We start from the raw sequence: 1153433 nt of genomic DNA, 5'->3' as shown, positions 1-1153433 counted from the left end.
ACACGAACATGGCTTTCAAGGATGGGACATCGGGACCATCAGCCACAGTCCATTATGTTCTAACAGTGAGTGTATCAGGACTCCTTGTCTATCTGAGCAGGTAAAATAATCCTCAAAAAATGTCCCCTAGCCTTGGCCCTCACCTCACAGGAACCCAGGAGATGGAGCTCTGACATTAGGGGCTCAGCTCCGTCTGTTGGTTTATGGCAGCTGACATCAACACCAGTCCTGGAGAGATATAGCTCATGGGTCTTCCTGTTCACCCTCTCTCTTGCCTGCTGTTAGGAGATAAATGGTCACTTACTCATTGAAAGAGACAAGAAATTAAATCTCTCACACAGAGTCAAGAACACACCAACTTTAGGCCTTTGTTAAATCACAGCTGCAGATGGAGAAAGGCCCCCTACCCCCACCCCCATCCCACTCCCAGTTTCTGGCTAATCAGTACGTGGCTTGGGGCTACTCTGCAGAAGAACTTGGAGTACTGTAAAGCCATGCATGCAAAATATTGATGTCGACTCTGCTCCAGGCCTTTGCTTTTTAAAGACATGCTTTCAAAACCCTAAACATTTGGAGGGAGGATGGCTGGAAACAAAGAGAGAGAAACTGCTTTGTTATGAAATCCCTTGGGATAATTCTCTGATGTACTCAGGATTCAGTTCTGGTGGGGAAGTTCCCAGAAACCCATTTTACTGAGGGTCACGTTCACTCTTTGCTGCTGAACTGCTTCAGGGGATCCAAACTAAAGCATCACGAAGAGAAGGAGGAAAAGAGAACAAGGAAATCCTCACAGCAGCAGAGCAGGCTTGGGGCGCCCACAGCCAAACCTGACCCACCAGCAGTCATCTCAGGTCCCTTAGCAACACTTCTGTACCTCTGGGACATGGCTGGATTCCCCATTCATTGACGATGAAAATGCATCCTGCAGAGACCACGAAAGGGATCCCTGGAAGTGAGCTACCTGTTCACACTTTAGCCACCTGGGCTGGGAGGAGACAGCAGGGGCTAGAATCTCATTAGACCTGCAGCCAGGGAGTGGTTTAAAGCATTATTATGTCATGAGGTTGTCAAGGTCATTGGCCAGGCTGCCTCTCTGGAATCCTGTGGTTCCTGATGACAGGTTCTTTCAACCAGGTAAGGAGCGGAGCAGTGGCCGGCAGCCTGAAGCACAAGAGCAAGCAGCCCAGCTCAGCTCAGGAAGGTGACTGCAAGCTGGGCTGAGTCGTGGGGGGCGGGGGGCGGGGGGGGGGGCGGCGGCAGTAACAACCCTTACTGTCCACTGAACTAGTGAAAAGACTATCCCCGGTGTTACCACCACTCACAGTTCTGGAAGAGTGCCTGCCTGCCCTGTCATCACCCTGACATCTGAAAGAGACACCCATCACTCCCTAAGTGCTCAGGCTGAGTTACCTATCCCTTCATTTCCAAATGGGACCCTGTATTAGTTCCCTCAGGATGTATAACAAAGTGCCACAAACTGTGTTGTCTCAAACGATGGAAATTTATCCTCTTACAGTTCTAGTGCCCAGAAGTCCAAGATTAAGGTGTTGGCAGGGCCCGGCTTCCTTCAGCACCTCTGGGAAGGACGTTTCCCGATTTCTTCACACATTTCATAACCCCCAGTGTTCCTTGATTTGCAGTGGCCTCATCTGCCTTCCTGCTATGTCTTTGTGTCTTTACATGGCATGTCTGTCTTTGTCTAAACTCCCCTCTTATAATGACACCTGCTGCTGCTGCTGCTAAGTCGCTTCAGTCGTGTCCGACTCTGTGTGCCCCCATAGACGGAAGCCCACCAGGCTCCACCGTCCCTGGGATTCTCCAGGCAAGAACACTGGAGTGGGTTGCCATTTCCTTCTCCAATGCATGAAAGTGAAAAGTGAAAGTGAAGCCGCTCAGTCGTGTCCGACTCTTCACGACCCCATGGACTGCAGCCTACCAGGCTCCTCCGTCCATGGGATTTTCCAAGCAAGAGTGCTGGAGTGGGGTGCCATTGCCTTCTCCGTATAATGACACCAGTCATATTAAATTAATTTGATTACATCTTCAAGACCCTATTTCCAAATAAGGGTCATTTACATAAACTGCCAGGTGAGGATTTCAACATATCTTTTTGAGGAACACGATTCAATCAACACAGGCCCATTCTTCACTCTGTACCAAGATGGGAACACACATGACTTTCCCGGGTTCACAGCTAGACAAACCCTGCTGCCACCAGGCAGATGGTCAACCAAATTCGAGGTGTTAAAATGGAATCTTTGAAGAAGTGAAGGCCCATTCTTCACTCTGTACCAAGATGGGAACACACATGACTTTCCCAGGTTCACAGCTAGACAAACCCTGCTGCCACCAGGCAGATGGTCAACCAAATTCGAGGTGTTAAAATGGAATCTTTGAAGAAGTGAAGGCCCATTCTTCACTCTGTACCAAGATGGGAACACACATGACTTTCCCAGGTTCACAGCTAGACAAACCCTGCTGCCACCAGGCAGATGGTCAACCAAATTCGAGGTGTTAAAATGGAATCTTTGAAGAAGTGAAGGCCCTGTGCCCTTGGAAGTTGAGGTCATCTTAGGATCCTGAGTCTGACAACGGCTTCCATGGTTGTTCCTGCCTTTTTTCCTGAAGTTCCAGAGGAGAAGATGTAGACCTTCACCTTTAAAAGTTAGCTGGGAGGGGCTGTCCTTCCTGCGACCTCAGAAAAATGGATCCTGGCTGTCTGTTGAGTGGTGTTCTTGAAGAACTCTAGACCTACTGGGCAAAGCCTTCTCAGCTTGGGAATCACTCAGTCTGCAGAACTCAGAGAAAATGTGCCTGAGACGTGCCTGCCTTAGCTCTCCCAATAGAGGCTGTTCCCTAGGACTAGCACAGCCCTTTTGCATTGTCCTCATGTCAGGACCCTGTCAGAAACTCTTCCAAAGGGTGGTATTCTTGTGCGTCGAAGCCACAGGGTGGAGATCTCACTCTCAGAAAGAGAAAAGACCCAAACACCACACCTCACCACTTGTGTGCTTTCTCTAGGATGTTCAGAGAGGGAGGCTCCGATGCTTTTCACCAGATGCTAATATTGTGTTGTCTAAAACATCACCCTTCATAACTGGATTAAGATTACTGACTTTGAAACAGTAAATTTCTTTTTGGGAGTAAGGATACGGTCAATATCAAGTGCTGTTGTTCAGTTGCTAAGTCATGTCCTGCTCTTTTGCAAAGCAACACACTGTAGCCTGCCAGGCTCCTCCATCCATGGGATTTCGCAGGCAAGATATACTGGAGTGGGTTGCCATTTCTTTCCCAAGGAGATCTTCCCGACCCAGGGATTGAACCCATTGACAGGCAGATTCTTTACCCCTGATCCACCAGGGAGGGCCAATATCAGGTGGGAAAAGGTTAATGGGCAAACAGCAGAATTGGGTGAACATACTTCTCACAGCCAAGGGAGAGAAAAAACAAAACAAAACCAAGGAGAGATTTGGTGTTCATTCCAAAATTCTTTCCCATATTTGGGGATTATTTCTCTCTCACATCTTGAAGCCAGCTTGGTCCTCAAAAATATGTGACTGTTATTTAATCACTTTCTGGGGAGTTTACATATATGATCTGACAGACCCCTAAATAGATGGTCTAGCATGGCAAGTAACTGGTCCCAGAGCCAGACAGTTGGGCTCAAGTCCACATCCTACCTTCTATCTCCTCACATGACTCTAGGCAGGCTGGCAAGTCTCTGTGCTGTGAAAAAGGAGATCTGAGCACCAACTTCCCAGAGCGATTGCAAAGACTAAAAGAAATACCCTGTAGAAACACTCAATAAATGTTAGCTCCTGTTGTTAGGTAGGCTTTCCTGGTGGCTGAGTGGTAAAGAATCTGCCTACAATGCAGGAGATGCCAGGAGATGTACGGTGGATCCCTGGAAGAGGGCATGGCAACCCACTCCAATAGTCTTGCCTGGAGAATCCCATGGACAGGGGAGCCTGGTGGGCTACAGTCCACAGGGTCGCAACAAGTCAGACATGACTGAAGATGACCGAGCACACACTGTTAAGAACTATAACTATCCCCACTTTATATAAAAGGAATCTGAGCTTCAGGAAGAATGAATTGTTTGCTCTGGTCACACAACTAACTGTGGAAGACAGGACTCAACCCTGGATTTGAAAGCTCCCCAGACCCCCACCACAGCATGACTATTGCACATGACCACCTCCCTGACAATTTGGACCAACATCACCTTTCAGGTTTCTCCTGGAAGTCCAGCACTGTCCTAGCTTCCCCTCTGGCTCAGAGCTCAGGGCTCTGCTTTGGAACTCATCTTCCCCAGCAAGCACCTCATAGTTCAGTCTAAACCCCCACCTTCAGCCAGATGCTTTCCTTGGAATCTCCTTCAGCCAGCATTGCTCTTGAATTTCTAACGCAAGAGTGGCCACACATGTCTGCTGAAACAGCAGCAGCTGATGATAGCTTAATTCCTTGTCCTTCATTCATTCAATGATAACACAGATTTTCCAGGCACTATGGGTCAGGCACCATGTTGCCACTGATGACACAACCCAAGCTCATGGCCTCAGTCCTCACAGTGTTTATGGTCTAGAAAGGAAGGAAGACATATGGGTAATTAACTCACACATAAATGTTATGGACTGAGGTACCATTTATGAACACTGAGCAGCGGGAATGCCAAGGAGGAGATGCTTTGGATGGGTCTAGATGATTGAGTCTGAATTCATAAAGAGGGTATCAGAATTGCAAAGCATCCTGGAAAAGAAGAAACAGGAAAGAGAGATGGAACAGGTCTGAACTTGAGTCACCATGGTGGTGCGGTCAGTGTGGCAAAGCTTGCTGAGCCTGAGGGAGGGTGATAGGATACAACTGGAGGTCCAAGTAGAGTCCAGAGGGAGAGTTTCTTGAAAATCTGTTGAGAAAACAGCTTAGTTTTTCTGGTGCTGAAGCTGAAGCTCCAAAACTTTGGCCATCTGATGTGAAGAGTCGACTCACTGGAAAAGATCCTGATGTTGGGAAAGATTGAGGGCAGGAGGAAAAGGGTGTGACAGAGGATGAGATGGCTGAAAGGCACTACTGACCTAAAGGACACGAGACAGTGAAGGACAGGGAAGTCTGTCATGCTGCAGTTCATGGGGTTGCAAAGAGTTGGACTGGACTTAGCAACTGAACAATAACAACTGGTTCTTAAAGTTTAACCTGCATCAGAATCCCATGAAGTGAAGTGAAGTGAAGCCGCTCAGTCGTGTCTGACTCTTTGCGACCCCATGGACTGTAGCCTACCAGGGTGCTCTGTCCATGGGATTTCCCAGGCAAGAATACTGGAGTGGGTTGCCATTTCCTTCTCCGGGAGATATTCCCGACCCAGGGATTGAATCCGGGTCTCCCACATTGTAGGCAGACGCTTTACCTTCTGAGCCACCAGGGAAGAATCCCATGAGGGATTGATAAAACACAAATTTCTGGCTTCCTTCCGAAGTTTTTGATTCAGCAAATCTGGGATGAAAGTGAAAGTGCTAGTTGCTCAGTTGTGTCCCACTCATTGCAACTCCATAGCCTGTAGCCCAACAGTCTCCTCTACTGGAGTGGGTTGCCATTCCCTTCTCCAGAGGAATCTTCTCAACCAAGGGATTGAAGTTGGGTTTCCTGCATTCCAGTAGTCATGTATGGATGTGAGAGTTGGACCATAAAGAAAGCTGAGCACTGAAGAATTGATGCTTTTGAACTGTGGTGTGGAGAAGACTCTTGAGAGTCCCTTGGACTGCAAGAAGATCAAACCAGTCCATCCTAAAGGAAATCAGTCCTGAATATTCACTGGAATGACTGATGCTGAAGCTGAAACTCCAATACTTTGGCCACCTGATGTGAAGAACTGACTCATTGGAAAAGACCCTGATGCTAGGAAAGATTGAAGGCAGGAGGAGAAGGGGTCGACAGAGGATGAGATGGTTGGATGGCATCACCAACTCAATGGACATGAGTTTGAGTGAGCTCTGGGAGTTGGTGACGGACAGGGAGGCCTGGCGTTCTGCAGTCCATGGGATCTCAAAGAGTTGGACGTGACTGAGTGACTGAACTGAACTTCCTGCATTGAAGGCAGATTCTTTACTATCTGAGCCACCAGGGAAGCCCCCAAATCTGGGATGAGGCCTGGAAATTCCCATTTCTAACATTTCCAGATCTCTGCTCTCACTAGCACCACACTTTGAAATTCCCCTGAAACGGCAAAGAAAATCTCTTGAAAAAGATACGTCATTGAGAAGTTGGGAACCAAAATTTAATGATTGATGCATACCTCTCTGATCTTGTGACTTTCTCTCTCTTTTTTTTTTCCCTAGCCTACTCACCATGCTATCGGCATTTATCTCATATAGCAGGCAAGCCTCGGTGCTCTGCACTGGTTACTCCTCTTGCCTGGCATGCCCTTCCCTCATATCCCATGCTTACTCCCTCAAGGCTTTTGGATCCTTTCTCATTGAAACATTTTCTGGAAAATGGTTTAAAATACCATGCCCCATCTCCCCAACACAGGCACACATACACACACACTGTCCCCCTAATCCAGCTTCATTTTTTCTCCATAGCATACATTACCACACTTTACACTGTATATTTTACTCACTTATTTGAATAAATGTATGTGTCTCACCCATGAAAATCTGAGCTCTATGAAGGCATGGATTCTAGTGTTATTTGTTCATTATGGGGCATCTAACAGAAAGTACTTGAAACACACAGTAAAAATACTTAATATTTCTTGAATGAATCAATCAAATTGATTTTCTCACACTCTGTTTTAAGACCAAGGCTTGCTCAGTCATTTTCTTTCTCAGGAAGGCTAGTCAAATGGCTCTATATCACTTATTAATAAAATAGGAATAATAACATCTGTTTTACCCAGATTTCAGAGTTTGAAGAAGAAAAACTGAATTATGAAAGGGCTGTGAAACACTAACTGTAATGCAAATGAAAGTTGTTTTTAATTATTTTCCAATTCCCACAAAAGAATATGACATATATGCAAAGGAGCCATTACTAGTATTTTTCAGGCATACTTGAATAGGCAGATTTCTTTGTTTCACTGTGTATTCATAAATAACTCTTTGTATGTGCCATAGAAATAGAAAAAAAATACAAAAGCTGCTAGTAGTGAGAAAAATAAATAGAAAGAAGTCAAGTGTAAGATTATTCAATTGAGTATATTTAGTTAATATATAAATAGTAATGAGTGACATTGTTACAAGGCAACTTAAGGATTGTTAATTCAATATCATCTAGCAAAGTAACAGGGAAAAGCAAATGTTCATCAATTTTATTAATATATATATAACTCAAATGTCCCTAGGCCACTCCAAACTATGGGTTCAACTGAGATCACATTGACTGAATTCACGGTCTGCTGGCCTATGTGCAGGCTCCCCTGTACAACAGGCCATCAGAACAGACTGCTCCATTTATCCCAAGATGCTGTGGGGTATATCCCTTTTGCTTATGATTATTTCAGGGTTTTCTGTAGCACCCTGCTTACTGATGTCTAGCACCCATAGCCCTTAAAGAAGGTGCCATGGGAACAGTGCTTTAGAGATTAGAGAACCATTTCTCATCACCTCAAAGTTACATACCCTACAAAGAGCCCACGGTCCTACCCAAACTGAAGCCATGTTGTGTCAGCTTCCAGAAGGATCAGGTTGGCCCCTCTCTTTAGGTCTAGCATCTAAACCCTGGGGATCTAGACCCTGAGCATCTAGACCCTAAGAAATGACAAATGAAAAGACAATAGCCTTTTTCCCTTCCTCCATGTCATGCAGTTTAAGGCAAGTCCCATAAAATGATCATTATCAGAAAGCATGCCTTCACATGACCACAAAAAGTCCTTACTGTTGCACAAGCCATAAACAGGCTATATCTTAAACTTCTTTAAAGCTTTACCTGGTGTATTAACTTCTCTCAGAAAGCAGACATGGTGTTGAAAGATAGGAAACAGGTAAATGACACTCTCCAGCTTCAGCAGAACTAGTGACAATTACACTTGAATTACGATTAGTGGAGCTACAAACAGAGCTATTTTCCAGAGCACTCCTGACTTCCCCTTTGCCCATTCTGCACTCTGGGTGAGTTTGGTCCAGAGGTGCGTATTTTCTGCTTTCTGGCAAGGGGATGGAGTGTGTGCATGCTAAGTCACTTTGGTCGTGTCCAACTCTGTGTGACCCCATGGACTGTCGCCCACCAGCCTCTTCTGTCCATGGGGATTCTCCAGGCAAGAATACTGGAGTGGGTTGTCATGCCCTCCTCCAGGGGATCTTCCCAACCCAGAGATCGAACCTGCGTCTCTTATGTCACCTGCGTTGACAGGCAGGATCTTTACCACTAGTGCCACCTGGGAAGTCCATTAGCAAGGGGACATTTGTACAATTCTTCATTGAAGTGGTAAAGAATGACTCTTAATTTTTTCACCTTTGATGGGAAATATAAACAATCAGGACAACCCTACCTTCTAGAGACGCACAATGGAGGGACCATCTCAGGTAACAGCCCTCACGACAGTGCTCCCGACGGGGGTGCTGCTCCCACTCCATTTCTCTACTGAGCAAGTGGCAATGCCTTTACTTCAGGCCAAGCACAGGGAGTCAGTGGGCTTTTGCATTTACAGTTGAGGAGTATTCCACATCTAACAAATGGATAGTATCTTCTTAGATAATAACACAACACTCTGACTTCCCTGGCAGTCTAGTACTTAAGACTTTGCCTTACAATGCAGGGGGTGTGTGTTTGGTCCCTAGTTGGGGAGCTAAGATCCTACACACCTCAAGGCCAGAAAACCCAGAAAACCTGAAACAGATGCAATATTGTAGCAAATTCAATAAAGACTTTAAAAATGGCCCCCATCAGGGCTTCCCTGGTGGCTCAGTGGTAAAGAATCTGACTACCAATGCAGGGAACACAGGATGGATATCTAATCCAAGAAGATCTCACATGCTGCAGAGCAACTAGGCCCATGCGCTACAACTACTGAGTCTGTGCTCTAGAGCCTGGGAGCCACAACCATAGAGCCCACGTGCTGCAGCTATGGAAGCCTGAGCATCCTAGAACCTGTGCTGCACAAGAGAAGCCCTGCACACCTGCACACCACAGCTAGAGAGTATCTTGTGCAGCAACGAAGACCCAGAACAGCCAAAAATCTAAATAAATAAATAAAATTATTTTTTAAATGGTCGCCATCAAAAAATTTAAACATAAACCCCCCACAACATTGTAAAGCAACTATACTCCAAATTTTTTAAAAAAGAATTTTGTTAAAAATGAAAGTGTAGTTTTCTTGTTTAAAAAAACAAAAAGCCTCATTGGAGAGATACTGAAATTCAAATGTCATAGAACTTTTCCCTTGATAAGATATACTCTTATTTCCATTTTTCTTGATTTTTCACTCTCCCCCTGAAAAACCCACATATATTTGCCTGTGAGCTGTGATCTGTACAGTGCTCATACACTGAGTATCCAATGGTGAAAAGGCCATGTGTTATTAGCCCAGCCTGGAAGTCATTACGAAATGCAGCCACAGAAGCTGGTAGAGTCAGGACAGGCACTGTGAGTTCAAGGGAGTCTCTTCTATTATACACTTAAGGAGACACAATGCCACTAGCATTATTTACCTTCACGTACAAGTTCAAAAATCTCATTATTGTTTCTTGTGAATAACTTAACAACTTCACATCTCGTAAATTTAAAAAAAATGGTAAGAAAAGAAAAGGAAATGACAGAAAATTGAAGTCATCTTCTTTCATTTCTATTTTGTGTGATATTTAAAAGCAAACTGAGGGCTTAAAGGAGATGCTACCTTGCAGACTAAAAATAACCACAAAATGGAGAAAACAGGAGTGAGGAGATAGGATGAGTGAGACCTTCATCGCCCGCAGCTTTGTCTTGCTCCAGGTTCTATTTCCCGTAACCTATTTGTTTGCTCAAAGGTCTAGCACTTTTTGTGGAGCCCAAGAATGATAAGAGGGAAATTGTCAGCAATAGTTCTGCTCAACCCCAGTCTGAAATCGGAGGTTTGAAAAAAAAATAGGGCACACATAATGGAAGCCACCTCTTGAAGGACATCAGAAAGGGGATTTTTAAAGTCATTTCTTGTCAATTTAGTTCAGTAGCTCAGTCGTGTTCCACTCTTTGCAACCCCATGAATCACAGCACGCCAGGCCTCCCTGTCCATCACCAACTCCTGGAGTCCACCCAAAACCATATCCATTGTGTCGGTGATGCCATCCAACCATCTCATCCTCTGTTGTCCCCTTCTCCTCCTGCCCTCAGTCTTTCCCAGCATCAGGGTCTTTTCAAATGAGTCAGCTCTCCACATCAAGTGGCCAAAGTATTGGAGTTTCAGCTTTAGCATCAGTCCTTCCAAAGAAATCCCAGGGCTGATCTCCTTCAGAATGGACTGGTTGGATCTCCTTGCAGTCCAAGGGACTCTCAAGAGTCTTCTCCAACACCACAGTTCAAAAGCATCAATTCTTCGGCGCTCAGCTTTCTTCCCAGTCCAACTCTCACATCCATACATGACCACTGGAAAAACCATAGCCTTGACTAGACGGACCTTTGTTGGCGAAGCAATGTTTCTGCTTTTGAATAGGCTGTCTAGGTTGGTCATAACTTTCCTTCCAAGGAACAAGCGTCTTTTATTTCATGGCTGCAATCACCATCTACAGTGATTTTGGAGCCCAGAAAAATAAAGTCAGCCTCCCCATCTATTTCCCATGAAGTGATGGGACCAGATGCCATGATCTTCATTTTCTGAATGTTGAGCTTTAAGCCAACTTTTTCACTCTCCTCTTTCACTTTCATCAAGAGGCTTTTTAGTTCCTTTTCACTTTCTGCCATAAGGGTGGTGTCATCTGCATATCTGAGGTTATTGATATTTTTCCCGGCAATCTTGATTCTAGCTTGTGCTTCTTTCAGTCCAGTGTTTCTCATGATGTACTCTGCATAGAAGTTAAATAAGCAGGGTAACAATATACAGCCTTGACGTACTCCTTTTCCTATTTGGAACCAGTCTGTTGTTTCATGTCCAGTTCTAACCGTTGCTTCCTGACCTGCATACAGGTTTCTCAAGAGGCAGGTCAGGTGGTCTGGTATTCCCATCTCTTTCAGAATTTTCCACAGTTTATTGTGATCCACACAGTCAAAGGCTTTGGCATAGTCAATAAAGCAGAAATAGATGTTTTTCTGGAACTCTCTTGCTTTTTCCATGATCCAGAGGATGCTGGCAATTTGATCTCTGGTTCCTTTGCCTTTTCTAAAACCAGCTTGAACATCTGGAAGTTCATGGTTCATGAATTCCTGAAGCCTGGCTTGGAGAATTTTGAGCATTATTTTGCTTGCATGTGAGATGAGTGCAACTGTGCAGTAGTTTGAGCATTCTTTGGCATTGTCTTTCTTTGGGATTGGAATAAAAACTGACCTTTCCCAGTGCTGTGGCCACTGCTGAGTTTTCCAAATTTGCTGACATATTGAGTGCAGCACATTCACAGCATCATCTTTTAAAATTTGAAGTAGCTCAACTGGAATTCCATTGCCTCCACTAGCTTTGTTCATAGTGATGCTTCCTAAGGCCCACCTGACTTCACATTCCAGGATGTCCAGCTCTAGGTGAGTAGGAGTGATCACACCTTCGTGATTATGGGGTCATGAAGATCTTTTTGTACAGTTCTGTGTATTTTTGCCACCTCTTCTTAATATCTTCTGCTTTTGTTAGGTCCATACCATTTCTGTCCTTTATTGAGCCCATCTTTTCATGAAATGTTCCCTTGGTATATCTAATTTTCTTGAAGAGATCTCTAGTCTTTCCCATTCTGTTGTTTTCCTCTATTTCTTTGCATTGATCACTGAGGAAGGCTTTCTTATCTCTCCTTGCTATTCTTTGGAACTCTGCATTCAAATGGGTATATCTTTCCTTTTCTCCTTTGCTTTTCGCTTCTCTTCTTTTCACAGCTATTTGTAAGGCCTCCTCAGACAGCCATTTTGCTTTTTTGCATTTCTTTTTCTTGTGGATGGTCTTGCTCCCTGTCTCCTGTACAATATCACGGACCTCCATCCATAGTTCATCAGGCACTCTGTCTATCCGATCTAGACCCTTGAATCTATTTCTCACTTCTACTGTATAGTCATAAGGGATTTGATTTAGGTCATACCTGAATGGTCTAGTGGTTTTCCCCACTTTCTTCAATTTAAGTCTGAATTTGGCAATAAGGAGTTCATGATCTGAGCCACAGTCAGCTCCCAGTCTTGTTTTTGCTGACTGTATAGAGCTTCTCCATCTTTGGCTGCAAAGAATATAATCAATCTGATTTTGGTGTTGACCATGTGGTGATGTCCATGTGTAGAGTCTTCTCCTGTGTTGTTGGAAGAGGGTGTTTGCTATGACCAGTGCGTCTGATGGCGCATGAGCACGCTGGCTGCTATGGCGCACGAGCTCGGCTGAGAGGAGCGACCCCATGTCCAAGGTCAGGGGCAGCGGCCAAGGGGAGCTACCCCATTTCTTGTATAACGTAGCTATTTAAATCAGTGTACAATCATTGCAACATTTCTAAATAAAACGTTTTTTAACCTTCAAAAACAAAGGTTTGTGAATAATTTATAACATTTTGTGAAACTGTAGCATTGATGCATTTCCTTTTAATTTTTAAACTTATGGAAAGCATTGTAATATTAACATATCTTGTGAGTAAAAGTCAGTCAGTTGTGTCGGACTCTTTGTGACCCCGTGGACTATACAGTCCATGGAATTCTCCAATCCAGGATACTGGAGTGTGTAGGCTTTCCCTTCTCCAGGGGATTTTCCTAACTGAGGGATTGAACCCAGATCTCCTGCATTGCATGCAGATTCTTTATCAGCTGAGCTACAATATTTCTTTTTAATATAAGATTACTTAATTACAAAGTAAGAGTGATTATATTCAAATCATTCCATTTGCCTTACTTCTTTCAAAAGTAAAAAAAAAAAAAAAGACTGTCAATAAATGCTAATTGTTTAATATTTCTGTTCATGTAATTTCTTTATGATATTAAAATGTTCACTGAAAGCAATCACAAAGTCAATATATGTTGAAGGACTTTTCTGAAGTGGGGATGCAGCAGTTTAAAATTTGGCAAAAATGAACATCAGCATCTCAATTATAGTAGATGACATGAGTTACTACGTAATCTCCTTGTATCCAGAGGAACAGAACCAACAGGACATACAGGTAGAGATAGAAAGTGAGATTTAAAAGAAGTGACTCACAGAATTATGGAGGTTGGCAAATCTAAAACCAGTAGGGCAGGCCAATAAGCTGAAAATTCAGGTAAGAGTTAATGTTGCACTCTTGAGGGCAAATTTGTGGGGCAGGCCAATTGACTGGAAACTCAGGCACGATTTCTATGTTGCAGTCTTGAGAGGAAATTTCTTCCAGAAACCTCAGTATTTGTTGCTAAGGCCTTCAACTGATTGGATGAGGTCCACCATATTATACAGAAAAATCTGCTTTATTTAAATCTTCTTTAATATTGTATATGTTAATCATATCTAAAAATACCCTTACAGCAACATCTAGCTGGTGTTTGACACTATAGCCTAGCCAAGTTGACATGCAAGATTAACTATCATAGTCCTAAAAGTAGCTAGTGTTCTAGGAGCAAAGGTAGGAGTTGAAGTTTCCTTATCTTACTTTCCCACAAGAAACACTATCTGTCAATAACTTAGTCCTCATAGAAATAGGGAGAAGGCAATGGCACCCCACTTCAGTACTCTTGCCTGGAAAATCCCATGGACGGAGGAGCCTGGTGGGCTGCAGTCCATGGGGTCACGAAGAGCTGGACACGACTGAGCGACTTCACTTTCACTTTTCCCTTTCATGCATTGGAGAAGAAAATGGCAACCCACTCCAGTGTTCTTGCCTGGAGAATCCCAGGGATAGGGGAGCCTGGTGGGCTGCCGTTTATGGGGTTGCACAGAGTTGGACACGGCTGAAGCGACTTAGCAGCAGCAGCACAGAGATAGATTTCTTTCTGCAAGAATAAGAATGTGTCTGTGTATGTATATAAAAGAGAGCTAGCAAAGTAAAACACATGATCAATAATGACTTTATTTCTATTTGATTATAAATTTTAAAGGGAGCATCTTTCATTCATAAGCCCAGGGATTTGACATAAACATAAATTTATATTAGTGTTAAAACTGTAAAAATTACTCTTAAAAACTGTAAAAAAGTATTTTTTAAAATCAAATGGCAGTCTGATAACAGTGGTTTACCTTAAACTAACCTTCACACAGATAATTATTATAAATTCCATTAACAACAACAACAACAAAAAATCCAACTATTTCAAAGTACTGAAAGTCTCTAAAGCCAAACAAAAACTAGGGTCAAGGAGGAGGGAATGGTGAAGGAAGGGACTCACTGGGTCAGATTCACCTTTGTATAACTTCTCCTGGGGACATCCAACTTTTCTGTGAAGCACAGGATGGTTACAACTCAAGAGGAAAGTGACATTCTTATGGTGTAAAGTGTTCTGATAATGAGTGAAAGTTGCTTAGTCGTGTCTGACTCTTTGTGACCCCATGGACTATACAGTCCATGGAATTCTCCAGGCCAGAATACTGGAGTGGGTAGCCTTTCCCTTATCCAGGGGGTCTTTCCAACTCCGGGATTGAATCTAGGTCTCCCGCATTGCAGGTGGATTCTCTACCAGCTGAGCCACCAGGGAAGCCCAAGAATACTGGAGTGGGTAGCCTATACCTTCTCCAGGGGATCTTCCTAACCCAGGGATCGAACCTAGGTCTCCCCCATTGTAGGCAGATTCTTTACAAGCTGAGCTATCAGAGAAGCCCAATAATGATAGTATTTGAGGCTATAAGAGTCATGGGAAATTAAAGGGAAAAATTTTGGAGAGGTAGTAGCTACAAAGATACTCAAAATCCACATATAAAGGACTGACTGACCCCTAACTGTACATGCCCAGAGGAGACTACAGAGGCTCCAGCAGGCTGAATGAAGGCTGAGTGAACTGGGCACATGCTCCAGGGGCTACCCACCACAGAAGACAAAGCAGTTGAGTTTGAGTCTTTCTAGTAACGTTGTAGACTACAAGGAGAAACCTGGGATATTAAACTGTGGTCTAAACTGCTATGGCTTTGGTTTTTGTCCCGAAAGAGCAAATCAGTAATAAAGTGGGAAAATGTGGTTCAGACCACTTAAGTGTGGGATAGATGCATCATCATTTGGTGAACCATGACAAAGAATAATTATCAGTGGTTCCCAGCCATGATCAATCTGTGCCAAGGGTGAGAAAATATTTTCATCAAGATGTTATCTGATAAAATAGAGAGCAGGCTTTTTTTTTTTTTTTTCATTTGTAGAGGGATCAAAAATGAGGGAAAGAGAAATGGTGAATCTTCTTAACTCATAAAGATCCAGATCCAAATGGCCTTGTTAAGTTGAAGAAATGGTTATATTAATAATCTAACAATACAATCTGGTAGACAAATGTGTAGGCAAGTGAACCAAACACACAAATAAAGATGACAACAAAGCATGAGACAGACTAGAAGAGTGGCTCTTAAACGTCCTGGTCTTAGGACCCCTTCATTCCCTAAAAAACTATTGTGAACTTCAAAGTGCTTTACTGGTGTGGATTGTATATTCTTGTGTGCGTCTGTGCTCAGTCATGTCTGACTCTTTGCGACCTCATGGATTGGAACTCGCCAGGCTCCTCTGTCCATGGAATTTTCCAGGCAAGAATACTGGAGTGGGTTGCCATTTCCTACTACCAGGGATCCTCCAGACCCAGGGTTCCAACCTGTGTCTCTTATGTCTTCTGCACTGGCAGGCAGGTTCTTTACCACTAGCATCATCTGGGAAAACTGGACTATATATATTACAAACAGAAATTGAGAAAAATTTGAAATGTATTTTATTCATTTTTAATAATTCATTCCAGTCTTTATCAACACATAGGTTTTTATGAAACATAAAATAGCAACTGATTAGCACAGCATTATTTTACATTTTTGCAAGTCTCTTTAATGTCTGTCTTACTAGAAGACAGATGAAGTCTCATATCTGATTTGAAAACCAACATGGTGAATTGTCATCTATCATGTTGCCCCAGAAAATACCACTCTATACTCCCAAAACATTATAAGCAAAAACTGCAAATAATGTCTTAATATTATTATGAAAATAGTTCTGAATCTGTGGGCCACCTGAAATGGTCTCAAAGACCCCAGGAGAACCCCCTTACAGAGAATTCACACGTAAAATGAATATTCTCACACTCTGGGTAACCTCTGAGACTTCATTTGACATACTTCCTTTCTGGGAACCCTTATCGCCAATCCTTCAATCTTCTTCCTTACAAATATCAGGTCATCCCACAGAATCATTCATAGCTCCCCATGAATCTATAGTTCCACACCTCTGTTCATTTTTATTTCTAAGCAAAGTGGACAAGCATATGTATCACTTGAAATTCTGACCACTGGGGAATTTACCTTCCTGGTCACACTTGTGGGATACCCCTCAGGTAAGGTATAACCCTGCAGCATCCCACTTGGGACTGGTTCTAGCATATTGTACTGACGCATCTCTAAATCAGGCTTGAATATTCTCCTCGGTTCCCGTGATGCCTAGGTTGTAGCTGAGGGAGAGGCAGGAAATGCAGATGCATTAAGACTGTGAGCCACCTGACCATGTGGCATACTGGTGCCTTCCATACCTGCTCTAACCTAACTCTTTAACTGATGTTGATCCACTGTCCAAATTTATGGCTCAGTGGGTCAAAAAACACCCTGCTTCTGATAGACACTCGATCTGCTTGACCACTTGGTATCCCTAAAGTTCGATGGTTTCCCAGGTGGCACTGGTGGTAAAGAATCCCTCTGCCAAAGTAGGAGATGCAAGAGATGCGGGTTTGATCCCTGATTCGGGAAGATCCTCTGATTCAAGAAGGAAATGGCAACCCGCTCCGATATTCTTGTCTGGAAACTTCCATAGACAGAGGAGCCTGGTGGGCTACAGCCCAGGGAGTAGCCAAGAGTCAGACACAACTGAGCACAAGGCTTAATAACTAGGGGTTATTTCTTTCAAAGAGAATAAATATTTCCTGGAAAAAGTACAGTTCTGCTCTGGGATTCAAGACACTTGCACTGTGATTCTCCTAATAGGGCTTCCCACAAGATCCCTAGAGTATCCCAATCTATCATAGTGAATACTGAACAATGTTACATTCACAGAGACATAAGGTCCAGGTAGTGGAGCTTCTTACAATGCAGCCCTGGTTTAGTTGCTCCCAAATGTGATAAATTGTTGCCTTCAAAATCCCCAAAGCTCCTTTCTTAAGTGGTTGGAGTTTTGAAAAATATAGAAACTTGTCTTCACTTCGGATGTAATATCCTGACGTGCCCTGTATTACAGGAGTACCAGAAATTTCTCTGAGATGACAAGCACATACATTTTCATTGGGTTTATATTCCACTGTGGACAGGCATATATCTTACCAGGTGTTTGGGCTCTACTGTTGTGTAACAAATCACTCCAAAACTTAGCCACTCAAAATAACAACAATCATTTCATTATCTCTCAAGGTTTCTATGAGTCAAGAATAAGGGGAGGGTTTGGCTGGGCAGCTCTGGCTCAGAATCTCTCATGTAGGTGCAGTCAGATTGTGGCTGGCACTGGAAGGGATGGGGTGCAGAGGCAGCTGGAGGAAGGCGAGATATCTCCCTTCATGTAATCTCAGGTCTCTCTGTATGATCTTTCTATTTCCTTACAGTATAGAGTCTTTCTGCTTCTATAGTGGGTGGAGGCTTCCGGGACAAATAATTTACTGAATAGAATGGAAAGCATTTTATTTTTTACCACAGAGTCGGGTAGGACACGTCGCACCACTTTCTGACATGCTCTTCTGGTTGAAGGAGTTAGAAAAGCCCACCTTTAGGGGAGAGGAATGTAGAATTGACTCTACTTTTGAGTGGGAGGCGTGTCAGAATCCCATTGTATGAAAAGTGTGTGGGGTTGGAGACAACGATGCAGCCATTTTGGGAAAATGCGATCTACCAAACTAGGTATCAAAGGTATCGACTCACTCTTGCCGCAGAAGTGCTGGAACACGTTATCACCTATCAGAGTGAAAATGAAATGATGAGATGGTCACAGTTTAGAGGACAGATGAGCACGAGAGTTTGTTTTGCCTTCTTAGTAACAGCACAGCAGCGCAGAGCATAAGGGTACTGCTGTTGCCTTTCAGATGAAGGCAAATTGCTTCTAGTTGTTCTCTGTTTATTAGAATAGTCTTCAAAAGCATTTTCTGGAAAAAACAGCTGCATAGCAGGTGCAAGGCAGTGGTGGTTTTAGAAAATAAGACTACACCTAGAACAGTAAGTATAATTTGAATCACCTTCTGATGGCTTTAAAATAATCTCGTCATTCTATACTCTTCCATTTTCTGCACAGAAAAAAATATGTTGTCTTATTTGAGAATAAACTAGAAATCTCTGAATATTTTATGTCTTTGTATGTGGCACTAATGTGTGTTGTAATTCACCATGAGGTGCAGTACTGCTTATGTGTAACTTTTTAGTTAGACATGCAGTTGCAGAGTCTTACCTTTGGCCCACCCTCCCTTAATAGCCTTCACTCTTTTTATCAGACAGTTATTCTGGGGAATCTGTTAGTAGCCAAATTTGCATGTTGCAACTATGCCTTCAGGCACCAGAGAAATAACTATGGTGCAGAAAATGCACATGGACACTGTGACCCACTGTAGACAGATGGCGGCCAACTCCACTTGCCCCCAATCTCCATTCTGAGTCTTAAATAGATTTATATAATCCAAAGTTGGTAGCCAATAATGCTAGCATTTCCTTGGCGTTTATTTCCTCAACTCAGAGTTCTTCTGGTAAGTGGCTGTAAGTCTCTTTGAGAACACATAGAAGGAAACTTGCAAAGTACATAGTCATTCCAACATCCTAGGATATTTCTGCAAGGATCTGTGAACTGGTTCATGTCTGGACGTTGAGAGAGTGACCACAACTCTCACTCATGTAACTCAAATCATATTTCATTTCCAGATTTAGGTGTTTTTTTGGTTTCTTTTTTTTAAATGAAGCCTAACTTTACAAGCCTCCTTATTTAGTGAGAGTTCTAGGGATTGTATGATCAATGATCAATTTGTTGTTGTTTAGTCACTAAGCAGTGTCCAACTCTTTTGCAACCCCATGGAGTATAGCCCACTGGGCTCCTCTGTGGGATTTCCCGGGCAAGAATACTGGAGTGGGTTGCCATGTCCTTCACCAGGGGATCTTCCTGATCCAGGGATTGAACCTGCATCTCCTGCATTGGCAGGTGAATTCTTTACCACCAAGCCACAAGGGAAGCCCCCGTGATCAATTAACTACCAACAAAGACATTCATGGGTCAAACTGTTTTGATGACCACAATAGCCTACTGTTTATTTCAGTAATAGATGACCATTTTCTGGTGATTAATTGTAGCCACGGGACTCTGCCAACAGGAGATTCCATCAGACTCTAAGTCAGGGAACTAGTTTCAAACCCAGGACTTTTTGAAACTTTCATACTGAGCCTAACAGAGACATGCATTCCCTAGCATTTTTCAAACATATTAATCCTTACATAGCTAATATATATTTTGTGTGCATGCTCAGTCACTAAGTTGTGTCTGACTCGTTTGCAACCTTATGGATGGTAGCCCACCAGGCTCCTCTGTCCATAGGATTTTTCAGTGGGTTGCCATTTCCTTCTCCAGGAGAGACCCAGCGATCGAACACACAGCTCCTGTGTCTCCTGCACTGGCAGGCAAATTCTTTACCACTGAGCCACCTGGGAAGCTCAATACATATTTAATTTCTTGGTTAACAGAGTGTCCTTGAGGATCCTTTCTGGGTACGTGATAAGGTGAAAATGAAAGTCTCGCAGCAAAACTCAATTGAAAATTTCCATCTCCCTAAGTTTCTGGCTTCCTCCTCTACATTATCTAATAATTTCTGATATCTCAGCCTAGTTTAGTGGAAGCATCATTGCAACTACCAGGAAACAGGAAAAGGGAGAGTTTTGGCTCAAGACTCTATAGTAGAAAACAGAAAAACATAGAGTTTTGACCCAAGACTGTCTCAGAGTGGGTTCTCAGTGTTCACAGACTTATCTCATGATTATTTCTTGAGTGTATATTATTATATTCCAAAACTTGGTAAACCAATATTTAAATTTTCTAGATTCTTTTGAGAAGGTTTTGAATACTAATAAATATATATGTACTGATTAGAAGAAGCTATGCAAGACTTAGAGGAGGGGTTGGTGAAAATAAGTTATCAACTATATCCAATAAAAAGACAAGTTAAAAACAAGTATCAAAATAAAACTAGCTGAGATCCAGACCTTTGAAACATGTGTAATACCGAGATTTTCCAAGCTTTCAAATCAGACAGAGCAAAGGTGAGAAAGTATTTCTGTACTATTAATAAAATGAAACGCCCTTTCTAAGTTTTAATTTTTTTCTGTATAGTTATAATATGCATATGAGTACAGTAGTACAAAGAATTTATAATATAACTGTGAACAGAAAGGATGTTTGCTTTAAAATATTATTGATGACGTGTACATTCAAAATATTTGAATACCACTGATCTAGAAGACAGAGCACTAAACCAAAAGTTATGTACAGCACTATAGTTTAAAAAAGAAGAAAAAAATCATATATGTGTGAGATTTTATATATACATATAGTAGAAACAGAGAAGGCAATGGCATCCCACTCCAGTACTCTTGCCTGGAAAATCCCATGGATGGAGGAGCCTGGTAGGCTGAAGTCCATGGGATCGCAAAGAGTCGGACACGACTGAGCGACTTCACTTTCACTTTTCACTTTCATGCATTGGAGAAGGAAATGGCAACTCACTCCAGTGTTCTTGCCTGGAGAATCCCAGGGACAGGGAAGCCTGGTGGGCTGCCGTCTATGGGGTCGCATAGAGTCGGACACGACTGAAGCAACTTAGCAGAGCAGAGAGATAGTAGAAAAACACACCCCCACAAAGACACATACATGTATACAAGTACATTTATCTTTCTGAGTTGCATTGTTAGACTATTCAGTTCTAATGGACCAACTTTAAAGCCCTCATCTGATATAAACACAGAGCTGACATTTATTTTGAAAAGCATTTGTTTCCATTCATTGGATGTATGAGCTTGGCAACCACCTCAATGGCAACAATGTAAGTTAAAAAAAATCTTATCAATGTTCTCCTTTAAAAGAGATTTGTAAGATGTAGGTAATGAATATGATGAAGAGTGGACCAGAAAGACCAGGTGAAACTCATCAGACATATTTCAAATACTACTTTAGGTTTTCAGCAGGTTGTTAAATATGCAAGATATTTCCTTTTAATCTAAGTGGATTAATCTCAAAGATGAATGTTTTTAAAACCCATTCTACATCATATGAACTTGTGATAGACAGAACAACAGAGATTCTGGAGATTATTTCTATAATAATTCTGAAAAGCACTTAAGGAAAGATTGCAGATCTTTTATATAAAATCACTTACATTAATGAATATTAGTCAAGGTCAGATAGTTTTCCTAAGAAATATAAATTAGTGAATTAAGACAGTGCACACAGTATGAAAAAATGCAATGCTGTATACAGTACATTTCAATGACATTTCTTATTTTCTCAAAAATAAATCGAAATTGCTGAAATGCAAGAGCAAATCTATTTTTAACTGAGTCATATTTTCAGTCATAATTTAAATAAAAATACTTTACCTAAATCTCTCCATTCCTCAAAAGTAATACAATATTTTCCTAGACATTTTCATCACCCTATCAGAGTAGAGATGATGAATCTTGAAACACAATCATCAGCCAAAATGATGTCATGCAGGGATAGTCAAATCATAATAGGATACGGATACTGAATGATTAGGAATTAGGAATAACTAAAATATTTTTAACACTTTTCCAACTTTTCCCAATTAGATTGCTTCTTAAAAATTCAACAAGAAACTAAAGTAAAATTAAGAAGTACATCTGCTAATCTGAAATTGAGACCAGAGGAAGATCACATAAGTGGTACAAATGTCTCCTTAGAGATAATTCACTATGTAGAAACCTATGGAAACAAGTTTCTCGAGATGTTTGTTGTTCACAAGCCAATAACCACTTCCACACATCTGAATATTACTCACTGTGAAATACACTACTTTGAATGGGAGATTTGCCAGCTGTACATTTCAGTCAACTTCCCTACATCTCAGATGGTAAAGAATCTGCCTGCAATGCAGGAGACCCAGGTTTGATCCCTCGGTCGGGAAGACACCCTGGAGAAGGGATTTGCAACCCACTCCAGTATTCTTGCCTGGAGAATCCCATGGACAGAGGAGCCTGGTGGGCTATAGTCCATGGGGTCACAAAGAATCAGACACACCTCAGTGACTAACACTTAACACTACTACATTTCAGTCAGGTTGGCTAACTCTAGACTAGTCTTATTTTTCTTTTGTTCTAACACTGTCATTTATTATACAATATAAATTAAATAAATAGAAAATATTTGAGTAACAAGGGATTTTAGTAGGAGGAAAGTACCTTGATTTTACCTTATTTTGAGTGCAGTGATTCATAACTGAATTCAGAATTGTCCTTTTCTGCCAATGATAATGTTTTTAATCCTAGAAGGTTAAGGACTCTGTTTTCTCCTGTATTTTCCTATAACTTCTCCTTTAATTGTCCATGGATGATAATGATAACAAAGCAACAACCTCACATTTTTATTCAGTTCTTACTAGGTGGTACCAGACATGCTAATGATTTCATGTATTATCTCATTAACTCTCAGAATAACTCTAGGAGGTAGGTATTATTTCAAGGCTCTATTACAAATGAGGAAACGAAAGTTAAAGAAAGGTTAAGTAAATTATCCTGAAGTGGAGTGACTCTAAGTGTCACACACGCACTTTGAGCTGTCTGATGCACAGCGTATGCTCTTAACCACTACATCATACTGTGCTTCCTAGAAATGAAATGTCATATCCTATACCAAAGACAGAATAGCTTTTTATAGAGTCAGATGTTCACCTCTGACTCATTTTCTCTTTTATACAATTCTAATAAGGGTATGGAAAATCCTGGGGTGAACTGTTTCTAGACTTCTCATGCAGCTTTTGATAAGTGCTTGCAGAGATCAGAGATCGTGACTCACTTTTCCTCTGTCATCCTGCAAGTGTGGTGTATGTCACATAGTGACACCCAGGTTTCAGACCCTCCTTCCAAAGTTCATGCAAGCCCTGGACTGAGGAAATGCTCGCGGTGGTCAGGAGAGCAGGATTGAGAAAAATAAGCCAAACTTTGCAATTTTTCTCTCCAGTAGAAGTGCACAGAATGAGAGACTTCAATAAATTATTTATGTAATGTATATTTACGATGCAAATTTGGTCTAAAAAATGAATTATCAAAAACAAAGTGGTATTTACAAAGAAATTCCACTAAAAATTCCCTTTGAACATCTAAAATAAGATTCATTGAACACATAATTTCTAGTATTTTGAAGTGATAGCGAATTATCTGTTTACCATAGTCAGGAACACATTTATTTTATAAATAAGAATCCCTTATATTTACTAAATCAACTCAAGTAGATTTTTTTATTCCCAATTTACAATACTGGTATATTTAATTATGAAAATATGAGGGAATTTTTAAAAAATTTCTTTCTTTCTGGCTGTGCTAGGTCTTTGTTGCTGCATGGGCTTTCTTCCAGTGGCAGCAGGCAGGGCTACTCTCCAGTTGTGGTGTGCGGACTTCTCGTTGCCATGGCTTCTCTAGTTGCGGAATACGAGCTCTAGGGCACTTGGGCTTCAGCAGTTGCAGGGGCTTAATATTTGTGGCTCACAGGCTTAGCTGTTCCTCAGCATGTGGGAACTTCCCAGATCAGGGATCGAACTTGTATCTCCTGCATTAGCAGGAAGATTCTTTAGAACTGAGCCACCAGGGAAGCCCAAGATGAGGAAATTTTTTAATAGAATTTTTCTCAGCGCTTTGCAAGGAATTTAGATAGGGATGCTTATTAAAAATATGAGACCATTTTCCTAGTTTTCAGTGCAATATATGCAAGTGAAATAAAAGTAACCAATCAATAAGATTCATTACTAAATAAAAGAAGTTAAATGGTAATGAAATGTTAAATCTTTCTTGAATTAGAATAACACCATTTAGCAGATGATGTTATTAAAAATAAACATTTTGTTTTATATATTTCTTGAATTTATCAATGTGAACAACATCTAAAGATAATTTTCACATAAAATTCTTCTCAATTGCATTTTCTTCATTATCAAAGTTGATATTATTAGCAAACATAGTGTAATAACTTAATTTGGTCTTTTCAGAATCCAAATTATTACCAGAGTTTGGATTTTTCCTTGAATGAAATCACTGGAAAAAAAAAATCCACCCATTTAATTTAATCCTTCCTTTTTATTATATATCTTCCTGGAATCGCAATCCTGGCCATGATCTCAGCATTATTCAGGTATGTAATTGGCAGTGTGCCCTGAAAGCAAGAGTTCAGTTAAATTTTCACAGTTCTAAATATAGATGTTCTTCAGAAAATGTGGTAACAGTCCTTAGTAAATTTAGTCTTACTGAAAATTACTATATAAGGCACATAATAAAAAGTTAGAGAAATGTGGAATGAATGGAAACACAAAACAGTCCATTAAGAAGAAAAATTCTGGACTATGAGAATGCAAAGTTGTCTAGACCCACAACCAGTAAACTATTGCTTTAACCCTCTCTCTTTTGGCTCAACTATTGTGTACATTTTCACTGTAGCAGTTCATGATGTAGTGACACCACTTTATTTCCCTCTTTATTGGTCTGGTCATTATTAAGATAATAATTCATAGCAAGGGTATAGGTGCAGTTTTAACATAAGAAAATTATTTCAAAGAAAAAAATTTAAATAAAAATCAAAGTATTTTCAATCTAAAAAAATCAAATTGAAAGCCAATTTTTTGAACTGAATTTTCCCAGGGTATAGTAAAATATTTCAAATTCATGTAATGACCTTAAGAAGTCCAAGAAGTTGCTCTCCAGTGAGTAACTGTTGTTCTCAGGGGGGCAATGATGTGGGCATTTATTTCACCAGAAAGCATTTTTCAAAATAAGAATGGAGCCCACATTTCCTCTCTATATGGACATTCCTAACTCTTGAATTTCTTTAAAGCTAGAGAAGCAACTCATCTACATTATCAGGAATGTTACTTGGACCTAGAGACTGTCAAAGTGAGTGAAGTAAGTCAGACAGAGAAAGGCAAGTATCATATGTTATTGCTTATATGAGGAATCTTAAAAAAAAAATTGGTTACAAATGAACTTATTTACAAAAGGCAAACAGAGTTACAGATATAGAAAACAATTTATGATTACCAAGGGAGAAAGTGGGTGGGGATAAATTGGGAGATTGGGATTGACACATATATACTACTATTATATATAAAAGAAATACCTAATAAGGACCTACTAAAATAGTAAGTAGGCTTCCCTGGTAGCTAAGGAGTAAGGAATCTGCCTGCAATGCAGGAGCAGTGGGTTCGATCCCTGGGTCAGGAAGATCCCCTGGAGAAGGAAATGGCAACCCACTCCAGTATTCTTGCCTGGAGAATCCCATGGACAGAGGAGCCTGGAGGGCTAGAGTCCACGGGGTTGAAAAAGAGTGAGACATGACTTAGTGACTAAACAAGAACTGTAGAGCACAGGGAACTCTACTCAATATTATATAATGACCTATGTGGGAAAAGAATCTTAAAAAGAGGGGATATATGTATGTGTATAACTGATTCACTTTTACTGTACAGCAGAAACTAACACAACACTGCAAATCAACTACACTCCAATAAAACTTAAAAAAAAAAAACCTGAAAAAAAAGAATGTTACTAAAATAAGACATTTTTTAAGTCGCTCTCATCTATCACTGCCAAAGTGACTGACTCCTTTGGGCTACCCTGCCAAAGAAATTTAGTAGATTACTTCCCATTTTCTGCCAAAAGATGTTCTATCTCATTTCCTACTTCAAGTTAGTTCTCCTGGTTAACCTACTGGCAGTATCAGTTCAGGTCAGTTCAGCCGCTCAGTTGTGTCCGACTCTTTGCAACCCCATGAATTGCAGCATGCCAGGCCTCCCTGTCCATCACCAACTCCCGGAGTTCATTCAAACTCATGTCCATCGAGTTGGTGATGCCATCCAGCCATCTCATCCTCTTCCCCTTCTCCTCCTGCCCCCGATTCCTCCCAGCATCAGAGTCTTTTCCAATGAGTCAACTCTTCGCATGAGGTGGCCAAAGTACTGGAGTTTCAGCTTTAGCATCATTTCTTCCAAAGAACACCCAGGAATGGACTGGTTGGATCTCCTTGCAGTCCAAGGGATTCTCAAGAGTCTACTCTTCTCTATAATACAAAACTAAGAAGACAGACTTTGAGATGGAAAAACAAAACATTTTCCACATTAACCAGTGTCCATGACATATACCAGAAATTCGGCAAAAAGAAAAAAACAATGTTCTCAGTATCTTTCACAGTTTTTAATACTTTGTTGAAATACAGTATTGGACAGGGCCTTGAACTGGGGTTCTGTGACTTAGGTTAAATATCTAAACCTTGCTAATCTTAGTTTACACACATACATTAAATAGGTAATAATAGAATGTGATAAATAATTCATGGTTATTTAGGGGAGCAAAAATATTAGAAAATTATAAGAGTATTCAAATTACTATGAAGTATTATTATTGCAGTTGATGACTAGATAACTAATTCTGCACTGCAGCAAAAACAGAAATGTGTCTAATCCTGATTGTGGACTGTTAAGGGGCTGTTGCAGAATTAAGTCTGAAAAAGGTAAATCATCCCTCAGTACTTAGTAAAAGACACTCATGTGGTCCTACACTCCTATGGTGTATAGATACCCTACTGACTTTAAAGCCAACACAAGAAAATCTTTCCTTGGTTTCTCTTCCATCCCTGCGTGTGAAAGGCACTGCAATGAATGCTGAGGGCGTCCACATGAACCAGACGCCCTGTTCAGTTCCCTTCACTGCCCACATTCTTTCCAAGGAGCTCACAGTTTTCTGCTTCTTCCTTTAGTTACAGGATTAGTAAAGCTAAGAAAACCAAGAGGACACACACACACGCACACACACAAACACACACACAAACACACACACACTAAACTAAACTAGGACTTCCCTGGTGACCCAGTGGTTGAGAATATGCCTGCCAATGCAGGGGACACGAGTTTGATCCTTGGTCCATGAAGATCCCAGATGCCATGAAGCAACTAAACCCATGTGTTACAACTGCTGAAGCCTGCATGCTCTGGAGCCCATGCTCTGCAACAAGAGACACCACCCCAATAAGAAGCCTGTGCACAGCACCTAGAGAGTAGTTCCTGCCCGCCACAACTAGAGAAAGTCCATGCACAGCAATGAAGACCCAGTACAGCCATAAATAAATACATAAATTAAAAACAACAACAACAACACAAGACTTAAAAGAAGCTAAGCTAAAATAAGCATTAATCTGGCAGAAATCTGGGGTATAAAGGGAACCATCCATTGCGAACCAAATCATGTATTTTGACCAGATTTAAGCAGGTAATGAAGTTCCTCTCCACAGAGAAATGAACAAACCCTGAGGGAGTACTGTTATTTGCAATGGTGCCAAAATTCCAGAACTCTATAGCTTGGAAGGGCTTCTGACTATAAAATCCCCTTTCATCATATATCAGTTTTCTAGGGATGCCATAACAAATCACCACAAGTTGGGTGGCTTAACACAACAAAAATTTGTTCTCTCAGAGTTCTGGAGGCTAGAAATCAAATCAAGATATTGGCAAGGTCATGTCCCACCGAAGGCCTTAGGGAAGAATTCTTCCTTGCTTCTTCATAGTTTCTGGTGGCTCCTGGAAACCCTTGGCACTCTTTGACTGGTAGATACATCACTGTAATTTCTGCCTTCATCTTTACATAGTCTTCTTCCCTTGGGTCTTCTCTGTATCCAAGTCTCCTTTATTTCTCTTATAAAAATACCAGTCACTGACTTTCAGATCAGTTCAGTTCAGTCACTCAGTTGTGTCTATTTGTGACCCCATGGACTGCAGCATACAAGGCTTCCTTGTCCATCACCAACTCCCAGAGCTTGCTCAAACTCATGTCCACTGAGTCGGTGATATCATCCAACCAGCTCATCCTTTGTTATCCCCTTCTCCTCCTACCTTCAATCTTTCCCAGCATCAGGGTCTTTTCCAGTGAGTCAGTTCTTCGCATCAGGTGGCCAAAGTATTGGAGCTTCAGCTTCAGCATCAGTCATCCAAATGAACACTCAGGACTGATTTCCTTTAGGATTAACTGGATTGATCGCCTTGTAGTCCAAAGGACTCTCAAGAGTCTTCTCCACACCACAGTTCAAAAGTATCAATTCTTCAGTGCTCAGCTTTCTTTATGGTCCAACTCTCACATCCATACATGACTACTGGAAAAACCATAGCTTTGACTAAATGGACCTTTGTTGACAAAGTAATGTCTCTGCTTTTTAATATGCTGTCTAAGTTGTCATAGTTTTTTCTTCCAAGGAGCATGGGGAATTGATTTTAGATCCCACTCTAATTCAGTTTGACCTTACGTTGATCACATCTGCAAAGACCCTATCTCCAAATAAAGCCACATTTACAGGTACTGGGGACTAAAATTTGAATGTATCTTTCAGGGGAACATAATTCATCCATTGCACCCAATAAAAGAAGGATTGTATTTAAACCTGAAATACTTGGGAAATAGTGTATAAAACAATGCAAATTAAGAATTGGTGATTAAAGTACTAAATTAGACCTATGTGTGTCCCTTGAAACCTAGTTTTATTTTAAGTATACAATCTTTTAGAAAAACACTATATATTATTTACCTTTATAGTCAACAATAATATTAAAAAGTCAAGTGAGTGAAAGTCGCCCAGTCTTGTCCAGCTCTTTGCAAGTCCATGGACTGTATCACACAGTCGGATACAGTCCATGGAATTCTCTAGGCCAGAATACTGGAGTGAGTAGCCTTTCCCTTCTCCAGGGGATCTTCCCGACCCAGGAATTGAACCCAGGTCTCCTGCATTGCAGGCAGATTCTTTACCAACTGAGCTATCAGGGAAGCCCCCAAAATTGAGAGAAAACATTAAATATAAACAAAATGATAAAATAAATAAATAAAGTCATAGTTGAAATAAAGAATACACTAAATAAGTAGTCAGATATGTTTCATGAAAAAGGAATTTATGAATCAGAAAGATAGTACCATCTCAGAAGTCACCAAGAAATGATAAACAGATAAAATACAAAACAAAACCCAGGAGGCAGAGGAGATTGAAATAGAGTGTTAGCATCCATGATAAAAGTCCTCATGTATGTATATGTATATATAAAAATATTTGTATATATAAAAATGTTTGTAAAATTTGACAAGTCTTGATTTCGACTTCAATGATAGAGTATTAAAGATTGTTTGGGCTGAAGTCTACTAGTTGCTGTTGTTTGGTCAGTAAGTCATGTCCGACTCTTTTTGTGACCCCATGGATTGTATCCCACAAGACTCCTCTGTCTGTGGCATTTCCCAGGCAAAAATACTGGAATGGGTTGCCATTTCCTTCTCTAAGGGACCTTCCTGACACAGAGATCGAATCTGAGTCTCCTGCATTGGCAGGAGGATTCTTTACTGCTGAGCCATGTAGGAAATCCATCTATTAGTTATGTGTGCATTACAATCAATTTCAAATATGGTTCACCTTGATCAATCTCTTACTATAGTCAGAGATGGCTTTTTAGTTTTTGTTTGTTTTATCATAAGACTGCACTACACCAATTTATATTCAAATAATTTTACCTTCAATATTGAAATGTTTAAATTTACAATAAAATGTACAACAATTGCAAGTATTTCATCTACTCTTAAATGAGCATTCAAAGCTTTTTTTTTTTTTGATTGCATAAATTGGCTGAAAATACTGAGCTATGATTGGAATTAATTTGACTGTTATTTCTATTTGAATCGTTTGATGGCACTGACATAAAACTCACATTCTTTAAATGTTTACCAAGTTCTTCAAAAAATATGGCCAATTTATTAAGAACTAGCTTTTTCTTTTCATGCCTACAAAGGAAACAACAGAATCTAACGAGTAAAATAAATTTAGAGGAACAATCATTTCATATATATGAAAAGTCATATAAAAAATTAAACACATTTCCTGCCACTGTTCATGTTTAGTTATTATCCTCGGGCAATTTTTGAAGTATATGCTGTTGCTTCTTTAGGAAATTTTTATTTTCTGGTTTTCTAGTAGTTAGTGATGTCATTATGACACCCATAACAGATAGTAAATCATTATAGATAGCAAATGTTCATAAATATTTTGTGCAAATCACACAGTTATTATCACTTTCTCAGGAAACAGAAAATCAGTACTTCATTTTAACTAAACATGCACTTTCATTTTTCTTGTAGCACTTGGCTGTCAAAAAGGTTTACTGGGGGAAAGAAAATATTACCAAGTAATGAGAAGCACTTATAGAATTATAGCTTAAAATTATTGAGAAAACCACTGAAGCAAGGGTGTTCAGACTGTTTTTGATATACTCTATTGCAGAATTTCTCAGCACCTATTTCCCAGACACATTTCATGTACACCTAAATCATTACTTCCCATGGTCTTCATTGACTCCAACTGACTCTACTAACTGGTAGCCTGGTGTCTTCATGCATCTCACAGAGCATTACATAGGCCACAGCACAGCTTGCTTCCCCCACCACCATCCAAGTATTTACCAATGTCCAACTACACTTTTTTTTATCAGTAAGTGCCCTGCTTGCTGTCTGTAAAATGGAGGAGTTAACTCAGTGCATCTGGAAAGAGATGGAAAAGAACATGGATCTTGTTCCCAATACAACCATGAGCTAAACTGAGAATTCTGTTTACTGTAAGTACCTCTCATACATTACAAGATGACACCATCTGGAAAGACAAAGTGAAGGTCTATGAAGCCAATCCAGGTTAACTCTAATACAACTATAAATGAAAATACTATATTTAAAAATAATGAATTTATAATGAATGTGAGACAGGATGATGCAGAACAATAGATTTAAACCTGTGACCATAGGCTATCTGGCTACTCTATGTTTAAGGTTCATGTAATGATTTAATATTAAAGATACCAAAGAGGCATAAAGTATAATTGAACAAGAAGGCTGTGAATATCATCAACTCTTCCTATTGGAAGATGAGTCCTGGCTGCCATCTCGTTACATTTCATTTTTTGAAGGAAAAGTTTCTAAAAAGAAAGAAACAGTCACTTAAAAACTACAAACTCAAGAAGAGCAAATCTCTAATCTTTTGAAATAAAGAAATCTTACATTAGGAAAGCAGGTTGATAACAGAAGTATTAACGATCTAGCAATTTTAAGTCATCCAAAATTAAACATGTTTCAGATTGGCTATTGGTTTTGTTACAACTGAGGCTGGAGATTTTCTGTGCATCTTAGAGTTTATAAAGGAAAATCTGCAGTTCAAAGCTCCCTTTTGTCAATTTGTTTCAAAGGTATTAGAATCGTGGCTTCCTGGCAGCTTTTATGATCCAAAACACTATAATTCTGCACTTCAAATTTCTAATTCAATAGAGTAGACATGAAGGATAAAACATATGTCATTATTACAACAATAAAATCTTTTTATTTGCTAAATGTAAAAGAAAATAAAAGTAAGTTTACTGAGATTAACGGCTGACCAGTTTTTACACTGAGGCCATTTTGAGGTCATCAAGTTTGTTCCTGTCTGTCTCTTGTGACACTGGCTTCAGAGGACGGTGCATATTTATAAGTCTGCGAGGAGCTTTCAGACTAAAAAGTGGTCTTTTCCTGGGACAAGTCTCGACAGAAACACTTAGGCTATGCAAACCCAAGACCTTTGCAGACCATTACATTTTTATTTCTTTTTGGGAACTTTTATTTCTTGCTTAGTTTCATCATTAAAAATTTTCTCCTTAAGTTAAGGTGATATAACTTCTAAGAGCTAAACAGTATCAACAAAAAATGGTAAACTTGGGCCACGAAATAATGGATTTCTCCCATGGACATTAAGGATCAATCAGAAGAGTCTGTTTTCTTACTCAGAAGCCAAATTCCTTATATAATCATCACGTGCTTTCCCTGTGCGTTTTAAGTGGCTTCAGTGTTGTCCGACTCTTTGCGAACCCATAGACCTAATCTGTCAGGTTCCCCTCTCCATGGGATTCTCCAGGTAAGAATACTGGTTTGGGTTGCCATGCCCTCCTTGTTTTCCATATGTTTTACTTATTTTTATTCATTTATTTGGCTGCATCAAGTCATAGTCGTGGCATGCAGGATCTTTAGTGGCGGCATGTGAGATCAAGTTCCCTGATCAAGAACTGAACGCAGGCCCCCAATATTAGGAGCGCAGAGTCTTAGCCACTGGACCACCATGGAGGTCTCTTCCCTGTATGTTTTAAATAAATTTTGCAAAGTGCTATGTGCCCACTACGGATCCCATCTTGTAACCCAAAAGTTCACCTTGTGAACCCAGAGCCACACCGAGGAGAGAAGCAGTGGGATTGAAAGCACGACCTCATTCCTCCAGGTTCCACGTCACCCCCAGTGAGAATCACACAGAACGACGTCAGAATGAAATCTGCACTTGGGTCCTGGATGACCTGCTTCCTTTTCTTTCCTTTCTCCTCTATGCCATCTTATTTTCCAAAGAATTCCAAAGAATTCCTGCAGTGAGGGCTTGCGTATGTCCACAGTACAGATAGATCAAGCCCTGCTGACACCTACAGAGGCAACACATTTGTAAGAAACTCCTACACTTTCTCTTTGTTAATTTTTATTTTATACTGGAATATAGTTGATTAACAAGGTCATGTTAGTTTCAGGTGTACAACAAAGTGACTCGGTTATACACACATACTTGTATCTATTCTTTTTCAAGTTATTTTCCCATTTAGGTTACTACAGAATATTGAGCACAGTTCCTTGTGCTATACAGTAGGCTCTTGTTGGTTATCTATCTCAAAGCTAACAGTGTGACCATGTCAGTCCCAAACTCCTAATCTACCACCCACCTCTCTTCCCCCCAGTAACCATACATTTGTTCTCTAAGTTTGTGAGTCTGTTTCTGTGTTTTGAATAAGTTCAGTTGTATCATTTTTCCTATACTCTTTCTTTACTGGGGTATAGTTGCCCCATAATGAGGTGCTAGCCTCCACTGTAGAACAAAGCCGATCACCTTACCTGCATACATGCATCCCGGCCCTCTTGGATCTCCCTCCCATCCAGCCGCATCCCGTCCATCTCGGTCACCACAGAGCACCGAGCTGAGTCCCCTGTGCCACACAGTAGGCGCCCACCAGCCATCCGTTCTACACTTGGCAGTACACATATGTCAATCCCAGTCTCCCAATTTGTCGTCCCACATCTGTTCCCTACATCTATACTCTTTATTCATGCTGGAGATTTATTCCTCTCCAGAGATGACGGGTAGAAGAGTCTCTCTCCCACTTAAGAGAAGATGAGATCCTCTGAGTTTGATACTAACTCCCATTAATGGCTCAGAAGAGGAAGCACAGGCCCTGGGTGCTCCTCTCCTAAGTGTTATGAATCTCTCTATGGCTGTGGTGGACCACTGGAAGAGCCTCATGCAGAGTTTTCTTTCTTTTACAGAGTAGTTCTTTCTCTCTCACAAAGAACAGGAGAAATGATAGCCCTCGATGCGTGGTCATGGAATGATGCTGCCCCAAAGAGGTAGCTTTCTAACTTATTTCTCTCAAGTGCTCCAATACAATTCACTTGACCAGTGGAACAAACTTTATCCTTTCTTTAAGCACCTAGACAAGTTGGGAGCAGCTTTATGGGGTTTGTAATAGTTCTTCCTTCTGTCCAATTATAAACATATCAGAGGAGACTCCCTGATAGGATAGAAGAGGCATTCAGGAGTGTGTGCAGCCCAAATTTTGCTGAGCCAGGAAAAGGAAAATCAGAATCATCAGAAATAGAAAGCGCATTTGCCTCCCTCACATTTGCTTTCTTTTGCTGTACCATATGGAAAGTGCCTTTTAAAGCAAAATACTTTACAAATGAGCATGATTTCTCCCCAATGTGATCTTGGCACACTCAGCTCATTGGTGGACACTTTAACCTATTTGACTTTTCGAAAACTCTACTGTCAAACATCACAGAACATCAAAAGCAGCTATAAATATCCTATAGGTTTGGGAAAAAGCATATGGAACTCCAAATCCATTAACCATTAAGGAGTGTCCTCCCCAGCAATTTGCTCTGGAAACCTGAGATTAGCATTCTACCAGAAAGTTGTGCGTTTCCAAAATCATGGACATAAAGCTTCAACAAGATAGCCCTAGAGCAGGGAGAGGAAAAGCTGGCCAGAACTAAGAGACAGACTGATGTGCTTAGAGCAGTGAAGCAAGGGGCATAAAGGAAATGGAAGTTCAAATCGGAGTCTTAAGTATGATTTATCAAACCAAGGAATCATCATTCTGCAAGGTATTTTTTAGGAAGGCTTCTGAAGGAAAGACAGGGGACCAACTTCTCCTGAACATGAACCATTGACAAGCTTTAAACACTTCTCCTTTTACCCCCCTGATGATTTTAGGAGGTTCATTAGAAGCACTCCTAACACATCTTCACTTAACAGACTGACTGAAATGACTGATGTTCTTCATTCTCTCCATATGCCAGCAGATGTCTGTGGCCAGTGGGAGGCTGTTCTCCTGTATGTTCACTGGCTTCTGCTCTCACCATCTGAGTTCTTTGCCTGCCAAATACCAGTTGCATTTGCTCACAAACCAGCTGCAGTTATAATTAGGTAAGCCCTTGGTGGCTAAGACTGTAAAGAATCTGCCTACAATGCCAGAGATCAGGTTCAATCCCTGGGTCAGAAAGATCCCTGGAAAAAGGGAATAACAACCCACTCCAGTATTCTTGCCTGGATAATCCCATAAATCCCATAATCCCAGCCTGGTAGGCTATAGTCCATGGGGTTGCAAAGAGTCAGACATGACTGAGCGACTAACTTTTACTTTCAACCTAATGAGATAGTGGTGGCTCCACGGTAGAGAATCCGCCTGCCAATGAAGGAGACACAGCTTCAATCTCTGGGTGGGGAAGATCCCCTGGAGAAGGAAAATGGTAACCCACTCCAGCATTCTTGCCTGAGAAATCCCATGGACAGAGGAGCCTGGTGGGCTACAATCCACAGGTTCGCAAAAGAGTAGGACATGACTCAGCAACTAAACAGCAACATTGAAATAGTAACATATCAATGAAATACAGTGGTAAAGGAATGAAAGCTGCTGTTCCTATGAAAAGCATGCCGAATAATCTGAAAGGACTCATTTTAAAGGCAAGTCATACAACTGGAGCAACTTATCACGCATGTAAGCACAACTAAAATTTTAAAAAAGGACTTTAATCAAACTGTCATGGGCCAGATCCCCACCCCCACCCCCCGGGGGGTTGATGGGGGGGAAGAGTGGAAATGATGGGAGTGGGAAAAAAGATGAAAAATATCTAAAATTAAGTCTAAGAGTATACTCCATTTAAAAACAAAACCAGAGGACCTCCCTGGGGTAGAGTGGATAGGAATCTGCCTGACAATGCAGGGGACATGGGTTCAATCCCTGGTCTGGGAAGACTGCGCATGCCTCAAAGTAACTAAGCCTGTGCACCACAACTATTGAGCCACACTCTAGAGCCTGCTGCTACAGCTACTGAAGTCCCTGTGCCTGGAGTCTGTGCTGCACAAGAGAAGCCACCACAGCGAGAAGCCCATGGACTAGCACAAAGAGTAGTCCCCGCTCACTGCAAAAGAGAAAGCCTGCGTGCAGCAACAGGGACCCAGCACAGCCAAATAGAAATTAATTAATTTAAAACAATGAGATCACTGACGATTCATCATGGGTGTTGCTTCTGCAGGTAAAGGGAAGGACTCCAGTCTTATTCCAAAAAATGTCTTGGCCCGCACCAAAATACTGGGTAACAAATGTAAAAATACCTCAGGTATAATGCATATTACTGCTCAAGGCCCCCCACACACAAACTGATTTTTTTTTTTTTTTACTAATCAAACAGCTGATTGTGTCAGACATGAGAACTTGCACTGAATTCTGAGCCCCACTTTGCAGATAGAGAAACTAAGGGTTTGAAAGAGTAAGTTGATTTCTCAGTAAGCCACGGCTAGTTTATGGCAGAGGTAAGACTTGACTTCTTGCTATTTCTACAGAGTTATAATTCTTAGGGTATGTTTTTTAATCCCTTTCATTCTTTCCTTATAATCTCACCCCATGTTTCAGTCCTTCTGTGAACCAGCTCAGAGCCTGGCAGATTTCTTCTGGCCTCAAGCGGGGACAGGGCAGTCAGATGAAATCCAACCAAATGCCTCAGGAAGCATCAGCATGGAGGGCCTCATCAGAGACTCCTCCGGGTTCTGTCTGAGCCCTTGGTCCTGGAGCCTGCCCTTCTGCCCAGCCTGTTAGGCTGACTTCTCTGGACAGGTTTACTTAGCTCTTATTGGACTAATACTCTCATACTCTGTAATCCTGCCTTGCTTCAAATCTGACCTGGATTTGAATCCTGGAATCTGGAATCTCTACCTGAATCTGGTGCCTCAAAACCTAACTTCTCATGGAGGGGAGTTTGGGCACCCATCGTTTTACCTCATCCAGGTGATGCCTAGCGATTACTTGCTTTTATTTTATGGAGGCCATGATTTCCTATACTTTGATGAGAAACCAAAGAGGGAATTTTCTAATTTTATTTTAATTTCAAAACTAGGTTTGTATTCTGAATCTTTAGGATATTGGTCCCATCTCTAAATATTTTCAGTCTCCATGTGTGTTAATTTTGTATGTTTCTGTGCCCTTGGGAGAGCTTTTACACCCCGTAAATAGGCAAAGTGATCAGTCACTAACCCTTTTCTTTACTTTCTTCTTGGCTCCCTGTTCTCACTGCCCCTGGAATCAGGGCAATGCCAGTCAGAACCTAAAAGAAGGCCTCAGAGATACTGCTAAGTGACCTATATTTTGGGCTCTTTGATTCCTCTGGATTCACAGCAGAGATGATTATTCTTTAGGACTCTACACCTGCCATGTTGAACTTTTTTACACCAATTCAATACTCTGAAAGGGAAAATAATAATGACTGAGAAAAACTGAGCAAAACTTTCATTTCTCTAAAGAATAATTTTGAGTATGATATCAAACCATAGGATATCAGGGGCTTATTCATGTGCTGGGCAAGGGGAGGGCATTAATAAGCAACTAAAATGAGAACTGATAATGGATGGCCCAGCCTAACCCTAATATTTCACTGCCCCCACATTGTCATGACGCAGCTGTACATAACAGTGTGAAATCATCAGAAATAATGACTTGTCTGTGAAGATGTTGCAGACTGAAATCCTAATGAGCTGTTTAGGCTGAAAAACTTAAGTATTTCCCTTCCCTTAGTGTGAGCTTATAAAATGCATTTATGGATATAAATATAATTTTAAAAACTAGAAAATGGTCACAGGAATATTAAGTGAAGCTTCCTCTTCCACGCGTAGCCCTGACTTGAGTTGTCACAACTAGACCCAAACCCTTGCCCCATGACAAACAAATGACTTCAGCCCTCTGCCAAAAGCATTTGCTTTTATTGATTTCATATCAGCACTAAGTGATCTCTAGCTTCTCATGGAAATATTCTGTAAGACAGGACATATTTTCATTTGGGATTTATCTGAGCTTGTCAGAGAGGGAAGAAACTTCTCTTGTGTTGTGTTGAGCTATTATTATACTTTGGGGCTGTTTGTCAGCAGTTTAGCCCACCTTACCTAACACGTATGATAATAGTGTTGTTTGGGATGGGAGGGCATGGGATGGTAAGCTGGATAAGCTGTCAGCCTAGGCAGCACTTCCACCACTGGGTTCTGTCACCTGCCATGACCCCGTTCCTCTACAAAACTTCATGCTTTGCTCCCTCCCAGCCCAGCCAAGCTTGGGGAATCAGCATAAACAGGCCAAAGAAACTAGAAGTTACTCCAGCCCTGAGGAAACTGCTAGAAGGCTGGAATCCTAGCCATAAAATGGTAAATTTTATGTTATACACAGTTACATATATATAAAATTTAAAAAATGAAAACAAATTAAAAAAGAATAATGGAACATATTATGAATTCTTTGAAAACAACTTTAGCCTTAGTTACATATAATACGTTAGGATTAAGGGCTTCAAGCATCTGAATTATTCAGAAAATCTTCCTGCACAGAACTAATCTTTTTGGGAGGTGAATAATCCCCTTGGAAATTTTACTCCGATTAAGTTAGAAAGTTGAGTAAGTGTGCAGGAGTCACATTTTGGAGTGTTTTACTCAGGTCTGTACTCTTTACTTGCCTTCCTCATCCACGATGCTTCCTTTGTTTTGCCCAGCCACTGCCACCACTAGGCACACCATCTACACCGTGAAGCTGCGCTCCTCTAAGCTCACTGGAACAAGAGGCAGGCCCAAGCTGAGTCAATGACAAGCTTGTGCTAATGACTTCGGAACTGGGAGAAAGACAAAGATAGAGAGGACGTGATAAGCAGTCTCTAAAAGGCCCTGAGCGAGCTCTATATAGAATTTCTGCCTTCCCCCACCTTGACTATGCTTTGAACTGACTGTTTCACTTCTCACAAGTTGAACAGGCACAAGTCATGTCATGTCACTTCTGAGATTAGGTTATAGAAAGACAGCAACTTCTTGCTCTCCCTCTCTTGCAACTTTCCTCCCATGGAAACCAGTTGCAATACTGTGAGCTGCCCTACAGAGAGGCCCATATTGCAAGGAATTGTGGGAAGTCAATAGCCAGTGCGCCCAACAACCTGCAAAGGACAGAAACCTGCCAACAGCCATGTGTGTGAATTGAGGAGCAGATCTTCCCTCAGAAGAGCCTTTTGAAAAGACTACAGCTCTAGTTAATGCCTTGACTGTGGCCTTATATGAGATCTTGACGAAAAGACACCCAGCTAAGTCACATCTGGATTTCTGCTCCGAAAAACACGGCAAGATAATAAATGTTTGCTGCTTTAAGTTGCTAAGTATTGGGGTAAATTTTTAATACAGCAACAGATGAACCTAATCAAAGGAACAGAGATGTTGACCTTTTGGGAGGCAAAAATTAACACACATAACCATAGCAGTTGAGGATGGCTGCATTATGCCATGTAAATGAAGGAGCAGGGAAATGAGTCTTAAGACAAAGAAAATAAGGATCTGCATGGAGAGAGGGAGGGACAAGAATCTCCCAGTGGCTTGCCAATTTCCCATGCCTTCCTGAGGCTTGGCTGCATCTCTGTCTTTGTGTTCTGTGAGGTCCCTGTACTGTATGATAAACTGCCTTTATTTTCCTTATTTATTTCAGTTGATTTTTTTTAATTTGCAATCGGAATCCTAAGATCCTAGGATGCATCAAGTTGTGTGTGTGTGTGCACATGCTTAGTCGTGTCCAACTCTGTGCCACCCCACGGACTGTAGCCCACCAGGCTCCTCTGAACATGGGATTTTCCAGGCAAGAAATACTGAAGTGCATTTGCCATTTCCTACTCCAGGGGAAGCCAGGATCGAACCTGAGTTTCCTGCATTGGCAGGTGAATTCTTTACCACTGTGCCACCTGGGGAATAGCTGTGATTTTTGAAGGCAATCAGATACTTGACAATGAGTTTGGCAGTTTAAGAGGCTCTTGGCCTGAAAAGCACCCAGATGCTCTGAGCCACTTGACTTCCGGTCATAAGAAATTGAGCCAGCTTCCAGGGGATGTAGCTTTCAACCTACTACTCTAATCAGCGATCAACCATCGCAACATCTATTCCGCATTACATGGTTTGGATAATATTTGTACAGAACTTGGAGATCCTAGCTGAAAGCTGTTTGAGATACACAATATCGCTGTTGATACAGAACAAACTGTTACCCTTTCTTCAAAGAACACAGTGGTATTTTTGGAGCTCTCTTATTATATTACATGATGGAAACACATATCCAGAGGAGGTATATTTTAATTCTTAGAAACAGCCAAACTACATAAAATGTACTATTCTTCTCTCTTAATCCTGTTAAATCTCTTCTCTGTTTTCTGTTTTAAAGTTGTGTCACTACCTAATCACTCACGTCTTAACAAAATTCAAAGCAGTTTACATATTACGAGGTTGGCAATAAAACAGAGACTTAAAAGCAATAAACATATTTGGAACAATTTATCAAGCCCTAAGAAAGTGCCAAAATGAGTTTTGGAATGGTAAATCTGAATTTAAAAACAAAGATTTTGTCTCAGGCTGAGCCTGAAAATCCATAAATACATTTTTATAGCCAATTTATAAATCTAAAAAATAGCCTAGACCTCGAAGCAAACACAGATGCACCGCTGTGGCTCTTTGATGGTCAGGACACCTCTCTGGGTTCTATCTAAGTGTGTCTCCTCATGTGTGTACACTTGAGGCTGTGACTTGGGACCCTTTGCTGCAATGCTTGCACCTGGACAAATGTCTCAAGCAACAAAATACAAATAAACTATAAGGGGCTGAAAATAACTGTGCATGGTCAGTTGGGGCAAATTACGGACAAGATACAAAAAGACTATATCATCAGTTCAGTTCAGTTCAGTCGCTCAGTTGTGTCCGACTCTTTGCGACCCCATGAATCGCAGCACGCCAGGCCTCCCTGTCCATCACCAACTCCTGGAGTTCACTCAGACTCATGTCCATTGAGTCAGTGATGCCATCCAGCCATCTCATCTTCTGTTGTCCCCTTAGCCTCCTGCCCCCAATCCCTCCCAGCATCAGAGTCTTTTCCAATGAGAGAAGAGTCAACTCTTCGCATGAGGTGGCCAAAGTACTGGAGCTTCAGCTTTAGCCTCATTCCTTCCGAAGAACACCCAGGACTGATCTCCTTTAGAATGGACTGGTTGGATCTCCTTGCAGTCCAAGGGACTCTCAAGAGTCTTCTCCAACATCACAGTTCAAAAGCATCAATTCTTCGGCGCTCAGCTTTCTTCACAGTCCAACTCTCACATCCATACATGACCACTGGAAAAACCATAGCCTTGACTAGACGAACCTTGGTTGGCAAAGTAATGTCTCTGCTTTCCATGAAAGAGACCAAAAAACCCAACCTCCACTTCTAAAGGGCCAGGATCAAAAGCAGGGTGTCTAGAGTAAAAGCAGGGTGCTATGCATGGCCCTTGCACACAGCACCACCAAAAGGGTGGGAAAACCACATAAGCCACCCCTCTGGCCAGACTACTGGATACATTCCTACCTTCACCCCATACAAGAGACCAGTTCACTCCTCCTTGGAGAGGGAGCAAGGGGACCTGTTGCTTGTTCTTGCTCCCTTGCTGCAGCAGGAGTCTTGGTAAAGACTTGCCTGAACTTCTTAACTGACTTCTGATTGGTTTCTATTAAGGAGGCCAGAAAACCTGATTAGTTACACATTATCTGGATTTCTGCCTTATTCTTTCCACATATTTAACATTCTCTCTAATGCAGAGAGATGCAGCTTCCACATGATACAAAAGTGCCTGTTTCTCACTAGTGCTTCCCCAGTTCCACTGGTCCCCAGGGTCCTCAACCATAGTGAGTGTCCCATTCCCTCTTCACCTTCTTGAGGACCACATCTCACAAACTTACAAGTCCCAGGCAACAGGAATGAATGAAGCAGTCACATGTTAAGGCCAGAAGATACATGAAGGGAAGCTCAGTAATCTTGTTGTAGTCACATTTTGGAGTGTATCACTTTATCTGCCTTCTTCATCCCTGATGGTCTTGCCTTACCACTGCCCCCACCATGCCAGGATACCATGAATTCACAGCCCCATTAGAGCTGACTAAAGTAACACACACAAGACCCAAAGGCACTCTAATTCAAACATTTTTTTAAAAAACATTCATCAGTTTATAAATTTTTACAAATCATCCTCAAAACAAGTCCTCAGAGCAATCAACCACAGGTTGATAGCTCAAAGTTCTCTCTCAAGTCAGCCTTAAACCATACCTGCCTGTTGTCCTATCCCTCCAGGACCCATGTGGCATCTACACTTTGCTGTTATCACACCCATCCATGGTCAAGTCCTTCCTACCTGCCTAGGTGATCATATTTCCACTATTACTGGATCATGGAAACCAGGATCTTGATGGCAACTGCCAATGGGTTCTACCATTTCCAAATATTGCTTTTAGATAATAACATAAACAGTTTCTTCTATTCAGACATTTGAGATGGCAGCAAAATTGAGAATATCTAAATAACAATACTAAATATAAGCAGTTTACTTTTATTTTGGAAAAATGTGTGTGCATGTCCTCATCACATGAATGTTTATCTCCTCAACAATATTGACTGGCCCTTGCCAAGCTTTGCTTTCTCTGTTCTCTACTGGAATCACTCTTCCTCTTCTTTCGGTCTCTGCTCAGATGTTGCCTTATCACAGAGGTTTCTTTGACTGTCCTTTATCAATAGCAACTCCTGCCCCTCCACAATGCACACTGTCTCTCTTACCCTGCTTTATTTTTCTTCATGATACTCACCACCTTCTGACACACAATCGTCTGTCTTCCTCCACTGGAATCTTAAGTGCTTAGAAGGCAGAAACTGCTGAGTGGGCAAAGCCTAGAACAGACCCCGCCTCCAGCAGTCTCTCAATAAATATCTATTGCATGAATAAATACATACATTATATGCTAAGTCACTTCAGTCGTGTCCGACTCTGTGCGACCCCATAGATGGCAGCCCACCAGGCTCCCCCATCCCTGGGATTCTCCAGGTAAGAACACTGGAGTGGGTTGCCATTTCCTTCTCCAGTGCACTAAAGTGAAAAGTGAAAGTGAAGTCGCTCAGTCGTGTCCGACTCTTAGCAACCCCATGGATTGCAGCCTACCAGGCTCCTCCATCCATGGGAGTTTCCAGGCAAGAGTACTGGAGTGGGGTGCCATTGCCTTCTCTGACATACATTATATGTAGATACCAAAAAAAAAAAAAAAATCAATCTGATGTTTCAGTAAATTGTGATGCTAAGGCTCAATGAAGCTTAACTGGTCTTAAAGCCATCTTATCTTGCTCTTTGTGATTTTCTCTGAATCAATGGCTCATCTTGTTTTGTGTATTCTTGTCCTGTCACACTGATCTATATCAGGTTGCTCCCTTGTATTGTATCTGAAATACTGCATTGCAGAAAGATCTTACTCTGTCACAACTACTCAAACTGCTCGTTACAGGTCAAGTTGTGATCAACTCCATGCCTCTAATTATCTCCATTACTGTTGGCTTCTACACAGCTCTGCAGTGCAAGAACCAAAAATACCTTTCTTTCTCAGAAGTGTACTCGGCAAAAGAGGCAGCAGAAATTATCTAAAGCGGCCTTCTTGATGTTGTGGTTTATGGTGTAGGGTTTATGCATCACCCCAGACCACACACGAGCCAGGTGTTGCTTACAGTCAGGGAGCCTGCTTGCAGCTGTTACATCATTTACAAACTCAGGGTCCTGGGCTGCATCCCTTGTTGGGCGGGTGCCGCACCTTACACCCAGGCCTTGCAAGTTCCCTAGCACTTCCCTGTGGCTGCTCAGTGTGTGCAGATGTGTGACTGAGGAGGGAGGGGCGTGAATATACTACAGAGGCACATTGCAGCCACTAAGAGATGGAATCCAGGGACATCATTCTCCTCCCATTCTCTTCTCCAAAGTTTTCTGGGAGCACCAAGCACTCAGTTCATCATCATGAGGTACAAGCATCTCAGGAAAAGGCTCCCTTCTGTTAGTTCACTCCCTTTTCCCACCTCACCTTGCTTCTCTCTCATTCCTGCTTCCTTGGGATTCAGTCTTCAATAAAGTTTTGGCACAGAAGCTTTATTTTAGGCTCTGTTTTCTAACAAATTGCACACACACACACACATAAACCTACATTTTAAAGAACAGAAAATAACTTTCAGACTGAGAGTTACCAAAAAATTAAAACAAAATAAAAGCCAAGGCAAAACAGCATAAAACAAAACAATAACAAAACTCATTCTATCGCCCAGAAGTTATCACTACTGTTATTTCCCATGTTGCACTATGAGAAATTTCCCCCTGTAGAAGGTGGCTGGATTTTGCCATTTAATTATTCACTTCGTATGGACATGTGAGCTTTGAAAATACTTTACAACATACAATGTGTGCTCATACACATCATCTCATTTCATTCAGAGTTGGGAGGACAGGCACTGCTGGCCATGTTATATTAAAGAGTAAATGAGTTTTTCCTCCCATTCTACCCAAGGACCCTTAGCAATAAAGCACCTGAGCCTAAGACTGAAGGAATGATGATGGTAGTTCCTGCGGTGTGCTCAGAGAAGGTAGGAGAGACCTGATCCACTGAAGCTTTGTGGGCTCTTCAAGTCAGACCACCCTGACAATATTTTTAGCTTAAGTGTATTTCTAACTCCAATGAAGAGTAATCCACATCATTCGTTGGTTCTCTATAACCATATAATCTCTATACTAGGTTATTCAGTTTTTTTCCCAAAATATAGATACTTTATGATTTGGGTAAAACATAGAGCTTTTCTTATAAGTGAACTGAGAGTTGTCAGTATGAAAGTGTATTCAGAGCTTGGCACCACAAAATCAGAAAGATAAAAAATTTACTTAATGAAGTCAAAGTCACAAACTCTCACAATTAGAATGCTTAATATTTAGTTCCAAATTCCTTCAAAAGTTAGTATAGTGATAAGCAACTTGCTATCCCTATTAAGCCACTATGAAGAGTGGCTTCTAGGTCAGTTGTTTGGAAGTTGGAACTTATTTCCCATGGGAACAAAATCCCACAAGGTGATCAAGTCTCAGACCAATTTTACAAGGCCCATTTAACCCATGATGTTGAATCCTATTTCTGAGGATTATTTGGGTGGAAGGAAGAAAAACCAAAAAAAGAAAAATTAACTTTCTCTAGTTTTCCTGGCTCAGAGCCATCTTCCAAAAAACTTTTGAAAAATGGCGTATCTGGCTTAAGCCTCATTTCAGCCTCATTTCACTTTTATTTTTTCAGCCCTTTTCACCTATCTGCATTCTTCCTAAAACACCTGATGGGCAGGGGGCCAACATATCTCTCCACTGAGGACCCGCTCTCCCCCAGGTCTCTCTGGGATCCACAGGATCTGCTCCTGCTCAGAGATGCTTTTCTCAGATATTGGGTTGAACCATCTGCCCCAATAATTCACAAGAATGCATGACTGGTCAATCATATACCATCACCCTCTCATAGTGGAGACCTGCTGAAAATAGTCTAAAAACACTTGTTTTCAGAGTAGTTTTGTTTACAATAAAATTGAGAGAAAAGTACAAAGATTTTGCACATACCTTCTGCTCCCACACATGCATAGCTTCCCCTGTTATCAACATCCTTCACCATAACTGTATATCTTTTTTTTTTTCACCAAGGATAGACACATCACAATCACCCGAAGTCCACAGTTTACACTAGAGTTTGCTCTTGGTGTTATAAATTCTGAGGGTTTGGACAAATGTATAATCCACGACTGAGCAGCTGAGCAACAACAACAAAAAGGAATCACATATATGAGTCATTATAACATCATACTGAGTATTTTCACTGCCCTAAAATTTTCTGTGCTCTGTCTATTCCTTTCTCCTCCTTCCACCCTTAGCAACCATTAATCTTTTTACTGTTTCCATAACTTTTCCCTCTCCAGAATGTCTTATAGGGCTTTCCTGGTGGCTCAGCAGTAAAGAATCCACCTGCAATGCAGGAGACCAAGAATGTCATATAACTGGAAGCATACAATATGAAGCCTTTTCATATTTTGTTCTTTCACACAGTAATATTTACTTAAGATTCTTCATCACTTGATAGATCATTTCTTTCATCATGCAATAATGTTCCATTATCTGGATATACCACAGTTTATCCATTCACCTACTTAAAGGCATTTTTGCCGCTTCAGAGTTTTGCCAATTATGAATAAAGCAGCTACAAACATTCATGGGCAGGATTTTGTGTGGAGATACGTTTTCAACTCCATAAATATTAAGGAGCACCATTTCTCTATCATATAATTAGAGTGTGCTTAGTTTTGAGAAACTGCAAAATGGCTGTACCATTTTGCATTCCCATCAGTGATGAATGAGAGTTCTTGTTGCTCCATATTCTCACCATTATTTTGTGTTGTCAGTCTTCTGGTTTTAATCATTTCATTTTGCAGTTCCCTGATGATGTATATTATAGGGCATATTTCCATATTTTATTTGCCATGTATGGCTTCTTTATTTCTGAAATTACAGATCTCTTAAGAAGTTTAGATGTGATTTCCCTGGCTCTGATAGTAATGCCAGGGGCTCTGATGGAAGGGAGAGCAGGCCTGGATGATGGTTGTCATCTGGACACACAGATGATTGGTGAGTTGGGATTGATTATCCAGCACAAACACAAATCTGCATATATGAGCGTGACCTCTGTTTTAGACAAATATATAAGCATCTTTATTTATGAAATTATTTAACTCATTAAAAGAGTCTGACCTTTCTGCATTAAATAAGGGTTAATGTTCAGTCCTTCTCCAAGTCAGCACCATCAGCTCAGAAACCTATCCATCAGTACCTATCCTCAGCACCTATCCATCAGTGAGGATAGGAACTCCCCAATCTCTGCGATCCCCACTCTTGCTTCCCCACATCCAAGGTCTGGAGTACTGCTTGGAGGACAAAAGGTGTTTAATAAGTGAGTTTTATTAAAATTCAATTTGCTAAAACTTCTACTTATTCCCAAGGATGGGAAGAAACATATATCCACTGGCAAAGCCTTTTCTCCTTCCACCAGACAATGGAGAGGGAAAGAAACAGAACCAAGCATGCTTCCAGCTCTTCAAGTCTTTGGCCTGACAGTCGTCGGATCAAAAATGACTAAGTTGAAACCAAGCAAGTTTCTAATAATCACTGCAGGATGAGGTAGAGAACGTCAGCTGAGAGCAAGGGTGGGGAGGACGAAGCCTGGCACTTTCTGAGGAGCCCAATTAGAATGCTGCAAGTCAGCACTTTAGGATGCTGCTGAGAACTGGTGAGAGATGAGGAACAAAACAAGATAAAAGGGGCCAGACAGAGCCAGGAGCTCACATCCAAATCAGTAGCTTGAGATGGATGGGTAGGCACCCTGGGTGCCTGAAGAGTAGGAAGGGCCTGGAAAAAAAAAGGGGGGGTAAGCTTTGAGCACAATCCTACCCCAGGAGACAGCAGGTGAGGCCCTGAAGAGGAAGTCTCCACGTAGCAGGAGCCCCTGGTTTTGAATCAGGAACTAGATTTCCTTGAAAATCTGCAGGAACTGCCTTCTCTCTATGATGTGTTGCACCTCCTGTCCACATCCACACTCTCCCCAAACCTCCAGGGTCTCACTTCTGCTGTCTGGGTGATATATTCAGTAAAAAATAAAAGCACTGTTATTAACCATGTCCTGAGCACACCTGTCTTTTGTTTCTTTGTTGTCCTCTTTTGTCAGAGCCTCAAGGAAAGTTCTAACCATCTCACTGAGATAAGAGGGGTGAGGTAAGAGGTGGGGGACTTCAAAAAGAGCCTAGTTGGCAATAGCCAGAGCAGCAGTGAGATGCTCAAGAGGAAAACGGAACTCAGCTGCAGCCTGGATCAGCAGGGCCTCCCCACCTGCCACCTGCAGGTTCTCCTACCAACCCCAGCCTTGGAGCTGCTGGGAGGCATTGAACCATACAGTCCCCTGCCTCGTTGATTGATCAGCTCTGGATTTTTGCTTTCTTATGTCTTTGATACATGATCAAAAGATTGGGAGGAGTAATGCTTATACCTTTTTTTAATTTTAATCGATGAGGAAACTCATATAGAAAGAAAATAAACCTTATAAAATCCAGCCAGAACAAGCACAGAATTTGGCATTTACTTTTAAAAATGGTTTTAATCAAGTCACTTTAAATGAAAGTAATTTCATTTAAGAAATTGCCTTCTCCAAAGAGTATGTGTTGGAGAGATCAGGTATTACTCATCCCAAGAAATCACATGATGGAGTAACAGAATAACACTGTTACACACAGGGGCCCGTGAGCCCAGCCTCTGTCTTTTAATTCTAAGGATGGGCCTCCAAATTGTCAGGAACTTGAAGGCAACTGTATTTCTCTCAACTCCTGCATGCTCTGTTGCTCGGTTATATTCAATTCTTTGTGACCCCATGGATTGCAGTCCTCCAGGCTCCTCTGTCCATGGTATATTCCAGGTAAGAATACTGGAGTGGATTGACATTTCCCACTCCATCAGTCCCTGTAAGGAGGTACTATATTCCTAAGTCAAGGCTTCGTCTTTCCTTTGAAAGGCAGCATGACTTACTCAGGAGAGAGGCTCTCTTGCACTAGAAGAGAAACTGTGGGTCCTCAGTGAACTTGGCGTGACAGTGTAATGAATAATTGCCAGTTGACCTGTGAACAGATCAATTTTTATTCAAAAATCACCAAGCAAATTCTGGAGCTGACTGACATCTGTCCCTCAATCCTGCCCCCACAGCATCACAGTTCAAGACGCTGTTATGTCAAAATGCTGCTATGCCACTTACACTCCATTTCTTCTTCCGGTTGTGGTTTCACTGCAGGCGTGTGAAACCGAGGTCCTTCCTGGAGGAACAAGGGCAGCTGCCCATCTGAGCGAGTCAACACCAATGGCCTGGTTCAGCAGTGCAGACTGACGTGGGCGAGGCTGTCGGGACCAATTGTGATGACTGGCCCTTCTGTTGCCTGGCTTATTCACTCACTCCGTCTAGACTTCAATTTCTGGAGCCTTTAGTGACTCATTTTTCAGCAAAATGCAAGTAATTTCACTTTGCTTTGCCTTAAGCTCTATATAACCTAATACTGAATGTGTGCTGAATAGCACTATGTGCAGCCCTCAGAAAACCATCTGCAGATGTCCTAGAATATTAGGTCATTTTGACTTTGATCATAATTATACATTAATATTAACCCTTTTATTGAAAACTTGGTGGAAACATACATCCTAGAATCCTATTGAAAGCTACAGTTGGCCTGAATACCTTCAACAATATTTTGACATGTCATATTTGCTTTGCAATAAGCTTAAAATGCTATAACCTCTCCTTAAGTTGGCTTGAAGTTAACTGCTGCCCATTCCTTTAACATCTTAATACGAATTGTCTTAAAAGACTTGAACATATACAAAGCCCCTGTTTGAGTTTCCTAAGCCATACAGCAAATTCCCATTGGCTATCTATTTTACATATGGTAATGTAAGTCTCCATGTTACTCTTTCCATACATCTCACCCTCTCCTCCCCTCTCTATAAAGCAATTATCCTTCAAGAAAAAAAAAAAAAAGACTTGAATAGTCAAATCATAAAGGATGATTGTTCAGAGTACCTTAAATGGTGAGACTACAGAGCCAGCAGCAAAAGCTTGGGGATTTTTCCAAAAACAGCCAGCAGTAACTGTATGAACACATCCCGTGAAACTTATGTCATGCTTTCAAACAAGCATATGTAGGCACAGGGCTGAAAATTTTAAGATTCTATATCTCTGAAGTTCTCAGAAGAAGAGTCTAGCCTTGTTCTGCCTATAGGTTTTCAGAGAACTGGACTCAGAAGCAAAAAGCAATCTGTTACAGTTATTCTGTCTACTGCAGGGCAGTGTTGTTTCCTTATATATCCCAACAACTTTGTTCTCTAGAGAATGGTCCCTCACCTTCATTGGAAAACATCACTCAACAGGCTAATAAAGTTAACACTGAAACTATTTCCTGAGATGATAATGCAAAAATTTTGCTTTCCTTCAAGACCCTTGGTGCCAATGGTAAAGAATCCACCTGCTAATGCAGGAAACACAAGAGACGCAAGTTCAATCCCTAGGTCAGGAAGATCCCCTGGAGGAGAAAATGACAACCTACTCCAGTACTCTTGCCTGAAAAATTCCATGGACAGAGGAACCTGGTGGGCTACATTCCATGGGGTTGCAAAAAAGTTGGAGACGACTGAGCACGCACGCACATGCACAAGACCTTTATTTCTGCTAAGTCTGTAAGATCATTTGAAACATCTGCCCGGCCCTGGACTTTACCTTTTCATATACATGTATCCTATTACCTAACGAGAATTCTTTTAATTTTCTCATAAACCAACTTCTTAGGTACACTATTTTATTCAAGTTCCTCATTTATAACTTTTTAATTTATTCAATAACTGTTATGAGTCCAGAAACCATTCTTGGACCAAAGATATGTCAATGAATAAGTCAGACAAGATCCGGGCTCTCGTGGAGTTTACAGACCAAGGGATGATGACGGGTACGATCATCAAGGGCTAAACACTCCCCCCACCCCGGACCCCATTTAATTCTCAGATCAGTCTGAGGCAGGCATTATTATCCTTATTTTATCAGTGAGAAGAATGAAGTTCCGAACAGCATGTCCAGGGTCCTTTGGCAACTTAGTTCTGAATCCTGGACCAATTCTGCATCCACACCCTGCTGCACATTAGCAACATCCTCACAGGGAACCCTCGGCCACCTTTCCTCTGCTACCCCAAATTCTTACACATTCAGGCCTTTCCCTCTCTCTTGGGCATTACAATCACACACCTCCATTGCTTTTCTTTACTATCTCTGAGTCTCCTCAGGAGTTCCCATTTATTCTGAACAACTATAATATCTCTATTCATGATTGCTTTCACTACATGATTACCAAATGGGAAAACATCTGTAACATTACAGGTTTCCTTTCCCCTCTTAATTATGGGTTTGGCAATCAGAGGAACTTTAATATTTAATATTGAAGTAAAACACTTAATGATTACAAAGTGATCTTCCATTTCTGATGTAAGACCAGACTTAATGTGAACTCTGAGCAAAGTGAATCTGCTTGCCTGACATATGGAAGAGAGCATGCATTTAAATTCTTTACAGATGACCTGCAGAGCCATCCTGTGCCTCAGTTCTGGTCCCCCTTTGTTTGCTCCTCATGAATTATCCAGGAGTTTTACGTGATGAAGATAAAGGAGGTGCTTCATTGCCAATACCCCTCCACACTGTCGTGATGCAGATGAGTTGATAAACAGGCTGCTCATTATATTAGCAGTTTGCAATGTATGATTCAGTGTTGTTCAGTGTAAAAACCAACCGTCCTGACTTTGAATATTTACCTTCTTTCCTGATGGTGATTTGCCTCCAGTACATGCTGGAGGACAACCAATCTTATTCTCCTATGATAGGTGACAAATTTCAGGAATTATAAGAGAACATCACTAAATGAACTGTAAAAAAATAAGATGAAATACCAGAGCTGCCTAATAGATGACAACTTGAAACTCAAGGGAAACAATTTCTATTCATAATAAATTATCAGAGAGATCCCTGCCTGTGAATATTTATGGAGGGTCACTGAGAGGAGCTTGACTTTACCAAACCTCTTTTAAAACAAGTCACCTAAGGGTTTGGTTGGGGTTGGGTTTTGCTGGTGCCATTACCATGTATGGGAGGGTAGATTCTGAGATTTCTAGTTAGGACCTGGAGGGTTACTCTGAGTAACAGAACATAGGAGAACCAGAAGAGTAGGCCTCTCCAAAAGGTGATGTCAAACAAAAATGATGACAAGCCCCAGCTTTCACAGGTGACCGATGCTAAGAGATCAGAAGCCAGAAGGTCAGAAGTTGCCAAGGCAGCTTTAGCTAGAGTTGGAAGGGAAACTATGCATAATGCAGTGCTGTGGGGGCACATTGTTACATGTCGCTGAGATGACCGTGCATTGTCCTGATGGCTTTACCTTGCCCTAACAAGGGAATCTATGTATTTCTTACCAGGTGCCAGGAAACCTAGTTCAGAAGTTTTGTTCCCCACATAACTAGCTGGGTGAGCCTAAGCTAATAAACTAGGTAAGTACCCATCCTACCACTTACTTGGCAGGACTGTCGAAAGGTAAAGCAAAATGGTACTTATTGTCTGGCCTATGGAGGTGCCCACTTGCAGCTTTTATTATTCATTTATTATTATTATCATTGCTGCTAATACTTATTTTCAGGGGTGAGGTAGTTGATATGATTTTTCCTAACAATTCCCTTGTTTTGCTCTGTTTGACATTAGGCTTGACCATGTGAATTCTTTTAGCAATGAAATGTAAGAGAAAGTGGTAATGCCCCTTTATAGCAGAACCTTATAAAGCCATCATGTAGCACTTCCATTACTCATTTTCTACTATCACAAGACCAGTACACCCTAAATGGGCTGAGTTTTTCACACTGGATCCTAAAAAGAAGAGAAATTAAGAAAGTGTATGGGAGCAGATATTTTCTGAAATAGAAAGAAGATATTTTCCTCCAGTGAGAAATCTGCAAACCCTAGTTATCCCAACCCTAGAAAATCCCAACATAATCAAGACATATACCCTGCTCCCTGTGAGGAAGGGTATAGATCACAGTGGCCCTGTGTGCCATGGAGTGGCTCCTTCTCTTAGGAAATGTGAGTAATTAAAATCTTCTTTCAATGGCATTAGCTTCTCCATGTTATCATTCAGTCACCTCCATAAACTGAAGTTTCACACATACACTGAGAAAATCATGTTATTACTTATCATCTGGTACCCACCCTCCCCAGTGGAAAACAGACTTAATAAAGTCATGGACCTCTGGTTGAGGTCAGAGGAAGCTTAGCAAAGTAGCTAATCTTTGACTTGCACTCCTGCAGGCTAGATCACATTGAGAGTGGCAGATTATTTGATGTGGGGAAGCATAGTGTGTTGGGGGAGCAGGGTGAAGAGAACAGTAGAATAAAAGCACAGAAGTAGGAAATTAAAATTATCTTCAGGAAATGGCTAGCAATTCAGTTTGATTGGAGTAAAGAGTTCATGAGGAAGCAAGGCTGTAGTTGAGCTGTTTTGGTACTGAGTCAGTGAGAGCTGATAAACCAAGAAGGGTGAAGACTTCTTGGAAAGACGTCCCATGTCTTTGAACAGAGGCTGTATGACCAGAAGAGCACTGATTCCAATTCATGCATAAATAAAAGAGATTTAAATGTATTGGCTAAAGAGCAAAATATTACAATAAGAGATAGTGATTTTCTATTTGAGATGGTGGCCAAGTACACAAGTTTCATTTCCTTTCCTCTCAAAGAATTACAAAAGCCATGGATTTGTAATACCACTGAGAATGAGAGTGGGTCTATCAACCATCCAGAGTTTGATAAATGTTCAAAATCTGATAAAATTTCAGAACTTTAATGGATATTCAGAACATCTGTGGATAAGAAAAGAATGCAAAAAGTCCCCATTTAGCATCAAAAATATGGATACTCTTCATGGTAAGGTCATAGAAGCTCAAAGCTCTATACTGGCAAGCAAGAGAATGGGAGTAAAAAGTAAGGTAAGGGATTTCCTGGGGGTCCAGTGGTTAAGACTCTGCACTTTCAACGCATTTCAGATACAGGGGAAGCAAGTTCAATCTCTGGGTAACTAGGATCTCACATGTCTTACAGTTTGGCCAAAAAGAAAAGGAAAGTAAGGCAAAAATCTGGTGGTAATTGAAGGTCTGTCTATGAAAGAATCCTGCCAGTAATCCACCTCTTTCCCCCTGCTTTCTCAGGTGCCTACCAGTGGTATTTACCTCCCTCCAGGCTAAAATTGGGAAATTGCTCTTCAAAAAGTTATAATCCACCAATGAAAGGCTGGAGATACTAGCCTGTGGGTTTGAGTTTTTCTGGCCCTTCTCATTTGAGGAGAATGGAATATAAATACCAGAAACTCTGTCAGTGTAAAAGTAGTGGAACTCTTCTTTGGAGGAATGTATGAAGCCATATTTCTCCTAATGGGTGTCTGGAGGTACTGTCTAAAGTTGATGGATGAAGAAAGGGGTGAGTATATTATTTAGTGCTATAGAGGTAACCAACACAAAATCCTAAATTTATAACATAAATAACAAAAACATGAGAAGTGGGAGGAGAAGGAAAGAGAAACTTAAGTATGCTGACTTCTTCAGCTTTCATACAGGGAAGTTACTGGATATGTTTAACTTTTTAAAGTGCATCAAGAAATATTGCTCGGTACTGGATGCTTGGGGCTGGTACACTGGGACGACCCAGAGGGAGGGTAGGGGAGGGAGGCAGGAGGAGGGTTCAGGATGAGGAACGTGGGTATACCTGTGGCGGATTCATTTCGATATTTGGCAAAACTAATACAATATTGTAAAGTTTAAAAATAAAATAAAAAAAAAGAAAGAAATATTGCTGTTATTACCTGACTTAGATATAAGGAGGTAGCCACTGGAAGAACCAAAACAGACAAGATTAAAACTTGTGCCTTCTCAGCAATGAAACTTGGGTTTGGTGAGGATTTTAAGGGTTGGAGGAGGCATTTTATTTTATGTCCTTCTATTCTGTTTGAATAACTATGGATAAATCATTTCTGTTGAAATTTAAATATAGGAAGAGCAATCATTTGAATTTTACTCAGTGCTCAGATGACAAGCATTACTAATTAATTTTTTGTTGAGCCCAAGAATTCTTAGGAAAACAAGTAGTACAAGTCTGCTATGGATTTCTCTTCGGTCTCATGGCAACGGTCTGACAACAGCAGAGTTTTGTTTGTTTCTCTGCCTTACATGATTTTATTCTCTTAGAAATAAAAAGGTGTTGTTGTTGTTGTTGTTGTTTTTCTGTTGTGTGAGTCCTACACTTGGACTTCTACATGCCCATTTATCAGTAATGTTTAGTTTTATATTTCCCAGGAACAACTAGGCCCAATACAAAATGACATGAGCTTTAGTTGGACCAGTCTTCAGAATTTAAAGAAGAAAATGACAGATATTTAGTGTTAAGCATGTAGTTATATGTAAATATTATTATAGAATATACCTACAAATAAAAAACTAGTTTAATTTAGGCATATCTAATTGCTTTAATTTTCCTTCATCTGCTTGACTGTACACGGAAATTTGCATGAGGGCTATGAGGGAAGATTTAAATGAAGTTATTTTCCTAATAAGATTTCAAGTAGGCAGATGTTTGCCCCAAGGAGCTGTTCAAACAACAGAACTGACAGAAGAACATTGTGAGAGCTAGAAAAAGTGTACATCTTCAGCTATCAAATTTCTGTATCACTTTAAAGACAAATCATGGTTCACTTCAATTTCCAATGTATATTTTTGAACTGATGGAATTAACCTTTGCCCAATGATAAGTTTTCCACTAAGGAGACCTAGAAAATGCTAAATGTTTATCCTGAATATTCTCCTGAGAATATTACAGCTTTAAAAAATGTTAATTTATACAGATATAAACTACTCAATTAGGCTCACGCTCAGAACAGTCTTCTCTGACAAGAGCTGCCTACCATCTGTTAAGTCAACTATTTCCATTTCCAGTGATCCCAAGTTCATCATTTTAGTTGCTGAGATTGAAATTCTCAGTCAGTCATAAATATCATCTGTTCTATCCCCCTGTCTTTCTCCTGTGTTCACTTAGGTCATGATTTTTTCCTTCTTTTTCAATCAACAAGTTTGAAAGCAACATCATACGAAAAATGGGTAAACGATTTCATTTTCATGGCTGATGACTTTGAAATAATCTCTAACTCAAGACTGATGGTCCAGAAGACTGTTATTTTCCTGCTGTGTAAAAAGGAACAGGTGACAGGTAGAGGAGAAAATGTGCGATATGGGGAGGATTTCAGGAGGACCTGCAATTCTATCCCCTTCTCCAGATCAAGAGCCACTTCAGATCTGCAGACTCAACTCCTCAGTTCTAAAAGCTCTGACATGACAACGATCCCACAAAAATCATATGGGTAGTTATTTGCAGCAGTTAACAATTTTATCGGCACTGCCTGGTCTAGGATTTTAAAATCCAGAAAGTCAACAAATCAGTAAAGAATTGGTCCACTTAGCTAAATGTCTCTGACTCTTCACAGCCCTTTCATTCTTCATCAGAGAAGCATAGCAGTTGGGTTAAAGTCCTCCTTCTTATGAGATTCATTCTCCATGTGCAATGTCATAGAACTCCATGGAGAGACTGGAGAGGTCATTTGGTTCATTCCCCTGACTTCAAATAGACAAAAAGGGAACACTTGTGTGCTGGTGCTTGGAATGTAAATTGGTATAGCCACTATGGAAAATAATAAGGAGGGTCTTCAAAAAATTAAAAATAGAGCTATCATATGATCTAATAATCCCACTTCCAACAATGAAAATAGTATCTCCAATAGACCAACTAAACCTCTGTGCTCTGCAACATTATTCACAATAACCAAGATATGGAAACAACCAAAATGTTGATCAAAAAATGAATGGATAAAGAATATATGATGCATAAACATACAATGAAATAGTATTCAGTCATGAGAAAGAAGGAAATCCTTTATTTTTCGCAACTTGGATGAAACATGAAAACATTATGCAAAGTGAACTAAGTCAAACAAAAGACAAATACTGCATAATATCACTTACATGAAGAATCTAAAATAAACAAAAAAACAAAAAACTAAACTCATAGAAACAGAGTGTAGAGTGGTGGTTATCAGGGTTTGGAACATAGGAGGAAATGGGGGGATGTTGGTCAAAGTGTACAAACTTCCAGTTACAAGATTAACAACTTCTGGGGCTATAATGTACAAGGTAGTGATTATAGCAAGTAATACTGTATACTGGAAAATTTCTATGAGAGTAGATCTTAAATATTCTCACCACAAAAAAAGAAATAATTATGTGATGGGTTGGTGGCATTAGCTAATGCTATTGTGGTAATTTGTATGCAGGTCAGGAAGCAACAGTTAGAACTAGACATAGAACAACAGACTGGTTCCAAATAGGAAAAGGAGTACGTCAAGGCTGTATATTGCCACCCTGTTTATTCAACTTATATGCAGAGTACATCATGAGAAACTCTGGACTGGAAGAAACACAAGCTGGAGTCAAGACTGCCAGGAGAAATATCAATCACCTCAGATATGCAGATGACACCACCCTTATGGCAGAAAGTGAAGAGGAACTAAAAAGCCTCTTGATGAAAGTGAAAGTGGAGAGTGAAAAGGTTGGCTTAAAGCTCAACACTCAGAAAACGAAGATCATGGCATCCAGTCCCATCACTTCATGGGAAATAGATGGGGAAACAGTGGAAACAGTGTCAGACTTTATTTTTCTGGGCTCCAAAATCACTGCAGATGGTGACTGCAGCCATGAAATTAAAAGACGCTTACTCCTTGGAAGGAAAGTTATGACCAACCTAGATAGCATATTCAAAAGCAGAGACATTACTTTGCCAGCAAAGGTTCATCTAGTCAAGGCTATGGTTTTTCCTGTGGTCATGTATGGATGTGAGAGTTGGACTGTGAAGAAGGCTGAGCGCTGAAGAATTGATGTTTTTGAACTGTGGAGCTGGAGAAGACTCTTGAGAGTCCCTTGGACTGCAAGGAGATCCAACCAGTCCATTCTGAAGGAGATCAGCCCTGGGATTTCTTTGGAAGGAATGATGCTAAAGCTGAAACTCCAGTACTTTGGCCACCTCATGTGAAGAGCTGACTCATTGGAAAAGACTCTGATGCTGGGAGGGATTGGGGGCAGGAGGAGAAGGGGACCACAGAGGATGAGATGGTTGGATGGCATCACTAACTCAATGGATGTGAGTCTCAGTGAACTCCGGGAGTTGGTGATGGACAGGGAAGCCTGGTGTGCTGCGATTCATGGGGTCGCAAAGAGTCGGACACGACTGAGCGACTGATCTGATCTGATCTGATCTGATTGTGGTAATTATTTTGCAGCATATAATTGAATCAAATCAACACATTTTAAATATTTAACTTACTTAATGTTATATGTCACTTATATCTCAATAAAGCTGGAAAAACATGAATGCATTGTTGAAACTAGTCAAATTATTCTAGAATGTGTAAAGAAAAATTTATTATTCATTCCCCCCATCCATTCTCATCTCCAATCCTGAGCTGAGGTACCCATTGTTAATATATCTTTCCATATATGTGTTCTGCTCCTACAAAGATACACACACACACATACACACACATTTATATAAATATACATACAGATGAACAAATGTGATGTTGCTCTTCTTTTTGTTTTTGCTTACTCTATTGCTTATATAAAAACTGGATTATATTATACACATTATTTTATAGTTATGTTTTCTTACATAATATATAATAGATATTATATTAAAGAACTAAATAATAATCTATAGAATGGATGTACTATATTCATTTGAAATTCTCATTATTAATACATTAAGATTATTGCCAATTCCTATTCTGCTATAAATTATTCTGCAGTAAATAGCCTGTATATACATCTTTTATGGACTGGAACTCTTATTCCTACAGCTGATGTTCCCAGGAGTGGGACTGCTGGTTCAAAGGGCAGGTACCATGGAGGACGATTTGTTGGGAAGTTAAAGAAGCTTCAGTTTCAAAGCCCTGGTTACACAGACTTCTTTATTTTTATTTAATTTTCTTTAATCTTTCCGGAAGAATAATGAAAAAAGGCTAAAATGTATGAAGCTAATGAAATTTAAGCTCTGGGCCTCAGGACCTCACTATGCGCCAATATTACATATTTAGTTTTAACAAATACTGGTGGATTACTTTCCCAAAATGTAGTAGCAATTCATGTATTCACCAACAAGGTAGGGCAAAGCCCAATGGCTTGCATATTTAAGCAGCACTCGATGTTACTGCATTTCAACCTTCTTGACAATTTGATGGGTAAACATATGGTATCATTCTATTACTGTATATTCCCTTACTTCTATAAGTTTAAGCATTTGCCATATGTTTATTGACCATTTAGATTTCTTCTGTGAGTTTTATATCCACGTTTCCATTAGATTTTAATCTTTTTCTCATCACTTTATAGAAGCTCTTCATATGGTATGATTCCTCAGTTCAAACAAGACTGAGCACAGACTATACCCAGGGCACTTCTGTGGGCTGGGGATAGAGCAGTGAGCAAACCCTGACTTCACAAAATTTACTTCCTGGTCAAGAGACAAACTAAAAGCAAATAAGCAAGAGTAGGAGGAATATATCAAAGTGCTATGCAGAAAAAAAGCCATGTAAATACAGTCCAAGTGGGAAAGGTTTGATCATTTGTGTAGGGTTTTGGGGAAGGCCACACTGATAAAAGCATCTCAAGGAGCCCGATCAGCACAGGCAAAGGGCCCTGAGATGGCACATGCTTGATCTATCCATGGAACAGCAAAAAGGCCGGTGTGACTAGGACAAAGTGAACAAGGGCAGGGCAGGGAGAGCAAGTGATGAAGGTTGGAAGAAGGTGCGAGATGATGCTGACCTCCTCAGTCACAGTAGTGACACTGGCTGTTACTCAACAAAACTGAAAGCCAGTGAAGGTTTTCCTCAAAAGAATGACGTGATTTAATTATAAAGATCTCTCTGCTGCTGGAGAGCAAATACACTGGATATCCTGTTATCTATCACATCTATTCATTAGAAGCACTAATGCTAAAGCTGAAGCTCCAATACTTGGGCCATCTGATGCAAAGAGTTGACTCATTGGAAAAGACTCTGATGCTGGGAAAGACTGAAGGCAAAAGGAGAAGGGGGCAACTGAGGATGAGATGGTTAAATAGCATGAGTTTGAGCAAGCTCTGGGAGATACTGAAGGACAGGGATGCCTGGGGTACTTCAGTCCACGGTGTCACGAAGAGGCGGACATGACTTAGCAAGTGAACAACAACAACATCACATCTATATCCATTGCAAATATTTCTCCCCGGTCTATTGTTTGTCCTTTGAATCTATGCTAGTTCCCACTGAGTATTAAAACAATCAGAATGTTCTATAATTAAATGTTCTATAATTTTTATCTCCAAAAAAGTTTCAGAAAATTCTAAATTTTAGTATTTTTGAATTTTTTTCTATTATTTAAGCTAATGATATGATATGAGTGTTAGAGATTCAGATTCTGATCTGAGACTACAAAATACTGTCCCTTTTCTCTATTTCAGATGATTTGGAAACACACTTAGGCACATATTTAACTCTTCTCTTTGTTTGATTGTTTTGACTTTCTGGGATTCAAAATTATTTTAGGAAAAGAAGATAGACCGTAAGAAATCTCTGACTCAGCACTAAATGTATGAGGATAAAATCCTGAAGAAGGATTTTATATTTCAATAAATTACATATATTTTAATAAACTTTTATATTTTAGTAAGAATAATAATTTCTTATTTCAGGAATGTGCATAAATATATAAATATATCAAAACTCGTGTTTTTTAAGACATTAAATTATCTATATGTACTATAAAAAGTGGGTTTCCCAGGTGGCTTGGTGGTAAAGTGTCTGCTTACAATGCAGGAGACATGGGGTCAATCCCTGGGTCAGGAAGATCCCCTGAAGAAGGAAATGGCAACCCACTCCAGCATTCTTGCCTGGAAAATTCCATGGTCAGAGGAGTCTGACAGGCTACAGTCCATGGGGTTGCCAAAGAGTTGGATAAGACTTGGTGACTAAACAACTACCGCAAGTGAAAGTGAAAGCCACCCAATTGTGTCCAACCCTTTGCGACCCCACGGAATAGAGTCCATGGAACTTTCCAGGTCAGAATACTGGACTGGGTAGCCTTTTCCTTCTCCAGGGGCTCTTTCCAATCCAGTGATCGAACCCAGGTCTCCTGCATTGCAGGCAGATTCTTTACCAGTTGAGCCACAAGGGAAGCTCAAGAATACTGGAGTGGGTAGCCTATCCCTTCTCCAGGGGATCTTCCCAATCCAGGAATCGAACCGGGGTTTCCTGTATTGCAGGCGGATTCTTTAACCAACTGAGTTATCATGGGAACCCACAAAAAGTGAGTCAAAAGCAATACTAATATCTGAAGAAACAGGAAGGAAAAGCTTATTTATCACATGAGCAACAAAAACAAAAATTTCTTAACACTAGATTCTGTAGTTAATCTTTCAATTGTGCATATAAATTTGACTTTGTATTGACAGTAGTCAAATTAATGCTTCAATATAAATCTTAAGTTTTCATATAAATACTGAATAAACAGAGCTGTAGGCATAACAAATATGATTATAGGATTTATTATTTTGATTTATTCAGAAAACATATGAATATCAGAAAATTAGACAACTCCTATTATTTTGCATTTTACTGACCCATTTTCCTACCTTTAACATACACACAATGTGCTAAAACTTTGGCTGCAGGACTTACTAAATTTCACTGTGACCCAGTTAGTCTAGGTTCATGTAGACAGAGTCTAAATCATAGTAGATACAGCACCAGATATAACTATGGTCAACGTCCCTACTGATAAAGGGGAACGATGACCTGGATCATAAAAGAAAGCATGTCATACCCTGCTCTCTCGATTATCTGAGGTTGAACAGAGATGACAGCTGTCAAGTGAAAAGCAGGATGTGAACCAGCCCTGTGGCCCCTTCCCTGGACTGAGCAGCCTCCTCTGCAATAGCTCCTGGACACATCCAAATTGAAATTTCTACACTATTGCTGCCTTTTGTTTCACCTTCTTTTCAACTCTATCTTCCACACGCTGCTGCTTCTCCCAATAACCTTTGGTTGCCTGCACACGGGATGTCGGAAGAGCACCATCGCCTGCGGGGTCCTACGAAGGGAACAGGAGAGTGAACTGTGCGGCCTTTGCCACCATAAAAAGTGTGAATGAAAAATTATAGGGAAATGTGATCACATTTCCTTAAAATCACAGCTTACAGGTCAAACTATGAAAGATGCTTACCACCAGAAGTTTCATAAATACCCACAGGCATATTCTCGCTTTCTTACAGAGCCACGGTCTGCTCTTGAGCTGACTGCCTGTCTGTGTTCACCTCAGAAACACACAAGTGTGTCCTTCTGTAGTTAAGCCCTAAGGCCACTTGGATTCACTTTCTCTTTGTCAAGGGTCGGGACTCAGTCTACTTTTGTCTTCACTTTGTAACTGACACTGGGCACTCCTACACACACATTCTACACAGATGATGCCAACAGCTAATGTTTCTTTACTTTCCTCCTCCTTTGCAGCCCCAAAGTTAAGCACACAGGCCCTTTCTGCTTTCAGATTTGTATTCTAATTGTGTTAGTAAAACAATCATTGAGAAATCAGTAATACCACAGGATCTTATAAAATGTTTACTCTCTTGGTCCCTACATGGTACCGTCTTCCATTCTAGCTGAAAGGCTAGAGCATTTCCAACTCTCTGCTGTTACATTTGAGCTCCCTGAATGCTTCCCTGCATGTTTTCAGGTAAAGCCACCCCTTTTCCCCAAGATCTCTTATTTCTTGTAGAAATAAATCAACATCCTCTAACGCACATGGAAAACATACTTTCATATATGGCACACTCTCCCTGAGCTCCAACTGGGCAAGGGGGCAAAGTAACCCAATTAAATCATAGTGTAATTTATTTAAAATGTTCTTTGATACACATCACTTTGATATATATTTAGTTGCACATATTGGACAAATGAGAAAAATAAACTTGACATATTCTTCATTCATCATCAGACTCAAGAAACTATTCCGATGTGATGGAGAAGACCTAAAGGGAAACTGGCTGCTGGGCAGTACCTGAGGTAGTTGCATCCTGGGAGTGGGATTGGACAGGGGGCTCAGATTGCCTGGCATAGCTGTAATCACCAAGTGGGAGGTGGCAATTGCCTCCAAGGTCATTCTCCTAAGTCCCCACTCCACCAGAGGGAGGAGCCACCTCTGGGAGAGGCTGGATATCATCAGGACTGACAGGCTAATGGATGGCTTGATCCACAGTCAGATCAGGAAAGTCTGGTTTGGAATGGGAACCACTCCCGCCCCGGCCCCCAACCCAGGTACTACCACCCACATGCTCACATATAGTAGGCATGCCTCTCACTAGTTCTGAATACAAGCTTTGGGGGGCAGGTTGGGCTGGGGATCCCCAGGAACAATCAGTTACCATCTCTGACATTTCCTTGCCAATTTCTACCCCATATTTCCCTTTGGAAATCCTTATTTTAAAAGGGATGTGAGAATTCATTTTAAGTTTCATAGGTCATTCAATAATACAAATGAACATTTACTGAAGACTTGCTATATGTCAGGTTGTTCTGTACGTTTTACAAATATCAATGTCACATAAGTCTCCCAAGAGCCCAAGAGGTGGTTACTATTATTATACCCATTTATATAGATGGGATGAAAAGTTTAGCTCAAACTGAAGAATTTCTTTGTCCTCCCCAATCACCTTCATTCCTTCGAGCAGATAGCAAACTATATGAAGTTTCTACAAGTTATGAGACCACAGTGCAAGCAGTGTAGCAACAGAAATAAGTCTCTCCTCCCAAGTAGCTGACCACCTACCAGGGGTTTACTGATAAAAACAAATTTATAAAAATTAAACTTACTGTTAGAGGAAAGTGCATATGGAGTGCTATGATAGAGGCTCAACCAATCAAAATGAGGGCAGGAATTAGTATTAGGGAGTATGAGTGTGAGTCATGGAAAATTTGCCAGAGAAGGCGATAAAGGCTGAACTAGGTCTTATAGGACAAAGCATCAAGCATTAGGGTCTGGGCTAAGTGACAAATGACAAGCCAGAGAAATGAGCTGGGGACCATAACATGAAAAATATATGTATTATGCTAATAAACTGGGATTTTATTCTAAAACTAATGAGAATCCAGAAAATAATTATTATAAAATATATGTGACATAAATGTATCATTTTAACCAGTTTTAGGTTCAGGGGTAGAGTTCAATTCATTGGCAATAAATACAGTCACATTGTTGTACAACTTTCACCACCATCTATCTTCAGAAACTTTTTCATCTTCTAAAACTGAAACTCTAAACTCACTAAACAATAACTTCCCATTCCCCCACCTTCTATCTCCTGGAAACAGCCACCATTCTGCTTTCAGTTTCCAGGAGTTTGACTACTTTAGGAAACTTACATAAGTGGAATCACACAAATATGTCCTTTGTGACTGACATTTTACTTAATAGAATGTCTTCAAGGTTCACTATGTTATAGTACATGCCAGAATTTCCTTCTTTTTTAAGGTTGAATAATATATCATTGTATACATATACCACATTTTATTTATCCATCTGTCAAAGGATACTTGGGTTGCTTTCACATTTTGGTTATTGTCAATAAATGCTGCTATGAACATGAGTGTACAACTATCTGAGTCTTTGCTTTAAGTTTTGGGGGTATATACCCAGAAGTGGAATTGCTGGATTAAATGACAATTTTTTATGCTTAACTTTTGAGGAATCTAATACTGTTTTTGACAGTGTCTAAGACAATTTAAATTCTCAGCAGCAATGCACAAGGGTTTCTAATTTCTTCACATCCTCACCAATATTTATACTTTTTTTTTTTAAATAATAGTGATCCTAATGAGATAAAGAGGTATCCCTTTGTGGTACTGTATTTTCCTAATGACTGGGGCTTTCCTGATAGTTCAGTTGGTAAAGACTCTGCTTGTAATGCAGGAGATCCTGGTTCGATTCCTGGATCAGAAAGATCCGCTGGAGAAGAGATAGGCTACTCACTCTAGTATTTTGGGCTTCCCTTGTGGCTCAGCTGCTAAAGAATCTGCCTGCAATGCAGGAGACCTGTGTTCAATCCCTGGGTTGGGAAGATACCCTGGAGAAGGGCAAGGCTACCCACTCCAGTATTCTGGCCTGGAGAATTCCATGAACTATGTAGTCCATGGGGTCAAAAAGAGTTGGACACAACTGAGTGACTTTCACTTTCTTTCCCTAATAACTGTAATGGTGATTACGCGACTTCATGTAATTACTGCCATCTGTACATCTTTTTCAGAGAAATTTCTACTTAAGTCTTTCACCCACCCAAATTGATTTTAAATAAGGGGTGATATGATACAATCTGTGTTTTAGAAAGAGGTCTCTGGTGCAGAAAGAACCATGGCTCAGAGAGCAAGAGCCTGGACGTCACCCAGGAATGAAACAATGAGGCCAGAACTGCACTGGCGTCAGGATGGCTTTGAGAGGATTGGACCTGCAATGTATAAAGAGGGTAAGATTAATAAGATTCAGCAGCGTGGTGAATGAAGTAGAGACAGTCAAGGCTTGTCCTGCTACAGCTGAACTGGAGGCAGTGACCTCTAGATAACTGTTCCTCAAGGGCTTTGCCCGTCTGTGGAGCATCTAGTCGGACCTCTCGAGTCTTCCCATCTTCTACCTCTGCATTCTCTTAGGTCTTTCTCCCTTCCATCCCCATAAGACCCCTTTCCATTTTCCCATAAACCCATGTCCTCATCTGGTCTCAGCCTTGCTTCTTCTCGACACATCTATCTGCATCACCACTGCATACTTCTTCACATCTCTGGTCACCTCTTTTCTGACTGTTCAGGGGAAATTAGACCCTGATGTACTTCTAGACCGAAGCAGAAGAAAGCCAACAGCCCTGAGGCCACAAAGGAGAAAATGAGCATTTCTGTCTTTTTTGACTTCATGAATTCCAATTCCCTCTCCTTTAAAGAATTAATACCATTTTTCACATTGTTATGTAATTGTTATTCATCTATCATCTTCTCAGAAAAATGTTAAACTAAAATACATACAACATTAGTATCATACATATTATATATGTGATAAAATGATATCAAATTCCATCTGAGCTGACTAGTGTCAAAATATATGCTGAAATCATGAGAGAGAAAAGATTCTGTATTTCTTCATAATGCATGCCTTTTAATTTTCCAAAGAGGAGTTTTTAGCAGATATTATAATAAATATAACTAAGGTATCTCCTTATTGCCAAATTCAGACTTAAATTGAAGAAAGTAGGGAAAACCACTAGACCATTCAGGTATGACCTAAATCAAATCCCTTATGATTATACAGTGGAAGTGAGAAATAGATTTAAGGGACTAGATCTGATAGATAGAGTGCCTGATGAACTATGGACGGAGGTTCATGACAGTGTACAGGAGACAGGGATCAAGACCATCCCCATGGAAAAGAAATACAAAAAGGCAAAATGGCTGTCTGAGGAGGCCTTACAAATAGCTGTGAAAAGAAGAGAAGTGAAAAGCAAAGGAGAAAAGGAAAAATATAAGCATCTGAATGCAGAGTTCCAAAGAATAGCAAGAAGAGATAAGAAAGCCTTCCTCAGAGACCAATGCAAAGAAATAGAGGAAAACAACAGAATGGGAAGGACTAGAGATCTCTTCAAGAAAATTAGAGATACAAGGGAACATTTCATGCAAAGATGGGCTCGATAAAGGACAGAAATGGTATGGACCTAACAGAAGTAGTAGATATTAAGAAGAGGTGGCAAGAATACACAGAAGAACTGTACAAAAAAGAGCTTCACGACCAGGATAATAATGATGGTGTGATCACTCATCTAGAGCCAGACATCCTGGAATGTGAAGTCAAGTGGGCCTTAGAAAGCATCAACTATGAACAAAGCTAGTTGAGGTGATGGAATTCCAGTTGAGCTATTCCAAATCCTGAAAGATGATGCTGTGAAAGTGCTGCACTCAATATGCCAGCAAATTTGGAAAACTCAGCAGTGGCCACAGGACTGGAAAAGGTCAGTTTTCATTCCAATCCCAAAGAAAGGCAATGCCAAAGAATGCTCAAACTGCCCCACAATTGCAGTCATCTTACACGCTAGTAAAGTAATGCTCAAAATTCTCCAAGCCAGGCTTCAGCAATACGTGAACTGTGAACTTCCGGATGTTCAAGCTGGTTTTAGAAAAGGCAAAGGAACCAGAGATCAAATTGCCAACATCTGCTGGATCATGGAAAAAGCAAGAGAGTTCCAGAAAAAACATCTATTTCTGCTTTATAGACTATGCCAAGGCCTTTGACTGTGTGGATCACAATAAACTGTGGAAAATTCTGAAAGAGATGGGAATACCAGACCACCTGACCTGCCTCTTGAGAAACCTGTATGCAGGTCAGGAAGCAACAGTTAGAACTGGACATGGAACACCAGACTGGTTCCAAATAGGAAAAGGAGTATGTCAAGGCTGTATATTGTCACCCTGCTTTTTAACTTATATGCAGAGTACATCATGAGAAACTCTGGACTGGAAGAAGCACAAGCTGGAATCAAGATTGCCAGGAGAAATATCAATCACCTCAGATATGCAGATGACACCACCCTTATGGCAGAAAGTGAAGAAGAACTAAAAAGCCTCTTGATGAAAGTGAAAGTGGAGAGTGAAAAGGTTGGCTTAAAGCTCAACATTCAGAAGACGAAGATCATGGCATCTGGTCCCATCACTTCATGGGAAATAGATGGGGAAACAGTGGAAACAGTGTCAGACTTTACTTTTTTGGGCTCCAAAATCACTACAGATGGTGACTGCAGCCATGAAATTAAAAGACGCTTACTCCTTGGAAGGAAAGTTATGACCAACCTAGACAGCATATTGAAAAGCAGAGACATTACTTTGCCAACAAAGGTTCGTCTAGTCAAGGCTATGGTTTTTCCAGTGGTCATGTATGGATGTGAAAGTTGGACTGTGAAGAAAGCTGAGTGCCGAAGAATTGATGCTTTTGAACTGTGGTGTTGGAGAAGACTCTTGAGAGTCCCTTGGAATGCAAGGAGATCCAACCAGTCCATTCTGAAGGAGATCAGCCCTGGGATTTCTTTGGAAGGAATGATACTAAAGCTGAAACTCCAGTACTTTGGCCACCTCATGCAAAGAATTGACCCACTGGAAAAGACTCTGATGCTGGGAGGGATTGGGGGCAGGAGGATGGGGGACAACAGAGGATTGATGGCTGGATGGCATCACTCACTTGATGGATGTGAGTCTGAGTAAACTCCAGGAGTTGGTGATGGACAGGGAAGCCTGGCGTGCTGAGATTCATGGGGTCGCAAAGAGTTGGACACAACTAGCGACTGAACTGAACTGAACTGAACTGAACTGAAGGTATCAAAATAAATGGTGAGGAAAATGCAATGAAGAGTGCTCAGGTTTTACGGTAATTAACACTGAGGAAACATGTTATAACCACATTAATGCTTCTAAATATGAGGGAACAGTACTAAATATGCTAAAAATGATTGTCACTTTTTAAACTGGCTTCCCTGGTGGCTCAGACAGTAAAGTGTCTGTCTGCAATGCAGGAAACCTGGGTTCGATCCCTGGGTTGGGAAGATCCCCTGGAGAAGGAGTTGGCAGTCCACTCCAGTACTCTTGCCTGGAAAGTCCCATGGACGGAGAAGCCTGGTAGGCTGCAGTCCATGTGGTCGCAAAGAGTCGGACACGACTGAGCGACTTCACTTTCACTTTCAGATTGTTAATTAGAGGTGGGCTCAAAAAAGTATTACAAGAGATATATTTTATAGAAATTTGTTGTTGTTCAGTTGCTAAGTCATGTCTGACTCTTTGTGACCCCATAGACTACAGCACACCAGGTTCTTCTATCCTTCACTGTCTCCCGGAGTTTGGTCCAATTCATGTCCACTGAGTTGGTGATGCTATGTAACCATCTCATCCTCTACCGCCACCTTCTGTTGCCTTTAATTTTTCCCAGCACCAGGATCTTTCTAACAAATCAGCTCTTTGCATCAGGTGGCCAAAATATTGGAGCTTCTGCGTCAGCATCAGTTCTTCCAAAGAATATTCAGAGTTGATTTCCCTCAGGATTGACTTTTTTGATCTCCTTGTAGTCCAAGGGACTCTCAAGAATCTTCTCCAGGACCACAATTTCAAAGCATCTATTCTTTGGTGTTTAGCCTTCTTTATGGCCCAACTGTCACATCCATACATGACTACTAGAAAAATCATAGATTTGACTATACCGACCTTTGTCAGCAAAGTGATGTCCCTGCTCCTTAATACACATCCAGGTTTGTCATTGCTTTCCTTCCAAGGAGCAAGTGTCTTTTAATTTCACGGCAGCAGTTTACATACATGTTATCATTACGAAATTTGCAAATTTTTGTCAGCAATGAAGGTTTCATCAGAAGAAAAATATGTTGAGTTTTTTTTGCCTTTCATAAAAATTTAATGGAGCAAGCTTTTTCTTTTTCTTCCTCTTCATTCTCCCCTTCCTTTTCCTCTTTCTTTTCCTTCTTCTTCTTTTCTTGAGATTGAGATTTCTTTACTACACAGCCAAAATCCAATGCCAACTTTACTCTCTCAGCCAATAAAACAGATTTTCCAAAACTAGAGATTTTGTACATTTGAATTTAGAAGTTGGTTCCCTATCTCTTGTACCCAGGAAATGATCTAACATCGAAACATGAGGAAATAGCATTTTGAGTTAAGAATTGATAAGATGTTATGCTGTGATTCTGGAAAAAAAAATCAACCCTACTTTCAGAAAAGTATATTTTCTTTCTAGTAAATAAAGTTGCAGGCTGGTAGATGACAGTTTATGAGAAGAAAGAGCTGTTTTAAACCCTGCAGCAGGATTTCACACTGAATAAATGCCTTAAGTAAAAATCGCAACTATGAGATAAAATGCCACATAATGAATAGTACACAAGTTGCCTTTGTGCAGTTAAATCAATAATAATAGGCAACCACACCGAGGTTGTATGCTTTAGCCATCGGTACCAATCTTATCACCTGACCTCCAGTTTAAAAAAAAAAAAAAAAGTTTCTTTGTGGTTTTTGTTTTCAGAAACTAATTCAGTTGCTACTTTTAGGAAAGAAAAACCTATTTCATGGTTAGTTTGGAATTAGGGGAGCCCAGAGTCCCAGGACTCTATTTGTGATGCACCAGTAGTATTAAAACAGCTAACAGTATAACACTACTTATCACAATTACTGATTTTGAAAAAGAAAAGCCTAAAATCAATAAGAAAGGAAAGAACTTAAATGCCACTTAAAAGAATGGAAAACGGACATGAATAACAATTCACAGAAGAAATGGAAAAATACTGTATGAAAAAATATTCAATCTCCCAATAGTTAAAAAATTCTAGTACATAATATGAGAGCACTTTTTACTATTAAATTAGTAAATATTAAAAGAAATAATGATGCCTGAGTTTGACAAGGTTCTTGGGAATATAACTCAGTATTTAAGTTTTTTGAAAACCATTTTATACACACACACATACACACACACACACACACAAACAAATAGTCCTTAACAATGCATCCAGTTTAGGCCAACAATGCTCCTGCTGGGAAACCAACCTAAAGAAACAGACAGTTGAACAAAGATGTACATACCAGTAACATAAACAAACCAGGCATTAATAAAATGAAAATAGCCTAAATGTTAAAAAAATAATGTAAAGTTTAAATTAATTGTGGCTTACAAATGCAGACAGACCTCATTTTACTGCACTTTGCTTTATTGCACTTCACAGATATCATGCTTCTTAAAAATTGAAGGTTTGTGGCAACCCAACATTGAACAAGTCTGTCAGTGCAATTTTCCCAGCAGCATTTGCTCATTCTGTGTCTATAGGTCAGTTCAGTTCAGTTCAGTCACTCAGCCATATCTGACTCTTTGCGACCCCATGGACTGCAGCACACCAGGCCTCCCTGTCCATCACCAACTCCTGGAGCTTGCTCAAACTCATGTCCATCAAGTCAGAGATGCCATCTAACCATCTCATCCTCTGTCGTCCCCTTCTCCTCCTGCTTTCAATCTTTCCCAGCATCATGGTCTTTTACAACAAGTTAGTTCTTCGCATCAGGTGGCCAAAGGTGGCCAAAGTACTGGAGCTTCAGCTTCAGCATCAGTCCTTCCAATGAACACCCAGGACTGATTTCCTTTACGACTGACTTGGTTGATCTCCTTGCAGTACAAGGGATTCTCAAAAGTCTTCTAAAACACCACAGTTCAAAAGCATCAATTCTTCAGCATTCAGCTTTCTTCATGGTCCAACTCTCACAACCACGCATGACTACTGGGAAAACTATAGCTTTGACTAGATGGACTTTTGTTGGCAAAGAAATGTCTCTGCTTTTCAATATGCTATCCAGGTTGGTCATAACTTTTCTTCCAAGGAGGAAGCATCTTTTAATTTCATGACCACAGTCACCATCTGCAGTGATTTTGGAGCCCCAAAAATAAAGCCTATTACTGTTTCCATTGTTTCCTCATCTATTTGCCATGAAGTGATGGGACCAGATGCCATGATCTTAGTTTTCTGAATGCTGAGTTTTAAACCAACTTTTTCACTCTCACTTTCATCAAGAGGCTCCTTAGTTCTTCTTCACTTTCTGCCATAAGGGTGGTGTCATCTGCGTATCTGAGGTTATCGGTATTTCTCCTGGCAATCTTGATTCCAGTTTGTGTTTCATCCAGTCTGGCATTTCACATGATGTACTCTGCATGTAAGTTAAATAAGCAGGGTGACAATATATAGCCCTGACATACTCCTTTCCCTATTTAGAACTATTCTGTTGTCCCATGTCCGGTGCTAACTATTGCTTCTTGACCTGCATATAGACTTCTCAGGAGGCAGGTAAGGTGGTGATATCCCCATTTCTTTAAGAATTTTTCACAGTTTATTTTGATCCACACAGTCAAAGGCTTTGGCGTAGTCAGTAAAGCAGAAGTAGATGTTTTTCTGGAACTCTCTTGCTTTTTCAATGATCCAACGGATGCTGGCAATTTGATCTCTGGTTCCTCTGCCTTGTCTAAATCCAGCTTGAACATCTGGAAGTTCATGGTTCACGTATTGCTGAAGCCTGGCTTGGAGAATTTTGAGCATTACTCTGCTAATGTGAGATGTGAGATGAGTGCAATTGTGCAGTAGTTTGAGCATTCTTTGGCATTGCCTTTCTTTGGGATTGGAATGAAAACTGACCTTTTCCAGTCCTGTGGCCACTGCTGAGTTTTCCAAATTTGTTGGTATATTGAGTGCAGCACTTTAACAGCATCATCTTTTAGGATTTGAAATAGCTCAACTGGAATCCCATCGCCTCCACTAGCTTTGTGCACAGTGATGTTTCCTAAGGACTGCTTGACCTCGCATTCCAGGATGTCTGGCTCTAGGTGAGTGTGAGTGATCACACCATTGTGGTTATCTGAGTCAGGAAGATCTTTTTGGCATAGTTCTATGTTCTTGCCACCTCTCCTTAATATTTTCTGCTTCTGTTAGGTCTATACCATTTCTGCCCTTTATTGTGCCTATCTTTGCATGAAATGTCTACAGGTCAAATTTTGGTAGTTTTCACATATTTCCAACTTTTCCATTATTATTATTATTATGCCTTTGTTACGGTGATCTGTGATCAGTGATCTTTGATGTTACTATTGTAATTGTTTCAGGGAACCATAAAATGCAACCATTCAAGATGGCGAACCTCCCAGGCACCCCCATCAGCAGGCCGGCAGCAGCCATGCCCACCAGCAGGCATGTCACAGAGCAGCCACACAGGGAGTCTGCCCACAAACCAGGGGGCCTGCAGCCACTGTACAAGGCAGGGCCTCAGAGCCAATTGGAACAGGTTCGCCCCTGCCTGTCAGTGAATCCACAGCAGTCAACCCTGCCATGGCAAAGGGCCCAGGCAGCCTACTTAGGGGCACCCCTTGAGCATACAGCTCTGGTGGCCAGGGGAGCAGTGTGCTGGGCCACAGAAGACACTCCCTATACAAGGCAACCTCTCCAAGGTGGAGATGTAACTGACCTACCTAACACATAGAAATAAATACCGAGGATTAGGCAAAATGAGAGGACAGGAGAATATACTCCAAGGGAAAGAACAAAACAAAATTTCAGGAAGAGAAGTGACATAAAAAAACAAAAGAAGGAATCAATAGTAAATTAGATTATACTGAGGAACCGACCAGCAAACTAGAAGAAAGGACAGTGGAAGTCACCCAAGCTTAACAGAAAAAAAAAATTTTTAAATAAGGATAGTTTAAGCCATATCTGGAACAACATCAAGCTTGGTACATTTCCCATTATAGGAGTCCTGGAAGGAGAAGAGGAAAAGGGAAGAAAAATTATTTGAATAAATAATAGCTGAAAACTTCCCTAACCTAAGGAAACAGTTATTCATGTTCAAGAATCACAGAGAGTCCCCAAAAAAGAGGTCCACACCAAGAAACATTATAATTAAAATAATAATAAAAAAAGATGAAGAGTCTTATAATAAATAAGAGAAAAACAACTACTTCCATACTGGGAATTTCCAAAAGACTATCAGCTGACTTTTAAAGAAAGCAGCTGCCTCCACAACATAAAAGTACAAGGTGAATAGCATGTGATGATGTAGAAGCTATGGCAGGTTATCCAGAAGATCTAGCATTAATGAAGGAAGTTACACTAAACAACAGATTTTCAGTGTAGATGAAAGAATCAAATTAGAAGAAGATGGCATTTAGGACTTTCATAGGTAGAGAGGAGAAGTCAGTGCCTGGCTTCAAAAGACAGGCTGATTCTCTTGTTAAGGGCTAATGCAATTGGTGACTTAAGTCTAATCTAATGCTCATTTACCATCCTGGGAAATTCTAGGGCGCTTAAGAATTATGCTAACTCACATCTGCCTGTGCTGTATAAATGGAAGAACAAAGCCTGAATGACAGTGCATTTGTTTAAAACATGGCTTACTGAATATTTTAAGTCCACTTTTGAGACCTACTACTAGGGAGAAAAAAAAAATTCCTTTCAAAATGTTACTGCTCATTGATAATGTAGCTGGTCACCCAAGAGCTCTGATAATGTACAGTGAGACTAATGTTGTTTTTGTGCCTGCTAATACAACCTCCATTCAGTAGTCCATGGATCAAGGAGTCCTTTGATCTTCAGTCTTACTAGCTTACATTTCATAAGGCTATGGCTGCTACAAATAGTGATTCCTTTGATGGATCTGGGCAAAGCCAACTGAAAACTTTCTGCAAAGGATTTACCATTAAGGACATTTATGATCCATTAAAAGAGGTCAAAATATCAACATAACCCTCATGGATGATTTTGAGGGATTCAAGACTTCAGTGGAGGAAATAAATGCAGATGTAGTAAGAAATAGCAAGATAACTAGAATTAGAAATAGAGCCTGAAGATATGATTGAATTGCTACAATCTAATAAAACATTCATGGTTGAGGAGTTGCTTCCTGTCAATGAGCAAAGAAAGTAGTTTCTTGGAGGACTTCCTGGCAGTTCAGTGATTAGGGCTCTATATTTCCATTTCAGGCAGCAGGGGTTCAATTCCTGGTCTGGTCAGGGAACTAATATCCCACAAGCTGTAAACATGGCCAAAAAAAAAAAAAAAGATGCTAACAAAAGATTTAGAATATTACATACATTCAGTTGAGTTGAGAAGATAGACTCCAATTTTGAAAGAAGTTCTACTGTGGGCAAAAGGCTATCAAACAATACTGCATACTACAGAGAAACTGTGAAAGGAGGTGTCAATGAGGTGAAAGGAGGAGTCAAGGAAGCGGTAAACGTCATTGTTGTCTTATTTTAAGAAATTATTAAAACCACTCCCATATTTAGCAACCACCTCCCCAGTTCAGTCTACAGCTATCAACACTGAAGCAAGACTCTCCACCAGCAAAAACTACAATTGGCTTAGAGACAACCCACTCCAGTATTCTTGCCTGGAGAATCCCATGAACAGAGGAGCTTGGTGGGCTACAGTCCATAGGGTTGCAGAGTCAGACACGACTGAAGTGCCTTAGCACACAGCACACAAAGGTTCAGATGACAGCACTTATTCACAATCAAGTATTTTTAATTAAGGCATGTACCTTGGTATTTTAGATAGAATACTACTGCACATATAATAAATTACTGTGTAATGTAAACATAACTTTTATATGCTCTGAGAAACCAAAAAAAATTTATGTGACACACTCTATTACACTGTTCACTTTATTATTGTCATCTGGAACTAAATTAGCAACACTTCCAAGATATGCCTGTACTACTGAATATCATTTTACTATTAAAAGTTGTGTTAATGAGATGGGGAAATGCTCATGACACAATGTTAGCTAAAAACAAAAACAGTGAAGTGAAGTTGCTCAGTCGTGTCCGACTCTTTGTGACCCCATGGACTGTAGCCTACCAGGCTCCTCCGACCATGGGATTTTCCAGGCAAGAATACTGGAGTGGGTTGCCATAACAAGGATATAAAATTATTAATTAATCTCAGTGTGATTTTGTAAAATATGTATGTGTGCATCCATGCTCAGTCACTTCAATTGGGTCTGACTCTTTGTGACCCCATGAGCCATAGCCCACCAGGCTTCCCAGTCCATGGGATTCTCCAGGCAAGCATACTGGAATGGGTTGCCATGCCCTGCTCCAGGGGATCTTCCTTACTGAGAGATCAAATCCCTGTCTCTTATATCTCCTCCATTGGCAAGTGGGTTCTTTACCACTAGTGCCATCTGGGAATGTCCATATGTAAAAACATTTATTTATATCCATATATGCAAAAATAATTCTGAATTTGCAAACATTAAGATTCGAATGTTATAAATAAGGATAAGAAAAATAATGGAAAAATACATCAAAGTTGTAATCAAAGTCTGTTTATGTAAGATAAGAAAAAGAATAGGAAGTAAATACATAAAAATTGAATCAAAGGTGATTTAATTTTTAAGAAGTTATTTAAAAGACGCTTACTCCTTGGAAGGAAAGTTATGACCAACCCAGATAGCATATTCAAAAGCAGAGACATTACTTTGCCAACAAAGGTCTGTCTAGTCAAGGCCATGGTTTTTCCAGTGGTCATGTATGGATGTGAGAGTTGGACTGTGAAGAAAGCTGAGCGCCAAAGAACTGATGCTTTTGAACTGTGGTGTTGGAGAAGACTCTTGAGAGTCCCTTGAGGAGATCAGCCCTGGGTGTTCTTTTGAAGGAATGATGCTAAAGCTGAAACTCCGGTACTTTGGCCACCTCATGCAAAGAGTTGACTCATTGGAAAAGACTCTGATGCTGGGAGGGATTGGGGGCAAGAGGAGAAGGGGACGACAGAGGATGAGATAGCTGGATGGCATCACCAACTCGATGGACGTGAGTCTGAGTGAACTTGGGGAGTTGGTGATGGACAGGGAGGCCTGGCGTGCTGCGATTCATGGGGTCTCAAAGAGTCGGACACAACTGAGCGACTGAACTGAACTGAACTGAAGAAGTGTATCTATTGGGATTTTTCCAACTGTAGCTCAGTCCTACTAACTTGACAAAAAAAAGTTTATTTGTTTTAATGATACAAAGTTCTGGGACAGGCATTGCCTCTTGGCTAAATACAGGGGCTTAAAGGAGTCTAGTAGGATTCTATTTCTCTTCTAAGTTGTACTTCTTGTGTTGGCTACTTCTCAGAAAGAATCTCCTTTGGGGGTCCCAGTTCTGGAGCTAAATTATTTCCATGTTCTAGTCAACACTTCCAGCAAAACTCCTATGGTCCATTCTGATTGATCTGCATTGAATTCTGTGCTCAAAATAAACTGACTGCATGTCAGGAGGATATGAAGCACTTGGTCAGCTCAGGTTATGTGCCCTGGCCTAGGCTCTCTGGGAGAGCCACCTAGACTGAGTGAAATGAAAATTAGGAAAAGACGGGTTCCCAGATAAATACCCAAGCTGCTGCCAAGATAGAGAGTTAAAAGGTGGTGGCCCAGTGGCTAAGAATCTGCGCTCCGAATTCAGGGGACACGGGTTGCATCAGTGGCTGGGGATCTAAAATTTCCCATGCTGCACAGCACAGCACAGCAAAAAAAAGAAAAAACAAAAAAAGAAAGGGAGTAAAACCACAATCGCAAAAACAGACATGTATAACTTTTTTAAGCAGAAAATGTAAAAATATTTTTTCAAACACAGGGCCACTCCTCTTTCCCATTAAATCTGAAGCCTTTCTTTCTCAGCCATAATATCTGTTAATCTCCTATCATCTTCACAGGATGGAACTAACTGTTCAGCTTGCCGATGGCAAACATATTGTTTATATACTTCATAATTGCAAGTGATATTTCTTGTGGATATTTAGAATGAGTGACAAAGTAAAAATCTTGTTTCCTGTTAGAATTCAAAGTAAAACTAAAAACTGTTATTGTCAATACTTGACTCTATGCTTTTTTTCTCCAATAGTTAGTCAGGCCACTTATATGTAGTGACTCTATTATGCTGCACTGTTGTTTTGAAGTTTCATTAGAGAGAAAAGGAGAGGGAGGTGATGCCAGGCTATCAGCTTCATCTCACCTAATACTACTCTGCCTTTTTAAGTAACCTTGGCAGCATTTGCCAATTTGGTAACATAACGTTCACTAGTTTGAATTTTGGAAATTATCTTAAATATATTCTTCTAATTTATTCATTGTTAATTTTTCAGTAACAATACTTTTTGAAACGGAATGCAGCTTTTTCTTTGTGAGCCTTTCTTCACGTAACTAAATGAATGATTTTGGTGGGCACAATTTTACTCTGCCTCATGAAGATAATTTATTCTTGAAAAACCACTTGTTAAGTGAATTCTCATAAGTAAAAACATAATAACCATTAACTTTTATGAACACCGATTTACACTAAAACAATGCCAAAGCCTATTAAAATCAGTTCAATTGCTTCAACAGTCACATTAGTTAAACACCTAATAAGGCCTTTTTGCTACATTAATTATACCAAATTATGTCTGTTCACCTGTTCTCATTAAGTTCCTGGAGAGCTATTATGTAATATATCCTTGAGATTATTCTTACAAACAGAACATATTGGATACTCAATATTTAAATAGTTTAGAATTTATTGCAGAAAAACAATAATGACCCAAAGATTAACTGCAAACAAGGGAAAATTATTTCACACTCACCAAATAATTCAACATCCCTAAAGCATGAGATTATCATTGCTGTAAACTACAAAACACTAGGCCTCTGCAAGAACTTAATACATTATTGGCTGGAGATGTATTAATATGTTTTTACAAAGTGATACAATTAATGCATCACTCCATCAATGACAGTGACCAATTGAACATAGTGCTTCTGGTCTGGCAAGGTTCAGATACCCATGTGACATCTGAAATCCAAATCTATCCTCATAAGTTCAAAAAAATATCCTGTAGGCAAAAGCTTTGAAAACAATAAAATCCAGGCCACTCTGCTCCATGTTCAGTACAGTTCAGTTCAGTACAGTTGCTCAGTCGTGTCCGACTCCTTGTGACCCCATAAATCGCAACACGCCAGGCCTTGTTGTCCATCACCAACTCCCGGACTTTATTCAAACTCATGTCCATCACCAACTCCCGGAGTTTACTCAAACTCATGTCCATCCAGCTATCTCAGCCTCTGTTGTCCCCTTCTCCTCCTGCCCCCAATCCCTCCCAGCATCAGAGTCTTTTCCAATGAGTCAACTCTTCACATGAGGTGGCCAAAGTACCGGAGTTTCAGCTTCAGCATCAGTCCTTCCAAAGAACACCCAGGACTGATCTCCTTTAGGATGGACTGGTTGGAACTCCTTGCAGTCCAAGGGACTCTCAAGAGTCTTCTCCAACACCACAGTTCAAAAGCATCAATTCTTTGGCGCTCAGCTTTCTTCACAGTCCAACTCTCACATCCATACATGACTACTGGAAAACCATGGCCTTGACTAGACAGACCTTTGTTGGCAAAGAAATGTCTCTGCTTTTGAATATGCTGTGTCTAGGTTGGTCATAACTTTCCTTCCAAGGAGTAAGCATCTTTTAATTTCATGGCTGCAATCACCATCTGCAGTGATTTTGGAGCCCAGAAAAATAAAATCTGACACTGTTTCCACTGTTTCCCCATCTATTTCCTATGAAGTGATGGGACCTGATGCCATGATCTTCGTTTTCTGAATGTTGAGCTTTAAGCCAACTTTTTCACTCTCCACTTTCACTTTCATCAAGAAACTTTTTAGTTCCTCTTCATTTTCTGCCATAAGGGTAGTTGTCATCTGCATATCTGAGGTTATTGATATTTTTCCCGGCAATCTTGATTCCAGCTTGTGCTTCTTCTATCCCAGTGTTCTCATGACGTACTCTGCATATAAGTTAAAAAGCAGGGTGACAATATACAGCCTTGACATACTCCTTTTCCTATTTGGAACCAGTCTGTTGGTCCATGTCCAGTTCTAACTGCTGCTTCCTGACCTGCATATACATTTCTCAAGAGGCAGGTCAGGTGGTCTGGTATTCCCATCTCTTTCAGAATGTTCCACAGTTTATTGTGATCTACACAGTCAAAGGCTTGGGCATAGTCAATAAAGCAGAAATAGATGTTTTTCTGGAACTCTCTTGCTTTTTCCATGTTCCAGCAGATGTTGGCAATTTGATTTCTGGTTCCTCTGCCTTTTCTAAAACCAGCTTGAACATCTGGAAGTTCACGGTTCACCCAAAACTTCAGGAGAAGTGACAGTTTTAGACTGCTTACATGACAATCACACCAAGTGACAAGAATTATCAACATCTTTATTAATATTTTTTGAAATAGTGTTTTTTTTAATGTTTCATTTGCCTGAACTAGTTGACGATATTTGTTTTCAATCACTCTACAAAGTATCTCAATTTCCCACCCCAGCGTTTCATTGATGAAAACGTATTAATGACACATCATGGCAATTATTACTCTGTCAGAGAAATTTGCTGAATTTGAATGTTTGTGAGGGCAGCCACCCTAAGTATTCACCTTCACTATAATTGTGACAGCAAACAACTCTTAACCTCATTTCTACTTTCCAGTTCCTTTTTTCACAACTATAAATTAGTTGTTAGTCTTTGCTCAGCTTTGTTACTAAGGATGAGGTGTCCCTCATACCTCAGTAGGTGAAGAATCTGCCTGCAATGCAGGCGACCTGGGTTTGATTCCTGGGTTGGGAAGATCCTCTGGAGAAGTAAATGGCAACCCACCCCAGTATTCTTGCCTGGAAAATCCCATGGACAAGGAGCCTGGCAGGCTACAGTCCTTGGGATCGTGTGTCAGACATGACTTAGAGACTAAACCACCACCACCACCATTACTAAGGATACTATCCTGAGAAAACACAGCCCAAGAACAAAGAACAGCTCTGAAACTGAAGTATCACTAACAATGTTTGGATCTTTTCTCCCTTTTAAAAGAAGGTACAAAACAGGAAATGAGCTTTAGCCTTTAGTTTCACCTTGTCTTGAGAGAAGTTCAATAAAAAGCTGAAAATGAAGGATGCTTCAGATTTGAAAGGTAATTGTGAAATGGAAGGGAAGTGTGTTCTTCAACATTCTAGAAGACTCTTCAGCCATACTAATAATATTGTAAAGAAATGGCCCATAATAGCATCGAGCATCCCATGTTTTGTTCATTCCATCTATAGCACATCAACAGGCTTTTTGTAAAAGTGTGTGAACAAAACACTTTGAGCTGAAATCTGTAGCCTTAGCCTTTGAAAGATGATATCTACAGGTTGTCATGGTAACTCTCAGGGCACCATCTTTAAAAACATTAAATTCTGAGGAAAACTACACACAGAGAAATTTCTGTCCTAAAAGCTATTCCCTCAGACAAATTGTCCATTAGCCTGCATATTTCTGTTCTTTTACAGCTTTGCTTTGATTTTTATTTTCATTCTACTGTTCAATGAATACAGAACTCTGAAACAAGTGAAAAAAAAAATTGAGGTCTTTTGCTATAGATTTTCCATGATAAATTCTGCGTTAGTTTTGAACTGAATGAGCACTGCTCGCACCACTCCATGTTTTGCCTTCTGTTTGACTTTTTACGTGCACTTTCTCCTTTTATCAACAGACGCAATTTGTTTCCTGAATATTGTCCTGTTGTTTCGATGTTGTTTAGTCACTAAGTTGTGTCTGACTCTTTTGCAACACCATGGACTGTAGCATGCCAGGCTCTTCTGTCCATGGGATTTCCCAGGCAAGAATACTGGAGGGGGTCACCATTTCCTTCTTCAGGAGATCTTCCTGACCCAGGGATAGAACCCACATCTCCTGCATTGGCAGGTGGATTCTTTACCACTGAGCCACCAGGGAAATCCCAATATTGTCCAATAGCCAATATTAAAATGAGAGATTTCTCCCTTTTTTGAAACTGCAAGTTCTAGCTGCTAATCCATTAGTCAACAGTATGGAGACACAGTAACTGCCCTCCTCTCTTAGAACACTTGTTTGTGTGTGTTAGTCATATAGGAATTAGCAGGTTTGACCTTGAATCTCTAACTACCTTCACATTAGCATCTGATAACCCTCCGGGTGGCTTATAAGCTATCAGAAGACAAGGTGCATACTATAAACTCTTTGTATCTCTGGAGTTAGAAGCACTACACATAAGGGCACAACAAATATTTTATGGCTTAGACCCCAACTTTAAGGATAATGGCACTAAAAAGACCTGTGTGCTATGTGCTAAGTCACTTCAGTCGTGTCCCCGACTCTTCATGACCCTAGGGACTGTAGCTTGCCAAGCTCCTCTATCCATGGGATTCTCCAGGCAAGAATACTGGAGTCGGCTGCCATGTCCTCCTCCCGAGGATCTTCCTGACCGAAGGATCAAGCCTGCATCTCCTGTGTCACCTGCATTGGCAGACAGGTTCTTTATCACTAGTGCCACCTGGGAAGCCCTTGGGGATCATCAAATCTACCTCCTTTTTTTCATAAATTAGGACACTGGAAAAAGGAGAGGTAAATATTTTGGCTCAATGTTATATCTAGTTAAAGACATTATTTTGATGTCAGCAAAGGAGGTTCTAATCCCCAGCCTGCCAGTATGGAGAAGGCAAAAAGGAAAACTGAGATTCTTTATTCACAAAACAAAGCAACTAATAGTCACTCCTCGTTTACATACCTCATCAGATTATTGTTTTGAGGTTCCCATTCAACAGTCATCTGTAGTAGAGGGAATGTTTTAAGCATTGTTCAAATATGAAGCATCATTAAGAGAAGGGTGCAAATAAAGCTCATGAGGAAAAGATGAATGGAAAAAGTAAGGAAAAGAGTTACAGGTAAATTGAGCATTGTTTTGTTCTTAATTTACAGGCAATCTCTCATGATGAAAGTGACTGCATTTGGAAAACTAATGATAGGGAAAATTCTAAACCACAAGCTTAAGAGAGAAATCGGGATGAAAATAACCAGCATAAGGGAATGGGCTAATCAGAAGTCTAAAATAAACACACAGAGTAGTATAAAGCAGATTCTCTGTCTCTGAATTTCTTTGTAGTTAATCCTTAACAGAATCTGTACTAGGGAAAATCCCATATGTGCATGTGCCAGGAAGATTCTTGTGTTCTATTAGTTCATTTGTATCTGTTCCAGAAATAATGGAAGGTAATGATTAAAGGGAGGGCCACATAGGTAATTAGGGAAGGACCTAATAAAAAACATGTAGAGACTACAATGATATGTGTATGTGATTTAAATTCTTAGTATATTGATTACAAGGAAAGTTGGCCAGTAACAATTTACGGGTATATAAGGCCCTTACAACTTACATTCCTCAATGAATATCCTCCACTACTCTCAGACGTTAGAAGAACTGTTCTCTTGTCTAATTATTAATGAGTTTTAGTTAAGTGATTTATACAAGGTTACATACTAGGGAGTTCTGATACCAAAGCCTAAGTATTTTAGAGAGGGAGTTCCTTGGTGGTCCAATGACTAAAGAAAGTTCTGGGCCCCCAATGCAGCGGGTTCAGGGTTCGATCCCTGGTCAGGGAACTAGATCCCACATGCTGCAACTACAGTTTGCATGCTGCAACTAAAGATCCCGTATGCCTCGACTAAGACCCAGCACAGCCAAATAAATAAATAAAAATAAATATTAAAATATTTTAGAGAAAAATTACATTTTGCCTCTTCATTACTTTTGTAGGTCCCCGTTCAAGACTATGTCACTACCTGGAGACTGCTTCATAAAGACTGGGCAGATGTGAAAAAAAGAAGATAAAATAGCCATTTCATAGTCAGTCAATAGGAATGGGAAAGAAGTTCAAAGGGCTTAAAATCAAATTTGAATCTGAATGGAACACTACTTTATGTGTCTTCAGCTACAAAAAAAAGATTATATCTGATTAGTTAGAGCTTCTAAAAAGAAGGCTAAAGGAGAAATAATTGTTACAGCTAAGCCAAATGATTTTAACAGCCATTTTTATACTAATTTTACAAGAGCAATGGTAGCAAGTGATCACTGGTGATAAACCATCAGAACAATGTAGAGCATATTGCCAATTATTAGCAATGATTTGGGGATAACAATTTAACAACTGTACCTATGCTTACAACCAAGCATGGAAGTCTGGGAAAATAATGAATGAATGATTTTTTGGAGACTAGCTGAAAACATGACTTAGTAAATTAATTCTTGCAATTGAAATCTGACTAGGAAAGAATGAAAGACAAACATTGGGACCACTTCATACAAGGCTGAGGAGATTCTGGAATATCAGTTATTCCATCACTGACCTAGTACTGGTTAATAGAGTCAAGCCAGACTGAACAGACTTGGATGTTGCTAGATCAACTGGTAAAATGATCATCTATAAAATGATATATGTTAGGTAGAAAGAACTCAGAAAGTTGTTTGGGTGTTATAAAAGAGATATCAAGAAGATCAGGGCTTGGAGATTTTACAATCAAATTTCCATGGAGGTTCTCCCCAGAGGCTTGGGTCAGAGATGGCCCCTCTGCACGGATCATGTAACCATGAACTTCTGGTGCAGAAAGATGCGTACCTGTTGACAGGTTGGTTTATATACACATGTGAGCTGGTGAACAAAACTCTTAGATTAATAAATCTGCTACTAAAAAAAAAAAATAGGGTTTCATGGTGCTTCTTCCTCCCACTCTTCCAAAATGTTTCAGTGTGAAAGAACATTGACTTTTGTTTTATATTATCCTTTCATTTCTACAACAGTGACAATTTTCAGACTGAATGAAAATGCTGAGAAATCAGAATGGATGTTAAGAATAAAGTAATGATTTTCATTTATTGAACGCATACCACATTTCAGCACTGTGCTAAATAAAGCACTTTTCCCTGAAGGGGTTCAGAACTTGCCACACCAAAATATACCACTGTGGCATATGGATAATTTTGAGCTGAAAGCAATCAGGACACAACAGATACAGAGAAAGTATTTCCCTCTTAACTACCTACAAGAGTTTGTGGAAGAAATCTACATTCATAAAGGATATTTCCATTAGAAGGGGTACCTATTCCAGGAAGAGAGCTACTATTAGAGATACTTTTTTTTTTTCTACTTGAGAGAGTTATCTGAATAACAAGGCAACATTTGTTTTCCATACTTTTTCTCTCATCTTCCCTCAAATTGCCTCTTCTGCTTCCAGAAGCACCAAAGCCCCATCAATTTCCTTAGATCTGTATGGTATATAAGTTTCAATCACCTAGCTGCCTTTCAAATCTCATATCTTTGTGAAACTCCTGCATATACATACATAATTAAATTTTTTCCCCTTCTCTTTATCTGCTTTATGTCAATTTAATTCTTGGACCAGCTATAGAACCTAAAAGGGTAGAAGATAAAATTTTTCCTATTCCACAACCCATATTGTCTTCTTTAATCCTCATAATGAATCTAACAGGTAGGTATGATCACTTTCATCTTATTAATGAGGAAATCCAGGCTTCACGTAGTTAAATTAATTGTAGACTAGGGATTTGAACCAGGTCTGTCTGCCTATAAAGTCTATGTTTTGATTGTTTTAATGTCCAACTTAATCTTCTCCTGTCCCAGGAGGAAGCAGACAAAGAAAAAGTGTCGTGATGGGTCTAGAAGCTGAAAATGTTCAAAGAGAACATTATCACCTCAATGGGGAAGACAGACTTTCTTCCTTCCTTTTAGCTCCGTTGGTAAAGAATCCGCCTGCACTGCGGGAGACCCTGGTTGGATTCCTGGGTTAGGAAGATCCCCTGGAGAAGGGATAGGCCACCCACTCCAGTATTCTTGGGCTTCCCTTGTGGCTCAGCTGGTAAAGAATCTGACTGTAATGCAGGAGACCTGGGTTCGATCTCTGGGTTGGGAAGATTCCCTGGAGAAGAGAAAGGCTACCCACGCCAGTATTCTGGCCTGGAGAATTCCATGGACTATATATAGTCCATGTGGAGGAGGAAACAGACAGAACAGGCTCCATCTTGAAAGCAGGACTCCATCTTGGACCGGACTGTGGACTTTGAGCTATATGCCTAGTATCTATGGAAACGACATTCCAACTGGAAAACCAGACACCCCAGATAGAAGATCCCCAGGGCTCATACTAAACTCTCCATTGCCTAAAAGAATACCCTAATTATCTGTGTAACCAAATAGAATCATAAATTCTATTATGCTTATTGGGGTATGACCACAGGCCTATTGATAATTGTCCACTGTTAACTACCTAGGCTTAAGGCGTATGAATTATGGGTTAACTTTGATTGTATCTTTCTCTTCTTTTGTTCAGACTAGTTTCAGGAAATCTGGGGAGATGGATTTGGGCACCTACACTTAGGGTATATAAGGTTTTCACAAAAACTGGTTGGGGTCCTTGGCTAAGAGGAGACTCTGCCTTGGGCCCGCCAGTGTAACTGCACTTCACTATCTGCATCATTCTTGTGAGTGAGTTTGTTTCCCGGAACACGTGGCTACAATAGAGTTGCAAAGAGTCAGACACAACTGAGCGATTTTCACTTACACTTTTATCTGGAAATGTCTTGCAGAGGACAGAAAAGAGGGTTCCCTCAAGGGCCCTCAGACCTTCACTGTCACCCTTAGTAGAGAGAGGTCTATTGAAGGCCTCATTTACAAACAATGGGATATTTTAGGTAGTAGGCAAAAGGCCTTCGATTCAGTCCGGTTTCCTGGATGGGAGTGGCAGGCTCAGAGTTTGAACCCAGAAGAGGTGTTTTAATCAAGTCTAATCAGTGTAATCATATCTACTACTGCGGGCAGGAATCCCTCAGAAGAAATGAAGTGGCCATGATGGTCAACAAAAGAGTCCGAAATGCAGTACTTGGATGCAATTTCAAAAACGACAGAATGATCTCTGTTCGTTTCCAAGGCAAACCATTCAATATCACAGTAATCCACGTCTATGCCCCAACCAGTAATGCTGAAGAAGCTGAAGTTGAACGGTTCTATGAAGACCTACAAAACCTTTTAGAACTAACACCCAAAAAAGATGTCCTTTTCATTATAGGGGACTGGAATGCAAAAGTAGGAAGTCAAGAAACACCTGAAGTAACACGCAAATTTGGCCTTGGAATATGGAATGAAGCAGGGCTAAGACTAATAGAGTTTTGCCAAGATATACACTGGTCATAACAAACACCCTCTTCCAACAACACCAAAGAAGATGTTATACATGGACATCACCAAATGGTCAACATCGAAATAGGACTGATTATATTCTTTGCAGCAAAAGATGGAGAAGCTCTATACAGTCAACAAAAACAAGACCAGAAGCCGGCTGTGGCTCAGATCATGAACTCCTTATTGCCAAATTCAGACTGAAATTGAAGAAAGTAGGGAAAACCCCTAGACCATTCAGGTATGACCTAAATCAAATCCCTTATGATTATACAGTGGAAGTGAGAAATAGATTTAAGGGCCTAGATCTGATAGAGTGCCTGATGTAGATAGAGTGCCTGATGAACTATGGAATGAGGTTCATGACACTGTACAGGAAACAGGGATCAAGACCATCCCCATGGAAAAGAAATGCAAAAAAGAAAAATGGCTGTCTGGGGAGGCCTTACAAATAGCTGTGAAAAGAAGAGAAGCAAAAAGCAAAGGAGAAAAAGAAAGATATAAGCATCTGAATGCAGAGTTCCAAAGAATAGCAAGAAGAGATAAGAAAGCCTTCTTCAGCGATCAATGCAAAGAAATAGAGGAAAACAACAGAATGGGAAAGACTAGAGATCTCTTCAAGAAAATTAGAGATACAAGGGAACATTTCATGCAAAGATGGGCTCGATAAAGGACAGAAATGGTATGGACCTAACAGAAGCAGTAGATATTAAGAAGTGGCAAGAATACACAGAAGAACTGTACAAAGATCTTCATGACCCAGATAATCATGATGGTGTGATCATTCATCTAGAACCATCCTGGAATGTGAAGTCAAGTGGGCCTTAGAAAGCACCACTACGAACAAAGCTAGTGGAGGTGATGGAATTCCAGTTGAGCTATTTCAAATCCTGAAAGATGATGCTGTGAAAGTGCTGCACTCAATATGCCAGCAAATTTGGAAAACTCAGCAGTGGCCACAGGACTGGAAAAGGTCAGTTTTCATTCCAATTCCAAAGAAAGGCAATGCCAAAGAATGCTCAAACTACCGCACAATTGCACTCATCTCACACGCTAGTAAAGTAATGCTCAAAATTCTCCAAGCCAGGCTTCAGCAATATGTGAACTATGAACTTCCTGATGTTCAAGCTGGTTTTAGAAAAGGCAGAGGAACCAGAAATCAAATGGCCAACATCTGCTGGATCATGGAAAAAGCAAGAGAGTTCCAGAAAAACATCTATTTCTGCCTGACTGACTATGCCAAAGCCTTTGACTGTGTGGATCACAATAAACTGTGGAAAATTCTGAAAGAGATGGGAATACCAGACCACCTGACCTGCCTCTTGAGAAACCTGTATGCAGGTCAGGAAGCAACAGTTAGAACTGGACATGGAACACCAGACTGGTTCCAAATAGGAAAAGGAGTATGTCAAGGCTGTATATTGTCACCCTGCTTATTTAACTTCTATGCAGAGTGCATCATGAGAAACACTGGACTGGAAGAAACACAAGCTGGAATCAAGATTGCCAGGAGAAATATCAATCACCTCAGATATGCAGATGACACCACCCTTATGGCAGAAAGTGAAGAGGAACTAAAAAGCTTCTTGATAAAAGTGAAAGTGGAGAGTGAAAAAGTTGGCTTAAAGCTCAACATTCAGAAAACGAAGATCATGGCATCCGGTCCCATCACTTCATAGGAAATAGATGGGGAAACAGTGGAAACAGTGTCAGACTTTAATTTTTGGGCTCCAAAATCACTACAGATGGTGACTGCAGCCATGAAATTAAAGGACACTTACTCCTTGGAAGGAAAGTTATGACCAACCTAGATAACATATTCAAAAGCAGAGACATTACTTTGTCAACAAAGGTTCGTCTAGTCAAGGCTATGGTTTTTCCAGTGGTCATGTATGGATGTGAGAGTTGAACTGTGAAGAAAGCTGAGCGCCGAAGAATTGATGCTTTTGAACTGTGGTGCTGGAGAAGACTCTTGAGAGTCCCTTGGAATGCAAGGAGATCCAACCAGTCCATTCTGAAGGAGATCAGCCCTGGGATTTCTTTGGAAGGAATGATGCTAAAGCTGAAACTCCAGTACTTTGGCCACCTCATGCGAAGAGTTGACTCATTGGAAAAGACTCTGATGCTGGGAGGGATTGGGGGCAGGAGGAGAAGGGGACGACAGAGGATGAGATGGCTGGATGGCATCACTGACTCGATGGATGTGAGTCTGAATGAACTCAGGGAGTTGGTGATGGAAGTGGGAGGCCTGGTGTGCTGCGATTCATGGGGTCGCAAAGAGTCGGACACGACTGAGCGACTGAACTGAACTGAACTGAATCAGTGTAATCAGAGGACGAATCCTCTTCATGTGTTCATTCTTTCTCCTGGGCTGATCTTGAAGTGTGCAGTCCAGAGAACACTGGGGGCCTATTTCTTTTGTAGGTTCATCTTTTTCTACTTACTTGAAGTGTCAGATACTCCAGGCTTTGGACTATCCTTCTCACTCTATGTTCTCCCTCCTGGAAATCTGACCCAAGTCCTTTCAGCAGCTACACATATATAAACAAGTAATTTGCATATTTATATTTCTAGGCTATATCCCTCTTTCCAAGGTCAGACCCATGAAACCAATTGCCTACTTGAACTCCTCATAGATCAGATCAGATCAGTCACTCATTCGTGTCCGACTCTTTGCAACCCCATGAATCGCAGCACACCAGGCCTCCCTGTCCAACACCAACTCCCGGAGTTCACTCAGACTCACGTCCATCGAGTCAGGGATGCCATCCCGCCATCTCACCCTCTGTTGTCCCCTTCTCCTCTTGCCCCCAATCCCTCCCAGCATCAGAGTCTTTTCCAATGAGTCAACTCTACGCATGAGGTGGCCAAAGTACTGGCGTTTAAGCTTTAGCATCATTCCTTCCAAAGAAATCCCAGGGCTGATCTCCTTCAGAATGGACTGGTTGGATCTCCTTGCAGTCCAAGGGACTTTCTGTATGCCCTAAAGGAATCTCAGTAGCCTTATGTCCAAAATCAGTCCCGTGGTCTTCACCATAAGACCTGATCTCTTCCACTGTCCCCTGTCTCAGTGAATGGCACCACCCTCCTTCCCCATGTACAAACCAGAGACCCAGAATTCACTCCTGATGCCTGATTTTTCCTCACTTCTTTATCTGATTCAGGCTTCCCAGGTAGCTCAGTGGTAAAGAATCTACTTGTAATGCAGGAGACATGGGTTTGATCCTTTGGTGAGGAAGATCTCTTGAAGTAGGAAATGGCAATCCACTCCATTATTTTTGCCTGGGAAATCCCAAGGACAGAGGAGCCTGGTGGGTTACAGTCCATGGGGTTTCAAAAGAGTAGGACCCGACTTAGTAACCGAGCATGCACGCATTCTGGGAGGCAAGTCTTGACTCAGGTCTTTCCTTAAGTCTCACCTTCTCCATGAGACTTATCAGACCACACTGTTTAACACTGTGATCTATTTATATGCCACACTGACATTTCCTAAATCTTATGCCAAGCTCTAATTTTTTTTCCTTTTCTCTGTATATTTACCACCTTATAACATACTGGAAAATTTTGCTTATTTATAATTGTTCTAATTGTGTTTTCTTAGATTCTACATTTATTTTGGCATCCATTCACCATAGGGTCAATTACATTAATCACATTTTCTTATTTTCCATATTCTTGATGATCTGGCATTTGTGGCCTCACTGACTAGAGAGAAACTGCCAGTTTTGGCTAAGTCTTGAGATAATAAAGTCCTCAGCCAGGACTTCTATTTGCAAACTAATCAACCAAGGGCTGAGTATCAGATAACCAGGGAAAACCCTAAATCCCAAAGTCTGCAGGAAATATTCAAACTAGTCAGTTTTAAGATGTTTACCCTGTCCTACCTTGCCTTTTCCATGGAAAACACAATGAAAGCTCTGCCTTTCCGTCTCCTAAATGGCACTGGTGCTTCCCCAGGTGACCCTGCATGGCATGGTGTGTCCCCGCCTCTCAGAAAATGTGAGTAAACAAAATCTTCTTAGTTTCTCTATATCATCACTCAGTCACCTCCATAAATTAAATTCCACAAATACAATGAGACAGTCACGTTATGTATCATCTAGTACCCATTCTCCCTGATGGAAAACAGACTTAATAATTAAGTCATGGACCTATGTCTGTTTTATTCCTGTGTTTGGTGCTTTGAGCAGTGCCTGGTACATGGTAGAACTTCAATAAATATATGCTGAATGAATGAATGAAATGAGCGACTGAATGGATGTTTCTGGCCCCAATTGTAACACAATATTATTCCAGACTTTGAGCTTTCATGGTACAAAATCGTATCTGACTCTCTTTCATATGACTAAGCTGTCTCTCAGTGTCTGGTTAAAAGCTCAGTCACTCTTTGGTGTGATTCATGTAAACTAGCCCAGTGCATTATGCTTTTAAGTTTTGCTGATCCTGAGCTCTCAAGTTCTGAGGCCACCAATGGCTCCTGCTGTCAGTGGCAAGGAATACTCTTTCTTGTATCTTTTAAGGGGCTTCCCAACCACAAAATGTATGATTTGTGGCCAACAAAGATGTGAGAACCTGGGTTCGGCGCTCTGCACTGCCTCTAACCCTGGGTGTCCTTAAGCAAGTGAATTAATCATTATGAGAGTCATTCAGTACTACCTTCCTGAGTAGACAAGTGTAGGAAAGACAAATACAAAGAATTTAATGCCTTCAATGTGGATTACATTAGTACTTGACCAGTTAACAGCTCAAGATCTCTATGACTTTTATGAGTTCGTGATCCCTCCTATGACTGCCAAACATGAAAGCAACTTATCGGTCTCACCGCACTTTCCAGCTCTCCTACTGAACAATAAGTTACAATTCAATGCTTAATCTTTTCCTTTGAAGTTTATTGACATATGCCAAGCTATGCAACATTGATTGTTTATATTTCATTGATTCAACTTCTATTTACAGCTGCTATATTCTTAAAACATGCTTGAAGCCCAACTCTTATAAGCTCACTGTACAAATGTAGTCTTGGAATTCTGTCATTCTCTTTTTGAGTCTAGGAAGATTCTAGATGAAAATAGTTGATATTATTGAGCACTGCGTGCCTTACCTTATTTAATCCTTATAATAGTGAAGTCTAATTTTACAAATGAGGAAAAGGAAGTCCAGAGCAGTTAAATCATTTGTTATAGGTTACACAGACAGTAACCACTTACTTGCATTACCTCTGTGGGTTGACTGAACTCAACTTAAATTCTTACTGACTTAAAGTCTATTTTCTTTCCTAATTGTGTATTTCACAAATACATTATGTTTCAGACACATGTGAGACTCTCTTGAGCCATATATTGTTGGTAACTGAGTATAATCATCCTTATTAAAGATCAGAAGACAGATGCAGATAGAGGCTACTATAGCCTGGGGAAGCTGATGGTAAGAGGAGGGTTAAAACTCATTTTAATACTCTGTTATTTTTGTAACTCCTTTGAGACTTTATAAGTTTTTATTTTCTTCAAATGTATTTATTTTTCTTTTTTTATTTATTTTTATTTGAGGTTAATTACTTTACAATATTGTATTGGTTTTGCCATACATCAACATGAATCTGCCACAGGTATACACGTGTTCCCCATCCTGAACCCTCCTCCCTCCTCCCTCCCTGTACCATAAGTTTTATTTAATTTTTTTAACTTCACAGAGATGTTCAGGAGCTGAAGGTAGATTCAGGTTTCATTCCTGGATAAAGGTAGTAGCTTAGATGACAAATTACTTTATAGACATTTTAGTACAGGTAGCAGCAGGCATGCTTGAGGATTTGAAATTTTGCCCATTAGTATGCAGAAAATCCATCGACTGCCTAAGTCATTTTCTAATAAACCAGGTCTTCATTACATCCCAATTGCCCAAAGTGTGCTTGCCTTGTCAGACACAGATTTCTAAAAGCAGTTCAGTCTTGAGTCACTTTAACTAACATGGATTTCTCCCTCCCTATTCATTTGCAGGCCTCCTCTCTGGTGCTCTGTATCTTTTTTCCAATATATTTGAAAAGCTTTTATTCCATTTAATCCATCCAGCTCTTTTTAGCACAGTCAGCAAGTTTGCCAGCCTTATCTCTTTCCTCTTGGCTTCAGCAGTCTGTTGTTTGCACTTCCACAGTTTATTGGCAGCATGTTTTTTGACAAGTCTTCGTGAAATCTAATTGACTGTTTCTTGTTTTAAAATTTCTTTCTCAGAGGAACACTAGCTGGCTGGTTCTCCATCACTGCCTTCTTTCATTAACCTTCTACCTGCACTCCTACTTTAATATAAAATAAACATTCAAACTGTGCAAATCAATATATGTTGAATTAAATTAATTAAAAGAAAATATTTTGAGAATATAGTAACATGGGAAAAATGTTCCACCAGAAGGCAATTCCTTAGATGTCAGTTCAAAGAAAACATCATCAAAATTTTCAAACAACCTTCCTGGGGCACACATATTTTACTTTCAATTCTAATAAGTTTTCTAAGTGTACAGGAATAAAAGTATTGTCAAAAAATCAAAAGAGAAAATATTTTGGTATTCTGATATATCACCCCGGGTCGAGCAAAGCAGGAATGAAATAATTTTCTATTTGAATCTCAAATTGAGTATAAATGTACACAATCAATATTTTCAAAACTGATGGTCATTAATAGTTAAGATTATATTATTTTTCCACAGTGTGTTGTGAACTACACCATCAAAGGCTTTCCTGTAGTCACTGAGGAAAAAGTAAATGTTTTTCTGGAATTTGCTTGCTTTCTTTATGATCCAACAATGTTGGCAATTTGAACTCTGGTTCCTCTGCCTTTTCTAAATCTAGCTTGTATATATGGAAGTTCTCAGTACATGTACCACTGAAGCAACAAACTGGAAAAATCTTAAAGATATGGGAATACCAGACCATCATATCTGTCTCCTGAGAAATATGCAGGCCAAGAAGCAACAGTTAGAATCAGACAGGGAACAAATGACTGATTCAAAATTGAAAAGAAGTAAGACAAAGCTGTATACTGTTATCCCACCTATTTAACTTATATGTAGAGTACATCATGCGAAATGCCAGACTGGATGAATCATAAGCTGGAATCAAGACTGCTGGGAGAAATACCAACAACCTCATATATGCAGATGATAACATTCTAATAAAGAAAATGAAGAGGAAATAAGAGCCTCTTGTGAGGGTGAAAGAGGGAAGTGAAAAAGCTGACTTAAAACTCAACATTCAAAAAATTAAGATCATGGCATTCAGTCCCATCACTTCATGGCAAATAGAAGAGGGAAAAGTGAAAACAGTGACAGATTTTATTTTCTTGGGCTTCAAAATCACTGTGGATGGTGACTGCAGCCATGAAATAAAAAGACAGTTGGCTCCTTGGAAGAAAAGCTATGACAAACCTGCTGCTGCTGCTGCTAAGTCGCGTCAGTCGTGTCCGACTCTGTGTGACCCCATAGACGGCAGCCCACCAGGCTCCCCCGTCCTTGGGATTCTCCAGGCAAGAACACAGAAGCGGGTTGCCATTTCCTTCTCCAATGCATGAAAGTGAAAAGTGAAAGTGAAGTCGCTGAGTTGTATCCAACTCTTCGCGACCCCATGGACTGAAGCCTACCAGGCTCCTCCATCCATGGGATTCTCAAGGCAAGAGTACTGGAGTGGGGTGCCATTGACAAACCTAGACAGTGTATTAAAAAGCAGAGATATTACTTTGCTGACAAAGGTCCATATAGTCAAAGCTATGTTTTTCCAGTAGTCATGCACAGATGTGAGAGTTAGACCATAAAGAAGGCTGAGCGCTAAAGAATTGATGCTTTCGAATTGTGGTGCTGGAGAAGACTCTTGAGAATCCCTTGGACAGCAAAGTGATCAAACCAGTCAATCCTAAAGGAAATCAATCCTGAATATTCATTGGAAGGACTGAAGCTAAAGCTCCAAAACTTTGGCCACTTGATGCAAAGAGTTGACTCATTGGAAAAGACCCTGATGCTGGGAAAGACTGAGGACAGGAGGAGAAGAGGGTGACAGAGGATGAACTGGTTGGATGGCAACACCGACTCAACGGACATGATTTCTGAGCAAACACCGGGAGATAGTGAAGGACAGGGAAGCCTGGCATGCTTCAGTCCATGGAGTCACAGAGTCGAAGACAACTTAGCGACTGAACAACAATAACATATTATTTTTCCAATATGGTTAGAGCTCTATTTTTCAATCTTTGACTTCACTGTGATGCACACCAGATATTGATAACCTTTTTTAAAAATAATTGAACACAGCCTTTCTATTTGATAGGGTAACCATTTATTCATCTCAAATATTATCTCCTAGAATAGTAAGATTACTTTATAAATAAAGAGTGAAGGACTAAAAAAATGGAAGAATTAATCTTCATTATTTTTGTTTTGATGTTTACTACTTGCTATATGTTAATAATAAATATTTGAGTTAATTTAAATATCAGTGTACTTGTTGCTATTTAATCCAAAATAAATGTACATAAAAATGACCCTGAAAAATCAGAATTTCCCTTTATTTTACTGTTTATTTAATAAACCTACTATATGGAAAATATACTTCATCCAGTGGAGGATATAAACATTGCTTATCTATTGCCAGAGGAATCTTTCAGAGTTAAGTCGGGTCTTATTACTCTGCTGAAATATACCCATGGTTTTATATCTCATTAGAGGGAGAAATCAAAGATGAAGAATCTGAGGCTTGTAGAACTGAACTTAGATTCAGCATTAAAGCTAGGAATGAAACACTGAAATGGTTCCCTTACAGCAGAAGTTTGTCCCATGCTCTACACACCCTGGGTGACAGGCTCCCTCCTGGACCCCCACTCTACTCTCCTGCCACTCACTCTCTTTCAGGCACAGGAGCCACCATATCCTTCCTCGAAATGCCAGGCAGGCTCCTGCCTCAGGACTTCAGTAATTCTTCTTGTCTTTGTTGGCTGCTCTTTCCCCACATGACACATGTTCCACATCCCCTGGCTCAATCTCTCCTTTCTCTCTCAAATATCAGGAAGATCCTCCATGAAAACCCAACATAAAATTATGTTGCCCACCTGATCACTCCCTATCCACTTATCCTTGCTTTATTTCCCACATCACATTTGCCTTTATCATCACCTCATATAGTGTATGTTTGCACATTTACTTGCTCCCTGGCTGCAACTTAAAGGTAAGCTTGGTGAGAACATGACTGCCATGTTTGTCATAGTATCCTCAGAAAGTAGAAGACTGCCAGGCATATAACGGGCATCTAGGAATTACTCACTGAACTAGTGAATGAAGTTGTCCTCCCTGACCTCTGGAGGAAAATAAATTGTGAAGACAGACATATAAGTAAAACAAGCACTGAACCAAATGAAGGGGAGTGACAGAGACAAGTGTTGAACTTGTGCTTGGTATGAAATTAGACAACCTTAAAGGTAGAAATTGAAATGCTAAAAAAGAGCTCCCAAGCGTCAGGAAGGGGGCTTATATTATTTTCCTACCTGAAAAATGGGGTCAGGAAAGGAGGCCAGATGCATGAGCGATCTAAAAATCTCTCCCCCATTGAATGACTGATGGTGAAGATGCTTTCAGTCGCACTCACTGCTGTCTGAGACAACCATAATTTCAAACATGTTAGACATTTGCATTGGGAAATCCAGGAGGGCCTGAATGGGTTTATGCCAATCAGAAGACATCCATTTTTAAGATATTACAATAGAAGCAAAATTTTCTAGGTATCCTGCTAAGATAAATTTTCAGAGCAGCCTTTATAGACCCTTAAAAAGTCTGTGAGTAGGGGGACTTCCTTGGTGGTCCAGTGGGTAAGACTTCAAGCTCTCAATGCAAGGGGATGGGTTCGATCCCTGGTCAGGAAACTAAATTCCACATGCTGTAACTATTATAAGAAGATCTTGCATGCCACAACAAAAAAGATCCCTCAGGCCACCACGAAAAGATCCTGCATGCTCCAATGAAGATTGATGCAGCTAAATAAAATATTTAAGAAAGTCTATGTGTGTGAAAGACAAGGACTTGGCTATACTCCTGGTGCTTGGGCTCCCAGGGCTAAAAGGAACAGCCCCAAATGCCACTGACCCATTCAGCCTCTTTGTGTGGAATCAGCAGAAAGGCACCTCCTCCTCCTGGGGATGAGGAAGCCCTTGCCCAGGTAATGCGTCCCCTGACCAGCCCACCTTACACAGGGGGCCATAATTTGTGGTGGCTGAGGGAATATCGGGATGCTTCAGAACAAATTGAGTTGACTGCTGGCCCTCAACATTTCCATCCCAGCAGCCTTCCATGGCCTCCAGCTTTCTGAGCTCTCCAGATGAAAGAGAGGTCTCTAAAATCCACAAGGTCCTTCTCTCTCAGGTCCTTCAAATTCTAGGTGAATATTTCATCACAGCACCTGATGCACGGGATCTTCACATCCAGTTTGTGCTTCCCCCACCTGTCTCCTGGCTCTTCGCACATCTACTGAGAGGTCTCTGTGCACACCAGTGCCACAGAGCATCATGATTAAAGGCACTATTAAGGAGTCAGACAGGCTTCCCTGGTAGCTTAGCTGGTAAAGAATCCACCGGCAGTGCAGGAGACCCCAGTTCAATTCCTGGGTTGGGAAGATCCCCTGGAGAAGGGATAGGCTATCCATTCCAGTATTCTTGGGCTTCCCTGGTGGCTCAGACAATAAAGAACCCACCTGAATGCAGGAGATCCCTGTTTGATCCCTGGGTTGGGATCAAACTATTCCCTCAGCCACCACAAATTATGGCCCCCTGTGTAAAGTGGGCTGGACAGGGGACACATTACCTGGGCAAGGGCTTCCTCATCCCCAGGAGGAAGAGGTGCCTTTCTGCTGATTCCACACAAAGAGGCTGAATGGGTCAGTGGCATTCCCCTGGAGGAGGGAACCGCTATCCACTCCAGTATTCCTGCCTGGAGAATTCCATGAACAGAGGAGCCTGGCAGGCTAAAGTCCATGGGATCGCAAAGAGTTGGACACAACTGACTGACTTTCACTTTTACTAAGGAGTCAGATAGGCACAGGTTTGAATGTCAGCTTGGCTTATATCATTGTGAAAATCTCTTGATTTCCAGAAAGCTCCATTTCTCCATCTTTAAAATGGGGGTTAATAAGAATAGTTATCTCAGGATGGTTTCAAACTTTAAATAATAAAATGTACTTATATAATGGCTGGCAGATAATGCTAGTTATTATCACTGTCTGTTAGCTACTATTCTTAGTACTGTTAGTATATTTGACCATAATTCATACCCAGAGTTGAAATTATGAAAAACTGTAGGCTTTTGCTCTGAAAAAATGTAATTCCTCACCGGTGCAATATATCCTTAAATTCCAAATACAAGTTACATAAGCCTTATAATCAGAGAAGGCAATGGCAATCCACTCCAGTGTTCTTGCCTGGAGAATCCTAGGGATGGGGGAGCCTGGTGGGCTGCCGTCTATGGGGTCGAGCAGAGTTGGACACAACTGAAGCGACTTAGCATAAGCAGCAGCAGCAAGCCTTATAATTATAATTGCTGATGGCTCAGCTGATAAAGAATTCGCCTACAGTATGGTAGACCTGGGTTCGATCCCTGGGTTGGGAAGATCTCCTGAAGAAGGGAATAGCTATACACTCTAGTATTCTGGCCTGGAGAATTCCATGGACTATATAGTACATGGGATCGCAAAGAGTCGGACAAGACTGAGCGACTTTCAGTTCACTCAGAGCCTATTATATACAATTACGCCTTTTCACTTAAAAATATGTCAGCATAGGTATATCAATTCCTTTTGATTTATTTTCCTCCATTTTTTCTAACTTTTCTGAGCTTTTCTAAGTGTGTGTCTTTAAAGAGCATATTCCAGATTTTTGAAATCTACCTGTAAAATCTCTATTTTTAATTGCAAATTTATGTTATTAGCATTTATTTTATTTAAAATTTGTGATTTGGACTGATTTCTACCATTTTATTTAAAGCTTTCTTTTTTTTGTTTTTGAAGACTACTGATGTTTGTTATTGACTCGTAGTGCAATATGCTTTCAATCTACCATGTTTTTCCTTCATTTCTACCTTTTATCAGTTATTGTTTTAATTTTTTATTCTGTATTAGTTTGAAATTTAGATAAACTATTTATTAAAGGTTACCTTTAAATTTTTTGTTTTTGTGCTTGATCTAACAATGTCTAAATTTGATCATCATCAGCTAAACATTCAGAAAATGAAGATCATGGCATCCGGTCCCATCACTTAATGGGAAATAGATGGGGAAACAGTGGAAACAGTGTCAGACTTTATTTTTCTGGGCTCCAAAATCACTACAGATGGTGACTGCAGCCATGAAATTAAAAGATGCTTACTCCTTGGAAGGAAAGTTATGACCAACCCAGATAGCATATTCAAAAGCAGAAACATTACCTTGCCAACAAAGGTTCATCTAGTCAAGGCTATGGTTTTTCCTGTGGTCATATATGGATGTGAGAGTTGGACTGTGAAGAAGGCTGAGAGCCGAAGAATTGATGCTTTTGAACTGTGGTGCTGGAGAAGACTTTTGAGAGTCCCTTGGACTGCACGGAGATCCAACCAGTCCATTCTGAAGGAGATCAGCCCTGGGATTTCTTTTGAAGGAATGATGCTAAAGCTGAAACTCCAGTACTTTGGCCACCTCATGTGAAGAGTTAACTCATTGGAAAAGACTCTGATGCTGGGAGGGATTGGGGGCAGGAGGAGAAGGGGACGACAGAGGATGAGATGGCTGGATGGCATCACCGACTCAATGGACGTGAGTCTGAGTGAACTCGGGGAGTTGGTGATGGACAGGGAGGCCTGGTGTGCTGCGATTCATGGGGTCGAAAAGAGTTGGACATGACTGAGCGACTGATCTGATCTGATCTTTTCCTCTAGAAAGGGAAGTATCTTTTCCTCATCTCACATACCATTTGTGTCAACATTTAAATTCTCTTGCCTATCCCAGATTAATCATCATCGGCTAATATTTTATACAATCAATGTGTATCTACATTCACCCATCTTTACCATCTTCTTGGCTCACGATTGTTTCTTATCTAGCAATCGATCCTCTGGATTCAGTTTCCTCCTTATGAAGTCCATTCACTTTTTTAAATGAGTTTTTTCTCCTAATTTTATTTTGTTTGTTTTGTTTTTATTTTTTTGGCCGCAGCTGGAGGCACATGGGCTCCTAGTCCCCTGACTGGGATCGAACCCACATCCTATGCATTAGAAGCATGGAGTCTTAACCACTGGACCACCAGGGAAATCCCTGAAGTCCATTCTTTAGTAATTCACCCCTGTGCCTCTTGGCATTAAAGCCTAAATGATTTGTTGAGACCAGCACCAGCACCCAGAGTAGCTGAAGCATCAGCTAATGAGTTTTCAGTTCTGGTTTCCCAACCCACCTTTAGTGGTAGCAACTGAAGAATTTCATTTCTCTCTTTCAAGCTCAGATATGCAGCTAAAGAATGCTTATTCTATCATAGTATGTATTTCAAGGTATTTAAGGTGGAGTTCATTTTTACGTGACGAGATGTCACCATTCCTTTATCTGTGTATATTATGTGACAGGCTGTATTCTAGTGTCAGAAATATAAACATGAAAATGAAATAGTTTGGCCCTCAAGGAGCTTACAATCTAACAGAGATAGTTATGAAACAAATATACGTAATAATGTATCTTAGGTCTTATGTTTGATACAATGATCGGATTCTACACTATATCGAGCTCCTTAAGAATAAGTACATTGTCTTAGTGTCTTTCCATTCTTAGTATCTGCTGCTGCTAAGTTGCTCCAGTCGTGTCCGACTCTGTGGGACCCCATAGACGGCAGCCCACCAGGCTCCCCCGTCCCTGGGATCCTCCAGGCAAGAACACTGGAGTGGGTTGTCATTTCCTTCTCCAATGCATGAAAGTGAAAAGTAAAAGTGAAGTCGCTCAGTCGTGTCCGACTCTTAGCGACCCCATGGACTGCAGCCTACCAGGCTCTTCCGTCCATGGAATTTTCCAGGCAAGAGTACTGGAGTGGGATGCCATTGCCTTCTCTGTCTTAGTATCTAGGGGAGTACTAACACATAGAAGTTGCCTAATAAATGTTTCTTGCCTGAAAGTATGAGCTACCAGGGAAGCCCCATATGAACTCTAGAGATCAACAAATATTTTCACTGTTACTTTTTAATTCTTGAAAAATAAGAATTTTTTTAATTCCCACTTTTTAATTCATGAAAAATAAGATATTTATTCTTTTCTAATTATAGAAGTTTTATAAAGATTTAATTTTAAAGATGTTCAATTTTTATTGTAGCATTAAAAGTTGCTCATAATCAAGTCCTCATTCTGTGTCAGGCATTGTTCTTGGAACTCTCCAAGAATTACCTTATTTGAATCTCAAGATAACCCTAAAAGGTGGGATTTTGTGACGAAGCCTGGGTAACAGCTGAAGCTATATTAAGGGTTAGTTTAAATTAGTCTGACTCTAGCTTCTGTGCCTAGGTACTATGTATGTGTGCATTTGCTCAGTAGTAATTTCCAATTAGAGATTACCCTTTGTTTTAACAGCTACAGTCTATGTTTGCAGAATTTAAACCATTTACAATGTGATTAGTGTCTTACTGATTGATTAATTACCATTGGACTAGAAAACCCCCTTCATTTCCAATGACTACACACCACGCTGGTTTTACCACTCCTATGTTCTGAAAGTGCATGCTAGAACACACTTTAATCTGTGGCCTATCTCTCATCCTTAGTTCTCCTATCACCTTCAACCTAGGAGTGGCACAGTAACTACTCTAATGAACAACCCCACTTACAAATAAACCACTTAGTAATAATCTAGAATTTTTTAATTTAGACGGGAACCAAAATTTAGCATATTGCTTTGCAGAATTTGCCCTTAAGAACTGGGCTAATATTAGCCCATACATTTTCTTGTTACCTTTGCTGTTCTCCATGAGTTCTCAAAAAATTACTGACAGTAGTTATGGAATTATATCTGAAATTATTTTAGTAACCTAATATGTCATTTTTCAATAGTCCAATAATTTTCAAAAGTCAATAATATTGAGCTTATTAAAACCTTCTAGATGTTATTTTACCATCCTGGCTTTATGTGTCCTTTACTGATAACATTTCACATTTCCAGTTTGAATTTTGTCTCTTTGATAGAGAAAATGTAAACAAAATGAGAGTTGAACAGTTCCACAAAGACAAGACTTACATTTGCCATCCTCAGAATAATAGTATTTCATAGTCACTCACAAACATTTACCCAGCACACACTATGTTCTAGGTACTCTTCCAGAGGCCATGCACAGAACAGTAGGCGAAATGGACAAAAATTCCAGATCACCTACAATAGAGTACTATGTGACATGAATGATCTTTTTCTACTCTGAACTCTCTGCCTTTACAGACCCCAGCAAGCCTTTCCAGCCTACCCCCACCCACTTCTGCCATCCTCATCATTAACACCAGCAGACAGACACATGTAGACATATATGACCCTCAAGGCACGCCAGATTGCTCACTATTTCAGAATCCAATTTTGCATTTTCCTATTTCTCTGCCATTGTTTTGGGCATCATCTCTACATAGAAGGGTCTTCAACCTTCAAATCCTACCAATAATTCAAAACTGATCATAACCTTATCTCCAGGCCATCTTTATTCATCTTAATACAACTACAGGGCTTCATTTCATGCTATCTCAGTATATTATGGGTTACAGTGATAATACCTTTTATAGTCTGTTATGGATTGGAGTTACTTGTGTGTACAGATATATCCTTCTTATGTTATGAGAAATAGAACCAGGGATTAAAAGACTTTTTATATCTTCTAAATTCATACAGTGCCTAAATAGCACTATGCATAGAACTGGACATGGAACAACAGACTGGCTCCAATAGGGAAAGGAGTACATCAAGGTTGTATATTGTCACCCTGCTTATTTAACTTCTATGCAGAGTACATCATAAGAGATGCCGGGCTGGATGAAGCACAAGCTGGAACCAAGTTTGCCGGGAGAAATACCAATAACTTTCAATATGCAGATGACATCACCCTTATGGCAGAAAGTGAAGAGGAACTAAAGAGCTTCTTAATGAAAGTGAAAGAAGAGAGTGAAATAGTTGTCTCAACATTCAGAAAACTAAGATCATGGCATCTGGTCCCACCACTTCATGGCAAATAGATGGGGAAACAATGGAAACAGTGACAGACTTTAATTTTGGGCTCCAAAATCACTGCAGATGGTGACTGAAGCCATGAAATTAAAAGATGCTTATTCCTTGTAAGAAAAGCTATGATCAGCCTAGACAGCATATTAAAAAGCAGAGACATTACTTTGCCAACAAAGGTCCATCTAGTCAAGGCTATGGTTTTTCCAGTAGTCATGCATGGATGTGAGAGCTGGTCTATAAAGAAAGCTGAGCACTGAAGAATTGATGCTTTTGAACTGTGGTATTGGAGAAGACTCCTGAGAGTCCCTTGGACTACAAGGAGATCCAACCAGTTCATCCTAAAGGAAATGAGTCCTGAATATTCATTGGAAGGACTAATGCTGAAGCAGAAATGCCAATACTTTGGCCACCTAATACAAAGAAATGACTCATTGGAGAAGACCCTGATGCTGGGAAAGACTGAAGGTAGGAGGAGAAGGGGACAACAGAGGATGAGACGGTTGGATGGCATCACTGACTCAATGGACATGAGTTTGAGTAAACTCTGGGAGATGATGATGGACAGGGAGGCCTGGTGTGCTGCAGTCCATGGGGTCGCAAAGGGTTGGACAGGACTGAGCAACTGAACTGAACTGAACTGATAGAATGCTGCTGCTGCTGCTGCTGCTAAGTCACTTCAGTCGTGTCTGACTCTGTGCGACCCCACAGAGGGCAGCCCACCAGGCTCCCCCATCCCTGGGATTCTCCAGGCAAGAGTACTGGAGTGGGGTGCCATTGCCTTCTCCAACTGATAGAATAAGTTTTTAATAATACTTTGTAACTAGAACAATTACATCACTTTATCTGCTGCACTTAATTTTAACATATTTATTCAGTTTTTTTATTCATTTATTCAAAAGATTTTAGTTAGTGCCTTTTAGTTTTGTAATTTAGTCGTTAATTCCTGTCCAACTCTTTTGCGACCCCATGGACTGCAGCCCGCCAGGCTCCTCTGTCCATGAGATTTCCCAGGCAAGCATACTGGAGTGGGTTGCCATTTCCTTCTCCAAGGGATCTTCTTGACCAAGGGACTGAATCCAAATCTCAATGGCAAGAAGGTTCTTTACTGCTGAGCTACCTGTCCCTGATGCTGCTGCTGCTCTTGCTAAGTCGCTTCAGTTGTGTCCGACTCTGTGCCACTCCATCGACGACGGCAGCCCACCAGGCTCCCCCGTCCTTGGGATTCTCCAGGCAAGAACACTGGAGTGGTTTGCCATTTCCTTCTCCAATGCATGAAAGTGAAAAATGAAAGGGAAGTCGCTCAGTCGTGTCCAACTCTTAGCGACCCCATGGACTGCAGCTTACCAGGCTCCTCCATCCGTGGGATTTTCCAGGCAAGAGTACTGGAGTGGGGTGCCATTGCCTTCTCCAGAGCTACTTGTCCCAGTTAGTGCCTAGTAGATGCCAATCACTTTCTCAAGAAATTGAAGCTACGTGGTGGATGAGTGAAGCAGACAATAACATTTTTTACCTAGTTTTGGAATTATTTATGTTTGGGCTCATGAAAAATCACCTGTCTGTAAGGACTGATAAGACACTGGAGCATATATTAAAGTGGCAGAGTTTCTTATGGAGATTGTTAAGTGCAGTCGACTTCATGTCTTGAGGTTTTGGAATAAATTTTTCCCTGGAAGCTGTGAATGGAGGCTTTTATCTCAGAATGTTTCCTTCAGGTCTTTGGTTTTATGTATTATTATGCACGAGGGCAAACAACCAACTGAGTCCATTGTCCACCCCCCCACTCTTTGTTATTCATTCAAACAATGATGCAAGTGAAAGGCTTCTATAAAAATCATTAGTTGTGGGAATTATAGTAGATTTAACACATTCAACAGCCCTGTAGACTTCATCTAAAGTAGTCTATTTTTCCAGGAGCTTGAAGAGTTTAACAACCTAGAGAGGTTAGTTCTCTGAAAAGGATCTCAACAATATCTGGATTGCTCGCATTTTTTGAGAAGGGCAGATAGAAGGTAATTTTGTAAGGAAAAAAAGTTACTTGAGTAGCAGAAGAAACCCAAATTAGCCTTTTATCCCCCCGAGAATAGTACCTGGAGAATGTCATAAGGATCGAGCAAAATATAAATGTATAAAACAGACCTTAGGAAAGCCTGGAATTATAAAGTGGCCACTCCTAAGAAAAGATAGGAAGATATGAAGATATTCATCATTCATCAGCAGCCAAGTTCATAACCCTCTGTCATCTCTCTCTTCTCCTCCCCACCGCCTCCATTCACTTGACACCTCCAACCCTCCTGCAAGATATCCAGGACAGGGACCCCAGAGAAATTCTTTCTTAAACTGACCTGACCACTTGCAGAAATTTCACCATTCAAACTTCTGCACTCTCTCAAGAGCCCTAACGCTATTTTTCCAACTGGATGACACCAAATGGCCTTTATTTCAGCTGTGCTGAAGTCAGAGGAATTAGTTGCCTCTGATCACTGCTTTATGCCAGTGAGATGCCCATGTGAAAGGTTGAAGAAACTTATCTTTCTGTCATTATTACTCAGAGGCTCCTGGAAGTCAGTCCGGATCAGGAAAAGAAATTCAAGCATGAGTAATAAAACTGTGTTTATCACTAAGCAGCTGAAGGGTGAATGGCACAATTGGGGATGCTCTGACGTCCCCAGGATTTCAGGAAGACTGGCTCCTCCCAGGATGCTAAAGGATCCCTGGTCTATCTCAGACATACTATTAAGATGTGGAAAACACCTCTCCACCTCCGCGTCAAGCACTGACCACCCTCCTCCTGGAAGATGGAGCAGCTGGAAGGTGAAAGCTATACCAGAACAAAATATTCCACTCGGGTTTCTGCCTTTATCTGGGCCATTGGCAGTCAGCCCAGCCATGAAAGAAATATTGCTGGACTGGGCTGAGGCAAGGAATTTCGTCAGAAAGGATTACAGGCTGAAGGAGTTATGGGGGAGAGATTGCATTGAGGGCTTCTGGCTGGAGGAGGAACTAGGCCTATTTTGAAATGAGAGCAGCTGCCACCCACAGAAGCCCTCAGGCCTTCATCTATTTTAATAGGATTTCTTCAGTGGAGGCTTCTGGTGTGTGGTTGGTTTATCATTTATGATAACCCATTTTTCACCATAAATTCAAACATTTCCTTTCAGATTCACTGACATTTAGGAAACGTGATTTTACACTCCCTTCACTGAACAAACACATATTGAAAGCTTACAGTGTAACAGGCTCTGAGCATTAGTCCTGAAACCAGAAAGGCAGGGCCTGTCTCACGTGGGCTTTGCATTCTGGGGTGTGGGCTTCTGGGGAAGGGGACATACAGAATAAGCAAAGCAACAAAGATATTAATGTAATTTCTTATACCCTTCCTGGGTAAAGAAACTAAGACGGGGCTTTGTGATCGGGTGACTGGACTAAAGATAGATTTTGATTTTTAGGATGAGGGGTCAGGACACATCCTGCTGAAGAGATGACCCTGGAACTTGGGAGTCAACTATAAGAACAGTCAGCAAAGATACGTGGACAGGAGACTGTAATGGAGGGTTCCAGAAGTAGAATATTTAAAACAGAACTAAAACTTGGAGCTTAAATATAATACAAATATGGACTTGAGAAAATGGATAGAGAAGAAAAGTGTGACATTTCATAAAAATATTAATCAAAGAAAGTAAGACATACGAGAAATAGGATATTACAAATATAAAATTTTTAAGTATTTTCTATTCATATGTATATGACATTATAGCTCATATTATATATAATCTCAAAGTACAATACATTTTACCAAAAATTATTTGTATTTGTTGTTGTTGTTCACTCACTCAGTTGCGTCTGACTCTTTGCAGCATTCCAGGCTTCTCTGTCCTTAACTATCTCCCAGAGTTTGCTCAGAAATAGACTTTGATTCATAGTTCACTTCTTAAATTTGAAACTTTAATCTTTTCAAATTAAAGGCATGATAACAATGAAGACGTACTCTTGCCTGGAAAATCCATGGACAGAGGAGCCTGGTGGGCTGCAGTCCATGGGGTCGCTAAGAGTTGGGCACGACTGAGCGACTTCACTTTCACTTTTCACTTTCATGCATTGGAGAAGGAAATGGCAAACCACTCCAGTGTTCTTGCCTGGAGAATCCCAGGGGTGGGGAAGTCTGGTGGGCTGCCGTCTATGGGATCGCACAGAGTAGGACACGACTGAAGCGACTTAGCAGCAGCAGCAGCAGCAACAATGAAGAAAGACTGGTCACCAAATTGAAAGACCTGAGATAATCATGCCTGTGCCAGGACACCGCCTACAAGAGTGAACTCCAGGAGTCAGTTGATACTTACCAAGTCACAAAAACAAACACCTCTGTCTTTAAGGAGTTCAAATGTTGTCAAAATGTTTGCTATATCATAAAAATGTGTCACTAAATGTAAGACATAATGACTACAAGTGATGTATAAACAAAGTTTCCTAAAAGCATCCAGATATAGTGATTTGTGGTGGCTCAGATGGTAAAGAATCTGCCTGCAATGCAGGAGACCTGGGTTTGATCCCTGGATTGGGAAGATCTCCTGGAGAAGGAAATAACAATCCACTCCAGTATTCTTGCCTGGAGAATCCCAGGAACAGAGGAGCCTGGTGTGCTACAGTCCATGGGGTCACAAAGAGTTGGACATGACTGAGCGAATAACACTTTCATTTTCATAGTGATTTATTCCAAAAGAACTGGCAAAGGCAAACCAAAAAATACTGAATTCAAAGTCCATGGCAAACGATCTCTGAGAATTGCAAAACTGTTGTTATGGTAATGCATTAGGAAGAGCTGAAAATAATATTTCTAAGTGATTTACTTTTTAGCTTAACTAACTGACTGGCTTAAAACTATTAATACAACTCAATCCAGACAGAATCTAGGAACTAGAATGAATAATATCTGAAGTCTGTTTTGCTGCTTTGCATCCAAAAATATTCTATTAATTAATAGATATTATTAAGAAGATGTTTATTTTGACTTTTCAAGAGGGATGTTAAAATTATTTGTAAAAGAAACAAAGTACAAACAATAAAATTAATTTTTGTTACCCACGTTCTTTTGTTTATTGGATATGTATTTGAGAGGCTTCTAGGTATTAGGTAAGAATACAAAAGAAAGATGTAACTCTTCTTTAGTTTGTTTCTGGTGTATCTAGGAAGAGAAAACAAATGCTGTTCGTGCAAAACTTGGAAGACAAAAAAAACACCGTGAGTCAGTGACAAAATGAATGATGTATGTCAATGTTCACTTCGATTTGTTGAACTGTCAACCCTGAGACTTTACCTGTGGGATGTTTAATCAAAGACAGCTTACACAGTTAAGATGACCTTAATTTGAGGACATGCATAGTGTTTATTTTGCTATACAGCAAACAGATGTAAATACCAAGTAGCCATACAAATGACCACTCTCAGGATTATTATTCTATAACCAAATAAAACTTCAGCCGTTTTCTCTTCTAGGTTCTTCAGTTTTTTCAACATGTATGACCAGTGTTGCTAATTTCCTGATAAAGTATAAACACAGCTATGCGGGCACCCTGAAACCCTCAAGTGTTTTATCACAAGGTTCAGATTTATTCCCGATACCTAAGAACTTCCTGTATTTCCAGTCCTGCTTTCTTCACCATGACTTCAAGTCATAATTCACTTGTGAATTCTCTGCACCTGCAGCCCCAGCACCAGACCGAGCATTGACTCTTGCCCTGCTATGGAACTGGTGGGCACCACAGTCACTTCACTGTGTCGGGAAGTGAGTTCCTGCATGGAAGACAAGCCCCTGGAGAAAGACCCCTTCTGCAGTGAAATTTGAATGAGTGAGAAGTAAACCCCATAGTTAAGCCACTGAAATGAGAAGTTAACTTTGCTATGAGGCCCCCAAAATGGGGAGTTGTTTGTTATTAAAAGTACAGTTTAGCTTATTCCGATTAATAAAGGCACTGGAAGATTCAGTGAAAGGATACATTTTTGAGGATAAGTTATTAAGGAAAACAGTCCAACTTTGAAGACTACTGTGTCCTCAGTGAAAAAATATCACATTCCATGAAAAGGAACAGAAAACCATAAAGAGAAATAACATATAAAAGTATAAGAAAAAAATAGGGAACAAGTTGAAATAAGAAAGGATTCTAAATAAATATGTTAGATACTAGAATTAAAATTCAAGATGATCTCCTGTAAAGCAGGGGGAAAGGCAAATAAACAGAGTGAGAGAGAGTAAGGTAAATGTGGAAATCAAGGAAGAAAAAAAAAAGAATAATCAGAGATATCTGAAGGAAATGTTTCTTGGTTAACTTTTAAAGCTAACTTGGCAGATTGAAAGAATTTCTCAACAACACACTTTGGTTTGTTTTGTGAGGTTCTAAATGGAAGGATAAAAGAAAAATACCACAAGATGTTGACCTGTCTCCAAATTGTGCTTTGGCTAGTGATGAGGCATCATAAAGTTTACTACTAAAAGGGCTGAAGATCTACTAGAAAGAGTACTTTTCAGTTAACTCATATGTGGTGCTCCCTTGAATCTAATAACTCTCAGAATAGCTTCCACCCAAGAGCTCTTGCCTCTCAATTTATTTGGCAGAAACTCAATGACAAGATAGAAAATCTGACGTACGTACCAAGAGAAATACAGTTCTTTCTTCCCCTACCCCGTTTCCACCTCCAGCTCCCTCCCTGGAACTTCCCCCTTCTACATAAATGTTCCTCTCTTCTTTGTTATATCTGGCTTCAGTTTTATAATTACCTTATTGTGTATCACTATTTCTCATTATATGACATATCTTTCTCTTTTTATTACCAATAGAATCATCCAGAAGCTTTACCTCACAAGAAACATTCTAGGTGCCCAGCTTTCTTTTTCAGACACTTGGCTAGTCTAACATTGTACAACTTAGTACAGGGGGTTTCTTCTACCTGGTTATTATGTGTGACCCTCAGTTTCCATCAGTCCTTCCTTTCTTTTCATAGTATAAGATTCTATTGTTTTGTGTAACTCCGGATTATTCCTAGTGCCTTATACACATCCTCCATTACTTATTCTAGAAATGAAAATAGTTATCAATACTGTATAGTAATGTTTATACTTAAGAGATAAAACAGAACTATCATACACATCAACAAGAGTATGCACATGGTAAAAAAGCTAGGTGAGCCTCAGAGCGCTCATCTGCCACATGAAGGGCTGGATGAAGACAGAACAATACATACGACACCATGGAGAGGATAACATCTGAAGTCAAAAACCTTAAGCCCAGCCAAATTGCTATTTATGTATAAAGACAGTCTCTGTCACATAATTTCCTAAGGAAAACTTCTTCATGTAATTCATTTCACCAAAAACCAAACAAAATTTAAGAATCTCCAAATGGGGAATGTCATGTAAGCTATGAACTAGTTAAACTGAGTTAAACATCAGTAACTTTGGAAATGTGGTTACAAATGGTAAAGCAGAATGTAAACATAAAAAATTCTTCCCAATAAAGAAACACGGTTCAAAATGTAATCTTTGGCTCCACACCCCACATGAGCTTAGAAAAGTCTGGGTGTTAACTGTGGTGGAAACAGAATGACAGGCCATAAATTCCTCATTTCATCCATAGGGACCCAAGAGATACCATTTCATTCTTGAACTTTCATAAGTAGAAAAACTTAGAGGTGCATTCTTAGAGTTTGTCTATTTTCTTTTGCTCCTTACTCCAATACTCTGGCCACCTGATGCAAAGAGCTGACTCATTGGAAAAGACCCTGATGCTGGGAAATATTGAGGGCAGAAGGAGAAGGGGGAGACAGAGAATGGGATGGTTAGATAGTATCACCAACTCAATGGACATGAGTTTGAACAAACTCCAGGAGACAGTGGAAGAGGAGCCTGGCATACTGTAGTCCATAGGGTTGCAAAGAGTCAGACACAACTTAGTGACTGAACGACAACAACAACAGAAATGAGGTTTGACATGCTGACTTGTGTATCTAAAGTTACAAAGAATAAAAATGTTAGGTAAAGGAATTTTTATTTAAAGCCAAATTCTGACTTCTGGGTATTCCAGTCTTATCCAAGTCTTTCTGGTGACCCCAACCCTGTCTTAGAACTAATTCTTCACACAGAATCTTCTAGCTTCAAGTATGTGCCCACAGAATCAGCCTCCCTCTGCTCTTGGTTCCTTCATTCACCCGAGAACATAACTTTTCTGCCTACACAGCCCTACCTGTGCCTTAAGCTTCTCAGTTGACATTCTTTCCCATATAGTTTGCATTAACAGGTTGTCTACCAGTCCTTCTAGAATACAAGGCACACAGCACCCAGCAAAATTGCCCATTTCTCCCAGGCACTTAATACAGAGCAGTAATAAGCAATATTCCACTCACCTGTTTCTGCACCTGTTTTCTATTTCTCCCCAGTTGCTTTGATAGCTAGTTCCTGATGTAATGTCTCCTTAAAAGGGATCCTTCCTACAGTTAATGCTCCCCATCCCGTCTCCTCACACTAATAAAAGCAAAAACTGGAATAATGTTAACAGTGAACAACAGCAGCCAAAAGAAACCCAAAGCAGCACACTGGCCATATTTTCTATTTGGATTATAGTGTCTATTTGCTTGGACCATTATTTCTTTCAGGCCTAATGCCTAGAGGTACATGCTGATCTGCCAAGCTGCTTTAATATTTAGTGAGGAGCCACAGCCGACTAATAATTTTTAATAGCTTGTCCTCTATTGATTTCAACCCACACACTAAAGCACCTAATAAAAAATTTAAAAGGACAGGTGAAGGGACATAAGGACAAAAGAAAGTTAATAGCCTTTGTCCACCTCCATTTGAAGAGATAAAGAGGATTATTTCAACTTCTAGGCAGAGTTGGTATAATAAGACAATTGCTGACTGCACCATCTTTCAACAATGGCTTTTTTCCTTTTGATGAGCTTCAAAATATACATTCTTTAACTGATATGAAACAAGCTCTGAGATCGGTAATTTCTGATGAGGTGCAGATGGGTGGGTGGTTTGCATAAAAACCCTTGTGGACACAGTAATGAAATCAGAAAAAAAAAATCCTTAACAAGTTAATGGAACTTGTAATGTTGACAAACACATATCCCCACATACACTAAGACGATCTGATTTGCTATGGGGATGCAACAGGTACAGCAAAGATGGGCCTAAAAGAGGAGGCATGAATGGCAGTTCCAAGGTGGGGGAGTTGAAGGAAAAAATTAGGAGGTTTGGATTAACATATACACACTGCTATATATAAAATAGATAATCAACAAAGACCTACTACTCTACAGCATAGGGAACTCTCTGAGAGTCAATATTCTGCACCAACCTATATGCGTAGAGAATCTGAAAAAGAATAGATATATGTGTAAGTGAATCACCTTGCTGTACACCTGAAACTACCACAACACTGTAAATCAACTACACTTCCATATGAAACAACAAGAAAATAAAGAAAGGTCAAAAAGAACTGCAGTTTCAGAAACGGACCGGAAAACCTCCCTGCAGCCTTAGGCTTTATTAAAGCCGGTGACTGTGCTTGTCCCTGGATATGGCTTGAGGGAGAAAAGAGGCAGCAGAGCTGTCTGAGATGCATTATATCAGAAGGAAAGGGTTCATTTAAAGCAGCCCTTAAACTTAGCATAAAAAACAAACACCATCAAAGGAGGCTTACCCCCCCAAAATGGACAGAAATCAAATCTTCCTTTGGGTCAGAAACTCTCCATAAATTCTCCAATTTAAACCTGCTCAATAATTCATTATCTCTATTCTCATGAATGTTGAGGTTAGTAGATTACCTAAGGGGTGATTTCTCTCAGGCTAAGTATCAGGAGGCTGAGGGGAACAGAACTATCATAGGCATTTAAACCAGGAAAGGCCAGGAAAGGGGTGTACACAATGGTACTTATGTGTCCTTGGTAGCTATGCCACAGGGCAGTGCCCTATTTGTGCTGAAAGATATTCTTGGAGACATCAAAAGTGGTGCAGGGAAAGGATTATTTACAACACTGAAGCAGGATTTAACAGGCTGCCATTTAAACCCATATGTTCAGAAAACAGAGGCCATCAAGCTTTCCTACTAAGCAAGCAAGCATGTGTTCATCACCTGCAGGCCAAGCACAGAGCTGGCAGCATGGGGACACAAAGCAAAAAGGACATAATTTCTTCCTCAAAGATAATTACACTGTCACTGTAAAAACCAAAGACACTCAGGAACCAGTGCTTGGGAGAAAGCAACGTGACATTTCAGTGGAGCATCATTCAAGGCTTGGAGGAAAGCATGGAGGAAAAGCCCTGGACTGTGTATCACGGGCGTATTTCTAACACAGCTGGGGAGTCACAATGGGAATGTCTATTGTGTATTCAAGGCAGCTGAAGTCTTGAAGATGTGGTGGGAGGAAGAACAACCATTCGGTTTGCCAGGGACCACGCGGGTTTCCTGCAATGTGGGATTTTCAGTCCTCAAACTGGGACAATCCAGGGAAAGCCAGGATGAGCTGCCAACACTGTGGTGGCTCATGCATGAGTGTAAACCAAAATTCTTCTAGCACTGTCTCTGAGAAGCAAGTTACGGAAAACTGCTCTTTGTATTTTTCTTATCTGAAAATAGATTTAATTGATCATAGATTAAAGATAGTATATTAAAGCCTTTAGCATACAGTAGGCATATTATTTTTATGGTGTATTCTATGTGTTATCGGAGAAGGTGATGGCACCCCACTCCAGTACTCTTGCCTGGAAAATCCCATGGGCAGAGGAGCCTGGTAGGCTGCAGTCCATGGGGTTGCGAAGAGTCGGACACAACTGAGCGACTTCCCTTTCACTTTTCACTTTCATGCATTGGAGAAGGAAATGGCAACCCACTCCAGTGTTCTTGCCTGGACAATCCCAGGGACAGAGGAGCCTGGTGGGCTGCCGTCTATGGGATCACAGAGTTGGACACGACTGAAGTGACTTAGCAGTAGCATCTATGTGTTATAGCAGAGCTTTAGTCAGGAAAGCCCCAGTGGATTTCAGAGGAGGCAAATAATCACTGTGTTTGGCATAGAAAAGGAAAGATTCAGAAGTAGAGTGACCATCCCACTTCTCCTCCAAGCTGGGGCACTTCTAAATGACAAAGAGGGTGTTCTCACTACGTATATGAGGCAATGGGTATAAACTATGTATATTTCAGACCAACCAGAAGAGTGGTCAGCAAGCACTGAATTTAAGATTTGAAGGAAGAATGGAAATTAAACGGCAGAAATGCCACGAGATGCAAATGCCAGGGGTCATGTACTGTTTTTAAGAACTGTGACGAGTCCTTGCTAAAGAATTCTGAATGAAGTTTGAGATAAGAATAGGGATAGAAAGAAAGGATTCCTGCTGTAGAACATCTTACATGAAAAAAAAAAAAGTTTGGTTTTATCTTTTAGACTATAAGGAGCCATTGAAAGTATTTGAGTAGGATAGCAAAATACCAAAGTAGCAATATTAAGACCAATTTGGCAAAGTGGAATGGAGGGAGATTTTAAAAATCAAATGGGTAAATACTAAAAGCAATATTCAGATATAAGGCGAAGTGACAATGGTCTAGGGCAGAAGAGAACTATCTAAAGTAAGAAATACATGGAAGAAAATTTGAGAGGGCTTGGTCATAACTAATTATGGAGAAATAAGAGAGAACTGAACATAATTTAATGAGCTGAAAGCTATTTGATTAGAAAGAAAAAACTAATGCTGGTGACAAAGACTGATAATACATGTCAAATAATTTTCAAAAGTATCTCAACATGCTTTCACTGACAAGCTCTTATCAGGTGATAATGTCATCATAGATGCAGATGCTTTGACAGGATGCAACCCTGGTCCTTGACTTTGTAATCTATACTGAATGACAGCTGCAGAAGTGGGCGGGCGTCACTGACCTAGGAGTCCAGATGGTCAGGCGTGGCCTGAGGTCACATATCAAGCCCAGCAAATCCAGTTAAGGAAGAGAAAGTCAAGTTCATTTGTGGACACAAGTAGGGTAAGAAGGGTAGGATTCAATGTCAGAAAAATCTGACCACAGAAAATGAGGAAACCAGACAAGGACACTGAGGACGTTATCTGAGCCAAGAGAGAAAGATGTGAGAAGAAATGAATGGGGGCAGTGAAGTGACGGTTGAATGGGAAGGAATGTGACATCTATTGAAGAGCCATCTACAATTAGTCTCATGACAGGTACCAAACAGGCTACCCTAAAACATGCCACTTTGGCATAAGTATTATTTTGAGCTGAAGGCAACTGAGAATCAACAGATGCAGAAGAGTTCCCTGCCCTCCTCTCATCTGCCTAAAAGCAGGGCATGTTTCCCTTTGAGGAAGGTACCTCCCACTTCAGCCCCCCTCATTTCTCACCTCCTCCCCCAATAAGAGATCAAAATTCTCACTGAAGAAGGGGCAGCTGACATCAAAATGTTTTTGCATAAATAAACCTCACTAAAATAACCCCTTTTTTCCATTAGTTGCCCCATTTATTTCCTAGTCACTCCCCCATAATTCATTGACCCTTTAAGCCCAAATCCCCTTTTTTTGCTACAAGGATATATAAGCCCCTGAGTATAACCCCTCCTTTGAGTTCCATTTTTTTTTCTGTGAATTTCTGTGCATGTAAAAATTAATAAAGTTGTGTGCTTTTTCTTCTTGTTAATCTGCCTTTTGTTAGTTTAAATTGCAGTCCCCAAGTAGCAACTAAGAGGGTAACAGAAACATTTTTCCTCCGAGACACTCATTTTACCATGAGAAAAATCAAGGAAATTCCAACTTGTCTAACTGCAAGTCTCTGTATGATATACCAGAACTCCCTCCATATCATACTTCCCAGCGGAAGCAGAAAATAGTTTCAGAGAATGGATGCTCTGAGGTCACAGGAGACATCGAGTCCTCAGACTGGCTGAGAGGAAAGGGAGTGGAGAACAATGCAAGATTATTCTAAAGCAATGTGCCACCTAATTTCTCCACAGGTAAAACTCATGAGGGCCAATGAACTGGCTGAGAAAAAGGTAAATGAACCTTCTAGTTCTTTTTTTAAAAAATTATTTAATATCTTAATTTGTCCTCTCCCCGAGCTAGTACATTGAAGTACATAGTAACCCCAAAGTACATAAATACCCTCAAAGCTATAAATGTCACATCTTCAACTCTTGGATCAGCTGGATATAAAATAATATTGAAGTAGAGATTCACAATAACATATTTTAAAATGTCATCCTGTCCTACCCATTGTTGTTGTTTAGTCACTAAGTCGTGTTTGACTCTTTCGTGACCCCAAGGACTATAGCCCGCCAGCCTCCTCTGTCCATGGGATTTCCCAGGGAATAATACTGGAGTGGGTTGCCATTCTCTTCATCTCCCCTACTCATCCTCCATTGAAAATTGCCCCCCCCAAAATTTTTTTTTTAAATTAAACTCTGGAGAAATTGATCGTCAGTGACAGTCTCTATAGAAGAATATGGGAATCAATTAAACAGAAGCTGAAAAATGTCTCAGGGTATAATTGATAACATGATGAGACAGGAAGAACAATTTCAAGTATGAAGTTAAATCCGAAACTTCTTACTTAGAGAAAATGCAGAGGCTTCTTGTGTCCCACAGGCCCAATCTGCAGAACTATTAGAGTTTGAGGAAGCAAGAACCAGAGAATAATTGTTGTTGTTTGTTTATTCTTGACAGTTTTAAAGGACAACTTCTCTTGGGGAGGAAATTTCTGTTTTCCTACTTAGAAGTTACTTCTAAACCCAAGACTGTCCCAGGAAAGCTTTTTGACTCTTTCTGAAACTTTGGAAATGGATTTTGCATAAAATTGAATAATCTGTTTACTTAATTGCTTCAGTATATTAACATTCCTCAAATTCAGAGGTTTAAAAACATCACTGAATATGAAACATGTTCAGAAAGAGTGAAAAAAAAATGTCACTGTTACAAAGGTTAGTTGCCAAACCAGTGAATGAAAGATCAGCATTTTGTCCTTGGTGGTCTCTGAATTGGACAACTGCCATTTTCAGCATGAAAGCTTATTCATTGCTAATGTGATTTTTTTGTTAAATGTTAAAATGGCCCAAATGTTTTCTTGAATTATAGCCCAGGCAATTTACGCACTTAGGTCTGGTTAAAAACACTGGTTGCCAGATTTTCTTAGTGCATTATCCACTAAGCCACATGCACTGCAGAGAAAGCCTTAATTTCTATTAAAAATTTAAAAGTTGATAAAAAGAATTTGCTTTTGTGTAAGAACAAACTCATCTGTTGATTCACTTGCAGTATTAAATGGTTTAATAATCTCCTACATGAGAATTAAAATACAAAAGCATTTGGTACCAATGCTATATAATACTTCAATTCTTAAAGAACTTTTTGAATCATGAGGATCTTTCAAGGAAAATAGGAAGAACAGATACCTGGAATACATTACTAAAATTAAGGTAAAATTATCATACACCATTAAAATTTATAATCTCCTGTTAATGAAGTTTTAAAAGATAGTCCATTTATTGCAGGGGAGCTTAGGGAAAGGAAGTAGTAATTATCAGAATATATGCCCCAAATCATTATTCTACTTCATCCCTTATGCATTTAAACTCTCTCCCTCTGCTACAAGAGTCTTTGTAATAAAAGCGGAAGATTTTGATAGCCGACTTAATGTAAATTTAGATGCAATTCACAGCAAGTTTTAAAAGAAGGAAAAAAAATCAAATTTTATTAGCAAAGCTTCAGATTAATTTGCAGCAGAAGGGTTAAAATACATGTTAGTCTTGTTAACAGATAATTGATTGTTATTCCTCAAAGACAGTTCCTCCTTTTTATGCCAGGCATCTAGGTTGCAAAATTACGTAATGTTCTTGAGGAAGACAGCATAGCAAGGGTCTATGCAGGCTTCATTTATTTATCCCTTTCTAAAGTTATTTTTAATCCTAATAATAACAAACTTTTGTGTGCCTACTGTGAACTAAGCACTTGATAAGCACTATCTTGTTTAAGCCTGACAGCAATTCTATGTTGTCTGAATTAATATTTTCCTTATTACACAAGTGAAAAATTGAGGACTCAAAGAATTAAGTTGTTCAAGGTAGTTCAGCCAGTAAATGGTATGTCTTGGATTTGAATCTAGGTTCAATTGACACTTCAGTCTGTGGTTTATTATTGAGCAAAACTGCAGTCATCAAATCATCTGATAAATTTCTTCTGCAAAGTCGGAAAACTTTTCAAATTGGACAAGCTATCTCACCAACATTCTTCTTTCTTTACTGCCTATAAATGATGAACCTGCCAGCAAAAATAGGCATAAGCTTATCAGCTGTTCCACTTTTAGCAGAATGATACTCTCAAAACATGTCCATATATTTAGAGTCTTGTATCACTTCTTTATCATGCCTGTAACAGCTTTATGATCTATATGAGAAAAAAAAAGTTCCATCTCACTCCTCTGGCTGATTTGTCAATCCACAGCATCCTTCCCCAGTAATATCCGTATCTGAAATAGCAAAAAAGACCTAAAGACATTTCAAATAAACTACTTCTCTGAAGTTTTCCTTTGCTTACTCAGAAAAATGAGGCGTTTTGGCTTTGACACTATCTTAGCGCTTAGTCCTTACTGCCATCAGAGAACAAACCACAGAACATTCTGCATTATTTGCTGGTGAACCATCTTCTACCTGGACCAGACTCCAGATCTCTTAGCTTTCAAAGAATCTGTAAATCCATTTTTTGATTAATCTTTCATTTTTTAAAAGCATGTTGAAACAGCTGATTATTACTGCAATTTTTTTCCTCATGAACTTGCTCAAATTATTATTCTAAAAAACAAACAAAAACTGTGTTCTTCACTTTACAAATAGGAAAACCAAAGAATGGTTTTAAGCACTCTACCACAAAATCACAAAGTATCCAAAGCTTCTGCCTGAGGAAAGACCTTTGAATAATAGAGAACGCAACATACTGCATTGCATTCCATTTCTTACTATTCTACACCATAAATATTCTAGAGAACTTTCATAATTTCGAAAGGGAAAATTAATACTTAGTTTTTTTGAAAACTAGATATTTGATGAACATCTTGAAAACTGTAAATTATATAAATCTGATATAATATAAAACAAAAAGAAAATACTACTTAGCAAAAACAAACTCAGTTTTCCCTTAAGGGAAAACATAGAGATCTTTTAGAAGATTCAAGATTCATATTTGTGCTTCTTTCTGATAACTGCTATGAATCATTGAGTCTTATTGAAGTGTACAATTACTACATACATAAATAGAACATTCTCATATACATGTATGTGTTGATTTTTATATTTTTGTGTCATCAATGTAACTAGAACTTTAAAATTCATTTATAAAATAAAAACAAGATATTTGAGATTTTAACCAGCTTCTATTCTGCCTAGAGCTGTGAAATAAATGAGTAGAGATAGACAAGATAAAGATATTCTAGGAACGGAAGAGTCACTATAAAGCAATGTGCTCTGAAAATTCCAGAAACTCTAACCTAGTCTGACAGGATTCTTAGCCATGAGTCTGAGGATGAAAGGCAACTACTTCCAACCTAAACAATTTCCAACACTGGAGAAATCTCAAGCTGTAAGATCTCTTGGCTACCACAGATGCTACCATCAAATGCTTCAGAAGGGAGCTTTTTTTCCCTTCAAATGATTAAGGAAAGAACAACATTTATTGAAGGGTGCCAAGCTAGGAGAATGGGCAGCTAATGCTCAAAGACCCAAACTCCACAATGGCTTTCAAGGAACAGTTTTAAAAAGCAACAATTGGGGTAAGGGTTGCACCTCATGGACTTTTTTGTTTCTGATTGATTGGTGGTGAGATAATAGGATGGTGTTGATGTTTCCAAAATCTTAATCATTCACCTTCTCACTCCAATCAGTCCAGGGTCTATGTACTTGTGGTCAGCACGTAGTCACAATCCTCAACCTGAGGGGGGCAGGTCTTAATTTCTGAAGAACAGCTCAAAGACATGCATGAAATCATTGTGCATGTGGAAGGGAGTTCACTTTTGTCCCTGTAATAATGTTCTTGTGGGGCTTATGCATTCACATGTGGACATGTGCACAGTGCAGTACTTAATTATTGTTCATAGCTAAGAAAAGAGAAAGATAAGCAAGCAAGTGCACACACAAAGAGTGTCGATACAAAAAGTGACACACAGAAGTCATCAGTCACTGAAGATGTTGACAACAGGTGACAAGACATAGAGAGCAAAATGACTGATTTTACTAACGATCTTCATTCTGTCTTTTGGGAATGCAAAAGATCATATCTTTTATCTCCCCAACTAGAAGCTTTATTTAACACCAGAAGCAATAGTATCCATGGTAGACAGAAAAAAAATGACCCCCTGAAGACATCCATAATCCCCAGCACCTCCACAAATATGTCACCATGTAGTGGCAAAAGGTACTTTACAGATGTAGTTCAAGATCTTCAGATAGATTATTTTGAATTATCTTGGTGAGCCAAATGCAGTCACAAGGTTAGCAGGAGGGGTAGAGATAGAGAAGGAGATGTGAGATGATGATGATGATGATGATGATGATGATGATAGAAGTACAGGTCAAAGGGATGTTGCCATGAGCCAAGGACAGTGGTCTGCCTCGTGAAGCTAGGCAAGGCAAGGAATGGATTCTCTCATAGAGCCTACAGAAGGAATGCAGTGCTACCAATACTTTGATCTTAGCCCCATAAGCCCTATTTCAGAATTCTGACCTTCAGAACTATAAGATCATAAATCTCTGCTGCTTTAAGTCATTAAATTTGTGATCATCTGTTACAGCAACCACTGGAAACTTATACAATGTCTTTGTTGAATGTCTTGTTTCCATTGATGTCTTCAATTTAAATATGCACTTTCTTTTTCCAGGGCGTAGTCTATGCTAGGGCCCTATTTTTTTTTTAATTTAATTTTATTTTTAAACTTTACAATATTGTATTAGTTTTGCCAAATATCGAAATGAATCTGCCACAGGTATACTTGTGTTCCCCATCCTGAACCCTCCTCCCTCCCCATACCCTCCCTCTGGGTCGTCCCAGTGCACCAGCCCCACACATCCAGTATCGTTTTGTACCATAATGTATAAAACATTTGTAAGTTAGTGTCAGGATATGCTTTTATACATCAGGGAGTTACCTTCAACTAAAAAGTTTAGAAATATTAAGAAGTCCTAGAAATTGTCATTTAGGAAATAATTCCTATGTTTTTGTAATACATCCTTCATCCTGGTTCAGCCCTCATCCTCTTTCACATACAAAGAGAGTAGGCAAATAATTTAGACACTGCAACAGACACAACGTGGGGCAATTATGATGGCATAACGCCTTTGTAGAGGATTGAGGTTGTGTGGGGTTATATTGAAGCCTGTGCCAGAGAAACCAACAGATGCCCAAAGATCTCAATCAGCCTTATAAGTTGTCATGAAGTTCTGCTACCTAAGCAGCATAAAATGCAGTGATAATGAGATAGAAAACTAAGAAGTTCAGTATGTCCTATAGCAAACTGGCAGAAAAACCATTGCACCAATGTGATCTGCAGCCCAATGAGTCTAGTTTCAATGGGAAATCAATTAGCTGCTATTTCTTTATTTTGAAATATTGTCACACTATGGTAGACCAGTTGACTGCTCTATCCAGGTGATTCCACCCAAGACTTGAGGTATTCCACCCAAGTGTCCTTAGTAACCATGATAAGAGCAGGTAGATTTGGGAATCCTTTGGCTACCAACAGTTTGTATAACAACTTATTTCTCAGGATTATGGTGCTTTTATTCATCTTGGGCTCAGCCGCATCAGCCTCTCCACTCAATATGAGGTCAGGAGTCTAGACAGCAAAATTTATACTAGAGAACTAACATGAACACTCCCTATTCACATGCTCTCCCAGCAATGTATCAGGGATCATTCTTAGCATGGTTGTCATTGGTAATCTTCCCAATAGGGAAAGGGAATTTTTAAAAAATGTAAATGAATGATTTGAAAGGCCAAGTGGAACTCAGGTACCAAATAACTAGTTACATTTTTACCTGTCTTCTTCTCCCAAAGGAAGTCTCTCCCCTGAGATTTCCAACTCTAGAGAAAAGGAAGGGAGGGATCCCATTACAGGTTGGAAGGGTACTTCCTGACAGTCAATCATAGTCTCTATGTCTCAGCAGTTAGACAAGGGACGGAGGATATTGCTGGATTGTCTGTGTGGGGTTAAGCCTTGGTTAAGACAAAAAATTCTACATTCCTCAATAAAGATAAGTCTATTACAGAGGCCACTGAATTACCTGGAGAGCTAAAAACTATCCGTTATCAGTTCACTGGGGGGATGTAAACAGGTGGCTCAGGTGGTAAAAGAATCCACCTGCAATGTAGGAGACTTGGGTTCATATGGGTTAGGTGCTTTCTCATTAATGGAGATACAGACACGATTAGGGCAGAGCACTTCACAGACAGGCATAAGGAGAGTTATACTTTCCTGAGTTTAAATCCTGGCTTCATCTCTGAATAGCCATGAGACTTTGAACAATGTTTCCTTCTCATCTACAAAGTGATGATATTAAAGCTCCTACTACCTAATTAAGGTAGTTGGATACTGTTTCTGCTGAGTAGCTTATAATCCCATGGGGGAGATAAACACGCACACAGATGCCTAAATGTTGCAAGAGAGGTGTATGCAGTTATGTGGAAGCACAGGGACCTAGCTAGAAGGGGACTTGAAGAGGAATTTGTAGATGGTGGAAGAGCCTGCAGTCCAGACAAAACCCTGATTTATCAAATTCAGGGACTAAGGCTCCTCTGTGCTCATTTAGCCAGACATGTTCTAACAGAGAATCCTACCTACACAGTCTAAAAGTGCAGGCTGAACTTCCAAGGTTCTCTTTCTTGTTTGCGAGTAAAGTGAAACTAATAAAACAATGTACTTGCGTTCATTTATTCTTTCAGCTCCTATTTGGACAAAGAAGTAGCAAGCATCTGTCAAGGCTAAGGATTGTACTGAAATGCTAACTCCAAGGCAGGAATTCAGCTGCCCCTTACTCTTCAGGCACTGACTGAGTCTGATTTAATTGATTAGCGTGGATTCCTTTCTCCATATAAACCTGCTAGTGTAGATTCAATGTTATCAAAATATACTTCAAGTGATGAAATTGGGCCGATTTGTGTTAAGTAGGGAAACTAGGAAATAATTCCTGTATTTATAATATAATTACAATCTATTTAAGAAACGTAAATTACATTGGGATTCCCTAACTGGATGCCCTTTGTTGGCCATTTTATTAAATGGCGTAATTCTATTTGCAGTAGTAGGCCTACAACTATCACACGAGAAGCTTACTGGCAGATCATCAATTTATATTTTATTCATGAAACAGAATTCCTTACTAAGTTGTCTTGGTCTTCTGTACAATTAGAAGGACATTTAGAACATGTGACCTATTGGAATAGAACAATTTTTATGGGTTTTCAGAACCCTAAATTCTTACTTCCATGTAACAACCACACTGAGGGTCAGTTTCTCCCCTCTATTGAATCCTACTTTTCTAACTTTCCAAGACTGTATTTCCCAAGAGTATCACCCAGTATACCACTCTAATACCACTCTGAAAGTGATCTTACATCTCAAAAGTCTGTTTCCAGGTAACCCAGCCTAACATGGGGTTGTCAATCAAAATGGTCCCCGTGGGGAGCTTTATATAATTCTAATCATTCTGCCCTTGCTCAGAACCTACTGAGAATTACATTTGAGGGTCTGTTTTTAGAAACAAAAGCACATTTTTGGGGAGATCTGTCCTAAAGTGCCAAATCTTTATCAACTGGGAGGTATGCATGTATATGTTTTGGAAAAAGCTAAAAGTTATTCCAAGCTGAATCTGAAAAATAAGGTTTGTTATTAAACTAGAGTCTATTATTTAGGACACAAAATTAGGTGCAGCTAAAATGTGTTGGGTATAATTTGCTAAATGGTGATCAAATGGGTTTGGAAACAATATCAAAAAAGATGCTAAATGTGTTTTTAGCAACAGCAACGTCAGTAAAAATGAATGTGTAGCCTCTCAAGAAAATTACTTAAAATGATAAATCTCATGTGTGTGTTTAGCTTGTACCATTCTTATTAAAATATCAGTGTCATCATTTTATAGTCACACTGAAGTTGCAACTATGGAATTCTAGTTAAAGCCTATTCTCCTTCTAATTATAGTTTTAGGACCAAAGAGCTTCATGGAAAAATGGGACTTAAGGACCTAGGTTTCAGACTCTGAATAAATGAAGGGGTTTAAAGAGCCCCTGGTATTTTTCCAATACAAGGATTTGAGAATATTTATAGGTCAATGGCAAGAATCGTTTCTGACTCATCACTAGCTCCCAGTTCAGTACCTGATACACAGTGGATCACTGTGGAAATAACTAAATTATTCAATTCTAAGACAAATGCTAGAGACAAGCAAGACTTCTGGGAACCCAGTGAGCAAAAAAATACCCAAAATTATAAGCAAGATGTTATAAGTATATTGATTATATCTTGTATTTCTGTAGCTTATTTATTATATTCATATAATAAATACAAGGGTATCTCCTTGTATTTCCCCTCAACTTCAGCTGGATCCTATAAGTATAAATAATCTATATGTTTGTGTGCACTGATACCAGGAGCTAAGTCTTCAGCAAGTAGTAGGAGAACCCAAGATATAAAGTGGGTGGGGGTTATTGCAAAGAGAAGAGAAAAGCTGAGGAATTCCCAGGACTGGGAGTGGAAGGGGGAACCTAAGGAATAACCCCAGCCCAGGATTCTCAAGGCAGGATATGCTCACAGTTTACCAAACAAGAAGCTCTGATGTTACAATAACCAACAGCATATGGTTATGTTGAAAAAAGAGTTGATGATTTGTGCTATGTGACATAAGGGCAGAGATCATTATACACTGGGGTAAAAATCATGAGTAATATAAAGAGAAACAGAGCTACTGTTTGAAAGAAAGATCATTAGATCTTCCAGGACTGCACAGGAAGTGCTAGAGGAAGAAAGAATTCCCAGCAGCAAGAGTTTAAGTGATGGCTCAGAGGCACAATGAGCGTGGACGTCAGTGGCTGACTCGTGGCAGCCACGTCCTCTTCACAAATAGAGGGTTCTGTGGACCTGCTGAGCCAGATCTGGGCAGGCACTGGGAAGGCTAGAGATGTGTATAGATAAGCATTCCATCCAGAGTTTTCACAGCAGGGCTGTAGAGGGAAAACCAATACACACAAAACCATTAACCCTAAACATACCAATTATCTGGAAACAGAAATTCAGAGAAGTAAGAGAAAGATTTGAGAAAGACTCACGGAGAAAAGATCTCAAGCTAAGCCCTGAAGATTGGTCAGGATATTGATAGGCTGATGGGAGTGGGAAAAAAGAGCACCAGGGTGGAGGTGGGGAGGTCAAAAACAAGTATGATTTGTGTTCTGCAGGACAAAAAAGGCATGTTGGATACTATGAGGAGTTACCATCAAACATGCATATTGGACATGTGCATATCGGATAAAAAGCAGAGACTTTACTTTGCCGACAAAGGTCCATCTAGTCAAAGCTATGGTTTGTATGGATGTGAGAGTTGTATACAAAGTCATGTATGGATGTGAGAGTTGGACTATAAAGAAAGCTGGGTGCTGAAGAATTGATGCTTTTGAACTGTGGTGTTAGAGAAGATGCTTGAGTGTCCCTTGGACTGCAAGGAGATCCAACCAGTCCATCCTAAAGGAAATCAGTCCTGAATATTCATTGGAAGGACTGATACTGAAGCTGAAACTCCAATACTTTGGCCACCTGATGCGAAGAACTGACTCATTGGAAAAGACCCTGATGCTGGGAAAGATTGAGGGCAGGAGAAGGGGACGACAGAGGATGAGATGGTTGGGTGGCATCACCGACTCAATGGACATGAGTTTGAACAAGCTCCAGAAATTGGTGATGGACAGGGAGGCCTGGCGTGCTGCAGTCCATGGGGTCACAAAGAGTTGGACATGACTGAGCGACTGAACTGAACTGAACTGAATGTGCGCATCGGAGCCAAATTAGAGAGGGCTTTAAAAGAACAAGAGGGCTTGGATTTGGTATGATAAATGATGAAGAAGCACTTCACAAATGGGCTGCAGTTGGGAGACACTGAAGCCAGAGCCACCCATCAGCCGGCAGCTCACATTTACCCAGATCAAAATTGATGAGGGCCTCAATGAGGGAGCAGAAATGGCAAGAGAAAAGGGGAGACACTAACAAACATTTCAAAAAGCCCGAGAGAATTAACTAAGAGGATGGAAACAGAGACAGATCCAAAGTGACGCTGCTCACAGAAACTAGATTATTAGGCAGAGAACTCAGGTTAGAAAATAGATATAAGTTGGTTTAAAATATATGAGCCAGGACTTCCCTGGCAGTCCAGTGGTTAAGACCCCATGCTTCCAATGCAGGGGATGTAGCCTTGATCCCTGGTTAGGGAACTAAGATCCTACATGCTATGCCATGCAGCCAAAAAATTTAAGAAAATAATTAAACAATAAATTTTAAAAAGTAAAATATATGAGATATGGCAAGGGCACAGGCTCTGAATTGAAAGTTCTGCATGCTCATTTCACTCTCAGAGGCTCAGTCACCTCACAGACTCCTAGAAATCAGTCTTAAACATTTTCCCATTGTGACTCAACTAGTCCCTTATGCTATTCAGCTGCTCCTCACAAAGCTCATGCATAATTCTTTAGTCCAGACCATATACAGTCAACCATCAGGATACAGAATCAATTGTTAGATTCATTACAGTACATCCACTATGTTCTAACTACTAACCTAGATTTCTCTCTTGCATCTCACTTCATTTTTAAACACTAACCCAATGTCAAAGATTTGTTCACCTACTTTTACAGAAAAAGAAAACAAGTTCAAGGAGGTTGAGTTTCAAATTCACAAACTCATAGAAACGGGGCAAGAATTCTAACTCAGCTCTTTTATGAATCCAAGCCTATGGTCTTTCACAAAGATGCACACACAAAGAGTACATACAGTGTGATTTAAAATATATTCTGAGAACCCAGAAGAGGGGGAAGTGACAATCTGATCAAAAGTTCAACATTTTCATTCCTGAGAACTGCAAAGACTTAAATGACTGCCATCCATTTATTATTAAGAACTCATTGATAGCTAATTTTGTAGATTTAGAACACCTGTAATATTTATCATTAATGATTTTAATAGTACTAATCTGTATTTCAAAATATAATTTAAAAGTTAAACCTCATTACATCTTCATCAGTAAAATCAAAATATATATCCCAATACAAATGGGCAAATGACAATTTATAAAGAAATAAATACAAATGGTTAAAAAGATAATTGAGTAAGTTTACAGTATCATTAATAACAAAAACCACTGAAATAAAGAAGATAACATTTTTCATCTCACAAATAGCACAGGACTTTCCTTGGAATCCAATTGATGAGATTAAGTGAAAATTATGATTCTCATATCTTGTTGATTAGAGTACAAATTGACATCATCTGTCTAGAGGACAGGTTGGTGGTACAAATCAAAACCATCAGAATAAACAAACTCTTTGACACAGCAATTTCTTATGTATAAATATATTCATCACAATGTTATTTAAAGTAGTAAAAAATTTTAAACAACCTAAAGTTCAACAATAATTAATCATTAAACTGAAGTTAAAGGTAGCATACAATAGAATGCACAGTTATTAAAAAATCAAGTTGTGTAAGGATATAAAATGACCTAGAAAAATGATTACAGCATATCATTAAATAAAGAAAACCATACCTCAAATTAATATCCACACTACGATTGAATTTTGTTGAGTCTGACTTGGAACTTCACCTTAAATCTTAACAAAGATCCTTTTTGAGCAATGGGATTATTTTTCCTTCCCGGTGCTTTTCCATGATCTCTGAATTTTCTACAATGAACTATATACAGCTTTTATCATCAGGAAAAAGCCATGTTAAAATCTAATTCTGTTAAATTACCTGTTATGTATTACCAGGGACGCCAGGAACCAGTCTAGCTCGTGCACTTGTTCCCTCTCTTCTGTATCCAGAACATCCCAAACCCTCTTTAATTCCTCTCCTTCCATTCCAGAAGGATGCAGCTTTCTGAGACATGTACACCTGGTTTCAGCCATTGCCCTGACCACAAACCTTTCCACAAGGATGTCCCACTGGGTCAGATTTTCATCTTCTCCAATCTGATCTATGAACTCATTTGTGAATTTAGTAAACCGTTACTGAACATCTACTTTGTGCTAGACAATATCTAGATTCCCATGCCACAAAAGTCAAATAGGACAAAGTCATACAGTCGGATGTAGGTAGATCCTGTATATACTATGAGTTTAATGGATGCACAGAGGAGGAAATTCAAAATCAGACACCGAAGAGGAAGGAAAGCAAGGAAGGACACTCAGAGGCAGTGATGCTCATCCTGAAAAAACAGGAGCTATTTAGATTAATAACTCAGGGAAAGATACTCTAGGCAAAGGGAAGGCCTGTGTAAGGCATACAGGTGAGGGGGAGTATCATATTTTCTGGGAACCTCAACGGTCTCCATTTGGCTAGAGTACAGTGAGTAAAGGCAAGTGTTGGGAAATAAAATTGGAAGGGGATGTTCCAAAATGTGTTACATGGACTCTCAGAACTCTGACATTATCTTTGGGAAAAAAAAAAAGATTCCTTATCCAAACAACTCTGAGAAGCACTGTGTGGTGTTATCTACCTCTGGTAAGATTGATAGTGAACAAAACCCCTCTCTTCCTTTCCCTCAGTATTCCTGGAATCCAACACTATAGGAAACAGTAAACAGAGTAATGAGAAGAGTCCAGAATAACCCTGAGAGCTCTGATGAACCGTGACAGCTTTCAAACAGAAGAGTCATGCGGGCAGCTTCGTGATTCAGAAGGTCCCCCTATGGCAGCAGCGGAGAGCACTGCAGTGAAGGGAGTAAGAGAAGAAACACACACCATCTGTGGGAGACTGTTAGGATGATCAAGAGGGGAAGGAATATGGCCTAAGACTAGCGCTAAATGACAAAGAAGAGATTGTGGATCAGAGAGAATGTCACCTAAGCAGAATGTAAGACTTAGTAACAGACAGAAACATGGTGGGATCAAGACAAAGCTTGTGACCGGAAACTGTCTAAGATGTTTTAGGTGTTTCTTGGTTTTTTTGTTTTTGTTTTTTTTTCCTTGAGAATCACTGGGGGAGGCAAAGTAGGTCTGGAGTAAAATGCAATAAAGCCTTGGACTTGTCCAACCATGATGGGAAATACAAGTCTGGAGGTCAGCAAAAAGGTCTAAAGAGACAATATCTATTATGGGGTCATTAGAATATCAGAAACCATGGGCTTTGGTGGGAAATACAATGAGGAGTATGCAGGTTCAAGAATATAATCCTTGAGCCACATCAAAGTTTATCCAGAAATAGTAAATCTATAAATGTGGTAAGGAGAGGCCAGAAAGGAAGGATGAAGACCTCAAGAGAAAAATGCCAAGGGAGCCAATGCAAGAGACTTTTAAGTGGAGGTCATGGCAACTTGGATTAAATGCCAGAGAGACCTAGTGAGATGTGAACCGGGACGTATCTACCAGCTCTGGTGAAATGTGAGGAATCAAGACTTCATCAGAGTCTTTTCAGAGCAGGTGGGACTGGAAGTCAGAGTAAGAGTGAAATAAAAAAGACAGAGAGAAAGGTGGACTTGTCCTTTACAGAGCTAACAGAGAGGGTGTTTCGGACTCAATAAAATGTTGATGTTTTGAGTTTGGATGTTTTTGCTCTCACTTGGGAGATAGCTGAGTATATGTTTCTATGTTAAGAGTGAGTGGCAGGGACAAGACGGTGGGATGTCAGTAGAAAAGAGAGACTGAAGTAAAAAGAGTAGTGGTTGCCAGAAGAGTCCGGGGGTGTAGATGGCATGGTGCTCACAGTGCAGATGCTGGAGAGCAGGAGACACCTGAGCTGCTCGGAATTTAGAGGAGGGGGGAATTGATATGTAGCAGGGAAGGAATTAAAGAATGTGTTCACCTGATGACTTCAAGGTACCCAAAGCAAAGTTTTGTAAAAAGTGCTTGGAAGGCATGAAATGGTTTAATGGAAAAAGGTTAGGTTTCAGAAATGAATCAGTTAATCATTCTGAATCACGAAAAAGGAAAGACTCCAGAATTGTCAAATCTGCCTGTGTGTGTATGTGTGCATGCGTGTGCATGTGTACATGCTCAGTCGTGTCTGACTCTTGCAACCTCATGGACTATAGCCTGCAAGGCTCCTCTGTCCATGGGATTATCCAAACAAGAATACTGGAGTGGGTTGCCATTACTTCTTCAGGGGAATCTTCCCGACCCAGGGATCGAACCCAGGTCTCCTGCGTCTCTTGCGTTGGCAGGTGGATTCTTTACCAATGAGCCAATGGGGAAACCCAAATCTTCCCTTAAAGCTTCTCAAATAAGATCAATTCAATATCTTTTTAAATTAGTCGATATTAGTCTTAAGATATATGAGCATAGGTTTCCCCTGTGGCACTAGTGGTAAAGGACCCACCTGCCAATGAAGGAGATGCAAGAGACAAGGGTTCAATTCCTGGGCTAGGAAGATCCCCTGGAGAGGTGAATGGCAACTCATTCCAGTATCCTTGCCTGGATAATCCCAGGGACAGAGGAGCCTGATGGGTCACAGTCCATGGGTTCACAAAGAGTCAGACATGTCTGAGCACACTCAGCACAGATATAGCACAGCATATGAGCACAATTAAAGTTCAAAATAAAGTTCTTTGGACATAAAAATGTGACTATTTATGCCAGGTGTATGCATTTTTTGCATATTTTTTTAACAAGAACTTTTTCTTAGGCATGTAGATTTGGAGAAATGTAATCAGAGCTTAGTGAATTTCTCTTTTACTTCTCCTTCAAAATCTGGGATCATTTAGTTTAAAAACACATGAGTAATATAGACACTGCTGCTGCTGCTGCTGCTAAGTCGCTTCAGTCGTGTCCGACTCTGGGTGACCCCATAGACGGCAGCCCACCAGGCTTCCCCGCCCCTGGGATTCTCCAGGAAAGAACACTGGAGTGGGCTGCCATTTCCTTCTCTGCCTGGAGCAGGAGCTCCGCCTGTGGCAAAGGTCATGAGGAAGGAGGCTCGGCATACGCAAAGGCGGGATTGAGCCTCAGGAGTCCCCCTGGAAATTCTCGAGCATCTACCCCCAAAACCAGAGTCTGCCTATTTTCTGCTTTGTGCTCTCACCTACACCTCTGACTTTACGGGGGGGCTGTCCCCCACTACCTCTCTCTGAAAAAAGAGTTAACTTACAGCTCCAGTTAATAAAGTTCCTGGGTGTGATAGTGTTTCAACCTACAAACTCCTGTGGAAGTCCTCTAGCCTGCATGAATAGGTTTTTCCGGCCACATGTGATTGTTCAGAGCCTCCCAACTGTGAGAGGCATGAGATGTTCTAAACTGTCTAAATACAGATTCCTTTGAGCAGTTAAAAGATTGATTAAAAATTGTATTGGTGAAGGATTTTTCACTTGTTGGGCCAATGTTTGCTGCTAAGTTTCCATATCCCTTACCTGCTGTGTCCCTGGCAGTGTACTGATTAATATAATTGGTGTAAGTAGTAGCTTTAATGTTTGTAACCTTGGACCCTTGAGTTAATTCTTTTTCTTGTTATAGCCCACCACACCTTTGCCCTGTAGGAATGCAACTTTATCTAATGCTTTTGGAGGGTGGCACCTGACTAATCACCTTTAGAGAAAAATAAGTTTTCTGAAGAAAGGGTCTTAAAATGTTAACAGGCCTCTGGGCCAGAAGATTATGCAAATCACCTAAACTTTTGCATATGATAAGTTTGCAGGAAGAAAGCCTGGCTTACTGCATGACTCTACCCCTTCCCCCATTATCCTCTATGCATAACTTGAGGTATAAAAACTACTTTGGAAAATAAAGTGCGGGCCTTGTTCACCGAAACTTGGTCTCCCCATGTCGTTCTTTCTCTCACCTTCTGGCTGAATTATTCAGCCTCTTTTCTCCACTGAATTTCCTCACTGAGCTATCCTTATATCAGCCTCTTTTCTCCATTGAATTTCCTCACTGAGCTATCCTTATTTAACCACTCTTTATATCTTTAATTAAAATTTAATTAAGCAATTGTTTCCTGATCCCCGCCAACGCTGTCCCCACTTCGAATTCCCTGCATCCACCGGGGCTGGACCCCAGCACTTCTCCAATGCATGAAAGTGAAAAGTGGAAGTGAAGTTGCTCAGTCATGTCCAACTTTTAGCGACCCCATGGACCACAGCCTACCAGACTCCTCCATCCGTGGGACTTTCCAGGCAAGAGTACTGGAATGGGGTGCCAAATATAGACACTACTTTCCATTTATTACTCTTGTTCACACTACTTTCAACTTTTCATGTAATAAAGTGAAGTGTTATCAATTACTAGGGTAATAATGTTTCTTCATTTTCACCATTGATTTCCATTTAAAAGTCTATCTTTGAGCTAATTTAAAAATTAAGCTATCAACTAGTTGGGTGCAGGAACAGGATGCATATCATCTGACATTATAACAAAACTTTAATCAGCCAAGTGGATTCTTACACCATGGCCTGAAGACAGAAACAAACAAACAACAACAACAACAACAAATCCGCACCTGGAGTAAAAATGCTAGGCCCATTTACGAGTTATTTTTGGTTCCTTGATTACAGTGAAATGTCGAAAGTACATATGTTTCAAACAGAAACAAATCCACACAGTATGGAGGCAAATCAAGCAAGATAGTGCTTCTAAAATTGATTGTAAATGTCACTACCCACTACCACCATTTCTTCTAACATAACCTTAGATAATGCAGTGCTTCCTTCTAAAGGCAGAATGATCTTGTTAGCTGAACTGGAGAGGTTCAGACCCAGAAGGCAAGCTTAAGAGGAAAAACCTATGAGCATTCATTCTGTGGAGACCGGGGGCTCCAGAAAAGCTTCAAGGCTCAAGAATTCAGAACTGTTCTCCCTCCCTACAAACTCAGACTCTGATATAACCAAAAACAGCCATTGCAATCCACATGCTTTTTAAACAATGTGTCCTCTTGTAATCTATTTTGATAGCCGTATTTACCTACTTTATTGTCTACTGCTTACTTTATTCAGAATTCACAGGGAGAAGTTAACAATTTATAGAAAATCTTTAAGAGACATAATTAGTATTTAATTTATCAGGTCTGTAAATCTACATTTTTCATATACTTTATTGGGGTTGTTTTAAGAGGAGCTTTTCTTTAATTATAAGTGTGTAGGAGTTGGGTACCACATTTTTAGTACCAAAAACACAAAAACTTTTTGGAAGACTATCCTCCTCTAGTATCAATGAGAAGTCTATAGAACCAGGTTTGAAAAAGTCATGAAAAACCATTAAAGTCCAGGCAGCCAGAAATACAGCCCAACCATACCTGTTAAGGAGTCTGGTCAGGATGCTGCTGCCGTTGCTGCTGGTCACTGCACATGATCATCACGGATGTGGACACCATGACCAATACTGACTGTGGAGGCCTGTTGACATGGAACCCTGCGACCTAACCCAGGGTACCATGGTCAGTGGCACAGCAAGACATCCAGGTCTTTCCCATCTATTTACATTACAGGCTCTGGATTCAATACCCTGGTGAGGACATGGGATGGACCAGGCTTATTTATTCATTCACTTTATAGCAGCCAAGGAGCTGGGGAAGGGAATATTTGCCTTTCTTCAGCCTCCACGGGATTCTCTCCAAGTAGGAAAGCTAGGTAGATGCCAGGTGGCTAATCATAGCAAAATCCACTATGGGCTACTACCCTGCATCCATAAATGTGTCCAACTGTTGCTGGGGATGATACAGAATTATCTTTTTACAGTAAAAAAAAAAAAAAAAAAAGAGGTAATGATTTTGTGCAGAAAGGAGTGAGAAAGATTGTTAGGTCTCTTGGCGTTTTAATGCCTTGGAGGTAGTTCCAAATAACACTGCAAAGAGCTGTTGAGTGTATGGAAACTTTTTGCAAGAGAAATAAAGGCGAATTTTCACATTCTGAGCAATCTTCATAATTTGCACATTAAGGAGAAAATAAAGGTATAGTAACTGCATTAGAATAAAGGCTTAATGAGTTAGTGTATAATAAATTAGCCTCTGTGGAGCCTGAAGAGAGAAGATGGAGCAGCTATGACACTCCCAGCTCTACCCCCAATCTTAGGAAGCTTTCAGGCCCAAGGCAGACTTTTACAGAGAGAGAGGAGCCTCAGGAGCTGTACTCCATCTGACCTGCCTCAGTAAGGGACAAAATGGAAGAATCACCTTCTTACATTCAATGAGAGGGTCAAATCTTCTCTACGGTCCCCAGATTCATCTGTTCATTCACTCATCCATCCATTTATGCAATGACACGCATTGGTGAGTAAGGGGGACATAATCCTTCTTTTCTTTCTGACTGGTTTCTTTTCCAATATTCCTACCCCTCCCCTCCTATGGACTCAGTGGGCCTGAGTTTGAGCAAACTCCAGGAGATAGGAAAGACAGGGAAGCCTCGTGTGCTGTAGTTCATGGAGTCGCATGGAGTCAGACACGACTGAGCAACTGAACAACAACAACCTCCTATGGACATCGAAGTACACTTCTTTGGAAGAGCATGCAATGCATTCTTATGAAGTGAGTACAGATGAAGCAGAAGGACTATACATTGATAGATTTGGATCAAGAGAATACTCAGTTCACCCCTGAAGAACGGTCTAATCTGTCATAGTTTTAAACAGGTCTTCTTTTACCCAGTCAGGTAATAATCTCACACATTGGATTAGGAAGACGGAAACTATTTTTAAAATTCAACTTGCTTATATAAACTATCCTTTTGCCTATAAGAGTTTGCATTGGTCAAGAGGACAAGTAGTCCAAACAAGTCAGAACACTTTTAGTCCCATCTGCCAGTGGATATTCTCCTAATAAACTGTCCCTTCTCCAGTCTCTGCATGTTGTAACTCTGATTTAAAATGACAATTAAAGCATTCCCTGGTGGCTCAGAAGGTAGAGAGTCCACCTGCAATGCAGGAGACCTGGGTTAAATCCCTGGGTTGGGAAGAACCCCTGGAGGAGGGCCTGGCAACCCACTCCAGTATTCTTGCCTGGAGAACCCCCATGGACAAAGGTGCCTGGCAGGTTACAGTCCATGGGGTTGCAAAGAATTGGACAGGACTGAGTGACTAAGCACATAGCAAAGCATGTGATGAAGGTGACATGAGGCATCAATAGATTCTTTCAATTTTTTTTTAAAGAATAATATTTGAATAATATTTTATAAATCTTCCTAAAGGCTTTATCCTGTGCCAGACACTAATCAAAACATTGGTGACTGAATTGTAGGGCTTACATTCAAAAGTCGTCTATACTGACATGGATTTGCTACAGAAAAGGACAATTAGACAAATAAAGTTACAAACAATGGATCTACGAAGATAACTGATTTGTAAGTCAAGAAACACCTGGAGTAACAGGCAAATTTGGCCTCGGAATATGGAATGAAGCAGGGCAAAGACTAATAGAGTTTTGCCAAGAAAATGCACTGGTCATAACAAACACCCTCTTCAAACAACACAAGAGAAGACTCTATACATGGACATCACCAGATGGTCAACACCAAAATCAGATTGATTATATTCTCTGCAGCAAAAGATGGAGAAGCTCTATACAGTCAGCAAAAGCAAGACCAGGAGCTGACTGTGGCTCAGATCATGAACTCCTTATTACCAAATTCAGACTGAAATTGAAGAAAGTAGGGCAAACCACTAGACCATTCAGGTATGACCTAAATCAAATCCCTTATGATTACACAGTGGAAGTGACAAATAGATTTAAGGGCCTAGATCTGATAGATAGAGTGCCTGATGAACTATGGAATGAGGTTCGTGACATTGTACAGGAGACAGGGATCAAGACCATCCCCATGGAAAAGAAATGCAAAAAAGAAAAATGGCTGTCTGGGGAGGCCTTACAAATAGCTGTGAAAAGAAGAGAAGCAAAAAGCAAAGGAGAAAAGGAATGATATAAGCATCTAAATGCAGAGTTCCAAAGAATAGCAAGAAGAGATAAGAGAGCCTTCTTCAGCGATCAATGCAAAGAAATAGAGGAAAACAACAGAATGGTAAAGACTAGAGATCGCTTCAAGAAACTTAGAGATACCAAGGAAACATTTCATGCAAAGATGGGCTTGATAAAGGACAGAAATGGTATGGACCTAACAGAAGCAGAAGATATTAAGAAGAGGTGGCAAGAATACACAGAAGAACTGTACAAAAAAGATCTTCACGACCCAGATAATCACGATGGTGTGATCACTGACCTAAAGCCAGACATCCTGGAATGTGAAGTCAAGTGGGCCTTAGAAAGCATCACTACGAACAAAGCTACTGGAAGTGATGGAATTCCAGTTGAGCTATTCCAAATCCTGAAAGATGATGCTGTGAAAGTGCTGCACTCAATATGCCAGCAAATTTGGAAAACTCAGCAGTGGCCACAGGACTGGAAAAGGTCAGTTTTCATTCCAATCCCAAAGAAAGGCAATGCCAAAGAATGCTCAAACTACCGCACAATTGCACTCATCTCACACGCTAGTAAAGTAATGCTCAAAAATTCTCCAAGCCAGGCTTCAGCAATATGTGAACTGTAAACTTCCGGATGTTCAAGCTGGTTTTAGAAAAGGCAGAGGAACCAGAGATCAAACTGCCAACATCCGCTGGATCACGGAAAAAGCAAGAGAGTTCCAGAAAAATATCTATTTCTGCTTTCTTGACTATGCCAAAGCCTTTGACTGTATGGATCACAATAAACTGTGGGAAATTCTGAAAGAGATGGGAATACCAGACCACCTGACCTGCCTCTTGAGAAATTTGTATGCAGGTCAGGAAGCAACAGTTAGAACTGGACATGGAACAACAGACTGGTTCCAAATAGGAAAAGGAGTACGTCAAGGCTGTATATTGTCACCCTGATTATTTAACTTATATGCAGAGTACATCATGAGAAACGCTGGACTGGAAGAAACACAAGCTGGAATCAAGATTGCCAGGAGAAATATCAATCACCTCAGATATGCAGATGACACCACCCTTATGGCAGAAAGTGAAGAGGAACTAAAAAGCCTCTTGATGAAAGTGAAAGTGGAGAGTGAAAAAGTTGGCTTAAAGCTCAACATTCAGAAAACAAAGATCATGGCATCCGGTCCCATCACTTCATGGGAAATAGATGGGGAAACAGTGGAAACAGTGTCAGACTTTATTTTCGGGGGCTCCAAAATCACTGCAGATGGTTACTGCAGTCATGAAATTAAAAGATGCTTACTCCTTGGAAGGAAAGTTATGACCAACCTAGATAGCATATTGAAAAGCAGAAACATTACTTTGCCAACAAAGGTCCGTCTAGTCAAGGCTATGGTTTTTCCAGTGGTCATGTATGGATGTGAGAGTTGGACTGTGAAGAAAGCTGAATACCGAAGAATTGATGCTTTTGAAGTGTGGTGTTGGAGAAGACTCTTGAGAGTCCCTTGGACTGCAAGGAGATCCGACCAGTCCATTCTAAAGGAGATCAGTCCTGGGTGTTCTTTGGAAGGAATGATGCTAAAGCTGAAACTCCAGTACTTTGGCCACCTCATGCGAAGAGTTGACTCATTGGAAAAGACTCTGATGCTGGAGGGCTTGGGGGCAGGAGGAGAAGGGGACGACAGAGGATGAGATGGCTGGATGGCATCACTGACTCAATGGATGTGAGTCTGGGTGAACTCCGGGAGTTGGTGATGGACAGGGAGGCCTGGCGTGCTGCGATTCATGGGGTTGCAAAGAGTCGGACATGACTGAGCAACTGAACTGAACTGAATGCAAGGAAGAATTGATCTATAATGAGAAACTAAGCTAATAACAATAACAATGACTGTTAATGTTTACTGAGTTCTTGCTACATTCTCACATTATTCTAAGCTATTGTGCCATATATCATTCAATTTCACTATCTCCTGGTGAGGTATAGAGTGAAAGTGTTCAGGGCCCTGTATTCCATTTGTTGAAGCTGTAAGGTTGATGTATGTTGGTTCTCCATTTAATCACAGAATTAGGGGAGAAAAATGGTTATTTTAACCAGTGTTGATGGGCTTAGAGGATGGTGGGCTAAGTCCAGAGATGTGGAAGGCAGAAAATGTGACCCATGAATTGCCATGGCTGAAAAGAAAGACAAACACTGTGAGATAAGAAAACCTAGGCAATACAGGGAGCTTGACCATGCCTTGAAATAAAGGTAAGAAAGAAGGGTCCGTGGAGAACATGATAGGGATTCATCATTTGGACCAAACCAGAGAAGAGACCAGCAAGATAATATGCAGAGAGAGAAATGTGACTGGTGTGGTTCCTGGGGAGGGGTGAGTGCTGGAAATAAGCTTAGGTTTTCATGGGTCAGGTAGGAGGAGTCAGAGCTAAGCACAGATATAAACAAGGGCAGAGAAAAAAAGAGAATAGACACAGGAATATATATAGAGAGAACCAGCAGGCTAACTTGCCAGATTGGACGTGGGTGTGGAAAAATAACAAAAGAAGATGGCTCCAAGGCTAAACTGGCAAGATGTATTTTGGTGTCTGCAGAAATATGTCCATTGAGCTGCCCTTTCTTTGTTCACTACTCTTTTTTTTTTTTCCTGTTTGTTTTCTTTTCATTTTTAATTTTATTTTATTTTTAAACTTTACAATATTGTATTAGTTTTGCTAAATATCGAAATGAATCCACCACAGGTATACCCGCGTTCCCCATCCTGAACCCTCCTCCCTCCTCCCTCCCCTACCCTCCCTCTGGGTCGTCCCAGTGCACCAGCCCCAAGCATCCAGTACCGTGCATCGAACCTGGACTGGTGACTCGTTTCATACATGATATTATACATGTTTCAATGCTATTCTCCCAAATCTCCCCACCCTCTCCCTCTCCCAGTGTTCACTACTCTTGTTATCTGGTCCTGTATCAACAGCATCCAACTAATTTTTCAAGCTGTTCCACTTTGCACCTTCTATGTATGCTGATATTTTATTGCTCGCATTTCTCAGTTGTCAGAGCTGCATTGCAACCATTCTCTGCCCAATGTTATTTAATTCAAACCCTAAACATCCAAAGGTTGTTTAGCCAGATTCTCCCCTCCACAGAAGGCATAGAGATCTCAAGGCTGATAGTGGCTCAGATAGCTTCAGAGTTCACTTTCTGAGAAAGCTGCAGCCCAAGAGGGCAAGAAAAGTGTCTGGAGAATCAAACAGTTCTTCTGGGAAGGATCAGAGAACCAGGAGGCCAGGATGCTCACAGTAGTCTGAATAACTTGCCAAAGATATCATGTTCTGGTCCTTGGAATCTGTGATTAATAGCTTTTATGGCAAAAAAAAAAAAAAAGAACTAGTCAAATGTGATTAGATTAAGGATCTAGAATTGGGGAGATTATCCTGGATTATTTTGATGAACTAAATGTTATCACAAGTGACCTTATAAGAGAGAAAGGGAGAAATATGAGCACAGAGGAGAAGGTCCTATGATGGCAGAGCAGAAGCTGAATTCTAAGCCATGAAATGCTGGCGCCATCAGAGGCTGAAAGAAGCAAGGACTAGATTCTTCCCTGGAGCCTCCTTAAGGAACAGCCCTGCCACCACCTTGATTTTGGACCCTAAGACTCATTTTAGATTTCTAGCCTCCACTATTTCAAGAGAATAAAATTCCATTGTTTTAGTAATTTGTCACTGCAGCCATAAGATCCTACTGCTAGGCTTTTTCCTCAGTTGGCTGAGGTAGACAGTTTAGCCCAATTATTAAAGAAAACAAATACTCCTCTAGCTATATCAGCTTTCCAATAGTGGTCCAAAGAAAAGACAACTTTCATGTTTTCCTCAAGAACCTAAACTAGTACACATACAGATTTATTTTCTCCACGCTCTCCTTCTCTTCATTCCTATCCTCAACCCCCAAGTACTCAGCTACCTAACTACACCCCCAGTTTGCTCTTCCCAGTGTATTGCCAGTTCCTACTCACCTCCCTGCCTCTGCTCATGCAAGATCTCCCTTCAGAGCCAGACATGTGCTGTTCTTTGTTCTCCATTCTTAAAATGCCCATACATCCTTTGAGATAGGAGAAAATTTCCTTCCTTCCAATCCCTCCTTTTATCAAGAAAACGAGTTGATCTCTCCTTTGCATTCCCATGGCTTGAGATCACTAAGCACAAACCACGCCCTATTCATCATGGACTCACCAGAGGCTGAGCTCCCTGATGATGGAGACTTTTGTATCCTCCTCCCCAGCAATGAACTTGCCGTGTGTTGGGTATTAAGGGGATATATGAGTGAATTAAGACATGAACCTTTCTTTTCTCCCTGGAGTCCACATTCCACACTCTGATTTTTTTCTTCTCCCACACTTTAAAAACCAAGTTTATCTGCCCCATTTTTTTTTTTCCATTTAACATCTTTAAGTTAAATGGGAAACTCTTTCCTTAAATTTAGTTATCAAATTCACACTACATGAGAAAATGACATGGTAACTGCAGTGACAGCATGTCAGGTTAAACCAAAAGGTTGATAATTCTATCTTTTCAAAAAACTCTTCTAAAGCCAAGTTTTGTTCCAGATGAAATTTGGTCCTTCTGGTCACAACAATTCCAATCCACCACCTTCTACTGCCTAGTAGTTCTATTTCAGTCTGATATAACTGAATACAAATAGATACATTCAGTTCTATTTCATGTGTATATATACATATGTAATTGTACAGCTACAGATTCTATGGGGCTTCCCTGGTGGCTCAGTGGTAAAGAATATGTCTGCAAATGTAGGAAACACAGGTTCAATACCTGGGTCATGAAGAATCCCTGGAGAAAGAAATGGCAACCCACTCCAGTATTCTTGCCTGGGAAATCCCATGGACAGAGGAGCCTGGCGGGCTACAGTCCATGGGGTTACAAAAGATTTGGACATGACTTAGTGACTAAACAACAACAATAGATTCTATAGATATATTAGACGTGTCCTATATCTAGTGCCTGTAGTCACATGAGGCATATACGCAAGGTATGAGTCGATGCATTTATGCATCAATATTAAATGGGGAAGGAAGCATAGGTTTAATTTAACGTTCTGTTGTTTATTCTTTGCATGGCCTTAGAAAAATTCTTCAAAATGAGTTTTAGTTTCTATAACTGTAAAATGGGGATAAGTAGCTATATTTTAAGGTTATAATGAGAACTATCAGACATAGGTAATAAAGCCTAACATATACTGAGTGTTCACTAAATGATATCTATCATTAATACCCCCCCTTAAATGTTCCTTATTCTTTAGAAGGTTGCCTCTACATGGTATGTCCTGAAAACGAGTGTGGTATTATGAACAGATCATTAATGGCAGAAACCAACACAGAACTATAAAAATTTTTTTAAATTTATACATTTAAAGAAAAAAAGAAGTTGAGTCATATACAATATCTTCAATCCCTCCTAGTACGGCTGACTCCCCTGGACATCTGCCCAGTGAGATTCAGCCTCTTATTTCAACTCTTCTCTAAGTCATTTTAGATCTAGTCTTCTTCACCATCATTCTAATCATTAACAGCTTATTAGCATCACACTATTAGTGATTCAAAATTGCCTAATATGTTAGACCTTATTCTCTGGAAATTTAAATTTGGAAAGGTCACAGTGATGGAACAGACTATTTTATGGGAGTCAGAAAAGCAGGGCTCATTAAAAACTAGAAAATCCATATGAGTGGACACAAAAGAGAAAAATCTGAGTCAGAACGAAGACCTTCTAATGAGCCACTGCCTGCTGCCTGCTTTCCCAACGACCTGAGATCCTTAGGGCCAAGGCGAAGGTTACCTGAGCCTTTTAACAAGGCTAGGCTAGTCCAGGTCCTAGATCTTTCTATGTATAGTCTGGAGAATGGGTTGAGAAGGGCTGAACAGGAGATTGAGAGGAAACCTGTAAGAACAAATGACAGATTTCACAATATACATTATAAACGGCTCAGGCAGGGAAGGGCAAAGGGTATAAAGCCTTCTAAGGCTGAGCAGTAGCAGAAAGTTTGGAGTTTGTTATGGAAAAGGCTAGTGGAGAGGTGGGAAAAAAGGAAAAGGAAGGACCAATGTGGTGGAATCAGATCCCCTTGAAAGTTCTTTCAAAGATGCAGGTAAAAAATCAATTTCTTCTTATTTCTGCTTGGACACTAATTGAGCCTCTCCAACTTGACCTCCTTGAGAAGCAGAAGCCTCTGGTTTTACCAGAGTTATACATGAAAACAGAGAATGCATAAATTAGTACTTAGTGTAACCTGAGCCATTCAAGAACCCTATAGGCTGATACTCCAGTGCCACATGTTGAAGCCAGAAACCAGCAAGAGTGGATCCTGGGGAATTCATCTCTTTCAAGGTCAATGTCCTGACCTTGTCTTCTTAAACAGCATTAAACGCAGGTACCTTATTTAAGTATGCCTTTTCAGAGTCTTGGTCCCAGCCTTGTGTCTTAACTACAGCTCTAAATTTCATTCAAGACTAACTCTGCTGATTTTCAAAACTGACCTCTGGCTTCTCTGCCTCTTTGAGTGGCTCTTATCCTTCTGGTCTCAACTGCTCAGGACTGGGCTAGACCTAAGCCCCAGAAATCTTCCTCAGGTAACCTTTACCCTGAGGTTCTCAGATAATGTGAATGTTTTAATTAATCCAGGGCAGCTTCATGGAGGGAAAGGAATCTCATAAACTATTTGAATGAGAGCTTAGATTTTTAAGGAAAGACTAGAACACAACTCAAAAAAATTTCATTACTATGAGTTTGAATGTGGGTGCTGTAAGGTTAGAATGGATTCAGAATGGGGTTCTGTGCAAACCTTCCTTAGAATGAAAGTAAAAGCTAGTGAGGAGGAAACAATAAGAAATAATTCACATTCTGGTCCCTCAAGTGGTTCTTTTCCTCAATTGATATGCATTCCACTTCTCTGGGGGTAACTTTGCTCCCTGGCTAAGAGAGCAGTAGACAAGTGAGCCCCATTTTCCTCCACCATCAAAAACAGCAAATGATTCATTAAGCCAAGAGCTGGGGTGTCTTGGGTCTGGTTGAAAGTGATAGCAGGCTAGAGAAAATGCAACAGCTGTCTTCCATTTTCTACAGAACTCTTGCTGGAATTTTTTTTTTTTTTGCCTTGCTTTTTATTTAAAAATGTTGCCAAAATGCTGCTGCTCTGCCTGCTCATCCTTGACCCAGGCATTTTGTGTGGGAGTGATTGAAGTGGGCAATTAGATTCCCCTCTTAGTTCCTCTTCATATTCCTTTGGTAGACATTTATTTCTTCACTGTGCAATAAAAAAGGATTTTTGAACAGGAGGAAAAAAAAAAACTCATTTCATTTTATCCTATTTGGATCCAGGATTGATCATGGATATGTGTGTTTCCTGATACACTGGTGATATTAGACAGTAAAAGAGAAGAAGCATTTTGATTAGGGGGAATTTGAGAAAAAATAAGAATATCCCCTTAGTCTCTGGGGCTACTGGCACCCTTAATTGTTCTGCCCCATGCACTTCATCAGTGAAAGAGAAAAATGTCCAAAACCACATGTTTTCAAATATACTAATTATAAGTGTTCTACACTGAGCCTTCAACTGAACATAAACAGCATATCAAATTGTGTTCATCCATTCATCTCTAACTTTGTCGATAATAATGCCAAAATGTAAATATGTCTCTCCCTAACCATAGGTGGGGCTTCCCCAGTGACTCAGCAGCCTGCAATGAAGGAGACCTGGGTTGGATTCCTGGGTTAGGAAGATCCCCTGGAGAAGGGATAGGCTACCCACTCCAGTATTCTTGGGCTTCCCCAGTGGCTCAGCCGGTAAAGAATCTACCTGCAATGCAGGAGACCTGGGTTCAATCCTTGGGTTGGGAAGGTCCCCTGGAGAAGGCAACAGCCACCCACTCTAGTATTCTGGCCTGGAGAATTCCATGGACCATATAGTCCATGGGGTTGCAAAGAGTCAGACACGACTGAACAACTTTTACTTTCACTTAACCATAGGCGCACAAGTTCTCCATCAATGTTCTCCCCTCAAACTCCACGTTTTATCACTACCCCTCCTTCTTGGTCCATGCACTCTCTTAGTTGCCAGGACACTGAATGAGTAAGTAACGCTCTGGAGTTGATACTTTCAATGCTACCCAGGTTTACTACGGAGAGAATGGGACTTGATCCTCTCAGCCTCCAAAGTGCTCTGATATCTGAAGCCACACTTCATAGATTTCAAATGCTTTCCTGTTGAGCCCCAAACATGTTTAATCAGTGTGCTGCGGTTTTGCTGCCCTTCATTTCCGAAATCTGCTTGGTGCACCAGTAGATGAGACCTACATTTAAATCCAACAAATAGATATTTTCATCTTAAATTACCAGGACCAATTTAAAGACATCATAGAGAAAAGGCTTTGCTGCTTATTGGTTGGTGTTCTCTTTGCAGAGTTGGCTGCTCCTGCCAGCCTCCACTGCAGAAGAGAATCATGTGAAGAAGGGGGAGATCTGGTCAAGTCTGCATATGTTGTTTTAGTACCTGACACTCTTGTACACTCACACTGTGTAACTAGTGCCTTGTGCTCAGTACTCTATCCATGGCCCACTGGAAGAACCTGACTAAAGATCATCACTGCAGCGTACAAAGAGGGGGCAGTGCTCAGTCACATGGACATGTCCATCAGGATCTCTGAGGCTGAAAGGACTGCTCATGAAGAACTAATACATTGTGTGTGTGTGTGTGTGTGTGTGTGTGTGTGTGCGCGCGCGCGTGCGCTCAGTCATGTCTGACTCTTTGTGATCCTATGGACAGGAAAGAATACTGAAGTGGGTTGCCATTTCCTCCTACAGGGGATCTTCCTGACTCAGGGGTTTGAACCAGTGTTTGGCAGGTGGATTCTTTACATCTGAGCCACCTGGGAAGCCCCATAGAAATGGCAACCCACTCCAGTATTCTTGCCTGGAAAATCCCATGGACAGAGGAGCCTGGAGGGTTATAGTCCATAGGGTCACAAAGAGTCAGACACAACTGAGCACACACTCACACACACAAACACCCCCTCACACACACACAAACACACCCCCACTCACACACACACACACCCTTTCCTTCTTAAGAAGTCATCCTTTTACAAATAAAATTACATACAAGCTATAGATAGAGTGGTGTTCTAATCTCAGTCTGTACTCTCTCCTGTTACCACTCTTCCCTAAGCTTCCTCATCTTCTAACATCAGTTGCCCTGTGTTTACGGGATGTAAATCAATTAAATTTAAGTCCAAACTAAAGAGAAGACTCTTGAGAGTCCCTTGGACTGCAAGGAGATCCAACCAGTCCATTCTAAAGGAGATCAATCCTGGGATTTCTTTGGAAGGAATGATGCTAAAGCTGAAACTCCAGTACTTTGGCCACCTCATGCGAAGAGTTGACTCATTGGAAAAGACTCTGATGCTGGGAGGAATTGGGGGCAGGAGGAGAAGGGGACGACAGAGGGTGAGATGGCTGGATGGCATCACTGACTCGATGGACGTGAGTTTGAGTGAACTCCGGGAGTTAGTGATGGACAGGGAGGCCTGGCGTTCTGCAATTCATGGGGTCGCAAAGAGTCGGACACGACTGAGCGACTGAGCTGAACTGAACTGAAAACAACTGCTAGGGTAAACCTGCTGCCAAAATTCTCCTGAAACAAATAGCACCAATACAATGCTTTGCCTGGAAGACTTTTGATAAATATGCCTTGAATCAGCAAACATTTTAAAATAAATGAATATTAATAATTCTTTGCATCCATCCATGGTTTGGGTTATCTGTCATATTAGATTATTTTCTCCATTTATCCCTTCTTTTGGTTAGGTCATTGAAAATGTACTACAATCTGAGTTGTCCTAAGAGCCCATAAAATAAGAATCAGAATGTTGGGAAGGAAAATGGATTATCTGCTTCACAAAATCTGTGTGTTATCTTACAGGGCTCTCTGTTTTATGTCCACACGAGAGGCTAGATAACCTTGGAGGGAAATCAGAATGCCCTACACCATCCAGTGGTTCTAATTTTTTAAAAAGTTGTGAAGGAAATAACATTATTAAATGCCTACAACATGCCTTTGCTTTTACATATATTATCTTGCTTAACACTCAACACATCCTTGGGTAGTATATTCTAAAAAAAAAGAAAGAAAAAGAACTGAGACTCAGAAAAAGTAAGTGGAGGAACTAATTTAAAAATAGCTCCCAATCTGGCAAGGCTAGCTATGCTCAGCATTTGTGGAAACTCTTTGTACAGACTACACATGCCTGAGAGTTACTACTGATATTGCTTTACTGAAGGTTTAGTATGGCCAGACACCATTCCCAGTGGTTTATATGGATTTACTCATGAGATAGGAACTGTATGGTCTCTACTTCATATGCAGAAAATATAGGACAGAGAGGTTAAAAACTTGTCCCAAATCACACAGCTAGTGAGTAGTAGGTTCAGGATTTAGACTCCAGAAACCTAACTCCAGAACTTATGTTTATAAATGCTGTCTTATAGAGCTCCTCAGAAGGGACATAACAGATAAATGACTATTTGAATAGGTGGTAATTGCAGCAAAGCAATCAGAAATAAGGCTGGCTCTAGGTTTTACTCATTCTGTGCACCAGTTGATATCTTTGGGGACAATGTCTTTTGTTCTCTCTCTCTCTCTCTCTCTCTCATTTGAGGTACTGTCCAGCAGAACTTTCTGCAATGATGGGAGTGTTCCATATTTGCTATACTATCCAATATGGTTAGCACTGGTTACATGTCCCTACTGAGCATCTGAAATTTTACTAGAACAACTGAGAAGTTGAATTTCTAACTATGCTTAATTTTAATGAATTTAAATTTAAATAGTTACATGTCTTAAATTGGCTGTATTGACTGCAGAGTACAACTGGAGAGACTCCAATGAAATGATAACGGCTATGGTAAGACCTAATGTTTGTTGAGCATCTATTAGCCCATTCAAGCCTCAGACAATTCTGCGTGGTAAGTACTACAATCATCCCCGCTGTACAGATGTAGGAAACTTATTTTACATAGTGTAACTGGCTTGTCCTATCGCATGTAGCATGTAAATGCAACAGATAGGAATAGAAATTTACGGTTGTAAAAATTGATCTAAGGAAAAAAAAAGCAAAGATTCTTAGAGCATGAAAATTAATTTAAAAGGCTGAGGCACTTTTGTTCTGCTAAATATTTTCCCAGGGTCTGGCTCTTAGTTTTAGTAAATGCTCAATAAAAACATGTTGAATGAAAGAGTGAATAAATATATAGCTATAATCTTGGTCTATTATACAAAGGATTGTAGCCAATTGTCCTTCATCTTTGCTAAGAATAGCTAGAAGATTTAGACAAGATGGAAAAAACTTCCTGACACTGAAATGTGTTTCTGGAGGATATTAAAATTTATATTCTGAAAGTATGTAAAAATAAGATTTCTTCTGATCAAAATGTAATGAATTTGATTTCCCACTTACAGAATAAAGGACTGATTAAGTTCATCCTTCATACCTCTGAAATAATCATTCATTGTTAAATGTTAAAAGAACCTATCCTAGCATATAAAGCATGACAAGCACTTCCTGAACCAAAGCAATTTCTGAAAAGATATTCTTGCCAAACGTATTTCACTTGGGGCCTGAGTCACTAAGAGGGCACATTTATTCCCTAATTATAGGTCTGTTGATTAAGAAGGTTACAACAAATCATTTTTGGGTTATTTAAAACAGTATACATTTTACACCTCTCTTAGCTTCATTTATAAAACTCCTTGGACTAAAAGCATCCATGGTCTCCATCTAGTTTTAATGAGAGCATTTCCACATGCTTTGTGATCCTCAAACAGTTACATGGTCATTTACTAACACTGACTTGAAAAGGTAATGGGTGCTTTAAAGGAAATACGACTACTGAGGCACTGCTATTGAAGTCAGCATCTTCTAAGTCACTGTGTTGCACACACCTTTCATCCCCTGGTCTGTGATGTTCTGGAGCAGCGATCGTATCTGTCGTGATGATGATTATCACCCTCAGGGCTGGTATGGAACCTCTGGTGAGTAGATCTTCCACAAAATATGTTGGATGAATGAGTGAAAAAAATTCCAAGATGGCGAAATACATTACATTTTTCTGTTTTTCTTTAGGTGAGAAATCTGAGTCCAAGGAAAATTAAAACTTTCTCTACAGCATCAACAAGACAACAATAGGATATTAAGCACTGATATAAAAAGGGATGAAATCTCTAGAAACTGCCCCATTCCATTAGCTTTTAAATATGCCCTTCTTTTGGGACTTCCTGGTGGTCCAGGGTCTAAGACTCTGAGTTCCCAATGCTGGGGGCCTGGGTTCAATCCCTGTTCAGGGAATTAGATCCCAGATGCTGCAACTAAAGATCCCTGATGTTGCAATGAAGATGCCACAGCAAAGATCAGAGAAGCCCCAGCAAGCCATGTAAATAAATGAAAATATTTTTAAAATATGCCCTTCTTTGAGAAGTTTCTGAATCAGCCAAGGTTGAGTCAGGAAACAGCACCTAAGGCGTTTCAATGACTTTATTGTTGGGTATGGATTTCACAGGTGATGGAAAAGCCAAGGAGCCTGTAGGGGTGGGGGCCGTGGCAGCCAAGAGACTAGAAAAAGCACGAGCTTATAGGAAGAAGTCAGTGTTTCCAGTGCCAAGGAGCCGGGCCACCTGGAGGAAGCTGGAACAGTTGGCTTACCAAGCAGGTCTGGCAGCCATGCAGGAAACTCAGCAGTTAGTGCTGCAAACCCCACGCTGAGCAGAGAGATGACGGAGAAAGACCGTGATTTATCTCCTCATCTGACCCTCACGTTTTCCACCTTGCCTCCCTACTGGCTTCACTGGAAGCCAGGAGGCAAGGGATCCTGGGAAATATTGCTCCCCGAGTTTTACTACAGAGAAGAGTAGGACAGAAAATGCATGTAGAGAAAACAGGCAGACAACCCATACATCTGCTTTTATGCTTTCTGACACAGGTAGCTTCTTCCTCCTATGTATCTGTACAGCACACTATGCAGAAAATTATTATAACACTCATTTCATAGTATGCTTTGCTTACACATCTGTATTGACTTTTATCTCTTGATTTCCCCAGCACCAGTACTGGGGCATTGCAACATTTGAATAAAAGATTTTTGAATGAATGGCTAAATAAATGATTGATTTCATTCAATTTCAACAAAGGCTTATTGAGCATTGACATTGGACCACAATGTTCTGGTTGATGCCACCTACGAGCTTTCATTCACAGAATGTTCTGAAAAGCCTACCGTCTATTACATATTCCTTGCCACAAACTGTCAGTTCTCATCAACGAACCGATTGTTGGCAGTGTGTGTTATGGCCCATCAGCACAGATAGTGAGCTTATTTCCATGGTAATGAGTATTAAACTTCAACATATATGAAGCCTGGCATTACACATGGTGCTCACCATTGGGTGGCGACAAGGGTGAAAATTCATGCCCGTCTCTTCAAGGAGCTTGAACTTTGCCAGGGGCATGGAAAGACACATCCAGAGACCATTTTGGTGCCTTGCTGAGTTAGAGTTATACACAGGATGCTGTGGAGTTAGAACTGGCACTTCTCCCAGGCTGGGAATTCAGGGAAGTTTCTGGAATCATGAAAGGGGACTAAGTGTGAATCAGTAAAGATAGAAAGGGACGAGCATGAGCATGGGCCTCCCAGGTGGCTCAGTGCTAAAGCATCCACCTGCTAATGCAAGAGATACGGGTTGAATTCCTGGGTCCAGAATATCCCCTAGAGGAGGAAATGGCAACCCACTCCAGTATTCTTGCCTGGGAAATCCCATGGACAGGGAGTCTTGTGGGCCACAGTCCATGGGATGACAAAAGAGTCAGACATGACTTAGCAACTAAACAACAATAATAAACAGCCTGAACACAGGCAGAGTTGTAAAACTGATTTATACATGTTGCTCACTATGACTGGACAAGAGGCTAGAGGCTAGATGGAGTCAATATTGTAAACACCTAGTCTGAAGGCAGTGGGGAGAAACTGCTGTCACATGGTTCACTCTGGCCACAGCATGGAAGATTAACAGTGAGTAACACTGGATACAGTAACAAAGGTAATACAGATCCTACAGAAACAGGCAGGCAAATACCAAAGCCCATACCATACATTCTGCTTCTAGGAATGCAAACCTGACAACCAACTAAACCACCACTTTTTAAAGTTTTTATATGCCAATAAACGGTTTTCAACTTCCAAAATCTCATGTCAGAATGTCATTTTGTATCTATGTCTGTGTGTGTGTTCCACACTATTTTTATAACAGGTCCATAATTATAATCATTTAGCAAGGATGGATTCAGGCCCTACCATGTCCCAAGTGCTGGTGTGAAAGTCAGTCCCAGGGTTGGGAGGGAGACAGATAATCTGCTGGGCACCTCACCAAGTTGGGGACAGCTCATGGGAAGATGCTGTCAGCACTGAGACTTCTAACATCCTATGGTTCCCTCTGGTCATAGAACTATAACTACTTTCTCCTTGAACTTTGTAACATCTGTTTTCTTAAAGTGTGGGGTATGTCTGATTACATCTAACATTCTTTCTCTCAGTACAAAAATTGCTCAAGGACTTCCTTGTCAGTCCAGTGGTTAAGACTTCATGATTCCAATACGGGGGGCCTGGGTTTGAACACTGGTGGTGGGGTAACTAAGATCCCATGTGCTGTACGGTTGAGGCCAAAAAATTAAAAAAAATAAAAATCTCTCAATGATGTGGTCACGTTCTCCTAAGTTTTCATTAATTTCCCCTACAGTCAGTAGCAAGTTCTTCCCTTATTTCCAGGTAATAGGAATTAATTCCACTCACAGTTGCACACTTCTTTCTACGTACTGAGCTCTACACCCCTGCCAAAAAAAAATAAGAAGAATTTATTAGATATTCTGGAGATGGTGACTATCTTATCAGTTTTGTTTATCTGGTTTCTGGCCCATAGCCATGGTCTATAAAATGGTTAGCCCAATAAACTAAGTTGTATTTTAAAAATTCAATTTCTTCACTGAATAGGCAGGATTCCCCGTGTCCAATCACTTTTTTCCTTACCTTTGAGCCAATTTTGTATTTTAAAACAATTTTTAAAGCTATTTTTATTATCCCACACCAAGTTGGACATGCTGTGCTATATGCCACCATGATTGCAATGTTTTTATGGCCTGTTATAGGCTGAATTATGTCACCCAAAAGACTAGTGGAGTCCTAACTCCCAGCCCCAAGGCATGGGGCCCCATTTGGAAACAAGCTTAGTAAATCATCAAGTAAGGCTGCAGGCATGAGAATAATATGTAAACCAGTGTAAGTGCTAACCTTGAAAATACTGAAATCTGGACACGGACACATTTAACAGGAAGAATATCACGTGAAAATGAAGCCAGAGATCAGAGTGGTGCTTCTATAAGCCAAGGAGTGACAAAGATTGCCAACAAACCATGAGAATCTAGGAGAGATGCATAGGACGGATTCTACCCCACAGACCCCAAAAAGAACCAGCCCTGCCCACTCCTTCATCTCAGACTTTCAGTCTCCAAGACAGTAAGACAATACATTTCTGTTGTTTAACTACCCAGTGTGTGGTACTTTGTGACAGCAGCTCCAGGAAATGAATACAGAGCCCTCCGGGCATATCAGTTACAATTCTTATCTCTTCTTTAGTTAAATATTTACGTATCCATCTCCCCTTGTGCTTGTAAATTCTTTGATATCAAATATTAAGTCTTAGACATCTTTGTATCTTTACATCCTCTGCACAGACACACTATTGATCTGAATTATCTGTGTTCTTGTTTTGCTCTGCTAGACCCCTGGTCCGTATCAAATGTATTTCTTTGGAACAGTATGTTGTCTTCTATTTCGGTTCACTGAAACATACTGATACCTATCAGATAACCTCTGCTTCCTTGTATGAACGTTTCAAGCTCATTTTGCTTGAATTCCTCATTGTTCTGCACTTACATGGAAACAAGTTTGGCCATAAATTATTATTCTTGACCAGTTTCTCTGCTGCTTTCTCATGAGAATAACTGGACTCTTCTTTCACTTTAGTTTGTGTTGTCTTTTTTTATCTCTAATGTATTATCACTTATAGAATTGTGATTTCTTTGGCCTAACATTTTCTTCTTTCTACCTCTTAAAGCCTCAGTATTAAGCCCCTACTATTTGTAGAGCACTGTATTACATGCTAAAGATGCAGGCATGAATAAAATAGGACTTTGCTCTCAAGAGACTCAGTCAGCTCCTTTCCTGAACAACATTTTCTTCACAGTCTTCATGGAATACTTCTTATCATTTTGCTATCATAAACCACACATGAGAGGACCAAATTCATTTGTTTTCTAACATATATCCTACTTCCTATATCTTCCTATCTTCTTTTCAGTGTTATGACTTTAGAGGAATAAATAACACGCTCTATGCATCTAAGTCCACCAGCTTTCTATTCAGAACTTCCAAATAACTAGAAATATACCATAAGTTCATTTTTGCAGAAACATGCATTCTCAAGTGGGTACACAGAAAGCAAATGCATCAGGTAGATGAAAATAAGAAGGCCGTTGGGTTTTGTCAGGCTCTCTTTAATACACTTTTATATTATAACTAGGACTTCCCAAGTGACTCAGATGGTAAAGACTCTGTCTGCAACGTGGGAGACCAGGGTTTGATCCCTGGGTTGGGAAGATCCCCTGGAGTAGGAAATGACAACCCACTCCAGTATTCTTACCTGGAGAATTCCACGGACAGAGGAGCATAGTGGGCTACCATCCGTGGGATTGCAAAAAGTCAGACATTACTGAGCGACTAACACTTTCACACTTTTATTTCTTACGTATTTCTTGATATAGATTTATCCACCATCATCCATCACTGTGTATATGTGTATTGAAGAGGTGGGGAGAGTAACTTCTTCCTGAGGTGCTAGCAGGATTTCACTCACTCACTAATAGTACTTAGAAACCCTTATTCCCAGAAAAGCAGCACACTGTTTCCTCAAGCAGAGTTCTGTTATGTTGTACTGGTGATGATATTTTTCCTTGTCTTTTCCCCCAACGTCACATTCATTCACTGCTGTACTGCTTAACACCGGCATTGATTTTTTGAGTACTCATGCTTACTTCTTTAGAATATATTTTTATGATGCTCCTGAATTCTTTTCTTTTTATCATCTCTAGAGATTTTTCATTCTCCTTAATGAGCTGGAGCACAGAGGCATGCTGTTGACATCCTTTAACCTTCTTCTAAAGGAAAGATTAGTATGCATTTAGAGCACATATAATTGATGACTATCTCAGCAGAGGAGACAAACATAGCATATATTCCATAGGTCACTGGAATAGGACTCAGTTCCCGTACTTCCTGGATTCTCCAGTGAAAACATAACCAGAGGAGGCCAACTATCAAGACTCCCACATAAAGAGATCTCAGGGTGCCCATGTTGAAACAAAACATAAATACATCTACTTAGCACAAGGCACCTGGAGGGGAACTTTCAGACAGATACTGTCATGCTCTGTCAAGCTTAATGAGCCTACCTGAGAAGTATATTTTAAAATAATGACATCTCAAAGTCAGGATTTGATTAGATAAGCAGATTTATAACCCTGGTGGTTTACCTGCAGAAGTATAGCATCTGTCTGCGATGGAGGAGACCTAGGTTCAATCCCTGGGTAGGGAAGATTCCCTGGAGAAGGGAATGGCAACTCATTACAGTATTCTTGACTGGAGAATCCCATGGACAGGGGAGCCCGACAGGCTACCGTCCATGGGGCTGCAAGGAGTCAGACACAACTGAGCAACTAACACTTTCAATTTTAACCATTGCAACAGTCTTTTCTTGGAAAAAAAGAGGTATTTACTGAATATTTATACCGTGATTTACACTAAAGACAATGTACAGATTACCTTCATTGTGCCCAAACACTTCCTCTTTGCCCTAGATTGCTTCTTTTGGACACAATTACATTCTAGCTCCCCTTCAACACTGGCAACCCAGTTCCTACCTCCTCACTTTTCCAAACTCAGCCATTGCCCACTCGTATCTCCCCAAACTATTCTCTTCTTGAGAAAGCTCCTGAGGCTCCACTAGTCCAGAGTGCTTTCTGTATTGGTCAGCATGCACAAAGCAATTGTACTCTCTGAGCTGCTGCTACTCTTCACTCTTTATTGTTTTTAACATTATGAAGCCCATTATGTATGGTAAACTTATTTGCAATGCTTTTTCTTTCTTTATTTTGTGTCCTTTTATGTTTAATATATAAAAATGCACATTATATTGTAAGTTCTTAAAAAATAGGGATACCACTCCCCAAATCCTCTCTACCAATATCTAACATTACCCACATAGAATAAATTGTTGCAAGGAATGGTGTAAGAATAAGACAGTCACCCATGGCCAGATTTCTTAAAGGGACAACTATATTTTGAGGAATTTCTTGAAAGAATTGCACTGCACTCTCTTAACTGAACAGTTTTAAACTATTCTACTCAATTGTGTATAAGATGTTCTTTAAGCCAAATCTAATCAGTCTACAAATTGTGTTTTATTTATTTAGTCTTCATAGGATCCAAAACACTGTATTTGGAAATTTTTACACACACACACAAACACACATATACACATTTTATATATATATATAAAAATACACACACACACACACACATGAATTGAAGTTTAGGCAAGGAGCTCACATTAAAAGACTTTATCTTGAGCTCCAAACCCACTGCATATCTCCCCTTCATGTCTCTGGAACACCTCAAATTAAACACGGTCATAAAGTGATATTAAGACAGTATCTTCTCTGTGAATCTTTTCCTGGAATCCCCTCCTGAGCACACAGGAAGTGATCTGTCATTGGTTCGTTGTTAACTTTTTTTTTTTTAATTGTTTTGTGTCTTAATATTTGTTTTTTTTTTAATTTTATTTTATTTTTAAACTTTACAATATTGTATTAGTTTTGCCCAACATCGAAATGAATCTGCCACAGGTAGGGTATGGGGAGGGAGGAGGGAGGAGGGTTCAGGATGGGGAGCACGGGTATACCTGTGGCGTTGTTAACTTTTTTATGAATTCCTCTGTTGCTCCCCTGTCCTCTTTTGTCTGTGTTGTTTTTGAACAGAGGGACTTTGTCTATTTGACCCCCATGCTCATTCACTCAGTTACTATTTCTTTAGTGTTTAATCATGTTCAGACGCTATGACTTAGAGGAGGAATTCAACAGTGAGCAGGAGAGTGGGTCCTCCCTAAAGAAGCTTATGTCTAGTGGCAGGGGGAGAAAGTAAGAAATAATACCAAAGTGTATGAGAGCCTCAAAACTTGGCAAATATAGGCTCTCCAAATAGCATTCATAAACACAGAACAGAAGATACTACATAGAGTTGATAGACAGATAAAACTATTTTTCTTATAGGGCCTGACTGGTATGAAGCTATGAGAAAGTGATTATGGTTTCTTGGCATATGTCCTGTTGGGTACCAAGCAGGCAACGGTTTGCCAACAAAGGTCCATATAGTCAAAGCTGTGGTTTTTCCAGTAGTTATGTACAGATGAGAGAACTGGACTATAAAGAAGACTGAGTGCTGAAGAATTTATGCTTTCAAACTGTGGTGCTGGAGAAGCCTCTAGAGAGTTCCTTGGGGTGGAAGGAGATTAAACCAGTCAATCCTAAAGGAAATCAACCCTGAATATTCATTGGAATAACTGATGCTGAAGCTGAAACTCCAATATTTTGACCACCTGATGCGAAGAGCTAAGTCATCGGAAAAGATCCTGATGCTGGGAAAGATTGAAGGCAGGAGGAGAATGGAATGACAGGATGAGATGGGTGATGGCATCACCGATTCAGTGGATATGAGTGAGCAAACTCCAGGAAACAGTGAAAGACAGGGAGGTCTGGCGTGCTGCAGTCCATAGAGTCGCAAAGAGTTAGATACCACTTAGCGACTGAACAACAAGGGAAAGATAAATAAACAATTGTCAGAAACTTGATTCATATATTTTTTGTTGCTCAACCAATGGTAGTTTCTACACCAAAATTTGGAAGTGGGAATACACAGTACTGGCTGCACCTAAAGAAGTCAGAACTCCAGCCAGAGAAAAAGAAAGACTCCTGGCCAAAAACAAAAGCACTCTAATTAGTCGTTTCATTTCAAGATGTTGAAACAACTCCAACCCAAGGAAACCAATGCCTTCAGAGTGAAAACAGATTATAGAAGGAAAAAAAGATGTTTCACTTATTTAGGAGTTTGATCTGAATCCAATTTGGAATGAAAAACCTAAAACCTTTTAGAATAATAAACCTGAACAGAATTTTTTTTAATATGAAAAGACCTACACTTTGCATGAAATATATTTTAAGATCTTCAACTTTTATAATCAGGGCAGGTGTTTAAATAGTTATCTTAAATGGTTTTTAGTTAATACTCAGTATTGCTTTCTGTGAAATAGTCCCTTTAAAGTAATCTGTATGCTCTTCATTAAAAGCTCGATTTTAGAAATCTCATGGACAAATGACTTTCTACCGGCAGGTAGTTGTCAAACAGAGACTATATCTGAGATAATTTGGAATCAGATATAATTTTTTTAAAATAGTAAGAAATATTATGTGGGGGAGATTTTCAATTCTTATGTTGTAAGAATGAAAGGCTGTATATTGTCAACCTGCTTATTTAACTTGTATGCAGAGTACATCACGAGAAATGCTGGGCTGGATGAAGCATAAGCTGGAATCAAGATGTCCAGGAGAAATATCAATAATCTCAGATATGCAGATGACACCATCCTTATGGCAGAAAGCAAAAGTGAAAGTGAAAGTGAAGTCGCTCAGTCGTGTCCGACTCTTTGCGACCCCATGGACGGTAGCCTACCAGGCTCCGCAGTCCATGGGATTTTCCAGGCAAGAATACTGGAGTGGGCTGCCATTTCCTTCTCCAGGGCATCTTCCCAACCCAGGGATCGAACCCGGGTCTCCTGCATTGCAAACAGACACTTTACCGTCTGAGCCACCAGGGAAGCAAGCAAAGAGGAACTAAAGAGCCTCTTGATGAAAGCAAAAGAGGAGAGTGAAAAAGTTGGCTTAAAACTCAACATTCAAAAAACTAAGATGATGGCATCCAGTCCCATCACTTCATGGCAAAGAGATGGAGAAACAATGGAAACAGTGACAGACTTTATTTTTTGGGCTCCAAAATCACTGCAGATGGTGATTGCAGCCATGAAATTAAAAGACGCTTGTTCCTTGGAAGGAAAGTTATAAGGAACCAGAGACATTACTTTGCCGACAAGAGTCCATCTTGTCAAAGCTATTGTTTTTCCAGTAGTCATGTATGGATGTGAGAGTTGGACTATAAAGAAAGCTGAGTGCCAAAGAACTGATGCTTTTGAACTATGGTTTGAAGACTCTTGAGAGTCCCTTGGACTGCAAGGAGATCCAATCAGTCCGTCCTAAAGGAAATCAGTCCTGAATATTCAGTGGAAGGACTGATGCTGAAGCTGAAATTTCAATCCTTTGGCCACCTGATATGGAGAACTAATTGGAAAAGACCCTGATGCTGGGAAAGATTGAAGGCAGGAGAAGGGGACGACAGAGGATGAGATGGTTGGATGGCATCACCAACTCGATGGACGTGAGTTTGAGTAAGCTCCAGGAGTTGGTGATGGACAGGGAAGCCTGGCGTGCTGCAGTCCATGGGGTCACAAAGAGTCAGACATAACTGAGCAACTGAACTGAATTGAAGAATAAATTAACATTAAAAAGCATGATCTCTTCCCACCTGTGAAACCTGTCTTACCTTTAAAACTAAAGATGGTAAATAATGATCTTTACTATGTCTGAACTTGAATAAGAAAGGAACAAAAGAGGAGAAAGAAGAAAATAGACATGCTTACAGAGCATGTTTCAGGCTACTCAAAAATGTGAAAGCAATTTATTAAGAGATTCAGATCCCTGTAATTATTTCATCTGCATCCCAGCAGGCATAAGGTTTCTAAATTAATTATAAAAAGTCCAAATGCATTATTCTATTGTCTACACTCTTCATTATCTAATTAAATTAAAGGAAATTATATCAAATACTTTATTCACAATGTCTCCCCTTGCACAGCCAACACAATTTTCCATGCCAAAATGCACACTGGGGAATGAAAAAGTCATCTGACATGAGATTTTCATTTTTCTCTACTCATTCATAACTATCATCTAAATTCTTGCAATTCTCCAAATATGCTATATTTTTAACCCCTGCCTACTTTGGACACATGGTGTTTCATCTGTCTGGCCAATCCCAGTCTGCTCAATCCTAGCTCTACCTTCAAGCCTTCACTGGCCCTTCCTCTGGAACACCATCCTGATAGTTCTTCTTCTTTTGTGCTGTCATAACAGCTTGTGGAAACTTTCCCCAGTAAATAATCAGGTTTGGTTAGTTTCCATGTCCATCTCTTCTAGTAAACTCTAAAGATCAAAGACTATGTTCCTTTCCCATTTGTATTTCCAGAACTTTGTGGGGTCCTGCAACTGAATTAAATATTTAGTAAGCTGACAAGAGAAATAAAAGTGGAGGTGGAAACCTTAGATCTTGAGCAATATTTTTCCTTTGTAAGCTTGTCCATCTAACTTGTTGATCACAAACACTTTCTGTAAAAATGACCTCTCTCTGGATGTTTTTCAACACAAAAGGGAAAGATTACATATCCATTCAACGCACAGAATAGATGGGAAAACAAAATATTGGGTTGGTCAAGAAGTTCATTTGGGTTTTTCCATATGATGTAACAGAAAACACCAAACAGACTTTTTGGCCAAACCAATAGTTTCAAAATAATGCCAACCTATACTTTTTTTTGGGTAGATATTATCTCATGTAAGCACAGATCCATTAATCCTCAGATTTTAAAGACTGAATTATTTTTATCCCTTCATAAAACAATTAGGAAAGTACTTTTTAGAACATCAAATGCCTTTAAAAATTTTTTATTGATACGAAGAAAAATATCCCCAAAATAGATCAACATAAATTATACCTATGAACATTTCAGAAAGTAAAATAAAGTGGTGCCATGACATGAAGTAAGATATAAAATCAGTATTTTCAGTTTCAATCATATAATAATTCATAATGGCCAGGACATTTTTAAATATACATTTTGTTATCTGTGTTTGTACTGTTTTATAAAATATCAGGGGGAAAGGTCATATTAGCATATCCCTGTATCTTTTTTCTAATCACATTCTCAAAAACCACTTTACTCATAGAAAGCCATTCTAGAGGCGAGTTACATGCAAATGTGGGAACTCTGAAGCTCCACATCTCATATTTATGCGCGAGCCTCACAAATCTCTATGCTTTAGGGCAGGGGAGCATCACATGGTGTCGTCCTCTTACACCACACGCACGTGGCTGGCATCTGACGTGTCATCGTTAGTCTCTTGCACCTGCTGCGATTCAATATTGATCAGTCTGTTGAAAATAACAGCCATATTACCTCTTTGACAGTTAACAACACTCCCACTCTGTCTTCCCCACACCAGTTCACCCCATGTCACCACCATCTTGTGCAGGAACTTATACAAGAGCTGACTTCCCAGGCTCCTCATTTTCCTCAATCTATTTCTCTCCTCTGCAGCAAGAGGGATCACTTAAAATACAAATCTGATCATGTCTTTGCTTAAAATCTTTTTAATGACTGATGTAGGATGTTTAGCTAAAAACCAGAGCCTGCGACAATCTTGTAAGCCTGCTTATGCCTGTGCCCTGCCCACCTCCATGCCACAGCCCGCTCCAGGCCCTCCTCATTCCCCATGCTCCAGCCACTTAGGTGCCTTCAGCTCCCCGGGGGTGCCACAGACCCTCCAGCCATGGAGTCTGTGCTGCCTCCGCTGCCTGGGAATCTCATCCACTTCCATACACAGACTCTGTTCTGCCTGCCTCGGGCCTCAGCTTGAATTTCACGCCTTAATCCTGCAAGGTGATGACAGGTCTCTCTGATACTCACTCCATTCCCCCCAGGCTCTCCACTTTGCCTTTACAGCATTATCACACTTTGTAATTCTATACTGATCTGTGCATTTACACTCTGTCTTTCCACGTGAGCCAGGGATCGTGGCTGTTTTCAATCCCCAATTTTATCATCAATATTCACAGTTTAGTTCAGTGGCTCAGTTGTTTCCAACTCTTTGCGACCCCATGGACTGCAGCACATCACACCTCCCTATCCATCACCAACTCCCACAGTGTACCCAAACTCATGTCCATTGAGTCGATGATGCCATCCAACCATCTCATCCTCTGTCGTTCCCTTCTCCTTCTGCCCCTAATCCCTCCCAGCATCAGGGTCTTTTCATGTGAGTCAGCTCTTTGCATCAGGTGGCCAAAGTATTGGAATTTCAGCTTCAGCATCAGTCTTTCCAATGAACACCCAGGGCTGATCTCCTTTAGGATGGACTGGCTGGATCTCCTTGCTGTCCAATGGACTCACAAGAGTCTTTTCCAGCACCACAGTTCAAAAGCATCAATTCTTTGGTGTTCAGCCTTCTTTATAGTCCAACTCTCACATCCATACATGACCACTGGAAAAACCATAGCCTTGACTAGACAGACCCTTGTTGGCAAAGTAATGTCTCAGCTTTTTTTTTTTTTTTTTTCATGTGAGCTTTATTTACAATAGCAGAAAAATGGTACCAGCTCAAACCTCCAACAACAGGTGAATGGACCAACTAATTGTACATATTTGTACAATGGAATACAACTCAGCTATCAAAGGAACAAAATACCGACACGCACAAAGACATAGATAAATCTCAGGAATATTATGCTGAGCCACATGAACTGGATACAGAAGTATATACTACATGCTTCCATTTATGTGAAACTTGGAAACAGGAAAAACTCATTTATAGTGACAGAAAACAGATCATGAGGGGACTTTCTGAGGTGATGGAAATATTCTCTACTTTATTTATTTATTTATTTATTTCTAAACTTTACAAAATTGTATTAGTTTTGCCAAATATCAAAATGAATCCGCCACAGGTATACACGTATTCCCCATCCTGAACCCTCCTCCCTCCTCCCTCCCCATACCACCCCTCTGGGTCGTCCCAGTGCACGAGCCCCAAGCATCCAAATGTCTCAGCTTTTTAATATGCTGTCTAGGTTGGTCATAACTTTCCTTCCAAGGAGTAAATGTCTTTTAATTTCATGGCTGCAGTCACCATCTGCAGTAATTTTGGAGCCCCAAAAAACAAAGTCTGACACTGTTTCCACTGTTTCCCTATCTATTTGCCATGAAGTGATGTGACCAGTTGCCATGATCTTAGTTTTCTGAATGTTGAGCTTGAAGCCAACTTTTTCACTCTCCTCTTTCACTTTCATCAAGAGGCTCTTTAGGGCTTCTTCACTTTGCCATAAGGGTGGTATCATCTGCATATCTGAGGTTATTGATATTTCTCCCGGCAAGTCTTGAGTCCAACTTATGCTTTATCCAGCCCAGCGTTTCTTATGATGTACTCCGCATAGAAGTTAAATAAGCAGGATGACAATATATAGCCTTGACGTACTCCTTTTCCTATTTGGAACCAGTCTGCTGTTCCGTGTCCAGTTCTAACTGTTGCTTCCTGACCTGCATATAGGTTTCTCAAGAGGCAGGTCAGGTGGTCTGGTATTCCCCATCTCTTTCAGAATTTTCCACAGTTTATTGTGATTCACACAGTCAAAGGCTTTGGCATAGTCAAGAAAGCAGAAATATATGTTTTTCTGGAACTCTCTTGCTTTTTCAGTGATCTATCAGATGTTGGCAATTTGATTTCTGGTTCCTTTGCCTTTTCTAAAACCATCTTGAACATCTGGAAGTTCACGGTTCACAAATTGCTGAAGTCTGACTTGGAGAATTTTGAGCATTATTTTGCTGGCGTGTGAGATGAGTGCAATTGTGCAGTAGTTTGAGCATTCTTTGGCATTGTCTTTCTTTTGGATTGGAATTAAAACTGTCCACAGGGCCTGGCATATAGGAAGCCCTTAGTAAAATTGTGTTGAGTGAAAACAGGACTTACTTAAGTACATGAATGAAATCCAGTAGGCAAAGGACACGGCATACCTAAGGGAATATATCATTTGAGACCAGATGCAGTTGATTCTTGTTATTTGTATTAGTTTTGATCTATAAAGTTGACATAAACACAGCATTCATGATGCTAAAGCACTGTTCCTAAGGCAGATATATTTAGGTTCCTAGGAGCCTCTAGTCACACATTTGCATCAACCAATCAACACAAAACCTTGTTTTAAGTGTGTTTAAGGCATCTCATTTAATATCTATTATTGATTCATTAATGTTGACCTCACAACACTATAACTCATGTCTGAAGCCGCTTATCGATCACACACCCTTTTCTCCATAAGGCACATCCCAGCTTTCACAGACTTAGGACACTTAGACAGCTCTTCAGTACTACATCCAGGGGCCTTGTAAACACTGAAATCACCAATAAAAATTATATACGTGCAAAAACAGGACACAGATTAGACTGTGAAAAGGACGTGTGTCCACAGTGAGCAGAGACAATGTCATTGTGCTAGGCCTTAGCTGGGAACATGCTCCCCCAACAACTCAAAGTTTACACTGCTCTGTTCATGTCCAGAGATGACTACAAAATACTGCAAATATTGATTTGGGGGTTACAAATCAATCTTAGTGAGTAGGGGAATTCACAAATACAGGGTCCACAAATGATGAGACTCAACTATATTTGTTAAAAGGCTTATTGCCTCTGTGGAGCATGCATGTATGGGTGCCTATGCATGCATACTCACTAAGTCGCTTCAGTTGTGTCTAACTCTTTGCAACCCTGTGGACTGTAGCCCACCAGAATCCTCTGTCCATGGGATTCTCCAGGCAAGAATAGTGGACTGGGTTGCCATGCCCTCCTCCAAGGGATCTTCCCAAAACAGGGATTAAACCAGCATTGGCAGGTGGGTTCTTTACCACTAGAACTACCTGGAAAGCCCAAGGGTGTGTATATATGTACGTATTTCCTGGACATGGAGAACAGACCCTGCCAGTTTATACGATGTAGTTCACAACCCTCTATAGGTGTGTAACAAATGTTTAATTACCATATCCAATGGTAATGGAGAGGATTAAGCTTCTAAGATTCTCTTATTCAACTGACTTAACCACTTAAGATCCTAGCACATCCAGTTAGAGGAAAACACTGTAATATTTGATTCTCACAAAGAATATGCAAGATGTGAAAGCATGCCAAGAGATCATTAATTATATACATCTTCTTTGTAAGAATCTCAATGCTTTCTGATCATAAACTGTCTTAGAAATAAATAAATGTGTGATTCTTAGACATTTCCAAAATAACAAAACCAACTCTGAATTTATTTGCTAAGTAAATAACCATGCCAGTGAATCATATGTATATAAATCTTAAGCCCAAAGGACATTTTAATACCCTGGTTACTCTTTAAGTATATCCACGTGAGAATTTTAGTACCTAAAGTGAAAATGGCGAGTTCTGGGCTTCTCGCCAATTTCATTTTGGGTGTGAAATTTCTGACTCGCAAGCTTAAATTCTTGGAATCTTATAAGCGATTTTTTTTTTTTTGCAATTGAGAGTGGTTTTTCCACTCACAAAATTACCTACTTCCCTTTAATTAAGAGTTACGGAGAAGCATAATTTACAGGCATGAGGAGGACTTTCTGAGAGTGAGCATCTCAGCCCATCTCCAGCCCCACACCTGTCTCCTCATTATTGGATGCCACTTTGGGACATGAGCATCCCACATCTTAAGGGATGTCACAGCACATAGTAGGGCAGGAAGCCAGAAGCACTGAATCCCCACCCCAAGTTATGTGAGGCAAAGGAATCAATGAGTAATGGGAGGAAGTGACAGCACCCACTTCCTGCTCCCTCCTCCAGCTTCTCCAAGGCTCCTTCCTGTGGGGGTCATCATAGCCACCCTTCCTCCAGAAGCTCCCTGACCTCCCTCAAATTTGCTGCCTAAGTAACCACCTCCTATCGCCTTTATTTCTTGCTTAGGATATTTTTACTCATGTATGTGAGGAACAGAGAAGTATGCTGGAAAAAGGGTGATTTCTCATCATTCTTTTACCAAAGCCTCATTCTCCTCCTCAATGCAGGAAGAGGAAGAGTATTTCTCAGGGGCACACAGCTCTTTATCATCCTGGAGCACTTGGCCTGTCTCCCCTGAAACTTCACAGTGCAGGAACCAGCCACCTGTTCTCACTGGAGGAAGCTGAAGACAACTATAGGTGTGGTCTGATTCCTGCACAGGAAATCCAACAAGGGTTTGGGAAGCGGGGCAACACACCACCCTGCCACTGGGTACCATGGCCACATTTCTATGCCAGGTCAGACGTGGGCCTTGAAGGACACAGGGTGTTGGTGTGAGTATCTGGGTCCTGTCCCAACTGACAGTTACCAGAAGGTGCAAGGAGCCACCTGCAGAAAGAGGTTGTTGGGAGATGGGGTAGGGATCCTAATGATGCCTCGAGCTGAGAAAGGAACCACAGGTGACCACCAAGAATAGAGACTCATGCTTTCTTACGACGATTTCAGGTGAGAGGGCCCACACCAGAACCTACAGAGTGTATGGCCCTAAACAGGACAAAAGACAGCTATTAATATCTGCAAGGCCCAGAGTGTAAAGCCATTGGCCCATGTATGTGTCAGGAAAAGCCTGATGCTTTCCTTGATGTTAAACCAAGGGAGACTTCTTGAGTAATACCTTTGACTGGACATTAAGTGTTTGAAATTGAGATTATGCCTGAAACCCCAAATCACCATAAGAATGTGTTTTTTCCAAAAATAAACAGAATGCTTTATCATCCCAGATACTGGGATGATGCTTTAAAATCCCAGATGCTGGAATCTGCCAGCATCTCCATCCAGCATCTGAAGAAGGAAACCTCCATTGAAAAAGCTTAAAGGAGGAGTGAGAGCCAAAGTTGTGATTGTCCTAAATGCAATTCTTGCTCGTTACATTTACTCACAGTTTGAAACAACAGGAAAGATAAAATGAAGTAGGAAACTAGCTCATGGATTACCAGTCAGAGGTTTAGGAAGCAAACATTGAGAAGAACATGTTCAGAATCTCTCAAATCTGTCTCCAGTTGGATTTCTCTGACCTAAAACCTTGTATCTTTCATGCAAAATGCTCCACAGGCATCCCTGCAGGAACAGGTTCAAAGAGAGACCCTCCCCTACTTCAAGTCACTCCCCTTCCAAGGATCCATATTCAGGTTCTTACAGCAGCTTTTTTGTTCATACTTTCAATAACAAATAAATGGGGAAATGCATAGACAGCGGTTAGTAGTTTGCTGGGGACAAAACATAGTTCTCATTATTACAAGCTGGCCTGGTAGGCTGCAGTCCATGGGGTTGCTAAGAGTCGGGCACGACTGAGCGACTTCCCTTTCACTTTTTTTTTTTTTTAATTAATTTTATTCTATTCTCAAACTTTACATAATTGTATTAGTTCTGCCAAACATCAAAATGAATCCACCACGGGTATACATGTGTTCCCCATCCTGAACCCCCCTCCCTCCTCCCTCCCCACACCATCCCTCTGGGTCGTTGGAGAAGGAAATGGCAACCCACCCCAGTGTTCTTGCCTGGAGAATCCCAGGGACAGAGGAGCCTAGTGGGCTGCTGTCTATGGGGTCACACAGAGTCAGACACGACTGAAGCGACTTAGCAGCAGCAGCAGCAGCAGCAAGGGAAGGAAGGAAGGAAATAAGGGAAAAAAGGGAAGGCAGGAAGGAAGGAAGACAGAGAGAGAGAAAGAAAGAGAGGAAGGGAGAGAAGAGGGAGGGGGGAAGGACTGAGGAGGAGGCAAGGTGCCCACTCCATGACACGCACACACAGGTGTGTTCCAGCCCATGCCTCCGCTCATGGACAGAGATCTTCAGGCTGACACACACAAGGACACGCAGTTTAATCACAGCAGCTCACTCTAAGAGCAGGCATTTCAACTCTGCAGGGGGAATCTGGTCTTCTATTTAGGAAGTAGATACCTGTGACAAGGAGGTGGTGGGTTATGTGATGGAGGAAAGAGTGTTGGCAGGACATGACATCAGAAGACCCATTTAATACTTAGATGCATCATTTTGCAACTTTGAGAATTTGACTAAGCTATTTAATCTCTTTAAATCTCGGTTTTCTTACCTGTAAAATGGGAATAACAATTTTAACTCTGGTTACCTCCCTGGAAGGTATAGAAATAGACGTAATGGGTATCCAGATGTCCAGCAGATCAAAGTCACTGATTTCCCCAGCTCTCAGGACTTCCTTGGTGGCTCAGATGGTAAAGTGTCTGCCTACAGTGCAGGAGACTCAGGTTCAATCCCTGGGTTGGAAAGATCTCCTGGAGAAGAAAATGGCAACCCACTCCAGTATTCTTGCCTGGAAAAATCCCATGGATGGAGGAACCTGGTAGGCTATAGTCCATGGGGTTGCAAAGAGTCAGACATGACTGAGTGACTTCACTTCCACTTTTGAGAGTTGACTGCTAACATCCCTCTCTGAGACTTACCCTCAACTTTCCCCAAAGTCTGTCCCTGGTGCCTGCCTGCTCCAACAACTCCTTGATCTAAATTAAAAATATCTTCAGAATCCAACTCCATCTCTACACCTCCTCTGCTTCCACCATGACCTATGCCTCCCTTATCGCTCATTTAGCTTCTTTCAATAATTTTGTAATTGTTCTCTCTCATTCTGTGCTTGACTTGCTACAGCCTGAATGATTCCTTTAAAACATGACTTAAGTCATGTCCTCCATCACCTCTCACTCCCTTACATAAAAGCCAAAGTCCTTGCGGATGGTTACCAAGCCCTACACAATGTCCCACCATGGCTCACTCATCCTGGGGAAATCCTCTGATCTCGCCTTGACGTTTACTGCTCTCCCTCTCTTGTTCATGTCACCCCAGCTATACTGGTCTCCTTGCTGTTGTTCAGATGTGTCAGGAGTGCTCCAGGCTCAGTCCAGACCTTGGAACTTGCACCTCTCTTTGTCTGGAACACTCTTCCTTTACATGAATTGTTCTTTCACTTCCCTCAAATCTTTGTACAAATGACTCCTAATTAGTGACGTCTTCTCTCGCCACCTTAATTAAAATTGCAATACCCCACCCCTTCTTTCTGCTTTATTTACCTAAGCTAAGTCGCTTCAGTCGTGTCCAACTCTGTGTGACCCCATAGACAGCAGCCCACCAGGCTCCGCCGTCCCTGGGATTCTCCAGGCAAGAACACTGGAGTGGGTTGCCATTTCCTTCTCCAATGCAGGAAAGTGAAAAGTGAAAGTGAAGTCACTCAGTCGTGTCCGACTCTTCGAGACCCCATGGATTGCAGCCTACCAGGCTCCTCCATCCATGGGATTTTCCAGGCAAGAGTACTGGAGTGGGGTGCCATTGCCTTCTCCGTTATTTTCCTACTTAATACTTATTATTTATCAACACACTATGTATTTTACTTACATGTTTGCTTATATTCCTCTCCTTGCACGGGAATATAACCTCTGTGATTATAGGAATTTTTACTTAATTTTGTTCACTGCTATAGCCTCACCACCTAATATAGAGCTGAACACATACTAAATGACCAATAAATATTTACTGATATAGTTTAATAAATTAATAAAAGGTGAGGAATTTCCATAACAAATGGTAATCAACAATTTTTTCCTGTAAGGATCCAACAAAATTCAGATACGCCTAATCTAAATGTATGCATATAGATACATATCCACACATATAACATTTTGAACACAGTGACATTATACATCAAAAGATACACAAAAAATGTGTAGAGCTGGTTAGGCAGTGACAGGGATATGTTCTGAGAACTGACATTATCAACATCTAACTCCTACTCCATCTCATTTCACAGAATGACACATTTTCATTATCATGACATCCTTTCTTCTTTGTCAAAGAAACTGGTGAGAAAAGTCTGTGAATTCAAAGGGCAGATGCTAGCATACGGTCTACGTGTTTTTCTTCCCTTACCATTTCTCAAAGCACTTGGGCTGTAAGCATCCAATCACATCATTGTTTTCCATAATGAGTACTAAGCCTGGGAGTCCTTTCCAAATAACAAACAGCTCCTAATGGTGGAAAAATATCCTCTGTCTTCTGCAATTTGCCTGTGCTCTCTGTCCCTGTTACAGGTCCAGCTTCTCAGATTTAGATTAGACTTCTCACTGAGTTGACAAAAGACTTTGCTGGATCCATTAATAGAGTCATCTCCAGTTTTTGCTATTAGCCAACAATTTGTTGTTCTGTGCTTGCCAACAAATTTCTTTGCTCTACCAAATTGCTGGAGTCCACATAGTTGGCAGTGGTTTGAAGGGAATGGGTCTCCCAGCAACACCTAACAGGAAAACAAATTTGAACCAGAAACTCTTTGGTTTTGGTGGCACTCAGCCTCTCGGGCTTTGCCAAATCTCTCTGATTGCTAGCCAGGCACTCTTTGGAAAGGGAGAGAGACCATGAACCACAGAAAGAGTCACACTCACCACCTTTGAGGCATCCTGAGAAATGTGATTGATGCATCACAAGCCCTATTGAAGATTTTGCATAAATTCCTAGGATCAATCTCCCTCCTGGCTCTGATCCAGAGGCTATGAATAGAAGACACTCACTGACTATCCTCATAGACCCCCTCTCAGACCCCATGAGAAAAGGAACTCAATAATTAGAATAATGAGAAACTTCAAGCCTGAACATTTCGTGGTGAAGGGTGGTAAAAAAGCAAAAAAATTCTAATGCTAGTAGGGAAGAAGACAAGCAATGGAAAATCCTATTCGGTTGCCTGAGAGCAAGTACAGTACCTCAGCGTAGTACCTTTGTGGTCATGGGAACCCCTGTAGAGATTTCTTAACTAGAGTAGTAAAGGGTGTATATAAAAGACTGAGAGCAGAAGCAGAAGTTTTCATGTTGGGGTCCCTCTCTGCAGTTTCAGAGAGCTCAGTAAGAATTTGGCCATTCTAAGCTTGGCAGATCTTCAATGGGAAAGCAGCCTCTGGCCTCCAGACATGCAGGTTACTTGGGTGCTATTTATGTTTTGATGGATAAGTGTACACTGTCTAGATAAGTAGCAAAGTTCTCTTGCAGTGATGCTTCAAAGGAGCAGCTGTCTGGGAAGATGAATCAATGCCAGGACAGTTCAAGAGCCAAACCAAACACCAGTAACCATGGTAAACACTAACAGATGAGGCAACCATTTGAAAGAGGCAACTTACTCTGAATCCACGGAGCACTCAAGATAATATGATACATATTTCTTCTTCTTTATTTTTCATTAAGAGGTAACCCAACAAAGAATTATCATCTTTAAAGAATTATCTTGGTTTCTATGAATTGTGACTGTCATATTGCTTTCAAAATAAGGAAGAGGAAAAAAAAAAAGAAGAAAAACAATAAGGAAGAAGAGTACTTCATTTCCCATTCTCTTACATTCTTTACCGTAGCATTCAATGCCCCTATGGTTCTGTGTTGTAATGCTTTCGCATTCCATCTAATGCCACCCCCCATCATCCATGCATTCGATTTAGTAAAAGCTAAGGGCCCATCATTCCTTAAACTTGCGGAAACTTTGCTTATTCTCTTTCTTCTGTCTGGAATTGCTTCCCCACAATCCCATTGGATCAAACACTAATCACTGTCCAAAGCCCTACCCAACTGACATCTTCTTTGGGGAAATCCTCCCAAATGTCATCCTAATTTAATTTATTCTGGAAAATGTGATCCTCTAGTATAGTAATAACCTTACTACAGCATTTGTCACATAATGTGTGTGTCCATTGTTCATAGGTCTCTCTCTTCTGCTCTACAATGAAGTTTATTGGTGGATTGGTCTGTATCTTACTGATATACCTCATGCTCCTTCATTAAATATTTTATGAATGAATGTACAAAAGAAAAAAGTCAGAATCTTTTTGCTCTCTTACTTTTCACCCTTTTGTTTTACTGAAGAAAAAACTAAAATAGTCCAGAGAGATTCAGAGCCTTGCTCTAGATAACAGTATCAAAGCTGAAAACACAGAATTAAATCTTTATAGAGATCCTTCTTGGATCCATGAATATAGTTAATATTAGGGCAACCCTAGTTTTTTTTCCCCAACAACCAGAAGCAGGTATACAACAGGGAAAGATCACAGGTGATAAAAAGAAAGCATCTGTTCAGTTCAGTCACTCAATCATGTCTGACTCTTTGCGACCCCATGAATCGCAGCATGCCAGGCCTCTCTGTCCATCACCAATGCCTGGAATTTACTCAAACTCATGTCCATTGAGTCAGTGATGCCATCCAGCCATCTCATCCTCTGCTGTCCCCTTCTCCTCCTGCCCCCAATCTTTCCCAGCATCAGAATCCTTTCCAATGAGTCAACTCTTCGCATGAGGTGGCCAAAGTACTGGAGTTTCAGCTTTAGCATCATTCCTTCCAATGAACACCCAGGACTTATCTCCTTTAGGATGGACTAGTTGGATCTCCTTGCAGTCCAAGGGACTCTCAAGAGTCTTGTTCAACACCACAGTTCAAAAGCATCAATTCTTCGGCGCTCAGCTTTCTTCACAGTCCAACTCTCACATCCATACATGACCACAGGAAAAACCATAGCCTTGACTAGATGGACCTTTGTTGGCAAAGTAATGTCTCTGCTTTTGAATATGCTATCTAGGTTGGTCATAACTTTCCTTCCAAAGAGTAAGCGTCTTTTAATTTCATGGCTACAATCACCATCTGCAGTGATTATGGAGCCCAGAAAAATAAACTCTGACATTGTTTCTCTGTTTCCCCATCTATTTGCCATGAAGTGATGGGATCAGATACCATGATCTTAGTTTTCTGAATGTTGAGCTTTAAGCCAACTTTTTCACTCTCCACTTTCACTTTCATCAAGAGGCTTTTGAGTTCCTCTTCACTTTCTGCCATAAGGGTGGCGATATCTGCATATCTGAGGGGACTGATATTTCTCCTGGCAATCTTGATTCCAGCTTGTGCTTCTTCCAGCCCAGCGTTTCTCATGATGTACTCTGCACATAAGTTAAATAAGCAGGGTTCTTAATAAAATTCTGAAACTTTAGATTAAAACTCCAGTGACAGCACCTGCATGGTTTGCAATAGGTATCAGCCTCTAGTAAAAAGGAGTGCTTCTTCTGGATCTGACCTCCTCTTTCCTGAAACTCCCAACACATATTCCAACCCATAGACACTACCAAACTCAAAGGTTGATGACCATCCTTGAGTGGTACTTCTGTCATCAGAGAGAAGTCAAGGAGTCAGTTTTTAGGAACTGGTAGCATCATCTCAATGGTAGTTCCTTGGAGTGGGAGATATAGGCAAGAGTTTTGATTCTACTTTCTTTTATTCCCCCATTACAACCTTTTAAGTTCATGTGAATGATCAACACATGCAATCTTTAGCAAGTGGGAACTTTCATCTGAGAGAAAAGGAATTTTCTAATGTCAATAATGTCTGTAAATTCACTAAGTGTAAAGATCTTGGAGGGGTCTAGTAATACTATTCTGGAAATTTTTCATTCCAATCCCAAAGAAAGACAATGACAAAGAATGTTCAAACTATAGCACAATTGTACTCATTTCACACACTAGCAAAGTAATGCTCAAAATTCTCCAAGATGGCTTCAACAGTACGTGAACTGAGAACTTCCATATGTTCAAGCTGGATTTAGAAAGGCAGAGGAACCAGAGATCAAACTGCCAACAGTTTGATTTCTCCACTGGATCACAGAAAAAGCAAGAGAGTTTCAGAAAAACATCTACTTCTGCTTCATTGACTATGCTAAAGCCTTTGACTGTTTGGATCACAACAAAATGTGAAAAATTCTTAAAGAGACGGGAATACCAGTCCACCTGACCTGCCTCCTGAGAAACCTGCATTCAGGCCAAGAAGCAACAGTTAGCACCACGGAAAAATGGACTAGTTCCAAATTGGGAAAGGAGTATGTCAAGGCTGTATATTGTCACCCTGCTTATTTAACTTTATGCAGAGTACATCATGCGAAATGATGAGCTGGATGAAGAAAAACCTGGAATCAAGATTGCCAGGAGAAATATCAATAACTTCGGGTATGCAGATGACACCACCCTTATGCCAGAAAGGGAAGAAGAAATAGAGAGTCTCTTGATAAAGGTGAAAGGGGAGAGTGAAAAAGTTAGCTTAAAATTCAACATTCCAAAAACTAAGATCATGGCATCTGGTCCCATCACTTCATGGCAAATAGATGGGGAAAGAGTTTTATTTTCTTGGGCTCCAAAATCATTGCAGATGATAATAGCAGCCATGAAATTAAAAGACACTTGCTCCTTGGAAGAAAAGCTATGACCAAGCTAGACAGCATATTAAAAAGCAGAGACATTACTTTACCAACAAAGGTCTGTCTAGTCAAAGCTACAGTTTTTCCAGTGGTCATGTATGGATGTGAGAGTTGGACCATGAAGGAAGCTGAGCGCCAAAGAATTGATGCTTTTGAACTGTGGTGTTGGAAAGGACTCTTGAGAGTCCTTTGGACAGCAAGGAGATCAAATCAGTCAATCCTAAGGGAAATCAGTCCTGAATATTCATTTGAAGAACTGATGCTGAAGCTGATGCTCCAATACTTTGGTCTCCTGATGGGAAGAGTCGACTCATTAGAAAAGACCCTGATGCTGGGAAAGATTGTGGGCAGGAAGAGAAGGACAACAGATGATGAGATGGTTGGATGGCATCACTGACTGTAGACATGAATTTGAGCAAAGAGATGGTGAAGGACAGGGAAGCTTGGAGTGCTACAGTCCATGGGGTCACAGAGAGTTGGACATTACTGAGCAACTGAATAGCAAAAGATCTTAGAGGGTTTTAGTAATACTATTCTTATGTCTCTTGTTGAATAAGCAGAAACAAAAACCAAGACAAAGGTATTGAACCCATTTCTTGGCCCAGATCTCAGGGGCCCAAACATTGCAGGGACTTGGCAGGAGCTTTACCTTAGAATGGGAAGCATCCCCATATGAGTGGCTTTCTGGAAGCTACTGAAAGGGAGAGCATGATAATTTCATCATTATCACATCAACATTCCCATTGATGTGTTTATAATGTACAAAAGCATTCCTAAAGCATTTGGCCAAAATTGCTGGGTCAATTCACAGGGCAGTCAAGATTCTCCTCGAGTGCTATGGAACAGGATGCTAATGGCACACAGCAGTGACAGAATGTCAAAGTGATGATAGTCTAAGATGCATGAGATATCAGTAAGGGTGACAGCAAAAGGAGATGCAGAACCTTATCTCTGTAGGAAGAGAGAAAGGCTTAGTTTAGCTAAAATGGCATGTTATTCCATAATCATCATCATCATCATTCTATCACTAAGTAATCATTATCAATCACTGGGTCAGAGGAAATTCTCACACACACACACACACACACACACACACAAATGAATTTGATCTCAGACTCTGCTCTGATCAGCTCCCACTTGACTTTCAGTAGCTGAATTTAGAAGTAACTGTAAATACATATTTAGACTTGACCATGGAATTAGGGATTGCAGTAAGAGTGACAAGGGTACACAAAAGTAAAATGATTTGTGTATACCAAAGTTAAGAGAATCTCTGAAGAGTAAGTGTTCTTCACCAAATATAAAGTCTTAGGACCATCAGCTCACTTTCACCTGAGTTTTATATATCCTGGCTGCCACTGTCTTTTCATTCTATATGCTTTACCTGAGTCTCTTAGCCATTTTTATGACTTCTATATATTGATGACATCCTAATATCTAAGGTCTAGACTCATAATTCTAACTGCCTATTGGTCCTGAATATTGGTATCTAGATACCTCAAATTCAATACATCAAAAAGAAGATGACTCCAGTGGGTCAAAGATGGGTAGCTTTGATTTGTAACAGGTGGCTTTTATGACTGTGTTCAATGACAAAAAAAAAAAAAATAAATTAGGGCAGTGTTTCTCAATCCTATAGTATCCATTGTCTAACTACTTTATTGGTAATACAAACCACAAATCACAAGGAATGCTAAAGCTCTCAGTGGCTGAACTTAGAATTCAAATTCTTCATATGTCCCCTAGAATTCTCAAAAACATATTTCAAAGTGCACATGGATCATCACCCAGGAGGTGATTCCTGATTTTCTTCAAGGAAAAGATGCTGCAAGTTGAGGTGTCTTTTATCAGTCTCCAAGGGGAAGGACCTTTGTACATAAAGACTGAGGGCAAAGTTACAAAAGAGGCTTAATTCAGAGGTCAAGTACTGGAGCACTGAGGGCTTGGTGTAATTACAATGAATTTCACCTCCTTCAAACCCTTCTTCTGCTGTGTCCAGTTGTGGAAGCTCAAACAACACAATTAACTTTCTAAATTTCAGGGGTTCTCATTTGTCAAAAAGGACAAAAATGCTTGCTTTGAGAGGCTTCTGTGGAAATGAAATGAGACAATTCATAAGAAATACTTAGTCTGGTATGATGTGGTACAGAGTAAGCAATGAATGACTATTAGTCTTATTATTTATATTGTTATTATTGTATTATTGTATTATTACCAAAATCAGGGTTATTATTCTCATTCTATTATCTCAGACACCTAAAATTACCTTCCATATTAAATCAGCAACATTATTTGATATCATATAGGAAAGACGCATCCCTTTTCTTATTCTACAGCTTTTTTGTACTCATCTGTTAGCCCACTGTAAATTTGTTTTGTCCCTCTTATTACAATTTCCACTGGATCAGAAGTCTTTTTGAATGAATCACAGTAACAAGAGCAATGATAATTAATAGATATCAAGTGTTTACAGTGAGCCATACGTGCAGCGAGGGGTTCACACGCATTATCTCACAACCACCTGATGACAGTGGTACTTCTGTTATCCTCTCATGATAAATTTACCAAAAGAATATACATCATTTCTTCCTTCTGTTGTCCAGACAAGATTCAGTGTTTGGCTTTAAGGAAAACAAAATCCCTTTTATATTGCTCTGATGGTGAGGTGCACAAGGTACACAGAGGACATGAGGGAGAGGGTGCCCAGCAACGACTCTACGAGGCCACCGAAGGCATCAGCGTAAGATAAGCATGAACCCTGTCTTAAATGATGATACAGATTCACCACACAGAGCAAATTCAGGAAAGGCCAAAGCACAAAGGCTCTCTGGAGACTGGAAATACTATAGGGGCTGACACAAGGAGTGACACAGTGCAGAAACACAGGGCCAAACTGTGGAAGACCAACGCACCTAATTACAGTGTCTGCACTTGATGTTGTAGGGATTGTGGCAACAGGGAGCACTGAAGGGATTCAAGCTGGGGTTTTTCATGATCCTTTCCCATATATTTTCTCTTACAAAGACCTCTCACTGGCAGTGTGGAGGTTTGTAATTCTAGACAAGAATTATTGAATACAGGACATATGAAAATGATAAGGACCTGCAGGAAGTCTTTGTTAGCAGAGCTAGGAAAGAGGGACAAATTCCAAAGACAGAAGATGGAATGGGCAAAACCTGGTGGTGATGGGATGTGCCTGGTGAACAGGAGGAGAGAGGCCAACAAGACTCCTAGTCTTGACGACTGAATGGATGGTGGTAACAATAAACAAGAAAAAGATTTTTTTCCTTTTTGGTAAATGGGGAAAATAATGACTTCAGGATTGGGCATGTTGGAGAAGAGTAATAAGGATTTGCAAAATTTCTAAGTACCATATTGGCAAATACTTAAAGATTAAAAAAAAAAAAAAGATTGTGGAGGGGCTTCCAATGGATTATAGGAGAGTCTTTTGGTGGCTGGAACCTTGCCCTGGGTCACCTGGCCTTTGGTTGGAGTCCTGCTGCTGCCACCTACAAGGCACAGAGGGCTGTGTAGAACTGTAGTGCCTATGTGTGTGTGCTAAGTTGCTTCAGTCATGTCTGACTCTTTTTGAATCTATGGACCAGAGCCCACCAGACTCCTTTGTCCATGATATTCTCCAAGCAAGAATACTGGAGTGGATTGCCATTTCCTTATGCAGGGGATCTTCCATACCCAGGGATCAAACCTAGGTCTCCTGTATTGCAGGCAGATTCTTCACTACTGAGCTACTTAGGAAGCCCGTAGAATTGTGGGGCTTAAACAAAATGCTTACACATTTTGACTATATAATCCTACTTCTGCTGCTGCTACTGCTAAGTCGAATCAGTCGTGTCTGACTCTATGCGACCCCATAGATGGCAACCCACCAGGTTCCCCCGTCCCTGGGATTCTCCAGGCAAGACCACTGGAGTGGGTTGCCATTTCCTTCTCCAATGCAGGAAAGTGAAAAGTGAAAGTGAAGTCGCTCAGTCGTGTCCGACTCTTAGCGACCCCATGGACTACAGACCACAGGCTCCTCTGTCCATGGGATTTTCCAGGCAAGAGTACTGGAGTGGGGTGCCATTGCCTTCTCCATCCTACTTCTGGGAATTGATCAAAAGGAAATAATCAGGAGGGCTCTGTATGTGTGACTAAGGCAGCTCCCTAAAGCACTGTTTATAGCAGTAGGTACTGGAATGAAGGGAAGAAAGTCATGGCACAACTATAAAGCAGAATCCAGTGCAGCCAGTGAGATGATGCACAATCACGTTTCTTACATGAGAGATGTCCACCACTCTGAGGAAGTCAGAGCACACGTCACAGAGCAACTCATCTCATCCATCCCCCGCCCCATCACTCTCTCCAACAGCTGCCTCCTTAACAAGACTTCTCTGACCCTACCTCCCAAGTCACTATCATTTCTCCCAGTTTATATTCTTATCTTTGATCAAGCTTCTTAATCATCATGAATGTGTTTCTATATCAAACGGAAATTTTGTGAAAACTATAGTAAATTTACATAAGTTATGGGTTTCCTAGGCAATGCATTGGTAAAGCATTTGCCTGTCAATGCAGGAGATGCAGGAGACACAGTTTCGATCCCTAAGTTGGGAAGATCCGCTGAAGGAGGAAATGGCTACACACTCCAGTATTCTTGCCTGGAAAATCTCATGGACAGAGGAGCCTGGTGGGTATAGTCCATGGGATCACAAAAAGACACGACTAAGCGACTGAGCAAACACTTACACATAATTTGTGTCAAATGAGATGGTAGGTAAATATAAAAATATGCCTGGTACAAAATAAATGCTGAATACTTTCCATCTTTAATTATTTATTATTCTTTTTCCTTAATAACTCTCTGCTAAGTTTTGTTGTTATCTTCCTAACATCACTTTGAGATCTCTCAAAAGTCCCTTGTAAAACCAATAGGTGAATATGTGGGATTGAAAATGATGAAATGCACACCCGTATTTAGGGAACACCAGATTATTTCTTCATGTAACAAGAAAAAGAGCTATTAAATCTCTTTCTCTGTGAAGATATTATTTATCATATATACATACATAATAAGTACATTAGTACTTTATTAAAAATGTGAAGTTGCTCAGTTGTGTCCAACTCTTTGTGACCCCATGGACTGTAGCCCACCAGGCTCCTCCATCCATGGAATTTTCTAGGCAAGAATACTGGAGTGGGTTGCCATTTGCTTCTCCAGGGGATCTTCCCAACCTAGGGATCAACCTGGGTCTCCCGCGTTGCAGGCAGACGCTTTACTGTCTGAGCCACCAGGTCTCCAAATTATTTTATTAAAAATAAGATGAGTGATAGAGTTTTTTCCCTATTTAAATATTTATGAGTTTGCAAATCCTTAAGGGAGGATTTGAATAACACTATCTTGTGCTTTAAAATTAATCTTTAAAATACTGATCCAGTATTTGGTTGATCTAGCTAGTGGAATCACTTCTGAGATTATATCCAAAAAATATGGAAACACAAGTTCGAGAAGACAATGTGCACCGCATGTTCACTGCAGTATTATTTACCACAGCCAAGATATGAAAACAACATATCCATCAAAGGATGAATGGATAAGGAAAGGTAGTGTGATAGCTAAAGTTTTATCCACAACATTAAAGATTTTTAAAAACTCCAAAAAAAATAAAAGGTAATGTGTATGTATATATATAATATACACACGTACACACAATGGGATATACTACTTAGCCTCATAAACATGAAATCTTGCCATTGCATACTAAGAGAAATGCCAGATGGAGAAAGACAAAGATCATATGATTTCACTCATGTATGGACTCTAAAAAGAAAACAAATGGACAAACAAAACAAACTCATAGACAAAAAGAACAGCTTGGTGGTTACCAGAGGGGAAAGGGGTTGGAAAGAGGGAAAAGTGAGTGAAAGGGGTGATAATGGATGGTGACTGGACCTTAGGTTGGTGATCACTTTGTAGTCAAATTATAATGTTGTACACCTGGGTCTTGGGTAATGTTATGTACTAATTTTACCTCAGTTAATAACATACTGCTACTGCTGCTAAGTCGCTTCAGTCGTGTCCGACTTTGTGCGACCCCATAGATGGCAGCCCACCAGGCTTCCCCGTCCCTGGGATTCTCCAGGAAAGAACACTGGAGTGGGCTGCCATGTTAATAAAGAAACAAACTCAAACATTCTGGAAAGTTTGAAAGACATATGCCCATCCTCAAACTTGATACATTCTTATGAGTTCTTGAGTACCTTAGTCAATATACATGGTTTCTGAAGCACACCCACAGGAACACACAGCACATAATCTGCTATTTAATGAGAGTCTAAATATATTACAGATTCCAAGAAAAGTAAACAGGATGCATATACATGTGCTCTTCCACACACACATAAACCGTGTGCCATAGAAATCAGACCAAATGTACAGGGTCCACTCCTGCTTTAACATATAGTGACGGAGCTCAAGAGTTAGGAATTAGCTCAGCATGCTGCAGCAGCTAGCTACTGAAAGGGCAAGATAGCAAAACGGTATTTGAAAGCAACACTTGGGAATCTGCATTTTTTAAATTAACTACTGAAAATAGAATCTTTTCCTACATTCCTCCCTTCTCCTTACCTCACAATAGCCTTTAAGCCAGTTATCTTCAGCTTCCATTTGAAATATTGCAGTTGTTATAAAACAATGAGGGTCAGAGCTGTGCAGGAATAGATGAACCAATTACAGGACTGGGGTGGGGAGGGGCAATGCAGAGTTCATTTATTAGCAGGAACAAAATTGCATCATTATAATTTTAATAAAAACATCTCTCTTTCTCTTATCCTTTGAAAACAATTAGCTTTTCGATCCTAATTGTGCTTTATTTACATGCCCTCAAATTGCTTATTTAACAGTATTTTTGAAAACATGCAATTTAAAATTTTTTAATCATTTATTTTTACACGGAAAAGGTCTTGTCATTTTCAATATTAAGGTAAAATTTGGTAGGTTTCAGAATGATGCAGATCCAGAAAAGAAAAAGTGCTAGGAAATGAAATAGTGAGAAGTAAAAAACCATAAAGCAGTATCAACTGATGTCAAGGAAAAAAAATGTATACACTGATGTTAATAAAGTGACAAATGCTGCTACCTGACATTTCTACTGCTCCACTCCAAAAAAGACGATTTGCCCTTTGATACTTATCACTCCTTTGTGTACATTTCTTTCACAGATTCATTTTGCATTGTTTTCTTCTTTTTTTAACTGTTAGTTATGTAAAGACCAATATCATTTGAATGCGGAGATTTTGAATAACACAGACACATTCTTTTTCCTTTATTTTCCTCTCTCATCCCTTTGTGACTCTCATTTTGTGTGTGTGTGTGTATCTCATCTATTGTAAGATGAATGCCTAATTGTTCTCTCATAAAAGAAATGACTTGTTAATGAGAATAGGCTTCCTACTGAAGCATATGCATGAAAAAAAAGTTTCTATGGAATCTGTGGAATCAGGACGGCAGTCCCTGTTAGGTACTGGGGAGAAATGTTGGTTCTGGTTTCAGAAGAGAGAAGCTTGCAATTTCAATTCCTTGGAATCTATCAGAAGCCATTTTCCATGGCCATAGGAAGGCTGCCTGATAAGGCTGCAGTTGAAAATGTACTCCTTGGGCAGAATTTCTGATACACTATGACAATGGAGGAGTCTGCACACTTAATAGCATGAAATTTGGGTAAGAATTGACAGCCAGGTGTGTATCTAAGAAAGCCCATCCTAATTTGAGGACAAGTTTTGTTAATAAACCAGGATATAAAGGTTTATTGTCCCCTTCCAAAAAAAAAAAAACCAACTGCAATGGCAATAAAACGCCTTAGGTTAAGTTCTGCTCGCATTAAAGTATTGCCCACAGCACCGTATCTTTTATGCTGGTGGGCAGCTCTGCTTCAGCTCAAAATCTTAAGCAACATACATTTAACAGCGTGACACGTTAAAGGGAGAGCAAATTTCTTTTCTTCACACCAGATGGGAATAAGAAACGTGAGTGTTGTGCACAATGAAACAATATCTATAAATCTACCATTTTATCATCCCATTTCAGACTATAAAATTAGAAGATTCATCAGTTACACCTCTACTCATGAAATATACCTGCTGAGGTATGAGGTCCCTGTGGGAAGACTGATACAGATAACACATTCAGAGGGTGAAGTCATACATCAGTGAGCATCACGCGATTAGCAAGAGCTGTGACCCTCACACCCAGCTGCATTTGCTTTATGCTGGGGGATGTCAGGAGTGTGTCAGCAAACAAAGAATTGTTAGGAATCTGCTTGTTACCAACTCTGCAACTGGAGAGATCTGACACAAAGATTTTGACATACAAAGATATTCCCAAATCATAATAAGGTAATATCCAAAATTGCCTAAAAATGTGTTCCTATTATCAGGAGGCTATCTTCTTAGGTGGAAAAATAAGCAGCTTTTCACATATTTCTTCTGTTTTCTCTCTTCCCCAGTTTCTAATTCTAACCCACATCCACACTTTGTCCTCACAATTGTGACAATGACATGTGATAATCTGCAAGGTGCAGAAAATATTTAGAGCTCTTCCACCTTTGTTATCTCATATGATCCTCCAGCCACCCAGGGAGGTTGGAGCAGAAATGGCTTAATGACTTGACAAAGAATGGGGATGAAAACACAGAGATACTAAATACTTTTCCAGTGTTTCTTATTTTCTTCCTCCCTCTTTCAATATACCGTGCTAATACTTCCTCTCCCAGTGTTCCAGCGGTATTAGCAAACCAGGAAAAATACGTGTCAGAGATTCTTTGTTTTCTGTATTCTTTTTTTTTTTTTAATAGACTAGCTATAGAATCTAAGGAAAATAACTAGGTTTCTGTGGCCATTTCCTCTCTATTTGAGTCATGTTAGATAGGCATCATGCCTACTTCAGGCCTGGAAGGTTTACCCTAATTTGCCTGGTTTGGGAACATGACACTAATTAATCATACATAATAAACTACTCCAAAACCTAGTACCTTAAAAAAGAACAGTAAGTACTTATTATCTTTGCCATTTTTTCATGGCCAAGAATTTGGGAGCAACTTAGATGGGCAGTTTGACTTGTAAGAGTCCTTCATGAAACGGTAGTCAGAAGGGCAATTATCTGAAGACAAAAGGATCAGCTAGCGAGATGACCACTCACAGGACTGACATGTTGGTGCTGCTGAGTGGTAGGAGGTCTTGGCTCCTCTCCATGTAATCCTCTCCCGGGGCTTGTTCAGTGTCCTGACAACCAGACCAAGCAACCCGTAAGAGCAAATGGAAGCCACAGTGCCATTTATGACCCAGCCTGCAAAGCCATAATTCCATCCACCTCACTGTTTTTTTTATCACACAGGCCAGTCTGCATTCAACATGGGGTAAAACCACGTGTGTGGTATCACTGGGTCCATTTTGGAGGCCGGTATGATTACTCTGGACTTTCCTGAGGGAGTCTGCAAATATACCATTTCTCCCCCAGGAAACAAGAATGTCCTGGGGAGTGTATACATGGTGGCAGAGGGGTGATGTCATGTTGGTGGATATCTGGCACTTTCTTTCACCATCACCCTCACTCTTACCTCTTCTGGGAACTGTCCCTCCAATACACGGCCACCATGGGAACCAGTCTGGACTTATGCGATCCTCACTGCTTAGTTTGCTGGTTCAGCATCAGGCAACTGACCCAAGAGCAGGGAGGAACATTAAAAATAACACCGCCTGCCAGGCACTTCCCTATTGGTTCAGTGGTTAAGAATCCACCTTGCAATGCCAGGGATATGACTTTGATCCCTGGTCAGGGAACTAAGATCTCACCCATTGAAGAGTAACTAAGCCCGTGTCATAACTAGAAAGTCCATGGCCCACAAGAAAGATCCCCCATGACAACAAAGACCCAACACAACCGAATAAATAATAAAGATAAAACATTTAAAAATGTTTAAAGTAAAGGAAATAACATTCTTCAGACTATACAGATATTTGTTCCACATGGGACCCCCGACTTGTAGACTAATACAATCATTCCCTGGGATTTAGAACTTGAGAGGAAAACAACCTTGAGGGAGACCTCCCTTCCTCTAATGGTTAAACTATAGAATATAAAGCTTCCCCATGTGGAGGATCTGATTCATAGTGAGAAAGCAGGTCGGTAGTGGACAAAGCAGAGATTAGAAGAGAACAAAGCTGAGCTCCTGCCTCCGGGTTAGACTGTACACTTTTCACAGCTTAGTTTGTGTCCTTTATAACCCTTTGGAATCTGTGAACCAATAAATTCCCACTCACAGATGAACTAATCTAAAAAGTGGCAAAATTGTTCACAGTTCAACTCATATGCAGAGAAAATAGAAATTTTGTCTGGCCTTCGAGGAGAGAAAACGTACTTGACTTTCTCTAATCTGGGATAACTGCTCACTCCTATGTCTGCAAGCTCCGTCCTAATGGTATTGGGTAATAAGGGAACAGAGCTCATGTGGCCTTGGACTCTGGAGCACAGAAGTTCTTAGTGCTCCATGGTGCCTCTGGCCTCTGGTAGGAGTCTTTTGTCCATCTGACCACTGCTCACACCCTGACAACATGCACAGCTGCAGCCCCTGGAGTAATCCATGGTCTAGCCTCTTTCTGCTTGCACTCCAATAGCACCTCTTCCTCTGCCTCTCAGTGGCTGCAGAACACTCTACTCTGAGCCTCAGCTGCTTTCTCCTTGAGACTTCAACTTCTGGCAACAGGGTGCCTCTAAGGCCCAGCCTCTGCAGCTTCCTGGGGTATCACACAGAAAACCATTGTCCTCTGTGCCTCCCTCGATTTCCCTAGCACACCTGCCCCTCTTGGGCAAATGTCCAGCTCAGTCTTTTCTCTCCTTTTCACCATCAGCCTGGTATAGGGACGGGTTTCTCCATCTGTCGTCCGCTTGAGGCTTCCCTTATATAGGACTCTAAGACCTCTCCCCAAGCCTGCTATGCCACTAAAATGATGATGAGTTGTCCTCCTCTACCCTGGGACAATAAAGGAAGACTTTAAGGAAAACGAGAACTTGAGAGGAATGTTTAAACTAACAAGCTCAATACTTTTTTAATAGCCTCTTTAAGCACATCTGAATTCTATAACTTAAACCCAAAGTCCTAACAAATGTCATCAGGCAGCAGTAAAACAGCCAAGTGACAGTCAGTCACTCAGTCAATCAGTCAACCATTTTCTGAGCAACTTTGAGTTCCTGCATCCCAAAACTGTGAATACAACTCATTAACTTACTCACAATCTAGGGAGGGAAAACATACACTTGTATGAAAAGAAAAATATAATGAACTCATTGTATTCCCTAAAAGAAAGATGATCAAAAGTCCCCCCAGCACCACCACCACAGATGGATGCCTGACATTCTCTGAGGGAAGAGTGGGATTGGAAGCAGATGGCTGGGCTCTGTAACCTGAGAAACTATTCCCTCCTCAGTTGCTGATTCAGTTTATTAAATTTAAATCTTTGAACAAGGTGCTTCAAAAGATTGAATTCTAAGTGAGACAGGGATCATAAAAGATTGTATCATGCACTATGTTAGACTGTATAGATAGACAAATGCAAAGCATAGTTCTACCCACGATCTTTGTTTCTGTGAACTTCAATATACAACACAAGTGAAGTGGTACTAGAACACACTGGCCGGGACTAAGGGACACAGGCACACCCACACACTGTTGGAAACTCTGTGTGGTTCTGTTTAAGCCCCGGTAGTCCCTGGGTCTCCCCTGTCTGACATCCAATACTGCTGTTTACATACTTAGTGATGTCTCTATTAGGACAGGGTCTGTGTTCTCTTACTGCTAAGCCACTTCAGTCGTGTCCGACTCCGTGCGACCCCATAGACAGCAGCCCACCAGGCTCCGCCGTCCCTGGGATTCTCCAGGCAAGAATAGTGGAGTGGGTTGCCATTTCCTTCTCCAATGCAGGAAAGTGAAAAGTGAAAGTGAAGTCGCTCAGTCGTGTCCGACTCTTAAGAGACCCCATGGACTGCAGCCCACCAGGCTCCTCCATCCATGGAATTTTCCAGGCAAGAGTACTGGAGTGGGGTGCCATTGCCTTCTCTGTGTGTTGTCTTAGTCACTGCTTAATCCTCATCACATAGCACAACCCTAGCCTTAGGCAGTGCTCAGTTAGTAAATGTGTGTTCAATGCATGATAACTGGATGCAAATTTTTAGAATGATGATTTGGTTATATGTATCAGAAGTTCTTAGTTATCTTTATTTTTTTATTTTATTTTTAAACTTTACAATATTGTATTAGTTTTGCCAAATATCGAAATGAATCCGCCACAGGTATACCTGTGTTTCCCATCCTGAACCCTCCTCCCTCCTCCCTCCCCATAACCTCCCTCTGGGTCGTCCCAGTGCACCAGCCCCAAGCATCCAGTATCGTGCATCGAACCTGGACTGGCGACTCGTTTCATACATGATATTATACATGTTTCGATTCATCCCAAGGAATAATAATGGATGTATGTATGTAATTATCTATATAAATATTCAGGAAAATGTGGTTTATACTAAGAGAAATTCAGAAACAATGGAAATATGAAACAATAGAGTCTTGTTTAAATACATTATGGTATCATCTTAGAATGACTATTATACAACCATTGAAAACAATGTTTATAATAAAACGATCACATTTTGGTAAATCTGTATTTGCTGTGTATATATGTATAAATGTACATGCAAAGAAAGAGATCAGAAAAATGGACACTTCTATGTAAACTGTGCTTCTATTCAGGTGGAAAGTTTCAATCCACTCATTATCTCACTTTTGTTTCTCTGTATTTTCTCAGTGTTCTAAAATAACACATATTTATTTGTGGTAAGAGTAAAGCAATAATATGCATTAAGAATCTCTGAGCATGTACCCTAGAAAGTTGTCTAACAGGAATTAAACTCATCACTGTGTCCCCGTTTCCAGAGAGTGTCCCCCCAGTCTCCCAGGGAAAGTTACATCCAGGTGTTTACCCAAGATACTTACGACAGAGCTCATATCATCTCCTGTCCTTCCAACCTGCTCACCAAAACATGTGTTGGGCAGCAGCATGTTAGGCAAGGTACAAGAAAATCTTTATTAAGAAAGCATTTTTCTACTGACACCCATACTGACCTGGGCAACGAGTTGGACACTACTGAGCGATTGAACTGAATTGAACCGAAGACAACCCTACTGTCCCTTTGCACCCATCTACCAAAATGGAGATGGACCTTGCTGCTAACAGGAATTCAAAAGAAATAAAAGCAACCACACTGGCTCATCCCACCTCTTAACAGCTGTACTGACTGGTGTGCCACTGTTCGACAGGTCTGTTGCTCCAGACCTACAGCCCACTCGTCCGAAGTCATTTCAAGGTGGGCTGGCACCAGCAGCCTCTAATAACTCTGCGAAAACTTGTAATGGGTCCAGGCATTTTGTACATAGCCTGAGACTACAGTATATCTTCTAAAGCCATGAAAATCATCTACCACACTGTTCCTCTTGACTGAGTAAGGAGAGATGTAGGAGGAAGGAGAAGGGGAAGATGATCATGATATTTCCTTAGCGGAAGGAGTGGTTGCCTCAGATTCAGTCACAGATATAGGAAGAGCCACGTCCAGCCTCCTCAACGTCCAGGTTAAATCTCTCCTAAATCTCTACCATTGCTGCTCTCTCCTAAGAGTAATTCACCCCTGTATTTCACCTTGCCCTCATCTCAATGAGTTCTAACTTGGAAACGCATTTTTTTTTTTTTTAATGAAAGTTTGTGTTTTCTTCTATAAGGGCTTCCCAGGTGGCACTAGCAGTAAGAAATCTGCCTATAAATGCAGGAGACCCAAGAGATATGGGTTCCCTGGGTTGGGAAGATCCCCTGGAGTAGGAAATGGCAACTCACTCCAATATTTCTTGCCTGGAAAATTCCATGGACGGAGGAGCCTAGCAGGCTACAGTCCTTGGGATCACAAAGAGTTGGACACAACTGAGCACACGCTGGCACGCACTTCCTCTTTGAAAGCACTTTTAACTCATTTTTTCCCCCTAAAGGGTTCATTTAAAAAAAAATGAATTTAGTGATAAAATTCCTAATGAAATGATTGCTTCTGTGTAAGTGATATTAATAGAAGTGAAATGCCCTGACAAATCCTACAGGATAATGGTTCCTTTGCTAATGTTTACCATCATTACCTACCTTAAATTTCACCCCCAAAACAGATCAACACAATTAATCTGCCTAATAAGGAACCATTTATAGTTACAAATGGCTTTCATGTCAGGTTGATCAAAGCATTTCACTGATGATAATTTGTTCCAATTCACTATAATTTTTGCATTGCTCATTGCTATCAAATTGAGTGCTTTAATCCTCATAGTTTTGTCTTTAAAAAAAAAAAAACTTACAAATTGGGTGTCATACAAAAGTTATTGAAGAATCTATTCTTTTCATACCCTGCTTCCGAGTTGATAATCCTTTTTGCCAAGGTTTTCATCATTATAATTCTCTTAGTGGGGTCAGAGCTCATGAAAACTTGTACATGGAAACTATAACATTCCTTTAGGAGAGTGGGGGATAGAAGGAGGAAGAAGATACTAAATTAAAAATCTGCTGTGAACACCCTAAATATGGATTCCAAGTCTTTTTAATAGTGAATGACTGACTCCTCCATGCAGACTCTAAAAAGTTGCGTTCTCAGACTAAAAGACATTAAGTACAGAAATTTTCTCCGAACTTAATCTTACATACTTTTTTTCTTTCCCTTGCAAACTCAGTGCACAATTGCCTGGCTGCTTTCAGCCTGTCTCACACAAATTATGTTGTATCGACTTCAAAGAAAGGGCTGGTGATTTTAGTGTATTCAATCTACCCCATAATGCTCTCAGGGCAGTGCCCAGTACTCCAGGAGCTTGACTAAATAAATACTGAGTTGAAAAGTATAGACTAAAAAAAATTACTTCTATCCAACACAAATAAAAATAAGCACCCAGACTTTAGTGTATTTATTCTGTCTCTTACAAATCACCTGAGGTGATTCCCTTTTCTTAAATAATAACCACACTTTCATCCCATGACTCAAATTCTTTCCTAGAAATTGGCTGCTAGCTCAGCTACTCTTGGGAATTCTGAGTGATACAGAGGGAACTAGATTCTCCTTCTGGGCTGAAAGACAGCCATTAACTAATGTAGGACCACAGAACAAAGAGCTTCCTTACTTTCTTTCTGGGTTTCATAGCCTGGCCAGAATTAGGAAATGCCTCCATTTCCATCACATTTTGCTACTAAATGAGCCCAAGTCAAGAAACACCCTTTGACACACTGATTATTGATGTTCTGGGGAAATCTCCATAGCTGGGAACTTTGTGGAATCTACCCAATTCTCAAATTCCTTCAGTCTCAAAATATTTGGGATAGTAGCTACAAATATTGTTTTACTAATAATTTTATATTTACACAGTGATTTGAATATTTAAAAACCTTTCCAAAGGCAATGCATAAGTTTGCTGGGTCTGCTATAATAGAGTAACAAAGACAAGGCAATGTGAACAACAGAAATATATTTTCTCAAAATTCTGGATGGTAGAAGTCCAAAATCAAAATGTTGGCACCGTTGGTTTCTTCAAAGACCTTTCCCCTTGGCTTGTAGATGGCCATTCTCATTGGGTATCTCATCTATGCATTGTGTTCATTTGTGTTCTAATCTTCTTTTCATATAAGAACACCAGTCATATTGCATTCCTAGAGAAGGCAATGGCAACCCTCTCTAGTATTCTTGCCTGGGAAATCCCATGGACAGAGGAGCCTGGCGAGCTACAGTTCATGGGGTCACAAAGAGTCAGACATGACTTAGCAACTAAACAGCAACAGCATATAGCATTAGACCCCATCCATATAACTTTAAGTTAATTACCTTTTAAAGATATATCTCAAATACACTCACATTCTGAGGAACTGGAGGTTAAAAGTTCAACCTATGAATTTGTGGAGGAGGGGACATAATTCAACCCATGATAGTCACGCTTTCATTTTATAATTATGAACCTAAAATTTAAAAAAGAAAAAAACAAACCTGCATCACCAAGCTCACCAGTCGTTAGGTGATATAGCTAAAATTGGATCCCTGGGTCTCTGATTCCAAATGCTATACTTTCTCCCTTATAATCTGCTGCTACTATGATACCTAAATTGTGCCTAACTGTTTATCATTTATAGACACTGCATTATCTCACTGAACTGCCTGAGGAAAGAAAAGCTGGTATTACCCTAGGAACCACTTGGCCGATTTGAAACTCCTGGGGCAGGAGAGAAGATTCTTCTAGAATTCTCATCAGTTTACTCTGTAGCCACAACCCTTACCCACTAGCCGGACCTTAACATTGAGGATGCAGAAAAAGGTCATTGGACCAAAGCTTGACTCTCAAAAGTTTTCCTAATTTTGACTGCAGCTCAGAACCAATTTCATCTAAGGAATAAGCATGGAGATTCATCATAATGTTGCTCCCAATTTATCCGAGTCAGACCTCAAGTACCAGCTAAATCTGAGAGTAGATGGATGGATCTAGAGAACAGCAAATGTTCCTGAGTCCCCCATACAGTCAGCCTAAGAGAAAAGAATCTGTTCCCATCATTCAAAGCACTTAAAATAGCCCTTGAGTTTTAAATTCTGAGAGTACTACTTTTCGGAAGGTTAAATGTAAACAAGAGTATTTAAATACCTATTTACAGTTTCTTCTAAAAACAAACAGAGCAAGATTAAAAGTGTGTTAAGAGACATACAGATGGATAACGGGCACATGAAAAGATGCTCAGCATTGCTAAGTATTAGAGAAATGCAAATCAAAACCACAATGTGATATTACCTAAACCTGTCAAAATGGACATCATTAAAAGTCTACACTGTTGATGGGAATGGAAATTTCAGCCACTATAGAAACAATATAAAATTTACTCCAAAAACTATAAGTAGAACTACCATATTTTAACAATCATGAGAGATGATACAGGGACTGCGGCTTAATCACTCAGGTCTGGAGTGATTTATCACACAGCAACATATAACCTGTAATATTCTTTGTTTCCCACCTCCACTCCCCAATTCTGCTTCCTTTTGTATTATTACTATTTTTCAATGGAGGACAATTTACAATGTTGTGTTGGTTTCTGCCATACAGCAACATGAATCAGCCATAAGCATATAGACAATCCATGCGTGTTCAGTGGCTTCAGTTGTGTCCAACTCTGTGTGACCCTATGTACTGTAGCTCACAGAGCTTCTCTGTCCATGTGATTGTCCAAGCAAGGATACTGAAGTGGGTCGCCATGCCCTTCTCCAGGGGATCTTCCCAACCCAGAGACTGAACCCACATCTCTTACATCTCCTCCATTGGCAGATGGGTTCTGCCATCTAGCACCACTGGGGAAGCTCATAGACAGCCCATGGGGTCACAAAGAATTGGACACGACTGAGTGACTAAATATACATATACATATACATGTGTGTGTGTGCACATAAATACATATACTTAAATATATATATATATATATATATATATATATATATATAGCCTGGTGGGCTACAGTTTACAGGGTCACAAAGACTCTGACACCTCCCTCTTACCCACACCCCAATTCTAACTCCAATCTAAGTTCTGAAAGTTAGAGTTACAAAATCAGTTCTTTCCCCTCAATGTAAACATTTATACTATAAACTCAGGCATCTGGAAAAACTGATCACAAGGTCTTAATGTTGTTTCTGCTCTTTTCATCAAGAAATAAATAACTCTAGTATGATAATTTTTTCCTCCTGTTTATATGCAAATTGTTTAAGAACTGAACTGTTCCAGTTGTTTGCAATTGCTTCCATATTATCCCAAAACAATTCAAAACATGCAATAAAATCAGAGATTTATTGGTCTCACATTTTTTTCCTCTCAGAATTCATCAAACCAACCATATTTCTTTGAATTTTTCATTTGGAGGAGGGGACAGTCTGTCTTTTCCTTTGTTCTTTTCTTGGCTATTAAACAGGATTATTTGCCAATTTGATAACTGACATCTAAAGGCATTCTTCGTTCATTAAGAAAATAAAATAATCATCAGTCTAGGGAAAATGCAGAGGAGAAGGGATCACATTTTATAATATCATGGTCGATGTAGGTGGTTGAGCTGAGATGTGTTTATTAAATCTCTGAATATAGATGGATGCTCTTAAAAGCTAATTTTAAGATGAAGAAATTGTTGCTTATCCTAATTGCTCTCTAGAAAGTGACTGCATGTGATTAATAGGAAGGGAAAAAGTGGAAGTGGGTTTGCAATTTGACTCCTCCCTTTGACACTCCCTATTCCATTTTTAGTAAAATCAACTGAAATTATAGGAAGAAAAAAATCTTCACACTGTAAAAACCTGTTCATATTAGCTCTTTACAACTCAGAGAAGCATAATCATTTAATGCAGTATTTTCAGCAACAAAAAATCCCCACCTTCAAAAAATGTTCATTTACCCTTGAAATTGTTTTTGCTATCACCACATGATGAATTCTGAAGCAAGGCTTGGATATATGTTGAGTCAGTGTTGATTTAAACACAGATCGACCTCCCACATAGCTACCATCTTTGAGTTGTTGGCTAGAACTGAAAGAAGCTGGAAGGAAATGATCAAAATCCACGCCCCCCCCGCCAAAAAAAAAAACTAATTTTCCCTCTGCCCAAATTGCTCCTAATGAACAGAAAATCAGTCCCTCCCCCACAGAATGTTAAGTAATTTGGTTTAAAATGACACATGAAAGGTATTGCTAAGGGAACATTTTCTAAGTTTTTGAATTCTTTTCTACTTTTATCAAATGCATCCTTCTACAATAAGAAAAGGCCAAAGTTATGTCTTACACTGCCTTACACTCCTCGGAAGCTTCTCCCTTGGCCTCAGCATTTGGAGCTGGAGATACTATTTGTGGAATGAGGCTGAGGACATGAGCCAAAATGAATTTCAGGCTTGCCAGAGCTTACAATCTTAATGCAAATTCAACAATTAGCAATGCCTCAGCTGTGAAAGCTGGAAAAAATTCCACACATCAGATGGTGAGAGAGGCTGGTGGGGAAAAGCACTTCCATTTTTCTGTTGTCATCCTGTCATCTCCTAACTCAACGCATAACCTTGAAAGCAGACCTGGGCCCTACGGGTTATAAACTTATTCAGATGGTTCCAGAAAGGCAGCACCCTCACTAATCCAGAGTAGAACTGTAAATGTGTAAAAAGGCTAAGTAGAGAAAGAATTTTAAACTATAAGAAACACTGTATCATCAGCTTCAAAAAACCCCTAGATTAATGAGAATCACTAGTTCAGTATCACTGAATGCTAAGAGGATCCAACTATACGAAGTCAGAAGAAACAGCTCTAAGGTGTCCTTGTCAACCTGAACCGCTGAGCGAGTGTTGCTCTGTAATAAGGCACTTTTTGTTTGTTTCTTGAGGTGTTTGAGGCCGGCAGAAAAAAACAAACACGCATTACAAACAATGAGACCATTTGAAAGTGAAAGTGAAAGTCACTCAGTCGCGTCTGACTCTGCGACCCCAGGGCTATACAGTCCTTGGAATTCTCCAGGCCAGAATACTGGAGTGGGTAGTCCTTCCCTTTTCCAGGGGATCTTCCCAACCCAGGGATCAAACCCAGGTCTCCGACATTGCAGGCTGGATTCTTTACCAGCTGAGCCACAAGGGAAGCCTTAGAAATCATTTAGAAACCCAAGAACATTGGGTTTCCTTGCCTTCATCTTCCCACATTGGTCTTTTTCTAAAGGAAAGAAAAAATATATAGCTGCAGTTGTACAAGTGAACACTTCCACTGGAAAGAATACAATGATACAGCCCGTTGAGGGGAAGCATCAGAAATTCTAAGGACTTCACATGCTAAACACAATTATTCATTCCTTGTATGGTTCCCTCCCAACTATTTTCTTCCTATTCACATCGTCACTCATTATTTTTAATATTTATTTTATTTATTTATTTGGCTGCCCTGGGTCTAAGTTGCAGCATTTGGGATCTAATTCCCCAACCAAGGACTGAACCCGCGCCCTCTGCATTGGGAGCATGGAGTCTTAGCCACTGGACCACCAGGGAAGTCCCACCAATCATCACTGATGATGCAAACTTTGTAACCATACCCCAAACTAAGAATCACCTTCCACTGCAACCTGTTAATCAGTTACCTCGTGACCACTCTGGGAGTAAATCTTGTTATTTCCCTTAAATACTTCCCTTCATGATTTTTCCTCACCATCATTCATCAAAATACTTACAGCTCCAATAAACTCTTTTCTTCTGAATATAAATCAAACATGATCAATTTTTTTTTTTTTTTACAAAAATGCCCTCAATTGTTCTCTATCACGAATCTATTCTGCATGTATCTTTGTTTGGATTCCCTCCAAAGAAAAGTCAGGGGAAAAATCTTGAGTACAAGTAACTTACTTAGGAAGTGATTCCAGGAAGCAGAGTGTAGCTCAGGGGATGTGAGCCAAGGAAGAGGGAAAAGCCAGATGCTTGAGGGAGAAAGCCCTCAGTGTGGTCGGGAACCATGCACCAAAGTTGGGTAAGGGATGTTGACGGGGCTCCTACTATGGTGCCCGCCGTGGCAGATGCCTGAATTCCACCAGATGCTCAGCTGTGCACATAGTAGGGAATTGTGCTTCCCGAGTGAACATTCAAATATTCTCTCCCTTTTATGCTCATCATAAAATTATGATCCTTATTTGTATCCTTTCCCAAAGTCGACCTTTAACCCAATCATTCATATATACATCTTTTCACCTGTACGAAAAGCTTCCTGTCTCCACTCTGCAAACACTTGTTTTGAACCCAATTATCTCAGTGCACTTCTCTCTCTTATGCACTGTCAAGGCAATTTACTTCAAATGAGCAAATAGCTCCAGCTCATGGCCCTTGCTTTCGAATCTTGAAAAAGAAACTAGGATATCTTTTTCAACCAGAGGGATACATCAAGGGTTTTTTCACAAGTTTAAAAAATGTTTAATTTTTCAGATTCACAGTGTTATTTTCTACATCATTATTTACATAAGTAAAAATGAAACATGTCCCTTTGTATGTTAGCCTCTTTTCCAATCAGCAAATTTGAGGGCAAGAAATTTTATCACAGCAAATTCTGTTGATTTTATATCTAGAGCACAATTGGCACTTTGTGAAAGAGAATAAAGGTCATATAGAAACAGAAAGAATCAAGCATTATCCCAAAATGTGAACCATCATCTTAAAACTCATTTTATCTTCCATATTAGACAATATATATCAAATATTCTTCTTTCCACCACATCATCTCCTTCTTATAACCCAGGATGGTTTATTAACCCCAGTTTTGGGCAACTGTACCAATGTATTGATCCCCAAAAGATTTTTCCACCCAATGGTGACTTTTTCAATTAACTGTCATTACCAAGAATTTTGAGGTGTAGACATGTGCTAGGGATTCGGAGACATCATTTCTCACATTTGTCATGGATGAAGTACCACATTTTCTAAAACAGAATCAACAGCCTTAAGGTTTCTGATGTGCACATACAACTGTGTCTCCTGTCTGATTCATATTTGTAATGAACCTGCTTTGGGACTGCTGGCAATAAAAGGGACATAATCCTTAAGTAGGTTTCAGAGAAGCTCGATTAATTTATGTGACAGGACTCAATCTTGTGCAAAGGTTTAATGAGAACCTCAAGTTGTATAAAGTGTGCCTGGCATCTGCCTATCCCTCTGTCAGGAAGAGCAGAGGGATACCTTATGTGAAGAACATATATCCAGATTTCTTTAACTGATATGGATGAACCTAATAGAGAATAAGGGGAAAGAGCAACAACCACCAAAAAGACTAGTGCAGCAAATATTGATCCATTATACACTTGCTGGTTATTGTAATAACCTTTGAACATTCCCCAAAAGGAAAGCATGACATGGATAATGTATGTGCCTACTGCAAGTAATCTTCCAAGCATGAATGGCTGAAGGATTATAATTTCTTTTCACCAGATCATCATAGGTGTCCCAGAGGTCATACAAATAACCAGCATCCTTTCATTCTAAACACTACCAAGCCAAGGTTGAGATATGAGCCTATTAAAATCTGGTTTAAAAAAGAATTTTATTTTGCCCGTGATTTCATAAATTAATTGCAGACTGCCTTTTAAAGCCTTCTGCGGAAGACAAAGAGACCTTCAAATCCTTTCTCTGAGAATTAAAGCTTTCATTTAAGGATTCCAGATGGGCTGTATTTTAAGCATAAAAGTTCAAATACTTTTAACCACCGACAGATGAAAGGAATTTTACCCAGTTATGTTGCACAATTGCCACCCAGTAGTTCTTCAATCCTGGCCAAATTGAGCATCAATTTAAATTAGATTTAATCGTGGGACCCTTGACAATCACAATCAACACAAGATATTAGGGAGTTTAGGAAATGGGTCTATTAAATGACAATTAAAGCTGTCAGCCTTCCAGAGCTTATTTTCAGTTAATTTGATCCCTAGTAGACAGCCACATTCAACTGCTGTAAACAAAGAGGTCTGTTTGAAAGTGCAAGCTGAGATGGGAGCTGGTTCCTTAGAACGTTGGTTGATGGCGTGTTTCACTTCCAGGTTCAGGTAGCTCCATCTGTTACTCAGAGTAAGTGACTTCAAAATAACTCCCTGTGCAAGTACTGAAGCCCTCCTGAAAGTCCTGAGAGAGTGTGGGGAGTGGCTGGCTTTTCCTTTTTGTGTAAAGTCGCATGGAAATTCTTCAGGGTTAGGTGCTCTCCGTCTGGCACATATTACATAGTGCTTTTACCTAGAATGTGCCTGAAATTGACTATGGAAAGTCTTAGGTTATCCATACCCTTTAATACAGTATTTTCACTTTCAGGGATTCATCCTAAAGAAACAGATATCTGCACAGAGTTATGAACAGGCGTGTTTGCTGCAGAATGAAACGAGGATAAAACATAGAGCAAGTTTAGTTTGGCTGTTCCTCTCACCTCATTCCCCTTGACCCTTCCCATAGGCCAGACCATGTTTCTCTACCTTGAAAACTTCTTCTTCAGTGTCACTTCCTCCCAAGCATTTGCATGGAGAACCAGCCAAAAATTTCCAAATCCTGGGCTTTTCTCCATCAAAATATGTCTCCCACGCCCTTAGGTTCATGCCCTCTGCAGTCTGCCCAGGCCAGAAAATTAGACACATTTTTCTTTCTGAGATGTTAATGGATTTATATTACCTTCTAGAAGCAGCATGTTATATTTTAAAATGAGATCCTCCTGAAGATAATGCTATCAACTCAAAGTGGGATTATAACAGGAATTTCAGTCTCCAAATAAACCCAGTAGTTTGTATGATTTAAAAGTCCTTTTCAAATACATTTTCAGGACATGTACATGTGTGTATGTGTCTTAGTTTACTCATTTTGCTTTATTATGAAAAGGCATTCATGTTTATTATATTAATATAGAGTGTGGGAAACAAGAAAAAGTTAAAGGAAGATGAAAATCATCAATATTCCCTACCACACAGAAATGAAATTTTTAACATTCTATTGTGCTTCTTCCCAATCATAGTCATACGCACTAATTTATTTTCTGGAGTCATGATTACAGCATATGTATAATTTTTCATTCTTTTTTTCACTTTGCTATTTATTTGACAATTGTCAAAATAGCTTTATTCCAAAGACATCATCAATGGGGCCATGCTACATGCTAAGTCACTTCAGTCATGTCCAGCTCTTTGTGACCGTATGGACTGTAGCCTGCCAGGCTCCTCTGTCCATGGGATTTTCCAGGCAAGAATACTGGAGTGGGTTGCCACGTCTCCTCTAGGGAATCTTCTCAACCCAGGGATTGAACCTGTGTCTCTTATGTCTCCTGCATTGGCAGGTGGGTTCTTTACCTCTAGCACCACCTGGTAAGCCGTATGTCACAGTAATACACCCTTTTCTTCAGTCATTATTTTTCCTGCCAAGAATACTGTTGATATATGGCAAAACCAATACAATATTGTAAAGTTAAAAAATAAAGTAAAATTTTAAAAAAAAAGATCTAAAATGCAGGAAGGCTAAACCATAATATCCAGCGCTGCTCTCTGCTAATGTTTGTATGCACCTTTGACTCCTTCAAGTACAATGTACTGTTGCATTACTGACATCCATCCAAGATTTAAGTATGCAACAAATATTTGGAATCTGCTCACAAAAAAAGTCATCCCATGACAGTTTAAATAAATGTGAGCCAATGTCTGAAAAAAAATAAAATAAAATAAACATAAAAATATGGCTATTCTTTCTGGGCTTCTTATCTATTATAGCCGCTGCATTAAACTGGAATCGATTTACCGTATTTAACTGGTAAGTCAATTTCCCAAGTTAAAAGCACTCAAATGCAGTTCTGGAACAGGGAAAGGACTGGAATGTGTTAAAGCAACATGGATGCAGCCCATGCAGGACACTGGCAGGAAGTCAAGGTCACAGTCTGTCAGTGGGGTGAGAGCCTCCAATGGCCACAGCAAAACATCTTCCTTTTTTCCCTCACCCCTCTCTTGATTCAACTCAGCCATACCCACTCCCTTGTCTCCCATTTTAAAGGTGCAGGAAGACTTGGAGATGCATAGTTGTTCATGATCTGGGTAGCACATTCACATTACTACATGGGCTGTTTTTTTCCTTGTGTTGCCCCTGACCAAGTGACAAATGCTATGTAATCCTACTTGGTAACTGATAATCATTCTTATTACAGCTTCAGATTAAATAGAAAAAGTACAGTCATTTTTTTAAGGAAACAAGGTGGGGAAATCTAGCTTTGTTTAGGTTCAGACCAATTAGGCATGCTTTTCAAATAATGTTCAAAGAGGACATTAAAAGGAGAAAGGGATAGGAAGGGGTGTGGAGAATTTTGTAGACCACAGTTGATTTGAGTGTTTTATTTGTAAATAGCATGTTATTTTACTAATGGAGTTGAATTACATTTAACCACTCTATAAATGTTGGTTTGTATTCCATTTAAACATGTTATAAAGAGCTTTTAGCTATTTTTGAGCAAGCAAGACTGCCCTACCTATTAATAAACACTTAGGTAGAGTATCAGATTTCCAATAACTAACAATATGATTATCTACCCAGAGACTTGGAAAGAACTATATTCACAATGTCTTATGATCGGCAAGTTTGCTGTCTTTGACATGGAATATTAAGCACACAGCATGCTGGAACACTGGGGGAAGGGGTTCCTTTCCTCCACCAGCAACTGCTAACCTGCCTCACAATATGTGGGGTGCCCTGAACTGCCTTGTGAAACAGAACCTGTTTCTCAAAGGGGATGCAGGGAAATGGGGACATGGGATTCACCAGAAGTCAGAGCTTTTTCTGAAGTCTTGGCAGTTATGTGACTGTTGTTATTATTCTTATTGATTGCCACACCAGATCTGTTCAGCCTTGTAATGAAAACAGATAAAGGGGGTGACCAAATCAGAATAAAAAGGAAGAGCGAGCTGAAATGGTTGAGAATATGCATTATAATCCTCATAAATGACCTGGCAGATACACAGCCCAGTAAAATACAATGAATGGTACGTTTCTTTTTCCCATTGTCTTACATCAGGAAAAGTCTGAAGTGGTATAGAATCTCCATTTTTTTTAAACAAATAATCGCCAATCTATTCTATGTTTAACAGACATCCTGATTTATTTTTTCATGTTCTGTATTTCTCCATGAAGAGATAACTGTTAGAAATGTTACCATACATATACCTGCTAAAAGTATTATTCTTATGTTTTCATTAATCATCTTATAGTGCTCTCGGAATGGAACTCATACATATTAGGAAACTTATTGTGAAGTTCTTACCAAAATCTATAATTTGAATTTGATCTGAGGAAAAGACAGCCTCAAATTGAGGAACTTTTTACAAAATAACTGAATGATATTCTTCAAAAGTCAGGAAAGATAAAGACTGAGAAATTGTCCCAGATTGGAGACTAAGAAATCAGGAAAACTAAATATAATGTGTAAACCTGGACTGGACCCTAGGTCAGAAAAAGAATACTAGTGGTACAATTAGAAACATTTTTGTAAGGTCTGTAGATTAGTTAAGAGTATCCTATGTTAGCTTCCTGGTTTCAATCATTAAACTAAGATTACATAAGATGTTAACATTAGGGGAAGTAAGGTGAAGGGTATATTGAAATTCTTTGTACTATTTTGCTACATATTTTGTAAGTCCAGAATCCTTTTAAAGGAACAATTAATTTTTTAAAAATTAAAAACAAATCTGAAAATCTAGATAATTGGATTTCAGTGCATATCTGCAAGGAGTTGATGCATTTCTGAGAATAAGAAAATGGAGATTTCAAGTTGCTTGCATTTACATAAGATCAGTGAATAGCTTGAGCATCCTGGCATCTTAATTAAAGAGAGAATGAGACCCACAAAGGCAGAAAGACACACAGTGAAAGGCATCCTATGATGGTGGTCGGCACTGACAAAGCACTTCAGGACTTCCTCTTGGAGTCACACCAAGGAGGTGATCACTGTCCTTGTCACAGCCATGTCTGTGCTACAGAATCAAAGGCAGGCTGTTCTCTGATTGGTTGGGTCAGGCTGCTAATGAGGCAAAGGTCGTGGGTTGGATCTGCTCTCAGGGCCTGTGAGTGTCACTCTGTCTCCTGACATTTCTCTGATCACAGAGAGCCAGGTGTGACAGCTTGACTGCACCGGCACAAGGCTGGCTCTACTGTGGAGAAATAATGAAGACCCACACCCTCCCTAAGGTCACCTTTAAACATAATAGGCATACTTGAATAGAATCCCTGTCATCTAAATACATTTCTAAAAATAACTGCACCAGGAGAGGGATCCCTTATTAGATTTACTTTCCCATATTTAGCCTATAATTAGGAGACTTGGAAGGGTGAAGCTGATTGGCCTCCAGTGCAATTCACAGACACAGAGAAATTCTTGAGAGCCACATTACCTCCTTAGCAGAAGCATGAGCTAGCTTTAAAGGCATGAGCTCTGATTTAATATCACTTAGGCAGCCACCAAAGAACATAAAGAATGAGGCTGCTGACCTTGTTCCTGACAGACATTTTTCGGTTTTCATGTTCCAAAAATTATTAAGAAGGGGCTTCTATCAACATGACTTTTCCTGAGTCTCTTGTGTTTATGAGGAGAGCTTTGCTGATGTACTCACGATTTCAAACTGGAAGGTAAACATGAAGATGGATAAGTCTTTGTTTCAAGTATCAGTATGTTTTAGAGACAAAAGCAGCTAAGAATTAGAACAGATTTAAGCATACGAATTGATTTCATTATCATGAGCAAATACAGTAATTTGAAAGAAAATTTACTTCTGTGGTAATTTTTAAGTTAAAAAAAAATTATTTAGTGGGCTTTAGTCTCTTCCACCTACAGTTAGAAGAGCTGAATCTATACTAAGTGAAGTTATCCCTTTGAAATTCTTTTTAAATTTTTTATTGGAGTATAGTTGCTTCCCAGGGTCTTCCCTGATGGCTCAACAGGTAAAGAATCCACCTTCAGTGCAAGAGACACAGGAGACACAGGTTCGATTCCTAGGGTAGGAAGATCCCCTGGAGGAGGAAATGGCAACCCACTCCAGTATTTTGGCCTGGAGAATCTCATGGACTGAAGAGCCTGCTGGGCTACAGTCCATGGGTATGCACAGAGTTGGACACGACTGATGTGACTTAGCACGCATGCAGGTATAGGTGCTTTTCAGGTGGTGCTAGTGGTAAGGAACTTGCCTGACAATGCAGGAGACATAAAATAATGGGTTTGATCCCCTGGAGGAGAGCATGGCAACCCACTTCAGTATCCTTGCCTGGAAAATCCCATGGACAGAGGAGCCTGACAGGCTAAAGTCCAAGGTCACAAAGAGTCGGACAAGACTGAACAAACACATCCACACCCATAGTTGCTTTACAGTCTTGTGTTAGTTTCCGTTTGTAAATATAAAATGGCTGGGTGACAGGGAAGTGCCTTTGAATGGCAGCGTTCCCCACTCCAGTGCTTTCTCCAATAACATATGGATCTTCAGGTCCTCCCAACATTTACTGGACAAGGTGAGGTTTGGAAATGAGCAACACATACCTGCTCCCCAAAATCTTTTAAATCTCTCTTGCTGCTGCTGCTAAGTTGCTTCAGTCATGTCCGATTCTGTGCGACCCCATAGACGGCAGCTCACCAGGCTCCCTCGTCCCTGGGATTCTCCAGGCAAGAACACTGGAGTGGGTTGCCATTTCCTTCTCCAATGCATGAAAGTGAAAAGTGAAAGTGAAGTTGCTCAGTCGTGTCCGACTCTTAGCGACCCCATGGACTGCAGCCCACCAAGCTCCTCTGTCCATGGGATTTTCCAGGCAAGATTACTGGAGGGGGGTGCCATTACCTCTCCTAATATCAGTGTACTCAATAGATGGCAGGAAAATGAGCTGTTTCCCCAGGTTGAGACTTGTCCAAAGTGCCTCATGATAACAGAAATAAAATGAAAACTAGGAACATATTCTCCATCTAAAATTTGTGAAACCATAGTCCACCTGGGCTGAGTAGAGCTGAGGACAGCTACAGAAATCAATGGTAGCAAAACCAACACCTGTGGAATATAAGGGAAGTAAAATCCCTTAAGACTCTGGAACCACTTGGTTGTAAATATTCTTAAACCAAGGCTTATAAGACAAAGACGCCAGCCCATATTATACTAAAATGGTTGTCATTTTTAGATGAAGTAATTCACATTCGGCCACTCCATCTTGATTTGTTTTCCCACAGGCAGATCTGAATAGGCATATCCTGTGTTACTTTTTTATAGAGTTTTACTGTCCCAAGAATAGACTAATTTCACATTCTATTGCCTGGTTCCTTTACCAGTACACCAAACATAAGGAACAAATAGTCCAAATTATATTCCTCTCTGGAAATAGTTATAAAAGTTTATGTCACTCCACATATACATTCTGCTAGGAAGGCTGGGAGAAAAAATTACCTACAACAAATTGGTCCATGAAATAAGATACAACATTGCTGTCCCAGAGAATACATTAAAGAAAAAAAATTTTTATGACACTTGCTAAAGAATGGTATGGGTGACTTTATACAGGACCATGGCAGTAGGTGTGAGGATCACTGCAGTGGGATTTTGCAGGAGGAGACAGTGATCTGGCTCAAGTCAGAATAGAACAAGAAGTAGGGGTTTTACAGCCAAGGAGTGAGGTGAGGCTGGTGGTCAATAAATGGAAAATTACTAAGAGGGAGGGCAATTATTGCTAAACTAGCCTACCAGGATTCTTGCTCAAGGCAGGCCATGGTGATCAGATGTCACCTGGGGGATGGTGGGGGTGAGGAACCCAATCAGATATCAAGGATGATCAGATATCGGGGATGGAGTATTCTGGCTAAATCAACTTAGCAGGACTCTTGCTAAAATCAGGCAATGTCAAGACAAACACAGAAGCCCCAGAGTTGAGGTTTAGTTAGGGAGAAGATTCAGAGGAGCCTGACTGAAGGTTGGTCAAGGAGAGACTCTTTGTCAATAATGGGAAGTTACCTCCTAATGAGGACCCAGCTTCCTGTACTGCAGGGTGAGCCATGAGGACACAGGAGGAGTCATAACTGCTCTTGGAAAGACAGTAACAAGCAGTGAGGACCCCTATTCAGGGCTGAATGAACCCCTCCAAACAACTCACTCAACCTCTTTTCTGCCCATGCTTGTACTGGGAAATCATGAAAAATTTCTTTTCATAGTTTACTCTGCACATTTTCACACATTATCTCATTCAAAATAAATAATTTTACAAGTGAGATAGTTGACACTCAGAAGCCAAGGTGAGACTCAAGAGGCCAGGGTGGAGACATGTCCCAGCCTGCAGAGCTGTTCCTCCTCTCCCCATCTCCCGCGGGAGGAGTCTGTTTCCGACCAGCATCCTCATGACGACAGGCCTGCTCCCTCTGTGCGTGCAGGCACCTTAGATCACCTCTCTTTTTCTCTCAAAATCCACAGAATGAACATTTGTCCAAAGGACCCCTATCAATCCTACCAAAATATCACCTCAAACTGAATGCAAAGCATCCTCGGCTTCCTAAATGATCCTCTTAATAATTATAATGGCCCTGTTGGATACAGAAGTAGTTTTACAATCTTACTTTTAACCATGGTGACCTATCACCTAAAAGCTCACGTTCAGACATGAGCACATACATTACATTCAAGCTTTGAGAAAGCTTGAGAAGCATCAGGACTCCCTGATCAAGTTTTAGTCTGAGTGGAAAAACTCCACAACATTCAAAACTCTGAAAACCACTATAGTCCATCTGAGATTGGTTAAATCCATGCATGCAGAACCCACGGTTACAGAGGGACAGCCATACTTCAAAATGAAAACATCTGAACAAACAGCAGCTGAGAAAAGTTTCTCTAAACTTTGTTTTAACAGAGCTCTCTGAGAATTCAGCTGCCAGAGATAGAGAGAGAGAGAGAAGACTTACCCTCAGCACCTAGAGAATGTGAGAATTCTGCTGCCACAAATCCCCCTCCAGGGACCTTCCAGCCAGGCAGGATAATGACCATTCGCACCAGCACCTGGATGAGAATTGTGAAAATGTGTCACAAACCTTATAAGAACCTCCCACACTTTCCCACAGAAGCTCTGACCACCAACATACCCTTATTATGCTGATAGTATATAAACCTTTACCCACGGCTGTTCAAAGAGATTCTCTTTATAGAATGCTGCTGCATGAGTGTATGATAACATTTTCTCTTGTTACTCTGAAGAAAACTCCAGATTGTCAATTAATTCGCAGGTCCTAACTACCACCATTCAGACCTCACTTGGTCAAGGAAAAGTTTTCCTGCCAGGTCTCCAAAATCAACAAGCCATTGAAATGACCCTACTCGCCCTCACCTCCAGGATTCCTGCCATGAGAGAATAAACCACAGTTTGTTTAAGCCACTATTGGTTGGATTTTCTGCAACTTGAAGCAGAAAGAAGAGCCAGTAGTTTACCCTGTTCATTCTTTTTGAGCCAAGACACAAGTGCCCACTCTCCATTCCCCAAAATGATGGGAAAAGTCATAGTTCAGACTTGGATGCCAGAACAATCACAAAAGAAAGTGGAACCTTGTCTGGTCAGATCTATGTTCCAACTCCTATATATCACTAATGTAGATCAGCTTCTCACACTTTTTCTTTGCACAACCTATATCAACTCTGGATTAATCTGGTAAAATGAATAAGACATTTTTAAAACACTGCCATGGCTTTCAAAAACTTCTTTATTGTTCAGAAATGTTTAGTTTGGGGGGAAAAGCAACTATGTGTTTTCATAATTAAATGACACTCTTTTCCCTGAAGTCCTCAGTTTGTTGAGGGACATTGGGAGCTAGGTGATGAAGGGTAGATGGAGAAATGCTGAAAAGGCAGATCACCCAGAAAAGTTTCTCAAGAGATCCCCCAGCCAAAGTCTTCCCCACGTCTGTGGCATTTTTCGGTTTCTGGGGTTTCTAGTGGTCCAACCTATGACACTTTGCAGCAAGTGCAGTCACAGAGACAATGTGGCACCCACCGGGAGCCATTCCCTAACTTTTTGGGTCCCCGCAAATCCTTCCTTCTCCATGGAGAAATTAGAGTCCTTGAGCTGAATGTGTGTTTCTTCCAGAGTTAGCAGTAGAGGAAGAGGTGGAGATGGGAGTGAGCTGAGTTCTAGGTAAGCGGGCTGAAAGAAGCAGGATGGAAGGATGGGAAGTAATGAGCGCCACACCCAGACCTGTGTCCCAGTGGGAAGCATTCAGAAACTGAGAAACTGAATGGGAACTTGAACTACGAAGCCCAAACCTTTAAATTAACCGGGCAGCTGGCAAGACTCTAATAGAATATTTTCGCATTTTAAAAGCTCCATGAAAACTATTTGAATCTCAGTATCTTCATTCACAAAATAGAAGTATGGGAATAAGTGGGTCATGAGATTCTCGAGGCTCTGAGATCTTATAATTCTATAATTGTCTTCATGAGAGGATTTTGGCCATAGCTTTTTCAAGTTAAATCCATATCTCTTTCAACAGCCTGAAGAAAGAAAGCTCATGAGTTTGAAAAAGAAATTCTCATATTACCCCCCACACACACACAATGGAATAGCTAGTGCGTTTACTTCCAGCCCAACAATTGAGTCTCATAAATCAGCAGGTTCGGTAAATCCCTCTGTAAATTGTTTAAAAAAACACCCACCATGTATCAGAGACACAGGCTGCATTCAGGATTCAAAGAAAGATAAGATACAGCATCTGCTTTCCTTGCTTAGCTTACACCAACAATTTTTCAAATATTTGTTCCAAATATTATTGAATAAATTAATGAAAAATTATTGTGACCCTGTAATAATTATTCTAAGAGGAAGAATCTTCCTTTTCGTTAGCACCACCTGAGCTTGTTAACATAAAAGAGAATTTTCTTATTCCTCTGGCTGAGTGTTTTCGGCCTAGCACCCAATAGCCCATAATAAGGGTGTGGACTGCTGTTGGATGAACAGCAGAGCAGGGTACCCCTACCCATTCTGAACGCTTTCTTGCACAAACATGAGTAAACATGTTATGAGGGGTTAGGTATTTCTTTGTTGAAGGGTTCAGGTAATGTTTCCAAACGCTGACAGAGGAGAGAAGTGAGGGTGAAGGATGGGATCAATTACTATGCCAGTGAGCACCCCACTCTCTCCAGCCTCAAAAGGAAGAGGCTCTTCTTTCAAAGGTGCCCCACATGGATGGTCCAGTTTCTTCTCTTACTCTATTCTTCTTTCTGTCTCCCCCTTTAAGTTCCATCCTCACCTATGACCTAACATCACAGTCTCCCTCCTTACCTCAGGATATCCCAAATCCTCTAACAAATAATTATTTGTTAGAATAACTGACTCTAGTCAGTTCATTAGAACTCGAGTCAATTTGTTAGAAACTGACTCTAGTCAGTTTCTGCTTCTTGGATATTTCACAACTTTAGGCACCCAGTACGTAGCAAAGCTTTCTCCCAGACACCATTTCTGTTGGTACACAAACTGTAAAGAGGGTTCCCTAGCCCCACTTAGGAAATTAGGAGCTCACAATCCTTGGATTTAGGTTGATGGTGAAAGGAGAGAAACTAGAGCTTTCTCTAGGGATTGTGGTGACTTTTATTCAAATACAGCAGCAATGCTCCCATCCTGAAAAGAAACATAAGTGGACTAACTTCCTTCCACTGGCCATGTGTACTTGTCCTAGTAGTATTACTTTAAGAGTCAGGGTTTACATTTATCCACCACATTGAGAATAAAGAGACACACAAGCAGATATTGATAAACGGACAGAAAAAGGAGTGACTCCATTTAATGAGAGTGAGAAAGGCTTCACAACGTGATATTTAACTTCGCATATGAAGGAAGTTCACCAGGCACAGAGGTGGTATAAGGATGGAAATTCTGAGCTCATATTTCAGGCAAGGGGAAAATATGAGCAAGGCACAGAGGCATGAATATGTCTGGTGTGTTAAAGACATTATTAAAAGGTAGTCATTCCAAGAGTATTTTGGGAATCGTAGACCTCTAGCTTCCTTCCTAGTTGCTACTCTAAGACTTTTGAAGGCTCAGACAACTTTTGAGAAATAACAATGGGAGACTCTGAGATGGTCCCCAGCTAACTTTATAAACATCCTTCTGATGTTAAATGAAGCTGTCTAAAGGATAACGGAAGCAGAGTCAGAAAGGGAAGAACAAAGCCATGTGCACTGGTGTTTGTACAGACTATGTCCCAAATAAAATATAAACTTCAGTTCTATCTGTCATTCCATGGCTTCTTAAAGTGAGTAATTAAATCCGAACTTTATTTTCCACAAACCAATTTAAGCAAAAAAAAAAAAAAAGTTACCATGGGGTTACTCCACAGGAAGCATGAGAGCCTGCAAGGATAAAGTAATTATAATACAGCAGGATAGCATGACAGAAGAGATCACTGATCGAGAAGAAAGACTGTGAAAAGTGCCAACAGAAAGGTATAATCCAGGAAATGAGAGGTGATGTCTAAATAGAGGCATCAGTGAAGGCTTCCTGAGGGAAACAGTAAGCTAGGTCATGAAGACCGGGTAGGAGTTCGGCAGGTAAACATGTAGAAGGAAGGCAGTTCAAGAAGGAGCAGCATGAGGTGGGAAAACCATAGGCATATATAGAGTGTCCAGTGAAACTTCTGGAGATGATGTAAATAGTCCATGTTTACACCATCCAGTACAACAGTTACAAGTTGCATGGGGCTACTGAGCACTTTAAATTTAGCTAGTGCAACTGAGGAACTGAACTTGTCATTTAATATAATTTTAATTAACTTAACTAGCCACTGAGGAAATAAACAAAGACCAACCAAATGAGAACAGGCTAAGTCTCTTTACACAGAGGTTGCTCTAACAAGGGAGTCAGACACTGTCAGTCTACACTCTGCATTTTATAGATGCTCAAAGGCAGGCAGGGGAGCAGAAGAGCTTTATGGTAGAAAAAAGGGAAGGAAGGCTTCAGGTATGCCCTGACTGGAGACTGTCAGCCTGGGGAAGGTGCAGGCATTTAGAAGTGGTGCAACCTATGTGGTTGGTTAGGGATACACAGTTGGCTTTCTCTGATTTGTCCTATGTTGGAAATGGAGACAAAAAAGAGAGAAACTGTCAGTTATGAGTCAAGTTCTGGTTTGGGGGGCGCTACTGTTGCAGGGGTTATTGTTCAGCTTCCTGGAGTGTTGCTAGTGATAGAGGTCCGACTTTCTATAGTTTCGACATATAGACAACAAGCTGGTTACAGTAGATCACGGGCTGGTGTTCTGGGCTATCTGCTGCAGATGGTGTGTCAGAGTTCTATTTTCATATGTGGTCTTCACATCTGTATATGCGTTCTCTCACCACTAAAGGCTAGTGGCTGCAGCATCGGACAGTGCAGTCCTGTAGTAACAAGAGATTTGCTTTGCTGGAATATAGGATGTGTTTCCAGAAATGGTAGGAAATAAGGCTGAGAAGAGAGAGACAGAAGACCAGAATGTGGAAACCAGGGTGCCAGTCTAAAGAATTTGTATTTGTTTTGTTACATCAATAAAGTGTCAATGGGAAATTTAACAGCAGGAAGCTACATGATCACAGCTTTGTTTTATATGGATTAATCTAATTCTAACATGTAAAGTGGAACTGAAAAAGAAGTTACTGGAAATAGGTCAACATACTTTCATAGTCCAAGCGAGAGGAAGTGAGGCTGCAGGATGTTAGAAACATGAATGAAAACAAGTGAGCAGAGGCAAAAACAATTTGGATGCACTACCTGGAGTTCCTGAAATCTGATTAGATATGAGGAATTAAAACACAAGAGGCTTCCCAATGACTTTTGAGCTCAGAGTAGGTAGATCATAGATCTTTTAAGGACTAAGAAAGTAAAGAAATAGCAAGGTTGGAGAATAGCACAAAGACGGAAAATGATGAGTTTGGGTTTCAGACTAGTCAGCCTCAACAGACTGAAAACAAATAAAAATTAGGAAAAATAAATCAGAAGAAACCAAAAGAAAACGTACATTCAAACAAGAGAAAGAACCCCTGAAAGATTAGTAAATAGATATGCCAGTCAAAAATTACATTATTTAATGGGGAAGATCCCCTTGAGAAGGAAATGGCAACTCATTCCAGTATTCTTCCCTGGGAAATACCATGGACAGAAAAGCCTGATGGGCATAGTCCATGGGGTTGCAAAAGAGTTGGATATGACTTAGCAAATTAACAACAAACAACAACATTGAATAAACAATTATGTTCAGGTCAGGTGAGTTCAGTCACTCTGTTGTGTCTGACTCTTTGTGACCCCATGGACTGCAGCACGCCAGGCCTCCCTGTCCATCACCAACTCCCAGAGCTTACTCAAACTCATGTCCATTGAGTCAGTGATGCCATCCAACCATCTCATCCTCTGTTGTCCCCTTCGCCTCCCACCTTCAATCTTTCCCAGCATCAGGGTCTTTTCCAATGAGTCAGCTCTTCATATCAGGTGGCCAAAGTATTGGAGTTTCAGCTTCAGCATTAGTCTTTCCAATGAATACTCAGGACTGATTTCCTTTAGGATGGACTGGTTGGAGCTCCTTGCAGTTCAAGGGACTCTCAAGAGTCTTCTTCAACACCACAGTTCAAAAGCATCAATTCTTTGGCACTCAGTTTTCTTTCTACTCCAACTCTCACATCCATACATGACTACTGGAAAAACCATAGCCTTGACTAGATGGACCTTTGTTGGCAATTATGTACTCTACTTCAATCCACAGATTATGCTGAAGATAGTTTTTAGATGGTCTCAATTAAATTAGGAGTCTGTTCAACATAAACAATAATATTGGAAATTGTTTTTTTGGTGTTTTTTTTTTTTTTTAAATAAAAGACCTGATTTGGGTCTCTGTTCTGCTTGAGTTTTATTGTTGATTAAAATAAACAAATCTAAACAAATGTTCTTAGTAACATGCTCTGCTATTAATTAATATAGTTTTTGCTGTATGGTACTGGCACAAAGACAGAAATATAGATCAATGGAACAAAATAGAAAGCACAGAGATAAATCCACACACATATGGACACCTTATCTTTGACAAAGGAGGCAAGAATATACAATGGATTAAAGACAATCTCTTTAACAAGTGGTACTGGGAAATCTGGTCAACCACTTGTAAAAGAATGAAACTAGAACACTGTCTAACACCATACACAAAAATAAACTCAAAATGGATTAAAGATCTAAACATAAGACCAGAAACTATAAAACTCCTAGAGGAGAACATAGGCAAAACACTCTCTGACATACATCACAGCAGGATCCTCTATGACCCACCTCCCAGAATATTGGAAATAAAAGCAAAAATAAACAAATGGGACCTAATTAACCTTAAAAGCTTCTGCACATCAAAGGAAACTATTAGCAAGGTGAAAAGGCAGCCTTCAGAATGGGAGAAAATAATAGCAAATGAAGCAACTGACAAACAACTAATCTCAAAAATATACAAGCAACTCCTACAGCTCAACTCCAGAAAAATAAATGACCCAATCAAAAATGGGCCAAAGATCTAAATAGACATTTCTCCAAAGAAGACATACAGATGGCTAACAAACACATGAAAAGATGCTCAACATCACTCATTATCAGAGAAATGCAAATCAAAACCACTATGAGGTACCATTTCACACCAGTCAGAATGGCTGCCATCCAAAAGTCTACAAGCAATAAATGCTGGAGAGGGTGTGGAGAAAAGGGAACCCTCTTACACTGTTGGTGGGAATGCAAACTAGTACAGCCACTATGGAGAACAGTGTGGAGATTCCTTAAAAAACTGGAAATAGAACTGCCTTATGGCCCAGCAACCCCACTGTTGGGCATACACACTGAGGAAACCAGAAGGGAAAGAGACACGTGTACCCCAATGTTCATCGCAGCACTGTTTATAATAGCCAGGACATGGAAGCAACCTAGATGTCCATCAGCAGATGAATGGATAAGAAAGCGGTGGTACATATACACAATGGAGTATTACTCAGCCATTAAAAAGAATACATTTGAATCAGTTCTAATGAGGTGGATGAAACTGGAGCCTATTATACAGAGTGAAGTAAGCCAGAAAGAAAAACACCAATATAGTATACTAACGCATATATATGGAATTTAGAAAGATGGTAACAATAAACCTGTGTACGAGACAGCAAAAGAGACACTGATGTATAGAACAGTCTTATGGACTCTGTTGCAGAGGGAGAGGGTGGGAAGACTTGGGAGAATGGCATTGAAACATGTACAATATCATGTGTGAAATGAGTTGCCAGTCCAGGTTCGATGCATGATACTGGATGGTTGGGGCTGGTGCACTGGGATGACCCAGAGGGATGGTATGGGGAGGGAGGAGGGAGGGGGGTTCAGGATGGGGAACACATGTATACCTGTGGCGGATTCATTTTGATATTTGGCAAAACTAATGCAATTATGTAAAGTTTAAAAATAAAATAAAATTTAAGAAAAAGAAAAAAAGAAAACTAAAAAAATAAAAATAATAATAATATAGTCTTTGAAAGAGGACTCCCACAGTTTTCAAGAGATTGTAATCAAAGAAATACTGGTTTCACAGAAGAGATTGAGTGCTCATCAAGGCTTTGGTGTCAACTAGTATCTCCTCTTCCCAGTTAATCAGTCTCATTTGGTTCACAGAAACTTTTTTATTCTCATCCCATTGTATCACTTTTCTTGGTGCTTCTGTGGTGAAGGTTATTCAAATTCAAGCACACCAGCTCCCTGAGTAGGTGATACTCAACAACCAGGACCCTTCCTACTAGCCACTTTCCTACAGCTGTCATCTTTCCAACATCTCACATGGAAACTGATCAGTGAGGGGTCAGCTAGTTCAAAGTCAGTTGACAAGCCTGACAAAGATGCCCTCCTCCCAAATGACCAGCACCGTGTGAGATCTCACTAGAGAGTCTTCTTCAGTTCAATGCCACCTTTGATGTCCCTCATACAAAGGGGTCCCTCAAACCACTTTTGCTGAATGAATCACTAAAACAAAAAAAAAGGTGGGGGGGGAGTATGAAAAGCAAGGTGAAAAACTTGACATATGCTACATCCTCAAGGATCATTACATCCTTCATTTAAGTACTTGCTGAGTGCAAACTACAGGTCAGACAGTAGTAGTCCACTGCCTGATATACAGAGACAAATACTATACAGCCCCTGTCTTCCAAAAATACATTAAAGTAAAATCTTTCTTATCTGTGTTTTCAAGTAAAGTTGACAACTTATCATGCTTAATTCCTGTGCCACTTAATACGCAGCACTGCACTGCACTTATGCTCAAAATCTTTATTAAAAAAAAAACAAAACAGTGTTGAGGATATCACTGTCACTTTCCAGGAATGCCAGGTCCTTTCTGTTTGTCAGCTCTCTCACTTTAGTGGTTTAAACAAGAAGATGTGATTGAAAAGTAAAAACACAACTCAGCTATTTCATACCGAGGAAGTAAACGTGCTGGTTTAAAGAACATTTTTTTAGTCTCATGACAAAATCCAAACAAGCTAATAATCAAATGCAAGTTCTTTGTTTCAATAATCCCCCCTTTAAAAAGTGAATCTTTATAGACCAGACTATATAAGTTAACCAACATGAAACTTTCCAACTCAATTTATTCTTTAAAAAAATGTTCTGTTGGAGGATAGTTGCTTCACAGTGTGTTAGTTTCTGCTGTATGGTGAAGTGAATCAGCCACAAGCACACATACAGCCTCTCTTCCGTGGATATGCCTCTCATTTAGGTCACCACAGAGCATTACGTAGAATTCTCTGTGTTATCCAGTCAGTTCTCATTAGATATCTGTTTTATAGATAGTACTGAATATACGCCAATCCCAACATCCCAATCCACCCCACCTCCTTCCCCCATTGGTATCCACACATTTGTTCTCCTAACTTCATCTTACCTTAAATCAAGATTCTCTCCAAGATCAAACCAAAAAAAAAAACAAAAAACAAAACAAAAAAACCTGGATATTTAATCAACTGGTTTCAGAAATACATAAAGGAAAGTAATTAAGATACACTCATGATAATGAATGCATAATAATAAAATTGTGGTCACTTATTTTCAGTTGCCTTTTCTTTTCACATCCTGAATATTTCACAGATAAAAAAGCAATCATAAACACGATTTGGTTTGAATCTGTGACTACACATTTTTAGAGCAATTTTAGTTATCACTCATGTAATATATGCAAATCTGGAGTTGAATACAGCCTCAGGTGTTAAAATTCTTATTCTCAGCCTTAAGGAAAGTATTAATGAACCACAGTTCTGATTCCCAAAGCAAAGTAAAATATCTCACTGCTGTAGTGATCTAGAAACCAGTAGTTCTATTTGAGTATTTTCAAAATTCCAAAGGAGCCTGTAAAAATGGATATCGTTCTGAAAGCAATAATCCAGCACCATCTTCGGTGGTAAATTTTTCTCCCTGGGATTTTTGCCAACCTGGAAAAAGATCAATACCACATTCAATAGATAAATAATCCACATATGCGAAAGTCACCTAATGCTATACCGAGCTCTCAGACTCCTCCTCATCACTCCACTCCCTCAGATTGCATTTACTGGAAGCAGAACAAGACTCAAGGAAGTCTCAAAGCCATTGTGTGCCCCTTCTGCACACTGCTCTGTCCCTCACAGTCTCTGCTTCCACCCTCCCTACAGTCCCATCATATGAATAAATGCTTATCAAGCTTCCTAAAGAAAGAGGTCAGCACTTTCAGGAAGCAGCATGCCTGATGAGGCCAAGAACAGTGGACACTGAGTTCATTCTTATTTCAAAGAGACTGTCTATCTGAAGGGTTCTGGCAAGCTTAACAGTCCAACTCAGGCCAATGTAGTCAGAAAGATTTCATCAAAACATACCACGGAGCTCACAGAATAGAATTAGGAAGATCATAAAACCAGCCTGGAGGATATACACTTCCTCTTGCACAGGAAGGAGCCATCATGAAAACAGTAACAAGGGGATTGGAGAAACAGCCCAGCACCCCCACCCCCTTAGACTAAGACTGGCCAGCTAATGTGGATCCTGATTCCTCTTGGCTGCATTAACTGTGACCCCAAGCCACGGTGGCTCTGATATCTGTACCAATCCCAGAAGAGAAGTACAGTGACAATATAAATACCCAGGACTTAAAATGAAAACTGACATAACGACCAGGCTCAGAACTGAAGCTGTCCAAGGCACTAAGAAGTCCAAGGCTTATTAACAAAGGCTTATTAAATTAACAAAGGCTGATGATTCATAAACTTGCAGTAAAGGAACCCAGCTCTGCCCTTGTTCTTGATTCAGTAGGGGTCCAGGGGTGTAGGTTCTATGGAAGTTAAAAGAACAAATACTGAGAGCATGTGTGATTGGCAAGCATTCTGTTGAGGTGGGATTTTTGGAGGTGGGAGATTTTCTAACTGGTCTTCAGGTACATGTGACAGTCCCTCGTTGGCTACAATGGGGAGGCGGGGGCAAATGTTCTATTTTGAGGACATTTCAAAAGAGAAAGAATTGTTCAGTGTCAGGGGCAGTGGGATTTCTATTCTGCCCACTATGTAGAACAAGACAGGGTGGAAGGGATGGAGGGGTGCTTTTTACAGCAATGGTCCTTGTGGCAAGCTGACTCCCAGGACAGGCATTTTCTCAAAGTTTAGGAGAGAAACTGGGTCAGGAACCAAGGGAGGCCCCGTGTGGCACAGATACAAACCAGAGAAAGCGGGTGCAGGGTAGCACTCACAATTGTTTTTCAGCAGTTTTCTGCCATCTCAGCTGAATTTTACTAGTCCAACTGTAGAAACAGTAGCTATCCACAGAAGAGTCTGGGTTTTCAGATCTCCCAAATACAATATTTCCATCACTGGGATTGTGAGCTTCTGGTCATCAGAACTGCAGATTGCCTTTGCAGTGGGTTTCCTCTATGCAATCGGACACTAAGAACTCTGACAAGAAAATAAGGATGCTACACAGAACACGTGCTATGGACTAAATGTTTGTGTCCCTGCCCAAATTCGTATTTTGGAACCCTAATCACTTAATGGGATGGTTATTGGGAGGTGGTGCTTTGGGAGTTAAGTAGGATTAAATCAGGTCATGAGGGTGGAGCCCTCTCAAAATGTATTAATGCTCTTAGGAGTCACAAGAGAGACTGCTTCTCTCTGCTTTCTGCCACTAGAGGACACAGCTGGAAGTCTGCAACCCAGAAGAGGGCTCTGACCAGAACTCAACCATGCTGGCGCCCTAGTCTTTGGCTTCCAGGCTTCAGAACTGTGATAAATAAATATCTGTTGTTTAAAAATCAGTCAATCCATGGTACTTCTGTTACAGCAGCCATGACTATGTCACTAAAATATTAGTAAGGCTACCATTAAAAGGCATTGGGCAGCCCCTGAACCAGATCCAACAATACAAAATTATAGAATTGTTCTCCAAATTGACCCTACAGCACTGTGTCTTTCAAGTTAATATCTTACCCTCTATCATTTCTTCCTATACCACTGTAAGTGTATATATGTGTGGTGTGTATGTGGGTGCATACTAGATTGAAGATCCAGGTTGGAATGAATAAAAGAAAAGAAAAAGAAAAACTAAGAAGTTCAGAAAACATCTGGGAAAAACTCTGTGTTTTCTACATAGGCTGATGTAAATTTTATGTAAATACATATACTTGGCACCTTAATTTAGCTTTCAGTAAAAACCAAGTGATGACCATTACTTTTAACATTCCATTAGCTTTTCACTGTGTTCCTTATGAAATTAACTAGTCAACATTCTCATGCAAAATTTATCTTAAATGCTTAGCATCAATCTCTTTAAGTGCCTCCTAACAAAAGCAAAGAAGAGAAAAAACGTTGTTCAATCTGTCCACTTGCTTAAATTAAAATCAAACTTCTGGAGGAAAGAAGTATCTTTAATAAGATACTTATCACACTGAGAGCTTTAAATATCAAATATCACTGTGTATGAAATACCCACATCTTTGAAAGAAAGGCCCAACAAAACCCTACCATGAATTCATCAGGAGTTAATATATAGTTTGAATGGTATTTGTGTATTTTTTCTGAAATTTTCTGAAAATGCAGAAGGGAATGTTAATTTTTCCAAATACATTTTCTTTTGTTTACCAACAAAAGTTAGTTTGAACAAAGCAGCTTTTTGTTTTTTTTTCTTCATTAAATTCATACCTGTATACAAATTGTCCTTCTCATTTGTAGTTTTGGTGTTCTGATTATTGTTGCTTTTTCCTTCTTGTTTTCCAAGTCCATAATTTGATGGTTGCCTTGGTAATAAAGTGGATTCAAACCTTCTCAAATGATAACCATCTCTATGCCACATTATATACTGGATTTCATTCAGGTGTATTCTCCTTTCTATTTTTTTCCCTTTGTGAAATTGAAAGTTACTCCTTCCTTTGTCATCCTGATTTTCATTTTCTAAATACTTTTCTAACTGCCAGTATGTCTTTATTCTATTCAAATGAAAATTGAGTCCATGATTTTATATGCATTTGAAAAATACACATTTGCACTTGCTTTTTAACCAATACTGTGACTGGGCACCATGTTCCACCTGCACAGACAATCACTCACACCTACTATGTCTGACAGCTACCCTGAGCAGGGATTTCAGGAGGACTAAGACCTGGGGTATAGGGCAGTCAGGAACCATGGGCTGGGGAGCACCTGGTGAACTCCACTGAGCCATTCGGCAGCACTGTTCCTTAGGTTGGCAGAGAGTTTCTGCTGCAGTGGCTAGTCCAATCTCTCCTTCTTCCGTGGGTGATTGTGGAAGAAGCTATATCTTATATGTAAAGTGTAAAGTCTCATAAAGAGACACCAGGTGTGGATGTGTAGTAAGGGCTGAGTATTTAGAGTGGAAACTGTCCAGAATCGGTGCTATAAATGACTCAGATTGTCAGCATACTAGATTAATGGAGTTACAGAATTTTAATGCAGCAACTTGGGGTAATTTTACTCAGGAGTTCTTTCTTAATCTATAAGAAACCTATCAGTTCAGTTCAGTTCAGTTGCTCAGTCGTGTCCGACTCTTTGCGACCCCATGAATCGCAGCATGCCAGGCCTCCCTGTCCATCACCAACTCCTGGAGTTCACCCAAACTCATGTCCATCGAGTCAGTGATGCCATCCAGCCATCTCATCCTCTGTAGTCCCCTTCTCCTCCTGACCCCAATCCCTCCCAGCATCAGAGTCTTTCCCACTGAGGCAACTCTTTGCATGAGGTGGCCAAAGTATTGGAGTTTCAGCTTTAGCATCATTCCTTCCAAAGAAATCCCAGGGCTGATCTCCTTCAAAATGGACCGGTTGGATCTCTTTGCAGTCCAAGGGACTCTCAAGAGTCTTCTCCAACACCACAGTTCAAAAGCATCAATTCTTCGGCCCTCAGCTTTCTTCACAGTCCAACTTTCACATCCATACATGACCACTGGAAAAACCACAGCCTTGACTAGACGGACCTTTGTTGGCAAAGTAATGTCTCTGCTTTTGAATATGCTATCTAGGTTGGTCATAACTTTCCTTCCAAGGAGTAAGCGTCTTTTAATTTCATGGCTGCAATCACCATCTGCAGTGATTTTGGAACCCAAAAAAATAAAGTCTGACACTGTTTCCACTGTTTCCTCACCTATTTACCATGAAGTGATGGGACCAGATGCCATGATTTTAGTTTTCTGAATGTTGAGCTTGAAGCCAACTTTTTCACTCACCTCTTTCACTTTCATCAAGAGGCTTTTTAGTTCCTCTTCACTTTCTGCCATAAGGGTGGTGTCATCTGCATATCTGAGGTTATTGATATTTCTCCCAGCAATCTTGATTCCAGCTTGTGCTTCTTCCAGCCTAGCATTTCTCATGATGTACTCTGCATATAAGTTAAATAAGCAGGGTGACAATATACAGCTTTGATGTACTCCTTTTCCTATTTGGAACCAGTCTGTTTTTCCATGTCGAGTTCTAATTGTTGCTTCCTCACCTGCATACAGGTTTCTCAAGAGGCAGGTCAGGTGGTCTGGTATTCCCATCTCTTTCAGAATTTCCCACAGTTTATTGTGATCCACACAGTCAAAGGCTTTGGCATAGTCAATAAAGCAGAAAGAGATGTTTTTCTGGAACTCTCTTGCTTTTTCTGTGATCCAGCGGATGTTGGCAATTTGATCTCTGGTTCCTCTGCCTTTTCTAAAACCAGCTTGAACATCAGGAAGTTCACGGTTCACATATTGCTGAAGCCTGGCTTGGAGAATTTTTGAGGATTATTTTACTAGCATGTGAGATGAGTGCAATTGTGCGGTAGTTTGAGCATTCTTTGGCATTGCCTTTCCTTGGGATTGGAATGAAAACTGACCTGGAAAAGGTGGCCTTTTCCTGGTGGCCACTGCTGAGTTTTCCAAATTTGCTGGCATATTGAGTGTAGCACTTTCACAGCATCATCTTTCAGGATTTGGAATAGCTCAACTGGAATTCCATCACCTCCACTAGCTTTGTTCGTAGTGATGCTTTCTAAGGCCCACTTGACTTCATATTCCAGGATGTCTGGCTCTAGGTGAGTGATCACACCATCATGATTATCTAGGTCGTGAAGAATTTTTTGTACAGTTCTTCTGTGTATTCTTGCCACCTCTTCTTAATATCTTCTGCTTCTGTTAGGTCCATACCTAACAGAATGGTATGTTATCTGTCCTTTATTGAGTCCATCTTTGCATGAAATGTTTCCTTGGTATCTCTAATTTTCTTGAAGAGATCTCTAGTCTTTCCCATTCTGTTGTTTTCCTCTATTTCTTTGCATTGATCGCTGAGGAAGGCTTTCTTATCTCTTCTTGCTATTCTTTGGAACTCTGCATTCAGATGCTTATATCTTTCCTTTTCACTTCTCTTCTTTTCACAGCTATTTGTAAGGCCTCCCCAGATAGCCATTTTGCTTTTTTGCATTTCTTTTCCATGGGGATGGTCTTGATCCCTGTCTCCTGTACAATGTCACGAACCTCATTCCATAGTTCATCAGGAACTCTATCAGATCTAGTCCCTTAAATCTATTTCTCACCTCTACTGTATAATCATAAGGGATTTGATTTAGGTCATACCTGAATGGTCTAGTGGTTTTCCCTCCTTTCTTCAATTTCAGTCTGAATTTGGTAATAAGGAGTTCATGATCTGAGCCACAGTCAGCTCCTGGTTTTGTTTTTGCTGACTATATAGAGCTTCTCCATCTTTGGCTGCAAAGAATATAATCAATCTGATTTCGGTGTTGACCATCTGGTGATGTCCATGTGTAGAGTATTCTCTTGATTGTTGGAAGAGGGTGTTTGCTTTGACCAGTGCATGCTCTTGGCAAAACTCTATTAGCCTTTGCCCTGCTTCATTCCTTATTCCAAGGCCAAATTTGCCTGTTACTCCAGGTGTTTCTTGACTTCCTACTTTTGCATTCCAGTCCCCTATAATGAAAAGGACATCTTTTTTGGGTGTTAGTTCTAAGAGGTCTTGTAGGTCTTCATAGAACCGTTCAACTTCAGGTTCTTCAGCGTTACTGGTTGGGGCATAGACTGGATTACTGTGATATTGAATGATTTGCCTTGGAAACGAACAGAGACCATTCTGTCATTTTTGGGATTGCACCCAAATACTGCATTTCAGACTCTTTTGTTGACCATAATGGCTACTCCATTTCTTCTAAAGGATTCCTGCCCACGGTAGTAGATATAATGGTCATCTGAGTTAAATTCACCCATTCCAGTCCATTTTAGTGCACTGATTCCTAGAATGTTGACATTCACTCTTGTCATCTCCTGTTTGACCTCTTCCAATTTGCCTTGATTCATGGACCTGACATTCCAGGTTCCTATGAAATATTGCTCTTTACAGCATCGGACCTTGCTTCTATCACCAGTCACATCCACAACTGGGTATTGTTTTTGCTTTGGCTCCATCCTTTCATTCTTTCTGGAGTTATTTCTCCACTGATCTCCAGTAGCATATTGGGCACCTACCGACCCAGGGAGTTCCTTTCAGTATCCTATCATTTTGCCTTTTCATACTGTTCATGCGGTTCTCAAGGCAAGAATACTGAAGTGGTTTGCCATTCCCTTCTCCAGTGGACCACATTCTGTCAGACCTCTCCACCATGACCTGCCCGTCTTGGCCCCACAGGGCCACCCAAACTCAGGGGCGGTGACCGAGAGGAGCTACCCCGTGTCCAAGGTCAGGGGCGGCAGCCGAGAAGAGCTACCCAGTGTCCGAGGTCAGGGGTGGCAGCCGAGAGGAGTTACCCCACATTCAAGAAGCAGTGGCTGCACGGGCGCAGGAGGGCGGAGAGGAGCTACTCCACATTCAAGGTCAGCAGGGGCAGCTGTGAGGAGATACCCCTCCTCCAAGGCAAGGAGCAGTGGCTGCACTTTGCTCGAGCAGCCATGAAGAGATACCCCACGTCCAAGGTAAGAGAAACCCAAGTAAGACAGTAGGTGTTGCAAGAGGCATCAGAGGGCAGACACACAAACCATAATCACAGAAAACTAGTCAGTGTAATCACACGGACTACAGCCTTGTCTAACTCAATGAAAGAAACCTGTAGGAGATCCCTATATTTCAACAGATAAACTGTAGTGTGATCAAGCTCAGAGAAGGCAATGGCACCCCACTCCAGTACTCTGGGCTGGAAAATCCCATGGACAGAGGAGCCTGGTAGGCTGCAGTCTATGGGGTCGCTAAGAGTCGGACACGACTGAGCAACTTCACTTTCACTTTTCACTTTCATGCATTGGACAAGGCAATGGCAACCCACTCCAGTGTTCTTACCTGGAGAATCCCAGGGACGGGGGAGCCTGGTGGGCTGCCGTCTCTGGGGTCGCATAGAGCCGGACACAACTGAAGCGACTTAGCAGCAGCAGCAGCAGTGCGATCAAGCACCATTCAAATTATATGAAAATTTTAGGCTGCAAGTGTGTGTGTTTCTCCAAAATAAAAACCACCCTTTTTTTTTTACATTCGTATAGAGGCCTATAACAAACAGATCTTGTCGCAGCTTGCATTTAGTTTAGGTGCTAAATTATATGGTTTTCCTACTTTTGACCAACAAAAGGATAAAAATGACTGATTCGGTCCAACCTTCCATTTCCACACAAAAGCTATCAGCTGTTTATTATTTTATAGCAGAAACTGTCAAGACATAAACATTTATGAGACAAATTTATTTGAAAAAGTAAGTTGTAGTTAATAACACAGATCTGAAAACAAAGCAAAATTCTTTAGGCACTACTAAAATAAATATTTTAATTATCAATATCAGCACTGTTGCAAAGTTAAAACATATTCTTAATCATAAGAAACAACTTGCTTGTGGCAGTGGTTCTGGGATTAATTAAAAAATGAGGGAAGTCCACTTTGTCATTGTAGTTCAGAAATGTTATTCTTTCAAATATCTTTTTAGTTCAAGTTAACAGATACCAATTGAGCTTTGACCATATACCAGACACTGTACTAGGTTCTATGGGGAGACAAGTATGAACAAGGCCATAGGTAAGCCTTCAAAGATATTAGGGTCTAACAGGGAAGAAAAAAATAAATAAATAATGGACAAAATGCAATCATTTAAAGCACAACTGCTTATAAAGGATTAGGTTCAAATGAAATGGGAAGAAAATTCACAATAACAAAGACTTACTTAACAAGATTAACTTTTCTTTAAAAAATTCTAAATTTTTGTCTCTTTACAAAAATATAGAATAGGCAGTTCAAAACTGGAGGGTTTTCTACAGAGTCAAGGGCCCAAGCTTTCACATTGTTGATCTGTCATTTACAGCCTCCATTGCCAATGTTATCATAGACCTGGATGGCTGCTCCAGCTCCAGTCATCTCATCTACATTCATGCCAGCAGAAAGGAAGGAAGAGAAGGAGAAACATACACATCTCCCCTTAAGGATTATTCTCAGAAGTTACACACCTCACTTCCCCTTATAGCCTATCAACTAGACCTAGCTCACATGGCCATATCTGGCTATAAGAAAGTTGGAAATGTGGCCTTTATTCTTAATATACATGTGCCTGGGTAACACTCATGTATTTGATTACTATGGAAGGAAAAATAAAGCTACTGGAAGACAATTAGTTGTCTCTGCAACATCTATAGTGACACAATTGGAAAGGAGAAGCTAAATCCTTCTCTGCTGACAAGAAAGGTGTCCAATAAATATTTCCAAGTGAAAAGTCACATTATGGAGTCATATGTCTATTAGCATCCATTCAATATTTTTTAAAATGATATATGTTTATCAGTGTCTGGAAAAAGTTCTGAAAGTAATACTTGCCATTGGTTTACTCTAGTGAATAAATGGGATTGAGGAAGGAAGAGAAGAGGAAATATATCTACTTGTTCAATTTTTGAGTTTTTTGTTAGACTGCCTTGAGAACTTGTATTCTGCTGTCATTTTAAAAACCAAGGGGTTAAAAAGAACAGGATACAAGAAGAATGCAATAAGAGCTTTCAGAGTAAACTAGCAAATATCAGATGAAAGCCAACTAGGGATGGCTTTTGACTTAGGGTGGTTTTGAGTTAGCCTTTTAAAGTAATAAGCTTTAAACTGGTACAAATTTGAGAAGAAGATAATCCTGTCATAGAGTAAAGCATGAGTTGATTCAAATAGTAAGGGATTATAACTTGTGTCCACTGCCCTGAATGCAGTTGCAATGGATTATCATGAGCAGGAAAACTGGAAAATGTATTGAAACAAGATTTCAGAGTGCCTTGAAGGATTTGCTGAAGTTTTGGTTTCTACTCTGAAGCTGAAGGAACTTCAAAGATTTCCAAGCAAGGTAGTATCAGTGACTATATTTGAAGAGATGATCTGGGCAGTAAATGGAAGAATATTCTGATCAAATGAAATATTGAATTTGGAAAGGCTTGTTAGGAGGCCTGACACTTCAGGTCCTGGATGGTAAGGTTCTATATTTGGTTAGAAGCCCTAGGAACTGGAAGGCCTGGACAAATCCAAAGTATATTGGGAAGATAGAGCAACAGTCCCATTACCCACTTTGCTTTAGGAGGTGAAAGAGGAAGGTTGAGAACAACACTCTGAGTAATTCAGAGAAATGCTGACTTTATTAACACAAAAGAAGAAACAGATTTATTTGAAGGAGAGGTTTAATTCCACTTCACATCTTTTCAGAACACAGGTTTGTCCTCAGGATGAAAGTAAGAACTAGAAATGTAGCTTACTGACAATTTATAGTAATACATTGATAATGTGTACATTTAGAGGAGAGAACAGTGGGAGGGAAATGGACCCAGAATCTTAAGAAGGAAGAGGAGAAGGGAAGGAAAATGAGCACAAACTTAGTCAGAAAAAGAAAATATTTCATTATGTTCATGAAAGCATTGATCCCACTAATTCTCACCTTTCTATGAGCTAGCAAAAACTATGCCACTTAAGTTACAGGGAAGAAAATAAGGAGTATGCCTTCATTCATTTAATAACCATTTATTAAGCCCTTATTAGACATGAGCACTAAGCTAGGCTCTGAGGATTCAGTGTGAGCAAGTTAGTACAAGCCTCTGCTTTCATAGTACTTACATTCTTCTGCAATAAACAGTCAACAAAAAAGAAATAATGAGTTAGATAATCACGGTTTGAGTGCAATAAAGGAAACAGGCAGAGTGACACAATAGAGTACCTGGGGGAGGCTGCTTCAGAGAAACAACTAAGAGAAGTCCTCCTTGCAGAGGTGAACTTTGCCTTGAGATTTGAAAAATAAGGATGAAAAGAAGTAGCAAAAGTCATTCCACCCACAAGGTGAAAATAAGAGCTCAAAACAGAAAAGGACCTGGTATGTTTAAGAAACATGAAGAACCTACTGGGTTGCTGCTTACTGAATAAATAGCAGAGCCTGGTGGGTACAGTCCAGGGGGTCACAAAGAGTGGGACACGACTGCACGTAGCAGAGTAAACTGAGATGGGATTGGAAAGATGAGAAGATGAACAGAACCTTGCAAATCACAGTGAATAGCCAGGGCTTCATTATCTGAAGGAAGAAGGAGCCAAGTGAAGGGTCTTAAGCAGGGAAGGGACATAATCCAATTCACATATTAGAAAAGGTCAAGAGTGGAAGATCAAGATGTAAGATATAATAGGAGTCTGATTTAAGGTAGTGAACTAGAGATGGAGAGAAAAATAATTTGAGATACACTGAAGGTGAAACTTACAGGACTTACTATTGGAGAGAAGAGAGGGAAGATAAAGAATCAAGGATAACTCCTATTTTTGAGGCTTGGCAACTAAGTGGATGATGGTACCATATACGGAGAAGGAAAGACTGGGAAGGGGGTTACTTTGGGCACAAGGATGATGGGGGTGTAGGAATGGGTTGAGGAGTTACCTATCAAAATCTGCATTTTATAAATATTTAATATTAATTTTGGAATGACTATTAGACATTCAAATAAAATTGTCAAGTTGGCAGTTGACTATATATACAACTACAAATTTGAAATATGTTGGAATATAGAGGGATTTAAAATCTTAGGACTGGATAAGTTTACAGATCAGGAAAAGAAAATCAATAGAAAAGAAAATCTGACCAATAACTGAGTCCCAAAGTCGGTAAACTCACTCTGGCCCCTTCCAAGAACCTGAGTTGACCTTAGCAATTATTTTACCTAGTCAAGTAGTATTGGGATGGACAAGGTCATTTTTTGGAACTTGGCTAAAGGGAGGTAGAATTATGAATATATTTAGTAGGTTCAGTAAGCCATATTTCTGTGATTCATAGCCTCTTTATTGTATAGTTAACTTACTTTTTACCATCTCTATATAGGAACTTTTTACTATCTTTATATAGGAACAGCTTACAGGAACACTCTAATCACCATCTTACTTAGAGATTCTATGTTGGTTGTTACAAGCACAGGTCAGTTGGCAATTATCATGCCCTATTTTGTAAGGGGAAAATTCCATGGCAATTATTTTTTTCACCATCAGAAGGCATGTGAAACATAAAATGCTTCTCGAGTTCACAAAGTGAAAGAAATTCTGGGCAGTTTTAACCTGACATTGAGCTACACAGTTCATGGGTGGTCATATGACAAGACAACTATATAAAACATATAACAATGCAACTATATAAAAAGTAAGGACAAAGGGCTGCAAACACACTTTAAGAACCTTAATAAGTATTTATAATACATACCTTGCACAGCTTATTCCCTTAATTGCTCTAGAGAAAAAACTGCTGCCACATCACCTAATACTATTGGACTATTCAGCAGGTTGAAACAGTTATGAATACCTCACTTTGATTGTTAAAAATTTAAATGTAACAAGACAATGTCTCCATTACAAAGCTGTTCAAGCCCTACAACCTAGATACACTGATATTCTAAACACCCTAAAATGTTGTGGAGGAGTTGAAAGAGAAACTTGAACATAAACAAGAACCAAAAAAGTTTATTCAAAAAGTTACTTAAATGGATACATATATATGTATACTTGAGACTCTTTGCTGTCCACCTGAAACAATCACAACCTTGTTAATTGGCTATACTTCAATATAAAATAAAAAGTTTTTTTTAAGTTACTAATGTTCCAACACAGCATTTTAACTACAATTCTGAATGAAAGACATTTGTATCATCTTAAGAGAAATAACTGAGAAACTACACATTGAATTGAGCTTCATATGAAGAGTTCCTTCTTTTGCTGTCTTTAAATTTATTTAATTATAGAATTAAAAGGTAAGTCCAAGTAAAATTATTAATGGACTCTGAAACAAAAACAATAAAGATGAGAGGTGAAATCAATACAAATTAATCTAAAAAAGCAAATGGTTAAAAAAAATATATGCATATATCACACTAAGAGCAGTTATTTATTAGGAGGAAAAGATAAATTTAGAATAGCAAAGAATAGGATTTATGTTGTTTGATAATCCTATTAAGGACAAGAAGTGAATCTTAATAGCACATCGGAAAGGAATTAAAGCTCTTGCTGATTTGAGGCAAAATACTAAGAATGTACAAGATAATATAAATCTCACTCTACCTCACCATGAGGAGGATACTGATGACAAATGGTTAATGAATGTTGTCATTTCACAGTAATTATAATTAATCACTCTACAAGGAGACTTGAAGTGTCATAAAATCTTACAGCTTAAATACAAAAGAAACTTGATTGAAGTTATGCAAGTTAACTATCCTAAAACTTTATATGGTATTACCAATAATGATACAGAGCTGGAAAAAAGTCACTAAGCTACACGTAATATCAAACAATTTCTGTTCAACCAAAAGAAATAACTGCATTATTTTTCTAGTCTCTCTACAGAAAATAATACAAAATCACTGTCATATAAAGTGATGACCAAAAAACATCCAGGCAAAATTGTAGAGGGAAAAAGTACTATGAAGGCATGTCTTAAAGCTAATTGATTAAAAATGTTTTTTAAGAATTTTAAGATGTTTTTGGTTTATAAACATTTAAAAATTATTGCAATTTCTCTTTATGAAGAGATATTTACTTTTATAGTTAATTATGTATTTATAATTTTGTATCTTTTTACTTAAGAATGCCTCTACATTAGATAAGCACCATGCCACACACACCTGGCTAGACCTCTGTCTGAGGCTTTTGAGCACTCAGATTTTGGATAGAGAAACAGAAACTATGCCAAAGGGATGGCAACTGTGCAAAATGCTCCTGGAAGTCAAGATAAAGGAAGAGATGTGTTCTTTGCATTCAGCAACTTGAGCATGTTGGTGACCTTGACAAGACCTGATTTCCTGGCATATGGAAGATGAAGTCATATTGGAGAAGGTTGAAGAGCAAATTGGCCGTGTGTAATATTCAATTATACTGTGCTGGTTATTTTCTGGTTTCCTCTCTAGATCAGTTTTCCACCCTTCCCTGCCCTGCTTAGCCTTGGGAGGCTGACTTTTATCAACTGTTTCACCAGCCCTGCCTGCTGGTTTCCCCTTGGGTGGACTAGTTAAAGGCACTGGCAGAAAACTGAGGTGACGGACAGATTAACTAACATAATTATAGCAGTCATTTTGCAGTATATGCATATATCAAATGATTATATTGTATACCTTAAACCTATACAATGTTGTATGTCAATTATATCTCACTAAACCTAGGAAAAATTGATTAAATCTGAGAAGTAATTATTTCAATACAGAGAGTGTACTCTGAATGAAATTTCCCTGCTGATGTCGAAACTAGCTTCAGTACAGCTATTAATACAGAAAAGGAAAATCTCACTGATCCATCTTTGATGTTTCCTAGCCCTTTCTCTCTCAAGAAGATTATTAGAAAATGCCTATCTGATCATATCACTCCCATGCTTTAAATCTTTCACTGTTCTCCAGAGTGTTGGGAGTCAAGTTCAAATTTGCTGGTTGAATACACAAGCCTTTCATTCCCTGAATTCAACTCTTCATCTTCACTTCTTGCTATTCCTGACCCAAGCTCTTGGGAGCAGCCTTTGCCACTACCTATTTCCTGAGCACACTGCGCTCTGCGGGCCTCTTTTGTTGACACATGTGTGTGCCTGATTCCTCAGCTACTCGGAATGCCCTTCCTCCTCTTCTTCCTTCAATATTTATCTCAAGCATTCTCTCTTAGGGGGAACTATTTTTTACACTCCAGTGAATGTAAAAAAGTACTTCCTTTTGATATTTGTATAGTCTCTCTACATGAAATCGCCATGCTTAACATTATAGCACTTACTCATCTATTGATTATTAGCCTCTAATGATTTCTGGAGAAATTATTCATTTTGATATTTCCAGCATCCAAGACAGTCCCTGACATGTAGTGGCATTTAAATGTGTGTACATATTAACTAAATAGATTAGAGGAATGAGGGAAAACTGTGGTGAGGAAAAGGGGACACCACAAAGCTATGAGAAAAGACATGGATTTGTGAAGACATGAAATGAAAATATTGGGAATATTTGTACTAGGAAAGACAGGATATAAGATAGCCCATTTTCACATATGTAACACATTATCACAATTATAAGTAGGCATATTTAAGGAAATGTGCTAAAACTGTGTCAAAGAGTATATTTAAACATGAAGAAACACTTTCATCATAACTGGGGCATATATAGTCTTCATTTATACTTTTAAAAAAGCTATCCTTGGATTGGGATTGACATGTATACAACATTATATTTAAAATACATAACTAACAAGGACCTACTGTATAGCATAGGGAACTCTGCTTAATATTCATAAAAATTTGAAAAAGGATACATGTATATATATAATTGAATCACTTTGCTGTATACTTGAAACTAACAACATTATTAATCCACTTTGCGCCGATATAAAATAATTCTAATGGTCTCCATAGAAATATTTAAAAAAATAAGATGAAAAACCATCTTGCTTAATGGTTTGGGTAGGCATTTGCCTGGAGAAATGGAAATATAGTCTTACATCTATTTAGAGTTGCACATATCAGCTGGTCCACCTGAGTCAGGATAGCACAGTGGTGGAGTATAGACCTGAACACAGTTCTCATCCTCACTTCATGACTTACCATTAACTTATTACTACCTTACTACTTGCTAACTATGTCACTTTTATCATCACCAACACTACTGTTTCACATATAAGGAAGTTATGATCCAGGAAGGTGCAGTTACACCCAAGGTTCCGCCTCAAACCAGCTATTCAAATATGCTTCCCACTACACTTTCCATGACAGAAGGACTAGGAACTGAATGAACTGGATGCTGCTTGGCTTTTACACAGTGCTGAATGCACAGTGAAAAACTGCATTAAGAATTCAAAACTGGAATCATGTCACCATTATTAATAAAATGTTTAAAGCTCTATTTTCATTAGGCTTATTTTTTTAAACTGCAAAACACTTTTCTGTTGGTGGGTTATTTAAAGACTTCCTTTCAAAACCAAAAGGTTTAACATTACTTCCTTATTTGAAGCTAGAATTTTTTTTTTTTTTTGATGATACAACATGCATTCTCAGTTTTATTACATTACACATCTAAGTACCAATTTCTTTTTTTTTTTCTAATTTTATTTTATTTTTAAACTTTACTTTTAAAGGTAATTGAAAGTTAAATTGACATCAAGACCTCCACAACAGAACTAAAAGAGAATGCTGGCCTTAGGGCTTCCCCAATGGCTCAGAGGTAAAGAATCCACTTGCCATGCAGGACATATGGGTTTGATCCTTGGGTCAGAAAGATCCCCTGGAGGAGGAAATGGCAACCCACCCCAGTATTCTTGCCTGAATAATCCCAAGGACAGAGGAACCTGGCAGACTATAGTCCACAGGGTTGCCAAGACTCAGACACAACTGAGCAAATGAGCACACATGCACACACAAAGTTTGCTACCTATGAGAAGCTTCATATTTATTATTTAGAAAAAGTTGAGTGATGAAATGGAGGGTTTCTGCTTACACTTGCATGGCTGAGGTATGTGCTTGTCAGACAACTGTAGGCCCACAGATAGGCAATTTACTGTGTGTCTATATATATATATCTTTTTTGTTGAATACATTTGGAAATTGGTCCTTAGCTATCTTTTTAAATATCACTTTTACTTTAATTTTTTTTCCAGGACAAAATGTAGGTAGAAGATGAAAGTTTAAAGGATTATAAATAAAAATCATAAAGATTCATGAAATCATCAATCCATTCGTATTTATAGAGTTTGCGTGCCTCTCATAGTTTTAAGATGATTATTTCACAGTCAGGGTTGTGGTTTCCTCTTAGTAATCTCTGCCCTCTAAAAATTCAATTCACAGTAATCTTTTTCTTCCTACATTGCATGAATTAAGTCTTCTCCTCCAGTGTGATAGATTTTTTAAAAACCTAATGACTAGGTGATTGCAAATCTTTTTGCAGCTATTATAAATAACAATGTCTCATTTCTGGATGAATATGAAGAATTTGCACTGTGCTTGCTGTTTAAAATATCTTTTAAATGTCCACAATTGAATTAAAGCCTTATGTTCAATCAGGAACCATGAAATTAGTTGGTATTACCAGTGTTCTGCAACTCAGCCCTTGAAAAAAATTAAATAAAAAGATTGCAATGCAAAATTACTGAGTCTCAACTAAAACTGGGTCTTTGTAAACTGATACTTTATAAATGTCTTGATTGCATCACTACCAAAGGACAAAAAACAAAAGAACCTCAGCTTGACTGCATAATTCTTTATTTTAACCCCGCCCACCCCCAATAAACCAGGTAAAGTTGATTTGAGTGGCAGAGAATATCACAAGATTATTTCTTTGTTTCAGTTTTTTTACTGAGAGCTAAGATTTACATACAGTTTACATATAGTGTCTGTTTAAATTTTGGATGACTTTCTGACCCATTTAATCAAGTACTCATCATTTCACCCAAAGGATAAGATATTATATAGTGATCAAAATAATAGCCAAATAGTCAAACAGACTATACTGCAAGATCTGATCTGAACTGGAGCCAGTCCATTCCTGTTGCACCAAGTCTTTACCAAATTTTGACTTAAAACAACAAAAGAGACACTACTTATACCAGCAAAATGGATTTATTAGGGAATAACAAGGACTAGAAAATGTAATTTATGGCAAATCACAGACAAGTCTGGAGAAAAAAGGACTCTTTCTTTTATAATGGGTAAGGGGATTTGGGAGAGGCTTAATATTATAAACAAAAAGCCCATTGGAGGACACTGGGAGTTCAAAGTGTAATAGCTTTTCATTGGTTGAGTTGTAACAGGCTCTCATTGTCTTGGCTGTTGCTGGGCAAGGAGGAAGTTTTCTTTTTCTACTGCTGAGTGGTAATAGCAGTAACCTCCTTCCCACTGGAGATGAAGATATTCTTCTTTTCCTGAAGGGTCTTAAATTGTTCTCTTAGTTTATGAGAGCTTCCCCTTCTGGCTTCCCAACTCCATTTTAAATGTGGTTTCTGTTTATTAATTTTCATACCAAGGACAATTTCACTGTGTCATAACGGAAGTTGCCATGGTTTGGGTCTTTGCTACTCAAAGAGGTCTGCAGAATGCAGTGTTGACATCACCTTGGAGTGTGTTAGAAATGCAGAATTTCAGGCCCTTCCTCAGACTTCCTGAAGCGCAATCTACATTTTAACAAGATCCTAGGTAAATCAAATGCATTTTAAGGTTTGAGAAGCACTGATTTAGCTGATTAGCCTAAAGGTTTAAGTTTCTTCCCTAATTGCCTAAAATAATACCTAGGAAGAAAACTGAGCAATCATTTTGGGAGAGAAATGCTATGGCACCTACCATCTGCAGTTTCAGATTTTACCTCATTTAATCTTCTTTAAAAACCCTGCAAGGTAAGTCACTTCAGTCGTGTCCGACTCTGTGTGACCCCACAGATGGCAGCCCACCAGTCTCCCCCATCCCTGGGATTCTCCAGGCAAGAACACTGGAGTGGGTTGCCATTTCCTTCTCCAATGCATGAAAGTGAAAAGTGAAAGTGAAGTCGCTCAGTCGTGTCCGACTCTTCGCGACCCCATGGACTGCAGCCCACCAGGCTCCTCTGTCCATGGAATTTTCCAGGCAAGAGTACTAGAGTGGGGTGCCATTGCGTTCTCCGAAAAACCCTGCAAGGTAGGTTTATTTCCATTTTTACAGTGAAGGAACTAAGTACCTTGTCAAAAATTACACAGCTAATAAATGTTGGAGCCAAGATTGGCTCCAACAAACCCCATGTCTTTTCCATTATAAAGCACACCACGCTTTACCTTGTTCACTTTTAAATATTACTTAGAGTCATTAAATGTTTCCAATATAACCCTTAGATTGAACTTTATCATCAAAATCCATTTATTAAGCTCACTTGGTTTGTCACTTACAGTTTTGCATTCAGTGTCCAAGGCTCCCCTGTATTGGTCACATCTTCAGTATGGCAAGCTGAGTTGTTCATCCAATCGCCTAAAGTCCTTTATGACATATAGTTTCCCCCTGACCTTAGACATTATCTTTTTTGGAATTTTATAGATGTATATATTTTTCAAGGTTTATTACAGGTAAAATGATCTCTAAATCTTATTTTCAAACATGGTGGTTAGAAAATTACATAGGAATCCGGCAAACGGTGCCCCACTAAGTATGTAAGTTAAGAATTACTATTTTCTTTTCATTTGGTAGGGAAAGTAAAAGAAAGTCGTTCAGCCACATCTGACGCTCTGCAACCGCACTAATTATACAATGCATGGAATTCTCCAGGCCACAATAGTGGAGTGGGTAGACTTCCCCTTATCCAGGGGATCTTCCTGACCCAGAATCCCTCATTGCAGGAGGATTATTTACCAGCTGAGCCACAAGGGAAGCCCTTGGTGGGAAGGGTGTGCCACATAAAATAGTCCACTAGGGTCACTGCCATGCCACTGTCGATCATCACCTACAGATAAATTGCAATTCTGTCACCCATTGAATTAGTCTCTGGATCTGGTTTTCAGAAATATGTGACACATAAGATAAGGTTTACATTTTAGAGACTTCCTCACCACATTTTCTAAGGTTCTTTTCCTCTAGTACCACTTTCTAGTACTAATTTCTATATCATTTCAGCTTAACTAAAAAGCACAACTGCTTGTAAATGATGTTAAACTAAAATCATTTTAAGAGAAGGGAATGGGAAACCACTTCAGTATTCTTGGCTTGAGAACCCCATGAACAGTATGAAAAGAAAAAAAGACAGGGCACTGAAAGATGAACTCCCCAGGTCAGTAGGTGCCCAATATGCTACGGGAGATCAGTGGAGAAATAACTCCAGAAAGACTGAAGAGATGGAGCGAAAGCAAAATCAACACCCAGTTGTGGATATGACTGGTAATGGAAGTAAAGTTTGATGCTGTAAAGAGCAATATTGCATAGGAACCTGGAATGTTAGGTCCATGAATCAAGGCAAATTGGAAGTGGTCAAACAGGAGATGGCAAGAATGAACATCAACATTTTAGGAATCAGTGAGCTAAAATGGACTGGAATGGGTGAATTTAACTCAGATGACCATTATATCTGCAGCTGTGGGCAAGAATCCCTTAGAAGAAATAGAGTAGCAGTCAGAGTCAACAGAAGAGTCTGAAATGCTGTAATTGCATGCAATCTCAAAGACAACAGAATGATCTCTGTTCTTTTCCAAGGCAAACCATTCAATATCAGAGGGATCCAAGTCTGTGCCCCAACCAGTATGCTAAAGAAGCTGAAGTTGAACAGTTCTATGAAGACCTACAAGACCTTCTAGAACTAACACCCAAAAGAGATGTCCTTTTCATCATAGGGGACTGGAATGCAAAAGAAGGAAGTCAAGAAATACCTGGAGTAACAGGCAAATTTGACAGAGGAATACACAATGAAGCACTGCAAAGAGTAATACAGTTTCACCAAGAAAACACACCGGTCATAGGAAACACCCTCTTCCAACAACACAAAAGGACTCTACACAGGGACACCACCAGATGTCCGAATCAATACCGAAATCAGATTGATTATATTCTTTGCAGCCAAAGATGGAGAAGCTCTATACAGTCAGTCAATAAAACTTTAAATGGGTTTTCCCACAATGAATATTTTAGAAACTCTGGATCTGCAGGAAACTTTGTTGGGGGAAAGTTAGGATTATTCAAATTACTTAATTAAATTCCATCACCCTCTCTAGGTGTACAAAAATACACATTATTTTATGAAAGTTTCCGAGAAGTCTTGAGTCCTATTTACCATGGTTTAACCCAAAGTCACCCAAATTTTTTGTCCATAGAATCCTTTTTTACCCATAATAACTTTTAACATCCTATACAAATAATATTTCATAAAATAAATATTAGAAAACACTGCCTTAGAGAGTTACCTAAAACAAAACAAAACAAAAAAACTTCTATCTTATATGCCAAAGCTAACCCATTTATAGTGGGTTCTTGAAGTAGGGAGGTTAGAAGATTTAGAAGTCTGAATGTAGGCTCCGTGAGAAATAGAAATGTCTATTCTAGCCATGGGCTTCCCACATGGCTCAGTGGTAAAGAATCCACCAGCAGTACAGGAGATATGGGTTCAATCCCTGGGTTGGGAAGATCCCCTGGAGAATGAAATGGCAACTCACTCCAGTATTCTTGCCTGGTAAATCCCATAGACAAAGAAGCCTGCTGGGCTACAGTCCACAGGGCCAAAAAGACTCAGACATGACTTAGCGACTTGAGCACACATCCATGCTCTAGATACGAGAACTGAGAAAAATACCAGGAGTGCATTTGTTAACATTGACCTCTGTGGTAGTAATTTACCTCAACCAGCAGTGAAACAGCAGTGTCAAGTTTACAATCAAGGAGGAAAATGGAATTCACATGAAACTCACAACGTATAGGTCATTCTTCTAAACTGGATTCTTATTCTGTTTCTTCTTTTGCTTGCTGAGCTAACTCACATGGCCCGACAGACATTATTCCTGGACAACCTCTCATACCTGCTCTCGTGAGACCATGTTTTGATTAAACCTATTTAAAGTTTCTCTGTTTAGTTATATCCATTAATAAAATAAATATGTGTATCTCAAGTATCGATTCTGGACTGGTTTATTCTGAACTATATTTTCACCAACTATTTCATTCTTAGCAACTCTTAAGTCAAATTGTTTCATTTATTAAATGAAACAGGCATAATTTATCTTCAACTATAATCAATGGAGATTAATTTTTGTGGTAATATTAATAATTAAAATTTGTATAGAACAGTACTATTTATAAAGCAATTTCATATGCTTTAACAGTTTTTGAGGTTACTTCAGATGTTTCAGACACTTAGAAATGCAGGTAAGCCTATCAAGAAATGTTTTCCACTTCAGTTCCCACATTTCAGAAATCTGAATAAGTCTAAAAAGATAAAAATATAGAGCAACTCTAGCTGAATGCTCACTTGTGCACATGACAGTCTCCTTTAAATGGATATTGCTTCAGAAGAAGTGCTACAGTTGCCTTGTTTATTCACAGCAACACAACATTCTATTTTCGGTCTCATTCAAAGCGAACTCAGAAATTCCTATAGAGACCTGCACAATCAAAGGTGCTTCCTGTTGTCCACTAGAGAAGTTGAGTTCATGATGAAAGCTGCTAGGTCAAGTCTCACACCAAGTAGAAAGCTAACAATTTCACAAATATCTAGTTTAGCTGCCTGTACAACAGATTCCTGTAAATTTTAATGCTCCATATTTAGCTTTGGATATCTAAGAGCCATTAAAAACCATCATGAATTTAGAATCACTTACAACTCATTGACAAGACGTCTTAAATATACAGATCAAATATATTATCATTTATCTGTATATGTATCACATCAAAAAGCCGAATATTAACCAACTAAATGCTGAATAATTTCAACTGTCTCCATAATAACAAGAAAGGCTTTGCTATCTCAGGATAGCAAAAGTACTGAAGTAAAGAAATGAGTGGCAAAACAGCAGCCAAAGTCTCCAGGGCCATATATGATGCTATGAGAGGAAAATGATGGAAATTTTGCTGGTGTGGTTCTCAGAAATACTCCTACACAGATGCTGTTGGTACCCATATGTATGTGCTTCTCTGGGTAAAGAACCTGCCTGCAAATGCAGGAGACACGAGGAACATGGGTTGGGTCCCTGAGTCAAGAAGATCTCCTGGAGAAGGAAATGGCAACCCACTCCAGTGTTCTTCCCTGGAAATCCCATGGACAGAGGAGCCTGGCAGGTTACAGTCCATAGAGTCTCAAAGAGTCAGACATAACTGAGCATGCATGCACACACAGTAGACCTAACATTAAAGTTAAAACTATAAAACACTTAAAAGAAATGTATGAACGTTTTATCTCAAAAAAAGACTATCAAAAATAATAAACAGTAGTAGAAGAAGGAAGCAAAAACGAAATAAGAATAACAAAATGGTGAGAGTTGCTGATCTAGGTGATGCAAGGGAAGGTTCATAAAACTATTCCGTTCATAAATAAATGCACATTCAAATACATTAACCCATACATGGTGAGTTGATTATCAACAAAAGTGCCAAAGGGAATGAAGAATCTTTTCAATATATAGTAGTGGAACAACTAGATACATATATTTTAAAAAGAAGAACAATGCTTACTCACAGCACACAAGAATTATTTCTAAATGGTTCTAGACTAAAACATAAATCCCCAAACTATAAAGCTTCTAGAAGAGAATACAGGAGAAAATTCATGCAACTTTTGCATCACAGAACTTCTTAGGACACAAAAAATATAAAGCACAAAATACTTCGGTAAATTGGATCTTATCAAAATTAAAAACTTCTGACCTTCAAAAGACATTGGTAACAAAGTGACAAGGAGACACAAGACCAGAAGAAAATATCCTCAGTACATATTTCCAACAAAGGCTACACATATAGAATATTTAACAAATCCCATAATACAAACCTAGACAGCATATTAAAAAGCAGAGACATTACTCTGTCAACAAAGGCCCATATAATCAAAGCTATGGTTTCACTAGTAGTTATGTATGAATGTGAGAGTTGGATCATAAAGAAGGCTGGGCACGGAAGAATTGATGTTTTTGAATTGTTGTGTTGAAGACTCTTGAGAATCCCTTGGACTGCAAGATCAACCCAGTCAATCCTAAAGGAAATCAGTCCTGAATGTTATTGGAATGACTGATGCTGAAGCTGAAGCTCCAATACTTTGACCACCTGATGCAAAGAGCCAACTCACTGGCAAAGACTCTGATGCTGCAAAAGATAGAAGGCAGGAGAAGTGGATGACAGAGGACGAGAAACTTTGATGGCATCATTGACTTAATGGACAGGAGTCTGAGCAAGCTCCGGGAGATAGTGAAGGACAGGGAAGCCTGGCATGCTGAAGTCCACAAGGTCGCAAAGAGTTGGACACAACTGAGCAACTAAACAACAACAATAATACAAAGGCCAAAAATTCAAGATAAAGGGGAAAAAGATCAGAATAATTACTTTACAAAAAGGACAAACAAATGACCAAAAGGAACATGAAAAGATATTCAAGATCATCATCATCAGAGAGTTGCAAATGAAACCATGAAATAGCAATACAGTCACTAGAATGGCTAATATTGAAAATGTCTGACAACTGCAAGCATTGTTGAGGATATAGAGCAACTGGAACTTTCATACACTGCTGATGAGACTATGAGACAGTTTAACCACTTCGGAAAAGACTGTATAGTTTCTTATCAACCAAAGAGTTTTCTTAAATGCACAACTCAAAATTCCACACTAGAAAAATGAAAATACATTATCAAAATGAAAAGTTTTACATGATTGATTACCAAAATTTTACTCATAACAGCCGAACTGAAGTAGTTCAAGTGTCCATCAAACAGTAACTGGATAAACAAACTGGAGTATAGCTCTCAATGGGGAACTAGGGTAAGCCATAGATGAAACAATCGTAGAAAGCTGATAGCCATTGATGCTGGATGCTTGATGCATAGGGGTGCATTATCCTGTCCCATTTACTTTTCATATATTTGAAATTTTTCCATAATAAGTATTTTTAAAGTAACATGGCAACCATTTTTCAAAATTATAAAAACGATCTATTCATTGATCTAGTTATTCCACTTCTGAAAAAGTTATCCTAGAAAATAATCAGAAAGAAGAAATAAACTAAATGCATGAAAATAATCATCTAATCTGATTTACAATGTTGGAAAAATTGGGAAGACCCCAAATATACAAAAGCAAAGAAATGTTCAAGAAACAATACTTTGAGAATATTATGCAGAATTACAATTCATTAAGACGAAAAAACAGCCAACATTTATTGTGCACTTTTTCATGTTCTAGGCCCTATTCTGAGCACTTTAATTGACTTAACTCATTTATTATGAATCATATGGAGGAAAAATAGTTTATTTAACAAATATTATCCACTACGTGCACCAGGGATGTGTGAAGCCTTATGAACTTAAGAGTGAGCAAGAAAAAGTTTATTTGGTCTCATGAAACTCTGATAGTCTATTACAGGAAACTGAGAAGTAAATAAATGATTACAATAGAATGTAATAAACATACTGATGAGGAAAACAAAACACATCTTTTGATTTAAGCAGCAAAGTGAATACATAAGTGTAGTTCGCATATGATGACACCTATATAAGGGAATCAGGAGTAAAGAAAAAGGCTTGACTTCTTCAGTTCAGTTCATATCAGTCGCTCAGTTGTGTCTGACTTTTTGCAACTCCATGGACTGCAGCACACCAGACCTCCTTGGTCATAACCGACTGCTGGAGCTTATTCAAACTCATGTCCATTGAGTCGGTGATGCCATCCAACCATCTCATCCTCTGCCGTCCCTTTCTCCTCCCACCTTCAACCTTTTCCATCCAACCTTGGCCAGAGTATTGGAGTTTGAGCTTCAGCATCCGTCCTTCCAATGAATATTCAGGACCAATTAGGATGGACTGGTTGGATCTCCTTGAAGTCCAAGGGACTTTCAAGAGTCTTCTCCAACACCACAGTTCAAAAGCATCAATTCTTTGGTGCTCCGCTTTCTTTATAGTCCAACTCACAAATACATACATGACTACTGGAAAAACCATAGCTTTGACTAGATGGACTTTGTTGGCAAAGTAATATCTCTGCTTTTAATATGCTATCTAGGTTGGTCACAACTTTTCTTCAAAGGAGCAAGTGTCTTTTAACTTAATGGCAGCAGTCATCATCTGCAGGGATTTTGGAGTCCAGAAAAATAAAGTCTGTCACTGTTTCATTGTTTCCCCATATATTTGCCATGAGTGATGGGACTGGGTGCCATGATCTTGGTTTTTGGAATATTGAGTTTTAAGCCAACTTTTTCATTCTCCTCTTTCACTTTCATCAAGAGTTTCTTTAATTCCTCTTCTCTTTCTGCCATAAGGGTGGTGTCATCTGCATATCTGAGGCTATTGATATTTCTTTGGTAATCTTCATTTCAGCTTATGCTTCATCCAGCCCAGAATTTCTCATGATGTACTCTGCATAAAAGTTAAATAAGCAGGTGACAATATACAGTGTTGACATACTCCTTTCCCCATTTGGAACCAGTCTGTTGTTCCATGTCCAGTCCTAACTGTTGATTCTTGACCTGCATACAGATTTCTCAGGAAGCAGGTCAGGTGGTATGGTATTTCCATCTCTTTAATCCAGAGTTTGTTGTGATCCACACAGTCAAAGGCTTATAGTCAATACAGCAGAAGTAGGTATTTTTCTGGAACACTCTTGCTTTTTCGATGATCCGGTGGATGGTGGCAATTTGATCTCTGGTTCCTCTGCCTTTTCAGAATCCAGCTTGAACATCTGGAAGTTCACGGTCATGTCCTGCTGAAGCCTGGCTTGAGAATTTTGAGCATTACTTTGCTGGCGTATGAGATGAGTGCAATCGTGCAATAGTTTAAGCATTCTTTGGCATTGCCTTTTTTTGGGATTGGAATGAAAACTGACCTTTTCCAGTCCTGTGGCCACTGCTGAGTTTTCCAAGTTTGCTGGCATATTGAGTGCAGCACTTCCACAGCATCATCTTTTAGGATTTGAAATAGCTCAACTGGAATTCCATCACTTCCACTAGCTTTGTTCATAGTGATAGGCCCACTTGACTTCACATTCCAGGATGTCTGATTCTAGGAGAGTGATTACACCATCGTGGTTATTTGTGCCATGAAGATTTTTTTTGTATAGTTCTTCTGTGTATTCTTGCCAACCTCTTCTTAATATCTTCTGCTTCTGTTAGGTCCATACCATTTCTGTCCTTTATTGTGCCCATTGTGCATGAAATGTTCCCTTGGCATCTCTGATTTTCTTGACAAGCTCTCTAGTCTTTCCCATTCTGTTGTTTTCCTCCATTTCTTTGCATTGATCACTAAGGAAGGCTTTCTTATGTTTCCTTGCTATTCTTTGTAACTCTGCATTCAAACGGGTATATCCTTCCTCTTCTTCCTCGCCTTTCACTACTCTTCTTTTCACAGCTATTTGTAAGGCCTCCTCAGACAACCATTTTGCCTTTCTGCATTTCTTTTTCTTGGGGATGGTCTTGATCCCTCCTCCTGTATGGTGTCATGAACCTCTGTCCATAGTTCTTCAGGCACTCTGTGTGTCAGATCTAATCCCTTGAATCTATTTGTCACTTACACTATATAATACTTAGGGATTTGATTTAGGTCATACCTGAATGGTCTAGTGGTTTTCCCTGCTTTCTTCAATTTAATTCTGAATTTGGCAATAAGGAGTTCATGATCTAAGCCACTGTCCGCTCCCGGTCTTGATTTTCTGACCAAATTGAGCTTCTCCATCTTTGGCTGCAAAGAATATAATCAATCTGATTTTGGTACTGACTTTTTACAGGTAATATAATTATAACATGATTTAAATTTTTATTTTTAATTCCTTTAATTTTGCTACATTGTTTTAAGCATAACAAAATGAAATCACATACAACAGATAATCAGTTTAGGAGTGCGAGAAGTTTATTACATAGTAATTTTAATGGAATTTAAAAAATATAATAAGCAAATCTTTCTCAGACTTCTCCTACTAATCAGGGTAACAGAAAATGTATTTATTTGTTCTGGTCTTCTATATTCTGAATGTCTGATCTAGTTACTCTTCTAAAGTAGTTCTCAACTTGGCTCTGTATCAGAATCCCTGTGGGAATTTTAAAAACCTAATGATGCCTGGACTTTACCCAAGCCAATTAAATTCAAAACTCTGAAGAAGGACCTGCTGATCCAGGGGAAGAGCCACAGATCACTTCAAAAATTTTACTTAGGTTATTATTGAGTTCTTTCCATTCAGGATGTTTGATATCCATAAACACTATAATTTGGACTGGGAAGATAGTTAAATTTACTAATGTAGACACTTCAAAAAGTGATTAAACAAAATATAGGCCTTCAATTCATTTTTCTGTATTCTAAATGTGTTTGCTCTGAGGACTGTGAATTTCTGATGACTCACCACATACAAGGCAACAACGGGTGCCACTCAAAATGAAAAAAAGCAAAGTTACTTATTCCCTTCAAAAAGTATTTTCATCATTCCCCAATACACAGAATAGATACCACAAAGAAAGAGAATAGAGGATGCATGCTACCTGAAATAAACATCAGAGCTCAGCAGGAGCCTAGAGACAAGAGGCTAAAATGTGGATAATCCTGCTGCAGATGAAATGACAGCAGTGACAATTCTCTCGGTCCACCTCCTTCCAAACAGCCCGTGTACCAACCTATGCTCCCACACAAAGAACTGAGATGATTCAAAGTGGAGTTGACTCAAAGAGATGAACAGTGTCAATATTTCCTCAGTTTTTACGAGGTACGTTCTCTTCACACCTTGACTCTCCCTGCATAGGCTACATGGAAAGGGGTGTATAGCTGCTTATACTCTCCTGCACTTCGCCAGGTTGCCCTGGTAAATCTTCGGCAAGGACCATGTGGAAGGCAGGGATAATAGCTATTTAACTTGCTTGATACAGTACTTAGGACAGTAACACATGCATGTGGATGCCTAATAAGCCATGGAGTAAAATTAGCCTAATTCTGCTCAAATTCCTGGTTTCATCAGCCTTTGGGGAGACAATGATAATTAGCTGAAATAGCTGGAGAATAACATTTAATCATAGAAAACCAATGCAGAAAAATTACCAAAAACAAGTTGTGTTTGCCTAAGGTACATTTCTATCTGGAAAAAAAAAAAAAAAGCAAAATTAAGCAACCGTGAAGTCCTCCAAGCCTTACATCCTAAAATGTTGGGATTTTTTTTTCCCTCCTTCTTTTAATATAATCACTGTAGGCAGATATTTGACTCCAATTTTCACCTGGGTCAAGATTTCCTCAACCTTATCAAATAATTAGTGTGAGATTTGTACAGAAAACTTCACAGTTTATTTTACTGATTAATGTAAAATATAATTAAATGCACAGCAATTCTTTCAAAATGCTCAATTATTTCAAGTTTAGAGATAATCACTTTGTCTCATATACATAGAGACCAATACTGTTTTTGATACACTAACTTGCATAATGTTCAACAAGGTAATTAAAAACAAAAGAAAAGAGACCAAACTTTATCTAAAATAATGAAACTGTTTCAGCTGCTTGAGTTCAAATTAAGTACCTTTCTGAAAAAGAAAAGTATGATTAAATAAAGTGTATGGTTATAAAGTGTGGGTGGTTAGATACTCAGATTTGCAGAATAGTTACAAGCTGTGCTTTCTCCACCCTGGACAGCCCTTTAAGGCTTCTCTAATACTATTAAGGTGTCAATTAAAGGATAATTAGCTTAGTAGCAAAACTGACACTCAAAATAGAGAAACTTTTCCATGCATTTCAAAATATAACAATACTAAAACACAAACCCAAAGAATATTAGCTGCAATACATTTTAAATAGTTTTTCTTTTTCTAATTTGCATGCTGTCATTTTGTAACAATGACAATTTCCAAGGGCTGCAGCTCATCGTCCCCCACAGCGTAGGTGTGAGACTTCAGGGCTGTTTCTGCCTGCAGGCTCCCTCTATCGCCAGGGTTGCAGCTCCCTTTCTAAACAGAATGAGGGCTGGAGGGCTTGAATTGTTCTCATATTTCCTTTTACTTTTGGAAAATATTTAAGCAAGATTCATGTCTGCTTTAGTATAGTGGCTATGCCAAATTATGACTTCGATTCTGCCTCCCTATTGCCTTTTTTATACAATCTTTAATAAAGTCATATATTGCCAAGAAGAAAAACAGACTGCTTGGGAGCACCTGTTACTGCACTCCTCTGGGGTGAGAAAAGCAGAAGTAGGAGGCACACCCACAGGGCTGCTAATGCTAGTGAAAGGTATGTAGAAAGTAAAATGTATTCCAGCAAGCCATCTGCCTTTGACAGAGAACCTGCAACCATGTCAGCAGTGAAAATCATCTGAGAGGTACAGGCTGAAAATCAGCTCTGTCCCCTCAAGAGCAAAGATCAGCCACGCTTCCTCTGCTACAGCTGGTTTAACGTAACCCCCCCAGGTCATGTTTTCAGAGTTCTATCCTCTTTTTCTTTGCCTTCACACATCCTTTTGCCTTTGAGGAATGAAATAGGCTGGACTACCTGAAGCCTGACTTTTAAAAGGAATGGATCTGAAGCACCCTCTCTTTCTCTGTGTGTGTCTCTACTGTGTGTTGAAGTTCAAAAGCACACACACTTTGCTGTTGAGGGATGGCTGCGGGCTGTTTTATTTGGTATATAAGGTATTGATTGTATGAATGAGCAATACCTTGAACTAGGCTTGACAGATATTAGTCAAGGTGGAAGCCTGAAGTAGTGGGACTGGCTCTGCAGAACTTGCTCAGTATCTGACACAGAGCAGCTGTGCAGAAAAAGTTCGGCAAGAACAAGTGAATGAGTGAGTCAATGGATAAACAAATGAATCTATGCAGACCAGCAAGTTAAATAAGGCATCCATCACCACTTATCATTTCTACATGCCTACAGCTTTTATATACCTGTTTCTGCCCAGCTTTTCTTTTCCCTCTATAACTTCATCATAGAGCTCTAGACTCCGTTTCTTAGCCTCGTGATTTCTCCCCAACTTTTCCTGAAATTCTACTATTCACCCACTTCCCCTAGGACTTCAAGGCTTTATGCCCCAGTCCACCTCACATACTCCCTCCAGAGAGCCAATGTAAAGAGTTGATAAACCCCTGGCTTATTGGACATAAATCACCTAAAATTATTAGGCCAAATAATAAATCATGGTCCTTGTGTCAAATTTCATCATAACAATTAATTTCCTCTAATATTACCCCATTGTAGCTAGTCTAGGTTGCTTTATGAAATAATTTATTATTTTAGTATTTAAATAATGGTGGCTTTTATCTCCATAATCTGTATTCTATGTGGCCACCGTTACTATATTTGAAATGCCAGTGTCCATCTGTTTCCTGGGAGATGATTCCAGTTCAGAGGGTGTCTGCATGTGGGGCTTCACAATGCATTCAGAAAACAGTATTACTCAAGTTTTCAGTGGTGGGACATACACAGGACAAGACAACTCTGAAAAGATGTACCTGACCTGTCTTGTAAGTAATGCATTGAACAAAAACCTTTACCTTGATTGAACAACTGTGCTTTGAGAAAGAATTTTTTTTTTAATGTCAAGCATCAAAGTCTTCAAACAATTCCACACTTCCCTGGTTCTCATCCTAATTTTCATCAGAAATCAAACAGGATAATCTACTTCAAGGCAATACCTTTTGCCTCAACAAATGTGATCAAAAAATGATATCCAACAATGATATTATTCATGTTTTGGGGTTAGTTATGATTACTCGGAGGTAAGCTAAAGATGAGGAAAAAAAAAGAACCAGCTCCCTAGCTTGAGAATATACACTGCTTGTTCAGATAACTCAGAATTTTCTATCCTAAGCTTAGCTTTCGCCTTGACCCCCATTTTCTAGCTGCTTCTTTTGCTGACAGCGGAAAGTGTCCCAGCCCAAGCACAAACATGATTCGGGCATGTACCAGCAAGCCTGGAGTTAGAGGGAAGCGCCTAGGGATTACTTGCAGGAATCTTTGAAGAGACACCAGCTGGAAATAAGTGGTGACAACAATTAATTTTTAGGGAAAGTGGAAAGGAAGTGGGAGGTGCTAAAATTTTATTCAAAGGTAGAGGCCAGTCATTGGACTAAAGGGAAGTACAGTGTTCATTATTCTGATAGTCCACAGGCCCAACTCACCAGAGATTCAGTCAAAGGACTATGAGAGGTGTTAAGTAGAAACAAAAGCTCTGAGTTTTTTTTCTTACAATTTTAATGGGCACGGAGAGGGCAATATTATCCTCCATATCTGTGCCAGAAGCTACTAGTTGTATTTCTGGGTCAGGAATTGACTCAGAATCTTCAATAAAATAGGAATGACAAGAAAAACATTATTTTTGCTGCACTTATTTGGCTCTAGGCACTGTGCTGAGTGCTTTATGTACATTGTGTTATCTAAGAAGCATCAACAATCTCAACTTCAAGAATCCTCAGCTTCAGCCCAGGCACCTAGCGCAGCTCCGATGCATAGAGCTCTGATCAATATGGGAAGTCTCAATGGAAAGACATAGTCAGTGAACATCTGTGGCATAGATGCTGATTTGGGTATCTGTAAGAGTCATCCTCCAAGGTACCCCTCCAAAGTTCTCTCTCTCCTGGTATCCATGCCCTTGTATAATCCCTCCCATGTAGAATAAATATAATTGATCTGTGAAACCAGTTGAATATTGTAGAAGTCAGTGTTTTAACTGACTTTTCTACAATATTCAACTGGTTTCACAGATCATAAGACACTTCAGCTCTAATATTTTTTATTCTTTCTTGATTCATTTGCTCTGTAAGAAGTCAGCTGCCATGAACACTCAAACAGCCCTATGGATAGGATATGTGATGAGGAACTCAGAGCTCCTGCCAAAAAGCCAGTGACAGATTGAGGCTTTCTGCCAACAGCCCTATAAAGTGAGCCATCTTGGAAGCAAATCTTCCAGCCCCAGTCAAGCCTTCAGTTGACTTCATCCCAAGCCAAAAATTTAACCTTAGCCTCATTAGTGATCTCAAGCCAGAATTACCCAAACTAGCTGGATTCTTGACCATAAAAATGGTGAAAAGATAAATGTTTACTAGTTTAAGTAACCAAGTTTCAGAGTAATTTATTACATAGCAATAGATAATATTATTGATTGTGTTACTATGGTACTTGGAAGTGGAGCATCAGAGTAACAAATAACTAAAAATATGGAAATGGCTTTGGAAAAGGCAGTGGACAGAAGCAGCAAAGACTCCGGAGAGAGTATTAGTGTGAGCCTCATGTGTGCTGAACAGACTACAAGTAAAAGTCAGAATGCCTTTGAGGAAGGTATGAGTCAAGGCTGAAGCTGAAAGGAGATGTACAAAAAAGTCACTGGAAACTGGAGTTAAAGGGATACTGCTATACAGCATCAGCAAGTTTAGTGACACTGCTTCCTGTGTGGTTATATACTGCTATTGCTACTGCTAAGTCGCTTCAGTCGTGTCCAACTCTGTGTGACCCCATAGACGGCAGCCCACCAGGCTCCCCCGTCCCTGGGATTCTCCAGGCAAGAACACTGGAGTGGGTTGCCATTTCCTTCTCCAAAGCATGAAAGTGAAAAGTGAAAGTGAAGTCGCTCAGTCGTGTCCGACTCTTGGCGACCCCATGGACTGCAGCCTACCAGGCTCCTCCATCCATGGGATTTTCCAGGCAAAAGTACTGGAGTGGGATGCCATTGCCTTCTCCGTGGTTATATAGGAAGCAGAAAATGTACCATGTAAAATGGGATGACCTAACCAATATCAATGCAGGTGTTTAATACATTGGAAGTTCCTTGCCACTTATAGTGAGAGATACGCTAAAGGAAAGACAAACAAAAAGGAAAAAGGACCTTCTGGCTTTAGAAATCCCTAGGCTCTCCAGGTAACTGACAATGCTATAATTAAGAAATGGCTTCCAGGCAACAGGGAAGTCCAAGACATTTCCAGGAAAATATCGTCTTATACATTTGATGTGGTGCCTCAAAGAACTGTTCAGTCACACAGAAGAGCTTCTAAGAAACTTTAGGGTGGATTTCCTCAGCGATTTCAGCAGAAATCTGAGGTACAGAGGGACTTATCTCAAAAAGATTTGCAGACATGCTTCCTGTCTAATAAGGAACATACAAAATTTTTAGAACAATTATTTTGGCAGAAACACTGCTACCCTGGACTGAATGGGGCAGAAACAGCACAAAATGAAAAAGAAAAGGTTTCAGTCTTTCAAAATTCAAGTTGCAGGGATCAGGCTTGAAAGCTACTCAGCTGCAAACCTTGAGTTACCTCTCATGGAAAGTGATGAGTGACTCAGAGGGCAGAAACTAGAGCCTGGAGGGCAGATCCATGAACCACAGAGAGGTACAACCACATTCTAATCTAGCAGTTTCCAAAATGTGCCCGGTTAGGCTTCAGGCCACTGGCACTTCTGTGCCTCCTGTTTTCTACCTTTTTAAACAGGAGTTTCTCTAGCAGTTACCTTATGTATCTCTCACCATTGTCTGTTCAGTGTGCTAGAGGGAAAAAAAACTTGCCTCTTTAGGTTCATAAACATTCAGATAAAGCACAATTGTACTCAAGGAGTTACACTTCAAAAACTATACATGAGGAGGTGCATCTATATCTGGGCATGATTTAGATGATGGGATTCTGGACTTCAATCTGAAATTGTAGCTGAGGGCGTGCTGGGAGGTGTGTGAGTGCATTTTGCATATGGAAGAGACATGAATCATTGGGGGCTAAAAGGCAGACTAGCTGTCGGCCTCCAAAGTGGTCCGCAATGTTCCCTGACTCATATATTTTATTTATATGTATATGTATATATATGTGTGTGTTTGTGTGTGCACTTAGTCACTCAGTTGTGTCTGACTATTTACAACCTCATGGACTGTAGCCCACCAGGCTCCTCTGTCCATGGGGATTCTCCAGGCAAGAATACTAGAGTGGGTCACCATGCCCTCCTTCAGGGGATCTTCCCAACCCAGGGATCGAACCCAGGTCTCCTGCATTGCAGGCGGATTGTTTATTCTCTATATACTGTCAATACCATATATATATAATATCTCAATACCATATATACATATTATATATATATATATATATTTTTATATATATATACCATATATATTATAATACATATATCTATGGGCTTCCCAGGTGACACTAGTGGTAAAGAATCCACCTGCCAATGCAGCAGATGCAAGATTCACAAGTTCAGTTCCTGAGTCGGGAAGATCCCCTAGAGTAGGAAGTGGCAACCCATTCCAGTATTCTTGTCTGTAAACATCCACGGACAGAGGAGCCTGGCAGGCCACAGTACATGAAGCTATAAAGAGTCAGATACAATGGAGTGCACATACACACACACACACACACACACACATAATTTAACCATTATAAAGGATGTACAGGGCACAAATTATACTTTCTAAAGTCTAAACAATCAATAATACAATAAACCAGGTTTTTATTTGTAGTGCTTGCTGATATCTATATATAAATGCTTCCACCATGACTGATTTCAAGCAACCAACATAATGTCACTGAATTCAGAGATAGGATGAGACTGATATGTGCTTTAGGGCACAGAAATATATTATTTCCTCCATAAAGATATAAAAGACCTAAAGAAACACGAGGGCATCAATAAAGGAAAAATTGAGTAAGTGAGTACTTTTGAGGATTTATTACCTTAACTTTTAGTACATTTCTCAAAAATACATTTTACAAAGTTTAATTTTTAATGCCTGTGTTTAACAATTGGCTTGCAAAATTCTTAGATGTTAACAATTAGTTTTTAAAAGCAATAATGAGCCAGCTTCAGCCCACCACTGAACTGAGGCTCCTGTCACCAGCCCTGCACATGAACCATCGTGGAAGCAGACCCTTCAGCCCCACTCAAGCCTTTGGATGATTGAAGCCCCACCTAACATCTCCATTGCAACCTCATGAAGAACCTTGAGCCAGAAGCATTCAGCTGAGCCACCTCTGAATGCCTGACCCATATACTCCGTGAGATACTAAATGTTTACTGTTTAGTCCACAAAATGTTGAGGCAATTTGTCACTCAGTAGCTGAGCACTGAAGAATTGATGCTTTTGAACTGTGGTGTTGGAAAAGACTCTTGAGAGTCCCTTGGACTGCAAGGAGATCCAACCAGTCCATTCTGAAGGAGATCAGACCTGGGATTTCTTTGGAAGGAATGATGCTAAAGCTGAAACTCCAGTACTTTGGCCACCTCATGCGAAGAGTTGACTCATTGGAAAAGACTCTGATGCTGGGAGGGATTGGGGGCAGGAGGAGAAGGGGACAACAGAGGATGAGATGGCTGGATGGCATCACTGACTCAATGGACGTGAGTCTGAGTGAACTCCGGGAGTTGGTGATGGACAGGGAGGCCTGGCGTACTGTGATTCATGGGGTCGCAAAGAGTCGGACACGACTGAGCGACTGAACTGAACTGAACAGATAATAATATATCAGTATCTGCTGCAACCATGAGAGACATTGCCTCCTTGAAAGAAAAGATTAAAAGAGGGAAATGCGGAGTCCCAGATAAGTAAGAGTAACATTTCATGGGGTACCCGTGGCACCTCTGTAAGTAACCCAAAACTATTTCAGATAAATTTATGAGGAACTAGAGTTTTTTCCTGAGTTGCATTTTATTCTCATATTACCAGTGAAGTAGCTGAGGCTCAGAGAAACTAGTAGATCTAAAACCACATAGCCAATAAGCCAGTCAAAGGTTAAACCAGGATTTAAACCCAAATCTAAGTCTATGCTCTCACAGGGAGACCTTAAGAAGGCCACTAGTGTTTACAACACTTTATGAATAATTCGATGACCACCTAATCTGATGAGGGAAGGGGTTATTATTTCTACTTTAAATTTTTAAAAATTGAGATTTGTATAGAGTTAATAACCAGAGCTGAAATGAGAAAATCTGAAAACCTCTAGTATAGCATTCCAAAAAGTTCATTTGAATATAAAATATGATCATGTGCACAATTAAGTATTTAAACTTGGCAGTATAGAAAAACTGGAGAAGAAAATGGCAACCCACTCCAGTATTCTTGCCTAGAGAATCCCAGGGACAGAGGATCCTGGTGGGCTGCCATCTATGGGGTCACACAGAGTCAGACATGACTGAAGTGACAGCAGCAGCAGTATAGAAAAATAAAATTCAGAATTCATGAGCCTTGTTATATTTTACTAGTCTTTGTAATTTACTGTTAGAGGCAAGGACATGTAACTAAAGCAAGCCTCTATGGTCAATAAATGTAGACAATATTTTTAAGATTTATTAAAATTTGTATTTGTTCAAAATCAAGTTTCTTTCGGGCCTTATCCAATTTGACCCAGGACCTATAGGCTTCTACTAATTTGCATGATTGCCTCATACAGTATTAAAATACTTCCAAGCTCTTCAAATTATTCACTTTAATAGCTTTCTATAAGCAGTTAAAATGAATAGTAACATGGCTTTGTTTTCCAGATGTCATTTCATGTGCGTGAATAATTCTACCAGGCTTTAGTGATTACATCAATACATGATAGCAAAGAACAAACACCAAATTTAACTTGGAACAATTTTAACAAATCCCGTATTTGTTTTTCCTATTAAGCATTTACTGTTGGGTTTCCCAGGTGGCACAGTGGTTAAAAATCCACCTGACAATGCAGGAGACCGCAAGAGATGTCATTTTAACCCCTGGGTCAGAAAGATCCCCTGGAGAAGGCAACAGCAATCCACTCAAGCATTCTTGCCTGGCAAATTTGATCCCTAGGTCAGGATGATCCCCTGAAGAAGGGAATGGCAACCCACTCCAGTATTCTTGCCTGGAGAATCACATGGACAGAGGAGCCTGATGGGCTACAGTCCATGGGGTCACAAAGAATCAGACCCGACTAAGTACACATGTGCAGGCACAGCAGGTAGAGTGGTGAAAGCTCCACTAAAAAGACCTAGAAATTGAAAGACTAGGATGTTCTTTGGGACTAAGTTTGAGGAACATAAACCAAATGGCCCACCCTGAGAGGTGGATTGTATATGTGATGATTTGAGGAACAGAATGAACTCAAGATCCATTCAGGAATACCAGAATGTGGCTGCAGTTCAATTAACATGACACGGGCAGTTTCAGGAAGGCATAAAAATGACTGTGGTCAGAGGAAATGGCATTAATCACCTATACTGTAATTTATAGGAGAGGAAGGTTTCAACAGAACACTACAAGTCTTATCTTCATAAGAATCTGGGGAAAGAGAAGTAAAGAATCAGTGATGCAGGAGAGTATGTAGGCATAAAATACCTCCAGACCAAAGCTAGAGAATGGACCCATTCTGAAATAAAATGGTCCCCTCTTGGAGTAAACATCCCAGACAGTTTGGTCTCAGTACCCCTTACAACTTTCAAAATTATTGAGGACCTCAAAGAGCTTTTTAAACTGAGTTATATCTATTGATATTTACTATAATAGAAATTAAAGCTGAGAAAATGTTGAAATGCAAAATACTTAATTGGAAATTCCTATTAACTGTCAGAATGATATCATCATCATATATCATGCAGACTCTGGAAAATGCCACTATACACACATGATGGAGAGTGAAAAAAGCAAATAATCTCTTAACATGTTACAAAAATGTTTTGGCTTCAGAGATGCCCTAAAGGGTCTCAAGGACTTGGAGGAGACCCCGTGGAGTCCCGTCCTTGATGATCACAGTTAAACAATTGTCTGAGGGCACGATGACTTTCCATGTGAAACTTACTACAGGAGAGAAAGGAATATACCTTCTCCACAGTCTACTTACCAGCCTCTTCCTCAGCAGCATTCTGATTTCTTTGCCAGACTGGGGTTGACTAGCTTAGGGAAAGGGGTTTTTCTCAGAGTCTCCTCAACTACAGTAAAACCATATCTTGATTTTTCAAAGTTGATAAAGAACCTTTCCCTTTGTAAAGCTCAAATTCAGTCTCATCCTGAAAACTCACTGGTCAGGAATCTCAGAAACACATTAGGCCACACATTCGTAGTTAGGGAGCCACTGAAGAAGTTAGATGCACGAGTATATACACTCACTAAGCATTCCAAAGAATAGCAAGGAGAGATAAGAAAGCTTTCCTCAGCGATCAATGCAAAGAAAAGGAGGAAAACAACAGAATAGGAAAGACTATAGAGCTCTTCAAGAAAATTAGAGATACCAAGGGAACATTTCATGCAAAGATGGGCTCGATAAAGGACAGAAATGGTATGGACCTAACAGAAGCAGAAGATATTAAGAAGAGGTGGCAAGAATACACAGAAGAACTGTACAAAAAAGATCTTCACGACCTGGATAATCACGATGGTGTGACCATTCACCTAGAGCCAGACATTCTGGAATGTGAAGTCAAGTAGGCCTTAGAAAGCATCACTATGAACAAAGCTAGTAGAGGTGACAGAATTCCAGTTGAGCTATTCCAAATTCTGAAAGATGATGCTGTGAAAGTGCTGCACTCAATACGCCATCAAATTTGGAAAACTCAGCAGTGGCCACAGGACTGGAAAAGGTCAGTTTTCATTCCAATCCCAAAGAAAGGCAATGCCAAAGAATGCTCAAACTACCACACCTGCACTCATCTCACAAGCTAGTAAAGTAATGCTCAAAATTTCAGCAATACATGAACCGTAAATTTCCAGATGTTGAAGCTGGTTTTAGAAAAGGCAGAGGAACCAGAGATCAAATTGCCAACATCCGCTGGAACATGGAAAAAGCAAGAGAGTTCCAGAAAAACATCTATTTCTGCTTTATTAACTTTGCCAAAGCCTTTGACTGTGTGGATCACAGTAAACTGTGGAAAATTCTGAAAGAGATGGGAATACCAGACCACCTGACCTGCCTCTTGAGAAACCTGTATGCAGGTCAGGAAGCAACAGTTAGAACTGGACATGGAACAACAGACTGGTTCCAAATAGGAAAAGGAGTATGTCAAGGCTGCATACTGTCACCCTGCTTATTTAACATATGCAGAGTATATCATGAGAAACGCTGGGCTGGAAGAAGCACAAGCTGGGATCAAGATTGCTGGGAGAAATATGAATAACCTCAGATATGCAGATGACACCACCCTTATGGCAGAAAGTGAAGAGGAACTCAAAAGCCTCTTGATGAAAGTGAAAGAGGAGAGTGAAAAAGTTGGCTTCAAGCTCAACATTCAGAAAACTAAGATCATGGCATCTGGTCCCATCACTTCATGGGAAATAGATGTGGAAACAGTGCAAACAGTGTCAGACTTTATTTTTGGGGGCTCCAAAATCACTGCAGATGGTCACTGCAGCCATGAAATTAAAAGATGCTTACTCCTTGTAAGGAAAGTTATGACCAACCTAGATAGCATATTAAAAAGCAGAGATATTACTTTGTCAACAAAGGTCCATCTAGTTAAGGCTATGGCTTTTCCAGTGGTCATGTATGGATGTGAGAGTTGGACTGTGAAGAAAGCTGAGTGCCGAAGAATTGATGCTTTTGAACTGTGGTGTTGGAGAAGACTCTTAAGAGTCCTTGGACTGCAAGGACATCCAACCAGTCCATTCTAAAGGAGATCAGTCCTGGGTGTTCTTTGGAAGGACTGATGCTAAAGCTGAAACTCCAGTACTTTGGCCACCTCATGCGAAGAGTTGACTCATTGGAAAAGACTCTGATGCTGGGAGGGATTGGGGGCAGGAGGAGAAGGGGACGACAGAGGATGAGATGGCTGGATGGCATCACTGACTCGATGGACGTGAGTTTGAGTGAACTCTGGGAGTTGGTGATGGACAGGGAGGCCTGGCATGCTGCGATTCATGGGGTCACAAAGAGTCGGACACGACTGAGCGACTGAACTGAACTGAAGCACTTACATAGTCCAAGTTCTGTGTTCTCTGCTCTGTATTTTCTCTAATATTAATTTCCACCCTGTGAAACAGGTCTTTATAATCTTCGTCTTATAGATGGACAAACGGAAGGGTTAAGCCATTACACAAGATCATATTGGTATGTGATGAAGCTGGAGTGTGAAACTGTTAATAATAACAATTACAATAATAAATAGCAACTGACTACATTCTAAGTGTGTTGAAACATTGCTCTAAATACTTTGTGTGTAAAGTAATTCTATAAGACAAATACTATGATTAATTTACGATTTATATTTGAGGAGACTAAGACACAAACAGACTAAATGAAATATGCAAGATCATACAGCACATAATTGGAAGAGCTGGAATTTGGCTGAAACCAGGCAGTCTGACTTCAAGACCCATGCTCTTAAACCCTACATTCCATTCCTCTTAGCAGTCTTGTTTAATCCCAAACCTATGCTCTTAGCCTCTTATGCACCGTGTATGTTAGTCACTCAGTCATGTCCGAATCTGCAACCCCATGGACTGTAGCCCACCAGGCTCCTCTGTCCATGGGATTCTCCAGGCAAGAATACTGGAGTGGGTTGCCATTTCCTTGTCCAGGGGATTTTGCTGACCCAGGGATCAAACCAAGGTCTCCTGCCTTACAGGCAGATTCTTTGCCATCTGAGCTATAGGGAAGTCCTAATGCACTGCTTCTCCAAAAATCTTCCAAGGAGAGACCTCACAAAAAGTTTCCCTCTCCTGGCTGCAGAGTATGTACTAAGGTAAACCAGTTACAATAAGATCCTCACCATAACACAAATGTATATAAACAGTGTAGCTGTAAGTATTTAGAAGTAAATGCACTAAATATCTGTATGTTCTCAGGAACAAACTTGATAGAAAAACTAGGGGCCAATTTTATGGAAGTATTAAAGAATAAAAAATTACTACAGAGTAAGAGAATCCTCAAATCTCAGAATCATAAAGGTTGACTATGAACCTTTATGAGAATATTTGAATCTATGTAGTGCTTCAGCTCTAGATTACTAAACATGAATATATGGACTTTGGCCAATAGGAATAATTTCGAGCACTCTTACCCTACCTGCCCAGGAGTATAAGTGAGCCCATTGGCCACTTTTAAACATCCATTTATTTCCTATGTGCTCTAATTCTGAATATCTGTAAAGCTGCTTAACTTCCTATTTAAGAGGGGAAAAAGCACATCACTGTTAAGATAGAATTAAAAACTGGTTCTTAGGTAACGAATTTTATGGATGCAGAATATTTTTAAGAGTATGACTAAAATTGTTTTCTAAAGATGTATTTAACACATCACACCCTGTTTTCATCTATGTGGTTATTTATTTACCCTACTGGCAACTTTGATGATGACTTAGCACTCTGAATTCCTGCTGACTAAAAATCCATTTCCATTAGCAATAGTTTAAGATTTTTTTTTTTTACAGACATTTGGAGAGAAAGATGAACTTAGAAGCAATTCCTCTGATATTCTTTGAAAATTTCAAAAAGGAGGGAATTTGGAATTTGTTTTCAACTGGCAAATAAGTGCCAGTTAGAACTGGTTCAACCCTTCCCAATCTTCTGTGGCATTTAAGTACTCTTCTTCCAACCTAACTTACTTTGGCCTAGCTAGATAGACATTGGATTTTAGTGTTGATAAAGGGAGTTCAAGCTCCACTGTATGGATTGTAGCACTATTCACATGTAGTCATAAAATCTCTCTCTCTTACTTTCCTTCATTATTTCATTCCTTCCCTTGCTCCCTTGAAGTTCTGGACAAATGATCAACTTGCTTATTGGTTATAAAATGTTCTCCTGTTTAGGAGGAGAAAGCTATCTTGGATTCAATTAAACCTAATTGCTCCAAGAGTTTCCTTATTATAAGCCATATTATCCAAAATTATTTAATAATGCTTTTAAATTACTTTACTAAAACACTGAAAAATATGTATGACATTCTATAGGACTTCCCTGGTGGTCCGATGGTAAAGAATCTGCCTACCAATGCAGGTGAAACAGGTTTGATCCCTGGTCTGGGAAGATCCCACATGCTGCAGCACAACGGGGCCCCTATGCCACAACTCCTGAGTCCACACTCTGCAACTACGGAAGCCCCGTGCTCCGCAACAAAAGAAACCACTGCAAGGAAGAGTAGCCCCCACTTGCTGCAACTAGACAATGCCCCAGCGCTACACAGACCCAGCACAGCCAAATAAATAAATAAAACAAAATAAAAACATGTATGACGTTCTAGGCCAAATTTTTTTATTGGTTCTATTTTAGGTTGAAACAGGTATGGCTGGGGGTAGGGAAACATTAAAAAATAGATTTTAGAAAAGAGAAGGACTATAGTGAAAGGAAAACCTAAATGAAGTTTTAAAAAATAATTGGCACATTATGTGTATTTGCGTGTGTGTGTGTGTGTGTGTGTGTGTGTGTGTGTGTGTCTTAGGCAATGAGCGGCATCTAAAACACTGGACAGCATGAACAAGACGACTCAATATGCAGATCATATAGACAATGTACATTTCAAAGTTTTTAACTGAATTGGGTTGTGTAATTAATTATCCCAACAGCAGCAGCTGACAGACTCAGAAAAAAGTTCAAAAGAACCAGGATAAACATGCAAGAGTTTATAAATAACATCCATCTGTTAATAGTTATATCTCATAGATGCAGAATATCAGCACGTGTTCCTCATACCAATTACTGTTTATCCGAAAATATCTCTCTTGCCAAAGCACCTTGATGAACAGGGATGGGGGACAAAAGGAGAGTGGGAGGGAAGACACTTCAATTTTCTAGTTTGCAACATTTCTATAAAATGGTGTGTTTTCTTTTCTTCCTCCTTTTGCAACAGGCTTGTGATGTTATCTTTATCTGAAATCATAGGGCCAATACCAAAGAAGGAAGCAATGGTAGTCATGGGTCAGAGCCAAGCATTGTTCAATCTGTGATGTGACTCTGCTGAGAGTATCAGGGCTGCAGAACCCAGAGTACTCAGAGCAGGTTAATGACAGCAGTGCCTGCAAAAGAACCAGCAGCAGAAGAGGACAATGTGGGACCTCCAGAGAGCTCAGGGAAGCAAAAGATTTGAAACATGTTGACTTGATAGATTCTTTTCTAAATCAGGGTTTAGACATCAGCTTCTGTTAAGTTTTAGGCCCATGTTCAAATAATTATCTTTAATTTGTCCCATTCATATTAGAACAGCATTAGTAGGGCCAGTTTTCTCCTCCTGACCTCACAGGCACTGTTCAGAATAGTTGGTACCTGTGAAAAAGTTTAAGCAGGTAGATAAAAAATACTTTTCTATCTTTCTATCTTGAGTTGAATAGATAAATGTGAGCACCATGAGGAATCAGAAAGCTGGGAATCCTTCAAGGAGCTTAGTCTAGCTGGGGAGATAAAATACTTAGTTATCTAAGGCTACATAACAAATTACCCCCAAATTGGTAGATCAACATTCATTATCTCACAGTTGCTGTAGGACAAGGAGCTGACACCAGCTTGGCCAGGTGAATCTGACTCAAAGTATCTGAGAAGGTTGCAGAGAAGATACCCACTGGGGCCGCAGACTAATCCATGAAGGGATTGACCACTTCCAATCTCAACCACATAGTTGTTGTCAGGCCTCCGGTTTTTGCCTGCTTGTTTGCCAGAGACTTCAGTTACCACAGGGCTCTATCCACAGATGGTCTGAGTGGCTCAGGACATGGTAGTTGGCTTTGTTTGAGGAGCAGAATCTGAGAGGGAAGGCATCCAAGGTGGAAGCTACATTCAAATATCAGAAGTGACATACCATCACTCCTGCCACGGGCTGTAGTCACACAGACCAGCTCTGATGAAATGTGGAAGGGGACCACACAAGTGTGTGAAAACCAGGAGGTGGGGATCGCTGGGGACCACCTTGGAAGCTAACACACATACATCCTTACAGAAGCACATGTGCAAGTTCAGTGAATGATAATTCTGAGGGAGTGGTTCTGAAAATAAATGCTGTACAAGAACATTGCAAGAGGTTAGGCTAATCAGGAAGGGGTCATGGTGCTGACAGGGCTTCCAATAAGTCTTAAAGGATTGGTTTAGCATTTAAATAAGCAAACAGAAGCTGGGAAAACATTCCTGTCTCCAGGAAGATTACCTACAAGACAAACAGTGGAGGAACTAGGAAAGCCAGCCAAACTCTAGCAGCCTTCCACTTTGTGGGTCAAACAAGTTTTTTAAGAGAAAGAAATATTGATTTTTCTTGCCTAGACTTCTGATTTGTAACTCTTTGACGCTAGAAACTGTGATCCACTGAATCTTTTGAAAAATCATGTTTAGAGTAAAAAATGTAGAAGGAAATTCACAATCATGGCATCAACACATGGAGTACCTGTAACACCAAACAGGGAAAACTCTATGTAAGGTGTCTGATGCTCCCCACGTGGAGAAGGCAATGGCACCCCACTCCAGTACTCTTGCCTGGAAAATCCCATGGATGGAGGAGCCTGGTAGGCTGCAGTCCATGGGGTCTCGAAGAGTCGGACACGACTGAGCGACTTCACTTTCACTTTTCACTTTCATGCATTGGAGAAGGAAATGGCAACCCACTCCAGTGTTCTTGCCTGGAGAATCCCAGGGACGGGGGAGCCTGGTGGGCTGCTGTCTATGGGATCGTACAGAGTTGGACATGACTGAAATGACTTAGCAGCAGCAGCAGCAATGCTCCCTACGGGTTTTGTATAGTGCATTGGAGTGTTACCAGATGCTGAAAGAGAGCATTGTTTTTCAAATCAAAAATATCACGTCAAAAATGGGATTAATAAAACATTAATGGATTCTGATGAGCTGTTTTCACAGTGTGTATTATCTAGTGATTAATACTCTATCAATGAAATATTTCTCATATCATTTAGCCTCTTAATTTATGTAGATGTGAAATAAACAAAGGCAAATGATATATTTATGTTGGAGTATTTTTTTGTCTTTGAGGTTGATGTTTAATAGTGAGATAAGCACTCAACTCAGAAGCCCCTGCATTGATTGGTCCCTCTCTTTTAGGGTGTCTGGGCCGTCTGTAAGGAGCACCTGGATGCAACAGATGACTAAGGCAAGTCATATTAATAAGTCTCCTTTGAACTCTCATGGCCCGTACTCTGGTGATTGAGTGGAAGTGACTTGTTCCAGCTCCAGAATATTCAGTATATTTATTTCAAATATACTGAATGGTTAGTTTTGCCCTGCACTGTCTTTTTGTGTGTGGGTAGTGGCACTAGTGGTAAAGAACTCACCTACCAATGCAGGAGACATAAGAGATGTGGGTTTGATCTCTGGATCAGGAAGATCCCCTGGAGGAGGGCATGGCAACCCACTCTAGTATTCTTGCCTAGAGAATCCCATGGACAGAGAAGCCTGGCAAGCTATGGTCCACAGGGTCACAAACAGTCATACACAACTGAAGCAACTTAGCATTCATGCATGCACAAAATACACATACCATAAAATTTACCATGTGAACCATTTTTAAGTGTACAGTTCAGTAACATTAAATAAATCACATTACTGTGTAATAATTAACACAAACCAATTCCAGAATGTCTTCATCAACTTAAAGTCTATACATATTAAATAAAAACTCTCCAGTTACCCCTTCTCAAGCCCCTGGCAAACACTATTCTACTTTCTATCTGTATGAATTTGACTATTACAGGCGCTTCATATAAGTGCATTAGTTGACCTTTTGTGTCTGGCAAAATCACATAGCAGAATGTCTTCAAATTTTGTCATATGTCTTAAATATACTTTGACCAAGAAGAAAGTCAGAGTCCCTCTTAAGCATATGGCATTTGTTTGTATCTTTATGTGAGACTATATGTAGTTTCATCTCCTGTCAACGTGCAGCATGCACGATATCTTAGGAGGGCTAAGGGCTGTATACATTTACCCCTGAAATAGGAGAAGAGAAACAGAAATAGTTCAGTTGACATTGCTTCTTGAGGATGTGGGCAAGAACCTATGTCTGGGATCAGTATTAGTGAGAAGCAGGAGTTGGAGGTGAGGGGTTATGGGTATTTCCCCTGACCCATCTGACTTCTGCCTTTTGTACAGGCTCCTGAATGATCCATTTGTTGTTGTTAATTTTGTTTTTTTCTGGAGTGCCTCTCTTATTACAACCATACGGCATGAACTGCTTCTAGTCTTACGCATTTCCCTTCATTGATGCAATGATATACAAGATTTTTAAAATGTTCAACCTTCATTACACTTCACTGCTTATGAAGATTTATGGATTTTGTTGCTATTAAATGGAACCAGAAGTTGTTTTAAATCTCAGTGTGTCCAGGCAGAAATGTTACTGAATCATTTCAAGACCTATGTGTGATATATTTCACAATATCAAATATATACAAATAGATAAATCACATCACACTCAAATCATTAATTGATTAATATGTCTGTATGAGTGTGGGTATATGTGCATGTGTGTGACATAAATAACAATGGGATTTCTAGATGAATGTGACAGACAGTGAGGATAGAAAATGTCTCCGTGAACACCTGATGAGCTATAATCAGCAAATTGACCAATCTGATACTGTCCCTGTCTCAGACATCAAAAAAGCAGTCAGAGAGGTGTGATCTTTACAGTGGATGTCACCTCATGGTTCACAGCTGTGAAATACAAAAAAATAGGAGAGGAAAGAAGCTTTCTAACTCTGTTTGAAGACATAATCTGGATTCTTTTCAATGTTCTTTAAGAGAGTCAAGTATAAAAACTCCTTTTAAAATAATTTTGGCTGTTGGACTACAATTTACATGCAGTTCTATGCAGAGATGAGACCATGTGCAGCCCTAGCTTGTACCACGGTTACAAGCTACAGTTTCACTTTTTTCTTTCCATCAATAGAAACATCATTACATGGTCTTAACTGGGCACATTTTCAGTTCACCATTGCAAAGGAAAAAAAGGCAAAATTCAACTAGTGGGACTACATCAAACTGAAAAGTTTATGCAAAGCAAAGGAAGCAATTAAAACAAAAAAGGCTACCTAATGAATGGGAGAATATAGCTGCTAATCATATATCTGATAAAGGGCTAATATCCAAAGTATAAAAGGAACTCTCTTTACAACTCAAAAGCAAAAAATAAAAACCCAATTTAAAAATGGGAAAAGAACCTGAATAGACATTTTCCCAAATAAGATATACAAATGACCAACAGGTATATGAAAAGATGCTCACTCAAGCACAATAGGATACTACATCACACCTATTAGGATGGCTATCATCAAAAGGACAAAATAATACATGTGTGTATGTGAGTGGGTGTATCAAACCATCACAATGTACACTTCAAATATATTACAATTGTATTTGCCAACATCAATAAAGCTGGGGTGGGGGAAGACTTCTCTGATCCCATGGCACTCTTTCCTTCCTCATTATAGCATTTACCTCATAGATAGTCTTCATTTAATAAACATCTCCTGAGCACCAATTATACATCAGTCAGTAATGAAAGTATGGAGGTACATCATTAAACAAAGCAGACTAAATTGTTTAAATTGTCCAGTACTTGTTTGTGATTTTTCACAGGACTTGAAGTTCCAGGATGGCAGAAATATAATCTTTCCTGCTGGTATCTCAAATCTCAATGCTTAGCACTGGATTTGACACATAATAAACAGGCTCTTAAAATTAGTTTTTGTTTAATGAATATGACTGAATGACAAAAGCATGTCACTTTAGCATAAACAGAAAGCTCCCATACTCAACTGAATATGCCGTCTTTTAGTTAAATTCTGCTAGCATTACAAATAAGCCAGTGACCACCAAAGACACATTAAGTTTTCACTTATAAGAAAAATTCAAACATGTTTGGTGTTGAATGGACTTGGGTGCGACATCAAAGGGGTTTAAAAAATGGATGAGGAATATCATTAGAGAAAATGCACTTTATACCTTCTCTTCTTCCTCCCTTCTGAGGAATAAGCTTTGCAACAGCCAGCACACAGATTCAAAAGGACACTAAAACAAAACAAAAACAACCGGAAAACTTTCTTTGCATACAAATTGCATGACATCACATGGCATACATTTCTATACCCAAGTCCATATGACACCAAAGGCAAGTGTAAACATAGAAGAAAGGCTTTGAAGGGACTTCCCTGGTGGTCCAGTGGTTAAGAATCCACCTGCCAGTACATGGGACATGGGTTCAATTTCTGATCTGGGAAGACCCCACATGATGCAGAGCAAAAGAGTAGCTCCTACTTGCTGCTAACTACAGAAAACCTGCACTCAGCAATGAAGACCCAGCATAGCCAAAAATACATAAATACATAAATTTAAGAACAACAACAAAAAAAGAAAATATGCTTTGGGCCTTGGGTGATTTATCCATCAGGTAAATTTTAGGTTCCAATTTCCCTGTAGTTGTTCCTTCCAGACACGAAGATAAAAACTCCCCAAAGTCACCCATCCAGAGCCCTGCAATGGAGAGAGCCAGGAAGCATTCTTTCCTGGCAACAAGCATCTACTTACCACTCACCAGTAAAAGTTTCCTTTTGGGAGCCTAGTTTTATTCCACATGTCAAAGATAGCACAGAAACCATGTTACATCCATGTCAGCTAGGCATACAATGGCTTACCCACACCCTTTTCATTTTAGCTTTCTTTTTCTTTTTTTTTTACCTACTTCTCTTCTACCACCCTTGTTTAATGGACCCTATGGAGCTATTCAAGAAAATTCTTTAAACTAGGAGGGGAACTGATTACTAAGATTTATGAGGTTGTGATGATTTATTCACTTCTTAAGGAAAGAGGCAATCCATCACACTATCAAAAGGTAGACAATCAAGTTCTGCTTATATTTATATGATATCACAAAGCTGTTTTCTTGAAGTACAACTAAGCCACCAACTTAAAGATGATGCTGATTTGCTATAGGCAGATATTTTGGACAAGAATATTTTAGAGGCCAGTGTATTTGCTTGCCATTGAGGATATTTTCAATGGAAAATAAGCTCAAGAGTGGAATTACTCTGACTCATTTGCCTGGCATTTAAATAAATTTATTTGGAAAAATGTTTGCTAGACATCTATCAATACTATGGGACTAAGTGCTATGCTAGATGTAACAGGTTTCCTACCAACCATGCACTCACAAGAATTCACAGTATAATAGGGAAGTGAAGTGAAGTCGCTCAGTCGTGTCTGACTCTTTGCAACCCCGTGGACTGTAGCCCACCAGGCTCCTCCATTCATGGATTCTCCAGGAAAGGATACTGGAGTGGGTTTCCATTTCCTTCTTCAGGAGATCTTCCCAACCCAGGGATCAAACCCAGGTCTCCCTCATTAATAATAGGGAAACAGATAGCTAAATAAAAAATTATAACACAACGCTAATTGCTAAAAACACAAAGCCAAAATTTGCCCAAATTGGAAAGTTCATTATTGTCTACATGAACCCAAAACCATGAGTCATGTCCATTTTTTACTGTAGGCATTAAAGGATTTTCAATCTTTTACAGAAGAAAGAAAGATGTTATAGGAAACCCCAAATACAAAAAAAAAAAAAAAAAGATCTACTTTCAGTACATAAAAAGAAACAAGAGGGTAAGGATACCCTTCTGTTTCTTTTTATATACTGAAAGTAGATTTTTTTTTTCATATTTGGGGTTTCCTATCAAATTGCCAACATCTGCTGGATCATGGAAAAAGCAAAAGAGTTCCCAAAAAACATCTATTTCTGCTTTATTGACTATGCCAAAGCCTTTGACTGTGTGGATCACAATAAACTGTGGAAAATTCTGAAAGAGATGGGAATACCAGACCACCTGACCTGCCTCTTGAGAAGCCTATATGCAGGTCAGGAAGCAACAGTTAGAACTGGATATGGAACAATAGACTGGTTCCAAATAGGAAAAGGAGTACATCAAGGCTGTATATTGTCACCCTGCTTATTGAACTTATATGCAGAGTACACCATGAGAAACTCTGGGCTGGAAGAAGCACAAGCTGGAATCAAGACTGCCGGGAGAAATATTAATAACCTCAGATAGCAGATGACACCACCCTTATGGCAGAAAGTGAAGAGGAACTCAAAAGCCTCTTGATGAAAGTGAAAGAGGAGAGTTAAAAAGTTGGCTTAAAGCTCAACATTCAGAAAACTAAGATCATGGCATCTGGTCCCATCACTTCATGGGAAATAGGAAACAGTGGAAACAGTGTCAGACTTTGTTTTTTGGGCCTCCAAAATCACTGCAGATGGTGATTACAGCCATGAAATTAAAAGACACTTACTCCTTGGAAGGAAAGTTATGACCAACCTAGATAGCATACTCAAAATCAGAGACATTACTTTGCCAACAAAGGTCCGTCTAGTCAAGGCTATGGTTTTTCCAGTGGTCATGTATGGATGTGAAAGTTGGACTGTGAAGAAAGCTGAGGGCCGAAGAATTGATGCTTTTGAACTGTGGTGTTGGAGAAGACTCTTGAGAGTCCCTTGGACTGCAAGGAGATCCAACCAGTCCATTCTGAAGGAGATCAGTTCTGGGTGTTCATTGGAAGGACTGATGCTAAAGCTAAAACTCCAATATTTTGGCCACCTCATGCGAAGAGTTGACTCATTGGAAAAGACCCTGATGCTGGGAGGGATTGGAGGCAGGAGGAGAAGGGGACGACAGAGGATGAGATGGCTGGATGGCATCACTGACTCGATGGATGTGAGTCTGAGTGAACTCCAGGAGTTGGTGATGAACAGGGAGGCCTGGTGTGCTGCCATTCATGGGGTGGCAAAGAGTCTGACACAACTGAGTGACTGAACTGAACTGAATGATAAGAATAAAATGTGAAACTACTGGTAAAATTCCCCCCCACCTCTTTTTTTACAGTGGCTCCTTGTTGGTTATCTATTTTAAATATGGCAATGTATACATGCCAATCCTAAATTCCCTAATGACCTCGTCCCCCGTCACCTTTCCCCTCTGGTAACAATAAAGTCATTCTCTAAGTTCGTGAGTCTATTTGGTAAATTAGTTCATGTGTGCTCCTTTCAAAATTTTCCAGTTGTATGTACTATTCCATCTCAGACAACTCTTATGTTGGAAAAAAATCTGATAAATGAATTTTAACTGAGATGCTAATGGCCTGTAGTCTAAGTTATCATCATACTGGAAATTTTTACATTAATAGAAATAAAATTTTACACTCTTAGAAATAAAAGCTTTAACTTACTATTATGAATCACTGGAGTATCAAGCATTGCATGAGTTTCATCTCCAAATCTGAATACTCTGCCCTGATTTGTTCAAATTAAAATACTCTGACATTCATCAACTCCACAAATCAAACACTGTTCTAAGTCACATGCATCCAGAAACAAATCATTTAGTAGACTCCTGTTTTTTATCTAATTATTTGTGATATAGAATATATGATAACAAAAGCAAAATGAAAAATTTATATAAAACAATTACCATCAGAATTATGGTAATCATGGGAAAATGACTCAAGCTGTATTTTTTCAAAGGGCTGAATCATATTTTGCTTTTTATTTTTCCTTTTCACAAGAAAACTCAGAAGTATAACAAAGTAATTTTTAAAGAAATAATATATTCACATCCTTAACTAAGCATATACTCAAACACCTCACCTGGGTATAACCACAGCAGGTCATGAGATTTCATTCTTTAAGCAGCCACATCCCAGACCAGCAGTAAGCAGGTAGTCTGTAATTCTTGCAACTGCTGTTAAGAAAAAAAAAAAATAAAAATAATAAATAAACTCAAAAAGAAACTAAAGGGGGAAACAGTTTCTTTTGATTTATTGAGCAGTCTTCCAAGTGCCATTCAGATTAGAATTTGTATTAGCAGGGGTTTTAAATCACCCAAGGCCAAGGGTTATCTGGAAATCTCATTCTAGAATAAGGCAAAGAGAAGCTCTCTAATTTTACAACTGGAATATACAAACTCTGGCCATCATACCTGGGTCAGGATTCTGGAAGGTGAGCCCATGGGTGAGGGAGGTGGGTTTGAGGCCTCAAAATAACAATTTATAGGAGACCAAGATAACTTTCTAGCAAAATCAGAATTTTAAAAGTCTAAATCAAGCATCAGATTAAAGGCTTGGTCACAGAGGTGAAAACTGTACAAGACGTTGGGATGGCCTTCCAACCAGTAAGATGGGAGCCAGCCAGACATGTTGGGGGAAAACCTGAGGCCCCCTGACCTGCCTCATCATAATGTCCACTACTTGACTGTATGGGGTGAAGAAAGCAAGGACAGAGCAGATATAAACAGAGGAAATGCTTCCGAGCAGAAGTTGTACAGCGTGCACTTTTAAGAAAAAAGTGTTTCTGAATTAAGATATGGAGTACGCACTAGTGGGCGAAGGTTAGGATGCCCCAAGAGATAAGAGTGAATGCTAAATTCCTCTCAACTTTGCTCAACAGATTTCAGTTCCCAAAGTGCCAAATTATTTTGTTTCACTAAACTTAATCCTAAACGCAAAGCTTCAGTTTATTAAAATAGCAACACCTAACGTTCTCTGCAGCTAATTCAGTTGGTTTCAAAACTTCAGCAGAGCCCTTTTAATAGTTTCAAGCAAATTACACATCAGAACTGCTATTGGGGCTGCCTAGCAACAAAGGTAATTGCATAACATAAACTCACTGCAAGTTCTTAGTAAAACAGATTTTTATTCAAATATAAAAGTTTTTCTCCACAGAAATATTTTTAAAGGTATAATGTGGAAATAACATATAAAATATTCCTTTAGACTATCATATATATGAAAAACATATGAAAAACTTATATATGTACAAAATCAGTGTACCTCTGGAAACTGCATATTTATCACAACTAATGCATTAATAAATCTGTTTATTTTCTTCCACCCTCTGAGTGAAAGTGTTAGTTGCTCAGTCATGTCTAACTCTTCGGACCCCATGAACTGTAGCCTTCCAGTCTTCTCTGTCCATGGAATTCTCCAGGCAAGAATACTGGAGCCAGTTGTCATTCCCTTCTCCAGGGGATCTTCCCAACCTAGGGATTGAATCCGAGTCTCCCGTACCGTAGGCAGATTCTTTACCAACTGAGCTACCATGGAAGCCTCAACTACCCCCTGCATGTTGTAATATGTATGTTCCCTCATTTATAAACTAGAGATAATTTCTTCTGAAACCATGAAGATGTCTTTATGTCATCATCCATGGAAGTAACTGTCCTGCTGGTTAGCACTACCATCCTATTCATGGCACTGAGTTTGATAGAAAGCCTTAAAATTAGCCATGCCAGACTTTCCTCTGTCTGACTTGTTCTTATAGGGATGAAGAATATAGTCTGAGTTATTTTGGAAAAGCATTTGTTTACATGCTAAAAAGATCTACAACAGAAATCAAGAAGAATATTCATAGCCAATGTCACTGGACTATTTTTTACACAAGAACTAGGTAAATCCTACAATCTCATTAATCTTACAATCACTAATATTAATAGATAATCCTGTGGTAGTGACTACGCCTCCATAAATATCAAATATATTTTAATGGCATGTTCATCATGAAAACATTAAAATAAAAACCAAAATTTTATTATAGATTTCTATAGGAATGGTTCAACTGTGACTAGTTCTTATAGGGAAACTTTAAGGACTAGGCATTTTTTCCTCTAATCTACAATCATCCCTCCAGTCCACAAGTTTTTGAAATTTGATGATAAATGACTAATGCCCTATTAAGTTACTGTGCTGAACATTCATTAGTGTTCAATAAATACTGATTATAGTTCTTTTCCTCCTCAGCATATATCAATATCTAGCATTTTTATTTCATTTCTTATCATTCCCTTGAAAAATAATGATTGCAAATTAATTTATTTTATTCCACAGAGCTTCAAATACTTAAAAACCACTTTACTAGAAAATCTGATTTTTTTTAAGCAAGCTTTAGAATGTAATATATTGGTTTTCCTGTATACTTCATAATAACCTGTGGATTTGTTCATTCTGCCTATAATCATTTAATTATTTGTTTAAGCCAGTATGAAAGCTGCTCACTATGGTGTTTTAATTTATTGCCTCAATCTGTACTAAAGATTTACAAGATAACCTCATCCTTTCAATCTGTCATGACTGATAAAAGCTTTAAATAACCTATTAGAGAAAAGCAATGCCACACACCTGAGTAATGTTTCACATTTTAGAGCCAATTTTGATATGCAGAATTCAGAAGACAAGGTGTTAATCATCCCTGTGACATTTCGGAAATCCCCAGTGGCTGACAACGTTTGGTGCTTAGTAAAGTGAACAAGGCATTACTAAGACAATCATCAAAAAACTGCCTCGACCGTGAAGGACCAATCTGATCAAGAACAGATACACCACTTCTGGTGAAAATTCTAAGGAACCATTTTCAACCGTAATAGTGGGGGTAATAACTGGGCTTAGGGAGAAAATTGGAACTGGCTTAATATTTCAGAGCCATACCATTCAGTAGTGCTTAGAGAAACACAGCTACAGCATTCAAAAGCTATAGAATTGAAAACTGAAAGGACAAAAGTGTCTCTACCATTCTCTAAAGTTGAAACTAAACAAAATATGAAACACAAAGTCAAAACAGATATAAGCCTGCACAAATGGGACAAAAAATTGACTTTGTTAATTCCTAGAAGAATAATGAGAAAGGAGATCTTTGTAATCAAGAGAGAATTATTTTGTTTTCTGTTTGTTTTTTGTTTTTTGTCATTGACATGTTTTTTCCTGCAAACACTGCGGTGTTTCTTCCTGTTATGTTTCTTCCTAGGTGCATATGATTTAAAGACACTGAAGTGAGAGGAAGCAGGGTATTATAACAGTTATTATAACAGTTACCCTAGAGAGGGCTCTAGGGTAAGAGCCTTCTTATTCTAGATTTGGGTTTAAAACCTGCTTCCATCATTTCTTTCCATAAGATTTTTGGGCAAGTGTATGCTTAAGATCTTCTTCTGTAGAATAAGAATAAATAACAGCACTGTACCATAATCTTGCTATGACAATTGAAAGTACATAAAAATTTTTAACATGGTAGCTGCTCCATCACTGATGCTCAGAAAAAAATGGTAGCTATTATAATTAATAGCACTTTGAACATGTACATGCTCAACAGAGACTGATTGGATGGATAGATGGATGCATTGCTGAAATAAGAGAGTTGCAGACAGTAGGCAAACAGATCAGTAGGTATAGACATAAACACCTTGTTTACCAGCATTTAACTGTCTGGAAAGACTGAATACCAGAAATGCTGAACTAGAAAATCACCAGTCCAGCAAATCAATGCAAGAGAACTGGGATAACCAAGCAGGTCAATCCTTTCAGTTCTGGGTTATTCGTTAAAACTTTCAATTCACACAATGTTTTGAAATGTCATTTCATAGAAATCCCTCCACTCCTAGGAGTTTCCTCTTAGCCTCTTAATGTTGGAAATTTCAAATCTAAAAATCTATGAGACTGATAATGATATATGTCTCATGTTCATCACAAAGCACTGACAGGTAGGTATTATCATCTCTATTTCTTAAGAAATTTAGAGTCATAAGCTTTTGATAACTTGTCCCAACCCCATATCTACCAAATGGTAGAGCCAGGACTCAAACCTGGGTTTTAAATTGCATTTTAGTGCAATTGTATTCAATACCTACTATGTGTGTGGTGCTGTTTAGATACTATGGATACAAAGGTAAACAATATGCCACAACTCCCCTCAAATGGTTTATGAGTTAATATTTTAAAAAAAGAGAAACACACTCAAAACCACATTAAGTAGCTTATGAAAACTGTGCATTCTGGGTCCCACCCAGACTTCTGATTCAGCAAGAATGGGATACAGGCCAGGAGTCTGCACTTGTAAGAGGTCTTCCTGGGGTCATTCTCTCAGACCACACTTTGTTGTTGTTCAGTCACCAAGTCATGTCTGACTCTTCATGCTCCCATGGACTGCAGCAAGCACTCCCTGTCCCTCACCACCTTCCGGAGTTTGCCCAAGTTCACAGTTCGAAAGCATCACTTCTTTGGCGCTCTGCCTTCTTTATGGTCCAGCTCTCACAACAGTATGTGACTACTGGAAAAACCATAGCCTTAACTATATGGACCTAGAGACCAAACCTAGAGAAAGTTTATAATAGAGACAAGTCTAGGAACAGAAAGGGACACTTCCTGGGATGATGGCTCCTGAACTGAGGGTTGAAGGACCAGTGGAAGTTACCTAAACACAGAATAGGGAAGAAGAGTGAAGCATTTAGACAGAAAAACAGAATTGACCAAGGTTTTGAGAGATGAAACTCAACACTGGTAAAATACAGCAGTTAAAGTAAGTGAAGCCGCTCAGTCATGTTTGATTCTTTGTGACCCCATGGACTGTAGCCCACCAGGCTCCTCCGTCCATGGGATTCTCCAGGCAAGAATACTGGAGTGGGATTGCCATTTCCCTCTCCAGGGGATCTTCTCGACCCAGGGATCAAACAGTATGCAGACTTACGCACTGCAAGAAGACTCTTCACCGTCTGTCTAAGCCACCAAGGAATCTCCATGGCAGTTAAGTGTAACTAAATTAAAAGCGAGTAAAGGGGAAAGGATTTAGAGAAAATAAATACAAATCCCTAGGGATCAAGGTCCCATGGGAGCAAGATCCAGAGTTAGAGAATGTGCAGAAGGCCAGGGCCGCCCCAGGTGGATCTGAAGCAAATGAGCAAGAGATAAGTTGCTTCCTCCCAAACTTCTCTGAATCTCAGATTGTGCTATGGTGAAAGTTGTACTAGTTATTCCTGAAAAATAATATTTCGCTTGGAATGACCTGTTTCAGTTAAAATCTGTCTCTAAGGAGGATCTGAGCCAAGTTAGTAGCAGGTTTCTACACACAAAACACATATTTCAAGATAAAACAGTGAATCTTCAAATTACACTTAAGTCAATACAAGTTACAAAGCTAATTAAAGTGCAGTAAAGGCGAGACTCAGTAGCTCTTAATCTTCTGTGCTTTGCTTTACCGAATTTGAAGTCTTTCCTCTCAGGTATGCAGAGCAGATGTAAAATCGTTATGCCAGGCCTTGTCCTACTTAGAGGCCTCCTACACCTAAACCATTTCAATATTCTCTGGGTTCTGTGTAGTAAGAGTTGGCCTTTTAGACTGAGTCTTCTCCATTTCAGCCATGGGGAACGACATTTGTTCTCCACAGTCTTTGGTTTGAAGAAAGTGGGTATAATAGGATGAACATAACCAGATGGATCAGAAAAATTACACAAAAACATGCAAGCTTATAATGGGGCATAGTTATTGATCGTTGGAGAAAGACATCTGTCCGACCTAGAAAGTCAAAGAGAGAGAGTGGCTCAATTCCAGCAATCTGGGAGACAAAGAAGGAGCACATTTCATCTGCAGCCAAAGTTAGATTGCTCTGTCAGCCACGAGGGTGTTTCCATTATGCCCCACTCGTGCAGGAAAGGGCTAGGATAGGAGAAGCCAGGAAGCAGAAGAAATCACTTCACGGCTAGTTGTTCCTATTTCTCACGGTATTTCCCAGAGGGACATCACTGGCTTTTACTTTTTCCTGGACAATTCTTTCATTTGGAAGCTTTTCTCATTTACTCAAACATACTTGTTATCCCTGGCCCCTGCATACTAAATGCCAAGAGTGACCCCAAAACTCTCCCTAGTGAGGATGAAATTCCCTTAAGGAGAACCACTGAATAGATCTTTGAACCCTTGGAGAGGATCTTTGAGGTCACCAAGGTTCCACATTTCTATTTTGTAGATAAAGGAAGTGAACTCCATTCCAGATTTTATTAAGTAGGGACAAGCCTAGAACCTGATTTTCATGACTCTCAGGTAAACACTTATCCCCTATATCTTGGTGCTGCCAGATTTTGAAATGATTCCCTACCTTCCCACTGACATCTCTTATTTACACAATCTAAAACCTCTCTCTTGACCACAAGGAAAATTCAGATTTCTGACAACTTCTCTCTGTGGCAACATGTGTTGGCCTACTTTCTTTCTTGAACTTAAAGTACTGAACTAGAACTGAGCTAGAACTGAAGCCGATAGGCAAAAACTAGGCTTAGAGCTATGGGAAAACCCAGACATCTTCAGATGGAAAGTGTAGGCAAGATTAACGGATCTTATCCTCATGAAATTTAAGAGTAAGGATAAAAAAAGAACTGAAAAGCTTCCCAAGAAAAAGGTGAAAAACAAATTTCTTTAAAGAAATAATAATCAGATTTACACCATAATTTTCATCAGAAATACTGGATCCTAATAATAATAGCCAGTAAGCATTGCTATCAAGTAGGTAAAGAAACAAAATCTTCAAATTGAAGGGAGGAGGGTGGCAGTGTTAATTTTTGAAACTAGAATTCTGTATCACTCAAAACACGAGATAAAATGCATGCATATATGAATATATATTCAGGCATATATGCAATAAAATGTTTATCTGACATACAAAACAATTACCTCAGTTTTTCCCACTAAAAAAGTGAGAAGTCTAAGAAAGACATTCAGTTCAGTTCAGTGGCTCAGTTGTGTCCCACTCTTTATGACCCCATGGGCTGCAGAATGCCAGGCTTCCCTGTTCATCACCAACTCCCAGAGTTTACTCAAACTCATGTTCATTGAGTCAGTGATGCCATCCAACCATCTCACCCTCTGTCATTCCCTTCTCCTCCTTCTGCCTTCCATCTTTCCCAGCATTAGGGTCTTTTCCAATGAGTCAGTTCTTCACATCAGGTGGCCAAAGTACTGGAGTTTGAACTTCAGCATTAGTCCTTCCAATGAATATTCAGGACTGATTTCCTTTAGGATGGACTGGTTGGATCTCCTTGCAGTCCAAGGGACTCTCAAGAGTCTTCTCCAACACCGCAAAAGCATCAATTCTTTGGCGCTCAGCTTTCTTTCTAGTCTAACTCTCACATCCATACATGACAACTGGAAAAACCATAGCTTTGACTAGATGGACCTTTGTTGGCAAAGTAAGGTCTCTGCTTTTGAAGATGCTATCTAGATTGGTCATAACTTTCCTTCCAAGGAGCAAGAGTCTTTTAATTGTATGGCTGCAGCCACCATCTGCAGTGATTTTGGAAACCAAAAGAATAAAGTCTGTCACTGTTTCCATTGTTTCCACATCTATTTGCCATGAAGTGATAGGACCAGATGCCATGATCTTGGTTTTCTGAATGTTGAGTTTTAAGCTAACTTTTTCACTCTCCTCTTTCACTTTCATTAAGAGGCTTTTTAGTTCTTCTTTGCTTCCTGCCATAAGGGTGGTGTCATCTGCATATCTGAGGTTATTGATATTTCTCCCAGCAATCCTGATTCCAGCTTGTGATTCATCCAGCCCAGTGTTTCTCATGATGTACTCTGCATATAAGTTAAAAAGCAGGGTGACAATATACAGACTTGATGTGCTCCTTTCCCCATTTAGAACCAGTCTGTTGTTCCATGTCCAGTTCTAACTGTTGCTTCCTGACCTGCATACAGATTTCTCAAGAGGCAGGTCAGGTGCTCTAGTATTTCCATCAACAAAAGAGTCTGAAATGCAGTACTTAGATGCAATCTCAAAAACGACAGAATGATCTCTGTTCATTTCCAAAGCAAACCATTCAGTATTACAGTAATCCAAGTTTATGCCCCATCCAGTAATGCTGAAGAAACTGAAGTTAAATGGTTCTATGAAGACCTACAAGACCTTCTAGAAGTAACACTCAAAAAAGATGTCCTTCTCATTATAGGGAAAGTGAAAGTGAAATCACTGAGTCATGTCCGACTCTTTGCAACCCAATGGACTGTAGCCCACCAGGCTCCTCCATCCATGGGATTTTCCAGGCAAGAGTACTGGATTGGGTTGCCATTTCCTTCTCCATCATTATAGGGAACTGGAATGCAAAAGTAGGAAATCAAGAAATACCCGGAGTAACAGGCAAATTTGGCCTTGGACTACAGAATGAGGCAGGGCAAAGGCTAATAGAATTTTGCCAAGAGAATGCACTGGTCATAGCAAACACCCTCTTCCAAACACAGAAGAGAAGACTCTACACGTGGACATCACCAGATGGTCAATACAAAAATCAGACTGATTATATTCTTTGCAGCCAAAGATGGAGAAGCTCTATACAGTCAGCAAAAACACGACAGGGAGCTGACTGTGGCTCAGATCATGGACTCCTTATTGCCAAAGTCAGAATTAAAGTGAAGAAAGTAGGGGAAACCACTAGACCATTCAGGTATGACCTAAATCAAATCCCTTATGACTATATAGTAGAAGTGACAAATAGATTCACGGGATTAGATCTGATAGACAGAGTGCCTGAAGAACTATGAAGAGAGGTTCGTGACATGGTAGAGGAGGCAGGAATCAAGACCATCCCCAAGAAAAAGAAAAGCAAAAAGGCAAAAGTGTTTTCTGAGGAGGCCTTACAAATAGCTCTGAAAAGAAGAAAAGTGAAAGGCAAAGTAGAAAGGAAAGATATACCCATTTGAATGCACAGTTCCAAAGAATAGCAAGGAGAGATAAGAAAGCCTTCCTCATGCTATGCTATGCTAAGTCACTTCAGTCGTGTCCGACTCTGTGCGACCCCATAGATGGCAGCCCATCAGGCTCCCCGTCCCTGGGATTCTCCAGGCAAGAACACTGGAGTGGGTTGCCATTTCCTTCTCTAATGCATGAAAGTGAAAAGTGAAAGTGAAGTCACTCAGTCATGTCTGACTCTCAGCAGCCCATGGACCGCAGCCTAGCAGATTCCTCCGTCCATGGGATTTTCCAGGTAAGAGTACTGGAGTGGGGTGCCATCGCCTTCTCTGAGCCTTCCTCATAAATCAGTGCAAAGAAATAGAGGAAAACAATAGAATGGGAAAGACTAGAGATCTCGTCAAGAAAATTAGAGATACCAAGGGAATATTTCATGCAAACATGAGCACAATAAAGGACAGAAATGGTATGGACCTAACAGAAGCAGACGATATTAAGAAGAGGTGGCAAGAATACACAGAAGAACTATACAAAAAAAGATCATCAAGGCCCAGAGAAGCACGATGGTGTGATCACTCACCTAGAGCCAGACATCCTGGAATGTGAAGTCAAGTGGGCCTTCGGAAGCATGACTACGAACAAAGTTAGAAGAGCTGATAGAATTCCAGTTGAGCTATTTCCAATGCTAGAAGATGCTGCTGTGAAAGTGCTGCACTCAATATGCCAGCAAATTTGGAAAACTCAGCAGTGGCCACAGGACTGGAAAAGGTCAGTTTTCATTCCAATCCCAAAGAAAGGCAATGCCAAAGAATGCTCAAACTATGGCAAAATTGCACGTATCTCACACGCTAGCAAAGTAATGCTCAAAATTCTCCGAGCCAGGATTCAATAGGACGTGAACTGTGAACTTCCAGATGTTCAAGCCAGATTTTGAAAAGGCAGAGGAACCAGAGATCAAATTGCCAACATCCGTTGGATCATCACAAAAGCAAGAGAGTTCCAGAAGAACATCTACTTCTGCTTTATTGACTACATCAAAGCCTTTGACTGTGTGGATCACAACAAACTGTGGAAAAGAAAGACATTATTTTTTTAATATAACGAAACTAACTCAATTTAAAATACTGTAATTCCTGGTGTGCCAGCTGCAGCACACACAGAATCCACTAGCCATGTGCATGAAAGATGTTAGAGAGCTCAGTGCAGGGAGACCACACCTGGGTGAGCAGACGGGGTTACCTCTGGGTTTGGTCATTCACAAATGGCGCCCCAGTCCACCTCTAAAGCAGGTTGTGCATACAGTCACAGAGATGCACGTGAGGTTTAATTCTTGAAATTTTTGATGGTTTGAACTTCATTCCCAGAAAACTTAAATGACAGTGGCCTAAATAATATAGGGATTAACTCTTTCCTCATAAAATAAGAACCCAACATGAATGGAACTTATGGTCATTGAATTAAGTGAAATAAATCAGAGAAAGATGAATACTGTAAGATCTCACTTGCATATGGAATCTAAAAGAGTCAAACACTAGAGACAGGTACTAGAAATGGGGGAAATTTTGGTTACAAGATGAGTAAATTCTGGGGTCTAATGTACAGCATGATGAGTATAGTTTACAATACTGTTTTATATGCTTGAAAGTTGCTAAGAGAGTAGATCTTAAATGTTCTCACTACAAAAAAAAGGTCATCATGTGGTTTTGACTGAAGCGTTAACTAATGGTACTATGGTAACCATTTCACAGTATATATGCATCAAATCAACATATTTTACACCTTAAATTCATAATTTTATATGTCAATTATATCTCAGTAAAGCTGGGGTCAGGGGTAGGTGGAGGGAGAACATTCAAGCCCAAGGAATGACATAAGCAACAGGAGTCAGGTAAGCAGACTCAACAAAGAGTAGAAATCAGAACAGCAGTTCTCAGCCTGTGGGCCCAGGACCTGGGGCTAAGCAGCTCTTACAAGAGGGCTGTAAGTCAAGGTATCAGACTCCTGGCAGACAGACTGAATAGTACCCTTACACATAAATACTACTACTGCCATTCAAATGTATTAGGTTCCATTGTGATTAGATAAATTCGTATGAATTTCAAAGAACCAGTAAATTCATTTTCAGTATCTAAACTTACATTTTCTCAATTAGTAAGTATTAAATACAAATTCTCCATTTCAAGAAGTGTATAGAGTTTTTTTTTTTTGTGGTTAAAGTGAGAATTTCATACTTTAAATGTTTGGAACTATTGTGTTAATAAATATTGGAGGTTTCATTCTCTGACAATGGAGTTTTAAACAAAAGGATGGGAGAGGCAGTGTATATGAAGCAGCCCAGCCACCATAGACAGTTGAAGACATTTTTTTCTAATATTTGGATTAAAGAGAAAATCAAATACAACATTTTGTAAAAATGTATTAAAAGGTTACATATTAAAACCTATAAACTTTGAAGTTTTTTCCAGGAAATACAAAGTATTACAGTTGATGTAAAAAGAAGGGGACGACAGAGGATGAGATGGTTGGATGGCATCGCTGACTCAATGGACATGAGTTTGACTAGGCTCTAGGAGATGGTGATGGATAGGGAAGCCAGGTGTGCTGCCATCCGTGGGGTCACAAAGAACTGGACATGACTTAGCGACTGAACAACAACAACAATGTGGTCTTTAAGTATAGACAACACTGGAAAAGTTGATAAGTAGTTGTATGCTAGAAGGAATCTCTCTCAAAGAATAGATAATTATTGTCATATTTAAACTATTCCAGGAAATTGGAAAATATTTTTTCCAAGATACCAAGCCAGATACCCAAACTGAACAAGAACAAAGTAAAGAATAATCTAATTATGACTGAAGAATACAGGATAAATATACAGTACTCTAAGCATTAATATATTAAATTCAGCCTATTATTAAATATTAATTCACAACGATTAAGTAGGGCTTATTTCAGGATGTTTTAGTATTAGGAAAATCTACATGAACAGATTACAGGAGAAAAACTCATAGATCATTTTGAAATACGACAAAAAACATTTAGTAAATTTCACCTCACTTTCATGATGGAGGAATTATATCTTACTACTAATTGATTAGGGAAATACAGGATAAGATACCATAAATGAATTAAATAACACTTTCAAGTGAATTTGACTTTCCTTAATTATAGTAGCTAATGTGATAATGGTGACTGGCAGAAGCATTCAGGAAACTACACAGTGAAACATTAGAAAGGTTGCTATTAGTTTCTAGAGTAAAATAAGATGTTGTATTATTTCAAAGTTGTGCTGGAGTAAAAAAAAAAAAAAAAATCCCCAATCTCAGTTCCTTACAACTATTTAGGTCTACTTTTCACACTTCATGACAATTCCTTGTCAATTCCGACTTTGTCCTACATGGTATATTTGACTTCAAAACTCCACCTCTTTGTTATCTGTCAGAGAGATATTCCACACATGCACAAAGATATTTGTATAAATACGTTCACTGAAAACCCAAAACCCATCACTAGCAGAATAGTTTTCAAAATTATGGTAAATCCCTACTATGAATCAAGAAAACTTATCTTCAGGAAGCAAGAGTTAGAACTGGACATGGAACAACAGACTGGTTCCAAATAGGAAAAGGAGTACGTCAAGGCTGTATATTGTCACCCTGATTATTTAACTTATATGCAGAGTACATCATCAGAAACGCTGGGCTGGAAGAAGCACAAGCTGGAATCAAGATTGCCGGGAGAAGTATCAATCACCTCAGATATGCAGATGACACCACCCTTATGGCAGAAAGTGAAGAGGAACTCAAAAGCCTCTTGATGAAGGTGAAAGAGGAGAGTGAAAAAGTTGGCTTAAAACTCAACATTCAGGAAATGAAGATCATGGCATCTGGTCCCATCACTTAATGGGAAATAGATGGGGAAACAGTGGAAACAGTGTCAGACTTTATTTTTGGGCTCCAAAATCACTGCAGATGGTAACTGCAGCCATGAAATTAAAAGACGCTTACTTCTTGGAAGGAAAGTTATGACCAACCTAGATAGCATATTGAAAAGCAGAGACATTACTTTGCCAACAAAGGTCCGTCTAGTCAAGGCTATGGTTTTTCCTGTGGTCATGTATGGATGTGAGAGTTGGACTGTGAAGAAAGCTGAGCGCCGAAGAATTGATGCTTTTGAACTGTGGTGTTGGAGAAGATTCTTGAGAGTCCTTTGGACTGCAAAGAGATCCAATCAGTCCATTCTGAAGGAGATCAGACCTGGGATTTCTTTGGAAGGAATAATGCTAAAGCTGAAACTCCAGTACTTTAGCCACCTCATGCGAAGAGTTGACTCATTGGAAAAGACCCTGATGCTGGGAGGGATTGGGGGCAGGAGGAGAAGGGGACGACAGAGGATGAGATGGCTGGATGGCATCACTGACTCAATGGACGTGAGTCTGGGTGAACTCCGGGAGTTGGTGATGGACAGGGAGGCCTGGCGTGCTGCGATTCATGGGGTCGCAAAGAGTCGGACACAACTGAGCAACTGATCTGATCTGATCTGATATTTCCTTCTTCTTAATTTCAAATATATTTCAAGTATACTACTGTATACTCACTATGATGGCTTTATCAAGTTCTTATGTTTCTGGGACATTGTATTTTGGGGTTTTATTTTTATTTGTGGGGTTTTTTTTTTTGGTTTATTATTTGTCATACAAAAGTTTAAAACAAAGATAATACCTTTGTAGCTTATATTCTTTATTATTATATTATAACCCTCTATACCCCAATAATTCCTTGAGATTTGGATTCCACATTCTAGAAAATTGTAGTATCATTCCTGTTTTCATTTTGTTTGCATTTACTGAGTGTGTTTTGCCTCTTGTTTTCTTTGTACTCTTTTTTAGTTATTGTGGTATGTTTCTCCCAGATCTTACAGAGCCTTGACTTTAAAAGTATAACTAAAACCAGAAAGTTCATGGATTCAATGAAACTCTGAAACAATGAAATATGGTTCAAACAAATTCTTTGAAAAGCTACATGTTTAGCCGGCCATAATGTCTTATTGGACAGATAAGGTAAGCGTCAGTGAAATTTTACATACTTGTTCTCTTTAAATTTAAAGTAAACCCATTATTTAATTTATACTTTAAATTTAAAGTATATCCATTATTTAACTTGCCATTTTAAAGTTGAATGTATGTGTCAGCCTGTTTTCTAAGGAAGGAAAATAGCTTTCCTAATATGTAAGGATTTCTTTTAAGAGTTCTCAGAATTGTTGATTTGTAAAGTTGACACAAGACTGCTTTCTATAGGAAACTGTTTAAACTGTTTGTGGTATAAGATTGTGTGTGTTCCATGATGTGGTAAACCACAGCTGTCATAGGAGATTAACTTTAACTACCAATTATATCTCACCATGATCTCAACAACTAGAACTAATTAATTCTACTTCTTTAAGGGACTGTGCAGGTTTCCTGAACACAAAACATAAAAATATTTTCTTCATATATAAACTACCTTTAATAAAATACAAGTGACTGTAACAGATTAAAAGATAAGAAAAAAAAAATCTCAATTTGCCATGTCAGTAAGACTAGTATGATTGAACAAAAATGTAACATGTTTATCTTATGGCTTATTTTCAGAGAAACTGCAAAAGATGAAGACTGACAATCATGAAAAAAAATTCCACAGATAGATCTAAACCTCTTTCACCTTGAGACACACATCTGCTGCCAGGATAACTGAGCTGGAAGAAGTTCAAAAACTGTCTACCATACTTAGCAAAAATCTTTATCCCCAAAGAGACTGAGGACTTGTTACTCTGAGTATGTCTCCAAGAGCAAGATAAAATGGTGAGCTAAGTCTCTCTGATAGTCCAAGCACCATGAAAGACATTGGAATATAGCAGTGACACGTGTAAACACTGCCCTCCTGAACTTACAGTTTAATATTGTTGTTTAATCGCTAAGTCATGTCTGACTCTTTTGCGACCCTATGGACTGAAGACTGCCAGGCTCCTGTATTCATGGGCTTCTCCACGCAAGAATACTAGAGTGGGAAGCCATTTCCTTCTCCAGGGGATCTTCCCGACCCAGTGATCGAATCCGCATCTCCTGCATTTTCAGGCAGATTCTTTACCACTGAGCTACCAAGGAAGCCTTACAGATTAATATATTAATACTTGCCTGTTACCCTGCTCTTGCTGCCCAATTTGGTACCATTAGCCACACATAGATATTTAAAGTTAAATTTAATAAAAGTTTAAAATCAGTCATGCTAGCCATATTTCAAGTGCTAATGTACAACATGATGACTATAGTTAACACTAATATATATTTAAAAGTTGTTGACAGAGTAGATCCTAAGAGTTCTCATTACAAAAGAAAGATTTTTTTTCTTTTTTTTTTGTTTTCTGTTTTTGTATCTATATGAGATGATGGATGTAACTAAACTTATTTGGGTAACTATTTCACAGTATATACCTTAAACTTACTTACACAGCACTGTGTGTCAATTATATCTCAATAAAATTAGAGAAAAACAAATTTAGGACTTAACTGGAGGTAATCCCTATCTATGAGGTAAAAAGAAAGGAAAGGGAAAAATCTATCTATGAGGTATGAGCTAAAAAGAAAGGAATGGGAAAATCCATTTCTTTGCTATCTCTTTGTAAATTCTAAGACATTTAATACTGAAACAGGTCATGTAACTCCTGTTCAGCATCACCATCCCATGGTTATGGAGGAGGCCACATTACATCTATACCCTTGCTAGAGCTATGAAAGAATTTCAGTATATTTAAGAGTACAATACCTTGCATACAAGAATTGCATAATAAATATTTGGACAGTCCCTGACAGGTGCCTATATCCCTGAATTAGTGCAAGCTTCCAGTAATCTTTTTCTTTCTGAGCCTAGGTGATCTCACAAGCCAGCATTTTACTCTACAAGCATCTGTCCATCTAAGACCACAGCTGCTCTTCATCTTTTTTTTATTACTACATCAGGTCATCAAAAATGAGCACAAGCCTTCTCTCCTCTGTGTTACACTTAGATAAGGTGGGAAGACCAACACAGCAGGGTTGCTGAGTCCTCTCCCCTAACCCATATGCCTTGTCACTCTGTCTGAGTCTGGTTATACAGCCAGGACTCACAGGAAAGCTCCCCTGGCAGGGCAGAGCCTTTGCCACTGCATCTTGCAACATGACCTCTACTGCTCGACTCCCATCCTCATCTCCCAGCTCCCATTCTTAGACCCACCCAATCTGTCTAACATGAATGTGGGTCAAGTTTTACTTTTCCTCAGGAGGTTTCTCACCCAGTGTAAGTCTGACATTGATTGTATCCTGTAATAGCTGCTGGTCACTTGTGATGTAGCTGTGCCTGTACAAACTTGGTCAGAGTTGTTCATGTTGTGGTCCCTTCTGTTAAGTGATATGTGTTGATCGATAACTACGATGAGTTGAATTTCCATGTAAAATATCTTTAGGAAGATCACACTATGATTCAGCTTTGACATGAAAAGCTGCTATATATGAAGGAAGGAATGGAAACAGCAATGGAACACAAGTTTGATCTTAGTAAAGCCAAACTTTGTCATTGGAAGAATGACTGAAATTCTATATTTTATTGCAAAAAACAATAATCAAGTGCTTTGTAGGAACTAAAAAAGAACACCCACAACTAAATGAATCTGTGTTACATTCTGTTACTGAGACAATGGAAAAGAACTGACAATCACACCTAAGCAACATATGTGAAGGGAGAGGAAATTGCTCAGACCATCAGATGGATGAAGGAAAATTCAAAGCAATGAGAGGTTGATGTGATTGGTTTGTGCATCCAATGGGACTAGCATTAAGGCACCAAACACTATTTTGTCTTCTAATTTTGAACAGGAACTACTTAACTTTCAATAAAATGATTTAATTGATAAAAACATGAAATTGAATTTAGACAAGTATAGAAAACCCTAGAGAAACTCCAGTATTCTTTGACATGCTTAGAAATTATATTATGAATATAATGAAATCAAGGAATCAAAATCATGAGTTTGAGTAACAAAGAGTGGTTTATTACTGTGTTGTTATGCTAAATTGCCAATGGCCAAAAGTTTGGTTCCATACTTAAGAGTGTAAAGCAAAATAAAATCTAGAGTAAGAAATCACCCCCTAAATAAACATCACTTCCCCCCAAATAATTATTTGTGACACCTGAGTGATTAAATTCCATCAAAGAAGCCCCAAAGAACCTAAGTAACCCATCAAGCATGTTAGTTCTGGATGCTTTTGAGATGTGTCTAGACAGTTCTAGCAAGAACAACAAAATGATAGCACTAAAACTGTTGGTGGATTGGAGAAAAATTCCAGAGAAAACAACGGAGCATTCTTTCAAGAACTGTTGCATCATCAAGGTTTCTGACATACGCATTTATGGATGTGAGTCAAAAGTCATTTAGAAGAATCAGACCATGAATGGGAAGTATTTCAGGAATGCTTTAACCAAGCAGTTTCATTTATATTTCCTTTCTAAAAGGAACAAGTGATAAATCATTTTTTAAACTATGCTAAATAAGTCTAAAAGAGCTCTTCAATATACAAAATGTTGTTTAATTGGAAAGAGGCACTGTGCCATGGTTTAATTTGAATTATTTTCTCTAAGTAGTATATAGGAGAAGGCAATGGCACCCCACTCCAGTACTCCTGCCTGGAAAATCCCATGGATGGAGGAGCCTGGTAGGCTGCAGGCCACGGGGTCGCTAAGAATAGGACACAACTGGGCGACTTCACTTTCACTTTTCACTTTCATGCATTGGAGGAGGAAATGGCAACCCACTCCCGTGTTCTTGCCTGGAGAATCCCAGGGACAGTGGGGCCTGGTGGGCTGCCGTCTATGGGGTCGCACAGAGTCGGACATGACTGAAGCGACTTAGCAGCAGTAGTAGCCAGTACTCTTGCCTGGAAAATCCTATGGGCGGAGGAGCCTGGTGGGCTACAGTCCACGGGGTCGCTAAGAGTCGGACACGACTGAGCGACTTCACTTTCACTTTTCACTTTCATGCATTGGAGAAGGAAATGGCAACCCACTCCAATGTTGTTGCCTGGAGAATCCCAGGGACGGGGGAGCCTGGTGGGCTGCCGTCTGTGGGGTCACACAGAGTCGGACACAACTGAAGCGACTTATAAGCAGCAGCAGCAAGTAGTATATAAGATAATGGTGCACCTTACAATAGGTAGCACCTTTAATTCAATTAAATGCTATACACTTTTTTGCTCATTGCTTTTCTAGATGGCTGTAACAGTTTAGACAGCCATAAGGGCATACAATAAAGATGGCCATTTTCAGTGGTGAAAATTAAACCCAAGGCTCTTAATCCTGACTTTGTTGAGACCATTGAGCTTCTCAGGGAATCTCCAGTGCATACTCTAAAGAAGGCTCATTCTCCTTCAGCACCAAAACATGATGTCTCTGTTGAGCTCTCCTTAGGAATCATGAAGAATGGAAATCTTTGATGACAGAGCAATGTAACGGCCCTTCACATATGCCACAAATACACCCAAGTAGCTGACATTTTTCCTACGTTCAACAAGCATTTTGGAGCATATTTACTATGTTCTAGATATTACAGTAGCCAGAACTCATTTGAAGGAAACTTACTTTTGAAGTGATCTTGATGTTTTTGCCCCTAATTGACCATTAGTCAAAATATTAAGCCTTGAGGTGTATAATTAGAAAAGCATGTTTTCATAGTTTTATAATCTGTGTAGTAAATATAACCATGTAAAGGCATAGCAAAATGTAGTCTTTCTGTCACTGAATGTCACGGTAGCCACAGAAGCAGCCTGCTGACAAGCCTGATAAGGCTATTTTTAGCATATCACCTTTTTAGAACATTTGTGATTGTTAATTATGACCATTTGGAGCTCACAGATGGTATATGAAATTGTAGTGTTCTGTTTTAGATAATGAGGGTGGTGATATAACAAATAAATCATTGTGAAACAAAAGGACAAAGTTGGTGCACAGCATGGTATATTGGTTATTTATTACACACAGTACCTTGCCTGTTAACGGTGATTTTTAGTTGATTTCTAGCCACTGTTCCATCTGCCACTCTGGTCTTATGTTTACACAACTTGCTACCTCTCTCCTTGTAACCTCTGGTCTCTCCTTTTTTGCAGCTCCTGAGTTTCTCAGCTTACATTTCAATGCTAAAGAATTAGACACAACCCTGCCAATTGAAATGATTTTCCACAGCCTCCAACAGGCAGTTTTCCTTCAGTTAGTACATTCTTCACCCCGTTCCCTATGCCTTCTGGTCATTGCCAGTTACACTCCCACCAACAATCTCTCTACATATAGTGATTATTTTCCTTCTTTCTGCCTATCAAAACTCTGCCAATCCTTCAAGATACACCTTAGATCCAAAGCTCTCTGCACAGCATGTACTGACTTCACAAATTGTCATCATTTTCTTCCTTGAATTCCAAGTGCAAACACAGTAAGTGCCACATAATTTTATATGACTTTTTCCCTGATTGTGTCTTATTCCCATGGAGGTCTTAGTTCAATCAGTTGACAAAGTTACAAACAACAGAAAGCCTAGATGCTCTTCTGTGGGTTCTTCCACCACACCAAATAAAGATACAAGTGAGACAAGGAAGAATCAGTGGTTAATAAACACCTGTTGAGTCTGTAATACAGAAATAATTTCCAACTGAATATTCAGAAAATAACATTTTCAGGTCCATTTTCTTAAAGTAGAAGAAGCTTAATCTAACAGCTGGTGTAGAATGTTGACTCTGATGATGTGATAAATAATCCCTCAGAAATTTACAATTCTGTAAACTGTCAAGGACCTCTCCAAGATGTGCATCACAGGATCCTGAATTTCCAGGGCTCAAATCACTAATTTCATAGTTGGAGCTTTACGAGGCCAAGGAGACTGAGCAACAGAAGGAAGGAATCTATTTGGGGGTTACCACTAGCAATTTGTTACAATATTCAGTGCACTATTTTGTATTGATTTGGGCATTTGGCATAGTGTTTCAGTTATATATTATTCACTTAGTATTTTGATATTTCTACTGCTGAGATAAAAACCTCAGGAAAATGGTATACAAATTCATATAATGAGATATAAAAAGTTACTTGATAGAAAATTATTAGGAGGTTTGATCAGTATATTATTTACATTTGGGATACTTAAATTCAGAAAATCAAGGTTTGCTATGAGATCAGCCCTGGGATTTCTTTGGAAGGAATGATGCTAAAGCTGAAACTCCAGTACTTTAGCCACCTCATGCGAAGAGCTGACTCATTGGAAAAGACTCTGATGCCGGGAGGGATTGGGGGCAGGAGGAGAAGGGGACAACAGGATGAGATGGCTGGATGGCATCACTGACTCGATGGACGTGAGTCTCAGTGAACTCCGGGAGTTGGTGATGGGGTCGCAAAGAGTCAGACACGACTGAGCGACTGAACTGAATATACATTTTAAACGGAGGGAGGGAGAGAGAGAGAAGATAAAGGATCCATGTTAAAGAAGACAGGAAATCCAATCAATGAGAAGGAAAATAGCTTACAAATTAACTACTGCATCCCTTTGTCACACTGTCTTGATATGTTATCTGTCTCAATGGCTCTGATTTTGATGGTAAAGAAAAGAACTGGAGCCTCATACTCTTCTTTGGGTGTCTGCATCCCTTTTGTGATAGTCTTTTATTTTGAACCTGAAGTTACAATGTGTACAAAATACTATGATGATAAAGGAGATGAAACTTCACTGGAAAGTTTAAATTGGATAGCCAAAGTGGCAAGTAAAGTCAGCATGGTTTCTGACCCAACAACTCTATTGTCCTAATGATTTCTGATACTTCAAATTAGATCAGTGTTGCAGGGACCTGACTTTCTAGAAAAGCCATTGGTAAGAGAAGGTAGGGCTATCCAAAAAAGTGCCCTTCAAACCCTCTTTTCCTTCTCTTGTTTTCTACTTTGACCTGTGTTGCTCCTGTTTTTCTAAGTAGTGTGGGCATCTCAAAATAGAAACCGTTTTTTTATGTCTGTGAACAGATCTTACAATGTCCATATTATGCTAAGCAAACTGAAAATGTAAAATGCATACTTGGTGGTTGACTACTAGTTTGAGAGAAGTTAATAAATTATATGTATAAGAAAAAGAAGAAAGAATAATCTGACTATTGTAAATCTAGTTACTTATGAATAATTCTCACCCAGAATTCATCCTAAGACACTTATTTGAAAACTCTTTGAGATTTTCCACCTCAGGGACTTTAGATAATTATGGAGATACATTAAGTTTTAAGGTAGGTAGAATTAATTGTATTTATTGTGTTAATCCCCTGCCTCTTCTTTTTTCCTCATGTTAATTCTCTAACTACTCATACACATTTTTTTTTTACTCTTTTCAACATTCATACTTTTATTCAGCCTTCAAGAGACACTAGATGAACATCTAAGCTCTGAGCCCTCTGAATGCCACCAAGGATACAAACGAATAAGGCATAACGTTTCAGGCTACCCAGGTGGTGCAGGGGTAAAGAATCCGCTTGCCAATGCAAGAGATCCAAGAGACTCAGGCTCCATCCCTGGGTTGGGAAGATCCTCTGGAATTGGAAATGGCAACTGCTTCAGTACACTTGCCTGGAAAATTCAGAGGAGCCTGATGGGCTACAGTCCACAGGGTCACAAAGAGTCAGACACAAATGACCACACAAACACAAGGTTTCTTAGTATATGAAGTAGCACATGAGAGAGTTTTTGTGCAACTGAATAAGGTTAGAACTGCTATTACAGGAAACCAATTTCATGCAGAAGCATTTGATAAGTCACGACCAACTAGAATGCTACAATTTCCCATTTTATTCTTGCTGAATATATACTATCACTCCAGTCATTCTTTAGAGGACAACATGCATGCATGCTCAGTCTATTTGTCATGTCTGACTCTTTGCGAATCACACAGACTATAACCCACCAGGTTCTTCTGTCCATGGAATTTTCCAGGCAAGAATACTGGAGCAGGTTGCCATTTCCTACTCCAGATGATCTTCCTGACCTAGGGATCAAATCCATCTCTTGCACCTCCTGCATTGGCAGGTAAATTCTTTACCACTGAGCCACCAGAGAAACATTTTAGAGGACAAAGGATTTTATAAATGGAACAACAGGTGTGTGAGTGTCATGTGTAATTATGTCCTATTAATAGAGGTTTCCTTTTCTATAAGATTTCTCATGATTGAGTGCTTGGTACATGGTTTGTTTTCTAATTACAATTAATCATTTCTTACTTGAAGGCATTCTGGTAACACATTTCTGCCACTATTTTTAGATCTATGACAAATCATATATTTTGTAGTAACTCAGAAATGCTTTTCATTGAATAGTTCTCATCAAACACTGCTTGATAGAAGATACAAATGGTCTCATGTGATCCCACAGGTTGGCTTCACTTCAAAGAGAAGGAAATTTAAGCCCATTTTACCAACTAACCCATCGATGAGGGATGCAGGGAGGGCAATCTTAGGCCTATCGTAAAGAAGACATTTGCTATTGTTTGGAATGGACTGTGATCCCAAAATGTCTCCTTATAGAGTCATTTATTGTTGATTTTCCTTCAATAAAAGATGATCTTTCATTTTTGAACGCCTGTTAAAATGCAAACAGTACCGAGAGATCTAAATTCACACCAAAGTAAAAATAATATCAACTGACATCAACTCTTACCTGAGAAAAAATTGTGCGATTCAACTGACTTTAAGAACCAGGAAGAATTTATCCTGAAAGGAGGAAAGGACAAACATTTAGGAGGTGCTGAGGACACATTTCTCTTATTTGCAATTTGCCAAGGATTGAGGCAGACTAGAAAGTTGGCAGAATTTTCACCAACGTTTTCGGTCTTAAAGTCCATCCTTCTACCTGCCAATTTCCTGACTTCCGGGGAGGGAGGCTTGCCTCTGACACCCAAGCCACGCACGTAGTCAAGCCCTTACAGGAACCACAGTTCACTCTATGTCTGCTTATGTTTAAGTCAAGTGTTCAGCGGAGTTTCTAAAGTTCAATCCATGATGCAAACTCAACTGTTCTCAGTCCAGTTATCTTTCTGATTACCCAGGAAAGAGAAACCACACCTCCTCAGATCTTTCTTGAATTCCACTAACACGTTCTGAGCTCTTCAATCTACAGAAGCACTAGAATATTTATTAAATGGGTGAATAAGTGAAAGAACAAAGAAAAAAAAGAAGGCAAAATATGGTGGAAGCAACCTGGTAAGCAAATGGTTTGGGAAGCAGACAATCTGATTAAAATATAATCACTCTCCATGACTGCTCAGTAGCTATAAGCTTTAAATATCACTAAAGATTCTTCCTCTTTCAGATCCCTTCACTTGGTAGGACACAGCACAACACTAGGAATGCCTCGGAGTAGTGATGACAGTTGCATTAAAAAGTGTTGATTCTTACTCTACTTTCGCAAAATGGTTTGGGTATAACTGTAGTATGACTGCCTGGAGGCTCCTAGCCTTCCAGCTTATCTCACTGAGAAGAGGACTATGTGGTGGTGTGTAAGGCATTATCTGTACAGCACTTGTGCTTCATTGTGTGTGCTTTTACCAGCTTGTGAAAAGTGAAAGCATTGCCATTGTGTGGTGTTCTATGGGAAAACCTCTGTTTTCACAGAATGCAGGTGTGTGGGTTTGGAACAAAGTAGTTTCTGCTGCACAAGTGGTGACTACTCCAAATGCCTTACGCTTGGATTTATCACACAAAGAACCAAGGTTACACTCTCCATAAAATAAAAAGCCTTTTTTGCCAGCTAAAGTTCATTCTACGCAAGCAGAGTAAGAGGGAATTTGATAGAATCATAGCCAGAACATTCAAGCAAAACAATTACTCTTGCCTGAATTATTCAGCATAAGGTATTTCTCCCCTTAAATAATGGCTTTACCAGAGTAATTTAAATAGCCCTATCAGAATCTCTAAGTGACAACTTATTTGATGAATAGAGATAAAAGATTTTTAAGAAAAGAAGTTTAATTTTTCAATTACTAAGGAAACATATAGTTAACTAAAAATAATTAAGATGTTGAAGCTCCCTTGAAAGTGGGGGGCAGGGGTGGGGGGGAACTAACTAAAGATACAGATCTTTCAGTATCAAGCAATACAGAATTCTTTATGGTCCTAATTTACCTGAAGAATCTTTTGCCATCACTTAGAAGATTTTCATGTAGTTAAAATCAATCTCTTACACTCCCTTGGACCATTTTGGTGATTTTTGACATCCTACATATGCAAAATCATTTACTCAAAGTGACTAGAAAAGTGGAAAAATTAGAGTTTCATGGTTTACGAATTGGAATTTATACTGATTTTACAGCTTTGCTTTTAAAGAAAGGAAAATGTTTTCTACAGTTAAAAAATCACTCCAACAGATGGGCCTATCTCCTCTATTTTTATTTCTAGTTGGCTTACGGGTGAATTACCCTGGACATAGTTATAAATTTGAAATTATAGGAACTGCTGAGGGGTGATTTTTTTCTGGCTATAAAATACAATGAGGACACAGCTGCAGCATCTAGAAAGTGAGGGAAGCTAAAACCATAAAAATAATACTGTTTCTTCTTTGTTTTGGATGCAAGAGTAAGCTTCTCTGGTTTCCCAGTATTTATAATGATTAATCTAAGGCCACATTCCCAGAAGAGTAATTAGCCAGTCAATTACTTCAGTGTGAATCCAGCATTTCTGATTAAGTGTAACTTTACAATTAGAAGTGGCCAAACATCCAATATAGCATAGTACAGTGTATCTTTTTATACTGAGGGAGAGAGGCTACGGGAGGAGGCAGAAAATATGATAGGAATAAGTGACTGATGTAATTCTATTGAAAAGAGATATTAGGACAATTGTGAATCATCTATTGAATAGAAGTCAACACTGAAATCCTATCTATCAATCTTTTTATATATGTGCTTGTCTGGTTTTTACATGTATTTGGCCTGCTGCTGCTGCTGTATTTGGCCTACTACATACTCAGTCTTTAACTATCTACTTCGTACTTATCTTTGGCAAATATTTTTTCATTAAGAGCTAACTCTTTTGACATTTGATATATTTTCCAACTTTCCTCACTATCTCCCAATCAACTCCTGTATATTGGTGTCAGTAGCAATGCTCTGAATAGGCATTTTCAAAACATATTAATCCTCTGATAAAATTCTTTAAGAACATATTCCCCAGTAGCCACAATATCTAGCTACAGTTCTTTCATATGAGGCTCTTCTTGGATTGGATTTTGCCTACCCTTCCAGTTTAATCTTGCTCCCTTTTTATGCCTTATGCTCCAGCGATACTAACAGAAATGGTAGTATTAGAAATATCTGTAGCAATAACAGTGACCATTTATGGAGCATCAATTACATGAGAGATAAAATATTAAATTGTTTATCTCATTTAATGTTTATAATATCACCACAGGGCAGGTATTATTATTCCCATTCTACAGTTGGAAGAAGTGGGGCTCTGAGATATTAAGTAACTTGGTCAAGTATCCACAGGCAGTAAGTAGCAGACCTAAAGTTCTTCTCTGAATCTCTTTGTTTTAACTTGAATAGGCCACGGTGCTTCATGTCCTTAGGCTTTTTCACATTTTCTTTTATCTTACTATGGTACCATTCACTGCCTTGTTCACTTTAGAAACTCCTGCCCATTTTTTAAGACTTTCTCTATGAAGATCTTCCTTGATCTGCCACCCTGGAAAAGGTAGTCTTCTTCCCTGTCTTCCATAGTTCTATCCCAGATGTATGCACATACACACCCATTACTACACTCTTCATTATGCTTTAAAATAATTTATCTACATATGGAAATATCTATCTCCTTATTAGGCTGTGATAAGCCTTCATTAATCTTGAAACAACAACAAAAAAGCACTCAATAAATTTCCACTAAATTCATAGAGAAATGAACATATTTCAGAGCAATCGATGCACTGTGTTGGTAGTTGGGCCATGGATCATCAGAAGAGTTTGTAAAGGAGAAGAGCACTCAAGCAGCTTTGTAGGCACTCTCATATGTTATTTCTGATATCTCTTGCTCTCTTCACAGGTTCGTAGCAAGTCCGACTGCAATTTTTTTGCCAGTTCTAGGTTCTTGCATTTCCTCATGCTTTTATTTAGATTTTCTAACACTAAATGGAAACAGTGACAGACATTATTTTGAGGGCTCCAAAATCACTGCAGATGGTGACTGCAGCCATGAAATTAAAAGATGCTTGCTCCTTGGAAGAAAAGTTATACCCAACCTAGATAACATGTTAAAACACAGAGACATTATTTTGCTGACAAGAGTCCATCTAGTCAAAGCTATGGTTTTTCCAGTAGTCATGTATGGATGTGAGAGTTGGACTATAAAGAAAGCTGAATGCTGAAGAAGTGATGCTTTTGAATTGTGGTGTTGGAGAAGACTCTTGAGAGCCCCTTGGACAGTCCATCCTAAAGGAAATCAGCCCTGAATATTCATTGGAAGGACTGATGCTAAAGTGGAAACTCTAATACTTTGGCCACCTGATGTGAAGAACTGACTCATTGGAAAAGACCCTGATGCTGAGAAAGATTGAAGGCGGGAGAAGGGGATGACAGAGGATAAGATGGTTGGATGGCATCACCAACTCAATGGATGTGAGTTTGAGTAAGCTCCAGGAGTTGGTGATGGACAGGGACACCTGGCATGCTGCAGTTCATAGGGCTGCAAAGAGTCAGATACGACTGAGCGACTGAACTGAACTGAACACTAAATACCTAAGAAATGTGCACCTGTTGGCTGGCTTCCCTCTCATTTTACTGTACCTGGATTAGGTGATCTCCTAAGAATCTTTTAGTCTGTCAGTAAACAAATATTTATTTTTCACCTAATATTAGCTAGGGATAGCTAGATAAACAGAAAACAGACAAAAGTCTTTGGTTTTTATGAAGCATATGGTAGTTTAGTAGTGAAAACAATAAAAATATAGAAACAAATAAAAAAGACATTCTACATACAATTCCCGGTACACTTTCCTACTTCTTTACTATATATCCTTCTCCAGGAAGAGCTATGACTACACTTGGAAAATACAAAGCAATTTAAATATTGGCTAATTCTACACAAATATATCTATACTGGTGTTTTATTATACACCATTATTAGCTTCCTGAAAAAAAAGAAAAGAAGAAATAGGGAAATAAAAAACAAATAGTAAGATAACAGCTCTGGTGGTGGTGGTTTAGTCACTAAGTCGTGTCTGACTCTTGTGACCTCGTGGATTATAGCTTGTCAAGATCCTCTGTCCATTGGGTTTCCCAAGCAGGAATACTGGAGTGTTGCCATTTCCTTCTACAGGGGATCTTCCCAACCTAGGAATCAAACTCAGGTCTCCTGCATTGCAGGTGGATTCTTCACCAATTGAGATAAAAGATCTAAACCTAATTACGTCAATAATCACATTAAATGTAAAATGCCTAAACTCCCCCAGTTAAAAGGCAAGGATTATGTATGCTGCCAATAGGAAATGTACTTTAAACATGAAGATACAAATAGGCGAGTAAAAAACAGAAAAAGGAATAGCATGCCAATCTAACCAAATAGAAAGCCAGAGTGACTCTGTTAATATCATTTATTACTCTCTTTTTCAGAGAAAACAGTGGTTTTCAGGGATAAATAAGGTCAGTTTACAATGTTAAAGCAATAAATCTCCAGAAGGACAGAAAAATTCAAACAAACTTCAAGATATATGTAGAAAACCTGGTTAAAAAAAAAAAAAACGCAAGAAGAAATTTAAAAATTCACAATTAAAAGCAGAGATTTCCATATCCTTTGACAATAACCAGGAACAAGGTGATAGAAAATATATCACCAACCAGCTGTCCTAATTGACACATTTAGAATATACCACTTAAAAACAATAGTATACACATTCTTTTCAAGTGCATAAAGAAATCTTACAAAAACAGATCATATTCTGACTGTTAAAACAAGTATCAGTAAATTCAAATTATCAAAGTCACACAAAGTATGTTCTGTGTAAAATGGAATAAAAATAGAAATCAATAACAAATTTCTCTAGAATATTCCAAATATTTGTAAACTAAACAACATTTCTAAATAACCAAATGGATAAAGAATACATCAAATGGAATACAGAAAGTATTTTTTTTGGACCTGAATGGAAAGGAAAACACAGGATATGAAAATTTGTAGGTTGCCATTAAAACAAAAATGTATAGTACTAGAACTGTGTATTAGAAATGTAGAAAGATCTTAAATCAATGACCTCAATGTCTATCTTAATAAGCTAGAGGAATAAAAGAGCAAATGGAGTCAAAGTAAGCAGAAGAATGGAAATAATAAACATCAGAGTGGAAACCAATGAAATAGAAAACAAAGAAAAACATATTTTTGAGATCAATAAAATGAAAAAAATATCTAGACAAATAAGGAAAGAAGTGATAAGACAAACATTACCATTGTCAAGAATAGGAGAGGTGATATCACTACTGATTTCACAATGCTAAAAGGAAAATATCATAAATTTAACAACTCAGATAAAATGGACAAAGTATTTGAAAGACACAATACCAAAGTTCATTCAAGAAGAAATAAACTGTGTATTTATAGAGTTCTTTTTTTTTTCAATTTTTTACTGTGGTAAAATACACATTAACATAAATTTTACTACCTTAATCCTTTTTAAGTATACAGTTGAGTGGAATTCAACTCTTTCATCTTTCATAATGTTGTACAATTACCACCATTCTTCTCCAGAATGCTTTCATCTTGCAAAACTGAACTCTGTACCCGTTCAATAATAACTGCCCATATCTCCTTTCCCTTATTCCCTGGCAACCATCATTATACTTTCCATCTCTATGATTTGGACTACTCTAAGTGGAATCATACAGTATTTGTGTTTTTGTGACTGGCTTATTTCACTTAGCATAATGTCTCTAAGTTTCATCCATTTTGTTGCATATGTCAGAGCTTTGTTCCTTTTAAAGGTACATTTATTGTATATACCATATTTTACTTATTCATTTATCCATAAATAAACATTTAGGTTGCTTCCATATTTTGCTGATAGAAATAATGTTTCAATGAACACAAGTGTGCAAATATCTCTTCAAGATTCTGCTTTCAATTTTTAAGGCTATATACTTAGAAGCAGAATTACTAGGTCAGATGGTAATTCTATTTTTAATTTTTTGAGGAACCACTATCCTGTTTTCAACAACAGCTGCACCATTTTCAACTCCCATCAATAATAGTGCACAAAAGTTTCAATTTTTCTACATCATCACCAATACTTTTTATTTTCTGTTTTTTTTAAATAGTACCCATACTAATTCTTGCTGAGTTTTAGGAGTTCTATATACATTCCAGATATTAATCCTGTATCTTAAGTATAATTTGTAAATATTTTCTCCCTTTATGTAATTTGTTGCTCTGTTAATAGGGTCTTTTGATGTACAACTGCTTTTAATTTTCACAAAGTCTAATTTGTCTTTTGCTGCTTGTGACTGTTCTCTCCCAACAGCTGGGCATGCACTATACTAGTTATCTGTCACTGTGTAATAAGTTAATCCAAAGTTTAGCAGCTAAAAACAACAAATATTTATCATCTCATGGTTCTGAGGGTCAGGAATCTGGGAATAGCTTAAGTATTGTAGTTCAGACTCAGGTTCTCCTTAAGGCTACAGCTAAGTTTTTGACCAAAGATTCTGTCATTTCAAGGCTCAAAAGGGGAGGACCCACTCCAAATTTGCTCACTTGGGCCCTTTTACAGGACTGCCCCATGACACAGTAGCCAGTTGGCTTCCTCCGGAGGAAGTGATGCAACAAAGATCTATAGAGAACCCAAGATGTAAGCAACAGGTTTTTTTTTTTTTTTTTTAAACTAACCTCAGAAGTGTATTTTATTCATGCTATATGCTATTCATGAGAAGTGACTCAGTAACTCCAATCCATATTCAAAGGGAAATGATTACCCAAGATCACAAATATTAAAAGGTTAGAGTCACAGCAGTTTACCTTGAAGGCTGCCTACCATACATATAGAAACCCTCAAATTTCACTTTTAAAAGGTCAAGATTTAAATAATAATTTCGATGTTTGATTTTTCTAACTTAAAAGCACATCAGATGCCATTATTGCATTTAATACTGTGAATCCCCAAAATACTTTTTTAACTTTCTGAGCACTGGAAAAATCTGACACTAGATTTCCTAGCACACCTAAGGTTTTAGAGCAAGTATTTAATTTATGGGTGTTCAGAGGATACAATGTGATTTAAAGACATCAAGTAACTCTGTTGACAAAAATTTTCTATCTCTTATGATAACATTTACAATTATATCTTCATTTTATTTGATCTGAAAGTCCTGCTTTCAAGTCATCTGTTTCATCAATTAGTAAGAACTGTGGTGTTGGAGAAGACTCTGGAGAGTCCCTTGGACTGCAAGGATATCCAACCACTCCCTTCTAAAGGAGATCAGGCCTGGGTGTTCTTTGGAAGGAATGATGCTAAAGCTGAAACTCCAGTACTTTGGCCACCTCATGCGAAGAGTTGACTCATTGGAAAAGACTCTGATGCTGGGAGGGATTGGGGGCAGGAGGAGAAGGGGATGACTGAGGATGAGGTGGCTGGATGACCACCAACTCGATGGACATGAGTCTGAGTGAATTCCGGGAGTTGGTGATGGACAGGGAGGCCTGGCGTGCTGCGATTCATGGGGTCGTGACTGAACTGAACTGAAGTGAACTGAAGTATCTACCAGTAGCTAAGTTTAAGGCAATATGAGTTTAAAATGTTATCATCTTTGCCTTTAAAAACTTAAATTTAGTTAATAAAATATAAGCAACAAAATAATGAAATATAAGTAACATAGTAAAATAGTGGTGAAATATAAGTAACACCAAGAGGGAGGCTGCTGCTGCTGCTAAGTCGCTTCAGTCGTGTCCAACTCTGTGCGACCCCATAGACGGCAGCCCAACAGGCTCCCCGTCCCTGGGATTCTCCAGGCAAGAACATTGGAGTGGGTTGCCATTTCCTTGTCCAATGCATGAAAGTGAAAAGTGAAAGTGAAGTCGCTTAGTCGTGTCCAACTCTTAGCGACCCCATGGACTGCAGCCTACCAGGCTCCTCCATCCATGGGATTTTTCAGGCAAGAGTACTGGAGTGGGGTGCCATGAGCCCCCTAAATGATCTTCAGCAGAACAGTTTCTTTCTGCTTAAGAAAATAAATGACTAGAAGTTAATAAAAAATAATTGAAAAATAACTCTACCATATCTTAACTCTTCTTAGAATCATACTTAATTGGATCATGGAAATGAGAAAAAAAATTCCCTAAAATAGAATACCCTTTCAGCAGGAGCAGTAGGCTATCCACCACCAGCAGGTTCATGAGTCCACGTGAGTTAACTCATGACTGTTCTACCACTGTGATGCTCAGTTACACAGAATGCCAGGAGAGCCAGCAACATCACTAGGATAAACATGCAAACAAAGAGTCTATATTAATGTCTGTCAGTGTAAAACCAAAAGAGATGCATGTTACATTTCTTACGGATAAATGTGACTCTGTCCCTACATTAGTATGAAACCTTTATTCTTCAGATCAAATAATCTAGTCATCATGAAAATACCATGTGGATATATGTCAACATCCTCTAAAAAACATAGCCAATATATATTAACTACAAGAAAAGACCCTGTGGCAACTAAGATTCATGATCTCTAATGCAAGTTCCACGTCAATGGATGTACAGTCTTGGGCTGCAAGGGCAGAGGGGCACAGTAAACAGAAAGAGAGTGAGGCAAGAGAGACGGAGGTTACCATCACTAAAAGTGACTTCTTTTACGCACACACATACACACACACAACAGACTGGCTCCAAATAGGAAAAGGAGTACGTCAAGGCTGTATATTGTCACCCTGCTTATTTAACTTATATGCAGAGTACATCATGAGAAACGCTGGACTGGAAGAAGCACAAGCTGGAATCAAGATTGCCGGGAGAAATATCAATCACCTCAGATATGCAGATGACGCCACCCTTATGGCAGAAAGTGAAAAGGAACTAAAAAGCCTCTTGATGAAAGTGAAAGAGGAGAGTGAAAAAGTTGGCTTCAAGCTCAACATTCAGAAAACTAGGATCATGGCATCTGGTCCCATCACTTCATGGGAAATAGATGGGGAAACAGTGGAAACAGTGTCAGACTTTATTTTTGGGGCTCCAAAATCACTGCAGATGGTGATTGCAGCCATAAAATTAAAAGACACTTACTCCTTGGAAGGAAAGTTATGACCAACCTAGATAGCATATTCATAAGCAGAGACATTACTTTGCCAACAAAGGTCCGTCTAGCCAAGGCTATGGTTTTTCCTGTGGTCATGTATGGATGTGAGAGTTGGACTGTGAAGAAGGCTGAGCACTGAAGAATTGATGCTTTTGAACTGTGGTGTTGGAAAAGACTCTTGAGAGTCCCTTGGACTGCAAGGAGATCCAACCAGTCCATTCTGAAGGAGATCAGACCTGGGATTTCTTTGGAGGGAATGATGCTAAAGCTGAAACTCCAGTACTTTGGCTACCTCATGTGAAGAGTTGACTCACTGGAAAAGACTCTGATGCTGGGAGGGATTGGGGGCAGGAGGATAAGGGGATGACAGAGGATGAGATGGCTGGATGGCATCACTGACTCGATGGACGTGAGTCTGAGTGAACTCCGGGAGTTGGTGATGGACAGGGAGGCCTGGCATTCTGCGATTCGTGGGGTTGCAAAGAGTCGGACACGACTGAGCAACTGAACTGAACTGAACTGAACACACACAATATCCTTCTAAAATTCAAAAAAAGGAAAGAATAATCAAATATATTTCCCTGAACATAAATGATTTTATTTCTCATAACATGATAAATTTAAAGGGATTCAGAAATGCCCTTGAAAGGACTATTCTGCTTATCTCTATTTATTAAAGAGGTGTAGAATCATTAAAATCCTGATCAACAAAGCAGATGTTGAGAACCATTCTCACTTCCATACAACTAATACAAGATTGACCAATCGAGCCCCAGCAAGCACCTATTTCATAATACAATTCACACAAGTACCTCCTCTTAAATTGAACCGCAATTTTCTCACCTCAACAGAGTACAGTATACTTAAGATTTTCTTTTTATATTTTGAAAGAATTTATCTTACACATCTTGACAGAGTGAACCCTTTTCTTGAGAGAGAATAAAATAGGGAAAGTAAACTCATTATCTTTGTAATTACAGCTAAATTAAAACAACATTACGTCAATTATCTGACCAGGATAATAACCTTCACTCTCTACTTCACCTTGCATGTGTACCGTGTCTGTTTTCCAAGATATAAAATTAAAAATTAGTAAGTATTTAAAAACAGCTATCTCACAGGAGTTTATGAAAACTGGTGGAATTTAAGATAGAAAGAATGTAATTAGCTGGCCTGGAATTTGGCTAGTACAGCTATGTTAACACCATAGCTTTTTCAACACTGTGCCATGAGGCCTATAAGCTTAGAGAGTACAATGCCCGTGATCCCGAACACAAGTCACCTTAAGAAAAGGTCCTTTCAAGTCAGAGGCAATCCCTTCGCTAAGAAAGAACAGTCTTCTCTCATTTACCAAAAATTCCTTCTATAATAAATCAGAAAAAATACCAAATGCCTCGAAAGCCTGATCAACTGAGCTGGAGAGTCTGTTCAGGTGGGGTTGTTAAACTCAGTGTTACAATGAATCCTGCTGTAAAGGCTTAATCTTAAGCAACATGTGCAGAAACTCTGTATCCCTTAATATTTAGATCAATCAGAATTCCTAAACACCTCTGTTCCCTCCAACAGCTTGTCCTACAAAATAGCATTTTCTCTTAACCTACCTATTACAGAAAAAAAAAAAAAATCCTAGTAATATTTTTAAAATTATCTTTGGTTGGATTTGGTTGGATTACTAAAAGCATTCCTAAGACTCTCTGAAGGCTGTTTTTACACCTCAAGCTTAGAAATCTTTTCATGCACCTATTAAGTTTAAGGCTGAATTGGGTGCTGGCCTCAACTCTGCATTAGAGAAGTCTGCCTTCAACTCTATAACCAGGGATTTTTTTACCCTGGGGTTTTACAGGTATTCATTAACCCTTGACATTTTAAGCAAAATTTGGGATATTTTCTGTGAAGAGGGTTTTGTTTTATAATAAAGAATTTGTTTGTTCTTTGTTCTGGGTTTCTGGCATGGAGCTTCTGAAACAGAATTTCCTGAGTGATGGCATTATCTTTGTTATTTATGAGCCCCCAGATCACCCCTTAGTTTACACTAAGTGAGATGACTCAGGATGGGAGTTGCTCACCAGAACAAACAGCCATAAGACTGGGGCTTTAACCCAGCCTGACCTCTGAAGATGGGAGTAGAGCTAGAGACCGAGTTCAGCTCTATGACAAGTGCTTCGATCAATCAAATTCATGTACTGAAGCACTAGTAAAACCTCTGGACACGGAGACTTAGGCTAGTTTTCTGGTTGTTGAACACACTGATACATCAATATCCAGGAAGTAATGAATTCTCATTTCACGGGAAGAGGACAGTGGAAACTGTGTTTGAAATTGTCTCAGCCTTGTCCCATGAATCTCTTCATTTGACAGGTCCTCATTTGTGTCTTTTATGATAAACTGGTTTAAGTGTTAACACTTCCCTGAATTCTATGAGTTGTTCTGGTGAATTATAAAAATTCCTGAATTTTTGGCCAGTTGGTTAAAAGTACAGGTTGCCTGGGAACTCCAAACTTGCAATGGACATAGGAAGTGAGGACAGCCTTGTGGGGACTTGTGCCCTTAAACTTGTGGAGTCTGACATTAACTCTGAATGGTTAACATTAAAACTGACCAGCAGTAAACTGGAGGTCCACAAACTGTTGTCAGATTCCCAAAGGGCTATTTTGCCCAAATACTAGCATTATAAACCACTTCTATAGAGAGTCCTAAGAAAAGAGTTTTCCAAATGAAGGCAAAGTTCTTAAAGAGAGAACTAAGAAAGCTACACTAGCTATGAAGAGCAGTCAGATGATTTCCACAAACTTGTAAAAGATCGGTAAAATGCTCCAGATGCTTAAAAGTCAGAATAAATCATAAATCTCCAGCTTTCAAAACTGAGAAATAAAAAATTTAAAACCTAGCCAACAAGTTTTCCCAAGGCAGAAAGTTCAATACCTAACTCCTCATCTTCTGTACCCAGCCCAAACTTTCTACCCTTATTCCTTTATCACCACTCCATCACCTGTTTCCTTCCATCTTCTCATTCTCAGCAAATAAGAACACTAGTTATTTAGGTATCAGTTTTGGAGTCTTCCTTGCCTCCACTATTTTTCTCACACCCCACAACTAAAATACCATCAAATTCTTGAAAATGTATTCAATAGTAGACAATACCTCACCTTCCACTGCAGTCCCCAAGAACCTTACAGGGAAAGGGACAGTCCAACAAAGTAAGCCTATCACTTCAAGGGAAAAAAATTACAAAATACTCAAATATTTGACTTCTTCACTGTGTTGTTGCTTACGGAGATGGTACAAAAAAAACAATGGCCAAGAAAACTGTTCTTAACACAAATCCAACCAATGGTACAAAACTGCACTATTGATCTGTATTTCTCACTGCCACACACTCATGGTGGGAGGGAGTAAGGGAGAGGGAGCCAGTTTTCACTTAAGAATGCCCTTAATGAATCACTATCGATTTTTAATTTTAATGTTATTAAATATCAACCTTTGAGTTCATGTTTTTGTAAGACTCTAGATGATAAAATAGAAAACATAAATAAAATACTTTGTTAAATGCTGAAATACATGTGTGCAATTTTTTGTGTTGTAAGCTCAACTAACCACTTTCTCCAAGGAAGACCATTTTAACTTAAAAGAATAATTGATAGACAAACTATCATCATTGGTATTGGCTATTTGCAGGTATTCTCCTGAAAAATGAACAATGAGTTTGTCACTTTTCAAGGAAAAGGAACCACAGAAATTTGATGCCAATGATAAAATTGAAGATTCTTTGGGGAAATCAGAACTTTTGAAAAGGCGTATCTGCCACTGGGGCTTGAGAGCCTCTGAATAGTTGAAAACTTTTTGATAAGACTGGTGGCAATATGAGCGAATGTGCTTTTTATATTATACAGTAAAATGCATCATACCATTTTGGAAATCTGCATAACTCAATATTCAATATTTTCCAAATGACCACTTCATGATGTTGTCAAATTAGGTATGAATAAAGATGTATTCACAGCATGAGACAGATCAATGAGTATTAGTAAAACAGAGTATGAAAAGTTTGTTGATACAGTTTCAATAAAATTATATTGCTCAAATATATTTTGAATTGATATTGAAAATAACGTTGAAGAACTATTAACTTTTTAAAAATTTTGACCACACTCTGTGGCATATGGGACCTTAGTTCCCTGACCAGGGATCAAACTCCTTCCCCCTGCACTGGAAGAAGGAATCAATCTCTGGATCACAGGGTAAGTCCCAAAGAATTATTACTTATAAATACTGGTAGAATATCAAAGAAGAATATCCACTATTATCTGAAAACACTTCCCTTTTCCAAGAACATATCTCTGTAAAAATAGATTTTCTTCATATACTTCAACCAAAACAACATATCACAGCAGACTGAATGCAGTAGGAAATACGATAATCTAACTGTATTCTATGAAGCCAAATATTAAGGAGATTTGCAAAACTTTAGCTAAAGCAGTACTAATACTACTATCAATATGTATTCTACCAATTTTTTTTTTCAGTTTATTGTCTGCTTACCTCTAATAAAGGAGACGTTCTTTTCAAGCAGGAATTTTGCTCATTTTCTGCTGTATCCCCTGGTGCATATTAGGCACTCAATGTATACTTGCTGAATGAATGAGTGAAATGAGACAGCATGAATAGAAATAAAAATGCCTCCAAATATTCTAAAAAACTGTAGCCTAACTTTGGCTACCTGATGTGAAGAAACTGATTCATTGGAAAAGACCCTAATGCTTGGAGAGACTGAAGGCAAAAGGAGAAGGCGTCAACAGAGGATGAGATGGTTGGATGGCATCGCCAACTCAGTGGACAGGAGTTTGAGCAAGCTCTGGGAGTTGGCAGTGGACAGGGAAGCCTGGCGTGCTGCAGTCCATGGGGTTGCAAAGAGTCAGACATGACTGAGCCACTGAACTGAACTGACTGAATCAAAGAGATTCTTTGATGATTAAACTTTAAATGTAATTTTAATTAATTTAAATTTCAATGCCCACATTTTTCAAGTGACTGCTGTACTAGACAGTGTAGCACAAGAATTATAGACCAGTCTCACTGGTAAGGGGCTTCCCAGGTGACATAGTTGGTAAAGAATCTGCCTGCCAATGCAGAAGATGCAAGAGACATGGGTTGGATCCCTGGGTCAGGAAGATCCTCTGGCATAGAAAATGGCAACGCATTTCAATATTCTTGGTTAGTGGCTACTGTATTGGACAGTGTAGCACGAGAATTATAAACCAGGTGGCTCAGATGGTAGAATCTGCCTGCAATGCAGGAGACCCAGGTTCAATCAGGTCAGGATTGAAGGTCAGGAAGATCCCCTGGAGAAGGAAATGGCAACCCACTCCAGTAATTTTGCCTGGAGAATTCCATGGACAGAGGAGTCTGGTGGGCTATAGTCCATGGGGTTGTCAAGAGTTGGTTACAACTGAGTGACTAACACTTCACTCTTAAGATCCTTCACAATTTCTAGTCTAGGACCACTGAGGTCATCCTCTATCTGCCTAAGTCACCTAAGGAGTTCATTTACAATGCGAAATCTATTTGCATTTTGATAGTGGCCTCTTAAAAACATTAACTGATTCAGGGGCATAGGAAACAGGAAACTTACACTGAACAAACCAAAAAAGTGGACTATTTCCAAATAAACCTGAAGCTAGAATTATCATCAGGAAATAGAAAACTTTTAATTCCACCACAATCTCTTTTCTCTTTGAATTCGTATTTGCATCAATTTATTGATCATTATTTGAGCGAGAAAAAGTTTCTGGTTTATTATTTCTTCTAAATCACTCTTGCCTTTTTTTTTTAAACAACTGATCCTTTCTCTCTAATATTGATGTTTCAATGGATGAATTATTACTACTTCTCCAAAGTTAAAATTGATCCAAACATTTAAAATGTAAAAATCTATATATACAGTCATTGGACTGGAGACATGAAAACTTCTATACAAATGAAATAATTAAAAATAAATTTACCAGAGTTTATCTAAAACCTTATTTGGATATTCAGAGTAAGATCAAGGGCAAATCTTTACAAAGAATATAAATCACACTCCAAAAAGTTGTAGTTTGTCCTTATAAAATATGTACATACATATATAGGTAAATGGATAAATCCAAATAAAGAAAATTTCAAATCCTTTATGCAAATGGTAGAAATATACATAAAAATCATGGGATGAGAAGACCTGGATATCTTAAACACACAAGCAGAAACACACAATACTAAAATTGCTTACATAAACAGAAATAGTGACATAATAAAATAGCATACTGTCTTAACCCATTGTTTGTTGAATACACCAGTGGTTCATACATGCCAAATTAGTGGGTGATCTGTTAACCACTCAGTAGTCTATCCCATTGCTTCCCTGGAGGTTTATTGCTACTCTGGCTACTACCACCACCTCTCCTACTGGGACTTCTCTTCTGACTCCCACAGTCTATTACCCTAATCTCCCTTGAATCTACAACTTTGGAGTCAATTTGTCAGCCTGAATGCTCTGGCTACTACCACCATCTCTCCCACTGGGAGCTCTCTTCTGACTCCCACAGTCTATTACCCTAATCTCCCCTGAATCTGGAGAAGGCAATGGCACCCCCACTCCAGTACTCTTGCCTGGCAAATCCCATGGACCGAGGAGCCTGGTAGGCTGCAGTCCATGGGGTGGCTAAGAGTCGGACACGACTGAGCGACTTCACTTTCACTTTTCACTTTCATGCATTGGAGAAGGAAATGGCAACCCACTCCAGTGTTCTTGCCTGGAGAATCCCAGGGACAGCGGAGCCTGGTGGGCTGCCATCTATGGGGTTGCACAGAGTCGGACATGACTGAAGCGACTTAGCAGCAGCCCCTGAATCTACAACTTTGGAGTCAATTTGTCAGCCTGCATGCTCTCTGAAAGCAATAACTGGAGACAAGGAAGTATACTGGGAAGCAATATAAGGCCAACAAGCATTTTCAGTTGAGCTGAGACCATACAGGGCGTTGCTGGCTGTCAGAGGACTTTGAGATGTTTGAGATGTTTCTGCAGAAAGAAAGTCCTCATGCAGGGACTTTGCTGGTGGCCCACTTGTTGAGGCTGAGCCTTTTAGTGCAAGGGTAGTGGGTTCGGTCCCTGGTTTGGGAACTGGGGTCCTGCAGGCCTCATGGCCAAAGGGCCAAGATATAAAGTGGGAGCAATATTGTAATGAATTCAGTAGGGACTTTGAAGATTGTCCATATCAAGAAAAATCTTAAAAAAAAAAAAAAGAAAGAAAGAAAGCCCTCATTCATACCAATCAGATTGTGTATTCACATTTCTATATCATTTGTCCAGGAGTGTCACTATTTTTCATTGAGCACTCTGATTTAAAAAAAAAAAAAAAGGCTTTACCCCCTAATGTCTGTTGATCCTCACAGACCCAAGGAAATAGTAATGGTTTTTCCATTTTACAGAAATATATGGAGTCTAAGAACCATGGCTGAAGCCCCCAAGCTAGTAAACAGTGAAGTTAGTTCACAGAGCAAGTCAGAGACCTGAAAATGTCTTTTCTCCTCTACACAGATTATCTCATCACACAGATAAAGTGCACGGAGGTCATTAGAGGTCATCTAAATATTGTGCTTCATTCCCTCCTGCCTCATAGTCTGCCTACATGAAGAGAAGGAACAGCTGGGTTAATTCCTAGGCAGCAACACCCAGGAGAGCTTTCGACAGAAGTCTAATTTTATATGAAAATGCTACAAGATCACTTACAGCAGAGACATCCTCCAGATGAATCCTAATCTTAAAGTGAACAGATCAGCAAATTATATTCATATTTAAGGAAAGAGGTCCTGTAAAGACACGCCCTAAAATATGCCATTGCATTTCTCTGGAATGTGTTCAGGAGGTGAAAATAACTACAGAAATCGGCTAGCTTTCCTTATCACACAATATTCCCAACCATCTGCTGCATGTGCTTATGAAGACAGAGCTCGGTGCTTAAAATTCTCATCAAAGAAAATGTGAATAACCAGTTTACAACCTGTGAGGAAAAGGGAAAAGAATGCCTCCTTCCCGTTGCCACAAGTTCAGATTCACAGTTAACGCGTGTAGTTGTGGGCGGCTGTGCTTGTTTCTTAAAAGAAGATAATTGCACACACCACCAAATAACAAAACAAAAGGAGAAAATATGTGTGGGAGGTGGGAGTGAGTTGTTAGAATAATTTAATTACTGTCAGGTGGTTTTCAAGCTGCACTAGGGGAAAAAAAGCCTAAACAAGATCTATTACCCAGAAAACAACTTGAGCTACCATCTCTGCTCGTTTTTATCAAATGATCCCAAAAGAATCATTTTCAAGAATTTGACAAACTTTAGGTAGATATATGAACCAGTTGCTACTTGCTTTGAGTGCAAAGATAGGTTTAATTAAGGCCTTAAAGGCCAATAATGTGCAATCTATTCTATGACTATTAACAGTGTTTTACACACTCGTGAACACTGGGACCATTACTGATAAAAACAACTGTCTGGCTTCCTCTGAACAGTATGTGTGGCTCAGGTTCATATAGAAAATGAAAGTGAAGTCGCTCAGTCGTATCTGACTCTGCGGCCCCATGGGCTGGAGCCCACCAGGCTCCCATCCATGGAATTTTCCAGGCAAGAGTACTGGAGTGGATTGCCATTTCCTTCATATACAGACTATGGAAATTTATTACCTATTTGTGTAAGGTCCCAAGCTTTGGGAAGGAGGGAAACTCACCTTATAGGGATGATAGGGAAAGTGAAAGTGGCCACTACAATAGGAAAGACAGGCTTTAAAAAAAGAGAGAAAAGACATGTCTCCTGCAGCCTAGCTCAGACCCGTGGCCTCTGCCCTACTTTAATGGCCTTAAGCTTTGAGGATGGCACTGAAATGTACCATAGGTAAAACATAGGCAGGCGTGGTCTGATTCCTGCCCTGAAGGGGTACTTCATGAGGCGTGTCATGCTTTGAGAGTTCAGAGACCAGAAGAAGAGGAACACTGGGAAGAGAGGTACCCATTCGCCAGAGATACACACAGCTATGAGCCCCTGTAACAACACTATTTCACACTCTGGCAGTGGCCTAGAGCAGGTATCCGTGTGGACATGATAGAAGATTCGCCATGACAGTGACGAAGACTGCAAAAATGCTTTGGCGAACTCAGCAATGGACAGTCCTGGAATAGACAAGACCTGACATGGAGAGAGGTAACTGCATCATTCAGGACAGGCTTCATATAAGGAAGCATGGTAGGTTGATTCAAATCATCTTTGGAATGACAGTCATACAGGTCAGATGAAAGAGTCCTGAACCTGGGAGTACTGGCTTGATGGACTGCCCAACTCTCCCCACACCCTCTCCATTGCTATCTCCAATCACACACTCCACCTTTGCCTCAGAACTTTAAATCCGTTGAGGATTAAAACAACTACGCTGTGAAATGTAATAAGCATACCTATCACTGTTAGCTGTCAATATGATCACAAATGTTGACACTGACCATCAGAGTATTGAATGAATATATCCTTGAAAATAACACAACTGGTTATATGGAGGTCTGTGAGCAACTCTGAGTGAACAGAAAATTACTACTGTCATCTTGACACACTACAGGGTTAATTACATACTAATAAAAGTCAATAATTGTTGTACCATTACAGTTACTAAAATTCAAATGGCATCATTTTGTTTGTGAATCATTGGATTAAAGATATTAGGGCCAGTGAATTAATCTTTGCATTCCTTCCTTCAGACATAGCACAGCCAAGTGCTTGTTTACTTGGCATGCTCCCTGTTACTCCGAGAGAAGCACTTGGGCTGAACTGAGTCCCCTGGTTACAAGTACGTCATCAGCCACACTTAAACCAGGAAATACAGGGCTCTCAGGAAGAGCACTTGATAATGAAGCACAGAGAGCCCAAATTAGCCAATAATCAGCATTACTCTTCATCCTGAAATGATGCAATCATATTTTACAAGGTGGGCTAGCAGTGGCGATCAGTTTGGTGAACATATAGGAACCCTTTCCTAGGTTTGCCCCAGTTTGTATGGTTTTAAATAACCAGGTTTAAATGACTTCCGAGTGTATCAGCTTCTCTTTTTCAAAATCTCAGAAACAGCCCATTAGTAGCAGAATTTATAGTTCATATGGGTGGCAAATTTAACTAGACTGTAAGATCTTTAATGCTAGGAACAATGTTTTATCCTTTCTTATATGTAGTGAGCACAACACTTGGTGCTGAAAATATTTAATTAACGTTTGCTAAATTATTAACAGTGAGAACACGAAATGATGAATGACCTCTATGAGTCACTGGCTGATTGGACAGGCCTTCTTATTGTTATCTGGCACTACTGAGCACAGGGATGATGAGAATGACTAGCCCAAGATAGCTTACAGAATCACAAAAGCCCACGTGGCTTCCGAGCTCGCGGAGTCAAGAGCCCATCTAAACAGGACTAACTCAGTAACACACACTCCTTTCAACACGGAGAAAAATAGCTTTGTTAGATTCTAGGATTTTAAGGCCCACTTATTTCAGGTTACTTGCTTTCAGCAGGTATTGCATAAATACCAAAGAAACAGTGCTAAAAGTAAAGAGATTTTCTATTTTCATTCCTAGAAAACTCATAGGTAGTATTATGTCTTGCAGTGCATGAGTACAGCTGGATTCTCTTTATACTGAAAAGTGCACAGCAGACAAAGGTACTGAGGAATCATTCCCAGAGAATGACAGAATCCTGTCTTGTTCCCTAGTTTTGTTACACTGATTTAGTCTAACACCTGAGTGACTCTTTAAAGAAAAAGTATCTAGGCTTACTGTTAGCAAACTGTTAATTAGCATGTAGGCTTGCACAGGCACTGGAGTGAAAAGAACTGGGTTTTAGATCTCCCACTTACTGGCTATATGACCTTGGGCAAATCACTTGACCTCTCTGAACCTTGGTTACTATAACTATTCCCATTTCTCAGCCTTCTTTTAAGATCCAGCTGAAGCCAGGTATGTTCCTAGAGACTCCGTAAACCATAAAGAAGTAAAAAATGTTATTCACTATTGTTTTCATAGATGTCTCTTTCTGTATATTTAGAAGGTAAAGATCTATACTGTAGGAAAATACCCAATTTAAAAGCAGTGATTCAGAGATATAATTGCAAATTGGAAGTGAATTCCAGTGTGATGGAGTGACTGAAAATCAAATCATGGATTCATCCAGGTGTCCAGAGACATCACTGCACACCAGGAAGGTAATAATGTCTTTCTACACAAGTTTGTTTAGAAGACAAAAGAATTTGTCTCTCAGTTCTGGTGCCTCCAATATCATAGTGATTCTGATACCCTGAAATTATAAGTGGCATTCACTCAATGTCTACCATATGTATTTAATTTAAACTTTAACACGTATCTATCACATAGGCAATTACAGCTTTTTATTCAGGTTTAAAAATCTACTTAAAAAAAAAAACTTTCCAGATATACTTGTGTAAGAAATATTACTGTTGGTAGAAACAAATATTAATACAAGGGCTTGAATGTTCAAAGTGTAAGACACAGCCCAACAACAGAATTTCAGTGATTTTATGCTTTCCTATAAACCAGTGTGCCTTTTCTGTAAAATAAGCAATTTTTCTGACATTCTTTAATGGCCTAGTTCCTCTAACCATTAAGGTACACATTTTTTTTAAATGAATTTTAGTACTTTTGTATTTGTAACAATGGTGTATTTTACAGAGGTATATACAGTTAGCTTTTCTTTCCTTTTTTTTTTTTTTTTTTCGGAGTTTCTAGTTAACCTTTCCCCTGCACAGTTGGGTTGCTGCTGTAAATTTGTCAGAGAATCCTTAATTTTCTTTTCTCTCTCATCTTCTTTTCCTCTTTGCGTCCTTCCGACAATCATCATGGCTCTCCTGACACTGATGCGAGGGAAACAGATGGCGCCCTAGCTCTCCTCTCAGGGCTTTATCGAGCTGCGTCTCAGAACCCACACAGAGGGAGGAATTTAGGTCCCAAACACATTTATGCTCCTCTAAAGATGAGGTAACGTCTCTCCTCTACACCGCGATCAGACCGAGGCTGATCCACCGAGGGGGTCCGGTGAGGTAGAGGGCTGGATGCTGTGTTGGGCTCCTCCCTGTGAGCAGTCGGTCTCCATGGAGACAGACGCTCAACAGAAGAATCACGACGGGGCCAGGTGGGGACCAGAAGCAGCAAAGGGAAACGCCAAGAGTCAACAGATGGGGAGAAGCAAGGAACTAAAATGAGAGGCTCAGTCGTTTGGGTGGGAGGATTTACCTTCTAGCTGATTTTTTAAATATTCCGTCTCAAAAAATAAAATAAAATAAAATAAATAGAAGACTATTTAGGTGAGTAAAACTAAAATTTTAGTTGTTAATTACATATAATTTCCTCAGGGTCAGAATTTTTTTAATCATTTCAATATTTATCATTGTAGATCTGCTCAACTTTCATTAAGCAGAATTAGTGAGAAAGTAGTTGATCATGAAAACTGTTGCTTTCATTTGGCAAATAATCACATTCCCATTTAAAACCCTCATCAAGTTGCACACACGATATGATCTATTAAGCTCTTGGCTTTCTCTAGCATCTCATTAATTTCAGAGAGTGATTTCTAATGATCACATTTCAGAAATTGTCAAAAACGTTTTTCTCCTTTTGTTGCCTGTCACCGAGTGAGAACAATCTTGGAATGACACGTTTCAACATGCCTTTTCATAATGAGTCTTTAGGGGGAAATTCAACTTATGAGAATTAAGAAAACAGTCTGCTACTTCCCATAACATCAAAACCATAGGAACATAGCTTTGCATGCATAATACCACATGACTATAATGCCAGCGATGGGGGTGGTTGTATTCTGCATAGATTATGAGCAGATTAATCAGTTTAAGTGTAGTATTAATTGCACTTGCCAATATACACAAAGTCACTGACTACATTTTGTCACTATTTCTAAGAACTAAGGAATAAAAGGGAAATGTGAAAGGTGAAAACAAATTCTCAGCTTTGCCTCTTGACAATTTTATGCCACGGATCACAAAAAGCTAATGTACTCAATCTTACAACTTCTAAAAAGCAGGAATACATTCATTTTATTACTTTCTGCCCCACTCAGGACTAACCTTAGTTATTAGTATTGTTTTCAAAATAAAACAGTGTATTATAATCACTGCAGGAAAAACAGACTAGTCAAAGAGGTGCATTTATCTAAAATCCTTTGTCCTTAGAGACCAAAAATGACTCACAACTTGGGACTTGGACAGCAGATGTGACAGCCAGTGTCACAGGAGCCAAAAGTGAAGTGAGAGCAATGGTCTCAATCTCATTCCCTAGGGGATGCTTTTTAAAGAAATGTCCTTTGAGTTTATGCCAGTCACACAACACCTTTTTATGATACTGCAATGTTGTTCTGCTACATTGTCAAAAATCCTAGGAAACAGAACAAACCTGTGATATTTCAAAGATATTTCAGAAAGACCTAATAATTCATTTTACTTATGAAGTACGTGAACAACCAGGGCAAGAAAAAAAAAATGTGTTCAATGTTACAGTTTAACTCATGATTATCAAAGTCAGTTCTTCTGCATGATCTGAATCAGGTGAAAAAATCCACATGCCCCATATATAACGCTTTTGCCCACCTGAAGTTGCATTTGAGTCAACATAGATTCTGACTTCCCTGGTAGATCAGATGGTAAAGAATCTGTCTGCAATGCAGGAGACCCGGGTTCAATCCCTGGGTCAGGAAGATTCCCTGGAGAAGGGAATGGCAACCCACTCCAGTATTCTTTCCTGGAGAATTCCATGGGCAGAGAAGCCTGGTGGGCTACAGTCCATGGGGTCCCAAAGATTTGGACACAACTGAGTGACTAACACACAGATTCTGACATTATTTCCAGAAGAACACTATAAACTTACAATTCTATCATCAAAAATTAAAGAATTAAATTATACTAGTAAAAAATGCTTAGCTAAAAGAAGATCCTTGAGGAAATAAGATGAGGACAGGTACAATAGGTAAAGAAATATTGAGACTGAGAAAAGAAGGATCAATCCGGCATTTTTTGAATACATATTATGTCCCTGCATTCTATTTTTGAATCCTCATAATGAATTATTATTGCTCCCATATTACAAAGTTGATCACACAGACAGTGAGGAGCAGAGCCTGAATTCTAAGGACACTGATGAGTGGGTAGAGATGGTGGATGAGTGGAGAGGAGCATCTGGAGATAGTTCATTGCACGAGGAGATCCTAGGACAGTTGGGAGAGTAGTAGGCGTCAGAGGACAAAATTCCAAAGGCAAAGTTCACCAAAGAAGTGGTTCAAATGGACATAACAGAATCCTAACACTGGCTCTACTTTATTTCGTAATCAAGTTTAAAACATTTGAAGGATTTGGGGAGAATGATTCACACAGAGGAAACTACAAGCACCCTTTAATCATCACATTCTTCAAAAATAGTAGTAAAATGCTGTTGGGGAGTTATTGCAAAAATTAAGTGGGCTAGTTCTAAGTGTGGTGAGGGTATATATATATATAAGTGTGATACGTATGAGTGTGTAGGCATGCATATGGCAGTGTAGTATGTATGTGAATAAGTGTGGTGTGGGGGGTGCATGTCTGTGTGTGCTGTGTCTGGATCTGTATATGTGTGATGAAGCACATTTAACACATTATTATTGATACTTTATGATCCTTTATTCACTCACCTGGGAAAACAACTGACTCTACTTGAACTCTCCACCGACTGGGAGCCTGGCCTTCAGAAAATGAGCACAGTGTTGCTGACTGGGCTCCTCTTGAATTCAAAATGGGTACCAAAAAGTGCCCAGTAAACCTAATGTTTCCTATAAGCAAATTTTCCACATTCTCCAAGAAGCCCATCTTGTCTGTTTTCTGACCTCCAATATTCCCAACCCACTCTTTTAACTGTTGACTTCAACTTGTATTTCTCTGAGAAGCTAGATATAACCATATAGGAATTCTCTCACATTTCCAGCATCACCCCCTACCCCTGTTGCTACCTAAATACTCTGCCTTTCTTCCTGTTTGTTACATTACTCATTGTTTTGCAGTTCCTTTGCTGATCACACCTTAGTATGAATAAAAACAAAAATACAATATACCAAGATGGATGGGATGCAGAGAAAGCAGTACTCAGAGGGAAATTTATAGCTGTAAACACATATATTTTTAAAAAGATCTCAAGTCAATAACCTAATGTTATAGAAAAAAATATTATTAACATATACTAGGAAAAAATGTATGTTAACAGATAACTTGGATATATTAAAAACCACTGAATTGAATATTTTAAGTTTTCTGGTATGTGAATTATATCTTAATAAAGACGTTAAAAAATATCTGTGAAAGAGTCCCTGCACAGAGCCCAAGTGAAAGAGTTGTTCAATATCTGATAAATTATTAAATGCAATTCCTTGCCACACCCTCCCCCTCACCTTACACTCCTGCCACACCAAACAACCAAAAGGCCATATTGCACCCCCATTACTTTATCTTTCTTTCAGCTTGAATTCTTTGTCTTACCCTCTCCACTTCATGAACCCTGAAGCCTCAAAGACGGCTTCCAACCATCTCCTCTGTCGACACTTGGGCAAAACTCCCTGCTTTCACAGTAACTGGCTGTGTAGTCCAGAAATGATTTGTTCATTTATTTATCTTGCATATTAGATGGTGAATTTCTGAGGGCTACAACTTTGACTTTTCCAACATAAGTTTCCATGGCATCTAACTCATAGTAAATGCTCATTAAATATTTACTAAATAAAGGAACCACTAAAACAGCCACATGGTCTGCTTGTAAGTCATTGCTTATATGAAAGGTCACATGGACTGTTTGTAAGTCACTGTTTATCTGTTGAGAAAGGTTTTTTTGTTGGGCCAACTTGGAAGCAAAAAAGTAAAAGTATATACCATGCATCCAGGGAAGGTGTCCAAATGATGAGCAGGCATTCCAGATTTACCTGAGCATGGTTTCAGTATGCAGGAGACTCCTGTCCTCTCTGTGTCTGAATATACAATGCTCTCAAAGTGTGGAATATGAGGTAAGCTCAAGGATTAGCTCCATCAGAATGAATTTTGTTCTGTCTTTCGGTTATACTCATGAAGTTTTATTGCTTTCAAGTACTTCTTCAGAATTACTTTTAGTATATTTTGATCTATCAAAATTTCTTTTGGTCTATTGTACTAGACTAATTTTCTCTGTCATGCAAAAGTGTCATCATTTTTGGAACTTAGAGGACTCAAAGTTTAAATGGGAAGATTTAGTCCATATTTTAAAATATGTTTTTTTAAGTATACTTTCCTAGATGCACACTGTAGTTAGATTTTCTTGCTCTATAATTGATTTCTCTGTCTTGAACTTATTTTTGCTGATTTTTTTTTTCTGTCCTTGAAACAATAAGATACTATAACTTCACCTGCCTGTTTATGAGGGTTTTCAGGTGCAGCAGCACACCTGCTGAGAAAAACTGTTAGCACATAAGGAAAAGTGAAGTGGACAGCCTTGCCTGAGAGAATACAAGCAATTTTGAATGCATGAAAAGATCTGAATAAAATGAGAAGCAACATAACCTGATAGACCCATGGTTCAAAATACACTAAAACAAATTTTAAAATCACTATTATAAATTACTCTGGAAAATATTCTACAAAAGTCAGTTCTTTGAATCTCACATAAAGGCACCTTACTTACTGAAGCAGGAAATGCTTCAGGTATTAAAAGAACAGCAGCATCATTCTTTATAGACTAAAATGAGGATGTACTAGAAAGCAATCTTCAAATCCTACTTTTCACAACGTCAAATCCATTTTGCAAAATTTGAAAAGTTCTAGAAGCAGCCAAACATTAGAGCAAGGATTGCTTAGGGTACCAATTCTTTTACATAAAAAAATGATGAAATATGTTGGTTCTTACCTACAGATGCAAGAAATAGAAACTTGAAAAATTAAAGTTCTGATATTGATCAGTCTTATCTAATTAGTGCTATAATTATTCCTGACTTTTAAATATTCTTGTCACTTACTGATTTCATCTTGGCAAAAGGAGAGCACTAGAGTAGTAGAGTAGGGATTCAGAAACCTAGTTTCAATGCTGGCACTATCTAGCTGTGTTCCCATGGGTAAGTCCTTTCATCTTTTTGAGTTTCAGTTTTTTCTATTTAAAAAATTAAGAAGTTGAATAAAATTATTCCAATTCTGGTTGTGTGAATAAAATTAGTTATATAAAATGAAATATAAAGCATAGTCTGGAAATAAAAGCAAGATGAAAATTAAACAAAATTTAAGGGACGAAGATTTGACTTAAGAAGACAAAAAACAACATTTCATTTATTTATTGTCACACCACTGTCTGCAGATAAGATTGGTGTCAAAGATACAAAAAGAAGAATGCTGTAACCTTAAGCAAGAAGAACAAATAAACTGCTGATGGAATGCCATCTCTACCTGATTGGAACAGAATACAGAGGAGCCCAAGGCCAAGTCTGAGTTCAAGGGGAAAGAATGCTAAGATTTATTAGTAATGTGTATCATAGACTCAGGAAAAGAAGTAGCATATGCAAGATAGTTGCCATTACATAAGCTGTAAACAATATTTTAACCAAGTATAGTACATACCCTGTCATTTGTGTTTCAAAAAATGCCTGAAGACTTTAGGACAGTCTCTATCCTCAAATAACACAACAGCATATAATCTGTCACATGAATTACAGTAAAATATAACTTTAAAGTGTAAGTATCTCCTTTCAGGCCCTAAACTGTTCTATAAATATAAGAGTTAAGCAGAAAAGCTAGTTGCAGCTACATGCCCTCCCCATTGTTGTTCATCTTTTCTGTAGTAGTAAGAGTTCTGGAAGTTTATTTGGGCACATGACTGGCCAGAATAACTGCTCTGTTTCTCAGCCTTTCTTGCAGTTTTAGATGGGGCTGTTTGGCTAAGTGCTGACCAGTGAGATCTGCGGAGAAGTGATGTGACCAACTTCCGGGTTGTAGCCTTACCTTTCCTTCCAAAGGCAGACTGGGTGATGGTGAGCCATGTATGGGGATGAAGATAAGGTGACACCCTGAATCACTATATGAGCTATACACTTCTAGGGAAAGTTACTCATGACAGAAATAATCCTCTATCTTGCTTAAAGCCACTATAATTTCAGATCTCTCTTAGAGCAGCCAAATTCATAACCTAACTATAAAAGTTATAAAATAGTTACTTTGGGATAAGAAATGTGTCTCATTGTGGGAAATGTGATTCAGGAGAAACCATATCCATTATGTGGATATTTTCAAGAAGTATCCAAGAAGGTGAAAGTTGCAGTGCAGCTACCCAACATATTCTTACACAGGAGTTACATGGGTCAAATCCAGCCAAGCACCTGCTTGTAAATAAAGTTTTATTGGAACACAGCCATGTTCATTTGTAATTGCCTAAGGCTGCCGTCTGAACTACAATAGCAGAGCTGATTCATTCTGACAGACACCATATGGTCCACAAAGATACTTACTATCTGGACTTTTACAGAAAAAGTTTGATGGCCCCTGTCTTGAAAGACGTTAGCCACACGAACTCTAAGTGAACTAATTTCAGATACCACTTTTTCTTATTTCCGTATGGCAGTTTGTCACATCTATGTTTTAATATTCAACATCTTTCTTTCAGTTTATCCAGATACAGTATTTTCTGTCAAAGAACTATTTCCCCTCATTCCTCTCCCTAGTAATTATACTTCAGATCAGATCAGATCAGATCACTCGCTCAGTCGTGTCCGACTCTTTGCAACCCCATGAATCGCAGCACGCCAGGCCTCCCTGTCCATCACCAACTCCTGGAGTTCACTCAGACTCACGTCCATCGAGTCGGTGATGCCATCCAGCCATCTCATCCTCTGTCGTCCCCTTCTCCTCTTGCCCCCAATCCCTCCCAGCATCAGAGTCTTTTCCAATGAGTCAACTCTTCGCATGAGGTGGCCAAAGTTCTGGAGTTTCAGCTTCAGCATCATTCCTTCCAAAGAAATCCCAGGGCTGATCTCCTTCAGAATGGACTGGTTGGATCTCCTTGCAGTCCAAGGGACTCTCAAGAGTCTTCTCCAACACCACAGTTCAAAAGCATCAATTCTTCGGCACTCAGCCTTCTTCACAGTCCAACTCTCACATCCATACGTGACCACAGGAAAAACCATAGCCTTGACTAGACGAACCTCGGTGCCACTTAATCCCAGGACCATTTTTCATGAAAAGATATTATTGCTTCACAAGAATTAGTGCATCACAAAGGTAAGTAAGGAAAACCAGTGGGATAAGGCACAATCTTCTGGTTGTTGGCTCTATTCACTTCCAAATTTAGTGACTGACTCCCACATTCTGGTCTCACTACCTGTAAGTTCAAGTTCACTCTCTGACCTCAAAGACACTTAGAAACAGTGACTTTTTTTCACTGTTAAAGAAAATATATCTAAAACATTTAAAGAAAACAAGACTGTTTACATTAAATCCAAAAATGGTAGGGGTCTATTTTAGCAGAAATTTTAGAGATGAGTCAGTGTGAGTCTTCAAAGGTGAATCTGACTTAAACAGAATTTCAGATGGAAAAAAAGTGAAGCCAATGAAGTAGAGTATGCTGCATTTATCTCAACAGCAGTCAAATAAAAAGAAAGAAAATGATTGCATTTCTAACTGCAAATAAAAACCACACCTGTCAAAATAGACATCCAACTAACAGTGAAAAGTTTGTAATGCTGGCTCTAAAAATGCTTGGTTCTTGAATTCATTCTTTCAATACATTTTTAATAAGAAAAATTGAGTCAAACTTTAGGCCATTGAAATATAATGAAGACTTTGTAAAAAAGGATCTATAGATCAAAATTAATAAAAGAAATTCAGTTGGTATGTGTTCATAAATACAAAAAATACATCATACCCATATTTTAAAAATATATTTTAAAATTAAATTTATTTTATATACCCATCATCTATAACATGCCTTAGCACCTATGAGATTTCAAAATCTAATTTGTAAAAATGTATTTTAAGAAAAGCCAAGGTTGTGGGAAGTATAAAATGTTTTAAAATTATAATTATGCATATATTTAGAACATGTACCAATTTTATTACCCTTACTATCTCTGAGTGTGTTGTCTAATATAGTAGCCACTAACCACATGTGGTTTCAAGTGTTACTGAACACTTGATATGTGGCTAGTTCAAATTTAGATGGTATAAAATACATACTAAATATTGAAAACTTGGTATAATAAAAAATATAAAATATAGTGTCTCCATTTTTACATTTTGATTATATATGGAAATAATGTTAGATATGTTGAATTCAATACATTATTAAAATTAATATATTTTCTTAGCCTTTTTAATATAACTACTAGAAGAAAATTTTATAAGACGTTTCACTGTTTCTCTATGGATCTTGAGTATCTCAGAGTACTTTCTTCCTCAGAGACAATTATCAGCTTTGGGTTTCTGAGAAACCTACTACCATATCGCTGGCAATCAGTAAATGTAAATTGTGTATTGGATATTTCAATGGGATTAAAAAATAATTTTGTCTAACTGTGAAATATGGATTTTACTTTAAGGAATCTATTAAGAAATACAGAAATAAAATGTCCAAATTCTCTTGTTCTCCTTGCTTTTTTTTCATTTTAATTTCATTAATTCCAGAGACAAGACTATGTTTGCAGGTAGAGTTAAGATGTGGTATTAGTTGTAAGTTGGGAAAGAAACAGATGACTAAAAAATTATTTGAATCAATGAGAGAATGATGCCCAGGTGAGATACAATAACTAAACTTAGGATGAAATTTGACCTAAATAACCTCATTCAAAGAACAAAAATTTAGCACCTTACATTATTTACTTTTCTAGTGTTGTACCTTCATAATCAATCTAGGATACTAGCTTGGTACTGATGGAAAAAAGGCTTGTATGCAAAAACATATGAGATTCTTAACTGATATGCCCTCCACAGACAATCAAGATAATACTATTTAGGACATGAATTCTAAAACCTATTACAAAGTACTTTTTTACTGTAACAGTTCTAAAATGCTGACTTACTTTCCTGACCATCTAATTTTATCTTAATGAACTATTTTATTCGATGAATCACTATTCTTGTAAGGTCTTCTGCATAACAGAACAGAATGTGACAGCTAACAGCATGTGCGAGTGACAGTGCCCACTGCCTCTAGCCCTGTTGTTTTGAGTGATTTTCTCAGGATAGAGATACTTGACCCTGCAGAAACACAGTCCTTTGAATTTTCTCCTAAGGCCCACTTGAAAGCTATCTCCCACTGCTCTTTCGATGTCAAGTCTTGCCAAGAATAAAAGTGCTGTGTCACTCACTCCATCAGTTCTTTGTCCCAAAACAGATGAAAAGTCCTTGTTTTCCCTTCTAAGATGTCAGGGAATGAAAAGAGAGAAAAGTAATTTCAGTGCCCAGAAGTAGACATGCCTGTGTGATCATTTCCGAACACCAGTTGCTCCTAAAGTCAACAGGGGGACATGAAGTGCAATTCTTCTCTGTTTTTAATCCTCTGGTGAATTAAAAAACTTCACTTGTCTTGAAAAAAATCCATACTTTATTTTTAATTCAGTGAGAGAACAAAGACAAAAGACACTGTGGTAAATGTTTAGAACATGCATCGTTCATTAACAGGGATCGCGATTATGGGAAAAACAACCCTCCCTCCTTAAACTTCAAACTTAACCAACCTACAGCAGGATCTTCCTACCATGCCTGACATGAGGGCTTTTCATATTTGCACTTTCGGAGGTGAGAAGAGTGTTTGCAGGAGCCCCGGGGAAAAGTGTAGTTGGAAAAGACACAAAAAATAGAGAGGACAAGATAGCCTAAACCAGACTCACGGACTAGGTCTAACCTTCCTCAGAAAGGGAAGAAAATGTTTTTTTTATGAAGAAACTTATGAGACGCTGGATATAAATTTGAGTTTATATTGTTAACAAGGGAGAGAATATGACTCCAACAGAGTTCAGAGATATGACCAGGTGCTAAGACGTGGTGAAGCCAGCCAGGGCGGGTGGTGTGTTGTTTGGCAAGATTTTCATCAGCGATAGCTAAGGAAGTGAGCACGCATATGAGAAGTACCACATTTACCTATTTCCTCTATCTATATCGCAGTCTTGTTTTCACTTTCTTCCTCATTTTCCTGCCATCACAATCTTAACTGCAATGTCAACATAATGCCTTTTTAAAAGCTGTTCATACAAACACTTTTGGTGCGCGTGATGGGTGTGCATTACTGTTTCTGTCACAACCTTTGTGCAGCAATGGAAGCTATAGGATAAGGATGAACAGCAGCCAGAAAGTGCCCACCACCCCAGCACAGCAAATGGGTTGCCAGATGCAGCCACTGTAGTCAGCAGCTTCCCTCAGCTAAACTGCTGGGGTAGCTAGAGAGGGAGAAGATTCGAAGTCTTGATCAAGGCCACTAGTGAGACAAAGCTTAGGAGACTCTGAGGAGGGACAGGTCACCATGTTCATGTGGCCTCTTCATTCACACGCAGAGCCTGGAGAAGTCAACACACATTCAGATCACATGCAACTTTTCTCCCAGAGAATGAGACAGGAGTCAACAGAGCAGAAAGTAAGAATCCCTGATCCCAGAAGTGATGTTATTACTACATCTTTGTAACAGAAAGGAAGGACAGAGAATAAAACTGGTTCCAAAATTTAGGCTGGGATTTTTTACTTGCATACTTCTTCAACATTTATCACATACTATTCAATAGATGTACTCATGAACATAATAGTAATTTTTTTTTTGGAAACTGAATTATATTTAAAATTTTCCAGGAAATATCATATTGAAAGGAATCTGCAATAACATCCCTTAGCAGCTCAGACAGTAAAGAATCTGCTTGCCATGTGGGAAACTCAGGTTCAAACTTGGGTCAGGAAGATCTCCTGGAGAAGGGAATGACTACCTACTCCAATATTTTTGCCTGGAGAATTCCACACAGAGGAACCTGGTATGCTACAATCCATAGGGTCCCAGAGAGTCAAACACAACTAAGGGACTAACACTTACTAAAACACCACCTACTAAATGCATCTGCTTTGTACAATTGTACTTTTACATCCTGTTTTCTTGAAATAAAATATAATTTCTAGCAAATTCACAATATTTTTATTCAGTTCAGTAGTTCAGTCATGTCCAACTCTTTGTGACCCCATAACTGTAGCATGCCAGGCCTCCCTGTCCATCACCAACTCCCAGAGCTTACCTACCCAAACTCATATCCATTGAGTCAGTGATGCCATCCAGCCATCTCATCCTCTGTCATCCCCTTCTCCTCCTGCCCTCAATCTTTCCCAGCATCAGGGTCTTTTCAAATGAGTCAGCTCTTCGCATCAGGTGGCCAAAGTACTGGTGTCTCAGCTTCAACAACAGTCTTTCCAATGAACAGCCAGGACTGATCTCCTTTAGGATGGACAGTGTGGATCTCCTTGCAGTCCAAGGGACTCTCAAGAGTCTTCTCCAACACCACAGTTCAAAAGCATCAATTCTTCGGTGCTCAGCTTTCTTTATAGTCCAACTCTCACACTCATACACGACCACTGGAAAACCATAGCCTTGACTAAATGGACCTTTGTTGGCAAAGTAATGTCTCTGCTTTTTAATATGCTGCCTTGTTTGGTCATAACTTTCCTTCCAAGGAGTAAATGTCTTTTAATTTCATGGCTGCAGTCACCATCTGCAGTGATTTTGGAGCCCAAAAAAATAAAGTCTGACTTTGTTCCCACTGTTCCCCCATCTATTTGCCATGAAATGATGGGACTGGATGCCATGATCTTAGTTTTCTGAATGTTGAGCTTTAAGCCAACTTTTTCACTCTCCTCTTTCACTTTCATCAAGAGGCTCTTTAATTCTTCTTCACTTTCTGCCATAAGGGTGGTGTCATCTGCATATCTGAGGTTATTGATACTTCTCCCGGCAATCTTGATTCCAGCTTGTGCTTCCTCCAGCCCAGCGTCTCTCATGATGTACTCTGCATATAAGTTAAATAAGCAAGGTGACAATATACAGCCTTGACGTACTCCTTTTCCTATTTGGAACCAGTCTGTTCTTCCATGTCCAGTTCTAACTGTTGCTTCCTGACCTGCATACAGGTTTCTCAAGAGGCAGGTCAGGTGGTGTGGGATTCCCATCTCTTCCAGAATTTTCCACAATTTATTGTGATCCACACAGCCAATGGGTTTGGCATAGTCAATAAAGCAGAAATAGATGTTTTTCTGGAACTCTCTTGCTTTTTCGATGATCCATTGGATGTTGGCAATTTGATCTCTGGTTCCTCTGCTTGAACATCTGGAAGTTCACGGTTCACGTATCACTGAAGCCTTGGGGACTTAATATGTGCCAAGCTTTGAGCTACATCCTGTGATTTCCAAGATGAATAAAACACAGTCCTTGTTCTCAAAGATGTTATGGATTCTCAGAGAAGATAGTTATGATGCCATGTGGGAAAAACTCAGCACTAAGGAAGAAGTAGATTAATTCAGCAACAGTGGGGTGAAGTTTGGAAAGCTTTATGACTTTGAAGCTGGGTATTAAAAGAAGGTTGGTTAAAATGTTAATATGTCAATCAGTTAAGGGAAGGAGTGATATCCCAAACATAGAAAAAACAGGTACCTGGGGCAAAATAGATGAAGCATACATAAATAAGACCTATGTCAGTTATCCAACTTCCTGTGAATTTATAATTATTTCAATTTTTTTTACTATTTTATATGCTAATACTCATATGTATGAATATGCATGGTATTTAGGAAAAATTGCAAGTAATACTGGGGGAGGGATTGAGATGGGAGAAGGTTGAACAAGTAGCTACGAATCAGCTTGTATTGCAGAAAAATAAAGCTGTCAGCAAGTTGAAAAGCCTAGGAACATCAGAAATAGAAGATAAAAGAGATAATTTTAGGGTAAAAGCAAATTCTTTGTTGATTCTGGTAAAGAGAGGGAAGACGTAAAGAGAATTTTAAGACTAAGGTGAGAATTCATGTCAACAATCACTGTAGAATATTCAAGGAAGCATTTATAGTGAAAGATGATGAGTCCAATTTGGAACTATTGAACTTGAGTCTCAAAACCCATATACAAAATGAGATTGGAATTCAAGAACAAAGTCTCAAAATGTGCATTTCCCATATTGTTGGAGAATATTCAATTGTACTATAGAAGATAAGAAAACAAATGGGAGGGTCTGAACCCGTAAGAAATGTTAAATATAGTTCATATAAATTATAAAAAATAGGTAAAACTTATAGGCTATGTTATATGTACATAATAAGCAAGCAGGTAATAAGTAAGCAAGTTTCTCATGAGACATAGGTAGAACTCATGTGCTATGTTAAAATACACGGCAAGTTAGCAACCTGTAAGACATGCCAACAACTGATTAATAAAAACCATGATAGAATAAACAAGATCGTTTGGAGGTGGAAAGGAATGAAAAGACCAAATCATGCCAACTTCAGGATGAATACTATGTCACCCTCAAATTTGGTCATCCATTGGTGACATCTAGTATGTCATTCTGGCCCCATTTGCACTCTACCCCAGATGACTCGAGTACTCTACACCTATTTGTAATCACACATAAGACCCATGGCTATTTAGCAGGCTGACAATTCACTGTGATGTCCAGATGTCCTTGGTCTTGAGTGTCTCTAATAAAACAAGTATATACATGGCCCAGGAGTACTACCTGTGAAGTTCCACCTCAATCATCAACTCTGGTCCTCACAAGCATACTATGAGCAGGGAGGACAACAGTGGCAAAGAGAGACAGAGAGGAAAAGAGGATACGTGAGCCTTGTGAACTCCAGGTCTTAGATACGATGGTCTTTCCATCTGCTTGTACCCTAATCTAAGAACGTTTACTTACTCTATCTCTTTACTCTTGATATTATTGTGTGTGTTAAGTTTATTTAATAAATCCTGTGGTCTGTGATCCTCTCTGCTCTGTGATTTCTAAGATACCATGCTTCAGGCCATTCCCTGGGTGTCTAGTTGTTAGAAATTGTTGCTTTAACTGCCAGGGCCTGGGTTTGATACCTGGTCAGGGATCCCACAAACAACCTGGCACAGCCCAAAAAGAGAGACAGAGAGACAAATAAGATAGCATGCTTCATAGTGTACTTGTAACATTCAAGGTCACTACCCATAGGTTAGGTCTGAGCTAGAGGGTTATAGTCATTGAAGTGGTTGAAATAATCCAAGTAGACCCCAGTTACCTTGTTTTAACACAGTTTTTTGATGTATGCAAGCTTTCAATACATGGAAAATAGCATGATGCAAAAATCAAGCCTCCACCTTTGAAAAGACATTGTCTCTTTTTATATCTATTGCTGAAATCCAATGCAAGCCCTTTGAGGGCAAAAACCATACTCCATTTATCTTTGTTTCTCTATGCATGGGTGTGTGCTAAGTTGCTTCAGTCTTGTCTGACTCTTTGAGACCGTATGGATTGTAGCCCACGAGGCTCCTCTGTCCATGGGATTCTCCAGGCATGAATTCTTCCCTCCTCCAGTGGATCTTCCCTACCCAGGGACTGAACACATATCTCTTATGTCTTCTGCACTGGCAGGCGGGTTCTTTACCATTAACACCACCTAGGAGGTCTTTGCACCTCCATACCTAGCCTATTACCAGTAACACTGCAGATATTTAATGCGTTTTGCTTAACTGAAGAATAGGTTACAGTGCTTTTTCATAACTTGAGCATTCACTTACTGATATTTATATTTTGACTCTGACAAAGTTCATCAATACAATAAATAAGCAATTTTATTAACAACTGTGTGGATTAGATTATTTATCCAGACAGAGACTGTCATGGGAAAATATTGAATTCCTCTTGGGCAGGGCTGACAGAATGAAAATAACTTAAATGACACAGCGGGTCAAGACTCCTGGACTGACGAACCTCAACTTAGTTTTCAACAGATTATCACAAAGATCCCAAATCCTCGATTCATTGTCAAAGTAAGCTTGCAAACAGAATTTGAGATTGTGGGAATGTGGAAAAGTAAACCACATGTCATATAAACTGTTTGCTGAGGCATAGTAGAGCAGAGGGGTGATGCAAGTGTCAGGACAAGCCAAGCCTCAACACATGAAAAAGTAAGAAAGAGAAAGAAAAAAAATATGAAAGTCTTCTTGTTCATTTATCTGAGGTGATTGTTAAACTGAAGACACATTAGATAAATTAGGGTTCTTTCATACAAGAGAATATTTTGTAGCTGTCTAAAAAAAGATAAAAAATAAGATTTTTATCTTGCAAAAATAAAAGTAGCCCAAAACAAAATTTACAAGACAATATGGAACAATCTCTCAGATAAATGGTTAAACAAAAGAATCAAGGTAAGGGTAAGTTTGTATAGCATGTTAATAGTTTGTGTTTAAAGAAAACAATGTGTTAAAAAAAAAAAAAAAGAAAACAATGTGGATAGACACTTATATATGCATAAAATTTTGTTAAATGATAGACCATTTATTATAGTCATTAACTCTAGAAGGGGAGCTGAGAATTTTGAAATGTAGCAGAAAGAAGCCTTGTTTTTTATTTTTGTGTAGTTTTAAATTTTTGTAATTTTACATGCACATTTTCAAAAAAACAAAAATAGAGTAACATAATTAAAAATAAATATTTTTAATGACAGAATGTATGGCAAAACCAATACAATATTGTAAAGTAATTAGCCTCAAAAAAATACATAAATTTAAAAAAAAAAGGAAAAAAGAAAATGCTTTTCCATCAAAAATACCTAGAGGGTATTGTGCTTAGTGAAATAAGTCAGACAGAGAAAGACAAATACTCTACATGATCACTTATTTGTAGAATCTAAAAAATAAAATGAATGAATGTAACAAAACAGAAATAGACTCAGAGAGAGAACAAACTAGTGGTAGGGAATTAAGAGGGACAAACTATCATGTATAAAATAAATAAGCTACAAGAATAAATTGCACAGCACAAGAAATATACCCCACATTTTATAATGATTTGAAATGGACTATAACCTTGAAAAATGTGGAATCACTATATTGTACACCTGAAACTAATATTTCAACTATACCTCAAATAAATAAAGCTTTAAAATATGTAAAACTCAATATAGTAAACAAATATATTTCTACCCATATTTATATCTACAGCAAACAATATTTCACTGTGCAGTGGAAGGTTTTTCATTTAGGATTTTCTAAAACTCCCCAAACTGGATAAAACACTAATTTCTAATTATGTTGTACATTTTGAGTACTTTTCTTTCAAGTTAATATGTCACAAGAAGCCATTAACTCACTAAGCCCTATTCAACACTTAAGGTTCCAGTTTAATTGATTTCAGAAATTTCACAGATTTTAATTTATGAATTGAATTCTTTAGAATTAATTTATTTCTTTAGAAAACCTTTCTTCACAATAGGAGGTAGAGAGTCCCATTAAATTCAAATTGTGAGTCTGACTCTTCAGAAACAAGATCGAGAAGAAAATAACAGATGAGCATCTTGGTTTCTCCTCTATAAAATAGGAAAAATAAAAGTAGCCTGAAAATACCTATAAAACCCACATGGATAATAGTTGTGCCTAACACAGCTTAAGGCCAAATGAAGATATGCTGGTTCTGTATAAATTTATGTCAGAAAACATAATTTTATTGCCTTAGTTAAGTAAAAATGATGCTTGGTGATTGGTACTATCCTTTTATCACGGTTTGGCAAACATCTTTCCCAAATATCTATGATTACCTGTCTGAATTGGAAATGGCTCATTTCCCAGTGTATTCACAATTAACTGTTTCCATCTGCTTTGGTAAACAAAATAACAAAATTGTTGTTCAAATTACTTACATAGTTGCAAATTTTAATTCATTTAAAATGGATTTTTAAAATGTAGGTTTGTTTAAAAAAAAAAGAAAAAGATACATACTATATATTTATCTTCCTGTGATGAAAAACTTGAATTAGGATTATAAAGATATTAAGACACATTTGGGAGAAGAAGAATTAAATTTATCTTCCTAAGGACTGATATAAAACTAATTTTAGAACAATTCATCCCAATGTGGTAAAACTGACCAGGTAATCACCTGCGGTTCATTTTTTACTGCTTTTTTTTTTTTTTTTTACTGGTTTTTCAGTTTTATTTATTTTATTTTTTATTTTTTAAATTTTATTTTTAAACTTTACAATATTGTATTGGTTCTGCCATATACAAACATCAGAGAGACATCGTTTATTTGGAACTTTAGTGAAGAATCATGCTGGTGGCTTAAACATTCTACGAAGGTTTATATTCAAATGACTAGTTCTTGAAAATAAAAGATAAACCAGACTAAATCACCTTTGGGTATACATGCTGTCAACCAGCAATTATCTGATCGAATTTTAGTTATGCCTGGAACATAAACTAATTACTTTGAAAATGAACAGCTATGTTTTATGAACATTCAGATCTGTTATCCCACCAGACAGGGGAAAACAAACGGATGTAAGAAAGGGTCAAAGATGTTCAATTGGTCAAGGTAAAGTGTAGCCCCAAACACAAGACCACTACCCTGCAAACTCAAACCTCTTCCAGCCCCTGTTTAGCCTCAACGAGACTCATCACTTTGAAAGCAGAGAACTAGCTTCAGCTTCTAGAAGATGCTCTCTATCAATGACCTGCCCAAGTGTGTTTGTGTGTGTGTGTGTGTGTGTGTGGAAGAGAGACAGACAGAACAGAGGCAGAATGCCTGTGAACGTCTCTCTGTATCTGCCACATAAAAGGGGAAGGAAAAGGAAAGAAAAAGGAGGAGGGTTAAAAAGATACTTCAAGGAGCGAGATCTTTATTCCATGACTCAGGGGAAGAACCAGGATAATTTTCAAATGCAATCATTTCTGACACCTAGCTTACTTTTAGTTGCCTGTAATCCACTCTGGAACAAGCCAACAGTGACATCCGTTCAGGTTAACAATGAAAGAGTATCACAAACTCATGCTTTAAAAAAAAAAAAAAGAAACAAAAATAGAAAACCAAGAAATCTCTTCAAGTCCTCTGAAGTCTACAGGAATAAGAAAACAGGTATGTTTGGAATGAACAAAATTATTCACAACCATTCTTGTTTCCAATAATACTCCCCAAAATGGTTATGTTTCATTCCATATATTTACTTAATCACTCATTGAATCAATGTTTATCATGGAAGGTATACATTTAACATGATACAACCATTGTTCCAAGCTGGGGATAGAAAAATAAGCAGCTGATGCAGCAAAGGCAGGAGAGAAGGCAGGCCACCGTTTTCAGCGAGAGAGTGAGATTTAAGACACGAGCCCACAAAGCACAGGGAACTTCACCCCATCTCACTAACCAGCTTAGTGACCCCTTGCTTTGAGGACTTGGGAAGTTCAAGTTTAAGCTACATCCTCAATCCAGTCCTGAGAAGGTGGACATGCTGGTAAAAGTCCCTATTTAACAAAAGCAACAGAAGGAGATGAAGAAAAGTGTTTCTCTTCATGAGCCCTAATTCTAATTACATGGGTTCCTCATGCCTCTTACCAATCTTCCACAAACCTGCAGGCCTTCCCTAAAACGTGTTAGGCACTGTGACACCTTGGGGTGAAGACAATTCATACTGTTTCCTTTCCCTGAATTCATTCTCCCCATTCCTATCCATCTTCTCTTCCCCAATTGTTGCAATCTTATGTATCTTTGAGGTCATCTAGAATATTCTCTCCTTTTATTATCTTTCCCCAACTCTCCACTCCCACAGGAAAGTAAATTCCTGGCACTCTCAGTTGCTCTGTGACCTTGGGTAATTGAGTCTCACTGTCCTCATCTATAAAACAGGAATGCTGTTGTTCAGTTGCTAAGCTGTGTCCAACTCTCTGTGACCCCATGGACTGCAGCACGCCAGGCTTCCCTGTCCTTCTCTACCTCCCGTAGTTCGTTCAGACTCATGTCCACTGAGTCAGTGATGCCAACTATCTCAACCTCTGTTGCCCCCTTTTCCTCCTGCCCTCAAGCTTTCCTAGCATCAGGGTCATTTGCAATGAGTCAACTAATAATACCACTTAACTCTTAAGGGCTAGAGTGAAGACTAAAGCATGCAGTATTACCTGGTTAATAACTGGTGTTTAATAAATGTTACTTTCTTTCTCGATTCTGATACTGAAATTGAATTAATTTACTGTCTTTGTTAAATAGTCCTGGAACCAAAAATATTTTCTTTTTCCTATGTTAAAAAATATTCAGAAGCAAAAATAACTTTGCTCTTTCCTCCAGGAAATATTTGTTCCTATAAGATAAAACAATGAGTCAATTCAAGTAGTTTACATATCAAGACAGAGTGCTCATCAAGACTCACTCATCAACTCACTGTGTGCTTACCAACCCGAAACTATTATATCAAAAACTCTGGACACTGATAGTTTGGCTATGTTTAATAAACTCATTTTATTTGGGTTTGATCCCTGGGCTGGGAAGATCCCCTGGAGAAGGGAAAGGCTACCCACTCCAGTATTCTGGCCTGGAGAATTCCATGGACTGTATAGTCCATGGGGTCACAAAGAGTCGAACACAACTGAGCGACTTTCACTTTCACCAAACTAAACGTTGCTTAGTCAACAGGTCTTTTTGGAGAACTGACAGTTGACACCTCTTTTTAATTGCGATTCAGTTGCACTTTGCTTAAACTTCTGCTGTAAGCACTATGCTGTAACTTCATTGTTGGTTAATTGTCTGATTATCTGCCTTCCTTTATAAAATGGTAAGCTTCAAGAAAGCAAGGTTGTGTCTTTGTAATGCCAGTGCTCATCATCAGTGTGCCAAAAGGTAACCAGGAAAAACAAAACAACAGACATACATATTTCCTTGAATAAATGGATGAATGAACAGCCATCCTTGAAGTCACATATCCATTTTTAATCCACTAACCTAGTTGTTTCACCCAAGGCTTTAATCTGGCTTCCATTTAGACCCAGCCAAGGGGAAGCACCAATAAGGGGTCAGAACACGCTAGCAGAACAGGGACCAGGTACTTACTTCCCCAGCTCCCTGCTCCCAGGTCACAGCTGGCGGAGGTTGCTCTGCTGAGGCCACAGCTCCTCCTCAGGGACTTTTCTTATAGCTATATTGCTCCAGGTTCTAATAGTCACTTCCTTCCCTTTGCCCCCACAGGCCATGGCACAAGTAAATACCCCTCCTATTGACTGCCTTCACCATCCTTTATGGATTTCCTAATCCTAGTTACACACTGGAAATGAGACCCTTCATTAAATCTTCCTCAGTTACCCTATATGGGTGTGCTGTCAGTTTTACAAGGAATCCTGACTGATGCATCTTCTAGGCATAGGGCCCACATAGAAAGAGGTACTACCATCGAGCTGGTATCTCTCACAACATAAGAAGTAGTAAGTCTGAGTCTACCTAAGTAACAATGCCAGGACTCCTTAGAATGGAGACTTGTGCTTCTGGAAAAGCTGTTTCCATTTATGTCTTCTGGGAACTAACCTGGCCCCTAACCACTGAAATCACAGAGTGCCTTTTAAAGTTGTTTCTGGGGGGAAAAAGCTTCCTCTCTGAACCTTAGTGAAGTGGTTTTAGGGCAGTAAAGGCCATTATACTTTAGCAAAAACAACTGCATCAAGCTATAACATTTGTGCTGAGTGGTAAAAACCATTCCAGTAGCCTCTATAGCATATCTGGATTATGAAAAGAAAAGCTAAGAAATAAGATATTTGATCTCTTCCCCTCAATTAAAAAATTACTGAAATCTGTAACCCTATTAGGAAAAAATCAACAGAAGAAGCAGACTTCTCTCACATGCAGAAAGAACCTGAGATTTACTCTGATTTTTAGTTGAATTTGATATGTATCGCAGTATATAGCAAGGCCCTTCTATAAACTAATATTCAGGAAAAGAGAAGAAATTTGAAATTGGAAAAAACATCATATGTTTTCACCGGTATATCAAACTACAAGTCCAGGTATAAATCTTTTCAGTGCTGTCAGGCCTAGAAAGGGGGGAATTATATAATGGAATATGCAAGAGGAGGGCTTAAGGTCCTTATACAGATGCAAGTTGATTATAATTAGCACTTCATGAAATTGCTTTTTTTTCCTTACTAGATGAAAAGTGATTCTAAGTGGGACAGAGCTATAAAAGTAAAAAAGTCCTCATTTTTCAATCTACACTAAAGTTTCTTTCCATGTGTGACCTTATTTGGCACTTTAACCTAAGATTGTAATACATGAAGAATTTTAAACATTTCCATTTGCTTATTATGGTTCTAATGAAAAACTGAAAAGATTATCTGAGGGCAGAGTAACTAGCATGGTAGAAAGAAAATTCAAACCCCAAGCTTAGGACTTACACAAAGCCACATAGTTTTGGACAAACTATTTTAATTTTCTGAGTAACAGATTTATCTTTAAGATTTAGTCCTAAAGTTGCTGAGAGGATTAGATAAGAGCACATCTACATAGCACTTCTTACAGTGTCTGGTGCTGTGCACATGGCAACTCAGTAGCAGTTACTGTCATGATCAGTGTCCATGAGTGGCATGAGATTCAGAGACAGTGCTGTTATTCATATCTGCAAACTTTGCCAGTACACCTATGAAGGCAGTAGCTGCCCACAGAGTTTCTAACTGTGTACATACACAAATAACTTGACTCAACTTGATTTGAAAAGAGAAGAAGTTATGGTCAAGCAGGAATTTTAACCAAAATTGAAATTCCCCTTGCATTGCTGATTCAGATCTGTTACTACCAAAATACTGCAGAGCCTGTGATGTGGTAGTGCTGAAAAAAATCATCCTTAATGACATAAAGGGCCTGTTTTAAGACTACTTGGTTCCATTAGTATTTCCAAGGTAATACAGTCTTCTGGGTGTCTTCATATTATCAAGTTAACTGGTGCACCATCCTACCAAGGTTGCCAATCACCCTTGAGTACCTTTTATCACATGCTTGGGTTGTTTCTATTTAAGCGCTCTCTGTTCTGCTGACTCACCATCCTCAGAAGTGCATGCTGCCTATTACTGACATTTCTGAGAGATGCACAAATTAGACTGAAGCACTGGCAATTAATATTTCTACTCTTCTCTGCATGACATATACAATATTATAAGTGGTACTTTTCTTTTGTAGAAATGAAATTAAGTTACGGAAAAAAGATAGAGTTTTTCAGATCAAAATCAATGACAGGCACTTTCCAGACAGGCTTATAAAGGAAAAGAAAAGACTAAAACATGATGTAGCATTTTTTTTTCTCTCCCAAAAGAGCTTAAAGCAGGAGGTGGAATAGCATCTATGACATTATATCATTTTTAAAAATCCTTAAAGGAATATAATAATTATTTTATCACTTAAATGTCTTTATCATTAAAAATTAACCAAATATAATCTATGATTCAAAAACTGAGCCCCAAATTTATCAGCCATGGTAAAGGCCAAACTTTTAGAACCATACAATGGTTATTATGCATGATTATTGCACAGTATTTGACCACCCAATGGTTACATGCAATAACGCCAAAGTTCTGAAATGGCATCTAAGTCCATACCTGACTGTTAGAAGTTTCCCTCTTCACATCCTTCTCTCCGAGGGAGCACAATACAAACTCCATCATCTCCCTGTGCCCAACCTTGGCACCAGTCCTCCTCGCTCCCTTTATATCCACTCAAGTGTCACTTCTATGAGTGTTTCCTAAAAATGGTAACATTCCCCTTTCCCACTTCTTGCTTGATTCTTAGCACTTTCCATCATTTGACACTGTCACACATCTCAACACCCCAACAGTCTCCACCTAACATGTAGACACCTGTTGCTTATAATCTGTCTCCTCCTACTGCCCTCCTCCAGGGGATCTTCCCAACCCAGGGATCAAAGCCATGTCTCCCTCATTGCAGGTGGATTTTTTTTTTTTACTGTCTGAGCCACCAGGGAAACTACTAGAATGTAAGGACCATGAGATATTTTGCAATGATTTGCTTATTGCTATACTCTTGGGCCCAGTACAGTGTCTAGCACAAAATACATGTCAAATATTTTTGTTGAATGAATTAGAGAGACCTTCCCTTCCTGAGAGTGGAAATCTACATTTCTGTGTAAGTTCCCTGGGGCCAACTACAAGAGAATATCATACTCACAAAGTTAAAAAATTGCAAAATGAGGAAAAAGGAAGGTTGCTTGTCCTGTTTCACTGTTATACTGAATCATTGTCTGATAGACCCATGAAGGGAATATTTAATTCTCCATGGGACTGTACCTTTGTCATACCATTTACTGTTAATTAGGGTTCAGATGCTATGAAGTTAAACTGTGACTATCAGATTTTTATCTTATAGAAATTAAATGATTTTTGTGCAGAAAAAAATAACTCCAAAGATTATACCTTTATTGCACTTTATAAAACAATTTTGTATCTACCTGGCAATCTTTTTTTTTTTCTTTTCTTCATTGCCTTTAAATGCACTTTGCCTCAAATGCATTTTGAACCAGCTTTACCACTTGTCTGGTTCCCTTACCAATGAATTAAGTAAGTCTTTTACATGCATTTAGTCCATATCTGTATGAGAGTAATATTTTAAAATTTTAAAGATAACATTTTGGCAGTTTGTGTGTGTGGTGGGGGTGGGGAGGGGGGTTGTCCTATCACAAGATTCCCAAACATATGATAGAGATCAGGAAAAAGGCAGAAAATCTGGTTTGCTGGCATATTCATTTCTTTGTCGAGTTGTTGGCAAGCTCAAATCAGTTTTTTAAAGTGTCCACTTGTGTTTTGTGATTTTTGACCTATGGCTGATGTTGCAGAACTGGAGAGTCAAGCTATTTGTCCAGCTGTTTGTCGTTGAGAACATCTTTCCCTCTTGTTTGGCTTCCCTGGTGGCTCAGATGGTAAAGCGTCTGCCTGCAATGCAGGAGACCCAGGTTCGATCCCTGGGTTGGGAAGATCCCCTGGAGAAGGAAATGACGATCCACTCCAGTATTCTTGCCTGGAAAATCCCATGGATGGAGGAGCCTGGTAGGCTGAAGTTCATGTGGTCACAAAGAGTCAGACATGACTGAGAGACTTCACTTTTCTTTCCCTCTTGTTCGGAGAAGGTAATGGCAACCCACTCCAGTATTCTTGCTTGGAAAATCCCATGGACGGAGGAGCCTGGTAGGCTACAGTCCATGGGGCTGCAAAGAGTCGGACACGACTGAGCAACTTCACTTTCACTTCCCTCTTGTTGCCTAAGTCTCAAATACGTAACTACACTGGGCAAGTATTAACAAAATAGATTATAAAACCTCACAAAGGAGCTCTGTTCTGATTGTGTTATAAATAATAATAAGCCTGTACAAAAATCTAATATTACCAGAATTCCCAGAAAGTAAACTAAACTTCTAATACTTTAAATATGTTATCATTCATTTCCCAAATCCACAAACCAACAAATAGCTAACAGGAAAACTGCTTGCTGAGAAGCATTTTTATGTAAAAACCCAAGTTTATGTAACCAAAGTGAATCCTTGGACATATTAGACTTGTTTGACCACTTCAGTTTAAAAGCAGCTATATATCTTCTCCCTGACTTTATCTATGTAGACTATAATACAAGAAAACATTTAACAATAGATTTCTATTTTTTTTTCTCATGAATAAACAATTTCATCTGAAGTCCTCAAAACTCCTATGTGTTTACTGTTCGGACAAGACAACATATTTCATATAAAATTTGGGGTTATAAAAAACATAAAATTATTTAATTTAAACAAATTCTGGTAACAAATTAAACAAATTAAATTACAATTCTGATAATTAAATCTGTTTAATGTCATCAGTGACTGTGTTCTATAATATACCAATTTACACATAATATTCAAGATCTTTAGTTAACATTAAGAACTTAAGATAATATTAAATTGGGTTAATTAATAAATAATCTTTGGGTATCTGGATAATTTTTTAAATTTTGTGGAAAGTGAACGTGAAGTCACTCAGTTGTTTCTGACTCTTTGCGATCACATGGACTGTAGCCTACCAGGCTCCTCCATCCATGGGATTTTCCAGGCAAGAATACTGGAGTGGATTGCCATTTCCTTCTTCAAGGGATCTTCACAACCCAGGGATCGAACCTGGGTCTCCTGCATTGCAGGCAGATGCTTTACCATCTGAGCTACTAGGGAAGCCAAATTTTGTTTAAGTCCAACTAATTTAAAATGTGCTAATTTCTGCTCTACAGCAAAATGATTTAGTTACATGTGGATAATTCTTTTCTGGGGGTAATTTCTAATAAGATAAAATATAACATTTGTCAGAAAGCATAGTTTTATATGTATAAATGTATATATATTATATGAGAAACCCTGAATAATACAACTTCAAGGAAAAGCCCATTGAAGTATAAGCAGAAGCAAAGATTACATATATGTGTGTGTGTATATATACAACTCAAGTTTGACACATATATGTATTCATACATATGTCTGTGTGCATACATGCTTAGTCCTATCCAACTCTTTGCAACCCCATAGACTGTAGCCTGCCAGGCTCCTCTGTCCATGAGATTTCCCAGGCAAGAATACCGGAGTGGGCTGACATTTCCTCCTCCAAGGACCTTCCTGACCCAGAAATTAAACCCAGTCTCCTGCATCTGCTGCATTGGCAGCAGAATTCTTTACCACTGAGACACTTCGGAAGTTACTCTGTTAATAAGGGACCAAATTTCCCCAAACTTCTGACTTTTTCCTTTCAGTATCAGATTTTAAAACGGGGAGAAAATTCAAAGTGTTTTTTACACCTAAACTGACTTTGGTATTTTCCAGAGGGTCCTGGGGTTTCCCAGGTGGTGCAGTGGTGAAGAATCTGCCTTTGAGCCATGGGGTTCAATCCCTGGGTCAGGAAGTTCCCCCTGGAGAAGGAAATGGCAACCCACTCCAGTATTCTTGCCTGAGAAATCCCATGGACAGAGGAGCCTGACAGGCTACAGTCCACGGGGTTGCAAAGAGTTGGACCCAACTGAGCACGCTCGCACACTTGGAAAATCACAAAGATTTGTTTTGCTTTAATTTATGTATTTGCTATTGTCACTGTAACAAGTCACCACCACTTGTCTTAAAACAACACAAATACAACCCCCCTTACATTTCTGGGAGATCAGAAATACAAAGCAAGGTTCAATCAGCTAAAATCAAGACGTTGGCAGGGACGGTTCCTTCTAGAGGTTCTGAGGGGAGACTACAATTCCCTTCTTTTTTTCAGCTTCTAGTGCCCACCCACATTCCTTGGCTTATGGTCCCTTCCTCCATATCCAAAGCATATCACTCCAATCTCTGCCTCCATTATCACACCACATACCCTTCTCTTTTATATAATCCTTATGATAATACTGGTCTCAATCAGATAATGCAAAACAATCTTCCATTTCAAAAACCTTAATTTAATTATGTCTGCAAATACCAGTTTGTCTTTTATGGTAACATATTTTACATCCTGGGGATTAGATATAAAGTCTCTGGGAACCCATTATTCAGTCTAGCATACCTTGTGAAAAGAGTACCAGAAATAATTAGGTAATCTACTTGAAGACCATGAGCCTGTAGTCCCCAGACGTAGTGGAGCCTGAGGATTGATAATGTTAACCCTTCTGGCAATGCTCTGTTACCTCACCATCAACCAATCGGAGAATTGTTAAAGAACTGATCACACACCTTAAGACTCTTCTCCCTCACCTTGTCTTTTAAAATGCTTCTCTGAAACTCTTTGGGGAGTTCAGTTGATTTGGGCATCAGCTTCCCTGCTCTTCTTGTGTGGCCCTTGCAAAAAAACCTTTCTGCACTCTGAACTCTGACTTTTTCATTTGCTTGGCCTTGCTGTGTATTGGGCATGTGATCTTGGGTTCACAATACTGAGAGGAGAACCCTTGATGTTCTGACATATCTCTGCCCTGAGACACTTTCTTTTGTTCTCTGTGAGCTATTCTATTTTTTTTAAGCTCTGAAGGCAAGGCTTGTAGACAGCTGAAGTCATCTTAGATTCCTTAAAGGCATCACTGAGAGGTATGCAAATATATGCAAATAGAGTATACAACAGAGTAATTAAAATAAAATCTAGTAGCCTTAAATAGATACCAAATAATAGTCCTAGGAGAGACAATTAATTCTATTGTTTACAACCACTCCCTTTGTTAGCTGATCTTTTTTTTTTCCCCCCCAAATGAAGAGATAAATCACTTTCTTTGCTTCTGTGAAAGAAAAACAAAAAACATTGCATTTATATTCTGCTTCATTTTTGTCTGGAAAAGCATAGCCAAACAATGCCTATTAATAAGAGGAAAAATAACTCAGAAATGGACAACGGCTTGGAAAGTTTTCAGAGTCTGGCCACTGTTCACATTTTAGCCTCATCTTATTCCCCAACCCCCTCTCTCAACTCAGCTCCTTCTACATGGAAATCCTGGCAATTCCACCATCCCACATGCAATCAGTCCCCAACCAAAGGTTATTCCTCCATCAGAAGACAGAACACAGTCCCTGCCTTCAGATGCACACAACCCAGTCAGGGAAAGATATTAAAAAAGCAGGCAATTATATCATCCAGGATGCTGAATGCAATGCTGGAGATGCAAACAGAGCATGGTGGAAGTGTGAACTGGAGCACCTAAAAGAGGAGGAAGGACGGGTCAGAGAAGAGCCTGAAAGATGCTACACTTGAGCTGAGGACTAAAGGAGGTATAGGAAGCAAGTCCTAATAGAGCAGAGACCTAGAAGACAGGATCTAACAATCTGTATTTGGAACAACTACTCAGAGTTACGGGGGTGAAACATCAAGTCTAAGGCTAGGAGGCACAGGAGAATGAGGCTCCAGAGGCAGAGTGGCCAGAGTCTGGGCCTCGGTTTGCCACTATTAAAAGATGAACTCTGGAATGTTCAAAGTTCAAAGCTTATTTAAGCAGGGACTTCCCTGGTGGTCCAGCAGCTAAGACTGCCCGCTTCAAATTCATGGAGCCTAGGTTTGGTCCCTGGTGAAGGACTGGGAAACCTGGCATGCTGCAATCCATGGGGTCACAAAGAGTCAGACACGACTAAGCAACTGAACAACAACAACAACAGGGAACTAGATCCATGTGCCAAGGACTAAAAGATCCTGCACGTAATGAGGAAAACCTAAGATTCAGCGTGCCATAACTAAGATTCGGAGCAGCCAAAAAATTATTTTTTGAAAAAGTTTATTTGAGCAACAATAAATTTCAACCCAGCAGCACCAAACCAGAAGTGGTTAGGAATGTTCTACCAACTGGGACTGGGCAGAGACTTTTATAGAGAAAAGGCAGAGTAAGAAAATTATTGACTCTCTACAGCTTATGGGAGTAACGATCCATCTAGAGTGGAGACCACCTGTGTGCACCTTCACAGAAGGAAAGAGGGGCCAAGACTAAAGAAGCCAGTCTCTAGTTCAGAGGCTGCTACTGTAAAACCCAGGTGGCTTTAGTGAAATCAGCATCAGTGGACAAGAGAGGGGGGAACATTTTAAAGATATTAAGGATGGACAGAATTAACTGAATTGATCATAGATAAAGAGCTGGGGTGAGAAAACAGTCAATGTCACTTCCCAGTTGTCAATGGCAAAGCCCTTTAACGAATCCCACATAATAAAAATAGGTTCCGGGTAATAAGATAAAGTCTAACCGTCCCCCCACCCCCACTCCACCGCCGCCCCTTTTCCTTTGTGCTTAGTTCCACTGGCTTATAAGGTGGGGCGAGCAGAGGCCGAATACCTGGAGCTTCAAACCAAAGTTCCTGGTATGAACCGGCTGGGCTGCACATCACCTCAGGGCGTGTGCTGCTGCTGCTGCTGCTAAGTCGCTTCAGTCGTGTCTGATTCTGTGCGACCCCATAGGCGGCAGGCAGCCCACCAGGCCCCCCCCCTCACCCCCCCGTCCCTGGGATTCTCCAGGCAAGAACACTGGAGTGGGTTGCCATTTCCTTCTCCAATGCATGAAAGTGAAAAGTGAAAGTGAAGTCGCTCAGTCGTGTCCGACTCTTAGCGACCCCATGGACTGCTGCCTACCAGGGTCCTCCGTCCATAGGATTTTCCAGGGAAGAACACTGGAGTGGGGTGTCATTGCCTTCTCCTCAGGGCGTGTACAAGCGCCTAAAACAGCTCTCAGGCAAGATGGCGGCAGGCCAGGTGCAGAGAGGCTGCGCGATCCTGGAAGGGAGGCGGGAACTGCACAGCGGGGCCAGGCCCGAATCCCGCTCCTCCTCGCTGACTAGATCCCCGAAAAGCCACCCTGCCCACCACCTGATGCCACCGCAAGAGAGCGTTTACGCTCACATGTCTCCATTCTCTGATAAAGACTTTGCTTCTGAACTGAACTGAGTCTTATTCTGTGGGTGGGCTCGAGTGACACCAGACAGGCTGACTCGTGCAAGGCCTGACTTAAGAACTGCTAACAGAATTTTCATGCTTGGCGACTCTGTAGGTACTGGTATCCACAATGAAACGGAGCATGGGAATAGCATTTGGGGTTGGAGAGATGCTGAGTAGCATATTAAATGTACTGAGGAAAAAAATGCTTGATGAGCAGGAGGCAGATAGGTTCTGGCACGTGGATGGTCACATGGAGTATGAGTGTAAGGGGATATGGCAATAGGGGCAAAAAGACCCCATAAGAGGCTAGCTGGCAGCTGGGTGGGGGGAAAAAAAAATGATGGCTGAAGTAGGACAGTGACAACACGGATTTAGAAGTGACAGATTCAAGATATATTTAGGAAGTAAATTGATTTTGTCCCCTTCATTCTTCAACCATTCAAACATTATTCATGAGCCCAAGACTATGTTAATTGCTTTTATGGAATGAGTAATAGAAATCACAAGCTAGAAAAATCTGGATGCTGAAGACTTTGGCTTGTATTTTTAGCGTCTTTTTTTCTACTCTGGTGTCTAGAGCCTTCTTAATGTTCATGCTAGAAATACGCAAAAGGAGTATTCCAGTCCTCTTATTTTCTGGGAGTAATGGAGGTGATTTACCCAAGTCACTTAGCTAATTGGTGGCAGAGCTAGAATTAAAATCCTTCTGGTTTCTAATACGGTACTGATCTCTCAACTTGGTGTGTACTTATAAATATTTAAAACAGCCTTCTAAAGATACACAGAATGTCAGAGAAGCTACACTTTAAACAATCCATCCTTATGCCCAAAGGTACATTAGAACTAGAATCATGAAATTAATAGCTATTGATACTTACTTACCCAGAATCAATACATTTCTTGGTTAAGATGAGTGGTTGTTTTTGGGTGTAACATAAAGAGATCGGGAAAAGCCCGGTGAACCTGAGTGCTGCTGACAGATGGAAGCAGCATGCTGGGAAGGCGGGGGAGCCTGCAGCTGGACACGGGGGCTGGGGCCAGCTTCAGCCAGGCCAGAGCTTAAGACTGGTGTCATGACCAGCCCTGGGCAAGGGTGGAGATATGAAATTAGTAACTGAGTCCATGAATTTAAGAACCTAAAATTTGGAAACCTTCAGGACATCCAGGTTCCTAATCCAGGTCCCCATATTCTAAGTGTTCTGTGACTTTGGACAAACATAATTTTTTAAATTTTTTCAAAATTGTTGGAGTGTAGTTGCTTTACAATATTCTGTTACTTTCTACTGTACAGCAAAGTGAATCAGCAATACGTGTACATATATTCCCTCTTTTTTGGGTTTCCTTCCCATTTAGGTTACTGCAGAGCATTGAGTAGAGTTCCCTGTGCTATAGAGTAGGTTCTCATTAGTTATGTTTTAAACATAGTAGTAGTGTATATATGTCAATGCCAATCTCCAAATTCATCCCACCCCCACTTCCCCCTTGGTATCCATACATTCGTGCTCTATATCTGTGTCTCTAGTTCCATAAAAAAGATTGTCTATACCAATTTTTTCAGATTCCACATATATGCTTTAATATATGATATTTGTTTTGCTCTTTCTGATTTACTTTACACTGTAAAATTGATTAGCCATATGCGAATGTTGCAGGCTAGAAGTAGAATTGCGCCCCAAAATGTGATATTCTAAAGAAAACCTATGACCAAAATGGCGCTCTGGCCCTAGACTGGAAGTAAAAATACATAATGTATATAGGTTACAAAAACCCCTAAAACAGGTCAGGTTTATTCAAATTATTTTATCGTGAAATGAAAAAAACAAGCAGACTTACTAATATAATGAATCTAAATTGAAATGTCACATTCTTTATGAGCCACTGCTACTTTCAAACAGTGTTAAGAACAAGTGTTCACTAAATGCATTCCTTTTAGAAGCTGTCTTAATGTGGAAGTGAAATACCATATACACTCACCATTTCCATGGTAACTATTTTCTTACTAAATGGAACTGGCATAATCAGCATTTAAGACCTTCTATTTCCTGAAATGTTCATCTTATATGAATGTCTTTATATTCAAGTTACATGCAGTAGCTTCCCGTTTTATTTTCTTCTTTTAATTAAACCTAATTTTGTTAAATGTGGTGGCTCTCTAGAAGAAAAATAATGTGGTGTATTTGTTGCTCTATTGTTTATAAGAGATTCCTTTAATATTTTAGTGTTTTCTAATAAAAACTGACATATTTCTTTTTTCCATAATGTTGAGAATTCAGAGCTTCTTTAAAAATAAATTCCATCAATATATGTCCTGGATGTGGTGTTTAAACACCACAAGAAATGTTTTGTCTGTGTTAAAAGATTATTTTCAGAAAACGCAGAATCATGTTTCTTATAAACATATGAACATGAATATGTGTTTAAAATGTTTATTTTACTCATTATGTGAATCTCTCTCCATGACATCTGAGTCTTATTTTCAACTAAGTCTCAACCTTTAGTCCCTGATGAACCTGCATAGCCCAGTTTTACCAAGAATCCATTTAGAATCTCCATCCTTGATATCTGATAACCCTGGCCTGCCTTCAAGAATAATCCTGTTAAGTTGGTTTAGAAAGAATCCCTCTACCCTTGAAATCCACTCTTAGTAAATTTTCATTGTTCATCTGCTCACTCAGCTGTTTGGCTATAAATTCCCAGCTGTTTTTGCTGTATTTGGACTTCCCTGGGAGCTCAGATGGTAAAGAATCTGCCTGCAATGCAGGAGACCCCGGTTGGATTCCTGGATCAGGAAGATCCACTGGAGAAGGGATAGGCTACCCACTCTAGTATTCTTGAGCTTCCCTGGTGGCTCAGCTGATAAAGAATCCACCTGCAATGTGGGAGACCTGGGTTCGATCCCTAGGTTGGGAAGATCCCCTGGAGAAGGGCAAGGCTACCCACTTCAGTATTCTGTACAGTCCTGCTGCTGCTACTGCTGCTAAGTCGCTTCAGTCATGTCCGACTCTGTGCGACCCCATAGACGGCAGCCCACCAGGCTCCCCCATCCCTGGGATTCTCCAGGCAAGAATACTGGAGTGGGTGGCCATTTCCTTCTCCAATCCATGAAAGTGAAAAGTGAAAGTGAAGTTGCTCAGTCGTGTCTGACTCTTAGCGACCCCATGGACTGCAGCCTACCAGGCTCCTCCGTCCATGGGATTTTCCAGGCAAGAGTACTGGAGTGGGGTGCCATGGGGTCACAAAGAGTCAGACATGACTGAGCAACTTTCACTCACTTGCTGTATTTGGAGTTGAGCCCAGTATCTCAATAGTCTTGACATTTATCACAACAGTCCTGAAAAAAGTCTTCCTTACCATTTGAACAAGCATAAGCATATTTTTTTTTCTTTAACTCAGACATGTTATAACCAGTTCAAAGGAAAAATAAAAAGCACAAACTTAAGGGAATAAAGGAATCAAATTGTAAATGGGGACAAAACTGGTTTTTCTCAAGGAGCAAGGAAGTCTGCTGGACAAGACAGAGTTTACATATCTGTCAATTACCTACAGTTTACAAACCCTGAAAAATAGTTCAAAGACAACATTCTAGAATATGTTGTAGAGCGACAGGAAGACAGCCAGGAAGACTGACAGTACTTAATTTTCCACCAAAGTATAATTTTTATTTCTGGCATTGTGTGGTGACCATAGACAGCACAAGTCACACTGTAAATTTCTTTCTTTCATCAGTTTTGTAATCATACTCTTCTAGAACCCTTCTCACAATTTGAGCTGAAAAACTATTAACTGTGACAAAGTAAGAAAAAAGTAGATATTTAACTCTTACAGGTCATCTATAAAGTGCAATCTATACACTTTTGAGAAGAATCCAGTCTATTGATAATCCTTATTTAAAAGCCCATAAATAATCACTCAGTATGGCCAATAAATGTGTAAGATAGATTAATATTCCCATTAGTAAATACATCTTTTGAATTTTAAGAAAAATACATTAGAAGGAAAATAGAAACTAGCTAGATAGAAAAGAAAGTGCTAGAGAGATTAAAGAGTTCTTAATTTGTTGAAATAATTATATAGCTTTCATGGCAGTTTTTTCATACTGTCTTATTTAAACTGTTTTAAAACATATTTTGACCCTACTCCATTCAGTACAGTGGTGGTGCATGCTGAGCCACTATCATGTCTGACTCTTTTGCAACCCCATGGAAGTCCGCCAGTTTCCTGTACATGAGACTTTTCACACAAGTATGTAGAATGGGTTGGCATTTCCTCCTCCAGGTGATCTTCCCAACCCAGAGATAGAACCCACGTCTCCTAGGTCTCTTGCAATGGCAGGTAGATTCTTTACCACCAGGCTACCTGGGAAGCCCCTGTCCAGCACAGGGACTGTGTCTATGACCATTGTCTCCTCCACACATCTTAGTGCCTTGCACATATTATATGTTGACTGTGAGACTGAGTTGAATGCAACTCAATGAAGGCTTCTCTGTGTATGTAAAGTGCCATTTCCCAGGCTTTCTACAGCCCTAATTTAATTTAGAAAGTCATTTTAGATGATACTACTAACTGTCATTTACTGAGCACTGATCATGTGCCAGGCTGCATGCTAAGAGTTTTACACTTATTATTTCATTTAATCTCTGAAACAACTGTATGAGGTTATTATCCTCCTTTTACCAGAGATATAATGGGATTAGGTTTTATTGTTGTGCAGACCTACCCAAATATACACATGCATTTTGTCCTCTGCACTGTCATCATCTTTCTGGGATTAAAGCCAGTTTTCTTACCCCCATTTCTAACCTCTGTGTTTTGGGCCATTAAAAAGTGGGGGTATGCACATAGGCAATTTGAATGGGGCTCCAAAAAGTGTTAGGCTTCCCAGGTGGCTCAGTGGTAAAGAATCCACCTGCCAATGCAGAAGACTTGCGCTTGATTCATGGGCCAGAAAGAACCTCTGGAGAAGGAAATGGCAACCCACTCAATCCAATGGACAGAGCATGGAGTCACAAAGAGTCAGTCATGGCAGTGATTAAGCAATGACAACCACTAAATCTTGGGGTGTATCTTCTGCTGAGTTATCCACAGGCAATTATAGACATCTGTGGAAGGAGACCCTCACACCCAAGTGAGGATCAGCTCACCATATGCCTCAGCTCAGATACTGTGAAGTTGTCATCTCAAATGTAGGCAGATTGCAGGCACTGGTCCATCTTCCTGAGAGCAGAGGTCACCAGGTTCTCCTCCTTCTAGGCTCACTGACCTCCTCTAAAGGCAGGACACACCTCCTACTCAGGCACAACCCAACATTCTTTTGATTTCCCTGGGCCATAGCAAAATGAGTCTTTATCCCTGTTCTAAGAAATTGTTATGGTACCAACATCTCTCTTGATTTTCAAGAAGCATTTATTTTTCACTCTCAAACCAGCTAAGTTCTTGAGAAGGAAAAACCTTAATTTTAGAAACTACTGTTCTGATGTAGGCTTCAGAGGTTGTTTTAGAAATTCAAAAACTGAATAGGCTTCTTGTGCCTTCATAAGACAAGAGTCCAAATGCTTCTGCAACCATTTGGAGGCCTCTGACTGAGTCTCAGGGGTAGGGAAGCATTTTCTGTTAAAGGCCGGATAGTAAATATTTCCGATTTTGTGGGCCACAGAGAGTCTGTGTCACATAATCAGCATTTTTTACATAACCTTTTCAAAGTATAAAACAATTCTTAGCTCCATTGCTTCTATAAGTTCAAGGGATTCACTTTCTTGATCTGAATTGTAAGAAGAGATGTGTTCAAGACATTTGTTTGTCTATTTTCCTCTTTTGAGCTCAAATCATTTGAGAATGTCATGCCCAATGGGAAGTGAATATCTGAACTTGTGAGTTTTGTATTTCTATATGTATGTTTGACCCATAGCTGGAATTTTAAAACTCAAGCTATAATAAGCTCTTTTTCAAATATTATACAAATATTATATATCTTTTCTGAATCTTTATATGTCTATAATTTACAACGACCTTTAAGTGTTGAGTGAGTGTGTAAGATTCATAAATTAGATAACAAAGTCTCTCCAATTAAAGGAGCTCTATTTTAATTGACTTATAGGGATAAATGGTATTTATATAAATTGAATATTAATAAAATTCTGAGAAATGAAAGAAACTTATCTTTTAATAATTTTAGTGAGCTAAAAAAGATATTTTTAATGAAATTAACTGAAGTAATTTAAGAATTCAAGTTCACATAATTTGGATAAGTTTTTGCAAATGAGACTAATATTGTTTTGGTAAAAACAGTTTTATCTTTTCTGGGATATCATCATTTAAGAATCATATAAGATTACATTTTTATTTTACTTGGGTATGTTCTTCTTACATTCATACAGGCTTACTTATGGAATAAGCTAGCACTACTTCAATAAGCTAGCATTACTTCTGAGGAAATATCAATAGCCTCAGATATGCAGATGACACCACCCTTATGGCAGAAAGCGAAGAGGAACTAAAGAGCCTTTAGATAAAAGTGAAAGAGGAGAGTGAAAAAGTTGGCCTAAAACTCAACATTCTGAAAACTAAGATCATGGCATCTGGTCCCATCACTTCATGGCAAATAGATGGGGAAACAATGGAAACAGTGACAGACTTTATTCTTTTGGGCTCCAAAATCACTGCAGATGGTGGCTTCAGTGATGAAATTAAAAGACGCTTGCTTCTTGGAAGAAAAGCTATGACCAACCTAGACAGCATATTAAAAAGCAGAGACATTACTTTACCAACAAAGGTCCAGCTAGTCAAAGCTATGGTTTTTCCAGTAGTCATGTATGGATGTGAGAGTTGAACTATGAAGAAAGCTGAGCGCCGAAGAATTGATGCTTTTGAATTGTGGTGTTGGAGAAGACTCTTTAGAGTCCCTTGGACTGCAAGGAGATCCAACCTGTCCATCCTAAAGGAAATCAGTCCTGAATATTCATTGGAAGGACTGATGCTGAAGCTGAAGCTCTAATACTTTGGCCACCTGATGCAAAGAACCAACTCATTTGAAAAGACCCTGATGCTGGAAAAGATTGAAGGTGGGAAGAGAAGGGGATGACAGAGGATGACATGCGATGACATGATGCAATGACATGTCACTGATGTGATGACATGAGTTTGAGTAGGCTCTGGGAGTTGGTGATGGAGAGGGAAGCCTGACGTGCTGAATTTGCAAAGAGTCAGATAGGACTGAGCAACTGAACTGAACTGAGCATTATTTCTACTAATTGTTTAAGGTTTTGAATAATGTGAATATGTGTTTAATCAAATTAAATCACTATTCTAATAACTTTATTTCAACATTAATTATATTTTATAATATGTCAGCTAAATGATAGCTTCCAAGATTTTTAGATAATTTAAAATCTTGGACTGATATTAAATTGAATAAATTAATGGATATTCATTAAATACCAGATCATTTCCAAGTAAGATGGAATACTCACTGAAGCATTAATTACTAAGTATAACTATAAGTTTATATGCTTTTTATCTCTTATTTTTTGATGGCATGGAGAATCTATATTTGGAGTGTTTTATGAATGTTTTCATATTTTTCCACTTTGAAAATCTGTACTATAAAGACTATATAGGAAATAGGAAGTTACAGAGGTTCAGTAAAAGGGAATTTTATTCATCCTGGTCAGAGGTGGCTATAGTTTGATAGTTTTGTTTATAAAATTTTCAAAAAGAGCTTTATATCAAATATTATAATAATGTAAAACCAGAATTTAGTTTTCTGTTAAAATGAAAAAATTTGTCTTGGATTATGACTAGGTATTGATAAATAGTCATGAAAGTTTATTTTTATCTTCTGTCTAGATGGAAAAAATTCTGTATTACAGACTCATTTTCACAGATTATGTTTATTATTTCTTTGATTATTCAGGAAAACAAACATTTCTCATTTAGGAGAAAGTTAAGGTTCTTTCCAATCAAGTTACTTTCCAGACTTACTTTTAAAATATTTTATAGTCACTTTGGTATTTAAGCATCCCATGATCTTAGATAGCCAAATATCCCATAATCCTGGCTCAAAAAAAAGTGAAAGTGTCACTTAGTTGTGTCCAACTTTTTGTGACTTAGTCACTTAGTTGTGTCCAATTTTTTGTGACCCCATGGACTGTAGCCTACCAGGCTCCTCTGTCCATGGAATTCTCCTGGCAAGAATACTGGAGTGGGTTCCCATTTCCTCCTCCAGGGGATCTTCCTGCATGAGGGATTGAACCAGGATCTCCCACATTGAAGGTGGATTCTTTACCGTCTGAGCCACCTGGGAAGCCCATTCTGGCTCAACCAAGCATTCAAATCGCCTAACAACTTTTCATATTTTGCCTTCCCAAAATTGAAACCTAAAATATATCTTCTTAATATATATATTTCATTGTGGATAAAGAAGATTCTTTATCCACTTACTGTGGATAGTCACTAGGTTGCATTTATATACATAGGGTCTTCCCAGGTGGTATTGGTGGTAAAGAACCCTCCTGCCAATGCAGGCAATGTAAGAGATTCAATCCCTGGGTAGTGAAGAAACCCTGGAGGAGGGTATGGCAACCCACTCCAGTATTCTTGCCTGGAGAATCCCATGGACAGAGGAGCCTGGCAGGCTACAGTCCATAGAGTCACAAAGAACTGGACATGACTGAAGCAACTTAGCATAGCACACAGGGGAATATTATTCAGCCATGAAAAATAAATCTTGTCATTTGCTACAGCATGGATGGACTTAATTAGAGTATATTATGCTAAGTGAAATAATTCAGACAGAGGAAGACAATTTCCAGTCCTCTTCTTCTGGCAGGCTGGGAGGTGGGGCTAAAAGATCCAACCATCTAATTGCATGTTTAGTTTCTCTGGAAACCAGGTCCCATCCTCCAAGAGTCACTTTATTAGCACAAACTAAGATGTGGTTGAGAGGGGCTTATTGTGAATAACAGAACATTCTCTTCTCAGCCTTATCTCTAAAGAAATTACAAGTGCTTGGAAGTTTTGTGCCAGGAACCAGGGATAAGATCAAATATATGTTTCACAAGGTGTGAGACAAAACTTTAGCTGAAACAGTTCTAAAAGTTACAATGAAAACATATGCCAGAGACCACTTCAAGTAAGGACAGTTGATATACTTAATTACTCATACATAAATGACACAACTCTTCAAATCTTTTCTAGAAGAATAATACGCATAAATAAATAGTATTAGGAGCAGGAGCAATCTTCAATTAGTCCATCATTTTTAGTGATGTGACTGGGGATTATTCAATCATTGGAGATATGGCAATAAGTATGCTCCACATCCTAGAGGGTACTTCCCTGGTGGTTCAGTGGCAAAGACTCTTGACTCTGTGCTCCCAATGCTGGCAGCCCAGGTTCGATCCCTAGTTGGGAACTAGATCCCACATGCGGTAACTAAGTGTTCACATGCCACAACTAAAAATCCCATGTGGGGCAAACAAGATCTGGCATAGCCAAATAGATAAATATTTTAAATAAATAAATAAAAGGAATGGTAATAGTTTTTAAAAAAAACAAAGAAAGAGATACCCCAGAGCTATGTATTATTTGGTTAACAAAACTTACTATGACTAAATATTTCTCTTTGACTTGATGATTATTCGGGGCTGGTTTTTTTAAGAAACAAAAGCATCTCCTCCCATTAACTGCCTGAAATAATTCATATAAAAGGCCTGTTCCAGGAAGAACTATCACCATAAAGTACTGAAACATAATATGAACTAGATGTGGCACTGTAGGAGAAACTAAGCATTTTGTTTGCTCAAAGTGTTGTATCTGCCCATTGTCTCTGTGTGGCCTGGAAATCATTTGTTTGCCAAACATTTGCTTTTTTCATTGCCAACTAAGAAGTATCACTTGTCATCAGGCTCTACAAGAATAGAGTGCTTAGGCACTGCAGCTGGGGACCTTCAACACACTCTGAAAGGTGTTCAGGGAAGAGGTCAGAATGAAGCACTCTGTAGTCTGGGAGAAACTGGCAGAACAGGCCTTCAGGTAGATATTTTCAGATTTATGAGCCCAATATCTTGAATCTTCTCATATCCAGAAAAGCAGTAAAATCATGAAAGGAGATATCTGTTCCTCATGACTAGCAGTAACATTCTTGTGACTGGCCTCAACCTTCTGCCTAAATGTGTGCTTAACTACATGTACACATCCTTTACTAAAATCATGTCCATAGAGACCTCCCCCAATATCTCCTCTGAGCAGTTCCTCAGAGCTATTTGACAGGCTTTCTCCCATGCTTTTTACCTCAACTTGCCCCGAATAAAACTTTACTCACAACTCTTACATTGTGCATGTTTTGTTTTGTTTTTTTAATAGACATCATCTTCCTACAAATTGTCTCCCTTCCCTTTGAAGTCCCAAACCCCTATCTGCTTCTCTTTCTCTCAGATGGCATAGAAGCTTCAGTTGCCTGGCCTGCTTTAGACTCATATTCTTATGGAGCCTTCAAACACAAATAATTAAATTTTATTTTCTCCTGTTGATCTCTCTCATGCTCACTTAATTCTGACCAGCCAAATAACCTAGAAGGATAGAGAAAAGATTTTCCCTTCCCCACAGCGAGCACTTTTGAAATATAATGAATAGTAAAATAATGGGAAAGTGAAAGTGAAGTCGCTCAGTCACATCTGACTGTTTGTGACCCCAAGGACTGTAGCCTACCAGGCTCCTCAGTGCATGGAATTTTCCAGGCAAGAATACTGGAGTGGGTTGCCATAAAATAATGGGAGGAAAACACTAGAACAGTTTTTGGGAAACAGCCATGGTTTTCCCAAGACTCTGGAAAGGCTGTAGGGCTTATTAGGAAGTACAACCTACAAGTGAGTAAAAAGGTAATGGGGTGAATTAACAAAGGTAGCAAATTACCAAAGGAAGACAACAATTCTACGGTAATGCTCTCCAATTCACTCTTGAACTAAAACCCAGCCAGCAAGTGAAATAAAGTGAGCAGGAAGATCCCAGGAATTGACATTCAAATAAGCACTCCGGGCAACCCACACTGAATTCTGCCAGGGGAAGAATTTTGGGGGTGCTTATTTGCATGTTGGTTACCAGACAGTTCTTTCAGTTCATAGTCATTTTAAGACACTCATCGTCAGAGCCTGGGAACACACTGAAGTGTCTGAACAAAGGTGACCTGGCAATGAGTTCTCTTCTGTAACCCTTAGTAGTTTGTTGTTGTCTAGTTTCTAAGTCCTGTCTGACTCTTGCAACCCCAAGGACTGTAGCCCGCCAGGCTTCTCTGTCTATAGGATTTCCCAGACAGGAATACTGGAGTGGGTTGCCATTTGCTTCTCCAAGGGATCTTCCCAACCCAGGGATTGAACCCAAGCCTCTGGTGTCTCCTGCACTGGTAGGCAGATTCACTACCACTGAACCACCTGGGAAGTCCATAGGAGGTAATATGTCTACATGTTTATCATGGAAATGGAGCAGCGCCTATGACCACTGGACTACTGTATGTCCTGTTAAAGAAACGAGCTCTGACCACATTGACCCCGTTTCTGCCTTAATCTCTGTATTCTGATGCCGTGGAGCCTCTGAGTTCCCCTTCTCAGAAAGAGTAATATCTCAACTCTGCTGTTACTGCATCCGCTTTCTATTTATAAAGGTGCACTTTAAGAAAAGCAATGCTTCTTTCTTTAATCCACAGCAATATTTATTGCTTCAGGGGAATTCCAGTTTTGTCCTTTGGTAAGCTCACAGCTATCAATTTAAACAGGCAAAGCAAATGTATTTTCTCTCCTTCATGTGAAAAAGGCTGTGGTTAACAGGATTCTGTCGCTGCCAAGTATAATCATTTTAATTATTTTAAAATAACTAAACAAATAAAAGTAAACACTAGAAGATAATCTCAAAGTCAAGAGTCCACTCTAGACATTTCTGTCTCCAGGCATCTTTGCAATCAGCACAATTCAGCTTCCATCATCATTGTTTTTTAAGTGCCTACTAAGTACTAGTTGTGGTTAGAGTGCCCACCTCTGCCCTTTAGTCACCAGCACTCACCAGAATAAACACACAAACAGGTCTGTACAGTTACACTCAATAGTTTCTAAATCTCATAAGTCGATACAGTATTCTCTTTAAGGACAGAGTACCGGGAAGACTATAGGTTGCATGATGATGAAGAGAGATACAATCCAGGATGATATGCTTATAAGCAGGATGGAACAGCAACAAAGATAACATCTCTTTTCTTTGGGTAAGGGGATGCTTTATAATGATGGCCAGATTTTTGCAATGAATGCAAATGAATTAGGACAGTCCCCAGCTGTTTCTATCCCTTTGGTATGTATAAGGTGAGTTCTTCTGAAATGTGGTCTTGAGAGTAGAATAATTATTTTAGGTATGCTGGTATAATGGACTTCATCAGTCTCATACTCAAAGCTCATTTCAACATTGATCTATTATAATACCAACTATACTCAGGATCCTCTGAAATTAAATTCCAGTTACTTTTACTAGTGATACTCAAAAGACAACAATGGTGTGTCCTCTTGACCTTGTAATCAAGGACTGTGCAGAGAAAATACATAAAATTAGCTCAACAGATCATATGATGATTTTTTTTATGCATAGTATCTGCAAATAGCTCTTTGCTTCAGGAATCCCTAGCTGTGTGTATGTACTGCTTTTAATCCCACCTACTTCCTTTGAGTATGTTAGTTGTGCTTCACACAGGAGAAATGCAAACATTTTTTTAGCGTGCAAACAACAGTAAACCACCTCTTTTCTCAGTTTTATAGTTCGATGCAGATATTTAACATTTGTCTCATATTTCTTATTATCAAAGCACCTGCTATCATGTGAGAGAAATAGATTTTAGTTTTAGTCACTATATAGAGGAATAAATCAAGATAAAAAGAGAAAAAGAATACTGACTATACATAAGGTCTATGATGGGCTTCCCAGGTGGCTCAGTGACGAAGAATTTCCCTGCAGATGCAGGAGTCTTGGGTTCACTCCCTTAGTCAAGAAGATCCCCTAGAGAAGGAAATGGCAACCCACTCCAGTATTCTTGCCTGGAAAATCCCATTGACAGAGAAGCCCGGTGGGGCTACAGTCCATAGGGTCACAAAAGGCTTAGTGACTAAACAGCAACAAGGTCTATGACACAACCGAAATCTGAATTCAGAATTTCTAAGGTAGATTCTTCTCATAAATGCAGGTATAGCACACAGAATTTTTGACCAATGAAAGCCGCAGAATGAGGACCAACTACTTAGTGGAAAGTGTGTATCTTGTAAATTTTTTATCAGTGTCTTTTCCCAGAAATAATTTGCTTCTATATTCCTCATGAAATGGCCTGAATAGAATAACTAATAACATAATTACTTAAGACCTTTGAAATAGTTGAAGAGAATCTGATGAATGAATTAAAAACTCTGTCCTTTTTATGAGTATCATTACTATAATTTGATTATATATGGAGTTTTATTGAACATTATTAATCTTTCTTAAATGCTAAGACAGGAGATTTAGATATTTTTAAAAGTTATCTCTTAATGTTTGCCAAGCCACAAAAACTACTGAAATGTCAGGGTTTTAAAAATGTTGATGGTAATTAGAATGAGTATGTGTTTAGATCAAAAGAAACAAAATTTCTATAAAGCTAATATCTTTAAATACTTACTAAATATCAACATATTGAGCAATATTAAACCATTTCTTGGAGGTGGGTTGTTTATTGAGGAAAAAATCTAATCTAAGATACTAACCATTTAATTTTGGTATCAATTCAACTCCTTTTTTAAGGCAAAGTCCTGCCCAAAGTCACTGTAATTTAAAATTCTAGAAAGAAATCTATCTCGACTGAAAACTATACTGTTCCACACATCTTATTTTGTAGAAAATACATCTTAAATTTTACAGATTGATTGGAAAGCAACATGTTTATGAAATACCTGGAGATAAACGACTAGAACAAAAATATGGGTTTTACTATCATATATTGAATAAGTGGTGGGCTTTGACTGCCTTTTTTGTCTGATTCAAAATTTTACATATGTTTCAATTCAACTTTTATTGAAATAGTCATTTTCTCTGCTTCATTTCGGTTGCTTATCATTGCCAATATTTCTTGGGATGACAGAAATAGGACTTTATAGACAAATTTCAAAAGTACTGGAGAAATGAGATGGTTGTGGATCTCAGAGAAAGAATCAGAATTGAACAGCATGAAGGGATTGGGTTGGGAGAGAAACAAGGAAAACTGAACAAAGGGACATGTCTTAATCAGAGCACATTTAGAAACGTGAATTTACTAAAATTAGCCTGGAAAATCCCATGGACGGAGGAGCCTGGTGGGCTGCAGTCCATGGGGTCGCTAAGAGTCAGACACGACTGAGCGACTTCACTTTGACTTTTCCCTTTCATTCATTGGAGAAGGAAATAGCAACCCACTTCAGTATTCTTGCCTGGAGAATGCCAGGGACGGGGGAGCCTGGTGGGCTGCCGTCAGTGGGGTTGCACAGAGTCGGACACGACTGAAGTGACTTAGCAGCAGCAGCAGCAGCTTAAATAAAGAGAGGTCTCACAGGTTCCAGAGAATGAAATCTAAGTGCACACAGGGCTGGGAGTCAGAATGAAGATGAAGACCAAGATGGCTCTGCATCTCTCAAAGAAACGTGGCTTCCCTCCATTCTGCTTCTCTGCTCTGGTCTCTAGTTTTCTAGCTTTGTCTTCAAAGCTATTGATTATTCTTTCCTGAATCATTGGCAGGCAGGTAGTTCTGGTTCTCCATGGTACAGATTCTTACCCTGGTTCTACAAGACTAATTATTTTCATACCTGATGTTTCTTCCATTCTGATTGCTTCAGTTCCTGAGCCTCCACCTCTTGCAATCAGCTCTGGTCAGGGTGGATCTGATATCAAATGGTGATAAGGTTGCCCCATCTGAAACCTGTCTGAAGCAATATTTCTAAAATAAGTGTTAGGAAGGTATGAAATGGCCAGTGTCTGTATCCTATGGAATAGAAAAAATCCTGGGCATTTGTAGAGAAAGAGCCACTTGTTTATCAGGCTATATTGTTGTCTCGGAAGGCTGAATTTGAGACCAGGCAGTGAAGAGTGGAAATGATGGGATCAATGTTACAAAGTAACAAAGTAAATTCTGCATGAAATCAAAAGCAGGAGTCTTTGGAGAATGTCCATAGCAATATAGAATAGAACATTATTCATAAGCTTGTCTTTTACATAGTGTAGAAATGGAAAGGAATGTCAACAATTATGCCTTGAAAATTGTAAATCTTTAAATGCTCTGTTAAGAAATTACTATTTTTAACATTCCATAAACACAATAAATAATAGTATTTCTATTTATAAATGATTAAATGTGGGTCATAAAGAAGGCATTCATGATGAATATTCATAGATCCCAAACCAATCTGTTGTCAGGTATAAAAAAAGAACTTAAAGTCTGAATCCCTGATCTTTCCAGGTTACTATATTTAATATACTTATGAAAATGAGTCAATCTCTCATATATTTGATACAGAATTCCTTAAATGTAAAAAGAAATAAAACTCTTTCTAAATAACAAAATTAATAAGCCTTTAGAGTTTGGAACACCTTTACTTAGTATATGAAATAATCTATTTATCAAACCAAGAATACCTTTACTTCCCTGTTTTATGCAGCATTCATTCAGAGCTAAAACGTGTGAATAATTCTTCATCCCAATAGTTTCAGTAGTTTTCAATGTGCTGTAAGTAATAAGAAATTAATCTGGGATAGGTATGTTAATGGAAGATCTGACTGAAGGGGGCTTTTTCTAGAACCCTTTTCTCCAGATCTATGGCTTTAAAATTTCTTTGATGTTTTATGTATTGATCTAGTATATATGGATATAAATAAGTTTATATATATATATATATATACACATTTTGCATGTTACAAATATGCATGTACAATAGAATGTACAGTTGGCCCTCCATATCCACAGGTTCTGCACCTGCAGAGAACCAACTGTGAAGGGCTAGAGCATCTGCTTATTTTGGTATCCAAGAGATCCTGTGACCAATCCCCTGCGGATACCAAGGGACAAATGTGTATAAAATATGTATATACATATGAAATAAAAATGGGATTTTTTGGCTGCACAGTGTGGCATGCAAGTCTTAGTTCCCTGGCCTGGGATCGAACCCACACCCCCTGCATTATTAGCAAGGATTCCTAAACACTGGACAGCCAAGGAAGTCCCTGAAAAGGAAATTTTACAAAGTATTACTTATTCTGTCTATAGGCAATATTCTCTGCTATTTCCATTATTTTTCTTAATCTGTTTTCTCTTTTAAAAAACACTGGTCACAACCCACTAAATTGATTTCACAAGCCATTAATGAGTTTCAATCTAGTTTGAAAAACACTGCTCTAGACCAATTAAATATTGTACTTTATTTCAGGCTTCTTCAATTAATTTGATACACCTAGAGACGACTGTGTCATTTATGAAGTGATAGCCAAGACCAATATATTGGTCTGCTGCTGCTGCTGCTGCTGCTAAGTTGCGTCAGTCTTGTCCGACTCTGTGCGACCCCAGAGACGGCAGCCCACCCGTCCCTGGGGTTCTCCAGGCAAGAACACTGGAGTGGATTGCCATTTCCTTCTCCAATGCATGAAAGTGAAAAGTGAAAGTGAAGTCGCTCAGTCGTGCCGAACTCTTAGCGACCCCATGGACTGCAGCCCACCAGGCTCCTCCGTCCATGGGATTTTCCAGGCAAGAGTACTGGAGTGGGGTGCCATTGTTCTACCTAGTAATCCATGCAGCCTTTCTCTTTAAATTAGCATGGTGGTGGCACTGCACATTGCAAGGCATTTCCTTTATCTGGAGAAAATATCTATTTTTAAATGTAAGAAAGAATCCCCATGAAAAAAAAAATCTAAATCACACAATGCATCTAACAGAAAGTGATGAATGGGATTGGTTGTTAGCATAGTCCAGCTTACTTCCCTCAAGAAGTGTGAGTAGGACCTCGAATTCATCTTCATTAATACGTTATCACTTAGTGAGGTGTTCTAGAGATGCACTTGCTAGTTAGTAATTAATCAGAAAAGTCTCTAGTGATAATGGCAGAAGGCAGAACGAATGGGTAGATTTGCCCTGTATAGAGAAAGATTTCCAACAATGACACCATAGCCTTAAAGACCTAAGAACAAAGGCTTCTATGAAATCTGGATGAAATGATGGATTTGTAAAGACACACCCCTTCTCAGAAACAGGTTTAGTCTCATTACACCAATAATGCCCACTATTCCACATCACCTCCCCCTCTGGCTCATATATCCCTAAACTTTCCCTGTCACATAATATACTGGTTTATCCTTCAAAATGCTCATCCTGACTACAATTACTTATTCTAGCCTTATTTGCTTTATGTCTGCCCTTCCCTCCAGACTGGCTGAGTCAATATGGAATCCACAATGCCTGGCTGGGGTGGGTACCACATCAACAGAACTCAACAAATACTTAGTGAATAAATGAATGAACAGATGAAGGAAAGTAAGTGAATATTTTATAACGTTGATTATCACATTTTTCTGCCTTGAAATAAGGTAGAGACTAATAGTACAAGGGCACACTGTCTGTGCATTTAATAAAAAGCCCATTCCCTTCCTTTTATTCACCCAAGCCAAGAACTCTTCAGTTCTGTTCATCTTTTCTTCCTTGTATTTCATTCAGCTAATGTTTATTGAGTTCCTGTCGTGGGCCAGCAACTACAGTATCTCTCTAATCCATCTGTTCCTCTCCATTCCATGTGCCACAGTCTTACCATATCTCCCCTGCATTATTGCGGTAGTGTCTTAAATCTTCCCTGCATTCTGTCTCTAATAGTGACCTCTCCAAATCTATTCTATGCATGGCTGCCCAAGTCATCTTCCTGAAACATATGCTATTCCCTAGCTCAAAATCCTCAAATCCAAACTCCTAAGTCTAACATACAAAGCCCTACCTTTTTTTTCCTAGGTTTATATCCCTGACATCAATTCTATACTGATAGAACAAAATTTCTTTAATACTTTGCTGAATGCCCCATCCAGCATCATCACTCCATAACTTTGAACATTCTATTCTTTCATCAAAATAACTTTCCATTTTCTTCATCTGACATATTCATTCTTAAAGATCTAATGCTAAGTTTCCCATTAAACCTTCCTCAGTCCAACAACCCTTCACAGCCAATTACACTTCTAGCGCACTGTTCTTTTGTTGTTGTTGTTGTTGTTGTTCTCACTCTTTTAAAGCCCACAACATCTATTAAATTTTACTGTTATTTTATCACTAATTATCGGGGAAATGCAAATCAAAACCACAATGAGATATAACTCACATCTGTCAGAATCAGTTCAGTTCACTCAGTCGTGTCCGACTCTGCAACCCCATGGTCTGCAACATGACAGGCTTCCTTGTTCATTTCCAACTCCCAGAGTTTACTCAAACTCATGTCCACTGAGTCGAAGATGCCATCCAACCATCTCATCCTCTGTCATCCCCTTCTCCCGCCTTCAATCTTTCCCAGCATCAGGTCTTTACAAATGAGTCAGTTCTTCCCATCAGGTGGCCAAAGTATTGAAGCTTCAGCATCAGTCCTTTCAATGAATATTCAGGACTGATTTCCTTTAGGATGGACTGGTTAGATCTCCTTGCAGTCCAAGGGACTCTCAAGAGTCTTCTCCAACACCACAGTTCAAAAGCATCAATTCTTTGGCACTCAGCCTTCTTTATAGTCCAACTCTCACATCCATACATGACTACTGGAAAAACCATAGCTTTGACTAGACGGATCTTCGTTGGCGAAGTAATGTCTCTGCTTTTTAATATGCTGTCCAGGTTTGTCATAGCTTTTCTTCCAAGAAGCAAGTGTCTTTTAATTTCATGGCTGCAATCAGCATCTATAGTGATTTTGGAGCCCTAAAAAATAAAGTCTGTCACAGTTTCCATCATTTCCCCATCTATTTGCCATTAAGTGATGGGAGCAGATGCCATGATCTTCGTTTTTGGAATGTTGAGTTTTAAGCAACTTTTTCACTCTCCTCTTTCACTTTCATCAAGAGGCTCTTTAGTTCCTCTTCACTTTCTGCCATAAGTGTGGTATCATCTGCATATCTGAGGTTATTGATATTTCTCCCAGCAATCTTGATTCCAGCTTGTGCTTCACCCATCTTGGCATTTCACGTGATGTAATCTGTATACAAGTTAAATAAGCAAGGTGACAATATATAGCCCTGACGTACTCCTTTCCCAATTTGGAACTAGTCTGTTTTTCCACGTTCATTTCTAACTATTGCTTTTTGATCTGCATACAGATTTCTCAAGAAGCAGGTCAGGTGGTCTGGTATTCCCATCTCTTGAAGAATTTTCCAGTTTGTTGGGATCAACACAGTCAAAGGCTTTGGCCTAGTCAATGAAGCAGAAGTAGATGTTCTTCTGGAATTCTCTTGCTTTTTCTCTGATCCAACAGATATTGGCAATTTGATCTCTGGTTCCTCTGCCTTTTCTAAATCCAGCTTGAACATCTAGAAGTTCTCGGTTCATATACTGTTGAAGCCTGGCTTGGAGAATTTTGAGCATTACTTTGCTAGTGTGTGAAATGAGTGCAATTGTATGGTAGTTTGAACATTCAAATTCAGCAGTGGCCACAGGACTGGAAAAGGTCAGTTTTCATTCCAATCCCAAAGAAAGACAGTGCCAAAGAATGTTAAAACCTGTCAGAATGGCTATTACCAAGAGAACACTAACAAATGTTGGTGAGGATGTGGAGAAAAGGAACTCTTGTACACTGGTTTTGGGTATGTAAAATGGTTGTAACTACTGTGTAAGACAGTATGGAAGTTTCTCAAAAAATTAAAAATAGAACTACCATATGATCCAGCAACATATACACACATAATGGACTACTACTCAATCATAAATAGGGGTAAAATTTTGCCATTTGCAGCAATATGGATGGACTCTAAGGGCAGTATGTAAGTGAAATAAGTCAGACAAAAGATAAATACTGTACGATATCACTTATATATGGAATCTAAAATTACAACAAACTTGTGAGTATAACAAAAATGAAGCAGACTCATAGATGTAGACAATGAACAAGTGGTTACCAGTAGGTAGAGTTAATGTAGGGATGAGGGAAGTGAGGATAAGCTGTTGGGTATAATATAGGCTTAAGGAGGTGTTGTACTACATTGAGAATGTGGCCAATATTTTGTAATAACAAATGGAAAGCAACTTTTAAGATGTATTTTAAAACATTTTTAAAAAGTAAAATAATAAATACATTTTTGCTGTTATTTACATACCTATTTTTGCCTCATCCACAAGACTTTAGAGTGCTTCAGGAGGAATATTAGTGAGTATGAAGATTTGGGCATAAATCCACTTTTTTACATTTAGTACCTATCACAGATGTTGTCCATCAGATTCCATAGTTGCTCAACACTGTATCCAATTAAGCTGGTTATGCAAAAAAGAAGCTATTATAAGGTGTAAGGCAGATAAAATGCTAAAAAGGGGATTAGAGTAGGCGATGAGTGAACAACTTTGCAGTTCCTCTCCCATAAATGTCTAATAAATGATAAGGAGGAATGAACAGATAGAAGGAAAAAATAAAAGGGCTATAATGGTGGCAAGTGTAAAGAATCCACCTGCCATTGCAGGAGATGCAGGAGAGGCAGGTTTGATCCCTGGGTTGGGAAGATCCCTTGGAGTAGGAAATGGCTACCCACTCCAGTATTCTTGCCTGGAGAATTCCATGGACAGAGGAGCCTGGCGGGCTACAGTCCCTGGGGTCACAAAGACTTGGACACAACAGAGCAGCTGAGCATGCAGGCACAAAATTATTATCTGAACTCCTCCACATTGCTCTGTTTAAGCAATTCAAATTTAGCTTTTAGTTAACAAAATATAAGATTATTTCTTCAAAAATATTATTTACTTTCTTCTTTTCAGGTGGTTGTTTTGTTCTGTTTTTAGTACATCATGATTTCTAAATTTTTCTACTATTACATATGTTTCTTCTAGTTTAGCTTGTGATTTGGAATATACTGCATTCTTTTTCATTTGTATAGGAACATGCACCCTGTGATTATAACAACACATACTGACTCTGACTAACAACAATAACGATAAAAATCTCTTTCAGATGTGAAACCGTAATTCCAAATTATTTCTATCAGAAAAAATTGAACATAGTTTTGATTTCTCTCTGAATTTGAAATCTTTATAGCACATTGATGACAGCAATTAAGCTATCTATTTTAGGCATATTAAGTGTAGAACACTTTTGTAAAAACTCACAAGTCTAAACAAATTCTTTTTTTTAAACCTGTATTTAAGTTTTTGTTTTCCAAAGATCAAGCCCCAAATAAGCAATCTTGTAGTGAATTTCCAATGCATGGCTTTTATATACCCAGATTGAGTTTCTAAAGATAAAAGTATGCTTAGTGATAGAACTTACTGTATCCCAATTCAGTCATTGACTCACTGCATAATCCAAGTCTTTCCTGTTGGCTCAGATGGTAAAGACTCTGCCTGCGTTGTGGGAGACCTGGGTTTGATCCCTGGCTCAGGAAGATCTTATGGAGAAGGAAATGGCAATCCACTCCTGTATTCTTTCCTAGAGTATTCCATGGACAGAGGACCCTAGTCGGCTATAGTCCATGAGGTCACATATAGTCGGACGCGACTGAGCGACTAACACTATGTCCTATGTAAGACATAGTACTGTTTAAGTACAGCAAGGGAACTACAGGAAGTGTTAGAGGTTAGGAGGATAAAACTCTGGTAGATGAGAGCTGGGTGAATTTTTTTTTATTACAGCAATAATAATGTGAAATCATTTCTAAACAGTTCTTTGTAATTTGTAAAAAAAAGTGCTTCTCTTATTAAACAATGTTAACATTTCTGGGAAACAATCAGGTATTTCCATTTTGAAGATGTGGGAACCGAACTGAATAAGTAAAACACAATTTGTATGTTGAGCACATACTACACGCCAGGTGCTGTGTTAGGAATGATGGTCAGCACAGCATAGTTACAGTACCTGTAGACAGTGCAGAGGCAGTATAGTGAATGTAATAAATATCATGATAGGAAAGTACAGAGTAGAATAGAGTGGTGTAGGGCAGGGTAGAAGCATTAAAGTAGAAAAGATGCACAAAATCAGCTCTTAGCCCAGACTTCCAGTGAAAGTGAGAATAACCTCGAAACCAGTGGTTCTCATCCAGTGGCAGTTTTATTTGCATCCCCACCTGTGGGACATTTCCTAACGTATCAAGATATATTTGATCATCTCAGTCTTTTGAAAGGTGGGAAGTACTACTGGTTTCTAGTGGCTAGAAGGCTACCTGCAGTCCTGTGAAAAAGATTATTCAATCCAAAATGTCAATAGAGCTGTAGCTAAGAAACCTCGACCAAGGCTGAGCTGATATACAACTAGGAGTTGACAGGTGGAGGTAGAAGGGGAGGAAATGCCAGGAGTGGAGAAACGACAGAGAACATGTTCCAAGGGCGAGAAACACTTGTGTGAAGGACCTCCACACTGACTTGTTCACCATAAAAAAAAAAAAAAAAAAAAAAAACTGTCATAAAATACTTATAATGTAAAAGTTCCCAAACCACTTTTAAGTGTACAGTTCAGTGACATTAAGCACTTTCACAATGTTGTGCAATGATCACTACCATTCATCTCCAGAACCTTTCATCATCGAAGTTATAATTCTGCATACAGTAAACAACAACTCCCCATTATCCCGTCCCACAGCTCTGGCAACCACATTCCACTCTTTGTTTTTATGGATTTGACTGCTCTAAGGTATCTCATATAAGTGGAATCAGACGGTAGTTGTTCTTTTGTGTCTGGCTTACTTCACTTAGTACACTGTCCTCAAGTTACATCCAGGTAGCATGTGTCAGATTTTCCTTCCTTTTTAGGACTGAATAATATTTATGAATAGATCACATTTTGTTTATCCACTCATCCGTTTAGGAATACATGAGTTGCTTTCATTTTTTAGGTACTGGAAATAATGCTGCTATGAATATATGTGTACAAGTATCGGTTTGAATCCCCACATTCAATTTTCCTTTGGGTATATACCTAGAAGTAATTCACTAATTGTTTTTATGTACCAATTAATTGTTTTAGGACATAGCATATGGTAAAAAAATAATACCAATGACCTCTCTTATCACGAAACTTAAATTCTAGTGAAGGAAAACAAACACATAAACGAGGTCATTTCAAAGAGTCTTATCCAGAAAAGAAAAGGAGATGATGTGGAGTCGAACATGATTGGAACTTAGCATGTTAGAACCTACAAAGGGAGTGGTAAGAAGCAAAGGTGGTAGAAACGTTACAATGCAGGTAAGGATTCTCTATTTCATTTTATGTGGAATGAAAAGTTCAGAGAAGTTAAATGAATTGCCCAAAGTCTTATAGCTAATAAATTCTACATGCCTAACCTTAATATACAGACTTCCTACGAAGCTGCAGAATTAGATGAGGGTACATGTTTATCAAACACCCTCTGGAGGAGGAAATGGCAACCCACTCCAGTATTCCTACCTGGAAAATTCCATGGACAGAAGAGTCTGACAGGCACAGTCCATGGGGTTGCAAAGAGTCGGATACGACTGAGCAAACTAACACTTATCAAACACAGCAACCTGCACCCTGCCAACCAGACATCTGATCTTCTCCATCTGCTTTCATGACTTTCTCCAGAATCAAGGCCATGAATGGTCAGAGGACATTTTAATGTTCTACTTACCCACATTCATCCTGTATCCAGCTTTGCTGCTGGTATTCCTCTTTGCTTTTCTAAAGAAATATTCTACACAAGTATAAGATAAAATAGAACTGATTCTAAAAAGAAATGCCATACTTTCCTACAGCCTAGCTTTGAAGTAAACAACTGTTATTCAGTTCAAAAAAATCTGCATATGACCTGAGTAAGTAATATTTGACAAAATAAAGAAGCATTCTGTTGAACAATAAGAACACTGTTTCTTCTAACCCTTGCTTTCATTCAAGGTCATGTGCAGATTACATAAATATTACATGAAACCTGTTTTGCAAGGAATCACTGTCTATGTTGATTTATAGAGACAAAAGTCCATTGGCAGAGTCTACCTTTTCAAATATCACAAGCTTTTATTTTCTAACAAGAGGAAAAAGCGACTCTCATTGGGTAAATGGAGCTGTTCTTTCATGTAGGATTAACACTTTAACACAGTTTATGTGTACAGTTAAAATTCATCACAAGTTTTCTTGTGTCAGGTGACAAGATGTGTTGCAATTCGGTTTTTAATCCAGATCTCATTGGTTGGAATTTATGACACAAAGTTTGTATCAGGAAAAGAGAGAGCATATTTTCTTTTTCATTCTCATTTAATCTTTTGCTGTAATGTGAGCTATTATGAAATTAAATAGTGAGTAGATACTTTTAGCCTTAAAAGTGTTTTACAAAAAGAGGCCAATTTTGCTGAATATACTGCTCTGTCAACAAACAGCTGCTGAACAACTATTATGTATAAAACACTTTAATAGGTGCTATTACAATTGTTATATGTCATTTTGAAGAAAAACACTTTCCTACATATAGCAGCTGATTGGCCTGGTTAAGTAAAAACCAAATACCCTGTGTGAAAAGATTTAACATGCTTTAGAGAAGTTTTACTTTATTACTTTAAAATCCCATAATTACTGCCAGGAGACCTCTTATTTTTATCATTTACAATTGACCTCAGATAAAGTACTTTGTAAATACATTACTTAATATAATACAACAAGAAGTAATAAGGTTTTTCATTGCCTTGCTTTTCACATAATCTCCTTCTACCTCTCTGATAAACTCCTTAGCTCCTGTTTGCTTATTCAATATTCAGCACGTTTTTATTGTGTCAGGCACTGTGCTTGACATTGAGGATACAAAAGTGAAGAAAGAAAATGGTTGTTCTTTTGTGAAGTTGACAGTCTGTTTGGGGAGACAAGTAAATAACATGGCAGGTCAAGTAGAGGTTACCACTGGGACACGTGGTAGGAGCATCACAACCAACACAGGGTGGAGAGATTGAAAAGTGGAAATGGCAGGGAAAACACCCCAGAGGAAGAGACATTCATCTCACCCATAAAGAATTCTCCACAGTCTCATCACTGCCAGAGAAAGAATGGCTTTTAATGTAGGTTTCAGTTTTATGTGACTCCTTAAATCATTCCACTAGGTACCCATTATCCCCAACTGATTCATTCTTGAATTGGTCTTGCTTCCTTAATTCTATTACTTGATGAGTCTGAGGGGGCCCTAGGAATTGTGCCTCCCAAGCTGTAACGTTATTAATTTTCTGTTGCCTTTGTTTTAGGAGTGAATTTCATTTTCCAGTGAAACTGAAGCACTCTCCTGAACTCCAAATGGTTTATTTAGTACCTGAATCTGCTTCCTGAAAAAGTGAAAGTTGCTCAGTCCTGTCCGACTTTTGTTACCCCATGGACTATACAGCCCATGGAATTCTCCAGGCCAAAATACTGGAGTGGCTACCTTTCCCTTTTCTAGGGGATCTCCCAACCCAGGGATCACACCTAGGTCTCTTGCATTGCAGGCGGATTCTTTACCAGCTGAGCCACAAGGGAAGCCCAAGAATACTGCAGTGGGTAGCCTATCCCTTCTCCAGCAGATCCTCCTGACCCAGGAACCGAACCGGGATCTCCTGCCTTGTGGGAGGATATTTTTACCAACTGAGCTATCAGGGAAGCCTCTTCATAGCTCTTGCCAGGTTCTCCCACACTCATTCCCACTCTCCTCAAATATCAAAGTGCCTATTTCTGGGTTACTTCCAATATAGGATGGGTCCATTCTCCAATTCAGACAGAAGTCATAAAAACTGCATCTAGTTTCACATCTCAAATTGGACCCCAGAAAACAAACACCATTTCATGAGGAAGGCAGCCAGCCATACCCCCATGAACACTGTGATCCAGAGGCACTGCAAGCTGTCCCCTCAATTGGGTTGAGGATGTGTATCAGTAAGTGTTGTTTAGTTGCAAGCGACACAAATCATTTCTGCATCTTTAATGAAAGAAAAGAGAAAACACATTGGAAAGAAGCTGAGTAGCTCACAGAGCAAAAGGAAATTCTAAAGAACCAAAGTTCAGAAAGGCCAGAAACCAGAGCTGTACTGGGCATCTGACGCAGCAGGAATGAAAGGACAACCTCTTCAGGTGGGAATCATTGGAGTGAATTTACTCTGAACACATTCTGCAAGGCTTCAAGCCCAGAGAAAAGGCATCAGGTTGGCTAAGCTTGGGACATGTGCCCACCCATTGACCAGAGGAAGACAGCCATCACTATTAACTAAATGCAATAGAAGAGGGGGTTTGATTTAGGTCATACCTGAATGGTCTAGTGGTTTTCCCTACATTCTTCAGTTTAAGTCTGAATTTGGATATAAGGAGTTCATGATCTGAGCCAGAGTGCTTAGATCTGATAGACAGAGTGCCTGAAGAACTATGGATGGAGGTTTGTGACATTGTACAGGAGACAGGGACCTAATTAAACTTAAAAGTTTCCGCACAACAAAGGAAACTATAAGCAAGGTGAAAAGACAGCCTTCAGAATGGGAGAAAATAATAGCAAATGAAGCAACTGACAAACAACTAATCTCAAAAATATACAAGCAACTCCTACAGCTCAATTCAAGAAAAATAAATGACCCAATCAAAAAATGGGCCAAAGAACTAAATAGACATTTCTCCAAAGAAGACATACAGATGGCTAACAAACACATGAAAAGATGCTCAACATCACTCATTATCAGAGAAATGCAAATCAAAACCACTATGAGGTACCATTTCACGCCAGTCAGAATGGCTGCGATCCAAAAGTCTACAAGCAATAAATGCTGGAGAGGGTGTGGAGAAAAGGGAACCCTCTTACACTGTTGGTGGGAATGCAAACTAGTACAGCCACTATGGAGAACAGTGTGGAGATTCCTTAAAAAACTGGAAATAGAACTGCCTTATGATCCAGCAATCCCACTGCTGGGCATACACACTGAGGAAACCAGAAGGGAAAGAGACACGTGTACCCCAGTGTTCATCGCAGCACTGTTTATAATAGCCAGGACATGGAAGCAACCTAGATGCCCATCAGCAGATGAATGGATAAGAAAGCTGTGGTACATATACACAATGGAGTATTACTCAGCCATTAAAAAGAATACATTTAAATCAGTTCTAATGAGGTGCACGAACTGGAGCCTATTATACAGAGTGAAGTAAGCCCGAAAGAAAAACACCAATACAGTATACTAACGCATATATATGGAATTTAGAAAGATGGTAACAATAACCCTGTATACGAGACAGCAAAAGAGACACTGATGTATAGAACAGTCTTTTGGACTCTGTGGGAGAGGGAGAGGGTGGGATGATTTGGGAGAATGGCATTGAAATATGTATAATATCATATATGAAACGAGTCGCCAGTCCAGGTTCGATGCACGATTGTGGATGCTTGGGGCTGGTGTACTGGGATGACCCAGAGGGATGGTATGGGGAGGGAGGAGGGAGGAGGGTTCAGGATGGGGAACACATGTATACCTGTGGCGGATTCATTTCGATATTTGGCAAAACTAATATTGTAAAGTTTAAAAATAAAATTTAAAAAAAAAAAAAAAAGGAGACAGTTTTCAAGAACATCCCCAAGAAAAAGAAATAAAAAAAGGCAAAATGGTTGTCTGAGGAGGTCTTACAGCTAGCTGAGAAAAGAAGAGAAGCTAAGGGCAAAGGAGAAAAGGAAAAACATACGCATCTGAATGCAGAGTTCCAAAGAATAGAAAGGAGAGATAAGAAAGCCTTCCTCGGTGATTAATGCAAAGAAATAGAGGAAAACAATAGAATGGGAAAGACTAGAGATCTCTTCAAGAAATTGGAGATACCAAGGGAACATTTCATGCAAAGATGGGCACAATAAAGGATAGAAATGGTATGGACCCAACAGAAGCAGAGTATATTAAGAAGAGGTGGCAAGAACACACTGAAAAACTACACAAAAAAGATCTTCATGACCCAGATAACCTTGATGGTGTGATCACTCACCTAGAGCCAGACATCTTGGAATGAGAAGTCAAGTGGGCCTTAGGAAGCATCACTATGAACAAAGCTAGTGGAGGTGAAGGAACTCCAGTTGAACTATATCAAATCCTAAAAGATGATGCTGTTAAAGTGCTGCACTCAATATACCAGCAAATTTTGAATACTCAGTAGAGGCCACAGGACTGGGAAAGGTCAGTTTTCATTTCAATCCCAAAGAAAGGCAGTGCAAAGAATGTTCAAATTACCACAAAATGGCACCCATCTCACACACTAGCAAAGTAATGCTCAAAATTCTCCAAGCCAGGCTTCAACAGTACATAAACCATGAACTTCCAGATGTTCAAGCTGGATTCAGAAAATGCAGAGGAACCAGAGATCAAATTGCCAACATCCATTGGATCATTGAAAAGGCAAGAGTTCCAGAAAAACAGTTATCTACTTCTGCTTTATTGACTACACAAAGCCTTTGACTGTGTGGATCACAATAAACTATGGAAAATTCTTAAAGAGATGTGAATACTGGACCACATGACCTTCCTCCTGAGAAATATGTATGCAGGTCAAGAAGAAACAGTTAGAACTTGACATGGAACAACAGACTGGCTTATTTAACTTACATGCAGAGTGCATCATGCGAAATGCCCAGCTGGATGAAGCACAAGCTGGGAGAAATATCAATAACCTCAGATACGCAGATGACACCACACTTATGGCAGAAAGCGAAGAGGAACTAAAGAGCCTCTTGATGAAAGTGAAAGAGGAGAGTGAAAAAGTTGCTTCAAATTCAACATTCCAAAAACTAACATCATGGCATCTGGTCCCATCACTTCGTGGCAAACGGATGGGGGAACAGTGGCAACAGTGACAGACTTTATTTTGGGGGGCTCCAAAATCACTGCAGATGGTGACTGCAGTCATGAAATTAAAAGATGTTTTATAAACTGTGGAAAATTCTGAAAGAGATGGGAATACCAGACCACCTGACCTGCCTCCTGAGAAATCTGTATGCAGGTCAGGAAGCAACAGTTAGAACTGGACATGGAACAACAGACTGGTTCCAAATAGGAAAAGGAGTACATCAAGGCTGTATATTGTCACCTTGCTTATTTAACTTATATGCAGAGTACATCATGAGAAATGCTGGACTGGAAGAAACACAAGCTGCAATCAAGATTGCTGGGAGAAATATCAATCATCTCAGATATGCAGATGACGCCACCCTTATGGCAGAAAGTGAAGAGCAACTAAAAAGCCTCTTGATGAAAATGAAAGAGGAGAGTTAAAAAGTTGGCTTAAAGTTCAACATTCAGAAAACGAAGATCATGGCATTTGGTCCGATCACTTCATGGCAAATAGATGGGGAAACAGTGGAAACAGTGTCAGACTTTATTTTTGGGGCTCCAAAATCACTACAGATGGTGACTGCAGCCATGAAATTAAAAGATGCTTACTCCTTGGAAGAAAAGTTATGACCAATCTAGATAGCATATTCAAAAGCAGAGACATTACTTTGCCAACAAAGGTCCGTCTAGTCAAGGCTATGGGTTTTCCTGTGGTCATGTATGGATGTGAGAGTTGGACTGTGAAGGCGGCTGAGCGCCGAAGAATTGATGCTTTGAACTGTGGTGTTGGAGAAGACTCTTGAGAGTCCCTTGGACTGCAAGGAGATCCAACCATGACTTTTCAAGGTTGCTTTAAAAGATAAGAACACACAGAATTCTTTTTTTTTTTTTTTCATATAACAAAAGGATTTGTTACTGCCTTTTAACTTAATAAGTCATGCCCTATATTTACACCAACTCTCAATAGTTAATTGACATGTTAACTAATCCCTGGAGAAGGCAATGGCACCCCACTCCAGTACTCTTGCCTGGAAAATCCCGTGGATGGAGGAGCCTGGTGGGCTACAGTCCATGGGGTTGCAAAGAGTTGGATACGAATGAGCATCTTCACTTTCACTTTTCACTTTCATGCATTGAAGAAGGAAATGGCAACTCACTCCAGTGTTCTTGCCTGGAGAATCCCAGAGTCGGGGGAGCCTGGTGGTCTGCCGTCAGTGGGGTCGCACAAAGTCGGACATGACTGAAGCGACTTAGCAGCAGCAGCAGCAGCAGCAACTAATCCCTCTTTTCATTGCTGGGTCGCAAAGAGTCAGACACGATTGAGTGACTGAACTGAACTGAACAGAAGAGGAGTGATTCTTCAAAGCACAGTTGTGATGTTGTTACCACCAGGAGGGAGAATAGACACTAAGCTGTAAAAAATAAAAATTTCCACTATAGGAATCATCTTGTTGCTGGGTGAATTCTCAGAGCACCAGTCTTGTGGGTTCCTAATCTATACACTTGTCTCCACTGTATGAAGTTTTGGCATTCCTTCTAACCTATTCCACATGGGTTCCAAAGCTTTCAACATACGAGCATCAGGAGTCTTCGAAGATATAAACCTCAAATAAAACTTAAAAATTAACAATGGAAACAAAACCATCTTTTTCCAGAAAAGTCATTTTTTTAGTATTAATCATGTAAATAACAATAAAAGCACACTAACAAATCCTTTTGTTTTATGAAAAAAAAGAGAATTCTGTGTGTTCTTATCTTTTAGAGCAACCTTGAAAAGTCATGCCCTATATTTATACCAACTCTCAATAGTTAATTGACATGTTAACTAATCCCTCTTTTCATTGAGCTAAGGATTTTTTTGAGCTATTTTCCTACTTGCACTTTTGAGATTTCTCCATAAACTGTCATGTGGAAACACTTTAAATTACACTGTTTCACTTGCACTCTCCCCATTAACCACCATGCTAGCATAGACATCTTGTGGTGTCAGCTCATTCTGTCTTCCTATCTTTTTTTTTTACAAAAAGGCATAAAATATTAAGAGCTCATTTCTCATCTTCATAATCTTTGAGCACCTAAATGCTGGTCTTGATGACAATCTTTGGAGCAGATTTTTTCAAGACTTGATATGGAAGGCCTGATACATATCACTATGACAAAGTTCAATGTGAATGATTCTGAAGAAGATGATGGTAATAGCAATACTAACAGATGATATGTATGAGCCTTTAGTGTTCACAGGCTCTGCCTTGAGTACTTCACATGTATTATGCTTCCACATTGGTGGGAATGAGCTGGGAGAGAGAGAGAAGCACAGGAGAGAAAACAGATTACTGCTGGAGCCAAGTTCCTGCATAGATGGAGAAGGGAGGGAATAGAGGATCCAGAGCTCAAGTGGAGAAGCTTCCTCAAAAAAGAACAGGAGTGTCCATCCATTATAACTAAGAGACTGGTTGATTTGGCTTTAGAAAGATGATATGTCTTACGATACCTTCTAGTTTCTCAGAGAAATAAGAGGAAAATGGTAGAAGAGAGAAAGGTGGGTAGTTACTGGAGGTATTAGGGAAATGGCAGGCAACAGAGCTGCTACATTAACATTAGCAGAAATAAAAGACTGTGACAATCTGGAGAAGAGGGGAAAAACTGTAAATTCTAGGTGGAACAGCAGAAGATACTCCTGAGGTCGTGCTTAACTTTTAGAAGATGATTCTGAGTTCTCACAAAACAGGCTGGAGTAGGGCAAAGAGAAACAATCTTCTGTGAATAGTACAGCCCTCACTTCTACACCCACCGCAATAGATGGACCTTGAAAGAAAAGGATTCCAAAAAATAAAAATAAAAAAAAAAGAAAAAAGAAAAGGATTCCATGTGTTTTTTCTTCAATCCCACTAAATCCAATAGTTAAAGAGGCAACACCATACACTTCTTTTTTTTTTTTTTTTCATACACTTCTTAAGATAAGGTGCATCTATCTTGTTCACTGCTCTATCTCCAGTGGTAGGCAAAACGCCTGAAATGGAAGAGGAGCTTGATAAATATTTTATCAATGAATTGATGACTACATAGATGGATGGATGAATAAGGAATTTATGACATTTTATTGATCACAGGCTTGTCGTGGCGAAGCGGCTTGCTTAACTCAATGAAGCTATGAGCCATGCCGTGCAGGGCCACCCAAGACAGAGGGGTCATAGTGAAGAGTTCTGACAAAACATGGTCCACTGGAGGAGGGAATGGCAAAACACTCAGGGATTCTTGCTGCAAGAACCCCATGAACAGTATGAAAAGGCAAAAAGACATGACACCAGAAGATGAGACTCCCAGGTTGGAAAGTATCCTATATGCTACTGGGGAAGAGCAGAGGGCAATCACTAATAGCTATGAAATGCTGAGATAGCATCACCAACTCAATGTATATGAATCTGAGCAAACTCTGGGAGATACTGAAGGACAGGGGAGCCTGGAGGGCTGAAGTGCATGGGGTTGCAAAGAGTTGGACACAACTTGGTGACTGAACAACAACAACTATAAATATAGTCCACATTCATAGCTTCCCTACATAAAATTCTATTGCATGTGTATAGCAGTGTCATGCTTGGGTTTTTCCCAAGCTGCTACTCAGAAACCAAAGGAAGTCCTAGTAGGATTTTTTTTTTAACTAGGACTAAAAATGAAATAAATATTATATATTATCTGTAGATATTTATAACCACCTAATATTCCCCAATGTACTAGAATAAGTGTCCCTCTTTATCACTTGCTGGTTTAATAGGAGAAATATTTTAGTACTAGCTCTCCCATGACTCAGAAGTCTGCTGGAGTTGTCACTCCATGTATATTCTGCTCTCTCAAAGAAGTTATTCCAGTTGAAGTGGGAATTCCAGTTACATAACTACTCATAATGTTCTCTGCTTACCTGATTCAACATCTTTAACTTGGAGGTCTCTTTTGTACCATGAGAGTACCTAAAGTTCCCCTTGGATTGGTCAAAAGAGTCCAGAATTCCCTTCTAATATGCCAAAAATTCTATCTATACAACCAGAGGCCACAGAGGTTGCTACAAGATTTCAAATAGGTGTTCTCTTTTAACACCCTTACCTCCCCTTTCCATATAATCTTTGCAACGGCAGAAACTCATCCTCCGAGTACGAGCCTGTGTCTTATTTGATACCGTCAGCACTTAGCATGGAATCTGTTGAAGGAATAAACACATGATTGACTAATGAATGAATACTGAATTATTCTGAGTGACCTACCCTAGTCACTGGAATTCAATCTGTCCTCCACGCTGCAGGAGAGGCAGCAACACTGAATGCTTATCTCAATGCCTGTTCTACCTTCACAATTTAGAGTTAAACATCTTTCCCTTAAGAATTAGCAAAGTAGTACAGTTGTCCTCTTAGTCCTATTTACTCTCACTAAGCAGAAAAATCAAATCCCTCAGGGAATCTCAGAGTCTAGCATTGACTGCTTTCAACTAACAGAGAGTAAATACACTCACTGCTTCTTTCAAACTCTACTACCTCTAAAAGCCTACTTTCAATTTTCTTGGAGCTATTCCTTACCAATAACTTTATGGCATCTCCTATACACAATTCTTTCCAGCATTTTCTTCTATAGATTACATTAAGTTTGAAATGCTTTTAACTGAATTCCTGGGGATGTGCACAAGTACAAAACTTGGCAATTGTGTCTAGCACTGCTACTGCTGCTGCAAAATTGCTTCACTCGTGTCCGACTCTGTGCGACCCCAGAGATGGCAGCCCACCAGGCTCCTCCGTCCCTGGGATTCTCCAGGCAAGAACAGTGGAGTGGGTTCCCATTTCCTTCTCCAATGCATGAAAGGGAAAAGTGAAAGTGAAAGTGAAGTCGTGTCCGACTCTTCACAACCCCATGGACTGCAGCCTACCAGGCTCCTCTGCCCATGGGATTTTCCAGGCAAGAGTACTAGAGTGGGGTGCCATTGCCTTCTCCAGTGTCTAGCACTACTCCTTTGTAATAGTTTCAGATATTCTTCACTTTTGCTAATATTAAAATTAAAAATAAGTATTATCCAGCCCCAAATTATAAAATCATTAAAATGATCTTTTTGCTGTTTAGTTCAAACATGGGCCAAATTCAAGACTTTTCCTATAGAAGTAAAGTCCCAGAGGACCAGATTATAAATCAGGGAAGGCTGACTCTGTTCTAATATTCAGTTTGCTTTGATTTGGGGAAAAGCACATAACTTTCCTCTCATCTTTTTTTCCATATTGAAAATAATGCATTTTCTTACTAACTGATAAAGATGTGTGGTGATTGGTAAGATGATAGCTCTTAATCATATTAAGTATCAGATTACTTAACCAGTAATAGCTTCTTGGCATCTCCTACACACGGTTCTTTTCTCAAACATTTCCTTCTAGGGAGCCTACATTAAGGATGAAAAGCTTTTAACTAAGTGCACAGAGAAGAGAGGCAGGCTTTTAAATCATTTATAGAAAGGGATTAATAACAAACATTTTTAAAACATCCATAATTAAAACAATTCAAGCTCTAGGAAAAAAAAAAATAACACTCCATTAGGGAGAGAGAGAAGCAATGAGCCAGTTCTGAGCCAGAGTCTACAAGCCAGGCCTTCTCCAAGGGTTCTGTCCACTGCTTTTTTCATTTGAATTCTCACAACAGCCTATTAACACAGTGTTAGTAGCCTCATAATCATAATGAGTACTGCACAATTGCGCTCGTCTTATATGCTAGCAAAGTAAAACACAAAATTCTCCAAGCCAGGCTTCAACAGTACGTGAACTATGAACCTCCAGATGTTCAAGCTGGATTCAGGAAAGGCAGAACCAAAGATCTGTTGCCAACATCTGTTGGATCAGTGAAAAAGCAAGAGAGTTCCAGAAAAACATCTACTTCTGCTTACTGACTATGCCAAAGCCTATGACTGTGTGGATCACAACAAACTGTGGAAAATTCTTAAAGAGATGGGAATACCAGACCATCTGACCTGTGTTCTGAGAAATGTGTATGCAGGTCAAGAAACAACAGTTAGAACTGGACATGGAACAACAGACTAGTCCCAAATCAGGAAAGGAGTATGTCAAGCCTGTATATTGTCACCCTGCTTATTTAACTTATGTGCAGAGTACATCATGAGAAATGTTGGGCTGGATGAAGCACAAGCTGAAATCAAGATTGCCGGGAGAAATATCAATAACCTCAGATATGCAGATGACACCACACTTACGGCAGAAAGCAAAGAGGAACTAAAGAGCCTCTTGATGAAAATGAAAGAGGAGAGTGAAAAAGTTGCCTAATACTCAACATTCCAAAAACTAAGATCATGGCATCTGGTCCCATCACTTCATGGCAAATAGTTGGGGTAACAGTGGAAACAGTAACAGACTTAATTTTTAGGGCTCCAAAATCACTATAGATGGTGACTTCAGCCATGAAATTAAAAGACACTTGCTCCTTGGAAGAAAATTTATGACCAACCTAGAGAGCATATTAAAAAGCAGAGACATTACTTTGCCAACAAAGGTCCATCCATCTAGTCAAAGCTATGGTTTTTCCAGTAGTCATGTATGGATGTGAGAGTTGGACTATAAAGAAAGCTGAGCACTGAAGAATTGATGCTTTTGAACTGTGGTGTTGGAGAAGATTCTTGAGAGTCCCTTGGACTGCAAGGAAATCCAACCAGTCCATCCTAAAGGAAATCAGTCCTGAATATTCATTGGAAGGACTGATGCTGAAATCCTTTGGCCACCTGATGGGAAGAACTGACTCATTTGAAAAGACCCTGATTCTGGGAAAGATTGAAGGTGTGAGGAGAAGGGGACGACAGAGGATGAGATGGTTGGATGGCAGCACCGATGCAATGGACACAAGTTTGAGTAAACTCCAGGATTTGGTGATGGACAGGGAGGCCGGGTGTGCTGCAGTCCATGGGGTCGCAGAGTCAGACACGACTGAGCAAATGAACTGAACTGAACTGAGTAGCCCCACCTTATATAGGGTATAGGCTAAATCTTTAAGTGTACCCCATTGTTCATCGCAGCACTGTTTATAATAGCCAGGACATGGAAGCAACCTAGATGTCCATCAGCAGATGAATGGATAAGAAAGCTGTGGTACATATACACAATGGAGTATTACTCAGCCATTAAAAAGAATACATTTGAATCAGTCCTAATGAGGTGGATGAAACTGGACCCTATTATACAGAGTGAAGTAAGCCAGAAAGAAAAACACCAATACAGTATACTAACGCATATATATAGAATTTAGAAAGATGGTAACAATAACCCTGTATACGAGACAGCAAAAGAGACACTGATGTATAGAACAGTCTTTTGGACTCTGTGGGAGAGGGAGAGGGTGGGATGATTTGGGAGAATGGCATTGAAACATGTATAATATCATGTATGAAACGACTTGCCAGTCCAGGTTCGATGCTCGATACTAGATGCTTGGGGCTGGTGCACTGGGATGACCCAGAGGGATGGTATGGGGAGGGAGGAGGGAGGAGGGTTCAGGATGGGGAACACATGTATACCTGTGGCGGATTCATTTCGATATTTGGCAAAACTAATACAATATTGTAAAGTTTAAAAATAAAATAAAATTAAAAAAAAGATCTTTAAGACACCTAGCATGCTATTTTAATAAAAACACAATTAAAAATCTAAACCTATTGTTTGCATACATAACATTGGTAAGATTTTTGTATCTCCTATCATCAGAAATTGCTTACTAAATTCAACTACTACTGTGGCCCAAAGCCAGGTGGACCACAGCAAAGAAGGAGATATGATATAGGGAAAGCCAGTATCAGAAAAGGACAGGAAACTCAAGGGGTGTGTGGAAAGGGGAAGAAAGACATGGAGAGGGAGGAAAGCAGTCACACGACTGACAGGAGTTTCCTCACTTTTTGCTCCTGTCTCCCCACACCCTAGCCTGAGTCAACATGCCAGTGAGATCCCGAGGGCAAAGGCAAAAGCAGAGAGACTATTTTCCCCATGCTACATTTGTAGCCTTAGAAAAGTGACTACCCTGGGACCTCCCTGTCAGTCCAGTGTCTAAAACTTTGCCTTCCAGTGCAGGGCATGCAGGTTCAATTCCTGGTTGGGGAGCTAAGATCCCACATGCCTTGCAGCCAAAAACTGAAACATAAAAATAGAAGCAATATTGCAACAAATTCAATAAAAACTTTTAAAAAATGACCTATATCAAAAATACCTTTAAAGGAAAGAAAAGGGACTACCTCTTCAGTGCCCTCAGTACCCCTCTTCTGGGGGCAGCCCCAGGAGCTGGCAGTGGCCACTTAGCAAAGTTCAGCTCAAAGTCCGAGTTAATACCCTGGGTTGTGTTTGGCTTCCACGTAGCATGGGAAAAACTCAGAAGTGCCTGCAAAGTAGTAGAGAATTGGACCAGGAAACTTCCTGGAGGGAGTTGCTACAACAAGGACAAAGTGATCTCATCACCAGAAAGACCCAGGAGTTTGCGAAACTCAACTGGGACCCCTCAGCAGAAGGGGACCACTGAGTCCAGGGAAAAGGTCAGCAGCAGAGGCCACTAGTGGAAGTGTGGCCAGTGAAACAAGGGACAGCATCAAGGCACAGGTGACTAGGGAGCCAGAAGGTAACAATGGACGTCCACAGAGCCACGAACAGGACAGTCACACAGAGGGAGGAAGTCTGAACATTTATATACAAGCAACAGCCTTTTCAAACACTTATAGAAAGGAATTCATAACAATTATTTTTTAATCCACAATTAAAATAACTCATGCTCCACACACAAAGGTGGCTCAGTGGTAAAGAATCCACCTGCAAATGCAAGAGCTGCAGGAGATGTATGTTTGATTCCTGGGTCAAAAGATCCCCTAAAGTAGGCACCCCACTCCAGTATTCTTGCCTCGAGAATCACATGGACAAAGGAGCCTGGCAGGCTACGGTCCATGGGGTCACAAAGAGTCGGACACAACTGAGCACATATGCAATGCCAATGCCACAAGCAGAGACACCACACCAAACACAACACTGAGTTAAACCGGAAGCCACAGAGAACTCACTCCTGGCAGTTTAAGACTTTCTCTGCAGCACAGAAGGGTTCACGACACTGATTAGATCTGTTTCAGGAAGTAAAGTGTTAAGGAACCAAATTACTTTTTCTCTGCACATTTCAGTCATGGTATGAGTAAACACACAGGCCAACTACAATATGATTACAAAGATACAATGCTGAGGGCATTGTGCATTAAGCATGTGTGTGCAGTCGTTTCCAACTCTCTGTGACCCCATAGACTGCAGCCTGCCAGGCTCCCCTGTCCATGGAATTTTCTAAGCAAGAATACTGGAGTAGGTTGCCATTCCCTCCCCCAGGGGATCTTCCCAACCCAGGAATCAAACTCTTGTCTCTTGCATCTCCTGCATTGGCAGGCAGATTGTTTATCATGGCACCTCCTGGGAAGCCCTGCGGAGGGCATGACTGTCCATAAAACAAAGAGACCACCCTGGGATTTTCCTTCTATCAGCTGATATCATGTCTTCAGACAACTAAGTCAAAGCCAGAAAATAAATACATCCTATTTTCCTATAGTGTCAGTTTAAGTTAGAAAAATTTATTCTCAGTTCTGTGGTCTTAACATACCTAGAAGTGAGACTTTACCATAGAAAATATTTTCTTTGAGATAACATTCTAAAGAGACAGTCCTTCACTTGTGTGCCACCAAATTTGATTATTATGTAAACTCTATTTTTGTTTCTAGTCAAAGTGCTTTATATAAAATAAAATATTGAGTTAAAGGGATTATGATGCAACAGACAGGACTTCAGGGGAAAAAAATTGGAATGGAATAGTTACCATTTAGTCATGACTAGAGGAAGAGTGTGTGTTTGCTAAGATAGGTGAAAATTTTGCAATGAATATACCTGGGACAGGATATTGTTTTATTCAAATTGTGACATAGAGTTAAAGGTTAAACAGGTACAAAGAAAGAAATTGTATATATTTTTTATACAGCCATTCACAGTAGCAACAAAAATATAAGGGATTTAGGAATAAAATTTTAAAACTTTATTGAAAGAAATTAAAAACCTGAATAAATCAAAAGATAAACCATGTCCATGTGTAGAAAGAGTCAGTTTTGTCAAGATGCCCATTTTTTCCCATATTAATTGGATACTTCAATGCTATTCCAATCAAATTCTCAACAGCGTTTCTCATGGAATATCACAAGCTGATTTTAAACTTGTATGGATATGCAAAATCAAGAAGCGTCAAGGCAGTTTTGAAGAAAAAGATGGCAAGACTCATAAAACTGTAATAGTTTTTAAAAGGTGTGATAATGGTGCTAGAACAGACAAACAGATCAATAAAACAGAATAAAGATCTCATAAACATATCCAAATATATGGATACTTGATATATGGCATTCTGATCAGCAAGGAAAGAATAGACTACTCAACATACAACACTGGGTTGTTATTCGAATAGGAAAAAATGAATTGAATTGTTATGTAACAATACGCAAAAATCAGTTCCAGATACACTGAAATCCTAAATGTGAAAGGCAAATTTTAAATCCTCCGGAATAAATTGTGAGAATACATTTATGATGTCAAGATAGAGTAGAATTTCTGGAACTAGACATACCAAAAGAAAGGGGAGAGACAAAGGGAAGCTTAAAGAAAAAGACTGAAATATTTGACTACATTAAAATTTTATATTTCTGTGATTCAAAAGTTACTGTAAAAAAGTGAAAAGACATGTCACAGCCTGGAATAATATATTTGCAATGAATATAACTGACAGAACATTGATATCCAGAATATATAAAGAATTCCAATGTTGATAAGACAAACAACCTAGTAGAAAAATGGACAAATGTATTATTAATAAATAGATATGTCAAAAAAAGGGACACTCATAGTGCCAGTAAATATATAAGATATGCTCTATCTCACTAGTAATCAGGGAAAAGTGTATTAAAACCATACTAAGGTACTTTTTGGGCTTCCCAAGTGGCATTAGTGGTAAAGAACCTGCCTACCAATGCAGGAGACATAAGAGACATGGGTTTAATCTCTGGGTTGGGAAGATCCCCTGTAGGAGGGCATGGCAGCATACTCCAGTATTCTTGCCCAGAGAATCCCATGGTCAGAGGAGCCTGGTGGGCTACAATCCATAGGGTCACAAAGAGTCAGACACAATTGAAGTGACTTAGCACACATGCAAGATACTTTTCATCCATTATATTACCAAAACCAAAAAATTTGACAAATCAATAGATGACAATAATCCAGAGAACCATGATGTCTCATTTTCTGCTAGTAAGAGTACAAACTGAAACAACAACTTTGGAGACATGCACATACACTATGACTCAGCATTTAACTCCTGTATATCACAGAGAAACTATAGGAGTATACAATGGAGACAGATAAAAGAGTCTTCATTACAATATTACAAGGGCAATAATTTGGAACAATATAGATGTGCATTAACAGGTTAATTAATGAATATAATGTATTTACATAATATATTAATATAGCAGTAAAAATGAATTATCAGCTATATAACATAGATAAATCTTAAACAAATATCATTGTGAAAAAAGCAAGCTATAAAAGCTATGTACAAAGCTTAATAACCTAAAACAATAATATATGAGTATACTTTAAATGGGTGAATTGGATGGGATGTGAATTGTATCTCTCAATAAAACTGCTTTTAAGAAAGCAAATATATATATGTGTATATATATACACATATATATTATATATATAATGTATATATATATTTCTGTCATATATATTATTCTGTCATATATATATATATGTATATATATGACAGAAAGACAAACAGACATGAAAATAATAAACACCAAAAATCAGGATAGTGTCTGTGGTACTTTGGTATTCCAAGATAGGACTAGATGTCAAAAAACTTTTAGGGAAAATGGCTGTGAAGGATGAAGGAGAAGAAGCAGGAGTATCAGGAAAACCCTCCCTCTCCAAGGCAAGATTGGTACCTGCGAAAGGAGACAGGAGATGAAGAAGGATCGAGTGAGAGACTCACCTGTACCAGGGACGTAAGAATGGCGTGGCAGGGGCGGTGAGGAGTCCTTAAGCCAGTCACTGTTCATGGACATTTTGCAACAGAGAGAAACAGGCCTGAATCTGTGTCCCCACCAGGTACAATCATTACTGGGAACACCCTGGGGGAATTAATACGGTGGTAAATTCAGAAGAAAATCATCTAAGACCATCATCAACTATGTTTCCTGCAGCAGAGGAAATGAGTATCCCAGTTTTCCTGTTGCCACATGAGCTGCCTCTGGGTTCAGGGGTGGGAACTGTGATCCAGGAGAGAGAAAAGAAAAGCTCTAAGTGTGTAACATTTTACTTCTGAAGCTGAGCAGCAGTGGTGTAGATGTTCACAATACTAGTCTCTTTAATTTGGGGGGCAGGGATGAGGTAGGAAAAATAGGAGGTTAAGAAGCTGAACTCTCACATCCATACATGACCACTGGAAAAACCATAGCCTTGACTAGACGGGCCTTTGTTGGCAAAGTAGTATCTCTGCTTTTTAATATGCTATCTCAGTTGGTCATAACTTGCCTTGCAAGGAGTAAGCGTTTTTTAATTTCATGGCTGCAGTCACCATCTGCAGTGATTTTGGAGCCCCCAAAAATAAAGTCTGACACTGTTTCCACTGTTTCCCCATCTATTTGCCATAAAGTGATGGGACCAGATGCCATGATCTTCGTTTTCTGAATGTTGAGCTTTAAGCCAACTTTTTCACTTTTTCACTCTTTCACTTTCCTCTAGAGGATTTTTAGTTCCTTCTCACTTTCTGCCATAACGGTGGTGTCATCTGCATATCTGAGGTTATTGGTATTTCTCCCAGCACTCTTGATTCCAGCTTGTGCTTCTTCCAGCCCAGCATTTCTCATGATTTACTCTGCATAGAAGTTAAACAAGCAGGGTGACAATATACAGCCTTGACGTACTCCTTTTCCTATTTGAAACCAGTCTGTTGTTCCATGTCCAGTTCTAACTGTTGCTTCCTGACCTGAATATAGGTTTCTCAAGAGGCAGGTCAGTGTGAAGAAAGCTGAGCGCCGAAGAATTGATGCTTTTGAACTGTGGTGTTGGAGAAGACTCTTGAGAGTCCCTTGGACTGCAAGGAGATCCAACCAGTCCATCCTAAAGGAGATCAGTCCTGGGTGTTCATTGGAAGGAATGATGCTGAAGCTGAAACTCCAGTACTTTGGCCACCTCATGCGAAGAGTTGACTCATTGGAAAAGACTCTGATGCTGGGAGGGATTGGGGGCAGGAGGAGAAGGGGACGACAGAGGATGAGATGGCTGGATGGCATCATCAACTCGATGCACGTGAGTTGGGTAAACTCCGGGAGTTGGTGATGGACAGGGAGGCCTGGCGTGCTGCAATTCATGGGGTCGCAAAGAGTTGGACACAACTGAGCGACTGAACTGCACTGAACTGAAGAAGCTGATACACTGGATTTACACAAGGCCTTCTCTAGAAATTTGCTACAGTGTGAAGTAACAGGCCAACAGGATTAATGGATAAAAATATTACAGTCTTCTTGATGCTAATCCAGCTTATAGGGAAATTTGGAAGATTAAAAAAACAGGGAAAGTTGCAGGGGAAAATGTCCCTATGTGCTGATTGGGGCCGAAAGGGAGGAGTTAGCTTTACCTAGGAGCACAATAAGTGTATTCAACCCTTGAAAAGGAAAGACTGAATTTATGGGAAAGCTGAAAGTAGAAGAACAGATTTTGTGGTGGGTAGGCAAGGAAATTCTCTGATGACTGCTTTCATTTTCTCAGTAAAATGAGAAGCGAGCTGATCAGTTGTGAGTGAGGAAGAGGAAAGTGGTTTAGGAGGTTTGAGGACAGTGAATTGCCAAGGAGTCCCGAGGGCTCACTTGAGGTTTGTGGTAAGAGATTCAAAATGATACCAGTCAGCAGGGCTGTGTGCTTTCTCTCAGCCATAAACTGTTGCTCATGCAGTTGGCTGAGAGAATGGAATGTTAGATTTAACCAAAGCAAGGTTTTGCCAGTAAAGTACAATGAACAGAGATAAGGTGGAGGACTTTGAAGCTGCAGGGAAAGACACTGTTATATGATGGACTAAAGGGAGTGTGGATACAGTATCATTTAACTCCCTTTTCCTTTCCTTTGTATTTTCTATAAACTGGAAGTTAGAGCTAAAAGCTTGATTAGTTTCAGTTAAGCATTTTTGGCAAGAATACTTTTTAGGTGATGCTGTGAAATTCATATTGCATATCAGAAGGCACATAATATCTGGTTGTCCTACTATTTTTGATGCTAAGATTGATCTCTGTGAGAACAATAAATAACTCAGGTAACACCTTGAAAATATCCCATTTTGAATATGTAAATCTCTTAACTGTGCCTGAGAAAAAGTCTAGTTATCAAAAGTATGAAGCAAGCACAAAAGGTTGGAGAACTGCTGTTTGAGAAGGTTACAGAATTTTTGACACTGAAGGACTCACAAGCCAGAGTTTTATAGTCATTGTTAGAAGCATAAGACCTCAGTGTGGAGAAAATTGTGGACAGGAAGAAGTTATGCATTACTTTATCCCCTTCCATTACTCTAAGCCTGAAACTAAATGACAGCTAGACTATAGATCTTTCCCTAAAAAATATCCCTGGATAGTCTAAGTATAATTTTGTAACACTACTGCATGCTGGCAAACAAACTAGTTTTTGGATTGCATCTTAAAAATAACATCAAATGTTGTAGAGGTTCCTGCTGTTTTTTGTAAAAAGCCTGAGAGGGCAAAGACCAAAGAAAGAAACACAATTAAAATGCATTTTATATAGCATGTCAAGGAACTCATTGAGAAGTAGCAATGGTTCCTTCAATAGAGAAACCTGTCAGTGTTCATTTGGCTAGCACAGATAGCAAATACTAACTTGTGACACGTATTTCCTGATTTTAGAATTTTGCCATTGAGCAAGAAAAATTAATTTAATCAATATGGTATAGAGGTTTTCTACCTACTAACAGTGATTATCTGAAACTGAAGTAGTCTTCTCTGACCTTAAGGGCTGCCTGATCCTATTGGCATAGGTACCTTGTCAACTGTCAGGCCAAAGACACCCAGAGTCCCTCCTCAACCAAAGGCCATATTCAGGGATTGTCAAGACTACTCATATGTAAGTAATTTTGAGTACAATTCAAGCTGGTGCCGTTTTTGTTCTGTATTCACTGTATCATATAACACTAACATACGTTGCATCTGAGCCTAGAGGAATCATTTCTAAACCCAACTGCATTTCTGAATCACCAGGGAGCTTACAAAAATTACAAATTCCAAAACCTCATCTGAATCTGATTATACTGAAAAATATATGAAGGTGGAAGCCCAGAGGAGAATCTTCTCTTTTAGTGGAACACACTGACAACGAAGGTTCTCACTAAAATGACATAGTTTAACTCTTCTTTGCTTTTCTCACCTGTAGGAACTCTGGCTAATTATCAGTTCAGTTCGTGTACCCTTTGATCAGATCGTTTAGAATTCCCAATGAAGATTTAGTACCCAGAATTTCTCTTCAAATGGAAACTGCTCGGGTGTCTTGAACAGCTCAAGGGAATTCTGTTAAGCTCAAACCTTTGGTGGACTGAAAGGCAAGGAATATTACATATGTCTTTTAAAATGAGATTTTAGATTTGACTTTTCTTGGTCACTTTGACTTAGGTAGATTCTTTAAAAACAACATATACCTGGATTTATTGATCCATCCCAACTTATTGCTCTCTGTCTTTTGATAGGTAAATTCAGTTTGTTCTTATCTTGAAAAGTAATATAGTTCATTTTACCTTCTATCTTCTTTATGTTTTTACTTTCATCCTGTGTGATTTTCTTTCATTCACTTTGTTACTTCTTGGTCTGCATCAGTTATTTTTATCCCCCCTACCTACTAACATTAATTTGTAAATTCTCCTATGCTTTTCACTTTGGCTGATGACATAAAAATGCAACAACTATTACTTCCATCAAAGTGTTCACCAACATTCTCCCAACTCTGGAAATGAAACTTGAGATTGCCTTTACCTCCCACCTCTAGCCCACTTTCCCTAGCTCTGCACTCAACGTCTTTCTGGATTTTGCCAAAATAGTTCAGAATTTCAGCTGCAGGCCGTCATTTAGTCTTCTATTACATGTATTTTCCATTTTAAAGTTTACTTAGCACTTGCATTGTCCTTTTTCAGTAATATGATCAGTATCTATTGATGTAGGTAGATAGACAACCATTGAGGTAGACAGATGGATAGGTAGATAGTCAATTGACTTTATTTTATTCTTGTTGAGAGAAGAAATATTTATATTCATCATAATTACTAATATCTTCCAATTTTTCTTAATTACATAATCTATGGAGTGAAATCAACACTGAAAATTCACTGGAAGGACTGATGCCAAAGCTGAAGCTCAATACTTTGGCCACTTGATGTGAAGAGCTGACTCACTGGAAAAGACCCTGATGCTGGGAAAGACTGAAGGCAAAAGGTGAAGGGGGTGGTGGAGGATGAGATGGTTAGATAGCATCACTGACTCAATGAACATGAATTTGAGTGAATTCCAGGAGATGGTGAAGGACTCGTGTACTTGGCATCCTGCAATTCATAGGGTTACAGAGAATCAGGCACAACTTAGTGACTAAACAACAACTGAGTGAAATTCACTCTATTTTCCTTGTTGGCAGTTTTCTTTCCTAAGAGTTTTCTTCAGATAGTGTTCATGTCCTCTAGTGGATCTGTAAGATGAGCAATATCTTATCAATGTATTTAAAGCTTAGATCACAGTCTATTTCTCCCAAAAGATTATCTTTCAGGTTTCACTGTAGCAAATGGAAATCTGATGCTAACTGCCTTTTCTCTGTGAGTAATTTTCCTTGAATCTAGAAATAAAAGATTTTCTCATGACTCCTGAAATTCAGAAACTTCATTAGAATAAGTCTTGGTGTACCTGGGTCTTGTAAATCCTTTCAATATATGATGTCAAGCCTTTTTTCCACCTTTTTATAAGCTTAAGGAAATTTTCCTGTACAAATTAATTTTTTGCACTGCCTTTCAATCTAGATATTTTCCACCATTTGGGCTTCTTTATATTCACAAGTTCAGCTTCCTGAACCTATCTTTCAAATCTATCTTAATTTTTATTTTATTTTTCTCTGCAGAGTAAGATATTTCCTTTGTTTATCTTCTGTAACTCTCAGCAGTGAATTATATTTTTTTCAGTTCATTTTTTGTTTTGGAAAAATTACAGTTTTTTTTTAATGCCCATAAATGTCCTTCCTATGATCTTATTGCATCTCTGTGAAGATTTTCATTACTTTTTTGATAAAGTTTTTGTCATTGTTCTATTGGTTCATGTCATCTGGTAACTGGGCTTGGACTTCTTCCATCAGGTCACTGTAGCCGTTAAACAAGCGTATGATTTTTCTTTGCCTTCTCTACCTCCAAAACATACTCTAATAAGCCACTTCCCACCATCCCCACTGCTAACACCCTAGTCCCATTCATCATCATGTCTTCCCTGGATTTCAGCAACAGCCTCTGAACTGTTTTCAGCCCTGCCCTCCCCATAGCAGCCATCATGATCCTTTTAAATGTGAAGTCAGATCATGTAACTTCTTTGCTTTTTTTTCTGCAAGAGCTTTCCATTTCAGAGTTACTTTTCAGAGTAAAAGCCTACAAGGCCTTACAAGGCCTGGACTGGGTTATTTCCCTCCTATTACTCTGCCTCAATCCTTTGCTGCAACCAGAAGTGAAGCATCCTTGCTTATCTGAAAGGATACTAGATGAACTCCTGTGTTAGGGTCTTTGCACTGACTGTCCCCTCCTCCTAAAAAGCTCTGGAATCTTGGCTGATTCTCTTACTAGTTTCAATTCTTTGCTCAAATGGCATCTTCCCATTAATGCCTGGTCTAACTATTTAAAACCACAACTCACTCTGCCCCATCACAATACTTTTATCCCTTTTACACTATTTTATGTGTTCTATTTGCATCTTTACCATCTTATATGCATTACATATTCGTTTATTTTAATAAATGATATTATACATAAATTATTCTGCTAGAATGTAAGCTCCATGAAGTGGAGATCTTTGTTTCATTCACTGATATGCCCAAGTGCCTATAACAGTTTCTGGAACACACTGGATATTTAGGAAACATCTGGTAAATGATTATCAAGTAAATGATTTTTAAAATTATTTGCTGTCCAAAATTCATCAGTTTCTTTTTAGGCCACTTGTTTTTGCTGCTTCTTCTTGTGCTATTTATTTCCCCAAATATCTGACAGTCCTGAGACATCCGTTCATATTTATGAATGAAGGTAGCTGGAATGGCATATCCCTGCAAGTACAAAGGTCTGTTTCCTTTCATGGGAGGCTGGCTGCAAGCAAGTCTTTCATGGAGGTGCTCAGAGATAGAACAGACACTTATACTTGGACCACACCCAACCCCCAGCCTCTCTGATCAAGCTAAAATGGTAAGGGCTACATCCTTTGTGCCAAAACCAATCCTACACCTCAACACAGCAATTAATTTCTTTAATGTACAGTTCTTTGAATTTAGTCTGAGGATAAACACATGAGATCAGGAACTCTGCATATTGATGATGGAGGAAAGTAAGAAGGATGGAAGAGGGAAGACTAGCACACTTGTTCTGAAGATGTCCTTTCCACTCGTCATTTCAGTGGGTCCTTCCTGGCACCTTTCATTCTGTCTGTATGCTTGTTTCCAAGACTCTCAGTGAGGAACCATTCTTCCTTACAAGGGATAACTCTCCACCGAAGACTTCAGTGCATGTGTGAGATGAAATGCCCTCCTGTCTAGTTTATTCCTCAGAATAATCCCATCATTCTCTTTCAGAAATTCTCTGCCAAACTGCTTAGTATTTTGATGCCCCAGCCTACATCACCTTCTTCACAGCTAATCATGACTCTGTTCCCTTTTATGTATTTTAATTAGCATCTCTATGAAATTTACTGAGAGATGTGAATAAAGGAATATTTAGACCTGTATCTTGAACCAGAGGCCAGATGAGTCTCTGAAGAAACAGTACAACTTCTTAGGAAGAAGAGAAAACATTTATCTGAAGTAGAGAAAATTCTTAAGTTTTGCTTCTGTTTCTTTTTCTTTTTTTTAATTCAGATAAAATTACATTTAATATATTGAACTTTAATGCTTTTAAATATCCAAGAAGAAACTCCCCACATGCACACTGGAGAATGCAGTCACTATGATTTCTAAATCATTCTTACACAATAGATGATGGTCATAGTCCATTTCATTTTCAGAATGATGGATGGAAAGATATGGGAGGTGACTAAGGACTTAGAACAATCCTACCAATCATCTACAAACTCCATAGACACATACCTAATGTTTGCATCATACAAATTCACAAATCTGGTTTATCCTAGAATTCTATATGGATTATATAAATACTTGACTTTAATACAGTCTTTGTATTTGCAATACCCAAAAGACAATGACAAAATTGATTTCTATAACAAACTCAGCCATTTAAAATTAGGATGTATTTTATCCTTGGTGATAACTACAAAATTATAAACTGACAGCTTTTTAAATGTATGTCAAATTTCTTTTGTGATCACCCAACTGAAAAATATTTCTAAATGCATTCCTTGGTGATAACTGACAGTGACTTTAGTATTCTCAAATCTTTGATTCAAATACATCAGAACTCTAAAGAAGTACATTTCAGAATAAATTTCTTAAGATAAAAATGCTTATAGGCTTAATTCATTCCAATAGTTCAACTGCTCTTTGTTTCCCCAGGTTAATTGTAAAGCAGAATAAATACAAGCTGGATTACATTACAACAAAAGTGATACAGGAGCCTACGATGTTATACATGAATAGTTCTGCAGGCACAGTCTCTCTAGAAAAAGCACACTTGTTACAGTGAAGATGGAGGCTGCTCTTGAAAGAGAATGAGAGGCTCTCCAAGTGATAATTTTACAGTGTTTCTTCAAGGCATTGATCTAAATTATACTTACCTTAAAACCAATGAAACAGCAATGTTCATTAACAAAGTAGGTGACTGCCTACATGGTTTAATTTGAAGGTTGCTCTGAGCTCTCTCTATTAATGGGATGTTATAGTTCTTGGAATCCACAAAATCTGACCTATTCTTTGAGACTTTCAGAAGGATCCTAGAAAATGCTGAAAAAGTTTCTTGGGAGAAAATAAGGAGCTTTGAGATAGGAGAATCTGAAAGGTCATGTAAGCCTGATTTTAGATCCAATTATTAGGCAGATAATCTCCAGCAATAAACTTTCTCTTCTACTTAACACTACTACAAATAAAAAAAAAATCACTCCATCTATCTTAAGAAAGAAAGAGAATTTATTTTAAATTCAGTGAAGTATTATAGGAAACCAAGAAAAAACACCCGACCAGAGACCAGAGGATGGGTTGACTCCAAGGTAACTTTGTTTTTTGTTTTTCTTTTCATTTTTATTTACTTATTTATGTGGGTGCTCCAGGTCTTAGTTGTGGCAGCAGGATCTTCGATCTTCATTGCAACATGCAGGATCTTTAGTTGCCTTGCATTTGAACTCTTAGTTGCAGCATGTGGGAATCTAGTTCCCTGACCAGGGACTGAACCAGGACCCCTGCATTGGGAGCACAAGTCTAAGCCTTTGGACCACCACCAAAGTCCCAGCAGTCACTTTCTTATCTTCATTTCTCTCACCACTTCTGTGCATCTTAGAACACCTCTGTCATTCTCCTTCCTATTGTTTGGCTTCTCTATCCATCTTAAACATGATCATAATGGGCAGCTTCCTCTTTACGCCTATAGATCCTTAAGTTAGTGACTCTCTGCTGGATTTGCTGGTTCCCTGCCCAAAGAATATCAGATGGTCGCAACTCATCTTTACAGGCCAGACCATCCATTCATGTCTCTGGTCATTGGCCAGCAATAAGTGGACCAATCTTGAGCCAGGGGTTCACCTTGACCCAATACCTGCAGCCAGGGGAGGCATGGTCACACAGACAGTAGGTCCATCCAAAGGGGCCAGGGGGTGGGAGATGAAAGGCTGGTATACATTCTGCATCTTATTTTTTTTTTCTTCTGTAAAAGATGGGCAAGCAAACTGTTCCATAAATTTCCCTTGGGATTGAGGTACTTTAGACATTTTTGTTGTCCAGTCGCTAAGTCAACTCTTTGTGGTTCCATGGACTGCAGCACACCAGGCTCCTCTGTCCTTCATTATTATCCAGAGTCTGCTCAAATTCGTGTCCATTGATTCGGTGATGCCATCCAACCATCTCACTCTCTGCTGCCCACTTCTCCTTTTGCCTTTTTACTTAAACAAATAATAGCATGTTGAGAATAGCACATTGTCCTTCAGAGATTTTCAGCAAATGCCACTAGCTTAATTCACTTAATATAGTTATCACTGATGGTGACTGTCTTCAAATTTGATTTTCACTGCAGTGTCAGCATGTGTAAGCAATGGGTTCAGAAGGTATAGACAGTGCCTGAACTCTGAGGCCAACTTCTTGAGACTGATTTATGTAAAGCCTCATATTTGCAGAACATTTTATAGTTTACAAAGTGCTCTCTCACAGATGCCATCATTTCATGCAGATTCCCTTCCAAGGCCTATGTAACTATTTCTGCTGCATCTCCTTTGCTCTGAGGCCAGAGTTCTGCTCACCAGCTCTGCTGGTGCTACTCCTTAAGACAGAAGGCTGCCAGGCATGTGATTCATGATTTGATTTTGATTATTCAAATGATAAAAGAAATTCCATAGGTGGTACCAACGTTAACGGAAAAAAACACTCAGGATGGGCATGTTACGGGAAGTTAGGAGGGTGGAGAAGTAGTGGCCCAATCCTCCAGTAAAAGAGAAAACTAAAGAGATTAATATAGTTCAGAAACTATCTTGTAGTTTTTTGATGATCCAAAGCTCAAGGGGTTACCTCTTACCCTTCCTTATTTCAGACTTCTCAGTATGTTTCATTGATGAAAGTGAAAGAGGACAGTGAAAAAGTTGGCTTAAAACTCAACATTTCAAAAACTAAGATCATGGCATCTGGTCCCATCACTTCATGGCAAGTAGATGGGGAAACAGTGGAAACAGTGACAGACTTTATTTTTCAGGGCTCCAAAATCACTGCAGATGGTGACTGCAGCCATGAAATTAAAAGACGCTTGCTCCTTGGAAGAAAAGTTATGACCAACTTAGACAGCATATTAAAAAGCAGAGACATTACTTTGCCAATAAAGGTCTGTCTAGTCAAGGCTATGGTTTTTCCAGTAGTCATGTATGGATGTGAGAGTTGGGCTGAATATTCACTGGAAAGACTGATGCTGAAGCTGAAACTCCAATACTTTGGCCATCTGATGTGAAGAACTGACTCATGTGAAAAGACTCTGATTCTGGGAAAGATTGAAGGCGGAGGAGAAGGGGACGACAGACGATTAGATGGTTGGATGGCATCACGGACTTGATAGACATGAGTCTGAGTAAACTCCGGGAACAGGTGATAGACAGGGAGGGCTGGTGTGCTGCAGGCATGGGGTTGCCATGTGTTGGACACGACTGAGTGACTGAACTAAACTGAACTGAAAAATCTTTGATAATTATTACTATATTCGCATGACTTCAGAGGTTTAAAATACAGCCTGATACAAGGGGGAAAAGACAATTTCTTCAGCAAGTGATGCTGGGAAATTTGAACAGCCCCATGTAAATCAATGAAGTTAGAACACACCATCACAGCATACACAAAATAAATTCAAAATGGCTTAAAGACTTAAATATAAGACAGGATACCATAAAATTCCTAGAAGAGAATGTAGGCAAAACATTCTCTGACATAAATTATAGCAATGTTTTCTTAAGTCAGTCTCCCAAGGCAACAGAAATAAAAGCAAAAATAAACAAATGGGATCCAATCAGACTTACAAGCTTCTGTAGAGCAAAGGAAGCCATAAACAAAACAAAAAGACAGCCTATGGGCTGGGAGAAATTATTTGCAAATGATGTGACAGAAAAGGGCTTTAATTTCCAAAATATACAAACAGCTCATAGAACTCAATAACAACAACAACAAAACAAACAACCCAATCAAAAAATGGCCAGAAGACCTAAATAGACAGTCTCCAAAGGAGACATACAGATGGCAAGCAGACACATAAAAAGATGTTCATCATAGCTAATCATTAAAAACATGCAAATCAAAACTACAGTGAAGTACCACCTCACACCACTCAGAATAGCCATCATTAAAATGCCTACAAATAACAAATGCTGGAGAGGGTATGGAGAAAGGGAACACTCTAACACTATTAGTGGAAATGAGAGTTGATGCAGCCACTATGGAGAACAGTATGGCAATTCCTTAAAATGCTAAAAATAGAGTTACCATATGATCCAGTAACCCCACTTCTGGGCATATACCCACACAAAATTATAATTCAAAAATTACATGCACACCTGTGTTCATAGCAACACTATTTACAATAGCCATGACATGGAAACAAACTAAATGTTCATCAAGAGATGGATGGATAAAGAAGATATGGTACATATATATTGAAATACTACTCAGCCACAAAAAGAATGAGATAATGCCACTTGCAGAAACATGGATGGACCTAGAGATTATTATAATAAATGAAGTTGCTGCTGCTGCTGCTGCTAAGTCGCTTCAGTCGTGTCCGACTCTGTGGGACCCCATACATGGCAGCCCGCCAGGCTCCGCCATCCCTGGGATTCTCCAGGCAAGAACACTGGAGTGGGTTGCCATTTACTTCTCCAATGCATGAAAGTGAAAAGTGAAAGTGAAGTCGCTCAGTCATGTCTGACTCTTAGCGACCCCATGGACTGCAGCCTACCAGGCTCCTCCATCCATGGGATTTTCCAGGCAAGAGTACTGGAGTGGGCTGCCATCGCCTTCTCCGAATAAATGAAGTTAGAGAAAAACGAATACCATATGATATCACTTATATGTGGAATCTAAAATAGGACATATCTACGAAACAGAAACAGACTCACAGACATAGAGAATAGATTTGTGGCTGCCAAGGGGAAGGGGGGGTTAGGGGAGGGAAGGACTGGAGGCTTGGGATTAGCTAATGCAAACTAGTATATATAGGATGGATAAACAACAAGGTCAAAGGTCTACTGTATAACACAGGGAACTATATTCACTATCTTGTGATGAACCACAATAGAAGATAATATGAAAAAAATGTGTGTGTTTGTGTGTGTGTTTAACTGAGTCACTTTTCTATATAGCAGAAATTAAAACAACATTGTAAATCAACTAAGCTTCAATAGAATTTTTTTAAAAAAGAAAAAATAGCCTGCAATCTGTCTTCTTACAGCTATCTTTAAAGAAACAGGTGCCCTGTAAACGGTACCTGCTTTGAAGACTCATCCACAAATTATTCCTCTCCTCCTCTGTGGGTTCTTCCTATTTAGAAAGAATCACATATAATTGGACAGTCAATTGTATCTAGGATTCACCTTTAAATATGAATTTTAGGGAAACAGTATAAACCCAATCTAATAGCAACCTGTGTTGTATGCTTATCAGATTCTCAGTTTCCAGACTCATCAAATATTAAAGTTCTTGGAGCAAAACCCAACCCTCCAGAACCTGAAATATTTACTTGGAATTATACTCAGAATACAAAGAGCTAAGACAGGAAAGAAAAACAAAATACAATCACAACGTTCTGTTTCTCCCAGAATGTGTGTTCTGAAAGAGGAATGTCAAGGGGCAGTCAGATGGAACCTGCTTAGCCTATCTCTTGTTCTCCAGCCCCTTGGACTATCCCTGCCCTTGTGCAAATGGTAGCAACTCTTAAATTACCACCCACTACAGGAAACCCTCTTCTGTGGGATCATGACTAAGGAGAACGCGATCTAGTACTGCCTTTGTCCTTAGAGAACTGGGTGACTTGCATTTCTTATTTAACCTCTTGATCTGCTTGTCTTAAAACGAGATGAGACAGCAATAGCTGATCTGCTTACTTCAGTAGGCTGTTTAAGGTATAAAATAGGATCATATAAGAAACACTATTTTGAAAAGATAAGAATTGCTAGCAAAATGAGAAATGCAGTGAAGGTGGGCTATTTTTGCTCAGAACCCAAAGAGTAACATTATTTTTGCTCTTATCCACTGAAAAGCAGCCTCAATCTAAGTAATTTTCTTTTCTTGGATTTAAGCAGTTTGGGAAAGAATGTGATGTGAATATTCTGCCACCATCATCCCACCTGACCTCTTTAGGCATCTGCTGACCCTCTTCTCAACACACTGGTGGATCCGACTGACACTTTCCTTAAAGCCCTTTTGGCTTCTGACCACAACAAAGTCCCAAAGACAATGCCACATGTTTCTTGGTTTTCTTACAGATAGCCATCTCCTATATCTATTTATAGGGAGTCAAATCATAATATGTATAATCCATTACACACATACACACACACATACACCTGCTGAAAAACTGTCCTTTAATATTTGCAATTCTGCTGCCTACATTTCCTAATACTAAAGGTTCTGAATCCCTGACTCTGTTCTTCATACTTCAGTGGCCTAGCAGCAAGGGAGCAAATTCAAATTTTAAATATATCTGTCAGATTTTAGTGTTCTTCTATGACTACACATGTACTGATAGGCTAGAAAAAAAGTGTCTTGATCAAAAGCAACTGCCTTAACCGCTTGGAAGAGATACTGTTGCTGTTTATATTTTGAAAAACCAATGCTTCTTTCAATATAAAAAGGCAAACAAAAGCCAGACAAGCAAATCCAAACCCTGATACCAGATCTTTATTCACAGACTGGCACATAAGTGTCCAATGCCACTGTAACTTCATTGTAACCAGATGGGGTTACACAGAGTTGGACACGACTGTGTGACTCGTGGGGTCACACAGAGTCAGACACAACTGAAGTGACTTAGCAGTAGCAGTAGCATTATAAGCATGAAATCAAGTGAGATAATTTTCTGAAAGAAAAACATAAATCCAAGATATCACTCATTGTTATTACTGTACCAGTATAAGTTTACTCTTCAAATATTCTGAAGAGTACGTTTGGAAAATGACAGATTCAGCTCCAATATTAAAGGGAATTTCAACAGAGATATGGACATTCGTACAGTCTTATAAAATAGTTTCCCAGAGGTATACTGTATTGTAACGTATCAGTCAGTTCAGTCACTCAGTCGTGTCCGACTCTTTGTGACCCCACGAACTGCAGCACGCCAGGCCTCCCTGTCCATCACCAACTCCCGGAGCTCACTCAAACTCACGTGCATTGAGTCGGGGACACCATCCAGCCATCTCATCCTCTGTCATCCCCTTCTCCTCCTGTCCCAAATCCCTCCCAGCATCTAGGTCTTTTCCAATGAGTCAACTCTTCACATGCGGTGGCCAAAGTATTGGAGTTTCAGCCTCAGCATCAGTCCTTCCAATGAACAACCAGGACTAATCTTTAGGATGGACTGGTTGGATCTCCTTGCAGTCCAAGGGACTCTCAAGAGTCTTCTCCAGCACCACAGTTCAAAAGCATCAATTCTTTGGCACTCAGCTTTCTTCACAGTTCAACTCTCACATCCATATATGACCACTGGAAAAACCATAGCCTTGACTAGACGGACCTTTGTTGGTGAAGTGATATCTCTGCTTTTTAATATGCTATCTAGGTTGGTCATAACTTTCCTTCCAAGGAGTAAGCATCTTTTAATTTCATGGCTGCAATATACATCACTATAAATCAGATGAAAGAAAGTGAAAGTGCTAGTCGCTCAGTAGTGTCTGACTCTTTGCCACCCTATGAACTGTAGCCAGCCAAGCTCCTCTGTCCATGGGATTCTCCAAGCAAGAATACTGGAGTGGATTTCCATCTCCTTCTCCAGGGGATCTTCCCAACTCAGGGATCTAACACACATCTCTTATGTCTCCTGCAATGGCACTGGCAGGTTCTTTACCACTAGCGCCACCTATGATAAATCAGATAGAACAGATAAATTTTGCACTTAACACAGTAAAACTTTCAGGGTCCATGCAGTTTTCATTGAAGAATTTTGCTTAGGACTTATAGGCAAAAAGCTCCATAGTAACCAAGTAGAGAGATTTATAACAATGACTTTAAAACCATCCAGTGACTCACTAGACAGTTTCCTCAATTCTGGAACAGTTTTGCAAATATTTTTTAATAACAGATAAACTGCCTAAGCTGTAAAACATAAATCAGCTTAAAAGAGGAGGATATAAATAATTTTGAAAAAAATTAAATATGTGTCAGCCAATTCACTACAAAATAACTTTCTGAAAAACACATAGAGGTTTTAAATATAAGGCTAAATCACACATCAAGATACCTTTGCAATAATTGGACATTCTATTTTTCATAATAAAGTGCAAAACTATGAAGCATGGTTTCCTAGTAACAACAGTAATACTAAGTAAATAAAATAGAATTCAGCTTCTAGCAATCAGCAACCATTCAGCTTCCAATGAGAGGCTGAAATCACATGGATGCCTGCTTTTTCATTTTCATTATCATAAAAAAAGTAACTGACTTTCTAGTTGTAGAATTATTCTTTCAAAATTTGTAGGAGACATCAAAGAGGTCCCCAATGTTCCCTGGACAATCTTGATCCTTCCTGGTCAGTGTGTAACTACACTCAACAAGGTCATCCTTACCCAGTATGTGAAGGAAGAAGCTTCCAACATGGCATAAATTTTGAAGGACCAAGACTGACCTCATCTCTACTCACTGAAGTCTGAATTTCCACACTTGGAAGTAATCTGTTTTTGTTTGACTGGAGCTCTTTGCTTTGTGGGGTTTTTGTTTTTTTCTTTTTCTACCTTTTATGAAAGACTTCTGATTCTAATTTTTTTTTTTTTTCAAATGTTCCCATATGCACCCTGGTGTCTCAAGTATAAATCTTTGACCAAATCAAAGGTTGGACATGTGAAAGAACTGTGCAGAAATAGGCAGAAACTGATAATATCTTCCTTCCTGGAAGATCCCTGTTTTTGGTTCGTGTCATTTGTCTATCCTACTTCCTTATGGTCAAGTGCTTATGAAGTATAATCTAATTCCTTTTTTTTAATTTATTTATTTTAATTAGAGGCTAATTACTTTATAATATTGTATTGGTTTTGCCATACATCAACACGAATCCGCCACAGGTATACACGTGTTCCCAATCCTGAACCCCCCTCCCACCTTCCTCCCCATACCATCCCTCTGGGTCATCCCAGTGCACCAGCCCAAAGCATCAAACCTGTATCCTGCATCAAACCTGGACTGGCGATTCATTTTTTATATGATATTATACATGTTTCAATGCCATTCTCCCAAGGAGTAAATGCTGAATACTCTAGCCTAATCATGGTAAAAGACCCCTGCTAGTGACTACCTTAGAAATGGGTATGTGGTATAATCTGATCAATGAAACATAAGATAGAAGTCTACTCTGTAGATCTCTACACTGATGTATAAAACAAAAAGACACAGAAAAAGATATGCTTTTATAATATAGTGTTTTGTCCAGGTGCAATGCCTGGAACTTCTGCAGTTATCCTGTGACCAAGAGGAACAATAGCCTAAAGATAAGCCAGTATAATAAAGATGGTAGAACCTAAAGATGAAAAGAAATCAGATCCTTTATGTCAATGAACTGCTGAATTAACCAACCCTAGTGAGTGAGTGAGCGAGTGAAGTCGCTCAGTCGTGTCCGACTCTTTGCGACCCCATGGACTGTAGCCTACCAGGCTCCTCCCTCCACGGGATTCTCCAGGCAAGAGTACTGGAGTGGGTTGCCATTTTCCTTCTCCAGGGAACCAATCCTAAAGCTGCTTCAAATCTGGGCTTCTTAAGATAATACATATCTTTACCATTCAAGTCAATTGAATGGTATGTAAATTTTCTATTATTTGCAGTCTAAGAGCAAATGCAAAGTTGCATTCTAACTACTGTAGAACTTATGTCAGAGCAAGACATGTAAGAAGTCTCTCTTACAATATCCTTGTGGATTTGATGGAGAAATGTGGATTGAAGGACAATTTAATTCAATTGAATTAAAAAACCACTTATTTGAAACTGAAGGACAAGAATAAAAGAAACAAAATTGAAAAGTTAATGGAAACTATTGAAGACCAGAAAAAATCTGAGTCCAGCCCCAATAGGACAAATTATTAAGAAACATTTTAGGAGGTTGTTTTGTCTCCTAAATGAGCCTCTTTCTCCTTCATTTATAACTTGTTCATATATGTGTGTTCACATGCACAAACGCACAACCTAGTGTTATAGATGGCCAGAATATTTCACACTCTTCAAGACTTTCTTTGCAAGAACACAAACTAGCTTTAAACAATAATCACTGTATATTCAGTTACTGTAGAAATCACCAATAGCCCAGACAGAGTAACTTTGTACTTTAGCCTCTCCGAAAAGTCCTGTGCCATGATGATGGCAATGCATAACAAAATACTTGGAATTAAAATCTAACCTCTATATAATTTTCTTGTCCTTCAACAGCCTGTTTATTTCACTTCTCAATGCCTTCTCCAATTCCACCCCAGGTTCCCTTTTACTACTCATGCTCATAAATTTGTTAAAGCATGAGATGTAAGATTTATGCTAATTCTTAACTGTACAGAGCTAAATATATATTACATGTTTTCTAGAAAGCTTAACAATTCAAAGCAATCATATGTGTTCAGAATAAAAGTGATATATCCACTTTGTTTGAGGGTGAGATAGAGATGCATTGACTTCAGAATACAGAGAAGAAACCAAAATTATGACCTACCAAATCATACTTCAAACTCAAAGACCCATTCACTGAAAGTGAAAAACTGGCTAATAAAACCATTGACTAAACAATAAAATTCATAATACTTGAGCTTTATTTTGATATCACGACAAGGTTTCAGGTTAATTCCTCCACATGAATGAGCTCTTGGTAAATATTCTCAAACTTTCTCAGTTAAAGCTAGTTGTAAAATCAAACTAAGAATCAATGTGAAAACTGAAAATTCATGTATGAGCCTTAGAGAAGACAAATTTAAATATTAATTTAGAATTTTGAAAATGTGACTATGAGCACTTGAGTAGGTTTTTTTCATCTAAGCTTCAATGATCCAGTCAACAGGTCACCAATCTCTATTCTCCGACTCTAGTGACTCCAGTGACCACTTCCTTGTGTAGCTGTAAGAGAAAATTATTTATAAGAAATACAGTGTTCAGAGTATCCAAGATAATAGCCTCTCTATGTCATGTCTCCTATGATTTACAGGAAATTTTCATGTTGGTACCATGTGTTAAGTACAGGAAAAGGAAGAATGAACATCACATAAAATCATATGTATATATGTAATGGATTATAGGAAAGTATCAAATACTAAATTTTAAAATTCTATTCAATAATAACTTACTGAGCACACATTCTATGTAGTGTTATTTATATATTTTATGCTATGCATTGATTTTTTAAAGTCACATTTATCAGAGTCCTGCACTCAAAAAAATCTTGTAACATCCTCATAAGGGAAGTATAATTGAATGGCTAAGAGAAGTGAAATAAGCCAGTCACAGAAAGATCAATAATGTATAATTCCACTTACATGAGGTATCTACGGTAGCCAACTCTAAGAAAGTAGAATGGTGCTTGCCAGGGGCTGGGGGATTGGGAAATGAAGAGTCGCTGTTCAGTGGTTCATGAAGTTTCAGTTATTCAACCTGAACAAAATCTAGAGATCTGCTATGATATGGTTCATGATATAATGATATAGTATTGCCACTATAAACTTACAAGTTTGTCAAGAAGACAGATAACACATTATATGTTTCTTAACCACAAGAAAAGCAAACATTATGGAAATATGAAATTTCTTTTTTATAAAGATAAGAAATTTGGATAGCCACAAAAAAGGAACTTTTAATTCACTCTGATTTTAAAAACACAGCATTCACAAACTTCAATACTTTAGTGATTAAGTATTAATGAGATGCTACACAGTTCACAAGTGATTGCAATACGTCACTGATTACTCTCCACATCTGGGAGCATCTCTGGTTCAAGAGCATGGGCTCTGGAATCAGTAGAGATGGCGCTGAATCTCACCTCTGCCACTTCCATCTTAACACAATAACTGATGAGCGAGGACAAGGGACCTACGGAGTTTGTGAATCTGGGATTTAATCCCAGGTATACCACCTTCCAGCTCTGCATGACCTGAAAAAAGATACTTAATCTTTGTTCCTCCATCCTAGACTGGCCTGACAATATTTCTATGGTGACTAAATGAGATAATGCCCTTAAAACAGTGTCTGGCACTGAGAAGTCACTCTTTGCATATCATTTGAAATGCCACATGTTCTTAGAAAGGCTTTTTACAACTCTGCAAATTAGAGCTTCAGGATATTAGAAGTAGGATAACAATATCCAACACATTAAGGTGATTGTTAGGATTAAATAACAGACAAACAATGGCTCAAAAAATGGCAGCTTAATATTACTTGTTGTTCAGTTACTAAGTCATGTCCGACTATTTGCAACCTCATGAACTGCAGCATGACAGGCTTCCTTGTCTTTGACTATCTCCTGGATTTGCTCAAATTCATGTCCATTGAGTCAGTGATGCTATCTAACAATGCCATCCTCTGCTGCCTTCTTCTCATTTTGCCTTCAGTCTTTCCTAGCTTCAGGTTTTTTTCCAATGAGTCAGCTCTTCGATCAGGTGGCCAAAGTACTGGAGCTTCAGTTTTAGCATCAGTCCTTCCAGTGAATATTCAGAGTTGAGTTCCTTTAAGACTGACTGCTTTAATCTTCTTGTAGTCCAAGGGTATTTTCCAGCATTGCAGTTTGAAAGCATCATTTCTTCAGCGCTCAGCCTTCTTTATGGTCCAACTCTCACATCCAAACACAACTACTGGAAAAACCACAGCTTTGAGTATATTGACTTTTGTCGGTAAACTCATGTCTCTCTTTGCAATATGCTGTTTAAGTTTGTCACAGCTTTCCTTACAAGGAACAAATGTCTTTTAATTTCATGGCCACAGTAACTGTCCACAGTGATTTTGGAGTCTAAGAAAATAAAATTTGTCACTGTTTCTGTTTCACCCTTCTATTTGACATGAAGAAATGTGACTGGGTTGCCATGTTCTTTGTTTTTTGAATGTTGAGCTTTAAGCCAGTTTTTTCACTCTTGTCATTCACCCTCATCAAGAGTCTCTTTAGTTCCTCTTCACTTTCTGCCATTAGAGTGTTAACATCTGCATATCTGAGGTTGTTGATATTTCTTCCAGCAATCTTGATTCCAGCTTGTGATTCATATAGTCCAGCATTTCACATGATATACTCTGTATATAAGTTAAATAAGCAAGGTGACAATACGCAGCCTTGTTGTACTTCTTTTCACAAATTTGAACCATATGGAACCATTTGTTCCATATCCAGTTCTAACTGTTGTTTCTTGACCCACATACAGGTTTTTCAGGAGATAGGTAAGGTGGTCTGTGATCACTAATATCTGCCCTAGGCATGAAAGTAGTCATACACATGCACCGTGTCTGCAGTTCCTAGTAGAACACGCGGTATGGTCACAAGCATTTACCAGCATATACAGGTACTGTGTGTGTGTGTGTGTGTGTGTGTGTGTGTGTGCAAAATCACTTCACTGTGACCCCATGGTAATCTTCAGATTGTGATCCTAGGGTGATCTGGTTTGGATTTTAAAATATTTGTGTATTTATCAAATTTTCTACATTAAGCACATATTGGTTCTATATTAATTTCTTTTTTAGATCTTCAAATTGTTCAAGTAATTTTTTTTAACAGGATTTTATATTCGCTCTGGGGAAAGGGGCAGGAGGTAGGGAATAAAAACACAGGCCAATAAATTTTAGGTGCTTTCATTTCTTTTTCCAGGAGGTACATGTATTATGAGAGTTAGGAATATCTCAGTGCAGGTGAATTCTAAATCTCTTCAAGCTTGGTTATGAATAAGAATATGACCTTTGTCTCCTATGGAAATCCAAGAAATTGAAAGAAGATTTCTGTGAACAACTTTTTAAAAAAGAATCAATTTTTGTCTGTATAAATAGCCAAGGGCCTGGAAATAATGACTACATTTGAAAGCGCCAGTCTTATGGTGAGTTTTTAAAATTTCAAAATAGTTAATGACATTTTTCTTTTTTTACTAGTTTGTGTACTGCTGAGTCATGCCCACTCTTGGAGCTGGTTTTGATATTTTTAAAGCTACTATGTCTTTACAAAAAGTAATTACCAGGTGAAGAAGCATGTGAACGTGGTTTCATGGCTGAATTTCTTGTTCCTGGAGGCTTAGTCTCAGAATTGGCAACTTTAAGCTTCAGAGAGTCAGGGACAAACGGCCCAGATGTTGCTCTCTATTTAGTGAGCTCTGTGATATGAGAACGGAGAAGGCAGTGGCACCCCACTCCAGTACTCTTGCCTGGAAAATCCATGGACAGAGGAGCCTGGTAGGCTGCAGTCCATGGGGTTGCTAAGAGTTGGGAACGACTGAGCGACTTCACTTTCACTTTTCACTTTCATGCATTGGAGAAGGAAATGGAAACCCACTCCAGTGTTCTTGCCTGGAGAATCCCAAGAACAGCAGAACCTGGTGGGCTGCCGTCTATGGGGTCGCACAAAGTCGGACACGACTGAAGCAACTTAGCAGCAGCAGCAGCAGTGATATGAGACAAGTCATTTTCTCTGTTCCTTTTCAGAACTTCCACATTTGTAATATGAAAATATTCCATTACTGTCCTCCTGGACATGATATGTGAGGATAAATTGAGTACAAGATGCAAGATGTATAACCTGACAGGAGACCATCCTTCCTACTGGGTCTCTCTTCCAGAGGATAGTGTACAAATTCCTCTGAAGGTGTTAGCTGATAATTAGGATGTTAACAAGCAGCTAGGGAGTCAGTGATGCTTGAGTTTCTAAGACTAAATTAAGTGGTGGTGGTGGTTTAGTCGCTAAGTCGTGTCTGACTCTTGCAACCCCATGGACTGTAGCCTACCAGGCTCCTTAGGTCCATGGGATTTCCTAGGCAAGAATACTGGAGTGGGTTGCCATTTCCTTCTCAAAGGGATCTTCCTGATTCAGAGATAGAACACACATCTGTGTTGTAGGTGGTGTCCAGCACTGCATCCCTATCTGGCTAGTTTCCCATAGCCTCACTCCATGGTATCCAAACTAAAATTCATCAAAACAGTCACATTGCCTTTCATTAATTAGTGTTCAACCACAGCTGAGTGAATTTGTCACCTTGCTTATAGCTGATGTTTGTGTTAACTTTCTCTATCTGGATCTGAAAGAACCATCTAGGCCCCCACCTGCTTGCTGGTTCCTTCTAGAGTTATAGTTTAGGAAGCTCATTCTGGATATAGAATGGAAAATGGATTGGGGGGAAACAAAACAGTAAGCAGGCAAAGGTTGTCTAGACTGGGTGGTGGCTACAATGATGAAAAGAAAAAAATAGACCTGTCAGCTATTGGTCAGGATTCTGGGGGATGATTTAAAGTGGGTGATGAGGGAGAGAGGAAAAAAAAAAAAACTTCCAAGCTTTTCATCTAAGGAGTTGGGTAGGTAACAGTTCTGTTTACAGGGAGACACAGGATGTTTAATTGTAGACCTTGTGAAGTTGAAACACCCAAGAGGCCACTAAGTAGAGATGTCCAGTAGTTTGGACATTCGTGTTTGGAGGGCCAAACTAAAATCTGGAGTGGATAAAATGATTCCAGTATCATCAGCATATAGCTTTCAATTCTACAATCTCTCTGAGAGAATAAGTTGAGCACAAATAACCAGAACCCAGAGGGAGGGCTATATTTAAAAATATTAGAGAAGAAAAGGAGCCTTTGGAAAAGGCAGGGAAATTCTACTGGAGACGGAGGGAGGAGACAAACCAGGGGAGTAAAATTTCTAGAAATTTGTCAGAGAAGGAGAGTGTTAGTGCTATAAAGTAGTGCTGAAAAGTGAAGTAAGATAATTACTGAAGTGTTCATTAGTTTAAAGGACACAGAGGCTACTAATGACCCTGCAGAAAGCAGCTTCAATGAAGATAGAAAATAAATAACATACGTACTTTGTGGAGAAAGAGTGAAAGAAAGAAGGGAGACAACAAGTATAGAAATGTTATTCACTAAGTTTGCCAGTGTAGGAGAGGCAGGAGACAGACATGAAACGAAGATAGGGTGTGACTGAGAAGATGAGACGTAATGACATTAATTAGAGAGCAGTTCTAAAGCAGCCATGTATACAAATGTCAACAAATGTGCATCAGCTCAGCGATAGCAGGGCGCAGCCGAAATCAGAGTGAGGGAGCTTCTGTCCTGGGCTCCAGTGACAGTAAACAAGTACCAACATGTCATGGGAGTCAGGAGAAGAGAGTTAAAATTTTCACCCTGGCACTGACTAAGGTTTTCTCATCTGTGAAACGGGAACAATCCTCACTTTTTTGAGACAATCTGCACAAAAGTACTTGCTATCTAGCAAAAAGTTACCACACATTAGTTTTTTTTTCTTTCTCTTCAAGTTAAAACAAAGGAGTAAGAAAACTTTAATAGTAGAATGTAAATCCATAAAATATAGAAACCTCACACAGAAAAGAATTTTGCATTTTCCCATTTAAAATGCACTCAGCCAATGTTCTATGATAACATCAACACTGTATATTTTATACCACTTTAAATTTGTTCAGTTGTTTTGCTTTAGTCTCACAACAACTCTGTGAGGGAAATAGAACAAGTATTATTATCCCTTGTTAAAGATAAAGAAACTGGGGCATGTTGAGGTCAGCGAACTGCCCATCCTCAATGGTTAGCAGTGAAGGCTGGACTGGAGATGGCCCCTGGAGTCAGTGCTTTGTTTAGGAGCTTGTAATATACAGATAAAAACTATCACAATTGCAGTCACAGTGGCACATCGAGAATAATATTTAAGTGGGAAATTATTTGGTGCTTACTCCTGAATTTTTAGAAATGAATACATTAAGTTTTATACAGCTGAATTTCATATCATCCTTACAACTAATTCCTTGGGATTGAATCCTCTTTGCCTCTGAGACAAAGTGTTTGCCTTTAAACCCAAAGGGACCTAGGAGGAGAGAGATTTAGTCCCCATAACCCAGCTGCAAGGCAAAGAAAACAAGAAACCTGTCCAAGAGAGTCACAACAACCCAGGAGAAGAAGTTTGGTTAAAACACCAGAAGAGGGCTTCCCTGGCAGTCCAGTCATTAAGAATCCATCTTGCAATGCAAGGGACACTGGTTCAATCCCTGGTCTGGGAAGATCCCACATGTCACGGAGCAACTAAGCCTGTGCACCACACCTCCTGAGCCCACATTCTAGAGCCCATGAGCCAAAACTGCTGAAGCCCACATGCCTAGAGCCCGTGCTCCACAACAAGAGAAGACACTGCAATAAGAAGCCCTGCTCTCTGCACTGCAACTAGAGAGCAGGCCCCACTCTCCGCAATCAGAGAAAGCCTGCGTCAGCAGCAACAGGCCCATCACAGCCAATAAATAAATACATAAATCTTTAAAAATCCAGGAGAGAATTTCTAGAAAAATGGAACTGTAGAAGAAGACAGATATCAATCCAAACCAAAATACTACTATTGTTACTACTGCTGCTACTATCACCACTGCCTGTCATTACAACAACAGTAATAGCAGTACATGAAAGAAATTTAATTTCATCACATATTCCCCTAAAAAGGACATCTGCAAAAGAAAATCTCTGATTCTCATACTTAAAAGATAAAAAAGAGAACTAAATGAGTAATCTAGAACATCAAGTGGGACCAAAAAAAGGGGAAAAAAATTACAAAGGACTAGATATTATGAAAGAAAACATAAGGCTAGATAGACAGATCCAGGGGACATAATTCCAGGAATTCCAGGAGAAAAAAAGTTACAGATTCAGAAGAGGAAGTAATTATGTACATAAAAGAAAAAAAATGTCCCTGAGTTGATGGAAGAGAATAGATGTGAAGGGCTAAGTTCCCAGCAGGACACACTTTTGGCATATGCAGGTAAAATTCCTGAACTTAACGAAAAATTCTTACAAGAGTTTTATGAAAGAAAGATTAAGTTCAAAACAAATCATCAGAAAAGCTTGGCTTCTCATCTACACACAACAGAGGGACCCAGAAAATGACACACCACTTTCAACTGATGGAGAGTAAAGGACAGAACTCAAGAATCCTAAAGCCATTCAAGGTGCCATACACCAACCAGATCAAAGGAAAAATATTTGCCCAAAAGCAGAAATTCAGAGAACTCCCAATGAAGCATACTGGAGATAAATCAACAACCAGACAGTAAATTAACAAGAAAGACTGCAGGAAAAGGAAAGATGAAGATGAAAGAAACAGCAATGAAAGTTTACCTAGCAACATGCATATTTAAATTTAAGTAGATAATAACTGGGAATGGGCAAAATATATGCTAAATAAAGATTCTTGAAATAAAAAAGTTATGCTTAAAAGGAAAAGCTAATAACAGTTTGGAAAGTAAAATTGAGTATGCATACGAAAGGACCATTATCTTCCAAACAACTGAGAGAACTACAAATTAAGTAACTAACAATCACTAAATTAATAATAACTTAAAAAGTTGATGATATCCATTGCTGTTAGGGATGTTATAAAAAAGAATTTCCAACCAAATTGGTGAAAATACAAATGCTAGCACGTGGGGGGCAATTTATATGTATATTATTTTTTTAGTGAGGTATGATGAGAGATACCAAAGGAACATTTCATGCAAAGATGGGCTCGATAAAGGACAGAAATGGTATGGACCTAACAGAAGCAGAAGATATTAAGAAGAGATGGCAAGAATACACAGAAGAACTGTACAAAAAAGATCTTCACGACCCAGATATTCATGATGGTGTGATCACTGACCTAGAGCCAGACATCCTGGAATGTGAAGTGAAGTGGGCCTTAGATAGCATCACCACAAACAAAGCTAGTGGAGGTGATGGCATTCCAGTTTAGCTATTCCAAATCCTGAAAGATGATGCTGTGAAAGTGCTGCACTCAACATGCCAGCAAATTTGGGAAACTCAGCAGTGGCCACAGGACTGGAAAAGGTCAGTTTTCATTCCAATCCTAAAGAAAGGCAATGCCAAAGAATGCTCAAACTACCACACAATGGCACTCATCTCACACGCTAGTAAAGTAATGCTCAAAATCCTCCAAGCCAGGCTTCAGCAATATGTGAACCATGAACTTCCTGATGTTCAAGCTGGTTTTAGAAAAGGCAGAGGAACCAGAGATCAAATTGCCAACATCTGCTGGATCATCGAAAAAGCAAGAGAGCTCCAGAAAAACATCTATTTCTGCTTTATTGACTATGCCAAAGCCTTTGACTGTGTGGATCACAATAAACTGGAAAATTCTGAAAGAGATGGGAATACCAGACCACCTGACCTGCCTCTTGAGAAATCTGTATGTAGGTCAGGAAGCCACAGTTAGAACTGGACATGGAACAACAGACTGGTTCCAAATAGGAAAAGGAGTTCATCAAGGCTGTATATTGTAATGCTGTTTATTTAACTTATATGCAGAGTACATCGTGAGAAACGCTGGACTGGAAGAAACACAAGCTGGAATCAAGATTGCCGGGAGAAATATCAATCACCTCAGATATGCAGATGACACCACCCTTATGGCAGAAAGTGAAGAGGAACTCAAAAGCCTCTTGATGAAAGTGAAAGAGGAGAGTGAAAAAGTTGGCTTAAAGCTCAACATTCAGAAAACGAAGATCATGGCATCCGGTCCTATCACTTCATGGGAAATAGATGGGGAAACAGTGGAAACAGTGTCAGACTTTATTTTTCTGGGCTCCAAAATCACTACAGATGGTGACTGCAGCCATGAAATTAAAAGACACTTACTCCTTGGAAGGAAAGTTATGACCAACCTAGATAGCATATTCAAAAGCAGAGACATTACTTTGCCAACAAAGGTTCGTCTAGTCAAGGCTATGGTTTTTCCTGTGGTCATGTATGGATGTGAGAGTTGGACTGTGAAGAAGGCTGAGCGCCGAAGAATTGATGCTTTTGAAGTGTGGTGTTGAAGAAGACTCTTGAGAGTCCCTTGGACTGCAAGGAGATCCAACCAGTCCATTCTGAAGGCAATCAGCCCTAGGATTTCTTTGGAAGGAATGATGCTAAAGCTGAAACTCCAGTACTTTGGCCACCTCATGCGAAGAGTTGACTCATTGGAAAAGACTCTGATGCTGGGAGGGACTGGGGGCAGGAGGAGAAGGGGACGACAGAGGATGAGATGGCTGGATGGCATCACTGACTCGATGGATGTGAGTCTGAGTGAACTCCGGGAGTTGGTGATGGACAGGGAGGCCTGGCGTGCTACGATTCATGGGGTCGCAAAGAGTCGGACATGACTGAGCGACTGATCTGATCTGATCTGATCTGATAGTTGACATATGGGGTTTCCTCAACAGCTCAGCGGTAAAGAAACCGCCTGCCGGGCAAGAGACTCAGGAGATGCAGGTTCCATCCCTAGGTTGGGAAGATCCCCTGAAGATGGAAATGGCAATCCACTCCAGTATTCCTACTTGAAAAATCCCAGGAACAGAGGAGCCTCATGGGCTACAGTCCAAAGGGTCTCAGCGTCGGACGCGACAGAGCGAATGAGCACACAGTTGACCTATATGGCTTCCTAGGTGGCTCAGCGGTAAGGAATTCATCTGCAATGCAGGAGACTTGGGTTTGATCCCTGGATCAGGAAGATCTCCTAGAGAAGGAAACAGCATACCACTCCAGTATTCTTGCCTAGGAAATCCCATGGACAGAGGAACCTGGCGGGCTACAGTCCATGGGGTCCCAAAGAGTGGGACACGACTCAGCAACTAAACAACAACAACAACAAAAAAAGTTGACATATAACATTATACTAATTTCAGGTGTTCAACATAATGATTTAGTATTTTTATACATTGTGAAATGATTACCACAGTAAGTGCACCATTCATTTCTTTTTATGAGAAATTTTAAGATTTACTGTCATAGCAACTTTCAAATATGAGATACTAACTACGGCCAATACTATAGCAGCATTGGCATTTCAACAATATTAATTCTTTCAACTCATGAGCACAGAATATCTTTCTATTTATTTGTGTCTTCAATCTCTTTCATTAACATCTTACATGTTTTCATGTCTAACTCTTTATGACCCTATGAACCGTAGCTCACCAGGCTCCTCTGGTGATTTCCCAGGCAAGAATATCAGAGTGGGTTGCAAGTTCCTTCTCCAGGGGATCTTCCTGACCCAGGGATCAAACCCACGTCTCCTGTTTGGCAGGCAGATTCTTTATTCACCACCTGAAATTTACTTTATTCTTTTTATGTAATTGTAAATGCCATTGTTTTCTTAATTATTCTAAGAGTTCATTATGCCTGTATAGAAATACAACAGATTTTTGTATACTGATTTTGTATCATGCAATTTTAATGAATTCACTTACTAGTTCTAACAGTTTTTTGGTGACATTTTTAGAGTTTTCTACATCTAATATCATGTCATCTGCAAACAGTGATAGTTTTACTTCTTCCTTCCCAATTTAGATGTCTTTTATTTCTTTTCCTTGTCTAAGCACTCTGGTTAGGGCCTCCAGTACTATACTAAATAAAAGTGGGAAGAGTGAGCATCCTTGTCTTGTTCCTGATCTTACATGACAAGCGTTCAGCTTTTCACTATTGTATGATTTTTAATTACATGCATCTTAGGTCCAGAAACAACACTCCTAGGAAACAAAAATTTCCAGTACATATAAGAATATGATGTTTACACAGTATTCTTTTAGTGGCAAAAGATGGAATCAAAGAAAGACCCACCCATTTGTGAAGAGTTGAATAAACTGCAGCATATCCACAACATGGGATAGTAAGCAGTCATTAAAAGTATTCATTTGAATTAGATCTTTACCAATTGATTTGGATCAATTTCCATAATGCATAGTAAATGAGAAAAGCATAACAACAAAGCTACACATAATGGGATATCTTTTTCTAAAATAAAAGTATCTCTCCTGAAACCCTGATTACTATATGGCATGTGTGCGTTGTGTGTTTCCTTTCAGTTCCTCCACTCCTCTTCACACGACTCCGTGCCTGAAATATTGATCATTCCAGTTTTCTCCTTTTATAAAGTCCTTGTTCCTCTTCCCATGCCCACCTTTACTCCACTTTTTCAGGAAGACTTCCCTAGTCCCCTAGCTGAAGTTAAGTCCGCCCCTTATCTGCTTCCTTAAAGTTTTTCTCTCTTTTACGGCTTTCATGAATATTATAATAATTATTTTAATTGTTTATCTTTCCCACTAAGGTAACCAGGGACTCTGCAAACCAGGGACTATCTATCTCATTCACCCCCACTTTCTTGCATGGTTCCTACCATATTCTAGGAACTCAAAGCTCAATCAATATTGACTGAATGAATGATTCCCTTGTAAGGTTCTCAAGGACAGTCAGTATGTAACTTCTTCTACATTTAGAGAGTAGAGTCTAGACTCTATTGCCTCAGCAGGAACTACCAACACTTATTAATATATGAACAGATGAGAGGAAAAGTCATAGTTATGATACATGAAAGATCTACCTCCTATAGTAGCCCTGAATAATATTCAAGACACTAGACCACTTATGGCTTTTAAGGGAATTCAGGTCAGGTCAGTCACTCAGTCATGTCTGACTCTTTGCAACCCCGTGAATCGCAACACGCCAGGCCTCCCTGTCCATCACCAACTCCCAGAGTTCACCCAAACTCATGTGCATTAAGTCGGTGATGCCATCCAGCCATCTCATCTTCTGTCGTCCCCTTCTCCTCCTGCCCCCAATCTCTCCCAGCATCAGGGTCTTTTCCAGTGAGTCAACACTTTGAGGTGGCCAAAGTATTGGAGTTTCAGCCTCAGCATCAGTCCTTCCAATGAACAACCAGGACTGATTTCCTTTAGGATGGACTGGCTGGATCTCCATGCAGTCCAAGGGACTCTCAAGAGTCTTCTCCAACACCAGAGTTCAAAAGCACCAATTCTTCGGCGTTCAGCTTTCTTCAGAGTCCAACTCTCACATCCATACATGACCACAGGAATAACCATAGCCTTGACTAGACGGACCTTTGTTGGCAAAGTAATGTCTCGGCTTTTTAATATGTTATCTAGGTTGGTCATAACTTCCCTTCCAAAGAGTAAGCATCTTTTATTTTCATGGCTGCAATCACCATCTGCAGTGATTTTGGAGCCCAGAAAAATAAAATCTGATACTGTTCCCACTGTTTCCCCATCTATTTACCATGAAGTGATGGGACCAGATGCCATGATCATAGCTGTCTGAATGTTGAGCTTTAAGCCAACTTTTTCACTCTCCTCTTTCACTTTCATCAAGAGGCTTTTGAGTTCCTCTTCACTTTCTGCCATAAGTGTGGTGTCATCTGCATATCTGAGGTGATTGATATTTTTCTCAGCAATCTTGATTCCAGCTTGTGTTTCTTCCAGTCCAGCATTTCTCATGATGTACTCTGCATATAAGTTAAACAAGCAGGGTGACAATATACAGCCTTGACGTACTCCTTTTCCTATTTGGAACCAGTCTGTTGTTCCATGTCTAGTTCTAACTGTTGCTTCCTGACCTGCATACAGATTTCTCAAGAGGCAGGTCAGGTGGTCTGGTATTCCCATCTCTTTCAGAATTTTCCACAGTTTATTGTGATCCACACAGTCAAAGGCTTTGGCATAGTCAATAAAGCAGAAATAGATGTTTTTTCTGGAGCTCTCTTGCTTTTTCGATGATTCAGCATTGTTGGGAATTTGATCTCTGGTTCCTCTGCCTTTCCTAAAACCAGCTTGAACATCTGGAAGTTCACGGTTCACGTATTGCTGAAACCTGTCTTGGAGAATTTTGAGCATTACTTTACTAGAGTGTGAGATGAGTGCAATTGTGCGGTAGTTTGAGCATTCTTTGGCATTGCCTTTCTTTGGGATTGGAATGAAAAGTGACCTTTTGGGAGCTAGTAAATATGACTTATGGCAATGTTTCATTTACTAAAATCTGATTTGAGACAAATTGATTATATCACTTTTCCTCTATGGATCACTTGAGCCCTTGGTGAAGAGACGGGTTATGCAGCCCTACATAGTTTGTGACAACATAGCCCCACCCCCACCTGCAGTTGCCTAGATAAAGCATGGACAATGACCCAAATGTTTCTTATTCTCCTTAAATTTACAGTTGAGAAACTGAGAGACTCTAGAGCCAAAAGAATAGGCAAAATCAGGGTCAAATTACTGATATAGCAGGGCAAAGCCAATGATAAGTGTATACAAGAGAACAAAGACACCAGTGTATAGCAGGAAGAACGTATAAATGGAGCAGATGTACATGAATGACGGATTATCCATGAGAGACAAAGTGAGCAACCTCATTTATTTATCCACTCATCCAAATATTTGCTAAGCCTACTAGGATCCCTACATTACCATAGATGCTAGGGATTCAACAGCAGATGGGACAATAAAAGCCCACGCCTTCATAGGCTTAATCTTCAAAAAGGACTGAGAGGAACTGATTATGATAAATGCCACAAATGTTATGATAGGGAAAGTTCAGGATACTATAAGAACAGAAAAGTGGGAAACCCAACCCCACTTAGCTGTAGGGGAGACTTTGCAGTTCCAATTTCCTTGTGGCCCTGTTGTATCTCATTTCCTGTTTCTAACCCTCTGAGACTCCTCTTTACCCCTTATAGAATACGGTCTATTTTTTTTTTTCACTTGAACCAGAGTACTAGGTATCAGACAACTTTTGTCTGCCCATCACCCTTTTGGATGCTCTTATTTTAGGAACTGTCCCTTCTCTTCCTAGGGGTGAAGGGGGAGGCTGTTGCACAAAACCCACCCTCGGTGATTTACAATCCCTAGACTGATAAGAGAATTGAGAGTCTCTGCCCTTCTGAGATCTCAAGCACAAAGGGACTTCACAAGGTTGGGAATTGTTGGGGCCATTCTCACCACCATCTGGGGGTGGCTTGCCTGAGCATGAAGATACCACAGAGGACAACAGAGCCAAGAAATGCTAAAAAAGAAGAAGATTCCTCATGACATCTTTTCCGGCATCTCTAAGGCTTTCTAGTTGCGTGAACCAATGAATTCCTTTTTTTTTTTTTTTATTTTCCTTAAGATTAATGAATTGCTTTCAGTCACAACCGAAAAGTATCCTCATTGTTCAGTATCAGCTGTTCTGTATAACTGTCTGTTGGAGGCACAAATAATCCTTGACCAAGATGGTTTAGTGGGATAGGTGGTGGGGAGGACAAAAATGACTTGTCTTGTTTTTCCCTTACTCTTTTCCAGGTTATAATAACTAATTGGCATAATATAGTTCCTCACATAGCTTCCTGTGCTCCTCCTGCAATTTCTGTGAAATGGCTGTTACTATCCCCATTTTGCAGTGGTGTTCTAAAGTTGATCAGCTAAAAAGTGATTGATTTGGTACTTGGAATGTCATTCTGACAATGATGCACACTTCTGATTCCTGCTCTCCCTGAATCCAGACCCATCATGTCAATGCCACTATAATCAGTACTAGCCCCTTAAGATGCCAAGTGAAAAATGCCCAGTGGGAAATTATGAACCTGTGTGATTATCTTTTTTGAGGAATTAAAATCATAGCATAAATTTTATTATCTAGCTAGAGTTTAATTTTCATATGCAAATTTTTGATAAGTTAATAGTATAATCAGACTTTTTAAGAACCTTAAATAATTTTTTAATGCAGTAGATAAATGCATATTTTTTTGGAAACTTGGAAAAAATATCTGGAAATGGTTATGGCAATAGTCACACATAGGTATTCATCAGACAATGAACAGAAAGATCTCTTTTATCCACATTCCTTCTTCTCATAAATATACAAGAGTCCAGAGCCCAAATAAAATACATAAAACTGCCACCATTTTTAATGATATATTCTCTGTACTGCTATGAAAGTGGTCCTTAAAGCTGTAGGATTTGGGAAACAGAATTCATTTTTTGCTCCATTACCCTAAAACATTCCAAAGAAATATTTAGTTTGGATTGAAACATTTAAAATACTATTTATTTTAAAATTTCACTGATGATTAAGTTTATGTTAAAATAAATTACTTCACTTTATTTTCTTGACAATGTAATAAAACTAAATTCTCTCTTTCAAACTTCGTTTTATTTTTAGTACACTAGAATTTCACTTGGATACTGTCTTGTTTTTGTGCTGGGGTTTGAAGAATGACACCAACAATTATACCTTTGCAAGCCCTCCACTAAGTTACCTGCTAAAAATAAGCCAGAGGCCATCAGCACTCAATACACTTTTATTTTGATGAGCTATTAGGTAGAGTTTTAAGATTTAAATCTTATAATTTGCTACACATATGATCACATATTACACTGAAACACAATATCTTCATTAAAATATTACCCTAATTTTTACATGAAGCAAAATTTTAATTTAAATTTATTTATTTTAATTGGAGGCTAATTACTTTACAATATTGTATTGGTTCTGCCACACATCAACATGAACCCGCCATGGGTGTACATGTGTTCCCCATCCTGAACCCCCTCCCACCTCCCTCCCCATACCATCCCTCTGGGTCATCCCAGTGCACCAACCCCAAGGATCCTGTATTGAACCTGGACTGGCGATTCGTTTCTTATATGATATTATACATGTTTCCATGACATTCCCCCAAATCATCTCCCCCCTGCCACAGAGTCCAAAAGACTGTTCTAGACATTTGTGTCTCTCTTGCTGTCTCGCATACAGGGTTATCATTACCATCTTTCTAAATGCCATATATGTGTGTTAATATACTGTATAGGTGTTTTTTTTCTGGCTTACTTCACTCTGTATAATAGACTCCAGTTTCATCCACCTCATTAGAACCGATTCAAATGTATTCTTTTTAATGGCTGAGTAATACTCCATTGTGTATACGTACCAGAGCTTTCTTATCCATCCATCTGCTAATGGACATCGAGGTTGCTTCCATGTCCTGGCTATTATAAACAGTGCTGCGATGAATATTGGGGTACCTAAAATTCTTTTCCAAGCCCATTCTGAAATCCCTTCTTGGTTATTATAAGATAAATTTAGTTAAGAATTTTGAGGGGGCATCCCTGGTGGTTCAGTGGTAAAGAATGTGCCTGTCAATACAGGAGACATGGGTTCGATTCCTGATTTGCGAAGATCTCACATGTCTGGTGGGCTGCCATCTATGGGGTCTCACAGAGTCGGACACGACTGAAGTGACTTAGCAGCAGCAGCAGCAGCACATGCCACAGAGCAACTAAGCCTGTACATCACAACTATTGAGCCTGTGCTCCAGAGCCCAGGAACCACAACTACTGAGCCCAAGGGCCACAAGTACTGAAACCCTCACACCCTAGAGCCCATGCTCCACAACAAGAGGCCACTGCAATAAGAAGTCCACAAACTACAACTAGAGGGTAGCCCCAACTTGTGGCAACTAGAGAAAAGCCCGCAAAGCAATGAAGACCCAGCATAGCCAAAAATAAATGAATAAAAATTTAAAAATTAAAAAGAAAAAATTTTTATGAACTTATTTTCATCTTGCCCATACAACAGTCAAGCATGAAAAAAGACATGGCAGATTCAGTTCTAAGACATTCTACACAATAGGATTTTGAAGATTTCTCATCTCTCAAAATTGAAGTCACTTAACACTTTTTAAAAGCAGGCACCTTTGTACCTCCTTGAAGAGTCATTGTCAACTGCTCATACCTACCATAGATAAATCAGATTTCCTATTAGAATGAAATGCTAAAGGAATGGAGTAGAGAATCAGTGAATTTTTGGAGGAGTAGGAGGGAGGGAGGGAAGAAGACATGTACAGAATGACTGCATGGAGCTTTGAGCAAGCAGGGAGCATCAGAAAAGCCCAGAGTCACTAGACTGCCAGGACTAGGGAAGGGACTTAATAAAAGGTAGGACATGTTAAGGGACCTAAAGAGAAACCCACAAGAAATTCCCCCGAGTTCTCATTTTTGATGACACTAACTGTATTTAGTAATATTTTCAAAATGCAGCATCCAGATCTTGACATTGAAAATGACTCTGGAACTAAAGGGAAAAATTATTCCCTTAATTAAGCTCACAGAGATAGTTGGCTGACTTTGGTGATGAAACTTAATTTATTCTTTTCTTCATTCTCTCATATGCATACTCTGCTACACCTTACTGAACAAGCTGAAAATTCAATAAATAAATGCACTCATTAATGATTTAGTATAACCCAAAACGAAAGGAAAGCTGTCAGAGCCACTCCACAGGTCTGCCACTTTGCCAAAAACAATTACAACGATGCAGAATTGATGGTGTGAATCCGAACATGAGGAGTGGGGGGCCAGGGACACTGGGATGCCGTTGCTCTTCAGCTGCTGCAGTTAAACCAACACTGAAGTAGCCATGTCTCTGGCCTTAGAATTTGCACACCCACTGTGACTGGGAAGCTGCTGCTGCTGCCTCTAAGTTGCTTCAGTCGTGTCCGACTCTGTGCGACCCATAGATGGCAGCCCACCAGGCTCCCCCGTCACTGGAATTCTCCAGGCAAGAACACTGGAGTTGGTTGCCATTTCCTTCTCCAATGCATGAAAGTGAAAAGTGTAAGTGAAGTTGCTCAGTCGTGTCCAACTCTTAGCAACCCCATGGACTACAGCCCACCAGGCTCCTCCATCCATGGGATTTTCCAGGCAAGAGTACTGGAGTGGGTTGCCATTGCCTTCTCCGGACTAGGAAGAAAGGAATTTAAATAAATTCGTGTTAAGGGTTCTTCCTTCTTTCCCTTCATTATGCACCAAGAGATGTTCTAGTAAAACTCAAGACATCAGCTTAGAATATGTTAATGCTCATAAATTAAATTGCTCACAGAAGGTGATCAATTTTTAATGTTTACACTCAAGATGTTCTTTTTAATTAACACTTAGCTACATTTGTACTTTCTGTTAGCTGCAGAAAATGTCTGAACTTGCAGAGAACTGCAATAAGTTGTAAGATATCAAACTGCAGTCATTTTCAAAGCTGTACCCTTCAACTAAAGAAAAAGGACTTAGCTTCAGAGGGTTGACATCATAAAGAGACCTAACTTACTCTTAGGAGGTGGTGGGAAGCTACTCTGGGTATGTAGATATTTTTGGAAAGTTACCACATTCCTCATATGGAGGTGGAAATTACTCATTCATAAATGCCTGTGATGCATCCTGAGGCATATATGAAAAAATGAAAAGTGATTTCCAAATTTAATGAGCAAGAGCTCATTAAAAAAGAATCCACCGATTTATAATTAATGTTAATTGATCACTTGTTAGTTACATAGGACTATAAAAAAGAGATTGTTTAGCAGCTTATGACCTTGAAAATCCACCTACTCATTAGTAAAAATAGAAGCAATACCTGTATGATGATTTCTTATGACGATTAAATAACATATGTGAAGTGCTTATCAAGGCTTTGCATATATTAGATACTAAATAAATACAAATTTCTTTCCTGTGTTATCACTGTGCTTTTTTACACTGTGCTTCTTAGTACTTTTTCTCTAAAAATGGGAATAAGAGTATATAAAAAAGAAATTATATATATATATGCATATACATATATGTACACACACCACACACACACATATATTCCCAGGTGGCTCACTGGTAAAGAATCTGCCTGCCAATGCAGAAGACACAGGTTTATCTGTGGATCTGGAAAATCCTCTGGAGAAGGAAATGGCAATCTACTTCAGTATTCTTGCCTGAAAAATCCCATGGATGGAGGAGCCTGGCGGGTTACAGTCCATGGGGTCATAAAGAGTTGGACACGACTGAGCAATTGAACATATGTACAGTATATATATATATATATATATATATATATATATATATATATATGCACTAAGAGAATGTTATTCTCTCACTGTGGAGAATGTTACTTCTGATACAGTCTGAGGTCCTGCTCCAAGCTAGAGACACTTTAGGGAAGCAGACCCAGGATTTTGCAGTCTTCTGCAAAGAAAAATGCATGCATCATTTAAAGAGAAACTAGTCTCAGTAGAAAACAGATATTCTCGGATGATGATGAACAGATTGGTTTTCATGGTGGCATTGCCAATTCCACAGAAAGTAAGAAAAGAAGAGTATAAAGAGAGCATGATTTAAAAGAAAAATAAGATGGATTCTTCTCATCATTACAATCTATCAGAATTTCATTAAGGATCTGTAAGAATATCTCTAGCCAAGAGATTTCCAAGTTTTCCTAGTTTGATGGGAGAGGAAATTTCAGGCTTTGAGAAGACAGTAGTGAAGAAGAACATAGTAGTGAAGAGAACTGGCACCAAATAGGGTGGGTGTGGCCAAGACAGATTTTTCAGATTGATGAAGTGTGATTTGGCAAAATGGATGGAAATTTTCATCTACACATATGCTTGAACTAGTTGCTAGGCTGGTAAAAATTAAATTATAAATGTATAATTTTTACTATTGGTGCACTAACTTGCCTAGGAAATTCTCAAGATACATCTTTGGAATAAGCATGTTAAAGTGTGAGTTTCTCCATCTATAAATAACTTCTGCCTTTGTGTAATTCCAGCAATTCACAGAAGTCTTACTTTCAGATGTCTATGAAAAAATTTGTTATCAAAATTACTACTTAAACTCATAAAAAGTCAGTGGTGCACTCAACAGGACAAGGAGTGTATATATATATCCTTAGAACCAGAGCTGTGAAAGAGCTTCCTGAGCCACTATTCCTGGGATACCCATTATAATTTGCCACATGTTGAACTAGAAAAAAATTGTCTTTATCTAGCCAAAATTAAACCCTCTTGTATTCTACCCAATTTTTCAAGTACTTTCTAAGTAGTATTTCAATGTGAACAAGATTTCTAACTGCAAGACAGAATATAACTATATCAGGATTTATTTTCTGAAGTAAATGATTCAAGAGTGTTAAGAAAGTAAGGCACACACACACAAAAAATAGACTTAAATAACTTTTTTGTTAGCCTGACTCTTAGTTTTGAATCTGGAGATTTGTGGATGCTTTACAAAAAAGAAAATTGGATCAGCAAAAATTCTTTCAGCTTGGGACTTTAAAATGGCTCAGTCTGAATTAGTACCGGACATTCCCGGAAATTTTTATATTCCATTTTGTTAAGCTATTTCAGATTTATTTTCTATAATATTTGAACCACTGTAATCAAACAGGCTAGTTATACCATCTAACCTCTGTAAGAGCAAACAGCTGAAATATAAAATTATAACCCTGATCAATGCTTTGTAACCTTATAGCACATCAGATTCAGCTGAGCAGCTTTCAAAAATATGCATATCTCACATGGGTCATATCCCAGTTTTAATAGTTTTAACAACTCTACTCAGTTAATTTTAATATGCAGACAGGATTAAAAACCACTACTTGGGCTACACCTCTTGTGCTACCATTTTTAAGTAGGAAAGAGCCCATCAAAGGGTTATGTCCATTCCAGTTCCCTGAATATGGAAAGCAGTTAATAAGCATTAGCTCCTTAACCATTTCAATTCATCAGGGGTTGGCAAACTTTTTCTGTAGTAGGTCAGATAGCAAATATCTCAGGTTTTGCAGGCTATAAGGTCTCCACTGCAGCTACTCAACTCTGCTGGTCTCCACTGCAACTACTGGATCCTCTTATCCTGGTGCAAAAACAGCCATAGGCCAATGGCTGTGTTCCAATAAAATTTTATTTATAAAAACAGATAGGACTTCCCTGGTGGTCCAGAGGTTAAGACTCCATGCTTCCACTGCAGGGGGCACAGGTTTGATCCCTGATTGGGGAGCCCACATGCTGCCTGGCACAACCAACCAACAAACAAAAACAAAAAACAGGTGGCAGATTGAATTTGGCCCACTAGCCATTGGCCATAGTTGGCTAACCCTCACCTCTCAATTTAACTCTTACAGACTTCTGCAATTTTATCATTGTAGCTTTATTTTATAGTTTAAAAATATTGTTTATTGCAAAAAATATTGCCATGGATTAAATAAGTAACCATTATACATGATTGTTAAAGAAACTGCATAAATAAGAATGACCAAAATAATAGCCTTTACACTTTAGATGAGATTACTATCTCTAATGATGTCAGTTATCAGTGAATCTTATTAAGCTCTATCTAGGCTAGCTAATATAACTTTATAAACTATGCCTACTGGGTACAAAGTGATTAAACAGAAATCCCTTAGTGTTGCTACTTTTAGAGGAAAGGAGCCATTTAATTGTTTTCAGAGTAAGTACCATGGCCAACGGTAGGAAATACAATGGAAGGTGTACCAAGCACCCATTTCCTCTCCAGGAAAGACACTGTCAATCATTTATAACTGAACCTGGATGTGGCTTTGCAATATTTCTTAATATTATTCCAGGCAGTCACCACAAATCAGAATTATCAGACAAGATGAAATCTATGTGATGTTCTTGGCACAAGAAGAGATCTTTTTCCAGCTCAGACAACAAACAGGAAATTACTCTTCTCTCCAAGAGCATAAATGCCCTTCCCAACACTGAACTGAAGAGTGTGCTGATCTTGTGGAGGGAACACAGAATTGCCTGTTCATGTTAGCAAAGCAGAAAACTTCAGGAAGCCACCCTTCATTCAAAGTGGATTTCCCAAATCAATCAATCAATTAAAATTTTTGTTATTAAAGTTTTATAATTTGAGTTCATGCAAAGGAAAACAGTAAAATCTGTCTTATCATTTATATAAAACATAGCTTGAAGCAGAGATTTGGGGGCAGCTGGTATGAGACTAGAGAATGTAGGGCACAAAGATGACTAAGATGGGACCAGAACTTTACACTTTGCCACCCTGACATGACTCTGGCTGTCATGGGCTATCACCTGGGCAACCATGGTTCTCCTCCACACGGCCTCTCACCCTGCAGCATACAGATCAGTTTCCTCACATGGTGGTCTTAGGGAACATTCTGAGATAGCAAAGATGAAACCTGCAAGACTTTGGAGTCCTAAGATCCAGAACTTAAACAACACTGCTTTCCACAAATTTAAGCAAGATTCAAGGGGTGAGAAAAAAGACTCTCAACAGGCAGTACTACAAAATATTGGGGCTATCTTTCCCAATCTTCTACTTATGGTGGAGCTATAGTCTTATTAACACGTTCTTTGGTTTCTTCATAAAAACCTGAGTTAGGCTCTTTTAATTTCTAAGTATGAACAGCAGGACCTGATGGCCTCTCTCACACTGCCTTAAGATTCTAATGCCCAAGGACTTCCCTGGTGGTCCAGTGGCCAAGACTCTGAGCTCCTCATGCAGGTTCCACCTCTGGCCAGGGAACTAGATCCCACATGCCTCAACTCAAAATCCACATGTACCACAGTGAAGATAGAAGATATGGCTCCCGCCATAACTAAGACCTAGCACAGCCAAACAAACAAAAAAATTCTGATGGCCAGGGTGTTCAAAATGGATGAGTTTGGTCTAATGGAATTCCTTGATTTTGGACTTTCATGCTTAGAACAGTGAGACAATAAATCTCCATAGTTTTAAGCTACCTTGTCTACAGTACTTTGCTACAGCAGCCCTAGCTAACTAACACATCACATGACTTGCTTTGCCCAGCGATGCAGGGCTGGAATAGCAGTATGCCAGCCTACAGCCTAGACCTTAAGAAACTTCACGCTCACTTTTTCACTGCCCTCTTACACCTACTTCTTCCATTGTTATGAGAAAAATATTCTCTAACACCATCCTGCTGATCTAAGGAGCCTGAAAGACATTTGAATGAGAGACACTCCAGCCAAGACTAACCTCCTGCAGATACAACAACAGTACATTGTTTCTGTTAAGCCATTGAGTTTTGGGCTGGATGGCAATATAGTCATGGGTAATTGATTCAAAGGTTAAGTTTAAGATTTGATAAATAGCGAAAATAGGGCTACTGTGCTCAGTTGCTTCAGTCATGTTTGACTCTGCAACACCATGGACTGTAGCCCTCCAGGCTCCTCTGTCCATGGGATTTTTCAGACAAGAATACTAGAGTGGGTAGCCATGCCCTTCTCCAAGGGATCTTCCTGACCCAGGGATCAAACTCACGTCTCCTGAGTAACATCTAATTAAGGACTACGACTTTCTTTTTTCTTGCATATGCTTTGCTTATTCCACTAAACAAAGTCAACTATTGAAAACGCTGTTCTCTACTTCCACCCCCACACCAAGTTCTTTTCCCTCTAGTGAAAATAATAATGAATGAGTACTTGAATGTATTAAAAACCTACTAGCCGGTTTTCTTTTAACTCAGGCCAGAAAAACTGATACATAGTTCCATTTCTCAATTGCAGCTGCAAAAATCTGCACTGCTTTCAGGAGCCTAATTTTATCAGCCAGGCTATGTCTTCCCTCCCCAAACTTACTGATATATAATTGACAAAAATTTTATATGTTTAAGGTGTTTTATGATGATTTGATAAAGACTACTTAAGAAACCTTGAGTTTTATCTATGAAAATATACTTTGTTGTTGTTGCTAACTAAATAACGTGATCCATTTAAAACACACAGAATTACAGCATATTTTTTGAACAGATACACAGTAGATCTCTTTGGTACTCTCAGTCTTCAGTAAGCTGCCTAACCTCTTAATTTTCGATCAGTTGAATGAAATCAGACTAGTCAGTGCATTAGTTTTCTAACGTTATCGTAAGATAGCACCACAAGTTGGGTGGCTTAAAATAACAAAAATTTATTGTCTCACAGTACAGAGTGTTAGAAGTGCAAAATCCAAGTATCAGCAGAGCCACGCTCCCTCTGAAACTTAGAGAGGGGAATCCTTCCTGGCTGCTTCTGGCTTCTGGTGTTTCCCAGGATTCCTCAATGCTCCTTGGTTTGCAGCTGCTCCTGTCCCTGCCTCTGTCTTCACATGACTGCCTTCTCCCTGAGCATCTTTCTTCTCTTCTTACAAGGACACCAGTCAGGTTAGATTAAGGGCCCACTCCATACTGCCCACTGAAGTATGACCTCATCTTGATTTTAATTATAACTGCAACAGCCCTATTTCCAAAAAAGGTCACTTTCTGAGGCACTGAAGGTTCCGATTCAATATAATGTCTTTGAGAGGCACAATTAAACCTGTAACAATTGGTTTTCAGTTCTGTTTTGCATTTTTAAACCTTTTATTCAGATGAGCTTTTACCCATAAATATAAATCAGGAAAATAGTTTGAAACACAGCTGCTCTGGTTGAAAGAACATCAGGCACTCAAAAGCCTGCCCATTCACCCAACAAGTCCCATTTTCAAAACTTCCGAATCCAGTGGTGACTCAGGAACCTTGAACCATAATTTTTAAAACCACTGATCTATTTAAACTCTGGCTTTGAATGATTTTTCTTACAAATATAAAATATTCTGAAAGATTATACTTTCTCTTAATTATTGTGTTGAGTAACACTTTCTACTGGAAAATAAAATTTTATGTCCCAAATCACCTACTCTTTAAGTGATTAAAATTTCTCTAAGAAGCTACATTTTAGGTGGCCAATTCTATTTCAATTTATTTCTGCATATACCTATTAGATTTATCTTAACTGTGCAGTAAAAAGTTAGGTTTAGGGATTCCCTGGTGGCTCAGGCAATAAAGTGTCTGCCTGCAATGCAGGAGACTGGGTTCGATCCCCAGGTCAGGAAGATCCCCTGGAGAAGGAAATGGCAACCCACTCCGGTACTCTTGCCTAGAAAATTCCATGGATGTAGTCTGGTGGGCTACAGTCCATGGGGTCGCAAAGAGTCGGACACGACTGAGCGACTTCCCCAAAGAGTTAAGTTAGCAGGTTTGGGATATTCAAATCTTGTAACTTTCCAAAAAATTAATGGCCCTTGACCAGCTACTGGGAGATATCCTCTAGACTCTTGAAATATCTTGCCTGATAAGACTGTTTATATACCTGTAGCTCTGGGACTTGCCAGATAGTTGATCAATGTGATTTATAGTGGGAGTCTGGGCCATGCTGAGTCAGTATGACCTCTGGGGGGAGCCAGAGATGAAATAACTAAAGTCAGTCATATGCACGAGTCCTATCCAACTCTTTGGGACCTCATGGACTGCAGCATGCCAGGCTCCCCTGTCCTTCACTGTGAAGTTTGCTCAAATTCATGTTCATTGAGTCAGTGATACTATCTAACCATCTTATCCTCTGCTGCCCCCTTCTCCTTTCGCTTTCAATCTTTACCAGGATCAGGGTCTTTTCCAATGAGTTGGCTCTTCACATCAGGTGGCCAAAGTGTTGCAGCTTCAGCTTCAGCATCAGTCTTTCTAATGAATATACAAGGTTGATTTCCTTTAAGATTGACTGATTTGACCAACTTGCAATAGCAGCTCTAGACATTAATGCTTGAGTGAGTTCCCTGTTAGGCAATGCACTGTGTGTATCTGTCGTGTCATTGCTGGGAGAATTAAGCTCTGCCAAGTGACTCCACTGGGAAAGGACAACCAAAAATTGATTCTGGTCTCTCCTCTCCAATTTGTGACCCTTCTGCCTTTGCTGATTTTAATCTGTATCCTTTGGCTGCAATAAACAATTACTATGAATAGTACAGTTTTTCTGAGTTCTGTGAGCCCTTTTAGCAAATCACTGAAACTGAGTGATCTTGAGGATCCCTAAACATGGAACTATCTTTACTAATATGCCTGAATGGAAAATGCAAGACTGTGATATGACTTCTGTATTGAGTATATGTGTGATAATTGTACAGTGCTCTGCTATACATTGCATTCATTTAGGCTTGTATGTATGTGGAAGGTTCCTAAACCTATGTGTAAGCAGTCAAGTCATTGAAACTAGTGAGATCCTGAGTCAGGACCTGTCCACCCATTTTGTTAAAAGGGTATCAGCATTACCATTGGCTAATCCAGTCTTTACAGGGAATGGATTTGACCTTAACCAGTCCCACAGAAAACTTGCCCTCTAGGCTCTTACAGGACCAGGATTTACAATGTCAGCTGAAACAGTTTCTAGTTATGAGACTCTGAGCAAATTCTGTAAACTCCTGGAAACTTTGTTTCTTGCATGTAAACAGAAAAACAATACATGTCACACTACAGCATTATAAAGTTTAATAAAGATAATGTATGTGTGATTGAATAAAAATTAATAAGAGGCTGGCTTTTAACCACTAACCTTGCTAAGGATCCTGTCTATCTATTCCCCCTTCCCTGCCTTCCAAGGAGGATTCTGCCTTTGCCAGGTTCATTATTTGTTATTCAATGGTGCAAAATTAGAAAAGAGGTACAGAGGCTAAGAATGGAAAACAAGTTTTTCGGAAAGAACTCTGAGAGAAATAGGTCTGACGGCTCTGCAGTAGGAGAGGAAGTATATGGGAGATAAAGAGTGGAATTTGAAGAAGTGTGGAATCCTCTTCATAATATTTAGGGATCACAGGTACATACCTGAGTAACCTCAAACAGTTTGCTGCCCAACTTACACCAAAACCCTAGCTGAGAGAGCAAAAATGGAATAATGTTGGAAGAGTAGTCCATTTTTCTGTCGATTAGGCCAGATCAGATCACACAAAACTTCATATGCTTGTATTTGTCTTAGTCCCCAGAAATTCTTTCACTAAGTTCCACTTGAGCTCTCTGTCCTTAACTCATATTGAGGGGACTGTAGACTCAAAAATGTACTGTACTGGGGGACATTTTTCAGTGTGATGTCACACCCCAGAAATGTCACTCAAAACCTAATGCCACACAAAGTTGTTTCCCTAAAGATCTAATACATTTCTCCCTCTATATACTGACAAACACATATGTTTGGCTATAAGTAAGATCAGAAGAAAGCTGAGCACCGAAGAATTGATGCTTTTGAACTGTGGTGTTGGAGAAGACTCTTGAGAGTCCCTTGGACTGCAAGGAGATCCAACCAGTTCATTCTGAAGGAGATCAGCCCTGGGTGTTCTTTGGAAGGAATGATGCTAAAGCTGAAACTCCAGTACTTTGGCCACCTCATGCGAAGAATTGACTCATTGGAAAAGACCCTGATGCTGGGAGGGATTGGGGGCAGGAGGAGAAGGGGACAAGAGAGGATGAGATGGCTGGATGGCATCACCGACTTGATGGACATGAGTTTGAGTGAACTCCAGGAGTCGGTGATGGGATAGGGAGGCCTGGTGTGCTATGATTCATGGGGTCGCAAAGAGTCGGACACGACTAAGCGACTGAACTGACTGACTGACTGAAGATCAGTCAAATTTCTAGTTCAATGTCTGTAATGATCTAAACCCTGACTTTTATCTATTTGCATTTGAACTGCCTTCTTCATCCTTTCATGATGACTAAATCAGGCCACTGGGAGTGGAGGAAGATAATACTAACAGAGCAGGGATTTTTGAGACTGTTGGAAAGGACAAGGATGTTAACAAGCTTCCTTCATGTGTGTTTGTGGAAGAGAATATCAGTGGGAGTAAACTTAAAACAAGCAAGCACTAAACCAACACAAATTTAGGAGCTCCGGGAAGCCAGCGAGAACGGGGCATTTTGATGGAGCTTTAAGAGTCAAGGCTAAATAAAAACACCTTCTTATAAAACTTGACCCAGCTTAAAAGATCTGAGTGATGAAAACAAGTATGGTGTTTGGTTTTAGGATCTATGCAAAGAATTCAATTCATGATCAGTGGCTGCCAGTGTTCAGTTTTGATTTTTAAATACCAGAAGACTGAACCTTGGAGCCCCACCAGAAAGGATTGAGAGAGGTTTAACCAGCTGGGGGTGAAAGAGTTTGCAACGGAATAATCTAAATGGTTATATTAAGTACTGTGTCATGCAGAGAACTCATAATTTACTTCTACGATTATTTGAAAAGAAAAATATTCTTGAACCATTACTGACTCTAGAAGGCAATATGAAGAGCCTTCTTTTTGAGGATCTTTTTATTGGTCTCACGAACAAAATCCAGCCTGGCCACATCAGTTTTTCTTAACATGGTCATTATTCAAGTTTAGTCAAATGAACTAAAGATAACACACTCAGAACTGCATTCAAGAAGAAACTGAGAAATCATCTAGCCCTACTCCTTCATTTTATAACTTTAAGATGAAAATTCACAAAGGTCAGAACCAAATGGCTCAGCTAACAGCAAAGAGCTGAGGTCTTTGGATCCCAGAACAAGCTCCCTGTTCTGTGAGAAAAGCATCAATCTTGTTCAGTTGCTAAGTCGTGTCCAACTTTCCAACCCCATAGACTACAGGAGGCCAGGCTTCCCTGTCCTTCACTATCTTCCAGAGTCTGCTCAAACTCATATCCACTGAGTTAGTGATGTCATCCAAGCATTCTCTGTCATCCCCTTGTCCTCTAGCCCTCAATCCTTCCCAGCATCAGGGTCTTTTCTAATGAGTCAGCTCTTCGTATCAGGTGACCAAAATATTTCATCAGTTCTTCAGCGCTGAGCATCAGTCTGCTGCTGCTACTAAGTCGCTTCAGTCATGTCTGTGTCCCCACTCTGTGTGACCCCATAGACGGCAGCCCACCAGACTTCCCTGCCCCTGGGATTCTCCAGGCAAGAACACTGGAGTGGATTGCCATTTCCTTCTCCAATGCATGAAAGTGAAAAGTGAAAGTGAAGTCGCTCAGTCGTGTCCAACTCTTGGTGACCCCATGGACTGCATCAGTCTACTCTACCCCAAATGCAACGGATGCAAGCCATAAAATGTGTTTGAAGCTGTTTCTGGTACAAGAACAAAGAAACCCATCTCTACTATTCCTCGTGTATCAAACAGCAGTTCACATTTGCCTTTTTTCTTATAATTATTTCAACTTTTTTAGCTTTTAAATTCCACTGTAATTTGCATTTTCTATAAAATTCGCAGGAGACTTTATTGAGCATATGTGTTGATGGTACAGACAAATTTCATCTTATGACTTGTTACTACATGTCTTTCTTTATGAATCTCCTCAATGTTCTTTTATGACTCAAGATTTCCTTTTAAATCTCTTTGGACCATATTCCTACATTTTCGCTAAGGTTTGCTTAGCACTTTCAAACTCAAACACATAATCTGTAACCATGAATCTTTTCCTCAGCAGGATAAGCATGCTTTTGTAGTTCTTTGGAAACTAACTTTTTCCCTTCGACTCCTTTCATTCCAGGATATCTGCAGGAAGTTTCATTTGTTCTAATTTTCATTCCATAAGTATCTCTTCTACCCACAGAGCATCCTCATTCCAAGTTGAAGGACAGATACAAAACAGAATCAAAGTTGTATTAAAATATAGCAGATGCACTTTTAAGACCATTATAGATTCTTGCTTTGTTTAGAAATTTTCTGCACTATTTACTTTTTCAATAACACAATATCTGTATCATTTTAAGAACAGAATGTCCATGTTTCCTATTGTAATACAGACAATTATTTCTTCTTATTTAAGAAAACGGTACTCTTGCTGTATCTTGTGTAATTGACAGAAGTAAATTCACAAAGAATTAAAAAAATTTTTTTTGCAATGAAGAGTTGGTCAAAACAGGTAGCTAATTTTCTCAAACTTTAAAACTATGGGAAAATTTCTGTAAGAATTAAATTCACAAAGTCTTCAGTTCAGTTCAGTTCAATTCAGTCACTCAGTCGTGTCCGACTCTGCGACCCCATGAACTGCAGCATGCCAGGCCTCCCTGTCCATCACCAACTCCCGGAGTTCGCTCAAACTCATGTCCATCGAGTCAGTAATGCCATCCAACCATCTCATCCTCTGTCGTCCCTTTCACCTCCTGTCCCCAATCCCTCCCAGCATCAGAGTCTTTTCCAATGAGTCAACTCTTCGCATGAGGTGGCAAAAGTATTGGAGTTTCAGCTTTAGCATCAGTCCTTCCAATGAACACACAGGACTGATGTCCTTTAGAATGGACTGGTTGGATTAGATGAACTCAAATCTGGAAACAGCACATATAGTCAATATATCTGAAACAGCAGATAAAATAATTCCTCAGAATGGCTCTATCTCTTCCATTTTTTATGTCCCTTCATGAAATTTATTATCATAAATTATTAGATTCTATTTGGTTTTTTCAATTCCCCTCTCTCCACATTTGTCACCATTTAGAATGCACCTCAAACTAATATTTGAATTATTGCTTTATCACTAAAAGCTTTCTAAATCTGATGAAAAAGTGAAAGTGAAGTTGCTCAGTCGTATCCAACTCTTTGAGACCCTATGGACTGTAGCCTGCCAGACTCCTTCATCCATAGAATTTTCCAGACAAGAGTACTGGAGTGGGTTGCCATTTCCTTCCCCAGGGGATCTTTCCTGGCCCAGGAATCGAACCTGGGTCTCCTGCATTGCAGGCAGACACTTTACCAACTGAGCCACCTGGAAGCCTTCTAAGTCTGCTACCATGTGTAAAATTCCTTCAGGAGCATGTTCTCTTTGAAAAGATCAAATTTGTGATTAGGATGAATTTCAAGGCTATGATTTTAAACCATCTCCAGTTTTCCCCAGAGCATTTCAGGGACACTTGCCTCAAGGAAACATGTTCAGGAGTCAAGCCAGCATGGCCAGAGCCCAAACAGTAGTGGAGTTATTTTAGTGCCCTGTGATATTTTCATCCCAATTCTTTGTCCTCCTTTTCTGTAGTATCACTTTCAGGATTATACCTCATACATAAAGAAAGGAATAGAAAAGTGCCAAGGAAAAATAAATATTAGTAGAGTAGAATTTAAAATGTGGTTAAAGGGTTGTTTACTTATTTTTCTAACCAGAAAATATCTTTCTCTATGTGTATATATCACATCAGTTCTGATATATTCAGTCGTGTCCGACTCTTTGCAACCCCACGAATTGCAGCATGCCAAGTCTCCCTGTCCATCACCAAATCCTGGAGTTTACCCAACTTCATGTCCATCGAGTAAGTGATGCCATCCAGCCATATCATCCTCTGTTGTCCCCTTCTCCTCCTGCCCTCAATCTTTCCCAGCATCAGGGTCTTTTCCAATGAGTCAACTCTTCACATGAGGTGGCCAAAGTATTGGAGTTTCAGCTTCGGCATCAGTCCTTCCAAAGAAATCCCAGGGCTGATCTCCTTTAGGATGGACTGGTTGGATCTCCTTGCAGTCCAAGGGACTCTCAAGAGTCTTCTCCAACACCACAGTTCAAAAGCATCAATTCTTTGGCACTCCACTTTCTTCACAGTCCAACTCTCACATCCATACATGACCACTGGAAAAACCATAGCCTTGACTAGATGGACCTTTGTTGGCAAAGTAATGTCTTTGCTTTTCAATATGCTATCTAGCTTGGTCATAACTTTTCTTCTAAGGAGTAAGCATCTTTTAATTTCATGGCTGCAATCACCATCTGCAGTGATTTTGAAGCTCAAAAAAATAAAGTGTGACACTGTTTCCACTGTTTCTCCATCTATTTCCCATGAAGTGATGGGACCAGATGCCATGATCTTAGTTTTCTGAATGTTGAGCTTGAAGCCAACTTTTTCACTCTCCTCTTTCACTTTCATCAAGAGGCTTTTGAGTTCCTCTTCACTTTCTGCCATAAGGGTGGTGTCATCTGCATATCTGAGGTGATTGATATTTCTCCCGGCAAATTTTGATTCCAGCTTGTGCTTCTTCCAGTCCAGCATTTCTCATGATGTACTCTGCATATAAGTTAAATAAACAGGGTGACAATATACAGCCTTGATGTACTCCTTTTCCTATTTGGAACCAGTCTGTTGTTCCATGTCCAGTTCTAACTGTTGCTTCCTGACCTGCATACACGTTTCTCAAGAGGCAGGTCAGGTGGTCTAGTATTCCCATCTCTTTCAGAATTTTCCACAGTTTATTTTGATCCACACAGTCAAAGGCTTTGGCATAGTCAATAAAGCAGAAAGAGATGTTTTTCTGGAACTCTCTTTCTTTTTCGATGATCCAGCGGATGTTGGCAATTTGGTATGTATATATACACATATATGCATATACATATCTTTACCTATACACACCTCTCTATAAAGATATACACACATGTGAATTTAAAAGTTATATGTAATTAAGCTACATTTTCATATTGCTTCTGAATATCATTGACCTACATATGCACAAACTTTTAAAATCATGAATCTTATTTAACTTACTTTGCCAATTCAATTATATCTTAAAATTTAATTTACATATCAATAGTTAACAAAACATATGTTTTTAATGATTATTTACTGCTTATTTTTTCTTGTGTAAAAACCAATATTCATCAACTTTTTTTTGGCTCCATGTCCTTCACACACAGAACTCATTTCCTGTCAACATTTTCTTTGACTGCATACTGTGATTTTCAAAGTGCAGGAAAGAATGTTTCATGAATATTTTGTAGAAGCTTCTGCTGTAAACTTTCCCTCTCCTCCCATTTTGAGTTTTTCTGTCTTCCTACACACAAAAAGGTAGTATGACATTACTCTTTGGACAATTATGATTCTAAAGTCTTTTTCCCCACTTGACAATTTCTCACATGAACTCTTAAGTATTCATGTGTGCTTAGTCACTCAGTCATGTCCAACTCTTTGCAACCCCCATGGACTGTAGCCCACCAGACTCCTCTGTCCATGGGGATTCTCCAGGCAAGAATACTAGAGTGGGTTGCCATGCCCTCCTCCAGGGGATCTTCCCAACCCAGGGATCAAATCTAGGTCTTCTGCACTGCAGGTGCATTCTTTACCATCTGAGTATCCGTAACTTCACATATAAAACTGGCAGTAAAGTATTTTTAAGTAACAAGTTTGTATCAGTTATCTGAACCACATTTTAAGTTTCAGTCTTACCTTAATGCTTTTTTATGTTTCAGTTAATATAGCCAAAAACATTTTATTGTCTTTGATGGTATTTTTAAAAGGTCCAGTTCAAGAAAAAAATTTAATTATTCCTCAAATGAGACTTCCTACATCACTGAATTTTCGGCTACCTATATTTGTATACTAAATTTCCTTAACCTATTTACTAGGCCAGTCATTTTCTATTGTACTATAATTAGTTTATATGTTTTATCCATGATGGGAGACATTTTGGTTCATTTTTGCTTTATTACTGCTCTTCACAGCCTCCAGAAATATTTTTAGTTCATCAATAGTATTAACTGGTTTAGAATTTTTCTTTCATTGTCACAGTTGATCTTTTTCTACAATCCTTGTTTTCTCCTTAACTACTTCTCAAAAAGAGTATGTGTCAGTTCATTTACACACACAGTTCAGCCTTCTTTACTTATCTCAGGCATCACAGGTTTCTTTTCCAGGTTGTTAAATCTGTTTTCCCCTTTGGAGTTGCAATATTTGTTCACCAGGCACGGAGTTTTGAAAAGGCTTCATTGTTGTTGGAACTTATATTATTGGATTCTGTTATTTTCCCTTTTCAACAGATACTATTTCTTTTTTTTTTTACTATAGGCAGAAATAAGGAATAATCTGATGCCATAATGTGTTACTTCTCCCACTGTACTATCTTTTTAGAATGTCATAGACTGGCACCACAGAATACAGTAATTTTTTTTCTATAGTCATGCTTGATTTTTTTCTTGTTAACCTCTTATGATGATCACTGCACAGTGTATTAAAATAGATGGACACATCGCTTCCAAAGTATCTTTCAGTCCTCCAACAGACTCTGCCTGGTGCTCCAGGTTTGGAAACTAAATGATAATCATCTAGAATATAAAATAATTCATGTTCATATATTTCTCCAAGTAGGATTAATGAGTAAATTTAGAGGCAATTTTTTTCAACCTAGCAACCTTTTTTACCTAGAGCACAGCACAGCTGTCATCCCTTCCTTGCTGTGATGCTGGGCGCCTCAGTTACTGAGTTAAGCCCATTCTTAAACAAGTTAAGAGTACAGTCACTTGCCTTACCAAGGTGCAGCTTCAGGCCCCAGCTACATCACCATGTACACAGAAGGGTTGTTTTGTTGCTGGCTAGTTTTTCTTTCTGTTAAAACTACAGAAAAAGTTGGGATAAGTATAACATATAAGCCCTGCTTCAGAGGTTAATATGGGCCACTCCTATGTTTTGATTTGTTTTATAATGTTCTATGTTGTCTCCACAAAAAAGATCTCCAGTCTCTTTCTCCTTCAAGCAAACCAAGTGGTACCACTGCCTTGAATCACTGTGCCCTTTTATTCTCATCCTCAAAGCACTGTAAGCTCCTTTGACCCACATCTGGACTCCAAGACTTTTCTTTACCTTTGCGTAACTTAAAGATGTCTATCTCCATCATAAAGAAACAGTTTGCCTGGAAGCTGCTTGGAGCTTCTATCTCCCACCTAAGGAAAACTTTTTGCAGTTTTTAAATAATGAAATTTGAGAGGCTGGGGAGTTACACTGTGTCATCCCTGCTCTAGTTTTCATTGAAGTTTATGGTTGGGAAACCTGATAAAACTCATAATTTGTGAGACTGGCATTACTGCATCCAAGCAATTTTCACAGCATTCTGCAAATGTTTACTGAGTGCTTATGATGTACCCAACTCTGTCCGGGATGTATCAGAGAACAAGGAAGACAGAAGTTTCTCCACTTATCTAGCTGGTGGAAGGAACTAACCTTAAATGAAAAGAGAAACCATAAAAATAAATACATATTACATCTAATATGTATATATACATAATATATACATATTAGATGTATTAGATGTAATGTATATTAGATGTTATATATTAGATAACTATAGGCACTAGCAAGAAAAAGAAGGAAAGGGAGGTGGGAATGTTATTGAGGCATGATGAGAGCTTTGAGACATCATGCAAAGCCCTAAAAGAAGAGAGAGTTGCAGTAAAGGGAGTCCTCGAAGAAACCAGAAACCACAGCTCTCAGACCTCTCAGAACTAAAGTTTCCTCAAATAGAGAAAAATGTGATATAAAATTAAAGTATGCATGTGCTCAGTCACTCAGTTGTGTCCGATTCTTTGTGACCCCATGGACTGTAACCCACCACTTTTCTCTGTCCATGAGATACTCAAGGCAAGAATACTGGAGTGGGTTCCCATTTTCTCCTCCAGGGGATCTTTCTGACTCAGGGATTCAACCCATGTCTTGAACCCATGTCTCCTGCTTGTGTCTCCTGCACTACAGACTGATTTGTTACTGCTGAGTCATCAGGGAAGATTTCTCTTTTTCTTAAGCTTTCTTGACCCATATTGCATCTGAGATCCCTGAGCTGTCTTAAGAACTTATGTTTATATCTTTAATCCATTTTGAGTTTATTTTTGTGTATGGTGTTAGAAAGTTTTCTAGCTTCATTCTTTTACAAGTGGTTGACCAGTTTTCCCAGCACCACTTGTTAAAGAGATTGTCTTTTCTCCATTATATATTCTTGCCTCTTTTGTCAAAGACAAGGTGTCCATATGTGCGTGGATTTATCTCTGGGCTTTCTATTTTGTTCCATTGATCTATATTTCTGTCTTTGTGCCAGTACCATACTGTCTTGATGACTGTGGCTTTGTAGTAGAGCCTGAAGTTAGGCAGGTTGATTCCTCCAGTTCCATTCTTCTTTCTCAAGATTGTTTTGGCTATTCGAGGTTTTTTGTATTTCCATACAAATTGTGAAATTATTTGTTCTAGCTCTGTGAAAAATACTGTTGGTAGCTTGATAGGGATTGCATTGAATCTACAGATTGCTTTGGGTAGTATACTCACTTTCACTACATGGATTCTTCCGATCCATGAACACGGTATATTTCTCCATCTATTAGTGTCCTCTTTGATTTCTTTCACCAGTGTTTTATAGTTTTCTATATATAGTTCTTTTGTTTCTTTAGGTAGATATATTCCTAAGTATTTTATTCTTTTTGTTGCAATGGTGAATGGACTTGTTTCCTTAATTTCTCTATTTTCTCATTATTAGTATATAGGAATGCAAGGGATTTCTGTGTGTTGATTTTATATCCTGCAACTTTACTATATTCATCGATTAGCTCTAGTAATTTTCTGGTGGAGTCTTTAGGGTTTTCTATGTAGAGGATCATGTCATCTGCAAACAGTGAGAGTTTTACTTCTTCTTTTCCTATTTGGATTCCTTTTCTTTCTTTTTCTGCTCCGATTGCTGTGGCCAAAACTTCCAAAACTATGTTGAATAGTAATGGTGAGAGTGGGCACCCTTGTCTTGTTCCTGACTTTAGGGGAAATACTTTGAATCAGTTCTAATGAGGTGGATGAAACTGGAGTCTATTATACAGAGTGAAGTAAGCCAGAAAGAAAAACACCAATACAGTATACTAACACATACATATGGAATTTAGAAAGATGGTAATGATAACCCTGTATAAGCGGCAGCAAAAGAGACACAGATGTACAGAACAGTCTTTTTGGACTCTATGGGAGAGGGCGAGGGTGGGATGATTTGGGAGAATGGCATTGAAACATGTATAATATCATACGTGAAACAAATCACCAGTCCAGGTTCGATGCATGATACAGGATGCTCGGGGCTGGTGCACTGGGATGACCCAGAGGGATGGTATGGGGAGTGAGGTGGGAAGGGGGTTCAGGATGGGGAACACGTATATACCTGTGGTGGATCCATGTTGATGTATGGCAAACCCAATACAATATTGTAAAGTAATTAGCCTCCAATTAAAATAAATAAATTTATATTAAAAAAAGAAAAAAAACTGCTTAGCACGCAGAGGGTTTTAGAAGCTGCCTTCGACTTTTTCTGCAGCTTAGGCCAGTTTACTTTAAAAGCAATCATTTCATACCTATTTCTCCTAAATATATAGACCATAATTAAACTTTTTTTGGATCTATTTTGGTTTTTCTTACCCACACCCACCCCCCACTGTGTTCCTAATTGCTTAGAGGCGACACCTCATTGAGAGCTGTGACAGACCTCATGCCAATCTCACTGAAATGAAATGATTCAGTACCTGAGGGGATCCTGGCCTTCTGGACTCTGGCTCTGGCTGAGAAATCCGTGTCCTACTTTGATGGCCTGAACCACAGGGGAAGAAGGTAATTTACAGAGGTTCCTATTGCTCTCATTCCTCACCTCCAAAGCCGCCTTAATGCGAAAGAGGGCTTATAGATCCTGCGCCTGTGCTTTTTAGGCTGAAAATTCTGGGACATCAGAGTGAAGAGCCTCGGACACTTAAGAGTCACAGAAGAACAAGGAAGGGCAGTCAAAGTTTATCATGTAAAAAAGCCAAGTTGGATGAGAGGGGCCTGGGACAAAGTTGGGAGCTTGCAATGTTGAGGGGAGAGCCAATCCTCACATCCAGTCAGTGGCTGCAAGACTGCAATAAAAGTCAAGTGTTGCCAAATCTGTCCTTTGAAGGAAAGATAGAAATCTGAGTATTTCTAAGACATTTCTTGATGTTTTACTGTTGGGAACTAGTAAATCAAAAAAAACAAACAAAAGTGCTATTGAATTAGGCCAGATCAAATTTGTCTGCAGCCTGGGTTCTGCCTAAGGGCTCACATTCTACATCCCATCAGTTATTGCCTATTTCATGGTGTTCATCGGAGACTGAAATTCAAAATCAAGAGACAGAGCAAGGGTGGCAAATAATTTCTAAATCGCATGCCAACTCTGATTTAAGTGGCTGCCCTGAGCATTGTGTTTAGGATGCTGAGGTTATTTCTGGGTCAGCAGAAAAAGTATTGTGTGAATTATCAATGTTGAATGGTGGTCCATAAGACATGTATTTGCCACGCCTCAGCCAGATTATCCACTTGATGGTTATGTTGAGGGTGGCAGAATAAATGTTTTCAGCTGCCCATATTTCCTTAGCTTGTCATTTTAGGTTCATCTCTCTCACGTTCCCAGAACCTGGGAAAATAGGTGCCGACTTTCAAAGAATGGGTTGGCGGGGGCCTGCCAAGGACCAGTTGACTTTGCAGGTGTGTAATTCATGACACACAAACCACATTAACACTATCATTTCTAAAGGAGTAGGGCAATCTCTCTGATCTATCAGCCACACACCTAAGGCATAATTTATTCAGTTTTTGTGATGTAAAAATATCACAGCAAAGTACTACTATAGATCAATGAGGTTTCACATCATCAAATATTTTCATCTTTTTGAGTTGATTTTAATTTACCAAGATGAGTTCCATCAGCATTAGAATGCTCTTTAATACAAGGTTCAAGTATTTTATTTTAAAGAGAACAATAAAAAGCAACACTGGAAAGCAGGCTAAAAGATTATTATTTTTGGAGTTTTAATTCTTGCTCAGGAGACCAAAACCAAGAAAATAATTGAAAATGTTATCATCCGCAAGAATATCTTATAGGTAAGGGTATTTGGGTGTTTAGAAAAATATTTTTAAACATACATACAATTGTGTTGAACTTCAGAAGGAATTTCTTTACAGGAAAATAGTGAAAAAAACACAAAACATATCAGATATGTTATTATCTGTTAATTCATTCTGTTTTCCATATAATAAATCCTCTACGCTGTTCAAAATAAGGGAAGGTCAACGAACTCCCAGTTTCAAATAACTGCTAACTTGGTACTAAAATAAACTTTTGAGTAAATGGAGAAGACAGTAGAGGGTCTATATGTGATTTTACACCCTACATGATCAAAGTGTTTGATATGAGAAAGCTTCTTCCCACAACTGTAAAGTTGCTTTCCCACCAACATGATGTTGATGCCTGAATTTTGACAGAAAATGGTGCATTATTGATAGCATGCTCTCCCACTTACTTGATTCTGATTCTATGGGAGAATTTTTTTCCCCCAAAATCTGTAATGTGGAGGGTGCTGACAGCACTGTAAAATGATTCTTGTTTGTAGGCACACAGGTGAACTGGGATCAACTCTCCAACCTATGAAAAAACAGTTTTCTCTCCATTGGTACATTCATTTCAGTTGTCCTGATCTAGAAATGTACTTGTTTTTGATCTTTCTTTGAACTGCTTGCAGCATCTGCCTGGTTCTGTCACTGATCAATGAATTAACAGATTTTTAACACAGTGTTTTACATCTGTCTGAGAATCATGATATTTCCCCTTTGAAAATTCTCTCAGTATTTACCTCTTAGACCAATGTAAGTGCAATTTGTGATAAGTAATAGGTTCAGATGATAAAGAATCTGCCTGCAATGAAGGGGGACTCGGGTTCAATCCCTGGGTCAGGAAGATCCCCTGGAGACTTGAGAATGGCAATCCACTCCAATACTTTTGCTGGAGAATTCCATGGACAGAGGAGCCTGGCGGGCTAGAGTCCATGGGGTCAAAAAGAGTTGGACATGACTGAGTGACTAACACACACATATACAATATCAAAATTTATCCACATTTTCAAAAATATGTAAAACTTCCAAAAACATCATAAATCAACTATATTCCAATTAAAAAGAAAAAAAAAATTTCTGGCCTGATTAATTTTTTGTGTGACTTTATTTGATTCTATCAAAACTTTCATTGAGAAATTTGTTTACAAAGAGTATATTTCACAGTTAAGCAGATTTCCACTTTGTATTTCATTTAATATCCTATTCACTCCAATGGTTTAAAAAAAAAGTAACTAAAGAATATAAATAACATGAAAAAAAGTTTCAAGGAATAACTAATGAGCACTTGCTCTGTTCTAACCTTGTTCTTTATTAGAGAATGGATTATGTCTCCCCCTCTCCAAATTCATATGTTGAAGTCCCAACCCTCAGTACCTCAGAATGTAATCATATTTGGAATTAAAAGTCTTTAAAGAGGTGATTCATTTAAATAAGGCAATTAGGGTGAGGCCCCAATCTAATATGACTGATGTCATAAGAAGAAACACCACAGGTCACATGCACAGAGGGCCAACCATGTGAAGAGGCAAAAAGACAAGGACCATCTACAAGCCAAGGAGAGAGGCCCGGAACAGATTCTTTACTTATGGCCCTCAGCGGAAACTAATCCTAATGGCACCTTTCTCTTGAACCTCCAGCCTCCAGGACGATGAAAAATACATTTCTATTGTTTTAAGCCATGCAGTCTGTGGTTTATTGCTATGACCACTCTAGCAAACTACACATTCGTATGTTAGACTGAGGAATCCAGGATATGTCTCCCGTTTGGAGAGCCCTTTTAAAGGCCACCCAAGAACAAATTCACCTTGCCAGTATCCACTACCCCAAGCAAAAGCCAGTCAAAACACATGCCACAAGTCCTCAAAGAGCTGCTCCAATATAACATCCACTGTTAACAGGATGACTGAGCCAATTCCCCAGGCTGCCATGCCATGTGCTACCTTTGATAAGCCTGTCTTCCAATTCAGCTTAACCTTTGATCCAGTCAACCTCAACTTTGCTACCAGGACAGACTGAGTGAGAACTCAATCTAGTCCTGCCTTCCAGTAAAAGGAGCAGTTCCAGATGATGGAGAGAGTCTATAGCCTGGGAAGGAAGGATGTGGGATAAAGAAAGATGGCAGTAAATTTGGAGGTGAAGACTTTCCATTCACTAGTCTTTCCATTTCCAATAGTCACAATGCTGTTGAAGTCCCCCAGGATTAGAACCAGAGAGGAAGATCTATAGCCAGAGGTGAGAACACCCCGATGAATATGGAAGAATAACTATGAGGCTGCGGCAGGTAACAGAAGAGAGTGGAATCATCTGGAACAAGCAAGAAGACAGCATTATTCTCCTGCCCTAAAGGTATTAAGTCAGGAGAGGGAAACATATCAGCAAACAGGTATTTAAAATACACTCTGATGTGTACATGATCAGGGCATGCTAAGGGAGCCCATGAGAGGTAGAGGATCCCAATTTGGGTCAGAGTGTTAAGAAGCGAAGGTTAAGGGAGAATTTGGCACAATCCAGAGAGGAACTGTGAGACCTGCCTCTTGAGAAACCTGTATGCAGGTCAGGAAACCTGTTAGAACTGGACATGGAACAACAGACTGGTTCCAAATAGGAAAAGGAGTACGTCAAGGCTGTATATTGTCACCCTGCTTATTTAACTTATATGAAGAGTACATCATCAGAAATGCTGGGCTGGAGGAAGCACAAGCTAGAATCAAGACTGCCAGGAGAAATATCAACAACCTCAGATATGCAGATGACACCATCCTTATGGCACAAAGTGAAGAAGAACTAAAAAGCCTCTTGATGAAAGTGAAAGAGGAAGAGTAAAAAAGTTGGCTTAAAGCTCAACATTCAGAAAGCTATGATCATGGCATCTGGTCTCATCACTTCATGGGAAATAGATGGGGAAACAGTAAGAAACAGTGGCTGACTTTATTTTTTTTGGCCTCCAAAATCACTGCAGATGGTGACTGGAGCCATGAAATTAAAAGATGCTTACTCCTTGGAAGGAGAGTTATGACGAACCTAGATAGCATATTAAAAAGCAGAGACATTACTTTGTCAACAAAGGTCCGTCTAGTCAAGGCTATGGTTTTTTCAGTGGTCATGTATAGATGTGAGAGTTGGACTATAAAGAAAGCTGAGCACCGAAGAATTGATGCTTTTGAACTGTGGTGTTGGAGAAGACTCTTGAGAGTCCCTTGGACTGCAAGGAGATCCAACCAGTCCATCCTAAAGCAGATCAGTCCTGGGTGTTCATTGGAAGGACTGATGTTGAAGCTTAAATGCCAATACTTTGGCCACCTGATGTGAAGAGTTGACTCATTGGAAAATATCCCAATGCTGGGAAAGATTGAGGGCAGGAGGAGAAGGGGACGACAGAGGATGAGATGGTTGGACAGCATCACCGACTCAATGGACATGAGTTTGGGTAAACTCTGGGAGTTGGTGATGGACAGGGAGGCCTGGCGTGCTGCGTGTGGTTCATGGGGTCACAAGTCGGACACAACTGAGCGACTGAACTGAACTGAGAGAGGAATACCAAATGTGGACAAGATGAGATAGAAAGTTATGAGAAAAACAAACCCGTGCATGAAGTAGAAGCGACTGACTAGATTCTGGCCACAGAGAGACCCGACCTCCTGAGAGGCAGACTTTTAGCGTTCTCTTGTTTTTTATTGCTTTGTTCAGTGGCTAAGTTGTGTTCAACTCTTTGTGATCCCATGGACTGTAGCATGACAGGCTTCCCTATCTTTCACTGTCTTGCAGAATTTGCTCAAACTCATGTCCTCCTGGCAGCACCCTAACCTGCTCTATAAGCTCTTCTGCAACTTTAAACAGCAGGTGTGGTTGAGTATGGCCTGGATGTCACCAATTAGCTTGGTGGAAACACAAAGCCTGTTCTATTTTTATGATGACCCCATCTTTCCTTTGACAAGCCCCATTATTTCTCAATAGCAGAAAAACTAAATTTGGTCTAACAGAAAACTTAGTCTAGACCAATAAAATTTCCAAATGCTTCTGACTTAAAATTGAGTACCTCTCCGGCAAATATTCAATCCAATGCAGGTATTATTATTACCTGTCACTGTCCAGCTGAGTGTTCCCTCTGCCCACAATTCTCCTCCTCTGCAATGGATTGAATGTTTGTGTCCCCCCCCCCAATTCATATTCTGAAATCCTAATCCCCAATGTGATGGTATTAGAAGGTGGGGCCTTTGGTAGGTAATTAGCTCGTGAGGGCAGAGCCCCTGCATGGAATTAGCAGCCTTACAGAAGAGACCTTAGAAGCCCTCTACCCGCCTTCTAACCTGTGAAGACACAGTGAAAAGATGGCCATCTTTGAACCAAGAATCGGCTTCTCAATAAACATCAAATGCTCCAGTACTTTGATCTTGGGATTCCCAGCTTCCAGAATTGTGAGAAGTAAATTTCTGTTGTTTATAAGGTGCTCAGTCTATAAGAAGAACTCTGTCAGAAAGGGAGGACACTGGTTCTCCTTAAGGGCCAATCACCCTCTCTTTTTCCTCTAATAAATTTCCCTTTTCTTGCCTGACTGCCTGGCTCTTTCTTTTTTTCTCTGCACTCACTCTTACATTCTGGTGCTGAAACCCCAGAGGGAAGATCTACCACAACTGGGTGGTCCCCACCCTTGGACTCTGCCAAGAAACGGAGACAAGCTCTGGGATGGGACTTTCCACTTGCCTTGCTGGACTGACATACCCACATCCACCCACATTCCATCCATTGGTTACAATGGTAAGTGAAATCCCATTCCCTTGGATCCTCTCTCTCTCTCCTCGTTTCCAGGTCCTAGCACTAGGCGGGAGGATCCCAACACCCGCCGGCCCTTGGCCTTGGGTCCCATCTGACTTTGAAACAGGGGACACTCATTTCAAAGCAGACTATTATTACTCTCTGAGAAAGTCCTGAGAATGGGGACGCCTTTTCTCTCAGACCTTTCTCCTCGCTTCATCTCACCCTTGTCTACCCTTCCTATTCGGCCACAATGGGAAATTCTCAGTCCCAGCCCTCAAAATCTACTCTAGGATGCCTTCTCCGAAACCTGAAAGCCTTGGGCTTCCAAGGGGAGATAAGACCAAAAAGACTTATTTACTATTCTAACACCGTCTGGCCTCAATACAAACTTGATAAAAGGTCCCAATCACCAGAAAATGGAACTCTCGATTATAATACTCTATGGGACCTCGATAACTGCTGCTGCTGCAACAGCAAGTGGTTAGAAATCCCTTAGGTTCAGGTTTTCTTCACTCTGCTCTCGACCCTCTCTCTGTGAATCCTGTTCTACTTCTCAAATACTCTTAGCCTACTCTGGGCCACATCCTTCTAATATAATGTCTCCCGGATCCCTGTTCAGACTTTTCTTCTTCTTCCTTCAATTCTTCCGACCACAGCACAACCACCCCCTAAGCGCTCCCAATTCCCTTGCAGCCACTCCAGATCCAGTTCCACAACCTCCACCTTATGTCCCCTCCTCCCTCCCTCCTCACAAGCTCAGGCCTCCACCACAAGCCACCACTGCAGCTCCCAACCCCCCTCCCCAGCCTGTGCCAGAGATTAGCTCTGAGACCTCAGCCCCACCCTCTACCCTGAAGGTCCCAAGGCTTTACCCGGACCTCCCTAGATCCCCTCCCCATGCCCGATCTGAACAACTTTAAAACAGGAAACTTCACTGCAGGACCCTGCTCCTTCCCCTGCTCCACTCCTCCCTTTATGGGAAGTAGCTGGAGCAGAAGGCATTGTTGGAGTTCATGTCCTGCTCTCAAATCTCAAGTTTTTCTTTGAACGCAGTCCTACTTTCGACCCTGCCACACTCATCCCTAATTCTTCTGAGCCAGCCATTCATACTTGCAAAAAGGCAGAAGGCCCTCAAACCCCTCAACAAGACCTTTTAAGTTTAGACTTTAAGATTTTCAATAACCAGGAAGAATAGGCAAACCTGGAAAAGGCCCAACGAGATCAGGCCAAATACTACCTTTCAGCCACTGCCCTACATGGTTCCAAGCCTCCATCAACCAACAAAGAAATGAAGCCACCTGGGCCCTGGGCCCGCTCATGCCTCAAGCCAAGGCCCCCTCCAGGTCCATGTCCCACTGTGGCATAAGGGACATTGGAAGGTGGACATAACGACCTTCTTATCAGTGAGGCATGTGGACCCTATCAGTTATATCAGGCTGGTTGGACAGGTCCTCTAAGGCGAATCCTTAGCACATGGTCTACCCCTATAGATTTAGGATGTGAGGCCTTGTCTCCACTGGAAGCCTCTTGTTACAGAGTTTTGGCAATGCAACCAAGACCTAAGCTACCTTCCCTAGCTGACCCCAAGCCCACAGTAGCCTATGAATTTCCCCAGGCTGAGCTTGGTTCCAGGGGAAGTTGAAGGTGATCTCTGCCTTCTCCTGATTCACGCTATTATTTCATCAGGGTCCTTGATGCTCCAAAGGCAACAGAGGGCTCTGCAGAGCCTGTTGCTTTAGCAAACTCTTGAAATGGCACATCCCTTTCTTACTTATTTACTCATAGCTGCAAAACTAAAAATGAAGGTTTAGAATATGGTTCCCATGTTTAGACACATGGTCAGAATAAATCTATCCACTCAAATGCTCTTTTTCTTCCCCTGTCCTGACCTTCTTTCTCTTCACAGTCATGTTGCACAGTAAGAGTTTCTATGTTCACTTTCTTCACTCCCTCTCCTCATATTCACTCTTTGTTGCAATCTGACTCCACTTCCTGAAAGTCCTCTCAGTAAAGTCATCATTTATCTTCACATTGTTAAATTCAATAACAGTTTACACTTTGACCTCAAATGCCAGCCTCCTTTGACCTCACTGTGGCATTTGATACTGCTGTCCTCCCCCTTCTTAAAACTCGCCTTTAGTGTTAGTAACACCATGCATGCCTAGCTGTTCACCTCCTTCTCTGATCATTTTTCAGTTTCTTGAAAAGCAGGCTCTTCCAGTGATTGCCTCAGCGACGCTGCCACCACAGCTTTAGGGCCTGATTTTCTGTCCTGTGCTCTTCTGTCCACGTATGTTCTCATTGGCCACCATGTTTAAGTCTCCACTCTCTTTCAATGACAGCCTAAGACCCAGTGTCTCCATCTCCTTATACTCAGCTCAGACATCACTGCTGCGCTCTGGACCCACAGCATCTGCTCTGTGTTTGACAATTCTAACTAAACGTTTTCTACTCACTTCCTATACAATATGAATCAAAACTTCTTTACTCCCTCTGCATTCCCCTCACTGAAGGCCCAATCATTTCCCTAATGACCTAGTAAACCCAGTCATTCTATCTGTTCCTTCTATCTCCATCTCCTAAGAGTTGGGTTTTGCTTCCTAAATATATGTCAGGGCTCTTTTTCCTGCTTGCCAATCACACTGTATGATCTTAGGCCCTCACTACTACTTTTTGCCCGGAGTACTGCTCTCTCTAGGCTGTACCTACCCTTTTCTCTGCCCAGTCTCCACAGTGATTTTTCTAGAGCTATAAATCTGTTCGTATCAGGTAACTTTCCTGCTTCAAACCCTTTGGGCTCCCATCACTTTCAGAATAGAGGCCAAACTCCTCAGACTGGCACACAAGGCCCATCAAGATCCAATGGTGAGAAGTTCACACTCAGCATCACACTTACTAGCAGTGGAAATGTAGACAATAACTTAACCTTTCCATGCCTTGGTTTCCTCCATCTGAAATACATGATATCACTTATGAGATAAGATTGCTGGAAAGATTGAATGAGGAGACATGTAAAACACGTATGGTAGTGCCTAGCACATCCCAAGCAACTCCTGACTTTTAGTAGCTGACTGATAGTAGCTGACTTTTTTTAGCTGACTGAGGGTGTTAGTCTAGTTGCTCAGTCATGTCTGACTCTTTGTGACCCCACGGACTATAGCCCACCAGGCTCCTCTGTCCACGAAATTCTCCAGGCAAGAATACTGGAATGGGTAGTCATTCCCTTCTCCAGGGGATCTTCCTGACCAAGGGATCAAACCTGGGTCTCCTGCATTGCAGGTGGATATCATCTGAGCCATCCAGGAAGCCTGTCTTTATGACCATCCTTCTAATCCTTCTCTTTCCTTCCCTTTGATTGTATTGTTCTATTTCACATTTCTGAAAACAGCCTGTGGTTTCTTTCTTCTGAGCTTTTTTTTTACCTTGTTGCTTCCTTCATCTGTAATGCCTTTCTCTCATTATCCATCTAGCTAACACATACTTTAAAAATCTCTTCTCATGTCACTTCCAGGAAACCTTCTTTACCTTTCCACTTCAATCTGATTTAGCTTCTCCTAGGCTTTTGTAGCTCTTTATAAAATTAAGAAAATAATTATTTATTTTGGTTGTGCTGGGTCTTCATCGAAGCGTGCAGGTTTTCTCTAGTTGAGGCGAGTGGGGGCTACTCTTCTTGCTGTGTGCAGGTTTCTCATTGCAGTGACTTTTCTTGTTGCAGAGCACAGACTCCAGGCACACAGGCTTCAGTAGTTGAAGCAGGTGGGCTTCAGTAGTTGTGGCACATGGACTTAGTTGCTCAGCGGCATGTAGAATCTTCAGGGACCAGAGATCGAACCCATGTCGCTTGGATTGGCAGGTGGATTCTTACCCACTGTGCCACCGGGGAAGTCCTTTAGTTCTTTTTAGAAGCATTTATTCCAGCACTCAATACTCTGCATTAGACTTGGTTATATGTCTGCCTCCTGTACAAAACTGTGGTTGCTTAAAATAAGATAAAACTCTAAGTCCTCGGTTCTAAGAGTAAGGCTTGACACCATTCAAGCAGGGGTTCAATAAATGACTGTTGGGTGAATTAAAATACTAATCATTTCCTTTTATCAGATGCTCAGAGATTCTGGACCACTTTTGCTTCAGAAAAGCACCTTACTCCAAAATTATTTTTATCTTATTCCTTCCTCTACTAAAAAAAATCACAACTTTTAAGCAGCACTATTAGCTTACTGTCAGTGGAGAAACTGAGCTAATCAACTGATAATTAATTACAGTTCAATACGCTTCTAAAGCGTATCTATATTTTCAAAGTAGTTAAGACAACAGGAAGGTTTTTAGCGATGGTATTTAAAGAAGTATAGAAGTAGTCAGGGAGTATATGATAAGGTGGGGAAGATAAATTTTACAGGGGAATTGCTTAGCGTTCTTTAAATAACATCAAATGACTGTTCAGCCTCCATAGGTAAGTAAGGCTTAGGGCTACTGTATGGGGGTTTGGCTAAGAAAGCATCAAAAAAGTTTTCATAATGAAGCTAACTGCTGAGACACTTGAGTGACATCAGTAATGAAATAGCAGTATGACCATGTGTGTGTGCATGCTCAGCTGCTTCAGTCGTTTCCAACTCTAAGACCCTATGGACTGTATGTAGCCCACCAGGCTTTTCTTTCCATGGGATTCTCCAGGTAAGAACACTGGAGTGGGTCGCCATGCCCTCCTCCGGGGGATCTTCCGAATCCAAGGATAGAACCTGGGGCTCCTGCATTGCAGGTGGATTGCTTACCCACTGAGCCACCTGCAAAGCCCAAGTATGACCATATAAAGGAATAAAATCTTGAAAGATGCTAGAACAAGCTAAGTAAAGAAAAGAAAAAAGGTGTAAAATGCCATACATAATTTAATTCTATTTATATGAAATGTTCTGAATAGGCAAATCCAAAGAGACAGAAAACAGAATAGTGGTTGCCAGGGGTTGTAGGAATGGGGAGTGACTTCTAATGAAGTCACAGTTTTTTGGGGGGACTGATAAAAATGTTCTGAAATAGTGGTGATGGGGGTACAAGGTTGTGACTACACTAAAAATGGTCAATTTTATGGCATGTGAATTCTATTTCAGTAAAAATATATAAGAAAACAAATAATATACTATACAAATTATCAATAGAAAAAACAGCATTAGTTATTTATCATTAGTATTAGAAGATCCAGAAATAAAATTGCAGTTTCTAAATATAAAGGATCATGTAGCTAGCCATTTTAATAGCTTATATAAAGAATTTTTACATTTATTTTCACCAGTCCTATAAATCTTCTGCTATATTTTAACCATTCATTTATAGACTCTAAAAACTACAATTGTCAGTTATTTGGTGTTTATTTCTGCTTTAATCTTTCAATTAAAAAATATTTCTCTTAGTTTATACTGCTCTCAACTTAGCTCTTTAACAAAAATAAAAACCTATTTTAAGTTAAATTTAAATGTTCCTTTCGAACATTAGTTCCATTTTTAAGATGGGCATTTTAAACTATTTATTCTGATGCCAAACATATGCTGCAGTTAATAACATTTTATGCTTTTTTATTTTTCATAGTGATGTAATTTTTTACTATAGCTTTGTTTTCTTCATCACACATATTGCCACTTGTTACATTTATTCACCTGTTATCTGCTCCCTGTATATATTAGCTAAGTCCATGAGAGCAGAGAACTCCTAGGGCTTATGCACTAGGCTAGACCCTTAGTGCCTGGAACAAGTAGGCTTTCAGTATTTACTGACTGAATAAATGAAGTAGGTCATTGCCAGGTACAGAGAAGATGTTGCAATGAACATTTGCAAAAACTTTTTGATTTACTCTAATTTGGCTTTGCACCCTGAGAAATACAGGCTGATGTGGTGACTTACCTTCTCACTTAAGTGAATCCTGAGGCTAAAACTCAAGAACCCTGCTTTCCTTTATTTCCACAGCTGACATTCTGTGATTATAACTTCAGTGATGATAGAATGAATTTTGTATAGGATCTTAAGATATTGTCTTATTTACTGTTGCCCACGAATACTAACAAAATATAGATAGGCATGCCATTACCTCAGGTTCAAGAATCATCTCTACAGTAATAGGAAAACAACATCTGAAAGAACCATATGCACGACAATTGTTGCTGCCTCCCAGAAAGATGTGACCAAGGCTCTGTAACACCCTAACAGCACAGTTTGTAAATTGCCTAGTTAAGTCTGGACTCAAACTGTGTTACCCACTTTTAAACTGTTGTTAAATTCCTTAATACTTTAGAGTTGCTAGGGTGAACCCATTTACTGTGACAAAAGGATTACCTTTAAGTTGGTCTTTTACTTTAAGTAAGTGATATTTCTTCTTTAATGATTCTAACAAAAGAGGGCTATAGTTTACTACCTATGAATGAGAAAACAGATGATCAGAGGCATATTGGATTCTCAGAGGAGACGGTGAGCACATGTACAGTGTAGCCCACAACAGATATTGGGAGGCTGTATAAATAAATCATTTGGATGATAGGCCCTTAGATACCAATCTCAGATTATGAATGCATATTCATAAGTAGATCCAAGCACTTAATAAAATTAAATTTGATAATTTGAAAATGTTCTCTCCTAATTTACATATGTAAATGTTTACCTTTTAAAAATAATAATAATAATTTTGAAATCAGCATTCGTCAAAGGGTTGGCAATGAGGCATTAGCTACGAAAGACTGATTTTTTTAAAATACCAAAAGGATATTTTTTCAAATTGCATTCATTTATTTGTTTATATATTTTTAAAAGATCCTTCTTCAACTTTTTAAACTGTTCTTTTTGGTAACAAAAAGTGCTAATGTGCTAATGTTTTTGGTTTCTTTGTATAATATCCCATTACTGTATTCTTTAGGAAGTTCAGGTCTATGCCAGCATTCTCTCGTCTCCATCTTTCACATTTCATTCTTCAGAGATCTCTTGAGATTTTTGGCATCTATGCTCCACTTAGTTTTGCTTTAGAATTTTTAACTGGTTGTCCAGTCCCAAAAGACCCATCAAATTTCACATATCTTTACTGACAAATAGACATTGGATTTCTCATTGATTTCACTGAGAAATCAATCCCTAAAGGCAGCACATTACTTTCACTGAAAAAGGCACAGTTAAGTGGTATTCAAAAGGCATTTCTGAATTATAAGATGAGCCCTAAAATTGACATTGGGTCAGTATTGTTTGTAGAAAAGATTTTACTTTGTTTTCAAAGTGAAATTTTTCTATTCCCTACAGTGACATCAGAGATAGGTTTGCTGTTATTGACATAGAGTTTCCTGCCTTGAGTCAAAACAGTTAATTCCTTCCTGCAGGAAGGCTTCTAGGAAATTAACTTATTCTGTACTCTGTAGACAGAAAATAGGATATATTTGGAGACCCTGTAATTACTCCCTTGGAGGCCCTTTGGTTATATCTCCCTAAAAACTATCAGGGAACATATAGGCAACTGCAAAATAATCTTGCCTTTTTGGAAACATCTCCATTCTCTTATCTCCATACCTCTCTGTGCCTTACTTCTAAATCAAACTTTCTTCCCTCTCCAACTTTTCCACTGTGACTTCCAGAAACATTATAGGATATTCATTTCATTTCTTTGCTTTAATTAAAAGTTCCTTTCCTCTGTGGAGGCATTGCTTCTCTTGAAATGTATTCAAGCGGAAGTTGGCTATTTTCCCAAAGACTAAGTTGTCACAGGATTTAAAAGTGGGTTTGCTTTTAGCTCCATGTTTCCTATTCTGAATCATTGTTGCTTACCCTAATATAAAAACTTCCCATCCAGGCATATCATCTGTTTAAAAAAAAAAAACAAAACAACACTTGTTTAGTTATTTGTTGCAGCACATGGGATCTTTGGTTTTCAGCTGCAATATGTGGGATCTAGTTCCCTGAGCAGGGATCGAACTCAGGCCCCCTGCATTGGGAGTGTGGAGCCTTTGTAAGTGGACCAGGGAAGTCCCTCACCTTCTAACAACAACTGCCACATTAATTTCCAGAATCTTCTCTCTGTCCAAGTCCCAGCCTAGTTAACTCTTTGAGCTCCAGATCTGATGTAGATAACTGCCCATCTACAGCTCCACTTGGATATCCACAGTCACTTCCAACTTAGCAAAATGTGAAAATTATCAAACCTCTAAATATGAACCACCATAGAACCTGCCCAGATTCTATTTCTTGGATATGTTATGGTTATGAAAGACACTATTAGTTCAATCAAGAATCCCATGAATGACCTTGAATCCTCCCCCTCCTTTATTTCTTCACCACCTCATCCATCCTTATTCAATGAGCCATCAAGTCTTGTTAATTCTACCACAATGTATGTACATTTGCATTTAAATCTCCATAAACAAGATCACACAGTCTTTCTACTCTTCCTAATATCGCATTAGACCTGTTCATAGTCTCCTAACTGATCTGTCTACTTCTAGGCTTGCATTTTCCAATTCATCTTCTTATTGCTGTCAAACTGATTTTCTAAAATGCGTATTTGAAAATGCTTATTCCACGGGTGGCGAGGAAGTCAATGGTTCTCAATTGAAATCAGGAATAAAATTCACATACTTCAACAAGATATAGAGGCTCTTCATAGCCTCAGTTCTTCATCCTTCTTCAGCTTCATCTCTTAAGCGTCTCTCAGACACCTTCTTCTCAGTATGTTCTAGCTACATGAAGGCCATCACACATGCCATATCCTCCCAAAACAATTGTTTTCTATGCATGTTCTACAGTGGCCAACTCTTTGGAACCCCATGGACTGCAGTGACTTATCACATAGATGATATCTACTCTTTCTTTAAGACTCAGTTCAGTTATTTTTTCCTTTAAGAAGACTTCCTACCTTTCTTCACCTTGGTCTGACTAGGTCTGTTTATTTATGTTCCCTTCATACTACTTCTTATCATTGTTTCATAATTATTAATATTCTGTCTCCTCCATTAGATGTGAGCTCCTTGATGGAAGGAGCCAAGTTATTTACCTTTGAATATTTAACACCTAGCATACTGCCCTGTATACTCTGCGTGCTCAATAAATATAAAAGAATCAATTTTGAACAATACTATTGACCACTGCTTATAACCCAGTATTACTACATAAGAAGTTTAGACAGATCCATGATAAGAAATCAAGAAAAGCCAGAAGCTATTTGAAATGTTACAATCTTCATCAATTTTACCTCATAGAGGGCAATTCCTCATATTATAAATCTTGGCTTTATTCCCAGAAAAAGAATACAATAGATGACACAAAAAAAGCTATTCTTACATTTTGAGTTCCTCATTCCTTAATTTACATTAGATTAAGGACTTGGATGTTGTCTTTATTTTATTAAATTCAGTAACATAAATATGTATGTACACACATACATTTCAGTAGCATAGATATCTTTTTGAAATTAATCAAGTGCATTTATAAAGTTGGAAGTAAATGATTCTGTGCTCTTTTTCAATTTTCTAGTCTGTCTAGAATAATACTTTCTCCAAAAAAAAAAAAAAAAAGGAAACTTATGAGAATCCTCTGTTTTATGATAGCCTTTCTAGTGAATTCTGTCATTTTTACTACAATGCTTAATTAAACCTGTCATATTAATTAAGATATAGCTATGACTAATGTTGTAAATGTGTAATCTAACGTAAGTTCGTAAGATCAAAGTTTATTTCTTTTACACTTAACAGTCCAAGCTGGTATTGTTTCATGAACAACGGAAGTAGTTCTGTTTCACGAAGTCATCAGAGGATCAGGCTTCTTATTGTTTCTCTCTGACTAGCATGTCACCTTGCCTTCATCTGCGTGTCTTAAGACAGCTTGCTAACAGACCCACTAACCAATGGAAAGGGGAGAGGGGACATGCCATTAAAGGTATGTCTTAGAAGTTAAACACCTCACTTCTGCTCACATTTAATTGACTAACGGTCTCTTGGCATAGTAATTGCAGAGAAGCTAAGAAGTACAACCTTTAGTGCCGGAACCCAGGAAACTACCTAAAAATTGAGCTTCTATTAATAAAAAGAGAGACTGACATAATACTAGAACATAAACTCTTTGAGAACTGAGATTGTGCATTTTTACATTTGTAAATGCTTTGTGTTTCTTCTGTTATTTTAATGACCTTTTGTATACTTAAGAAAAGAACTTGGGTGCATTCTATCTCATCTTCCATTTTCGTCAAGGCAAGTATCAGATAAGGGATAATGGGACTCTATCAGGAGAAAGGAACTCAGATCATGAAGTTCAACACTTCACAGCCTGTCTTGGCCCTGCACTCAAATGTTCTAGAACTAAAGATGAGGTTTTCTGACTATTTTTAACTCCTAGAACTGGAGAGCAGGAACTTCAAGGAAACAAAAAAAAAAAAAGAAAAGAAGAGGCTTTCTTTTAACTTCCTACAAGGTTTATAATAGGAATGTAATGGATATTTTCAGAAAACAGAATAGAAGAATCTTACTGAAAAAAATCATGACAGGTAATTTCATAAAAATTTTGCTCCTAAACCCATGCTCTTACTATATATACTTACATGTCAGGCTATTCTGAGGACCTGCTATTCATTTTTCAAATAATTCAAATAGCAATGTGTTACCATAGGTAATTTACATAAAATTATTTTTAGAAATCATGATCAATTGCAATCTGTCACCTGATTATCTATGGTTTAACTCCTCTGGAAGCAATTAAGTCTGTCTGGACTCTAGCTATGATGATCTCTAATTCTGTAGAGCTCTTACTTGTTTTTGTTCATTTACTTGTTCATTTAGAATGACCTTCTGTGTCTTTTCATCTGTGAGCATTTTCTAAGGTTAAATGGTTTGGATTCAAAAACTCACAGATACATAGTGCTTGAATGTCTATCAAACATGTAAGAGGAAGGGAGGATATAAGTTGATGTAAGAAACATTAACAAGAAGTGTTCTCAGTTTACCAAGGTTGCTTTCTTTGACTTTTACTTTCATATCTCATGATTCAAAACCTTGGGGAGCTGTCCCTGGAATACTTTTTTCTCTTAATCATAGAGAGCTAGACCCAACACATCAGACAGTATTAGATGTTTTAAAAAATAAAACAATAAGTAGTCTCAGAAAAGTAGCAGCATCACATATTTGAAGAGATATATATATATATATATATATATATATATATATTCTTTTTTTCTATTCTAAGACCATAAGACTATTAAACTGATTTTTAAAAATCACATAATCTTTTAATGTTATACTGGTCTGAGATCAGTATGTGTTTTTTATATAAAATTTGAGACAAAGTCAAAGAGATCACAGTCATATTTTTTATTAGAAGGAAAAAGTTCTAGATACTATATAGTTTCTCTTCTTTGCCAGTTGTTATTTCTTAAGCATACTAATTTTCAAGCCACAACATGAACAAAAGGACTCATGTAATCATGTCACTAGGTATTGAACATTCAGCTGTTCATTTGCTCATTTCACGTTTCACTAGGGCCTACCAGAGCCATCAGTGAAAGGGGAAGTGGCTCACAGGCAAGTGAGGACACGAACAACCATCACGTAGGTTCTGAGGGCTGCAGTGGAAGAGGGTACTGAAGAAACTAATGAACTCTTGCTATTAATACGCTCTAGTCATTGTGGGAGATGCACCTCACAAAATTAACTCACTTAAAGGCAATGGCACCCCACTCCAGTACTCTCGCCTGGAAAATCCCATGGACGGAGGAGCCTGGTGGGCTGCAGTCCATGGGGTCGCTAAGAGTTGGACACGACTGAGCGACTTTACTTTGACTTTTCACTTTCATGCATTGGAGAAGGAAATGGCAACCCACTCCAGTATTCTTGCCTGGAGAATCCCAGGGATGGGGGAGCCTGGTGGGCTGCTGTCTACGGGGTCGCACAGGGTCAGACATGACTGAAGCGACTTAGCAGCAGTAGCAGTATCCCTTATAGAAACTCCCTGAAAAAACATTATTAATCCCCAAATAAACTAACATTCAGAGGGCTGAAGTGATTTTCCTAAAGTCAGAAAACCAATATGTAATGGAGCCATGAATCAAAATTAGGTCTGTCTCACATTACAATTGTACTCTGTCCACTAAACTTCTGTAGTCTCCCTGAGCTTTGCAAGGTGCCATGGGTGCCAAGACTTTAACCCTATCTGGGAAGACAGCAACTTTTTTTTTTAATATAAATTTATTTTTAATTGGAAGCTAATTACTTTACAATATCGTGTTGGTTTTGCCATACATCAACATGAATCTGTTATGGGTTCCCCATCCTGAATCCCCCTCCCACCTCCCTCCTGGTACCATCCTTCTGGGTCATTCCAGTGCACCAGCCCCAAGCATCCTGCACTAAGAAAGGACAGCTGGAGTCAAGTCTTGTGGAACAAGCATTGGTCCTATAGGCAGATAGGCAGATACAGTTGGGAAAGGCTTTCCAGACAACGGAAAGACCATGTGAAAGACACAGAGGCTTGTCAGAAACATCAAGATTAGGAACTCCAAGTTTAGCAAAAGAAAGCCATTGTAGACACTAGAGACAGGCTGCCTGGATTCAAATCCCAGCTGCTGTACTTCTTAGATGTATAAATCAGTAAGAGAAGACTTTAACTTCTCTTTCCTTACCTATAAAGTATGGATAATAATAGGACCTACCTAATATAGTTCTTGAGGATTAACCAACATAATATAAGTAAATTATTTTACATAGTGGCTGGGACCCATGAATATTATGCATTATTGTTTTGAAATATTAATAGCTGGGATATAACGTTCAAGGGAAACAGGACACAAGTCTGGGTTGAAAGGTCAGGGCTTGATCATAAAATGCCTCTTATTTTACATAATTAGGAACATCACTGAGGGATTTCAAGTGTGTTTATGTGTATATGTGTTTTTTATAAAATTAATTTCAGTTCATTTAAAAATATCTTTGTGATGTCAGTGCGAAGAATAGATCAGAAGTGAGATGTGAGTCAAGGAGACTGACTCTGATTACTGCAATAATCAAGGGAAGGTACCATAAGGATTTGAACTTGAACTTAAGTAAGTAGTGATAAGAGAAAGGATAGGCCTAAAAAATACTCAGGAATTAGTATTTGTAGGACCTGCTAAACAGTTAGATGGCAGAGGTAAACTGGAGGAGTTGGAGGTGCCAACTGCAGAAATAAGGAATATAGGAGGAGGAGTATTCTTTGAAAAAGATGCTTATATAGTAAAGTCAAGTCTTGCGAAAACAGTAAAAGAAATTAACTCATTCAGGCACAAAATACAGGAACTATTCTGCTTGAAAGAGTGACCCTGAAACTCTTGCTTGAAGTTTAAAGTTAAAAATAGGAAATTTATTGTTACCAACAAAGTTATTCATAGGAAAAAAAAACCACAACATTTTACAGGATAAAACTAATAACTAGTTTAACTTCATTCATGTTCAACTTTTATATACTATCCCCAACACACACAAACACAATACTTTCAGATTAGGTATAATTTCACAAAAAGAGAGAACACACAAAAAGTTTAGATTACATTTATGATTTTATTAGTAATGAAGGCAAAATTGGTTGGCCACATCAAGCAGAAGCAGATGCTGCTTTCCCAGCACAGACTTCTTTGGTTCCCAAAGTCCCCAAGTGGGCACGTAAATGCAGGTGACGCAGTCAGAACAGAACAGTGCCAATGTATTTACTCTGGGCTTACCTGTCCAAGAAGAACTTGTACCAACATTTTACATGCTTCTATTTACAGGAACATATAAAAGAATAGCTGTCCAGATTTGTTACCCTGACTCAGGATTAACAAAGCAATTCTCTTGGAGAAAGCCCATTTTGCCATAATTCTAAGTTATTTTCAGTGTTGAATAAGCACTAACTACCTGCAATCAAGTGGGCTGTAATACAGTTAGGGAATTTGATTGCATGTATTTATTTCTAAAACAAATCCTTTAATTTTGACACATTAAATCAAAATGCTAGTTGACATGAACAAAGTCAAGTTTTTGGTGGGTATTAATATGTTTTGATATCTGGAACATTTACTGATTTCTCAATGTCCTATGTACTAACTTTTTTTTGAACTACTGATTATCCTCTGGAAAAAAAATTTCCAAAGATAAAACAGTCAGAATAAACAGAATATATTGATTTGAAAACTATTCATCAAGATGTTAACATAGATGAAATTTAATACTTCCTTCTAGATATGAACATTTATCTAGTTCATAATTTCAATGAAAGGGTACATCTAAAGAAACTGTTTCATTCTTCAACCACTAAGACTACACAAAGCAGTTTGAGCACCAGGGATAGAAATCTTCCCTGATAATAATGAATGCCATAATACAGACGAGTAAATGCTAGGTTTACATGACTAAGTATAAGTGCAGGCACAAGGGAAGCATTCTATAAATGTTTTGTTGTTGTTGTTCTTGCTATTATTCTTGCTATATGCGAAGCTGATGCAGTAAAAATAGTTATATTTCTCCTCAGTCACAGAAATCCATAATATGTGGAAAATTGATGACCCTAATTAAATATCTCTTGTTTTATATGCATTAATTTAAAATCTAGCACAACAGTGAACCACCATTTCTCAATACGAGCAAAATACAAGAAAGAAAAACAATAAAATCATGAATTAAAGTTCTTTAACCAAATTAAACTTCACTGTAAAAGTTAAAAAGAAAAAAAATACAAAATTTTAAAGAAAAATTATCTTTGCAAATATAGTCATAGGATTCTTGTGCATTATCATTTTTCATAGAAATTTTAACCAGTATATTTTTACTACGTGCTTTGAAGAATAAAACAATTAGTGAACTGTTGATGACCACCTGTAATATATTATTTCATATTACGTGCATTTCCAAATAAGCTGAAAAAAAGCACATTAAAATCTCTAGGAAGTCAAAATGTATTTAGTAATTTATAGAAATAGCCAAAAAGTGTTACTCCAAAAGTTTACAAAAAGTAGACTCCAAAAATGTCTAGTCCAAGAATGACTGCAAATTCATGCATTAAAATTTTCTAATATTTCAATTTTTAAAGTACAATTCTGAAAATGTCAGCTAATTTGGAAAAAAGCCATTCATATGTGAATAGATATATTTGAACTAATATATAATCTTCATTAGAAACTAGGTAATCTGGGTTCTGCATAATTTTGGATATGGACATTTATTTGTTTATATACAAACAACAAATATAAACGTATTTTGATGTCACCAATACCCAATATATTTTCAGTGGATGGATCAACCTCTGTGTTACATATATGGTTATTAGACCAACTTACATTTTAACAGGCATCTAAGTGTGATGATGGACCCAGATTACCTAGGTTTTTTTGTTCACTAGTGTTGCCTGACTCAACTGTTTGCCCACCTCTGGATTGCTTTCTGCCTCTATTCTTGAGGATTCACGGTTGCCTCACCTTTCCTTTTCAAGTTTGCCCCCACTGTGGCTTTTGATTCCTGACCATTTAATTCTGACTATTTACTAGCTTTTGGCATTGAACTTCCTTCTCCTCAAACAAAACCAGTTTCCTGCTGAATATACACTCATGACTCACTACTGCCTGTATTCCCAGAACTGAGAAAGTAGTCCTCATTTCAGATGTCTGTCAGAATTCATGCTATTGTTTTCACTGTAATACTCTGTACTTTTCAAAGCAGGATCACAATTTATATCATTTGTGAGACTACAATAATCTCATTATATAAGAAGCATTGTTCATTCCCATTTCATTGGTAAGGAAACTGAGACTCAAAGAGGTTGAAGAGTTTACTAAACAGTGACAATTCAATAATTGAACACTAGTTTTAAGGAACTTAACCTCCTCAAAATTCATGTTTTAAATAATTTAAGAATACTTTAGAGGAATGATTTTACTCAGATTTTAAAAGCCTACTCTTATTTCTTCAATAGTTGAGCCAATTAAATCTTGAATATATTCACATTGTTGAATATATTGAATTATTAAAATTTCTATTTTTAATTTCTTTCCTCATCCTTTTATTTATCCAAACATTTATTAAGTACTTACCATGTATCAGTCAATGATCACAAAATATTGCTGAAGGTTTTATTTGTAAGAATGATATAGTCCTTGTCTTCAAGTAGCTGCTGATCTAGTGAGGGAAAAAAAAAAAAACATAATGAATGGCTGCACCACCATTTTTTTGTGCATAAAAGTAATTATAATGTAAAAGCACACTTTCTGAAATCATATTATTTATATAAATTTTACTAATTTATTGCCAGTGTCCATTGTAGAATATGAATAACATAAAGACAGGGACTTTGTCTTACTCATTGCTCTATTTTCTGTGGCTTTGAACTATCTACACCTTGTACAACATACTCAACAGTTACATGCAGTAAGGAAGATTATGTTTAGTTTCTTCTAGGCTTTAAAAAAATTATACTGTGTGTTTAGTGAATGAAGACAATCTATTAGATACATAAATTCAATGTATTTCTCCCAAACTTCTGGCTAATTTAAACTTTTTGAGAAAAGTTTTCTACCTTATCAAACAGACATCTATGTCTGTTATCCATCAGATATACCATCTATTAAGTATAGAATTTCTTTTAGTTATTTAACAATAAATATGCACTGTTAGAAGTAGATAATGTCTCTCTTAAGTTGTCCTGTTTCATAGTTCCATTATTTCAGACTTTTTAGTATGCTTTCTGAAGTATCTAATGAATATTAGAGTTGCTACTTGTTTATGTAATAATATTGGAGGAATAAGTTCTTATTAATTTATTAGTCTACATGAAATTTCATTTTCAGTTAATGCTTATTGAATAGTACATGGTCACAAAGCTCAAAGGATTGATGTTTCAGTTACACTATTTCATGTTTATAGTTGCTAAGTTCTAAGTTTCACTGCACCTCTTGGTCTAAACTGGGTCGTATATGATTATATTTCCTTTGGCATTTTGCTTATTTAAAAATCAAATAGATTATATTTTACAGTTCTAGAGTGCTGAGACCATATCTCTCTGGTTTGCTTTCAAAACAATTAACAGTATTGTTTACATGTGAGAAGTTAATATATGTTTTACAGTGATTCAATATAAGACATTTTCAGTTTAGACATTAGTAAAGGTATCAAGGCAATGTAAAAGACATTATGAATTCTATAAACATTCCAGGTTAGGACAATCCAAAGAACTAGCAAATAGGAAAAGAAAGTAGAGATACAAAAATATCCAATGTCAACTCACATTTTAATAACTGGAAGCTATGTGGGTAACCTTAGGAATTGCTGAGAAGTTTGTGGCATATGAATGACGTCATTAGTGTTGTGGGTTCCTGCCAATCTATGTCAAAATTAAACACACATAACTAAGAAATAATTTGAAAAAATTAATTACATGAAATCCCATTGTCTCTTCAAAAAAGAAAGTCAGGGAAAATATCTTTGTCTTGGTATTAATTCAAAATACTAAACTTTATTTACAAAGAAAGCAATAACCAAACATTGAGTGAAAATGAGAAGTAGAGAATCAGATACTGAAACAACAGGACAAAATTTGGGTTTAAACCTTCAGATATATTTTGGTAGACATTTTACTTGTGTGGGTTAGTAAATCACGAAGGATCACCTTATTATTATTTGCTTATTCTTTTGGCTATTTTATCTTTGCAAAGTCTCAGAGAAAAATCCCCACTTCATAATATGCCTTCTATCTCCATGGCTAGTGAAAAAACAAAGAAAAGATATATTGCTAATTAGGTGTTAAGTACTTAAAAGAGATACAACGTTTAAGTATGAAAGGGGAATTGTCAGAATTCTTATAAATACAGAATGTGTATAGCTATTTAACAAAACTAAAAAAGAAAATGCTGTTCTATTAGCTCTCTGAAGAAGGGAAAATCAGGTCAATGAATAAAGATAAAATAAGCGGATATTAGTGTACTCCATTACATAATTTGAAAATTCAAGATTCTGCTGTCTTTTTGTGTTGTGTATAGTTGCAATTTCTACCATCTATTGAGTACCTATTATAGGCATTGTTCTAAATGTTATATATCTTTAATCTATTTAAATACTCCAAGCATGTAATACATGCTTGGAGTATTTAAAAACTCCATATATGTGAGGTAGTTATATTTTACAGGTGCAGAATGAGGTTCAAGGTCAATTTGTTTGCACATGAACCCAATCTATCTGATTTCAAAACCCTTCCTTTAGCCACTCTACTTCAAAGGACTACTTGGGATTAGGATGCAAATGGTAAAACAAAAAATATTGAAATGTTTATAAAATAAGATGTCTTATTTTATAAGGTAACCATGTGAGTTTTCTGTTATGCATATGAAAGAAAATACCATGGTGTTAATTATGGGGGCGAATCATGTAGCCATCATCTTTCTATGCTTCACTGAATGCAAACAGCCCCGAAACATGCTCTGTCTTTGGCCACTGCAAAAGAAATCACGTTGAGTTTGTTTTAACGGAAACAAAGAAACCCATGACAAAGCTGTGGCCAACATAGAACATTCCATCTACTTCTCACAGACTTAGATTAGCCAAACAGAAATAAAGTTTGATATACACATTTATAGTGCTTTAACAGATACCCAAACATACTGAATGTGATGAAGCATCTTGACTCTTAAGATATCTGTTAACCTTAAGATTATCTGTGCTATTTAAGATTCATTTTCACATTAACAACAAAGAGGCTGTATATAACAAATTCCCCAAAATGTGTAAGATTCAACTCCCAGGGAAAAGCTACAGTCCTGGTAATCTGTTCCACTTTTCCTCTCCATTTCTTTTCTCATCCTGATTCTTGTGTTTGTTAAGAGAGATATACTATAGCTACAGAATATCGAAACATAAACCTCAGATTGTCTCCATGTACTATCTGTTAACTGATTAATGAGGTGGTTATTTCAAGACATTCTTCCACTGGTTAATCTGTGGCTGCTGGCATCATTAGAGGAAGGTTCTAATCTAAAGTTTTATGCACCAGGATCAGGCTCAGATTGAATCTATGCGCTGCTTCTCAATTGGGCTAAAGTTGGTAAAGATCCCTCTCTTATTGTGCAGAGATCCTATTAATGAGGTAACTATTCTAAAGAACGCCTGGATACTTCCTCATAGCATGCTTTCCCTCTTTCTAGGCAGAGTATGTGCTTTTTTTTTAAAAAAATTATGATTATATAGACATACAATGATAATAATACTTTCAACAGGGACTAGGCGATTAATGGTTAGTTAGACATACAACAAAATCTTTGCCAGAAAAGCATAATAAGGAGTGATATATCAATGGAACCATGCAATTAAATTTTGGTTAAACTTAATGAACATAATTAAAAACAATTTATTTATTCCAAGTAATTTTTGTCTAGAATTAAAGTGATTCCCAGGAAACAAAAAGGCTAATAGAGTTTTCTGAACCTTTATAGGCACAAAGACAATACAATCAGATTGACTCTAAAGATCATCTCTTGGGACTAGCATGCTGGTCCAGCGGTTAAGAATCTGCCTTCCAGTGTACGGGATATGGGTTTAATCCCTGGTCTGAGAACTAAGATTCCACATGCTCTGGGGAAACTAAGCCCATGTGACAACTAAGCCAAGACATGGAGACTACTGAGCCTGTGCCCTTTAGAGCCTGCGTGCCACAACTAGAGAGCTTTGTGCACACCACAACAAATAGCCCAGGCAGCAAATAAACTAAAACAAAAACAAACAAATAAAAGGTCATCCCTTGGTGGGGTGCTTTCACCAAAACATGTAAAACCATGATGACTTTGTTGTTTTTTCCATGAACTTGCCCAGTCTCCTTATCTTGCGTCTGGTAAATTTGGTATAAATAAAACAAAGACCTCATTCTAGGTCCCAATGTGGCCTTGAGGAATACTGAATACACCTGAGGAACTGGCCAGCCATAAGTGGGATGGAATCCTAATTTTGTCACTTCCTAAACTATGATTTGCACAACTGATACCTCCTCTTCACACTAGTTTCCTCATTTGAAAAATGCAGACAATAAAACCTTACTTAAAGAACTGAAGTCAGAGTTAGAAATAATACATGTAAAAATGCATGGTAGATAGGAGATGAACAGGATATGACAGCTTTAATTATTAAAAATAATCAACTATGAACCTTACTCTTTAACATACTTGTCTTTCTATAACACATGCATACCAAACACAACAATGATGACAATGCACTGGGTGCCACTGTGTAAAAACCAAAGAGAAACTTACTGGTCATGTTGTTAGTATGGAAATAACTATTCATGTACATTTAAAAAATTTTCAGTGAAGACTGTTTAGGTGACTACATATATTGTTATGTGAATGCCTCACTCTTGGCAAATGCGTCTGAGAGGATGCAAACTATTAATTTATTTAAGCAAAAATGTGCCAACCTATGCTACCTGGGGGAAAAAAGGCAGAATCTTTTTTTTTTCTAATGCTGGGAATGGTAGAAAGTTTCAGATCATTTTTCTCTAGGTTGCATTCTGAATGTATTCACAAATATGGCATTTCAGCTGGTAAGAATTTCAGTAGGGGGGATGAGGAGGACAGTGCTATGGACAGAAGGACAAATACGAGTAAAACACTGAAATATAAAAGCACAATGTATTAACTGGGGATAAAGTAGTTCGGGGTTGGCTAAAACATTTTTCCCCAACCCAGGGACTTGAGAATTATTGAAAATGATCCACAAATATTTACATAGTAGGCATTGTTTGTGGACAGAATAAGTATCAAACATATTTATGTTGTATGTAGGTATACTAGTTTCCTAGGGTTGCTGTGGCAAAACATCATAAAATACGTGGCTTAAAATAATTGAAATGTATTCCCTCCCGGTTTTGGAGTTTAGAAGTAGCAAGGTATCAGAAGGGTCATGCTTTTTCTGAAGGCTCTAAGGATGAATCTTTCCTAGTTATAATGAGGTTATAACTCCAGTATAACTTCCTCTGAACTTGATTACATTTGTAATGGCCTTATTTCCAAACAAGGTCACATTCCCAGATACTGAGGGTAGGACTTAAACATATCTTTTTGAGAGACACAATGCAACCCACAATTGTGTTTCAATTATATGTAGATGTTATGATTTTTTAAATGTAAACATTTTTAAATAGCATATTAAATTGTTAATACTTTTACCATACTTTTCTCAATCAATGGATATTAGAAGGATAAGTCTCAGGCAGGAGTTTGCTGCTGCTGCTGCTGCTAAGTTGCTTCAGTCATGTCTGACTCTGTGCGACCCCAGAGACGGCAGCCCACCAGGCTCCCCGTCCCTGGGATTCCCCAGGCAAGAACACTCAAGTGGGTTGCCATTTCCTTCTCCAATGCATGAAAGTGAAAAGTGAAAGTGAAGTTGCTCAGTCGTGTCCGACTCTTAGCGACCCCATGGACTGCATCCTATCAGGCTCCTCAGCCCATGGGATTTTCCAGGCAAGAGTACTGGAGTGGATTGCCATTGCTTTCTCGGAGGCAGGAGTTTAGGAGTCTGTAAATTTAATGATGAAAAGAGTTGCACACATGCAAAGAGGTTGGGAGCCACTGTTATAGGGTTCCTGTCAGGAACAGAATGAGGTAAAATAAGAAAGTAAGCTAAAGTCAAGTATGAAGGGTCTCTGGTACCAAGATAAGGACTCTGGATTTAATTTGTTACAAGGCAAAGAGGATTACATGATTTTTTGAGTTTGTTTTTTTTTTCTTCTATATGTATGCATGTAGAAGATAATATGATAAAAACACTTACAATTCTGAACCACATCAATCTGTCCATCAAGGTAGAGCTCTAGGAAAATTACCTATGTATATGATGCACTGAACAAGAGTGAGTGTATGGACACAAGGGGACCAGGTATGAAGTGAGCAGGATCTCACTCGAATGAAGAATGAAATGCATGCTAGACAAACTGCCAAGGAAGAATGCATAGAGGTATGGCTAATCTGATGTTGAGTACGTATGTGTGTGTGTGCATCTATATGTAGATTTATGTGGATGTATAAGCGTGTATATGAACCTTAGGGTGTTTGCATGTCTAGTTCTTTTGAAATTCAAGAGTATTTATTATTTCTGTTTGATATTTTTAATGTGTTGACTTGCTGATTAACTTTCCATGCATAAACACAGTATTTCTCTAAATGGGAAATTTGAAAATATGCATCTCAACTAGTGTACTTTCTTGCACACAGTAGGTGCTCAGATATTTGTTGGCTGGTAAGCATCATTTTCAGATCAGATCAGATCAGATCAGTCGCTCAGTCGTGTCCGACTCTTTGCAACCCCATGAATCGCAGCACGCCAGGCCTCCCTGTTTATCACCAATTTCCGGAGTTCACTCAGACTCATGTCCATTGAGTCAGTGATGCCATCCAGCCATCTCATCCTCTGTCATCCTCTTCTCCTCCTGCCCCCAATCCCTCCCAGCATCAGAGTCTTTTCCAATGAGTCAACTCTTAACACGAGGTGGCCAAAGTACTGGAGTTTCAGCTTTAGCATCATTCCTTCCAAAGAAATCCCAGGGCTGATCCCCTTCAGAATGGACTGGTTGGATCTCCTTGCAGTCCAAGGGACTCTCAGGAGTCTTCTCCAACACCACAGTTCAAAAGCATCAATTCTTCGGCTCTCAGCCTTCTTCACAGTCCAACTCTCATATCCATACATGACCACAGGAAAAACCATAGCCTTGACTAGATGGATCTTTGTTGGCAAAGTAATGTCTCCTTTTGCATATGCTATCTAGGTTGGTCATAACTTTCCTTCCAAGGAGTAAGCGTCTTTTAATTTCATGGCTGCAGTCACCATCTGCATCATTTTAGTCACCCCCAAACTAGATCAGACTTATTAATACATATTGAATTTCTATGTGTCTGTTTTCTGTTTAGGATTAAAAGTAATGGAGTGAAAGGTAGAACTAATAATAGAAGTTTAAGTTTGGTGAAGAAACTGTAAATAGGAATCCAGCTAGTCTAAACAGATTCAGGTCCCCAAGGCAGGACAAATTATATCCATTGATCGTGAAAGATCTCAAAACTAGATCACTTAGCAACTCTCAAACATCTTTGAGGAGTTGTAGAAAATGAGATTTGCCAGAGGATTAAAGCACCAAAGGGAGGAGGAGGAGATAAATTCTTGAAAATCCATAGCAAGTAGTTTAATACTACCTGTAGGTGAGATTATGGAATGACTCATTCATTAGAAAGAGAGCAATAAGTCCCATTATCAAATCAAAAACATTTTCTTATTTGTGAAACAGATGTTGGAAAAATTGATAATAATTCTATAATTGTAGATAATAAATCTATGTATTTTCACTTTAATTTTGCTCAGAGAAACAGAGTGTATCCAGACTTCAACTAACTAGTTGTCAAGGTCCCTTACGATATTCTGTTGGACAAGTTAGAGAAATATGGCCTGTTTTTCAGCACAGGATGGTAACTATTTAATAATTGAAGGATTATGCCAAACAGGTGTTTATATACAACTTAAATCAGTGTTTTTAAAGCTTTTTGACAATGACTTGCAGTATGAAATAGATTTTTCATATTATCCAGTAAGCATACATATATGTAGTATGTGCACATGCATAATTTAAAAAATGGATGCACTGTCATGTTTTTCAGTCTATATTTTTCTATTATATTTCATTAAGAAAACTGCTGGTTATAACCTAATAAATCTGTTTCATGACTCACTACTGGCTTGGGAGGCACAGTTTGAAAAATGTGACTTCAATCAGAATGTTTCTAGGAACTACAGAGCTGTTTTTATCCCGTTTGATAAAATATTTGGATGAAGACATAGAAGGACTGTTCTCAGATTTGCAGATAATAAGATAATAAAAAGAAGATAATTTTTTTGCATGATATAATCAGGATTAAGAAATTCCTAGCATATTAAATTTAAATAGAAAATTAAATAGAGAATTTAAATAAAATAAAATTAAATCTAAAATAGATATGTACAGTTCTGCACTTGCTATCTCCAAATCTACTTGCAAAGCTCCTACTGGATATGTGCTGCTGCCTAGAAGCAGAATGGCTAGAAACAAAACAAAGCAAAACAACAACAAAACAGAACTCTGCTGTTTCAGTTCACAGTAATTTTCAGATAAGAAGGGATTGGAACCAAAACTGTTTGAGAACCTACTACACATAAAGTATGAATCACTGTGCATTACATGAACCACTGGTGTTATATTTCTGGAAAACCCAGAACCAAACCAAACCAAAGCAAACTAATTCAACTTTGGGATACATTAACAGAAAATCTGTTTCTAAAGATGGAGGTTCAGGGTAAGAGTTTCCCTCTGTTTTATACTGTCTACATTCAACTAGGATTTGGAGTACTTTGTTCAGATAAAACTTAGAGGAAAGCAAAGAAATTTGCTTTTTAAAGGACAGCTGAAGGGAATGGGAACATTTAGCCTAGCCAACTGCTGTTTTCTTTTTTTCTGGTCACATACAAGGTGCAGGAGACACACAAATAATTACAGTGTAGTCTTTTCCCACAGCCAGAGAAAGGAAACATTATTTATTGACACTTGCTACTAAGTTAAATACCTTAAATGTATTAGCTCCTTTCATCCTTTAATCCTATCAATCTCTACTTTGGGTTGGGTAAAACAGGGCTTTGAAGAGAAGTCATTTGCCCAAGATCACATGGATAAGTGGGTAGCAAAACTGGAATCCAAACCCAGGTTCCACTGAGTCTGGAGCCTATGTTCGTAACCACTACATAGTATTGCCTCTTGAAACTCAGAGCTTCATGGGCTTATCTTTGAAGGACTGTCCTTTGGAAGTATGGGTATGCATCTATTAAAGCATGAATGCATACACAATTGACATTTACTACATAAAATATTTTTAATCTGGAGACTTAAAAATGAACATTATAGGTAATCTCTTTTATATTTCAAAATACTGTTAATGCAAATGCTAAGTTATTTATGTCTTTGTTAGAAAGAGGCTTTGTTGACTATAAGGAAACAGACCTGCTTGAATTTTCAAAACTTTATGTTTCAGAGGGCAGTACTGAAACTATAGTACATGTAACTGCAATTATAAAGACTTGCATGTGGTTATAATTGTTCTTACAAGTGTTTATAGGTAATTCAACACAGATTGTTCCTGTATACCAAGTGTACAAGGACATATTTACTATATGCTGGCTGCTGAGTTGAAATTATTTCATTGAATTCTCACTCCCTGTGGGATAGATAATCTCACCCCTATTGGTGAATAGAAGATTGAGTTCAATAACTTGAGGAGACTGCACAGGTGGTTAGTTGTGAGTGTGGTTCAAAGGCCTGTGTACTTTCCACCACACCACACCGACTTCAAGGAGCTGCCAGGGAACTGGTGAACACTTTTTAAAGTCTAAAAGTAGCAAGAAGTAGAACCTGCTGTCATATTGAACAGCAGGGTAAAAAGAAGCTAGTATGATGACCTTTCAATCTGGATTTACAGATATAAGATAGATATATCATTTTAAACTTGCACATGAAAAAAGTGCTTGCAAAAGTAGATGTTATTCACTTGGGATATATAAAAGGAAATAGGTGGATATACGTCACAGGATTTTTCTATGGCAGCATATCTAAGTCACACTATTAAGATCTAGAGGTTGCTTTCAATGTTTCTAACATTTTATAATTCACTTGCTATTTAATTTATATGGACATACCAATCACCATTTCTTTCAGAAATTTTTGCTGAATTATTTTAATAATTCAATTACTTCAGGAAAAGTTTAAACAGAAGCACACAATCAAGGACTAATCCAAGCACCGGTCTTGAGGAATTTTGGTATACATGACTTATGGCACTTCAGAATTTTAATGCATCCCAATAACCCAGGAGTTAACTTGACTAGCCAATCCAATTAAACATGAGCACTAACAAATCGGATTATGACAGATTTGTATATTGACTATTTTCAATTGAGTTGACAGTTAAAATGATTTGAATATACCTCAAGATACCTAATAGTTCTGGTGTCTGACAATATATTTCTATTGAAAAGGGTATACCTCATGAAATATTAAAAAAAAAATTACATCCTTCATTTTGAGATAAACACTAGTCCTGCCTATTTAGTTTTAATTCGACACGAGCGGCAAGACTGTTGTGTACATTTTAATTTTCAAAAGTAAAACTATTTTTTTTTTCATTCTCTATACGTGAAGACACAGAAATCTATTACTTTAACCACAAATTAAGACTGGCAGAGAATTACTTATATTTTAAGATAATTCTCAAAATCCTCTGAATTGTACATGCCTAACAAAAAGGGGCGCATCATTAGTTGGCGTCATACCTGAGGATCATTAAGGATTTTTTAAATGTGGGATTTGTCGCTCCCACCACCTACTACCCCACAGTGTCACACGGTGCAGCCTTTTTAATCTGGGAGGTGAGTTCAAGAACTGTTTGTTGTTCAGAGCTCCATCCAGAGAGGATCACTGTTTGACAAGTTCTATTTTAAGTCGTGCCTGTGTGTGCAGGTGTCAGCCTCTTTGATGGCTGTAGAAAAAGACCCATTATACTCCATCTGTATCCTTCCCCCGACAATGCAGGATTATTCCCCACAGTGCGTTCGTTTCTGCTTTGCCAGCCACTTTTTTTCACTGGGTAATTCCAAGGCGGGCAGGCGGACAGGACTGAGGGAAGGGCCTGAGGGGGCAGAAAGAGGTCGTCTGCCACTCCCCTACCTTACAAGGCACGTGGCACTGGCTGTAGCAGCTGCTGGATGCGACGACGAAGATGACGAACCTCTTCCTAGCAAGAGGATAGTGAGGGAATAAGGAGGTGGCAGCGAAGGCGAGACACACAGTCGGGTGTCCTTCCCCACAGGGAGAGTCCACCCTCAAGGGAAAAACTCTGAGGAAACCACCACCCGCCCCGCCTCTGCCAGCTCGCCCCAGTGTCTGGCAGCGGTCCCCATGCACCTGCTCACCTGTCTATCCGTTCAGGGCGGTTGGGGGAGGGACGAGGGGTGTCGGGCTGGGTGGGTGGAAGGGGAAGGAGGGCAGGGCGAAAGAGGGGGTGCACGAGGGCTCCGCCCCCCCGGAGGCTCTGCGCAGGCGCAGTGGCCGCTACCGCAGGCAGGGGGCGGCAACATGGCGGAGTGAGCGGCGGCGTCGGGGCTTCACAACAACAGTGGCGCCTGTAGCAGCGGCGGCAGTCACAGTTCTGAGCTTCAGCGCCGGCCAGCACCGCAGGCAGCTGCTCGCGCCCCAGGGTTATTCCGAACGGCGGCAGCATCTCCGCGGGGGGCGGGCCGGGCCGGACGGACTGGGAGGGGGAGCGTGAGGAGGCAGCGGCGGCGGCAGCGGCACAGCTGCTGGGCGGGCACTGCCGCTCGCCGGGCAGCGGTTAGCGGCGCCGCCACCGCCGGGAATAAGCCTGAGAATAACCCACCGCCTCCGCCGGGGAGGGCGTCGGAGCGGGCCGGGTCGAGGCGCAGGCGGGGAGCGGGCCCGGCGCCGCGGCGCTGGTGGATGCTGGGGCTCCGAGGCGACGGCCGGGGGGCGGGGGCCGAGGCAGGTATAACGGTACCGGCGGCGGCGGCGCCTCGGCTCTTCCCTTCTCGTCAGGAGGGGGGCAAATGGCGAGCGAGAAGCCGGGCCCGGGCCCGGGGCTCGAGCCTCAGCCCGTTGGGCTCATCGCCGTCGGGGCCAGCGGCGGCGGAGGCGGCGGGGGCAGCGGCGGCGGTGGCAGCGGGGGCAGCGGGATAGGGGAGTTGAGGGGGGCGTCCGGCTCCGGCTCGGTGGTGCTGCCCGCGGGGATGATTAACCCTTCGGTGCCGATCCGCAACATCCGGATGAAATTCGCAGTGTTGATTGGACTCATACAGGTCGGAGAGGTCAGCAACAGGGACATCGTGGAGACGGTGCTCAACCTGGTAAGGGGAAAGGCGTGCTCGCCATCTGCCTCCCAGCCCCGCCACGGCCTGCCTTCCTCCCCAGGCGCTGGCTCCCACCCCTGCACCCCCCTCCCCGGGTCCCACACGCAGCGCGTCCCCGCGAGCACAGATCGTCCAGCGGGTATCGCCCAGCGGGTGAGCTGCCTGCTCGCTGCCAGAGCCACGCCACCTCCCCGTTCTCTCCTCCGGTCCTCTCCTGCCGCGTGAGCGCAGTGCCCAACTTCACACCGCCTAGGATCACTTTTCATGACTGCGAGTCGTCAGTCGTCCCTGGCCGTACAGGGTTTGGGTCTTCTTGAGAGTTTATGGTCACGGGGAGAGGAAGGCCTCCTTTTCTCTGGGGTCCTTCCTGCCACACTCTTATAATTGTCGGTGCGGTGGCTCTCCCAGGATGAAAGCCTTGCCCCTGGAGCCTAAATTCCCCGGTGCTCCTGAAACGTGAGAAGCACGTCAGCTCCAACTTGAGCAGCTGGGTTGTGATGTTTTCGAACGAGGAGGAAAATGATGCAGTTTTGCATCTGCTTTTAAATATATTCCCAGACTGTACTGGAGAGTGCTGTGTCTGTTTCTCCTCCCCCACCCCCCCCCACCCCCGCCCGCATCTCTTTTTAGGTAGCCTTTCTTTCTTTGTAATACGGCCCTGAATACACTGACCTCGTAGTCATTTTTTTGTGCACATGAGGTGTTAAAATGTGGGGGCACCTAATCATACAGGTTGGTTTCTATGGTTGCCTTCAGAGAGCGTGGCATGTGGCTAAAGACCAGAGGAAAGGTGTTAAATTCAGTCCTAGGCTTTGGTTTCTTACATGATAAGAAAGAGTTACTGCAGAACTGTGTATGACTTAATGTTTGGCGATATCTATCTACGGAGAGGCTAAGAATCTTCAAGATGTCAGGGAAAGACATGGGGAAGAACTAAAGAGAGGAGAATCATAGATTTCGGATAATAAGACTAGTTCATTTAAGATTAGTTCATTTTTTTTTTTTAATGCCTTGTAAATGCAGTTTTTGCTGCAGCACAGCTTTTTAAACAGTTTCCTCTGCAATATTTAGCCTTTGACAAAATGTCAGGTTGGGTTTTGGAAGGCAAGGCTTAAATCAGGAGCAATCAGTTGACTATTGTATTTGATGTGGAGTCACAGGAATATAAAAATATGCTTATAAGGAGATTTGATAACACCCATGCAGTCAGAATTTTCAGCTAAGCAATTATTTTTATTTGATCTATTGGGAAACTGAAAGAAAGCTGCAGCAGCAGTGCCCTGAGACAGGAATTAGATAATGTCTATGGTATATCTACCTCTTAAATGTACAGAAAAGTTAAAGCTGTTGGGTTTTGTTTGTTTTTTATCTTTTTCTTTTTGTTTTTTTTTTTTTCTTGCTTGGGTGTCAAGTGAAAGATAGGAAAATATCTGACTTTTCTTTGTTATATTTATTACTGTTTAAGTACCAAACATTTCTTTGTACTTCTGTGTACCCTTCAAACAAATCACCACAAGAAAGTCAGTATAAGTTTGGGGGACTGTCACTTCCTTGGTATAACCAAATTCTTTTCAAAACACTAATAGAAATACTGTTTTCTTGGACATTTTAATTTTAACCAGCAGCCAATAGGAGGTCAGTACTTGCCTTTTTTAAAGAGATGAAATCTCAAAATACGTTAGTAGGTTAGCAGGTACTGTTCTTCTGTTAATTTAAAAGAAAACATTTAAAGTTTTTTGTTTTTTTTTAACAGTTTTCTAATACCATTTTTACCTTAGATGATGTGATTTTAGGTTATTTTAAGAAGTATTTATATGCTTACCTAATACATTTTTCTGTGAGAAGAGGCAATAGAGACTGTTACAAGCTGGAAACTGATTTGAATGTGTAACCAGTTTGGACTCTGCAGCAGTAGCAATGTATGCTGGATCAGTTCTTAACAGATGGGGTTCTATAGATATATAGTAGGTTAAGAAAGGAAGTGAAATATTTCTGTTGAGGTAAAAAAGAATTTTAACTATCTTCAGTGCACTGAAAATCTGGCTTGAAGTCTCCATATGCAAACATTATTAAAGGTTAACTTTACTGGTAAGCTTAATTAGAGTAACCAGAAATAAGTTAATACTGACATGGTACATCCCCAAATCCATTTAAGATGTAACTGCATTGGTTTTGGCCGTTAAAAATCAGGTTTAAAATTTCTTTGTACATACTTAATGAGTACAGTTCATAGAAACTTTGGGGGAAAAGAATAACAAAAGCATCTATTACTATTAAGTTGTGAAGTATATTGGTTGTGGAATGCACATTAGCCATTTGCAGTGTAATATTTCTGGAATGGAAGGTTTAGTGCTTTATCTTTCCCATATACTCATGATGAAAGTGTCATGTGAAAATTTGTTGATTGAGAAAATATTTGAAGATCAATATGTTTAAAAATAATCATCAAACTTAATTCTGTTTACTTAATGAGTATATCAGTAAAATCAATTTAGGGCTCTCTGTGACCTGCTAAAGGTTGGAAGCCTCTATGTCTCTTAAAATGAGGTGGTTTTTTTTTTGTTTTTGTTTACGATCTTAATTTAAAACATTAAATTAAAATGTAGTTGGGAATAATGAAATATGTATCACAGTGCTTTCTATGACAGAAAAGAAAGGAAGAACTAATGAAACTTGAAAACAAAACAGTTCCTGGCTTAAAACCCTGTCTCAGCCACCTTTGTCAAAATATTTTTTGTCCTGTATATTCTTTTTCTTTATATGATGAAACTACTAATACTTGGTTTTTAGGTTTCTCACATACTTTACCCAAAGAATTAAAAGTTTTATAGATCAAAGTTGAAGTTTACACTAAAATACAAGACTAGTTTAATACAGCCATGGTTGTAAGTTTGGGTCCTTTTTTGACCAGAGGTAGAGATCCATTTCCACTGTTAGGTGGATTATGGGAATTTGTTGAAGAATCACCAATGGAATGAGAAATAAAATGAGTAATTTCCACTGTAGATGAGTGTATTTGTATGATGATATTATAGTTCACTTGAAACGTTCAAATATGAGATGGATAGGATCAGGGATATGAGTAAGTTAATTTGTAAATAAATTACAGTGAAAGTATATTGTCAAGGATTTTGCATCACAGCTTTACCAATGGAAAAAACTGATCATCGACAAAGTTTGGCTTTGGGAGGTATTATTTAATGTGGCAGAATAAGAGCATTTAGCTATAGAAAAGGAATTTTGTTGGCTGTTTCAATTATGAAACAGGTATACTAGGCATACTACTTAATCCGTTGCTTACTTTATAAACACAATATATGTTTATATAAGGTTTTTACTTCCTTGAAGTAAATTCTGTGTATACATAACATGTTCTTTGTTTATAACATGAAAGTATCTTATTATAGATTTTAATACAAACATTTTTAGAACAGATAAAATGCAACATTAATGTTTACTTAATTCACAATAGGTTTATTTTTTGGAATTGCTGCCTTAGGTAGTATAAATCTATAGGATTTGATTTTTTCACAAATCATGCAATATACTAGTATATCTTTAATGGTAGAAAACATTTCCTTTGATTTTTTTTTTACATTCTAAGTGGTATACTGTATATTGTATTAAAAGTATAATAAGATACTTTGAGGGGATTTTATGGGCTAAGTTCCTCTCTACTCTTGATATATGGATTGTGGTATTATTGTTAAAAAGAAATTTAAAAGATTTTCCCTTCTGTACTTGAATGTGACAGTGACTTTTATTCCTTAGAGTTTTTTTCATCTGCAGCTTCATAATCAGAATAATTTAATTTTAAAGATATTTATAATTTCACGAACAAAAGATGTGTTCTGCTTTTGAACTAAATTTCTTTTAAATATATGTAGTTGGATTTTTGAGTCATGGAAGCCCTTAATATCAACAGAACCACATTTATTTATATTAAAATAGAATTTCCTTCATTTTATGTTCATATATAAGTCCTTTCACATTAATTTGAATTATATTTTATTCTTATTATTAGGTATTGAAAACTAAATTGAGTGTGTATGTAAATATTGGGAATTTCAATATCCTGAGGAGTTCTGAAGTTTTCTTTTAAAATATTAATTTAGTTGTATTAATACAACTAACCACTAAGTAGAATGTGTTCTATGAGTTTGTGATCAAGTTATAGTAATTTTAAATAAGTATTTTTTGTATTGCTCGTCAGTTTTTGGCAAATACTTTGTAGTTAATTAAATGTATCTCAAGGTTCTCTCATCTTTTGCTCTACGTTCTCCAAATACAGTGTCAAATTTATTGGTTCCAGCTTCCATTTTGGATCACTGATGTGGCAGTATTGTAAAAATCAGTTGTCCACATTTTTGATTATTTACTTTAATAGTAGTTTGCATCAGTTTCATAGGTTTTTTTTCATTTCTTGCCTCTAATTGTGATATTTTGTGCAGTGTCAGCATATTTCCTTATTATACAAAGATACAACCATCATTTTCTAGTTTTGTGTATGCTATTTAGTCTCTAGTTATTTATACATGTTTCATTGCCTATGCTGTGAACTCTGTGAGGGCGGAAGGCTATGTTATGTATACTTTTTTTTTTTGGTATTTCTGGCTCTTGGATAAGTTAAGTGAATTTTGAGAATGTACAGGACACCATTGTTAGGCAGTAGAGGGCAAGTTTCTGAAATTCTGTTCAGCAGTAGGGTCCGGATCCAAGATCTTGAAATAAATGACTCATATAAAGTTAATGTATTTCCTGTTCTTACAATTAGAAATATTTGTTGACTATATATGAATGTTTTCTATGTAGGGTATTACTCTATAAGTTAATATTATTTTGAACTGATGTCTTAGAATAAATAAGAATCTGTTAATTGTTTTTTGGTATATATTGTCAGATATATACACTCATAACTAAGAACATGTTATTTTAAGTAAATTATGTGTGTATATATATATATATATATATATATATGGCATTGAATAGAAATTAAAAATATTGTTACTATTTGTCATGTTACCAGGAATAGTGGACATTTCTTTTTTTGTCTATCTTGCATACATTTCTGCTTTTTGGTAATAGTACCCCACTTTCCTTAAATGAACCACTCATCCTCCATTCTTAGTTCAGCTGGTTCAGATGGATTCACATGGGCTGGTGTATAACCCAGACATGTCCAGAATCACCATGACTGCTTCCTAGGTGAGCATTTAATCTGAGGGGAGCCACAGGATCAGTCACAGGACTTGAACTGAAATTCTTCCTTTTGGGGTTGTTGAATTGGTAGACCCATTCTATAGCTGTGGGGTTTGACCAAATGTTAGAATTGACCTATGTTAGAATTTGACCAAGTATGAAGCCAAGAGAGAGAAATATATATATATTTTTAAGAATTAAAAAAAACATATTTCTTTTTGGCTGTGTCAGGTCTTAGTTGCAGCTTCCAGGATCCTTGTTTCTCTCTAGAGGTGGCCTGAAGGCTCAGTAGTTGCAGAGCCCTGGGCTTAGATACCCCAAGGCATGTAGGATCTTAGTTCACCTGCCGGGGGTCAAACCTTTGTCCCCTGCATTGGAAGGTGGATTCTTAACCACTGGACCACCAGTGAGGTCCCCAGAGACCTGTATCTTGATGCTGCTTGAGCACCTGGAGTTCTTTGTCTGTGGTGATCATCTTCTAACCGTTAACGTCTCTGTTGTAAAGTTTATTATTTTTTATTGTTATTACTTTCAAATCAGCGTAAATTGCATTTTTGTCACTTGGAAAAATTTCCTTGCTAGCTTAGACATTAATAACTGGAAATGGGACAATGTGGGAACAGATCCTGAACGTTGAAATGGAGTGCAAGGCAGTGAGGACTGCTTTCCCCCAGCAATTCCTTTTAAGGAATTATGAAACAGCTCTTTCAATTGTTACCTGGGTTGTTACCTGGGTTGTCTTTGGCCATAGAGCTGCTGAGGCTGGAACTTTAGGGATTCTCAAGTGTTTTGGCCAATTTTTGCCTCATAAGAAAGGAATTTTCTTTGGTCCAAGCTGGCATGCTTGGAAGAAGAGAGGGAAGAAGGGATTGTGTTTCCAAGTAAGAGAGGCCTTTTCTGCCTATAGCTGCCATCTAAGAGAATCAGAAAATCAAGAATCTTGAAGGTTGGAAATTCTAATTTTTTTTTTTTAACTTTGTACTAAAATTAGTAAGAGGAAAGACAGGAGTTTAAATTAAACTCAGGCAAAGTTCTGGTTTACAGCTTTTCTCAAGCACCTCATCCATTCTAGTCCCAGTCTCCTGACCAAAGTAACAGTCCAGTTACTAAAGAGTTTTGAAAAAGGATCCAACCAGGGAACAAATGATAGAGTAGCTGTACCTCCTCTTCCAGCATATTATTTCACATTGCTTCAAGGAAAATCATTAAACAGAGGCTTTTAATGGGTGAGTAATGTGAAGGCTTATTGCTATGAGATTCAGTATTGCTATGAAACTTAAAAGACAGTTTGGTATCTTGACAAGATCTCTGGCTTTGGTTGCTAGTTCAACCAGTTGACTGAAGTAAATTGACCAAAAGTTTATTGAGCTTTTAGGGGCACTATTTCCAGGATAACCTCAAGCCTGGTAAACAAAGTCTTGTATTCTTTTTACGTCTAAGGCAATTCTCAGCCTCAATAAGAGGAAGCGGGCTACTAAAACAGTACAGCTGCTAGAAGGAAGATCTGAGGCCATAGAGGATAATGGACAAGTGAGGTCTTCTGAGGCGGTGGTGCATCACCACCATGATGATGGTGATGCATCCAGATTGGTTGATCAAGAGACTCCATTGCTACGACAGGCAATTCTTGCTACTCTGATCAGTAGTATATGGTCTATTGGTTTGAATTAATAACCATGATATGTTTACTGTTGGTTTGTGAACTGGTCCATATTGCACAGAGGGCAAGGAGATATCAAAGAAAAGAGGGAGACCAGATTGGTCTCTGGCAGAGACTCCAAATTGGTCGCTGGCAGGTTTATTAAGCAGGAGAATGTGTAAGGCTTGTCTTTGGCAACCACAAGATGAATGGTCTCCACACCTGCCTACCAGAATCTTTAAACTACAGAGGCCTTAACTGAGTTCAGTCATTTGTACCATCCAGATGGTTTCAATACCACCTTGCTCTCAAGGCTCTTTCCCACTGTGGGAAGAGTAGGCAGAGTGTACATTTGAAGGACAGGGGAGGGGGTGAGGAGCCTCTGATTGCCCAGATCCAGCTCATGGGTCAGCTGACGGTCATGTCCTCTTGATTATCTCCTCCATATTTACATTTTCCATTCTTCTAAGTGGGCATTATGATTATTTATTGTTTCTTTTACCATTGTGTATTAATTACATGGGGGATGGTTACATTTATTATATAGATATACATTGTGAGATTGTGAGGTACCACCAAAAAATTCATGTTTGGACCTGCTCGAGAATAATATTCATAATACAAACACTTCAGACTTGTTGAATCCAGTAACTTGGCATTTTCTTTGTCTTCCTTCCTGCCTTCCCACCCATGATGAAGTAATGGGTGCATTTTCTGTTACAGTTAAGATAGTAATATTGTTAAACATGGTATTTAAGAAGTTATAGACTGGTTCCAAATAGGAAAAGGAGTTCGTCAAGGCTGTATATTGTCACCCTGTTTATTTAACTTATATGCAGAGTATATCATGAGAAACGCTGGACTGGAAGAAACACAAGCTGGAATCAAGATTGCCGGGAGAAATATCAATCACCTCAGATATGCAGATGACACCACCCTTATGGCAGAAAGTGAAGAGGAACTCAAAAGCCTCTTGATGAAAGTGAAAGTCGAGAGTGAAAGAGTTGGCTTAAAGCTCAACATTCAGAAAACGAAGATCATGGCATCCAGTCCCATCACTTCATGGGAAGTAGATGGGGAAACAGTGGAAACAGTGTCAGACTTTATTTGTCTGGGCTCCAAAATAACTGCAGATGGTGACTGCAGCCATGAAATTAAAAGACGTTTACTCCTTGGAAGGAAAGTTATGACCAACCTAGGTAGCATATTCAAAAGCAGAGACATTACTTTGCCAACAAAGGTTCGTCTAGTCAAAGCTATGGTTTTTCCTTTGGTCATGTATGGATGTAAGAGTTGGGCTATGAAGAAGGCTGAGCGCTGAAGAATTGATGCTTTTGAACTGTGGTGTTGGAGAAGACTCTTGAGAGTCCCTTGGACTGCAAGGAGGTCCAACCAGTCCATTCTGAAGGAGATCAGCCCTGGGATTTCTTTAGAAGGAATGATGCTAAAGCTGAAACTCCAGTACTTTGGCCACCTCATGCGAAGAGTTGACTCATTGGAAAAGACTCTGATGCTGGGAGGGATTGGGGGTAGGAGGAGAAGGGGACGACAGAGGATGATATGGCTGGATGGCATCACTGACTAGATGGACGTGAGTCTCAGTGAACTCCGGGAGTTGGTGATGGACGGGAGGCCTGGCGTGCTGTGGTTCATGGGGTCGCAAAGAGTCGGACACGACTGAGCGATTGATCTGATCTGATCTGATACATGGAAAGAAATGAATGTATAGGTGGTTGAGGATCCAAGGGCTAGAATGTTACAGATTTCTATTGATTTTAACTTCCTAGCATCCATCCCTTCTAAAATTTTTGATACTCCTTTGAGAAGTCTTCTCTTCTTGATGTTTGGTTTGCGTGCTTTGAGCTTTCCCTGGACTCCTTTCTGCTTTCCTGGACTAGAAACAGAGACTATACTTGGCCCATCAGTAACATTATGGTTAAATATCTACCTGCACATCTGTGAAAGCTTTGTAACTCCTTTCCTTCTGCTGGAGAAAGAAGATGCTCACTACTGGAGTTGCTAAGATGTTAGACTGTAAGTCTAGACTTGACTGGCATGCTGGTACAATGAAGGCAGAGGATGCTTGAGGATGGTGCTATCATACAGGCTCCAAGAACCAAGAGAGAGATTACTGATGACATCTTTGGAGCCTTTTGAGTCACTTATATTACCAGGCTTTTCAGTGCATTAGACCAATACATTTCTTGTTCTGCTTAAGCTATTTTGAATCAGGGTTCTCTTTGCTGCATCCCAGTGATTTCTAACTAATACTTAGAATTAAAATTAAAAGAAAAAACTTTAGGTATTAGGTATCGTCAGGCAAATCTTAAGAAAAATAATAACTTGGCAGAGGGCTTGATAAATTTGAAGGAAAAAAAAAGAGACATTGCAGATTATTTTAATAATTCATCTTCACTAAATAAGAACATAAGGTAATACTGAGATACCATGAAAAAGGAATGATTAAAAAGAAAATTACCAGTGTTCATCAGCATGCCAAAATAATGTTAAATGATGTTATAGGGTCTGTAAAATGTTACAGCTGTTCTTAATGAAATTTTCCTGATATGCATCAAGAAATTTAAGAAGTTCTTTTCATTAATCCTTCATTCTTTTTTAATTAATTTATTTTTTAATGGAAGGATAATTGTGTTACAGAATTTTGTTGTTTTCTGTCAAACCACAACATGAATCAGTCATAGGTATACATATATCCCCTCCCTTTTGAACCTCCCTCCCATCTCCCTCCCCATCCCACCCCTCTAGGTTGATACAGAGCCCCTGTTTAGGTTTCCTGAGACATACAGCAAATTCCCATTGGCTAACTTTGGGATTTTACATATGGTAATGTAAGTTTCCATGTTACTCTTTCCCTATATCTCACTCTCTCTTCCCCCTCTCCTCATGTCCGTAAATCTGTTCTCTTAAGTCTGTTTCTCCATTGCTAGCCTGCAAATAAATTCTGCAGTACCATTTTTCTAGATTCCATATATATGCATTAGTATACAATATTTATCTTTCTCTTTCTGACTCACTTCACTCTGTATAATAGGTTCTAGGTTCATCCACCTCACTAGAACTGACTCACATGCTTCCCATTTTATGGCTGAATAATATTCCATCGTGTATATGTACCATAATTTCTTTATCCATTCATCTGTCAATGGACATTTAAGTTGCTTCCATGTTCTAGCTATTGTATATAGTGCTGCAGTGAACAGTGGGATACATGTCTGTCTTTCGATTTTGGTTTCCTCAGAGTACATGCCTGGGAGTGGAATTGCTGGGTCATATGGTGGTTTTATTCCTAGTTTTTAAAGGAATCTCCATACCGTCTTCCATAGTGTCTGTATCAATTTACATTCCCACCAACGGTGCAAGAGCGTTCTTTTTTCTCCACACCCTCTCCAGCATTTATTGTTTGTAAATTTTTTGACGGCCATTCTGATCAGTGTGAGGTGATATCTCATTGTAGTTTTGATTTGCATTTCTCTAATAGTGAGCGATGTTGAGCATCTTTTCATGTGTTTGTTAGCCATCTGTCTTCTTTGGAGAAATGTCTATTTAGATCTTTTTCCCACTTTTTGATTGGGTTGTTTGTTTTTCTGGTATTGAGTTATATGAGCTGCTTATATATTTTGGAAATTAATCCTTTGTCAGTTGTTTCATTTGCTATTATTTTCTCCCATTCTGGGGGTTGTCTTTTTCACCTTGCTTATAGTTTCCTTTGCTGTGCAAAAGGCTAAGTTTAATCAGGTCCCACTTGTGTACTTTTTTTTTATTTACATTACTCTAGGAGGTGGATCTTGCTTTGATTTATGTCATTGAGTATTCTGCATATGTTTTCCTCTAAGAGTTTTATATTTTCTGGTCTTACATTTAGGTCTTTAATCCATTTTGAGTTTATCTTTGTGTATGGTGTTAGGAAGTGTTCTAATTTCATTCTTTTACATGTAGCTGGTCAGTTTTCCCAGCACCATTTATTTAAAAGGTTGTCTTTGCCCCATTGTATATTCTTGCCTCTTTTGCCAAAAATAAGGTACCCATAGGTGCATGGGTTTATTTCTGGGCTTTCTATCTTGTTCCATTGGTCTATATTTCTGTTTTTGTGCCAGTACCATACTGTCTTGATGACTGTAGCTTTGTAGTATAATCTGAAGTCAGGAAGGTAGATTCCTCCAGCTGCATTCTTCTTTCTCAAGACTGCTTTGGTTATTCGGTGTCTTTTGTGTTTGCATATGAATTGTGAAATCTTTTGTTCTAGTTCTGTGAAAAATGCCATTGGTAATTTGATAGGGATCACATTGAATCTGTAGATTGCATTTGGTAATGTTGTCATTTTCACAATATTGATTTTTCCTTCCCAGGAACATGGAATATCTTTCCATCTGTTTATGTCATCTTTGATTTCTTTCATCAGTGTCTTATAGTTTTCTGTATACAGTTTTGTCTGCTTCATCATTCATTCTTTAGGTTAAGGAAAAATTGCCTATTGACAAGTATGAGGGTTAAATGATATAAATAGAACTCTGCAATAAGTATATGGTCAACAATGGGAAAAGGTTAGGTAATTTTAAGTCTGTGTTGTGAAATATTATACTGCTATTAAAAGTTTACTTACCTCAGTTTCCTTATGTATAAAGGGGTTACGTCATAAGATTGTTGCACAGATTAAATGAATTAATTTGTGTAATGTGCTTGGTACAAAATTAACTTTGTGTAGTACTTACTATTGTTATTTTTATTATCCTGAATCTGATGATCATCTTATCATAGAAAGAAAATAATGATCTAACTGAGTTCTGTTTTAGCTTGAGGTACCTGAGCTGGTGAACCTGTCAGAAAAAGGATCTCAAGTGTCTACAGATCATAATCTCCTAATGAAACATAGGAGTTTGTCCTGAATCCTGCATAGTCTTTAACAGTGTCTGGGGTTTTTATCATAATGAAAAACTGGGGAACAAATAGGATGAAGGAACACAGACAGCTTCCTTTGCCTAGAATCCCTGCTATCTCTTGCTTTCTTGACAGCTGAATGTCACGCGTGGATGTGCACTAGGACATGAACGGTGATCTTGGGTAAATAATACCTCCCTCTTGGAGTATTAGCTTAAATATTTAGAAATTTTTTTCAGTAACAAACCTTGAGGCAAGGTGGGGGACTAGAAAATATTTTGTGGTCAGTTGTTTTAGAAAATAATATTAGTGTAAGAATTATCTTTTAATAGCTCTTAACTGATTACAGGGTACTTACAGAATTGTGCTGTGTTAACTCATCCTCAGAAGCACTTCCTTTTCAGGTGCAATTTCTTCTCTACAAATGTGGAAACTAAGACTGCAGGAAATATGAAGTATTAGTCAGGTGTCCAGGTATTAGTTTCCATAGCTTGGACTCAGGCCTTCAGATTCAAAGACTGTAGTCTTCTGCATTATTTGAACAAAATGTAGCTACTTAGAAATTATCCCAAAGCACTGCATTACATGAAGAGATGGTGCTGGAAGGTGAGGGACCAGCCAGCTTCAGTGAGCTGATTCTGTGGTAAAAAATGCTGCCCATAGAGGACTTGGTCCACAGAAAATAAAATGAATGCAGGACAATTTGATGGATATGTATACAAAATGATCTAATGACTTACATTGTGAACTTTTAATTTTTGAGTTTGGGGGAACTGATTATACAGTATTATTAATGTTAACTAGCTTTCATTTGTACAACTTTTCACTAGGCAAAGTGTGGATATTTTAGATACTACTATGAAAAAGAAAATAGTATGCATTGATATTTTTATATAAAGTAAATGTGTTATGTTTTAGTGTTAATCAGATGAACCACTGCATAAATCATGTTTGCTTGGATAAAACAGATGAATTAATTATAGAAGGAGTTATAATAGAGTCTAGGTGATACCATTTCCAATAATTGATTCTCTTTTTTCAGTTCACTGATTAATAGAAAATTCTATGGAAGGGTAGATGTCTAGATATTTTCCTCTTTAGAAACTACTTCCATTTTCTAAGAGAAATAAGCTACAGCTGATTTTAAAATGGCACATAAGTATTTCTAGTGTTATTTTAAAACTTCTCACGTGTGGGAAAGGGAATTGGCATTTATAAAATTGGGTTTGATTTCATACCTCATGCTTTTAAAATCCTCTAACAAGCCCTTTGAAATAAAGCCCTTTCAAATAAATATATTTGAAATAACTATACTTTAATATAATAACTGCTGCTGCTGCTGCTAAGTCACTTCAGTCGTGTCCGACTCTGTGCTACCCCATAGACGGCAGCCCACCAGGCTCCCCCATCCCTGGGATTCTCCAGGCAAGAATACTGGAGTGGGGTGCCATCACCTTCTCCAATATTATAACTAAACTATGACAAAAATTAAGGGGCTTGTTCAAGGTTGCAAATCTGTTTAGTTGCAGAAATTAGACTCAAAGCTAGAGGTTCTAAGTTGTGCTTTAATAATGATGATGACAGTGATAACTAATACTTACTGAATCTTTACATGCCAAGCACTATATTTAGTATATAATATGCATTATCTTATTATCTTGACCTGGAATATAAACTCTTCAATGAAATAAAAATAGTCATTGTCTTTCAGGGTTAAACTAAGTCTGGTATTTTAAAAGAGAAGTGCTTGCAACTTTAATTACATCAGCAGTATTTTATTATAAAATGTCATAGAATTATTGTACTTGATTTGTAATGATTTTTTGTAGCTTGATTACCCTTTAAAAGTCCTTGAATTTAAATTAAATATTTAAATTATTTTTAAAGCTTATGAAATATGAGTCATCAGTGGAAGAATGTTTATTTTGTTATACTGTCTTGACTATTACTTGCTAAACAATCACTGCATTTCTCAAGTCATCCTGTCTTCTTTTTTTTTTTTTTTTTGGTCTAAAGAACTCCTGCGCATGTTTCAAGAATTAACTCTTATCCCCCTCTTAAGTAATGCCTTCTTTGATGTCCCCCTAGAAGCGCTTTCTCCTATCCTGTGCTCTCCCATCACACTTTGTACACAATTCAGATTTAAAGTAGTTCAGATTGCCTGATCTATTTTAATTGTTTGTTTTCACTTGTTGGACTGCCATAGAGACTCTGAATCCCTCGAGATCAGAGTGTTGTCACCTTGGTATCCTGAGTACTTAACATAAAATCTAGAAGTTTAGTGCTGCTTAGTGAAGTTTCTTTGAATGAGGATTTTTTTCACATTTGATATAGTTTGCTTGTTTTTGTCACTTCTGGCTTGGGTATGAATCTTTTCTTTCTAGGCTATTCTGGTTCTCCTAATTTCTGTGTTTACTTCTTGCTTTAACATACCGGCTTTTATTTTTTTTTATTTTTTGAGGAGAAGGGAGGATGGATGTGTGTATGTGTGTATGTACACACATACACATGTGTGGAATCATAGAGTCTTCATATCTGGTGAATAACCTGACACACACGCATACATGGAGTCATAGGGGAGGATGGATGTGTGTATGTGTGTATGTACGCACACAGTCGTAGAGTCTTCAGATCTGGTAAATAGTCTGACTCTGTCACTTGCATAGGTGAAGAAAGAACAGTTGGGTCATATCCCACAGCTTTTCACCGAATTTGAATTATCACCTAGATTCTCAGTCCACTGTTTGTTTTTTTTTAATTTTATCTTTGTGCCCGTAGTTCCACTTTGCCTCAGACCATTTTGAGGTTACAACTCTCATCAAGGCGCATACTTTAAAAAAAACACTCTTACACACTCAGATCATTTGAAATGATGATTAAATAAATTACTGAGTAATCCTAACCTGGGATTCTTTTGCCAGAGTCAAGATACTCATTGGGAATATAACAAGGAATTATAGTCTCTGCCTTCAGTAGCTCAACATTCAGTACTGGAAAAGGAAGGAAAAGACACACAGATTCCATTGGCAAAAAGTGATACTATAAAGATTTTAACAAAATGCTCTGGAGATATTAATGGTTCCACTGCCTTTGCCTGGAGGAGTCTGGAAAGTTATCATTGGTTGGATGACTTTGGATTGCATCTTGAAGGACAAGTAACTGTTTCCCAGGATAAAAAGGGCAGGAGTGGAAAAGCTTTCCACACAGAGGGAAAGAGGGAGTCCTTCCATGGTTGTGTCCCTAATGTTAACTACAAACTACAGTCAGATAAGCTTTATTTCTTCTTGTAGAAATCCGCCCCACATCTTTTTTTAATTCCATGAGTGTTTATTGGCTTAATGTTTTTTAAAGCCCTTTCAAGCTTGCCCAGGGGAAATGGTAAAATTTATTAGAGTCCAATTAAGTGAGTTATTTCAGGAGTTCTGTTTACATATTTGTTTTATCAGTAAGAGAAAAGGTGAGATGAACAGAACTGAGGGTGTTGAAAGTTACTTTTAATTTTTTTAGTTTTATAAAATCAGAATTCTTAACATTTTATCAAAGTACAGTTAATGGTTTTCTAAAATCTAGAAGAAAATTCAAGTGCTCCTGATACAGTTCAGTATCAGGATCGCTATGAATAAGCTGTTTTTGCTTAACTGGTCTCGTATTAGTACTGTTTTGTTAAACTTCTTCCTCTGTAAGGAAATCCTGTCCCCCCCCCCGCACCGCCCCCCCCTTAAGGATAGTGGTTTTTCCCTTCTGCAAATCAAATTACAGTTTTTTCATTACCAACATTACAAAATTGAAAGAACATTAAAAAAAAAATTGTCAGACACTAAGTCAAGTAATGTTATATATAATACTCCTCCAACTATTTATAAAGTTGTATATTTTCATGATTTTTAAGAGTTGAGATTTAATGATTAATGTTTATCAAAGTGTGACTTTTCACATTTTCCTTTCTTTGGAGTTTCTGAGCCTATTAATAAAATATGCTAAGGTGTCAATTTTATGTTTTCCTTTTTCTTTTTGCGTGTTAATCTGTTAATCTGCTTGTTTCATTGCTGTTACCCACCTGGCAGACAGCAGACCTTAATTGCGTGGGACTGTAGGTGCAGTCTTTTAACCATTGACTATATTCTAAGTTTAGATTCAAATGGAAATATAACCCATTAGTTTGGTCTCATTAGTACCACTCAGGGACTGACTACGTTAATTGGTCACAGTTCAACAAGATTGCCTGAGTGGTCTTGGAGTTGTTTTGAACCATTAGCATTTTTTCATCCTGGGCTTTAGGATCAAAAACATTCATTTTTTAGGATGACTGCCTTATTTTAGGAGTGGGTGGAGTAGCTACGAAGAAGCATTTTTCTATGTGAACATATTCATTTAGATACTTTGATAGGAAGTATGTTGAGCAAATAGATTTTAGTCAGATCTGCTGTTTTTTTCATTATCCTGGGCTTTTTAATTCTAAAAATAATGTTTAACCTTATTAGTGATGTACACACTGAAAGGTAAACTAATGTATTTTAGTTACTGCGTGACAAACTGTCATTCAGAATGACAGCTGCACCCAATTACATTGAAAAATTATGCTGCCATACTCTGAAATAAATTGAAGATGCCCTGCTTAGAAAATATGGGAAATAGACATTTACAAGAGAGATTTTTCTAGTGAAAAATATAGGGGTTTTAGATCACTGTTACAATGCATTCTGTATCCTGGAGCTCAAATTTATTATCTTTGTATATAAAGGAAATAATGTATTTTCATTTTAATGCCTATCTGACCCCATAACCACTTTATTCCACAGATACTTTTTTGAATACTTAAACCATATGTGATGCTAAGCTCTGAGGATATAATGATCATGACCACAGTCCCCACCCTGGAATTGATAGCACTGTAGGGAGTGAAAAATGCAGGCAATGAAATGTGTAAATTCTGTGATAGAAGTAAATTAGCGAATAGGGGGTGACACCGAAAGGAGAAATGTGCCAAGGGAATCAAGGGAGGACTTCATGAAAGTGATGATGTTTGAGTTGAGTTTTGGAAGATGGCCTGATCTGTGTAGGGCTGTGCAGTCATATGGTAGCTACCAGTCACATGTGGCTAGGTGAGCACTTTCAGTGTTCCATAAGCATAAAATGTGCACTTGATTTTGAAGAGCTGGTATAGAAAACGTAAAACTGTCATTAATTATTTCAAAATATTTATTACATGCTGAAATCATACTCTAGATACATTGTGTTAAATAAAATATAAATTAATTTTGCTTATTTTCTATTTTTCTTTTAATGTAGCTAATAAAAAATTTTAAATTACATGGCTTGCTTTATATTTTTATTGGCTCTGAGTTACAGCATTGATTTGTAGGGGACATCTCAAAAGTTGATGAACTGTTGGGAGTATAGGAAGAAACTATTAGATACTCTAGCATGCTCTCTCTTTTAAGAGAAATATGTATGCCTATGCATGTGTGTGTAGCGTGTATATACTATGTATTCATATACTGAATATACTTAGACATACAGACATGTACATAATATTTATATTGTCTGAGACACCTCATATTGTGGGTTTTCCTGTTATATGTCAGTAAACCTCAACCTAACTAATGCATTGACTTAATAGCAACAATTTAAAAACCACAAGTCACTAGGGAAAAACTTGTTCTCCCTGCCCTGGTAAAAGTTGCCTAAATAATTCATGGAAATCAATATTGCAACAAATTAAAATGCATTTTATTGTCAGCAAATACTTTGGAAGGCAAGTTGTAGACATTGTTACAGAGTTTAAGAAGCAGAATAAAATGGAGTTGCTTTATAAGAGTTGGAGTTGCTTTATAAGAGTTGGATGAAGTTATTTCTAACATGTTTTGCTTATAAAATTTGCTGGATAGTTTCTTAATTAAACAACTGCTTTTTGTAAGTTAACTATTAAAAATTTATATGAAAATATACTTTATGGAAATGCATGTATGCCTTGTTTACCAAAACCACAAATCCAGAAGTAACCTTAACCTTTCTATGCTGCTGCTGCTGCTAAATTGCTTCAGTTGTGTCTGACTGTGCAACCCCATAGACAGCAGCCCACCAGGCTCCCCTGTCCCTGGGACTCTCAAGGCAAGAACAGTAGAGAGCAGATTATATATATATATACACACACATGCTTCATGGAGGTTTATCTATCATGATAAGAGTTCTCTATTGTATTTAGGTTGCTAATTTCAGTACTAATTATCAGGAATACCATATTTTAAACAAGACTCATAACTGAATACTAAAATACTAAAGTTCTGTAATGCTAGTGCTTATCTTGCTAAGATTTCAAAGATTATCTTGATTTCAGATATGGAAACCTAGGCACAGAGAAGTTACAATATGTTCCTTTTGCAGTGCCCCTGTTTTCTTACTTTGAATCACTTTATCCTGTTCCTCTCTTCAGCTTTTTCCTCCTTGTCTCCCTCATATTTTTATTCTCGTATGCCTTTGTCTATGCATTCAAAGGCATTTCATGTTTACTGGTGTCACCTCTCGTCCAAACAGTGGACTAAAATAATTAACTCTTTCCTTTAGTTAATTATAGTTTTATATCTGCTGCAGTGTTTGTAGAAAATTGAGATCTTTACTTTAATAATAGCAATAATTATCATACTTGATGGAGATAAGGGGGAGGTTAATTTAAACATACTTTTATTTCTAGGTAATTGTTAGGAGCTGGAGGATCCATACTTAGGGATAGTATAATCAAACCTAGGGACAGAATGAGATTGGAAAGATGATTTTTTCTTTAAGGACTTCAAATTCTAGAAAAAGGGACCACTGTATAAATAAGAAAAAGAAAAGAAAAGAAAACAACTATGTGATCAGACCTTTGTGGTATAACTAATCTGAATTCAGATTCTGGCTCTGCTTTTGTTTTTCTCTTGTGACCTTGAGTAGAAGTATGTATTAGAATACAGTATCAGAGAGGAGGAAGTGATGAACTATTTGCAGGAGTCAGGAAAGACTTCAAGTGGAGGATTCTCTTGAAATTGGCTTCAAGGGGAGCAGGCGTTTGCTGAGTAAATAGAGTGGAGTTAAGGACATTCCAGATCTGGAAATTTAAATTGGCACATTATAAAGTAGTTAACATCTTTCTAGGAGTACTTTTTTTCTGGCAGATTTCTGCCTATCTTTTTGGACTTAGCTTAGGTTTCTATCTCTACTGCAGATCCTTCTCTAACTTTTGAGGCAGTTAAGCAATTCCATTTTTGTGTTCTATTAGTGCCTTCTATATACATCAATCTCCCAACACCCTTAGGAGTCACATTCTTGAAATGTAATATGGTTGGCAAAACTGCATGGCAAAACTTCAATTGGCAAAGTCAATGTCAAGGTCAAGGTCAACAGAGGTTAGGGAGAAGAAAACAAAAAAACAATGCATTAAACCTGTATATTTGTATATAAGTATATAAAGAAAAGTTCTATAATGTAGCCATTTCCAAAACAAACCAGGTTCATCTGGTGCTTGTTTGTACCAGTATAATAAAAATAATAGAGTAGCCTGGCGGGCTACAGTCTGTGGGTCACAAAGAGTTGGACACGACTTGGTGACTAAAAACCATTTTTGTTAGTTATACTGCTAGATTGTTGACTGATTTAGTAACACGTCTTGATGGAGAAATAAAAAACACAACTACGTTAAAAATATGTATCTGTTATGAGTTATATGTTGATTTCAGAAATGTTAAAATGTGAAAAATATTCCTTAGAATAAAAGAAATACAAAGTTATCCTTTAGTACAAGAACTCGATGACAGAGGCATTCCTGTCCCCATTTAGGACTTGGGAAAAGTGAAACTTCGTGTATTTGTAGCTGAGAACTTTGGGCAGTGTGCAGCAAGACATTTTGGCAATAGAGACATGAGCAAAGCAATATGTTCATTCCATGTAAGCTGATTTGATGAGATAGACCAGTGTTATCTTACTCTTTGAGTAGCTGTCTGTGGTTCTATCGTGAAACAACAGGATTGGTCAGAGAGGACAGCGTGTTCAGTGGTCAAGTGTGTTATTTGTGGATGCTGCTTCTTGCTCCATCTTGTACCTGCTTCTTTTAGGACTTTTATAACTGAACTAATATATTTGACTCCCTGTGTTTAGATTTATAAATTACTGTGTAAATACTATTTGAGTCAAACCAGTCTTGGTATCCTGGTTTTCTGTAAAGAGCTTGACTTTTGGGATAAGACTGATCTGAATTCAAATTCTGGCTCTGCCTTGGCTTTGTGACCTTGAAGCAAGTATTTCATCTCTCTGACCCTCTGTTTCTCTTTCTCGTTCTTTGAGTCTATGTGTCTATCAATGTCTAGGTCTATGTATCCCACTGTATGTACTTTATATATGTATATTCATATATAATATATCTGAAAAGATGTTATTTTCTCTTGTATTCTTCTTGTGTGGGAACTGTGGATGTGAATTATATATATGACATATCATTGTATTATTAAATTTCTCCTGCTGTACAGAATGTTCATTTAGCACATTGGTATTCAAAGTGTGGTTTGAATCCTGGTGGTTCAGTGGTAAACAATCTGCCAATGCAGAAGACTCAGATTCTATCATGGTATCTTCCCCTGAAGAAGGAAATGGCAACTCACTCCAGTGTTCTTGCCTGGAAAATCCAATAGACAGAGAAGCCAGGTAGACTACAGGCCATGGGGTAGCAGAGTTGGACACTGCTTAGCAATTAAACAAAAACAGTTCAAAATGTGGGCCACAGATCAGGTTTAAATATTTGTGAAAATGTTTGTGGTCTAAAATGAGATACAGAGCCTGTGACAGAATATACATTATTTTGTCAGTAAGCACACTGTTTATTTCAAATGCTTCCCTTCCCCCCATAATAACTTTTTAATTTTTTTTTAAAGACTTTCTTGATGAGGGAAGCAGTGTGTAAATGCTTGTTTGATTCAGTTGACTTCTCATTGGCTGGTACTCTAAATAGCTTGAAATAAAGTACTTTTCCAGTGAACAAAACTTAGTTTTGTGTTATTTTTTGTGTGTGGTGTTAGAAAGGTTCACTGCTGTTAGTGAAAAGATACTGATTTTGGACTTGGATCCTAATCTTGTCTTTGTTACTAATTAGTTGGGAATGTTGTTTACATTTCATAGACCTTACTTTGCTTGACTGAAAATAAGGATTAGGTTAGATGATAATATGTGGGCCTTTCAAGGTTTAACATGCTATTACTCTGTGATTTTAAATAGTATTTTTTTTCTTTTTTTTTTAAGAGCCAGAACAGAGAATTGTTTATTAAAGTTGAAGATAAGATGCACTAGGATAGAAACATACTGTAAGAAGCTTGTTTTTGAAATAGATATTTTTATTAAACTTTAGTCAACCATATGCCAGGAAGTTGGTTCTAAAGATAGAATGGTTAATGAAAAGTAGTAATCTCTAAGGGGAAATAGGTAAACAGAACAAGGTTGACCCTTGAACAGTGTGGGGATTCAGTTCAGTCCAGTCGCTCAGTTGTGTCCGACTCTTTGTGACCCCATGAATCGCAGCACGCCAGGCCTCCCTGTCCATCACCAACTCCCGGAGTTCACCCAGACTCACGTCCATCGAGTCAGTGATGCCATCCAGCCATCTCATCCTCTGTCGTCCCCTTCTCCTCCTGCCCCCAATCCCTCCCAGCATCAGAGTCTTTTCCAATGAGTCAACTCTTCGCATGAGGTGGCCAAAGTACTGGAGTTTCAGCTTTAGCATCATTCCTTCCAACGAATTAGGGGTGTACAAACGCCAAGCACTCAAAACTTGCATGTAACTTTACAGTTAGTCCTCCATGCCTATAGTTCCACATCTGGGGATTCAGCCAACTGCAGATCCTGTAATTCTGTATAGTATTTATTGAAAAATACCCACATAGAATTAGACCTGCATAGTTTAAACTCATGCAGTTCAAGAATCAACTGTATATATACATGTAAATATACAAATGGAGTAGGTGATGTGTTAGTGATATGGACCAAAAATGTTGAAAGAGGAGGTCGTGAGAAACCATCTAGGAGTAGGTAAGCTTTTTCTATAAAGATGCAAGTATGTTAGGCTTTGTAGGCCATATGGTGTCTATCACAACTACTCAGTTCTGTAGTTGTAATAGGAATGCAGTCATAACCAGTATTTAAATGAAAATACATAATTTTCCAACACTGATTTTCTGGCAGACTTTAGTGCAGTTCTGACATAACCTGAAGTTAACACAAACCCCAAGTTAAGAGCTTAGTCCCATAAGAATGCCTCCATTTCAGATACCATCTGTAAATGGGGTTACCTGAATTTGGCCTAGCTGACAGTAGTCCCTTAGGGTCACTAATTTGCTAGAATGACTTACAGAACCCAGGAAAGCACTGTACTGGTGAAAGGTTGTTGTTGAATCACGCGAATACACCGGGATTCTTGGGCCCCGGAGGAGAAGAATTCAATCCGGGGCCAGAGACGAGGCTTGATCGCTCAGAGCTTTTGTGTAGTAAAGTTTTATTAAAGTATAAAGGAGATAGAGAAAGCTTCTGACATAGGCATCAGAAGGGGGCAGAAAGAGTACCCCCTTGCTAGTGTTAATAATGAGGTTATATAATCCAAAGAATGTCTGGAGGTTGTAAAGACCTCCTCCGACCTACTCCCATAATTTACATTTTAAGATAACACTGTCCTCAGGCAAGATACATCCTTGTAAAGACCAGGTATACTCCCATAATTAACTTTTTAAAATAACAGAAGGTTGAATCCAAAGACTGTCCTTAGGCAGGATACATTATTGGTATATAATCCTAAGGAATGTGGAGAAAGAAAAAAAGTTTGTCCTTTTTTCCTCCTTGAGAATTCCAGACCCCTCTCTCTTTGGGGACCCCTAGACTCCCTATCAACCTGCCTAGGAAATGACTCTCTCAATGGCAGTTTTACTGTAAAAGATACAAATCATAAACTGCCAGATGGAAGAGATTTAGGACAAGGTATTGGAGTGGGCACACGGAGCTTCCATGCCCTTTCTGTACCCAGAAACACATCATTGACTAACCCAGAAAGCCCCTGAACCTCATTGTTCACGAGTTTGTATGGAGTCTTCATTGTGTAGGATGGTTGATTTAATGATGGCCACATGACAGAATTCAGTCTCCAACCCTCTAATAACGTGCTTGGTCTTTCATTGGACATCCCCTCTCTTGAAACTTGAGTTTCCCCACCTTGAGTCACTTGTTAGCGTAACTTTAGGTATGATCAAAAGAAGCTAATTGTGAATAGAAAAATAAATTCCTATCACTCATGAAATTTCAAGGATTTTCAAAGCTCTGTGAGGGCAAAGATCAAATATATAAGTTTTAGATTATGCTATAGGCAGGTTTAACCAATATGTAAATGAATGGGCATGACTTTTCCTGTAAAACCTTATTTACAGTAAGGCAGCAAGCTGAAATTGACGTTTAGGAGTAGTTTGAAGACCCTTGCTCTAGAAAAACAGGAAAGGCTTCTGCAAGATGACATTTAAACTGTGTCTTTTATTTCTTTACAAGTTTTAATTGATATACTATTTTATAGAATTTTTAAATGATACCTTACAACCCTAGTGATGTAATTTTAGGGAAAATTTGTATAATTCAGTGGCACTACCTATAGAGAGACCTTTTTAAGGTGCTTGGTGAGTGAACAAGGAAATTTTCCACTTATGTACATTGATTACTAATATGTTTTAATAATTGAGAAAATTCTTCTCAGATGTTTAATTCCTTTTAGCTAATATGAGTAGGTAGGCTTGAATATTACATGCTGGGTAACAGCTGATAGGTGTTGTTCTGTTGATTAACCATGATTTTTATTGGATTCCTTGATTAGTGATATTTTGTGTAGTCTTTTGCTATTGGAATGCTGTTTTCTTTCTGTTGTTTTTATTTTGAATCCCATCCTTTTGGTTTCTTTCTTTTTTTTTTTTTTTTAGTGAAAAGAACTAGAGCCTTGGGTTTGCGTTTTATACCTTTGACTAAGGGAGCCTATGCAAGTTCCACATTATGAGAGCTGTCTAGTGAGACAATGGAAATCACACTTATTACTGTGTATTTCAGATCAAGGCATGGACTTTTGTATTGAAGACTTTGGTTTCTCCCTTCTTTTTTATTCTTGTTTGCCAGAGTATGAATTGTTTCCTCTCCTTTCACAATGGAATGAATAGTCATGCTATTAACAGTTTTTCAACTTCTCTTCTTGTTTTGTTTATGTCTTAGTATATATGAAGTTTCAAATTTTCATGAAGATGAACATTTGGAAAGGCCTCTAACCGAGGAAAATTGGGTGAAAAGCAGAACTGTTATAATAGGGATGGTATGGTTCCAGTTGGCTTTCATTCATGTGATTAGGTGATACAACTATTAGCTTAGGGTAGGGAGTGGAAAGAATTACCTTCATGAAGCCATGCAGAAATGATGAAAATGAAGGTGATGGAAATTTATGTAATATTTTAGGACTGAAATAAAAGCAAAATTCAGAAGAATCATAGGGAAGCTCATTTGGTTTTTTTGTCAATAGCCACAGATGAGTTAGTAGCATCATTGTTAAACATAAAAAGGCATAAAAAGTTACTTATGTTTATGTTACATAAACATAAAAAGTTACTTAAAAGTATTTGTATCTATGGGTTTCCTTGGTGACTCAGTGGTAAAGAATCTGCCTGCCAATGCAGGAGACGCAGGTTCTATCACTTGGTTTGAAAGATCCCCCGGAAAAGGAAATGGCAACCCACTCCAGTATTCTTGCCTGGGAAATCCCATGGAGAGAGAGGCCTGGCAGGCTGCAGTCCATGGGGTCACAAAAGAATTGGAAACGACTTAGCGATTAAACAACAACAATTTATATGTATGGGTCAACAGCAATATTCTGTGAATCAGTAACACATGAATAACTTATTCACCTGCTGCTTCAGTTGAAGTATTTTTTTAAGTTGACTTAACTATTAAACATTGTTGGTACTGAAGTAGGCTCATATGGAGATAATAATAGAATAATGATAATTTTTATCCAATGGTCTATGCAGGAGGCTAAACTTAATAATCTTCACAGTAACATTGTGAGACAAAGTCCTGTTGTCTACAGTCCACATGTGAGAAAATAAGATTCTGCAGGTAAAGTTGATTGCCTGATGCCCAATCCTTTTAGAAGTCTGTTTCTTCCTAGTAGACACAAATTTCCTTAGTTTTATAAACTTTCTGAGATGAGGTAAATGTTTGAGGCTTGTTTGAGGAGTGAGCCTCAGGGAAAGTGGTGTAAAGAAGAGACATGCAAGATGATGTGAACATTAAAGTGAGGCTTGAGCTTGGAAGACATTGAATGTTAGGTCACAACATGAAGAGTGACCAGAGTCATAAAGCTAATCTTTTTATTCATTGATGCCTGTTGCAGACTATCCAATGCTGCTTTCTCTTCTGGAAAATAAAAGTCAGATTTTTGAGGCTTTGTGGTTGTGGTATTTTCTTCTAGAGATATTACCTAGTACCACTCTGCTTCTTTACTCCTCCTCCACTTGTTTGCATGCCTGTGCTTGTGGATTTCAGTGTGTATATAAGTGAATGTAGATTGTACAACATTATCTGTAACAGAATAGATGCTATCATTAATCAATACTTTAAACAATTCTAATCTGTTTTGAAGATTGGAGTCATTTTCCTTTCTAGATTAAGGTTCACAAGGTTCAGGATTTTTTGATTCATATTTCCTGTGCTTGTCAAAAACTAGAGATTTAGTCACTGTGGAAGGAGAGACGGAAGTAGAGAAGGATACACATATAATGTAAAGTTGTTCTTTAGTCAGTGTTCTTATCTGTGCTTGGGCATATTCTAAGCAATGCTGATCAAAAAGTTAGTAACAATAGGTTAGAGAAATATTTAGAAAGGCTGTGGATTGGTCATATTTGTTAATGATAAGATTTATTGCTGGTTCACTAGCCTCTGATAATCAGTCTTTACTGATGGCATTGGAAACTTTTTACAGTGAACACACATATACCCAGCATATCGATGGTACATTTAACATTTTGCTAAACTTCTTTAATACGTGTTTTCAGGAAAATGGGGAGGGAAGATAGATGGACAGTGTTTTCAGAGATCACTTTTAATGTAAAGATGAAAGAGTGATGTGAAACACAGAGCCAGGTCTGGTTGGAAATCTTAAAATCATTCTTAACTTCTCCTGTCTTTCCTTCTTCTATTATGTCTGAGATTTCTGCAACTTCGATAATTGGGTTACTGCCCCTCTGATGTGCTGATTTACAGAATTCCAGTATAAATTGGACAGTTTCCTCTGTGTTCTACAAATACTTCAGATTAGCACTGTAATGACCCAGAAACTGGGAGGAGTGAGAGCTAGAACATAAATGTGATAATTGCTCAGTCGTGTCTGACTCTTTTGAGACCCATGGACTATAGCCTCACAGGCTCCTCTGTCCGTGGAATTCTGATACTGGTCCTGAAATCTGTCAGCTTTTCAAACAGCTGGGACAGCTGGGACGGCTGATAGATATTGTAACCCATAGATCACAGTGATAAGCTTCCAGTAAGAATTAATTTTTGTTTGTGAATTGATCAGTCAACAGTGTTAAGGTCTGTGATCAGCTAGTTTATTTTAATGCAACTGTTTGCATCAGGGATTGTTTTATTTGTACATAACTTTCAGCAGAGGCTTGCTAGTACCTTTTACTTTTGCTGACAGTTCTCAGTTAATCTTAAGGGCTAGATTAAATGTCTATGTTAACAGTTGTTGGGATCCTCAGAAAATTGTCACTGAGAGCTGAGGAAATTGTAATCTTCCATTTGGGGAAAGTCGACTCAATTTTGAAATCCAGAGTCCATTAATGAGAAGAAAAGGAACTAAATGAAATAAATCTTTAAGTGTTAACCTTCTGACTTGATAAAGAGGTATTTGAAAGAGGAATAGTATCCTTCAGTGCTTACCCATTGCACTTAAAGCTGGAAATTCTCAGTATGACTTAAGCCCCCACATGGTCCAGTAACCCCTCAGTATCATCTCCTCCTCCTCTTCCATTCTTTACTCCTTCCTCTTTGTCCTTGCTTTCTGCATGCCAGCCACACTGGTCATCTTTTGTTAGAGGTTCTTCCTATTCTAAGACTTTGATAAATCCTAATATCTCTGCCTGAGATTCTTTTCCTCATTTCTTTCATCTTCCCATCGTTACTTTCTCCACTCCCAATGATCTCAGCTAAATTTTTAAAGTTAATTCATAGTCTACCAGATAAACTTGCAGTAATCTGCTTCAGGGCTAGAATTTAAGCTCTCTGACGCCAAGAGTGTTTTATGTTTGTTACTGTATTTTGAGCACCTAATATAACCCCTTACATATAGCCCCTTGCTCAATTAAACGTGAATGAATGATGGTGAATAAATAAATCCAAGGATGAATTGATTATTTGGAATTCCGCTTAGCTGATTTTCAAGGAGAAGTACATTTTTGAAAATTAGGGTGAAAAATTTATTCCTGCCTGTTTTATTATCAGAGTGAGGAGGTAAATCTCTGAAACTAAATAACCAAGATATATGAGAACTGCTTTTAGAGATTTATTGTCATATTGCTTGAGTATGATCCCTAGTTACAATATTATGAGTAGTGCCTATCAGTAACAATAGAATGGGAAAGACTAGAGATCTCTTCAACAAAATCAGAGATACCAAGGAAACACTTCATGCAAAGATGGGCTCGATAAAGGACAGAAATGGTATGGACCTAACAGACGCAGAAGATATTAAGAAGATGTGGAAAGAATACACAGAAGAACTGTACAAAAAAGATCTTCATGACCCAGATAATCACGATGGTGTGATAACTCACCTAGAGCCAGACATCCTGGAATGTGAAGTCAAGTGGGCCTTAGGAAGCATCACTAGGAACAAAGCTAGTGGAGGTGATGGAATTCCAGTTGAGCTATTTCAAATCCTGAAAGATGATGCTGTGAAAGTGCTGCACTTGATATGCCAGCAAATTTGGAAAACTCAGCAGTGGCCACAAGACTGGAAAAGGTCAGTTTTCATTCCAGTCCCAAAGAAAGGCAATGTCAAAAAATGCTCAAACTGCCACACAATTGCACGCACCTAGGAGAAGGTAATGGCACCCCACTCCAGTACTCTTGCCTGGAAAATCCTATGGATGGAGAAGCCTGGTGGGCTGCAGTCCATGGGGTCATTGAGGGTCGGACATGACTGAGTGACTTCACTTTCACTTTTCACTTTCATGCATTGGAGAAGGAAATGGCAACCCACTCCAGTGTTCTTGCCTGGAGAATCCCAGGGACGGGGGAGCCTGGTGGGCTGCCGTCTATGGGGTTGCACAGAGTCGGACACGACTGAAGTGACTTAGCAGTAGCACATGCTAGTAAAGTAATGCTCAAAATTCTCTAAGCCAGGCTTCAACAGTAGGTGAACCATGAACTTCCAGATGTTCAAGCTGGTTTTAGAAAAGGCAGAGGAACCAGAGATCAAATTGCCAACATCGCTGGATCATGGAAAAAGCAAGAGAGTTCCAGAAAAACATATATTTCTGCTTTATGGACTATGCAAAGCCTTTGACTGTGTGGATCACAATAAACTGTGGAAAATTCTGAAAAGGATGGGAATACCAGACCACCTGACCTGCCTGCTGAGATATCTGAATGCAGGTCAGGAAGCAACAGTTAGAACTGGACATGGAAAAACAGTCTGGTTCCAAATAGGAAAAGGAGTACATCAAGGCTGTATATTGTCACCCTGCTTATTTAACTTATATGCAGGGTACATCATGAGAAACCTGGGCTGGAAGAAGCACAAGCTGGAATCAAGATTGCTGAGAAAAATATCAATAACCTCAGATATGCAGATGACACCACCCTTATGGCAAAAAGTGAAGAACTAAAGAGCCGCTTGATGAAAGTGAATGAAAGTGATGACAGAGGAGAGTGAAAAAGCTAGCTTAAAGCTCAACATGCAGAAAATTAAGATCACTTCATGGCAAATAGATGGGGGAACAGTGGAAACAATGCCTGACTTTATTTTTGGGGACTCCAAAATCACTGTAGATGGTGACTGCAGTCATGAAATTAAAAGGTGCTTACTCCTTGGAAGGAAAGTTATGACCAACCTAGACAGCATATTAAAAAGAAGAGACATTACTTTGTCAACAAAAGTCTGTCTAGTCAAGGCTATGGTTTTTCCATAGAGAGTTGGAAAGATACTCTATGTAAGAGTTGGACTATATAGAGAGTTGGATTATATAGAGAGTTGGACTATATAGAAAGCTCAGTGCCAAAGTATTGATGTTTTTGAACTGTGGTGTTGGAGAAGACTCTCGAGCGTTCCTTGGACTGCAAGGAGATCCAACCAGTCCATCCTAAAGGAGATCAGTCCTGAGTGTGCATTGGAAGGACTGATGTTGAAGCTGAAACTCCAATACTTTGGCCACCTGATGCAAAGAGCTGACTCATTTGAAAAGATCCTCATGCTAGGAAAGATTGAAGGCGGGAAGAGAAGGGGATGACAGAGGATGAGATGGTTGGATGGCATCACCGACTCAATGGACATGAGTCTGGGTAAACTCCGGGAGTTGGTCATGGACAGGGAGGCCTGGCGTGCTGCGGTTCATGGGGTGGCAAAGAGTCAGACATGACTGAGCAACTGAACTGAGCTGGACTGAAGTGCTGATCAAGCTCTTGTGCTTATTATGTAGATGGTGTCCAGTACACACTCAGAAGTACAGTGAATAACATTATGTCTGACTTTCACTTAGTTAAAAAAAGATGTTTGTAAATAAGAGGTATGTTAATTTTTTCTATACTCTTTATTATATTAAAAAATTTAAGCTGTTTTAATTGTTTTTAGCTGTTTGAACCCAGTTTTGGTTATGATTTTTTTGAAAATTTATGTAGAAACAAGCATAAGGTCACATAGTTTAAGTTATGAAAATAGGTTGAATGTTGGATGGCTTATGTTAAATAATTGAGAGGATGACTCTATTAAATTTCAATGACATGAAAGGGGTTTGTACTAATCACTTATTATCTACTTTAGTGATGGATGAAAAAAAATACATCTTTCAACAGGGGAAATTTATTTCAGATTAAGCACATTTTGATGATTAAGGGTGAAATCAGCATAGAAAGAATATTCTAGGAAGTTAGGGTGTTGACAATCCATTTTTGAAGATCTTTTAAGAAGAAAGTAGGAAAATATTAGTTTAAAATATTTCATTGAATAAAGACAGCTGGCTTGAGTAAGACCTCTTAGCTATTTCCAGTTGTGATTGCCTAGTTTTATTTAAAGTACTTATTAGTTTCAGTGGGTCATACAGAATTAGTTGTTCAATCACTAAGTCATGTCTGATTCTTTGTGCCTTCATGGACTGCTCATGCTGGGCTTCCTGTTCCTTCACTGTCTCCCAGGGTTTGCTCACATTTATGTCCATTGAGTCAGTGATGCCATCTAACCATAAACGCATATTTTTATTGTAAGGTCCCTGAGAGCAAATGTGTGCATGTGTCGGCAGTAGCACCCCACTACAGTACTCTTGCCTGGAAAATCCCATGGACGGAGGAGCCTGGTGGGCTGCAGTCCATGGGGTCGCACAGAGTCGGACACGACTGAGTGACTTAGTGGCAGTAGCAGCAGCAGTCTGCAGTACATGAGTGTTGCACTTTTTCTTTCCCTCTCTTTTTTTTTTTTAATGTGCCTTACATAATGGACTAACTTAAAAAAATATTGGAGTATATTTGCTCTACAATGTTATATTAGTTTCTGCTATACAGCATAGTGAGTCAGCTATATGTATACGTATCTCCCCTCTTTATGGATTTCTTTCCCATTTAGGTAACCACAGAGCATTGAGCAGAATTCTCTGTGCTATATAGTAGATTCTCATTAGTTATCTGCTTTATATATGATGGTGAGTATATGTTAGTCATAATGGACTTCTAAAAATGAGATACACTTTTTAAAAGTGAGAGTTGATCTTGCTTGAAATTTGAGATAAAACATCTCATGTTGTCTGAACTGTTCAAACTCTTATCCATGGTTCATATTCTGTCTAGAAAATCATAGTAGCAGAGAGGAACCAAAGCCTGTGAAACTTCTGTCCCAAAGAGGAGACTTTTACCAGATTTTGTAATTAGGAATGGTTTGGGGTCAGAGACCAGTGAAGTTTCAATATTTTTTAATTAAACATTTTATAATTAAAAAAAATTCCCTCAGTGAAAATTTCAAGATATTAGGAAGTAACAGCCATCCACAATGTCCTTGAGAGTCAGTATTTACAATTAGCAGTAGTTCTTTCTAGGTTTTTTTGTTTTTGTTTGTTTGTTTTTTCTTTTTCTGTGTTGGATATGCATTGTTGTTGTACAGTTGCTCATTCATGCCCAAATCTTTGCGACCCTATGGACTGCAGCATCCCAGGCTTCCCTGTCCTTAATTATCTCCTGGAGTTTGCTCAAACTCATGTCCATTGAGTCAGTGACGCCATCCAACCATCTCACCCTCTCTCATCCCTTTCTCCTCAGACAGAGGAGAACAATAGAGTCTTTTCCCGTGAGTTGGCTCTTCTCATCAGGTGGCCAAAGTATTGGAGCTTCAGCTTCAGCATCAGTCCTTCCAGTGAATATTCAGGGTTGATTTTCTTTAGGATTGACTGAATAAAATCACCATATTCCCTTTGCCCCAAATATAATTTCTAGATGAGACACTGCAATGGCAACAACAAAATAAAAATTAAGAATTCACTCTCTCTAATGGATAGGCATTAGACAGAATAAAAGGCAGCTTCTACCGTGTCGGTACACGTTTGGAATGTTGCAGCAAAGATGTGGTGCTATGAGTTAAACTGTACTCACCTACCCCCTCAAAGGCTGTATATCTTCACCCTGCTTATATAACTTATATGCAGAGTACATCATGTGAAATGCCGGGCTGGATAAAGCACCAGCTGGAATCAAGATTGCCAGGAGAAATATCAAAAACCTCAGCTATGCAGATGACCCCACCCTTATGGCAGAAAGTGAAGAAGAACTAAAGAACTTCTTGATGAAGGGGAAAGAGGAGAGTGAAAAAGCTGGCTTAAAACTCAACATTCAGAAAACGAAGATCATGGCATCTGGTCCCATCACTTCATGGCAGGTGGGAAACAATGGAAACAGTGAGAGACTTTCTTTTCTTGGGCTCTAAAATCACTGCAGATGGTGACTGCAGCCATAGAATTAAAAGACGCTTGCTCCTTGGAAGAAAGGTATGACCAACCTAGACACCATATTAAAAAGCAGAGACATTACTCTGTGGACAAAGGTCCGTCTAGTCAGAGCTATGGTTTTTCCAGTAGTCACATATGGATGTGAGAGTTGGACCATAAAGAAAGCCGAGTGCTGAAGAATTGATGCTTTTGAACTGTGGTGTTGGAGAAGTCTCTTGAGAGTCCCTTGGGCTGCAAGGAGATCAAACCAGTTAATCCTAAGGAAGTCAGTCCTGAATATTCATTAGAAGGACTGATGCTGAAGCTGAAACTCCAATATTTTGGCCACCTGATATGAAGAGCTGACTCATTGGAAAAGACCCTGATGCTGGGCAAGTTTGAAGGCAGGAGGAGAAGGGGACGACAGAGGATGAGATGGTTGGATGGCATCACCGACTTGATGGACATGAATTTGAGCAAGCTGTGGGAGTTGATGATGGACAGGGAAGCCTAGCGTGCTGCAGTCTGTGGGGTTGCAAAGAGTTGGACTTGACTGAGCCACTGAACTGAACCCCCTCAAAAAAAAAAAAAAAGCTGGCAATCTTAATCTTAGCCATATGGCCTTATTTAGAGATGGAATCAAGTTAAAATGCCATCATTAGGGTGGACTCTAGTCCTACATAATTGATGTCCTTATAAAAAGGGGATATTTGGACTCAGAGACAGATATGCATAGAAGGAAGATGATATGAAGAGACACAAGGAAGATAATGTGAAGATGGTCATCTGTATGCCAAGGCCTCAACAGATTTTTCCTTCACAGACTGCAGAAGGAAGCAGTTCTGCTGACACCTTGGTCTTGGACTCCTAGCCTATGGACTGTGAGAGGATAGATGTGTTATTTCAGGCACCTAGTTTGTGTTACTTTGTTAACACAGCCTTAGCAAACTAATACAGCGGCTTGGTATCAAAGTGCATTAAAGCAACTTTGTGACTACTTTATGTCTTGATGTTTAAAGTTTTCTTAGATTTGTTTTATGCCTGTGTTATGTATACCCAAGTAAATTGTAAAATTTATGAGATCTGACTTATACTTTCCTGTCTTTTCCTTCCCTATAGGGATGTAAAAGATGTTTGTAAGATGCAAATAGACATGCTGTTGATGAAAAGAATTCACGTTATGCAAAAATAATACTATGTACAGTATAGAAATAGGGAAAAGCTATTCAATTTTAGATGTTTTTCTTTTAGCTGAATGGTTATTTTATATTCTTGAAGTCTATATATGTGTGTGTGTGTCTGTGTTTATGTATAGACTCCCAAGAATATATCCGCACATGAAATTTGTGTATTTTGATTATATCATGAGAATTTTTATTTTAAAATCAATGTAACAGTTTACAGGGAAATTGGATAAACAGGAAACAAGATGGCTCATTGTTCTATCCCTGAAATACTACAACTGCTAAAGTTTTTGTTGTTTTTCTTTTAGATTTTAACCTAATACAGAGAACATGTTTATTTGTATAATTGTAATTGTGTGTTTGTGTATATAAAGTTAAATCTTTTTTAGTTAACATTATGAATATTTATTTCTTATATAGTTTGTCAAATTTAGAATGGATATGTAATATTTAACTGTACATATAATACATATATATGACTTTTCTATTTTGTGGTATTTAAAATTGTTTCCACTTTTTGAGTATGAAAGATATGCTACAGAGAACATTTTTGTGCATGAATATGTTTCCATCATTAGGATTATATTTTTGAAGCTTGACTTCTTGGTCAAAGTAATGGAATACTTTTTTTTAAGTGATGGAATATTTTTTTAAACTCTTGATGCATACTGAAATTGGCTTTACAAAAGGACTGTACAGTTTTCAAAAGAATTATTTCTTATATATTCTAATTTGGAGCCAAACATAATACTTATTGAAATTTATTTTTATATGTATAATAAATTTTAATTATTATTTTCAGCTACATTTCCCATATTTTTGTTCTTAATTTTTTCATCTCTTGATTTTGGAGAAAATCTGTCCTTTACTGTTTTAGATGAGAAAAAGGGTTTCATTACAATTATTCCTATACGTCTTGATCACCAGATACCATGTAGATGAGTTGGCATAGTGAGAGATCTTGTGCAACAGGGAATTCAGTTGAAATATGTGAAATGATAAGTTTGCTTCTTGGCACATTCTTGGAAGTTCACGTTACCATGTCTGAGATTTTGGTGCATTTAAGTAGATTTTTAGATTGGCTCTGTTACCCAGAGTTTCTGACATGGTTGGTAGTATGCACAAATGATGTTTTTATTTGAGTAGTTAATAGTTTAATGGTTACAAAGAAGAATTATTATAAGTTGAAACAGAATTTCAGTCAGTGGTTAGAGATATATGCACAGACCTAGAGATAGGGACTTTTGAGAGCTTATTAGGTGTTAGGGACCCCAGCTCTATGTTTTCTTTGCCCCTGATCTTCTGGCAAGGAGAGTATAATTAAGTGAGGAAACCAAAGCAGAATCTCTTTTCTAGAACTAGTTAAACCCAAAGAGGATTCGAAGTTAAAAGTTTACCTTTTCTCCCCTTCACATATTTGAAGTGAAGTGAAGTGAAGTCACTCAGTCCTGTCCGACTCTTTGCGACCCCATGGACTGTAGCCTACTAGGCTCCTCCCTCCATGGGATTCTCCAGGCAAGAGTACTGGAGTGGTTTGCCATTTCCTTCAAATATCTGAATTAAAACACACAAAAGAAAGATAATCTTACCTGCTTGTGGGACCTGGGTCCTGTTACTCTGCTAGGTGTGACTGATTTAGCTCTGCACCTGAGCTTTTGTTACCTGTACTGTTGGAGTTTGGAAAAGCAGGGATTCAACCATAGATAAATTGAGTTGCCCAAGATCACATTATTAACTTGAGATGATGTGAGAACTGAGATCCACATCTTATGTGCACTTCTAACTGTATAGTGCTTTGGCTGTATAACATTGTCTGAAATGTTAAAATGAAGTGCAAACTCATAGTTAATTTACAAAGTGTGGTTATTGCTAGAGGACCTAAAAAATAACCCGCTACTTAGAGAAGTATTCTTGAATATTTAGATTAATTTTGACTTTATGTAAATATAAAATTATATAAAATTAAAAATTGGTATAGCTTTTACTCTTTGTTTTATTTTGATTTTCTTCCCAGGTTATTAACTTGCCATACTATGTTGAAGTTTTAGCAATATTGCGTACTCAGTGGCTCAGTTGTGCCTGACTGTTTGCAACCCCATGGACTGTAGCCTCCTTTGTCCGTGGAATTTTTCAGGCAAGAATACTGGGGCGGGTTGCCATTTCCTCCTCCAGGGGATCTTCCTGACCCAGGGATCGAATTTGCATCTCCTGCATCTCCTACATTGTCTGGCTGATTCTTTACCCCTGTGTGACCAGGGAAGCCCTTATCAATATTAGACTTCGATAAATATTTGTGAAATGAATACTGCTACCTGAAATAGTAGTCAGAGGAGTTGGGCCTTTAAAAGAATTATATGTATATGTAATCTTGATCATGATGGGATTTATACTGAACTGAAAATTAACTTGGTTTTAGAAGTGATCTGCTAAAGAATTTTTTTGCTTTTGCTCTTTTCAATTGTCACAACAAAAGTAGTGAAACATAAAACTGTTGTCTTTAATTTATAAATAAGGAAATATGATCAAGAAATTATGTGAATGGAAGATAGGGCACATTGGAAAATCATGCTTTTGGACATGACTTGTGTGTTTAACAGATTTGGTTTGGGGAAAGGTCACTCTTAAGTGTGTATTTTTGTATTTTCTGATTATAATAGTGTATATTTTCATTATAGATCATTTTGAAAATATATGTGAAAAAGAAATTAAAAATTAATGGGGAGAATGGATGCATGTATATGTATGGCTGAGTCTCTTTGCTGTCCACCTGAAACTATCACATCATGGTTATTCAGCTATACTCCAATATAAAATAAAAAGTTAAAAAATTAAACAAAAGATAAAATAAAACAAGTGAAAAATTCCTACTGCCAAGAAATCCTTTGGATCTTTGACTATACTATAATAAACTGGGTCTGAAAAGTTAAAAAAAAAAAAGAAAGAAAAATTACCAGTAATCTCATTGCTCCATAGTAATTGCTGTAAACACTTTGGTATTCATTGATGCCATTATTTACATTCTATATTTAAAGAGGTGTGGAAGCAAGAACACTGTTTCTGCAAGGTAGGAAGCCTGGATGTTCTACTTATCTATTCCTGCAGTTGTTGATACCTATTGTAGGAGTTTCATAAACTTTTTTTTTTTAATCACGAAAGATTCCTTTTCTTACCCTTCCTTCTGTCACATTTCTAATAAATTATTTTATTAAATATTAAAATCTGATTTCCTGTGAGGTAAATAATGTAACAACACTGCATTTATCTGTACCCAATGAAGAACAAAGAAAGATGATATTTAGGTTAGCAGATACAATTTTAATTATGGGGGGGGATATGGTATGTTAGATTTTTTTTAAGTATTAGAAGTAGATTGAACATTGCCCATTTTACTGTGTAAAAGCCTATGGTCTCCATCAAGGGAGCCGCTGGAGTAGATAGTCTGTAATAAAATACTTTTCAGGTTTAAAATGCTGATGCTCTGACTCCATTGCACATTGGTGTATGAACTTGATTTTATTGTTATTTCCAAAATGGTAATTGTTATATTTTGCTTTCCAAACTAAGCTAATATACCCAAAATCTTTGCCTGTGAATATAGTTATTTTAATATATTTGTGCTGTATAATACAAGTTGTGGGTTACAGATATGATATCCCTCAAACTTACCATACTCTTTTGTCTAATAATCTATTTAATGAAAAACTAAAGTTTATTTTTTTACTTCACCTGAAATTTAAGTGCTTTTTCATTCTTTCAAGTCTAGTATACCTCAAGATGAGCAAAGAACTTGGCATTCTGTAGATATTTTGCTTCCAGATCCCCTTTTCATTACCTTCTTTCAATAATCTCTTCTCACCTTGAAATCTGTACTATACCTGCTTTATCATAGTTACTTCTATACTTACTGCCATTATCTATTAGCCTATGGGTATCCGTCTAGGACTCTTGTTTCATGGCTCACCGTTTTCCTTTGTAACCTACCTCTTTCCTAAGCATCATGGATAAATTCACCTCATAGGGAAATGTCACCTGTGTAGCAGGCCTCTGATGCTATTCCATCAGCTTGTATTTTCATGCCACTTTAACATCTGGCATATATGGCCAGACATCAGACTTTGGAATCACCAGAATGGTTGTTTTAAAAATGTTAATGTTGGGACTTCCCTGGTGGTCCAGTGGCTAAAACTCCACACTCCCAATTCAGAGGGCCAGGTTCCATCCCTGGCCAAGGAGCTATTGACAGATCCCATGTGCTGCATGACTAAAAGATCCCACCTGTGGCAACTATGTAGCCAAATAAATAAAACAAAAAAATAGTAAAAATCTTAATGTTATAATTACCTATTCTGATATCAACATACCTTTCCATGTTCCATTTCCAATAACCTGGCTTTTGTGTTCATTGAGACACTTGGTGTCTTAAGTTTCTTTACTTCATTCTTGTTTATATCAAATTCAGATCTGATCAAAGACTGTTTCAGTTAGGTACATATGTGAGAATCTTTGGCTTATTTGACCTTGGCACTCTTATTTTTTGATAATCCCATAAAACATTTATCTATATGATTTTTGTGTTAGCTGTAAGTGTGCCTGGCATTGCTGGGCAGAGGGAAGGATAAGGTGGAAGCACATATTCATCTTCATTAGGGTATTAGAAATGCATGTTCTACAATCATCTCCTATCTTAATTCTCTAAATTTTAAAATGTTTTTAATTTTGTTTGTATTTGCCCCCAAAACTTCTTCTAATGCATAATAAGACTTGTGGTTAGATGTCCTGCTGTAAAATAAGTTTGTATATTATACATTTGGTAATTACCTTCTATTCTTCATCCATGTATCATTCTCAATAATATTAATAAAATAAGGAACCCACCCTCCAACTTAAGATCTAGAATAATATCAATATTCTTGAAGCTCCCCTTCCCTTGTGTTACTTCCCAGTCCCACTTTCCTGAGTAACTAATGTGATTATTCTGTTTATCACTCTATTTTACATGGTTTTATATACATACACACACACACACACACACACACACACACACACACACATGCACTTCAGCCATTTACTGTTTAGTTTTGATTTCTTAAATATGCTTTCTAAAAATGGAAGCCAAGTGCAGTGAATTTTTCTTATTTTTTAAAAAATTCTTTATCATGGCCTTGAGTTCATTCATGTGACTATCTTCCTTAAACCTCACAATAAAACTATGAGTTAGACTGTTACTATCCACATGTTACAGTTGTGGAAGCTGAGCACAATATATAAATAACTTGCCTAAAATTATACATCCAGTTAGTGTCAGTGTCTAAATTTTAACACAGATAATCTTTCTCAAATTCCAAACTCTTAGACGTTGTATAGTACTCACATTCACTAGTAATCAGGGCAATGCATGTTAAACTGTGATGCCCACCCGTGGATATATCTGTATCTATTTTCTTTTTGTCTCTACATTTACATGTATTTAAAATATCAACAGATAAGCTGTAGATGACTCAGACAGACTAAGATGGAAGGACAGCACATTTCTTATCAGCAACATTGTTATTCCAGAAGACAGTGCACTGATAAAAGGGGTTGGGGAAATGACTTTGAATCTAAAAATGTTTTAGCCAGACAGATTAACATTTTAGAATAGGATAGAAATAAAGACAATTTCCATCATTCGGTAACTTAGAAACTATCCTGTCCAGTTCATCATTGCTGAAAGACTTAATAATGATGTACTCTAGCATGAGGAGCCGGAGAAGGCAATGGCACCCCACTCCAGTACTCTTGCCTGGAAAATCCCATGGACGGAGGAGCCTGGTAGGCTGCAGTCCATGGGGTCGCTACGAGTCGGACGCGACTGAGCGACTTCACTTTCACTTTTCACTTTCCTGCATTGGAGAAGGAAATGGCAACCCACTCCAGTGTTTTTGCCTGAAGAATCCCAGGGACGGCAGAGCCTGGTGGGCTGCCGTCTATGGGGTCATACAGAGTTGGACATGACTGAAACGACTTAGCAGCAGCAGTAGCAGCAGCATGAAGAGCAGTGAACTGAGATAAAATAGTTGGATACAGGATGTAGTGATGCACAAAGAAAGCAGTAAAACATGTTGTTAAACCTAAATATGATTGGAAAAATCACATGGGGGTTGGAAGAGGAGCAAGTGTAGGGGAGAACAAAGTAGTAAGCTATGGTTCTGGTCCTGTTTGGGGAAAGGTGGATAAACTTGCTAACATTCGATTTGGCTAGGAAAAAAACTACTACTTACTACAATTTAGACACTTTGTAAACATTTTACAGGTATTACAAGAGAATATATGTGTGTGTGTGTGTGTGTGTGTGTATATACATCTTGGGGCTTCCCAGCTGGCACAGTGGTAAAAGAATTTTCCTGCTGATGCAAGAGACATGGGTTCTATCCCTGGGTCAGAAAGATCCCCTGGAGAAGAAAGTGGCAACCTACTCCAGCCTTCTTGCCTGAGAAATCCCGTGGACAGAGGAGCCTGGCAGGGTCCCTGGCAGGTGTCCATGGTCGGACAAGACTGAACACACACATACATAAGTATATCTTGAATGTGAGCACACACTTGTGAAGGTGTGTAAGCAAGCCCTTCTCCATGCCTTTATTTCCTCCATTTTATACAATCTGTGTTTTAATTGTGCATTGATAGTTTCTCTCTGCCCGTGGTTGGACATTAGGGCTGTAGAGTATATTCCTTAGTCTGAAGAAATGACTGTGAGCTGTACAGTTGGTGTGGTGTCACCTGTCCTGGTTTTTTATAGTATTCGATTTGTTATCTACCACAGGCTAAGCTAAACCCAGCCCAGAGTCAGCGTCTATTCCTGTCAAGATCCATTGGCATCCCCAGGGCTACTGGCATCAGTCTGATTTGCCATCTATGATCAGCACCAAAATCCCACATTTTGCCACATGACCACCTGCAGTCTTTTTCTGTCTTGTTGGCCGATGGAACGGATCTTCCTGGCCCTTCGTGCTTCAGAGGGTGCAAGAGGAACACGTCTATTAATAGATTCAGCACATCTCGTCATTGCCGCAGTGCCCCAATGTGTACTCATTACACGGGTCCAGGGGGCCACTTTGAGTGAGTACAGGGGGAGACCTGTTTGTTGATTTCAGTCACCCTGTACACCTAGAAGAGAGTTTTTCTGGTGGGCATCAATATGTGTTACTCTAATGTACCCTAATGTACTCAAATTCCCGTAGTGATTTCCTTAGGGCTGTGGCCCATATGGGCATCGCTCAAATAGGTCAGATTTCCATTGCCTTCCTGCCTGACCATAGGGCCAAGGCTATTGGCTACTACCCAAGTGTCAGTAAAAACCCAAACATAGGGGCTTTTTACTTCTGTTCACTTTTTCCATCACTGCTAGGCAAACAGTATGCAATTCAGCACAACAGACTGATCTCTTTGTATCGTCTTTGATCAGAGTGGTGGCCATCCAGATAGGATGTTGTCCATTCACCTTGGAACTGCCAAGCAGCTCTTTGTAGGTCAGTTAAGAACTGTTTATAGGGAACTGCCAAAGTGATGGTGGAATCCAGCAACTCCTCATACAGTTGCAGAGTCAGTCTTAGGGAAAAAAGGCTCCCTACTCCCGAGAATCTCCTCCTTGCATTCCCCAGGCAGCATGGTCTTAGATAAACCATGTCCAGTTTGTTACTTTATTCTTTTGGATAGGCCTTCCCCATTAGAGTGTTTCTCAGACATCCTAGACATTATGGCTGTTTCATGATTCAAGATCATTTTATGTCCTTCAGTCATAGGGGTGGCTTCAGTTAATAATGTCCAATGGCAGGATAGTAAATGCCCCTTAATTGGAAATTCTCCAGTCTGAAGTCCCAGTAGTCATTGCTGAGAGGTGCTCACAGACGTTTGCCCTAAGCCCCAGTTTGCTGCATATACTGCTGTTATACAGAGAACCTGTCCCTTCTAGCACTCTAGCTTCTGTTCCATACCACGAATGCTCAAGCAGTTTTACTAGTTCCCATTTAGCATGTTCAATTAATCTTACTTTGAAACATGGATTTACATGCCTAACGGGAGTGTTTCCCAGTCAGATACAATGTTCGTCCCTGTAATAAAGTCAAGTAAAAGGGTGCAGCCACTTTATATAAAGCTTGTTCAAATGTACCAGTTTTCCTGTAAATCTTTAGAGATCTCTTCAAGAAAATTAGAGATACCAAGGGAACATCTCACGCAAAGATGGACACAATAAAGGACAGAAATGGTATGGACCTAACAGAAGCAGAAGATATTAAGAAGAGGTGGCAAGGATATACAAAAGAATTATACAAAAAAGATATTAATGACCCAGATAACCACGATGATGTGATCACCCAGCTAGAGCCAGAAATTCTGGAGTGCGAAGTCAAGTGGGCCTCAGGAAGCATCACTACGAACAAAGCTAGTGGAGATGATGGAATTCCAGGTGAGTTATTTCAAATCCTAAAAGATGATGCTGTTAAAGTACTGCACTCAATAATGCCAGCAAAGTTGGAAAACTCCGCAGTAGTCACAGATCTCGAAAAGGTCAGTTTTCATTCCAATCCCAAAGAAAGGCAGTGCCAAAGAATGCTCAAACTACTGCACATTTGCATTCATCTCACATGCTAGCAAAGTAATGTTCAAAATTCTCCAAGTGAGGCTACAACAGTATGTGAACTGAGAACTTCCAGATGTTCAAGCTGGATTTAGAAAAGGCAGAGGAACCAGAGATCAAATTGCCAACATCCGTTGAATCATAGAAAAACCAAGAGAATTCCAGAAAAACATCTGCTTCATTGACTACGCTAACAATTTGACTGTGTCAAGCTGTGGAGAATTCTGAAAGAGATGGGAATACCAGACCACCTTACCTGCCTCCTGAGAAACCTGTATGCTGGTCAAGAAACAACAGTTAGAACTGGACATGGAACAACAGATTGGTTCCAAATTGAGAAAGGAGTGCATCAAGGCTGTATATTGTCACCCTGCTTATTTAACTTATATGCAGTGTACATCATGTGAAATGCCGGGGTGGATGAAGCACAAGCTGGAATCAAGATTGCTGGGAAAATATCAATAATCTCAGGTAGACAGATGATACCACCCTTATGGCAGAAAGTGAAAATAAATTAAATACCTTCTTGATGGAGGTGAAAGAGGAGAGTGAAAAAGATGACTTAAAACTCAAAATTCAGAAAATTAAGACCATGGCATCTGGTCTCATCACTTCATGGCAAATAGATGGGGAAACAATGGAAAACAGTGACAAACTTTCTTTTCTTGGGCTCCAAAATCACTGCAGATGGTGACTGCAGCCATGAAATTAAAAGACACTCCCTGGAAGAAAATACATGACCAACCTAGACAGCATATTAAAAACGAGAGGCCTTTGTCAACAAAGGTCCATCTAGTCAAAGCTTTGGTTTTTCCAGTAGTCATGTATGGATGTGAGAGTTGGACCGTAAAGAAAGCTGATCACGAAAGAATTGATGCTTTTGAACTGTGGTGATGGAGAAGACTCTTGTGAGTCCCTTGGACTGCTGGGATATCCAAGCAGTCCATCCTGAAGGAAATCAGTCCTGAATATTCATTGGAAGGACTGATGCTGCAGCTGAAACTGAAATTACTTCAGTTTATTACCTGATATGAAGAACTGACTCTTTGGAAAAAAACCCTGGTGCTGGGAAAGATTGAAGGCAAGAGGAAAAGGGGCGGCAGAGGATGAGATGGTTGGATGGCATCACCGACTCAATGGACATGAGTTTGAGCAAGCTCCGGGAGTTGGTGATGGACAGGGAAGCCTGGCATGCTGCAGTCCATGGGGTTGCAAAGAGTCGGACTTGAGTGAGTGACTGAACAACAACAACAGCAACTACTGATAGGTCTTCCTCCCTGGTTTTTGGTTTTACAATACTTGGTAGAGGAAGGTGTCATCACCCAGATAGAACATCCATCTCCATAAGACATTCAGGTGAAGTTGATACAACTTTATTACGTAATAGCTGCTTTAGCATTGCAACTTTCATTCCACATCATGCCATCCATTACATTTTACATGCTTTCAATATAATTGTAGCCCAAGTGAGGACTTAGGCAAGGGGTTTCGCTACCACAGTTCACAAAACTCTTGTAGAAAGTGAAAGTGAATGTCGCTCAGTCGTGTCTGACTCTTTGTGACCCCATGGACTATACAGTCCATGCAAGTCTCCAGGCCAGAATACTGGAGTGGGTAGCCTTTCCCTTCTTCAGGGTGTTTTCCAATCCAGGGAAAATCCAGGTCTCCCACATTGCAGGGGGATTTTTTACCAGCTGAGGCACAAAGGAAGCCCAAGAACACTGGAGTGGGTAGCCTATCCCTTCTCCAGTGGATCTTCCTGAATCAAACTGGGGTCTCCTGCATTGCAGGCAGAATCTTTACCAACTGAGCTATCATTCATGAAAACTTATCTTTCCTGTCCCTTATCAGTTTACTTACTCTTGTGCAGAAAGCTTTGATTCTTATGAGGGATTGAGCCAAGGCAGCCTGCCCTTTTTCAGTCTTTATTTTGAATAATTTGCTGAACCACTGTCCCAGGATGTTGCATGTCAGGTTTCTCATTGTAATTTCTGCTTTCTGACTTTAAATTTTTTCCAAACTAGGGTAAATAGGATGGATTTGTTTCAGGCCGTTTAATGTTAGAAGGCCAGCAGGGAACCGGGGTCTCTACCTCACCTAGCCTTTGGTAAATGACTGTATTAAAAACTTTTTAACCTATCATAGGTTAAATAGGATAACCTATTTGTTTATCCTATTTCATAACAACCTCCAAACACTTTGCATCCTGCTGAGATGAGTCCTGTGATTCTCCCTCTGTCATTCTTCTTTTTTCATTCCTATCAGTAGTTGCTTTATTCACCTTATTTCTTAATAACCATTAAACATTTCCATTTATTGGAAAGAGTCCCTTGACTCTCCCCTGGGCCTCTTCTCTGATTCTCCTAATGTTTTTATTAGCGTCTGTGAGACCTATGAGGGGAAGATGAGTCAGCAAATTTGATAAAGTTCCTGGAACTGTTTTGGTTCATGGGCAGTAAGGTATACACGGGATACTCATGTGAAAGGGACCCTTTAACAAAGAAAGGCTTTTATGATGATATTCATAATGGGTATATTCAGCGGGTGAGTATCCCTATAGGCCAGTCCAACATGGCTTGCCTGAAGAGTATATCAGCTGTTTCATCTGGGGTGTTCCGCTTGACATTTATAGATTGTGATGGATGATTCCCTTTACTCAGGGAAATCAGACCTTACAGTGGCTTTCTAAAAAATCTAGTCTTCCATACTGGCTGTTTTCTCAGGAATAATCTCTTACGTGTCTGAATCACAAACCTGTGATTGTTCTGTAGTGGTGCTCTTTTACTCTTCCTCATTCACAACCAGAGAGACCTAAATTAGTCACTCTCATAATCCATTTCAGTAAAGTTTCCTTAGGAACCTGATGATACTGATCTACAAAATTAAACAAATCCTTCACACTCTACCACCTCTTCTTTGTGGTGACCAGGGGTCTTAGGGATGCTTTCTGTTGTCCTGCATAATTTTTCCCTTGGGCAGCAGATTTGAGGCCTGTGCCCAGGTGGAAAAATCTGAACTTGGTCTGTCAGTGTCCAACTCGGCACTCCTAATTTTGTTTTAGCTGTTATAGATAATGATAACCAAAAAATTATATATTTCATCTTTTTCATATTAGTTTATATTTCCTTGTGCATCCTGTGAACCAGCTCCTAGGGAGCTGTCTCTCAATTCCTTTGGTAACTTTTTCCTTTAGTAATTACAGAACAGCTTCTGCTCCATATCATGGCTGACCACGTGGCCACCCAAGAATCATAGATTGTTCATCAGAATCACTTTCATCCTTTCTCTTCCTAAGCCACATTTCCCTGAGCTAGGCCATTCTAGCAAATCCCACCTCTGTCATGAGCTTACATTCTGACACCAATTCACTTTCTAATACCAATTCTGATGTAGTTTCCCCTCCCCTCACCCATACCATCAAGCAGTTAATTCTGATTGTTTACTTGAGATAATACTATCAGGTCCCATAGGTTAAAGGCTCAGTTTTACAAGACTGCTGTCCTTCCCACCTCATGCTACTTGTAAGACCATGTGTCTCTTGTATCTGATCAGCTGGCTGGATGATTAGAGGTTCTAACAAACTCCTTCCTTAGGTTTGCTTAGTTTGCTAGAGAAGCTTGCTCACACAACCCAGAGAAGCATTTTACATACTATATTACTGGTTTATTAGAGAAGCTCAGAAACTCCTAGATTGAAGAGATGCATAGGGCAAAGTTTGGAGAAAGTGGTGTGCAGTTTCTGTGCTCTTTGCACTACTCCCCTGAATTGCCAGGTGTTTATCAACTCAGAAATTCTTCAAACCCCATTATTTTGGTTTTTATGAACCCTTTATTACAGAGGCATGATTGATGAAATCTTTAGCCATTGGTGATTGAATTTAACCTCCACACTTCTCCCCAGAGGGTGGGAGGATGGGAGGGCTGGATTCCAAGTTCCAACCTTCTGATCTGTGGTTGGTCCCCCTGGCAACCAGTCCCCCACCTTAGGTTACCTAAAGGCTTTCCCCACATCACCTTAACATGACAAAAGATACTTATTGCTCTCTTCTTTTAGAAAATGTCAAGTTTTGGGAGCTCCCTGTTGGGAATGAAGACAGACAGAAAGCAGTTGACCCTTGAACTACATGATTTGAGTTACATGGATCCACTTAGATGTGAATTTTTTTTTTTTTCAATAGGAAAGAGTATAATAATAGTACACTGTGTGATGAATTAAAGCTCAAAATACAGAACCTTGGTTAGAGAGGATCCAGGGATACAGTGGACTGACAAATTATATGTGGATTTTCAACTGCATGACGCATTGGCTCTCATAACCATTGTGTTGTTAAAGGGTCAAGTGTATAAATTCCTTATTATAAATCAAAGAATTATTTCACATCATCTGTCAGCAGAAGCTACAATATGTTTGGGCTTCCCGGGTGGCACTAGTGGTAAAGAATCTGCCTCCCAGTACCGAAGATGCAAGAGACTGTTGTGATCCCTGGGTTGAGAAGATCCCCTGGAGTAGAAAATAGCACCCTACTCCAAATATTCTTGCCTGGAAAATTCCATGGGCAGAGGAGCCTGGTGGGCTGCTGTCCATGAGGCTGCAAAGAGTCAGATATGACTGAGCGCGTGCACACACACACACACACAATATGTTCAGGGAGAGAGACATATTAATAATCAGAGACTTTAACAGTTCCCTCTTCATCCAAGATAGATCATATTCATGAAAAATAAGCAAGTATGTAGACTACCTTAAGATATGATCAAGAGTGGATCTTGATTATAGCAAATTCTAAGCCATGACATTAAAGTACTATATTTACTTTTTAAGCACACACAGAATGTTAATGAATTTTGAACAGGATAGAGGCCAACAAAATTACTCTGATTTACAAAGAATAGAGATAATAAAAAGAGTATTTTCTGATCATAATGCAATGTATTAAGACTGAACAGCTCAGTCCAAAAACAGCAAGAAAGGAGAAAAATGATTCATAGAAAACCTTGGATCAGTTCAGTTCAGTCGCTCAGTTGTGTCTGACTCTTTGTGACCCCACGAATCACAGCACACCAGGCCTCCCCGTCCATCACCAACTCCTGGAGTTCACCGAGACTCACGTCCATCGAGTTAATGATGCCATCCAGCCATCTCATCCTCTGTTGTCCCCTTCTCCTCCTGCCCCCAATCCCTCCCAGCATCAGAGTCTTTTCCAATGAGTCAACTCTTCGCATGAGGTGGCCAAAGTACTGGAGTCTCAGCTTTAGCATCATTCCTTCCAAAAAAATCCCAGGGCTGATCTCTTTCAGGATGGACTGTTTGGATCTCCTTGCAGTCCAAGGGACTCTCAAGAGTCTTCTCCAACACCACAGTTCAAAAGCATCAATTCTTTGGCGCTCAGCCTTCTTCACAGTCCAACTCTCACATCCATACATGACCACAGGAAAACCCATAGCCTTGACTAGACGGACCTTTGTTGGCAAAGGAATGTCTGCTTTTGAATATGCTATCTAGGTTGGTCATAACTTTCCTTCCAAGGAGTAAGTGTCTTTTAATTTTATGGCTGCAGTCACCATCTGCAGTGATTTTGGAGCCCCCCAAAATAAAGTCTGACACTGTTTCCACTGTTTCCCCATCTATTTCTCATGAAGTGGTGGGACTGGATGCCATGATCTTCATTTTCTGAATGCTGAGCTTTAAGCCAACTTTTTCACTCTCCACTTTCACTTTCATCAAGAGGCTTTTGAGTTCCTCTTCACTTTCTGCCATAAGGGTGGTGTCATCTGCATATCTGAGATTATTGATATTTCTCCTGGCAATCTTGATTCCAGCTTGTGATTCTTCCAGTCCAGCGTTTCTCATGATATACTCTGCATATAAGTTAAATAAGCAGGGTGACAATATACAGCCTTGACGAACTCCTTTTCCTATTTGGAACCAGTCTGTTGTTCCATGTCCAGTTCTAACTGTTGCTTCCTGATCTGCATACAGATTTCTCAAGAGGATAGATAGTATCAAATGACAAAACTAAAACAACTTTCTAATGGGTTTATTCTTTATTCAAAAGAAAGCAGTGCATGGGTTGAAGAAGTAAGTTCAGAGGCCTCACAGCTGTGGAACTCTCCGGAGGGATTTGGACCAGAGGGATTTTTATAGAGCACTGGAAGCTGCAGTGTAGAAACGAAGCATGATTGCTGGGGATGCATATCTATCATTATTTAGAAAGACTGAGGAACGAGGAAAGAAGTATAGAGTCCAGCCTTGACTTTGCATCTGGGGTTCAACTGACTGGATATACTGCTATTTTGGGCAAAGGAAGCATCTATAGGAGCACCAAAGTTTGGTTTGCTGATGTGGCAGTGGGCAGAAACTACTCCATCCTGGACCTAGAAACTTATTTCAACAATAGAAAGCACAAAGATGATAGAAAAAAATTAAGGTGTCAATAAGTCATAGTGGAGTGTATATAATAGTACATGACTGAGGACTTACCTGGCAGCCCAGTGGTTAAGACTTGTATTTCCACTGCAGGGGACACAGGTTGCATTCCTGGGTGGGGAACTGTGGCACGCCATGTGCTACATGCCATCTCCTTCCTGCACACCGCCCCCCTGCCCCCAAAAGAAAAACTAACCGTATATGACTGAGATTATACTTTGGGGAAGAAAAGGAAATTCCGGTGTATACTTTTTACAACAAATATGTAATTGGTAAAAAGAAGATGCTCCAGGTAATTAGCACTCCTCTTCACCACCCCTTACCAAAAATTAAGCAACTTTTTAAAGAGTACACAAATTTGAATTCAAGATAAAGAGGATAAAGAGGGTCACTAAATGATTATGTTTGGGTTCATAATCCATAAATGATTTTGATTCCACCAAGTTTGTGATTGTGTGTTCCCATATGGTTCAGGAATATGACACCCTAAAATTTTCATCCATGTACATTTTATTTCTTAAGTTGAATTTTGGTCTGATTTAGACTTAGGAGCATGCTTTATCTTCTCTTTTAGATCGTAAGTCTAGTCAAATCTTTTTTGAGTTGCAGGATATTTGAAATATTTTGCTGAGATGAAAAAGGAAATAAAAGCACACACACAAAAACAAAATGCTGCAACTGAAGAGTACGCAACTGAACTTGGATATGTCACTACTATGCTTTGTTGTTTCCTCTTGAATAGTTTCTTGTTTTGTTAATGCCTTTTAGGTCCATAATATCCCGTTTGGGAAGCAATTCTTGTGTGTTAGGGATATCTCTATATTTTTGCCTCTGCAGAAATTATCAGTGCATTTCTTTGATTTGCACTTAGCTTATTTATTTCAGCAAGTCGTATCATTGAACAAAATGGTCATGACATTCCAAGTGAGTACATAACATCATAAAGGTATTATCTGGTTGAAGATTGAAAATAAATAGAAATTAGAATAACCAGTGCTTGCCTAGAAATTTCTCATCTGAAAAGAGAGTAATAGAACAAACAGTGTGAGTTTGCAGTTGACATAATGCAGTTATACACATGGTAGAATCAAAATATAGCTAATGTCTTTATTTTAAGAAAGCTTGAGAATTCAAAATGATTTAATGTTTTATGATGACAATTATTGTTTTTCCCAGTTTTTCATTGCTTCACTTATTATATATCTGTCATGCATTCTGCTACTACTGATTACCATTTATGTGTCAGGCAATTAATTATTGTATATAAAATAGTGAACTATATTTTGGAAGACAGTTCTCCATTTTGGGGGGCATATTTTGTATCATTGTTTTTTTTTCAATAATTTTTAAATCTTTGAATCTTTTCATTCTTTTCATGGGTTTTTGTATAGAAAACATACTTGATGGAGATATTTAGGACACAAGGCAAATTCTTTTCCTAACCATAATAAAGAAGATGTCTACCTCTAAGACAGAGGTTAGTCAGGCTTGCTAGCAACCCCTGTGAAAGATTGGAGTTTCTGTGTGTGCAGCAACTGCTTGGGCTTCTCTCTGCATCAGCTTTATGGGACTTTGGAGGGCAGAGCAAACCAATGCATACCTGAAGCTCATACAGCCTGCTGTGCTTGAGTAATAGAATGCCCTGTCTCTGACCCAGTAGCCTCTGGCTTTTGCCAGCATTTATGAAATGGGCAGGCTAATTTGTTAGCTTGCAAGTAGGGCAAAATCTCAGACCTTTCATAGTTTTTTCATAGTTCTTGACCCAGTATAGTTCTTGACCCAGTAGATTCTGGGTGCTTGATCTTACAGAATTTGTTTTCTAGTGGAAGTGACAGACTATGAAACAGTCTACACTGTGATAATTGTTGTGATGGATAATTACAGTTAGTGTTGAAGTACCTACCAGGAACACTTAGCTAACCTCATTAAAGGGAATCAAGGAAAACTTTCTGAGGGAACTGACATGATAAAAACTAGAGAAGAAGTTAGCCAGGGAAATGACAGGAATGCAAAAGAGTTATACTTCTTGAAATGTGTGTGCATGATTGTCTTATACTTTGTTTTGTGTTTATGAATTACCTTGTTCACATTTTAAACTTCTGGAATACAGGCACCATTTCGTATCTCCCACAGATTCTATTCTGTGCTGTTCCTCATGTTTAAGATATATTTTTTCATTTCTTGTAAGCTGCACCTAGTTGACTGTTTTGTTCTTAAAAATATATCCAGTTTGACAGTCCTCATCTTTAAATTGGAGTGTTTAATCTCTCTACATGTAATGTAACTACTGATGTATTTGGCTTTAGTCATATCATATTACTCTTAGCTTTCTATTTTTCTTGCCTGTTTAGCATGTTTTCCTCATGCTTATTGACTTTTATATTTACTTTCTAAAATTATTTTCACCCCCTCTATTAAGTTTTAGAAGTGTATTATTTCGCTTTCAGTGGTTATACTAGAAATTATAATGTATATCTTTGATTTATTAAAGGGTGAAATAAAATCCATTCTTTTTATCTCTCTCCCAGCTTTAGAGCTTTTGTTTTTATTTATTTTAATCTTTTGTATCTTTTAAGCCTTTTTTGACTTTGTTGTTACTGGGATATATATATATATAATAAATATTTATTTAGATTTACCCATATTTTTACCCTTTTCCTAAGTTGTAATTCTTCTGTCGCCTATGTGTGTATGAAACTGTTTTAGTTTCCTTTGATTTTTGAAGAATGTATTTCTTGTTATTCAGTTGCTCAGTCATGTCTGACTCTGCAACCCTATGGACTGGCTTCCCAGTCCTTTACTATCTCCCAGAGTTTGCTCAGACTCATGTCCATTCAGTCGATGATGCGATCCAACCATATCCAACCTCTGTCGCCCCCTTTTCCCACCTTCAGTCTTTCCTGGCATCAGGATGTATTTCTGGATATAGATAAAAAATGATAGTTCTTTTCTCTCCTCACTTAGAAGATAAAATGACTTGTTTTGATATCTTCTGACTTTTTATTTCAGTTTTAAAACAGTATCTTGCTACCTCTTTGAAGATAATGTGCTTCTTCTGGTTACTTTTTAAGATATTTCTTTGTATATTTTTGGCACCTTTTCTCTGATGTGCACAGGTGTGATTTTCTTAGTGAACTGAATGATAGAAGTGATTCTTAAACCTATGGCTTAATTTCTTTAAAAAAGCCTTGAAAAGTCCTCTACCTTTGTGTGTTTAAATAGTGCCACCTGTCTGACTGGAGATCTAATTATCCATATAATAGATCTATTAATTTCATTTCATATCCTTCCCCCCCCCCCACCTCATCTATTTTAATCTTTATTTTACTCTGTGCATATGTCTGCATTTTTTGCAAGCATGTTCCAGTTCACTAATTCTTTCTTCAGCTGTTTGTAGTCAGCTATAAGACTCACTGTTAAGTCATTTATTTCAGTTGTTTTATTTTTCAGTTGTAGAAAGTACATATTATAGTCTTATAGTTTCCAATTAACTGCTGAAATCCTAAATCCTATTGCTTATTTCCTTGAGCACATTAGTTAAAACTGGTTTAAATTATGAGTCTCATAACTCCTTGTATTTGCTTCCCAGGTGGCTCAGTGATAAAGAATCCACCTGTAATACAGGAGACGTGGGGTAGATCCCTGGGTTGGGAAGATTTTCTGGAGAAGAAAATGGCAACCCACTGAAGTATTCTTTCCTGGGAAATCCCAAGGACAGAGGAACCTGGTGGCTAGAGTCCATGGTATCGCAAGAGAGTTGAACATGGCTTAGGCACTAAAAACAAAAATATATTTGCTTCATATATGTCTCTTATTTTTCTTGGCTTTCATTCCCATCTTTTCTTATGACTGGCTATTTTTGTGTAAGGTCTGAATAAAGTGTATAAAAAGTTGTGGAGCTAATTTGAGGCTTTGTGTGTTGTTGTCATCCTCCAGGGGTTACTTTTGCTTTAGGCAAGCACCCAGGCTTGAGACCCTAGCAGTCTCAGATTGTCATAATGCAGTTAGGAATTGAGATGGTTTGAATTTCTGTTTCATCTCTGCAAGGGCTTTTCTGTTTCTTTCTTTTTAAAATTGGTATAAAACTCACATTGAGCAATTCACCATAACCATTTTAAAGGATACAATTCAGTGCCTTTTAGTATATTTACAGTGCTGTATGACTGTTACCACTGTCTAATCCCAGAATATTTCTATCACCCCAAAAAGAGACTGTTTACCTCCAAATCTCCCATCTCTCCATCTTTGACAACCACTGATCTACTGTTTGTCCCTGTGAATTTGCCTTTTCTAAGCGTAATCATACAATAGGTGGTCTTTTGTGACTGACTTCTTTTACTTGGTATGTGTGGGCTATATTTTTTTCCGCCTTACCCCTGGTTAGTAGCTCTTCATGATAGCAAGAAAGAGGTCCTTGTTTGTAAAGATTCTTCCCTTGTAAGATTCTGAACCTTAGTTTTTGTCTATTTCCAGAGGTAGGTGAAAATATATGTTCAGGTTCTCAGCCTTTCACTTATTTCTTTTGCAGTGACCATTTGGCTTCAGGGGAAAAATAGCTTTAATACTGAGGTTATTTACTTCTCTGAGCTTTCTTCCTCTCTAAATCTGGCTTGGGAATTGAATTCTTTATTGTCTTCAGAGATCCTGATGTCTTCAAATATTGTTTTTATATTTTCTAGTTCTCAGGGGGATAACGGTGGGGGTGGGCTCCATAAATTTTCCTGAACAGCTGAATTCATTTATTCAGCGAGTATCTATTGAATGACATATAGGTGCCAGGTGCTAGCGTATAGCTGTGTACAAAGCAGAGAGAAGTCTATGGTCTCATAGTGGTGACATTCTAGGGACAGGTAGTATGAAATAAACATATACTAAATTGGACCATACAGAAAGCTGAGCACCGAAGAATTGATGCTTTTGAAACGTGGTATTGGACGTCAGGATGGGGAACACATGTACACTCATGGCTGATTCATGTGAATGTATGGCAAAAACCACCACAATATTGTAAAGTAATTAGCTTCCAATTAAAATAAATTTTTTTTTAAATTTTATTTAATTTTTAAACTTTACATAATTGTATTAGTTTTGCCAAATATCAAAATGAATCCACCACAAGCATACATGTGTTCCCCATCCTGAACCCTCCTCCCTCCTCCCTCCCCATACCATCCCTCTGGGTCGTCCCAGTGCACTAGCCCCAAGCATCCAGTATCGTGCATCGAACCTGGACTGGCATCTCATTTCATACATGATATTTTACATGTTTCAATGCCATTCTCTCAAATCTTCCCACCCTCTCCCTCTCCCACAGAGTCCATAAGACTGTTCTATACATCACTGTCTCTTTTGCTGTCTCGTACACAGGGTTATTGTTACCATCTTTCTAAATTCCATATATATGCGTTAGTATACTGTATTGGTGTTTTTCCTTCTGGCTTACTTCACTCTGTATAATAGGCTCCAGTTTCATCCACCTCATTAGAACTGATTCAAATGTATTCTTTTTAATGGCTGAGTAATACTCCATTGTGTATATGTACCACCGCTTTCTTATCCATTCATCTGCTGATGGGCATCTAGGTTGCTTCCATGTCCTGACTATTATAAACAGTGCTGCGATGAACACTGGGGTACACGTGTCTCTTTCCCTTCTGGTTTCCTCAGTGTGTATGCCCAGCAGTGGGATTGCTGGATCATAAGGCAGTTCTATTTCCAGTTTTTTAAGGAATCTCCACACTGTTCTCCATAGTGGCTGTACTAGTTTGCATTCCCACCAACAGTGTAAGAGGGTTCCCTTTTCTCCACACCCTCTCCAGCATTTATTGCTTGTAGACTTTTGGATAGCAGCCATTCTGACTGGTGTGAAATGGTACCTCATAGTGGTTTTGATTTGCATTTCTCTGATAATGAGTGATGTTGAGCATCTTTTCATGTGTTTGTTAGCCATCTGTATGTCTTCTTTGGAGAAATGTCTATTTAGCTCTTTGGCCCATTTTTTGATTGGGTCATTTATTTTTCTGGAGTTGAGCTGTAGGAGTTGCTTGTATATTTTTGAGATTAGTTGTTTGTCAGTTGCTTCATTTGCTATTATTTTCTCCCATTCTGAAGGCTGTCTTTTCACCTTGCTAATAGTTTCCTTTGATGTGCAGAAGCTTTTAAGGTTAATTAGGTCCCATTTGTTTATTTTTGCTTTTATTTCCAATATTCTGGGAGGTGGGTCATAGAGGATCCTGCTGTGATGTATGTCAGAGAGTGTTTTGCCTATGTTCTCCTCTAGGAGTTTTATAGTTTCTGGTCTTATGTTTAGATCTTTAATCCATTTTGAGTTTATTTTTGTGTATGGTGTTAGAAAGTGTTCTAGTTTCATTCTTTTACAAGTGGTTGACCGGATTTCCCAGCACCACTTGTTAAAGAGATTGTCTTTAATCCATTGTATGTTCTTGCCTCCTTTGTCAAAGATAAGGTGTCCATATGTGCGTGGATTTATCTCTGGGCTTTCTCTTTTGTTCCATTGATCTATATTTCTGTCTTTGTGCCAGTACCATACTGTCTTGATAACTGTGGCTTTGTAGTAGAGCCTGAAGTCAGGTAGGTTGATTCCTCCAGTTCCATTCTTCTTTCTCAGGATCACTTTGGCTATTCGAGATTTTTTGTATTTCCATACAAAGTGTGAAATTATTTGTTCTAGCTCTGTGAAGAATACTGTTCGTAGCTTGATAGGGATTGCATTGAATCTATAAATTGCTTTGGGTAGTATACTCATTTTCACTGTATTGATTCTTCCAATCCATGAACATGGTATATTTCTCCATCTATTAGTGTCCTCTTTGATTTCTTTCACCAGTGTTTTATAGTTTTCTATATATAGGTCTTTAGTTTCTTTAGGTAGATATATTCCCAAGTATTTTATTCTTTCTGTTGCAATGGTGAATGGAATTGTTTCCTTAATTTCTCTTTCTGTTTTCTCATTATTAGTGTATAGGAATGCAAGGGATTTCTGTGTGTTGATTTTATATCCTGCAACTTTACTATAGTCATTGATTAGTTCTAGTAATTTTCTGGTGGAGTCTTTAGGGTTTTCTATGTAGAGGATCATGTCATCTGCAAATAGTGAGAGTTTTACTTCTTCTTTTCCAATTTGGATTCCTTTTATTTCTTTTTCTGCTCTGATTGCTGTGGCCAAAACTTCCAAAACTATGTTGAATAGTAATGGTGAGAGTGGGCACCCTTGTCTTGTTCCTGACTTTAGAGGAAATGCTTTCAATTTTTCACCATTGAGGATAATGTTTGCTGTGGGTTTGTCATATATAGCTTTTATTATGTTGAGGTATGTTCCTTCTATTCCTGCTTTCTGGAGAGTTTTTATCATAAGGAGGTGTTGAATTTTGTCAAAGGCTTTCTCTGCATCTATTGAGATAATCATATGGTTTTTATTTTTCAATTTGTTAATGTGGTGTATTACATTGATTGATTTGTGGATATTGAAGAATCCTTGCATCCCTGGGATAAAGCCTACTTGGTCATGGTGTATGACCTTTTTAATGTGTTGTTGGATTCTGATTGCTAGAATTTTGTTAAGGATTTTTGCATCTATGTTCATCAGTGATATTGGCCTATAGTTTTCTTTTTTTGTGGGATCTTTGTCAGGTTTTGGTATTAGGGTGATGGTGGCCTCATAGAATGAGTTTGGAAGTTTACCTGCCTCTGCAATTTTCTGGAAGAGTTTGAGCAGGATAGGTGTTAGATCTTCTCTAAATTTTTGGTAGAATTCAGCTGTGAAGCCGTCTGGACCGGGGCTTTTGTTTGCTGTAAGATTTTTGATTACAGTTTCAATTTCCGTGCTTGTGATGGGTCTGTTAAGATTTTATATTTCTTCCTGGTTGAGTTTTGGAAAGTTGTACTTTTCTAAGAATTTGTCCATTTCTTCCTCGTTGTCTATTTTATTGGCATATAATTGTTGATAGTAGTCTCTTATGATCCTTTGTATTTCTGTGTTGTCTGTTGTGATCTCTCCATTTTCGTTTCTAATTTTGTTGATTAGATTTTTCTCCCTTTGTTTCTTGATGAGTCTGGCTAATGGTTTGTCAATTTTATTTATCCTTTCAAAGAACCAACTTTTGGTTTTGTTGATTTTTGCTATGTTCTCTTTTGTTTCTTTTGCATGTATTTCTGCTCTAATTTTTAAGATTTCTTTCCTTCTACTAACCCTGGGGTTCTTCATTTCTTCCTTTTCTAGTTGCTTTATGTATAGAGTTAGGTTATTTATTTGACTTTTTTCTTGTTTCTTGAGGTGTGCCTGTATTGCTATGAACTTTCCCCTTAGGACTGCTTTTACCGTGTCCCACCGGTTTTGGGTTGTTGTGTTTTCATTTTCATTCGTTTCTGTGCAAATTTTGATTTCTTTTTTGATTTCTTCTGTGATTTGTTGGTTATTCAGCAGCTTGTTGTTCAGCCTCCATATGTTGGAATTTTTAATAGTTTTTCTCCTGTAATTGAGATCTAATTTTACTGCATTGTGGTCAGAAAAGATGCTTGGAATGATTTCTATTTTTTTGAATTTACCAAGGCTAGCTTTATGGCCCAGGATGTGATCTATCCTGAAGAAGGTTCCATGTGTGCTTGAGAAAAAGGTGAAATTCATTGTTTTGGGATGAAATGTCCTATAGATATCAATTAGGTCTAACTGGTCTATTGTATCATTTAAAGTTTGTGTTTCCTTGTTAATTTTCTGTTTAGTTGATCTATCCATAGGTGTAAGTGGGGTATTAAAGTCTCCCACTATCATTGTGTTATTGTTAATTTCTCCTTTCATACTTGTTAGCATTTGTCTTACGTACTGCGGTGCTCCCGTGTTGGGTGCATATATATTTATAATTGTTATATCTTCTTCTTGGATTGATCCTTTGATCATTATGTAGTGACCTTCTTTGTCTCTTTTCACAGCCTTTGTTTTAAAGTCTATTTTATCTGATATGAGTATTGCTACTCCTGCTTTATTTTGGTCCGTATTTGCATGGAAAATCTTTTTCCAGCCCTTCACTTTCAGTCTGTATGTGCCCCCTGTTTTGAGGTGGGTCTCTTGTAGACAACATATGTGGGGGTCTTGTTTTTGTATCCATTCAGCCAGTCTTTGTCTTTTGGTTGGGGCATTCAACCCATTTACGTTTAAGGTAATTACTGATAAGTATGATCCCGTTGCCATTTACTTTATTGTTTTGGGTTCGAGTTTATACACCGTTTTGTATTTCCTGTCTAGAGAATATCGTTTAGTATTTGTTGAAGAGCTGGTTTGGTGGTGCAGAATTCTCTGAGCTTTTGCTTGTCTGAAAAGCTTTTGATTTCTCCTTCATACTTGAATGAGATCCTTGCTGGGTACAATAATCTGGGCTGTAGGTTATTTTCTTTCATCATTTTAAGTATGTCTTGCCATTCCATCCTGGCTTGAAGAGTTTCTATTGAAAGATCAGCTGTTATCCTTATGGGAATTCCCTTGTGTGTTATTTGTTGTTTTTCCCTTGCTGCTTTTAATATTTGTTCTTTGTGTTTGATCTTTGTTAATTTGATTAATATGTGTCTTGGGGTGTTTCGCCTTGAGTTTATCCTGTTTGGGACTCTCTGGGTTTCTTGAACTTGGGTGATTATTTCCTTCCCCATTTTAGGGAAGTTTTCAACTATTATCTCCTCAAGTATTTTCTCATGGTCTTTCTTTTTGTCTTCTTCTTCTAGAACCCCTATGATTCGAATGTTGTAGCATTTAATATTGTCCTGGAGGTCTCTGAGATTGTCCTCATTTCTTTTGATTCGTTTTTCTTTTATCCTCTCTGATTGACATATTTCTACCATTCTATCTTCTAATTCACTAATCCTATCTTCTGCCTCTGTTATTCTACTATTTGTTGCCTCCAGAGTGTTTTCAATTTCATTTATTGCATTATTCATTATGTATTGACTCTTTTTTATTTCTTCTAGGTCCTTGTTAAACGTTTCTTGCATCTTCTCAGTCCTTGTCTCCAGGCTATTTATCTGTGATTCCATTTTAGTTTCAAGATTTTGGATTAATTTCACTATCATTATTCGGAATTCTTTATCAGGTAGATTCCCTATCTCTTCCTCTTTTGTTTGGTTTGGTGGGCATTTATCCTGTTCCTGTATCTGCTGGGTATTCCTCTGTCTCTTCATCTTGTTTAAATTGCTGAGTTTGGGGTGTCCTTTCTGTATTCTGGCAGTTTGTGGAGTTCTCTTTATTGTGGCGTTTCCTCACTGTGTGTGGGTTTGTACAGGTGGCTTGTCAAGGTTTCCTGGTTAGGGAAGCTTGTGTCGCTGTTCTGGTGGGTGGAGCTGTATTTCTTCTCTCTGGAGTGCAATGAAATGTCCAGTAATGAGTTATGAGATGTCTGTGGTTTTGGGGTGACGTTGGGCAGCTTGTATCTTGAAGCTCAGGGCTGTGTTCCTTTGTTGCTGGAGAATTTGCTTGGTATGTCTTGCCCTGGAACTTGTTGGCCCTTGTGTGATGCTTGGTTTCAGTGTCTGTATGGAGGCGTTTGATGAGCTCCTGTCTCTTAATGTTCCTTGGAGTCAGGAGTTCCCTGGAGTCAGGGTTTGGACTTAAGCCTCCTGCTTCCAGTTATTTGTCTTATTTTTACAGTAGTTTCAAAACTTCTCCTTCTATACAGCACCATTGATAAAACATCTACGTTAAAGATGAAAAGTTTCTCTACTGTGGGGGTCACTCAGAGAGGTTCACAGCATTACATGGAGAAGAGAAGAGGGAGGAGGGAGTTAGAGGTGACCCAAATGAGATGAGGTTAATCAATAGTGGAGAGAGTGGGCTAGCCAGTAGTCACTTCCGTATGTGCACTCCACACCTGGACCACTCAGAGATGTTCACAGAGTTATACAGAGAAGAGAAGAAGGAGGAAGGAGACAGAGGTGGCCAGAAGGATAAAAGGGGGAATGAAAAGGAGGGAGACAGATCCAGCCAGTAATCAGTTCCGTAAGTGTTCTCCACCATCTGAAACACACAGAAACTCACAGAGTTGGGTAGAGTAGAGATGGGTTAGGGATGAGACACAGGCGACCTGGTGGAGAAAAAGGAGAGTCCAAAGGGAGGGAGAGCAGTCAAGTCAGTAATCTCGCTCCCTAGTGAAAAATGGGTCCTGAGGATTGGGTTCTTAAAGGTACAAAATTGGTAACAAATACATAAAAGCAAAAATTAAAAATCTAGAGTAGAGTTTGGAATTACAAAAATACGATGTTAAAGAAAAGAAGAAGGAAAAGAAAGAGAGAAAAAACGAACAAAGAATAACAAACTAGGTCGTGAAAATTATAAAGAAAATACAGGTACAAAATTGATAACTAATACCAAAAAGCAAAAATTAAAAATCTAGAGTAGAGTTTGGAATTTCAAAAATACAATGTTAGAAAAAAGGAAGGAGAGACATAAAGAGAGAAAACAAACAAACAAAAACGAACAATGTTGCAAAAATTATAAAGAAAATACAGGTACAAAATTAATATCAAATACCAAAAAGCATAAATTAAAAATCTAGAGTAGAGTTTGGAATTTCAGATATACAATGTTATATAAAAGAAGAAGAGAAAGAAACAGAAAAAAAAAGTCACGAAAATTATAAAAAAAACTATAGGTACAAAATTGATAACATATACCAAAAAGCTAAAATTAAAAAACTAGAGTAGAGTTTGGAATTTTAAAAACACAATGTTAAAGAAAAGAAGGAAAAAAAAAAACCAAGGTCAAAAAATTATAAAATATATGTATATGAAGTTTGCTGAAGAAGAAAAAAAATAGGGTCTTTTTTTTTTTTTTTTTGCAAAGTAATAGGTTATAAAAGTGAAAATTAAAGGAACAATAGAGGACTTAAAAAAATTTTTTTTTCTAAAAATTAAAAAAAAAAAAAGAAAGAATGATCGTAAAAACAGTAAAAATATATCTAGGACTTTTTCTGGTTTTATTGTGAGTATTGTGGGTTCAGTTCATTTTTGGCTAGTTCCTTGGTCCGACTTATATTTCTCAAGATCTATAGGCCCCTTTCTATGTAGTCCGTAGTAACCACGGGGTTTTAATCTATTGCCTGTAGCTTCCAAGGCTTTTCCCTCTGTTATAACTTCTTCTGTTTGCTGGTCTCTTCAGTGTCTGGTTACCGCCCTGACACAAAGGCGACGGTGGGGGAAACTTTTTTTTTTTTTTTTTTAGGCTCACTTGTTCAGTCGCGCTGTGGGGAGGGAGGGATGCTGCAAACAAATAACACTGGCGTGCGTTCGCAGTGCCTCAGCCACACTGGGTCTGCCCCCGCTCACGGCGCGTGTAGCCTCCCTGCCTGCACTGCTTGGGCTCTAGGTTGTTCCGCCGGGAACAATCCGAGGCCGGCCCTGGGCTGCATGTACCTCCCAGGTCCAAGCCGCTCAGGTTCAGGCACTCGGGTAGTCCTCAGAGGCGCAGACTCAGTTGGGCCTGCATTTTGTGCTCTTCCCAGGTCCGAGCAGCTCAGGTGATGAGGTGTGTTTGGCGAGCGCCAATGCTGTGACTTATCGCCTCCCCGCCACTCGGTTATCTGGGCGTAAAACTGGCGCACCTTCTCAGGCAAATGTTGACCATCCAGACCCCCAAGAAGTTTTAGTTAGCAAAGAAGCCTGCTTATAGTTTTATAGATAATGTCTCTCTGGGGCTGCGATTGCCCCCTTCCGGCTCTGGTTGCCTGTCACCGGAGGGGGAAGGTCTGCAGCAGGCTATCTCTGTTCAGTCCTTTGTTCCGTGCGCGGGCCTGGCGGTGTCTTAGGTTGGGGCTGGCTTTTTGCGTGGTAGATATCCCACAGTCTGGTTTGCTAGCCCAAATTATTTCGCTCAGATAGTGCTCAGGGTATTCAGGCCAGATTCTTACTCTGAGCGATGCAGCCCGCACCGCGCCTCCTGCCCAGCCCCCGCTTGCTAAGGGCATGTGCAGGCGTCTGCGCTGCTTCTCCACTGGGGGAGTTACCGTAGGGCTCGCAATCTGCGAGTTTTAATTGTTTATTTGTTTTTTCTCCCTGTTATGTTGCCCTCTGTGCTTCCAAAGCTCGGCACAGATTCGGCAGTGAGAAGGTTTCTTGGTGTTTGGAAACTTCTCTCTTTTTAAGACTCCCTTCCCGGGACGGAGCTCCGTCCCTCCCTCTTTTGTCTCTTTTTTTGTCTTTAATATTTTTTCCTACCTCCTTTCGAAGAGTTGGGTTGCTTTTCTGGGTGCCTGATGTCCTCTGCCGGCATTCAGTAGTTGTTTTGTGGAATTTACTTGACGTTTAAATGCTCTTTTGATGAATTTGTGGGGGAGAAAGTGTTTTCCCCGTCCTACTCCTCCGCCATCTTGGCTCCTCCCTAAAATAAATTTTAAAAAATGAAAAAAAAATGAAATGTGGTGTTGGATAAGTCTCTTGAGAGTCCTTTGGACTGCCAGGAGCTCCAACCAGTCCATCCTAAAGGAAATCAGTACTGAATATTCATTGCAAGGACTGATGCTGAAGCTAAAACTCTAATATTTTGGCCACCTGATGCAAAGAACCAACTCATTTGAAAAGACCCTGATGCTGGGAAAGAGTGAAGGCAGGAGGAGAAGGGAATGACAGAGGATGAGATGGTTGGATGACATCACTGACTCAGTGGACATTAGTTTGAGCAAGCCCTGGGAGCTTCCTATATTTTACTATCTCTTAAAGTTTTTGGTAATTTTGTTTTTTTAAATAATATTGCAGTTTTATCTTGTAATAGTATTAATCACTTGTCATTTAGATCTGTTGATTAGCACATGATGCTAATGAAGTTAATGTCATGAGTGTTGTTCCCATGTAAACCGGTAAGTTTCCTTTTCCTTCCTTATTTTTTCCTGGCTGCCCATCTCATCCTGGAAAAATAAGGGAAATAAGCGTTTTTTGTGTACCTGTTCTAAGCTGGTTACTGTTGGGTACTTAACATGGAATAGCTTCTTTAATCAACCAATGTACCTGTGAGGTAGGTGGTGTTATATCAAGAATTTACTTGCCAAGCCATGAATTCAGTGAGCTGCAGAGTCAGGCGTTGGTCCCAAGTTGGCCCAGCTGGAAGGCTTTGTGTCATGATCAACTGTGGGTCAGTGAAAACCACTTTTTACATAGCATATAAAAACAGAATAGTGGATTTTTAGCCTTGTGTTAGTGTATTGCTCCTTTTCTTCTTGGTTAAGTGGCATCCTTAATCAGTATTTCCTTGGACTACATCACCTTCCTTTAATTAGCTTTTATTTTATATTCTGATTAGAATTTGATAAATTGACATGTTAGGGGATGAAGAGAAATTGTATAAGGAAGGGACTGCTTAGAATATTATGGTGAGTTCCCTGGTGGCTCAGGTGGTAAAGCATCTGCCTACAATGCAGGAAACACGGGTTTGATCCCTGGGTCAGGAAGATGCCCTGGAGAAGGAAATAGCAACCCATTGCAGTACTCTTGCCTGGAAAATCCCATGGACAGAGGAGCCTGGTAGGCTACAGTCCATGGGGTTGCAAAGAGTCTGACATGACTGAGTGACTTAGGATATTACAGAGTGGAACTGGAGGTGGAAAGTTGAATGGCATTAGGGTTGCTTCTGATTATGTAAAGGATACCTCATTTTCATGGGAGAATTGGGAGTAATTCTTTGATCAAAAAGGCCAAAAAACTATAAAGTTGAAAATTCTAAAAATGTAAATACTATTTTATATCTCATTTTAAATGTACTAAGATCACAGAACTATATTAAATGCTTGTTTAGTAGGTACATAATAGTTTCAGTATTACAGTGCATACTGTATAGGTGCTGCTTATGGTTTGATTAATAAGACAAATGTGAATCCTGTTTTCAGGGAGCTTATGGTCTAGTGTTTATATACAAATCCTGATAATTACAGTTATTACAGCCCTCTCCTCAGCTTATATTTTTCTTCTGATTGTAAAAATAAAAGATTTTCTTATTAGAAAATTTATAGAGTCAAAAGTATGTAAAGATGAAAAGATTGCCTATAACTCAGTTACAGTTTTAGAAACATTTTTATTCCTTTTCTCTGCATGTAAATTTATTAACACAGCTAGAACATTTGTCTCTTGAGATAAAGAAAAATTTACTGTTTTAATGTAGCTCTCTTTTAAATTTTAATTTTCAGAGTCTATTCTCTTTTTGTCTGAGGATTGTATATTACTATATTACTCATTTTCTCCTATGAATCACATTATGGATTTATTTACGAGATCTATAATTTTTCTATTTTCTAACCCATGAAAGAAAGAAATGGCAAACCACTTCAGTATTCTTGCATTGAGAACCCCATAAGCAGTATGAAAAGGCAAAAAGACAGGACAGTGAAAGATGAACTCACTAGGTCAGTAGGTGCCCATTATGCTACTGGAGATCAGTGGAGAAATAACTCCAGAAGAATGAAGAGATGGAGCCAAAGCAAAAACAACATCCAGTTGTGAACGTGACTGGTGATGGAAGTAAAATCCGATGTTGTAAAGAGCAATATTGCATAGGAACCTGGAATATTAGGTCCATGAATCAAGGTAAATTGGAAGTGGTCAAACAGGAGATGGCAAGAGTAAACATCAACATTTTAGGAATCAGTGAGCTAAAATGGACTCGATTGGGTGAATGGAATTCAGATGACCATTATATCTTCAACTGTAGGCAAGAATCCCTTAGAAGAAATGCAGTAGCCATCATAGTCAACAGAAGAGTCTGAAATGCTGTAATTGCATGCAATCTCAAAGATGACAGAATGCTCTCTGTTCTTTTCCAAGGCAAACAATTCAGTATCACAGTGATCCCAGTCTGTGCCCCAACCAGTATGCTGAAGAAGCTGAAGTTGAATGGTTCTATGAAGACCTACAAGACCTAGAACTAACACCCAAAAGAGATGTCCTTTTCATCATAGGGGACTGCAATGCAAAAGTAGGAAGTCAAGAGATACCTGCAGTAACAGGCAAATTTGGCCTTAGAGTACAAAACAAAGCAGGGCAAAGGCTAACAGAGTTTTGCCAAGAGAAGGTGATGGTCAGAGCAAACACCCTCTTCCAACAACACAAGAGAAGACTCTACACATGGACATCACCAGATGGTCAATACCAAAATCAGATTGATTATATTCTTTGCAGCCAAGGATGGAGAAGCTCTGTTCAGTCAGCAAAAACAAAGCCAGGAGCTGACTATGGCTCAAATCATGAACTCCTTATTGCCAAATTCATACTTAAATTGAAGGAAGTAGGGAAAACCATTAGACAATTCAGGTATGAGCTAAAGCAAATCCCTTATACAGTAGAACTGACAAATAGATTCAAGGAATTAGATCTGATAGAGTGCCTGAAGAACTAAGGACGAAGGTTCATGACCTTGTACAGGAGTCAGCGATCAAGACCATCCCCAAGAATAATAAATGCAAAAAGGCTAAATGGTTGTCTGAGGAGGCCTTACAAATAGCTGAGAGAAGAAGAGATGCTCAAGGCAAAGGAGAAAAGGAAAGATATATCCGTTTGAATGCAGAGTTTCAAAGAACAGTAAAGAGAGATAAGAAACCCTTCCTCAGTGATCAATACAAAGAAATAGAGGAAAGCAATAGAATGGGAAAGACTAGAGATCTCTTCAACAAAATTAGAGATGCCAACGGAACATTCCATGCAAAGATGGGCACAATAAAGGACAGAAATGGTATAGCCCTAACAGAAGCAGAAGATATTAAGAAGAGGTGGCAAGAATACACAGAAGACCTATATAAAAAAGATCTTCATGATCCAGATAACCACGATGGTGTGATCACTGACCTAGAGCCAGACATCCTGGAATGTGAAGTCAAGTGGGCCTTAGAAAGCATCACTACAAACAAAGCTAGTGGAGGGGATGGAATTCCTGTTGAGCTATTTCAAATCCTAAACGATGATGCAGTGAAAGTGCTGCACTCAATATGCCAGCAAAGTTGGAAAACTCAGGAGTGGCCACAGCACTGAGAAGGTCAGTTTTCATTCCGATCCCAAAGAAAGGCAATGCCAAAGAACATTCAAACTACCGCACAGTTGCACTTCATATCACACGCTAGTAAAGTAATGCTCAAAATTCTCCAAACCAGGCTTCAACAGTACATGAACTGTGAACTTCCATATATTCAAGCTGGATTTAGAAAAGGCAGAGGAACCAGACATTAAATTGCCAACATCCATTGGATCATTGAAAAAGCAAGAGAGTTCCAGAAATACATCTATTTATGCTTTATTGGCTATGCCAAAGCCTTTAACTGTGTGGATCCCAACAAACTGTGGAAAATTGTTAAAGAGGTGGGAATACCAGACCACCTGACCTGCCTCCTGAGAAATCTGTATGCAGGTCAAGAATCAACATTTAGAACTGGACAGGGAACAACAGACTATTCTAAATCAGGAAAGGTGTATGTAAAGCCTGCATATTGTCACCCTGGTATTTAACTTATATGCAGAGTACATCATGAGAAATGGCCTGGCTGGATGAAGCACAAGCTGGAATCAAGATTGATGGGAGAAATATCAGTAACCTCAGATATGCATATGACACCACCCTTATGGCAGAAAGTGAAGAAGAACTAAAGAGTCTCTTAATGAAAGTGAAAGAGGAGAGTGAAGAAGTTGGCTTAAAACTCAGCATTCAGAAGATGATCATGACATCTGGTCCCATCACTTCATGGCAAATAGATGGGAAAACAATGGAAACAATGATTGAGTGTATTTTTGGGCTCTAAAATCACTGCAGATGGTGACTGCAGCCATGAAATTAAAAGACGCTTACTCTTTGGAAGGAAAGTTATGACCAGCCTAGACAGCATATTCAAAAGTAGAGACATTACTTTGCCAACAAAGGTCTGTCTGGTCAAGGCTATGGTTTTTCCAGTAGTCATGTATGGATGTGAAAGTTGGAGTATAAAGAAAACTGAGTGCCAAAGAATTGATGTTTTTGAACTGCGGTTTTGGAGAAGACTCTCAAGAGTCCCTTGGACTACAAGGAGATCCAACCAGTCCATCCTAAAGGAAATCAGTCCTGAATATTCATCGGAAGGACTGATGCTGAGGCTGAAACTCCAATACTTTGGCCCCCTGATGCATAGAACTGACTCACTAGAAAAGACCTTGATGCTGGGAAAGATAGAAGAAGAGAGGAAAAGGGGATGACAGAGGAAGAGATGGTTGGATGGCATCACAGACTCGATGGACATGAGTTTGAGTAAGCTCTGGGAGTTGGTGATGAACAGGGAAGTCTGACAAGCTGCAGTCCATGGGGTCGCAAAGGTCGGACACAACTGACCGACTGACCTGAACTGAACTGAACCCATGAAATGACTTCTTCTTTACCATTTATAATTTCTTTTGTCATTATTTACTTGCTTTAAAATTTTTTTCAACCTCTTAAGTTAAATGTTTGAATCATTTATTTTTTATGTTTTTGTTGCTTTTTTTGAAAGTCTTTTAAAGGAGGAATTCATTCTTATTAGGATATAAACAGCCCTTTGGGAAGTCACATTCCTGACTTGGTTGTTACTGGTGAAAAACTTTTTATTTCATGCAACTTCTGTGAATTGTAGGAATCAAAGTTTAATATTTATTACTCTAATGACATATTTTTTATATCTTTCAAAGAGAAGTTTTGAATTAGTGAATCATCTCTTTAGCTTTTACCTCATCAGTTAACCTTTGGAATTCATTCATTGCTTTACTTGCAGTCTTTAAAAATGACTTTACCCACTTTGGTCCTTAGATTATAAATTCTTTCCTTATTTTATGATATATACCATAGCTGTTGCATACATCACAGTGGTCTTCTCAATTAGAGGTTGTAGTACATTGTATCGTAGAACTAGAAGATCTAGAAAACATGTAATTTTGGCATATTCCCTTATATATCAAGAAGTGTAAACTGAGGTTTGGGAGAGAAATACCCTGATGTACCTACCATACTAAATTAAGTATACTTTTGCCCATAGGTTTTAGCAGAGCTTTGATTTAAAAGCAGGGCTCTAGCTGTTTTCCATTTTACCAGTTTGTGCCTGATGAGTACTTGTGTGAGAAGAGTTTCTGCTAATAAATTCAGATAATTCAGATAACTTAGATATTCAAATATTAAAGAAATAAAAGTTCGTTTAGTAAAAAGGTTGTTGAGAAACTGATTATTAAGATCTAAGGGCTGTTGTAGAAAGATTAATTTGGCAGTGGTGACTTGAAGTAGGAAGATATTGCAAGAAGGCAAAAAAGTGATTTTCAAAATACCTTGTGTGAGAGCTAGGGAAAATTAAGGAGGTCTGAGTCAGGTATGAATAAGGATGAAATACTAGGGCTTGACATGAAAAAAGCAGAACAGTCAAAGGTAATGTGAAGGCATCAAGGGTTTATGACTGAACTACGAGAGTAGTTAATTTTATTTTAGGGAGATAGTTTTTAGTTGTTTTTTTTTTTTTCAATTCATGATGTGTTGCAGAATGGATGATGATCGTCTTTTTCCAAGAAGTTGAAGTTCTGAGGGATGTGTTTTATGTTATATAAATGTATTCTGTTTCAGCTGAACGTCAGCTCTTAGGTTTAGTTAATTTTTTTCTTCATTGTTTTAATTTGTCATACATTATAGAGATTGTGTGCTTGTTCCTTGGGAAAGAAATTGGCAAGAGAGAGGTTGAAACCTTGAGGAGTTCAAGGTTGTGTTACTTAGAGTATTCTGAGTAGTAGCTGAATACTGATAACCCATGACTTGAAGTAATACACTGCAATGATGTTTTTTGTTTGCTTGCTTTACTTTGTTTTTGTAAAATGAACCCAACGGTATATGTAATTAATGAATTTTACAAAGTTCTAGAATTCCAAGAAAATTTAAAGATGTAAGAAAAGTGATCATGGAACATGATAAAAATGATTGTTTCCTATTCCTTTTTATTCAAAATGTTTTTATTTTTCTTCTACAAATTGAAGTTTTACTGCATTCGTCTTATAGGTACAAACTTACTTTAAAATGTTGGTATTTTTGTAATATGATTTCAGCTGTTTATTTGTTGGTTTCTTTATTTGATGCTAGAAATCCTTAAAAAATAAAAACCCAAAGTGAACAAACAGTGTTTATAAGTACTTTTTACTCTCTTTCAGTATTAGTTTTTAGATTTCTTTTATGTGAAATAAATCATTATACTGCTCTGTAACAACTAATGTCATATTAAATGATATAATTGTTGTTGTTGTTGTTAAGCCTTGTCTGGCTCTTTTTGACCCCATGAACTGCAGCACACCAGGCTTCTTGTCCTTCACCATCTCCTGGGAGTTTGCTCAAACTCATGTCCATTGATCCAGGGATGCTAACTAAGCATCTTATTCTCTTTTGCCCTTCTCCTGTCTTCAGTCCTTCCCAGGATCAGGTTCTTTTCCAGTGAGTTGACTCTTCGCATCAGGTGGCCAAAATATTTGAACTCTTCAGCATCAGTCCTTCTAGTGATCATTCAGGGTCTATTTACTTTAGGATTGACTGGCTGGATCTTCTTCATGTCCAAAGGACTCTCAAGAGTCTTCTTCAGTATCACAGTTTGAAAGCATCAGTTCTTTAGTGCTCTGCCTTCTTTATGGTCCAACTCTCACATCTGTACATGACTACAGTAATGACCATAGCTTTGACTATGGTCAAAGTCTTAGACAACATTTTTCAGAATTAAGATTAGAATAATTATAATTGCAAAAATATTTTAGAATTTAATTTAACATTTAAAGATTTTCTATATATAGAAGAATGTATACTATAAAAATCCATGTATTATAGAAGTCCTTCTCTATGCTGTTTTAGAGAACTTACAAAATAACCTTACTTGAGCACAAAAATACATAATGATTTATGTGCGTACGTTTTATATATATTTTCACAAAGTACTGGTATATTTATGACTAAAATTTGAAATTCAGATAAAAAAATGAAAGTTGGATGTTTTTTCTTCTTGTATAGTCCTGGTGACCTTTTATTCATCCTTTCAAAAAACATCATTCATTATGTAGTTACATTAAGTTCAGTTCAGTTCAGTCGCTCAGTCGTGTCTGACTCTTTGCGACCCCATGAATCACAGCACGCCAGGCCTCCCTGTCCATCACCAACTCCCGGAGTTCACCCAGACTCACGTCCATCGAGTCAGTGATGCCATCCAGCCATCTCATCCTCTGACGTCCCCTTCTCCTCCTGCCCCCAGTCCCTCGCAGCATCAGAGCCTTTTCCAATGAGTCAACTCTTTGCATGAGGTAGCCAAAGTACTGGAGTTTCAGCTTTAGCATCATTCCTTCCAAAGAAATCCCAGGGCTGATCTCCTTCAGAATGGACTGGTTGGATCTCCTTGCAGTCCAAGGGACTTGCAAAAGTCTTCTCCAACACCACAGTTCAAAAGCATCAATTCTTCGGTGTTCAGCCTTCTTCACAGTCCAACTGTCACATCCATACATGACCACAGGAAAAACCATAGCCTTGACTAGAACGAACCTTTGTTGGCAAAGTAACCTCTCTGCTCTTGAATATGTTGTCTAGGTTGGTCATAACTTTCCTTCCAAGGTGTAAGCGTCTTTTAATTTCATGGCTGCAGTCACCATCTGCAGTGATTTTGGAGCCCCCCAAAATAAAGTCTGACACTGTTTCCACTGTTTCCCCATCTATTTCCCATGAACTGATGGGACCAGATGCCGTGATCTTTGTTTTCTGAATGTTGAGCTTCAAGCCAACTTTTTCACTCTCCATTTTCACTTTCATCAAGAGGCTTTTTCCTCTTCACTTTCTGCCATAAGAGTGGTGTCATCTACGTATCTGATGTTAGTGATATTTCTCCCTGCAGTCTTGATTCCAGCTTGTGCTTCTTCCAGCCAAGTGCTTCTCATGATGTACTCTGCATATAAGTTAAATAAGCGGGGTAACAATATACAGGCTTGACATACTCCTTTTCCTATTTAGAACCAGTCTGTTGTTTCAGGTCCAGTTCTAATTGTTGCTTCCTGACCTGCATACAAATTTCTCAAGAGGCAGATCAGGTGGTCTGGTATTCCCATCTCTTTCAGAATTTTCCACAGTTTATTGTGATCCACACAGTCAAAGGCTTTGGCATAGTCAATAAAGCAGAAATATATGTTTTTCTGGAACTCTCTTGCTTTTTTGATGATCCAACAGATGTTGGCAATTTGATCTCTGGTTCCTCTGCCTTTTCTAAAACCAGCTTGACCATCAGGAAGTTCACAGTTCACATATTGCTGAAGCCTGGCTTGGAGAATTTTGAGCATTACTTTACTAGCGTGTGAGATGAGTGCAATTGTGTGGTAGTTTGACCATTCTTTGGCATTGCCTTTCTTTGGGATTGGAATGAAAACTGACCTTTTCCAGTCCTGTGGCCACTGCTGAGTTTTCCAAATTTGCTGGCATATTGAGTGCAGCACTTTCACTGCATCATCTTTTAGGATTTGAAATAGCTCAACTGGAAATCCATCACCTCCACTAGCTTTGTTCGTAGTGATGCTTTCTAAGGCCCACTTGACTTCACATTCCAGGATGTCTGGCTCTAGGTGAGTGATCACACCATTGTAATTATCTGGGTCATGAAGATCTTTTTTGTACAGTTCTTCTGTGTATTCTTGCCATCTCTTCTTAATATCTTCTGCTTCTGTTAGGTCCATACCATTTCTGTCCTTTATCGAGCCCATCTTTGCATGAAATGTTTCCTGGGTATCTCTAATTTTGTTGAAGAGATCTCTAGTCTTTCCCATTCTGTTGTTTTCCTCTATATCTTTGCATTGATTGCTGAAGAAGGCTTTCTTATCTCTTCTTGCTATTCTTTGGAACTCTGCATTCAGATGCTTATATCTTTCCTTTTCTCCTTTGCTTTTCACGTCTCTTCTTTTCACAGCTATTTGTAAGGCCTCCCCAGACAGCCATTTTGCTTTTTTGCATTTCTTTTCCATGGGGATGGTCTTGATCCCTGTCTCCTGTACAATGTCACGAACCTAATTCCATAGTTCATCAGGCACTGTATCAGATCTAGGCCCTTAAATCTATTTCTCACCTCCACTCTATAATCATAAGGGATTTGATTTAGGTCATACTTGAATGGTCTAGTGGTTTGCCCTACTTTCTTCAATTTCAGTCTGAATTTGGCAATAAGGAGTTCATGATCTGAGCCACAGTCAGCTCCTGGTCTTGTTTTTGCTGACTGTATAGAGCTTCTCCATCTTTGGCTGCAAAGAATGTAATCAATCTGATTTCGGTGTTGACCATCTGGTGATGTCCATGTGTAGTCTTCTCTTATGTTGTTGGAAGAGTGTGTTTGTTATGACCAGTGCATTTTCTTGGCAAAACTCTATTAGTCTTTGCCCTGCTTCATTCTGTATTCCAAGGCCAAATTTGCCTTTTAGTCCAGGTGTTTCTTGACTTCCTACTTTTGCATTCCAGTCCCCTATAATGAAAAGGACATCTATTTTGGGTGTTAGTTCTAAAAGGTCTTGTAGGTCTTCATAGAACTGTTCAACTTCAGCTTTACTGGTTGGGGCATAGACTTGGATTACTGTGATATTGAATGGTTTGCCTTGGAAACGAACAGAGATCATTCTGTCGTTTTTGAGGTTGCATTCAAGTACTGCATTTCGAACTCTTTTGTTGACCATGATGGCTATTCCATTTCTTCTGAGGGATTCCTGTCTGCAGTAGTAGATATAATGGTCATCTGAGTTAAATTCACCCATTCCAGTCCATTTCAGTTCGCTGATTCCTAGAATGTCGACATTCACTCTTGCGATCTCTTGTTTGACCACTTCCAATTTGACTTGATTCATGGACCTGACACTCCAGGTTCCTATGCAATATTGCTCTTTACAGCATCGGACCTTGCTTCTATCACCAGTCACATCCACAGCTGGGTATTCTTTTTGCTTTGGCTCCATCCCTTTATTCTTTCTGGAGTTATTTCTCCACTGATCTCCAGTAGCATATTGGGCACCTGCTGACCTGGGGAGTTCCTCTTTCAGTATCCTATCATTTTGCCTTTTCATACTGTTCATGGGGTTCTCAAGGCAAGAGTACTGAAGTGGTTTGCCATTCCCTTCTCCAGTGGACCACATTCTGTCAGATCTCTCTACCATGACCCGCCCATCTTGGGTTGCCCCACGGGCATGGCTTAGTTTCATTGAGTTAGACAAGGCTGTGGTCCTAGTGTGATTAGATTGACTAGTTTTCTGTGAGTATGGTTTCAGTGTGTCTGCCCTCTGATGCCTTCTTGCAACACCCACCGTCTTACTTGGGTTTCTCTTACCTTGGGCGTGGGGTATCTCTTCACGGCTGTTCCAGCAAAGTGCAGCTGCTCGCTGCTCCTTGGATGAGGGCTATCTCCTCACCGCCACCCCTTTTGACCTTCAACGTGGGACAGCTCCTCTAGGCCCTCCTGCGCCTGTGCAGCCACGGCTCCTTGGACATGGGGTTGGTCCTCTGTGCCGCTGCCCCTCGCCTCGGGCTTAGGGGCGTGGGGTAGTTCCTCCCGGCCGCCGCCCCTGACCATGGATGCGGGGTAACTCCTCTCGTCGTCGCCCCTGACCTTGGACGCAGGGTAGCTCCTCTCGGCCACCTCCCCCTCGACCTCGGACTCGGGGTACCTCTTCTCGGCCCTTCCTGAGGCAAATAATTAAAGTTATATTTTTATATCAAAGTCATCAGCTCTTAAAACCGTCAAATATTCAAGCATTATTATGATTAGAATTTTCAAAGTTAGAAATGAAATGCATTATGCTGTCATATAATTTTTGTGAGTTAGTCTTAGATGTGGCTGATTCCGCATAATTTCTTTGTCAACAGACACTGCCATATGTGTTTGTGTGCATGTATACACACATGTAAAATATACACACGTAAAATATATAATGAAAATTATATATTTATACACACACGTAAAATATATAACGAAAATTATTTGTGAAGGGATTTTTGAGTTTTATGGTGAGTAATGGAGTAAGTACTGTGTCTAATTGAGAAATACACTTTGTAGTAATTGATTCATCAGTTGCTTGAATTTCTAGGACCTCTTCAGTGAAAGTTACCTTATGTACCAGACACTGAGGTAGGCACTAGGATGTATAATGGAGAGCAAGACTCGGCCTCTGTCCTTCAGTGCTTGTATTTTTTATGAGATACAGATAAAATACATGTAAATCAAGTGCAGGTCTTAATTAGTTCTACGAATGAAATAATGTGTTTCAATATAGAATGATGGAGGCTTAACCTTAGGTAGAGTAACCAGTAAATGCCTCTTTGAAGAGATGGCAGCTCAAACTGAGAATTGAAAAGTAAGAAAAAGTTGGTCATGCAAAGAAATAGTGAAAGAGCACTGCAAACAGAGGAAACAGTGAGCAAAACGTCTGTGAGTTGGAGGAAACAAGGTCTTTTGAGGAACTGATCAAAATCTGGGTGATTGGAGTCTGTAGAGACAAAATGGAAGAACAATGTGATTCAGATGAAGCCCATAAGGTAGACATTGAGATTTGTTAAGGTTTTACAAACTGAGGTCAGAGCTTATGTTGTGTAACAGGAGCAGTGGGAAGCCATTGAAAGGCTAAAGGAGTGACACTGATGTTTTAATAAGATCTTTCTGTGGTGGTAGAAAGAGGCAGGGTCAAAGGAAGTGTAGATCTGGTATAGTGTTTTGGTCACATTAGCTACACAGGAATTTATTAAATTAATGAAATTAAAATTTAGCAGAAGAGTCTTGTTTCTAGCTGTTTCCAGTGAGGTTGTTTCCATTTGGTGACTATTAGTAAAATGCATGGTCATATTTCATTTCCCATGGGTAAATATCTAATAGTAGAATTACTGGGACATATGGGTAAATGTGTGTTTAACATTATTAGAAACTTGATCAATTGTTTTCCAAAGGTGGCTATGCCATTTTGTATCCGCACAAGAAACAAGGGGAGTTCTAATTCTTTCTTATTCTCTTTAACACTTTGTGTAGTCTTTTTGATTTGAATCTAGTGGGTGCATAGTGGTTACTTACTGTGGGTTTAATTTGCATTTTCTTAATGACAAATGATGTTGAGCATCATTTTTTGTGCTTATAGGACACTTTTATATCTACTTAAAATTTATGTTTAGATCCTTTGCTTACTGAAAAAATGAGTTTTTATTATCATGTGAGAGCTCTTTATAAATTCTGGTATGGGTCCTTTATCAGATACATGATCTCCTGTTCTCTAAACAGTAAATTAATTTTGCAGAATTCTGAATTAGCAATATATCTTATGTAGTTTGTCTTTTTGTTGCCTGCTTAAAAATATCTGCCTAATCTAAAGTAATGCCAAAGAGTGTCTACCTAATTTAAAGGCAATGCCAAAGAATGTTCAACCTGCTGCACAATAGCTCTCATCTCACATGCTATCAAAGTAATGCTCAAAATTCTGCAAGCGAGGCTTCAGCAGTATGTGAACCAAAAACTTCCAGGTGTTGAAGATAGATTTAGAAAAGGCAGAGGAACTAGAAATCAAACTACCAACATTTGGTGAAAAATAGAGAACACAAAAGAGTTCCAGAAAAAACATCTGCTTTATTGACTACTCCAAAACCTTTGACTGTGTGGATCTCAACAAACTGTGGAAAATTTTTCAAGAGATGGGAATACCAGACCACCTTACCTGCCTCCTGAGAAATCTGTATGTTCGTAAAGAAGCAACATTTAGGACTGGACGTGGAAGAACAGACTGGTTCCAAGTTGGGAAGGGAGTAGTACTTCAGGGCTGTGTGTTGTCACCCTGGTTGTTTAACTTATATGCAGGGTACATCATGAGAAATGGTGGGTTAGATGAAACACAAGCTGGAATCAAGATTGAAGGGAGAAACATCAATAACTTCAGATAATGCAGATGACACCACCCTTATGGCAAAAAGCAAAGAAGAATTGAAGAACCTCTTGATGAAAGTAAAAGAGGACAATGAAAAAGCTGGCTTAAAACTCAACATTCAAAAAACGAAGATCATGGAATCTGGTCTCATCACTTCATGGCAAATAGATGGGGAAGCAGAGGTGGACTTTCTTTTCATGGGTTCCAAAATCATTGCAGATGGTGACTTCAGCCATGAAATTAAAAGACACTTGCTCCTTGGAAGAAAAGCTATAACCAACCTAGACAGCATATTAAAAAACAGAAACATTACTTTGCCAACAACAGTCCATCTAGTCAAAGCTACGGTTTTTCCAGTAGTCATGTATGTATGTGAGAGTTGGACCATAAAGAAAGCTGAGTGCTGAAGAATTGATGCTTTTGTACTATGGTGTTAGTGAAGACTCTTGAGAGTCCCTTGGACTGCAAGGAGATCCAACCAGTCCATCCTAAAGGAAATCAGTCCTGAATATTCCTTGGAAGGACTGATGCTGAAACTGAAACTCCAATATTTGGCCACCTGATGTGAAGAACTGAGGCACTGGAAGAGACCTGATGTTGGGAAAGAATGAAGGCTGGAGGTGAAGGGATTGACAGAGGATGAGATAGTTGGTTGGCATCACTGACTCGATGGACATGAGTTTGAGCAAGCTCCAGTAGTTGGTGATGGATAGGGAAGCCTGGCGTGCTGCAGTCCATGGGGGTCACAGAGAATTAGACACAATTGAGCACCTGAACTGAACTGAATCTAAAGTAGTAAAAGAAATTTTTCTAGATGTTTTATAGGCTTAACTCCTATCATTGTGAATAGTGTAAAGTATAAGTCAAGGTTCATTTATTGGCATGTGGGTGTCCAGTTTTTCCTGTTAATAAATAATGACCATTTATCATTGATATCTTGTTTTTTGTCAACTGATCATCCACTGATATGATTTGTGTGTGTCTATTTCTGGACTTCCTGTAATGTTCTATTAATTCAGATGTTAATTCTAATGGCAATACCACGTTGTCTTCCTTTTTGTTACTTTGTCATAAAATTTAGTAGTTTAGGACCTCTCAAATTTGTTCTGCATTGGATTTATTTGGTCTGTTAAGCATGTGTGCTAAGTCGCTTCAGTTGTGTCTGACTTTGTGTTATCCTAGGGAGTGTAACCGGCCAGGCTCCTCTGTCTATGGGATTCTCCAGGCAAGAATACTGGAGTGGGTTGCCTCCTCCAAGGGATCTTCCCAACCTAAGGATCAAACCCACTGCCCTTAAGTCTCCTGTGTTGGCAGACAGCTTCCTTACCACAAGGGCCACCTGGGAAGCCCTTGGGCTATTATAATCTCCTTTAATTTCCATGTGCATTCTAGGATCAGCTTGTGAATTTCTGACAAAAAGTCACAATTTTGATTTGGAGTATGGAAAAACTGGAGTAGGATTAACAAATGATGCATTTCTATTTCTGTTTAGGTTTTAGTTCTCTCTTTTGATAAAAATCTTCAGAATGTTTTCTAGTTTTAAATGTGTAGACTTTACAAATATTTAGATAAATTTCTGAGTATTTTATGTTTTATGCTATTTTTAAAAATTATTTTCTTATTAATTTTTAAAATTAATTAATTATATATTTTTCAAATGTGTATATCTCTCCTTTGCCTTTAGCTTCTCTTCTTTTTTCAACTGTCTGTAAGGCCTCCTCACACAACCATTTTGCCTTTTTGTATTTCTTTCTTTTGAGTTTGATCTTGATCACTGCCTCCTTTACAGTGTCGTGAACCTCCATCCATAGTTCATCAGGCACTCTTTTCTATCAGATGTAATCCCTTGAATCTGTTTGTCACTTCCACTGTATAATCATAAAGGATTTGCTTTAGGTCATACTTGAATGGTCTAGTAGTTTTCCCTACTTCCTTCAATTTAATTCTGAATTTGGCATAAGGAGTTCATGATCTGAACCACATTTAGCTCCCAGTCTTGTTTTTGCTGACCATATAGAGCGTCTCCTTCTTTGGCTGCAAAGAATATAATCAATCTGATTTCAGTATTGACCATCTGGTGATGTCCATGTGTAGAGTCTTCTCTTGTGTTGTTGGAAGAGGGTGTTTGCTCTGACCATCACCTTCTCTTGGCAAAACTCTGTTAGCCTTTGCCCTGCTTTGTTTTGTACTCTAAGGCCAAATTTGCCTGTTATTGCAGGTGTCTCTTGACTTCCTCCTTTTGCATTCCAGTCCCCTATGATGAAAAGGACATCTCCTTTGGGTATTAGTTCTAGAAGGTCTTTTAGGTCTTTGTAGAACCATTCATTTTCAACTTTTTCATCATTACTGCCTGGGGCATAGACTTGAATCACTGTAATATTGAATGGTTTGCCTTGGAAACAAACAGAGATCATTCTGTTGTTTTTGAGATTGCCTCTGAATACTACATTTTGGACTCTTTTGTTGACTGTGATGGCTATTCCATTTCTTCTAAAGGATTCTTTCCCACAGTAGTAGATATGGTCATCTGAGTTACATTCACCCATTCGAGTCCATTTTAGCGCATTGATTCCTAAAATGTTGATGTTCACTCTTGGTATCTCCTGTTTGACCACTTCCAATTTACCTTGATTCATGGACCTAACATTCCAGGTTCCTTTGCAGTATTGCTCTTTACAGCGTCAAACTTTACTTCCATCACCAGTCACATCCACAACTGGGTATTGTTTTTCCTTTAACTGTGTCTCTTCATTCTTTCTGGAGTTCTTTCGCCTCTTTTCTCTAGTAGCATATTGGGCACCTGCTGACGTGGGGAGTTCATCTTTCAGTGTCATATCTTTTTGCCTTTTGATATGGTTCATAGGGTTCCCAAGGCAAGAACACTAAAGTGGTTTGCCATTCCCTTCTCCAGTGGACCATGTTTTGTTAGACCTCTCCATCATGACCCATCCATCTTGGCTGGCCCTACATGACATGGCTCATAGTTTCATTGAGTTAGACAAGGCTGTGGTCCATGTGATCAGTTTGGTTAGTTTTCTGTGATTTTGTTTTTTATTCTGTCTGCCCTGTCATGGAGAAGGATAAGAAGCCTATGGAAGTTTCCTGATAGGAGAAACTGACTGAGGGGAAAACTGGGTCTTGTTCTGATGGGTGGGGTCATGCTCAGTAAATCTTTAATCCAGTTTTCTGTTCATGGGAGGGGCTGTGTTCCCTCCCTGTTGTTTTACCTGAGGCCAAACTATGGTGGAGGTAATGAAGATAATGGTGACCTCCTTCAAAAGGTACCATGCAAGGACTGCTGCTCTTAGTGCCTAGGTCACTGCTGCAAGCCACTGCCAACCCACACTCCTGGACACTCTTGGGCAAGTCTGAGTCAATCTCTTGTGGGGTCACTGCTCATTTCTCCTGGGTCCTGGTAGGCACAAGGTTTTCTTTGTGCCCTCCAAGATTCTGTTTACTCAGTCCTGTGTAAACTCTGGTGGCTCTATGGTGGGGTTAATGGCGACCTCCTCCAAAAGGGCCTATGCCATACCTGGGTCTGCTGCACTCAAAACCCCTGCTCCTGTGGCAGACCACCGCTGACCCATACCTATGCAGGAGACACTCAGACACTCAAAGGCAGGTCTTGTCAGTCTGTGGGGTCTCCTGGTGTGCACAAGGTTTTGTTTGAGCCCTCCAAGCATCTCTGGTGGGTATGGGATTTGATTTTAAACATGACTTCCCTCCTACCATCTTCCTGGGCTTCTCCTTTGCCCTTGGATGTGGGATGTCTTTTTTTTGGTGGGATCCTACATTCTTTTATTGACAGTTGTTCAGCAGAAAGTTTTAATTTTGGTGTTCTCACAGGAGAAGATGAGCGTAGGTCCTTTTACTCCACCATCTATATACCCATTTGAATTGAGAGTTCCAAAGAATTGGAAGGAGAGATAAGAAAGCTTTCCTCAGTGATTAATGGAAAGAAATAGAGGGAAACAATAGAATGGGAAAGACTAGAGATCTCTTCAAAACAATTAGGGATACCAAGGGAACATTTCATGCAAAGATGGGTACAGTAAAGGACAGAAATGGTAAGGACCTAACAGAAGCAGGAGATATTATACAGAGATGGCAAGAATACACAGAAGAACTATACAGAAAAGATCTTCATGACCCAGATAACCATGCTGGAGTGATCACTCATCTAGAGCCAGACATCCTGGAAAGGGAAGTCAAGTGGGCCTTAGGAAGCATCACTACAAACAAAGCTAATGAAGGTGATGGATTTCCAGTTGAGCTATATCAAATCCTAAAAGATGATGCAGTGAAAGTGCTGCACTCAATATGCCAGAAAATTTGGAAAACTCAGCAATGGCCACAATACTGAGGAGGTCAGTTTTCATTCCAATCCCAAAGAAAGGCAATGCCAAAGAACGTTCAAACTACCCCACAATTGTATTCATCTCACACACTAGTAAAGTAATGCTCAAAATTCTCCAAGCCAGGCTTCAATAGTATGTCCACTGAGAACTTCCAGATGTTCAAGCTGGATTTAGAAAAGGCAGAGGAACCAGAGATCAGATTGCCAGCATCTGTTGGATCATCGACTTCTGGTTTATTGACTATGTCAAAGCCTTTGACTATGTGGATCACAACAAACTGTGGATAGTTCTTAAAGAGATGGGAATACTAGACCACCTGACCTGCCTCTTGAGAAACCTGTATGCTGGTCAAGAAGCAACAGTTAGAACTGGACATGGAACAACAGACTGGTTCCAAAACGGGAAAGGCGTATGTCAAGGCTGTATATTGTCACGCTGCTTATTTAACGTCTATGCAGAGTACATCATGAGAAATGCTCTACTGGATGAAACACACATTGGAATCGACTACCGGGAGAAATATCAGTCAGCTCAGATGTGCAGATGACACCACCCTTATGGCAGAAAGCGAGGAACTAAAGAGCCTCTTAATGAAAGTGAAAGAGGAGAGTGAAAATATTGGCTTAAAAATCAACATTTAGAAAACTAAGATCATGGCATCTGGTCCCATCACTTCATGGCAAATAGATGGGGAGACAATGGAAAGAGCTCAAGACTCTTTTCTGGGGCTTCAAAATCATTGCAGATGGTGACTGCAGCCATGAAATTAAAAGATGCTTGATCTTTGTAAGAAAAGTTATAGTCAACCTAGACAGCATATTAAAAAGCAGAGACATTACTTTGCCAACAAAGGTCTGTCTAGTCAAGGCTATGTTTTTTCCAGTAGTCAGGTATGGATGTGAGAGTTGGAGTATAAAGAAAGCCGAGTGCCAAAGAATTGATGCTTTTGAATTTTGGTGTTGGAGAAGACTCTTGAGAGTCCCTTGGACTACAAGGAGATCCAAGCAGTCCATCCTAAAGGAAATCAGTCCTGAATATTCATTGGAAGGACTGATGCTGAGGCTGAAACTCCAATACTTTGGCCACCAGATGCAATGAACTGACTCCTTAGTAAAGACCCTGATGCTGGGAAAGATTGAAGGCGAGAGGAGAAGGGGATGGGATGACAGAGCTTAAGAGGGTTGGATGGACTAGATCGACATGAGTTTTGAGTAAGCTCTGGGAGTTGGTGATGGTTAGGGAAACTTTACGTTCTGCAGTCCATGGGATCACAAAGAGTCGGACATGACTGAGCGATTGAACTGAACTGAACTGAACTGAATTATATATTTTTGGCCATTCTGGGTCTTCATTTCTCTATTTGAGGCAAGCAAGGCCTGCTCTCTATTTGTGATGTTTGGTCTTCTCATTGCTGTGGCTTCTCTTGTTGTGGAGCACAGACCATTGGTGCACAGGCTTCAGTCTTTGTGGTGCTTAGAGTTGGTTGCTCCAAAGCATGTAGTATCCTCCTAGACCAGAGGTCGAACCAGTGTCCCTTGCACTGCAAGGCAGATTCTTAGCCACTAGACCACAAGGGAAGCCCCTGCTTTATGCTTTTTCAAGTGATCTTCCTTTCGAATTTATTGTTCTAATTATTCTCTGCCTGTATAAAAAATGTAAAGGTTTTTTGTATATTGATTTTAAATCTTGAGAATTTAGTAAAATTTTTATTAATTTGTAAGTTTTGGAATAGATTCCTTAGGATTTTCCATGGAGACCGGTACAAGATTTGTATATGTATTTTTTCTTTTACAATTTATATGCCTTTTATATATCTATTTTTCTTATCATTTTACATTAGCTTAAGCATCCAGTATAATGCTGAATAGAAGTGTTTGGAGAGGAAATCTTGCCTTATTCTTAAAAAGTGCATATTCATTCACCATTAAGTATGATGTTTACTGTAGATGTGTCATAGATGCCTTTTATCAGTTTAAGTTCCTTTATACCCCTACTGCTAAAAGTTTATTTAATGAATAGTTTTGGATGTTCTCAAATGATTTCCTATAATGATAATGGGACTTTTGTTCTTTATCTGTGAATCTATTGAATTACAGTGTTTCATTTTTTCATTGGTAAAGCCTACTTCCTTTCCTGGGATAAAATGTATGAAGACATGATTTATTTTATTTTATTTTTTTTAACGTGCTGCTGGATTTGACTTGCTGTGTTTTGTTAAGATTTTTTCTGTGTCTATGTTCATAAGGGTTATTACGCTATAGTTTTTTGTTGTTCTTCCTGACATAGTTTTCTGTTTTTATTATCATGATATTGTTGGCCCACAAAATGAGTTTGGAATTGTTCCTTCATTTTAAAATTTGAGGAAACTATTGTGCAAAAATGATGGTCATTCTAAGTAATTGATAGAATTCATCTGTGAAATGTAAATTTCCATGTTACTCTCTCCATACACCTCACCCTCTCCCTCCTCCCCTACCCCCGTGTCCATAGGTCTTTTCTCTATGTCTGTTTTTCCATTGCTGCTCTGAAATTAAATTCATCAGTACCATCTTTTTATATTTCATATGTATGTGTCCATATGCAATATTTATATTTCTCTTTCTAACTTACTTCACTCTGTATAATAGGCTCAAGGTTCATCCACCTCAATAGAATTGACTCAATGTGTTCCTTTTTATGGCTGAGTAGTAGTCCATTATATATATATACCACAGCTTCTTTAATCATCTGTTGGTGGACATCTAGGTTGCTCTCATGTTCTAGTTATTGTAAATAGTACTGCAATGAACACTGGGGGTGAATGTGTCTTTTTCAATTGTGTTTTTCTAATTGTTTAAGGTAGAAGCAGAAGTGATTAATTTGAAATCTCACACCAACAGTAAAAAATCTGCCTGCAGTGTGGGTGACCTGGGTTTGATCCCTGGGTTGGGAAGATTACCTGGAGGAGGGCACGGCAACACACTTCCAGTGTTCTTGCCTGGAGAACCCCATGGAGAGAGGAGCCTGGCGGGCTACAGTCCACGGGGTTGCAAAGAGTCAGACATCATTGAACACACAGATGTGGGTTCAAATACAATTTCCCCTTCCCCCTTGGTAACATAAACATTTAATGCTACATATTTCTCTAAAGCACTCTTTTACTGTATCCCATAAATGTTGATGTGTTATGTTTTCCTATTCATAGAGATAAAAAGTAGTTTTCCTTGTGACTCCTTCTTTGACCCACAGTTTACTTAGAATAATGTTCCAGATGTTTTGTTAATTTTTTCCTATTATGTATTTTTATTGATTTTTTACTTAATTCTGCTGTGTTCTAAATTTTAAACTTTATTGAGAATTCATTTATAGCCCAGGATATTCTCATTCTGGTGAATATTTGATGTGTATTTGAAATGTGTTGCTTGATAGAGTGATTTATTTGCCTCTGTAACAGTTAGATCAGAGAAGGCAATGGCATCCCACTCCAGTACTCTTGCCTGGAAAATCCCATGGACGGAGGAGCCTGGTAGGCTGCAGTCCATGGGGTCGCTGAAGGTCGGACACAACTGAGCGACTTCACTTTCCACTTTTCACTTTCATGCATTGGAGAAGGAAATGGCAACCCACTCCAGTGTTCTTGCCTGGAGAATCCCAGGGATGGGGGAGCCTGGTGGGCTGCCGTCTATGGGGTCACACAGAGTCGGACACGACTGAAGTGACTTAGCAACAGTTAGATTGTGCTTAGTCACTCAGTTGTGTCTGACTCTTTGAGACCCCATGGACGATAGCCCACCGTGCTCCTCTGTCCATGGGATTCTCCAGGCAAGAATACTGGAGTGGGTTGCCATGCTGTCCTCCAGCGGATCTTCCCAACCCAGGGATTGAACCCAGGTCTCCCACATTGAAGGTGAACTCTTTTCCATCTGAACCAGCAGGGAAGCCCAACAATTAAATTAAGTTGATTGACAATGAGGGATTGATTCTGGATACCAAAATTTGAGGATGCTCAAGTCACATAGTTGGCCCTCTGTATCCAGGTTGCCTGCTTTCAAGGATTCAACCAATTGAGAGGATCTTGTAGTACTGTAGTATTTATTGGGGGAAAAAAAAAATCCATGTCTTATTTAAGGGGGTGGCTGTTAAGGTTCTAGTATTTATTTTCTTTTCACATTTAGTGTTTTCTCTAGAGTTTACAATATGCATTCTTAACTTATCACTCTGTACCTTCAAATAATATACTACCTCAAGTATAGGGTATGAATATCTTCTAAAAGTGTACGTACATTTCTCCTTTCTTGTCATTTGTAATCTTTCTGTCATTGGTTTTACTTTCATGGGTTACAAATTCCTTAATGTATTATTATTTTTTGCTTTAGATAGTTTTCTTTTAAAGAGTTTTCAAAATGAGAAAAAAGAATGTCTTTTGTATTTAACAACAATCTTAACAATTCTGCCTCTCTCTGGTTTTTTTGTGACATTTCAGATTTCCATCTGGTATTGTTTTCCTTCTGTTGAAAGAACTTACCTTAACATTTTTTTTATAGTAAAAGTCTGTGGGCAGCAGACTCTCTCAGCTTTTATTTGTCTGCAGAAGTCTTTACTTTGTTTTTTATTTATGAAATACATTAATGTTTTCAGTGTTTGCCTGAGAATTAGAATTTAAAGGCATATTGTAGTTTGGCATTTAACAGATTTAGTTTTCCTTCAAACATCAACTGGCTCCTTGCTAGCTCAATGTATTTATCATCTTTGCTTGTGTAGTCTGACAAAACAATTATAAAAAAATGGTTGTACTGCTTTTAATAAAGTGCATGTTGTTTAATACATACTTTATAGAAGGCACTTACTGTGTGATAGTCATTCCCTTTGTTTTTTTCCTCCCTTCCCTAGAGTTTTTATGGATGGTATTTGTAGCAGCAATTGTTGTACTCTTGGGTATAGTTATTTCTATACCACAGAAAGATCGTCAATATAAATTACTTGTAGAGAGGCCTGGTGGGAAAGAAACAGGAAAAAACAATTTTTTTTCTATTTTTCTTGCCTTGGTTTGTTGGGTATAGGATCATTAATTTTTATTGTGTTCATGTCCAAATTATAAAGTGCTTTTCTGTTATTTACTGAACATTTTGCTGAAAGTCATTTATTATACATGTTAATGTGTAGCACCATATCTGGAAGGGTAGATGACTGGTGGATATACATATTTATGTCTTGTGGATGATCTGTCTGGTAATGATATACTTCTTAATTTTTTATGATATTGAAAAGAGAATTCTGATGCTGACACTGGCTTAGGGACCTTGGGAAGCTTACTTAACTTATGCTCACCTCAGTTGCCTTGTTTGAGGTTCTCATCTTAGAGTTATGAGAATAAATGAGGCTATATGCTTTAATTACTCAAGACATAACATGTTCACAAAATGGTGGTTCTTCATTATCTTGTTTCTCACTTTTTTCTTTCTTTGTAAAATTATATACATGTATGGGGTTTCCCAGGTAGCTCAGTGGTAAATAATTCACCTGCCAATGCAGGAGATGCAGGTTCAATCCCTGGGTTGGAAAGATCCCTTGCAGGAGTAAATAAATGGCAGCCCACTCTAGTGTTCTTGACTGGGAAATCTCATGGACAGAAGGAGCCTGGTGGGCTACAGACCATGGGGTCACAAAGAGTCAAACGTGACTGAAGCAACTGAGCATAGCTTTATACTGAAGATCAATTCTTTAGAAAATATTAATTCAAGAGCTTTATAATTTCTAAAAGTAATTTGATTGGCTAAGAGTAGAAGACATCTGTATACTAATAGAAAACAAAATATAAGCTGAAAGACAGAATAGAGGATGGAGATAAGATAAAAGTAGTTATCAGATATTGAAGAGAAAATTATTTTTTTTCTTTTGATAGGCCATTCTTTCCTGTCACTTTGTGTGTCTCATAATTTTTTTTTTTTAAATTGGACGTTTTGAATATTGTTAAGTGGAAACTGAAAATTGAATTCTTTTCCTTACTCTCTTTTGTTTGTAGTTAATATTGTGGGTTGTTAGTGCTATTAAGAAAAAGATAATTATCTTCCTTTTATTTTGCTCTGTGCTGGAGATTTCTTCAATACTTAGGCTGTTTATATCTCTGCCATAGCTTTTACTTCTACTATTGTAGAACCTAAAGGTCAGCTACAAATGAAATCTTAAAGTCTTTGTAAGCCTTTTCTGAATGTGTGACGTGCCCTGGGCATACATGTGGCTTTCTGGATTACCCATTATCCACCGTATACCCACAATTGCCTTCTTTCCCCATATCTTCCTTGCCAGGCTTCTATATCTGTCTGTTGCTTGTGTCAAGTGTTGTCTTGCTCCAGACTGCTGCAGGTAATATGTGTGACTTTAAATGCTCTTAGCAAAAGTGTCCTAACTCTTGAGACGTTATGAGTTGGGTAAAGCAAAGGGAATTCTTTGGGTCTATCCTTGACGGAGCTGCCAGTCAGGTTTAGACTCACAGTTCTTTGAGAATAAGGTCCTTAGTGCTCCCTTTGGAACTAGCAGCCTTCACCATGGTGCAGGCTGGAGTCCTTGTAACTACTGAAGTCTGGGCTGCGGAGATTGAAGGCGGGATAGTGCTTCTCACCACAAAACGATAACTTCTTTTTAACCAAGTCTTCCTTTGTTTATTGTACATTTTTTACTTTATTTCAGAAATTTTCAGAAGTTAATGTGCCAGTTTTTCCAGATCATTAGTGTGTTTGTTTCTTTCTGTCTCTCTCTCTTTTTTTTTTAGGAGGACATAACTGCCCAGTCTGCTGTTTTTCGGTGACATCATTTCCAACATTCTTTTTCAAAGGAAGATGTTGTAACTGATTTCACTTGAAAATAGAAACTGGAAGTGAAAATATATTTAAGCCTGATTTTAATAACTAAAAATTGTGTGCTGAATACTTAGCCTCTTACTTAGACAATAATGTCTTCTAAATTTTACCTGTGAAACCTTACATATTTTCTAAGTGATAAAAGAAGAAAAAGTAAGGCAACCAAGGGATATAAACAAGAAGGAGGAAATGTTTTCTTTGGCTTTGTGATCATTGCTGGAATATTAAAAGTTATATAGCATTAAGAGCAATTCATTGCCGAAAGAGAAAAGTGGATTATGGTAGTAGAAAGTCTGGCTTACAACCTGATGATGGACCATGAATTCGTGAAGTCCTCCTGCAAGCTTGCTTCCTTCCCTCTTCCTCTCATTCGGCCATCTTTTCATTCCATGTTAAATATTGAATAATTTGCATAGGTTTGTCAGTGTGCCAGTAATCTGGATAAGGTTGATAGATAAGAAACGGTCCTTACCCTTACAAAGCTTACTGTAAAGTGAGGGTTAGAAAAAAATTTGTAAACATCTGGGATATACTGAAATGATTGTGGTGATTTGGATAGGTTGTAATGAGAGTTCAGGGAAAGGCTCTGTTTGTAGTTAGTAGGAGGACTTTCTGCATTAAGTGCTATTTAAACTGATATTTGGAGGCTTCAGTTCAGTTCAGTCACTCAGTCATGTCCGACTCTTTGCAACCCCATGGACCACAGCACACCAGGCTTCCCTGTCTATCACCAACTCCCGGAGCTTACTCAAGCTCATGTCCGTCGAGTCAGTGATGCCATCCAACCATCTGTCTCATCCTCTTTTGTCCCCTTCTCCTGCCTTCAATCTTTCCCAGCATCGGGGTCTTTTCTAAGGAGTCAGTTCTTCGCATCAGGTGGGCAAAGTATTGGAGTTTCAGTATTTCAGTTTCAACATCAGTCCTTCCAATGAATATTCAGGACTGATTTCCTTTAGGATTGACTCCAACACTCACATCCGTACATGACTACTGGAAAAACCATAGCTTTGACTAGACAGACCTTTGTTGGCAAAGTAATGTCTCTGCTTTTTAATATGCTGTCTAGATTGGTCATTTGGAGGCTTAATGCAAGTTAAAATTAGAAGTTGGGAGAGAGCCCTATCTCATGAATAGGCAATAACATTAAAAAGAGTTTTAAAGGATTCCCTGGTGGTCCGGTGTTTAAGAATGTGCCTTGTAATGCAGGGGACATGGTTTCTTTCAATTCCCAACTGGGGAACTAAGATACCACATGGAATGGGGCAGCTAAGCCCTCCTGCCACAACTGGAGCATGCACACGCTACAACTAAGACTGGATACAAGCCAAATAAATAAATATTTGTTTTAAAAAGAGTTTTACATGAAATGAGAAATGGCGTTACAGAAATGTTCTTAATGATAGTAGCTAGGGACTGGGAGGAGAAGGCAATGGTACCCCACTCCATACTCTTGCCTGGAAAATCCCATGGACAGAGGAGCCTGGTAGGCTGCAGTCCATGGGGTTGCTAAGAGTCGGACACGACTGAGCAACTTCACTTTCACTTTTCACTTTCATGCATTGGAGAAGGAAATGGCAACCCACTCCAGTGTTCTTGCCTGGAGAATCCCAGGGATGGGGGAGCCTGGTGGGCTGCCGTCTATGGGGTCGCACAGAGTCGGACATGACTGAAGAGACTTAGCAGCAGCAGGGACTGGGAAGTATAGGAAGCTGAATGTGGGATGCTGAATTGGGGCTTTATAAGCAACAGGACTAGAAAAGGTCAGTTTTCATTCCAATCCCAAAGAAAGGCAATGCCAAAGAATGCTCAAACTACTGCACAATTGTATTCATCTCACACACTAGTAAAATAATGCTCAAAATTCTCCAAGCCAGGCTTCAGCAATACGTGAACCGTGAACTTCCAAATGTTCAAGCTGGTTTTAGAAAAGGCAGAGGAACCAGAGATCAAATTGCCAACATCCGCTGGATCATGGAAAAAGCAAGAGAGTTCCAGAAAAACATCTATTTCTGCTTTATTGACTATGCCAAAGCCTTTGACTGTGTGGATCAAAATAAACTGTGGAAAATTCTGAAAGAGATGGGGATACCAGACCACCTGACCTGCCTCTTGAGAAACCTATATGCAGGTCTAGAAGCAACAGTCAGAACTGGACATGGAACAACAGACTGGTTCCAAATAGGAAAAGGAGTACGTCAAGGCTGTATATTGTCACCCTGCTTATTTAACTTTTATGCAGAGTGCATCATGAGCAACGCTGGGCTGGATGAAGCACAACTTGGAATCAAGATTGCCGGGAGAAATATCAATAACCTCAGATATGCAGATGACACCACCCTTATGACAGAAAGTGAAGAACTAAAGAGCCTCTTGATGAAAGTGAAAGTGGAGAGTGAAAAAGTTGGCTTAAAGCTGAAAATTCAGAAAACTAAGACCATGGCATCCGGTCCCATCACTTCATGACAAATAGATGGGGAAACATTGGAAACAGTGGCTGACTTTATTTTTTGGGGCTCCAAAATCACTGCAGATGGTGATTGTAGCCATCAAATTAAAAGACGCTTACTCCTTGGAAGGAAAATTATGACCAACATGGACAGCATATTAAAAAGCAAAGACATTACTTTGTCAGCAGGGGTCTGTCTAGTCAAGGCTATGGTTTTTCCAGTTGTCATGTATGGATGTGAGAGTTGGAGTATAAAGAAAACTGAGCACCGAAGAATTGATGGTTTTGAACTGTGGTGTTGGAGAAGACTCTTGCAAGTCCCTTGGACTGCAAGGAGATCCAACCAGTCCATTCCAAAGGAGATCAGTCCTGGGTGTTCATTGGAAGGACTGATGTTGAAGCTGAAACTCCAATACTTTGGCCACCTGATGTGAAGAACTGACCCTGATGCTGGGAAAGATTGAGCACAGGAGAAAAAGGAGACAACAGAGGATGAGATGGTTGGATGGCATCACGGACTCAATGGATGTGAATTTAGGTAGACTCCAGGAGTTGGTAATGGACAGGGAGGCCTGGTGTGCTGTGGTTCATAGGGTCACAAAGAGTCGGACACGACTGAGCGACTGAACTGAAGCAATGTTATCTAGCTTAGAGTTTATCCACAGAGTTGCAAAGAAATCCAACAGGTTAATGATTATCCAGTTTGATCTAATTAACATAAACTGAATTATTCTTACGATCCTAACTAATAATCTTTCAAAATAAAGATATTTAAGACTCAATACTTAAAAAATAAAAGATACTTGAATTGCTAGTTATTATAAACCATAGAACTTTTAGAAGATAGTACATTTCCATGTCATGATTTTATATTCTAAATTTTTATACAATAATTTTTATGCTTTAATGTAAACACAATTTAGTTAACTAAAAAAGAATATTTTGTTTATTTTCTTAGTTATTTATTTTTTTATTGCCAATTTTCATGTAATTGGGCCTTCAGTTTTCTTTACTGTGATTTACTATCTCTGAATGTTTCATTTCTTACCCACAGAAATCATTTTGTCTTTCTTCATTTTACCCATACACCATTCTTCAGTTCAGTTCATTTCAGTTCAGTCGCTCAGTCGTGTCCGACTCTTTGCGACCCCATGAATCGCAGCACGCCAGGCCTCCCTGTCCATCACCAGCTCCTGGAGTTCACTCAGACTCACGTCCATCGAGTCAGTGATGCCATCCAGCCATCTCATCCTCTGTCGTCCTCTTCTCCTCCTGCCCCCAATCCCTCCCAGCATCAGAGTCTTTTCCAGTGAGTCAACTCTTCACATGAGGTGGCCAAAGGACTGGAGTTTCAGCTTTAGCATCATTCCTTCCAAAGAAATCCCAGGGCTGATCTCCTTCAGAATGGACTGGTTGGATCTCCTTGCAGTCCAAGGGATTCTCAAGTCTTCTCCAACACCACAGTTCAAAGGCATCAATTCTTCGGCGCTCAGCCTTCTTCACAGTCCAACTCACATCCATACATGACCACTGGAAAAACCCTAGTCTTGACTAGACGGATCTTTGTTGGCAAAGTAACGTCTCTGCTTTTGAATGTGCTATCTAGGTTGGTCATAACTTTTCTTCCAAGGAGTAAATGTCTTTTAATTTCATGGCTGCAGTCACCATGTGCAGTGATTTTGGAGCCCAGAAAAATAAAGTCTGACACTGTTTCCACTGTTTCCCCATCTATTTCCCATGAAGTGATGGGACCAGATGCCATGATCTTCGTTTTCTGAATGTTGAGTTTTAAGCCAGCTTTTTCACTCTCCTCTTCCACTTTCATCAAGAGGCTTTTTAGTTCCTTTCACTTTCTGCCATAAGGGTGGTGTCATCTGCAAATCTGAGGTTTTAAGGCACTGATTTTTTTCATAGAGCTACTATGACATGTCCCAGATTTATTTTTTAAGTTTATACCCTTGACTTCATAACAAGGCATTTCATTACATATTTTAGTCTAGATTAGAAGTTTGGATCTGCCACCTAACTCATGTGTGACTTTGTTTATATTGCTTACCCTCATTTATCTTCAGTTTCCTTCTCTGAAGGCAACTATGTCTTTTCCTCATAGTGTTGTTAAAGAATTGTTTAAATAATGAAGACTGATTGTTTCTACTTTTTATTGTATGTATTCTTTGATAAATACTGAACTATAATATCTCCCTAATGGTGGAATTATAGTTATAAGCAGTTAGCCTCCTTAATACTAATGTGTTAACACTAATGTGTTAAAAATTAATAGGGTTAGAAAGACCATCTGAAAACATACGTCCATTCTGTTATAACGCATATAGTAAATATTGTTACAGTTTCTGGCAGTGAAATCAAGGAGCTGTAACTTTTTTTTTTTTTTTGGTAATTAAGTGATGTGTAGAAAGGGGCATTTTTTTTTTTAATTGTGAAAGATGGAAACTTAGGCTTCACATAATAGCCTGATTGTTAGAATTAAACATTATAATTGTTCATTCCTTTAAAAACAGAGTTGTTGTTTTTTTTTTTTACTACTGAGCCCATTTCTGCTACTTATACATTTGATAATGTTTCTTGATTATACTAGATTCTATTTAAGCATTTACAACTAATTAAGGAGATCAGTCTGAAGAATTTGTCAGTGTTCTTCCATTGTAGTGTATGCTAATTTTACGTACGTTTATTCTGAGGCTCACAGAATTAAACTTTGGAATCTACTTTTTTTAGTTCAGTCAGTAAGTTGTCCACGTCATTCTTTTTCAACCTACTTTTTTTCTCTGTATGGTTTGCTTCTTGAGAACCTCTTCTGAGTTACTGATCATAGGTCTACAAGTTGACAGTAGTGACACAAGTCAGTTGGATATATAAATATGAATAAATAAGCAGTTCTTGGTTTGAAGATGGCATAGTTAAAATGTTGCTGGAGTTTGTTTTGCTAGATTGACAAGTAATATCTAAGGGAGTACACAGTCCATAATAATTTATCATTTACCAGAAACATAAAGGTTACACTGGCTGTTTCTTTGTACTTTAGATGTATGTGGTCAGATGACTACTTTTTTTACCTCAAAGTTGGGGTTAGAGAGTAAGTAATATCTAATTTTAACTCCTTGATTGAATGCTCCTGACTTTGTTACTAAGTGCTTATAACCCAGCTACTTTATTTATTTAATCTTCACAACAGGCTATTAGCTAGGAACTTTTATTCCCATATTGTAGATGAATTGACTGAGGCTTAGAGATGTAGCATCATTAAAGGTCACATAGCAAGTGAGTGGTACAGCAAAAGTCAGCAAACAGGAAGTCTGAATTCAGAGCCAACCTCTTAACCTTCCTCATAGCTATTTTTGTTAATAAACCAGAAATAGGAGGAGGAGTTGAAATTGTTTGCCATGTAGAAGTAAAACCAAGGTTTAACCAGACAAAATATTTAGTTCAGTAAAAGGTCAGCATAAGGTTATAGTCTCTTATAAAATTGAATTTTGGAGCTGTTACAAAGAAAATAATATATGCAGCATATAATATTTCACAATTTGAGAATACTTTGTTTTTAAACTCTTAAATTTTAGAAGACTTTTAAAATGTTCTTAAATGAGATTTTATTGCTTTTTTGAAGTTTTGTAAAGAAAGACTTAGTGGATTTTGGTCCTGGGTTCTCTATCTACTAGTTTTGTGAAATTTTTTCATGTTGCTTGAACTTTCTGTACCTGTGATTCCTTACCTGTAAAATGAAGATAATAATAGAGTTCTTTGTCAAGCACTTAGAATAGTTCTAAATGACATATGAAGTTCAGTTCAGTTCAGTCGCTCAGTTGTGTCCAACTTTTTGCGACCCCCTGAAGTACAGCATGCCAGCCTTCCCTGTCCATCACCCAGAGCTTACTCAAATTCATGTCCATTGAGTCGGTGATGCCATCTAACCATCTCATCCTCTGTCGTCACCTTCTCCTGCCTTCAATCTTTCCCAGCATGAGGGTCTTTTCCAGTGAGTCAGTTCTTTACATCAGGTGGCCAATCAGCTTCTTCATCAGTCCTTCCACTGAATATTCAGGACTGATTTCCTTTAGGATGGACTGGTTGGATCTCCTTGCAGTCCAGGGGCTCTCAAGAGTCTTCTCCAGCACCACAGTTCAAAAGCATCAATTCTTTGGTGCTCAGCTTTCTTTATGGTCCAACTCTCCCATCCATACAGTACACGACTCAGTGGACCGTTTTTGGCAAAGTAATGTCTCTGCTTTTTAATATGCTGTCTATGTTGGTCATAGCTTTTCTTCCAAGGAACAAGCGTCTTTTAATTTCATGGCTGCAGTCACCATCTACAGTGATTTTGAAGCCCAAGAAAATAAAGTCTGTCACTATTTCCATTGTTTCCCCATCTGTTTGCCATGAAGTGATGGGACTGGATGCCATGATCTTCATTTTTTGAATGTTGAGTTTTAAGCCAGCTTTTCATTCTCCTCTTTCACTTTCATCAAGAGGCTCTTTAGTTGTTTGCTTTCTGGCATAAGGGTGATGTCATTGGCATATCTGAGGTTATTGATATTTCTCCTGTCAATCTTGATTCCAGCTTTTGCTTCATCCAGTCCAGCATTTCTCATCATGTACTCTTCATATAAGTTAAATAAGGTTAAGTAGTGTTGTTATTATTGCAGTTATCTTCCCATCTATATTATATTATGTGCTCATCCATCTGTATTAATGAACACCTTTAATGGATGGAAAATTAATTCCACTTCTTGAGTCTAATCTCTAGTCCCTAATCTTATCTTCCTTTATTTCCTCTTTCTCAGCTACTCACTGTTTGTCTTCTTTTATACTTTATATAATTTGTAAGCCAACCTCAACCTTTTTTGGAATAAAATGGAATATATGTAAATATACATTTTTATTTCTAGAACTTAGCACTGTTAGTGCATGGGATTTTTGTGTCCACAGATATATTTCTATTTCTTAGAACAGGAAGTTCTAGTCTTTAATAAATAAAATATCTATTGAATGAGGAAATAAATGACTTCAAATTTGTCACATATTTTGTATATGCCTGTTAGCTTCTGCCTAAATTTCCTATTCTCTAGATCCAAAAGATATCCAAGTTGTTAATATTTTTCTTAAAAGTGGTACTGATTACTGTATAAACTAATTCATGTGTGATTTGACCAGTATAGAATTAAGAGGATCATCATATCTTTTATTCCATGTGTATTTGTCTGTCATGGTACTTAAAGGAGCATTTAGGAGGGACAGCAGTACTTATGACTCACTTAGCATAATGTCACAAGTCAAATATGTTGCCACCTTTCCCAGTTTACATGTTTTTTTTGATTTTTAAGTACCACTGGATATTAGGTATTTCTTTTTTAAACAATTTTACCATTAATTTTTTCAACATTTATTATAAGTTTGCTAATATAGTTTCTCATTTCTTCATATTCTATACATGGAGATTAGACCCAGTTATTCTTTTTTTGTTACATCTTTTTTGTCAGTCTAGTAATATAAAAGAAAATGAGTTTCCATGCCTTGACATTCATCTTTAGTGATCTGCATCTTCTAGGATTTATCCCTTTTCAGACTCAGTGCCTTTTTTAAGAAGATTTGTCCCGGAACTTACCTCTTAGTCATTTGTTCTACTTTGCTCTATTCTTCTAGATTTGAAATTGCCTTTTCCCATTTGAAAGAAAAAAAAAATCTCTTAGATAGTTTTATTTCTTACAGTACCTTTCACTTATCTGTAGTGACATTTTTTTAATCAAAATTAGTTTTTGACTAGAAAACTTGAAAATTTTTAGACTCCTAATATGTTTTTGCTAGCTAAATATTTGTTTTGTTGTATATATAACCTCTCATATTATCATTAGTAATTTTTTTCTGTTTCTTTTCAGCTGGTTGGTGGAGAATTTGACTTGGAGATGAACTTTATTATCCAAGATGCTGAGAGCATAACGTGCATGACAGAGCTTTTGGAACACTGTGATGTCACATGTCAAGCAGAAATATGGAGCATGTTTACAGCCATCCTACGAAAAAGTGTTCGGAATTTACAGACTAGTACAGAAGTTGGGCTCATTGAGCAAGTATTGCTGAAAATGAGTGCTGTAGATGACATGATAGCAGGTATGGGATTATCTGATAGGAAAGTATAATTTAAATGTTCATATACTTCTTTTATTCTCTAGTTTAATATACGTTTGTTGAAGCTACTTTGTTTTAAAATAGATAAGTCAAGATGTATTGGAAATGTGCCTTTTATATTAAGAGAAAACCTGAAGAATGAAAGATGATTTCTGTTATTAGACAGATATAATTACTATTTTGGTTTTCCAGGTTTTAGAAAATCTGAGTAATGTGAAATAAGTGCTCTGAGATTATCAGAAAAAGGAACAGTACCTTTCGATGTAGAACTTAAACTTTTACATAATTAAAATACTACAATACATATTACATTTCTATAAAATTAGTACTTTATTAAAAATTCTCTGAATTCCATCTTCTTCAGTCTGACATTTATGGAACAGGAAATGCTAAAAGCCTTAGGACAAGCATGTTGTGATTTTTGAAAGTGTCAATCTTACTCTGATATTTTCTGGAAGAACTTTTGTCTTAAATGCAGACATTGTGGATTAGACAATTTGAGTGAAATTTCAAGATAAAAGTTTTAATAATTTTGTGTTGTTATGTGTTATTTGAAATAATAATTTTGATATGTGTAATTCTTCATCATCAGTCCTTTACTCACCTGCAAATCCATTTCCCTCTGGTTAAATGCACTTAAGTAAAAATATTTTGAAAGATGGTACCAGAGCACCAGCTATTCCCAGAAAATAAGGAGTTTGTGATGATTCTCTTAAGCCATGAGTCTTTAGCCTAACTTTCTTCTGACATGAAAAGGTTTCATAATTCTAAAAGTGCTAGTATAATTCCTCACAATATCTGATCATATCTGATCCTTAAAAATAATTCAAACACCAGAAAATCCTCTATAATGTGTTGCTTTATGCATAATTAGTATTAATATCAGTAGAACAAAATATTAAACAGGAAAGAAGGAATGAAGAACAAAGATCAATGCTTTTTAAAATTTAAACAATATTTCACAATTTTGTTTTTCTTATAGAATATGTTAAAATCATTTGTAATTGCTTTCAAGGTGGCATGTATCTCTATTTAGAATAATTTAGCATTCTCTGTCTTGGTTACTGATGGTTAACTTGAAAAATAAGAATCAAAATTAAAAGGTATTTTTGATGGAGATATGGTACCATTTCGCTAAATTTTAGCATTAGCATGAATTTATTTGTATAAATTTCGTGTACACATGTTGTATAGAACATCATTTGATCTTTAAATCCTCATATCTGAGCTTAAACCCTTAAAATTTTTTCCCTTTTCTTTCTTTTTTGTAAATAAAGTGCACTTTATAGAGTACACTTTAGAGAGTGAGCCACAATTACGAACATACTTCATGAGTACATAATTCATGAGTACTGAAGTAAGGTGATAGTAAGCTTGATACTACCAAGAAGCTCATATCTTCACATTTTATGTTATATAAAGCCTCTTAGTTCCCTTATCCCTTATTCTCATTAATAGTATGGATAACACAAATTTTTCACTTTTTGTTATTTAAACATTAAAAAAGTGTTAGAAAAATTTCCTCTACCTTACTTTTCAGTAGAGAAATTAGAATCTAGATAACATACTAATGAAGCCCCAGTAACCACCAAAACGCTACTAAGTTTTCATTCTGAGTATTTTGTAACATGCTACATTAAACAAGATTCTTTTCATGTAATAATGTTGAAGGTATCACTAGAAGGTGTTTAAACATCTGTTGTAAATTGATAGTATATTTTCATAGTATTTTTTCTTCTTTAAAAATCTTGTATGAGAAAAGAAGAGTTGTTATAGTGAAATTAATACTTGAGGTGCTTATGTTACCTGTATAATAAATAAGAAATTTTAATAATTATGTAATTAAATGCAAATTTAGTAGATCTTTTTTTGTGACGTATATAGGAGATGAGATAAAGGTTTGGAAATACAATTCTTTTACTGTAGTATGTGTAGACATACCTGAAAGAAATCTTCGATGAAGATTTTGCCATTTCAGCTAGTTGCTTTAAAATGCTTATTAACTTGAGGTTTTAAGGTGCTTGGTTTTTATCTAGAATTTTTTCGTAGAAATAGATCACCTGGCTAATATGTAGTAACTTTGGACATTTTTATTATTTGAATAATGAATGATCTTTCATTAAAAATGTCTCTTTAAAATGGCATATCCACAGTCACAGTTTTATCATAGAGATTGCTTATTTACAATGGTGTTATGAGTAAGTCAGTTTATTGATGACTTAACCATATTACATTTCTATTTTGAAATACATACATAATAAATATTTTTAAAATCTCAAAGTTCAGCTATTAATCTGTGATATTAAATAATGTATATATCAATAACTAATTATTTCAGTTTATCCTAACCTAAACTATTAATTGATGATAAGCTTCTTATAATGTTTATATGTATTTATTATAACTTGTGTAGTATCTGAATTCTTAGTAAATGCTTTAGAAATTGAGATATGTAGATTTAAATGTTTAATATCTTGCACAGAATGACTCATAAAGGTACTATGACTCACAGTGTATAGAGATGAGAAAGTAATCAGAGACAAGAGATTAAATGTATAATTTTTTTCTTATTATGTAGTGAGCCATTATGTCTCTTATATGCACATAAATACATTGTCATAATGGATATCACTAGTCAGGGGTTGAAATGGTGCTTCCATTTGGAGACTAGTGGGTAAAAATCAGAGCTCTGAAGACATATTGCCTAGGTTTGAATTTTAACTGTACCACTTACTAGAGTGTGTGCTTTGGCAATGGAATTAAGTTACCTGTGCCTCACTTCCTCATTTTTAGAAGAGGTTAATGATAATACTTAAGCTTGTTACAGGGATTTGTGAAGTTAATGCTTGTAAACCACTTGGAATGATGCCAGGCAAGGAGTGAGTACTCAGAATTGTTGCTGATGGGCGAAGGGATATTTCAAGAATATATTTTATTAAGAGTAGATAATTCCAAAACAAAATGTGGTCAAACATCAGTTTTCATTTGAAAATAACAAATTTACAATGTTAAATCATTGTACCTTTGCATATTTTTGCCTGTCTTTCCCTGCATATAGCAGATTTATGTGTATGTATGTATATTCTGGGAATTTATAAAATCATTTTTTTATGACTTTGCAAAGAGAACTTAATTGAAATCGTAATTCCGGGTGGGGAAAAAAGTCTTTAAAGTATTTTTTTCTTATATGATGATTGATAATTGTTAATTTGAATGGCTATTCATGAGGTTATTTGGCTATAATGGATGCCAATATATATGTAGAAATGACGAGATAACTTTTGCTCTTTCTAAAAGTGTATTACCTTGACAGATGACAGCTTATGACTAGAGTTCAGAATAACTTTATTTTCCTTTGAAGATCTTCTAGTTGATATGTTGGGGGTTCTTGCCAGCTACAGCATCACTGTCAAGGAACTGAAGCTTTTGTTCAGCATGCTTCGAGGAGAAAGTGGAATCTGGGTAAGCTGTGGTCAAAGGGAAAAGTATTCAGTATCAGTGCATTAATACTTAATGTTCAGCAGTTTGTCTCTAGAGAGCTATAAACTTAAATTGGTAATAGAAATTGTTCCTCTTAAAAAGTACAGTAAATGATTTAAAAATAATTTTCTCTCTAGTTAGAAAACAGTCTGATGGTTAAGGTGATATATTAGATATTTTTGTTAAATTTGTACAGTGACATTTCTCTTTTTTGTTTCCTTAGCCAAGGCATGCAGTAAAATTATTATCCGTTCTTAATCAGATGCCACAAAGACATGGTCCTGATACTTTTTTCAATTTCCCTGGTTGTAGTGCTGCGGTAAGTTTTAAATACTTGTTTGTTTTAATTTACTTTAAGTCAATTCTATTATGCCATAATTTACCCACAGTCAATTCAGCAGTTTAAAAAGTACAGTTTGATGAGTTTTGAATAATAATCCCTTCACTGTCACCACAGTCATGATTTAGAACAATTCCATTACTCACCAAAATTTCCTTGTCTGTTTGAAGCCAGTTCCCTCTCCCTGGTCCTCTCCTTTGCAACCTTTGATTTATTTTGTGTTTGTATAATTTTACCTTTTTAAAAATTCATATAAATCAAATCACATAGTATCTAAGTCTTTTTCTGTCAGCCTTCTTTTACTTAGCTTAATGCTTTTGAGATTATCCATTTTATAATAGATTATCAGGGGTTTATTCTATTCCTTTTATTCCGAGTAGTATTACATTTTACGGATATATACTTCAGCTTTCTATTCACTAGTTGATGGACTTTTGGGTTTTCAGTTTTTGGTTATTATAAGTAAAACTATTAGGTCTTGAATGTAGATCTTTTCCAGGGGTTTTCTTATCTCTTGAGTAAATACATAAGAGTGGGATTGCTGGGTTTCTTATTAAGTGTATATTTCGTTTCTTAATAAACATGCAAATTGCTTTCTGTAGTGAAAAACTTTGCATTCTCATAAGCAGTATATGAAAATCTCAGTTGATATGCATCCTGGATATTCAGTTCATTCAGTTCAGTCCTGTCTCTTTAATTTGAGACTTGTAAATGGTAGTATAAAGGTATCTTATTGTAGTTTTAATTTTGTGTTGCCCTTATGGCTGATATTGAGGATTTTTCTTGTATTTATTGGCTATTCTTAAATCTTTTGTAATGTTTATGTTCAAATCTTCTGTTCACTTTAAAAATGTGATTGTTTGTCTTGTTATCTCAAGAGTTCACTATATATCTGGGATATAAGTTAATTTGGAAATGCATTTGTCAAATATTTTCTCCCAGTCTGATGCTTGTCTTTTATTTTCTTAACAATATTTCTTGAAGTGCAAAAGATTTTAATTTTGATGAGGTTCAAGTAAAATTTTCTTTTATGTCATATGCTGTCTGTAGTCTAAGAATTGGTATAAATTCTTGGGTTATAGGGTTTTTTCTTTTCTGCATTCTACTGAAAGTTGGTTATATTAGCTCTTATATTTAGGTCTTATGTTAGGATCGCACAAAGATCCCTTTGTGTGAATTTTTTAAAATATGGTGTAAAGGAACATTGGAAGTTAAGTTCTGTTTGTTTTAACATGTGACTATTAATTATTTCATAACCATTTGTTGAAGCAACAGTTCTTTTCACTTTGGATTATGTTGATACTTTTCTTGAAAACTGGCCATTTTTGTGTGGATCTAGTTCTGAATATTCCAACTCATGAAACACAGTATATTTCTCCCTTTGTTTTATTTTCTTTTGATTTTTCAGCATTTTGTAGTTTTTAGCATGCAAGTATTAAACATTTTTGGTTAAATTCATTCAGAAATATTCCATATTGTTTTGTGTTAATATGTAAAAATGCAAAATTTTATTATTGTTTACCTTATATCGTGAGACCTTAATAAACTTACTTACTTGTCCTAGCAAGTTTTAATAGATACCTTTTAATTGCATTTCATACTTTATTACACTGGCTAGGACCTACAGTTAGTAATCATAAGAGTTTTGACTTAGTCTTAGGAAAAGCATTAAATATTTCACCATTGCATATGCTATTAGCATTACATTTTAAGATAATGTCCTTTATCAGGTTGAGGAAATTCACTTCTATTCATATTTGCAGGGCATTTTTTTTTCACCATCAGTATGTTAATATCATTGTTGAATTTTGTAAAATGCTTTTTCTGATTTTATTGAAATGATTATATAGTTCTTCTTCTTAATCTTATAAATGTGGTGAGTTACAGTAACTGATATTTCAGTGTTAAGTCACCTTTGCATTCCTAGGAAAAAATCTATTTGATCGCAGTGTAATGACCTTTTCATACAATACTGGATTTGATTTGCTAATATATTACTAAGAAATTTTAGTTATTTTTATGATTGATTTGAGGATACATTTTTCTTTTCCTGTAAAATCTTTCTCCGTTTGTGATCTTAAGAATCATAAGCTCATTTCCTCGTAAAATGAGTTGGGAAGTATTCATTTCTCTCTATTGAAGAGTTTGTGTAGTATGATAATACTTACTTTTGAATGTGGGCTTCCCAAGTGGTACTAGTGGTGCAGAACCCGTCTGCCAGTGCAGGTGACGTGAGAGACGCACCTTTGATCCCTGGGTCAGAAGGATTCCCTGGAGGAGGGCATGGCAATGCACTCAGCACACTCCAGTATTCTTGCCTGGAGAATCCCATGGACAGAGGAGCGGGCTACAGTCCATAGGGTGGGAAAGAGTCAGACGCGACTGAAGCAACTTAGCACACATGCACACACACACACTCTTGAATGTATGCTAGAATTCACTGTTGAAGCCATCTGGGTCTGGGATTTTGTTTGTGAGAAGGTTTTAAATTACGAATTTCATTTCTATAGATATAGGAAAGTTTTTTGTTTGTTTTGAGTGAACATTGGTAGTTTTGTGTCTTTCAAGTAATTCTTTTGGTTAATTTCAGTTATCAAATATATTGGCATACAATTTTCATTGTATCCTCTTATTATCCTTTTAATGTCTGTAGGATGTGTAGTGATGCCTCCTCTTCCATTCTTGTTACTGTAATTTCCCTCAGTCTGTCTCGCTGGAACGTGAAAGTGAAACTCACACAGTCATGTCCTGCTCTTTGGGATCCCATGGACTGTAACCTGCTCAGCTCCTCTGTTCATGGAATTCTCCAAGCAAGGGAGTATTGGAATGGGTTGCCATTTCCTTGGATCTTCCTGACCCAGGGATAGAACCCAAGTCTAGCTGGAGGTGTTTCCATTTTGTTCCTCTTTTCAAAGAAATAGCTCTTTCAATGTTCTTGGTTTAATCATCTCAATCTATATGGTAATATTGTAGAGCATATGTGGAATTTTTGGCTAGAAGAACAAATTTTGATTTCTGAATCCTCTAGTTCATTATTGTAGAGGACTAGTCTTTAATGTTTCTTGGCTTACTTTCATGTAAAAGATTAGTACTTTTATAATGGAATAGGGGTTGTGAGCCTGTAATGAAATAATGTACTGTTTAAGCACTATAACGTTGTAAAACATCATGTAAATATTTATTGCTCTTTGGTTATTTTAAGTACTTCAGTGTTCTTGTAATCTCCCATTTTTTTAGCCATTCTCCTAATTTTATATTTTTTCCTGAATATTTTGTTACTAATCTTTTTTTTTAAGTTACAGTTTCACCAACTATGAACAAAACATCGGAACATTTAAAAAAAATTACATGATGGAAGTCAATCATTTTACGTATCTATTTGTTAGAGTGGAACATATATAATCTGCAGAGAAAATACTGTCACTGTCCCTAAGTGGATGAGGGTTCTCTTAGGTATAATAGTTCTGTTCACACACATACATACTTCTAACACACTTTACAGAACTGTTGTTGATCTGATGTCTGATAGGTTTCAGTCTAAGGTATGGGAAAGAAGAGCAAAGTGTTTTGAATGAAATATAAGCAAGTTCCTATTTTATATATAGAATTGACAAAGTTTAGCTAAAGCTAATGAATGACTCTGGTTTAATAAATTGCCTGAATTGCCTTAGTATGGTTGCAGTTCATCATGTTTTTAGCCATTTGGCCATCAATTACCTATCAATATGCAATACATTTTACATACACAGAACACGCACAGAGATAATTTTAATGTCATTCGTAGTATATGTTTGAATTGTTTTTGCTCATGGGATATTGGTTAATTTATACTATCTATTCCCATTTTCCTGGTTTTCCCTGCATCACTCATTTTCATAAAGAGTAGTTTGGATCAAGGGTATATTCTGTGTAAAGGAGGAAGTAGGGAAGGAACTGGAACTTTTATAACTATTATTTCATTTGAGTCATACAGTCTGTACAAGATAAGTGACATTACTGCTGTTGTCAGTTAAGGAAACTAAGTAATAAGCCTCCTCAGTGTAAACATTGTTCATAGCCTTAAAGTAGAGTCACAACCTTAAGAATTTGCCTGATCTTAAATCCAGTATTTCATTTAACAACAAATTGGCTAATTATCAAATATGTTACTTCTGCTGTTGAACTGCTGAAAAATTTAGATAGGAGCTGATTTTAAACCCTTCCTATCACAGTGTTTTGATGATCTGTTTCTGAATGAGCATGAACCAGTGGCATTTTAGTAATAAAAAAGTACATAGTGTTTGGACCACTGCTCACATTGGTGCCTTTAGATGATTAAAATCATGATACCATTTACTTTCCCTCCAAAATGACCAAAATAACATATTAGGCCTTCTGAATTGTATTTCACATTGTGGAGATACTTTCTATGAGTTTTGTTGCCTCCATATGAGCAATTTGGTAATATTTACAGAGAGTTAAATGAGTTTTTCAGTGCTTTGTGTGAAGATGAATGATAAATGTAAGATTACATTTTATATGCCCTGTCACCTTTATGAATATATTGTTTAGATTTGTTTTTCATGATTATTATCTATTTCATGAATTTGCTTAATTTAAGAAATAGTACATTTCTATATTCATTGAAATAGTTAACTGAACACATCCTATCTGAACATCAGAATCTTCTCCATTTGTATTTTTGCGAAATGAGACAGAAATGTAAATTTTGGAGTCAACCAGTCTAGGAGGCAGTGAGGGATACAGATTTCAGAGTTCTGTGGACTCACTGGACACAATGAGAGACCCTATTTATGGATACCAAAATATTGTAGAAGGAAGTATGGAACAAATGTGAAAGCAGCTTAAGTCCATAATCACAGACATAGTCCAAAGGAGATGCCATTATCACCATGGGATAATGGGTATTTAGGCCTGAATGATTTGGGAGTGAATGAACCTGAGTTCCATATTAGGCGGTCGTCTCACAAAGTTAGCTTTTGTGCACTGATTAAAGGAGCATGTATGCATTAAAGAGTTGAAAAAAACTAGGGATACAAAGTGTACTTTATGAAAGACTTTGGTTGGTACATAAGTAAGAACAGGAAGTTGAGTCATACCCTGTAGAAATGGGACATTTTGGGTCCCCAAAACATTTTTTCTAGCTGTTACTTATTAAATTTAAGACTATACTTCAATAAAAGATAATTTTAGAATATACACATAATAAAAAATAAATTTAAGAGAATGTCCTTGAGTAGAGTTAACCATCTTGTTGAAGAGATTGGCCATAAATAAAGATCCGTATTTATCTATGGAATTATTGTTGCTGTTCAGTCGCTAAGTTGTGTCTGGCTCTTTGTGACCCCGGGGACTGTAGCCTGCCAGGTTCCTCTGTCAATGGGATTTTACAGGCAAGAATACTGGAGTGGGTTGCCATTTCCTACTCCAGGGGATCTTTCTGACCCAGGGACTAAACCCGTGTCCTTTGCATCTCCTGAATTGGCAGGTGGATTCTTTACACTAGTGCTACCTGGGAAGCCCCAAAGAATGTTATTATATCATATAATATGGGAAGCAAGACCAAAGACTATTGTCATATCATTATCACTGAAACTTATTATATTTTTCTTTAGTGAGATTTTTCTTTTTTGTGTTGTATTTAGTTCACTGATGTTTGCAACTGAATGTGATTTAGGACTCTTTCTGTCCTACCATTTGGATAGTAACAAATGAGTACCACATGTCTTTTCCATGGTGGAAGAATAGTTCTGGAAAACTTGAAGAGCAGTTCAATTCAATTTCTTTCTTGCATCTCTTAGTTCAATGCATTGTCTAAGTTCTGATGTAGAGCTCAGTAGACCATATGATGAGACTGATGATGTATTAATAGAAACTGCTGGGGCCATTGGCTGGAAGTAAGAGGTTGCTTGGATATGTGGAGTAATGGGGGAAAAGAGAAAGAGTGAGCTGCCCTCCTGAATGCTTATTAATACTGCAGTGGCAGTGTTGTCATGACTTGCTGTTGCTGATACGGAAGTGCACTTGGTAAGCTGATCATGGCAAGAGTTTGGAAACCATGAATCTAACCCTGTGCCTGTTATGTTCCACAGGCATTATGAACAAATGAGTACATGTAAGTTATTTTTATAATTCTGTAGAATCACCATTCAATGTCCTCAATAAATATTTCTCCTGTTTACCTTGGTACTCTGAAGCAGCTATAGTAGGTGATGTCTGGTTTAGTGAAACTTATGGATGTATCAGTTCAGTTCAGTCGCTCAGTCGTGTCCAACTTCTTGCAACCCCATGAACTGCAGCACGCCATGCCTCCCTGTCCATCACCAACTCCCGGAGTTCACTCAAACTCACGTCCGTGGAGTCGGCGATGCCATCCAGCCATCTCATCCACTTGGCAAGAATTACATTTTACTAACAAGCAAACAAAAAAATTCAGTAAAACATTTTCCTTTTTTAAAAAGTTAAAAAAGCTATATTGACAAAGTGGACTAATTGCTTAGTATTAAAATCTGAAAGGACATGACATATTTGGAAAACCTGCATTTCATTTTTAAGGTTTCAGTCTTCATTTCAAATAGTATGTTTCCATTTATGTGTTTGTATGTGTGTTTTCCTTTTTTTTTTTTTTTAAATGCAGTAGGCATTTTGCTACTTTGAGATTTTTCAGTGATCACATATTGAATGTTTTCTATGTCTTAAGTCACAATGCTGGGAGTATAAACTGTATTTCTGACTCTTTAGGAACTCTTTGGTATACATAAAAGCACCTTGTTACAACAAGCTACTAAGTGCTATGTGCTAGGGACTAACTCCTATGGGAAAACAATGAAACAAGAAACTAGGCTATGGTGAAGTTCAGGAGAGCTTCCCAAGAGAGAATTGTATTAGCCTGGAATTGAGGGGTAACGGTATGGACCTAACAGAAGCAGAAGATATTAAGAAGAGATGGCAAGAATACACAGAAGAACTGTACAAAAAAGATCTTCATGACCCAGATAATCAAGATGGTGTGATCACTGACCTAGAGCCAGACATCCTGGAATGTGAAGTCAAGTGGGCCTTAGAAAGCATCACTACGAACAAAGCTAGTGGATGTGATGGAATTCCAGTTGAGCTGTTTCAAATCCTGAAAGATGATGCTGTGAAAGTGCTGCACTCAACATGCCAGCAAGTGTGGAAAACTCAGCAGTGGCCACAGGACTGGAAAAGGTCAGTTTTCATTCCAATCCCAAAGAAAGGCAACGCCAAAGAATGCTCAAACTACCGCACAATTGCACTCATCTCACACTCTAGTAAAGTAATGCTCAAAATTCTCCAAGCCAGGCTTCAGCAATATGTGAACTGTGAACTTCCTGATGTTCAAGCTGGTTTTAGAAAAGGCAGAAGAACCAGAGATCAAATTGCCAACATCCACTGGATCATCGAAAAAGCAAGAGAGTTTCAGAAAAACATCTATTTCTGCTTTATTACTATGTCAAAGCCTTTGACTGTGTGGATCACAGTAAACTGTGGAAAATTCTAAAAGAGATGGGAATACCAGACCACCTGATCTGCCTCTTGAGAAATTTGTATGGAGGTCAGGAAGCAACAGTTAGAACTGGACATGGAACAACAGACTGGTTCCAAATAGGAAAAGGAGTACGTCAAGGCTGTATATTGTCACCCTGCTTATTTAACTTATATGCAGAGTACATCATGAGAAACGCTGGACTGGAAGAAACACAAGCTGGAATCAACATTGCAGGGAGAAATATCAATAACCTCAGATATGCAGATGACACCACCCTTATGACAGAAAGTGAAGAGGAACTAAAAAGCCTCTTGATGAAAGTGAAAGTGGAGAGTGAAAAAGTTGGCTTAAAGCTCAGCATTCAGAAAACAAAGATCATGGCATCTGGTCCCATCACTTCATGGGAAGTAGATGGGGAAACAGTGGAAACAGTGTCAGACTTTATTTTTCTGGGCTCCAAAATCAGTGCCGATGGTGACTGCAGCCATGAAATTAAAAGACACTTACTCCTTGGAAGGAAAGTTATGACCAACCTAGATAGCATATTCAAAAGCAGACACATTACTTTGCAAACAAAGGTCCGTCTAGTCAAGGCTATGGTTCTTTGTGGTCATGTATGAATGTGAGAGTTGGACTGTGAAGAAGGCTGAGCGCCAAAGAATTGATGCTTTTGAACTGTGGTGTTGGAGAAGACTCTTGAGAGTCCCTTGGACTGCAAGGAGATCCAACCAGTCCATTCTGTAGGAGATCAGCCCTGGGATTTCTTTGGAAGGAATGATGCTAAAGCTGAAACTCCAGTACTTTGGCCACCTCATGCAAAGAGTTGACTTGTTGGAAAAGGCTCTGATGCTGGGAGAGATTGGGGCAGGAGGAGAAGGGGACAACAGAGGATGAGATGGCTGGATGGCATCACTGACTGGATGGACGTGAGTCTGGGTGAACTCCGGGAGCTGGTGATGGATAGGGAGGCCTGGCGTGCTGTGATTCATGGGGTTGCAAAGAGTCGGACACGACTGAGCGACTGAACTGACTAAACTGACTGACTGGGATCTTATTGGAGGCTGTGTTTCGGGCAGAGGTAGCATCATGTACAAACTTGGGAACAGGTAACAGATCAGAACATGTAACTGTTGGAACAGCTGGTATGTTCAGATATATTTTGGGATGTAAGGTAAGGCACTAGAGGAGAATGAGATTGAAAGGATTTGTTGGAGCCAGTGTGTAAAGAGCCTTGTGTAACCTTAAGAAACTTAGAATTTATTTTATATGCAGAGGATATTTAATATGGAAGCTATGTGTTATATTTGATTGAGTTCATTAGCAGCGATATGAAGGATCTGCTTGGAGGAACATATCAGTAATAAAATAATTAAGGATACTTATCTTTTATGTGAAGGAATTTGGATATCTCATAGGAAGATAAGTGAATCCACTTAGATATTTCTTGACTTCAGGTCAAGTAATATATTGCTTTCTCATTTCTTTTCCCGAGAGTGGCTAGTTGTTTTTTTTTTTTTTTTTTAGTTACTATTATCAACTGAATACTGTATTATTTCCTTTCCTACTTGTAAGTGGATCTGAGTCCTTTTTGATCATAAATTTCAATGGTTCAGTTTCTGAATGATAAACCTCATGTTCCCCTTCTTTGTTTCATTTCAGTATTAGTGTTATTTCTTAATACTTCTGTTTCTTCAATATTGATTCCATTAAAATTTCTAACACAATTGTTTTTTGATTGAAAATTCAGCTTTTATCAAGTAAAATATTACTGAAAACCTAATGTAAGCTGAAAACTGAAAATTTTACAGCATATGTGTAAGGGACTGTATATTGGTGAAATTGAAGGAGGTGTTATTGGAGTACAGTTTGAACCATACTATATAACTTAGAGATGAAACTTTATCTATTGACTATTTGAAAGTGTAATGCTTCTATAATGAACAAGGAATATTAATAGATTAGTTTAATAAGATAATAATTTCTATTTTTATATTTGTCCATGATTCTTTGATAATCATACCTTCATTGTGTTTTAATCTGTGAAAGCCATACTTGACCTTAGTTACTGTCACATTTTCTTTAACTGATACTTTCCTATTTTTTATCATTATCTTGTAGGCAATTGCATTGCCTCCTATTGCAAAGTGGCCTTATCAGAATGGCTTCACCCTAAATACTTGGTTTCGTATGGATCCATTAAATAACATTAATGTTGATAAGGATAAACCTTATCTTTATTGGTAAGTGATATATTTAATTTTAGTACTTTTGTCTTAAGCATTTCAATTTTTAAAAATATGTAACAGAGTGTCAAGGCAACATAGTATGTAGAATAAGTAAATAAATATATTAAACCTATGAAGATACAGTTATGTCAGTTTATTTTATTCATTTTTTGCCGTTGATTCTAGGCTATCTGCCCTATTTTTTTTCCCCCTTAATTCCATTTTAAGAATCAAGTGTTACAGACCTTCTGTCTCGAGTCTGCACATATCAATTGAATGTTCTGAGTGAAGATGCTGATCGAGAAGAGAAAATGAAAAACAAACTACTCTCAGATATCTTTCACTTTGCCTTTTCACTTACATGGTTCTGTGAGCATAATTAAGATATGCTTTGAAATACTGATTTTGATAACCATGTGCTGTTGCTAAGTTGCTTCAGTCGTGTCCGACTATGTGTGACCCCATAGACAGGATCCCACCAGGCTCCCCCGTCTCTGGGATTCTCCACGCAAGAATATTGGAGTGGGTTGCCATGTCCTTCTCCAGTGCATGGAAGTGAAGCTGCTCAGTCGTGTCCAACTCTTAGTGACCCTATAGACAGCAGCCCACCAGGCTCCGCTGTCCACGGGATTCTCTAGGCAAGAATACTGGAGTGGGTTGCCATTTCCCTCTCCGGATAACCATGTGATGTTATAATTAGATAAGATTGATTATTTAGTAGATAACTAACAGAATGGGTGGATCATCCCAACAGTTCACCTGTAAGACTCAGAACTTGGTCATTTTAGATTACCAATAATGTCAAGTCACAAGAACATCAAACTTTCATTTATTACCTTACTATGTACTAGGCATTATAAGTGCTTACTTGTATTACATCATTTAATGCAGTGCTCTGAAATAAGATTGCCTGAGTTTAAGTCCTGCCTTTACCACTCACTGTTTATCCTGTACTTTGGTGTCTTCAGCTGTAAAATGAGGATAATAATAGTACCTATCATGTAGGATTTAATGGTAGCATAATATTTTATGTGCTTTTTATATATGACTAGTTCAGAAATGTGAGTTTTGAAAAATGTGAGCTATTGATAGGTTGTAGACTCTACTACAGAAAGATTACATGTGGATAGTATGTATGGATAGTATGAGAGAGAGTTTTAACGGACATCTGAAGTTCCAAACATAAATGGGGTTAAACTTCCAAAAGATCATTTTGGGAGATCATACTTTTATTGCAGTAATACTGTCATTTGTCAGAACATTTACAGGTTTTTATGTGTGATTGAATTCACAGCTGGACGAGTATTTCTCTGGAAGAAAATAACTCTATCTTAGTCACATCTTTTTTTCTATTTTTCTGTTTTAGACAGTACATGTACTCTTTTGGTTGATTTTGCTTGATTACCTACCTTTTTTTCCAAACTTGGCTCTCACTTTTTCTGTAAATTTGTAAGCTGTTTTCAGAGATTAAGTAAAATTAAAGAGGAAGTTGTTTTTGAAACATTAACTGTGTATATGATTTCTATATATGCTAATCCAGGTGGTCATTGAAAGTTTACGAAATCTACTTGGTAGCCTTTTATTGACCATTAATTTGTTTTTATGTATTTGTGAAATTGAAATGTTAAAATATTCTATAGTCTTCTATTTTCCCAACTTAAATTTCTTCTTTTAGTTCTAAAGTTTTCCTGTTTTAGTCTTTATTGGTACCTGTAATACCCTTTCTACTCTATAGGTATACAAGTTTTATTTTTATAATTGTGTTTTTTATTATTTATATAATAGTAATCTTCAGGTATATTGTTCTTTGTAGCAGAAGATAGTATACTACTTTCAGTTTTCTTTGCAGTTTTCGTACTAGTAAAGGAGTTGGTTACTCTGCTCATTTTGTTGGCAATTGTTTGATCGTTACATCACTGAAGTCCAAAGGAAAAGGTTTTCAGCACTGTGTGAAATATGATTTTCAGCCACGCAAGGTATGTATAAGTAAATCATCTATTGAGAGTAATGCAGTTCACCATTCCCACTATCTTAAAACTTACCTATTTTGACTTCCATAATATTCTCTTTTATTGGTTTTTTCATGACTCCTATCTCTTATCTCTGTCTGCATTTTCTTTCTACTTTTATGTCTAACTTTTGACATAAAACAGTTTCTTGACCTCTTGCCGTGTCTGATTCTCTCATTCACTCTCTCATTCTCTCTCTTGCTGTGACATTCTTTCAGTGAACACTCAGTGCATATTTACTGACTGTCAGACACTGTTGTAGGCACAGGAGAGATGACAGTGAACAAAACAAACAACACCCTTGCTTTTGTGGATCTTCTTTTTTTTTTTTTTTTCAGGGAGTTTTATTCAGTTTCAGGGCATATTCTACCCCATATCCTCAGGAACCCAACCTAACAGATTTGGAACTCATGTAAGGTGGAGGGACTACTTCATTTCTTTTTCTTTGTCTTTTGTTATCCCATGTGTGTTGTGCCACATACTGAAGAAAATACTATTTTGAATGGGGTTTTCAAATATATACCTTTATTTTTTACAGAAGTCTAATAAAAAGTTTTCCCTTATGTAAGGGATAATTTAATTGTTATTTCTATTAAAGAATGACAATTTAGCAATAATTTATTAATATATTAGAAAATAGCTTGAAAGCAATGATTTTAAATAAATTTATACATTAGAAGGGGATTTCTTTTTTTCTGGATACAGATCCCACTAATTTTCATATAAGTCTCATTGACTGTCCTCTAGAAATTCTAATTTATTAGATTTGGGATGAGACCTAGGCAGTATCTGTCAAATGTGCCAAATTATTTTGAATTTTAGTGGGAATTTGTTAGAAATACTGATCTTGGACTTATTTTCATGGCAGGAATATGAGTTTTTAACAAATGCTCTATATGATTTTTCTCATCAGACAGGTTTGAGAAGCAGTGCTTCAAATAGTAGAAATAAGAAAACTTAAGAATCAAATAAAATTACCATTAATTAATAAAAAGCAGTTTAACCTGATTGTTCTCTCTCTCTCTTTTCTCTCTCTTTCTTTGTTTTTACATTGTTGCCTTTTGAAAAATACATTCCTATTTGTAACAAGTCTCCCTCTCTCTCTCTCTCTCTCTATATATATATATATATATATATATATATATGTATATGTATATATGTGTGTGTGTGTGTGTATGTACATATATCTTGTAGGATCAGGGAGTGAAGTGGGTCTTGAAAGGCTTTCTGTAAAGATTTTTATAAAATCTTGAAAATCATAAGTATTTGATTTTGTGCTAAGTCGCTTCAGTGGTGTACAACTGTTTGCAACCCTATGAAGTGTAGCCTGCCAGGCTCCTCCGTCCATGGGATTGATTCTCCAGGCAAGAATACTGGAGTGGGTTGCCATGACCTTCTCCAGGGGATCTTCCTGACTTAGGTATCAAACCTGTGGCTCTTACATTTCCAACTTTGGCAGGCTGGTTCTTACTGTTACATCAGTCAAGATAACTCCACTCTCTTATTTTTTCCCTTTGTTTAGTTTTTTCAGGTGATACCCTAGCTAAGTTGTTATCCTTCCTCCTAAGAAGTTTAATTAGACTATCAAGAAGTGTTTTCCTAGTGCTATCACTTAACCAGATGTTTGAACTTGTGGAAATGAATGTAAATGATTAGTATATTACCTCATATGTAGTAAGTGCTCAATGCATATTAACTACTATTGATATTTGTGTAAATATCATGTTATATTTTTCTACTGAATTCTTAATATAGGCCTTTTTTATTGTTCCTGTTAGTATCTTTCTTTTATAGTGCTATTTTTGAGTCTCAAACTAAAGGCAGACCTCAGTGTACATTTATAGTATCAGTATACATATACACTCTCCAAGTTTATTCCTGTTTCCTTTAGTCAAAAACTATCAAGTCAAAACTTGGGCTTTTTTTGGTTCAAAAAGTCACTTGTCTGTCATCTGTAGAGTACATCTTGATTTTCCTAAGGAAAGAAGATAGAAAAGTTTATTTTCTTATAAATAAGTATTATTCATTTTGAGATCATTCATTAAATTGTGTATTTATTTATTTATTCACCCATTTAATCATACATGTTGATGTTATGACCAAAAGCAAATTCCAAACTTAATTATCTGGCTAATAATTGGCTAACTTTATTAATTAATTAAGTTGGTTACCACTATCCATTTAAGTGAAAAATTGGAAACCTTTTTAGATTCCCTTTTTAAAATTAGCACCTCCAGTCAGTTTTGTTAGCTACTTCCTGTCCCCCCCTTTTAGAATTACCGATGCCTTTATCTTAATGGCATCACTCACTCGATGGACATGAGTTTGAGCATGCTCAAGGAGATAATAGACAGGGAAGCCTGGCACGCTCCAGTCTGTGGGGGTAGCAAAGAGCTGGACACAACTGAGCGTCTGAACAACAACAGCTCTTAGTCCCAACAGTCTCACTTCCTCACTGCTGTCAGTTATGTTCCTAAGCTATGGAGATGATCATTTCACTTTCCTGCCTAAAATTCTTTACTGATACTGCACTTCAGTTCAGTTCAGTCGCTCAGTTGTGTCCGAGTCTGCAATCCCATGGACTGCAGCACGCCAGGCTTCCCTGTCCATCACCAACTCCCAGAGCCTGCTCAAACTCATGTCCATTGAGTTAGTGATGCCAACCAACCATCTCATCCTCTGTCGTCCCCTTCTCCTCCTGCCTTCAATCTTTCCCAGCATTAGGGTCTTTTCCAGTGAGTCAGTTCTTCGCATCAGGTGGCCAGTGTATTGGAGCCTGAGCTTCATCCATCAGTCCTTCCAATGAATATTCAGGACTGATTTCCTTTACGATGGACTGGTTGGAGTCTCCTTGCTGTCCAAGTGACTCTCAAGAGTCTTCTCCAACACCACAATTCAAAAGCATCAATTCTTGAGTGCTCAGCTTTCTCTATAGTCCAATTCTCAATCCATACATAACTACTGGAAAAACAATAGCTTTGACTAGATAGACATTTGTTGGCAAAGTAATGTCTGCTTTTTAATATGCTGTCTAGTTTGAACATAACTTTTCTTCCAAGGAGCAAGTATCTTAATTTCATGGCTGCAGTCACCATCTGCAGTAATTTTGGAGCCCCCCAAAATAAAGTCACTGTTTCCATTGTTTCCCCATCTATTTGCCATGAAGTGATGGGACCAGATGCCATGATCTTAGTTTTCTGAATGTTGAGTTTTAAGCTAACTTTTTCACTCTCTTCTTTCACTTTCATCAAGAGGCTCTTTAGTTCTTCTCTTTCTGCCATAAGGGTGGTATAATCTGCATATCTGAGGTGATTGATTTTTCTCCTGGCAATCTTGATTCCAACTTGTGCTTCATCCAGTCCAGCATTTCTCATGATGTACTTTGCATACAAGTTAAATAAGCAGGGTGATGATATACAGTCTTGATGTACTCCTTTCCCGATTTGGAACCAGTCTGTTGTTCCATGCCCAGTTCTTAATGTTGCTTCTTCACCTGCATACAGATTTCTCAGGAGGCAAGTCAGGTGGTCTGGTATTCCCATCTCTCTAAGAATTATCCACAATTTTTTGGTGATCCACACAATCAAAGGCTTTGGCATAGTTAATAAAGCAGAAATAGATGTTTTTCTGGAACTCTCTTGCTTTTTCGATGAGCCAACGGATGTTGGCAATTTTATCTCTGGTTCCTCTGCCTTTTCTAAATCCAGCTTGAACATCTGGAAGTTCACGTTTCACGTACTGTTAAAGCCTGGTTGGAGGATTTTGAGCATTACTTTGCTAGCCTGTGAGATGAGTGCAATTGTGTGGTAGTTTGAACATTGTTTGGCATTGCCTTTCTTTGTGATTGGAATGAAAACTGACCTTTTCCAGTTGACCTGACATTTTTTTGTAACTAAGGAAGAATGTCATTTTGTGGTACTTTATTTTGTGAGTTTTTTAGTGCACTATTTTATTTTGTAAATCAAAATGAGGAAAATTAATTTTTGTTCAAAGTATTTCAGGTACCTTGAAATAAATAATATTTTAGTGGTTGAGAATTACTGTTATGGCTTTATAAATATCATACAAAGTAATAAATAATTTTATGTCAAATAATTGAATAGTGTTTTTAAGTAATCTGAAGAACAAAGTTTGTGTTTTATATTTTTATGTTGGGGGGGGGGGGGGATGAGTCTAAATCCCTCCTTACTGGTGAAAGCAAAATTGTTCAAACATCTGTAAATCATTTGTATTTTTCTGTTGTTTAGAAATAATGTTTACATATTATCTGTAATACACAATTATCTGAAGCAGGCTTTTATCTGAATTAGACTAAGGTTTAGATTCACAAATTGTTAGAGAACTTAAACCATCTCATGTCAGAGTGCTTTTTGTTGACACTAGTAACTATAAAATTAGAGGTCAGTATAAACTTATTTCTTGTTTCTTAATTTATAGTCATACACTGTTTAGTTAGAAAATATAATTACTCCTAGATTTAATAATTCTACATTGTGAAATTGAAATTATCTCAATATTATTATAGCTATTAAAATGGTGTTCCTTTGACAGATTTTGCCTGACTATACAATCCAAAGTAGAATCCTACATTATTCTTTCTCAGTTTACAATGTCCTTTTCCACCCACAGTCATCATCATGGTTTTATAATTCTGTATTCATTTACTTGTCTAATGTATGGGTCCTTCCACTACTCCCTAAATTCCAGGGAATCTTGAATAAATAAATCTTGACCTAGGATCTAAAACTGTCACTGTGCCTGACACACTGCAAATATTATTAAATGAATGACAACAAATATAATTGTGTTTCCCCAATTTTTGGATCTTGATATAGTGAAAGGAATATCAGCCTAGGGCTCCAAAGGTTCTTGCTCTATTTCCATCATACATTTATTCTCTATAAATCATTTCTTTCATCTGTAAAATGAGAAATGGGAGAGGGAATTTGAAGTATTCATAGTGGATTATCATTAATATTCCTTCAAGTAATTTTTTGTAGTGTGGGATAAATGTTATGATTGCCTTTAATCAATAATAACCAAACATTACATATTGATTTCCTTATTTTTCATTTAAGTGGTACATGATCAGCATTGTCCACATTTACAATCGTTGGAGAAACAGTGAAATTCGGTGTTATGTTAATGGACAGCTGGTATCCTATGGTGATATGGCTTGGCATGTTAACACAAATGATGTAAGTTTTTATTTATCTATATTTTAATGTATTTGAGTCTTTGATATATTACTGCTTATAGCATGAATTGAATAATATAATTGTTTGGTAGAAACTAGCTTTATTTTGAAGTTTTTTTCTATTAAGTGAATTTTGCCTTAATTTTTAATAATGAAATGGCTAAAAGACCTGGCAACCCACTCCAGTGTTCTTGCCTGGAGAATTCCAAGGACAGCGGAGCCTGGTGGGCTGCCGTTTATGGGCTTGCACAGAGTCGGACACGACTGAAGCGACTTAGCAGTGATAAAAAAAAAAGAAAATCGGTTGGGCAGATTATTAAGTTTTAGGTCAAAATTTAAATGCAATATTCTGTTCTTTTCAGAATCTTAAGCATTAAAAGATGTGTCTTATACTTTATTTTGATGTGAAAGGAGTACCTTAAATAGAATCAATATGAATAGTATGTTAATATTGTTTATTAGATAAATGGTGGTAAATACTGTGGAGAAAGGTTAAGTGGGAACAAATATAGAAAGTGTAGGTGTAGGGAAGGGAGATGCCAGATCATCCAGAGATGGCCTTAGTGATGAGACTAGAGAAAGCCATGTGGGTATTTGCAAGAAATATCCCATTCAGTGGAAACGTGAATGCAAAGGCTTTGGGGCAGAAGTGAAAAGTTCATCTTGGTTTTTATATTTCTTTAAAGTTTTTTTTTTCTTTAAAGGCTCAAACAAAAAAAATCAAAAAAGAATCTGTGACCGAAGCAAGTTGTAGATTGCAAAGTTTGAAAATATTTACTATCTATTCCTTTATAGGAATAGTTTGCTTATTCTGTCCTAGAAACTTATAGTTGGGTCATAGTCAATACATATTTATGAGAATAGTTTTTTTCCAAAATTAGAATATTCAGTAAAATTCTGCTTCATATTTGCCTTCCAGAGGGGACTGTCTTTTTATTGTAGGGTGATTTTGTTGACTGCCATTGACTCTATAGTCATATTTTTAAAAAGAAAGGAAACAAAGACTGATTTTTTAATTATTTGCAATAATATTCCAAGAAATGGAGAGGCCTAGAGAATAACACACACACACATGCACACATACATTATGTAGTCAGTTCTTCAGTTCCTGTACTTTTAATTAACGATTAGGTATTCTATGAGGAGTTTCTCCATTGGACCTCTTTCACAATTTTTTAGTTATATTATTGAGGCATCAAAGGGATGCCATACATATATAATGTCTTCCTCGTAGAATAACCTGTGAGGATGGGTAGTGAATAGTGACTACTTTCGCTGGTCTGGATAGATGGGGCCACGAGTTAGGTGAGATGTACGAATTAGAAGTGGGAAGGATCTTGTTAAATGTGGTTTTTTAGATGCTAAACTCCCCAGATGTAGAGCATTGGATAATACCATCTGGTTTTGTCAGCAGATTTTGATCATTATTGTTTATTTGATTCTGAGTTATACCAATTCATCTAGGAGAAGGAAGTGATTTTTCTTTGTGTCTTTAACTTAGGGTAGAGAAATAGAGAAATATATCCATAATGGAGAAATTAAGTAGAATTTAAAAATTTTGGTCCAGTGTGTTTATGGTTAAATTTGAGAGTCATTCTTTTGATTCAGGTAACTATTTATGGACAATTACAAATCATTATAGTTTAAAAAGTAAGTTATACTTTTGTAAATAAATAGTTTTAAGCTCTTTTGCTTTTAACTGTAGAATTTGGAAAGTTGGTCAAGTGATTATAGAATAGTCATTGTTTGCTTGCCAATAAATATGAAACATTTGACTGATTAACTTTCCCCAAAAAAATCTTTAGTTTTTTTTTTTATTATTATTTAAATAATCCATAGAGTCTTAATTGTTGGTTTTTTCTGTTACTATTATTATGCTTTATGGTATTACTTACAATGAAGGCAGATATCCTTAAATATTTTGTCATTGCAAAATAAAACATTGGATTTTTTTTATGACTTTTTAAAAATAGAGCTATGACAAGTGCTTTCTCGGATCTTCAGAAACTGCTGATGCAAATAGGGTATTCTGTGGTCAACTTGGTGCCGTGTATGTGTTCAGTGAAGCCCTCAACCCTGCACAGATATTTGCAATTCATCAGTTAGGACCTGGATATAAGGTAGGAAGATCATCTTATTATAAATTCTGTGGAAAGTTATAGGTGTGAAAGGTGAAATACCATACACAATATAGTATATAATGATAGGTTTTCTTAAATGTGGTTTAAAAGTCATTTCGGTATTTTGGAACTGAGTCATTATTTTGTTTCATTTTGTTTCAAAGGTGTTGTTTTCTCTTTTTAACTATTTTCCCCTTCCCTTCCTGAACATTTTTTTATTCTTTAGAATGTTTTCTAATGATGAAGCCAGAGCTTTTGTTGACATAATTCTTAAATAACTTTTGTAAAACCATATTGCTTAACATGATATTTGAAATCTCAAATTATAAAATATATGAATTATATTATGAACAAATGAAATGTTAGAGATAACCCAAATAGAATAGTTAATGATTTTGAAGGAAAATGATGTAAAAAATTACATGTAGCTGAAACTACTCAGTGTTAGCGTCTATTTTTTTGTTTGTTCTTTGCTGTTGCATGGAAGTGGGCAGAGTAGTGCATATTGTACTTTTGCAAGACTATTTAGTGTGATTTACCATATTTTCTTGTTTTTTTGACTTTAAAAACAAAGATTTATTTAAGCAAGATATTGCTTTCACATGTATGAATTCATTCTTAATGGGCAGTACACCTGGCTGGGGAAATATATAAGTTTTGTGTAAGTCACTTTTGGAATTGTGATATCCCAAACTGTATGGAGTTGAGAGAGAATACTACAGTATAATTCAAAGTGTTTATAATTCTGATGATCTTTCATGGAAGAATTGTTTTTCCTTTTTAAAACTTGGTGTTTAAATAATCAGTGTGAAGATTGTGCCATGGGAAAGGGAGTACTAAACATTAAAAATATTTTTCCTTTTGCCTTCGCATTTTTGCATTAATATTTCTGTTTAAAATTTTATGTTCTATATTGGACATGTAAGTGACAGTTTGAATTTACCCTTATGAAAAGATGTTTCTGCTCCCAGTGATTTTAATAACCATAATAATATTGAATGACAATAGTGCTCTCATTTCTCTGTCAAAGTGACAGTACTTGCTGCCATCTTTTGTCCATTTTATTTGTTTTGCTATCCACAGAAGTGAATTTGTGCTTGTTACAGCCACTTTTTCTTTCATGAGTACTCTGCTGGGTTTGAGTCCTAGTTATGCCATGTGTTGAATTTGCATGGAAATGTTTCTATAATTCAAATTTTTGAGTTAATATGCCACTTGCCTTCCTTTCATACTTCTTTTCCTTATTCCATATAAATATTTGAAGTTGGTTTCTTCAGGCATTAACAGAATGATATTAAGTCAGGTGACAAACCAGTGAAATATGAATAAAGTAGAAAATAAAATACAGCTATGAAAGCCATAAATCCAGTGTGGTTGCTATAGTGAAACTTCAGAATTGATGGGACCTTATTAGCAGCAAAGGAAAAAAGAAAAGATTAAACATGAGCAGGTATTAACTCTCTCTTTCAGAAAGGAGCAAATATTGTTCTGAACTACTTTACAAACTTAGCAGTTTGTCATGTGGCTCTTTCTTATCACATTATTTTATACCAGTGGTGAAAATAAGTAGTAACTCTATGTCACTTTGTTCTATATGCAAGTACTCATGTGATAAAGAATATATTCCTTGAACCTTAACGTAACAATAGAGTATATGTCATTATCTGCATCAGAGTCAGAACCTTTAAAAGAGAATGCTTCTCAGGATATCCCTGGTGGTCCAATGGTTAAGGCCCTATGCTTCCACTTGCAGGGGGCACAGGTTCAATCCCTGGTCGGGGAATTAAGATCCCACATGCTGTGTGGCATGTACCCCCAACCCCCCAAAAAAAATTCCCAGAATTAAAGTAATGCATTAAGAAAAAGAGAAAGAAAAAGAAAATGCCTTTTGGGCATTTCCTAAAAAAAATTTTAAGTTTTGAAAGTTCCCAGTCTCTAGGCTTAGCCTGTGGGTTTCCTTATTGTAAATGAAGGTTGACTCTTAAGTTCATGGGTGTGTGTACTTCCTCAACTTGTGAATTTAAAAAGTACAATATCATCAGGACAGGCACCTGCAAAAATTTTGACATTGAAACTTTATTTCTGGAAATTTAGAAAATTAAGGAAGGGTACAGAGGATGCAAATGAAGATCAGATTGTGTTACGACAGGGGGCAAAGCTGAGGTGGCTCATACATTATAGTCTCAGTTTCCTTGGTGAGTAGGAGGCAAAGTCACTTCCTGAGAGAGAAGGGGTTGTGCGTTGCAGTGGAAATTTTAAGGTGTGTCAGTCAGTCAGTTCAGTCGCTCAGTTGTGTCCGACTCTTTGTGACCCCATGGACTGCAGCATGCCAGGCTTCCCTGTCCATCACCAACTCCTGGAGCTTGCTCAAACTCATGTCCATCGAGTCATTAATGACATCTAACCATCTCATCCTCTGTCATCCCCTTCTTCTCCTGCCTTTAGTCTTTTCCAGCATCAGGGTCTTTTCTAAGGAGTCAGTTCTTCACATCAGGTGGCCAGAGTATTAGAGTTTCATCTTCAGCTTCAGAATATTCAGGACTGATTTCCTTTAGGATTGACTGAAAAGATCTCCTGGCCGACCAAGGGACTCTCAAGAGTCTTCTCCAGCACCACAGTTCAAAAGCATCAATTCTTTGGTGCTCAGCCTTCTTTATGGTCCAATTCTCACATCCATACATGACGACTGGAAAAACCATAGCTTTGTCTAGACCAATCCTGGTCAGCAAAGTAATGTCTCTGCTTTTTAATATGCTGTCTAGGTTAGTCATAGCTTTTCTTGCAAGGAGCAAGCATCTTTTAATTTCATAGCTGCAGTCACCATCTGCTGTGATTTTGGAGCCCAAGAATATAAAGCCAGTCATCATTTCCATCGTTTCCCCATCTGTTTGCCATCGAGTGATGGAACCGGATGCCATGGTCTTAATTTTCTGAATGTTGAGTTTTAAGCCAGCTTTTTCACCATTTCACTTTCCTTTTTTCCTTTGCCTTTTGGTTCTCTTCTTTGCTCAGCTATTTGTAAGGCCTCCTCAGACAACCATTTTTCCTTTCTTTTTCTTGCAGATGATTTTGATCACTGCCTCCTGTACAATGGCATGAACCTCTGTCCATAGATCTTCAGGCACTCTATCAGATCAAATCCCTTGAATCTCTTTGTCACTTCCACTGTATAATTGTAAGGGATTTGATTTAGGTCATAACTTGTATGGTCTAGTGGTTCTCTCTACTTTCTTCAATTTAAGTCTGCAGTGTGCAGTAAGGAGTTCATGATCTGAGCTACAGTCAGCAAAAACAAGACTGGGAGCTGACAGTCAGCTCCCAGTCTTGTTTTTGCTGACTGTATAGAGCTTCCCCACCTTCGGCTGCAAACAGTATAATCAATCAGATTTTGGTAGGGTATATTAATTAGTTGGCATTTGGTTTAAATTAAAAATGAAGCTTATATCATTAGTTGTTATATAATAACAATATTTGTATTTTTTTGCCTCAAAATGTCTGCAGAAAAGAGACACCACGGAAAGCATTGTAATAGTCAGACCGTATTGTCTGTGATTTGGAGCTTAATGTAGATAGCATGTCAACATCTGGGCTTTGAAATAAATAAGTTAATTCTCTCCACAAATAATGTCTTCACACCATCTATACCATGAAACCTGTCTCAAGTGATTTTCATCTGTAGATCATTAGAGTGCTAGGTAATTTTCTTTATCTGGAATGCCTGGTTTTAAGCACTGTAACTTGTCAGTGAATATTTTGTACCTGGTTATCTTTGGTAAACAGTAAATGAGGTAGGATATCACTGGTTAATTAAATAAATCATTGTTTGTGAGTAATTCATGGAAGACAGAATTTCTCACTGTAACTTTCTGTAGTTTAGTAAAGTTGTAGCTCATCTGGTAAAGAATCTGTCTGCAGTGCAGGAGATCCCAGTTCAGTTCTTGGGTCGGGAAGATCCTCTGGAGAAGGGATAGGCTACAGACTAGTATTCTTGTGCTTCCCTGGTAAAGAATCTGCCTGCAATTTGGGAGACCTGGGTTCAACCCCTGGGTTGGGAAGATACCCTAGAGAGGGGAAAGGCTACCCACTCCAGTATTTTGGCCTGGAGAATTCTAAGAGTCAGACATGACTAAGCAGCTTTCACTTTTCACTCTGAGTTAGATTGATTTTGGAGCTCCATTTGATTGTGGTTATTGAATTGTTTGCAAGGTTATGGAGTCATCTATAATATAAGATGGCATTTTGACATAAACTTGCAAAACAGATGTTTACAAAGTTTAGATATTTTATAATCATTACTGGAGATTTCCTAATTGTGAAATAAACATGTGACAAACAATCTTTATTTGCTGTATATTTCAGTATTTGGTTTTGTGTTCCGTCATTCAAGAAAATGGTAGCATCATGATTTTTAACAGTGTTTTATATTAAGATTAAGATCTAAGTGATAGGGGAAAATGTATAAGACAACCATCAGAATTAAAAGTCACTTTGGAGATTTTTCAGTACTTGTATGGAAGAGAAAGTTCCTAAGAAACTGATGTTCCCACAGATAACCATATAAAAAGTCTGGACGTAATGCAGAAGACATCAGAGCCTTGGAGACTGAATATAAAGCAGGCAAGTTTTAGAGGAGAGTCAAAACATGGAACCAGGCAGTCAGCATGGGCTAAGTTCGTCATTTTTTATCTTGATAGACAATCTTCCTGGCCAGAAAATATAAGGTAACAAGCATTGGGGTAACCAGCAATACAGGATGAGTAATGGGCCCCTAGAAAAGAGGCAGTCATAAAAGGGTATGAATTCTGTGTTAACAACAACTGAAAGAAAACGGTTGAAGTGTGTGGCTGACCCATGAAACCATGTATGATCATGATAAATGGATACTAGATTGTAAATAACAGTTCAAGAAATGAACTGACATCTGAGATGCCACACATAGAAAAAATGACAGTCTGTAATCATATCTAAAAGAGGAAATGATCCCCTGAAACAAAAGCATCAGGATATTTCAGAATATAGTCTCCACAGAATAATATCCAAAATGTCCAGCATATCATCACAAATTATTCATCCTATGAAAGGTCAGGAAAGTGTGACTTATTTTCAAGGGAAGAGAAAATTAGCACATACCCAACTCCAGGATAACCTAGAATTGTTTAATTATCACATGAGGACTTTTGGGGACTTTTTGTAACTAATAGGGTAAAAAAAAAAGTGCTTGTAATGAATTAATAGGTGGAAATTATCAACTGCAACATACAAATATCAATGGAAATTTTGGAACTGAAAAATACATCTAAGGTAAAAAAGAAATCCAGTCTTTGCCTATTGCCAGAAAGAGAAATGAACATGGACATGAAAGAGATATGAATGAACTTGGATATAGATTGATAGCAACGTTAGAAGAGAGGTAGAAAAGATGGAGGGATCAAGAACCAAAGAGTTGTATGGGTGCAACCTTGAAATCTAGTATGCAAAATGATGAATTAAAAATTCACGTACGAAGGTAAGACAAGAAAAATTTAAACATAAGGTTTTTCTCTGCTCTCTGAACTCCTTTCTCCCTTTTAGTATGATTGTGCATCTGCATTATGCATTAACCAGACCTTGCCCATGGCAGAAATACCTGCTCAATCCTAAAGATCAGTTTTTCTTCTTCTGTTGCCAGCTATGTAATTCCTTAGAATCCACAAGGAATCACAGGAATCTACTGTAATATCTCTCTACTCCATTTCCATCACTTTTTCCTTTTGAGGATCTGTTTATAGGTAGTTTTTTTTTTTTTCTGATCTCATTCTTACTTCCTTTTGCTGTCTTACACATATATTTATGTCCAATACATTTGTAAATTAAATTTTTATAGAAATAAAAACCTCTGAGTAATTGGTACTTAATGTGCCTATGAAGTATGGTTATATAAATTTGCTATGTAAAATAGAGAAACTGTTTTTAAACTATAATATTTAAAATGATTTTCCTTTTTAGCCAGTTAGTTTTGGAAGATATATGCATATTCAAAATATGTTACCATTTTTCAAGTTAATTGCATTTCTTTTTTGAAATTGCCTGCAGGGTCAGTTTTTAAGTGACACAAGGAAACAGTTCTCATTACTTTAGAGATAAACTGTATTTTTGATGAAAGATGGTTTTATGATGGCTTCAGGTCTTTTATTTTATTCTTTTTCCCAAAATTAAATCAACCCCTTGAGGATGACAGTTTCCCTTCAGAAATATAATTTAAAATGCTATAGAATTCAGTTGGTAGTGGGAGTGCAAAGCCAACTCCGGAAAGCCCCGAGTTGCATCATCATCTCCCCAAGAACCTCAGCTGCCTCAGCTGGCCCCAGTCATTATTGCAACCATGAGCATCCAGGCCCTGGCACGACCAGCCGTACCACCAGGAGCAGTGGCCCTGGTCACCTTACATCTTCAATAACTGCGCACAGAAGCAGGAATCTCATCACAAGAAGAAGTGAATACAGCATTTCAGCAACAAGAAATGAATGAGAGTTGTTCAGACCTCAAGTACTTGCTTTTCAGCCCTTGTTTATTGTTGTTTAGTTGGCTAACTTGTATAACTCTCTTACGTGTAGAACTCTTTTATGACCCTGTAGACTGTAGCTCACCAGTCTCCTCTGTCCATGGGATTTTCCAGGCAAGAGTACTGGAGTGGGTTGCCATCTTTTACCCCATAACCAGATAGTAGAACTATTACCTGCACTACATTACCTGAGCAGGCTCGAGTTTTTATTATCTTTACCTAAAGACTCTTCAGTGATGACAAACATGTTTGTTTTTTGTTGTTGTTTGTTTGTTTTTTTAAAGCCTGTTTTTTAAATATACCTTTAAAAGTTTTTCTTTCATATCCATTCAAGTTGAGATTTTTAAGAACCTCATTTTCAGTTTGTAATAAAAGTTTATGATGTGATTTTTTTCCAAAAATGTCCACAAATTGCAAGCACCTGTTAATTAAGGTCTTTTAAAAACTCTTTAGATTCTGCAAATATTTTTAAAACCCTAGATATAATGAATATTTTGAGTATTGGAATATATGTGTAAGTAGTTCTGAGAGAACTCTTTTGCAAAATACAACACTCATTTGGTCATATTTGTTAAGGTATATTTGCTTTAAAATACCAGGCATATTACTTAATAGCTATAGTATATTTAGAATGCTAGAATTTCCATGAATGGAAAGAAAACTATTCTGTATGTTCTTCCAAAGTTCTAGTTTTATTCCTTCAGTGCAATGCCTTCAGCAGAATCTTATTTCCCATAGTCAAATAATTGTTACCCATTGGTCATAAAATGGTTAATTTCTACCAGATTTTTATCTAGTTAATGTACTAACAACTTTCTCCTCTGCCAACTCTGATTCATAAAGCTACCTAATGTTCTCTCGGGGGAAATAATATAATCTAATGTCATTCCTCATTGTTCAGAGATGTCCAATTACTATTTTTTAAAGTGTCATTATAAGGTTAGAGATTTAAGTGTATTTGAGGTGTTTCAACCAATTGTAGTTACTGTGTTTTTCTTTAAGAAGTTCAGATTGCTCCAAATCTGGGCAATTCATATCCCTTCTAGTTGGTCCCTTAGTCCTTTTGACATGACTCTAGTCTTTCATAACATCCTTACTATTTCCTATGACGACATGTCTGGCTCATCCTGAATGTTTTATTGTTTCAGCCCTGAAGCCAATCGTTACTCCAGGAATCCCTAGTTTTTATTAATGGGAAATGTAAAATTTGTCTTGACCTCTTAGTTAAATATGTATCTCTTTTCTTCCACTTTGAGAGTTCTTGTGGCAAGTACACATATTGTTATAGAATTAGAAAAGCCCATAATTACACAAGTAACAGTCTAAGAATAGCTATGCCAACACTATTCTACTAATAACTGAAAACACTTAACCTTGTTTTGCATATACTCTCTCTATTCTCCTTGCCATTTTTAAATTTTGAGGTATATTATGGGCTGACTTGTGGTTCCCCCAAAATTCATATGTTTAAATTCCAACTCCCAGTATCAGAATGTGTCTATATTTGGAGATAGGGTCTTTAAAGAGGTAAAGTTAAATGCAGTCATTAGGGTGGGTCCTGATACAATATGAATATTGTGCTTATAAGCAAAGGAACTTAGGATATAGACAGTCACAGAATACCACGTTAAGGCATAGGAAGGAAAGTGGGCCATTTACAAGCCAAGGAGAGAGGTATGGGAGAGGATTCAGAAGAAACCAACCCTGCTAACACTTTGAACTTGGATTTCTAGCCTCCAGAATTGTGAGAAAATAAGTTTTTGTTGTTTAGGCTACTCAGACTTTGGTGTTTTGTTATGACAGTCCTAGAAAACTAAATATAAGAGATTAGCTACATTGTGAGTCATGTAGTTATTACATATTATTGTTGTTGTTGTCCAGTTGCTCAGTCATGTCCAACTCTTTGCAACCCCATGGACCGCAGCATGCCAGGCTTCCCTGCCCTTCACCATCTCCTGGAGCTTGCTCAAACTTATACCATCGAGTTGGTGATGCCATCCTACCCTCTCATCCTCTGCCGCCCCCTTCTGCCTTCCATCTTTCCCAGCACTGGACTCTTCTGATGAGTCAGCTCTTGGCATCACGTGGCCAAAGTATTGGAGTTTCAACTTCAACATCAGTCCTTCCAGTGAATATTCAGGACTGATTTCTTTTAGAATGGACTGGTTGGATCTCCTTGCAGTCCAAGGGACTCTCAAGAGTTTTCTCCAACACCGCAGTTCAAAAGCATCAATTCTTTGGCACTCAGCCTTCCTTATGGTCCAACTCTCACATCCAGACATGACTACTGGAAAAACCATAGCTTTGACTAGATGGACCTTTGTTGGCAAAGTAATGTCTCTGCTTTTTAATATACTGTCTAGGTTGGTCATAGCTTTTCTTCCAAGAAGTAAGTGTCTTTTAATTTCATGGCTGCAGTCACCATCTGCAGTGATTTTGGAGCCCAAGAAAAGTCTGTCACTGTTTCCATGGTTTCCCCATCTATTTGCTATGAAGTGATGGGACCATATGCCACGATCTTCATTTTTGGAATGTTGAGTTTCAAGCCAGTTTTTTCACCCTCCTCTTTCACTTTCATCAAAAGACTCTAGTTCCCCTTTGCTTTCTGCCATAATGGTGGTATCATCTGTGTATCTGAGGTTATTGCTATTTCTCCCAGAAATCTTGATTACAGCTTGTGCTTCATCCAGCTTTTGCATCATCATTTCACATGATGTCCTCTGCATATATGTTAAATAAGCAGGGTGAAAATATACAGCCTTGATGTATTACATATTATTCTCCTTCTTTTTAAATTCTTAGTCATAGTTTTATAAGTATATATTTGATATTCATCACAGTCCTTACATTGATCTGTCTTGCCTGTGCTGTGCTGTGTCGCTTAGTCATGTCCAACTCTTTGGAACCCCATGGACTGTAGCCCGCCAGGCTCCTCTGTCCCTGGGGATTCTCCAGGCAACAGTAATGGAGTGGGTTGCTGTGCCCTCCTCCAAGTGTTCTTCCCAGCCCCGGGATCGAACCCTGGTCTCCAGCACTGCAGGTGGATTCTGTACTGTCTGAGCCACCAGGGGAGCCCATTCTGTTTTACCTATCTGAAGCTAATTATATAGCTTATTCCTCAGGAAGGACTCAGAATAATGTTTTTGAGAGCTACATTTCCGTGTTAGTTTATCAAGAGCCATTATGTTTGATAGCCATTTGCTTGGCTATATCTAGACTGACATTTCTTTGTACCACTCAAACATGTTAACTGATTTTCTTCTGGCTTAAAGTGTTTTGTTCAAAGGACTATTTCTTTTTAACTTCTTCCTTTGAATTCAGCAATTTTGCTGGATATGTCTTGGCTATCCTGAGTTGATTTCTTAGTTAAGTGATATGCACTTTCAGTATGCAGTTTTGCATGTTTTTGTATTACAAGGAATTTTTGATACTATTTACTGTTTGTTCTATTTCATTGCTTTTGTTCTCTTCAGAGACTTGACTATACTTGTTTGGTTTACTTTGCTTATCTTTAATATTTGTCACTATCTCTTGAATTTTCATCCTTTTTTCTTTCTCATTCTTAAACTTGAAAAGAAAGTGAAACTTACAGAAAAATTACAAGCACAGTAGTAAGATAAATTTCTCCCCTGAACCATTTAAAAGTATTGCAGACATAATGCCCTGTCTTCCCTGACTATTGTGTTTATACAAACAAGACCATTCTTTTACAGGATTTCTAACATCAGTGTGTTACTACCATTTAATTCACAGACCCCGTTAGAGTTTTGCTAATTGACCCATAATGCCCTTTATAGGAAAATTATCTAGTTCACAGCGGTTATATATAATGTATCTTTTGTCTGCTCAATAAAACAGTTTCTTAGTCTTTGTCTCCCATACCTGGATAACTCTGTTGGGTGAACACCCTCCTCCCCTCTATAGGACTTTGACACCATGATGCTTCCTTGTGTGGTTATGCTCCTGACTTTGCTCAGGGCTCTGCTATGCTTCTGGCCACTGCAACTCCTCATCTTTCCTCCTAGTGCCAACTCCTACCTTGTTTAGCCCTTCCTGTTAGCTTTATGAATTTTCCGGAAGGCAGGGAAAATAGCAAGAGGAAAAGAGCTCCATTTAAAAATTTTTATTTTTATTTTTGTTGAACACCCAAAACATTTTATGTTGGGGTATAGCCAATTAAAAATGTTGTGACAGTTTTAGATGAATAGTGAAGGGACTCAGCCATACATATACCTGTAGCCATTCTCCTCCAAAACCACCTCCCATGCAGGCTGGAACATTATATTGAGCAGAGTTCCATGTGCTATACAATAGGTTTTTGTTGGTTATACATTTTAAATACAACAGTGTACACACATGACCTTCCCAAAGTCCTTAACTATCCCTTCCTCTGGCATTCATGAGTTTGTTTTTATTTGTGTAACAGCTTTACTGAGGTATAATTTACATATATGCAATTCACTTGCTTAAAAACTGAATTATCCGGTGGTTTTAGTAATGCAGCTATCAACATAGAGGATTTTAGAGCATTTTACCATCTCAGAAAGAAACGTTGTACCCTTTAGCTCTCACCTTTTTATTCTATCAGTCTTCCTCATTCCTAAGCAGTCACTCTATAGATTTGCCTATTCTGGGCATTTCATGTAAATTTTGAAATTGGGAAATGCTGGATCTCTGTCATTTCCACATGAATTTTAGGATCAGCTTGTCAATTTCTGGGGTCAAAAATAACAAAACAGTAACAACAAAACCCAGTTGGGATTTTGTGGAGATACTATTGAATCTTCAGATCAATTAAGGGACATTTACTAACTACACAATAGTAAGTCTTTCAGTCCTTGAACATGTATGGCTTTAGATTTATTTGTCTTAATAATTTCTTTCAAAGATGTTTTGTACTTTTTCAGTTCAGTCAGTTCAGTCACTCAGTCATGTCTGCCTCTTTGCGACCCCATTGACTGCAGCATGCCAGGCCTCCCTGTCCATCACCAACTATCAGAGTTTACTCAGACTCATGTCCATTGAGTCGGTGATGCCATCCAACCATCTAATGCTCTGTTGTCCCCTTCTCCTCCCACCTTCAATCTTTCCCAGCATCAGAATCTTTTCAAATGAGTCAGCTCTTCGCATCAGGTGGCCAAAGTATTGGTGTTTCAGCTTCAGCATCAGTCCTTCAGTGAACACTCAGGACTGATCTCCTTTAGGGTGGACTGGTTGTATCTGCTTGCAGTCCAAGGGACACTCAAGAGTCTTCTCCAACACCACAGTTCAAATGCGTCAATTCTTCAGCACTCATCTTTCTTTATAGTCCAACTCTTATATCCATACATGACTACTGGAAAAACCATAGCCTTGACTAGACGGACCTTTGTTGGCTAAGTAATGTCTCTGCTTTTTAATATGCTGTCAAGTTTGATCATAACTTTTCTTCCAAGGAGCAAGTGTCTTTTAATTTCATGGCTGCAGTCACCATCTGCAGGGATTTTGGAACCCAAGAAAGTAAAGTCTGCAACTGTTTCCACTGTTTACCCATCTATTAGCCATGAAGTGATGGGGTCAGGTGCCATGACCTTAAGTTTTCTGAATGTTGAGCTTTAAGCCAACTTTTTCACTCTCCTCTTTCACTTTCATCAAGAGGGTCTTTAGTACTTTTTGCCATAAGTCAAATGCCAGAATTCTTGGACTTCTTTTATTAAATGTATTCTCTAGTATTTTATTATTTTGGTGCTGTTGTAAGACAGAGTTATTTTTAAATATTATGTTTGGATTTTCTTTACTAATATATACTGTAGATTTTTGTGTTTCATTTCTGTATACTGCATCTTGCTGAATTTATTCACACTAATAGTTTGTGTTTGTGTGTGTGTGTGTATTCTTTAGGATTTTCTATGTACAAAGCTATGTCATCTGCAGATAGAGATACATTTACTTCTTACTTTCTGAGTGCTTTTTCTTATCTATCTAGAATCTCTAGTATAAGATTGAACATTAGCACAGTTATCTTTGTCTTGTTACTGATATTAGTGGGAAAACTTTCAGTTTTTAGCATTAAATGTGTTGTTATCTGTGAAGTTTCCATTGATGCATTTTATCAGAATGGGATAACTTCATTCTGTTCCTGTTTTGCTGGACAGTTTAAAATAAAAGGTACTGGATTTTGTCAAATACTTCTGTGTTTATTAAGATGATCACCTCTTGAGATGATAATATTAACATATTAAATAGTCTAGGTACAGGTTTGCCACTTTTGATCTTTACAAAGAATCAGCTTTTTTGGTTTTGTTGTATTTTTCTCTGCTGTTTGTTTGTCTTATTCTCTAGTAATTTTTCCTGTAATTCTTAGTCTTTATATTTTTGTTCAAGTCTTCTCTTCTCTGTTGACTTCTGCCTAGTTGTTCTCTCCACTATTCAAGTTGGGAATTGACGTTTTCGTCTGTTACTGTCAACTTTTCTATTTCTTTCTTTTTACCTGTCAAGTTCTTCATGTATTTTGGTGCTTGGTTGTTAGGTCCACATATATTATCATTTTCCTAATGGTTTGACTCTTTTATTATTATTAAATGTTTCTCTATATCTAGTAATATTTTTTTTGAAGTGTTTGTCTCAGATATTAGCACAGTTATTGGAGCTTGTGATTTATTGATAAATTTTCCCTTTCATTTACTTTGAATCCATTTTCAACTTTGAATCTGAAGTATGTCTCCTATAGGCAACACAGTGTAGGTCTTGTTTTATTATCCTGTCTAATAATATTCTCTTTTGATTGTATTGTTTTTCCATTCACGTTTAATTTTACTGATATAGTTGAATTTACATTCATCATTTTATTTGTTACCTATGCATTATGTTCTTTTGATTCCTTTATTCCTTCTTTACTGCTTTATTTTGAATTAAATGATTATTTTTTACTGTAGCATTTTCATTTGTTTTTTCACTTTTTTTTGGCCTTATTTATTTAATGTTTGCTGTAGTACTTGCCACTTAAATTTTAACTTAGAATCAGCTTCAGGTTTATACCAAGTTAATTACTGTGAGATATAGAAATGTTACTTTTATAGGTCTATTGTGTTTTTTGCTTTTTGTGTTAAATTGTTATATGTAGTACATACTACAGTGTTGGTTACAAACCCAACATTACATTATTCTAATTATTATGTTATATACTTATATGTCTTTTAAGGAAGTCAAGAAAGGAAAAGTAACTGGTTTATAGATTTTGTTATATTAAGCTCATTTTTTATTTATGATTCCCTCATTTGTTCATTTACCACCTGAACTTACTTCGTTAGCTCAATATGGCTTTTTCCACCCTCCTCCTTTGTGTTGTTATTAGCAAATGCATTACATTTTTATGTTATAGGCAAAAGCATACATAATGTATATATATTTTATAAAATTGCTTTGAAATCAATTAAGAGGGAATAAAGGAGAATAAATATACATTTTTACCATCTTTTATAACTTCATGACTACTTGATGCTCATTGTTTTTCATGTCAATTCAAATTGCTGTCTGAGCTCTTTACTTTTAGTTTGAAAGACTTTCTTTGTTATTTCTTGTGTTTATGTAATTCATGAAATTAAAGGACGCTTGCTCCTTGGAAGAAAAGCTATGACCAACTTAGCATATTAAAAAGCAGAGATATTACTTTGACGACAGAGGTCCATCTATTCAAAGCTATGGTTTTTCTAGTAGTCATGTATGGATGTGAGAATTGAACCATAAAGAAAGCTGAGTGCTGAAGAATTGATGCTTTTGAACTGTGGTGTTGGAGAAGACTCTTGAGAGTCTCTTGGACTGCAAAGAGATCCAACCAGTCAATCCCAATGGAAATCAGTCCTGAATATTCATTGGAAAGACTGATGTTGAAGCTGAAACTCCAATACTTTGGCCACCTGATGCGAAGAACTGACTCATTGGAAAAGACCCTGATGCTGGGAAAGATTGAAGGTAGGAGGAGAAGAGGATGACAGAGCATTAGATGGTTGGATGGTATCACCGAGTCGACGGACATGATTTGAGCAAGCTCCGGCGGTTGGTGACGGATAGGGAAGCCTGGCGTGCTGCAGTTTTTGTGGTCGCAAAGAGTCTGACATGACTGAGCGACTGAACTGAACTTAGATCAGCTAATAGCCCTTTATATCAGTTTTTATTTACTTGGGCATGTATCTTGTTTTCCTTTTAGATTGCTGGATATAAATTCTTGGTTGATTTTTATTTTTTTCCTTTGAATACTTTGAATGTTTTATTCCTCTGTGTTCTGGCCTCCATTTTTTCAGATGAGAAGTAAATAGTCATTTTTCTCTTGCTGCTTTTAAGATTTTCTCCTTGTGTTTCAGCATTACTATGTACGACTTTTCTGTTAGCAGATTTCCTTGCTTTAATTCTTCTTCAAGTTCATCGGCTTGCTGAATGAGTAATACAGTGCTTTTCAATAAATTGATAACTTCTATCCATTAAGGTTTTGAATATTTGCCTCTCTTTTCTCTTTCTTGTCTACCTCTGATATTCTCTTTCTTTATATGTTCATACACTTGTTTCCTCCATTTTTTCTGAGACTTTGATCATTCTTCAGTATTTTTCATCTCTGATTTTTGGGTTGCATAATCAGTATTTATATTTGCTAATTCTTCTGATTTTTCACATCTACTGTTCACACCCTCTGTAGAATTTTTCAATTCAGTTATACTTTTCAACTTCAGAATTTCTATTTGGATTGTTTTTATAGTATCTTTCTCTCTTTTAAGAAATAATGTTAAATTTTAATTATATTACTATTTTAAAATACAAATTTTACTGTTATTTTAATAAAATACTAATTTTTTCCAGTTTTATATAGAAGTATTTGGCATACATCACTGAGTAAGTTTCAGGCATACATCATGGTGATTTGATTAAATAGACTGTGAAATTACTATTATAATAGATTCAGCTAGTATCCATCTTCTGATACAGATATGATATAAAAAAAAAGAAAAAAGACAAAAAATTTCCTGTGATTAGAACCCTTAAAATTTATTCACTTCACTTTCCTATGTAGCATTATCTATCTCTTAATTGATACCGTCTGTTTAATGTGACCTTTTCATAATTGTATTTACTTCTCTGATTGTGGTTTCCTTTAGTTCTTTGAACATATTTTTAATGGCTTCTTTGAAATCTTTTTCTGTTAAATCTGACATCTGGGCTGCTCTCACAAGCCGTTTCTGTTGCCTGCTTCTTTTTCCATATATGTGTCATATTTTCCTCTTTCTTTCTCTCTCTCTTGATGTTTGGTTGGAAAGCAGACATTTTTAGGTAATATATTGTTGCATGTCTGGGTACTAGAGCCTTGTTCACATTCTGTGGCTTGTTTGTTTATTGACTACATGGATTACTTTAGTATCATTTTCAATTTTCTTCTTCTTTTTTTTTAATTTAATTTAATTTTATTTTTTAACTTTACAATCCTGTATTCGTTTTGCCATACATCGAAATGAGTCCGCCACAGGTATACATGTGTTCCCCATCCTGAACCCTCCTCCCTCCTCCCTCCCCATACCATCCCTTTGGGTCGTCCCAGTGCACCAGCCCCAAGCATCCAGTATCGTGCATAGAACCTGGACTGGCTACTTGTTTCATATATGATATTATACATGTTTCAGTGCCATTCTCCCAAATCATCCCACCCTCTCCCTCTCCCACGGAGTCCAAAAGACTGTTGTATACATTCAATCTTCTTCTTTTAATTTTCTCTTCAGTATTTGTAAGAACTCACCATTGAAGTTCCAGCCTACAGTGTTCTCTGTATAGAAATTAAAACATAAATACAGATTTTTAAACAAATGTCAGAGAATTCATATTTTATATTTCTTGGAATGCTTTTTAATTTTACTTTTCAAGGAATATATGCATTTCATTCATATGATTTTAGTCTTTGGAAATTTGCTGAAGTTTGTTTTATGAACCCAAATGTGTTCTTTTTGCTAGTCATTCCATGTGTCCTTGAAAAGAATGTATCTTGTCCTCTTTTTTCATGTAATATTCCATACTGAAATATTATACTGAAGTGTTCTATATTTAAGAAAGCTGCATCATATGTCACTCCTTTGAGAATGAAAGTGAAAGTGCAAGTCGCTCAGTCATGTCTGACTCTTTGCGATCCCATAGACTATACAGTCCATGGAATTCTCCAGGCCAGAATACTGGAGTGGGTAGCCTTTCCTTTCTCCAGGGTCTCTTCCCAACCCAGGGATCAAACCCAGCTCTCCTGCATTGCAGGAGGATTCTTTACCATCTGAGCCACAAGGGAATCCCCCTTTGAGAATAATTAGTGCAAAATGTTCTTGAATGTTTTATTGTTAACATATGTAGCAGTTTTATTGACATATAATTTACAGTTCTCTCCTCTTAAGTATACACATTATTTTATCTATGTTTATAGAGTTGTGCAAACATCACCACAATCCAATTTTAGAACATTACCACCACCCCAGAAAGATCTCACATGCCTATTCACAGTCATTCCTTGTTCTCATCCCCATCCTACTCATATCGTTTTATATAATAATTCTCTTTTTAAAAATGCTTCTTAAAGTAATAATGCAATAAATATTTATATTTATGCATAGATCAGCTTATTATTTGACTAGTTGGTAGTGATCTGAATGCCACAAATGGGATTAAGTCAAGACAGTTATATTTACATGATTGATTATATGTTTACAGTCATTTAAATTGGATCATATTTTTTAAATATGATACAATTAATTATGATATGAAATTGTTTTGCTGCTATAAGCCAAACTACAAAATAATGATCTTTATATAACAGATTGAAAAAATTAAGACCATTTTTTTCCCAAGTAAGGCTAGGTTTTATTAGACATCTTACATTATATTTCCCCTCCCAAAATTTTATAACTTTCAAGAGACTATATTAAACATTTCTGATTACTTTGATAGCTCTATGAACAAAATGAAAGTAAAGGTTTATTATCTGATAATGGAATGTACATATATTTCAGCAATGTTAAAATGCAGACATGGAGGAGCTATTTATACATTTGCAGTATTTTGTTTCGGTCATTATTTTTAGAAACCATAGGCTCTGAGTTCATAAGCATCATAGTTATAATGATACCTATGATACATAGGTATTATACATAATTATACTCCCCCAAAAAACAAACAAAAAAGGGAAAGAAGTATCACTAAACTGCTTCACAAAAATTGTTTTTAAAAAGTAGCGATTATGAGCCAGAGTGGAAGTTTTGCATAACTTTTTACTTAAATTTACTTAAATTCATTAAATATTCAGTGCATAACTGTTGCATAACTTTTTACTTAAATTTACTTAAATTCATTAAAAGTTCAGTGTAGGACAAAGGACATGAGTGGTTTCATATCTGTACTTAATGATTCTTACTTGGCACTTACGCTAATTTGATATTTTGTCTTAATTTTAGGATTTGATTGGTTGGGTCATTTTAAGCTATGTTGAAGTACTGTCTTCACTTCATTCATTGAAATATTCTATACTAATCCATTTGCCCTTTTTGTTGGCACAGTTGTGGCTATATAATCTTTTCTTTTCTCTACATTCTTGTTTATCAGGGACTGGTAATCATGATTGTAGGGCATGTGTTGGGCTTCCCAGCTGGCACTATTGGTAAAGAACCTGCCTGCCAATGCAGGAGACATAAGAGACGTTGGTTTGGTTCCTGGGTGGGAAGATCCCCAGGAGGAGGAAATGGCAACCCACTCCAGTATTCTTGCCTGGAGAACACCATGGATGAAGGAGCCTGGCAGACTACATACAGTCCATAGGGTCACAAAGAGTCAGACACGACTAAAGCGACTTAGCATGCATGCATGCAGGGCATGTAGTTGAGTAAAATTAAATAACATATTAAATAATTGTTTTATTCAATGAACCATTCTAAGCTTTGGGGATTAAAAATGAGTAAGCTTATACTTTATTATGAGAATAATTGTATATGTAAACATTTGTAATTAAAAGTTGGTATGTATACCACAAAGAAAGTATAATGCAGATACTATTAACATTTTGTGGAATGATGATTAATTCCAGCTACAGAAGATTTAGGAACTCTTCATAGAGAAATATATTTTTTAGGGTTCTTGAAAAAATAAATTTAAGAGGCAGAGCAGGACAGTGGGCATGAATGAAGAGATAGAAGCAAGGGATATGTTTATGGATTGTTCCATAATCAGGTGTGACTGCAAAGCAAAATAGAGAGTAGATAGAGTGATTTGTGGTAGAATGTGAGAGTGATTACTGTAAGCTGAAACCAAGTTGATGAAGGCTTTGAATATCAAAATAATTTCCTTTAATGTGGAATTATCAAAAAATCGCTAGCAGGAGAATGGTTTAATCCTATTTATGTATTTGCCTTGAGATGTTTGGAGATATTAGAGTTTGGATGCTAATTTTTTAATGAATTCAGATGGACTATTTATTCATTTTGAAGAGAAAATCATTGTACATTATATAAGTGGAAACATTCTCTTAATTGTATATCAGGAAAAGTGATTCCTTGAATATTGGAATGTCATTACTATGTTAATATCAGCAACATTTGTCACATAATGAGTCTGGGGAAAGGAATAGATTTTGTCATATGTATGTTATCCTAACATAAATTCAATGATAAATGACTATATTTTTGATGCCTGTGAAGGTTTCAGAGATTAGTGTTAGAAAATAACATGCCTCTGCTCATATAATAATTAGATAAACAGTTTTCTTGCATTTAGCAGTGTTGTGACACATTTTCTCATATTCGTGTTAAGTAATTCCAGTTTGATTGATTAAGGTTCTACTCAGTGAAATTTTGCCTAATTAGCAGCTATGTCAGTTACCTGAATTTCACTGTCATCTATATATTGTGCCATTACCATAAAGTTTATGGTGAATGTTTTATGAGTAATGTTTAAGATAAATTAACATAGAAGATGTATAGTATTAAGTAGAAAAGGATATAGTGATAATAGCAGCTACCATTTGGCTTTAAAAGTACCAGGTATTGTTTATAGTGCTTTATTTATAGTATTTTGTGTGTTGGGTGTGTAGCAGATGAAAGGCAAATAACTTGTGGGTGGTTTCACAACTGTAGGTGATAGAGTTGAGATTCAGATGCAAGTCTAACTGGTTTTGAAGCTACAGATTTTAACTCCGTTGTACTGTACAGACAATATGATATTCTTTTTTAATTTTTAAAGCTTTTTGTCCAGTTTTATTGAAATGTAATTTATCATAACTTCTCTTAGTTTGGGTTTCCCTGGTGGCACAGTGGTAGAGATTCCACCTGCCAAGCAGAAGATGCGGGTTCGATCCCTGAGTTGGAAAGATCCCTTGGAGAAGGAAATAGCAACCCACTGTAGTATTCTTGCCTGGACAATCCCATGGATGGACAACAGAGCCTGGTGGGCTACAGTCCATGGGGTTGCAAAGAGTGAGACATGACTTAGTGACTAGACAATAACAACAACAAATTTCTTACTTTAATGTGTAGAGCATAATGATTTGACATGTATATATTGCAAGATTTATCACAGTAAAGATAATTAACAAATCTGTCACCTTTCATAGTTATAATTTTTGTGTGTATTGATAACTTTTAAAATCTACTCTCAGGAACTTTCAAACATACTGTTATTAACTATAGTCAACATTCTTTTTTTTGTTTGTTTTTTAATTTTTTTTTAATTTTATTTTATTTTTAAACTTTACATAATTGTATTAGTTTTGCCAAATATCAAAATGAATCCGCCACAGGTATACATGTGTTCCCCATCCTGAACCCTCCTCCCTCCTCCCTCCCCATACCATCCCTCTGGGTTGTCCCAGTGAACCAGCCCCAAGCATCCAGTATCGTGCATCGAACCTGGATTGGCATCTCGTTTCATACATGATATTTTACATGTTTCAATGCCATTCTCCCAAATCTTCCCACCCTCTCCCTCTCCCATATAGTCCATAAGACTGTTCTATACATCAGTGTCTCTTTTGCTGTCTCGTACACAGGGTTATTGTTACCATATTTCTAAATTCCATATATATGCATTAGTATACTGTATTTGTGTTTTTCCTTCTGGCTTACTTCACTCTGTATAATAGGCTCCAGTTTCATCTACCTCATTAGAACTGATTCAAATATTTTCTTTTTAATGGCTGAGTAATACTCCATTGTGTATATGTACCATAGCTTTCTTATCCATTCATCTGCTGATGGACATCTAGGTTGCTTCCATGTCCTGGCTATTATAAATAGTGTTGCGATCAACATTGGGGTACACGTGTCTCTTTCCCTTCTGGTTTCCTCAGTGTGTATGCCCAGCAGTGGGATTGCTGGATCATAAGGTATATTGCATACCCAGAACTTATTTATCTTATAACTAGAAGTTTGTACTCTTTGACCACCTTCATCCACTTTCCCATCCCTTACACTTACCTCTTGCAATCACTAGTCGGTTCTCTGTATGTAGGCCTCAATTTTTGATTCTCCGTATGAGTAATGTTTGTCTTTCTCTGACTTATTTCACTTGACTTAATACTCTAAGGGGCTTTCCTGGTGTCTCAGATGGTAAAGAATCTGCCTGCAATGCAGGAGACCTTGATTTGATCTCTGGGTCAGGAAGATCCCCTGGAGAAGGGAATGGCAACCCACTCCAGAATTCTTGCCTTGAGATTTCCATGAACAGAGGAACCATGGTGGACTACAGTCCATGGGGTCACAAGGAGTCGAAAAAAGTCGGATATGACTGAGCATGGATACACTTTCCCTTTCGATCCCCTAAAGGTCCATCCATGTTGTTGTAAATCGCAAGATTTCCTTCTTTTTTATAGTTGAATAATTCAGTTCATTTCAGTCGTTCAGTTGCGTCCAACTCTTTGCGACCCCATGAAATAATTAATACCATCTTATCTTTATTCATTCATCTATCAGTGGATACTTAGTTTGCTTCCATGTGTTGGTTAAAGTAAATAATGTTCGGTGAATGTGGGGCTGTGTATATCTTTTCTAGTTAGTGTTCTTGTTTTCTTTGGATATATATCCAAAAGTGAAGTTGCTGGGCCACATGGAAGTTTTGGTTTTAATTTTTGGAGAAAACTCCATACCAGTTTCTGTAGTGGCTGCAGTAACTCACTCAACAACTCTTAGTGGAGCTTTCGAAGAAAACAAAGATGGCTATTGCAATCTTTACCCAAGATGGGCTGTTTTACAGATAAAATAAATACAATGTCAGAAGTTTAACAGTATGTAATAGTAGATTATAGTTAATTGAATATTTGTAAGCTGTTCTTGAAGCTTGAATTTCCATTGGAAATTCTAGGTGGTATAGCATGGTAAACTAAAAACTGTCTTAAGTATTGGAATCAATAAAGTATGGTTTTCCAACATGAATTTCGGTTACAGGCTGAGACTTTGGTTTATCTTGCTCTTTGAAAAGAATTTCAGGTTCAAATTCTACAAAATTTTAGATACAACAGTGTGTGTGGTCTAAAAACAATTTTCATCTGCTCTTTCCTCAAGAGTTTTACTATCTGTGTTACTTACCTCCTCTCTCCTCCAAAGGGTCAGATGCTCATGTCATTCTGCATTAAGAACAGTGAATATGACATCTCATCGGAATTAGGAAGTTGTATAATTTATACCTTCACACTTTGACATGTTAAGAGACAATTTGAGGATTGTATAACATTTAACATGTTTACATGCTGCCTTTTTAGAGAATTTTTGAAGTACATTTATTTATACTTCTAATTTCTATTTTCTAGATATTTCAAGACTAATTATTTTTGTTCCATAAGCATAGAATTTTATTTAGGAAAATAAAATTTTAAAATCTAAATTTATATTGAAAGCTAGTAAGGGGAGAGTTAACAAATTTGCCGTGTTTTTGCTGGTGTTGCATATATTTTAAGATTCATTTTTAAATTAAAATGCTTGATTATGAGTGAACACTAGGTAGCATGTTGTTTATAATCATTATTATTTCATGCATTTTACTGTTTTGGCAAACGTTTATGAGTAAACATTATTTATATTAATTCACATTGGAAGAATGAATATCTGTTGGAGCTGAAAAAAAAAAAATGAGTCTGTTAGCAATACCGTATTTGAAGGATCCCAATGAAACCAGCAGAAAATCATCTAATGGGCCTATTTGTATTTGATTTATTAGCTAAAGTAGAGTTTTTATATAGATTTGTCAGAATTGCCCATATTTTATATTTAAAAAGCACTAATAAGCAAAGTCTGTAATTAGGAAGCAAAATCTCCTCTAGGAAGCTGTGCTTAAAAGAAAACAAAGCAAAAACAAAAAACTAGAACATCAGAATAATCTCCTCATTGGGTACATGCTTCCTGGGTAAAATGTTTTATAAGATATTTGGGAATAGGGTTAGGATAGACCTACCTTATATTGGGAGAAGGCAATGGCACCCCACTCCAGTACTCTTGCCTGGAAAATCCCATGGACGCAGAAGCCTGGTAGGCTGCAGTCCATGGGGTCGCTAAGAGTCGGACACGACTGAGCGACTTCACTTTCACTTTTCACTTTGATGCACTGGAGAAGGAAATGGCAACTCACTCCAGTGTTCTTGCCTGGAGAATCCCAGGAACGGGGGAGCCTGGTGGGCTGCCATCTATGGGGTCGCACAGAGTCGGACACTACTGAAGCGACTTAGCAGCAGCACCTTATATTGACTTATGCTTCATAATGAACAATAATTCTGGTGACGCTTTTAGATATTTCCCACTGGTTCTGGCTACAACAGAATAATTGAGAAATCAGCATTTACCAACGATACTCAAGATAGCTGAAGTATGCACGCCCAGTACATAAGTGTTTGTGCAGAAGAATCTTAATTCTACTCATGATCTCGTCTTTTGTTTGCTGTATAAATCTCTACAAAACTTTTTTCCCCTTTTTTTTAACTTAGAAAAATTAACATACAATTGAAATATAGTAGTTTCAGGTGTACAACATGATTGTATATTTTGAGTATATTGCAACATGATCACCACAATAAGTTCTAGTTAACATCCATCATCATAGTTACAAATTTTGTGTGTGTGTAATAAAAACTTAAAAAATTTTTTCTTTTAGCAACTTTAAAATATACCATACACTATCACCCTGCTGTATATTACATTCCTATTTTATAACTGGAAGTTTATTCCTTTTCACCCCTTTCAGCAATTTAGCCACCCCCCCAAATTCGTGAAACTCAAAGTTAAAAAAAAAAAACACAAAACACTTAGATCATAGTGTCCAGTCCCAACACTTCATGGCAAGTAGAAGGGGAAACAATGAAAGCAGTGACAGATTTTATTTTGTTGGGCTCCAAAATCACTGCAGACCATGACTTGCAGCTACGACATTAAAAGATGATTGCTGCTTGAAAGGAAAGATATGACAAACCTAGAAAGCACATTAAAAGCAAACATCAGTCTGCTGACAAAGATCCATATAGTCAGGGCTATAGTTTTTCCATTACTCATGTAAGGATGCGAGAGTTGGACCATAAAAAAGGCTGTGCTAAATTGCCTCAGTCATGTCTGACTCTTGGCTACTGTGAACTGTAGCCCTCCAGGCTCCTCTGTCCATGGGATTTTATAGGCAAGAATATGGGAGTGGGTTGCCATTTCCTTCTCTAGGTCATCTTCCCAACTCAGGGATTGAACCTGTGTGTCTTACATCTCCTGCATTGGCAGGCAGATTCTTTACTACTAGTGCCACCTGGGAAGCCCTAAAAAAGGCTGAGCACTGAAGAATTGCTTTCGAATTGTGGTGGTGGAGAAGACTCTTGAGAGTCCCTTGGACAGCAAGATCAAACCAGTCAATCCTAAAGGAAAATAAACTCTGAATATTCATTGCTGAAGCTGAAACTCCTCAATACTTTGGCTGCTTGAAGGGAAGAGCTGACTCATTGGAAAGTACCCTGGTACTGGGAAAGATTGAAGGCAAAAGGAAACAGGGGTGGCAGAGGATGACGGTTAGATAGCATCACTGACCCAATGGAAATGAATTTGAGCAAATTCCGGAGGATAGTATAGGACAGAGGAACCTGGTGTACTGCAGCCCATGGGGTCACAAAGAGTCAGACATGACTTAGAGACTGAACACCACCACCACCTCCTTTATCTCTGGCTAACCATCTGTCTGTTCTCTGTATCTGTGAACTTGCTGTTTGTTTGTTTTTTTTCTTTTAGGTACCACACACAAGTGAGATCATATATTTTTTTCCTGTCTGACTTATTTTACTTTTCATAATGCTCTTAAGGCCCATGCATGTTGTTGTAAATGGCAAGATACCATACTTTCTTTATGACTAACATTCCAATGTACATATATCCCACTTTTTCTTTGTTCATTTATTTATCTTTGGATGTGAACATCCTTGTTATTCTCTGCCTTTCTATACATCCTCACCAACGTTTATTATCTCTTGTTTTTCTGATAATACTCTTCATTGTGGTTTTGATTTGTGTTTCTCTGATGGTTAGTGACTTTGAGTAGCTTTTCATGTACCTTTGGGCTATCTATTTTACATCATATTCAGAAAAAATATGTGTGTTCACCTCTTCTGCCTGTGTTTTAAATGAATTGATCTTTGCTGTTGAGTTGTGTGAGTTACTTTTATATTTTATATATTAACCCCTTATCAGTTCATTTCAGTTCAGTTCAGTCGCTCAGTTGTGTCCAACTCTTTGCGACCCCATGAATCGCAGCACACCAGGCCTCCCTGTCCATCACCAACTCCTGGAGTTCACTCAGACTCACGTCCATCGAGTCAGTGATGCCATCCAGCCATCTCATCCTCTGTGGTCCCCTTCTCCTCCTGCCCCCAATCCCTCCCAGCATCAGGGTCTTTTCCAATGAGTCAACTCTTCGCATGAGGTGGCCAAAGTACTGGAGTTTCAGCTTCAGCATCATTCCCTCCAAAGAAATGCCAGGGCTGATCTCCTTCAGAATGGACTGGTTGGATCTCCTTGCAGTCCAAGGGACTCTCAAGATTCTTCTCCAGCACCACAGTCCAAAAGCATCAATTCTTTGGCGCTCAGCCTTCTTCACAGTCCAACTCTCACATCCATACATGGCCACTGGAAAAACCATAGCCTTGACTAGATGGACCTTTGTTTGCAAAGTAATGTGTCTGCTTTTGAATATGCTATCTAGGTTGGTCATAACTTTCCTTCCAAGGAGTAAGTGTCTTTTAATTTCATGGCTGCAGTCACCATCTGCAGTGATTTTGGAGCCCCAAAAATTAAGTCTGACACTGTTTCCACTGTTTCCCCATCTATTTGCCATGAAGTGATGGGACCGGATGCCATGATCTTCGTTTTCTGAATGTTGAGCTTTAAGCCAACTTTTTCACTCTCCACTTTCATTTTCATCAAGAGGCTTTTTAGTTCCTCTTCACTTTCTGCCATAAGGGTGGTGTCATCTGCATATCTGAGGTTATTGATATTTCTCCTGGCAATCTTGATTCCAGCTTGTGTTTCTTCCAGTCCAGCGTTTCTCATAAGGTACTCTGCATATAAGTTAAATAAGCAGGGTGACAATATACAGCCTTGACGTACTCCTTTTCCTATTTAGAACCAGTCTATTGTTCCATGTCCAGTTCTAACTGTTGCTTCCTGACCTGCATACAAATTTCTCAAGAGGCAGATCAGGTGGTCTGGTATTCCCATCTCTTTCAGAATTTTCCACAGTTTATTGTGATCCACTCAGTCAAAGGCTTTGGCATAGTCAATAAAGCAGAAATAGATGTTTTTCTGGAACTCTCTTGCTTTTTCGATGATGCAGCAGATGTTGGCAATTTGATCTCTGGTTCCTCTGCCTTTTCTAAAACCAGCTTGAACATCAGGAAGTTCATGGTTCACGTATTGCTGAAGCCTGGCTTGCAGAATTTTGAGCATTACTTTACTAGTGTGTGAGATGGGTGCAGTTGTGCGGTAGTTTGAGCATTCTTTGGCGTTGCCTTTCTTTGGGATTGGAATGAAAACTGACCTTTTCCAGTCCTGTGGCCACTGCCGAGTTTTCCAAATTTGCTGGCATATTGAGTGCAGCACTTTCACAGCATCATCTTTCAGGATTTGAAATAGCTCAACTGGAATTCCATCACCTCCACTAGCTTTGTTCGTAGTGATGCTTTCTCAGGCCCACTTGACTTCACCTTCCAGGATGTCTGGCTCTAGGTCAGTGATCACACCATCGTGATTATCTGGGTCGTGAAGCTCTTTTTTGTACAGTTCTTCTGTGTGTTCTTGCCACTTCTTCTTAATATCTTCTGCTTCTGTTAGGTCCATACCATTTCTGTCCTTTATCGAGCCCATCTTTGCATGAAATGTTCCCTTGGTATCTCTGATTTTCTTGAAGAGATCTCTAGTCTTTCCCATTCTGTTCTTTTCCTCTATTTCTTTGCATTGATCGCTGAGGAAGGCTTTCTTATCTCTTCTTGCTATTCTTTGGAACTCTGCATTCAGATGCTTATATGTTTCCTTTTCTCCTTTGCTTTTAGCGTCTCTTCTTTTCACAGCTATTTGTAAGGCCTCCCCAGACAGCCATTTTGCTTTTTTGCATTTCTTTTCCATGGGAATGTTCTTGATCCCTGTCTCCTGTACAATGTCAAGAACCTCATTCCATAGTTCATCAGGCAGTCTATCAGATCTAGGCCCTTAAATCTATTTCTCACTTCCACTGTACAATCATAAGGGATTTGATTTAGGTTATACCTGAATCAGACATATGATTTGTAGATATTCTCTCCTAGTTTACTTCCCTGGTGGCTCAGACAGTAAAGCATCTGCCTACGATGCAGGAGACCTGGGTTCAGTCCCTGGGTCTGGAAGATCTGGAGAAGGAAATGGCAACCTACTCCAGTACTCTTGTCCATGGAAAATCCCATGGATGGAGAAGCCTGTTAGGCTACAGTCCATGAGGTCGCAAAGAGTCATACACAACTGAGAGACTTCACTTTCACTTTTCCTCTTTGTTGCTGTGCAGAAACTTTGTGGTTTTATGTAGTCCCGCTTGTTAATATTTGCTTTTGTTGTCTTTGCTTTTGATGCCAAATTTTTAAAAAAATCCTAATGTAGCCTCTACTAAGAGCATATGTTGCTCTTTTTCCAGTTGCTATTCCCATCCTTTACATATTGCTCTTCTTGGTATATTATTAACAGCATAAAGAGACTTCACTTCTCTACTTGATTGTCCTACAGTTTGCCTTTATCTTATCCAACTCCTGTAGTCTTTACTTATTTGGTCAGGTTCCCCAGTGTCTCAGTATTCTATATACCGTTCTCCCAAATTCCCTCAAATAATTTTATTTCTACAAGTTGCTGCTGCTGCTGCTGCTGCTGCTAAGTCGCTTCAGTCATGTCCAACTCTGTGTGACCCTATAGACGACAGCCCACCAGGCTCCTCTGCCCATGGGATTTTCCAGGCAAGAGTACTGGAGTAGGGTGCCATCGCCTTCTCCCTTCTACAAGTTAGCTCTTTGGTTTTACTCTAAAATAATTAATAGTGCTTTTGATCTTTGGTTCACAAAATAGGTCAAAATTCTAACATATTTGTTAAATCTTACTCTAAAAAGGTGTTAAAAACACAAATGTTGGGATTGACATATACACTTTGCTATATATAAAATAGATAACTAATAAGGACCTACTGTATAGCACAGGAAACCCTTCTCAAGGCTCCATAAGGACCTGTATGGGAAGAATGCATTAAAAAAAAGTGGATGTGTAGCAGAAACTAATACAACATTTTAAATCAACTGTACTCCAAAATAATTTTTTAAATAGCATCTTAAAAATATTCAGATGTTAAACATTTTGACCGTTTATGATTTTTCTGACATACATAATAAAGTATTTATTTTATAACACTAAGGCAATCAGTGAAGGAGGCAATTACATGGATTTTGTATTGCCAGTAGTTAGCTCATATATTTATTAAAATATTTTTAAAAGAATTTTTTGTTTCAATTTCCTGTTATAATGTCACCTATTTAGTACATTAGGAATTGAAGTAGAGTCTTTGATTCAGATTTTAATTTACCTGTTACCTCTATCTTGTATGAATCCGTGAGTTATAAAAATGATTAAATTAGGAAACATTGAAATGAGAGATAATGTTCTACATCCCATTTAATTGAGAAGATAGCAAAAGATCTGATCCAAAATAGTGACATTTTCTTACCTTATGTCTAATATTCAAATATATAGACATGCATACATTTAAAAAGTAAAGGTACCATCTATAGCAACATACACACACATTTCATTTTTCATGCTGCTCCTGTCTTCTGACATGCTAATAATGAACAATTTGCATCCAGGTTCAAGTTAGTAAGACTCTTTCAGTAGTAGTTCAGAAAACTGTAGATAATTGGCTAAATTTGTCCTGACATGTTTGATCTGCATGCAGTTCAGTTCAGTCACTCAGTTGTGTCTGACTCTTTGTGATCCCATGGATTGAACTCCAGTCCTTCCATCACCAACTCCAGGAGCTTGCTCAGACTCATGACCATTGAGTCAGTGATGCCATCCAAGCATCTCATCCTCTGTCGTCCCCTTCTCCTCCTACCTTCAATCTTTCCCAGCATCAGGGTTTTTTCCAGTGAGTCAGTTCTTTGCATCATGTGGCCAAAGTATTGGAGTTTCAGCTTCAACATCAGTCCTTCCAATGAACATTCAGGACTGATTTCCTTCAGATTTGACTGGTTTGGTATCCTCACAGTCCAAGGGACTCTCAAGAGTCTTCTTCAACGCCACAGTTCAAACGCATCGATTCTTCAGTGCTCAGCCTTCTTTATGGTCCAACTCTCACATGCAAACATAACTACTTGAAAAACCCTAGCTTTGACTAGACAGACCTCTGTTGGCAAAGTAATGTCTCTGCTTTTTAATATGCTGTCCAGGTTTGTCATAGCTTTTCTTCCAAGAAGCAAGTGTCTTAATTTCATGGCTGCAGTCTCCATCTGCAGTGATTTTGGAGCCCATGAAAAGGAAGTCTGTCACTGTTTCCATTGTTTCCACATCTATTTGCCTTAAAGTGATGGGATACTAATATGTGATTTTTGCAAAGGTTAAATGTATTATTGTCAGTTTTATACACCTGCAGAGAAATTTTAACTTTTTCTAACCATACTTTTCTTATTGTAGTCCTTTATTTCTTGTCCTTTATTTAAAGTGATAACATGAACTTTTCTTCTGGGTTTTGAAATGGCTATTGTGATTTTTTGTGGAGTAGCATTGATACCACTATCTTGATACACTTTTTGTAATAAAGACATATTTTTGTGAATAAACTTTCTTTAGTCTCAACCGATAGTGTTGTTTCTCTATTAATAGTTCATGTGCCGGGCACTGTTTACTTCTATACATGCTTTTGAAAGTGTTAACAAGACAAATTTTAATTTATGTTATGAATTGTTGAAGTAAAAGCCTATTTACATTTAATACCATCTGACCTTATAATATCTTAATAAAATTATTTTATATATGATCACAATTTTAGTAAAAATGATAACATGAAGATGTTTATTAGCATAATAAACTGTAACTCACAGAACTGAGGTGAGAATAACAAAATAATGCCACTGACAAGTTCCCAACACATGGAAATGTCACAACAAATCATGTATCTTAAATTTTTTTCTGCTTTAAAACTTGAGATTTTTATGTTTCATTTAAAGAGTGTTTAACTTAAGTTTTATTTTTTCAGAGCACCTTCAAGTTTAAGTCTGAAAGTGATATTCATTTAGCAGAACATCATAAACAGGTTCTGTATGATGGGAAACTTGCAAGTAGTATTGCATTTACATATAACGCTAAAGCCACTGATGCTCAACTATGCCTGGAATCATCACCAAAGGAAAACGCTTCGATCTTTGTGCATTCCCCACATGCTCTAATGCTCCAGGTAGGTGAATAGTAGCTTAGTCTTAATGTTCTCATCAACACTGTGTCTTTATTTTACATTTTATACATTGCTGCTGCTGCTGCTAAGTTGCTTCAATCGTGTCCCACTCTGTGCGACCCCATAGACGGCAGCCCACCAGGCTCCTCCGTCCCTGGGATTCTCCAGGCAAGAACCCTCATTGCTCACCTGTAAATCTCCAGTTGCTATTTGTTTTTCTTCTTTGGTTTTCTAGTTCTTTGAACGGTGTTGTTGCCTTCTGCATTTTATTTGGCAGTATAGTTTACCTTGGATTTGTCTCCTTAGTAGGAAATCTGTCTTTTCTGTTGTATTTTATGTTTCTTATCCTTTGAAATAAAATCAGTGAATTAGTAAATAGATAATTGTAAATATAAAAATACTTTCCTGTAAGTATTTTTTCCCTAATAAAAATTACTTGAGTGCTTTTGTATTAATAGCATCTCTTATTTTAAAATATATTTTGATTTAGACACTCATATTTTCAGTGTAAAAATCTCTCAACTTAAGCTTTAAATTTAAGTGATTGTCAAAATATTTCAAATTTTTATTTTAAATGTGTATAAAATTATATAATTTTGATTTAAAATTTAAAAAATTGATTTAAAAATATCTATTTTATTTAATTTTCTTACAAAGTTATTTGAAACAAGGAAATAGTGATAATATGCTTTAGAAAATTTAATAAGCATTTTTGTTTTTGAACATAGGATGTAAAAGCTATAGTTACACATTCAATTCATAGTGCAATTCATTCAATTGGAGGGATTCAAGTGCTTTTCCCACTTTTTGCACAACTAGACAACCGGCAGCTCAATGACAGTCAAGTGGAAACCACTGTCTGGTAAGTTTTCTTTCAATATGTAACTTATGGTATTTTTTAATTGTTTAGATTATGCATGGTGCCCTTGGTGCTATGTAAATATATTATAATAGTGGTTTTTATCCTTAAAATGCTAATAAAGTTTCTTTAGGATTAAGGCAGATATATTTACGCAAAGTAAAAAAAAAGTTGACAAATTTTATAACCACAAAGGAGTGACTTCCTTGATAAAAAATAAAAAAATTCTTACTAGGTATAGCATAATGATTATAATATGAAGTAGGAAAAGTGTCAGTCCTGGCCTTTCCCTTTGCAAATGAATGCTCATTGTTCGAATTGTTGGTGAAATCCTGTCAGATTAAACAAAATTACTAGGGTAAAGTTTATTCTCAAGAATAGTATTTAATAACAGTTATACAATTTATATCCTAAATATTAGTATTATTCTATAATGCTAGTATCATAATACTAGCACAATGTTAATTGAAATTAGCTTTTTTTCTTATGTTTAAGAGCCTAAATCTAACCAGTGGCATATCCATGTTTTATATATTCAGAATTTCTAATTAGATTTATTTCATGTGCAATTTTTATAATTTCTTTTTTTTTTAATTAAAAAAATACCTCATGTATTAAACTCCAATTTAACCTTATTTTGTAGAATCATTTATGGCATAAGTTAAATGTGAATTACACAAATAGTTTAACTATTTCTGTATATGTTTGGAGAATTTAAAGGGAAAGTTATATAAGTAAACATTAGTTTACTAAACAGTAACATAGAAATGCTTCATTAATATGTACATATATACATGAGATTCTTTATGGATCATCCAATTTTGAATTGATAGAAAAACTAGTGAATGAAATTAAGATGGGAAAAATTTAGAGGTCTTGAAATGTAACATGATTTTTCATATTAATTATTTAAATTAGCTATTAACAAACTTCTGTCTTAATATTGCTCCTAGTATTGTCCCTATATTGGGACCATCTTTATGTAAAGTATAAATCTAAATCTAAATCTGACCTGTACATTTACAAAACTCAGCTCTCATCCATGGGTCATGCTTTTTTTCTTTTTTTTTTTAAATCAGTATAATGTAATGGTTAGCATTTCATGTGAAAATGAGTATGGAGGCCATGTCCTGCTGAGATATTACTTTGCTATGAGATCTTCAGTCATTTTACTGAGAAGTAGATCAGCTTAGTTGAAAAATGAAACTTTAAATCCCAGTCCTAATTTAAATGCAAATGTTTTGTTCTTTATCATCTAAGTGAACTAGGACACATTATGATCAGTAATTTAAAACCTAGTAAGTGCTATGAAAAGAAGTTAGAAGTGAAATAGCAATTAGAAAACTTCATGTGTACTTTAAATATTTCTTATGAATTAATACTAAGTCCATAATTATTTTAACCTGAAATATATTATAATAATTATATTTATAATATATTATAATTATTATGATTATAATATATAATATTTAACCTGAAGCAAATCACTATTTGCTTCATGCAGAAAAATTAGAAAGGTTATGCAGTTTGAATGTTACACCTAAAATGATTACAATAATTTATATTATTGAATAGTTATAAAATCTCAGTGCTAAAACTATTTAACAGGTATCTGGTCCATTCATCCAAGGACCAGGACCAAGGACATGGTTATTTGTTGTATCCTGTTTTCAAAACTCATTTTAGTGTTTTTATTATATTTTGATATTTAAATTGTATTTATTTTATAACAGGTAAAAGGTAGTATAAAGGATCAGCTTTCTGATTTTCATTTGGATTTGTTTTTAGTTCTTTTATATCATTCATGTTAATTTTTCCATGCAATAACTTTAATTTTTTCAGTGATATATATGTTCTTAGTTTATGGCCAATAAAAAAAAGTATAATAAGAAATGTATCACTTTCCGTTTCAGTAATAATACATACCTGTTTTGGGTATGTATTTCAGCCCTCCCGTGTGGTTCACTTATGTGCTATTTTGAATTCTTATCTAATAGTTTTTCATTAGTTACTTCAAAGCTCTTGATGTCTGAGGTTGGCTTTTTGACATTTGTGTGTATCAGTAATGAAGTCTTTTGTTATATTTAAAGTTTGGAGGGCCACCATTTTGGTGGTAGTACTGTCTTTCAGTTTTTAAAACGTTGAAAAAAATTTTTTAATGGAACATACCCCTCTACTTGAAGAACATAAATTGTTAGCTTTAGGACAAGGATTGATAGAATTCCTTAATTTGGGGCTACATCTTAAATTCATATGAAAGAGAATTTAAAATAGGATATGTTATCTTATTTTTCAGTTCAGTTTAGTTCAGTTGCTCAGTTGTGTCCGACTCTTTGAGACCCCATGAATCGCAGCACGCCAGGCCTCCCTGTCCATCACCAACTCCCAGAGTTCACTCAGACTCAGGTCCATCAAGTCAGTGGTGCCATTCAGCCATCTCATCCTCTGTTGTCCCCTTCTCCTCCTGCCCCCAATCCCTCCCAGCATCAGAGTCTTTTCCAATGAGTCAACTCTTCGCATGAGGTGGCCAAAGTACTGGAGTTAACTTTAAACTTGTAGATGAATAGGGATGGCTTTCCATCAGAGAAGGTGATGGCACCCTACTCCAGTACTCTTGCCTGGCAAATCCCATGGATGGGGGAGCCTGGTAGGCTGCAGTCCATGGGGTCGCAAAGAGTCAGACACAACTGAGCAACTTTCCTTTTCCTTGGTGCTAATGGTAAAGAACCTGCCTGCTAATGCGGGAAACTTAAAGAGATGTGGGTTCTGTCCTTAAGTTGGGGAGATCCCCTGGAGGAGGGTATGGCAACCCACTCCAGTATTCCTGCCTGGAGAATCCCATGGATAGAGATTCCCAGCTGGCTACAGGCTATAGCATCACACAGAGTTGGACATGACGAAATGATTTAGCACACATGCAGGCATGCACAGATGAATGAGAATCTATTTGAACTTTAAAAATCTTCAACAATATTTTATATATGCCTATTTTAGAAAATGTTTTTTTGTATAATAAACATATGCCCCAAATTGCAATATTGTCTAATTCTTGACTACTTTTTGGAAAAATTGAGATAAGCTCTGAAGTAAGTTAATTCTTTGCCTTTTATGTTTCAAGCTAAAACATCTTAGTTTCATGTACTTTCCTCCACTCAGTAGCCTGATTTATGAAGCATTTTATTGTTTATGTAAGTCTCACTTCTGTTGACACTATAATTTATTATTCTAATCATTGGTGAGTTTTACTGTATATATTGCAGTCTTAATATTAAAATAATTTATTGAAGAAATTATTTTCTAGAGCCTTTAAAAATAGGCTTTGTATGTACAGGAGAAATTTATGACTTTGTTTTATCATGAAGGCTACATATTATAGTTGTTAACTAGTGTGAATGTTCAAGTTAGAAAAACTTGAATTCAAACCCCAAGTTTATTTATTATTATTTCCATCTGACCAAAAATGGTCCACTGGAAAGGGAATGGCAAACCACTCCAGTATTCTTGCCTCAAGAACTCCATGATCAGTATGAAAGGGCAAAAAGATATGACATTTGATGATGAGCCCCCCGTGTTGATAGGTGTCCAGTATGCTACTGGGGAAGAACAGAGAAATAGCTCCAAAAATAAGGAAGAGGCTGCGCAGAAGTGGAAATGATACTCAGTTGTGGCTGTGTCTGGTAGTGAAAGTAAGGTCCAGTGCTCTACAGAACAATATTTCATAGGAACCTGGACTGTTAGGTCCATGAATCAAGGTAAATTGGATGTGATCAAGGAGGAGACAGAGAAGCCTGGTGGGCTAGTCTGTAGGGTTGCAAAGGGTTGGACACGACTGAAGCAACTGAGCATACAGCATACAAGTAGGAGATGGAAAAAGCGAACATCTACATGTTAGAAATCAGTGAACTAAAATGGAACAGAATAGACAAATTTAATTCAGACGACCATTATATCTACTACTGTGAGCAAGAATCCCTTAGAAGAAATGGAGTAGCCCTCATGTCAATGAAGAGCCCAAAATGCAGTACTTGGGTGCAGTCTCAAAAATGACAGATGCTCTTGGTTCTCTCGATTTGTTTCAAGGGCAAACCGTGCAACATCCAAGTCTCTTCCCCAACCACAGAGGCTGAAGGAGCTGAAGTTGAACAGTTCTTTGAAGACCTACAAGACGTTCTAGAACTAACATCAAAAAAAGATGTCCATTTCATTATAGGGAGTTGGAATGCAAAAATATGAAGTCAAAGAGATACCTGGAGTAACAGGCAGGCTTGGCCTTGGACTACAAAATGAAGCAGGGCAAAGACTAACAAGAGTTTTGCCAAGAGAACACACTGGTCATAGCAAACACACTGTTCCAACTAGCAAAAGAGATGATTCTACACATGGACATCACCAGATAGTCATTACTGAAATCAGATTATGTTCTTTGCAGCCAAAGATGGAGAAGCTCTATACAGTCAGCAAAACAAGACCTGGAAGTGATTGTGGCTCAGATCATCAGCTCCTTATTGCAAAATTCAGGCTTAAATTGAAGAAAATAGGGAAAACCTCCAGTGTATGACCTAAATCACATCACTTATGATTATACAGTAGAGGTGACAAGTACATTCAAGGGATTAGATCTGGCAGACAGAGTAGGTTCATAGCATTGTATAGGAGGTGGTGACCTAAACCATCCCCAAGAAAAAGAAACGCAGGAAGGCAAAATGGTTGTCTAAGGAGGCCTTACAAATAGAAGAGAAAGAAAAGGAAAGATGTACCCAACTGAAGAGAGTTCCAGAGAACAGCAAGGAAAGAGAAGAAAGCCTTCTTAAGTGAACAATATAAAGAAATAGAGGAAAACAATAGAATGGGAGAGACTAAAGATCTCTTCTAGAAAATTTGAGATACTGAAGGGACACTTCATGCAAAGATGGGCACAATAAAAGACAGAAACAGCAAAGACCTAACAGGAGCACAAGAGATTAAGAAGAGGTGGAAAGAATACACATAACTAGACAAAAAGGTCTTACTGGATAGCCAAGACAGTGTGGTCACTCACCCAGAAACAACCATCCTAGAGTGTGAAGTCAAATGGGCCTTAGGAAACATTACTCGAACAAAGCTGGTGAAACTGATGGAATTCCAGCTGAGCTATTTCAAATCCTAAAAGATGATTCTGTTAAAGTGCTGGGCTCAATACTCCAGCAAATCTGGAAGACTCAGCAGTGTCCATAGGACTGGAGAAGATCAGTTTTCATTCCAATCCAAAAGAAAGGCAGTGCCAAAGAATTCAGACTGTTGTACAGTTGTGCTCATCTCACATGTGTGCAGGGTGATGCTCAAAATCCTTCAAGCTAGGCTTCAACAGTACGTGAACCAAGATCTTCCAGATGTAAAAGCTGAATTTACAAAAGGCAGAGGAACCAAAGATCAAATTGCCAGTATCCGTTGAATCATAGAAAAGGCAAGGGAATTCCAGAAAAACATCTACTCCTGCTTCACTGACTATAGAAAAGCCTATGACTGTGTGGATCACAACACACTGTGGAAAATTCTTCAAGAGATGGGACTACCAGACTACCTTACCTGCCTCCTGAGAAACCTGTATGCAGGTCAACAAGCAACAGTTAGAACCGGACATGGAACAGCAGACTGGTTCCAAATTGGGAAAGGAGTACACCAAGGCTGTATATTGTCATCCTGCTTATTTAACTTATATGCAGAGTACGTCATGAGAAATGCCAGGCTGGATGAAAGCACAGACTGGAATCAAGATTGCCAGGAGAAATACCAACAACCTCAGATATGCAGATGATACCATTTTAATGGCAGAAAGCTAAGAGGAACTAAAAAGCCTCTTGATGAGGGTAAAAGAGGAGAGTAAAAAGGCTGGCTTAATACTCAGCTTTCAAAAACTAAGATCATGGCATCCTGTCCCATCACTTCATGGAAACAGATGGGAGGAAAAGTAGAAACAGTGTCAGATTTTATTTTCTTTGGCTCAAAGAGCACTGCACATGGTGACTGCAGCCATGAAATTAAAAGATACTTGCTCCTTGAAAGGAAAGCTGTGACAAACCTAAACCTAGACAGAGTATTAAAAAGCAAAGACACAATTTGCCAACAAAGTTCTGTATATTTAAAGCTAATTTTTCCAGTTGTCATGTATGGATGTGAGAGTTGGACCATAAAGGAGGTGAGTGCAGAAGAATTGATGCTTTTGAGCGTGGTGCTGGAGAAGACTCTTGAGAGTCCCTTGGACTGCAAGGAGATCCAACCAGTCAATCCTAAAGGAAGTCAGTCCTGAATACTCATTGGAAGGACTGATGCTGAAGCTGCAGTACTTTGGCCACCTGATGTGAAGATCCGACTCATTGGAAAAGACCCTGATGCTGGGAAAGATTGAGGGCAGTAGGACAAAGCGGCCCCAGAGAATGAGATGGTTGGATGGCATCACTGAGTTTGATCAAACTCCAGGAGATGGTGAAGGACAGGGAAGCTTGGGGTGCTATAGTTCATAGGGTCTAAAGGTGTCAGACGTGACTCAGGGACTGAAGAAGAACAACAGCACAATGATTATTTTAAAAAGTGTTTATTGCAGTATAATTGCTTTGAAGTGTTGTGTTATATAGCATTTATCATTAATACAACTTTGAGTGTGTTATTTATTTTGTTCTTTAGTTTCTACCATTATATAATTAGAATAATAATAACTCACTAGATTATTAAATGCAATAAAATATGTAGATTGATACAATAGGCACTGAATATGTGCTGGGTTTGTTATTCGGATGACAGTGGGTTATTTAAGATTATCCTAATACTATGGTTTTATATTTCAAATATATTTCATCAAGCATAGAGATTGGTTGTTATGGTAGGAGTCATATTATTTTCTGTTTGAGCTGTTCTACCAATGATGTTATTTACAATGGAAAATTACTTATTTAAGTGATGAAGTAGGACTCATACTTTGAATTTCAGTTGTAGTGATTAAAACTGATTGTGAACTGTATCCATTTTCTAGGATAGTGATTTAAAAGTGAGGAATGTGTTAACCCATGTTTGGAAGCCAATACCGAGTTATAAAATACCTGCAAGGATTTGCGATGGTGCTCTTTAGCTGGTTTTTAGATTTTGTAGCTACCCCATTAGCATCCCCATTAAATATCCAATAGTAAGATTTTTCACTGCTTTTTCTTTTGACATGTAGTTTAGCCTTTATTGTAAAACAAACAAAAAGTGAACTAAAAATGTAATAAATGATAGCTTTTGAAAACACATACAGTATTTTTAATGTGATATTTTTGACTAATTCATCTATGCAGAGTTGTTATAGTGATTCCATCCTATTCATAATGATTCTCAATCACCATCATCACCTTGAGTAATTCTGCTGGTGATGAAAGCTATTTGGAAGGTTTTTCATTTCTCATGGATTAATAATGTTTGTATTGGACTTTTCAATCCCATTCTGTCAAGCGGTCATCGAGAGCAATAATTAAATAAATTGCCTTTCACTAAAGGTTTAATAAATACTTATATAATGAGTAAATAATGAACAAATATTTAATAAATGATTTCAAGAAGTATAATTCCAATCTTGAAATAATCATGGCTTCTGTATTTTATGTGTAACGAAGAGTCTGTATATTAAAAATACCATATTCCTTTGATTTGAATGATCGTATATCAAGACATTAACAATTAATGTCCTGTCTTCTCCAACTTAGCCGCCAACTTCTTTTTTTGAGTACATGTTACTGAATTCTATAGATGATAGAAAGCAAAACAAATCTTCCCCATGTGTTTGACTTAGGAATAATGTGTTCTGAAAAAATACCTGTTTACTGGCACAAGATATAAGTAGGATTTTGTATATCAAAGGATTAAAAATACACTGAGTAGCTCTTTTTAGAGACAGTGTTATGCATCTTTTGTTGTTAGGGCAGACTAAGGCTCAAACTTGTATTCTGTTTTAAGCTATCTGTTCTTAGGTGCTGGGGCTATCTGAGGGTGTGTAGTACTAACCCAAGGCATTTACTGAGAGCTTACTGTATGCCATTAGCTGTTTATAATATCTCATTTAATCCTCTCTGCTGATAAGGGAGAGAAAAATTTCATGCCTGTTAAAGGTCACAGAGATTAAGTGGCAGATTAGGACCAGAATTACAATTCTGAAAGCCCGATTCCAGAACTCTCACTCTGAACTGCCATGATTATTAACTCGTTAAGAATCACCTTTGCAAGATGTGGAGTGATTTTAGTAATGCAGTCTTTATCTGATAGTAATATAAATTAAAGTAAGATAGAATATATAAAATATCTATCACAAGGAGCCTTTGGTACATAGTAAGCATTATTGAGTTTTATTTCCTCAGAGAATAGTAGGTAGTCTATTTGATGTGATGCAATTTTGTATTACTAAAATGTATTTTAATGCTATTTTTAACTGACAAATTTTATAAACTAAAAACCAACCACAAGTGATCATGTAAATGAGTTCTTGTAATTATGTAAATATTTTTATCAGAAAAGTGTTCTTTCTGTTTCTAGTTACAATACAGGTTGTTTAATAGAGTGATCAAATATAAGCTATGAAAAATTCAGCAAATCCCATAAAACATTTGTGTCAATGATCTTATAATTAAGAATACTCTTGTAAGGTGAATATTTATGACTCGTTTCTTCAGTGGGTGTAAATCGATTTTTTTCCCTAAAAAATATCTGGCTAGCCAAAGATATTCCAGTAATTTTCTTGAATTTTATAGCCCCTTTAATAATTAAATTTTCATTTTGAAGTCTTGATTAACATCATTGTCATATATCAACTAACAAAATTACCTGAAAATTTTAGCATTTCAATGTCTTAACAACCTAAATTTCCACTTACACTTCAAAGTGATATAAAAATTCTTTGACCATGTTTTCTGGTTTTTAGTTCAGGGAAAAGTGCCTATTATACATATAATATCAAATATTTCTACATATGTTTCACTGGAACTGATAGGTTAAAGAAGTGAAATCAGTTCTTGTGTGTAATGGTTCTGTCCCTTATGGAGGTTGTTGTTTGTATATATAGAATATAATTATTATCATTTTGGTTTCCAGAAGTATTTAAACATTTAAGACTCTGTATCTGTAGAATTATTTTCTGTATATTTCTTAGGAATATATATATCTTTCACTTCTTTATATGCATATTTGCTATTTTGGCTTTTTTTTTTAAAGTTTATAAAATTGGTAATGAAAGTGTTCTTTGAAGCAAAACAGACTCAGAAAATATATTTGATGTATGTATACCACCATTATTGGAGAAAGAAATGGCAACCCACTCCAGTGTTCTCGCCTGGAGAATCCCAGGGACGGGGGAGCCTGGTGGGCTGCTGTCTATGGGGTCGCACATAGTCGGACACGACTGAAGTGACTTAGCAGTAGCAGCATACCACTATTGGGGCTTCCCATGTGGCTCAGTAGTAAAGAACGTACCTGACAGTGCTGGAGTTCAATACTTGGGTTGGGAAGATCCTCCAGAGAAGGAAGTGGCAACCCACTCCAGTATTCTTGCCTGGGAAATCCCGTGATCAGAGGAGCCTGGTGGGCTATAGTTCATGAGGTTGCAAAAGAGTCAGACATGACTCAGTGACTATAAAAAATAGCAACAACAGCACACACACACCTATTACTATTAAAGGAGGGAAACCAAATAATAATTTTGTAGTGAGATTTAAGTAGAGTAAAATGGAATTTACATTGAATTTATTGTAGAAATTAATCTGTAAATAAAAATTAAAATACAGTATTCTGCCTGAAACATAGGGAAAATATAGTGTAATGTTCAAATAACCTTTTCTTTGTCAGCAAAGTTTTTTTACTCAGTGGATCCTTTACAGAAAATATCTGGTAATACAGTTTGTAGTACATCTAACAGTTTAATGGGTTTGTCAGCTATCAACAAGAAAGGACATTTTATTTCTTTCAGACTTACGATGTCTGATTACATTGACTTTTCAAATAAGCTTTTTTTCTACAGCCCATTTTAAAGTGTTTTCCATAAATGATCGCTTTTCTACAATAATTCCTTCATAAAAAGTTTCCTTTACATTTACTGAAATTTGTTTTTAGTGCTATGTTATTTTGTGCTGTTTTAATTTACAACACGTAATTTTGCTTTGTGAATTTTTCCTGCCGTAAAGGAAGGCTTCTGCTTTATATTTGACCAGAAACAAACAAAGAAAGGCATTGTTTTGGCAAAGGAATGAAATACAAATTATTAATTTCAGGAATTTTGGCAACCGGTCACATCTTTATGCATTTGTTGCCTCAATTTTCCTCTAGTTTGCATATCCACATTCTCTGTTCTTCAACATTTTAATAATATTTTGTAATTGAAGATGTTATTTTATGCATGGAATAACATTCATTTCTTTTAGTTTTTCTATGTCTTTACATTGCTTCTGAAATAAGGTAAATTGTTTCATTCATTTTGATATTATGATACTCATACAGTCTAAAACTAACATAAGTATCACTAGCTTTTCTGAGAAAAATTACCATATGCCTGAATATTCACAGTTCATACTCAGAAGCACACAATATTTCTGGTGGAAACTGTGTGTTAAACTCCCAAGTGTTTCTGCTCTCTTCCTATTCCCTCCTGTGGATATGTTGACCTTAGGTGCAATAAGTATAATCTTTAATAAAATAATTAATATGGTATTATTCTAATTAATTTAGTATTGTAATTTTATTGACTTTTATTTTATTTTGTTTCTGGATTCATGGTCTTATTACCAGGATGGAAAACACCCAGAGGTTTTTCTCTAGCATCCTTATATTTAGGCGCATATACCCCAAACCATGAGGAAATTATCTCAGACTGAGCCTCCTCCAGATAGAAGCTCATAACCTGTTCTTCATTTTCTGTTACTTTTGACATTCTTTTTTTTAAGTGGATTTTTATTTTTGTTAATTTTCAGAAAAATTTAGATTTATAATAGAATTGAAAGGAAGTAGCAGAAATGATCTTCATATACTCCCTTTCTTCACAAATACATACCCTCCCCTATTATTGGTGTCAGTCACCAAAATTTTAACATCTTTTTTAAAAAGGATGAATATATTTTGATAGATCATAATCACTTAAACTCCATATTTAAGGCCTCATCTTGGTGCCATACATTTTATAGGTTTGAAAAAAGTATAATGGCATATAGCCATATTATAATATCATAACAAGTATGTTCACTTCCCCAAATTTATTTTTTGTTTTACCCTTTCGATTGTCCCCAGGCAACTACTGATCTTTTTATGGTCTTCATAATTTTGCCTTTTCCAGAATGTCATATAATTGAAATGATATAGTGTGCAACTATTTCAGATTATCCTGTTTCATTTAGTAATATGCAGTGAAAATGCCTCCGTGTCTTTTCATGGTTTGATAGCTCATTTCCTTTTAGCACTAAATATAGTCTAAATGTATCACAGTTTATTTTTCCATTCATCTGCTGAAGGCCATCTTTGTTGCTTCTGAGTCTTTGCAATTAAAAATAAAGCTTCTATAAATATCCGTGTGCATGTTTTTGTGTATATATACGTTTTCAACACCTTTGGGTAGATACAAAGGATCATGATTGCTGGGTTATCTGGTAGAAGTATGTTTAGTCCCATAAAAAACCTCCAAACTCTTCCAAAATGTCTGTACCATTTTCATTCCTACCAGCAATGAATGAACTAATAGATTATTAGTTCCTGGAGGGTTTTTTTTTTTTAATCAGTTATTTCAAATTTTTAAAATAGATAATCATGCTATTTGTGAACAAAACAGTTTTGTGTTTTCTTTCCCGATTTGTATATGTTTTATTTCCTTTTCTTGTCTTATCACATTAGCAGAGACTTCCAGTGTAGTGTTGATAAGGAATGGTGAGAGGGGACATCCTTGCTTTCTTTTTGATCTTAGTGGGAAAATTGAATTTTTCATCATTAAATATGACATTACCTGTAGGTTTTTTATAGTCTTTATCAAGTTGAGAAAGTTTCCCTTTATTCCTAGTTCCCTGAGAGTTTTTATCATGAATGGCTGTTCGATTGGGTCCAGTGCTTTTCCTACATCTGTAGATATGAACTTGAGAATTTTTTGTAGCATATTGCTGTATGGGTAATTGTTGTTGGTGTCGTTTAGTCGCTAAGTCGTGTCTGACTCTTGTGACCCTGTGGACTGTAGCACACCAGGCTCCTCTGTCATGGGATTTCCCTTACAAAGATACTGGAGTGAGTTGCCATTTTCTTCTCCAGAGGATCTTCCCAACCCAGGTATCGAACTTGAGTTTCCTGTGTTGGCAGGCATGTTCTTTACCACTGAGCCAGCAGGGACGCTTTGTAATGGGTGTTGGATGACATAAAATGATTTTTGAATCTTGAGCCAGTCTTGCATACTTTGAGTAAATCTCATTTGGTTATGGTGTATGATTCTTTTATCTTGTTTAAATTCAGTTTGGTCAGGTTTTGTTGAGAATTTTCACCTACTTGTTCATGGGAGATATTGGTCTAGAATGTACTTATTATGACTGTCTAGTTTTGATTTGAGTGATAGTTTTTCCTAACTCATTGTAGTTTTTCATATAATGAGTTAGGAAAATAGTTCCTCTGCTTCCATGCTCTGAAAAATCTGTAGAGAACTAACTGGTATAATTTCTTTCTTAAATGTTAGGTAGAATTCACCAATGAACCCATCTGGGATTGGTGATTTCTGCTTATTAATTGTTGATTCAGTTTTTTTAATAGATGTAGATATGTTCAAAATGTTTGTTTATTCTTGTGTGACTTTTGGCAGAATGGTTCTGAATTTCATTTAGGTTTTCAAGTCTGTCAGCATAGAATTGCTCACACTTTTTTTTCGTGAGATGTGTGGCTATGTTTCTTCTTTTATTTCTAATACTAGTATTCCTGTGTTGTTCTTTTTTTATTCCTGTTAGTTTGACCAGAAGCTTATCAATTTTATTGATCTTTTTAAAGAATCAGCTTTTGCTTTAATTGATTTCCTATTTTCAATTTCTTTGATTTATACTCTGATTCTTATTATTTATTTTTACTTCGTACTTTGGATTGAATTTACTCTCTTTATTTGTAGCTTATTAAGTTAGAAATTTATATTATTGATTTTAGGTCTTTTTTTTAAAATATGTTTTTAAAAATTACCTCATTACAGAGGTATGAACACCCCTGTTTCAACATGCAAAAGTGTGGTTTTCCTTCCATTCCACCAAGAAATTCTCTGTGACACCAGCTGAGTATTGTATAATTTAACTCAGTTCTGACACTCAAACCTGGCATAGCATCAGATCCCACAGGTTGAGGGCTCAGTCTCACAGGACTTGCTTTCTTCACTTTAGTTGCTGGTTGCAAGTCCAGATTATCACCTGTGCTTCTCACCAACTGACTATAGATTGTAGGTTCTGATAGCCTCCTCCTTGGACTTTAGATGCTAATTGCAAGTCCAAATCCTTACTAGTACTTCTTATTGACTGGCTATAAACTGGAAGTTCAACCTCCCATCCTTGGATTCTGTTACTTTGCTAGAGTGGTTCACAGAGCTTAGGGAAACATTTTATTTACTGGACTTTATAAAGTCCTTTATAAAAGGATGATAAAGGATACAGATGGACATCCAAATGGAAGAGATGCACAGGGCAAGCTATGCGAAAAGGACACAGAGCATTCATTCCCTCTCCAGACGTGCCAGACCTTTTAGCATCTTCTTTTATTCACATACCTGGAATCTCTCCCAATCTCTTGTTCTTGTTTTTTTTTTTTTTTTTTTAATGGTATCTTCATTATATAGGCATCACTGATTAAATCATTGACTGTTGATGATTGAACTCACTCTCCAGCTCTTCTCCCCTCCCTGGAGGTAAATAGGTGGGAGGAGGGAGGGACTGGACTGAAAGTTCCAAACCTCTGATTATATGGTTGGCTATGTTGGCAACTCAGAGAAGGCAATGGCACCCCACTCCAGTACTCTTGCCTGGAAAATCCCATGGATGGAGAAGCCTAGTAGGCTGCAGTCCATGAGGTCGCTAAGAGTCAGACACGACTGAGCGACTTCACTTTCACTTTTCACTTTCATGCATTGGAGAAGGAAATGGCAACCCACTCCAGTGTTCTTGCCTGGAGAATCCCAGGGATGGGGGAGCCTGGTGGGCTGCCGTCTATGGGGTCTCACAGAGTCGGACATGACTGAAGCAACTTAGCAGCAGCAGCAGCAGCGGCAGGTTGGCAACTAGCTTTCATCCTTAAGTAAATTCTAAAGGTCACTTCACTAACATGACAAAAGACACCTTTATTGCTCCCCTCCCTAAAGAAATTTAAAGGGAGCTTTGTGTCAAAGCTCTGAGCCAGAAATGGGGCCAAGAACAAATAGATGTTTTTTATGAAAATCACAGTATCACAGCATTCAATGTTATAAATTTCCCAGGAATCATTGCTTTCATTTTATTCCACAAATTTTGATAAGTCATATTTTCATTTTCATTTCTTCATTTAAAATATTTTTAATATCTCTCAAGGTTTCTTCTTTGACTCATGTTTTATTTAGAAGTGTATTGTTTAATGTTCACATTATGGGATTTTCCATTTGTCTTTCTGTTTAAAGTCTTTCTGGTTTCTAGTTAATTTCATTGTAATCTGAGAGTAAATTGTGTAATATCCATTATTTTTAACTTATTAGATGTGTTTTGTTTCCCAGAATGCAGTCCATCTTAGTGCATGTTCTATGTGAGCTTGAGAGAAATGTTTATTCTGCTGTGGTTGAATGAAGTAGTATATAGTTGTCAGTTATCTCCAGCTGTTTGTTTATTGTTGTGTTCAACTAAGTCATAACTGGTTTTCTAACCACTAGTTGTCCATTTCTGAGATAGGGATGTTGAAATCTCCAACTATGATAATGATTTCATCTGTTTCTCCTTATTATATCAGTTTTTGTTTTACATAATTTTAAACTCTGTTGTTAGGTATATACACTTTAGATGTTGTCTTCTTAGAAAATTGACTCCATTAACGTTGGGTAATGCTGTTCGTAATCTCTGATATTTTCCTTCCCCTGAAGTCTTTTCTGTTTAAAACTAAAATAGGTACTCTTACTTTTGTTTGTTTGGTTTTTATCAAAGGTGCGAAATCTACCATATAGGAGGAAAGATAGTTGTATGCTAAAAATGAATCTTGACTACAACCTCACGCCTTAATAAAATCTAACTCAAATATCAACCGTAAATGTAAAATATAAAACTGTAGGACTTTTTGAGAAAACATAGGAGAAAATCTTTGTGATCTAGGCTAGGCAAAGTCATTTTAGACATGACCCAAAAGTGTGATATATACAAGAAAAAGACTGGCAAATTTGACACTGGCTTCATCAAAGTTAAAATATTCTACTCTACAAAAGAAACAATGAGAAGACCTTTTACAGATTGGAGGAAGATGATAGAAAATCACTTATTTGACAAAGGACGTATATCAAGACTACTAACTCTTGAACCCTATTAATAAGAAAGCATAAAATCCAGTTTTAAAAAATGAACAAAAGATTTGAGCAGATACTTCACCAAAGAAGATATAAGGATGTCAAAATAGCACATGAAAAAATGTTTAACATTCTTATCAGATATATTTAAAATGCTCTGAGATGTAGCTGAACATTTTTAGAAGGGCTAAAAAAATGAAATATGCATGATGCCAAGTGCTAGCAAGGATGAAGAGCAACTGGAACATATTACTGGTGGGATTGGCAAATGGTACAGCCATTCTGACAATTGGCAGTTTGTTATTAAGTTAAACATGTACTTATATAACAACTTTCAACTCCTGGATTTGTATTTGTGAGAAAATAAGTGAAAAGTGTTCACACAATAACCTTTATGTGAATGTTTATAGTAGTCCAACTGTTCATCATTGCCATAATCTTGGTACAATTCGGGCTTCCCAGGTGGCACTAGTGGTAAAGAACCCGCCTGCAAATTCAGGGGACATAAAAGACACGGGTTTGATCCCTGGGTTGTGTCAGGAAGTTCCCCTGGAGGAGTGCCCGGCAACCCACTCTATTATTCTTGCCTGGAGAATCTCATGGACAGAAGCCTGCCAGGGTATGGTCCATATGATCGGCAAGAGTCAGACACAACTTAAGCGACTTAGCATGCACAGGTACAGTTCAGATGTGCCCTTTAGATAGTCTGTTCATTCAAGGGAATACTCTTCATCAATTAAAAGTTAAGAAAAAAAAAAAAAGACTTCTGATACATGTAACTATTTGGATGATTCTCAGACAATATCTTTTGGTAAAGAAGTACATACTAAGATTACATACAGTATGATTCTATATATATATAACATTTCTTGAAAAGTCAAAACTATATCACTATCAGAGGCAAGTAGCTATCCAAGGTTGTTTTGGCTGTTGGGAGAATGTGACTGTAAAGGTCTAAGGATAAATGAGTTTTTTGTGTGTGATCGAACTTGTTTTTATCTTGATTGTGATGGAGTTACAGTAACATGTTATATACACACACAAACACACAGAAAAGAAGTAAAGGAGTTGATTTAACTAAGATCATTTAAAAATGAAATAAATTATGAAAAGGATAGAAAATTCTTGAACGTTTGTGAAGCTTAACTATCAAATAATTATTTCACCTTTCTGTGTAGCTAGCTGTTTTAATATTTATTTTATTTTATGGCGGTTTCAGCACTTACAAGGTATGTTTTTAATCCTACCTCTGTAAAATAGGCTGGGGCTTGGCTGAAAGTAGAGCCAGCATCAGGAGAAGAACCTGGCTATTTGGCCTCCCTGCTTTGCATGTTTTACTCTTGAAAGGCATAGCATATGAATATATAGTTAAGATCACTTATTCATCCTTATAATTTATCTCTATTTTTCCTTTGAAGCTTTGAAGTTCTTAGGTATTAGGGAGTTTCATCATTAAATTTCTAAATTTCGCATGTATTCATGGATTACATATACAGTGGTGGTCCCACTTGTAACATGCCCAGAAAGCTTTTGTAAAAGTCTAGGACATTTACAGCATTGTGAACATCCTTTGGTTGAAATTAAATTACACATAGGCTTTAAGCATTATCTTTTTTTACATTGGAACCTTTTAATAAATACCTATTGGTTGTTTATAGAGAACTGTGAACAGAGATGATCAAAAGGCTATTTGGTTGTCATACAATGTAAATTCTGGTAAATGCTATAAACTTACACATAATGATGCCATAAGAGGTTTGGAATTTATTCCTTTACATGTACAAATTTTAAAATTTCATTTTCTTCATAAGACAGACTTTGAAAGATTTCAGTTGCAATTTTACAAATGTCTATTTTTTTGCTCTAATATATCTTGTCAGAAACAAAATAGGCTGATGAAACAAAAAATTAAAATCTGTTACCAGAGCAAGAAAGGTAAAAACGTGTAATAGCCTGACTAATATTTAGTAGGGCCTTTAAATAATGTTCCCTGACAACCAAGACAGTGATAGCAATTCAGTCCTGAGGCTGAAAGAAAAGGTAGAAATTACTGAGGAGAGATTCCATGGCTTAGGGTCTAAGGATTTCATGTGCTCCCCAGTGTATTTCATCTGTCCTCACATTTTGCTGTCCCACATTTCACTGTTTTCCTTATTTGACTTTGAAGATAAATGTATTTTACTTATTTCAGCATGTATCTCCATTTGATGTCTGAATTGATGAATGACAATTTGTGTATCAGGGTTTATTGCCTAAGTAGCCAGTTAGGTAGCAGTCTTTTGAGATAGCATCTTGAGGAACATTTGGTCCAAAAGTGACTGCTAAAAGTACCTGGAGTTAGAAACTTTTGGTTTAGACCTTTCTAATTTTGAACTGTGAATGGATTTAACTCCTCTAACTTGTGGGATGTTTTTTGTATGTATCACTGGAAATTAATTATGTTGAGTGTGAAATTATTTTGGGTATGGACTTGAGTTGATTTCTTTTACGGTTTTATTCCTACTAGGATCGCTTTCATCTTGGAAGAGTTTTGTAGTGAAAGAAGTAGCATAGAAACTATGTTTTAGATATTTTATATATGTATTCATCTTTTGCAAGATTTCAGTGTTTCTCAGTAGTAGATTGGGCTACCCAAAAGATGAAAGCATATGAAAAAGTCAAAAGATTTTCCTCTGTTACAGGTACCTTAAATCTTGTTAGAACATAATCTATTTCTGAATTTATTCTGACAGTTATTTTGCCTGTTAGGTTTCTTAAGAGATTAAAAACACCCTTATGTAAGTGGAGAGGGTGTTGAATTTCAGGGGGAACCTTCAAATTTTTACATTATTAATTCCATTCTTCTTAATGCATTTAAAAAGCTCATCTGGCTGAGGTAATTTGATTGTTTCAGTACAACGTAAATTGAGAAGCCAGTTTCCTGTACCCAAAGAACTGTCTTTGAATTGAACTTAGGTTATATATTCAGTCTTACTCATTTCAGATATTTTAGGTCTATCTTTATGATATATTGTATATTTAAATAGTAAAATTCCTTCAAGATAATAAGAATTGAAATCACATTACATGGATTATCTACATTAGTTATTTTTTAAAAAATAATGAAGAAATTGAAATGGATTGTTAGATTAAAATAAAGTCAAGATCTATATTGACATAAATTTTAATGACTCCTAAAGGTAGTACATATTTTTTCATTAGTAACAAAAATGAGTCATGTTTATACATAGTTATTTATTATGATCAGTTATTTATGGGGCAAGACTATTGTGGTTATTCTTAATAATGTGGACCAGTAAAGAGATTATTAATATGCTCAGTCATAGAGGTATTATCATATTATTTCCTTCATTTTTGCTTAAGGTCTAGCCCTTTATTAGTATATTTGAAATAAATATTTCTTAATTAAAATTCATTAAGAATCCAAAGATGGTAATTATTTTGAAGAAATAACCCTGTAGGTTATTAGTGTCATTTTCCTTAAAAGAAGACAGTATTAAAAACCCTTAACCATTCCTGAAGTAGAATCACTACTTACAGAACATGTTATAGTACTATCTGTTGAAAAGTTTAGCAATTTGACTTTCTGAGGTAAAAATCAGTTTACTTTTTCTCTATCAAATAAAATATTCCTGTGAAAATCTGTTTCTGGGTATTGCTATACTTTTCAAAAGAATGTTCTGTCTTGTGTATACTAGTTTTGGCTGATACAAATACTTGCTTTTTGGTTTATCCTAAATATTTAGATCCTCTACAGATGAACTGATGTGTCTAGACAGGAAGTGGTATGTAGGAGATATAGGAATGGGCTGAAGTATCCTTTATATTTGCCTTTGTATCTAGGGGAGTTGGAAATAGGCAAGAATGGAGAGAAATTTTGTATGGCAGTACACAGAATTTTGCAAGTTTATTGTGAGCCCTGAAGCAATCCGATGCATTTTAGTTACTGGTAAGTTTGTTAAATTATGTTTGAAAATGTACCTCTTCGAAGATGGCCATCTATTTACTAATAAGTCCACCATGTCAAATATACCTATTTTAAAGATATTTTTGAAAAGATGTAGTATTGCTATTGCATTGGGTTTTAGGTATAAATTAAAAATACTTTTGTTAGTGAATGCGTTTTACTTTTCAGTTGTTGTCATAGTTAAAACTGAAGTAAAATTAACATTATATGGCTTGTCTTTGTTAATATTTTGGAATAATAAAATTAATATTTCTCATTTTGTAAGGGAACTCCACCATGTTTAGAAGTCTTAATTAATTCATTAGTTGTTTGAGAAAGAGTGTTCCTTTTGACATCAAAGAATAAGAACGTCTAGGGCATCTTTGTCATTTTGTATAGTTCCGTATAGGAGCGTGATTTATTGTAAGAAATACTTACTTTGTATTTTATTTCATGGACCATAGGAACCATGGTGAGGCATTTCTAGTCTTTCTTTTTGGCAGTGCTGATGTTTAGGAATTTTAGTTGTTCTTTCCCACTAAATCACTAACTCATGTGTAGGTAAGAATTCCATGAACAGGTCAGGAAATTGTATAATTTCTATGCAATAGTTTTCTTTATTTTTTTTCAGACACTTAGGCAGACCTATTATGTGTGCTAGTGCTTAAGCAATTATTTGTGAAGTGGCTTTGACTATTGATAAAATTCATGTAAAATGGACTAGATTGCTTATAGGTGTTCTTTACAGAAACATTAAAAAAATAAATAAATAAAATCCCAGGGGATTCCTTGCTATTTGTGTTCTTCTTACAAATATCTATCTTTGACTTTAGGACAAAGTACAAGAATATCAGTGATTTGCAATACTAGTTTACTATTTTCTTTTATGTGGTTTAAAGACAGAAGACCAGTTAATATAATTGAATTTAATTTCTTGAAACAAAGTATTTTATTTAAAATATTTAATATATACTATCTAGCTTATATCAGGCTTTCCATTAAACTATCAATTTTTATAGTGATAATAATGATGCTAATTTTCTATTGACTCTTTTTATGAGAATATTTCTGATTTGAACAAAAATAGCCCCATTATCAGAGAAATGTGGTGTTAATCCTATAGAAACCTGAAGAACTAGAGTAACTTCAGAAAATAGAATAACTTTAGTTCCTTTTGAGTCTTCAAATTTTCCTCGTTACCAAATTTTCTTAATTTCATGTAGAAATGAGTAATTGTGAATCTAAAATATATTTAGAAATTTATATAAATCTAAATATACAATTTGGGGTATACTATAAACCAGTGTAAGTGGATATTATTTTAAGTATTGATAAAGTTTGGCTTGGAGTTATTTATTATTATAAACTACAACAAAGATATATTATGAAGAGTATATATTTTCTTGATTAGGAATGCTGCCATGTATCAATGCTGCTGATTTGAAAATTGTGTAATTTTGTGAAGTAATACATTAACAAAGCTTAACGTAATGCAATCATTTATTTTTCTTTTGTTTCTTCCTTCATTCCACAGACATACCAAGTACATTATCTTTGTCTGGCACATATCTTTTTGTGCTTTTATGTATTTGTGTATACATTGTGTCATCAGTTGTCACTTTTTATTTCAGTATGACATAAATCATCTTATTTTCTTTGCTCTCATGAATTTTCCTGAGGGCATATATGGGACATAAGTAATATGTTGCATATTTCTCTAGATATTTTAATATATGTGTGTGTGTGTGTATATATATATAAGTTGTTTTTGAAAAATAGGTCTAAATGAAAAGTTTATTTAAAAAAAAAGGTGACCAAAATAATATTGTTAAAATATTTTAAATTTTCTAAGAGAGCATGGGCTTCAAAAGAATATCATGGTAGTTTTTATTATGGAAAAGTATGTTTCTTATGTAAGATTTACTTCAGGGAATATATATGTATAAAGATAAACTTAGATATTTTACCTTGGAATGTAAAATAACTCCATAGTTATGTTTCTATATAATGTTTAATTTTAAAGATATAAAACCTTATTTTTTTCATGCTTGTGAGAAATATTCTTACCTAAGATAACAGCAAAATAGATTAAAATTGAATATGATTGTTACCTTTTAGATTAATAAAATTGTGTTTATGATCAATATTTGATGGTGACATAATGGAATTATCTGTACTTTACATGCAGTGCTACTCTTTTGGCATTCCTGGTTGAACTACTTAAAAGTTCAGTAGCCATGCAAGAACAGATGCTGGGTGGAAAAGGCTTTTTAGTCATTGGCTACTTACTTGAAAAGGTAAGTGAAATGTATTGATGGCTTTACACAGATGGACCACTGACAGTCACTCATTATACTTTTTTTCTGTAGTCTCCCCTTTACATTGACTGCAGAGGTCATATATTTGGTTAATTCACAAATATTTTTAAGTTATGTACTTGAATATATGTATAGACACTAAATTGGGTGTTAGAAATCTACATAATAAAGAAATTTTGAATAAAAATAGAAACTAAAGAAAAATTATTTCATCTACTTGTCTTCAAATTTAGAAATGTTTCTCTTAATTATTTTTCTAATTGATTCTTTGCTGTCTTTTGCATTCAAACCAAGTTTCTTACACATTTTATCAATTTTAGTTTTAAGTGGATTTACTTTTTTTCTTTTTGCTTTCTTTCTCAGTTTTAAGGTAGTAAACAAAAACCTATATTTGGCAGCAACAGAAACATTAGTTTTTGCTTTGTCCCTGATTTTAATATATTTGAATGTTTAAAGTAGCATTTTTTTCTAATCAATACATAGTGTAAACAGTGCAAACTAGATCACTTTAATTCTTCCTATGTGTGTCATTTATGCCCTGCTTTTTTAATGACCTTTGCTTTAGTTACAACTGTACTATAATGGCAATGAGTGCTGAGTTTCTGATAATGGTCTCACAGGAGTTTGATTGTACCATGTGATTTCCTTCAAACAGTAAAGTGATATTTCATAAATAAGTTTTTTTCTTTCCTTAAGAAATATCTATCACCATCATTAGTGCTCCCAAACCTCTTCTTAAGAGTTAATCATTAACATTCATATGACATTCAGATGCTTTGTAAATGGAACTATCCAAGAAAATAATAGAGGTGAGACCTGAACTAAGAGAAATAAACTTATTTTTCTCTTGAGAAATAAAATTTAGAGGTCTTTTGGAAATATTTTTTTAACCTCAGATTGATCTACATTTAAAATTCTTCTGTGTTTTCTTTGAAACAAGTACTTTTGTTTCTTGAAGGCTAGAGGAGTAATAAATTATAAAATATCATAGGCAGCATTTTTTAGTCAGATAATTTTTTCAGTAAATTTATTAATGTTTTCATTAAGTCTATTTAGTTATTTTTAATAATAGAATACTCTTTTCCTATGTCTGAAGTATTAAGAGCTGTTTTCAAGACTTGTGTTAAATTACATTTGACAGGAGTTAGATATTATGAAATACCTTTGTGACACTGCTGTTCCTGATCACTATCAGGAACTACCTCTTAAATATACTTAATCGATTTACTGAGAGCTTATTAGCATAATTTTAAAGTGAGCATTCACTTGTACACTTAAAACTTAGCTTAAAATTAGAAATATTGTGAAAAGTCTTCAAATCAAATAAAAAGAACATTAGACTAATAATAATAGCTCCATCATTTTACAGTCCTTCAGCAGTGTATGAGGTTTCTAGTCTTTTCACAGCTTTGGAAGCCTTTGTTATTATCTGACTTTTTTTAGTATTCTAGCCATCATAGTGGATGTGAAATGTTTTATCACTTTTGTATTTGCATTTCTGTGATGTCTAAATGATGTTGAGCATTTGTGTATTTTTTAAGAAATATTTATTACAAAGACCATTTTTAAAAACTGTGGTATTCCTTTTTATTACTGAATTGTAGGAAATTTTTATTCTATATCCCAATCCTTTATTAGATATATGATTTGCAAAGATAGTCTTCTATTCTGTGGATCACTTTATGTCTTAATATGCATTTTTTTGATTACAAATTAAGTTGAGCATTTTCACATGTTTGTTGTCCTTTAAGTTGTGCTCTTTTGCTAAATACCTATTCAGAGTATTTCCACTTTGTCATTTGAATTGTTGGTCATTTTCTTATTGGTTCATGGGAATTCTGTATATATCTTGGATATGAGTCCTTATTGGATATGCATCAATAATATCTCTTCCTCTGTGACTTGCCTTTTCACACTCTTAATCATCAAATGCTTTGTCTGCATTCAGTTCAGTCGCTCAGTTGTGTCCGACTCTTTGCGACCCCATGAACCGCATCACGCCAGGCCTCCCTGTCCATCACCAACTCGCGGAGTTCACTCAAACTCATGTCCATCAAGTCAGTGATGCCATCCAGCCATCTCATCCTCTGTCATCCCCTTCTCCTGCCCTCAATCTTTCCCAGCATCAGGGTCTTTTCAAATGAGTCAGCTCTTTGCATCAGGTGGCCAAAGTATTGGAGTTTCAGCTTTAGCATCACTCCTTCTCTACATTATTTGAGATAATTATGATTTTTCTACATTTTTTTCTTAGTTTACTGAGTTACATTAGTTGATTTTCAAAATTAAATATTTTTATATTCCTGGAATCCTATGTAGTCATAGATCCATTCCCATTCTAATCCTTATGCTTCTCTTAAAATGACATATCAATGTTAAGTCTTATTTGACTTATTGATATTTTAGTTTAACATTATTTCCTTCTTGAACTGCTTTGTTCAATTGCATTTTGTAACAACATTATTTCTTTGCTTTCTTCTTATCTCCTTGGCCTCCTTTAATTCTCTCCTAGTCCTTCTTCCTAAACTTTAAAGCCTGTGGTATCCTTGTGCTTAATCCTAGAAATCTTGTCACTTTTCTGTTTACACTGTACTCTGATTGAGCTCAGGGTTCCCTTAGCTTTCCTTATACTGCAGATGCTTATACTCAAATGTGTATCCCCAACTACCAGCCTCTCCCTTGAATCTGATTCCACTTAGATGTTTAATAAGCTTCACAGATTTAAATTATCCAAACTGTTACCTTTGATTTTCCTTTCAAATCTTTTGTCCTTTACTCTTCTCTGTCTCAGTTAGCAGTATTGCCCTTCAACAAGTAGTTCAGATAAAAAATGTTAATTCTTTTTGACTCTTTTTCACACACAGAATTCCTTCTGGCAGCATACTGTGTTGTTTTAGTATCAAAACATATCCAGAATCAGTGACTGCTGCTGCTGCTAAGTCACTTCAGTTGTGTCTTGACTCTGTGAGACCCCATAGACGGCCTACTAGGCTCCCCTGTGCCTGGGATTCTCCAGGCAAGAACACTGGAGTGGGTTGCCATTTCCTTCTCCAGTGCATGAAAGTGAAAAGTGAAAGTGAAGTTGCTCAGTCATGTCTGACTCATAGCGACCCCATGGACTGCAGCCCACCAGGCTCCTCCATCCATGGGATTTTCCCAGGCAAGAGTACTGGAGCTACTTATTAATACTCCTCTACTTGTTTCTATGCCCATTTTTATTCACACTGTCATTATCGTTCACCACTAGTTACCCACAGTCCATTTTTTGCTTGCAATCAGATTAGTCTTGAAATGTGCCAGGTCCTTCTAGTCCATCCTTCTCAAAGTAAATTCATAAGTCTCTTACCTCTGACATATCCCTTACCACTCTCATTCTTTCTTTCTCTGTTGCAGCCGCACTGACCGTACAAAGGCCTCTTTGAAGAGCTTTCTCTTAAAAACTAAAATAGTAAGCATGAGCTCTTCATAGGACTTTTGCATTTTCTTTTCACATTGCTTTGGTAATTCTGTAGATATCCACATGGCTTGATTCTACACGTCATTTAGGATTTTGCTTATGACACTTTATCAGAGAAGTCTTCTCTGATAACTCAATAGAATAGTACTCCTTTGCTAACCATCAATGATTATTTCCCTGCTTAATTTTTATAGCACCAATCTGGCTTTTTTTTTTTTACTTTTTGTTTTCTGCTTCCTTCTGCTATAGTGTATGCCTTGGCTTCATGAAAACAGGGACATTTTTTGCATATTATTGCTGTATCGTCTACCTAAAAGTATGTCTTCTTTTATACGTATTTGTTGAATTGAATTAAATAAATGTAAAGGGCTTATGTATTTATCTGATTACATAAAATAATTGTTGTCATTGTTCAGTCACTAAGTTGTGTCCAACTCTTTGTGACCCCATAGACTGCAGCACTCTAGGCTTCCCTGTCCTTTACTATCTCCCAGAGTTTGCTCAAATTCGTGTTCATTGAGTCAGTGACTCTATCTAACCATCTCATCCTCTGCCACCCTTTTCTTCTTTTGTGTTGTCTTTCCCAGCATCAGGGTAAAAGAATAACTTTTTATTTTTTCTTATATTAATGTTCACCTGTTTTATTTTCAGATAATCATCTGTTAGGTGAGTAGTGTAGATAATAAAGTTCCATTTTTATTTATCAACTAATAACAAGTTAATGGTTAACTGTCACTTAGCTTTATCTCCTTGTTTTAGAAGATACAAGTTAATTATTAAAGAAAATAGTCTAGTGAGAGGCCATCTTATTCATTATGTTTAGACTATTTCATGAAAAACTTTTAAGGTATTTTTGTTTTGTTTTATTTGCCAAAATATGAATTTGAAAAAAAAACTCGGAGGCAGTTTGATGTATTCAGTATTTTTATTGTGGTTAATAAGAATTTGATTAATTATCTTAAACATTAAGGGAATATGCTTGCTAGTGTAACTGGAAGTCTAGTGATAGGTGGCTTATCAGTTGCCTTGTTAGGAAACAGATGCTGTGCTCAAACTTGATTATTGAAAGCATTTAATACAAGGCTCTTTAAATGATTTCTGAGCATTGTTAAAGGAAATATCAACATTTGAAGAGATGAGAGGAATGTATGTTTAAAACACAATTCAAATAGAAAGATATTTTAAGTATAGGAGAAGTATACCTGACTAGAGTGTGGCCTTTAATAAAGGAATATAATGTATTGACCTCAAGGGGGGAAGCCAGGGAGATGAATGTCCCAGACTTCATTTTCTTCCTATCCTTTAATTTCCTGCTGGAGTCTTCAACTAGCCAAACCCACTGGAAGCACAGAAATAGGATGGGGAAGGTTGGAAAATAATTCATTACAGCCAGAAAAACATATCCAGTAAGTTGGACTTCAGGGTTAGCTTAAGTCTCAATTATGTATGTCATCAGAGACCAGGTTTTTCTCTATCTCTCTACTGCTACCTACAGTTATGCTTTTGTGCTGTAGCTATTATTCTTTGTGGTCATAGAGTTGCTGGGCCGACTTGGTGCTATAAGCCTTCACATCCAAGTGGAGAGAGCTCTTTTCCCCCAATTACTGAAGAAGATCCTTCCCTCCAGTTTGACTGATCAGCTTAGGTCTCGGTCTCTTTTGAACTTAATGTTGTGAAAATTTTGATGCTCTCTCTCTGACAACAATAATAATACACATAAATGATAGATCTTGGTGTCCATAAGGAGCTAAATGGGTAATGAAGATCGACTACGTTATGATACACCTCTAGTAATTAAAATAATTTCCCACAATGTATAGTTTGCTTGATATATGATGCATGTTTTATATATATATATATATATATAGAGAGAGAGAGAGAGAGAGAGGGAGATAGAAGAGGTTCTTTAAAAACATTTCTAGCAATCCATTTCATTGTGGGCTGCTTTAAGTGTGGGGAAGACCTCTTTTTACTGCATAGCAATTTCTCTCTCTAACATTCATCACTCTTATTTGGCTTAATAACTTTTTGGAGTAGATATTACAATAAAATAGTTTTTTCTAGCTTCCCAGATTATACTTCCAAATGTGTTTATTCACCCCTTATATAGCACTTCTTGCAAACTATGTATTCAGTTACCACACAAAAGTAACATCATATAGTTTAAATTTCAGAGCTTGCACTTTACAGATTAATAACTATAAATTGTCTTGGAGTAGGAAATGGCAACCCACTTCGTATTCTTGCCTTGAAAATTCCATGGGCAGAGGATCCTGGTGGGATACAGTCCATGGGGTCGCAAAACATTGGACACAACTGAGTGACTAAGGAACTAACTATAAATTATCCAAGAATAAGTCTCTTTTTAAAATAGCTTTCCTTGACAAAATGAAAACAAATATCATAGTTTAAAAATATTTTCAATCTATCTTAGTTAAAACATTAAAACAAAATTGGATATCCTTCTATCCTCTTCTGATCAGTGTTTTGTCTTATCTGTTTTATTCTTACTCTGTTCTTGAATTTGACATGAATTCAGTTAAACATTTAGTGAAGAATTATGGCAGGTTCCAGACAGTTAAAAGATGAATAAGATAGTATCCTTTTTTAATATCAGGAAAGAAAGATATGTAAATAACAGTTATCCAAGGTAGACAGAATAAGTACTGCATACTTATAGGTAAAGGTCACATGCTTTTGAAGAACTTTCATTTTATGCCTGGTAGGATTTTGTGTGGCCAATAAAAAAGCACAATTGTAGAAAAATGTGTCCTAAAGATAAATTTTCGAATTTAAAAAGCTACCCAACAGTATCAATTGCTATGAAGAACAAAATAACTTTTTTTTAATGATGTTAAAGGACCCACCTGATGCTTCTAAGCATATCTTTTAATTAGGTGGAGAAGTTAAAAGCTTATTTCCAGATTATGAATTAGTTCCTCAAATGAATATGTTCCTAATGGTCAATCTGATTTTATATCACTTAAGTGTTTTTATAGACACATGACAATTTTTATAGGCTAAAATCTGATCTATAAGATAGGTTCTAACTATTGCTCTGTTATTTTTTTTTTTAACTTTACAATATTGTATTGGTTTTGCCATACATCAACATGCATCTGCCACAGGTGTACACGTGCTCCACATCCTGAACCCTCCTCCCTCCTCCCTCCCCATACCATCCCTCTGGTTCATCCCAGTGCACCAGCCCCAAGCTTCCTGTATCCTGCATTGAACCTGGACTGGCGATTCATTTCTTATATGATATTATACATGTTTTAATGCCATTCTTCCAAATCATACCCCCTTCCTCTCCCACAGAGTCCAAAAGACTTCTATACATCTGTGTCTCTTTTGCTGTCTTGCATACAGGGTTGTCTGTTATTTTAATTTTATTCCCCTCAGTTCAGTTTAGTTAGTTCAGTCGCTCAGTTGTGTCCAACTCTTTGCGACCCCATGAATTGCAGCACGCCAGGCCTCCCTGTCCATCACCATCTCCCGGAGTTCACTCAAACTCACATCCATCGAGTCGGTTATGTCATCCAGCCATCTCATCCTCTGTGGTCCCCTTCTCCTCCTGCCTCCAATCCCTCCCAGCATCATAGTCTTTTCCAATGAGTCAACTCTTCACATGAGGTAGCCAAAGTATTGGAGTTTCAGCTTTAGCATCAGTCCTTCCAGTGAACACCCAGGACTGATCTCCTTTAGGATGGACTGGTTGGATATCCTTGCAGTCCAAGGGACTTTCAAGAGTCTTCTCCAACACCACAGTTCAAAAGCATCAATTCTCCGGTGCTCAGCTTTCTTCACAGTCCAACTTTCACCTCCAGACATGACCACTGGAAAAACCATAGCCTTATTCCCCTATCCATGGTTAAAATAGTTTAGAATTTTAAAGTAGTATTACTTTTTGTATTAAAGTTCCTTTAAAATGAGTGACCAATCTGCTTTTTTGTAACTCAAATATTTATTTATCTTTGTCTACCTCCCCCTTGCAATAAGTTATTTTTTTAGGATTATTTCTTCCATCTTACGAAGTTTTCATCTAAAGTTATGTTCTAAGGCTTGGTTTGAATTTTGTCAGACTGTTGCTGATCTCACTGTCTGTGTTTTGTCACATAGCCTACTAATACAAAATCATTGCTAGCCTGCTAGCCTTATACTTCAAATTAGTTAAATGTTACCTTCTCAGTAAAATCTCTTTAAACCACCCTTCCACACATTTTCCATTCACTTCATGTTCTTTTTTCACACTTTTCATACACTTGTTATATTTATCATGTTACATGTTTTACCTTTTTAAGTTTATTGGATGTCCTTGTCTTCTCTTTTATTAGAATGTAAGTTTTTTATTTTTATTTTTTCCAGTTTTGTGTTTTGTTAACTAGTCTTTCCTCAGTACCAAGAAGCATACCTGTCAAACATACATATTTCCTGAGTACTAAATGAAAAGCATGAGCTTAAATTTCTACTTTCTTTCTTTAGTCATCAAGAGTTCATATAACTAGAGCTGTCCTGGAGCAGTTTTTATCGTTTGCAAAATACCTTGATGGTTTATCTCACGGAGCACCTTTGCTGAAGCAGCTTTGTGATCACATTTTATTCAACCCAGCCATCTGGATACATACACCTGCAAAGGTATACTGTTTAACTTCAGTTATTTTATTTTAATATTATAAATTATAAATATATAGTTATTGGATCTAAACTGTTGAGTAGAAAATGTTGAAATTTTTCAATTTATGTTATAGTCAGTCTGAAGCAGTCATATTAGGCAGTATTAAAATCAAAAAGGTAAATACTCAAATATTAAAATAAGTGGAACTATAGTTAAAAATTATATTTTTTTAATGGGGTGATGAGAAAGTTCTGGAACTAGATAGTGGTGATGGCTGCTAAAAAAATATCAAACCTGTATTTCTTAACCTATTAAAGGTGAAACCCACTTAGACTTAAGACCAAAATTTGAGAGGTAAAACTATAAAGCTTATAGGAGAAATTGTTGAAAGATACCTTTACAGTTTGATGATAGCCAAAAGGTTCTTAATTAAAACCTTCCAAACCTCTCTTTTTAGGGGGTTAAGTAATGCATTTGATAATATCAAAATTAAGGATTTTGTTAAATGATTTCCATAGATGATGTTAATAAATAAATGATAGATTGCTGCTAAGTCACTTCAGTCGTGTTCAACTCTGTGCGACCCCATAGACGGCAGCCCTCCAGGCTCCGCCATCCCTGGGATTCTCCAGGCAAGAACTCTGGAGTGGGTTGCCATTTCCTTCTCCAATGCATGAAAGTGAAAAGTGAAAGTGAAGTCTCTCAGTCATGTCCAACTCTTCGCGACCCCATGGACTGCAGCCTACCAGGCTCCTCCGTCCATGGGATTTGCCAGGCAAGAGTACTGGAGTGGGGTGCCATTGCCTTTCCAAAATGATAGATTAGGAGGTATTTTACAATGTCAAACTATTGGGAAAAGAGGGAAATATTGAATATTAGCCTTGATTCAGATATTAGTATTGCATAAGTGTTAAATTTACTGAGTAGAGGAATTATATTATGTTCTGTGTAGGAGAATGGCCTTATTCTTAGGAGATTCACATTGAAATATTTGGTGGTGAAGTGTCTGAATGCTAACAACCTCCTTTCAAACATTTCATCAAAAAAACAGTTTTATCAAAATATATTTATACATCTACATGTATAATATAATAGGAATAAAGGAAGCAGATGTGGGATAATATTAACAGTTGGTAAATCTTTTATGATAGTTATATAACCGGAGAAAATAGTGATTAAAAACATTCAGAATGTAAAAGGAACTCTTGAAAAATCAATGCTAAAAATATTAAAATATTAGGCTTGATTTAATAAATGCATTCTGAAGTCATTAGATAGTGACTTACAACCTTTCGAAGAAAGAAAATCTGGTACAATGATTGTTAAGATTAGGAAAAGAAAAAAGTACCAGATAACTAATTATATCACAATAATTGTCATCATTGTGGCTGGAAAATTCATTCTATTTGAGCATAGATTTTTTTTCATGATATCATGATATGTAAAAATATTTGTTTTAAAAGAAATTTATTCATAATTTTTTAGATATCAGCATAACATTTTTATTATTTTGCATACCTGAATTTAGCTCTCTTTTATTCTAGTAGAAATCAAGGGACATTTTGAGCTGCCTTTTGTAATTTTCAAGTCTCCCACATAACTTCAAAATTCTATTTTTTTATGGTTTGTCATTTTAATTATTGTGGTAAAAGTCAAACCTGGTGTTTGTTCATTCTTTAAATAGGGTGGTTAAACTTGCTGTCTTTATACTTACATGCTAGATTCTGATACTGTGACAATAGGTTAAGAAAATTTGAAATTACATGAACTTTTAGGGTCTATGACAATAATGTATAATTTTTCTAAATATGATATAGCTGACTGATATTATGTTCCTTTCAACTGCTACATTGTACTTTGATTAAGGGCTTTAGTCTAGCTGGCTTTTTAAATAATTTTATTAGAATATGTTGATTGCAGATTATCTTTATAATATAAATAACACTTAGTAAATAATTATTTTTAACCTCATAATAGATGATTCTTTCTCAGCCTTTATATAGATTTACATTTAAATTAGAATAGAATGTATATTTTTAATGTAAGCACTTGAGGCATTTTAAATTTATTTTAATGCTTTGTTAATATTCTGTACTAGGTTCAGCTTTCTCTATACACCTATTTGTCTGCTGAATTTATTGGAACTGCTACCATTTACACCACCATACGCAGAGTAGGAACAGTATTACAGCTTATGCATACACTAAAATATTACTACTGGGTCATTAATCCTGCTGATAGTAGTGGCATTACACCCAAAGGTTTAGGTAAGTACAGTATTACCTATGTAAGTTGTGCCATGGTGATGAAATTGGGAAAGAAATTAGATGAAGAAATATTGGGAAAACTTTGATTTGAGGGGGAAAAGGGAATTTATTAAGTTAATAAAAGTAGGGAACTGTATCCATGTAAGACAGATGTTATAATTTATCAGTGAATAGTAATATATTATAATTTAAAAAAAATAATTTTTTCCCAAATCTGACATTAGTAAGCAATTTGAAATTGCCACAATCTGAAATTTTATATTCTCTACTGTTGAAACTGTACAGAATTACTACTAATTTATATTATAATTGCAATGTATATAATTTAAATTTTCCATAATATCACAATATAATTTCATTGAGCTTATTATTTAATAATAACAATGATGGAGGTTTTTGGTTTATTTTTTTGATTTCTGTTTTATTCTAGATGGTCCCCGGCCATCACAAAAAGAAATTATATCACTGCGGGCATTTATGTTACTTTTCTTGAAACAGCTTATACTAAAGGTAAACAGTTTTACATAATGCATAATTGCAGTATATTAAGTGAAAAGAATTTTTGCCAGAGTTTAAATCAATATTGTAAAATCAGTAATAACTACCTTCAATTCATGAATTACTTTCAATATTCTATAAATCTTAGTATTAACTCTTGTTGAACTTCACTTTGCATTAAACTTTGTGTTAAATATTCTCTGAAAGTCTCCATACTGAGGGATGTAACAAAAACAGACAAGGAATATGTGCATGAAAATTGAGCATGAAGATTTTATTCTAGAAAATCATCTGTGTTTCTGTTTGAGAAGTCATATGTTACATATTTTATCATAGTAGGATTTTTAAAAGATTAAGATATATAGAAAATAATGGCAAAATACACAGTAATTGATATTGTAAAGTCTTATTATAATTTGCATCATTTTAAGAAAAGAATATGGGATTAGAAAATAGTGATTGAATATACTTAGATGAAGAAAATATAATATTTTTGATAGTGAATTCAATCAAATATTAGCAATTTTAGACGAATATACTTTTCTAAGTATTTACTTATTTAACTTGATTTGATATAGCCTATGGGTTATGAAGTATCTGAGTATTATAATTAAAGCATCATTACTTTTAAGTAGTTTATATTTTATTTTAAAATGATTAATTTGATGTATGTCTTTAATTAAAGTTTTAATTTTAAATTTAAATTAAATATATATATATTTTAAATTAGGATCGAGGGGTCAAGGAAGATGAACTTCAGAGTATATTAAATTACCTGCTTACAATGCATGAGGTAGGATATGGTTTGGGTCTTCCATTTTAACAATTTTATTCAATGCATTAAAAAACATTTATTATTGAATAAATATTGATGATCCTTATTATGCAGGATGAAAATATTCATGATGTGTTACAGTTACTAGTGGCTTTAATGTCAGAACACCCAGCATCAATGATACCAGCCTTTGATCAAAGAAATGGAATAAGGTATGAATATAATATAAGTATCATTAGTAGAGTTTAATTTAGTACACGTATGCTTCCCAGAATAATCCTATTCAGTTAACTTTTGGGTATATATAGAAAAATCTTACACATAAGAAGGGAATAGATGGAGAAAGCTGTTATTAATCCTCCTAATACTCAGGAAACTGATGAAATGTATAGAAAATGGGTCTCAAGTCTCAAAAAAGAGTAATTATATTGTTACTGTAGTAGAGGCATTTCAAGAAGTTGAAAGAGCAAATTTTTTGACAAAAAGATGAGAGCACATGGTATATTTCAGCTAAAGAAAGCTCTAGAAAATTCTAAGTTTGGGCTCAAGAGGTAGAGAGTGGCCAGGTTGAAAGATCCATTAAATGGTAAGAACTTTAAATTTTTTCTGTTGGTCATGAAAACTAAAGAATTTTGAATATAGAAATGATTTGCAGATTTCTATTTTTCCAAGGAGCAATGTGGAGAATGAGTTGGAAAGGGATAAAACTAATGTAGCAAGACCAGTAGAGAAATTATTTTATTCGTAAGTATTAGGGATAATGAGCCAGGACAATGGCAGTGTGATGGGAAGATGGGGATGAAATGTTTTTGAATTAGAATCCAAAACCGAAGAATTTGAAAACTTTAGTTATGTTGATTGTAAAGTAATTGTGTAGATATGAATAAAACAGTTTCTTGGTTAGTATTCTTAAGTACGTTAAACCTATAACCTAGCCTCTTAGGGATTCTCTCATTTTTTCTGGAATCTGAGTTATTTGTATAAATAAGAAATCTAGGTAATGCCACATGTAACTCAGTGAGCTTTCACAGGTTTTAAAAAGAGTTTGTAAAGAATATATTAATAACTGTCAAAAGACTATATTATTAGTGCTTCTTTTACTTGGTCATTTATATCAGCAAATAACAACTTTATAATCTTGAAGGATTTCCTTTTCAAGTTAGAGAAGCCATCACTTTATTTCTATGTGGATATCCATCTTGTGACATCACTCTTCCCATTGAGTTTACAACCCATGGGGTTGCTAATCTATTTGAATAATAAAATTATACATTTCATTAGTAACAACTACAAGTATATTTTACTGTGAGATTGAACTCTATGAAATTGCTGAAACTTAGTGATTTTACTGAATAGTAGCAATTTCATATGGTACAATCATGTTTCTCATAGTTGATACCAGCTGGACATGTCACATTGTTTGTTACCAGTATGTTAAAAACAATCACAAAGATGAAAAATTTGCTACTTTAGTTTTTCATTTTAAAAAGAATGTGGAGAATGTAGGTTCTTGTTTAAAATATTGAAAAAATAGATATATTAGGTATAAAATTTTAAAATCTATACCCTAGAAAATAGGAACTAAAGGGTAACAGTTATGTCTGGGGAAATTTTTGATTAATTATAATTCATACATACTAAGTGAACACAAAGATTGCACTTAATTTAATACTGATAATATTAAACTGGGCTTAAAGAAAACCTTGTGGTAATACAACATTGAACTGAGCATCAAAAAATGTAATATTTTTGTATCTCAAAACCTTTAAAGAAAAGTATGCTAATGTTAAGTCACTTCAGTCGTGTCCGACTCTGTGCGACCCCATACACGGCAGCCCACCAGGCTCCCCCATCCCTGGGATTCTCCAGGCAAGAACACTAGAGTGGGTTGCCATTTCCTTCTCCAATGCATGAAAGTGAAAAGTGAAAGTGAAGTCGCTCAGTCGTGTCCGACTCCTAGCGACCCCATGGATTGCAGCCTAACAGGCTCCTCCGTCCATGGGATTTTCCAAGCAAGAGTACTGGAGTAGGGTGCCATTGTAGACAGTTTCTTTTTTACATCATTTTCTGGCTGAATATAGTAGGCTAAAGCAAATTAACTAGAATTCACCTATCAGATTATATTGTAAGTAAACGGTCATTAACTGAATCGTTGGTAAATTTCCTATTCATTCTTCATATTATTTTTTAAATAAGTACTTGGTTGTAAAAAAAATCCTATGTAGCATAGATGTCTGATGGCCTTAGATCTTTCATGTTTCAAATGTTAAATCATAATTTCTGTTGATCTCAGATGTATTTATACCTTTTTATCCCTTAAACTCAAAGTTATTCCTAGAGAATAGGAATTCTGTGGAGTTTCTGATAACATGTTTGAGTAGAGTCACATTTTTATGCTGTGAGGTTTTACTTTTGTTTTCAAGATTATTTTTGCTATTGAATGTTCTTTTTATGATTCCCTGAATATTTCTCTTTTTTTGAAATGTATAACTTTTCTATGGGCTTTCCAGTTGACTCAGTGGTAAAGAATCCACCTGCCAGTGCATCTGAGGCAGGTTCGATCCCTGAGTCAGAAAGATCCCTGAAGTAGGAAGTGCCAACTCACTCCCGTGTTCTTTTCTGTGAAATCTCATGGCAGGCTGCATATAGTCCATGGGGTCACAAAAGAATTCGACACGACTTAGTGACTAAAACATCAATGACAGAATAATAACTTTTCTGTTCTCATACTTGTCTTTTTTTTTTTTTTTTTCATTACTGATATTGGTCCTTAATAATTCTGAAAGTATATTTCAGTGTAAATTTACATTCATTTAAGAACTTGAATGGCAAGAACTGGAGTGGCAACCCACTCCAGTATTATTGCCTGGAGAATCCTATGGACAGAGGAACCTGGCAGGCTACAGTCCATGGGGTCACAAAGAGTCGGACACAACTGAGTGACTAATGCTAATAACTTGAGGCTTTTCTAAAAAACTATCTTCTGAAGGAAGTAATCACTCTTCTCATCATCTATTCTTCAGTAGAGTAATAAGATAGTATTATCAACAATATATTATTTTGTTTTTAATAGTATAAGCTACTGTTAAACAATTTAAAATAGATGTTATTAACTTTCAATTATTTGTTTTTCTCTGTTACTGTCCCTGAAATGATAGGAAAATTATACTTTGCAAACAGATCGGAGAGAACTGAGCAACTAAGTATCCACACACCTTACAGGAAAAAAAAATTATTTTTTGGAAAAAAATGAGATAAAATTTCTGAAGTACATATAAATATTATTTGAAGGGATTGTAAGTTAGGTCATATGTTAGTTTGTTGTACAACACATTTGTGTAGGAACCAAGAATTGAAACTCTTTGAGGAAACCAGTTTGCTTTTTCTGCTACTTCCTATATAGCTGCTTTATTCTTCTGTATATAGACTCGCCTTTGTGAACAGAGCAAGGCTGTCCTACCGTTTCTGTTCTAAATCATTTCCTAATTCAAGAGCCCAACAAAGATTAGCTATTGTTTCTCAGAACTTATTCCAAATTTTCAGAAAAGAAAAATTGAGCAGGTATGTACTCCCCTGGTCCAATTAGCCATAACCAGGAAAAAAGGTCATTAAGTACAAATGTTAGGGGAAATTCTAATAGAAGAAGAAATGTGGCTTAACTGAGCATGAGTCTTAATATTGAAAATTATATTCTATGTGCTGGGAGGCATTACTTATGAACAACCAATTGCTTTGTCCTTGTGAGTATGTATTTGAAGTTCAAATATAAAGAAAACTAATATGCTAGTTTTCAAATTTTTTCAAAGAATTTAAAATTCTGAGATATTTTATGTTTTATACATTTATAATTTCCTTGTAAAGTATACAGTGCTTATATTTTTAATATTCAAATGTGCTCAAAAGATCATTTATTTCTATATATTTTAGGGTAATCTACAAATTATTGGCCTCTAAAAGTGAAAGTATTTGGGTTCAAGCTCTGAAGGTTCTGGGATATTTTCTGAAGCATTTAGGTCACAAGTAAGTTGATGTTTTTCATAATGAATTATAGAAGTATCTACTGAAATTGTGTTTTTACTGGTTTAGTAACACGTAAATTTGATTGGAATGATGTTACAATGAAAATAACTTCTTATGGTAAAAAGAAAAACATTTTATAAAAGAATGTTGTTTTAACAGTTTCTTACACTTAAGTAATTTACTTTATTCCTGTTGCATGCTTTTAAAGATAATGTAACATATTTCATCAAATAAAATAAAGGACATGGGGATATGCTTTCAATGAAAGCTTTCTTGACACAGGCAAATATGTATATTGAGGTTTTGCTGACAGCTAAGTCAATATTTAATATCTGTTTGTATTATTTTCTAATTTTGAGGCTTATTGTGATTTGAAGATCCTACAATATTCCTTTTTTCCCCAAAGTCCAGAGTTTAGACACTTTTAAAAATCATTTGCTGATAAAAAAATAAACAAAAATCACTTGCTGATATAATGAATGTTTTTCATACTATGTTGTCCTGTGCATGAATAGTCTTGTATAAGTCCATTTTATATACAAATGAGCCCAAATACTGCCATTTAGCAACGATGGATAGGGTTCCTCTCAGAATTTTTGAATTGCTAATTTTTTTTTGGTATTTTGAACTGTGGAGAGTGATCAATAATACTAATGAAAATTTCACACCATTCAGATAAAACATGTCTAACATGCTAAATAGTCTAGAAAAGTAAATATTATTTTCATTTTGGTACCAAATCAATAGTTAAGAGAGAATGGTGATATTATAGATCTAGAGAATAGTTCAACAAAGCCAGGATTGTAGAAAAGAGTAATGTGTACTTGAGGAACTGTAAGTTTACTAGGTGATAGAATACCAGGAGTGAGAGCATATTCAGTTTTAACTTCAAGAGATATGGCTCATGGCACCCCACTCCAGTACTCTTGCCTGGAAAATCCCATGGACGGAGGAGCCTGGTAGGCTTCAGTCCATGGGGTCGCTAAGAGTCGGACACGACTGAGCGACTTCACTTTCACTTTTCACTTTCATGCATTGGAGAAGGAAATGGCAACCCACTCCAGTGTTCTTGCCTGGAGAATCCCAGGGACGGGGGAGCCTGGTGGGTTGCCGTCTATGGGATCGCACAGAGTCAGACACGACTGAAGTGACTTAGCAGCTTAGCAGCATTTAACTTTGGTTAAGAATAGGAAATTGATTGGGAATAATTAATAAAGGCTTCTTCCCTCTATGCAAGCTCTTAAAAATTGTCAAGAAACACACATTTTAAAACATAGAAATGTGGAAATGATAAGCAGAACTAACCAGTACATGAAGAATAGTCACTGGAAAATATTGCCATGAAGTACACAATAAATATAGTTAAAATTTTTACTGTAAGTTTAAAAAGTAAGAAAGAATTTCTTGTGAGAAAGGGAAGCTCCAAAGCAGAAATTTACGAAGTTAGAAGAAATGATGGAATAACTTTGAAATGTTGAATCATGAGCTAACAAAAATTTCAAACAAATTGGAAGGAAAAACTCTCACACAAAAATGAAATTGGAAGATGCTCAAGGAAGAGAAACTCTGTGGATAGCACAGTAAGGTACACGGAAGATAAAAATGAAAACAAAGCAAATAATGTGCATGGAATATATGGATGCGCATTATATGGATGAATATAAAAGAGTTCAGAAGGATTAAAGAGGAAATGATCCATACAGAAGACATAGAAATTCCAAAAACATAAACAGCGTAAATAAAGTTTCCAAATAAGAAAAGCAGAACAATGTAACTAAACAAGTGTTTTTAAACCTATAATTCAGTGAGCTTCTAATATAGATCTTGCCATCCATATTAAAGGGTATATGCTGTGTACCAAGAACATTTTTCTTGAAATGGTCTGTAGAAAAGTATACTATTGGATTTAAATATAATTTTTTTAAGTCCTTTTTTCAACATTCACAAGTTAAAGGGAAAAAAAGTTACTCTGGGCTTCAGCTTGTCTACGACAACCATCAGTAGAAAATGTAAAGCAGTAACTGTCAAGTACTCAAGAAAATGGAAACCAAAGTATCCTTTACATAAAAGTGTGCTGCCAAACAATTTTTAATCATGTAAGGAACTGTTTTTCTGAATAATTCTTGAGAAAATTACTAGGGGTTAAGTTCAGCCAATTAGGACTGACTGGACAGACTACAGCCAAGTACTCTTGATGAACACTGAATTAATTTAATAGTAAAACTAAGACTAAAACAAATAACAGACCGGTATCTCCTTTTTGTATGCCCTAATAAGGTAGAAATTCTATTGTTATAATGAATTGAGAAAGAACTAGGGAAAGGAGGAAACTAGACAAAGTTCAAAGAATCAAAGGATATCCATGTAAGCTGACAATAAAAATGTAGGCCTATTGAATAAAACTTGATGCTTTAGGAGAGAGGAAAATTTGAGTAAATATGGAGATTTTATCATTGCCCATCATTGGGAAATACATGAACTGCCTACACATAAAGGACCTCTTATTCCTTTATAACAACAAAGATGAACAGTTAAAACTGTAATGCTCATCAAGACTTCCCTGGTAGTCCAGTGGTTAAGACCCTGTGCTTCCAATGCAGGGGGCATAGGTTTGGTCCCTCGTTGGGAAACTTGAGCTCCCAAATGCCATGCAGCCAAGAAAAAGAAAAGATGAAAAAAAGAAAACTGTAACGCTGTCAATATATTAAAGAATACTGTATAAATAAAACTGAGAACAATGCATATAATGGATGATTTTTAAAAATCTATAAAATTCAAGAAGCATAAAACGTGACATATGCATGCTAACTCCTTTCAGTTGTGTCCGACTCTTTGTGACCCCATGGACCATAGCCCACCAGGCTCCTCTGACCATGAGAGTCTGTAGGCAAGAATTAAGGTGTGGGTTGCCATGCCATCTTCCAGGGGATCTTCCTATCTAGGAATCAAATCCACATATCTTAAAGTCTCTTGCATTGGTGGCATGTTCTTTACCACTAGTGCCACCTGGGAAACCCAAAACTGTAATACATAAATACAAATGAAAAAAATCAGGAATCATGGTCTTATTATTGGACAAGTTAGAATTCAAGCCAAAAAGCAATAAACAACATAAACAAAGATACTTTATAATATTAAAGGTTGAAACTTTAATGAAACAGAAATTACAGGAGAAATAATCACTAATAATTTAAAACATTGAAACAAACTCTAATTCACCCCAGCCCATAAAAAGGCAAAAGGGAGAGGAATATAAATAGTAAAGTAAATCTGATTAATATAGCTTGAAGTCAGTAGGTACCACATTAATAAAGACTGTAACTCCCAAGTGCTTATGGAACATGAATGAAATTTTTTTTTTTTTTTAAGAATACTGGAGTGGGGTGCCATTTCCTTCTCCAGGGGATCTTCCCCACCCAGGGATCGAACATGGGTCTCCTGCATTATAGGCAGATGCCCTACCATCTGAGCCACCAGGGAAGTCCATGAATGAAAATTTGACTTGGTGTGAAAGTGAAAGTATTAGTCTCTCGGTCATGTCTGACTCTTTGCCACCCCATCAACTGTAGTCAACCAGGCTCCTCTGTCCATGCAGTTCTCCAGGCAAGAATACTGGAGTGTGTTGCCATCCCTTTTCCAGGGATCTTCCCAACCCAAGGATCAAACCTGGGTCTCCTGCATTGCAGGCAGATTCTTTACCATCTGAACCACCAGGGAGGCTGGACATGGTAGGGTGTAGTAGGGTCAAAGAAAAAAATCCAAAACAGAGAGACAAAATGGTCAAGATTTTCTTGTTAAAATGCAACAAAATTGAAAGTAGGAATAAAATTTAAAAAATTAAGTTTCTTCTTCCTAGACATTTAAAATTTATTAAACAACTTTTGTGTCAAAGAGAAAGTACACTGAAATTGCAGAATTTTTAGAAAACAACTTCAAAACCCCATTGAATACAGCTAAAGAAGTGCTTGGGAGAAGGAACTGGCAACCCACTCCAGTATTCTTGCCTGGAGAATCCTGTAGACAGAGGAGCCTGGAGGGCTGCTGTCCATAGGGTCGCACAGAGTTGGACACAACTGAAGTGACTTAGCATGCATGCATGCATTGGAGAAGGAAATGGCAACCTACTCCGGTATTCTTGCCTGGAGAATCCTCGGGTCAGAGGAGCCTGGTGGGCTGCGTCTATAGGGTTGCACAGAGTTGGACACGACTGAAGCAACTTAGCAGCAGCAGCAAAGAAGTACTTAGAGGAATATCATAGCTATGAAACAATAGAAAAGAAATACAGAATAAAAGAATTAAAGCATAAACATTAGATAAGGAATTACAATAAATGGAAATAATAAATTAGAAAGTAGGAATTAAAGATTTAAAAGAGATAATCATTTAAAATCTGATTTTTTAAAAATTGTAATAAAAATGGCTAGCTAACCGCTAAGCAACTGAAGAAAGGGCAAATGTAATGAATGTACAAAATCAGTGATAATTTTCTTAATTAGTATAGAAACTGAGAAAGTTAAAAGAATCTTGCATGATGAGCTTTCTCTAGAAATTGGTAAGACAACCCAGTAGAAGAATAGGCAAGGATGTATGTAAGTGAACAATTTATAGAGGCAAATACATGTGGCACAACTGTATTTGAAAGGAGGTAAATTCTACCTCTAGTAGAATATATGTATTATATATATATATATATATATATAAATGTAATTCTACCTGTTGGGGCTTCCCTGGTGGCTCAATTCTACCTGTAGTAAGGGAAATATAATCTAAAACTAAGCACATTGTTCATGTATTAGATGGATAGAAATCTCAAAATTCAGCATCCTTCTCTGTTAGCAAGACACATGGGAAGAGCAAGCATCTCACATATTGCTAACTAGAGCATAAACTAGTATAACCCCATATGGAGTGCAGTTTATTTTCATTGATATCTGTCAAAATTACAAATACGTGTACTTTTTAACCTAACAATTCATCAGTTGCAGGCATGTGAAATGATAGCTATTCAGAGTTATTCATTTTTTCTTTGTTTATGATAGTAAATGTTAGGAGAAATCTTAAATTTCTATTAATGGGGGAATTTGTTAACAAATAAATTATAGTTCATTTATTAAATGGAATACTATGTAGTTATAAGACCAGTGAGATAAATCTCTACATACAGATATAACAACTATATTGTTAAAAGATTAAAAATAAATAGTAAAGATGGATATGTATTATTAATAGACGCTATTTTTGTTGAAAGAGAACATGAGAACATAGTACTTATTATATTTGCAGTGAGAAAGTCTAGTCGAATTCATAAGAAATAAATCAAGAACAGTGGTTTCTAACGGGGAGTTGGTAGAAATGAAGGTATATATAGATTATGTTAATATTTTAATCATATTAATGTTAGTTATAGAAACAATTTTTCAGGAACAAATTGTTTAAAAAACTGCAAACATTGAATGTAAAAAGCGCCTTTAAAATCTTGAAAGAATTTTCAGGAATTGCATTATTAATGGAATTAATTAAGTAGAATCAATGACTGATTAGTTAAAATGAGTTATCTATTGGAGAATGATGGAGCAGGACTAGGCTTAAATACACCTACACAGTTTAAATAATTCCTATCAATGTTATGAAATTAAATTTAGTAGTAAAAAGAAAAAAAACACTTAAAGCATATACAACTTGATGGTTAATGGATATAATTGATTAACAATATACACGTAGTTCATTGGCTCTCAAGTTGGACTGCCTAGGTTTGGATCTTACCTTAGCCGTGTGTTTTCTGAGTGGTTTCAGAAACATCTTTGAATCTCAGTTTTTATCCCTATGAATGAATAAAATCATACCGCTTCCCTCATTGACCTTTATCATTAAAATATATACTATATAATAAATATAAAGAGTTCATAGCATATTGCTACATGCTAATTTGAATAGTTAACAAAAAGTTAACTATTTTGATAAAAGTAGAATATTTCTTCCTTATGATATCTTACGTACCTGACACCAAATATAAATATGAAACACTAGTGGTATTCAAATAGAAATGGGATGATTTTACTATAATCTAATCATTACTAGCATTTCAGGATTTGAAACAAAACACTATTAGTTTCAGGAAATAGGTGCTGTAATTAATATACCTAAAATCCTAAGAGAGACATCTTTAAAACTGTTAAAAAATAAGATACCACCCAAAGTCAGCATCTCATTTGTGTATGGGGGAATCATTCTATAGTGAAGCGGAATTGTGTCTGTGGCTGAAACTAAACTGAAGTCTAGGTGGTGTCGTCTCTACTGAGTTTTTGATTTCTGTAAGTACCTAGGACACAGCTTGGGAGATAATCCATATACTTTGTGAGCTGAACTAGAGATAGATTTGGCATCTCTCATAAAAACTGAGAAGTCTGTTCCAAATAATAAATGTAGTTACTCCCACTGCTTGACGATGGAACTTAAACCCCCTCTCCTTGAGTGAGGGATGGACTTACTGGCTAACTTCCAAAAAATAGTGGAATCTGATTGAGTTTTTCACTATTGAATAAGATTAACATCACCAGTCATATGTCATTTTGATAGCATGTTCCCTGATGCGATATGATGAGAAGGGCACTTCATCTCTGTGGTATTCTTCTAAGAAACAAATAACCTTAGTCTAATTATAAGAAAGCATCATATGCCTCCCAGTTGAGCGACATTCTTCAGAATACTTGACCAATACTCTTCAAAACTGTTGAAAGACATGAAACACAATGGATGGGAACCTGCTAAAGACCAGAAGTTCTAAATGTACAGTGGTATTCTGGATTGGATACTGAACAGGAAAAAAAAAAAAAAAAGTCATGATGAAATCTAAATAAAGTCTGTAGTTAATAATATACCTGTGTTCATTCTTAGTTTTGACATATGTACCATGATTAGGTATGTTAACATATTGGAAAGCTGGGTAAGTAATATAAGGGACCTCTCTGTACTATCCTTTCAACTTTTCTATAAATCTTAAGAATTTTCAAAATAAAAAGACATAGAAAATTGAGTAACCTTCTCTTTGATATGTGCTTGAATAGAAAGCCAAACTGGCCCTTCATGAAAATGGCTTAATTACAGTTACTCTCAGGACAGAATTCTGACACATGGTTCAACTAGATGATCAAAATGCCCAATGTTGTACCATAGTAAAACTATGACTATTTCAGCTTAAAATTTTTAAAGTACATGTTACTGAATATTTATTGTGGAAATAAAAGTTTCTCAACCAAGTATGTTTGTCTAAAGTCTTAAATTTCAAACACTGTTGCTTTTGGATGATTCTAAAAGATAATTTCACTCAAAACCATACTGCTGCTGCTGCTGCTAAGTTGCTTCAGTCATGTCCTACTCTGTGCGACACCGTAGACGGCAGCCCACCAGGCTCCCCCGTCCCTGGGATTCTCCAGGCAAGAACACTGGAGTGGGTTGCCATTTCCTTCTCCAATGCATGAAAGTGAAAAGTGAAAGTGAAGTCGCTCAGTCGTGTCCGACTCTTCGCGACCCCATGGACTGCAGCCTACCAGGCTCCTCTGTCCATGGATTTTCCAGGCAAGAGTACTGGAGTGGGGTGCCATTGCCTTCTCCAAAAAGTATACTATTGGTAGTTAAATGAATCAAAATGCTGTCTGTTAGTTTTTCATTCTAGCAAGTGCCTGTTACATGTTGACAGTTGTTTAACCTAATTGCTTCTTTCTTTTTTGGACTAGTTGAAATTAGTCCAGTTTATTGTCTGTTAGTAAAAAGTACTGGTGCAGATTTTGGGGATACAGCAGTTAAAAGAATTAAAAAAAAAAAAAGCTGTCTCCTCATCTACTCTAAACTCCAAGCTTGGCTCTCTTCTACCAAAATGTTGGCTTTTGTAGGTACTTGGATAGGTATAAATGAGTCTTGATGTTCTGTTGGGGTACCAGTAGAGTAAAAATGGCAGTCTGTGAGGGATTTTTCCTCTCCCGTGGTACTGACAAACAGCTAATGAAGTATGTTAGTAGCCTAAGTTAAAGACTAAAAAGCAGCAAATCTTGATCTCAGTGATCTCTGCCTTCCATTCTCTCTCCTCTCCTCTGTCTTCCCCTTCCAAGGCATATTAACTTTGACTTCTATGTAAGTTACCATCAGAATGGCAAGAGGTACCTGAAATGATGGGATGATTTTTCCTTGTCTTTGAACTTGTAAAAGTAGATGGATATTGTAAGTAAAAGGATATTGGAGTACTAGGATGCTGGCTTCAGGACCTACACCATGATAAGTTACATACTTCAGATCAGTGTGCTTAGAGGGATCTTTGCCTTACAACAACCTCAGGGAGGGACTTCATATAAAATTCACACCAGGGTGATCTGAGTGCAACATTGTGAAAACAGGAGATAACAACTCATTTGAAGGGGCATAAAAGACAGAGACAAGAGGTAAGAGAGAATCAAGTTATGTACTCAATGAAATAGAACTAGTGTGGAAGCTTTGATGGAATCTTTCAACTTTATTTCTTGTAAGTGCATCTGAAATTCAAGTAGACTACCAAAGGTGACATTCTGCCTCTTTAAATTATTATTTTTCTGTATTCACCCAAATTAGTAAACTGAAGATCTCAAAGCATGGACCAAAAACATAAAATGAGAGAAAATATAAAGGCATAGGAGACTTACCAGGACTGTTAAGAATAATTGGAGAAGAAACAAGATGGGTAAAAAAGATACCCTGAAACACTTTGTACCAGTAAAAACTTAAAAATGTTGAGGAAAATATTACAAAATTCCTTTCAGATGTGTAGCTCAGTACACAAAAGTAAGGAACATTTTCTCATATGCCAAAAATGAATATCAAACAAAATAGGGGTTATAATTCTTAAGAAACAAGATCATATTGAAACAAGCTATTTAGCTTTTAAAAAAATAACAAAAATAACTTCTGGAAATGAAAAGGTACTAACTTAACAACTCCATGGACATGTTAAACAGATTATGTACTTAAGAAAGAATTGGAGAGTTTTTATCATAAATGGATGTTGAATTTTGTCAAAGGCTTTCTCTGCATCTATTGAGATAATCATATGGTTTTTAGTGTTCAATTTGTTAATGTGGTGTATTACATTGATTGATTTGTGGATATTGAGGAATCCTTGCATCCCTGGGATAAAGCCCACTTGGTGTATGATCTTTTTGATGTGTTGTTGGATTCTGATTGCTAGAATTTTGTTAAGGATTTTGGCATCTGTGTTCATCAGTGATATTGGCCTGTAGTTTTCTTTTTTTGTGGCATCTTTGTCAGGTTTTGGTATTAGGGGGATGGTGGCCTCATAGAATGAATTTGGAAGTTTACCTTCCTCTTCAATTTTCTGGAAGAGTTTGAGTAGGATAGGTGTTAGCTCTTCTCTAAATTTTTGGTAGAATTCAGCTGTGAAGCCATCTGGACCTGGGCTTTTGTTTGCTGGAAGATTTCTGATTACAGTTTCAATTTCCGTGCTTGTGATGGGTCTGTTAAGATTTTCTATTTCTTCCTGGTCGAGTTTTGGAAAGTTGTACTTTTCTAAGAATTTGTCCATTTCTTCCACGTTGTCCATTTTATTGGCATATAATTGCTGATAGTAGTCTCTTATGATCCTTTGTATTTCTGTGTTGTCTGTTGTGATCTCTCCATTTTCATTTCTAATTTTATTGATTTGAATTTATGATAAAAACTCCCCAGAAAGCAGGAATAGAAGGAGCATACCTCAACATAATAAAAGCTGTATATGACAAACCCACAGCAAACATTATCCTCAATGGTGAAAAATTGAAAGCATTTCCTCTAAAGTCAGGAACAAGACAAGGGTGCCCACTCTCACCATTACTATTCAACATAGTTTTGGAAGTTTTGGCCACAGCAATCAGAGCAGAAAAAGAAATAAAAGGAATCCAAATTGGAAAAGAAGAAGTAAAACTCTCACTATTTGCAGATGACATGATCCTCTACATAGAAAACCCTAAAGACTCCACCAGAAAATTACTAGAACTAATCAATGACTATAGTAAAGTTGCAGGTTATAAAATCAACACACAGAAATCCCTTGCATTCCTATACACTAATAATGAGAAAACAGAAAGAGAAATTAAGGCAACAATTCCATTCACCATTGCAACGGAAAGGATAAAATACTTAGGAATATATCTACCTAAAGAAACTAAAGACCTATATATAGAAAACTATAAAACACTGGTGAAAGAAATCAAAGAGGACACTAATAGATGGAGAAAAATATACCATGTTCATGGATTGGAAGAATCAATATACTGAAAATGAGTATACTACCCAAAGCAATTTATAGATTCAATGCAATCTCTATCAAGCTACCAATGGTATTCTTCACAGAGGTAGAACAAATTATTTCACAATTTCTATGGAATTCAAAAAATCTCAAATAGCCAAAGCAATCTTGAGAAAGAAGAATGGAACTGGAGGAATCAACCTGCCTGACTTCAGGCTCTACTACAAAGCCACAGTCATCAAGACAGTATGGTACTGGCACAAAGACAGAAATATAGATCAATGGAACAAAAGAGAAAGCCCAGAGATAAATCCACGCACATATGGACACCTTATCTTTGACAAAGGAGGCAAGAATATACAATGGATTAAAGACAATCTCTTTAACAAGTGGTGCTGGGAAAACTGGTCAACCACTTGTAAAAGAATGAAACTAGAGCACTTTCTAACACCATACACAAAAATAAACTCAAAATGGATTAAAGATCTAAACGTAAGACCAGAAACTATAAAACTCCTAGAGGAGAATATAGGCAAAACACTCCCTGACATACATCACAGCAGGATCCTCTATGACCCACCTCCCAGAATATTGGAAATAAAAGCAAAAATAAACAAATGGGACCTAATTAAACTTAAAAGCTTCTGCACAACAAAGGAAACTATAAGCAAGGTGAAAAGACAGCCTTCAGAATGGGAGAAAATAATAGCAAATGAAGCAACAAACAACTAATCTCAAAAATATACAAGCAACTCCTACAGCTCAACTCCAGAAAAATAAATGACCCAATCAAAAAATGGGCCAAAGAACTAAATAGACATTTCTCCAAAGAAGACATACAGATGCTTAACAAACACATGAAAAGATGCTCAACATCACTCATTATCAGAGAAATGCAAATCAAAACCACTATGAGGTACCATTTCACACCAGTCACAATGGCTGCGATCCAAAAGTCTACAAGCAATAATTGCTGTAGACTGTGTGGAGAAAAGAGAACCCTCTTACACTGTTGGTGGGAATGCAAACTAGTACAGCCACTATGGAGAACAGTGTGGAGATTCCTTAAAAAACTGGAAATAGAACTGCCTTATGATCCAGCAATCCCACTGCTGGGCATACACTCTGAGGAAACCAGAATTGAAAGAGACATGTGTACCCCAGTGTTCATCGCAGCACTGTTTATAATAGCCAGGACATGGAAGCAACCTAGATGTCCATCAGCAGATGAATGGATAAGAAAGCGGTGGTACATACACACAATGGAGTATTACTCAGCCATTAAAAAGAATACATTTGAATCAGTTCTAATGAGGTGGATGAAACTGGAGCCTATTATACAGAGTGAAGTAAGCCAGAAAGAAAACACCAATACAGTATACTAACGCATATATATGGAATTTAGAATGATGGTAACAATAACCCTGTATACGAGACAGCAAAAGAGACACTGATGTATAGAACAGTCTTTTGAACTCTGTGGGAGAGGGAGAGGGTGGGATGATTCGGGAGAATGGCATTGAAATATGTATAATATCATATATGAAATGAGTCACCAGTCGAGGTTCGATGCACAATACTGGATGCTTGGGGCTGGTGCACTGGGATGACCCAGAGGGATGGTATGAGGAGGGAGGTGGGAGAAGGGTTCAGGATGGGGAACACATGTATACCTGTGGCAGATTCATTTTGATATATGGCAAAACCAATACAATATTGTAAAGTTAAATAAAATAAAATAAAAAAAAAGAAAGAATTGGTGAACTAGAAGAAATATGTATAAGGAGCACCTAGAAACAAAGATGACAAATAGGAAAGGAGGTTAAGTGTGTATAGAAAGAATGAAAGATTTCATAGAATAAAATACCTAAGGGTAAGTTTAACCAAGGAAATTGAAAGATCTGTATACTGAAAACTATGACATTGATAAGGAAAAAAAAAAAAAGTTGAAGACACAGACAAAGGTAAAGATATACATGCTCATGGTTTGGAAGAATGAATTTTGTTAAAATGCCCATACTACCCAAAGTGATCTACAGATTGAATGCAATTGCTATCAAAATGACAATGGCATTTCCTTACAGATATAGACAAACAATTCTAAAATGTTTATGGAACCACAGAAGACACTGAATAACTGAAGCACTCTTGGGAAAGAGCAAAGCTGAAGGCATCACATTTCCTGATTTTAGATTATAATCCAAACTTACAGTTTTCAAAACCGTATGCTATGCTAAGTCACTTCAGTCGTGTCCGACTCTGTGCGACCCCATAGATGGCAGCCCACCAGGCTCCCCCGTCCCTGGGATTCTCCAGGCAAGAACACTGGAGTGGGTTGCCATTTCCTTCTCCAATGCATGAAAGTGAAAAGTGAAAGTGAAGTCGCTCAGTCGTGTCCAATTCTTAGCGACCCCATGGTTTACAGCCTAACAGGCTCCTCCGTCCATGGGATTTTCCAAGCAAGAGTACTGGAGTGGGGTGCCATTTCCTTCTCTGATTCAAAACCGTATAGTCTTAGCATAAAAACAGACACATGAATCAAAGGAACAAAATAGTCCAGAAATACAGCTGACATACATCACCAGTACTTCTTGACAAAGGAGCCAAGACATAACAACGAGGAAAAAATAATCTCTGGTGTAAATGATGGGAAAACTGGACCATGTTCAGTTCAGTTCAGTCGCTTAGTTGTGAATGACTCTTTGCGACCCCGTGGACTGCAGCATGCCAGGCCTCCCTGTCCATCAGCAACTCCCGGAGTTTACTCAAACGCATGTCCATTGAGTTGGTGATGCCATCCAAGCATCTCATCCTCTGTCATCCCCTTCTCCTCCTGCCTTCTTCCCATCTTTCCCAGCCTCAGAGTCTTTTCAAGTAAGTCAACTCTTTGCATCAGGTGGCCAAAGTATTGGAGTTTCAGCTTCAACATCAGTCCTTCCAATGAATATTCAGGACTGATCTCCTTCAGAATGGACTGGTTTCATCTCCTTGAAGTCCAAGGGACTCTCAAGAGTCTTCTCTAACACCACAGTTCAAAAGCATCAGTTCTTTGGCACTCAGCTTTCTTTATAGTCCAACTCTTAGATCCATACATGACTACTGGAAAAACTGGATCCTTGACTAGACAGACTTTTGTTGGCAAAGTAATGTCTCTTATGAATATGCTGTCTAGGTTGGTCATAACTTTCCTTCCAAGGAGTAGATGTCTTTTAATTTCATGGCTGCAGTCACCATCTGCAGTGATTTTGGACCCCCCCCCAAAAATAAAGTAAGGCACTGTTGCCACTGTTCCCCCATCTATTTGCCATGAAGTGATGGGACCAGATGCCATGATCTTAGTTTTCTGAATGTTGAGTTTTAAGCCAACTTTTTCATTCTCCTCTTTCACTTTCATTAAGAGGCTCTGTAGTTCTTCTTCACTTTCTGCCATAAGGGTGTCATCTGCATATCTGAGGTTATTATTTCTCCTGGCAATCTTGATTCAGCTTGTGCTTCATCCAGCACAGTGTTGCTCATGATGTACTCTGCATAGAAGTTAAATAAGTGGGGTAACAATATACAGCCTTGACGTACTCCTTTTCCTCTTTGGAACCAGTCCGTTGTTCCACATGCAGTTCTAACTGTTGCTTCTTGACCTGCATACAGATTTCTCAAGAGGCAGGTCAGGTGGTCTGGTATCCCCATCTCTTTCAGAATTTTCCACAGTATTGTGATCCACACAGTCAAAGGCTTTGGCATAGTCAATAAAGCAGAAATAGATGTTTTTCTGGAACTCTCTTCCTTTTTCCATGATCCAGAGGATGTTGGCAATTTGATCTCTGGTTCCTCTGCCTTTTCTAAAACCACCTTGAACATCTGGAAGTTCATGGTTCACGTATTGCTGAAGCCTGACTTCGAGAAATTTTAGCACTATTTTACTGTCGTGTGAGATGAGTGCAATTGTGCAGTAGTTTGAGCATTCTTTGGCATTGCCTTTCTTTGGGATTGGAATGAAAACTGACCTTTTCCAGTCCTGTGGCCACTGCTGAATTTTCCAAATTTGCTGGCATATGGAATGCAGCACTTTCACAGCATCATCTTTTAGGATTTGAAATAGCTCAACTGGAATTCCATCACCTCCACTAGCTTTGTTCATAGTGATGCTTCCTAAAGCCCACTTGACTTCTCATTCCAGGATATCTGGCTCTAGGTGAGTGATCACACCATCTTGATTAATTTGGTCGTGAAGATCTTTCTTGTACAGTTCTTCTGTGTATTCTTGCCACCTCTTCTTAATATCTTCTGCTTCTGTTAGGTCCATACCATATTTGTCTTTTATTGAGCCCATCTTTGCATGAAATGTTCCCTTGGTATCTCTAATTTTCTTGAAGAGATCTCTAGTCTTTCCCTTCTATTGTTTTCCTCTATTTCTTTGCACTGATCACTGAGGAATGCTTTCTTATCTCTCTTTGCTATTCTTTGGAACTCTACATTCAAATGGTTATATCTTTCCTTTTCTCCTTTGCTTTTCACTTTTCACAGCTATTTGTAAGGCCTCCTCAGACAGCCATTTTGATTTTTTGCCTTTCTTTTTCTTGGGGATAGTCTTGATCAACACCCTCTTCCAGCAACACAAGAGAAGCCTCTACACATGGACATCACCAAATGGCCAACACTGAAATCAGATTGATTATATTCTTTGCAGCCAGAGTTGGAGAAGCTCTATACAGTCAGCAAAAACAAGACTGGAAGCTGACTGTGGCTCAGATCATGAACTCCTTATTGCCAAATTCAGACTTAAATTGAAGAAAGTAGGGAAAACTACTAGACCATTCAGTTATGACCTAAATCAAATCCCTTATGATTATACAGTGAAAGTGAGAAATAGATTAACGGGACTAGATTTGATAGAGTTCCTGATGAACTATGGGCGGAGATTCATGAAAACTGGACAACCAAATGCCAAAGGATGAAACTGGAATTCTGTCTTATGCATTAGATAAAAATTATCTCAAAAAAGAAAAAATAACTCAAAATGAATTAAAGACTTGAGCATTACACCAAAAAACATAGGAGGTAAGCTCTTTGACGTCAGTCTTGGCAGTGGTTTTATGGATTTGACAACAAAAGCAAAAATAATCAGTTATATCAATCTAAAAAATTTCTGTCCAGCAAAGGAAAATCAACAATATGAAAAAGAAACCTACTGAATGGGAGAAATATATGCAAATCATATCACTGATAAGATATTAATATATAAAATATATAAAGACTTGATAAACTTAGGAGCAAACAACCCAATTTAGAAATAGAAGATGTGAATAGACATTTTCCCAAGGAAGACCTACAACAGGTACAGGAACATGTGCTTAGTATCCCTAATGCAAATTCTAAGCCATACCTGTTAGAATGACTGTTATCAAAAAGGTAAGAGACACAAATAAAACAGTCCATGTGCACTGTTGGTGTGAATATAAATCAGTGCATCCACTATGGAAAACATTATGGAGATTCTTCAAAAAATTAAAAGTAGAACTATTGTATGGTCCAATGATGTCACTTCTGGGAGTCTATATACAATGGGATTAAAATCAGGATCTCAAAGAGATTTCTGTACCCTCATGTTCATTACAGCATTATTTGCAAATAGCCAGGACATGGAAACAGCCTAAATGTTCATCTGTGGGTGAATAGACAAAGAAAACGTGGACAGCTAGGCTGTAGATTTCCCTGCTTTTTTAAGTGGAATATTACCCAGGCATAAAAATAAGGCTATCCTGTCATGTGTCACAACTTGGATGGATCTTGAGGGCTCTATACTAAGTGAAATAAGTCAGACAGAGAAAGACAAATACTCTGTCATCTCACTCGTATGTGGAATCTGTAGAAACCAAACTCATAGAAATCGAGAACAAATGGGGCGCTTCCCACAGCCTGCAGGGTAGAGACTAGGAGAAAGGAGTGGATGAGGTCAAAAGGTACAAGCTTCCAGTTGTAAGATAAATGAGGTCTGGGGATGAAGTGTACAGTGTGGTCACTATAGTTAACAATACTTTATTGTATATTTTAAAGTTTCTAAGAGCATAGATTTTACCACAAGGAAATGTTTTCATCACAAGGCTTGTGAAATTGCTAGATGAAGTAAATACCACACTTGAAATCACAATGAAAAATAGAAGATAATTTGGTTTGAATAAAAGCAGAACCACAATGCAGTCCTCATGCATTGCTGATGAACTGAATGCATAGAGTTGGGTCTTTCATTAGATGTCCTATGCGAAACAAAATCATGTGATTGATAGGGCCAGTGTACCCGCTTTATGCCTGAAATGATGAATGCCATTTTTGGCTTTATCTTGACTGCTGTGCAGCAGCATTTATTGGTGAGCATTGTTTTAAAGGAAACTGCAAGAGGAATTTGCTTCATCTCTTCCCTGGTATAAACACAACATTCTTCAAGTCCCCCCAAGAACTGGAATTAAGCTCCTGAATAAGCATTTACACTGTAGGAGATAATCAAGAGAGCATGCATTTCTTTAGTAGTTGAAGTTGTAGTGTCACAGTTAGGAGATTGCCCTAAATTTCAGATAGCCTAATTTAACCAGTTCTGTGTATCAAAAAGATATATCAAGGGATATATATTGGCATTTGTGTTTTCCTGACCGGGAACAAATGAAAGTGCCTGACTTCCTTTCCTTAGGTGTGGCTTGAGTTGGAAGAGACCAAAGTCTCCCCCTTGGTAATCCTGTAATATCCATCTGTCGTGACAAACATATAACCATTTGACTTGCCAGTCTTGTCTGTTTTGCAAACATAGCCGTTCGACACTTGCCCTAGCTGCCTCTTGGGTTTAGGTAATTTCTGCTGTCTGGGCTGAGGAGGATTGGGTGAGGGGATCAGCTGTCCTACCTCTTTTGTGTTGTGTATTGTAGTTAGAAGGCTAATGGAAGAGAGCATTTCCTGGTGAGTGGTGTCCAGATAAATGGTTGATTATTTGATTTCTATATTAGTTAAGATGGCGAAAGCTCCTGTTACAGACAGTGAAGTTTTAGTAACTTACCACACTAGTAGTTTCTTTTTTATTCACTTAAGAGCCAAGTGGGTATCCGTAGTAGGTGATTTCTTCAAGCGATGCTCTTTTCACCTGGTACCTCTTCATCCTTATCGTAAAGCTTCTTTGTTGCTTCTATGGGGAAGAGTTTTTTCCTGTGGGCTAGACCTAAAATTGATCCACAAACTTTCTGCTCAAATTCCATGGACTAGAACTCAGTTTAGTGGCCACACCCAGCTGCAATAGAGACTAGAATTACAGTACAGCTATGGGCTCAGGAAAAAAGGAACAAAAGTTTGGTGATTATCTAGTCAGTTTATGTCATAGTTGCCAAATCCAAACAACAAGGAAAATCAATGTAAGAGATGAAATACTGAGAGTTGAAAGCCAAGAAGATCCAGATCCAGACCTGTAAGAAAGTGATGTGAATGAGAGGTGAGAAAGTGTTCCAGGAGATCTCTAATAGAGCTGTGCTGCAGTCCATGGGGTTGCAAAGAGTTGGACACAACTTAGCAACTAACTTAGCAACTGAGCAACAACAAAACTTCTAGGTATGGATTTGGAGGAACAGTTAAATGAGCCACAAATACAAGCAGTATTGAGTTTACTTTACTTCTGCCAAATTACTTTGCTTTGTATTCATTTTTAACCATAATTTAAAATTTTTGTTATTAAATTTTTACATAGATTATTTCATAGAATTTGGACAGAAAGGTTTTGAAAAATTTGTGCTCTGTGTGTTAAGGGAAACCAATAATTTAGCATAATATAATAACTCCTAAATAGTTATTAGAAATTTGAAAATTACAGCTGTCAACATTTATACAATATTTTGTAATTTGTATACCTAACATTTCAGTTTGTGCAGATGTTTTGAGAAGTGTTTAAGTAGCAGTCTTGGTAATTTAGAAGGCAGCTATGCTATAAACTGTCATTTATTTTAGAAGATGAAAGTTAGTAAACATAACTACTTCTGTAATTCTGTATCTGCTTATAGATTTTACTACTTATCCTAAAGTCATATGGTTATAAAATCCTGTGTGTTTAATAGTATGATGTTTTTCTCCCTTTTTCTTCAGAAGAAAAGTTGAAATCATGCATACCCACAGCCTTTTCACTCTTCTTGGAGAAAGGCTGATGTTGCACACAAACACTGTGACTGTGACCACATACAACACACTTTATGAGGTAAAAGTTTTTACATGTGTGATGAGAATTTTAAACGTATGCAGTGGAAACTCTCTATGTGATTGAAATAGTAGTTGATCATTTAATCTAAAAAGGTAGTAATTCTTAAAAAATAATGAACGCATAGTTACATTTTAAAAACTTTGTTTTAAAACATATCCACGTACAATTATTTGGCAGTCTTCCTATGTTGCACGTATGTTTGAGTATTTAAACAGCAAAGTGTTTGTTTCAATAAAAGTATGGGAGTGAAGAGGGATGCTTGTGCCCTGTATTTATTATTTGAATAACAGTAGGTTATTTTTAATTTTCAGTCAGTACCTTTTTGATACACATTAAGTAAGTAGTACACTTAAGTAAACATCCTATCTTCTTTTTTGTTATTTTTAAGTCTGAGCAGAAATGTAAGAAAAATGCCACTGCTGGATGTCATGATCTTTTTCTGATCTGAAAGGGCCATCCATCCCTGTCTCTTGATTATTTTATTCTCCATCCCCAACTTTTATAAGTAGCTATATTCAAAAGCAGAGACATTACTTTGCTAACAAAGGTTCATCTAGTCAAGGCTATGGTTTTTCCTGTGGTCATGTATGGATGTGAGAGTTGAAGAAGGCTGAGCGCCAAAGAATTGATGCTTTTGAACTGTGGTGTTGGAGAAGACTCTTGAGAGTCCCTTGGACTGCAGGGAGATCCAACCAGTCCATTCTGAAGGAGATCAGCCCTGGGATTTCTTTGGAAGGAATGATGCTAAAGCTGAAACTCCAGTACTTTGGCCACCTCATGCGAAGAGTTGACTCATTGGAAAAGACTCTGATGCTGGGAGGGATTGGGGGCAGGAGGAGAAGGGGACGACAGAGGATGAGATGGCTGGATGGCATCACTGACTCGATGGACGTGAGTTTCAGTGAACTCCGGGAATTGGTGATGGACAGGGAGGCCTGGCGTGCTGTGATTCATGGGGTCGCAAAGAGTCGGACACAACTGAGCGACTGATCTGATCTGATCTGATGTATAACTAAGCTCTCAAGTAACTTGTATAGTTTCCTCAAAGTTTTCTATATTACTTTAGGTTGAACTATTTAAAAAGTTTCATTCAAAACTCAGTGTGTTAACCTAAGTCATGAAATTAAGTCATAATATAAAGTGATATCCTTATTAAATATAATTTATTGTTTTTTTAATATATGTAAGAAAAGAAGTAAACACAGGGTATAGCCTAAAATATAGTGAAAAATCATATATCCATAATTTATATATGATTTTTCATTCTTTACTGTGACAGATGTTTACTGACTATGGGCAGTGTGTTAGGCAGTTTGCTAATTGCTAGGAATGTAGCAGTGAAAAGGATGTATAGGAATCCTGTACTCATAGAGCTTGGGTGCTAGTAGAAAAGTCAGTAAATGTTTTAGAATTCTGTCTTTTCCTTTCTATGGTTAACTTTGGTAATTTCTTGTTACTTAAAAGAAGTTTAACAAAAAAAAACTCATTGGGGGACTTCCCTGGTGGTCCAGTAGTTAAGAATCACCTTACAATGCCAGGGACATGGGTTCGATCCCTGGTCCTAGAAGATCTAAGCCCATGCCCCGCAGCTCCTGAGCCTACACTCTAGGGCCCATGGGCTGCAACTCCCGAAGTCTGGGCACCCAGAGCCCATGCTCTGTAACAAAAGAGGCACCAGAATGAGAAGCCCATGCCCCACAATGAAGAGTAGCCCCTGCTTACCGCAACTAGAGAAAGCCCATGTGCAGCAACAAACACCCAGCACAGCCAAAGATAAATAAATTACTTAAAACTGGAAAAAATAAAACAAAAAAACACCTCATTGGTTAATGACAATGAGCCACATTTTTTATAAAGATTTTTTCTTTATCTTTCTTCATTTGAAGTTGGGATCCAGACTCAGACATTATTTTCTTATTTACTGATTTTGTAAGTTTTTTTTTTTTTTAATGACAACAGCCAAATGTTTACAGTCCCCAATTTAAACGTTTTAAAGATGTGCACTGAAAAGTGATTTCAAACAGAATTTGTTCTTGGAATTCCTAATGAATCTTTCCTTCTATAGATACTGGCTTTAGTTTTGTCTGTATTTGTAACAAACAAAATTTGAAGACTGTAGAGTTAAAATAGTTTAGAAGTATGTGGAATTTACTGGTAGACCCTTTAAAAGATGTATTTCTTTTGATTTGAACAAATAGACATTTTTTGCAGATTCTTTGTATATCTATAATTTGCAATTATGAATTTTTTTTCTAAATGAAATTCAATTTCTGTCTTTCAGATTTTGACAGAGCAAGTATGTACTCAAGTTGTACACAAACCACATCCAGAGCCAGATTCTACAGTGAAAATTCAGAATCCAAGTGAGCAAAAAGCAATTCTTTAATGCAGTAGTAACATGGTAACATGTGAAACTAAATCAAAACTTTTCCCAACCACGTGAGTCGGTATGGCATTTATAGTTTAACTTACGGCATTTACAACTCGCCTACCATCATGCTAAGCATTTAGTTGAAAATCAGTAAATACTATTTGAGCAGAAAATACGATGCAGTTATAAATCTTTACTGTAACTTTTATTTGTTTTCAGTGATTCTTAAAGTGGTGGCAACTTTGTTGAAAAACTCTACACCAAGTGCAGAACTCATGGAAGTTCGCCGTTTATTTTTATCTGATATGATAAAACTTTTTAGTAACAGCCGAGAAAATAGAAGGTGAGTAGTTTGAATATAATAACAAAGCTTTATCCCATAACTAATCTTATTTTCTCTCCATTATTTTCAGTCTCTTGCAAAGAAAAAATTTACATATCCTATATTGCTAATGCTTTTAATCATTAGAAAAGGCATTTACTTTTATTTATTTTTATATAATTTTATTTAACTTTATGGGTAATATATTTTAATTGTATATATGAATATACATACACCAAACCCCTTATTTAAAATGTACAATTCCTTTTCCTGGTCATTGTCTACCACCAACAGTACTTTAAATGAAATTATGTTGGATTTACTCAGATCATCTGTGCTTCTCTTAAGGTGGTCTGGTAACTGATTATTGTCATGTATTTTTAAATTGGTTGGCTAGGACATGAGGTACAATTTGGAACCACGGTTCCTGCATGAGTTAAATTTAACAAATATTGATTGAATGTCTGCCATATATAAAGCACTGTGCTGCACAGGTTGTCTTGGTGTACATCTTATTTGGTACAGTTTAGTGGGAAAGATAACAGTGAAATGATGATTAATTTATAATGTGTTAAGTGCATTGTGAGTACTACATGTGATGAGGGAGTAGGGAAACAATAACTAATCTAACTGGAAGAGTTGGGAAAGCAATTTTAAATTATAGTATGGATTTATCTAGGTAGAAAAATGGAGAAAGTCATTCCAGGTTAGAATATTAAATGTGCAGAATAACTGTATACTTTGATTTACCTAAGTCAGATCATATTTTTGCTATTTATCTCAAATAGTAAATTCTAATATAATCTAAGAATTTTTAATGAGTTTCTCTCCCCCCCTCCCCCCTCACCCCACAAGATGCTTATTGCAGTGTTCAGTGTGGCAAGATTGGATGTTTTCTCTTGGCTATATCAATCCTAAAAATTCTGAGGAACAGAAGATCACAGAGATGGTCTACAATATCTTCCGGATTCTTTTGTATCATGCCATAAAATATGAATGGGGAGGCTGGAGAGTCTGGGTGGATACACTCTCAATAGCCCATTCCAAGGTAACAAGGGATTTAACATTTTACATCACCAGGATTTCAGCTGTGTATTAAATGTCTGTAAACACTCTGTTGGCGCCATCTTGTGGGCATCTTGCATTATGGCTGATTCCTTTATCACAATTTTCTTTCTGCTCTGTTTCTGTTTTTCTCTATATTTTAGGGGTCTTGTTATAATTAAATTTTACACTCTAGATGTGACCCCCACATATGTTTTATAGGATATCTGGGAACTTATGTCTGAGTCTTTTAACTCAAACATCTATACTGGGTCTTATAAGAATGTTTCATGAAATAGAGTCTGATACATACTTTTTAAGCCTTTCTAAATTGGAAGTTGTTTTTAAGTGAATAATAAATGCATTTTAAAGTACTTAAGTTTAGTGTTGTTCTTAATTGCATAATCTTTATTTTTAATCCTAAGAATCCATGTTTGTTTATATTTTAAATATTGTCTGATTTGGGGGAAAAGGAAGTAGTGAATTAAAATTTAGAATATGTACATATTAGAGTACAGAAGTTCAGTTAAGATTTCTCATCATGTGGTGGTGTCATAGGAAAAGCATAGGTGTCAGAAGTTGGCTTTTGATCCAATCTCTGCCACAGTTCAATTTTGTGGCATTAGGAAACTGATTTAATCCCTTTGCACAGTGGTTATTAGGCTTTGTTGGCTGTGCATCCTCTAATAACAACTACTCAACTCTGTCATGCATTGTGAAAATAACCATAATCAATGTGTAAAGTTTGAACATGGCTGTATTCCAAACAGGAAATAAGCAGATTTGATCCATGGGCCATAGTTTGCTAAGCCCTACTTTGGGGACTTGATTTTTTTTCTGTAAAATAAAGGGGTTTTATATTAAGGTAATCCTCAAAGCAAGATCTCAACCTTAAATTCTATTATACGGTTATTTAAAATATAAATTATCATCATGTGTCTACAGGATTTTAAACATTAAAAATTTTAAAGACCTTTATTCTGTGATAAAGTTATATTGTATAATATATCAGCGCCTCATTTTTATCATTGCATTAATAAGTTTGATAGTAGTGTTTTATGGGGAAACTCATTGCAAGTCTTTGTGTGAGAATTATATATTATTTCTAGCTACACTGTGTACTGATTATTCCTAAACGAGACTATATAAAGTAACAAATTAAACTAGTCTTTATAAAGATGCAATGTTTTAACGTTTTATAACTATATATTTATAAATATGTGTTATTTTTTTGACCTCACTTGTTGCAATAGACACACTTTTTTTTTTTTAATATACGGTGAATATTGATATAGTAATAGTACTTTGGGGCTTCCCTGATGGCTTAGACAGTAAAGAATCTGCCTGCAGTGAAGGAGACCTGGGTTCGATCCTTGGGTGGGAAAGATCCCCTGGAGAAGGAAGTGGAATCCCACTCCAGTGTTCTTGCCTGGGAAATCCCATGGACAGAGGAACCTGGCGAGCTGCAGTCCATGGGGCTGCAAAGAGTTGGACATGACTGAGTGACTAAAACACTCACACACTCACACATACTCACACACCATGGTACTTTGGATATTGTGTATTATTAGCCAATTCTGTTTTAGCTCAAATAAATAAAATATTTAGGAGTTCAGCTGGCATATTAACTGGGGTAACATTGAAATACTTCACTTAAAGATATCATTTTATTTAAATCTTTAATGCTAGTTTACCTGTGCATTGACAAATCATGTAATAAATCATATATGACTATTTTGATGATATTCTAATTATTTGATGAAGTTAAGCATTTGTCTTAGGGTTATTAATATATATTTGATACCTTAAAATTACTGATACCATTTTTGCTATTATCATAAGTTTATATCTTTTTTTTTTCTTTTAACATATACAAAAATGCCTTTAAGTGTTTTCTTTACCCATTTCTAAGGTCACTTATGAAGCACATAAGGAATACCTAGCCAAAATGTATGAAGAATATCAGAGACAAGAGGAGGAAAACATTAAAAAGGGAAAGAAGGGAAATGTGAGCACCATCTCTGGTCTCTCATCACAGACAACAGGAGCAAAAGGTGGAATGGAAATTCGAGAGATAGAGGACCTCTCACAAAGCCAGAGCCCAGAAAGTGAGACAGATTACCCTGTCAGCACAGACACGAGAGACTTGCTTATGTCAACAAAAGTGCCCGATGATATTCTTGGGAATTCAGATAGACCAGGAAGTGGTGTGCATGTGGAAGTACATGATCTTTTAGTTGACATAAAAGCAGAGAAAGTGGAAGCAACAGAAGTGAAGCTTGATGATATGGATTTATCACCAGAGACTTTAGTAGGTGGAGAGAATGGTGCTCTTGTGGAGGTTGAGTCTTTGTTGGATAATGTGTATAGTGCTGCTGTTGAGAAACTCCAGAACAATGTACATGGAAGTGTTGGTATTATTAAAAAAAATGAAGAAAAGGATAACGGTCCATTGATAACATTAGCGGATGAGAAGGATGAACTTCCCAACAGTAGCACATCATTTCTCTTTGATAAAATACCCAAGCAGGAGGAGAAACTCCTTCCTGAACTTTCTAGCAATCACATTATTCCACATATTCAGGACACTCAAGTACATCTTGGTGATGATCTTGGATTGCTTGCTCACATGACTGGTAGTGTTGACTTGACTTGTACATCAAGTATAATAGAAGAAAAAGAGTTCAAGATCCATACAACTTCAGATGGAATGAGCAGTATTTCTGACAGAGACTTAGCATCATCATCTAAAGGGTTAGAATATGCTGAAATGACCGCTACGACCCTGGAAACGGAATCTTCTGGTAGCAAAATTGTACCAAATGTTGATGCAGGAAGTATAATTTCAGACACTGAGAGATCTGACGATGGCAAAGAGTCAGGAAAGGAAATCCGTAAAATCCAGACCACCACCACGACGCAAGTAAGTTACCCTTTATGTGCGCAAAATTCATTGAAGACATACGGAGTTGTTAGCACCAAAACAGAGTAATTTCTTATCAGTCACACCATGTTTATACTTAATTATGGTAGAATAATAATTTATGGAATTGAGTGGTGTGGGTTTACATATAAAATAAATTCAAAATATCTGAATCAGATATCCACCTCTACCACGTTCTGTGTGTATAACTTTGCTCAACCTCTCTGGGCCTGAATTTTCTCATATAGTACAAGAAGAGCTTGTGCCAGATTGAAACATGACCTTTAAGGTCTCTACCAGTTTGAATATTTTCTGTCTCTGTGACTACTTTTACACATTTGCACTCAAGATCTTCATTCTGAATACTTGATTAATTTTAACCTTTTAAGCTTCAAGTCCAACCCTGTTCTATGAATTATAGAGAAGAGGACTTGGAGTCCATATTAACCTAATTAATGAAATGAACAGGAAAGGGAAAAGGGAACTGTTATTTATCAAGTGCTTACTATGTTCCGGGCTTCCCTTGTGGCTCAGCAGGTTAGCCTGCAATGCGGGAGACCTGGTTTGAATCCTGGGTTGGGAAGATCCCCTGGAGAAGGGAAAGGCTACCCACTCTAGTATTCTGGCCTGGAGAATCCCGCGGACTACAGTCCATGGAGTCACAGAGTCGTCGGACACTACTGAGCAACTTTCACTTCACTACTGTGTTCCAGGCACTGTGCCACATGTTTTCAGATTTAATCCTCACGGCAGCCCTGTAAGGCAGACAACATGGCTGAGAAAATTTGCAATTAGCAGTGAGAGTTTTCCTTATAGCCACATGTATGGGGATTTGTATGAGAAAATTAAAGACTCTCAGGCTTGGTAGTGAGGAAATGTTGGTGCTGCAGTTGTGCCTCACCATACTAAAGCTAGAAACAGATGATGTTTTCTGATATGAATTTTAATTGTTAAGCTTTGAGTATATACTTGCCACTAAATAATACCTTATGTTTAAGAGTTGAAGAAATTTTTACCCTTAGTGACTTGGTTTTTGTTGCTGTTGCCTGGGTTTTCCATTCACCTTTTAATATCAAAGAATAATTTAGCATGTGTCCATTAGCATTATGTTAGAAAGAGTACACTGTACCTCACCTCACTAGTGTCTTTGTATTCAAATAAGAATCTTTGAAAATATATTCTGTATGTGGAAAAGGTATTTTTATTTTCTGTTAAATACTGCTGTTTTGTATTTTTGTGGCAGTTGTGCTACCGTGATAATTAGCAGAGGAATGAAAATGCTAAATTAAGCCCAAGTTTAAAATAAAGGAAACCATGGTACATTGTTTACTGAGCTTAATAATACTAGGTTTGCCTGGTTTTCATTCTGAGTTCACAGACCTTTGTCTGGTTTTCTAAATTATAAAAGACATTTGTTTTTCTCAGTTGAAATATTGTAAGTGAAATTCACTTTGAAGTTAACTTGAATCTGTTCAAGTAATATTTCTTTTAATCTTGTATTTCTGATTATAATTAGTTGATGATATATATCCAGTATTTTTCACTTTGAGTATTTGCTCACTTTCATAAAGAAGGAATGTGGTCTAATGTAAAGGCTCAAAAAGGGCAAAAGAGGACCTGGTTTTCAGTGTGAACTTTGATGTTAAACTTAAGTATTGGATTGCCTTGTCTAGTTTCTGAAACAGAATAAAAATAATAATAGTATCCTTTTCTTGTCAGAAAATCTCCTGTGCAAGCAATTACCAGGTGAATGATAAGAGCAGATATACTAATCTATTAAAGTCATATGCAAAAGCTTTGCTCACTTAACCGTACTTAACTGTTTTCATTTTGAAATCAGACATTTCTTTTGCACGATACAAAAGTCCATCTTTTCCATCTCTAGGCTGTTCAGGGTCGGTCTATCACACAACAGGACAGAGATCTCCGAGTTGATTTAGGATTTCGAGGAATGCCAATGACGGAAGAACAGCGGCGCCAGTTCAGCCCAGGGCCACGCACTACAATGTTTCGTATTCCTGAGTTTAAATGGTCTCCAATGCACCAGCGACTTCTCACCGATTTGCTATTTGCATTAGAAACAGATGTACATGTTTGGAGGAGGTAGAAATGTTTCTTTTCTATAAATAAGACTACTTTTAGTGGAAAAAAAATGACTATTTTAGATTAGTGAAATTACCTGATTATTAAGTAAATTATATCATTAAAAAATCTCACAAATGTATTCAAAAGAACACTGGAGTTTCTGTAGAAACATAAATATTTTCATAAGAGTTATGACTATGGGGTGGTTCACATTAAAAACTAATCAAGAATTTAGGCTTAAATTGATTAAAAAGCAAAACTTTGACATCTGCCATCTCCTATTCTATATACAAAAGAGAATGAAACAAAAAAAGGTTCAATACTGGTTCAGATAAATTTCTACATTTTTATCTTTCGATGTTAAAATTAATGTCATATACTACATTTATTCTTGGTAATAAGATTTAACACATAGTGCTAAAATTTTAAAATCACTTATGACATCATTTTTAGAGCTTGTACTGTTTAAGTGGTAAGTGGACATCATTTCAGATATAATCATTGAAAGAAAATAACATAAAAAAGTTCAATTGTTTTATGTTTTTCAGTTTAAATAAATTGAATAAATTTCAAAAAAGAAAACAAAGCCTACATGAATGTTAAAATTACCTTGCCTCACTTCCAGTTTTATTTTGTAATAGCACATATGCAACAGATTAATCAGTTTTGAAATGTCATATGTTCATGCAGATAAATTAGGAAGCAGATAGCTGTACATAGCAATACCCTACCTTCAGCGATTCAAAAAATCAGTGGCACAATATTCTTAACACGCAAATACCTTCCTTTGCTTTTCTTGGTTATCCTTCGAAGATTCAAGGTGGTTGCTTCAGCTCCCAGAATCAATTCAACCTAGGAAACTTCCCTCAACTAGAAGGCAGGACTCTTCTGCTGCGGCTCTCACCCCATTCTTCCTTCCTGTTCTTCCTTGTGTCTTTTTTCCTCCTCCTCTCTCTCCTTTTTCTTCTCCTCCACTTCCTCCTATTCTGTTCTTCTACTTTTTCTAAGTGTATCCCCTCATGAAATTCCGTATTGATATCTCATATGTCAGCTGGATCATATGTTTTCTCTAAGTCAATTACCAGAAGACAGGAATGGAATTATAATGATTGGCCTCCACAAACACAGTAGCTGTGTTTTTAGCTGCTCACAAACACAGTAGCTGTGGTGAAACCAATCTTTCCTGTACCTGATGTAGCTCAGCAATAGAACAAAATCTACATCACATTAGCAGGGAAAAAGAAATAACTTTACAGAAGAAATCAGCCTCTGCCATAGACAGTTTTTAGTTCTGATTTTTATTTGGTTAATTTGTCCGTAGTCTACTTACGTGATAGAAACAATGGTCTTTCCATTGCTAATGTTACATGGTAAGATACCCGGGGGGATGGTAAATAAGGAGACTGGAATACCGTGAAATACGTTACTATTAACATGAGTATCAATGTGTGGAGAGACATTGTATAATTTACTACCTGTTATATTTTAGTAGCTGCTGAGTGAGTGATACTCAACTTTCCTTCTCTTAACATTATGTGTGTCTTTCAGTGCTTTCTTTCATGAACTCTCATAAAATTCCCCAGACATAATTTTGTGTAATTTAACAAAATTTTTAAAAAGTTTAAATGATAGATAGCACTTTAGTTTTTAGGACATGGGAAATCATTCTGAGATCTAAGATATTATAGATGATGTTTTGCAGTTCAGAAAAGGTTAGAATCATTGACTTAAATTTGATCATGGAGTAAAATTTTTTCTGTTAGAGAATAGTTCATATTCTTGATCTACAATCAAACTGAAGCAGTGCATGTATTTTTCTGGGAATCAGTATTATATGTTTTGTATGGCAAAGCTGCACTGCTGACTTTTGAGGTCTTTTCCATTTTTTATTCAGTAAGTACTTGAATTTTTACTGACTCATTTATGCTACCCTGTCATGTAACTTCTGTGACTAACAGTATATGTTTTCAATATGTCTGGTCAAAGCTGGAGCTGCGGTCTGGTGATACAACAATTTGTCAGCTAACTATCCACTTCCTCTGCTTTTCAATACCAAACAACTAGCTTTTGGCAAAAATAAATGTTTCAGCCAAATTCATTGACCTAGTCATGTGTCTTTGAGTCGAATTAGGACACTGTAGTGTTTTAAGCAGAAATAAAATAATAAGTTAATATGCTTGGACTCACAAAAAATCCATGATGAGATGAATGCTGGTTTTGGTAATATGACATCTAAATTGTTGTAAATTATTTTCTTTTCTAGTAACTCCATTTTAAATTTGCCTAGCTCTTATTTTTCACTTTAAAAATGACATTAAAAATAAGTTGTAAACTTTTTATTCTTAAACCAAAGAAATGTTTGTTTGTGTTTTGTTTTTCTGCTATTTTAGCCATTCCACAAAGTCTGTGATGGATTTTGTCAATAGCAATGAAAATATTATTTTTGTACATAACACAATTCACCTCATTTCCCAAATGGTAGACAACATCATCATTGCTTGTGGAGGAATTCTACCTTTGCTCTCTGCTGCTACATCACCAACTGTAAGTACTTTGACTCCATCTAGTGGTTATGTTTTATAATTACATTATCAGAGCATGTCAGTGGCGTTCTGTACTATAAACATGGATTTTAACAAGACTTGTTCACCTGAGAAGTTTTTAACCATATAATTTGAAATTACATACATTTTTATTCTCACTTCTTTTAATTGTCAGTGTTGGGTTTCAGCTGTGTGTATTTATGAAAATATTTATCTGATAATTTTGATGAATGTAACTTAGAGCTATAACCATAAATGGTTTAACTTTATTTTCTCTATATTGTTTATCTTTTCAAATCTACATTAAAATAAACTGTTAAAATTCTTGTTATGTAAATCTTAAATTTTGGAATACAAGTACGTATTTATTATATAACAGAGTCATGAATCTAAAATAGGAAAAAGACATCTTTAGATATTCAGTCTTATATGATTAGCTTAAAATATTATTTTTAAGCTATTTATAGTAGTTTTATATTTCTATTCTTTGAGATTTAATCTTGAAGCCAGTAATTTGCTTCAAAAAGAGAATCAGATGAATTCTTAGAGTGTTTCTTACTTAAAATTTAGGTACCTCAAATAGAAAAACTATAAATGTCATAACATTTTCTGTACTTGAAAAATTTGGTAATTCTTAAAAATCTCAAAGAACTTTATGTTAGTCATATGACATCTTTTAGAATTTTTATCTGACATGATTTTGTGGTTCAGCATTTATTTTTTAAAAATATAGACTTTCTCTTTGTAAGACATCAGAATCTATTAACATAAATTGAAAGATATTCAATGTTATTTATATGTCATTTAACATATAATAGATAAACAATTAAGTGTTTTAGTTATCATTTAAAAATATATCTCTGATTCATATAATGAAAAACAAGCTCCATAGCTAATTGATCAGATGGGCGAGAATATGCTTCTCATATTAATAACTGTGTTCTTGCTGCCATATTGGAAACTCATCCGTAAGCCCAAAATAGATCACTTTTCCAGAGAGAAACTTGCCATTTTATTAGGATGTCTTTTACTTGTTGAGGCAGTGTTTCCAAACTGATGTCTGGTTTTATTTCATCATTAACAAGCTTTTTCTACATGACTTTTTCTCACTCTCCCTTTGTCATTATCCCTGAAGCAGCACTGAAACTTAAATATTAGCAGCAAAAGAGTGTATACATCCTCAGCACACTTCTGCCTCACACATATATTTCTCTTTCATCCATGAATTTATTCAAGAGTCTCCAAAGGCAAGAAGGCTAGTTCAGGAGGGAGTGCAACAGAACAGGTCCTAATTAGGGCCTTCATGAAATTAGCAGCTGACCAAGGAAACAGAATCAGGAAGAAAAACAGCTGATGGTGTGGGAAGGGTGCAGATATCCTGTAACATACCATCCCTTCTCTTTCATCTCTGATTTCCTCTCGTAACTTATACCAAATTCTGGTAAATTGAGAGTTGCATGTGATGTTAAGAATACATTCTAATATTGAGACAGGAAGAGGTTTTTGCCTCTTCTATCCATTGAAGATTGACTTAATGTTTCATCCTGGGATTTTTCTACATCATATACTTTTTTTATGTTTATGTATTATCATTGTTATCAGGAAATTTTAAAAAGTTATATTGAAATTTACTTTAAAGTATAATACTGTTTTAAAATCTTCTGTAGAACAGAAGCGATCTTTATATAAAATTAGCAGTAGATAAGAAAAGTTTTATAAATTTGAAATATTTATGAGTTTTCTAAACTAGAAGATCTCCATCAAGATAGAGAAAATAATAAAGTATTAATAAACATTATGAATTAAATAATATACTACCAAAATTTGCTCATTTTTTGTTTTATAATGAATGTATAATAAAGACACTGATATTTTGACTTCCAAAATTATTACCTATGCAGTTATAACTACCATAGTTCAGAAGTTAAAACTACAGTACTTATTTCTTTAGACTGTTTTCAATAGACTTTGGAATTCATTCAATTGTAGAAACTTTTCTTCATTGTCTCTGTCTCTGTATTTCTGCTATTTTGGCTGATTAACTGATTGCACCTGTACCTGCTTCTACAGCACAGCTAACTTTATATTCTTTGAATGAATTGCTTCCTTAAAAGAAATATCAAGAACCTTTTATCCCACTTCCTACTGGGAGAAAACATGGTGCCAATTTTGAGTAATGTTTTCTGTTCCTTGATTGCCTAATTCTCTTGCTAAAAATTTTAATGTAATAGTGGGAAAAAGTGAGCAAGGAGGACGTTGAATAAAGGAAGAAATTAAAACTAAAGACATGGAGCTTTTTAACTTAGATTTTTAAAGAAACTTTTATTGGAGTGTAGTTGATTTACAATATTGTGTTAACTTTCTTTAAATTAGATTTAAAATATTAATATAAAAAGCTGAAAGAGAATTCTGGATGGAATAAGTCAAAAAGGAAACATTGTCAATATGCATATTACCAAAGGGGGAAGCGTTGTCATGGATACCGTAGAATTTCAATCCTAGATATATGAAGAGAGATAGAGACATTTGAAACTAATGTTTGAATGATCTGTAATATTGTTTAGGTTTGTGGAGTTTTTAAAAATACTCATGTATTATATACAGATATGTATCTAAGGAATAAGTATGAGTAATATTGGTATGCAGTGGTTGATAAATGATCATATAATAAATATTTTTGGTTTTGGGGGCTATGCAGTATCTGTCTGACTACTTAAATCTGCTGTTTGCAAAAGCAGACATATTTCATAACACAGAGGAGTAAATGTGAATGTATTTTAATAAAACTTTATTTATATTTGATTTGTGGGTCCTAGGCTGCTGACCACTGACTTATGGCACCATTTTGACCTAAAATACAAATACCATAGTATAATGTTTCAGTGTAAAGCATTAAATTAAAAATTCAGTAAAATTTAGTAGTTAGAGTGTAAGATAAATCCAGGTTTCCTATTAAATAAGAGCTTGCATTTGACTTAATGAGCATTTATCAAAGTTAATTTCAACAAATTCACTGAATATTGTGGTCATTATGTTTTATTAGAAGATATGTAACTTTTTCACGTGCACCCAACTAAATTTTTTAGCATTTGACACATCTAATGTTGAAATTGTATGCAATCTGGAATGGGTAAGTAGAATGCTAAGTATTCTTTATAAATCGCTATTAAAAGCTCAACCCAGGAAGATACCTTTTCTATTTCTCAGTATAAGTGTGTATCTCAAATAATTTACTCCTTTTCATCAAAAACAAGCTTGTTTTCCAATAATCAATAAGATTCAGACACGATTTTCTTTCCGGTTAGGATATAACTGAAGGCATTTGCATTCCAGCATAAGATAAATCTGTATTTTAACCTGGCTTCTACCACTTACTAGATATGATGTCAGCCTTAATTTCTTCATTTTAACAGTGCTAATTTTACTTACCCCACAGGAACTTGTGACACTTAAGTTAGGTAATGTCACTAGATGGAGAAGGCTCTTCCTGAATGTTTCCCTCTTTTACTTCCTTTTGGAGCTTTTTATTCAGAATTGTATCATGATAGAATGATCTTCCCATTTACAAAACAAGCCTGTCAAATGTAGAATTCTGAAGTTTAAAATAGGATATTTGAGCCATGTTACTTATTATGGGTGATCCACTTTGATGGCAAAAAGTAAAATGGTGTAATCTTTTCGTCTGCTGTCTCCATGGCACTGGTATAGAGGTGGTCTATTTTTTGCCCTGGGACCTTATGTGAATACCATAACTCATACTAAGGATAGCATTTGTGTATTGCTGTAGTAGTGTCATCACATGAAAAAATTTCAGCTGCTTAATCTTACTTCTAGAGAAATACTTCAGTGGAAACTTTAAGGAAAAAAAGAGTATAGATACACATTATTTGTGTTATACTGACACCTTGAACTTGAAGAATATTGGAGTTTCAGTTTTATCTAGATTATGTAAAATGTTATGTAGCATAGAAAATAAGTTACATAGAAAATAAATTACAAAAATAGTTGCAAGTCTTCAAATTAGAACAATAATTGAACTTAAATAGTCAGCTAAAGAAATTTAAAACTCTTAGTGTGTAGCTTGACTAGTCTGGTTTTGGGAAGGAGCATTATTTTTGTTCAGGCTTCCCAGGTGGCTCTAGTGGCAAAGAACCTGCCATCCAATGCAGGAGACATAAGAGACGCAGGTTCAATCCCTGAGTTGGGAAGATCCACTGGAGGAAGAAATGGCAACCCACTCCAGTATTCTTTCCTAGAGTTCATCCCAAGGACAGAGGAGCCTGGCTGGGCTACAGTCCATAGGGTTGCAAAGAGTTGGACACAACTGAAGCAACTTAGCCTGCATTATTTTGTTAACTGTTCTTGAGATTTTGAAGTTAATGTTACTATTACTAGTCAGTTGAATCCTCTCACTTATTTTCTACACTTTGTTCCAAGTTGGTCATGAATGGAAAGCAAGGAATTGGAGGGAAAAAAAGAAGATAAACAAAGAGCATAAATCAGCTACAAATTGCATAATCACTTCAGGGTTGTGGTCAACCATTTTGGTCAATCATACTGAATGTTTAGAATTTTATTCAGTTTCATTCTCTGTTACAGAAAAATAATAAAAATTGATATTTCTTTCCTTTAGTTTTATAATCATAAGAATGAAGAGCAACCATTTCTGGCAAAAAATAAAGATAAGGACTTAGTTTTAGTTTTTTACTTTTTCTTACCATTATTAGAAAATGTAGCTAATAAATTTGGAAAAACCACTAACAATTTTTTTGTTTTGTTTTATTTATCTCATAACACTTACTATACTTCAGTATTCTCAGAATGCTTTTAAATGTTCTCCTGTACTCAGACGGCAAAGAATCCACTTGCAATGCAAGAGACCTGGGTCCATCCCAGAGTCAGGAAGATTCCCTGGAGAAAGGATTAGCTACCCATTCCAGTATTCTTGCCTGGAGAATCCCATGGACAGAGTAGCCAGGTTGGCTACAGTCCATGTGATCGCAAAGAGTTGGAATTGACTGAGTGACTAAGCACAGAACAGCACCCACTCTTTGAAAATAGTGTTTAGAAATTTATGCCTACATATGATGGCAAAAATCAAAGATTAAGAACAGTTGTTGACTTTATCATGAAACTTAATTCTATCCAGTTTTTTAAAATATCCTGAATATAATTCTTAGTAATACTCTGAAACTTGGTACAAAGTCTCTGTGATTATCTTAGTTCACATGCAGTCTTGTTTAGTGTATCTAAGTTCTTTTCTAGCAAAGGAGAGTGGTTTTTAAGTTAGAATCACTCAAATATTTTAGTATCTTACTAATTCCTGGAGATTTTGTTTTATAAGAAGGGCTCCAAATATTTTAGGAAACAAAATAGCATGATTCCTTAATGAAAATTTTAGAAGGTATTGGTATAGTTAATTTTTCTAAGTCTTTTCTGCTTAAACTGATAGTAAGTTAGGGCTTTTACAGAGACATTATGTCAGTTTGCTTATTGAAATGTTTCCTTGGTCATTTTTTAGGAAAAGATATTTATTTTGTAAAATAGAATTTTCATATTTGTAATATATGAACTTTATTTACATATGTATTATTTGGGAAGTTACTCTAATGGAAAAAATAAATAGAAGTCTATTTGATATTTAATCTTAATCATACATAATTTATAAAATGAATATTTCTTCTGAGTATTTTTGCTTTTAATAAAATAATCAAATATATTTTTTAATATATTATTTTGTGTTTCAATTTTACATTGTATTTTCATTTAATTTTAACGATTTTCTTTTCTTGTATTTTTTTTGGTCTGTTGTCTGTTTTGTCTAATGCATGTCCAGGGTTCTAAGGTTAGTATTACTTTAGTAATTTTTCAGGTTTTCAGTTTTAAATTTTATTTTTGCTTATTTATGAAATTTTTCACTTGGTTATATTTTGAGTTTCCATACCATCTTTAACATTAGGCACATTTTTGGTATATTTGAAAGATTCAACAGAGGGTTATTTTCTCAATGCACTGATGAATTACTATGTTATTATTCACACTAATCTTTAGACTAAACTGTCATAATATAATGAAAACAATAAGATTTCAGTCATATGTACCATCAGATTTTAACTGGTGCCACTGAAAGAAAATTGGATAGAATATATATTAAGATTTAATAATAATCATATGTGGATGTTCTTTATTTTTAGACCTATATTATGATGTTTATATAACATTTCATCATATTTATAAATTGCTTTTAATTAGAATTAATGGGAACTTCCTTTATGGTTATTAGTTGTGTTAAGAATACTTATTTTAAAATTTTATTTTGTTTGGTCAAAAATAGCAGTTTGGCAAATTTCATGGATGATTAATAATGCTTTTATAATTTCTCTACATAATTTATTAATTTAAAATTGAATATTTTGATGTTTACACTTTATAGACTCTAAAAGACTTCAAAATAAAATCATTAATTAATAAAATAAGTTAGATTTCCCATAATTTTCCTAGTTCAAAATGATGAATTTGAGAATCCATGTATGCTATGCTATGCTATGCTAAGTCACTTCAGTCGTGTCCAACTCCGTGCGACCCCATAGACGGCAGCCCACCAGGCTCCCCCGTCCCTGGGATTCTCCAGGCAAGAACACTGGAGTGGGTTGCCATTTCCTTCTCCAGTGCATGAAAGTGAAAAGTGAAAGCGAAGTCGCTCAGTCGTGTCCGACTCTTAGCGACCCCATGGATTGCAGCCTAACAGGCTCCTCGGTCCATGGGATTTTCCAAGCAAGAGTACTGGAGTGGGGTGCCATTGCCTTCTCCGGAATCCATGTATAGATATCCTAAAATTCTAATATTTTGAAAGTTTTCAGAATGCTAATAGGCCGAAGCAATGGCCAGATCTTCCATTCCATTGTAAAACACTTATGTTGATAACAGATTTTAAAAGGAAGTTTTATATAAAATTTCATTTTTTGCCTTTATTGTATTATGATAACAGATTTTTAATTCTTGCTATGAAATGATGCTGTATATTAGTGAAGTGCTGGCAAATAATACATCTTTATTTTTAAAAACATCCTAGTAATGAAATTAATCATTTCTTTAGGCCATAGAAGCTGAATTGGCATAATGTTATAAACGAACAGTTGAAAAAAAATTGTCTATTTCCAAGCTCCTCTTAAAGGGAATGTTTTAACAATATTTTGATGTTAAATGGAAGGGATAAAGGTTGTTCTTTTTTATAACCCATTTATAATTGTTTAGTTATATAAATGGGAGAAGGCAATGGCAACCCACTCCAGTACTCTTGCCTGGCAAATCCCATAGACGGAGGAGCCTGGTAGGCTATACAGTCCATGGGGTTGATAGGCGTCAGACACGCCTGAGCGACTTCACTTTCACTGTTCACTTTCATACATTGGAGAAGGAAATGGCAGCCCACTCCAGTGTTCTTGCCTGGAGAATTCCAGGGACGGGGGAGCCTGGTGGGCTGCCGTCTATGGGATCACACAGAGTCGGACACAACTGAAGTGAATTAGTGGCAGAAGTTATATAAGTGCTTACTCTAGTCAGCTATCATTTTTCTTACCCATGTTTTAAACAAGAAGTGTTGAAGATGTTGTTTTTTAATATGTTTCCTGCTGATATTTCCCTGTTAATGTGAGTGGGTGTATGTCTGTGTAGAATGATGGGTGTGAATAGTGTCAAATGGAGCATTAAATAGGAGCAGATACCTATAATACATGCTTACTTTGTAGTTGAATTTATCATTTGGTGAAAAAGTAAAGTTAATCAGTATGGCTAGCTTGCCCGTTTTCAGATGATTTAAACAGTAGTATTTTTTATTTATAAAGTATTTCTTACTTTTCTCTGTTTTTGAGGCACTGAGAAAATGAGGCCTAGTGATAATGAACCAGGAGAAGGCAATGGCACCCCACTCCAGTACTCTTGCCTGGAAAATCCCATGCATGTAGAAGCCTGGTAGGCTACAGTCCATGGGGTCGCTAAGAGTCGGACACGACTGAGTAGCTTCACTTTCACTTTTCACTTTCATGCATTGGGGAAGGAAATGGCAACCCACTCCAGTATTCTTGCCTGGAGAATCCCAGGGACAGCGGAGCCTGGTGGGCTGCCATCTCTGGGGTCGCACAGAGTCGGACATGACTAAAGTGACTTAGCAGCAGCAGCATCATAATGAACCAAAATAATTAAAATCTTACACAACATACAATAAAAAATAAAAGAAGAAATATTGCTATTGCTTGTAAGATGCAAAGTTATATATCTTACAAAACAGAATACTTTGTACCATTTCCTTCCAAAGCAGAAAATTATATTTTAGCATAGACAGTATTTTAGTGAAAGTACAGCTTTGCCAGTCTAAAATGCTACTAATTCTTCTCATTGCCAGTGTCACTGATTAATAGTGGTAGAGGAATTCATGATCTTGAGTATTTTTACCCTAGATTTTTGTTACTCATACAAGGTACCTAGTGGTTTCATACTCATTTATTCTGAAATGGATAAGAAATTATTATGTATTCTAATTGGACCATTGACAGTTGTCTCCCTTTGATATCAAATGAAAGTGCCATATATCTTTCATATTATCATACATTCATAGGAAAGAAAAATTAGCATATTTTTACAAATAAGAATGAGGATTTTAGGTAAGAAAAAAGAGTTGCATGTCTTTGTTAACAAACTTAGAACAAAACTAGTATAAATATTTACATTGATTATTTCTAAGTGTCTTTATGAAATGATCTTAAGTTTGGAATGTAGTGGTTAAAGTAATGATATTTAAATCTAACATTGATTTTAAAAATAAATTTTTTATTTATTTGAAGTTAATTCATAGTAAGCTAGTAAACTTGATAATCACCTCTTACACTACATGGAATTACTTTATGATTTATAGCTTATTTTGTTTACAAAATATACTAAATATACTAAACTACTGTTAAGCTGCTGTATGTATGTGCATGTATTATATTTCCAAATTTTAAACAAGATTTATATCTACTTTTTTAAAGACGGAATTGGAAAATATTGAAGTGACACAAGGCATGTCAGCTGAAACAGCAGTAACTTTCCTCAGCCGATTGATGGCTATGGTTGATGTACTTGTATTTGCCAGTTCTCTAAATTTTAGTGAGATTGAAGCTGAAAAAAACATGTCTTCTGGAGGTTTAATGCGACAGTGCCTAAGGCTAGGTAAGTCTGTTAAAAATAATGGTGCATGTTAAATAATTACCTACAGATCATTTTTTTATATTCTGTGATACATAAAGTATCCGTGATACAATTTGATTATGTAATGTAGAATTACTAAATTAAAAAAAAATAATATCACATTGGAGATTTCATGGAATAAATCTTTAATGGATTCTAATTTGAAGCTGAAGTTCCAACACTTTGGCCACCTGATGCGAAGAGCTGACTCATTGAAAAAGACCATGATGCTGGGAAAGATTGAAGACAAAAGGATAAGGGGGTGGCAGAGGATTGAGATGGTTAGATAGTATCCTGACTTAATGGACTGTGAATTTGACCACACTGGGAGAGAGTGAAGGATAGGAAAGTCTGGTGTGCTACAGTCCGTGGGGTTGCAGAGTCAGACACAACTTAGCGAATGAACAACAATGAAATTTGAAATAAAGTCAATGTTGAATATATTTTGAGCTCTTTCAAAATCAGTAGGACAATAGCATTTTTTATTGAAGTGATTTTAATGTAAATCCATTTATGAATTCTTTTTTTTTTTTTTTTCTGTAAATGAATACACAGGCTGGTTATCTTGGGCCCACAAATACATCAGAAAACCAATAGCGTAGCTTTATAAACAATGCTAAAGGATAAAATTGACTATGCCAGTCTCACTGTTTTTTGGAATGAACATGTAATACTAGTAGATATTACTATAGCTATGATTTTTTTGTTGCTATCTTGTGCTACAAATAAAATTTAGCCCTGAAAACTCGTGGTAAATTTGACCAATTCCTTAGGCAGTATTCATTCTTACATCTTTTACCTTTTATAAAGGCAAAATTTAATTTTACTGTTTAGTCTTTACAGGGGACCAGACAACTACTGTTTTTAGACAAAAATGGCTACTGTTTTCATACTTGCCTTAGAGTGTGAACAGGGAGGATATGAGAAAGTCAGGCATTTGATAGGATGTTCTTACATGTATTCTTTTCACCCATTATTTTTAAAGTTATGTAAAAATCTTCATATGTATAGTTTCAGGGTACAAGTTTCTGATCCAAGAAAGGAATAAGAACTTGATTTAAGAATGGTGGAATAAATCTACTTTTTACTGCTATTTTGTATTTCTTGTGACGAATCATTTCATATCCTGTTAGGGAAAGATTGACCATATGGATAACTTCAGCCAAGAGGTGTAGGATTATTTACTGTGGGCCATATGGACATTTCCACTGGTATTTAATAATAGCTGACAGATTGAGCTTTGTGAGAAAGAGAAATATTTTTTAATGCCTGAATATCTTAAAAACAGCATTTATTTGGTTATTGAGAACTTTTATTTCTGAATATATTCCTAAGTTTTACTGCTGATTTCATTTTTAAAATGATAATTTTTAGCAGATTTGGTTTTTATCATTCACAGGGAATTTTTATGTGAGTAATAATGAGGTAAACAATTATGTGTCAATATATATTGTTTACTCTTCTAAGCACTTTGCATATATCGATCCAGCTAATCCTCAGGGTAGTCCTCTAAGGAAGTCATTTTGTTTATACTCATTTTACACATGAGGAGACTGAGGCATAGGTAGTTGAAGCAGCTAGCCCAAGATCACATAGCTCATAAGTGGCAAAGCCAGATTTCAAGTTTATGTGGACTGATTCCAAAATCTATACTATTTATTACTATGCTTTGCTGCTTCTTATAATAATTAAGTAAATAGAAAGCGAGTATGTAATTATTGAATGTGCTGCTTGATGAAGGTGACTTTGCCACCATGAAAACAAGTTGATATTGGCACTTGTCAGACTTGGCTGTATGGAGTACCTCATTATTATTGCCTAAAATGGGGAGCCGTGCTCTGTATAGTCACTAAGATGGTCAAATTATGGGCAGATAATTATTATTTTTAAAAATCATCAAATATGAGTATGTTTTTAATCAATTTTAATTCATACATTTAAGAATTTTGAAGGATGGAAGGTGATAGAATAGGAAGGATATATTGGGAGCCTCAATATCCTAGTAGTGTTGTATTTCTTGAGTTGGTTGATAGTTTATGGTAATTTGTTTTCACTTTTTTAATTACATGAATATTTTTGTGTGCTTTTCATTACTGTATTTTCTAATTAAAAATATTTATTGATCTGGTTGATTTTAAGAACCATAGTGGGATGGTGAAAGTTGAAAGAAAAAATAGAACCAAACAACTTTTAAAAACAGTATCAGAGTCAACAATTTATATTAATAATATGCTTTCATTTTTTAAAATAGTTTGCTGTGTTGCTGTGAGAAACTGTTTAGAATGTCGGCAGAGACAGAGAGACAGAGGGAACAAATCTTCCCATGGAAGCAGTAAACCTCAAGAAGCTCCCCAAGGTGTGACTGCCACAGCAGCTTCCAAGGTAATTAAACATTTTCTAAGTTAAATATAATTTACTTTTTTTTTAAGTTTGTGAGCACAAAGTGACAAGGAATCTCCAGTGCTGGCTTCTCTTCTTTCAAATTGTTAGGCTTCCCTGGTGGCTCAGACACTAAAGAACTGGCCTGCAATGCACAGACCTGAATTCAGTCTCTGAATCGGGAAGATCCCTTGGAGAAGGGAATGGCTATCCACTCCAGTATTCTTGTCTGGAGAATTCCATGGACAGAGGAGCCTGATGGGCTCCAGTCCATTGAGTCACAAAGAGTCAGACACAACTGAGCAACTAACACTTTCATTTTTCAAAGGAAGATTCTAGTAATTTCTAATTCATAGGATTCTTACAAAGATTATATCAGTTCATAGCACTAAAAGTTCTTAACTATTACTAGCTTCAGTAGTTAAATTTTCACCGAGTTCAGTGTATGAATAATGCACTTTTTAAATGGTTATGCTTTGGGGGATAGAATTCCCATGGCATTCAACAAAAATTATTGAATGCCCATGAAATGAATATGTGGTATGCAGTATTTCAAAATGCAGCAGTGATTGTCATTCTAAATTAGCTCTATTTAACATATGTTTTTTGGAGAAGGAAATTGCAAACCACTCCAGTGTTCTTGCCTGGAGAATCCCAGGGACGGGGAGCCTTCTGGGCTGCCGTCTCTGGGGTCGCACAGAGTCGGACACGACTGAAGCAACTTAGCAGCAGCAGCAGCGGCAGCAGCAACATGTGTTTGTATTTGATTTGACCATTTGCATCACTTCCAAAGTTTCAGTAATGATTTTTAGGTCCTGTATGTTTGTTGCTTACTTCAGCTACAGCTTGGAATCTCTTACCCTTGCTTTTACTATTTTATTTTAGTCACACTGTAGACTTCATTCAGTTCATCAGAAGAATTTTTTTAACCTTTTAACTTTTACATAGCTTTGTTTTTCTTCAGGTTCCCATCCTTATTTTTCACCCCAGTAAATATGTTCCACTTTTGGTGTTACCTTAAGTTCAACTTTGAGTAAAATGTTTTCTAATACCTTCACTGCCAACTCAGTCTAGAGGAGGTTCCTTTGTTTGATACTTCTGTAAAACCTAGTATGTCTCTTACCACTCACGGTACTTGTAATTAGATGTTTGACACTGACTAGTGAAGGTTCAATAAGTGAAGGTATGAAGAGTTTAATTTATTAAAAAAAATTCTGTCGCTTCAAACTTTTGCAGTTTTCAGTCAAAACAACCACACATTTAGTGTATCTGTATTATAGCCTCTTTCTTTTTCACTACTGTTAGAGACACATTCCTAGAATAATTAAACCATATATTTTACTGTTGACAAGTCTCCACAAAGCCTCCATTGCTTAGAAAATTAAATGCAAACACATTAGCAGTGTTGCTTCTACTTATTTGTGTAGGCACAGGAGACTGTACGTTACTTGAGTGTGTTTGTATCTTTTACATCTTTTCAATTGCAGATTGTGTATAGCATTGTGAATACTTTATAAAAGAGCACAAACTCTAGAATCAAACAGTTTGGAGTTTGTATCTTGCCTCTACCATTTACTGGTTTTGTGAAATGAAACAAATTTCATAGTCTCTTGTTCCTCAATTTTCCAGTCTTTAAAGTGGACGTATATCTTAATTTGTATGGTGTTTGTATGAATTAAATAAAAAACAGTAATATGTTAAAGTACTTAGTAATTTGAGAAATGAAGTGAGCATTTAATTAATGGTAATTCCTTTCTTCTCTCTAGGAGTTAACCAATCAATATTTATGTCATGAAATAAATAAGTTAGTAGTTTTGAGTGCTTAGATCTTAAAGGTGACCATAGTTAATTCAGTATATAATAGGGAACTTTTCAAGCCTGTCAAACCAAGTATTAGGTTGGTGCAAACGTAATTGTTCAGCAAATCAATGAGCTGCACCAAAAACTGCAACGCCTGCAGCCAGTGTTGGTCAACAGAAAGTGCCCAGTTTTTCTCCACAACAACACCTGACTACACGTTGCACAACCAACACTTCAAATGTTGAATGGATTGAACTTCAGAGTTTTGCCTCAGCTGCCTTATTCACCTGACTTCTCACCTCACTTCTTCAAGTCTCTTAACAGCTTTTTGCAGGGAAAACCGGTTCCACAACCAGCAAGAGGCAGAAAACTTTTCCAAGAGTTCATCGAATCCTGAACACATATTTTTATGCTACAGGAATAAGCAGAACTTATTTCTTGCTGGCAAAATATGTTGATTGTAATGGTTCCTGTTTTAAATAATAAAGATGTGTTTGAGCCTAGTTATAATGATTTAAAATTCATGGTCTGAAACCACAATTACTTGTATACCAACCTAATAGTACACTGATGATAGAATATGGACAGAAAAGCTCAGTGAGCAGGAAATTCATGGTAATTGAGCTAGTCAGTCCTTTTAGCAAGAACCTTAGCAATGAAAATTAGATTATAAATTATGGATATAGAACTATTAGAGGAAAAGTTGACTTGGTAAGAAAACATATTTCAAAACAGAGAATCAGTGAACCCAGTTTGTGAGAGTTGTTTCCCTATTTTTATGCATTTTTAATGTGGCACTTGAATAAGTAAACCATAGTTAACAATAATTTCAATGTGTTACGAATCTGAGTGGACTTGTATTAGCCACACATTTTCCTTGGGCCTCATTTTTTATGTTTTCTAAAAAGGAGGTATTAAATAAGATTTTCCTACAAAGCACATCTCTAATTAGATTATGGACATAGAAGTACTTTGTAAACTATAAAGTAGTATGTAGATTAAAATATATGTAATTTTTTCAGATATATTGTAAATAGTATATTATTTCTTTAATTATCCTTTGATAAAGATCATTAGCCTATTATTTAAATATTAAAGCCAAGCTCACCTAAGCTTATATAGCTGGTAAGTTTTGGAATTGTAATGGAAGTAAAGTAACTATCAGCCTTTAAATAGTGTATGCTTTTGTGCTGCAAGAGAATCAAATATTTTAATTTAAGAGGGGAATAGTGTAATTGAGGTTTATAGAAAATAGAAGGAGGTCTATTATTAAATAGAGTTACTTTTATATGCAGGAGTTGTATTTGATACTTCACATATATTATCTGATTTAATTCACACAATTCTTATGTTTTGTAAGTGAAAAAGTACTTGACTGAGTTTCAGGGATCTTGACTGTCTTACGAGTTTACTGTGTGACGTGTTACCTAAAATTTGTGGATTTTTGTGTCTTCAGATATAAAAAGGATTTTAGTGGTAAAGATCTTTAATGTCTTCCAGCTTTAATATTAAGGCCATGAGTAAAACATTTTTTGCTTACCTTTTTTGACTTTTTGTGGATCATGGAATGTTTTCACAGATGAAATCTCGTATAATAATGTAATATAATAATCTCATATATTATGAAAACATGATGAATAAATGAACCTGATGACTTAAAGAGGCTTGTTAACTAGAGGTAGGGAATGTAAAGCCTAGAAAAAGTTAGTAACAAGTTTGAGGTTGCACAGGAGAGATTTGAGCCCAGTGTATAAGTTTAGTCTTTTTTTCTGCCACAGTCCTCCAGCCTTTCTTTATCTATAGCGGTAGCTATGCAGATGAAGAACAAGAACACTAGTAAGTGAAACCATGGTAAAAGTAGAAGAGAACAGTCAATAAATATTGTTCAGTGATGAGAGAAGGTAAAGTGTGTGGCCAGTTTAATTACAAAATTGAAGGTATTATTAATAGAAATTAATATAAATTTCTGTATTATACTATTTTTTCACAATTCTCTCTTTCTTTTTTAAGACTCCACTAGAGAATGTTCCAGGTAACCTTTCTCCAATTAAGGATCCCGATAGGCTTCTTCAGGATGTTGATATCAATCGCCTTCGTGCAGTTGTCTTTCGGGATGTGGTGAGTTATGCCTGCTTGATTTCCCAGAGAAAAAAGAAAACTTTTCACTGTAATTTGTATAAAATAATTTAAATTTCATAGGAAACTTGCATTTTAAAACTAAATGTCCTAGTGTCAGGGCTTGTAGGTTTATAATGTGCTTCTGTTTGTAAAATGATTAAGCTTAGCTTTCTCTGAAAGCTTATTCACTTTATTTTTTAATGATGTGAAAATTATAGTTAATTTGTATGTATACTAAGAATGAAGATAACTTCGAAGATTATAACCGATTTTATCTTGAATAACAATTCCTGTCTTTTAGTATTCCTTGCTCCATCTCTAGGTTCTGAATATTTTGTTGTTATCAATGTTCCTTATATTATTGGTAAAAGAGATTAATTCATAAAGATGTTCTTGGGAATTACTTTTGGTGGCAATTACTTTTGAGAGAAGAATCTGCATTTGGAAATAGAGACACCAATGGGAATTTGAGTTAGAAAGGTTGTTTAATAAAGCTTATTGAAAATATAGCTTAAGGATACAATTTCATAGATCCCTCCAATTATATGATCACTTATTCAAAGTAAGTAAAAATAAGATTGGCCCTTCCACAAATTGTGTAGAAGCATCCATAGCATTTCACAGCAGACTGAATGTTGGTAGTACTTCTTACTATAGTTGCTATTTATCAGCAATTTTGGATTCTATTTTACTTTTTTTAACTGATGGTTTATGAAACATAGACATTTATATTTTAAATTTGCATTTAATAATAACTTGGATAGAGTACTTTGTACTTGAGAAAGTGGTTAAAATATTTAATACATACTACATGGTAGAAATATATAATAGAAAAATTTACATTCTTTTTAATATATATCAGTTCTTATAAATCACTAAGAAAATTGCAACCATACCAACAGAAAAATAGGCAGTAGATATGAAATATGAAAATAAGGTGATAAACATATGATTTAAAAGTCATTATAACTAGTAGTCAAAGAAATGCAAATTAAAACAAGAGTAAGATATTTTTCGGGGAAGGCAATGGCACCGCACTCCAGTACTCTTGCCTGGAAAATCCCATGGATGGAGGAGCCTGGTAGGCTGCAGTCCATGGGGTCGCTAAGAGTTGGACACGACTAAGCGACTTCACTTTCACTTTTCACTTCCATGCATTGGAGAAGGAAATGGCAACACGCTCCAGTTTCTTGCCTGGATAATCCCAGGGACTGTGGAGCCTGATGGGCTGCCGTCTCTGGGGTCGCACAGAGTCAGACACGACTGAAGCGACTTAGCAGCAGCAAGATATTTTTACCAAAAACTAAAATTTTAAAATAATAGTATCTGTCATTACAAAGGTATACTGAAAGTGTTCTATCATTTATCACTGGTAGGAGTACAAATTGGATAAACTTTATAAATAGCTTTTTACAGTGTGCTAAAGCTCTTATAAATTTGATGCCTATGACCCATTGGTTCTACTCATGTGCTTATCACAGCTGTCCTCAGGAAAATTGGCAACGTCATAAATATCCAACGCAGAGCGTAATAAATCAGAGTATATTCATTTAGCAAGAAGTTATGTAGCTATTAAAATCATATTTTTGAGGGAAACTTTGTGACATGTAAAACACTCATAATATATTGTAAGGGAAAGAAACACTATACAAAAGTACTTAGACTACACAAATATTGCATTGTTGTGTGTCACGTATACATACATGCACATGTTCACCTTTATTTAAAAAAAGGCACCCAAATGCTGCCAGTTATTATCTCTAGGTAAACACTTTTTATTTTGTACTTTTTAAAATTTTCAATTTTTTTAATAATAAACCTGTATTGCTTTCCTAATTAATAAAAGTAAAGTAGTTTTTAAAATGGGAGATAAAACGCATTAATAGTGTAAAAATCTTGATGTAAGGATCTGCATAATCTGGACGTAGAAGAAAATACTTATGAACAGTTAAACCATTCAGAAATGGGAATTATTTATCCTGGAAAAAAAAATGTGTTATGGAAGAATTTTTTTTAAATGATAGATGATTTAAACACGGATCATGTTTTCATCTCCAAGAAACTCACTCAGACCTAACATAGAAGGAATTTATGTTGTGTGACATTGCATTTAAATTGTTAGTAAGTTCTGTATCAGGTTATTATAGTGGATTGTATACTTTTTCTAATATCTATAGATGTTTTGTAACTATTGTATATTGGATAACCCTACAGTGGTTCTTACTAGCTTTCTTCCTGAAGGAAGGGAATTAATGTTCAGGTGTTCCTTCCAAACATCACTGAGGTAACATAACTTGTGTTCATTCAATTTACACTGTGTATCAGACACATATATATTACCCTCAGCTTTCAGTAAAAGGTTAAGAGAAAGCTAAGACTGAAAAACATTAAGATCACACAGCTAGTATGAAGTAGAGTCAGAATCCCAAATTAGGCCTTTGCAGAGCATTCTGTCTCTTTTACCACCATATTTCATAAACTCCAAGGAAGGCTTTTTTTCTTTCAAATAATCTCCAGAATTTGAAAGTATTTTTGAATTGTTATATTTTAAAGTCAGTTGTAGGTATTATAAGATTTCTACTTAACCTTTGAATTGTTCAAGTCACTTTATGTTGCCTTAAGTTCACAAACATATGAGATTTTAAAATTTAGGTATTTAAGGAAAAGGAATGTATTTAAAAGCTGTGTTACCCACAGAGTATGAAACACTAAATTCACAATATTTCAGAACAAATGTAATCTATTTTGGTCATTTTCTCCATTACCTATACTAATTCTATTTCAGAGTATTAAGTCATCTTTCTTGTTTGCTTTTTTTTTTCTGACAAATGCACATGAATTTTGAGTCTTGTTCACCTAGTGCTGAAATGAAGTAATAAATGTAAAGTGACTGTTTATAGAGTTAATAGACTTTAATGCATGTTTGTTTTCCTTATTTCTGTTTTATCTCTGGGCCATGGTAATTACTTGCAGTTTTGGTTTGAAGCATCACTTTTACCTAACTTAGAAAAAAGGCTTAATAACCATCTATTTATGATTCCTTAAATATAGTCTAATCTGAAAATAGTTTTAGAGGTCATTTAACATTTTTATCCCTCTAGGATAATTACCTAGGCTTTTTCGATAGAGCTTTCAAGGTTATATGCAGTTCTGCTTCAAAGAAATAAATAAATAACTGTTATCTCTTTATCCTAATATGGTCAGCCTTTTTCAGATCTTTTACCACATCACTGCTATCCTCTGGAATAACTTCATTTTGTCATTGAGCTTTTGAAATTTGGACCCTCAAATATTGGCTCCCAATCCTGCACTGGAAAAATGAGGTTATTTTTCCAGTACAGAATAGTGGGGCTGTTATTTATTTTTATCTGTTCATGTGTCAAACGTTGCATTAGCTTTTTCTGAAGCTGCCATATTGAACTTGTATAAAATCCATGCTTTATGCTCCCTGATTTTTATATCTCCCTTATTTTACTCATATTTCCTGCTCAGGTAGTGATATGTTAGAATTGTATCTGTAGTCCAATAGTAACTTTATTCTGTTATTATTTTTCAGCTATAGTATTTGAAACTCTAGATGTTTTTAGCCAGACATTAAATTATTCTTTTCAAACTTGTGCTATCTGCATATCTTATAAATATGCATTCTCTGATGTTATAGAAGTAATAGATACTAGTGAAGAGGATAAATAATAAATTTTGTGGCATATTCAGCAAATTTTTAACATTCTCATTTTTTAAATTATATTTCAACCTATAAATCAGATGATATGTTTCTGGAGTTGTTTTTTTTTTTTAATATATACTTAGATAATACTAACAGTATATACTTAGCAAGTTTTAGCAAAAGTTAAATGTCGTATGTTTTCCTCCATAAAGAAAATAAGACAGGAATAGTTTCTTATACTCTGAGAACTTATACTTAAAATTTTTTGAGTGTCAAAACTACCTTTTCATTTTATGCAGGATGATAGCAAGCAGGCACAGTTCTTAGCTCTAGCTGTTGTTTACTTCATTTCGGTTCTGATGGTTTCCAAGTATCGTGACATTTTAGAACCCCAGCGAGAGACTGCAAGAACTGGAAGCCAACCAGGTAGAAACATCAGACAAGAAATAAATTCACCAACAAGTACAGGTACTTAATATTTGTCTAATTATTTGAATTTTCATCATCATTTATCTCCTTTTTATTTAATTTTTACATCTAGATTTAAACTGGTTCTATTCATAATCATCTCAAGTATTTATAAGTAGGCAGTATATAAATGCCAATTTAATCTTGTTTAATTACACAAAAATGTAGAATGATATTGGCTATATTCTCATTTTATCAAGGTTTTGGGTTTAGTTTTTCTGTTTATTAGCATAAAACATTTATGCTACTACTTAATATACAAATAACTCATATATTTTAAATGTATTATTTTTAACCTTTATAAACATATGAAAGTAGGAGGTCCTTATAGAGTAGTTCAAAACCAACAGTAAGCCAAACTAGAAATCTTTGTAGCCAAGCTCAGTAGCATCTTTCTTTCTTTCCATCTGCCTTTCTTTCTTTCAATATGTGTAGTTAATTCAGTAGCTAAATATTCAGCCAGAGATGTATCATAAACAAACATACATTCTGAATTTTATACCAAAGTTGCATCGACTAAAGTCAGAAATTTCTAGACAGCAGTGAACCGTTTTGGGTCATGTTATCTTTCTCATCTATAGAAGATGCTTATGTTGTAGGAGTTCATGTATTATTAGCTTTGTTTACGCTGCTTGGAAATGATAGATACATTTTTGGCAACTAATATTTTAATATCACAGGACGCCTTTTGTCTATTGCATTTCCTGCCAGTGTTTACCTCAAGGTTGTTTCTCTATTGTTTGCAGTGTTGCCTTAGCAGCCCAGTGATTATTTCATGTACCACTAGATTAGTTTGTAATGGAAATTATCCTTCCTAAATAAATGCATATGATATATACATTTATTGAATATTTTAAAAAACGAGTAGAAATTAGTGGTCAAATCTCTGCATTTTGTTTTCCATACTCATATCATATCTCATTTACTTTTTGTTTCTGTGTGGAAATACAGATTGTGTTTAATTCCTTATTGTTGCATGCTGTATTTATTTTGAGTATATAAACGTGGTATTTCTTTGTAGTATAATCTTACTTTTAACTTCTTACTTGACAAGTTAAATGTTATCCTAACACTCCAGTTTCTGTGTTTCAACCATTTAAAACACAGAGACTCTATATGTTAATCAACTGTCTCTTCATTTTTAATGCATTCAGTCATGTATGTATAAAGCAAGCAATATTTTAGTGAAACCTTCCAGTTCTGATTTTCTTGTGTGTTTGTATGTCTCTGTGTTTGTTGCAAATGACTCTACTTAACAAGTATGTTATTTCCTTTCCCTTAACACATAACTTCTTTCCTTCCTCCAGAGACACAGTCTTTATTGCTAGTACTGTTTGCATGTTGCAGTGATATAGAATTGTCTTGGATCTTCAGTGGACCGTGTTGCAGGTTGTTACATGCTGGCTCAAATTTGATTCCATGATTTTCTCCACAGTTGTGGTCATACCATCTATCCCTCATCCAAGTTTGAACCATGGATTCCTTGCCAAGTTAATTCCCGAGCAGAGCTTTGCCCACTCATTTTACAAAGGTAATATTGACCTCATCTCCTGACCTGTTTGGGTATTCTTAAATTTCATCAATTGTTATACAATAACCATTCATTAATGTAGTTGTTTATAGACATCTCAGCGTACGGCTCAGGTTTCATGGAGATATAATACGTTGTATTTGTACCTGGCTATTGAGAGCAAAATAGTTTTTATATTTGTATTCCCTTGTATTTCTTTAAGTATCATCTTCAAATTAAGGCTGCCTAATTATATGGATAATAAGATGCACAGTGGTGGCATGCAGAAGAGATCACAGAAAAGTCCCACCATGTTAATGGGACCGAATTAGCTCTAAAATGAAGGCTACTGTAGAATGACAAGTAAAAAGATTTTAAACAAGCCTCAAAAACATCACAGTGATCTATAATTATTTAACTTTCTGTCAGAACAAAATTCCAACTCTTTTCAAAGGAATTCAAAAAATTCTTCAATCAATTCAACATTAAGCATTCAATAAAATTTGTTAAGTGTGCAAAGACAAAAAATGTGATGCATAAGCTGGAAACAAAAAAATCAGTCAACAGAAGCAGATTGAGAAGGGATACATACATATTGCAGAGTTGTCAGATCAGGGCATTCAAACAGCTATTGTTAAGTATGTCCATGATGTTTTTCAATCTAAGGGAAAAAATTAACATAATACAGGGAAAAATGAAAGCGTTTTTAAAGAACCAATTGAAAGTTTCAGAGATGAAAAATAAAACAGCCAGAATGATGTCTCTGATTAAGATTAACATGAGATTATTCTGTGAAGAACAAAGGTGAGCCAAACTCTGCTCCCAACCCCCGACCCAGGATTTTCCTGTGTACACACTCTGCATAATTCCTGGCACAGGGAATATGATGGATTTTATTCTTGTGACTAGGTTATATAGTATATGTTAGCACAGTTGCTTTTAAGAAAAGGCAGTTGTACAGATGGCTCAAGTAACCTAATCACAGGAGCCCTGTAAAGGTTGAGTTTTCTCTGGCTTGTTTAGAACAGGCTGTGAGAGCACCTTGGTGTGAAAGGGATATGACATAAAGAAAGTTCTTTGTTGCTGAACAGCAAAGACCTGAGATTGCCTTGTAGAAGCTGAGAGTACCTCCCGGCTAACAGTCAGCAAGAAAGTGGGGGACTTAAGCCTACAAACATCAACAAACTGAATTCTGCCAATAACAGGAGTAATTTTAGAGAAGGTACCTGAGCTCCAGATGATCACCGGTGTCTTCATCCATCAGCTAATGATATGGAATATCAACTCATAGAACAAATAAAGCAGCAAAGTGTTTAGTATAATTTGAATGCACTGATTTTTTTTATAAATGCAAATTTGAACATAATGATAATATAAAGGAAAAAAATTCTTTTCAGATTTTGGTGCTTACAAAAAGTATCTAACTCTGAGTTGTATAAACTAAGAAGGATTAGACTAGATTAGATGGATTGTTGTCTGGAGTTTGTTTTGTGTAGAAGTCTGTTCTAAAAGGTTAACTTCAGTGACTGGAATATGCTCTGGAGTAGTTAACCAGATTCAGAAGCCTGCATCAGAATATCTGTGCACTGCTTTCTTTATCTAGAAAGGTTTGCTATGAAACAATTTTAGCTGAACTGCACAAAGGTCTTAAGGGTATTTTAAAATTTTGAATTACTTTAAGGCTGATGTGGTGAATTTCCTCTTCTCTTTATTATGTGATAATATGGAAGGTGATCATAAAAGACTATTACTGCATGCTGTCATGCAGTGGTTATTAAGAAGAAAAGTTCTGTTGATGATGTTGGAAATGCAAAGTCAATTCATAGTATTTTTGCAAGATAAGAAAATAGTTTCATTCCAGTTGTAAATATGTAATAGGGCTGGCTTCTTTGTCAGACATATAATATTTGTTAAATGAACTCAGTACTTTCAAGCAGGAGAGATTGCAGCATGTATCAGAATAGATTAAAGGACAAAAATAAAAGTTATAATTTTGGTAGTATGCAGTTTCTACAACATTTTCCATAGTTTAGTAATAATTATTTTAATAATACTATTTAATATTTGACAGTTATTGCCAGTAAAGTATCTCAATCTTTAAGTGATCTTAATTTTACTCATCTTGGAAAGTTATCTCCTATCATTTTATGTATTTGATAGAATGTCTTATATTTTTCATTAAAAGAAGATTCATAATTAAGACATTTATTAAAATGGAATCTTTAATTGAAATATATTTATGCTTGATTATAACTGTATAATATAAATTATTGGAATTGAGTGTTGATGAACATTGAGGATGTATTTTGAAGATACAGTATTTCTAGCTTCGTTTTGGATAAAAGTTGTAAAATAGATACATGTTCTGAGCTCTTGGAATTCTCATTCTGTCAACATACCTCTGTAAAATAGCTTTCTCCATTCTGCATGTTATTGAAACAAAACAAAAATAGACAAGCCATATGTTATTCCCATGAATACTAATATTGCCATTTCTACGTAGATAAGTTCACAAGCAAAAGTTCATCACACTATATACTTTAAGTACTTATATTCCCAATATTTGTTCAAATTGTTTATAGAGACATTTCTTTGGGGGAATCACTCTTTGCTTAAAACTTTTTATTTATTATATATACTGAAAAAGTTACAAGTATAATGACATTTGTGTAGATTGATCACCTGTGCACACACTCTCAGTGAACAACATGGATAATATTTGTGTTTTTTCCCAATGTTACCTTCATTCTGATGATATTTATTGAAGTTTAAATTTATGTCTATGGAGTCAAATAATACAAGCTATTGTGCTTTATTTTCTGTTTTGAGAAGACTGATCTGGACTATTTTTCAGCTCCTTCACTTTTCACTCCCTTTTTTTCCCTCGTGATTAAGCCTTTTAGAAAATTCTGAACTAGCTCTTTGGCCTCTCTCTTCTTCATCTTCGATAGTTCTTCAGTTCAAAGCCATAGCCCTTCTTTGAGAATTGTATAATTTCTTCATTGGACTTGTCTCTAGTCTGTTACTGATGACAAAATTTTAAGTAACACTATTATATAAAATAATAAAATAATGTAATGAAGTATAATTTATATTTAATATAATATATTCATATAATAAATCTTTTCTAATAGAGCCAATATAATGATTTTTCTTTCTAAAAATTTCTAATAAATTCCTATAGTTTTGTGAACAAAGTTAAATGTCTTAATTGTGGCAAGAGTACTCTGGTTCTGACTTTCCTGGATTACTACAATCATCTCTTAAGTGATTTTCTCACCTCTTGTCTTGTTAATCTTTGTTCTTTTTTTTTTATAGTTTTGCTGAAGTTCATTTTAAAATATAAATGAAGTTATGTCTCTTTTTAACATAAAACATTTCTCATAACATTTACAGTAAAATATCACAACCTTCGTAACTTCATTTCATGTGGTTCTTGCCTTTGCTCACTATGCCACAATCAAACTAACTTAGTTCTTTAATTATGCCAAGCACTTTCCTGCCTCGTGATCTTTGTTTGTTGTTCTAAGTTTTGGCTCTCTTCCCTATATTTCATATGACTGGAGAGTACTCATTCTTCAGGTGTCTGGTTAAAGGTCATCGCCTCCTCACAGAAGCTTTCCCTGCTACCATAGCGAAGTAGCTTCCACCCACAATAACCTTATTTTCTATCATAGCATCCTTTTTATTTCCTTTCTTGAATTTATACAGTTTATTTATTTGTTTAATTGTCTATTAGAATGTGTGCTTGAAGAAGGTAATCCCTAACCCTAGCATGACACTTGGAAGTTAATACAGTTAGAAAGATGGTAACGATAACCCTGTATACGAGACAGCAAAAGAGACACTGATGTATAGAACAGTCTTATGGACTCTGTGGGAGAGGGAGAGGGTGGGATGATTTGGAAGAATGGCATTGAAACATGTATAATATCATATATGAAACAAGTCACCAGTCCAGGTTCGATGCATGATACTGGATGCTTGGTGCTGGTGCACTGGGACGACCCAGAAGGATGGTATGGGGAGGGAGGAGAGAGGAGGGCTCAGGATGGGGAACACATGTATACCTGTGGCGGATTCATTTTGACATATGGCAAAACCAATACGATATTTTAAAGTTAAAAAATAAAATAAAATAAAAATATTTGTCAAGTAAATGAGTAAGCCAGTGAGAATGCTAAACACTTTTTTTTTAAGTTTAATACTGATGGTAGACATAAAATGTATTTAATTAATAAACACTAAAAACAGAAAATAAATTTTTATTGATGACATGTCCTAGTTGCGATTGAAGTTTTATGGTAATTATTTCACATTAGGTTTGAAACAACATTAATATTTAAGTGAACTTAAACATAAATACATTGTATAGTTTTCCTCTAACAATTTATTTTCAGGGAAAAGAATTATTTTTAATAATTAGGGTATTGTGCTAAATAATTTATAATTAGGGAATTGTGCTAAATAAGGGTATTGTGCTACTTGTATAAGAACAGATGTATGGCATAAGCAGTTGATAATCAGGCTGGAATTTGTGTATCTCATATATGATGAGTATAACTTTTCTAACCAAATTTAAGGAGAAGTATTTGGCAAGAGGTAGGATTAGCAAATGAGGTAGCCAATTGAAAAAAATTTAATTTATATGCTTATTTCATATGTCATGCTAAATAAATTCTGCATGTATTAAAATTCAGCAATCCCACTGCTGGGCATACACACTGAGGAAACCAGAAGGGAAAGAGACACGTGTACCCCAATGTTCATCGCAGCACTGTTTATAATAGCCAGGACATGGAAGCAACCTAGATGTCCATCAGCAGATGAATGGATAAGAAAGCTGTGGTACATATACACAATGGAGTATTACTCAGCCATTAAAAAGAATACATTTGAATCAGTTCTAATGAGATGGATGAAACTGGAGCCTATTATACAGAGTGAAGTAAGCCAGAAAAAAAACACCAATACAGTATACTAACGCATGTATATGGAATTTAGAAAGATGGAAACAATAACCCTGTATACGAGACAGCAAAAGAGACACCGATGTATAGATCAGTCTTATGGACTCTGTGGGAGAGGGAGAGGGTGGGGAGATTTGGGAAAATAGCATTGAAACATGTATAATATCATGTATGAAACGAGTCGCCAGTCCAGGTTCGATGCATGGTACTGGATGCTTGGGGCTGGTGCACTGGCATGACCCAGAGGGAGGGGAGGGGAGGGAGGAGGGTGGAGGGTTCAGGATGGGGAACGTGGGTATACCTGTGGCAGATTCATTTCAATATTTGGCAAAACTAATACAATATTGTAAAGTTTAAGAATAAAATAAAATAAAAAAAAAAGTAAAAGAAAAAATAAATAAAGCTAAAAAGGAAACTGAACATCATTCAAGAAAATTAAAATTAATATTTTAAATAAGAAAAGATGTTTTAAATCATAACATCAAAATATGAAGTTGTAAAAATACAGCTAAAAAGTTTTATCTCTCTGCATCTCTAAAAATATTAACAAAATTAAAAGAAAAAATGCAAACAGAAAAAAGTTTATATTTATTGATAAAAGTTAATAAATAAAAGCTTTAGTAAATAAAAAGTTCTTGCAGATCAATTAAAAGAATGTATCATAGTGATGAAAAAATATTAAAAAAGAAAACTAAACAGTTAACACGCAATGTAAGTACAAATAAGATTTATGTAAATCTGCTATTAATCATTACAGCATTGTTAATCGGCTATACTCCTATATAAAATAAAAGATTTAAAAAAAAGTAAAAAGTCTACTAATAATCTATACATTTATGTTGAAGCAAAACTGCACCATAATTTTCTTTTTTTTTTTTAATTTTATTTTATTTTTAAACTTTACATAATTGTATTAGTTTTGCCAAATATCAAAATGAATCCGCCACAGGTATACATGTGTTCCCCATCCTGAACCCTCCTCCCTCCTCCCTCCCCATACCATCCCTCTGGGTCGTCCCAGTGCACTAGCCCCAAGCATCCAGTATCGTGCGTCGAACCTGGACTGGCAACTTGTTTCTTACATGATATTTTACATGTTTCAATGTCATTCTCCCAAATCTTCCCACCCTCTCCCTCTCCCACAGAGTCCATAAGACTGTTCTATACATCAGTGTCTGTTTTGCTGTCTCGTACACCGGGTTATTGTTACCATCTTTCTAAATTCCATATGTATGCGTTAGTATACTGTATTTATGTTTTTCCTTCTGGCTTACTTCACTCTGTATAATAGGCTCCAGTTTCATCCACCTCATTAGAACTGATTCAAATGTATTCTTTTTAATGGTTGAGTAATACTCCATTGTGTATATGTACCACCGCTTTCTTATCCATTCATCTGCTGATGGACATCTAGGTTGCTTCCATGTCCTGGCTATTATAAACAGTGCTGCGATGAACATTGGGGTACACGTGTCTCTTTCCCTTCTGGTTTCTTCAGTGTGAATGGCCAGCAGTGGGATTTCTGGATCATAAGGCAGTTCTATTTCCAGTTTTTTAAGGAATCTCCACACTGTTCTCCATAGTGGCTGTACTAGTTTGCATTCCCACCAACAGTGTAAGAGGGTTCCCTTTTCTCCACACCCTCTCCAGCATTTATTGCTTGTAGACTTTTGGATAGCAGCCATTCTGACTGGTGTGAAATGGTACCTCATAGTGATTTTGATTTGCATTTCTTTGATAATGAGTGATGTTGAGCATCTTTTCATGTGTTTGTTAGCCATCTGTATGTCTTCTTTGGAGAAATGTCTATTTAGTTCTTTGGCCCATTTTTTGATTGGGTCATTTATTTTTCTGGAGTTGAGCTGTAGGAGTTGCTTGTATATTTTTGAGATTAGTTGTTTGTCAGTTGCTTCATTTGCTATTATTTTCTCCCATTCTGAAGGCTGTCTTTTCACCTTGCTAATAGTTTCCTTTAATGTGCAGAAGCTTTTAAGGTTAATTAGGTCCCATTTGTTTATTTTTGCTTTTATTTCCAATATTCTGGGAGGTGGGTCATAGAGGATCCTGCTGTGATGTATGTCAGAGAGTGTTTTGCCTATGTTCTCCTCTAGGAGTTTTATAGTTTCTGGTCTTACGTTTAGATCTTTAATCCATTTTGAGTTTATTTTTGTGTATGGTGTTAGAAAGTGCTCTAGTTTCATTCTTTTACAAGTGGTTGACCAGATTTCCCAGCACCACTTGTTAAAGAGATTGTCTTTAATCCATTGTATATTCTTGCCTCCTTTGTCAAAGATAAGGTGTCCATATGTGCGTGGATTTATCTCTGGGCTTTCTATTTTATTCCATTGATCTATATTTCTGTCTTTGTGCCAGTACCATACTGTCTTGATAACTGTGGCTTTGTAGTAGAGCCTGAAGTCAGGTAGGTTGATTCCTCCAGTTCCATTCTTCTTTCTCAGGATCACTTTGGCTATTCGAGGTTTTTTGTATTTCCATACAAATTGTGAAATTATTTGTTCTAGCTCTGTGAAGAATACTGTTCGTAGCTTGATAGGGATTGCGTTGAATCTATAAATTGCTTTGGGTAGTATACTCATTTTCACTGTATTGATTCTTCCAATCCATGAACATGGTATATTTTTCTCCATCTATTAGTGTCCTCTTTGATTTCTTTCACCAGTGTTTTATAGTTTTCTATATATAGGTCTTTAGTTTCTTTAGGTAGATATATTCCTAAGTATTTTATCCTTTCCGTTGCAATGGTGAATGGAATTGTTGCCTTAATTTCTCTTTCTGTTTTCTCATTATTAGTGTATAGGAATGCAAGGGATTTCTGTGTGTTGATTTTATATCCTGCAACTTTACTGTAGTCATTGATTAGTTCTAGTAATTTTCTGGTGGAATCTTTAGGGTTTTCTATGTAGAGGATCATGTCATCTGCAAATAGTGAGAGTTTTACTTCTTCTTTTCCAATTTGGATTCCTTTTATTTCTTTTTCTGCTCTGATTGCTGTGGCCAAAACTTCCAAAACTATGTTGAATAGTAATGGTGAGAGTGGGCACCCTTGTCTTGTTCCTGACTTTAGAGGAAATGCTTTCAATTTTTCACCATTGAGGATAATGTTTGCTGTGGGTTTGTCATATATAGCTTTTATTATGTTGAGGTATGTTCCTTCTATTCCTGCTTTCTGGAGAATTTTTATCATAAATGGATGTTGAATTTTGTCAAAGGCTTTCTCTGCATCTATTGAGATAATCATATGGTTTTTAGTGTTCAATTTGTTAATGTGGTGTATTACATTGATTGATTTGTGGATATTGAGGAATCCTTGCATCCCTGGGATAAAGCCCACTTGGTCATGGTGTATGATCTTTTTAATGTGTTGTTGGATTCTGATTGCTAGAATTTTGTTAAGGATTTTTGCATCTATGTTCATCAGGGATATTGGCCTGTAGTTTTCTTTTTTTGTGGCATCTTTGTCAGGTTTTGGTATTAGGGTGATGGTGGCCTCATAGAATGAGTTTGGAAGTTTACCTTCCTCTGCAATTTTTGGAAGAGTTTGAGCAGGATAGGTGTTAGCTCTTCTCTAAATTTTTGGTAGAATTCAGCTGTGAAGCCGTCTGGACCGGGGCTTTTGTTTGCTGGAAGATTTTTGATTACAGTTTCAATTTCCGTGCTTGTGATGGGTCTGTTAAGATTTTCTATTTCTTCCTGGTCGAGTTTTGGAAAGTTGTACTTTTCTAAGAATTTGTCCATTTCTTCCACGTTGTCCATTTTATTGGCATATAATTGTTGATAGTAGTCTCTTATGATCCTTTGTATTTCTGTGTTGTCTGTTGTGATCTCTCCATTTTCATTTCTAATTTTGTTGATTTGATTTTTCTCCCTTTGTTTCTTGATGAGTCTGGCTAATGGTTTGTCAATTTTATTTATCCTTTCAAAGAACCAGCTTTTGGTTTTGTTGATTTTTGCTATGGTCTCTTTTGTTTCTTTTGCATTTATTTCTGCTCTAATTTTTAAGATTCCTTTCCTTCTACTAACCCTGGGGTTCTTCATTTCTTCCTTTTCTAGTTGCTTTAGGTGTAGAGTTAGGTTATTTATTTGACTTTTTTCTTGTTTCTTGAGGTGTGCCTGTATTGCTATGAACTTTCCCCTTAGAACTGCTTTTACCGTGTCCCACCGGTTTTGGGTTGTTGTGTTTTCATTTTCATTCGTTTCTATGCAAATTTTTATTTCTTTTTTGATTTCTTCTGTGATTTGTTGGTTATTCAGCAGCGTCTTGTTCAGCCTCCATATGTTGGAATTTTTAATAGTTTTTCTCCTATAATTGAGATCTAATCTTACTGCATTGTGGTCAGAAAAAATGCTTGGAATGATTTCTATTTTTTTGAATTTACCAAGGCTAGCTTTATGGCCCAGGATGTGATCTATCCTGGAGAAGGTTCCATGTGCGCTTGAGAAAAAGGTGAAATTCATTGTTTTCGGATGAAATGTCCTATAGATATCAATTAGGTCTAACTGGTCTATTGTATCATTTAAAGTTTGTGTTTCCTTGTTAATTTTCTGTTTAATTGATCTATCCATAGGTGTGAGTGGGGTATTAAAGTCTCCCACTATTATTGTGTTATTGTTAATTTCTCCTTTCATACTTGTTCGCACTTGTCTTACGTACTCTGGTGCTCCCGTGTTGGGTGCCTATATATTTATAATTGTTATATCTTCTTCTTGGATTGATCCTTTGATCATTATGTAGTGACCTTCTTTGTCTCTTTTCACAGCCTTTGTTTTAAAGTCTATTTTATCTGATATGAGTATTGCTACTCCTGCTTTATTTTGGTCTGTATTTGCATGGAAAATCTTTTTCCAGCCCTTCACTTTCAGTCTGTATGTGTCCCCTGTTTTGAGGTGGGTCTCTTGTAGACAACATATGTAGAGGTCTTATTTTTGTATCCATTCAGCCAGTCTTTGTCTTTTGGTTGGGGCATTCAACCCATTTACGTTTAAGGTAATTACTGATAAGTATGATCCCATTACCATTTACTTTATTGTTTTGGGTTCGAGTTTATACACCGTTTTTGTGTTTCCTGTCTAGAGAATATTCTTTAGTATTTGTTGGAGAGCTGGTTTGGTGGTACAGAATTCTCTGAGCTTTTGCTTGTCTGAAAAGCTTTTGATTTCTCCTTCATACTTGAATGAGATCCTTGCTGGGTACAATAATCTGGGCTGTAGATTATTTTCTTTCATCGTTTTAAGTATGTCTTGCCATTCCCTCCTAGCTTGAAGAGTTTCTATTGAAAGATCAGCTGTTATCCTTATGGGAATTCCCTTGTGTGTTATTTGTTGTTTTTCCCTTGCTGCTTTTAATATTTGTTCTTTGTGTTTGATCTTTGTTAATTTGATTAATATGTGTCTTGGGGTGTTTCTGCTTGGGTTTATCCTGTTTGGGACTCTCTGGGTTTCTTGGACTTGGGTGATTATTTCCTTCCCCATTTTAGGGAAGTTTTCAACTATTATCTCCTCAAGTATTTTCTCATGGTCTTTCTTTTCGTCTTCTTCTTCTGGAACCCCTATGATTCGAATGTTGTAGCGTTTAATATTGTCCTGGAGGTCTCTGAGATTGTCCTCATTTCTTTTAATTCGTTTTTCTTTTATCCTCTCTGATTCATTTATTTCTACCATTCTATCTTCTAATTCAGTAATCCTATCTTCTGCCTCTGTTATTCTACTATTTGTTGCCTCCAGAATGTTTTTAATTTCATTTATTGCATTATTCATTATATATTGACTCTTTTTTGTTTCTTCTAGATCCTTGTTAAACGTTTCTTGCATCTTCTCAATCCTTGTCTCCAGGCTATTTATCTGTGATTCCATTTTAGTTTCAAGATTTTGGATCAATTTCACTATCATTATTCGGAATTCTTTATCAGGTAGATTCCCTATCTCTTCCTCTTTTGTTTGGTTTGGTGGGCATTTATCCTGTTCCTTTATCTGCTGAGTATTCCTCTGTCTCTTCATCTTGTTTAAATTGCTGAGTTTGGGGTGTCTTTTCTGTATTCTGGCAGTTTGTGGAGTTCTCTTTATTGTGGCGTTTCCTCACTGTGTGTGGGTTTGTACAGGTGGCTTGTGAAGGTTTCCTGGTTAGGGAAGCTTGTGTCGGTGTTCTGGTGGGTGGTGCTGTATTTCTTCTCTCTGGAGTGCAATGAAATGTCCAGTAATGAGTTATGAGATGTCTATAGTTTTGGGGTGACTTTGGGCAGCCTGTATCTTGAAGCTCAGGGCTGTGTTCCTTTGTTGCTGGAGAATTTGCTTGGTATGTCTTGCCCTGGAACTTGTTGGCCCTTGTGTGGTGCTTGGTTTCAGTGTCGGTATGGAGGCATTTGATGAGCTCCTGTCAATTAATGTTCCTTGGAGTCAGGAGTTCCCTGGAGTCAGGGTTTGGACTTAAGTCTCCTGCTTCCGGTTATCGGTCTTATTTTTACAGTAGTTTCAAAACTTCTCCTTCTATACAGCACCATTGATAAAACATCTACATTAAAGATGAAAAGTTTCTGTACGGTGAGGGTCACTCAGAGAGGTTCACAGGGTTACATGGAGAAGAGAAGAGGGAGGAGGGAGTTAGAGGTGACCCAAATGAGATGAGGTGAATCAGTGGAGAGAGTGGGCTAGCCAGTAGTCACTTCCTTATGTGCACTCCACAGCTGGACCACTCAGAGATGTTCACGGAGTTATACAGAGAAGAGAAGAAGGAGGAAGGTGACAGAGGTGGCCAGAAGGATAAAAGGGGGAATGAAAAGGAGGGAGACAGATGCAGCCAGTAATCAGTTCCCTAAGTGTTCTCCACCGTCTGGAACACACAGAAATTCACAGAGTTGGGTAGAGTAGAGAGGGGTTAGGGAGGAAACACAGGCGACCTGGTAGAGAAAAAGGAGAGTCCAAAGGGGGAGAAAGCAGTCAAGCCAGTAATCTCGCTCCCTAGTGAAAAATGGGTCCTGAAGATTGGGTTCTTAAAGGTACAAAATTGGTAACAAATACATAAAAGCAAAAATTAAAAATCTAGAGTAGAGTTTGGAATGTCAAAAATACGATGTTAAAGAAAAGAAGAAGGAAAAGAAGGAGAGAAAAAATGAACAAACAAAAACAAACAAGGTCGCGAAAATTATAAAGAAAGTACAGGTACAAAATTGATAACTAATACCAAAAAGCAAAAATTAAAAATCTAGAGTAGAGTTTGGAATTTCAAAAATACAATGTTAAAAAAAAGAAGAAGAAGAAAAATAAAGAGAGAAAACAAACAAAAACAATGTCACAAAAATTATAAAGAAAATACAGGTACAAAATTGATATCAAATACCAAAAAGCATAAATTAAAAATCTAGAGTAACGTTTGGAATTTCAGGTATACAATGTTATATAAAAGAAGAAGAGAAAGAAACAGAGAAGAAGAAAAAAATAAAATAGTCACAGAAATTATGTAAAAAAAAACTATAGGTACAAAATTGATAACATATACCAAAAAGTGAAAATTAAAAATCTAGAGTAGAGTTTGGAATTTCAAAAATACAATGTTAAAGAAAAGAAGAAAAAAAAAAAAAACAAGGTCAAAAAATTATAAAATATATATATATGAAGTTTTCTGAAGAAAAAAAAATAGGGTCTTTTTTTTTTTTTGCAAAGTAATAGGTTATGAAAGTGAAAATTAAAGGAACAATAGAGGACTTAAATTTTTTTTTTAATTAAATAAAGAAAGAATGATCGTAAAAATAATAAAAATATGTCTAGGACTTTCTTGGTTTTGTTGTGGGTGTTGTGGGTTCAGTTCAGTTTTGGCTAGTTCCTTGGTCAGACTTATATTTCTCAAGATCTATAGGCCCCTTCCTATGTAGTCCGTAGTAACCACAGGGTTTTGATCTATTGCCTGTAGCTTCCAAGGCATTTCCCTCTGTTATATCTTCTTCTGTTTGCTAGTCTCTTCAGTATCTGGTTTCCGCCCTGACACAAAGGGGACGGTGGAAGACACTTTTTTTTTTTTTTTTAGGCTTACTTGTTCAGTCGCACTGTGGGGAGGGAGGGAGGGATGCTGCAAACAAATAACACTGGCGTGGGCTCACAGTGCCTCAGCCACCCTGGGTCTGCCCCTGCTCACGGCACGTGTAGCCACCCTGCCCACACTGCTCGGGCTCTAGGTTGTTCCGCCAGGAACAATCCGAGGCCGGTCCTGGGTTGCATGCACCTCCCAGGTCCAAGCCGCTCAGGTTCAGGCACTCGGGTAGTCCTCAGAGGCGCAGACTCAGTTGGGCCTGCGTTTTGTGCTCTTTCCAGGTCCGAGCAGCTCAGGTGATGAGGTGTTTGGCGAGTGCCAATGCTGCGACTTATCGCCTCCCCGCCACTCGGTTATCTGGGTGTAAAACCGGTGCACCTTCTCAGGCAGATGTTGACCGTCCAGACCCCCAAGAAGTTTAGTTAGCAAAGAAGCCTGCTTACAGTTTTATAGATAATGTCTCTCTGGGGCTGCGATTGCCCCCTTCCGGCTCTGGCTGCCTGTCACCGGAGGGGGAAGGTCTGCAGCCGGCTATCTCTGTTCAGTCCTTTGTTCCGTGCGCGGGCCTGGCGGTCTTAGGTTAGGGCTGGCTTTTCGCGTGGTAGATATCCCATAGTCTGGTTTGCTAGCCCAAATTATTTTGCTCAGATAGTGCTCAGGGTATTCAGGCCAGATTCTTACTCTCAGCGATGCAGCCCGCGCCGCACCTCCCTGCCCAGCCCCCGCTTGCTAGTGGCGGATGCAGGCGTCTGCGCTGCTTCTCCGCTGAGGGAGTTACTGTAGGGCTCGCAATCTGCGAGTTTTAATTGTTTATTTTTTCTCCCTGTTATGTTGCCCTCTGTGCTTCCAAAGCTCGGCACAGATTCGGCAGTGAGGTTTCCTGGTGTTTGGAAACTTCTCTCTTTTTAAGATTCCCTTCCCGGGACGGAACTCCGTCCCTCCCTCTTTTGTCTCTTTTTTTTTGTCTTTAATATTTTTTCCTACCTCCTTTCGAAGAGTTGGGTTGCTTTTCTGGGTGCCTGATGTCCTCTGCCGGCATTCAGAAGTTGTTTTGTGGAATTTACTCAACGTTTAAATGCTCTTTTGATGAATTTGTGGGGGAGAAAGTGTTCTCCCCGTCCTACTCCTCCGCCATCTTGGCTCCTCCCCCCATAATTTTCAAATTGGGTAAAATTTTGAAGGGTAAGAATGCAGATATGTGCATTTTACATAGCATAAAAATATTCATAATCCTTAACCCACTAATTATACTCTTAGAATTGTATACAAAGGAAACAGTGAAGGATATGCCAACAGTCTATATGCAAATATTTTTACCACGCAGTTTTTATTTAATTAATACCTAGAAATTAAACTCATATTTTTAAATAAATAGTTACATTCAAGTTCTAATTACATGTTGATGTCAGATACAGTATATATTTTATATTATTTAGAGGTGAAAATTATGTAATTTTCAGTTACTCCTAGCAAATATTTTTCCAAAACTTCTACTCTTTAAAATAAATGTCTGCTTTCGATATTAGTAAAGCAAGCCAACAAAAGCCTGCCACCTCTTTTTTTTTTTTAATCTTCTAATTTAATCTTTCTTTCCGTTTACTTTAAGATTTATTCAGTATATATTTGCTGAATAAATAGTTTCCTGTTACATACTAGGTATTGGAGATACATAATAGTGGGCACTAAGTTTTTATCTTTATGAAGGTACCATTCTTGTGAAAGAGATAGACTTTTAGAAACCACACAATTAAATAATATAATTGCAAGCTATGTTGTACTCTAAAAAATAAAATTTCACAGTATTATGAGCCTTGGTACATCAGATGTTAAAAAATCTGCCTACAATGAAGAGACCTGGGTTCAATCCCTGGGTTGGGAAGATCCCCTTGAGAAGGTAGTGGCTACCCACTCCAGTATTCTTATTCCATGGATATAGGAGCCTGAACTTCTACAGTCCATGGGGCCACAGAGTCAGACACGACTGAGTGACTAACGCTTTCATGAGACCATACAAAAGAAGAAACCTAATTTAATTTAGAAACAGAGGAAAACAATAGAATGCAAAAGATGAGAGATCTCTTCAAGATAGAGATACCAAGGGAACATTTCATGTAAAAATGTGCACAATAAAGGACAGAAACACTATGGACCTAACAGAAGCAGAAATATTAAAAAGAAGTGGCAAGAATACACAGAAGAACTATACAAAAAAAAGCCTTAATGTCCCAGGCAACCATGATGGTGTGATCACTCACCTAGAGCCAGATATCCTGGAGTGCAAAATCAAGTGGGCCTTAGGAAGCATCACTATGAACGAAGCTAATGGAGGTGATGGAATTCCAGCTGAGCTATTTCAAATCTAAAAGATGATGCTGTGAAAGTGCTACACTCAATATGGCAGCCAATTTGGAAAACTCATCAGTAGCCACAACCCTGGAAAAGGTCAGTTTTCATTCCAATCCCAAAGAAGAGAAATGCCAAAGAATGTTCAAACTACTGCACATCTGCACGCATCTCACACACTAGCAAAGTAATGCTCAAAATTCTCCAAGTGAGTCTTCAGCAGTACCTGAACTGATATCTTCCAGATGTTCAAGATGGATTTAGAAAAGGCAGAGGAACCAGAGATCAAATTGCCAACATCCATTGGATCATAGAAAAAGCAAGAGAGTTCCAAAGAAACATCTGCTTCATCAACTATGCTAAAGCCTTTGAGTTTAGCCTTTGTGTGGATTACAACAAACTGGAAAATTCTTCAAGAGATGGGAATACCAAGCCATCTTACCTGCCTCCTGAGAAATCTGCATGCAAGTCAAGAAGCAACAGTTAGAACTGGACGTGGAACAACAGACTGGTTCCAAATCAGGAAGAGTACATCAAGGCTGTTATATGCAGAGTATACATCATAAGGCATGCTGGGCTGGATGAAGCGCAAGCTGAAATCAAGATTGCCAGGAAAAACATTAATAACCTCATTAATAACTGGGTCTTACTGAACTAAAACCAAGGTGTTTTCAGGATGGTATTCCTTTGGAACGCTTTAAGGGAGAATCTGTTTCCTTCTCTTTCCTAGCTTTTAGAGGCTGCCTATATTTTGATGCCAAAATCACTGCAGTTGGTGACTGCAGCCATGAATTAAAAGATGTTTGCTACTTGGAAGAAAAGCTATGACCAACCTAGACAGCATATTAAAAAGCAGAGACATTACTTTGCTAACAAGGGTCCATCTAGTCAAAGCTATGGTTTTTCCAGTAGTCATGTATGGATGTGAGAATTGGACGATAAAGAAAGCTGAGCGCTTAAGAATTGATGCTTTTGAACTGTGGTGTTGGAGAAGACTGTTGAGAATCCCTTGGACTGCAAGGAGATGCAACCAGTCCATCCTGAAGGAAATCAATCCTGAATATTCATTGAAAGGACTGATGCTGAAGCTGAAGCTCCAATCCTCTGGCCACCTGATATGAAGAACTGATTGATTGGAAAAGACCCTGATGCTGGGAAAAATTGAAGGCAGGAGAAGAGGACAACAGAGGATGAGATGGTTGGATGGCATCACCGATTCGATGGACATGAGTTTGAGCAAGCTCCGGGAGTTGGTGATGAATAGGGAAGCCTGGAGTGCTGCAGTCCATAGGGTCACAAAGAGTCGAACACGACTGAGCAACTGAACTGACTGAATTTAAGGTTCAAAAAAAGCCTCAAGGAAGCAATATTAAACTTTGAAACGAAGGATGAATATGTGGCTGCGTTTTCTGAGGAATTCCTTGGCATATTTTGCGAACATATGTGAATGGAACACAAGAATGAAGGGAAAGAGAATCATTCCATGAATTTATATAGATAGGCAGGAACTAAAACATGTAGGGCTTGCAAGATTGTGGTTTTTAAACTAAGCAGAGGAGTGTTGCATTAGTGTTCTATTGCTGCCATAACAAATTACCACAGACTTACTGACCTGAAACAACACAAATTTATTATTTTACATTACTGTAGATAAGAAGTCTAACATGGACTTCTAACTGGACTAAAATCACGACGTCCTCAAGACTACATTCCTTTCTGGAGGCTCTTGAGGAGATCCATTTTCTTTGTCTTTTCCAGCTTCCCAAAGCTACTCATATTCTTTGGTTTATGGCCTTCTTACTTCTCCCTCCATGTTTGAAACCAAGAACAGGGCATCTTTCAGACTGTTCTGGAGTCACATCTTCCTCTTGGCACAACCAGGAAAGACTCAGGATGGTCTCTTCGAAGCCCTTACATTGAATGTAAGGTAATATTCACAGGCTATGGAGAGTAGGATGTGGATATCATTGGAAGGGAGGGAGCATTGTTCTGCCTACTACAAGTATCATATAGTTGTACAAAGTATTCTGAGTACAGTGAGGGAATAGAAGAGCAGGGAGGAAAACTGACGAAACCAATTGGAGGCTGTTGCTTTCTACGTAAGAAATGCTGTGGCTTAGAATGAGGGTGGTGGCAGTAGAGATTAAACAGGAAGGTAAATAAGAGACATATTTTGGAAGTAAAATTTGATAGGATATGATAACAGATTGGATGTGGCACATTAGGGTATGTGATGTTCTCAAAGATAATACGTGGCTGTTTAGGAGATACTGATCTGCATATAAAGAGGCCAAAGCTAGGGGAACTGAAGATCAAAAGAGAATAACTGGTAGAGTGGTTGGGCTCTGTATTTTCTTTTCTCTTTGGCATTCTGCTAATTTTTATGCAGTTTACCTCAGTTCAGTTCAGTCGTGTCCCACTCTTTGCGACCCCATGAAATGCAGTATGCCAGGCTTCCCTGTCCATCACAAACTCCCGGAGTTTACTCAAACTCATGTCCATTGAGTCGATGTTGCCATCCGACCATCTCATCCTTGTCATCCCCTTCTCCTGCCTTCAGTCTTTCCCAGCATCAGGGTCTTTTCCAGTGAGTCAGTTCTTTGCATCAGGTGGCCCAGAGTATTGGGGTTTCAGCATCAGTCCTTCCAATGAATATTCAGAACTGATTTCCTTTAGGATTGACTGGTTGGATCTCCTTGCAGTCCAAGGGGCTCTCAAGAGTCTTCTCCAACACCGTAGTTCAAAAGCATCAGTTCTTTGGTGCTCAGCCTTCTTTATAGTCAAACTCACATCCATACATGACTACTGGAATAACCATAGCTTTGACTAGTTGGACCTTTGTTGACAGAGTAATGTCTCTGCTTTTTAATATGTTTTTCAGATTTGTCATGGCTTTTCTTCCAAGGAACAAGTGTCTTCTAATTTCATGGCTGCAGTCACCATCTGCAGTGATTTTGGAGCTCCCCCCAAAAAAGTCTCCTACTGCTTCCATTGTTTCCCATCTATTTTCTAGGAATTGATGGGACCAGATGTCATGATAATAATTTTCAGAATGTTGAGTTTTAAGCCAACTTTTTCACTCTCTTTCACTTTCATCAAGAGGCTCTTTAGTTCTTCTTCGTTTTGTGCCATAAGGGTGGTGTCATCTGTGTATCTGAGGTTATTGATAATTCTTCCAGCAACCTTGATTCCAGCTTGTGCTTTATCAGGCTGGAATTTCACTTGATGTACTCTGCATATAAGTTAAATGAGCAGGGTGACAATGTACAGCTTTGATGTACTCCTTTCCCGATTTGGAACCAGTCTTTTGTTCCATGTCCAGTTCTAACTGTTGCTTCTTGACCTGCATACAGATTTCTCAGGAGGCAGGTCAGGTGGTCGGGTATTCCCATCTCTTGAAAATTTTTCCGTAGTTTGTTGTGGTCCACACAGTCAGAGGCTTTGGCGTAGTCAATAAACCAGAAGTAGATATTTTTCTGGAACTCTGTTGCTTTGCAATGATCCAACCGATGTTGGCAATTTGATCTCAGGTTCTTCTGCCTTTTCTAAATCCAGCTTGAACATCTGGAAGTTCACCGTTCGTATATTGTTGGAGCCTGGCTTGGAGAATTTTGAGCATTACTTTCCTAGTGTGTGAGATGAGTGCAGTTGTTTGGTAATTTGAACATTCTTTAGCGTTGCCTTTCTTTGTAAATCGAGTGAAAATTGACCTTTTTCAGTTCTATGGCCCCTGCTGATTTTTCCAAATTTGCTGGTATACTGAGTGCAGCACTTTCACAGCATCGTCTTTAAGGATTTGATATAGCTCAACTGGAATTCCATCACCTGTGCTAGTGTTGTTCGTAGTTATGCTTCCTAAGGCCCACTTGACTTTGCATTCCAGGATGTCTGGTTCTAGGTGAGTGATCACACTATCATGATTATCTGGATCATGAAGGTCTTTTTTGTCGAGTTCTTCTGTGTATTCTTACCACCTCTTCTTAATATCTTCTGCTTCTGTTAGGTCCATACCGTTTCTGTCCTTTATTGTGACCATCTTTGCATGAAATGTTCCCTTGGTGGCTCTCATTTTCTTGAAGAGATCTTCCCATTCTATTGTTTTCCTCTATTTCTTTGCATTGATTGCTGCGGAAGGCTTTCTTATCTCTCCTTGCTATTCTTTGGAGCTCTGCATTTAAATGGGTGTATCTTTCCTTTTCCCCTTTGCATTTAGAGTCTCTTATTTTCTCAGCTGTTTGTAAAGCCTCCTCAGACAACCATTTTGCCTTTTTGCATTTTTTTTTTCTTTGGGGATGGTCTTGATCACTGCCTCCTGTACAATGTTATGAACCTCCGTCCATAGTTCTTAAGGTACTCTGTCTATCAGATCTAATCCCTTGAATCTATTTGTCACTTTTAGTGTATAATTATAAGGGATTTGTTTTAGGAGCAGTAACCCCACAAGAGGCTGATGCAGACTTGCCTGTGAGTGTCCAGGAGTCCCTTGTGGAGGCGTGGGTCAACGGTGGGTGCTGCAGGGTCTGGGGCACTGAGTGTGGCAGTGTGTGCATGGACCTTTTGAAGGAGGTTGTCATTATCTTCATTACCTCCACCATAGTTTGGTCTCAGGTCAGACAACAGGGAGGGAACATAGTCTGGCCCATCAACAGAAAATTGGATTAAAGATTTACTGAGTATGGCCCCGCCCATTAGAACAAGACCCAGTTTCCCCCACAGTCAGTCTCTTCCATCAGGAAACTTCCTTAAGCCTCTTATCCTTATCCCTCAGAGGACAGACAGATTGAAAACCACAATCACAGAAAACTAATCAAACGTCACATGGACTACAGCCTTGTCTAGCTCGATGAAATTATGAACCATGCCCTGTAGAGCCACACTCAAGATGGATGCATCATGGAGGAGAGTTCTAACAAAACGTGGTCCACTGAAGAAGGGAATGATAAACCACTTCAGTATTCTTGTTTTGAGAACCCCATGAACCATATGAAATGGCAAAAAGATATGACACTGAAAGATGAGCTCCCCAGGTCAGTAGGTGCCCAATATGGATGGGCACCAATATGGATAAGAGTGGAGGAATAACTCCAGAAAGAATGAAGAGACAGAGACAAAGCAAAAACAACACCCAGTTGTGGATGTGACTGGTGACGGAAGTAAAGGAATCAGTGAACTAAAATAGACTGGAATGGGCGAATTTAACTCAAGTGACTATTTTATCTACTACTGTGGGCAAGAATCCCTTAGAAGCCCTCGCAGTCAACATAAGAGTCCGACATGCAGTTCTTGGGTGCAAGCTCAAAAACAACAGAATGGTCTCTGTTTGTTTCCAAGGCAAACCATTCAGTATCACAGTAGTCCAAGTCTATGCCCCAGCCAGTCATGCTGAAAGAAGCTGAAGTTGAAAAGTTCTATAAAGACCCAAAAGACTTTCTAGAACTAACACCCAAAAAAGATGTCCTTTTCATTATAGGGGACTGGAATGCAGAAGTAGGAAGTCAAGAGATACCTGGAGTGACAGGCAAATTTGGCCTTGGAGTACAAAATGAAGCAGGGCAAGGGTAACAGAGTTTTGTCAAGAGAACACGCTGGTCATAGCAAATACCCTCAATCCAACAATACAAGAGAAGACTCTACACATGGACATCACCAGGTGGTCAATACCAAAATCAGACTGATTATATTCTTTGGAGCCAAAGATGGAGCAGCTCTCTACAGTGAACAAAAACAAGACCAGGAGCTGACTGTGGCTCAGATCATGAACTCCTTATTGCCAAATTCAGACTTAAATTGCAGAAAGTAGGGAAAATCACGGGACCGTTTATATATGACCTAGATCAAATCCCTTACAATTACACAATGGAAGCAGTTTACCTAATTTGCATTTAATATAGTAAAAGATCCAAGTATGTTACATACAGATTTTTAGTTCATTTTAAATTACTCGAATGTGAATAGTTTACTTCATATTGCTATATGAAAATCAAATAATTAATCTTAATGTAATTTTTAGTCCTGTACTAGCAAGAAGCTGTATGTTCGTTTCATGTTATTACTTTTAAGGTTGTTTGGAAAATAGCAACTTGAGTAATTGAAAAAGTAAGAAATATAGAAACACTTCATACATCACTGTAAAACAAGAAATTTTTTTTGGAGGAAGGAATGTGACAAATGAGGTCACCATGTAGAAAGTATGTCATTTGCTGAACTTAACCCCATATTTTCCAAAATGCATTAGATGAAGTCATTAGGTTCAGTGGAAATCAATGAAAGACAGTAAGAAAAGGAGGCATCTGGCACGCAACTGCTTGTTTCTGACCAGGTTAAGATCACTTAGGCTGGGAATGTTTCTCCTTTGTGTACTGACATGGCCTATTGCTATAGAAACTGTTGAGAACTACTGAAAAATTACAAGTCTCCTGTCAGTAATACAACTTGCACAGCTGCAATCATTTATACTTTGTGTGCTGCTCAAGCATGGCTTCTATTGAAATCACTTGGGTTAAATTCTCAAAGTACCACAGTGTGGAAAGAATCATTTTGGAAACGTGGATTTTAAGCTGAAGTTTATGCTATCTTCTGAGAGCATGTTCTGTAAAAGGTTAATGAATAACAGGAAATCAAGGTAGGTTTTCTGAATACTGACCTGTGGGTGGCACTAGTGAAAAAGAACCAGCTTGTTAATGCAGGAGAGTAGAGAAACACGGGTTCAGTCCCTGAATCAGGAAGATCCCCTGAGAAGGGAAATCAGCCCACTCCAGAATCCCATGGACAGAAGGGCCTGGCTGGCTTCAGTCCATGAGGTCACAAAGAGTCAGACGCAATTGAAGTGACTTAGCATGCATGCCTGACTTGTTTTCTATTTGCAGTTATTATTATAAAATTTTTCACTGGTGTTTATTTTCATTTCTACATGAATAACATCACAAATTATGCTTTACAAAACCTATGTATTTGAATAGAATTCTTATGAAATATCTAAATTACTGCATCTTTTTGAAATAATTCTTTTATCATTTACAGTAAAAATAAAATTAAGGTTGTTATCATTGTGTAAATATTTTGATATGGTATGGACCTAACAGAAGCAGAAGATATTAAGAAGAGGTGGCAAGAGTACACAGAAGAACTATACAAAAAAAGTCTTAGTGGCCCAGATAACCACATTGGTGTGATCACTCACCTAGAGCCAGACATCCTGGAATGCAAAGTCAAATGGGCCATAGAAGCATAACTACAAACAACACTAGTACAGGTGATGGAACTCCAGTTGAGGTATATCAAATCCTTAAAGACGATGCTGTGAAAGTGCTGCACTCAATATACCAGCAGATTTGGAAAACTCAGCAGTGACCACAGAACTGCAAAATGTCGATTTTCACTCCAGTCCCAAAGAAGGACAGTGCCAAAAAATGTTCAAATACTGCACAATTGCACTCATTTCATATACTGGCAAAGTAATGCTCAAAATTCTCCAAGCTAGGCTTCAACAGTACATGACCCAAGAACTTCTAGATGTTCAAGCTGGATTTAGAAAAGGCAGAGGAACCAGATATCAAATCCCCAGCATCTGTTGGATAATAGAAAAAGCAAGAGAATATCAGAGAGGCATCTACTTCTGCTTGATTGACTATGCTAAAGCCTTTGACTGTAGGATCACAACAAACTATAGACAATTCTTAAAGAGATGAGAATGCAAGACCACCTTGCCTGCCTCCTGAGAAATCTGCATGCAGGTCAAGAAGCGACAGTTAGAACTGGACATGGAACAATGGACTGGTTCCAAATTGGGAAAGGAGTCTTTCAAGGCTCTATACTGTCACCCTGTTTATTTAACTTATATGCAGGGTACATCATGCCAGATGCCAGGCTGGATAAAGCACAAGGTGGAATCAAGATTGCCGGGAGGGATGCCAATCACCTCAGATATGCAGATGACACCACCCTTATGGCAGAAAGTGAAAAGGAACTAAAGAGCCTCTTGATGAAAGTGAAAGAGGAGAGTGAAAAACCTGGCTTAAAATTCAACATTCAAAAAACTAAGATCATGGAATCCGGTCCCATTTCTTCGTGGAAATAGGTGGGGAAACAGTGGAAACAGTGAGAAACTTTCTTTTCTTGGGCTCCAATATCACTGCATGTGGTGATGGCAGCCATGAAATTAAAAGACTGCTCACTCCTTGGAAGAAAAGCTTTGACCAACTTAGACAGCACATTAAAAAGCAGAGACATTACTTTGCCAACAAAGGTCCATCTAGTCAAGGCTATGGTTTTTCCAGTAGTCATGTGTGGTTGTGAGAGTTGGACTATAAAGAAAGCTGAGCGCCAAAGAATTGATGCTTTTGAACTGTGGTGTTGGAGAAGACTCTTGAGAGTCCCTTGGACTGCAAGGAAATCAAATCAGTCCATCCTAAGGAAATCAATCCTGAATATTCATCGGAAGGACTGATGTTGAAGCTGAAACTCCAATACTTTGACCACCTGATGCGAAGAAATGACTCATTTGAAAAGACCCTGATGCTGGGAAAGATCCAAGGCAGGAGGAGAAGGGGACAAAAGAGGATGAGATGGTTGGATGGCATCACAGACTCAATGGACATGAATCTGGGTAAACTCCGGAAGTTGGTGATGGACAGGGAGGCCTGGTGTGCTGCATTCCATGGTGTAGCAAAGAGTTGGACATGACTGGGTGACTGGACAACAATAATATTTTGACGCATCATCTGAAAATATTTTAATATTCAAATTTAATAAACTTTTAATTGTTTTATAATCAAGAAGTCAAGATTTACATTGAAGTTCTATGTATCAATCTACTGAGTTATTAATTTTAATTGTCTAGTGAGAGAGTCTATTGAACAGAAAAGCAAAAAGCTCTATAGATAGTAGAAAGAAATATTTTTATATGGTACTTTATGAACTCAAATCAAAGATTTTATGTTCTTAGATATTTTATATGCTAACAGAATGCTTATATTTTAGCCTGAGTTGAAAAGTTTACTTTTTTGTCTAGCTCTTGATGTGAAACACATCATAAGATTCTGAAACACGTTTAGAGTAAAACCAAACCTGTAGACCAAATCTATAAATGAGCTAAATTTAGACTAAGTTCTATCCTTGACTGAATGTCTTGTGGCAGTTGAACTCTGTAAGAAAATTTAGCCCAGGCTAGTAGCTATTCCGCTGTGATATTTTATTGTTAGAGTTCTGTTTTGTTTCTCTGTTTACATTCTCTGTTTTACTAGTATAGGAATGTCACTACTGCTATTTAATTCCGTCCTGATTTTTTTACTGTAACTGTTTTCTCTCCGTGAATGTATAGTCTATAGATTAAACATAAATTTAGTAAATTCAGTAGTTTCTGTAAGAGTGGAAATAACTGGCTTAACCACCTTCTCATTCTGTATTCCTAGGTAATTTCAACAGTTTTCAAAGTCTGAGTTACCACCTCTGGTTGAATGAGCCCCAAATACGTAGCTATAATTTTCTTGACTTCCAGATATCAATGTCCCATAGATTCTGCAGGCTCAATTCATTCAAAATTTAATTCATTATCTTCCTGAACAACTTGCTTCTTTTTCACGTGCTTTTTTGGTTAGTGAGATACCCCCCCCTTTTTTTTTCTTCTTCAGCTTGATACTCCAGAAGCATCTTGATTCTTTATTGTCCTTCTTATTCCTGATATAGTTTTTCTACTTTGTCTTAATCGTCTGTCACAAGGATTTATTTAAGAATGTGAAATTATTATGTTTACCTCTTACCCTTTTCCTTCTCTACTGCTTTGCCAGAAATACTACTGAAATTTTCTGACTTCTTAAAAATACTTTATGCAGTTAAGTTTTAACCTTGAGAACAACTAAGAGCAACCTGTCTTTCATTTTGTTCATCTAGTGTCTTAATACTATTATCATATTCTACAAAGTAGTAATAAAGCCCTTGCCTAAGCAAGCAAGCAAAACTAAAAGCTATTTCATAAATATGAGGAAAATTACAGTATATCATGGACTTGTAAGAGATGTATATTTTTAATTTCTTTGTCCAATAAAATTCTAAACAAATAACAGCAGCAAAACACCTAAGGTTAGTTTTATAGAACTTACAAATGTTAATTTCAAAGAGATCAAAATAATTTAGTTTGCCCTTCTTGTTTTATAAAGAATAACTGTTAGTTAGTAAAGTAGTACAAATAGCTACCATTTACTAAATATCTATTTTATGCATGAAGTGCAAGTAATCTACATATGTATCTTATTTTCTGCTTCAGCATAACTTTATTAAGTTAAATACTATTACTATTTCCATGATACTTTAAAAAAGTATTTATTTGATGGTGTGTGCATGCTCAGGTGTGTCCAACTCCCTGACCCCATGGACTATATAGCCCGCCAGGCTCCTCTGTCCATCGGATTCTCCAGACAAGAATACTGGAGTGGATTGCCAGTCCTCCTCCAGGGGATCTTCCTGATCCTGGGATTGAACCCATATCCCCTGCATTGGCAGGCAGATTCTTTAACACCGAGCCACCTGTGAAGCTGTTGTTTGATGGCACTGGGTCTTAATTGCCTCCTGGGTCTCTTCAGTCTTTGTGTCATGCGGGATCTGTAGTTGTGGTGCTCAGGATCCTTTTTTTTTTTTTTGCAGCATGTGGGATCTATATAGTTCCCTGACCAAGTATTGTTCCCAGGTCCCCAAGATTGGGAGTGTGGAATCTTAGCCACTAGACTACCAGGAAATTCCTCCACTATACTAGATTAGATAAATTTTTCAACGTCATCATTTAGAATTTGGTAATATTTTATTATAGTGGCCTTTGTATAATGAGATTTGATAAGGATTTAAGATTTTAAAAGATGTTTTTCTTTTTATCTGTTTTAATTGGTAATACTATATATTTTTTCATACATATATATTTGTGATTCGATTTCCACATATTGAAATTTACGTTTATTCATAGAGAATCATCATGAATATTCCAAAATAATTGTTCTTAAAGGCACATATAGGTTAAATTCTCAAGGCTCACTATTCTATTATTAAAGCATTTATCCTTTTGAACTAATCATTTGACATGCTTTTTGCAACTAACTCTTAGAATTTTATGTATTACACATAATTTTAAAAAATACCTTTAGTTTAAAATTTTCAATTAGTTATTTCATTACTGGTTATTGCAATACCAAAAACGATATAAAAATGGCTTCATATTTTAAGGAAAATATTAAAGGAGTATAATTTATCTTGCATGATTGGTAGCTGACAATGAAAGGATAAAAGGGAGCTTAATATAAGTATTTATAAGCCGTTATAAGAAATTATAATAGGAATTATTTCTCCATGTTTATAAAAGTATCACTTTTGACATGCAAGATGATTTATAAAAGAAACAGGGCTCTGTTGATGCTTACTGAATAAAATAACAGGTGTATATAGGTGATATGTTTTAACCAAGTTGTGTTGTTATGCACATCCGTTTAGCAGAGTTTTTTTTTCTTACAGGTTTTCTTTTCTGTGAGTATATTTTATTAAAAACGGTGGGTTTTCACTTGTGAAGCATTTTGTTTAAACTGATTTCTATCATTATAGAAACACCTGCTGCATTCCCAGACACTGTAAAGGAAAAAGAAGCACCAACCCCTGGTGAGGATATTCATCTAGAAAGTTCCATTCCTCATACCGATTCAGGAATTGGAGAGGAGCAAGTGGCTAACATCCTGAATGGGGCAGAATTAGAGACTAGCACAGGCCCTGATGCTATGAGTGAACTGTTATCCACCTTGTCAAATGAAGTGAAAAAGTCACAGGAAAGCCTGACCGAGAACCCCAGTGAAATATTGAAGTCTGCACCATCGATATCTAGCATAAGTCAAACCAAAGGCATCAATGTCAAGGAAATACTGAAAAGTCTCGTGGCCGCCCCAGTCGAAATTGCAGAATGTGGCCCTGAGCCTGTCCCATACCCAGACCCAGCATTGAAGAGAGAAGCGCAAGCTATTCTTCCTATGCAGTTTCATTCCTTTGACAGGTAGGTTCTGAACTTACTATTCACAGTGCTCCATGTATAGAAGGAAAATTAGTGTCTGTTTAATTTAAAAATATTAGGCAAAAAAAAAAAAAAATTAGGCAGATCTTGCAAACATGTTTATTACTGTAGATTCTTATCACAAAGACTATCAAAGTGATAGGCCAACCTGATTGATCTCATAGTCAGACATTTTAATTATATGTTTCAAAAAAGGGGCTTCAGTATGAAATGGGGGATGACACATTGAATTGGAAATAGGGTAACACAGATTCTGATTATGACCTATCATCAAGTGACTACTGTACATTGGAGAAGTGATTTTATATGTATGTGTGTGTTTATATTATGTACATACATATATATATATATGTATACATATATGTTTATAGCTATATACATATATGTGAGGTAATCGACAAGTAATTGTTTTTTGTTTTAAAGAGAAAAAAGTAAGTAAATCAGATATTTCTTAAACTGTAATGTCAAAATAAATATACAGTCAGAATGCAGTTTCTATTCCATATTGTTTTCTCTAAAATAGATAAACTGCTTTGTCCAAGTTAGAGCCAGTACTTTTTGAGTTTAGGGGTTGAGGTGTGGCAAAAAGGCATTTTCAGTTAGGGTGCATTATCTTTTTTATACATAAATAGGATTTTAAAATTGCTTATAAACATTTTAACCAGTGTCCTACAGATACTTTTTGAAAATCTATTGTGAAAATATAAATGACATTAGTCATCATGTCAGATATAAAGAGAGAATCAGTTTTGTTTTCTGTGCACCTACAGTAGTTAAAGGAGATAAAATCTTTGCAAATATGTGTCATATAAGGTAAAATGTGTTAAGTATCAGACATTTTTTAACAACTAAAAAAGCAGGGATATAAGAAATTATTTCTTCTTTTAGTAGTTTAGAGGTTTATTCATATAGTTCCTTGGATATTCGCTATGCCATTTCATATTTAGTTTGCATTCCTAAGAGATATGTGTATGTGTGCTAATGAATTTATATAAGCATAACCACATAAGTATTTTTAATTGTATATATTTATAAATCTATCTATAAATAACTGTTATAATAGTTTAATTTGGGATCTTAAGTTTTATGTTCCTTTTAAAGTTCTGTATCTAAATTTTGTTAACATATAAGCAGTAGAAAAAGAGAAATATTGTGATTTGTATAAGAGAATCCAGTGAAATAAAGATTAGGTAAAATCTTTCCTAATTTGGATTATTGTTAGGACAATTTTTTTCATTAAAACTTAACAAAGCTGTCACCTGAGTGCCAATATTCTTAGCCACTCAAAATTTATTACACTTTGGAGGATATTGCTTTACAAAAAATAGAACTTTCCATTTGTTCTTAGTAGCATTTGTGCAAAATGCAGTGGGAGTGCAGTCATTATTCAAAATTGCATAAGTAGAAATGAAATCGTGGAGCACAAAGCGTATTCCAATTCTTTTTAGGAGAAGGGTCTCCAGTGTAGTTAATATATGCAGTAGCTCAAGTACTATCAAATGTAAATGATGAGGTGATACTGATGAAAGGAGGGGATTGAGGTCTCAGGGGGCGCTGATGACGGATTGAACAGAAGCGGCCTTGCACTGCACGTAACTCAAGTCTGTCGTCTTCACCGCTCAAAGCCATAATGGGAGGTGGCAGTTTGAAATGAGTTGCCACGGCAAAGAGTATTATTTTTGAAATGCTTTCACACAAATCACTAGGCCCTGCATACAACTTAGTTTCATGCTTTAATGTCATCAGGAGGCACAAATTGGTGTGTCTAATTGTTTGCCACCTGCCAGCAAAATGAGCTGCCAGCCAGCCAGACGGGTTTGATTGTCTGTCAGCCATTCAATAGATTGAGAGTGACAACATCAAAAATTTAACTTCAAACTCTGGAGCTTTGAGCAGCTTTTCAGAGACATCATCCCCACAAGTGCTTCTGGACAACTGCATTTTTCAATTATATTTGTGATATATTGCTACCATTTGCCTTAAAGTGTTATCTGTCTTAAGGTAGCTATAATTACATTATGAAGCATATAAACATATTTCTGAAGCACTAAAATCTGAAATTCAAGTTATGACATGTCTTTTAGCATCAGATTGAGTTCCTTGAAAATAGGATCCAAGAAGACAGACTTTAGATGCAAAGTCCTGAATACTTATAGTTTCAAACACAGAATTATCTTGGGTCTTACTCTACCAGTAATGTATTTTTCATTTTTATCTTTGGTTGAAAATAGCTATAAACTCAGTTGCTCATTTCTTTGTAACTAAATCATACATAATATTATACAATCCCAGTGGAAATCACCTAGGATTTTCCTTGATTTAGCCAATATTTTATTGGTTCTTTTGGAAACATGCTAGCGAAGCATTCTTTATATTTTCTCTAGATTGTAAGTTGGGAATAACTTCCTAAAACAACTGATGTCATAAGAGTCATACATTCAATTACATTTTTCATATGGAGTTTCTCTTCACTTAGGATGGCATTTTGACTAATTTCAGCATTTTGAAGTTTGTAATATCATTTTTATTAGGTAAATTGTAACATCAAAATTTAGAAACATTTAGACTTAACTAAAATAAACCTTTTTCCTTTAGTATTAAATCTTCCATCAGGTTGTATTATGAGACATCATATAAATATTCTCATCTGCATATATGGAAAGCACTGATTCTTTTTCTTTCATTTCCTCCAGACATCATCTGTGCAGATTGAAGTATATGTCTTTGATTTCACTGAGTGACCCTAACAAATTTATATTTATGACTGTAGAGCACTGAAACTGCTAGACATCCATTAGTGCTATTCTGTAGAGGGAACACCGTATGTATAGAGCAAGTGTGATAACGAAATTATAAGAACTTTCCTACTGTTCTATTACTACGAAGCAAAAATAAATACTTACGGTTTTATTTTTAAGAGAACAGTTTAATAATCTCATAATAGAACTTAGAGTATAGTTGCAAAGTTCCTCAATAATTCTATTTCTTCTGATAGATTTCTGTATAGATGTATAGTTTTTAAAATAGTCTAGCTGAGCTGTGTTTTTTTTTTTTTTAATGTATTAGTAACAGCAACTGTAACTTTTAGATTGAGGGAACAGTTTTCTCTAAAACCATTCATTACGTTTTACCACATCTTTTAAACTAAAATTTAATCCTGCATATCCAAATGCTTTTAATCTTTTGACAATTTGGTGTATATATCTGTGATTTAGCTCAGTCTTAATTCCCCAGGATTCCTGAGACACCCCCTTAGTTTGGACAAAAGACAAAAAAAAAAGGCAGAGGACAATATGTTTGTCTCCATACATTTTAACTGTCATTATATTTCAAAAAATTGTTTTTCATCTTGGTTATCATCCAAAGCTTGTAATTGTGTTGCTTCTCTGACTAATAGACAATGATCTTATGGTGTATACTTCATCCCTTTTGATTTTAAAGACCTGCTTATGTTTGAATTACTGGGTTTGATATGATTAAGTGAAGTAGTTTGTATTTTTCCCCTCAAACAGTTAGTATCCTTGCTTTCCAGTGTTTCATTCTCTGAAAAAGAAAATCTCTGGAGGAAAAAAAGTATTTTATAAATACTATTTGATTAAAAAACAATATAGATAGCCTTCATATTACTAAACTTCAAGTATAGGCTTTGTCTAAGTATTTTCCCTATAGATTTTTTTTAACATCAGTGCTTTAAATATTAGTGCTAAGAATGATAGTTTAGGATAAATAAAAAAATTTTTTTGTAGAAATGATGGAATCCTCCTACCTTGATTTCTTTAAGCTTAGAATTAAGTAAGAATATAAAAACTTATAATTATTGAGTACTTCAAATTCTGTCTTTATACTTTTCTAATGTTTTGTTAAGTATTTTGATCATATCACTTAAAGGATGAGCAGGTAAATGTAATCTAAATTGATTAATACTCTGCCAACCATTACAATTCAAAGTTTCAACGATACCGAGCTACTGAAATCCCACCTTTTATTATGTTCCAAGTGCCCTGGATATAGTATTTAAGGCCAGCTGTCAGATGATGCAGTTTTGACCCAGCATGGTTGTATTCTAATTTTCCAAATATTGTTGCCTTTTTCTCTCCTGACATTTCCACAGACAGTTCAATGAGTTGAAAAAGGCATCTCTCTTTAAAGTGTGAATTAATGAAATAGTTGTTTTTCATACATCCTATTTTTCTATTGGTATTCTAAATATTTTACAAAGTTCAGTTCAGTTCAGTCTCTCAGTCGTGTCTGACTCTTTGCAACCCCATGAATCGCAGCACGCCAGGCCTTCCTGTCCATTACCAACTCCCGGAGTTCACCCAGACTCATGTCCATCGAGTCAGTGATGCCATCCAGCCATCTCATCCTCTGTCATCCCCTTCTCCTCCTGCCCCCAATCCCTCCCAGCATCAGAGTCTTTTCCAATGAGTCAACTGTTCTCATGAGGTGGCCAAAGTCCTGGAGTTTCAGCTTTAGCATCATTCCTTCCAAAGAAAAAAGGTATTCTAAATATTTTACAAAGTAGCAATTAATAAATCATGAAAATGATAGACTTGCAATTTCTAATGAGCTTCAGTAAATTGTAATATCACCTTAAAATCAGAAATAATTATTTTTTCTTCATAGTTTAATTTTTTTTTCTTTCAAGATAAATGTCTAATGTCAGTAAAACTTGTTAGAAAAAGAGTAATAATGCTGGAGAGGGTATGGAGAAAAGGGAACCCTCTTACACTGTTGGTGGGAATGCAAACTAGTACAGCCACTATGGAGAACAGTGTGGAGATTCCTTAAAAAACTGGAAATAGAACTGCCTTATGACCCAGCAATCCCACTGTTGGGCATACACACTGAGGAAACCAGAATTGAAAGAGACACGTGTACCCCAGTGTTCATCACAGCACTGTTTATAATAGCCAGGACATGGAAGCAACCTAGATGTCCATCAGCAGATGAATGGATAAGAGAGCGGTGGTACATATACACAATGGAGTATTACTCAGCCATTAAAAAGAAAACATTTGAATCAGTTTTAATGAGGTGGATGAAACTGGAGCCTATTATACAGAGTGAAGTAAGCCAGAAAGAAAAACACCAATACAGTGTACTAATGCATATATATGGAATTTAAAAAGATAGTAACAATAACCCTGTATACGAGACAGCAAAAGAGACACTGATGTATAGAACAGTCTTTTGGACTCTGTGGGAGAGGGAGAGGGTGGGATGATTTGGGAGAATGGCATTGAAACATGTATAATATCATATATGAAATGAGTCGCCAGTCCAGGTCCGATGCACAATACTGGATGCTTGGGGCTGGTGCACTGGGACGCCAGAGGGATGGTATGGGGAGGGAGGAGGGAGGAGGGTTCAGGATGGGGAACACGTGTATACCTGTGGCGGATTCATGTTGTTATATGGCAAAACCAATACAATATTGTAAAGTTAAAAAAATAAATTTAAAAAAATTAAAAAATTAAAAAAAAATTTTTTTTAAAGTAATAATATAGAAATTAGGAGAAGTGGCTCTTAGTAGTGGATCTCTTTATAATTAGTTGTGTGACCCTTATCTATTCTCTTTGGTTCTCTGGGACTCAGTTTCCCAACATGGAAAATAATACATTGTTTCCAGAAAGTCCCATAAAGTATGAAAATCCTGGAATAAATGAGATAGCTTTATAATTAGTTTGAAAAAGTAGTAGATGACTATTAACTTGGCTAAAAGACCTGAACCCCAGAAAAGATTCGGTAGGCCTTTTTCAAAGCTATTACCTCACTTTAAGCTCTTGGCATCCCTGAAGTGTGTTCCCTCTGTTATCTTCCAGCTGGCCTCACTATTTTCCAGGTGTTGGCCCACCAAATGGACCTTCCACATTTATGCTAGAAATGTTTTTCTTAAATGTAAATCTCATGAAGATTTCTAAATAATATCTTGTTCTTACACAATAAAAGATGAACTTCTTAGGTTGAAATAGAAAGTCCTCACCTTTCACCAGCTATAATGATCTATTTACAGTTCTTCAATCTTTTATGATTTTTCATATCTCTTTGCCTTAAGAAGTTTTTGCTATTGAACTTTTATCTTCTTAGCTGAATCCCACTGATCCTTTTTGATTCAGCTTACTCTTCCCTGATAATGTTCATCCTTTATGTTTCTGAAAGTTCCTGTGCCTAACTCTAATCAGAGTGGTTACTGAAATATGTTGAACAGTTGATTTATTTGTCTCTTCTATTTTTTTTTTCAAGTATCTCTAAGGCATGGATTATGTCTTAACTTGTCTTATGTATCTCCTGACTTGTCAGTGTAGTTGTAATTCCCTTAACCTTTCGGTGTTCAATAAGTGTTATAGAAAAGAGGGAGCAAGTGGAAAGAAGAAAGGAGTTGTTTTAAAATCCATGAGCAATTATAAAACCCACTTGTCTTATTAAGTCACTATTTAAAAGCCATTTCTTATCTTCACTATCTCAGTTTACACTTAAGACAGTTCTTGAGTTGTGCAGATAAAATAGTATCCTTTTTACAAAATTCACATAACTAGTTAATGGCAATCTTTAAGATTTTTTTTAAGATCTTTAAGATTTTTTATTATAGTTATCTAGACTCTCAGTCTTTCTTGACTGACACGACCTGTATTCTAGATCTACTGTCATTCTAACTATTCTTTTATAAACATGATGCTTTTGTTGTTGTTCTTGAAATATGGTGTCTAAAACTGCACATAGGATTTTATGAGGTCTAACAGACACAATATATCAGGATTATTGCTTCTTTCACTCTGGATACTGTTGCTGTGGTAGACCCAGATTGCATCAGTACTTTTGAGAGCCATCAGTTCAGTTCAGTTCAGTAGCTCAGTAGTGTCCAACTCTTTATGACCCCATGGACTGCAGCACCCAAGTCTTCCCTGTCCATCACCAACTCCCGGAGTTGACTCAAACTCATGTCCATCACGTCAGTGATGATATCCAACCATCTCATCCTCTGTCATCCCTTTCTCCTCCCACCTTCCACCTTTCCCAGCATCAGGGTCTTTTCAAATGAGTCAGTTCTTCGCATCAGGTTGCCAAAGTATTGGAGTTTCAGCTTCAGCATTAGTCCTTCCAGTGAATATTCAGGATTGATTTCCTTTAGGATGGACTGGTTGCATCTCCTTTCTGTCCAAGGGACTCTCAAGAGTCTTCTCCAACACCACAGTTCAAAAGCATCAGTTCTTCAGCACTCAGCTTTCTTAATAGTCTCTCACATCCATTCATGATTACTGGAAAAACCATAGCTTTGACTAGATGGACCTTTGTTGGCAAAGTAATGCCTCTGCTTTGTAATATGCTGTCTAGGTTTTCTTCCAAGGAGCAAGTATCTTTTAATTTCATGGCTGCAGTCACCATCTGCAGTGATTTTGGAGCCCAGAAAAATAAAGTCTCTCACTGTTTCCATTGTTTCCCCACCTATTTGCCATAAAGTGATGGGACCAGATGCCATGATCTTAGCTTTCTTAATGTTATGTTTAAGCCAACTTTTTCACTGTCCTCTTTATTTTCATCAAGAGGCTCTTTAGTTCTTCTTCACTTTCTGCCATAAGGGTGGTGTCATTTGAGAGCCATAACAGTACTAATGATAGCTAAGCTTTTTGGACCACTTACAGTGTTCCAGGTAAAATGCTAAACATTTGATATGTGTTAATAGTATATCATTTTATCTTTGTAACAATCTTACAAGGTGCAAACAATTATGAGTCTCATTTTTAAGGGTATGGAGAATGGGGCTTAGAGAATTTACTTGCTTGATACCTTAGAGGTAGAATTCTAACTCAGATATGTCTGACATTAAAAACCAGGCTTCTAGTCACTGTGTACTCTATTTATATCCCATGTTGTAGTAACTACTATACTGCTGAATTTGCTGTCAGTGAAGTGTCTGGAGGCTTTAATGTCAGCTAATATTAAATCAGATGTTTTCAGAAGTTTTAGTAGGAAGACATTTAATGTTGTTTGCATTTATTTACAAACCATCAGTACAAGTTGTTGAGATGAAATTCTTTTCCCTTATTCATATAACTCATTTTTCTTAATACACATCTCAGAGCTTCAGTTCTTGACAAGATGCCTTGTCACAGAGAGTTTGTACGAAGTTGGTAATGATCAGTTAATCAGGAAACTTTGGCTATATATATATTTTTTTGTACCATTTACAAATACACCTCATAGCACTATCAATCAGTTTGTGTTTCTTTATTTTATCCATAGGAATTTTAATGAAAGATTTAGGGGAAAAATGATAATTTTACTTCTTTTCAAATCAAGAATTGATAACTTTGTTTTCTTGCTAGCTAGTCAATGAAATAGTTTATAAGTTTAGGAAAGAGTTTTGACGATAAATCCAAAATATTAGTTTGGTTTCTTTTCTGTTGATCTTTGTGTATATCATTGTAAATAAATACCTTATCTTATAGGCAGAGAATTATTTCAATTTAGAAAGTGGTAACAATTATTAACATTTATAAGGCATCTCTTTTTTAAAAATTATTATTATTATTTCTTTTACTTTACAATATTGTATTGGTTCTGCCACACATCAACATGAATCCGCTATGGGTGTACGCATGTTCCCCATCCTGAACCTCCCTCCCACCTCCCTCCCCGTACCATCCCTCCGGGTCATCCCAGTGCACCAGCCCCAAGCATCCTGTTTTGAACCTGGACTGGCGATTCATTTCTTATATGATATTATACATTTTTCAGTGCCATTCCCCCAAATCGTCCCGCCCCCTCCCTCTCCCACAGAGTCCAAAAGATTTTCTATACATCTGTGTCTCTTTTGCTGTCTTGTGTACAGGGTTATCATTACCATCTTTCTAAATTCCATATATATGCGTTAATATACTGTATTGGTGTTTTTCTTTCTGGCTTACTTCACTCTGTATAATAGGCTCCAGTTTCATCCACCTCATTAAAACTGATTCAAATGTATTCTTTTTAATGGCTGAGTAATACTCCATTGTGTATATGTATCACCGCTTTCTTATCCATTCATCTGGTAATGGACATCTCTTAATTTGACATGGTTCTTTTAAATGCAGTCTCATTTAATTTATCCAGGTATATGTGAAATAAATCATATTTGCCTTTCCATTTTTACTGAAAAACTGAAATTTAATATCACGTAGCTTGAAGTGATTTAGTTGTCAAGCCTTAATCTTCTAACTCCACATCCTATACACTCTCCATAATGTCACACCACCTCTCAGTGAAATAAAGTGTTTGATCAGGAATGGTCAATGAAGGGATTGAAAGCATAGTGTGTGCTTTTGGAAATTTAATAAGATAGTTGAAAGTACAAGGTTGAGTCTAATGAATTGACTCTATCCATTAAGGAAAAAAGAAAAAAGTATCCAGAAAGAGCTAACGGAAGAATTTGGGAGGGCAGAGGTTAAAATTATCTAACATTATAATTACTATGGTCACAAAAATATTTTAAATGCCCTGAATTTGAAAATAATAATCCTTATAAATTTAAATTTTTTTACATTAAAGTCATTTTTGTTTTAAAAATTGTTGGTATTAAAGAAGTTTAAACCATAGACTTGTCAATGAGCCATTGATACAGTTTCCTTTAAATAGAGCTTTTTAATAAGAAAATTAAATTTTTCTTTACAATCTAAAAGACCTAGTTAAAGTTTAAAAATAAAATAAAATTGGAACAATAAAAAAAAAAAAAATAAATAAAAGACCTAGTTTAAAAGGTCTATTTTAGGCACGTCCCTGATGGTCCAGTGGTTAAGACTCCATGCTCACATTGTAGGAGGCCTGGGTTTAATCCCTTGTCAGGGAACTAGACCCCGCATGCCAAAACTGAGAGCCCTCATGCCTCAATTAAAGGCCTGGTACAGCCAAAAAACTAAAATAAAATAACGTCTCAGAGACAGTACTTTAAAAAGACCTAATTTAAATTGGATATATTTTTTCTGACATTCACTTGTTTTCAGGCATTATATTTGAACTTAAAATAACTCATACATCTACTTTCAAGATAAATAAGTGAGTAATGCTTGAAAGTATTTATTAAATAGAATTGGTGTACTGTAAACTTTGAGAAAGATGAAGCTTCACTGAAAGAAAGTAAAAATATTTATTATGTTAAAGAAATGGTTTCTTTGTCTTTTAAATTGACTCTTCACATCTATTTATTATTTAAGGTTAACACAAATGTTAAGTTCAGAATTTTTTTTAATGAAATTCATTTAAGTATGCTAAAGAAACGAGAACATTTTCAACTCCTAAGCTCACAAAGTCAGTGTTTGAAAACTAAAGAGATCTTTTACCGAATGTCCAGTGTATCCTCTCATTTCTCTTTCATTATAATAGTATCCCTATTATGAAAAACAACTCAATTTTATTCAGGGAAATAAAGTTTAATTTTATTGTTTGTTGTTGTTTATTCTCTTAAGTCATGTCTGCCTCTTTTGCGACCTCATGAACTGTAACCTTACAGTCTCCTCTGTCCACGGGGTTTCTCAGGCCAAAAAAAAAATAATAATAGGAGTATTTTTCCTTCTCCAGGGGATCTTCCCAACTCAGGGATCAAACCCATGTCTCCTGGATTTCAGGCAGACTCCTTACCACTGAACCAGTTTGTTATTCCGTACTCCTTGCCTTAATATTTAGCTTTACTATGAAGAAGTTCAGAATTTGGCTTTCAAATGTTTTTATGACTATTTTCCACATTTAGAATGTAATAGAGATACAATGGACACTTTATATATGTATATTTACAAAAAAATCCCTATGTACATATATGAAAAATATTCTAACCAGAGCACACCTTTTTCACATTTTCCTAAGGTCATGATTATAGACCACATGTCATCTTTAAAAAAGATGTCCAAATTCTAGATTCTATGTAAATATTTGCCAAATAAATGGTAATAGTTAACACTTTACAGTATATCCTTACTGTCTATATTATTTTCACCAATGAAGTTGCAATCAGAAAAAGGAAAAAGAAAGAGGAGAAAATTTGATGATAGGACTTCCCTGGTGGTCCAGTGATTGAGACTTCACCTTCAAATGCAAGGGGCACAGGTTCAATCCCTGTTCGGGGAGCTAAGATCTCATAAACCAAAATGTAAAAGAGAAGCAATATTGTAACAAATTCAGTAAAGACTTAAAAAATGGTCCACATCAAAAAAATGTTTTCTAAAAGATAATTTAATGTTGATTACATGTATCTGCCAATAGAAGATTAGAATTCATCTTAGACATTGTATTATTTTTCATCATTTCTTTGCAGGAGTGTTGTGGTCCCTGTTAAGAAGCCACCTCCAGGTAGTTTAGCTGTAACCACTGTAGGAGCCACTGCTGCTGGAAGTGGACTGCCAACAGGCAGTACCTCTAATATATTTGCTGCTACTGGAGCTACACCAAAAAGTATGATTAATACAACAGGTATTGTCCTTATCTATTTTTGTGATACTTCATCTTTTTCTTTCTGTTTTCTGTATCTTCATTTTTTCTGCTTATTTGATCTTAAAAATTAAAATACTGTGATTATTTTAAGATTATCTTAATCTTTAAGAAGATTATTCTTCATGTTTTCAGATTTTGTAATTCTAGGGTAAACTTTTTAGGCACTTTTGAGAACACTATGGGTTTTGTTTTGAGTCTTCTCAAAACAAGATGCTGTTTACTTTCATAGTGAACTCAGATTGCTTAAGGATATTTGGGGAGCAAAGCCAAAATATAATTTGAACACTGACATTTGATATGTAAAAATTAGTAAACTGTATCAAGAATATTAAAATATACTATATATATTAATGACAGCAAATGGATTTAGTAACATTTTCTGGTTGAAACCTAATATATACTTTTCACAAAGCTCCCCTAAGAACCTTGACGATATGCAAGAGCCTCAACTTAACAAAAACTGCATGTGAATAAGAACCATTGTTTGACATTGTATTAATTTATATACTTAGATTACAATTATATCCATTCATTGTCCAACATTTTCCTAAAAATTCTAGAAACAGAAAAATTCCAAATCACTACAATTTTTAAAAGCCTGCCTAAAATAACTTTTTTATTTTTTTGTAAATTTCCAGAAATGCTCCTGTTGATTATTAGCAAAATAAATCCTTACCCAAATCTTTGTGATTCCATTTTAGGTATTTACACAACGCAAGATGATCCCTGACTTTCCTTCCCTGACTATAGTAGCCTTCTCTTCTCCAAACTGTATAGCCTTGAACTTTTCCATCTATTATCATTACTTAGATTATTCCCATTTTTATTAATTTCATAGCTCTTTGTGCTTTCTGTATTTATCTTGTTTATCATACCACCTGAGTCCTGACACATCATGAACAGCACATTTATGGGGTTGTAGTAAGTAGAACGTACTCTATGAAGCATATTTATGTTAGCAAATAAACATCATTAATGGCATTGTGTTAAAGAACAAAACATCTTTGATTTATACATACTAAAACAAGTATTTATTTCTAACTTGTTTGAAGACTTCTTATATAAAGTTTTTTTTTTTTTTTCTATTTAGTTTATAGCCTTACTCTTTATATTCATTCTGCTTTCTAGAGGAAAGAATAAAAATGTTTTCCTTTTAGCAAAATGTAAACTCAGGAAAGTGTTAAGAACTTTAAAATATGCCAGTGTAGTAGGAAAAAAAAAATCTGCATTTGGTGTTTATGGACTAAATCCTTACTTTTATGAGTAAAAAGCAAATAATTTCTTTTTTATATTTATTTGAAACAAGGTATGATATTTTCCTTGAATTTCTATTCTATGAATTAATAATAGATTTAGAAAGTGATGGTAGCCAGAGGTCTAGTCATAGTATAAAACATATATTACAATAAAAATGTAGGCAATGAATATCCTCCTTAGAAATACATATATATAGATACACAAACAGACACACAAATAACCTGAGGGTCAGCATCTAAACTGGACCCAAAACTAGTTTAGATTTTGGCACAAACGTGCTGTGTAAGTGTTGTTGTGAAATCCAGGTTTTATGGATATTAATGTAAGATAAGATAAAGATAACATTTAGGAACACTAGATGTCCCTCAACTCCATGGCTATTTAATATATGGTGTAATATAGGAAAATCTGTTCTAAAATGGCATCTTCATATCGTTGAGGAAACTCGTTATTTTAAAATTGGGTACAAATATACTTATTATAGTCCTTCTTAAGCTATCATATTAAAATAAGCATTGATGCTTCAGGGCCACAAATTTATGTTGAGACAGTTTATTGCTAATTATATCTTAAATGATGAAAACTAAAAGTATAACAACATAGCAATGAAAAAGCAGATAGTATTTTCACATCTAAATTTGCTTTGTTTTATCAGACTCATTTTATCTAAAATTGTTTTCATTTGTTGATGTCTTTTATTTATGCCCCATTTGTAATCTGTAGTTTTGTTAGCATAATATAAGTAAATAAACTGTTTCAATGCAATAGCTATTTTTAATAATTATAGTTATTGTACTGTTGGCCAAATGATTTTTTAAATGGCCTAATTCTATTTTGAAATTCAGATGAATTTTTTTTCAAACTCAGTAATGATGTAATGAAAATTATTTTGTTCAATAAGTTTGTATTTAAGACTAAAAACTATTATTTTGGGAACAGGTGCCGTGGATTCGGGGTCTTCGTCTTCTTCCTCGTCTTCTAGTTTTGTGAATGGTGCTACCAGCAAAAACCTTCCAGCTGTTCAAACTGTTGCTCCAATGCCAGAAGATTCGGCTGAAAACATGAGGTATACATAACTAATTGTTGTTTTCACTCATTTTACTCCCTTCCTTCCACCTCAAAAAAGAGTGAAACAGTATTCATTAAGTTTAAAGATACAGTTAAGAATTCTTAAGAATGTTTAAGTATGTATTTCATTGTTTTGATATTTTTAGATAATTATTCATTACGTAAAAATCATTTATTATATTTCAGAGTCTAAACTGAGAAGTCTTGAATGGTTTTCAAGATCTGTTTCCTGAATTTATAATCCACTGTCATATAGCACATGTTACAGTGTCATGTAAGGTAGAAGCATGCACATGGGCACATAATAAAACTGGACAAGATGTGGTGGGGTGGTGAGTTTAAAATATAGGCTTTCAGAATACAGTTATATGTAACATATATAACTGGAGGTAGAATCACCAAACATTATCTTTTGTATCTTGATAAATAGATAAAAATGATTTGTAGTAACATATCAAACAACATGGCTTCCCTGGTGGCTCAGTGGTAGTCAGGTTTGATAGTCAGGTTAGTCAGGTTTGATCCCTGGATTGGGAAGATCCCCTGGAGGAGGAAATGGCAACCCACCCCAGTGTTCTGGCCTGGAGAATCCCATGGACAGAGGAGCCTGATGGGTTACAGTCCATGGGGTTGCAAAGAGTTGGACATGACTGAAGCAACTTAGCATGCATACATCAAAGAACATTCCTAGAAGAGATTGGCCCACATGCTTGATGTAAAATTGCACATACACACACACATTTATTCATGTTCTCAATTCAAGTATCACACAAATGTAGACTATAAAAGCTCAGTGAAAGAATGATGTTGTGTCACCACCACTCAAGGCAAAAAACAGAGTATTGCAAGTACCTCAAAGCCCCCATCTTATGTGCCTTTTTTTGACTCTATTCTTGCTCTTCTTCATATCCACCACTCTGACTTGAAACTGGATTAGTTTTGTCTTTTTTGAATTTTATATGAATGGAATTGCACAGTATGGGTTCTTTTTGTCTCTGCCTTCTTCTGTTCAACATTATGTTTCTGAGATTTTATCTGTATTGCATGTAGCAATAGTTTTGTTCATGTTTATTTCTTAGTGGTATATACTACAGTTTATTAATCTGTTTTACTGATGATGGGTATTTGAAATTTTCCAGGTTTGCACTATTACAAGTAATGCTACTTTTTTACATAACAATGCTGTTTATACATTACTCTTAGGTATACTACACATTTGTATGCATATATGTTGGGTAAATAACTAAGTGGAATTGCTGGTTCATATGTGTCTGTTCAGTTTTACTGGATAATGACAAATGTTTTCCAAAGTGGTTGATACAAGTTTACTAAACTCAATTAGCACCTTACGAGAGTAATTCGTTAAATCTGTAACAATACTTACTTATTGTCACTTCCATTTTTGCCTTTTGGTGAAAGCATAGTGCTGGTGGCGGTTGTTCAATCAGTAAGTTGTGTCTGACTCTGCCACCTCTTAGACTGCAGTTAACCAGGCTCCTTTGTCTTCTACTGTCTCCTGGAATTTGTCCAAATTCATGTCCACTGAGTCGGTGGCATTCCATTGTATTTTGTTTGTATTTTTCTGGTACTTAATGAGGTTGAGCATCTTCTTATCCATTGTAATAGCTTATGTAATATCATATATTGTAATATCTTACATAATATCTTAACTATCTTAGATAGTTGTAAATTCCTCGAAGGGACTTTTTGGCATGGACAAAGGGACCAATATTTATTGGTCCTTTGGTTTTCCTCTTTTGTGATTTCTCTGTTGAATCTCTTACTCATTTTAAAACATTGAGTTGTCTTCTCCTTAATTTGTAAAGGCTTTTCTCCTTATGCATTTTGAAAATGAACCCTTTGATGGTTATATGTTTTTGTATATACCTTCTCCCATTCTGTGGCTTTTCTTATCATCTGTGGAATCTGTTTTCATCAAAAGAGGCTGTAAATTTTAATGAAACTCAATTTATCAAGTTTTTGGGGTTTTCATGCTTTTTGTGTTGTAGACGAGATCTTTGCCTGAATTTTCCCCAACTCATCCTCTGGCTGCTTTTCATATTGAGATGGATAGTTCATCTGGAACTGAGTTTTGTGAATTTTATGAAGCAGAAGTGATATGGATGTCAAGATGACCCAGTTCAGTTCAGTTCAGTCTCTCAGTCGTGTCCAACTCTTTGCGACCCCATGAATCGCAGCACGCCAGGCCTCCCTGTCCATGACCAACTCCCGGAGTTCACTCAAACTCATGTCCATCGAGTTGATGATGCCATCCAGCCATCTCATCCTCTGTTGTCCCCTTTTCCTCCTGCCCCCAATCCCTCCCAGCATCAGAGTCTTTTCCAGTGAGTCAGCTCTTCTCATCAGGTGGCCAAAGTATTGGAGTTTCAGCTTCAGCATCAGTCCTTCCAATGAACACCCAGGACTGATCTCCTTTAGGATGGACTGGTTGAATCTCCTTGCAGTCCAAGGGACTCTTAAGAGTCTTCTCCAACACCACAGTTCAAAAGCATCAATCCTGTGCTCAGCTTTCTTCACAGTCCAACTCTCACATCCATACATGACCACTGAAAAAACCATAGCCTTAACTAGACGGACCTTTGTTGGCAAAGTAATGTCTCTGCTTTTCAATATGCTATCTAGGTTGGTCATAACTTTCCTTCCAAGGAGTAAGCGTCTTTTAATTTCATGGCTGCAGTCACCATCTGCAGTGGTTTTGGAGCCCAAAAAAATAAAGTCTGACAGTGTTTCCACTGTTTCCCCATCTATTTGCCATGAAGTGATGGGACAAGATGCCATGATCTTCGTTTTCTGAATGTTGAGCTTTAAGCCAACTTTTTCACTCTCCTCTTTCATTTTCATCAAGAGGCTTTTTAGTTCCTCTTCACTGTCTGCCATAAGGGTGGTGTCATCTGCATATCTGAGGTTATTGATATTTCTCCTGGCAATCTTGATTCCAGCTTGTGCTTCTTCCAGTCCAGTGTTTCTCATGATGTACTCTGCATAGAAGTTAAATAAGCAGGGTGACAGTATACAGCCTTGACGTACTCCTTTTCCTATTTGGAACCAGTCTGTTGTTCCATGTCCAGTTCTAACTGTTGCTTCCTGACCTGCAAATAGGTTTCTCAAGAGGCAGGTCAGGTGGTCTGGTATTTCCAACTCTTTCAGAATTTTCCACAGTTTATTGTGATCCACACAGTCAAGGCTTTGGCATAGTCCATAAAGCAGAAATAAATGTTTTTCTGGAACTCTCTTGCCTTTTCCACGATCCAGCGGATGTTGGCAATTTGATCTCTGGTTCCTCTGCCTTTTCTAAAACTAGCTTGAACATGTGGAAGTTCACGGTTCACATATTGCTGAAGCCTGGCTTGGAGAATTTTGAGCATTACTTTACTAGCATGTGAGATGAGTGCAATTGTGTGGTAGTTTGAGCATTCTTTGGCATTGCCTTTCTTTGTGATTGGAATGAAAACTGACCTTTTCCAGTTGTCTAGGTTGGTGGTAGCTTTTCTTTCAAAAGGCAAGCGTCTTTTAATTTCATGGCTACAGTCAGCATCTGCAGTGATTTTGGAGCCCAATCAAATAAAGTCTCTCGCTGTTTCCATTGTTTCCCCATCTATTTGCCATGAAGTGGTGGGACCAGATGCCATGATCTTAGGTTTTTGAATGTTGAGTTCTAAACCAGGTTTTTCTGTCTCTTCTTTCACATTCATCAAGAAGCTCTTTAGTTCTTTGCTTTTTGCCATAACGGTGGTGTCATCTGTATATCTGAGGTTATTGGTATTTCTCTGGGCGATCTTGATTCCAGCTTGTGCTTCAGCCAGCCTGGCATTTCACATGATGTACTCTGCATTTAAGTTAAATAAGCAGGGTGACAATATACAGCTTTGACGTACTCCTTTCCCGATTTGGAATCAGCCTGTTGTTCCATGTCTGGTTCTAACTGTTGCTTCATGCCGTGCATACAGATTTCTCAGGAGGCAGGTAAGGTGGTCTTGTATTCCCATCTCTTTAAGAATTTTCCACAGTTTGTTGTGATCCACACAGTCAAAGGCTTTAGCATAGTTGATGAAGCAGAAGTAGATATTTTTCTGAAATTCTCTAGCTTTTTCTCTGATCCAACGGATGTTGGCTATTTGATCTCTGTTTCCCCTGCCTTTTCTAAATCCAGCTTGAACTTCTGAAAGTTCTTGGTTCACATACTGTTCACATACTGTTGAAGCCTAGCTTGGAGAATTTTGAGCATTACTTTGTTGGCATGTGCGATGAGTGCAATTGTGGGATAGTTTGAGCATTCTTTGGCATTGCCTTTCTTTGGAATTGGAATTGGAATGAAAACTGACCTTTTCCAGTCCAGGCCACTGATGAGTTTCTGTCCTTTATTGTGCTCATCTTTGTATGAAATGTTCCCTTGGTATCTCTAATTTTCTTGGCGATCACTAGTCTTTCCCATCTTACTGTTTTCCTCTTTCTTTGCATTGATCACTTAAGAAGGCTTTCTTATCTCTCCTTTCTGTCCTTTGGAACTCTGCATTCAGATTGACCATCTTGTCTTTGCAACTATTTTTAGCTTTAATGTTATTTATTCTTAGATGTTTGAGATTTCACCAGTGAAGCAATCTCTGGAATTTTTTTTTTTTTTTTACTGAGAATGTTTTACAGATTAAATTCTTTCAGTGGGTAGATGACTATTCAGATTTTCTGTTTTCTTTTTGCATCAGTTTTGGTCACTTGTGACCAAAATTCAGCCATTTTATCTACATGGTTAGATTTATTGTCATAAAGTTTTTCATAATTTTATTATTTTAAAATAGTGTAGGAACTCTCTAATGATGTTTCCTCTTTCATCTTTGAATTTGTTATTAATATTTTATGCCTTTTTTCATTTTAGCATTAGTAGAGTACCATTGATTTTTCAATACTGTAGTTTCCCTCCAGAAAGTAGGTATTTGATTCATTACTTCTTTTTCTGTTTCAATTACATCAAATTCTATTTTTTTAAAATTTCCTTTTAGTTATTTCAGGTTTGCTTAATTTTCTTTTTCTAGAGTCTTAAGGTGGATAGTAGATCAGGAGTCTATAAACTACCACCCAGGGCCCAAATCTGCCTGTCATCATATACTTTATACACTTTTATTGGAATACAGTGACATCATTTGTTTATGTATTGCCTGTGACTGCTTTCAGAGTACAATGGCAGAGTTAAGTAGTTGCAACAGAGATAACATTGCCTAAAATCTTAAAATATTTTGTATCTTACCCTCTGTAGAAAATACTTGCCAAGCGCTTACTTAATTCTTTGGTTTTCGATTTCTTCTTTTCTGTTATGAGGATTTAAAGCCATAACACTTCCACTAGGCATTATTTTAGCTATATTTCACAAATTTAATGTTGTTTTAATTTTCAGTATTTTTTCTAAGTTTCTCTGTGATTTCTTCTTTGACTCATAAGTGTTTCAGAAGTGAATTTGAAGATTGACCTTTTTCAGTGTAATGTCATGAGAACCATCCAAGTGTCATTGTGTTTTAATGGGTTGTTTCTTTTGAATTTCTGAGTAATATTTCATGATATGGATGTATGACTGTTTAACCATTCATCCTCTAAAGAACATTCAAGTTTTTTTCCAGTTTTTGGCTAGTACCAAAAAAAAAAAAAAAAAGGCTACAATAAACCTTTTTATTTTTATGTGAACATATGTTTTCATTTCTCTGGGATTAGTGCCCAAGAGTGAGATTACTGGGCTAATATGGTAAGTACCTATTCAGGTTTATTAAAAAACTCCCACAAGCAACATATGAATAGTCCAGTTTCTCCTCATTTTTATCAGAATTTGGTTTTATCTTTTTTTTTTTTTCTTGTAGGCCATTTTGGTAGGTATATAAGGATATCTCATTGTGGTCTTAATTTGAATTTTCCTAATGGATGATTCTGAACATATTTTTGTGTGCTTATTTGCTATTAGTATGTCCTCTTCAGTGAAATGTCTGTTTTTGTCTTTTGCCCATTTTATAATTAGAGTGCTTTTTCACTTTTGAGTCTTGTGCATTCAGTATTCTTAGTACAAGTACATTTTCAGAAATGTTGTTTCCAAGTATTTGCTCTCAGACTATAGCTTATTTTTATGTTCTTTGTAGCAGAGGAAAACTGAATTTTTATTATAGTCTAGTTTATCATGGTGTCTTGTCTAAGAAATCTTCACCTCACCCGAAGTCCCAAAGATTTTTTTTCCTGTGTAGTCTATAAAGTTCTGTGGGTTCAGTAACAGTTTTAGTTTTAAGTCAGGGTCCCATTTTGAGCTGATTTTTATGTAAGAGGTGAGATCTGTGTCCCGCTGCTGCTGCTGCTAAGTCACTTCAGTCGTGTCCGACTCTGTGTGACCCCATAGACGGCAGCCAACTAGGCTCCTCTGTCCCTGGGATTCTCCAGGCAAGAATACTGGAGTGGGTTGCCATTTCCTTCTCCAATGCATGAAAGTGAAAAGTGAAAGTAAAGTCGCTCAGTTGTGCCCGACTCTTAGCAACCCCATGGACTGGAGCCTCCTAGGCTCCTCCGTCCATGGGATTTTCCAGGCAAGAGTACTGGAGTGGGATGCCATTGCCTTCTCCGGAGATCTGTGTCCAGGTTTATATTTTTGATTATGAAAGTCCAGTTTGTGTCGGACTATTTGTTCAAAAAACTGTTCTTCCATATCTAGAATGGCCTTTATTCTTGGACTAATTTTGCCATGCTTAGAAAGTATGCTGGATTTCTCCAAAATGCTCAGTGTGTCTACAGAAGTCTCTAGGCCCTGTTTGGGAGGCAGATGTCTGTTATGACTCTTCCATAATTGTTCTTTCTAAGTTGTTCTCTTCTAACGTTGGGAGCTTTCAGATATCACATACAGAGATTGTTATTCAGCCAAAGGTTGCTGTTCTCTCCATGACACCTTCCTTGTGGGTGCTGTGTCCTACATATTCTGTTCTCCTTGAACTACAGTTTTAGTCTTGTTGAAATACCTCCATGTAGGAAATCTGAGTGATGATGGGACTCATGTCGTTTATTTCTTTTTCCTCGGAATTTATGGTCTCATACCCTGCATTTTGTATGAAAATAGTTGTTCTCTGCATTTTGTAAAATTTTCTTGTTGTTAGCATGGGAGGTAGTTGTAGACTCTTAACCCCTTTAAGATGAAAAGTGGAATTTGATATTTTTAATGTAAATCTGTTTATTGTATAAATTTCATTTTAACTGTTTTCCAGTATATATATTGTTTCAATATATTGGGCTAATATCATGAAACCTTTATTTTTTTTCTAATTTATCCATTATTATCTCTAAATAAGCATATATGTACACAGTCATTTGATCTTTGAATATTGACAGTTTTATTCCCCATTACACAAATTCTTACACATTTTTATTTCTTTTTCTTTATTTTTAGTATCACCTAGTACCTCCAGAACAGTTTTCTATAGAAGTGACTAGAGCAGTCATTCTTTTATTCACTTTAAATGAAAAGTTATGAATATGTCATCATTAATAATGATGTTTCCTATTTACTAAAGATACTTTTATCAAATATAATAATTCTCTTGTGTTTATAATTAACTCAGTTACCATCACTATGAGTGTTAAATTTTATCTCTTTTTGGAGGGGAGTAATAGAGATGACCATGTGATTTTCCTCCTTTTTCTGTTAATGTGGTCTATTATAATGACTTTTAATTTTAAAAATGTTAAACAAACCTTTACTTCCTAAAAGAAATCCAATCTTTTTATGATGTTATATTCAGCTGTTTTATCTTTTGAAGAGGTTGCATATGATTTTTTAAAAATTTGTCTTGTTTTGTTTGTTTTTTTATTCTTAAAATATTTGGTAGAGTTCACAAACAAAGATGTCTGATTCTAGATTTCCTTTTGAGGAAAAGTTTATAAATTAAATTTTTACAGTTATCCCCAGATTTTCTGTTTTGTCTTGTGCGACCTTTGGTAGATTCTATTGTTATAATATATTTCACAATATTCTGTTATTATTATTTTAACATTCATGTAGTCTGTAGGAAAGTCCTTCCTTTTTATTCTTAATATTTATTAAGAGTTTGCTTTCTGCTTCCCTTCCTTCCAATTCTTGGCAGTGATTAATCAGTTTTATTCATATTGCCATTAAGAAATACTCACTATAGAGAAGTAACAAGAAACTGTAGGTTGAATTTATACCTTATTTCTTTTGCTTAGTGCAATGGATCTTAAGCATCTCTATACAACAGAGTTAGATAGGAGGCTTATTAAAACACATTGCTGAGCCAATATGTAGTTCTAATTCAAGTCTAAAGGCCTGATAGTATAAGTTCTAGTCTGAAAGCTGAGAGGCTCAAAACCCCAGAAGAGTTGATGTTTCAGTTGAGTCTGAAGGCCAGCAAAGACCAGCTCTCAGGTAGAAGGGGTTCCCTCTTATCAAGCATTTTGTTCTATTTACATATTCAATTGAATGGATGAGGCACAGGCCCATTAGGGAGGACAGTCTGCTTTACTCGGTCTACCCATTCAAATTGTCATCGAATCCAGAAAGACTCTAACAGACCTTACCCAGAATAATATTTAATCAAACATCTGGCCACCCTGTTGTCCAGTCAAGGTAACAGATAAAATTAACCATTACACTAAGTGATCTTGGTACTGCTGAGAATACACTTTGAGAAACAGTGTTTTAAGTGATCATCTTCCAGATTGGAACATTAATTCTTGATTATCTAAGTCCTCTTCCCAGGCAATGCATGGATCTCAGTATAGCTTAACTTCATTTAGTCCAAATTTTGTAACCACATTTACACATATATATGCCTCTGTGTGTGCATGTTAAATTTTAAATGCCTCAAGAGAATACAATTACTGTCTTATCGGTCAACATGTATTTATATTTACCCAAGTGTTTATCATTTATTCTTGCTCATCATTTTTTTTTTGAATGTCTGACTTCTATGTGCTATTATTTTCTTTCTTCCATACTCCTTTTGTTTCATTTAGTGTAGGCCTGCCACTCATGAATTCTTTCCGTTTTTTTTTTTAACTAGAAATATTTGAAATTCACCTCTATTTTTTGAAAGATATTTTGAACCAGAATAGATTCTAGGTTAGCAACTGTTTTATTTTAATGCTTTGAAGATAATATTCAGTATCTTTCATTTCTTTCTGTGCTTTTTTCCTTTCTTTTTTTTTTTTTTAAAGAAAGATGACTTTCTTAGTGATGTTTCTGCAATACACTAAATAAAGATTGAGAAATTGAGAACCCTTGCCCTAATGTAGGTATTTACTCCTAGAGTAACAGAGTAGGGGCAAATACTGAAAGCTCTTTATCTTTAGCACGTCTGCAAACCCCACCATTTCCCTTTTTCTTGCCTAAAAATTTTCCTCCAGGATATTCTCTTTAAGTTATTAAACCTGAGTTCTTATTTCTCTAAAGCTGTTGACCCATATAAAAGGAGGAAAAGTTAGATTGCAGTGCTAATGGTGAGGCTTTGTGTACACAAAGAGAGGGTTCAGATCATGCTGATTCCAAGTTAGGAAAGAAAGTATCCTTTTTTATATAATTCTATATTATCCTATATTATATAGGATATTATTATTATATAGGATATTATTATTATTATTATCCTATATTATTCCATAATTCCACTTTATTCACTTAATAAAATAGTTTCATTTTAAATGTTAATCATGTTGCACATTTTTTTGTGGTTAATTTTTTGTCATTTATGGTTTTCTCATATATAACAAAAATATAACTTAGCACTGTGGAAGAACTCTTATTATTGTGAAGTATGGTTTAATTCCTTACTGTATATGTCATCCATGTAGAAAAGTGTGTGCTTATCTAAGGTTACTATATTGATTTTGTTTTGGTTCAAATATATGAGTCACATTTTATATAAGTAAGTATAGGTGTGTTTTATTCAAAGTAACAGTTACAAGAGCTATCATTATTGACCTCTCACTGTATGTCAGGTTCTTTTCTGTGCATTTCACATGCCTTAGCTCATTAACTCTCAGTGGGGAAGTAGAGTTATCATCTTCATTTTGCAGTGTAGAAAGTTTGATGTCCCAGGGTCACCTGGGTAGCATACATTGAAGTCAACCTTCCAATCCAAGCATTCTTACTCTAAAGCACTTACTTCTAAGAGAGATATTTAGATATAACCAAATTATTTATTTGAGCAGAATTATTGAGCAGAATTTATTTTTCAGCAGAATTATTTTCTTTATCCATGTTTTTATTTTTACATATCCTATTCAAGGTACTTTCAAGAATATCAGAGAGTGCTTATGTAAGGCCATGTAACTTGACATTTAATATTCAACAGTATAAATAATGATGTAATGATTGGTAAATAAAAAGTGAGTGGGCTTATTATGATATAGAAAATACCTACTTTGGCAAAGCAATTCAGCTCAGTCATACTGAATTCCAGTTATTCCTTTATTTGTCCAGCTTTTCAGGGAACTCTTGAGAACAAGAGTTTATTCTTTGTAACTTTCACAGTGACTCATATAGTAGGTATTCGAAACAGTTTTTCTTTGGTGAACAGGAGGATAGACAAAGCAGACAAATAGCAGCTTCTTTTCTTGAAACTCCTAGAGTTATGGCCAGTATCTGTGGCTCTTGTGGGTGACAGGACCCTGGTTCCTTTTCACAGTAAAATCATTATGATTTAGCTGTGGCCTTTTGAGTAGCTTTGTGACTAATGTGAAACTCTACATTGTGCCTTCTACATGAAGCTGTTACTGTTTAGTGGGTCAGAACTGGACTTTTGTGACTTTTTTTAAAGGTTTTAATTCAGAAGTAAAGTTTATTTGAAGTTTTATATTGAACCATATTTACTAGTCTTTATGTCTTAATTTCAACAGCATCACTGCAAAACTTGAAAGAGCTTTAGAAAAAGTTGCTCCTCTTCTTCGTGAAATTTTTGTAGACTTTGCCCCATTCCTATCTCGTACACTTCTTGGCAGTCATGGACAAGAGCTATTGATAGAAGGTATGATTTCTCTCTATATTCTGATTATTTTAGTTTCCTGTAATGTATCTATTAATCATGACCTAACTTGTGTTACTAAAGGAATATTTATTGCCAAAAGAATAAAAAGACATTGCTTCCACACATTTTAGTAAGATATTCATGTATGCTTTCTCCTTATTTATTAAAAAACATAGAGTATTTTCACAATCAGTGCTCATAACAGAATGAAAAACTTTGAAAAATTGTTGGAAAGGGAAACTCTGGCCCTTATAATCTCAATCTGTTAGGGCTGCTATATATCCTTTTTTAGGTTGCGTATTTGCTAAGCAATGATGTCTAAAATCTCCTTTTAACTATAAGATTGATATTTCTTTAAGTGACTTTGCTTAGTCACAAATAGCATGTAATATGACAGTCCTTAACTGAGAAAATATAAAGATACTTAACTGGGAATTGATGAAGCTGTTATCTTCTACTCAGTAGCAGCTTAAATGAAGTGAGAAGGTAAAGAAGATAAATAAACTATTGGGAAGATTTAATACATGCACCTGTATTAGGAGATTTGAAAAATATGGTTGTCTTAAGCCTTATTTCTTTAAAAAGAAGTTTTGACTTATAAATATTCATGAGCTTCAGAAAGGGGTAATCAATATCTAGTTGATATCTTATAAGTAAATGATGGTTTTAGATGCTATTCCTTGGATTTATCAGACTTATAATAAGCAAATTTCATATATGTTTGCATATATATATATATATATTTGCTTTTCACTTCCTATTTACTGTAGATATTTTTCTGTACCTGTTCTATTACTGTCTTAATTGCTTTTGCACAATCTGTCTCTTATTAGTGGAGACAATAATAGTTAATAACCTGAATTTAAATCCTTGTTTCACTACTTTCTTAGCTATATGACCTTTGTGAGTTACTTAATCCGTTTTGTTGCTTAGATTCTTTCTGTAAGATGTAATCAATGATAGTACTCCCACATAGAGAACTTGTGTGAATTAAATTTTAAATAATGCATATAAAGCTCTTAAAATAGAGTCATATGGTTGTCTTCTTGCTCTAGACCAAGTGCTATTAGATACTTGGAATATATTAGTAAATAACAAAGAGCCTTGTGGACCTTATATTCTATCAAAGAGAAAATACAAATAAACACTAAACAAACTAAATAATTAAATGAGATAGCACATTAGAAGGTGGTACCAGTGCTGTGTAAAATGATAAGTACTAATACATCATAGGGAATTGGGATTATAGCAGTGTCAGGATTAAAGTGAAGTGAAGTGAAGTTGCTCAGTCGTGTCCAACTCTTAGCGACCTCATGGACTGCAGCCTACGAGGCTCCTCCGTCCATGGGATTTTCCAGGCAAGAGTACTCAGGATTAGGTTGCAGTTTTAAAGAAGGATGATTAATTTTAAATTATTCAATTGAAAAAGTTACATCTCAGCAAAGACTTAAAGGAGATAAGCCATGCAGTTTACTAGAAGAGTGTCCTAGGTCAAAAGAATGGTTAGTGCAGTGACCCTATAACACGTGTTATAATTATAATAAGAAAAAAATTCAGTAAGCATTATTGAAAAATAAATCTCAAATGTTTCCTTGTTACCCAAATATTTTTTCCTATGTATATATTTTCCAGAAATGATTACAAATTTACCAAAGAAAATCATAAATAGTGAACAAAGACATGCTAAACAAAACATGGAATAAAGTTAGTAATGTAGTAATGTTAGTGATGGATCCTATACTGTTACTAAAATTAGGACACAAATTCAGCACTGTTTTTCAGTAGCCAAAGCAAAGAAGGAATGAATTATTTGAAGTTATGAGGCTTACATTATTGGTTTCTAAATGATAATTTGTGACAATTTTAAGTTCTAAGGAATTACTATCAGATGACCTTTAACTGCTCTACATTGGTCAGTCAGAACCCCCCATATGTAGCCAGCCCCCTTTTCCAGAATTTTCTATGGTCAGACATCTGGTCTGTTTCTTATTTCTTCCCAGCACTGCAGAGAAGATGGAGAAATACTCTGGTAATTACGAGGTTTTTTTCATGGGCTTCCCTAAGTTTACCTCAAAAACTCTGAATTGAGTTGAAAGAGCATTAGGAATATTCCTATTGCATTTTTTAAAAAGGTAACTATGCTAAAAATGAAGCATTAGAACAAGTTATATATTCAAAGTTCACTTTGTGTTTACTTAGCAGAATATAATTTTATTTCTTCACTTTTCTACATCCAATAAATTTTAATATATCCAATTTTTAAAACTATGTTGATTTAATGTTCCTTTTTCGTTAAAATTATTTTTCTTAATAAAATGATGATAGCAAATGGGAGATTATTCGGTTTTGAGTTTTGTTTTGTAAATGCCATTCCTTGACAAAATAGCAAGTTGACCATGTTAAGGTACAGTCCTCCAAATTTCTGCTAGGCTGAACAATCAAAAAAATCTAGAATTCTCTGCTGTACTCCAGAACAACATTTGGTATCCCTCACAATTTAGTCATAACCTTCCTTTTCAGACTCAACTAGTCTCTGTCCTTTTGCTATAGAAGACATTCCTTTAACATTCAGTGAGTCACAGATGTCCCATCTCTTTGTTTTTGTATAACTCTTTCTTCTGCACTGGATCATTTTATGGTTTTATTTCCTCAAAATTATTCTCATCCATTGAGTCCTGCTTCAGATTCCTTATGCCAAATTGATGCCTTCTCGTCTATTCTTCTCTGCTGTTTTATTTATATAGTATTAATAAAATTATCTTCATTTGTAAATAGGAAGTATTTTATTGGTTTTATTAACATTGCCTAGCCTAGATTCTTGTACATAATATTGAGTATCTTTTTCTCTTGTACTTGAATAGAACATTATTTTTGTTACTGATAATGTTTAATAGAGGTAAGTTTTGAAAATAAAATAAGGGGAGATAGATAAAATTTGTGTTCTGTGGTGAGAATTCCCAATATTGATCAATCATCCACACCCATGAGATGGCTCCTCTATGTACACAAAGTCTGTTCTTGCTCTCTACCCCAGCCTATGGATGTTATGTATCCTGTCATGTTCTCATTCTTGAACATGTATTCTTGATCATTCTTTCTTTTTCCCTCTGCTCCATTTCCCCTCTTTCCATAGTTTGGTACATTATTTCTCTCCTCTGAGGAGAAAAACTGTCAAACTATCCTGAAGAGCAGAAGAGTTACATGATAAGAATATCTTACTTGTAGCTGTTGAATATTTCTGTTCAAAAATAATCCTTCTAATGAATAAATCTCAATGCTTTTGATCTCATCATGTGTACATGGTAGGAACAAAACTGGATTTAGGTAACTGAGGATATTTTAGCGTCTTATGAAAAGAGAAAGCAATTACTCCTAATTTCAAATAATCATAAAATATATTTGAATTGCATCTTTTTTTGTTGTTTTATATTCAGTTTTTCTTAATTCACATGTATTCCATTTAAGTTTTTCTCACAGAATAATTATCAGTAGATTATATTGTCTATGTCCTTTAAAACACATGTCAAAATAATATCCTTTTATTTTCTTAATTTGTCTATCACTTTTATTAGTTGAACTGTGTTAAATTTATTATTGTATGTTTCTAGAGTAATCAGCGTTGTTCACATCTTTTAAGTTCATTTTTTAACATTTGCTGTTTTTGCATAGCTTTTGATGTGTGTGTGTGTTTGTGTGTGTTTCTCCTGGCAATAATTAAGGATTTTTTAGTATGAACTTTTAGGAGCTTGGTGAACTTTTTCTAAGAAAAATAATAGCCTTTCAATTTTCAAACTAATATGCAGAAGTTAGGGTAGGTATGTATGCAAGTATCAAAATATACCAGCCCAAGATGACAGAACAACCTTTGATCCAAAATTGTTTTATTTATCTTAAGGAGCAATGGAGGATTCACTTCAGAGGAACCATGAGCCTTTTCTTAAAGAGTTGAGAGCAGCCTATAAGTGTAAGCTTAATCTTGAGTTAAGATTTAAGGAAGAAAGTCCAGTTGTAGTTTGAGTGCTGATATTAGATCTTTGTAATTTTTATTCAGGAGGTCTTAGAACTACCATGAGTCTAGAGTTGCCATAGTAATAAAGAAGCAGTAATCACCCAAGTTAATTAGAAGAGAAGATGTTTCAGTGTGGGCATGTGTGTGTGTTTGTGTATGTTAGCCTAGTGCTCTTTACTCTGTCTTATTCCACAACAGCACAGAGTGGCTCTGAATATCACTGTTACATTCTGTGAGCATTATTTATATTTGGTTGAGAACTCACAAGATCATTACATATAATTTAATTATGATGTGGATACAGCAGTTAGTCTCATAAGCATCCAGAAACAGGAAATGAAATACAGATAGACTTGAGGCAGCCTAGAAAGGGGAACAGGGAGTCAGTAACCAGGGCTATTCCCTTTACCTCTAAAGGCAGCTTTATATCCTCCTATCTTTGCTTGTCTCTATCAACTCAAATTTTTCACTTCTTTCTCATACTAACTTCATTTTCTTAGTCATCAGGATGTGGCCCAGCATAGCACCCCATACTTGACTGTCAACGTGCCTGAATATAAACTTCTTTTACCATCTGACTAGAGTCACTTCCTATCATGAGAGAATCTGAATGGCTCAACCTTGGGTTAGGTGTCTATCCCTGTTATAGTTAAGACTGGGGTGGACGTAATACACAACCCACCTTAGAAGCAGCGTTTAAGTTGAAACATCTTAGGAAGGGATAATAGCAGTGCAGGAAATGTCACTAAAGTATCTACTATACTTTTAGTAACACTGATAAATGTTATTAAAATTATATAATAAGAATATTTATAGTTTAAATTAAGAACATCACTGAAATGTTATGAAAGAAATGAGCCTACTCAAAGAACTTACGTCACCTTTGAATTATTCACAGTAACAATATGCCCACATAATTAGAAAAACTTGAGTATGTTTAATTCAGAACTTACAAATTAAAATAGTTTCAGTAGTTATCCACTTTTAAAATTGCAATAATACAAAAAAAGTACATGACAAATTATGGTAGATGGCAGTGGGGCCTTAGTTTTTAAATATCCCTGAATTCCTCCATGAGCAGAACAGTGGATAGTAAAACAATAACTACAACAACAAGTATACCTTTACATCAAAACCAGGTGACGGTGTATCCTACTGAACCCTAAAGTAGCCTGGGGGGACAATCCAGCTATAACTAGGAGATATACACAGTATCAGCAGATGAATTGGATAGGATTGTGGGAAACAAGAGAACATCTGAAGAATATGGTGTTGTACAGCTACTGACTGGAAAAGCCAGAAGGCCAGTTTGAAAACAGCAGATAAAACAGGGAGATGAATCCAGGGGTTCCCTGGTATGTTTAGAAGGGGTGAGAGCATCTAAACACCATGAAAAATTGACCCAAGCAGAGTTCTCTTCCAGGACAAAGTCCCACATTGAGGAGAAACTGCTACGAATAGAATCCAAATTGAGCAACAGAGAACAAAAGAGACAAAACATCCACATAAAACCGGGGAAGACAGACAGAGCTAATAGATCTCAGAAAGTAGACTCATTTAAAAAAAAAACAAAACTACACATTTGAATCAGTTCTAATGAGGTGGATGAAACTGGAGCCTATTATACGGAGTGAAGTAAGCCAGAAAGAAAAACACCAATACAGTATACTAACGCATATATATGGAATTTAGAAAGATGGTAACAATAACTCTGTATATGAGACAGCAAAAGAGACACTGATGTATAGAACAGTCTTTTGGACTCTGTGGGAGAGGGAGAGAGTGGGTTGATTTGGGAGCATGGCATTGAAATATGTATAATATCATATATGAAATGAGTCACCAGTCCAGGTTCGATGCACGGTACTGGATGCTTGGGGCTGGTGCACTGGGACGACCCAGAGGGATGGTATGAGGAGGGAGGAGGGAGGAGGGTTCAGAATGGGGAACACATGTATACCTGTGGCGGATTCATTTCGATATATGGCAAAACCAATATAATATTGTAAAGTTAAAAAATAAAATTAAATTAAAAAAGAAAAACAAAACAAAAAAATAAAAATAAACTACATAAAAACAAACAAGAGAGATCTCTAGAATCTGAAGAGGAAAAGAAAATCTATTTAAAAATGATCTAAAAGTTCAGATAACCCAACTTCACAAAAAATAGTAACAGAAAGGAACAAAATACCATATTTTAGGAAAAGAAAAATGAGAGGAAGTAGAAAATGCCTCAAAGCCTTAAATACCAGGAAAAAAAAGATGAAAAATTTTAATAAACATTAGGAAATTATATAGGATAAGAAGTAATTTATATCAGAATGTAGAGAAACCCACAGATGTACTGATAGGAATTAAGAAAGAACTAGAAATAAAGGGAAACATAATTTTAGAAATTAAAATTAAATTAGAAGAAATAAAGAAGTAAATAAGTTCACCAGATAAGCCTATAAAAAAATATATAAGGTAAAAAGAGAAACTATAAATATCAAAAAAATAGTGACTTAAAGAGATGAGAAAAGATGAGAGTGAAAGGGGCAAATGTAGAATATTCAACATTCATATGAGTCTCCAAAATAGATAAACAAAGCAAAGAACAGAAAAATAAAAGATAATGGGATCAGTAATTCACAGAAACTCTTAGCATTAAAAAAAAGTTTTAAAATATATATTTTAAAAGGCACACTGAATATCTGAGAAAATTACCTAAATGACCAACCTTGAGATACATTCTAGTAAAATTCTAGAATGTAAAATTCTAAGTTTAGAGAAAACAAAACAAAACCACTCTGAGCATCTAGATAAAAACATAAATTGAAAGAAAATCAGATTATCATACTTATAACATCTTCAAAAAAGAGTTTTTCATAGGAATCAACAAGGATTCCACCTTGTTGCCTGTTGGATTAGCTGTATCACTTGACTCAACATTGACAGCCAGATTGCCTTCATATATTATAATCTAACTTGGCCACCACATGCGAAGAGTTGACTCATTGGAAAAGACTCTGATGCTGGGAGGGATTGGGGGCAGGAGGAAAAGGGGATGACAGAGGATGAGATGGCTGGATGGCATCACTGACTCGATGGACGTGAGTCTGAGTGAACTCCGGGAGTTGGTGATAGACAGGGAGGCCTGGCGTGCTGCAATTCATGGGGCTGCAAAGAGTCGGACACGACTGAGTGACTGAACTGAACTAAACTGAACATGACCTTAGAATATCTTTGAGTGTCTGTTACATAGTATATACTGCATATGTTTAAGAATTTTACTTTAAATGCATAAGATCCTGTTTTGCTTCACTGTACTAGTTTCAAAAATGGGAAGATCATGAAATAACAGTCTTTAGTCAAGATTAACATTTCTCTAGTAATCGAAGTTGAATATGCATGCTAAGTCATTACAGTCCTGTCCAACTCTTTGTAACCTTATGGACTGTTTTCCCCAGGGTCCTCTGTCCATGGGATTCTCCTTATAAGAATACTGGAGTGGGTCACCATGCTCTCCTCCCGGAGATCTTCCCAATCTAGGTATTAAACCCGCATCTCTCATGGCTCCCGAATCGGCAGACAGGCTCTTTACCGCTATCACCACCTGGTATAATGTCCTATAAGAGCTTTTGGCAGGACTTCCCTGGCGGCTTAGAAGGTAAAGAGTTTGTCTGCAGTGCAAGAGACCTGGGTTCGATCTCTGGGTCTGGAATATCTCCCAGAGAAGGGACTGTCTACCCACTCCAGTATTCTTGCCTGGAGAATTCCATAGACAGAGGAGCCTGGTGGGCTACAGTCAGCGGGACTGCAGAGTCAGACAGGACTGAGCAACTAACACTTACTTACTTATAAGCTATTGACAGGAAGAAAGATGCAATAGTGTAATATTTTGACGGAAAATTCTAAAAGAGTTAGTGTGGTCTTGAATTTTTTATGATAGAATCATAGGAAATAGACTTGCCCTCCCAGTGTAACTAACCTGGAAAATTCATTTGATGGATTTAATGGCTTATTATACACTAAGACAATAATACTGAATTAGAAGTATAGAATTGTATCTTTAAAAACTGAAGTAGGAAAAAAGGACTAAATAAATAGGGAACAGAGCCATAGGAGCCTATGAGATAAATCAAGCAGTTTAACATACATAAAATTGGAGTCCAAGAAAAAGGAAGTTAAGATGATATGGGTGTATGTGTATTTTTTTTTTTTAAATAACAGCCAAATAATTTGAAAACTACAAATCCTAAGATCCAAGAAATTCAACTAACCTTGGTCAGGATGAACACAAAGGAAAAAACAAAAAAATTCATGGAACAACATAATTAAACTATTCAAAACCAGGTTTCAAGAGAAAATTTCAAAAGTAGTCATCAATATTAAGCAAACCAACTTATTTAAAAATGGCTTGAACAGATACTTGAGAAAAGATCACATTAGGCTGTGAAATAAGCTCATAAAAAGATGGTCGATCTTATCAGAAAGTAAATGCAAATTAAAACCAGGTTGGCTGAGCACTACAAACATATAGAAGAATGACTAAAGTAAAAAAAAAAAATGATAATTCCGAGTGCTGGGGAGAAGTTGAAACAACTGACACTCTTATCCATGGCTTTGAGACTGCATGATGGCAGTCACTGAGGAGGACAGTTTGGGAGTATTACTGAGTTAAACATTCAGTTATATGACCCTGTGATCCCATTCCTTGACATTAGGAAATGAAAACTTACTTTCATGCAAAAACCTTTACATGAATATTCATGGAATAGCCAAAACTGGAGAAAATGGTTTTCAGTGAGTTTTTTGTTTTTTATTTTTAAAAGGACTGTGGTGGATTCAGACAGCAGAAGAAAGGGACAAACTGTTGGTAAACCTTACTGCTTGGTTGAATCTCATTGGCATTATTGTGTGAAAGAAATGCTCATCTCAGGGGTTCTGTATGTTATGTTTCCTTTTTATTTTTTGGACATTCTCAAAACAGATCAGTGTTGACCAGGGTTTATAGGTAGGAAAGGGTGTTATTGTAAAGGAATATTATAAGGGATTCTTTGGGATGATGGTGATACATGGATCAATATATATGTTATATCTCACAGAAAGTTACACACAAAGTAAAAACAGTCAATTTTAACCTATAGTTAAAATTTTGAGATCACTGTCAGGAAAAACCATGATTTCAAAATAAAACTATCATCAACTTTTAGTCAGAAATTATGCAAATCAGAAAATAATGGAACATCTTTTAAGTTTTGATAGACTTCCAACCTGAAATTCTTTGTCCAGCGACAATACTCTTCAAAAATGAAGGGAAAATGAAGACTTTTACAGACAATTAGAGAAAATGAAATTCATTGCCAGCACAGCAGTGAATACATTTGTGAAACAGGGTTGGAAACTAGATACACACAAAGGAGGGTGCAAGAGATAGTTAATATATGGATATATGTGAAATATATATGTTAACAAATATTTTTCCATCATAGGTAACTTCTAACAAGAAAATAATATCCTCTAAAAGGAGAAATTATACTCTCATCATAAGTAAAAAGTTTCCAACTGCTAAGTTTTGTATTGCAATATGGGAATCTCATTTTAGCTGATGAAGATGATTAAAGAAGACATGATTTGTCAAGGAGAATGGTTTTACTAAAGCCCTCAAACTAGTATTATTTTTTCATTCACTAGAATTTTTATGACTCTCACCATATACTCATTGGCTAGCTAAACTGGAACCGTATTCCAACAACCTAGTATAAAGTTCAGAGAAGGCAATGACAACCCACTCCAGTACTCTTGCCTGGAAATTCCCATGGATGGAGGAGCCTGGTGGGCTGCCGTCCATGGGGTTGCACAGAGTTGGACACGACTGAAGCAACTTAGCAGCAGCCGCAGCAGTATAAAGTTAAGGACTGATGAAAATTCAGAGAAACTTTATTTACCAAAAGGACTTGCTGAATATGATACATATAGTATATCAAATGTAGTGGTATGTATAAGATACTACATAAAGTATTTTGTAGTATACTATAGGGATACAGTCAGAGATAATATTATTTCCTAATCTCCCAGGAGAGAAATTAGGAGTAAAAGCATATTGAATTGCATCTTTTCTAAAGAGATAAGAAATATGAAAGCAGCATACAAATCAAGAGTAGACCTTGAAAGGAAGGGAAAGGAAAGAGACGTCGCTCAGTCATGTCCAGCTCTTTGGGACCCCATGGACTGTAGCCCCCCAGGCTCCTCAGTCCTTGGGATTTTCCAGTATTTCCATGAATACTGGAGTGGGTTGCTATTTCCTTTTCTAGGGGATCTTCCCGACCCAGGGATCGAACCCAGGTCTCCCACATTGTAGGCAGACGCTTTACCGTCTGAGCTACCAGGGAAGTAGACCTTGAAATGGAGTATTATTTGCCAAATAATATAGCTTGAATTTAAACATAGGGAATTTTTTTTTTTAATGTGGAGAAGGACATCTTGGGGGAGAAAAACAGGAAGTTTTAACGTAAAAGAAAGCTGCAAACTGTTGCAGGTCAAAGAATACTAATATATAACAACTAAATGTTTAGTGCAGGAGATAGTGGAGGACAGAAGAGCATGGCGGGCTACAGTCCATGGGATCACAATGAGTTGGATGTGACTGAGTGTGTATGTGCGTGCGCACACACACACAAGAAATGGATCATATTCCTTGATATGGGGTGCTTCTCAAGTAGCATAGTGGTAAACAATCTGCCTGCCAGTGCAGGAGACTCAAGAGAGATTCAGTCCTTGGCTTGGGAAGATCCCCTGGAGGAGGAAATGGCAACCCAGTCCAGTATTCGTGCCTGGAAAATTCCATGGACAGAGAAGCCTGGTGGGCCACAGTTTATGGAACAATAACCTTAATACGGTGTTTGGAAAGTATTTTTGTTTCAAGAAATAATAGATTGTAGCTACCTATATCATATATTCCATGCTATGCTATGCTAAGTCGCTTCAGTCGTGTCCGACTCTGTGTGACCCCATAGACGGCAGCCCACCAGGCTCCGTTGTCCCTGGGATTCTCCAGGCAAGAATACTGGAGTGGGTTGCCATTTCCTTCTCCAGTGCATGAAAAGAGAAAAGTGAAAGTGAAGTCACTCAGTCATGTCCGACTCTTAGTGACCCCATGGACTGCAGCCTACCAGGCTCCTCCAACCATGGGATTTTCCAGGCAAGAGTACTGGAGTGGGGTGCCATTGCCTTCTCCAATATTCCATAATAATATAATTTAAAAAGAAAATAGCTTTGTCTTGTGTTCTAATAAAATTATTCATACAAATTTTCATGCAAAACAGAACATTTTTAAAAGAGAAAAAGCGGATATTTAAAATTACACTCATGCAGGCATCAGCTTGGATGATCTTGGCAAATCAGTACATATGGATGCTCTAAATCAATAAACAATGAGAAGAAATGGTCTATATATTCCATGAAACATGTTACATCTAATAACAAGTCTGTTTTTGGAGGCTACACATGTAGTTTTTACTGAGGCATAATAATAATTTGTTTTTATATTGTGAAAATTGCCTACATTCTGATTTAGATACAGTGTTTATATATATGGTAAACTACATGGAACCCTCCATAAACTAAGCTTGAAATCACTACAGGCTTTTATCATTTCATCCTTTCTCTGATGTTTATGCACATTGAAGAAATAAATAATTGGGAAAGAAAAAGTAAATTAGAAAATTTAAAAGAGGAAATATACTGCTGAGCACTTACAGTGGTTATATTTTTCAGCCACTTTATTTTCTTATTATGGACATAATATAGTTATAATATGTAATTAGTTTTCAGTGTTTATCCTGAGATTATTTAGTAGCTTGATGGCTCTCTGTATGCTTCAGTTGCTCTAAGGTAAATCCACCTCTTTTTTAAAATTGAATTCTGATTGTTTTGAATCATGAAATATAAATATTCTTTTAAGTTTATGATATTATATTATTACTTAAAAGCTTGAGAATATTACTTTTTGCTTCTGTTTTAATAGGTTCATGGAGAGCTTTCACTAGCTTCTATAGCCCAAGGTATCAGGGAGGATGTAAAATTCAGTTAATTATGGACAAAATTCCTACAGAATAACAATTGACTATCATTGTAAATTATGGAACAGCAGCATCTGGCAATGGGACTAGTGTATTTCCCATATATAAGTATACTGCATGCCAGTTGCTAGAGGGGTTGATCCAGGTAATGAAACAGAGGCTAATTTGTTTATTTATATTTATTTATATAGTATGAATATATATGTTTATATAAATTATTTATATAAATAATTTGATTATTTATATAATCCTTTAATTTCAGTTAATTATAAAGCCAACAAATATAAAACCTTATATACATTTCAGTAATACTTTGTATGTGTGTGTGTGTGTGTATATATATATATATATCAGATAAATTAATTTTTCCCATGGTGATTATATGTTTTATACATTATAGCTAGGGAATGAAATTAAGTCAATAAATTTCTGACTTTTAAAGAATGTGAGGGCTTCAGAAAAGTCTTTCCATATTTGAATTCTTTTGTAATGATCATGGAATGCTTTCCATTTACCTGTATTTGCCTGGCTGACCCTTCTACATTCTTGTATCATAAACTTTTTGCCTTTTCATACTGTTCATGGGGATCTCGTGGTAAGAATATTAGAGTGGTTAGTCATTCCCTCCTCCAGTGGACCATATTTTGTCAGAACTCTCCACTGCTACTAATTTGTCTTGGGTGGCCCTGTACAGCATGACTCATAGCTTCATTGAGTTAAGCAAGCCCCTTTGCCATGATAAGACTGATTCATTTCACATGCTAGTGAGGTTATGCTCAAAGTCCTTCAAGCTAGGCTTCAGCAGTATGTGAACTGAGAACTTCAGATGTACAAGCTGGTTTTAGAAAATGCAAAGAAACCAGAGATCAAATTGCCAACATTCTTTGAATCAGAGAAAAAGCAAGGGAGTTCCAGAAAAACACCTACTTCTACTTCATTGACTGTGCGAAAGCCTTTGACTATGTGCATCACAACAAAATTTAAATTTCTTAAAGAGATGGGAATACCAGACCACCTTACCTGTCTCCTGAGAAACTTATGTGTGAATCAAGAATCAACAGTTAGAACCTTACATGGAACAACTGACTGGTTCAAAATTGGGAAAGGCTGTACATTGTGACCATGTTTATTTAACTTATAGGCAGAGTGTGCATGCCTGGTAAGTCACTTCAGTCATATCCAACTCTGTGTGATCCTATGGACCATGACCTGCCTGGCTCCTCTGTCCATGGGATTCTTCAGGCAAGATACTGGATTGTGTTGCCATGCCTTCCTCCAGGGGATCTTCCCAACCCAAGGGTCGAACCCACGTCTCTTAACACTCTTGCATTGGCAGACGGGTTCTTTACCACTAGCACCACCTGGGAAGCCCATATGCAGAGTACATCATGTAAAATGCTGGGCTGGATGAATCACAAGCATAAATCAAGATCACCAGGAGAAATATCAACAACATTAGGTATGCAGATGGTACCACTCTAAACGTAGGAAGTGAAGAGGAAATAAAGAACCTCTTGATGAGGGTGAAAGAAGAGAGTGAAAAAGCTTACTTAAAACTCAACATTCACAAAACTAAGATCATAGTATCTAGTCCTGTTGCTTCATTGCAAATGGAAGGGGAAAAATTGGAAGCAGTGACAGATTTTATTTTCTTAGGCTTCATAGCTAAGTGGGTGAATAATCTAACTGCAATGCAGGAGACCCGGGTTCGATTCCTGGTTTGGGAAGATCCCCTGGAAAAGGAAATGTCAACGCACTCCAGTATTCTTGCCTAGAAAATTCCATGGACAGAGGAGCCTGGCAGGCTACAGTCCATGGGATCGCAAGAGTCAGAAATGACTTAGTGACTGCACCACCACCACCCAAATCACTGCAGATGGTGACTGCAGCCATAAAATTAAGACTCTTGCTCCTTGGAAGAAAAGCTAGGACAGACCTAGACAGCATATTAAGAAGCAAAGACATGAAATGCTGACAGAGATCTGTATAGTCAAAGCTGTGGTTTTTCCAGTAATCACATACGAATGTGAGAGTTGGACCATAAAGAAAGCTGAGTGCTGAAGAATTATTGTAGTAAAAAACAAAAAGTTTCAAAATCACTAATCTGTTGTTTACCAGTAAAGAACTTTAGTATCAGTAAAGGCAGATATCTTAGCTCAAGAGTATGCAGCTGTTTAGTTTGTATTCTAAAGCCATGTCTTGAGATTTTCAATTTAGATCTTCTTTGAGTTAATTAAAAACTAGATCCAGATTAAAGAATTCTATAATGCTAATAAAATTGCCTAGTTCTGAGAGCTCAGGAAAAGTTATAATATTAACAAACCAATTAGTTCTTACTAATATTCAAATAATTTAAAACATCTACCTACATCGTATTTTAAACATCACTACAACTAAAGAGAATGTACACGGGCAAATTTTTTCTTGGTCCATGATCTCTGCTGTCCAGATATGTTGTTCAGTGTCTCTAGTTTCAGAGATTGAGGTCAGCCCCAGGGCATGTCACCCCTGACCATCAGTCTCCAGTCTGTCCTTCTCAGGTATCAAAACACAGTTTCCACATTACAGATGACCTTCATTTATGTAGAGTTGCCTCGATTTAGGTGGGCCCTGGATCACAAGAGAAATAAGCCCTTTCTGCAGTAACTCTTTCCCCAGAAATCTTCCCATCTGCCAAGTGAGAATCTTTGGTTTCTTGTAACTGTTTTTTAGAACTCACATTGTACCATCCTATTTTTCTTACAAACAGACTTTATTTCATTACATCCCTCAGAAATTGTAGTACTATAAACTATTTTTTGTCCCATTATTGCAAAGATCAGTGGAATATTGATGTCATCTTTAATTTTTATATTGTATAATAATGAAAACCAAAATTGTATAATTTTTATACATGGTGAGATTTTGATTGTGTGAAAATATTTTTCTGTTTCAGCTCTGCTTAAGCCAGTAAAATAGTTACCTTTGTGGACTTTTACCAGAGGTCTAAGCGTTTTCCCCCTTATGTTCCTTTGAAGTTTATTTTCCTGGGTAACTTGTTTACTTTCTTTTGAATATACATTGCCTTTCCATGTAGAATCAATCCTTTAAATCTATCTATCTATCCATCCAGAATTTATTTTATTGCATATAAAGCAAATATAAACTTTATTGTGCATAACAGAATCCATGAAAGCTACAATTTAGACTTGTTATACCAGTTTTAACTGCTGGAGGATTATTTTCTCCTCCTCTATACAGAAATATGACCTGTGATTCATGATACACATGTTATTATCTACGGCTAAAATGTTGTTCTCTCTGTCCTCAATAGGGTTATTCCAATTACACTAAGCCCAACCGAAGATAATCTTCTAATCAAGGATATTATTTAAACTTGAAAACTGATTATGTAAAAAAGTTATACAGATTATTTCAGTAGCTGTACTTTGCAACATATAATCTAGCAAGTATTCTCACTTTAGTTCTGCTTTCTATTAATGTATTTGTTTTGATACATGGAGAAATCTTGAGGTTTGATACTCTGTTAATGGGTGTTTTTATATATCAGATTAAACAAATTCTGTTTTACAAGTCGAACTATTGGTGATTTTTTATCTTAGAGTTATCTCTAAGTCAGTTTTTCCAAAAAAGTTAATAACTGCACACTGTGTGTGCGTGTCTGTGTGTACTAGTTGCTCAGTTGTGTCTGAGCATTTGTGACACCATGGACTGTAGTGGGCCAGGGTCCTCTGTCCATGGTATTCTCTGGGCAGGAATACTGGAGCAGGTTTAGGTTAAATATTTCCCCTTATTCAATTTCACCCTTTTCCTATATCACAGTAAGAATTACTTTAATGACATCATTTATCTTGTTTACCAAGTCAACATCCCATAATGGTTCTGAGATAACGGTTCTCTTCATGTTGAACTGATGAGTTTGTCTGCTGTGTCCTCCATTAGAATGCAGGATTCTCTAGCACATGGAACGTATCTGTTTCATATCTGTGCCCTGCATATAGTAAGTATACAATGTTGTTTTTACAACTGAATCATGAAATGTCTTTAATTCTTGGGAATGACTAGCTCTTTTTTGTCAGATATTTTTTATTACCATTTATTATATCTCACTTCATAGATTTCCCAATTCATACAATTTCAAAAAGCAGCTGTTATTTGTAATAGTTCTATTATGGCAAAAATTAGAAGAAATAAAAACACCATTTACTTTAATAAATGGGTATAATATTTTATGTTGAATTGTTATTTATTTTAATGACAGAGCATTTCACACCCTGACTTCTCTATTATTATCAGATTGTATTCTGGTACTTACAGAAGTATATAATTTGACTCTGAGTTGCAGATAGGTATGAATTGGATAGGCTTCCCAGGTGGCACTAGTGGTAAAGAACTGCCTGCCAGTGCAGGAGACATAGGAGACTCTGGTTCAATCCCTGGACCTGGAAGATCCCCTGGAGGAGGGCAGAACAACCCACTCCGGTATTCTTGCCTGGAGAGTCTCCACTGGCCGAGGAGCCTGGAGGGCTACATTCCATAGGGTCGCAAAGAGTTGGACACGACTGAAGTGACTTAGCATGCACACATGAGTTGAATATAGAGTTTTCTGGTATGGGTAAAATAATCTTGTTAATTTAGTGATCTATCCTTTTTTGATTATATAATTTTTGGCATATAATCTCTCTAAATTATTACTTAGGCAGAATATATACTTAGAATAACTTCTGTGACTTTTGGCAGTATCTTAAAAAAAAAAAACATTGAATTTTAAAATTGAAGGAATTTTCAAGTTCTTCCATGTTACAAAAGCTTTATTTTATTCTTAAGAATGAATAAAATTGGACTGATTACTCATCTCTATTTGATATTTTGTTTGAAATGGAGGATTTAGTAAAGAAGATTCTGCTTGGGTCAAATTTGAGAATTTATTGCTTTGAGCACAAATGAGTTTTCTGAAGTTCTAGCTTGTTTTCTCAAGAGCGCTTCGACAGTTTAAGCCTATAATTGGATAGAGTTAATGTACTCTTGAAAATATGTAAGGTTCATCTGACTGACCTCTACTTGAGCCTACCTTAAACTATACCCTCTCTTTCCTTGTTTATGCCTTAACTATTATATTTATCAAATAATTTTCTTTTACTAATTATGTTTCTTGTTTTTATCTTTGACTTTTTGAATCCATTGTTAAGAAAAGGAATTCATAGTATTTCCATTGTGTATTACATAAATATTTAAAAGAAAATGAGCCAGTGTTCTTCTGAATACAAAAATAAAGAACTTAAAGGTGTATTTTATTAAAAAGCAATTTTAAACTTAAATTTATTTAAACTTGAGAACTTAAAATTATTAAATATATTTATTTAAGAATATAGATAAATGAAAGTCAGAATTTGGATAGTTTGGAACTGTCAATATAGAAATTATTCACTTATACATACTGTGTTTAAAAGGAGGAGCCCACATTTTATAGAATATAAATTATTGTTTCATTTTTCATAACTAGCTATTGGTATAGCTATTTTTATTCAACTCTATTCATGTGATTTAATTGTATAAATGTCTTGCTTTTTTCTCTTGATTATTAATATTTCTTGAAATGAATTACATGGTTAAATATATATGTATTATTCTTAATAATTATTCAGGATCTGAGTCTCTAAGGTAATGTCAAAATTTGAAGCAGACATAGTTTAGTAGTTTTAAAATTTAATTGAGGCTTTTGGAATTTGAAGGAGCACAGGGAGAAGAGAAGAACGTTGTTGCAGAGAAGTGATACAGGAATAACAATTGGTTCTATAATTAAATTTAACCCAAAGAGAATTGCAGGATCCAGATGATTTATGATAGTGAAAATGTCTCTTATTTCCCTTATTTCACCCTTATTCATTGCTGTTGTGATTAAATCAGGAAGTTAAAGAAAAGGGCAAGACACTCAGGTCAATTACTTCTGTAGTGAAAACTTGAGTCTAATACTGTAGGTAACAGTATTTAATGAAGACCTCTATTTAAAATAATAGTTGTTTTAAGTTATTTGGAGGCATAGTACTGTATTATTTTTTTTGTATAATATTCTCTGTGGACACCTATATATACATATATTTATGTGCCTTATTTTTGTAACTGGGATTTCATTCCTTGAGGTCAAAGATACCGTCATCTCTGTGGCTTACTTATAGTTCCTAAAATAAGTAGTTTAAATGAGAATATCTCAAGAGACAGCCAACTCAAAACTTGATCCCAAGTGATTTGGAAATTATAATCTATTGTTTAGCATGTGTAAATGTAAAATAGTATTTCTGTGGGATGTACAAAGAGAAGTGAAAGTCAGGTGGAGACAAAAAGTGACACTGAATACCAAGAATTTTCCAAGATATTTCCCTTGATGCAGCACTTTTGATAGGCTAGCACAAACATGGTTTCTAAAGCATAAGTAAAAAAGAGTAAATTTACATCAGTGTTTCATATTTTATAGGTGTTAATAATAGTACCATACGAATATTCTCTTCAGCAAGCAGGAGGAAATATCTATGTAGGTTCATTTTTTTTTTTTATTGTAACCTATCATTCCACGGAAGAGTTATCTGTGAAAGAATATTAGGAACTTCAACTTTATCACTATGCAAAAATTCTTAGCAGGAGCAAAACGATATTAAAGAAAACATATTCACAGTCAATAAGATTCCTAGGCTGTGTAAATACAATGACCAAAACCAAAAATAAACAAATGAAAAACAATTTAGAGTTTATTTCAATAAGTCAGTCAAAATGACAGGGGATTATGTAGCTACAATTACAGTTAGTCTTGTCTCTGAGCAATCTAAACATTCTAAATTTATAATTTAAAAGCACTTAGCCAACTATTCTCATATGGAAACAGATTTTTAGTCCTGAACATACAGAATTTTCATGGGAAAAGATGCAATATCAAATTACTTTGAGATGGCAATTAAAATTAATATTAATTTCTTTATGAATCATTGAAAATATTTCATGTGAAAGTACCACTGATTTCTGACTTAAAAAACAAACTCACATCTCTTATATTTTAATAGCTTAGAGCCTGATATATTCTGTAATTCAGATATTTTAGAATTTAAGAAGAGTAATAGGTGCTTGTACATGTATTTCATAGCATCTTTAGGGGAGCCTGGATTAACTTGTTACTTAAGCACATTAATATATCTACAGCAACATGTAGGGATAGTCACACTATTAATCACACTAAGTAGAATAAAGTTTGTAACTGCTGCTAAGTCACTTCAGTCATGTCTGACTCTATGTGACCCCATAGACGGCAGCCCACCAGGCTCCCCCGTCCCTGAGATTCTCCAAGCAAGAACACTGGAGTGGGTTGCCATTTCCTTCTCCAATGCATGAAAGTGAAAAGTGAAAATGAAGTTGCTCGGTCATGTCTGACTCTTTGATACCCCATGGACTGCAGCCTACCAGGCTCCACCATCCATGGGATTTTCCAGGCAAGAGTACTGGAGTGGGTTGCCATTGCCTTCTCCAATGCATGAAAGTGAAAAGTGAAAGTGAAGTCACTTAGTCATGTCCAACTCTTAAAGACCCCATGAACTACAGCCTACCAGGCTCCTCCGTCCATGGGATTTTACAGGCAAGAGTACTGGAGTGGGGTGCCATGGCTGATGATTAAGGTTATGACAATCGTGCAAGAAAGATTTTTTCCAGAGCTTTTTTGGATTTTGAAATTATAAAATGTCTACATCTAAAATATTTTCCCCTATAGCTTAAAAATTTGAAGATATATATATAAGTATGTGTGCATATGTATGTGTTCTCTGTCTCTGTCTCTCTCTCTCACATGAACAAACCTTGGAATGAGGAAATAGTTTTATTGGAAGACAGCCAAGCTCATTTGATTATGTATTGTCTGTGGCTGCTTTTGCAATACAGTGGCAGAGTTGAGTAGTTGTAGCAGAAATTTATTATTGTCACCTGACGCCATACCCTAACCCTAATATATTTTATCTGAGCCTTTACAGAAAATGTGTGCTAGCCCTAATACCTCCAGACTTCAGTTATGTTCCTCTTTTAAAGAGAGTAAGACTGCCATAAATTTGTCTTAGCTTAATATTTATGTAAACTAAAGTAAATCACTGAATGAATGAACTTTCATTGTGTAGTATTTTGAAAATAGTTTTTTTAATTTTCAATTAAAATTTATAGTCTAAATATAAAAATAAGCTGTAATTGTTTAATTACATTTTAAAAAGGGAAATGAACTTAATTTTATTTTTGTTTCTTGAAGGTAATATTATGCATTGTTTCTAGTTATACAGTTTTAAATTCCATGAAACATATAGGCAAATCTTGAAGTGTCCAATTAAAATAGTATGTAATACTACATAGACATATATTAATAGCAATAATAATACAAATTCAGACCCTTATTGGTATTTCAAAGGATGTTTAATATTAATTTAATATTAATTTTTTGTTTAATTTTGATTTTTTAGTTTTAAGTTATAAAGCCACACTAATTTCTCAGTTTGATAATTGATAAGTTTTTGACCTTATTAAGTTTTGTGCTGGTGCTCAGTGGCTAAATCATATCAAAGTTTCTGTGACCCCATGGACTGTAACCCACCAGGCTCCTCTGTTCATGCAATTTCTCAGTCAAGAATACTGGAATGGGTTGCCATTTTCTTCTCCAGGGAATCTTCCCAACTCAAGAATCGAACCCATGTCTTCTGCATTGGCAGGTGAATTCTTTACCGCAAAGTGACCTGGGAAGCCACAATTTGGGCACTTCTAAAAGTTAAAATCATTAGAAAGTTATTTAAAAACTAAATTGGATGACTTTCCCCCTTTTTTTGCTTATACGATTAGCATCATGCAACTCAGAAGTCACAGTCCCTATGAATTCTCCTCGGCAGAGCTGCTCACTACCCTTTCTGTGTGTCTAACACTCTGTTGTCTCTGTGTATCTCCTAAGAGTCTATGTCATGATTATTTGTTTATATAAACTGTCCCGCTTTTGTCACTTATTTTTAAACTTAGCACGTGGCCTGGTATCTGGCACATAAGACAGAATGCTCAATAAATGCTTTTTTAATACATTAGGCTCTTGTTCTTAAAAGAATACTCTTATTTTTCCTTAAAATCTTTTTTCTCCAACATTTATATAAATATACATCAACTATTTATTTACTCAGTGAATGGTGGTTTTTAGATTTATTCTTTTAATTAAAGTTTACTGAGAATATACTCGGAGCACTGCCCCAGGCATAGACGTGTAGGCTCTTCTCCCTTGGGAGAGGGCCCTTGCTGAAAGAAAACAATGGTTCTTAGAAGATGAGTCCCACCTCCAAGTATGACTCCTTGTTTGTCACCATAACACCTCGTACTCTTCACCTCCCACCATAAGGGGGCATCCTGTTAGACATGGAATTTTTCCACACTGTCTTAAAGCATGTAAACTTGATCTTGTAATTCTGTGTATACATGAAGTCAGACTCAAACATTGAACAAAAGTGTCAGCATTTCTTGTATTAAAGAAAGACGGTTGTATCCCAAAGGGCAAACTTTTAACATTCATTTTACAGTTTAGTGGGATTTGGTGGGGGTTTTGTTCTTGCTGTTTCTAAAAGTTGAAGCTGATTTCTCACCCCTAGTAAATGGAAACCCAAAAAAATGCCAGTGACATGAATGGTCCTTTACTCATCTGGACCCAGCAAATTTTTGCTGCATGGGTCTGGACCATCTCAAATTTGTCCACCTAATTCATCTTATCAAATACATGTATCTTGGCCAGTCAGCTAGCCAACCTTATCTTTCAACATGTTTTTGAATTCACTTTACACTGGTAAGATACTATGATCTATAGTTCAGTTCAATTCAGTTGCTCAGTCGTGTCCAACCCTTTGCAACCCCATGAATTGCAGCACGCCAGGCCTCCCTGTCCGTCACCAACTCCTGGAGTTCACTCAAACTCATGTCCTTCGAGTTGGTGATGCCATCCAGCCATCTCATCCTCTGTCATCCCCTTCTCCTCCTGACCACAATCCCTCCCAGAGTCTTTTCCAATGAGTCAACTCTTCGCATGAGGTGGCCAAAGTATTGGACTTTCAGCTTTAGCATCAGTCCTTCCAAGGAACACCCAGGACTGATCTCTTGTAGAATGGACTGGTTGGATCTCCTTGCAGTCCAAGGGACTCTCAAGAGTCTTCTCCAACACCACAGTTCCAAAACATCAATTCTTCAGCGCTCAGCTTTCTTCACAGTCCAACTCTTACATCCATACATGACCACTGAAAAAACCATAGCCTTGACTAGACGGACCTTTGTTGGCAAAGTAATGTCTCTGCTTTTGAATATGCTATCTAGGTTGGTTATAACTTTCCTTCCAAGGAGTAAGTGTCTTTTAATTTTGTGGCTGCAGTCACCATCTGCAGTGATTTTGGAGCCCAGAAAAATAAAGTCTGCCACTGTTTCCACTGTTTCCCCATCCATTTCCCAAGAAGTGATGGGACCAGATGCCATGATCTTAGTTTTTGGAATATTGAGCTTTAAGCCAACTTTTTCACTCTCCTCTTTCACTTTCATCAAGAGGCTTTTTAGTTCCTCTTCACTTTCTGCCATAAGGGTGTCATCTGCATATCTGAGGTTATTGATATTTCTCCCTGCAATCTTGATTCCAGCTTGTGCTTCTTCCAGCCCAGCATTTCCCATGATGTACTGTGCATAGAAGTTAAATAAGCAGGGTGACAATGTACAGCCTGAACATACTCCTTTTCCAATTTGGAACCAGTCTGTTGTTCCATGTCCAGTTCTAACTGTTGCTTCCTGACCTGCATATAGGTTTCTCAAGAGGCAGGTCAGGTGGTCTGGGATTCCCATCTCTTTCAGAATTTTCCACAGTTTATTGTGATCCACAGTCAAAGGCTTTGGCATGGTCAATAAAACAGAAATATATATTTTTATGGAACTGTCTTCCTTTTTTCCATGATCCAGCGGATGTTGGCAGTTTGATCTCTGGTTCCTCTGCCTTTTCTAAAACCAGCGTGAACATCTGGAAGTTCACAGTTCACGTATTGCTGATGGCTGGCTTGGAGAATTTTGAGCATTACTTTACTAGCATGTGAGATGAGTGCAATTGTGTGGTAGTTTGAGCATTCTTTGGCATTGCCTTTCTTTGGATTGGAATGAAAACTGACCTTTTCCAGTCCTGTGGCCACTGCTGAGTTTTCCACATTTGCTGGCATATTGAGTGCAGCACTTTCACAGCATCATCTTTCAGGATTTGAAATAGCTCAGCTGGAATTCCATCACCTCCACTAGCTTTGTTCGTAGTGATGCTTTCTAAGGCCCACTTGACTTCACATTCCAGGATGTCTGGCTCTAGGTGAGTGATTACACCATCATGATTATCTTGGTCGTGAAGATCTTTTTGTACAATTCTTCTGTGTATTCTTACCACCTCTTCTTAATATCTTCTGCTTCTGTTAGGTCCATGCCATTTCTGTCCTTTATCGAGCCCATCTTTGCATGAAATGTTCCCTTGGTATCTCTAATTTTCTTGAAGAGATCTCTAGTCTTTCCCATTCTGTTGTTTTCCTCTATTTCCTTTCATTGATCACTGAGGAAGGCTTTATCTCTCCTCGCTATTCTTTGGAACTCTGCATTCAAATGCTTAGATCTTTCCTTTTCTCCTTTGCTTTTCGCTTCTCTTCTTTTCACAGCTATTTGTAAGGCCTCCCCAGACAGCCATTTTGCTTTTTTGCATTTCTTTTCCATGGGAATGGTCTTGATCCCTGTTTCCTATACAATGTCATGAACCTCTATCCATAGTTCATATACAGTATTCCATCATTGTTTCTAGTCAGAATATTTATTCTGGTTAGCATATATCTGCAGATAAAGGTGGCTTTTTGTTGTATTTGTTGGAGGAGCACATAAGTTTAATTCCCTTGGGGCCTACTTCTTAATTGACAAGGTGAGAAAAGTCATCATGGAATAGAAATAACTAATCCTTAGTATCATTTCCCATTGTATCCCTTTCTCTATATTCTTCTTCTTAACTTTCAAAAACGTGTAATTTTATTTCTTTCAGTTGGAGATATATAATCTTTGAATTTTATCTTAACCCTCCAGTCCCACTTTCTCACACTGCGTATATTTTGATCAGCCCAGCTACTAGAAAGGTCTTCTCAGGATTTATTGGTCCTCTGCTCCCTCTGTACTTTTTGTTAAGCTTTTCGTTCCCACATCTGACCAACATATATGTTATCTTCTCCAAGAAAACTGTCAAAATCACCCAAGATGGAATTAACCATTATGATCTTTCTCACTGTCACATGTTGTTATCCTGTTAGTATCAAATTGTTTTAGTATCAAATTGTTTAAACAGCTCTGCAGCAGATGAGAAATGGGCTTTTGAGTTAGATGACTTGAATTCAGGTCCCAGTTCCACCACTGACTGAATGAAACACCTTGGGCTAGTCACTGAATCCCTTCATTTTTTAACCTACCACATGAGGTAATAATAACTAGTTCAAATAGTTGTTAAGAGAATCAAATAAAACAGCATGTATAAATGCAACCTGTAAATGATCAAGTTCTTTGTAAGTGTTAGATAATCTTAGATTTGAATTGAAAGATGGAGCCCTTAGGAAGATGTAGATACTGTCGTATTATTTATACTCCTGAGTGCTAACACTGTCCTTTACTCATACAAGGGGTTTTCAAATGAGTTGATTTGATGATAAATTTCTTGCCAGATACAAAAAGGAAAACAAAATCACATCTCATTTGAGACATATGCTTGTAAAATACTTGCTTTATGCATATATAGCCTGAGTTATTTGTAGCATTGCTAGATAAATTTGGCTTTCTTAAGCTTATGGCTAAAGTTGTACAAAATCACATTTATTGCTTTCACCTTAAAATTTCAAAAATAAGTGCTTTTATTATTTATAGAATGTGCAAGGATACTGTCGTCAGTGTTTGTATTTTCAATAGCTCTATTAAATGTCTCAATATCTCTAGATATCTTCAGTGCATATCTCTAATAAAAATCCATTTGTCTTAGTAATACTTTTGTTGACACTTAGAAATAGCACCAACCAAAATGATTATAAAGTTTTTGAAAGGTGATGACCCTTCCAAAATTGTCTCTGCTTGTGTTCTCATGGCAAAATTAGGTTTTCATTTTTGTTTCTTTTTTTTTTTCAATTTGAAGAGGGTCCATTATCATTCTGTTCGTTCTAATTACATCTCATTAGTAAAGGTGCAAAGATATAGTGACCTGAAATCACAATGGCCATTTTCAAAGTTCCCAGAATACTTTTTATCAAATTGCAGTTTCACTATCCTGTCATTTTGTTATCACTTCCTTGAACAAAAGCATTGACGGAGCATTTGTCTATATTTTTCTTATTATGGAATGATAGTATATATTTGGGGAAAAATATGGATATTCTTGTTACATGCAGTTCTTTAGAAGTTCATTTAAAATTAGTCTGTGAGAAATGAATATAACTGCATATTTTTTTCTGATTTGTAAAAACTGTATGTATTTCAAAACTCTAGTACACAGAATATATGATGAATAATTCTTTGTATAATCAATCATTATATAGCCTTGTAACCTAATACTTCATTATATAGCCTTACAGTCTAAAATCTAAATTGATATGCAGTACAAATTTTAATTTTTTAATTCTTCTACTATGCATAGCTCTTTGGCCTTCTACTTAGTTTTTCTTTGTCTGAATTTCAAATAGTTGAGTAGCCAACAGGTGATAAACGTCCCATTAATCTTTCTGACTCTAGCTCCTGAGCATTAGAATCGCTGATCAATTACAACAATTGTCTCTTAAATGAGCTTTTCACATCTGCCTCTTATTTCATTAGTTAGCTGTCTGCCCAAAGATCTGATAAAATGGAATACTGGTGCCTTTTTACAACTTGTTCTGTAGGTCTGCACATTAAGGGTAGAGTTGTTAGCAGAATGGGCACAAAAGGGTATTTATCCACTCCCTACAATAAATATACGTGCTAGTGTCTGGAAGACATTTGAGACTCTTTACTGAAATCACCTTAAGAAGGAAAAAATAACTGGTTCACTTTAGCTAGCTATTTAGCAACAGCTAATGTAAGATCGGGCTTCCCTGGTAGCATGGCATTTCTCATTATGCAGTGCTTTTACTGATTATATTTGTCTTCATATAAAAAGAAAAATGAGTCTATTAATTTAGTTAATTTTAGAAACAGTTAAAAACTTTTAAAAATATATTTTAAATTAGCAAACATCATGATTAACATACTGTCCTCCAGAGATTGTTATTAATCCTTGGTTACATTTTTCTCTATATGTTAAAAATACTACCCAATCATGACCTGCCTTCTCTTCTTATACAGCAGTCATCCTTTGAATGGAAAAAAAGTCAATGAATAATATATATAATCAACATTTAGACTGTTTTTAAGAAGAGTATTTTCTTACCTGTAGAATGGTAATAATAATAGTATGTCACAAAATATAATGAGAACTAAAGGAGATGTTTGTACATAAGGCACTTAACACAGTACCCAGCACATAGCACGTGATCAATGAGTAGTAGCCATTATAACATTGAATTCTTTTTACTTCTGACTTCTATTCAGAGACTTTGGAAGCAGAACAATGGAATATTTTATTTTATAAGTATTGTATAACATGCTTATTGTATGAGAAATTCATTTTTTTAATATGTCAAAATTCATTTAACCATTGAAAACCTATGGGTAGATATAATAAAGTAAAAATTATTTTAATTTTGTCTTTTGGAAGAAAATTTAGATAGATATTCAGTGATTATTGTTCTATATTTCTGGAGACAATCACATTGTAAATGTCATTGGAATAAAAGGAGCTCTAACTGGCTTATCAGTTTTGAAAGCTACACATGCCTTGTTTAAATATAAGAAATGCCTTGACCAAATAAATAACCCAAGTCTGAGGTCAATTTTTATGTATTTTTCATATCTTCTTGAAATATCTGTATATTTTGAAATTAATGCTATAAGAATGTGTTACTGAGTATCTCAATTCATTTTACTTTAGGAATTCTATTTTTTAATAATGTTTTATAAGTTAAAACTATATAATGAATTAACTTAGAATGATGATTTCTACCACTGTTATTTCATTTTATTTTAACCTTTCTTTTTTGTAGGCCTCGTTTGTATGAAGTCCAGCACATCTGTAGTTGAGCTTGTTATGCTGCTTTGTTCTCAGGTATGAAATCTTAATCATGTGATTACATTAAACTACATGAGGATTGCTTTATGTCATTAAACAGGAGAATGGATGTAAATAAATATGTATATGTTTATGTATTTTAAAATATCTATTATCTCATAGATGAAGAAAATAGAGATATGTATTTATGTAAATGATCTTACCATGCAAATATTGATTTAATCTCCCTCCTTCTCCCCTCCTGTTAGCTGTCTTATTTTCCATCTTACCTAGCCTTCTATTGTTCCTTATTTTTTAATTTCTGCAAATATATATATATATATAATTTGTTATAGCTATTTTGATACCCTTCTTTACATCCATCTTTTTTAAATGATAGAGTAGTATTTATAATTTTGATGTTCATTGTTAATTAATATGGTTTCTTTTTCACTATTAGAGATAACGCAAACTAGAGGTTGTTTTTCTAATGCAATAGCCAGAGTATAAAACACAGCTGATCAGTGAGGGATTTTTGATATGATACATTGCTGCTTTCCCTTTTTTAATGTAATTTATATATTTCAGTATAAAATCTAAAAATCTACTTATACTATTTATCTTTAATAATCAGAATTAAAAATAGAATTATAATTTCTGGCTATTGTTTTTTTAAGCAATTAGAAGAAAATAGTATGTAACATTTTTCTGATAACCAAAATAGGGACCTAATGGTCTTTCTTCTCGCCAGCTCTGCCAAGTCGCCTGGTGGTCCTGATTTTCACATAAGTATTAAATATTTTGTAATATGAGAATGAAAAAAGAACTTATGTATGTTTGTAATAAGTAGTTTTTACATCCTAATTTCCTCAGTAGAAAGGAAAATTTATATATACTGTTTCTATTTACTGACCTGAGGTCTGACTAAAATCACAACTAACTTCCAAATAAATAGCAATAGGGCTTCAACCAATCCTTTAAAGCATCAACAAAAGTAAAACAACCAAAACTTACCTATTTTTCAGTCTTCAGGTTTACTTTCTTCAAGAATATATTCATAGGGATATCATTAGATCCATTTTCCACTTTTCATCCAGATACATAAATAAGGAAGATGTTAAAGGAAACAGCATCCCTGGCAGGAGTTCATCTGCAGGACATTTGAGAATTGTTACCCAAAGCCAGAGTCCTGAGTTCGAGAGACACTGTGAAATCTGTCTGGACCTCATAGGTTCTTGATGATGCCAGGTTGAAAGAAATGGTTTCATGGGGGAAAATAATGTAAAATTCCTTCTTCCTTAGCTCCTGGTTTCACTGCAGTTCAGAAAAATAAAGAAGAATGTAGCATTAGGGTCTAGTGTCTTTGATGGCCTCATCATCTAATCATAGGTTTAACATTACTCATTTGCTGGCTCCAGGAATTCCTGCCATTAAGGGCCCTAGAGATGAAACTTTGCCTCAGTTATTGATTGAAAGGAAGAGTGAGAAATTTAAGCTCTCTATGCAGTGCACTTTCTTTCAGTGTTTCAGCAAAGCTGTATTATAAACATGTCTCTCAACTTGATCTTTAGGTTGAATGTCTAAAATAATTCAGTGCATTTTAAATATTTAAGTGGTTTATTGATTTAAAATACCTTGTTTAAATGGTTTAAAAGTCTTTATTAAAAAAAAAAAAAACAAGCTGCAGTTGTTTCATTTTCTATTAAGCTGAAAAACTGTACTTTCCACAAAATATTTTTAAAGAAATAACTGATAAATCAGTAATCTTCCTTTGATGCAGTTCAGATGGGAATAATTCACTGTTCTACTTTAAAATTAGCTTATAAAAACATCTTTTGCAGATCATTCATTGTTGGACAGATATATAAAACCTTGGCTTTGAGGACACAAAAAATGGACATATCTTCAGACTTTCTTAAAATAATCTGCCATTTTCTCCACGACTCAAATTCATGATGATTTATATCCTGTTTTCATCCATTAGCCAGACAACATAGCAGTAGCAGACTTCTGATAAAGAGAGATAAATATAGGTGCGGGTGCTGTGGAGATTGCTTAGCAAGCAGCTCTGTCCAATGGCTGAGTTCTCTCCTTCAGACCTTAATGCATTTCTTTGACAATGGAGCTGATCCCTATAGAATTAGCATGGTTCTGTAGGCTTTTTTTTTTTTGGTGCCAAGGCAGAGGCAATCCTGAGGAATTCTTAAAACAGCAGAGTTTTGAGTTGTTTTTCTTCTGTTTTACAGTTAGCCCTTTGCAAATGTTGATAAAACTCCATGTTATTATGATCAGCAGTTATTAGTACTAATAAAATAGCTGGAAACCTGAATGAATAACTATCTTGATGGACTGCATGAGTAAGTTTTTCCCACAGTGGGAACACACAACAAAGATGTTATCCACACTGTGGTTTAATTATTGGTTAAAATAAGTTTTCAATGCAAATGGAATTTTCTGGTTTATTTATTTGTTTAGAATTTGTTTTTTTTTTCTCTAAATTTGGATAAAACATGGAAAGATAACATTTTGTTTGGAGAAAACAGGTAGTGAAGAACAGAAAAAGGAAAGGAAAAAGCAGCATTTCTCACAGCATTTGTTTTTCTTTCATTAGATCCCTTTATTTTGATGCTTTTGATTTCGGAAATTTCATGTTAACTACCACATATTATTAAGTCTATCAGCTTTTCTTTCCTTTTTATCTTGAGCTCTTGAATAAACTTACTATTGCCAGTGGTTTGTGTGCAAAATATGGTCTAAATTTACATGCGATCATATTACAAGTGTCTGAAGGTACTTGTCAAGGATAATTCAGTTCATATGGACAGTCTTTTAAACTCTAAGGGACATACATGCCAGTGGAATTTTAGGTCTCTTGAAAAACATATTTTAAGTTCTAAGGTGCTATTAGCATTATCATTATATTGCATTAACTGTTCCACAGATATTCAAAAACATTTTTTTACTGGATATGGAGTTTTCTTCTTCCTATAAATCTCATGACATAAAAGTAAATTTCAAGATTTACCTATTCTTCTTTTCTTTCAATTTGTTTTTAAAATGTACTTAGTAGTATCTTTTTTAAAAATTAAGAGTAAAATGAACTGGAGTAAAATAATATAAAGTGTCTTGAAAAGTCAGTGCTTAATCAGTGAATATAGTGTTTCCTCCAGAGTTCTTCAGTATCTCACAGGTCTACTATTGTCCTCTGTCGACTTCTTTAAGTTTCACAATCAGATGTGGTTGAGATGCTTTTCATTATTCTGTATATGTACCTTATTTTTCCATTACATTATTCTGAATGTATTATATTCTTTGATGAAGAGCAGATTTAGTTTTCAAGTAAACTTTTTAAGGTACTATAATAGTTTCTAATTATTTCCAGATTTTTTTTAGGAAGTCTCCATCAGAGGTACTCCAGGAAAAATTGAGTGATGTTATCCCATAGGATTTCTTTAAGTTTTCATAAGTAAAGCTTAGCAGATGTCACTTGCATTTTTCTGTGCCTTATATGTCAATAAAAAATGTTTTATAAATTGAGAGACTTTTATGTAAAAAAAAATATGTCTCAGTATTTAAGTACTTTCTGACTTGAAACACTGATTAAGCAAATGTATGCTTAATAAATCATTTTTATTCTCATTAGAAACCCCAAAATATATAAGTAACATAAAGTAGAAGTCAGCCTTGCAAGTCTCTTTAAGATCTGTGTATGAAGTTACTAACATGAAATATTTTGTGGTCTTGTTTGCCTTTATTCTTTTTTAAATACATCATATACTTAAAGAATTCTAGTGACTTCCCTGATGTGATCAAGGCCATAACCCAGGACTTCTAAACACAGCACTTACAAAAGGAACCACAGCTAAAGAACTATCTTCCTGTTTTTAAATGATTTAGCCTTTGAACTTTTAATTTTTTAAAATTTTTTCTCCAATTTGATACAGTTTAATCAGATGGTACAGAGGAAAAGACATACTTTTCTTCTTCTAAGTATAATAAACCTAAGACTGAGGTGCAAAGACATAGATAAGATGAATATAGAGGCCTGCAAAAGAATATTTCTTCATAAGTACTCAATATTTAAAGAGTTTTTGGTGTTTAAAATAAAGTGATAAATTTAAGAAAAATATACATGAACTACATTTTTTCAAGCATCTTTGAAAATATGAAATCTTACTAATTATCATGGTGAAATTATGTCACATTGAATTATTTAGTTACAACTTTTTCTATTTTAGCTTTGTAATCTCTATTAAAGATCTGTTGATATATTTTTCTATTTCTTAAAATCTAGTGTTCTCCATGAAACTTGCCTGTTAGTCTAGCTGAATTTAAAATGAAGGAAGAATAAAAAGTAATGGCTTGATATTTTAAATTGAGTATCATCAAGTGATAACTATATGTGGTATAGAAAATTGATACTGTGAACTATAAAAATAAGATTTTCATGAAAGGCTTTAATAAGATGGACTAAAGACGTACCTCTTGAAGTTAATAGACTTTCTACACAGCCTAAGCAGGCAAGGAGATTCAGTCTAAACAAAGGTCTGGAGAGAAATCAAATGAACCTGTATGTGCTCAGACCAGTGACCAGCTCATTTTGGAGTGTATCAGAAATTAAGTAGGAGACATGTGATTATTTGGGTTTATTTGTAATACAGGTAGACCCATTTCCATGCAGTACATCTCAAAAGAGTGGTTCCTCATATAAAAGATTATAGTATCTTAATAGCCTAGAGTTGAGATTGATAGAAACATCTCACTTGTAAATACTTTTAATAGTCCGTGTTGTTTCCTGTTACCATTTCTGCCTGTGTTTTTTAAAGGAATAAAGCCACGATTTTATTCCTGAATATCTAAGAAATCCCTACCTTTATCTCTGGACCATGCCTAACCTAACCCCAGCTTTTATCTGTGGTATAATGTCATCTCAAAGTTAAAGGAGCAAATCAGGCATTTAAAGATTTTTGGAATTAATATGGTTGTATCATCTTTATTGCCAGAAACTTTTAATATATCCTAAATATAAATAAAAGTTAAGTAGGAAATTGAAAATGTTGTAACGTATATAGACCATTCTCAATATGGGTCATAATAATCACTTTCAATTATTAGAAAATAGGGAGAAAATTATACAATGAAATGTATACATTCTAAAGAAAAAAGCTTTTAGTAAGTATTACTACTAAAGTATTACTGCTGCTGCTGCTGCTAAGTCGCTTCAGTCATGTCCGACTCTGCGACCCCATAGACAGCAGCCCACCAGGCTCCCCTGTCTCTGGGATTCTCCAGGCAAGAACACTGGAATGGGTTGCCATTTCCTTTTCCAATGCATGAAAGTGAAAAGTGAAAGTGAAGTCGCTCAGTCGTGTCCGACTCTTAGGGACCCCATGGACTGCAGCCTTCCAGGCTCCTCCATCCATGGGATTTTCCAGGCAAGAGCACTGGAGTGGGGTGCCATTGCCTTCTCCAAAGTATTACTAAGTATTTGTAATCAGAAAATGTTTATTTAATGTGTCTTGGGGAGAATGCTACCGAGCAATCACAGCAATAATTGTCTACCCAATTATTTACACCATCTTCTATGAAAATTTAATCAAAGATTTAAAGAGCATGGAATTCAATTACTTTTGATCACTTCCATGAGGTCTTAATGGACATGATTTTGAGCAAACTCCAGGAGATAGTTAAGGACAGGGAAGCCTGGTGTGCTGCAGTCCACGGGGTCACAAAGAGTCAAGCAGGATTTAGGGACTGAACCGCAACAGCAGTAGCATGGGGTCTTTTATTGTTGATTTCTTTTATTTCAACTCTGGAAAAATTGGCAGGTATAGTTTGAGTTGATCACTTTTCTATTATAAAATATTTTTAAGCTACCTTAATGTGTATGATACTTGTACATGATGCAGCACTTCAATCCTTGATAATGATTAGTTCATATCCAACCTGAATTATAAATACAGAAGGAAAATGACAGCTAAACTTCAGTGCTGGGCTCATTTGTGTGAAAATGGTACTAATATAAGAGAAACAACAGTTATTTTCTTATGTATGAATTCTCATCAATTTTTGCCAAAATTGGGACAAAAAGAAATTGGTAAGCCTTGGCCTCCTGCAGGATAGTCTTTAAGAGTGCTACAGTGTCTGTGACACAGGAGAAGGAATATAGTATATTCTGAGGTACACAGATTTCCCTGGATACTGATAGACCACTTCCCTGAACTAAAACTCCTTTCCACACTTGGATACAATGTCCACCCCTTTCCTGTCTTCCCTGTTTGGGTTTGTTTGTTTTCTTCTAATTTTTATTTTTGTGTATTTACATTATATAAATTCTTCAGGAGCATTACAACAATTTGAAAAATAGTGAAAACAGCGGTATATATTTCATTATCCTTCCATTTTGTATATTCTCTTGCTCTTTGGTGGATTTTTTCTATTTAATCCTCTGTACTTCAGCATACTTTTTTATAATAAGTTATATAAAATATTTTATAGTAGGTAATTTTATTTGTCCTCTTTTTCTTTGCTTGCACATTTCTTCGTGATCATTTTTTTCTGTGGTTTTGTGGTTGTTGTTTAAATAATTGTAGACTCATAGGAAGTTGCAAAAATAGTACACAGAATCCAGTGTACCCTTTCCCCAGCCTTCTCCAATAGCACCATCTTATGTAAATGTAATACAGTGTCAATAGAAGGAAATCAATATTGGTATAATACTTTTAACTAGATTACAGACATTTTTCAGCTTTCACTATCCTTTCCATGCATTCATTTGTGTGTATGCTATTTCATTCCTATCAGTGCTATTTTATTCCTTATATTGATGTAACCACTACCACTATCAAAATATAAAATTCAGAATTATTACTATTACTTCATATCTTCCCAGTTATTTCAAACTCTTTTCTTTCATGAGACTTTTCAGGTTTATTGTTACATGATTTTAATCAATCCATCCTTCCCTTTTACATTTGAAATACATATATCTAGACAGGAAATATAGGTCCCTGTTTACATGTTTTAATTAGATGTTCTTATAGGTGATAAAGGCATGATATTCTTTATCTATTACATTGGAGTTTCCTTTAGAGTAAGCATCATGCCAACCATTCCTCATTACTGGAAGCATTTCATTCAGCCAATGGAGAAAATAAGTTTTGTATAGTTTCATCAGTATATTTATTTCACATTGAGATCTCTTTGAATTGTAGAATTTTTTTAAACTATGCAAAAAGAAAGACTAAACTTAAGGATGACAAGGCCTTAGAGTCTTTCAAGGTTGCATTATGAATGTTATTAATTTTAATTTTGCTATACATTTACACCATAAAAAAATCATTTTATTTTTATGTTGCCAGTGATGTTTTTTGTTTCGCTCCTTACCACGCCATCCACACCTTGCAGTATAGTATAGATATTTATTATCTATACTATAGATAGTATAGTATAGTATAGCACCTAGTATAGATATTTATTAATTACTTACAGAGTTAATTCTTTGAATATTGTGAATAATGCTGCTATTAACATTGACCTACAAGTTATCTGAGTCTCTGTTGTCACATCTTTTAAGCTTATACCTTTAGATATCAGGTGTATAATTGAGTAGAATTGTTGAGTCATTTGGTAATTCTGGGTTTAATTTTTTGAGGAATTGCAAGTTTTCCACAAAGTCTGTATCATTTTATATTTCTATGAGGAATAAACCAGGGTTCCAATTTTCTCCATGTCTTCTCCAACACTTATTATTTTCTGTCTCTCTCCCTCTTTATCTTTGGTTTGTTTATTTGTTGTTTTTTAAATTATAGCCCTTCCTGATAAGTATGAAGTAGTATCTCATTGTGATTTTTATTTATGTTTTCTTGATAAGTAGTGATGTTGACATATTTTCATATGCCTATTAAAATCCTTTCTCATTTTTAATTGAGTTTTTTGTCGTTGAGTTGAAAGTGTTATTCTGGACATTAAATCCTTATCAAGTATATGATTTGCAAAAATGTTCTCTGATTCTGTAGGTTATTTATTTTCATTCTCTTGATAGTGTCCTTTGATGCACAAAAGTTTCTAATTTAATGATGTCCAGTTTATCAACTTTTATTATTGTTACCTATGCTTTTGATATCATGTTTTTGAACCTATGGCCAAGTTCAAGCTCATGGAGATTTCCCCCTTTATTCTCTGCTAATAGTTTTGTTACTTTAGGACCTCAATTTAGATCTTTGATTCATTTTGAGTTATTTTTTATATCCAGTATGTATAGGGATCCAAATTTATCCTTTTGCAAATGATTATCCATTTTTCTTAGCACCATTTGCTAAAGAGACTATCCTTTCCCCATCAACAGATCTTGGTACTCTTGTTGAAAATCAGTTGAGCATAGATGCCCATGATGATTTTTAATGCAAAAGTAGTCCCTGAAAATTAAGCACAATTTAAAAATAAGTATTAGAGGTTTGAATAAAATTTCCTATTACCTCATATTTTCACTACCCAGGAGTAGTAAAAAATTATCATTTAATATATATCCTTTCAAATTATATTTCTACACATAAATGCAAAATTGTTAATAGTATAAGCAAAAATTGCTGTTGTAACAGCAATAGCTTACAAATTACTTTTCCCAGTTGATAATCTAGAGTAGTGCTGTCCAATCAAAATATGATGTGAGCTACATATGACTTTAAATTTTTTAAAACTATATTTTAAAAAGTGAAAAAAGAGTAGGTGAGATTAATTTTAGTAGTATATTTCATGTAACCTAAATATAATTTCAGCATACATGTAATCAATATAAAAGTATTTAAAATGAGGTATTTTACATTTCTTTTTTCCTTAGCCTTTCAAATCAGGCATATGTTTAATACTTAGAACGTTTATCAGGTCACACTAACCACATTTGAGGTGCTTATAATAGTTGCATGTGATGTAGATTCTGTATTGGTCAGTACAGCTCTTTCTTCATGTTAATGTAGTCTAAAAATAGAACTAGGTATTCCAGAAGTCCAGAATATTGTAGGTCTTCAAGCAAAGATCAGCTAATTGTGTCAAAGATTCTTGCCCTGGGTAAAAAGGACAGACAATACATCAGTTTCTGTGCAACACTAAAATTCTAATGGCTTATCCAACTATAATTGCATTGTTATTCATGAATAAATATAAAATATTCTACTGTAACTGTACATAACTCTGCTTCATGGTAATAAAGCACAAACAGGGTTTTAACATTCCAGGTTTAATACTAGAACTTCCTTCTATTTTTAAATGGTAGCATAGATAATGGCTATGAGGTATTTTGGGGTATAATTTGTATATAATTAAGTTATATATATATAAATAAATGGGATAATTTATTATTTTGCCAAGATGTCAATTGAGATAGTGTGCACTACATGTTTGCTATATGAGAGTGAATAAGCCAAGCAGACAATGAAGCATCAACAGCTCAATCCTGAGTGGTTGTTTCCCTATTTATTGTTGAAAATAAGAAAATTTTCTCAATGGTTTCTTGCTTCTATATAAGTACAGAAGTTAGCCACAAAGTATTAGTATATAAAAGGTCTCAGAAAATACATCTTGAGAAACATTAAATGTCTATTTTATCTTTGGTTTATCTGTGAACATATTTGACAAACTAAACTTGCATCATAGTTTAATATAATAATACCCAGCACTTTTATGATAGTCCCATACAGTCTAGAGGTCTTAATTCTAAAGATATAATTTCTCTTATATTCATATTTTAATTTATCTTATTTTTTCTGGCCAAGTATCTCAAGTTAACAAGTTTTCAGCATCACTGTGCTGATACACCTATTCTTAGCTCTAGAAAAACATAACATTGAAAGATGATCATCGAGTGGTATGAACAGTATTATATAATTTAAGATAAAATAGTATATCAGTCAAGACTTCGCTCTTACATGTTCTGTTAAATGTAACATTTTTTTACCATTAATCATTGATATTAGAGAAAGACATTCCTTGTTATTTCATTGACTATAGACCAGTAGGATTTTGTTTTATTGGTTTTAAGTTTTAAAAGTTCTTTTTTCTCAAAACTACATTCTAAAACCCTATTCTAGCTTTTACTCTTTTCCTACCTATGTAAATCTTAAAATATGAAACATTCTCTTATTTAATAAAGTTGGCATTTCCTTTATTTCTTCTGATCATTTCTGGTAGCAGGCAGTAAAGAAGGAGTATCCTCTCAAGTTCAGCTGAATATAAATTTGCTTATATGTTGTATATGTTCATAGATATAGAAAATGCTGTTTAAAAATATATATTGTAAACCAAACTAGGTTATTTTTCATTATGAATACAAACATAAGTATGTATATGTATATATTCATAAGATTATTTATTATTAAAAGTTGTAGTAATTTTACTACACAATTCAGCAATCTGCTGAGATCCTATGTAACCTCATTATCTTTGTACAGTACACCAACTCTTCTTTTAGTGATCAACCAGATATATTTCCATGTTGCCTAATGATTTTTCTATTATTGACCTCCATATAAATAATCTCTTTGTACTAGTCATTGATTATTCATTTCTTACTTTCAGGTTTTCCTACAATGCTTTCTGTAAACTATTCATAAAAATAAGCAATGAAAATTTTTTTAAAAGTCTATACTTTGAGTACTTGCTTATTTTTCCATTATTTTGCATTCATTGAAAACATTACTCATCTCTGTTTTTCTCTCTGCATAGTATTTTTTTTTACTTCAGTCCTTGTACTTAACAATTTTTCTTATTGAACAGAATTATAAGCATGCCAATTATAATGAACATTTGTTATAAAGTTGTTTTGAGGAACATACCTATTTCTTTTATTGGCAACTAATGATAAATAGGCATTAAAGATATAGGAAGTAAAAACTGATTCTGGAGTTCCAAAAGACAAGATCTCAGTTTAACCTCCCATTTTTACCTTGAAATATTTCCCTTATTTTCAAGAAATTTGAAATGAATTAAGTCTCTAAGGACATTAACTTGGTTAACTTAATTATATACAAAACAGAAGGCAATGGAAACTGTGCACTGAATTGATACAGGGGAGAAAACACTGGTGGGGGAAAAATTATGTGCAGGGTCCAATATTTCTACTGTGTTATCTAACCGCCATAAAGTGATTGTGAAGAGAACATGGGGATTTCATTGTCATCCTTCTGGAACCTATTTGTCTTCAAAGTGTTTAGTTTCAAAGGATCCTTAACTTGATATCCAAATCTCTGAAAAAGTCCTTCATCTTGAGGAAATGTTATGCATCCATATAGAAGAGTTAAAAAATTGTGACAAACCTGTCTATACTTGACAGCTCTCAACAAGCGTTCAAACCCAGTTTAGTATGTTTCCCCACGAGGATAAATATTTGATGCCTACGTTTAATTTACACCTTTTCTTATGGCTGCTCATTTTCTTCAGTAGTGGAGCAAGTGAGTGAGTGTATGTTTTCTCAAATGGCAGAAAACTTTGGAATGATTTTGTAGCTAAGATTTTTGAGTATACTTTTTTCCTGTCATTGCCAAGAAATTGACATTGTTGAGATGACAATGAATTATTATTATTATCCTTTTGTATACATTTTCATGTATTCATTTACTTTGTTTTGGGACAGTGATTAAAGTGTCCTTTCCTTGCCCAGCTACATCCTATTTCTTAACTCTCAGTGTACTTTATATGTTGTGTACTTTTCTTGTCACAAAGCTTTTAATATCTCCCCTTTCAGTATTTTACTTAATTTTTATTTTTTAATTTTGGCTGTGCAAGGTGGCATATGGGATCTTTGTTCCCTGACCAGGGATCAAAGCCCCTTACCCTATATTGAAAGCATGGGACCGCCAGGGAGGTCCTCCCTAATAATTCTTTTGAAACTTCTAAAATCAGTTACACAGCAACATGCATTTAAGAAATACATTTTGAAATGCAGAAACAAATGTGTATCAGTGTAAAGGAATAGAATCACTGCATAACCTCATTCATTACTCATTTTTTTACATACTCATTATAAGGTAACACTTTCAGTCTTACACAAATACCATATTATGGGAATGAAATACTGTCTGAGAGCTAAAAAGGGCCATAGTAATAAGGGATGTGGACACTATAATAATTATGATGTAGTTATGATACAATAATATACTACTTTACAAATAAGTAGAAGGAATTTAAATAATTGAACAATTTGAAAGGAAATATACACATCACTTTATAATATCTAAATCACTCCATGCTGGTGAGTTAGGAACTTTGAGGTTTGTGTGTGTGCAGTCTTGTTGAGAGGGAAGAATGACTTTAGTCAGTAGTTCTCAGCACTAAATTCACGTCACAATCACTTGGGAAGCTTTAAAATATAATAACACTGATGACTGGGCATATCTTCAGAGGCTATTCTGATATGACTGGTGCTTTTTAGCAACAGTCCTATTGATTTTTTGTTTGTTCAGTCAGAACTCATGGATTTGTGATACTATAGATTTTAGAGAAATAAATTCAACAACAGAAATACATTGAGTTTGTATAGTATGCCAGTCACTTGCTACTTATTACATATACATAGTTGGATAAAATAAGATCTTTCTTTTTATAAATGAGTTTACAATCTAGAGGGGACACATATGTGTGAGATACCACTACAAATTATAGATAATTATATTTCAGAGCGAATGTTCCATGAGTAATAAAAGTAATATTAAGTGGTGAGAAAATAATGATGTAGGCTTGATCCATTTCTCATTTCCAAAGTTTTAAAATTATTTCTTTACACACTTTGATATTTGCTTTGCCAACATAAATTATTGTTATAGTATTGCCCTTTTTCATAGGAGTAAAATCTAAAGACTCATTTACAGAATAGGAGAATATGCTATTTGTTACACTTCCTATGGGTTACTTTTTACTTCACATTTCATTTTTTTTCTTTCCACTTACACATTCTTGTTTACCACCAAATACTATATACCATATTTTGCTGACAATTCAAGGAGTTTAGAGTTTTCAACTAAAGATGCCCTCAAAATTGATTATTTGTTGTGGCTCAGCTGGGTCAGGAAGATCATCCTCTGAAGAAGGGAAAGGCTACCCACTCCAGTATTCTGGCCTGGAGAATTCCATGGACTGTACAGTTCATGGGCTTGCAAAGAATCAGACACGACTAAGCAACTTCACTTCACTACTAGCACAACTGTCGTTTCAGAAATCATTAAACAAGCTTAAAACCTGCATTCAAGGGACTTCCCTGGTGGTCCAGTGGCTAAGACTCCACGCTCCCAATGCAGGGGGCCTGGGTTTGATCTCTGGTCAGGGAACTAGATCCCACATGCTGGAACTAAATATCTCACATGCGGCAACTAAAGACCTGTATGCTGCAACGAAGATCGAAGATCCTCCGTGCCGCAGCTAAGATCCAGTACAGCCAAATAAATTTAAAAACAAACAAACAAACCGTATTCGATCTTGACATTTTCTGAGAGAATATACTTTATTTTGTGTGAAATATTTTGTTTTTCTTTTTTCTCTCTCATTTACCGTTTTTTAAAGTAAAGAAATATCCACATTCCCTTATGAGGTATATTTAAATTTCACCGTAACAATAGAGATTAAAATGTCTCATGCAAGATTCCAGAAAACAATGATTTTAAACTCTTAAAAACTTATGTTTAAAATATCTAGTTTTATTGTTACTTTTACGGCTTGGTACTTCTCTAAGCCTTCTATTGAAGTAGCACCCTGGGGTGCAGTGGATAAAGGGGTGATACAAGCTGTAACCCATGCCATCCACCGTAACAGGAGCATTCTATGCTCTTATGTTTTAAAATTCATATTTACTATATTTTCTTATATTACTTACAATTTTAAATTATATGGCTTTGTTTTTTCCTCTCAGACATCAGATAAATGAATATGTATGACCTGGACTTAGTATGTCTTCTGTCTGGGACTTTGATCTCATATTGCAATTTGAAAGATAAAAAAAATTAAACTCACTGTCTTAAGGAAAGACAACTGGTAACATTTTTTTAGCCTTATAAATATTAATTAATGTAGTTAAAAGAAATTGACTTAATAAATTAAAATTGTCCAAATTGATTATTGTAGTTGATGTGAAATTTTGAAAATCTTCACACTAGGTGAATTCTGCTTTGGTCCTTACTAAAGACCAGGCCTGGAAAACTACTCTTGTACCCCAAGCTATATAACCTTAAAGTGTAACCAGTCGGCTTCTGTGGTAGAAAATATAATATTCATGTTTGGCAAGCAAATAACTACTAGAACTAGAAAAAAGATACTGGGAAATGTATATTTATAATGTTTTAAACATAATATAAATTTCATATGTAAGATCTTTTTTGTCTGTTTCCCATCTAACATCACTAAACTTCAGAATTGAACTCTTGTTGCCTTAATGCTGTATATAGTCATTGTGCAGTTTGCATCTTCTATTTCTTCTGTTTCTGTGGTTACCACAGATGAATAAAATGTGCTTCTTCCTGCAATGATTCAATATCTAAAATCTAATCATATAATATGCATATAAACATACAAAAATGAAGTTGCAGAGACATATGGAAAGTACTATTATGTTATCAAGTTTTAAACTGTGTGTTAGAAAATTGGCATTTTAGCTTTTGTCATCTTAAAATCTCATCAAAACACATAAGTGTTTGATATGCAATGGCACCTCACTCCAGTATTCTTGCCTGGAAAATCCCATAGACAGAGGAGCCTGGTGGGCTGCAGTCCATGGGGTCTCGAAGAGTCAGACATGACTGAGCGACTTCACTTTCACTTTTCACTTTCATGCATTGGAGAAGAAAATGGCAACCCACTCCTGTGTTCTTGCCTGGAGAATCCCAGGGACAGGGGAGCCTGGTGGCCTGCCATCTATGGGGTCGCACAGAGTCGGACACGACTGAAGTGACTTAGCAGCAGCAGCAGCAGCATGTCTGAGAAAGGATGACCAGGACAGTTAGAGGTGGCAGAAGAGCAAGATAGACTAAACCCATAATTTTTTTTTTTTTTTTGCTTGGGTTCAGAGAACATGAAATAGTTTCCCTTCCTATGGATGGGAAAAAATAGAAATAGAGATCCTTTCGTTTTGTGTTCTCTCTTTAGAACCAGCTATGTAAGTGGAGCCAGCTCCAGAGGTAGAGGTAGTTCCATCATTAGCTGTCAAACAACTCCATCAGCACTACACAGCTATAGCAAATACTAGAACCAGTCCCAGCAGCACCTCTGAGCTAGAACCAGTGCCTGCACTAGCACTGGAATAAAGGTAGGTCCACCCGTATATCTAGAGCCAGCTAGCTTACCAGCTCCTTTTTAACGCCAGCTCTGGCTTCAGCTCTAGAGGTGACATCAGCTCCAGATCTATAGTTGTCTAAAGTCATTTCTCTCAGCAATTCTCACACCAGGCCTGGCACCAGTGCCAGAATTAGAATCAGTCCCAGAACTGGATCCAGTTCACAACCAGTTCTAGCACTACTGTCTGAGCTAGAGTTAGTTTGGCACCAAATCCAGAGAGAGAACTAGGGTCAACAGCACACCTAGTGCCAACCTCAGCACTGTATCCAGCACCAGCACCAGAGTTGGAGTCTCTCCACAGCTAGAGCCAGCTCAGGCACCAACTCCTGGGCCCATTCTTCAGCCTGAGTTGGCACCAGCTCTCAGGCCATCCTCTGGCTCTGGTGCGACTCCACCACCAGAGCGTCCCTTACCCTCCTCTGGAATGACGTCTTTTTTATTTTTGTAGTTTCACTTTCATGTTTCATATATTTTGTGGTTTGCTATATTTTAATTTTTCAGTTCACATATAATAATATTTTTAGCTTATTATTAAAAAATGCTGTTAGTGATTAAAGGGTCTTGTATTTTTCAGTTTTCCTGAGCCAATGTGTGTACATGGATGTTTTCTAATATTTTGCAGCTGTTCTTAATTTTGCTAGATCTTTTCTTGTCCTTTTCAACTACTCTTTTTCTAATCTTAAAAATGTGAATGGCTCCCAAGAATCAGCCTAGGTCTTCCTGTTTATTCTTCTTTGGAGACTTTGACTTAATGCTGTGCCTCAATTAATGCAAAATATATGAGGATAGCAATAAGTCATTTTGTTAAAATGTAGAGAAAAGTGTTGCCTATAATTGTTTTCAACAAAAATTATTTGAAAGGTTTAATAAGTTCAATACAGTGCAACAAAGATCTTATCATTTTGATAAAGGTTATGGCAGCTAAAATACAATGTGCTCAGTTATGTCTGACTCTTTGCAACCCCATGGGCTGGAGCTCGCCAGGCTCCTCTGTCCATAGGATTTTCCAGGCAAGAATACTGGAGTGGGTTGCCATTTCCTTCTCCAGGGTATCTTCCTGACTCAAATTGAACCCGAATTTCCTGCATTGACAGGTGGCTTCTTTACCACTAGTGTTACCTGGGAAGCGTTTAAACACAGTGGCTTTGCTGAAAACAGAGTCATTTAGGCTTTTATTAGATCATTCCTGTCCTCAGACTATCACCTCCCTGTTTCCAAGTTGTTGATTCTGTCTCCTGGGGAAATATAGATTCATGATTTGTTCTATTTCTTAACAGAGCTACTTAGAACAGAGAATATTTACAAAGCAATTACCTACTTTGGGGGACCACACTTATTCCCAGCATGTGTTCAAAGCTTTAAAAGGAAACAAGATGAGAAACAGAGTGAAGGAGTGACATGGAGACTGTGTTTCCAAAAGCCATAGTCATGGCCAACACTTAATTAGTAGAAAATCGTGGAGGAAAACTCTATAGATGGGTGGCATGACTGATCAATAAGGATTTGTAATAAAACTTTATTAGGCAAATATTTATTTGTAGTATCATTGAAAGGGGTATAATCTTTAATCTAAAAAACTAAATTTGCCAGCTATATTAGAAAGACCAAGAAAAAGTCCTTGGAATAAATTAATAAGCAAAAAGCTCTTTAAAACATATTCTAAATATGCCATAAAAAGAGTGTAAAATAAGCAACATTTTACTGTCACAGTGAGGATCTGTTCTTGTGACCTCACTTTCTATCTCAGTCTGCATCACTGGGAATTCAAAAGCGCCTTTTAACTAAACAATAAAGGATTGCTTTTAAAATTCTCATTTCTCAGAAAATAGCATTTGTTAACAATCTTTTAGAAAGATTTAGAAATATCACATGGAAGTTATTAGCATCAACATGATCCTTAAACCAGATGTTAACTTTCATTTACGTGCTCATTTTTCTTACACGTGGTCTGCTCTCTCCTTTTAGGAATGGCAAAATTCTATTCAGAAGAATGCAGGACTTGCATTTATTGAGCTCATCAATGAAGGAAGGTAATTAATTGTACAGTATTTAGACAACTAGTCAGTGTACATTTTATTCCACTGGGTGACTGCTCTTTCCTGCCATCTGTTCCAAAAATATGTAACAAAATATATTTTAGTTAAATCATTTATCACACAGGTACTTATACCTTAAAGGAACAAAGTTTAAAATGTTTAGCAATTTTCATTTGGGAGAGGGGAAGCAGGTATGAAATAAAGGGACAAAGTCTGTAAGATTTGTGTGAGTTCTGAGCCATGTCTTACCAAATAGTAAAGTTGTTTTACACAGATCAAGTGAACCCAGCCTGCAGTCCCATCTGCTGCTCCATCTGTTCTCAAAGCCGTGTTCAGTGTTTACTCCCTCAGCCCGTCTCAGTTCGTATGAAGTAGTTTCATTCGACCATATCATGCTCTCTGCTATCCCAGTAAAAATGCGAGAGAAGTTAAATGTAGGAACTACAGTGGTCTGGCTAGGAACATGTTTATACCATTGTTAAAATGATGTCATGGTGAGATTTATGTTTGAGCTCATTATTGCATTTATCACTTTTATGATAAACTGTCGTTCATTATGATTTTTCCTATACTTTATTGGCAGTGAATATAGTAAGACAGATGTAACGGACAACATCCTGACATGTACAGCTTCTCTTAGCCAAAGACTTGCATCCCTTACAATTTGAGTTTCATCTGTGACAGAGTGTGTTCTTTGGAAAATAATGCCTGAAGATTTGGCATAGTCTGTGTCTCATTTGAAACCATATTTAATTACATTAATAAGGAAATAATTTTACTGTATGTAAAACTTACCTTTATCAAAAGAGGTGTCATGAAAGAATATTTTACAGGGTAGTCTTTGAAACCTATGTTGTATATGCTATAAATACCTATTTTGAAAAAAGTTAAATACAATTTAGTGGTTTTTTTCCATCAATGTTTTATATTCTGAGAAATAGCCTCTGTTTTTACAACAATTCATCTTACTATGCATTTCTCACTTAGATATTTTATGACTGAGTTATTTTTAGTCATAACGTTACAACTCTAAATATTAAAATGAAATTTGCCCTACTGCCAAGCAAAAGATACAAGAGAATATTAGTTTTCTTTTATAGCATAATCATTTTAAACATAGTAATATACTCTACTTCTTATAAAACTTTATTGCGAAAATAATTGATAATAATTATTATCCATGTTCAGGCAATGAAAAATAGAAAAAAATTATTTGTTCAGGCAGTTCATTGTCATATGAGTTATAAAATCTCTCATTTCACATAATGCTAGTTTTGCTAACTCATTTCAGCTGTGAAGTAAAAAACGAAAATTATGCTGTTTATCAGGAATTCTGAAGAGTTAACAAATTGAACCTCTAGCTTGTAAGATTAAGATTATAGTTATTTCTTGGAAAAGAAGAAGAGTGAAAATTTTGCTAGTAGAGATTTTTAGCTTTTGAAACTGTTTTGTTATTCATTGGTAGTGTTTGGCATTTATTTTGATTTAGGGAAGGAGTTGGAATTATAGAAAGTAGTTATAATTTTTTTAATTTAATCCAGGAAAACCTCTAAATGCTCATCATAATATTCTTTGTGCCATTTTAGATTTGTTTTTCCATTTTTATACCAGTAGTTTCTCCAGTAAAAATGATTTTGGAACAAATAGTGAAATATAGCTAGCTATAAATATATAATCACATCTCATGTATATATTAACATAGCAAATGTCTATTTAGCACCTACTATATGTGACTCAGATGGTAAAGCATCTGCCTACAATGTGGGAGACCTGAGTTCAATCCCTGGGTCAGGAAGATCTCCTGGAGAAGGAAATGGCAACCCGATCCAGTATTCTTGCCTGGAAAATCCCATGGACAGAGGAGCCTGGTAGGCTACAGTCCATGGGGTTGCTAAGAGTCGTACCTGACTGAGTGACTTCACTTTCATATACCAAACACCATTATGGGCACTGGGAATAGAGAAGTGAATGAGACAAACATGTTTCTAAATTTTGGAGGAAAGACAAACAGACTAGCACATACAGTAACACAAGGGTGCTGTGATAGGGTCGGATGTTACAGGTACTAATCTGAGAAGAAGGAAGAGCACTTAACCTAGTCTGGAGGGGTGCATTCTCCAGTTGGTGGTAGTGTCAGGGTTTTCAAAAAGTGCATCCAAGCAAAGCCAAGACCATGAAACAAAAATAATCTTTCCAACAAATGATGCTGGAACAACTGGACGTCCAAAAATAAATGCAGACACAGACTTTATACTCTTCACAAAACTTAGCTCAGTGTGGATCACAGACTTAAATGTAAAATGAAAAATTATGAAACTCATAGAAGATACAAAGGAGAAAATCTAGATGATATGTTTGGTGATGAGTTTTTAGTTCTAAAACTAAAGGCATGATCCATGAAAGAAAGAACTGGTGAGCTGGACTTCATTAAAATGAACTTCTGCTCTGCAAAAGACAGTAGCAAGAGAATGAGAAGACAGCCACAGACTGAGAGAAAATACTTGCAAAAGACACATCTAATAAAAGACTGTTATCTAAAGTATACAAAGACCTCTTAAGACTCAGCAATAAGAAAACTGATTAGAAAATGAGCCATAGACCTTAACAAGTTCCTAAACAAAAGATGTACAGATGGAAAATAAGCAAAGGAAAAGATGTTCCACATCATAGGTCATCAGAAAAATGGAAATTTAAACAACAGTAAGATACTACTACACACCTATTAAAAGAGCCAAAACCCAGAACCCTGGCGACAGCAAGTGCTGCTCAGGCTGTGGAGTGACAGGAACTCTCATTCTTCGCTGGTGGAAATGCAGAATGGTACAGCCACTTTGGAAGACAGGTTGGCATTATTAAACTTAGTCTTCCCATGCAATACAGTAGCCATGCTCCTTGGTACTACCCAAAGGAATTAGAAACTTACATTCACACAAAAACCTGCATGTGGTGTTTATAATCATTTTATTCACAATTTCTAAAACTTGTAAACAGCCAAGATGCACTTTAGTAGGTGAATAGATAAATAACTACCTATTTATCTGATGCATTAAAACAATGGAGTATTTATTAATTAGTGCTAAACAGAAATGCGCTATCAAGCCATGAAAAGACATAAAGGAACTTTAATTGCATATTTCAAGATGAAAGAATCCAATATATGAAAAAGCTACTGTATGATTCTAACTATATGACATTATGGGAAAAGGCAAAACTGTGGACACAGTAAAAAGATCTGTGGTTGCCAGGGCTTAAGAGGAAGCAGAGATGGATAGGCAAAGCACAGAGGATTTTTAGGGCATGAATCGACCCTGTATGATACTGTAATACTGGATACATATCATTTTGCATTTTTCCAGACCTTTATAATATGCAACACAAAGCGTGAATGGTCATGTAAACTGTAGACTTTGGGTGATAATGCAGTCTATCAATGTAGGTTCATAATTTGTAGCAAATGTAACCACTGTAATGGGGATTAGTGGTAATGAGGGAGAGTACAATAAGTTGGGGAGGACATCTGGGATATCTCTGTAACTTCTGTTTAAGTTTGCTGTGAACCTTAAACTGCTCTTAAAATTAGTCTATAAAAAGAGTGAAAGTAGGAGGCCCTATTGCCAAAAAAGAACGGCAACCCACTCCAGTATTCTTGCCTAGAGAATCCCATGGACAGAGGAGCCTGGCAGGGTCCATGGGGTCGCAAAAAGTCAGACACGACTGAGCGCTCATTAGTTGGTATAGTACAGTAAACAGAGCACCATGTTAGTTGAGAACTGAGAAATGATTAGGACATGGCTAGATGAAAGGAAAAAAAAAAAAAAAGTAGGAATAAAATTCTGGACTGAGGGAATAGTATAGTGCAAAAGCCTATTGGTGAGAGCCAGCAAGACGTGTTGCTGGAGAGCTCTTCTCAGTCACGCAAACAGCTGTTTCAGTGCATATTGTGTGCCAGCCACAGAGAGGCCAGGGTCATCCCTTTATGACAAGAATCCTACCATGAAGGGGTTTGTAAGTAGTGCTAAGGATGCAGGAGTGTAAAGGATGGAAGAAGTTTGGCATAATCTGCAGACTGACAAATGGATTTCTGGGGCTGGAGACTGGAAGCGAGATAGCTGTCTGAAATTTCAGAATCTCGTTGAAGAGAATGGTGTCATAAACCAACTAAGAGTGGCTATGAGGACGGAAGAAGTGGACAAGTTTGAAGTAGCTGGTGGCTCAGGTGGTAGAGAATCCACCTACAATGGGGGAGACCTGGTTTTAATCCCTGGATTGGGAAGATCCCCTGGAGGAGGGCCTAGCAATCCACTCCAGTATTCTTGCCTGGAGAATCCATCTCATGGACAGAGAAGCCTGGTGGGCTACAGTCCATGGGGTCACAAAGGGTTGGACAGACTGAGCAACTCAACACACAACAGAACACTTAGAAATTAAATCTACAGAACTGCTGATAGATTGAATGGTAGAGAGGACAGAAGGAATCATGGGTACTTTGCTTTCTTGTTTAAGAGCTGGGTAATTTACAATAGTGTAGTTTACTTAGAACAATACAGAAAGAGAGACGTAGGTTGAGTAAGAGATGTTTTTATTTTTGGTTACACTGAGTTCATAGGGCTTCGAAGGTGGAGTTAGTGGTAAAAATAAATAAGTAAATAAATCCGTTAGGGCTTTCCTTATAGCTAAGTGGGTAAAGAATCTGCCTGCAATGCAGGAGACCTGGGTTTGATCCCTGGGTTGGGAAGATCCTCTGGAGAAGGAAATGGCAACCCATTCCAGTATTTTTGCCTGGAGAATCCCATGGACAGGGGAGCCTGGCAGTCTGCACTCCACGGTGTCACAAGAGTCAGACACGACTTAGCGTCTAAACCACCAACCACTGCCAGTGCAGGACAAAGCTTTGATCCCTGGGTCAGGAAGATCTCCTGGAGTAAGAAATGTCAACCCACTCCAGTATTCTTGCCTGGAATGAGGAGAGGAGCCAGAAGGCTACAGTCCATGAGGTCTCAAAGAGTCAGACACGACTGAGCATGCAGTCACGTGCTCTGAATTCGTAGCACCTATGAAAGTTCCAAGTAGAAATGTTAGATTGATGTCTTAGATTTTGGGTGTCAGGCTTCAAAGAGACAGCTCTTGTTTAGTCACTTGAGTTGTGTCTGGCTCTTTTCTGACCCCATGGACTGTAGCCCACCAGGCTCCTCTGTCCATGGATTTCCCAGGCAAGAATACTGGAGTGGGTTGACATTTCATCCTCCAAGGGATCTTCCTGACCCAGGGATCGAACCCACGTCACCTGCATTGGCAGGTGAGTTCTTTGCCACTGAGCCACTTGGAAAGCCCAAAGAGACAGCTCATGTAGAGATTTAGATTCAGGAGTTCTCAGCTTGCATGCGGTCAGTGGGGGATAAGGATGCAAATGTGGTGCTCAGAGAGAGTGTGTGGAGTGGAAAACCTGGGGCCAGGCTCTTACTGCTGTTTCTGCTGGGAGTCTTCTTTCCCCACATCTTCACATGATTAATTCCACCCGTCATTGAGAATCCGCTTAAATGTCACACTCTCAGAGAGGCTCCCCTGACCATATTATTGAGTTATCAATTCAGTAGCATTGTCTCAAAATACTTTCTTTATACAAGGTTCAAATACCAGTTCTCCTATTGATAAACTAGGCATGTAATATAATCTCCCTCTGACATTGTTTCACATCTTGCCTAGTTTCTCTGAAAGTTAGAAGTAATATATGACATTTTTTTTACAACTACAGTAATATTGGCACCTTAAAAGTAGAAGTTTTTTTTATTATTTTTTGTTATGACATATTATATTTTGCTGACTCCTATCTTTACTTTGGCCCTTTCCTTTTCAATTTAAACTTTTCTTTTTCATAAATTTGAACTGGGAGTTCCAAATCAAAAAAATATCGTATTTAAATGGTTGGGATGTAGTTATAGTAAAGACATATTGCTTTGTTTATCTGGCCTATATTTGTTGATGCCCACTATATCCAGGCACATGTTAGATTCTTTGCATACACTTTTAGCACATTTGCATGGAAATGCAACATTTTTCTTAACATTTGCTAATACTGTAAAATGAAACATGCATAAAATGTTTTCTCTTGGTTGTTAAATATCAGTTTTAATTTGTCCTTGTGGGAATGAAGATAAAAATCTTTAAGTGGAAATTGTTATAAATGTTTATGCTACTTAACATCTACACTCGTGAATAAAATTCATCAATCATAGGTGGAGAAAGCAATTGTGCAGTTGTCTACAATTAACAGGACAAAAACAGTTGATGAATGTGCAGCTGAATTAAAATACTCCCTAGGACAGGCTGAAATTATAAACTGGATCATTTAAAGGAATCTAACAAAGGATCTTTATAATTAAAACAAAGCAAGGTTAATGGGATGTAAAATTGCCTATAATATCTTGGCAATAATAATTGGATTTTAAATTATTAAAATATGAATTGAACTATAAAGCAAATAAGAAAGACTTTTAAATTATAGAACTTGAGTAATCTTTTGAAATAAATTAATCATTTGCCTAAAATAAACCTTTATCACTCTTTTGGAAATGTATAGGATACAATTAATGAATATTCATGACAAGTCAGAATATATTCTTGTTTAGCATGGAATTTGACCTATGGTTCATGAGATTCCAATTTATTGGTTTGTTCTTTAAAATCTGGAAAATACATACCTTACATTTCTTACATTTTGAAGAAGAGAAGCATATTGCATTCAAGTATAATTTTTTACTGATAATATAACCTAAACTTTAATATCCTCTTTAATTTAACAAATGCTATTTAATAATTGAACCAATAAGCTTTAGTTTGCTTGAGTTTGTTTCGTGTCCTTGATTTGGCAAAAACTATGTTTTAAAAAGGGGATTCCCAGGTAGCTCAGCTGTAAAGAATCTGTCTACAGTGCAGGAGATTGGGTTCGATTGCTGGATGGGAAAGTTTCCCTGGAAAAGACATAGGCTACCCACTCCAGTATTTTTGGCCTTCCCTGGTGGTTCAGATAGTAGAGAATGTGCCTGCAATGTGGGAGACCCGCATTTGATCCCTGGGTTGGGAAGAACCCCTAGAGGAAGGCATGGCAACCCACTCCATTATTCTTGCCTGGAGAATCTTCATAGACACAGGAGCCTGGAAGACTACAGTCCATGGGGTCGCAAAGAGTCGGACACAACTGAACAACTAAGCACAGCAAAGCACATGTTTGAAAAACCAGCACCTTCAGACTCTATAAGAAACTTTTTTCGTAGAGTTGAGATTCTGATTTTGAACCAAGAAACCATAGAACTGCCTAAAAAACAAAGTTCCCTCTATATTTTTTCATGTAATACCTTGTTTATACTATTTTTTTACTATTCAGTTATTCATTTTAAATATTAGTAAATTATTAAACATATATGAGCTTCATAAATCAGGTAAAAAAATCTGTGCTTTTACAAAATGTATAGATCTTAAACAGTATTGCTAATTTATAGACTTAAATTTAGATATTGACAATGAATAATACATTTACTGAAAACTAAGATAAACAGCTCCCATTTAATAATGGCTAAATTTCAAGTACAAAGGAAATTATTTCAAGATTAGTAATCATAAATTTTATCTGAATTACATTTAGAACCATATTTTAAAAATATATGCATATATATATATGTATTTAGGTTTTTTTTAGTCCCTCTGAGAATGACTTCAAATGGACTTTCCTTTTAGGCACCATTATTTTAGCTTTGGAGAGAGTTAAGTAGTCTGACAGAATGTGGTCCACTGGAGAAGGGAATGGCAAACCACTTCAGTATTCTTGCCTTGAGAACCCCATCAACAGTATGAAAAGGCAAAATGATAGGATACTGAAAGGGGAACTCCCGGGTCGGTAGGTGCCCAATATGCTGCTGGAGATCAGTGCAGAAACAACTCCAGAAAGAATGAAGGGATGGAGCCAAAGCAAAAACAATACCCAGTTGTGGATGTGACTGGTGATAGAAGCAAGGTCCGATGCTGTAAAGAGCAAGATTGCATAGGAACCTGGAGTGTCAGGTCCATGAATCAAGGCAAATTGGAAGTGGTCAAACAGGAGATGGCAAGAGTGAACATCGACATTCTAGGAATCAGCAAACTAAAATGGACTGGAATGGGTGAATTTAACTCAGATGACCATTATATCTACTAATGCGGGCAGAACCCCTGAGAAGAAATGGAATAGCCATCATGGTCAACAGAAGAGTCCCAAATGCAGTACTTGGATGCAGTCTCAAAAAGGACAGAATGATCTCTGTTCATTTCCAAGGCAAACCATTCAGTATCACAGTAATCCAAGTCTATGTTCCAACCAGTAACGCTGAAGAAGCTGAAGTTGAACGGTTCTATGAACACCTACAAGACCTTTTAGAACTAACACCCAAAAAAGATGTCCTTTTCATTATAGGGGACTGGAATGCAAAAGTAGGAAGTCAAGAAAGACCTGGAGTAACAGGCAAATTTGGCCTTGGAATACGGAATGAAGCAGGGCAAAGGCTAATAGAGTTTTGCCAAGAGAACGCCCTGGTCATAGCAAAACCCTCTTCCAACAACACAAAGAAGACTCTAAACATGGACATCATCAGATGGTCAACATCGAAATCAGATTGATTATATTCTTTGCAGCCAAAGATGGAGAAGCTCTATACAGTCAGCAAAAACAAGACCGGGAGCTGACTGTGGCTGAGATCATGAACTCCTTATTGCCAAATTCAGACCTAAATTGGAGAAAGTAGGGAAAACCACTAGACCATTCAGGTATGACCTAAATCAAATCCCTTATGATTATACAGTGGAAGTGAGAAAAAGATTTAAGGGACTAGATCTGATAGAGTGCCTGATTAACTATGGACGGAGGTTCAAGACATTGTACAGGACACAGGGATCAGGACCATCCCCATGTAAAAGAAATGCAAAAAAGCAAAATAGCTGTCTGGGGAGGCCTTACAAATAGCTGTGAAAAGAAGAGAAGTGAAAAGCAAAGGAGGAAAAGAAAGATATAAGCATCTGAAGGCAGAGTTCCAAAGAATAGCAAGGAGAGATAAGAAAGCCTTCCTCAGCGATCAATGCAAAGAAATAGAGGAAAACAACAGAATGGGAAAGACTAGAGATCTCTTCAAGAAAATTAGAGATACTAAGGGAGCATTTCATGCAAAGACGGGCTCAATAAAGGGCAGAAATGGTAGGGACCTAACAGAAGCAGAAGATATTAAGAAGAGGTGGCAAGAATACACAGAAGAACAGTACAAAAAAGAGCTTCATGACCCAGATAATCACGATGGTGTGATCATGCACCTAGAGCCAGACATCCTGGAATGTGGTATCTAAGCAGACCTTAGAAACCATCACTACAAACAAAGCTAGTGGAGGTGATGGAATTCCAGTTGAGCTATTCCAAATCCTGAAACATGATGCTGTGAAAGTGCTGCACTCAATATGCCAGCAAATGTGGAGAACTCAGCAGTGGCCACAGGACTGGAAAAGGTCAGCTTTCATTCCAATCCCAAAGAAAGGCAATGCCAAAGAATGCTCAAACTACCACACAATTGCACTCATCTCACATGCTAGTAAAGTAATGCTCAAAATTCTGCAAGCCAGGCTTCAGCAATACGTGAACCGTGAACTTCCTGATGTTCAAGCTGGTTTTAGAAAAGGCAGAGGAACCAGAGATCAAATTGCCAACATCCTCTGGATCATGGAAAAGGCAAGAGATTGCCAGAAAAACATCTATTTCTGCTTTATTGACTATGCCAAAGCCTTTGACTGTGTGGATCACAATAAACTGTGGAAATTTCTGAAAGAGATGGGAATCCCAGACCACCTGATCTGCCTCTTGAGAAACCTATATGCAGGTCAGGAAGCAACAGTTAGAACTGGACATGGAACAACAGACTGGTTGCAAACAGGAAAAGGAGTACGTCAAGGCTGTATATTGTCACCCTGCTTATTTAATTTCTATGCAGCGTACATCATGAGAAATGCTGGGCTGAAGGAAGCACAAGCTGGAATCAAGATTGCTGGGAGAAATATCAATAACCTCAGATATGCAGATGACACCAACCCTTATGGCTGAAAGTGAAGAGGAACTAAAAAGCCTCTTGATGAAAGTGAAAGAAGAGAGTGGAAAAGTTGGCCTAAAGCTCAACATTCAGAAAACAAAGATCAAGGCATCTGGTCCCATCACTTCATGGGAAATAGATGGGGAAACAGTGGAAACAGTGTCAGACTTTATTTTTGGGGGCTCCAAAATCACTGCAGATGGTGATTGCAGCCAGGAAATTAAAAGATGCTTACTCCTTGGAAGGAAAGTTATGACCAACCTAGATAGCATATTCAAAAGCAGAGACATTACTTTGCCAACAAAGGTTCTTCTAGTCAAGGCTATGGTTTTTCCAGTGGTCATGTATGGGTGTGAGAGTTGGACTGTGAAGAAAGCTGAGCACCGAAGAATTGATGCTTTTGAACTGTGGTGTTGGAGAAGACTCTTAAGAGTCCCTTGGACTGCAAAGAGATCCAACCAGTTCATTCTAAAGGAGATCAACCCTGGGTGGTCTTTGGAAGAACTGATTCTAAAGCTGAAACTCCAATACTTTGGCCATCTCATGCAAAGAGTTGACTCATTGGTAAAGACTCTGATGCTGGGAGGGATTGGGGGCAGGAGGAGAAGGGGACAACAAAAGATGAGATGGCTTGATGGCATCACCGACTCAATGGACCTGAGTTTGAGTGAACTCCGGGAGTTGGTGATGGACAGGAAAGCCTGGTGTGGGGCAATTCTTGGGTCATAGAGAGTCAGACACAACTGAGCGACTGAACTGAACTGAACTGAAGTAGTTTATTTCATAAGACACAAATGGTTTCTTATATTTAAAACAATGAAAAGGGAAAGGTACCCTATTTTTGGTAGAGTCATTTCAGTGCCATATTTCTTCCTGTTCCTTTTTTCCTAAAGACATAATTTTGTTGTTGTTTTTATTGTTCTTTCTTACTACAAGCAAATGCCAGCTAGGATTCAAAAAATCCAGGTTTCAAAAAACCTGACTGGTTTCCCAGGTGGCTCAGTGTTAAAGAATCTGCCTGCCAGTGTGAGAGTTGCACGAGACATGAGCTCAATCCTGGGTCAGGAAGACCCCCTGGGAGAGGAAATGGCAGCTCCCCCAGTATTCTTGCCTGTATAGATAGTACCATGGACAGAAGAGCCTGGTTGTCTACAGTCCATGGTGTTGCAAAGAATCAGACACGACTGAGGAACTGAGCACGTGTGCACATAGTCATGGCCTGGCCATTAATTTAGTCTAGGAACTCTCCCCAAGGTGTCTGGGTAATGGCTTCAATGCTTTGATTATAGGCTGATTAGTTCCCATATTCATAAGGTGACAACACAGACGATTTATATCCCTCAGTTGCTCTCTACAGAACAATGTGTGGAAAAACAGAATACTTATTTTATAGCATGACTGTTAAAAGAGTCACAGTCCAAGCTAAAAGGATTAGTTATTTTCTAATTACCAAAAATAGTGTAATAGCTGTACAGGTATTTCTGACATTCTTAATTTCTATATAATTACCATACATACAGGAAAAAAAACTGAATAAATGCTATAAAATACTTGTTTAATAGTGTTAGCAGTGATATAAATACATTTTACATCTGGTCTTCATCTGAAAGTAATTTGTAATTGAGAAGTTAGAGTTTATATGCACAAAATGTTAAACAGTTCAAAATGTCACAGGCATTATAAATAAGTCATGCAAAAGAAATGGTATAAAAATTGCATTGACTGTAGAAGAAGGACCTGTTCCGGTAGACAGTAATGATTGGGGAAGGCTTCTTTTAGGGCCTAAACAGATAGAGGCACACTATGTAGGATTAAAAAAAGAAAAAAAAAAAAAAATCAACTCTAGTTTTTTTTGTGAAAATAAGATTTAAAACAATAAAAAATACCTTTATGTTTTTTATTATCCAATAAAGCAAATATGGACATAATTTTATTTTAAAAATTATAATCTCCTTTGAACTTTATATTATTTAAATTGAAAAATGAGAATCGTATTTTTTTCCAGATTTTTTAATAGTCTTTAAAAAAATCACAGGAAGAAATTGAACTTTTCTGATTCAGTCAAACTTTTCCTTACAGTTTCACCAGAAACTTTATGCCTTTCCTTTTATATTCTGGGGCCACTGAAATTAACGCAGAGGTATTACATCTGCTCCTACACTGTGTGGCCACTTCTCTTCTGATAAGGACCTGTCTTCTTGACTAAATCGGGATCTAAAAATCTAATCTTACAGCTTGAGCATGTACTATTTCTTCTAGTTTTTAGGATATGTGAGACATTACACACCCATTTTCTAATCAGAAGACTACAACTTAAGACACATGGAAAATTATTTGTCCAAATTTATAACATTAATAAAAAGCAGAATTTAAAAATAAACTAGTTCTTCCTTCTGTTCTCCCATTCATCTATAGAGGATGAAAGATTTATTTGCCTTTTCTGTTGACATTTTTTCTTTCAATAAAACAACAGAAACTATTTATATTTAAAATTCAGGATCTCAGGGCTTCTAATCAATGAAAAACAATTTAAATTATAACAAATTGCATAGAATTAGAGACTTCCTAGTAAACAGAACTTGCCATAATGATATGTATTCCATTTGGAAGAGAATGCTTTGTTTTGTTCCCTGATTGCTTTCCTGTATCTATGACAGCTCCATTCTAGAAGAAGAATGAATGGGATTCAACAAATTGTTTTCTTTTTCTAGTCCCTTTGAAAAATAAACTTAGAGTAGAAGATGAAGACCAGTTCATTTACTTCCTGTGTTGTACAGATACTCTGAGGAAGAAAATGTTCCATAATTACCAAGTTATATGATATTTTTATTTACCCGTTTTCTATGTGCTAAATATATAATAGAATTTTATAGTGTCAAGCTAATTTATCATTAAAATTATATTTCTTCTTTTCCCCTCCTTCCTACATAACCTGCTCAGGAATTCATTCAGTCATTTTTTCCATTTAGTCATGTGTTATTGGTGAGTCCATGTTTCTCAACATCTACCATGCAAATCATGTTGGATACAGAGATGAATAGGGATTGTACTTCATTTAACGAACTTCACCAGTCTAAGAGAGACTTGTTAAAAGGAAAAAAGAGGGGGAGAAGTCCATAAGACAGCGTGATAAATATAATTCCCAGAACATCTGAGAAATTGGGACAAGGTCTCTTAGTTGTATGGAGAGGAGTGAGTGGTAAGAGTTCCACAAAGAAGTAGCACATACAGAAATCCTGAAGTTGCATGAATCATTAAAAGAACTATGTCCTCTGAAACACAAAAAAAACATATACTGAAAAGGCGGTAGATAAAGTTGGAAAAGTTAAAAAAAAAAAGTTGGAAAAGTAGACCGACGTCTATGCTGCTAAGTCGCTTCAGTTGTGTCCGACTCTGTGCGACCCCACAGACGGCAGCCCACCAGGCTCTGCTGTCCCTGGGATTCTCCAGGCAAGAACACTGGAGTGGGTTGCCATTGCCTTCTCCATTGTGTGAAAGTGAAAAGTGAAAGTGAAGTCGCTCAGTCGAGTCCGACTCGTAGCGACCCCATGGACTGCAGCCTACCAGGCTCCTCCATCCATGGGATTTTCTAGGCAAGAGTACTGGAGTGGCTTGCCATTGCCTTCTCCGAGACCGATGTCTATGTATAATGTTTAACTATTATCTTGTCAATAAAAGTAGCCAAGAAGTGTAAATAACACTAGTGGCAGAGCGAAAAATGTAACAGAGGAACTGAAGATTTGAGAGAGTCAGAGAAATCGGGGGGCTGTTGTAATTGGATGACAGATGATTAGGCTTGAATTAAAACAATGTTTAAGTAATAAAGAAGCAGATTAAAAATAAATAAAATTGACAAGATTAGTGCTTAATATAGGATGATCTTAAAGTCAGATTTCAACAGATTGAAGAGTGAATAAAGCTGAATGGGCAGTGAGGGTTATCTTCTGCTGTAGAACATTCACATCCTACCCCTAGGATGAATATGAATATGGCTTTCCTGGTTGCTCAGGAAAGCCTTAAATTCTGTCACCTCTCAGTTTTTCAAAGCTTCCCATGGTCTCTTTTTATTCATTCGGTTTTGTACTATTTTATTTCCTGAATTTCTTAATTCTAATCTTGATAGTCCTTGGGGGATATATATATATATATATATATATTTTTTTTTTTTTTTAAGGTTTTCCTGGTGGCTCAGAGAGTAAAGAGTCTGCCTACAATGTAAGAGACCTGGGTTTGATCCCTGGGTCAGGAAGGTCTGCTGGAGAAGGGAATGGCAACCCACTCCATTACTTTTGCCTGAAGAATCCCATGGACAGAGGAGCCTGACAGGCTACAGTCCATGAGATCATAAAGAGTCAGACATTACTGAGTGACTAACAGTTTCATAGATTTTAAAAATACAATTTGGAAAAACTCTTGTGTATTAATGATTCATCAGATTATACAAAGATGAAGGGAATTACACTGACTTGAAAAATAGATTTTGAGATTTTTACCCAAAATGCAGAAAGAGAAAGAAATGAAAAATGAAAGTGATATTAAGAGGTGTGGAGGTAGAATAAGAAAGTTTAATTTGTAAATCATCAGAATTGAAAAAGGAAAATAAATACAGAGTAGGTGAAATGAAATATTTTAAAAGATAATGTTTGTGAATTTTTAAAAGCTGATTGAAAATAAAAATATAGTAATATGAAAATCACAGTGTACCTCAAATAGGATAAATAAAAAGAAACCCAGGCTAGACACATGGTACTGAAACTGGGCAAAGCCAAAAATAAAGAGGTAAAAGCACCCAGAAAGAAGGAACTGATCATTTAGAAAAATGGGAAAGTAGAATGACAGCAACAAAGAAAGCTAGAAGATAAGGACATAATACTTTCAATGTTTGAAGAAAAAAGCCTCAAAAATTGTATACACAACAAAAATATTTTCAAAAACTATTAGGGGGTGTGATGGTGCAGTAATTTTGTGACATTTTAACTTAACTCCAGTGCCAACCTTTGCTTCCCAGTTCAAAGGAAACAATTAAAAAAGCACACATTATAAGCCACTCTGCCAGAGGGAAATAGACATCATTAGCAAAGAATTTTAATCACTTACTTTTGATCTGTCTAGTGACTCCCTGGAAGAATAGGTTAAAAAGATTCCTTTTGCCTAACTTGGAACTGGCCCAGTGTGAAAAGAAAGCTGCTTTACTGAGGGTGTTTGTTGAAGGCCTTTATAGGCCAGTATCTTAGGTTGCCATTGCCTGAGGTGATAGAGAACAATTGAGGCCAATGGTAGACAAACCGAAAAGCTTGAGAGGAACAGCAGGGGAGTGAAATGTACACTGCTGCTGTCACTTCAGTCGTGTCCGACTCTGTGCGACCCCGTAGATGGCAGCCCACCAGGCTCCCCCATCCCTGGGATTCTCCAGTCAAGAACACTGGAGTGGGTTGCCATTTCCTTCTCCAGTGCATGAAAGTGAAAAGTCAAAGTGAAGTTGCTCAGTCGTGTCCGACTCTTAGCGACCCCATGGACTGCAGCCCACCAGGCTCCTCCATCCATGGGATTCTCCAGGCAAGAGTACTGGAGTGGGTTGCCATTTCCTTCTCCAAAATGTACACAGCACTTTGAAAAGCTCGGACATACTTCTGAAATTCTAAAGGGCCCTGCACATGCTTAGTTTTCATGCTCTGGAAAGAGGAGAAAGTTCCAGACTCTCACCTGTGGATGCTAAGATTCTGTGGCAGCAGGAAGTAAACACAAAGGTAGGGTTGAAACCTGCCTGGTTGAGTGCTCAAGGACTGTCAACACATACACGCAGCTCCTTGAGAAAGTCTGAGAGATTTTTTTAGATTTAGGCATTTAAAGAAATTTTTTTCTAATCATTAACTTCCACTAATTAATAAAAACAGAGACCTAAATAACCACACATGACGAGGAATACAGCATTAACAAAATTAGCTTAGAAAAGTCAACTTAAGTTTCCTCAGAGGTCCAGATGTAGGACTGAGAAGGGATACCCCCATCTTTACCTAGCGTTACATATTTCCTAAGCAGCTGTAGCACAGATCACGGATTGAGTGAAGGTGCTGCAAGAGGATGCTTAAAATGTGGAATCACGGGATCCAAGTTAGTGAAAAAGGAAATAAATTGAGCAGTGGATGAAGGACTAAGAGAAAACAGAGGGATCACAGAAGTGGAAGTTGGAAGTCTTTTTTTTTTTTTTTCTGCCTAGAACCAGGGAGAGACAAGTGAAGGGAAGAGAGAAAGGTTAGGATTCTTATCTGTGACTGTGACACAGAGTAGATTATTTGAGCTTAAAAATATAATATGTGAAGCTGATTATGGCCAATAGAGTGACTTCCTGAAGTGAGATAGAATTGAAGATTCTAAAGGAATCTTAGATTTCGGGATTTTTAGCTCCCCTTTAAAAGAATCAGATAAGTAGAGGCATGGAAATAAAACATCACACATGCCTCTCAATGGCCCCACCCAAGCAGCTGCCTGTGACCTGCCTGGGCTCAGGGAATGGAAAGCTGGGAAGTGCAAGTTCAGTTCAGTTCGCCATGGGGCTATTTGGAAAAACCCAGGAGAAGCCGCCGGAAGAGCTGGTCAGTGAATGGTCACTAAAGATAAGAAATGAGAGTCGTTGACGGGCAGATATGAGATATCCATAGAGAAGAAGAAAAAGTGAAACAGTCTATGAATGATGCTGCCAGAAAGGATCAGAAGGATGTCTGCATGGTTCTGGCCAAGGAGATGATTCAGGTCAAGGAAGGCCATGAGCAAGCTCTGTACATCCAAAGCGCACATGAACTCCGTGCTCACAGGGGTGAAGAACCAGCCGACAGTTGTGTGAGTGGCTGGTTCTCTTGCAGAAGAACACAGAGGTGATGAAGGCCATGCAGCATCTTGTGAAGATCTTGGAAATCCAGGCCACCGTGTGGGAGCTGTCCAAAGAGACGATGAAGGCTGGGATCATAGAAAAGATGTTAGAGGACACTTTTGAAAGCATGGGCAATCAAGAAGAAATGAAAGAAGCAGCAGCAATAGAAATTGACAGAATTCTGTTTGACATCACCATAGGGGCTTTAGGCAAAGCACCTAGTAAGGTGCCAGATGTACTCCCGGAGCCTAAATCTCCAGGAGCCATGGCTGCATGAGAAGATGAGGAGGAATAAGAGGCCCTGGAAGCCATTCAGTATTGTAGGGCCCCCAGCCTCTCCTCACAGCCCCATTATTGGGCATACACTCCTTGAAGCCATTTCTGTGTCTCTTGCACTACCCATCTGGGTGTGGCACTGTGTTGTGGAGAAGGTTCTCTGCTAATCTCTCTTCACCCTCTGAAGAGGCTTTGGGATTCAGTGGGATTGTTCTTGAGAGGCGGTGTAGTAAATTCATCATTTTTAGGAGTATAAACAGAAGTGTCATTTTAGGAGATGAGGGCAAAGAAGTCTGTCTTCTTACAATGCACTTCTGAGAATAGTGTTGATTGCCTGAATGTTGAGGATTCTGTGTGTGTGTGTGTGTGTATGTGTATGTGTGTGTATACTTGGTCTGTAAAACACTATATAAATGGATCTTAATAAATTTCTGCTTTAAAAAAACACACATACAAACATATCATGCATTAGTTGATGTATAACTCCTCAGTGAAGAACTGGGAGGACAGACTTTCAGACAACCAATACAGTTTTCTCTGGTGTATCTGAGGCATGAATCTCTCCTACCCCATCCCCTGCTCTGCCGCCATGCCTCTTGGCTTTGGTCATCCACTGTTTTGTTGCCAAGAATGGTATAATACCTATTAACCAGCCAGACCCTGAGTCTCTCCCTTCCTGCTGTCTTCTGTTAATCTATTTAAATATAATCTGCACTAATTCACACATATTAGATTTCTTCCTGGCTTTCTTCAGCCTTCATGCACTAGATAAAGCCACTGAACCAAAGACTCCAACCTCTTCTCTTTTGAAGATTATCTATAAAATATAGACCAATGAGGTCATCAAAAGTTAATAGTTGGGAAGTTTAGTCTTTAACTTCTTTTATTTTCCCAGCTTCCTCAGTGATTAAATTTAAGACTATCTGTATGATTGTTTGCCCTCCAACATTATTTACAGAAGTGTTTGAGCCACTTTCCAAGTTAGAGCCAAGTATTATGGCTTCTAGTAGATTTCCCCTTACTCTTATGTTCTTTGAATAACTTAAGTTGTTAACATCCATCCTGAAAACTAGACAATATTCCCTTTGGAATGTGCCTGCGTTCCTCTTAAGTGAGGCCTCCGTCATATGTCCAGGAAGTTCTGCTGTTCCTAGCGTGACAGTCAATTTAACCCAAATCTCACCATGGGATAACAAAGTTTATGTCAGAACAGACATAGATTTTTGTAAGATTTCTAGTGAGAAACTATCTTGAACTCACTGCTCCTCAGAATTTGTTTCAGGAAGGTTCTATCTTAGAATTAAGGATCTGAGCATATAAGTGAATTTTAGATGTAATTTAGTCCTAGTGTCTATATTAATTAAAGTTAAGAATCCAGTCTAGATTTTCTAACGTACGATTATCCAGGTTTTGGGTAAAACTTTACTTTCATGACACTGAATTCTGTTGTTTTAACCATTTTAAAAGTGTCCAAAATCCTTGTTTTTCTTGTGTTTAATAACTTTATTAAATTAACTGAATCATTTGTTCACAAGACACACTATATTTAAAAGGCATTGCTGAAACAGTTTAATAGCATATTTTGTAATTGTATGATTTAGACTTATCTAAAATTTATGCATAGTTAATATTTACAATACTGAAATTTGATTACTGAAAAAAGTTGAGTTGCACAGTTATTAATATTAATTCCAAAGGTATTTTTCTTTTCAGATTGCTATGCCATGCTATGAAGGACCATATAGTTCGTGTTGCAAATGAAGCTGAGTTTATTTTGAACAGACAGAGAGCTGAGGATGTACATAAACATGCAGAGTTTGAGGTAAGGTTTTGGGAGTGAATTAAATTCTGCTTTTCTCTTACAAGTCAGTTGTCACCAATGGTAACCTTATATAAGTTTTTTTTTTTTGAGACGAAAGTTTCACTGAAGGCATTTCAGTTGTTTTTAAAAGCTTTAGTAAATGTCAGACGGGGCACTTATTTCTTATTACCTCATTTGCAATATGAAAAGACTACTCTAGCATTATGCTTAACCACTTGATAGACTGAGGTTGTTCTAACTTATTCTTAAAGGCACATACAGTTTTACAGTGCAATTCCTTTAGTAATTTTTAAGCATAGTTTACACACCATTAGATATGGGTGTAATAGTGGTTATGTGAAGAAACAGTTTTACTCTTCTCTAATTTATTATTTAATAATGTATTCATCTCTATTTAGAGTGACCAAAGATCATTTTAGTTCATATTTTATTTTTATAATTTATACTTTATTAACAAATGAAGCAATCCTGTTATATATGATGTATATGTAGATCTGTATGTATATATGGAAACATAATAGTTTAAAATCTTCATAAGCACAAATTATAATTTGCATAAAGAACAAACTATCATTTCTATTTTATATTCAAAAACTTAAGGTATTCCAAGTAGTACATAGTACATACTAATAGTTTTTAAAATAAATATTATTCTTATATTTCTAGCATGTCAATAATTATTTGACATATTACCCTGATTCAATAAACTTATTTTCAGAAATATTTGGGTGACCTGGTGTTAGACTTAGGTTGGCCTTGAAAATAATACCTAAGTCCACCAATTTATGCTCCTGATACAGCATATGAACAAGTGTCGTGCAGCTGGAAGCTAGAACCCATATTTCCAGTTTTGAGGTTTTTATCTCAATAAAGCAGCTCTCTTAGTCATGCAGGTTGATATAGGTCTAGAGATCTCTGATCTACCTCGCTGAAAATAAGGCAGAAATAACTGTTTTGTTATAATAACCATAATATCCACTTCATTTGTCAAATGAGACACCACACACCTGTCATATGGGATTGTAGCAGTCTTATTTGAAAAAAATATAAATTCTAATAAAAATACATCAACAGTTAAGTGTTTGTCAGAATGAAGTTTTGTATCTTTCCAACCATAAATAACATCGAATCTTTACAAATCAGGTATCATACTCTAATCTGGATGATGAGAAAAGATTAAGTTATCTGCTTTGAATAATATGTTTAGGTATAAGTTATGTCAGAACTCTAGACAAAATAGCAATGTTCAGTTGACTTTTGACCTCTTTTAGTAATAAGGTTTAGAATATTAACTGAATTCCCTGCAGAATCAGTTTTGAGTTGATCATATTTCTACTAAGAAAAGCAAGTTATTTTGTGGGGATATAAGCAGATCAATATTTGACATGTGAAAGCATTTAAGATACATTTTCAAGCCATCAGATTTTAATTACAAGCTCTAACATATATTTAACCAAGATGATACTAAGCTAAGAGTGATGTTTTACAACCTTTGTACATTATTGTCCCCCTAAGGAAAATTTTTAAATAGTTGTCACCCTAATCAGCCCCTACCATGATTCATTATAATTATAGCCAATATGCTGTTTATTTGTTTGTGTACTGTGTGTGCGTGCTTTATACATTTAAAGAGTAAGATTGTTTTCACACACCCTTAATACCATTTTCACCATCTTGGTGAAAATGAGATCTCTCTGATTAAGGACACACAGCTAAAGGAGGTATAGATGCTGTGAACGGAATGTGAACAACTCAGTGTTTTTAGATTGTGTACACATAAAATACTGATGTAAACTAAATTTTGAGAGTATTATCATTGTTACTTAATGAACGTGCATTGTTTTTTTTAACCCAAATTTTCTGTTTATTCCTTTTAGGTTAAAGCTATATTAATAAAGTGCATTGATGTGTGTGTATCTGTGTGCATGTGTAGTTTACCAAACATATTCCACTTTTAAATTGTAATAGATTTTATAAAAGCCATAACATTTTATACTAGGACTTCTTGAGGAATTTCTATATCTCCCATATAAGCCTGTAATTAGGAAAAAAAGTATATTTAATTTGAGATGGGTACTTAACAGTTAAGTTTTTTGGCTAACCACTGTAATTGTTAAGGAAGAAAAATGAAAATTTAATTTTACTCTCCAATGAGCTAATGAAATATTAACCTCATTATGGAGACAGATCATTGTACTAATTGGTGAGTCCCTGTACAAAAAGATAAATTGGAAAATGAATTAATCCTTCTTAGGTTACTGAAGGATTATTTCTCTGGAAGACATGACTTTGGTATTCTAAATCTAGAGATAGTTGAAAGGATTATGCTCATATACCTTCCATGAAGGATTTTTACTTCGTAATAATGAATGTGAACTCATTATATGTGTATTTTAGATGTATAAAACTTTTTTATAATTATATGACTCATATTAATACTTGATAATATTAAAATATTCAGTCACTCTATACGTAAATCATTATACAAAAAAGACTTAGGGTTAAAGAGATGTTTCATCACATGTTCATGTTTGTATTGAACCTTTTTGATACACAAGATTGCCTATGTTTCTAATACCAATGAACTTGAATACATATAGCTGAGAGGACAACTGATTATTAGGTAGAGAAGATTAAGAGAGTAGTTATCATTCAACGACACTTTGAATACACTAAATTCCAGAGCTAAGATACTCTGTAGAGAAAATCTTGTTTTAGTCCTTTATTTTATGAATATAAAACTGAATACAGAGAAAAAAGAATTTACATAAAGTGTGAAATTGAATGAAACTCTAAATTCCTAAACTGTCTTCTATACCACATTGCCATTTATGGCATCAGGTCAGATCAGGTCAGATCAGTCGCTCAGTTGTGTCTGACTCTTTGCGACCCCATGAATCGCAGCACGCCAGGCCTCCCTGTCCATCACCAACACCCGGAGTTCACTGAGACTCATGTCCATCGAGTCAGTGATGCCATCTAGCCATCTCATCCTCTGTCGTCCCCTTCTCCTCCTGCCCCCAATCCCGCCCAGCATCAGGGTCTTTTCCAATAGTCAACTCTTCGCATGAGGTGGCCAAAGTACTGGAGTTTCAGCTTTAGCATCATTCCTTCCAAAGAAATCCCAGGGCTGATCTCCTTCAGAATGGACTGGTTGGATCTCTTTGCAGTCCAAGGGACTCTCAAGAGTCCTTTCCAACACCACACTTCAAAAGCATCAATTCTTCGGCGCTCAGCCTTCTTCACAGTCCAACTCTCACATCCATACATGACCACAGGAAAAACCATAGCCTTGACTAGACGAATCTTTGTTGGCAAAATAATGTCTCTGCTTTTGAATATGCTATCTAGGTTGGTCATAACTTTCCTTCCAAGGAGTAAGCGTTTTTTAATTTCATGACTGCAGTCACCATCTGTAGTGATTTTGGAGCTCAGAAAAATAAAGTCTGACACTGTTTCCACTGTTTCCCCATCTATTTCCCATGAAGTGGTGGGACCGGATGCCATGATCTTCGTTTTCTGAATGTTGACCTTTAAGCCAGCTTTTTCACTCTCCACTTTCACTTTCATCAAGAGGCTTTTGAGTTCCTCTTCACTTTCTGCCATAAGGGTGGTGTCATCTGCATATCTGAGGTTATTGATATTTCTCCCAGCTATCTTGATTCCAGCTGGTGTTTCTTCCAGTCCAGCGTTTCTCATGGAACACTATTAAATGGCACAGTTTTGATTTATATATAATTATCAGGAACATAACATTTTTAAGTAAGACATTTCATTCCAATCCCAAAGAAAGGTAATGCCAAAGAATGCTCAAACTACCGCGCAATTGCACTCATCCCACACGCTAGTAAACTAATGCTCAAAATTCTCCAAGCCAGCCTTCAGCAATACATGAACCGTGAACTTCCAGATGTTCAAGCTGGTTTTAGAAAAGGCAGAGGAACCAGAGATCAAATTGCCAACATCCGCTGGATCATGGAAAAAGCAAGAGAGTTCCAGAAAAACATCTACTTCTGTTTTATTGACCATGCCAAAGCCTTTGACTGTGTGCATCACAATAAACTGTGGAAAATTCTGAAAGAGATGGGAATCCCAGACCACCTGACCTGCCTCTTGAGAAACCTGTATGCAGGTCAGGAAGCAACAGTTAGAACTGAACATGTAACAACAGACTGGTTCCAAATAGGAAAAGGAGTACGTCGAGGCTGTATATTGTCACCCCGCTTATTTAACGTCTATGCAGAGTACATCATGAGAAATGATGGGCTGGAGGAAGCAGCAAGCTGGAATCAAGATTGCCAGGAGAAATATCAATAACCTCAGATATGCAGATGACACCACCCTTATGGCAGAAAGTGAGGAGGAACTAAAGAGCCTCTTGATGAAAGTGAAATAGGGGAGTGAAAAAGTTGGCTTAAAGCTCAACATTCACAAAACTAAGATCATGGCATCCAGTTCCATCACTTTATGGAAAATAGATAGGGAAACAGTGGAAACAGTGTCAGACTTTATTTTTCTGGGCTCCAAAATCACTGCAGATGGTGACTGCAGCCATGAAATTAAAAGACGCTTACTCCTTGGAAGGAAAGTTATGACCAACCTAGATAGCATATTAAAAAGCATAGACATTTCTTTGTCAACAAAGGTCCATCTAGTCAAGGCTATGGTTTTTCCAGTGGCCATGTATGGATGTGAGAGTTGGACTGTAAAGAAAGCTGAGTGCCAAAGAATTGATGCTTTGAACTGTGGTGTTGGAGAAGACTCTTGAGAGTCTCTTGGATTGCAAGGAGATCCAACCAGTCCATCCTACAGGAGATCATTCCTGTGTTCATTGGAAGGACTGATTTTGAAGCTGAAACTCCAATACTTTGGCCACCTGATATGAAGAGCTGACTGATTTGAAAAGACCCTGATGCTGGGAAAGATTGAGGGCAGGAGGAGAATGGGACGACAGAGGATAAGATAGCTGGATGACATCACTGACTCAATGGACATGGGTTTGGGTGGACTCCGCGTGTTAGTGATGGACAGGGAGGCCTGGCTTGCTGCAGTTCATGGATTCGCAAAGAGTTGTATACAACTGAGCAGCTGAACTGAGCTGATACTATATTGGGCTTCCGTGGTGGCTCAGATGGTAAAAAAAAAAAAAATCTTTCTGCAATTCAGGAGACCTGGGTTCAACCCCTGGGTCAGGAAGATCCCCTGGAGGAGGGAATGGCTACCTACTCCAATAATCTTGCCTGGAGAATTCCATGGATAAAAGAACCTGACAGGCTACAGTCCATGGTGTGGCAAAGAACTGGACATGACTGAACAATGAACACTTATATACTATATTAGGGGCTTCCCTGGTAGCTCAGCAGTAAAGAATTCCCCTGCCAATGCAGGATACCTGGGTTCAATCCCTCGGTCGGGACGATCTCCTGGAAAAGGAAATGGCAAACCACTCCAGTGTTCTTGCTGGGAAATCCCATCTATAGAGCAGCCTGGCAGGCTACCATCCATGGGGTCACAAAAAGTCAGACACTACGTAGCAACTAAACAGCAACAACAACATTGTATTGGTAAAATAATAAGTAGATTTGCATTTTTGATAAACTATTTTGTTTCTAAAATGCTCACTTTTAGAATATGTTAAAATCAGAATTTCAGAATTGGAAAGTAGATTAAAAGTCATAAATTATCTGATAATATTACTTAATGAGCTTTCCTTGGGACTCAGATGGTAAAGAATCTGCCTACAATGCGAGAGACCCAGATTATTAACATTCAAATTGCTTTCCATATACTTTATGTATAAACACATAGAAAGAACACAGTTTTACCAGTTTAAAAAGTGACCATATGTATATGCATATATATATACACATACATATATACTAGAATATCTTTCAAAATATTATATTACCTGAATTTTAAAAATTGAATTGATAATGATTACCCTTTAATTCAAGGCTAGATACCATTTCTTTCCTATATAGATAGAGGTGTATTATCATGCACTGTTGGTATTTCTTCTAGTCACAGTGTGCCCAATATGCTGCTGATAGAAGAGAGGAAGAGAAGATGTGTGACCATCTCATAAGTGCCGCAAAGCATCGGGACCACGTGACTGCAAATCAGTTGAAACAGAAAATCTTGAACATTCTCACAAATAAGCATGGTGCATGGGGAGCGGTTTCTCATAGGTGAGTTGTAAAAAAAAATACTAGAAGTAAAGAGTAACTCATAGGTTAATTTTAAAAGTTATAAATAAAAAATAACTATAAACTTAAAAATTACTCATAGACTATTATTTTAAAGTATTATAAATTGCTTAATTTTTTTCCTGAAATCTTTTTAATGACTCTTTAGAATGGCTTTAAAAGAAAATCTAAACTTTTACAAGTAATCTAATGGAAGTTATTTCTAATTTATAATTATGTATAACAATACAAAATTTGTTTAGACAAGTATTTTAGACTATCATTTCTCATATATAGCAAGAGTGTAGAAATGGTTTGTTTTTAATCTTTTAGAGTCAACTCTTCAAATTATTAGATTTATATCATTCTTAATTTTGCTTACGTATAAGTAATAATATAAGCATGTATTATGGAGAAGTAATAACATTCTTTAAAAATATTTTATTTCATATTTCTCTATTCACTTTTTCTTAGGAAAGGTTTTCATCTCAAATTAGGCTATTTTTGAGACAATAATAAAGTGTTTTTCTACTAAAATTTTGTGGGTATAAAATTGTTTTGTTTTCTTCTGCACAATGTTTTCTAGAAAAATAGTAGTGAGTCAGGTCACTATATTTAGATTGCTAAGGTCCTTCATTTATATATATTAGGACTGTCTTATCTCATTGAATGTTTTTATCCAGTCTCTGTCTGGCAGAATTTAGGGGTTGGTTACCTGTGGAAAGGACACTAAGAAAAATTCTGGTAGAAGTGATTCTGTTAGCTAGAGAGAACATCTGGAATATGGCCAGGATAATAGTTGATCAACTGTCCTGGGATCTCAAGTATAAGATAGATTTAAGAAAACTTTATTATTTGAATTTAAAGTAATATTATAACATAAACATCTTTAAAAATAGCTAACTCTAGATATTTGTTTCTTATAATAATAACAATACCACCACATCTAACATTAATTAAATATTTATTGTTTGCCAGGCACTATACTAAGAATGTTAAATGAGATTTTTTTTTTAACATTCAGAAAATCTCTATTAAGGTTGATACTGAATTTTTTTTTTCATATTACAATAAAGAAATTTGAAGATTTCAGAGTTTAAGTGAAACCTGTATAGTATCACACAGTTTTACAAGTAGAAGCAGACTGTATCAGTCAGGGTTCACCAGACAAACAGAAAAGATCCAACAGAATATATATAAGATACAGATATAGATGTAGGTATGGATATGAATATAGATATATAGATATTTATTTATTTTAAAGAATTGGCTCACATGCTTATGGGACCTGGCAAATCTGAAATCTGTAGGCTGGGCTGGCAGTCTGGAAGCACAGACAGGATTTCTGTCTTGAGGCAGAATTCCTTCTTCTCCAGGAAACCTAGGTCTTTTCTCTTAAGACCTTCAACTGATTAGATGAGTCCCACCCACATTACTGGGCATAATATCCTTTACTTATAGTCAACTGTTTATACATGTTATCACACCTACAAAATACCTTCACAGCAACATCTAGACTAGTATTTGATGAAACAGCTGAGCACCAAAGCCTGGCCTGCCCTCACATAATTAAATTATAGTCTGGTAGAAGGGGCTGGTAGTAAACAAATAATTATAGAAATAAAACATTAATAACAAAATTCAGCAAACGTTAGGAAAGAAAAAATATAGGGTACTCTGAAAGAAAGAGTGTAACAGAGAATCTTTATTTTAGATTAGAGATTTCAGGGAAGACTTTTTCTTTTTTTTTTTCCTTTTTTAAAAATTTTATTTTATTTTTTAACTTTACAATATTGTATTGGTTTTGCCATACATCAACATGAATCCGCCACAGGTACACACATGTTCCCCATCCTTAACCCTCCTCGCTCCTCCCTCCCCATATGATTATCTCAATAGATGCAAAGACTTTTTCAAAGAAGGTCAGTTTAGGCCAAGTTTTGAGGGATGAGAAGGGAATCATCAGCAAAGTGTGGAATATAGAACATTAGGAGACAAACATTACAAAGACTCAGACTATAGAGATAATAAAATGAACAGAAAGGGGAGTTCTATGTCTACAGCTCAGTGAGTGGTGGGGGTGGTGTCTTGAGATGAGGCTGGAGAGGAACATATGAGCCTGATGATTTAAAGTCCTGTAGATCACAAGGATTTGTGACTTTATCCTAAGTGGCATGAAAAACAGTGAAGGGTTTTGAGCAGAAGGGTAACATGATCTGATTTATGTTTAAAAAGATTAGTCTGGCTGCTTTATGAAGACATATACTAGAAGAAATAGGAAAATATGGTCAACCTGTTTTAGCTGAGGTCACATGTCACCCTTTCTATAGAGTTTCCTGGGTTCTCTATCTTTTGTAAACCTGATTCCTCATAGTTTGTGATAATTATCTGTATTGCAACTGTCTATGGTATATCACTTACTGTTTTATAGCAATGTAGATGTGCCTGCCTCTTCCAATAGCCTTGTAGTTTCCTCAGTGGAGAGGTTGAATACCACTTATAGATATATTCTTGTTATTAAATATATGTTAAATCTGAAGGAATTTCATCTCTATAATATTCTACTTCCTGTTTTATATAAAATGTTTAGTTTTAACATACAATTCCTTTTAATTTTATCTTTTGACTCAATTATGCTGCTCATTGGCTCTAACATATTTTAACTTTTGAATTCATATAATGTTATTGATCTTGATTTCTTCCCTGTGGAAAAACTAGAATTTGAGAGCTTTTTTAAAATATACATTACAAGTTGTATTGACAAGTATGTTGGTAGCACTAAGTAGAAGAAACAATCTATTAATATTAATTGTGATCTTGTTAATACTGTGAAATCTAAGATGACCAAAAAATTAACCTGCTTAGAAATAAAAAATATTCGTATCATAGCTCATTCTCATTTAATGGCTATGAAACTTCATAGAATAGCATGCCATTGCCTCTAAAAAGTTATATAAATAAATATAACAGGTTCAAATGAGAGGATGGACATAGTTATTGGATTTCAATCTGATAGTCTACACTTCCAAAACAAGACTTGATCTGTATCAAGAGTTCTCTCACTCCATCAATAATTTAAAGTCAAAGTAATGAAATAACCCAAAATCAGCATTATAAGCACAAAATATTAACTTAAAGTAATGTAATTTAACACTAAAACATAAAGCAAGGAGTGAGCAGGTAGTATTTCAAGTGAAAATCATATACTTTTTTTTTTAACTTTACATAATTGTATTAGTTTTGCCAAATATCAAAATGAATCCGCCACAGGTATACATGTGTTCCCCATCCTGAACCCTCCTCCCTCCTACCTCCCCATACCATCCCTCTGGGTCGTCCCAGTGCACTAGCCCCAAGCATCCAGTATCGTGCATCGAACCTGGACTGGCAACTCGTTTCATACATATACTTTTGAAACAAAGTCTAGATTTGAAATATTTTGAAACAGTCGTATTAACTTTCACTTCCTGGCTCCATTTCTCTGTCCTTTGACTTAAAATGTTTACTGATGCCATTTATAATGGGTATGAACTATAGCCACTGTACTCAGATTTTATTTAAACCTGAATTAATTTGCCCTGAGTCCCTTCCATGGGAGTTGGAAAACTCAGTCTTATTTATTAATAGGGCCCCACACACTCAAGGATTATGCTGAGATTCTGATAATCTTATTAATGTAAAGCTCTGGATCTTCATTTTACTCTGGGCTCTAGAGATACGCTTATTCTTAAAAGCAGGTCTGTTTCTGGACAAAATTAGACTTTAGTTTCTGCATTAATGCAATGAGCTGTAGTACCTGGGGAACAGCTGCACATGTTCCTGCCCTTTCATTGGAAGTAAATGTACCATCTCACTTTCAGGACCCTCTTCTTACATCATCCTCTTAGTCTTACAATAAACTACCCAAACCCTGGATACCTCAGTCTCTTCTTCCCTTAAGACTCATTGTCCAGCATGTCTTCTGGGATAGTTCAGCTGCCTTTTAAAAGGAGTATCTCATATCTGCTAAGAAGGTAAAAATAGCCTCAGATTTCTAGATCCAAAACCCTGCTTATTTTGGAGAAGTTGGCATACAGCGTAGTGGGGATTTTGCTTAGTTTTCTGATCCATTTTATTCCCTGGCTGGGACTTTTTTGCAACCATCTGTTTGAACTCTAGGTTCTGTAACCATGGAACAGATTTTCATTTTCCTTGGGTACTTGGAAATCTTTAACATTGGGTACTTGAATCTTTAACATTCAACTCATTGTGTTCTAATTAATTTAGATCACTGATTCTAACCACTTTAATAGAAAACATACATCTAAAATTATGTAATGTCATTGTGACTTGATGATTAAATGGTTAGTAAAGAATCAAGAATGTTGTCCAGGTTGCTGTCATCACTCACCAGGTAATGGTGGTGCCATTCTTAGAACTCAGAAACACTGAAAGAAGTGGTGTAGATGGGAAGATGATTATTGAGTTTGCCTTGCCCAGATCATATTTTAATGGAAAAGTCTACCATAAAGAAGAAAATAGAGCTCCATATGACAGTAGGTCACTGTTCGTGCATGTGATGAACTTCTTAGACATGGCCAAATATATACTTCCAATCCCCAACAAATCTCATCTCTCTTATTCCTTGATTTACTTCTTTCTTTCATCTTCCACTCCCCATACAGCACACGTACACACATTGTCCCTCAACAGATCGTGTCAGCAATACATCTATATGTTTTCTTCTTCCAACCACCAAAAGTTGTTATAATATGGATTCTTGTAGGGTAGTGGGATTTTATTTTGAGTTAATTATACTATATTTTGAATTATTTTCCCAACTTCTCTGAGTGTATCACATGATGTTTTCTCTGATACAGCAAAACATTTGATTACAATAGATTACAAGGTCTGTACTCCATTTCCTTCCAAATAAAAGGAAGGAGCCTAATTGTAAATTTTTAAAATATGTAAGAAACTTCTTATATTCTGTCAACAGCCAAAAAGAGAAAGAACTGTATCTGTGACTATTAAGCTCTATCTTTAAATAGGTTTAAAAGTACATTATCTTTAATTCATTACTTCTAGGGTTGTTTATTGCTGGATAGTTTCATCAAGGCAAAGGAGTAAACATATTAAGTTAAAAATAAGAAAGTGATTGAAGTGATAGAGTGATAAGTGATAATTTAAATAGTTAAGGAAGGAAGCAAGTAAAGAAAGCAGGGGACTGATACACAGAAAATAATGGAGTCAAGAAAATAAGAGTCAGTGAACTGAAACTATGGGAATCTCTCAGATGTTTGATTTTAAGATTTCAGAAATATATAAGAACAGGTTAACACAACCAGAATGTGGTCATAAAAATACAATAATTAAGTGGAGTCAAGTTGAAAATCATAATAATGAGATCAAGAAACTGAAAGGATGGAATATTGCATTTGGCACATAAGTTGAATTGTTATTGTTTAGTCACTAAGTCACTTCCGACTCTGTGAACCCATGGACTACAGCATGCCAGGCTTCCGTGTCCTTCAGTGCCTCCCAGAGTTTACTCAGATTCATCTCCACTGAGTTAGTGATGCTATCTAACCATCTTATTCTCTGTGGCCTTCTACTTTTGGCTTCAATCTTTCCCAGTATCACGGTCTTTTTAAGTGAGTCGGCTCTTTGCATAAAGTAGCCAAAGTATAGAAGCTTCAGCTTCAGCATCAGTCCTTCCAAAGAATATTGAGGGTTGATTTCCTTTAGGATTGACTGGTTTGATCTCCTTGCAGTCCAAGGGACTCTGCTGCTGCTGCTAAGTCACTTCAGTCGTGTCCGACTCTGTGCAACCCCATAGATGGCAGCCCACCAGGCTCCCCGTCCCTGAGATTCTCCAGGAAAGAACACTGGAGTGGGTTGCCATTTCCTTCTCCAATGCATGAAAGTGAAAAGTGAAAGTGAAGTCGCTCACTTGTGTCCGACTCTTAGTGACCCCATGGACTGCAGCCCACCAGGCTCCTCCATCCATGGGATTTTCCAGGCAAAAGTACTGGAGTGGGGTGCTATTGCCTTCTCCACCAAGGGACTCTAAAGAGTCTTATCTACCACCACAATTCAAAAACATCAATTCTTTGGCATTCAGCCTTCTTTATAGTCCAGCTCTCACATCCATACACAACTACTAGAAAAACCATAGCTCTGACTGTACAGAATTTTGTTGGCAAAGTGATGTGTCTGCTTTTTTAATATCCTATCTAGGTCTGTCACACTTTCCTTCCAAGTAGCAAGCATCTTTGAATTTCATAGCTGCAGTCACCACTTGCAGTGATTTTGGAGCCCAAAGAAAGAAAATCTGTCACTGCTTTGACATTTTCCCCTTCTTTTTACCATGAAGTGGAGGTACTGGATGCCATGATCTTAGTTTTTTGAATGTTGAGTTTTAAGCTGGCTTTTTCTCTCTCCTGTTTCACCCTCATTAAGAGGCTCTTTAGTTCCCTTTACTTTTCTGTAGTTAGAGTAGTGTCATCTGCATATCTGAGGTATTGATATTTCTCCTGACAATCTTGATTCCAGCTTGTGATTCATCCAGCTCGGTATTTTGCATGATGTATACAACCTTGACATATAATTATAGTATTTGGGATGGAAAGGAAAATTGTGAGCAGCTTCTGAGTCTTCAGTAAATGAAAGGAAAAGAATGTGAAGCTGGGAGAATATTCCAAATGGGGAAAAGACCAAAGTGGTATTACCAGATTCAGCAAATACCTTTAGAAGTATCAAAGTTCATCTTCCCTTAAAGAGAGAGAGAGAAAACTTTAACAGCCTGTCAGTCTCTCCAAAGTAAAATAATTTATAAAATGCTTTACATACCATTCAGTCCAGTTCAGTCGCTCAGTCGTGTCCGACTCTTTGCAACCCCATGAATTGCAACACGCCAGGCCTCCCTGTCCATCACCAACTCCTGGAGTTCACTCAAACTCAACGTCCATTGAGTCGGTGATGCCGTCCAGCCATCTCATCCTCTGTCATTCCCTTCTCCTCCTGCCCCAATCCCTCCCAGCATCACAGTCTTTTCCAATGAGTCAGCTCTTCGCATGAGGTGGCCAAAGTACTGGAGTTTCAGCTTTAGCATCATTCCTTCCAAAGAACACCAGTCCTTTAGAATGGACTGGTTGAATTTCCTTGCAGTCCAAGGGACTCTCAAGAGTCTTCTCCAACACCACAGTTCAAAAGCATCAGTTCTTTAGCTCTCAGCTTTCGTCACAGTCCAATTCTCACATCGATACATGACCACTGAAAAAACCATAGCCTTGACGAGACAGCAAAGTAATGTCTCTGCTTTTGAATATACTATCTAGGTTGGTCATAGCTTTCCTTCCAAGGAGTAATCATCTTTTAATTTCATGGCTGCAATCACCATCTGCAATGATTTTGCAGCCCCCAAAAAATAAAGTGTGACACTGTTTCCACTGTTTCTCCATCTATTTCCCATGAAGTGATGGGACCAGATGCCATGATCTTTGTTTTCTGAAAGTTGAATTTTAGGCCAAATTTTTCACTCTCCTCTTTTACTTTCATCAAGAGGCTTTTTAGTTCCTCTTCACCTCTGCCATAAGGGTGGTGTTGTCTACATATCTGCGGTTATTGATATTTCTCCCAGCAATCTTGATTCCAGCTTGTGCTTCCTCCAGCCCAGCGTTTCTCATGATGTACTCTGCATATAAGTTAAATAAGCAGGGTGACAATATACAGCCTTGACATGCTCCTTTTCCTATTTGGAACCAGTCTGTTGTTACATGTCCATGGTTTTCTAAAACCAGCTTGAACATCAGGAAGTTCACGGTTCACATATTGCTGAAGCCTGGCCTGGAGAATTCTGAGCATTACTTTACTAGCGTGTGAGATGAGTGCAATTGTGCGGTAGTTTGAGCATTCTTTGGCATTGCCTTTCTTTGGGATTGGGATGAAAACGGACCTTTTCCAGTCCTGTGGCCACTGATGAGTTCTCCAAATTTGCTGGCATATTGAGTGTAGCACTTTCACAGCATCATCTTTCAGGATTTGAAATAGCTCAACAGGAATTCCATCACCTCCACTAGCTTTGTTCATAGTGATGCTTTCTAAGGTCTGCTTAGATATCACATTCCAGGATGTCTGGCTCTAGGTGAGTGATCACACCATCTTGATTATCTTGGTTGTGAAGATCTTTTTTTGTATTGTTCTGTGTATTCTTGCCACCTCCTCTTAATACATTCTGCTTCTGTTAGGTCCATACCATTTCTGTCCTTTATTGAGCCCATCTTAGCATGAAATGTTCCCTTGGTATCTCTAATTTTCTTGAAGAGATCTCTAGTCTTTCCCATTCTGTTGTTTTCCTCTATTTCTTTGCATTGATCACTGAGGAAGGCTTTCTTATCTCTTCTTGCTATTCTTTGGAACTCTGCATTAAGATGCTTATATCTTTCCTTTTCTCCTTTGCTTTTCACTTCTCTTCTTTTCACGGCTATTGTAAGGCCTCCCCAGACAGCCATTTTGCTTTTTTGAGTTTCTTTTCCATGGGGATGGTCTTGATCCCTGTCTCCTCTACAGTGTCACAAACCTCCATCCATAGTTCATCAGGCACTCTATCTATCAGATCTAGGCCCTTAAATCTATTTCTCACTTCCAGTGTATAATCATAAGGGATTTGATTTAGGTCATACCTGAATGGTCTAATGGTTTTCCCTACTTTCTTCAAGCTGAGTACTGGAGAATTGATGCTTTTGAACTGTGGTGTTGGAGAAGACTCTTGAGAGTCCCATGGACTGCAAGGAGATCCAACCAGTCCATTCTAAAGCAGATCAGTCCTGGGTGTTCTTTGGAAGGAATGATGCTAAAGCTGAAACTCCAATACTTTGGCCACCTCATGCGAAGAGCTGACTCATTAAAGATTCTGATGCTGGGAGGGATTGGGGGCAGGAGGAGAAGGGGACGACGGAGGATGAGATGGCGGGATGGCATCACCAACTCAGTGGACATGAGTTTGGGTGAACTCCAGGAGCTGGTGATAGACATGGAGGCCTGGCGTGCTGCGGTTCATGGGGTTGCAAAGAATCGGACACGACTGAGCAACTGAACTGAACTGAATGGTCTAGTGGGTTTTCCCTACTTTCTTCATTTTAGGTCTGAATTTGGCAATAAGGAGTTCATGATCTCAGCCATAGTTATCCCGGTCTTGTTTTTGATGACTATATAGAGCTTCCCTATTCTTTGGCTGCAAAGAATATAATCAATCTGATTTCGGTGTTGACCATCTGGTGATTTCCACGTGTAGAGTCTTCTCTTGTGTTGTTGGAAGAGGGTGTTTGCTATGACCAGTGCCTTCTCTTGGCAAAACTCTATTCACCTTTGCCCTGCTTCATTCCGTATCCAAGGCCAAATTTGCCTGTTACTCCAGGTCTTTCTTGACTTCCTACTTTTGCATTCCAGTCCCCTATAATGAAAAGGACATCTTTTTTGGGTGTTAGTTCTAAAAGGTCTTGTAGGTGTTCATAGAACCGTTCAACTTCAGCTTCTTCAGCGTTACTGGTTGGAACATAGACTTGGATTACTGTGATATTGAATGGTTTGCCTTGGAAGTGAACAGAGATCATTCTGTCCTTCTTGAGATTGCATCCAAGTACTGCATTTGGAACTCTTTTGTTGACCATGATGGCTACTCCATTTCTTCTCAGGGGTTCTGCCCACAGTAGTAGATATAATGGTCATCTGAGTTAAATTCACCCATTCCAGTCCATTTTAGTTTGCTGATTCCTAGAATGTCGATGTTCACTCTTGCCATCTCCTGTTTGACCACTTCCAATTTGCCTTGATTCATGGACCTGACATTCCAGGTTCCTATGCAATCTTGCTCTTTACAGCATCGGACCTTGCTTCTATCACCATTCACATCCACAACTGGGTATTGTTTTTGCTTTGACTCCATCCCTTCATTCTTTCTGGAGTTATTTCTCCACTGATCTCCAGCAGCATATTGGGCACCTACTGACCTGGGGGGTTCCCCTTTCAGTATCCTATCATTTTGCCTTTTCATACTGTTCATGGGGTTCTCAAGGCAAGAATACTGAAGTGGTTTGCCATTCCCCTCTCCGCTGGACCACATTCTGTCATATAACATTAGAATGACATAATCTACACAAATGAAAATAATGAAGAAAATCAATAAACAAATATAAAATAATAAAACTCACAAAAATTAGACACTTTCTCAGGCATTGACATAATTAGTTTTATTTTTTTTTTCATAATTATTTTTTTTTTTTTTAAGTTCTTTGGTGTTCAGCTTTCTTTTTTTTTTTTTTTTTAATTCTTCCAATTTTATTTTATTTTTAAACTTTACATAATTGTATTAGTTTTGCCAAATATCAAAATGAATCCACCACAGGTATACATGTTTTAAAATAAAAATTAATGTTTTGGATTTCCACAGTAACAAAACTTCTCCTTGACCTTCAAATAGCATAAAGTTAAAAAATTTTTGACCACTTGAAATAAGTGCCTAGAGTCAAATTAAGTTTATCACAGTACCTCAGTCCTTTATTTGGCTGCTAATTAAAATATTCATATACCAAACTGTAGAAAATATTTTTCAGGCAGTAGCATCTGTTATCTTGGCAGCTGGCAATTTTGTAAGAATCATTGGCGATAGTACATTATTAGGCTGTTGAGAAAACTCTCTGGATGCCTTTGAGGTAACTGTTTTTATAAGCGTGCTTTTTTGATATTTTTTAAAGATATTTTAGATATTTTTACTTAAATATCACTACACTCCCTAAAATAATGTGTTAAACTCATTGACTTTTTGAAACTCATGAAATGACATGAAAACATTCTTACAAACATTTAAGCATTTGAATTTGAACAATATTTTCCTCAGCAAATACCCTTTTTATAACTACATCATTTTTGCTTTTATAAATGAGTAGTTTACAGTGATACTGCTCTATATTTTATGCACACTAAAATTTTATGGATTAAAATGTGAAATTGCTTTTAATATTTGTGTTTACAAGTCGTTTTGTGTCTTTTGTCAACAAGGTTTGCCTGTTTAGTTGGAAAGTGCCATTGCCCTAGAGTGCTGTATTTTGAAGTCATCTGTCACAAATACAATGTAGAGAGAGAAGACTATTTATGTTTATGGCATTTTAAGTAACTGAGTTAAACCCTTTGGAATATAGAGAAATGGCTTATTTACTGTCATCACTGTTCACTTAATCTTGTGACCCTGACATGATAGCATTCCCATAAATCTCCCATGTGGTAGTTCAATAAAACAGATGAACATCAAAATGTAATGATTGTTTCAGCTTTAGGAATTAACTCTGTGATGGAATAAATGTGGCCCAGATAGTGATACTACAGATGCATTTTACCATTCCCTTTTTCTAATAAGTAATGCTAGAAAATAATTATTTATTGTAATTTGTACTCTATTTTCAGATAGTATTTTCAGTATCTAACACTCATTAAGAAAAAAAGAAAATAAATGCAAATAATATACATATTGTGACTATTTTTTAAAGTTTCATTTTTTGGCATTTTAAGATTATTAATGTTAATATAATAAGGTTGGTTTTTACAAGGATGTTTTAATATAGCTTTGTCCTATACTGTGTTTTCATTGTATCACATCCTTGTGTTAGTTTTTTTCTGTATGCACTTTTTTTAATATTTGAGATTATATGGTTTCTCAAACATAAAGTCTTAATGTCTGTTTATCTGTTTGTTTTATCCCACTTTTTTGTAAACAACTAGTGAGGCATTCTGAAAAACAACAAAAACAAAAATTGAGGGTATTGAGTCATTCAAGAAGGAAAAAAAAAGTGTGGCCCTAGGATAATTAGTGGAAGAAACTAAAAGTCTATACCTGAGACCATCTCCACAACCAGAAGAAAATCCAACGTTTGTTCAACATTTTGTGAAAGTAAATGTTATTAATACTCTTATTGCAATGATCTTAGTTTACATTTGTCTCCTACCAACTTCATATGTAAAAAACTTTTTGTCAGTTTTGTTTGGCATGGTAAAACCTTTAATCCTCTTTTCAAATAGGATTTGGTACTTTGGCTACTATTAATCCAATTTGCATGGTAATAATAAATTCTAAACTTGAAATGTGTGCTATATAATGTAAAATCTGTGGGGAGAATTCTTCTGTGGGGGAAGCATGGTATTTATATTTTTATAATATTACTTTAGAAATATAAAAATCTGTAAAACAAGTCCATAAGCATTTTAGTAGCAATTCAGGAAGGAAACAAAGAAAATGAAGCCCTGAAGTCTGTCAGGAAAGACCAATTACCGATATGATACAAGTCCCCAGAAAAATAAGATGAATCATGTATCTTTACTAATTGAATCTTAGGCCATTAGCATCAAGTTGAAAACAATCTTCCATGAAGAAAAGGCTGATGTGTATCATTAAAGATATAATCAGCTCCTTTACTTTTAGGTATAGACAACTGAGCCCTAAGAAAAACTGTTTTAAGAGCTTTTCAAGCTAATATAAGCCCTAAAAACTTGATTCATATGATTTTTGTAGAAGCTACAAATTGTAATATCTCTTTGTAGACAGTAAGACAGAAACTCTTTTCTTTCAAGTGGAGTTCTTTGGTGTTACCATTATTCAGTAAATAGTTACCAAATTGCAGTCAAACACTCTACAGATGAAGATGCAGTTCAGAGCCAGGGAATGGGATATTCCATCAAGAGGGTTTTTATGCCTTTTGAATCTTAATATAAATTTTAAAATTGAGTATGGCTGACTTTTGTATGAAGAAAGACATTTGAGGGCTAGGCAATAAAATATGCCAAATATAAACCATCACACAGGCATTTTTAAAGCTTTAGATTTATCAGCTGAGAAGCTGAGTGTGTTTTAGTGTACTTTAAGGTACATTATTAAGCAGTAAGTTAACATATGAAAAAGATAAGTAGCAAAATACCTTGTTAACTTCTTTAAGAGCAGTCATTACAAATATAATAATTGAGTGATAATTACAATTTTCACCTTACAGTAGATTTGATGGTGTCATGGTCCGAGTTATGTGAGCATTGGTTTCAAGTATTGCTAGTTCAGAGGCACTAACTTGATGTTCAAGGGCACTGTTCCCTGAAGGAATAGTTGCTACTTACTTTAAAGTAAAATTGGTAAATCAGTTAATTTTTATGTAATTCTGTGTCACATATAGGTCTTTTAAATCCATATCAGAAGTAAAGTTTTCTTTTCTGGTTTAACCTAATTACTGCTTATTTACCATCTCCCAGATCGTTTTGATGAACCCTCAACTTTGGTAACTCATTTGATCTATAAAATGAGTCATCTTATAATACAACCTAACATATGCTCCACAAAGCACCTTTGTGACTACTCTCTGCTCATCTAATTTTGGTATATATAATTCAGGATCTAGAGGAATAAAATACCTCACATTTGTCACTTTGTGTTTCTTGAGGTTCTTCAATATCTACTCTGTCCAACTTGAAGCCCTGCCATTTTAATAATGCTTTTCACTTTGAAATTACAGTTTCATCCATCGTCCTGCAACCCAAGATTATTTGTTTTTATTCGGAGTATATATTATAAATCCCTTTACATTAGTATTCTTTGTTTCATCTTTCAAAACATTCTGTACTCCAAATATTTTAAAATTACCTCTCTGATCTCTTTTTCACATTTAAAATTTACATTATTATTGATATAGCCAGCTCTTAAGTAGGTTGTGATGGTTAAAAACAGTAAGTACAAATGTTAGTTATTTTAATTCTTATGATTATTTCACTCCTTACCCCATATTTCCCCAAAGGATAACGTCTTAAATATTAAAAAATCCAAAAATACTTAAATTACACCTAAAAAGTAGTATATCAACTCAGTTCAGTGTGTTTTGGGTTTCAGATACTAGGGCTAGAAAGTATGGTTAAGGAGGGTTTGCTATTCCAGCCTCTGCCCAGAATCAAACACTCAGACCATCCCAGCATGTGTTTGTTGTCCACAGACTGACTTGTTGAAATGCCACCTGGTCAGATTAGAATTTCCAACTATTTACTTGACGTCTGTGAGAGCTTAAAGTGGAGAAGATTGAACTTAAGTGTTACATTTTTGGTTTAGTTCCTTCCTCCTCGCTTCTTTAACACATTTTTACTTGGCTTATATCCCTGCCATACATGTATATTTATCTTTTTACTTTACTACCCAAACCCCAAGTTCCTCAGGAGCCAAAGTTCTTTGTATGTATCAGAGTACCTGACATGTAAGAGGTGGTCTGTAAATAAATATTGCTGAGTAAGTGAGGAGGTAATTGAATGAAAGAATGAATGAATGCAGGAGTTCAAAGTACCTATAACTGGTCCCAAAGGATTCTGAAATGTTACCAAATGTACTCAATAAAGAATAATAATATTATTTAGGTTTATTTGCTAATGTTTCAGAAATTATTAAGTTTGGATAAAGTACTAAATAAGGACTTTACTTCAGCCTCCACCTCTGACTTTCTTTTTTTACCTTGCAATATAGAAAGAATGAGCAATACTATAATTCAGAATATTTTGAATATATTAACTACAATATTTTGTGTGTTTAACATAATTCTAATTTTCAGTGCATCATTTGGTAAACTTTGAACATAAGAAAAATAAACTAAATTGATAAATGTAAAATTTAAGTTCATTACATGAACTTAAGTTATATTATTATTAAAATACTTACATGCTTTATAAGTATTAATTAAATAATTATATAGATAGTATTACGTTCAAGGACTCAGACTTGAGTAAAATTTATCTCCAGAGCTGAATATTTGTGTAACTTTGGTAAATTTCCTAAATTCTCCAAGCTTCAATATTTTTCATTTATAAAATACAACATAATAACTATTTCATACAATTGTGGAATATAAATTAGATAAATTAGAAAACAATATCCTACTGCATCTTCCTGCCAGTACAGGAGACACAAGAGACATGGATTTGATCCCTGGGTCTGGAAGGACCCCTGGAGTAGGAAATGACAAACCACTCCAGTATTATTGCCTGGAGAATTCCATGGACAGAGGAGCATGGCAGGCTACAGTTCATGGAGTTGCAAAGAGTTGGACATGACTGAGCACTCGCACACTATTCCTATTCTACACTATCCTGCAACATTTTATCTAGTGGTTATTAAGAAATTAATATTTTAAGCCCACAATATTAACAGACACTTAAACATATCTTCGGAGAAGGCAATGGGACCCCACTCCAGTACTCTTGCCTGGAAAATCCCATGAACAGAGGAGCCTGGTGGGCTGCAGTCCATGGGGTCGCTCAGAGTCGGACATGACTGAGCGACTTCACTTTCACATTTCACTTTCATGCATTGGAGAAGGAAATGGCAACCCACACCAGTGTTCTTGCCTGGAGAATCCCAGGGACGGGGGAGCCTGGTGGGCTGCCATCAATGGGGTCGCACAGAGTCGGACACAACTGAAGCGACTTAGCAGCAGCAGCAGCAAACATATCTTTACCAGTCTGATTTCTAATTACTTACCTTATGGTTTTCTTTTATACTTCTCACTGTCATCTAAATGAAAGCATTTAGTAATTGGCATTCAGTTCAGTCACTCAGTCGTGTCCGACTCTTTGCGACCCCATGAATTGCAGCACGCCAGGCCTCCCTGTCTATCACCAACTCCCAGAGTTCACTCAGACTCACAGCCATCGAGTCAGTGATGCCATCGAGCCATCTCATCCTCTGTCGTCCCCTTCTCCTCCTGCCCCCAATCCCTCCCAGCATCAGAGTCTTTTCCAATGAGTCAGCTCTTCGCATGAAGTGGCCAAAGTACTGGAGTTTCAGCTGTAGCATCATTCCTTCCAAAGAACACCCAGGACTGATCTGCTTTAGAATGGACTGGTTGGATCTCCTTGCAGCCCAAGGGACTCTCAAGAGTCTTCTCCAACACCACAGTTCAAAAGCATCGATTCTCCAGTGCTCAGCTTTCTTCACAGTCCAACTCTCATATCCATACATGACCGCTGGAAAAACCATAGCCTTGACTAGACGGACCTTTGTTGGCAAAGTAATGTCTCTGCTTTTGAATATGCTATCTAGGTTGGTCATAACTTTCCTTCCAAGGAGTAAGCATTTTTACAAATATATAGAAATACATGACAGTATGCATAGTTTTATACATCTAGAATATTTAGTAGAAATAACTTTCCTAAATAAACCTTTGGAGAGTATTGTTCATTAATAAAGTTTTTCTAAGAGAAAAATATCACCAACTATGCTGTAAAGTCAGAAATTCAGCCTTTGGTTTTAAAATTTTGAGGCAGCTTTTTAAAAATTACTAAAGTTAACATATTTAGGCCTAATGTTTAGGGAAAATGTTAGGCATGTTTCCTAATTTTTTAATTTGTAGTTTAATATGAATGGTATTTTTGTTGTTTTCGGTTTCTTAATAAACTATTGATTCTTGAATATTTGAAAGACAACACCTCTTTGTTAAATATTTTTTACCTTTAAAGTGTTTTGAGGGGAAATCTAACTGGCATATGATTTGTCAGGGATTCACTGGGTAGTATAAGTCATAAATCTTTGATGTTGTTTTTACTTTTTAAAAATTTTCTTTTTATTTTTTAAACTGTTGTTTTTGGGGGGGTGGTGCAGGAATGGCCCATTATTTCCATGATCTAGAGATTTTACTGCAGCAGCTGAGCAGCTCACTTTTATTCAATGCTACATTAACTTTTCCATTATGGGTAGTGCTGTAAAGCACAGAGCCCTTAAGCATTATGAAGTTGCTGTCTGGCATTTGTTCATTGATATGGCTGCTATATTTGAATGTTGCAATCATTCCAGAGAAACCTTCATCACTTTTTAAAAATGTTGTTCCTCTCATTTTAAATTTAGTTAAATTTCATTTGCCTACTGTGTTTCAAGTGTCTGTAAACATTTTTATAAGCCTGAATTTCCTCCTTATTTAGAACTTCCATCACATTAATGACAATATAATTATAATGTTACTGTTATTCATAAAACATAAGTTTGCATAAGGCAACTCTTATTTTAGAATAAAGACAAGTCTTTTTGCTGTCACACATGTCCTTTGGTTCATTGTTCTTTTTTTTCCCCCTACTTTTCATTCATTCTGTAAATTATCCCAGTTGTCTAGAATTATGCAAGAACTGAGGAATGGTCTCCAGGAGGCAAAAGTCTTGAGGGGAGACTGATGACAGAAGGAATGGGGTGTTCCTCCCTTCCAGATGGTGAAACTGTTGAAGGAGAGGAAGATTAAGAGTAGCGGAGTAGTTAGGAAAAAGGGTTGTGAAGTTGTGGGCACATGCTCCAATAAAGGGAGATAAGTTGTGATAAGCCTGCTTAGGTTTAATGGTGTTGTTTCCAACTGAGCAGCCTGGAGATCTCCTGTTTTGAGGCCGCTGTCCAGCATTTCATCCTAGTAAATGTTTAGGTGCCCTTGCTTCCCAGTGAGAGGATAAATTCTATGGGAATGAAAAGGCTATGACTATCAGATACCCTTTGTTTCATATTTCCTTAAAGAATTAATCAATAGGGAAAGCACTGATAAGAACTGAGTATCTGCTGTGAGATGTTTTGTTTGTTGGCAGGTTGGGGTCGATCTGTTTGGTTTGGTTTTGGATGTTTTTTGGCAGGGAGAGAGTTATATTTTAACTCGATGTAGATTAAGAGAAGAGACAGATTTTCCTACCCCTGTGGAAGTGATCTACAGTGGTGGTAGGACTGTTGATGTTGATCAAAAGGAGTATCAGCTAAGGAGCAGCATGGACCAGTAGCAGAGATGGTAAATTGCTAGGTAGAGGACGAAGCTTCTTAAGTACTGATCTGTGATTGAGGAGGAAGACAAATGGCAAAATCCAATCCCCTGCCAGTGAAGAACTAAAAGGTCCATTTAGGTTAAACTGATGAGGCTGGTAATAAGAAGAAACTGTGGGGATTAGGGTTTGACAGGATATCCTTTTCTTCTACAGCGTTAATCTCTATTCCCTATAATTTTGTTGGTTAATTTCCCCCAGTTCAAATGCTTCCAAGCTTTTACATCTGAACTGTCATGAAGCAGCAAGGTGCCATCTCTCATTTCATAACCTTGTTAAAATTTACCTTTTCCAGTGAATAAGCCTCAAACTCAGAGCCCAGTGATGATTACTTATCCATCCCAGATATTTAACCTTCCAGTTGTCTCAGACTGATTTTAAATTGCTTTCTTGGCCCAGTGCTTGGAAAGCATTTGCTTCATCCAGCCCGGCCTTTCACATGACATACTCTGCATATAAGTTAATTAGCTTTGATGTACGCCTTTCCTGATTTGGAACCAGTCTGTTGTTCTGTGTCCAGTTCTAACTGTTGCTTCTTGATCTGCATACAGATTCCCAGGAGGCAGGTCAGGTGGTCTGATATTCCCATCTCTTTAAGAATTTTCCACAGTTTGTTGTGATGTACACAGTCAAAGGCTTTGGCTTAGTCAATAAAGCAGAAGTAGATGTTTCTCTGGAACTCTAATGCTTTTTCAGTGATCCAGTGGATGCTTGGCAATTTGATCTCTGGTTCCTCTGCCTTTTCTAAATCCAGCTTGAACATCTGGAACTTCATGGTTCACATACTGTTGAAGCCTGGTTTGGAGAATTTTGAGCATTACTTTTCTAGCGTGTGAAGTGAGTGCAATTGTGCAGTAGTTTGAGCATTCTTTGGCATTGCCCTTCTTTGGGATTGGAATGAAAACTGACCTTTTCCAATCCTGTAGCCACTGCTGAGTTTTCCACATTTGCTGGCATATTGAGTGCAGCACTATCACAGCATCATCTTTTAGGATTTGAAATAGCTCAGCTGGAATTCCATCACCTCCACTAGCTTTGTTCGTAGTGATGCTTCCTAAGGTTCACTTGACTTCTCATTCCAGGATGTCTCACTCTAGGTGAGTGATTACACCATCATGGTTATCTGGGTCATGAAGATCTTTTTGTATAGTTCTTCCGTGTATTCTTACCATCTCTTGTTTATGTCTTCTGTTTTTGCTAGACCATACCATTTCTGTCATTTATTGTGTCCATCTTTGCATGAAAAGAAGCTCTATACAGTCAGCAGACACAAGACTGGGAGCTGACTATGGCTCAGATCATGAACTCCTTATTGCAAATTTCAGGCTTAAATTGAAGAAAGTAAGGAAAACCACTAGACCATTCAAGTATGATCTAAATCAAATCCCTTCCTATTTTACAGTGTAAGTGACAAATAGATTTCAGGAATTAGATCTGATAGAGTCCCTGAAGAACTGTGGACAGAGAGAGATTCATGACATTGTACAGGAGGCAGTGATCAAGACCATCCCCAAGTAAAAGAAATGCAAAAAGGCTAAATGGTTGTCTGAGGAGGCATTACAAATAGCTGAGAAAACAAGAGAAGCTAAAGGCAAAAAGAGAAAACGAAAGATATAAGCATCCGAATGCAGAGTTCCAAAGAATAGCCAGGAGAGATAAGAAAGCCTTCCTCGGTGATCGGTGCAAGGAAATAAGAGGAAAACAATAGAATGAGAAAGACTAGAGATCTCTTCAAGAAAATTAGAGCTACCAAGGAAACATTTCATGCAAAGATAGGTATAATAAAGGACAGAAATGGTATGGACCACAGATTACTGTAGCAGAAAAGAAGAAAGCAAACAAAAGGCATTAAAATAATTAGCAATTTTTTTAACTTTAAAATATAGTAAAAGTGCACATATTGTAATGAAAAATATCAATGAATTTTCAAAAACTAAGGCGGTCTATGCAATTAAACTGGAAAACCAACAAAGACCTGCTGTATTTGGTTCAGTTCAGTCGCTCAGTCATGTCCGACTCTTTGTGACCCCATGAATCACAGCACACCAGGCCTCCCTGTCCATCACCAACTCCCGGAGTTCACCCAAACTCATGTCCATCAAGTCGGTGATGCCATCCAACCATCTCATCCTCTGTCGTCCCCTTCTTCTCCTGTCCCCAATCCCTCCCAGCATCAGAGTCTTTTCCAATGAGTCAACTAGCACAGAGAATTATACTTAATATTATATAACAGTCTAAAGGGGAGAATAACTTGAAAAACAATAGATACATTTGCGTGTATAATTGGTTATTCTCATTGCTGCATAGTAGTCTGTCCATTTGTGAATATACCTGAACTTATTTATGATTACACAGATGGTGACTATTATGTATAGTGTTGCTATGAACATTTTCATATGTTTGTTTCAATTCCATTATTTGTTGATAAAGAAATAAATATATTTCTGGTAGGCATGTACCTTGAATTGGAATTGCCACATGATAATACCGGCTTAGCTTCCCCAGTGATTCAGTGGTAAAGAATCTGCCTGCAAAGCATGAATCACAGGTTCAATCCCTGGGTCTGGAAGATCCTGTAGAATAGGAAATGGCAACCTACTTCAGTATTCTTGCTTGGGAAATCCCATGGGCAGAGAAACCTGATGGGCTACAGTCCATGGGGCCGCAGAAGAGTTGGATATGACTTAGAGACTAAACAACAGCAAGTATAGTCTTATGTTTAGCTTTACTGCTTAACAGTTTGCCAGAGTTTTCAGTTGTCCTGCATTCTCTCCAACAGTTGGTATTTTCTGTCTGTTTCATTTTGAACATTCAGGTAGAAGTAAAATGTACTGAATTATAGTCTTGGTCTGCATTTTCCCAAATTCATACCTTTTAGTTTGTTTTACTTTATTACAGTGCCTAGGAAATCCAGTATGTGTTGAATGAATTGAAGTGTGATAGTGGACATACTTGTCTTTGTTCTTAATGGCAAGGGAAAGGCTTTAAATATTTTGCCATAATCATAATATTTGCCATAGGGTGCATTGTTTGCTTTTTGTAGATATTCTTTATCAAGTAAAAGGAACTTCTTTTCCCTTCCCTTCCCTTTCCATACTGGTTTGTTAAAAACTTTTTATCCTAATAGGTAAATAATTTTGTCAGTGTTTTTTCCTGATTTATTATAGTGCCCATATGATTTTTCTTCTTTTTTTTCTATTAATGTAGTGATTCAGTTGATTGGTGTTATAATGTTAAACTTATATACCAAAGGTTGATTATTAAGCTGGTTAATGGCTTTTTCAGAATAGCAGCTTCTCAAGAGTTTAAGTGCCTGGCAGTGTGCTAGGACATGGATTGGTGTTTTGTTAGCTAACTGGTAGTTAAATTAATACGTCATTTGGGAGAATATATACATTCTTCCATCCAAATTAATAAATGTTAAACAACTATGCAATGATATGACACACAGCAGGCCACTGTGCTATGTACTGTGTGGAATACAAAGATATGTAAGTCTCAGTCTCAGCTCCAAGGAGCTGTAATCTAGTTTGTGAGATCATACCGATTCTTAGGTAATTGTAATGTTAACATAAAGCAATATTTAATAACAGTTAAGTGAAGCATTGATTAGATTGTATATTTTATAAAGAAATGGATGAATGTTCATCTTTGCAGTCCCAAGAAATAGCACAGAATTGAAAAAGCCAGGCTTGTTTCATTACAGTAAATGATCCAGAATAAAGTACAAAACTGTTAGTAGTTAAAGATAAGACTCCAAGAGAGTTCAGATTCAATCAAGGAAGATCTTTAATGCCCAGTGAAAGATTAGACCTGGATGTGAAGGCAACTCAATTTTACCAGATAAGAAAATAAGTCTTGAGAGGTCATGACCTGCCTGTGGTGATACAACATCAGAACTCGAGTTCATGAGAAGAAAAAATGTAATCGTCTTGATCCTTAATGAAATTTTCCACCCCTTCCAAACTAGTTTATTTGACTAATTTTTACAGTGGTGTGACTTTATATTCATAAGAATAGTTTGTTTCTTATCTTTTTTAATTGTATTCTTCTATGTCTAATTATATATAATGCCATATATAATGCTCAGTTGTAAAATCAAATTGATGAGAAGTGGGAGGGGGAAAGCAATTATTCTTTAGCCATGACAGATATAATAGGCATTCATGTCATATGATACTGAATGTTAAAACGAGGTCACAGGGCACTAGAGAAAAGGAAACAGGCAATATAGTACCTCTGGGTGATGAATGTGACGGGAAACATCTTATGGGTGTACTGGCCAGGATATTTATCATTTAGTACTAAAACTCTGGTGACATGATAACAGGGTTTTTCTATAGTGGTCATGATACCAGAAGCCTATAGACTCTCTTCATGCTGACTTCTTTATCCCATTAACTCAAAGCTTTCTTAAAAAGAGGTCAAGGACCACAGGTTTTATTAGGGATGATGAAAATGCTGTTGCATATTCCCTTTTTTGTACTGTCCTTTTTAATCTTAATATTCAAAGCAAATCATGTAATTCTATTTTCTTTAACACATATTTAAGCATCACATGGGTTAGCCCTTATTTAGAGTCAGAAGTACAAGAAACATTAAAGGAGAAAAAAAGTACTAAGAGAATATTGGAGTGAATAATTTTGTTGTTATTTTTATGTAGAATAATATCTTTGGGGAGGTAAATTATATATTTCAGAAGACATTACTACATATAAAAATGGTCAATGATATGTATAATGAATTAATTAATGGAGAAAATAACTGAATTGTTATTATAACTCTTTCATAAGCCTGGAAGTAAGGCATTCTTCCTTTCTCATTCACTCTCTGTTTATCTCAATTTTGTAATAGGCTTACATTTTCAAAAGTTATATAGTTATTAATAATATACACTCTAATAATACATCTTAGTTTTTAATATGAACTGAAAATTCATAAGTTAAAGTAAATTGAAAATGAAAATACTTAACTTTGGCAACAAAGGAAACTTTGGTTTAGCCCCTAGTTTGACTTTTGTGAGCTGTATTTCAGTTGAACTTGTACTAGAAACGAGTAATTGGTCTGGTTTGAACAATGTACCTTAGCACATGATTCTCTTGTGTCATCTGCCTTTCTATAATCTGGGGACCAGCAGATACTGATGCATAATGTAGCTGCTTTGTCCTATGTCCTTAAACACATTAATGCCGGCAGGATGTTCACCTCCTTATAAGCGATTGTACGTAGCAGTACCTTACAGATTAAGAGAGATTTGAATTTCTAAGAGCATTAGTAGAAGAGAAGTTTAGACATAGCTTATAGAAGCAATAAGTAAGCATTGATCAAAACTGCCCACCAGGAAGACTGCCCGCGTTAGGTGGATTAGGTGGCATTAAAATGAGAGAGAGTTTAGATGACTGGTAGAATTTTTAAGATCTGTCACAATTGGGAATCAAAGAAACTGTGATATATTGTCTAAAGTCAGAAATTAAAATAATGTCAGTCAAAAGCAAGCTATGTCTAATCAGTGTATAAACTTTTTTTTTTAATTTTATTTTATTTTTAAACTTTACATAATTGTATTAGTTTTGCCAATTATCAAAATGAATCCGCCACAGGTATACATGTGTTCCCCATCCTGAACCCTCCTCCCTCCTCCCTCCCCGTACCATCCCTCTGGGTCGTCCCAGTGCACTAGCCCCAAGCATCCAGTATCGTGCATCGAACCTGGACTGGCATCTCGTTTCATACATGATATTTTACATGTTTCAATGCCATTCTCCCTAATCTTCCCACCCTCTCCCTCTCCCATAGAGTCCATAAGACTGTTCTATACATCAGTGTCTCTTTTGCTGTCTCGTACACAGGGTTATTGTTACCATCTTTCTAAATTCCATATATATGCGTTAGTATACTGTATTGGTGTTTTTCTTTCTGGCTTACTTCACTCCGTATAATAGGCTCCAGTTTCATCCACCTCATTAGAACTGATTCAAATGTTTTCTTTTTAATGGCTGAGTAATACTCCATTGTGTATATGTACCACAGCTTTCTTTATCCATTCATCTGCTGATGGACATCTAGGTTGCTTCCATGTCCTGGCTATTATAAACAGTGCTGCGATGAACATTGGGGTAAACGTGTCTCTTTCCCTTCTGGTTTCCTCAGTGTGTATGCCCAGCAGTGGGATTGCTGGATCATAAGGCAGTTCTATTTCCAGTTTTTTAAGGAATCTCCACACTGTTCTCCATAGTGGCTGTACTAGTTTGCATTCCCACCAACAGGGTAAGAGGGTTCCCTTTTCTCCACACCCTCTCCAGCATTTATTGCTTGTAGACTTTTGGATGGCAGCCATTCTGACTGGTGTGAAATGGTACCTCATAGTGGTTTTGACTTGCATTTCTCTGATAATGAGTGATGTTGAGCATCTTTTCATGTGTTTGTTAGCCCTCTGTATAAACTTTAAATAGCTTTACTTAGAGGGGATGAGGAAATAGAACAGAAGTGAAAGTGAAAGTCGTTCAGTCTAAAGTCGCTCAGTCATGTCCAACTCTTTGCGAGTCGGACTGCACAGTCCGTAGAATTCTCCAGCCCAGAATACTGGAGTGGGTAGCCTTTCACTTATCCAGGGGATACTCCCAACCCAGGAATCAAACCCAGGTCTCTCACATTGCAGGTGGATTCTTTACTTGCTGAGCCACAGAGAAAACAGACATGGTTCCTTAAAGTGGAAGTAAGAATTGAGTCTTATTTCAGAGAATTGCAGGCCTCCACATGACTTCCCTCATAGCTCAGTTGGTAAAGAATCCTCCTGCAGTGCAGAAGACCCCAGTTTGATTCCTGGGTTGGGAAGATCTGCCAGAGAAGGGATAGGCTACCCATTCCAGTATTCTTGGGCTTCCCTTTTGGCTCAGCTGGTAAAGAATCTGCCTGCAATGCAGGAGACCTGTTTTGGGAAGATCCTCTGGAAAAGGGAAAGGCTAACCACTCCAGTATTCTGGCCTGGAGAATTCCATGGACTGTATAGTCCATGGAATCGCAAAGAGTTGGACATGACCGAGCAACTTTCACTTCACTTCACGTGCTCAAAGGAATCATCAGTGTGTCTTTGGAAAAACCACTTTTTAGTGAACTTCCGGGCTGAGTGGAAAGGACAGAGAAGAAAGCCACTGAGAGACCATTGCGGTGAGCAGGTCAGGCGTGGCTAGATGTGACTTGTCCTTGTGTGGGCATTCTCCTCGCCCATCAGCAGCTTGTAGTAAACAGGACGTACTTTGTGTTTCTCTGCTGCTGGAAGAAACGTAGAAAGAGAGAGTAAATATATAAAAGTTGGGAAAGTTGAAAATTATTAAAAATATTCATAAAATTTGACCTTAATGACAAAAATAATGTTGACAACATTTCTACTAGTGTTTTAAAAAAATAAATAGGGAAAATAATTTCAGGAAAAGATACAGACGTGTGTGTGTTCTTGTTTAAACATATTCTTTTATGTTGGAGATAAACGGGTATTTTCTTCCATGTTTGGGGCTGTGGTGAAATAGCCAGTCAGATTGGTACTGGCCTGTGATATGATGGGCTGGCCATATGAGAGGGGTAAATCTAGCACAGAGGCCCAGGTGGTTTCTAGAAATGACTAAGATAAAGATTGAAAAGAACAGAGACTCTAAAACCCAAACCCAGTCACAAACATACTGATTGGCAGAGCATACCATGGCTTAGTGAGTAACACAGCAAGCAAATGCCAGAAAATAGAAAAACCATGAACACAATTAATATCAATTTTAAATGCAATGCTATGGACTGTAGCCCACCAGCCTCCTCTGTCAATGGGATTCTTGAAGCAAGTATACTGGAGTGGGTTGCCATGTCCTCCTCCTGGGGATCTTCCTGCCACAGGGATCGAATCCATGTCTCTTATGTCTCCTGCATTGGCAGGCTGGTTCTTCACTGCTAGCACCACCTGGATTAGCACTTTATTATTGAGTCCTTTGTCATGTTCTAAAGAGTATTTACTTATCCTCAATTTTTATACCTAAATAAATTCTCCCTAATTTAAGTGGTAAGTTACATCTCTAAGGCATTAAGTAGTATCCTTGAGATATGTAAGAGTAATATATCTCCAGAAGTACCTGATACATAATCAGAGGAGTATTTTAATCACTCAGAAGGTTACAGACTATTTTTGTCATTACTCAAATTTATTTATGCTTTTCTTCTAAATCAGAGTATTTTAGCACCTACAACCCTAGAATTGTAAGACATTTTTAAATTACTTATTTTCAACCATGTCCATTTTGAAAATGGATACCTTTTCTAGAGAGATAAGAACGTAATATTGTACCATTCCCAAAGTTAATTATGAGGCTTGTTTAAGGATCACCAGACAGAATTCAGTTTAAAGATTTCATCCGTTTTTTTTTTACCTTTTCCTCTCAAAAATATATTTCTGCCACTATTGGCTTAGATACTCTAGGTCTGAAACCCTGCATTGATTGAAGTACATTTTCTTCTTCTTCAAACATTATTTTTGTTCTTCAGGTAAACCTTTCTGAGTCTTTGCTGTATTAAAATTTTTAGTAAGTTCTGTGGAAGCTCAGTTTTATTAATTTAAACTTTGATAAATGAAGGTTGGCATGAGTGTATCTATATATTATCTACAGAGTACTTCTTTTTTTATTATATATGGTATAAATTTAAAATGTTCTTGTTTTAACTTTACAGTTGTTTTTATAATAACCAATTTTTGTCTTTCTTTTCTTTTGTTCAGCTGTTTACTTCTACCTGGTTAAAAAATACAAGTCATGTGTTTCTGGGTTTGAAACTTTAAGTAATTAATATTTTCTTTTATTTAACATGTTAGTTGGAAATGTCTTATCTGTGGTATGTGTCTAATACAATAAAATCTCTTCTGATGTTATCTGTTTCATACTGAGTAGGCAGGGACTGAATCCATTTATCTGACTTTGTATAAGACTCACCACAATGATATGCACATGTGGAAAGGGCATCTTAATAAATAACAGTTAACATGTATGATTCACATCATTTCCCACTCTTTTCCATTTCTCTTTATGTTTTATATAGTTTTCTATAGAGATCCACAATAAATGCAGTGGTATTTCAGGTATGCATAAAAAATTATGTAAATGTGATAAGCTTTTAATATGAGTATATATTTTCTAAATATATAACTTGAATGTTTTTATTGTGGAAAAAATTTTAAAGGCAGGATTTTTCCATAATAATATTTCCTTCTGCTCCTTTCCTCTAGATACTTAAATAGCACTTACAATAAAATACTAATAGTGTGTGACAACACTGGCACTTTATTTACAAAATGTATTGACTTTTACTTTTTCTACTTTAAATCTTCCAGAACACAATGGATGACTTTGAGCAAAATTCTCATTTTACTAGCAGAATTTTCATTTATATAGTTGTGAATTCAGAAATATTTAAGACTACTGTGCCCCCATAATATTTCTACCACACATTCTGAAATTCCTTGTCACTTGACTGTCACTCTCAGCTGTTCATTAACAAGTAAACATATTTCTATAGTAAATAATAATTCACTCTATAATTTTTATCTGTTTAATTGTAAGTATTTAGAAATAACTTAGGATAGAATAACTCTAGGATAAGTTTAAGTAAGACTAAATTAACTAAGAAACCTAGGCAATGATATTGGACTAGTTAAAATTGAGAACAAAGTGAAAGTAACAGTTATTTCCTAAAAAAATTTAAAAAACCCTCAATATCTTGATTAACTAAACAATATTTGGTAATAATGATTAACCAATAAGGCAAATAAACTTGAATTTCATTTGATCTTTTTATTTTCTGAACCTTTGTTTAAAAATATATAGAGTTTTTTTATGATTGTTGATAAATGTGGCTGTACTAAGCTTACGCAGAAGATCAATGTTTTAAAAATTGAAACAGTATAGGTTTGTATTGATTAATGTGGCTAAATCAAAACGAGAGGTTTTGTAACAGCTTTCTTAGACACACTACTCCCCAGTAATGGCAACCTATCAATTTTAGCTTTCCACTGATAAATCAGCTTGAAAATTGGATGTCAAAATTTTTTTCACTGAAAGAGTGATTTTTCCATGCCCTTTAACCTTTTCTGATATATTAGATTGGTTTATAAGACTAAGCCCTATCTTACAGAAGGCAGTTGTCAAATTGACATTTGGATAGATTTTCAAATGATTGTAACACCTATTTTGATCCATGTGTGTAAATAAGCATATATATGATCACCTTAAGATCTGCCATCCTAATTGTAACGATTGTTTATCTTTAGAAAAGTTGGGTTGCACATTTTGAAATTGTAGATTGTTCTTCTTAAGGATCTCAGAAGTTCGGAGAAGGTCAGAACCTCAATTGCAAGATTAGGAAACATGCTTCCAGTGAGGTACTTTAGTTTTTACTGAGTAGAGACACTGATTGTTTTTTCCATGTGAATTGATTTTTTTTTCTTTTTTTTTTTAATTTCCTTGAAAAATACTAATGGGTTAATTAATGGCAACTTTCCTATATTGTTATGTAGTCGATAGTAACTTGGTATGCTTTAGTAACAAAACACAGGAAAAACCTGACACTTTATTTCTAAGGAACCAGTATTGAGGAGTTGAAATAACACTGGGAATGATTTGATTAACAACACAGAAAAACAGTCTTAATTTGGATTTAATGGGGTAGACTTCAGTGACAGCTGATACCGCCATACCTTCATGCCTTTATAGCCGATTTTAAGTTACCCTGAGAAAGTATTGATTGTGAAGTTTCTGTTGTATAATTACTTTTTGCTAGGGGGGAAAAAAAGCATGGTGTATTGATCTCAATGGGAGCATTTGAGTAGCAGTTTCCCTTGGCTAACAGTGAGTGTCATCTTTCAGCCATGATAAATGGTAACGTTCCGGCTCACCATAATTGCTTTGTGGTGAAATGAACCTCCTATACCCTTCTCCTTTTCCCATCAAGGAGATATAGTAATCATCTTTATCTCAAAGCCATGATTTACTGAACTAATCATCTTCTTAATAGAGGAAATTCTACCCCCACCCTCAGAGCATGTCCAGTTTTCCTAACTGAAACAGAAGTACATTATTAAGCCTTGAAATTGTTTCATATTTTGGGGTTCACAAGTATACACATTTCTAATCAACTATCAGTTATTCCTGACCTATTTTACTTATCCTTAGGCCATTACCAGTCTACTAGGTAGCCTTTGATCTGCCATTAAATGTAAATTAAAAAGAGAAAAGATAGAGATGGTCAGATCTTATACACTTAGGACAATAAGAGAAGTCATTAAATAAATATCTATTAGTTTTCTGAAATTTAATGTATTTAGCAAGTATGAAAATTTAGTTCATTTAGTAGCCTTCTCTGGATATATGGCTAATTTTTTACAATTGTAAGTATCATTAATCTATTTTTTGATTCTTTTTCTATCATGCTTATCTTCATTAAGAGGCAAGTAAGATGTTTTCTGTGTGAAAAACATACATTCCCTACCAATTCTGAAAAACTCAGATAATTTGTTTTATTCATTAGCTTTTTGACAAAGATGTTTAATGTGTTACCAATTTTTCATTAAGCCTATGTTATATTTTGCCAAAAATAGATCTGTATTTACTTTCCAGTACTTTAATATTGCCCCTGGGTAATGACTTTTAGTTAAGTAATATTATTTAAAGAATATCTGGCAGTCATTTTAGATCATTTAAAGACTCCTGTGAAGGGTTTGGATAAAGGTCATTTTCAATGATTGTGCTTAGTTAAATAGATGTGAAAGGTTTCACAAAGGGAGTCTTGCTTTCAGTGTGCTGTCATAAATTTCCTCTTACCACAACTGGGAATACCAAGTAAAATGTAGTTGTTTCTGCCTTGAAGGCAGTATATTTTATATTTTCCTTCTCTTTGTTTATTTTCTCCTCATAATTCTGTTTATTCCCACAGCTGAGCACAAAGGTTTCATTTTGTCATAAATTAGATTCACCACTCTTGACAGTTTGTGGAAATCCCTATATATATATTTCTCCAAACGTTTAAAACAAGTAGTTTTTTTTTTTTTGCTAAGACTTATTAAAAAGTCTTACTTTTTATTTTTTTAAACTATTCCCCCTCCAGTGTATCCCTGGTTCACAGTTTGCTCCCACTCTGGCCACAGCTGGCCTCTTGCTGTTCACAGTTGAAAAGTGAAATCAATGCTTGGCCTAACAAAATGCAGATGAAAGCCATTCTGATCATGCATAGTCATTTCCCGTAACTTTATCAGCCTTCAGCTATTTCTGTGCGCTCTGGAAATCATTGTTTATTCAAGTAAATAGAGCCCCAACTTCTGTGTTGAGATGTGCTGTCTTCTAGGAAAATAATACTTCCTCAAAGCCATAAGCATTGTGAACCGCTCATCATTCCAGTTTTCTAAAATAACTATTGCTTTTGTTCCCCGACAAAGGAAACAAATCTAATCAAATCATTTTACCATTTAAATTCTGGAAACTTAAACTCTAGACAAAGAAGCCCTTTTATTCTTAATGTTAACACGGTTTGAAATTTTGAAACAAAAAATGTGGAAATACTTCAATCCAAATTATCATTGATCTAGTATTTTCTTAAATATTTATTTGAACAAAACTGGAGAGAAAGCTGTATTGTAGCTGGATGCTTCACAGGTCACGGAACTACAATGAGTTTGATGGAAAACAGCCTTTCTCCTTCATATTTTAAATGGTTCCTTCTTTGATTACAAGCATTTATTATAATTATCAAGAGATTAGGCTGTTGTTATAGAATCCTTGTAATGGAACCATTTAGAAGGAATATAATGGCAGTTTATTGGATTCTGCAAAAGAAAAGAGCACAGATAAAGTGGTCCTTTTTGGTAAATGGTTCAATGCTAGCTATACTAATTTTATTATTCTGTCTTAGTTCATTTGCTTTAGTAATTTTTGTGACTAAGGGTGCAATTTTTTCTAATAAATAACCTGTCTTCTAGTCTTCTCTATGGTTGTGTCTTTTGTAGGGTTTCTGTGTATATGTGTGTTTTCTGAAAGTCAGGAGGTTCAGAAATAAGTAGCACTCAGTACTGTTGATATGTAATCTTTGTTGTAGAATTTACATTCGTACAGTATCTTGCCTTAGATGGCTTTTTATTATAATTTGTTTTTATTTTTAAAAGTATTGGTATATAAGATGAGTCTGTTAACTGAATCACTTCTAGTTACCTTGTAATTTTTCTTCCAATTGCGGTAAAAACAGTCCTAAAGAAATAAATATCCAGGGGTTGTCAGATTTAAGACCTATTCTGTGCTAATATCTTTTCTATAAAAATCAATATTGTTAGAGCTCAAAGTAGATGTATTTTTTTATCTTTCCTAATTCCTCAGAGGCAAAGATACAGAATTTAAAAACATTCTTTCTTTTGAGACGTTTGTCCATCTGAAGCCAGATACAAGAAAATGCAGAATGCAATGTTTTGAAAGATGATAGAATTCAGTAAAATGAATTTTCCTGTTATTTTCCAGGCTAGCAACTAGTACTAGAGTAAGGAAACAGTTAGGGAATCTTTGTCTGCAGAGAATGAAGCACTCAATGAAGTGTCAGGGTAGGTAGAAGGCAAAATTCAGGGGAAAAAAAACAAACTGGCTCTTCTGAAGTAGGGGACTAGGCTAAGGGATATTAATGTCATTTTAGAGATTTTAAACTTTCTGAAAGCAAAGATCACCTGGCAAGTACTGTGCATGAATAGGTATCTTGAACATAAGTCTTCAAGAATATTTTTTAGAAAAAAATTTTCTTACCAAAGCAGCAAAGGAAGCACCACTTTTTAATTTTAGATTTTATATTTATTTGAAGAATTTCAAATCATATCATCTCTAATTTTTATATGCCATGTTAACAATATTCGTAGTTATTTTGTTTATATCATTGCTATGCAAAGTACCTCATTAAACTAGGAAGTATTTTTATTCCTACAACTTACCTGAAAAATCTTAAATCACTCATTATATACCATAAAATTTTTTGCATTTAGTTTAAAGGTTTCTTGGAGAAGGCAATGGTGCCCCACTCTGGTACTCTTGCCTGGAAAATCCCATGGATGGAGGAGCCTGGTAGGCTGCAGTCCGTGGGGTCACTAAGAATCGGACACGACTGAGTGACTTCACTTTCACTTTTCTCTTTCATGCATTGGAGAAGGAAATGGCAACCCACTCCAGTATTCTTGCCTGGAGAATCCCAGGGACAGAGGAGCCTGGTGGCCTGCCGTCTATGGGGTCGCACAGAGTCGGACACAACTGAAGCGACTTAGCAGAGCATAGCGTAGCATAAAGGTTTCTAGAAATAGTAACTTAGTATAAGGATATGCCTAGCCTTCTTTTCTTCATTACTGTACTGAGTTTCATGTATGTTGTATGAGTGGGGGTATTTGAAATTGCAGTTATATGCCAGTTAACATAGATATTAGGGAAGTGATATAAAGAGAATAGACATGATTTAGAAAGAATTTATGAATAACAAGGATGGTTTAAATATACAAAATCATTATAAATTCTACAGGTTTACTCTGTTTTTTAAATTTAACTCCTTGTTAATTTAATACCAAGCTTTGTTTAAAGAATATTATATGTTTGTTTATGTATGTATGCTGATACTTTACATAGATTTATATTGATAAACAAGAATTATAGATGCATGGGTATATATAGATAAGTAAATTAGAAGTGTGGAAATGCGGAACATGAAGGAATTCCAAGAGGGAAATTGCTGTTCTCCCCATAATTTTTATAAGAATTAGACTTCAATATTCAGAAAAGTGAAATTGAGAAATATACACAAGTTAGTTGAAGATTTTATCTGTCATTAATTGTCAAACCAGGCCATCATAAAGTTATTTCTTAGTTCTTACTAAATCTTCTTCAAGTATAATTATGTATGTCAGTTTTGTAAATTAATTTTCTGTATGACTGAATTGAATTTTCCCTCAGATCTCAGCTATATCCATATCACTTTTGATGCCATTTTCATTCATCTGACTCTAATCTTTGTTGGTGCTAGAATCTGTTTGTAGAAGAGACCCCAAAATAACAGCAGTCGGTTTGATAGAAGTGGTCACAAGCACACTGTTGCTCTTGTATGTTTTATACCAAATCAATAAAAATAAACTTTTCTGCAAATGCCATTACTCATAAATTATATCCAGAATTTTTGTTAATCTTATTTAGAGGGACTCTAGTAGACTAATAAGATTATGATTTCTTCATTTATGAAATAAAGCACACAAAAAATAAGGTTTGCGTATACTGAGTAATATTATTGAGAAGTAAAATAAATTACAGATACTCTGCATTTGCTTAAATTTGTGACAAATGAGAATAGGAGTTTTCCTTCTAGGATTTAAAACAGGTCTTAATCACAGTAATCCAAGTCAGTGCCCCAACCACTAATGCTGAAGAAGCTGAACGATTATATGAAGACCTACAAGACCTCCTAGAACTATTAGCAAAAAAAGATGTCCTTTTCATAATAGGGAACTGGAATGCAAAAGTAGAAAGTCAGGAGATACCTAGACAAGTTTGTCCTAGGAGTATGAAGTGAAGCAAGGCAAAGGCTGATAGAGTTATGCCAAGAGAACGCACTGGTCATAGCAAAAACCCTCTTCCAACAACACAAGAAATGAGTCTACACATGGACATCACAGATGGTCAATACCGAAATCAGATTGATTATATTCTTCACAGCTGAAGATGGAGAAGCTCTACACAGTCAGCAAAAACAAGACCTGGAGCTACTGTGCCTCAGATTAACACCTCCTTATTGCAAAATTTAGGCTCAAATTGAAGAAAATAGGGAAAACCAGTGAGCCATTCAGGTATGAATAAATCCCTAAATAAATCCCTTATGATTATACAGTAGAGGTAACAAATAAATTCAAAAGACTAAAGCTTGTAGATAGAATGCCTGAAGAGCTATGGACAGAGGTTCATAACAGGAAGTGGTGACCAAAGCCATCTCCAAGAAAAAGAAATACAATAAGGCAAAGTGGTTGTCTGAGGAAGCTTTAAACATAGCTGAGAAAAGGAGAGAAGCGAACGGCAAAGGAGAAAGAGAAAGATACACCCTACTGAATTCAGAGTACCAGAGAATAGCACGAAGAGAAAAGAAAGCCTTCTTACATGAACAATGCAAAGAACTAGAGGAAAACAATAGAATGGGAACAACTAGAAATTTCTTTAAGAAAATTAGAAATAACAAGGAAACGTTTCATACAAAGATGGGCATGATATAGAACAGATACAGCAAGGACCTGACAGAAGCAGAAGAGATTAAGAAGAGTAGAAAGAATAAACTGAAGAACTGTACAAAAAAGATCGTAATGACCTGGGTTACCATAATGCTGGATAACCACAAGGGGCAGACATTCTGTGTGAAGTCAATTGGGCCTTAGGAAGCATTACTACAAACAAAACTAGTGGAGGTAATGGAATTCCAGCTGCGCTGTTTCACATCCTAAAAGATGATGCTGTGACAGTGCTGCACTCAATATGCCACCAAATACAGAAAACTCATCAGTGGACACAGGACTGAAAAAGATCAGTTTTCATTCCAATCCCAAAGAAGGGCAGTGCCAAAGAATGTTCAAACTACCACACAATTGTGCTGATTTCACATGCTACAGACGTAATGCTCAAAATCCTTCAAGCTAAGCTTCAACAGTTTAGGAACAGAACTTCCAGATGTACACGCTAGATTTAGAAAAGGCAGAGGAACCGAGGATCAAATTGCCAACATCCGTTGGATCATAGAAAAAGCAAGGGAATTTTTTTTAAAAATCTGCTTCTGCTTCACTGACTATGCTAAAGCCTTTAACTGTTTAGATCACAACAAATTGTGAAGCATTCTTGAAGAGATGGGAATACCAAACCACCTTACCTGTCTCCTGAGAAACCTGTATGCAGGATAAGAAGCAACAGTTAGAACTGGACATGAAATAACAGACAGGTTCAAAATTGGGAAAGGACTTTGTCAGGGCTGTATATGGTCACCCTGCTTATTTAACTTCTGTGCAGAGTACATCATGTGAAATGCTAGACTGGATGACTCACAAGCTGGAATCAAGATTGCTGGGAGAAATATCAACAACCTCAGATATACACATGATACCACTCTAATGGCAGCAAGCAAAGACAAACTAAAGAAGCTCTTGATGAGGGTGAAAGATGAGAGTGAAAAAGCTGGTTTAAAACTCAGATTCAATAAACTAAGAAGATCATGGCATCGGGTTCCATCACTTCATGGAAAATAGATAAGGAAACATTGGAAACAGTGACAGATTTTATTTTCTTGGGCTCCAGAATCAATGTAGACAGTGACTGCAGCCACGAAATTAAAAGACACTTGCTCCTTGAAAGAAAAGCAGTGACAAACCTAGACAGCACATTAAAACGCAGAGACATCACTTTGCTGACAAAAGTCCATATAGTCAAAGCTATGGTTTTTCCAGTAATTATGTATGGATATGAGAGTTGAACCATAAAGAAGGCTAAGCACTGAAGAATTGAAGCTTTTGAACCGTGGTACTGGAGAAGACTCTAGAGTCCCTTGGACAGGAAGGAGATCAAACTAGTTAATCCTAAAGGAAATCAACCCTGAATATTCATTGAAAGGACTGATGCTGAAGCTGAAGCTCTAATACTTTGGCCATCTGATACAAAGAGCTACTCGTTTAAAAAGACCCTGATGCTGGGAAAGATTGAGGACAGGTGGAGAAGGGGGCGACAGGGGATGAGATGGTTGGATGGCATCATTGACTGAATGGACATGAGTTTGAGCAGACTCCAGGAGATAGTGAAGGACAGGGAAGCCTGGTGTACTGCAGTTCGTGGGGTTCGAAAGAGTCGGGCACGACTTAGCAACTGAACAACAACAACTAGATTAGACTCAAACAGTGAAAAGTCTATCACATTTACAGTGGGTTGTGGCTCAGACCTCAGTTCATGCTGCTTTTTTCTGTCTTATGGTTCATGATCCAGCAAAAGACTTGAAAAGGATTTAAACATATAGAATTTGGCATTCTCCTTCTCAGGCACTCTCTTTTCAGTAGTTCCCACCTCACTGTCCAACAGTCCACCTCAAGCTCCTTGTTCTACCTATTTCCAGGAGCAAGCTTTCTATCAGAGTTTCAGTCACCCTGCATAGATGCCATGACTGTAGCTGCCCTGGAGACAAACCCTCAGAAATGAAGACCTCACCTCATATTGACCAGTTTCTTTAGTTTTAACACTTTCCCAAAATCACACTGTTTTTCTTTACTCTCCACAGCTCTCTGGTTGTTGTTTCCGGTTTGCTGTGATCTTAATGATTGTTATCTGTGAAAGATTCAGTTTGTTGCTGGGAGCTTACACCTCCAGCTAGGAGTGATTTTTCATTCTTGTCTTTCCCTCACCACTCAGTACCCTTCCTCTGCCTCTGTATTATGTTAGCAAGTCCTATTGGCTCTGTCTGTAAAATATATCCCAAATCTGATGTCTTCTCTCAAGTTCCAATGCTGCCTACCACAACTGTTTGCATCTCAGCTTTCCCACCATCCCCCTAAACTGCTTTTCAGCTTTCACACTAGCTTAGGATCATTTTTTTCTTCACACAGCTGCCATAATGACATAAAGGTAAATCAGCTCTTATCACTGCTCCTTTCTTAAAATCTTCCAGAGACTCCTTCAAGACACTAAATAATCCTGCACCTGCCTAATTTCAGGGCACATTTGGTCCTCTTATAATTGTAAGTCACACTAACATCCTTTTTGTACTAAAACATGCAAGCTCATATCCAATGTGATGCCTTCTAAGCTAGCTCTCCCTACTGTTTAGAATGCTGTTATCTTTTATCTTTGGGTGACAGGATTCTTTCATCACTGAGATACCTGTTCATATGTTACCTTCCAATAGAGCATTTCCCTAAATATGACTGTGACTGTGTGTAATACAGTCACTCTAAACCCCATAACTCTGTTTTCATCATAACTCTTATTACTAATTTTTGCATACTTATTGTCTGTTTCCTGTATGAAAATGTAAATTCCATAAGGACAGAGACCTTTTCAGTATTAATCATTACTGTATCCCTACCTCCTAGAAATAGTGCCTATTCTAAAATAGTCATTAAATTAAATATGTGTTTATTGAATACTGAATCTGCCTGGTTGGGCTTGGTGTGTGGGTTCTTGACCCTCCCTCTCCTTATCTGTGAACTTTGGGATTAATATATATACCTTATATAACTGTTGTAAGGATTAAATGATATGTTTGTAGAATATAATATGATGCCTGATTCATATTTGCTACTCAGAAAACATTAGCTCAAAGAGTGTCACAAAAAAGTAAAGAGAGACATATAACATGCTATGTTTTCTTCAGAGCAAGAAAAATTATATAATTTTAAAGCATCATAGCGCAGTCTTGGGAAAGACAATGAGTGGGGGAAAACTTCAGAATTCAGAACACTGAAGATGATTAAACTGCATGCAGGCCTAGATGCTATTTGTAATCTGGCTCAGTCCTTCCTTCTGCTTCTGCTTCAAATTCACAGTAACCTTTCTTTTCCATATATCACCACTTCCAATCTGGAACTTATAGACTGGAAAGTTCCCTGGGAAGATTTGCGTGGGATTCAAACTATGGAATGTTTGACATAATCACAAGTCTCACTGAACCAAAATTCATTTATCCATTCACTTATTTATGAAGCACTCCAGTGTTAGAAGAAAGGGAGAAAATCACTAAGAAATCAGTTATTAGAGTTAGAGACCTTAGGGTTATTTCGTGTGACTGCAGCACAGAATCCATACCACCCCTTTCTTTATTCACCTGGTCCATCCTTCTTTATTGTTTAAAGCCTTATTGCTAGCATCGTCTCTCCCTGACCTCTCCAGGCAAATTCATAAGTCTTTCTCATTTGCCCTCAGAACACTTCATTCAGACATCACTCACCCTATTATATTATAATTGTTCATACCTTTGTCCTCTTTTACACAAGGCTGTAAGTTTCTCAAGTAGAAAATACTCTTTACTGACCTTTGTTAGCCTCACTCTTAACACAGTTACTACAGGATGGTAGTCATTTAAAACAGGCACTGTAATACAGGTTATTTCTAAGGACTGAGGATATAGCAATGATCAAGACAGAAAAGTCTCTGTCCTCATGAGCAAGTGGGAGGTTTCATGAGTGAGCTAACGTACTGAACAGTGCCTGGCTTATAGAACCTAGTGGTTTTAAATGAAAAATCACCATATCTCTACAACATATTCCAAAGTATGACCCAAGGGCTGTCAGGAAGTGTTACTTGAGTAAAGTATTACATGGTCAAATGAGTTTTGGATGTTGAGTTGGGATGTTTAATGCAGCTTTCCACTTAAACAGAAAACTCTTCACTAGAACCCCTAAACATTTTGTTAATTGAGTTTTTTCTATATGGAACAGTATTCTAAAACATTTGCCAATAGTCTTTTCCTCTATCTTGAGGCAATTGTAGGAGAAGAATGTTTCAATATTTTACAAAAGGTTGTTGCCATCTTTAAGTAGTTCATTAATCAATCATATCAGTCTATTTTAGAAAGAATATGGTTTTAGGGAAGACAGAAGTCATTTATTATCAACTAAACTCTACATCATTTTATCCTCATTATTTATACTTATATTCAAAATAACCTCCAATGAAGGTCAAATCAATAGATACAGATTAGTGAATTGTGAGCTAGGTGCTGTTTTCCTAGTCATGATATTATGTTATTGTTTTAAGCATATAAACTACCTTTATGTAAAGGAGGAAATAAGAAATTTATTAAATACTGAGTAATAACTGTCCATCCATAACTAAAGGATGTATAGAACAAATCTTTTTTTAGTGTGTCCTAATTATTAAATTTACATAAGCCATTTATATTTTGAAAATTGAGTCAAACAAAAAGTAAAATTTAACTCAAGAAACTTATCCAAATTGGTAAAATAGTTTATAGCCACTCAAAAAAAAAAGAATAAGAAAATTTTCAAATATTATATTTTAATAGAAAATTTAAATATAATTCTAATAACTGAATGATCAACACTGAGGTGAACATTTAAATATACTTAAATTATATAAACACAAGTGTTATGCTACCCTATGGAAAAACATTTTATCTGAACACTAAAATTGAATTCAAACTTACATGTTATTCTTAAATATTAGCTTTAAAATAGTGACATAATTATTCCTCTATTGTGAATACAGTTTTAAAATATTTATTAATATCTGTATTAATGAGAATTAAGGTAAATATATTATGAAAGGTTTGCTGTATTTTTATGCAACTAGTAGGTGCTTTCTTCTCTGTTAGTGTGACAAATATAAATCAGAAAGGAAGATCACTTGGAAAAATGGTTTCATATTTTTAAGGACTGATATAGGGAAAAGAAAGTAGGGGGGATGTGGGGTTGGTTGTTTTCTGAACAGGCAAAATTGAGTATCAACAGAGTTAAGAGCTTTTATAAATAAAAAGTTAATTGTGAAACAAGTAACCATACTTTTTCAATTAATTTAAAATATATGTGTTAGATAACTGTTTTTGGACAGAACATTTTTCTTGGCATGCCTCACAAATAACAGAATGAATCAAATACAAATGGACCAGCTTGTGTTTGATTACTGAAATGATCATGCACCATAAAACAAATTTCACAAAGCTCACTAATTTGTCACCATGTTTTAAATTTGCTGTTCTATTTTTCTATTTGGATTAAATATGTCACTGGCAAATCATTCCTTCTACTAAGCATGTTACCCTCTAAGAGATTTTGGTAACTTCTTCCACCCCACTTAGTGTGTATTAGTGTAAAAGACAAAAAACCATGTATGGTTTTGTTAAAATTTATTAGCATGATTAGTAATTGGTAGCTTTGCTCTGCTTTTCAAGACTTGTCACTGTTATAATTTTGTTTTAAAAGTTAAATCTAGGGACTTTCCTGGTGGTTAAGACTCAGTACTTCCAATGAAGAAGGCATGGGTTCGTTCCCTGGTTGGGGAGCTAAGATCCCACATGCCGTGCAGATGCAGATGCAACCAAAAAATAAATAAGTAAATAAAAATTTAGAAAAATTAAGTTAAATCTAATTTTATTACATGAAAACACCATGAGGGAACAATTAAATTAACAAGCATTATTTCTTACCTATTATTTGCAAACTCTTCTAAAGTACCGTAGACTTGTGAAGCTGTGTAAATTAGAAACTGGTGTCTTGCTGTTTACAGTCTAGTAAGAGAGTCGAGGTATAAATACACGAAGAAATGAAAAGTTGAGATCTACCAGAATACTGTCAAATATTTAATTGCCAAATTTACAAGCAAGACTGTTCTGGAAAATAATGGTATATGATACAAAACGATGCGAAACATCGCAAAGAATAGTGCACAATTAATTGCTAATTATATGAGCATGTACATTTAAATGAAAAGAAAAGCGTATGACTAGGAATGAACAGCACAGGTTTGGGGGACACTCTGAGGGAAACCAAGGTTCTAGATAATGCAGTATGGGTGATGATATTGGAAAGAGGAACACTCCAGGGACCCTGCAGAGGATGATAAAAGGTTTATTACTTCTGCATAACTGTCACTACAGTTAGGTGTTGGATTAAAAAATGCTAGACCTTTCAAAAATACATCTGAATTTCTGGCAAACTTGTTTAATAGAAATACATAACTGTATCCAATTTGTATAAGAGCTGATATAATTATTATTTATTGGTGGACTTGTAGCAAGCACTGAACAAAGAGCTTTAATGAGAACTATTACTCCCACATAGATAAGAAACTAATACTCAAGACAAGCTGTCATTTACCTAAGTGAGAGGCAAGGCTGGATTTGAAATTATTTCTAACTATTCTGCCTCCTGCTACTGCTGCTTACTTCTGTGTACCATGCACAGGGCCAAATGCTAAATGCCTTCCTTGCAACAATTCTATAAAGTAGATTTATTTATCCCCATTTTATAAATGAACCATGATTTAGAAAATGTAACAGTGAAATCATAAACTTCATTTTAAATAATACCAGGCATGTAAGTGTTATGTAACTAATATATCATTTATATGAAATTTTTTATGTTATTGAAAACATTTACTTTGCAGTAATAGATATAATTTTAAAGATAATTGAAAATTGTACAGTTTAGCATAAGAATTTCCTCAAAGTTAAGCAAATTCTTTCCTGTGTAATTTCTTATAGTGATCAATTTCTGAAGTCTTATGAGACATAATTTTTAATTATTTCTAAAATTTAAGCCTATCCACCACAGCAGTAATTATTAAGATGAAAGAATATCTCCTTTCTTCAAGTGGGATAATTGCTTTATAGAATTAAATGTTTCATAAGTAACTTTACACTTTGCCTAATTAAGATAAAAGTAATTATTTCTGCCCTAAGATTTCTTTAAATTGAGGCTAGCTCTACTGGAAAAGGAAGAAAATTCATAAAGGAGTGGAAAGTTGCACCAAAAAGCTTGTATGCTATTGCCAAAAAATAAGTAATAAATACAGAATGAGTCAGAAAAAAGTTGGTTAAAGAAGCAAAGACAAAGAGTGAAAATTCAGTTCACCCGATTTGCTAATCATGTGTGTCCCAGAGAGCTCATTGAATAAAGTTCTTTTTTGTTTTTTTTTTCTTTTTGGAACTGATTTCTCTACTCTCCAGTCCTGCCTCCTTATTTAATTGTTCATGATGTTGGAACCACTATTTTTTAACAAATGTGAATAAAGTGAAAAGGTATAGAAAGCGAAAGTTATAAAAGTGAAGATGTCCTTTAAACTATTTTTTCATAAAAGCTTTCCACTTATTTGCTGGAACCACGCCTCTTCTGTTGGCTATGATGGCTACTCCATTTCTTCTAAGGGATTCTTGCCCACAGTAATAGATATAATGGTCATCTGAGTTAAATTCACCCATTCCAGTCCATTTTAGTTCAGTGATTCCTAAAATGTTGATGTTCACTCTTGCCATCTCCTGTTTGACCCCTTCCAATTTGCCTTGGTTCATGGACCTAACATTCCAGGTTCCTATGCAATATTGCTCTTTACAGCATCGGACTTTACTTCCATCACCCATGACATCCACAACTGGTTGTTGTTTTTGCTTTGGCTCCATCTCTTCATTCTTTCTGGAATTATCTCTCTACTCCTCCAGTAGCATATTAGGCATCTACTGACCTGGGGAATTCATCTTAGTGTCATACCTTTTTGCCCTTTCATACTGTTCATGGGGTTCTCAAGGCAAGAATACTCAAGTGGTTTGCCATTCCCTTCTTCAGTTGACCACGTTTTCTCAGAACACTCCAAAATGACCTGTTTGTCTTGGGTGGCCCCACACGTCATGGCTCATAGTTTCATTGAGTTAGACAAGGCTGTGGTACATGTGATCAGTTTGGATAGTTTTCTGAGATTGTGGTTTTCAGTCTGTCTGCCCTCTGATGGAGAAGTATAAGAGGCTTATGGAAGCTTCCTGATGGGAGAGACTGACTGAGGGGGAAACTGGGTCTTGTTCTGATAGGTGGGGCCAGGTTCAGTAAATCATTAATCCAATTTTCTGGTGATGGATGGGGTTGTGTTCCCTCCCTGTTGCTTGACCTGAGGCCAAACTATGGTGGAGGTAATGAAGATAATGAGGACCTCCTTCAAAAGGTCTCATGCAGGCACTGCTGCACTCAGTGACTCCGACCCTCAATCAGGCCACCGCTGACCCACACCTCTGCCAGAGACTCCTGGACACTCATGGGCATGTCTGGGTCAGTTTCTTGTAGGGTCACTGCTCCTTTCTCTTGGGTCCTGGTTCCCCCACGGTTTTGTTTGTGCCCTCCAAGAGTCTGTTTCCACAGTCCTCTGTAAGTTCTGGTGGTTCTATGGAGGGGTTAATCACGATCTCCTCCAAGAGGGCTTATGCCATGCCTAGGTCTGCTGTACCCAGGGCCCCTGTGGCAGGCCACTGCTGACCCAAACCACCACAAGAGACCCTCAGACACAGTTCTGGCTCAGTCTCTGTGGGCTGGGCATGCGTTTTGTGCCCTTCTCAGGTCTGAGCAGCTCAGGCGACCAAGTTTTTGGTGAGCACGCTGTCCTAGGTGTACCGTGCATTTTAATCGCATCCCCAGTCCCGGCCACTTAGTTTCCCGGGTGTGCCATGTGTCTCCTCTGGATAGCTGATCTCAGGCTGCGACCCTCCTGGTAGATGTCAATCATCCAGGATCTCAGGAATCTGTGGTTAGCAGCTGGGACCCTGCTCTCAGTTTAGTGGAAGATGCTGGCTCTGGGGCTGAGATTGTAACAACCCCTTGCCTTCCAGCTCTGGCTGTCGCAAGTCTGCCTCTCTGCCTCTGAGCTCAGATCATGAACTCCTTACTGCCAAATTCAGACTTAAAGAAAGTAGGGAAAACCACTAGACCATTTAGGTATGACCTAAATCAAATCCCTTACTATTTTACAGTAGAAGTGACAAATAGATTCAAGAGATTAGATCTGATAGAGTGCCTGAAGAACTATGGATAGAGGTTCATGACATTGTACAGGAGGCAGTGATCAAGAACATCCCCAAGAAAAAGAAATGCAAAAAGATAAAATGGTTGTCTGAGGAAGCCTTACAAAGAGCTGAGAAAAGAAGAGAAGGTAAAGGCAAAGGAGAAAAGGAAAGATATATGCATCTGAAAGCAGAGTTCCAGAGAATAACAAGGAGAGATAAGAAAGCCTTCCTCGGTGATCAGTGCAAAGAAATAGAGGAAAACAATAGAATGGGAAAGACTAGAGAGCTCTTCAAGAATATTAGAGCCACCAAGAAAATATTTCATGCAAAGATGAGCACAATAAAGGACAGAAATGGTATGGACCTAACAGACGCAGAAGATATTAAGAAGAGGTGGCAAGAATACACAGAAGAACTGTACCAAAAAGTTCTTCATGATCCAGATAATCACGATGGTGTGATCACTCACCTAGAGCCAGACATCCTGGAGTGCAAAGTCAAGTAGGCCTTTGGAAGTATCACTACGAGCAAAGCTAGTGGAGGTGATGGTATTCCAGTTGAGCTATTTCAAATCCTAAAAGATGATGCTGTAAAAGTGCTGCACTCAATATGCCAGCAAATGTGGAAAACTCAGCAGTGGCCACAGGACTGGAAAAGGTCAGTTTTCATTCCAGTCCCAAAGAAGGGCAATGCCAAAGATTATTCAGACTCCTGCAAAATTGCACTTATCTCACACACTAGCAAAGTAATCCTCAAAATTCTCCAAGCCAGGCTTCAACAGTATATGAACCATGAACTTCCAGATGTTCAAGCTGGATTTAGAAAAGGCAGAGGAACCAGAGATCAAATTGCCAACATCCGTTGGATCATCGAAAAAGCAAGAGAGTTCCAAAAAACATCTACTTTTACTTTATTGACTACACCAAAGCCTTTGACTGTGTGAATCACAGCAAACTGTGGGAAATTCTTAAAGAGATGGGAATACCAGACCACCTTACCTTCCTCCTGAGAAATCTGTATGCAGGTTAAGAAGCAACAGTTGGAACTGGACGTGGAACAACTGACTGGTTCCAAATCAGGAAAGGAGTACGTCAAGGCTGTATATTGTCACCCTGCTTATTTAACTTATATGCAGAGTACACCATGCAAAATTCCAGGCTGGATGAAGCACAAGCTGGAATCAAGATTGCCAGGAGAAATATCGATAACCTCAGATACCCAGATGGCACCACCTTTATGGCAGAAAGTGAAGAAGAACTAAAGAGCCTCTTGATGAAAGTGAAAGAGGAGAGTCAAAAAGTTGGCTTAAAACTCAACATTCAAAAAGTAAGATCATGGCATCCGGTCCCATCACTTCATGGCAACTAGATGGGGAAACAATGAGAGACTATTTTCTCGGGCTCCAAAATCACTGCAGATGGTGACTGCAGCTATGAAGTTAAAAGACACTTTCTCCTTGGAAGAAAAGCTATGACCAACCTAGACAACATATTAAAAAGCAGAGACATTACTTTACCAACAAAGGTCTGCCAGGTCAAAGGTATGGTTTTTCCAATAGTCATGTATGGATGTGAGAGTTGGACTATAAAGAAAGCTGAGTGCAGAAGAATTGATGCTTTTGAAGTGTGGTGTTGGAGAAGACTCTTGAGTGTCCCTTGGGCTGAAAGGGATCAAACCAGTCCATCTTAAAGGAAATCAGTCCTGAATATTCATTGAAAGGACTGATGCTGAAGCTGAAACTCCAATACTGTGGCCACCTAATGTGAAGAACTGACTCATTGGAAAAGATCCTGATGCTGGGAAAGACTGAAGGTGGAAGAGAAGCAGATGACAGAGGATGAGATGGTTGGATGGCATCACTGATGCAATGGACATGAATTTGAGTAGGCTCTGGAAGTTGATGATTGACAGGGAAGCCTGGTGTGCTACAGTTCATGGGATCGCAAAGAGTCAGACACAACTCTGCAACTAACTGAACACCTCTTCTGATCTCACCCGGTCAACCTCGTTGGTAAAGGTAACCCTTACAGGAAAGGAGTTAATAAGACTCCAATGGGGAGGCCCTTCATCTTCAGCTTTTGGTTACAGAAAGCTCAAGAACCAGCTCTAACTCTCTGCTAGATACTCGACAGCTGTATTTGTTCCTCTTCCTTTAGTGGAGATTCAGAATTTACAAACATTGTAAATAAGTATTTTGTAAGAATTGAGCCCAATTTCTTGGACACCACACCTAAAGTAGCTGCTCTCGTGTCTTCCAAAATTACAGAGAACCTGACCAGATGCTTATGGGCTTATTTTTCTCATCTCATTTTCACATGGAAAACTATCCCTTAAAGACTCAAAACCACTGTATTCCTTACAATACCGAAAAAACAGCTCATAAGGAGCGTTGGTGCACCCGAAAAGCAAAAGGATAACATTTTTGTCCTCAAAAAAACTGCTTTCCCTGAAGAAAGCAAAATGCAAATTAGAGAATCAATTAAAACATACAGTACTCGATTAGAAGACTTTTCATTCAACAATAATAAATAATAAAGAAATATAAGCCATCAGATATGATTAATTACTTTAAGGACAGAGTGATATTTTCTTGAATGATTTGTTCTGCCCTTTATCAAATAGATATCTGTCTACCTTCAAATTTACAGTATAAATATATCTCTTTAAAATTACTGGGCGACATCACTGTGGCTTTTCAAAGGTCACCTTGAATAAACTAAGGGTTTTCTTTTGCAGTGTATTTTATGCTGAAAGCTTTTACTTTTCATGCACTAGGACTAAGATTATACTGTTATACTATAACCAAATGATACTATCTTTTTCTTTTTTTTATTAAAAATGTAAATTAGGAGCAAACAAGATGAAAAGAAGTTCAACAGATTGTCACTGCAGTAAACAATACAGTGGAAATGGAAGGGAGAGGGTAGCATAAGCTACCATGGAACCATCCTGAAGAGTAGCAACATTAAGAGAAAGTTAGACTTAACTCTGATTAAAGTAAGAAACCTGTAATGGAAACAAAATTTTAAGCAAAAAGTTGACTTTCCTACCCACTTTCTTCTTCATGCCTTTAAGGTATTCGATTTGGCTGCTAACAAGGCTTTTCTCATTATTAAGTATGGCTTGTGCAATCTACATGTGTGTGCATGCTCGGCTGCACAGTTGTGTCTGACTCTTTGCGACCCCATGGACTGTAGCCCACCGGGCTCCTCTGTCCATGAAATTTTCCAGGCAAGAAGACTGAAGCAGGTTGCCATTTCCTACTCCAGGTAATCTTCCCAACCAGGTTAATAGTATTCACTTTTTTTTTTTTTTTTTCATTTAAAGCTTCATTAAATTTAATTGGAAGCCTGGTTTAATTCCCATACATTCATCAGTCACTGTCTCCCTCTCTGTGAATCCAAAATGTTTCAGAGAGTGTCTCAAAAATCATCATTCACAGTAACTACTCCCCACTGGTATGCATGGGAACAAATGACATGGACAGACGTTGGAATGCATCCCCCGTGATGTATTTGGAATCCTGTCTTTCTTTTCAGGTTCAGTAATGCAGGGAGAGGGAACAAACTAGCCTGGCTTGAAAACCCTGGACCAGAGTCTAGGATTTGGCTTTGTATAATGACTTTACAGTGTCAGGATGCGAGGGTACACTTTTCAAAGACAGGAAGGATGCATTTTTTAGAAGTATCACCAATCACTTTGTCATTTAAATCACCAAATATAATACACAGCCTCAGGTCAGAGAGGATGTAAAAGTGTCAGAGAAATGAAACTTTGGGAGAAGTGCTTAGTAATACATAGGAGGGTCAGAACAGTACTAACAGCTAGACATAGGTCAAATTTATCTATGTTGATTTATACTTTAGAGTGCATGTGTGTACACACACATAACATTGATGTAGTGTAGATCACTAGGAATTAACTCAATAGCACACCAGACATGTTAAATAAAAGGTTGATGATTTTTCTTACGGAGGAGGACTAAGTGCCAATAAATACAGAATTTGTTTTTCCAACATACTTTGTTATCATGTTTCATTGGCATAGTCATGCTTGTGTACTGGCACATCCATTTATACAGTAAATTGTTTCCCCCATTTTTATTAAAGAGAATTTATCTCATCTCTTTCCTTTTTAACACTTACAAAAAAAAAACTTATAAATTTATTTGCATTATGAAATGGACTACAAACTGCACAAAGATAGGAATCATGTCTTTATATTCATCTATGGAGAAGGGAATGGCAACCCACTCCAGTATTCTTGCCTAGAGAATCCCATGGACAGAGGAGCCTAGTGGGCTACAGTCCATGGGGTCGCACAGAGTCGGACACGACAGAAGTCGGACATTACTTTCAGAGTAATAGCCTCAAGATAGTTCATTTCTTGGTTGCTCTCTCTACTGTTAGAGGCAGTGTGGTGTAAGCTAAGAAGTCAGCTGGGGTGAGGACAGATACTTCTGCCACCTACTGGTTGCTTAATCTTGGGCGCTCCATTCAGCTTTCTGCACCTCCATTTCTTCACTTGTAAAATGTTCGGAATTTATGGAGAGTAAATGACTTAATGCATACACAATACTTAGAAAAGTACCTGGAATACCATAATCTCTCAGTAAATACTGGCCCTTCTGTAAGTATTATTATTCTAGGAGCTTACTCAGTTCTGGAGTTAGATAACAGTGACATAGGACCTTCAAATCTCAGTTCAACACAATTAAGGTTTATTTCTCCTTCATGCTACATGTTCAGCCTGGGACAATAGGGAAGCTTTGCACATTGAAGTCACTCAGGGATGGAAAATGATGGAGGCTCCACATCAGTGCTTGTTTTCTTGTTGGCTACGACAAAGGGAGGGGAACACAATAAATTCCCACTGACTCTTAAAACTTTTGTCTGGAAGTGACTCACATCTGACATTTTATTTCCAAACAGATGGAGGAATGCCATCTACAGTGTGTTTGGAGGAGGAAAGGATAACAATTTTTAACTATTAGTCTGTTAGCATTTGTGTTTTTGGTCGATCTTGACAGAATTACGTCATGCCCAGAAACCTTGAGCTCAAGTGATCACCACCAGTTCTCTAGCCAAGCCAAAATTCAATTCTGACTGTATTTTGTGTGTATGTTTAGCAAAGTATTCTTTTGTTCCTTTTACTCTTTTGTCTGCTCCGCTGGATAGTTTTTGTTATCAAATATCAAGTAACCAATTAACTGTTCAATTATGCCTCACCAGGTAAATTCATTTTTCCTCCTAGCTTACGAAGGTGATTGATTCCTGGCCGGGGTCGGGGATGGGGAGGGGGGATATCCTTTTTAAGAAGATTGAGTGCATTCTAATAAGTCTAAAATATAACTATCAGAAATTTCCTGGAGAAAAGTGATGCTTCCTGAACCCTGTTTGTGCTAAAATAACACCAAATTCCAATTAGTGAACAGTGTTACATTGATAGTGACGTTAATTATCATAATACAACCTAACTGGGAATCTTCCCTTCGTTAATTACTGGCTCTTTACCTCCTCTTTTCTGGCAATTATGTACTATACTTGTAAAATCACAATCATGAATAAAATGTATATATAATGCTCAGTGTTTCTACAGTCAGTCTTGAAAGGCAAAACAAAGCTATAAGGACCAAAATATATAAATATTGGGAAATAGTACGTATGATAGCACATTCATCCTCCCAGCTGACATCATTAGAGCTTTCACACATGAGCTCATAGCTGCTATAAACTTGCACATACAAGTGAAATTTCAGTGCAGCATGACTACCTGCACAACCATGAGAGCGATGGCACGGTGGGTCCGCTGTGTGTCCACCTGACTGCTCTCCAAGTGCAGGAAGTCTAAATGAGCGCTCCTTCAAGAAGAGAAGTGCTTGTTGACCTTATGTAAGGTATTAAAAGAATCTCTTAGAGTACTCAAAATTTAGTCACCTAAATAGGTACATCACAGAGTAAAAATTTTTGATGGTGCTTGCAAATTATTAATCACATCTAGGGTTAAAACTTACTGAAAACTTAGAGTAGTTTTAAAGTTAATTTTTTTAAGTTAATTATGTTTTAATTAAAATTTTAAAATTTGAATTAAAAATTTAAAAATTAGAGTAGTCTCTATTATCTTTTTTCCTGGAATAGTTCACATGTTACAGAAGAATATAGCTAAATGCATCTGTTGAAATATTAAATAAGAGGTGTGATAGAGGAGTGATTTAGTTAAAGCGTCAATAATATACATTCAATTTCAGTGGGAAAGCAGGATGAATAACATGAGTGAGAATAAAAGGAAAGGAATATATCTTATACATATTAATCTGCTAAAATATATCTTCAACACCAAGAACATTGCCTAATACAGGATAAGTACTCAGTAAATATATTTTTGAATGAAAACATTGAAGAAAGGAGAGAACAAAATAAGTGAATATTCATTTTAATGGATGATACTCTTTGCTCAGAGTTGAAAGCACAACTCTCAATACCTGTCTTGTACTCACACTATCTTTAAATTATAAACAGAAAAACAAGCATGATTCAAAGGAAACAGAACTTTGGGGTTTTTTAAAGAGTTTATGTCTGTTCAAATATTGAAAATCCTGCAAATGATCAAAGACCAGACTCTAAGTAATATCAAGATAATTTCCACACAGAAAATAGGGAAAATACCAGAAGAACAAATGAGAGAATAAATATCTGAATTTTCTCAATTCCCACTTCCCTCAAAAAAAAGAAAAAAAAAGATAATAGATTTTAGAAATTACAGATGAAAACGTTTTTATTATTATGGTCTATTCAGATCCTCTGCCCATTTTTCAATCAGGTTGTTTGGTGTTTTTGTTGTTTTGTTTTACAAGTTCATGATACATTTTGGATATTAACCTCTCATCAGATATAGAAATATGGTTCCCTAGTATTTTTTCTGATTTGGTAGGCTGCCTTTTCATTTTATTGATTTTTTTCTATGCAGAAACTTTTCAGTTTGATTTAGTTCCACTTGTTTGTTTTTATCATTGCCTTTGCTTTCGATGTGTGCTAAGTCACTTCAGTCGTATCCAACTCTTTCTGACCCTATGAACTGCAGCCCTCCAGTCTCCCCTGTCTGTGAGGATTCTCTAGGCAAGAATACTGGAGTGGGTTGCCTTGTCTTTCTCCAGGGGATCTCCCTGACCCAGGGATCAAACCCATGTCTCTTATGTCTCCTACACTGGCAGGCAAGTTCTTTACCACTAGTGCCAGCAAGGGATCTTTTGATACCAAATTCAGAAACTCATTGCCAAGACAGATATCAAGGAGCTTACTGCCTGTGTTTCCTTCTAAGAGTTTTATGGTTTCAGGTCTTACGTTTTAAAGCCTTTGACTCATTTTTAGTTAATTTTCATGTATCATGTAAGGTTGGTCTAGCTTTCTTTTGCATATGGCTGTTCAGTTCTCCCAGCACCATTTTTCATAGAGACTGTCTTTTTTCCATTGTGTATAGTCTCCTTGGCCATAAATTAACTGAGATAAAAAAAATGTCGATTTATTTCTGGGCTCTCTATTCTGTTTCATTAAGCTGTGTGTCTGTTTTTATCTCAATATCATACTGTCTTGGTTCGTATAGCTTTGTAATATAGTTTGAAGTCAGGAAGCATGACACTTCCAGCTTTGCGATCTCTCTCTCAGGATTGCTTTGTCTATTTGGGCCATTTGTGGTTCCGTACAAATCTTAGGATTCTATGTTCTATTTTTGTGAAAAATACCATTGTAATTTTGATAGAGATTGCATTGAATCTGTAGATTGCTTTGGATAATAGGAACATTTCAACAGAATCAATTCTTTCAATCTGTGAGCATGGAATATAATATTTTTTTTGTCTCTACTTCAATTTCTTTCTTCAGTGTCTTTGTTTTCATCATACAGGTCTTTCACCTCTTTGACTAATTTTATTCCTAGGTATTCTTTTTGACATAGTTGTGAATGGGGTTTTTCTTAATTTCTCTTTCTGATAGTTCATTAGCTATAGTCATTTTTAACATATGTCTTTGTATAGCTTTTTAGTGTTGCTCTAATTAGGTTGCTCAATAATTCAGTTCAGTTCAGTTGGTCTCTCAGTCGTGTCTGACTCTTTGCGACCCCATGGACCACAGCACGCCAGGCCTCCCTGGTCATCATCAACACCCAGAGTCTACTCAAACTCACCTACATTGAGTTGGTGATGCCATTCAATCATCTCATCCTCTGTTGTCCCCTTCTCCTCCAATCTTCAATCTTTCCCAGCATCAGGGTCTTTTCAAATGAGTCAGCTCTTCATATCAGGTGGCCAAAATATTTGAATTTCAGCTTCAACTCAGTCCTTCCAATGAACACTCAGGATTGATCTCCTTTAGGATGGACTTGTTGGATCTCTTTGCAGTCCAAAAGACTCTTGTCTTCTACAACACCACAGTTCCAAAGCATCAATGTTTCAGCGCTCAGCTTTCTTTATAGTCCAACTCTCACATCCATACATGACTACAGGAAAAACCATAGCCTTAACAAGACGGACCTCTGTTGATAAAGTAATGTCTCTGCTTTTTAATATGCTGTCTAGATTGATCAAAACTTTCCTTCCAAGGAGTAAGCATCTTTTAATTTCATGACTGCAGTCACCGTCTGTAGTGATTTTGGAGCCCAAGAAAATAAAGTCTGTCACTGTTACCATTGTTTCCCTATCTGTTTATGATGAAGTGGTGGAACCAGATGCCATGATCTTCGTTTTCTGAATGTTGAGCTTTAAGCCAACTTTTTCCCTCTCCTCTTTCACTTTCATCAAGAGGCTCTTTAGTTCTTCTTCACTTTCTGCCATAAGGGTGGTGTCATTTGTGTATCTGAGGTGATTGATATTTCTCCCAGCAATCTTGATTCCAGCTTGTGCTTCCTCCAGCCCAGCATTTCTCATGATGTACTCTGCATAGAAGTTAAATAAGCAGGGTGACAATATACAGCCTTGACCTACTGCTTTTCCTATTTGGAACCAATCCGTTGTTCCATGTCCAGTTCTAACTGTTGCTTCTTGACCTGCATGCACATTTCTCAAGAGGCAGGTCAGGTGGTCTGGTATTCCCATCTCTTTAAGAATTTTGCACAGTTTATTGTGATCCACACAGTCAAAGGCTTTGGCATAGTCAATAAAACAGGAATAAATGTTTTTCTGGAACTCTCTTGCTTTTTTGATGATCCAGCAGATGTGGGCAATTTGATCTCTGATTCCTCTGTCTTTTCTAAAACCAGCTTGAGCATCTGGAAGTTCACAGTTCACATATTGTTGAAGCTTGGGTTGGAGAATTTTGAGCGTTACTTCACTAGAGTGTGAGATGAGTGCAATTGTATGGTAGTTTGAACATTCTTTGGCATTGCCTTTCTTTGGGAATGGGATGAAAACTGACCTTTTCCAGTCCTGTGGCCACTGCTGAGTTTTCCACATTTGCTGGCATATTGAGTGCAGCACTTTCACAGCATCATCTTTCAGGATTTGAAATAGCTCAACTGGAATTCCATCACCTCCACTAGCTTTGTTCATAGTGGTGCTTCCTAAGGCCCAGTTGACTTCACATTCCAGGATGTCTGGCTCTAGGTGAGTGATCACACCATCTTGATTATCTTGGTTGTGAAGATCTTTTTTTGTATTGTTCTGTGTATTCTTGCCACCTCCTCTTAATACATTCTGCGTCTGTTAGGTCCATACCATTTCTGTCCTTTATTGAACCCATCTTTGCATGAAATGTTCCCTTGGTATCTCTAATTTTCTTAAAGAGCTCTCTAGTCTTTCCCATTCTATTGTTTTCCTCTATTTCTTTGCATTGATCACTGAGGAAGGCTTTCTTATCTCTCCTTGCTATTCTTTGGAACTCTGCATTCAAATGAGTATATCTTTCCTTTTCTCCTTTGCTTTTCACTTTTCTTCTTTTCACAGCTGTTTGTAAGGCCTCCTCAGACAGCCATTTTGCTTTTTTGCATTTCTTTTTCTTGGGGATGGTCTTAATCCCTGTCACCTGTATAATGTCATGAACCTCCATCCATAGCTCAATAATCAGGTTGCTCTAATTATTACATTCTATCTACATAGCTCATCACAGTCTACTTGTGGTGTCATTTTACAAATCCAAGTGAAGTATAGAAATTTTTACCTGTGTGTGTGTGTGTGTGTGTGTGTGTGTGCACTCAGTTATATCATACTCTTTGCAACCCCATGATCTGTAGCTCACCAGGCTCCTCTGTCTGTGAAATTCTCCAGTCAAGAATACTGGAGTTGGTTGCCATTTCCTTCAGGAGATCTTCGTGATTCGGGGTGAAACTCACGTTCTTTGTGTCTCCTGCTTTGGGAGGCAGGTTCTTTACCAGCTGAACCATCAGTGAAACCCTTACATCACTTTACCCTCACTCATTTATATTTGTTTTAAACATTACCTCTGTACACAATTCAGGCACAACTGCCACATCAGGCAGTGTTGTAATTTTTGCTTCAAAAGCAAAATTGTGTTCTCAATTTTGAGAACACTTGAGGAAAAGTAAAGCCTGTTTTTGCTTCCCTGTGTTTATGATTGCCATTAGCCATTGTTTTAGACTAGTTCTGAGACTGACAAATTCTTTTTCATTGTCTGAAAATATTTTCATTTCTTCTTTATTCCTAAAGCATATTTTCACTGTTTGTAGGATTCTGGGTTGACATTGCTTTTAGCACATAGCAAAAATTTTACACTTCCCCTGACCACCATAGCTTTGAATGTGAAATATGCTGTCATTCTAATTGCTTTACCTCTATGGAAGAGATGTCATTTTTCTCTGGCTGCCTTTTACATTTTCCTATGTCCTTATTTTTCAGAACTTTAATTATAGCATGTCTTAGCAAATATTTCTTTGGGTTTACTGTGCTTCTGTGTGTTTCTTATGTTCACTCAGCTTCATAAATCTATGCACATTTATGTTTTTCTTTTTTTCAAATTTGGGAAGTACTGAGCCATTATTTCTTCAGACTCTATTTTAGTCCTGCTTTCTTTCTCATCTCCTTCCAGGACTCTAATAACCCAAATGTTAGATGTTGTAATCCATAAATCTCTGAGGCGCTGTTCAATTTTTTTCAGTCTGTTTACTCTCTACTATTCAGATTGGTTAATTTCTATTGTTCTATCCTCTGGTTAGCTAAATATTTTTTTTCTTCTGTCCCCTTCATTCTTCTGTTAAACCCATCTACTAAGGTTTTTATTTTTTTCACTATATTTAATAGTTCTTAAATTTCCATTTGGTACCCCTTTATATCATCTGTTTTATTTATTTATTTATTTTGCTGGAACTGTTTGCTGAGTCTTTCCCTGTTTTTTTCTTTCAAGTATGTTCCTAATTGCTCACTGAAGCCTAGCCTTTTTCATCATGGCTGGTTTAAAATCCTTGTCAGGAAATTCTAATATCCTTATCATCTCAGCATTGGCATCTATTGATGATTTTTTTACATTCCATTTGAGATCTTCCAGATTCATGGTATAACAAGTAATTTGAAATTGAAACATGTTTTAAGTTATTATTTTCTGAGATATTTTTATCTCATTTAACTCTTCTATTTTAGATGACTTTCTCTTACATCGCTCCACCAGGGCAGGTGGGGAGAACAGCCTCTTCACCACCAGGTGGAGATAGCAATCTAGGTTCCCCACTTCCCCTCCACTGACATCGAGGTAGTGGGCAACTCTTTATTACTGCTTGCCAGGGGTGGGAGTTCCAGCTCCCCACATGCTGTCCACTATTGGGGAGGTAGCCTCATTGCTTTCCGTTAGTAGTAGAAGTCCTGACTCTACTGTGCCTCCTTCCAATACCATCCCATAGGAAAGGGAGAAGGATGCCTCATTCTGTCCATAGGGGAAGGAAATGCAGGCTCTCCACGTGTTCTCCACTGACCCCTTGAGGGTGGGGCACCTGGTCAGCAACCAGCAGAGATGAGAGTCCTGGCTCCTTCTTTCACTTTCTCTGATATCACCACCCCAGTGTGGATGTGAGGGCACCCCATTAGACCATCATGAGGTTTCAGATCTACATTCTCTACTCATCCTCTGCTAGTGTGTGTCTGTGGGGAACATAGCTTCTCTATGGTGTTTGGTTGGAGTACAGCAATTGTCATCAAGTTTCCTGTCTTCCTGGATGCCCTTTTCTTCATCTTTCTGCTAGAGAAACATGCTTTTATGGGGCTTTTCCTTTTTTTTTTTTTTTTGTTTCTGTACCTGTTGTCCTGTCTGGATTGCTAGCTTCTTTGCCTCTAAATCTAGTGTATCTGAGACAAAAAAAATAAACCAGGGAGGAACTCACCACTTTGTTGTTCTCAGGCCCTGTGGTCCTTAACCTGTCTGCCTTCCATGCTCCATTCACAATTTTGTTATTTTTGTTTTGTATCATCCAATTTATTTTTAAGTTACATTTAATTGCACGAATAGAGGAAAGTATGTCTGTGGTTAGAAACTGGCGAAAACATCAGATATCAGGTTTCTGCACATCAAATTGGTTACTTAAATTTAACATACTTTTAAGGAAAATCAGTATAGCAAGTGGTCTTCCTCAAACTATTAGAATTAATTTGCGTTTGTAGGGAAAGAAATTATCCTGTTTTAAATTAATGACAGAGGTACACTATTTGTAATAATTAATCAACAGGTAATCCTTATTTTGACAGAAAAATAATATGTTTAGAAAAACAAGTATATTAAAATACACTTTAAATGATTATAATTTTAATGTTTTTATGTATCCCTTATATTGATATGTCCTTTTACAATTAAGTTATAGAAAAAATCAAATAGCCATAAAATGTAAAATTTTTGTTCTCAATGACTATGATTTTCTGCAGATTTTCAAAGTAACAAAAATTGTTTTAAATTAATTCATTGAATGCTTATTAAAATCATAGTATGTGCCAGACATTGTGCTAGAGAGATAATGATGAGCAAATTGTATGGTTTCTGCCTTAATTAAGCACAGTGTTCTCGTATAATAAAATATCAAAGTAAAAACTGAAATTGAACCTTCTGTGAAAGCATTTTATATGTTTTTATGAGTGGTGATGCTCAGGAAAGTCAGAATGTTGATATTATCTTTTGAGTATATGTCTCCAAGTATTATACAGAGAGAAACAGACTTTTCAAGCAGCAGCATTTATCACTAATGTTTACAAAACTAAATTGAACTTAAAAGTGATATCGTAAAATGTTCCATCAATATACAACAAATATATTTCAGTTGTTTTCTCTAATATCACGTAGATTTTTAATATTGTTTAAAGTGTAACATAGTTTAGACAGTGTTACCCAATGATCGCCATGATTGTTAATGGTTTATATTAGCTGAAAGCTGTAAAATCATCCAAGGACTCTGTGAGCGTTAGAATAATAATTTACCAAGACAATTACCACATACTGGAATTTTTTGCAGCTCTAATTCAGTATTATTAATAATGGATAAAATTGCACTTTTCTTAGGTTGCTGTGGGCAGTAGGGAATTATTTCAATGAATATTTCAGCACATTATTTTAATCATTGTTCCACCAAATCCAAGTGGGCAATATTTTATAGTTCTTAATTCAGTTACTAAGAAACCATGGTCATTAAATTGCAAACTATTTGTAGTGAGGTCTATCCTGTGATTTACAAGCCTTGTTAAAAACAGTGTAAAAGAATGCAAACTATGCCATTAATACTTGTAATTTGATGCTGCATTTGTTCTAAACTCCCAGTGATTAATGTTTTTAGTAAAAGAAGGAACATTGTATGGAAAGCAGACCTGAATGTTATAATGCCTAAAATATGAGAATGTTACTGTTTTAAGTTTGTTCATTTGCAGAGAAAACATAAGTATACAAATGCAGTTGTAAAACAGAAATATCTCAAAAGTTACCTTAATTTTCCAATGAGACTAAAGAAATAAAGATTTAATTGTATTCGTTATTAAGAGTTAGATTTACCATAATATATAATATATAATGCCATTCACGTTCTTGAGGGGTTGAATGTGTGAAAGTTGCTCAGTCATGTCCGACTCCTTGCAGCCCCATGGACTATACAGTCCATGGAACTCTCCAGGCCAGAATACTGGAGTGGATAACCTTTTGCTTCTCCAGGGGATCTTCCCAACCCAGAGACTGAACCCAGGTCTCCAGATAATATTTAATCCTAATAAAAAGAAAGTGTGCAAAGCTTTTACATTTTTTTGTGTAAACAGTCTGTTAATTCATATAACTTAAAAAAGTGTATTTCCAGTTATACATCATTATTAATAATCATTCTTATTTTTCATGTTCCCATTCTTAGCCAATTGCATGATTTTTGGCGTTTGGATTACTGGGAAGATGATCTTCGTCGAAGGAGACGGTTTGTCCGTAATGCCTTTGGCTCCACTCATGCTGAAGCGTTGCTCAAAGCTGCGATAGAGTACGGTGAGTACCGGTGCCTCTTACACTGGAATGCTCCTCCATGTGAGGTGACTCTCTGTGGTTGATAGTTCTTTTTTCTTTCAGCACCTTTTCAGGTTCTCCATGTCCTAAGTCAAAAATGTTACATTCTACTTTATTGTGCAGCATCATTTAGGTTACACTTAGTTAACCCAGTATTTCTCCCACTTGATGTACGTTAGACTCTTCAGCTTCTTTGTAATAGATTAGGAAGACTTTACATAATTGGTTATTACCCCCCACCTTCTCACAGAGCCTAAAACAAGAGTAGAGTCATTTTCCTTTTCAGCATGTTTCAAACTTTGGTCTTTCAGATTTTTTTCACTTAAAAAATTTACTATTGTAACTGTGTATTCAAATTTATATATTTTTATGTATAATTTGTGTGGGTATGTGTACATATGTACACTGTGTGAGTATACATGAAAAATATATACAAACATGTGTACTGTTATGTATATACACATATACCTGCACATACTTGAGTATTTAAATATCTTATTAATAATCTCACTATATGGCATTCTCTATTTTAACCCTATTCTATTCTATCATTTTCAGTCTAATAAAATAAATAATGCCTCCATATGCCCATGTAAGTTCACAATCCTCCAACTGCAAATAAAGTTTGATAAATACCATCCTATATTAAAGATAGCATGAGCTATCACACTACAGTAGACTTGCATCCTAAATTGTCCTTTATAAAATGTGCAATAAAATAGTAAATATCAAAATATTTTTTGTAATTTAATAAAAATGCTGCTTTTGTAATTAAATAAAAATTTAATAAAAATACTTTTTTAAATTACAAAATTTTTTGTAATTTAATAAAAATTAAAATTAATAAATTTAATTTTAAAAATCTAAATACTTTAGATTTCTGTCCACCAAAAAGTGTACATAGGGCTATTCTGTCTGTGCACCTAATTTTAAATAGTCTAAGAAATTTAAGTTTGATTGATCATGTCACAGTTTTATAAACCACATACCCTTGGAAAATACTGTAATTGAATACTGTCCATATATTTTTGTTATTAACTATTTTTATTCTCACAGTCACTTGATTTTTATTATTTTTTTTTAATTTATTTGAGAGTAATAAGTGAGCCATGGGGCTTCCCAGGTGGCTCAGTGGTAAAGACGAGGATTCTATCCCTGGTTCAGAACATCCCCTGGAGTGGGAGATGTCAACTCACTCCGGTACTCTTGCCTGGAAAATCCCATGGCCAGAGAAGCCTGGTGGGCTACAGTCTGTGGGGTCACAAAAGAGTTGAACTTTACATAGTGACAAAACAACACCAACACACAATAGTGAGCCATGTGTTTTAAAATTTACCTTAATAATATGTAGCAGAGGATGCCATTCATGTTCTGATAGATTAAATAGAGAAAATATGTAACCTTAATAGAAAATGTACACAGCTTTGAAAATTTACTGTATAAATAGTCTGTGAATTGATATAGTTTACTGAGGATCACAACAAAAATAAATATGTGAGGATTCCAGGCTCCTCTGTCCATGGAATTCTCCAGGCAAGAATACTGGAGTGGGTAGCCATTCCCTTCTCCAGGGGACCTTCCTGACCCAGAGACTGAACCCCAGTCTTCTGCACTGCAGGCAGATTCTTTATAGTCTGAGCCACCAGGGAAGCCCAAAAACTATTATACCTAAAATAATACTATACAGTAAAAGTAACTACAAGAGAGACAGTGCTAAAACATATATATATATATATAATATATTTATATTATAGTTGACTTGTACTGTAGGTGATTTCTTTAATCAACTCAAAAAAAAAAAATCACCTAAGGATTCTGATACCTAAGGAATTAACACCAACTTAAAACGAGTTGTTACCTTTATGTCCTACAAAAGAAATTCTTAAAAATATCTACTTAAAACTGCATGCTTTATAATATGAATTTAAAATTTTTAAAACTTTATTTTATATACATCCATTTAGGCATTTTCATCAATTCATGTTGAATTCATCTCATTTGAAATTAGAAACATCTGAAAACAATATGTATTTTTTTTAATTTTATTTTATTTTTAAACTTTACAGTATTGTATTAGTTTTGCCAAATATCGAAATGGATCCGCCACAGGTATACATGTGTTCCCCATCCTGAACCCTCCTCCCACCTCTCTCCCCATACCATCCCTCTGGGTCGTCCCAGTGCACCAGCCCCAAGCATCCAGTATCGTGCATCGAACCTGGACTGGCAACTCGTTTCATACATGATATTATACATGTTTCAATGCCATTCTCCCAAATCATTCCACCCTCTCCCTCTCCAACAGAGTCCATAAGACTGTTCTGTACATCAGTGTCTCTTTTGCTGTCTCATACACAGGGTTATTGTTACCATCTTTCTAAATTCCATATATATGCGTTAGTATACTGTATTGGTGTTTTTCTTTCTAGCTTACTCCACTCTGTATAATAGGCTCCAGTTTCATCCACCTCATTAGAACTGATTCAAATGTTTTCTTTTTAATGGCTGAGTAATACTCCATTGTGTATATATACCACAGCTTTCTTATCCATTCATCTGCTGATGGACATCTAGGTTGCTTCCATGTCCTGGCTATTATAAACAGTGCTGCGATGAACATTGGGCTACACGTGTCTCTTTCCCTTCTGGTTTCCTCAGTGTGTATGCCCAGCAGTGGGATTGCTGGATCATAAGGCAGTTCTATTTCCAGTTTTTTAAGGAATCTCCACACTCTTCTCCATAGTGGCTGTACTAGTTTGCATTCCCACCAACAGTGTAAGAGGGTTCCCTTTTCTCCACACCCTCTCCAGCATTTATTGCTTGTAGACTTTTGGATGGCAGCCATTCTGACTGGTGTGAAATGGTACCTCATAGTGGTTTTGATTTGCATTTCTCTGATAATGAGTGATGTTGAGCATCTTTTCATGTGTTTGTTATCCATCTGTATGTCTTCTTTAGAGAAATGTCTATTTAGTTCTTTGGCCCATTTTTTGATTGGGTCATTTATTTTTCTGGAGTTGAGCTGTAGGAGTTGCTTGTATATTTTTGAGATTAGTTGTTTGTCAGTTGCTTCATTTGCTATTATTTTCTCCCATTCTGAAGGCTACCTTTTTACCTCGCTAATAGTTTCCTTTGATGTGCAGAAGCTTTTAAGTTTAATTAGGTCCCATTTGTTTATTTTTGCTTTTATTTCCAATATTCTGGGAGGTGGGTCATAGAGGATCCTGCTGTGATGTATATCAGAGAGTGTTTTGCCTATGTTCTCCTCTAGGAGTTTTATAGTTTCTGGTCTTACGTTGAGATCTTTAATCCATTTTGAGTTTATTTTTGTGTATGGTGTTAGAAAGTGTTCTAGTTTCATTCTTTTTTTTTTAATTAATTTTATTTTATTTTTAAACTTTACATAATTGTATTAGTTTTGCCAAATATCAAAATGAATCCGCCACAGGTATACATGTGTTCCCCATCCTGAACCCTCCTCCCTCCTCCCTCCCCATACCATCCCTCTGGGTTGTCCCAGTGCACCAGCCCCAAGCATCCAGTATCGTGCATCGAACCTTTCTTTTACAAGTGGTTGACCAGATTTCCCAGCACCACTTGTTAAAGAGATTGTCTTTAATCCATTGTATATTCTTGCCTCCTTTGTCAAAGATAAGGTGTCCATATGTGTGTGGATTTATCTCTGGGCTTTCTGGTTTGTTCCATTGATCTATATTTCTGTCTTTGTGCCAGTGCCATACTGTCTTGATGACTGTGGCTTTATAGTAGAGCCTGAAGTCAGGTAGGTTGATTCCTCCAGTTCCATTCTTCTTTCTCAAGATAGCTTTGGCTATTCGAGGTTTTTTGTATTTCCATACAAATTGTGAAATTATTTGTTCTAGCTCTGTGAAGAATACCATTGGTAGCTTGATAGGGATTGCATTGAATCTATCAATTGCTTTGGGTAGTATACTCATTTTCAGTATATTGATTCTTCCAATCCATGAACATGGTATATTTCTCCATCTATTAGTGTCCTCTTTGATTTCTTTCACCAGTGTTTTATAGTTTTCTATATATAGGTCTTTAAAACAATATGTAATAGAGGTTGGGCTGGCGTGATATTATTAGTGACACTGAGTTGCCAATACCACATTTGTATAGGATTCACATTATACCACATTTGTCATTCTACAGGTTGCTTGTATAAAGGGTTTGTTAGAAAAATATTTATTTTGCTTCTCTATAAAAATGGATGCCTTATTGTGTATGTTCAATTTGTAAAATGTCTGTTTTGCTAAACCAGTGTCAATCCTTATCAGAAATAAACTTTTTTTTATTAACACCTTTTTAAGATTGTCATGTATTTTAGTAATACAGTAACCACTATTAATGTATCTAAACTAAAATATAAAATTCTGATTTTTAAGTAGATGAAAGATATAGGTGATAGTAAACATCTGTGTAGTATAAATGTGTCTTAACATATATAGTGATTTATGAGGGCTTCCCAGGTGGTGCTAGTGGTAAAGAACTTCCTGGCCAATGCAGGAGACATTAGAGATGCAGGTTCGATCCCTGGGACAGGAAATCTCCTGGAGCAGGGCCTGGCAACCCACTCCAGTGTTCTTGCCTGGAGAGTCCCATGGACAGAGGAGCATGGTGAGCTACACAGTCCATGGGATCACAGAGAGTCAGACACAACTGAAGCGACTTAGCACAGCATGACACAGGTGTTTATGAATTTTGAATAGTAGATCATTGGAAATATTCTGAACCTATTATCCCTCCTGAGTTGGATTCTTTGATAAAAGGAAGGTAGGGTATGTTTTTATGTTATGCATCCACATGTATGCCATGAAGCATTCAGGACATCTACATGGTGCCCATGCCAGGTCTACTTTGTAGTCACTCCTGGAGGTAAGGTAGAGTGTGCTGTTCTGTGGTCAGTCGCCTCAGTCGTGTCCAACTCTTTGTGATCCCATGGACTGTAGCCCACCAGGCTCTCTGTCCATGGATTTCTCCAGGCATTGAACCCATGGGATCTTCCCAACCCAGGGATTGAACCCATGGTTCCTCCATCTCCTGCATTGCAGGGAGACTCTTTTACCGCTGAGCCACCTGGGAAGCCCCTAGGATGGGTAGTAGAAGACAAAAAAGAACTCAAATGATTCTACTTCCAGAAACAGTTCTAGAAGACTCCTCTTCAACTTCACATCGGAGGACTTTAGGAAGTGGGTAGAGGGTAGGGGAGGAAGGTGAAGTATGGAGGATGTGAAGAGGTGAGTGAAAAGTGCTCCCTGGAGTGATCTGTACCTAGAAGTAGAAAGAGGAATTACAGATGGCCAGGAACATAGTCCTGTATCTTCTCCCAAACACTTTTGTGCCTTCTAACCTATGTATAAAGTATTTCTTCAGAAGAAATAGGAAGTAAATGTCAGTAATTATTACAAAGCACTTCATTCAATGAAAATAGATGTTGAAAGACTTAATTGAAAACATATTTTGTATATTTTAAAGAAAGCTTTTGTATTCACATTTTCCCAGAACATTCATAAAAGCTAACAAAACTCAGGCCATCATCTGGCCACTCTGCCTGCCATTAAACATTTAAATGTGTTTTAAGTACCTTAAAGTCTGGCAGTGTGTAGACTAACATCCAAATGATTTAATGTTTTGGTTTGTGTAGATGTAGATGAAGGGTATAAATATAGCACAAACCTACAAATTTTGAGAGAGCTTCTAGAACAAACTGAAATTCAATTATTTCTTCTTCTGTATTAAATAATTGCAGTATTTCAAATTCTGTCTTGAAAGTTAAACATTAAATGCGCAGAGAAACTCAGCTTTAATCTATAGTCAGTTTTTTTTTTTTTTCTGTTCATCTACATTGTGGCAACAAAATTGTTTTAGGAACAACAGGATATTTTATGACTGGAATGTTAAGTATGACTAGAAGTATTTGAATCAGTGATCTAAGTTTTCAGAATGTTAACCAAGTTGTACAAGCTGAAAGAATAACCTAAAATTATTTAAATAGAGAATATTTATTTACATGGCCATCAAAGCAGTCCCTGAGATTGATCACTGGTCATGTCTCTCTGTTCATGTAGTACACTATGTTTCAAGAATGTGAGCCTATATCAATATAACAGAAGTGAAACTGAATTTGCAGAGTTAATGTTTTAATAAATATGTTTTGAATCAGTAGACTTTTCCTTCAATTCAAACATTTTAGATTAAATTATACTTAAACTTTCGGGTGCTGGGCAGAAACAGCTGCAATTTAAATTTCATGACATTATTTTTAGGTAATTCATTTGGAGCCACAAAACAAATACATTAGCAATAAAATGTGTTAGCAATACTTTCTTTTAAATGAACAAATAATCAGAATTGAATATATTTTCAAAGAGACATAAAAGATAATTATTTCATATTTACATTGAAAAGTGTTTTCTTGCATTTCATTATTGAAACTTTTGGTTGACCTTTTTCAGTTGGAAAACCTCCTTAGCACTGATGGAGTTTTTCATGCTTCTTAGTAATACTAATGAGTTGAATAATTTATGAGGTTGTCATGTGCAAAAGATTTGGTGTGATTTGATATACTTTCAGCCTCTGGTGTTGGAATGTGATTAATAAAAACCTAGAGGCATGTAATTTTTTTCCTGGTGTTTAATGTTCTAATTTCATATGTACTCAATGTGCTATTTCAGTATTTTCTAATACCAAAATCTCATTCAAGTGCAAATTTAATTGATTATAAGGAATTTTGCAGACCATAGCAATGGAAGAATATAGTGAAAATATTTTAAACTATAAATTCATCTTTTGATCTGCTGGACTTTCTTCTTTAGGGCAAATTAGCTAATAAGCAAGTGATTGAAATAGGAGTGTTCTATGTATTGCTTGTATATTAAAATAAAACCTAAACTAGACAGATTCTGGCACTGAAAGTTTATGCTGTCAAAAAAATAGTTAAAATCTTAATAAGTTTGGTTGTCTTGTTGACTGTCAATTATCATTTTGGACTCTCTTTCCCTTCCATGAAATTATAGTGGAACAATGTTTCATCAAAGCTTAAGATCTCAGAGTCCCCCAAGTCTGTGATCAAAGACATCATCCTAAATAGGTCTTATCAGTCATCGCAGAGGACGGCAGGCTGCTTTAGCCAGAGGAAAAAAAAAACTTGGAGCAAAGATGACAAAGTTAATCAGTCATTTCTTTGGCAATAAATAATAAGATATGCTGAGAACTGCAAATGAGAACATCCTTAGGTTCCTCAGCGATGTGTCCGCTTAGCACCTGGTTTATCCAAGCTTGTGAAGCCATCATGATATGACCTTGATGAAGAAAAAGCAGCTCTGTAATAAATCTGGAATTAAATTAGTTTTGATGGTATATGCATGACTACTGTAAAGTGCTACTTGCAATATTCAAGAAACAAGAAAAGCACTGAGAATTTAAAGAATACTAATGCAGCTATATACGGTTGTTGAGACAGGAACTTCAAATTATCTGACTTCATTTTTTTTTACTTCAATTTTTTGAAGACTTTACACTTAGTCGGAAAAGATTATTTGAGTTTTTAACCTAGTGGTCTCGATTGTTTGTACCATATTGTCTCTAGCAGACATCTTATAATTGTTCATTGATAAGTTCATTTTAGTTGGTGTATTATTAATTAAATCTTCATACCTGAATGAAATAGATGATCTGATTATTATTAAAATAATTTATTGAAAAATTAATGATGTAACTTTTGTATGAGTGAAAGAAAGACATACATGGAATCATCTTTCAGCTCTTTTTGATGCCAGTGCACATTTTAATATAATCTCATCTTTACCTCATGGTTTTATAGTCTCTTAAAAGAACTAAAATGGATTATTTAAATGCTGTCTTATAAAATATGTTTATAAAATGCGTTTTAAAGTTTTCATATAAGAACATTTTCATGACAACCAAGGTTTTAACAACTCCCCTGTTTTTATGTTGAAGCTTTAGATGGAAGGCTTTAAACTGACTCAAGATGGTAGCTTCATTCATTTGAAAGCATTTATCAGGTATCTTCCACGTGCCATGCATGCACGACGTACAAGGTTCAGAGGCTGAGACACAGTTTCTACCTCCTCACAGCACTTAGTTTAGTGTAGTGATTCTCAGCAGGGATGAAAGTCAGCCTGCGTTCCTGCTGTTTAAAGGGTAGAAACTAAGACTGCTGCTAAAATACCCAACCATTCACCAGACAGTTCATCAAAAGGACAACAAAATCCAGCCGAAAACATCAGTAGTACCAAGGTTGAAAAATCCTCATATAATGGAAAGAAATAAGCTATTCTCATAGAGGGAAGTGGTACTTTATAAAGGAAAGGAAGGAAGATGGATAACTCTGGGGATAGTGGGTTGGAATCAGCTTCACTGAAATAGTTACTTATGAACTGACTTGAGAGAAGGTTAGGAATTTATCAGAAGCAGCAGAGTTAAGAACAGAAATTTCCAAGACATGGAAGCATAAAAAAGCCTAACTTACTTCTTTGAATGGATCAATATTTTGTACTTGGTAGTAGCTCACCTTATGAAGTTATCAGAAAATGTTTTCATTTTAGGTATTTTATATTCTGAGATAAAAAAATAAGTTGAGGGCAGGAATCATATCTTTCAACCATTTCATTTAAAGCATTCATATTAATACAATTTCATGTACTTACTTGCTGCTGTTTACTTAACAGTTCATTCATTTCAAGGTATCACTTCAGTTCAGTCACTCACTTGTGTCCGACTTGTTGTGACTCCATGAACCGCAGCACACCCGACCTCCCTGTCCATCACCAACTCCCGAAGTCTACCCAAACCCATGTCCATTGAGTCAGTGATGCCATCCAGTCATCTCATCCTCTGTTGTCCCCTTCTCCTCCTGCCCTCAATCTTTCCCACCATCAGGGTCTTTTCAAGTGAGTCAGCTCTTCACATCAGGTGGCCAAAGTATTAGAGTTTCAGCTTCAACATCAGTCCTTCCAGTGAACACCCAGGACTGATCTCCTTTAGGATGGACTGGTTGGATCTCCTTGCAGTCCAAGGGACTCTCAAGAGTCTTCTCCAACACCACAGTTCAAAAGCATCAATTCTTCGGCGCTCAGCTTTCTTTATAATCCAACTCTCACATCCATACATGACCACTGGAATAGTACATCCATACGTGACTACTGGAATAGTCAGCCATAGCCTTGACTAGACTGACCTTTTTTGACAAAGTAATGTCTCTGCTTTTTAATATGCTGTCTAGGTTGGTCATAACTTTCCTTCCAAGGAGTAAGTGTCTTTTAATTTCATGGCTGCAGTCACCATCTGTGGTAATTTTGGAGCCCAAGAAAATAAACTCTGTCACTGTTTCCCCATCTATTTCCCAAAAAGTGATGGGACCAGATGCCATGATCTTAGTTTTCTGAATGTTGAGCTTTAAGCCAACTTTTTCCCTCTCCTCTTTCACTTTCATCAAGAAGCTCTTTAGTTCTTCTTCACTTTCTACCGTAAGGGTGGTGTCATCTGCATATCTGAGGTTATTGATATTTCTCCCAGCAATCTTGATTCCAGCTTGTGCTTCCTCCAGCCCAGCGTTTCTCATGATGTACTCTGCATAGAAGTTAAATAAGCAGGGTGACAATATATAGCCTTGACGTACTCCTTTTCCTATTTGGAACCAGTCTGTTGTTCCACGTCCAGTTCTAGCTGTTGCTTCCTGATCTGCATACAGTTTTCTCAAGAGGTAAGTTAGGTGATCTGATATACCCATCTCCTTCAGAATTTTCCACAGTTTATTGTGATCCAAACAGTCAAAGACTTTGGCATAGTCAATAAAGCAGAAATAGATGTTTTTCTGGAACTCTCTTGCTTTTTTGATGATCCAGTGAATGTTGGCAATTTGATCTCTGGTTCCTCTGCCTTTTCTAAAACATCTGGAAGTTCATGGTTCACATATTGCTGAAGCCTGGCTTGGAGAATTTTGAGCATTACTTTACTAGAGTGTGAGATGAGTACAATTGTGCAGTAGTTTGAGCATTCTTTGGCATTGCCTTTCTTTGGGATTGGAATGAAAACTGACTTTTCCAGTCCTGTGGCCACTGCTGAGTTTTCCACACTTGCTGGCATATTGAGTGCAGCAGTTGCACAGCATCATCTTTCAGGATTTGAAATAGCTCAACTGGAATTCCATCACCTCCACTAGCTTTGTTTGTAGTGATGCTTCCTAAGGCCCACTTGACTTCACATTCCAAGATGTCTGGCTCTAGGTGAGTGTGAGTGATCACACCATCGTGATTATCTGAGTCGTGAAGATCTTTTTGTACAGTTCTTCTGTGTATTCTTGCCACCTCTTCTTAACATCTTCTGCTTCTGTTAGGTCCATACTATTTCTGTCCTTTATTGAGCCCATCTTTGCATGAAGTGTTCCCTTGGTATCTCTAATTTTCTTGAGAAGATCTCTAGTCTTTCCCATTCTATTGTTTTCCTCTATTTCTTTGCATTGATCGCTGAGGAAGGCTTTCTTATCTTTCCTTGATATTTCAAAATATACATACAGCATTTTAACACATATATTCATCCTTTCAATGACCACACTGAAGCATGACAGTATATGGAATAGGTCTATAAGTATGGTATTTTCAAATTCTGCAATTGTTTTTTTTTATGTCTGTACTTTATTTCCACCTAGTGAGTCAAAAGCCACCAAAGATAAGGAGCTAACAAAATTATATCGATAGATCTATTGCTGAGTGGCATGGAACTGCTCATATTCTTGCCCATATTTTTAGACTAATTTTTATAAAATGTACCCCAAAATTACATTTATAAATAATTAAAATAGAGTATGATAAATGTTTTCATCAAAGTATATTAAAAACGTTACATAAACTCAGTGAATAAGGCTGTCTGATTGAATAAATAAATTTTAGTTAGACTTAAAAGGATGAATGGAGATCTTCCCAAGCCAGTAAGTGGAATGTTGGCAACATGGACAAAGGGACCACACAACACAACATGAATTGTTTGGGGAACAAAAAGATAGTGTGGGGAGTTAAGGAAAAGGCTGTTTGGAGCTATCCTGTGAAAGACTTTGTCAGCAGAGCATAAGAGGATTTTTATTTGGGAAAATGACAAAGCATAGAAATTAAGTGTCATGCTAACTAATAAATGCTTGTTATTGTTCAGTTGCTAAGTTAGTCCAACTGTTTTACAACCCTGTGGATTGTAGCCCACCAGGCTTTCCTGTCCATGAGATTTCCCAGGCAGGAATCCTGGAACAAATTGCCATTTCCTTCTCCAGGGGATCTTCTGATACAGGGATCAAACCTGCATCTCCTGCATTGGCAGGCAGATTCTTTGCCACTGACCCACCTATGAAGGCTTTAACTAATAAATTTTATATAGTGCAAAATCTCAATCTAAACACCATTCTTTTCCTAGACAATGTGTTGCTGTAGATATATTTGAAATTTTCCAAGTACAAGAGTCTCATTGAACATTTCCACTCTCTAAAGTTAATCTGCTGAATTTGGCCCACTGGTCTAGTCTGTCATCCACATAGGTTTCTCAGTACAGATGAACTGACAGTCATTCACAGACTGTGCATTCAATGTCATTTATAAAAACATTATTTAAAATATCTTTGGTGTTTGTAAAAGTGTTTTAGACAACCTATACCAACACCATCTCTTAACTATCCTATTTTTAAAAAATTAAAGAATCTATCTACAGTGCGTTCAGTTCCTGGGTCGGGAAGATACCCTGGAGAAGGAAATGGCAACCGACTCCAGCATTCTTGCCTGGTGAACTTCATGGACAGAGGAGCCTGGAGGAGGGCTCCAGTCCCTGAGGTTACAAAGAGTCGGACACAGCTGAAGTGTCTAACACTCCCACGTCTCCGAGCCAGTTGCTTATTTATCCAAAACATCTCCTACTCCCATTTCTCATATTTTTAAAGTAAAATAGCCACACTGAATTTTATGTAAGGCTTAAGAAAGAAAAGACCCTGATGCTGGGAAAGATTGAAGGCTTGAGGAGAAGGGGGTGACACAGGATGAGATGGTTGGACGGCATCACCGACTCAATGGACATGAATTTGAGTAAACTCTGGGAGTTGGTGATGGACAGGGAGGCCTGGCGTGCTGCAGTCCATGGGTCGCAAAGAGTTGGACATGTCTGAGCGACTGATCTGAAAAAAGAAACACCAAGCTTCATTCCCCAGGTTAATTCCATTCACTGCCAGAGGAAGTCTCCCCACCCTCTCAGCCCCTGTTCAAGTTGTCCAGTTCATCTTTTCTTTCATTCCAAGAGTTACAAAACTTTTCCATTCTGCCACTCATCTGCCATCTACCCTAGACTCATAGTGAAAAATTTCTTTTATGTATTTTCCCCTGCCTTTTATCTTCCCTTCCTTCTTTCCTGAAAATAAACATGATCATTGTAGAAAACCTAGATAATGCTCAAAAAATTTAAAGAAGGGAGGAAAAGGGCACTCAAAGACAACCATGTGAAGATAGCTGCCTTTACCATTTTGACATACTTATTTCCTGCTGACCTTTTTCTAAGCATACTTTTTAACATAGGGACCAAACACTATGCTATTTATTCAAGAATTCACAAAGGTGAATAATCCATTATCTCTCTGCTTTATGCTATTTAGAGGGTTCCAGACTGGCCCAAATTTTCTATATGTTTTAGCATTTTTTTCCCACAAGTGTGCCATGTGATTTTTAATGTAATGAAATCCTATTTAAAATATTCTGAAATCACCCTAAGTTAATGATTAATCAGAATCCTACCACATAATATTCAGTCTAAAACATGAATAAAAAAAACTATTTATCATCATGTATAAAGTAGGACTTATCAAATTTCCTTTAAAAAGCATAGAGCAGTTTTCTGTGTTCACTGCATTAAGAAGATTGTTAAGTTAGCATGCAGCACTTAAATTCAACAATATTTTCTCGAACCTTTTTAATTGCATTTTTTGTTAAAAAATGCTGTTTATGAATATCCCCTTTGTTGGTCTGCTGTAAGAAATACTGCTTACATATAAATATTTTGAATTAGGAATAAATGAAATTCCGTTTTTGCTGTCAGAACCAAATTGTAAAAATGCACTGCTTGTCTTTGAAAATCAGTATACTCTATTAGCAGGCCTGTCAATATAAAAAGTGCATTCCATTTCCACCTCTTGCTCTAATAACCTCTTCTGTGTTACTCTGAGGCAGTTCACATAATCAGAGTATATTGTCAGCTTACTGGAGTTGGGGAAGCATGAAATGAAAATCACGTTAATATTGATCCAATTCTTTTACTTGCAAGTGTCCTTGATGTCCTTTTCCACAGAGCAATAACTGTTGATGTTAGGTAGCCATTTTATTTCTTATAGTCTAGCAAATCGTTTACAAGTACAACTAATGTGAATAAGAACTTACCACTTAGAAGAATAATCTGTCAACATTCCATCTTAATTAATGCCCATATTGCTAATTCTGCATATTTATCCTGCCACTGAAATATTTTTGGGGGGCTTTTCAGAGAACAACCTACTTGCAGATATAAGGTTTATATCTCGTTTAAAACAGAGGCTGCACAAGTTACTCATTTCACTAGTAAAAGCACAAAGGATACTGTACTCTAATTTGATGTGATACAATGATATGCTAGATGGACCATAAATAGTAGCATCAATTATTAGTTCAGGGAAGAATTACCATTTCTGAATCAAATTCATTGTAAATTTGAAACTAGTTTCTTGGTAGTTTTATGGTGGTATAGATAGTATCTATTTTGGATTATAAAATATATTCTCTGTCAACAAAAATGAATTGAAGTAAGAACCATGATTAAATCCAGTGCATTCAGACTAAAATACCCACAACTAAGGAAGGAGTCTAAACTGTCCAGATTTTTTTTCTATATTTATTAACTGTAGTCAGTAACTTCAGATTTTTTATTTAAAGTCTGTTTGAAACAACAGATGGGAACTGTCTATTTGAATAAAACAGTCTGTTTCACTTATGAAAGTATATGCTTTCATAAAATAATTTTGTATTGATAAAGCAAGGCTCCTGACTCAGCATCAGATATAAAGGAGAAAAAAAAAGATCCTGAGATTTCCAGTCATTCTTTCCAATAGTGTTTTTATTCAGTGTCACTTTAACAGTGTTCACCATTGGGATTTTTCTGTTACAAAGGCTGTTTTTCCTTTAATCCTATTCTGTACAGAAGAGTATTTTTTCAGTCCTTGGTGTTTAGCAAATCTTTATTTCTCTGTCATCATCATTCATGCTTCTTAAGAAAGGAAATGCTATATTTGTACTATAAAGTCAAAGGCAAAATTTAATTTTGAATTTAAATTATTTATGGAGAGAATTATGTATTTTTTTAGTAAATGATTGTTACAGTAAAGTTTGTTCTATGTATGTATCTGCTGCTTTTATGTCACATTAAGATTGGCATAAAATATTTTTGAACGGTAGGCTTCTCAATACAACAAAAAGCATTTTTTCATCTTTTTTGAAATGTTCAAAATTGTAAACTTCTCTATAATAGATTGATTCATATGTATTATTGCATGAGATATTACCACCATATCTCATGTAATCAGCTGAGAGGTATATTTATCTTAAAGTCTTTTTCTTTTAAAGTGGAAATTAAATAATACCATTTGGAGTTACTAAAAGCACTATTCTGTAAAGGTATTTCTTGCTCTGATTTCAACTTTAATGAGAAAGAACAACCTCTATTTTAAAATTTGCCAAAGTATCATATGTTATTAATAGTCCTAGTCCATTTTGTCAAAACACATTTTCTAAGCTAAAAATGTTGTGAAATGCTATATATTGAAAAGAATTTCTTCCCCAAAAATGAATGCCATCTTAAACTGATTTTAAGATGTTTAGTAATGTTAGAATTTCCTATTCATATATTTAGATAAAATGAGATGAAATTTCCATTCTTTCCATCTCTTTCCAATTATGGAAGAAAATTATGTATTATGTGGATCATCTATATAATTCTGTAAAACAAATTATGATATCAACTTTGTTGAGAAAGCATTTTTTTTCCTTATGTTCAGTTCAGTCGCTCAGTCGTGTCCGACTTTTTCCTTATGTAAGATACTACAAATATTTATATTCATAAGATGCCTCTATTCAAAATCAAAAACAAATTTCAAATATATTGATTCTTATATCATTTTATTTAATAATACCTTTAAGTGAATGATATGATTATTGAGGGAAAACAATTTTCAATGTAAGCTATTTACACTCTCTTCAACTTTACAAACACTTCTTGGTACCTGCCTACATGCTGTCCTTGCTGTCTTCAGGAAGTATCTGGTCTAATGGAGGCATTGAAGTCTCATACTGCCTTGTAATGAATACAAACAGTATCACAACAGCATGGTGATAGGAAGATTAATCCCAACTGAAGGAAGGGAAACCATTATTGAATAATCAGTATCTGCTGGGTATTGTGCTCATAAGACCTAAGATGCATTTGGTAGCTTATTTGAGTTTTTTGATCCTCACATCAGCCTGCATTTTTCCCCCTTTGCATAAACCTTAGGCAGGAGAAGGCAGTGGCACCCCACTCCAGTACTCTTGCCTGGAAAATCCCATGGACAGAGGAGCCTGGAAGGCTGCAGTCCATGGGATTGCGAAGAGTCGGGCACAACTGAGCGACTTCCCTTTCACTTTTCACTTTCATGCATTGGAGAAAGAAATGGCAGCCCACTCCAGTGTTCTTCCCTGGAGAATCCCAGGGACGGGGGAGCCTAGTGGGCTGCCGTCTATGGGGTCACACAGAGTCAGACACGACTGAAGTGACTTAGCAGCAGCAGCAGCAGTGTTGTAATCAATAAAGAATTGGTTGTATCCTTGTTCAGTTTTAAATTAAAGACTTAGTAAACTCTTTTTAATACTCTTGTTATTTTCTCAACATTTTAACAAAACATTAAGAGCTTATTATGGGAGATGTGATAGATGTGGGTTCAATCCCTGGGTCAGAAAGATTCCCTAGAGAAGGAAATGGCAACCCACTCCAGTATTCTTGCATGGAGAATCCCACGGACAGAGGAGCCTGGTGGGCTACAGTCACAAAGAGTTGGACACAACTGAGCGACTAACACTGTATAAAAAATATTCATGCATTTCAAAGTATTTCAGCATCCATTGTCTCATTCTAACACTGCAATTATCCTTTAAGAGTTCACTTAGTAAATACTTAGTCCTCTTCCAACAGCCTAGGAAACTGAAGTTAGGAGATTGGTCTGTATTTTTTTTTTTAGTATGTTCTTAATGGATGCTTACAGGAAAAAAGAAGGAAAGAATTGCAAATCACATAGTTCACCTTCCTCATGTATGAGGAAATTGTAAAGGACGTAAAGAGAAAAGTAACTTAAGTGCTGTACTTTTTCATACTCTTCATGGGGTTCTCAAGGCAAGAATACTGAAGTGGTTTGCCATCCCCTTCTCCAGTGGAACACGTTTTGTCAGAACTCTCCATCACCAGCTCAGATGGACATGAGTTTGAGCAAGCTCTGGGAGTTGGTGATGGATAGGGAAGCCTGGCGTGCTGCAGTCTGTGGAGTCGCAAAGAGTCGGACACAACTGAGTGACTGAACTGAACTAAACTGAAGTGCTGTACATATAAAATGATTAATATACTGATTATATATTTATTTTCATGTGGTCACTCAACAAATATTTATTGATTGCCACTTTTTTGACACTTGTTGCACTGGAAATAAAAATCTAATTAAGAGTACACCTAAATAAAAACCTTAGGAAAAAATATCAAAAACAACAGTATATTGGGACTATATGTAAGATACAAAATGTGTGCAGTGAAGAGAGTAATCAAACTGAATCTTGAAGAACAAAGCAGGTGAGCAAATTCCATGTAAGAGAAACTCCACATGTCATACTTAAAGGTTTGAAACAGTGTGGCATGTTTGGTAACAAAAGCTTTCAGCTCTTGGGGAACACAAGGTGTGAAGAGGTCAAATTGGCAAATTAGTGAGATTAAATAGGCAGGGAGAGGATCATGAGTTATAGACCATATACTTAAATTGTACAGATCAAATAACATTGAGAAGAGATTCTCACAGAGTAAATATACATAATATAGGTAGATACATAGGTAGGTAGGTAGGTAGATAGATACATATATACATCCATGTATTTTTAATAAATGAAAATTAAAGACATTTCCAAACTCAATGCAGAATAAGTAATAACTATAATATAAAACTGATAAGAAACATGCCACACTAAAATTGGCTTGCTGTGGGTTTATCTTTTCTTTGTGCATTAGCAAAACAGACATGATTTATTGCTTACCTATTATTATAAATTACTTTTTTCCTTATTGGTATAGATATTTATTTATTGTTTGCCTATTATTATAAATTAATTTTTTCCTTATTAGTATAGATATTTTAGAGTTGACTATAGAATAACTCCTTAAACAGAAATAAACTACTGAATAGTACTTTTCTGTACAATGACTGCTTGTGTTTATCAGTAGAAAAAGATATGATGGGCAAATGAAATAAATTATTTGCCTTAATTGCCCAGAGTTTCCAGTTAGACATATTCTCTGAACATTATCAAGATAAGTTAATGTGTCTGATTTCTGTATTTTAACTTACACTTGTTTAAAATAACAATAAAACTTTTAAATGATAATTATTATTATATTATAATAGTAATGCTAGAGTATAGGTAACAGTACTAAAACTAGAAACATCTTAGTTTTCTTAACTTCACTTTTAATATATATTTTGTTTCATATGAATCCTTATTATTAAGAGAAATATTATGAGAGAGGAGCTTTATTTAGGGTCATGTAATGCCATGTACTATATTAGATAACATTTTCACATACAGAGCTGTAAGCATATTTACATACTAAGAAATCTAATGTGTATAGGATAGTTTCCTGCATTTGTAATATGATGTGGAAAATATTTTAAGTTTAATTTTGGATTTGACTTCTTGAATCTATAATTTGATGGGATTTTTTTATTTTGAAACCTTTCAAATGTTATGGCATTTTAATGTTTTCCTGGAAAATAAGCATATATGTCTATCCTGTCCAGGTTTACACGTAATTCACATTTTCGAATCTAAGGCTTTCTGGTGGTTTGTGGTACCCGCTCGTTAATTTCTTGATGAATGGCTAAAGAGGCCAAGAGGTGCTCTCAGTCCAACTTGTCTTCTGAAGATAGATGATCTCAGATAAATTCCCTTCCCAATCAGATTTTGATTTGTTGGGTGTTAAACCAATTCTTCCTAAGGACAGTGTTTATAAGCCTTGTAATGAGACAGCCCTTTGAGACCTTACCTCTTTTTGCCTGTAATTTTGATAAATGAAAGTCTAATTCATAAAGGATATTGTGATTGAAAAGCACCTTTGGATCTCATACACATTAATTTAGATAAATGTTTGGTGCAGTACCATAAAATTAGGAAGTTTACCGAGCTGCAAACTGATAATACTTCAACAGGGATGGTAAGTTCTGGTGTGTTGGTAGGAATTCATTTACTACATATCTTTTAAACACGCAATTGTTTTGCTGCTTTAAAACTAGAGGGGGTAACACTGAAAGCTTAATATACATTTGAGAGCTCACATTCCTTTAACTGCAATTTGCTTATTGGTAAATTTTAATTTTAATAACAAGAGTAATGTAAAGCCTTTTTTTTTTTTTAAGACAAAGCAGAATACAGACAGTTGTGATATGAGCAAAAACTTACTTTATCAAGCTGACTCATGCATACATAAAGGAGGTTATTGACTATTTCTTGTTAAGAACCAAGTTCCCTTTTGTGTTAATACATAAGATTCTTCAACTATCTCTCAAACTGAAGGCAGTTCACCAAGAATCTCTGAGACATCCTGGGATTTTCAGGTTAAGAGATATCCAGAAGTAACTTTTATTCATTTATTCAGTATTTATGAGAACTTGCTCTGACCTAGTCAGTGTGCTGAGAACTGGGCATACCAAGGCAGAATGATGTTTCTACTCATCAAGGAAGGAGCTTCCAGGCTCTGTGGAGATAACAAGCACACAACCAATTATAATACATGTAACTACTGTAGTAGCAAGACTTATGAGATATGATGGATGTATAGGGAAAGAGCACACAGACCTACCTAAAGAATTCAGAGAGGGGAACTCGGGATGTGTAGACTTGAACTTCAGTTCAGCAAGTTTGTGGCACACATGCTTAGTACCAGGCACTGATGCTGCAGAATGAAGCTACAGCCCAGACGAGAAGACATACTCATAAGGGAGAGCACCCACTCAGTGTGATTGAGTTCTGTGTAGACTGCGAAAGTATGGGTTGGTTAGGAAAGGCACCCAAGAGAGGTGAGTTTTGAAGGCCAAGTAGAAATTACCCAAACAAAGGAGGAAGGAGAGAACATACCTTATTGAAGGAATGCTTTTAACACAGATAAAGAGATCCAAGAAAGCATGACATATTCTGGAAGCTGTAAATGGTTCAGTATTGCTCATGGGAAAGTAAGAAAAGGTTAAACAAAACTGGTAATGAGAGGATAAAAGGCCTTAATCAGTCATACTAAGGAGCTTAGATTTTATCTTAGGGTATAAGCCTTGTATTGAGTGTTGTTGATTGGAGGAATTAATAAATAATATTAAGCAGGAAAATATTTTCAAGTTATTAGTGTTGAAATAAAATAATAATCTGACAAAAGTATGAAGGATGGTGTAAATAAGGGAGTTGTCAAGGCAATGGCAACCCACTCCAGTACTCTTGCCTGGAAAATCCCATGGACAGAGGAAGGAGAGAACATACCTTATTGAAGGAATGCTTTTAACACAGTCCATGGGGTCACGAAGGGTTGGACGTGACTGAGCAACTTCACTTTCCCTTTTCACTTTCATGCATTGGAGAAGGAAATGGCAACCCACTCCAGTGTTCTTGCCTGGAGAATCCCAGGGACGGCGGAGCCTGGTGGGCTGCCGTCTATGGGTTGCACAGAGTTGGACACAACTGAAGCGACTTAGCAGCAGCAGCAGCAAGGCCTTCTAAACCAAAATGATGATGGCTTGAATTACAGTTGAGACCATCACCTTACAGGGTGAATCATGTGTCTGTGGCTTAATGAAGTGTATTGATCAAAATAGGAGGAGGTGAAGGAACAAGAGATAATTCGTTCATTTAGGGAAATGTGGAATTAGGAATATGCAGCTAAAGATGTCTAGTAGACATATGGCTATAAAGGACTCAGGAGAGAGTTCTTGGTTGTTAATCTTTGAATTTGCCTCTTTGTTCCAAAAGGTGCAAGCTTCGAATTTCTCAAATTAAGATACTAAGCAAGCAACAAACAGCATATAGAGAGCTGCCCCCAGAAGATCACTGTTGGGCTGGCTTTATATCTCCAGGACTCTAAATGAAATAAAGATGAGGTTCTGGAGCATTCAGTAATCAGTCCTCAATCTGTTATTCCAGAAATGAGAATCATCTGTGGGCCAATGAAAGAAGACTACACATATAACCCATTTAAGTCTCCTCACCTTCCAAGCAGCATTGATCTCTAATAGTACTGCTTGTTTTCTTACATGTTTATTGAAAGATATATTTAACAATCCATTACTTTATACTGTTACGCTGTATTTAAACTGGGCTCTCTAAATTCTGCTGCTGCTGCTAAGTCACTTCAGTCATGTCCAACTCTGTGCGACCCCATAGACGGCAGCCCACCAGGCTCCCCCGTCCCTGGGATTCTTCCCTGGGATTCTCCAGGCAAGAACACTGGAGTGGGTTGCCATTTCCTTCTCCAATGCATGAAAGTGAAAAGTGAAAGTGAAGTCACTCAGTCGTGTCTGACAAAAGCTAGGATGACAGAGTATATCTCTCAGCTAATGACACAGTGCTACTGTGACATGACTGTGTACCTCAACATGTATTTTTTACTCCTCTGTGGGCTACCTTTGAGTCAATTTGTTAATGTTTTAGCAAACAGAACTGGCCCTGAATAGCTAACAAAAAAAGAATTGTGAATGCTGCAAAGAAAGAAGCTAACACTTTGGTTTACAGTGCAAGTTTTACCACAGCTAGATGCTTAACCAAGAAATGGTTGAGCAAATATCAGTAGACAGGAAGGACTGTTGGAAATCCCTATATTGGACTAGGAGAATTAACCAAAAGTATTCATTGTTCACTGGATTTTTGGCCAAAGGTATGACAAGATTTGGAAAATAAGTACGTTTGTACACAAAACCATAGCATCCCCTGAAACTATGATACAAAAATACTATATAGCAATGATTTATTATGCCTCCATTTCAGAAATGGACTTCCCTGGTAGTTCAGCTGATAAAGAATCCACCTGCAATACAGGAGACCCTGGTTCAATTCTCGGGTCAGGAAGATCCCCTGGAGAAGGGGTAGGCTACCCACTCCAGTATTCTTGGGCTTCCCTGGTGGCTCAGGCGGTAATGAATCTGCCTGCAATGTGGGAGACCTGGGTTTGATCCCTGAGTTGGGAAGATCTCCTTGAGAAGGGAAAGGTTACACACTCCAGTTTTCTTGCCTGGAGAATTCCATGGACAGAGGAGCCTGGCAGGCTACAGTCCATGGTATCGCAAAGAGTCGGACACAACTGAGCGACTTTCACTTTCATTTCAGGAATATATGCAGCACACCAAATGAAATGTGAAGATACTTTTCTAGTTAATGCTGCCCTTTGAACCCTATACCCTAATACTAAAGCAGGAACACAGTAAATTAAACCATATTCCTCCATATTGAATTCCAATTTCAGGTGACATGAAATATAGGTATTTCTTAGCCATATATATGTATATATATATATATATATATATATATATATATATATATATAATTTACTTGTAGCTCTGATAATTTCACATTCATTATCACCTGCCAAAGCAGATGTCTGAATTAAATATTGAAGTATTTGTTAAAGAGTCAAATCCATGAGACATTTAAATGTATTGTAATTTCTAACATTCACATAAATTAACATGTTAATGCTAGGCCAACTAATTTTTCTCAGTTACTTTTTGTGTGTTTGAATTTTAGCCATTTGTACTACTTTCATTGTTGTTTAGTCGCTAAGTTTTGCGCAACTCTTTTGCGACCCTATGAACTGTAGCCCTCCAGGCTCCTCTGCCCATGGGATTTCCCAGGCAAGAATATTGGAGTGGGTTGCCATTCTGTTCTCCAGGGGATCTTCCCGACTCAGGAATACTGAACCCGCATCTCTTGCATTGACAGGCAGATTCTTTACCCTTGAGCCACCAGGGAAGCCCTTGTACTACTTTATATATATCAAAATAAGGATATCACAGCTAATTTCAGTTCAGCCCAGTTGCTCGGTCATGTCTGACTCCGAGACCCCATGGACTGCAGCACACCAGGCTTCCCTGTCCATCACCAGCTCCTGGAGCTTGCTCAGACTCATGTCCATCAAGTCAGTGATGCCATCCAACCATCTCATCCACTGTCATCCCCTTCTCCTCATTGCTAAGGAAATAGCTGTTTTGAAGTATTTACATTTTATGCCTACATCTTTTCCCTTCAGATGTGAATGCTTTCTTGTTTTCTTCATACTTATCTACTTTTGTGAATGATCTGATCAGTTGATTATCTGATTCACACTAAAGTGTAATTGTGTAAACGTGTGTAACTTTTATGGATCAGAAAACCTAGTTTGTGGTGAAGTACAGATTTTTTTGTAGAAAGTACAGTGATCTTAGAATGCCAAGTTCTAGGTTCCCAACCATGCATGTAGCTTTCTCCGCCTGTTTCCTCACCTGTAACATTAACACCCCTTGCGTTTCTCACAGAGTTATTTAGAACAAACGAAATACAAAAGGTACATTTTTTTTCTATAGTTGAAAGTAATATGTAAATGCAGTATATATCTATAAGAAAGTAATAGCTTTTTCTCTAACACTTACTGAAAGTAAAACAATCACAGTGACCTAAATTACTATATTTTGGTTGTGATTAGGGACTGAAGAAGACGTGGTAAAGTCAAAGAAAACATTCAGAAGTCAAGCGATAGTGAATCAGAATGCAGAGACAGAGCTTATGCTGGAAGGAGATGACGATGCGGTCAGTCTACTCCAAGAGAAAGAAATCGACAATCTCGCAGGTAAATTGTTATTTTTTTTATTTGTTATAATAAGTGCACATGATGTTGGTGAATTTGAGGTCAATCTTCTGGTGAATAAGCTTGTGCCAGTGGTTAGAACAGTGCTCAGTCATCTTAATGTTAATAATTTATCTCATTTCTAATATTGAAAAGAGGAAACTACACATCAGGCTAATGATAAATGAATAGCATCTACTCTCTGTGTAATGAAGAGCAACTTTTAATATAGAAAAAATAATGGAGAGCACAAATTGTTCTCACTAACTGCCTAAATAATTGGGGGTGAGGGTGGCAAGGGGAACACGATGGTAATTTAACCTATGACTAACATGCTAACAGCTATGAAAAATAGTTACTTCAACCAGGTGACTGTGGAATTAGCCATTTCGTCCCTGCTGTCACTCTTGGGAATTCCTTCCCCATTACTGTTTTTTCTGTGTTCCCACAGCACTAATCCCCATTACTACAAAACATTCACTGCATGCCCATTCTCAGTTTTCACTCTGTTCTGGCACTCGTCTAAGGTCAATTCAGAGCAGCAGATCAATGGCCCGATGGGTTATAGATGTCTTAGTGTTGGCCCATAACCATTTTGGGGTTTTAAACCACTTTGAGAATCCGATGGAAGTAGATTATTTCATGAAGATACCCATACAGTCCTGTACAGAGAGCTCACTGACCCCTGGAAACCAATGTGTGGAATTATATCCTGGATCTTAGACTAAAAACTCCTGCTTTAGAGTCTCAAAAGAGGCTGAGTCTTAACCTTTATTCTGCATTTTCACCCCATACAACTTCGGAGTGGCAGATGGCAACAGAGAAGTGGACTTATAATCATCCTTCTATTTATAAAATAGTGCTCCTTTTTCTAGAAGTGTGCCAAAAATTACCTGGCATGTTTTAGGAATGTCTCCAACCATATTTCTGCCAGTTAGAAAACTCTCATTTTACCAAAGAGAAGTTATTGTTGATTGTAAACTGGAGACAGCACATTATTGTCCCTCTCCTAGAAAATGTTTAATAAGGTGGTTCTAATATCAGTTCTTGGATGTCCCTATGTTATTAGCAATTCTGTATCATGAAAATGATTTGTCCTGTTCAAAACTAATCTTAAGTCTATGAACCAGTGTTTGCCTCAGATTCCTAAGTAAATGTTCAAGTTTTGGTTGTTTTTGTACTTTTTAAAAATACTTCAGAGATTTTTATCTGAGGCCATTTGGCAATTTAAACAAATGAAGTCATTATTTCTTTTTGCCACAATTTTTTTTTGTTGTTTTTCCGGTCTTACTCTTGATCCTAATGAACTGGTGAATATTCACAAACATGATTCCTGACATTTTTAGATAATGTGTTGTCTTACCTCATTCCCATATCCTCACAGATATGTTCAGTAATTATACAGTTATTTAGTTTAGCATCTCTGGACTTCAGTTTCCACTAAAGGTAGTTAATACATATCTGGCTACTGCCTTGAAGTTTATTATGATAAGATCTGCCCAGTAATACCAGAGGCAAAATCTGATAAAGTTTAATAACTCCTTTGTATTTCTCTCTTTTAATAGTAGACAGAGTAATTATTAATATTAATTTATGCTTATAAGCAAAATTCTCAAAATAACCTTAAGTTAAAATACTTGAAGAACAAAGAAAGTAGACTTGAAGTAAATTGTTTAAAAATCCAATTGTGCGGCCCTTGACCAATTCACTCTCTCAGTACTCCTCCCACTTCTGTCTTTTAAACAGATTTTTCTTTGAGCAAATTTGTTCCTTTACTTTCTACCTGGTCCTAACTTATAGTCTCTGTAGAATCCATTGTCTGAAAAACCTTGCAAAGTGTCCTAAAACATTGATCTTCTACCAGATCTTCAGTGTTCATGTTTAAATCAGCAGTGCACAGATGTGACCCTGATCTCTGAATGCGGTAGGAAAGAAGTAGGGTATGGATGTTTTGTGAAGCGAGAAGTAAGGGTCACAGAAAGCATCTGTATAGTTTGTAGGTGCCTCATAGATTCATTTTGTAAATACTAAAGCCTGTTTACTAATCTGGACTGCTGTGATAGTGACAATGTTACAGAAAAATAATTTGGAAAGTTGGTTACAAACCAGTATTTTTAGGTTCAAAAAATCAGCTGTTAATAAGTTTTAAACCATATATATATAATTTGTTTTCTAACGAATTCTGATCCAAATAATTGTTATCTCTGTCTCAGAAATTAAAATTTGTTCATTAATAATGCCTTTCTTAGGGTCAGTTTTTATTTATAGGGAAAAAAAAAAGAGTAAGAATAGCTAGCATGTCTTGCTAGAAACCAGTCAGTATTCAAAGAGCTTCATGTATAATAACCTATATTACCTGAATTTTACAAATCAGGATATAGAGGCCAAGACAAATGTAAGTAGCTTGCATAAGGTTAAGAAGTATATAATATACTTCCTTAGAAATTCATAGTATATGGCATGAACTAAAATGAACCAAGTAGTATATTTAAATAAATATGTGTATATATTTAAAGACTCTTCTAAAATTATGTAGAACAAGATCCTTGGTTTATAACTCAATTTTTATGGACTCCTAGTATACTGTACTTAAAAGTTTATGAATAAGCCTGGTAATTAATTTTACCTTTATATATGGGTTTCCCCAAATCATCTTGTAAGTTAAAATCTGACAGAGCATTTTTGGCACATTTGGATTTAAATATTGACCCTTTCTCATGTTTTCTCCATTTTCTTTTAGTTTTAATAAAGATAAATGTCGACAAAGTTCTTCAGTTTTAAATGTCAACAATTTTCTATTTCACTTTTAGTTCCTTTTCTTCCCAAGCTGTTCATCTCAAGAGGCAAGTTAAATAAATGTGTGTGATTATTAATTGCTCAATTTATTACATATTTTGCAAATGGCTAATATGATTATAATATAGAACTATGTCAATCAATTCAGTAATTACAATAACACCTAACTTAATTTATTTAAATTGCTGTTTTAGTTTATAGTGATTGACCAATGTGAATTAGTACCTAAGATATCCTATGTAACTAAAATTTTCAATTTACTAATTATATTTTTACTTAAAACATTGAAATTATTTTAATTCAACTGATTTTAATCTAAAATCTCATTTATTTTCATCTGAAATTTAATTTGGCAAGTTATTTCTTCAAACAATTGTTGAGTAAAATTTAAAATTAACTCAAATTTATGTGAATTGACAAGTGAATGATTTACTTGATCGAAAGACTTTTCTCCCACTGATAAAATGTATTTCATTTTTTTTATAGTAGTAATTCTGTCACATATTTGTAAAACAATAGAAATATTTTACATAATAGAATTATAATGCATGTGGATTCCTTTATTATTGCTTCCAAATGTTAGTAATTTTGCTAATTTAGGGAATTCTGAGTTAATGACAATGGTCCTTTATGCTATATCAGTTCTGTAAGTGGTAGAAAAATGTTTTGTGTGTATGTAAGCTATTATTACCAACAATCCACCCATATACTTAATGTCAAATAACTGAAAAGATTTTCTGCAAGCCCACACCACCAATGTTCAGACTTCTCTTTCCACCCAAAATGTCCTTGATACATCTCTGCAGTACACCATCCCTTATCTCCTGTTATCAAAATCTCTACCCTTTTAAAATACCTACTTAAATACAATACTTTATGAAATACTCACTAGCCAATCTTAGCTTCCCATAATAATTTTTGGCAGCAACTTTTCTGTTGCCATACAATTGACTCATTTAAAGTGCACAATGATTTTAATGATTTTTGTATATTTACAGTTATGTAACCATCACCACCATTTAAGAACATTTCATCACCCCAAGAAGAAATCTCATACTCTTTAGCTATTCCTCCCAAAATTCTCATCTTCCCTCCCTTCCTTCCAGCCCTAGAGGACCATTAACCTGCTTTCTGTCTCCATACATTTGCTTATTCTGCACATTTCATGTCAGTGGAATCATATAATATGGAGTCTTTTGTGACTAGTTTCTTTTAGTTATCATAATGTTTTCAAGGCTCATCCATGTTGTAACGTGTATGTCTTTTTTTACTGTGAATAATATTCCACTGTTGGACTGTATCACATTTTGTTTATCCATCCTTCGTTGTTTATCAAATGTTTATGGACATTTGGTTTGTTTTCATCTTTTGGCCATTACAACAATGCTGCTGTGAATATTCATTTGCAACATTTTATGCAAACATATGCTTTTATTTCTCTTGGGTGTATACCTAGGCATGGAATTGCTGGGTCAAATAATTATTTTTAACTTTTTGAGGAACTACTAGACTGCTTTCCAAAGTGGCAGCATTATTTTATATTCCTGTCAGCAGTGTGCAAGGGTCCAGTTTCTCCACATTTTTCCCAGTGCTGGTTATTATCTATCTTTTTATTATAGCTAACCCATAAAATTTTGATTATATTACTCTCAAGACACTTTATTACTGAAGCCTTGTTTTGCAGATGCTTTTCTGTATATTTCCCTCCTTTTAGACTGTAACACTAGCAACTATATCCCTTGTACCTTTGAACCATGAGGAAATTGTCTAAAAAGATTACTTGCCCTTAAAATGTTCCCATTGAAAAAGTTCATTATACGTAAGCTGGAGAGCTGAGATAATTACTGGATAGTTTATACCAAAATCAAGAGACAAAATAAAACTTCTTTTAAGCTATTGAAATTAAGTGTTTGGGGCTTGAATTATCAGATCATATGTTCATACTGATTCATTCATTCAGATAATCACTTGACTTTTCCAGAGTAAGAATACCTACAGTTAAGCTAATCTTGGTTCCATCCCAATTTCCAGGAATTATGTCACTTTAACTAAATGTTTCTTGAGGTTCCACCATTTTTAACATGAAGATACCCCTGTGAACTCCTAATCAAAAAATTGTTTTTCTCTACCACATAGAAAACATGTCCTGTAACCAATGGACTATAATGTTGCTTTGAATATTTTGAAAAGAGTAATTATAATTAGTACAGGAAACTAGCATTAGGAGGAAGAAGTGTTAGAATGTAAGGGGTTGGATTTTTCTGGGAGGGAAGGTTTTCAAAGTGGTGAGGTGGTAGATTTACAATCCTTTACACACAGGTACACACATACACACACTTTCTAACCAAAATCAAGAATCTGAAATTTATAAGAAATACATTATGTGAATTTAAGACTGAGAAAAAGTTTAGATCTAAGTAGGAGACCTAAGAAAAGTAGAATGTAGTCACCTTCCTCGCATGGCTCACCTTTAATGCTCATAACAGTTCCCAGTGCAATTCCACTGATGTTTATTGGGCAGTGGTTGTTCAGACTGCTTTTCTCAGTGTTAACTGGTAGAACTGTTTGCATTTCTTTCAGTCTTTGTTCTACCAATTCAAAATGAAAGCAATTATCAAATGTGAATGGGGGAGAAACTTGTTTAGAGTTTTTAAAATTATGAAATTTTCAGGTATTCAGCATTATAATTCAACATCTGTATACATATAAAGTACTCACCTTCACAATTTTAATTATCTTCCATCACTGTATAGTTGACTCCCTACACCAGTTTTTTAGAAATTTTTTTAAGTTTGACCATTCCTACCTCCCTAAATCTACTTGACTGCATTTCATGTACTCATTTACTTACTTATTAACACCTTTTGAGTACTTAGTGACTATGTAGAACTCGGGTTCAGAAACTGATAGGGAAGAAAGTCATCAGGAGAATTAGTTCTACTTCCAGTCTTCGGTAAATCAAATAACCAGGAAATTATGGTACAGAGTATGTCTACCCTAGGTAAGTGAAAGTAGACAATTAAGATGATCAGAGAGATAATTAGGCCTTTAAGTGTTCTAACTTGGAATGTTCAGCACCCAGAGACAAAGTTGTGTATATAGCAAGTGAAGGTTACCTAAAAACTGAGCTAAGAAAGGAAGGTAAAGCAAAACATAGGGCAAACAAGAAGGAAGAACTCAAGATTCTAGACAATTATAATAAAATGAAAGGAACGGCAGAATTCTAAAACTGAAGACTTTTTCAAGGAAATGTGTTATTTAAATAAGAAAAAAAGAGTATGAGCTGAAATCACAGAAAAAAAAATATTGTAATTGTTTAATGGAATAAGAGAATAAGTTCTGTACATGAAAACAAGGTCAGTGTTTCATAGATGGAGATAAACTCTGACTCAGATCTTGTCTGCTTGAGTTAGGCCTAACTATTCCACACAACTCAAATCAAGTAGAATTAATGAAGATTCTTTTCCCGATAGAACTAATATTTTTTTTTAAATCCCTGGCATTTATAATTAAGTAGTTTTAATTACAAAGTCTAACTAGACTATAGTCAACCTGATATTTGTATTTAAAGGAAAATAGTTTTTAAACATGCTAGATTCTCTGAAAAGCATTATTTTTTGCTCAGGATTTTTTCCTTAATTTTTAAACCCATGTGTATTTTAAGGGAAATTTAATCCATATGTCCCCGACTCAGTCACACTTAACTCATCAAAATGTTGTTTAGTAAAAGCTATTTGATGTTGAAAAAGCCTCATGAGTCCTGGTAAGTCTTTCTCTCTTGGAATTAGAAAGTTGCTTTGCACTCATAAATAGTATACCCAAAGGGTTCGTGTTCAGTTTCAAACACAGAATTCACAAAGATCTTAGAGACAGTGTTAACATATGCTCATTTCTTACCAAAGCTAAAATATTTAAACTTCTACGTTAATTTTAAATTCAATTGAAGAGCTGTGAAAATCAGTGAAAGCTTCACCTTGAATATCTATCTTTCTTAGCCTTTCTTAATTATTTTTAGTGTCTCCATGGCCATTTTAGAGTCTGCAAACATTTTACTATATCCATCTCTCTTTATCTGCCAAAGTATGTGTCTCCTCCAACCATGGATTCTGTAGTCTATAAAAACACTTTTAAGGTACTTTTAACTGTAATGATATCCCACCAATCAAATTCTGTAAATTTAAAATATAAAAGGATATAATTCAACTATGTTTATTACACATAAACCATGATTCCGATCATATATAATTTTCTTGCATCTTTTTTTTTTAATTTTAAGAATAAGCATTTCTTTGTATGCTGTAGATCTTTCAAGACCACTGTGATGAGATCTCTTTCTTTCTAATAAAGCATTTTAGATGAGACCTATTTTTATTTTTTACTGTTTTCGCTGTATGGAGAGTATCCCACAAAGTAATCTCTTTCAGATTTATAGTTAAACTATAAACTATAGTTAAACCATATACCACCAACATGCAAAATAGGGGCAGCTTGCAACTCAATTCAAGTACCATCTCTCTCCTAGGAAGCTAATGTTTCAATATGCCATGTTTTTTGTTTTTTTTTTAAGTGTACGAATGAGTGAATTTTATTCTCTTGTTGAAAATGTATGGGTCACCTCGTTTGTCACACTTGGAGGAAAAAAGTGTGAGATAACAAAACTGTTTTCCCAATGTCAGACTGTGGGTTTTAGTTAATTGAAAAAGAGGAAGGGGTGGTTTCATTATGGTATCACTGCCTCATTCCAGAGTGTTCTGTGCTCCCTCTGAAAGAATTTGGCACTAATTCACAATTAGGTGAAAAACTGATTTTGCCCCCACATTTAGAGTAGTGCCATGCTGCTGCTGCTAAGTCGCTTCAGTTGTGTCCAACTCTGTGCGACCCATAGACGGCAGCCCACCAGGCTCCCCCGTCCCTGGGATTCTCCAGGCAAGAACACTGGAGTGGGTTACCATTTCTTTTTCTAATGCATGAAAGTGAAAAGTGAAAGTGAAGTCGTTCTGTCATGCCCAACGCTTAGCAACCTCATGGACTACAGCCTTCCAGGCTCCTCCGTCCATGGGATTTTCCAGGCAAGAGTACTGGAGTTGGGTGCCATTGTCTTCTCAGAGCAGTGCCATACAAAAGGACAAATAAGTCTTTCTGCATACTGAAAATATTTTATTGATTTAATTATTTTGCTTCAATGACTTAGTGCTTCGGAGCCAGAGTCACAGCCTGCAGAAGGATCTCCAACATAAATAGCACTAAGAATAAGTTTTTACATGGAAATCCATTTATATGTAGTTATTCCAGTAAAATCTGCTCCATCAGTTCAGGCATCAGTCCAATAAAATATAAATCTAGAACTTTGTATCAGCAAAAAAGAAGAGAAAGTCAGGCAGAATTTGCTGGCTAAGTATTGTTAAAAATCTTTCCAGACAAAGAGTTTAGGCAGTTTTATTGATCAAAAGAAGACCAATAGTAATGTTTTATGTGTTTTTTTGCTGAAAAGTTCTGTTGAATTTTCCCCTCATTTTTAGCAGATGAAACAGCTAAATATATTTTAGCAGATGAAGCGGCTAAATATGTTCAATTTGTATCTAAAATAGGAACCTTAAGAACCAAATATCAGGAAAACTTTCTTAAAAAGTATGGCTGAGTCCCTTCACTTTTCACCTGAAACTATCATGACATTGTTAATCAGCTATACCCCAGTAAAAAATGAGAAGTGTGAAAAAATAAAATCTTTCTCTCTCTCTCACACTCACACACACAAATAAATCTTGCATCTAAGAATGGATTGTGTGGATAAGTCTGTATTCACCAGGCAGTTTTCAGGGTGTGGGGAGAGGATGAGCTAGTTAAGTAGTAAAGAGTAAGTGCAGATGGGCAAATGATGCTGGGAGATAGAATTTGCATAAGGGAAAAAACAGTCCTACAGGCTGAAAACTTCACAACTCTATGAATTAGGTATTACAGTTCATTCTAAGATGTGTAAACTTAGGGTCAGACTTTGGGGTGTTTATTTATGATCACATAACAAATAAGTGGGCCAAGAAGTGAACCCATTCTTTCACCAAAAGCCCTTATTCATCTATTACATCACTGTTTTCTTTTTTTAATCCTAAGTTATAACCTATTGATGGGTTAGCAAATCAATTACTTGAACTATTACCAGTGTTTTTGTAAATGAAATAAAAGAGAAAAGATTGAAATAGAAAATGTCAAAATTCATCACACACAATAAAGATAAGAGCTGGAAGGACCTATTTGAGTCCTTATTCTCTGTTGTCAGATCCTAACTTGACTCACGTTGGATGTGGTTATCCAAGCAAAACAAATATAAAATATTCAACATATACTGTGTGTAAGACATTATGGTGGGTATTTGGGGTAAAAAGACACATGATTAAAGTTCCTGTTTTCAAAGACTTTACAGTATAGTGGGAGAACAGATAATGGAATAAAAAAAAAAAAACGTCCTAGATATACAAAGGAAACCATGATAACACAAAACAGGGCCCTTGACCACCATGTGTATTCTGGAAAGCCTTCCTAGAATGGATGTTTCCTGTTTTGAGTCTGGAATCATAAGTTAAAATTTGGAGTTTTTACAGACAACATGTGAACATCACGTGCTAAAATATCACCTTCCCTGTGAAACTACACTAGTTCTCAGTTAGTCAGGTCAAAGTATGAGGCAGAAATCTCTGAAGCTGAGATTGACAGGGTTACAGGTGGTGCATTTTGTGCCATGAGGACCCTATATTTTACCCTAAAGGCTACAGTGAGACAATAATGATTTTTAAGCATGGCAATGGAAAGAACTAATTAATTTTTTAAAAAATCACTCAGGCCACTGTGCTGATTATGATTTTAGGATGTCTAGACTTGAGGTAAGAGGCTCTTGTTGCCCACATCAGAGGTAATGAAAGCTTGAACTAAATTGGTGGTAGAAGAAAGAGAAGGGGACAGCTTCGAACAACACGGAGGAGGTCAGATGTGAGGGACCATGATAATTAATCAGTTGTGAGGAATAGGAATGCGGGGAATCTGGCCTGGGAGAAGTAATTATCTAGAAGCTATTAAATGTGTTTGGGAATGTAAAGATGCAGGGCTTTAGGGGAAAGAGAAATGAAGATGACTGGTCATCCTGGTCTGTTGGATATCTGAGTTTTTCTAATATATATGAAGGTTTGTAATTTGAGAGCCAAGTTGGGCATAGAATTCATAATTTAAACCTCTGAGATCACCGAAGGAAAGTAAGAATATATAAAGAGAAGAGCAGCAGCCCAAAGTCAGATCCCCTGTGGAACATAAGGTTTAACTGGCCAACAAAGGACAACATCTCAGGGATACCAAGAAGGAGGTCAGGAAGAAAGAGAACAGGAGAGAATACAGGCACACCTGGGAGATACTGTAGGTTCTGTTCCACAAAGCGAGTATTGGAGTCGATCAAGTCACGTGATTTTTTGTTTTCCTAGTGCATAGAAATTATGTTAATGTTTAAATTATACTATAGTCTGTAAGTGTGCAATAGTATTGTGTCTAAAAAAGTGAAAATATCTTAATTTTTAAATATTATTGTTAAAAAATGTCAACCATCATCTGAGCCTTCAGCTAGTCATACTCTTTTTGCTGGTGGAGGGTCTTGCCTCTATGTGAAGTCTGCTGACTGATCAAGGTGGTGGTTGCTGAAAGCAGGAGTGTCTGTGGCAATTTCTTAACATAAGACCACAGTGACATTTGCCACATGGATTGACTCGTCCTTTCACAAATGATTTCTCTGTAGCATGCAATGCTATTTGATCACATTTGCCCACAACAGAATCTTTTAAAATTGAGCTTTGTCCTCTCAAACCCCACCACTGCTTTATCAGCTAAGTTTATGTACCATTTGTTTTTAAAGTATGTATGTATTTATTTACTTGGCTGGGCCGAGTCTTAGTTGTGGCATGTGGGATCTAGGTCTCTGACCAGGGATTGAACCAGGCTCTCTGCACTAGGAACGTGGAGTCTTAGCCACTGGATCACCAAGGAAGTCCCTATGTACCATTCTTAATCCTTTGTTGTCATTTCCGCAGTCTTCACAGCAACTTTACAGGCAGTAGATTCCATCTCAAGAAACCATTTTCTTTGCTTATCTATATGAAACAATTCCTCAACTGTTCAAGTTTTATCATGAGATTGCAGCACTGCAGTCACATCTTCAGGCTCCACTTCTCATTCTAGTTCTCTTGCTGTATTTACCACATCTACAATTATTTCCTCCAGTGAAGTCTTGAACACCTCAAAGTCATCCATGAGGGCTGGAATCAACTTCTTCCAAACACCTGTTGACATTTTTATCTGTTCCCATGAATCACAAATCTTAATAGCATCTAGAATGGTGAATCCTTTCCAGAAAGTTTTCAAATTACTTTCCCCAAACTCATAAGAGGAATCACTATTATGTCAGCTGCAGTCTTATGAAATGTACTTCTTACAAAGACTTGAAAGTCAAAACAGCTCCCTGATCCATGGGCTGCAGAATAGACATTATGTTAGAAGGCTTGAAAACAGCATCAATCTCCTTGTACATCTCCTTCAGAGCTCTTGGGTAACCAGGTGGATTGTCAAGGAGCAGTAATAATTTGAAAGGAATTTTTTTTGCTGAGCAGTATGTCTCAACATTGGGCTTAAAATATTCAGCAAACCAGGTTGTCAACAGATGTGCTGTCATCCAGGCTTCATTAGTTCATTTTACGGATCACAGACAGAATAGTTTCAGCATAATTCTTAAGAGCCCTAGGATTTTCAGAATGGCAAATTCGCATTGGTTTCAACCTAAAGTCATCAGCTGCTTTAGACCCTAACAAGAGTCAACCTGTTCTTCGAAGCTTAAGGTATTGACTTCTCTGGCTTTGAAAGTCCTAGAAAGATGGTATCCTCTTCCAATAGACGGTCATTTTTCATCTACAAAAAAAAAAAAAATCTGTTGTTCAAGATACTGAACTAAGTATCTTGGCTAGACCTTCTGGAAAACTTGATGCAGCTTCTACATTAGCACTTGCTGCTTCACTTTTTACTTGTATATTATAGAGATAGCTTCTTTCCTTAAACCTCATGATTCAGCCTCTACTGGCTTCAGACTTTTCTGAAAAAGTTCCTCACCTCCTCTCTCAGCCTTCATAGAATTAAAGAGAGTTAGAACCTTTGGGTTAGACTTTGGCTTAAGGGAAAGTTGTAGTTGGTTTGATCTTCTATCCAGATCACTCAAACTTTCTCCAATGGGCAATAAAGATGTTTCCTTTTTTATCATTCATGTGTTCACTGATGTAGCACTTTTAATTTCCTTCAAGAACTTTTCCCTTGCATTCACAACTTGGCTAACTCTTTGGCACAAGAGGAATAGCTTTTGACCTATCTCTGCTTTTAGCATGTCTTCCCCACTAAGCTTAATCATTTCTAGCATTTGATTTTAAGTGAGAGACCTATGACTGATTCTTTCACTTGAACAGTTCAAGGCCAATGTAGGGTTATTAATTGGCCTAATTTCAATATTGTTGTGTCTCAGAGAACAGAGAGACCCAGGGAAAAGGAGAAAAGCAAGAGAATGCGCTGGTCAATGGAACAGTCAGAAGAAACACAACATTTGTCACTTAGGTTCACAATCTTGGTGGGGTTCATGGTGGCCAAAAGCAATTACAGTAGTAATATCAAGGATCACTGGCCATACATCACTGTAACAAGTATAATGATAATGAAAAAGTTTGAAATATTATGAGAATTACCAAAAGGTGACAATCAGACTTGAAGTGCACAAATGCTGTTGCAAAAATTGGTGCTGATAAGAGTTTCTGCATGCAAGATTGCCACAAACTTCAGTTTGTTAAAAAAAAAAAAACTCTCTATAAAGTGCAATAAGCATGAGTTTCGTCTGTAATATACTGCAGAAATCAAGGAACTCTGACTCAGTAATTTTCAAACTGATATTCCTTGGAACACAGTTATTTTGAAATACGCTAAAAAGAAAATATGTAGTTAAATATATTTGGGAAAGTCTGGGTTTAAAAATAAAATGTTACACAGATTGTGTTTTCTTTTTTATTTTTTTTAATGAATGGAAGGACTTTTCCAAGCCTTTAGCATTTTAATTAACATGTAGGTCTCTAACACCTTGGCCTAAGTAGAGGATAAGGGTGAAGACAAAAGCAGTGAATGGGAGTGATGAACTAAGAGGTAAAAACTGGTGTCTAGAAGCTTAACTAAAGAGAGGAAACCAAGATAAGAGAGAAGCAGAAGTGGGGGAGGGTAGGACTGATAGCCTGGTGGAGAGAGTACCTGACTTGAACAGTACAAAAGTTCAAATTGAGGATGAGCAGTTTTTTTCCTGAAGAAAACTGGAGGAAAAGAAATAACAGTAAATACAGAGGCAGAAAGATCTTTAGATAGAGGAGGACATCAAGATAAATAACCGAATTTTATTTTCTGCAAAATATGAGTACTTCGCTTTTATGCAGTCAGGATGGATGAATGTTCGTATGTGGATTTTTCTAGGAAGGGACCAAATATTTAATCATCTTCAAGAGATGCGTGAGCTCAAAAAAGGACAGACACTGCTGCTCCACACTGTGATACCTGAGCTTTAATCTTTGGTTCCTTAACCTAAAAAATATGACATTCAAGGCTACATGTATTTTTTCAGTCTCATCCAGCACTGTTCCCCTTCACATCTATTAACTGCTGTCCCATCTGATTTTCTCCTGTGCGTATCCCGCCCTATTTGTTCAAACTCTTTTCCTGCTCACACACTCTTCCCTGTACATCCACCTATCTGAATCCTACCCATCCATCCATCACAACTCACTTCAGTTCACTGCCTCACCTGGCCCCACCACATCCTCCCCAAGAGACTGGGAATCTTACAGTTCGGTGACTGTCTATAGGATTTTTATTATTTTTATGTTCTGCTCTTGGTGGGAGGCTGTATGCCTTGCTGTGCCATGCTAAGTCGCTTCAGTTAGTCCAACTCTCCACAACCCTATGGACTGTAGCCCACCAGGCTCTTCTGTCCATGGGGATTCTCCAGGCAGGAATACTGGAGTGGGTTGCTGTGCTCTCCTCCAGGGGATCTTCCCCACCTAGGAATCAAACCAAGGTCTCCCGGCATTGCAGGAGGATTCTTTACTGTCTGAACCACCAGGGAAGCCCAAGAACACTGGAGTGGGTAGCCTATCCCTTCTCCAGGGGATCATCCCAACCCAGGAATTGAACTGGGGTCCCCCACATTGTAGGTGGATTCTTTACCAGATAAACTACCAGGGAAGCCCGGGAGGCAGTATACTTACCAGTAAATACCCTGGAGTCAGGTCACCAGGTTTGAATCATGTCTCTGCCCTTTCCAAGTTGAGTGACCTTCCCTAAGTTGCTTCAGCTCCCAGTCTCATTTTCTCTCTGTAAAATGGAAATCATAGCTGTACCTATCTGCTGGTGTGTTACGAGGAACAAATGAGATTCATACATGTCAAGTGCTTTAACAATGCTTAGGTAAACTCTTTCTCCTTTATTCCATACTTATTCCTATATATTTCTTATCTTTGCTATGTATTTTAAGCGGTTTGTGGGTAAGATCCACACCTTATACATTACTGCATTCTCTCAGTGCTTGAAACAGTGAATAATTGAATAATTTTTGCTAGCTACATGAATGAATGAATTAAATGAGTTCAACATTTGTCTCAGTATTTAATTTACAAAGAGAAAACAACTTACACACTGGGAAAAATGTGGCAGTTATAAAATTATGTCATTTAAAAAATAATAGTATGCATGTTATATGTATATATAGCTGGAATGACCAGCTGCATTTTAACTCCTGTTGGAGCATATTTTAAAATTGATCTCTTCTATAAAATGCAAAGTCCAGCATATTTTTAAAGAACAACTTGAAATCAATTCCAGAAAAATATAAAAGATGTAATCTGTTATTTTAATTGACCGTTTTACTATGATATATAAATGCAACAAAGATGTTTATCATTTTCTGTATTCAGTTGAGAGAAAATAATTCCCTTGTCTTCAAGTAGCTTATGCCAAATGGGAGAAACAGCCTTCTAAATGCAGACATCTGATGCATTTTAAGTGCTGCAATAAAGATGTGCCCAGGAAACCATGAAAAAGTAAAAACAAGTCAGTCCTCTAACCAAGGGGTGCAAAGACTTAGTCATCCTGGTCCAGTAGATTTAAATCATGTCCCCCAGTTTATTCACTCATCCAGTCTAGTAGGAAGTTACTCTTCTTGATCATTAAATGATATCCTAGTGCCATGAAAGAGTCAGTACCTTTCCAGAAACTGAAGAATGGATTCCATATGTTGTACTGAACGTGATATAACTAGAATCACAGTTTTCTCAGCTGGCTCACCTAGTGAATCAAAAGGCAGAGCAAATTATCACCCACAAACATTGAAATTATCACTGCTTTTTAGTATATGTTTATGCTGGGAAATAATTCAGGAATATTTTACTTAGAGTATATATGCTTTGTAAGCTATTCCTTCTGTAGAGTTGTCTTTGCCGAAAATGCACTGGTTTTTGTTGGTTTCATTTTAACATAAAGAGTTATCAGGTCTACAAAAGAATCACAAACATAAATGATAGGTTAACTAAAGTTAAGGCCTATCAAATTATCTCTTAGGACTTATAAAATTGTTTATTATAAACACATTAAATGGGGTTTTAGATAGATGTTCTACCATGGTGAATAGATATTTTGTTAAAATGTAGTCTTCAGTTTATCTTATATAGAGGGCTCCATTGTTTCTGTTTCTGCTTCAGACTCTGGTAAGCTGAGTTTTACCAGAAGTAGGTTTGCTCACCTCTGAAAAGACTCATGTGTATTTTGAAGCATCTGTCTCATTTTACACAGTAACAATCTAAGGAAGACACTACACAGCGGGATGATTGGTTATTGTTCATCTCAATTTATGGATAGATTATGTTCAAAACTTAAGGATAGATTAGGTTCGCTTCCCTGGTGGCTCATCTGGTAAAGAATCCGCCTGCAATGTGGGAGACCTAGGTTCAATCCCTGGGTTGGGAAGATCCCTGGAGAAGAGAACAGCTACCCATGCCAGTGTTCTGGCCTGGAGAATTCCATGGACTGTATAGTCCATGGGGTCACAAAGAGTCAGACGCAACTGAGTGACTTTCACTTATGTTCAAAAAGTCGCCAAAGAGCACAAAGAGGCCACTTCTTGGGTAGAGTGAGTTTTGTATAAAATTTGGATTTATAGAGTGTTCATAATTGGTAGTGTGGGGAGTGTGTGTGTGTGTGTGTGTGTGTGTGTGTGTGTGTGTTAGGGAAGGAGGTGATAATGCTGGAATGCAAATTTATTACTCTTGGGTTATGTATGCTATGAGTTGTTCAAGTTATATTTTCCTGATTTAAGCAAAAATATTCTGGAATTCTTTTCCCTGCAAGAAAAGTTTTTGAAAAATCTCAGAGCATCATTATTCTGGTAATATATTTGGACCACTATCAATATTTTCTGCATTTAAAGAAAAGCGTCACTGGTAGACATTTTGTTACTTTCCTTTTTTTTTTTTTTTTTTTGAGGCATTTCAAATGCTTGAAACCCAGGAAACTCTGGGTAGTAGGAAACTCAGATCTTCTGCAGCATTCACCCCTAATTGCCCTCACCCTTAGGCACATACACAAACACCTCCATTTTCTTAATGGTTAAAGTTTTCCTAGGGTTCCAAAACAAAGTTCCAGCTTTCTCATATTCTCATAGTCTTCAGTTGCTTTGAGATTAAACATTTCATTCATGTAATCATATGGTGTAAACATTCCTTTAAATTGGTAGTGCCCTACTTAAAAATAAGTTCAAAGCAGCAATAAATATTTTAGATATGTTTGGTCACTCCTGCCGTGAGTTATTTTCCTACAAATTCTATTCTCACTATAGAAGCGTTTGTAAAATTTTACATACTATATTTTTGTGCTAAAATTTTCTGGAATGATATCCTTTTCCACTAAACATAAAGAATCTCACATTAGTTTTACTTCTTCTAAATAATGCAGGACTGTAAGTTTAGTAATTTTACAAAGATCAGTCAATGCTTATTATCCCCAAATAATGGTCTTTTACGTGTTCCAACAGCAAATTGAACATGTGGTTTCAGAGTAATTGAGATTGGAGTAAATCCATATAGCTAATAAAACTTTCATTAATATTAAACTAAGTTTAGAAAATATTCAAGTGACTCTAAAATACATCATAATTTCATGTACACTAAGTATATTTTTTGCCAACTAAAAGTCATCAATAATTGTAACAATGCCAATTTTAATTGAATTTCAACTCCTTGTCCATATATATATATATATATATTCTTTGTCTTGCTTTATATTGAAGCTTGTAAGAATTTTAGCAGTTTGAGAATTTAATCACCATAATTGACTTTTAATAGCTGGAATGCTGTTGACTCTCTCCCTTAAAAAAATGATTAATTCCTGAATCTGAGGAAGAGAAAAGCAGCCTCTGACCTCAGGAAACTGGCCTGACCCTTACAAGGAGGCCTCAGGATCACTGGGAGCTGGCCTGGGGCTCACAGCTCAGTCATGGTGTTCTCCTGTTGGACCTAAACAACCTCACAGAACACCAGCATCAGACAAGTCCACATGATGATGTGAGGTAAAAAAACACTATAATTTTGTCTAAGCACAGACAAAAGCAAGATCACTCTATACAACTTACCTGAACATTAACATCCTCCTTTACTCCTTATAGGAGTGACTGCTTCTTCTCTATCAATCACAGTTTTAGCCTAGGTCTAGTCGCCAAGTTGTGTCCGACTCTTTGTGAACCCATGGACTGTAGCCCACCAGGCTCCTCTGTCCATGGAATTCTCCAGGTAAGAATACTGGAGTGGGTTGCCATTTCCCTCTCAAAGGGATCTTCCTGACCCAAGGATAGAAACCCTGTCTCCTACACTGCAAAGTCTTTACCATCCGAGCTACCAGGGAAGGTCTAGTCCTAGATAAGATTAAGCTTAATCACAGAATTATTGCCAATCCTGACAGAGCCCAGTCCAGAGCAAAGCTCTTCTTTGAACCCTTCCCCAAATCACTTAACCAGAGCTCTGATCCTACAGCCAAGTCCTTTCTGAACCCTCTTACCTAGTCATCTCATGGTTCCTTCCTATCTCCCTCACAGCAGTGAGCAGTTAGCACCACCTTCTCAACTCCAGTTGTGTTCCTGGTGGTTTTTGGCAGGAGGGTATGATACATCCATAGCCCCCAAATTGTGACTATTGAACTAGTAGTTAAGTAAAAATGTAAAAGACCTGTGTAAACTGTAAAGTTCTGTCTAAAAGTTGATGTATCATGACTTCTAGGCTTAGAATTTTGTTCTCAGTAAAATCCTCCAAACCCACAAGTGGTTTTTAACATTCTACTTTTAAATATATATTTGATGAATAGTTCCCTTCCTAAATATAAAACATATGTATTTTCTACTCTACTCTACCCCTCCACTGAATAAAGATCCCATGGCTCTAAAGAGAAGTTAATTCTTCTTAACAGTTTCCATTGTGCTTGGGTAATCTTTGTTCTAGTTCAGATTTTAAATTAGCATCTAAATTAATGGCAAGTCATATCCCTGTCCTCTCAAATAGTAATGGATCAATACTTCTTAGACATTATACTGCCAATTCTAAAAGGTAAGTAACATTTATTTTTCCTTTAGTTAGCACTTTTGATGGTAAAACTTTAAACCACTGGATGTAGCAACAAAAAGGGGGGTGGTTTGGTTCCATCCATTTGTTTCACTATCTTTTAATATCCATCACTTTACTTCTGTGTGTGCCTGAGGACCTTGATACAATGGATCCTTTTATTGCCATGGTACTGATTAGCATGAATAGATCTACATCCAGTCCCCAGTTCCCTACACCCAACAGATTAAATATGTATCTAGTTATCTTCTAGAACAGAATCTGCCACATCACTCTGACGTCTAGACGTGCTGCCCTTTCTGAACTATTTTTATTTGGAAAGGAATCCAAGGTTTCCAAATAACCAGATCTTCCACTTGGAAGATGCTGGGTGCTGGTTTGTGACCTTGCCTTATGTAAACATTTTAATATCGGATCCCTAAAATCCAGAGGCTCCCCCAAAGGGGATTAAAACATAATCCCCTCTCTGTTATCGCTGTAGTGGATTAACTCTGTTCTCTCTGCGGCTGGTTTGCTCCCTGAAGGCTACAACAAAAAGACTCAGCGCTCCTTAAACATGCTATGGAATTGGAAGTTGTAATTGGAGATTTCCAAAGGACAGGGGTAAAAATGACACACTATTAAAGCTGAATATTTCATGAGTGCCTTTTTTAAAGAAGGACCAGTTCGAAGCCCTTTTATAACCGCCCACCACCGACCCCCAGGAAAAAAAAAAAAATCCCAATTCAGTAGAACGCGTTTGGAGTAAAATCAAAAGGAAACGCAGCCGCCTTTCAGATAGTCAGAGAAACAGGTAGCGGAAATGTGTTCCCCGTTAAAAGTTCACAGAATTGTGTAATTAAAATTCGTAATTAAAATTAATTGTGTAATTAAAATACCGTCTATTTCGGTCAATCAGTTTCTGTGGTTTTAATAACGGGTATCATGATTTTTACCTTTTTTCCAATTTGTTTGGATATTTTAAACTGTTTTTTAAGAGAACGAAGCAGTTCGCCATTTTTAATGTTTTTGACCATTCATCGTCTCCAAACACCAGAATATTCTATGAAACCAGAGATCAGTAGCTTTCCGTGTTTAGAATGAGGACTTTGCTTAAGGTTCATCAAGGCCCAAGGATGGGTAGGAAGACACAGTTTCCGAGGTGAATCAGGTCACCTTCTTTCTCACCTCGCCCCAGTCAAGAGTAAACCTCCCGGATTTCTACCGAAGAGAAGTACGAAGAGTGGCCTCCAAACGAGCGACACGGCGGCTTAAGGGTTAAGGGAGCGGTTCTAACCGGCCGGAGCGCGGGGGGCTTCGGAGGAGCGCGCGCGCAGACCCTCCAATAAACACAAAGGAGGGCCTGGGGAATAGAAACCCAAATCCACTTGTAATCGTACAAGAGATTCGGGCATAATTACTTGAGCAACCTAGATTAAGATTGATGAGCCTTTAAAGTGGCGCTTCAGATCGACCGCCTAGCCCTTTGGAAAGAAAAACCTTATGGAGCCAAGGCGGACCCCTGACTCCGCTCGGCCCCAGCGGAAGCTGCCCGCCCTAGACCCGCGCCGGTAGCCGGGGCCGGGAGGGCTCCCCGGCTGCGGGCTTGAAGGGGCTGAGAAGCGGCACAGTGAAAGCAGGGGCTCCTCGTGAGCCCGCCCCGGGCGGGCGGTCCCGACCGGGATGCAGGCTGACACCCAGTTTGCCCCACAGCCACACACACCACCACCCCCAAACCCCCGCCCTTTAAGCGCGACAGCCGGCCGATTCCTCCCTGGTCCTCCTGCAGCAGAAACGCCCGGCTTTGTGCAGGATGGTCGTGAACTCGGCGTGTGCCGCTCCCTGGAATCGTGGGCTCCGCCGCGGTCCCCGCACTCGGACGGGGACCAGGCCCGGCCTGCTCGCCGCGGTTCCGGCGGTGCGAACGGGTCTCCCCGCGAGGAGCCGCTGCTCGCGAGGGGCCCGGGCCTGAGCGGCCGCAGGGGACCTACCTTTTCATTCCTTTCCCTCTACTGTTACTGTGACTCATTTAAGTGTGTACTGGAGAGGGTGGGTTGGGGGTGAGGGGGGTGCGGGGGTAGAAGGGAATATAATGAGCCCTGGCTACAGAATAACGAATACATTTTTTTTTTCTAAGTCTATATTTTAAGTACAGACTTGAGGGAAGCGAAGAATGTCCCCGCTCTACGGGGAATCTTAAAGGGGCAGTTAAGTAACCCCCTCCCCTTTTGAATTAATATTCTAATACGTGAGATTTTTAATTTTCGATTTTAACTCAGGTGGAAGGAATTCGAAGTAAGCACCTTAGTAGGCACACTTTCTAAAAATCTCTTTACTGAAGCTTAGTTTTTCTAGTCCCCAAAGTTGAGAAAGGGCACTTTGCAGATGCTCTTCTGAGAATCGTTTTGTTCAGTCGTCTTACAATTTCATAATGTTTGGCTTATTACAGGTGAGGAAAAAAATCACTGCTACAATTTTCCTGCTTTTCTGCATAAACAATGTATTTAACGTCCGCGTTTTGCGAGTGTATCGATGTGCGCGTGGGGATACCTTCCTGCAAGATGCAAACCCGTTAGTGCAGTGGGGTTTACATATTAGACCTGTACCTCTTCACATCCTCCCCCCCCCCCCCATCCTGGGGGGCCGCTGCTGCCCAGTGGACGGGATTTACACGTTGGCTGGTCTTTGGGGACCGTGCTGACTGCCCTGAGCGTCTCTTCCGAACGGAAAGCCCGTGCGTGCTCAATGGAAAATCAGGGCCTGAGAGAGTCATTCTGCACTTTTAAGTTGGTTAATGTCAGCGCCCCACTAACCATGTAGGATTTCTAGGCAGAGGTTGCAAACTTGCTTAGTGAGGGTCACTTATTCGATTTTGTGACCTCTTGGGTTTTTATAGAATTATTTATCTCCAGTCTGGTTATAAGAATGTGTAACAACTAAGCAGACCTATCTCACATGAAAGGAGCTTGCCGCATAATATAGACACTTTTTTTCAGTGCATGTTTAAAAACCTGAGGTGCCCTTCCGGGAGGGAGCAAGCAAGGGCAAAGAGGCACAGCCTGACTCCTCTGGTGCCTTCTTCTTTCAGGTCCAGTGGTTCTCAGCACTCCTGCCCAGCTCATTGCTCCTGTGGTAGTGGCCAAGGGGACTCTCTCCATCACCACGACCGAAATCTACTTCGAGGTAGATGAGGATGATCCTGCCTTCAAGAAGATCGACACAAAAGTGAGTTAAAATGATTCCGTGTGCAGTACTGGTGACTTTGTGGCAGGCAGGAAGTGGTTTTCAATTTTGCTTGGTTTTAAATGACAGTGGGGGAGGGGAGCACATTCCCATCCTCCTCATAGAAAATGAAATGAGTGAAATAACACTTGCTCTATTTTATGGGATTGGAGAATATAGTAACCATCTTAAATCCTGTTATTACATTTTAACAGTTTCTCTGTGCTAGTGCCTTTGTGTGCACTTGGGCAGATTTGGTAGTGAAGCCAGTTGCTCCCAAGTCCCTGGGGTACAGCATCTCAGATTCTCTGGGAAGACTGGGAAAAGGCTCATGGAATTTCTTACTAAGGTCACTTTTAATTTCCGAAAGTATACATTGAAGTATGAATCACTGTTTATTAAAAGATTGTAAGAAAACTATGGAGGGGCATTTAGATATAAATTCATCTCTATTATTACATCCAGTTTTCATTTCCTGAAATAAGAATGCGTTTTATATGTGAATTTAAGAAGAGAAATCGATTCTCCGAGAAGCGTTGCTTTAAAATGTGTATACATAGTATGTATTGGTGCTCAGATGTTTAAAGATGAGGTCTTCTGTGGTTGTAGTGCTGGACAACATATATTTGGATGATTTGAAATGCATAAGTATTTGTTTATTATATTTTATTTTGTAAAACTTAAAACCTGAGTATTCAGCAGCTCTATACCTCTGAAGTTTCTTCTGAAATCAATTCCATTGTTGTTTTAACTTTTATGTTACTGTGCCATTTGTAAACTTTTTTTTCCTGAGGCTATCAATTCAAGAACATAAGTCATGCTAGATAAACAAGCATCATTTTACAAAAATCTGCCTTTAAAGTATTTTTCAGAGGCAGTTGTTCTAAAATAGCAAAAAACAAATACTCCCAAAGATCCAAAACTTTATTATTTGTGTTTAATTTATATATAGAAGCAAAACATTATAAAATGCTATTTGTGGAATAGCAATTAAAAGTCTCAAATTTACCTGCACCTGAATTAACTAACCAGGGCCCATAGGTGATTAGCCCCTCCCAGACGTGTTGACTCTTAAAATACTCTGGAGGATAGTCACAGGACTTCTTTTATTTCTAGCTCCAAAAGAATAGAATTTTGAAAATGAGTTTGAATGTAGTGCATTTGATTTTAAATCATTTAAAGTTTGTCTTTATGCTTTTATCATTGGCTTGCTCTATGAAGTAAACGGTAATTTTGGATTTCTGATTAATTTATCCTGCCTGGAACCCTTACTGCATAAAATAAGGTTTGACATATATTAGGTCAGAAATTATCTTCATTTTATTAGCATAGTTTTCATATACAAATTTCAAAAGTTTTATTAGGACTTTGTTAAGTTCATTTTTCTCGGAGTTTGTCTGATTTTTAACTCAGCAACCATGACTGTCATGACATATTTCATCCTTATAGTGTCAAAAATTCTACATAAATAATTAACCCAAAAGAGCAGGCTTTCAAAGGTAGATTTAAATTGTTTCTGTTGTCGAATGGAATAGTCTTATAAGTAAGTCAGAAGCTAACAGTAGATCATTATATTGTGTACCTATACAAAAAGAGCTTTTTGCCAATATTTTAAGGTTTTATTTTTAATTATTTCATTAGCATATTTCTCAAAATGTTTAAAATATTCAAGTGGTTCAGTTTTCAAATTTAAGGATTACATCTTTTGACAGGAAAACAATTTAAAGTGAGACACAACAAGTTTTATTTTACTTCATTTATTAGCTTCTAATTAAATAAAAACCAGCAACAGAAATTAAAATCTAAATCACAAAAGTAATTATCCAGTGTATTTCAAGTGCATTTTTCAAATATATAATTCAGATATTCAAGCGTTATTATATAAGCTGAATTCAAATTTCTTTGAATATATTTAAATAACATTTCAAGTATATTTATGGAATGTTAGAAATAGAACAAGCAATATATTTGAAACAAAATGTAAACTTTTTAAAGTTCAGACACTTTTAAAGACAGATAAAAGTACCAGGAGGAAATCTACCTTTAAATTATATCTTTGTTAGTGGAAAATGTCTGGAACATCCAAAATGCCAATTTAACTTTTGTTCACCAAATCACAAAACACCAACATCCACACTTTCAAAGACAATGTGAGATCACAATATTTGTTACAAATCAAAATATACATTACACTTTTCCTTCAGATGGCATATCCAAATCATGTTTACTCACAGCCAAGATTGCTATAATCCTCTGATAGCATTCACAGCGGTCTTGCGTTACAGCCAGGCTGTTTTCCGGGTGTTCCTGTGTACTTTTCAAGGGCGATAGGAAATCCTTTGTAAAGAAGTCTTCTAATACTTGTGGGTTTGGGGTGTTCTCCATCTGCTCTCCCTACTTTTTCTCCCCTTGGAGGGGTGGGTGAGATGATGCCTTAAGCGGTTGCCTTAGCACTCCTTTTGAAGGAAGAGATTGTTTGCACTGCTGAGTGGAATATTAGATAGGAATCGAACAGGAAGTTTACACTGCATGAGAACTTTTCAGAATGAATAGTATAATCACATTTCGGCTCTCGATTAAAATTGTCCTCTAAAGTTTCTCTAAACTTTTCGGGTTGGTCAGGATCTCCCTCGCCAGTCGCCACGTTTGTTTGGCAGCGTTCTCTAGAGCCGAGTGAGGTTTGCCTTGAAACAGATCTAAGTTCGGTAGGAAGTAGTGAGGACAGCGCCGGCACTGCAGGCAGGAGATGAGTTGCAGCAAAATCCCGTTCAGCCTGTCACCCAGGCAGGACTCGTCCCAGTCCGACTCCCGGGGATGCTTCTCACACTCGTAGGAAACCAGAGTCTTCATGTGGTAGTTGTTAAGGGGCTGGCCCGGCAGTTCCAGGTGACGATCCCGCAAGGTTTTGAGGATGGAGAGGCATTTCTTCCTGCAGCCCCCCATCTGCAGTCTGTTCTCCGCTTCCGCGAACTGCAGCACCCAGGCGTCGCTCTCGGCCGAGCTCTGCTTGCCGGCCAGGGAGTGGCACTCCTTGGACAAGAGATTGAACCCTTCCGCTTTGACCTCTGCCACCCGGTTGGGTCCCGGCCAGGGGATGTGGGGAAGTGGCCAGTGGGCAGCACTCCTGGGCCAGATCCCGGTGCATTTAAAAGCCGGGGTGATCTGCACCACGTACCTGTCTCGGATCCTCAGTTTCACTTCGCTGGTGTCCGCCACCATCTTTACCACATCCCTGTAGCTACACTTGTCTACCGCCTGAGCCACCAGCGTCTGAAACCTGGACCGGATTTTGCGCGCCGAGAGGTAGCCGGAGGCAGTAATGAATTCCACCCAGAGCGACATGCTCCTCTTGCGGCCGTCGCTCAACTTGAGCACGGCGCAGCCGGGCAGCGAGCCGTCGTCCACAAAGTTGAACACCCCCATCTGGTTAAGGTAAAGCACCACTTCGAATTCGGTGGGGGAGATGACCTCGAGGCCCTCGTAGCGATTGTCCATCTCGTTGAGAGAGCTGATGAACCGGGGCTCCTGCACCTCCACCTCCTTCAGGACGTCGGAAACTACTTTGCAGACTTCCCGGATGGTTTTGGCAATGGCAGCTTTCCTGGCTTGGCATTTTTCGTTGTAGTATTTATTCAGATGGTAAACCAGCTTGGCCTGGGCCGCTATCATGTTGGGGCAGAGATCCGGGTTGTACACCGGAGTCTCGCAGTAAGCTGTGGGATCCAACGCGGCTGCTAGAGCTGGAGCCAACTTCGGTGGAGAAACGGGCCGCGGCGCTCGGAACTGTACCAGAAGCGTCTCTCCGAAGTGCGGCGGCGGCCGGGGACTCCCTCGCGCTGTTCTCCCCTGCCTTTTATCTTTGAGCCCAGCCGGCCTTAAAGTGAAAGGTTGTTCTCCCCCCACCCCTTCTCTCTCTCTCTCTCTCCGTCTCTCTTCCTCTTTTAAAGAATCCTTCCTTGTGTGAGAGAAACGCGTGCAGAGATCACCTCAGTTATAAAAACAAAAGTTGCGGTGAGACCCAGCAAAGCTCTTCCAGTAGTCAAAATAATCAACCCTTTCCGTATTTATTTACGCTTGCCCGTGATCATGGTGTGTGCCGGGCTGTGAATCGGACGGAGAAAAAGTGTGCTGAGTGTGCGTCGGGGGTGAGTGTGCGTCTGTGTATATGTCAGAAGAAGCTGCTGTTGGTTTGTCTTAAGAGCCCAGATGCACTCGTGTGGAAATTATAAAGGCAGGGCCAGGCAGGCTGGCGGCCAATCGCCACTGGGCTCGTCACGACAGCCTCCGTCAGCTCCAGCCCGGCTAATTAATCCCCCCTCTTGGATATAGGCACACAAACTAAAGGTAGGAGGCTGCTGCTGGGCAGAAAACCACCCAGGCCACCTAGACAGTTTTGGAAATCAGGAGGAATCTCTCAGCTTTGGTATTAATTGAAGCATATTGACGTTTTGAAAAGACTTGGCAAAGTGGTTCTCTTCTGTGCTGAAAAACCCTGCTTGTCTTTTTAACCGACGAAATGCAAATACAGGTGTACTAATGGTCATCCATCAATTGGTGAATTAGATGGGGTTTTCTAAAACAAAAGTCACTAACTTGCATTTAGAGTGAGATAATTAACGCCTGTTAATCCTGGAGGTCTTTTTGAATGCAGGTTGGGAGTTTGCTCTTCAGTGTATATGCAGGCTGGTTTTGGATGGACTGATACCAGTGTAATTTTCTGGATGTTCCCATATTAGAATGATTTTTTTTATGTTATGCAGTGTTTTACCTATGTTTTTCTCCTCATTTGAAGTTGTTGAAAGGAATCTGAAAATGATTGCTGTTAGATGTTGTCTACTCCAGTTTAAGTTGGGATGTTTAAAAAATGTTTAGTACACCCCTCCCCCCATCTGCAGTCCTCTGTACTTTGATAGACTTGCCCAACATTATAACCAGGACACTAACTTTTTGTACGCACTGGCAGACATATCTGTGAAAGAAAACTCTCTGAGATTCAGAGATTATCTTAATGTGAGTTCATAATGAGGTGTGTTTGAATACATGACAGTTCAGGAGAGGTCATGGAGATGAGACCTAGGGGCAGATACCTATCCTGAAAATTTATGTGTTCGGGCTTTCTGTCTTGTCTACAGATGTGTTAATTTAGGATATATCTTCTCTCCTAAGGGATCTTTAGTGGTCATCTGACAGCAGACTTCTGATTTTATAATATTGCAATGACTTAAGGGAAATGGTTAAGATTTTTAAAGAAAACTAATTTGCAGTCACCTGGGATTTTAAAATTTACATCATTTTTTTAAAAAAACTTTGAAAGAAATCAATATTTTTAAATTTGGGAATCTAAAAAAGGAGGGCAAAATGGATTTATGTAGAGCTTTTTTTTCCCCCTGCTGGTACCAACTGCGTGCTTGATGTACTGGAAGTGGAAGAAATACTACTTAGGGGTTCTGTAGTTTTTAAACCTAGGCAGATTTTTAACACCCTACCTTGAATTAAGACTATTTCCAGCAAAATCCTATAATTCCTGGAACAGGTTTGTAGTCACTTTCTTTCAGAGCCACTTGTAACAAGATCTTGTTCAGGGCTCCCACTTTCTACTCAAGCGTTTGAATTTTTTTTTTTTTCCTTTCTTCTTTGCACAGGTACAGCATCATACTTTTTGTTATCCAAGGGTGGTAGATTCCGATTTAGCTTAAAACAGTATATTAGATTCGGGGCCCACAGCATCCACCTACTCTGTTCCCCAAGAACCTTGCACCCCTTTAGGAGCAGGGATTGGGCGTAACCGCCAGCCCCTCCCTACTTTGGCACCGAGGCGGGTGAATGCATACTACCTTTTGGCAGTTGGAAGAGAAGGAAGAGGAGGCAAGTCACCGCCGGGGAACCTGCGGCCACGAAGACGAAGATGTGCCGGTGGTCTCTGGGGGAAGCCACCTCTGTCCCCACCCAGTGCAGGTCCCGCGTGCTCCCTGCCGGTTCCGCGGCCCTACTTTCCCTGACCATCCTTCTTTCCTCTATCTGCTCCATGTCCCATAGGTTTTGTGTGTGCGCGCTTATGTGGTATGTGAAAACCTTATTAAGGGTCCCGGGTTTCTCCACGTTTGCTGCAAGTGTTCTGCCCACGCTCCCCGCCGCCGCCCGGGCGCACGTGTGGTCGCGGCCGAGCCCGCGCTTTCTGGTCCCGGGGTCGCGGGGCCCTTGCGCCCAGCGCGCTCTCCCTTGGGTTCAGGTCAGAGTGGCCGTTGTTTTCTTGGGCCACCTGCAAATGCCCCCAGTTGCCGAAGACCTGAGGCAGCCTGGGATTCGGAGGCCCCGAGGCCGTTCGGGGGACCGCGGCGGCGGCCGTCCGGGTGGGTCGGACTCGAAGGACTCGAGGCGCGCCGGGCGGTAGCGCTGGAGCCAGGCGCGCAGGTGGCGCATCTTCGGGGCTCACTGTGCGGCTTAATTGGGTTAAAGCAGAGCTAAACGCCAAAGCACTTTGTGCAAACTAATTGGTGTAAGCAAGGCCTTTTCACTAACGATTTGCACTTTGAAGAAGAAAAATGGATGGTGAGAAAAGGACTAAAAACTCGTTAGTCCTAGCGTGTTCCCGGGAAGTGAAGTCTTTGGGCTTCAAGGACGCTGGGACCGTGTTTCCTGAGCTGCTTCCTTCAGCACCCTTCACGCTGGGAGCTGACAGTGATTTACATAACATAGGATTCACCCACCCGCTCTCATCACCGCGGGTGAACTGGGCGCCCTAGAATAATACTCCCGCGCAAGTATTGCTTGTTGCTGCAACACCGTGATTTTCTGTTACACTGAACACGTGAAATGAATTGCCTTCTGTAGCTGATCCTTCCAGTGATCTCAGACACCTCTCATTGTTGAAGGGAAAATTAAACTGTTCTGAGGAGTGTGCTTTCTATTCCCCCCCACCTTTTTTTTTAATTGAAATGACCTATGGAGAGGAACTTAAAATATATAGTACGCTTTTGTGTAATTCTGCTAATTTTCAGCTAGGCTTTGGAGATAGATCTGATTTGTTGGAGCGATGTATTTAACAATTTTAAAGTAATTTTTATAAAATATCATTTGACCTATGGAACTAATTATTTTATATGGTTGTGTAATGCACGGAAATAGCTTAAAATCAATTTTATTTACTTGTGAAAAGTTCATAAAACAGCTCTAATGACACCAGTCTTGTATATATACATTTTTTTTCACTATAAACATAATCATAGTAGTTAGTATTAGAATGAAAGCTTGTGTGTGTCCAATGCTTCAGGATATAAATACTTAATTGTTTTCATTGATATGCTGTGCAGACATCTTTGACAAGAGCTAATAATAGAATGATAATTGAAGAAAACTGACCTAATTGAAGAAAAGACCCCAAGAATCTCAGGATTTAATGATTGTTTGAGATGCTCATATTTGAGTGGTATTTGGGATATTAAGGTCTAACCAACTTGACTTTTCCATTTCACTTAGTTCACTAGGTGGCTTTGATTTAGAATGTTCTATTATTTTTAAAAAATGGAGAAAATCACAAGCACACCATTGTCAAAAATTGTAGGAATGTTAATGAATATAAAATAATTAAATATTGTGATCCTTACTACTTCCAAGCATTTAAAATAACAGTGGCGAAATAACTTTTTTCTAAAGTGGTATTTCGTAGGTAACTTATTCTCCCTTCTGTAAACCTACATAACTTATATGGGACACACAAAATAATGGGCAAAGAGACACCCCATTAGATTAAAGAAAAACTCTATTATGTTGAGAAATGTAGGAATGCAGGGTTTCTTTTTTTTTATCTTAATTTAAATATGAATTACATGTTCATAAATTTAAGCAATTGTGACCTTTCATCTGGAAAAATGTATCTGTTAGTTAGAGGTTATGCACACACATATTAAATGCACAGATAGATACTGTTCTGTTTTTTCATTATCTGCTGGCTGCTATTCTACTCACAAGTATTCACGAATATAAAGTTCTATTTTTTTAATATGTGCTTATTACACTGGGGAGATAAAAAGAATATGAAGTTGAGTTTATTAAATTATTTATCCCTACTGCTGGAGTGGTTTTGAAGGCTCATTGTACACATCTGATTTCTTCCCCTGCCCCCACCACCCCCACCCCGAACCCACCTCCTCTTTTTTTAAAATGCACCTAGGCTATTTCATCTGTTTCATTCTGCCAGACACAATATATTTCCTTTTTAACACTGGAGAAATTAAAGACAGATATTTGTGCAGGATTTTCTTTATGTGTCACATTAAATAAAAATAGACGGAGTTTTTCTGGTGATGTGATTTGATGGTGCATCTATACCTTTCTTTCTATTGTGACTCCTTATGTAAGAATACTTGAAACAAAATAGCTTGAAAGCTTCAAAAGTTTCAGTGAGTTCTTAAAATAATTATTTCATATTTTAATATCGTCTATGGCAAAGGAGAGCAGAGAATTGAGATCGTTGTTGGCACGATTTAGACCCTATTTTTCTTTAACCAGAGTATCTTGATAATTGTGGTTACATTTAAAAATTATTTTCTTAATTCTTCACTTGAATATTCTAGACTGTTGCCTCAGTTTTCCTCATTCCCCTAATACATGATCATACAGTCACAATGGTAGCAGGGAGTACTCTTTTTTTTTTTTTTGCTTACTTTGTTGCTTAGAAAATTTGTTATTGGTCTTAATAAATGTTGAAAGTAATTTTGAGATTAAAAATAGAATTTGGAAGTGTACTTAACCAGAATCATCACCACTGCTAGATTTGCACATTTGAGTGATTCTGGATAACTCTGGCCAAAACCTTTCTTTTGGTAGAAAAAATAAATTTAAGCCTTGATTATTCAGATCATTGTCTCAGTTTCCTCACTTATTTTGAATGTAGACACAGAGATGCAGGATATTTTAAGTTGTATCTGTAAACTGACAAATTTAAGGGGCAGGGTTATCAACCAAAAGATTTTCTTATGGTTCACAATGAATTGTGATCTCTAACTGTTTGCAAACATTTAAGGGTAGTGAGGTTAATCAGTCATTTATTGATGAGTATTACGGAGTGTTCCAACATTCCAGTTCCCCATTGACCCTTTAGAAAGTCACCATTATCTTTATAAACTGTAAAATTTAAATTCATTTTACTAGATTTCAACTTATGTTTTTAATTTGGATATAGTAAACATGTTGTGACATAAATGGACTCGTGATTCTTCTCCATATGAATATATGAAAATTAGGTATTCCTCAAACCATCACTGACATGGATTTATAGACATTCATGCATATGGCTGTATCCTCAGTACTCTTAGTACAGTACAGTTTTATTGCACTTAGAGAAAACAATGGAATCAGATGTGATTAGCGTCTGTTAATCTGTCCATCTGTAGTGGGTCATCCAGGATTGCATACCTCTCATTACTGTCCAGACTGTATGTGATTAGCCACTGAAAACATTCTTCGTAACCTTGAGACTAGAATACAGGATGTAGATAATCAGCTTATAGTGACTGCATGTCTGAAGTAACATTTTCTGTTACTAATTTACAATTTTGGAGCTTATTTCTTAATTAGCAAAGTAGTTCTTCTAAAATAGGGTTTTTTTTTAATGATCAGTTAACTGGAGTAATAATTTAAAATAATAATTGCATTAGTAAAACCTATTACCTTTTGTCACATATATCAAATAAAATAAATACTTTATAGCAAAAAAAGGAAATCAGTTTATGAATAGCAATTTCTTGGATAACTTTACATACTGATACAGATTATAACCATTTTCTGAGAGTAGAGCACCTAAATAATATTTAATTTCCACTTCCGTATAATTGCTTTCATGATACTAGTAATATACATTTTAGTATACTTATCTGAACTATTACTATTATTTAGTACTCTGTGTACTATTTTCATGAAAGCACAATTTTTCCATGTGATTTGTCAAAAATATCAAGTCAAGAGTACTAATAAGTTCTTACTACTTTTTAATCTCAATATGTTTGTTTTATCTAAACATCTAGATCAAATCAAAAACATGAAGGACATAAAGAATTTGTAAGACATCGTGTCTCTGATAAAAACTTGTGAACCTACTGGAAAAAGTTATAGCATTATTATTTTTATGGGAAATCATTTTTATTATGAAAGTCAGGTTTATTATGCATATTTTGCATACGTACTGTTCTAGTCTATGCTTTTTCAATATGAATGTTCCAGTCTATGAGTTCTGACAAATGTATAGAGTTGTATAACATCTGGCACATAGAACATTTCCATGGACACAAGAAGTTGCTTCATGCACTTAATTTTTTTTTACTCGTAAATTTTATGATTCATTTATAATGAATCTGGGTGTTTTAGTTTTATATCAAAAAAGTTTAGACTATAAACACCTTTAGTTATTCCCCTAGAACTTATTATCTTAATCATGATTCTATTTTAAGACCAGTTTTAATCAGAGAGTCCCAAAATAGACTCAAAATATAAAGTGCTATTTCAGATACACAGGCAATAGGTTAACAGTTTTTATTTTACATGAAAGTTGTTTAATTTTACTATGTGACATTAAATGGTTAGTAAAGGATTCATTTTCAGAGGTACTGGTAATATTTGTTATGCTCACATGAATATATATATTAGATTTAGGAGTATAGTTTACAGTTTACACATCAAAATGCATATTAAGTTCCTTATGTAAGTTAGCAATATTTGTAACATTACTAGCTTTATGTCTTTGGAGAAGTAAATCTCTCAACATTTGCATTGTGTATTACCTTACATTTTCAGTAAATTAATCCTCCCTTGATGGTGGGGGATGATGCCAAAGGGTTTACTAGAGCTAATATTCATTAATATATACATATTCTTGGAACATATGCTTCAAATCCTAATTTTGTATAAATATACATTGCCATTTAAATTTAAATAGTTATAAATATTCCAAACAAAGAATTCTTAAATTGTAATAGTACCAACATCTTCATTGATAATGATGCCCTCTCAAGTATTTTGCTCTTTTACAACTTGGAATAGTACAACTAGTCTTCTCTTTCTGCCCTCAAGATATAAAATTATTTAAATGGTTTCTGTTTTCTATTTTAATTTGGCAATTACAATAGGAATTTTAATGTTATGCATGCTTACAGGCCTATTAAGAAAGAAGTTATTGCTTTCTTAATAATCTTAAACCATTTTTAGGAAGTACACTCTTTTTATGGTTTGCAAAATAGCCTGCTCATACGCACACACACACACACACACACACACACACAGTCTTTCAGATAGTAAAAGGTTGAATTGGCTTCTATACATTTTTATGTTAACCTGTTAAAAGGAAGCAGCCTCTAAATACAGGATTCTTGTCTCCACCAGAATTTAATATCACATCTGCAAGATTATTCTGTAATAACCCTTATAGTTTTCAATAATACCTTAGGAGATTGCAGGTAAATGGATTTTTAAAGTAATAATAACTAAAGGGTCCAACAGTATTTATCCAGTCATATATACTGTGGCAGTTTTGAATGTCATACACTTTTAATTGTAAAATTGAGAAGTTTAAACATTACTAGTTATCCTGTCCATATAAATAAAAATATATTGCTCAGTCCCTCACATACAGTCCCTCACATACATCATCTGCATGTGTATACAGAAAAACGCCTTCACTTACTTAAAACTGTTTTCACTTTTTGCAGCAGACCAAGGTCACGTGTTTGGTTTTTTTTTTTGCAACATGAACCTGTGTTTGATAAACGAATAACTCACTGGGAGGAAAAATGTGGGTTTTTTGATTTGGGGGTTTGGGTTTTTGCTGTTGTTGTTGTTGGTTTGTCTCCCCCTTTTACTAGCAGACTCAGTTCTTCATTTGTTTTGCTTTCCACGCTGCATTACCACAGTTTTCCCCTGTGTGCATCTGCCAGTGTACAATTTAGCCACGGGCATCTGTAGACCTTGTGGTGATCAGTATTGCAGGCAAAAGCCATATGTGTTTAAATAAAAAAAAAATCTCTTTATTTCATTTGCTGTTTTAACTGGATGGATAACTTTTGTGCCTCAAGACAGAAGAAGAAAAAATACAGAAATAATTAATTGCCTCTATTCTTGAGGCAGTTTCATTTCCCCCTCCAATATGGAATGCTTGTCAGCTTTCCTGATAAATGACTGCATGTATTTGCATAGATTTTACATTAACACAAAAATTAGTTTTATTTGTAGAAAACTAGTTTACATAATAATATAAAACCTAGTGTTATTGATTATGTTTCCAAGCATTGATGATTTTTTAAAGGGATTGTAGCCTTCTTATTTTTCAAAGATCTGATCAACCTATTTCTTAATATAATCTTACTTTTTGCTTTATATGTTTTGCACTGTATGAAGCAAACATGCTTATAAACTGTTAAAATTTGAAAACTAGTTTATAGGTATATTAACCACAACTGTTTCAGACCGTGGCTAGTAGCACTCATTTGGTAAAAAGATTCTGGTTTTAAACTTTTGCCGAGGAATATTTTAAAATATGTTTTATCAACTGTACATACCTCCAACAGTTGGAGGATTTCATCTGTGCAAATGATTTTAGTTTTCATATTCATTTTATCAAAAGGTTGTGTAGTATATTGAGTGTGTATACTTGAGCTCACTCCTAAGACATTATGCATTGTTTACAACCAAATTTAAAACATGTCTGAGAAGTATACTTTCTATCTTCAGTCTGTTTTCTTAAATATACATAATCAATTGATCACTTTAATGTAGCCTTTAAAAAAAAAAAAAAACCACTCTGCTGGAGCTATTTGGGTGCTGAAACAATTCTCCCCCTCTAAGTGGCAGGCAGTAGATGTTTATTCATCCTGTAATCTGGCATCTTGTTGTCTAGAGGCAACCTGCTAATTATGTGCTATCATTGTATTATCCATGTTATGGAAAATCTAAATATGTTCACTGTTGTTAGTTACATCACAAAGCTTTTCATAAAATATACTTGATCCTCAAGAAACCTGCTACACTTAATGGCAACCTAAACCAAGAGTGTCTCTGCCACCCCTTGATTCTGGGACACCCTGGGTGCCAGCTGTCACAGCTCAGCTAATGATGACAAATGCCCCTCTCTATGCAGATTGCAGAGCTTGCAGGCTGCCGTGAAAGGCAACCAGATTACCTTTCTTCAGAGAGTAACTTAACCTTTTAAACTCATGTCAGAATGAAATTATCAGCTGGGATAGTTTCAATATCTGTATCTTTAAAACTAAAAAGTCAGAGCATTATCAAATTACACGAGCTCACTTTTTAAGAAAATGTTCCAATTTTTAAATAATTTATGTTGCTTTACCCTTAAATGGCTCTGATATTCTTAAATCAGAAAGTCTAGGAAAGATATACTTCATAACCACACTAGAGCGTCAACCCTGAATATAACTCAAGTAGTGTGAATTATTGATAAAATTATCCAGATTGTTTGGACTAGAAAACAGGCTAGTGAAATTTTGGGGAAAAATTTTTGTTTTCCTTTTCTTCACCTGCATGATAAAGCCTCTGTTCTCCTGTTATATGTACAGGCCCAGCCCATTGCAGATAAATGATATATTTTTCTAAAATTCTATGGATTATAACAAAATTACATAGAGAATATTTGTTACTGATGATTGTTTTCTCTGTTTTCAAACTTGATCTTTTCTTCTAAGTTGCTGATTTGTGCTGCAGAAATTTATAATATTATGATGCATCTACTACATGCTGAAAATGTTAATGAATACTATTAACCATAATGTAGTGCAGGGGTATGTTGCCTGTTAAATTCAATACTTTACAGTTTCAAATGCAATACCTTACAGTTGCAACAAGCTTTTCAATTTATAAAAGACTTTTATATGCATTTATTCATCTGATACTTAAAATAATTCAATGATTTGAGAGATGGGTGATAAGGACTAGGGACTACTACTTAATGAACATTTAATTTCCTTTAATCTTCACAAGTATTAGTTCCCATTTACAAATGAAGGGACTGAGGTTTAGAAAGATTAAGTGTTTTACCAAGGGTCATAAAAGCAATTGTAGACCAAGGGCTGTCTGATCGCGACTGCACTTGGCAGTACAGAATCTAGACTGTATACTGTGTGTGTGTGTCTGTGTGTGTGCATCCTTCCCAGGGGGCATTGGGGGAAAAGAATCCGTCTGCCAATGCAGGAGCCTCGAGACATGGGTTCAATCCCTGGGTTGGGAAGATCCCCTGGAGTAGGAAATGTCAACCCATTCTAGTATTCTTGCCTGGGAAATCCCATAGATAGAGGAGCCTGGCGGGCTACAGTAGGGTTGCACAGAGTCGGACATGACTGAAGCAACTTAGCATTTAACATATATATATAACTAAAGTCATGCTCAAAATTCTCCAAGCCAGGCTTCAGCAATACGTGAACTGTGAACTTCCAGATGTTCAGGCTGGTTTTAGAAAAGGCAGAGGAACCAGAAATCAAATTGCCAACATCCACTGGATCATCGAAAAATCAAGAAAGTTCCAGAAAAACATCTATTTCTGCTTTATTGACTATGTCAAAGCCTTTGACTGTGTGGATCACAATAAACTGTGGAAAATTCTGAAAGAGATGAGAATACCAGACCACCTGACCTGCCTCTTGAGAAACATATATGCAGGTCAGGAAGCACCAGTTAGAACTGGACATGGAACAACAGACTGGTTCCAAATAGGAAAAGGAGTACATCAAGGCTGTGTACTGTCACCCTGCCTATTTAACGTCTATGCAGAGTACATCATGAGAAACGCTGGGCTGGAAGAAGCACAAGCTGGAATCAAGATTGCCGGGAGAAATATCAATAACCTCAGATATGCAGATGACACCACCCTTATGGCAGAAAGTGAAGAGGAGCTAAAAAGCCTCTTGATGAAAGTGAAAGAGGAGAGTGAAAACGTTGGCTTAAAGCTGAACATTCAGAAAACTAAGATCATGGCACCCGGTCCCATCACTTCATGGCAAATAGATGGGGAAACAATGGAAACAGTGTCAGACTTTATTTTTTGGGGCTCCAAAATCACTGCAGATGGTGACCGCAGCCATGAAATTAAAAGACGCTTACTCCTTGGAAGGAAAGTTATGACCAACCTAGATAGCGTGTTGAAAAGCATAGACATTACCTTGCCAACAAAGGTCCGTCTAGTCAAGGCTATGGTTTTCCCAGTAGTCATGTGTGGATGTGAGAGTTGGACTGTGAAGAAAGCTGAGTGCTGAAGAATTGATGCTTTTGAACTGTGGTGTTGGAGAAGACTCTTGAGAGTCCCTTGGACTCCAAGGAGATCCAACCAGTCCATCCTAAAGGAGATCAGCCTTGGGTGTTCTTTGGAAGGATTGATGCTGAAGCTGAAACTCCAATACTTTGGCCACCTCGTGCGAAGAGTTGACTCATTGGAAAAGACTCTGATGCTGGGAGGGATTGGGGGCAAGAGGAGAAGGGGACCACAGAGGATGAGATGGCTGGATGGCATCACTGACTCGATGGACATGAGTTTGAGTAAACTCCAGGAGATGGTGATGGACAGGGAGGCCTGGCGTGCTGCGATTCATGGGGTCACAAAGTGTCAGACACGACAGAGCAACTGATCTGATCTGATCTGATGCACGAATACATACATGTATGTCCTGTCTATACCCAGAGATAATGTTAGCATCCTAAGGGAGATCAGTCCTGAGTGTTCATTGGAAGGACTGATGTTGAAGCTGAAACTCCAGTACTTTGGCCACCTGATGTGAAGAGCTGACTCATTGGGAAAGACTCTGATGCTGGGAGGGATTGGGGGCAGGAGGAGAAGGGAATGACAGAGTATGAGATGGCTGGATGGCATCACTGAGTCAATGCACATGAGTTTGGATGAACTCCGGGAGCTGATGATGGACAGGGAGGCCTGGCACGCTGCGATTCATGGGGTCACAGAGTCAGACACGACTGAGAGACTGAACTAAACTGAACACAGGTTCAGTCTCAGGGTCAGGAAGATCCCCTGGAGAAGGAAATGGCAACCCACTCCAGTATTCTTTCCTGGGAAACCCCAAGGACAGAGGAGCCTGGTGGGTTACAGTCCGTGGGGTCACAAGAGTTGTACTCAACTTAGCACTAAACAGCAACTAGGATGTAAGTGTTATTCTGAAGAGAAGCTGCAGACTTAGGTTTACATTAAAAATATGATTGATTAATTTTATTAAAGATTGCATTCTTTTTAGGAGGTTTTTAATAAGTTAATATTGAGACACTTTTTATGTTACAGATTTTCATTTTATGGTATTATATCAATCTATTCCTTAGGGAGAAACTACTTAGGAAATATGCATAGACTATCTAATAAATATCTAATTGGACTAATTCACCTAAGAACCACTTCATTGTCCAACCTAAGTTTAATGGGATATATCTTTATGAAAATGACGAGGAAAAATAAGTCTTCCACAATTACTTATCTGTATACTGTTTTTATACATATGGTTTTACTCTGTGACATCAGTGAGTTATATAAGCCACAATATTGTACATCTTTCAGTTCAAGACACATTGAAAACTCCTTTTATCATGAATTTAAATGCAATTATTAAAAAAAAATAAATGCAATTATTTCAAGAAAGCTGTCTGAATACAGACTGTTTTTATTCCTCAATAAAAGCTTTTCTTTAGTATAGATACTACAGGATTTTTATCAGTGATATATCTGATGTTATAAATGGTCTATCTGTATTTTAGTTATAGAATTACTTATAATTACTAGTAAATAGTAATGATTAATATGTTGTAAGTATTCCACTGTATATAAGAACTATATATACTAGTATGTAGTAAATTTTAAATTTTACAGTGATCATTTTATTAAAATGTACCAAGCAACAACAACTAAGATTTAAGGGGCTTGCATGGTGGCTCAGACATGGCTTTGGAGTAAAGAATCTGTCTGCAATGCAGGAGACCTGAGTTCAGTCCCTGGGTTGGGAAGATCCCCTGGAGAAGGGAATGACAATCCACTCCAGAATAGAATCCTGGAGAATTCTATGGGCAAAGGAGCCTGGCGGCTACATGGGATCACAACGAGTCAGATAAAACTGAGCGAATAACACACACATAGACACACCAACCAATTACAGCTGGGAGTTAGAAACTAATTCCACCTCATAAGGAGGCATTTTGTATGAGAGCAGGAGAGAACATTAGAGGAGAATATAATGCAAGCCTCCTCATTAACTGTCTGGATCTTCTCTATGACATTTCTACAAAGTGCTCATCCAGCCTGTTTTTACCCCTGTTGATGAGAAATTCGTTTTCTACGCAGATGGATACTCGCACTTACATACAGTTCTGATTGTTAGAATGCTCTTCCTAATATTGAACCAAAAGTGTCTGACACTTTTACGTTTTGATGCCTTCTGTATGGTCTTGCCCCTTTAATGGAAATAAGTCCATTAAACTCAGAATTTAGGGTATCAAATTGAATACAGTCTGGCCTTTCAGACATCACACCTACAGCACCTCATCACTCAGAAGCCATTCTTGTCCATCAAGTGTGGAGCCTAGAATTCATTACATCTGGAGTGGACTGGTGAATACAGAATAGACCTCTGTTAAGTGAAACAAGGCAATTATACCCTTTTTGGGATCCTCCGTAACTCTGGTACAGTTGCCAAGATGTGTGTCAACAGATATCTCATTTGTTTAAGCTCACAGTGGGGTCCTAAGTTCATGACTTCTTTTTATTTATCCAGCTCATTTTATCTCACTATTTTTAGCTCTTTTTCCCATGGTTTGACTTACAATAAATTTGTTATTATTTTAAATATGAATTAACAAGCATAACAGTTCTTTCCTAAAATTTGTCCTAGGCTACATATAGAACATTCATAGCAAAACAGAATTTAGTTATAATGAACATACTGTTTTTGCTCAGCCTAGGTATACTAAGATGCTTATCTACTTAATAAGACTTGTAGATAGATTACATTAATAGATTACACAGTCCACAGCCTTTTGATAGTTTTTATTTGTTTACTTCTTTTGCCAGACACTTGAAATTCTAATACTTGTTTTTCATGACCTTGTCAAAATATATAGCCAATAACCCCCATTTATGTAAAATGTGTACTTTATATATTTTGACATATTTATCAATTTTACTTTGTCAACAAACTTTTTGTCTACTAATGGTATCTGAAAGTTTCCCATGTGTCTTTACCATGAACTATAAAAAATATATATATTAACTTTTTTGGTGATTGTGTTAAAGTCTTGAATTTCTCTAACTGTAGGCAGAGATTTTTGTTTGCCAACTTTTTTTTTTTCTAAATGAGGATATTTTATTAATACTTTACTTATTATTGCTGTGACACCTAGACGATAAAACGCAAAGCAAGCCTGCCTCAGATTTAGCTTTCTTGCAGTTTGTGTCTCAAATGGAGAATAGGGAAGTCCCATGCTTTTACAAAAGAGACATTCTAAAGTGCAGAGCTGCCCCATCTGTTTCATCTGGTGGCTTATGCAATAAGAGGTGTTATCACATGACTCTAAATGCACGAGCAGTGTTTCATGAGCTCTTTCGTGCTGTGAGGAGTTTGTAAGTTGCCTGCGTTATTGTGTGTCAGTCCCAGCTGACCCAACTGCATTCTGCTGAGCATATTTGGGGGATAATCAGAACTAATGAAGCCTGGAACACAGCTCATTCTGTAAATGATTTATTCTCAGGCTCTTGTCTGATTCCAAAAACATTCTCCAAGTCATAACCTATACCACTCATTTTTTCCTAGCATTGTGCTGATACAGCTACTCTATTTTTATTTATTTGATGTGCATTAAAAATGAATCAGGTATTTTAAATGCTAAGAAACACGTTTCAGGGTAAAAGTTTATATTGTTAATCCCCAGTGTTGAGTGGAATGCCATGTCTTGGCCGTCTTTTGTTTGTTTGAATCTCAATATATTTATGGTGCCCGTGAGTAGATAATAGGATTGAAAACATCAAGTGATAAGAGCCTCTTAATAAAATGTACCACTGGGAAATATAACCCACAAGTAAAATAATGGAAAATCATTAATGGAAGATTCCTCTGTCTGGATTAAATTTCCCAATGAAATCAGAAGATTGTAAAAAAGTCCTTATGAATAGCCATCATGTTTCAAAACTGTTTCATTAATATGGCTTCACTGTACCAGCATTGTTGAGAATGACATTTCTCTACATGCCCTCACCAAGTAGTCAGTGATTCAGTGGCCTGTAACACTTTAAATCCCATCAACTTGCTTTCCTTTCCTGTTATAACTGTTTCAATGAGTGGCACTTTTGTTGTGCAGGTTAAGTTCTGGTAGCTTACTGAGGGCATACTAGAATGAGGACAGACACAGTTGCCAACACAGGAAAGCTACAACTTTATTAAAGCCTTACATTCAGTAAATACGACACTGAAGTCTCTTCAGGTAGGTCATTTTTGTAGCTTATGTCCTATTCATTCTCCTGTTTTCTAGAAACAATAGCAGGATTTGCTGTTAAGAATTACTAGTTTTATCTATTGATCTCAGTATTTAGTATTCACTGTACTGTAGAGCCCAGATAATACATACCTTTAAGGCAAGTACCACTTGATTAGATGCACTGAAATACCTAAAATACCCACTCTACTACCTAAGTATTGATCTAGGAACCAGTTGGAGAGTCCCTGAATCTCATTACAAGATATTTAGTGCTACCATTTATAAATGCTAGTCTTAACTGTATGCCTCGACCTTGGGCATTAGGCTTCTTCATTTCTAACCGTCTGCCAAAAAGTGAGTTAAACATTCAAACAGCATGTTTTAGAACCTTGAAGGGCAAAGTTGGAGATCATTGTTACTTACTGGGCTCCGAGAACATCTTTTTCTTTTTAAGTATGTAAAAAGAGACAAAGTAGGAATTCCCTGGTGTCTAGTGATTAGGACTCAGCACTTTCACTGGGACCAGCTTTGATCCTTGGTCAGGAAACTAAGATCCCACAAGCCACATGTCATGGCCAAAAATAAATAAATAAATAAAACAGATAAAGAATGAGTTGATAAAATTAGTTATTATTGAGTTTTTTATTATACTTGAGTACTTATTATACTAAGACTGTGCTAAGTTCTGCCTAGATCCTACTTTCTCAGTCATCCTTTTAACCCTTTAAACTTACCCTAAACTTGTTCTCTCACTGGTAAATAGGGATAATGATATCTACATTATAGATTTGGGGCATAGATTAAAATAATTGATACGTATTAAAAGCTTAGACTACTTTTAACCTTTTTACCCAAGTCCAAATAGTAACTGTTGAGGTAGGGTTCAAACCCAACTCATTTTGTTTCTAGATCCCTGAGCTTATCTAGCATATTGCTTGGGTAAATATTTGTTGCTGCTACTAAGTCACTTCATTTGTGTCTGACTCTGTGCGACCCCACAGACGGCAGCCCACCAGGCTCCCCCATCCCTGGGATTCTCTCCAGGCAAGAACACTGGAATGGGTTGCCATTTCCTTTTCCAAAGCATGAAAGTGAAAAGTGAAAGTAAAGATGCTCAGTCATATCCAACTTTTAGCAACCCTATGGACTGCAACTTACCAAGCTCCTCCATCCATGAGATTTTCCAGGCAAAAGTACTGGAGTGGGGTGCCATTGCCTTCTCTGGAATATTTGTTAAATGAATTATTAAATGAATATCATCTGTCCTGTGCTTCTGATGGAAGAATTGGTTGATTTCTATGGTTGTTTTGATAGCATACAGCACATACTCCATCATAGCTGAATGAGTGGATGACAGTTCAGTTCAGTCACTCAGTCGTGTCCAACTCTTTGTGACCCCATTGACTGCAGCACGCCAGGCTTCCCTATCCATCACCAATTTCTGAGCTTGCTCAAACTCATGTCCATCAAGTCAGTGATACCATCCAACCATCTCATCCTCTCTCGTCCTCTTCTCCTCCTGCCTTCAATCTTTCCCAGCATCAGGGTCTTTTCAGATGAGTCAGTTCTTCAAATCAGGTGGCCAAAGTATTGGAGTTTCAGTTTCAGCATCAGTCCTTCCAACGAATATTCAGGACTGATTCCCTTTAGGATGAACTGGTTGGATCTCCTTGCAGTTCAAGGGACTCTCAAGAGTCTTCTCCAACACCCGAGTTCAAAAGAATCGATTATTCGGTGCTCAGCTTTCTTTATGGTCCAACTCTCACTTCCATGTTTCCCTGGTGGCTTCTAAAGTGTGGTGTTGGAGAAGACTCTTGAGAGTCCCTTGGAATGCAAGGAGATCCAACCAGTCCATCCTAAAGGAAATCAGTCCTGAATATTCATTGGAAGGACTGATGCTGAAGCTCTAATACTCTGACCACCTGATGCAAAGAACTAACTCATTGGAAAAGACCCTGATGCTGGGAAAGATTGAAGGCAGAAGGAGAAGGAGACGACAGAGGATGAGATGGTTGGATGGCATCACTGACTCGATGGATGTTTGTTTGAACAGGCTCTAGGAGTTAGTAATGGGCAGGGAAGCCTAGCATGCTGCAGTCCATGGGGTCGCAAAGAGTTGGACACAACTGAGCGACTAAACTCATATCCATACATGACTATTGGCAAAAGCATAGCTCTGTCTAGACAGATCTTTGTTGGCAAAGTAGTGTCTCTGCTTTTTATTACACTCTTCAGGTTTGTCACAACTTTTCTTCCAAGGAAAAGTTATCTGGGTCATGAAGATCTTTTTTATATAGTTATTCTGTATATTCTTGCCAACTTTTCTTGATACCTTCTGCTTCTGTTAGGTCCATACCATTTCTGTCCTTTATTGTACCCATCTTTGCATGAAATGTCCCCTTGGTATCTTTAATTATCTTGAAGGGATCTCTAGTCTTTCCCATTCTATTGTTTTCCTCTATTTCTTTGCATTGATCTTTTAGGAAGGCTTTCTTATCTCTCCTTGCTATTCTTTGGAACTCTGCATTCAGATGGATAGATCTTTCCTTTTGTCCTTGCCTTTAGCTGCTCTTCTTTTCTCAGCTATTTGTAAGGCTTCCTCAGACAACCATTTTGCCTTTTTGCATTTCTTCTCCTTGGGGATGGTTTTTATCACCACCTCCTGTACAATGTTACAAACCTCTGTCCATAGTTCTTCAGGCAGTCTATCATGTCTAATCCCTTGAATCTATTTGTCACTTCTCCACTGTATAATTTTAAGGGATTTAGGTCATACCTGAATGGTCTAGCAGTTTTTCTTACTTTCTTCAATTTAAGTATGAATTTCTCAATAAGGAGTTCATGATCTGAGCCACAGTGCTCCTGGTCTTGTTTTGCTTACTGTATAGAGCTTCTCCATCTTTGGCTGGAAAGAATATAATCAGTTTAATTTTGGTGTTGACCATCTGGTGATGTCCATGTGTAGAGACATCTCTAGTGTTGTTGGAAGAGGGTGTTGGCTATGATTACTACATTCGCTTGGCAAAACTCTTAGCCTTTGCCCTGCTTCATTTTGTACTCCAAGGCCAAACTTCCCTGTTACTCCAGGTATCTCTTGACCTCCTATTTTTGCATTCCATTCCCCTGTGATGAAAAGGACATCTTTTTTGTGTGTTAGTTCTATAAGGTCTTGTAGGTCTTCATAGAACCATTCAACTTCAGCTTCTTCAGCGTACTGGTTGGGACATAGACTTGGATCACTGTGATACTGAATCATTTACCTTGGAAACAAACAGAGATCATTCTGTCGTTTTTGAGATTACACCCAAGTACTGCATTTTTGGACTCTTTTGTTGACTATGAGGGCTACTCCATTTCTTCTGCGGGATTCTTGCCCACAGTAGTAGATATGATGGTCGTCTGATGATTACTCATGCTGTATTCCCCTGTAAAATACATTGATGACTCCCAAACATATAGCTTCAGCCAAGATCTCTCTCCTCAACTTCAAACCCATTCATCCAGCTGTTTTCCCCACATCTTCTCACGCTTGCAGGATACATTTCAAACACAACATAGCCAAACTGAGCCACTGTTCATCAACTCCATCCTGCCCCTCCTGCCGTCATCTGTGCCCTGTGCTACGCTGTGCTTAGTCGCTCAGTTGTGTCCGACTCTTTGGGACCCCTTGGACTGTAGCTGCCAAGCTCCTCTGTCCGTGGGGATTCTCCAGGCAGGAATATTGGAGTGGGTTGCCTCCAGGGGATCTCCAACCCAGAGATTGAACCAAGGTCTCCTGCTTTGCAGGTGGATTCTTTACTGTCTGAGCCACCAGAGAAGCCCCATCTTTGCCCTACTAAGTGTAACTCCTTTTTCCCAGTTAGTTAGGCCAACATCTTAGTTGCTATCTTGACTCCTGTCATGCTTTTGTATCCCACACCCAGTGGCATCAGCGAATCTTACCAGAACCAGTCTTCTCACCAGCTTTATATAGCTTCAGTCCTGCTCAGTATCAATACACCGCATCATCTCTGAGGTGTATTGTTAGTTACACCCAAAGCATCTTGGCTTCCTTCCTTATCCCAGTCCTGCTATCCCCTTCCACTCTTTTATTGACATGGCTGAAAGATCCATGAAAAATAAAGTCAGCTCATGACATCCATAAGTGCAGAATTCCCTAATGGCTTCCCATTTTAGAGTAAAAGGCAAAATCCTTAAAATGGCCTACTGGTCCTTCAGTCAGCTCCTTTCCACTCTGATTCACCCACCTCTCTTTCTGATGTTATCACCTGCTAATGTCACCAAGCACCATGGCAGCCACTCACATGGGGGCCAGGCATGTGCTAGCTCCTCTGTGGGACTTGTCTTCCTTGATCTACATGCCTTTTTCCCTCAGGCCATTCAGATATTTAACCTAAAATGGCAGCCTATTCTCTCCCCCAGACTCTGTTCCCTTCTGGGCCTTCTTCCTACTGCTTACCACTAACATATGCTTTTACTTATTTATCTTGATTAATGTCTCCCCCACCCCGATTTAAATCTAAGCTCTAATGAGGGTAAGGATTTTGTCTCTTCATTGCTACCATACCCAGAATCTAAAACACTGCCCATCTAATAATGAGTGCTCAATAAATATCTGCTTAAATAAAGGAAGGGAAGAAGGAAAGAAGGGCTCAATCAAGGGGGGGGGGAATGGAAAGAGGGATAGAATAATCAGAGATGATCATTTAATTCTGCTGAATGTTATGTTTGTAATAATGCTAAGGGGAAAAAATGCATCGCAACCTGTTAATTCACATATCTGACTGACTTCTTGACACCGTTGACCTCCTCCTCCTTTTGGAAATTTTCTTCTCTTGACAAAAAGAATAATGTCAGCTATTGAATGGTTATTCTGTGCAAGTCCCTGCTAAAAACTTGATGTGTGCAGCACCTGGTTGAGTAGGATTTCTCCTGTGGCTCCAAGAAGCATGTCTCACCTTCTAAAGAGCTGAAAACAGTCAAGACTGCACAATGGAGCTTGCAGTGCTAGTGGGGAGACACCAAGTTAACAAACCCATAAGCAAGGAAACACATCTGTGACATGTCAGGTGGTAATAAATGCTCTGAGGGGTAGGTTCTGTAGTCTTATTTTAGAGATAAGAAAAGTAAAGCTTAGAATAGGTATTGGAGGTCCTCTGTCTGGGGCTAGGTCATGAAACCATTCCTTGTGACTTCAGTATCCATGCACATAACTGTTCTGCTCTGCCCACTACCTGCATTCATATCCTATCTTGCTTCTTATCGCACTGATTTTTCACCATTGACTCCCATCTGTCTTTCTTCTCTAACTTCCTAAATATGAGTATACAGTTTAGCTGCTTCTCCTGTCAAGGTTATGTTGCCAAATATGAGCACAGTTCACCCTTGAACAACACAGATTTGAGGTATGTTAGTCCAATTATACATGGATTTTTTTCCAATTAATACTTTTATATACTATAAGTTGTTTTATCTTCCTTATGATTTTTTTAATAACAATTTCTTTTATTTTAAGAATATAATATATAAAACATAGGTCATACAGAATATGTGTTAATTGACTGTTTATGTTATTAGTAAGGCTTCTGGACAGCAGCAGGCTATTGTTAAGTTTGTGGAGAGTCGAAACATGGCTGTTTGACTGTGCTGGGGATTGGCACGCCTAACATCCACATTGCTCAGGGCTTAGTTGTATGCTGTTTCACTTCATCTCACTTTATGGTTATAGAGCTTGAACCATCATCTCTGTGGAGATGTGTCACAAATCTGTACCTCCAGTCCTGACTTCTGTTAATTCATCATTGTCATTTTCTACATCCTGGGAGGTATTTTCCAAATTGATATTCCTGTCCTCCCCATGTTATTGGACCATCTTCCTCTCAAGTTTAAGTCAAAAGCTTTTTTTGAGGATTACTATCTCTCATTTCTTCCTTTGTTTCTGTCAATGACTTGAGTCACATGTAATTTCAAGGACTTGACATCCTAGTGGCTGACTCCTCTCTTGCCCTTTGTTCCTTCTCTAACATATTGATGCTCTCTTAATCACCAAGTCTTGTGGATTCTCATTCTCACCTAGAATCTTTCACATGTCTTCTTGTCATCCATACCACCATCACTCTAGTTCAAGGTCTTTATCACTTGGTCACTGGACTGTGTATCCCACTTTCTGTCTTTCCCTTCTCTAGGCCATCATGAAGAATGCTGCTGCTGAAGAATGTTGACTTTCTTACAAACCAACTTCTATCATATTACATCCCTGTTCAAAAGCCTTAGATTGACTCCCAGTCCTCAAGAAAGGAAGAGGGTGGAAGTGAGGGAGCAAAGGAAAAATGCCTCTCTGATCTTCAAGATGCTTCACTATCGGACCACAGCAGTGTTCTAATATTAACTTCTTGACACCTGTCCTTGCTTTCCCTACTATATACTATTTTCTAAATGTAGTTCTTCCATTTTTTTCTCTGCCTTTTTACCTCTTTCTCTTCAACCCATCGGAATTGCATGCCTTCCTTCCTTAAAACAAAATGTATCCTTTCTGTGATTTTCCTGAGTAAAAATGGTTTTTTCCATCTCAGTAGTCTTGTATATCAGCCTTTCTACCATTGACAGTATAAAGTAAAGAGGTAGTCAGTCAATTGTGTCCAACTCTTTGCAACCTCCATGGACTGTAACCTGCCAAACTCCTCTGTCCATGGGATTTTCCACACAAGAATACTGGAGTGGGTTGACATTTCGTTCTCCAGGGTATCTTTCCAACCCAGGGATCAATCCTGGGTCTCCTGCATTGCAGGCAGATTCTTTACTGTCTGAGCCACCAGCAACACCCTTTGGTATAGTATAGATGAGTGTTATTTTTTAGAAAGTAATTTAAATTTGTAGATGTCTTTTGTCCCCAAAATGGATTCAGAATTCCTGGATGACAAGCAAAAATTCACCGGTCTTCTTACCTTTACCTCACAATGCCTAGAAAAGGACTATTGCAGAGTAGATGATCAGTATATATTGTTGAGTGATAAAACATTTCTTAATCTTAAGGTATAAAAATTATAAGAAGAAATAATATTAGGGCAGGTTTAGTGATTATAAGCAAGACTGATGACAGTGATCTTAGTAGCCATTTCATCGCTAGACTGATTACAAATAAACTGGACAAACTTTCATACTTTGCATTTCACCCATGATGTATGTAACAAACATATTTGGCATATTGAACAAACAGGCTGGCTTCTGTTTTCTCTCCTGATAATTATTAAAAACCAAAATTTGGTTAGTAGGTTGATACTCTGCATAGCCATCTCATTCAACTACTGTTATCTTGGTGTCATAAGACAACAAGGAAGCAATTCCTGGGTTCTTTCCTGCCTTATGTTGCCACAACTGGCAGTTCTGAACTTTTTTTTTTTTTTTAATCATTAGTCTTTCCTGAAGACACTCATTCCAACTAAGTATCTTCATTCAGGAGAATTTAGAGAGATTTGAAATAAATATCTTCAGTATTCATGAATCATGATATCTCTAGTATTAAACACATGTGTAAGCAGTATTTGAAAATTTTAAAATTTATCACCTGGCTCCTGAATGCAAGGGAGGAAAATGCAGTTGTAATGCTTTCTGAACATTAGATCAGGAATGTGGAAAACATTCTTTTGAAATCGCCTGCAGAAGACTCATGCAAAGAACTTCTTAAGTCATTCAACTCTCAGATATTTATTATCTTCTGAGCCCTCTGCTGTGCCCTGGTAATACTATTCTTGCCTTCACAGAGCTTTCAGGCCAAAGGTGATTATAAAAAACGGAGCACATAGTAACAATTCAGAGGGAAATACTAGGTGATTAGAAGAGGAGGAATTACTAGGGATCATAAAGGAGGGGCATGGAAACACAAGCTAAGAAAGCTTTCTGTGGGAAAACTGAAGGATGGAATCGATCCTGTCAGCAAACATTTATTGAGCTTAATTTTTTTCTCTTTCTATCCTGTTCTCAAGCATCGTGCTAACTGGTGTAGTGGATATGTAGCTCATCTCTCCACTGTGAAAAGCATCTACATGAGGAAGGCAGAGAAATCATGAAAGAGTATTTGAGTACACCTGAGATAATTCTCAAGTTCCTGCCTTGAGTGACTGGAGTACAGAAACCCTACCAACTGAGATGCAGAAATATGGAGCAAGGGCAGGTTTTCTGGGAAGATCATGAGTTCAGGTTTATCCATGGATCTGTGGGTTTATACAGGTGGAAGAGTCAAGAGGGCAGATTTTATATACACACACACACATAAACTTTCTCTAAAGCGTATGAGAAAGGTCTGGGATTCATTATACTATTTTCTGTAGTTAGAATCGTATTTTTCATACTTAGAGACATGCTTGCTTGAAAGTGGCCAGTAACAGTATAGAGTGAGCTTAGCCCAAGGACGTTATCCTGAGCATCACCGACAGAAGAAGATGCCCCAGAAGAGGTGAATGAGAAGTGATGTTCAGAGAAGTAAAGAAGATGACAAAGAGATAGGACCGTCCTAAAAGCTAAAAACAAGGGAGTTTTAATAAAAAGGGCGCAGACAACAGTTAAGCTACTATATAGAGGTCAAGTAAAAGGAAAAGTTTTGGGTCTGTCCACATAACTTTCAGCAGAATCACAGAGACAGAAGGCAGATTACAGTGGGGTTGAAGAGTAAATTGGAGTAAGTGAAGCGTAAAATATGCTTTCAAGGGGTCTGGATAGACATGAAATGTAAGAGATATGGTGGTAATTATGGAGTGATGCAGAATAAAATTTAAAAGAGACCTGCACGTATTTATGGGTTAGAGAGAGGAGCAATAGAAGAGTTAAAATTTGAAAACAAGGGGGCTCATCCTTGGAGACCTATCTCTAAACCCAGAGAAGTAAATGGTATCATTCTCTTGAGCCTACAATTGTGAGATGGCTCAGTTTTTCTTGAAGGTAAACTCCACACAGTTGTTAGTATTGCATTTCATTTCCTGCATGCCATATGTATTGGTAACAATAGAGAATGAGGACCTTGGCTTGAAACAGACAGGTAAGGTCTAGCAATATATGAGGAGGAGCCTGCTGCATTATGGGAGGTAACTGTGGATAGAGATAAGTTTATAGATAGTGGTTTAAACAGTTGATTGAGTATATAAACAAGGCCTCAATTTTCTCTTGGTGACAGAAAACACTGGGCCTTACATAAGGGTTAAGGAGGGTCTTGAATGTTTAAATCATCACTAAGAAGAATGGGGATAATACACTGGTCAAGAAGTAAAAGATCGAGGAGGAAGAGGAAAGAACCACCGTGATGGAAATCATAAATTTGTAATGGTGTCAATGATCCATATCACTGAGCCATACAGAAGGAAAAGAGGGGAGAAACTAAGTAACAGAATATATCTTGAATAAGAATTTGGGGAGAGCTTATGGCTGAAGGATAAGGATGTGAAAATATTTAAGACACATAATTAGACTGATAGACTACTGGTTCTAGACTAGAGGGGAAAAAAGTATAGTCAGATTGATAAATTGAAAGAAAATGGGGTGATGAAGAAACTGGACATCTTATGGGGTTTAACACGTGGAAATACAGGACTCCCCCCTTCTTTCCATCTCTACCCAAAATCTCCGCATATGAGAATACAGCATTTCCAGTTAAATGTATTTTTTAGATAAACATTTCATTGTTTGTCTGAACAAGCATCCTGTACTTTATCTGGCAGCCCCAGATGAGAGTGAGGAGAAGATGAAGTAATATTCCTGGATAGATGACCTGGATAGATGAGTTAATGAAATAATTTAAAGGTAGGACGCAGAGTAGAACTTGAAACAGAATATGGCCATAGAAAGAGACAGATAGAATTCAAAGAAATCAAATAATTTCAAGATTGAACTTGGAATAGATTGAATATTGAAAGTAATGAATCTTGAATTCTTGAAAAGTGATGACAAGATTTTGGACAGAGAGAGAAAGAAGAACCTTTGGGGAAGAAAACCCACAAGGGATAGAATGAGAGCATAGAGAGGAAAACAGGCTGAGTCCCTACAAGTTGCACAAAAGCAAACAAACGAGTTTGAGAGGGGTTGCTGAAATATTGGAAGCCAAAGACAGCCTCACAAAATCATTTTTAGTTTGATGCTTTGAATATTTTTAAGATATTCAATTTAAAAACTTTTATCAACAATTGAGATACTAGAGTGTATTTAAATATATTCATGTAGCTAGGGGATTTGTAAGTTTTAAAAGACCTTGATATATGAAAATCTATTTAGGGGTCAGTTCAGTTCAGTTGCTCAGTCATGTCCTACTCTTTGTGACCCCATGGACTGCAACACACCAGGCTTTCCCATCCAGCACCCACTCCCGGCCCCTACTCAAACTCATGTCCATTGAGTTGCTGATGCCATCCAACCATATCATCCTCTGTCATCCCCTTCTCCTCCTGCCTTCAATCTTTCCCAGCATCAGGGTCTTTTCAAATGAGTTGGTTCTTCACATAAGGGGGCCAAAGTATTGGAGTTTCAGCTTCAGCATCAGTCCTTCCAATGAATATTCAGGACTGATTTCCTTTAGGATGGACTGATTGGATCTCCCTGCTGTCCAAGGGACTATCGAGAGTCTTCTCCAACACCACAATTCAAAAGCATCAATTCTTCGGCGTTCAGTTTTCCTTACAGTCCAACTCTCACATCCATACAAAACTACTGGAAAAACCATACCTTTAAAAAAAAAAAAAGAAAAACCATACCTTTGACTAGATGGACCTTTGTTGGCAAAGTAATGTCTCTGCTGTTAATATGCTGTCTAGGTTGGTCATAGCTTTTCTTCCAAGGACCAAGTGTCTTTTAATTTCATGGCTGCAATCACCATCTGCAGTGATTTTGGAGCCCCAAAAAACAAAATCTGTCACTATTTGCATTGTGTTCCCATCTGTTTGCCATGAAGTGATGGGACCGGATGCCATGATCTTAGTTTTCTGAATGTTGACTTGTAAGCCAACTTCTTCACTCTCCTCTTTCACTTTCGTCAAGAGGCTCTTTAGTTCTTCTTCACTTTCTGCCATAAGGGTGGTGGCATCTGCATATCAGAGGTTATTGAAATTTCTCCCAGCAATCTTTATTCCAGCTTGTGTTTCATCCAGCCTGGCGTTTCTCATGATGTACTCCACATAGAAGTTAATTAAGCAAGGTGACAATATACAGTCTTGACGATTTCCTTTCCCGATTTGGAACCAATCTGTTTTTCCATGACCAGTTCTAACTGTTACTTCTTGACCTGCATAGAAGTTTCTCAGGAGGCAGGTCAGGTGGCCTGGTATTTCCCATCTCTTTCAGAATTTTCCATGGTTTGCTGTGATCCACATAGTCAAAGGCTTTGGCGTAGTCAACAAAGCAAAAGTAGATGTTTTTCTGGACCTCTCGTGCTTTTTCGATGATCCAGCAGATGTTGGCAATTTGATCTCTGGTTCCTCTGCCTTTTCTAAATCCAGCTTGAACATATGGAGTTCACGGTTCACATACTGTTGAAGCCTGGCTTGGAGAATTTTGAGCATTACTTTGCTAGAATGTGAGATGAGTGCAATCATGTAGTAATTTGAACATTCTTTGGCATTGCCTTTGTTTGGGATTGGAATGAAAACTGACCTTTTCCAGTCCTGTGGCCACTGCTGAGTTTTCCACATTTGCTGGCATATTGAGTGCAGCACTTTCACAGCATCAGCTTTTAGAATTTGAAATAGCTCAGATGTAATTCCAACACCTCCACTAGCTTTGTTTGTAGTGATGCTTCCTAAGACCCACTTGACTTTGCATTCCAGGATGTCTGGCTCTAGGTGAGTGATCATACCATCATGATTATCTGGGTCATGAAGATCTTTTTGTATAGTTCTTCTGTGTATTCTTGCCACCTCTTCTTAATATCTTCTGCTTCTGATAGGTCCACACCATTTCTGTCCTTTATTGTGCTCATCTTTGCATGAAATATTTTCTTGGTGGCTCTAATTTTCTTGGAGTCTCTAGTCTTTCCCATTCTGTTGTTTTCCTTTTTTTCTTTGCACTGATCACTGAGGAAGGCTTTCTTATCTCTTCTTTGGAACTGTGCATTCAAATGGGTATATCTTTCCTTTTCTCCTTTGCCTTTAGCTTTTCTTCTTTTCTCAGCTATTTGTAAGGCCTTGTCAGACAACCATTTTGCCTTTCTTTTACTTGGGGATGGTCTTGATCCCTACCTCCTATGCAATGTAACAAACCTCCTTCCATGGTTCTTCAGACACTCTGTCTATCAGATCTAATCCCTTGATTCTATTTGTCATTTCCACTGTATAATCATAAATGATTTGATTTAGGTCATACCTGAATGGTCTGGTGGTTTTCCCTATTTTCTTCAATTTAAGTCTGAATTTAGCAATAAGGAGTTCATGATCTGAGCCATGGTCAGCTCCCAGTCTTATTTTTGCTAACTGTATACAGCTTCTCCATCTCTGGCTGCAAATAATATAATCAGTCTGATTTTGGTATCGACCATCTGGTGATGTCCATGTGTAGAATCTTCTCTTGTGTTGTTGGAAGAGGTTGTTTGCTATGACCATTGCATTCTCTTGGCAAAACTGTGTTAGCCTTTGACCTGCTTCATTTTGTACTCCAAGGCCAAACTTCCATGTTATTCCAGGTAGCTCTTGACTTCCTACTTTTGCAATCCAGTCCCCTATAATGAAGAGGACATCTTTTTTGTCTTAAACCAGTAGTTTTATCTGTATCTGATGCTGCCAAAGTGTGTCTCAGGATATTTCTGTATAAACCAATTATATCTGGCTCATTTTAGGTTTGTAAAACTGCCCCAAATATTTTTCCTTTAAGTCTTTGGTTATAAAATACATAGCTTCCTTTAGTTTCACAGTAGAGTGAGTAAAGACCTTGACTAGGAAGAACACTTGGGTTCCAGGGGTTGATCTTTTACAAATGAACTATCTGACCTTTATTAATGGATTTCATTAATCTCTCTGTCCAGTTTCTTGCCCTGTATGATGAGAGCATTAGAATAGATCTTTAAAGCTTCTTATACCCATCCACATCTGAAGTCATTCAGTTCTCTGTACTTTGTTCAATTTTTGAGGTCAGCACAAAACATCCGCAGATTTATCTTTGAAGGTATAGTTTATCATATGCAGTGTATATGTATTCCTGAAAATTTAACAGTAAATCACATTTTTATCATTTGGATTATAGTCAAATCTGTTTGAGTGTATTCTTCCAAGGATGCTTATAAGAAAAAACTTTTGTATTTTGTACTGGTGTATAGTCAGTTAACAAGCAATGCTGTGACAGTATCAGGTGGACAGCAAAGTGACTCAGCCATACATATACATGTATCCATTCTGCCCCAAACTCCCCTCCCATCCAGGCTGCCACATGACATTGAGCAGTTCCCTGTGCTGTACAGTACGTCTGTTTTAGATATAGCAGTGTGTACATGTCCATCCCAAACTCCCTAACTATCCCTTCCCCCATAATAATTCTTTTAGAAACAATCTGTTTTATACTTTTAAAGATTTCTTTATGATATATCATTTTAAAAATAAACCTTTGGCTATTAAATATTTTTCAGCACAACTCTATGTATTTAGCTTTATATCTTTAGGAGGAATATAATAAATACAGTTAAGAGTAAAAACAAAATTGATGCTAAATAAGAAAATGATGAGAAAGTAATGATCACTTGAAATGAATTCATGATATCAGGGTACTAAAAGAACTTGTAAGTTTGGCTGAAAAACCAATCATTTTTAAGAAATTATGGAGAATGTGAGATGTGTCAGAAAAGCATATAAGAGCAAAATATTAGGAAGTTTTGTACTTTGCACTTTCTTATTCAACATTGTTAACAGAGAAGTGTTAAACACTTAAGGAGAAAACTTAAAAGTGCCTCAAATCCTTCAGGTAAGCAAGTAGCATCTAATTTTTTAAAAAAATAAATTTGTATTCTGATAAGTTAAGATGTATATTGTAAAGTCTGAAGCTCTCAAATATATATAGTTTTAAAAATCATTAAAGCAATTACAATGTTGATCTAGAAACTGTTTACTTAATGTGAGTAAAGGCAGTAAAGGAGAAACAGATGAAGAAAAATAGACATGAGCCATAGAAGACAGTTGCAAATCCAGTTATGTCAACCATAACATTAAATGTGAATGGGTTAATCAGTCCAATCAGAAATAAACTATTAGACTGATTTTTTTCTAAAGCAACAAGATCCAACTATGTGCTATCTGCATACAACTATATGCTATCAACTGTATGCTTTATCCCAGTTAGACTCAAAGGTACAGATAGGATGAAAATTTTTCAAAAAGGTGAAAAAAAGGTATACCATGCAAACAGCAACCATAAAAGAGTTGGAATGACTATACTGATATCAGAAGAAATATACTTTTAACTAAAAAAATATTACTAGGGATAAAGAGAAACATTTTATAAAGATAAAAGTTAATGCCTTAAGAAGGTATAACAATCATAAATATTTCTGTGCCTAACACGAAGCCGTAAATACATGAAGCAAAATCTGACAGCACTGAAGGGAGAATCAGACAGTTCTCCAGTAATAGTTGGAGACTTCAGTATTCCACTGGTAATAGTGAGTCAACTAACTAGACAGTAGGTTAACAAGCATATAGAAGACTTGAGTAACACCATGAACTGACCAGACCTAATGGTTTTCTGAAGAACATTCCACCCAACAACAGAATTGTTTTCTAGTGTTCCAGTGTAAGATTCTCCAGGCTACACCATATGTTAGGCCATAAGAATAGACTCAGTTTAGAAGGATAGAAATAATACAGAGAATCTTCTCTGACATAGTGGAATTAAATTTAAATACAATCTACAAGTGACACAAACCTGATTTAACGAATGCTTTGACAGAAAAATTCATAAATGATTAGGAAATCATGTCATGACACTTGAAAGAACTGAGGCTAGTTTAGCCTAAGAAACTAACTTGGATGGTACACAGAGGACCAAAGTAGTTTTCTGTACAAAGTCTGTCATTTATAATAGAGAGTATAATTATATTTGATCTTCCAGATGATACAAGTAAAACCAATGGATGGAAGTTATAGCACAGAGTAAGGAAGACTATTCTAATAGTACTTTCCAATAAGATATAGGCAGTCTTGTACTTCCATATATTGTGTCCCTTCAAATGCGTTTTTAGAATCCTATATCAGAAAATTAAGCAATAATCTATAACAGTGCTTTTATTTTTTTTTTCTTCTATTTGGATTGTTTTTTTTTTATTTTATTTTATTTTTAAACTTTACATAATTGTATTAGTTTTGCCAAATATCAAAATGAATCCGCCACAGGTATACATGTGTTCCCCATCCTGAACCCTCCTCCCTCCTCCCTCCCCATACCATCCCTCTGGGTCGTCCCAGTGCTCTAGCCCCAAGCATCCAGTATCAGTGCATCGAACCTGGACTGGCATCTTGTTTCATACATGATATTTTACATGTTTCAATGCCATTCTCCCAAATCTTCCCACCCTCTCCCTCTCCCACAGAGTCCATAAGACTGTTCTATACATCAGTGTCTCTTTTGCTGTCTCGTACACAAGGTTAACAATGCTTTTAAAAAGGTTCCATTCCCAGAAAGGTTAAAAGATTTATATGGTTCTTATAAAGCATCTTTTCTAAAAAAATCAAGAAAAATCCCTAGGAATTTTTCTTGCCCCACCCATGGTCAGGTCTAGAGCTTAGACCCACGATGCAGTCTACTGAACTTCTCAAAATAATATCCCCCCCAAAATAAATTTAACTAATTTAAAAATAAAGTCTTATGTACTTTCCTTATGTTTGGGATCTTTTCCTTACCTTTATCAAGCCCAGTCCTTAATTGCCTGAATTTCTAGAGAGAATCTATGTTCTAATCATTCAAACTGTGAACTACTTAAGTAACAATTGACTTGTTTAGGTGTGTCCATGTAAAATCTTCAAACATTCTGACTGTACAGAAATTAACAGTATGAAAGACCACAGTCGCTTCCAGTAGATTTTCTTGTAAGTCGTGAACTTTATTTCTCAGAGTTCTTCAGTCAGGATTCTGTGGGGGAATGGAGGAATGCCCCTGCTGAGCATGCATGTGTGGACACATACATGTGAATGGACTGAAAAATGTAGATCAATTTTGCCATTCTTAACTTCTATATTTCTCTTCATTAAGACATTGAGAGTAGAATTTTCAAAAATATTTTAATACGAAAAATTGTTTCACTTACAACATTCACCTAGAACGTAAGTTACACTCCTAGCATAAGTTAGGCATATTCTCTTATACTATGGGGTTCCTTTAGCGTTGTGTTCTTCCAGTGAACGACTTAATGTCCTTTGAGTGCTGAAGAAGGTAGCTCCCAAATTGTCTGGCGTACCCATGAGGTTAATTTACATTTCAGGAAGATTGGTGTAAGTCTGGGTATAGCATCTTTTAGTCATTTCTCTTTTCTAACTATTGACCCATCAATTTAGATAGCACCCTGAACCTCATAAATGAAAAATATAGTGGTTTATTGTCTCTTTTAATGATGGGAGATGAGATTTCTCTTGAGAGAAATCTAAAGTCTTAAGTATATCTAGGAGACTTCAGATTATCTATGGTCTTATCTGGTATTACATAAATAAGTACACTTAGGCTTTTCCATTAATTTTCTACCAAATATTTAAAGAGAAGTCTATTTAAAATAAAATTCACTCAAAATGAACATTTGTTTATGGCTTACTAAACCTTATTTGTAAGAGTGGCTCTTTTTACCTTGAATATGTTGTTTTATTTACTTGTACTTCTTTTCCTGCACACAGTTGTTATTTTAGGAGCCACTTTATTTAATGATAGATTTATAACATTGTAGATATTAGCATATTTTGTTTTGTGCAAAAACTCTATTCTTTAAGTGTCATATAAATAAAAGTTCATGTAGGAAATTCATCAGGGATATTAAGCAGACATTTTCCTGGTGTTAAGAATTACTTGCTTATGTGGATATTTACTGCTGAGGTAGGGGGTAGATACTTGTAACACTCCATCCTTCCTGGGTTGAAAACCTTTCATTGCACATCTTGTCTTTTATGTATTCAGTAAGAATTACCAAAATACCTTCCATGAGGTGTGGCAAATAACTGCTAATCACTATTCAGTTTTTTCCTCCCTCGGGCAAGTTGGTTCCTACCTAATACCCAGAGCAGTGGGGCCAAAGCAGGAGTCTCTGTTGCCGATGCCTGCTAAAATAAGCCACACTGACACACCACTACTGCCACTGAAGACATCATGGTTCATTTATCTTAGAGATGGCTGTAACAATGTTAGATGATGAGATACTTTTCTTAAAGCACTGGGAGAGACAGAATTACATAGTATTTTTTTCAAATGTCCTTCCAGATAATTTGAAGAAAAGAAGTTCAAAAACAAAGTGCTCCCATCTCTTTAATAAATTACACTTTCTCCTTGACTATTTACCTTATCCAGATGTGCCCTGAAAGTATTTTTGCATCGAATCTGAATTTTCCTAAGAATATTTATATAAACATACTAGAAATATATTTGTCAATAAGCTACATTAAATGTTTAATTTCTGTTGTCGTTTAAATGATCATCTGTCTTCACTAATGGACACACAGCATAGCAAATGGTCCATTAATGTTTTTCCTCTAGTATCTTATGGTCAACCCTGCCTGGTACAAGAGGCATATAGACATACTTTTCTGATACTACAAATCATTTGTTCATGACCTTGTAGTTGAGACTCATGTGCTGTTTTGTTGTTAAAGATAGTGTTTAGTAGAACTGATGTGACCACACCAAGCAGTTTAAGATGAGGTATTATCTCTGCTTTGAATCTGTATCCCAAATTAATCACTTGTTAAAAAAAAAAAATAGCCTTGCCATAAGCAAGCAATTTTGTTTTGGTTTTGTTTTTTTCCCCAAATGAGAGAAAATTGCTGTAATGCTTTTTACATTGCTCTTTACAGAAGGAGCATAAGATCTGTTTACCTGGTTGAAATTCGAATTGTTTTATTATGGTGTCAATTCTGGGGTTTTGGCAGCACTTCTAAAGTGTCTGTTCACAAAAAGACAACCATGGTGAATGAATGCTAGTGTTGACACCACCTAACAAGCGGGGATTATGTGTTTACAGAAGAAGTAATATGATAGGTCAAGTATAAGAGGCACTTCTCAAGAGCACTTCAGCACATAATGAGTGACTGACGAGAGAGCACGGAGCTGCCACTCTCTGGCTCGAGTCCGTGGTGATGCCTGCCTCTCTCCTCCAAAGCTCTCTTGATCATGTTCAGCTGCTCTGTTCTCATGTGGGGAATAATGGTAGAGTAAAGCTGCTTTTCTGTCTCATTTTTCTTGCTAATTTACACATTCAAGCCATTTTTTGTTTGCTACCCTTATTTGCTATTCCCTTTTGTCAAGGCACTGTTCTCTTTTTTGCCTCAGGCCTAAGAACTAATTTGAGCTTCTATAATTACTTCATGTTTTACACCTGTCTGCATATCCTGCGCCCCCTTGTCTCTGTACTTAAGCTGTATATTTCCTTGCAGAAAAGTGAGGTTTCATATACAAGGACGCCTAAGTTTCTTCACCCAGACTTCACCCAGAAGAAATACAATTAAACTGTTGAGATACCTCGACCAGGCGGCTGACCTCGGGGGTGCAGGGAGGACAAATGAAGGCTGTCTGCTCAGACAGTTTGTGTTAAGACGTTGTGAGCAGAGAGCCCAAGCTTTGTTCCTCATGAATGAAGCAATGGTTGTAGTCATTTTAAAATCATTAAGGCTCTGAATGCACAGTATCACTCGACAGTGTTTGCGCTACAGCTGCTCTTCTGCTGTAATAGCAGCTTATTAAATTTGGGTCAAGCGTCCTCTGAAGAGTATCACAATGAAGAAACTGTTCTAAAAGTTACCTGTTTTAAAAAAAAGGCAATTGATTAGATTTTTAAGTTAAGTGACAGCTGCAGTTCATTGCCTATTCTTTGTGATGTCCTGCAGCCAGAGCAGCCTTTTGTAATTTGGGCTTCATTTGGTAAGAGTTTCCCTGAATAATCCAGGGTTGCTTTCCACCCAGAGCCCACTTCAATCCAATTAGGAGTTTAACAAGGGTCAAATTAAGGAGACTTTACACTTCATGTTTGCATCATTAGCCAAGACTGTTGTGTGAGGGCAAGGCTGTGTGTCAGGGTGGAGCAGGAAAGGCTGCAATGGGGCAGATGCAGCACCCTCACCCCACCCCGGGCTGCACCCAAGGGAAGCTCAGTGGGTGAGCAGAGACATTTCCAGTTGTCTTTTGGGGTTGTCACCTTGTCAGGTCCACTGGTCGATAGCTGTTTGGCGGTTACAGGTGCTGGCTGGGGCTGATGGAGAAGACGGTTTCCTCGCCTGCTAATCTCTCTTCGGTAGCCTGCTGTGATTGGACCAATGGCTGGGAGACAGGAAGTTGCAGCCTCTTGAGCGTTCATTATTTTTGATGAGATGACAACTATCTAGGTTCATGTTCTCACTCCTCAAAGCTGTTTCCTACTTCTTCTTTTGAAAACATAATTGTTCATTCTGTAAAATACTATCAGAGAGGGTAGAAACTCCTTTTTTTAAGGGAGTTGTTTGTTAGAGTCCTAGTGAAAAAAAAAGAGTCCTGAGGGTCTCCTCAGATTGAAATACTTAGAATAACGTTTTGTTTGGGTTTGTCCATACCAAGTTACGTGTATATTAGTTAATGTGCTCTACCTCTAATGCATCGATGTAAAGAAAATGACCTATTTCTAAAAAGAAAAGGCAACAGAATTCCACTAATCAGCGTCTCCATGCGTGGGATATTGCTAGAGAACTATTGCTGAGCCCTTCTGCAAAGCTTTGTGCTGCTACACAAAAAGTAAAGATTTATCTAAAAATAACACTTTCATTGTTCCTTTCTTACCTCCTCAACCCATTAATAGGTACTTTAGTATCATGAGAGTTTTCATAGTTTAATCCCCTTTCAAAAGCTTTTCAGAATAAAAGCCCTAAATGGTCCTCAGTATTAATTTGATGTGACTTCTGTACAATATGGTTTAAAACTCTCAGAAGCACATTTTTACCGCTTACCCTTTGTCATTGGACTACTGTGTGGAAAATACCAGCTAAATGTTTAGTGGAGGGTCTAATATAAAACATTTTGCTGCTTTCTAATAGTATAGTTTTCCAACTTAAAAAAAAAATTGGCAGGATGATATAATTCTTAATCCTCCAGAATATTATTTTGGGTTCTCCATTAATTTTTTTTACATGCTTTGTCTCTGACTTGCTAAGAATTAAGAGCCAGCCTGGCAAATAGCAATCAGGCTAGATTATATGCAGTCGATTACATCTTTGTTTGTATTTGGACCACAGTGGCCGCAAACACAGAGCTTCCAGCACTAATGACCCACTTCACCATTTGTGTGTGTTTTGTGGCTTTTGAATACACATCTCCCTTTCTTGAAAAGTAGTAGATGGTGGATATAATTCTTGCTCTCTACAAATCATTTAATTCTGAACCCATGTACTCCATGTCGAGTTCCATTTCCTCAACTTCTTGTTCATCACCAGAGCCTCCAACATGAGAAAGAAAACCTGTTAATTCCTTTAAATTTCAGATTCCTTCAGCGAATTTTAATGTTCACACTTCCGAAGTGCTCTGTGTATCCATGTGTATATACTCACACATACGAGTGTACGTCTGTAAAGATTGATCTTAAAATAACATTTTCATAAAAATTTCACACCGTTAAAAACTTATTTATGTATTTAATTTAAAATATTTTGAATGCCCTACTGGTGCAGAGACTGGGCTGTCTAATAGTAGAGAGAGCTAAAACAATGCCAGCCTGCTCTTTGGAGCTTTACTGAAGTGGGAAGACAGGAATAAATCAAATAAGCACCCAAATATATGTAAATTTATGACCGTTGAACGTACACTTGTTGGGGAATGTGATCCGGTCAGCAAGTTCAGGGAAGATTTTCCTGAGACAGTGACTTTGAGTTGACTTGTGGAAGACACCTTGCTATACAGAAATCATTTTTATTTACTTTCATTCCAAAGACCTGAAATTTGCACATACACTTTCAATTCAGCATATACAACCATAGTGAAACTTTCTATTGATACTACATTAAATGAGAGAACATGTAGAAAAAAGTATCTGAGAGGGTTATAGATAATTATAATATCAAAGGGAAGTGTTAGGGTACTTTTAGGCTGTGTTCACAGATGGGAAAAGAGCAAGTGACTTCTGAAGTATGTCTTTCTTGGTTACATATTCTCTGGTATTTTGTTTGTTTCTTCTTTCCATGAGGTTTACTTCATGATTTATTTTCTAACCATGGAGAAACAGATTGGAAATCCCCAGTGTTACCAGCCACGTGCTGGAGGCAAGTGCTATACACTTGTGAGTCGCATGTGCTCTTCTTTTCCGAGCTGCATAGCCAGTGACCACACCTGAAGGGCTTGAAGTCCACGGTGGTGGAATGGCATGCCCTGCAGATGAGCCTGGCCACCCCACTGGTCATATCTGCACCCTCTTGATCATATCTGATACCATACCCCAGGTCTGGGCCTACTGATAGACTTGGGGAGGGTCCATAAATTCTCACATCTTCCCTGTGAGGAAATGTAAACTAGAAAATATAAAGTCAAGTTTGGGGTTATTTTAAGTTTTATGAGCATATAAAACTTACAGTTACAAAATTCCATTTCTCCATGTATAAAAGTTTAGCTAATGATATTGTTTAACTTTCAAGGAAATAATCAATAACAGGTCTTCCTCATGGATTCAGTGATGATTCCCTTTTTAAAATAACTATTTTCTTCATGTAAATATTTACTAGTCCCCAGTGTAATTGCAGACTGCATAAATTTAAAGGTATATTGCCTACAGACTGCATTTATTGCTTTTAATGCACATAATAAAATAATACTTGCTAAATGTTAAAATGTAAGTAATATAGAATAGCATAAAAAATAAAATTAACAGTGCCCATAATCTAACAGTCCAGAGATAAAACCTGGCATTTATAATACCATACTTTTTCAGGATATATATTCACATATACATCTATATACATATGGATGTATGTTGACAAATGACAGTATACGAATAGTTTTGTGACTTATTCATGAAGCAGTATCAAAGAGCTCATATCCTTGGAATGAAAGCAACTTACAAACTAGTAAGGAAATGATGGGCAACCCAATTAAAAATGTGCACAGATTAAACATGCATTTGACAAAAGAGGATATCCAAATGGCCAGTTAACAATAGATAAATAAACTGTAGAATTTAATTAACTTTTAATAGTAAATATGTATATAGGTAGATATATTATTGTAAAGAATATGAATGGGGAAAAAATCAGAATTCAAAAAAACATTTCTAAAAGTTACTTTTGCAATGAGACTCTATTCTATTACTGTGCATATCAAAATATATATGTAAATAAAATATATATATTCTTATTTGGAACCATGATAAATTCACATGGAATCCAAACATTTGGGTGGAAACTGAATTTTTACAAGATTTAGTATGTAAAGATACATAGTATTTTTAATTTAGGCTTAGAAATAGCAAACTTATTTCAGGGATAGATATTTGGTCTTTGACCTTTGTTGCTTTAAGATTAACTCACTATGCTCTGTGGTTCCTCTCAAATTTTAGATACAACAATTCATCTGGAATTTGAGAATTGGGAGTGAAAAATGGAAGTAGGAGTTCTGAACTAAAAGTATAATCACTTAATTTTTATTGTTTAATCCACTTTTAATTATTAGCTTTTCAACTCCTCGTTTATATTTAGTGCTAGTGTTCGTTGCTCAGTCGTGTCGGACTCTTTGCGACCACATGGAGTATCATCCACCTGGCTGCTCAGTCCTTGAGATTCTCCAGGCAAGAATACAGGAGTGGGTTGTCATTCCCTTTTCCAGGGTATCTTCCTGACCCAGGGATTGAACCCAGGTCTCCTGCACTTCAGGCAGATTTTTTGACTGTCTGAGCTCCCAGGGTTTATATAGTGTGTGCGGAAAAAAAAAAAAAATCTTGTTTTATCAGGAATACATCTAGACCTAAACTGGAGTTGAAGCTATATTCTGAATTTGTGATTGCATCTTAGAAGGAATAGCCAAAGTACAAGGTGGAAGAAATAGAATGTTGTTAAAAATATGTGGCTTTCAATTTCCATTACCTCTTGGGGAAATTTCCTTAATAAATACATTTTCCTCATCTAAGACATAATATAATAAAATAAATAATCTTAGCAATATTAGTGAGTTTTAGTATCTGGGAAATCTTTTGTGCATGAGAGAACTTTAAAAATTATTTTTTTAATTATTATTCAATTGATTTTAAATTAATTAGTTTTAATGATAGAAAACTTTCTACTTTATTCTTTAAGTTTGATTTACAGATTTTATTTTATTCATAAATGTTTTACTTGTGTATATAAATAATATTTACTTTAAGTTGATCTTTAATTCAAATTTAAATAACTGGTAAGTTGAGAAAGTAAATTCCTATAATCATTTAAACCAGATTCATATTAATTCTTTAGAATATCTCAGATATTTCCAGTTTTATTTATTAAATGTGTCTGATTTATTATTATTTATGGCAGTTTTAAAATGTTTAGAAAGATTTATGGGCTTCCCAGGTAGCTCAGTTGGTAAAGAATCTGTCTGCAATGCAGGAGACCACAGTTCGATTCCAGGGTCAGGAAGATCCACTGGAGAAAGGGATGGGCTACTCACTCTATCCTAGAAAGATTTATAGGTCTGTCTTATTAGGTTTTGGAAGTGTTTGAGAAATCATATATATTAATTTAGCAGTACTAATTTGAAATACTTCACAGAATTGTGACATCAAGATGTTATGTTTAAAACAACTCAGGCTGTACAATTAGCCAAACTTGGATATAAAACCTCTTAACTTTTCTTGTCTTTAGTTTCCTCATCCAAAAATTGGAACCTTTAAGATCTGCCTCATAGGATCTTGGGAAGGTATGAATAGTGTGTAAGGACTAGCAAATGCCTAACGCTCAACCCATTAGTGTTCAGCTACTCTCTTACTCATTCCCCGCAACATAGTCAAAAGATAAATTCTTAGTACATTACCTCTTAAATGTTTAGAGTTAGAATTTGCAGTGTATTATTTCATTGTTCCAATTTTTCAGTGCAAATAAAGCCCCCAAATAACTTGTTGATGATCATACAGCTGGTTAGAAGAACTAGAACAGTCAATTCTTTTGATTCCTAGTTAAAAGTATTTAACTTCAAACCGTTTCTCAATTATAGAACTATTACCATAGAGATAAAAAGGACTTTTAAGTCATCTGGTCTAAATTCACATTGCAGGACACTTTCTTACTATCCACCCACCATCTTGAATGTATATACCAATACAAATCTCCTCTTATTTTTTTGTCTTCTAGCTACTATACACTTTCTTCCTGTAAAGCTGTTCCCAATGATTTCTTCTTTCTCTTTTAAATCCACTCAAAAAAGACTTTTCTTTCACCACTTCACTGAACGTTCTTTTGTCATCGTCACCAGTGATCTCCCTTTTGCCAAATCTGGAGACCAATGTCAGTTTTGTTCAACATAATTTATCCCATTCTCATCCTTGACTCACTGTCTTACTTTGACTTCCAGAAACCCTGGTTATCCTCCTTCCTCACTCATTTCTCCTTTTCAGTCTCCTTTGTTGAATCTTCTTTTCTCCTTACCCACCCTACCATGGAGATCCCCAGTGCTTAGTTCTTGGACTTCTTTTTCATTTTACAATTACTCCCTAGGTAATCTCATTTGGTCATATGACTTTAAATATCATTAATATTCTGAAAAATCCACAATGTATATTTGTGTCCTGAATCTCTGTGTCACCCTCCAGGCTATTATACTCAGCTGTCTACTAGGCATTTGTACTTGGATGTCTGTTTTAATAGATAAATCGAGCTTGCCTTGTCTAGTTCTGAGCTCCTGTTTTCCTTTCCTTCTGCACCTGATCCAAAACAAATTGTTTTACCTATAGTCTTTCTCATCTAACCTTTTTTGTAACCTTAGCAGTCCAGTTGTTCAAGCCAAGGCCTTGAAGTTTGCTTGACTCTTGTCTCTCTCTCTCATGTCTCACATATACAATCTCAGCAAATAATTATCACTACCTCAAAATACTTTATCACTTCTCACCACCTGCACAGCTGCCACATGGGCCAGCCTCTTCTGGGCATTCTTTAATTTTAAGTGTACTTCTTATAGTATAATACTCAAAAATGGCCTGAGTGAACATGTTACAGTTATATCCCTTTCCATAATAATTTATTCTAGGTTTGCAAAGACCATTTTAGTACTTCTGTTACAGTACTGACTGTAATATAATCAAAATTCCCTGATGTTTGACCCAAACTCACTGATGTTGATCTTAATTGCTGATAGATTGGCGCCCTGATCTAAAGTAATTACAGTGACTATCATTTGTTGCATACTTACCTACACAACTTTATCCCCACAGTCTCTTACAGATAGATATTATAATCCAAATTGGCAGATGAGGAAATAGCGATTCAGAAAAGCTGAGCGATTTGCCCCAAATCACAGACCTAAACATTAGTAGAACTGGCAATAGAATTGAGATCTGTGTGACTTCCACGCTCATTCTTGGCCCACTACATATGAAGGCCTGGAGATGAAACAGAACATGATACATTCAAGGATTTGAAAGAAGCTGTATAGTGGGAGACTGTAAGGGATAGGCTGCTGGCAAGAATTAGATTAGAAAGGGATTGTGCCAAATTTTGAGGGAGAATATAGACCATATTGAGAAGTTTACACTTTACTACCAAGTGTTGGGAAGGGAAAGCTGGTAAAATATTTTAAGCAGATTTACTTTTCTCAATAATTACTCTAACTTTAGTATGAGAGTGAATTGAAAGAATTTTTGATGGTCTAACCTGGAATGTGAGTGAAAGTCTCTCAGTCATGTCCGACTCTTTGTGCCCCCATGGACTGTAAGTCCATGTAATTCTCCAGGTCAGAATACTGGCGTGAGTAGCCATTCCCTTCTCCAGGGGATCTTCCCAACCCAGGGATTGAACCCAGGTCTCCCACATTGCAGGCGGATTCTTTTCCAGCTGAGCCACAAGGGAAGCCCAAGAATACTGGAGTGGGTAGTAGTGGTAGTGAAAATGAATTACCCAAAGAATAGTGTCTGTGAATCGCTGCTATAGTCAAGTAACTAAAAAGCAATGTATGAAATTGCACTGACTTTGGAGACCTTTGCTGAAAAGTGACCTTAATGCCCAACATAAACATTTTTATTTTTATCTCTCCCTCTTAATTTATTACTTGTTTTAAGCAAATAATTTTATGACTATTAGTTGTGGAGCTTCCCTGGCATCTCAGTGGTAAAGAATCCACCTGCCAATGCAGGAGACACAGGTTTGATCCCTGGGTCGGGAAGATCGCCTGGAGAAGGAAATGGCAACCCACTGCAGTGTTCTTGCCTGGGAAATCCCATGGACAGAGAAGCCTGGTGGGCTACAGTCCATGGGGTCACAAAAGAGTTGGACGCGACTTAGCAACTATACAACAAAAATTTGAGGATGAGATTTTTCTCTGTTCTTGAGGGATCTCAGACATCTTTTCTCAAATCTGTCTTAGCCCCAGCTCCTGGTTACCCATAAATGGGATGGTCTTCTATTCAGGCAGGCATTAAAAACAAAAAAGAAACACTAGATATCCAAAGGAGCTTGTCAGACTTACCCGTGTCTTGCACTGTCAGTGAAAGCATATAATGTTGCTTTCAATTTCTATAGGTACATGGCAGGAAGCAAAATCTTCACATACCGCCCAACATCACTTAAAATTTTGGCTGAGTGAAAGAGCATTTATAGAAGCTTGCTTGAATGTTAAGAACTTTGTGTGCATGCGTGCTCAGTCACTCCAGTCGTGTCCAACTCTTTGTGACCCATGGCCTGTAGCCTGCCAGGCTCCTCTATCCATGGGATTCTCCAGGCAAGAATACTGGAGTGGGTTGCCATGCTCTCCTCCAGGAATCAAACCCTAGTCTCCTGCTTCTCCTGCATTGCAGGCGGATTCTTTACCCACTAACCCACCTGGGAAGCCCGTTGAGGAGTCTATTCATTCCTAAATATTCTATACTCCTGGTGAAACCTGGTTAGCAGAAATTACTTGGCTCATTGTGTTGACCTCTTTTTTGGTTAGATCTTTTGGTTGCATGGACTAGACTTTGTTCCAAGTTACCTCCAGAAACAGGAACTTTATTGTAAAGATATATGTTTTTTATAGTCTGGAATATTAAAAGTCAAGAAGTCAGCTCCAGGGACTGCTCTTGTCTATTCTCTTTCCTAAACCACTTGGTCTGCTCATCTCTAGACATCCTCGTTTCTCCTTCAACACGTAAGCTTCCTGTACTTGGACATAGCTTTGGTTCACTTGAATTTTAGACTCGCCCCCGTCCCATCTTGGCTCCCCTGTCCTTTCACTACATCATGACACATTTCGGCTGCAGTTCTTCCTGCCGGTTATACAGTGCATTCTACGTTTCCTGTTTCCAGTTCTCTACAGGAATCTGATTCCCTGTGCTCATACTCATGAGCCAGGCCAAACCACAGAGTATTGGCAAACGCATGGATTAGCTGCCATTGATTCTGCCTGGGGGAGGCACCTCCTGGCCCTTTAAGTCAGCCCCTTGCACAGAAACTCTGGATGAGCCCCTTTCCCTCAAAAGTCAAGAGTGGCCTCTGTCCTCTAAGCTCTCTGTAGGAGTCATTTTTCTAAGTTATGCTTTGGGAAATGCTAAAAGCCTTGAAATTCAGTGTGTTGATATTGTTGAAACATTATTTATTATACTGAACAGTGCCCTTTTTTGTGAAACCCCTTGACTTAAGTTTATTTCGAGCTTTAGGATTGGGAATAATTGTGCAATTATTCCTGAACTGGTTTTTGTCTTATTAACTTTATGGTGAATTTATTACCTCTTTTGTTTTCCCTTGGTTTTGGGGAGTTCATGAATTTGTGGCCCAAACAATGAAAGCCTAAATGACTCTGCTGTGCTCTTTCATTTTTATTATTAATCCTACATCTAGATTAATCTTCTGTTTTTGACCTTGTTTTTCATATATTTCCAATTCAAATACCTTATATATTCCCATAAGTCACTTTATATCTTTTCAGAAGCAAAAATTATAAACATAAATTATATAAATGTTAACACTCAGGGACATGTTAAAGTTCCTAGCTAGTTTTGAGTTAAATGTGACTTAATTTTAAAGAAATGGACAAATAATTTAAAAATATTAACATCTTACCTTTTCCTACATTTATATAATTATTAAATTATCCAGCCACATTTTTAAAACTTAAAAATCCCTTTGAAATAGAAATATCTTTCAGATAAAATTAGGCATAGAAAAGATTTTATTACACATTCATCTTTTTTTGGCATTCATCATCATTTGTTACATAGTCTTATTACGGGGAACATAGATGTGTAATAAAATCAATGTCCACTTTAAATTTTTTTCACATAAACCCTGTTTCAAAACAACAGCCTCTATGCCTCCAACAATAACATACTCCCCATATTACTTCTTTTTTCTCCCAGATTTTACTTCCTGGCTACTCCTTTTTTTAAAAAGAAAAAAGAAAACTGACATCAAATTTATATAAAAGAAGCCCATGAGGTGGAAAGTTGGGGAAGGCTGCAGGAGTTTCAAGCAGACAAATGTCGCTTACATTTTGCTGCTCGATCGTTTGATATACTCATTTGCTGATGTGAAATGACGAGGGCTTACAAAACAGGGTTTTGTTTTTTAGCTGCCTGTAGACCTAGTGGGGCCTAACAGAACCCAGTCAGCAGGTCATTAACTCTGGAGAAAACAGCTTGCATTAATATGCTCTAATCCGGTATAATTAGTCAAATTACTGCACGCCGACCAGCTTGTCATGTGTTGTCAGACTTGGCACACACACTGGATTGCCTGGGTCCCTCTGGAATGCCACCCTCAATCAGGGAAAACTGCTCATTTGTAGTGGTCTTGAACTCTTGATGGAAAAGCTAACTAAAACACCATTTGTGGAGGAACTTTTACAAATTCTTTGGTTAAAATATTTTTTTTCATCAAAAATAGTTGAGTACTAGGGATTGAAATGTAATCTTTTCATTTATACTAATTTCCATAACATATCTATATAATATTCCAAGTGAAATGAACACAAATATGAAAAAAAGGTTGAAAATCCATAATTACCCATTGACCAGCTATCTTTCCGGTACATGGGAGTGTGAGTCCGTATGTGTTTGTGTATGTGTAAGTCTTTTTCTAGTAGGGTAAGAGGTTATTAAACTCTAAAAGGACCATATTAGCATAAATTTACAAGAGCTCTCATTCTGGAGGCAGGATAAAAACCCATGTTACCTTTGCATTAACACTGAATTGCTTGTTGTGCTTTTGGCAATGACAGATAAGTCAGTGTAATTCCCCATCGCAACGGAAATGATGCTCCAGATTCCAAACGCATCCTGAAGATGTCACTGACAATAATCTTCAAAGAACGGCCAGTGAAAGTGGGCTGTATGTTTGTAGGATGATATACTGCAAATGACAGGAAGAATTATGTGAGTGAAGACGAATCTGTAACATATTATTAAGCAATTTCACGAGAATAACAGGGATAAAAGGATAATGGATGAGGGTGTCATTATTACCTTCATGTAGAGGGAAAGCAAAAGCAAAGGTAGAGAGACAAGATTAATTGAGGAAGGGAGAAGCATTCATTGCTCATCAGCTCTTTTGTACTCTTTGCTTCTGAAATTCCAGACTGAGGGGGAAAAAAGGTGCTCAGAGCTGCATTTTAATGCAGCTGGCAAGGAATGGAAAACTGACAAGGCACTTTTTAGTCACCTCCCTTATCAAAAACCACATAATCACTATTGTCTTTTGGAAGTTCTGAAGACACAACAAAAAGCAACCGGGATATTTATTGTTTTATTTTGTAGCAACTTTTATTATTTGCCATACCTTCAAAAAACAAAAATTATAAAATTTTGAAATGCATCTTTCCATTCATTGCCCCCAAAATTGCTCCTTTAAATTTAGAGATTCAGTCAGTGATGGAACACTTCAAAACCCATTAGATTATTATCTTAATTGTCCTGAGAACATTAGGTTAAGGAAACAGTATATTTTATAATCAATTTTGACTGTTACTTTCATTTTCTAAGCACATTTCCCATTCACATAATGCATGTGTTTCTTAAATAATAGTAAATACATTTCTTTTATCAAATGACCGTATGAGTAATCGAAACTTTAAAACACTCCAGTCTTTGTTTTCCTCTTTTACCTGTTTCTTATAGCTTTGCATTTGGTCACTTATTCCAAAGGATACATTATATCACACACAGTAAGATGCAATTATAATGTAAAAACCACTATCCTGTTTGCGAAATAGTAACACAGGTGTTTTGCTGGAATCTAAGATATCTTTGGGGGCATTGAATTCCCTTCTGATTGTAATTTACTCCTGCCATGGAGTTAATCTTAAATGCTCCAGAAATGTTAAAAATATATTATATTTCTTTGTACTGAGCCTGCAGGAAAGTCAGATGACCAAATTACAAGTTTAAATATATACTGAATGGAGATACTCAAAAGTTGGAGATTAATTTATGAACCTGAACCTAAAACCTAAATTTCATCCTTGTCTACATAGTGGGTTTATATATTCAGGAAAAGTAACAAATGGTTAGGATTCAGGTGTCAGAGAGAAGTGAGAATCATTCAAGGTTAATATCCAGCTAGCAACTGACAGTTTAATGTGTGCATGCACATGCAGACATGGATAGCCGTAATGCTACCAAATGCTAGGTGTGTATACCTTCCAGTAATACTTTTTGTTGTGTAATAGTTTGTAAACTGTTTTCTTATACATCTTATTTTTGATCCCCAAAATAGTCATTTTTGTTCAGTGGAACTAGAATTTCTATTTCAGTTCTATAAATGGGAAAGCTGAGTTCTGAGTAGAAGCTTAAATGAGTTTATCAAAGAGTTCCATGGTAAATGATGTTTCTGGGAATAAAACCAACATCTTCAGACACCTGGTCCAGTGTTTTTCCCTTTTTTATTTTTATTTTTTTAATATTTATTTTTATTTACTTATTTGGCTGTCAGGTCTTAGTTTCAGCATGCAGGATCTTTTTAGTTGCAGCATGAAAACTCTTTAGTTGTGGAGTCTAGTTCCCCGACGAGGGACTGAACCTGAGCCCTCTGCATCAGGAGCACAAAATCTTAGCCACTGGACCACCGGGAAGTCCTTATTTGATTTTTAAATGTATTATTCATGCCACACCCTGATTCTTGCTGTTTTACTACTTTTCACATCTATCTTTCTGATTATCTTAAATGCCCCTTCAGTGAAGGATTATCCTCTGCCTGATGGTCTCCATGGAGCAAGTGAAAAGAAACTAACATTCATTAGTTTCAAGCACATAATATGACCAGACACTGTACTAGGCACTTTACATACGATATCCAAATTTAATATTCACAACAACTAAGGAAGTTAGACATCATTATCACCACTTTGCAAAAGAAAAGATTTGACATTAAAGATGTCACAACTTTGAAACATCAAAGATTCATACCCAGTTTTCCTGGCTCCAAAGCTCGTATTTGTTCAAACACTACATAGCCCTTTTCCTTTGTATTTACTGTATCTTATATGGGCCTCCCAGGTGGCGCTAGTAAAGAACGTGCCTGCCAATGCAGGAGTTGGAACAGACCCAGGTTTGATCCCTGGGTCGGGAAGTTCCCCTGGCGGAGAGCATGGCAACCCACTCCAGTATTCTTGCCTGGAGAATCCCGTGGACAGAGGTAGCTGGTAAGCTACAGTCCATGGGGTCACAGAGAGTCTGACACAACTGAAGGAACACGCATCTTATATATATATTCAGTCAAAATCCTGTTGTCTTTTTACATCTATCCTGTATTTTAGACCCATCAGGATCTAAATTCAGTGGCTTTTTTATGTCTTAGTAGTCTCCAGTTTCTATACACCATTTCACACTGAGCTTCCCAAATCCTCAAGCACTTTTTTACTAACTCACTGGCCCTTAAGTCTTTTTCACTGGCTGCTCTTCTTTCTGCTTTGACCTTAATATAGACTGTCTCATCCCCAAAGGTGCATCTTTTCAGTCCCCTTCATTCTTTAGCCTAGAGACCTAATCCCTTTCCATGCTTTAAGCTCTTTTTGTGTAGATAATGCCAAACATCTCCTCATCTTGTTTTCTCGCTGTTGCTCCATAGTCTTAGTTCCCTGCTCTCCTAGGGAGTCCTCTCAGGATGCCTTGCTTATCCCAAACCAAATGCATCATTTTATTTTTCTTCCTAAATTTTCTTCTCACTTCCTGACCTTAAAAGAAATCGTTCTTCTAATCACCAAGGCCTTGTTGCCAATTTTAATTAGTTTGATGTTTTTCAACCTAACATTACAAGCCTCTCCTACCTTTATAGGCTGCTGAATTCCATCCTCCATCCCTTTTCCACATTTTAAAGACTAGGCACCCTTCAAAGTCCATATCAAATATCTTCTTTAATAAGAAGTTTTCCCCCAAAACCATTAAATTTATCTGTTTCTCTCTGAAATCTCCATACACTTAATTTGTACCCAAGTTTTCCTGGCTCCAGAACAGAAGAAATCTAACAAGAATCCAAATAAATATTTGTTGAATTTGAATAAAATCAAATTCTCAAACAATCGCAATCAAGTATTTTTATTTATTTATTTAGGCCACGCTGCACAGCTTGAGGGACTTTAGTTCCCTGACCAGAAATTGGACCCGGGCCATAGCAGTGAAAGTACTGAGTCCTAATCACTGGACCACCAGAGAATTCCTCGAGTACTTTTATGCTATTTATACTATTATACTTTTTATTATACTATATCATTATATGATTATATTATAATTACATTATATATATTATATATATATATTACATTATACTATTTTTCCTTATACATGACTGAGCTTTGACTTTCTCATGTTGACATTTAATATTAACCTTTTGATTATTTAACATTTAACATTAACATTGGAATGCTGATTTGTACATCCCACTTTATTATCAAAGAGTTACCTTTATTCAGTCCTGAGTGTAAAGAACCTGCCTTCATGAAGTGGCCTGCATGGTTAGGAAGATAGTGCTCTTTTCATGTGGCATTTGAATCAAATTTATTAAACACAACACCATTCCCTTACAGTTATATTGATGGTACATGGAGATAAGGAAAGAGCAAAATATAGGGTGCTTTATTATATTTATTTATTCTTATACAATCCTAAAATATCAGTACTTTTTATCCTACAAATGTGGAAATAGACCCTGAGAGTCCAAATTGCTTTCTGCAAAGCACAAAAGCAGTGAAATGACAGAATCACAAGTGGAACTGAAGTTTATTTAATGCCCGAGTCCATGCTTTTCCACCGTACCACTAGGTTCTACGTGTCCTTGTCTTAGTGAGAGAGATGCTATACGACAGGCATTCTTAACTCTGACTCCTGTGTTGATCCAGTTGCCTCAATTTAGGGAAGGCAGGAAGCATTAGTCATGATTATGTCAGATGATGGGTAGAATGGTTATTACTTATTAAATGTAGAGAAAAACACATCCCTGCCCACTCCAGTGTTCTTGCCTGGAGAATCCCAGGGGTGGGGGAGCCTGGTGGGCTGCCGTCTATGGGGTCACGCAGAGTCAGACACGACTGAAGCGACTTAGCAGCAGCAGCAGCAGCAGCGGCTTTATGAGAAGCATAAAAAACAGCATTCTATTTTTCATGTACAAATGCCCAGTTGGTGTGAGTACACATGGTTTCCTTGCCAGTTAGGTCAGGGAGAATGTCGCCTGGAACCTGCCATTTGGGAGAGGAGTTTTGTGGGCTAGTTCATGGAGCCTGACCCTTTCCACTGTACATGCTGCCCCTCAGATGACTGTAAGAGACAAACCATTGGCCCAAGTCAAGCATAAAAGATGGCAAAAGAAGTAGACTTAGTTCCTCTCTCACTCTTAGCATCAGCTCAGTGATGGAGACAAGAAGTAAACATCTACAAAGTACCAGGACAACTCTACTTAGCCTTTCAAATTGCCTGCCAAGTTGTTATGCCTAAATTTCTTTTTATTTCTTTCTTTTAGAATTCAAACTTCCCTTATTTATTAAGACCTCTTTTTTCCTTGTCTTATAAACTGTTTCTGAATCCAGTCTTTTGGGGAAGGAAATGTAGACATTTTCTCGTGGTCTCACATTACCCAAATTTCAAAATTTTAGACTGCTTCCTAGTGCACAAAATGACACTCCTTAATATCAGATAAGTTAGGACTTTAGTTGCAGTCAATTGTTTGCACCTATGAGTTCATTCTAATTTTATATTTCAATTGATGGTCTTTTAAAGGTAAGATCATTCAAGTCTCTAATTGGCTTTATATAGTGCTTATCACATTGGCATCCCCAAATAGTTATAAAGAAATGCTTTTTATAGTGATACTATCTCATTTACCTTTTGATTTCCTAGGCATCCATGAATAAGATATTAGTTTCATTTAAAGGTAATATGAGCAAAAGTCTGAAAATAGCACTCAGTATAATATAGACAAGAGTCGGTATACTTTTGGAAGCCTAATGTAATCTGATGATTTGTTTAGTTAAGAAGGCAAGCCTAAAGTGCCTCATTGTGATACAGTTGCCATGTATAACTATGCTTCAGTGATAAAATCACCAAGTGAACCAATGCTCCAGTGGTGAGAATGCATCAGGCACCATGTCTCTCCCTGTACCGGACAGATTGAAATGTTTCTTCCGCTTAACTCTGGTGGCACTGAGGACGGGGGCATTGAATAGAATAAGGGCCCAAGAGGAGGGGTCTGCTAGTGGTGGCAGTAATACGGAGTGGGTGAGACTGTCTGGGGCTACAGGAGCACAGATGCAGATAAACCGGGGACATCCTGACCACCAGACTCCAAGGGACACCGCCCAAGTGACCACCATCCTTTGCCCCAGTCGCTCCAGGAGCTGGTCTCCCCCTTTTCCACTATGGCTGTATGTTATTTTCGTCCTGACCATCTTTCCTTCTTGACCCTGCAGGGGAAAATAACACAGTCTTCACACTTCTCACAAGTCTCCTCTCTCTTAAACCAGAATAAAGTCCATTGGAGGTTTCAGCGGGTTTTTATTGCCTCAGTTGGAGAGATTGCTCTTGAAACTCACGATTTATTTATGACATACCATAGCCCAACTTTTTCTGTCTGGACAATTTTTACTGCTAAGACTTCTGTTGAGGGGAGATCTTTTATTTCCTCACATTTCTGCTTTGTCCATAGAGAAGAAACTACTGCTTGGTTTTGTTCCCATAGGAAAGAAATTTCTACTCTGATTTTCCAGAATTTGCAGTATTCAATGACCCATAAAAATTCACTACTGGTAGGGTCAGTATAATGTTAAATTGTCAGGGCTCCCGTGAGGTAAACACATCTGGACAGAACTGATCGCTCAAGATAGGCTAGCCAGCCTGCCTTCTTCTACCTTCTTCTGTAGAATCATCAAGTTGAGATAGGTCTCTTTTGAAGCCCAGCCATTTTTCCCCACAGAGCTATCCAGGTCTCTATACCCCCAAATTTCTTTTCATGCTGGGTGGTGGAAGCCTTGCTTTGGATTCAGATCCACAGTAAATTCTTCAATCCAACTCTTGTCAGAATAGCCTTGCAGTGAGAGAGGATAGTATCAGCTATTACTTATTTTAAAGTTCTTAGCTTTACACCTGATTAGTATTATTTTTGTGTGTTTTCTTAGTCAAGAACCCTACAGGAGAAAATAGAATCTGATAGGATGTAAGCAGCCAAGTGCCAGACACAAGTTCTAATCCTGATTCCATTATTATCACAAGTATAAACTTTCAGGAATCATTTGCCTGCAGGAAATAGAACTCAAACTAGCTTAAACTAAAAGAGCACTTATTTTAAGCAGTTAGTGGTGATTTATTACATCCAATGACAAGTACAGCTGGAGCTTGATGGGAGACTGGAACTGAGAGTTGGAAAACCTAAATTTCTAGATTTGGAGAGTCTAGATTTCTTCCTTTTTTGGCCATGTCGTCTCTTGTCTCTGCTTCTGCTCCGTTGTTATTTCTCTCCACTGATTAGATTTCCCTAAATCTCCCTGCTCAAAACCCCAAAGTAGCCTCACTGGCTCCCTACAATTTATTTCTGCTCCAATACAAACTAAAATTCCAATTTCAAATTTCAAGGAGAGGGGATCTGATTGTCTAGTGTCTGAAACAGGTGTTCACCCTGGTCTCAATCAGCTATGACTGGGGAGAAGTGAGTGCACCATACACATAATTTACAGGGTATACTATGGATCAAAACAGATTATAGATCGAGTTAAAAGACTTGCTGTCGGCCAAGTGAGGGCTTTAGACCTGGAAATGGAGAGGAAAGGGCAGATTTGTGAACTATTTTGGAGGGCTTCCCTGGTGGCTCAGATGGTAAAGAATCTGCCTGCAATGTGAGAGACCTGGGTTCAATCCCTGGGTTGGGAAGATCCCCTGGAGAAGGGAATGGCTACCCACTCCAGTATTCTTGCCTGGAGAATTACATGGAAAGAGGAACCTGGCAGGCTACAGTCCATGGGGTGGCAGAGTCTGACACAACTGAGCGACTTTCACTTAGAGCTAGAATCAACATTGTTTAGTCATCAGTTGGAGATAGGGATTAAAGTAACGTTTACAGATAAGTTCCAGATTTTCATCTTTGATTATTTAATGAATAATAGTGCCATCCATTAAGATAATAATGGAAACTTTACTACTGTAATAGTTAACGTTTTTCTGAGCAATTCTGTCGCACAGAAGCACCATGCTAGAGATTTTCCTATTCATTGTTTTATTTATTCATCATAATGTTTCTGTGAATTTTTATCTTATTTTCACTATTTGATAGATAAGAAATATAAGCCTTCAAGAATTTAGGTACTTTGAATATAATCACCTAACTCATAAAGTACAAAGTTAATTTTCACAGAATTTCATTCTTGACTTCAGAATGATCAATTATTTAAGCTTACTTTTCTTAAGAAAGATGAGCAAGTTTTACGGAAAATAGGTTTCTCTGGTGGCTCAGATGGTAAAGAATCTGCCTGCAGTGCAGGAGACCCAGGTTTGATCCCTGGGTTGAGAAGATCCCCTGGAGAAAGGAAATAGCAACCCACTCCAATATTCTTACCTGGGCAATCCCATGGACAGAGGAGCCTGGCAGGCTACAGTCCATGGCGTTGCAGAGTCGGATACAACTGAGTGACTAACACCTTTGGTCTTCACTAAGTTTCAGGTGGGATGTATTGCATTGAGTTTCCTGTGAGGCATTCAGCTGAAGGGGACACTGGAGGTCTGGGCTGGACCCTCAGGTTTGAGAGACAGTAACTTGAAGTGGAAACTCACGGTGGAAGAAACCCCTCCAGATGTGGACACCCAGTTAGTTACTATCCAAGCAATACTTACCTCTCCTGGGAGTTGTTCAACATTGTAAAACAGAAATTATTTTAAAATATAGTTTTTCAGAGTATTCATTTTCAATTGTAAGCATCTTTCTATATCCATTGTTACAACCCTACTTGTTAGATTTGTGTACTCTTTTCTCCCTCTATTTTAAAGATACTTACCAAGTGCTGTGTCTTTTCACTTTTTTTTTTTCAAAGAACCATTTTTAGACTTTCAAGAATTTTACCTAACTTTATATTGATTTTATTTTTATATTAACTTTTATTTCTTTCCTTTGATATGTTCTTTCTTTGAAATTAAAATGAATGCTTGATTAATGTGTTTTCTTTTTCTGTTAGATGAAAACATTTAAAACTAAGAACTTATATTTCCAGCCTCTTTTCATCACATTCCATGGTAATGTTTTAATATTCATTGTTTCTTCATTACTCTTTTGCTGTATTGATTCCTAAAAGATTGATAATCACCCCAATGAAGCTAGTTGGTAGGATGTCTTTAATAAGAGCTCTTTCCTTGAGGCATGGCAGAGAGGAGACTCCAGCACTTCACGTGCTCCATCTAGGTCTACACCACAGTTGGAGCCAACTCAGGGTCCATCAGGAAGAACTGTGCTAGAAGTTAAAAGAGAGAAAGATCCTTCTGTTTTTGTCTGTGCTCCAAAGGAACAAATCAAATCCTTTAGTTACGTTCCAAACAGCCATCAGCATTGAGCAATGTCATGTGAGTGAGTAAAGGGGTACAGAGAGTGCCCCCAACGCTCTTCCCTCCTCCCATCTCCTATGACTCACTTCTCCCACTCCCACAAGTGCTTATCAGTGTTTCCTATGAGCTCCATTTCCAGGACCATCCTCAACACATTCATAGATTATTTATTCCAGTTAGAGTAAGTTCTGTAGTAAGGTCTATGTCATTGAACCATATTGTCATTTTTAAGTTCCTTTACTTCAACATTGAGTTTGTCTTTCTTAGCAAACCCAATTAAGCCGAACATTTTCCAAGGAAAACATAAATGCCATAGTACATCACTTGGATTTTATTTCACGTTATTAAACATAGCATTAATTAGTGTATATAATGTGAATTTTATAATTGAACATATTGGTTTATATATCATGGAAAAGTGGAAAACAACCATCTTCCCAATAAAGGCTTGTTTATACAATGTTGAAGAATTACAACTGCAAGCACTTATCTGAATGTTCCTGATTAGCAGGCAAGGTACTGTTTTGAGAACAGACCACCTGGATGAATGATTAGAAGGCTTTTATTCAGACAGCATTATAAAGGTAGGGCACAATGTATGCTGATCCTTGATATGGATCCATTTTTTAATTTTTATATATAGAACTAAAATTGGTGTCATTTATTTAGTATTATGCTGAATCACAACATTTATTACTTTTTTTTTGGTGTCCTACCATGTTTCAGAGAAAAATTTAAGACAAATTAATGCTTATTAGTGAGTTACTATCGAAGTCTATTAAATTTTATTGCTTTTAATATAGTTGCTTTGCTTTAGTGCCTTGTATAGCGTATCATTGAATGTTTACCAAGATATACATTAAATTATTATAGAAATCATTGAAAATATTATTAATGAAATAAATTTGAGAAAACCTGCCCATATTTTTGGGAGAATGTGCTCTATATGGAAACTCTGAGGCTGTAGTCTCAGCTCCACCAGCATTCAGGCCTTTGTGACCTTAATGGAAGTAGGCTAACGTCATTAAGTCTTTTCCATCTCACTGATAAAATGGAAGTAGAAATTCTGTCCCTACACATCACCCAGTGATTTTATGATGACTAAATAAAGTTGAACATGTGAAAATGTTTGGCACATCTTTAGAGAGATAGATATAAAAGCATACACTTAATACTTTTCATTTTGTTAATATTTTAAATTATCTTACTGTGAAATAAATCAACAGAAAAAAAAATAAGAGTAATATAATCAATGCCATGTATCTGATGTCTGCCTTTAACATACTATAAAATTCTGCCATATTTGCTTTTAATAATTTTTATGAAACAAAACATTACAGATACAAGTTGTACTCCACCATGGTTCTGTTCTCTTCCTTTTTTCCTAGGAATTCCACATTATTTTATGGTGCATTATAGTAATTTGATCATATTCAATTTAGACTTTCTATCAAATTTTCAGTATTTCATATATCCAGTAAGTTTACTCCAAGAATAAGTGCATCCATTATGATGGCTTTTAACAGAAGGGCAGGCCATAGATTTCCAGAAAGAGTATATCTAGTCATCATCAAGAAAACCTATAATCATATTCTATTTGCCTTGTTTTGCTCTCTTTTTTGATGTTCAGTTCAGTTCAGTTCATTTCAGTCGCTCAGTCGTGTCCGACTCTTTGCAACCCCATGAATAGCAGCACGCCAGGCCTCTCTGTCCATCACCATCTCCTGGAGTTCACTCAGACTCACGTCCATTGAGTCAGTGATGCCATCCAGCCATCTCATCCTCTGTTGTCCCCTTTTCCACCTGCCCCCAATCCCTCCCAGCATCAATCTTTTCCAGTGAGTCAACTCTTCGCATGAGGTGGCCAAAGTACTGGAGTTTCAGCTTTAGCATCATTCCTTCCAAAGAAATCCCAGGGCTGATCTCCTTTAGAATGGACTGGTTGGATCTCCTTGCAGTCCAAGGGACTCTCAAGAGTCTTCTCCAACACCACAGTTCAAAAGCATCAATTCTTCGGCACTCAGCTTTCTTCACAGTCCAACTCTCACATCCATACATGACCACTGGAAAAACCATAGCCTTGACTAGATGGACCTTTGTTGGCAAAGTAATGTCTCTGCTTTTCAATATGCTATCTAGGTTAGTCATAACTTTTCTTCCAAGGAGTAAGCGTCTTTTAATTTCATGGCTGCAGTCACCATCTGCAGTGATTTTGGAGCCCCAAAAAATAAAGTCTGACACTGTTTCCACTGTTTCCCCATCTATTTCCCATGAAGTGATGGGACCAGATGCCATGATCTTCGTTTTCTGAATGTTGAGCTTTAAGCCAACTTTTTCACTCTCCTCTTTCACTTTCATCAAGAGGCTTTTTAGTTCCTCTTCACTTTCTGCCATAAGGGTGGTATCATCTGCGTATCTGAGGTTATTGATATTTCTCCCAGCAGTCTTGATTCCAGCTTGTGCTTCTTCCAGCCCAACATTTCTCATGATGTACTCTGCATAGAAGTTAAATAAGCAGGGTGACAATATACAGCCTTGATGTACTCCTTTTCCTATTTGGAACCAGTCTGTTGTTCCATGTCCAGTTCTAACTGCTGCTTCCTGACCTGCATATAGGTTTCTCAAGAGGCAGGTCAGGTGGTCTGGTATTCCCATTTGTTTCAGAATTTTCCACAGTTTATTGTGATCCACACAGTCAAAGGCTTTGGCATAGTCAATAAAGCAGAAATAGATGTTTTTCTGGAACTCTCTTGCTTTTTCGATGATCCAGCTAATGTTGGCAATTTGATCTCTGGTTCCTCTGCCTTTTCTAAAACCAGCTTGAACATCTGGAAGTTGTTCATTACGTAGCAATACGGTTCATGTATTGCTAAAGCCTGGCTTGGAGAATTTTGATGTTAGTTGATGCCAAACAAAAATACAGAAGACATTTTTAAGCGCATTTACATGGTAGCAAAGATAATTCATTGAAAATATTTATTTTTCATCTTTTATTTGGGATAGGTAAAGTAAGAACAGGAGCAATATTTTATAACTTGATAAAGTTGCAATTATAAGCAAACCTGGATGACAAATATGACTATTTACTGTAATGGGAATAAGGTTAATATTTTAAAACAAGGTTGACAGGAGAAAAACTGTCTTATTTTGCAAAAAGGAAATTTGTTTCTTTAAGTGAAAATTGAGGTCATTAGGCCATAGCTCTCCTTACTCCTGTATGACTGAAATGAATTAGATAGTGCACCAGAAACACAGTACTGAGCAAACTAATGACAAAATTATACACAAAAGTTTGAGTGAAGTCATTATATGTCAGAAACACATATTTTGTATAAGAAAATGTGACATTTTTAATGCATGCCCACTTCACCTCGGTTATCTTAGAACAGAGTAGCTTAGTCCTATTCTCTTGTATTCATTGAGATTCTCATGGTTATTTGCCGGGAGTAAGGGTGGTAACCATAGTTTAGGCATATTCCGGTCTCAGTTGCTGCATTCTGTTTACTTACTGTGATTTCAGTGTGATTGGGCTATAATGAAAGACTTGTCTTTTATACAGTAAAATCAATATCCAGCCCCATATTTGCTCTCCATAGGGAGTATTATTTTTAGACAGTAAAACCTAATTTTGTATCATTTGTTCTTTGGATTCTCTTAAGTAAAATGCGGTAGCAACTTTGTTAGTCATGCACTGTGTTCTAGGCATTGTGCTGGATACCCTCTGCGCACTAATCCGCACAGTCCCATGAGGCAGACACTATTTTCACCATTTTATAGATGAAACTGGCTCACAGAGGTCACTTAAGTTGACTGAATCAGCCAAACTAGTACATGGCAGTTATTAGACTCTAACTTTGTATTTTCAATAGTGACATTTTCAGTAACATATCTCAAACATATTAATATTTAATGTAATATTAAAACCATTAAATTGAATATTGTGACTCATGACTTCAAAAATAAGTGGGAGTGTATTTTTAGCAATCAGAATGAATAGCACTTTCAGCCTGTTCTGTGCATTTATAGACACACAAATACACACAGAGCCTTTTTTGTTTTGATGCAAATGCTTGCAGTTACCCTATGGGAAATGTGAGTGAAAAACACTACTGAGTGTAAAGTGTATTTTATTATATAATCATTTATTTATAGTGGTCATATCATGAACCAAGGGTTGACCTATACATATTACATGTAACTCTACTTTCAATAGTTATGTGTAAAATGAACATACTTATGTGATGATCTACCTGATGCTAAAACAACCATCTGATTCACAGAAATTAATTAGTGATTTTTACAACTCTTTTAGTCCCTTGTGTCAAGTTGTGCAATATAAACACAATCCAAGTCATAATGTCCTCATTGGGTCGTGTTTATTCATAATGACACTTTCAACATCACAAATGCAAGAAATATGCAATAAATACATAAATAAATTTTAATAAATCATTAAATAAATAATATATAAATTTATATATTATAAACAAATATATAAAATCATATTAATATTTATTAATATAAATAAATATGCATTGGAAAATAGTTTTATCCTGTTTCTCTCTTCATACATTGGGCTTCCCTGGTGGCTCAGTTCATAAAGAATCTGCCTGCAGTGCAGGAGACCCAGGTTCATACATACTAGTTTTCAAAATGCAGGAAATAAAATCAACACCACTGCTCCCCAGTGATCTCTACAAGAAAACTCTTTGAAGATAACTGATTATGATATCAATAAACCAAGTTGAAAACAATGTTAAATTTCCAATACAATATAGCCTAGGTATGGCAAGAGATGGAGGTGCTCTCCCTTTCTTTTTCTGTGTCCATATTAGCAAAGTACCTTTATATCCATTTCTAATAATGACATTTATACTTTGTTGCATTAATACAAAGTAACATGGATTGTGTGTGTTAGTAAATTTCCTTTTATTACTGTGTAAAAATGATATGTAATTGAAATAAAAAGCATTGTTTCCAGCCCTATTTTTTTTTTTTCCTCGAGTCCATCCTGTCAGGCTGAAAGCGTGAAAGTTATTTTCTGGTGGTGTGATTAGATTGGGGCTGAACTCTCCAGCTGGCAGGCCTGTCTATGACTGGCGGCGGCCTGTCCCCAGTGCTTGTCATTTCCTGACATGCCTGACAGGATGGGGACAGCCGCCCCAGACAGGTTCATTAGATGGTGTTTTCTACAGCTGGGCTAAAAATAAATAAATAAATAAATAAAAAGTCTGTGCTTTGTCAAGGCCCAAGCTGTAGGGGCCCTCCTTGTTGGTTTAAACCAGGGCCTTGTTTTGACAAATTTTGATCTGCGCGGTTTTTAGATTTTCTGACACATTTTTGTTTCCTTCCCTCTTGGCCTGCTCTTTGTGCACTCTGCCTTGTTGCTGCTTCAAAATCCTAACAGAGTCTTCCCAAGAGAAAAAGAACCCCAGGTATTGAGATCTTAAAAGAAAAAAACAAAACACAGTACTCTAAAATCGCAGTAGTCGGTTTATTTCCATGGTGATCCGCACAGTGATTGGAAAACAACCTTGGGACTTGCGATAAGCCAATTACAAGAAAGGTTAAGAGTTTTCCTGGTGCCAGAGACATGCCATCTACATGAGAACATAGTGTCATTAGTAGCAGCCTACACTCTCAAATACACTGCTCTTTAGAACTGCCAGAAATTTAAGCTATCTTCATTCTTGGGCTTTTAGGGAGCTGACAGAATTTTCCACCCATGTTGATAAACTCTGATGCCAGGAAGAGAAATTATAGAAGATAAATACCTGCTAATTAAAACCAGAAATAAGTTACAGAATCAAATTTGAAAATTTTTTTTGTCAGTATTAGGACACCTTTTAAAGTTAACTGGATTTACTAAAAATTGGTATACGTTTGAAACATGCATGCATGCAGGTCATGCTTTATCATTTTCAACCCCAATTTAAACTTCTACACCTGTGTTGTTGCAAGGAAAACAGATCTTTAGCCAAGAAATAATTCTTTATGGATTTTACCTGCACGTAAGAAGTAGATATTGGCATCTTCATAGGCTTGATAGCCGTAGTCCCTTTACTCTCACAGTATCTGATAGCTGCTTTCCACTGGGAAAAACAGTTGATTTTAATTTTTAGTAAAAGCAGAACATGCCCAAATAGAAAACACTTGGCTATGTATGTGGACATAATCTTAGTGCTACCATTAGTTATCATTCCATTCACATGCAAGACACAAAATGGAATACTGTTTGTGTCTCTTGTACTGTGTCATCGGTGTAATAAATAGTGTTGCTGAAAAAAAGCAAGCTCCTCATTCACAGAAATCTTAGCCCTTACCTTTCCTTTGTATTGTTAGTTTCTGCTGCTTTAGTTCCCCGTCTCTATGACAACTGTTTAAATTGGGATGGGCAACTGTCATCTGGAGTATTACTGAGAGAAAAGTGTTAGTGAGCACACAGTTCCCATAGATAGAGCATTTCAATATAATCCAATTTTAATTGAGCTCCTGAGACTTTGATGTGCTGCAGAAGGTTGGGAGAGAGCTATTCCAGGGAGAAATTAAAGCAGCCCAGCAAGGCTTCACCACTCCAGACTGTCACCATTTTAAGTAAGCATTAGCATCAGACTTAACCTGCCCCTGCGGAACATCTCACTTCTTTTTTCAGCTTTTCACCGATTTATTTTGCCATATGTAAAGGCAAAGCACTTTCATCTTGTTATATATCTTTTTACACCCATTTGATTAGGCTTGAAAAGCTTGTACTGGACCTGAGATTCATCTTCTGCTGTCTATTGGACTTTTCCTCAGCGGTTCAGAAAAGAAAAAGCAAGTAGAGTTAGGGATTAGTTTGAAATTGTCAGCTATCATATAGTAAACTTTCTTTTTAATATTACTTTGTAAAACCTTACCTTGGAGCTAAAAAGTTTGAGGAAATGTAATTTTTGTTTAGCTTTGATTTACCATTGAATTTCATTTTAATGCCTAGATGCCTAGGCATTTATTAGAGGTTAGAGTTTTTATTTCAAAATGCATTAAAATATCTTTTCCTCATCACATGAGAAATGCTTTCAGGCAAGGCTACTATAAAGCAACTGAACACCGGCGTATCAGTCCTTGAGCAAGAAAGCATTGGTCTTTTTTTTGTTTGTTTGTTTTTTAATGGGCAGGAAAATAGTATTTTTCCATAATTATCCAATATCTTTTAAATACTTTGAAATATAATGTTGAACATGCATTAGGTATTTTACTATTAATAAAAATGACATAAAAACACGATGTTAATTAAAATTACATAATATTAATATTGTGCTTAATATTAATACTAAATATATTGCTTGTGATGTCAAAAAGATTTGTTAGAGATATGGTAAACTTAAGGAAGTTATTACCTGTTTAAGGCGTAGCTGACAGTTCTGATCTATATTGGCACATTTTTAAAAATAAAATGTATATTGAGAAATTAAGTAAGCTTACTGCAACTAGAAATTTTTTGAGTATATGCATCATTGAGACACCTATATTTGCTTGTAGACTTCCTGTAATCTGCAAGCTAACGAAGCTTTTACATCAGGCCCCCTTACTCCACAGGGCCTTCTGAGAGATCAGAGTTACCAAGGATTGTATTGTGATCTCACTTTACTCAATTGCCTTAAGACGCCTCAGGGAAAAGAAATAAAAACCTCCATTTCTAAGCCTCCAGTATTTGTTGTAATTGTTCTATTTTCATTCTAAATAATTATTCACTTACATAGCTAATTTTTATTTGTAACTTTGTATTTTTTTTCTTTAAAAAGGCATTTCAAATAATGTAAGCTTATTTGACACTTTTTAAAAATTTTTATTTAATGTATATTTTTTTATTTAGTGTCCTCCTCCTTCCCACCCATGTTCACTTCATTCCATTGTTCTTTAATTATAACAATTCTGCAGTGAAAAATCTGGTACATACTTCATCTTGCTTTGTTGAGTGTATATCCACAGGATAAATCCCTAGAAATGAAACTGCTGCATTAAAGGGCATATGTATTTGACATTTTTGATAGGCAGTGACAGAATGTTCTTAATATATTATACTAACCTGGACTTTCCCCAGCAATATGATTGCCTGTTTTCCTCACAATCAAAGTTTTAGATTTTTGCCAGTCTTATAGATAAAAATAGTATCTCCATATTGTTTCAGCTGTACTCTGGGGGAGGTTAATCATGTTTTTAATCAAGAAAGAGCAATTTGTGCTGTTTTCTGGAGTTTTTTTTAAGCAGAATTTTACTGTATCTCAGTGTTTATAGAAGGAGATTGGTAAATAATATAGTTTGTCTCATGTATCTCTGTGTATTAGATATATAGAAATATTAAAATTATATACATATGTGCATATAAACATGTCTTTTTCTCCCTACTTCTCATCTAGATTAATTTGTTATTCCTCTGTGGAATACCCCCACCCTAGTCTTAATGGCATTAGTTATGAGGATAAGGATCTTTCTAATCTACCTACTTACCGAGTAAGAATGTTTCCCCTCTGACAAAAAAAAAAAAAAAAAATTTGCTAACTGCATGACATAATTTATAATTAGCTAAATATATTAACACTCTTTATGAATTAGTTTATGTGGACATCTCTAGTCTACATTTTTATTTGTTTACTAAAGCCTGAGTATTGGAGAAACATGCAGTGGAGTTTCATGCAGCTGCCCCCACCTGTGTGCCGGACACCATGGCGAGCACCAGGGGAAGCAGCGTTAAGAAGGGGTTAGGACTGAGACCTGTAAATAACCTCCATATCTGGAGGAAATAACATCATTTGGTTTATTTATATTATTACTGGAGAGCAAAACCTTAATAGCAAATTAAATGGGACACAGACTCCTCTGTCCATGAAATTCTCCAGGCAAGAATACTGGAGTAGGTTGCCATTTCCTTCTCCAGGGGATCTTCCTGACCCAGGAATCAAACCCTGGTCTCCTGCATTGTAGGCAGATTCTTTACCACCTGAGCCACCAGGCAAGTCCCATAGTAAAATACAAATGGGAATATCTCTTCAAGCCTTGTGCAAAACTGAAATTCCATCTGAGTTCCAGTGCCCGGGTCTTTTAATTGTCCCTTCAGTCCCAGCCATCCATTAACATTATGGTGCCAATTGTTTATATTTTTGCTACTACAGACTGCCTGACTTTAAATACACCTAAAATTTAATCATTGAGCAGAGTACTTATTGAGTTTCTACAGTGTGCCAGGCACCGTGCTAAGCAATAGGAGATATAGTAGTAAGAGAAGCAAATGATTAAGGTGGAGGGGGGCAGGCAATTACATTAATAAATTACATAATAGATTTGCGAAATGACACTTTGAAGAGAATGTCTCTCACATGTGGTGCTATGAGAGCGTGTGATAGGGTGATTTTACCCAGCAGGAGAGGTCAGTTGAGAAAATAAGAAGTCAAGAGAGCTCAAGGATGAGTAGAACTAAAGTAGGCAGATACGGGCGGGAGGCTATTTCCAGAGAGGGAAAAATATGTGCATTGGCCCTGTGACAGGAAACAGCATGGTATGGACCCAGGACTGGGAAAAACTCAATGGGACTGGAGCCAGCAGAGCAAAGTGGTCCCAGATGTGTTTGGAGCAGGAGATGGTTGCATCCACCACTAGGCTCATCTTTTTTAAAATGTCTTGGCTTCTGCTTCTTCAGGATTCCTGCTGCCTTATGATTTCTGATGCCTGTCTTCTCCATCTTTTGGCTTCTTCCTACCCTCCTGCTAGAGTTATCCCTGAATATCTCACATTGAAATCATTAAAAAAGATTATCTGATGGGGTCAGCCAGCCAGCATTCATAATAGCATGGCTATGATGGACAGGGTTCTCACTGCCACTATTTGTGGCTGTTCTAGTTAGATAACTACTTATTCTTTTTAATATTTATTTATTTGGCTGTGCTGGATCTTCCCAGGTGGTGCAAATGGTAAAGAACCCACCTGCCAATGCAGGAAACATAAGAGATGTGGATTCAATCCCTGGGCTGGGAAGATCCCCTGGAGGAGGGCATGGCAACCCACTCCAGTATTCTGGCCTGAAGAGTCCCACGGACAGAGGAGCCTGTCTGGCCACAGTCCATAGCGTCACAGAGTCGGCAATGACTGAGAGTACTTAGCAGGCGTGCACACTGGGTCTAGTCGCCACACACAGGATCTCTGATCTTGGTTGCAGGATGCAGGTTCTTTAGCTGCAGCATGACGTATCTAGTTCCCTGACCAGCAATCAAACCCAGGCCCTCTGCATTGGGAGCTCAGAGTTTTAGCCACAGGACTATCAGGGAAGTCACGGTATCTACTTTAATATTAGATAACAATCCTGGTTCAGTCCCCAAGGCCAGAGTGGTAGGGGCAGGTAATCAACATGGTGAAAAGGAACTTATCAGGAAGGGATACCTTTCATGCTGTGTCTGGTACATAATAAATTGGGAATCAACTCTGGACTGTCTTAATGTGATAGCTTTTAATTAATATAGGCCAAATAAATTAATAACTTTTCTGTGTATGAGTATTACTAAATATAGATCAGTAAAAGCATTCATAATTAATCACCACTATTAAGTGAGTGCTCCGTGCTGAGCCTTGTGCTACATGTGAAAACACAGAGATGCATTGAGGATTCCAGCCATCAGTTGGTTCACAGGTTTGCAAGAGACACCAGCGAGTAAATCAACCATGATAATGATGGTTTGGTGAGTGTCAGAGTTGGGTAGAGGGCTCTCAGAGGGAACAGCCGGCTCTTCGAGCTTAGGTATCAATAGGAGTTCATCAGAAGAACAGACTAGGGAGGGATCTGCCAGGCAGAAGAAACACCATGTGCAAGGGTGCAGAAGCGTGACCAAAGATGGCACATTTGGAGCGGAAAGCGATCAAGGTGGTTAGAATGTAAGAGCTCGGTGTAATGCCCCTTGTAGCTTAATATGGGGTTTTATACCACTATTAGTACAAGCAGTTACCACTTCTTAAATACCTGCTTATTTTCCATATGCACATACACTTTTTTTTTTCCCCATACGCACATATGCTTTTTAAATTCTGTTAGGATTTTCATGATGTGCTGGGATCCAGATTTCTTTTCCAGTGTTTGAAGCCCTCATGGTATGAACTGAAAAGTGCACGAGTATCTGTATTGCATGCAGTTTTGTTTTGTTTTCAGGATAACATAAACATCAACTTGAGAAAAAAGAATGGTTTTACCTTTAAACTTTAAAAAAAAAAACACCTCTTTTCACTATGCATTTCTCACTAAATGAAAAATACATAATTAAATTTTTGTTTTAAATTTGTAAAATAAAAAGTGGAAAATAAAAAATGTTAAAATGTTTTCAAATATTTCTCTCTATACCCTGATTAGATCTTTAGTCAAAAGCAGTTTCTCCTTTATGTCTGCTCGTTGCAGACGTAATTACATCTACAACAATAATTACTGCAGCTCTCCCATCTAATCTTGTATCATTTCTGACTGTATCTAAAAACTTAAATAAGAAATACTTCCAAAAAGAGAAAAACAGTTTGTGTTGACAGTTCATAGTATCTACAAAGTCATACCCTGTTAACAGTTTGATTCAAAGGAAACCCACTAACCCAGAAACCCAAATAACCCAATAGGATTATTTGGAGCTATATAAGCATGAATGCTTTAAAAATTGTCACTATGCAGAGTAACACCAGGGAAGTTAATATGCTCAGTGTAGAAATGAAAGTGAGTACTAGAAACTAGAAAATAGTTTCCTTCTAATACTGTAGAGTTCTCCATCTTCTGGCCCTTCCCTGTGTAAAATTACAGCAGAGGGACAAATACAAGATTTCAGAGTTTGCCAAATTTGAGAAAATGAAACACAGCCAAATGTATAACACTTACATATGGGGACATTCATGAGTAGGACAAAAATGAAGCAACCTTGCCAATATATATATTTTTTTTAATTTTGAGAGTTTTACCCTAATTTTGAGAGTTACATGCCTTTGAAGATGAAGGAGGCACAGAGGACTCCAACTGCAAATCAGAGTTTGTTTGTAAATTAAATTTTGCAATATTTTATTCAACAAAATAGACTGAGTTCCTTTCATGTGCTGATTCTATAAGGAATACAACCTAGTCTGTACTCTTATGAACTCTGCAGTTGCGGGGATGTATGTTATAGAACAGATCACTTTAAAAGTACTTCCCATAGTGTGAAGGAGATTATTGGAGTGGTACAAATCCTACATTTTGGAAAGAGTTCATGGCTTTCTACTAATGAGTATAAAATAATGTTTGTATAGTTTATTAGAATAGCATTGTTTTTCACCAGTCAAAACAGCCTCTAAACTGTAGTCACAGCAGTGATTTCCAAAGTTTGAATTTAATCATCTCACCTCTTTGTTTAACAAAGGGGGCTCATCATTGCTCTCAGATCAGAAGTCCAAACTCTTTAACATGAATTACTTGATTTAGCCCCCACATCCTGGTTCCCTATGTACCTTTCATCATTCTTACGTTATTTTTCACCTCTCTCCTCTTGACACTATGTATTTCAGACTGCCTGAACCCATTCCCCAAGGCACTGTATTTACATGTTCCTTCTGCTTGAGACCCTCTTCCTTCCCTGCTTCCACTCACACCTTCCCCATTGTTGGAGAGTCCCCATGAGCCTATGACCTCTTTGAACAGGGACTCTGCCTCTCATTCACTATCGTCTGGTGACGGTCAATCAATAAATATTTGTTAAATAAGAGTCACTAAAAAATCAATTGATAAATCATGAAAAGAGCAAGAGCTGGCCTAATTGGAGAAGACACTATAGCTCTGTTGGTAAAGAATCCGCCTGCAATGTGGGAGACCCCAGTTCAATTCCTGGGTCTGGAAGATCCCCTGGAGAAGGTATAGGCTACCCACTCCAGTGTTCTTGGGTTTCCCTTGTGGCTGAGCTGATAAAGAATCCCCCTGCAATGTGGAAGACCTGGGTTCGATCCCTGGGTTGGGAAGATCCCCTGGAGAAGGGAAAAGCTACTCACTCCAGTATTCTGGCCTGGAGAATTCCATGGACAGTCCATGGGGTCGCAAAGAGTCAGGCACTACTGAGCATCTTTCACTTTCACTTCCTAGAGTTATCACTGCTAACAAGGGATGTGGTAGCTGAGGTCTCAAATAGTTGTGATTTGGAAAACTTCTAGAATGCAAACTGCCACTAAGGAAACAGTTATGGCTGTTAGTTTTAAAGGTCATATGCTGTGGTCCAAGTTTTCTACTCTCTCACTGGCAGTGTCATTATTGAAGGTTAAAACCAGAGATGTACTCAGTGCATATATGTGTGTATGTCTACACGTGCACATGAGAAGGTAGGCATTAGAGTAGAAGGCTAACCTTTGTTAAGCACTTCCTGTGTGCTGGGAACTGTACTAAGCATTTTTAAAAAGAACTCATTCAACTAACCTGTGAGTCTAGGTACTGTCATTTCCTCCATCTTGTGATGTGGAAGCTGAAGAATTAAAAATGAACTAACTTGCCCGAGGGCTCACAGCTTATAAGAGAGGTGAACCCTAGTAAGGCTTTAAATGTAGGAGAGGCAGGTACGTAAAGTGATGACTTAGAGCAAAATGCTAAATAAAAAGCCCTCTAGAGATTTCCCTGCCTTCCGGTGGTCCAGTGGTCGGGACTGCACTTCTACTGCAGGGGGCACAGGTTCCATCCCTGGTTGGGGAACTAGGATCCTGCATATCGCACTGCATAACCAAATAAAATAAAACTAAAGGAAAAACTCTGTATAGATGAGCTGCCTAAATTTTTCTCAGTTATACGATATTTTGACCCTGTAATTTTAATTCATATAGTGATGATGACTGTGTTTATGAATATTTAACCTCAGGAGTATAACAGTATAGTATATATTATAAAATTTTCATTGAAAATGTATTTCCTGGAAACTGTCTTTTTGCTAGCCTAATTTCTTGATCATTTTCATTTACTTCACAGTTAAACCATTTTCAGCTTTTTCCATTTTCAATTGTATATTACATGAATTATTTATTTTCATTGGGACTAATTATTTTCCATCTAAATTTTAATGAAAAGATTTGACTCAGTGATCATTTTTTGGTCCATATTATATTTTACTGATTATAATGCCTACCCCTGACAGTTTTATTTTGATGACTTTATTCATTATTAATTGGATAAAAAGATTTAGTGAGACTTTTCCATGAGAAATTTGAGGTTTTCTTTATTGTGTAGTACGGGTCCATTGTAATTGTCCTCTAACATTTTTTTAACCCACCCTGTAAAAAACTTTTATACACGTTACACATGTATAAAACAATTTACATATTACACATGTTAACATTTAATACTTTGTATAAGTTTAACCTTTTTTAAAGATGTGGTTGGTATCCAGCATGTTCTACATACTGATATTTTAAAATAAAATTCTTAAAAATAATCACTTTTCAGAAATGCCCAATAGAATCAAATATATCCAAAGAAATAATGATTTGGCTGTTATCAACATCCATTTTAAAATGTATAAATAATCTTTTTTCAAGTGGACATTTTATGTAATTCCTCTTTCTTACTCAACAAATATTTCCATTTGATCTCTCCTCCAAACTTAGCTATTCTAAAATGTATTTTGTGCTTGAAAGTCGTATATTGATCATTATATTCTAATAATCTACAGAAAGCATATACACTAATGAATTAAAGTTTTAGTATTTTAAATTCCTAAAACCATAAAATTTTAAGTGTTTAACATTTTTATTCTGAAACAAATTGTTTTTAGAAATATTATCAGCTTATAACCATATAGCATAAATATATTGTGAGCTTTGAAAAATAATTACAAAACATAAAAAGTTAAAATGCTATGGGAAATTCATCTCAATGAGATGGTTAGTATATCTACATAGGAATATTATTTATTGCTAAAACAATACAGGGATCAATATTAAAGCTACCCCTAACTTTTTAAAAATTGAAATATAGTTGATTTATAATATTGTGGTAGTTTCAGATATACAGCAAAGTGATTCAGATGTATATTGTTTTTCAGACTCTTTTCCATTATAGGTTATTACAAGATATTGAGTACAGTTCCCTGTGCTATATAGTAGGTCCTTGTAGGTTATCTACTTTATATATAGCAGTGTATAAGTGTTCATCCTAAACTCCTAATTTATCCCTTCCTGCCCTTTCCCCTTTGGTAATCATGTTTGTTTTCTATGTCTGAGTCTATTTCTGTTTGAAAATCAGTTCATTTTTATCATTTTTTTTATTAAATTCCACATACTATATCATCTGATATTTGTTTTTCTCTGGTTTACTTCACTTAGTATGATAATCCCTTGTTGCTGTAAGTGGCATGATTTCATTCTTTTTTGTGGCTGAGTAATATTTCATTGTGTATTTATGCCACATCTTCTTTATCCAGTCATCTGTTGATGGACATTTAGGTTGCTTCCATGTCTTGACTATTATAAATGGTGCTGTAGAGATACTGGGATGCATGTATCTTTTTGAGTTATAGTTTTCTTCAGATATATGCCCAGGAGAAGAATTGCTAGACCATATGTTAACTGTTTGTAGCTTTTACACCACCATACTGCTTTCCATAACGGCTATAGCAATTTATATTACCACCAACAGTGGAGCAAGATTCCTTTTTCTCTGTACCCTCTGCACCATGTATTATTTATAGACTTTTTGATGGTAGGCATTCTGACCAGTGTAAATGATAACTCTTATAGTTTTTAACTTTCTTTTCTTGTAGTTCTGTTGAAAAATGCTGTTCACAATTTTAAACTATAAGTAAATAGAAGGATATTGACATTTTATTCCAGCAACATTTATATAGCTTTTTGTGCCACTTCTAGGTTGTATGCTAAAAATCATCTAGTGGATCTATCATCAAAAATTATCTTTAATTATCTTCCAACTATCAACCCAATTAGATCCAACTTCAGCTCTTTGAAAGTAAAGAATTAGGAAACCATTTAACTTAAAGATTTTTCAAATCCAGTCATTGAGGGCATACACTTTCTAATGAATTGTCCCTTATTTGAGGCTCCTACCCCTCAACAGATTTTGTACCCCAGATGATACATCATAGAGAGCCCCCTCCCATTTTGTAATTAGAGAATGGCAATGGGAAAAGAGAGATGGGAAAGACAACATGTATTTCTCTCACATATTCATCCTTAGGCAGATAGATTTTAAGAAGGTAAGCATCTGAAAACTTACTTTTAACTTGTGCATATGTACGTAACTGACCTCTTGGAAAATCATTCATTGCCCAATTAGAAGAGAATAGTTCACTGTGTTGCTATTTCCTTTTTTCCATACACTTCTAATTAGTTACTTCTTATATCTTATTCTCGCTATGCCTTTGATGAAGAACTGGTATCACCAGGACATGCAGTGAGAACTGGAAGAAGGCAGTTCCAAACATTTGGCCGTTTTTGCTGCTTCCTACTTCCTCATCTCATGTTCCATGACCTCGACTGCCAGTCAGAGATGATCTTCCACAACATGGTCAATTTAGAACCCGAGCTTCTTCTGCTCTGTGGTTCTGGTTTTCTTCTGGGCCTTAGAATCCTCTTTATTCATCTGGCAAAAGGGAAAAGACCGTGCATGAATGCATACCTAAAACCACTCTTGTACTCTTCCATCCTGAATATATTTGCTACATCCAGAATCACTGGTAATTTGTACAGAATTATAAAAGGAATGGGGGTTACAGTTTCCCATTGCACTAACAGCCCTTTAATTAAATTGTTCAAGCTGCAAGTGTCTGTTGGATATGATGACCTGATGAACACTGAACAGGGCATGTCTAGCCAGCCCTTTGCATCATTCTCATCAATTCTTAACAGAAAATACAGCTTGAAGCAAAATATAGTTTTTTCATATCCAAATACTTCTTCTCATATATGCAGTCAGATGATTTGAGATCACCAAAGCTATCACGAAACAAGTACTTTTTAGGTCACACAATATTAACTGTCTTTAAAGGAAAAAAAGATGAAACTGATTTGACAGCCATACCCATGTTTCTGACAAATATGCATGTCTGATACACATGAGTGCACAGCAACCCTATTTTTCTTCAACACAGTCATCAAATAATGTGTGTTAAGCACACATTTGGGTGAAGTGGTTTACAAGGGGTCTCTATTACATTTGTTTTAGATTGCGTCCTGTGTGCTTCAGTTGGCAAGTGAGTGGGGCAGACCTCAGGGTATAAAGCAGTGTGATCTCTTTCTCCCTTCACTGTTTTTGGATATTAAAGCCTTTAGTTCAAAGCAGGTCAGTGGTCACTTAAGAAATCACAAGAGCTTCATAAAATTTGTGATCAAGATGCTTTAATTTTCCCGTTTATGACCTATGTGTGTGGTGCTAAGTTGTGTCCGACTCTTTGCGACCCCAAGGACTAACCCACCAGCCTCCTCTGTCTGTATGATGTAATAAAAATTCTTTATTCATCTTTTCAGAAAATGAAACTGAATAGTTGAGCATTTGTTGATTGGTTTCATAGTATATTAAGAAATTTGGACAGCCCGGGAAGCACAAATCAGATAATATGGAAAGGTTGACTTAAGAAAGAAAGCAAAACCACAAACCTCAAGTCTAGATGAAAGTACTTCTATGGTTTAGAAAAATATCTTGGACTAAATGAAAAAGTAACTTAAAGCGTTATTATAGAAGAGCCTGAAATTTACAGAACACTATGTAACTAGACAGAAGCAGAAGATATTAAGAAGAGGTGGCAAGAATACACAGAGCTGTACAAAAAAGATCTTCATGATCCAGATAAGCACGATGGTGTGATCACTCACCTAGAGCCAGACATCCTGGAATGTGAAGTCAAGTGGGCCTTAGAAAGCATCACTACGAACAAAGCTAGTGGAGGTGATGGAATTCCAGTTGAGCTATTTCAAATCCTGAAAGATGATGCTGTGAAAGTGCTGCACTCAATATGCCAGCAAATTTGGAAAACTCAGCAGTGGCCACAGGACTGGAAAAGGTCAGTTTTCATTCCAATCCCAAAGAAAGCCAATGCCGAAGAATGCTCAAACTACAGCACAATTGCACTCATCTCACACTCTAGTAAAGTAACGCTCAAAATTCTCCAAGCTAGGCTTCAGCAATACGTGAACTATGAACTTCCTGATGTTCAAGCTGGTTTTAGAAAAGGCAGAGGAACCAGAGATCAAATTGCCAACATCCGCTGGATCATGGAAAAAGCAAGAGAGTTTCAGAAAAACATCTCTTTCTGCTTTATTGACTATGCCAAAGCCTTTGACTGTGTGGATCACAATAAACTGTGGAAAATTGTGAAACAAATGGGAATACCAGACCACCTGACCTGCCTCTTGAGAAACCTATATGCAGGTCAGGAAGCACCAGTTAGAACTGGACATGGAACAACAGACTGGTTCCAAATAGGAAAAGGAGTACATCAAGGCTGTATATTGTCACCCTGCTTATTTAACTTCTATGCAGAGTACATCATGAGAAATGCTGGGCTGGAAGAAACACAAGCTGGAATCAAGATTGCTGGGAGAAATATCAATAACCTCAGATATGCAGATGACACCACCCTTATGGCAGAAAGTGAAGAGAAACTAAAAAGCCTCTTGATGAAGGTGAAAGTGGAGAGTGAAAAAGTTGGCTTAAAGCTCAACATTCAGAAAACGAAGATCATGGCATCCGGTCCCATCACTTCATGGGAAATAGATGGGGAAACAGTGGAAACAGTGTCAGACTTTATTTTTGGGGGCTCCAAAATCACTGCAGATGGTGACTGCAGCCATGAAATTAAAAGACGCTTACTCCTTGGAAGGAAAGTTATGACCAACCTAGATAGCATATTCAAAAGCAGAGACATTACTTTGCCAACAAAGGTCCGTCTAGTCATGGTTTTTCCTGTGGTCATGTGTGGATGTGAGAGTTGGACTGTGAAGAAGTCTGATCACCGAAGAATTGATGCTTTTGAACTGTGGTGTTGGAGAAGACTCTTGAGAGTCCCTTGGACTGCAAGGAAATTCAACCAGTCCATTCTGAAGGAGATCAGCCCTGGGATTTCTTTGGAAGGAATGATGCTAAAGCTGAAACTCCAGTACTTTGGCCACCTCATGCGAAGAGTTGACTCATTGGAAAAGACTCTGATGCTGGGAGGGATTGGGGGCAGGAGGAGAAGGGGACGACAGAGGATGAGATGGCTGGATGGCATCACTGACTCGATGGACCTGAGTTTGAGTGGACTCCAGGAGTTGGTGATGGACAGGGAGGCCTGGCGTGCTGCTATTCATGGGGTTGCAAAGAGTCGGACACAACTGAGCGACTGAACTGAACTGATGGAACTAGTGGAGGTATAAATAAAATACAGGCAATTTTATAGTATCAAGTCATATTTCAGACCTAAGCTTGATGCCCAGAATTTTATAGAAACATACCATAAACTCAGTATTTAATCAACTGTAAATGATATTCTTTTGCCCTTTTGAAGCATATACAAATTGATTAAACTCATCGTATGCCCAAAGTAGCATCCTTACTAGCCTCTCTGCCTCCAGTGTCACAGCTCTCTACTTTGGCCTCCATGAGCCCCCTGAGTGTGAGTCAGTAAACTCTCTCTAGTTACCCTCATGCTCTGTTTCAGAGCTTTCTCTTGGCATCTGAGCAGAGGAGAGGAAAGGGGACGGGTATAGTCCCAGGCGATCACGGCGATCAGTGAAGTTATTTGAATGCTAATGGTTTATCTCAACATTTCATTGTTTCTTTAAATATTTTGTTTTCCATCCTATTTGCAGTAATTTCACTACCAAAAAAAAATGTCTAATTACCTAACAGAAATGAAACCGATGTTTAACAGGGGTGTCAAATGATATTCTGTGACACACCACAGTATATATTTTCTTAAATGAGAGGCGTTAAGTCAATCAACTGAAATGCCTGAGCCTAAAAGACCTTCCATAGCCCATCTAGAATGAAGGAATCCTTTTTTATGGAGACAGACCTTTCAGGATATGGTATAACCCAGTCTACCCTAGTGACTCAATGATAAAGAATCTGCCTGCCAGTGCAGGAGATGCAGATTCCATCCCTGGGTCGGGAAGATCTTCTGGAGGAGGAAATGGCAATCCTCTCCAGTATTCTTGTCTGGGAAATCCCATGGAACGAGGAGCCCAGTGGGTTACAGTCCACAGGATTACAGAGTCAGACTTGACTTAATGACTGAGCACAGCACAGCACATAACCCAATCTAGATTTCCTTGTGAGTGCAAATTAACCTACTAGAAAATATAAAACAGTTATTCTATTTAGATCACTTTGTTTAGATCTTGATTAAATCTCAAGTCAGGAGAGACTTCTTGCAGGCTCCAACATTAGGATAATATACATGAGAAGTCTGAAGGTGAAACTGGAAAGCTCTTTCCAATTCAGCAAAGGAGTCACAGATGCACATGCTTTGTAAGATCTCTTTGTAACCCTCCCCATATGCATTATCTGTCTGTTTCTCTTGATGATTTAGTCAGTAAACAAATGTATATGGAGCACATATGTGCGAGGCATTGCTTTAGGCTCTGTGTATTGAGCAGTAAACAAGATGACTGAGGACCTTATTGTCATGGAACTTTCACATCACAGGGAGGGGACCGACAAAAAGCAAATAAATAAGTAAGTTCCATGCACAGAACTGACATAAAATGATGTCATAGAAGAGATACTGGAGGTTAGTACATGATAACTCTTAAGCTGGATACCAGGAAAGGCAGTTCACAAGAAAGGATACTTAAAAGAGAAGTTTTAATTAAATTAGGAGAGTTTCGTGCCATAATCAATCTGAAAGGAAACGCGAAAGTAGGAGGTGACATGCTTTAAAAAAAGAAAAGGACTGTTGGCTCTCTTGAGTTTTCTGGAAGGAAATTATGAATGCCTCAGAGCACTGTCTTTTATCAGCCCCTTTTGAGGATTTCAAAAGCTTAACTATAACGTCAGTGACTGTAAAGGAAATTTTTCTTTTCCTTGGCTTCTCTGAATGGAGGCTATACCGCTTATTCAGATGATGCTGTCCTTGTTCAAAACAGCTTGGAACTTTGGATCTATCTTCTGGAATTTGCCTCCTGAGCTGTTTATGGTTGTTGATATTAATTTAGTTGCTCAGTCATATCTGACTCTTTGTGACCCCGTGGACTGTAGCCTGCCAGTCTCCTCTGTCCACGGAATTTTCCAAGGAAGAATACTAGAGTGGGTGCCGTTTCCTTCTCCAGAGGATCTTCCCAACCCAGGGATCAAACCCACGACTGCTACATTGGTAGGCACATTCTTTTCCACTGAGCCTCCATGGAAGCCTAAGCTGTTTATTACTTGCTAGCAAAAAAATTTAATTTTATTCTGTCTCTTTTACTCTTCACCTCCAGGCTTTACTGAGTTCCTCTGATTATCTCAGTTTCCTTTTTCTTGCTCCCAAGGGTCCCTGAGGGCCCCTGAGGACTGTTGTGGTCCCAGCCCGGAGGAGAACTGATTGAATTCCTATATCAGTTTGTAACCAGTCAAGAGAAAGAAGCCACATAGCAATTTGAAGAGGGAAAGTGTTATAATTTATAAACACTGTAACATAGAAATAATTATAATATAAATTCTAGTAGAATTTTGGAGAAACAAGTTAGTAAGAAATAAAAAGAACTCTAAAGAACATAGGAACAGGATACATGAGGAGCAGCCACTGTACTTTGAGCTGACATTGAACCCAAGCAGCGGCCCCCGACTTAGGTAGGGAGGACATGGCTTATAGCGCCCTTCATGGTACCAAGTCACTCTGGTGCTCTGCTAGGGGAGCTTGGTGCTCTGTCTTTTGGAACTTCCCAGAAAACCACCCTCTAGGGATTGGTGAAGCTCCTTATAGGAGGGTTCTCCTCAGAGCACGTTGCCATAAAAGTGCCTGGGGCACTGAAGTGCTGGAAAAAACTTCTAGTCACCGGTGCTGTCGGCCACCCCACACTGCAGGAGCCAGGCCCTGGAGAAGCCCACGCTCTGCAGAGACCTGCTAGGTGCGCATACAGAATGGGGAAGAAAAACCCCTTGCCTCAGCATCGTCTCTTCAGAGTCCTTTCCTGACGGACCTCAACATACTCCTGGCTACCAAAGGAAAAATTAAGGGCACAGATTCATTTTCACATGATAAGCAATTAAGGGTGACTCCAGAGCTGAGAGCCAATCATTGAATAACTGGCACAGTTGGTAAGACAGTTTTACATGAAGCACTTAGACTCAACCCAACTTCTATGTGTGTGAGCCATAGGTATCAATAAAAGGTATTTTATTGAATACCTGCTAAAGATATTCAATAAAATAAACCGGTAATATGATTAATGGAAAATAATACTAGGTCCAATATCCATTAAATCATGGTCCTCAAAGAGAAAAATAAAAATAAATTAATGTGTGTATGCATATACACACACTAATATATATAAAGTCTAATATAATATATGTAGACATAAAATCACCCATCCTCCTGGCATACCACTTTTAGTATAAAGGTGCCATCATAGCTCTCATGGAAAGATCTCGTTTCTGAGATTATACTCATTTTGTTGTTATTCAGTCACTAAGTTGTATCTGACTCTCTGTGACCCCATGGACTGCAGCATGCCAGACTTTCCTGTCCTTCTCTATCTCTGTTAACTCCAAAAATGTGTTTATTGCAGATTTGACTGCCGCAGAATAATCAAATGTGAATTTATCTGTATTATGAAACAAGAAGTCCACATATGGATAGTTGCTGAGAATGTTTCAGCAACTTAGTATTAGGGTCAGCCTCCCTGGGATTCCCTTGGCCTTACTCTAATGGCTACACAATTGCTTCTATAGTTTCTGCCATTACATCTCCATTCAAGTAAGGAGGAGATAGAAGTATGCCAGCTACATATGACACCTTTTATCAGCTTTTCTGGAATATCCCCAAATGACTGGTTTCATTCTCATTAGCCAGTTCTGGGTCACATGTCCTTACTTATAGTTGCAAGGGAATTTGGAGAAAGCAAAGATGACTTTATCATCACTATCTTAGATCAAAGGTCAGACAAATTCTGGCCTCAGGAACAAATTCAGGCCGTTGTTGCAAATAAAGTTTTATTGGAACAGAGTCGTGCCCACCTACTTACACATTGTCTGGGACTGCTTTCCTACCACAATGGCAAAGTTGAATAGTTGTGAGAAGGACAGGTGACCTGCAAGTCCTAAAAATTTTTACTGTTTCACATTTTACCAGAAATGTTCATTGACCTCAGGCTTAGACCAGTCATGAACCCTTGCTTGGGGTTGACCACTTTGAGGACTAAATGGTTTTCCATTAAGGAGGAAAAATGGCATTGGAAAAGCACCAACCATATATATCCAGCCACCTGGTCTAACCAATCGTATATAAGACCACCAAGGCATAACACATTTTCTATTTTGTCACAGGGTCACCTTGAACTTACAACTTTTCTGTTCCTTTGTTCCTTCATTTCTACATGAGCCAGGTACAAAAAATTTAGAGAGGTAGAAGTTTTGTAAATATACAGAATCAAATGATTGGCAGTATTGTGATACATCATGAATTCAGGAAGATAACCCCTAATTTACTGATTTTATACAGCACTAAGGTATTGTCAGACTAAGTCTGAGACACGTATTCCACTGACTGACACTTCCCTTCCAACTTTATTTTAGGTCCTTGCGTACACTGAGGGACTTCATGGAAAATGGATGTTCAGCGAGATACGAGCTGTATTTTCAAGACGTTATCTTCTACAAAATACTGCTTTGGAAGTGTTTATGGCAAACCGAAGTAAGTCTCCTTAAATATTTTTTTAAAAACGTGCTGTTCATATTTGAATGTTAACGATTGACATGATGTGACACTGACTTGATTTTTTGCATTGTATTTCTTTCTTTGATATGCTGCTGCTAATGCAAAAATAAAAATTAAAAAAGAATGTATTTGTTTGAAAATGTTAATCCTAGGATAAACTTATAAGGAAATCTAATTTCCATGAAGATTCATTACCTTTACAAATAAATCATGAAAGGCACTTGAAAAATGATTTCTGAAATTGATGGTTAGCTCTCCTGTGGTTTTCTAAATCATGTTTTTTCTTCTTGCCACAGCTTCAGTTATGTTTAATTTCCCTGATCAAGCAACAGTAAAAAAAGTCGTCTATAGCTTGCCTCGGGTTGGAGTAGGGACCAGCTATGGTTTGCCACAAGCCAGGTAATTATATCATATTACACATTATCTATGGTTTGCTAACATATTTCCATCTAAATACAACAAAAATCTGAATAGAGTTAAGCCATTGTAATTATTTTGAAAACCTAGAAATTGTCTTCCTCTGCAGGTCATTTGTAGGGAAAGAGGTTATGAAAACAGCTATTTTAAGAATGACAGAATAGGGCATAATTTTATTTAACATAATTTTATTTAAATGACTAAGAAAGTTGATTGCATCTTATAGTAAGCATGTTAAGACATTTTTGCTGAAGATCTTATGAAAGACATACCAAAAGCCTCATGATGTTTGTTAACTGTTGTGTAATAACATATAGTTTTTTATAAAAGTTGTGTAAAAAGACTTCTTCATTACAGTAACAAAACTCTTAGGGTTTATTGAGATTAAGAGTCATTCATTATGGTGTAGTTATAATCATTTCCTGAATCTTTCATCTTTGTATTTTAAATGCATTATTTTGAAATCTTACTTAGTCAAAGATACTATTCTGTGTAGAAAACATGGTCAGTAATTATGTATCACTAATATCAATTAGTTGGTTTTGGCTGCGAGTAACTGAATAACTGACTAAAAGTGGTTTAACCAATAGAGTTTTGGTTGTGGGAGGTTTGTTTTATTAAAGAGGTGGAATTAAAAAGAAGTTGCCACGGGATCCCCTGGTAGCTCAGTGGTAAAGAATCCACCTGCCAGTGTAGAAGACACAAATTCGATCCCTGATCCAGGAAGACCCCACGTGCCATGGAGCAACTAAGCCCATGCACGACGACTGCTGCGCCTGTGCTCTAGAGCCTGTGAGCCGTAACTGCTGAGCCTGTGCTGCAGCTACTGAAGTCTGCGTGCCTAGAGCCTGTGCTCTCCAACAGGAGAAGGCACCACAGTGAGAGGCCCACAAACCACACCTGGAGAGCAGTCCCCGCACACAACGAGAGAAAAGCGACAGGGAAGACCCAGTACAGCCAAAAATAAATATATATATAAATAAAAATATAAAGCATAAAAAAAGGAGTTGCCAGTATTGGCTCAGAGGTTCAGTAATGTCAGGACTCTAAGTTGGCCTCATGTTCACAAAATAACCACTACTGCTCCGAATACCACATCTTCATACAACTGCGTTCAAGTACGAGAAGGACACAAAGGACTTCGTGAAATTCTGTGTTTTAGATTGGAGTATATTTAGAAGTGCCTTTGCCCAGAATGGAGTCACCTTCCTGCCCCTCAAACAATCACTGAACACTGAACGTGAAGCCAAATCATCCCCTACAAGTCAAGGAAAAATATACCTCTGAGCTCCCTGCCACTTCCTATCTGAAAAAAATACACTTTGTGTTGTTAAGGAAGAAAGAGAATAATGGGCTTTGGGCAGACAAGCAACAGTGTCTTCCATGTAGATCATTAAGTGCCTGGGAGTTATTCCAGAGCACTGCATGCATGGAAAGGAAAACCAATCTTTGTCTACCTTCCCCTTAAATAGGCTACAGACATTTAAAAGACAGGAACTGTGTCTTATTTATCTTTTAATCTACAATACCTAGCACACTGCCTAATTGCAAAGGTGCTTTTAAGTGCTACTCAACTAGAGTTACCCTACATTACAAAGTCTCTATTCTCATATTAAGCTTATAGTGTAAAACCAATTCGCAGACGTGTATGCACATGCTCAGGATATTTGCTGTTTTGAACAACAAAATTCACTTAAGACATTAGTAGACAATGAAGTACTTTTATAAAATACAAGTCAAAAGAAAAATGCATTTAATCTAGCAAAAAAAAATGACGTTAGTTTTGCAAGGCTTATTCTTACTGAATCTTAGCTGACTCTTAGTAATCACTACTTCCTTTCGCAAGTACCTACAAATTGTTTAATCATCAAGTCAAGGATTTTTCCGGGAATTGACATTAAGAACTCACAAATAGGCCTAACTTTTTCCTTTTAAAGAATAATCATCTGCCTCCTGGCATACTTCTCAATGACCATGATTCTTCGAAGATTACCAGTAGAGTTTTCTGATTTCTTTTGGTATTCTTCTACTTTTCAGGACCTGAAATCATTTAAAACAATCAGAAACTCTTTTACTATATTCCTTATTTCTTATGAGTGTAATTTTCCTTTCAACCACATTTAGTCTCAGATTTTTGGAATGCTATTCTTCTTGATGGAAAAACTGGAAACAAAGCATATGTTTAGTAACTGGAGATTCTATCTGAAGACACTTTTTTGTTACTCCCTTTGTGTTCCCCACAAAGACTCAACTCATTAAGTTTCCCAATAAAATACTCATAAGTTCAGTTTTGTTTATTTCCTGTGATATTTAGCCTTGGAGGTAGCAGATGGAGGTTGGCAGAACATTGAATCAAGGCTCAGACCTGCCACTTACTGGCTGGGTAACAATGATAGGGTCTGATCTGATTGTAGGAACTCAGTACATATATGTTGAAAGAATGAATAACATGAAGCAAGAAGACTGAAGTTCTCATCTGCTATAAAATGGGCACAGTATTTTATGAAAGATATTTCAACAAAAGTCCTGAGACCATAAAATGAATGCACTTTGTGGACTGTGAACACACATACACACTATACACGTGCATGTGGGCATGCACACATAGATATAGATGGTAGGTAGGTAAGGAGGTAGGGAGCTGGGTGAGTAGGTAAACAGATATACACACAGACACCTACAAAGAGTGTATGATATGTAAGATCCTATTACATTTAGAAAATTGTCAAAGGGAAGGGATGATGTCTGACTCCTACAAATAAAAGTCTTCCAGCTGAGAGTATCTTGGTAAATCACCAAGGAATCCATTCTTTACTTTGTTTCTTTGACATCAGGTTTTGTCAGTTTTGGAGAAGGCAATGGCACCCCACTCCAGTACTACTGCTTGGAAAATCCCATGGATGGAGGGGCCTGGTAGGCTGCAGTCCATGGGGTCGCTAAGAGTCAGGCACGACTGAGCAACTTCACTTTCACTTTTCACTTTCACGCATTGGAGAAGAAAATGGCAACCCACTCCAGTGTTCTTGCCTGGAGAATCCCAGGGGCGGGGGAGCCTGGTGGGCTGACATCTATGGGGTCGCCACAGAGTCGGACACAACTGAAGCGACTTAGCAGTAGCAGTTTGTCAGTTTAAAGCAGAGTTTATCAAACGCTTCAAGGGCTTCCCTGGTGGCTCAGATGGTGAAGCGTCTGACCACAACGCAGGAGACCCACGTTCAATCCCTGAGTCAGGAAGATCCCCTGGAGAAGGAAATGGAAATCCACTCTAGTACTCTTGCCCGGAAAATTCCATGGACTGAGGAGCCTGGTGGGCTACAGTCCATGGGGTCGCAAAAGAGTTGGACGTGACTAAGCAACTTCGCTTTCACTTATCAAACGCTAGGGAATATACCCTAAACTAAGCCCCAAGGAGACTGCTTTAGAAGCAAACAGACAAAAATGATCAAACTCAAAGGCAGGTATACTGCCAGAAAATCGACTTCATGTATCACTTATGCCACTTCTTGGGCAGGCCCACCAAAGAGATCACATTGCAAAGATTTAGAACAAAAGGAATATTTCCATAAAGCTAGCAGAAAAGACCATGATTCTGGGAATGGTTGAAGGCAGGAGAAGGGGATAACAGAGGATGAGATGGTTGGATGGCATCACCGACTTGATGGACATGAGTTTGAGCAAGCTCCGGGAGCTGGTGATGGACAGGGAAGCCTGGCGTGCTGCAGTCCATGGGGTCGCAAAGAGTCGGATGTGACTGCACTGAACTGAGCAGAGCCTAATGAACACCCTTTTAGTTTACATGCATGTCTCATTTGCTGAGCACTTTCCAAGTCCCAGGGACTATACTTTGTGTTCAAGTTTATAGGCATTAGTTTTTAGCTTATAAACAGCAGACACTTATTTCTGGCAGTTCTGGAGGATAGAAAGTCCAGGATCACTAGCAGATTTGGTGTCTGCTGATGGCCCAACTCCAGGTTCATAGATGGTCATCCTGTCCATGTGTCCTCACGTGGCAGAGGGGCACTCAGCCCTTAATTCTTAAAACCATGTGGATTCTTAATGGATTTCTTTTTTTAATTTTTTTCTTTCTTTCTTTCTTTTTTGCCGTACATGTGGCATGAGGGATATTAAGTTCCTCCACCAGTGACCAAATGGTTGCCCCTTGAAGCAGCAGCATGGAGCCTTAACCACCAGATGGACAAGGAAGTTCCTTAATGGAGTTCTTATCCCATATTACAGATAGGAAGTTTTTGGTTTAGATAAGTTACTTATCTTGCCCAAGATCATAGCCTACTCTCTTAATTTCTATTTGGTGTCATCTATCAAAGTGGTCCACATTAGTCAAAAGAGCAATACCCTTACCCCATGCATAATGATAGAAAAATACTGACAAAGAATTTGTCCGTTTTCTAGACTCCATACTGATTGCCATTGTTTGGTTAATGTATTGCTATTTTCTATTCAGACGGTCATTATAATCAATAAATTTTGAGTATAGTTAGATTCTTTACTTACTAAGAATATACCTTGTTGCATATATAGAGTTAATGATTTTAAATGGTTACCATTTGTTATAGTACTTAGTATTTTTTTCCAGAAGGCAATTTTATCTACTTCTTATTCCCCAGTTGTAAAAGCATTTTTGTGTAGCCCAAATATGTACCAACTATACTCATTCAAATGTCTAAATGTTTTTAGGATATTTTTAATAGCCCTATTGATTTACTATTTACCATTTTGCTTCTTCTTATGATTGAATTTATTTATTTATTTTTTGAATTTCATCTGTCTTTATCCATTATTTTTTTGAGGGATAGAAATCCAATAACTCAAGTCATTTGGTTTAGACCCCACTCTAGTTCAAGTATTGTTAAATGCTAAGGACATAACAGTATGTATAACATAGTTCCTGCTCTCAGCGAGTTTATAGTAGAAAAGAGAGAGCAGTAAACAGGAAAAACTAGTCCTTCCCATGAACTTGCTAATAGTAATCTGATTTTCTAAATTCATTTCGTATGCCTGTATTTTTCTTCACAACTTCATACTCTAAGAATGACATGATAACCTTCTCCCATGAGTCCCATTATTTATCCTTATCACAATTTGTTAGGTCTTGGTTTTTGAGTGTTTTTGGTGCTCAGGATTATTTCCGTATCAGCAGTTTTCTTCTTAAATTTTCCAGGTTTAAAATGTCAACAAATAAATTTACAACTTTATTCTATACTTTGCTTTTAGCAGACTAAGCATACTGCTGGTAATAGTTTTAGTCAGATTAGCAAGAATATGATTACAATAGTAATACAGTTAAAGTTGGACTAAGCACATAATTATAATAGTGGCAAATAAAAATTGGGTCAATATAGTTTATTAATTGATAATTCAGAAAATATTTTAGCATGTTGCTATGACAAATGCAGGATCAAGGCTAAAATTTATAGCATAAATAATTGTGTAAGTGAGAGTATCTGGCCTGGAAAATTTTTGAATAGTGGTGCTGGAATGGCTTAAAATCTGGAAGCCCTTTTAGTAGCCCTGTGAAAATCATATTGCCAGTTAATTGAAAAGTGTACTAAGATATAGTATTTAAGTATGAAATATATATTCCCCTGACCATTGCAATTAGGATTATATAGTTCTTATGGAATCCTTAGGATCTATTATCTCAAGTATATATAACTAGGAAAGCTCCAAAAATGTTAATATGTGACCAGGCTGCTACAAAATATTAAGTTAACATTTTAAGCATTGAGTTAGACATAATTATTTTTTAAATTCTTAATTCAAATTTTAATTTGACACACCGAGTTTATTCCCATTCTTCCTTCGTCCTTCCTTTTCTTCAACCCTTATATCTTGGGTTTCTCTGGTGGCTCAGTGGTAAGAAATCCACCTGCCAGTGCAGGAGACACAGGTTCAGTCCTTGGGTTGGGAAGATCCCCTGGAGAAGGAAATGGAAACACACTCCAGTATTCTTGCCTGGGAAATCCCATGAACAGAACTTGGCTGACTACAGTCCATGGGGTCACAAAAAGTTGGACATGACTTAGCAACTAAAGAGCAAAATATGTCTTAGCTCTTGCCATGGTTATTAAGATCTCATGTGAATGTAAACATGATAATAAAACATGGGAGATAAAAATAGTCTTAGGTCCGCAGCTCCCACCGTGGAGCCCTCAGATATCACAGTGAAATCTCAGGCCTACTGCAGGGCGTTTTACGTTTTTTTAGGGAAATACAGCTGCTGCTGCTGCTGCTGCGACCTCATAGACGGCAGGCCACCAGGCTCCCCCGTCCCTGGGATTCTCCAGGCAAGAACACTGGAGTGGGTTGCCATTTCCTTCTCCAATGCATGAAAGTGAAAAGTGAAAGTGAAGTCGCTGAGTCTTGTCCGACTCAGCGAGCCCATGGACTGCAGCCTACCAGGCTCCTCCATTGATGGGATTTTCCAGGCAAGAGTGCTGGAGTGGGGTGCCATTGCCTTCTCCAAAGGAAATACAGCAGCATCTATCAAATGCTGCACGAACTCAGCTCAACTTAGTTTTAATCTTCAACATTTGATGGCACCGCATTCTTGTATTCTTTTTGATGACATCTTAGCTTTGTGAAACTAATTTTCAGGGGTTGCTATGGTTTAAAAAAAGAACAGTCACTCCATGAAAATTCATGTGGGACAGAAAATGAAAATGGTAGTGTCAGGTATGATTCCCAGGTTTAAGAAGCTGTACAGTGCCCAACAGGTGTGCACTGCACCCCTTTAGTAAGTAATTGTGGTTATTTAAGAAGGAAATAAAATACTATTTTTCTTTCAGTTTTTGAATATTGTATTCTCAAACAGCTACTAAGTTGTTATGGCTCAAGTGTTAAGTTATTTAGACCTAACTACTCAATAAGGAGAACTGTTAGATGTTTCTCTTGGGCTAGGGGCACCAGGAAAAAATTCCTGAGACACTAAAGGTGGCATAAATTCGAAATGTTTGCGAACTTCTTTGTTAAGTGGTGATTGTCTTAGAAACTCAGCCTTATCATGCTTTCACAAAATCAGTCAGCTTTTAGAGAAACACATCCCTTCAAAGGTTCATAATTTACACAAATTCTCCTGACTTACTCTCTTAAGATATTCCTATGTTCCTTCTTCTATTCCTATATTTTCAAAGATATTCCTTTATTTTCAAAGTTCTCAGTTGTTTGCTTTTGACCTTCTAGAGAATTATGTGTCATGTGGTTAGAGGCTGTGCTCATGTGCACACTCTGTGGGGAGACAGGCTTAAAAAGTTCAGTGGGGTCATTATTATATAAGGTTTGAGTCAAATGCTTATAAGCTGCTACCTGACCATCTACCTAGCATCTTAGCATGGGGTAAGTTTGCTGTGTTGTTTAAAAGCTACTTTGACTTATTTTGAGTACAGTTTCGCCTTTTTTGTTCTTGTTGACTTGTAAAATATCCACTTGGAGCAATGTTATACAAATCGTGCTTTCATATTGATTTATTCTAAATAAATATGTGTATCTTCTCTGTAATAGATTTTTTCAAATATTGCTAGTTCTATAACTAAAATGTTTTTTGTAATTTATCTAAGAAGGATACACCATATATCAAATTATATCAAATCCATATATTAGTTATTATTTGAGTTATAAAGGTTATGAGTTTAAAGAAATTGTTATAATTTGCTTAATTGCTAGGAGGATATCACTGGCCACTCCTCGACAGCTTTATAAATCTTCCAACATGACTCAGCGCTGGCAAAGAAGGGAAATTTCAAACTTCGAATATTTGATGTTTCTTAATACTATAGCAGGTAAGACATCTCATTCTTTAATCTCATAATATGTTTATGTTCATCAAAATCCTGGATAATGTGACTTGATGGAATACATTGTTCTCCTTGGGATTCAAAAACAGCATCAGAATAAATATTGAAGCACTCACATTAGATTGCTATCAGAAACTATACCAGCTAGCACTAAGGTTTAGTTGCATTTTATTGTTGAAGGGGCTTTTCCTTACTCTCCTTCAGCCATTTCCTTTGCTGACAGCTTTGTCTGAAGGTTTATTAGAGTCAACAAACCATTGCCAGAGAGTGTCTGGAAATAATAATGGGAAAATGTAATTTCACTACTTTGTCATTCTCATCAGTAGCAGCTAGACAGGCGAATAACAACAGGATTCTGCCTAGTACAGATGTCACCTGGATTGTGGCGTGATTGGGTTACAACATGTTTTTTTCCTTAAAAATCTTCAAATGAAAATATAAAATCAGATTGCATTTCTGAATGACGAGTAACTGCCATCAACTTTAACAATACCATGCTTGTAAATTAACAGAGGGTAGTGGTTTTATTTTTCTGCTAAATCAGTGGTCATCAGTGGCTGAGTATGTCTATGAGATTTAAGTACCTGTTTCTTTTTTTCTTAAGTTAGGCTCCAAAGCCCTTATTCACGTTGAATTACAAAGAGTTTGCTTCTGTAAATCAGGCTCTACAAAAACTTTTTTTTTTACAATAAGATAAATTTAAATAACTATGCAGTTGCCTGGAAAATCCCATGGATGGAGGAGCCTGGTAGGCTGCAGTCCATGGGCTCGCTAAGAGTCGGACAAGACTCTGCGACTTCACTTTCACTTTACACTTTCATGCATTGGAGAAGGAAATGGCAACCCACTCCAGTGTTCTTGCCTGGAGAATCCCAGGGACGGGGGAGCCTGGTGGGCTGCCGTCTATTGGGTCGCACAGAGTCGGACACGACTGAAGCGACTTAGCAGCAGCAGCATATGTGTATGATTATTCTTTTTTTGTGAATGAATGCTCAGAACTGTGGATTTAGAGCCCTGTTCTCTGAATCACTGCTTAAAAGGATAACTGTGTAGTATAGCTCTTTTATAATCTATTATATGTGTATGAATATGAGTGCTATAGGTTTATATTAAATATGGATGATATAGATATGTATTAAATAGACAAAATAACTCAATTTGTTGACATAAAGGGATAAATAGTTGTTTAAAATGGTCTTGCATTTTAATCATTTACTACATATTATAGTATTAATGCCTTTGTTAAATAGGATGCTAGAGGTACAACCAAAGAACTGTTTTATTACATATATTAATTTTTATTGTATACTTTATACATACATCACCATTATATAGACATATCTTCATGACATATTTATATATATTCACGTCATAGTCTATACAATGTATATATCTTTTAAAAAACCTATTTACTTACTCAAAAATAAAGGAAATATGTTATGCTATTTAATTAATACATATTATATACATATAGAGAGTAGAATGAACTTAAACATCTAAAATGTAAAAAACCTAATTTCATTAGTATATTTAGGTAAGCAGCATGATGTAACATAAGTATCATTGCCAAAGTAAAAAAGGATAGAATATCAAATCTGCCAACTTCTGTCTTAGACCATAGGTGAAATTTCAAGTTTTAACTTTATCTTGGACTTTAAATCTTTTAGTAGCCATGTTTGATATTTCTTTGCATATGTTTTAAAACTGATATGTTTAGTCTTATATCATCTTGTCCTATACTATTGCTTGTAATATTTTCTTGCTTTCCCCGCTGTTTTGTTTTTCTTTGGCCATTTAAATAAATTTCTGCCTACTTTTTTTAGAGATTTATAACAAGCTTTTTGTTACTGCTTCTCCTAGAGAATTGATACTGATATGTTTACATTTTTTAAAAAATGTTTCTGAAATATATTTCTGTTGCCTTTGAACTAAAAAATGAATCAACATTTTAAATCAGTCCTATGCAAAATAAGAACTTTCACTCAATGTACTTCTTCTTCATTGCTTATCTTTTTCAATATAATTTACTACCAGAATCCATATTATTATGAAACACTTGTTTTTGGAGTCCATATATTTTTGCATATTAAGATGGGTTTTGACTTTTTATTAAAATCTTCTCATTAATACAGTATATTGTTTTCAACTACATGGATCTTTGGGGCTTCCCTGGTAGCTCAAAAGAATCCTCCTGCAATGCAGGAAACCCAGGTTTGATCCCTGAGTCAGAAAGATCCCCTAGAGAAGGAAATGGCAATCCACTCCAGTACTCTTGCCAGGAGAATTCCATGGACAGAGGACCCTGTTGGGCTACAGTCCATGGTGTCACAGAGTTGGACACAACTCAGCAACTTTCACTTTTCACATGGATCTTTACCTGATTTTTCAGGATAAAGTTCTCTTTTATTTCCTTCTGTGGTATTCTTCCATATTCCCTGTGTTAGGTTTCTCTATTATCTATCCTTCAAAGATCTGTCAAGACTCATGGTCTATCATATGTCATGGATAAGCGTATGACTTTTCCCCCTAGATTCTGGTACCTTTTTGGAGCTTTTGGAATTAAAACTGAAAGACGTGGTGGTATGCCTCACTCCTAGTTCAGTTTCCAGTGGAGCTGGCATTTTTCCTAAAAGGTTTTGCTGTTCTAAAATGGAATTCTCTCTGCCTGTCCTGGATGGAGTGTTATCTAGTTGGCTGTGTTAAAGGACACGTCTAGTCTCCGTCCCTTCTCACTGCCTCTTACTTATGTCAGCTACATTTCCCAAAGTGTGGTCCACAGTTCCAGCTGTCACCACTACCTGCTTCATGCCTGTTGCTTTCTGGCAGTTGCTCTGTCTAACTCTAGAAAAATTGCAGACTTGATAGAGATAACATCATGATCTGGTCTAAAAGCTTCCCTGACCAGTATGAAGTGAAAGTATTAGTCACTCAGTGGTCTCCAACTCTTTGTGACCCCATGGACTCTAGACCGCCAGGCACCTCTGTCTGTGGAATTTCCCAGAGAAGAATACTGGGGTGGGTTGCCGTTCCCTTCTCCAAGGAATCTTCCCAACCCAAGGATCAAACTCAGGCCTCCTGAACTGCAGGCAGACTCTTCACTGTCTGAGCCACCAGGCAAGCCCACCCTGAGCAGTATAGACAGAGCTTTTCTTTCTGGTTGGGACAATCTTTGGGTTTCTGAGCCAGGACACACAGATAGTAAGGGGAATTTGAGTGTCTTCCTAACTTCTTTTGAATAATTGTGGTCTGTTTTATTTGGTGACATAAAAAATGTATACACCACAGGCGTCTTTTAAAAGAATGTATTGAGTATTTTCCTTAATATGATTATAAGTAAATATGAAAGTCTGTCTATTGTAGACAATAGAGTAAAAAGAAGTATAAAGCAGGTGAAGAGTCTCCCTGCAATATGGGAGACCTGGGTTCGATCCCTGGGTTGGGAAGATCCCTGGAGAAGGAAATGGCTACCCACTCCAGTATTTTTGCCTGGAGGATCCCCAGGGCAGAGGACCCTGGTGGGCTACAGTCTATGGGGTCATGACAAGTTGGACACGACTGAGCAACTTCACATTTACGTTTAGGAATCAGAGCATTGCCACTACTCGGGTGAATGAAATATACATAAGGGAGCATTTTAAGACAGCTGATGGTTAAGTGTTGAATAAGTGCTATAAATAGTGAATGGTGTAAGAGCTAAGCAAACCAGATGAATTTTAAGAATGTGTTTGGGGAGGAAAAAAAAAAAAGAACAGAGCTTTACAAATTTCTGCCAGTTGAATATGTGTTCTGTGTTCAGTAGACGTGAGTATCACAGCTTGGCTACTACTGGAGCTGTTGGTTAACAGCCAGACTATAAACAGTCTGAATCTAGGAGTCAGTATAGTTTTGTAGTAGAAGGCAATGCAATATGAAATTTTAGGAAAATTAAACTGATAGCTGTATTTCACATGAATCAGAAATCAGATTCCTTAAAGTTAGGAAGAGCTATTGGGAGAGCCTTTAGAACTCTAGATATGAAATCGACTTGTTCATCATTCTGAACACTTCTACTATGTGGCATGTACTGTGTTTGGCACTAACACTTCAGAGGAGAGCACTGCATGGTTTCTGCCTTTGAAGGGGTTATGGTATACTCAGGAAAACAGATATGTATACCAGCAATTCCAGCAAAAAGTCATAATTATTATAATGAGAAAATATACAAAGTTATTGGGCTTCCCTGGTAGCTCAGCTGGTAAAGAATCCACCTGCAATGCAGGAGACCCCAGTTTGATTCCTGGGTCAGGAAGATCTGCTGGATAAGGGATAGGCTGTCCACTCCAGCATTCTCAGGCTTCCCTCATGGCTCAACTGGTAAAGAATCCGCCTGCATTGTGGGGGACCTGGGTTCAATCCCTGGATTGGGAAGATACCCTGGAGAAGGGAACGGCTACCCACTCCAGTATTCTGGTTGCAAAGTCGGATGCAACTTTCACTTTCATTTGAAGTCTTAAATCCAGGAGGCAATATACTTACAGGAAAAGTTTCTTGTAGTCTTTTCATAGGCTTCTCTCATAGGCAACATTTAAGTTGAAAATTGAAAGAGGAATAAGCATTCACTAGAAAGTAAAGCAGAAATCATTCCAAGAAAAAAGAAAATGTGGGCTCAAAAATTGGATTACAGCTGTAGTAACAAGTATGGCAGGGAAAAAAAGTAAATAATTTAATGCACAGTGTCATTATACAGAAGGTAGAAGTCACTGTAATATACTCTAGTTTAGTGGTTTACAAAGTAGGTCCCCCACCCAGCAGTATTTGTATCACCTGGGGACTTAGAGACACAATTTTTCAGATCCCTTCTCAAACCAACCGAGTCAGAAACTTGAAGTGAGGCCCAGCCCTCTGCATTGCAGGGAGCCTTCTAGGTGGTTCTTACGCTTAAAGTTTAACCATGATTGGTCTAACCATTTAAGATCTAATTATCAAAACAAGATTTACGTATGAACACATGTAGAACGTACAAGAAAGCATGCAGTCAAGTGTTGTTAACTGTAATAAAAATTTAGAGAAGTGAGAGATTAGTATGACCTAGTCTAATCAAGGGAAGCCTCATAGAAAAAGATGGGCTTTAAATGTATTCTAAGGATTTTGTCATACGTAGATGATTATGTGGATAAAATGAACCTTCATATAAGAGTAGAATGACAACCTGTAAAAGTTATAAAATACATACAGAGGTACTCACCCTGCATGTATTCCTGCAAATTCTTCCTTTGCTATAGTCTTGAAGTTCTAAGTAGAGGAGCCAGTTTATATTGAGCACCAGCATTAGTTAAGCTGAAGAACTGATGCTTTTGAACTGTGGTGTTGGAGAAGACTCTCAATAGTCCTTTGGACTGCAAGGAGATCAAACCTAAAGGATCAAATCCTAAAGGAAATCAGTCCTGAATATTCATTGAAAGGACTGATGCTGAAGCTGAAACTCCAATACTTTGGCCACCTGATGTGAAGAACTGACTTCTTGGAAAAGGCCCTGATGCTAGGAAAGATTGAAGGCAAGAGAAGGGGATGACAGAGGATGAGATGGTTGGATGGCATCACCGATTCAATGGACATAAGTTTGAGCAAGCTGCAGGATTTGGTGATTGACAGGGAAGCCTGGCATGCTGCAGTCCGTGGGGTCACAAAGAGTTGGATGCGACTGAACTGAACTGACCCAGCATTAAAGAGTTGGGTGATGCTTTTATAAAGAAACTTCACCAAAGCCACTATTGAGTACTTGATTAGGAAGCAGCTAGAATTGCCTATTTTCCTGAATTGTGGAGAATATCATATATATCCATTCATCTCTTCTTAATGGAACACTTTTCAAAGTTCTTTAAAGGCAGGACTCTAAAGGATCCTAGAATAAAGGGAACTATAAAGATGTTAAACTGTACCAGGACCACTTTGACTAACACAGTTCTACTGAATAATCATGTTGTTTCATTGCACAGTTTTAGGGATATAGTTATTGTTCAGTAAATACTTAAGTCAATTGATTGAAACTTTAGATTTATCAGTGTTCTTATTGACACATTATATTTAATTTGCTGGGTAACCCAAAGGCAACAAATGGTTGGCTTATATTTTATCATAGTCTTCTTTAAACATTTCTTTAATTACTCTTAATATCAAGATTTAGGAAAAATATTTTTATTATTTCTTTGTTTAGTCTTATTATTTCTTTTTTAAACACTTCTTTAATATTAATAGCAGCATTCAGAAAAAATGGTAAAAGTTAATGTTTATTGAGACATTTATAATGTTGCAAACACTGAGTGTTTCCTTCTAAGTGTTTTCCATTAAGTGTTTTCTTTAGTGTTTCCACTAAGTGGTCCTAAGTGTTTTAGGTGTATTTACTCATTTAATCCTAACAATAGCCCTGGTCCTTAACCCCATTTCACCACTGAGGAGATGAGGTACAGAGAAGTAAATAACTTGCCCATATCACAGAACTAATAAGTGAAGTCGAGATTCTAATGTCGGTGGTTTAGCTGTAGAGCATCACTCAACTTCTGTACCACACTGTCTCAGGATATTAATGGTGCTGTTCAATTTTTACCTCATCAGCCTTCATCCATAGCTGCTTTTAAGACTGAAAAAAAATTAATGATTCTTAGACAATCATTTTTTATTTGTATTTCACCAAAAGAACTTCTGATGTTTATTTACCATCATGACTTTTGTCCATAGGGATATGCTAGCACTAGATCTGGGCCTTGAATTATTATCTCTAATGTAGATCCTGGTACATGTTCATTTGGGTCTCAGATCCAGAGAAACAAACTCTGAGACAGAAATGTGCTTGCAGGAAGTTTATTGGAGAGTGTCCTTGGGATCAGTGTCTGTAGGGGAGTGAAGAAAGTAGAACAGAGCAGGAGAACTTGAGCCCCAGAGTAACTGCAGGAAAGGCCTCACCAGGTCCCACAGGAAACCGGGAGCTGGGATACCTTTCAGAGATGTCTTGCCCTGAGGCAAGGTGGCCAGGCCTTTGTTTCCTACAGTTAGCAGTCAGTGGATGGAGACTCCTAGGAAAGACTTAGAACCTTAGGTGAGAGGGCTTTCTTCTGATGATTACAACTCCCAGAGAATGCCGCCAGCCACGACGCGAGCCACACAGTCACCAACCCCACATCCAGGATGGAGTGGTTCTCAGAATCATCTGGAGGGCTTGCTGAAACACAGGTTCTGATTCAGTAGGTTTAGGGTGGGGCTTAAAAGTTTCTATTTCTAATAAGTCCCCAGGTGATCCCGATGCCACTGCTCCAGTGTCCACATTTGGAGAACCACCATGTTACACCTATATTCTTAAAAGAAATACTTTACAATAATTGCCTTAATCTCCTATAGCATTCACACCTTCTGTGGCACTGTCTGTGTTACGCATGTTGGCACTTAAGGTAATGTGCCCTTAACAATGTGCCCTTAACATTTTATGTCTGTATCACTTCTTTCCAATAAGATTATGAAGTCAAAGTTTTGCTCTATAAACTCTCATCAAATTGAGCTAATTTAATATTCATACTCTGTGTTGGCATGATTTTATAATCTATTATGTGAATGCACTAGAATCGCTGGATAAGGGATTCTTTAAATTTCCTGGATTAAACAAAAGAGTTACAGAATAGAAACCGATTGAGAAGATGAAACAACCCTTTCTGGCTTCAAGTTTTTTAAAATATAGGGCAATGTGACTTAATAAATCCACATGTTCTGTAAAAAATATTCTAGTAATTCTCTTGCAATCTCAGATTTACCGTTTTTCTCCATAACTTTAACATGAAATGTGAATTACATTTTATGACTCATTTCTTGCTGTCCGTTTCTTGAGGTCTCTCATACTTGGACAATTTGTCTTTTCTCCGTTATAGATTCTTTTAAAAATAAGACTAAAGCAGACAGCAGCAGTGTCCTAGTATTAATACAGTATGTAGATTTTTAGACCCTCATGTGACATATGTGTATATATATATACAATTGCATATAAATAGTTTATATATGTGCATTTTGTAAAAATACTTCACATAGTAAAAGAAGCTTATCAAATATTCAGAAAACATACTGTTTTGAAAAGTCACCTAAAGGCCCATAAATGCTTTCATGGCCTTTATTTTGTTATGTTTATAAATTTAACAAATATACTATAGAAACATGGAAATATACAAAATTATAATTTAAAAATTTCATCAGTCCTAAGTTTAGCCATAAATATCATATTTAAGATTTTGGTGATTTTTCTGTGTGTGGTAATCTTTAGGATTCTGCTACACCTAAAGGTTTACATTCTACTTTTCCCATCTCATTAAATAGTATTTGAAAGCATAATCTTTAAAACTACATGAAAGTCTCACATAGAACTGTTGTAAAATTTATTTAACTATTTTAAAACAACAGGTTTTTTTAATTTTTAAAGAAATTTAAAGAAATTAATTTTTAAAGAACAAAGCTCGTGGAGGTGATGGAATACCAGTTGAGCTATTTCAAATCCTGAAAGATGATGCTGTGAAAGTGCTGCACTCAATATGCCAGCAAATTTGGACAACTCAGCAGTGGCCACAGGACTGGAAAAGGTCAGTTTTCATTCCAGTCCCAAAGAAAGGCAATGCCAAAGAATGTTCAAACTACCACACAATTGGACTCATCTCACACGCTAGTAAAGTAATGCTCAAAATTCTCCAAGCCAGGCTTCAGCAATATGTGAACCGTGAACTTCCAGTTCAAGCTGGTTTTAGAAAAGGCAGAGGAACCAGAGATCAAATTGCCAACATCTGCTGGATCATGGAAAAAGCAAGAGAGTTCCAGAAAAACATCTCTTTCTGCTTTATTGACTATGCCAAAGCCTTTGACTGTGTGGATCACAATAAACTGTGGAAAATTCTGAAAGAGATGGGAATACCAGACCACCTGACCTGCCTCTTGAGAAACCTGTATGCAGGTCAGGAAGCACCAGTTAGAACTGGACATGGAACAACAGACTGGTTCCAAATAGGAAAAGGAGTATGTCAAGGCTGTATATTGTCACCCTGCTTATTTAACTTCTATGCCAAGTACATCATGAGAAATGCTGGGCTGGAGGAAGCACAAGCTGGAACCAAGATTGCTGGGATAAATGTCAATAACCTTAGATATGCAGATGACACCACCCTTATGGCAGAAAGTGAAGAAGAACTAAAGAGCCTCGTGATGAAAGTGAAAGAGGAGAGTGAAAAAGTTGGCTTAAAGCTCAACATTCAGAAAACTACGATCATGGCATCCAGTCCCATCACTTCATGGCAAATAGATGGGGAAACGGTGGAAACAGTATCAGACTTTATTTTTCTGGGCTCCAAAATCACTGCAGATGGTGATTGCAGCCATGAAATTAAAAGACACTTACTCCTTGGAAGGAAAGTTATGACCAACCTAGACACCGTATTAAAAAGCAGAGACATTACTTTGCCAACAAAGGTCCGTCTAGTCAAGGCTATAGTTTTTCCAGTGCTCATATATGGATGTGAGAGCTGGACTATAAAGAAAGCTGATCACTGAAGAATTGATGCTTTTGAACTGTGGTGTTGGGGAAGATTCCTGAGAGTCCCTTGGACTGCAAGGAGATCCAACCAGTCTATCCTAAAGGAGATCAGTCCTGGGTGTTCATTGGAAGGACTGATGTTGAAGCTGAAATTCCAATCCTTTGGCCACATGATGCAAAGAGCTGACTCATTTGAAAAAACCCTGACGCTGGGAAAGATTGAGGACAGGAGGAGAAGGGGACGACAGAGGATGAGATGGTTGGATGGCATCGCCGACTCGATGGACATGGGTTTGGGTGGACTCTCAGGAGTTGGTGATGGACAGGGAGGCCTGGTGTACTGCGGTTCGTGGGGTCACAATGAGTCGAATACGACTGAGCAACTGAACTGAACTGAACTGAAAGAACATTAAGTTTTGAAAGATTTTCAATGATGCTTAGAGTTTGACTAAAAATGTGAGCTCAACCTCTAACTTCCAGAGTTGACCTAATTTCTGTTTATTATGCTTCAAAAGATACAGCCTATGCCTCATTTTGTACTTTATCAGATAAGACTATGAACAAGGTGTTAAAATCTGGCATTAAAAAAAAAATAGAGTAACTGCTAACATAGCTTCATGTAAGTGATCCAGTTAGGTTTGGAAGGTTTCTTAAAAAGCTTTCTGAGTTGTTTTTTATATGATCAGCTAATGAATTCAGCACAACTTCCTCAACCCCAACCTTTTTCTCCTGTTTAGCATTTTCCACTTTTTTCCTCTGTGATGTACAAGCCCTCCCTGGTTAATTATGTATATATTTAGCCACTGCATGTGTTGGGCTTATTATTGTCATCTAATTAGATGTAACTTGAACTGCTTGCTTCTAGAAAAATCATTAAAAATTCTTTCCTAATGACCTAGAGATGACAAAATGTCTGTAAAGTGTGAAGAAGCAGACAAGCACAGGAACATCGCTCTTAAAGAGTGTTAATCCAGATGCTACAATCATCTAATTAAACAATATTTTGCTGTCATTAACATTTTCACCAAGGAATTGCAGTTATAATTTCTTTGTCAGCTGTCTCTAGATCACTTTACCTTCAAAACTAAAGTGCCATATAAAAACATTAAATTGGATGGTTTAATTAAAAGTTTTTTTTTTTTAATGAAGAAACATATCTAGTGTTTTTGAGATCTCATTTACTGTGTTCACTTTTATTGTTTGAGTAGATTAGTATTATAAGCTTATGATATTTAATATTCGTCTTCCAAGATAAGTCTTTATAAGCATAGTTAGTAAAAAAAAAAAAAAAAAAAAAAGCTCTTCACTTATTACTGCTGGGAAAAGAAAGGAACCCTACCAATTACAGCACAAGGTTATTTACTAAATTTCAATTATCCAAAAAAATTCATAAATACCTATATTTACCAGAACCTAACAGGTATTACTTTGAAAATATTTCACTTTTTTGGTTAATTTTGTAAACAGCAGTTGTTGTTTTTTCATTTCACAAAGGTGTTTAATAAAATAGCTAATTTGTGGCTAAAACTTATAAATGGAAAATACCAGAGTACCAACTTCATCCATAAGGGTTTTAAATACATCATGAGTTTTTAATTAAAATCAAGAATATATATTTGCTGTCCATGTTGCAAAGCCTTTATGTGGAGATTTTTATATAAAAAGATTTTAATGTAACTGTCAGAACAGCTATTTGTATTGTTTATTGTATTTATTAGATTTTAAATGGCTTTAGTAATTTAAAACTTACCAAAGTTTTCTAAGCATTTATTTTTAAAGAATCTTCCAAAGATTATTAAAAGTGAATTACATAAAATGCAGGACAGGTTAAGTATGGTGAGCTGTGATTGTTGGCAGCCATCAATTTGTATGTGTGTGGTAAAGAGTATACTTTCTTTTTAAAATTTTTTTCCTAAAAATAGCATTATGTCTTTTATTAGAAAATCATTTCTAGAAAAAGCCAGTGTCTTCAAGTATGGTCTCTATTTTTATGCTGTTTGTGCTTAAACAATACATTTAAGTACTGAGTTAATTTAAATTGGCATTTTATTTATTTTATTTTGACAGTTTTTCCTTGTTATGAAATGTCATCAGAAATTTTTAAAATATATATATAATTTTCAGCTGTTCATTTATTTATATAAGTAATATGTTACATAAATAACATCAAATTAATCTTGGAAAATACACTTACATTGGAAGACCTCACTTTCATTAAAATCTATAGATTTTTAAGGAGAATGGTAACTGAAAGAATGGCAGAGCTCTAAATATGGCAGGGAACTACTTAGAACCCTAGAGATAGCTCTGCCCAGCCAGGCTAGATTCCCTGTGTATGTACAAGCGTAGAAAACACACCTGAGAGTCATCAGGGGTCCTAGATTAATAGGAACATGAACTCTCAGTAATAATATTAAATCTTAGAATTTCACATTGTGTATCTTACAGTGACTGCTTTAGAAGAATGTCTCCATATTCTGCTAAAGAAAAACTTTAATTAAAAGGTTCCAAATTCTTGTTTACTCTCATCACTATTTGCAAATGTAAAGTAAGCACATTCATTGGCTGCCAATATGCCCTTCTGGTGGTTTAACATGCATGCTCACGAGGCCATTCTGTCTCTTGTGTACTTCTGTGCCTTTACACAGTCCTCATCCTCCAACAGGACTGTCCTGCAGTTTCCATTCTTTATTTGGCTTATGTTTGTTCATATTTTAAAATCTGGCTCAATTTATCCCATTTTTATCACGTATGTATTCATTCTTTCAACAGCTATCCATCAGACAAACAGAATATTCAACAAAAAGAGTTTTGCTTTTTATTTTTAAAGCTCAGACCCTACATTTTGGAATTTACAGGACTAGTGGAGAAGCAGGCAAATATTAGCTGTAACACATCTGCGACAGTGCTATGGCAGAGAACAAAGAGGAAATCCTGTTACTCTCACCTCATTTCAGGAAATGTAAAGTGGGAGTGACATTCTGCTTCCTTTCAATTGCCTTCATATATGATAAGCACCTACATTAATTTATGCATTTAAAACAATAGGTATTTTTGTTGTAAAATGCAGAGATTCGCATCAGATCAGATCAGTCATGTCCGACTCTTTGCGACCCCATGAATTGCAGCACGCCAGGCCTCCCTGTCCATCACCAACTCCCGGAGTTCACTGAGACTCACGTCCATCGAATCAGTGATGCCATCCAGCCATCTCATCGTCTGTCGTCCCCTTCTCCTCCTGCCCCCAATCCCTCCCAGCATCAGGGTCTTTTCCAATGAATCATCTCTTCGCATGAGGTGGCCAAAGTACTGGAGTTTCAGCTTTAGCATCATTCCTTCCAAAGAAATCCCAAGGCTGATCTCCTTCAGAATGGACTGGTTGGATCTCCTTGGAGTCCAAGGGACTCTCAAGAGTCTTCTCCAATACCACAGTTCAAAAGCATCAATTCTTCAGTGCTCACATAAGAACAGATAAAACAATCACCCAATAAAATGTTTACTCAGTGAATTAATTAATTTGATTTCATGCTTATAATTGTTAACAGATTTAGTTCTTCCTCAGATTATGTGTTTTTTTTTTCTATTTCACAATCAATGAGCAATTGCTACAAGAGTAGGTATCATTTAATGTCAGTTCTTGAAGATAGATAAGAAAATGTATGTATATCTGTGCTACTGTTATACTAATATGGTGTGTGCAACAAGGCGTACAAGGTGAAATCCATATCACTAATATCAGGGAAATAGCTATTTTTTATGGGCTTGAATGGAAATCTAGAAAGTCCTATGTTCTCATATCATATTTTTACAAGAAACAATCTTGTCCAACAAAAGTTGTCTTTGGACCCTGTTTCTTTAATCATGTTTCTCTTAATTTCATCTGATCATTTGTAATTTCAATATCAGTTTAATCAGGGTGAGCCTGTGCTGTGCTCTCCCTAAGTTTGCCACAGCCCCACAGGCTTCAGTATCCTACCCCCAAAAAATTATTATGTCTAAAACTAAAAAACAAACAAACAGGAAAAAATATTCAGCTAGCATTCAGGAGCTCCCCGCTAAACTGAAACAACATAATAGGAAAAGAAAATTTGTGAGCTTAAGGGAGTGAAAAAAAGCGTGCTTGACATTCGCCTCATTGCTTTTCCATACTGACTTCAGTGTACTTCCATTAACTTGAAAATTCTCTACTTTGATTGTCAAGAGAAGCACAATGTAGTATTCAGTGTGCTGGCAATAGAATTTTTAGATATATACTCTGTATAATAGAATACCATCACATGATCTGCAAGTGGGCAGGCCAGCTGGTGACCTCCCCCACGATCACTTTCAGGGAGCTTGGCCTACAAGGCTCTGCTTCCAACGTGACAGAAGCATCTTCATCACATACAGCTGGAAAGAGATGGAACATGGAGCATCAAGTGCCAAGTTGCAGTGAACCAAGCCTGGAGGTGCCGATACCAACTGTCTTCACATTCTGTTGACTAGAACTTAAGCCCCACAGCCATAGCTACTCATAAGGGAGCCTAAGAAACATGGTCTAGGCCAGGAAGAAGAGAGATTGATTATGACAGATAGCTAGCAATCACTTCAAGTTATCTTACAAAAAAGTAATTCTCATTACTTACTTCTATATTATTATTGAGTGAATTCACTTGAAACACGTTGTTGTAAGTGCTTTTGATTAAATACATAGTTCAATAAACAAAAGAGTTACTTCTGCAATGCAATAGTTGCCTCATTGATTATAAAGATGGTCAACACTTTCCTAAGCAGTTAGTGTATACAGATTTCATGTCTCTCTTTCTTTACTAGGACGGACATACAATGATCTGAACCAATACCCCGTGTTTCCATGGGTATTAACAAACTATGAATCAGAAGAGCTGGATTTGACTCTTCCGGGAAACTTCAGGGATCTTTCAAAGGTAACTTTTAAATACATAGAAGTCAATTTTCTTTGTAAGGCTATACTCTAAAAACATTTCTACCAGAGTATGTATGTTCAATTAGTGTTGTAAGAAAGGTAAAGCTGAATGTTTCCTCTTTTTGCACTCAGCATCTAAATTTCATCAACCCTTAACATAGGAGTTAAGCTATAAGAAGTTAAATTAGTACTAGTATAGACAAAATGAAATGGCTATTTGAGGAATAGCATATGTAAGGACAGGTTGTTCTGATATTCTAGGTTTTAAAGGTTCAGGCCAGAAACTTCAAATTAGTACAAAATATGACCAATAATTTATGCGATATATTTCTTAGATGATAGACATGTTATCTTAACCGTAGTACATACATACATTGGAGAGAAGCTTTATAAGGAAAAAGAAAGTAGGACACACTAATTTATCAAGGATCTGTTAAGATAAAAGAGAGAAGATTTGTCCCAAAAATAGCAAGAAAAAAATACATAATGAATGATAAGAATAAAAAGCCAATTTTTGGTTCGTTCACCTCATTTGCTGAGACAAAACTTAATGTGGGATATGAAACTCTTTGAAATTCAGTGAAGAACTAGATACTCAGCCCCAAAAGCTTCTCTCTAGCCTCAGCTAAAGTCATAGCCAGGCCGTAAAGTTTAGATAGTTTAGCCATTTTAAGCCTCAGTTCATCCACTCTGGATTTTCTGTCTTCCTTGGTTGTCTAGTTTAGTATTCCACAACAGCATGAAAGGCATATGTGCATATGTGTATACTTTTGGTTTTGGCGGGGAGAAGGTTAAAGAGCTCATGAAAAAGTGTAGTATAAGCCCTGCAAGGCAGGAAAGTGAGCGATATAACCAATTTAAGTTTAATCTCACAGACAGTTTTTAACTTAGCACACCTTCTCTTGCCTTTTTTTCTTGCCTTTGAAAATTAGATCCACATAAGTTGAAGTTCTGTATGTCACTGCTTATAGTTGTGGGAGCTGAAGCCATTCTCTTTGCCTCAGTATCCCCATTCGTAATATGAGAATAAGTCCTACTTCATACAGTTGTGAAGGTCTAATGACATGTGCGTTTAAAGAATGTAACATAGCTCTTGGATCATAGAAGCACTTCATGAATATGAGCTGTTATTACATATGGAATGTTTCTTAGCCTGTGGCTGAAGCCTGTGTACTAATTTTTCCATGTTATCTGCCCTTCGCTCTCTAGTTCTTATGGGACTTCCCATCAAACTTGCTAGCTCATTGCTGATTTTAGCTGTGCTGTTATAGGTACTTCAGGGACATAAGGGATCAGTTAGCCAGCATCTTATTGAGAGTCACATAGCTGGTAGAAAAGTGCTAGCAATTGAATTTCAATATGGCTGCAAAAGTAATGATTTTTCCATTGTGATTGCACTGAACAAAAATCTTTAATCATTTACTGTGTACAAATAAGTATTCAGAGTCAGGCAGAATTCATAAGGCCTGCCCTTCAGAAGCAAATCTGATTATGGATTATCTGAATGATAAAATCATTTTCTGTAAAATTAAATAAGAATGAACTATATTATATAGGGAAGTACATGAGAAGCAGTAAATAGAGGTTAGGAACAAGAACTCTGTAGCTAGACTGCCTGGCAGATCCTAATTCTGCCACTTACTGGCTTTGAGGCTTTAGACAACTATTTCATTTCTCTTTTCCTCAGTTTCCTCACTTGTATAATGAGGACAGTAATAATAGGGTTGTTGTTGAATTGGTAAGTGTAAAAATACTGAGAGCACCTGGCATATCAGCATTAGCTAATACATTGTGTATAAATATAATGTAGTAAATCATTGATATATACTTTGAATTATCTTTCAAGTTTCAAATAAGGATGATAAATATACACTGTTACATCCTTATTGAAATTAGGATGTTTGAACGGTATGCATTTCTGACATGAATTTCTAAGATTGAGGTATAATCTTTAGATGTAAAACAAGACCAAAGTAACTTATAAATGTGGAGGTGAAAACTGTTAAATTAGTTCTTTAACAAAATCTTATTAACATGTGTTTTACTTAACATTAATTCAAGTCACTATGTATTAGACACTATGTGTGTATACATGTACATGTGTGTATGTATATATATTTATACACACAATGAAATGTATAGTGTAGATTCTCATATAGCATCTTACATGAGAATTCCTCTCATGTAGTTCCCTATATAATATAGTTCATCCTTATTTAATTTTACAGAAAATGATTTTATCATTCAGATAGTCATGTAGCATGTTACATAGTGTTATAACCTCATGAGTTAACTACTGCTATGGGTATTTCAGATTATTTTTAGCACAGGGAAGAAAGCCCTTTTTCTTTGAAATCAACTGGGATATTATGATGAAAGGAGGCTTACAGACCAAAGTTCCTCTCTTTCCTCCATTTACGTGTCCATTCTTTAATTCACACACATTCACACACATTAATTCAACACACACCACACACTTACTGTATGTATGTTAAGCCTTGTCCTAGGTGAAGGAGTGTACAGGAGTCAGTAAAGACGTATCTTAGCCATCTTGGAGAGACTCCAGTCCAGAGCTGAGAGGAAAACTCAGATACCAGAAATCTGGGAATCCAGCATTATGGCAGTAGGTATAGTGTGGGCTGGAACAGACTGAAAAATGCAAGCTCAAGTACACTAAGACACTTGGACTCAAAGGTTCTTGAAACATTATCCCAACCAAAGAAAATATAGCCTTCATCTTGATTAATATGGATGAGATAAGGCATATGGTAAAATATTTACTATCAATTATAGATTTTTAGTTTATTCTTATAGAAAAGATAAGTTAAATGAGGAAATCACAATTTCTAAAGTAACTAGAATATGTAAACATTCTTCAAGTTTTTAAAGATGATCTATGTAACCTGTATGCCTTTTGCCAGAACTTTTCCTTTTGTGACCCACATGTGCTCTCGTAATTTTATTTAGTGCTAGATAAATAAAAGAGGTAAACAGACAGCCTAAACAAATTAGGCGACATGAACGCTGACTGCTTTTGCAAACATAGAGTCCTTCATATTGTGAACTTTTGAACCCATGGTTCTTAAGAGGTAGATCACTTTTTCTTCCAATTCTATGTTCCATTCTTTAGCAATTTGTTCTTTACATTCTGTCAAAATAACATGATAGAAAATGGTAGCAAATTAAAACCTTGATCTGTTAGTAAATTATTCTTAAATTGTTTCCCATGCTTAATTGAATTTCTTAATAGGAACTTCTTACAAATGGGCTACAAACTAGAAACCATCCTGTATAAAAATCATTAATAAGATTTTAGTGTATGAAAATATATCATATTATATGCCTAATGGGAAAATGATATTTGAAGCATAATAATATAACTGGAAAGAAAAACTTCTAATGATGCAACAATATTACAGTGAAGAGATTACCACTGAGGAGCACATGAAATTCTTGTAGTTATAACCAGTGCTACAAATAAAATTTTTAATGAAAAGTCTGTTAATCTTCAGAAATTCAAGGGATATTTGGAATATTTGAACAGTAGTATTAACCAGAAACATTCTAAAAGCTCTCCAATAACAAAAGTTTTTCCTACACAAAATTTAGGACCCAAGTCATAATTTCTATCAGTAAATAAATTTTAGAATTTGTTTTAGTAAACATTTAGAGCCTCAACTAATTTTTAGTTCTTTACTGCATAAAAGTTAAGACATTAAGAAATGTACAGTCCTGTAAAAAGTCACAGATTATTTCTTTTCTTTCTTTATACCTCTGCATTGCATTGGTTTCATAAATACTAGTTGTGTCAGGACTTCTGATGAAGGTTTCAGACAGCCCAGCTTAAGCAGTTGGCTTGAACAGTAAATCAACATTATTGGTTCTCACAACTAAAAAACAGTCTTTTGGACTCTGTGGGAGAGGGAGAGGGTGGGAGGATTTGGGAGAATGGCATTGAAACATGTATAATATCATATATGAAACGAGTCGCCAGTCCAGGTTCGATGCACGATACTAGATGCCTGGGGCTGGTGCACTGGGACGACCCAGAGGGATGGTATGGGGAGGGAGGAGGGAGGAGGGTTCAGGATGGAGAACATATGTATACCTGTGGTGGATTCATTTTGATATATGGCAAAACCAATACAATATTGTAAAGTTAAAAAATTAAATTAAAAAAAAATTCAGAGGAGAAGGTTTAGTTTTCAGTCAGGTTTCTTTTTCCAGTGATGCAAATAATGCCACCAAGTACCGAGTTCTTTCCACCATTCTGCTCTGCCTTCCCCTCTGTGAGCTTCATATTCACTCTCTACTAGATAGCTTCCTGTAGCTCCAAGAAATCCCCTTTTAGGAGCAAAATGACCATGACAGTTCCAGACTCATATCAAACTATCCAAAGAAAGCATCTCACCAAGTTCCTCATGTGAAAGACAAAAGAAACTTTGCTTTCTTAGAAATCCCAGAAAATGTCTCCTCATGTGCAAGGCTGAGAGTTGACAAGAGGAATGTTGAATTCTTATACCCTAAAGAAAGGGAGCTTAAACTAACTCACTATTATAAAATGTCAAATATACTGTATCTGAAAGTTTCTTCTTTATAGTTTCTGTAATCTATACAATAGCAAATGAACTACAGGTTTGTATACACAGAGCTACTGTGTGGAAAAGGCAATGGCACCCCACTCCAGTACTCTTACCTGGAAAATCCCATGGATGGAGGAGCCTGGTGGGCTACAGTCCATGGGGTCGCTGAGAGTCAGACACGACTGAGCGACTTCACTTTCACTTTTCACTCTTATGCATTGGAGAAGGAAATGGCAACCCACTCCAGTGTTCTTGCCTTGAGAATCCCAGGGACAGGGGAGCCTGGTGGGCTGCCGTCCATGGGGTCACACAGAGTTGGACATGATTGAAGCGACTTAGCAGCAGCAGCAGAGCTACTGTGTAAAAGGAACTTTCCAAGGTGCTAAGAGGATTTTAAGATATAGACCTAACTCTCAAGGAATGTTCATTGGTTATGAAGGAGAACAAACTAATTGGCAGTAGGTTGCTTACTACACATATAATATGAATAAGTTACAAGCTGGAATCAAGATTATGAAGAGAAATATCAACAACCTCAGATATGTGCTCAGTTCAGTTCAGTCGCTCAGTCGTGTCCGACTCTTTGCGACCCCATGAATCGAAGCACGCCAGGCCTCCCTATCCATCACCAACTCCCAGAGTTCCCCCAAGCTTATGTGCATTGAGTCGGTGATGCCATCCAGCCATCTCATCTTCTGTCATCCCCTTCTCCTCCTGCCCCCAATCCCTCCCAGCATCAGGGTCTTTTCCAATGAGTCAACTCTTTGCATGAGGTGGCCAAAATATTGGAGTTTCAGCCTCAGCATCAGTCCTTCCAATGAACACCCACTCTAATGGCAGAAAGCAAAGAGAACCTAAAGAACCTCTTGATGAGGGTGAAAGAGGAGAGTGAAAAAGCTGTGCTTAAAACTAAATATTAAAAAACTATGATAATGGCATCTGGCCCCATCACTTCATGGCAAATAGAAGAGGAAAAGGTGGAAGCAGTGACAGATTTCCTCTTCTTGGGTCCTAAAATCACTGAGGATGATGACTGCAGCCATGAAATTAGAAAACAGTTGCCTCTTGTTAGGAAAGCTATGACAAACCTAGAGAGTGTGTTAAAAAGCAAAGACATCACTTTGCCAACAGAGGTCCATATAGTCAAGGCTATTGTCTTTCCAGTAGTCATGTACGGTTGTACGAGCTGGACCATAAAGAAGGTAGAGTGCCAGAGAATTGATGCTTTTGAACTGTGGTGCTGGGGATGACTCATGAGAGTCCCTTGGATAGCAAGGAGATCAAACCAGTCAATATTAAGGGAAATCAACTTTGAATACTCATTGGATGGATTGATGCTGAAGCTGAAGCACCAATACTTTGGCCACCTGATGCAAAGAGCCAACACATTGGGAAAAAACCCTAATGCTGGGAAAGGTTGAAGGCAGAAGGAGAAGAGGATGACAGAGGATGAGATGGTTGGATGACATCACCAATGCAAGGGACATGAACTTGGGCAAACTCCGGGAGATGGTAAGGGACAGGGAGGCCCGGCATGCTGCAGCCCATGGGGTCATGAAGAGTCAGACACAATGTGGCGACTGAACGACAATAATAATTATAATATATGAACCTCCATGGTGGCTCAGTCGTAAAGAATCCACCTGCCAGTACAGGAGACACGGGTTTGATCCCTGGGTTGGAAAGAGTTCCTGGAGAAGGAAATGGCCAGTATTCTTACCTGGGAAATCCCATAGACATAGGAGCCTGGCAGGCTACAGTCCATTGGGTCACAAAAGAGTTGAGTGTGACTTAGTGACTAAACAACACAATGGTTGTAATATATGACATTAAGTGGAGTCAGAAATAAATTTATCATAATTAATTTAAGCTAGTGAAGCTTAAACTTCAAAGCTCCTCAAGTTTCAGGGGCCTCTTCTTATCACTTGCCCTTAATTGTACGTCTATAGTTTTATGCTGCTTTTCTTAAAGAGCCCCTCTCCTACAAATTGCTTGTATCATAAAATCCAGATCTAACTCTCAGTGCAAAGAAGGATCTCTCTCTCAAGGAATCCTGGATGCTTCACTGAAGCAAATGAGAGGGCTAGGAAAGGGTGTAAAACATCTATGTACACCTGGGTCTGTTTCTTCCCATAACTGATCTAAGTACATAATTCAGCTGTTACATACATTTCTTACATACTTCCCCAAAATGTTCTGACAATATTAACAAAACAATGGCTATTTCATTTTTAAGCCACATCTAATACTTAACAGGAATTCCCTGGTAGCTAGTTGGTAAAGAATCTGCCTGCAGTGCACGAGACCCAGATTAAATCCCTGGGTTGGGAAGATCCCTTGGAGAAAGAAATTGGCAACCTACTCCAGTATTCTTGCCTGGAAAATCCCATGGACAGAGAAGCGTGGTGGGCTTCAGTCCATGGGGTCTCAAGAGTCGCACACGACTTAGCAACTAAACTGCCACCAATACTCAACAAAATCACATTGGAAAAATTAGTAATGATATTTTTATAGGATCCAGACAAGAACCAAAAATGAGAAAATAAATAAAAATAATCGGTCTGCCCCAGACATACCTTCCCTGGGGCTTCAGTGCCATGGGCAGGATAGCAATATGAGTTGGAGATGGCTTTCTTACTCTTCACAAAGTCGGCTTCAGCAGGCACTCAGCTCTCAGTTATAGAGAGAGGGGAATACTGGAGGTTTCTGTTCTCTGTACTGGCTGCTGGGAAAGGCTAGCTCCAGAATCATCACACCTTTTCAGTTTTCCTTTATGTGTATTGGTATTAAAATTAAGAGGAGAAAAGAGAGAGGTCATAAACAGAACATGGAAAGAATGTGAGCTCTTCAAATGTAGCTCTCTCACCTGCTATGCAGACTTAGGCTTGTTTCCTAAGCTCTCTGAACCTCTGTTTCCTCTTCTTTACAATGAACACAACAGTATTCACATGGAGTTGTAAGTTAGGTGCAATAATGTAGGTAAGGCATCCGTCATAATGCCCAACACACAGTGGCATTCAGTGACTAGGGGCCAATAAAGCAGAATTCTGTAACTCTCAGTTGAGAGTTCGTGATTGAAAGCGATCTAGTGATGAAGATCGATTTAATTTTATTTTAATAAAATCAATAGCAACAATTTTTAATAAAATATGAAATGCTTCTCATGCAATAAATGACTGTTTTTTCATCTGTGTAGATTTCCAAGTTAACGAAAGCCTTAAACATCAAATTACTGAAGTTAAATGTTTATTTAAATTTGAGATACACATTTATTTAAATGAAATATTTTATTGCATTTATAATATTCTTACTCTTCCTTCACCCACTTAACTAAACATTTGAAGAGCACAGGAGCAATTAAAGTAAGTTCCTCATCAGTAAAATATATTAGACCCCTCTTCAGATTAGACATCACAAGTTCAAGTTTTATTCATTACATGTGCAGGTTAGAGGTCATATGTATTGTTTGACATGATGGGCAGCTAATGAAACAACCCATCATTGACATATTTTTTCAGTACTCAACCAACACTGAGTGTAGAGATTTTTCTCCAAATTTATACAGATTTTCCTCATGGAGATGTGACTTTGTGGCAAAATCTACCTTAAAGCATGATATATGCCACTCTTTCAGTTATCTACATACACCCGTGAATTTTACTCTGCAATTAGAGTGGTTATGTGGCTTTGACATGAAGCACAGCCCCTTGCTCACTGAAGTGTAAATGGAATTTTCCTATTTCCCAGTCAAGCCCTCTGATAAATGAAATAGTTTCATCACAAGAGCCAAATCTTACTAATATTGACATGAGCATAGGACATCACACACACACCCATTCATTGTGTGGAAAAAATATGTTTTGTTAACACAGGAGTTGTTTGATTGACAGATGATGATAACCATTACCATTATTTCCCAAATTATTATGCCACTTTAAAAAGGAAGTGATAATGCCTTGAGGTTTAGAAATGTGATAATGCAAATGGATGCACTGAAGTGTGAATACTCTCAACGGTCCACCCTTGATATTGTCAAACGCCGACACACCACATAGAAAAGGGTTTATTTACCTTGTTAGCATAGGGAGTGCTCAACTAGGCAATGTGGTGCAAGTTTCTACGGTCATTTTATCTTTCTTTCTCATTATAAATTAACAATATCTATGATGAAGTTAGTTTTATTTGCATTAGCATGTAATTTACCTAATGCTCAGGCTTTAACAAAACATGAAAAATGGGCAAAACTAAGTATATTGGTAGCTGACTCTGATGATATAAAACTGGTTAGAACATGAAAATGTGAATGTATAAGTTTAATTATATACCATCTGCCAAAAAAAGCTACGGCCAAGTAAGAAATCTGTTCTAAATGTATGTTGAAGGTCACCTTAACATAGAACCCAATGTGAAAATCGTTTTTGTTAGACTGCCTTCTGTTGCAAAACTGACGGATAAGTACTATTTTAAGAAAAGGTTCAGTTGAGTCCAGTCGCTCAGTCATGTCCGACTCTTTGTGAGCCCATGAACTGCAGCACGCCAGGCCTCCCTGTCCATCACCAACTCCTGGAGTTCACCCAAACCCATGTCCATTGAGTCAGTGATGCCGTCCGACCATCTCATCCTCTATCGTCCACTTCTCCTCCTGCCCTCAATCTTTCCCAGCGTTAGGGTCTTTTCAAATGAGTCAGCTCTTCGCTTCAAGTGGCCAAAGGATTGGAGTTTCAGCTTCAACATCAGTCCTACCAATAAACACCCAGGACTGATCTCCTTTAGGATGGACTGGTTGGATCTTCTTGCAGTCCAAGGGACTCTCAAGAGTCTTCCACAATACCACAGTTCAAAAGCATCAATTCTTCAGTGATCAGCTTTCTTTATATTCCAACTCTCACATCCATACACGGCCACTGGAAAAACCATAGTCTTGACTAGACGGACCTTTGTTGGCAAAGTGATGTCTCTGCTTTTTAATATGCTGACTATGTTGGTCATAACTTGCCTTCCAAGGAATAAACGTCTTTTAATTTCATGGCTGCAGTCACCATCTGCAGTGATTTTGGAGCCCAGAAAAATCAAGTCAGCCACTGTTTCCACTCTCTCCCCATCTATTTGCCATGAAGTGATGGGACCAGATGCCATGATCTTCATTTTCTGAACGTTGAGTTTTAAGCCAACTTTTTCGCTCTCTTTGACTTTCATCAAGAGGCTCTTTAGTTCTTCTTCACTTTATGCCATAAGGGTGGTATCATCTGCATATCTAAGGTTATTGACATTTCTCCAGACAATCTTGATTCCAGCTTGTAATTCCTCCAGCCCAGTGTTTTTCATGATGTACTCTGCATAGAAGTTAAATAAGCAGGGTGACAATATACAGCCTTGACGTACTCCTTTTCCTATTTGGAAGCGGTCTGTTGTTCCATGTCCAGTTCTAACTGTTGCTTCCTGGCCTGCATACAGGTTTCTCAAGAGGCAAGTCAGGTAGTCTGGTATTCCCATCTCTTTCAGAATTTTCCACAGTTTATTGTGATCCACACGGTCAAAGGCTTTGGCATAGTCAGTAAAGCAGAAATAGATGTTTTTCTGGAACTCTCTTCTTTTTCCATGATCCAGCGGATGTTGGCAATTTGATCTCTGGTTCCTCTGCCTTTTCTAAAACCAGCTTGAACTGGAAGTTCACGGTTCACATATTGCTGAAGCCTGGCTTGGAGAATTTTGAGCATTACTTTACTAGCGTGTGAGATGAGTCCAATTGTGCGGTAGTTTGAGCATTCTTTGGCATTGCCTTTCTTCGGGATTGGAATGAAAACTGACCTTTTCCAGTCCTGTGGCCACTGCCGAGTTTTCCAAATTTGCTGGCATATTGAGTGCAGCACTTTCACAGCATCATCTTTCAGGATTTGGAATAGCTCTACTGGAATTCCATCACCTCCACTAGCTTTGTTCGTAGTGATGCTTCCTGAGGCCCACTTGACTTCACATTCCAGGATGTCTGGCTCTAGGTGAGTGATCACACCATCGTGCTTATCTGGATCATGAAGATCTTTTTTGTATAGTTCTTCTGTGTATTCTTGCCACCTCTTCTTAATATCTTCTGCTTCTGTTAGGTCCATACCATTTCTTCCTTTATTGAGCCCATCTTTGCATGAAATGTTCCCTTGGTATCTCTAATTTTCTTGAAGAGATCTGCAGTCTTTCCCAGTCTATTGTTTCCCTCTGTTTTTTGGCATTGATCTCTGAGGAAGGCTTTCTTATCTCTCCTTGCTATTCTTTGGAACTCTGCATTCAAATGGGTATATCTTTCCTTTTTTCCTTTGCTTAAGACAAGATATGTATTGGCAAAATCTGGATACTCTTTTGGGTTTCCCAGGTGGTACTAGTGGTAAAGAACCCACCCGCCAATGTATGAAGGGGTTGGGTTCAATACCTGCTTCTGGGAGATCCAGGCAGAAGGAGTCATGGCAACCTACTCCAGTATTCTTGTCTGGAGAATCCTGTGGGCACAGGATACTGTTTCAAACTCATGGAATAATCCAAACTGAAGGCAATAATTTGCAAGGGGTACTATGCAAAAGGGCACCAGTTTCAAATTAATAATTGTATTCATTCACTTATTCTTTCATTACATAAGCATTTATTGCACAGCTACTCTGTGCCAGGCAGTAGAAAGAAAAAGACAGTTAAGAACTGGCCCATACCCTGAATAGCTGACAGTCATTTTTAGTTCACCTGGTTGTGTATTATGCTCCTTTCCTTCTAATTGGAAAGAAGAAAAACCACGAAAAGTGCAGACAAAGAAACAAGTTGATTCACATTCACTATAGTAGCCAGGACTTTCCTGTAGCTCAAACGGTAGAGAATCTGCCAGCAATGCAGGAGACCAGGGTTCATTCCCGGGAGCGGGAAGATCCTCTGCAGAAGGGAATGGCAAGCCATTCTCTTGTCTGAAGAATCCCATGGACAGAGGAGCCTGGCACACTACAGCCTGTGAGGTTGCAAAGAGTTGGACCTGCCTGAGTGACTAACACAGAAACATAGTACCCAGAAGGGCTTCCCAGGTGGTTCTAGTGGTAAAGAACCCTCCTGCTAACGCAGGAGACAGAAGACAGGGAGGTTCGATTCCAGGGTTGGGTCCCTGGGGTAGGAAATGGCAGGTTCCATTATTTTGCCTGGAGACTCCCATGGACAGAGGCGCCTGGCGGGCTACAGTCTATATATAGGGTCTCAAGGAGTTGGACATGACTAAAGTGACTTAGCGGAGAAGGCAATGGCACCCCACTCCAGTACTCTTGCCTGGAAAATTCCATGGACGGAGGAGCCTGGTGGGCTGCAGTCCATGGGGTCGCTAAGAGTCGGACACGGCTGAGCGACTTCCCTTTCACTTTTCACTTTCATGCATTGGAGAAGGAAATGGCAACCCACTCCAGTGTTCTTGCCTGGAGAATCCCAGGGATGGGCGAGCCTGGTGAGCTGACGTCTATGGGGTCCACAGAGTCAGACACGACTGAAGCGACTTAGCAGCAGCAGCAGCAGCAAAGCGACTTAGTATGCACACACACACACACACAGAAATAGCGATACATTTTTGGTTTGTTTTCTTCTCCACTGTTGTTTGTTGGGGACACATAGAGGGTGACAGGGAGCCTTAAGGATTTACACAGAAGTCCCCACCCAGTCCTAATTTGTCCGCTTATGCTAAAGTCTGCTTAGCCTCTTTTCTCATGCCTTCCCATTTAGCTAAGTGTCCTATCCTTTCAGAAAGGGAGATAGAGAGGTGAAAATACTGCAGCCTGTCCTACTTTTAAAAATGTAACCTGTTAAAAAAGGAACTGGGAACAGCTGGAGCACTTTTCTCCTGTGTGCTGTATGTGCTTTTATTTCACCTGCCATGTGTCACATCTAAAATATAGCATCATTGTGGCAAAATTAGGCCAGAGTCAGTCTCTTTGAACCTTGTTTCCCAGCTGAAATGGAACAGTGAGTAGTGATGATCTTGAAACTTACAGACTCATCATCACCCCACTATTTAGCACTTTGACATCCTTTAGAACTGGCACATGAAGATTTAAGGTATTTTATTTTTACCTCTATTGTTTTTATGTAAAATTGAGTACTTTTCACTAAGATATTTTAAACTAACTTTCTTAGGAATTATTCCAGGGTAATGATAACAGCAAAATGATAACATTTCATGCAAAGATGGGCTTGATAAAGGACAGAAACGGTATGGACCTAACAGAAGCAGAAGATATTAAGAAGAGGTGGCAGGAATACACAGAAGAACTGTACAAAAAAGATCTTCACGACCCAGAGAATCACGATGGTATGATCACTCACCTAGAGCCAGACATCCTGGAATGTGAAGTCAATTGGGCCTTAGAAAGCATCACTACAAACAAAGCTAGTGGAGGTGATGGAATTCCAGTTGAGCTATTCCAAATCCTGAAAGATGATGCTGTGAAAGTGCTACACTCAATATGCCAGCAAATTTGGAAAACTGAGCAGTGGCCACAGGACTGGAAAAGGTCAGTTTTCATTCCAATCCCGAAGAAAGGCAATGCCAAAGAATGCTCAAACTACTGCACAATTGGACTCATCTCACACGCTAGTAAAGTAACGCTCAAAATTCTCCAAGCCAGGCTTCAGCAACATGTGAACTGAGAACTTCCAGATGTTCAAGCTGGTTTTAGAAAAGGCAGAGGAACCAGAGATCAAATTGCCAACATCCGCTGGATCATGGAAAAAGAAGAGAGTTCCAGAAAAACATCTATTTCTGCTTTATTGACTATGCCAAAGCCTTTGACCGTGTGGATCACAATAAACTGTGGAAAATTCTGAAAGAGATGGGAATACCAGACCACCTGACTTGCCTCTTGAGAAACCTGTATGCAGGTCAGGAAGCAACAGTTAGAACTGGACATGGAACAACAGACCGCTTCCAAATAGGAAAAGGAGTACGTCAAGGCTGTATATTGTCACCCTGCTTATTCAACTTGTATACAGAGTACATCATGTACTCTGGGCTGGTGGAAGCACAAGCTGGAATCAAGATTGCCGGGAGAAATATCAATAACCTCGGATATGCAGATGACACCACCCTTACGGCAGAAAGTGATGAAGAAATAAAAAGCCTCTTGATGAAAGTGAAAGAGGAAAGTGGAAAAGTTGGCTTAAATCTCAACATTCAGAAAACGAAAATCATGGCCTCTGGTCCCATCACTTCATGGGAAATGGATAGGGAAAGAGTGGAAACAGAGGCTGACTTGATTTTTTTGGGCTCCAAAATCACTGCAAATGGTGACTGCAGCCATGAAGTTAAAAGACGCTTACTCCTTGGAAGAAAAGTTATGACCAACCTAGATAGCATATTCAAAAGCAGAGACATTACTTTGCCAACAAAGGTCCGTCTAGTCAAGGCTATGGTTTTTCCAGTGGTCATGTATGGATGTGAGAGTTGGACTGTGAAGAAGGCTGAGTGCGGAAGAATTGATGCTTTTGGACTGTGTGTTGGAGAAGACTCTTGAGAGTCCCTTGGACTCCAAGGAGATCCAACCAGTCCATTCTGAAGATCAGCCCTGGGATTTCTTTGGAAGGACTGATGCTAAAGCTGAAACTCCAGTACTTTGGCCACCTCATGCGAAGAGCTGACTCATTGGAAAAGACTCTGATGCTGGGAGGGATTGGGGGCAAGAGGAGAAGGGGACGACAGAGGATGAGATGGCTGGATGGCATCACTGACTCGATGGACATGAGTCTGAATGGACTCCAGGAGTTGGTGATGGACAGGGAGGCCTGGCGTGCTGCGATTCATGGGGTCGCAAAGAGTCAGACATGGCTGAGCAACTGAACTGCACTGAACTGAATAATAACAGCCCACATTTGACATGTACTGTTATGTGCCAGGCATAGTGCTAAAGCAGTGTACATAGATTTTCTCATTTTATCCCCACAGTTCTAGGAGAAATTGTACTAGTTAACACAGGTTGTATTTCCTTCTTATTTCTTACCTATAATTTCTCCACAATAGGTAGAATGTACTTTTTTTTTTTAATTAAATGCCTATTGACTACGTTGTCTCCTAGATGCTCTCCACATTTCCTAAACGCTGAGACAACCGTGTCAAATAGAAGCAGAGGAGGCAACAGCAATGCCTGGAGTGAGCCACTCTCCCTCTGCAGAGACTTCGGTCCCATGTGGAACCAACCCATGTACTAACGTGCTCATAAACTTTGCTAATCAAATTGCAACTTTGGCTCAAAGTTTATCTTTTTTCATAATATAATTAATTGTGTTTATTCACCCTATGAAAAAGTATTAAAAGAAATACACTCGGTTAAAGCCAACAAAATATAATTCCTAACACTTCCTTTTATTAATGCTTCATTACTTCAGACTCCATTTCTTAAGAATGTAAGTGGGAACAGTGTTGTGATTAGCGGAATTTCACCTGATGATGAAAGGCCATATTAAGCAAGTTAATAGTGTGCATAAAACTGCAAAGGGGAGATTTAATCTATTTAAGAGACCAAAATTTTCACACATTTTACAACCACAAATTTCCAATTTAAAAGCATTCTTATCAATAAGAACAACTTAAAACATAAGCACTATTGGTTAGAATTTGAAAGATTTTTTTTGGTTTTTACATTCCATTTTTATTTTATTTTGACTTTTTATTATAAAACTTTTCAAAAGAAAAGCACCAACAGTTATTAATACCCACTTACCCAATACCTAGATGTTAATTATTAACATTTTAGCTTTTTTTTGTTTTACCGAAGTGCTTTTAAGGTAAATTAAAGATATTACACTTTATCCCTAAATATTTTAATAAGAAAAATACATTTTCCTCCATTACCAGAATACTATCTTTACACCTAACAAAACTTTATGGTATTTCCCTAATATTATCTAAAACTGTGACCATAGTCAGGTTTTTCTAGTTACCTACTGTATGTCTTTAAAAATTGGTTTGTTCAAGATAGTATTTAGTCAAGGACCACAGAGTAATTTTTTTTTAATGAGAAATTTATTTTTTCTTATCCCTTTTTTAATTGTAGTGTAGTTGATATACAATATTATATTAGTAACAGAGGTACAAAACAGTGATTCAAAATTTTTATAGGTTATATTCCATTTAAAGTTATTATATATACTGGCTATATTCTCTTTGCTGTACAATATAACCCTGTAACTTATTTATTTTGTCATGGTAGTGTAAGCCTCTTGACGAAAGTGAAAGAGGAGAGTGAAAAAGTTGGCTTAAAGCTCAACATTCAGAAAACTAAGATCATGGCATCTGGTCCCATCATGTCATGGCAAATTGATAGGGAAGCAGTAGAAAGTGTCAGACTTTATTTTTGGGAGCTCCAAAATCACTGCAGATGGTGATTGCAGCCATGAAATTAAAAGGCACTTACTCCTTGGAAGGAAAGTTATGACCAACCTAGATAGCATATTCAAAAGCAGAGACATTACTTGGCCAACAAAGGTCCATCTAGTCAAGGCTATGGTTTTTCCAGTAATCATGTATGAACGTGAGAGTTGGACTGTGAAGAAAGCTGAGCACTGAAGAATTGATGCTTTTGAACTGTGGTGTTGGAGAAGACTCTTGAGAGTCCCTTGGACTCCAAGGAGATCCAACCAGTCCATTCTAATGGAGATCAGTCCTGGGTGTTCTTTGGAAGGACTGATGCTGAGGCTGTAACTCTAATACTTTGGCCACCTCGTGCGAAGAGCTGACTCATTGGAAAAGACCCTGATGCTGGGAGGGATTGGGGGCAGGAGGAAAAGGGGATGACAGAGGATGAGATGGCCGGATGGCATCACCAACTCGATGGACATGAGTTTGAGTGAACTCCGGGAGTTGGTGATGGACAGGGAGGCCTGGCGTGCTGCGATTCATGGGGTCGCAGAGAATCGGACACAACTGAGCGACTGAACTGAACTGAAAAGAACAGAAGGGAAAAGAAAATAGGAAAAGGAAACCAAAAAAAAAGTTAACAATCAAAAATATATACTATAATTATTCTAACCAGAATTTTTCAAAGTACATTTTAGCAGACACTAGTTCTATTGCATTTAGTAGCAAAACAAAAGAAAGATGATGTTCTAGTAGGAATAGACACAGTTAAGCAATGCTATTTACAGTCATATTTCTCAGAGCCTTTAGTAATGTAAATCTCCATAAGCATCTGTCAGGAATTTTGTCCCATACAATAAAAATCACAGTTTATCAGGAAACAAAGCTTTTTATGATACTGTTGCTGAAACAAATCTCTCTCTCAGTATTCAAAACAGGTAAATTAAGTGATTGAGCAGAGAAAATCCTCAACAGCATTTCTTCAGTAAATTTAATAGTGTTTCATGTAGACATGATAATGTTACACATGTAATTTCCATCAATTTTATATTGAAAATAGTGCTTTTTACAAGCTATACAGGCTTTATAGCAGTGTTAGAATTTGAATTATAATAATAAAGTATAGAGGTAAAATTATTTTAAATTTTGCATTGTTATTATCATAATTTTCTGCAATATGTTAAACATCAACTTGACATACAAATTCACAAGGACAAAATAGCAAATCTAGTAGCAAGCTGTAAACTTTCAGTTATAAATTTCATGTGGGAATTCCTAAAAAGCCCAGAGCTGGCTATATCTAAATGCCTACTGTTTGAGAGAAAATAAAACTGATTGTTGCTATGGTAGTTATGATGAAAATCGAAAAAGATTGCAAAATAATGTGTAAATTTCATTAAGTGTAGTTTTAGGTGTTCTGTTTTTTAAATCATAATTCTACCTTATTTATTTACTAAATCCGAGTGGTATTGACATTGCATTAGTTGCTCAATTTTTAAAAGGGTAACAAATTTGCAGCCTTATCACTTTATACATGGGTTAAGTAGGTGGTGTATGGGCTTCCCAGGTGATGCAGTGGTAAAGAATCCACCTGCCGATGCAGGAGACGCTGGAGACGTAGGTTCAATCCCTGGGTCGGGCTCCTGGAGGAGGAAATGGCAACTTTCTCCAGTATTCTTGCCTGGAAATTTCCATGGAGAGAGGAGATTTGCAGGCTACAGTCTGTGCAGTCACAAAGAGTCAGACAAGTGAGTGACTGAGTAGATAGGTATAGGTAGGTGACTAATTGATTGATGATAGGTAGGTAAGTAAGTGGGTAGATAGTTTGGTACGTAGGCCAAACAGATGGATAGACATAGATAGATAGATGTATCTATTTGGATCTCATAAGAAGATATGTCATCTGTGATGAAACTCATTTACCAAACAGATATTTTGAAGCATTTTTCCTTTAAATAAAGTATTGCTTCTTGATTGAAGTAAAATAATAGAAAAATAATAAGTACAAGCCAAACTATTTATACTTGTTTTATAAAATGTATTTCTAAATGCATTGGATGAAAATTCAACAGTAGACATGTATTTTAAGAAATTACTCGTGGAGGCATATATAAGCTTTAATACAGGGCAGCTGTTTCCTACAACATATTATTCTGTAAAACACTCCAATAAAATGACTTTGATGGAACTTGAATAAAATAAAAAGCGTACAGATTTATTTTTACTTTTTCTACTTTCAAGTAGTTGAGGAAAGCCTGGAAAAGATTAGAAGAAGAGCCATGAGGCCTTTTTGGGGGTTTGGTTTTGTGAGGCCTTGCAGAACAGTGTCAGGTAAGGTCAATCCTGAGAGATTGTGTAGACATTTTATGCATATGAAAGATCTATAAGCCTATTCAAGACAGAATAAAGTACTCAACATTTAAATGCTCTGAAAAAATAATTATATTATAATTTATAATATTGAATTAGAAAAACTTATCTGCATATCTAAAAAGTATAAAATATGTGCATGCATGCTCAGTCATATCCAATTCTTTGCAACCCCTTGGACTGTAGCCTGCCAGGCTCCTCTATCCGTGGAATTTTTCAGGCAAAATACTGGAGTTGTTTCCCATTTCCCTCTCCAGGGGATCATCCCGATCCATGAATTGAGCCCACATCTCCTGCTTTGGCAAGCAGATTCTTTACCACTGTGCCACCTGAGAATACCATAAAATATATAGGCCAGTTTAAATGAACAACTTACTATTTTAATTTGTAATAGAACTCAACATTAATTTTATTGTAGTAATTGCCCTTTTACCAAAAAATTATATGTTTATGTTAAATATTATTAATACTTTGTTGACATTTAATGAAGTTACATTGCTTTCTGTATGCAAGTAAAAAATTTTTGAGAGATAGGCAGTAACATTTAGCAGAGAATAAGGTTTAAGCCTTAGAATATTTAAAAACTATATTTAAGCCAAAGTTTTGAAAACATTATTTAGTCTTTGTTAAGTCATAATTAAGTTTAAGGAAAAATAACATAATTTATAAATAGTTTTAATATTCAGGATAAGAATCCTTGCAAATAAGAGTTTATTATGAAAATTTTAAAAGACTTTTTAACTGCTGACATCATGGTATTGTTTGAATTAGTCCCCTGAGACCCAAAGAAAAAGCTTACAAGCAATTTATTAATCTTTCTCTCTTGTGTAACATTATTTGTCTTCCACTGAAACACTAATTTTCTACTACTTCTCTTGTTAAAATTAAGCCCTGGGGGGAACTTCATAGCTAACTAGTAATATTACATTTTGAAATAAAGGAATTATATATTTTACATACTATTCATCTTTTGCTTTCTAGAGAAACTTTTGTTTCTTACAGTATGCAACCTAAAACAAAGCAGTGTAGCTATTAAGTTTATATGAATGGGTTCCATATGCCAATAAGTCAAAATCAGACAAAAACTTAAGCTAAGGCAGTTTGCTATTTGAAATCGTGAGTACTACATGTTAGAAAATCTTGATAAATGGTGTCCTGGGAAGTTTGAGACAATGGTCCAACTAACATATACTTTGTTGAAAAAAAAAAAAATATATATATATATACACACACATATGTAGTATCCTGAGCATTTTACCATGTGTTCCACTGTAGGGATTAATGTCGTAATCAGTAGTGTAGTGGTGTTGCTAAGACAAGACTTAATGGCCTTAACACAATGCTTTCCAGGGAATCTGAATTGTCTGGATTATTGCCACCAGCCTCAGATTTCCAGGTGAATTTAATAAAAGAATACTTGCTACATCTGTATAATAATGGGACTAAAATTCCAACAGGGTTTCCATATGTGTGACTACTGTCTTTCACACTCTGGGTAACTGGCTATTAAGACAAGATTTTTCTAATGTGATGGTCAGATGGTCAACTGCTTCTTCACTTTCTCACTCGATTTCCTGTGATCAAGCTAAATATTCATTATGGCTGTGGTTAGGTAGACAAAATAACACCAAAATACTGGTTTTGCCTTAACAGTTTAAACTGGCTCATCTCTGAGAATCTAGTTTATGGAAACTTTCAATAAAACCTAGAAACCCTGCATACATAAATCATTTCTTGAGTGAGTTTTAACAAATGTAGTGATTATCAAAATCAAATGTCAATATCAAAATCAAATTTGGTAAAAATATAATGCAAAATAACACATAGTCTATTGTTAAAATGAATTCACAGTAAATACTTTCAAGTAAAGAGTTATAATGTTGAATATCTAATATGACTATATTAAACACAGTGCTTCTTTTTCTCTTTTTACAGCCGATCGGTGCTTTGAACCCAAAGAGAGCTGTGTTTTATGCGGAGCGCTACGAGACCTGGGAAGATGATCAGAGTCCTCCCTACCATTACAACACACATTATTCTACGGCAACATCCACCTTATCCTGGCTTGTTCGAATCGTGAGTGCCTTCATTAAGTTACAGTTTGCCTTTAATATCTCAGTATTTAATATAAGGAAATTAAATAAAAATCAAATATACTTATTAGTTTTAAGCAGAGATTAGAGACCACTGAAGTAGAAATGAAAGATGCCAAACTCTAGCAAAACCTGATTCCTTTTTGTTAATGAGTTGCCTTATTTGCAAAATTGGGTTAGAAAGATAGATTGAGTTTCTTAAACCTAAACCATTTACAAAAGGAACCAGACTCCTAGATTGTGTCCTTAATATCCAGTGTTTCCTTTCTCACTGATTGTCACCGGCTGGCGTTCTTCCCAGCCCTCCCAGTCTTGCTTCATGAGACTGTGTATTTTAAAAACAGTTAATGTTTTTGAAGACTTTCTGTTGCTTTGTCTTTCTCCTAAGACATAAATAAATTCAAATCTCTCCAATCTTTTAAATGCATACTTACACATGACTCAACAGGCTAAGAATCTGCCTGCAATGCAGGAGACGGGAGTTCGATTCCTGGGTCAGGAAGATCCCCTGGAGGAGGAAATGGCAACCCACTCCAGTATTCTTGCCTGGAGAATCCCATGGACAGAGGAGCCTGGCGGGCTACAGTCCACGGGGTCATAAAAGAGTTGGACACAACTGAGCGACTAAGCACGCAGTTTACACGTACACATACTTTCATACATATGCACATACATACATGCCTCCTCCCAGCCCCCACCCTCTCTTTAGTGACTTCCCATGTCTCCCCCTGCATAGTCAAAGGTACTATCCGGTTCTGCACTGTGCTGGTCTATCACCACATTCAGTCTTTATCCTGCTTGATGCAGGTTCCACTCCCACCACTTTGCTGAACTATCTCTGTGAAGGGCACCATGGCAGAGCTCCATGGTGTATCTGAAGCATGTGTCACCATTGATCACCTCCTCCCACTTGAAGTTTCTCCATCTCATGGCTCCTCTGACAGTATCCTCTGTTGATTTCCCTCCTGTCATTCTAACTGTCCTGCCCTATCTCATGCTCAGTTTTCTTTTTCTCAATATTTCTGTTCCCCAGGATTTTCCTATGTGTTATCTGGACTATATCATTCAGTTCTAAACTGATGACTGCCAGCTTCTCTCTTATTGCAGACACTTCTCTTGGGCTCCTAACCTGAATTTCTAAGATATGAATATATTTGCTTATTTCTGTGTCTTTCTATATTTTTGTACCTGAACACCTCGCAGTACTATAAAGAACATTTCCAAAAATAAATTTCTCATCTCCCTTATAAATGTGCAGGGGTGTTTCCTACTGATTACTTATCTAAATAATCTGCATTTATCACACCCAGTTACCTAACCTGGATATTTTCTCCATTTTATCAGCTCCTTACATCTAGTCTGACATCACATGTGATAGGTTCTACCATCTACAGTCTATCTCCATTCTCTATTAACTCTGGCACTTCCTTAGTTCAGGTTCCTCTTCTTTCTCATCTATATTAATGCAAAAAATCTTAGCAAAATTTCTTTGCCTTGGTTTTGCCCTCTTCAATCTAGTTTAGTTGAGAGCAATTACTAGAGTCAGATGGCCAGATATTTTTAAAACTATAAATGACTGTGGAGTAAATGTCTCAGTCAATACAATCAATATATATAATGCTATCTCCTCTTACCAAAATATACTTCAGACTACTCTGTTGCATGAGGCTGATTTGCCTCAGAAACACATTGACAAAGTAGGGAATGCATCTCCAACTGACAAGGGTTTTTTTCCCCACTGCCTAAAAAAACAGTTTGGTTTGGAGAGTTTCCTCAAGCAAATTGAACTCATAACAAACATGTAGTATGTGTATGTTTTAGGTAACTTGTAAATTAATGGTAGGTAATGTACTATAAATAATTACTGTTATGAAAAAAGCTTGTCAGAATTATGATTCAGTTTAATTGGATGCCTGTTTTATATTTTTCATAATCCTAAACCAACGTAAGAAATTAAAGTTTAGCTTAGTCTGTAAGGAAAGAAACTCAAATCTTATTTTAAAAAACAAAGTCTATAATTATAAACTAAAGGAAAAGACATAAAACTTTTTTAGACCAAAGTTGTTTGTCTAATTTGTTCAAAAATTCACCTTAACTATGTAAATTTGGATCCTTTTATAAAAATGTTTCTGAGCTAGCCATTTAAGAATTTTTTTAACTATAGGACTTTAGAGAAGTTCTATTTTTAAAAAACTTTCTGTTAATTTGGGGGGAATATTAGATTTATACGTGTCTGTTTACCACTATAAACCAATCAGAACAAAACACCTTTAGTTTATGGGTTGTAATAACTTATTAATTCTCTCCAGGTGTAAGAAAATAACTAGATGCTCATAAAAAGAGATAAAGGCTTTTCTGAATTACAGTCACACATATATAGAGAACTTTATAGCAGCAGTTTCAGCCACAGGTCAAAACTAAACACAGAAACCCAAAAATTCACCAGTCAAGATTTCAAACAGCTGGTGTCCTTTACAATAAATGTAAAATATTTTATCTGAGCTCAAAAATAGACCAACAAGAAAACAAAAAGCAAGAAACACTTATTGCTGTAGTGAGCCATCACCCTGCGGAGGCGTAAGACACCTTTTTAGGGCATCTTGGGATTAAAAACAAGTCAGGAACCATTTCTGAAAAAACCACTATCAAGTCAGTTGGTTTGAGAATTATATGACAGTATATTATACATATTATGTATTATAGTATTTTGAAATATATAAAATATTCAGTGGCTTTTGTATAATCAAATAAGTCTAAAATTGGTTTTCTAAGAATTTAAATATGAATTTATAAAAATGCTTATTATCAACAGCTTGATTTAAGTTAACACTTCTATCCCTGATAAACTAAACATTTTATCAAATAATAAATTATAATTCACCCCTAAATTTATTTCTTACTCTAGAGAAATGGAGTAAATGGAGTAGAGAAATTTGACTCTCTGCAGGGGTACAGCAGAAATGCTATCCTTGTTTACCCTACACACTCCCTTTTAGAATTGTCTGTAGCTGTGCTGAACAGCAGAAATGTAATGCAAGCCACTTATGTATATAATTTAAATTTTCTAGTAGCCACATTTAAGAGTAAAAAGAAACAAGAAGTAAGAAGAGTAAGAGTAAAAAGGTGAGATTAGTTTAATAAATATATTTGTTAGCCCAATAGATCCAAAATGTTGTAATTTCAACATGTAACCAATATAAAAATTGTAAATAAGATATTTCACTTTTTTTTTTTTTTTGGTATTCTTTGAAATCCAGATGTATTTTCTATTTATAGCACAGTCAGCTTGAACTCACCATATTTTAAGTACTCAGTAGTCACATGTGACCTGCATTGAAAGAAGAAATCTATAGGGTTGCTTTTATGGGAACTCATTTAGCCAATGCATCTCAAGTTGTACTGTTATAAATAGAAGTATCACAGTCTAATAGCTTACTAAGTGTTTAACCTAATGGCCCAGGGAATTGTGATTTCCTCACTCCCATCTCAAGGAGTTTATGAAGTAGAAAATACATTAAAATTTGTGTCAATGAAAATTTGTTCATAAAAATAAAATATAGATTAAAATAAATATCTTTTCTTTATCTTTCAAGCCTTCTAGACCCAAAGTCATTAAACTCATTATTAGTTTCAGTCAATATATTTAGTATGACATTGATAATAATTGCTTTAAAATGCAAATTAGCTATATACCTCATTACTTGAAATTTAAAAGTATTATTTTAGACACACCACCAGTAAAGTCACTTGTCTAAATTACACGTTTCTGAAAAAGCTGTTTCTCTGCTAACCTGCTGTTGGGCAAATGATGAATAAACTATTACAGAATTTTAGAGTTTGTTCAGCATTAAATAGTATAAAAGGACACATTTTACTTAGAATATTTTTGCTTTAAATCTTACCCTGAATATAAAATATATTCAATGAAGTAATTAAATTGGACTCTTATATCCTTTAGTAACCTATTCAAGTTCCACATTCAGTATATTCAACCTACCTGTTCAAAACTCCATTATCAAACATTTAATCATAATTTTTAGGAAGTTAAATAGGTTGTACAACAAGTTAATTGATAAATTGTTTAGAATTGGGGACTTACTTCATAAATTATGAGTTGTCTTGAAATCCTACCCAAAAGCCTATTTAAACTGTAATATATCTTCGGCAGTATATATTTGTAGTGGGGAAAAAAAATAGTAAGAGCACTTATGCAAACATTGTAATTAAGACCAAAATGTAATGCTACTGAATAGAATATTGCCATCCTGTTTCTCTTGATTGCTGATACTTAACGGACAATGTATGTTTACTTTGAGAAAGATGAGGATTCTTAAACAAGAGCCTGGTGTATGGGAAACACAAAGGTTTCTGAAGATTCTAAAAGATACTTCTGATTTCTTTTGAAAACACTGGGAGAAAATAAACTTCTGAAGTTAAACACAGCACAGTGTAAACAATGATTCCTCCATTTCGGAGAGTGTGATCTTTCTCAGATGTAAAACGGGGATAATTACACCCACTTAAAGGATAATAGGGATGATTGAGTTAGTTAACTGAGATAATACAGTGCCATGCACAAAAAGTGCTCATAACTTTAGTTCCCTTCCCTTTGGTCTTTATTATGCTTTATATAACTTCAAGGTATATGTATCTTTTCTTTGATAAAATTATGTCCCGGCACTATTACCAAGGAATGAGTTTTGTTTCAAATGAAACAAAGAGAAAGAAGAGGGCAGAGGGGTATAAAAAAGACTCTTCTGGATGACTGAGTGGAAGTCATGTAAGACAGAAAAATAAAGGAGTTGTCTAAAGAGCAGAGGGGAAGAGTGACAGAGTTGGATGGCCCAGGAAGGGTGAGTTGTCTGCGATCAGATCATGGGAGGGCTTCTCTGGTGGCTCAGATGGTAAAGAATCTGCCTGCAATGCAGGAGATATAGGTTCAGTCCCTGGTCGGGAAGATCCCCTAGAGAAGGGAATGGCAACCCACTCCAGTATCCTTGCTTAGAGAATTCCAAGGACAGAGGAGCCCTGGCGGGCTATAGTCCATTGGGTGGCAGAGTCACACACGACTGAGCGAGTAACTCTTTCACTTTCTTTGCACATCATTGGAAGGCAGGACAGATTGTTAGTGTCCTTGCAGGCACTGAAGGTTATGACCTAATTCAATAGGCCTCGTACTTCCCATGTAGGACAGGCTAGTTTGACTTTCTGTCCCCGAGGAAGAGTTGGAAGGTTAGGGTAGATGTAATCAGGAGAAAGAAGTCTGCCATCAGCCATTTATACTGCAGGACAGAACCTGAAGTTTTTAAATCCCAACAAGTCCAAGTATTTTAATTTCTGAAATTTCTGTTTATTTGTCCACCTTATCTCCAAAGCAAAAATTTTCTAGAAGAATGATAAAATATCTAATATGGTGATATACACATAGAAAGAAAGGAACATGAGTTCAATCCCAGGGTCAGGAAGATCCCCTGGAGGAAGAAGTGGCAACCCACTCCAGTATTCTTGCCTCGAGAATCCCATGGACAGAGGAGACTGGCGGGCTACAGGCTATGGGGGTCACAAAAAGTCAAACATGTCTGAGTGACTGAGCATACACATTGAAAATGGTTTGATCAACATGTGTCAGGTGAATAAATATTAAAGTTTCTTAAACTTAATATAGAGCTTGATCCTCTGTGTTAGTCAAGCATGAATCAAATGAAACAGAAGGTCCTTGGACTGTGCCTTGAAGGTAATATGGAAACACATGGAAAAAGGTAATCTCTGCAGTGAGCAGGGCTTGAAAGATCATTACCCACTTATAAACAAATAGGTTATCCCTTTCTGTTAGTACTCTACCACTGTAGCAGCTGGAGGCCTTTGGAAATAATGAGAATATATATCAGGAAAGAAGTATGTGACCCTCAAACAGTTGTTAACCAGATCCTTTTAAAGGCTATGTGGAACAGCAAAAAATGTGGAATTCTTCAATATTCTGTGTTTTGGGTACAACCAGATTCATCAACTTCATGACCAGAAGTAATAATTCTTCAATTTCAGGTGTATTTTCACTGTGCCCATCTGCACTTATTCTTGGCATGACTTCACTAAGGGTTCAGAACTAAGGAAGGGTTTGATAATTCAGGTTAGGGTAGAGATCAGCTTTTAGTAGTTGATGATAAGAAGTAAGACTCTTCATATATAAATGGGTCTTCATTCATATCTATAATAGGTTAAAAATCATGAAGACAACTTGAATCCCTCTAAATTATTCTCTACCTACCACCTACAAAGAAAACATAAATGCCCTTACATCAGCATCCTAGAATAACGAAGAAGTGGATTCTGAAGATGCAACTTTTTGGTCAAACTAGTAGTTAAAAACTGACTAGAAAAACTGTATCTTACTCTTATCCAACCATACTCCTTCTCCCAGCAGTACCTTGTATGTTTATGTATATTCAAAAACATTCGTTAAGCACTAACTGTGACCCAAGCACCATGCTTGGCTCTAAGGATAGAGGGATGAATAAGACCTAAGGAACTGTCAGTCTGGCTGCAGCCCAGCATGGGTACTTGACACCAGGCATGAAGCTGGTCATCATCGTCACCACTCTGTGTCATCTCTGATGCTACAGCCTTTCTCAATATTATTTAATCTGAATTACCCACCAGGTATTGTTATTCCCAGTTAACACAGATGAAGGAACTGAGATGTGGTTACTTCATATTGCTACCTACTTGAGGTTAAGTAACTTGCTTACGAGAGGTGAATGGTTCCACCAAGATTCAAACTTAGATCTGTCATATTTCATTCAGTTTACTCTTGCTATTTCTAGAGTTTTTCTATCCCCACTTTAATTTAGTGATAAGATATGCTGCATTGACTACCTTATATTTAATAGGGAGTCTAAAATTTACAAAGTAAATTAATTAGTGAAAGACATCCCTAAATTATTTTTCCATACTTATTTTTGGTGGCATCTACTTGTCTGTCAAATCACTTAAAATCTTAAAACAACAATATAGACCTACTGGATGCATATTTGATTTTGAGGTAAATCAAAATCTATTTTTATTTATAAAATCAATTTACCTATATAATGTTATATCATTCTTCATCTTATCTCTTTCACCATACTTTTCTGTTATTCAGTATTAGACATGAAAATTGATGGCATGTTACAAAGTTATAAAATTGATGACATCCAGCCATACTAAATTTCAGGAAGATATTGAGGAATATAAATATTTATAGCTGTTGCCGGACAACTGGACTTTACGATGAGTGGCAAAAAGAGGAGTTTAAAGAGACAGAGTATGTTTTACAGATATAAAAGAATGAACAGAGATCATATATTAAGAAAAATAAAACCTACATATGTAGAAAAGATTTCTTAATGTTATTGAACCTAGGAGTGACATGTCATTTATCCTAGATTTAAGAGAGGGACTGAACCATAGGAAAGTAAATAAATACTCATCTTTGTTATGATGAGTAACATAACAAAAAAGCAGTAAATTTAAATGCATTAGGACCTTGTGATAACGTTATTCCTAGGTTTCCTGCTAAGGGAATATGTACTTAATGATGGACACCATGTTGCAGTAAGGTAATAGTCACAGAATACTAGAAGGACTAGAGTTGATCTAGTCCTATCTGATTTGTTTTAGTGTCATTTCATTCATTCCTTCAGCAGATTGTTTTAATACATTGAGCAGCTTGGATGTACCAGGAGTTCTTCTAAGTGTTGGAGATGAAACAGTGAATCTGGTAGTTGTTGTTACTCAGTCATGTTCGACTCTTTGCAACCCCGTGGACTGCGGCATGCCAGGCTTCCTTCACCATCTCCCAGAGTTTGCTCAAACTCGTGTCAATTGAGTTGGTGATGCCATCCAACCATCTCATCCTATGTTGTCGCCTTCTTCTCTTGCCTTCAATCTTTCCCAGCATCAGGGTCTTTTCCAATAAATCAGATCTTTGCATCAAGTGGCCAAAGTATTGGAGCTTCTGCTTCAGCATCAGTCCTTCCAATGAATATTCAGGGTTAATTTTCTTTAGGATTGACTGGTTGGATCTTCTTGCAGTCGAAGGGACTCTTAAGAGTCTTCTCCAACACCACAGTTCGAAAGTATCGATTCTTCAGTGTTCAGCCTCCTTTATGGTCCAACTCTCACATCCATACATGACTACTGGAAAAGCCATAGCTTTGGCTATGTGAACCTTTGTTGGCAAAGTAATGCCTCTGCTTTTTAATACGCTGTCTAGGTTTGTCATAGCTTTTCTTCCAAGGAGCATTGGAACCTATTCATATAGTGGGGAAGATGGACAAGAAAAAGAAAAACAAATATATATTAATGCATGTATATGAGATCTAATAAATGGTACTGGTGTACCTATTTGCAGGACAGGAACAGAGATGCAGACATAGAGAACAGAAAGGTGGACTTGAGGGTAAGGGGGAATGAATTGAGAGATTGGGATTGACGTATGTCCTGTGTAAAACAGCTAGTGGGAAGCTGTTGTATAGCACAGGGAGCTCAATTCAGTGCTCTGTGATACCTAGATGGGTGGGATGGAGGGGTGGGATGGGATGTAGTGATGGGGTGGGAGGGAGGGGATATATGTATACATATAGCTGATTCACTTTGTTGTACAGCTGAAATTAACACAACATTATAAAGCAACTATACCCCAGTAAAAAATGTTTAAAAATCAATTTCAAAAAACAGTCACAAATTCTTCAGGGATGTTAGAGGAAATATATGTTGCCATTTGAACATAGGAGAGCTTGGCAAATCAAGGGAGGTCTTTGAGAAGGAAACAACATCTTGGGCTGAGACTTAAAGGATAAGAAGAGCTTAACCAAGTCAGGCTGATGAGGTAGAGGGTAAAGTTTGTAGCAGGAAGAGGGAATATCCCATACAGAGGACAAGAAATGACACCAGCATGGCAAGACCTAGGATGTGAATAAGGGAATGGCAAGAGATAAAGAGTTAAGCAGGTTCCATATCACTCAGGCTCTCTTAAGACAAATCAAATAGTTTCTGCTTTTTCCTAAGAGTTCTGAAAAGCTATGGCAGGATTTCAGTCAAGGAGATTTGCATTTTAGAAACATCAAGTCATAATATAGTAAGTTTAGGAGACTTTCAGGTAGTCTTAAGATGGACATCCCCTATGCAATTTTCACACCATAGTGTCAGAGAGATTTTCTTATTGCAGTGTTACTATGTGTGGCCTTAGTTATGAGAAAGTAGATCTGAGTTATATGTTGACAGCAATGCAAAGTCATTCGTCATAAAATCACAGAGCACTAGAACTCCATCATTTTATAAATCAGAAGACTGAAGGCCAAGAAGCAACATAAGCTGCCAAGGTTGCAGAGTGACAGGTGATTGAGCGACCCAGAGTGACTCAGACCAGCCCCTCCTGACAGGATCCTGCCTCAAAAGACAGGATCAAAAGGGTCTCAAAAGGGTTTCAAAATGGTTTCCACCTCAAAAGGTTTCCAAAAAAGTCATGTTTTACAAAGAAAGAGAACAGTTGTGTTCAGAAGGGTCAAATTATTGATTTCCTTTTCTTTTTTTTTTTTTTCGTTTAGGAACCCTTCACAACCTTCTTCCTGAATGCAAATGATGGAAAATTTGACCATCCTAATCGAACATTCTCGTCCGTCGCGAGGTCTTGGAGAACTAGTCAGAGAGATACTTCTGATGTAAAGGTAAGCTCTTTTATTTGTTGATATTAATTTCAAACTGTGTTGAAATTTTTATTTGTTTAAGTGGGTGTATAAGATACTTTATTCTGCAGCTTTGTTCCATCATATTTTAAAATTATGTGGTACACCTAAGAGGAACTTGAAAATAATTTTGAGTGTCACAGAAAATGACTCAAGATTCTTTTATATTACTCAGTTAAGATGTTTTTGTTATTTTAAAAAATTCCCATCTAATTTAGATCGAATAATCAGTAGATGGAAAGAAAAGCCTATAAATTGCCTTTCCTGCTGTTAACTCAATATTTGGCCCATTCCAGAAAACACAGCAGGAATTGGATTTGACCTTAATGTGTCATATTGTTATAGCTTGCCCAGCTTTGGGTTTACGTAGCCTGGGGCAATTAATAAAGCATTAATGACAAGACCCATTTAAAATGTAGGCTTTTCTGTACAGCCTTAGCTTTTACTTGACTGTGCCTGGGGATACTACGCAACAATACACATTAGATTAAACCAACACACACATAATATCCTGGGCCAGCCGGAGAGCAGAGTCATTTTACTGTTTCTACTGGCTTACCTATTGGTATATATAAAGATGTATTACTCCTTTGTATGGACTTTCATTTTTAAAAAATAGTCTCATTCAAAACATTAAAATACATTTGTTCTTCAATTTTTTCCTCATTTTTTTCTGATTATATGATCCGGTTATTACATAGATATATGTTTTTTATTTTAATCCCTTTTTCTTCAGACTTTTCTCATCACTGCCACTCATGCTGCTGAATATACAAATGTTATAGTATCATTCCATTTAGTGTTTTAATCCAACAAAAGGTAGTGAATTAAAGTAAAAATTGTCATTTACATGTTTATGCTTTATTGCAAACATTTTTAAAAGGCAGTTACAGTGTTACTGAACTATAAGAAATTGAATGAGTACAACTTTTATTTAGTTTCTTTCAAAGCAGAAAACAAAAAGAATGGATCCAAGTAAACTGCAGCATCTTTATGTGTCTTATTTGTTGCTGTCAGAGTTTGCATAAATGAATATTAGTTTATATGTACAATGTATTCACATTTAGAAATAAGATAATTTAATATTCATTCTTACTATATGAAACTCTGAAGGCCCATATTTTCCTCCTATCAAACTTATGATTTCACTAAGGAATTCAACTCTGAAAGATCCATAAACCATCATTTAAACTGATTTACAAAGAATGATATCAAGAAGAGAATCCATTTCTTATTTAATAATGCTTTGAGAATTAACATAAAATGGGGAGTCAGTAGGCTTTTAGAATTAACACAGTAACTTTAAAAAGCATTCAATAGCTATTTTAAATGTGAATTAAATATTCTTATCTATATTTTAAGGCTTTCTATCATACATAAGATTATTAATTATCTTAATTCAGACCTGTGTCCATATTATATCAAACTTTCAAGTGAAAATGCTTGTTTTCGTGACACCATTTTCTTGACTCTTGACATCATCAGGAAACAGAAACTTGGTTTTTCAACTTCATTCAAACGTTCACCCTCACAAGCCCACACGTGAGTCAGTCATCCTAATTTATGTATGTAGGTAGAGTTTTAGGCTTTACCTTCTATCCTAAGAATTTTATTGATTCTTCTGATCACCAGGTATCTCGCCTAGTTACATGTCAGTCTCGGGACCAGTGTTTTTATATTTCTAAAGAAAAATGCCTCTGCAGTATCTCCTAATGTAGATTTAAGGTCTTGTATAAAAGAGAACTAGGACAAAGGGAATGGTTTTATTCTCTCTTTGTTAGCGTCGGTCTTGTCCTGCGGTAATGAGTGCAAGCTGGGCAGAGAAGGAGCCACGGTGAAGTGACCTCTCTAAAGAGAGATCTTACGAGTTAAGTCAGACCAGTTCATTTTTACCCTTTTTTTTTTTTTTTAATTTCTCTGCTCTAGCATAGTCTTGGTAACAGTGACATTCAACTTACTGAAGTTCTTATACTAATTTTTCCTTAATGCCTTCAAAAGTTGTTATATTACTTTTTGAATAGCTATGCAGATGTCAGAAAAGGGAGCTGTGACAAAATGTCATTAAGGTGACATAGTGTAAATTAATACAGTTAATGGAGGTGCTCACCACTGACTCATTGACCCATTATGAGCTCTTGTGGAATTAACGAATGCCAGGGCATCAATCTTTGGAAAAAAGGAAGAAAAGAGATGGCGGCTTTAAAACCTTGCAGTGAATTATATTAGAAAAGTGAAAACGTCTGGGTTGGATTTGATTTCACTAGGAAGCCATAAAATGGTATGCTCTCTCAGAAAAATATATTAAACTGGAATGTCAGATTTGATGCAATAGGTATACAATTATGATAGTGTTAATAGTGGTCTTCTATCATTCTAAGACATACTTTCAAGTCCAATTTCTCAGCAGCTTGAACTTGTCATAAGCTTGTAAATTAGAAATTCTGTTTGAGGATATTTTCTTATTATTGAGGGACACGTATAATACTATTAACTGTACCATGGGGTTTTAGTATAGCTGTTAAAACATACTAGAAATCACATTTACAGACACAAAATGCCTGTTTTAATATTCATCTTGCCATTTCTTTAATAATATTTGGTGTCTTTCTGCACTATTTTTCATTTAGGAAATTTTAAACTACTTGGCTTCTTTCCTTAAAGAGAAGCTGATTAACAGAAATCTGTCAATGGTAAGAGAGTAAACAGAAGAGCTGTTGTTTTAAGTAGGCAAGCTGGTGCCTTACGTGACTCTGTAGGAGTGCACTTACCAGTTGTAATAGGGGAGTTCATTCTTCTCGAGTAATTCTCAATAGTTTTCAAACAGGCTCTTTTCTTGGTTATTTGATACAGTCCTCAAAACAGTAGCATAAGATAGAGATCATTATCCCTATTCCATAAAGTAGGTTCACAGATATTAAGTGACTCGCCTAAGTTCACACTGCAGGTAAAGAGGGAGCCAGAACCAGCACTGAGGGCCATTCGGTTATTCCCAGTGCTTTATCCGTTGGATGGTCTGCTGCTTTGGTTTTTCTGCATGATCTCACAATCATATCCAGCCATACCAGCTGGTGCTAAGTCTCTTCAGTCGTGTCCGACTCTGCGACCCTATGGACTGTAGTTCGCCAGGCTCCTCTGTCCATGGGATTCTCCAGGCGAGGAACTAGAATGGGTTGTCATGCCCTCCTCCAGGGGATCTTCCTGACCCAGAGATCAAACCAGCGTCTCTGATGTCTCCTGCATTGGCAGGTGGGTTCTTTACCACTAGCGCCACCTAGGAAGCCCAGCCACATTGACTAGTTTGGAGTAATTGACTGATCAAGTCATACTCTAATCATTAATTACTGTGTACAAACCACCCCTCAAAACTAGTCGCTTAAAAAAAATTTTTTTTTAATGCAACCATTTATTTTCTCAGAGTTCTGCAATCAGAATAAGGTTCCTCAGGTACAGCTTGTCCTTGATCCATGTGGGGTCAAATTGGTTGGCTCCTCTGGGTCTGAAAAGTTCAAGATGACTTCCTTCACATGCCTGGTGCCTTAGCAAGTATGGCTGGAACTGATGGGGACTGTCTGGTCCTCCCTCTCTTTGTATAGTCTGTCTGGGAAGACCATCACAATTTTTGTTTCATGGTGTCTCCCTACCAAGAAAATAAAAAACAGAAGCTGCAAATCCACTTATTGCCTAGGCTTGGAAGTCACGTACTGTTACCTCCATAGCATTGTTTTTGGTCAAGGCAAGTCACAGGGCCAGCCCAAGTCAAGGGACAGGATAAATGGACTCCACTTCCCCATGAAATGAGCAGCAAAGTCACATCTCAGAAGTACATGGAGGTTGATGGGATTGTTGTGGTCAACTTTGAAAAAAATGTTCTTAAGTCCTCTTTCCAGTCACAATTCACATTCCTCCTACAAACAAAATATACTCAGCTTATCCCCCACAGTCTCATCCCATTATTGGGTCAGGCTCAAAATCTAGTAGCTGATGATGTCTATCAGGTCCAGATACAGATGAGGTGCAGAAATTCCTAATTTGGGGATCTGGAAGATAAAAAGACGAGTTATCTGTCCCATGTACTTTCAGCCCCCAGAGGTGAGACAGGAACAGGTAAACCTCAACAGACACTCTGTTCAGAAAGGGGCTACTATGGAAAGTACAACTCCTGGTCACAGAAAGTTGGGGCCAAACCCTCTTTTGCCCAGGTTGGTGCAGCAACTTTAAAAACTCGTGGATTTTTTCTGTGTATCAAATTATAGTTCACTATCAGAAAAAAAAAACTGTTGCTCACCAGTTCTGTCAAGAAGGAGCCTGCTCATAAGATTCTTGGAATCCCTTTTTGTGGCCAAGTGGGCCTGCAAACGGCTATCTTAAATTTTCCTGAATAGTTACAAAGGGTTTTACAGGTGCCCTTTTACCTATGGTTATATTTTACTTACAGCACCTTAGAATATCCTTGTCTGAACTTTTTTTTTTTTAATTTTGAGAATCTGACAAGATTGTCCTAGGCCCCTGTGTTTCTCTAAGTACTACTTTAAATCTGAGCAGGTTATTCCATAGCTCATAATACTTTATCCATGTACTAGTAAAGGAGCTTCCCTGGTGGCTCAGCAATAAAGAATTCGCCTGCAATACAGGAGATACAAGTTCAGTCCCTGGGTTGGGAAGATCCCTGGAGTAGGAAATGGCAACCCACTCAAGTATTCTTGTCTGAGAAATCCTATGGACAGAGGAGCCTTGCAGGCTTGAGTCCATCAGGTCAAAAAAGAGTCGAACACAACTGAGCAACTAAACAACAATAACGACAAATACTATTACAAGAAACCAGTGGTCACTTTTGACATTCTGCTTAGAAACATCCTTAACCAGAAGCACGAGTTCATTAGGTCTTTTTCTGTCTTTGAAATGATTGCAGGCATGCATCAGGTTAGTTTTTCCCATACTGCAAACCATGCATTGATTTTCTCCTGCTTCCAATAGCAACTTCCTGACTGACCTGCCTCCAACAGTCTCCTCACCTCCTTACCTCCATCCTTCCAGCTTCTGCCTCCTGCCTGTCTCAAGGCCAATGCCACATGTTTTTATTACTTCAGGACTCCACTCCCAGGCATCAATTTCTGTTTCAGTTACCTATCACTGTGTAACAAATCACCCCAAACCCATCTTAAAACAACGTCAACTATTATTTACTGACCATCATGAAATTGGAGTTAAGGCTCAGTAGAAACCAGTCAGGTCTGTGCTTCAGTGGGAGCTGGAGAGGCTTGGCTGGGCCAAGATGGCTTTATTCTCATGTTTTGTGCCTCATCTGAGCTGACGAAGTGGTCAGGGACTGTCCAGGACTGTCTGTCTGTCCATACAATCTTTCCAGTCATATGGCAGCCACACAGTTTTATGTGATGGTTGGCTTCTCAGGAAACAAACGAGGCAGCTGCCAAGCCTCTTAAGTCTTAGGCATCTGTGGAAGCCCTGGGGTGTCATTCTGTCCCATTCTCTGTGTTGAAATTAGCCAGCCCGTATTCAGAGGTGGGGAGAATAGAGTCCACCTCTTTGTGGGAGGAATCGGCAAATGGACGTGCCAGATAGCAGACTGTTACAGGGATGGTTGAAAACACTTTGTAAATTACTAATTCTTAGAAATTTGTAAGTTTCAGTTTGCTGTATACCATTCTGTTGAATCTGATTGTGCATTTGGACAAAACCAAAATCTGAAGTGCAAGTAACTTATACATCTGCTTAGCTTAGGTTACATATAAGTTAGTCTAAATATTTGATAAAAACGTTTAAATCATCTGAAATGTCTACATAGATATCCATTCAAACATAAATACCCAAAGCGACAGAACTTTAAAAAAAAAACAAAAACCTGATTACAGGATGTATTTTGATACTGGATAAACTCTATCAACTGAGTGAATAGCTTCAAAAATGTGCTTTGCATAAAGCTGTGGAATGTGTTGTTGCACACATGTTGCCCCCCTTTAATCCTCACATCCAAACTGTGATTTAGTTGCTGTCACATACACAATTGTGATGTATGTGACACATACATCACAATTTTGTATATCAAGAACTGTTTTTTTCTTAAAGCTTAAGAAATTTGCCCAGACTGGCAAGAAGTCTGGATCTCAACTCAGAATGATTTGATCCCAATGCACAGAAAGTTGCACTTCCCCACTGGAAGGGACAGTCCCCAAACTGCCAGCCTGCCAGCCTTCCCTTTCACTACAACTGACTGGTAGCCCTGAGGTAACTGCTTTAACTAACATAGTTTGAAAACCACAGCTTTCAAAGCTTTTTACCACTATTTCATGGCAAAAATTCAGGATTTAATGAACATATCGCAATGATCTATTTATTTTTCATTCCACATATATGTATTGAGTACCATTTTTATATGTCAGGCACCATTCTTACAAGTCAGTGGTGAACAGGTGAACAAGAGAGACAAGATCCGTGTCTGGAATTTCCATCACGGTAGGACTCGGGAGCATAAGTAAATTTAAAAAAAAAGAAAGAAAAGGAGACTTGCTACACAGAAAATTAAAACAGAATGAAGTCATACAGAGTTGTTACTGCTTTAAAAGGAAAACCAGAATGTGAGCACAGGGACCTGGATCTAAAGTGTTTGGGCTTGGCTTCTGTCTTTATCACCTATTTGCAGTATAGTTATTAGCAAATCACTTAACCTTAATGTTCATTTCTACAAAGTGGGAAGAATGAGGATACCTGTCCTAGGAAGATTTTGTGAAGATTAAGAGAAAGATGTGAAGTTCTTAGAATAGTGCATGACACAGTAAGATACAAATGATAATTCCTGCTGTTTCAAGATTGAATGACCAGATGTGACATTTCAGCTCTTTGCTTGTCTTGGAGCCCAGACATAGTGATTATTATCTTCTTGGACCTAACATTTAAATCTCAGCGATGAAACTCTCTTATTCATGAAATTTTAAAAAATAAATGTCTTAAGCAATATAAATGTGAGCATAAATTATGTACAGATGCCTTGTATTTATGTATTAAATTTAAAATCAAAATGCCATTTGAAACAAGATTTTAAAACAATAAAATCAAGGCATAAAAACTTGCACCCACTCAGCTACCTTGGCAACTTCTCCCTAGACTTTTTGTGGTTTACTCTCTCTTTCTTTCCCTCCGGGAAAAAGGAAAAAAAAAAAAAATTCCCCAGCTCTGCAACTTTGGTCTTTTGGAGCTTCAAGGTTTTACAAATATGCCGTGCCTCAGGAATTTTTCATATTGCTTTAAAATGTGTCTGTGTGTTTTTTTTTTTTTTTTTAATCTGTATCCTAAAAAACCAAAAGTAACTGACAGAGTGATTCAGGGAGAGTTTCTTCATCCTGTCAAATGTCAAGCCACCAAGAGCTTACACCAACATCTTAGTTAACACCCTAATTTATGACCATGGTCTGGTCGGCCAGATGAGGACCAGAGTGGAGAAAATGTCTCACTTAAGGATCATCCCGAAGGCCCTGATGGTCCTACTTTTTCATGATTGGCCACAATTCAAGCCTTCCCAAGTGTTCCTGTTGAACCCTCCCTAAATAACCATCAGGGCGGAGGTTCCTCAGCCTCACTTTGTTCTCTTTGGTGACAGCCAGCTTCCAGCCCGTTTCTTCTGGAGTTAAATTTCATTTAACTTAAATTAAAGTTAATTTCATTTCATTAAAATGAAAAGGACCTGGTCTTCCACGTTTTCAGATTTGCTACAACTTTTCTAGCATTGTTAAAACCAACTTTTCAAAAATTTAAATTGGACTCTTTTCCACTTCTGAACCTTTCAGCATAACTAAAATAAACAAGATAACATTTTTTAAGCTTCAAAAGTATCCTATCAGGAGATGCAAATTTTATTTCTTCGTGCATCCTTTTTTCTTTGGTTTAATCGAGTACTCCACTAGCTCTTTTCCTATCTTGAAGCATTCTTCCAACCATTTGCATATTCCCCAGAGGATTTCTAGTGATATTAAAATAACTTTGTCTAGCATCTTCAACAGTTTAATATTTAATGAGCACCTGCTGTGTACAGAGTATAGCACCACAAGCTGTGGGGGATTCAACAAAATATAAACCTCACAACATTAGGCTCAAAATCTGCTTTGCCCAAATTGTTACTAATATAAAATCCTAGGCTTCTTATGCCTTTGCAAATATAACTGAATAACATTCAGTGAAATATTAAATAGTATTACAGAGGCATGCAGGTTAATGATAACCATATATATTATATAACCCTATTCCACAGGAAACAATGGGAAATAATATGTACGGAAAACATGAGAGCACCGAGACAGTTGAAGATAAACTGAAACTCTTTGGGCGGTCTAAATAAAAAAATAAATTGTGTTGCCGTATCCATGTGGATGTACAGCATATCCCTCTTGGTCCTTAAGAAAGCTTATGTAGTATAGTTCTGGACACAGAACATGAACACAAACATCCAACAAAAGACAGAAGGGAAATCCCTGACTTATGTGAGCCTCATACATATAAATCACCCTCTCCATGAAGCAACTGTGCGAGCTTTCATTCCTCTCCCCATTTGGGACCATTTGGGAGGCTCATTCTACTCTGTATCATATATAAAACGGGTAACATTCAAATAGCAATGTTCTACATCTTGAACTAATTTCCCATGTTTTCTCAAACAGTGAAAGCGTTAGCCGCTCAGTCGTGTCCAACTCTTTGTGACCCCATGGATTGTAGCCACCAGGCTCCTCTGTCCATGGAATTCTCCAGGCAAGAATAATGGAATGAGTAGCCATTCCCTTCTCCAGGGGATCTTCCAGACCCAGGGATTGAACCCCAGTCTCCTGCACTGCAGGCAGATTCTTTACTGTCTGAGCCACCCTTTTTATATACCTTTTTATATGCCTGAGCTCCCTCCTCTCCACCTTTATTCTTTACTTTGACTCTTAGTGTCTTGCCTTAAAACAGATGTAACCATGGCAATAGCTCTTCTTTAAAATTATTGCAGTACAAAATCCAAACAGCTTAGGTGGACATAAAACTTCCTTATTCATCTGACTCCGTATGCCTCATCCCTCTATCTTGATCTGTCCCCTAATATCCTACACTCTACGCATACTCAGTTCCTGCCACTCCTTGGCAGTACTCCCTGCTGGTCCCCCTGCCCGTTCCCCATCTTTATCAAACTCAATGTCCCATCTCCAGTGTAATCTTTTCTGACTTGCCAGAGTTGCCTGCTCTATCCTTCCTGCTCCCTCGTGCCTTGTTTGTACTTCTTTCATTATTATTGTGTATTGTAACCACCAGTTCATACATCTGCCCCATAGGTCAGAATATGAATCACTCAAAGGTAAGGCCATGTCTGTTCATTATTTGTTTTCTCAGTACCCATCAAAATGTCTGGTATTCAGACTTTACTACGTGAATAAATAAATATTGGGGATTATGTAATGGATTTTGGAAATTTCTGTTTAAATGGCTTAAATGGAAGAAATGGATTCTTAAAAACCTAAGCTCTGCTTATACAGAAAATTCATTTATGTGAATCTGTTCAAACTCTGATAATGCTGGAGAAGTAAACATTATTATATATTTCTTATGGTTCACATTTATCATCATAAGAATGGATAAGGGTCAATTTCTCACAGAGGATTTGCTCACATGGAAACTCTCTTATGCTATAGCAGATAAATGTTGGTTTTAGTATGAGAACCCATAGAGAGAATGCTTGTGTATGTGCATTTCTTGGGCTGAAGAATCCAATTTATTTGAAGACCTCAGAGTCTGTTCTGTTTTGTTTGTTTGTTTGCTTGCTTGCTTTGTTTTGTGGAGTTTTTATTTTCCTTTCTGTGGCTTGGGGCAGTTTGGGATTTTTTTAATGTTTTTATGCATCCCTGTGTACCCATAGTGAGATGCAAATTTTGGTTACTATGCCATCCATGTTGAACATGTTACTCAAATAAATGTTCTTATAATTTTCACAGTATAAAGTTAATTTAACCCTCATCTTGATATTTGTGAAGATTAGTATTTTTCGTGTTTTTGATGGTATACATAAAAACTGTAGTTTTCATCTTCATTTCCTGCAGTTTTTTAAAAGAAAGGACAACAGAAATTTTTAAGGTTGTGAAATCAGTTTCTGTGGCATATTTATTCTAAATTTGTGCAAACCACATACTAGACATTGTGCATCAAACACAAGTTTGCCTTGAACCCAATTGTTAATGTCCTATGTGCATACACTAAGTAACACAAGTTGTCTTTGCGTTCAGTTTAAGAGTTTACTATTCAAGTGGCACATGCAGAATATTTAAAACTTAGTATGTTGCATTATCTCTTAGTTTTCTTTAGTGGTAGGTATAAAAATAATTTATTTTGCCAAATTATAAAGTGAAACTCTGAGTCTCTTCATGAAAGTCATGTATTGTAATTGCCAGGGGAGTCAAAAAGAAAAGTAGAAGATGCTGCATGATTTTTAAACAATATTAGCAATATTTTAAACTTTTTTTAAATTTTGGTATTTTAATAGTATTCAGAAAAGTCTGTTGAACAGCGTAGACTTGTGTATATGGCATTGTATACTTGTTTACTAATACTGTTGGGAACTATTGTTGATTCTGTAACCCATTTCTCTTAAGTAATCCGTGGCAAGACAAGATTGAAAATCTTATAATTTGTCAAGCATATTGTTGAAGAAAAATATCTTCTTAGGCTCTTATATGAAGAAAATTAAATGAAGAATAGAATCAAGTAATAAAATACTGGATTTAAGTGAAGAAATTAATTCTGTTATATAGTTTTTATAAATTAATACTTCTGTTCAACTGATTTTTAAAGTGGTTTAATATGCTACATTTTTTATTCCTGGCAGGAACTGATTCCAGAATTCTATTACCTTCCGGAGATGTTTGTCAACAGTAATGGATATAATCTTGGAGTCAGAGAAGATGAAGTAGTGGTAAATGATGTTGATCTTCCCCCTTGGGCAAAAAAACCCGAAGACTTTGTACGAATCAACAGGATGGTAAGAGCAATTTTGTTCTTTCTTAAGCAGTCACAAGGAAGTAAAAAATACTCTGTAGTTTTTTTATGTTTTTAGCTATTAACAAATTTTCATTTAACATCTGTAAATACAAGGTTAATTTTTTGAGAAAAAAGAAAGGATTTTACAGTTGTCTTTTGACAATGTTCTTTATTGTAAAGTGGATTTTCCTTTCATGAGGACTAATAAAGGAATGGTAATTCAGTTATCTTTGCTCCCTTAGGAGAAGACAATCAGATGAGCATCTGTTGACTAATGCAACATATTCTAAAATGCTTGACATTAATACCCATTCCTTATTTTTGTCTACTGGCTGTATCTGTTCTCTTTCTTCACTCATAAAATATTCAAAACAAAATAGTGTACATTTAGAACATATTTATCTGTAAGAAATTGTAAGGTGTGAAACATACCTTGCTGCTACTAAGTCACTTCAGTTGTTCCCGACCCTGTGCAACCCCATAGACATCAGCCCACCAGGCTCCCCCGCCCTTGGGATTCTCCAGGCAAGAACACTGGAGTGGGTGAGACATACCTTAAAGTATCATATCCTTGACTTTAATAGAACACTCATACTGTAAACGCTCTTAGACAGAAAATGCCACTGCTTTTTAAATCTGTATGACAGATATCTGGTGTAAAAGAATGTGTAGATATTGATAGAATGTTTGCATGTGGTTATTTTATAGATTTTAACATATTTATCCATATTTAAGGAGATTTTAGTCTCAGTGTGGTTTTGGTATATGGAATTAACTGATTTACCAAACAACCTCTCTAGTGTTCTTTTTCTGGTTCTTGGCCGATTGAAGAATTAGATCAATAAACTCAATGACCTAAAATATATTTTTAACCCTGTTTCACTCCCAGTTTTTTCCAGCTATCCCATAAATATGTTTTATTTTGTTTTGACAGTATATTTATTTGAATTAGAATCCAAATAATGCCCACATATTACAGTGGATCTCATATATCCCCGAGTCCCTTCTTTTGTAAGAGCTGTGTAATTCACATATATCACACAGATATAATTCACATACCATGCAAGTAAACCATTTAAAGTTAAAAAAAAATGGGTTTTAGTCTATTCATAGAGTTCCACAACCATCACCACAGTCAGTTATGAACATTTTTATTATCCTGTAAAGAAACCCAATTCCCTTTAGCATCCTCACAATTTCCCCCATTCTTCCAACCAGCCCTCGGCAACCACTGATCTACTTTCTGTCTCTATAAAGATTTGCCTTTTCTGGATAAACAGGATCAGAAAATATATGATCCCTTCCTCTACGCTACCCCTGATTTTGTGTCTCTTTTTGTCACAGTCAGTCAGTCACATGCTGCCTTCAATTTTAGAGCTATCTTTTCTGTCTCTAAGACATATTTTACTTTCAATATACTTACTCTAGAAAGTTGGTACTGAGGCAGTAGACTCGGTTTAAAGACTCATTTAACCTATCTTCAAAGTTACTAAATAGATCATCTGTAATTTAGTCTCATCCTGGGGTAATATCTTGTACACACGCATGTGTGCTCAGTCATGTCCGACTGCTTGTGACCCCATGGACTGTAGCCCACCAGGCTCCTCTCTCCGTGGGATTTTCCAGGCAACAATCATAGAGTGGGTTGCCATTTCCTTCTCTAGGGGATCTTCCTGACCCAGGGATGGAACCTGTGTCTCCTGCATTGACAGGCAATTTCTTCACCATTGAGCCACCTGGGAAGTGAGGTGATATCATGTAGTACCTAAATTTTTTGTAGGATTTCTCTCACTTCTCAATCTATAAATTGGTACTTTTGGATATATGTTGTCATTTTACACTATCTTCTTAAGCAAGAGATTTCTCTCTTTAATTTATCTTTTAATGTGAAGGATTTATACTTTAGTGATGTATGTTTCTAAGAATCTGCTTATTTTTAGAGCAGGTAGTCCATAGTTACCACAGTACCCTTACATACTTGAATTCGTTATTGTTGTCATTTAGTTGCTAAGTTGTGTCTGACTCTTTTGTGATCCCTGTGGACTGTAGACACCAGGCTCCTCTGTCCATAGGATTTCCCAGGCAAGAATACTGGAGTGGGTTGTCATTTCCTTTTCCAAGGGATCTTTCCAATTCAGGGATCAAAATCGTATCTCCTGCATTGCAGGTGGATTCTTTACCACTGAGCCACCAGGGAAGCCCCACATACTTGAATATTGACTATGATATCAATGTAAAGATACTGCATCTACAAATTCAACCCTAGAACCCACTACGTACTGAGTGATTTCTGAGTTGAGTGATTCTCAGTTTCTCAGTCATATCTGCCCTGGTGCCTGCAGTAGTATTTAGTCACCAAATATTTGCTGAGTGAATCACATAGAGGTAGTAAGGATTTTAGCATGTTGTCTCAGATCAGATCAGTCGCTCAGTCATGTCCGACTCTTTGCAACCCCATGAATCGCAGCACGCCAGGCCTCCCTGTCTATCACCAACTCCCGGGGTTCACTCAGACTCACGTCCATCGAGTCAGTGATGCCATCCAGCCATCTCGTCCTCTGTCGTCCCCTTCTCCTCCTGCCCCCAATCCCTCCCAGCATCAGAGTCTTTTCCAATGAGTCAACTCTTCACATGAGGTGGCCAAAGTACTGGAGTTTCAGCTTTAGCATCATTCCTTCCAAAGAAATCCCAGGGCTGATCTCCTTCAGAATGGACTGGTTGGATCTCCTTGGAGTCCAAGGGACTCTCAAGAGTCTTCTCCAACACTACAGTTCAAAAGCATCAATTCTTCTGCGCTCAGCCTTCTTCACAGTCCAACTCTCACATCCATACGTGACCACTGGAAAAACCATAGCCTTGACTAGATGAACCTTTGCTGGCAAAGTAATGTCTCTGCTTTTCAATATGCTATCTAGGTTGGTCATAACTTTCCTTCCAAGGAGTAAGCGTCTTTTAATTTCATGGCTGCAATCACCATCTGAGTGATTTTGGAGCCCAGAAAAATAAAGTCTGACACTGTTTCCACTGTTTCCCCATCTATTTCCCATGAAGTGGTGGGACCGGATGCTGTGATCTTTGTTTTCTGAATGTTGAGCTTTAAGCCAACTTTTTCACTCTCCACTTTCACTTTCATCAAGAGGCTTTTTAGTTCCTCTTCACTTTCTGCCATAAGGGTGGTGTCATCTGCATATCTGAGGTGATTGATATTTCTCCTGGCAATCTTGATTCCAGCTGGTGTTTCTTCCAGTCCAGCATTTCTCATGATGTACTCTGCATATAAGTTAAATAAACAGGGTGACCATATACAGCCTTGACGAACTCCTTTTCCTATTTGGAACCAGTCTGTTGTTCCATGTCCAGTTCTAACTGTTGCTTCCTGACCTGCATATAGGTTTCTCAAGAGGCAGATCAGGTGTTCTGGTATTCATATCTCTTGAAGAATTTTCCATAGTTTATTGTGATCCACACAGTCAAAGGCTTTGGCATAGTCAATAAAGCAGGAATAGATGCTTTTCTGGAACTCTCTTGATTTTTCCATGATCCAGCGGATGTTGGCAATTTGATCTCTGGTTCCTCTGCCTTTTCTAAAACCAGCTTGAACATCAGGAAGTTCATGGTTCACATATTGCTGAAGCCTGGCTTGGAGAATTTTGAGCATTACTTTATAGGCATGTGAGATGAGTGCAATTGTGCGGTAGTTTGAGCATTCTTCGGCATTGCCTTTCTTTGGGATTGGAATGAAAACTGATCTTTTCCAGTCCTGTGGCCACTGCTGAGTTTTCCAAATTTGCTGGCATATTGAGTGTAGCACTTTCACAGCATCATCTTTCAGGATTTGGAATAGCTCAACTGGAATTCCATCACCTCCACTAGCTTTGTTTGTAGTGATGCTTTCTAAGGCCCACTTGACTTCACATTCCAGGATGTCTGGCTCTATGTCAGTGATCACACCATTGTGATTATCTGGGTCATGAAGATCTTTTTTGTTCAGTTCTTCTGTGTATTCTTGCCATCTCTTCTTAATATCTTCTGCTTCTGTTAGGTCCATACCATTTCTGTCCTTTATTGAGCTCATCTTTGCATGAAATGTTCCTTTGGTATCTCTGATTTTCTTGAAGAGATCCCTAGTCTTTCCCATTCTGTTGTTTTCCTCTATTTCTTTGCATTGATCGCTGAGGAAGGCTTTCTTATCTCTTCTTGCTATTCTTTGGAACTCTGCATTCAGATGCTTATATCGTTCCTTTTCTCCTTTGCTTTTCACTTCTCTTCTTTTCACAGCTATTTGTAAGGCCTCCCCAGACAGCCATTTTGCTTTTTTGCATTTCTTTTCTATGGGAATGGTCTTGATCCCTGTCTCCTGTACAGTGTCACAAACCTCAGTCCATAGTTCATCAGGCACTCTATCTATCAGATCTAGGCCCTTAAATCTATTTCTCACTTCCACTGTATAATCATAAGGGAATTGATTTAGGTCATACCTGAATGGTCTAGTGGTTTTCCCTACTTTCTTCAGTTTAAGTCTGAATTTGGCAATAAGGAGTTCATGGTCTGAGCCACAGTCAGCTCCTGGTCTTGTTTTTGCTGACTGTATAGAGCTTCTCCATCTTTGGCTGCAAAGAATATAATCAATCTGATTTCGGTGTTGACCATCTGGTGATGTCCATGTGTAGAGTCTTCTCTTGTGTTGTTGGAAGAGGGTGTTTGTTATGACCAGTGCATTTTCTCGGCAAAACTCTATCAGTCTTTGCCCTGCTTCATTCCGTATTCCAAGGCCAAATTTGCCTGTTACTCCAGGTCTTTCTTGACTTCCTACTTTTGCATTCCAGTCCCCTATAATGAAAAGGACATCTTTTTGGGGTGTTAGTTCTAAAAGGTCTTGTAGGTCTTCATAGAACCATTCAACTTCAGCTTCTTCAGCGTTACTGGTTGGGGCATAGACTTGGATTACTGTGATATTGAATGGTTTGCCTTGGGAACAAACAGAGATCATTCTGTCGTTTTTGAGATTGCATCCAAGTACTGCATTTCGGACTCTTTTGTTGACCATGATGGCCACTCCATTTCTTCTGAGGGATTCCTGCCCGCAGTAGTAGATATAATGGTCATCTGAGTTAAATTCACCCATTCCAGTCCATTTCAGTTCGCTGATTCCTAGAATGTCGACATTCACTCTTGCCATCTCTTGTTTGACCACTTCCAATTTGCCTTGATTCATGGACCTGACATTCCAGGTTCCTATGCAATATTGCTCTTTACAGCATCGGACCTTGCTTCTATCACCAGTCACATCCACAGCTGGAATTCTTTTTGCTTTGGCTCCATCCCTTCATTCTTTCTGGAGTTATTTCTCCACTGATCTCCAGTAGCAATCTGGGCACCTATTGACCTGGGGAGTTTCTCTTTCAGTATCCTAACATTTTGCCTTTTCACACTGTTCATAGGGTTCTCAAGGCAAGAATATTGAAGTGGTTTGCCATTCCCTTCTCCAGTGGACCACATTCTGTCAAATCTCTCCACCATGACCCGCCCATCTTGGGTTGCCCCACAGGCATGGCTTAGTGCTGTCTAGTCAGGTCCAAACTAGTGAAATAAAACAAATCTTTTCACTCAGGCAAGCAAAGTAGCAGAAATTGTTGGACCAACTTTTCTCTTGCTCGTGCTGTTGATTGAACTGATTGAACACAGGTTTTCATGTGGGCACTGATAATTAATAAGTGCCAGTTCAGTTCAGTTCAGTCACTCAGTCTTGTCCGACTCTTTGTGACCCCATGACCTGCAGCACGCCAGGCCTCCCTGTCCATCACCTTCTCCCAGAGTTCACCCAAACTCACATGCATCAAGTCGGTGATACCATCCAGCCATCTCATCCTCTGTTGTCCCCTTCTCTTTCTGCCCCCAATCCCTACCAGCATCAGAGTCTTTTCCAATGAGTCAACTCTTCGCATGAGGTGGCCAAGGTATTGGAGTTACAGCCTCAGCATCAGTCCTTCCAATGAACACCCAGGACTGATCTCCTTTAGAATGGACTGGTTGGATCTCCTTGCAGTCCAAGGGACTCTCAAGAGTCTTCTCCAACACCACAGTTCAAAAGCATCAATTCTTCGGTGCTCAGCCTTCTTCACAGTCCAACTCTCACATCCATACATGACCACTGGAAAAACCATAGCCTTAACTAGACGGACCTTTGTTGGCAAATATCTCTGCTTTTTAATATGCTATCTAGGTTGGTCATAACTTTCCTTCCAAGGAGTAAGCGTAATAAGTGCCAGGTGGTTATATTAGAGAGAGATTGACTTGGGGTTTAAAAGTTCTCTGGCTCTGGAATTTAAGCTCTCCCATTTACTAGCTTCATTGCCCTGAGCAAATTATGAGATATCTTTTGTCCTCGTATGTCTCATCTGTAAGGTGGGAACACCTTATATATGGTATATATGGTATATATATACCTTATATATATTTAAATAAAAATGGTATTTTTATTTAATAAAATAAAAAGCATTTTATTAAAATGCTTTTAATAAAAAAACATTATTTATCATAAAATTTACTTGTATAATGATTTTTAATATATTTACAGAGTTTTGTGACCATCACCAAAATCTAATTTTAGAACATTGCTTTTACCCCAGAAAGAACCTGTGCCCACCCCCAACCCCAGACAGCCATTAATCTTTTTTCAATTTCCTTGGTTTGCCTCTTCTGGTATTTTACTTAAATAGACCCATATAATCTGTGTTGTTTTGTTTTTGACATCTTTCACTTAGCGTAGTTTTTGAGGTCTATCCATGTTGTAGTGTGTGTCAATTCTTTGTTCCTCTCTTTCATAACGATACTCCACATTTTGTTTATCCATTCATCAGCTGATGAACTTTTGGGTTCTTTCCACTTTGGGGCTGTTAGGAACAATGCTACTATGAGCATTCCAATGGACGTCTCTATATGGACAAGTTTTTTTCCTTTCTTTGGGGTTTATACCCAGCAATAGAATTGCTCAGTTCAGTTCAGTCACTCAGTCATGTCCAACTATTGGCGACCCCATGGACTGCAGCATGGCGGGCGTCCCTGTCCATCACCAACTTCTGGAACTTGCTCAAACTCATGTCCCTCACATCGGTGAGGCCATCCAGCCATCTCATCCTCTGTCATCCCCTTCTCCTCCTTCCTTCAATCTCTCCCAGCATCAGGGTCTTTTCCAGGGAGTCAGTTCTTCACATCAGGTAGCCAGAGTATTGGAGTTTCAGCTTCAGCATGAATCCTTCCAATGAATATTCAGGGATGATTTCCTGTAGGATTAACTGCTTGGATCTCCTTGCAGTCCAAGGGACCCTCAAGAGTCTTCTCCAACACCACAGTGCAAAAGCATCAATTCTTTGGCATTCAGCTTTCTTCATAGTCCTGCTCTCACATCCATACATGACTACTGGAAAAACCATAGCTTTGATTAGATGGACCTTTGTTGGCAAAGTAATGTCTCTGCTTTTAATATGCTGTCTAAGTTGGTCATAGCTTCTCTTCCAAGGAGCAAGTGTCTTTTCCTTTCATGGCTGCAGTCACCATCGGCAGTGATTTTGGAGCCCATTATATCTACTACTGTGGGGAAGAATCCCTTAAAAGAAATGGAGTAGCACATAGTCAACAAAAGAATATGAAATGCAGTACTTGGGTGAAATCTCAAAAATGACAGAATGATCTCTGTTTGTTTCCAAGACAAACCATTAAATATCACAGTAATCTAAGTTGTATGCCCCAACCACTAATGCTGAAGTTGAACAGTTCTATGAAGACCTACAAGACCTTATAGAACTAACACCCAGAAAAGATGTCATTTTCATTATAGGGGACTGGAATGCAAAAGTAGGAAGTCAAGAGATAACTGGAATAATAGGCAAATTTGGCCTTGGAGTACAAAATGAAGCAGGGCAAAGGCTAATAGAGTTTTGCCAAGAGAACACACTGATCATAGGAAACACCCTCTTCCAACAACACAAGAGAAGACTCTACACATGGATATCACCAGATGGTCAATACAGAAATCAGATTGATTATATTCTTTGCAACCAAAGATGGAGAAGCTCTATACAGTCACCAAAACAAGAGCAGGAGCTGACTGTGGCTCAGATCATGAACTCCTTATTGCAAAATTCAGACTTAAAATTCAGAATTGCTGAGTCATGTGGTAAATTTATGTTTAGCTTTTTACAAAATTAGCTGTTTGCAAAGTGACTGTGTATCTTGCATTCCTACTAGCAATGTATGACTGACTGTTCTAGTCCCTCCATATCCTCTTCAACACTTGTTATTTTCAGAATACAGTGCTTCTTCAAAATAAATCTGTATAATATCACTGTAAACACATATTATCAACCTTCATGTTCAGTGTACTAGGAACTAGAAGGATTGTGTATAATATGGTGAAGTAACTGTTTCTCAAACGTTTGCTTTCTCTCTCCAAAAGAATAAGTTTTATAACTAAAATATGAGAAATAAATACATGTGCATTTCTGAAAATGGCATAAAACATATTTATTATAAGTAATAAGTTCCAGTTCACAGGTGGCTCAGTGGTAAAGAATCTGCCTGCTAATGCAGGACATGAAAGAGACTCGGGTTCAGTCGCTGGGTTGGAAAGATCCCCTGGAGGAGGAAATGGCAACCCACTCCAGTATTCTTGCCTGGAAAATTCCATGGACAGAGGAGCCTGCCGGGCTACAGTTCATAGTATCACAAAGAAGCAAATACAACTGAGCACATGACAAGTTCCAACTTGGTTTCTTGAAGAAATGAAAGAAGCAAAGCACCATATTTTTTCTCTATTTAAAAACAATTCTTGGTATCTTTTAAGCGTTAATGAATATCATAAAGCTTGTGAACTAAACCTATTCTGCATGGAATGAAAGATTTTACACAAAATTCTGCTTATTTGGAAAAGTCAAACTGCCTGCATCTTGGTTCTGTGAGGCACGAGGAGGCAGTGCCAGGTTGAGTCAGTCCTTTATAGGAAGTACCTAGCCAGCACACAGTAGGCGGCTTGAGAATGGGTTATTCTCTGGGTCTTCTTTACCTGGGTTTTCCTTGAAGGGACTCTATAGGCTAGAAAGGGAAAGCTACCACACGCATCAGCAAGATTCTGTGTCTGTAGCCACCATTCTTGGTGTATCAGAATTGAGCCAAAGGCCAGACCCAAGCTGCTGCCTCTAGGAAGATTCTCAATGCATCAGAGCTATCCAGACACCTTTCAAGTGTAGCTGGTGTTTCTAACAACTGCTCTCCTGTCTCAGGGTCTCCTGTACTGCTTTTCTTTAAATTGAAGTTTTCCTTAACAGCATTCTGTTCATAGTTTCCTTTGCTCCAACTTCTGGTCCATTTTCCCATCATACTGATGGGAAATGATCATACTGATATTATGAAGAAATAGTCATCTGTGTTAAAACTGGAAAACGTAAGCAGCTATCTACCTCTCTTCTTTTTTGCTGAAGAAATATTTACCTGATGAATCTTTCTATAATATACAAAGCCTGGGTGGTAATATAAAATATAGAAATATTTAAATTTTCATGAGTTTTCCATGAATTCTATGAATACAACATCCATTTTTTAATATTATTTTGTAATATTAAAAGTTTCTGTCTTTATACTGGCTCTGAAGCTCATACAGGATTTAGTACTTATGAAATGGCTTTAGAGAAAACGTACTTTAGTATATTTATAACTTGGACTGGGATTATCTTCAGTGATTTGAAGGAGTTCTTTGTAATGAGCGTAAGGTAAAAAATGAAAATGTCATATAGCCCAAAGAAATGACACTCACATTACCACAAAAGGCCTTCAGCTCTCGTGTGGATTAGTATTCTGCATCCATACAAAGGAACATTCCCTCCTTCTTCTATCAAGCTGTCGTTAACAACTTCAAGGCAAAGTAGACAAAAATAATGTTGTAAAAAGAGATATCATTGATTATAAATGATCAGTTTCATTATTCTATGCCAACAATTAAAAAGGCATTTGATGCGTTTGTAGAAGTCTTTACATCCTGACAGCTTCATTTCCTTTTCTTATTTTTTTTTTAAATGAAGCAGTACTTGGATTTTTTAATGATATGTTTCTTTTAGTCCATTTTTTTTAGTTATAATTGATTGCAGTTGTTTGTATTTTGTAAATATGGTGACAAGCTTTGTGTTTCACTGAAGAACTGTGACATTCAAAATTTGGTTTCATTAGCAAACCTGGAAAAGTGATAGAGACACTTTGAGTAGGCATTTCAATAAATTCTCAGTGCACTGAGTTCATACATCAAGAATCGGTTTAATTTATCCACATGAAGCTAGGCTGATTGCAACCGACGCACTCATGAAACATTAATAAAGCACTGTGTTCAGTTCTAACATGATTATAATCTGACCTCCTCACAAAGGGCAGAAATAGAAAGTATCTCTGATAACATTACCCTGATGCTGGGTTCATCAATCATAATCTGCCCTTTCTTAAAATTTGTTTTAGAAGAAGGGCTTCCATGGATGTGCACTGCTGATCTCCGCAGCCCTCCACTCAGTGTGTTCCTGGTTGTCTGCAGAGCAGGCGCGGTGCACTGAGGCAGAGAGCACAATGCCATGGCGTTCTCCTTTGAATGTATTACATCCTTTATAAAGTGTCTTTTGTAATAGGTGAAAATCGGCATTTAGGGTATATTGTACCTTGCTCAAAGATGAAGTTTAGCAAATAGCGTAACATAAGAATTACTGGCAGTCTTGAAAAATAGATAGGGCTTCCCTAGTGGCTCAGTCAGTTAAGAATCTGCCTGCAATGCAGAACACCCAGGCTCAACTCCCCTGGGTCAGAAAGATCCCCTGGAGAAAGGAATGGTAACCCACTCCAGTATTCTTGCCTGGGAAACCCCATGAACAGAGGAATCTGGCGGAACCTACAGTCCATGGGTTCCAAAGAGTCGGACATGATTTAGTGACTAAATCAGCACCATTGTGATAGGTACATTGTGTGTGAGTGCCCGCCCTGCCACCTGTTAGCCAGGACACTCTGGACGAATAGGGTATCCTTATCCCTCGGAGCTTTAGAGCATCCTTATCTCTGAGAACTGGGGGTTTGCGGGTCATGTAACCTTTGTTGAGAACCAGCTCTGAACAAGGATGGAAAACACAGAGAAGATGTGCTCATGAATCGTACTCTAAATCAAGCTAGAGTAAAGCCTGATTTAGGGATCCCTTCATTTACCCCAGTCTTCACACTGCCCTGGGCTCTGGAGCCATAAGTGTGAGCAGCAGAGCCAGTGGCCATTCAGAAGGTCACCCTCTAGCTAGGAACCCACACGAGTAAACAGGCTCAGTCAGCGCTCAGTCAGCAGGTAACTTCTGAGAGCTCCAGGTGCTATTTTGCGTGTTTGGGGTATAGTACCAATGAACAGAGAGAGATCTCTGCCCTCATAGAGCTTACTCTCGATCAAAGAGAGATGAACCATAAACAGAAAATAATAAGTAAGGTACCTGGTGTTTTAGCAGGTGATCAGTACTGTGGAAAAAAAGAAGTAGCGCAAGGCACAGGGATCACAAATATGGAAGTGGATGTCAGATTTTACCTGTGTTCTGAGAGGATCTCTCAGGCTGCAGTTATGGGAATGAATTCTTCAGGCACAGGGTAGCATCAGGCACATCTGTTGGAGGTACTGGGAGCGGGGATGGTGACTTGGGCCAGCACAGTAGCCGTGAAGGTAGAAAGAAACTGATCAGCTCTGGAGAATTTTTAAGTTAGAGCCAACAGTTTCCCTCTGCAACTTCCTTGCAGTGGCCATTTTCCTTCAGATTTCTCTAGTCTCACAGAGTCAGATAAATAAAGGTTGGGAGCCAGGTGTACAGAGTCATAATGGCTAGAGCAGCGAAGAGAGAGCCACCGCATTTTGGTGCTCCTTTCTAGGATGAGGGGAAGGGGAGAATGGGCCGGGGTGGGGGGGGGGCGGGGTTAGTGCCTATCAGGTTTAACAGAAATTTGAGCATCAGGAAAAGCCCAAGTCAACATGTTTATCTTCTACCAAACTGTGATCGTTTTTAAGTACATGCCTTACTTATCCATCTGTATATCCTTCAAGGCTGGCGCCTGGCATGCAGTAGGTGGGCTGTAGGTTGGGACCTGGCTCACTTGGATTATTTGCATTTCAGTGGGATGTGCTGGAGGTCAGAGATCTTGCCTTGTTTGTTGAAGTCTCCCTGGGGACACTTCCTGTTACATAAGAGGTGCTCCATATGGAATGAATAAATGATGAATGAATGAATGGTCCCCCTGGTTGAGATCTTCTTCCTTCAGATGCCCTTACAGTTCACTTCCTCCTTGTAGTCCTTAATTGTCACAAACTCAAGGACACTTTCTATGACTACCTGCTCTAAATCAGCAATCCGCTTCCCATCCATACATATCTCTTGACTTTCTTTTTCCCTTAGCATTTATCACCTCTCGACATACACTCCATCTCACTAATAATCTTGGGCTTAGTCAGTCTCTCTCTGACAAGGATTTTGGCTCTAATCCTAAGATCTGCAGTAATGTCTGGCACATCGCAGATCATCAATCAGTATTTGTTGAATGAGTGAATGAATTTCTTTCCCACTCACCCTCACTTCCTGACATTCCTTCCTTCTTTTGGTGACCAACACATCTTTCCCATAGTTTAAATAATCACCCGATAAATATTTATTATTTAATGCTGATTAGGAGCTATAGGAAATGGAATAGAAGTATTAGACACAGTCTCTACATTCCAAATGCTTTGATTCTAATTGAGGATGTAGTGCGTGCGGCCTGTTTGAAACAATTAAGTGTTAATCAGTAATAACCCCATTCCTTTGTCTAGCACTTTACAATTTATATGCAAATTGATTTTCACAAGTAAATTTGTATACATTATTTACTACATTAAACAAGAGGGTACTCATGATAAGTGTCATAAAAATTCATAAAAGACTTCATAGACTGAGGTGGAGAACTCAGAAAATGAACATTGGACTTGAGTGAGGATGTCTCGGACTTGAAAAAGCAGCAGCAGGATGAAATGCTTTCATGTTAAGGGGAAAGGATCAACAGAGGTTCAGAGGTCATACCAGCTGCTATGTGCCCAGGGCTGTAAATTATGCTGCTGGAGCCAAGGATTTGTATCTAGAAGCCTAAAGAAATAGTGGGAGAGGGTGGGATCAAGGTTTGAAAGGTCTTAGGGGTCAGGGAAAGTTTACACTGAATGTGTTTTGCTAGGAGGAGCCTTGGAAGATTTGAAATCAAGAATGACAGTAAGAGCTGATGGTTTCAGAAATCTGTTCTGCCAGCAGGGTGCAGGACCTGGAGTGGAGGAGGAGGTCAGAGGCTGACAGTAGCCCATGTGGAGAGCAGTGAGAGCTCAGGCTAGGACCATGCTAGCAGGAATGGAAAATAATGCAGTGCATTATACACCCAGAAAGCAATCAAGTAAGAGAATAATTTAAGCCCTCCAAAATAAACATTTAAAACAAACTCATCGCTTCATGGCAAATGGAAGGAAGAAAAGTGGAAACAGTGGCAAAGTTTATTTTCTTGGGCTTCAAAAGCACTGCCGACGATGACTGCAGCCATGAAACTAAAAAACAGTTGCTCATTGGAAGGAGAGCTATGACATACCTAGACAGCATATTAAAAAGCAGAGATATCACTTTGCCGACAGAGGTCCATATCGTCAAAGCTATGGTTTTTCCAGTAGTCATCTACAGATGTGAAAGTTGGATCATAAAGAAAGCCGAACGCTGAAGAATTGATGCTTTCAAGTTGTGTAGGAGAAGACTTGAGAGTCCCTTGGACAGCATGGAGATCAAACCAGTCAATCCTAAAGGATATCAATCCTGAATATTCATTGGAAGGACTGATGCTGAAGTTCCAATACTTTGGTCACCTGATGCAAAGACCCAACTCATTGGAAAAGACCCTGATGCTAGGAAAGATTGAAGGCAAAAGGAGAAGGGGGTGGCAGAGGATGAGATTGTTAAATAGCATCACCGACTCAATGGACGTGAATTTGAGCAAACTGAGAGACAATGGACAGGGAAGCCTGGAATGCTGCAGTCCATGGAGTCTCAAAGACCTGGACACGATTTAGCAATTGAACAGATGTTATGTTTATTTAAAATAATTACAGTCCCTGGTTTCAGAACTAAGATCCTGCAAGCTGCATGGTGCAGCCAAAAAATAAATAAGTCTTTCGCTATGTCATTACTATAACTTCAATTTAATCATGAAGAGAAGCCAGCATAGACACTACAGAAGAAGTAGCAATATGAATTTGTCGTTGTCCACTGGTATATATGCAGCTCTATCTGGTTAGATTTTCCAGCATCAGAAGCAGATTTTTGAGGCAATACAAGAAAGGGCTGGGAAATGTTCCTCTTCTAGTCTAGAAGAAGAAATAGAAATTCGATATTCTTAAATAGAAGAATTCTGAAGAAAATAACATTCTCTCCTCACAGTTAATTCCACTAGCCTCGTTTCCTTTTTCATAAGTTTCTGAACTGCTTTGTCCTAAACCTACCAGAGAAAGAATTCTGTGCAATCTAATATCCACGGGACAATATGGAAATTAGAATTAGGTAACTATTATTCATCTAAGAGATATCCTCTCTGGTTCAAATCTCACTCTTTATTTCCTTCCTCTCAGATCCCCAGGGTAGAATTATGGATTGGGAATTGGTTTATCTGGGCTTAAAGCAATTGCTTCTGCTTTTAGATATGCAAGGAGAGAGTAAAACAAGCTATTAAGACCATTATAACCCTAATAGCTTAGTAATCAAGTATTTCTTTCTATTTTTCAATTGTGTTTGCAATAAAATCTTGTTTCAAAGTCCAAAATAGGTTCATGCATGAAAACACAGTTCTAAAGAGAACAAATAAGTAGATATGGCATGTATTTACTAACAGATTAATACTGTTCAAAGTTCAGTTAATCTCAGTGTCAGGCTTCAACTTTAGATAGGTCTTTATGCTTTAATTATGTGATATCTAAAATTCAGTTCTTAGATACACATTTGATTTAGAACCAGACTTAACTTTTAAGTGTTTTGACTGGATTTTCTTTTCTTTTTCTTGCAGTGATTAGCAAGACAATCTATAAGACCGTCTGTTTAATCTGTTACCTGATTATTCCTTTGTCATTTAATTTTATAACCCCCCCCCAAAAAAAACCTGAGGCGAAATTAGTTATTGTTTCTTTATTAATTGACTCAACTATCTAATGTATAGAATAGGGTAAGTAAGTACAGGCATAGAATTTTTTAATGTAATTAAAGATTTGTGTAGAGAGCCATGAGCTAATAAGTTTGAAAACTGAGATGAAATGGATAAATATAAGGAAAAATATCACATGTCAACATTGGCACCAGAAGACCTTACAAACCTTAAAGAAATTTAAATAGTAAATCTTTCCAGCCCCCAGAATATCCAAGGCCATATTATTTTATAGGTGAATTCTACCAAATTTTTAAGAGATAAAGAATTCCTTTCTTAGGCAGATTATTCTGTTGCAGGAAAGGGGGACCCCTTTCAGGGCCCGAAACTGGGCTCTTGTCTAACACTCGGAAATGAATTGTCCGAGGAGACACATGTGCTGACAAAGCAAGAGATTTTTTTGGGAAAGGGCACCTGGGTGGAGAGCAGTAGGGTAAGGGAACCCAGGAGAACAGCTCTGCCGCGTGGCTCGCAGTCTAGGGTTTTATGGTGATGGGATTAGTTTCTGCGTGGTCTTTGGCCAATCATTCTAATTCAGAGTCTTTCCTGGTGGCTCACGCATTTTTCAGCCAAGATGGATGCTAGTGAGAGGGATTCTGGAAAGTGGACGGACTCGTGGTGTCTCCTTTTGACCTTTCCCAAACTCTTCTGGTTGGTGGTGGCTTATTAGTTCTGTATTCCTTACCAGGATCTCCTGTCATAAAACAACTCATGCGAATGGTTACTAAAGGGCCGTTTCAGTCAGTGTTCTTCCCCTAACAATTCTAGAAAACGTAACAAGCCATTCAGCTCATTTTATGAGACTACTGGGATCTTGATTCCAAAGTAGTTAAAGGGAAGGAAAGGAAAAAATTAATAGGGCTGATTCATGTATGGATATAAGTGTGAAAACTATGGGTAATAATATCATTCTAAGTAATAATAATCTAAAACCCAGTAACTCTAAATCTATGTTAAATGTGTGTGTGTGCATTGACCCTTTTTTTTTTTTGCATTGACCCTTTTAAGATCAGAGAAAAGATAGTGATATCCCATGTCACCACTGTTTAATATAGTTCTCAAAGTTGAAAACAATTCTATAAGAAAAAATAAAGATATTAACTAGTAAGAGTCACCAGGAACATGATCAACTTATAGACATCAATATCATTTTACTACATCATCTATAACTGAGTTTAAAATATAATTTTTAAAATATTATAATTGTATAAAAATTTACAAACTTCCTGGGAATTAACTTAACCAGAGTTACCCATGTCCTTTATGTTGTGGTCTATGCGCGGGTTGGAAAAGAATTTCCAGACACGAAACAGAATGAGAGGGAATAAAGTTTATTAAAGTGGAAGATGCTGTTGGAACAGCCAGCTAGCTCAAGGGAGAGCCAACGTTGAACAGGTGTCCTTAGTCCATTTTTAGAGCCAGGGTACAAGGGAGCAGGATAGGGGTCTTGAGGATCATGTGCTGATTGTATGAGGCACGTATACTGGGTGGGGGAAGACTAAGGCAAATACCTTCTCCCTATGGCGTAGGGTGATGGACAGGGAGGCCTGGCGTGCTGCGGTTCATGGGGTCGCAGAGAGTTGGACACAACTGAGCGACTGAACTGAACTGAACTGATGGGGTAGGAAGGGAGACAGGTTATACTGCTCAGGAGGACTTGAAATTCATTAATAGTTAACAGCATGGGGAGGGAAGGATGATAGGGTCTGGTTTTTTCCATTCCTACATCCCAAGGCCCTCCTTGGTTTGTTTTTGTTTTTGTTTCTGTTTTTTTGTCCTTGGGACACCACACTTTATAGAGAAAATACTAACTTCTGTATGTAACAAAGTACTTAGAAAATTATCTGTTTAAATAAAGAGACATTCTGAGACCATGGATGGGAAAACCTAATCTCGATTTTCTCAGATTAACCTATAAATTTATCATAATCCCAATCAAAATTATTTTGATGTATCTATACACTTATTGTGAAAGTTACAAGAAAGAATTGTTGTTGCTTAGTCACTAAGTCATGTCTGACTCTTTTATTACTCCATGGAAGTAGCCCTCCAGGCTCCTTCTGTCCATGGGGTTTCCCAGGCAAGAATACTGGAGTGGATCACCATTTCCTTCTTCAGGGGATCTTCCCGACCAGGGATTGAACCCAGGTCTCCTGCATTGGCAGGTGTATTCTTTACCACTGAGCCACCAGTAAAGCCCACAGGGAGGAATAAAGGTCCACAAATAGCTTAGCTGGCTCTTAAAAGAATGAATCTACCAGATATTAAGATATCTAAGACATAAAGATAAATTAAGATAACAGTAGAACTAAAAGGTTCAAAGAGCTGGGGACACACACATGTCTAGACAGATAAATGTCAGGGTGGGAACATAGGTGGGTAGATGATAGATAGAAGAGGGAAAAAGCAAAAGGGAAGAAGGGTTGTATTGCTTTTTCTATTAGGAAGAATATTATATTAACTAAACAACAGAAGTTTTATATCTTTGTTTCAAATATACAAGCATTAAAGATGACAGTGCACATTGCTTAAGAAAAGTGTGTTTGTTTAATAGATGGTATTGGAAAAACTGACTTACTATAGTAACAAAAATTATACTGGATCTCTACAGCATATTAAAAAGCAGAGACATTACTTTGCCAACAAAGTCTGTCTAGTCTAAAGCTATAGTTTTTCCAGTTTTCCAGTTTTATGGTTTTTTCACGTATGGATGTGAGAGTTGAACTGTAAAGAAAGCTGAGTGCCAAAGAATTGATGCTTTTGAACTGTGATGTTGGAGAAGACTCTTGAGAGTTCCTTGGACTGCAAGGAGATCCAACCAGTCCATCCTAAAGGAAATCAGTCCTGAATATTCATTGGAAGGACTGATGCTGAGGCTGAAACTCCAATACTTTGGCCCCCAGATGCAAAGAGCTGACTTGTTGGAAAAGACCCTGATGCTGAGAAAGATTGAAGGAAGGAGGAGAAGGGGACAACAAAGGATGAGATGGTTGGATGACATCATCGACTCAATGGACATGAGTTTGAGCAAGCTCCGGGAGTTGGTGATGGACAGGGAAGCCTGGCATGCTTCAGTCTACGGGGTTGCAAAGAGTTGGACACCACTGAGCAACTCAACTGAACTGATCTAATGCCACATATAGTGAAATTGAACTCTAGATAGATTAAAGGCCAGTATGTGAAAAGTAGGGCTTCCCAGGCTACCCTAATGGTAAAGAACCCACCTACCAACTCAGGTAGATGTAAGAGACACAGGTTCAGTCCCTGGGTTGAGAAGATCCCCTGAAGGAGAACACGTCTACCCACTCCAATATTCTTGCCTGGAGAATTTCATGTACAGAGGAGCCTGGCAGGCTGCAGTCCATAGGGTTGCAGAGTTGGACATGACTGAAGCAACTTATTGCATGCATGCATGCATGCATATGAAAAGTAAAACCATAAATATAACACAGCTGACACATCAGAATATAGAAAGTTATTTTAGTTACTTTAAAACAAAATCCCAAGATCATAAACATAAAGAAAAAAGGTTTGTTGTTTCCAAATTAAGAATTTCTATTCAACAAAGAACAACATGGATAAAGTTAATAGACATGTGACCTTTGGGAGAATGCATTGCAAAATTTGATGCCAACAAACTACTACCTGAAATATATAAAGAATTTCTGGAAAAAAAAAAACGTAAAGACAGGAACTTTCAGAAAAGAATGGGCAAAAAGCATGAACAGAAAATGTACTGAAGAGGAAACCCAAATGGCTGACAGCATATTAAAAAACATGTCAAACCCCTCAGTAATCAGAGGAAAACAAATTGTAACAGCAGTGAGATACTGTTCTGAATCTGTAACACAGGCTAATATTAAGCTCCTGGACAATCCCAGTTGTCAGTGGGGATGTGGCCATGTAGACACACCTTCATGCACTGCTTGAGGGAGTGGACAGAAACAGCCAATCTACACTGATGACTCAGACTCAGTTTATGCATATCTAGTGCAGGGATGTATCAGTCCTGCTCCAGCTTATGAGTCCCAAGAAATTCTCATAAAGAGTCAGACAGGGATGCAGGAGTGGGCGTTCGTCACAGAGCATTGTGTCACAGCACATTGGAGGCAGTCTAGTGCTCACTGCTGGGGAAGTTCTGAGCAGCCCCTGAAAACAGTGGATTCGCTATGTCTAGCCACACAGCTAGATCCTAAAAAACAAGGCTAAGTGAAGAAAGTAAGAAACAATGAAATCTGTAACCCCACTCCATTTTTGTGAGTCAAAAATACACACCAAAAAAATGTTTGTGTGTAAAAAAAATGTAAAAAAAAAAATTACGTGTGTAATGTTTTATAAAGACACATGCAAACAAAAGGAGAAACATTAAACACTTTATAGCATTGCCCATGGCAGAGGAAAATGAAAGAAGCAGTTGGAGATGCTAAATAAATGTTTTAAAACTCAAATTAGGGAACAGTGATCATTGCTTTCACCCCTCATAGTTGCATTAGGCATTTAGTTCAATAATTTTTTTATTCAAATGCAGTAAATTTCATTGACCCTTTCTTCCAAATATGTCTAGTAGTCTCTACAAGGTTGATTTGAAATGGTCACTGCTGAGCTAATTATGTAATTACGTTGGTAAGATCTTCCTTTAAAGAATTTCACTACTGTTTGACTTCCAGTGAACAGATTTGTGCAATAGCTACTCTATAATGAACCCCCATTTATTCGTTTTTTTTTTCTTCCTTTCATTTATTGCACATGCACTGAATAATTACTGTCTTCTCATTTATACAAATTGACCAAACCAATGTGATAGACATAATCATTATGGGATTGTAACCAATGTATCTTTTGTATTTTCATCCCTTTTCTTGTTCTCTAGTCCGAACTATTTTGTCCAGTGAGATACAGAGAATAGAAATTCAGTTTAGTTTTAGTATGAAAGCTATCCTTTTAAAATATCTGTTTATATTTCTGAATGAGAAACATTCATAATCACTGGTATAAACAAAATACCAAAATTTTTGAAATAAATAAAAAGGGAGTTTGATGGGAATAGGTTACTAGTTAAATGTGATCCAGGATCCACCTGCCAATGCAGGAGACACAGGTTTGATCCCTGATCCAAGACGATCCCAGATGCCTCAGAGCAACTAAGCCCGGGCACCGCAACTACTGAACCTGTGCTCTAGAGCCCGGGAGCCAGAACTGCTGAAGCCCACACGCCCTAGAGCCCGTGCTTGGCGACAGGAGAAGCCACCACAGTGAGAAGTCCACTCATCATAACTAGAGGGTAGCACCCCCTCGCTGCCACTGGAGAAAAGGCCACACAGCAACAAAGACCCAGCACAGCCAAAATAAGTAAATAAATAAACTATTTTTTAAAAACGTGATCACAGGAAAAGTTGAAAAGTATCATTCAGATATTTTTTAGATTAAAAAAATGAAATATAATTATCAAAGGGCTAATTTAAGAAACCATTTATTAATTGAATTCCAAGCTGGTTTCAACGCCTTTGAAATCAGGGGGCATGCAGCCAAAGAATGACTTCATTCACATATTTAGTTACAGCTGTAATTGCAAAAATTGTTTTCTGTGGCTTTGCATAGTTGAAATTTAAGAAGGTAGTGCTACAGCTTTTTCCTCATGTTGCTGAAATCGGTGTGCCCTTCAAATCAGTAAGAAGCTGATGATGAGCGAGGGTGGGAGGTGAGAGGCATAGTGAGCCGCACTGTGATGGCCACTGCTCTACTACGGCTGTGACAGGGCTGCATGCCTACCTACCAGGGCACCTCTGTGACGCTTGGATGGCTTCTCAGGAAATGAAAAGGCCTCTTTTTTTTTCCTGACTCTTTCTGGAAGTTTCTTATAGTCCCTAACTCTCAGTAATTTGCATTCATTTCCCACTGGCTAGCAAATACCCCAAATTACCCAGCGGTTCCTAAACAGTATAATAGCAGAGTTAACTCATATCAGGTCATTCCCTTTTAGTAATGTAGACGTAAATTTGAAGACTTTGGGCAGGAAAGTAAATATATATCAAAGTTTCTAATTAAATTGTTTACTTTGAGACTAATGGTTAAAAATTAAAAATGAAATTATTATGCATGGCACTAAAACAGGCAATTCAAATTCCTTTTAAACATGAATGTGTCTTTTTAAAGAAATCTATTTAATGTTAAAATTTATATCACATATTCAGTTAAGTCAAGAGTATGTTTAATAGTTAAAAAGAAAATTTTCTTTTAGGTCTGTGTTTTATTAGAGATTGTACTTTGTCATTTCTAAGAATAGGTCTGACACATAGAGGTGAAATACAGGAGGGCAAAGAGTGAATTCTACTTATTTATATAGAATATTTCAAGTTAAGAATGGAGATTTACTAAATTTTCATGGTCTCTTTATCTCTTTCCTGACTGATTCAGGCCCTGGAAAGTGAATTTGTTTCTTGCCAACTCCATCAGTGGATTGACCTTGTATTTGGATACAAGCAGAGAGGACCGGAAGCAGTCCGGGCTCTGAATGTTTTTCACTACCTAACCTATGAAGGCTCTGTGAACCTGGACAGTATCACTGACCCTGTGCTGAGGGAGGTAGGTAATAAGTTGGATATGATTCTGAAAATTTCTGCCGCCCTTCAACACAAACTTGGCTTTCCATCTCCTGCATAAATCTCCTTCCAATGTAAATTTTATAAAACATGGATTTCAAGTTCTTGACAAATGTGGAAAAGTGAGTGTTGTATGTCAAAACAAGTAATGAGGCTACCATGTAGTTCCTTTCTGAAATGCAGACATACACAGTGCACTTTAGTACCCCTCTTTTATTTTATTTCAGCGTCTTCATTGAAATGCTTAATGCCTTATGTGTTATAAATTAAAGAAACCTCTGCAGTCCATGGGGTTGCTGAGGGTCAGACATGACTGAGCGACTTCACTTTCACTTTTCATTTTCATGCATTGGAGAAGGAAATGGCAACCCACTCCAGTGTTCTTGCCTGGAGAATTCCAGGGACGGGGGAGCCTGGTGGGCTGCTGTCTATGGGATCACACAGAGTCGGACATGACTGATGCAACTTAGCAGCAGCAGCAGCAGCATTGAATATTTAAATATGAATAGTTCACATTAAAATAACCTGCCAATACCTATTTTTTTTTAATAAAAGCAGAACTACAGCCTGCTAGACGAAATACTCAAAAAATGCATCAGTAAAATAGATGAGATTATAGTATGTTATTCCTGCACATTCTCAACCTGAAATTTTATAGCTAACAGTTGGGAATTATATGCTAAAGTTTGTGTATAAGTATATTTTATGAAAATATTCATAAAATATATTATTTAAATCACTTGTACGTTGCACAAAATTATTTCAGATAGGTGTAAAGAGTGAAGATGCAACAGCTGCTAGATGAGTCTTGCTTCAAGGAAGCTGTATCTCAGTCTTCCATTCTACCAGATATCTGCCATCTGCTCTATGCAAAACAAGCAATCATTTCTACATTTCCAGTCACTAGGATGCTTTTTTATTTTTTTATTTTTTAATTTTAGAGGTGGAAAACTCATAGATTTGGGAAATAAAGCTGTAAAAGAAAAATTTGCATCCATAAAGTTATTTCTTACAGACTTCTATAAAGACAAAATGACTCTATTTGTATGGCTTCAAGCAGAGAAGAGGAGAGGGAAGGGAAGAGCCTCATGCTCCTTGATCATTGAGCCCTTGGGGCTAAATATTTGGAGAACACATTGCAAGCATATTATTAGGTGTAGTGTTCTACCATGTTGTATGCACAAGGAAATGGAATTATTGCCTGAAGCTGGAAGAAGGAGATAGGGACAGAGAAGGGATGAGTGAGAAAAGAGCCAGATACTTGAACATTTGTAGGTGAAATAAGGGATTTTGTCTACAAAATAATCTGATTAGTTTGTTCACAACTGGGAATTCTAATTCTGAGCTTAATTATTCTCTTAATAATGTACCCTTAACATATTCTCAGTGCTATAAATGCCTTACCACTATATTTTCTTTTCAGAACCAGTACCTTTAGAATCAGAAAAAGAAAAGAATTACAGTAGCTTATCCTTTTATGGCAAGACCAACTCCAGATTGTTTATTGACTTTTAAATATCATAAACATTTTTGCTCCTGAATATCTTAGTGTACATTCCACCCATTATAATATGCTGTCCTTAAGTTGCAAGTTGATCATCTTGAGCAAAATAAAAATATTTTAAGCATATTGTGCATAATGAAAGAACATAGCAGCATTAAAATTGACTGAAAATAGCAGATCTTTCCAACTTAAATTGAAGAAGGAAATGGCAAACCTCTCCAGTATTCTCACTGGGAAAATCCTACAGACAGAGGAGCCTAGCAGGCCCCAGTCTATAGGGTCGAAAAGAGTTAGACACAACTGAGTGACTGAGCATATTTAAATGAGAACAAAGAGATAAATGAGAAAAGGAAAAGGAAATGGAATTAGGATTGAGACTTTTTAAATGTGGATATAGTGTTTATTACTTGAATTCTATAAAAATACCTGCTACTACAAGGTAACACTCCTTTGCTTTGGACAGTAAAAAAAAAAAAAGAAAAAAAAAACTGTATAGAATTGTCAAACTGTAGAAAATCTCCATGAAACATTACATGAAAGAGAGTAATTTAAAAAATTAAAAAATAGGTTGGGAAGGGGTTCCAGCTTTCCCAGTCTGAGGGCATAGTTGCTGAACACTGAGGTTCCATTAGAGAAGCTCCCAGAGTCACTCAGTGCCATGTATGTCCTCCCTACCTAAGCCCCTCGCCCACCTCTCTCACCGAAAAACTTTTCTGTCAGTTCTTAAAATACTAGGTGAGAGAGCATGTACTTGGAACACTGTTACCTTACTTCCGCCAGGCAGCACAGGCTCACACACACACTAGCAGAGCACTGGCCCTGACCCACCCAGTGTTTTGTGGTTTAGATGCTAAGTCATGTCCAACTCTTTGAGACCCCATGGACTGTAGCCCACCAGGCTTCTCTGCCTATGGGATTTTCCAGACAAGATTATTGGAGTGGGTTGCCATGCTCTCCTTCAGGGGATCCTCCTGACTCAGGGATCGAACCCATGTTTCCTATGTCTCCAGCATTGGCAGGCAGATTATTTACTCACTGAGCCACCTGGGAAGCCCATCCTACCCAGAGGCCCTGTGTCAAATCAAGATAGCTTTATCTCTTTAAGACCACTAGGGAAGCACTTAGGACATTGCAGATATGACAGATGAAATGACCTTGCAAGGAATAGGAGTTAATTGCCCCCTCCACATTCCCCATGCTCACCTCCTTTACTTCACAACTAACATATTTCCACAAAATAAATTCTGTATTAATATTTAAGAAACTACAAAGATGAGAACCTGCCTGAATCCTGTGAGCTTTCTAATGTGGCCAAGTCATTTAGTGTTCTTCCACTTCCATTGCTTTGTCCATAAAGAAGGGATAATACCAAACATATGTTTGCCAGCATAAAAGCATCTAGCATCTATTGTCACAAGAAAGAACCCTGTGGATAGGTGGAACAGAGTATAGTATCATCATTATTTGGTGGTCATTTTTGCCCCTATGCAGTGAGGAGGCTCTCTGCAAGGCACACTGCCTTCCATCAAAACATCAACATCGAGTTCCAGGAGGTCTGCTCTGTGATGCTGTGATTTGAGAGAGTTGCTCTATACCTAAATGATCAGACAAAGGCTTTTGGGGAAAGTAGTGTTCAAAACGTTGAGCCTTTTATTGAGTTCATTGCATTCCTTTTATTTGATAAAGTTTATCTTGAAGTGAAGTAAAAAGTGAAATGAAGTCGCTCAGTCGTGTCCAACTCTTTGCGACCCCATGGACTGTAGCCCACCAGGCTCCTCCATCCATGGAATTTTCCAGGCAAGAGTACTGGAGTGGGTTGCCATTTCCTTCTCCAGGGGATCTTCCTGACCCAGGGATCAAACCTGGGTCTCCCACGTTGCAGGCAGATGCTTTACTGTCTGAGCCACCAGGGAAGCCCCAAAGTTCATTTCAGTATTTTTAAATATGAAATCACTCTATTTCACAAAGATAAAACCAAAAGAAAGTGGCAGTTATCTTACACTAAGCTCCAACTAGCCTAAAGAAGATAATTTTTAATGCCTTAACAAATGCTGATTTAAAGGAGAAATTTAATATACAAAAATCTACATATGTCCCTTTTGTAAAAGAGAATAGAAAAGATACACACACACACACACACACACACACACACACACACATATATATACATCTACAGTCTACCTAGAACTTTGAAGTTAGGGCTAAAATTTGAAAAATGTCTTAAGATTATTGATTCATTCTTCCTTGACAGGTGAAATCATGAAGCAGCACTAACCACAGCAATTATAGCATTAAAATGTCAAGAAATTAGAGGTCAGAATAACAGATAATTTTCTTCTCTATGTCAGATTTAAAATTGACATTCTTTGACAGCTTAGGATCTCTGGCTGAGAAAAATATGACAGCTTAACTTATTTTATACTTGTAAAGCAGTAATTGATAATAAACTTTATCATGACAGCCTCTGGGCAGAAACATGACAGAACAGTTTTGGTACCAAGCTCTTCATAACATGTAAACACTAGATCTGGGGGATATTAGGTATTATTTAAATTGTCTTAAGCCTGAGCTTTTATCATAGTCTTCTAGACACTTTTTTTTTCCATAGATGAGCTCATCTGACTATTTAAGCAGTATTTTTCAAGCATGATAATGAGTGTTTTTCATATTTATTTTTTCATGTTAATAAAATTATGTGATTTGCTTTATGTTTTTACTCCCCAAATGATGGCCAAGAAACTTAATCCTATGACCTACATGAGAAACAGGCTGTTCTGGTTTATATCTGGTCCCATGGTTTTCTATCTCCTTACTACTCAAATACGGTCCATAGACCAACAGTATCAGAATGAGCATCACCTGGGAACTTGATAGATAGACCCTCATACTCTGCTCTCAGCATTGCCCCCACACAGCCTAGTAAATCTGAATGTTAGGAAATCCCCTGGTGACCTGAGGCATTACAGTGTAGGAAGCACTGTGCTGCTGTTCAGTTGCTAAGTCATGTCCAACTCCTTGCGACCTCGTGGACTGAGGCACGCCAGGCTTCCCTGCCCTCCACTGTCTCCTAGCTCCATCCACTCTCCATCCTCTTTGCCTCCATCCCAAGGGTATCTCAGAACATCCAGGAAGAGGGCTCAAGCAAGTTTATTTTGAAAAAAAAATTCTTTAAAATAACAGAATATTTACTTATTTTTTTTGTTTTGTTTTGTTTTGTTTTGTTTTTGCTGTGCCACTGCAGCATGTGTGATCCTAGTTGCCAGACCAGGGACTGAACCCGTGCCGCCTGCATTGGAAGCACTGAGTCTTAATCACTAGCCGACCAGGGAGGTCCCTTACTTATTTTTAGACATGATATTCTTCTTATTCCCAAAATAATTCTTTAAAAAGTAAAAGGCTTTTTAATGGGCATTTCCATTTTAATTTAAACTGTAAATTTTCTATTTGTTCATGCTTTTAAATTTATTAAAACTTTTAACTCAGTAAAACTTCAGTAACTGTAGAGAAAATTTTAAGGTAACTTTAAGAAATCTTTATCAGCCATTTTTTTTCTCGTTTGTCCTTTACTCTTATAATGAGTGAAAAATATTCTAAAATTGTTTCTTAAAATTATCTCTGTTATAATCAGGAGTATAATTAGTCAAGCCTGTCTGCCTCAGAGTATGATTGTTTGATCCCTAGCAGTCAATGAAAGATGATGGAAAGGTGGACATCAGATAACAGATTATATCACAGCCCCAGCATCATTATTTGAGTGACATAAGGGAGTCACTTTAATGTACTTTTATTTAACCACCTAAAATATGATAATTGAAATGATATCTAACTCATAGGACTGTACTTGAGGATTGTATGTGAAAAGATATGTGAAAATACTTTGTAAACCGTGAAGCACTACTGGACATTGATTACTCCTGCCCCCAAACATAATTAAATGAAGTATTGTGGAAGAACTTCTGTTTTAATAATTTATTTCTCTGTATCATGATATCTGTAGTCAACACTGCCAAACTGAAAAATGATTTAAATGACTTCTCTTTGACTGTGAGAGAGATATACACAGAAGTCTACCATAAAAGGCTTGTTTTGCTAGCAAATTATTAGAACATATGGACCATGCAGCATTTATTTATACATTTTGATATTACCAGTAGTCATAAAAATGTGGTTATTTTAGTCTAATTTTCTGTTACCAGTATTTCTTAGTCTTAGACTATATATTCTTCATTTCTTTCTTTCTTCAATCTGACAGGGATAACAAAGCATTCCTTTGGATCTGCTATGGTGAAAATATGCCCATAGGAAGTAGAATAGATCTCTTCAGTTTTCACTTTATTTTCTTGCTGAAACATTCCTTGCTACTGCAGAGAACTGACATGATAGGGCTGTCAAGAACCAGCAAGACAAATGTGTCTTTAACCAAAACAGCTGCAATGCTGACTTTCCTAGAAAAGGAACTCATAAAATTTATAAGGAAAAAAAAATGAACCCACTTTTCATCTTGATCATGTAAATGAAGGTATTTATCATGACAACGTTGATGGCCTCTATAATAATTGCCTATTCTTTCTGAGAATCCGTTATTCCTAGTCTTTACTTTCCCTCATTTCTGACTTCTCTCTTTGATCTGACGAGGGATATTAACACCCACCCCTCCTGGATCGCTTGAGTGGGTTGTAGAACAATATTGTCTGTTTACTGGTGCCCTGACGCCTAATTGTCTTCAGATGGGGGATGTTCAGGGTTCTTCTCCTAGGCGACTATTCTGAGGCATGATAACAAATGATCAACAAAAGGGCAGATAAATATTTCTTAAAACCATTTTCATTCCCCCCCCCTATAATTACTAGAAATTTTACAGAGCTGAAAATCTTAACAAACTCAAAAGCCAAATTAACATAGAAAGAAAAGCCATACATTTTAAATTGTTGGAATAGAAATACACATTGGGTCTTTTTTACTTTTAAAGAATCATTTTGGGAACAACAAGAATCCCTAAATCTGGTAAGAGTATAGGTTCAAATGTATCTGTTGTTGTGCTTCTCATCTGTAGCAATAAGGCATGCATTGAGATAATTCAAGAATACAGTTTCTATATAGAAATTAGTATCAAGAAAATTAATGATACACATTTAATTTTGATTGGTGAATAAATCTTTTAATTTAGTTTTATCTTTTCTCCTTCTAATTACTGCAGTCCTTAGCTAGTCCATAGTCATCAATTGTGCATAGAAAAGCATAAATAATGCACTTAGTCAAAGTGAGATGTATGTCATTTATGTGAGGTATGCTTTTTTCTCTCTTTGTGTTATTTTTATTGTGTGGTGCTGAGAAGTGCTAATTATTGATTTTCAGAAATTAACAGCAAATGCTTTTACAAGCATCTAAAGTCATATTTTACACAAGGAAGAAGGGTGAAAATTGCAGCCTGCTGTTTGTAATAGGAATAGCTGGAAGAGACTTCCTTATCTTCAATTAACATAGATTTCAGTTATATTACACAGTTGTTACCTTAGCATAAATTAACAATTATTCAAAACATACTGCATGCTTCAGTTTCTTGAAGTGGGTATTACTCAAGCTAAGTACCTAACCATTTTAGTTAGATGTTTAGGACTCATGTTTAAATGTTTTAAACATATTGATAATGAGTCTATTTATAGCCATTTGATCTCAGTATAGTATATCTAAATTATTGTTTCCCATTTATGTCAAAGAAGAGCATTTGGTTTTGCCAAACACATGCAGTACTATTTTTAATTTGAATTTAATTGAGTCAAAGGGTATGATTTCATTTTGTAATGTTTATACCCACACCTGGTGAACCTTAGTCTTCATATCTTTATATGTACCAAACAAATCCATTTCAGCTTTATTATTCTCATTATTGTCTTTCCATGATCAGACACTCCAAGTGAATTTATTTTGTGTAGTGAAGCAGGTCACCACCGATACTACTCTCCCTTACCCCCTCCGCCTTCTCCTCAACCTCCTTCCTCCTCCATTTCCTGAATCAGCCAGCATAGAGTTTGCTTTATGTGAATTTATTCATCAAGGGGAAATTTGGCATGGATATTGTACTGTTGTTACCTCTCACATATCATTAAGTATTTCTGGACTGAGTCTTCTACTATGTACTATTGAATGATCAAACCCAAAGTGGGCAAAGAACCAAAAACCTGGGGGCATCCTTAAGAACTCATCTGCTAAAACTCTTGCTTCCAGGTCAATCTGAAAATTATCCAGAACAGAATGTTTTAGTTCTTTTTTTGAGGGTTAACAAGCATAGATTGAATAAGACTCCATGGTCTCCCCCAAGAAGCTTATAGCAGTGTTTATCCCTCAAATATTCTAAATCCTCAATAAAAATCTTACTTGGGTGTAATCACCTTTTGGTCAGTCCTACTTGGAAATGAAGCAAAAGCGAGCCAGCATTTTTCTCATTTATTATACCTGAACACTAATCCTAGTTGTATCCATCAGTGTGCTGTATGTGTCTCAGCACATTGCCCTTTCAGAGGGATAATGAAGACTCCGAAAAATGATATCTAAATGGTCAAGAAAAACAGGGAAAGAGTCTAAACATCACTAATCGTTATGCAAATGCAAAACAAAACCACAGTGAGGTGCCACTCCATACCCACTAGGCTGGATACAGTCAAACAAACAAACAGAAAATAGCAATGTTGGCAAAACTGGAATCCTTGAGAGTACTATGAGAATGTAAAATGGTGCAGCCTCTCTGGAAAACAATATAGAGGTTCCTCAAAAAATTAAAGAGAGACTTCCTGTATGATCTAGCAGTTTCACTACTGGTTATATATCCACAATTAAAAGCAAGATTTCAAAGAAATATATTGCATATCCATGTTCATAGCAGCATTATTCACAACAGTCAAAGTGTAGAAGCAATCCAAGGGTCCATGAGCAGGTGAACAGATGAAAAAGTATGCCATTTAGATATAACGGGATATTATTTGGCCTTAAAAAGGAAGGAAATTCTGAGGCACGCTGTAACAGGAATGAACCTTGAGGACATTATTCTGAGTGAAATAAGCCTGTCACAACAAGACAAATTACTGTTTGATTCCAGGTGCTTCCAATAGTCAAAATCAGAGAGAGAAAAAGTAGAAGGGTGGTTTCCAGGAGCTGTGAGGTGAAAGTCGCTCAGTCCTGTCTGGCTCTTTGCAACCCCGTGGACTGTACAGTCCATGGAATTCTCCAGGCCAGAATACTGGACTGGGTAGCCTTTGCCTTCTCCAGGAGTTGTTCCCAACCCAGGGATCGAACCCAGGTCTCCCACATTGCAGGCAGATTCTTTGCCAGCTGAGCCACAGGGGAAGCCCAAGAATACTGGAGTGGGTAGCCTTCTCCAGCGGATCTTCCTGACCCAGGAATCAAACCAGGGTCTCCTGCATTGCAGGTGGATTCTTACCAACTGAACTATCAGGGAAGCCCTTGATATCAGGGAAACCCTTCCAGGAGCTGGGGGAAGGTGAAATGAGCAGTTGTCTGATGGGTACAGAGTTTCAGTTTCTCAAGCTAAAGAGAGTTCTAGAGAATATGCACAATAATATGAATGTGTTTAACACTGCTGAACTGGACACTTAAAAATTGTTAGGATGGTAAATTTTACACTGTGAAATTTTATGTGGTAAATCTTAACCACAGTTTTAACAAATTTTAAACGGATAATCAAGAGTTTAAAAATAGTCCTATTTACAAAAATGTGGGGCAGATTAAAGTAGATAATCAAGGGAAGGTGAAGCCCCCTGGGGTTAACATCTGGTTACCAGGCCTAGGCTTGAGGGTGTAAGGGGAGGTAGCTTGTTGCCAGAAGCTGGCAGGAGAAGTAGCCCTGGGAATTGGTCACCCGGCAGAACCTGTGGCCTTAGGTAGAGAACTGCAACACAGCCAGTGCCAAACTGTGACCTGACAATGAGGGGGCGCACAATAAATGCTTTGCCTTCTACCTTGCGTCCCAACCAGTCAGAGGCCAACCCAGTACCAGGGGTGTGGTCCTTGGAGACCATCGCCCAGGGGCAAGGATGCCGATCCAGTTCACTTCTCTGTGCCCTGAGTGAGCCACCACTCTGGAGCAAACTTATTTAAGGCATTCAGGGTAGAACAGCCACTACCTTCGCATTAAAATACATGGATTTTTCTACCTGATTTGACTTAGTTTTCAGGAGAAAAAGTGAGTGAGCTTGCCACCTGTGGCACTGACCTAATATATTTTTTTAGATGTTCCAGACAGAGCTTTTTTATCTAGAGGATATGGTGTTTTTCACATTAATTTGTTAAGTCAATTATGTAATATCCTTATAATTTATCATTCTAAGGAGGAAGTGTAGGAATCAGCAGGAAGAGAAATCTCCAGTATGTATCTGTATATGTGTATATATATGTATTAGATTTATACCAAAAGAATATATATATATACATATTTGTATATAAAAATTTGCTGATATATATATATATATATATATATATATATATATATATATCAGCTTTATACCAAAAAAATAAAAGCAAGCACTGAGGCAAGTAAATGAGCAAATTGGAACCCCTTCCTCAGATATTTTCTAACATAGTCTGATAGTTAAAACAAATATGGTCCTTTTTTGCTTGAGTTATCAAATATTTGCTTAAATATTCTAATACTTTTGCGAGTGTAGGCGGCCTACAGTCCGGGGGTTGCAGAGTCCTGCAAGACTTGTGACTAAGCACGCATGCACGCATAGGCTTAGCCTTAATGCAGTTGATTTTTAAAACAAAGGAAACATCTTGGTTCTTCTGTTTTGTAGTTTCTGTGAAAAACTAGAAGCAGTTTAATATAAAATAGCATTTTAATTTTTTATATAGTTAAATGTTTATAAGGCAAGAAATAATAAAGTGCAGATATTATTTGCTTGATTTATTTTGCTATTTTTCCAGCATTAAAAAGTAATGCTTTATATGATCTTGTTTTATTGCAACAATAAACCAGAAGCAAAGGCTTATCAGTTAAAATACATTCTGCCATTAAGTAATCTTTCTTTTTATCATTTCAGGCTTTCAGAATTCCATGTTTTTCCTATTTGATAGAGAATTGGTAGAATTGTAGGTAGAACCGAGTGATAAAAATCACATATATATTTTTAATTGTATTATATGTTGAAGTTGTATTTTCTGTCAAAGGGGAAAAAAAGAATATCCACTCTCAAGCATTAAAATCATTCTAAATAAGAGCTGTATACTGAGATAAGCACAACACTAAATTTTTTGAAAATCTTTTTCTGTGTTCCCAAGCTTTTACTTTTTTTTCTTAAATTTTCTGAAATTTGCTGATAATTGGTAATTTGAACATAATCTGGTATTTTGCATTATGGATAGCATAGCCTATCGTACTTTACGAAATGCTGATTTTTTTTAAACCATTTAAAAGATTTTACCAACCAAGGAAAATGGATATAAAACAGGTCATTTGACAGCCTACCTTATTAGCTTCTTCCTACTGTCTCTCTCATGGCACTTAGACCTGATGGCATTTCATCTGAAAGACAATGCTAAATTAACATTTGCCAAAAAAAACTGGAACTTGTAAAGGTTCCATCAGAGAAAAATATATCTGGGCTAAATTCATCTGCACAAAGTGTTTATCTGATGCCTACCAGGGAAAGCGTAAGTAGATAACCAGACTACACAGAGGGAAGGAGAAAGCACGTTTGTTCACCTAACTTTTGTCTTTTATTTTGAATTTACCATTAATTTGAACATCATTCTGAACTTTGCCTTAACTGTCACCACGTTTCCTTGTACCTTGGTTGTGAAGTTTTTTGTATTAATGGGCAGACATGCAACACACATGCACCACAGCATGTTCACTCTCTTCTGAGGATTTAATCCCAAACGTGGGCTTCCCTGGTGGCTCAGAGGGTAGAGCATCATCTGCCTGCAATGCAAGAGACCTGGGTTTGTTCCCTGGGTCAGAAAGATCCCCTGGAGAAGGAAATGGCACCCCACTCCAGTACTCTTGCCTGGAAAATTCCATGGACGGAGGAGCCTGGTAGGCTACAGTCCATGGGATTGCAAAGAGTTGGACACGACTGAGCGACTTCACTTTCTTTTCTTTCTTTCTAATCCCAAACTTGTATCTTTGTTCATATAGGAGGTAGAACTTTCTTGGGAGGAAAGGCAAGAAGGGAAAACAAAACAGTTAAGCAAGAGATATAGCAGGTCAGAGGAATAAAGCTTGTGTCACAGCTATTGCAAGCACATAGCGGGACAACAGAGGATGAGATGGTTGGATGGCATCACTGATTCAATGGACATGAGTTTAAGTAAACTCCGGGAGTTGGTGATAGACAGGGAGGCCTGGCGTGCTGCAGTCCATGGGGTCACAAAGAGTTGCACACGACTGAGTGACTGAACTGAACTGTAGGGCCTCTTTATGCAAATGTAAAAAGCCACCCTGTTCAGGAGGTTGAATTACAAAAAGGGCCCCTTTCTTTGGCAATCGGGGTCAGTTCTATCACTCATTTACCCCCCAACTGGGCACCTTGGTACGTGGTATCATCACCGACACCCACCATACACAGTGCCCTGACCTGTGGGGAAGTTGAAAGACTAGAGAAAACTCGTTGAGAATAAGTGGGAAAAGGGAGAGCTGGATGGGGCTTCCCAGGTGGCTCAGCAGTAGAGAATCTGCAGGAGCCATGGGAGACTGGAGCTCGACCCCTGGGTGGGGAAGATCCTCTGGAGGAGGAAATAGCAACCCACGCCAGTATTCTTGCCGGGACAGTCCAGTGAATAGAGGACCCTGGTGGGGTACAGTCCGTGGGGGTTGCAAAGAGTCAGACACGACCGAGCAGTGAGCACGCACACACAGGAGAGCTACTTGAAGGCAGGGGTAATTTTGTAATTTGACAGGTGGGTCCTGGAGTATTTTACAAAGAGAGCCAAACAATACTAAGGAGAGGAACAATCAGAAAGTAGGGAGGACAAAAGGGAAACAGTGTGTATGGGAACTTTCCCTAGTAGGAGCTTTATATTCCATGTAAGCAGGTAAAACTGAGTTGTGTGTCATGTGTGTGTATGAAATCTGGAAATCAGAGGTACTTACATTGTCCTCCTAAGCATAATTCGGTTCACATTTTCCTTTTCCTTCTCTGCCTTTCCCTGCAGAATTCCTGTTTTAGAACTTCCCCCAAGGTGTTAAAAGCAGTCTTTTTACCCTCTAATTTTAGAACATACCTGTTTCTTTTTTTATTATTGAAGTATAGTTGATTTTTGCGGTGTTTCAAGTGTACAACACCTGTGTGTGTCATACGTATTACACAACTCATGTGCTCTCATATGCAATGTTAATTTATCCTTTCTTCACTGAAAAGGGCAACAGACAATATACATAATACAATAGATTTTTTGTAACATAAACTAAAGTTTTGGTATTCGATTTTAAAAGGATTCACAAATGCTGATGTGGTCAAGCAGGGCATAAACTATTGAAGCTGGGCGAGGTGGCAGTTTATGCACGGGTCACATGAGCGATGGGCCTTAAAAAGGAGTCTCTGTGCTCCAGCCGAGTGTTACCACACAGGAATGATGATGGGGCCACGCAGGAGCTTCTGATTCTTATGAGAGAAGCCAAAAAACCCCAGTTTACTGTATGAAATTTCCTGACCTGTACATGTTGACTCAAGTAGAAACTGTGCCTGTGAGCTGAATCTAGCCCATGGGATGCCAGTATGTGACATCTGGCTGAACGTAAGCCCCTGTGACATCCTGGCTAGAATGTAACCTCCACAAGAGTAGTCATCTGTATCTGTTTTGTTTGGTGAGTATCAGAGATCTCTAGAATGGTAGGTGCAAAATAAATACATGTCTTAATGAATAACATTATCTTTCTGACCCATGCAGAGCAATATATAGAGAAATAGAAATATTTTGAATTTTTTAAGATCCCATTTCTGATAATATAGAAAGAATCCAAGTTATAATTAACTTTTAGTAGTTGTTTGGATGTTTTTTACTTGATGTCTTTAGGAAAATTCCATTATATGGCAAAAAAAAAAAAAAAATCCACATAGCAAAAACTCTTTTTTATGATGTTGACCAGCTAATTTCTACTTAACCTTCAAACCTCAGCTCTTGTTCTTTTTCTGGAAGTCCCTGTCCTTACAGCCCTTCTCTCCCTCCCCCATCCTCCACCTGAGTCTGATTGTCACTCCTCGGGGCTCCCGGGCCCTCTGGGTTTGCCTCACCCATGATCCTCCCTAACATGCACCTTGATGTCCTCATCTCATGTCCTCGTGGGCTGAAAACTTCTGGGGGACAGTCTGCTGTCTGAGTTTGTATGCCTTGGCGTAGAGTAAACATTCAAAAGATGTTCGTTAAGTTATTTCTGTGGTATTGAGTTGTAAGAATCAAGAGCTCTGAAGTTTTCCTCGCTACTGTGCTTTTCTCTTTTCAGGCTACCTTTCGGTTTTGCCCAAATGCCCTACCATTTCCCCACTTCTGTATTCAGACATTTTTCGAAGGACTAAATCACAGCCTTAACCTACAGAGAGTCGCAGGCTGAGCAAACAGACACACATAAAGAATTCTGTGTTGAGTTCCATGATAAAGGGGAAGATAGGCTGTGAGAATATGGAGGACATTGATTATGATTTAGGACATCTGGCAAGGATTTAAAACCCTGCCCAAGGTTAGCATGAAGGGAGGTGTTTTCTTCTCCATCAGAACAACTATTCAATCTTTATGCTTCATAAGTTGCAGTGTGGACTGTGTATATCCCTGGGCATGTGCCCATAGAAAGTACCTCCCTCCCTTTTTTATTTTTAAAAGATTCAATATGTTTAAAGAAATGAAACAGGCAATCAAAAATATGAGCTAGTAACAGAGAAATGACACCATAAAAATTAATCAGTCCCCCACCCCTTTCTGCTCTAGTTTTATTTGTATCTCTGTTCATAGCCCAACCTGCCTATGGAAAACTATTTTCTCCTCAGCATCACTTTTTTAAAAATATCAAAATCTTTGAACATATGAAAGTGGAGAGAATGATATACAAATAATAATATAACAGATTTCCACTTGCCCAATAACGATAATCAGCAGTAGTACCTCCCATCTTGGTGAAAAGAAGACTTTGATTACTTTCTAAATGTGGGGGAGCCAGTCAAGAAAATCAGTAGGTGCTCACATACCATTCAAACGTTTTAATAGACTTAGACAACATGCTTTTTCAAGATCAGAAAGGTCTGATCAATTTAAACTCAAAGGGTAAGAAATTATTGGAGGACAGGATTACATGATAGCTAAAAGATAAATATTGAACTAGGAACCTTTAGGTCATGAAAGCATGTGATGTAGATCGTAGGAAAGAGAAATTCAGTTTTGTCTTAAAAGAAATAAATGTTGAATGTTGGGAACAGATTGACTTATTGAAAAGGTAAGATTGAGTACAACTTAAAATTCACCCTGATGCCATTTGAAGCATTTAAGATATATATATGTGCATGTGTACTCTGCCTCAATCCAAAAGGATGAGTGGCAGGACCCACTAGAGCCAACTGTACAGACGATTTCTAGAAATAAAGTCAGTTTCATAACATTTTCTAATATAATTTTAATAGTTCCCCTTCAGGAAAAAAGTTAAAGTCAAGCAAAGCATGTTTATTGATCCACTTCCTTTTTGAACATTTAAAAGCTACCTACTCAAATGCAGGGCACTGATCTAGGAATTTAAATGTGTTTGATTTTACTTCTGTCTCCCTCCCCACTCCCTGGTCCTCTATCTGGAGGAGTAAAAACACAAGTAATAGTAGATATCATTATATTTAGTTCATGATGCATTAAGCTGGGTATTGGACATTTTCTAACCAGGGCAACTTTTAACAATACAATTCTTTTTTTTTTTTCCCAAATAATTCTCAGAATTTATTGTTAATAATGTGAACCTAACCAGAAATAGTCTCTCCCCTTTCTAATCATAAATCTTGCTTTGGGGAGATGAAGTATGATGGTATCTGTGTGAGCACAATTTAGTTGGTAGTCACAGTTCTCATGGAGAAGGCAATGGCACCCCACTCCAGTTCTCTTGCCTGGAAAATCCCATGGACAGAGGAGCCTGGTAGGCTGCAGTCCATGGGGTCGCACAGAGTCGGACACGAATGAAGCAACTTAGCAGCAGCAGCAGCACAGTTCTCATGTGAGTGGACACCATGCAAATAAATGTATACATTAAAATTGGACCATACTTAAAAAGATTTAGTAATTCATCCTGTTGCCTCTGCAAATAAAGAGCCAAAGCCCCATTATGCACTTGCTAAAATATGGCAGATAATGATGCATTCATGTTTAATATTGCTAATAAATTTGAAAATTCACACTTTTATTGATAAACGTTTTCTTAAAATGCAGTCCAGGAGGACAGATTGTTAAATTTAAAGACTTTATAAATGAGAATTGAAGATAGTGATACGATTAGTGGCAGGGCTGTGCCAAGAGTCATCTACCAACTTACCTGACTCCCAAGCATTCAGCAGTGACTTTCGTATTTCACTTTTATGTGCCACCAAACTGCACACAATTTTAGGGGAAAAATTAACATGGTAACAGAGTAATAATAATAGTAAATAATAGTAATAATCATAGTAAATATTGTGCTTCTCCTTATTGACTTAAATTACATGCTTATAATATTTCAGAAAAATATTTCTGTTAGTCTGGTTTAATAGATTGCATTTTTTGGCTGTAAAATGTATGTATAGAAGAAATACTTAAATCTCTTTTAAGATTTTCTCTTTGACATATGGACCAAAAAGGTGTATTGCACACTTCAGACAGTTTGCAATCTAGAAATATTCATTGGAAATGACAAAGTCTCATTAATATTTCCATCTGCATAGGTTTTAATGACATATTGCATAGGTTTTAATGACATATTGCATAGGTCAGGATGCCCCAAGAATTATTTCCTCTTTGGGTTAGTTCTCTCTAAAATTGCAGAAGATTTTTGAGAGGAATGAATTCATAGCTTATAGATAATATTTCAGAATATATCTTAGAATAGCATAGCACACTAAACTGTATTTTTTGTAGTGAAAGTTTTGCTGTATTTGATGACTATACAGAAGTCTTAATGTTCTTTCTACTTACTACTCTCTAATTGATTAGAAGACATGCTTATTTGAATTTTATCTTGTATCCTTAGTGGACTTTATGTTTCATTCTTTTTTTTTCTATTAAGATTCCAGAAGCTTATTTCATTAGAGATCCCCATACGTTTCTTCTTACAAAGGACTTTATTAAGGTATTTGTGTTGTATTTAGTGTTCAGAGTGTTCTCTGGTCTCTAGCTGCTTGCATGTACTCACAGGATAACATTTCCACATTTAACCCCAGCTTCTAAATAAGAATAGTGACTTAACGGAAGCATGTTTGGAAGGAGAAGCAGAGCTTGTCTACAAAATACTAACACTTGGATGGTTCTGCACCCTGGGAGAAGAGCACCCGGTGAATTTTCTGGACTTTTTTCATGGCTGACTTGGGATACACTTTGCGTTGTCAGAGTGTGTTGACCTCTCTCGTTGATGCATACTGATTGTGACAATCACTCTCCTTCCCCTGCAGGCCATGGAGGCACAGATACAGAACTTTGGACAAACGCCATCTCAGTTGCTTATTGAGCCACATCCGCCTCGGAGCTCTGCCATGCACCTGGTAAGACGTAGCAGCTTGCGGAACATTTCTGTCTTTCTTTGTACCTGAGTAGAGTTCAAATAAAATAGTGATTTTTTTAGCAGCGTTTTAAATCTTCTCGATGTATTGGCTTAACTCTTCAGCCTCAGGATATACTGATTACCTAGAAAGAAACAGAAAAAGGAGTATAGTTCTTACCTTTAAGTTCGGCTTCAGCTAGCTCAATTTTGGATTCACAAAAATCACCACCCTCTCTATTAGGAGTTGGCTCATATACATAAGCCCCTTCATACACATACAGGCTTATAGATATACACAGGCACCAAAATTAGGTTACACTTATAAATTAGAATGAAAAATATAAAAGAAACACAATCTAAAGGTAGCTGGTTTGATCTTTGGGGGCAAAGTGTGGTAGAGGAAGTATTCATTTTAAGAAAAGGAAAGAAATATAAAGATAATATACAGCCTCTGCATGGCAGCAGTCAAGAAAATAGATTAAAAATAAGGACCTCAGAGCCAGATTTGGGTCAAGTACCATGTCTGCCTCGAACTAATGAATGAATTGGGCGAGGTATTTAAGCTCTTTGTTTACATTTCAGCCTGTGTAGCCTGAGGGTAACAAATCGCACCAGCCCTGAAAATGCAATGACTCAGTACTGTATGTAGCACTTAGACCAGCCCCTGGCATACAGGTACTCAGTAAATGTTAGCTGGCGTTATATTCTCAGTTTGCAAGGGAAGAAGTAATAGTCTTTTCATTTCAATCTGAATCTTTTGAGATCCATTTTCATAAGAATACGACCCCTTTTCAGTTTTTAGCAAACAGTTAACATTTCTCTATTTAATTTGAAGGTAAAAATTTTTCTAAGAAACTACTTTAGAACTTACTTTTTCACTGTGATTTTCCACTAAGCTTTTACTGAGGGAAAAAAAAAATGCTTGACGGCAAAAATGTATTTGCAGCATGAATTACAGTTCATCAACTTTTCTAGATAATTGTCAAGGGACCAGATATCCTCATACTGGAGTAAAATGCCCTGGAACATGGTCCATAATATATGTATAAACAAATGTACAGGTTGTTATTGTGTGATAGAAGTATTGTTCATACCTTTCATTTATCCTGTCAACTACTTTACACATTTGAATCGAGCCCTCTCTGTGTGCCAGGCATGACATTAAGCATTGGCAGTACAGAGGCGAGGCATCCTCTATACCGTCAAAGGGTTGGTAGTCCATCACCTACTGAAGCATAAACAAATGTGTGTGTTTGAAAACATTTCTTTTCCTATACAGTAACTCAGCTGAGCAATTTCACTGTTTAATGAACTCTGCTGCTTGAGGTGGGTCCTCACATGCAGCCAAACAGAGAGGCTTTCACCACGCGTGCCGTCCCCAGCCCCACACCCAGGCACAGCGTAGACATGGGGCCTGCAGACCTGAGAGGAAGCATTTTAACAAACTGTCCAAGAGAATCTCTCTCACACTTTATTTTATGAAATGCTTTGGCAGAAGAGTTTTATCCCCGTGTTGGTTTTCTCTGTTTAATAATAATAGTAGTAAAAAATATTTACCCTGGAGAAATGCCCAGTCAGAACTCATTACTTTCCTAGGGGAAATTGTTAGAGGCTAAATTGGCATGGAACTGTTTATAAAGAAAATCAGCTTTTTAAGTTTATGTAGCAGAGAATTCACACACACACACACACACACACGTCTCTATAAAATAGTGAACAATTAGAAAACATGCATGAAAGCTAAATAGTGGTTATTTCCAGCATTCTTATCTATCTTTTATGTAATAATGTGTACAGTATTTTGCAACCCACGCCAGTATTCTTGCCTGGGAAATCCCACGGACAGAGGAGCCTTACAGACTACATTCCATGGGTTGGCAAAGAGTCAGATATGTCTTGGCGACTAAACCACCACCACCATACTACTTACTAGTAGTACTAATAGTGTCTCCTTTCTGTCAAGTCATATACTAGATGTTTGAGAAACAAAGATTAAAAAAGCAAAGAGAGTGTTGTCTCTCAGGAAGCTCACCATTGAGCACGGGAAGGAGCCTAAACCACGGTCATCAGAGACACAGCAGAAACGTACCCATGGAGCACGGACAAGGGAGGCTGTGGAATTTTAATTATTTAGACTGTAGCCATGCCCCCACATCATCCAGGTAAAAGATGAAAGAATCAATTCACTTCGTATTTCACATAAACACTGTCGGGAACTGGCTTGACTGATCTTTCCACCACAGTGGTGTAACCGCACTGAAAAATTACACTGCATCATGTGGACATATCTCTAAGCTAACTTCTTAAATCTCTGGAAGCGTGTTAGTCACTCAGTCATGTCCGACTCTGCAACCCCATGAACTGTAGTCCACCAGGCTCCTCTGTCCATGGGATTCTCCAGGCTAGAATACTGGAGTGGGTTGCCATGTCCTTCTCCAGGGGATCTTCATGACCCAGGGATTGAACCTGGGTCTCCTGCATTGCAGGCAGAGTCTTTACCATGCAAGCCACCAGGGAAGCCCTCTTCCATCGTCTGGCAGCACCTAAATTGCAGCTGGTTATTAGTAATTGGGGGTCCTCTCCCAGCAGCTGTGCGGAGTGCCTGCTCCTTTGGCTGTGCCCGCCTCACAGACCAGAGCGCCGACTGCTCTGCTGCCTGCTTGCGCTCACGCTAGCTTGTTTTAATCTCACGCTCCCCCACGCTGTCACTAACTCTGTTATTCTTTCTGTTTTCTTTGCTCTCCTCCCTTTCTATTCAACAGTGTTTCCTTCCACAGAGTCCACTCATGTTTAAAGATCAGATGCAGCAGGATGTGATCATGGTGCTGAAGTTTCCGTCAAACTCCCCAGTGACGCACGTGGCGGCCAACACGCTCCCCCACCTGACCATCCCTGCGGTGGTGACGGTGACCTGCAGCAGGCTGTTTGCCGTGAACCGATGGCACAACACAGTAGGTACGTGGGCCTAAGGGAGTCACTTACTAGCGGGGTCTAAAACGCTGTGGTTCAGGTAAGTGTGTGGAGGGCTAGCGAGTGTGCCACATGAGCTACAGAAAGCAGCAGAATAAATAACTGCCAGACTTCACTAAATAACTCGTCTGCCTTCTTCATTGCTGCTGTGTTACAGTGCCGTACGCGGTGCTTGTTGTTGTTTAGTCACTCGGTCATGTCCAACTCTTGTGACCCCATAGATGGTAATCCACCAGGCTCCTCTGCCCATGGGATTTCCCAGGCAAGAACACTGGAATGGGTTACCATTTCCTCCTCCAGGGGATCTTCCCAACCCACGGATCGAACCCTTGTGTCTGCATTGACAGGCAGATTCTTTCCCACTGAGCCACAGGGACGCTCACAGAATGCTTGGCTAATGGATCAGTATCTAATAAGTATTTGATGAATTGAAGCAGTTCTACAAATAATTCAGGTCCTCCCACCCTGCTCCTGCAAGGGGAAGAAAAAAAAAAAAAACACAAATTTTATCCCATACTAAACAAAAACAAGTTTGAATCTAGGTGGTTTCAAATCCTTTTTCTCCCACTTGATTAACTCATTTAGGAAATATCCGAATGACCACTTTGTGTCAAGTGGTCCTGGGCACTGGGAGTGCAGCAGTGGACAAGGCAAATAGCATCCCTCTCTTTGTGGAGCTTTGAGTCCGAGAGAAGACAAAATCTAAATTGTTTAGCCATTTCATGTGTGTTTTCTCCAAACTCATTCCTGAAGGTTCTAGCCAGTACATCTTGAAGTGATACAATTCTGTCATGAAAATTCAACAAATTGATACTTATCCAGCCAGGACAGCAGTGGATGTGACTAAATGATTTAGTTGGCCCAGTTCATTACTTATATGATCTCCCTAGAAGCCTCAATATCCCCACTGTCTCTAAGTTTGAATGGCTGAACCACACCAAGTTCACCTGAATCTTAATTCTACTGACTTCTGCATCACTCTGGAAAACCAGATTACTTTTAGCTTAATCTCCTAAGAATTTCTGAATACCCCTGTTTTATGGTTATTGGTAATACTTTCAACATGAAGTAGAGCGACTTCCATTCACTCAGAAATATGGAGAAGAAAGCAGTCCTAAGGGGAAAGTTCATAGCAATACAGGCACACCTCAAGAAACAAGAAAAAAGTCAAATAAATAACCTAACTCTACACCTAAAGCAACTAGAAAAGGAAGAAATGAAGAACCCCAGGGTTAGTAGAAGGAAAGAAATCTTAAAAATTAGAGCAGAAATAAATGCAAAAGAAACAAAAGAGACCATAGCAAAAATCAACAAAACCAAAAGCTGGTTCTTTGAAAGGATAAATAAAATTGACAAACCATTAGCCAGACTCATCAAGAAACAAAGGGGGAAAAATCAAATCAACAAAATTAGAAACGAAAATGGAGAGATCACAACAGACAACACAGAAATACAAAGGATCATAAGAGACTACTATCAACAATTATATGCCAATAAAATGGACAACGTGGAAGAAATGGACAAATTCTTAGAAAAGTACAACTTTCCAAAACTCGACCAGGAAGAAATAGAAAATCTTAACAGACCCATCACAAGCATGGAAATTGAAACTGTAATCAAAAATCTTCCAGCAAACAAAAGCCCCGGTCCAGACGGCTTCACAGCTGAATTCTACCAAAAATTTAGAGAAGAGCTAACACCTATCCTGCTCAAACTCTTCCAGAAAATTGCAGAGGAAGGTAAACTTCCAAACTCATTCTATGAGGCCACCATCACCCTAATACCGAAACCTGACAAAGATCCCACAAAAAAAGAAAACTACAGGCCAATATCACTGATGAACATAGATGCAAAAATCCTTAACAAAATTCTAGCAATCAGAATCCAACAACACATTAAAAAGATCATACACCATGATCAAGTGGGCTTTATCCCAGGGATGCAAGGATTCTTCAATATCTGCAAATCAATCAATGTAATACACCACATTAACAAATTGAAAAATAAAAACCATATGATTATCTCAATAGATGCAGAGAAAGCCTTTGACAAAATTCAACATCCATTTATGATAAAAACTCTCCAGAAAGCAGGAATAGAAGGAACATACCTCAACATAATAAAAGCTATATGTGACAAACCCACTGCAAACATTATCCTCAATGGTGAAAAATTGAAAGCATTTCCTCTAAAGTCAGGAACAAGACAAGGGTGCCCACTTTCACCATTACTATTCAACATAGTTTTGGAAGTTTTGGCCACAGCAATCAGAGCAGAAAAAGAAATAAAAGGAATCCAAATTGGAAAAGAAGAAGTAAAACTCTCACTATTTGCAGATGACATGATCCTCTACATAGAAAACCCTAAAGAGTCCACCAGAAAATTACTAGAAATAATCAATGACTACAGTAAAGTTGCAGGATATAAAATCAACACACAGAAATCCCTTGCATTCCTATACACTAATAATGAGAAAACAGAAAGAGAAATTAAGGAAACAATTCCATTCACCATTGCAACGGAAAGAATAAAATACTTAGGAATATATCTACCTAAAGAAACTAAAGACCGATATATAGAAAACTATAAAACACTGGTGAAAGAAATCAAAGAGGACACTAATAGATGGAGAAATATACCATGTTCATGGATTGGAAGAATCAATATAGTGAAAATGAGTATACTACCCAAAGCAATTTATAGATTCAACGCAATCCCTATCAAGCTACCAACAGTATTCTTCACAGAGCTAGAACAAATAATTTCACAATTTGTATGGAAATACAAAAAACCTCGAATAGCCAAAGCGATCTTGAGAAAGAAGAATGGAACTGGAGGAATCAACCTACCTGACTTCAGGCTCTACTACAAAGCCACAGTTATCAAGACAGTATGGTACTGGCACAAAGACAGAAATATTGATCAATGGAATAAAATAGAAAGCCCAGAGATAAATCCACGCACATATGGACACCTTATCTTCGACAAAGGAGGCAAGAATATACAATGGATTAAAGACAATCTCTTTAACAAGTGGTGCTGGGAAATCTGGTCAACCACTTGTAAAAGAATGAAACTGGACCACTTTCTAACACCATACACAAAAATAAACTCAAAATGGATTAAAGATCTAAACGTAAGACCAGAAACTATAAAACTCCTAGAGGAGAACATAGGCAAAACACTCTCCGACATAAATCACAGCAGGATCCTCTATGACCCACCTCCCAGAATATTGGAAATAAAAGCAAAAATAAACAAATGGGACCTAATTAACCTTAAAAGCTTCTGCACATCAAAGGAAACTATTAGCAAGGTGAAAAGACAGCCTTCAGAATGGGAGAAAATAATAGCAAATGAAGCAACCGACAAACAACTAATCTCAAAAATATACAAGCAACTCCTACAGCTCAACTCCAGAAAAATAAACGACCCAATCAAAAAATGGGCCAAAGAACTAAATAGACATTTCTCCAAAAAAGACATACAGATGGCTAACAAACACATGAAAAGATGCTCAACATCACTCATTATCAGAGAAATGCAAATCAAAACCACTATGAGGTACCATTTCACACCAGTCAGAATGGCTGCGATCCAAAAGTCTACAAATAATAAATGCTGGAGAGGGTGTGGAGAAAAGGGAACCCTCTTACACTGTTGGTGGGAATGCAAACTAGTACAGCCACTATGGAGAACAGTGTGGAGATTCCTTAAAAAACTGGAAATAGAACTGCCTTATGACCCAGCAACCCCACTGCTGGGCATACACACTGAGGAAACCAGAAGGGAAAGAGACACGTGTACCCCAATGTTCATCGCAGCACTGTTTATAATAGCCAAGACATGGAAGCAACCTAGATGTCCATCATCAGATGAATGGATAAGAAAGCTGTGGTACATATACACAATGGAGTATTACTCAGCCATTAAAAAGAATACATTTGAATCAGTTCTAATGAGGTGGATGAAACTGGAGCCTATTATACAGAGTGAAGTAAGCCAGAAGGAAAAACATAAATACAGTATTCTAACGCATATATATGGAATTTAGAAAGATGGTAACAATAACCCTGTGTACGAGACAGCAAAAGAGACACTGATGTATAGAACAGTGTTATGGACTCTGTGGGAGAGGGAGAGGGTGGGAAGATTTGGGAGAATGACATTGTAACATGTAAAATATCATGTATGAAACGAGTTGCCAGTCCAGGTTCGATGCACGATACTGGATGCTTGGGGCTAGTGCACTGGGACGACCCAGAGGGATGGTATGGGGAGGGAGGAGGGAGGAGGGTTCAGGATGGGGAACACATGTATACCTGTGGTGGATTCATTTTGATGTTTGGCAAAACTAATACAATTATGTAAAGTTTAAAAATAAAATAAAATTGAAAAGACCCTGGAAAAAAAAAAAAAAAGAACAGATAGGACAAAATCAAAGTGATAAATGCTCATAAGAAAATAAAACAAAGTAATTGAACAGAGAAAAAAAAAAAAGAAATATGGAGAAGACATCTCTTAAAAAATATCTGAGGTTGGCTAAAAGGTTTGTTCAGGTTTTTCCATAATACTTTACAGAAAAACCTGAATGAACTTTCAGACCAACCCAATTATGACTTTATTATTCACAGGAGTCTTAGCCTCTAGAAATATTTTGCACTGAGAGAAAGCTGTGAAGATTTGAATTTTGTTTTCTTTAGAGTTGTTCTGAAGTTTTATATGTTACCCCATGTAAGAAATTAGGACTAAAGAACTCAGTCAAGCTCTAAATATTAATCCTCTGAAAGTAGCTTTTAGGTTAAGATTTTAGGTGTGGCTCAGTTGTATACCTTCAGTTGACTTGTCATCTTTTGAAAGAAGCTGGAAGGGATGGGAGTCCCATCTTCCTCTCTGCCTTGGCCCAGGTCAGCCCATGCTTACACCCATTTCTACATGTAGACATAACCTTTTCTTAGATTTCAGCTCTCTGATGGATTCCAGAAATGTTATAGTCTTCTATTTTATCCAGCTTTTTCTGTTGTTAGGATAACAACTCTTCCCAGCTTTCTCCATCTTAAGTGGAAACCAACAGTCCCTGTTGTAATGCTTTTTTTAAGATTTGTCTTCAAAAACATGTAGTGTGACTGAATGATTCTTACAGTAATTTACCAAATAATTTTTAAGAAAATACATATTTTGTATAATTGTTATAACACTGCTTATTAGGAAATTCCTCCATTCTGAGAACTTTATGGTCATTTTCTCTTTTAATTAATCTTTAGGCCTCAGAGGAGCTCCAGGTTACTCCTTGGACCAAGCCCATCATCTTCCCATTGAAATGGATCCACTAATTGGTATGTTAACAACGAAAAATACGTTTTCATAAATGCTGCCTATCCACAGATTCCTATGTGGTTATTTATCACAAATGACAGTTGAATGATACTTTTGCTGTCACAAATTAATGTACAAATAATGTCAAATTGCCATCAAGGAGCTGTGCAAATCATAACATGTCATCTAAGAATTTTTTGTTATTAAAATAATGATTTGTGGTATTTTCTTGGTATTTCCAGAGGTCATTTAGGTTGGTTCTAAACAAGGTATATAATTCCAAACTGTGCTTTCTTTCAGCCACAACTCTTCTTTAACAACTTTATATTATTTCAAATATATAAGGATTCAAAGCTATAAGGATTCAAAGCTATTATTAAGAAAGTTGATACTAAAGAATAACTTTTCTGGAAATCTCCATTCAATAGAGCTAAGCATTTTTTTTTTTAAATTTAAGATTTTATATGAATTGCAAACTCAGGAGCTGTAACTGTTTGCAGCAGTATTCAAAGTATTTTTAAATAATCACATACACATTTATTAGCTGTGTGATGCAGAACAAGTGTCTTAATCTTTCTGGGCCTCAGTTTCATATTTGTAGGATGGTTCCTAATAATGTTCATTCTGCCTGTTCTCATGGGATCATATGAGAGCTAAATAAGAAAAAAATAGAATGTGGTTTGAAAAATTATAAAGACATAAACAATTTATGGTATTTTTTCTTTCGATTAATTCAGCCTCCATCTTTGAACCCAGAAATAAGATGCAAGGCAGCCATTTAGGTTAGTTACCTATACTCCTACACAGAATAGCACTTATATTTCTCTTGGAGAATATATGCTTAGGACAAGGAATATTTTTCAAGTGGATTCCAGCTTCTAGCTGTTTCTCTGCTAAAAAATAGCAACAGTTTCACGTACAGCTAGAATGTAACCGTGGAAGATTAATAGCTGTATTCTATTAATCAAGCACCAACTACATAGTTTTCAAGGGACTCAGACCTTTGATTTTCTTTTCCTTTGCTGTTTTTAAAATTTTTTGTTTTTACTTTTTGCCTTCTCTGGTAATTATTATTATAGTGTTCGTCGATGTCCACAAATAGTAACACTTACATTTAATTGGTGTTAGGAAGTGATGGTGGTCTTCTACATCTGCATTTTCTGTTTAAGAATTCAGCCCAGGGATCTGGCCTGGAAGGACGGTGTGGAGGAAGGGACAGGCTGGCATGCAGACAGGCACTGGGGAAATCACAGGGCGTCTCTCAGTTCTTGACTCTATTCAATTCAGCCCCAGTGCTGCCTGTGACTCTCTGCCTGTCTCTTTCTTCCCCAGCCCCTCTCCCATCTTTCTCATTCCCCTCCTCCCCTGCTAGCCCATTCTTGAAAGGCTTCTGTTTGTTGACAATCCAGGTCTTTAAAGCTGCTGACTTAAAGCTCCCTGAGGGGCCACCTACATAACAACACCCCTCGCACAAATCCCTACTTTCTTCTTTTCCCATGAATCATAAAGGCCATCAGAAAATGACAGATGGGGGCAAATATGAAGACATTTTTTCCTTATGTAACATACTTCATACAATATTTATTCCTTATTATTATTGCACTTGTTGGTCAATAATGAACTTGTGCAGGGTGAATATCTATTGAATTAAGTGCATATAAATATTTTTATTATGTTGTAAATTCCCATCTTGAATTCCTCATATCAGTGGAAGAACTACTTAAATTTCCAACAAATTTTTAAATATATAATATGGTTCATAAATAATCATTGCTACTAAACAGTTTATATTCCTCATGAGGAAATGCTAAAATCTTAATCATATAGCATTAGAACCCATTTCTAGATAAATGAAGCATAAAAGTATTCCTTCTATAAGTGCTTGGTGAAACTCTTTGTAGAATCTCTCTTTAAATTCCTGTATCTATTTTACATTTAGCCAATAACTCTGGTGTGAATAAACGGCAGATCACAGACCTCGTTGACCAGAGCATACAAATCAACGCACATTGTTTTGTGGTCACAGCAGATAATCGCTATATTCTTATCTGTGGATTCTGGGATAAGAGCTTCAGAGTTTATTCTACAGAAACAGGTAAACTGAGCTATGAAATACCTTATCCTCATCAGAATGCCCGTTGTTTCACCTAAAGCTTCATATGAAGTCATACTTCTTAATGTAGGTGTCTTCATCTTGATGCCAAGATTCCAATTAAATGTCCACATTGGAAGTAATTGACTGCTTCTAATTTCATCCATTCTGAACTTTAACGTGAGTTGAGCCCTGAGTTCATGGGACAAAAGGGACTACTGTCCCCCTCCCCCAAATCAAATCCAGTAAAAGGCCTTAAAGCTCCCCTTAGTCTAGCCTAGCCTGGGAGGAAAAAAATCATGATTGTGTTATTTTATAAGTTCTTTTCTTAAAAAAAAACCGAAGTGACGTTCTTGTATCATTTTTTCAGAAGGGATTCAAGAACCTAAATCTGTAGCTAGATTTGAATTACCTTGTAAGTTTGCAGGTCTGTAGAGTCACTTTCCACAAATCTAGTAGAATAAAGTTAAGCTTACTACCACTGAAAGAAAAATAGCCATTGGATTCAACCTGCCGTTTCTGTGTTGCAGGGAAGCTAACTCAGATTGTATTCGGCCACTGGGACGTGGTGACGTGCTTGGCCAGGTCTGAGTCGTACATTGGTGGGGACTGCTACATTGTGTCTGGGTCTCGTGATGCCACCCTTCTGCTCTGGTACTGGAGCGGGCGACACCACATCATAGGGGACAACCCGAACAGCAGTAAGTATTGGTCTGGAATTGTCCCATCATACTGTAAATTCCTTTAATTTCCCTAATAACTTTTGCTGGGGTTGTAAGGATCTTAAAATATGAAAGCTTAAATAGCATTGGAATATAGCTGTATTCTTTATTGGAATATAGCTGTATTCAAAGTGTAAAAAGAGAGCAACCACTGTAACCTTCAGCCTGAGGAAACTCCCAGATCCCCTCCCAGTGACCCTCTGCCCAGCTGCCCTTCCCCGGTCTCCAAATGTCCCCATCCTTTCAGAATTTACTTCCATGTCACCTGGTCCTTTCAACTTCCTGTGATTTCTCTCAGCTGAATGTATTCTCTCCCTTCTCTGAAATTCCATACACTTTATTTGTGCCTCTTGAGGACACTTACTGCTTTCTATCAGGGGTATAGTCAGTATCTCTGTTTATTTATTTGATAGTGATTGAGTACCCCCTCAGGTTAGGCATGGGGGGGAGCAAAAGCTGAATAAGATGATTTCTTTGTGTAGGGTGATTCCTGAGTGTTTTTTACTCAACAGTGCTCCCAAAAATATTCCATAGGGAAAAAAATGAGGTACTCCAGAGTAAAATAAATTTTAGAAAACACAGTATATATACTCTTATTCTCTATGTAAGCTCTGAAAGTGTCACACAAATACATCTGTTGATGTTTGTATAAACCAGAGTTTCTCAAGGGCTTCCCAGCTGGTGCAGTGGTAAAGAATCCAATGCAGGAGACACAGGTTTGATCCCTGAGTTGGGAAGATTCCCCTGGAGAAGGAAATAGCAACCCCACTCCAGTATTCTTGCCTGGAGAATCCCATGGACAGAGGAGCCTGGTGAGCTACAGTCCATGGGGTCGCGAAGAGTCTCACACAACTGAGCACACACACGCACACATGGTTTCTCAAACATGTTTTCCGAGGAACCTTTTGCTCATGAAAGAGCAGTTATTATTCCTGCGAAATGTTGTTCTGAGGAAGCTCTGAAGCACACCATGAGACCCTCTCTTTGCATCTGAAGGTTCTGATTCCTGGCATAGTTGCACACATTATAGGTTTTCAATAAATACTGTTAAATGACTGAGGAACTAGATAACAGATTTCCTAGAAATAATTACTGCTTTTAACTACCAAGCTTGTATCTCCTGTAAAATAGAGAATGATTTCTGTAAACTGTTAATAATGGTGAGTACCTAAACTAGGGTTATTCCAATTATAATTCATACATTGGTCACAATGTTAACAGTACTCTGAAAACATGAGTTTGGGAATATTTATGATGAAACAGAGCTAAGAATTTCCCAGGAATACTATGTACCTGCCACTGAAATACTATAGAGAAAAAAGAAACGTCCAGGAGACCAAGGTATAACTGTGAGAGAGCTGGGCATGGAAATCTTCATGTGTGTATGAAGGTAGTGAGAGAAGGAATGACCGGGTGATTTAGATGACCCGGTGATTTAGTCTTGTCGCCCATAGCTAGAGGTGAAGAAAAGTAGATAAAGCGACTGAAAGTGTATTATGAAGTTGTGTCTCTGACTGTAGATACTGAATAAGAGAAAGTATGTGTAATTATACATTTTAGCCTCTGCTCCAAGTTGTGAGATATTGGTTTGAGGAAAACACATATTCAGTGTTGCTTGATTTCCAACCAGCGCAACTAATCAGCCACCAGTTCTACAGTATACAAAACATCATACTCTAACTGCTAATAAGTCATTTACTCTTTTTAAAACTGTATCCCTAAAAAAGGGGCTTTGCTTTTAACAGGATTCTTGTGGTGTGTGTGTGTGTGTGTGTAAAATATATTTGACCTACTTTATTATTATACTTTATTATTCTTAATCATGGTACATTATCACATGTATTTTGTCTAAATGTATTTTTACATATTTCCAAATTTCCTTTTTTGAGACTAGTGTAGCATTCATTACAAGAGAAGTTGAATTGAGCACCAGAGCTGTGTGGTATCTTCCATCTATTAGTGATACAAATTAGAAGTTATTAGATAGAAAAAACTTTATAAAGAAGCAAAATAGTGTTTTAAATCCAATTAATTAACATCTTCAAAATGAAGCTCAGAAATGATGAAAATGATGTTTCTAAAAAGAATTCATTTCTTAAAAACTACCATCTGGTAGTAGAGAAGATAATATAATGTCCTGCTATGAGATAAAAATGTTAAATTATAGTAATTATCTGTTAACTACTTTATTTTCTAATTATCATCTAAACGAAATGATGGTTGACAAATGATCGTATCTTTGCTCCATCACTTAGCAAGAAGAGTGAAATGTAGTATTATTTAGAGTATTCAAAGTTCCTATGGTAGGAGCTGTGTAATAGGAATGTTTATGTTAATTCTTAAGAACAAAACTGTGACTGATAGATTTGTTAAAATGTAGCATTTTATTTAAGCTTTAAATAAAGACAGGATTATCCCTAAGAAATTATTGCATAATATTACATATACAGTATTGTCTCCATTTGTGGGGATATACATTTTTTTATTAAAAACTGTCATCATCATTATAAACCTAAAGGACTTTCATAAAACCCACCCTGCCAAGACTTTCCTAGACATTTAATGTGAGCATATATAGCATGGTTCCACTGTATTTGTTATCCTTAACATAAAAGGGAAGAAATGCTCTTCTAGATTAAACAGGATGAGTTGCTAAAGTATTGGCCAAGCAGCAAGCATGTACTGAACATGTGCTGTGTCCTGGTACTGTATTAGCAGCTGGGAGGGCTGGGCAGTCAAAGTCTCTGATTTTCTGGGGTTCACCCAAAAGTCTGTATTATAATGTATATAGACTGTAAGAGTCACAAAACTGCTTCTCTTGCTTGGAATTATCAAGTGTACTGAGTATTGCATGAATCATGAATTGCTATCAGATAATATTTAGTTTCCTAAGTACTTGTATCTACAAAATGTTTAATGTTATATCTTGGGCACAGATGGATGATTATATAAAAACTGATTTCAGCTTTTTGCCACATGGATAGTAAAAATCATGATAGTAAAAAAGTCATTTTTAGTAGTTGATCGACTTGACTGGTTTGTAACTGACTTAATCTGTTAGAAAAGGCAACCTCCCAGCTCATGTAGGCATGCCTAGAGAGACCTTATATGTTGGTCAATTCACCTTTTGCAGAGGCAGTCAAAGCACACACTGAATTGACTGTCACATCAGGGATCAGCCATGGGTCTTTGCCATCAGAAAACCCACAATATGAAAGGGAAAAGCTTTTCTTTTTCCAGTTTCAGTTTAATCTGTTCTAGCTACCAATTCACAGGTCAGAGAATCAGGCTATATGTGCTTTCTATCTCATAATGCATTGCTACACAAGACCAAAAAGCTAGTTACGTCTAAATTCATATTAAAGTGTGTGACACAATGCCCTTAGGTTTCAAGGGTTGTATATATTAACCTAGACTTAAAGAGGGAAGTCCTAGCATGAAATGTAATATCCCAGTAGCTGTTAGAATTCAGGACTTGGTCTTGCTGTGGACATTAAATTCGCTTTGTATGTCAGAGGCTGAATCATATTTATCCAGCACACCACCATAATGTGATAGGATTCATTTACTCACCTTATGTGCACATCACTAAAACTTCCTCAAGATAAACTCAAGCACTTTAATAGATGTATGCTTCTTTTACATTGTCATTATTATTTTTTAATGGATAGCTCTATTGGTGTCACAGAGGGAAAAAATAATGTTTCTGCATTTTTTTAGGTAAGTTTGAAAAAGTTAATGGCTTCATTGTATCAAATACATATATTGTTGTGACTAACTTGGACATCTCATAAATAAATCTTTTTCTAATTGCCTTTACAGTTTTAATGAATTTGCCACAAATACAATGAAAACGTGTAAGCAGATGATTACAGAGTTTCAGACCGTTAAAGAAACATGCAAAGGCTACCTGGCCTAGGTTCCAGTTGAATTAATTATACTGGTTTTATTAATATATTGCAGGCTAATATTCACTGCTACTCTTTCAAACTTGCAACTCCGAACATAGACAATTTTCCTGTAGATGTAAATAGGTGCCTGACGAGATAACAGAATTGCAGAGATGTGAAGGACACACGCTTTGATCTGAAGCAGACTCTTACACAAATTGTGAAACTAATTTGGAAGTGATAAAAATTAATTTGCGCACTTTAATTGGAAGCAGGCGACCGCCTGAAAGGAAGGCGAGCGGAGCAGGCAATCTGTGCTCAAAGCTGATTGAATTTTTTGTCAGGCAGGTATCTTGGACTTGGCCGCTTATCCTCCTGAGCCCTTCTCTACAATATATTACAGCCCATCTCTGACCGGTGTTCTTTAAAAGGATCAATGCTATTCCTATTGAATCCCTGGAGCCCCAAATTTCATTGATCTTGGGACTTGACATTTCTCATTACGTGCGGTAGCTTCCAACGAGATAGTCACAAGAGGGCAAGTCAACATTGTCTCTTCAGCAGACACTTAAAACACATCAGGGCCTCGGCTCCAAATCCAGTCTGCTTGTAAAATATGTGGTTTTAATGTCTATACCAGATACAAGGTGCTGGATAGAGAGCTGGTTGACATTTTTTTTTAATCATAGCAACAGGAAACTTTGAAAGAGAATTTACTGTTCATCTTTGCAAATCAAATCTACGAATACACTTTGAGTCATATGTGTAAGAGCTTGTTATTGTGCTTTTTCAATTTCACTTTTGAAAAACAAGGCTTTAGCTCACGTTTGAGCATTATGCAAAACAAACTATAAAATGAGAAGCCCATTGAAAAGGAGACTCCAGCTGTGCACACATCTTTTCCCTGGGCTCCCATTGTGTAAGCCTCAGCTCTGGACACTGACACTCCTGCCAGCTCCAACCTATCACTAAACATCTGCCAAATCACATCCCTTGCTTTGTCTGCATCCAGCCTTCTTTTCAAATGACCATCCTGGTGCCCAGCTCCACAGCCACCACTAACCAGTGGTGCTATGGAGGATGAAGAAAGCTTAGACAAAGAATAACCTAAAGATATTATATGTATAATATATATAATTATATATTTTGAGAGGAGGTGTGGGGTCACACAGAGTGGGACACGACTGAAGTGACTTAGTAGTAGTAATAGTAGGTACATGTGTAATAACTTTGAGAGGAGGTGTAGTTACGTGTGTAATAATTCTTACCTTGTAGGGTTTCCTAGGGACCAAAAGACAATGTCCATAATGTAACGCCCCTAGTACAGGGCCCATTCTGCAGGAGACTTCCTCCCGTGCCCTCAGCCCAACATTTGGAGACTTTATAGGGTTCTCGACTAAGAAGAGGACTGCTTGCCACTCAGCTTCTGCTTTTCCTTCCCCCTTTAAAGAACTGAGGCTGCAAGAGTCTTTGTCTTGAGCCAGAAGCAATCTAAGAAACAGACGTGACTAATGTGCTCTCATGATCCAGGTGTCTTGGATCTATACCAGCGGGATCTCTGGGCACCATGCAGAATTGCACCTCCTGGGGAAAGGCAGGCAGATGATAACTGTAGATTATTTGGGGAAGAGGATGGTAGCACAGTTGAGTACTGTGACCTAGATCCTAGTCTTGAAGGCTCAGGACTTCAAGGACAGACATCTGCCCTGAAACAGCAATGCTCAGGGGAAAATGTGGTCAGTGCCCTCTCTGAAGAAGAAAAAGAATAACTTAGACTTAATGACTAGATAGGTTTATATCTATCGTCTATTTTTTTTTTCAAGTACTCCATGAGTGCGTGATAAAATGAAATCACATCATGGGACTTTTTCCAACCCATGAAATGTTTTTATGTGGGTTACCTTGTGACCTGTGGAAAATGCAGGCCCAGGTGTTTCTAGTACTTGGGCCACAAACCTCTGCAGCAGGCCCTCAGGTGGCCAAGGACACAGTGTCTCAAGAAGGGACTTCTCATGACTAAAATGATGTCTAGCATCATTTTTTTTTTTCCAAAATAAATCTTGAAATCAGAGAGCCCTGATGAAAATACTACACCCTTTGAAATCTCTTATTCTGGAAACTCAGGTCAAAAATCCATCATTTTTATATAGGTATAAACATGACTGAAAATACTTTCTGCAGTGATTCTGCAATGACCCCACAAAGGCCAGGGATAAAATCTGAATGTCATATATCATCAGGAGGTTCATTTTCTGACTCCAGCAGAACCACACTAAGGATCACAGAAAATCTCTGCTGTTTTTGTTTAGCTCTAATGTAGAAGAACTCAAGCTTCTCCTGCATATCAGTAGTCCCGTAAATGAGGTTTAAAATAATAAGGACCATGAGTAATCTTTACTTTGATCACTTGTCTGAAAGCCACAGCCTATCACGCTGAAAGGCTCTTTTGTCAGTTCTATGTGGATAGCAGCATCGGATACCTTTGTACTTTTTTCATCATCCATTTAAAAAATATTGAAATGACTTGTGATAAAAATGAGATGGAATCTGTTTATTGTAAGCCTGGTATATTTGCTCTTTCCAAATACTTGCTTAGGAGGAATCTTAAAATCGGACTTCTTTTTTTTCATTCATCGTAATTCCATCACACAGAAAGCTCTTCTTCTGAGAAAGTGACTCTGGAAGGAGGGCAGTGGTGCTCTGGTCCTCAGAGGAGAGGTCTCACCTGCACCTCCCTCTGCACGGCGCCCTTTGACCCTCAGCTACATCCATCAATTGTGATGTGACACTGACGGAATATTTCTAGGATTGTGAATGATTGTCCGGGTGGGTGACATCTGTCCCTGGCAGTGAAATGAATTATAGGGAATATGTTTACCCCCACTCCCACTGCCGCTGCAGATTCCCCAACTCAAAACCCCAGAACAACATGTTATTTACTCTTCTGTGGTTGAAAGCAGGAAACCATGCTTCTCAGGGGCCCTACAGAATCTTCTAATAGTTAAGTTTCGCAGTTTACTCAAATGACCTGGGGAAATTGTAATGAAAAATAAAACATTTTAAAATTTTTAAATCAGAGGTAAGCCTTGGAAAAACTTACTTCCTCATAGAAAATGTATTACATACTTAAGGAATATGTTTACTATTTTTATACATTTTTAAAATTTCCTGCAATAGAACTAGATTGCCTTTAACTTTTTCTGTGGCATATAGGGGAAAGGTTTATAAAACTATATAAATTTTATTAAATATATAATTGTAAGATGTTTAATTCATCAGTCTCTCCAAGATAAAATAATCACTTAGAAAAATTAAGGATGATATTACACATAAAATCTTGTCAGTAATTAATCCTCATTTTGCCAGGGAACATAGGGCATCTTTGAAGCATAAATTTAGAATCAAATGACAGACTAACATGGGCTTTTAGCTTCCCTTCCCACTCACCATCTAGGTAAGAAATGTCTCAAACACAAAATGGAAGCTGATGGATGTGAGGAAACTCACAGAAAACAGTGAGCAGTTCTTGGGGAGACAGAACACCAGTGGGTCTGAAGGAAGAGATATTGGCAGATGGAAAGAGTATTGAGTACCTTGCTGGGTAGAACGCTTTCATTATGTACTTTCTTCACAGAATTTTCCATGCATGACCTATTGAAGCCTTCCCTCCTGCCACATGGGGCAGGAATCAGAGCACTGCCCAGGGCTGGATCATTGCCAGGGGAGTGGCTGACCCAGGAGCGGGGCACAAGCTCCAGCCCTTGGACATTCACTTCCTCCACTGCCTCCTTCACAGTGAGGGAATCGCAGCCCAGGAAGTGTAGGACATCTCTCTGAGAGATGAGATGGAGGAGGGGGTTCAGCCTGATCCAGAAAAAAGTATGAGTTCACAGAGAAAAGCAGGCTAGCATGCAGGATCTCAGGCATCCTAAAGGAAAGATCACAGACCCAACAACCAGGTGAAGCAGAGTGAACAGGAGAGAAATACAGAACTTTCTCAAAAGTCTTAATATTTTCTAAGGTATGAGAAAGGGGACATTAAAGCCATTGGTAATAGTCTATATTTTTAAGCTGGGGGTGAGTACAAGGTAATTCATTTTATTTTCTTAACCTTATATATGCTATAAATATTTAATAAATAATTAATGTTTTTAATCTAAAAGCAAATGAAAATACACATAGTTGTGTGGAAGCTACCAACTTGAATTTTTTAATTATCAATAAAAATAGTCTACAATAATATTCCTCAAACTTTCTAATACACTGACCCCTTTTAAAAAGTACAAAATTACTACTAACCCCCCAAAAATCTCTGACTCTAAGGAATGTGTTCTTGGACTCCTTGAATCTAGTTTGAGAAACATTGACTTAATTAGCTCATCGTAATCTTTAAGTGCATTTCAACTATTAATTGCCACAGCATAGATTTTTGATGGTGGAGAAAGATTTCATCTTTACAACTGGTTAAAAATATAGAGTATCATCAAAATGTAAATCTGAAATTTAAAATTTTTCATAGAACTTTTCAGTCTCAATAAAATAGCCACAGATCCCAGGATACACAGACCATAATTTGATAAATACCAAGAATTCTGGAAGAGTTGCAGTCACAAGGCCAAGTTACAACATGACTTCTCAAGCAGGAAAAAGTAATGGTCAAATGATACTGACAACATGAAATAATGATATTTTTATATATGCACAAAGGCTTACTTATGTATAATACTTGCTCTTTGCTGAAATTATATTGTAGCATCAACTGAACAATACATCCAAGATGAATAACAAAATCATACAAGTTTGCTGGAACTATTTAATAATTAAAGAGGCAATATAAGGCATTAATGAGTGTGATGTTGTTAATGAAAAGTGGAAATAGTTTGGATATTACAAGGCATTGATAAATATTTGTTGGATCTGACATGAATAGGCAGATGTTAATTGTTAATAAGCATTTCATGTCCCTCTTCTGAGCACCCTGCCTTCAACAGAGTTTCACTTCAGAGTCTGTTGGGTCCTCATATCCTATCCTGTACAGCTGACACTGGCTTTCTTTTCCCTTGTACCAAAGCAGCCACTCCAGACTGTATGTACCCAGGATGGCAGCATACCCAATGCACCTTCCAAAATTCCTGTCTGCATTTCTGTTGTTTCCTTTTCCTCCACACTTTTGTACCGAGACTGTAGCAATCCCTCATTTCCGTCTCGAAAGTGGCTTCTCCGAATGACTTTCCCAGCAAGACGCCGCTGGGCAAGAAGCCCTCTCAGTTTTGCTGGTCCTTCTCACAGTCTTACAGGCATGCAGTTTATTCACCAATATTCTGCTTTTCTCTCCATTCATTTGTGGATTTTTTTTCTTTCTTTTTTCTTTTTTGTTTAATCCCATTTCGCTCTGTGCACCCACTTTTGTTCTTCACACTTGTCATTGTTGAGTGCCTCCAGTGGTCAACCTGTGGAAGATGTGCCATGGTGGTTGGATGTGTTCTAAGCAATTCCAGGTTACAATGTACGTCTTCTTTATACTCCCAACTCCTAACCCGCTGTCACTTAGAAGGCATGCACTCAGTACAGAGGGCAAAGCACTTGGCAGTCAGAATGCTGATGCAGAATATTCAGCTGCTCTTTCTTGGCTAGGATCGCACCAAAGTCAGATGGAGAATTAAGATGATCATCTGATTGTCTCTTCTTTGCTCTACTACTTTCCATTCCCATCTCCAAAAAAATCAAAGCACCATAGCCTGTTTTGTTGAAGATCTTAAGGAACATTTTTAAAGGGGTAAGAGCAAGTGTTGCAAAATTACCTAGCTCTGGGTTCAGTTCCAACACTTGCTCCTATATGAACTTGTGTAAGTTGAACAACCTTTCAAAGCTTTGGAGTTCTATAAAATAGAAAAAATAATTGTACCTACCTCCTATGTTTTGGCAAGCTTGATTTCTATTTCTTCACAGTAATCAGAAGAAAAAAAAGTATTTCTCACCACTATCATGATGTTATAAGTAGGTCACATTTGTTGACTTAGCCGTCATCTAAGCATCCTGAGTCAAAGCTATGGTTTTTCCAGTAGTTGTGTATGGATGTGAGAGCTGAGCCATAAAGAAGAATTAATGCTTTCAAACTCTGGTGCTGGAGAAGACTATTGAGAGTCCCTTGGACTTGCAAGGAGATCCAACCAGTCAATCCTAAAGGACATCAGCCCTGAATATTCATTGGAAGGACTGATGATGAAGCTGAAGCTCCAATACTTTGGCCACAATGCATAGAGCCAACTCATTGGAAAAGACCCTGATGCTGGGAAAGATTGAAGGCAGGAGAAGGGGGCAACAGAGGATGAGATGGTTGGATGGCATCACCGACTCAATGGACATGAGTTTGAGCAAGCTCTGGGAGACAGTGAAGGACAGGGAAGCCTGGCATGCTGTAGTCCATGGGGTCACAAAGAGTTGGACACGACTGAGTGACTGAACAACAGCAAAAGCTTCCTGTGTGGTAGGCACAGTAGGTTTCCTCATTTTGCAGATGAGGAAAAAGCAGAGAGATTAAATAACTGCCTCATGGTCACACAGCTATTAATAGTAAATGCCCTTACTAAACATTAATGGTTGTTATTTTTAAGTGTTCGATTTAATGGTAGAACCCTTCATTCCTGCTGTTGGTCTGTGGACACTCACTGCTGTTGTTCCCTTCCAGGTGACTATCCTGCTCCAAGAGCTGTCCTCACGGGCCATGACCATGAAGTAGTCTGCGTTTCTGTCTGTGCAGAACTTGGACTTGTTATCAGTGGTGCTAAAGGTCAGGAGACATTTCTTTCATTTTAGGTCTTTAAAAACTGTACTGTTTTCACAAGTTAACCATGATTTGTGATTTGTTTCCTTGAGGAGTCTTTCCGTAGACAAATGCAATCCCTAGGTTCTTTGCAGCTGTTTAGTTTTATTAATATTTGCTAGTACTAATATAAGATAGATGTAAATTTTTATGAAGTACTTTGTGGTCACCGGCATTCTAGCCAGAACACTGGTAAATCAAACTGTAGCACACGCATCTGATGCAGTCATTACAAATCACGTTCAGAAGCCAAGGGGGAGAGAGCCGTGATCAAGGGGATCACGGGGGCTCAGGCGGTTCACCAGACATAGCCCTGGGTCCACCCCCTCCACTAGTCCTTTCTTCTCAAGGTTGGGTAGGTGGGAGAGGAAATATGATGGCTTAGTTCTTTTGGCTTTTTATGGAAGAAGTACTGCTTCGGGAGAAGTCAGGAAACTTCGATTCTAATTCTGGCTCAGATACCAATTCTCCATGGAAGGTTCTGGGGCAGGAAGGAGCCTAATGCTTAAGAGAAACTGAAAGAAAACCAGAGGGGCTGAGTGTGCTGAGGGCACCACGGAGGTGAGGAGACAGAAGGGGGAAGAGGCGGGAGACCCAAGGCATAAGGATTTGCAATTTGCGTTTGTTTTGAACATAGTAGAAAACCATCGAAGGTTTTTAGCAAGATGATGAGATGATCAGATTTTGTTTCTAGGGCCTTATTCTGACTGCTATTATACATAGAAGATGTGATGTCTGAACACACAGGGACACTTTGCTTTTGTATTTAAGAGTAAATAACCCAGGGAGGAATACAAAAGGTATTTTCAATAAGTGTCTTTTAATGTCTGTTTTAGTAATAATATGTATAACGTCATTCTGTTCTATAAAGCAAAAAAAAGAAAAGGAAAACACAAGCCACATAATACGCATAGGGAAAAAACAGTAACTTTCTATAGATGATGGTTGATATTACAAGTGATTGCTATTTTTCTCTTTAATTCTTCATATTTTCTGGAATGCACGTCTATTACTTTAGTAATCAGGAAAAAATTTGGGTATAGCCTCATAATATCACTTGTTTTGAAAAATATATATCTACTGAAATCAATTGATTGAAAAATAGGAATAAAATTCATATAAAGTTTTTTGGAGTATTTCTAAAGGATATGCTGCTAAGTCGCTTCAGTCGTGTCCGACTCTGTGCGACCCCATAGACGGCAGCTCACCAGGCTCCCCTGTCCCTGGGATTCTCCAGGCAAGAACACTGGAGTGGGTTGCCATTTCCTTCTCCAATGCATGAAAGTGAAAAATGAAAGTGAAGTCGCTCAGTCGTGTCCGACTCCTAGTGACCCCATGGACTGCAGCCTACCAGGCTCCTCCATCCATGAGATTTTCCAGGCAAGAGTACTGGAGTGGGGTGCCATTGCCTTGGATAGGTAATACCAAACTATATTAACCAATTATTTTTATGAACTTGGCTAGTGAATATTTGGAGAAGGCAATGGCACCCCACTCCAGCACTCTTGCCTGGAGAATCCCATGGACGGAGGAGCCTGGTGGGCTGCAGTCCATGGGGTTGCTAAGTTGGACACGACTGAGCGACTTCACTTTCACTTTTCACTTTCATGCATTGGAGAAGGAAATGGCAACCCACTCCAGTATTCTTGCCTGGAGAATCCCAGGGACAGAGGAGCCTGGTGGGCTGCTGTCTATGGGGTCGCACAGAGTGGACACGACTGAAGCAACTTAGCAGCAGCAGCAGTGAATATTTTATCTCAGCGCTGTTTCTGCCTGAGGCGGGGGAGAGAAACAGTTGAAGCAAAATAAATCATTCCCCATACTACTTTTACATTCTTGCCTCATTCTTCATTTATTTGAAACAATGTTCCTACAGTCTGAATTACTTGATTAATTTTCTCAATTTTGCCTTTTACATTTTATATATAGACCATAGAAAAGGTACATTGACAGTAATGTATCTTTATGTGGCACAGTGTTAAAATTTTGATGATACCAAAGAAATTTAGCAACTGTTTTGATAATTCTCCCAAACTTTGTAAAGAAAAATTTTCTAAACACATGAGAACACTTGCGGGACATACAGTCTCTTTTATTCTCATGTAATGTATGGACTGTATCCTGTTTTAATGAATATTATCCTATGAAGGAAAAGAACAAGTATTTACCAAATGAAAAGTTTGGAAGACACATGTGTGTGTCACATAACAGTTGTCTGTTGCTATCTAACATCAGTGCTTGGCTCTTGCCAGCATAGTTTTCTTTTCTGCCTCTTCCTACAAACCTGAGTGTATATTCAGGTGCCAATTGTGGGTTTGTGAGAGTAACATGAGTGGCCATTGCTGTTCCCTACTCTGCAGAGGGCCCTTGCCTCGTCCACACAATCACTGGAGATTTGCTCAGAGCCCTCGAAGGACCAGAAAACTGCTTGTTTCCACGCCTGATTTCTGTTTCCAGTGAAGGCCACTGTATCATCTACTATGAACGAGGGCGATTCAGCAATTTCAGCATCAACGGAAAACTTTTGGCTCAAATGGAGATCAACGATTCAACACGGGTAAATCTGCATGTTGAGTCTAACTAGGGACTGAGCCAAGAGGTTAAAGATTGACTATTTTGCATTCAGTGACTCGTACTAGAAATTCTCGGGTATTCAGGTAAATGTGTACTGGTTTATAAAAACATATAAATTCATATTGATGATGCTTTGAACAAAGCCAGGGTTCATTTAATCTCAAGTAGTTAACTCAGTGAATTAGACTTTGAAGGTGACAGCTGTAGTTTGATTAGAGGTTAGACCCTTAAGGGGGGCTTCCCTGATAGCTCAGTTGGTAAAGAATCCACCTGCAATGCAGGAGACCCCAGTTCAATTCCTAGGTCGGGAAGATCCACTGGAGAAAGGGTAGACTACCCACTCAAATATTCTTGGGCTTCCCTTGTGGGTCAGCTGGGAAAGAATCCACCTGCAATGAGGGAGACCTGGGTTTGATCCCTGGGTTGGGAAGATCCCCTGGAGAAGGGAAAGGCTACCCACTCCAGTATTCTGGCCTGAAGAATTTCAGGGACAGTATAGTCCATGGGATTGCAAAGAGTTGACAGGACTGAGAAACTTTGACTCACTCCCTCACTAGACCCTGAGGGAGATTTTTCTTAAACTCCCCTGACAAAAAGCTATTCCTACACTGCACTCTCCTGACCTTAAAAGTGAGTTTATTGTCATAGAAACTTATCTTTCAAACCCTGTACCAAAATTACATACTGAATTGCCCATCACTCAGAAATGAATTAGAATTTCTGGTTTTTCATTATAAAAAACAGTTTTGAAATGTGTTCTGCAATTTGTTCTAAAAAGTCTTGACATTGTTAGTATTCAGAACTTAACAAACATCATGTTACTTAATTCTCAAGTTCTTTCTGGACTAGATTGGTAATATTCTTATTGGAACTTCTGTTACTTTGTAACCTAAATTGGTTTTAAAGGATCCTTTGTGTAAGACTTACTTTGATAAATTCTACATTGGGAAGTCTATGGGTTAGACTTTGGAAAACTTGGACAAATGGCTAAAAGTAGATGATGATGACAAGGGACCTGTGGCAAGTGCCTTTCAGTAGTGACCACTGGTCATTTGGGAAACACTGAAAGAAATGGTTGCTTTTCTACCTTGTCTGAAGGCCATTCTCCTGAGTAGTGATGGGCAGAACCTGGTGACCGGAGGGGACAATGGTGTGGTGGAGGTCTGGCAGGCCTGTGACTTCAAGCAGCTGTACATTTACCCTGGCTGTGATGCTGGCATTAGAGCAATGGATTTATCCCATGACCAGAGGTGAGCCATGTCGGGGAGAAATGTGATCAGTCAAGAGTTGTCATTGAAAGTTCTTTAGATTTTACCAAGGGTGAAATGTGCGATGAAAAATACTCCAGCATCCAGATGGAAGAAGGACTATTGTTGAAAAGGGCAGAGTGAGGAGAGGAGTAAGTACTTTAGGAAAGGATACTGGTAAGAAGGAAACAGGAAGAGAATAAGGGGAAAAAATAAAGAAATGAGTCTGGAGAAAAACAGACTCATCCACTTTCCAAGACGTAGAGTTATCCCCACCAACTTCTCTGTTCTCAGATCTTTACCTGGTCTCAGACAGGCCTGCCTGGCTTCCATAATGTGAAAGACACACATTTTTTTAGCAGAGTCTTGGCTTGAGGCATAGGTCTAGCTAAATGCAGCCAAATGCAAAGTGCAGACTGCAGCTGGCCTCTGTTTTACAAATACAAGGCACTGGTTACTTGAAACAGTCTCACCTCCCATTTGCTTATTCACACATCTCTCATTTATGTTATTTTGTGGTATTTTATGTATTGCCCTAAGATACTGTAATCTTTACTTGGAAGGAATCAATAAGAATGTTAACAAAGTAATATAGTTTTCTGTTATTCCTCAGTTTGCAACAGGATTTTGTTATTTCCTAAAATTTGTCTTTGCATTTATTATAAGGTGAAATGAATATTTGGAATGCAAAGCCTAAATTTTCTAAATTTAAAAAACAAATTAAAACTATATGATCTTAATATGGTAAATAATTTCTCATTTTTGCTATATAACAGAAATAAGAAAAGTTTATTAAGCAACTCATTTCAACTATGTGTATATGTATTCTTTATAAGTATTGGTTTTAAAATAGTATGAATATTAAGATTTACATGATAAAGTATCTTCACACTATAGTAAAATGATCCTGAAGTCATCAAGAAAAGCAATAAAATTTAAGTTAGTTTGGGAAAGAGATATTTGATCTGCAGCTCAACCTTTTTTTTAAGAAAATTTAAGCAGAGTCTATATTCGTGAAAAATGGAAGTGGCTTACTGTGTAATTATTTGTATATAGATTCATGTTTCTAAAGTATTTGAAATAATTTGTATTCTTAAGTATTTCAAGATTCCCCTGGCATTCTTATCCCTTTCATGTATTCATGTTGCAAACATTTGCTGCCACCATCATATATTAAGGACTGTGCACAGTCTGGAGGAGATAAAACAAGACCACCAATCCCAAGGAGCTCCAATAATCATAATAAATACATATGAGGGAGGCAGGAGCATGAACAGGAAAAGGAAGTGATGAGCTCCTCTCAAGGGGTGCGGAGGGCAGGAAGGGCTTTATGAGATACTCATCCTCTCATATACTCTCTAGTAGATGAGCGCACAGACAAAGCTGCATTCATGTTAGCATCTCCCGGGAGGAGTGAGGAAAGATACTAGTCAAGTTTCTATTCCTTTTTCAAGCTCATCCCTAATTTCAGTTGTTCTTGGTGTTTTATAATGCCCCTGATATGTTCAAACAGAAGTACGTGCACATGAGTTACAAACTGACAGATAAACATACAGTGAAGATGCTGTCCTCAGAAAGGTGTTCATCTGATGAGCTGTGGGGTCAAGTTGATAACACTTGGTCCAGCGGTCCAGGTGTTGGATTGAGGCAGCGTCTCTCAGGAGAACCAAGAATAAATTTTAATCCTGTCTCAGGGCACACAAAACAAAAACTTGGTGAACTTTGAGATCATGCTATTGTTTAGTGTAAAGTAGAACCATGTCAGTGATTTTGTGTCTTTCTTAACTATTGTCTCTGCTTTTCCAGGACTCTGATCACTGGCATGGCTTCTGGTAGCATTGTAGCTTTTAATATAGATTTTAATCGGTGGCATTATGAGCATCAGAACAGATACTGAAGACAAATGAAGAACCAAAAGCCAAGTTAAAGCTGAGAGCACAAGTGCTGCATGGAAAGGCAATATCTCTGGTGGAAGAAAAACTCGTCTACATCGACCTCCGTTTGTACATTCCATCACACCCAGCAATAGCTGTACATTGTAGTCAGCAGCCATTTTACTTTGTGTGTTTTTTCACGACTGAACACCAGCTGCTACCAGGCAAGCTTATATCATGTAAATTATATGAATTAGGAGATGTTTTGGTAATTATTTCATATATTGTTGTTTATTGAGAAAAGGTGGTAGGACGTGTCACAAGAGACTTTTGACAATTCTGAGGAACCTTGTGTCCAGTTGTTACAAAGTTTAAGCTTTGAACCTAACCTGCATCCCATTTCCAGCCTCTTTTCAAGCTGAGAAGAAAAAAAAAAAAAAACCACGTTTGATACTTTGTACATCAGATGCATCTTATTTAAAGGGATACTTTTGTAAAAGTAAAACCTTGTATAAAGAACAAAACGTTTCTTAATTTTATTGTGGAGTTACAACTTGCATGTTCTTTAATCCCTATGTCTTGATGGAACAGGCGCACTGACAGTAGGGAATAGTAAGATCTGTCCAAGGACACCGTTTGTATGAAAGGATTGAATTTGGGCTCAATCGATAATTTTTCACATTTTCACCAAAATATAGTTTGCACTTTTTAATCTGAATTCCATCCCTCTATGTGAAATTTGCTCATAAAGCATTTGGATACTAAGCCATTATTTGCCATTTTTTGGTACTTTATACAAAGAAAATTCAGCCCTACCCTTCATAATTTGAAGACACAGCAGAAAGGGGGCTTAGAGATGAGGTCCTGGTTTTATTGTATAAATAGGAATCCCGATTGTTAGTTCCTTAGTGATGACTTCCCAACTCCTGGACAACTCTTCCAGACTCATCCTGCTGGCTTAGCGTGTGTACATTAGGGGAGGAGATCTGATGCTAACTTTTTTTTTTTTTTTTTTGCTGTTTTTTAATTTTTCTCTCTCTTTGGTTCTTGAATAGCTTAGTTTCTTTAATAAATAAGTCAGACTTTATTATAACAATAACTGAAGTTATTCTTTTAGGTTCTTGTGAAATTCTCACCTAAAGCCACATTCTTAGCCTAAGGCAATTCATCTTTTATGATATAAAATGACGCTATCAAATGATTTTCCATACATTGTACTGATCAAGTTATACACCCAGGGGTATATACACTTTATTCATGTTTCTTCTTTGTATATTTGGTGACCGTATCGTCATAGATGTACATATTGTGTCGGTAGGGCTATGAGGCATGTTACAGGAATGTAATTTTCTCAGAACTTACACTCACTTGCAGTCATTTATTTAAAAAGATAAAACAAGATAATGGGTTCTTTGTATTGGCACTTTGCACCAGAAACATATCATTATTTATTGATGTGATTACTTATTTGTTATCCACCTTGTACTAGTAAGTTTTAGCACTGAATTCCTTCTTCATTGTTGTTTGTATTTATGAGATTCTGAAATTCTGGGGAATCGGCGTAATGATTAAGTTATTCATCACCAGGCTGTAAGCAATATCTTGAGTTTGTAGCTTAGAATTGGGAGGATAATGAACATCTGGAAGACAAGTTCATTTCATCTTGAGATCATGGTGAAATATTTTGGATATATAAATTCCTTAAGCTATTGTAACCATGTTTTATTGCAAAGATGTAAAATATGCCAGATGTGTGTGAGTTGGAAATCAAAAAAAGAAAAATAAAATATGCAAAGAATTCACTGATTGTTCCACATTTCATTGGACACTTCACTTACATGCATTCATTATGTTGTCCTACAAGTTTAAGAAATCAGTGTCACCTCATGTAAAGGCCTAGAGCATCTATGAACATGAACTAGAGTCCTAATGATGGTCCATAATTTGCTGAAACTTGAGCTGCTTGGCTTGACCATCTGGCAGGGGTTTGGGGCACCAGCAACCCCAAGGAACCAGATCTTTTTTTTTTTTTTAATTAAAAAAAAATTTTTTTTAAGTAATGGCAAAATACAAACACTTTAATACATTTAAAATGTGTGTAGATTCATGGTAATACTGCTCAAATAACTGATTTTACTTTGGAGGCTGTACCTAAACACTTGTCTCCTAAGTCTTATGTTCATAGTATTTTGTAGTTGTTTTTTTTTTTTTTTTTTTGCTTGTTGATTTATTTCCTCATTCAGCACTGCGCTTTTTCCATAAAGTCTCTTGCTTCATTAAAAGAGGTACTGATGATCACTTTTCAAATTCTAGGATGCATATTTGTCACTGAGCTCTGTGCTGGGTAGTGAAAGGCCTCTACACTGCTGTGTGCTCCACTGGTGTGTTGCCACAGCTCCGCTGATAGAAGTTCCAGAGTTTTGTGGGAGATGTGAGTCCCAGTCTGCACCTTCCTTCCAGACCCTCAGCCTCTTTCTCCTCCAACATAATGTGTTTGAAAAGAAGAAATGTAACACTTGGGGCAAATCATCATCGACTGTCGTGATTCCTTTTCTGTGTATCAGACGGTCAGCTAGGTCATCTTTTACGACAAAATCGCCTTACGCCAGTTAATTATGCAGCATAATTATTTGCTGCAAAGACGTTGACTGCCAAAAACGCGGGAGGCGTCCACAGCCGGGGGCCTTTCCCGTGAAGGTACCGGGAATTTCCAAATGCCAGCGGTGCCCAAGGCTTTAAAAGAAGGACTATTCAAAGCCTTAAACTCCTACTCTCTGCCCACTTTCATCCCTTCGGAAGAAGCGACGCCAACAGAGTTTTAAGAGCTTCTCATATTCTGGGCATTTTCAACCAAAGAAGGGCTGGGTCGCGTCATTCGACTCCTCACTCTGAAAGTAAGTTTTTAGTTCTCTCGTCAGTTAAAATGGGGCTAATCGTCTCTACGTTGGGGTGTTTTAAAGCCTAAGTTGAGCTTTGGCGAGGTGGCTGTCGCCTTCCACAGTCTAGGGGGCGCCTTTCATTTTCACCTGTTTGGCGTCGCTTTCCCTGTTTATCTGCTGTGGGTTTTCTGGGGGTACCTCCTCCTCCCCTACTTATCATGTGACTATTTTTAAAACTGGCACTCAACCCCTGGGACCTCATGGTTCCATCCTGGTCCCACCACGTCACCCCCTTTTCTGTTGACCCCGGTGCTTGGTCAGGGGTAGGTTTACCAGTGACCTTTCCCAAAATGTGTTTTTTTTTAAATAATTTTATTTGTTTGGTTTTGCCTGTGCTGGGTCTTGGTTGCTGTGTGGGCTTGTCTCTAGTCGCCGGGGAGCAGTGAGGCTCCTCCCTAGTTGCAGTGCCCGGGCTTCTCATGCTGGTGCTTCTCTGGTTGCCTAGCAGGGCCTCGAGGGCCCGCGGGCCTCCGGAGCCGCGGCAGGTGGGTTTAGAAATTGCGGCTCCTGAGCTCCAGAGTGCAGGCTCAATAGCTGTGGTGCAAGGGATGTGGGATTCTTCCCGGCTCAGGGATGGAACCTGTGTCTCCTGCCATTGGCAGGCGGGATCTTTACCACTGAGTCACCAGGGAAGCCCCTAACCAACTTTTTTTTTTTTTTTTGGTATTTTGAAGCTAGGGAGAGAGATGTCTTCCCTTTCTTACAGTGTCACTGGACTGTCACCTACTAACCTGTCACTGAGAAACCAGGGCCTGCCAGCAACCAGTTCTCCACTGTGTAGAGAAAGCCTATGTGCAATAGAGAATAAAGCTGTGAAAGGATGCCAGAGCGGGAACACTTGTCTGCCAGCCATGAGTCCCTGGGCACCCAAATTGCCCTCATTCTTAGAGGCGTCCCAATTCTGGACCCCTGCTTTAGTCAATAGCCAATGAATACTCCCCCCACCCCACCCCACCAAGTTGATCAAAGCTGTATTTTTTGATGCTTGAGAACAAATCAAAGCGTCCTTAATTAATACAATTCCCTGCCCCTGGCTCTGCTTAGAAAAACGTGACAAATCCAAATTTGGTGGTAAAGCTGCATCTATTCCTAGCCTATGTATGACCCCACGATCTCGTGTTTAGGTAAAGATCCAAAAGAAACCCCTACTTCCATCCATCAACAAGACATGGAAAAGAATGCTCTTGGCAGCTTTGTTCCTGGTAATCAAACATAGATGTTGTCTTAAAAACCCCATCACAAGAGAGTGCAGACTCCATGTTATATAAAGTACAAAGACTGGTGAAACTGATACGTGCTTTCAGAAATGAGCACTGTGATTATGGATGGGAGGTCGTGACTAATTAAGGGCCATACGGGGGTTTCTGGGCACTGGGGGTGTGTGGTAGAGTGCTGGACTCCTCAGCCATGTGTTTCCTGCAGCTCATTCACTTTGTAAGCATTCACTGAGTGGTCCAGTAAAAGTTTGTTTCCTTTTCTGGCGGAAAAAAGAAAAAAAAGTATACTTTTAAAAATGGAGACTTTTCCTGGTGGTCCAGTGGTTAAGATTTTGCCTTCCAATGCAGGGGGTACAGGTTCAGTCCCTGGCTGGGGATCTAAGATTCCCCCATGCCTGGCTGCCAAAAAGGCAAAACATAAAACAGAAGCAATATTGTAAAAAAAAAAAAAAAAAATTCAATAAAGACTTTAAAAATGGTCCACATCAAGAAAAAAAAATCTTTAAAAAATAAATAAAAGTTAAAAATGTATCCTGCCTCACACTGGCTCCTGTGCCTGCTTTGAATTTGTCAGCCCTGAGCCAGTCCTGTCCTTAGCCAGCGCCCACGATCTTCACCTGCCCCTTTCTCCTGTGATTTTTAGGTCCGCTGTCTTGACTGTCCCATCTTGATGAGCACTTTTTTCCTTCTTACAGTGGCCTTGGCACCATGCCACCTCTTCCAGGAAGCCCCCATCCCCACGTAGCTGGTACCCATCTCTCTGTTCACAGGGTTGTTTGCACACGCCTCTCCTTTTGCACCATCTCCCTGTATTCTCACTGACACACATCTCCCTTCCACTACATGACAACTCAACTGCCAAGATTTTTCCTTTTGGTGTGGCAGGCATGCAGCACACAGCCACATTGTCACTGTCATTTATGTGTCTGTCTTCCCCACCGGCCTGTGAACCGACTAAGCCCTTGAAAATGTCGATTGAATGAATGAATAAACCAATGAATAAGTAAATGCATGGGTCATGTGGAGGCAAAAAAAAAACAAAAACAAAACAAAACTGAAGACTTGGGTCTGAGCCCTAACTCTCCTGCTCTCTGACCTTGGGCAGGTAATGGAGACTCTCAGAGGCTCGGCTCTTCAGGTGTGCCGTGTTCTTCCCAAATCATAATGGGCTGCCTCTCCGTGAAGTAGTCCCCTGAACAACAAAGCCCTCAGGCACCAGGTGGAGGGTGTTTATGACGTGGCCAAAACTCATAGGAGGGGTTGCGTTGCGTGTGTTCTTGGATGGAATCTCTGCTCTCTCTGGGAGAGGCTGAGCCGGCAGCTTCCCGCCACCACCTGCAGTCGTAAATCTGGACTCAGGTCTGTTTAGCACCTAGTAGGAAAGGAAGGATGCCCTTTGATTGAGTTCTGTTCTGCGATGCCCCTTCCTGATCACACAGAAACAGAACAGGAGGTCACTCAACGCTGCTGGGAGAGCCAGCTTCTTATTCTTATTCTTCCCTGAGTGATCATTCTTTTGGATGGTAAACTGTTTTCCCTGTTGGTGGTTAGAGCCAAAACCCTGGTAGAGACAGCTATGGTTAGAAACTCGGATGCCTCTGTACAGACTTCCCTCCCCTCTGATGGCAAGAGGTTCCCACGGAGATTATTCTGAAAGCAGAAGAGCCCTAGGCTATGCCTGCTACGGGGGTGGAGTGGGGCTGGGGGTACCCCAGGGGAGCATCCCTTAGGTGTGTTGTTGAGGGACTTCAGAGGTCATCCAACCCACTCATCTGTTTTGTCCTACTAGGCTGCTGATGGCCAGAGGTCAGGACCTCTGCCTCCACCAGCCACACAGGCAGTAAGTCAGGAAGTGAGGGCAGGACTTGCCCATGGGGCCAGGATTTGAGACACTTGTACCTCCTCTACTTGGGCTCTGCAAGCCCTTCCCCTGCCTCTCAGGACCAGATGGGGAAAGGTGAACAGGGGGCCCTCCAGGAGCAGCAGGGGGTTTCTGATGGAACCCGTGTTCTCTGTGGGTGAGGCTGAGCCAGTGGTTTCCGCCGCCTCTAATGGATCTAGTGCTGTTTAACCGCCTGGTCATCCTCCCCCACCCTCCATCCAGCACCCAGGGATGCAGAGTGTGGGATGAGGGAGGGAGGCCCTGAGCACCCACTGCCAGTGCCAACAGCTGCAGTCCGTTCTGTTCCCGCCATGGGGCAGAGGAGGGGACCGCCCTCGTATTCCCCTGTGTAATTAGGCCAGCACTTCCCAAGCCTGATCTGAAAGCCCAGGATGAAGATAGCCTTGGTCTGAAGTGAAATCAAAGGCCAGAGATTGAGTTTCTCCTCAAACTAAACTTGCTCAACTATTCTTATTCTGAGATGATGCCTTTTATGTGTGCTGAACATTTGCTTTCAAATGAAAGTGTGGAAATTGTAGATAGTCATTTTTCATGTCTGTCTTGGTCAGATAAAGTGAAAGTAAAGAGTTGCTCAGTCGCGTCTGACTCTTTGCAACCCCTTGGACTATACAGTCCGTGGAATTCTCCAGGCCAGAATACTGGAGTGGATAGCCTTTTCCCTTCTCCAGGATATCTTCCTAACCCAGGAATCGAACCCAGGTCTCCTGCATTGCACGTGGATTCTTTACCAGCAGAGCCACAAGGGAAGCCCAAGATTACTGGAGTGGGTAGCCTATCCCTTCTCCAGGGGATCTTCCCAACTCAGGAATCAAACCAGGGTCTTCTGCATTGCAGGTGGATTCTTTACCAACTGAGCTATGAGGGAAGTGGAAGCCCTGGTCAGATAAGGTAATGCCCTAAATGTGTTTGAAATGTTCTTTCCTGAAATCCTGAAACCCACCTCTGGTTGAGCCTGGCACCTCTCCTCAGGAGCAGAGCAGGCCTGAAAGTCTGGGAAGAGGCATCACAAGCCAGGGGTGCCAGCTTCTGCCCTGGATGAAACCAAGCTAACTTCCTCTCTGACCAGGTGGTTAAACAGCGCTAGATCCAAACATACATATGTACTACAGGAGGCCGTGGAGGCCGCTGGCTCAGCCTCACCCACAGAGAACACAGGTTCTGTCAGAAACCCCTGCTGCTCCTGGAGGGCCCCTGTCCACCTTCCTCCATCCGGTCCTGTGCGGCAGAAGGAGGGGTTGCAGAGCCCAGATAGAGGGGGTGCGAGTGTCCCAAATCCTAGCCCCACCGGCACACCCTGCTCTCATTTCTTTCCCAAGGTCACCAGAAAGAGAGGGAGCCCCGAGGGTATTGGAGAAGGGGCCTCCCCTCCATCACCCAGGTTTCTTACAAGCAGAGAAAACCAGTTGGTTATTGAAACAGAGGAGTGATTTGTTGGTGAGGTAGCAGAAAGCACCTCTATTTCAGGCCAAGTGGTAGACCATACTTCCTTCCCAAATGGAAAGACTAAGATATTGGATCAAATATACTAAAACCATTGTGTAAATGCACTGCTGAGCTGGTCAAAAGACCCACTGCTAGAGGCTAAGCCCCGGGGGAAAGTAGAAGCCTGGGTTGCCAGGAGAGGGTTGTTTCTAGAAGAAAGGAGATAGGACAGCAGTGCCCCTGGCCGGGGAATGGCCCAGAGGCCCCCGAGCGCTCAGCACATGCTAGTTCTCCCCGAGGCGTCGTGGGTCTTAAAGTGTTTTGTTTCTGTGCTGGTGTGTCTTTTTTCTGTATGAGAAAATGGGAGAACTTTGGCTTCCTAATGAAGATGGAATAGTTGAAATGGCAGGCTGAGCGTGAGGATAATAACATTCACAAAAATGCATATCCATACACTGGAATTTTAAAACAGACAACAGTTGAACTTCCCTGGTGGTCTTCCAGTGCAGGGGTCGCAGGTTTGATCCCGGGTCAGGAAGTTCTGCGTGCTGCGGCCAAAAAAAAAAAATATATATATATATATATATATATATATATATAGCAAAAATTTTAAAAATAGAGAACAGTAAGAAGTCTGTCTAGTCAGAGCTATGGTTTTTCCAGTAGTCATGTATGGATGTGAGAGTTGGACTATAAAGAAAGCTGAGCACCGAAGAATTGATGCTTTGAACTGTGGTGTTGGAGAAGACTCTTGGGAGTCCCTTGGACTGCAAAGAGATCCAACCAGTCCATCCTAAAGGAAATCAGTCCTGGGTGTTCATTGGAAGGACTGAGGCTGAAGCTGAAACTCCAATACTTTGGCCACCTAATGGGAAGAACTAACTCATTTGAAAAGACCCTGATGCTGGGAAAGATTGAAGGCAGGAGGAGAAGGGGATGACAGAGGATGAGATGGTTGGATGGCATCACTGACTCGATGGGCATGAGTCTGGTTGGTGATGGACAGGGAGGCCTGGCGTGCTGCAACTCATGGGGTTGCAAAGAGTCAGACATGACTGAGCAACTGAACTGAAGAAGTAAGCAACTGTAGTAACCAAAACGATAATCACGGCCGCTGCAGCTGAACTTCAGATTTCTGTGGTTTCAAAAACAGAAGAGGGAACCAGAGCACCTCCAGTTACAGATGGTTATGAGCCCTGTGTGCGCTGTCCTGGGACAGAAATGCAGTTTCTCACCTCAAAACAGCCACATCAGGCGGCATCACCAATCCTGTTGTCCACAGAGAGGCCTGAGGGGGAAGCGATCTTGTCAAAGGCCACATGCAATGCTCTCCTCACAATTAGCTCTGAAAATAATTCCTCTCTGTATGTGGGTCACCCAGAAATAAAAGGAGCAATGGTTTTATAGCACAGGCAGATGCAAGTTTTTTTTTTTTTGTAAGTTTATTTAATTTTTATTGGAATATAATTGCTTTACAGTATTGTGTTAGTATCTTCTGAGGGGATATATGTATGCAAATGCAGCTGTTATTGTGACTTTTTCTGCAGTAGCCAAGGTCTGTGCGAGGCTCTGGCTTCGGAGCAGGGGTGGCAGTGCCATGGGAGACTCGGGGCTCACTCACCACTCCAGTCTCCGGCGTGACTGCTATGAGGAGTGCGGGGAATGACAATCCAGGTCTCTAATTCCTTATGTTGTAGCAGGAATCCTGAAAGTGCTGATTGGTGCTGATATGTATAAGCTGTATCCGAACTATTGCACCTACAGTTAAATAACTATTTCCAAGCTGGTCCCCAGGGCTCTTTTCTCACTAAGAGAGGTGTGGGGCCAAGCCTGAGGCTCCTCTGTCTTTTCAGCTGCTTTCTTCATGTAGGATGATCAGGGAAGACGGTCCAGGCTAAAGTAAATTGTCCGGGGCAGGAGCAATCAGGCTCTCTCCGGGACTGACTTCAGTTCAGAAGGAAAACAGGCAGGGATGGAGTGGAGAGGGGAAGAGAGGGGAGCAACCCCTCTCTGGGAGAAGAGCAATGTCTGGCTCCAGGTGAAGCCTGGGAACTGGGTCTGGAAACTTCCCCTCTTCACTCCCCTTTCTCTCCCCGCCTTCCACCACTTCTCTCCCCCACACACCCCACATCCTCTCTCCTGATCCCCTCACAACACCCTCCTCCTGTTTGCTTAAAGGTGTCCTACCCCACCCTCATTCTAGATGATTCTCTAGCCTATTGAAGTAGATTAGAATCCCAAATTGCTTTGAGGAGACATGAAAACATTAAAAAGAAGGGAATGAAAGGGAGATATTGTGGGAAGGGTTCGAAACCAAGAAGGGAGGCGATCAGTGCACTTTCTCAACAGCTGCAGTTTTGTTCAACGTGAGACGTAAAGACAGTATGTCTCTATTTTATGCAAGTATACATCAAGGTATAAATAAATATGACTTTAGATTGAATTCTGGAAAGTTCCGGCAACCCTGTTCTTCAGTAGCACATAGAAGGCCAGAATCCCAGAAGCCAGCTGGTCTTGCCACTGCTGCTGCTGCTGCTAAGTCGCTTCAGTCGTGTCTGACTCTGTGTGACCCCATAGATGGCAGCCCACCAAGCTCCCCCGTCCCTGGGATTCTCCAGGCAAGAACACTGGAGTGGGTTGCCATTGCCTTCTCCAGTGCATGAAAGTGAAAGTGAAGTCGCTCAGTCGTGTCCGACTCTTCGCCACCCCATGGACTGCAGCCTACCAGGCTCCTCCGTCCATGGGACTTTCCAGGCAAGAGTGCTGGTGTGGGGTGCCATTGCCCTCTCCGACTTGCCACTGCTGCTTCAGTACAATTGTGGGCAGAGAGCAGCGAGCAGAGGGGGGACTCCTGCCTGGGTTTGGGGCCAGGGTAGGCTGGCTGGAGGAGGTGGTGACAGGATCTGAGATCTGAAAGATGGGGGTTTTAGCTGAGACAAGGATGTGAGGAAGGAGAGGCAGTGACCTCCCACTCGGGGAATTGCTTCTCCTTTGTTGTCGCTCTTTCACGTGGGGAGTGTGCAGGCAAAGCCAGGGGCTCCTCAGGAAGCATGTGGGTTCTTAGAAGGTGCACAGACAAAAGGGACTCCAGTTGGATGGTTCTGAAAGCAGCTATTACATCGTGCCCAGCTCAGCCTCTCAGACTTCAGGAGCCTCCCAGGGCACACCTGACTGAGGCAGCAGACTGTCTGCTGTGTCCCCCAAATCTGAACATGTGGATTTTCTTTGGGGACTGATTTGAAATGATTTTTGGAGGGTGTGCCTGCCTTTGTTGGGTGGTAAGCTTAAGTTGGTTTCCTCTTAAGTTTCACTGATACATTGTAATGAAGATGGAAACAAGCCCTGTCTTTCTGGTGATGAAAGTTCATTTTCTTCCTTGTCACCTGTATGGACTTAATGAGCCTCCCCACAAGTGCCTCCTATCTGGTCCTGTGACGGGTGGTGGGCTCAGAGCTTCCCCAGGGAGCTTACCCTGTGGTTGGACTGATCTGAAATATTTTGCTCCTCTTATTATAAAAAATCTACTTCCTTGAAACGTACAATGTTATTCCTGGCCCTGCCTCTGGAAGCAGAAAAAAAAAAAACTAGAGCTGAATAAAATGAACAATTCCACCACTACCAGGAGCCCAGTTTTCCTTGGAGAGTATCTGTTTCTTATGGGAGGGACTTTGAAATCAAAACCTTCACAATTCATTATAGGAACATCTTCCTACTTACTTGACAAAGGGGCCTCTGATAAGTTCATCCAAATGTGAGACCAAATCATTTATTTATAAACTGAAAATGAGGGGGAAAAATCTTTTTCTCAGAACCTCAAACATCTATCTACAAAGTAAGAGCATCCTGAGTCTCCACTGATTTTTGTAAGTAGAATGCAGATTTTAGAAGGGCGTTAATGTTTGATCCATATATAGGCCAGAAAGAAATGCAGATAGTTGTTGAATTGTCCTTGCCAGCTTTTCTGCAGCAGGTAAAAGGTAGTGTGGAAGTGCTGTGTGTCTGGGAATGAGATCCAGTTGTTCCTTATATACTGTGATGAGAAATCCAGACCTGAAGTTCCAAGGAGAAAACTGGCACAAGTTGAGGGGGGAAAGCTGTCGAAGCAAATGAAAAGGAAGGGGAGATGCTGGCACGGGGATGCTGGAGTAACCACTGGAGAAGACTGGGTGAAAGACCACCTTCTGAGCTTATAAGGAAAGGCACATAATTGAAGGAGTAAACACAGGTAAAAATTTGGGCAAAAATCAGAGCAAACAATTGTGACTTTTTTTTGTTTGTTTACAATATGGAGGTTTAGCTATTCAAAAACCATCCCACTACAAAGCATCTTAAAATGCTGGGATTGGCAAAAAAAAAAAAAAAAAAACTAAAGGAGGTCAAAACTGAGTCATGAGTCCAGAGAGGTAAATTTT

The 1153433-nt window shown here is 37.8% G+C and overlaps 2 protein-coding genes, 4 long non-coding RNA genes, 3 other non-coding genes and 1 pseudogene across 32 annotated transcripts in view; 5 read left to right on the top strand and 5 right to left on the bottom strand.

Moving 5' to 3' along the window:
• LOC133258319 (uncharacterized) overlaps positions 1-370569 on the bottom strand; it is a 594951-nt gene extending 224382 nt beyond the window's left edge. For 10 of the 18 annotated variants that reach the window (XR_009739933.1, XR_009739929.1, XR_009739931.1 and 7 more), the window contains exons 1-5: positions 352234-352347; positions 300504-300594; positions 286361-286413; positions 263783-263876; positions 202638-202731 (exon numbers count right to left, since the gene is read on the bottom strand). This is a non-coding gene — a long non-coding RNA (uncharacterized LOC133258319). Of the gene's footprint in view, positions 1-143; positions 279-150542; positions 150581-202637; positions 202732-238872; positions 239004-263782; positions 263877-286360; positions 286414-300503; positions 300595-352233; positions 352348-370475 lie in introns of those variants that run through there. The other 8 variants (XR_009739940.1, XR_009739934.1, XR_009739928.1 and 5 more) reach the window with 8 other exon arrangements.
• On the top strand, positions 198737-203405 carry LOC133258322 (uncharacterized). The gene is made up of 2 exons (XR_009739947.1): positions 198737-199348; positions 202586-203405. It is a non-coding gene; the product is annotated as an uncharacterized LOC133258322 (long non-coding RNA).
• TRNAC-GCA (transfer RNA cysteine (anticodon GCA)) lies at positions 331924-331995 on the top strand. The gene has a single exon. It is a non-coding gene; the product is annotated as a tRNA-Cys (tRNA).
• A 56253-nt stretch (positions 370570-426822) lies between the features above and the next one.
• TRNAC-GCA (transfer RNA cysteine (anticodon GCA)) lies at positions 426823-426895 on the bottom strand. The gene has a single exon. It is a non-coding gene; the product is annotated as a tRNA-Cys (tRNA).
• A 40170-nt stretch (positions 426896-467065) lies between these two features.
• Positions 467066-1143342, top strand: NBEA (neurobeachin). Of its 6 annotated transcripts, none has more exons than XM_061434789.1 (58): positions 467066-467446; positions 562032-562263; positions 565643-565743; positions 565985-566080; positions 575730-575851; positions 577686-577812; positions 582924-583043; positions 585016-585162; positions 615449-615646; positions 616372-616505; positions 638133-638241; positions 646202-646354; positions 648433-648601; positions 649032-649111; positions 649830-649892; positions 649989-650086; positions 653802-653894; positions 672271-672379; positions 674664-674745; positions 674973-675096; positions 675931-676123; positions 678032-679042; positions 680928-681145; positions 683518-683671; positions 692697-692877; positions 695147-695277; positions 699085-699192; positions 703159-703327; positions 704763-704858; positions 731769-732207; positions 743513-743649; positions 745885-746011; positions 756895-757022; positions 784277-784338; positions 801559-801623; positions 820581-820689; positions 826711-826877; positions 884547-884671; positions 907718-907861; positions 929423-929559; positions 1011027-1011144; positions 1011465-1011567; positions 1019266-1019381; positions 1033741-1033853; positions 1054097-1054237; positions 1063839-1063958; positions 1074832-1074984; positions 1096638-1096805; positions 1113562-1113624; positions 1113944-1114033; positions 1116795-1116987; positions 1122267-1122338; positions 1124258-1124413; positions 1124941-1125111; positions 1135711-1135812; positions 1138206-1138402; positions 1139518-1139669; positions 1141473-1143342. In XM_061434789.1, the coding sequence occupies exons 1-58, from the start codon at positions 467150-467152 to the stop codon at positions 1141561-1141563; spliced, it is 8874 nt and encodes a 2957-aa protein (XP_061290773.1). In that variant the 5' UTR covers positions 467066-467149; the 3' UTR covers positions 1141564-1143342. The 6 variants fall into 6 exon arrangements, with proteins under 6 accessions (XP_061290773.1, XP_061290772.1, XP_061290771.1 ...); XM_061434788.1 differs by having other exon boundaries at positions 743513-743667; positions 1116810-1116987; XM_061434787.1 differs by having other exon boundaries at positions 743513-743667.
• Positions 657303-657374, bottom strand: TRNAY-AUA (transfer RNA tyrosine (anticodon AUA)). Its single transcript has one exon. It is a non-coding gene; the product is annotated as a tRNA-Tyr (tRNA).
• Positions 809486-820563, top strand: LOC133258318 (charged multivesicular body protein 3-like; annotated as a pseudogene).
• LOC133258321 (uncharacterized) lies at positions 903446-928401 on the bottom strand. Of its 2 annotated transcripts, none has more exons than XR_009739946.1 (6): positions 928326-928401; positions 923142-923244; positions 922957-923038; positions 921964-922069; positions 913123-913242; positions 903446-903760 (listed from the first exon to the last, which is right to left on the bottom strand). It is a non-coding gene; the product is annotated as an uncharacterized LOC133258321 (long non-coding RNA). The 2 variants fall into 2 exon arrangements; XR_009739945.1 differs by lacking the exon at positions 928326-928401 and adding an exon at positions 927523-928271 and having other exon boundaries at positions 903447-903760.
• Positions 931295-933926, bottom strand: MAB21L1 (mab-21 like 1). The gene has a single exon (XM_061434793.1). The coding sequence runs from the start codon at positions 933223-933225 to the stop codon at positions 932146-932148; it is 1080 nt and encodes a 359-aa protein (XP_061290777.1). The 5' UTR covers positions 933226-933926; the 3' UTR covers positions 931295-932145.
• On the top strand, positions 945547-955582 carry LOC133258323 (uncharacterized). Its single transcript, XR_009739948.1, has 2 exons — positions 945547-950804; positions 951020-955582. It is a non-coding gene; the product is annotated as an uncharacterized LOC133258323 (long non-coding RNA).
• Positions 1143343-1153433: the final 10091 nt, after the last annotated feature.

This window comes from Bos javanicus, chromosome 12 (assembly GCF_032452875.1).
Source record: "Bos javanicus breed banteng chromosome 12, ARS-OSU_banteng_1.0, whole genome shotgun sequence".
NCBI lineage: Eukaryota > Metazoa > Chordata > Mammalia > Artiodactyla > Bovidae > Bos > Bos javanicus.
Note: the sequence above shows the minus strand (reverse complement) of the source record. Positions and strands in the feature narration are given on the sequence as shown.

Coding starts and splice junctions, on each gene's coding strand:
- NBEA (XM_061434787.1), top strand. CDS start 467,150: ATGGCGAGCGAGAAGCCGGGCCCGGGCCCGGGGCTCGAGCCTCAGCCC. Junction 703,328..704,762: donor AAATTCACCAACAAGTACAG/GTACTTAATATT, acceptor TTTTCTCCACAG/TTGTGGTCATACCATCTATC. Junction 757,023..784,276: donor ACAAGAGCTATTGATAGAAG/GTATGATTTCTC, acceptor TCTTTTTTGTAG/GCCTCGTTTGTATGAAGTCC.
- MAB21L1 (XM_061434793.1), bottom strand. CDS start 933,225: ATGATAGCGGCCCAGGCCAAGCTGGTTTACCATCTGAATAAATACTAC.